This window comes from Neovison vison, chromosome 11, assembly GCF_020171115.1.
Source record: "Neovison vison isolate M4711 chromosome 11, ASM_NN_V1, whole genome shotgun sequence".
Lineage (NCBI taxonomy): Eukaryota > Metazoa > Chordata > Mammalia > Carnivora > Mustelidae > Neogale > Neogale vison.
The window spans coordinates 2094094-3175076 of record NC_058101.1 but is presented as its reverse complement, the minus strand read 5'-3'; the positions used below and the strand labels follow the sequence as shown (position 1 = coordinate 3175076).

The following is a 1080983-nucleotide window of genomic DNA, read 5'->3' as shown; positions in this document are numbered from 1 at the left end:
TGCACACGCGCCCCCGGGCTCCGCGCTGGCGCCGGCCGCTGCCCTGCGTGCGGGAGGCCGAGCGGGCCCCGGCTCGGCGCAGAGTGGCCGCTCGGCCTGGCGGAGGGGGTCGGGCCGGGCCGTCCGGGTGTGGGTGCGCGTCCGGGGGCGGGGCCTGCGCCGCAGCCACACGCGCCCGTGGGTCCCGCGGGGCGGGCCGGACTCCGAGGGCTCGAACGGCGCCGTCCGCCGCGGCCGCCCCGACCCACGCGGCTGCGACCGGCCCTCGGGGACCCCGGGGGCAGCGCCTCGGGGCGGGGCGGGCTCGTCCCCGCCTCCCGCCCCCACCCCACCCCACCCCCCCCGCCGCGGGCGCTCCCGCCGCCGCCCGAGCCGCGGGCCGGGACCAGGCCGCTTCCTCCTCGCCCGCAGCCGCGCTGTGAACCTTTGGCTCGGAGCCCAGACAGGGGTGCGGGCAGCGGGGAGGGGGTGGAGGCCAGGCCGTGGGCAGAATTCTAGGACCGGAAAGTTGTGCCCCCAAATAACCCATGCAACCGTCATCTGTCCCAAATTCCAGAAAATTTAAAAACTTTATCTTGCAGCCAACTAGGCCCTCCCGGCCGCACTCCTGCAGGAGCTGAAGCGTGAGGGACTCCGGCCCCCGCCCCTGCACTGCGGCCGCCTCGCCCCCGCACCTCCACCTGCGACTTCGCTTCCCCGCGTTGACTCGGGCGATCAGAACCTGCGACCTCCCTGGCAGGAACAGGAGGTGTTCCCGCCCCCCCCCTCTTGTGTCATCTAAGTCGATGCTTCATGAGAACAAGTTCTGTCGTGCGGACTCACACGCTGCCTTCCCCGTCCCTTCTGTTTGTGGCCGGGCTGTCGTGCGTGGTGACCTTGCCCTCGACATTGTCTTCCACGCACCACCAAATTCGTAAGCGCTTTGGCACCAGGAACCAGTCCCTTTAAAAAGAGTCCTGAAGACCACTGATGCGGTGGCCTGCTCAGAACAAGACAAGGCCGCTTTCGTGAAGCTTGCAGCCTGCCCGAGGAGGAAAAACGAAGATAAAGAAGTAAATGCCATATTAGCAGGTGCTTTGCAGAGTTAAAATACGGTAATATGATAGAAAACGACTGGCTAATGACTCAGAAAGGCAATCAGCTGTTCCGAGAACCAAAGGAGGAAACTCCCCTTAGTGTGTGCAGCTCACGGTAGAGATGGGCTTAGCACATTCAAGAAAAAGGAAGGAAAAGCAGAATGGCTCGAACTTTGTGGGTAAGAGGCAGTAAGGAAGGCAGGCAGGGGCCAGATCACGGTGCGTTGTAGACTGTGACAAACAATTAAGATACTTTATAGGAGCCCATTACAGGGTTTTAACCCACCGGGTGGGATACAGGATAAAGTATTCTGGCCTCTGCTTTTCAAAGATCATTTGAGCTGGTATGACGCAATGGATTTGGAAGCAGCAAGGAGACCAGTCAGGGCACAATAAAAGGGTACTTTGGACCTCACTCCTATGGCAGCTACACTGAGAGAGATGAATGGATGAAAGCTTTTTTGGGGGGGTGGGGAGGACAGAAATAGAGCACAAGTAGGCAGAGAGGCAGGCAGAGAGAGGGGTGGGCAGAGCAGACTCCCTGCTGTGCAGAGAGCCCGATGCGGGGCTTGATCCCAGGACCCTGAGATCATGACTGGAGCCAGAGGAAGAGGCTTAACCCACTGAGCCACCCAGGAGCCCGGGATGAAAGCTTTAATAAACTCAGACAGACCCGCAGTCTGGACTGCCTCTTGGAGATGGAAACTCCAGTACCATCTGCTTCTTACCTGCTGGGGTGGAAAGGGTACTGGTAGGAAAGGGCCCTCTCCATAATTTGGCTATGACTGGAAATGCTGCTGTAAACATCAGGATGCATATGTCCCTTAGAATCAGTATTTTTGTGCCCTTCTGGTAAATACCTAGTAGTGCCATTGCTGGATTGAAGGATAGTTCTATTTTTAACTTTTTGAGGAAACTTCATACCATTTTCCACAGTAGCTACACCAGTTTGTATCCCCACCTCCCCCTAGCTTCTGGATTCATTGCCTGTTCCTCTTCTGGTACCCCACAAACTGATCCAGAATCTATCATGTCCTAGGCCTAAACTAAAACAAAATATCTTGAACTTAAAACTTGTTCTTCCTTGGGACGCCTGGATGGTTCAGTGGGTTAAAGCCTCTGCCTTCAGCTCAGGTCATGATCACAGGGCTCTCTGCTCAGCAGGGAGCCTGCTTCCCTCTCTCTCTCTCTCTCTCTCTGCCTGCCTCTCTGCCTACTTGTGATCTCTGCCAAATAAATAAATAAAATCCTCAAAAAAAAAAAAAAAAAAACTTGTTCTTCCTCAAAACTCCCAGGCCCTCCTCATGTCTTCCTACTCATTTCTTCTGTCCCTACTACAAGACCAACAGAGCTGATGGACATACTAAAGCATGTTACATCCTTTTGTTTATTAGTTTGGGTAATTAATTGAGCCCAGTCTTGTTCGTATAAGATCTATAATGAAGCAGAGAAGTGGCCTCAACTTGCAGAGACAAATAATTAATAAAATCTCTTTTACCTAACAAAAACTAGGGGAAGGCCATTAATTACGCAGGCAACCAACTGCCCAGATTTGCCCCCGACCAAGGGAGATGGGGCTTTCAGCGTCAAACTGGGATGTTCTGTGGTGAAGGAGGCTGTTGGCCACCCTGTTCCCAAGCAGTAGTGAGGGACAGTGAAAGCTAGGACAGGTGTGGGAATCTCACCAGGGCCTGAAGAAGGAGCAGTGTGGACAGCTTTCCCTTTCCCTGCCGCAGATGAGAGGCCTTGGCCATTGAGTCAGCGGGACACCAGACAGGTAAGGTTTCAAACCAACTTTTGCATCTTGATAGCCATGCCAGAGCCCTGGGTAACTTTCAGTTTAAATCAAGAATGGGGTAGGGAATGCGGATGTCTGAGCAGAGAGAGGTGGTAGCGTGAATTAGTTAGAGACACAATCTAAAATCTGTTTGTTTCATCAAATCATCTGGACTTCTGCTGGAGTCTTTTGCTTCACCATCCATGCAAGCCTCTATTCTTTGAAAATGACTCTTTGTCCCAAACCAAACTTCTAATTCAATGTTCAAATTTACCAGTGTCACATAAAACACGCTCATAAATCCAAAAACATCTTGAACTCCTTTTCATGCAGTTCGAATTGCTTGAGATTGACACCTGATCATTGAACGTGTCCACTGTCATTGTCTACCTCTTTTACCTGCAGATCTCCTGTGGAATTCATGGGAGATTTTATTTATCTATTTTCCTATTTGTTTATTTATTTAATTTACGGGCTTTCATTTTACTGATGTTTCTACTATGTACCTATCGCTGGTCTTTTTTTTTTTTTTTAAGATTATTTATTTATTTATTTATTTATTTAACAGAGAGAGAGAGACTGCAAGGAGGCAGAGAGGCAGGCAGAGAGAGAGGGGGAAGCAGGCTCCCTGCCGAGCAGAGAGCCCGATGCAGGGCTCGATCCCAGGACCCTGAGATCATGACCTGAGCCGGAGGCAGAGGCTTTAACCACTGAGCCACCCAGGTGCCCACATCTATTGCTATTCTAAGCCCAAAGATTATTCCCTGCTCTCAGGAGTTCCCCTTTCCAATAGCCTATCACCAAGTTCCCTCCATTTCCCTGCTCCCTGCAACAACTAACAGAAGAGGCAAAAAGGCAACAGCATTAAACAGAGAAAGATAAAATAAACGTACCCTGGGTGTGTTAAAAATCACACAGTCTATATTGTTTTCAGTAAATATCTTTGTATGACATCCGCAGTGACAAATACGACTCTCCTGGAAGTTAAGTGCCACACCGGGAGTGATTCATACCCACCGTACGCGTGGGGTGATTCATCATAGGGTATCTGCGGTGACTCAGAGCAAGAACATCAATCTCCACGCCTCTAGGAGACAAAGCTTAGTTACCTTGTACCGAGTACAGTCACTACCGTAAATTTCCCCAGCACCTGAGCTAGCTCCTGAGCCTGGAGGAAAAGCTTTTGGGAAGCGTGATTGCTACGAAGTCAACATCTCTCTGCATGACAACAGGGTCTGCATTTGGGACAAGACATGTGTTAAAACCCCGTTTCCCAGAAACAGGCCTGAGACTCTGAGAGTTGTGGGCAGGAGGTATGCTGGAGCGCGCTCTCTCCAAAGCAAAACTTGGAGGGCGAGGGCAGCGGGTAGGAATGGTCAGAAGGAAAGCGGAACCATCGAACCATCGCGTGATTGCCGAGGAAGCCTAGCCAACCCCCAGGAGCTCTGGAGCTGGGATGGTCTCTTACAGTTGTCCTGAATTGATGGAGGCAACAGGGCCAGGGCTGTGTGTCCCCTCGGGGACCAGTCATTCAATGTGGGCTGCCCCTACTGAGGAAGCATACCCCCTGGGCACAGAAGCTTCCCTCTGCTTAGGGCATCGGGACAAGGAGCTCAGCGTGGAGCTGCCAGCAGCCGGGCTCCTGGCTGTGGGGAAGGAGTGCCTCAGTCCCGGAGCAGGAATCTCTGTGCTGCAGCCACAGAGCCCGGAACATCCACAAAAATCCAGGCTACCTGGCAGCGTGGCTGAGAAAGGCCTTCCCTCGTGAGCGATGTCAGACCCTCACAAACTAGGTCAGGCTCAGACTGGAGTCCTGGAATGCAAGTCACGGAACTGCCTCGCTTCTTCTCCAGATCAGTTTCTCAACGCTCAGTGGAGTTTTTCTAGAAGTCTTCCGTCTTCCCACACCACACGCTTCAACGCGATTTTCCCTCCCAACTGTGAAGTCAGTAACATGAATCACCTACGTAACAAGTGCCCATGAGACATCATGTCCGTGGGATTGGAGGCCCGGCAGGACAGCAGCAGCACTGGCTCGTCCTCTGCGCCCCTCCGGGCCCCTGGTGTTCGGTGCTCTGGAGGAACCGTGACAGTCACCGTGTCCTCACATACACGCCTATGCGTTTGAGTCTCACCTCCTCCGTACCCCACTTCCCTGCCCCCACGTTCCAGGGGTCATAGTGTATCTCTTCTTTCTCTTTCTTTCCGTTCCTTTACAGGAAAATTCGGGCCACAAGCCATGATGGGTGCAAGCAGGTGGTGGGGGGTGGCCCGGAGCTGCAGCAGCCAGGCGCAGGGCGTGGGAAGCCAGGCCGCCTGGGGACTGTCCCTCGGCGCAGGGGTCCTGGAGCCCGAGAAGAGTGAAGACATGTCCACGTGGGAGGGGAGTGGCCGAAAGGAGGAGTCAAAGAACGGCCCAGGTGAGGAGGGTGTGTGTGAGTGAGTATAAGCGTGAGTGTGTGCGTGTGTGTGTAAGCGTGTGTGTAAGAGTATGTGACTGTGTGTGAGAGTGTGTGTATAAGCGTGAGTGTGTGAGTGTGTGTGTAAAGGCAGTGCAGGCCAGTGTGAGGTCTCTGAGCCTACGTGAAAGCAGGACACTGTCCGTACAAGGCGGTGCCCTCCGTGGAGAGCCGGAGTCCAGCCTGGACGTCGGCGCAGGTCGGGGTGTCCGCTCAGGTCGGGGTGTCGGCGCAGGTCGGGGTGTCCGCGCAGGTCGGGGTGTCGGCGCAGGTCGGGGTGTCCGCTCAGGTCGGGGTGTCGGCGCAGGTCGGGGTGTCCGTGCGTGGACAGGGTGTCCGAGCAGGTCGGGGTGTCCGCGCAGGTCGGGGTGTCCGCGCAGGTCGGGGTGTCGGCGCAGGTCGGGGTGTCGGCGCAGGTCGGGGTGTCGGCGCAGGTTGGGGTGTCTGAGCAGGTCGGGGTGTCGGCGCAGGTCGGGGTGTCCGCGCAGGTCGGGGTGTCGGCGCAGGTCGGGGTGTCCGCGCAGGTCGGGGTGTCCGCGCAGGTCGGGGTGTCCGCTCAGGTCGGGGTGTCGGCGCAGGTCGGGGTGTCCGCGCAGGTCGGGGTGTCCGCGCAGGTCGGGGTGTCCGCGCAGGTCGGGTGTCAGCGCAGGTCGGGGTATCGGCGCAGGTCGGGGTGTCCGCGCAGGTCGGGGTGTCCGCGCAGGTCGGGGTATCGGCGCAGGTCGGGGTGTCGGCGCAGGTCGGGGTGTCCGCGCAGGTCGGGTGTCAGCGCAGGTCGGGGTGTCCGCGCAGGTCGGGGTGTCGGCGCAGGTCGGGGTGTCCGCGCAGGTCGGGGTGTCGGCGCAGGTCGGGGTGTCCGCTCAGGTCGGGGTGTCGGCGCAGGTCGGGGTGTCCGCGCGTGGACAGGGTGTCTGAGCAGGTCGGGGTGTCGGCGCAGGTCGGGGTGTCGGCGCAGGTCGGGGTGTCGGCGCAGGTCGGGGTGTCCGCGCAGGTCGGGGTGTCGGCGCAGGTCGGGGTGTCCGAGCAGGTCGGGGTGTCCGCGCAGGTCGGGGTGTCCGCGCAGGTCGGGTGTCCGCGCAGGTCGGGGTGTCGGCGCAGGTCGGGGTGTCCGCGCAGGTCGGGTGTCCGCGCAGGTCGGGGTGTCCGCGCAGGTCGGGGTGTCCGCGCGTGGACAGGGCGAGCGGAGTCGGTGCGGGACAACTCGCCGTCGGGACCGCGGGAGCCGGAGCGGGGCCGAGGGCGGCGGGCAGCGGGGCGCGGGAGGAATTCCGCACACGGGGCCGGCGTGCTGCGGGGCTGAGCCTCGGGCAGGACACGGAGGACCGAGGACCGTGTCGCAGGCGCTCCCCCGCCCCATAGAGCCCGCGTCGGTGCGGGAAGCGCCAGGCAGTGCGGCCGCGGGACGGGGGAGTCAGAGGCCAGAACTCGCGTGGATGAAGGTGGGGGGACGTGGGCAACGGTGACACGACGGGGCGACACACAACAGGACAGACAAGCCCGGTCAACGGAAAAGGGAGGCACATCCGTCACCGTCGGATACGGACGTTCCGGAGAAGGAAATGGAAGATGGTCACCCCCCGACGTCCCTGGGCGTCTTGACTCGACTGGACTCATGTTCCGACGTTCGAATCCCAGCCGTTCCGCCGTGACCCCGCATCCCCCTCGGGGAGTGAGAATCGAAGACAGCAGGAGACACGAGTTGACCGAACCGGGGCCCCCACGACGGCGCTCGGCAACGCGGGTCTAACCCGCCCCCGACCGCGGCCCCCGCAGGCCAGGAAGCGCGTCAGATGGGCCTTTCCTGAGCGCCCCAGAGGCAGGTTCTGTGCGGGTCCAGAACCCACCGCGGACGCCGGTGCCGGCCTGAGTCAGAACCGGGCTCCGGGAGGAGAGGGGCAGCGCACGGACTGTCCTTTCGGGTGCAGGTCGTGACCACGTTGTGTGCAGGAGGCAGCCCCGGGGGTCACGAGCCGGCGTCGGGGCTCACGCCCTCCCTGATCTCCGGCGGGTCGGGCGGCTCCGGGCCCCGCTGCAGGGCTGCTCCTGGCGCCCGGCCTTCACCCTCCGTCTTCAACCCGAACGACCGTGAGCCCCTTCCCTCCTTAACAAGTCCCGATCACCTAACGCAGCCGCAGCCGGACCCGGGTGGCTCAGTCGGTGCAGCGCCTGCCTCGGCTCAGGCCGTGACCCCAGGGTCCAGGCACTGAGCCCCGCCCGGGCCCCTCGCGCGGGGCCGAGCCTGCTTCTCCCTCCGCCTCCGTCTGCCGCTCTGCCCGCCTGTAATCGCTCACGCTAACAAATACATAGATAAAATCTTTAAAAAATAAAAACTACAAAAAAATAATAAAGTAGCTACAGCAGATTCTGTTTTCAAAGACATCTACAATTTCTAACACTTTGTAATCTCTATGAACCCTAAGTTAGTCATTTTGCTGCCATTTATAATTACGGTAAAAGGTTATACATGGAAGAAATGAGATAAGAAATTGGGAATTTTTAAATTATCCATCGCTCTTATTTGATATCATTCCCCTCCTTGGTAAACTCAGACTCTGGAGGGAAAAGAGAAATTAGATTTTAAAAGAAGAAGAAGATTCAATCTACTCTGAGAATCTTGCAAGACAAGTACAAATCTTTTTAGCTACTTATGGACACAGAAGTAGGAATTTTAAATAACAAATTCAAAAAACGGGAGTGACTGTAGATAGAAACTGACAACTCCGAAGGGAGATGAAACGATTTACAGCTAGGAATGTTTAAAATTGCAAAGGACATAAGTAACCTTTCAATCTGCTCCTCCCAGATTACTTGAAACAGACAAGTTGGGTGTTTACTCCTACTTTTAAGAGGTTCCGATACAGAGTACCTTAGAAGAGTTTAAACTGTCTTTGTAATATTTATTTTATGAGGTGTTATAATAATATAACACTTGGAAAATAACAATAGAAACAAATGTGGATAACGGTTAATAGTTTTTAAGATGCTTCTAGCAACATTGTCTTTTTGATCAACCTTTCGGGTTTTCAACCAGCGGATGATCCTGGGAGTTACACCTAAGGACAACGTCTAAATGGCGACGTTCTTAGCTAATCTGTTTGTTCGCCCAGAATTCAAGTTTGTCCTTGTTTTCTTGCCTGCAATCTGTCACGGAAGAGGGGCACCCTATACCTTTGTCTCTACCATTTTCATAAAACAAAAAAATTTTTTTAGAAATGCTCTTTTAAACTAAGCACTAACTTAAAGATTTGCAGGCAACATGAAAAAGAAAACTTTTTTTTTTGCTTGTTTCAAACTTTTTTATATAACATTTAAACAGCCATAGTGTTTCTGCTCCAAGATATTTAAGCTTTGGTATAAACTATTTTTTTTAGATAAAAAAGTTTGAAATGTAATTTTGCTATTTGGAGTGCCTACCATAAGTACTACAATTAAAAAGATTTTTCATAGTTTTGAGTCCTTGTGTTTCTCATGGAAACCGCTTGATTAGTGCATATCCAACTTTATTTTAACAGCACATATGGCACATAGATTATCTATCCCAGTTTTCTTGGGAAGTTCTTTGAAAGGAGCAGTAGGAAAGTTGTCAATCCCCAAATGGCCAATGGGTTTCATGTGCAGCAAATTTGGCTAGCAAAAATACCAACTTAAGTTCAACAGCGCTGGACTGCAAGTGCCTGAGGGTATTTTTAAAGGTAACTAAACCAGAGGTTTGCTTCTGATCCTGATCTTTCTACAGAGAGAATACTTCTTTATGAAATACAGGCAGCTTCAACCGAAGAAATCCATTTTTACAGTTTTAAAATTCATCAATCACGTAACTCTTTAATGCCTGCTCTCTGCGAAGCACCAACGCTTGGGGTACCTGGAGCCCATTAAGAGAGATCCTATAGTTACATCTTTTACTTATCAAACTAAGATACTTAAGTTGATGTGAGAAACAAATGCAGAAGAAAAATTATTGACTTTCCTTACTATGGGTAGCCCACTGGCAAGTCCTTGCAACAGGTAGAGTGACATTCCTCTAGGAACTCAGCTGCCTTGATGTTAATACTTTGCCAAGGGCCAAAAGCAATACTAGCCCGACCCACAGGATCCCGTTAAGTCAATCACCCCTAAAGCATATGACCCATTCATAAACATCTAAAGGGTCTCATGACTAAGGCTTTATTAGACAGTAATAAATGATCTTTTCCCAACCTTGCTTCCTATGCTGTCCCTAACCCCCTCCCAACTTTGAATGTACATAATGGGCCACTCCTCGTGACCCCGGTGCAGCTCTTTCTGCCCACAGGTCCTGTCCCTGTGCTTTAATAAAACCACCTTTTTGCACCAAAGATGTCTCAAGAACTCTTTCTTGGTCATTGGCTTCAAACCCTAACATCCTTCCTGCATCACAAATAACCATAATACCAAGATTAAAATGATGTGATGGTTTGTAAGGAATTCCAGGGAATGAGAAATCACTCTTAGCTAGAGAGATCAGAGCTAATAAATGAGAGAGTATTTAAACTACATCTTGAAGGATGTGTAGCACTTTTAAGATTAATACAGATGAAGGGAAGAAAACTGTAGGAGGAAAAGACATAACCAGCTTCTATCTGAGGGTGGGGGGTGGTAGAAGGTTGACATCAACTGTTGAGATGAATGGAAGAGTAACCATATTTTTAAAAATAAGCACAACTTTTTGACTACCTTCTTTATGTGTCTCATGGTCCTACTTCTTATCCTTAGTATTAGGATTGTGTTTTAATCATGCATTTTATTATGCTTTCTCTGGATTACTGTCATCACACTCTTAACAAGTAGTATGACTACATATCATCTTCAAGTTGGTATAACAGCATTTTGTACAGGAAATGTGCTTGGAGAAATGACAGTGTCCCCATGCCCCACCACAGCCCCCATCCAAGGGAACAGAAACATAGAAAAATGAATGTGCAGAGCACCTAGAGGACACAGAAATTTAATTTCAGTTAAGCACTCAGTGCATGAGAGGAGAGAGTAGAAAGCAAGGCAAAGTTGGATAAAGTCTAATATGTAGAGTACTTCAGGTCAATCGTACCCACCATCTGTTCTTACAAATAAAGTGGGTTTTAGTTTTTGGTTTTTTGTTTTCTTTTTTAAGTAGGCTCCATACCAAATGTGGGAACTCATGTCCCTGAGATCAAGAATTGGATTCTCTACCAACTGAGCCACCCAGGCTCCCCTAAATAATGCTGTGCTTTGGAAGAATGCTCAGGTTGTTACAGCTAAGACAAGTTAGAGGGGAGAGACACTGAAGAGCCAAGAGCCCTTAAAACTGTTCTCAAAATAGATAAAATTTAGTTTCATTCTTCTGCATGTGGCTGTGCAATATTCCCGACACCATATGTTGAAGAGACTGCCTTTTTTCCATTGGACATTCTTTCCTGCTTTGTCGAAGATTAGTTGACCATAGAGTTGAGGGTCCATTTCTGGCTTCTCTATTCTGTTCCATTGATCTATGTGTTTGTTTTTGTGCCAGTGCCATACTGTCTTGATGATGACAGCTTTGTAGTAGAGCTTGAACTCTGTAATTATGATGCCACCAACTTTGGCTTTCTCAAAAGGTTGAAAATAGAGCTACCCTATGACCCAGCAATCGCACTACTGGGTATTTACCCCAAAGATATAAATGTAGTGATCCAAAGGGGCATGTACACTTGAATGTTTATAGCAGCAATGTCCACAATATCCAAACTATGGAAACAACCTAGATGTCCATCAATAGACGAATGGATAAAGAAGATGTGGTATATATACACAATGGAATACTATGCAGCCATCAAAAGAAACGAAATCTTGCCATTTGTAAGACATGGATGGAAGTAGAGGGTATTATGCTGAGTGAAATAAGTCAATCAGAGTAAGACAATTATCATATGATCTCCCTGATATGAGGAATTTGAGAGGCAGAGTGGGGGGTTTGAGGGGTAGGGAAGGAAAAAGTGAAACAAGATGGGATTGGGAGGGAGACAAACCATAAGAGACTCTTAATCTCACAAAACAAACTGAGGGTTGCTGGGAGGAGGAGGGTGTGGAGAGGGAGGTTGGGTGATGGCCACTGGGGAGGGTATGTGCTATGGTGAGCGCTGTGAAGTGTGTGAGACTGATGATTCACAAACCCGAACCCCTAGGGCAAATAATACATTATATGTTTAAAAATAATTAATAATAAAAAATAGATAAAATTTAGTATTATTTTATTGCTTTCTACCTTGTCTTCAGTGAAAGACTGCAGCCTAGATTCATTCAAAACTGTGAATTTAACAGTAAAATCAGAAGACTAACACTCTCAGTGGAAAGATAAGAGAATTTCTGTGCCTCAGAGAAATGGATGTCGTCTGGAGATAAGATGTGCCTGGAAAAACATTGGGAGCCTGAACAGCTGTGGATGGGACGGCGCAGAGGAAAGAACATGTGTTTTGGAGTAGGGTCCCAGGACGCCTTGGTGGTAAACAGTAAGCCTGCCATTTCTAAACCAGTCTTGAATTCAATCCATGAGGCTCATCCCAAGAAAGCGGTAATTTGGTTATAGCAACAGATACCAATGTAAACCAGGTAGAGACAAAAGAAAACACTATTAAGCTATAAAGTGTGGCACCCGTGAATGGGACTAGTATTACCTGGAAAGCCCAGGTCCCAATTTTAGATTCTCAGGCAAGAAGATTTTGCTGTACTGATTTAGTTTGGAGCAGGTTTCCACCACGGACCACAGCTCAAGTTCAGAGGCATGAACATGTAACCAACCATGAACACATCATACGGCTGACAGGGCCCCATGCCAGGTGGTGAGAGGACATTTCCTAGAGATGGGGTGCTAAGAAGATACTTCAATAGGTGTCCTCCACAAACAAACAAACAAACAAAAAACAGAATTCCTCTTTTGTAGAGAGAGTCATCAAGGAAACATGATTCCCTTTGCAAAAATTCTGCTTTCAAAATGACAGTACGGACAAAATATTGATATCCAGGATCTATAAAGAACTCCTCAACACACACGAAACAGGCAAACATATCAAAAATGGGCAGAAGATATGAACAGACACTTCTCCAATGAAGACATACAAATGGCTATCAGACACATGAAAAAATGTTCATCATCACTAGCCCTCAGGGAGATTTGAATTAAAATCACATTGAGACACCACCTTACACCAGTTAGAATGGCTAAAATTAGCAAGACAGGAAACAACATGTGTTGGAGGGGATGTGGAGAAAGGGGAACCCTCTTACACTGTTGGTGGGAATGCAAGTTGGTGCAGCCACTTTGGAGAACAGTGTAGAGATTCCTCAAGAAATTAAAAATAGAACTTCCCTATGACCTTGCAATTGCACTACTAGGTATTTACCCCAAAGATAGAGATGTCGTGAAAAGAAGGGCCATCTGTACCCCAATGTTTATAGCAGCAATGGCCACGGTCACCAAACTGTGGAAAGAACCAAGATGCCCTTCAACGGACGAACGGATAAGGAAGATGTGGTCCATATACACTATGGAGTATTATGCCTCCATCAGAAAGGACGAATATCCAAGTTTTGTAGCAACATGGACGGGACTGGAAGAGATGATGCTGAGTGAAATAAGTCAAGCAGAGAGAGTCAATTATCATGGTTTCACTTATTTGTGGAGCATAACAAATAGCATGGAGGACAAGGGGTGTTAGAGAGGAGTAGGGAGTTGGGGGAAGTTGGAAGGGGAGGTGAACCATGAGAGACTATGGACTCTGAAAAACAATCTGAGGGTTTTGAAGGGGCGGGGGGTGGGAGGTTGGGGGAACCAGGTGGTGGGTATTAGGGCACGGATTGCATGGAGCACTGGGTGTGGTGCAAAAACAATGAATACTGTTACGCTGAAAGAAATTTAAAAAAAAACAACAAAACTAAAAAAAATTCTGCTTTCAGCTACGTTCTTTGGAATACCTCAGTTCCACCAAGTGCAAAATCTATACTGTATATACCAACCTATCCTATCTCCTCTCACATCACACAAAGGAAAGGCTGAAAATGGCTTTTACAAATTAATTTTTAAACAATTATAGTCAACGTTTTGATTGATAATCCAACCAACTACTGAAGAGAAATAAAATGCAGAGCATGGTTCAACCAACAAGCTTCTGTTTTTGAAACTCTGACCTTGACAAATTTGCATTTTAAAGGCATTCATTAATGGTTTTCTTTCTGTGGCACAAATACTGAATATAAACCAAGGGAGCGGAGTATGCACAGACATCAATATGTAAAAGATATTGCTGATAAATTCATTGCACCTTGAGGTGATTAGTTTAAAACTCATTGAATTTCTAGTCTTTGAATTAATGCCTTTTTTGTTCATACATGATACAGTACAAGAAGAATCATGTGGCAGTCAAAAAAATCAGCTAACACAGCTGATATCTTCACCACTCATCATACTCTTGACACTTCTAACAAAACGGTTTTCCACCCTGAATTGACAGTCCAAACAGAGGGACTTCACATAGAATTTTTAACTGCATTCATGTTAGATGCTATCACAACACAATACCAAACTCATGAGATCAAACAAATAATTTCTCTTTTCCCTGATGCAGACTTAAGAAGTGTATCATCCCTTTTAACTAGTCATTCTTCTTACAAGAGTATCTTGTAGGAGGTAAAGGGCATCGACATTCTTCATACAATACTATATGCTAGAATTTAAAGTGAAAGCTGGTTCCACAGGGGAAAAGGAGGGGAAAATAGTGCTTTTAAGTGTCCTGTGCAGACTAAAAATGTATATGTGAATATGAAATAAATTTTTGAAGAAATATGACAAAATATTTGCAATCACCGCTTTGTGAAAAGCTACGGGCTATTCCATTTCCAGTATGCGAGGGGATGAACCCTGTGATTGTATCTGTATTACTGTCTCTCTCCTTAGTCAGACTTCCACTAGCAAAATAGGTGCTGAATATTCTTGATCCTAATGCTTCCGGGAAGTTTTGGATTTTGGGGGGTGCGGAGAGGAGGTAATGTCCCCTTCCCTCTCTGCCCTCTCATCCCAGCATTGCTGCCTTAGTGGTCCCATACTTACACACGTCTGTCTCTGAAACGTGTCCCCGAACACATGCACGTAGACTAGTTGCTCCCCGTGTATTAGCCTTCGGCCTTGCCTTAGAGAAGGTCTTCCTTTCTTTTTACCTGTGCCTTTAAGTTTTGCATCCTCTTGGGGTGAAACATTCATTTCTTTCAACCCTCCTTCTCTGTCAGGCTTGGCAGTTGTAGCTTTTATACAAATTACACAATCTGACCCTCACAATCATTTTCTGGAAAAGAGCATCTTTCCTGAACGAGAAAACGGAGGCACCAAAATCCAGGCTTAGCTATTGTACATCACAGAGTGGAGACTTCGGTTCCGGTCTTTTTTTTTTTTTTTTTTCATTTTAAGATTTTATGTATTTATTTGAGAGAGAGAGAGAGCATGAGTGGCCGGGGGAGGGGTGGATAGGGGGAGTGACGGAGGGAGAGGGAGAAGCAGGCTCCTCACTGAGCAGGGGGCCCGATGCAGGGATCGATCCCAGGACCCCGGGATCATGACCTGAGCTGACGCAACCGCCCAACTGACTGAGCCACGCAGGCGCCCAAGCTCAGGACGTTTGATGGACACCACATGCAGTTTGCTTTCCACTGTGCCTTGGCCCTTGCTCTGCAGGGTCCCCCCACCGAAGGGCACAACTTCTACAGGTGGCTCTCTCTGCACAGGTCTCTGCTTCTAGAATCTTCTCCTTCCTGACCTAGTCATTCCCCGTCCTTTATAAACTATCTCTCCTTTGGATTATCCAGTTTGGATATTTTCTGTTTCCTGCTGGGAACCTGATTGGTATCGAATAACCCCAAGCAGCACTCCCCCGCTCTCCACTGACCTCCGTCCGGCTTCCCACGCCCACCACGCGCCATCCCAGCTGCTCTTGGCCTCGCTTCCTGCCATCCTTGCTCTAGACAAACAAGCTCTTCCAGCTTTCCTTCTAGAAGAAAACAATCTGATTGTTTAAATTCACACTGATATTTGGATCACTAATAAATATGTATTACTGTTCTACCTCATCTCCAAATTGGCCAAAGCTACTTGCATATCTGCCTTCATCTCAAAGCGTAAGCATCTAATGTCCGCAGGCCAGGCATCTGCTACAGGCAGCTTAGGGTCAGGTGTTTTTGCCGGTGGAAGCTCAAAGATCTGTGGTTAAGGCGAGGGATCCTTGACGAGGACTGGATTGCAAAACTACTTTTATGGCGTCTAAAGTTTCACTCTCTTCCTATTTTGAATCTGATTGGTAATAAAAAGCATCTAATAGATATTGATAGGTAATGATTAATATTAAAGAAAAGTAAAGGAGTATGTTTAGGTGGAAAGTCCCAGAAGAGCCTTCTCTATAGGATGCTTATATATGATCTCCAAATCCAAGCACATGGGCACTTTGCTTAATTATAAAAATCGATGAGATAATACAGTCAAATCATTTTCCAAGAACATATTCTTTGTCATTCTATGTAATTACTTATTCTTTTCCTATTTAATATGGAGCAAAAAGTCTTCTGTACATTTCAACTAAATAGAATATAAATATAAAAAATAGCCACTTAAAAATTTCCTATGTACTTTTTTTAAATAGACACATTAGGGAGGCTTGGAGATTGGATTGTCTGTACATTATCAAATAATAACCCAAATAAAAATATGCTTCCAGACATGTACAGATGGCTGTTTTATAATCACTGAAACTTAAGAAATGATGAAATATGGTTGGCCTTTAGGTTTCCTGGATGAAGTCTAATACGGGATGATTTAGCATCTGAAGATCCAGAGGATGTATAACAAGTGTTATCACCAAAATAATGTTGGATAAAGTCTTCAGCGGAGCAGAAGTAAGAAAGCAGCCTGAGGCCTTGGGAACCTTCTGTCTGGCCTGTGGCATCGTTATCTGCCACAGTATCTAGTCTGTACAGAAACCTTATTTTAATTTCACTTGGGATCCATATGTTTCTGCCGACCTTTCCTTGCAAAGATGACTTTTTTCCCACATTTTGCTATTTTCTGCTTTCTAAGCATGTGGGTATTTTTTAAAATTCTTTTGGTTTTGTTGAAGTGACATTTCACTAGCTAAGACAAACAAAGCTTCCAACATAAGGGTGGTGATTCGAAGAGTTAGATAGTATCTTAAATACACATGCATTACAAAGAATATCCCAGACTGCATTCCACACTCTGACACCCGCACCTACGCTTCTCCTGCCATATTTGTTTGATCCAATAGATTAATCATCCTTAGCTTCCTTCTTACCAAAATGAACTCAAGTTCATTCTAGTTAATTGTTGGGCTTTCTTTTAATGTACTTAGAAGATTATGAGAAAACCATATGGGTATATTACTCATTTTCAATCCTTGCAGAACTGAGTTTTCCAACTGTCATTTAAAATATATAATACTCATCAAGAAGGCATGCCTGGAATGTGACTCGATGTAAGGGAAGGCTGTACCCCAACCAACTGCACCGACAGAGCTAAAGAATCAATGTCACCAGATGGCCTGCATGGAGTCAGGAACACGGTTCTGTCGGTGTACTTTCCGCACCACCCAGAGACCAATGTGACTTGGCCAGCTGACAGGGACAGGCTGGTTACTCGGCAAATATACCCTTAGGGTGTGTTGGGGGACATCACGTGTCATAATCTGCCGATATCAGCCATTTAAAACATCCCGTATCTGTTCTGATTACATTTCTATCAACTCATTTGCATTTCCATGGAAATGTGTTGTGTTTTTTTTTAAATGTGAGAGAGAGTGTACAAACCAGGTGATACCAGTATTTTAGTTCATTTGGCGACTGTACTTATCACTGAAAATTAATAAACACACTGTCACTCTGAGTTATAAAAAGAGCTGCAACAAAATTATTACCTCTATCTTGCTTCCATAGCTATGCTAATGTCTGGGCAACTTGTACAGTTTCCTTTTCTTTTTACCACTCTTCCTCATTTCTTACCCCCTAATAAACCAACCGTGACTTGCTATCCTACCTCTTTTACAGGACAATTATGAAAATGAAGCGAAAAAACATAAGTGAAAGCACTTTTATGAAATACAGCAATGATGTACTTTGTAGTTGAAAATAACGCCGTCCACGTTGCAAGGACTCTGAAAATACTCTGGATTTGCTTATATGCCCCCTAGTTCCACAAAAGGGTTCCAGTGGGACAGCAAAAGATTATTTAGAGAATTTCTCTCTCATCTTTCTTCCTAGAATTGATACTCTTTCTTTTAACCTTGTTCCAGCCTTCACTCACCTCCCCCTATTTTTACACACTCGTGTGTGTGTTTGTGCATGTGTGCGTGTGTGTGTGTTTACTCAGAGCCAAATATTCTTTCCTTACTCAGAGGTTACTTTTTCTTCACTCACATCACTCACGAAGTATTGTCATAACAGTATTAGTTAAGCTTTATTGTGTACTACACTAAGTATTTAAATATACTATCTCATTTAATATTCAAAACAACCCTAAAATGTAGGTATTACTTATCGACTGCTTACTTTCTGCTTATTCCTGTTTTTCCATTTACCAAGGAGAAACTAAAGTTCAGAAAATGTAAACAACATGACCAAGGTCACAGAGATCATAGGCAGGGGAGCTAAAACTTGAATCGAGATATTTGACTACATGGTGTTCTACTGATTGTCTTTATAAATATATATATATAATTTTAGAGGAAAACATTTCTCTTTTACCTACCTAACTCCCAGTTCCTGATGGAAGGAAGAAAATTGATAAATCCATTTCAAATATGTCAGCACTGTTTTCTGGTATTATCGCTATATTTTCAATAACATACTTATTGTGATATATCCTGATTTTTCACTAATGACTACATGCTATAAAAGATGGGATTTAACTCCCTATACCACTGCCTCACATGCAAATATTTCCTTTCCCCATTTTCCATTCCATAAAGCTGCATTCCTAACAATATCTGTAGGGTTTTTCTCATGAGCTATGTTTTTCCACAGAAAAATCCTACAGTCTCTTGACTAAGGACTATAAATTGAGCCTTCAATATTCTCGGCATTAGGAACCCCATGGAAAAGGTTTCTGAGGTCTCGTTTTTGAGAATATAGACGTTCACATTTTCCCCATTTTTGTCATGGTAACTTCCCAGCTTATCCGCATTTAACTGTCCCCTGTACCTCCAAAAGCAAAACATGCCTGGATTCAACTGGTTAACCTTCAGGCTTCTGCTTGGAAAAAGCGGGAATAAACAGGCACCGGCAGCTCCTCCCTATAATCCTGTCAACCTGCTTCCTGCTTTCAGCTCTGCCCTGCATTCCCACCTTCGGAAGCACCTGGTGGCTTCAATGTGGGAGCCTTTCCAGGGTTCGGCGGTTTTAATTCGTTTATTGGTAGGCTTAGGTTTCAGCTTTCCTAGATCTGCTAAGTCAGTTACCATTCATCCATCTGCTTGGCAGCTTCCAAAATTATCTGTTGTTCCAAAAATGTCCCGGAATGTGAAGTGACTGATGGAGAGGTGAAGTCTTCTACTCTGAATTAGCAAGCCAGACCAACCAATGAGAACACACTTGCCCAGTGTTCCCAGGATCCTGGCCCTCTCCAGAGCTGTTTAGGGAAAGGGGATGTTGGTTGAGAGAGGAAATTACAGATTATCCATTCCACTTAAGTCAACAGTTGAATAACCTTGTGTGAAAATTACTTCTGAGATCTAAGATCTGTCACTACTATTTCACATAGAATTTTAGCTCTTCTACTTGCCTAGAAGGTCTCCTTGGAGACCGTATCTGCTTCTCGTCAGTGGATGTCCAGTGCTAAGCGCGCTGCCTGACCTACAATGGCTGCTCAGTCGATCGATGTTTGCTGACACCCCAACGACCACGACAGAGGTTTAGTTCAGTACAGCAGGAATCGATTATGATTCGTGATCATAGGGAAGAGCAGTGAAATCCTCCCGAGAAACTCCCTCATACTTCCTCGTCCACAAGTGCTGCAAGGATAGGAAACTTTTTATTTTTTTTTTCCCAGTGCAAAAGATTCTTTATTATAGCATTTGGACAGGACCCATGGGCAGAAAGAGCCACCCCGGGATTGTGAAGAGTGACTGATTATTAATTTCTCAGTTCATGGGGGTTAGGGATTACATCAGTTCCTAAGGAATTGTGCAAGTTGAAAGCAAGAGCTCCAAAATGTAGGAGGGCTAGCTATTGCCAAGATAAAGTTGTTTTTAGTCTTTAATGAAATATCAACATTAAGGAAGCCACGAATTCCTCGAGGAAGATCACACTCTGCGTGTCTCGGGAATTTATCAGGGGGCACAAGGTGGAAGGACACTGAATCTTAGCAGCATTTCTTTTGTCTTTGTTCTCATCCTTTTCCCCACGAACAATTTTGACCCTTAAATCTTTAAGGTTGCTGAGGGTGGAAGTTCTCATCTTCTATAAGTGCTTCCTGCAGGATAGGGGGTAAGATGTCTCTACCTATGGGTCAGTGTTGGTCAGCTGGGGCTGTAGGAGTTATGGAAGGCAAAGACAGCTGAGTCCAAGGTAGTCAACATACATGACTCTCCCTGAGTCGAAGGGATCATCTTCCGGCTTGAAATTACGGCAATCAAGGAGTCTTGGGACCAGGTGGACAGACATCGGAGTAGACAACAAAATAATATTAATATTATTATGAGAATATGAATCCTTTTAAAGATAGTTTACCTACGATCTACTTTGGATGGACACTGGAAATTTAAGAGGAGAATATATATATATATATATATATATATATATATATATATATATATATAATTTATATGTGCTTCAGGGACACCTGGGTGGCTCAGTCAGTTAAGCATCCAACTCTCGATTGCAGCTCAAGTCATGATCTCAGGGTCCTGAGATGGAGCCCCATGGCAGGTTCTGTGCTGGGCATGAGCCTGTTAAAGATTCTCCCTCTCCCTCTCCTTTTGCTCCTCCCACTGCTTGCACACGTTCACGTGCGTCCACATGCTCTCTCTGTCTTTCTCTCTCTCAAAGTAAGCAAATCTTTTTTAAAAAATGTATATACGCCTCACATTTGAACCTCCTCTTCAAACTTAGATGTTCAAGAAGTTCGTATTATTCCCTTAGTTCTAGCTACTAAATTTCTACTGGAGTAGAAAGTCCCTCAAGTACGGAAGTCCCACTCCCTTTTTTCCAGGGCGCATCTACCATCAGAGGGCCTTCTTCAGCACCAAGACATGCATGTATGTGGAAGGAGTAGAGAAAGGACAGGTGAATCTGGTTCTCAGCATTGCCTGTCTGCGCGGCATGTGCTGACCAGTCCAATCCGCAAAGACGGAAGGGGCGAGGATGAGCTTAGGGGAAAGGACAGTAGGAATGGAAAATGCCAAGAAAAGCCTGATTAATATCTCAAATATATTATCCCACCTTTTCCAATTGGAATCCCATGGGGTTGACCTACTTCAATTTTAGTTTTCTCACATTTTTGCCCAAACTTCTTCCTTGTCTTCTCTGTCTTTCCAGGAGTGCTCTGTAACCCTTCCCATATTTCCCAGGGGGTTACTTTGCCTGGCCCAGGCTGTTTGTTTCTGTCTCGCAGTTGTCCTGCTGCCAGCAGGGTGGGATGACCAGCCTGAGCCAAGCTATCTGGATAATGTCACTTCTGGCAGGAAGAGAAATTAGCAACAGTAACACACATTGCGCCTTCCTCACATTCCGGACACTCCCAGGAATCATGTGGGGCCCACTTGCACAAAACTGGCTCTCCACTTCATTCATCTGGCAGCCAAGACCCATAAACTAAATCTGGTTTCCAGCAACAGCAGTGGTAACATCAATATCAAAACTAGTTTGGTCCTTTCCACAAATGTAAAATTTTAATATTTGCTTTGACAAATCCTCCTGTGAGCAGTGTTTCTGGAGAACACCTCCAACCGTATTTTGACTGAAAACATGTCTTTTTATAAATCATAACAATAATAACAACTGACATATAGTGAATCTTTTTCTGGGCTTGGGCTAAATGTTTTACATAAACTTTCTCATTAAATCCCCATCACAATCTCATCTCCGTTTTACAGATAAAGAAATAAGACTATGGAGAACAGCTACCTTATTTGCCTAAAGTCGCACAACTTACAAATACCGAGTCCAGAACAAACCGAGAATTGTGCCAGATTTTGAACTCTAAACCCTATCCTATTTGGCCAACCAAATTGGCATACAAATAAAGAAATCACTAACTTAAATGATATTATCAAAAAATTAGATGTCATTAGGAAAAAGAGAAATTCAAATTAATACTAGCTTTTCTAAGTGAAAGCAATACTTATTTTTCAATTGAAATACAAGTACAGATATATAATTAACACCAAAATATAACATGAAGAAAACAAGAGTGAATGGGTGTGTTGTTTTTTTTTTTAACTTTAGAAACACATTCTTAACTACCACAGTGATGAAAACACCAACCGGGGAGCCAAACACAAAGCAAAACAAATAAATCAAAAAAACATCCCATTCCGTTTCTGCCTCTATTCCTTTTTATAATTTTCTCCTCCTGGTACTTGGATATAAAATATAAGGAAATATATATTTATTTATCCTCTTGTTATAAAAAGACAACCTGAGAGAGATGAAGCATCCCTGAGGCAGGAACCGGAAACCACACTCAGTGCAAGCTCCACTGCCAACCAGCCATGGGAGACTAGTGACAGGACGCTTGAATCTCGTCTTAAAGAGACGTGCAAAAGAGGAGGGCCAGACTGCGTGCACTGTGGGCTCTTTCCAGCCTGGACATTTTTTTATGTCAATCATGTAGCTCAAATTACAAACATTTTTTTTTCTGAATTAGCAGGCCCAGAGGGTGCTCTTGAAGAAGAAAAATATAATAGGAAATTAAAAATAAGTAAGGATCTATCATTAGAGATCAAGCCCAAAGTTGCGTATTTCTAAAAAGTAGATAATCTTATTTTCTCAACTATTATACAAATGCAGCGGAAAGGACCCAATAATAGTATTTTTATACCATAGGGAGACTTCTGTCTTTAATAGTACGCCACTTCCCTTTGTCTTACTGCCACTTGTTACTCTGTTCTCATCTTAAACGTAGTTTACCCTAAGAAATTTTTCCTGACTCTGTCTGGAGAAAAATAAATCCAGCCTTGGCATTCTGTGAATTTCCTAATAGAGACTTTTTATCATTTATTGTAATTGATTATGAACTGACTTTTCTTCTGACAATATCATAAGCTCTGAGGGTTTGTCTCTTTTTCTCAATAGCACCTACAACAGTTGCTGGCACATGGTAGTTGCTCAATAAATGTGTACTAACATTTTCTCCAGTCCAATTTCCTCACTTACAGATGAGAAACTGCAGCTCCAGGACAGAAACACTAAATTCCTGGCAAAGAGCTCTTTTCACCCATAACGCTGTCTCTCAAATTCTGAAGTACGTATTACATATTTTCAGACTAACTTTAAGTAGAGACAGGGATGATAATAACTATATTATAAAATGCAAATATGCTAAGACATATGTGGAGTTAAAAAAAGTCTTGCCCTAGATAAATGCAAGCAGAAAAAATATAAAATTGCCAGCTGATTGTGAGCTATAGATAGGATCAAAGAAGTTGCTGACAATTCCTCAGCTTGTAAATCAAATCACAAACCAAGACCAGTTAAAGACATAACATAGGTGTTTACTCCCAGGACCCGGCCAAAAGAAAAAAAAAAAAGAGGTAAAATCTAGAGTTCTCAGACTTATAAAGAAAGATAAAGTTTGAAATTTTTTTCTTTTAAGTAGGCTCCACTCTCGGCATGGAGTCTCGTGTGAGGGCCAAACGCACCGCTCTGAGATCCAGACCCGAGCTGCAATCAGCCGTCAGATGCCGAACTCACCGAGCCACCCAGGTGCCCCAAAGTTTGAGACTTTCAACGTTTCATTACTAGATGGACAAGAACGGTTTGTAAAGATACAGATATGGCACCACCAGCACCATAGGTATGCAAGGGCTTTTAGGGTTTTTAAAAGGATCCATAGGTACACATGTGCATCAGACAGAAACAGTCCGGATAAACCCTAAAATTATAAATGATTGATTGTACAGGACAGCCATGGACCAAACTCTGGACACATGACTTTATTCCTAAATTGGACTCTGACTCATAGGATGATCCTGAGGACCGAACACTCCCGAGGTGTCTGCAGGCAAAATGAAAGCCCCCAGTGGCTACTGACAGGAGCCTTCACCCCTTCATGTGGAAAAGCGAAGGAAGAAGTCTGGCATCGGGAGTGGGAAGGGTAAGACAGATACCAGGAGAAGAGACTGAAAGAAGGCAAAACTAGAGCCTCAGCACAAGGCCTTCAAACAGCCCACTTCTCAGCCTTTACTTAACTTTTATTTTTTGGTGCTACAACAGTTACCCGGGATTCATGAAGAAATAGCACCAAGACAAAGAGCAATATGCTAACGGGATGCCTGGGGGCTCAGTCAGTTGAGAACCCGACTCCTGATTTGGGCTCAGGTTCTGGTATCAGGGTCCTGAGATAGAGCCCCACCATGGGCTCCAACCTGAGCCTGCTTAAGACTCTCCATCCCTCTCTCTGCCCCTCCCCGCATCCCGCCACGGGCACACTCTCTCTCCGTCTCAAAAACAAAAAACAAACAAAGAAATGAAAAAAACACTAAGGATGGAAGACTAAGAAGGGGAAAAAGCCTTTTTAATATTACTTGAAGAGATTCTTGTGATTCAATATGGTATAATATAACAGAAGAATTTATTGACAATAAATGATTTATGTTCTGGAATCAAACTACGTAAAGCTCACCAAAAAGTTAAAAATAAGCACCTTACACACACACCCCACTCATTCAATTGACACAAAACTAGTCATACAACTGAAAACTGACAATACTTCCTAATCTGCATATTAATGTAAATCAGAGGGGGGAGATATGATTAAGGGAGATTTCTTGCCTGTTTCTAGTTAGAATCTCTTCTCTTTTCTTGGTTCCAAATTGTTGAAAAGCAGCTTCTTCCGAACGCTTTTGGAAGGAAAAATGAACATACCATTCCCCATTGTAAATCCTCCAAACATTTGGTTATGAAAATGTATCCTACATCACATCACCACCAAATGTAAACATCCTTGGGATATGTCTGCCAAAGTCTGCATCAAAGGCGAAGGGCTCATGTTAACATAGAACAAATAGGCCTACCACATTGAAGAATACATACAAATACTTAGAATATTATCAAATATTTTATTTGTTGCAGTTTAGATGTTATTAATAAAACTTACAATAATACAATTAGAAGGCATATGTACTTTGGAAAGCAAAACAATGCTTGAAAAATAGACAAGATGGTAGTTTTTTTTAATTGAATTTTTTTAAATATAAAATATGTATAAAAATACATGTAGTTTCAAAAATGTAAAACAGAACATCAAAACCAGGAAAGACAAAAGAGATCCTTGCGCTCATTTTTAGGAAGAGGAAACTGTCAGAACTGAGTGGCAGAAGGAGAAGGAACTCCTCGACTAGTATTTCTAGTACTTCGGTAGGAGGCTTTTCAAACCTTTAATAACAATGAGTGGGGGAAGGGCGATCGCTGGTCCGAGGCTAGCTATCCCACTTCAGCTACTCTGGCTTTGAGTTCTTCATCAACCTCAAACCCCTAATGGATTCTCCCTCCAGCTTCTCTCCTGCTGCTCTCCTTTGCACTCTCCACAGGTGGGCTGCGTCTAGCTTTTCTTTTTGCGTATTTCCAGAAAATGTGCCCAAGGAAACGTACTGCTCCCATCTCAGCGTCATTTTCTGAAACTCTCAGCTTCCACGATTTTCCTCCCCACGATTCTTGAAGAAAGAGAAATCCTCAGAATAACAAGTGATCACTCCTTCACCAGGAGTAGGGATGGGAAGAAATAATAACCCAAGGGAGAAAAAGTGATAAAAAACAACTGCTTATAGTGGCGTTTGGAGAAAATTATGTAAATATTTATGCAAAGACAGCTTTGCAGAACACATCGAGATGCATCAGAACCGCCCGTGCCAGTGTGCACAGGCAGCCTCACAGTTGGATCAACAGCCTGAAAAGCAGATGTGCCAATTTCCTGTATTTGATTATGATGATTCCTAATTATGCCAAAGCTGTGGCAATGTCCTTCTCTAGAATGACTCTTAATTTTGTTTTGCTAAGCCACACACACAACCTGTTTTGGACGTGTAATTCATTGTCACGTTAAGTCTATGAAACACTCATTTGCTTGCCTAATGGTTCCGAGGACAATGGCTCACATGGATACTGTTTTCTTTTGTAATTTGGCATTTGCGAGCATGCAGGGGGAAAGAAAGAAAACATGCAGAGTGACAGAGCCATGCTGTTTAACATCAGGGAGGCTCTGGCTTTTCCACCATGGTCTACAAATGAGAAGAATACCATTATATGGTTCTTCTTAAAAGGGCAGTTTTCTTGCTTTTCTTGTGTTTACTCTTACAATGTCATTGTCAACAAAAAAAACCTCAGCACCTTTCAGATTAGGCGTGGACTATAAGCCACAGCAAACTGAGAACGCTGTATCAGTTGTCAAAATTAACAAGTAGCTTGACCTTTGAGGTGCTTCAACCCAACTGTATGGTAGTTGTTAGGAGAAAAGCAAAATATGACTGATTCAGTAGTCATAGAACCCTCCACATGATCCTTGAACTTGTCTGAGCACACACTTACTAACCTGACTTTAATATTCTTTTGCACTTCAAACCCCACAACTGATACTGATGTCTGCTTTATAATTTAAAATGTGCTTTTCACTTATAGTCCTTTATTTGTACTGCGCAGGAATCCTATGAGGTCAGTATTTTTATTAACCTTATTTATATATGTAGAAATAAGTACAGAGAAGTTAAATTCCACGTTCAAAGAAAGCAATAGAATCTGGACTCCAACGTCAACTTGTACACAGATCAATAACTCTTTATTAAGCATCTGTTTATTAACTAGGTTTGACCCTTATAAAAAATAGTGACAGATTAACAGATTGTTTTGTTTTATTTTTAAAGATTTTGTTTATTTATTTGACAGAGAGAGAGAGTTCGAGAGCGCACAAGCAGGGGCAGCTGCAGAGGGAGAGGGAGAAGCAGACTCCCCGCGGAGCAGGGACCCCTATGTGCTGGATCCCAGAATCCCAGGATCCTGAGTCGAAGGCAAACACTTAACTGACTGAGCCACTCAGGTGCCCCAACTTTTAATAAACTGTAAACGTGTTTCTCTCCCTCCAGGACTCTGGTGGCTTCCTGCTTCTCTCTGTAGGAGGAACCAACTCCAGCTCCTGCACCTCAGGCTCTGAATCTTTCTAACTTCTTCTCCAAATTTTCTCTCCAATTGTGCTCCTTTACAGACCTGATCCAGATTCACTCACTATGGCAGAGCTTGAGACTCGACTGCGATTTGCACTACAATGAAGCCTGATGAAAGGAGACGTTTTCTTCCTGCTTTATCTCCAGCAGAAACTTGAGTGGTGCCTGGAACGCTGCAGGCCTCAGTAAACGCCTGTTAAATGGGGATAGGTGGTGTCTGCGCTTACATTCATTAAAAAAACAAAAACAAAAACTATCTGACAGTCTTAATCTGGATTTCCTAAAACAGAACATCAGACAAGGACTCAAACTGAGGTAGTTTATATGGAAAGTAACTTCTGGAAGCAAGAATGAGGGAAGAGGGGGTGACCTAGGGAGGAGCAAAGCCAGTATAAAGCTCTATAACCAAGTTCACGGTCTAGTCGACAAGGGCTCAGCTCCCCCCACCCCCAGAAGCTCTTGCCTATGTACAGAACACTCACAGAGCTGTCCGCTCAGGACACAGGACTGGTGGACTCTGGACAGACAGCTACCCAGATGGTATTAATATGCTCACAGCACACATGTAGCAGCTGCTAATACAAGATGCGGCAAAGAGATGGGTAAGAAAGCACCAGAGTACCCGCTATTAGCGTTATTTATTATTCTAGCTACTAAAATTAGACAAATATCTGGAATTCTGAAAACCCTGGAATTCCGGAATACTATTTTGAAGGCATGCAATCAATATGGCTTTTTATAAAGGATTGAGAATGTGTGACATTTGGTACTATAAGAATGAGGAAGCAAGTGTTTGTCAAGCTGAATCTGTAGACTTAACTCCTCAAAGTCTGATGACAGGTTTTTTGAATATTTGCAGATTTGAAGAATATATGCATCCTGTAATATATAGCATATAATACTGTATAAAATATTGCATATATATACACACACATAATATATACACTATCATAGTGTGTGTGTGTATACACATCATATATTTATGCCCAATGCTTTTGTTTTGATTAAAGAATCACTGTTATTGGGACGCCTGGGTGGCTCAGTTGGTTGGACGACTGCCTTCGGCTCAGGGCGTGATCCTGGAGTCTCGGGATCGAGTCCCACATCAGGCTCCCAGCTCCATGGGGAGTCTGCTTCGCTCTCTGACCTTCTCCTCGCTCATGCTCTCTCTCACTGTCTCTGTCTCTCAAATAAATAAATAAATAAAATCTTAAAGAATCACTGTTATTGAACAATTTATTTTATCTCTCGGGGTCCATGAGAACCCTTTTAGAAAGAATTCTCACCTCCCTTGAATCTGAAAAAATGTTGACTCAATATATAATATGCACTCAGGACCAAAGAGCCTTATCAGATATGAGAAAAACCATGGAGGCTTACACTACATTTGTATTGTACAAACAACTATTATATTCATAACCATTACACATAAAAATTTTAGATGCTGCAGAAATAATTAAGTGAGAGAGTCAAAGTGCCTGCTATAAGGAATTCATCCTACACCTAGCTGGGAACCTAAGTCACTTGTCAGCACCAGCACTGTAGCCAACACATTATGCTCACCAAGTAAAAGGCGAGGGAATAATCTGCAGGAGGCCAGGGATGCTCCGCACTGGATTGTACAAAGTGACTTCATAAACACGAGGAAATTTAGAGTAGGCCTTCTAGGTGCAGAGGATGAAGATCCGGAAGAAGAAGAGAGCTTTTCCAGGCAGGAGAATGTTGGCACAGAAAAAGAAAGTGCATGAGTATATCCCTAGAGCACTAGATGAATTATATTCACAAAATGAAAGTACATTTTGAGGAATAACAGAAGATAAGATTGGAAAGGTCAGTAAAGAACATATTTAAGAGAATTATGAATACCAACCCTATAATTTGAAGTTATAAACTCTAGACAATGGCTAGTCATTAAAGATTTGGGACAGGTGACAGGGAAAGAACTGAGGTGCTGTTTTCAGAATACTAGAAAAATGTGAGTAATAGTGGAAGGGAAAATAGGCCTTTAGGTGTCAACCTTTAAATAATCTTTAACTGGAATAAATATCCAAGAAGCTAATGTAAAATCTCTCTTAGGCCTGAAGTTATCTCCACAATGTTACACATGCAATGTTAGACATGCAATCCAAATTCAAGAGGAGTAAGAGGAGGGCCACCTGGGCGGTTCAGTCAGGGAAGCCTGCAATTCTCGATTTTGACTCAGGTCATGATCTTGGAGTCATAAGGCCAGCCCCACCTCAGGATCCATGCTGAGCGTGGAGTCTGAGTGAGACTTCTCTCTCCCTCTCCTTCTTGCCCCTCCCCCCAACTCATGCAGTCTCTAAATAAATTACATCTTTAAAAAATAAAGAGGAATAAGAGAAGACAAAAAAATCAATCTGATCAAAACCAAGAAAAATAAACAGAGAGCCACAGGGATGTCAATAGTAACTTCAAAATAACTATGCTTGATATGTTAAAGGAAGTAAAACAATTTTGACATAGAACAAGATAAAGCACATTTTAGAAAAGAAAAATGCAATAACCAAAATCAGGAACTTCATGTAAAAGTTTAAGAGAAGGTAAAGAGATCATTAATGAACTTGAAGGTGAGTCAGAGGAAAAGATTCATAGAGAGACAAAAGTATGAAAAAATATGTTAAAGGCATAAAAGACTCAAAGAAGAGGGGCTCCTGGGTGGCTCAGTCAGTTAAGTGATGGATTCTTGATTTCAGCTCAGGTCATGATGGGGAATCTGCCTGAGATTCTCTTTCTCCCTCTCCCTCTGCCCCTCCTCTTGCTCTCTCTCACTCTCTTTCTTTCTTTCTTTCTTTTTTTTAAAGATTTTATTTATTTAACAGAGAGATGACAAGTAGGCACAGAGAAAGAGAGAGAGGAGAGAGAGAGAGAGAGAGAGGAGGAAGCAGGCTCCCTGCCGAGCAGAGAGCCCGATGCCGGACTTGATCCCAGAACTCTGAGATCATGACCTGAGCCGAAGGCAGAGGCTTAACCCACTCAGCCATCCAGGCGCCCTCTCACTTTCTTTCTCTCTCTCTCCCTCTCTCTCAAAAAAAAAAAAAAAAAAAGATTCATAGAAGAAAAATCTAACATAGGTATAACCGGAGAACCAGGAAGGCAAGGAAAAGAGATTTGGGAAGGATGAATACAAATGATGGAAGCCAGAAGCCACGGAATAGTTTAAAGAAAATAACTGCAACTTGGAATTTGCCACTGACAGAAAACGACATCCAAAAACTAAGGAGAGATATTTTAATTCTTTCAATATTTTAATTATTTCAAATCCACATTGAAGAAAATTCTAAAAAGTATTGAAGCTGGGAGAGATATGGCTTTAGAATTTCAGAGATCCAAGAAAAAATTAAAAACAACAACAAAAGATAATTAGGTTGGTGAACATTTTTTCATGTGTCTGATAGCCATTTGTATGTCTTCATTGGAGAAGTGTCTGTTTATACCTTCTGCCCATTTTTTGATATGATTGTCTGTTTTGTGGGTGTTAAGTTTGAGGAGCTCTTTATAGACCCTGGATATCAACGTTTTGTCTGTACTGTCATTTGCAAATATCTTCTCCCATTCCGTGGGTTGCCTCTTTGTTTTCTTGACTGTTTCCTTTGCTGTGCAGAAGCTTTTGATTTTGATGAAGTCCCAAAAGTTTATTTTCGCTTTTGTTTCCTTTGCCTTTGGAGACGTATCTTGAAAGAAGTTGCTGTGGCTGATATTGAAGAGGTCACTGCCTATGTTCTCCTCTAGGATTCTGATGGATTCCTGTCTCACGTTGAGGTCCTTTATCCATTTTGTGTTTATCTTTGTGTACGGTGTAAGAGAATGGTCGAGTTTCATTCTTCTACATAAAGCTGCCCAGTTTTCCCAGCACCATTTATTGAAGAGACTGTCTTTTTTCCACTGCATATTTTTTCCTGTTTTGTCAAAGATTATTTGACCATAGAGTTGAGGGTCCATATCTGGGCTCTCTACTCTGTTCCACTGGTCTATGTGTCTGTTTTTATGCCAGTACCATGCTGTCTTGGAGATCACAGCTTTGTAGTAAAGCTTGAAATCAGGTAGTGTGATACTCCCTGTTTTATTTTTGTCTTTCAACATTTCCTTAGCGATTCAGGGTCTCTTCTGATTCCATACAAATTTTAGGATTATTTGCTCCAGCTCTTTGAAGAATATTGGTGGAATTTTGATCAGAATGGCATTAAAAGTATAGGTTGCTCTAGGCAGTATAGACATTTTAACAATGTTTATTCTTCTGATCCAAGAGCATGGAATGGTCTTCCATCTTTTTGTGTCTTCTTCAATTTCTTTCATGAGTGTTCTGTAGTTCCTCGAATACAGATCCTTTACCTCTTTGGTTAGGTTTATTCCCAGATATCTTATGGTTCTTGGTGCTATAGTAAATGGAATCAATTCTCTAAATTCCCTTTCTGTATTTTCATTGTTAGTGTATAAGAAAGCCACTGATTTCTGGACATTGACTTTGTATATACACTATGGAGTATTGTGCCTCCATCAGAAAGGATGAATACCCAACTTTTGTAGTAACATGGATGGGACTGGAAGAGATTATGCTGAGTGAAATAAGTCAAGCAGAGAGAGTCAATTATCATATGGTTTCACTTATTTGTGGAGCATAACAAATAGCATGGAGGACATGGGGAGTTAGAGAGGAGAAGGGAATTGGGGGAAATTGGAAGGGGAGGTGAACCATGAGAGACTATGGACTCTGAAAAACAATCTGAGGGGATTGAAGTTGTGGGGGGGTGGGAGGTTGGGGTACCAGGTGATGGGTATTATAGAGGGCATGGACTGCATGGAGCACTGGGTGTGGTGCAAAAATAATGAATACTGTTATGCTGAAAATAAATTTTTAAAAAAGATAATTAGGTTGGTAATTCTAAATAAACACCAGCCATTTAAACAAAAATGATAATGTTTTATGAATTGTAATATTTACTAAGAATCAAAATAGATGGCAATAATAGCATAAAAACCATGAGGGAGTATAAATGGAGTTAAAGCATGCTTAGGCTCTTGCATCATCCAGAAAAAAGAAAAGAGTACTAATTTAGATTACTTTGATAATTTAAGGATATATGCTTTAATCTCTAGTGTGACAATTAAAAGAATGTATGACTACTAAGATAACAGAGAGCAATTAGAAAAAATGGAAAAATATGGAATCAATCCAAAGAAGGAAAAAAAAAAAAACAGATAAAAAGTAATTGGGGCACCTGGGTGGCTCAGTGGGTTAAGCCGCTGCCTTCGGCTCTGGTCATGATCTCAGGGTCCTGGGATCGAGTCCCACATTGGGCTCTCTGCTCGGCAGGGAGCCTGCTTCCTCCTCTCTCTCTCTGCCTGCCTCTCTGCCTACTTGTAATCTTTCTCTGTCAAATAAATAAAATCTTAAAAAAAAAAAAGTAAATGAGTTGGAATAATCAAAAAGTACATAGACATTTAAATCCAGACATATCAGTAATTGCATTAAATGTAAATGGCTTAAATGTCCACAAAGAAGACAGACTCTCAAAGTGAAATTTAAAAAAAAAAAAAACTCAACCATTTCCTGCCCACAGAGAAACAAATATAAGCATACAGAAAAATTAAAAGTAAAAGGATAAATGAAAAAAGACATATGCTGTAAATATTAACCAAAAGAAAGCATGTATAGCCCTATTAATACCAAATCAAAAAGACTTCATGGCAAAAAGCATTACTAGGGCTCAACAGAGCACTTCATAAAAGGCTCAATTCATCAGGATGATATAATAATTCTAAACATGAAAAAAAAATAGAGAGAAATGAGAAAAATAAATAGATCTATAACCGTCATGGGATATTACAACATCCTTCTCTCAGAAACTAATAGAATAAGCAGATAAAAGGTTTGGAAAGATGTAGAAGGTTTCATCAACATGATTAGCAAACATAAACTACCGTCATGTGACAACAGACACTGCATTCAACAATTGTTGAACACACGTTCCTTTTGGATGTCCCCAGAACACTAACAAAAAGTGACCATATACTGGGCCATAAACTGAAATTAGGTACAAAGTATATACAAAGTATGGCCACAAAGGAAAAAACTAAAAAAAAATCATAAAAAAAAATTACAAGTATTTGAAAAATAATAAATACATTTCTAAATAATCAAAGGCCAAAAGAGAAATCAAGTCTTGAAGTCCAGAAAATATTTTAAATGAGTAATGGTAAAAATACTACTTATCAAAATTCATCGAAAGCAGCTAAGTGTGAGATTATGACCTTAAATCATCATGCAAAACAAAGCAAGACTGAAATTCAATGATCTATGCATCCTTTTTTCCATTTCCATAGAGGAAAAGAACAGCTTAAGGAAAATAGTGGGGAGGAAAAAGAGAAGAAAACACATAAGAGAAAAATTAATACAATAAAGACAACTACCCAATAAAGAGGACCAATCAAGTCTAAAGTTGATTCCTTAAAAATAAGGCACAAAAAAAAAAAAAAAAAAAAGGCACAAATTGGTCAAACAAAAGAAGTCAGAAAACTGGGGATAAATGCTTTATCTTTAAAAGACGATAATGAGGACGAAAGCAAAGGTCTCTATCTTCCCGTGTTTAACCTGCCATTTGGTCCTCGGATGTCTGGTCTCACCTCCCTCAGCCTCTCTCTCCATCTCACTCTTGCCAGTAGGATCATGGGAATATGTGTTGAGTGAACAAGGGAGTGTTGCCGACCCCGGGAAGCACTTTTCCTGAGAGTATTCCCCATTGGGATCCTGAGTCGTCAACCACTCCACAAGCAAACCACTCCACAGGACCCAAGTTCCTTCAAGGACTCCGAGAATTCTGCAATTTCCACCGGGGGTATTGCTCTTCCAACAACTGGCCTTAGACTACACCATGAAGTGTGAACTCAGACTCTGTTCCAGCCCATCCTGTACAGTACAGATCCTTTCACCTTTCTCTCTAAAATCAGGGAGAGATGACTTGAGTAGAAGCCACAGTGATCCCATAACCACCTCCAGTGCAAACTGCTGTTTCCTGCCTGCTAAATCCAGCCTTTTTCTCTCTCTAGGCTTTGAAACTCTTGTATTTACATAATCTCTTCCTCCAGAAAGTACTTCTATTATGTTATAATGGGTCTCTCCAGCTGAGCCCGCCTCTTGACCAGCATCACAGTTCCCATTGGCTCATTTATAACTACACATTCTCGCAGAAGGGGGAAGGGAGAATGGTTATTAATACTCCCAAAATATTACATATTTAGGCCCCATTGTTAAAATTTTAACATAGCTATCCCTATATGAATCTCCTATTCTCTGCTCGACCTTATAATTCTCCATAACAACTCTTGGGAGGAGTACAGATTATTTAGACTATAATGATTAAACTGTAAGTAAAATGTGAGAAGATGACCAATTTGGTGCCTTTACATAGGGATAGACTTACCCCCAAATTATCATTATGAGGTCTTTTCCATTCTGCTTAGTAAAGTGGTTAGAAAAAAGTACATCTGGGCTTGGGTTCAAATCCTGTTCTGCCAGGTATTAACTGAGCAATGTTGCAAGTTGCTTATCTCCTCCATGTCTGTCTCTTCATATATAAATAAGTGAAATAAAAGCATTTATCTATAATGTATTTTTTGAGGATTTAACAAAGAAATATATACAAATTACCTAACAGAGTTCCCAGAACAACACTAGAAATGTTATTATTAATTATAGGTTTTATTGCAGATATAATTAACAAAGTGTTGTATTAGTTTCAGATGTGCAATATAATAAGCCAGCAGTTCTGTACATCTCTCGTGCTTGTCAAGGTAAATGCCCTCTTAATCTCAATTTCACGCCCACCCCCACCCCACCTCCCTTCTGGCAACCCGGTTTCTTCTCTGTGTTTAAGTCCAGTTTTATCTTTGTTCATCTCTTTTTATTTTGTTTGTTCATTTGTTTTGTTCTCTTTTTTTTTTCAAGATTTTATTTAAATTCCAGTTAGTTCACATATAATGTAATGTCAGTTTCAGAGGTAGAATGTGTGATTCATCAGTTGCATACAACACCCAACTGCTCCTTACATCAAGTGCCCTCCTGAATGCCCACCACCCAATTGCTCCGTCCCCTGACCCATCCCCGCTCCAGCAACCCTCAGTTTGTTCCCTATATTTAAGACTCTCATGGTTTGTCTCCCTCCCTGTCTTTATCTCATTTTATTTTTCCCTCCCTTCCCTTATGTTTTCTTTCTTAAATTTCACACCTGAGTGAAATCTTAAGGTATTCGTCTTTCTGGTTTATTTCACTTAGCATTATACTCTCTTAGTCTACCCATGTTGTTAAGTGTGTGTGTGTGTGTGTGTGTACACGCACTCACGCACACACACACATAAGACCTCTTTTTATCCATTCATCTTTGATGGACACTTGGGTTGCTTCTGTATCTTAGCTATTGTAGATAATATGGCAAAAAACATAGGGGTGCATATATCTTTTCAAATTAGTATTTTCATTTTCTTTGAGTAAAAACCCAGTTGTAGAATCACTGGATCATACAGTAATTTTATTTTTAAATTTTTGAGGAATCTCCATACTTTTTCCAATTGGTGAGACTGCAACAATTTGCAATCTCACCAATAGTGCACGAGGATTCCTTTCTCCACATCCTCACCAACACTTACTATTTCTTGTGTCCTTTTATTTTAGCCATTCTGACAAGTGTAAAATGATATCTCATTGTAGATTTAATTTTCATTTCCCTGATGATTAGTGATGTTGAGCATTTTTTCATGTGTCCGTTGGCCATCTCTAGGTCTTCTTTGGAAAAATGTCTATGAGGTCCTCTACCCATTTTAATCAGATTATTTGTCTTCTTGGCATCAAGTTGTATTATTATTTTTATTTTTAATATTACCACCCTTTGCTTCTGTTCAGTAGTTGCTACATCTCACCTTCCTGTCTCTTCCCTTCTAGTCACTCAAACTCTCTTATCCTTTCTCAGAACTTTCCTATCAGAGAAAAAAGAGATTATTATCTTCCCACGTCTTTACTAAAGAATTAATGATTTATTGATAACAGGAAGCAATATTAAAAAGTGTTCATGCTGATGAGTTGTTACAGACTCAATGTTTGTGTCCCCCCACCAAATTTATGCTGGAACCTAATCTCCAAGGTGATGGTATTTAGAGGTGGAGTCTTTGGGAAATTATTAGGTCCTGAGGTTAGAGCCCTCATGAATGGGATCAGTGCCCTTGTAAAAGAGACGCACTCCAGACAGCTCCCTTGCTCCTCTACTGTGCCCTCACACAGAGAACAGGCTGTCTCTGAACAAGGAAGTAGGCTCCCCTCAAACACGGAATCTGCTGGTCCCCTAACTTTGAACTTCGCAGCCTCTAGAACTGTGAGAACTAAATATTTGTTGTTTCAGCCACCAAATTATGGTATTCTGTTACAGCAGCCCAGTGGAGTAAGACTTGGGCTCTGGAGCCAGGTGGTCTCAGTTTAGTACTGGCTCTGTCACATCCTTACTATGTATTCTTCAAGAAGATACTTAACTTCCCAGATTTCTTATCTTAAAAATGCAGAGAGTCTCTCTACCTGCCTCATGGGGTTGCTGTGAAGATAATTCATAGAAATTACCTGGTATGTAGGATGCTCTGTATGAATATTGCCTGTTTATAGTTTATTTTGGTCTTTTAAAGATTTTAATTGTTTACTTGTTCATTCATTCATTCATTCATTTATGTATTTGAGAGAGAGAGTAGCATGCGATGGGGGGTGGGGGGCGGGGAGGGGCACAGTGGGAAGGAGAGAGAGACTCTCTATGCTGAGCAAGGAGCCTGTCATGGGGCTCAATCTCACCATCCTGAGATTATGACCTGAGGTGAAAACGAGAATCAGACATTGAACCAACTGAGCCATCTGGGTGCCCCTATTCTTTTATTTTAAAATAAGGAAGAGAATTACTATAAACTTTAGGCATAAACAAACCTCCCAGGTACTCTACCTGTTAAAGACCTATAACAACTTTCCCAAAAGTCACCTATCTTTCAGCTAATAGTTTTCTTTCTCTTACAGAAGATTTTCCCTGAATTGCTTCTCAGTGAGTCATTGTCCACTCCCAGTTTTGTCACATTTTAAACTGCTCCATGGTTAATGAATCACTTCACATATGGCTTTATTGTTTGCCTTTTAGTACCCTCCTAATTCTCCTGGAGAAACAGAAAAGAAAGAAAGATATCTGGGACCAGAACATTAAATACCAATGGAAATTCAATGCCTTAAATACCTTTGGATGAAGGCTCAACCCAAAGCGTAAAATAAGCTCCCCCCACCTTACTTCTCTGATGCTAGAACTCATGATCCTAAGCTGTTCTCTTCTTTAAAAGTCTCTAATTAAAAGCTTGGGTACCAGCGTTTGTTGGTTTAGTGATATATTTTCTACATTTTGAATACTTCAGAAAACATAACCTTAGAAGAAGAGAGGTAAAGAAGGAAAAGAGAGAAAGAGAAGAGGAGTATGAGAAGCAAGGGAGGCCAGTAAAAACGAGGAAAAGAGGTGGTGAATATATAGGGACAGAGAAAGGGAGAAAAAGAAACAGAATCGGGGGAAATTAGTAAAAAAATCAAAAGCGGGGGACAAAAAAATAGAGATTAGACTTACAATTTTTGGCTCCATGCATAAGAAGTCAGTTGATTCTAGTAAGTACATAGTTGAAGAGACTGAAAAATCAACAACTCTTCTTGGATCCGTAAGAGGGGAGCACAAAGGGAAAACCACTGCCCTCGGGATTGGAGAGATAGGCAGATGAACACAAGACTCATTGCTAACCAAGCGATAGACTCATAAGAAGAAACCAGCAAGGGAGAAAGTGCTGGTGTAGGAAACCAGAATTGTAATTGAAAAATTACCAGAGGCTCAGTTAGGACAAATCTGAGAGTTAAAACTCCAGGGGTACTCAGTGATAAGGGATTCTCCAAAATATTGTGAGATTTACCTACAGGAACTTGGCCAGGTTCCCATAGTAAATATCAGAGAAAAATCCTCCTGTGCTTCTAGCAAGGGGAGGAGAAAAGAAATCGTTTGGAAATATGTCAAAACACTCTTCTTTTGGGAGAAACTAATTAACCAGAGCCTAACCTGCTGGGGTATTATCAGAGCCTAACTGACTCTGGGAAAAGGGAAATTCTCAACTCCAGCTGGCTCCAGCCTTCCATATACAAAGCGAGTATATGGAAGTATATACTCCAACACACTCTACACATCCATTCCCATCCCAACTAAGGGGAAAGAAAAGACTGAGAAACACTTATTGGGTTCATAGTCCAGAGATATAGTAAAAGATTGAGACCTAATCACAGACTATAAAATGATTTCCGGGGCGCCTGGGTGGCTTAAGCCGCTGCCTTCAGCTCAGGTCATGATCTCGGGGTCCTGGGATCGAGTCCCGCATTGGGCTCTCTGCTCGGCAGGGAGCCTGCTTCCTCCTCTCTCTCTGCCTGCCTCTCTGCCTACTTGTGATCTCTGTCTGTCAAATAAATAAATAAAATCTTTAAAAAAAAAAAAAAAGAAACGATTTCCCTCCCAGAACACCTGGGTGGCTCAGTCCATTAAGTGTCTGATTCTTAGTTTTGGCTCAGGTCATGATCTCAGGGTCATGAAATCCTATCTCACCTTGGACTCCAACTCAGCAGGGAGTCTGCTTAAGATTCTCTCTCTCCCTCTCCTTCTCCTTCTGTCCACTGCTTCCACATTTGCTCTCTCTAAAACAAATATCTTTAAAAAAAATAAAATTTCTAAAAAAAAATTTCCCCTCCCTGACACCTCACCACCATATTACTCAAAGCTTATTTATAGCAGTAATACAACATGTCTGGTTATAAATAAATTTGAAAAAAAAAGACAAGGCATATAAAAAGGCAAAAAAAAAAAGTTTTTTTAATTTTTTAAATTTAAATGCAATTAATTAACATATAATCTGTTATTGGTTTTAGAAGTAGAGATCAATGATTCATCATTCTCATATAATATGCAGTGCTCATTATATAATGTGCCCTCCTTAATGTCTAGCACCCAGTTATCCCATCCCCCTGCCCTCTCCCCTCCAGCAACATTCAGTTTGCTTCCTATGATTAAGAGTCTCTTTTGGAAAAAAAAAAAAGACAGCTTGAAGGGACAGAGCAACCATCAGAACTAACATGGCAACAACATTGGAATTGTCAGAAGAAGAATATAAAACAACTATGATTAATATGCCAAGGCCTGTAATGGATAAAGTAGGCAGCATGTAAGAACCGGTAAGCAATGTAAGCAGAGAGATGAAACCCAGTGAAAAAACCAGAAAGAAATGCTAGAGATAAAAGACACTGTAACAGAAATAAAGATAAACTTTAATAAGCTTATTGGTAGACTGGACAGAGCTAAGGAAAGAATATCTGATTTAGAAGATATCAGTAGAATCCTTGAAAATAAAAAAAGCAAATAAAGACGGAAAACATAGAACAGACTATCCAAGACTATGGGATAATCACAAAAGATGTAACTTACGTACAACAGGAATACCAGGAGAGACAGAGAAAGAAATGGAAGAAATATTGAAACAATAATGACTAAGTATTTTCCAAATTAATATCAGACACCAAACCAGAGGACCAAGAAGCTCAGAGAACATCAAGCAGGATAAATACCATAAACTGTACCTAGGCATATCATTCTTATACTACATAAAATCAAAGATAAAGAAAAAAAAAGGTAAAAATACCAAAAAATCCAGAGAAGAAAAACATTTTTAATACAGATGAACAAAGGTAGGAATTACATCTGACTTCCCTTCAAAAACCATGCAAGCAAGAAGAGAGTGGAGTGAAATATTTAAAGTATTAGTAAAGAGGGAAAAAAACAGACCTAGAATACTGTTCCCTGTGAAATTATTCTTCAAAACTGAAGGAGAAATTTTCTCAGACAAATTAAAATTGAGGGACTTTTTTGCCAGTATCTCTGCCTTGCAAGAAATGTTAAAGTTCTTAATATAGGTCAGACACTCAGATCTACATGAAAGAAAGAACATCACAGAAGGAATAAATGAAAATAAATAGAAACTTTTATTTTTCTTATTCTTAATTGATCTAACAGATAATAGTTTGCTCAAAATGATAGTATCAACAAAGTATTTGATTATATATGTTTGTGTGTATATCTTATGTATATACCTTATGCTGATATATGCTTTTATACAAGTGAAATGAATGACAAGAATGATACAAGGGAGGAATTAGGATTATTTTGATATTATAAGGTACTCACACTACCTGTGAAGTGGTATAGTATTATTTGAAAGTGGACTTGGATTAGCTATAAATGTGGGCAACGACTAAAAAAGTTTAAAAAGTATAACTGATATTCTAAGAGAGGAGACAAACGTAATCATATAAAATGTTCAGTTAAAAACAGAAAAGGAAAAAAAGAATTTAAGACAAAAATAGGAATACAGAACAAGGCTAGCAAAAAGAAAATAGTAACAAATAATGTAGATACTAACCCAACTATATCCATCATCACTTTGAACATCAGTGGTCTAAATGCCCTAATTATAAGACACAGATTGTTAGAATCAATCAAAAAACACAACACAACCATATACTGTTAACAAGAAGGCCACTTTAAATATAAAGGCACATATAGAAGAAAGCAAAAGAATGGAGAAAAATATGCCATACTAAAACTAATCAAAAGAAAGCAGGAGTGGCTTTCTTCAAACAGAACAGACTTCAAAGCAAGGAAAATTGCCAGGCATAAAGAATACTACATAATGATAAAGGGATCGATTCTCCAAGAGGACATAATAATACTTAACATGTATGCAACGAACAACAGAGCATCAAACTAAGTGAGGCAAAAGCTAATAGAATTGCAAAGAGAAATAGATGAACCCACTATCATAGCTGGAAAACTTGAACACCTCTCTATCAGAAATGGACAGATCCAGCTGGCAGAAAATCAATAAGGATAGAGCTGAACTCAACACCATCAATCAATAGACATCTATAGACAACTTCATCAGGCAACAGCAGAATACATATTCTTCTCAAGGTCACATGAAACATTCACCAAGATAGAGCACAATCTGTGTGACAAAACCAAATTTAACAAATTTTAAAAAACAGAAATCATACATCTCTTTGCAGGTTACGGTGAATTAAACTAGAAATCAGTAACAGAAAGATAACTGGATAATCCAAAACACATGGAGATTAAGCAGCATGCTTCGATGTAACACAAGGATCAAAAAAGAAATCTCAAGAGAGATTTTAAGATTTTGAAATAAAGGAACATGAAACTAGAACTTATTAAAATTTGTGGAATGCAACAAAAGACGTGCTTAAATGGGGATGTATGGTATTCAATTAATCTACTATAGAAGAAGAAAAATATAAAATTAATAATCTAAGTTTTCACCTATGAAACCAGAAAAAGAAGAGCAAATTAAATCCAAAGTAAGCAGAAGAAAAGAAATAATAAGAACTAGAATGGAAACCAATGAAATTAATAATAAGAAATTAATAGAGAAAATCAACAAAACCAAAAGCTGATTCTGTGAAAAGATCAACAAAATTGATAACCATGTTAAGTTAGATAGCCATTCTAACTAAGAAAAAAAAAAAGAATAGACACAAATTACTAATATCAGAAATAAGAGAAGGGATATCTTTACAAATCCCATGGACATTAAAAGGATAATAAAAGAATACCACAAATTTGATAACCTGCATGAAAAAGACTAATTTCCTGAAAGACACATTTGCCAAAATTCACACAAGAAGAAACAGAGAGTATGAATAGCCTATACTTATTAAAGAAATTGAACCAATAATTAACAAGTTTCTAAAACAGAAAGCACAAGAACCAGGTGGGTTCATTGGCAAATTCTACTAAATATTTAAAGAAGAAATTGTACCAATTTTCTGTAATTTCTTTCAGAGGATAGAAGCATAGGGAATACTTCCTAATTTATTCTATGAGGCCAGAATTACCCTACTATCAAAACTAGACAAAGATATAACAAGAAAAGATAATTACAAACCAATATCCCTCAAGAACAAAGAAGCAAACATCCTCAAAAAAATTATCCAATTGGGGACGCCTGGGTGGCTCAATTGGTTAAGCAGCTGCCTTCGGTTCAGGTCATGATCTCAGCGTCCTGGGATCGAGTCCCACATTGGGCTCCTTGCTCAGCAGGGAGCCTGCTTCTCCCTCTGCCTCTGCCTGCCTCTCTGTCTGCCTGTGCTCGCTCTCTCTCCCTCTCTCTCTGACAAAAAAAAAAAAAAAAAAAAAAATCTTAAAAAAAAATTATCCAATTGAATATAACAATGTATAAAAAGAAATATATACCATAAACAAGTAGGATTTATCCCAGGTATGCAAATCTAGTTCTACATTCTAAAATTGATGTAATACATCATGTCAGCAAGCTAAAAAATAAAAATCTTATGAGCATCTATCTAGATGCAGAAAAAACATTTGACAAAATCCAGCACTGATTCATGGTTACAACTCTCAGTAACCTAGGAATAGAGGAGAACTCCTCAACTTGATAAAGAACTTCTATAAAATCTTAGAGCTAACATCCTGCTTTAATGGTGAAAAACCTCAAAACTTTCCCACTAAGATCAGGTACAAGGTAAAGATATCGACTCTCACCACTCTTTTTCAACACCATACTAGAAGTTTTACCTACCGCAATAAGACAGGGAAAAAAAAGCAAGAAAAGGAATACAGGTTGGGAAGAAAGGCATAAAAATATCTTTTTAGACAAATGACAATTGAACGTTCATGCAGCAAATCTGAAAAAAGCAACAACAACAACATCTCCAGGAACTAATAAGTAATCATAAGAAGGTTGCAGGATACAAGATTAAAGCCAATTACTTCCCTATATACCAGCAATAAACAAATGAAATTTGAAATTAAAAATACAATGCCATTTACACTGACACCCAAACCTGAAATATCTAGGTATAAATTTTTAAAATATGTGTAAAATCTATGTGAAGAGAACTATAGAAGTTTGATGAGTGAAATTAAAAAAAAAAACTAAATAGATGGAGAGATTAGTCCATGTTCGTATTGAGGAAGATTCAAGATTCATTTCTTCCCATCCTAGTCTGTGGACTAGATAAAATCCCAATCAAAATCCCAGCAAGTTACTTTGTGGGCATCAACAAATTCTAAAATTTATAAGGAGACACAAAAGACCCAGACTAGTCAACACAATACTGAAAGTGAAGAACAAAGTTGGATGACAGATACTACCTAACTTTTTCGTCAAATCAGGACTAAAATTTGCATTTGCTGTACCAAGGGCCTCCATCTAAAGAAGGCCTGCCTGAGAGTGAAGCCAAACACAGAAGAGGGAGAAAAAAGGAAAAAGAAAAAGAAAAAGACAAGACAAGCTTCTTAAACATTACTTGAGCCTTGGATTTTGTAATTACTTGACCTAATATGCTGGGAGATTTTCTTCTGTTTTGTATGGGTTTTTTGGCTTTTAGGGTTGTTGTTGTTGTTGTTGTTTTTCTTTTCTTTTCTTTTTTTTTTTTTTTTTTAGTTTTTGCTTAAACTACTTCAAGTTGGATTTTCTGTCATTAACAACAGAAAGAGTATTACCTGATACAGGCCTTAAAACAGTCAAACAATATTACTAGGTCCTGGAGATAAAATAATAAAAAAGACACTATTTCTATTCTTAAAGTTTAGAGTCTAAATGAAAAGATAAGAAAGTAAACTGTATGTTAAGTGCTGAGACAGGAAAAGTTGAAGAAACTCTTTGAGTACATAGAAGTTCTAGATACCATCAGTTCTCAGCATCAGGAGAAAACTAGATTATCACTAAGATGTCCATTTGATATGAGGTGGCAAAAACTGGATGGAGGATAACCCTGTTAAAACTTTGTGGAAAGGCTGGTTGGAAGTCTGGACATCAGTGGCCCAGCCATTCACTGGGATTCAGAACATAAGTTCCTCACAAGGGGAAGATGATAGTTAAAAACAAAATAAAATAAAAAACAAATCAAAACCACCAAAACAAACAAAAACCTAATTTAGAAGGGCTAGGACCAGTTTGGCAAAGAAGCCTCAAAACAGTGAGTTTTGGGGGCACCTGGAAGGTACAGTCAGTCAGGTGCTGACTCGTGGTTTCACCTCAGGTCAGGATCTCCGATCTCTGGGTCGTGAGATCAAGCCCCATGTCAGGCTCTGCGCTCAGCACTGAGTCTGCACAGAGTTTCTCTCTCTTTCTGCCTCTGTCCCTCCCTAACATAGATTCTCTCTCTCTTTCCCTAAAATAAAAAAAATTTTAAATTAAATTAAGTTAAATTTAAAAACAGTGAGTTTTAAGTAGGGAAACCTTAGGACAGTTTTCTCATTAGACATGCACAGTGTTCTAAAGTCCTTTCAATCAGAAGATTTAGGGGTATGACAGGAGAAAAGAGAAAAAAGAAAAAAGGAAGGAAGTCATATCAGTTTCACATTCTAACCTTTATCAAGCTCAAACCATAAGAGAGGGGTAAGATTTACTATAAAGCTACAGTAATCAAAACTGTGGTTTTAGTAAAAGAATAGACAAATAGATCAATGGAACCGAATAGAGAGTACAGAAATAGACCCTTATAAATAGAAAAAAGAGAAAAGGCATGGAGCAAAGGCACTCTCTTCAATAAATGGTATTGAGCTTTCTACCCAGAACCTGGCAGGATGCTCCCACAAAGAAGACAGGATACAATCCCAAAATACAATACAATACAACACAAAATACAAAACCCCAAAGAGGTATTGACCAGAGGATGCACAACCATCAACATTCACAAGCAGAGTCATGGAGTGGGTTTCAAGAAGCATGTCCCTCGGGCATTCAAAGAAACCCAGAAATTTACCAGGAAGGAGATGGGAACTCCAGATGACACCATGACACCATGCTCACCAACACTGTCGGAGCCAAAGGAACAAGGAATGTCCTGTACCCTACCCATGTGCAGTTCTCCGGACAGCATAGTGAGGATGACAGTTCACCAAACAAGCTCTCTACACTGGCTACCCACGTACTTGCCACCACTTTCAAAATTCTACACGCTGTTAATGCGGATGAGAACTAACCACCAATTGTCAAAGGTACAAACTTATTTTTAAAATGGTGCTGAAACAGCTGGACATCCACATGAAAAAGAAAAGTGAATCCAGGCACAGAACTTACACAATTCACAAACATTAACTCAAAACAGATCATAGACCTAATGTAACATCCAAAACTGCAAAAATCCTAGAAGACAACATAAAAGAGAGCATACATGACCTTGGGTGTGGCAGTGACTTTTTAGATACAACACCAAAGCCACAATCCATGATGAGCTGGACTTTATTAAGAAGATTAAAAACTTGAGCTCTATATACAACAAATTAATATGAGAAGAGAGAAGAACCACATGGTCCTCTTAATTGATGCAGAAAAAGCATTTGACAAAATCCAGCATCCGTTCCTGATTAAAACGCTTCAAAGTATAGGGATAGAGGGAACATTCCTGAACCTCATCAAATCTATCTATGAAAGACCCACAGCAAATATCATCCTCAATGGGAAAAAGCTTGCAGCCTTCCCATTGAGATCAGGAACAAGACAAGGATGCCCACTTTCACCACTCTTGTTCAACATAGTATTAGAAGTCCTAGCAACAGCAATCAGACGTCTAACAGAGAGAAATAAAAGGTATCCAAATTGGTAATGAAGAAGTCAAACTCTCTCTCTTCGCAGGTGACGTGATTCTTTATATGGAAAACCCAAAAGACTCCACCCCCAAACTACTAGAACTCATACAGCAATTCAGCAACGTGGCAGGATACAAAGTCAATGTGCAGAAATCAGTGGCTTTCTTATACACTAACAATGAAAATACAGAAAGGGAAATTAGAGAATCGATTCCATTTACTATAGCACCAAGAACCATAAGATACCTGGGAATAAACCTAACTAAAGAGGTAAAGGATCTGTACTTGAGGAACTACAGAACACTCATGAAAGAAACTGAAGAAGACACAAATAGATGGAAGACCATTCCATGCTCTTGGATCGGAAAAATAAACATTGTTAAAATGTCTATACTACCTAGAGCAATCTATACTTTTAATGCCATTCCGATCAAAATTCCACCAGCATTCTTCAAAGAGCTGGAGCAAATAATCCTAAAATTTGTATGGAATCAGAAGAGACCCCGAATCGCTAAGGAAATGTTGAAAAACAAAAATAAAGCTGGCGGCATCACCTTACCTGATTTCAAGCTTTATTACAAAGCTGTGATCACCAAGACAGCATGGTACTGGCATAAAAACAGACACACAGACCAGTGGAACAGAGTAGAGAGCCCAGATATGGACCCTCAACTCTATGGTCAATTAATCTTTGACAAAACAGGAAAAAATATACAGTGGAAAAAAGACAGTCTCTTCCATAAATGGTGCTGGGAAAACTGGACAGCTATATGTAGAAGAATGAAACTCGACCATTCTCTTACACCGTACACAAAGATAAACTCAAAATGGATAAAAGACCTCAAAGTGAGACAGGAATCCATCAGAATCCTAGAGGAGAACATAGGCAGTAATCTCTTTGATATCAGCCACAGCAACTTCTTTCAAGATACGTCTCCAAAGGCAAAGGAAACAAAAGCGAAAATAAACTTCTGGGACTTCATCAAAATCAAAAGCTTCTGCACAGCAAAGGAAACAGTCAAAAAAACAAAGAGGCAACCCACGGAATGGGAGAAGATATTTGCAAATGACAGTACAGACAAAAGGTTGATATCCAGGATCTATAATGGACTCCTCAAACTCAACCCACACAAAACACGCAAACACATCAAAAAATGGGCAGAAGATATGAACAGACACTTCTCCAATCAAGACATACAAATGGCTATCAGACACATGAAAAAATGCTCATCATCATTAGCCCTCAGGGAGATTCAAATTAAAACCACATTGAGATATCACCTTACACCAGTTAGAATGGCCAAAATTAACAAAACGGGAAACAACATGTGTTGGAGAGGATGTGGAGAAAGGGGAACCCTCTTACACTGTTGGTGGGAATGCAAGTTGGTGCAGCCTCTTTGGAGAACAGTGTGGAGATTCCTCAAGAAATTAAAAATAGAGCTTCCCTATGACCCTGCAATTGCACTCCTGGGTATCTACCCCAAAGATACAGATGTCATGAAAAGAAGGGCCATCTGTACCTCAATGTTTATAGCAGCAATGGCCACAGTCGCCAAACTATGGAAAGAACCAAGATGCCCTTCAACGGATGAATGGATAAGGAAGATGTGGTCCATATACACTATGGAGTATTATGCCTCCATCAGAAAGGATGAATACCCAACTTTTGTAGCAACATGGACGGGACTGGAAGAGATTATGCTGAGTGAAATCAGTCAAGCAGAGAGAGTCAATTATATGGTTTCACTTATTTGTGGAGCATAACAAATAGCATGGAGGACAAGGGGCGTTAGAGAGGAGTAGGGAATTTGGGTAAATTGGAAGGGGCGGTGAACCATGAGAGACTATGGACTCTGGAAAACAATCTGAGGGGTTTGAAGTGGCGGGGGGGTGGGAGGTTGGGGTACCAGGTGGTGGGTATTATAGAGGGCACGGCTTGCATGGAGCACTGGGTGTTGTGAAAAAATAATGAATAATGTTTTTCTGAAAATAAATAAATTGAAAAAAAAAAAAAAAGCTTGAGCTCTATAAAAGCAATGCCAAGGGAATGGGAAGGCAAGCCACAGAGTAAGAGAAATATTTTCAAAAGACCTATCTGATAAAGAACTATTATCCAAATTATACAAAGAACCCTTAAAATTTAACAATTAAAAAAAATTTAAAAATGGGCTTGAGATCTTACCAGATACCTCACCAGAAAAGATATACAGATGGCAAATAAGCTTCCGAAAAGATGCTTCACATCATGTGTCATTAGGGAAATGCAAATTAAAACAACAGGATACCATTACATGCCCATTAGAAAAGCCAAAATCCAGAACACTGACAACACCAGATGCTGGCAAGGATGGGGAGCAATAGGAGCCCATTGCTGGGGCAAAAGCAAAGTGATAACAGCCCCTCTGGAAGATAATCTGGTGATTTCTTATAAAACTAAACACACTTTTATTATGATACTTACCAATCACTATTCATGGTTTTCTTGGTATTTACCCAAGAGGGTTGAAGATTATATCCACAAAAAAATGTATGTGAGGTGTGCCTGGGTGTCTCAGTGGGTTAAGCCTCTGCCTTCCGCTCAGGTCATGATCTCAGGGTCCTTGAATCAAGCCCCACAACTGGCTCTCTGCTCTGCAGGGAGCCTCTCTCTGCCTGCCTCTCTGCCTGATTGTGATCTTTCTCTGTCAAATAAATAAAAAATAAAACCTCTCAAAAAAAAAATGCATGTGGATATTTATAGCAGCTTTAATCATAATTGCCAAAACTTGGAAGCAACAAGGTGTCCTTCAGTAGATGAATGTGTGAAAAAACTGTGGTATACCTAGACAATGGAATACTTCTCTGTCATAAAAAAGAAAAAAAAAGTGATGTCACCATGAAAAGATATGGAGGAACCTTATCTGCATATTACTAAGTGAAGAAGCCAATCTAAAAAGGCTGTATATACTGCATGATTTTAACAGGTAACACTCTGAAAAGTCAAAACTATGGGGACAATAAAAAGACCGGTGTTACTCGGGGTTGGGTGGGGGGCTGGGATGAAGAGGTGGGTAGAGAGCATCTTTAAGATATGGTACTCTGTTCCATTATGATGGATACAGGTCCTAACACATTCGTCCAAAACCACTGAATGTACTGAATGTTCAACACCAAAAGTGAACCTTGATTTGAACTGTGGACTTCGGGTGGTTACAATGTGTCAACGTAGGTTCAGCTGCTGAAACAACTGTAGCGCTCGGGGGCGGGATATTGGTAAAGAGAGGGGCTGTGCCGCCGCGCAACGGTATGTGGGAAACCTCTGTACCATCTCTTCAATGTTGCTGTAAAGAAAACAGACTTAATTTAAAAATAAAATAAATAAAGACTAAAAAAAAGTGGAATATAATTAGGGTGGTGATTAAGAATTCTGGTTATAGAGCTGGTCTGACTGTGTTCACATCACAGCTTTACCGCTCACTAAACTCGTTTAAAGTCTCAGTTTCGGGGGCGCCTGGGTGGCTCCGCAGGGTAAGCCTTTGCCTTCGGCGCAGAGTGCAGGGATCGAGCCCCACTTCAGGCGCTCTGCTCAGCAGACAGCAGTGGAGCAAGTGGGTGCCACTGTTACCCCCTTTTAAAGATGAGGAAACTGAGACTTTTTTTTTTTTAAGATTTTGCTTATTTATTTGGCAGACAGATCACAAGCAGGCAGAGAGGCAGGCGGAGAAAGAGAGAGCTTTTTGTTTATTGGGGTTTATTTATTTATTTATTGCAAGGAGACTGTTTATTTCGAAAGGATTTTGCAGTAAACATGGTGAGTGGGGTCCAGGCAGCTGTTCTCCCTCGTCCCCGTCCTCATAGGGGTAGATGCTCACCTCCTCGCAATCCTCCTCCAGGGCCGCCCTGTCCTCCCGGCCCCAAGAACCCCTCCTCGGTGCCCTCACCACATACCAGTGCACAGAGGCCCTCGGGGCGCACATCAGGTCGAGCCTGTGGTCCAGGCGGGCCCGGCCCTGGCGACGACTGTCGTGTTGCTCGGCGGGCACGCGGCCAGGTCGCCCCGGGCAGCACGTGGGGGGCCGGTCGTTGATCCGGACCTCAGAGCCTGCTGGCCAGCAGTCCAAGCCTTGAGCGCCGCGTGTGGTCTTGACCGCAGCGACGGCGGTGACGTCCTCGGGCAGCACGCTGCGCCTGTGGCACAGGCCAAGGGCCATGTACCTGCCGCAGTGGGGCCACACTCCACTGTCCAGCTGGCAGGCTCTGGTCTGTGGTCTCTGCCGCCGACTGCGGCTTGGGTCCGGCATTCCCCACGGAGATGACCCGCGCGTAGGTGGCCACGGGGAGGTGGAGCAGGGAGCCCCCTCTCTCCACCTGTCTCTCTGCCTGCTTGTGGTCTCTGTCTGCCAAATAAATACACAAAATCTTAAAAAAAAAAAAAGTTTCAGTTTCCTCGTCTTTAAAAGGGGGTGATAGTGGCACCTACCTGAGAGGGTTTTGTGGTTAATGAGGTAACGCGCGGAAAGCACAGTATACAATGCCCCGAACACAGTAAGTGTTCCATAAGTGCAGCGGGGGTTATTACAGCTTAGAATATTAAGGCCATCATGGTAATGGTTAGATTCCTTAAATTATTAGTATTTAGAATTTCTGCCAACTCCTGAATAACTAAAAATCCAACAATTAGAAAAACTCTTACTAGAGATGCCCAATATATTTGTCAGTGGTATTGAATGTTACTATCTCACTAAGAATGTGCTAATGAAAATTCAGCAAAACAAGTCTTTTAACAACTTTTACAAATGTGCTGCAAACACCCAGAAAAAAAAAATCTAACCACATTTTGCACTTGATTTAATGTATCTATTTTAGAATATCTAGGCACCAACTTAGAGGCAGGACCGTCCATTTAAAATAGGAGGAGAGGTGAGGGGTTTGGCGGGCTGGAACTCAAAAGCCCATGTGTTAAGTGTGTTTCCATACATTTCACAGAGAGCTGACCCCAGGTCCCAGCATGTGCGTCCGACTGTCTCAGATACCTGAAAGTAAACAAAGTAGAAAACTAGTCCTGCCTATTGGCCCAACAGAAAAGTTGCAGTCAGAAAGATCTCATCAGATGTTCGTATATTCAAAAGTTTACCACGTCCCATAACGTGTTGACATGTTTACCGTGATTTGCTAAGAGGCAGGGGAGACTTTTCTCCACCTCACAGGGGGCTTCGACAATCAGGCTCCTAAAGGGTGTTCGCAGTTCCAACAGGTGAGTGACAAACAGGAGCACCGTCAACAAGAACGGGAGGCGGACTCCCATCTCCTCCCACCCATCCTCCCGCTGTGAAATGTCTCACGTCACACTGCCAAGATGATGAACTTTAGAGAACACTCACAGCCCAGGGACATTCACATTTTCAAGCTGTTATTAGCAACTAGTCAGACACCTAGTAATACTCCCCCGCTTTGTGTGACTCGAAGATGGAAGAACCTGAGCACTTTCCCTTCCACTGCCACGTGATGCTGTCATCTTACAGCAGGTTGGGGCAGGGAAGGGGAATCATGACAGGAAAGCCGGCAGATCTGATACTATAGAAAAGGAAATGGATGCAATTAAGAGAACAGGGCTTTGCCATTTAAAAAACCCAAACAACAACAAAACCCAAACAATGGTCTTTCACACACAGTAGGACTTCCCATGAATTTTTCACACACACCACCCCCTTCACTCTTTCCCATGATCTCAAGGAAGGTTAACCCCTAAGATTAATCTCTAAATCTCTAAGGCCAACACTCCTGATGATCTTAAGAACAAAGAATCTGAAATCTCAAGGAACAATATGCATAATCTTCATCAAGCCTGGCAATCGCATGACCTCTGTTAAAGTATTTTCAGATAGCTTCTCTCTATTTAACACGCATGACCCTCTCAGGCAACATGTCAGGTTTGCTAATGTAACCTTTGTTTTTCTATAAATGATTTTCACTTAACTCTCAAGTTTGCTTTAATGGAAAATTTAGTCTTCCTAATTCAGGGTGGCTCAGCCACTCTCAGATATACCTCAAACTCCTTGGATTTAAAAATCTATCTTTTCATGGTTTTCTTTTTTTCCCTCAGTTGAGGATAATCTAAATTCTATGAGGCTCACATTAGGTCTCCAGCATCAGGCCCGGAATATCTATGAAGTGTGCATCTGCAGTCTTCACTTGGCCGATGATGAGTGTTTTGTTCACTCTGTCTTTGGGTACACTTGGACACTTAATGCCCGTCCTGTCTTTGACTAAGTTGTCCTATCATAGCCTCCAGACATTAGTAGTTAAGCCATTTGCCCCTTCTGGAATTACTGACTTACAGTTAGCGCTTGCCTCTCCCACTAATAGGCCACGGGGCTCTGAGAGGTTGTCCTTGAAGCTAGTGATCAGATGATCTTTCCCAGCATTGCTGATCTACCTCCCAGGCATGATGCTGTCCTTGGGGCTTCTCTAAACTTCGCAATTTGGAGGCAAAACCCCATGGAACTACACCATGTTCCCGTCTGCTCTGGGATCCCGACAGACTTGACCAGACTTTCACTTTCCCTCTGAAGTTTAGACTCTCCAAAATGTAAGTTGGGCATTTCTAGCCATTGCTAAAGCTTACCGGTAGGGTCCTCTCAGATTCCGATCTTCCCACCCACTGATCACACTTTCATCTCCTTTAAGTGACAAAACAACAACAACAAACCTACAACAACATAAACCTGGATCCTACATCACCCCATGGCTTTACCAACTCTATGCGCTAGTATTGGGCACACGGTAACCACCAAATGTAAGTACTATTAAGCCCAAGAAAGTTACACACACAAAAATTTATGCATCTTACAGTTTTGGCTGAATAAGTAATTTTAGTTGAAATTACTTGATTACAAGTTTAGAGAATATAGTAGGCAGAATAATGGCCCACCAAAATATCCAGGTCATAATCCCCAGAATTTGTGACTATTTCTTTATATGAAAAAGAATTTTGTGTATGTGATTAACTTAAGGATATTGAGATGACAGATTATCCTGGATTATTCAGGTAAATATGAAAAAGGCAAGGAAATGGACTCTCTCCTCAGAGCCTCCACAAGGGATCAGTCCTGACACTTTGACATTAGCTCCAGAAGATTCATTTTGTATTTCTGACCTCCAGGACTATAATATAATAAATATGTGTCGTTTCAAACAATTGAATTTAAGATAATTTGTTACAGTAGCAGCAGCAAGAGAACTAATAAAGAGGCTATGAGACAAAAATCATGGCAGTACCACTTTGAAAAGTAATTTGGTAATTCATTACAAATTGAAACATGTATTTATTATATGATCCAAAAAATCCACTCCTAGGTACTTGCTTCAGAAAAATGAAAACATAAGTCTTGTACACAAGTATTCATAGCATCTTTAATAACAGCCAAAAACTAGTAACAGCCCATCCACAGGTGAAAGTAGAAACAAAATCACAACGTATTCATGTCAAGAAGTATAACATAGCCATAGAAAGAAATGAGCTGCTGGTATGTGGACGAATCTCTAAAACATTATGCTGGATGAAGACAAGAACAAAAAAAGTACACTCTATGTAATTCCACTTTCATTAGTTCTATAAAGAGTAAAATTTATCTATAGTGATAGAAGTCAAATCAGTGGTTGCCTAGGGATGTGGGGGCATAAAGTGGGGTGAAGGAAATGCTTTACATTTTGATTGTGGTGGTGGATTTATGGGTGTGTAAATGTAACGAAACGTTTAAAATTGTCCTGGCAAACCAACGACTACATTCAAGACCTTAAAAAATGTGAGTCTAGATTAGAGCCCTAAATCCATGTGGATTCTAAATTTTCCATACAATTTCCAGAAAATAGCCCTGAGAAATTGCAGGAATAAATTATAAGTGATATAACTGCAAGTCTTTAGATGTCATTCAAAATATATAAAACACAAAAAGGGTTACTGCTCTAATGAGTATCCCTTTTCTTTTGGAGAGATAGTGGCCCTTTGAAAAGGCCTTATATTTTAAGTTGAACCATGTGAAATTTCCCTCCATCTAGGTTAAAAAACTTGAATATCAGCAATTTCATATGATTCCATCTAATGAAATGCCAATTTTTCAACAAGCGTCACTTCATAGCCGAGTATTAAAAAAGAATTGAGTAAGATATTCACTCTCTTCTTGCTTAGTAAAAATAATTATATCTTTGAGTGAATATCCTCTTTCAATATACACTTTAAAAATTACAATAGAATGATTGTTATTGTTTTAGTCTCTGTCAATTGAATTTCAAATACAGTATATATTTTTAAAAGTACTTTTTCGTACAAAATGCTGTCGGTTTAAAACACCCTGCATATATTTACATTCCAAATCAGTGTCACTTTCATCATATGTTACCATAGTGGAGTGTTTCTTCTATAATGCATTAAAAAAAAAAAAAAGAGCAAAAGCAGGGTATTCTTAAGCAAACAGACTTTGACAAGCTGCTCTGCAAGTTTAGGTGCATGTGTTTGATTCTTTCAGGTATCTGCAATTTTCCGAAAGACAATCTAGAGATAAGCAATTTCAATCCAATCAGGTCATTCTTCAAGTCTTCCCTTTAGTTACCCATTTAAACAATGGTCTTGTTACGTTTGGAAACAATGGTTCTAGGAGTGAGTTGGGGTGATGGGCATAAGATCAGACACCTGTCAATCTGGGGGAAACCTGTAAAGCTTTCATCTTTTATTCTTGCTTTCTCCCTCAACTGGACTAAAAATAACAAGATTCAGATGGACAATCTCAATGTTTTTTGAAGAACATATCCTGAAAACATAGTCTTAGGAATCGTTTTCCTTTGTATAGAAGGGGCTGAAATAAGTTTGGAATCAGAAAAAAAAAAAAAGAAAGAAAGAAAGAAGGAAAGAAAGAAATTCTGTAAAAGAAGAATATAGAATCATTTATCTTATTAAGACGGAGGATCCAAGGCTTGGAGGATATCCTACTTGGCCCACTTTTCATTACAGAGTGATACCTAAACCGCTGAAAATGAAACCAAGACAGATGCTCCTTCCACAATATGCATTCCCTTCAGCCTGGATATTTAGGATGTGTCTAAAACACATTCTCCTCCATTCTTAAACTCAGAAAAAAATAAGAAAATGCCATTAATATTTCGATCTTACATTTTTTTCTAAAAGATTTTCTATCTTTGGTAACCCTAGAAAGTACCTCATAGAATCTGCAGAATATTTCTCCACAAAGCAGTTAATTCCTTTCTCTCACAGATCAAGCCACTCCCAATCTTCTTGTTCCCATTATTTAACTGTCCTCTCTCCCTGGTAAGCCCAAACCTCCAAATCCACTAAAAACCCAAATTAACGAAAGATAAGATACAGCTCTTCAGTGTGTTTTTATATTTTTGCTGGTGTAGCCAAGTCCACATATAATCCAATGACTGAAAATAACTATGTTTGGGGATGAGGAGACAGATTCCAAATACTTCTTTTCTGAAATGAAAATAAAACCCTCTTGAATTGTTTGTTTCCCCTTAAACAGTCATACTTTTAACCTTCTGTTGGCCAGATGGCACAACTGACTATCCACTTAATATGAACGTGGTACCTAGATAGGTCAGTCTGAGTCCCATCAGGAAGAAAAATAGGAATGGCATTTCTCTGTTTGCAAAAAAAAAAAAAAAAAAAAAAGTATGTTCTTTATTTTCTCCTCATTTGTCTGACTCTGAGACAGTGAATACTGATTATAAGAGACACATTGGTGCACCCAACTTCAGTCCATTTCATCCATCTGGGTAGAGAAAGTGTGACAGGCGTGCGTGGGTGTGGATGTGTTGTGAGAATGTATAAGCAGGAATGCAGGCTTGAGAGAGCGAGAAAGTGAGAGCGAGAAAATGGACTGTGAAAATGTAAGTCTACCCCAAATCCTGATTAACAAGTCTGCTATTTAATCTTCATTTATCTTAACTCATTTTGTAGTCAGGGCACATGGGCGTCCTTTTTCTCAAGGAAGCTTTCTCTGATTAGAAATACAGAACCAACCGAACGGTGGGCTCTTATTTTAAATGCTTCCCTAGCTCTTACCTTTGGATGCCTGTCCGTAAATACAGATACAAATGGGATGGTCCTCAGTGTAGTGACTGAAACAAAGTGTCAAAGTCAAGTGGTCACACCGTAATGGGATGGACAAACCCAGAGCTGCACATAGGGCCTCCCTGGCAGACGGGAACACTAGCCTTAAACTAAATCTACTCTCATTAACTTTGCCTTTCAAATTCTTTTCCCTTCTAAACTCCCACTGATGGCCCTATTTTGGCTTTGTCCTTTGAGTTATTGTTCATCTTCTGCTTTTTTTTTCTTTTTAAAGATTTTATTTATTAATTTGACAGAGAGACAGAGATCACAAGCAGGCAGGGGCAGGGGGAGCAGCTTCCCCACTGAGCAGAGAGCCCGATGCGGGGTTCAATCCCAGGACCCTGAGATCATGACCTGAGCCAAAGGCAGAGGCTTAACCCACTGAGCCACCCAGGTGCCCCTCGTTCATCTTCAGCTTATTGTCTCCAACTTCTCACCCTCTAATATTCTTTTCTTCTTAAATTCCTATTATCGCTTACGTCAGCTACTATAACTTCTTTTATTTTTTTTAAACTCTAAGGTTTCTTTTTCTCTATAAATGTAAATTTCTTAAAAGCTCATTATTAATGGAAAATTTAATTATTTTTATGAGGTTTATGATATGACAAGACCCTCCTTGGCTTAGCTTTCCTTTCTCGTTTAGGGAGAGAACATGAGCTAATAAGCTTAGAAAGATACTGTGAGAGAAATGGCCAGCAGCCCCGGATGGTGGTACAGTAACTGCTGCCGTCTTTAAATATTTATCAGTGATTTTTACAAAATCTTTTACACTAATCTTATTTCATTCTCATGGCTAAATATTATTGTAGTCCCATTTTTATGAGAAAGAACAAGACTTGGAGAAGTTAAGCCCCTTGTGCAAGGTTACCCAGGTAACGAGTGGAAGAACAGAGCCCGAGCCCAGGCCATCTCTGCACAAATCCCATAATCTTTTCAACATAAAACCTGGGCCAAGAAGAACAAGTCTTAAAAGTGAAGGTATACCACATACAGAAATTAAATTAAAGGGGATTCCTAGGAAACAGATGCTTCTATTTAATGTCTTTACTTTGGAAAGCTTGCATAATTATGTTTCATTAATCTAAGCTTCCACTTAGTTTATTTTTTTTAAAGATTTTTATTTACTTATTTGACAGAGAGAGAGAACACGCATAAGCATGGGGAATGGCAGAGGGAGACAGAGAAGCAGACTCTCCACTGAACTGGGAGCCCGATGAGAGGCTCCATCCCAGAACCCTGAGATCGTGACCTGAGCTCAGGGCAGATGGAAAGTGGTCTGTGCCACCCAGACATCAACCTTAGTCTAGATATCAGCTGACCCAAAGGTCAAATCAGGCCTGGTGCCTGTTTGAGGAAGTAACGTATCATAGGAACAAAGAGCCTCTCCTAAGTTTTTTATATTGTCTAGGGCTGTCTTTGCACTATGAGAGCAAGGTTGAGCAATTACAACAAGGACCACATGACCCAGAAAGCCTAAAATGTTTCTTATCTGGACCTTTTCAAAACATATTTGTCGGGGCCCCTGGGTGGCTCAGTCATCAAGTGGCTGCCTTCTGCTCAGGTCATTATCCTGGGGTCCTGAGATGGAGCCCCGCATCGGGCTCCCTGCTCAGTGGGAAGCCTCTTCTCCCTCTGCCATTCCCCCTGCTTGTGTTCCTTCTCTCTGTCTTTCTCAAATTTCTTTCTCTCTGTCAAATAAATGAATAAACTCTTTAAAAAAAATTGTTGACCCATCTTAGATCATTTCCCACTATCTTTCATCCTTAAAAATCGGGTAGGCAATGAGAATAGATAGTAGCCAACAAAGAGCAATTTTCTTGAAGTACACTGTGTCTGTGCATGGCTATCACTTAACCATTCTGAGATTTTCTTTGACTATTATTGAGTGTGAGTCACACGGCAGTGGACTGACTTACACCAGGGTGCTCTTGATTGTCTATGGAAAATCAACAGTGCTAAAACAAGTAAAGTTATGGTCCAATGTTTTCAAACACATAAACTCAAATCATGAAGAAATTCCTGAGTTTTCAGATTGTTTCAGGAGGGAGTTTGTTAATATGGGCTAGTCTCCCCCAGAACAGAATTCAATGATTCACTTAAGAAAGAAAAATGTTGAGAAATGTTTCTGTTTTACAAAGATTAAATCTGTTAGATGTTCACTGCCTTGTCTCAATAGTAACTAAACAATATGATGTGACAGATGTTTGAGAAACTCATGTACTAATTATACATCTCCATTTTTAACTTCTCAACTCATGCAACTATTGGTCCTGAGAAGCGGCCCTTTTTTTCCTGCCTCTGACAGATACCAAAGGATAGGTAATAAGAAAGCATGTATACACACTGACATTCAGCTTAAAGATAGAAATAAATCCGTAATCACCATTTCCCCCTTAAATCACAACTTAAATGTATACAAAAGAGTTCATTAAATTCTTTTTGGAAACTCTACTTTGATCAGACACTCTCTCCCCAGGAAATGAGTTTCATGAATCCACTCTCTGTGGACACTATTTATTAAAAATGCCTTTGATTTTTGTCTTTGTTTTGCCTCTTTTAAGAGACTTAACCAGTTTTCACATACAAAATAGAATTGTTAAATAGTTTGGATGTCTTGGCTCTATTTTCTCTCAAACTTTGCCATTATATATTAGAGTTTATATCTTTTAAATCTACATTACCAGGAACCCTTGCCATTCTTCTTGGTTGTTTCAGATGCCTTGCCCTTTCCTGCTTTCTTTCTCATTATAGTCTTGAAAATAGAGATCAAACTATGAATAACAGGTATATCTGTGCAATGACTTCCTGTTAGAAGAGGGTACTATGCTTTGTTTTCTTCTCTTCCTGCCCTGGCAATTGTGGTAATTTTACCAGTCTTTAATGAGCCCATCACTGTCTTCAGAGAGAGTCTACAATGATCCCGGCATTGTCGTGGGTAACTCCAAGCCCATGACTCTGCAAGTATACGTTGGATTATTTTCTTCCTAAATGCACTGGCTCATTATCTTATCTTTGTCCTTTCTGAGGTTCGTACGTCAATTTTCTGTCCACTAACCAGCTTCATGAGGTCTTCAGGCAGTTTATCCCCATCAGCTTGGCATTTTATTAACCAGAAGAACTTGGGGTCATTGGCAAACTTGGAAATTTCGTTGTGAACACTTCTTTTCCACCTTGTTTATAAAGATGTTAATAAGAGCAGCCTCTGAACCAATCCCTAATGCCCCCTGGTTAAACAGATCACTAAAATAAAACAATTTATGGAGACGAATTAAGCCGTACATCTGTTATCACAGTACAAAAGATGGCTTTGAAATCATTGTCATTTAGAAGACAAATGAATAAAATCAACCAGTGTAGAAGGTGAAACAGTAGTTGAGACCTGTCACTATTTCTAGTGAGACCCAAAGGTACTAGGTATTTTGCTTGTTCTTTAACAAAATACAAAGAAGGGGGAATTGCCACAGTGTGAACTGCAGATTCCTCTTGGAGATTCGCTTACTGATAAACCACCACCAATACACCAGGTGGAAATGCTGTTATCCCTTAACACTAAGGGTCAATGATGAACACCAAACCTCTATTTAATAGCCATGAGCATGATGGAGAAGAAAATAAAACATGTCAACAAGATCGTATTTAATGCTAGAGGACAACAAAAGAAGAATATACAAAGATAAAAACTTGAATGTAGAGAATCTGGACTGTAAATAATATTTGTTTGATTGTTTTCTGGAACTTAAGATATTCATCCTATCCAGAAGGACTGGCTTCCAAGAGAGAGATTCTCTTCAGCATCTACCACTCAATAACCCAAACTTTCAAATTTAGCTCCCTCGCTGGAGACACCTCTCTTCCCCTGCCAACAGCACCGTTCAAGAGGGAATGTGCCCCGTGACCTGCGAAGCCCTGACTTCACTCTTGTGAAGTAGGTCACAGCAGGACAGTCATCATCTCGAAATCACGAGACAATCCCAACCTTTGCACTAGAGCTACACAGGTACAAGACTAAAGGAGGAGCAATTCTCTTTAGGGACCAACTTAATTTAACTGTCACCTGATGTTACTTAAGAACCAGTATCAACACATTATTGCTCAAGTAATATGCATGTTTAACTCAACGTCAGTGACACTTAAAGGAAGTCCTGACTAGGTCAGTAGAGAGATAGACAAACAGATACAGATAAAGCTCTGGTTGGAAGGACTCAAAGCAAGTTGACTTCAATTTGTGAAAAAGCGAACAATCACCGAGCCACGCCAGGCCAACAGGTGAGGCGCTTACTGACGAGGGATGAAGGTAGTCACTAGTTGCTCTTTCAGCATTTTCTGCCCAACCACAAAAGCAGCCTCTTTTGGAGCCCTGTGCCACTTCTCCTCTGTGCGTTTTGGGCTTCACCCGCCGCTGCGGGAGACAGATCTGGGGCAAGCTGCGAGGACCCCGCCCTCCTCCCATCCTTGTGGGGTCCCTCCACCTTCCTTCCCTCTGCTTGTGCAGAGGCAGCCCAGAAGTTGGGGGGAGTTAATTCTCCCAAGGATGACCCTCATCAATAAGGAGAAAATTTCACAAAATGACCTGGCCTGGAGGGACAATTCTGAGTGTCTTCTCTGTGGGTCCCCAGAGGACTCCCAGCAGAACTGACCTCCAGTTACAGCAGAAAACAGGACAGTAAGACCCCCTCTACAGACTTTCCCTCCTTCCCTGCCTCACTCTCCCACCTTCTAACAACTCCCTCTGCCCCCAGTCAAACAAACTCGCAGCACCCAAAGTGCTTGCCTCAGCCTTTTGCACGGAACCAAACAATAGCCTCGCGTCTGTATAACAGACTTACCAAGATGCCCGTCATTGAACAGCCCGTCTTAATACCTGAAGCACAGGGCACTTCGTCTTATGAACATTTAGTAGAGGTCACCATAGCCAACACGAATGTTATGAACAAGTAAAAGAAAAATATCTTTTGTCCGTTAAGACCTGTTTTGTGAGAAATGAAATCTCAGAAGAATGACTACAGGTATATCACAGTTCTACCAAAGTTGTGGAAATGTATTCCTGATTTGGGGGGGGGGGGGAATGCAAATCTGACCGTAGATGTGAGGCTGGTGGAAGAGGAACCTTCACGAGGAAGTGACACAACATTACAGTCCTAGTCCTTTGTGAGCAAGTACACACAAAGAGGAAAAATCTGTCAGGAAATCCCAAACTGTTCTGTAATTTAAAGGTAGGACAATGTTGAGTTAGGAATACTAGAGAAGTCCTCCTTTTCGTAACCATATTTTGTATTAATCAAGAGAAAAACAAAGAGGAATCAAGCAGACAGAAATATCAGCTTTATTACTGAGACTGGCTAACAGGCCAGGGGCTTTCCTCCTACTTACTCACACACTCCCGGCCGAGAGCTCAGCACAGGCATCTCGAGGACGGGTCTGTCCCGACAGCACTGACGGCAGGAGGAGTCCAACTGCATGTGTTTGCTCTGTACAGCTGGGTCCCGAGAGGAATGGGAGTCAAGACAAACACACCACGCTTGCCGCGTGTCCCTTTCCAAACTCGACTATCAAATACGTCGCTCTTTCTTCTCTGAGGGAAGAGTAAGGGCACAGGCAGAGGCCAGGAATATCACATGAATTAAATACAGCCATACTGGGGGCGCCTGGGTGGCTCAGTGGGTTAAGCCTCTGCCTTCGGCTCAGGTCATGATCTCAGGGTCCTGGGATCGAGCCCCGCATTGGGCTCTCTGCTCAGCAGAAGCCTGGTTCTCTCTCTCCTTGCCATACCCCCTGCATATACTCTCTCTGTGTGTATATATGCGTCAAATAAATTTTTAAAAGCTTTAAAATTTTTTTAAATTTTAAAAAATTTAAGAAGTCAAGATTTACCTAAATGTCTGAACCTTACATTACCTTTTCTTTCTTTATTAGCTCTATTCTCATCCTAATGCATATTCTTATTCTTATATATGGTTAATAGTGAGTTTAGCAGATGTATTTTCCTAGTAGAAACCTCAACAGACACAACTGAGGATGATTTTGTCTCTAGCCCAGGGAGCGCTGGACCATAAGCCAATCTATCCTCTTTGGACATGGGACAAGGATGCACCTAACGTCATTTCTTGGGCATTATCATTGTTGATGCATTAAGATTCTATTAGCAAGCAAGAAATTACTCTGAAACTTAGCAGCTTACAACACTATTTCTTATGTCACGGTTACCCTGGGTCAAGAATCTGGGCAGGGCTCAGCCGGGTCCTGTGGTTCAGAGTCTCTCACAGAGCTGCAGTCCAGAAATGCGGTCACCGCAAGGCTCGACTGAATGACCTCTCCAACTCACTCACTTGGCTGTTGGTAGAACTTAGCTCTTCCTGGACTGTGGGACAGAGTGTCTCTATACTTTACTGGCTGCTGGGAGGTCCACAGAGCAGCTGACAACTTGACAGCTGGCTTCATCAGAGCAAACAAGCCAATAAGCCAAAGAGAGACAGAAAGTGCCGGAAGGCAGTGTCATTGCGGAAACGCCATGCAGGAAATGGCATGTCAGCACTTTCGTTCAGTCTGTTCGTTAGACGTGAGTGACCTGGCAGGGCCAGATCACACGAAGATGTGAGCACTAGGAGACAAGAAGCATCTAGGAAGGATGCTTACCGTATCTGTGGATCACTCTAGTCAGTACAGCCATCTACAAGTCTCATCACCCAATTAAAGAATAGATTGTGTGAAAAATAAAATAAATTATGTGAAGGTAAATCTCCTTTGTAGGACCTTTGGCTCGGTCGTTTTTCCACTTTCTCCTTGGTTATTGTGTCTGACCACGGATCATACACCGGTACTGTGGGTAACACCAGTACTGATCATTTATTTTACTGACTATTCTCTATTCAAAATTCGCATGTGCTGTAACAGGAGGAGGAAAGATTTCCTTTGCTTATTAAAATAAATTTCTAAACAATCCTACATTGTCTTCCTTTTTAGTTTTCAAACTTTTCATAGTTAAACTTTTTTGACATGTTATTATGAATCATAGGCTCTCACACATTCAATTTATGTCAATTAATGATAATTATTATTGTGTTTTGATGCTCACATTTTTGTAACTTAAATCTTACTAGATAGTTTCTTTATCTTTTTAGTCTTTATCCCTGACATTCTTAAAAACGACTTTGCTCTCTGCCAAAAACTGCGTGTTTCAGACCTATTGCTTCCAATCCTAATGTTTTCCTGCTTGAAGACATGGAAATAGACACCCTCTAAGGAGATGTCATTCTGTCCGTGGAAAATAGTATAAGAAACAAAATTTTAAGCATTAGGAACATACGCATTTGTGAGGTTGTAGGACAGAGTGCTCAGACTGCTCTTAAATTTCAGAGAAAGACATAGAAACAGAATTCCTTTTTAGAATCAAATTTCAAATTTTTATTTTAATGTTATCTTACTTTTTTAAAATGAAGTTCTGCAAACCACTAAGAAGTGTTGCTACATGAAAAGCAACCAGGTAAGTAAACCTCACCATTCAGTTTCCTAAGCAGGAAATGATGAATTTCCTGATTTAGTCTTAGCAACTCAGGTCTACAGAATTGTAAGAATTCAAATGCATTTCTGGCCAGTAAAACTTGTGGAGCAATCTTTTTGTGCATCCTCTCTGGTTCTCATTATTTTGGGCGTTCCATCTTTTTCTCTGTGATTTCTCAGTGCTCTATTTTGCAAAGTCTCTGCACTCTAAACTCTTGCCTTTTTAAAACTGCTTTTAAGTGTAGAAAGAAGTCTATACAGAAATTCCACAACCCCACAAACCATTGTTGGTATTACAGAAGCATATTCACCATTTCCAGCCCTTCTAAATACAAACCCATATCCCCACTTCCTGTCATTTCTAGCATCTCTTCTACCAGCCATTATCCTCTTACTCATTCTATGCTTTAAACGTTGTACATTATTATTATAAGAACAAGAGCTAGAAGAAAATATATATGCGTTTACATACATGTATGTTTGTGTAAAATGTTTTGTGCATACTTTGTGAGGCAAACACTGTTCTTGGGCTGAGTCAATATACACTTCCATTCCTCGCCTCTTCCGCTGCTGTCCATCACAGTGGGTATGCTTGAGTCGTCACCAGTACAATCAGGCCATGGGCCACAGTTCTGGGCAATGGGATGTGAGTTGCTAAATCTACAAGCAACTGAATCCTTGTCTTGGAACGTTCTTCTACAGACTCCAAATTAAGACAGTGATGAGATGCTGCACTGTATCCTACAGCAACACAATGAGACTTCTTTCTGGTGAATTGGGATGGGGTCCACGTGAAAGACGATACACGGATTTATACAACATCTCTGAGATTCGAGAGTGAGAGGGCAGTGGTAATGATAAGACCTATGGAGATGTGGGGGTGCTGTTGGGCCATCAAAGTGGTAGGGGAAAAAAATCACAGGGTCGTATCAGGCAACTGTCCACTCCAGACATTGTGGGAAAGCCACTGGTTTATTGTGGCAGTGTATTCACAGCCTCTCATCTTCCGTAGCCAGAAGGCAAAGTGTGCTGAAAATCAGGTTATGGGTCTAAAGTCAGTTTCAAATAAAAGCTGAATTTACAATCCCCTGGGAAGTCCCCACGCTAAATTTATAGCCCTATTAGGGAAGAAAGGGACCTAAAATATGGAATAAGAACATCTGGGTATGTACACATATGAATCTTAAACCACTAAATATTCTACAACTCTGTATCAAAAGCAACTCTCCCCTCCTTAGCTGGAGACCATGAAAAGTCCTCACCTAAGGCAGATGCCCCACAAGATGATATCTGCCTCCCTCGAGATCTGTCCCCACTTCTGCTCATGGCTCCCAAACTAACTTGCATCAGCATCACTTCAAGTGCCCATGAAATCATGGACTACTGAGCTCCTACCCACAGAGTATCAGATTTGGTAGGTCTATGATAGGACATGGGAATCTGGTTTTTAACAAATTCCCAGGGCATGCTAATGCTGCTGGTCTGGAGATCAGTTTCCAGAGCCACTGTTTCAGCACAATAATCAGGAAAAACTTTCAGCCCAGCCCCAAACTGAGAAGTACCATCACTTTTGGAAAGCAAAATGTTATTTACCAAAACAGACCAAAGAACCTGACTACTGTGTACAGCAGGAACCAACAAAACATGTGCCCAGTGGATATGAGGGTTTACGATGGGGGAGGAGCAGGTAGAAAGGGGTTCACAGGTACTCTCTTATGACGCAGGACACGAGGCATGCAGATGCGTTGGGCCAACTCTAATGCTGCTGGGCAGGTCCTTGAAATGTGGGGATGATACTGACCTAGAGTAAATGACATGGGATTTCCTCGGCCACATACTGAAGATGCAGTCAAAAGGCTCAGAGACGTGGACATTTAAGTGGGTTTATTATACACAACCGGAGAGCACATTAGCTGGGTATGCTTGTGTCCTCCTAAGGGCCTAAATGATACTCCTGTCACTAGAGCAATAAGGAAGGCACGAGCATCACTGAGTAGAGGTGGCTGCTCCTTCAAGTCAGAGATAACAGCAGGATGTGGTCTAATGGACCTGGGTCTCCTAGTGTCAATGGAGAAGCTAGGATTCCAAAATAGGGGAGGCCGGGCAGTAACACTTAATTTCCTGAAGCAAGACAGATGCACAGGCAGTGAAACCCAATGACAAGGAGGGTCCTCGCTCACAAAGGCCGTATGGCAATAGCTAATACACCTTGGAGTTCCAAGAGGCAACCTTGACAGCAATATGGAATTGTTTCACCTATATAACCAAAAAAACCAAGAACAAATAAGTAGAAGATTGGTGTCAGCCACTGCAATTAAATGTCATTATCCATCGCCCATTTCCAGATCCAGGCCAGTTCTGAGACCCAGAGCCCATTCATAAAAGGGAAGACCAAACCCCTTGCCAAAGGAGCCTGCACATTGCAAGTATATACAAGAGTGAGTCCCCCTTGTATTTCACTGGAGTAACCTATAACCAATTCTGAAAGAGATTTTACAGGGTGAAAGTGAAATACCCCAAATCAACAGGGCTATTGGATATAAAACTTGAAATCATACTAACACAATGCAAACGTTTTATAATGAAGTAAATAAGACAATCAGTGGATCCCCTATCCCACAGCATACACCATCATCCAGAAGCTGCAAGCCTGATACAACACTAGAATGACCTCCGAAGGTGAAGCCAATTGCTAGAGTTGACACCCTGCAACACTGGTTGCTGTGCTTCAAGGTGAGCTGAGTCCTTGAAACGATGGCCATTATATGGTGCTGAATCCATGGCAGAGGGAATGGCCTCTCCTACCATTAGTCCTAATGACTCATTTGAAGGAATTTAAGCTCTCTCTCGCTCTCTCTCTCTTTTTTCTTTTTTAAGATTTATCTATTTATTTGAGAGAGTGGGGAGAGGAGTGGAGGGAGAGGGAAAGAATCTTCAAGCAGACTCTATGCTGAGCCCAGAGTCCAACACAGGGCTCTATCCTGGGACCCTGAGTTCATGACCTGAGCCAAAATCAAGAGTTAGACACCCAACCAATTGAGCCACCCAGATGCTCTGAATGCAAGTTCCTACAAGAACTGTAAGTTCTTCCGCCAGGAGATACAATAAGTTTTCCAGTATACCTAGAGCTAGAGCTGCCACCTAGCTGTTTCCAACAGAGAAAAGTTACATATACTACCTGATTATCATTCTTAATCACTATATGGGCTGCTATCAAATAGGGCAGTATGTCTGGGATTCAGGGAATTCACTGATGTGTTTCTTAGTGCCTACATTCCTGACAGTAATCACAAATGGAAAAAGTGGAAAATTATAGGCACTAGAGCCAGAAAAAGACACAGTAACTAGGAGCTCAGACTCCTCAAGGATGGACGTTTGGGACACTTAAGCCATCTAGATGAGCAAAGGTGCCGTCTACAGGGGAGGAGAAACCACAATGTGCAATAGAAGAGGAAAAGAAACTTCAGTGACAACCACAGCATTCAGTACAGAAATGGGATCTGTAATTTGTCCCACTAGCACTTTTATATCAAATACTTTGTTGGGATTTTAGTATTATTTTGGTTTTTCGAAGTTGTGACCAGCCCCAAATTTGAAGAATCAGTGACGGAACAGACTAAGCTCATCATGGGTCATGAGTGCATCAAGAAGGGCCAGGATAGACCATAATAGATGCTGATGACGCCTTAGCTGCATCCCTCCCATGCCAGCCTGAATTCCAGCTGCAGCATTTTCCTCTCTTTGCCCGATGGCTTTCTCTGACCATCAAAGTCTTTTTGCCTCCACACACAGTGAACAGAAACTTCTTGAAAATGAATGTCCCAGAAGACCAACCCTCACCCAATGGCTGGTGGACATGGCATACGATACCCCAATTGCCTGCTACCTTGGATGGGATAACCTAGGTGATGAGGTTATGTGTTCTACTCTGTTTCAAATCACATCACGAGCGGCTGGATAATATACTCTTTAACGGCTCTCTTCCCTTCCTGGTCTCATTTCCCTTCTGCCCTACTGGTGTTTCCATGGAGCCTTTCCCAAATATGTGTACTCAAATATGTGTTTCTGAAACTGCTTCTGAGGAGGAATGCACCTGAAGATATACAAGTAAGCAGAATGAGAAGTAAACGATTTCTTCCTTTTCTCATGTGAAAGTCCAGTGGATCACACCCTCAGGTGCTCATCATCAACACAGGACAACTTAGGAGATTAGAAATTGGTGTCACATTTGGGCACCATGAAGGGGTGAAGAAATGAAGAAATAGCCTTCGAGTCTTTTTCTGGGAAGTCTATGAGAGACTTAGAACCTGTGATGTGCAGTAAAGTGGAGAGCCAGATGGCCTGCTGGGGGAGGTGAGAAGTACAGAGCATCACCATTTAAGCTGCTGAGGTCGATAAGGTAGAGCTACTTCTCTAAGCAGAGGATCACCATGCTCCGGTCACACCGAGAGACCAGAACACAGGTTTTGTTAGCCTCAGACTTCTGCAGGCGACCCCACGAGGGTGCCTATGGTGAGGAGGGACAAGGAGCATCGTCCCAAACCCAGGGAAAATCCAAATCCCTGCAAAGCTCAATCTCCTCATTTCCCATGAGCATGAGGACATATAAGCCCCCTTGAATCCAGTATCATCCTTCCAATAGGATAGGAGAGGAGAGGTCTTCATAGGAAGCTCAACTTCAGAATAGTCCAATAATCTTACAAAACGAGGCCATTTTAAACCAAGAGACAGATAATATTAATTGGCTAGTTTAGATTCTGCTATGGCACAATCCATATAGTCCGGGAAAGCAGAGCAGAAGAGGAAGATTTTCATGTGACTACTACTCCCACTACAGAGGTTTGACGTCTGCAAAAAGTAAGTGAATCCACACTTTACCTCATTTATTAAGGGAAAAATGTTTTTGATATCTAATATTTTAAAAATATGCAGCCCTGGAGTACACCAAGTAGTACATGAATACACTTACACACTCCAAAGACGTCGAGAAAAAGGAAGGCACATGCACCAGCTCAGCAGAGACAAGGAAAGACCTCAGATGAAGCCTGCCGCCCCCACCTGAAACTTAGAAGGAGGTGGCCCTGTGTATTAAAGGATGCTGGACCTCAGGGAACATGAAATGGACAGCAGGCCAAAAAACAAATAATAACTCTCCCAGTCCCTTCTCCTCTCTGGAAACTCATGCCCTCCCACTTCCCCTATAGTTGTCCTAGGTCTTCTCTTAATAATTCATAACTAAGCCCCTATGAGCCGAAATGTTATTAAGAAAGATAATCTTACACAAAGGGAATCTTCAGGTACCTCAGATCTGAAGAAGGTTGTTCAGAGGAAGACATACACACATACACACACACACACACACACACACACACATGTGTGTGTGTACAAATTTATTTACTTGTATTTTAAAAATACGTATTTTTTTTAAAACTCTACTGGTCCTAACACAGAAAGTGAACAAGGAAAGTGGGGATCTCAGGGGTTAACTTGTTCACACAACTGTTAGCCTGAGGTTCAAACTCATTCAGTATAAATAAAGATGCCTTAAATCACAACTGTGGAGTACTTTGCAAAGTGCCACATAAACAAGAGTACTATTATTGGCAATCTGAAACAGAAAAGACCATATAACATGAAATTTCTTTTACAGACTCAGTATGATAATGAGTATGGGAAAAATAAAAGGTGAGTGTTTGGTCTTCCATATGGCTAGGAAGTAGGGGAAATGTTGATGATGAGGAAATCAGGGCTATCACTAAAGCCGCTGTCAAGGACAGCAACAACGTATAGTAATTAAAGCCCAGTTTCGACACCAGATGGGCTTGGATTTTAATCCCAGCTCTGCCACCTGCTACCTGTGCAATCTTGAGCAATTTATTTAACCTTTCTGAGAATTAACTGAATGTTGTGCAGATTAACTGAGATCATATAAGTTTCAGGAGCATCATAGATGCCCAACAACTATTAATCTTCCTACTCCCTTCAAACCCACTTCCCACAACTAGGAGAGGGAAGGAGTGGAACCGGGGGTAAACGAGACTGAATGTACAGAGGGGAAAAGCAGAGATCCAGGCAAAAGCACTGAAAAAAAGAGTGAACGATGCAATACTTTACAGAAGGCTTTGTGGCTCATGCATTCTGATAAATCTGAGTTGATGTTTATGTCTCGTGTGAACAGCCAAGTTCTCACATCAGTATGACACCCAACTAGATCATCTCCTACTTCCTCAACATCCTCTGGACTCCATCTGAGATCAGTGTCCAAAGTGGGGACCCTGCTAAAATGATGACCCCAGGCCCCAGGCCCAGAGCTTGTGACTCAAAACATCCTTCTGCATCTTCAGCAAAGAGGCTAATATTTTGAAATAATAATCGAGGTTCCTCTCCCCATTCATCATTCCTACCACCAGATTTTCTAGTTGTTCTTTTCCTATTCAGCTGGGCAGCATTATATCAGGACAAAAAAATTAACAAGAACAGGAATCTAATTATTAGTTTTATTTGTTTTTAAGATTTTATTTATTTATTTGAAAGAGAGTGAAGCGCGTGGGAGGCATCAGAGGGACAGGGAGAAGCAGACTCCACACTGAGCTAGGAGACCGGACCAGTCCCAGGACCCCGAGATCATGACCTGAACTGAAGGCAGACACTTAATCATCTGAGCCGCCCAAAAATCCCTAATTATTAGTTTCCAACAGAAATTTTAATTCCACAGAGCCTACAACTTTGAAAGGGGGGGAAACCTATTTTGAACAGTAAAATCCAAGGATTAGATTATAGATAATGGAATTTGGGTAAAAGTCAGATATACCTCACCCTCCCCCTCAGCCCCCAACCAAGAGTAGATGAAACCTGCCCTATTAGAGGAACAGAAACCTTACAGAAGGAGAACAGAACCAGCTGTGAATGTGAAATTCCTAGCAGGCAAATATCAAGTTTAGTGGACAATTAAGACCAAACCTCTGAGGCCATGGAATCAATAAAAAAAAAAATCACAACTTTGGAGCTTAGATACGGCCTCTGGAAAACGGATGGAACACAATTCTGAATGTGAATAAACTTAAACCCACAATGACACAATAATCCATGAATTCCTGGTTTTAACTAAATGTCAACAAATTAATATTTCTGTCATTTATTTAGAATAGTGGCTCTAGGCATAAATTAAATTCAGTTACATGAAAATCTCATATAAGTTGTATTTTTCACAAATTTTGGAAATTGTATTACCTACCACAGTTTTAAAAGCTACCTAGGGGGGCACCTGTGTGGCTCAGTGGGTTGAATGTCTGCCTTCAGTTCGGCTCATGATCTCAGGGTCCTGGGATTGAGTCCCCACATCAGGCTCCCTGCTCAGTGGGAAGCCTCTTCTCTGTCTGTCTGCCATTTCCCCTGCTTGGGCTCTCTCTCTCTCACTCTCTCTCTCTGACAAACAAATAAGTAAAATCTTGAAATAAATAAATAAATGCAAGCTACCCAGGTACTTCTGCTGCGGTGGCCAGCAAACCACACTGAGAAATACTGTGAACTCCACTGAGTAATTCTGTCTTCCCCAGTACAGATCTTCAGGATCTCCTGTAAAATAATACCTACTCCATAGAGTTAAGGGAAGAATTTAATGAAATAATACTTGACATTTGTCATTTACTTAAGTTATCAATAACTACTACATGTTATTAGCAAGGAAACATTTCTTACTCCTCCCTGATATTTTCTTCCATATTGAAAGACCTTAATTAGTGTAACTGCTGTTGTCTTTTATGAAACTTCACTCCATCTGTCCCAGAGAGTGAAATGACTTATCTGACTGGTAGATTTGGGAAGAATAAACTCAAGTGTTGTCAGCTCATTTCTTTCCTACTTCCTCCTAGAAACCTGTTGCTAGTACCTTCCCACTGGGTACACGCCACCCATCACTTTTTTTTTTTTTTCAGTTCAAACTCATTTCCCTTTTATTAAAGTCCAAGTTACCATTACATGGTTTGGTACTCAATAAAGGAAAACTTGTTCAAATAAGGTAATATGACCGGAGACAAATTCTGTCCTTACACTGAAGCCTATGCCCCAGCATTATTTGTTCTTGGGCAATTCTAGTCACCTTGAGGACAGTATGTTGACTTACTTCATCTTCACGTGATATAACTTACCCTCTCTTGGAAACAGATGCTATTTCGGCCTACACCTACAACCCTTTGCATTAGTACATTTGTTCAAAATTAGGTAGTAAAGAAGACTCCTATTTATTGAGTTCCTAAGGAATTCCAACACTTATTTTAAGAAGAAAAAGTAATATCCATTCAGTTTACCAATAAAGTCTTGGATTTTTATATTCCTTGATCCATAAATTTTATCTAAAAATTTTTAAATAAATGTAGACATATGTATACATATTTTCTTAATATTTGTACATAAAAATTTTTATGATTGGAAAAATGTAAATATCCAACAGATACCTTGTGAAATTATAGTATATCCTTAAAATGGAATACTATGCAGACACTAAAAATAACATTGTAGATTTCAAATTCTGACAAGATGAAATATAAAGAGAAGATTTACTCTCCTGCTGTAAGCAACTGAAATCATGGACAAATAGAAAAAATGAATTTTGGACATGATAACAAGCAGCACAGGGCTGTGATCCTTGAGGGATGGGAAGCAGTTAAATTGAGCCCTACATTTTCACCAGCATACTGCTTACAGTTTCCAGTCCATGAAATAGGAAGGAAGAACCCAAAGTTCATTGCTATCGCCTAGTTGAGGAGACAGAAATAGAGATCAAAGCAACAATAATTTGCTGGGCAAAGTAATGAAGTTAAGACGCTCTATATAGAAAGCCCCATAGATCTACATGGATCCCACTGAGTCTTCAACTGAATACTGACTGGCAAATGTGTAAGAGAAAACTATGCAAAGTCAGGATGAAAAAAATACCAAAGAGAACGAGGCAAAACAATTCTGGCATTCAAACAAGACCGGAAATAATTTGTCGCTCACCCATGAGAATGGAAGATTTCATAATACATGGTCATCAGGTGGAATTCTCTGTAAGATATCACCTTAGTAGTAGAGCTAAATTAGTCCCATACTAACAGGTTCTCTATACTTACAAAGATTAAAATTGAAAGGATACAACTATTACCTGTGCACCCACACAAAATCTAACAGTACTTAAAGGAATAAATCAAAATCCATCAACCCACAACTTTACGGTAAACTAATCTTCAACAAAACAGGAAAGAGGGAGGAGTCAAGATGGCGGAGAAGTAGCAGGCTGAGACTACTTCAACTAGCAGGAGATCAGCTAGAGAGCTTATCTAAAGAGTGCAAACACCTGCAAATCCATCGGCAGATCAAAGAGAAGAAGAAGAGCAATTCTAGAAACAGAAAAACAACCACTTTCTGAAAGGTAGGACTGGCGGAGAAGATAGACCCCGGGGGGAGGGGCCGGCTCCCGGCAAGCGGCGGAGCAACGGAGCACAAAATCAGGACTTTTAAAAGTCTGTTCCGCTGAGGGACATCGCTCCAGAGGCTGAACCGGGGCGAGGCCCACGCAGGGTCGGCGTGGCCTCAGGTCCCGCAGGGTCACAGAAGGATCGGGGGTGTCTGAGTGTCGCAGAGCTTGCGGATATTGGAACGGGAAAGCCAGCTGCAGAGACAGAGCCGACAGTGAGCTCGCAGCTCGGGGTTACCTTGAAACAGTCGCAGGCTCGGTGAGCTCGGAGCGTGGCCGGAGGTCAGGCAGACGGGAGTTACTGGGCGCTGTTCTCTGAGGGCGCACTGAGGACTGGGGACCCGGGCTCTCGGCTCCTCCCGGCCGGAGACCAGGCGGCCGCCATTTGTATTCCCGTCCTCCGGAACTCTACGGAAAGCGCTCAGGGAACAAAAGCTCCTGAAAGCAAACCCCAGCGGATCACTCAGCCCAGCCCCCGGTAAGGGCGGTGCAATTCCGCCTGGGGCAAAGACACTTGAGAATCACTACACCAGGCCCCTCCCCCAGAAGATCAACAAGAAATCCAGCCAAGACCAAGTTCACCTACCAAGGAGTGCGGTTTCAATACCAAGGAGAGCAGCAGAATTCCAGAGTAGGAGAAAACAAACCACGGAACTCATGGCTTTCTCCCTGTGATTTTTTAGTCTTGCAGTTAATTTAATTTTTTTCTTTTTCATTTTTTTCTCTTCTTTTGCTAAATTTTTTAATTTTTTTAAATTTTTTTAAAATTTTAAAAAATTTTTTTTAACTTTTACTCTTTTCATTTTAACGTTTTTAACTAGTTTATCTAATATATATATATATATATATTTTATTTTTCATACTTTTCTTTATTCGTTTTCTTTTTTTAATTCCTTTTTTTTTCCTTCCTTTTTTTTTTAAACCTCTTTTTATCCCCTTTGTCCCCCTTCATGATTTGGGATCTCTTCTGATTTGGTTAAAGCATATTTTCCTGGGGTTGTTGCCACCCTTTTAGTATTTTACTTGCTCCTTCATATACTCTTATCTGGACAAAATGACAAGGCGGAAAAATTCACCACAAAAAAAGAACAAGAGGCAGTACCGATGGCTAGGGACCTAATCAATACAGACGTTGGTAATATGTCAGATCTAGAATTCAGAATGACAATTCTCAAGGTTCTAGCCAGGCTTGAAAAAGGCATGGAAGATATTAGAGAAACCCTCTCGGGAGATATAAAGGCCCTTTCTGGAGAAATAAAAGAACTAAAATCTAACCAAGTTGAAATAAAAAAAGCTATTAATGAGGTGCAATAAAAAATGGAGGCTCTCACTGCTAGGATAAATGAGGCAGAAGAAAGAATTAGCGATATAGAAGACCAAATGACAGAGAATAAAGAAGCTGAGCAAAAGAGGGACAAACAGCTATTGGACCATGAGGGGAGAATTCGAGAGATAAGTGACACCATAAGACAAAACAACATTAGAATAATTGCGATTCCAGAAGAAGAAGAAAGAGAGAGGGGAGCAGAAGGTATACTGGAGAGAATTATTGGGGAGAATTTCCCCAATATGGCAAAGGGAACGAGCATCAAAATTCAGGAGGTTCAGAGAACGCCCCTCAAAATCAATAAGAATAGGCCCACACCCCGTCACCTAATAGTAAAATTTACAAGTCTTAGTGACAAAGAGAAAATCCCGAAAGCAGCCCGGGAAAAGAAGTCTGTAACATACAATTGTAAAAATATTAGATTGGCAACTGACTTATCCACAGAGACCTGGCATGCCAGAAAGAGCTGGCATGATATTTTCAGAGCACTAAACGAGAAAAACATGCAGCCAAGAATACTATATCCAGCTAGGCTATCATTGAAAATAGAAGGAGAGATTAAAAGCTTCCAGGACAAACAAAAACTGAAAGAATTTGCAAACACCAAACCAGCTCTACAGGAAATATTGAAAGGGGTCCTCTAAGCAAAGAGAGAGCCTACAAGTGATAGATCAGAAAGGAACAGAAACAATATACAGTAACAGTCACCTTACAGGCAATACAATGGCATTAAATTCATATCTCTCAATAGTTACCCTGAACGTTAATGGGCTCAATGCCCCAATCAAAAGACACAGGGTATCAGAATGGATAAAAAAAACAAAACCCATCTATATGTTGCCTCCAAGAAACTCATTTTAAGCCCAAAGACACCTCCAGATTTAAAGTGAGGAGGTGGAAAAGAATTCATCATGCTAATGGACATCAGAAGAAAGCTGGAGTGGCAATCCTTATATCAGATCAATTAGATTTTAAGCCAAAGACTATAATAAGAGATGAGGAAGGACACTATATCATACTCAAAGGGTCTGTCCAACGAGAAGATCTAAAAATTTTAAATATCTATGCCTCCAACGTTGGAGCAGCCAACTATATAAACCAATTAATAACAAAATCAAAGAAACACATCAACATTAATACAATAATAGTAGGGGACTTTAACACTCCCCTCACTGAAATGGACAGATCATCCAAGCAAAAGATCAACAAGAAAATAAAGGCCTTAAACGACACACTGGACCAGATGGACATCAAAGATATATTCAGAACATTTCATCCCAAAGCAACAGAATATACATTCTTCTCTAGTGCACATGGAACATTCTCCAGAATAGATCACATTCTCGGTCCTAAATCAGGACTCAACCGGTATGAAAAGATTGGGATCATTCCCTGCATATTTTCAGACCACAATTCTCTGAAGCTAGAACTCAACCACAAGAGGAAGTTTGGAAAGAACCCAAATACATGGAGACTAAACAGCATCCTTCTGAAGAATGAATGGGTCAACCGGGAAATTAAAGAAGAATTGAAAAAAATCATGGAAACAAATGATAATGAAAATACAACGGTTCAAAATCTGTGGGACACAACAATGGCAGTCCTGAGAGGAAAATATTTAGTGGTACAAGCCATTCTCAAGAAACAAGAAAGGTCTCAGGTACACAACCTAACCCTACACCTAAATGAGCTGGAGAAAGAACAAGAAAGAAACCCTAAGCCCAGCAGGAGAAGAGAAATCATAAAGGTCAGAGCAGAAATCAATGAAATAGAAACCAAAAAAACAATAGAACAAATCAACGAAACTAGGAGCTGGTTCTTTGAAAGAATTAATAAAATTGATAAACCCCTGGCCAGACTTATCAAAAAGAAAAGAGAAAGGACCCAAATAAATAAAATCATGAATGAAAGAGGAGAGATCACAACTAACACCAAAGAAATACAAACTATTATAAGAACATACTATGAGCAACTCTACGCCAACAAATTTGACAATCTGGAAGAAATGGATGCATTCCTAGAAACATATAAACTACCACAACTGAACCAGGAAGAAATAGAAAGCCTGAACAGACCCATAACCAATAAGGAGATTGAAACAGTCATTAAAAATCTCCAAACAAACAAAAGCCCAGGGCCAGACGGCTTCCCAGGGGAATTCTACCAAACATTTAAAGAAGAACTAATTCCTATTCTCCTGAAACTGTTCCAAAAAATAGAAATGGAAGGAAAACTTCCAAACTCATTTTATGAGGCCAACATCACTTTGATCCCAAAACCAGACAAGGATCCCATCAAAAAAGAGAGCTATAGACCAATATCCTTGATGAACACAGATGCGAAAATTCTCACCAAAATACTAGCCAATAGGATTCAACAGTACATTAAAAGGACTATTCACCACGACCAAGTGGGACTTATTCCAGGGATGCAATATTGGTTCAACATCCGCAAATCAGTCAATGTGATACAACACATCAACCAAAGAAAGAACAAGAACCATATGATACTCTCAATAGATGCTGAAAAAGCATTTGACAAAGTACAGCATCCCTTCCTGATCAAAACCCTTCAAAGTGTAGGGATAGAGGGCACATTCCTCAATATTATCAAAGCCATCTATGAAAAACCCACCGCAAATATCATTCTCAATGGAGAAAACCTGAAAGCTTTTCCGCTAAGGTCAGGAACACGGCAGGGATGTCCATTATCACCACTGCTATTCAACATAGTACTAGAAGTCCTAGCCTCAGCAATCAGACAACAAAAAGAAATTAAAGGCATCCAAATTGGCAAAGAAGAAGTCAAACTATCACTCTTCGCAGATGATATGATACTATATGTGGAAAACCCAAAAGACTCCACTCCAGAACTACTAGAACTTGTACAGGAATTCAGTAAAGTGTCAGGATATAAAATCAATGCACAGAAATCAGTTGCATTTCTCAACACCAACAACAAGACAGAAGAAAGAGAAATTAAGGAGTCCATCCCATTTACAACTGCACCCCAAACCATAAGATACTTAGGAATAAACCTAACCAAAGAGGCTAAGAATCTATACTCAGAAAACTATAAAGTACTCATGAAAGAAATTGAGGAAGACACAAAGAAATGGAAAAATGTTCCATGCTCCTGGATTGGAAGAATAAATATTGTGAAAATGTCTATGCTACCTAAAGCAATCTACACATTTAATGCAATTCCTATCAAAGTACCACCCATATTTTTCAAAGAAATGGAACAAATAATCCTAAAATTTATATGGAACCAGAAAAGACCTTGAATAGCCAAAGGAATATTGAAAAAGAAAGCCAAAGTTGGTGGCATCACAATTCCGGACTTCAAGCTCTATTACAAAGCTGTCATCATCAAGACAGCATGGTATTGGCACAAAAACAGACACATAGATCAATGGAACAGAATAGAGAGCCCAGAAATAGACCCTCAACTCTATGGTCAACTAATCTTCGACAAAGCAGGAAAGAATGTCCAATGGAAAAAAGACAGCCTCTTCAATAAGTGGTGTTGGGAAAATTGGACAGCCACATGCAGAAAAATGAAATTGGACCATTTCCTTACACCAGACATGAAAATAGACTCAAAATGGATGAAGGACCTCAATGTGAGAAAGGAATCCATCAAAATCCTTGAGGACAACACAGGCAGCAACCTCTTCGACCTCAGCTGCAGCAACATCTTCCTAGGAACATCACCAAAGGCAAGGGAAGCAAGGGCAAAAATGAACTATTGGGATTTCATCAAGATCAAAAGCTTTTGCACAGTAAAGGAAATAGTTAACAAAATCAAAAGACAACTGACCGAATGGGAGAAGATATTTGCAAACGACATATCAGATAAAGGACTAGTGTCCAAAATCTATAAAGAACTTAGCAAACTCAACACCCAAAGAACAAATAATCCAATCAAGAAATGGGCAGAGGACATGAACAGGCATTTCTGCAAAGAAGATATCCAGATGGCCAACAGACACATGAAAAAGTGCTCCATATCACTTGGCATCAGGGAAATACAAATCAAAACCACAATGAGATATCACCTCACACCAATCAGAATGGCTAAAATCAACAGGTCAGGAAATGACAGATGCTGGCGAGGATGTGGAGCAAGGGGAACCCTCCTACACTGTTGGTGGGAATGCAAACTGGTGCAACCACTCTGGAAAACAGCATGGAGGTTCCTCAAAATGTTGAAAATAGAACTGCCCTATGACCCAGCAATTGCACTACTGGGTATTTACCCTAAAGATACAAACGTAGTGATCCTAAGGGGCACATGCACCCGAATGTTTATAGCAGCAATGTCCACAATAGCCAAACTATGGAAAGAATCCAGATGTCCATCAACAGATGAATGGATAAAGAAGATGTGGTATATATACACAATGGAATACTATGCAGCCATCAAAAAATGAAATCTTGCCATTTGCAACAACATGGATGGAACTAGAGCGTATCATGCTCAACTAAAAAAGTCAAGTGGAGAAAGACAACTACCATATGATCTCCCTGATATGAGGAAGTGGTGATGCAACATGGGGTCTTAAGTGGGTAGGAAAAGAATAAATGAAACAAGATGGGATTGGGAGGGAGACAAACCATAAGTGACTCTTAATCTCACAAAACAAAGTGAGGGTTGCTGGGGGGAGGGGGGTTGGAAGAAGGGGGGGTGGGGTTATGGACATTGGGGAGGGTATGTGCTTTGGTGAGTGCTGTGAAGTGTGTAAACCTGGCGATTCACAGACCTGTACCCCTGGGGATAAAAATATATGTTTATAAAAAAATAAAAAAATTTTTAAAAAGCAGGAAAGAATATCCAATGGAAAAAAGGTAGTCTCTTCAACAAATGGCATTGGGAAAACTGGACAGTAACATGCAGACGAATGAAACTAGACCACTTTCTTACACCACACACAAAAATAAGTTCAAAATGGATGAAAGACCTAAATGTGAGATAGGAAACCATCAAAATCCTAGAGGAGAACACAGGCAGAAACCTCTTTGACCTCAACCAGCAAGTTCTTACTAAACATATCAACTGTGACAATGAAAACAAAAGCAAAAATGAACTACAACTACTGAGATTTCATCAAGATGAAGAGCTTCTGCACAGTGAAGGAAAGAACCAACAAAACTAAAAGACAACCTATGGAACAGGAGAAGATATTGGCAAATGACATATGTTAAAGGGTTAATATCCAAAATCTATAGAGAACTTATCAAACTCAATATCCAAAAAACAAATAATCCAGTTAAGGAATGGACAGAAGACATGAATAGCCACTTTTCCAAAGAAGACATCCAGATAGCTAGTAGACACATGAAAAAAAAATGCTCAACATCACTCATCAATGAAATACAAATCAAAACCACAATGCGATACCACCTCACACCTGTCAGAATGACTGAAAGTAACAACACAGGAAACAACAGATGTTGGCGAGGACATGGAGAAAATGAAACCTGGGGTAGCCACTTGGGAGAACAGTACAGAAGTTCCTCAAAAAGTTAAAAACAGATGATCCAGCACTACTAGGTATTTGCCCAAAGGATACAAAAATACTGATTCGAAAGGACAAATGCACCCCACTGTTGATAGCAGCATTATCAATCATAGCCAAACTACGGAAAGAGCCCAATGTCCACTTACTGATGACTGGGTTAAGTCATATATACACAATGGGATATCACTCAGCCATCAAAAAGAATGAAATCTTACTATTTGCAATGACGAGGATGGAGCTAGACTATTATGCTAAGTGAAATAAGATGGTCAGAGAAAGACAAATACCATACAATTTCAATCATATGTGGAATTTAAGAAGTGAGACTGATGAACATAGAGGAAGGGAAAAAACAGAGAGGGAACCAAACCATAAAAGACTCTTAACTATAGAGAACAAACTGAGGGTTGATGGGAGAAGGTGGATGGGGAATGGCTGAATGTATTATGGGCGTTAAGGAGGGCAATTGTGATGAACATTGGGTGTTACACGTAAGTGGTGAATCACTAAATTCTACTCCTGAAATCAATATTACAGTATATGTTAACTAACTAGAATTTAATAAAAGCTTGAAATGAAAAAAATTCCATCAACCAATGACATATATACGTGTCTGGTATCTCATCAAAAATTACAAGGCATGAACAAAAAAATTAAAAGTTATGCACATAGGGGCGCCTGGGTGGCTCAGTGGGTTAAGCCACTGCCTTCGGCTCGGGTCATGATCTCAGGGTCCTGGGATCGAGTCCCACATAAGGCTCTCTGCTCGGCAGGGAGCCTGCTTCCCTCTCTCTCTCTGCCTGCCTCTCCATCTACTTGTGATTTCTCTTTGTCAAATAAATACATAAAATCTTTAAAAAAAAAGTTATGCACATAAACAAGAAATATGATATATAACCAGGATAAAAATCAAACTATAGAAACACATACAGAAATGGCATAAATAATAGGACTAGTAGATAGGAATATTAAAATAGTTAATATGAGTAAGCTTCATATATTTAAATAAAGAAAACTATGACCATGATGAAGAGAGAAATAGTGGGTATATATTAAAAAAATTGTACTGCTAGAGATGTAAAAATATTACACCAGGAAAGAAAAAAAAATGGAATGGTATCAACAGTGGATTAGACACTGGAGAAGAAAATATCAGTGAATTTAAAGACATAACAATATTAACTTTCCAAAATGAAAAACAGAAGGAAAAAAATACTGTAAAGAAAGTACACAGAGCATTTGTAATCTGATCAAATATATGAATGATTAGAGCCCCAAAAGAGAAAAAGAGGTAAGACAAAACAATATTTGAAAAAATAGTGGATAAAAAATTTCCAAACTTGATTAAAATATGAAATCTGCAAATATAACAAACTTAATGAACCTGAAACAGAACAAATGAGAAAAACATGCTAAAACATAATAATGATCATTTCAATAGATGCAAAAAAAAAAGATTGACTAAATTCAACACCTATTTATGATAAAACCCTATAAATTATAGATAAAAAGGAATTTCCTCAACCTTAAAGATATTTCTAGATTACCAATTTAATTCTTAGTGGTGAATGACTAGGTGCTTTACCTGTAAGATAAGGAAATCACTCAGCACTTTTATTTGACATGAATGTAGAGATCCTAGCCAGTAAAATAAGGCAATAAAAATACATATGGGGGTACCTGGTGGCTCAGTGGGTTAAAGCCTCTGCCTTCAGCTCAGGTCATGATCCCAGGGTCCTGGGATCGAGCCCCGCATCGGGCTCTCTGCTCAGCAGGGAGTCCACTTCCCCCACTTCTCTCTGCCTGCTTGTGATTTCTCTCTGTCAAATAAATAATTTTTTTAAAAAATCTTAAAAAAAAATGAGTCATTCATGTTAGAAAGGAAGAAATTTTTAAAAATTGTTTTTTACAGAAGACACACAGTCTATGTGAAAAACCCGAAGGAATCTACAAAAGAACTATTAGCTCCAATAAGTGAGCCAAGCAGTGTCACAAGACAAAAGGCCAATCTACATATATATCAATTTTATTTTTATATTCTAACAATACACATTTGGAAATTGAAATTAGGAAAACAGTACCATTACAATAGGATCCAGAAATGGGAAATACTTTAGGATAAATCTGACAAAATGTGTACAAAGCCTATATATAGGAAACTATAAAGCACTGCTGAGAAAAAATTTAAAAGACCTAAATAATTAGATAGATATAGCAGATTCACAGGTTCAATATTGTTCAAATGTCCATTTTTCCTCAAACTGATCTCAATATTCAACTGAATCCCAATCACTATCTCAGTAGGCTTCTCTGTTTAAATTGACAATTTTTAATTCTAGTAGAACATATGGAGTTATGCAAAGGAACTAGAATAAACAAAACAATTTTGGAAGTGTGCTCTGTAAGATTTGGGAAGAAGCTACACAGGAATCTTCTGAGAAGCCTGAGAATTCTTTTCAGTGATTACTCATCATAAGTAAGGCATTCAACTCCAGAAAATGCATTGCTGATCATTGCTACTGGCGAAACAGAAATGCTAACACTTGAAACTAATGTTCAATATGTGCATTCTGTCCCAGTTTCTTAAAAATCCTGACGTTTACATAAATTTTTTCAAAATTTTTTATTATAAGAGAATCAATGTTTAGTGCAGAGCATTATGGTTAAGAGAACAAGGTAGAGAGTCAAGTTGCCTGTGCTTAGATCCTAATTTCACTATTAGACAAATTATTCTTGCTTTAGTCACATTACTCACCAATACCTGGTTTCCTCATCGATACATAATGGAAAATGAGGTGTTGTCGGTGAAATATGCGTTTCTCAGTTGATAAGGAACAGAGCCTCCGCGGTACGGACCAGAGCAAGGAAGAACAGACGGGAAATCGTCCCCACTGAGACAGCACGTTCTCTGGTGGACAGTCCCCGTCGCAGCCACATTTTTCAGGTGAGAGAAATACTGCCGGTCAGGATTACGCGCACCTGAGTGAACAGAGACTCTGTCCTGCTGCAACAGGACAAGGATATGGAGTTGCACAGTCCTATGACAAGTTATATCGAATACACTGAAAGAAGGAATGCTCCTTTTCTGAGTCTAATAACGCCGAGATGACTTGTCATGAAGACGACGAACGCTCTGTTTCAAGGCCCCTCCCTTGCACACACCCCTTCCAAGTTCAGGAGAACTTTAGAAGTATATTTCTATGGCGATAGATTTTATAAAATTTGTGAAAAAAAATTGTAAAGAATTCTATGGAGACATAATTAATATATAAGAATCTGGACATAATTAATGTATATAATTTCATGAGTTTAGAGATATGCAGACATATGAAACCATCACTATCACCAAGGTAATAAACATAACCATCACCTACAAAAGTTTCCTCCTGTCCCTTTATTTTTTTTGTCTGTTTTTTGTGTGGAAAGAACATGAAATCTACCATCTTAAAAAATGAATTGTTAACTGCAGATACCACGTTGTACAGATCTCTGGAACATGTTCATCTTGAATAGCTGAGCTTCATACCCATTTAACAACAGTTCCCCATTTCCCTTGCCCCTCAGCCCTCAGCCACCCCCACTTCCTCTCTGCTTTTCCGACTTCGACTACTTGAGATAGCTGGTATCAGTGGCATTGTGCAGCTACTTACCCTCTGTGGGGGGCTTACTGCGCTGAGCGTCACGTCTTGCTGGTCAGTCAATGTCGTCACTGGCGGCAGGGTTTCCGTCTTCTTTTTTTTTTTAATTTGAATACAGTTGACAGATAATGCTAAGGTAGTTTCAGGTGCACAGCTTAGTCATTTGAAAGTTTACCCGTTGTGCGATGTTCACCACGAGTACAGCCACCATGTGTCCCACCACGTCACTCTTCCGATGTCACTGTATTCTTCACGCTCTGCTTCTTCTTCCTGTGACTTGTTCATTCCATAACTGGACGCCTGTGCCTCCCACTCCCCTTCCCCCATGTTCCCCACTCCCTCTACCCCTCTCTCCTCTGGCAACCATCAGTTTGTTCTCTGTATTTATAGTTCTGATCCTGCTTTTTGTTGGTTTATTCATGTTTTTAGATTCCATTTATAAGTGGAATCATATGGTATTTGTCTTTCTCAGTCTGACTCATTTCACTTAGCCCAATACCCATTTTAGGTCCATCCATGTTGTATCAAATGGTATAACCTCATTTTGTATGTCTGTGTAATACTTCACTGTGTATATATACCTCATTTTCCTTATCCATTCATCTTCTGATGGATACTTGGGTTGCCTCCATGTCCTGGCTATTGTAAATAATGCTGTGATAAACATAGCGGTTTACTTATCTTTTTGAGTTAGCATGTTTATATTCCCTGGCTAAATCCCCAATAGCAGAATTATTGGATCATATTGTATTTCCTTTTTTAATATTTTGAGGTACCTCCATACTGTTTCCCACAGCAGCTGCACAAATTTACATTCCCACCAACAGTGCACAAGGGTTTCTTTCTTTCTATATCATAGCCAACACTTTTTGTTTCTTGTCCTCTTGATTTTAGCCAGGGTTTTTTTTTTTTTTCTTTTTTGAGGCTGAATAATATACCTCATTTCCTACCCAGTTTCTGTCAACTGACACTTAGGCTGTTTCTATATCTTGAACAAGTGAATAATACTGCAATGAACACAGAATGCAGACATATCTTCAAGATCTTGATTTCGGGTTTTTTTTCCCCCAAATCTACACATTTATTTATTTACTATTCAGTAAGTTTTAGTCACTGAGGGGTACAGCATTACATGGATTCCGTGGCCAATGGCTTTTGCAGGAAGGTTGCTTTGGAATTTGGCACAAATCATGCCACTGTTTTTATAAGCATGAGTTACCTTTCCCCAGATTACACTGGTTTTGTTCACTTTGCTACCAGGAGTCACTGTGTTGTTCTCGGCTTTGTACACATAAGCACATCTCTTGCCTAGATAGAATTCAGTTTCATCTTTGGAGCATAAATAACTTCAACTTTAAGAAGGTCTGTATGCTTCCCTCTGGTTCTGGAGACCCCATTCATAGCCAGCAAAAGTGGCCTTGGACCACAGCCTTCTAGATACATTTGTCGTTTTAGGAGCCCTGTTCCGAGCAGGCCTCCATAGGCTCCAAGACGGTGGACAGAGAAGAGACCATTGTTAGGGATATATACTCAAAAACAGGATTCATGATCACACAGTAGTTCTATTTCCAACCTCCTGAGAACCTCCATATTTACTTTCATATCAGCTTTATCATTTCACATCCCAACCAACAGTGTAAAAGCTTCCCAGTTTCTCCTCATCCTCACTAATACATATTTTGTGGGGTTTTTTGATAATAGGTATCCTCACAAGTGGTATCATGTTGTGGCATTCCTTGATGACTGTGATTTAAGCACTTTTTCACATACTTCTTGGTCATTGGAATGTCTTCTTTGAAGAAATGTCTGTTCAAATCCATGGATTTTTCTTGCTTTGTTTTGCTACTGAGTAGAAGGAGTCCCTTAATTACTTTGGATATTAACCCCTTATCCGATACAGAGTTTTCAAATATTTCTCTCATTCCGCATGTCACCTTTCATTCTGCTGACCGTTTCCTTAGACGGGCAGCTGGTCATTGTCCCTTGTCTACTTTTGCTTTTGTTGCCTGCACTTTGGTGTCGGACCCAAGAAAATCATTGCTGAAGCCAATGTCAAAAACGTTTTCCCTGTTTTCTTCTAGGAGTTATGGTTTCAGGTCTTAAATTTAAGTCAAGAATCCACTTTGAGTTGAGGTTTTTTATACAGTGTAAGATAAGGATCTAACTTCACTCTTTTGCACATGGATATGCAGTTTCCCAACATCCTCTGTTTAAGAGAGTACCCTTGTCCTATTGTGTAGTCTTGGTACACCTGTCAAAAATCAGTTGGCTGTATAGGCATGGGTGTACGTGGGGATTCTCTATTCTGTTCCTTTTGCTTAGCTCTGCCTTTATGCCAGTATAAAGAAAGATATTTTAAATGCAACTGATTGAACACTTCTGCATCTTTCCACTCTAGCTTCCCTTCCACCATCCTTTCCTGGTTGACACTGGTCATGATAATTTGGGGATCTGGCTAACGTTGACCAGGGGTACATTTAGCTGGACTTTACTGAAATATATTTATGTTTACAGTCACTTCTGTATTTAGTTTAAATCATTACTAACCATCCCATTTTAGAAATGTCTTTCTATAATTCTACCACTCGATGTGCCAACTTACCTGGGGTTCCGACATGAAAGCACAGAGCCAGAGTTTGCAGCATAAAATGAGGATGTCCTATGGCATCTGGCATCTCAAATAAGAGGATAATACAGAAGAAATACAGTTTAAAACGCACTGAGCAAGGGACACCTGCGGAGCTCACTTGGTTGAGCATCTTACTCTTGGTTTGGGTGCCGGTCATTATCTCAGGGTTGTGGGATGGAGCCCTGTGTGAAGTTCTGTGCTTAGCAGGGAGTGTGCTTGCCCCTCTGCCCCTCCCCCTGCTCATGTGTTCACTCTCTCTCTAAAATAAATAAATTACTAACTTAATTGATAAATTTAAAAAATGTACTAAGCAGGAAGCTAACCTGTGGAGACCTCTACTAGCATCACATATGTAAAATCAAGCAGAGGCTTTTGTTCTCATTAGTACTTAACCAAAACAGGCATTATCCTCATTCAGAAATATATTTACCGGTGCAATTTATACAATTATAAACCCATAATAAGTTTTTTTGGTTCTTTTTAATGGAATTGTACTTCATAGAAAATAATAAGGGTCCATGTATCTGAAGGACAGAAATCTATAGCAGTAACTTCAAATAGTAAGTACAATTATGTGTGAAATCAAGCATTCCAAAACTCTCACTTATCAATAATAAAAGAGAAAACTCAGTTATGTTAGATCTCTAACATATGTTAGATCTCATAACATAATAGATTGTATCTACAATCTATTCTCTTATTATTCTCTATTTTGCTATAGAAAAATATATGGTATTGCATATCATATACATATGTAAAAATCCTAAAAAATTTTTACAGGAAAGGCAATCAAAGTTTCTTCAACAAAAATGTAGGAAGAAGGGGCACCTGGGTGGCTCAGTGGGTTAGAGCCTCTGCCTTTGGCTCAGGTCATGATCCCAGGGTCCTGGGATCGAGCCCCGTTTCGGGCTCTCTACTCAGCAGGAAGCCTGCTTCCTCCTCTGTCTCTGCCTGCATCTCTGCCTGCTTGTGATCTCTGTCTGTCAAATAAACAAATAAAATCTTTAAAAAAAAAACTTTAAAAAAAAGGTAGGAAGAAAGCATTATAGAAATGCCAGTCATTGATAAAAACTCACATTGCTTGTGTTTTTCTGAATTTGTAAATATTCGTGGTATTTGTCAACTTATATAATTTTTCCAGTTTCTTTATTTCTTCTAACAAATATTTAGTATTATAACCTAATTTTTTATTCCATGTTTTGTATTCTCGTTTTTACTGAAGTTCTCCAAAATGTACAACCTTCAGGTCACATAAAACCTAGGTCCTTCACAAAGACGAATTTTAGTATCTACTTGAATAATATCCTATTGTGTGTCACTGTAATGTGGAGCAACTTGAGAGATGATAATTGCACTTATTAACACAACATTTCCGTATGCTTCCTTCCAACAGAATAGTTCTGAATTAGTAATGATGGCACTGAGGGCCAGCATTCAGGCAGTAAGAGCCACATCAACGCAAAGACTTACTTTAATCGCCCTTCTAGATACAAGTATCCGGAGCGCTCACCATCTGTTGGAGAACCACTTTGGGTCTTCCAGTAAGTGCATAACATTCCTGAGGCGGAGGAGGGTATAGAAATGAGATACATCTAATACTTGCCTTCACGGAGTTCACAGTCTCAACAAAAGAAAACAGTAAATGGAACACAAAATTAAGATATGAACTCTATGTCAATGCTATGAACTAAATCATGCCCCTCCCATTCAGATGTTGAAGCCTTAAGTCCCAGTATATGATATTTGGAGATGAGGCCTTTGGGAGGGGACTTAGGTTTAGATGAGGCCATGAGGGCCCTCATGAAGGGTTTTATTCCGTTACGAGAGGTATCAGAAAGTTTGCACTCTCTTCTCTTCACTGTGGGAGGAAGGCAACTGACTGTGAGCCAAGAAGAGAGCTGTCACCAGAACACAATTATGCAGGTACCCTGACCTTGGGCAACCCACCTCCACAACTGTGAGACAATAAATTTCTACTGTTTAAGTCACCGAGCCTACAGTATTTTGTTAGGACATCCTGACAGACCAATACGGTTATCAAATGTCGATTTTTTTTTTAAATTACAACCCACTTTAAGGCAGAGATCATGACCCAACACACACACACACACACACGTGCACGCACACACACAAATACTTACACTTCCAATATGTTATATATACACTCTCCATAGTTTTCTTTCTTTTTTTTAAACTATTTTATTTATTTATTTGACACAGAGAGATCACAAGTAGACAGAGAGGCAGGCAGAGAGAGAGGAGGAAGCAGGCTCCCCGCTGAGCAGAGAACCTGATGTGGGACTCGATTCCAAGACCCTGGGATCATGATGTGAGCCGAAGGCAGAGGTTTTAACCCACTGAGCCACCCAGGTGCCCCTCTCCATAGTTTTCTATTCAAACTCGTTTTGTAAAATGCTGGTCACAATCCTATTAATTGATTGTATAACCTCCTAATGGATCACAGCCCATCATTTGAAAAGTTCTGTTCTGTGTGACTATTTTGTCCTATTATGCGTTGACTTAAAAACCCATTAATATAAACTGAACAAAAGCCTCCATTAGCTTTAATACTGAGTGAAAAAAAAGACACTGAAATACTGACGGACCCCTTCTGCCAATTATTCATATTCATATTTTTATTCACATACATTGTATCAAAGGCCTCAGCTGTCCCTCTGTCCACGTGCGCATGTACACACGCACCAGAACACACACACACACAGCACACACTCAAGTTTCTCTCCTTCTATCCATACGTTAAATTTGACTGTTTCGGTGACAACTGCGACGAGAGCCCCCCAGCGCGTCACCGGAGTCTGAGTGACGGGGTTATTTCAGCGGCTCTTCACCATCCGAGAATTGCACTGAGCCACAAGAATGTTCTGACAGGACTTGGCAAGATTTTCATTATATTCAAGATTGTTTATTCCGTTGGCAAATGTATCATAAAAGGGTTTGGCTCTTTTCTAAACTACACTGGGCATGTCTGTGTGTATTTGCACACGTGTGTGCATGTGCACACGTGTGCACACATATGTAAATATTCTGTAACATATATAATCACTGATGAATACATAGAAATGTTTTCTTAATTATTCAATGGTAACATTTGTGCCTGCATTATTGTAATGATCAATAATTATTTATTCACAAACTACATCACGTTGATGGAATGAATAAAGCTAAAATACCACCTCCTTACCAGAACACTTGTCTCTATTTAAAATGCACTTTCCAGCCTCTGTTCTGCATGTTTTAGAAGAAGATGACCCACAAGAACAGGTACAGTCATAGTGTAAACACCAACTATGTTTTTTCTATCATTGCATATGTATGAATTTAAATTTATTGAGCCCATCACCATTAAGTACAGAAGGCAAGATGAATTTCTCACTGAAATGAGATCCATGTGTCATAGGGAAAAAAGTGTCTACTTGCTGAATACACAGATCTTAGCTACGTTTGGAACACAGGTTAGTATAGATCTCTCCATGAAACTGATTCTAGATTTTTAGTAAGTAGGAGACAGTGTCTTAAACTAGTTTTGATGAACATAAAATTGGAACAGACAATTGCAGGAAGATTCCATAACTCACTCCTCCACTTCCGTCCATTAGCTGCATCTTACAAGGGTGAGCTACACACTTTACAATTAACAAAACATCATCAAAATTTTATGAACAGAAGTCCACAGTTTACATTAAAATACATTCTTTGTCTTCACCATTCTACAAGTTAGACAAATGTGTAAAGTTGTAAGGACCTATTTAGCCAGAGCGACTCCAACTCTGTTAAACAGCCATTTTGTTGTTTGTGCAGTAAAACTTAAACTGACCCTGCCCCCCCCGCCCCCCGAGAAACTTACTTAGAAGCAAGTCTGGAAAACCAGTAAAATATGGTTGGCCAGTTCCTAATAACAGAGCCCAGAATACAAGGCCAGGTCAGCCAATTCCTGATAACAGAGCCCAGAATAAAAAGACGAGTCAGGCCAGGTGAGACATCCAATCAGTAAAAAGCACACATATTGTCTGCCTAACCAACAAAGAATGTAAACCCCGCCTTTTGGGTGCCAAACTTGAGTGCCAGTTCTGACCAGAGTAATAGGTTTGTTCAAACAGCTACCTAGGGTAAATTGTAATTCAATTGGCCACTGGCATGTGGCCTAACTTGACTATGCAATGTTACAATATCATTGGCCACCGATGTTTGGCCAGGCTTTTGCTCAATAAAAGTTAGTCTGTGAGGCTGGGAGGGGTCGCTCTCTTCGGAGACGGCCCTGGCCGTTCAGTCTGCCTTCTAATGCTTGGCATAGAATAAAGCTTTGCATAACTTTCACCTTGTCTCAGTCTCGTTCCTTTGACAACAGACCCAACAATGTCAAGTGTTCCCATTCCGGTAACGGACAGAAATCCATGCACCAAAGTTCATGGAGCAGTATTCCTGATAGCCGTAGACAATATGTTTTAAAATACAAGGAAACTAAGAAGCCTCTCTTTTCCCAGTAGATGATCCAAGGTTTCCTCAATTCATTTCTCTCCGCATCTGATGGGAAAACAATACAACTGCCCCTCCTCTCCGTATTTCTCTTGGCCAGAATTTGCCTGATTCTTGGCTCACTTTGGTCATTTCAAGAAGGGGCAGAATCCATGTGGAGTTAGGGCGTGACCAGCAACTTAAGGGCATCCAAGAGGTCCCTGGTGTAAGTCCTGGAATCACGCACAGCAGTCAGCGGTAAAACTAGACGCTCCCAAGCCCGCACGTGTGACGGCGCCAGAGAGCCCCATGGATCCGCCACAGAGATGCTTTGTCAGGTGGGGGTCAAGAGATGGAGGGAGCGAGGGGGAAAGAAGGTGGGGGTCAGAATTACACAATATCACAACCTATCGTCATTCATCCCAATTCATCCCAATTCATCCCGGGGTGAAGCCAATTTGTGCCTGGTACCTTCTGGATGACTGAGAAGACTGATAATCGCCTTATTTTACAAATTACTAATCAAATCTAATTACTGCATTTTCCAAACTCCCAAATATCCATTTTTTTCTCCATCTCCGTAGTTCCTCTTTTCTGTAATCCATATTTTCCATAAATCCCAAGCTTGTTTTCCTTGTTCTTTCCAGTATAACTCTTTCAGGCTTTGGAACTGTGTGACACGCTCTTCCCTCTGACTGGGATGTCCCCTCCCTCCCTGGCAGGCCACTGCTCATCTCTAACAACCAAGCGCAGGTAATTCTCCTTTTGTGCATCCCTGACACCCGAGCAAATTCACTCCCTACTTCTTACCACGCTGCAATGAGTCGCATGAGAGTCTCTGGTCTTTCTCTTCTTCCGCTTCTGTCAGACTATGAGCATCTTGAGAGTGGAGGCTGCGTCACACTTACGTTCCCTCTTCAGCGTCCCTGACAGAATCTGGCTCCAGGGTGCTGAACTGATGAACCGATTGATCCACTGATTAACGTGTGTGTCTCCACCCTTCTTGGGAGCCCGGCTTTAGCGTGACGCGTTGGTCTCTGTCCTCTCTGAATTTTTCAAAATGTACTTATTAAAATTTCATTAGGCCACTTTGCACTTCCTTTGAAGTCCATGTTCTTTACCTAAGATCGAAGCAGGCCTCATGATCTAGTCTCACTTGAGAACTGTGATCACCGACGGCACACGGCACCATCCCCGGGAGTACCTTTGCATTACATTGGTGGCTTTGAACGATCAGACACAAGTTCTTCTGAAAGCTGTCCACCACCACTAGTATCTTTATTTCCTAACCGAAGGACTTCTCTAGTAGAGCACGCATCTCTGACAAGTCCTAAGTCAATGACAAAGTCAAGACGAACTCTGTGTCAGTTTCTGCTGAACTGGAGGATGCTTTCCTCTCTAAGCAGACATCGCTGTCTGAAGACACAGCATTTTAATTGTTAATGGTCCCAGAATTAACATTATTTTCTCAGTAATGACGTCCCAGTGACAGAGGGATTACTTGTTCCTAAGTGCTGATTCTCTGTATGTTTGTCCAATATGCCATACCAGGAAGGACATAAAGTGCTCTTATATTTAGTATTTTTTATTATTTTTTTCCGGGCTGAAATTTGGAACTATTTCTCCTGTGGTAAAACTCAATTGTAATTTCACTTTGTTTTGTTTGGAAGACAGAGACAAGGTTTTCCTTATTTTATATGTGGATATAGACCTATTACAATACAAATCAAATATAATTCCTAACAAAAGGAACCTTTAAAAAGGAATCTTATTCATTTTTTTCTCTCAATTCAGTGATGGAACATTCCAAAAAAGAGCCCAGCAAGCTTGAGCCACCTTGTTTAAGAAAACTAAAATTTACCAGTCTTATCTGTAGATTCATGGGAAAGAAAAGTTATAATTATATGTTAGCACTTTGGGGGCCTCAAGCCCCATTTTGGAATTTTTCTGCAGGGTTCCCTGTAACATGACTCTGTCTGCTTTTCTGATAGAAAGGCCAAGCTCTAAGGTTTTCCTGAGGAAGAATCCTGGCAGTTTTCACCTTTAAGTTAGAAGAGGTGTATCCCCCCAACCCCAATTCCACTGGCTGACAATGAGACTATAGGACGGGCAATTTCGTAACGGTTCTAAAGCAGGTTCTGTTACCTTGTCCTAGAGCTCCCTGATCCTTGGTTCTATCTTTCTCTTGAAGATCTCTTACATCTACTTCCTCAGCACTCTGTTTCTCCTCCCACCTTCTGTTAACGTCCTTTACATCTCTTTATATCTAGGATCACGGACTAAATTTGGAGACAGCTTCCTGATCCTGCATTCCCTATGCCCTAAAATATCTTTATCGCTGCCACAGAGAATTCCCAGGTTAAATGAAGAATATTTCAACAATCTATACAAGAAATGAAACCTGGACCGAGTCTTAGCAGTGGAAAGGAAAGGTTCTCATTCGTGAGGCATTTCAGAGTCACGATCAAAATAATTTGGTGCCTAACTGGGGGGTGATAGAAAGGGAAGAAGCTATTAAGCAGAAATGGAAATCAGATAGCTCTGCTAGTTATCAGTTACTGCTTGACAGGAGAGGGTGTCAGGTGTGTGTGTGTGTGTGTGTGTGCGCGCGCGCACGTGCATGCACGCATGTTATCATGGGGAATCCATCAAAACAGCTAAAAAGAACCAAGGGAAATTTCCTATGTTAAGATTATTTTTGACCTATAAAAATGGCAAATTCATTTGATTCAACCTAAAAAAATCAGACCCAGAAAAAGTCATTTTCATTGCTGACCGTCTTACTGGCACGTTCGCAACTTTCTATTTCCAGTTTCCTTCTAGGTTTTTGTGTTCAGAAAAATACTCAGTGGTAAGTCGTACAAGCCTCCTTAGGCCTCTAAACTACCAGCAAATCTACAGATGTTTTCTTTTTAACAATAATAATACTAGAGAAGTGCACTTCCGTGAAGATTAGAGCATATTATCCTCACACTAATATCCCCAGGGAAGACATTATCCTCATCGTACATATGGAAACAGGCTCACAGATGTAAAACAGCTTGTCTGACGGCAAATGGAAAGTGATGACCTCTGTGGATTCTAGGGGCTGGTCTGCTGCTCCTTCCGTCCGTGTGGCTTGCCCGTCCATGAAACAGAAAGGAGGACATTAGGTATGCCCTGCATCAGCTATGTCTAAATCAGCAGAAATAAGCCAACGAAACAAAACAAGCTCAGCTTTTATTCCCTAAATTGTGATCATTTTACATGGGCATGAATGCATGCAGTAGCATGAAAGTTATTCAAATTGTCACTATCGCCCCTTTTCAAAACCATTATATCTGCAGACCTCCTCTCGCATTACATCCTACAGAACTTCGCTGTTGAGAAGCCCACGAGACGGTGTCACAGTGAAAAAAAACTTTTCCTGTTCTTCTGCCCAAATTTGCCTTTCCCGGTGCTCGCGGCTTTCCCCTAATGACTGTCTAGAGAACATGCCCAGTGCATTTTCTTTGTTCCACAGAAGAGGCCTGCAGAAGACTCTGGATTTTAATTTGAAAAATAAATAAACGCCCTTGAAAAAGGAGGAGTGTATTCCCTTAGGCCTCTTTCATTAATATGAGCTTCATGAAATGCAGAGTTCAGTCCTGGGAATCAAGGTTAGAGGCAGAAGACCACACAAACTTGGAGACGCCTTCAAGAATTAGAGAGAAAAATGTGGTTTATTAGTTATACTAGTTACAGAATGAACAGCATATTGTATGTGCTGTGTTAGAGGTATGTTATGAATAACAAAAGCCCTGGAGCATTTACATATTTGTTTTCAGCAATCCTGGCAGTTGGATTTCACCATTCTATGCCTCTTTGCCAGAATCACTAAACACTGGTACATATGGCATCTGAAGGACCATATGCCATAGAAAATGTTAGCTGATGCCTATACTTCTATATTATATTTCTATTTCAGATTTTTGCAGTTTGAACAAAGAATAGTAGAAAAAACAAAATATTGGACAAGCAGTAAACAGTGAAGTGAAAAAAAATGCTTCAGAGAAAGCAAATAAAGGAAATGAATCTACCATGAGTTAACATGGCTGTATGGTAATGAATCAGATATGGGAAGTAATTGTTTTGCATGAATAAATTTAGATAGCCTTTCATTCTATTATTTTGGAGCTAAAGGCTACAACAGGAATAGTGAGAGCTGACATATTTTTCTTATCTTATTCTTTCTGACATTTCTTGCTAAAATTATAGTCTCCATTGGATTGAAATGAATTAACATGAAGGCTACTACAGTCAGTGACATCTAAATCTAGGTTAAAACAGAAAATTCAATATCAAGAATTATTTTGCAATATTTATTTAGATTTTTGAATGAGATTTTTAGCCTGCATCTAGATTTTTTTTTGTTTTTGTTCTGAGACACAGAAAGACTCTACAGTTAAAGTCAACATAATTGAATACTTAGCTCTCTCAAAACAGGGAAACAAACAGAATCTCTTGGCCAACTGTGATACTGTGATTTGTTTTATATATATATATTTGATCATTCAGATGACCAAAATATATTTATTATATATATTTGGTCTTTACAAACAGTTCCTGGCTCACAGTTCACAAAACCCCTGGAATGTCCTGAGCTTATTAGAGCAATGGGAACATCTTTTATTATGTTTGGTCTCTTAGTCTCAGTTCCTGAAATTGCTTCAGAGCCACAAAGCTGAAACAGGTGTCTGTAATTCATACAAACCCCTTTTCCACCACAATTTATGTTAATGAAGGTCACTTCCAGAAAATACCTAAGGATGGGGGCTATTGACAGGGGAACCAATCACGTCTAGAGGGTTGAAACTCTCAGTTCTACCCCCTGATTTCTAGGAAGGTAGAATGACTAGAGGCTGAATCAATCACCAAGAGCCAATGAGTTAATCATCAGATAACAAAGATTTCATAAAAACCCAAGAAGAGAATTCAGAGAGATTCCAGGTTGGGGAACCAGAATTCTCAGACCCTGCTGGTATCAGAATTGCTTGTTGGTATTGGAAGCCTATACACACACACACACACACACAGGAATTGGGTCAGGAACCTAAAAAGCAACACTTTACCAATAAGAAAAATACCAAAATAACTGAACAGTTGTAGTATATAATAGGTAAGTGGTAGACCATTGGGAATAACTTGGTGAAGATACTAATAAAACTGCTTATCTGCAATTTTCTAAAGGCAGATTATTCTTTTTAATAGCCTCAAACAAAACAAAATCACAAATTCTTAGTCTAAATCTGGCCTGGAATAGGCATCATCCAAAATTGTGGGAACTTGATAAGAGGTTAGGCTTCTTGACTCAGTGACTGAATGAGTGAGCCTACTAGAGTAAGGTATGGGGGGGGGATTTTGACAAAGTAAAGCATAAAAATTGTAATATTTTGGCTTAAAAGTCATCTAATAATATTTAGTTTAAAAGCAGAATTGTGTAGTATATTGGAGTTCTCCAGAGAAACAGAATGAATATAGAAGTAAAGCCAAAATAAATAGATGAATAGAGATAGAGAGAGAGATTGATTTGTTATAAGAAATTGGCTCATTTGATTACAGAAGCTGAGAAGTCTCACAATCTGCATATGCAAGCTGGAGACCCAGGAAAGCCAGTGGTGTGATTCCAGGCCGATCTGAAGGCCAAAGAACCAGAGGCACCAGTGATGTAAATTCTAGTACAAGCACAGGGGAAGACTGATGTCCCAGCCGAGCAGGCAGAAAGGAGGAAAAGAAATCCTTCCTTCCTCTGCTTTTTGCTCTCCAAGACCTCGAAGAATGGGATGCTGCCCGCCCACGTCGGGGGAAGGCCCCCTACTTCCCACGTCCACCTCATCTCATCCGGAAACTTCCTCGCAGACACACCTAGAAATGGCGTTTACTCTGGGCACCTCATGACCCAGTCAAATTAACACATAAAATTAACCATCACAAGTAGGACTTTACAGGCTTAAAGAGCACATTGTGTTCTTTCTCCTGAGAGATAAACAATCCTAAAAACCAAAACAGAACAGAACAATTCTGCAAATGGATATCACTGCTTTTTCATATTACAGATGAGAAAACCAGCTAAGAAAGTTTGTCTTCCTGCTCTTATGTCTTAACTGTATCTTGGAATTACATCTTGTTCTAGCAGTGACTCCCCACCAAACTGGAAGATTGGAAACAAAATACCTTTTTCAGAGGAATTGTATATTGCTCAATAAGATGCAAAACTGTTATGAAACATGGAATCTTAAGCCTTTCCTATAAGAGTCTGCTCTGTATGGAGGCTGTGAAGAGATCTGGGTAAACTTAGGGCTGTAATTTCATGTCCTAATCATTCCAGAACCACGAATCTCGGGCTCCCACACCTACACCAAGAAACCAAATGTATGTCAGGACTCTTCTGTAATGCTACATGGTTCTCCCTTAACAGAGCTCCTAACCCTAAAAGCAGAACAAGGTAGATGTACTTGTTTCCTAGGGCGTCCACAACAAATTGCTATGAGCTCTGTAACAAAACAGAAATGAGTTCTTTCATGTTCTGGAGGCCAGAAGTCCAAGGTCAAGGTATTGCTCTCTATGAAGCCTCTAAGACAGAAAACTTCTTGGTCTCTTCCAACTTCTGGTGGCTCCAGGCACTCCTAGCTTGTGGGTGCATAATGCCAGTCTCGACCTCTGTCTTTCCAGGCCCTTCTCCTCATGTTCTGCCACGCCTCTCTTCTGTGTGTCTCTCATGAAGGTATTTGTCAATGGATTAAGAGCCTATTCACGGAATGTAGGATGATCTCATCTTAAAATCCTTAACTTAATTACATCTGTAAAATCCTTTTTCCAAACAACATCACATTCTCAGATTCTAGGAACTAGAATGTGGACATATATTTTGAGAGTGGCACCGTGCAACCCACCACAGTTCACTTTTGGCCCCTAAAACTCACGTCTGTCTCACATATTCACTCTATCCCAGTATCCTCATCCAAACTCACTTCCCTACAGCATCAGCTCTGAGTCCCAAACCTCATCTAATTATCATCAGCTCAAAAGTCCAAAATCCCATCACCTACATCAAGTACGGGTTAGATTCTGAGTATGTTCTGCCCTGAAACAAAAGAGTTCTTTCTGTGGACACATAAAACAAGAAAACAAATTATTTGAATTTTAAAATATAATGATGAGATAGGCGTAACATTAGACATAAACAGGATAGACCTTCCCATTCCCAAAGAGAGTAAGGGGGGGCAGTGGAAAGAATAAAGGGGTCACCAGTCCCAGGTAAGTTTGAAATACATACTGAAAAGTTCTGTTAAGTCTCAAGACCTGGGAATGATATGGTGTATCTTAATGCTCTGTCCCTGAGCCTCCAGAGGCTTCTATACAACCTTCAGGGGCTCTACCCTTGGGATCATTATTACTTTTTCCTGAAGGGTAGCATATGTTTGCAGTTGTAATTTCCTGCTTGAGTAATTTTGGAAGCTCAACAGCTTTCTCTCATTATGTCCTGTTTCTGTCCCTTTCAGTCCAAGTTAGCAGTGTTCCTGCTGAAATAACATTCTCAAAAGCCATGTGGGTCCCTCGTGTATGTCATGAGAGTCCACAGCCTTAGATATTTTCTGGAAAACCCCATCACTTCTGCCTTCTCCTGAGATGATTGAGTATATCCTAATTGTTTGAGCAAAAGCTTATCCAGCCCTACACTTGGACTTCTCTCCAGAACACACTTCCTTAATAGTGAATTTCTTAATGTTCGCATCCTTTGAAATCTGGAGAAGCCAAGAACTTCTGAAATCACCAAGTGTTGGCTCCTTTTTGCTTAACAGTTTCTTTCTTAATTTATCTCTTTCCTTTTACGTTTTACTAAGCAGAAAGAAAATAGCAGGCTGCATCTCCAGTACTTCGCTTGGAAATCTCTTCAGCAACATATTCAATTTCATCATTTACAGTTTGTTTTCTCCACAACTGCAGAACACAATGCAGCCAAGTTTTATGCCACTATATAACAATTCCTCCAGTTTTATATAAAATTCCTTCCGTTTCCAGTAATCTGTTCCTCTTTTCCTTCTGAGTCCTTACCAGAATCGCCTTTACTATCCATATTTCCACCAACAGTCTCCTCAAGGCAATCTAGACTCTTTCTAGTATGCGCTCCAATTTCTTCGAGCCACAACCCATTATCCAGTTGTTACATACATGAGCCAAAGATGGCCTCCACAAACTGTCTTCTATGTTGTTTACTTCTTTTTTTTTAAGATTTTATTTATTTATTTGACACAGAGAGAGGCCACAAGTAGGCAGAGAGGTAGGCAGAGAGAGAGGGGGAAGCAGGTTCCCCGCTGAGCTGACAGCCCGATGCCGGGTTGGATCCCAGGACCCTGAGACCATGACCTGAGCCGAAGGCAGAGGCTTAACCCACTGAGCCACCCAGGTGCCCACACCACCAAGGTGCCTTCTTTGCTACCCCATAATCTTGCTCATGCATTAGCCATAGATAAGATAATGACCCTAAACTGTGGCTGCTCTTCAGAACTCTCTGACCTGGAGAATCCTGTCGGGCTGCCATGTGACCTCATGTCTCCCAGCTCCTGACCCTTAGAAGCTCCCTTGCACTCCCCCCTTTTGAATGGTGGCCCCCCACTCTGGCCTCTGGACAGTCTCATACTCAAACCCACCAAAATGTTGCCCAAAATAAAGGCTGATTGTTAGTTAAGTCCGAGTTATTTTTTTCTTTTATCAATCATCTTTTGACAGTATAGTCTTTGCTTGATGCCAGGCCATGAGGATGTGCTTGTTTTTTTCTCAGTTTTCTAGATTTTGGCCTTACATTTAGAGCTGACCCATTTTGCATTAATATTGGTATATAAAATGTGAAATTTAGTTGTTTTCTTTTGGAGTTCCTTTTGGATATGAATATCCAATTTTTCTAACACTACTTGTTGAAGAAACTACTCTTTCTCTATTTAAGAATTTTTGTACTATTGCCAAAAATCAAATGGTTGCATTTGTGTGGATCTATTTCTGTATCTCTGTCCTGTTCCATTGACCTACTTGCCTATTCTTTTGCCAATACCACACTGTCTTGATTAGTGTAGTTTCACGGTAAGTCTAAAATTCAGGTACTATAAGTTCTCTAAATGTATTCTTCTTTTTCAAAGTTGTTTTAGCTACTCTATTTCCTTTGTCTTTCCATAAATACTTTACAAAATATCCCTCTGTAACTTTGACAATTGTCTTAGATCTATACATTAAGAAAAATTGATAATTTTCCTATAGTGAGTATTCTAATTCATAAATAAGAACTATTATTTAAATTGCGTTTCATTTCTTTTGTCAACATCTTTATTTTCAGCATGCAGATACTGCATAGTTCAGTTAGAATTATACATAGGTATTTTCCTTGTCAGAAACTTCTTTAATTTTTAAAAAAATTTGATATCTAATTGCTCCTTGCTAGTATGCCATAGTTGTTTCGTGTGCTGACCTTTCGAAGATGTATCTAGTGACTTTGATTAGCTCATATATTTGCCCTAAAATTTTACTCTTTTTTAAAAAATTTTATTTATTTATTTGAGAGAATGAGACAGATCACAGAGGGAGAGGAAAGAGCAAGCTTGCCACTGAGTGGAGAGCCCAGTGCAGGGCTCCATCCCACGACTCTGAGATCATGACTGAGCTAAAGGCAAACAGTTAACCAACTGAGCCACCCAGACGTCCCTTTCCTAAAATTTTAAGAAAAATTCCTGGAAATTACTTATGTTGGAAATAATGTCATCTATGAACAGGGATAGTTTATTTCTTCCTTTCCACCCCATACATCTTTAATTTCTTTTCCTTGCCCTACTGAAATGGCTAGGACTGTCAGAATGGTATTCAATAGTAATGAGGAAAGTGAACTTCCTTCCTTTTTCCAATCACCTAAATATTTGAGTGCAGCTCTTTCTGCCTATGGGTCCTATCCCCATACTTTGATAAAACTATCTTTTTTGCACAAAAACATCTCAAGAATTCTTTCTTGACGGTTCACTCTAGGACCCCAACCCACATCAAATCATATAATTTTGGTGCCCAACCTGCCAGCTGAGTCTTCTCGTCTGGACTCCGAGACTGCAAATTCGGAAGCCAGTATGCCCGCTAACATGGCTTCTTTGTCCCTTGAACCTGTGGAAGACCTCCACCTTCTCTTCAAATGACAACGAAGGACTGGAGGATGTCACTTGGCACGTGGAAGCTCTTGATAATACACAATCAAAGCCCTAAATGACACTCAAAATAGCATTTCCCTATTAAACACTGAAGTAACGCAAATAGGTAAAGCAGTTTTACAAAATAAAACGGCATTAGACATTTTCATTGCTGCACAAGGTGGAACTTGTGCTATCCTAAAAACAGGACGTTGTGTATATATTCCAGATCATCACAGAAATGTAGCAGGATTGCTAAAAGATAAATACTTGAACTGGTGCTTTACATGATCTCTCTCTCTCCCTATCCTTTAGTGATTGGTTAAACTCCTGGGCTGGAAGAAAATTTTGATCAACTATCAAAGGCTTTTTAATTGGGCTTCTTTTCTCATATTAAATTGTTAATAAATTGTTAACATTTTTGGGTATTCATTTCAATTTATCTGCTATGTTTTTCCCTATGTTTCTCTTTGCATAGCTTTTTAGCAACTGCTCTAAGGATTATAACATAATCAGTCACCTTTTCACAGAATGAGTATTTCACCAGCTGAAGCTGAATGTAGGTATATCACCACAAGTGTCTCTTCACTCTCTTCCACAATGGAAACCCCACCTGAAAATTTTCCTCACTTCCAGTGTTTTGAGTTGTGGTAAAATATACATAACATAAAATTTGCCATTTCAACAGTTTTTAAGTGTACCATTCTGTGGAATTAAGTTCACTCACATTGTTGTGCAATCTTTATCAACAGAAGTTTTCATCATCCGTACATGAAACTCTGTATCCATTAAACAGTAACTTCCCTACCTCCCCCACCCCTGACTACTTTCTTCAAGAATCTGACTGCTCTAATTACTTATATAGAGTCACAGAATATTTGTTCTTTTAGGTTTGGCTTATTTCCCTGGATGAAGTTTGCAAGATTCACCCGCGTTGTGGCTGTATCAGTATGTCATTACTTTAAGGCTAAATGTCATTCTACTCTGTGACTGTAAAATAATCTGTCTATCCACTCATCAGTTCATGAACATTTGGGTTGTTCCCACTTTTTAGCTGTGATGAATAATTCTGCTTTGAGTATGTTTACACAAGTTTATGTGTGGATATATGTTTTCAATAGTCTTGAACGTATATCTAAGAATAGAATTGCTGGATGACCTGTGTAACTCTATTTAACTTTCTGAAACACTGTCACATATTTGCCAACACTTTTTATTGTCTGCCTTTTTTACTGTAGTTACACTAGTGTGTATGATGTGTATTTTGTTACAGTTTTCATTCTCATTTCCCTAATGTGTAATAATGCTGAGCATCTTCTCATGCATCTGTTGATGACTTTTCTTTTTTAGAAAAATATTTATTCAGACAATTGGCCAATCTTTTATTGGGTTATTTAACTTTTTACTACTAGGCAGTAAGAGTTCTTTCTACATTTGAGATACAGGACCATTCCTTACCAGATAGATGGTTTGCAAATTCCCAATTAATTTTTTTTCTTTGGTTGTGATTTTTTTTTTTAAAAAAAAAAGTCCCTGTTCAAATTTTATTTAGCATTTTAGTTGGTATGACACTTAGTTGGTTGCATGATCTTTTTACATTATATGGCAATGTACAGTGTACATATTCTGACATATATGGTACACAAAATAAGATCCTTTGGAACAGTTATGAACAATACATGCAATAATGAATTTATACATTATATCTGAGGATGTGACTGACTGGAAAAGATGGACTAGGCATGCTGGGTGTTGGGTGAAGGAACCAGAAGTCATAGAACACACAGGAAATACGATCTGGTTTGCAGAGCAACTGCAGCATGCACAATATTGGCAGTGGTGCCTCTGAGATGAACCCATTTAGGACTACAAAGACAGGTATCATCCAGCATTAGGATATAGCTTCAGGGTTTGATGAACATTCCTATTTAGAACTTCAGGAAACTGATGTTTTTTTCTTGGGCCATTTTAATATTCCTTGAGTAACAGATCAGATAATAAGGACAATGTACACAACCTCCAACGAAAATCCTGTTGTAGTATAGACAGTGAAGTGGTACAGTAGAAAACTTTAAAACTGCAGCTCCTCTTGGATCCCCCGGAGTGTATCTTCTTCAAACAGGCCTCTTCCTCAGGAGTTAGAGTCACCTTCACAACATCTGAAATTCCATTCTGTCCCAAGATGTAAGGAACACTAAGGAAATATCATCTTTTATTCCAAAGAGACCCGTAATCATGGTGGAAATTGGATGCATCCGCCTAAGATTCTTCATTATACTTTCTCCCAAAACTGCCACCGTCCAATGGCCCAGGAAATGTAGCCTCTCAGTTTGATCACCTCATAGGCACTGTCAACAACCTGTTTGTGACCCCCTTTCCACTGTTCCTTATCTGCATCAGTGCCTAAGTCAGGGGGCAGATTCTTCAGAGAGACACCAGCCATCTGGTGGTAAACCAACGTTTACTCCACACCATACAGGCACACTGGAGTCTCTGTGCTCCCCAAGTATCCACCCATGACAGCTTAATGGGTGAACTCCCAGCCTTTCCCCCATTAGGTAACAGAACTGGGCTGAATCCAGATTGCAACCACGTCCAATAATATGGTTTTTGGAAAAGCCACTTAACTTCCAAGCGTCACAGGTCAAGATATCCACTGGATTGGAAACAACAAGCAAATTGCAGTTTGGGCTGTATTTTATGATATTAGGAAACACAACTTGAAGAGGTTCATGTTATGCTGGACCTAATTAAGACAGCTTTCTCCCTCTTGCTGACATGACCCAGCTGTGATAATAACCAGCTTGGAATTTGCAGTCACATCATAGTCTTTGCCAGAGACAATTTTTGGTGTTCTAAGGAAAACACTGCCATGCTGGAGATCCATCATCTTCCCTTTTGTCTCCCATGACATCAACAAGAGCAAGTTCATCTGCTAGGTCCTTCATTAAGATACTGATGGCACAAGCCATGCCAACACACCAACCCCAACAACTGTAATCTTATTTTGGGGAGTATGTTCTTCCTTAAGATTTTGAATCAGCTGATCTTTGAGAGTTGCCTTTTTAGACTTAGAACTAAAAGGAATCGGGAGTGCACGTTGGGCGGGCCAGGGTCAGCGGTGCGTGAGACTGGACCCCAACTTGGCGGCAGCAGCTCTGACTTGGTTGTTTGTGATTTGGGAGTCATATCATAGAATCTTTTGCCAAATTGAAGGTCATAAAGATTTTAACCCTCTATTTTCTTCTAAAAGTTTTCCAGTTTTTGCTCTTACATTCAGGTCTCTGATCCATTTTTAGTTAAATTTGGTATATGGTGTTATATTGTAAGGAATAATTATGTAACTTAAGATGTTTTGAGATTTTTGGGAGTTTTTGTTTTTGTTTTAGAGAGGGAATGAAAGTGAGAGAGAGGCAGAGAGTGACAGAGAATCTCAAGTAGGCTCCAGGACCGATACAGAGTCCAACATGGGACTCCATCCCACAACCCCAAGATCATGACCTGAGCCAAAATCAAGAGCTGGATGCTCAACTAATTGAGCCACCTGGGTGTCCCAAAACGTGTACATCTGATGATCGATCAGGTACAGACAGAAAATAACACCACAGAGAGGTTTATAAACTTGAAAAAAATTTCTTACACTCATAAAACCTAGAAGAAGACAGGGCACACCACTCAGGGGGCTATACAGAAGTAGCTCGCACGGAGCTGGCTTACCCAAGCAGGTTTTTATTTTTCTTCAAACACACAGAATGTGGTATCCCATAGGCTTCTGGGCTCCACTTTTCCTGCTGAGAAATCAGCTGTTATTCTTTTTTTTTTTTTTTTTTTATTTGAGAGAGAGAGACAGTGAGAGAGAGAATGAGCGAGGAGAAGGTCAGAGAGCGAAGCAGACTCCCCATGGAGCTGGGAGCCTGATGTGGGACTCGATCCCGGGACTCCAGGATCACGCCCTGAGCCGGAGGCAGTCGTTTAACCAACTGCGCCACCCAGGCGTCCCTCAGCTGTTATTCTTATTGCAGTTCTCTGATAAGTGAGTGACGAGTCATTTTTCTCTTTCTGCCTTTAAGATTTTCTGCTTTCCTTTGACTTTCAACATATTTACTAGGATGTATCTACTTACTGGTCTCTTTTCATCTCTTCTACTCTTCTCATTTATTCATTGAGCTTCCTGGATGTGTAGGTTATTAATTTTCTATAAATTGGGGGATTTTTCAGCTATTATTTCTATTTTTTCTTCCCCTTTCTTCTTCCTTCTGGTACCACTACTACTACACACACATTAGTATACTTCATGCTGTCCAATACTTCTCTGAGGCTCTGTTGATTTTTCTTCTTTCTTTTTTCTCACTGTTCATCAGCTTGAATAGACCATAAATTCATATTCAAGTCCACTAATCATTTCTTCTGCCAGCTCAAATCTATAGCTAAGCCTCTCCAAAGAATTTTTTACCTTAGTTATTTCACTTCACTTTTGAACTCCAAAGTTTCCAACTTTTTTTTATCTCTAATAAATCTCTCTCTCTCTTTATATTCTCTATTTCGTGTAACATTGGCATTATACTTTACTTCAGTCATAGTTTCCTTCAGTTCTGTGAACTAGTTATAATGGTTATTTTAAATGTTTTTCTGTTAAATCTGACATCTGGTAATTTTCACCGGTATTTTCAGGTGCCTGCCTTCCTTCCAGTATGTAGGTCATACTTTCCTATTCCTTTTCGGGCCCTATAGTTCTTTACTGGGAACTAAACAGTTTATGTACTATACTGTAGCAATTCTGAGAATTCGTCTCCTGCCTCGGGCTCATTATCCCACCCACATACACATACACACCGTTAAGTCTCTGACGCTCTGCGATCAGGGAGGCACCCCCTATGGTCACTCTAGGATGACCATGGTACTAGTAAAATTATCTTCCACCCTTTCCTGACAACAGCTGTTGAACTCTAATAATTCCCAATATATTGTCCTAATGTTTTCAATAGTGCCCTCATATTTTCCATAAAAACTGAAAAAACAACCCTAAAATTTGTATGGAACTACAAAAGACCTTGAATAGCTAAAGCACCTTGAGAAAGAGAACAAAGCTGGAGGCATCACACTTCCTCCTTTCAAACTATGTTACAAAGATGTAATAATCAAAACAGTATGGCAACAGCATAGAAACAGACATATAAACCAAGAGAACTGGAATAAAGAGCCCAGATGTAAACCAATTAATCTCTGACAAAGCTGCCAAGAACACACAGTGAAGAGAGGACAGTCTCTCCAATAAATGATGTTGGCAAAACTAGATAAATAAGAGAATGAAATGGGCCACTAACTTACACCACTCACAAATATTAACTCAAAATGTATTAAAAATTATATGTAAGGGGAACCTGGGTGGCTCAGTGGGTTGGGCCTCTGCCTTTGGCTCAGGTCATGATCTCAGGGTCCTGGGGTCAAGCCCCGCATCAGGCTCTCTGCTCAGTGGGGACCCTGCTTCCCCCTCTGTCTCTCTGCCTACTTGTGATCTTTCTCTCTCTCTTTCTTTCTGTAAAATAAATAAATGAAATCTTTTTAAAATTTTTAAAAAATTATATGTAAGATCTGAAACCCTAGACTGTCTGGAAGAAACATAATGAAAAATTTTCCTGATGTTAGTCTTGACAATGATTTTTTGGAAATGACATCAAGAGCAGAGGCAAGAAAAGCAAAAAATAAGCAAGGGGGAACTACACCAAACTAAAAATCTCTACACAGCAAAGAAAATAAACAAAAACATAAAAAGGCATCTTATGTAATCAGAGAAAATATTTGCAAACCATCTATCTGATATGTGATCAACATCCAGAAAGATAAGGAACTCCTAAAATCGAATAGCAAAAGAATAAACAACCTGATTTAAAAATGAAGAAAAGACCTGAGTAGACAGGTACTCAAAAAGATGCTGAAAGACAAACATATGAAAAGATGTTCAACATCACTAATCATCAAAGAAATGGAAATCAAAACCAGAATGAGATACCACCTCACACCTGTTAGGATGGCCATTATCCAAAGAGAAGAGATAACAAGTGTTGGCAAGGATCTGAAGAAAAGGCAATCCTTGTACGTTGTTGGTGGGAATGTAAATTGTATAGCCATTGTGGGAAACAGTATGGAGGATCCTCAAAAAATTAAAAATAGAACTACCGTAACATCCAGCAATCGCACTTCTAGATATATATCCGGAGAAAACAGAGTCAGTATCTTGGAAGATAATATGCACTCCCATGTTCACTGCAGTATTACTCACAATAGCTAACATATGGAAACAACTAGAGTCTCCGTCAATGGGTGAACTGATCAAGAAAATGTGGTACACAGACACACACTCAGACACACACGCACACAACCAGAATATCATTCAGCCATAAAAAGAAGGAAATACTGCCACTTTTGAAATGAGGAACCTAGAGGATATTACGCTAAGTGAAATAAACCAGAAGGGAAAGACACGTACTACATAATTTTACATAGATTGTTTAAAAATGTCATCAGAGAAAATATTTGCGAACCATCTATCTGATCCTAATTATCAGGGCACTCTACATTGGGTGTAGAAATTACTTAAAAATAAAATCTTTTAAAAAATATAAAGAAAGGGTTCCTGGGTAACTCAGTCAGTTATGTGTCTCAACTTTGGCTCAGGTCATGATCTAAGGGTCCTGGGATGGGGCCCCACATTGGGCTCCCTGCTCACCGGGGACTTTGCTTGTCCCTCACCCTCTGCCTCTTCCCACCCCCACTCAGGCTCACTCTCTAATAAATAAAATCTTTTTTTAAAAAATTAAATAAATAAATAAAAATTAAATAAATTTAAAAGGTCAAACTAATGGAGACAGAATGGAATGGGGGTCACCAGGGGCTGGGGTGGGGAGGCAGGGAGGTGGGAATAGGGAGATGTTGGTCCAAGAATACAAACTTAACAGTTATCAGGTGAATACTTTGAGGATCTCCTGCATAGCCTGGTGAGTACAGTTAAAAATACTGTATGGTATGCCTGAAATTTGCAAAGAGGGTAGATCTTAAGTGTTCTCACCGGAGGTAATAAACGTATTAATTAACTTGATTGTGGTAATCATTTCACAATGTACATGTTTATCAAGTCATCATATGCTATAAATATATACAATTTCATGTGTCAATTATAACTCAATAAAGCCGGGAAAAAAGGAAAAACAAAAGAGCTCCCAGGAGCAGACTTCCTCCACAAACTAATCCAATCCTACTGTGGCTCCTTGGAAAGAACTGTTTCTGAGATCATATTTGATATTTGTACTAATCCCAAAGGGACTTCTCCCAACGCTTTCATTCTGCGGCTCATTCACACGAACTAGCTGGCTTACAGTCTCAGCTGCACTAAATACCCTTCCAGGCGCCTCTCATCACAGCTCACACAACAGACACTTTGTCTGTCTGTCTGTCTGCTTGTTCGCGGTGGTCTCTGTGTCTACCACGTGGCTGGAGCTCACAGCCCGAGATCACGGTCCCGCGCTCCACCACTGGGCCAGCCAGGTTCCCCAGGGCGACACTGCCCTCGCCAGCAGCCCTTGGGTTTGAACTCCCACCACTTCATGACTGGCTTCTCCCGCCTCCTCCCGCAGGCAGAATTTCTGAGCCCGGGCTCTGAGGGCAGGAACAATGACAAGCATCTGAGGGACACTGGTATTCCAGGAGACGAGTGCTTGGTGGGGGTTGGAGGGCAGCAGTCCGCTGGGCTTCCTCTCCTGGTGGGGACTCTCTGCCTCACAGACTGAGGGAAGGGCTCTGGGGCCCCAGGATTCCCAGGACACCACACCCAACCCAAAGTCAACGTCTCTTCCCCAAGAAAGGGTTGGGCGTGAGAAGGAAGCTCTGACCTCCCCCCACACTCATCCGAGCTAGCCTCAGCAACGACAGCCAGGGCCGGAGGGCAAAGCAGTCATCTTGCTCCTATTCAGAGAAAATCCTCCCGTTGGGGGCTGCAGGATAAAGGCCGCCCGGTGCTGCGGGCTGCAGCAGTCTGAGTTGAATCTATGCCCCAGTGAGCTGGGAAGAGGCAGCAGGAAAGTGGTCTTGGTTCACATGTCACAGTTTCATCCAATTTTAGTATATGTGCTGCCGAAGCGAGCACACAGTTTCATCCATTTTATCAAGTTTTTATGGAGTTTCTTGCACAGACCTTTCTTAATTTGCTGTTTGCCTTTAGGACGACTTCTAGAGGCTTTAAAAGACTTTTTTTTTTCTTTTTAAAGATTTTATTTATTTGTCAGAGAGCACACAAGCAAGGGAAGGAGTAGGCAGAGAGAAGCAGGCTCCCCACTGAGCAAGGAGCCCGATGCGGGGCTTGATCCCAGAACCCTGAGATCACGACCTGAGCCGAAGGCAGACCTTTAAGTGACTGAGTGACCCAGGTATCCCTACATGACTTTTTTTTTTCTTGTGTATATATAATTTTCACTAGTTTCACTGGGGGCTGCTCAGCAGAGCTCCCCAAGCTATCATGCTGGAAGTTGGCCTGTTTCGGTTAACTGTACTGTTCGCTTATATGCAGTAATACACAAGTTATTACAATAATTCATCCTTGCTTCTTACTAACTTTTCTAGAGTTGTTTCTCTCCATTAAAACAGTGACTGCCAATTTTATATCAGTACTCTCAACTTCTCAAAGTCTTCATTTCTAGAAATTCAGAAATGAGGCTTTTGTTTATGGAGTGAACACTCAAGATTCTGATACTAGTTATAATATGTATCTAAAATGAGGAAAGTAGCATGTTTCTCCACCACGGTCCTTGTTCGTCATTTTATATATGGGATTATTAAGGTTTAGGAGGAAAGGACCACCGGGATGGCAAAGTTGGAAAGAGGAAGTTACTTCAATTTGAAGCCCACATAGACGCTAATCTCTAGGGAAGGCATTAGAATGATTTCCTGTTGCTGTGGGATTAATCTGTTGGGAGGTAGTCACCTTTTGCTGAAGTCTGGCTGGCTTCCTTGAAAATAACAGTCAGCAAGTGACTAACCAGGCCTAACAAGACTGATCCTGACACAGGAAGCCACAAAATGATGGAAGACCTGGGGATGCCCAGGGGAAGTTTATAGGGCGTACTCTCAAATTCTTCCTGGTCTTGGTTTACAAAGCCTGCCAAGACCTCTGGAAATCTCTCATGAGTGCTGGTCAGGACCTTTCAGCCAAAGAGCTTTGAGAGATGATTCTTCAAAACTTGGATGCTTAGGTTTACAAAGCCTGCTAGGTGTTTTTTTGTTTTGTTTTAAGATTTTGTTTATTTATTTGAGAGAGAGGCAGCACATGAGCATATGGAGGAGGCAGAGGGAGAGGGAGACCCCCTCTGTGAGCAGGGAGCCTGACGCAGGGCTCCATCCCAGGACCCTGGGATCATGAATGGGGCCAAAGGCAAACGCATAACTGACTGGGCCACCCAGACGCCCCGAAAGCCTGAAAGTAAGTTTTACTTTCAGCTGGAATTGTGAATTCAAGAGCTGTTTGCAGAGAGGGTTCTTGAAGAGTCTAATTACGAGTAGGAATAGTTGTATGCGAGTTATACTCCATCGTCTCCCTGAGATCCACTCTCCATCCTTCCAGGCCTAGTTCTAAGTCCTCAGAAGCTGACCCAGGCAGGTTCGGCACCGTTCCACACCTGACCGCCTAGTTTCCGGGTGGGGTTAGCCGATGTTAGATAGAAACAAGAAACTGGAAAGTTGGGGAAGAGAGAGGTCAGCATTCTTCCTTGCCTCCGCCTTGTCCTGCCTCTCCCGCATCAGCTGGATCTCTGTGGCTCTCACCGAGCTCCTCCTTCCAGGTTCCAGGTCTTACTGAGCTCCAGAAACACGAACTGCTTTCCCAAGAGCTTCTTGCTAAACTGCTTCTGTGTGCTTCGTGTCTCATTTATTCCCACTACCATGCCCATGTCTTTGTAAAGAGTCCCTTCATTTGGACCGAATTCTGTTTCCTTCTGGGTCCCTATTGATTACTACATTTAAAAATCTATGTGTGGTCTTATTTCTAAGCCTCACCACAACCCTGCCAGACTTTACTAACATTATTACACATTTACAGGTGAGGACACTTGATTCAGACAAGTAAATGCCCAAAGTCACACATCTAGTAATCCAGAGTTGGGATTAAAACGCTAGTCCTAATAAAAGCTACTTTCCTTATTTCATTTAAATTGGTACACAGGGGCACTGGGCTGGTCCAGTCAGTCAAAGCCTCCGACTCTTGGCTTCCGCTGGTCTGATGGCAGCTTCATGAGATGGAAACCTCACTGGGCTCCGTGCTCAGTGCAGCCGGTTTGAGTTTCTCTGTTCCTCTCCCTCAGCCCTTCCCCTCCTCTGCCACGCGCTTGCACTCTCTCTCTCTCTCAAAAAAGTAAATAAATCTTTATCTTTTTAAAATATTCTATTTATTTGTCAGAGAGTACACAAGCAGGAGAAGCAGGCTCCCTGCTAAGCAAGGAGTCTGATGCAGGGCTTGACCCCAGCACTCTGGAATCATGAACTGAGCCAAAGGCAGATGCTTAACCGCTTAACTGACTGAGCCACCCAGGTGCCCTAAATAAATATTTTTTTAAAGATTTTATTTATTTGACAGAGAGAGACAGAGAGAGAGATTACAAGCAGGCAGAGAGGCAGGCAGAGAGAGGAGAAGCAGGCTCCCTGCTGAGCAGAGAGCCTGATGTGGGGCTCGATCCCAGACCCTGGGATCATGACCTGAGCTGAAGGCAGAGGTTTAACCCACTGAGCCACACAGGTGCCCCAATAAGTTTTTAGGTAAGTAAGTAAATAAATAATTGTAAACAAATTCTACTTCCATTTTTCCCGAGTTTATTTAAATAAAAGTCAGATTTTATGTCACCTATTTCATGACTATGTTAAGCTTGAGCCCTTATTCTGAAATAGAATTTGATGAAATTCACAAAGAAACTGTTAAATTCAAACACAAGTATCCCTAACTGATACGTTTCAATAACTATAGAGAGAAGAAAAGATTCTTACTTAAAACAATGATAAAACTTGAGAATCTGCTCTGGCCTGGTGCTAACATTAAGTCTTCTTCGCCTTCAATTTTTTGGCAGACATCCCGGGCTACAAGTCAATAATTATTCCTAATTCCCTTACTTGATCTTTTTGTACTTTGAGAACCAGTTCCCCCAGAGTGTTTTGTAGCTATCTGTGGCTAGGTGACTCAGGTCACCTGAAAAATGTTTTCAGGTCACCTGGAAAATGTTAAGTTTTTCTTTTACTGATAAAAGGAAAGAATTCTTTTTCTTTGCCCCTGTCTCCTATTTCATGCTTAGAACAATGGTGTGATGTCTGGAATTACAGCAGTCATCTTGTGCCCATGAACCAGTATAAGCATGCCCCAAATATTTCATAGCATGTACTTATACTAGAAAGAGTATTATCATTTTATACATTATATATGGTAAACATTCAATAAAGAGCTGTTAAACTTAACTTAAAAACGTCATTCTGCAAACCCGCAAACCTCTGCGTTTTGTGATTGCTTTATTAAATATTGGATGGATAAAAAGAGTATTTATAAAATATATGCATGGCATAAAGAAAAAAAATACACTGACCAGCTAGGTAATCATCACCCAGCCTAAGAAAAAGGACAACCTCAGACGCAAGCTTTATCCTAGATTTAACGTTTATCCATCTTTTGCCATTTTAATAATCCCCTTTGCTTTCTTTTGTTCATCTTTATCCCTTCCGAAAGGCTAGAAATTAAGACCTTTAGCTTTTTTTCTCCGTGCATGTTGCTAATATATGAAACACTGTGGTCCCAACACACCGTGTTTGCAAACCCAGGAGGCAGGCTGACGGCCTCCCCTCTCTTCTCAAATTACAAGGCAAGGAGGGTGGTGCAGCGTTAGACCCGCAGGTTGAAAGGTCATCAGAAGACTTGAGGGTCACGGTTCACCTTCTCCGAGCTAGTTAGAGGAACAGGTACACACGGGTTGCCTGGGGGAGGAGTCTTAGCGTTGGGGTGGGGGGTGTGTGGCCTCTGTATTCAGGGAACAAACTTTGGGGTTTCCAGAGGGGTTCCCCCGCCTCTCCCTCCGCTCAGTCCTAGGTAGGCGGACCCGGCCCCGAGCCGTCTAGCGCCGTCCGTGCCCGCCAGATGCGCCGCGGGGGGACGCGCCAGCTCTCCCGCACGACGCCGGCCGCCGCACGCGCGACCGCGGGGGAGGGGAGCGGGTCTCTTGCCGGGGGTGCGGCGGGTCTGGTTCCGTCTCGGGTCTCCACCCCCGTCGGCCCCCACAGCCGGCCGGGACCGCGGCCCAGGGCGCGCTGGAGCGCTCGTTCCCGAACGGACGGGGGGCGCTCCCCTGGCTCTCTGCCAGGTGCGTCACGCGTCCCCTTCCCGCGCGTCTGCCCCTCCCCCTCCCCCGGCTCCCGACGCGGTTTTCCCTTCGAGAACTGACCCCAAAGGCGGGGCCTGCGACGACACGGGGAGGAGGATCCGCACTCTCTACCCCGTGTCTCGTCCCGGCGCCGCACTTGCCCGTCGCCTCCCCCTCCCCCCAGCACCCCTGCCAACGGCGCTGTTGCCCCCGGGGGAACCGTCAGCGCCCGCCCCGCCGGCCGAGCGCTGTCGTGGCGCCCGGAGCCCCCGCCGGACGGGACGGCTCGCTCAGGGGGCACGGCCGAGGCGCGAGGACGGGGACGGAGAACGCGTGCGACCGCGGTCCGGGGTCCCCACGGCCCTCCATGGCGCGTCCCAGGAAGCGGGGGGAGTCGCCCCGTCGGCGCCCGCGCTTCCCGCACTGCGCGCCGCCTCGCGCCGAAATCGGAGGCTCGACCCGCCGACCTCCGCGGCCCCCGGGCCGGCCCCGCCCGCGTCCCCGCGCCCTCGCGCCCTCCCCCGCGCCGCAGGCCCGTCCCCCGCACCCCCCGCCGCCGCCCGCGGCCTAGGCTCCAGACGGCCGCTCCCGGGCTGCGCTCGAGCCTCCCTGCCCTCCCGGAGGCTGCGGCAGGGACCGGCCGGACCGCCGTGCGCCGACGGCGGCTCGTCCACGGGCCCGGGCCGGGGCAGCAGCGCGGCCGCCGGGCGCCCTCGGGAGCGGGGCGCGGGGACGGGAGCAGGCGAGCAGACCGGTCAGCGGCTGCCGGGAAGGCCGCCCCCTCCGCCCGCTCACCCCGCTCGCTGTCCCCGTCCGCGGTCCCCGCCCGCTGTCCCCGCCGGAGCTCCCCGGGCCCCGAGCACCGCGCGGCCGCCAGAAGGGGGCGCCCATCCCGAGCCGGGGCCGCTGCGGGCTGCTCGGGGCGTTGCGGGCCGGAGCGGCGCCCCCTGCTGGCAGACGGCGGTAGTGCCCGGGCCGTGACCTCCTGGGTCCCGGGCTCCCCTCTTCCTCCCGCCTTCCTCCCCTCATTTCCTATTTGTTTCTCCGTTTTCCTTGCCTGGGGGCTCCCGCCCTCCCCGCCGTCCTTCTCCTTCCCCCCGGAACCGTCCTCTCCGCCCCGGGCCCCTCCCTGGCTCGGGGCGGGTCCGTCGCCCACGGGTGCGTCTCCCGCCCCGGCCCCGGTCCTCCCGCGGACGCCTCTCTTGGCGCCCGAGGCCGCAGCCCCGAGACCCGAGGCCGGCGGGTGGCGCTCCTTGACTCCCGGTACGGGACGGCGACTCCGCGGGCCGGTGAGTCCGGCGGTCGGGAGCGGCTTCCCCGCACACGGGGTCCGGAAGGGGCGCGTCTCGGAGGACGTGGTGTGGGGCAGAGGCTGGGCCCGAGCCGCTTCTTCCACGCAGAGTCAGGACCCTCGATGGCCTCTTCCCCTCACACACCCTAAAAACCAAGTCTGCCTCCCGGACAGTTCCCGCTGCTTCCTCCTCGGAGCCGTCCGGCCGGGTGCGGGGGCGCGGGGTGCGGGGGCGCGGGTGGGGGGTGCGGGGAGGCCTGGCGTCGGCGCGCACCCGAGGTCCTCGCTAACCCCCGAGCCCGGCGCGCGCCCGCAGACCCCGCCCCCCGCGCCGCGGCCCTGCGCCCCCGACCCCGCGAGCTCCCTAAGCTCCCGCACAAATCCCCCCGGAGACACTAATCGGAGCGGCCGGCGAGTGCAGCACGTGTGCCGCCGCGTCTGCTCCGGAATCCCGCGCGCGGTTCTGGAAAGCAGCCTCGGAACGGGGCGTCGCTAATCCTTCCACGGGCCAAGGCAGTCTGGGACCTGCGAGACTCCTTCTCCCGCGGTTGCTGAGAGCCTCCCCAGACGGATGTTCCGAGACAGACGTGCGCCCGCCCGTGCAGTCCCGGGACGCCGCCAGCCGCAGGCTCGCCGCGGGGAGAGGAATCCCCGGCCGGGGGTCCCGTCGCTCCGCAGGGTCAGCGGCAGACGGGAGGAGGGCAGTGACAGGGGCAAGGGAGAGTGAGCTGCCGGCGGGCACCTAACAGGGTTGGGAGCCCGAGAAGAAACCCAGTTCCCTCTCCTCGGCACGCTTGGGACGACGGGACCTCCTCTGGGGGGGCTGCCTCCTCAGGAGGGCGCTGGGAGAGGCAGCGGGGCCCACGCACAGCGCGCAGGGGTCAGGGTTTGCCCGCCCCACCCCCAGGCCTGTTCCTCCCACTTGAGCCTTCTCTCTCCTGTTCAATTAATCCTATTTCCTTTCTCCCATTTTGTTCAAAACCGTCTTCTAGTCCTTCATAGTCGTAATTTGCACCATTGCCTTTTATCTGTGATTAATTGAGAAATCGACGAAGATAATGGAGGGTCGCGCCTATAAGTTAGCTTTAGGAACCGACACACAGACATACAGACGGAACCGTGCGGGTGGGCCCTGCCAGTCGCCAGTGGAGCCTGGTGGGGGCCACCGCCGGCCGCGAAGGGAGGGGCTGGCAAGAGGCGCGGGTGCGCGCTGAGTGGAGCATCTGCTCTGAAATGACCCCAGTGGGCGCAAGCAAGGACTTCTCGCCGCCCTAACTGGAGGGTCTCCTGTGAGCTTTAGCTTTTCCTAAGTCTAGAAAAAAAGAGAGGAAAGGATTCGTGTGGGGTGAGGATGGGACTCCTATTTCTGTCCAAGAGGCCTCCCTCTGGCAGAGGAACAGATTTGAAGTCGGGTTTTTAGGCTGGGGTCTATTTCTTCCAGGGATGGAGAGTTCAATTTACTTTTGCATCCTTTCCTTCCCTCTCCACTTGCCTACCAGTCTGAGGAGAGTGAGAAGAAGGGAAGGAGGAAAGGAGGGGGAGAGAGGAAGAAAAAGAGAGCTTGAGAGACTCCGTTGTTCCGATCACACCTAATTCCCTGGCCTCGGAGAAGTACTCATCACGCCCAGCCCCTCTCTGCTCTCGGCAGAGGCGCAGGCCGGGTCTGGATTCTTTTCTCCTCCATGAAATCTATCCCGCCTCCCAGACGGCTGAAGGAGGGCACTTTGCCACTCTTCACAGCTTCGTCCCAGCCCCTTTAGCTTTCAATTGAAAACCAATTAAAGGTTTCTATAAATCTGTTAGCTCCCCTTTTATCTGGGGACCCCTGATGCATGCGATGCTGCCCTTTCGATGCCTCTTCCGTGTTTTGTTTTACAATTGTTGTATCAATATAATGCGGCCTTTCTTCTCCTGTCTCTATAGATACAGATACACAAGGAAAACCAAAGCTATTCAGTCTCCTCATTTGTCCAGCAGCCGAACAGTGGTGCCCTTTCTCTGCTGCTGCTCTCCCTGCTTCGGGAGCAGCAGTTATGGTAGAAGCAGATGGCTACTGATTGGGGGAGCTTTGTGGCTCTAATACTGAATACTTTATGGAAAAGGGCTTTATCATGCTTCGCTGAGCCGAGGAACAAGGGGGTGAGATTTATGCCCAGGAAAAATAAATCTTTTCCAAGTTGTGGCTCCTTCTCACCACTTGTCTCTTTTGCTGGTGGGGGGGGTGGGGCACTGAGGAATTGGTTTTATTTTATTTTATTCTCTTTTCTGCTAACAGCACTTTTTAGTAAGAGTCTGAGAGGAGTGCAGACTAAGAGCCAGAAGTTTGTGGAATTCCTGAGGTGAGCACTGCTCTGCCCTCAGGGAAAAAGCAGAAGAGTCTGGTCTCCAAGACTGTCTGGGGCCATGTTTTCCCGGACGTCCTGTTAGTTCTGGGTAAAACATCATCCTCTATTATCTATAGAGAACAAAAAGGGATGTTTGTGCTCCCACCCGAAAAGTCAGGGAAGGTCACTGGTATTGAAGGAGCGGGCCCTGGTGAGGCGCGTGGGATGGAGGAGGCTCCCGCACTCCGGGACTGATCCGCACGGGTGACTCAGGGATGTCTGCGAGGGTCGGTTTGGGACTCCTGTGAATTTTCAAGCTTTGGAGACTGTATAGACTCCAGCACTCCACTGAGGGTCTATTGCACCCCAAGGTAGTTGACCTTACGTCTTTTCTCCCTTCTTCCCTTCATCGAAGCGTTACTTCTGTGGAGTCAGATACGCCCCGTGTCTGTTGCAGGAACGCGTCCCTTCTGCAGAGGCCGAGGCCGCACGCCCTGCTCCTGGTCCTCCCAGACCTGTTCCCCAGAGCAGTGCCGCCCCCTCTTCCATCTCTCCCCTGAGCTCTTCCCCTCGCAGGAGCCGTGACTAGACGCAGAAGTGCCCCCAGCATGGCGAGCCAGGCCCTGGCGCCAGCTCCAGGCCTGGGCCCCCCATCCCACTTCAGACGGACTCCTTGGCTTTCTTCTTCAGGTTTGAAGTGCCGTTTTTTAGTAAAGAAACATTTGTTCAGAATCTTTCATGTCCTAAGCCGCGTTTCCCTACCTTTCTCACTTCCTCCCTCGTCCCTAGGGGAAAGGCTCGCTAGAGGGGCGGCTGGGCGGCAGGACGCGCGCGCGGCCGTCGGAAGCGCCGTCTAACCTCCCGCCGCAGCCCGCGCTCCCCGGTCCTGCGGCACCGCCGGTCCACACGGCCGCGCACGGCGTCTCTGAAGGGGGGGAGGGCAGGAAAAACAAGGCTTAGAGCTCGCATCTGCCTGAATTTGCAGGGGGCACCCCTGAGAGGCCTCCAGCGACGCAGTCTGGCTCTCCCTGCGCGCGGGACGGCGGAGGCTCGGCCAGGCTCGCGTCACTCAAGCCGACCCTCCGAGCCCCGCGGGCCCCTCCAGTCCAGCGACGCCCCGGGTGCGCGGAAACGGACGCACGAGAGGCTCAGCCGCGGGCGCGCGCCCCGAGGGGACGGGACCCGGCTTGACCCCGCCGCAGCCGCGCCGCGAGGCGGACGCTGGTTCCGCGGGTTCGCGCGCGGAGGCGGCCGTTCAGGGACCCGGGTGGCTCGCTCGGGGGCGCGGGGCCGACCGCAGGCCCGACCGCAGGCCCGGGGCTCGCGCGTGCGGAGGGTCCGCAGTTCCGGGCGCTCACGCACCGCCTGCCGGTCCCGCACGAGACAGCGGCGTCCGCGTGCGACCCCGACAGGCCTGCGTCGGCCGCGCGGCCCACAATGCTCCGCGCGCAGCCGCGTGCGGCGTCGGGGGCGGGGCCGGAGGCGGTCGCGGGGGGAGCTCGAGGCCGGGCCGTCGGCGCCGCGGACCGCGTCGCTCTCGGGCCGCGGGGGTGGGGTGGGGTCGCTCGGCCTCGGGCCTGCTGCGGGGGAGTGCGGGGAGGGGCGGCGCGCGGCCCGGACTTCGGCCTTCGGCTGCGGCGCTGAACCAGCCGGCGGGGCGTCCCCGGCTCCCAGGACAGCCCCGCCCGTCGGAAAGGGCGCGAGGGCCGTGCGGGTCGGACGGCCGCGGCCGGACTGACGCGGGTATCCGCCCCGCACCGCGTGTTGTCCTCGGCACGTGCCGCCGGTCACCTCGCCCCTCGCGACGGCGTCAGGATTCCGTCCGCCCGCGCCGGTGTCGCATACAGGCCGGCGAGGTCACAGCGGCGGGGCCGGGACGCGCACCCGGGCAGACGCAGGGCCCGGCTGGAGCTGGGCCGGAGCCGGACTCGCGGGCCCCTCCGGGGTCCGTCCTCCAGACCTCCGAGGCACGGGAAGGCCCCGAAGGCAGGCGCTGACCCCTGTCGGGGCTGACCCGGCGCTCGGGGGCGCCCTCGCCGTCTGCCCGGGAACTGGCTGTGCAGACGCGCTCGCCGTCGTGCGCACCTGACCCGCGCGGGACGCAGCTCCGTCCTGCCCTCGTGCTCGGGAGGCTTCCGCGGCCGGAGAGGACCCTGGCAGCCCGGGACAGGGAGGGCAGAGGCCCCGGCCCCTGGAGAGACGGCGCGGAGACCCGCGGCGGGAGGACGCGTGGCGCGTGGGGAGGAGCGTGGCCGCTCCCGCGAGCCCGCGGTCAGGACGCCTCTGTGCCCCGGGCGCCCGGCGGGAGACGGCGGCTGCACGGCCCCGGGGAGGGCAGGAGCCCGGAGAACGTGGGAGGCGTGGAGCCTCCTCCCGGCTTCGTGCGTCCAGGGTTTGCTCTGGGACACCCGCGGTGAAGGTGGCAGGTCCCGTGTCGCCCCGGCGTCGGGGGCTCCATCCTTTCTCTGACTCGTCCCCAGCGGAGTGGAGCCCGCCCTCCGCCATACTGCGGGGTAGTGAACGCCCGGCCTCTCCGGGACGCCTCGTGGACCCGCGTCGAAGCCCCTTCCGGTCATTCGGTGTCCTCCGCGCTCCTAGCGTCGGGGCCGAGCATTTAACCGGGACGTCAGCAGGTGGGGTGCCGACGTCGGAAACCACCCGCCTGTCGCGGACGTAGAATGGAGCCACCACGTCGGTACCCGGACGTCCGCGACACACTTTCACGCTTTCAGGGACTCCCCCTCGTCTGGAAACGCGGGCTTCCTAGGCGGACCGAGTCTGGAACGGAGCCCACGCTGTGAGGCATCTGACCCACGTGCAGGGTAGTGGGAGCTCAGGTGGCGGCAAACGGGCTCTTGAGAACTCGGGTCAGTTCCACTCGTCCAGGAGCAGGTGCTCCTCGGTAGGACTCCCACAGGCCATTTTCTCGCAACCATCCCGCCTGAAAACGTGCCACGAGGAGCCCTGACCCTGAAGTCAAGAAAAATGCAGTCCTGAAAGTTTCTTTAAAATTGCTGTCCTCAACAGTATTCAGCCTCAGCCTGCTTAAACACGCGCGCGTGTGCGCGCACACACTGGAGGACCATACCTGATTGGGTAATAAAAATTGTCCAGACCTTAACTGAATTTTGGGCCTTCAGGAAGTCTCACCATCCAGGTCATATTCAAAATGTTTCTTTTTCTTGGGACATTGTGAATCATTTGATACTTCCGGATATTATTTATTTATTAAAATATGAATTTTCCTCAGAACTTTAGAGGACATTATGAATTATACCTTCGTCACCTTTATATTAAATTACCAGAAGACTATCAAGTCAAACTGGGAACTGCTTTTTCAATCAGCAAGTTCAAGAGAAAAAGTGTAACTTTCCATTTCTTTACCTGTTATTTCTGATGTTTTGTAATGTATATGCAGTAGTACACTCCGTAGTAGTGGTGTCATTCCTGTTCTTTGTGACAAGTTGATCTGTCTGTGAGTTCTCTGAGCGACCACATTTTCAAGTATTAGAATTTGAAGAAAGAATTACAGTGGTAGTTCTTAAGTGCTTATGAAAATCTACTGAAAGCTGTAGGCTTTCCATATGATGCTTGGGGAGACATTCCCTCATTGATGCTAGATTAATATGCCTGGATTAAATTGTGAAACACCTGCAGTCCATTTGAACTGAAATCATGAAAGATGGTTTCACTCAGAGTCCAATATGTCATATGACCAGGGGAGCAGTTTAGGTATGAGAGTGTGGTTTGTGAAGAAATCAGACTGTGTTGTCAAGGCTCTAACAAAGCAGCATGAATCACTGCTGTTGTGGTTACTGATTGGTGTCTATTCCCCAAATCCTTTTCTTTCTTTTTTTCCCCCCCTCCCCTTTCCTTAGAGAAAATTAGATGTCTTCTCTCTCTTCAGCCTTCAGAAAAGTATGTCATGGACACATTCCAAGCTAGAAAGTCCTGGGCATGTGTGCATTCTGCCTAGACTCCCTTCCCAGGAGAGGAATGCTTTATGCAGCTCATCCTTCAGAGCCCATTTTAAAATGAAAGTCCATACCTCAGAGAACTGGCTGGGATCTGGTGCTAAGTAATCTTCCTATTACAAATCCCATGGATGCTGATCAGCACCTGGCTTTTTAACTCAGAAATTATACACAGCCTAAAACAGAGAGAAAAGGTGGTGGAACTCAAGTACTATTGGGATAATGTCCCTTCTCCTGGCTGTGGAAAGAGATTCACCTAGAACTTCTCAACTTAGTAACATTCCCAAGGCCTAGACAGTCTTCTTAAAATCTGATGCTCTCTCTGAGGCTGCTGGATAGCACTTGGTCCCCAGTTTGCCTGGAAAGCCTGGCCCAGGGGGTGAGGAAGCTCTGGGTGGCTGACCGTCGTCCTGCTTACATTTCCTTCCGTTCACCTTCCTCCTCCTGCTGAGACCTATTCAAGGGCTGTGGTGTCTGAGTCTGGAAAGGACATCATAACCCATAGTTTTGACAAAACCGGATATTCCCTGCTAGTTCTCTAGGTACTGTATGGGGTGTGGTATCAAAACTGGGACAATCTAAGGGTCAAGGTGCTGGGTAGGGCATCTGGTTCACAAGTCGCACTCACACAGGGCGCATGAGGCACTGGTTTCAGATTTGTGGTGGTTGTCTTCAATGTCACCTTGATTTGCCAGCCCTGCTAGAAGTCATACTCAAAAGCCATTAGGCCAGTTAACAACAATTCAGATCCAGGAGAGGAAATAAATTGCACAAAGTCCTCAAAGACTATCCAGCTCACAGCTGAACTCCCAAGAGAAGGGTGAGTGGAACTTGAGATCCCTCAGAGACAAGTTTATAAACTTGAGAAAGGGAGGTTCTAAGCATAATGACAACAGTTGTAGAATAGCAGCAGCTGTTAAAAACAACAGTACCATTTATTGAGAAACAGGAAAAGCTGAAGTCAGAACAATGTGAGTCAGGAGTATTGATCCCTGAACTGAGGAGACCAGAGTCCTGTCTCCCAGGCTACAGAATTATCCATCCTTTGAGAGTCCGGCATCCCAGGACCAGCCTGGGACACATTCACTCGTTTGTCACCTGCTGAACCAACTGTAATACTTAGGCAAGGAATAAACCTAAACTGAAATTCCATGTACACTTATAAAAAACAAAGTGCCCCCCTATCCCTGTCCACTTTTATCCAGCTCAGCAGTCTGCCTCTTCTTGTCTCTCGGTCATCCCTTAGAAAGTTTCTTATTCTCCAAGGTGAGGTTGGGCAATGCAATACCCCTCTGTGAAGGTCCATTCTTACCTCCCCAAACCCTCACAGCCCTGTCCAGAGACCTCCCTAAGCGACATTAATAAGCTTAGAGAAAAGTCTCCACACACTGTCTCACTGGCCATCCTCTTGTCCTCAGTGCATTCTCCCTTTCACCATGAATTGTTACTTTTTAAAAAAATTGGACTACTGAGGCTTTGCTGGTTTACTGCTCTGGAGGTAGGATTAGAGGAGGGTGAACCAGGACCTGGAAAGGAAGAGAGAAAGAAAAACAATGTGTTTTCGTTCTTAAAGGGTAATAATTCTTCTGAGTTATTCTTAGAGGCTACACCAGCCTCCTATCACAGAAGCTGAAGCATTTGGGGCCCCACTTCTGTACCCTGGGAGGAAAAAGGGCATTTCCATTCTAATACTCACTAAGAATCAGATTTCTTTTCTTACCCTTTCTCCACCCTCTCACTTAGTGCTTAAAAGGCACCACCTCAGGAATCATTCATCAACCTCTCTCCAGCCTTCTCTTCCAAAACAATACTGCAGTTGTCTACATGTGTCTTTTTTACCATAACTGCAGGAAGCCCTGCTAAGGGGAGCAAGGTGAACAGATATTCACTCTTCACTGTTCTCTCTCTAATCATTTAATTGGAAATAAAATCCCAGGGGAGAGTGCTCCAACTATAAACCCATTGTTCCGTGTGAATAAGATGAAACTATTGACTGAGATGCGTTTTTATAGTACTGCTTGAAACTGAATAAATGCTGCAACCCTTCCATTTAGTATCAGTGAATTCCAGTAAGTAATAACGCAGAGTGATTTCAAAGTAGTTTATACACCAATTTAGCCCATAAATTTCTAGGGAAATAAAAGTAATTTATTGATTTTTCTTTACAACCTATTAATAATTAAGACCATTTATATTACCAAGCAAAATGTGCTTCACTTAAAATACTAGAAAACCCTCAAAGTAGGAACGTCAGGCTTTGTCTCACCCATACTTGTTTTTTGTTCTAGCAGTCATTGAATCCATAAGACGAAGAGTCGGTAGGATTCATAGCATGTTAGAAATTCTTTTATTTGGGAATTTTTGCCTGAAATCAGTAGGGGAACTCTTAATTAGAGGGCAGAAAAGAGAAACAGAGTAAATAGCTGATGGTCAGATTCTCCATACATGTTTCCCCTCGTTGATGTTTGAATCTGAGCTATTTTCTGTCTTGTGTTTTGGAAGGTCAAACTCCCCCACCCCCAGCTTAAGTATCAGAAGCAATTTTTATTTTATATAAACTGGAATCTAGGTCTCAGAACCTCAAAGGAGATATAGTCTAAATGCCCCGTATAGTGAAGAAAAGAAAGGCCAAGGGAAAGAGAAAATGTGTTCCACTGAGCGTTGAAGGTTATCTAAATGCCCACACCCTGAAGTGGGTGCTTTTATATTTACAATATGTAGGAGGATTGTTTTAAGTGGCTTCAATGGACAGATGACTTATTCTGGGAAAGGCAAACTTTCTATTCTCTAACACAGAGGAAGACTAAGGATTGCTGTGTTCAACAGTTTAATGGAATTAGGGTCATGGGCATGGCACACACACACACACACACACACACACACACACACTAGCTTTATTAGGCTGCAGTTTCTGAAGGACCACAACTCTCTTATGGCTAATTCTTCATCTTAACTTGCTGTTGTTGACACCTGTGCTTCTCCTGCCCTTTCTTTTTCCCTTTTCTTCTCTTAGTTCACTTGAGTGACCACTATTCTTCATCCCTGCTTGTTATTTTTCAGATGTTTGGGCACTTCTTTGGGGGACATTTCTAATTATCCCCCTTTTCTTTAAACAAGTGATGGGGGGATGCTTTCTCGTGTGTGAGAGAAAGTAGGGAGGTATGAGTGAAACACCCAGTCTGAAGACCATTCGTGGCTTAAACACTGGAAGACTCTTATACACAGACACGGGAGAGTTCTCAGCATTGAGCTCTGGTCGAGTTGCCCTTTGCCAAACTGCTTGACAGTGTTCACACATGCATAAGAGAAATGATAGATAAAGATGAAAGAAAACTGCAGTGTAAGAAGCTTGGAAAAAGTTAGTGCTAACCTGGAAAGGAAGAGGAAATTCCACCCTTCCTCACTAATATACAGGGGTTTTGCTGCCCTTCTTTTGCCGAGTCCCGGTTTAAACCGAGGCAGCAGCTCCGTCTGATCAGAAAAGTTGGAACTTAGGTGGGGAAGGGAGCTAACCAAGACCGGGTGAGGATGGAGCGAGGGAAGAAGGGAGAGAGAGAGGAGGGAGGGAGGGAGGCCAAGAAGAGAACTCACGTAGTGGAAATTACTCCCCCGTTTTCATTTCTGCTCAGCAGAGCCCCTCCCTGGCCGCCCTGGACTGCGGGGTGCGGAGCAAGGGCGCTCCTCGCGGCCCCACTGGGTCCCGGAGGGAAGGCTCCCGGTTGCGAGCGGGTCAAGCCCACACTCCACGCACCCGTTCCTTTAAGCTGCTCTTTGCCAACCCCCAAACCACTTACCTCCGTTCAACACCGGATGGAAACGAGACCGTCTCCGCCTTCGCGGGGGTTCTGCTCGGTCCAGTCGCGCCGGCCGCGCGGTCCGAGCCCTGCGGGAGCGGACAGACCGACCTCCTCCGAGCGGCGGCGCGGCGGGCGGGGCGAGAGCGCAGCCGCCCGTGCGCTCCAAGGTCTTTCTTCCCGCAGGAGCTGAGAGTTGGAGGCGGAGAAGAACCCAGAGATTCCCCCCGCGACCCTGGGCCGCGGCCCCCGCTGAAGGAGTCAACTTCCAGGCGGTCCGAGTTCGGGTCATTAGCTCCGCGGCGCCCCCGGAGGGGCAAGTCGGCGCCTCTAAGTGGCTCAGCGCGCGAACGAGGCGGCCGCGACGGCCCCCTGCGCTCCTCCGCCACCGTCTGGATGTACATCGCTCTCCGGAGCCCATCCTGGTAATAATTTCTACTTTCACTCCCCCTCCGCGGTCTCAGATATGGGCCGCCCCAACATGGGACCCCCGCGGGGAGGCGAAGAACGCGCCGGGGAAGAGCGGAGGGGCAGGGACATCTTGGGTCTAGGAACCGGGGAGCTTCCCGCCAGGGCCGCCTCCCCCTTCCCAGGCCCAGGCACTCGCGTTCTCCGACCGGACGACCCCAGCAAGCCCCCTGCGGTGGGCTGGCGGCGTCCTCGCTCCGTCCTCCTCACCCCTTCCGTGGGTCCCGGGAAGACCGAATCGAGTTCTCGCCGGAGCGCATCCTGCCTGCGTCTCGCTCGGAAGGGCTGGGTAGGGGGAGCGCTCCGAGAGGGAGCCGGCGCCGGGGCATCACCCTCCGGCAACTCGCTGCGCAAAGCAGGGGAGTCCCTGGGGGCTCGTCCGCACAACCCCCCCCCCATCGCGGAACTCAGACTCGGGATGAGCTCGCGGGCCCGGGGCGCGCGCTGGGTGGCCAGGTCTCTGCCGGAGGCGCCTCAAGTGCCCGGAGAAACGGAGGAAGGGCCGCTCCCGTCCTTTCGGGGCTCCCCTTGCCGACCCCGGCACTGATCGCTCCCTCCTCACAGACCCAGAGGGCCGCAGCTTCAGCAGGAGGCGCGCCCGGCCGCGCTCCGAGACGCTTAGCCACTTGGGGAAGGTGCTCAGGACCTGCGGGGCACCGGCAGGCCGGAGAGACCGCGGCGAGGCAGGCGGCGCCGGAGGGAGCGCCCAGCCCAGCAAAGAGTTAAAGGGAGGGGACGTGGGCTGTCACGCGTCATTGGGCAGATTATGTGCAGCAAACAAAAAGTGTGTGTCTGCGTGCCAGTCAGTCACTGCATCGGGTCCATCTGTACAACTCTCCGCGCGCGCTCGCGTCTCGCTCTCCCTCGCTCTCCGCTCGTCTCTCGCACCCCGTCTCTCCGTCTCTCCGTCTCTCCGTCTCTCCGTCTCCCTCTCTCCCCGTCTCTCCCTCTCCCGCTCTCGCCCTCTCCTCTCTTTAGGCGCAGCCTGCGGGGCGCAACACCAGCACCTCCCGGCATGGAAAGGCACTGATTCCGCGGGCAGAAGAGACACTCGACTGCGTCCCCGGGTTCCAGGTGGCCTGCTCGGGGCGGTTCGTTCCCGACCTTCTTCCCGGTGAGTCTCGGGGCTTCGATGCGGGAGGGGGCGGGGAGGCAGGCGGGTTGGGGAGGGAGAGCGGAAAACCTCGTCCGTCTCGTCGCCCGCCGGGAGAGAGGCAGACGGCCTTGCGGAGGGGACCGCTCCGGGCGACACGATGATACAAAGGCAGGAGCGGGCGGGGATCCCTTCGCGGGAGAAGCCGGCGGCGGGGCGCGCGCGGCCGCCAGACAATGCCTGCCCGCGGGGAGGGCGAGCGGCCGGCGGCAGCGACGCGCTCTCGGCCAGCCCCGCGCGCTCTGGGGAGGATCCAGGCAGCCGGGGCCGCAGCAGCCGCGGAGCTCCGAGGGGCCGGGGGGCGGCGGCGACCGCACGCCGGCGGGGAGCCCAGGCTGTCGCCCGGCGCGGATCGTGGCCGCTCGAGGCTCGTGGCGGCCGCGGCGGCGACGCGAACCCCTCGGAGCGCGGCGGGGCGAGGGGCTTTCGCCGTATTGTTCGGTAGAACTGCATGTTAATGACTGCGTCCCTGCTGTCGCCGAAGTGACGGGCGACCTCCCGCACAATGAACCGCCTGTCTGAAAGAGACTTTAAAGGGGAGAGAGAAATTGAGGCATAAAACGCTGAATTGAGGAAACTGAAAAGGAGAGAATAGGATTCCGCTGAAAAGGAGATGAGAGATTCTGAAGGGCTGTATTTTTTTTAACGTATTTAAATGTGCAATTAGAGATCAGAAAGGTTACCTTGTGTGGGGTAAAAATACCCAGAGAAAGATGCCCTAATATGATAAAGTAAGTTTCTATTTTATGGATATTTTCTTTTATTTCTGTCTGGCAGAAACAGCCCAGTACTTGACATTTTGGGGATGTAGCAGAGTGAATGGAAAAAGAGGCTGACCAAAGTTTCATGCTCTGTTAACTGAAAAGAAAAAAAAAAAAAAACTCTACCTTATAATCACATTTACAAGATTAATTGGTTAATAGACATTATGATAAAAATGGACATTACTAATATTATTCCATAATGAACAGCTTCTTGGGAAAAGAATTAGGTCTACTCTTTCTTGCGACTTAAATTATACAAAGTATACATAAATTACTGCCTATCGTGACGTTATTAGGAAAAAACCAACTTGGGGGAATCTTTTAATCAGTCAGGGTTAACAATGTAGTTAGTTCAAAGCCAGTTTAAATTTTAAACACCTGCTTTGTTTTGTTTTAAGTGACAAGTTTTGTAAGGGTGTCCAGTGGCATAGGAAGGAAAATGTCTCTTTATGACAGCTTAATAGAGCCCTCCATCAGGGTATTAAACTTTGTAAATTGCTGTGGATTGCACAGGCAGAGGAGACCACAGAGATCTACCCAAGTGGGGCTGCCCCTCTTGCCCAAACCGGGTCCTATCTGGGGGAGTGAGAATTCACCAGTCACTACACATGCAGTATTTCAATCAGGGGACATTTCAGGCCTGCCGGGTACCTGCTCACTCCATGAGGCACATGCAACTCAATCCACCCCCTTGTATAACAAGGTACCTGGGATTCACTCTCATCCATAAATAAGCATGTCGAGAAAAAAATAATTACCTCTGCTTGCTGCTTTTAATTAAAGCCTCGGAGGGACAGTGTTGGATTATGGTAATGAACAGACAGACGTCCCCTCTTATAGGCTGCGGAGGAAGGTTAGCTGACACAGACTCAGTGGCCCTGACACTCTCCTGGAAATCCATTCGCCATGCTCCGCTGTCTCTGCCTGCTCGCTAAGGCCGCTCCCCTCTTTGGAAGAAAGAAAAAAAATCAATTCCTGGGCACCCAGTTCAATACATTAGAAGGGGGGAGAGGAGCTTTCTCCCAAGGGTTGGAAGTTTCTTTCAGTCGGGGACAGTCTGTAGGCTAGTAAAAACAAAACAAAACAAAACAAAAATCCTATTGTTCTCCCCACCCTTATTCCCCAAATCCTGGCCCATCCTCCCCCAAGATAATGAAAAAGCTGATCTGTCTTTTCCAGACTTGTTTTCCTTCTCAAAAGCGGTCCCCCCTGAGATCCCAGGATTCCAATCCTTTAAAGAAAGTGGCAGGGATGGGGGAGGGGGAGTACTCCTCAGTTGGCATTTTCAAAATATGCCAGATTTAATCTGCCACTGGCTTTATTTTTGAAATCAAGGCTATGCGAAAACCCAGGTAAACTCAAGAAAAATATAACTATAGTTGAAATGTTCTGCCTGGATTCATAGAGGCAAAAGGAGTAAATAAGGAGTAATGTAAGTTGTTTCCTTGTCCTGTGTATCTGTCACCAGTGATGGAGGATTCAGGCATCCAGCGAGGCATCTGGGATGGCGATGCCAAGGCTGTCCAGCAATGTCTGACAGATATTTTTACCAGTGTTTACACCACCTGCGACATCCCCGAGAATGCTATATTTGGTCCCTGCATCCTGAGCCACACTTCCCTGTATGACAGCATAGCTTTCATAGCTCTCAAATCCACGGACAAGAGAACAGTCCCCTATATCTTCCGGGTAAGTCTTGGCCAGTGCTGCATAGGGTATGAAGGTAAACCCATGTTGAAAATGGACCAAGGATCATTCTGATGACAAGCTGAGATAGATTATGAATGTAGAGAGTAAAGTAATGTGAGACATCCTATTTTACACACCAAAAAAGAGAGAAAGAATATTAAACTCAAATCATTGTCAGCTGATTTCTGGAATAAATGGTAAAATAGGATTTGGAACGCCAGGTATATCTAAATCACTGCCTCAGTTCTAGGCTTTCCTGGCGGTGAGCTCCACTTCCTTAACTCTGGAAGATTTCAACTAGGGTGGAAGCTATTTCCAAACTAAGTACTTTCTGTAAGTACTTTTATTGTAAGTACTGGGTGCATTTGTGTTCCAACCCAGGAGGCCTTCTTTTCCTCTAAATGTTACTCTTTCTAGGAAGCTAGCCTGGTTCCAGAATTTGTATTTAATGAAAATGTTAATGGCTTGACAATAAAACATCATTGAGCTCATATGTTTGGCTTTCAAGATATGTCTTCCCACTTTCTATTCTTTCTTTACAAAGAAGAACTATTAATTGTTTAAGGCAAAATTAGGAAGATTGATGAATGCCACGGAATAATGTCTAAGATCTAAGCTTGCTTTTTAACTACCAAAGCAAACAAAACTCCTCACACTTTTGTAATGTGGGATAATTTAGAACTGAACTCTCAAGAGGTTAATATTAATTTGAATTGTAAAGAGAAATGTCCTCATTTGATATTCAACCAATATATGAAAAACACTGCTTTATATGATCGGTACAGCGTTTCAAAGGACAGTTATCTGGCCTGCTGCTTGCAGACCCAAAGATGGGTGCCAACTGGGGTCATGGTGAAGCTTGATCTCAGACAATTCTTTGGAAAAGGATAACAAAAAGGAAATGGTCCAGGCTCCTCTGGCTTCATTCTCGCAGGAGGAGGGTCTCCCTTCCCCCGCCCCCTACCTTCTCGTGTTCTTTCTGTTTTCTGGTCTGTAGGTAGACACCTCAGCGGCAAATGGTTCTTCAGAAGGTCTCATGTGGCTGCGACTTGTCCAATCAGCCCGAGATAAAGAAGAGCAGAACCTCGAGGCCTACATAAAAAACGGACAGCTGTTCTACCGTTCTCTCCGCAGGATTGCCAAAGACGAGGAGTTACTAGTTTGGTATGGGAAAGAACTGACTGAGTTACTCTTGCTCTGCCCCTCTAGACCCCACAGCAAAATGAATGGTAGGTTGGCTCGCGACCTGCGGCGGGGCCCTTCACGAGTGGGGGAGACGCAGGGAGAGGCGGGGGCTCGCTCGGCGCCCTGGCGCCCGTCCTCCCTTAGGGCGTCTGCGGGAGAAACCCGGAGGCCTAGCGCGGCACGAAGCTGGGACAGACAGACGAGAATAAGCCTGGGACCCTTGGCTTGGTTACTGCATTGCCCCGGGTTTGGAGGGAAAGTTAGAGCAGCTCGGACAGGGCACTCTTCTCGGGGCGCTCAGGTCCCGAGAGATGGAGGTGATCTGTGAAGGGGGTGACGGCGAGCCGGTGCGGAGACGATGCTTAGTAACCCCGTGGTGTGCGTGTGCGCGCGTGTGTGCGCGTGTGTGTGCGTGTGTGTGGGTGTGCGCGCGTGTGCGCTGTTCTCTCGCTGAGCAGGGTCCTCCCCGTACACATGCCTGGAGTGCAGCCAGCGTTTCCAGTTCGAGTTCCCCTACGTGGCGCATCTGCGCTTCCGCTGCCCCAAGAGACTGCACAGCGCGGACGCCAGCCCGCAGGACGAGCACGGCGGCGGCGCGGGCGCCAAGGATCGCGGGGGCGGGGGCGGCGGCAAGGACCAGCCGCAGGCGCCGCAGGAGGCGCCCCTGGGCGCGGGCCCCAAGTTCGGCAAAGCCGGCCCGGTGCACCACTACCCAGCCCCCTCCCCCGAGGGCAGCGGCCAGCCCGCGGCCGGCGGCGGCGCCAAGCCCTCCACGGACTTCCACAACCTGGCCCGGGAGCTCGAGAACTCGGGCGGCGGCCACACCTGCTCCCCGGGCCGGGGCCTCGGCGGCGGCCAGCAGGAGGCGGAGCTGAGCCCCGACGGCAGCGCCCCGGGCGGCGGCAAGGGCAAGCGGAAATTCCCGGACGAGGCGGCGGAGGGCGGCGGCGGCGGCGCGGGGCTGGCGGGGGCGCGGGGGCGCTTCGCCGAGCGGCCGCCGCCCGCCTCCAAGGAGGACCTGGTGTGCACGCCGCAGCAGTACCGCGCCGCGGGCAGCTACTTCGGCCTGGAGGACAGCGGGCGCCTGTTCGCGCCGCCCAGCCCCGAGACCGGCGAGGCGAAGCGCAGCGCCTTCGTGGAGGTGAAGAAGGCGGCGCGCGCGGCGGGTCTGCAGGAGGACGCGGCCGACGGGGGCGGCGCGGCCGCCGACGACCAGGACGCGGGGGGCGGCGGCGGCGGCGGCGGGGGCGGCGGCGGCTCCTCCACGCCCGTGGCCGCCTCTCCGGCGGGCGCCGACAAGCTGCTGGCCCCGCGGCCCGGGGGCCCCCTGCCCAGCCGGCTGGAGGGCGGCAGCCCGGCGCGGGGCAGCGCCTTCACGTCGGTGCCGCAGCTGGGCGGCGCGGGCGGCGGCGCGGGCGCGGGCGCGGGGGCGGCGGGGGGCGGCGGCGGCCAGGGGCCCGGGCCGGACGAGCGCAAGAGCGCCTTCTCGCAGCCCGCGCGCTCCTTCGCGCAGCTGTCGCCGCTCGTGCTGGGCCAGAAGCTGGGCGCGCTCGAGCCGTGCCACCCCGGCGACGGCGTGGGCCCCGCCAGGCTCTACCCCGCCGCCGCCGACCCGCTGGCCGTGAAGCTCCAGGGCGCCGCGGACCTGAACGGCGGCTGCGGGGCGCTGGCGGGCGGCGGCGGCGGCGGCGGCGGCGGGGGCGGCCTGCCCAAGCAGAACCCCTTCCTCTACGCCACCGCCTTCTGGCCCAAGAGCTCGGCGGCCGCGGCGGCCGCGGCGGCCGCGGCCGCGGGGCCCCTGCAGCTGCAGCTGCCGTCGGCGCTCACGCTGCTGCCGCCGTCCTTCACGTCGCTGTGTCTGCCCGCGCAGAACTGGTGCGCCAAGTGCAACGCGTCCTTCCGCATGACCTCCGACCTGGTGTACCACATGCGCTCGCACCACAAGAAGGAGTACGCCATGGAGCCCCTGGTGAAGCGGCGGCGCGAGGAGAAGCTCAAGTGCCCCATCTGCAACGAGTCCTTCAGGGAGCGCCACCACCTCTCCAGGCACATGACCTCGCACAACTGACCCGAGAGGACCCCGGCTCTCCGCGCGCGCTCGCAGCCGAGCCACCTGCGGGAAAAACACGCGAGGACACCCACCACCTCCTTGTGACCTGGAACGCTGCCCCCAGAGACCCAGCGCGCACGCTCAAGCGTACACGGGCCGCCCCAACCTTTCCATTCCATGTTTACCTGCGACCTACGTTCCACGCGCACGCACACGCACACGCACAAGACAGGATGGTGGATCTTTGATTGGGTGGGTGGTTCGAGGGGTTTTCTTTTGAATGCACGCATTTTCACTTTCCAAAAACAAAGGTACATTTTTAAAAATGTCATATATTGCAACATATTGATGCATTTGTCATACGTTTCTACTTAAATTATTAAGCACTTACGGTTTAGATGTAATAATTATATGTAAGGGCAAAATTTATTTTGGATATAAAGTAAAGGAGGAGGGTGAGATGCTTTCTGCATTTCTTGATGACAGTTTGTGTTCTTACAAAAATAAATAAAACGAAGAAAAAGGGGTCACCATTCAATTTCAGTTTCCAGGGGGAAGTGCATGGATCATGAAATGATTATGGACTTCAATGAAGAATGTCATCATTATGTAAATATGTATTTGCTTTTAATACAAAGTGTAATTTTGTGCCAGTGAAATGGAGTCTGAATAGTTATGTGTTTCTTTTATCCCTGGAAAGATTTATTAAACTTTATAGATTATCCAGGTATGTTGGATGCTTTGACAATAAATGACTATTTTCTTCAAAGCAATTATGTGGAAAGTTTTTAAGTACCCTTTTTTTTTTGCAGCTAAGGGCTACACTTTGAGTAGCTACCATCTATTTTCCCTGAGTCTCTGAAAAGAAGAGAGAGAGAGAAGAGAGTGATAATAAACCCAGTCCCACTTGCCTGAATTTACTGTGAGCCAATATGGAACCTAAAAGGGAGAAGTCAAAGTTCGATACTGTTTGTAAAATCTTTAGCTGGAAGGTGTTGGGCTTCTTCCTCAAAGGGCAAATCATTTAGACAAAGATGTCTGCCAGCAAGCTAACCTGTCGGGGGGTCAGCATTCTTTTCAGCAGCAGGATAACTAGCATCTTCACAATTGGCCAGAGACCACTTTAGGCCTTGATCAGCGAGACTGGATGAAAAGCCCATTTTCATTCTACAAGTGATGCCTACAAGTGGGAGTATCCTGTGCTCTAGAACCTTTCAGCATTCTGTCATGACCCATTAAGAGACCCAGTGAGGAGTTTCTTTAGAAACCAAGGTGAAATGACCACGATAGTCTATGCATTGCTGGGCCCAGCCTTCTTTCTAAAGCTCAAGCAGCTGCACAGCCTCTGGAAAAAGCCTGGTCCTAGAGCATGATGATACAGAGGAACCAGATAATTTTCCCTCCTCTTCCTATTCTTTCTCTTATGAAAAGTCTCTCTGTACTCTTCATCTGCTGACAATTCCCAGTTAAACTGTTTGGCACCACTAGGTGCAAAACCATAAAAATGATGGTCCTTTAGGTCTTAGGGAAGCCTGCATCTAGAGTCATTCTAGAAATGCTCTACGAACAGACACTACCCTGGTTTGTCTATCACTGGAGGTATTCTTTCCCATTTTGTCCTCCACTATGTCAGAAGGAGGACACCTGTGAGAAAGTCTGTAATGGGAAACGTCCACACTGTCTCGCTGGAGACATTCAATGGCTTCCCCTCCAAAAGGGTTTGAAAGCCTTCATTGTCTTGAGGTGACTACAGAACAAGTTATATTTCAGGCAGGGAGCAAGTGAAGACCAAGGGTAGGGAAAAGAGACGTATCCAGAGTGTGACCACCATTGCGTCAAAAAGCTGGTTGACTTCCTTACCATCTAAGGACTTTTCTGTGCTACATGTCTCTGAGGCCTGCTCTCAGTTTTCCTAGGCAACAAGTGGATGATCTAAAACCCTAATCCTCAGCAAAGTAGAATGAGAACAGTCCAAAATTTCAGTTTTAACCGCTCTTTAAGACTAATATGGCTGCATCATCACTGCTGTCCTTTGATTTCGCTGCATTCTGGTTTTCTCATCTACACAGGAAGTGACACAGGTTCTGCTATCTGTAAACTACTTCCCGCCCTGGGGATTGTTTTTTGTAATGGGCTAATCAGGCCCCAGTGATATCTCAAAGGAGATTTGTAGAGAAAAGACCAAGATTGGTCATGAAGGGAATTTGATGGCAAGAAGTAAGAAAGATATTTGGGGGCAAATGAAATATGGGCCCCAAGAGACCTTTAAATCAGGAAGCTTGAGAGGCTAACTGAATTGTCCAGACCTGAGACACTAGTGGATTTCTGGAGCAAAAATATCTTCAAAACCAGCCAACCAACCAACAGCACAGGTCGCTTGGGGACCAAACTCTCCAAAACCGACAAAAATGCCCCAGACTTCAATGCCCACGTTCTGTCCCAGTTGTCCAGAATCTCCTCTTGACTAGGGAGGGGGCTTTGTTCCCTGTTGGGATCCAGAGATGAACTTAGGTCTAGACAAAAGGTACGCAGATGCGCCTTTTTGTAAAGTCTGGAATCTCGCGGTTCGCAGGCTGCGTGGAGATGTCGCTCGTGTCTGCTTCGGTCAGGCCGTTAACGCGACCGCACAATCGGGAAGAGCGCGGCGCCTCGGCAGAGCAGGCCGGGAGGGCCAGGTGTGCGCGCCGCGGGCGGACGCTTAGGGCTGGGCCCGGGTGCCGACCGGTCTGCGCACAGGGCATCTTGGCAGGAAGGAGGAGGGAAGGGCGCCCACAGCTCGTTTTGCCTTCAGCCAACGCAAACTGACAAGTGGTTTATCTCAATGCTGCGTTTTCGAGCTTTCGGGTGTATCTTAACTCTCTGCGCGTCGGAACTTTCTCAGATGAGACTTTCTCGTCACCGCCCCGGTCCACACGGCTGCGGTCGCTGGCCGACGCCGCGGCGTAGACGCCCGCACAGCCGCGGGGGCAACGGGGTCACAGGCTGTGCAGGCGGCGGCTGCGTGGGTCAGGTGGGTCTAGGGCAGGTGGCCTGAGCTCACAGCCCCGAAGCGGGTCCTCAAGACCGGGGAAAGGTAAAACCACCGGGCGCTGCCCTAGCCCTTGCTGCGTCCCAGTCGGGGCCGGTTCCCGGGATTTGCCGCGCGCCCCGCGCCTTCCGTCTCCGCGCGCTCTCGGAGCAGGTCCCGAACCCCCTCCGCTCCCGGCTTCGGTCCGCGGGGGCGGGCTAAGGGTGGGGGCGGGGCGGGGCGCGGCGGGGGAGGGGGCTGCTCTTCCCGGTTTGGCTTCCGAGGGTGCCGAGCTCTCGAGCACAGGCTTCGCGCCTGGAGGGCCCCAGAGGACACATGTTGCACCTGTTCGCGGGCGCCGGCGAGGGGAGGCCGAAACCTGAGCCGCCGGGGAAAGTCCCCAAGGTCCCTGGTCCTGTCCTCGGCGCTGTCCTCGACGCCCGAGGTGCAGCGTTTCCCAGTGGCGGCCGCGGGCGGCCGGTTGCAGGCCCGGGTCAGCGGCCACGCGCGCCGCAGGGGGCGGGGCTGGGTGGGGGCGGGGGCGGGGCGGGGAGCAGGTGTTCGAGGCGGGTTCCGGGGCTCCTTCCTCCAGGGATGCCGGAGCGGCAGAGCTGCGCCCGCTTCCTGTCCCCGGTCCGGTTTCTCCTCCAGCCCCTTCCCCCGCAGGCGCCGGCCAGCGAGCGCGACCGCGAGCGGGACACGTCGGACACCCGGACCAGGCACAACCAACCCCGGCCGGGAAGCGCGCCTCAGTCGCTCCCGATCCCGGGGCCTGAGCTGCAGAGAGGTCTGGCCGGGGGCCCGGGGCTTCCCGTCTCCGGTCTCCACCCACACGGGCCGCGCGACTCCGCTCCGCCAGCCCGGACGGTGCGGGCAGCCCGCGACGTGCCCCGGGCCCCGCACCGCGCACCACCGAGCCCGGGCAGCGCGGCGGCCGCGAGGGTCCCCGGGGAGCGGGGTGAGGGTGCGTTGTTCGACGTGAGTTTCTTTTCCTCTCCTTGCCCAGCCCCGTGTTCTGGCGTCGCAGTTGGCTCCTTCCGTGGTCTTTCCCGTCCCCGTCCCTCGGTCCGTCCGCATCAGCGCGGGTCTCTTGCTGATCTGAGTCTCCTGAGCTTCACGAAGAAACCCGCCCCGGATTCTCAATGCTTGGGGCGCCCGAGCCTGCGGGGGCCGCCCCCACCCAGCAGGTCACTGCCCTGTCGAGTTACCGCGCACGGAGGGGGACCCGCACCTGACCCAGGGATTTAGAGATGGGCGGGCGCAGGTTCTGACAGACAGACGGGCAGACAGGCAGACACACACACACGCTCACACACACACACACACACACACACACTCTCTCTCTCTCTCTCTCTCTCACACACACACACACTCACACTCACAGGCACCTCTAAACAGTCCCTCCTAGGAAAGGACGGCCTTGGCCAGGCTTCTGAACCTATGTGGCTCGTGGCTCGTGGCCTTGCTGGGAAATGCCATTGTCTCCTGGAGGTGCAGAAGTGCCTCACGGAGGTGCGAACACTGCGGCCTGGCCTGCCGGAAGCCGAGCTGGGGACGGAGTGAGAAGCCGCTGGCTCCTTTTTCCTCTTCCACGTGCGTTTCGGTTGACAGGCAGGCGGGCCTGAGGCCTAGAAGCCTGAGGCGGAGACACATCTTAGGCTAGTGGGCCTGAAGGCCTCCTGCCCTTGCCGTGCAGCTGGGCAGGGAGAGGGATGTTCTGCCTCTCTGCTTCACACACCCCAGTCCTAAGGTAACTTTTGCTTTTCTTCCTTTGAATTGGAAGTTAAAACTTCTCAGAAGCATGTGTATTCTCCAGCAGTAGTGGATGAAGAAACTGAAGAAAACTTCTATTAAAAAAAAAAATTCTGGGGCGCCTGGTTGGCTCAGTGGGTTGAGGCCTCTGCCTTCCGCTTAGGTCCCAATCCTGGGGTCCTGGGATCAAGCCCCACATCGGGCTCTCTGCTCAGCCGGGAGCCTGCTCCCCCCCTTCCCTCTCTGCCTACCTGTGATCTGTCTGTCAAATAAATAGAATCTTAAAAAATAAATGAATAAATAATAAATACATGTATCATTAAAAAAGTTTTTTTAAAAAATCCTTTTTAATTTTTTTTAATCTGTAGGGTTAGAGGTCTGGTAAAGCATCTTACTTAAATAGCTGACCCAGTTATACTAATAATTAGTTACTCATTCCTTTTCTTTTCTTTTTTAAAGACTTTATTTATTTGAGAGTGCACAGAGGGAGAGAGAGAGAGAGAAGCAGCTCCCAGACAGGGAGCCTGATGCCGCGCTCATCCCAGGACCCTGGGATCATGACCTAAGCTGAAGGCAGATGTTTAACCAACTGAGCCACCCAGGCGCCCCATATTTATGCCTTTTCAAGTTATGTGTGTATGTGTGTGTGTACTGAGATACATACATATGCACGTTTGCACATATAGCACATATGTGCATATAGATGTATGTGTACATATACCCAAACACATGTATTTGTATATAGAAGTGCACATATCCATTGTAGTACACACACACGCACACGACTTGACAGGCACTGTTCTCAATGCTTTCTGTTGATTCGGCTTAATTCTCACAAGCTGCCCAAGAAGAAGCCTACAAAGGGCCCCGCTCCTATAAGTTTTAGGACTACAAAGCTGGTATGTCTGTCATCGCGGGAACAAAAAGATGGATATCATACAGGTAATGGAGAGAATAGTGGCTTCTAAGTCAGAGGCCTGCTCCAAAATCTGTGGCCTTTTCATGCATGCATGGGTCTCAGTGAGTAATACCACCTCTGGCCTGACACATCGCCGTGTCTTAAAAAGCAAATCAGACCTTTCACACAGAAACTTATCACTTCCCGCATGTGATTGTCTTTCCTGTTGGTGATGACATGCTTTCAGCTTCAACCTACCTTCCTCGCGGGATTGGGATGCCCTCTGAGCTCTGTAAGAAATCTTGTGTGATCTTAACTTCTTAAGTGATCTTTGCTCATTTTGAAGCAAAGGTGGGAGTTCCTGCTGGTTTGATTTTGATTCTTCATCCGCTGGGGACTACCAACTCCACCTCAAGTTCTTTTTAGTGTTCTTAAATGGACCTTAAGCTACAATGCATTATTTTATTAGACATTTCCAGTCTTTTAAAGAGATCTGAAGAGGACATACTGTATCTTCTTCTTTTCCTCAAATTCTTGAGGGAATAAATTCTTCTGAGAAACATTAAGACTTTTGTAAACCAAGAAAAGGAATAAAATTTGACAGAAAAAAAAATCGTGGGACAAATGTAACTATCGGTTTTATACCCTTTCACTTCTCTTCAGATCTCTAGCTAGCTACCAATTCCAAGTACTTCTCGTCTTTTTCTTCTTCTTCTTCTTCTTCTTCTTCTTCCCCATTTTCTCTGGAGAAACTGTGTGGGAGTGTGTGGGTTTCTCCAGGGAAGAAATCCAGAAAACAGATCCACCCTAGACCAGGATCCCAGAGCACACACACCTGCTTTGGGGATGGAAATCTGGGAAATATAGAGCATGATTCACTCCTCCCTCGGGATTCGTCTCTGGATGGGTGTGCCAGTGTTAGATCAGCACTCCTAGAACGCAAAGTAGTCTTTTCTGTGTTTAGTTACTTTTCTGTGAAGTGTGAAACTTTTTTTAAAAAAGCTTTTGATGGCTTCTTTTCTCACAGACAAACAAATGAATTAAGATCTGTTTTCCCCTCTGGCAAGATTTCACTGGGTCTTTGAGAAAGACAAACATAGCCAAACAGCGACACCCAGCCCAGAAATCGATGCAAATCATGCAGTTTAAAAATCGTGGTATCCATACATTTCTCTAGGCTCAGAGGTTAGGTGTTGGAGCCAAATGAGGTTGAAGGAAAGAAAACAAAGGGAATATTACGGCAGGGTCCCTCTTAGAAAGGGGGTAAATGAGACTTCCCCAGTTACAGTGCTTTTGGAGAGAGTACAAGTGAAACTATTTGCTTTTGCTGGGCCGATAGAGGTAAATCGTGAATGCCGTAAAGCTTATCCTCATGGACATTCAATCTCTCTCTGATTTTCATCTCAGAACTTCATCTTCAGCTGTCTCTGCCTTTAGGCTTTCTTAGATCTCCCTTAGTCTTTTCCCTCCAGCAAAGGGGTGGTATACAAAATTCCCACTGGTATGAATAAATAGCAAGGAAGAAACATTTGAATGTACATGAAGGTATTTTCCTCACCATTTGTTTTTTTGAGCTTCTTTTCTCATTCTGGGAACAGTCTAAAGAAGATGAGGCAATGGTATGCAGAGGTACTTCTGTTCCTGGGCTGATAATGCTTAAAACGACTTCCAAATCAGAAGTCTTTGATTTTGAGGCTGCCCTTGAAAGCGTTTATTAAGCTTCCAAACATGCCTAAACATAAAACCAGGGAGATATTTAGAAAACTTACCTCTCAAAAATTGAATTCCATGCATACTAAAGATAATAGCATGGTAAGACAAGTTTTATCAAGTTCCATGACTGCTAGCAGCTCACATCTGAATTTCTTAAATCCCTTAAATATTTAAAATACATTTATTTTGGTATTAAGCCAATTTTTTTAGAGTCAGCTCCACGCCCAACATGGGGCCCAACCTCACAACGGCAGGATCAAGGGTCCTACATTCTACCGACTGAACCAGCCAGGCACCCCAGTACCAAGTCAATTTGATGACAGCTCAGAAAGAGGGGTTTGGGATTTCAGATAGCACAAATTTCTCTCTTCCTTTGAACATTTCAAGAGAAGAAATTTAAAGCTTAATATGTATAGTTTCTGAGTCTCTGTCGTATCCGCTCTTTACAACAGCCTGCTCAGGTCAAGTGGAAAAACAGATAGAGATGAAAAGACAGGAGCTCTGATAATGACTTCCCAGTTGTGTGGACTCCAAGGAGACAACTCCAAAAGGAGATAACTTCCCCCAAACTCCCCTTGTCAGAAATTTTCATTAGAAATGATAGATATTAAGAGCCCACAGAGCAAAAATAATGAATACTGTTTTTCTGAAAATAAATAAATTGGAAAAAAAAGCCCACAGAGCAATAATAATAGAAAAGTAATATTTCCCAGGAAAACAATAATATCTGTAGGGCATTATAAAGGTCTGTGAGGATGCGATCTCTCTAAACCACCTAGCTGACGGTTAAAAATGCAAATTCCCAGATGCACTTCCAGAAATTGGATAGATCTTCTTACAGGCTCAGAATCTTGTGTTTTAATTAATCATCCCAGGTGGTTCTAGAGAAGGTGACTCTTAATCCACACTTGAGAAGCACCATGAAGTGTTCAGAACAGTAATTAGCCCCATGGAAACAAATGAAAGTATATGTGTACCTCAGTCTAGAAACTTGCTATGGTTCAGAAATACTGAGTCTAATTTGAATTACAGTGTTATAAATATACAGTAAAAGTTTTTAAAAAATGTTTTATTTATTTGACACATAGCAAGAGAGATCACAAGTAGGCAGAGCAGCAGGCAGAGAGAGGAGGCAGCAGATTCCCCACTGAGCAGAGTGCCTGACGTGGGTCCCACGACCATGAGATCATAACCTGAGCCGAAGGCAGAGGCTTAACCCATTGAGCCACCCAGGCGCCCTTACAGTAAAAGTTTTTAAGTATCCTCAGAGATGCTCTATGTTTCAGATCAGTTTTATTTTCTTTTTTTTTTAAAGATTTTATTTATTTATTTGACAGACAGAGATCACAAGCAGGCAGAGAGGCAGACAGAGAGAGAGGGGGAAGCAGGCTCCTTGCTGAGCAGAGAGCCCGATCCCAAGACCCTGAGATCATGACCTGAGCCAAAGGCAGAGGTTTAACCCACTGAGCCACCCAGGCTCCACTCAGATCAGTTTTCAATTTCTGGTGATTCATAACGTGTCAACATTTTGCCCTTTCTGTCCCATTCAGGCCCGGGCCATTAGTATAAACAACAATAAAATATATATAAATGCATAAGAAAGGCTCTAAGAGAATCTTTGAGCGGAATTGGTATGGAAGATTTTTAAATGTCCATGGATCATCAGCTCATGAGGGATTTGCTTTTTATTTTATTTTATTTTATTTGCGTTTGGATACTTTGGATTTTCTTAAATTGTGTCACAGCGTCTTTGCACTTGTGTGTTCATGGCCTTCCCCAAACAGGGAGTGACACCAGTCTCCCAAGAATTCTCTGCACCAGCGGGTTTTCCGTGGATCATAGCACAGAACTGAAAATCTCTTAAGCTATGGGTTTGCTCCCGTCCCAGCTTACCGAACCAGCCCCGCTGGGGGCCACACAGGCTCTGCCACATTCTGAGGGACAGTGAGTGGAGGCCACCAACTCTGACCGCAGAAGCTACTGTGGCCCAGAAACGGACTGCTCTTCTGCTAGCGGGGTCCTGCCGGGCCTCCATCGGGGCCCCCATCGGGGCCTCAGATGGAAATCCGAGGGGGTGGGACCCGAATAGCCTGGTGGCATCTGATCGTGGCCGAGCACTCACAGGAACGCAGCAGTTCTGATGTTGCCCATGGTCCTTCCACAGGGTATGGGCTCTGGATGCTCTTGTACAAATGGGACCCTAAATGCAACAGTCTTGTCCTACTAGGCTTCTAGGTTTGTCCGGACATGCCTGACTTCGAGGGTAGGCGCTGGGACCGGAGCTACAAGATCATTTAGGGTCCATATAGTTCTTCATTAGCACAGAGGATCCTGCTTTAAAAAAAATGAGATTAGATTTCAGGAGACCTAACATCTACTCTCCTTCTGGCTCCGCCATTCCCCCGCTGTGTGACATTGGATGAACTAATTTCTTCTAGCTTCAGTCTTCTCACCTGTAAAACAAGAGGGCTAGACTAGATCAGAGCTTCTCAGACTTTATAATAATTACCAGGGCACTTGATAAATGGGTTTGGCTCCATTTCTGGAGATTCGGAACAAAGGGGCAGTGGCCTGTGTATAAGAATTTGCATTTTAATAAACTCTCTGGGTGATTCATGATCCACCTTCTGGAAATATTTATCTAAATCAGTGGTTCTTCACTCTACTCGTGCATTAGAAACATGAGGAAAGTTTTAAAAAATGCTCTTGACGGGATCCACTGTGAATGAGCGCATCAGGTCATCTGGGTGTGGGACCAGGCGCTACAGGTTATTTTGCGCCGCAGGGGTTGAGAATCAGTGGCTTAGATAATCTTTCAGATCTTTCCTTAGGTCTAGACCTCTAACTTCTAATTTGGGATTCCCGGTTCTCTACCACAGTATACAGATTTACTGCTAGGGGCTGAGTCCCCTACCCCACAAATTCTTATGTCACAGTCCGAACCCCGAGTACCCCAGAATGTGACTATATTTGGAGATGGGGACTTTAAAGGAGTAATTAAGGTAAGATAAGGTCTTATGGGTGGACCATAATCCAATGTAATTGGTGTCTTTGAAAGAGGAGATTAGGACATAGAGGACACAGAGATAAACTGAGAAGACAAGGAGAAGGCAGCAATCCATGGTCCCAAAATGCAAGTCTCAAGAGAAACCGACCCCGTCAGCATCTTATCTTGGACCTTCTGGCCTCTGATATTGTGAGAAAATAAATTTCTGCTGTCCTCAGTTTGTGGTGTTTTGTTAAGGACAACCCTAGCAAACTACCACATTAGTCGAATGGTTTTCTGAAACCCGACTGACTTTAAAGAAAATGGCTTGTCTTGTTATTGTTCAGAACCAATTTAATCTCTTGTATGGACACAAATGAACTAAAAGAAAAATGACTTAACGAGCATTTTTTCCAAAATCCTGATTAAAGATAAGCTATGGAAATAAGTAATGCAGTTTAAAATACTATGACTTAATTTTGAAGATGATGTTTTAAGTTGACAGGACTAAGAAAATTTCCAGGACTTTTTGCTACCACTCATAAATAGCAGGGCTGATTTTAATTAAACAATAAATTACTACCAAATTTTTAATATGGTCATGTAAATTTAATGTAAATTTTAATTATGAGCTTACATGAAATAGAATTTATTATTTTAATTTTAATTCTGGGTTTTATAAGACAACCCTGTCATCTATCCTAACCATCCCTAATTTCTCATGCCTCATTCTTAAGATTTCTTTAATCTTAATTTTCACTTGGATCTACTCAGAGAAACTATTTGAGTATTTTCATCATACCCTGGAAAAACAGACTTAGACCATAAAGAAAAAGATATATTGCCACCTAGTGGAAAATAGGCAGAGTCATTTGATTTCACTCAGTTTTAAACCACAAAATGGTTAGTACAAGAAATGCTTAAAAATGTTCTTCCATCATGAATAACTACACTTTAATTAAATGATGCCTTCCACATTTAGCTGCCGTACCATTTTTGTCTTTTAAGTTACGTGTTCTTTATTTTTACTTAGCAGCTCCTCATAGACATATGCTCTTGCTATTGCTGGGGGATAAAGTTGAACCCAATCTTTCTGAAGGACATCTGGCTAAAATGACAAAAAGTGTTTACAGGCAAATAGAAAGACTATTTACTGTCCACAGAAGGCCAGCATAGGAGACAACTGATGTAAATATAGCTGGTGAGTTTGGGCAAGTCGCAGCTTTGGTCCTGTTTCCTTATCTGAAAAAGTGGTGTTAAACTACAGAATCGATTAGATGTTTCCAATTCTAATATGATCAGACTGTATATCTAGAATACACACCTATAGTATCAAGCCCAGGGTCTTTGTAATAATTAGGTGAGTGCCCAGCTTAGTTTAGAGAACGGTGCTGGTGAGCTAATAGGTGTTTGTCTTTGGAGTGACATTTCAGCATAGAACTAAAAGAAGTTTATTAATGGAAAGGAAGTTCCTATCTATTTACTTTGTTGCCAGGTTCCCGGGGATTCTCCCCCGCCTCCCCCCCTTAAGATGAAGGTGACCCGGCTAATTTTAACTTCAGCAATCACGTTCTATCCAGCTAAGTTATCCTGGCTGCTTCTACGTGGTTGTAGCATCTTTATTGTTTCCTGTCCTAAACTCAGAGAAGGTTGCTGCTAGCTGGTGGACTTGTGGACCTTTAACAAGCATGAAGGATCATATTCACAACTCGGTAATTCTGTGAGTCTCTCTTATCACGCACGGGCTGGGGAAGGAAAGGAGAGTTTAAGGACACTTCCCTTTTCTTAGCCCTTGGTATGTTCCAAGAATGTCACAAGCCTTAAGTAGTTAACCCTACTGTGTGAATGCCCTCTGGAAAGATCCTGTTTCAAATGAGGTAATTTGGGGAGCTTAAGTCATCACATTGTTTGACTTAAATTCTTGGATACAGTTTCTTTCTCTACAGCATTAAGACAAAAGTCTTTCCCTCTCAAATTGAATGGGCTTCACGTGAAAATGTCAGTTTGTCTATTGGCGTAAGGGAACAAGTGTGCTAAATTAGTAGGTGTCATGAAATACTACAGGTAGGGAGTCCACTATACTCAATTACCTTTTAAATAATTAATAGTGAGAGGCTCCATTCATGTAAGCACTAATAAAATACTTAGAGGACATAAGAAGATTGATATCAAACTTCTGTTTGGGACCTTATCCAGAGTTAACATACTTAGGAAGGCTAATTATACTATTTCTAGTACATTTATTTCCTTCTCCCTTCTTCTATCCCATCCCCACAGAAGAAGAGGAAGAGAAAGAAGAGAAGGAGCTGAAGAAGGAGGAGGAGAAAAAGAAAGAAGGAAGGAAGGAAGAAAATAAGGAAGGAAGGAAGGAGGAAAGAAAGAAAAAAGAACAAAAGAGAGTAATGGTTAATTTCCCAGAGTACATGTATTGTGAATAAGGTCTGGGAAAGTTGATTTTGACAACTGAGAGGAACAGAGCGGACTTCTAGGGTCTCATTTTTTTCTTCCTAGAAGCTCTCTGTATGTTCTGTTTGTAATATTTATTTTCAGGTGCATTTTGTGGTATTTGTTGTCCATTTTACCTACTTACCTTCTTTTTAAATCAGCAAAACAGCAGAAAAATAATGTTCTAAGTCTCAAATGCAAAGCTGGAAAATACCTGCCTTCTTAGAATAAGCAATTGTTTCTACCCCCCTTTTTAAAATACAAATAGTTTAGGAACCAGATCTACTTAATTTAGAGGTAAAAATTCAATTAATAATTTGCGACATTCTTTATTCTGTCAGATTATATGGCTGCCTCATATCATTTTCACTATCAATTTTGCCAGCCTACTACGTATCTTCTAATTCCTCAGTTAGGTAGTCTTAGCAATAAAATACGGAAGAGGCTACTGCATGCTTGAAACAACAGTTGGATGTGACAAGGACAAATTAAAGGTCATGACACATGCCATTAGGGAAGTATTTCTGTAGGTCTGGAAAAAAAAAAAAACCTCTAAGTTTGAGCTGCGACTTAAGTTCCAGCATAGATTAATATATCTGTTTTTTGATCACCTACAACTCTCAACTGATTACTATTGTTTTTCAACTGATTACTATTATTATTCTCTTTAAGGCAGCTTTTCCCCGATATTGTAGTGGAGCAATACTAAACGGCATATGTAACAGTGAGATACGTTCTCTCTAGTGATACAAAATTAAAATATTCCATGTCAGTGCAAGAAGGCATCCTAAATGCCGCCCCATCAAAGGATACTTTATAGGGTAACTTTGTTTTGACTGTGTCATTTTTTTCTTTTTATTATCGGAACGCATATGCATGTGATATACATCCCAGGGAAGCTGAGTTAAGGAAGTGAAGGGTGTTTGTCCCAATAAACGAGAAGAGATTTCTAAAGTCATACATGTTACATCCACACATTTTCCATGGTCCATCATAGAAAGAGGTTGCAGTATAATGAAATAGTTGGGAAATACGGCTGGTACTTAGAGTTCAGAGTGTTAAGAGGGAAAAATCTCCCAGAAATATAGGCAAAACTGATAACGATTCTTTCAGATAAAATATTGGTCTGTTTCGGTGTAAAATGTCTTATTAACCCTCAGTGCTATTGTACACACTTACACATATGCATGAGAGTGAGCTTATTTACATGCAACCAAACATTCCTCTGGCCAGCAGCCTAGAATATTCTGTTCTAAGAGTGGAGCAAATGCCCCAGAGATCCAAAGTCTTCACTTCCTTTTCAAAATCTCAAATCATGGGGCGCCTGGGTGGCTCAGTAGGTTAAGCCTCTGCCTTCGGTCCTGGTCGTGATCCCAGGGTCCTGGGATCGAGCCCCACATCGGGCTCTCTGCTCAGCGGGGAGCCTGCTTCCCTTCCTCTCTCTGTCTGCCTCTCTGCCTACTTGTAATCTCTGTCTGTCAAATAAATAAATAAAATCTTTAAAAAATAAATACATAAATAAACAAATAAATAAATAGTGCACTAATTGAGAGGCTCTTCTGGGTGCCTGAAGGCTTTCCATATCTACGTTAGCGATAGAGCCTTTGTCTGGGGTTGGTATCTGGTATCTTTAATGCCTCCGTGTACTTGAGTGGATGTACGTGGTTTTGCGGAAGCCAGAGAAAAGTCACAAGGTTTTGTTTTAGTTTGTTTTGTTGTTGGTTGGTTTTGTTCCGTTCTCTGGTGAAACGAAACTTCAGGCAGGGTTCAGAAGCTGTTGGTAGCACCTGATAAGCATGATCCCTGAGATACTGAGATTAGCCAGGACTTAGGGAATGGCCGCTCTTCCTTGCTTTTCTAGGCTATGCTGGAAGGTGCAGCAAGAAAGGGTGCGGGGCTCGGAGAGGCCTTGGCATGACCACTCTGTAGTAGCACAGGGTCGTGCTGTGCCCTGTTGGCAAGTTGCCTTACTCTTCTGAGCCTGTTTTCTCCCCTGGAAACTGGAATGTTGAAAACCATATGAGGTTGTCGCAAACATTGTGGGTGAAGGTTTGGAGGCCCAAGTCACACAGTAGCCCAAGATACATGCAAATGATCACTTCCGAGTTACCCATCAGAGGCCTTTCTGAATTTCCCATTATCTCGTGCTTTCTCAACTTTAGGCCTATAAACTCTTTTCTCCCTTTTGCGAATAAAGGGAGGCCTCCCCTCTCCTCTTTCTGTGAGCAGAGGGTGCTGCTGGGAGACTAGAAAAGGAGATCTCCGGGATACAGACGGTTTCCCGAGAACTGCGGGTGAGACCTGAGACAAAGGGAGTCGGAGGCAGAACCGTGGTCTCCTCCCGCATCAGCGTACATCGCCTGTCTCCCCTAAACACCTGCGGGGGCGGTGACCCACTCCTCCAGACTGCTTTGGAAGCTCACCACTTGAGAGCGCTCCCTTCCCTGGTGGTCTGGTGGAGCCCAGGAATGCTGGCCTGTAGGGCACAGCCCCAGACCTGTCTGCTCACTCAGCTGGGAGTGAGCAGTGTGCGAGGTCCTGATAAGCCGCTACCCGGACGGGAGCTCGGGAGCCGCATGCTGAGGGCTTGCACGCGCTGGTGGGACACATTGCCAAGGGGTCACTACAAACTCCCAACTCGAAGAAAGATCGAAAGCCTGAATTTTATTAACATGTTATCTTATCAGAGCCCTAAATAATGATTCTGTATAGGACATTTTCAAATATCTATGTTTGAGTTTGGAAAAGAATTATCCTATATTTTTAAAATAGCCATTCAGATCACCTTGTTGGTAACTTACCATGGTGCTGGAAGAATTTGAGCCAGTAGGGATGGAAAGCTCAAGGTTCGGTCGTTTCTTTCCTACGAGGGATGAGTAAAGAGAGAAAACAAAACATGAATCAGAGGGTAAAATTCAATCCCATTTAATTCTGTTTCAGCCTGAATTAAGTTCGAAGTGCATATGAAAAGTAGACGACAGTAATACTAAACTGAAACACTTCATTTCATTTAGTATTTCTCTAAATGGGTGTAGGGTTGAACTAGCAGAGATTCTCAGCAGTTACTGAAATCTCATTAGTCCTATAAAATCGTGTTACATTGTTGAGGAAAACCTATAAAGTTTTGCTTCTAAAAGTCTCTCAGCCTCAAGATGATTACTGATTTGACAGTTTTCTTGGGTTAGAAAGAGTAAAAGGATTACTTGGAGAATTTTCTATGCTCCTTACAACTTGCACAGAATTTCTATGTTTGCTTGGAAATCGGGGTCTGAATACATCTTCCTTTTATTCAATGAATGTCATCTTAATTTTTTTCACTCTATAAAATGATTCTTTCTTTTTTAATAAAACCATAGTTTCTGGTGCTTTTCTTACCTTGGTGAGAACTTCTGCTTCTACTATTTCATTACACTCCTATACATCAATGTTCTGTTTCCAATATGTGCTTTTTAACAAATTTCCTACAAGATTTTGAAGTCGGCTGGCTTATGGCACTTACTCAGTAGAGGCTCTGGGCGCCTGCAGAGGATTAGCCTTATTTTAGAATATAAGACACCAGCAATGTGCTGCCGGGTGGGTAGGGCGGAAGGGCGCCGCTGCCCAGCGAGTGGGACGTGAAGGAAATGAAGGGTCAGGCCGCAGTCCCACGTGCCATGACCTCTCACCCCTCATGTCTCCTGAGTCTAAACCGTCCGCCCGAGCCTGACTGGGAATGCTTTTTGGCCTGTTAATGCTATTCCACATGTGAAAAGTACATTCTAAATTTTATGTTATTTTCAGATCTATGATAGCCTATCAGGGGAATGTGTGAACTTCTTTTACAGTGCTTTTCAAATTTTGAAAGCAATAAGAATAAATACATAATGTAATAGTGTTTTTAAATATACTGTCCAGACTCCATGTCCTCAGCAACTTACATTCATCATTCATAACAGAAACATTTTTTCCCCCAAAATGAAAAAAGCCAGCTTTATACATGAAGCTAAGAGTCCACTAGAGGTCACTTTCCAACTTACTTCCCTTAAAAATGGAGAAATTAAGCCTTGATTACCAACATTGAATCTTTTCTCACGTCTTTGTTTCCACTGTTGTATATTTTGCTTCCTCCCAGAAGAATTTCTGCTATTCCTCAATTTTTTTTTTCTGAAATCTTTCTGATACTGGGCTCATATATTCTTATATATCAAATATATTTTCTATTGTGACTTTCTAATGACTTTCTTGGATATCTAATTAGGTCTATATTATTTTTTATTTTTAAACTTCACTCTTTGAACACTAGCAAGATGTGTCTACTTCTGAAGTTTTAATAGACTTTATAATACTGTATGCATGTGAAGGAAGCAGAAAGGGACACCTTCTCAGGACTTGAAGCAGCCGTTCAACTTCTGCTCCTTGCCACACACGCTAGAACTGATGAAAAATATTCAGCATCAATACTTGTTGATGAATCTCTGAATTTCATCCTTCTTGATTTAATTTCTCTTGTAATCCACTGGAGCTATATTTTGAGCCACTTTTTGAAAAGCAATGACTCTAAAATGTGATACTTGTATCCTTTAGTTTATCTAACTGAGTGCCTAATATACTTCCGTTGTTTATCTCTCTCTCCTTATGCTTGAATTGCATAAATGTTAAGCTACTGTTACATTGTTAGTCTCACAACTCGTGGACACGAAGTAACATTACAAACATATACGTATCATATATATAAATACATATATTACAAACATATATATCATGTGTGTATGATATATATATATATCTGTGTGTATTTATAGTCTTGTGTATTTCCTATTAAACCTCCTGGCATAAGGTTACAATTTCCTGGCTTCCCATTGGAAAAATGCCCACTACATCTCTCCTCTATCTATAACTGTACTTAAAACGTTTTTGTAGCTATTTTAAAACTTTACTCAAATAAGCAGTTTTTTAAATGGCACTAGTGCCATATCTCATTTCTCTGTGAAATGGAGATGTTTATAAAGAAATCGCACAAAGATTTATTCTGCCTTCCAAAAAAAGTCCATCTCTTTATACATTCATGTACCAATAATGTGTCTAAATAGACTGTAACAGAGGTCACTTAAACATAATTTCTACCACTTATGAGAAGATTTTATCAAAGAAAATATTTAATTCAAATATTAATATTTGAATACATAATAAAAGAGTTAAAATGCTAGATGTGCTTTAAACCATACATATAATACCCAATTTTAATACATTATTTATATACCCAATTTGTTAAAGTTATTTTATGCACAAATATAAAATGTGAATAGCTTCCCCATGGAAAATACTGAAATATTACAGATAACTGCAGGCTTCTGCTTACTAGCCCTGACCTCCAAACCCTCCCCAAGGTAACTCTTTTTGTGTTACAAAAAGAGTTTTACAAAAAATCACAGATTTTGTGATAAACATTTACATGCAAATATGTATACCCCTAAAATATATACATACTTCTTAGTTTCATGTACACATGCGTTTTTAAAATAAACATTATGTAAATTTGAACAATTTGTTCTGTCATTTATGCTTGACTTCTATTTAATAATAGAGTTGAAGTTATTTACATGTCTGTTTCTATAAATCTGTCTAATTCTTTTGAACTAGGGCACAATGTCGTTGAGAATGGACATGCCCGTAATTTAACTACCCGTATTCCTAGGGAAGTACTGTTCGTTTCTGTCTTTTCCGACTTGGAAGCGATCTGTCTGTGTTCATCCTCTGCACGCGTCCAGCGTTCCACAGAGCGGTCCCGTGAGGAGCAGGGCTGAATCGTAGAATGCAGGCACTGGCCACTTAACAGACAGCGCCAACTAGCTCTCCCGGTGTCTTCCAGAATCTCCTCGCATCTAGCAGCCACGGCAGAAGACCAGGCTCCCTGCACCCTGGTCAGTATTCTGGATTCGACTTGGCATTTTTGTCATTTTTATGGCATTTCATGTTTGAAGTTGTATTTGCCTAGTTATGAGGACTATTTAACTGTATCATCTTTCCATGCATTATTGGGTATTTGTATTTCTTCTTCTGTAACTTCTTATTTATAATTTTTGCCCATTTTTCAGTTGCATCATTTGCTTTTCCTAACCAGTCTCTAGGCGATTTTCTATATTTTTCTATATTTTGAGTATCGAGTGCTTGTTGGTTATATTCATGCAAATATTTTTCCAGTCCATCTCTTATTTTTTTTATGATTTTATTTATTTATCTGACAGATGTGTTAGGGAACACAGTATTAATTTTAAATTTGATTATAAGAGAGTAAAATATTACCCTTGTTACAGAGAAAAATTACTTTCAAAGTGTTGGGCTATTGCAGGTTATTTTGCTGCCCAGTACTCCAAATAAATTACATACAATATGAATTAGTCTGTTAGACACTCAATGTGAGTGAAGCTGGGGTTAATTTCAGAAAAACATTCGGAGGCAGCCAAAACAGCTAACCTTTACGTCTTCTCTTAATTGAAACTCCGTTTTTCTAAGGCTGCTTGTCGGTGAAATCAGTTGCCAAAGATAGAAAGAATTTATGACTGGTGTTGAGTAAAACCTCAAGTACAAAATGATTTTAAACTACATAATAAACACTTTGTCTAGTTCTTTCCTAAGAACACCGATGCTTAAGATTTACCAACTAATACACAGTCCAGTATTGGTCTTGACATTGTTCGAATGAATACTTAAAACCAACGAGAGTACAGGAAGTCTGAAACGTAATCCACAAACATTGAAAGGATGCTGATTTTGTATCAAGGACAAAAAATAAATATTGAAACTTGGAGGAAAATCACGCCTCTGAAAAGTCTGAGGATTGATTCAATTGTCATTCCCATCTTCTAGAAATAGAAACAGACATCTGGACTTAACTGTTTCCCAGTGGGGTACAGTGGCAGTTCTAAGTGTTCAGAGATCCCCAAGACACTTTCCGGGAGTCTGCGATATCAACACTATCCCAGAGAGCGTCAGTCGCTCACGATGCACTGGAGTGTTTCAGAGGCTACAGGACAGGCACCATCTCAATAGATCGAATGCAGACTTGAGACTCCAGCTCTCTTTTTATTCAGAGAGTAAGGAGATTTTTAAACATGTAAAACAATACTTTTCGCCCTACCAAATTGTTTTTGGTTGTGGAAAATGCTATTATTTTTCATAAAATATTTGCAATTCCATTATAACAATTTTTCATGCAAAATACCCTGGTTTTCCCTTTTTAAAGAAAAGATTTTATTTGTTTATTTGACAGAGAGAGGGAGAGCACAGACAGAGGGAGAAGCAGGCTTCACACTGAGCAGGGAGCCCGCCATGGGGCTCGATACCAGAACCCTGAGATCATGTCCTGAGCCAACGACAGGTGCTTAACCAACTGAGCCACCCAGGCATCCCCGGAATTATTCTTGATTCCTCCCCTTTTCTCCTATTCCACATGCAATCTATCAACAAATCCTGTTGTGTCTACCTCAACGTGTGTCAAAATACAATGCACATCTCCTCACCTTTGCTACTCCCAACTTGCCTGGTCCAAGCCACAATGATTATACACCTGGATTATTCTAACAACCTTCCAAGGCTGCTTCTTGCTGAAACCTTTTCCATCTTCAGTGACTTGATCTGACTTAAATTTCAAAATAATTCCTCTAGCACCTGGGCTGAGTATAGACTGTAAAGGGGGCAAAAGTGAGGTGAGCGTGATCAGTTAGGAGACACTGCAATCATTCAGAGAAAGGTGACTGACAGCAGCTCTGCCTGGGCCAGTGGTGGTAAAGGTAGTGGCAGTGAATGATCACATTCTGGGTGTTTTGTTATTGTGGGACATTTCAAACACACACATTTGTAGGAAGCCCAGAAAAATGGGCCCGTATGTAGCAGTCTCCAAACTTTAGTAATGATCACCTCATGACCAATTCTCTTTCATCTACAACTTTTCACTCTCTCCTTTACTAGATTATTTTGAAGCAAGTTCCAGATGGAAAATCATTTCATTCGTAAATATTTCAGGATGTAATCCAAAAATATATGGGATATGTTTAAAACAAACAAACAAAAAACCTAATTATATTGTAAAAATTAGGAATAATTTCTTGACATCATCATGTAACAGAATTGGTTTTCAAGTCCCCCCGATTGTCTCACACTAATTTTTATCATCTGTTTGAATTAAGATCTAAACATCAACTGATTTATTTGTCTCTTAAACCTTTTAAAAAGAAAGCTCATTTATTTTCTCTTGCAATTTTTTTTCATGAAAAAATCGGGCCAGGTGTCGTGTAAAATTGCATGCACTCTAGGTTTTTCTGGTTGCGTTCTTGTAGTGTCATTAAATTATGTTTTCTGTCATCTTTACTTCCTGTAAGATGGCAGTTGGATCTAGAGACTTGACCAGAATTCTTCATAGGTGGCACTGTAGACTTGCTTCAGGAGTCGCTTGTCAGGTTGTTTTATTTAGGAATGATAATATCTACTGGTGGTCATTGCCTTGATCCGTTATTTCATTAAATGTTGAAAAATGGTACCATTCTAATTCTAACCCTTCTTCCTCAATTATTAGCTAGAATTGTTCTGTCTTACCCTGGAGATAGTGGATTCCGAAAATGAAAGAAAGACAACAGAGATGCCAGCTTGAAGAGATAAAATAGCCAATTGAAGATTTAAAAATAAAATAATCTATTTCTTGCTTGGGAGATTTTTCGCTGTAAGACAGAGAGAAAGAACATTGAGGAGTAACAGTAACAGTTCAGTGACCACAGCAAGTAATACGATGAGATGTTTACCCAAGTTTATTTTTCTGAAAATGTCTAACAATACCAAATTTTATCTTATTCCTATGAACCAAGGAAATTCAGAAACTTTATCATTCCCAGCAGTCTCATATGCAGCTATGAATTTTGTGATCTTATTTTCCAGAAGGTTATTTAGCATGTAAACACTTCTTTTGGAGTTTGCAAAGCTCTTTCCCACATACCATCTCATTCAAACCTCGAAACAACTCGGTGAGTTAGTCTAGTTAGATAGTGTCGCTCTATACTACAAATGAGGGAACCAAAAATGTTTTTCTTTCACAGTCTTAAAGTTACTGCCCCTAAGTAGAGCTGTTTGTCTTAAACATAAGTAACGATTGCATTGCCAGTGTTCACAGTTCTGTTGCTGCGGATGACAAGGAATGAATGAGTCAACGGTTACGTATGTGCAACATCACATCGTCTTTGCTAACTTGGCTCACCTGAATACTCTGAGTATCAACTTGCCAGGGCTGGGTCACAAGTTATATAGTGAGCTGGGGTGGGAGTGAGCCAGCAGAAATAATTATTAGAGTGTGATATAAGAAGTATAAAACTTGGAAGTGTGTTCCTGACTTGCGCTGAGAATTGAGGCAGGCAATGCCTTGTCTTCAGTTCCCCACTCGACCAAATGAAGAAATTAGGGGTGTTATTAAAATGAAATTTTAAAAGAAAAAGAAATGAAAGTTTAACTTTATCAGTTATATTTTGCATTGATTATAGGATTGACAGGCTAGGGAAAAAAACCCCACATTAACCAATGTTCTAAAGAAATTAACTTAAAAACTAAGCAGAATTAATTCAGGCTGGTTTACAAAGAACCTATTTTAGAAACATTAATGGAAGAATTGTAGGATTACAAATTTCTTTTATATTAGAAAAAAGTATGGGGGGTGCCTGGGTGGCTCAGTTGGTTAAGTGAATGCCTTTGGCTTAGATCATGATGCAGGAGTCCTGGGTTCAAGTTCCACATCAGGCCCCCTGCCCAGTGGGGAGTTTGCTTTTTCCTCTGAGTCTCTCCCCCTCACCCTCCTCTCACTCTCTCCTTCAAGTAAATAAATAAAATCTTAAAAAAAATAAAGGAAAGAGTATCAGGGCGCTACATGGCTCAGATGGTTAAGCGACTGCCTTCGGCTCAGGTCATGACCTCCAGATCCTGAGATCGAGTCCCGCGTTGGGCTCTCTGCTCACTCAGGAAGTCTGCTTCTCCCTCTGCCTCTGCCTTTCCCCCTGTTTGTGTTCTGTTTCTGTCTCTCTCTCAAGTGAATAAATAAAATCTTAAAAAAAAAAGAAAGGAATATCAACACATCATGATATTTTAACACCATGTTTTAAAAAAGATTTTATTTATTTGAGAGAGAGTGACTGAAAGAGAGAAAACACAAGCGGGGAAGGGGCAGAGGACGAGGGAGGAGCAGACTGCCCTTGAGTGGGGAGCCCCACACGGGGCTCTATCCTGGGACTCCAGGATCATGACCTGAGCCGAAAGCAGATGTTAATCGACTGAGCCACCCAGGCGCCCCTTAACACTGGTCAATGAGTTCAAAATGACCACAGCCTTACTCTAATTAACTCTAAATTTTAAGACAGCTTCTAAGGTAATATGTATACATAAAACGAGTACTGTAAGCATCCAAAAATATATACAGATTTTACATATTTCCATTTCAATTTTTACTTAAAACATGAACATTACCTAAATTCCATCATCACAAAGGTCCTTTGACTCATGATTGGCTAAAGTGCAATGAGCCCGGGAGCTTCCTTCCCCACGGTATTCGCACACTTAACTTTTGAATATTCTATTTCTTATAATTTCAGTGTCTAACTAAAAACCCTTTCCATCTGTCACAGTGGAAAGAGTGTGGTCTTCGCTGGCCCCCGAGGTTCAAAACCTTGTCCCTTTACTAACAAGGTGGGTTGAGATATTAGCGGAACCGCATGAAAAGTGCCTAACACGTGTCGTGCCTCCCACACAGCAGCGTGTCCTTCCCTTGCCTCGTCGTGTGACGTCTCCGGACAGTCGCCTTCTCCGAGCTGGTCTCCCAGGGGATGCAGCAGCCTCCCCCATTCTGTTCGGCCCTGCTTCCTTCCCCTTTCAGCTCTCGGGGTGTCCTTCTCCAGCGATGTCGAGATCAACAGAATTCCGTAATTTAGCCATTTACACATGCATCTCGTGAATTTAATCACAGAGGCTTTTGAGCTTGAAAGGGCCCCCCAGAAAGATAATTTAGCCCATGTGGCAGTTGAGGAATTGGGGGGCCAAACATGTCACTTCCTCAAACACAGGGGGTGACAGTGCTGGGACGGATTTCCTCTTTTCCAAGTCCCCTGCTCTCCTTGTGACACTGCTTTGCTCATTATAAGCCTCTTTGTCGTTGCGGAATGACACGTTTTGTGTTACGTTAGCAGAATTGAGGTCTCCAGGGAGTACAGGGAGTGCCCGGCGGGGACTTAGGATGATGGTGCGAGGTGGCGCGGACACCCCGGATAGGACTGGCTACGCGACGTGAGGGCCCAGTGCAAGGGAAAGTGTGGGGCCTCCTGTTCAAGATGCCATTAAAGTTACCAAAATGTAAATGTTTTCCCTTTCTCCACCATGGTGTTTTGTGGGGTTTTTGTTGTTGGCTACTAATCTTCTTCTTCTTCTTCTTCTTCTTTTTTTTTTTTTTTGCATTTTTAAAATGATCTTATTTATTTACTTGATGAAGAGAGAGACAGCGAGAGAAGGAACACAAGCAGGGGGAGTGGGAGATGGAGACGCAGACACCTTGCTGAGCAGGGAGCCCAGCATGGGGCTCCGTCTTGGGACCCTGGGATCATGATCTGAGCTGAAGGCAGACACTTAACAACCGAGCCTCCCAGGCACCCCTATTTAATGTTTTAAGTAAAGAAACAGTAAATGTTAAGTCACTGAAGAATTATTACTATTTATCTTTGGGTTGTGCAATGCAAGTTTTAAATGTAAATATAAGAATGTTTAACTTGTATGCAGACGCATCCAAATTACACAAGTCTATTTTGTTTTCTTTTGTTTTGTTTTTTGTTTTTTAAAGGCCTTTGTTTATTTGACAGAGACAGATAGCCAGAGAGAGCATGAGCAGGGGGCAGGGACAGAGGCAGAGGGAGAGGCAGACTCCTGGCAGAGCGGCAGCCGGATGCGGGACTCCATCCATGACCTGAGCCGAAGGCCGGTGCTTAGCGACTGAGCCACCCAGGTTCCCCACAAGTATATTCTGCACCTCGTCTATGTGTGTGTGTTCTTATCAGAAGAGTGGAAATTGGCACAAAATTAACTGTTTTTATTTCTCTTCTTGAGAGGCACACATCCTACTAATACTCGCCCCACTTGGCTTACTGATAAGTAAGGAAGACTGAAAGCCAAAGGAATTGTTAACGGCCCTCTCTTTTCTTTTTCTTCCATTTCATGGGGCACTGGGTGGCTCAGTGGGTTAAGCCTCTGCCTTCGGCTCAGGTCATGACCTCAGTGTCCTGGGATCAAGACCAGCATCGGGCTCTCTGCTCAGTGGGAAGCCTGCTCTCCCTGTCCCACTCTCCCTGCTTGTGCTCCCTCTCTCTCTGTCAAATAAATATAAATAAAATCTTTAAAAAAATTTTAATGTATTTTTCATCTTAAAGTTAATGAATAATATGTTAAGTTGCATATTAACATACAATTCCCTTATTCCTAGGTTTGAACTTTTTTTTTAAAAGACTTTATGTATTTATTTGACAGACAAAGACAAGTAGGCAGAGAGGCAGGCAGAGAGAGAGAGAGAGGGAAGCAGGCTCCCCGCTGAGCAGAGAGCTCGATGCGGGACTCGATCCCAGGACCCTGGGATCATGACCTGAGCCGAAGGCAGAGGCTTAACCCACTGAGCCACCCAGGCGCCCCCCAGGTTTGAACTTTTATAGGAATTTCTTGGGAAATCATACACAAGCCTCTCCCCTCCCTGCGGCTGCCGAGTCTGTAATGGAGGAAAACCAGGCCTTCATCGAAAACAAAGAGAATAGTCATTTGGGGGCCATTAGAGTCAGCTGGGTTTGTAGTCTATTACAGTTAGTCTAAAATCACAGTAGAATAACTTTAAGACTCATGGTTCTTTATTCGTTTTAATTCACCAGGTGCTGCTTTTCGAGGTCAGGTGTAGAGTGTGGCGCAGGAGGGGCAGAGCCATCCGTCTGGCCCTTTCGTCCTCGTCTCTGTCTTGCCGCAGAGCTCAGCATTTTGTCGTTACAAAAGCGGGGGTACAAACATATCATAGAACCAAACCCCGGCCCCCAATTTCCTTGAAAATACTGAATCAATTTTCATCCTCAAAACTTAAATGACACATATTCATTCTTGAGATCCGAAGTGCTGCCAAACATTCTTTCTTGCCATGGCAACATACAAGAATTTGGAAAACGGTTCAAGTTTAACCGCGGGCCAAACGCATCAGCGTGCCTGTTCACCGAGCAGCAGGGTTAGGAGGGTCGCAAACACACTCCGACCCGATCACCCGTTTAACTCTCTTGGAAATTATATATTCATACACTGTGTGATACTCAGGATTATATGATATCTATTATCTCATAGATAAATGCATCTCTCTAGCTTGTTAAGATTTTGATAGAGCCTCTAAGCTATCTATTCTTAGGTAAGATTTAACCAAGGTCTCACCGCCTGCTGCCTTATTTAAATTTCATTCCGATGACCGATTTCTATTTTAAGTCCACTTTCTTTTCCTTGTGCGCACTTTCCTTCCTTCAGCGGGGACACACCAATGCCGGGAATGCCTCTTCAGGTTCGCACTTCCTCTCTCCATGGTTTCACTTTTCTTCCTTTTCCTTTCAGAGGTGTTCGGTTTCCCTACCCACCTCTCCACTCTCCACTCTCTCAGGTGTAGCTTGACTAGGAGTTCTCAGTTCCCAACAGGAGAAAGAGGAAGCCTATTCACATCCTAGGTGTGGGCGACTTGCCTGCTGCTGCTGCCCCACTGGCCCTCTCCTGCCCGGCCCCAACACGCACCTTTCCCTACTTCCCCTCTGTCTTCCACATCACCAAGTTTTTCCTCTTGCCTGATCATGCCCATCTTCATACACATCTCATTAGTATCTCCCATCTTAAAAAGCTTCTTTCTCATTCCTGAATCCCCCTCCAGCCACCTCCCCATCTCTCTGGTCCCCTGAAGAACAAAATTCGTGAATGAGTGCACGTTTCCAGAATCCTCTTTTCTCATTCTTTCTTCACCCATTGCAATCAGGCTTGTCACTGATGAGTATCATGTTGTCAAATTTAAAATTCTCACTTCTCATCGGACCTAACTATCAACATTTAACATGACTGATCACTTCTTTTTTGAAATCATTTCTTTCCTGGGTTTCTCACCCCTATCTTGGTGTGTCTTTGACCTCGCTGGCTGGAAGTTGCCTGTCTCTTCTGCTCTCTCTTCATTCATAGCTTCTTTGATGTCTTTATACCTCTTTTCTCTCCACGCTATTTTCCTGGGTGATCTTATCTGGCTCCAGGGCTTTAAATGTCATCTATATGCACATGGCTTTTGAATTTATCTCTCTAGAGCTGATTTCTCCCTAACTTTAGACTTTTATAATCAACACCTATTTAATATCTTCACATGGTTACCCAATAGATAACCAGAACAGAACTCCTGATTTTCTCCTCCAAGTCTACTCTTCCCACAGTCTTCCCTAGTTCCCTGTTAATGGCAAATCCATTCTGTTCAGTTGCGTAGTTTAAAAATCCTGGCATGCTTTCTGGCTTTTTCTGTTTCCCATAGAATTCAGACATTCTATCCATTAGTTGCTTCTGTTACTTTATCTTTAAAATGTCCCCAGCAGGGGCCCCTGGGTGGTTCAGTGGGTTAAAGTCTTTGCCTTTGGCTCAGGTCATGATCCCAGTGTCCATTGAGCCCCAAATTGGGCTCTTTGCTTGGCAGGGAGCCTGCTTCCCTTCCTCTCTCTCTGCTTGTTTGTGATCTCTGTCTGTCAAATAAATAAATAAATAAATAAATCTTAAACAAAAATGTACCCAGCAACCAACCCCTTCAATTCCCTCCACTGAAAATATATTAGTCCAAGACACATCATCAGACCCACGATCCCAGCACTGGATTATTTCAATAGCTTCCCATCAGAACTTCCAGTGTTGACCTTTGTGTCCTTTACAACCTAACCTCTATTCAACAACCAGAGTGATTCTTTGGAAGATTAATTCAGATCATATGGTTTTGCTCAGAATCTTTCAACAGTTCCCCTTATCACTCAAAATGAAATTCACAATCCTTACCATCAGCTTCAAGGTCACACAGGGTAAGCATCCTCCTCCCCTGGGACTTCTTCTCCTACCACTCTCGTTCTCTCTCTGTTTCCATCACATTGACCTCTTTGTTCTTCCTGAACTGCTCCCAGCCTGTCTGTTCCAGAATGTTTCTCCACTCCGTAACTGTACAGCATGCTTCCTCACTTTTTAGGTCTCCATCCAATGGAAATTTGTCAAAAACTGCTGCTCTTGAGCACTCTGTATAAAATAGCAACATTCTATCCTCCAACCTAATATCTCCATCCTGCCTACTATGTTTAATATTTTTGGTGGTTTATTTATTTATCATTTGCCTCCCCTCCGTGCAATGAAAGCTCAATACAGGTCAGGGCTGTTCTGTTGTTTATTATGACATGTCTGGCAATCAGAATAGCACTGGGCAGAAAATAAACACTAGGGAAATTTTTCTGAATGAATAAACCAATTTTGTCATTACTTCAATGTGACCATTTTAAAACCATTATCTTTGAAGTTATTAAGTGTATCAGAAAATACAATACACGGTAAGCTACTGAAACAAATCTTTGTTTTGCAACTCAGCTCTTCCCAGAGCAGGACTGACACTTTGGAAAACTATCCTCCTCCAGGAATATCTTTTTTTTGAGAGACAATTTGTCAAAGGAAACAGTAAAATATTGATGGAGTGTTATCACATTGAATCAAATGTCTTCACCCTGTCTAGTTACATAGTGTCAAGGCAGTATCCAAATCCGGCAGAGCAGCAGTCCTCGGTGACCCCCTCCTGCACAGAATCTTGATGCAGTAACCTGGCATCGGGAATATTTATTCCATCGGATCATATGAGAGAAGCGTTTTACTATAATGGATAATTAGCCGTCATGATACGTGGTCTCAAAGGGCTGCAGAACAAATAGAACTGGGGCCATAGCAAGATGTTTTATCTGTGGTTCTGAAGCTAAGAACTCTGGGTTCTTACAGTCCTCGGGGACTCCCAGATGCTCCTCTCACATCATTGTTCCTCGAGTGGGGAGAAAAAGCGGCATCCACAATCAGTGAAGAATAAAATGTCACTAAGGCTGCATTCTCTTTGTTTTCTTCCCTCGGCGGTGGCTGCGGCGTGTGGGCTGCCTTCTGGCATGTTTGCTCGGGGTGACTCGCACGTCTGCTGGAGGACTGCGGGCTTCCCGGCCGTCGTGATGCGACCCTCCCCAGCCAACATGGGGCCGCCGGCCGCCACTTCCACTCTTATCACGCTCCCTGTTTGTGCCTGTTCAGGGGGTACCTGTCATCCTGCCATGACAGTCTGTTCTGCCCTGCTCCTCTAGCCCCACGCCGCCGTCTCTGCTCTTCTCTGCTAGCAGTAGTTCCTGAACTCTGGTTACCGACAGCTTGCCAACAGCACACTCCGTGCCCTTGTCATCTCTTGCCCATCACACCTGCTGCTGCCACCTGTTCCGGTATTTTGCCAACATCTCCCCTACTGCCTTCAGTGCTGGCCGTGCTCCTTCAGCGGGAGGAAAGATTTTTTTTTTTTTTTTTCTAATCAGTGGCTGCTGCTGGACAGTGACACAACTAAACAGTGACATCTGGGAAATATCATGTCACCTGTCCTTGAGACAGGGTACTCGTCTCATTGCTGCTGAGATATTTAACCACCAAATTCTGAGGTCTGTGGTGTTTACTGCTCTAAGAATGTTTTCTTTCCCTGGCTTTCTAAGAACTGCAGCCTCTACAAAAAAAAAAAAAAATCTGTTAATTGAAACTACTCTAGTAAGCTTGTTTTAAAAGACTTCTTGATTTTCAAATCAGAATTTAATTAGGGGGAGAGGAAGGGAGAGACATATTGTAAAAGTTTGGTTCCAATATCACTGACATTAGCTAGGACAGAAATAAGTCTGAATGAAAGGGTTCTATTATGTCAATGGGTAAGTCTGAATTAAACTTTTCGATTTTAAAATCAATATCAGTTTGGTATATAACCTGTAAAAGACACATAGTTAGGCTGTTGATGAAAAACCACCTACTTCTGGATGAATGATGTTCTCCATAACAGTCTGTTTTTCCAAAATGCCAAAGAAAAAATTGCGGGGAGAGAGACAGCGAAGGTAAATGAAACAGTATATTTGGGAATAATAAAAATTTTCAGAAAATAGGATTTTTTAAAAACTTGTGTATGCATAGACTGGATTAATGGAGATCCAAAGATTAATGGACATAAAAAGATATGAATATGCTATGTAAACTATAAACTATTATGCAAATATAAGGATTATTTTTAACCAGGATATTTCTAAAGCACAGCTTCCAGAAGTAGTAAGCTAATTTCTTAATAAGGCAATCTATTTCATTTTTGACCAGCTCTAATTGCTAGAAAAATTATACCAAGCTAAAAGCTAATTTCACTTACACTAGTAGTTCTATGCTCTAGAATTATACAAATACTTCTATCTCATTAGCAAATCCCTTTAAATAATTGAAGATGACTTTACAAAAATATAAAACCCAGAACATCCATGTTCCTGTAGAATTGGAGTCAAGAGTTTCATGCATTATTAGAGGGGTCTCTGGGGAGCTATACTACTTTTTGAAAAGTGATATTTATTCAAATAAAAATTGCACTTAACATATGATCTAAAGCTATACCAGTTTTGGGTATCTGTGTCATAGAAATATAGTCAGAGGTACACTTGAATGTTTTGTATTTTGATTAGTTATGGTAAAAAAAAAAATACTGGGGGCGCCTGGGTGGCTCAATGGGTTAAAGCCTCTGCCTTCGGCTCAGGTCATGATCCCAGGGTCCTGGGATTGAGTTCCGCATTGGGATCTCTGCTCAGCGGGGAGCCTGCTTCCTCCTCTCTCTCTGCCTACTTGTGATCTCTGTCTGTCAAATAAATAAATAAAAATCTTTAAAAAAATACTGAAAACAAATAATCATGAAAATATATATTAATTATATATGATTCCATGGAACATATAGCGAATTTTAAGAGAGTGAACTATGTCTGTACATATTGATCTGTATGTAGTCCAAGAGGGCTACTCTTGGTATATTTTCATGTGAAGGAAACACAACCATGTGTATTATAAGGTCTCACTTCTTTCTTTTTTCTTTTTAAGATTTATTTATTTATTTGAGAGAGAAAGAGCAAGAGAGCATGCAAGCATGGGATGGGGAAATGCAGAGGAAGAGCGAAAGAGAGTTTTAAGCAGACTCGGTCTGAGCTTGGAGCCCGACATGTGGCTCTATCTCATTACTCAAGATCACAACCTGAGCCAAAACCAAGAGTCAGATGCTTAACCAACTGCACCATGCAGGTGCCCTAAGATCTCCCTTCTTAAAACAAACAAGAAACAACCCAAATATATATCTGAAGATAAATGTTTGAAATAACATTAAAAAAGCATGGAAGAACATAATACATATTGACATTAATTATAGATTTATATATATATATATATAGACATTAATTATAGATTTATATATATAAATATATATATGTATCTTTTGCTTGAATAGGTTTGCATTCCTCATTTAACTTAAGTGATCCAGTATATAAAAACACAAAACAGGGACGCCTGGGTGGCTCAGTTGGTTGGACGACTGCCTTCGGCTCAGGGCGTGATCCTGGAGTCCCGGGATCGAGTCCCACATCGGGCTCCCAGCTCCATGGGGAGTCTGCTTCGCTCTCTGACCTTCTCCTCGCTCGTGCTCTCTCTCACTGTCTCTCTCTCTCAAATAAATAAATAAAATCTTAAAAAAAAAACACAAAACATAGTTTTTTATAAAGTTCAGTCTACACTTTAATTGTATGTGCTTCTCGGATTTCACTTGGTTTCGCAATGATGCGCTGATTTTCCCAGTCACAGTGACAAACGTACCTAAGGGACACCTGGTTTTCATACATGAATCATTAAAAATATTGAGAGTTGCTCAACTCTAACAAAATTATGGCAATAAAGCCACTGTTCTTTTTTTAAGTACTCACTTTTATATTTGAATTGAAATTGGAAATACAACCAAATAAATGTTGTTAAAAAGTTTTAACTCCAAAAAAATATGTAGTCCTCCAATTCTAGTTTCTATGTTAGACATCCCCAGATGTTTTGATCAAATGATAATAAGATCTTTTACAACATATTGGCTGTAACTCTTTCTTTCTTTCTTTCTTTTTATATTTCTATTTTAAACTATGTTATCCTGCCTCAGAGACACTTATCCGTATATTTCTTAAAGTATCCCCATATTGCAATTGATATTAGAAGGCTTATTTCAATAGAACTCACATTGAGGTTGTGGCAAACTAACAGTCCCAGAGTTTTTACTTGTGTGTTGTGTTTGTGAATGTTTTAATAGAAACTATGCAGATCCTCTAATATCTAGTACTAGCATGGAGATTTCCCATGCTAGGCACAGGCAGGGGGATTAGTTCATAGCCAAGGCTGAGCGTAGCTCCTGGCCACTCCTAGCCCCTTCCAAATAGACAGTCTGTTGGGGAGATTGAGACTAGTCCTCCTTCATCCCCTCCACCATGTCCCCAGGCAAGGGGATAAGACATACTCCACCTGCTATGGAGAAAGATTGCAGCCTCATTTGACAGCTCCCAGAAGCTGTGTAGCCCAGCAACATTCAAGTCAAGAGGAGGGTAGACAGAGTGATAGTTTGTAGAACAAAGCCAGTGACTCTGGCCAGAGGACTTAGGGTGTGGGTCAGCATGAGTTAAGATAGCAAAGAGGTTTACAGTTTTAGAGCTGCTTCTCCCACTGCACCCAGAAGGAAATCTAATTCATAGCCCCTCTCGTCACTGAATGAAACCTTTAGTCTATCTGGCCAGGGAACCTAACCAGAACACATAGGAAGCTTTGGAGCCCATTCAGCAGCTGTAACTACAGTGGCACTTGAACAGAGAACATTATTCGTGGCTTCTTCCATTTGTAGAACAAAACTGGTGGCCTTACCTGACCAGGAATTCAGTGCACACTTAAGCCTAAGCCTGATTTCAGCCCCCAAACAGTGAGCTGTGCAGGCCCTGGACACTGCCAAGTAAGAAAGCTAATTCATAGTCCCACCTACTACTGAATATAGTACTCGGTCCTGACCATTTAGCAAGTCTGACTAGAGAACCCAGGCAAGTGTGGAGCCCATCCTATAGCTTCATTTGGTAGAGAACCAAGCTAGCTGTCCTAGTCAGTCACTGGCATATCCCCTCCCCCCCATCCTCAGACCTCAAGCAGTTATGTCACCTAAAACATACCACCATACCAGGCCCCACCTATCCAATGACATTACCAGTGGACATACCCAGAAACTGAAACTGAGCTGACTGCGGAAGAGCTGCCTCTGGTGAAGCAGATGTCTGAAGACTGGAAGAGAAGCCCGGTTATTCAAATGCAGATACCGATGTAAGGAATCAAGGATCATGAAAAAGCAGGTAAATATGACACGACTGAAAGAAAATAATAAAGCTCTAATATCTGACCATAAAGAAATGGAGATCTATGAATTATTAGACAAAGAATTCAGAATGATGCTCTTAGGAAAGTTCAGTGAACTACAAGAAAACCACCACCAACAAAATGAAAATAGAAAAGCAATGCATGAATAAAACAAGATGAGTGACAAGGAAATAGCAACCATATTAGAGTTGAAAAATATAGTAACTGCACTGAAGAATCCAATGAAGAGTTCAGAAATTAGGCTACACCATGCAGAAGAAAGAATCAATGACATGGAGGATAGGATATTGAAAATTACCCAGTTGGAATAGCAAAAGGAAAGAAGAATGAAAAAGAAAGAAGAAAGCCTTGGGAAAGCTTTATAGGAATTATGGGACACAACAAAAAGAGATAATACTCACATTATGAGAATTTTAGAAGAAGAAATACAGAATGAGAAAGAAAGTATATTTAGCACAATAATGGCTGAAATTTTCTGAACCCAGGGAAAGAAATGGATTTTTAGATCCAGTAGTCCCAAAGGACCCCAAACAAGTTGAACCCTAGTAAAGCTACACTGAGGTACATTTTAATTAAATTGTCAAAAGTCAAAGACAAAGAAAGAATTTTAAGAGCATCAAGAGAAAAGAAAGGTTATATACAAGAGAATCCCTGGAAAGCTAGCAGCAGGTGCCTCAACGGAAACTTTTTAGGCCAGGAAAGAATGAAATGACATATTCAAAATATTGAAATAAATAATATAACTGTCAACCAAGAACGCTATACCCAGCAAAGCTGTTCTTCAGGGGGAAAACAAAAAGGAGTAAAGGCTTCCCCAGCAAACAGAAGTTGAGGGAGTTCATTACCAGACCCACTATACAAGAAATGCTAAATGAAGTTCTTTGAGTGGAAGTAAAAGAATGCTAAATAACATAAAAAAAATAGTGTAAATATCACTAGTAATGGTAAATATACAGCCATAGACTCTGTTATATGGTAACAGTGGTACATAACTCATAAACTAGTTGAAAAGTTTTTTTTAAAAAAAGAACATAGCAGAAATAATAAAAAATATAATAATCTGTTATTAATTACACACTGTAAATACATGTAGGGGCACCTGGGAGGCTCGGTCAGTTAAGTATCCAACTCTTGATCTCAGTTCAAGTCTTGATCTCAGGGTTGTGAGTTCAAGTCATGCATTAGAAATTATTTTAAAAATTTTTAAAAATAAAAAATAAAAACACGTAACAGCAAAACCTAAAATGTGGGGGGAGAAGAAGTAAAAGTATAAAGTAAATTAATTATATTAAATACAAGTTGTTATAAGTTTAAGGTATTTTATGTAAGCTTAGTGATAACCGTAAGGATAAATCTTGCAGTAACTGCCCTAAAGAACATGATAACGAAGTTGAAGCATCCTGATATCAAAAGACATCAAAACATGAAAAAAGCAAACAGTATGAGAAACAAGGGACAATGGATCTACCAAACAAACAGAGAGTAATTAACAAAGTGGTCATAGTAAGTTCTTACTTACCAATAATTACTTTAAACTAAAACAGATTTAATTCACCAATGAAAGACAGGATGACTGAATGAATAAAAAACAAGATTCAACAATATGCTGTCTCTAAAAGACTCATTTTACCCTTAAAGACACAAATAGACTGAGAATAAAGGGATGGAAAAAGACCTTTCAAGCAAATGGTAACCCCAAACAAGCAAGGGTAATTTTACTTTTATCAGACAAGATAGACTTTAAAAATGGTAAAAAGAAACAAAAAAAGTTATTATATAGTGTTAAAGAGGTCAATTCATCAAGAAGTTATAAAATTGTAAATATTTATCCACTCAACCTTGGAGCACCTAAATCTATAAAGCAAAAACTGGCAGAGATAAAAGGAGAAATAAACAGAAATAGAGCAATTTTTAGAGATTTCAATAGCCCAACAGTACCTTTAATATCTCAACAATGGGTAGATGATCTAGACAAAGGATCCATAAGGAAACAATGAATTTGAACTACACTATAAACCAAATGAACCTAATAGACATGAATAGAACATCCTACCCAACAACAGCAGAATACACATTCTTCTCAAACGCACATGGAACATCTTCCAGGGCAGACCACATGTTAGGCCACAAAGCAAGTATTAGCAAATGTAAGGAGACTGAAATAATTGAAATCCAGTACACTTTCTGACCACAAGGGTATGTAGCTGAAGTCAATGACAAGAGGGGAAACTGGAAAATTCCCCTCTGGAAAACGAACACATGGAAGAAATCAAAGGAGAAGTAAATGTGATTTCTGAGACAAATAAAAATGAAAGCACAGCGTGCCAGAACTCGTGGGGTGCTGCAAAAGCAGTTCTAAGCGGGACGTTCACGCAACAAACACCTACATTAAGAAGTAAAAAGGACCCCAAATAAACAACATAACTCTAGCGTCAGGAACTAGAAAATGAAGACTAAATTGAGATCAAAGCGAGTGCAACAAAAGAAACAAATAAAAGTTAGGGCAGATGTAAATGCCATAGAGAACAGAAGAACCAGAGAAAAGATTAACCAAACTTAGAGTTGGTTCTTTGAAAAGATAAACAAAATTGATAAACCCTTAGCTAGTGCAACCAAGAAAAAAAGACAAAGTACCTAATCCACAAAACTGTCAATGAAAAAGGAGATATTAAAACTGACACCACAGAAATTCAGGATTGTAAAGGACTACTATGAACAACTATATTGCCAAAAAACTGGACAACTTAGAAGAAATGGAAAAACTCTCAGAAACATACTACTTACCAAGACTCAACCAGGAAAAAATAGAAAATCTGAATAGAGTAATTACCAGTAAGGAGATTGGATCAGTAATGAAAAAAGAAAAATCCCCCAACAAGGAAAAGCCCAGGACTAGATGGCTTCACTGGTGAATTTTACCAAACATTTAAAGAATCAACATCAATTCCTCTCAAATCCTTCTAAAAAATCAAGGAATAGGAAACACTCCCAAACTCACCTTGTGAGGCTGGAATTATTGTGATACCAAAACCAGAAAAGGACACTACTAGAAGAGAAAATCATAGGCCAATATCACTGATGGATAGATGTAAAAATTCTCATTAAATACCAGCAAACCAAACTTAGCAGCACATTAAAAGGATCATTCATCATGATCAAGCAGAATTCACTCCTGGGATTGTAAATTGGTATAGCCACTATGAAAAGCAACATGGAAATAGAACTACCATACGATCCAGAAATTCTACTTCTGGGAATATATCCAAAGGTCGGAAAAACACTGACTCAAAAAAATACCTGTACTTCCCTCTTTTCAGCAGCACGTTCACAATAGCCAAGACATAGAAACAACCGAGGCGTCCACCAGTGTCTGAATGGATAAGAAGCAGCCGTGGTGCACGTGCACAGCAGATTAGTATTCAGCCACAAACAATGGAATCCTCCTCTTAGTGACAACATGGAAGTACCTTGAAGACATTATCGTAGGTAAAATAAGTCTGGTGGAGAAAAACAATACTTGGTTGTCTCACTTAGATGTGCAATCTTAAAAAAAAAAAGAAAACCGAATTCATAGAAAAAGAGATCAGACTGTTGTTATCAGAGGTGGAAGCGTGAGGGGTGAGAGTGGGGGGTGGAGGCACTGGAGGAAGGTCATCAGAAGGTGCACACTTACACTCACAAATAAGCACCAGGAATGTCCTGTAACAACTTGATAATAACGCACACTGTTGTATTATACAGCGATTTATTGCAATGAATTCGACAAGAAAGTTGTTAAAGTAAATTCTAAGTGCTCTCATCACAAGAAGAAAATTGTTCTCCTGTCTTCATTTCATATCGGTATGAAAAGACGGAAGCTAGCTTCACCGATTATAGTAAACATTTCACAATACACATAAATCAAACCGTCATGCTGTTATGCATTAAACTTATGCAATGAGGCATGTCAATTATTTCTCAATAAAACTGCAAAAAAAATTAAGATGACCTTAATCTTGTTTGTTTGAACAAACTGCTATGTACCCAATGATGATATAAGAAAGAGAATTTAGAAACAGTTAATTGTGGAGTAGCAAGAATTTCTCGCTGAGAGGATCTTGGCTACTGATGTGACCTGTTCCCCCACTTTCGGTATAAAAGCAAAGGTTGTTGTTTTATGGGTATTAAGTTTCAGTTTGTAAAATTAAGAATTTCATGAAGTCTGTTTCCCAACAATGTGACTATATGTAACACTACTGAACTAACATTACTTTAAAACGGTTAAGGTGGTAAGTTTCATGTTATGTGTGTTTTAACAGACTTTTTTTTTTGAAGTACGTAAAGAGCAAAACTTCTCAATACCAAGTACGGCAGTTGCAGAGGTATGTTATTACTCAAAGCATCCTGCCTTGAATAACTTGGTGGAAGGTGATGGCATTTAATGGAAAAAGTGAGCATTTAGGAGGAGGAGCAACTTGGAGTGACAGGACTAATAGAAAAGATGTTTCGCACCATCTTTTCTTTGCCCAAATGATTTCAGCATTGCCAGGGTCGCATCTCAGATGAGAACTCCTGTATCTCTCTCTTTTTCTACCTCCGGGCTTTCTCCTAAGGCATGGGCACCCCCAGCCAAGGCACAGGTGCAGCCTGGAAGGAAGAAGAAGAGGAACCAGTGAATAGTCGCTCCGTCTTACCCATCTTTTGTGAGACAGTTTTGTTCCAGGTTTCATTGGGTGCCAGCATGTCCCCAGTGGGTCTGAACCCCAGCCCCTGATGCTGGTAATCAGTTCAGTAATCTATCCCCAACCCTTTTCTTGGGCTTTTCTGTATTTGTGGTTTCATTCCCTTGACTCTCTCCTTTTTGCTTTCTAGGATCACCTTCCAGATAAACAATCAAGACCCAATCCTTGTCTCAGGTTCTGATCAAATCTAAGGTAGAGGTATTGAATCAGGGGCACCTGGGTGGCCCTGTTGGTTAAGCATCCAACTCTTGACTTGGGCTCAGGTCATGATCTCAGGGTCATGAGATTGGGCCCCAAATGAACCATGGAGCCTCTTAAGATTCTCTGCCTCCTTCTCTAAAAAAATGAAGAAGAAAAAAGAGATATTGAATAATATTTAAAACAAGCAAAGCTTAAAGATTAGAGCATAAAGATTAGTTGAAGATGTCCCTTAGAAAGCTAGAAATGAGTGTCATTTCAAAAATAACATTGTTCATTGTCTTGATCTACTTAGCTCTCTTTCTTTCCAAAAATTGTTCTTTCCATCACTCACTTACATTTTGTATTGTTCTGTACTTCTTCTCCAATTTTACTGTTGTTATTTTTTTGAAGCCTGAGATCTTTAAAAAAGTTTACGGAGGAGAAAGTTCATTTAAAATGCTTTATCTTGGGGCACCTTGGTGGCTCAGTGGGTTAAGCCTCTGCTTTCGGCTCAGGTCATGATCCCAGGGTCCTGGGGTAGAGCCCCACATCGGGCTCTCTGCTCAGCAGAGTCTGCTTCGCCCTCTCCCTCTGCCTGCTTCTCCCTCTGCTTGTACTTTCCCTTTCTCTCTGTCAAATAAATAAATAAAATCTTTAAAAAAATAAAGAAAATGCTTCACCATTTTCTTCCTCAAATGGATTATTAGTGACTATATACAGGTCTAGTTTCTTTTCAGAGAATCTCTGTCCCTCTAGGGTTTCTAGCCTTTAGGCCTTATTGGGTAAGGGCATGTTCTTTTACCTTCTCTGCACCTTTTTTTCAGCAAATGCAAAATAGCATTCTTTGAAAAGACTGTGAAAGGTACACAATAGGAGACGTTTTGATCCTGCCTGATTTTGTCAGTCTCCAAGAGCTCTAACAAAGATGTTTCATTTCCTTCCTTTAAAAAAATACCTCTAGGAACTCATTATGTCCACGTGTTCATATCTTATTGGAGGTGCAGCGTCAGAAATGTGGTTGAAATCTGGAGAAATCCAGGATTTTTGGCACTTTTCCAAAGACTAAAAGAAATCTTTGCAGAAATAAAAGCTATTTGTCTTAGGAAAAGTGAAATTGTTCTGCTTGAATCAAAATAGTTGTCACAAAGAGAACAAAAAATGGAAAGTTTGGGAGATGAAATGTGGATTAATCCACTCTTGTAAGTGAGAACAGTTTTCCTCTTCCTGTTGCAAGGATGCTCTGATCACGTTTCTTTACCCTAATCCTCAGGCAGGCAAAAGGATGTCCATCTCTTAGGGTATCGTTTTCCCACCTGCTTTGTTTTCTCCCACTTTTATATGTGCTCCCTATTGTCTTTCCCAGAAGTAACTTTTTTCCCATGATATTTAACCTCTTCATAAGGTTTAGAGGACTTGTTAATTTGACTTAAGTTTAAATAAAATCATTGGAAACTGGGCATTCAAAAGACATTAATTTAAGGATTGTCACACAAAAAAGGACTACTTTAAACAAAACAGACTAGAGTAATCAAATGTTGATGATTAAAAAAAAGGTCAGAAATAATTTCTTTCTTCTTATATATAAGTTTATGTATAAGAAAATGAAGGCCCATGAAGTTTAAGTGACACGTTCAGAGCCACAGTCCAACAATCAGCATTGTCAGGACTAAAACATACTCTTTTGTGCTTTTATGTAATTTAGTTGAAATGAGCTCCAACGTGGTCAGTAAAGCCCGGGCAGTAAGTGACTTCTTGCTGTTGATCTTGTTTATGACATCTGTCTTGTTTCTGAAGGAATCCTTGTGATGATCTCATCTACCTGCTTTGACAGATTTTACATCTCACAGCTGCGGAAAGCCTGATACATTGATTAAGTAATATTGCTAACCACATGGTTAATCAATGGCAGAACCAGAACCAGAACTCACTCACTCACTCATCCATCCATCCATCCATTCATTCATTCATTCATTTCTTTTCTCATGCAACACACATTTCCTGAGTGCATTCTCTGTTGCAGGCACCATGCTAGGCAAAGCACATTCAAATAGTGACTAACATAAACTGCCTGCTCTCCTGGAGCTCCTGGGAGTCCATACATCTGATGAGGACATAAGAAAGAGAGCCTGGGAACATTTAGTTGGGGAAAAACAAGAATTCCCAGTTGCTAGGCTCTTGGCTGTCTATGTGGCCTATTCCCCTCAGCCTCAAAGTACAAAAGGCAGGAGGCTTATGGTTTTGGGGGTCCTCTTACCTGGTTGGTTCTTAAGGGACTGAATAAACCAGCCACTTTGCACCCACCAGCATGAGGAACTAAGAAGAAATGATCAGTGCATCCAGCCCCTTGTAAACTCCTGTGGTGGGTAAACTCTACTCCCCTTGATTGTTTGTTCTGTAGTAAAGCAAAGTGACGAGAGCAGCCTTTGTTAGCATCTAGATTGGCTTTATTGCCAGTAGTTGAACCAGGTCGACCTTTGTGGACCAACCTGGTTTACCGTTTATTGGCCACTGAAAGCTACTCCCAAGTGTAGCTAACTATAGATACAGAGTCCAGTCCCAGGAGGAGGGAAACAGGTGGCCGTCCATCGTGCCATTAGCTGGTTGGAAACAAGTTCATACCAGAAAGCTTCCTCGTTTAACCTTACTTATGTACTTTATAAATCACACTGCTGACTTCCAGTTGTACACACCGATCTTTACTTTCATGCAGATCTAGCCCCTAGAGGACGGTTCGTACAGTATAGTTTAGACTTTGATCAAAGAATTGGGCTTACTTTCAGCTAGCGCCTGAAAACATTTATGAAACGAATGTTCTTTTTGGAGAGAGTAGCAGGACCAGCCACATATTCAAGTCCTTTTTTATCTACCCTGGTGTAGGAGACAGACAGATTAATTATCTCATAAAAAGCTATGTAGAAAAAAAGCTGCACAGACCCAGTTGTGGTGAGTAGGGTTACTTTAACAAAAATGGGACATCACGGAAGGGCCTAATCTGGGTTTGGGGTGGGAGATAAGTCAGGGAAGGCTCTTGTGAGGAAGAAGCTTTGAAGTGGAGATATTTTTAAAAATAAATAAAGGAATAAGAAAGAAGAAGTTAGATAAGGAAAACGGTAGGAAGTGGAGGGAACATCCCCCCTCCCTTCTTCATGTTTTCCATTTAAAGGACAGAATCACTTACACCTTGTCATTTAGAGGCCATTACATCCGTATATCTTAGAGCCACTTAAAACCCAGTTACGATCTTGACTGTGGTGGTAGTTACATGTCTGTTCATTGGTCAAAACTTAGATCTGTACACCCAAATGAAGAAATTCTACCGTATATAAATTTTTTGAAAGAAGTAAAAGCAAAAATATAAATTATATAGGGCATTGACTACTGTGGTCCAATCGCTACTTTGGCTTCATACTGAGAAGCGAAAGTGACATAAAAGTGTGCACAGGCTTGCGTGTGCTTCCTGGAAATTCTAATCTTCCTCTTGCGAATGGAATGTTTGCTCTTGTTTTTGGCCTTTGTCTGAATATTTTATGTTTCTAACCAAAGAAGCGCCCTTTACTATGGCTTTATTATTTAGACAGGCTAGAAAAATCCCCAGAAGAAGAATATGTTTTGTAACATACCAATTTGACAGACAGAGTGTCCTCTGAAGGCGTTATTCTGGCGTTACATGACAGGTGTCTTTGTTATCTAGAAGAGATATGGCTGTACTCACTGGTTAAACACATGATATAGGTGTCTGGATGTCATCACTCCAGTAATGGGAAGACACGAGAGATCATTATCTCATAGTCTGCAACACTTGTGTTCCGTTGTTGTTAAATCGGAGGCCTGTCATTTCTCCATGTGTCATCTGATGACATTGTCTCTGATATTTATGACAAAGGAAATCTCTTGTGATCTTTACCACTCAGGTGAAACAGCATTTTCTCTACCTTTTACAGAATCAAAGAAGTCTAAGTCTTTCTCAAGTGCATTTGTTGACTTGGATCAAAATATAAGTCCCGCTCTCCTCCAAAATGATTTTTCTCCAGATTCGTAAGGGGAGAAAAGGGGATTGCATTTTGATAGTTAATGGCACTGAGATGTGACAGGAAAGGACAATACTGTTCCGTTTATATGGATTGGCTGCTTGGTTTTCACAGCAATCATCCAAGCAGAAGAGGTTATTACTGACTCTGTTGTACCGATGAGGAGAGTGAGGCCCAGAGAGGGTTAGAAACTGGCTCCAGGTGGCGGAGCTAGCACGTGCTCTGAGCCTTGTCCTGTTGTGAAGGGCTGACTGTGTGCTTCATGTGCCAGGGCAGGTGTGTTTGTGGAGAGGAGTAACGCTGAGTAACTACCGAGCATCTTCTGATTTGGGCGTTTAGGTCCGTGCCGAGTTCTGACTCTTGGACTGTGTTCTTACTGTGGCTTGTCTCAAGTCTTACTGAGACCTCGCACCTGGTTCCCAGCATTAACACGGACGGTAGTTTCCCCTTACGAAGCTGTAAGAGTCTCGGGGTTTTGGTTCCTTACCAATCTCGCTTTCAGTGGCAGTAAGATCAGGTATGAAACAATTGCAGTCGGAAGTGCAGGTTTCCTTCCTCCATATTAATTCATGCAGAGCCAATATTTTTAACTACCATCTCAAGTGTTTCCTTTACTTTGGTAACAAAGCAGCATCCTCTTGCTGTTAAGTAGATGATTCCTTTATGATTCTGTTTTCTTTACAATTCATGGGCATTTCCTTATAATACATTTAAAATGTTTAATCTTAGACATGTCCCAAGACTTCCATCGTACTGCTCTGTTATCTTAAACATACGGTCTTGTCGCTCATCTTTCTCCAAACAAATCAAAGCACGTTATAGATGAAACTTTATGGTGTTAAGAGGCCCTAAAAATTTATTTTTAACTTTAAGATTTAATCATGTATGAGAAATGCTCTTAAAGCTGACAAGTTTTTTATCTCAGTTTTACTAATGGGGAAAAGGAGATGAAAATGGGTTCGAGTCTGTTCTAAGTTTTCTCTAGCCCCTCAGCGACTGTGAGGTTATTCGAGTCAGTCAGTGTGAAATTATCTGCTTGATTTTAAGACACGGAGCTTTAACTGCTGTGGCATCAGGTGGCTGCTGCAAAGGTATTCTGTGTGAAAATCTGAAGCAAAATTGCTTTCTTGTTGCGAGGGAACAAGTTATCTGAACAGATCCTTATACCCTGCACACCGCGCCGCACCTGCTGGAGGGCTCAGATGCAAGAAGATGACCCACTAGGGACTCTCACTGCCTTCCTGCAATTCTAGCACTAAAAGGATCGCTGTTATTTGAAGAAGATAGCTGAAAATGCAACGCGCTTCTTGACTTCATCTTCCGTTCCTTTAGTGTTCTTCAGAGTCAGGCAGATAAACCTCATTCCTTCTGAATTCACAAATGGTCACTGGAATTGCCTTTCAGTTGCTGAAACACCAGTAGGCGGTCATAATCCCACCTTGTAAACACAGACAGAACCAAGCTCTTCTGCCACAAAGTATGACATACACAAGCATTAATTTTATTTATTTTACTATCTGCATTTTCAAAGGCAAGATGAACTGATCAAAATATTTTTTTAAGATTTATTTATTATTATTTATTTATTATTTATTTGAGAGAGAGTGCACAAGGGAAGCAGGCTCCCTGCTGATCAGGGAGCCTGATGAGGGATCTGATCCCAGAGCCCCAAGATCATGACCTGAGCCAAAGGGAGAGCCTCAACTGAGCTACCCAGGTGCCCCTGATAAAAAATTTTTAAAAAGATTTATTGATTTGTTTTAGAGCGAGGAGGATAGGGAGAGGGAACGAGAGCATCTTAAGCAGGCTTCACGCCCCGCCCAGCCAGGAGCAAGGATAGCGAGGTTTGGTCTCACAACCCTAGGCTTAGGACCTGAGCCAAAATCAGAATAAAATCTTAAAAAAAAATATGGGGTGGAGAGGGGACGTGGAATTGTAAGAGGAACTTACGGTGGAAAAGTGTTCAGAGGGAAATCAAAGTCGCATCCCTCAGGCAGTTTGACTCATTCCCAAACTGTAGAGTTCCTTCCGTAAGTTTTCGGAACTAGCCTGCCTTTTCTCCTCGTTCTCATAAAGCATAAAGGGAGGTGCCTGGAGAGCAGATATTTTGGTCATGAGACCGAAATAAAGGATCTCAAGCTGGGGCCAGACTCTTCATCATCAAGGTCATTTATTCATTCGCACCTGTGCTGCTCACCCACGGTCAGTCAAGTGTCGCTCTAGATGTTCGGTGCGTATCTGTGAAGACAAGCAAGATCGTTCCCCTCGTGCAGCCTACAGGCTGGCGAGGCGAGGGACAGCCAACGGGAAGCAGGACACAGAATGTGGGTACAGAGAGCGCGGCCGTCCAGGTACGGCTCCCAGAACCGAATTCAAACCCTGGCCCTGCCCCGGCCTAGCTGTGTGACGTGGCACTTCCCCGCTCTGGGCCTGTTTTCTTACGCCCTAAGAAGGAGGAGACCATAGCGCCTGCTCCCCTGGGCGGCCGTGGGCGTTGCAGGAACTACTACCTGGCAAGGACGCCTGACACGGGACGAGCTCTCGCGCCGGAGACCGACCCGACGGTTGCTGGGAAGAACCCGGGCAAGAAAAGCAGCGCGGGCGGCCGGACTCGGCAGAGGCTGCAGGTGTGCATGCGTCGCTCAGGTGACACTCGAGAAGAAAATACACGAGCAGAAGCTTGGAGGAGTTAGTGGACCAGATACCCGGGGGAGCCCAGCCCGGGGGAGGGAGTAACCCTTGTGAGTGTCCTAGGCCGACTGAGGGGCTGCTGCGCTGGCAGAACCGCAAAGAAGCCAGGACGGTCCCAAAAGAGGGAGCCTGGAGATCAGGTAGGAGCTCGGAGCCCACGGGGAGGGTGTGAGTTTTATCTTAAGTGAGAAATGAGAAGTGATTGGGAGTCATAAGAAGAATGTCAGGCACTGACTTTCTCTTTAGGAGGATTCCAATGAGCGCTGGCAATGATGTGTAGGGACGCGAGACCAAAAGCAGGGACACCGGCCACCCAGACGAGAGGTGATGACGACTGAAACCGGGGTGGGGTGTGGCAGTGGCGGTCCCAAGAGATGCTGGGATTCTGTACACATCCGGAGGATGATGCCCACAGGGATCCTGCTAGTGGGTCCTGTCTAGTGGGTGTAGGATAAAGAAAAATCTAGAATGAATCCAATACTGAAAGTCCTCTTAAGGACTTCTCCCACCTGCCCCCCTTCCTGCCGACCGTAGTTTCCATCCCGTCCTCTGTTTTTCTCTTTGACATCATTTCTCGCAGGCCGAGACAGTTCCAAAGTCTAGGAAAATCATAATGTAAGGGGAGAAGAGTGGCTTTGTGAGCGATAATGGGGTAGAAGAGAGAAGCAAAGTCCATCTGGAGGAGGAATTGCAGCTCGCGGCTCCTCCACAGAGTGTCCCGGAGACCAATCCCGGCCGGAAAGAGGTGGACAGGGAGAGGCTCCATGCCCGCCCTCAGCATGCCCAACTCTGGGCTTATCTGCCACGGATGAGTCAGGGTCAAGACGTCTCTCTGAGCTGCTATGGATTTCTATACATCTTGGACATGGGGAAACAGACGGTAAAGAAATTAAAACATAAATACTGGGGCTAAAAATCCATCTTTGAAAAATGTAGGATTTTTATCTCCTCTTCCCAGACTCTTTCATCACTTGTTTTCTCTTCCTTCTCCATGTATAGGTATAAGCCATATTCAAATATCTAAACTGTCAAAGAAGAATGAATTACTTCAGGAGCGGACACTGACTTTCCAGTGATGTCTGTAAGACAAGATACACCCGTCTGTACAGGTTCATACCCCCAATGTACTCCAAATGGTGATTTTCTTTCTTTCGTTCTTTCTTTTTTTAAGATGTTGTTTATTTATTTGAGAGAGAGAGAGAGAGAGAGAGGGAGAGAGAGAGAGGGGTGGGGGCAGAGGAAGAAAGGGAGAATCTTCGGCAGACTGTGCGCTGAGCAGGGAGCCCAGCACATGATCTCCTGACCGTGAGACCACGACCGGAGCCAAATCAAGAGTCAGACGCTTATGCAGCTGAGCCACTCAGGTGCCCCTCAAAATGGTGATTTTCTGAAGGAGATTATCATGTGGAAAAAAAATCTTCTTTGTCCCATTTCTTCTATCATCTCTCTTTTCTTCTTGCTTCCCTTCTGCCATTATCACCCACATATGCATCCGTGGAAGCCATTTCGAGTTGGATGCCTCAAAGACTTCATCTCTGTTAAACTACACTTCCTCTTAAAAAGGAATTTTCCTTGAATCTGATCGTGTTCATTTACACATTAATAGATGTTGTGGCCACAGGCTGCATTTCTTGGGAGTAGGGAGAGCAAGGGGCCTGGATTCATCGACATCTGTCACAAGTCAATGAGCGATCATTCCGTCCTCTTGGGCCTTAAGCAGGTGCTCCTTCCTTCTTTCTGCCCACCGTTGCAAAGGCTCCCAAGACTCCAGAAGACAGCTCCTGTGTTAGTACTTAGAGGCTCCACTGACAGGTGCTTCTCTATATAATCAGACAACAGGTGTTTGCCTGGTGCCGCCTGCCAAAAGCCAAGGAGCCAGAGCAGAAAACAAAGCCCATTTGTGAAAATGATTACTATAATTAAGAACTATAGTGAAGCAAACGATGAGAACACACACACATTCACACTCACGCTCTCCAGAGTCCTCCATGCCCCTGACAGAGGAAATCACAGGCTACACATCTCCCAGCATTACAGTGTACTTTAAAAAACTTTTTAAGCTTCGCTTATTTCTTCTCTGATGCTTTTCCTTTCATTAAAAATTCGTCATTGATGTATAGTTGACAAACGATATCCAATTAGTTTCAGGTGTACAACTCAGTGGTCCAACAATGATATACATCCTGAAATGCACACCACAATAAATGTATTACAATATTATCAACCGTATTCCCTAGGCTGTTACTCTTCACCCCGTAACTTATTTATTTTATAATTGGAAATTTGTTCTCTTAAACCCCCTCACCCATTTTGCCCACCCCCTACCTCTCTCCTCTTTCACAACCATGAATTTGTTCTCCGTATTTATGAATCGGTTTCTCTCTTTGTTGTTATTTGTTTCTTTGTTTGAAAGCATAAAACTCTTCAAAGAAAACACAGGCAGTAAGTAATTTCTTGGACATCAACATTGGCAATATTTTTCTGGATCTATCTCCCCAGACACAGGAAACAAGAGTAAAAATGAATAATCGAGACTACATAGAAATAAAAAAGCTTTTGTACTGTGAAGGAAACAACGAACAAAACAAAAACAACCTACTGAATGGGAGAAAATACTTGCAAATGGCATATCTAAAGCCCGTAAGAATGGCTGGTATCAAGATAAGAAACAACAGTTGTTGGCAAGGATGTGGAGAAAAGGGAACCCGCATGCACTGTTGGTGGGAACGCAAAGTGGTGCAGATACTATTGAAAACAGAATGGAGGTTCCATAGTAAGCTAAAAATAAAAATACCACACAATCTAGTAATTCCACTTCTGGGTATTTATCCAAATAAATGAATAAAATAAATACACCCATCTGGAAAGATAAATGCACCCCTATATTTACCACAGTGTTGCCTACAATGGCCAAGATATGGAAGCGACCTAAAAGCGTCCCCTGATCAATGACTGGATAAAGAAAATGGGGTGTGGGGTGTCTGGGTGGCTTAGTCGGTTGAGCATTCAACTCTTGGTTTCAGCTCGGGTCATGATCTCGGGGTGATGGGACAGAACCTGAGTCGGGCTCCACGCTTGGCTTGGAGTCTGCTTCTCCCTCTCTCTCTGCTTCTCTCTGCTCATACTCCCTCTCCCTCTCTCTCCAAAATAGATAAATAAGTGAAATCTTAGAAAAGAAAAGATGGCATATATACTCAATGGAATATTACTCAGCCACAGAAAAGAATGAAATCTTGCCATTCGCAACCACATGGATGGATCCGGAGGTTATGAAGCTAAACGAAATAAGCCAGACAGGGAAAGACCAATACCACATGATTTCACCTACATGCGGAATCTAAGAAAAACACAACAAATTAACGTACAATGTACTTCTAAATGCCAATGTTCTTATCTCTTTTGGTGATAAGTGGCAATGATTGGTAAGCCATCTTTTGAAACCAGCCCTGGTAAGGATCCTCATTTAGGATTCACATTATTGTGTCTTTGGGGGATTACAAGGCAGTGTGTCCCGGAAGGAGGCTGCCTTTGGGAACCTATGATTGATTGGAGACTATTTCTATCCAGGAGGAAAATGAAACAGCTGAGCAAAAACTGAATCACAGTATGTTTGCTTGTGGCCTTCATCACAGCCCTGAGTTCCACTGTGTGTCCCTCTGGATCCCAGCAAGAAACTGCCTCATCGACAACCAAGAAAAACCCTGATAATAATACGGTGTACGTTCCTCAACCCCTGGGTTAAGGGTCATGCAGGAGCTTCAAAGACAGAGCAAAGAGCAGTGTAGCTTGCATAAACTCTTCTTTTAAAAAAATCTGTGAAGGGGCACCTGGGTGGCTCAGTCAGTTCAGCGGTAAAGCGTCTGCCTTCGGCTCAGGTCAGGATCCCAGGATCCCCGCTCAGTGGGGAGCCTGCTTCTCCCTCTGCAGCTCCCCCTGCTTGTGATCACAGTCTCTCTCCCTCTGTCAAATAAATAAATATAATCTTAAAGATAAATAAATAATAAACAAAATTAAAATACCTGTGAATATGAATTAGTCATTTTTTTTTTCAGGAGCTTAAGATTCTGTCACTGCTCTAATCTGGTATGGGCCAATGGCAAAGACATAGGCTGGAAAAAGTCATGGGTTTCATCAACATGATTTGTGTATTAGGTATATACAGCCACAATACTCAAAATAAACTATGTATGTTGGGTCCTTCTGCTTCTTTTTTTTTTGTTCTGCTTCATTTTAAATCCCATTGGTATATGTTTACATGGCAGCTGAGAGGGTAGTCATGTGGGTAGTTCAATTTTATCTGTGATATACTGTGATTATTAAATGCTTTTATACTGTGATTACAAAAATAATGGTCCAGGATTTTGAGCTAGCAGTTTTGCAGTGTGTGGGGGGCGAAAATAAAGGAAGAAACAAAAATGACTGATCACAAATAATTCCTGTAGAGTTCACAGGAATGAGATTTTTTTTGCACTTTTTTTGTCATTGTCTTTGCTTTGTTTTTTTAAATTTTTATTTATATTTATTTCTTTATTTGCTTTGGGTTTTTAAAAAGATTTTATTTATTTATTTACTTATTTATTTGAGAGAGAGAGAGAGAGTAGGAGTTGGGGGAAGGGCCGAGGGAGAAGAAGAGTCCCCACTGAGCAGACCCTGGGATCATGACCTGAACCAAAGGCAGACACTTAACCCACTGAGCCACCCAGGTGCCCCTTCCTTTGTCCTTTTAAAACAGCTTTTCGTTAAGCAGAGATCACTTTTTGAGTTTCTCAGAAAATTCCAAATTTTAGAAAAAGTATGCAAGGAGTATTTCTCTAGAATATGATACCTACATTTTTCTTGGAAAAAAACGGAAACAAAACACAGCATCCACTTGCTATTGCTGAAGATATCTTTAGTTTTGTGACTTCCCTGCCAACAGCTGCCTCTCCAATTTGATCCTGCATCCCTTTAACACTGAAAAAAATAAGCATCTTATTATTGGAGGGAAAAAAAAAAACCTTAGTCTGTGTGGACTGGCTTTCAGAATCAGTCTGAGAAATCAGCTTTGATCAAATTACTTTCTGAACAAATGGCCTTTGACTGGCTTGGTGAATGGACAGCCCATGTAGCCCGGTTTCAGCAGCTTCCTATCTGTTTATCACTGGTACTAGGCTTGGTCTCACTTCTGTCCTCTTCCCTCCTGTCTCATTTGGCACAAGAAGGATGTCCTAGAAGAGGACACTGTGCCTTCTTTCTCTCTATCCCCCGCCCTCATTTTTCTTGAATGAGTGCCCATTTGCTTATGGCCTGTCTCTCTGGATACAAACCAAACATTCAGAATGCTAGAGCTATTGCAATAGTGGTAATTCTAATTCAACCTTTTTCCCCCTCTCATAGACAATAAAAGTCTCTGATTCCCCACTCTTACCACTGGACACACTTGATATGGGGAATTAAGACTGGAAGGACCTGTGTCTCTCCACGTGTGCTCAGAATGACCTCTCCAAACATTATTAGATGCAGAATGTGCCAGGCACAAAACCTGTTACAAAAGGCAGACCGGTCAGGTGCCTGGGTGGCTCAGTCGGTTAAGTGTTTGCCTTCGGCTCAGGTCATGATCCCAGAGTCTTGGGAACCAGCCCCACACTGCATGGGGCTCCCTGCTCAGCGGGAAGCCTGCTTCTCCCTGTCCCCCTCCCCTGCTTGTGCTCCCTCTCTCACTGTGTCTCTCTCTGTCAAGTAAATAATAAAATATTATTTTAAAAAGGGTCAGGCTAGACTCTGTTTGGGGAAGATCATATTTAAGCACATGATCTTTAAAACCCCACATATAGTTTGTCCGCATGGTTAAGAGGCACTGGGAAGCACCTCCTTCACCTTCCGTGACTTGCCGCAGACAGGACAAGGGGCTTTATACTTGACCAGCGGTGGTTGTCTGGAATTGGACACCGCAGTTCAGGTGTCTAGAGGCCTGTCGTGCTGTGGACTCAGTGGCTGGATTTATCAGACGCTAAAACCAAAATGGTCACGAGGTTAGTTGGAGGGCCCCGGATCGAGCTGTAGAGTTGAGCTTCAGTTGAGCTTTGAGCTACTTTTTAAAGAAAAGAACTGATTTCATTGAAGTGAATCCAGGTCACGGCAGACCCACTCCTACGAGCAAAATTTGCTTTGCCTTCTGACTCCGCAGCAGCAGAGAAGGCCAGAGGCCTGCGGCTGTGTCAGAACAAGTCATGGAGGCTGGGCGCCCATGACGACCTCTCACCTCAGGACCTGGAGAAGTCCGGGTCACCCGCCGCTGCCACCCTGCTTGGGCACCCTGGCTTCGTGTCCCTCGCACATCCCTCCTCGCCCTTCCTCAGCCCTCCTTCGGCCACAAGCTATTCCGTCGAGGCTGCGAGCAAGGCCGGAAACAGAGGGTCCTGGCCAGAGCATGGTCTGAAGGCCCCTCGCGGTCAAGTCCTGACCCCCCGACAGTACAGCTGCGCCTCCACTACCAACTGAACGGAGGGAGCCCACACCCGCAGGTCATCAGGGACCTGGTTGGCGAAAAGGGGTCCCGCCATGCAGATACAGCCTCTGGCTGTGGGGAAGGGCGTTGGGAACCGACAGGGAGGGCCGCAGGGCCGTCTAGGCCCAGGTTCAAGCCGATCGCTCAGGAAAGCGTTCTGAGAACCTCGGGCTCCTGTGTGCTTGGATCAGAGACGACCCGTCCCTGCCTTACCGCAGGGAACCTCAGGCCAGGCGACCCTCCCGGAGTGCGGTTCGGCCCGGAACAAAGATTGGGCGCCACCGAGGCTCTTGGAACCAACGCTTGAGCGAGGTGGGCCGGTGCAGGAGCAGGGGTGTCCGGGGTGCAGAGCCGTCCGGACTCGGACTCGGGCGTGCGCCGCCCGGGGCTGCTCCCCCACCCTGCTGTGGCCCTCCTGTCCTTGCTCCGTCCCGGCGCGACGCAGGGCGGAGGGACCAGGACCGGGCCTTGGCTCCCGAGCGCGGGTCTTCGGAAACCGGCCTCCAGGGACCCCCGGCGCAAGGGTGTGAACAGCGAGCGTCTCCCCGCGGTGCGGGAGGCTCGGCACCGACCCCCACCCCGACGTCCTTCTCGTCAGGCGTCTGGGCGCCCGCGCGAGCAACGGAGGACGTAGAGAGATTCGCCATCGGGTTTCTCAGACGGAACCGGTTAGGGTCTGGAAGGACAGCTCGGGGGCTGGGCTGGGAGAGGGGCCGAGGCGGGGCGGTCGGGGGCAGCGACGGGGAGGCCGAGGGGCTGCAGAGCTGCAGGAGGGCCGTCCGGGAGGCGCGCGGCGACGGGGACCTCCAGGAGTGGGGGGAACCTGGCGCCCGCGTGACTGGGGGCGGGGGGACACCCCTCACCTGCGATTCGTTTCTCGGTTCCATGTCGGGGAGCGGGTGTCGAGGAGTGGACAGTCGGCTCGAGGACCGTTTGCTCTGCCCCTGCGAGCAGCGGGCGGCGTGCGCCTTCTCCCGGGCCGCGCGTCCTGGCTGGGAAAGTGCGGGGGTGGGGGGGGAGAGCAGCCCCGCGCCCTGGCGGTGCGTGCGCTTCTGTGACTTGACCCTGACCCGGCCCCGCGGCTGGCGGGTGGGCGGCGGAGGTGGGGGAGGGGGTCGATGGTCCCCGAAGTAACGGGAGAAAAGTGGCTCGCGCTCTCCTGGAGGAGGTTCAGGGGACGCAGGGCCGGGGTGAGCCGAGACGGTGCAGTGAGACGCCTTCCGGCCGCGCGTCCGCGAGGAGCCGGGCTCAGCGGGACCCAACGCGCGGGGCGTGGGGCAGGGCGCGGGGCAGGGCGCGGGGCAGGGCGCAGGCGGGGCGGGCGCAGCCGGGGACCGAAGGGCCACCGTTCCGACCCCTGCTAAGCTGCGGAGCCTGGGGCCATGGGGGGCATGGGGGGGGCGTTGCAGCCTTTGAGCAGGAAACACGTGCCCTGTTGTCTTCCTTCACTACTCATCTTGTTTCTTTTCTTTTCTTTTTTTTTAAATGAACAAATACGTGTTTAACTCTCTTGTCATAGATCTTAAAAGTTTGGTGAGACACCCCCTCCACCCCCCCCCCCCCCGCTTGCTGGCACACACCAGGAGAACTCTGCTCCCCACCCCACCTCCGCCCGAGTCCCGGAGAGAACTAGAAAGGAACCTGGGGTCTTGTTTGCCAAATTCAATCCCTTCCCACCAGTGCTGGTCACGTCTCTTGTCTTAGTGAACACTCAGCCCTTCCTGAAGTCCGCCCCTCGGACCGCAGAGAAAGCGTAAGTGCACCTCGCCAGCCTTCAGCTGAGGTGACCTAAAGCCCAGGCTGACGTCTAGGCCTTCCTAGGTCACCTCTAGACAAAAGTTTGGTCCTCTACTCTTGCAGCAGAGAAGAGGGATACAAAACAAAACAAAACAAAACAAAAAAACCAGTTGTTTCAATGGGGGTGTGACTTGAGAAGCTGAAAGAAAGGAAAAAGACTAGAGGCCCAGTTGCAGCCTCCAGAGGCTCAGCCAAATGGTCTTTGGCTTCCCAGGTTCTGGGAAGAGACTGATCGTTTTGGGGCAAGAGCCACTCCTCTTTGAGCAGACCCCTACGGAGGGGGAACTGGATTTGTTTGGAATCTCTTTGCCCCCTGAGGCAGGGGATAGACTGTGTGACACGAAAGTGGACTTAATGAAGGCATCCAGCAGCACCTACCTATGGGCCTTTAACTCTCACAGCTTTGTCCCAAGGGCATCACCTACAGAGGGCCCAGTGCCCAGATTATCTTCCCACAGTCACTCACTCAGGAAAGAGACAACTTCGGTCAGGTACCCTGTTCTGAGGGACTGCTGTCTGTTCACAATGTCCACTTGCAGGATGGCCTCGGAGGGTCTGCCTGCCCACACCAGTTAACGCAGGAAGTACAGAGCTTGAGGCTGGAACAGTGTAAAGAGAAGGGGTGTTCAGCCCAGGAGAGAATCTTAATAGTGTATCAGGGGCACGTGTCCAAGATGTCCACATCCATGTGCGATATGATCTCTCTCCCCACAGTGGCTTCCCTGAACTGTCCAGGTGACTCTCTGTTTTATAGCTGCCTTGATGTTAAGTATGGTAGTCACGGAATATTTCCAATCCTGAAAAATCGACAAGCGCCTTATAAGCTTTTCATTATTGAGATAGGAACTCTCAAGCCGGTAATCAGTAATGGAGAAAGCTGTAACTTAATATCAGGTTAGCTTTTGTGACTTAACCTTATTGGACAAAATTACCACTTTTTCATTAAAATGACCAATGAATAATTTATCAGAGTGTAATTTAAAACTCCAAATATGTGTTCAGACAAATATTCCAAGAATGCAAGTAAGGTATATTTCTCAGATAAATGACAGTAGGGGCATCGTATACACGGAAATTCTCGGTTCTCAGGTTTCCTGAAACCCAGCGCGCGCGTCATCAATCATTCATTGGGGTCGGTCCTTCCGTCAACCGCAGCTCTGTGGACGCCGAAGCGAGCCCTTAGCTAATCCTTCCTGCCAAGGGGATCCTGGGGTGAGAGAGGACAACGGGACACATGTGCAGGTGCCCAGACCTAACCCCCCATGCCCCTCTCCCAGCGCGGTGTGCGCGTCCGGACGCAGACGGAAAGCTTCCCGTAAGGAAATGCAAATCGGACATAACGTTTAGCGCAATCCAGAGTTTCCAACAGAAGAGTAGCTCCAATCGTGGCCTAATGGCTCAAGGTGGCTCTCTAAGTGCCAAACAAACCCGCTCCTTAGCTGTTTAATAAATCAGAACAGCAACAAGAAGACCAGCCTTCTCCTCCTGCCGCGCGGCCCCGGAGGCTTCCCAAGTTGGGCTGCGAATCCCGGCGTGGTTCCCCGCTGCGCGCCCTGGGCAGCGCCGGGAGGCTCTCGGCCGGACTCGGTTCCCCGGGGCTTCCCAGCACCGGGGCTGTGCGGGCGGACGCGCAGGGAGCCTGGAAACGGGGTCCGGGTGGTCAAGAGTGCGTTGCTGGGGCGCAGGCGTGCGGCGGAGGTGGGCGAGGACGCGAACCCCCTTCCACGCTTAGACCACCCCCCATCTCGGTTGCTGCCCCCCGAGGACTCAGACGCTCGCGCGCCGCCCAACGCCGCGCAGCACCGGCTCCGGGCGAGGGGGGCCGGCGGCGCGTGAGAACCGCTGGGGTGCGTGGCCCCGGTCTGCGCGTGCCCAGCCTCGGGGCGCAGCTCCTCTCCTCCCGGCTTCCCCTCCCACTCGCCGTCGCGCATCTCCTCCCTCCTGCACACCCCCGCCCCCGGGGCCGCGAGGCTCCCTGCCCGCACCGGCCGGAGAGCGCACAAAGCGGCGGGTGAGGGGAGGCTTCGCGGGCGTGCGCCGCGCAGTGAGATCACCGGCGTTATAAATATCCCCGCGGCGGCGCCGGGATCCGCTCGAGTGGCCTCTGTCCCTCCCTCCCCCTCGTCCCCGAGGCTATGTCCACCCGGGGCGGCGAGGGGGGCAGCGCCAGAGGCTCGCAGCCGCGCGGGGGCCACGGAGCCCAGAAGCAGCCCTGCAAGATGCACTTAGACACCCGGCGGCTGGAAGAATGAGCTTGTCCTTCCTCCTCCTCCTCGTCCTCAGCCACCTCGTCCTCAGCGCCTGGGCTCGCGGGGAGAAGCACGTCGCCGCCAAAGGGCACCCCGGACCCGCTGCCACCGGCCGGAGCCCGGGAGGCGCCCGCAGCAGCCGGAGCGGCAGGGGCACGACGTCCTCCTCCGCCGCCGCCGCCTCCCCCTCCCCCGGCGCTTCTCCGGGCCACCGAGGCGGCGGCTCGGAGCAGAGCAGCTTCCAGTGGAGCCCCTCGGGGCGCCGGACCGGCAGCCTGTACTGCAGAGTGGGCATCGGTTTCCATCTGCAGATCTACCCGGATGGCAAAGTCAACGGCTCCCATGAAGCCAACATGTTAAGTAAGTTGCTCCCTCGCCCGGCCCAGCGCGTCCTGAGCGGGCGGCGGGGGACTCGGGCGGGACCGCGGCTGTGCCCCGACCCGCGGGGGCACCTTCGGGAACGCGGGCTGCGGGACCGGGCGGCCCCGGGGCGGCCGGCGGCTCGGGAGCGGACGCGTCCCTGCGGCCGCGCTCGCGCGCCCCTCTCCGGGTTAGAGAAATGGCGATTCCTGCGGCGCCGGCGGCCGGCGGCCGGGCGCCCCGGACGGGCCCCCTCGTTTCGCGCTTGCGGGGTCCCGGAGGAGCCGCAGCCTGGGCCTGGGAAAAAAAACAAGTCCTTCTGCTCGTTCGGTTTCTGTTTACCTCCCGCTTCTGCTTACGAGCCAGCATTCTTCAAGAGGCGTCAAAGTGCATCCCTTCTCCTTGCCCAAAACGGAACAGTTACTTTTTTTTAGAAGAACCAGATTCACAGGCCGCCCCTCCAACGGCCACCAGGAAGCCCAGAGCAGTAGGTATTACACATACCTGTGTCCGATTTATGCCCACGGCATACACACCTGCACGCTACAGCTACATACATACACCGTGTGCGCGGGATCCCGGGGGAGAGCAGACAGCCCCTGCCGGGAAGAAGACAGGCGTCCGGGAAGCTGGGCACGTTTAGAGAAAGATAGTGGTGGGCGCTGGAGCGACTGACTTCAAAGTTGCGTTTAGCAACGTTCAGTGCGTTGAGACCGTGACAGCGCCTTGTGAGGAAGTGGCCAGCCTTTGGTTCCCCAGGACGGTTAAGGAAAAGTTCTTTATTTTGGAAGAAACTCAGAGGAGGTTCAATTCCTTACAGGTGCACAGTGTGTAGGTTGTTTTGTTTTTGTTTAAGCTAAGTGTGACATTTTCTTTCTGAGTTCTGTCTCTAGCTGCATCTCTTCCCTTCCCTCTTCCCTTCCGCGCGCGGGCGTTTCCAGCCCGTCACTGCTGCTCCTCGGGTTCCTCTCGCTGCCTCCAGAGCTGCGGGAGACTCGGGGTGTGCACGAGACTGGGGCGATCGCTCCGTGGCTTCCCCTCGGAAGGGCCAGATCGCTCATCCGGCAGGGGTTAACCCAACAGACAGACCCACAGCCGGGGCCTGCGAGATACCCAGGAGGAGCGGGAGCGTGGCCAGAAGGCTGCGCGGCGTCCGGTCCCCTGGCCGTCGAGTGTCAGCCCGGGAGCGAGCTCCCAGGTGTGCGCGACCCCACAGGCCACTGAGCTTCTCTAACCCCCGAAGGAGCGCGGGCGCCTCGGCGGGGCTGGCAATCTGGCTGCCGCCTGCCAAGCAGGGCTGGAGGTGTGCACGTCGGGGGGGTGGTGTGCGGGCGGGCACGGCTCCCCCCGGGGGTTCGGAGGCAGGGTGCGGCAGACCCGCGGTGCGCGCGTCCACACCCGCCCCTGCCCCGACTCCTGCGAGCTGAGCGGTGCGGCTCCAGCGGGCCGCGGTGCGGTGTTTCGGGGCCCTGGAGCCCCGAACCAGAGCGCGCTCTTCCGAGTGTGCCCCCGCGAGCCCCGGGGCCTCCCACGCGCTCCGTGGAGGAGGCTGGTTCTATGTTTTAAGGTTCTCCGCACCCTTATCAAACAACTCACCATCTTGGGTCATAAAGGGCAGGTGTGTTAGGGCGAAAGGGACCTTCACAAGATTTCAGGGGCAGCGAGAGTCACCGTGTACTTCAGTATTTCCACTTGCCTTTCTCATTCCCCCCCACCCAACTTCCCACTTCTGATCTTTCCACCTTTCTTTTACAGGAAAACTTTTCCTGTTCTGTTCAGTTTATCCAGGAAATCAGCACCAGCACAAGAAAACTTCTGTGTTCCCAAGGGAGGACCCAAAGTTAGCATTTAACAGGCTGCTGGTTGGATCTGGGGGTGAGGGGGAAGCACGTCTCTAGGGTGGGTTTGGATGTACTAGTGGTCTCTGAAATCCAAACTCCTTCCCAGGATACTCACCCTCCTCTCTTGGAAAAGACAGATTTTTGCAGCTTAGGCCTTGCCAGAAGGGAGGTTCTAGAAAAGCACAGGAAGGAACAAGAGAGCAGTTCAGCAAAGAATACAGTCACCTGAAGGGGGCCTTGACCGATATGGCTATTAACAAGGTATATTTTATTTTATTTTATTTTTTTAAAGATTTTATTTATTTGACAGACAGAGATCACAAGTAGGCAGAGAGGCAGGCAGAGAGAGACAGAGGGAAGCAGGCTCCCCGCTGAGGAGAGAGCCCAACGCCAGTCTGGATCCTGGGACTCCAGGATCAAGACCGGAGCTGAAGGCAGAGGCTTTAACCCACTAAGCCACCCAGGTGCCCCAAGGTACATTTTGTTTTAAAATCCACTTTAAAAAGATACCTAGAAAGGAACAGCGATGTTCACTAAAAAACACCCAAATAAAACTTCCTTAATTTAACACGTTCCCCCATTCATTCCTGTTTAGAATAGCCTTTCGGAGTGTGGTCTGTCTTTCAGATGGCCGCCATCATTCATTCACTCACTCATTCATGTGTGCATCCTTAAAAGGCTGCCTACATCATTAGCCTTAATATTTTGATTACTTCTGGGGGTTGGGGGATTTTTTTAGTTTGTTTTTGCCTTCCATAGATTTTTCTCACAGAGAAAACCATAACTTGAATATTTAAGTCTTGGTGGCTTTCTGCTTTGTGATGTCTGTGTCCAGTACTATGGTTTCACTACCACTGCTGGATGCAGAATTTATGAAATATGTCATGTTTAGTGGGAAAGCGTGTACTTTGGAAATTTAAGATAAGCCTCTGCCCCAAAGAGCTGTAAAAGAGAAACAGAAACCTGCTAATTGTGGTCATACACCTCTTTGAAAGCAGCACTTGATGGTTTCCCCACACGTACCTAGAACTAAGGCATCGGTCATGGGCTGTTGTGTAGAGTACATAAGGAAACCTTTGTTGTTTAAGTCTCACAGGAGACACAGAGCTGGGACCAGAGGGGACCACAGAGGACACACCAGAGCTTTGCCTTATCATCTCATGTTACTGTCTGTGAGTTAGCAATGAGGAAAACTCACATTCCTTTGGCTACAGCATAATACATGTTACTTCAGGAAACAGTCAAAACCTTGCCATCGGGCTGCCTTCTTCTTTTTTTTTAATCAAACTGCCTTCTAACAGGTTCTTTTAGACTCAGTAATTTTCTGTAATGTTTGTCAGAAGAGATGCATGTAACTATCATTTGATACTAACATTTCTGAAAACTGTGAATATTTTCTAGTTTTACCATCAGAAGTATACTCTGACCATAGATTTGGAAACACGATTTATTTAGTTAAGGCATGCCACTTAATATATTGTTAGCTTCTCTTACACAGTAGTTATTCTAAGTTTTGGAGACAGAAAAATAAGCTCATTCTTCATACTCGTAGTATGAAGAAATACCAGGGAAGGATGAAGAAAGATGGACAGGACAAGGCAAATGATAAAATCCCTCTATTGAATAGAAGCAAAGGTTTTGCTTTAATTTATACACTTCCAAGTTCAGCTTCAATGCTTCTGTTGACTTATGTTGGGCCATTGACGAACAGCCAGTCAAGTAATTATCCATTCAGGCAGCTGAAGTTGAAGACTATGGTTGCAAAAGCCAAAGTGTTCACTTAAAATATGAAAATTCCAGTCATATATTCTGACTGAACTGAACCCTTGGTTTTATTAATTTTTGAAAATCTAAATTCACTATCAATTTTGGGGTCATGTAGAGTCAACCTTTTACGTAGTCCCCCAAGCCTAGCTAAATCTATAGCTGTATCTACTGAGCAGGAAAACTCAAGTGAAAGATCTCTGTTACTAATTTAATCACTGAAAACTGCTAAGTTGGGTATTTCAAGACTCGGATTTGATAATGGCACAGCATATCTGTTGCCCTGTGAATGCAAGTAGAGAAACTTCAGTTTTGAATTATTTTCTTTGAGGATTTTCAGATGAGCTGTTGAAAGCTTCTGGATACAGATATCCGTGTCCTGTATGCCATTCACTAAAAAAGAGAAAAGGGAAGAGTTTACATGATTTTATCAGCCATCATTAATAGAGTCCTGCTGTATTAAAAAAAAAAACCTGGAGAGGACAAAGGTTAAAAAAATCTAGACACATATTCTCTTACTGAAATAAACTTACTTTGTAAAGCATGTCTATGCGTGTAAGTAGTGGATTAGACAATGTGTGGATAAATTCTTGCCTCCTTCAATCTAGATGTCAACCCTCAAATTCCACCAAGAGAAAATAGTGTTTTTCTATTAAGCACTGCTTTTTTCTTTTGATTCTCTTGCACGTTAACACCCTAAGAAGGATAACACATTGTCATTAGCACTCTAATGGGAAGTAATTACCCTGCCGGACTCCCCAAGCAGAGGCCAGAATTGAAGGAGAGTAAAATGTGTGTCCATACATGTGTGCACTTGGGGTGTCCTGAAAAAGGAAACAGAGGTTGTGAGAAGGTCAAATTCAGTGTAGTGAACATTCATTGACTATCTGATCTATGAGATATACTTGGCCTTCCACAATTTTGCTTAGGGATACCATCTTGGCATCCATAATGGGAATTGTAAATTCTCATAAAATGTATTATTACTGGCTCTAAAAAGAGTCAGGAAACTACTGAAGTTGAGAAAAATTTAGTTTTAGAGAAATGCTTTCTGGGATTTATATATGTGTGATTTAATGCATGAGGGTTTAAAATATTATATAGAATTCTTTAGTGCCTTCCTGAGATTTGGTATAGTAAAATCAATAATTGTGTGATCTCTTGGAGATGGGGTCAGGGAGTTGAACTGCAGAATTTGCTCCAACATTCTCACAAAAAAAGATCTTGTGAAATTACTGTTGAAATTACGTTGGAAATTATGATCTTAATACCGTTCTCAATATTACATCATAATTACATTAAGATTTAGAAGATCATACCAAAGTTACCTATGTGAAAAAATAATTATTTCATCTGATCTCATCTTTATCTTTCCTGCATTCTTCATAATTTTAAATAGAATATATGCAAAAGTATATTTTAAGCTTTCAATTAAATATATATATATATATATATATATATATATATATTTTTTTTTTTTTTAATTACAAAATCCAGAGGTGCCTGGGTGGCTCAGTGAGTTAAAGCCTCTGCCTTCGGCTCAGGTCATGATCTCAGGGTCCTGGAATCAAGCCACACATCGGGCTCTCTGCTCAGCGGGGAGCCTGTTTCCCTTCCTCTCTCTCTCTCTCTGCCTGCCTCTCTGCCTATTTGTGATCTCTCTCTGTCAAATAAATAAATAAAATCTTTTTTAAAAAATAGAAAAATAAAAAATTATAAAATCCATTCATTCCCAGGCAATATATCATTTTTACACTGGTACTTGCAAGAAAAGAAACCAAGCAGTATATATAATAAAATAGCAACCCTTTACATATATTATTTCATCTTCCCAGTGTAATTTGTTATGATGCAAATTTTACATAGCATACACATACAGAATGTACATAGAGTGTGTTAGGAAACAAGTGACTCAAAGTGGGTTTTCTCAAAATAGAATACATTACTTGTCAGAAGCTATAGTTTACATAGTCAAAGCTTTAAATAAATACGGAGACTTTGTCTTGACCTCTGAAATGTTAGCCTGTAAATGGATACATTCAATAAGAATTCTATCACTTATGCTACCATGTATTTTTTTCATTAAAACACAGGTTTGTATTTACAAAACCAAGTAATTTTCCAAAGAATGAGTAAAAACACTAACAATGTAGAACCATAAGTAAATTGGGAGAAAACATCCAACGAACTCTCCTTTTTACCAATCCATATTGTCCCTTTTGTTTCTCTTGCTTGACACGTAGCCAATTTCTCATGTTTTGGTGTCTCATTTTTTAACACATTTAAGCAACATTCACAACATTTCCCCCATCTTCCAAATATCTAAAATCCTTAAGCTGTTTTTAATATTCTGTGTGATAGAAATGTAACTTTGTATCATGTTCTATTAAAGCTTTATTAATAACATCATCACAATGTATTACATCGTATCTTGTATCTAACCTTACAAAGCATTCTGTGTGCTTTGTCACTATGTGATAAAATGGTAATGCTTCTAAATCCTTGGGTGTGCGTCAGTCAAATAATTTGTACGGCAAAACCTATCGAAGAGAGCATCTTGAAAATGTTTGGAAGAAAATAATTAATGAGTGACAGTTTCTTTAGGAGTTTCTTCTTAAAAGTGAAAGTAGTCCCTTTCAAATAGTTTTTTGTTTTTGTTTTGTTTTGTTTTGTTTTCAAGAAATATCCACTAATAAAGGGGTAGTGGCAGTTTCCCTGAAGTGTTTTGTTTACTCTGGACTAAATATGCTTATAACAAAGACAATAGTTCGGCTACCCCTTTCCCCCCATGAACTTTCTGATCAAGTGTTTTTAAGAAATCAAGTTGAATAAATAAGCAGCAATATTTGCTACAATTATAGGTACTAACTCACATTGTGCAAAAAAGTGCCTAATGAAGGCATTTATATATATGTATTTCTATATGTCATATGTATGTGTATCCACAATACTGCCTTTTTGGTAAATTGACTAATTTTATATGTATTTCAAATACTGCAGGTGGAGGCTACTGTTTTTCAAAATTTCCAGTGAACTTCTCTATTCAGTAGACTATTATTGAGATATCTACTTAGTGTGTATATTTAGAATAATTTAGGTTAAAATGTTGAGATTTTCTTCCCTTCTCCCATCCTTTCTTCATTCCTTTCTTTCTTCCTGGGCTAGGTCCCTTCTTAGCTCTAGCGAACTATAAGATTTTGTCCTCCCCTACCAATTTTTTGGCAATTTGAGGTGGGCAGTTAACAAAAAAGCACTATGCTTTTCTCAAGTTCATATAAACTATATATGAGTTTATGATAAACAGACAGGAATTCTAATTATATACAGACTATGAATTTCATCTTAAAATACTGTGTGAACTGTGGTATGTGATTCTCTTGACACAGTTGATGTGGACTTTCAAATTATTATAGGAGACAGAGGAACATGGACTTGATAATGCTAACTATGAAATACTAAATATAAACAGTAATGTAATAAAATACCTCATTAAATTTTTTGCCAGAAAAACCGTTTAAAATGCAGGATGTCCCAAACCATAATGCTTTAACACTCATTGAGCCAATAATCCCAAATTATTTATAATGCTTTCAACATCTTTTTATGTGTAGTCTTTAAAGGAACTACTCTCTGAATGATTGAATATGGTACATATTGATTTGTATAGTTATTATAATTTGAGGAGAGGTATTTATTTCATGTAAATAAGAAGAATTTGTCTCTGGCTTTCAGTGTTTATATCAGTCTTGGGCCAGACTTTATGAGATTTAATATTAAAAGCAGTGTATTTTCTCTGATAGAAAACAATGGATGAGAATTAGTTTGAAAAAATTTAGATTGAGATTGAGAAGATTCTATGGGTAAACACTGTTTACTAAAAGTGATCTATTTGTAAGGAAAAAAAAGAATTATTAATGAACGAGAACTAAGCTTTTGAATATTAAAATTTGCTATTTTAAGTGAACACTTGCATGCTAGACTTTTCTTTTTTAAAATAATGAATGTCATGAAAGATATGGATGTTAAATACTGTTTTTTTTAAATCACAGCTATAAAGAATGAAAAGAATCTATGTAGAAATTTAATTCTACACAATGATATATAGAGGAGTGTGTGTTTTATTTTGGGATTTCTGTCATCCTAGGTATTTTGGAAATATTTGCTGTGTCTCAGGGGATTGTAGGAATACGAGGAGTTTTCAGCAACAAATTTTTAGCGATGTCAAAAAAAGGAAAACTCCACGCAAGTGTAAGTAGAACCATTTATACTTGTTAAAGGTGTTACGGAGTGTCTACATTTGTAGAATGGAACAAAGTAATTTCCCACATTGGTAGAGGAACAATTTGCTCAGAGGACATAATTTTTTTTAAATTATATGTACATTTAACCAAGATGTTCTTATAAGTAATCATTTTTATATTTTAGTCACTTGAAAAGATAATATAGCGTCCACAAAAAATTTTTAAGGATGAATGTATTTCAAAATAGCACCACTCTCAAAGTGATCGCTACTATTTATTTCTTAAAATTTGTCCAACTGAAGAGAAATATTATGGAAGTGATAATATTATATAACAACTAAAATGTACATATTTGTGGTGATTGTGTGTGCATATTTGCTAGATCAGGCTCTTATTCAATTTTATAAGCTATTCATGATGTCAGAAATTAGGTCTAAGTAATGTAACGTATTTTCACATCATTAAGTGTGGAGAGGAATCAATAATGAGAAGATTTTGATCATGCTTAGAGAAATTCAGTTTCTCCATTTGAGGACTCTCATTTTGTAATTTTGTTGCATCAAAAATAATAGTTAAAATTATGAAGACTAATTTTGCACTTTTAGTTTTTCAAGCCACTTATATATTTTGTAATCAATTTATAAATTATAGATTTCTATGGTTTTTTTCTGAAAATACTCACTACTTGAGAAGCATTAAAACATTGTAAAGATAATAACATATGTCTAGCTTGGTTTTTCTACTCACAGATTTGATTTACTTTTTTTTAGTCCCTATGTACAGCACTTAAAAGTGACTTATGCTTTTTCTGTAGTGTACTAAGATTTGTCACATTATATCATTTTTATAAAGCAATTATTATTTAATGTTAGTCCTTTACTTCTTATTCTCTCTAATTTTTACTAAATGAATTGGAGAAATATTGCTTTTCTGGTTTTTGAAGTAGGTAGAAACTTTTATTTAAGAATATAATCAATTGAAAATTGTGATTTATCATTTTTACTTACAGATCTTTAAAAAATTCATTGAGAGTTTCATTTGTTTCAATGTGTAAAAATTTCAATTTTCTTTTTTCTAAAGGTGACTTGTTAATACAAGGGGTAGCAGAATTCAAGCGATCTCTATACTTATTTGAAGATTAAATGAGATAATATATTTAAAACTTTTAAACAGCATTTGGTACATTGTAAGTGCTCAGTAAATACTAATATTATACAGTAATCTAAATATAATAGATACTGAATGATTGAGATAAACAAAAACCCTTGCTAACCTCTTTAATCACTGATTATAAGAATTATAAAAAGATTTACCGTGAACCATGAGAGACTATGGACTCTGAAAAACAACCTGAGGGGTTTGAAGGGGCGGGGGGGGGTGGGAGGTTGGGGTACCAGGTGGTGGGTATTATAGAGGGCACGGATGGCATGGAGCACTGAGTGTGGTGAAAAAATAATGAATACTGTTTTTCTGAAAATAAATAAATTGGAAAAAAAATAAAAACCCTTGAGCTAACATATACAATGGTTAAAGACTAAGTTCTTTTAAAAAAATAAAAAAGATTTACCTACTTCATCTTGTGCGGTGAGAAAGCTATAATACAGTTTTCACAAAGTAATCACTCTTTGATTATTTATTTACGGGGCAAAGTTCTGCATCAGTGTGCAGAAGCAGGGCATGCTGTTTTATTAAAAAATTTGATTTTTAAAAATCCACATGCAGAATATTGAACACAGTGATCAGACACATCTGAACACAGGAATTTTCCCCCAGTCTACTTTAAGGTTGTAAATAATTGGAACACTTTCAGAATCTAAACATCTTAATAAAGTGCAGGGCATGTAAAGAAACTTTCTCATACTGGTTTGTTTTGGGTGAGCATCTTAACTTTGAAATTGTTCAATTTAAGCTCTAGTACATGCAAAAAATAGCTAAACTTGGGCCAGCTTAAGGATAATTGCCACGGAACTCAAAGTACTACAAATGGGTGCCAGTTAGAAAGGTCACGCCGAAAGGTGAGGTTACGTGATTCCCCTGTCAAATGCAAGTAACCAATTTCCAGAGATATGACCCAAATGTCTGAGGACGGCTGGCTGAAATAATGCAGATAATGCAAAAACAGCATCTGTTATTCTTTCTCATCTTGGCAGGCTGAAGTTATTTCATGGAATAATGACTTTTAAACAGTACAAAGCAAGTGTTGCTCCTGTCACTCACCGAAGCTCTTTGATATAAAAGTCATTCTGATGACTTTGAGGGGAGTGTAGATGAAAAACTAAGCCCTATGATTATGTGGATTCTTTTTAAATCAGTGGTCCAAGCCCACTTTCTCTTATCTGAGCTCTTATTGGCACTTTTTCTTTAGGTGGAAAACTAATTAAATTATAAAGTGATTTATTTTTAAGGAAGTTGAATTCAGAAATAGTATTAATCCTAGCAATTATCAGTTTTATGCCCAGATGGTTTCTTTCTTGTTTTCTTCTAGTTAAACACATTGAAAAATTGTTCTTGTAACTTTAGATATAATTATTTGATTTAGTTTTGATTTACACAAAATTGCATTGTCACAGAAAAAGCTAAAAACCTTTACATTTTAAGATTAAATGTGTAATTTGTGAGCTGCTCTAAATTAATAACTGCCCAGAGACATTTAAAGAGAAACTTATAATCATTTTGCTATGTATATACGCATATATGTGAAAACCATGTTGCACACCTTAAACTTACATAATATTATATGTCAATCATATCTCAACAAAACCGGAAAAAATTTAAAATTAATAGAGTACTTTCAGGGTTTTATTTATAAAGTAAATATGAACCAAAAATGTAAAACATTCATATAATTTTGGAGAAAGTAATTCCCATATTGTATTGGGAAATATTCATGAATAATTATAGATTTTCAACTTATTTTTTACAGTAACAATTAGAATATTGAGAATGAGTTGCAGGCACAGACAATGTATTTGCACAGTTCTTTAAAAACTCTTTCACTCACATTGTCTCATTACATGATTTGGGGAGGAAGCAGTCTTAGAGATGTTAAATCTTTTCCCAAGTTAACACGTGGCCGAATCAGAATCACCCTTCTATAACTCTTTTTCTATAAATGCTATAATGCTTTGTAGGTAAAAGCTAGTTGAAAGAAGATGCTGAGTTTTGTTTGGAAACAATTTCCTTGTTTTCCCCATATTGTTTTATAGGAATAATAATATTTTCATATTACATGACAAAGAATAAATATCATGGTGCATCCTTACAATATTTTGCTTGTGTTTTGCACCCCCTTCCCCAATTCTGTTTGGATTCTTTTTCCGTATCTATTTCTGTGTCTCTAGTTCTCAACTTCAAGTCTAGAGAAGCAGGGCGGGGGGTGCCTGGGTGGCTCAGTGGGTTAAGCCGCTGCCTTCGGCTCACGTCATGATCTCAGGGTCCTGGGATTGAGTCCCGCATCGGGCTCTCTGCTCAGCAGGGAGCCTGCTTCCCCCTCTCTCTCTGCCTGCCTCTCTGCCTGTCTGTGATCTCTGTCTGTCAAATAAATAAATAAAATCTTTAAAAAGAAGAAGAAGAAGCAGAAGAAGCAGAGGGGATGTGGTCCTCACAGAACTTACCACAGAATTTCACACCTGCTGGTCACTCAGTGTGACGATGTGTTGCATAGGGGACGCCTCTCAAGATGAATTTTCAAAGCAGGAGTGAGCTCTGCTTTGTTCAGAAGTTTTTCATCTAGAAAATGCTTCCGTATCAGCGACACAAAGATGGAAGACAGGAAAAAGAGCCCGGAATGGGTCACACTGCGGCAGCATTTGTGCTGATGTTTTTCTTTCTTCTTTTTTTTTTTTTTTAAGATTTTATTTATTTAATTGACAGAGATCACAAGTAGGCAGAGAGGCAGGCAGAGAGAGAGGAGGAAGCAGGCTCCCTGCTGAGCAGAGAGCCTAATGCGGGGCTCGATCCCAGGACCCTGAGATCATGACCTGAGCCGAAGGCAGAGGCTTTAACCCACTGAACCACCCAGGAGCCCCTGTGCTGATGTTTTTCTTGTGCTAAGTTTGTTAATTCGGTAAGAGAAATTTTCTCCTGGCGCCAAGTACGCAGGTGAACGTGTGCACGTGGACATGCACACGGAGATGACTGAAGTTCAAACAGAATTTCACTAGAACGTTCCAAGCACCCGTGCAGCCCGCTTCCTGCTGTGCAGGTGTTCTCAGCGTTCTGTGCAAGGATGAAGGCGTCTGGTCTTCCTCTTGTCAAGGTGTGCTGGGAATCATTGCGGTGGGAGCCGAGGTCTGCCTCCCAAGAGCCGTGAGGGTTAGTCAGACGGAGCCTTCGCTGGGACTCCACTCGCCTCCTCAACTCATCCCAGGCTGAGGTAGTTGTGGAAACGAGCTCGCTTCTCTTGCTGTCTCTGTCTCTCTGCCTGCTTTCTGTTCCTGTTCCTTCCTCACTCTGTTCCTGCTCTCTCCTCAGCTTCCTTATCTCTGTCGAAATCCCCCCAGAGAGCCCTTCTGGGTTTGTCTGACGAGGGTCCAGATGTAGGAGTGAGAGACCTTGAGTGCGGGGGGGGGGGTACCGACACAGTTAGATTGTGTCATTCTAGTTAAATTACGCCTACTCTTTTACCTAATCTTTTCCTTCCTTGGTTTTATCAGCTGCAAATGGAGGAAAACTAAAGTAACCATCTATTGTGATAGTTGAGCAGTTTAAATGAGATAATACATATGAAAGATCTAGAATAGCGCCTGAGGTGGGGGGGAATAAATTCAGCATTTATTTTTTAAAGACTTTTTACAATTTAAGAGTGAGAGAGAATGCGGGTACACTAGCAGGGGAAGGGGGGAGAGTTAGAGGGAGAAGCAGACTCTGTGTTGAGCAGGGACGCCCAGGCAGGCTCCATCCCAGGACCCTGGGATCATGACCTGAGCCAAAGGCAGAGGCTTAACCGACAGAGCCACTCAGGTGCCCCGTGTCCACCATTTAATTTAAGAAAGAATCTCCTTAATTTGCTCGGGGGCAGCTGTGTGATGATCCTGTCTCCTCTCTCAGGAGAAGACTTCCTGATTTCGGGGTCAGGCAGCTGTGACCCTTCAGATATTTAGACCAGCCTCAATCCTATTTATCACTGATGCTTTTTTCCTTTAGGTCCAGATTTTTTGTGTCCACAGGAGCCCCTTATCTCCAGAGTTTCCCTTTTTTCAAAGAACTTAATTTGAAAGCAAAATTCTCAGGCTCAAGCTCTTAAGAGACAAGGATTTCTTACGATCATAATCTCATAATTCTTTTAGAGCCCTGTTGCGTCTTGTTTTTTCCCTAAAGAAAACGGAAATCCTGGAAAAGATGGTTATCATGTTTTTTTTTTTTAGCCTTTTCATAAAATATGCAAGATAGTATGTTGTCTATTGGAGAAAAAACATTTTAGCTTATTTTAAAGGTCCAGAGAGAAGCATGTGGTAGAATTATTTTAGTTTCTCAGGGTTTTAGGGGATCATGTTTGGAAGGAAAGCTAATTGCAGAGTTTACGAAACAGGCATGGAATGTGTGCTTGATCAGCCCTGAGCAAGGACTAGAGCGTCTTCCTTTCCTGGTTGTGGAGGGTGCCAGCTGGCTGGCCCGGGATGGGAGTCTGGAGTGGACTTCCTGCGCTGGGGGCAGTGTGAGGAGGAGTCAGCAGCCCCAAGAGCTCGGCGTGTTTACTGAAAGGGGGAATGGAGGCTTGAGCAATAGTTACCATCATCATAAAAAAAATAACCTATTAAGCACTCCACTCTCCCAGTCCAGACCTTGAGCTCTCCAAAGGCATTTGACTAGAAACTCCCCTTGCCCTCTAAGGGCTTTCAACTTACATAGTAAAACTAAATGTCCGTTAGTTCAGGCTCAAAAATGGGCTCAGGGCTCGGCCTTTGCAGTAAATGCCAGTTTTCCCTCAAATTCACACTATGTGAAACTAGCTAGAGAGCCTGTTTTATTGAGGAAATCTGGGTGGGATGAGTGGACTTACAGCTCCAGAGTTCCATTTCAGCCCAAAGCTGGAGACGGTGCTCTGTTTCGCCAGTGGTGTGGAGAATGGCATTGTTTCTCATCAGTATTTTAACACGGAGCAACTTCCAGACAGGTAGGACTAGACGGAAGTCTAAGAGATGCCCTTGGGTTTGTGTGGTGTGAAGGAGCTGAGCCGAGGCGCTGGGAGATGCGAGCTGGAAGTCACAGGTGCCTACCCCCGCGCTTGGTAAACATGGGGCTTCATAGAATTGTTTTCTTTCCTTTTCTGACCAGAGAATTAGATCATAGCATCCTGCTTGTCTTGGGATTACTGTGAGGGAGAAACAGGAGATGTAAGTTCCCCGGCACAGAGGAGCCCTCAGTAGGCCAGCTGTTTGAGTTATGAAGAGCATCAGAGAGAAAATTCTTACCTCCCCTGCGTCAGGTAACACGGGATGCTGGTTAATGATGTAATTCCAGGGTCTCACCTTAGACTTACTAAAACATGACCTCTGCAGATAGGGCCTGGGGAACCTGCATTTTGAACTGGCTCCTGGAATAATTTTAGGTCAATTCGTAAAATTGGGAGGGGGAGAAATCCGGTGGTCATTTTTCTTCATTACATTATGTCAGGCTGGTTTATTAATATTTTTGGTTTAGTTTTTATTTATTTATTTGACAGAGAGATCACAAATAGGCAGAAAGGCAGGTGGTTGGTGGCGAGGAAGCAGGCTCCCTGCTGAGCAGAGAGCCCGATGCGGGGCTGGATCCCAGGACCCTGAGATCATGATCTGAGCCAAAGGCAGATGCTTAATGACTGAGCCACCCAGGTGCCCCACATTGGTTTATTATTAAATCCCACTTATATATTCCCTTGGTCATTCAGGATGAAGAACATTCTATGATATAGAATGGACAGATGGTCAGTGCCGAGCAGGAAGCAGGCTATGCCCTGGAGATAGCATAGTGTGGCTGCAACTGAACTCTGGGAAACCTTTGTAGTCAAGAGTAAAACGTGGCTCTTTGGGGGAATGCCGCCCTGTGCTGGGGTACTCTGCGTGGAAGCAATTGGAACAAGGTCTGCCTTTTAGCCTTTAATCACCACCAAAGGTGGGGCGCCTTTGGTCAGGGAACATTCAGCACAACCACACATGACAGCCTAGGCTAAGGGCACCTGGCCGGGGCAGCCCCATCAGTGGGAACAGGGGTGGGACCCGAGAAGCACTAACAGGAGACAGGGGAACCAGACGCAGGGATGCAAGCAGTAAGGGAACTCTGCTTAAAGTACAATTTGGTTTATAATTGTTTTTATCACAGTCTATAATAATGTTTTAATTATTTAATAATATAAATTGGCTGTAGCCCACAATAACATTCTAATTATTTGTATTTGGTTAATTATTCCTTCACAAGGTTTTTCAAAAGAGGGAGACAAATCAAAGAAAACAAAGCAAAATAAAGAACTAAAATTGAGGGGCACCTGGGGGGCTCAGTGGGTTAAGCCTCTGCTTTCGGCTCAGGTCACGATCTCAGGGTTCTGGGATCGAGCCCCGCATCGGGCTCTCTGCTCAGCAGGGAGCCTGCTTCCCCCCCACCCACAAGCCCCGCCGTCTGCCTCTCTGCCTGTGATCTCTGCCTGTCAAATAAATAAATACAATCTTTAAAAAAAAAAAGAACTAAAATTGATTAAGTACCCCACAAACTGCAGGGATTGTACTGGCATAGGTCCAGATCCAGTCCTCTCCGTCCCTTTCTGCTCCATGCGTGTTTCCGCGGCGTGAAGTGAGAACAGCCTCCTGTCCTGGCGACGTCCTCTATCGTCACACACCAGGGTATTTACGAAGGAACGAAACTATGTTAAGAGGTTTTAGAAAGCTTTTAAAAAACAATGTTTCAGAAAGAATTTTCTGTTTGGCTCACTTGACCCTCAGATTTCAATTAAGCAGAATTAGTCTTTTCTAAAATATCCAGTTAATCAAAGTTTTACTTTCTTTGAACTGAATTTGACCTTTCTTCTAAACATCCATTGTGTGTTCTCACTGTGGGAAGAGATGAGTAGAAACAAGGCACAGAGTCCTTCTAATCCAAAATTTCTTGTTTTCCTTAATGGCACTCTTTCTCCTCCTCTGAAGAATTAGGCTATACAAGCAAAAAATAGCTTCATTTGTTCAAGTTTCATTTGTTTTGTCCATTAGGACTATATTAAATTGCATCAGGACTGTACCAAGTTACATAAAATTTAGCCCAACATTTCATTTTAATTTTACAATTATGATTTGTTGAATGTAACGTGTTTTTACACTTGCAAGATCAGGGAGAAATTGAGGAGAAAAACACATAATTTAATTCAACAAAGAGCGTGGACAGGACCGTGTCTGTTTTGTTTTTCATTGGAGAAGTGGCAACTAGCAGAGTGCCTGACAGGTGATACATAGTCCGGAAGCATCTGTTGAGGAGACCCGTAAAAATGAATTTTTTCAAAGATATGGGTTCTTTAGGACCATTTTAGTGTTCAGTTTTGCGACGGCCGACGGCGCTAGCCCAATGCGGCCATGCGGGTCCTGAGTTCCGTGGCTTCCCTGAAATCTCACTCCCTCTGTGCTTCACACCGCACTATAGAAAACGTCTTTCTGGCAACTTCACTTTATCTAGGAAAATAATGTCGTTCTATTATTGAAAAAATATGTGTTTTGCCAAAGGACTTCTTATAATTCAAAGGAGATTAAAAAAATAAAAAACCACCTGGTTTTTAATTTAACTTACCATCCAAGACTGGGTGATGGTAAACGCATACGTTTATTTGAGCACCTGTCGCGAAGACCCGTATTGCTTACTGAGTCTCTGCCATATAGACGGTTCGTGCGCAACATGAGGGACAGAAGTTAGGGTCAAGGCCACCGTCGTTTCTGAACCAAGCCAGGAGTCGTGTCCTCAAGAAGAAACTAGATCTCCTGGTGAAAAAATTCACTGATGAGTTTGTTTCAGATGGTTCTGTTCCATCGCAGCTGGAAGACTTTTTCAGACAAAACACGAATTTAGAAGTCCATTGAGAAAGCCAAAACAGTCTGCCTGCCTTCACTCCTGCTCTCATGCGGGGGGCTGGAACGGCTGTGGGGCTTCCCACAGTGTGTGGGTCCTCGGGTTCTGGGCACCTCTGCCCCTGGTGACAGTCAGTGACCCTTGGAAAATCTAGAGCCCAAAGAGCCTTCTTTCCTCTTAAGAGCTGAAGAACATGAATCCCAAGGAGGGAAAGAAGGTTTTAGACAGAATAATTTGAGCGGGTGGAATTCGGGGGCTTGCACCCATATGAAGGCTCTAAGATGGGATTGTTGTAAGTTTAATTCAGCGGTGTGTGTGTGTGTGTGTGTGTGTGTGTAAAGGAAAGGTTAAATACTGCAGTACACTTTAAAAAAAAAGTCAACATTGAACAAAGCAATCCCTGCTATCCTTTTTCAGGAAAATGGATTTTTGTCAAACATGAGTAAAGTCAGGTCAAGGTATAATGTATATATTTTTAAAAATGTTTTCAAGCACATTTGAAGAAAAAAATATGAGGCAGGGTAAATATACCCGCTACTCTCTTTGATGAAGCCCCATATGCCTTTCTAAAATGTGTATCCTTCTATGCAGCCCAAAACATTACAGATGGCTAGAGCTTTTATTTTAAAATAAAACTTAAAGATTATCAAATGAAATGTGACAGCATTTATGCCCTTTTAAAAGCCAAGCTATTAAAAAAAATCTACATTGACTTGTAAGAAAGTCTTTTTAATAAAAAAATAGGAACAGTAAGTGCGTCCTGTTGTACAGAGACATCTGCACAGTGCCCTTGGCCTAGACAGAGGCCAGTAGGGACGTCAGGATGCGAAGAATGCCATTAGGTGGTGGTTCTTGAAAACACCCACGTCCAGCGCCTGTAGCTTCTGGCCTTCAAATAAAGAGCCTTCTTGACTGAACTATGCTTGAATGTAAATAACGTGGGCACGCTGTCATCCAGAACGTCGGTGTGCTGCTGGAAGCTGTTGGAAGCTCCCTGAAATCGGTGGTCTTCCAGTATCGTCAGTCCTTTGCACAAGGCAAAAAATTCATGTGACCACCAAGAGTAATCTACGGAGATTGCCTTGCCGTGTTCTGACTTCAGATGCTGAGAGAAGAGCATGGCGTTATCGGAATAAGCAAGAAAAAAAAAGAAAAGAACTCTTAGTTCCAGTATAGTACTTCTTGGTCTGGTATGAAAAGGATATCTCATAAATATTTTGTGTTTTTCTCTACAGACATCAGCATATTTGGTGCTCACAAACCCAGGAACTCTAGAAAATGGGGCTCCCCGCCACTGTGAAACCTGGTGGTCTGGTCTAGGATAGGAATCCTTATTCTTTGGGACTTTTGGCCTCTTTTGCATTTGAGGAAAGCCACCCATCTTTTCCCTAGAAAAATATTTTGGTGCTCGCAATAGCCCTATGGATAAGGGTTGTGGATAAGGAGCCTAAAGCTTGCCCTTGACGGGCAACAGTGACATTTGATTGCAGATCTGTCTGTGTTCATGCTTTTGCCCTATATATTTTCCTTTAATTCCTCAACAGAATCTTCTGTTAGCAGTGAATTGTTTAAGTGAAAATCTCAAAGTAATTTAAAAACAGTAACAGACTTTAAATATGTTAAGAGTTCCTGTCATTTTTATAAATATTAGTATTATTTCACTAAGTACGCAGTAAACAGAAAACCATCAGCAGGACAGGCAAGGCATAGGACGCGTCTTCAGAGCTCTCCCTGGCCAACTGTGTCAGCCTGACCTCTTCTTCCACCACACATCCTGTGGGATTACTACCTCCACTACATTACTACGCTACTACCTGTGGAAGTTGCTACCTACCGTATGTCTTGCTGACCTGTGGACACACTGTTTCCCCTCTGAGAACTCTTTCTCATGTCGCCTGCATTACTAATATCTTGTTGTGCTTGAAGACTCAGCTCAAATGTCATCTTTTCTTTTTTTTTTTTTTTTTTAAGATTTTATTTATTTATTTGACAGACAGAGGTCACAAGTAGGCAGAAAGGCGGGCAGAGAGAGAAGGGGAGGAAGCAGGCTCCCCGCTGAGCAGAGAGCCCGATGCAGGGGCGGGGGGAGGCTCGATCCCAGGACCTTGAGATCATGACCTGAGCTGAAGGCGAGGCTTTAACCCACTGAGCCACCCAGGCACCCCTCAAATGTCATCTTTTTCCAGGAAGACTTCTCTGCCCTCTGCCCGGCCACCTCCAGCCTCCTGGATCCCTTCCTCTTGTACCCTCTGCAGACTGTGGTCATTAAGTCCCGCTATCAAGCCTCACCATGATGGACACTTACTTGTCTGCTTTTTCCACTATTCTGGGAACATTTCAAGGGCAGACATTGTGCGTGTGCGTGTCAGTGTGTGTCACAGTCTGCAGAGGGAGAGAGAGATCTGGATGAAGTATTGCTAATGACTCCAAAAGTAATTTTTTCTTCTTGGCATCGAATATTCTCTCCTGTATCACTGTGTGAAGATATATTTTTTCCTGAAGAACTCTAACACATGCAATATTAATAGGGCCATATGCTACCCCTCTCTCAGCACCATGAATCACACTGATAACATTGAAAAATGTATCCTTGTTTCAAAGGAATAATATGACCCCATTTCTCTGAACATGAATTCATGTTTTACCAGGCAATTGTTCCTTAGTAATTCAGTTCTGTTTATTTTCTTAATGGCTTAAGAGGGGGAAAAATAACTTAAAATTTTAGAAGTTAATTTTTTTACTGCCAGTCTCAAAGAAGTTTAAAAACCGTAACAGAGTTTCAATATACTAAGAGTTCCTGTTATCCTTTTTATATGCATTGATATTATTTTTCCAAGAACATAGTAAACTGAAATCAGCATTACACAAATGAATCAAGTAGGGAGGTAGAAATGAAACGTAGTAGTCTAAAGCAACCTTTAAAAAGAAGCGATGGGTCTTTACAAGAAAGGATGGAGGAGGAGGCCTTCCAGCCGGAATTCTCGGTTTCCTTCCCAGCGTGAGGCCTCATTTTCTTGCATGCTGACAATAGTATTACTGCTTAAGTTTCTTCTTTTCTCCCCCTAGGCCAAATTTACAGATGACTGCAAGTTCAGGGAGCGATTTCAAGAGAACAGCTATAACACCTACGCTTCGGCGATCCACAGAACTGAGCCTGCGGGCCGGGAGTGGTACGTGGCCCTCAACAAGAGAGGGAAGGCTAAGCGGGGCTGCAGCCCCCGGGTCAAACCCCAGCACGTCTCCACTCACTTCCTGCCCAGGTTCAAGCAGCTAGAGCAGCCAGAACTTTCTTTCACGGTCACCGTTCCTGAGAAGAAAAAGCCACCCAGTCCTGTCAAGCCAAAGGTGCCCGTGTCTGCCCCTCGGAAGAGTCCCAACACCGTGAAATACAGACTCAAGTTCCGCTTCGGGTAACCTTCATCTTGGCCTTGGAGAAACCAGGCCTTCCCTCGGAGCTTCCAGGGCTGAGAAAGAAGAATATTGGGTCCAGCTCCAGCTCTGCTGCACTGTCTCCAAGTCAGGTCACGGGCTTCAGTGCGACGGAAACAAAGATGTTTTCTGAGAGGGGCTGAACCGGAATTCTTCGTCCTAAGTGGGGAGCACAGGGCTTCAGGGCCCAAGACGGGAAAGCCTTCTGCTCTGTGCTTGGTGGTACCCAGTATGTTCTGGAAGCTCAAGAGCGCGGACTACGTACTCTCCTGACTTTTACAGATCAACCTGAAAGAACACACATGATACATTTTTATTTTTGGTTTCCAAAGAATATTTTGATGCAAATGAAATATTTTTATTAACTTTTGTTTTTGTTTTTTGGGTTTTTTTTAAAAAGTACCTCTGCATTGAGCATATTTTCTTACTTTTTTATTTTAATTAATATGACATAACCATTTGAATGCAGTTTATGAATATAAATGTGTTTATAGCCCATTTGTAACATGTGGATTTTTTTCATTTTTCTTATTCATTGCACTTTTAATTTTTATTATTATTATTATTATTTTTACCTCAGATAATGTAAGTTTAGTTCTTCGTCTTAAAATGCTTCAATTCTCTTCAATGGCACCAAAGATTCAACTTAGATCTGTGTGTGTGCGCGCATGTGTGTGTGCGTGTGTGTGTCTGTGTGTGTAAATTTGTGGCAGTATGTGGAATCCTGCCCTTTACGTGGCTGGGCTATCGTGGGCTGGGACTAAGGAGAAAATATAAGGATTTTTGGATGGAGTTATAAGTTGGAGATAAGGAAGAGAATTCAAGGCCCGGGTACACTACGTTTGCAGGATTTACTAGGATCTCATTCTGCCTTCATTTCTCTTTCTATCTACCCCTCCTGCCCTCATTCTTGAACAGCTGGAGGAATACATTTTATTCTGTCCATCAAGCACACACTATGAAACCAGAGCGCTTTAAAATACCTCTTGTATGACTCTCTGCTATCGCCACTGTACAGAGCCACAGGGAGCAGCCCACTTAGCAGAAGAACCTGGAGACCAGAAGGAGATGAATCGTGTAACAGCCAAGCACGTCTAGTGCCGTTGTCAAAAATATTCTTATTACTCAGCCTAACGCCCTTTGAGTTTGCTCTCCTGAAGGTAACCATTCCAGTGAATAGATGGCCCTCTAGAATAGATACTTTCTGATGTAGGTTTTTAGAAAGCTGGCCATGCCCTGTGGGAAATTCAGGGATGGGAACTTGGTAATTGAAAATGGCACTTGACTCTCAACCCGGACACTGAATCCTGGGCATGAATCACAGAAAATTTAACTTAAGAGAATTTACATAATTTATATGTTTTCTTGGGAAATCATTTCTATGGAGTTCTGTATAAAATGTGTTTATATTCAGAAATGTGCCAATAAAAAAGGTACAGCTAAAGCTAAGAAGTATATCTTTCATAGGAAGAGCAAGAGTTCACAGAAAGCCTGTGTCTGATAGTTAAGCATGCTTCTTTTCTTTTAAAGGATGCTGGCAAATTTTTTTAAGGTATGGTTTATTTTGGTGCACAAATGCAAAGTTGCATTTTATGCAACTTTGCAAATTGCAAGATGCACATTGCAAATTGCATTTGCAATTTATCACAATTGAACTTACTACTACTTAAGCAGTTTGCTTTTTTTTTAATGGGAACAAAGTATACACATATTAATATATGAAATCACCCATTGACAAAAATATCATGCCTGTACTCTAGTATTGTGTTTTATTATAAATCCAATAATCTGACTAAATATTGTTTGCATCCAATACATGATTTTAAAAAATACAAAATGAAATACTACAAAAATTTTCTTTAATTTATACATTATAATTCTCTTGAGTTAAATGAAACAAGACTTTGGAGACAAAATATGTCCAACTCTTATCCAACTGTCATGTCACTTTAAATGCCCAGTAGAAAACTGAAAATAACCCTTTGGTTTATTCTAACATATTGTTAAGAATTGTGCACTGTGTATCAAGTTCTTAGTACACATGACGAATTAAAGTTGTGAAACAGAACTGTAGACACGTGTTCCTAAACGGGCAAGGAAAAGATGATATTAATGATGATTAACAACATACTGAATTGACACATATATTATATTAGGCTAATGCTGCTGGTAGTTTATGTTAACCATAAAATAATAGCTTGGTTTGATTAGTATATGAAAGTTAAAGTAGGATAATTACTAAATATATATTATGCAAGTCAGGACTCATTAATTTCAAAATTTAAAGGCAAGCTAAAATTTGAAAAAAATTTAAATTACACTTATCTTCAGTTTACTGGCCATACACAATTACATTTAATTAATGCTTGTTGAAGCTTAAAGTTACCCAAATTAATTAATTAAATGAACTTATGTACAGAAAACATGTATAAATAGAACTCCTTACTAATACCTAGAACTTCTGATGGGAGGAGTCCTTGCTTATGTTGTTTTTGATAATTTTCAAGTAACTTGGCCCATCTAACATCAAATGAAGTTGTTTAATCACGGTTATATTTATCTAAAAAATCTACACATTTGGCGCTAAAATTTAGGAACCTAATTTGTCCACAAGAGAGATGGCAAATACCTTCTGACTGACAATTCAGTTTTATTAGTTATATTATGTTTAATTTAAGAAAGTTTTTATTTGGAACATCTATAGAAGTTAAGTATAGGTTTCCAATAAGATGTAATAACACTGATTTTTATTTCACAAATGATACTGTCACTTCCTTCTAAAGGAACTAATTTGAGAGTGTGGGTGTATATAAATTATCTTCATTCTTTTACTGAGTTACAGTGGGCCAGCAGTTCAAAATCACGTGATGACAATAAAGGATAATGCCAAAATTTATTTCTGAAGATAATAATGATATTGTTTTAGATGCTTTTCCCTCTCATCCCTGAAAATAAAACACCATATATCTGGTAGGTGAATTTTCTATAAAATTGATCTTGAAATAGAAAACTAAATAATTTTCTTACATTAACATTTTTTACCCTTCCAAAGGACAGAGGAACTAAGCTAGGACTTCCCACATTTTCAATAACAAAATGAAAATATTACCCAAACCAAAACCTTGAATCCTGGCACCATTTCTACCGTTGTAGAAAATTATTGTACAGTTAATTTTTTAATTAAAAGAGTACTGCAGGCATAGCCGCACTGAGAAACAGCCAAAAATAATTTGTCAAAGGAATTCTACACCTCCTTTAAGATTTTTTCATTGCTACATCTAAATTTTGATCATGTGTAATCTATTTTTAAGCCAATGATCTTTTATTTTATTTATTTTAAAGATCTTATTTATTGAGTTGACTTGACATGTTTTTTAATAACTGATATTAAATGTAATGTTCTAGATCTGAAAAAAAAAAGATCTTATTTATTGAATTGACAGAGAGAGCTCAAGCAGGGGGAGTGGCAGGCAGAGGGAGAGGGAGAAGCAGGCTCCCCGTTGATTGAGGAGCCCATGTGGGGCTCCATCCCTGGATTCTGGGATCATGACCTGAGCTGAAGGCAGGCACTTACCTAACTGAACCACCCAGGCGCCCTTTCTCAAAACTTTTTAAAAAGATCATTGGTTTGGGGCATCTGGGTGATTCAGCCAGTTAAGTGTCTGCCTTCAGATCAGGTCATGATTCTGGGGTCCTAGGATGAAGCCCCACATGGGGCTCATTGATCAACAGGGAGCCTGCTTCTCCCTCTCCCTCTGCCTGCCACTCCCCCTGCTTGAGCTCTCTCTGTCAAATAAATTAAAAAAAATCTTTAAAATAAAAAGTTTTGAGAGAAGGAAACTTTATATAAAAGAACAGGACTCATCAGTTTTTGTCTTTTAGCAATAAGTCCAATTGTGAGCCAGTTTTTGAGATAAGATTATCATATAATTTATTAGTCAAAGAAAAGAGTTAGCTCCTCCATCTCACATTGCGTGTTGGAAAGTCTCAGGAGAGAGGGGGAGGCAAAATCAGCCTGAGCTGAACTGGTGTTGGCACTTTTACATCTGAGAATCACAAACAACATTCAGATACACCCTGAGACAACTTAGCTACAAATCATCCATCAGTTTTTAAGCAATTTTATGTAATAAAAATAGTGATTAGAAATTAAGAGCTCTTGCATACTTTTTATTTTATTAAATTATTCTACTTTCTGACTCTGCCATATATTTGCAAGTCATTCTGCCTCATTTCATTGTCCACCACATGGTCTTCAACATCTTTTCCAGCTTTGTCATGGATTGTTGAGTCTTAAAACGTTGAGGTACCAGGAAAAGGACATGGTTCCTTCTCAGATAAAACTAAAAATCAGTGTCCAGATTATACTGGATAATCACATGAAAAAGATGTTCAATGAAGTGATCAACATAGATATTTGTATCTTTTAAGATTTTGTTTGAGAGAGAGAGAAAGAAGGAGCACGAGTGGACATTGGAGGGACAGAGGGAGAGGAAGAAGCAGGCTCCCTGCTGAACAGGGAACCCAATGTGGGGCCTGGTCCCAAGACCCTGGAATGTGACTTGAACCATAAGGAGATGCTCAATGACTGAGCCACCCAGGTGCCCCATACGTAGATATTTTTTAAAGGCCTTGTCTGGGATTAAAAAAGAAAAAGAAAAACAAACAAACAAAAAACAAACAAAATAAAACAACCACATGTGAGATTGGGTCAAGAGATTTATAAAATGGCATCAACTCTGGGCTTAGCATTTTACAAAGGACTTTGCAAATTTGAATTAATCCAGAGGGAATGGTCAGAGTAGTATCATTGTTGATAATCAATAGTTCTAAAACCTTATTAAACATGTAATTCTTGAACATATGTTTTGAATGAAATCCCACTTTCCCCATGAAGCCTTCTAGAAAGCCATGAATATGAGTGATGTGGTTTTGACGCCACTCCTGCAAATCCGTACAGCTCCTGACATGCGTTCCCTCATCGTGGCCTTACTTTCCCGATTATTCTGTGTTTTCTGAGATCCTGCCTTGCACAAGGCATCCAACTAGTGAAATATTCCTTTATTTGCTCAATACTTGTTCAGCACGCTCCTCGTGAATGCTAACATCAGGGGACACTCAGAGTTTGAATACTGGAGGGAATACATCTGTCCTCCTTGTACATCATTGCCCAATCCAAGTTCGGGCTACTCAAAAGAACTTAAGAGATGCTCTTAGCTGATAGCAATTTTGAACGGGCATGTCCCTCTCACTTAAAGACTCTGTGCAGCCTATGGGATATTCTACTTAGTCCAGAACTTGGTATATAATTGTATTTACGTATAGCTTCCTGGCGTATGTTAAGTGTTCAGAAATGCTTATAGAGTGGATATAGGTGCTGAATAAGATTTAATGAAGTTAATGATGACAGAAGTTCATGCCACATACGAAATGGCACAGAATCCTATAAGAATAAGAACACATGCTACCCCCTCACTATACTTGGACTTCTCAAACACAAATCCCGAGTCCAAACTAAAAATATCAGGCACTTGAAAAACTGCATTTAAGTATCAATAAATCACCCACTGTATGAAACTTCAATGTCATTGGTCATCAAAACAATAGCTTACTACACAAACCCTGATGCTCTCGCTATTTGGAATTCAAACAAGCCGTCTGGTGGGATATCAGCAGGTATCAGTGGGACAGTGAAGACTTTTCTTTCTGGTAATTTGTTCCTTCCTTTAACTCAGATAAACTCTCTCAGAGAAGACCAACTTTCTCTGTACCCTACAGAGAGATTAGTGAATATGTAATCACCCAGTGACAGGTCTGGTTCCAATGTGTTTCTCATTAAATTCTCTGTTGTTTTCTCTGTGGGAAACTGGGAAATTTATCAGATTTTCATAAAGGGTGCTGAATTTCTGCTGAGGAGGCCACACAATGTCTTTTAGTCTCTGGAGTGCTATTATGTCTCTGCTTTCCCAGCAGTGACTCATTTTACCCTAGGGCTCTCTTGGTAGGACGTGTCTTTCATAACCTGTTTCCATACTTCGACACAGGTAATATATTTACATTTTTTAAAGTTCGCTGGTTGTCCTACATCCTCCTCAGTAACGGGCCCCTGAGAGTAAGCAAAACTGCACACTAGCCTATTCAATGGACCAGAAGAGTATACAAAGGCCTTCCTAACATCCTAATGGAACATGGGAGAGAGTAAGTTTAAATTTTAGGAACAAAAAGCTGCAAAGAAGTTGTATGTTCTCAGCCTGTGCCTTTTTTTGTTCATGAAGGATGCCCTACAAAGAGGTGAAAACGTGTTTTCTGTTGAACTAATGGCAGAAAAGCAGAAGAGCCGTCATCCCAGTGACCGCGCTGATCCCCTCCGAGACCTGCCGTGCTTGTCAATTACGATTAGGAGGGAAAGTCATGCCCGTTGGCGTTGCCACGTTAGTTGTATCGCTGGATCATAAAACTGGGTCAGCTACGAGAGAGTCTGTTTCCACCTTAGAAATCATGTCTGAGATTCTCAGCCTTCCCCATCTGGAGAGCAAGAGCGCAAATGAGAAAGAAACACGCGTCCCAGCTTGCTGGCCCAGAGCACAGACCACAAGATCTCTCTACCAGTCAAGGGAGTTTAATGTTTAATGATGCGAAATCAACTCCGTCTAGCAGACTCAGTCCAAAGGAGCCTCCTTGAACTAAAGCAATAATGATTTCTTAGTTGCTAATAATTTATGGCACAAATCTCTAATACATTTCTAATAAAAAGCATTCAATGTTCATTTAACTCCTTACAGTACCCTGGCATTGTTCTGGATTCTGGGGGTAAAACTAAAATAAAGGACTTGTCTGTCTGTATGGGGGGGGTGCTTACTTTCTTGCTTCTATTATCAGGGCAATGGATCATATATTTTGTGTGTTACATCCAGTTCTCCGTGAGTTAAGGATGACTCTTACTCTTGTTAAAGGAATTCAATATGTTAGGATACTTCGTACCACAACTGACTCAAAATCTTAAGCCATAGGTTACATTATATAGTTCAGAAGTATTTTACCAGTTTCTTTGGCTCTCCCTTTGAGAATTTATAGCGTAGTTTCCACTGGTTATTGACAAAGATGCAAGATAATTCTATGTTCATTATGGGATAATTAAGAGTCTGATAGAACATAGGAAAATGGACTATATGTAGGCTTTTCTAGAAAGACCTCAAATCTGGTAAATTGTAACCAAGCCCAACCTGATAGCTGGGCTTGGAAGCTCAGTGACCATCTCATCTCAGGATTGCTCAAAAATGGGGAAAACTGACTTGTGCTTGTGAAATTCTGATTTCTTCTCCAGGACAAAAAATGTACACAGGATAGAAACAATTTTGTGTGTGGATTAAAAAATGAAAGTGCGAATGTGGTCCCAAGTCTCCCCCTAACTTTTCAGCTGTCTTTCTACCTGTTTGCAGGAAGCTGGAAGACTATTAACAATTTAACACTTAAAAAAAAAAAAAAGATAAATAAAACACTACCTCCCACTGTTCTCCTGAAACAAAGGACTGTATCAGACTCTCTTTGAGAACAGCTGCTGCTTTTGGGGCTGCTAGGATTAGTGCAAATGAACCGCCCCCAGGACAAATGAGGGGGGTCGGCCGATGTTGCTGTGTCTACCTTCTGCGTTACAGAGGCAGCCTCGCCGTGCGTTCAGAAAGCGTGCCTGCAACGTTGGCCTGCAGTCAATAAGTATTTCATGTCTCTTGCCCCGAGGGTGTGCTCAGAGGACCACCCTGCAAGCGTCAGCCTCTGTGGCCACAGCTTCACGCTGTGGGCGTAAAGGTGGGTGTTGAGCCAGAGGCAGGATGTTGAGGCAGGATCCAATGTGGTTAAAATTTGGGATCGCTGGTCTGGCTGTAGGGGATCTGGAGACTTCTTCATGTCAACACTCATTCTGGGAGGAGAAGCATGTCCACCAGAGGGTTATCATCAAGCATCATCGTGACTCACTCAAGGGTTAATGGAAGGAAGCATTCATGAGAGGTGAGGTTGCAGGTTAAGGAAGAAAGAAAGGCCTCTTGTACTTCTCACCAGGCTTTCACGGTTGAGGCAACTACAAGGTCGCCTCCTGTTTAGGAAGGACACTCAAAATTCCCAGAAGCCAGGGACCCAAGTGGAAAGGGGTCCATGTCTCCTTAACTCTGTGAAACACATCATGAGCGGAGCCTCAGACAGTAAAGCACCAAGTATTTAATGAACTGAATGATTCAGGGTTTGGCCAAGTTTCTAACTGTTTGATACAGAGACTCAAAGGCCAGAGAAAGTAGAGCCAGTTTTCTGTCACTAAAGAAAATGAAAGGGAGAATGAACATCGCAGCTCACCTAATGAAGGGTGTGTCTGGGTCTTATCATTATAATTCGGATGGCTCACTTGTTTGTTTTTTATAGACATTGGTTGAGTACCTACTGTATGCCTAATATAGTACCAAGCATTGTGCAATCAGAGATAAAGAAGGCATGGTTTCTTTCTTCAAGAAGCGTAAAGTCCAGGCATGCCTGGCTGGCTCCGTGGATAGAGCACGTGACTCGTTAACCTCAGGGTGGTGGGTTCAAGCTCCATGTTGGGCGTGGGGCCCACTTAAAAAAGAAAAAAAAAGAAGCAGCAGCTGAGCTGCTGAAAGTCTAGATGGAAAGATGGACAATTAAATAAGCCCCTTTCCTCCTATTTTGGAGGGGCTGGGCTCGGAAGGTAATCATGTTAATAGAAGTAACCTGACTACGATAATTACTCCTACCCCTTTATGTTGGAACAGCATGGTTTAGTTCAGCATTCTTAGTTTGCGGGTCTATTTAACTGCCTTATCTAATTAGATATGGAAGGAAATCATCTAAAAAGAAGTGAACAGCTTCCCAGCTGTTAAACCTTGGATATTGTGGTGCTCTGTGCAAATTTCCTCTTCAGTCCTGGGACACTCATTCCCAGCTACTGGAGATGCAGCGGCTCAGGGCTGTGTCCCTGCACCTTGGGGAACACCCTGCCTGGTCCTGGCTACGCCCACTCCCAGAGGCACCCTGAGCCCAACGGCTGGCTGTTGCCAATACAGCGGCCTGGCCCACTTGCTACAGTTTGTCATTAATATAGGGCCACGCTAGCTTCAAAGCTCTAGGATCCTCTGATGCCTCTGTTGTCACCATACAGAGGACCACCTTCTCCCTCTACCCTGCTTTTTTCACTTCCTTCGAGGCAAGGATGCCGAAAAAACAGTGCCCTCAGTTAACGTTCAATTCCAAGTGGAGTGCACTTGGTATTAGCATATCTGACTCTTTGATGCACATCCTCGATGTTTATTTATCAAGTTGGGCGGCCCATGTACCGGTGGGACTCTCCCGGCGCCCCCAGTCACTTGCCCGTGTGCCCTTCTCAACCACAGATCGTTTTTAGGAAATGCGTTCACTAGGAAGAGGTTTATAGTCCGTCACCTTTCACATTTGGGGTGACATTTCTCAACATCCTCATGGGCATGGAAGAGCTCTATCCTCACAAGCCGTGACAAATTGAGACGTTTCAGTGGCCATGCGGACCCCTGGGGTTCTTCATCTCAAGGGTGGTCTTGAGGCTCTTACTCGGCCCTACCCCACAGGACAGTGGCTCTGGGTCCGTGTGTCTGCATGTGTGATGCCAAAGCACAGGGATGTACTGAGTAAAATCAGACGGGGAATGTGATCAGTTGGTGACTCATCACGCACACTTCTGGAAGTCTCTCTAAAAGTTGATCACGCCCTCCTTCGTGGAACACATTTTCTACACATTTTCCCAAAGCGCCGCAGGCTCCTGGCCTCTCTGACAGCTCAGCAGCTGCTCCTTCCCGGCCCACCGGCCGCTTCTGCCCCCACAGCGCGGGAGCCCACTCTCCAAGCTCTCTCCTCTCTCTCAACTCGCTCCCGCTGGGGCCGCACCTCCGCTCCAGGGGCCTCTGTCGGCTGAGGACTCCCAGGTTCCAGCCCAGCCCGGCCTCTCCCAGAGCTCCGGTGGCGGCCGCGGGCTGCCCCACGCGCTACCGCACACCGACAGGACTCTCCGGCCCAGCCCGTCCCCAGCTCCGCCCTCGCTCCCAAACCGGTTAAGCTTCCTGACTGCCACAGGTCAATAAACAGCAGATGATTTATTTATTCAGTGCCTTGAGCCAAAACCTAGGAATCGCTCTTGTGCCTTCTCTTCTCCTATAAACCTCATCCAGTCCGCCACTAGCTCCTTGGCCTCAGCTTCAGAATAAATGCTGAATCTCAGCCCTTCTCGCGGCCTCTGTTCCATACTCTAGTCCAAGCTACCCTCGTCTCTACCCCGGTCCCCTGCCATAGCCTCCTAACTGGTATCCCCTCTCCCCACCGGTGTGCAGTTTACAGAGAAGTCGGAGTGAAATTTTTAAAACGGAAATCGTGCCATGTTCTGGCCTAGAACTCCCCCTCCATTAGCTTCCCAGCCCACGAGACTGGATCTGGTCCCTCCTCCTCTCCTCTCCCATCTCCTGCTCTCCCTCTGCCTCAGGCTCTGTTCGAACACACTGGACTAGAACCACCTTCCCTGCAGTTCTTCACAGACCCCACTCTCTCTCCTCAGAGACGCCTTCCCTACGACTGTGTAAAGTCTCTTCCCCAAGTTCTTCTGTCCCGTCCCCTTCTTATTTTCTTTAGCTCATTTTTCACGGTCCTTAACGACCTCGCATAGCTCTGCCTCACCACAGTAGAACGCAAGCTCCTTGAATACTCAACACTTACTGACCGAAGGAATGAATACAGCCAGATCTGTCACAGCATTTGTTTTGAAAATATTCATTGGTTCTCACTTGGTTCATATATGAGGGGACAATGTGAGCATGATGTGAATTTTGGGTTTGCTTAGGTGCAATTTTCTCTGTCAGAAATACGAGGCATTTCAGCTGTGCCACCTGCGAAGGAATATACAACACACACAACACACACAACACACACAACACGTGCTTCATGAGGTCCGTGAGCTGTGCCTGTCCTCATCAGGTTTGACGACTTTCCACCTGATTTTCAGATATATACGATACGTGAAATTTCTAGAATCAACAATTCCAGCCTGTGTGTGTGTAAAGGTGGAGTTTTTCCCACCAACAAGCAATTCTCTGACACTAGTGAGGCTGTCCTACAACTCAACTCCACCTTGATGCTGTCTACCGAGAGATAGATCGGATCCCACAAGTAAGAGCTCAGTCCCACAAGACGCCCTCCACTTCTGATGCTAATCATGAGCCCAGTTTGTTACCTGGCCTTCTGACCGAAAATCCAAGGTTCCTATTCCTCCCTCCCTTGGGTTGGCTTAATTTGTTAGACACAGAAACCAGTTAAATCACTAGAGTATTGATTTCTTACACAGGATTTTAAAGGCTATGAATCAACCACCAGATGAAGAGATACATAGGTGAGGTCCCCAACAATGGAGCTTCTGTCCTTGTGGTATTTGGGGCCCAGCACAAAGCCCATGGAAGCATTCTGGCTCACCAACATGGAAGCCAACCAAACCCCTTCATTCTGGAGTTTTTATGGAGGTGTCATTACACAGGCATTATTGGTTAACTCTGGCCATTGGGGATTGTTTGAATCTCTAGTCCCTTTCCTCTCCTTGGAAATCATGGTGTGGAGCCACAAGTTCCCACATTCTAGCCATGGTTGGCTCTTCTGGTAACCAGCTCCCATCTGCAGGTGCTTTCTGAAAGTCACCTTATTAGCATAAACTGTTGTGAACACCAAGACATTCCTTTCACCTTTATGGCTCCGGAGTGATTTCAGAAAACTGGGCACAACAGATCCGATGTCATAACAAAAGATGCTCCCATTGCTCTCATTGCTCAGGAAAATCCCAGGGTTTGGGGGGGCTGTGAGCCAGGAACCAGGCACAAGATACATATCGTATCTCTTAGAAACCTTTGTCATAAATGTATAAATTTATATACATATAAATATTTCTTATGAATCTTATTCTATATATAATATATATAATATATTTTTTTCTCATAACTCACAATACTGAAATCTTCCCGCTGTCGAAGGTAAGCACCTCAGGGAAGCCACTTTATTTGACTTATTCACTGTAGTGTCTTGGGTACCAGGCAGTGTGCCTGGCCCATAGCAGGCACTCAAGCTTGACTGAATGCATGAGAACAGTCAGTTTTGCTCGACTGCTTGTTTTGAAAAGCACGAATTGGTTCCAACGTGATTCATATGAAAGAGAGTAACCGAGGGTGATGTGAATTTGGGGTTTGCTCACATACGACATCATTTGTGAAAAATCCTAGGCCTTTCAGGTGAGCCAGGCTGCACCGGAGTCCACAGCACAGACATCCCCAAATCAGGGAGCCACACCAGTCCTCATCTGGTTTTAGAACTTTCCACCGGACTCCAGAGAACCCTCTTCCAACCTCTTATGGACTGAATTGCGTCTCCCTCCCAAATTCGTATGTCAAAGCCCTAACTCCCAGTGTGGCTGCATTTGGAGACAGAGCCTTCAAGGAGATAATTAAGGTTAAATGAGGTCATAAGAGTGGGGCCCTAATCTGATAGGACTGGTCTTCCTTAGAAGAAGAGGCAGAGCCACCAGAGCTCAGTCTCGCCCCCCAGGCATTCACAGAGGACAAGGCCATGTGAGGACAACATGAGAAGGCCCTGGTCGGTAGGAGACTGCTTAAAAGCATCAGGTTGAACAAAATCAACATGGCGGCACTGACGCCTCCCCCGGGTTTGATTATAGACTAAGTAAACTTTCTCCTCTCTTCCATAAACCTCCCTTCCTCCCTTCCCAGCCTTTTGTTTCAGGAACCCCTACGACGCGGAAAATGACTAAGGAGGCTGGCAGCAGCTACGCCATACCTGTCAAAACTGGCTGGATCCTGTACTTCCCTATAAACCCCCCAGCCCCTGCCCTGGGGCAGGTTGCAGGTTTTTTGGAAGGCTTTAGCCTGCTGCAGCCTCCTTGGCCCAGCAAAGCAAGAAACTAGCTTCTTCCTTGACCCAGGAACTCGGCCTCCCAGCTGCATAGGTGGGCTTCCAAGTGCAGAGGTCAGTTTTTGACAACAGGTAAGCCAGGAAGACAGTTTTCCAGAAACCAAATCTGCCAGAGCCTCCATCTAGGACGTCCAGCTTCTAGATCTGTGAGAAACCAAATTTCTGTTGTTTCAGCCACCGATGATGGCAGCCCGAGCCCGAGAACACGAACCCCTTGACCATCACTCACAGGCCATGACCCCTCCCGCAGCCCGCACCCGCCCTCCCTCCCTTCGGTGTCCTGCTTCCTCTGCCTTCATCTCCCCTTGCGCTCTGTTCTCTGTTCTTTTTTCTTCATCTCTTTTATGATCAAAGTTTCGTCTCACTTTTCTTCTTTCTTCTCTTTCTCTGCTATACAGAATACAGTGGAAGCTTAAGTACAAGCAAAAATGCAAGACCTTTTTAAAGGTAAAATGCTGCATTTATTATAGCATTCATGTTTCTTAACCACGTACCATGTGGGAACTGCGCTGTCATTTCTATTAGGTTTCTGTCACCTTTCACGTGTTCCTCATGAAGCTTCGAGTGTTGTGCTCCCAGTCCGAGTTTCTCAGGGGTCCTGTGCTTCTGACGGCACAATTCTGCACACTGCCGTGGTTTCTAGAATTATGTATGTTGGGTTACATCAGAAATGACTCTCTTATCCTCACAGAAAATTAGAGTTAGAAAAGTTTCTCTCACAGATGAAGCAGAAGATTGAAGCACTTTGCGTAAGTCACAATGTGTTCTCATTTACTGTGCCAGGCAGGCTTCTGACTTGAAGCTTTGATATTAATCCTTATTTTTAGCACTGGCAACCATCTTTAATCTGATCATGTTCAAAGGAAGTTATCTTTTTGTGCTGATATTTGCCTTGGCAAAAAGAAATAAGGATATGACTTAGATAATTTAGGTCCAATGTCTACCACCAACAACATAGTAGGGATTGAAATTTTCAGTGGTATATATCCTTATTACTGGACTCAATACAGTGAATCAACAATTGCCTGATCTCCATGCATTATCTTATTTTGTCGGTCAGATAAACATTCGTTATTAAATAATATCTGTTTCAAATCATACAGGTCTCTTGCAAATAAAAATAAAGTAGATCAATATCTAAAAACCACTTTATTATGGTTTTAAGAAGCCATGCATTTTATGGTTAGATAATATTTTTCAAACATGTACTGTGTGCTGATATGTAAAAATGACAATGATCTTTTTATTTTATTTATTTTAAAGAATTTATTTATTTATTCGACAGAGAGAGCTCAAGCAGGGGGAGTGGCAGGCAGAGGGAGAGGGAGAAGCAGGCTCCCCACTGAGTAAGGACCCCCCACGTGGGGCTCCATCCCCGGACCCCGGGATCATGGCCTGAGCTGCAGACAGGCATTTGACTGCCCTGCTCTGTAATGGGAAGAACCGAGACCGGCCAACAGGAGGCTGTGTCCTCACATCAGCCTTGCCGCGCATTAACTGGAAGGGCTTGGACATGTTCATGGAGCTTAACTTGCTGATTTGTCAAGTTCCTCAGCAACGTGAGCGGGTCTACTAGTCAGGGTTCTCCAGAGAAACGGAACCCACGGGATATTTATATCGATATCTACAGATTTATATCTCTATCTAAGAGATTTGTTACAGGAATTGGCTCCTGTAGTTATGAAGGCCGAGAAGTCCCACAGCCTGCCATCTGCAAGCAGGAGACGGATGCCCCAGCTCCAGAAGATGGCATCTACCCTCTACCTTGTTCTGTTCAGGCCCTCAGTGGATTGTGTGAGGGAGCGCTCTCTTCTCTCCTCAGTCTGCCGATTCAGTGCTGCCCTCTTCCAGAAACACTCTCACAGACACACTCAGAAATAATGTTTTACCAGTTATCTGGGCATCCCTAAGCAGTCGATTTTACAGACAACACTAACCGTCGCAGCTGGGTCTTCGGCTGCTTCCCTCGGCCCGCTTTCCACGCTGGCCGCGTTCGGAGGCACTTTCTGTCCAGACGTGGCTGGTCTCTCGGAGAGCTCTGTTCTTCCACCCAAACAAGCTACCCCACTGGGTAAAGAGGAATAAGGAAAAGTCTTTTCTAAGAACACGTAGTTTCTGGTAACTTTTGAACACAGTGTACCCAGGAATTAACAATCTAACAGTTGCAGACGACTGAGGGGAAGAGAGAATGCCGGTAAGACCCGGCTGGTTTAATTAGTACAGTTAATTGAGTGAATGCAAAAATGAACGCACATTTCTTTACTTTGCTGCTCTAGGCCAGCTGTCAAAGATTCTTTTAACATTATTCCATTCTGGAGTAAATGGAGCCGATGAGATTTTTCCAGTGTACAGATAAGCAAAACCTTTAAACTCCCTCTAGGTGTAAATCTTGTTTTCAGCGTGACTCTGTCAGGATAGATCACACATCGTAGTGTAGCTCCCATCAGGGACTGGAATATAAGCTCGTTTCTCTTTCAAGACTCTTTTATTCCTTCTGAGAGTGAATTCTTTCCAACTGAAAAGAAAGGGAGGAAAAAACCTAACAGCTACACACACAAACATGACAAAAACCAAGGTAAATAAATAAATGCACACGGTAAGATACAGCAGGTTGTGTTAAGTTGCTTCTAAGGCACTGTCCAGATCTAAGCTTTCACCAAGTTCATAAAACTTACTAGACGTATACATGTCAGCTGAGCAGCTGCTACACTGTAAATTAGAATTTATGTCATTTGTTCAAAATGTCCCGGACGTGGAAAACCGTGGTAACAGCCCTCCCAGGACCTGACCTTGAGATGTGCCTCAGTATTGCCTGTGCTGAGCCAAGGACTCAGAAAGCTCAAGATCTTGTCTCCGGGAGAGCTGGTAGGATTAATTGTCCACATATCTTGAGCTGAAGAAATGAGAACACTATTGTTATCAACGACAACAACCAAATGAGCGAACGGCTGAATTCTACAAAAGATGGTCTGTTTTGTCTTCAAAAGACAGCAGGGGGCAAAGGAAAGGGCACTTTAAGAAAAAGGACACGCATATTTTTAGCAAAAGTTATGACCACTCATGTGATTCAACATAAAATATGTCACATCTCCATAATAGCGTCATGTTTGCCATTGTAGGAACTGCACTGTGCTCTTCTGATGCACTCCCTATTCATGTGAAGTCTGGGTAACAAAGGGTAGAAGTCAACGGTCACGGCAATTGGATGCACTGAATGTCTTTCTTCTGTGACTCTGAGTCAGTCTGCTCAGTGGATTACTAAACACATTCCAGAAATCTCATAAGTTACTACTGGTCTAAAAATGGATATAATTAGAGATGAGTAAACCTACCGCAGAGTTTGATGTAATCTTTTAGGGTAATTAACACAAAGTATTTACAATGGACTTTTATTCTACGTTTCTAAAGATTGCATATATGTTACTACAAGTTCATATAGCTTACCATCACAAAAGTGACCCCCTCTCTGACACAGTCGTGTGAAGAAAGGAGATACCTGCATGGTAAGTGCCCTACAGGAGGGGAGATCAGTAACTATGGTTGTAAATTTGACCCCATCCAGACGAAGATACGGGAATCCATCACGACTTTCACCGCTTTAAGGATTTACGGGTAGATACCTTTGGACTTCAGAGTGCTGTGATTTGGAGCAGTAACTTCCGAAGTCTAAGAACTGATCGTCTCAACTAAGCCTGCGTTTATTGCTACGCCGTTAGGTGGTTTCCATGGTGCAGGGAGAGCCGGTTCACTCCTAAAATTCTCCTTTTCAGGTCTGAGACAGTGCTACTAAAATCGAGAAAATAAAGTTCCTTTTCTCTCTATTTCCTAGTTTTCTTTTTAACTCAGACACTAACTTTCCATAGTAGGGCTTTCTATTCTATGCGAACTAAAAATAATCTATGCAATAGGATAGGACACTTCTGGATAATTAATTTTATCTCTACTTTCATAATTGACCATTACTTTTTACAGGCCTACTTCTTCGACCTCTGTAGGCCCCACAACCATTTCACATGGATGCGGAATTGGCCCCTTAGAGGGCGGATGAAATTGACGCCCAGGGACAATATCAGTCCGACTCCTCGGAACCAGATCGGGTTTGCTTCTTCCCCATATTCCAAGCTTTCGTTTACCCAGTATATTCGTCCTTGAGGCTCCGTTATGTACGACATAGTTCAAAACCTAAATTCTCCCTTCTCTACTGAGACAGCTATGGGGGTGCTACAGAGTTTACAGAGAAGAGGGAATGGTCAGAGGTACATTTGCTTCTCTGAGCCGAGGCAGGGAGAGTGTATGAATTTGTTCACTAGCACTTACGAGAGACGCACCAAGCACTGAGGAATAACTTGGCAAAATGAGAGGTTAAATGCGGATTCAAGATACTGAATTGACCTGCTTTAATCACCCTATACTTTTAAAGGCACCCGTGGGATCCTCAGTGTATCAAATCCTTTACTGACCCTCGACACAGTTTTCTTTCTATCATTACAGCGAGAGTTATGTGTAGGTGTCCATTCAGGATTTTAATCAGGGATTAGAATAATCTTTGATTTCTTTTTATTACAGCAAAGAAACAGAAAACCAATTGTAGAAATCAATTGTAGAAATCAGTAGTCACAAAAAGCAAAATCCTGCCTTTGAGCTAGTTGAGTCTCACTATGGTTCGACCTGACTTTAACTTAAGAGTAGCTGAGAATATCTTCCTTTGTCGTAGTGTCACAACTCAGCGGATACATCACCGATCCCTAAAGCTATGTCGGGAACTCTCCCCTTAATTCCGTCCGCTTCATTGCGAAGCATCTGTAATAGTCCCAGCTGCGTTCAGGGAGCGTTTGCTTGCCATGAGTGTGAGATCATGGCCTAAGTAATTACGGTGAGCGTGCAGTGAAAATATGCGGTGAGTATAATGTCAGGAAATCATGCAAATTTTATTATCATCAGTGAAGTGGTGGCTGGTGGAGAACTTGTCAGTATTTGCAACTTGAAGCCTCTAATTACCTTGATTTACTTGTAGTACCATTCATAACCTTGCTGCTGTGCTGTTCCTGACAGCACTTCTGCATTTTACAAGAAAGGAATAATGCCACATAAATAATTTAAAAACAATAAATCATTTAGAGTGGCTTTAAACCAAAACGTAATGCAGGAGCTGGCTGAGTTCTTGTTACACTTGACAGGTAGCTGGCATGCAGAATTCATCCATGCATTATAAGTATTTACTTAAAAAAAATTCACAAATCCAAAACGGGACTGAAGGAAAAAAAAATGAGACCCTAACTCCTCTCCCCGGAATCATCCATTTCACCTTGTGGAGGTCAAATGGGAAACAGAGAAATTAAGCCCTGTAGAGGACAGCTGCACTTAAACACAGAGTTGCTGAGTTATGCTAGGTAAATGAGTAATTGAGACTGATTCTCCAGGCGGAGCTGGTGGAGTGCTGAGGAGTCTCTAAACACCCCGGGGGCAGCATCCCCACCCCTTCCCCCACCCACACAGGAGCCGGAGGGGAGAGGCTGGACAGGTTGGGGAGCAGGATGAGAGAACACGCTGATCCTAACCAGTTCCCACCTACTCTCCAGGAGGACAGCTCTTTCTCTCTGGTCCTTTCTATTCACCCAAGACAAAGCCAAGAATGAAAAGCAAAAACCCGTGGAGAAAAGCTTCTACTTAAGAGAAAAGGTAGGACTGCTGCCATTATGCCGCAGGGAGAGTGGGGTCTGCCAGCTGCCCTTGGACAATTGGGTTCCTACTGGGTGCCAAGCAGGTCATTATCTCTTTTAATCCTCGCAACAATTCTCTGAGGTAGGTATGATTATCCCCTTTTACAGATAAGGACAAAACCTGAGTTAGATTAAGTAATTTGCCTGAGATCACCAGCTAGGAAGTGACTATCAGAACCAAGTTGGAATCTGTCTGACTCACGCAGCACCTCCCTCCGTCCCCTGCTCCGTCACACCCACCTCCCCCACAAACCTGATTTATTCTTAACTCCGTCTCCAAATTCATTTGCACGTTGGTCATTTGCGAGGCAGTCCTGGAAGCATTCAGAATGGTGGAATCCCAGGGGTAAGCAGCATCCCAAAAGTCACCAGTAAGACTTACGCCTAAAACATGCTGTTTCTCCCGCTGCAGAAGGGGTCCCCTAGCAGATTCTGCCTGAACAACCCACAAGAGGACAATAAGGCACCTGGACGGCTTGCCCGAGGCAGGTGACGACCGGCTCTCCTCTGCACATTGCTCCCGCCCCGAAGGGTTATGGGCTCCAAGTTCCCGGTCACCTCTTTCCCTCATCCAGTGTTTCTCTTCCGGGGAGGCCTCCCCCAGGAAGCATTAAGACCCCCCAAATGCTTTCTTTCTTCCCGAATACCTGCCTTCAAATATTTATTTCCTTAGGTCAGTGGTACTCAAAATGTTAGTCTGCAAAGAATCACTGGACAGTTTTGTGAACTACAAATGCGGAATGCTCAGGCCCTTAATGGTTATTCACTGAACATCTTCCTTTTCATTCTGACTTGTAAATGATCCTCCATTTTCCCGGTTTAAGTGTGTCCTACTGTTCCCCAGGCTTTGGGCATCGGTTTCTATTTACGGCAGCAGGTTCCTTGAATTAACGCATTCAGAGGGAAGAAAGTCCTGGCAGGGAGGGTTTACCCCTTTATTTGTACTGCGTAAAAAAAGTAAATTTAAGATCCTTGTGTCCTCTGGTGCCTGCGTGGCATGCACAAAAGACTTCGTAGTGTAACCACAGTTGCGCATCATTTATGGGAAGAAGAGACTTTCATTAGAAAACGACTCAGTTCAAATGTTTTGGCGATGTTTCGAGGAAAAGAGAGCAAATGGCACAGTCCAGCGGATAAAAGCTGCTAGAAGCTTACTATAGCTGGTGCGAGGCAAACACGTTTGCTGGAGGTTGGGCTAAGCACACATCAGAAGGGAAGCAGGTTCAGACTTGGGAGAGCTCGTTGTCCGAGAATCCTGCCTTTAAGGGTAGAGAAAGATGGGCACGGAGGGAGGAACGGGTGGGCTTTCACCAGCTGCTCAGAGGGGCGGTTCTCAGTGGGATCCCTGGACCCGCACCGCCAGCACCACCCGAGGGCTCGACAGAACGCCTACTCCCCGGTCCCACCCCAGACCTCCTGAATCGGAAACCCTGGGAAATACGTGATTAACGAGTGTTCCAGGGGATTCTGATGAACCAGAAAGTTGGACAGCCCTGGCCTAGAACACGTTTTTTCAAGAAAGGAACAAAAATGGTGGACAGTACATTGACGTGAGATTTTAGCTGCGACCGGTCTGTCACAGCCCCTGTACGCATTCGTGAGGATGATGCAAAGCAACAGGAGGACAGAAGTCCCGGTGATTCTCAACCTTGGCCACGCTGGGATTAGTGGAGCACTTAAAAGTGCCATTCCAAGGAGATTTATGCTACAGAAACGACAATAAAACCCCCAACCCCCCCCCCAAAACAACACACAACCTGCCCTCTGACTCTGCTTTACCTCCTACCCATTCTTTCATTGTCCTGCGGGGGGACCCAGGGTCCCTTATATTTAATGGTTCCTTAGATGACTCTACCTTGGTGGCCTGGGTTCACAACCATTGTTGTGGAGACCCGAAGTTTGGAACAAGGCAGAACTGAAAACACCACAAGGGAAAGTTCGTGATATTTTCTTAAAGTGCAGTGTAATTAAGGACTGGGTGTTAACAGCTGCCCTTTAGCTGAATAAGCTGACCCGTCACCGTTAGGACACACTGTAGGCCTCCCAAGGCCGCTGCCATCGCTCCTAGCGGGAACCGCTGGCAGACTTGACTTCACAAGTCTGCTGGGCCCACACACGGAGAGGCGTACAGCCTTGCCACCGAGCCCACTGCCCCTTTGTAAGGGTCCTCCGTGTGGCGGGAAGGTGCTGAAGGTCATGGAAAAAACTCTGGCGTCCCAGTGAGAAAATCCACGTTGGAGCGCCGGGCTTGCCGTGACAAGCTCCACAGCTCGGTCGGTAACTTAAATGCTGGCCACTTCTTTGTTTATCTGCTCTACCCAGCAAGCTTCCTTCCAACTCTGAAGCAAAAGCTTTACTCGTAGTTTCTTTTGTTAAATGAAAAATACACATTTGTACATTTATGTAGTATTAAGAGACGACATAATCCAATGGACCATAGAAATCCATCCCTGAGTCTTTTTCCCTTGACTTTCTCATTTACTAAAGTTAACCTTTCCTTTTTTGATAAATAAGATGGATGCTCTAAGAGAAATGCAGAAATTGCCAGAATTACGCTCACCCTATGAACTAAGAAAGTCCACTTTACCTCTTTCAACTGAAAAAAATCACACTGACACCCGGTGCTATCTATTACCTTTCCTGTAAAATCAAGTTTTGATGAAAGAAATGGAATTGGCCATAGAAAGTTAGAAGCTTGTCTGGCTGCCTTTTAAATTTTTATTTATTTATTTATTTATTTTGGACTACTGTTAGATGTGCTTACATTTGATTTTATGATTCTTTTTTATTATGGAGCCAATGTATAAGCTGAGAAGGGCACATTCCTTTCCTCTCATAAATGATGCTCTGGACCGTACGCAATGCTGAGCGGTACCGCAGGAAGCGTATCACACGATTATCACGGTCCATTCATCATGGCTGGTTTCAGCGGCTGGGTTTGGAGACCATACAAGGGTCAGATTCTAAATGGCATACTTAGGAAGGAGATAGATATGGCCTCTACCTTTATTGCTCCTGTACTCTATCCTTTGTACAGTTCAATGTCGTAAATAGTCCTTCCCCTATAGATACAAGAGCTCTCTTTTCCTGTCTCTCTCTTCCCTCCTACCTTTCCCTCTTACTCTAACGTATCTCCAAGAGTTATTAAATCAGAAAAGCTCATTGGAGAATTTCCTGTAAACTTTTATTTTTGTCGAGACACAGGTCAACCAATAAAGCCAGTTTTCATTCATATGCTTTAAACAACCTTGATACCGTATGTGTCAATACAATTCACATGCACATGTGCGCACATACATATACCCCCACACACACACCTTTGCAACCCCAATAGAAAAACCTCCCCTTCTCCCTTCTCTTTCACTGACGCATGGCCTTGGAGGGAATCAGGTGGGTCAAGACTGGACGGCGAAGTAGAAAGTATTGGAGTGGCTGAAACAAGACCTCCTCTACTTAAAGACGCACAGCGCGTTCTCACTAGCACGAAGGAGTAACTGATTGTTCTCAAGGAGCATGAAGATATAATGCTAGATTTCAAAAAAATCTTTTATATAATTGGCAGATGGGATTGAAAAATGATATTGTGATTCAGTAAGCAGAGCCTACATTGCGTCTCTCTGATTTGGGTCTACGCAGCTTGTGAAGAAAATTTTTCAGTTATAGCAGCTACTTAAAATCCTATACTGGTGGGGCGCCTGGGTGGCTCAGTGCATTAAGTCTCTGCCTTCAGCTCAGGTCATGATCCCAGGGTGCTGGGATCGAGCCCCATATCGGGCCCTCTGTTCAGCAGGGAGCCTGCTTCCCCCTCTCTCTCTGCCTGCCACTCTGCCTGCTTGTGATCTCTCTCTGTCAAATAAATAAATAAAATCTTTTAAAAAAACACAAACAAACAAAAATAAAATCCTATACCGAAACACACTGAACTTAAAGCCATAGCCTTGAGTTGTTGTACCACAAAGGGTTAAACCAAGTTTAAAAAAAAAGCCTATTGGGGCGCCTGGATGGCTCAGTGGGTTAAAGCCCCTGCTTTCGGCCCAGGTCATGATCCCAGCGTCCTGGGATTGAGCCCCGCGTCCTGGGATCGAGCCCCGCGTCCTGGGATCGAGCCCCGCATCGGGCTCTCTGTTCAGCAGGGAGCCTGCTTCCCACCCCCTCTGCCTGCCTCTCAGTCTACTTGTGATTTCTCTCTGTCAAATAAATAAATAAAATCTTAAAAAAAAAAATAAAAAAAGAAAAGCCTATTGCTCTCAGTTAAAATATTAGTATCAGGGAGAGCAAAATTATTTGAAGTATTGGTAAATATTATTTAACATGTTTAAAATTATAATTTATCTCCTTTTCAATCTCCATTTCATATATATTTATAATGTATGCTATATATTATATAATATGTATATATTATATGTAAGTATTATATAATCTATTATATATAATGTATTGTATGCTATGTATAATCTATCATATATAAATCTATTGATATTTCATGCTGTTAAAGGAAGACCACCTATGTAGGAGACAATCTGTGACAGAAAACTGTAACAAAAAAGATCCTAAGTAGATGAATTAGGCTATTTGGTTTATCCACAAGCAAAGAAAGTTACAGTCCTTTTTTTTTTTTTGGAAAAAAGACAAAGGAAAACCTCTATGAATCTTATTAAATACTAATAAGGTGACTGCTCTAATTCAGCAAGACAGATGCAAAGGGTATATACTAGGATGAGTTCTCTAACTATAAGCTGTGAAGTATTTCAAATACATATTAAGGGTTTGATAGGTAGAGTTCCTTTATGATACAATTTGTGTGGTTGCTATGAGCCTTGGGAATTTAAATACCTAAGGGACTCCTCAAATTCCATTTTATGCTCACTGACACTCAATCATCCTCTGTTCTCTTTTCTTCTTCATATCTGGATGTAAACAAATTAAAGTGGGAGAAATGTCAAGCTAAAAAAAAGATGGATGAATCAATAGGTATTTAGAAGTATACATATAGGGATGAGAAATACTTGAACACCCCAGCCAGAGTCTCCATACCCTTTGAAATCAATCCTATTAATACAAACTTATTTGATCTCACATCCTTAACTTTAGATCTTTATAAATTACATAAATTACTATTGTATCAGTATATAATTATCAATAATGTGTACCAAAATAAAGTAAAACACTTTACATTGATTTACAGCATATCCAATGGGACATTTTCCTTGTATTAGTCGGGTTTTTAATTTACTTTGTCATCTTCCCCTATCTTTTATCTGGTCTGGGATGTAATTTTTGTTCACTGAACACTTTTGACCTCCTATGACTTTCTAGGTACTATGCTAAGAGCTTAGGTGATACATAGATCAGTTGGGCTTGTCATAGCTCATCTAGTGTGTGCCGATTACCTCTGAAAAAGACACACACACCCTAGATAGAATAGTGACTTTTGAATTAATGTGGGCATATGGTTCAATGTAGGCTGTGGTTGGTTACCTGCTGGTCCTCTATCCCAGTAGTACTGTCCTCCTGGAAGTAAAGGAGTTAATAAACTAAAAGTTAATGTATAAAAGTGGGACATTCCATTTATGTATATATGCATAAAAGGTATATGCATCAAATACATATGCTATATTATACAGTATATATAAATATATAGCACATATGTGAAATATATGTTTTATATATGCTTTCTATATGACATACATTGTATATATAAAATATTATCTATATTATATATTTATCTTTTAAATCTGACGTGTTTCATTAATGTTACTATTAGTATCAATGCATATGTTATAAATGAGGAAACTGTAGTGTATTCTTATCAGCTCTTAATTATGATTAAATATGAGTATAAGACATAAATTATTGAGATTTTCAGATTGTTAGGCTAAGAGCAGGAATAAGATTCAAAGTCGTGGCACCTGGGTGGCTCAGCAGGTTGAGCGTCCAACTTTTGATTTCAGTTAGGATCTTGATCTCAGGGTCATGAGATCAAGCTCCTTGTAGGACTCTCTGGTGGGCATGGAGTCTGCTTGGCAGTCTGTCTCTGCCCCCCCACCCCCCAAAGATTCAAAATCTATTTGAGAACCATATGCCAAGCATTGTGTGAAATTTTTCTATGTGCATTTTATCATCTCACCCTTTAAAATACTTCATACTAAGCCCTTTTTATTGCTTTTTAGATTACAAATAAAAACAGGCTTAAGAGAGACTTTGTGATTTGCCCAGTATTCCATAGTCACAAAATCATAGATCTAAAAGACTAATCAAGATTAAAATTCAGATCATTTTGGATAATAGCTAAGGCTCTGGACTTCATTCCAGATTGATTTTCCTACCTCTCTACTGGTAAGGATGTGTCAGTGTTTCATGGAGATTAAAATCAACTGCATTTCAATGCAGTTTATAGGGGCATGTTTGGACAAGTCACTTGTAAGTAAGCATTCTTGTGGAATGCTTTATTATGAATTAATGATAACACAGGCTATCAGCTCTGCCAAATTTTAATATACACCCAATAACTGTTTTTATAACAGTTAAAGCTTGGTCTTAAAAAAAATATGTGAGTGGGTAATTGTCAAAAATATGAAAGACAGCCAGCCAGACGAGAAGACTATTTGCTTCAATTTTCCCTGCAATTATATGTATTTCCTTTCTACAAGCACAGAATACAAACAATGTCCCCACAGTGCTGACATGTCACAGATTCATCAGCTTCTTCCTGATGAGGGATTTTAAACTTGCCCTAAGTGCACCCTCTCTCCCAACTTCCAGAGAAAACTCAGAAGAGATCATATTTCCTTAGGGCAACTTCATGGTCATTCTCCCTGCAATATTCCTTGGTTCTGGAGGCAACATCTTGGGGTCAGTGGGTTGCCCTGAACTCAGTCCCCTTTGTGGTAACACAGGCTAACCTTCAGCTGAGTTCCTTTACTGAGTGTCTCAGAGACGTAATCCTAGTGAAGACAGCCACATGTGAGTGAGAGATGGAATTTGTAGAAAGACAGAGAGACAGGTTGAAAGTCTCCATGTCCAAGGGATCCCTTATTTCATTCTTCACTAATCTTTATTGCTTTGCTATCGGTCTTGTGCCAGATGCTGTGTTGTTTTTTTTTTTTTTTTTTCCCTCAATGTGTTGCAAAGTGATTGTGGGAGCAGTTTCCCATGTAAAGGGAAAAGTGGCAGGTATTTACATTTTGAAATATGGGGGGTACGTACATTAAAAATTTAATTGGTCTTTTGTGGACAGATGTTCTATTGCCTGACTTATATTAGTGCAAATTTACTGCACAGTGGTATGACATCACTCTTTGGTACTTTTGATTTCTGTGTAAAATCAATTTGTAAAGAAATTTGTCCTGTTTTATTGAATCAAAGACTTCTGACCCTGTGATTAAGTAACATAATCCTTTCTAAATAAATGGCATCACATTTCTATTTTGCAGAAAGGCAGTAGTGTTACTGTGAAGAAGTGGTCAGAAGAAACAACTTTTCAAGCAATTTATATTGAAGAACAGAAAACAAAAAGAGGAGAAGAGGAATGTTTTATTAGAGATAATCATCCATTAGTGAAAAGTAGATTTTGACAAAAATGAAAAATCTGGATAATTGTATAAGTTCTTACATACACCTGGACATAATACATTCAGCTGTTTCATTTAATGCTAAAATATTGTAAATTATTTTTTAAAAAGTAGTCCCAAAAAGTAAAATGATTTCTATGTGAGATGACGTGATTTTGTATATAGAAAATACGAAGATAAGTAAAAATACTACGTAAAAATACTAAGAAACTATCAGAACTAATGAACAAATTCAGTCAGGTTGTGGCAACAAGATCAAGATATAAAAATCAGGGGCGCCTGGGTGGCTCAGTCGTTAAGGGTCTGCCTTCGACTCGGGCCCTGATCCCAGGATCCCGGGATTGCGCCCGACATTGGGCTCTGCTCAGCGGGAAGCCTGCTTCGCCCTCTCCCACTCTGCTTGCTTGTGTTCCCTCTCTCGTTGTGTTTCTGTCAAATAAACAAAATCTTTAAAAAAAAAGATATAAAAATCAATATATTATGGGTATATATGAGAGCTTATATTCTACTATAACTTTGCAATGACAAATTCAGAAATAATATCAAGAAAACAATTTCAGGGTGCCTGGGTGGCTTTGTCGGTTGAGCATATAGCTCTTGATTTCAGCTCAGGTCATGATCTGGATGTCGGGGGACTGAGCCCTGCAATGGGCTCCCTGCTCAGCATGGCGTCTGCTTGGGATTCTCTGTGCGTGCTCTCTATGTGGGTAAATAAAATCATTTAAAAAAATTCTTAAACCAATTTCATTCAAAATAGTATCAAAAAGAATAAAATGATAAGGAATAAATTTAACAAAATACGTGCAAAAGTAATACTCTGAAAACTGAAAAATATTTAAAAAAGAAACTAATGATTTAAGGTAAACAGAAAGGTATCTTATGTTCATGAATTAGAAAAATTGTTGTTAAGATGGCAATACTCCACAAACTGATCTATAAATTCAATGCAATCCCTATCAGAATCCCAGCTGGCTTCTTTGTAGAAACTGATGTGCTGATCTTAAAATGCATATAGAAACACCAAGTATCTGAAATAGCAAAACCAAGTTTGAAAAAGAAAAAATTGGAGGGCTTATATTTCCCAATTTTAATACTTACTATAAAACAACAGAAATCAAGACAACATTGTATTGGCATAAAGATAGATATATAGATCAACAGAATTGAAAGTCTAGAAATCAACCCACATATCTATGGTCAATTGTTTTTCAATGAGTGTTCAAGACCATTCAATGGAAAAAAAGAATCTTTTCAGTAAATGGCACTAGAACAATTTTATTTCCACCTTGAAAGAAATGAAGTTGGACTACTACTTCAATATTGCATGTGAAAATTAATTTGAAATATATTCAAGATCTAAGTATAAGAGCTAAAAGTTTAAAACTCTTAGAAGAAAGCATAGAGGTAAATCTTCATGACCACGGATTTGACAATGGTTTCTTAGATACACTACAAAACAGTAAGCAGCAACAACAAAATAGAATTTACCAAAATTAAATTTTTTTGTACTTCAGAGGACACTACCAAAAGAGTGAAAAGACAACTCATCAATGAGAGACATAATTTGCAAATCATATATCTGATAAGTGGACAGTATTTAGACTATCAAAAGGACTCCTACAATTCAATACTAAAAAGACAACCATTTAGTAAATGGGCAAAAAGTAATAGACATTTCTCCACTCAAGTCATACAAAGGGTCTGTAGATGCATGAAAAAATGGTCAGTACAATTAGTCGTCAGGGGAATGCAATTCAAAGCCACACCGAGACACACACGTTCTCTAGAGTGGCTCCAACCAAAAAGTCAAATAATAACAAGTCTTGGTGAGGATATAAAGAAGACAGAATCCTCATTTCGTAGGTGGTGGGAACGTCCAATGGTACAGCCCTCTTGGGAAGCAATTTGGCAGTTCTTCAAAAAGGTAAACATGGAGTTATCCCTTGAGCCAAGAATTCCATTCCTAGGTACACACTCACGCAAAGAGAGGGGCACCAGGGTTCACAGGAGCATTATTCACAATCGCCGATGGGTCAAAACAACCCAAATGTCCATCAACGAATGAATGGAAACACAATAAGCCAGAAATATGAAGTACTGATACATGCTATAACATAAAAATATTATGCAAAGTAAAATGTCAGTCACAAAATGCCACATATAAAGGATTTCATTCATATACAATGTTCCGAACAGGCAAATCTGCAGACAGTAAATAAGGGGTTGCTGATGGCGGGGGAGGAATCTGGTGGGTGGGCTGATAACTAGGGCTACACGTTTTCTTTGGGGAGTGATACAATACTCTGAAGCCGATTGTGCTAATTGGTTGCACAACTCTGAATCTACCAAAAACCACTGAGTTATATACTCCAGATTTACGAGTGGTAGGGTGTGTGAATTATACTTCAGTAAAGCTGGTACCAAAAGCAATATTTTTGAAGCAACAATCACATACTTAATATTAAGTGCGTAGCCCTTTCAATATGGATTTTCCAGCCATTATCCATGTCAAATAAGGAAACATTTTTGACTGTTTTTTGAAGAAACTTTACTTGGTCTGGATGAATAAACCTCCAATATACTTTCGAAGTACAGATTCATTTAAACTTTGGTTTGTTCCTTATTAACATTGTGAAGTTAATGGTTGCAAAGGTCAAGGGGTGTGAAATTGGAGAACAAATTCTTCAGACAGTTTTCTTTCTTAAACAGGTGCACCCTATCTCGAGAAGCAGTTGCTGTAGCCCTCATATCCATTTTTTCGTTGTTGTTGGTATCTCGGTTGAAAATACTATTTTCAGAAAGTATTGTCTTGCCAGCGAGTTATCCATTTACAACCCATCATTCTTGCCCAGCTATGAAAATAATCTAGGGCATCACACCAGAATCCCCGAGAGCTGCTGTAAGAGCCAATTGTGCTTGTCTCTTGTCTCTCTTTTGCCTCTGAGACTTTCTACTTAATAAATCTGAGAAATGTATTAGTCACAGTGGTTTTGTGTTCTGCTTTCCTAAAGCTCTGCTCTAAGTGAGCTTTCTGCACTTCTGAACTGAAATCTCCCTGCCCTTCGCTGTCTTCCATCCTGTGCTTTTCCAGACCTAAAATGTCAAAGTATCAAGCAGATGGAGTTACATTTGGAACACTGGTTTGGTGGAGAATGACTCCATGCTTTTGGCAGATCTGTAGTCGTATTCTTTTTAAAACAATGAACTGTTAATAAAAGACTTACTGAATCCAGTCCTCTGTCTCAAGTAACTACTGTGTTGAGATAAAATATTGGATACTGTAAAATAAAATCAGCACAGGCCATTTGCTGAGATACCTAGGATGTTGTAGTAGGCCATATTTGTGTCTAGTAATTCTCCAGAACAAAGGATTTTTCGGTACACTTGGATATCCTTCAGTATCTTTTTTTTGGGTATCTGGGCTAAAGAAACTATAATACTTATCCTACTAATGTCCTTTTACACAGATGGTTGGAATGGGTTCATTTTTGCCAGGCTCATTTTGTTATGCCCCTGCGAAGAATTGGCGCTAGAGTTTCCGTAACTACAAGTGCACAAAGACACATTTCTGTGATTGAGAGGGAAGTCTTTTCGTTTTTCCCTCCCTTCACATACTAGCTTTCAGACCTATAGGACTACGATTATGTCTTAATGCGGTGTTGAGTACAGCTAGGGAAAACATGGGGACCAGTACTGCCAAACAAATGACCAGGACATCAGGAGTCTTCTGGGTCTCTCACGTCCTCTGGTTTGGGTTAATAATTCCGTCCTTCAGTAAATAGTTATAAGCTGATACTATGTGCAAGATACTGTCTAGAAACCTAAACTCTTTCGATTTCACTTTTTTCATGTACAGAATGAAACATGATCTTTAGGCGATAAGCTTGATTATTCTACGATCCAGAGAGCAGAGGTTAACACATTTGACCCTTTTCTTCAAAAAAAAAATCACAATTTCACCCCTATCTATACACTTAATACAACACTTTCTCATTCGCTGAGATGGTCCCTATTTTTCTTAATGGTGTTACTAAAGTCTCATACAGGTCTCGAACCAAACTGAAAGTCCCTCTAAATGAATACCGTGCCCGTGTGTATACAGCACTCCTGTAATGCGACCGGGGGCGGGGGGGGGGGTTGGAGACGAGGAAGCTAGGCTCCTTACTTTTAAGGGTACCTGCCTTTTCTTGCTCTGCCCCTCCCAATTTGAGGACTTAAGCAGCCAAAAGAACCTGTCCACCCAGACCTGGATCCTTTCCTTTTAGCGACCTGGGATTCCAGAATTTCCCATTAACAGAACCTCCACCCTGCAGGCATATGGGGTGGTCAGGCTGGGCTCAGAGCCAGATTAAGCCTTCAGGCTGGTGTGTCCACAATGTGTGCATCAGAAATGGGAGGACGAAGGGAGAGTGGACTCCAGGCCATGGAAAGTTTGAGGCTGTGGGCCTGGGACTATAACTATTCTTTATAAGACATTCTCCTCTTTGTACATTTCCATGGTTGCTTTCTCTGTTCAGCAAGAAACACACACTTGCAGAAAAAATTAACTGTAAACCCTGCCAAATGGTCAACTTAGTTAAGATCTCCTCTGCCTTTTCTTTATTCATCGCTTGGTCACACGGGTGATTTCTTCCCAACACATGCCCAGGTTTATTATTGGCTGTTCTTTGTCCTTCTACTGCCACGGGCTACTTACCTGGACTGGGCCCTCTCCTTCTGTGCACCTCATCCCTCCCTACCCCAAATCAGCATGGTTAGGTCTCCTTTGGTTCCAGAAAGTGCTGTGCTGTCTAAGTAACTTGCTTAATTAGTTCAATGTATCTTTGATGATCCATTTGCCTATTAATGTGCTCTTTTTTCCCAGGCAACAAAAGGGTTAATCCTGTTAAAACCTACTGCTCCACCGTGAAACAAAAACTCAGTGCATCCTAGATTTTAGGAATTCTAATCACCTGGTGACGATCAGTCTTGATACTGTTCCCTGTGTCCCTCTGGAGTTTGCTTATTCTGGTTAGTTTCCATGACTTCTGTTACCATCAGTCCTGGCCCATTCTTCTCTGGTGTGTGTACAATCCCTTGTTATTGGTGAGAAGAAAACTTTCATAAATCCTCCTTTCTTTCTCAGTACTAAAACAGAATGAAAGGGAGACAGATTACGAGAAACATAAAAATCTGGCTTACCAAGCACCGTCTGCTCCGCTATAACACAGTCGTTGAAATCTTAAGAAACCTTGAGTTCTCAATAATATGTAAGAAAACAATAATTTCAATAGGAAAAGGTAGGAGTGGGGGCTAGGAGGACACCGATTCTAAAAACAAAGTCATTTTAAGCAGCAACACTAGATCCCTGGCCGGGATCTCAGGTAGGCTGTGGGGGAGTCTTTGTCTGGCCTAATGCCCTTCCCAACCACCACATTATGGCCTCTGCCAGTGGGTTAAAGCCATTCCTTGAGGGCACTGCTGGCAAACAAAGAGGCAGCCCTTGGATCCTGCTTTCAGTCTGGGGAGACTCGGGCAGGAGCGCCACCCACAGGGGGTTGGGCTAAATTCATTATTCAGGGAAAAAAGCGGCATAGAAAAATCCAGGCCAGAAGCCACGGTCAAGGTCATACTAGAGAAGTAGGGGAAGGTATCTGGCAGAAAGGCAAAGTCAGATTATAAATTGAAGAATGACAAACGTCATCAGTATTAGAAGGACAGAACTGGGGCACCTGGGTAGCTCAGTGGATTAAGTCTCTGCCTTCAGCTCAGGTCATGATCCCAGAGTCCTGGGATCAAGCCCCACATCACGCTCTCTGCTCAGCGGGGAGCCTGTTTCCTCCTCTTTTTGCCTGCCTCTGCCTACTTGTGATCCCTCTCTAATAAATAAATAAAATCTTAAAAAAAAAAAAAGAGAGAGAAAGGGCAGAACTGGTTGGAACACGCTATAAATAAAGGGCAATTGGTTCTGGACCGAGAACCTGAACAATTACTGGAAACAGTTGCCATCTGATGTCGATGTCGCGGCTAAAGCCCTCAAGGATGTAGGAGCTCAGGGCTTAAAATGAAAAGTGGAAAACAGGGTTTCTGTTTCATGTAGCTTGTTTCTCTCAATTAACTTCACTATGTAACTATGACTGAAGGAAGCTGTAATTTATTACCTACGTCTCACAGTAGAATAAGATACAAGGAGTTACAGGATTTGATCCTGGTTCCCAATTAAATACACATAACAAGACTTCGATTCTCTGAAATCTGGATCAGTGCTACATTATCATATGTTGGCTTCTCAGGAAAATGGTCTTAGTTTTTCTTGACCTAACGGAAGGCGTACCTACTTTTTTCTATTAGTATTCAAAGACCTAAATAAAACTTGCATTAGCCTAAGAAAGCTATTAATTAAGGTTGATTAACACGTAAAGGAACAAATAGGCTAGTGATCATGTAACTATAATGGTTGATAAGTTATATAGGTCTATAATAGAAAGTGTGCAAGTATCTTACAAAAAATAGTACTTCTTAAATAATTATGCAGGCCAAACTTCCAGAAATCAGTAGGAGTTTAAATTTTATTTTGAAATTACCTGGGCTATTGTTAGTCTCTTTTAAATTAAAAATTAGATCGCCCCCCCATGTATTTGTAATTATTTGGAAACTTGGAGTGATTTAGTTTAACCAAAATGATTGCCAACAGTCTTCTTGTTTTTGATAGCTGCCCGTGTAGTAATGCTTGATGGTAAATCTTGGATTTTTAATTGAAGTAAAGGATAATATTCTTACACTACAGTTGAAGCAAATTTAGGAATTTACTATATGCTGCATGTCACTCTTTCTGGAATAAATATTCTACTGGGAAACGTTATGAAGGAACAGAAAGTAAAAACCGGTTTTTCTCTCCAGCGTAGTTAGCCGGAGAGGTTTTCAGAATACTTTGCAATCGATTTTTATTACCAGTCCTTTAAAAAAACCTTCCAAATTCTAATTGACTCATAAACTAAATAGCAAATGGAAAGGGGAGAAATTAAGAAGCGTGGTTCATTATGCATGGTATCAGAACCGGAGGCCTAAGTTAGGATTGATGCACTCATTCAGTTGCGGCTAAGCACACATACTGAGCCACGTTTTCAAGTCCCGGTTGTTCTTAAGACTTTAATTTGATTCACAGACTCAAAGCCATTCCAGCTACGTTGCTCCCATCACTGCCTCTGTCTCAATGTTCAAGAACACAAATCGGAGACATTAGCAGTGATGTGCCCCAGGAGAAATCTGTTCTCAAATTTGAAATTCCTAGAACAGCCACAATTCTGAAAAATAAGAAAGATGTGGGCTAGTAATTGTGTATTTGAATATTCAGAGGCTAGTAGATAGTCTGAATGGACATGGAAAACGGGAAGTTTTAGGAGAAAGGTAAAAAAAATTCTGATAAATAAAAAATGTTAATAAGATCTTCCTAGAAGAGACAATGCCAAGATGCTTTAATATGCTCACACAAGTAACACATTTGTGTTAAATCCATTAAATAAGTGTGCATTTAAAGAACTGCTGAAACATCAAAAATATTTACTCTTGGTTTTTGAAATCGACATTTTAAAATTCCTTTGACTAATGTTAACCTCTTTTTGGCAAATGGTGGTAGAGCCCATTAGAAAAGCTTTAAATTTTTCTTCAAAATTAGATTCTAAGGTAGTAAAAATTTAATGTTCAGATTATTTGGCTAGGGTGAACTTCAGTGATGTCTGAATTTTCCTAAAAATAATATCCATCGTACCTGTTTTTATATTTAAAAGTGAAACTGCTTGCGGAGATGGATGCTCTGGGTGGGTAGATGGGGAGTGAGGTTAATGGGGTGGGAGAGAGAGAGGGAGGGTGACGATTTTGAACAGGAAAAAAATGTAAAACAGACGTTTGTTTGAATAAGAGATCAGATACACCGTGGCCATATGCTAGTTTTGCCAAGCATGTTGATATCTGTGGTCGTCAAATAATTTAGTACAACAGGTGTTTTTTTCCTAGCAAAGTGCATTAGAGGGCAACAATTCTACTGTTTCCCTCTCTTCTTGGAAACGTCTTCAGGTTACACCCAACTCGTAATGATTGTGAATGTTACAAGAGAACATCACAGAATTGTGAAGCTAGATGTGATCCCAGAGATTACCCAAACTTACCCCATTCTTTTATTTATTTATTTAAAATATTTTATTTATTTATTTGACAAACAGAGATCACCAGTAGGCAGAGAGGCAGGCACAGAGAGAGAGGGAATACCCCATTCTTTTAGAGGAGACAAAGTTATGTTCTGATTTCTTAAAATATAACATGTTTGAATTCTTTGTTAAGTCTGTTCTTCACACATGGAATCATCTTTTTTCCACTCGTATTCTACTTCATACTTTGTAAATATGTTTATGATTTCTATGAATGGTTTTTTCGTCATTTATTTACAAAGTTGTTTCCCCAAATCTGCTTAGTTCATCTCTGTTTCTTTTACTCAACCAACTAAGTCCAGGCCCTCTGGGGCTCTTGTCTCATCCCTAAATTTTAATATCCTTGAAGACGAAAAGGACCGGGTTTATTTCTCACTGTGTTTTCAGGGCCTACCTAGCACAGAGCCTGATTGTGTTATGGGAAATTACTGCTGGGCCAGTCAGTTTCACCTCTGCTTTGGCAAGTAGGAGCTAATGGGACAGATAGATCAAAATGTCTTTTATTGTGATTATTGCGCTTAATTTATCTGTAGTCAGAGAATGTTTGATATCCTGGAGAAGCAGAGCCAAGTACAGTGAGTTAATTAGCTCTTAATGGAATTGGCATTCCTTCCTTTAATGCTTCTTCTGGAGAGGCTAGTGAAGTCGAGTGAGGGATCGTCCCTTCCCCCTGCGCCCCTTCCTGTATTAGCTCAGTTGTAACTGGGGTTGTGTTATTACTGCGGCTGCAAAAACACTTGAATATCTCATGAGCTCTGACACTGTCCTCAGAGGCTAGAAAGAAGACGGTGTTTTAAAATAGATCAAGCCTCTCCTCTTAGGAATTCTATAGAGGTCATTGAGTATTTTAGAGGGGCTATATATATTCCTCAGAGAGACAGCCTGTTTCCACCTTGTATCTGGGGTTTTAAAGAGGTCACTTAATATTTTCTTCTGAAAGTCCATCTAAATTTACTTATCTTCACATCAGTGTCTCATTATTTGAATTTGTTAAGTACCAACAAGTTTCCATTAAAAACCAACAACATTGATGTAGCTCTTATTTTGAGCAGGTAGAAAGTTAGACCTTAAGTGAAAGTTTTCTGAATCTTACTCAGGTGTAAAAAGTGCGTATTAAACTTGAAGTCAGTTGCTTCTCTGTAGAATTTCTTACCACGCCGCCCCCCCCCCAGGTTTTTTGAATCTGTCTTCCCTATACTTACTCTCCAATTCAGACTCCCCTTCCTTCTTCTCTTCTAGATCTAAGAGGTCTTTCTGCCACCCCTTCCAATCATTTGGTGCTGCTAGGGTAATCTTTCTAGAGTACTGTTCTAATTATCACTTCTTTCCAAACAGTTCTTTTGACTCTCCTTTACATGGAGAATACGGTTGAAGTTTATTAAGTTCACAAATCACCCCCATGGTCAGCTTCTGACTTAGCATACTATTTTCTCCACTCTTACACATATTTTGAATTATAATCAAACTTACTTGAGCAAACCTGCAATTTCTTTTCTTTCTTCCTTCCTTCCTTTTTTTTTTTTTTAAGATTTTATTTATTTGACAGAAATAAAATCAGCAAGAAAAGGAACACAAGCAAGGGGAGTGGGAGAGGGATAGGCAGGCTTCCCGCTGAGCAGGGAGCTGAATGCTGGGCTCAACCCCATGAGCTGGGATCATGACCCAAGCCAAAGGCAGCTGCTTACCAACTGAGCCACCCAGGCGCCCCAAATCTTCATTTTCTTGCCTTGAAACTTTGGCACATGTGACTCATTCACATGGACTTTTATTTACAGCCCCAAATCCCTATCTCAGTAGTTCAGATTTACTACAAAGTCTGTGTTATACTTTAATTTTTTATTGGCTCTCCCAGGCAAAAGTGATTTTTAGCAGCTCTGGATTTACATACTGCTTCAAAAATATCATTTTGTCTTGTGCTATTGCATTTGTATTGTGAAGGACCTTTCCAAAACTTGGGTGCTAAAGTTTAAGTTTTTTATATTCCTCACACTAGTAGTTTCCAAAAATGAATGAGTAAAGCACACAGGAGGCATTTTGCAAATAGTTGATCACATGTGAGAAGTTCATAATAGTAAGGGGAGTAGAAACTCTGGGGATATGTAACAGAAGATCATCTACTAGATCTCAGGACTTCGATTGATATGATGGAACTCATAGTTAAGAAGAATGTATACCTTGAAACAGTGTTCCAGGTAGATGTAGCAATGTTTAAAGACCCGTGCCAAAAAGAAATGGTGGCTTCTATAAAAACTGAAAATATTCTAGTGTGGTTGGAACATGTCATGGGCAGTATGGAGGGTGTCAGAGGAGGGTCAGAATGTGAAAGGCCTGTAAGCCACATTATTCGAAGGGCAAAGGGAAGTCAGTGCAGGTTGTCAGAGGATTGTGATGAAATCAGATCAATGTTTTTAAACAATCACTATGATTACACTCGCCAAGAGTAGAATGGAGCCAGTGGGGGACAAGGGAACCAGAAAAGAGGCTATTTCTGGAGGGTGAGTATTGGTCTCTGGCTTAGGCTAGAAAGCAGTGGGAATGAGATGGGAGAGAAATTGAAGTCTACAGTAGTCAGAGATGGCAGACTGAAATAACAGAGTGTCTGCTTCAGGGGTGAAGGGGAGGCAAGGGTCCTGTCCTCCAGGCTTTGGCCATGAATCACCAAAATAAAGGAGGCTATGTGTTGAGAGAGGGAACCCTGGGGTGGGAGCAAGATCAGGAGGCAGGGTAAGAGAAACGAGCCAGTCTTATACACTTTACATATCCAGTGGTGTCTGCTAGGAAGTTGGATGTTCGGTCTGGAGCTTCGGAGGGTAAGTCATACAGACTTGGGAACCGTACGCTTGTAGGACATACGTAAAGTTAACGGTGTGGATGTGGTCTCCAAGGGAAAGAGTGAAGAGGCAAAAAAAGGCCTCCAGGACAGCACCCTTAGACTCTCCCAATTTCAAAAACTAGCTCAGGGAAAAGGAGCCAATAAAAAAGAACAAAACAAACAAACAAACAAACAAACAAAAAAGGCAATGGAAAACCAACCAACCAACCAACCAACCAGTCTCAGGGCTAAGTAATGTGAGGGAAACTAATAGAGTTTTGAAGAAAAGGGAGTGGTCACAGGACCTAAAGCTCCTGAGAGTCAAGTAGTATGAGATAGAAAAAAAAAATAGTGATTGACGCTTCATCGCAAGGAGATCATAACTGAATTTGGTAAAAAGTTTGTGGGGCGGTGTGTAAAACTTGGTGAAATGCATTGGGCAGAAAGTGGTTGGAAAGAAAGGGAGAGAGTGATTATAGCTAACTCCTTCATGAGGCTTTGCTATGAAAGGGGGCAGGGCCTGCTGCTGAAGTGGGCTGTGAAGTTGAGAGGTTTGCTTTTAAGTTCATTTGCTTGTTCTTGTTGTTGCCTTTTTGTGTGTGGGGGGGTCTTGGTTTTTAAAATGGGGAAAAGGTGGAGGCGGATGGAGAGATTTTGAGAGAAGAAAAAGGAGAAGAGAGATACATTCATGATAAGAGTGGATAAACAAAGTAAGAAATCCTGGGAAGGCAGAAGGAGAGAGACAGTGTAGAACAAAGGTCTGAGAGGAGGTAAATAAATCTCTTCCTTTGAAACAAAAGGGAAGACGTAAAGAATTGATGTGTAAGCCTGTATATTTGACTAAAGAATATCTAATCTGATGAGTTTTACTTCATTTGTGGAGAAGTTAAGATGATCTGTTTTGTAGACAGGAGGACATAGGATTAAAGCGAGAAAAGAAAACAGGAAAATTCATTGAGGGAAATCAGAGTGAACCTAAGGGAGAAAACACAACAAGACTGGGTGAGTACCCAGTTGAAACTGGCAGCTTTGCATGGATAGTGGGGCCATCTATTTCCATGTGATGTTTTCTAAGAGAGTTTGGTCACTCAAGAGAAGTAATATTTAAGGGTAGAGCCCCATTTCCATGCAAACAAGTTGAGGGAATTTTCAGTGAAAATTGTTAGAAAAACATTACACAGCCATTGAGAGTCCAAGTTTCCTTCTGCTCCGAAGAGATGGTCGTAGCTATGATATCTACCGTCTCCACCCCATCGTGCAGGTGTACTTCTCAACTGTGGTCAGCTGCTGACACCTGGAAACCCCATTCTTGCTTTCTGGTCTTTTGGATCCTTCCTGTTACATCCTGTTATAGCCAAGAGGGGAGAAAACTCAGGACGTAGGGGACATGTACACATTGTGTCTCCAGACAGAAGCCGTGGAATCAGAGCTCCAGCATTTTAGAATAACTGAGACAGTGTCAAAGTCCAGTGATCTCATCACAAGAAATACCTTAAATTCATTCAATGTCGTCATTATTACAAAGCACAAGAGAGCTCTCCTTGGCTGAGATTAAGCAATAGTCCTCATCTGCAGTCCATAGAAACTTAATAAGCACTTGGGCAACATCAGACACAAATCTCTTATCTTATTAGAGCAAGCATAGGTTTTTCCTTCTTATGATAATGGTAATGTGTTAAGTCCATTTTAACCGAGCCAAAAGTTCTTCCTCAGAGTGTTGAGCATCTCATGAGCATAGTAAACCAGCCATTCCCCTTCTGAACTTGTCAACATACCAGAAGTATGTTTCCTATTCACTATTTTTTCAAGAGAGAGAGAGTGCGCGAGTGCAAGTGCATGCCCAGCAGAGGGAAAAGGAGAAGGAGACTTCCCACCGAGCGGGGAGCCCAATGTGCGATTCGATCCCAGAACCCTGGAATCATGACCTGAGCAGAAGGCAGACACTTACCTGACTTAGCTACCCAGGCGCCCTCCAATTCACTTCCTCAGACATCATGGTATATTGTTGAACATCTGGATATAGAAAAGTGTAGGGATTAACTTAAATTCTCTTGTGTACTACCACCAGTTAACTACTGTACCAAAGCCTGTTTATTTTAAGGAGACACTTACACTTAGATTTTGCCTACGTTCTTATGAACTTTGTTTTTATCTTGCTTTTTGCTTTGCTTTGTTTTTACTCAGAACTAAGCTAAATATGGCATATATTCTGTTATTCTTATATAGCACATATTTATTCTCTTTACATTTTGGAATTTGGCTGTGAATATACATAATCCTTGCTGGTCCTTTTGCAAGGAATGGAATTTCTTGCTGGTCCTTTTGCAAGGAATGGATTTGGTACTAAATTTCAGATTTCAATTTCAAAAATCTTGGACTTTAAGTAGGAAAGTATGTTATGCAAAATAAAGTATTTTCCCAATCATAAAAAAGACTTCACAGTTGTAAATAGGGACTTGCTGAAGCTCATTAATTTCTCTGTCACTGTCTTTTTCTCAGGCATGAGTCAAAAAGGGTTTTTGAACTTAAACTGAAAGTTAAGCAAAACACAATTGAATTAGGCCTACTGTAATTCAAGCCTCTCTGTGAGGAACAAGTCTAAACTTACAACTTTTCTTTTTCTCTTTAAATATTCATAGAGAAACCGATTTGTTCAAAATCATCCTTTTTGAGTTAGCTAGACTCACTGACTGAAAATATTTACATAATTGTTAAAATTCAGATGCCTTAGAGATGAGTTCATCAAAGAGTCGTTTACCAAATAATAAATTTAATGAGGTTTTTCCACTGAAAATGCACCATCACAGTAGATCATAATAGTATGACACATAAGCAATGACCCTGCATTTTACTAAAATACAGGCCCTTATAATCCACGTGCTGTAGTTTAACGAACCCAAGATTTTCTAGATGCTTTACTGTTTCTTGAAAGTGATGACATCTTGATGGAGGAGGACCTCAAAGCAAATGTAAATACAAATAGATGCACCCCAGGGGCTTTGACAGTAAGACACGACTTTCAGTAGTGACTGATCATCACTCAAAGCCATTTTTATTGTATCTTACTATGTTTTTTTTTTTAAATGGTAACTTAAATTTTTTTTTCAAAGATTCTATCCATTTATTTGACACAGAGACAACGAGAGAGGGAACACAAGCAGTGGGAGTGGGAGAGGGAGAAGCAGGCTTCCCACTGAGAAGGGAGCCCTATGCTGGGCTAATCCCAGGACCCCAGGATCATGACCTCAGCCCAAGGCAGATGGCTAACCGACTGAGCCACCCAGGCGCCCCCTATTGTATCCTACTGTTATTCAAGGACATGATTACTAACTTTTCAAACCCTTCAACCTACTATTCAAAGCCTTCCTACTAAGTTTGTTCCTTCAGGAAGCTTCTTTTTCTCTACTCTTCTTAACTGCCCCCTCACAACATTAAAACAATGTGCAGCTTTCCCCTACACAGAACCTAATGTTTCTTGCCTCCCCATCTTGGAATATACATCCTTTCCTCCTGTTATTTATACTAAGTCTATACTCCCTTGCACAATCTATTATTTTTTCTAATAATCCAACAATAACAACAAAAAACACCCATTTTCCATAATTAATTCCGCGTGGCTCTTCAAACTCTATTCACCTGGGCTTTCCTGTGTGGGCAATCAGGAGTAATAAGTTGTGTTGTTGTTTTTATCTTTAAGATCTTCACCAATCTGTTTGGATTCACTCTGTCTCTATATCGCGAATAATGCTACTGCTACTTTCCTAGTGGATTTGTTGTCACGATTAAACAAGATAATGCACAGAAAGCAGTTAAAACAGAGCTGGCACATGGCAGTCTTAATGAATACTATACTATAGCAAATACTTGTATTTTCTGCATATAGTAAGTGGCTGAGACTTTTCTAAGCCTTTGCTGTGATCAGTTCACACAGAATAATGCTTCTTTCAGCAGAGACTTCAAGGAGTTACTTCTCTATTCTCTATCTCTATTGATAATAAAGAATATTGAGACTTATGTCCCTTGTCTGTTAGAACATCTTAGATATTAGATGACGTAAAGTTGTTGGTGGTTGTTAATGGCAGCACAATTACTAGTTAAGGATGTAACCAATCTGTGGCACTTATGACAGTACTTGGCATGCAGGGAGGGTTCAATAGATGTTATTATTGTTGCTGTTTTGTGGTATTTTTTTCTTTTTTTTAAAGATAGGCTCCACCCAACATGGGCGTTCGACCCACCGCCCTGAGATCAAGAGTTGCGTGCTCTACTGACCGAGCCAGCCAGGTGTCCCTTTTTGTTGTTGGTGTTGCTTTCGTATTTTGAGTATTTAGGATTTCCCTATCCTTTCTGTTCTTCTGAATTCAATTATTAAATTGCATTAAAAGAATTCCAAAATGCCTTTTAAAATATTTCAAGATATTTTCATTAATTAAAAAATAAGTCAGTGAAATCTTGAGATTGTTGTGTCTATATCACTTAAAATTTGTACACTGTGACACTCCCATTTTTGAGATGACCTTTTCAAATTGGGGAAGCTAACTGACCGCCAAATATCTTACCAGGTGTTTTCATTAATTTTTTATTAGTTCATATGAAAATCTTCAAAAGCAATTCAAGCCGTAGAGCAACTACCACAGGCTCAGTATTGCACTGTTAATTTCCGAATATCTGTAAAATATTAAAATCTAATATGAGTTCTAAAAAGGTTTGCCAGCTGTCATGTTGATGACTTTAAATCCGTTTTAAAAATAAAAACAAGTTTAAAAACAAGCACTTGGGGCCAAAAGAGGTCTTCAAAGATAATTCCATTGAATTCCTTCAATTTGGGAAATCCACACATTCCTCCCCATATCCAAACAGTAGTAATAATTAGCCTTTCGGATACATCAAGGACGTAGCGAGGCATCACGAGGCCATCTCCGACGACCTCGCTCCGCAGGGCGCTCCCCGCAGAAACCGCACAGGAGCCGGGCGCTCACCGGGGCATCCCCGCCCAGGACGCCGTCCGGAGCGAGGTCGTCCGTTCGCGCTGTCGGCGCTCGGTGCGCGCGTCCCGCCGGGTCCCGCGCCGTCGGGTCCCCGTGCCGCACCTCCCCAGGGCTCCCGCTTCCGCCCGGTTCGCGGCCGCTGGCGGCGTCCGGAGAGGCCGTCGGAGACGGCGTCACCCGGCGGCGGAGCGGAAACGCGGGGACGCGCGCGGGGGCGGGACTAGCGCACGCGGCTGCGCGGCGGCTGCGGGCGGGGCAGAGACCGCGGTGGGAGGGGGCGGTTGCTGCGCACCGGGCGCCGCGCCTCCGTCGCTAGGGACGCCCGCGGCCGGGTGGCTATGGATCGCGACGACGGCGTGGGCGCCGTGGACAACATCGTCACTCAGTTCAGCACCTACGAGGACTTCCTCGACTCGCAGATCACGACCGTGGACCTGTACTACCTGGAGGTAAGGGTCGCGCCCCAGAGCGGACCCCCGCTCCCCGCCCCCCGAGCCCCGTTTCCCTCCCTCCCAGAGGCCCCGCGGCGTGCGGGGGTCGCCCCCTGGCGGTGGACTCCGGCGACGCCAGGCTGTGCCGGTCCCCGACGGCTGCGCCTGCGCCCTCGCCCGCGCCTACCCGCCCCGCGCGGCCTCAGACGGTGCGGAGCGCAGGCCCCCGGGGGCGGCCAGCGGGAAAGACGCCCGCCCGCCCGCGGGGGTCTTCGGTTCCGCGTGTGCCCGCTCGTGCCGCCCGGCCCTCTCCTTCCAGGGCCCTGTGAGGAGGGGCTGCGTGCGGACGCCGCGACACCTTGCGCGGGGCTGGAGTCCCGCCGCGCGGCCGTTTCTCTCTGCTGGGCCCGTCGGTGTCCGAGCGCAGAAGACGAGCCCTGCGGGGCGAGCGGCGTCGCCAGCCCGCGGTGTTTCCGCTGCGACGCCGGGCGTCGGGGCCACCGCACACCGCTGGGCGCGGAAGGCTTCGGGGACGCGCGCCGCGCTCTGGCCCTCGTGCGTCCCGCTGGGACGTGCGTCCCCGGCGTCGGCTGTCGCGCGGGCGGGACGGCCGCGGAGGCTCCCGGAAGCGCGGCCGCCTCAGGAGGACGCGGTGGGCCTCGCGGTCGTCTCCCGCCGTCCTGTCCCCGCCGCCGCGCGCGGACGCAGGCAGGGGCCGGGGCCGGACTCCGCGTCCGCGACGGCGCGTTCTGCCCCTCGGCGCGCTGCGGTTCTCGGACCCGAAGAGCCCGCCGAGCGGGACTTCCTCCGAGGCCGCCTGCGCGGCGGGAAAGTTCGCGTTTCCTCAGGACGCGTCTCCGGTGCCGCGGCCGGGATGTTCCTCAGGCAGCGGCCGGGGGTGCGCGCCCGCCTCTGCCGCCCGCACGCGAGGGGCCGCCTCGGACCGGTCTGTCCGGAATTACCGCCGGCGGTACTTACGACGTGGCTTCCGGCTGCAAAAACAAGCTTTTTGGTATTTTATACGTTAGTAGGTCGGACGTCCCGAGGGCGTTGCCCCGGAGACCCCGACGGAGGACTGGGAAGGAGCGCGGCGGGACGACGTTCGCGGGCGGCGGCGACGGGCGACCGGAGCGCCCCGCGAGCGTGAGGCCGCCCGCGCCAGGCGCCGACAGGGCCGGACGTGGAGCCTCGCCCGGAGCAAGGGCGTCCGCGACGTCCGGCCGCGCGCTCTTCGTGCGGGAATTAAAACGGTCATTAGCGCTGGGAGATGACGCTTGTCCTTCGGTCGGCGCCGCAGGCCTGCAAGACGGGAGCCAGGCCTGCGGGGACGCGGGCCGCAGCTGGGGCTCGTCCTGTCCCGGACGCAAGATGAAGTCGGAACGAGGAGAGTGAGGCAAGTGTGTGCATTAGGATTGGACGGAAACTGCCCCTTCTTTCCGAAGCGTCACTTTGGGGTGTCCTGAGACTCCCGCGGGTCGCACGGACAGCGGCGGACGCGCCGGAATTCCTGCAGAAGCGGGGCTGCGGCCGCGGGCCCCCCTGCGCGCGTGGCTCTGGCTCGGAGAGTACCGGCGTGTGCGCGGGCGCCGTCGGAGCTGGCGGTGAGGGGACCGAAGCGAGCTGTGAATGGTAAGTTGGAGTATTTTTTAAAACATGTTATTTATTAATTTGACAGAGACACAGCGCGAGCAGGGGGAGTGGCAGAGGGAGAAGCAGGCTTCCCGCTGGGCGGGGAGCCCGAGGCGGGACTCGATCTCGGGGCACTGGATCACGGCCGGAGCTCGACACTTAACGCCAGAAGCCCCCGGGCTCCCCGAGATGGCCCTTTTAGTCAGAACAGCCTGGAGGCCTGTGATTCGGGTTCCAATTCTGTATTTCACTGTAAACAATTTGAAACTCCCAGTTCCTCATCTGCACAGCGTAGGGGCTGGACTAGGTGACATTCAAGGCTATGCGTGTCAAGCTTCATGAGACTTCCATAAATCCGTCCGTCCGTCCGTCCAGGCGTCCTGGTATTCATCCAGATGTCTAATAAGTAGAGCTTCAGCGGCAGCCTGTTGTAGTAGCTAGCTTCTAAATTGCTAGGAATTTAAGAATCCGTTCTATTACCTAACTTTATCATTTATTTATTTTTTAAATATTTACTTATTTGCGAGAGAGATTGAGAGAGCACAAGCAGGGGGAGGAGAAGACTCCCTGCTGATTGAGGAGCCAGACACAGGGCTCCATCGCAGGACCCCAGGATTATGGCCTGAACTGAAGGCAGAGACTTAACTAACCGAGCCCCCCAGGTGCCCCATAGTCATCTAACTTTAGTATTGTGCTTACAGTTCAGTCTAAGTTTTCTTTATTCAGCAAACATTTTGCAATGTTTGCAAGTATTTGTTAACTTCTAGTTATTCTTCTGTTACACAGAATATTATTCCATAGCTGTAAGTTTCCACTAATTTCGATAGAAGTGATGATGATACCTTCGGTGGATGCATTTGCTGTTCTTCACCACCCATGTGTGTGTCCCTAGAAGCTATCCTCTGCAGTCTTGAACCAGGCTCTTCTGGCTTTGGCTTTGTTTCAGCCGATAGGAAATCAGAGGGCACGGAGAGAGGAGTTGAAGAATTGATTCCTCTCCCTCTTCCTACTGGTTGTGGTTTGGGACTGGCAGTACTCTCTATTCTGGGAACTGTTTCCTCTCCTCTCCTTTTAGGCCTAATGGTCTTAATGACCTCCCACTGTTGCAGCCCTGCAGACACTACATCATCCTGTGTTGGTTTCTATTAATCTTGGGATATCTTTGTAAATTGTGCTTTTATTTTTTTAATCATCTTTCTTGAGTGTCGCTACTATGACCCTGACTTCTATATTATCATTCAACATCTCAGACCACTCTAAGTATGCAAGTCGTATATGTATATACTGACTGCAGTGTTTTCATGCGATTAAGACTGGGAAGGAACGGTGCTTACTTTGGTAGCACATACACTAAAATAGTAGGAAGGGACACAGGAGAAAAAAATGAAGACCTGGACCAGTTAGCTATTTGATGAGATGGAAAGGGGTAAGGTGGTTAAGGAGAATAAAAGAGGCTCTTCATCCTGTGTCCACTGTGCCTTGCTCATTTTACTGGCTGCTACCTATAAACCAAGAAACATTTATAACAGCAATTAGATTTATCTCTGCTAAACCAAATAACAGTATTTATTACTAAATATTTAAATATTTAAAGTATTTAGTACTTTAAACTAATTAAACCCAACTAAACTGATATAAAAATACTTGAAAAATTTTAGCAGAATTTTTGCACTATGACTTTCCAGATTCTTTCTGAGTGATTCTTTTATGCTGAATAAACACAGTTCCTTCATTTCAGCTGTGGCTGCCGCTGGCCACTAGAGAACCAAAAGGCCTATCGAATTGCTTTTCCCAAGGAAAGAATCAAGGGGTGTTTTTAGAATTGTTTTTAAATTTCCCTGACTAATGCATCCTAGTTGTGGCTAAATTACTTATAGAGATTAGCAGTGTGGAAGTTTTACTTAGAGATTACTGTTCCATCATTTAGAAAATAGAAATAAATCACACAAATTAAATCTTCGGACACAATCTTAAAATTATTTGGCAGACTGATTAAGTAAGATTCCAGGAAAAGTCCAGTAGCACAGTTTACCATGATTATACACTAAGCCACCCAATAACCAACCAGTATTTATTGCATTTTCCCATATTTTTGTAGTATTAATTGGATCAGGTACAGAGTAGATGATGTTTCCTATGAAATACCTTACTTCATATATTTCAGAATCAGCTGTACTCTTTTGTTGATTCAATAGGAAAAAAAAATTGGCCTAAATTAGCTATTCTCTGTAAGAGGAGTCCTACATTTTTCCTTAAGTAGGTCCACAGAGGTGCTTATCTCTAAATAAAAATACCTAATCCTTCAAGGATGGGAATCCTGATGATCAGGGGGTGAAATTGAATCCAGAATGCCACATCCACAGGACTTCTGAAATTTCATAAAACAAATTTTAAATGCTGTAAGCCTAACATCATCCTCAGTATCTTAACTGTGTCTCCAACAATTCCCCTAAATTCTATATTCTTTGTATTTAAAGTCTGTTTCATTCATTTGGTACTTATATGGACTTGAAAAGGAGGAGACAAGTGGAGAAAGGGAAGGTTCCCAAGTAGTGTGGAGAATAAGACGAGACGGGGGCCTATGGCAAAATGCTGGAGAACAACCATTATTTAAGGTGTGGACATGGAGGTGGTGCTCACAAGGACAATGATAAGGGGATTCAGAAAAGTAGGAGGAAATAAGGAGAACGGGATGATCCCAGAAACCAAGAGCACTTAGATAGCAAAACACCCTTGAGCAACATTTACGCAAAGCTAGGTGAGTGTTCTTTCTATGAACCCCAACAGTAAAGCAGATGGGGAGTAATCATCCGTAGACATAACATCTAAAAAGGTATTGGCATCCACGTGGAAGAAAGGTAAAGATAACAGGACAACCGTAGGACCCCTAAAGGAGAAATAGCAAGATAGTCAACTTCTTTCTGTTCACTGGTAGTGGAATGGTATACTTTGAGAATAGCAGCTGGAAGTGGGAGGGGTTTTGGCCACTCAGTAGTAGGTGAGTATGTAGGTTCCCTGGCAAGGTCTGAAGGTGCTATAGCAGTGTAGCCAGTGTGAACTCTTGAAGCTATCTTCTCTAGCTGACTTGGGCAGCGTTCCACACTGGAGATGCTGTTGGAAGTGGCATCAACACTGAGCCAGATGGGGACAGTAGAGACAAGATTTGAAAGAGAAAGATAAAAGCAGGAAAGTAAAAGAAAAAAAAAATCCAGAAAGCATGTGCCAAATTTTTGAATACCATAGGGAAACAAAAGAAGAGGGAAATTCTGTAAGCCACAGTTTCTTCTACATGTTCAGGAGAACCAAAAGTGAGGTGTAGAAAATCACTGAGGTCAAAGCCCATTCAGAGTTTTAAGAGAAAAGAGTTGGTAAGGAGCCAAATAGCATCCTTATCCTCCCTAACAAAACCGTGACCTTTTTGAGTTCAATCTAAAAGACATTAAGAAATTGATATACACATGAAAGAGTTCAGAGATGATGTGACAGAATTCAGGAAATGATTAGGAAAAAAGGGAAATCTTGATAAATGAAAAGTAACTAGAAGGAACACGAGAATGGATCAGTAGAATAGGTGATATCCTAAAGAAACAGATGGTTAAAAGGAGGAAAATTTTTAGTTAAAAAAATAAGAGATAAAGGATTCAAGCAAAATTGACAATTATTGAAGATAGAACATGGAGCATATAGATAATATGAGTCCCTGAAGAAGTAAATAAGAGCAAGGAAGCCGACTTAACCCTAGAAACTATAATTCAGAATTTTCTTGAAAGAAACAGCAAAAAAGATTCAAAATGATATATGAGAAGAATATACTCTGTACCTGTGAATTTAAACCAGGTATGACCAAGATATATCTAGTAAAATTATGCGAACTTTATTTTTTTAAAGATTTTATTTATTTATTTATCAGAGAGAGAGCTCGAGTGTGAGCATGCTGGAGTACAAGCAGGGGGAGCGGCAGGCAGAGGGAGAATCCGGATCCTCGCTGGGCAGGGGACCCAACTCTGCTGTAGGACTTGATCCCAGGACTCTGGGATCATGACTGAGCTGAAGTCAGACACTTAGCCGACTGAGCCACTCAGGCATTCAAAAAAAGTATATGAACTTTAAAGAAAAAGACAAAAAGTCATTTGGACTTCAGGACATAAATAGACATGACTTACAGGTTAAAACAAATGAAATTATCATCATACTTTTTAATGTTTTAGGCAAGAACAAATTGGGATCACTTATTTAAGATGCCCAAGCAAAGAATAATTGAGCCAAGGATTTTATATCCAGCAAATATGAATTTCAGATGTAAAGGTCACAAATTGTTGTCAATATGCAATAATCCAGTTTTATGATGGGTCCTTCCTCATTAATGTGTTATAGAAAGAATACTAGAAAAAAAATAACTAAGGTGGTATCAACGTAGAGATTGGTAACATTGAGCATCCACAGCTGCTAATGTCACAAAGGGAGAAAAGCCAATATTGGTACATGAAAGAACAAAACACTACTAACAAACTTAACAGTTTAGGTTTGAAGAATTCAAACCTAAATCTGATCTAGTCTCTGTGTGCAGCCGCTAGTTTGCAGGATACAGAGAAGGCAGAGGAACACACTGAATGGAACTATGGATATACAGTCAGCAAGACCAGGTAGTGGGAAACTATAGATCAAACCTCATATGTTCTTCTTATATAGGTAGCTGTAAGTTAAGAGAAATTTAGAAAACACATGGAATTTTAAAAAGTAGGGAAGACTAAACTGGTATCTAGGGTTATATGCTTGGCTGGTAAACCTATAGAGACATGCAGAGAAGTGATTACTGTAAAAGTCAGGAGAGCAGCTACTTTCCGGGGGAAAAAAGGGTAGTAGTTAGGAAGGCGTACATGAAGGAGCTCCTGAAATGCCTTCCAGAGTTTTATTTCTTGAATGGTGGTTACAAGAGTATATGTTATAACGACGTTAAACTCTGTTCATCACATTTCTTTGTCTAGGTTTCTGTATCTGTGTTTTATTTTACAATAAAAAAAAATTAAAAAGCTACTGATTGCCCAAACAACTTTAAGAGAAATCTTTAATGTTGGATATAATAACCAAAGTGGTAGTTTTGTTGAAAAACCTCAACACTTATCAGTAAATAATCAGCTAATTAATCTGTTCTGAGTATTCAGCTTTCTAGGTTTTTGCATTAACAGTGATGGTTGAGCAGAATTTAATTGCTAAAAGATGCACAGAACCCACAATGACAATCCTTACAAATCTAGAGTTTATTACAGAAAAGGGACACAATATTAGCAACAACATTACAGTAAAACAGTGCACCATAGCTAAGCAAGCAAGGGGTCAGGGAGGCTAAGTGCAAGTCCATGCTATAAGAAGAATAGAATTAACAGCAAAGGAAACAGTTAAGAAATCAAAAGACAACTGACAGAATGGGAGAAGATATTTGCAAACGACATATCAGATAAAGGACTAGTGTCCAAAATCTATAAAGAACTTAGAAAACTCAACACCCAAAGAACAAATAATCCAATCAAGAAATGGGCAGAGGACATGAACAGACGTTTCTGCAAGAAGACATCCAGATGGCCAACAGACACATGAAAAAGTGCTCCATATCACTCGGCATCAGGGAAATACAAATCAAAACCACAATGAGATATCACCTCACACCAGTCAGAATGGCTAAAATGAACAAGTCAGGAAATGACAGATGCTGGCAAGGATGCGGAGAAAGGGGAACCCTCCTACACTGTTGGTGGGAATGCAAGCTGGTGCAACCACTCTGGAAAACAGCATGGAGGTTCCTCAAAATGTTGAAAATAGAACTGCCCTATGACCCAGCAATTGCACTACTGGGTATTTACCCTAAAGATACAAACGTAGTGATCCAAAGGGGCACGTGCACCCGAATGTTTATAGCAGCAATGTCCACAATAGCCAAACTATGGAAAGAACCTAGATGTCCATCAACAGATGAAAGGATAAAGAAGATGTGGTATATATACACAATGGAATACTATGCAGCCATCAAAAGAAATGAAATCTTGCCATTTGCGACAACATGGATGGAACTAGAGCGTATCATGCTTAGCGAAATAAGTCAAGCGGAGAAAGACAACTATCATATGATCTCCCTGATATGAGGAAGTGGTGATGCAACATGGGGGCTTAAGTGGGTAGGAGAAGAATCCATGAAACAAGATGGGATAGGGAGGGAGACAAACCATAAGTGACTCTTAATCTCACGAAACAAACTGGGTTGCTGGGGGGAGGGGGGTTAGGAGAAGGGGGGTAGGGTTATGGACATTGGGGAGGGTATGTGCTTTTGGGTAAATTGGAAGGGGAGGTGAACCATGAGAGACTATGGACTCTGAAAAACAATCTGAGGGGTTTGAAGTGGCAGGGGGGTGGGAGGTTGGGGTACCAGGTGGTGGGTATTATAGAGGGCACAGCTTGCATGGAGCACTGGGTGTGGTGAAAAAAAATGAATACTGTTTTCCTGAAAATAAATAAATTGGAAAAAAATTTTCTGCTATATTTTACACATTGATATTTTTTCCAGTTGTCTGGAAAAAAAATTTTATAAAGTCTTTTCTGGTTTAGCAAAGTACATGCACTACTTTTGATTCAAGCTGTCTGTATTCCTATTGAATGCATTGTTCTTGTAAGCTATCGGTTTGTGTGGGAGGGTATTAGAATTAAACCATTTGTTTTACATTGGAAAAAAAAAAGAAGAATAGAATTATATGTCCTTAAAAAGGAGAATAATATGCCAGAAACACCTGGTATACCACTGGGTTCTGGTTAAGAAAAAAAAAAAAAAAAGAGCAGCTGGTCATGGAATCAGCAAAGGGCCATGGACTTGGAACTGCCCATAATGAGCTGAGTTCTTTGGGACCCACCAAGTCTTGAGGTCAGGCAGACCCAGCAACAATGATTAGATGGAGGTGTAGTACATCTGGAACAGAGCAGGACGGGGAACAAAGCGGGTGTGCCAACTGCATAAGCAAGTCTAGATCCCAGCTTTTCAAGGCTAGCAGTAGAGATGCATCTTTTCCTCAGCTTACATACACGGCTATGTGGAGACTTTCTTATAACTGGCTACAAGAGGAAGGAAAAGTCCGAGCCTGGTGTGCAAATGAGCCATTTGGTATGTGGGTGGAAATTGAAAATGGACAGTAGCTGCTGTATCGCTTCGACTAGGTCTTTAAAGATTGTGGGAAGACAGAATCTTTCCAAAGGTCATTACTTTCTGTGACCACAGAAGCAGTTCACAGTTAAACTATATAAGGACTGCTAGGCAGTGGTAGATGCCAGAAGCAAATGTGTTTGTTCATGTGGAAGTGGTCACAATGCGCCTAGCACAGACGAGGCATACACAACCAGACAGACAGAAAGACATGGCCAGTTGCTCTCAGCCTGCCTTTTTCATTTACCACCTCTGTGCCACCACGATGGGCCATAGAAGAAGGGACTGTGGTGGCAGAGGTGGAGCTCTGCAGGAGCCCCGCAGCACGTGCTCCCACTTACCAAGGCCAGTCTAGCTACTGTGACCTCTGAATGTCCAACATGTCAACAATCCAGGACAGCCCTCTGGCTGAAGCACCATTTCTCAAGGTAACCAACTAACTGCTTGGTGGAAGATTGACCATGGCGGACCCCTTCCTCTTCGGAAGGGCGGGCAATTCAATCTGATAGGCATAAGCATATGTGGTATAGTCAGTCACATGTCAGCTATCCTGTCTAAGTCCTAATGGAATATTTTCTTTTTTTTCCTTTCAGTTGTACTGAGATATAACTGACATAGAGCACTATATAAGTTTAAGAGGTAAAATGTAATGATTTATTGGCATGTATTGAGAAATGATTTTTGCAACAAGTTAACACTCATTATCTCATATAGATTGTCGCCCTCGACCCAAAAGGACGACAAGAAGCCCCGGTTCAGATGTATCTTCTCTTTATTTCCGCAAGTCTACACACTTATATACGTTTACATGACCAATCAGCGAGCAAGGTGACCAATAAGGGGCCAAGCAATGGGGAGAGCCAATGAGAGTCCTGTTACTATGCTGATTAAATTTGAAACAGCCAATGACTATGTCCTCCTTTAGGCGAGCTTCACCAGAACCTTCATTGTTTACTTGCAGCGTATTTTGCTGGCAGTGAGCCAAGCGCCATCTTGTAATGGTGGGGACTTTCCCAGCCGGAGGCGGTCCCAACATCTCCCCCTTTTTTGTTTATGGCAGAGATCGTGCCTGTCTTAGGTCGTCAGTAGCAGAAAACATCCTTACCCGTCATCAGACACAAGATATTGATGATCTCTGTCCTGTCTTAGGTTGGTGTGTTTCTCTACTGATCTTACCTGTCTTTGACTACAAATCTAGCATGCTTAGCCATATCTGGGGAGATGTCCCAGCCTCTATTGACATAAGGGCTTATACTATAGCTCGGCTCTGCTCTCGCTGCTGTGTTCTCCATTGGCGAACTTTTCTGAATAGAAGCAGAATGCTAGTAAGAAGGAGGACAAGAAGACTAATTGTGCCAGCCTATTGTTTGGTAAACTGGAACATATTGCTGAATGTTTGAAATAGCTCTGGGAGGGAAGCTGGTTGCACATGCGTACTATTTACTTGAGTTATCTCAGCCAGAAGGATTCGTGTGAAATTTTGAAAATCGTCAGACCAAGCACCCTGCAAATACTGGGAGAGCTGTCGGGAGACATTCTGTAAGTCACTCATATTAGTATAGGCTATGGGAGTTACACAAATTGCCGGGAAGGGTGCTATACATCCCAGTCCCCCAATATGTCCACTTGTTCTTGAACCAAATCCACTCTCTGGTTGACTATCAGGATTCCTGCTTGCAGATGTGCATTGATCTGAGTCTGTGTTTTTTGTTTTTTTTTTTTAAAGATTTTTTTTTTTTTAATTTGACAGAGAGAGATCACAAGTAGACAGAGAGGCAGGCAGAGAGAGAGGTAGAGGGAAGCAGGCTCCCTGCTGAGCAAAGAGCCCGATGCGGGACTCAATCCCAGGACCCTGAGATCATGACCTGAGCCGAAGGCAGTGGCTTAACCCACTGAGCCACCCAGGCACCCCTGAGTCTGTGTTTGAAGGGCAGCTGCCGTTCCTTCTGCAAGGGTGTTCACAGCTTCCGCAGTGGGTATAGTTGCAGCAAGCAAGACTGCTGCTGCCGTGGCAGCTGCTGTAGATACAGCCAATGCTGTCACAACGGTGGCTGTGATACCAAAATCTCTCTTCTTTCTGGATAGCACCACCGGTAACTTGTCCTCTGGAATGGAAACTGGGATAGGAACATGGGTAGGGATACGCATAATCACAGCCAGCTTGAAGGCCGTGACATTCCAGCACTGGGAAAGATAGCAATTCTTAGTGAAATTTAACGTATCATTCGGCTCGCTAGCATTTGTTACGAGGAAAAGGAAAGGTGGTGAGACGCATATGGGAGTGGGCTGATAAGTAATATTAAAGCGTGGAGTGAATGTAAAGCTATGCATTTCATTGATGTAAACTGAGCGCAAGGTACTCTGACATCCAGACCACTCCGGTGGCCATACCCTGTTATTGGTGCACCTGGGCAACTTAAAAGGTTGATATGGCCCCGAGGCATTAATAGGTTTCACAGGGGCCAAACCCTGGATCACAGGTGGTCCCATTGAGGTATGTTTAGCAAGCCTTCATCTAGGAACCATGGAGCCGCCTTTTCCACTGTATTCAAAAAGGCCTGAGCAGTTTTTGCTTTTAGTGGAGTTCCATTGGCTTTCAGCAGGTCTTTTAAAGACCCTTCCAACCGCACTTTAGATACTTCAGATCCCATTATGAACACACAGACAGACGCGGACGCCAAAGACACTAACTAGCACATTAACTTTTTACACGCATATACTTCAGTCGACCTTTACTCCCCACTTTACCATGGAATTCCCACTTTTGAACGTGGCCTTTACTTCCCGCTTTACCACGGAAGAAAATCCTGGCTCTATGGCCGCCCCGCTTCTTGTTGTGGTCTTGTACAAGATTCCCACCACTTTAATTGTGGTCCCTTCCCCGCTTACCTGCGGTTTTGATAAGAAAATCCCAGCTCTGTGGCCACCCTGCTTCTTATTGTGGACTTGTACAAGTTTCCCACCACCTTTGTTGTGGTTTTACCTCGCTTACCTGCGGACTTCTGCCTTGCAAGGTTTTTCTATTTTTCTTAATATTTCCCGGGTTTCGCACCAATTGTCGCCCTCGACCCGCAAGGATGACAAGAAGCCCCAGTTCAGATCTATCTTCTCTCTCTTTATTTCTGCAAGTCTACACACTTATATACATTTACATGACCAATCAGTGAGCAAGGTGACCAATAAGGGGCCAAGCAATGGGGATAGCCAATGAGAGTCCTGTTACTATCCTGATTAAATTTGAAACAGCCAATGACTATGTCCTCCTTTAGGCGAGCTTCACCAGAACCTTCGTTGTTTACTTGCAGCGTATTTTGCTGGCAGTGAGCCAAGCGCCATCGTGTAATGGTGGGGACTTTTCCGGCCGGAGGCAATCCCCGACAATAAATATAAGAAAAAAGTGTTTTTTTTCCTTGTGATAAAACAGCATTTACTCTCCTAGAAACGTTTAAATATGCCACACAGCAGTATTTATTTTAGTTAAAATGTATGGTATATCTCCAGTATAACTGGAAGTTTGTACCTTTTCACTGCTTTCATTCAATTTCATTCAATTCTCTCACATCTCTGCTCTGATAACCATATATCTGATTTCTTTATGAATTTTTTTTGTTTCTTTTGTTTTTAAATTCCACATATAGGTGATATAGGTGATACCATGAAGTATTTGTCTTCCTCTGACTTATTTTACTTAGTATATTTTACTTAGTATAATGCCTTCAAGGTCCATGCATGTTATGTGGTCTCCAGTAGCAGAATTTCTTTTGTTTTGTTAGATTAAGAGTCTCTTATGGTTTATCTCCCTCCTGAACCCACCTTGTTTCATTTTTTCCTTCCCTATCCCCCAAGCCCCCCTCTCAAATTCCTCATATCAGGGAGATCATATGATAATTGTCTTTCTCTCATTGACTTATTTCACTCAGCCTAATACCCTCTAGTTCCATCCATGTCATTGCAAATGGCAAGATTTCATTTCTTTTGATAGCTGCATAGTATTCCATTATTCCATATATGCCCACACACACACACACACACACACACACACACACATACCACTTCTTTATCAATTCATCTGTTGATGAACATCTAGGTTCTTTCCATAGTTTGGCTATTGTGGGCATTGCTGCTATAAACATTTGGGTACATGTTCCCTTTTGGATCACTACATTTGTATCTTTGGGTAAATATCCAGTGGTGTGATTGCTGGGTTGGTCATAGGGTAGCTCTATTTTCAACTTTTTGAGGAACCTCCATGCTGTTTTCCAGAGTGGCTGCACCAGCTTGCATTCCCACAAACTGTGTAGGAGGATACTAGTCCTTTATCTGATATGTTATTCATGAATATCTTCTCCCATTCTAACACTTGTCTTTTGGTTTTGTTGACTGTTTCTTTTGCTGTGCAAGAGCTTTTTGATCTTGATGAGGTCCCAATGGTTCTTTTTTGCCCTTGCTTCCCTTGCCTTTGGCAATGTTCCTAGAAAGAAGTTGCTGCATCTGAGGTCAAAGAGATTGCTGCCTGTGCTCTCCTCAAGGATTTTGATGGATTCCTGTCTCACATTGAGGTCTTTCATCCATTTTAAGTCTATTTTTGTGTGTGGTATAAGGAAATGGTCCAGTTTCATTTTTCTGCATGTGGCTGTCCCAATTTTCCCAACACCATTTGTTGAAGAGATTTGTTTTTTTTCCATTGGTTATTCTTTCCTGCTTTGTCAAAGATTAGTTGACCATAGAGTTGAGGGTCTATTTCTGGGCTCTCTATTCTGTTCTATTGATCTATATGTCTGTTTTTTTTTGTGCTAGTACCATACTCTCTTGATGATGACAGCTTTGTAATAGAGATTGAAGTCTGGAATTGTGGTGCCACCAAATTTGGCTTTCTTTTTCAACATTCCTGTGGCTATTTTGGGGTCTTTTGTGGTTCCATATAAATTTTAGATTTGTTCCATTTCTTTGAAATAAATTGATCGTATTTTGATAGGGATTGCCTTAAATGTGTAGACTGCTTTAGGTAGCATAGACATTTTCACAATATTTGTTTTTCTAATTCATGAGCATGGAATGTTTTTCCATTTCTTTGTGTCTTCCTCAATTTCTTTCAGGAGTACTTTACAGTTTTCTGAGTACAGATTCTTTGCCTCTTTGGTTAGGTTTATTCCTGGGTATCTTATGATTTTGGGTGAAATTGTAAATGTGATTGACGCCTTAATTTCTCATTCTTTGGTCTTGGTGTTGGTGTATAAAAATGCAACTGATTTCTGTGCTTTTATATTCTGACACCTTACTGAATTCCTGTACAAGTTCTAGCAGTTTTGGACAGGAGTATTTTGGGTTTTCGACATACAGTATCATATCAGTCTGCAAAGAGTGAGCATTTGGATTCTTTGCTCATTCCAGTACCTTTAATTTCTTTTTGTTGTCTGATTGCTGAGGCTGTGACTTCCTGTACTATGTTGAATAGTAGTGGTGATAGTGGACATCCCTGCCATGTTCCTGATCTTAGTGGAAAAGCTCTCAGTTTTTCCCCATTGATTAAGATATTCACTGTGGGTTTTTCATAGATGACTTTGATGATATTGAGGAATGTACCCTCTATCCCTGTGCGTTGAAGAGTTTTGATCAAGAAAAGATGCTGTACTTTGCCAAATGCTTTTTCAGCTTCTATTGGGAGTATCATATGGTTCTTGTTCTTTCTTTTATTAATGTATTGTATCACATTGATTGATTTGCTGATGTTGAACCAGCCTTGAAGCCCAGGAATAAATCCCACTTGGTCCTGGTGAATAATTCTTTTAATGTACTGTTGGATCCTGTTGGCTAGTATTATTGTGAGAAATTTTGCGTCTGTGTTCATCAAGGATATTGGTCTGTAATTCTCTTTTTTGATGGGGTCTTTGCCTGGTTTTAGGATCAAGGCAATGCTGACTTCATAAAATGAGTTTGGCAGTTTTCCTTCCATTTATATTTTTTGGAGCAGTTTCAGGAGAATGTGTATTAATTCTTCTTTAAATGTTTGGTAGAATTCCCCTGGGAAGCCGTCTGGCCCTGGGCTCTTGTTTGTTGGGAGATTTTTGATGACTGCTTCAATCTCCCTTCTGGTTATAGGTCTGTTCAGGTTTTCTATTTCTTCCTGGTTCGGTTGTGGTAGTTTATATGTTTCTAGGAATGCATTCATTTCTTACAGATTGTCAAATTTGTTGGCGTAGAGTTGCTCATAATATGTTCTTATAATCGTTTTATATCTTTGGTGTTGGTTGTGATCTCTTCTCTATCATTTATGATTTTATTTATTTGGGTCCCTTCTCTTTTCTTTTTGATAAGTCTGGCCAGGGGTTTATCAATCATTAATTCTTCAAAGAACCACCTCCTAGTTACGTTGATTTGTTCTCTTGTTTTTTTTTGGTTTCTATTTCATTGGTTTCTGCTCTGATCTTTATGATTTCTCTTCTCCTGCTGGGTTTAGGCTTTCTTTGCTGTTCTTCTCCAGCTCCTTTAGGTGTAGGGTTAGGTTATGTACTTGAGACCTTTCTTGTTTCTTGAAAAAGGCTTTTATCACTACATATTTAATGCTCAGAACGGCCTTTGCTGTGTCCCACAGATTTTGAACCGTTGTGTTTTCATTATCATTTGTTTCCATGAATTTTTTCAATTCTTCTTTAATTTCCTGGTTGACCCATTCTTTGTTTAGTAGGATGCTCTTTAGCCTCCATGTATTTGAGTTCTGTCTAACTTTCTTCTTATGATTGAGTTCTAGCTTCAGAGCATTGTGGTCTGAAAATACACAGGGAATGACCCCAGTCTTTTGGTATTGGTTGAGACCTGACTTATGACCCAGGATGTGATCTATTCTGGAGAATGTTCCATGTGCACTAGAGAAGAATGTGTATTCTATTGCTTTGGGATGGAATGTTCTGAATATATCTGTGATGTCCATCTGGTCCAGTGTGTCCTTTACGGTCTTTATTCCTTGTTGATATTTTGCTTGGATGATCTGTCCCCATTTCAGTGAGAGGGGTGTTAAAGTCCCCTACTATTAATGTATTATTGTCAATGTGTTTCTTTGATTTTGTTATTAATTGGTTTATATAGTTGACTGCTTCCATGTTAGGGGCATAGATATTTAAAATTGTTAGATCTTCTTGTTGTACAGACCCTTTGAATAAGATATAGCTCCCTTTCTCATTTCTTTTTATAGTTTTTGGCTTAAAATCTAGTTGATCTGATATAAGGATCACCACCCCAGCTTTCTTCTGATGTCCATTAGCATGGTAAATTGTTTTTCACCCCCTCACTTTATTTATTTATTTTAAAAAAGATTTATTTATTGTCTAAAGATTTTTTCTTTTTTTTTCATTTTTTAAACTTATTTTCAGCATAACAGTATTCATTGTTTTTGCACCACATCCAGTGCTCCATGCAATCTGTGTCCTCTCTAATACCCGCCACCTTGTTCCCCCAACCTTCCAGCCCTCGCCCCTTCATCCCCCTCAGATTGTTTTTCAGAATCCATAGTCTCTCATGGTTCACCTCCCCTTCCAATTTCCCTCAACTCCCTTCTCCTCTCCAACTCCCCTTGTCCTCCATGCTATTTGTTATGCTCCACAAATAAGTGAAACCATATGATAATTGATTCTCTCTGCTTGACTTATTTCACTCTTCCAGTGTGAAGAGTCTTCAGTCCCATCCATGTTGCTACAAAAGTTGGGTATTCATCCTTTCTGATGGAGGCATCATACTCCATAGTATATATGGACCACATCTTCCTTATCCATTCGTCTGTTGAAGGGCATCTTGGTTCTTTCCACAGTTTGGCGACTGTGGCCATTGCTGCTATAAACGTTGGGGTACAGATGGCCCTTTTTTTCACTCCATCTGTATCTTTTGGGGTAAATACCCAGTAGTGCAATTGCAGGGTCCTAGGGAAGCTCTGTTTTTAATTTCTTGAGGAATATCCACACTGTTCTCCAAAGAGGCTGCACCAACTTGCATTCCCACCAACAGTATAAGAGGGTTCCCCTTTCTCCACATCTCCTCCAACACACTTTGTGTTCTATCTTCCTAATTTTGGTCATTCTAACTGGTGTAAGGTGGTATCTCAATGTGGTTTTAATTTGAATCTCCCTGATGGCTAGTGTTGATGAACATTGTTTCATGTGTCTGATAACCACTTGTATGTCTTTATTGAAATAAAAGGTATCCAAACTGGCAATGAAGAAGTCAAACTCTCTCTTTGCAGATGACATGATTCTTTATATGGAAAACCCAAAAGACTCCATCCCCAAACTACTAGAACTCATATAGCAATTCAGTAACATGGCAGGATACAAAGTCAATGTACAGAAATCAGTGGCTTTCTTATACACTAACAATGAAAATACAGAAAGGGAAATTAGAGAATTGATTCCATTTACTATAGCACCAAGAACCATAAGATACCTGGGAATAAACCTAACTAAAGAGGTAAAGGATCTGTACTTGAGGAACTACAGAACACTCATGAAAGAAATTGAAGAAGACACAAAAAGATGGAAGACCATTCCATGCTCTTGGAGTCGAAGAATAAACATTGTTAAAATGTCTATACTGCCTAGAGCAATCTATACTTTTAATGCCATTCTGATAAAAATTCCACCGGTATTTTTCAAAGAGCTGGAGAAAATAATCCAAAAATTTGTATGGAATCAGAAGAGACCCTGAATCACTAAGGAAATGTTGAAAAACAAAAATAAAACTGGGGGCATCACGTTACCTGATTTCAAGCTTTACTACAAAGCCGTGATCACCCCTCACTTTAAATCTGGAGGGGTCTTCATGTCTAAAATGAGTTTCTTACAGATAGCATATTGATGGGTATTGTTTTTTTGTCCATTCTGATACCCTGTGTGCTTTGATTGGGGCATTTAGCCCATTTACATTCAGGGTAACTATTGGAAGATATGAATTTAGTGCCCTTGTATTACCTGTAAGGTGACTGTTAGTGCATATTGTTTCTTTTCCTTTCTGGTCTACTATTTTTATGCTCTCTCTTTTACTTATTTATTTATTTATTTATTTGACAGACAGGCAGAGAGGCAGGCAAAGAGAGAGAGGAAGAAGCAGCCTCCCCACCAAGCAGAGATCCCAATGCAGGGCTCAATCCCAGGACCCTGGGATCATGACCTGAGCTGAAGGCAGAGGCTTTAACCCGCTGAGCTACCCAGGTGCCCCATTATGCTCTCTCTTTGCTTGGAGGACCCCTTTCAATATTTTCTATAGGACTGGTTTGGTGTTTGCAAATTCTTTTGTTTTGTTTGTTTGTTTGTCCTGGAAGATTTTTATCTCTCCTATTTTTAATGGTAGCCTAGCTGGGTATATATTCTTGGCTGCATATTTTTCTCATTTAGTGCTCTGAATATATCGTGCCAGTCCTTTCTGGCCTGCCAGGTCTCTGTGGATATGTTTGCTGCCAATCTAATATTTCTACCATTGTATGTTACAGACTTCTTGTCCCAAGCTGCTTTCAGGATTTTCTCTTTGTCACTAAGACTAGTAAGTTTTACTATTAGATGATGGGGTATGGACCTATTTTTATTGATTTTGAGGGGGGTTCTCTCTGCCTCCTGGGTTTTGATGCTTGTTCCCTTTGCCATATTGGGGAAATTATCTATTATAATTTACTCAAATATACCTTCTGTCCCCCCTTTCTTCTTCTTCTGGAATCCCAATTATTCTAATATTATTTCATCTTATGGTATCACTTATCTCTTGAATTCTCCCTTCATGGTCTAGTAGTTTTTTTTCTCTTTTGCTTAGCTTCTTTATTCCCCATCATTTGGTCTTCTCTATCACTAATTGTCTCTTCTGCCTCATTTATCCTAGCAGTTACAGCCTCCATTCTTGATTGTACCTCATTAATAGCTATTTTGATTTCAGCTTGGTTAGATTTTACTTCTTTTATTTCTCCAGAAAGGGATTTTATTTCTTCAGAAAGCGTTTCTCTAAAATTCTCCATGCCTTTTTCAAGCCCAGCTAGCACCTTGAGAATTGTCATTCTGAACTGTAGATGTGACACATTACCAATGTCTGTATTAATTAGGTCCCTAGCTGTCGGTACTGCCTCTTGTTCTTTTTTTTTTTTTTTTTTGTGGTGAGTTTTTCTTCCTTGTCATCTTATCCAGATAAGAATATATGAATGAGAGAATAAAATACTAAAAGGGTGGCAAAGACCTCAGAAAAGTGTATGCTAGCCAAATCAGGAGAGACCCCAAAATGGGGGGAGAAGGAAGGGACAAAAAGAAATTTAAAAAATACACACACACACACACACACACACACACGTATATTAGGCTGCTGAATACAACAGAGCCACCCACTTGATTTTGGGTGTATTTTGGTCTCTTAGAAGAAACTACCTCCCAAAATTTTAAAGAAAGAAAAACATATATACAAAAATAAGGGTAAACATGATGAAGGGATGGACTATGACTGTAAAGATAACAACTAAAAAGAATTCTAAAAAAGGAATTGACAAGTTGGTGGAAAAAGAAAGAAGGAAAAAAAAAGGGAGAGAATGTGCTCAGGCTGGAGACGAGAACAAATCCCTGTGCTAGATTTAGGGTATATTTTGATCTATAAGATGAAATTGTATCCCAAAATTTTTTAGAAAAAAAACTTATATGTATACAAAAAATAAGGTTAAACATAATGAAGGATAAAATTTGACTATAATAATTGAAGGTTTAAGAAGATTTTTTAAAGAAAGGTATTATTAAGATAAGCTAGTTAAAAAATGTTAAAAGAGGAAAGAGGAAAAGTTACAAAATTAAAATAAGAAAAATATAAAATTAAAAAAAATTCATTTAATTTTGCCAGACTAAAGCATCATGAGGAGAAAGCCATGAATTCCATGCACTGCTTTCCCCTAGCTCTGGAGTTTCGCTGTTCTTGATCTGTGAACTTGGTCTTGGCTGGATGTTCTTGCTGATCTTCTGGGGGAGGGGCCTGTTGTAGTGATTCTCAAATGTCTTTGCCCGAGGCAGAATTGCACCGCCCTTGCCAGGGGCCAGGCTAAGAAATCTGCTCGAGTTTGCTCTCGGGAGTTTTTGTTCCTTGAATGCTTTCCATAGAGCTCTGGAGGATGGGAATGAAAATGGTGGCCTCCCAATCTCCAGTCTGGAGGAGCCAAGGTCTTGGGCCCCACTCCTCAGTGCACTGTCAGAGAAAAGGGGTCAGTCACTCCCATTTCCCTGGTCTCTGGCCATGCTCTGGGCTATCCCAGGCTGTGACTGAGTATTTCTGTCTCTGGTGCACACCCCCATTTGGAGTCTCCAAACCCAGCAGATTCCTGCCTCCAGAGAAGGAAGGTGAGTCTCCCTGGATTTGCCACCTGTGGGGTCCCTGCTCAAAAAGCAGTAGTCTAGCTGTGCTGTGGATCATGGTTTAAAGTAACCCGGAGCTGAGAACTCACTCGTTGGCTCTGTCTTTGTAGTTGGCTTCCCTACTCCGATACCTGGGAGCTCTACCACACTCAAACACCCCTGATCTTTCAGTGACTCCATGGGACCTGAGACCACACTGTCCCCACAAGGGCTCCATCCATGCTTAGCCTCTGGAGCAATATCCTTCAGTGGAGCAGACTTCTGAAAGTTCTGATTTTATGCTCCACTTCTCCACCACTTGCTAGGAGCCGGCCCCTTCCCCTGTAATCTATCTTCCCGCTGCTTTGTATTCACTTCTCAGGACGTCCTGCCTTCCAGAAAGTGGTTGGTTTTCTGCTCCTAGAATTGCTGCTCTTCTCTTCGATCTCCCATTGAGTTAGTAGGTGTTCGGAATGGTTTGATAACTACCTAGCTGAACTCCTGTGACCTGATTTCAGTCTGCTACTCCTCCACCATCTTGCCTCTATCCTATTTTTCATTTTTTGAGGAACCTCTACACTGTTTTCCATAGTGACTGTACCAGTTTGTATTCCCACTAACAATGCATAAGTGTTCCCCTTTCTGCACATTCCTACCAGTGTTTGTTATCTATTGTCATTGTGATGATAGTCATTCTAACAGGTGTGAAGTGATATCTCATTATGGTTTTGATTTGCATTTCGCTGATGATGAGTGATATTGAGCACCTTTTCATGCACCTGTTGGCCATTTCAATATCTTCTTTGAAAAAAAGTCTGTTCAGGTCTTTTGCCCATTTTTGAATTGTATTACTTGTTTTTCTGCTATTGAGTTGTATGAATTCTTTGTGTATTTTGGGCATTAGCCTCTTATCAGATACATGAATTGTAAGTACTTTGTCTCATTCCATAGCTCGCCTTTTCATTTTGTGGATTATTTCTTTCACTGTGTAGAAGCTTTTCCTTTTGGTGTAGTATCTTTTACTTATTTTATATTTCGTATTTATGTTCTTTATGCTTTAGTTACCATATCCCAAAAAATTGTTGCTGAGACTTACATCAAGGAGGTTTTTCCCTATGTTTTCCACTAGGAATTTTATGGTTTCTAGTCTTACATTTAAGTCTTAAATTCTTTTTGAGTTAATTTTTGAGTGGTTTAAGATATGGGTCTAATTTCATTCTTTTACATGTGAGTATCCAACTTCCAGTGCCAATTATTGAAGAGATGATCTTTTTGCCATTGAGCATTCTTGGCTCCTTTGTCAAATACTAGTTTACCATATACACATGGTTTTATTTCCAGTCTCTCAATACAATTCTATTCATCTGTGTGCCTGTTCTTGTGCAAGTACCATTCTTTTTTGATTGTTATACCTTTATAGTATAGCTTGAAATAATACAGCTTCTCACTTTGTTGTTCTTTATCAGGGTTGTATTGGCTATCCTGGGGTCTTTTGTGGTTCCATATAAATTTTAGCACTTTTTTCCTACTTTCAAAGAAAAGTGTTATTGGAATCTTGATAGGGATTACATTGAATCTATCAATGGGGGCTTATGGAATATTTGTTCCACAGGCACAGGGTTCTATGTAACATCATGTCAGACCAGGGACCTATTTTAAAACAAAGGAGCAGTGGGAGTAAAACTATGTGATTCTTTTTCTCATAATATATTCTGAAACATTCAGAGCTGCCAGCAGATATATCTTTGGGATGGGTTCCTAAAAGCACAACTGAAGTGCCACTTTGTAGATGATAGTTTAAGAGAATTGGGATTCCATTCTCTACAATACAGTGTACACTGTGAATTAAAGACCTTTGCATTTAGGTTTGTTTCCTTGGTCTGGGAACTAAGAGGTTGAAGCATCTTACCATCATTCTCAATGACCAACTCAGGAAATTTGTGCTTTCTTACTTTACTATGGGCTCTGCAGGGTTAATTGTCCTCGTACTGTTACTGGATAGAGAACCAGTTCTAAATTCCGGTTTAGCTGCTCACCACTAGAAAACAATAGTTCAAAGAAGTGATGGTGGGAAAGGAAATTTCCTTTATAGGAAGCCAACAACTTAGGAAGATGGCGGACAAATGTCTCAAAGGCCATCTTCATCTTCCTGGCAAAGCCCAAGGGCTTTAATGGGGAAGATATGGGAAAAGGGAGGGGGGCTGTGTGCAGGAGAAACAGGTGCTCAGGTGGTTGGTTGTATGCCACCATGACCCTGAACAGACTTGCTGGGATCCATGGACATTATTTTTAAATGTAGTCAGGCCTTATTTTCTGGGAAAGTTTGGTCCTTCACTCCTCAAGGCCAGTGGTCTGCAAATCTTGAGGAACATGTTAGTTCTGCTACAAATCAGAGGTTTTAGGTCACCAAGCAAGAGGTACATAAGCTTGAAGCAAGTTAACCCTTACTACCGGTTGGAGTGCTGTTACAGTTCGAAATGAAGAAACACTCCCATCAGGTGACTCGGTGAGAGTCCTATTGAATTATAAGTTACAGCTCTTCCCTGGAATCTTTAGGCTACTCGTCTAGGAATCTGGACATGAGAAGACAGTCACTATCTTGGCAAAAGTAATTGTGTTACACAATCAATAATGAAAGAATGTATTTAAGATTCTGGTGATTCACTTGGATGCCTCTTGTTGTGGTAAATGGACAAGGGTGGCAACCAGGGCTTGGAAGGGGAATGGTGACTGGGGTTCAGACCCCTCAGGAATGAGGTGTGGTTCACAACACTGGTGATCTATTAACACTCAGCGGAGGTGTTAGTTGAAAGTGGGGGGATGCAGCATGGCTGGTGGAGGTAGGAGATGCTGCATATTTGCTGTGGTTCTCAGCCAAGCAGCAGTGGCAAGTGTTACATAGTTCAACCCAATATCCTTCCTTTGTATTTATGTGAACAATCTTCAACAAATTGTATTTATGTTTATTATATGTAAATACATATACTGTTCTCCATCATTTTCTACACAAAAAGTAATTTTTTTAAAAGATTTTATTTATTTGAGAGAGAGAAAGCATGAAAGGGGCAAGGGGCAGAGGGAGAAGCCAGCTCCCCAATGAGCAGAGGGCCTGATGTGGGACTTGATCCTGGGACTCCAGGATCACGACCTGAGTCGAAGGCAATTGCTTAACCAACTGAGCCACCCAGGTGCCCCAAAAAGTAATTTTTATATCTTTATGTAATTTGAAAAAAAATGACATAAAGTTTTGGAGACCTTTTAATGTCACTCTATTATAGGTCTCCCTGTTCTTTCGAAGTTGCTGCTTTCTTTACATGTTTTTCACTTAGGTTCTTTAGAAGTTTGTTTTCCTTATACAGTATCATGAACAACAGTGAAATGAGCATCTTTGGTACATGTTCTTTAGATGCGTTGTCAATATATCAAAAAGTGGAACCAGTGGGTCATATTGGACATGGTTAAGTGCCCTCCAGAGTAGCCATTTAAGTCTCCCACCAGCAGCCTTTGAGACACTTCTTTCCTCAGATTGTCACCAATATCGTCAGCCCTTTTTTTTTTTTTTTTTTTAACCATCCAAAATTTATTCTCCAACAAGACAGCATCAGCAGGTAAAACTACAGGGTTTCTCCAAGGATTATACATTCACAAGGGCATTACTTAACAGTAAGAAAGGCTCTGGCGTGTTCTCTGTAACAATATCCACTTCACAGTGTAAACAGGTTACTAGCATTGTGTTCAACGTACAATTCCAGAAGGAAAGGCACAACGTGGCAAAAAAAATTTTTTTTGGATCCTAAAAGTCAGGTGCAATAACACAGACAAACTTTTGGTTAACAGTCTTGATCTACTTCCCCACAAAACAGGAGATTTCTCCACTCAGACATTATGGTCTTTCTCCTTCCTTTTTGAACCATGAGAGCACGTTTCATCATTCCATATACAAAAAGGGGAGGGAGTTAAAAAACAAAAACAAAAAACCAAAGAATCAAGAAAACATCTTAAATGTCCAGCGGCTCTCACCACATTAATCAACTCAAGGTTTAAGACAGGGCATGAGAACTCGTCAGCCCTTTTATTTTTCGCCAGTATCATATGTGAAAAAAAGCTCATGGTTTTAATTTTAATTTCCCTGATATTTAGTGTGGTTGATTTTTTTATATGTTTCTTCACCATTTGCATTTCTTCTGTGAATTGCCTGTTTATATCCCTTGTTTGTTTCACAACTTGTTTTTTCAAACCTTTTCTACTCTCTAGACTTCCGACTCTTAGTGAACAAGGAAAACAAAACCTCCAACCTCAAAGTCAACAAAGAAAAGCAAATTGAGCTGGCATCTTCCTCAGTTTTCTACCGCGAAACTTATAAAACTATCTTAATTTCTTGGCATTCGCTCTTCCTTCCCTCCTGTGTTACTAGTGTCTAGCACATGTAATGCCTGTCCATCCACTTCCTGTGTCCTTGTTTTGAACACTCCGTATCATCATAATGTTTCTGAGAATGTTCCCAACTCTGAGTCCCACCTTCCTAAGGTAGAGACCGAAACTCACGTTCTCAGTTTCCCTTGCTTCTGGTGTTATCTTTGCAGGTACACAGGCACTGCCAATCACATGCACTTGCATGAGGCATCCCTTTTTAGAAAAGAGTAACAGAAAGCACCACGTGGAATCCATTTTGTACTGAATAGGGTGGTAGAGTCTTTTGGCTTTCAGGTGATACAGTGGCAAAAGTTCTGGGGTCTCATGTCCTCAGTTAAATGGTGAGTTGCAGTGTCTGTTTTCAGTGGTGGCAGCAGAGGGATATTTGCTGAAACAGTTCCTGTGGCTATGAGTGTTGTTTCTGGCTCTGTAGTCTTAACTCGACTTTCCCTGGGGTTTGGGGACTATTGTATTTAAAAAATTTCTTTTTGTATTTGGACTAAGGACAGTTCTGCTGTTTGCAGTTAATACCCTTGATTGATGATATTTACTGACATTCTGCACCCTTCCCTTTTATGCTTTTAGGGAACTGTCTGTATTGATTAGCTCCTCTCACCGTTAATTCCAGAGTCCCTTCCTGTGTTCATTGAGTTCTCTCTATCTTGCCCTACCATATTTTTCTCTTCTTCCTTTTTAATAGTTATTATTCTGGAATGAATCATAAAATAATCTCTGTCTTCATTTCCTCATCTTCTACTTTCCAACCCACTGCAAGCTAGTTCCCATCTTCATCATTCAATAGAAATTGTTCTCTCCTGTGGTCGCAAATGAGGGATGTGTCAGTAAATTCAATGAACACTCTGTGGTTCAATCATTCAAATCTTCTACTGAGAGGATGGCTTGTATTGGTGTACAAATAGAAGCAAGAAGGATTTTTGTGAAGCTTTTTTAGTACATCAGAAGAAAGAAGAGCATGACTAGAACTAATGTGGACACAGCAGATTTGTAGAGCCCTGGATATAATCAACCAACCCTTCCTCCCTCCTTTCCTTCCTTCCTTCCTTCCTATTTTTCCATCATCTGTATCCCTATTTTCTATGTCAATATGAGAGAGAATAAATCAATAAAAGCACTAGGAAACAAGAAATGATCCATTCTAGGGAACCAGAAATTGTGCATATGTTTTGTAAAGTAGAAAGCAGATAGTAGTATCAGATTGACAAGATAGAGAAAACATAGGCCAAAATGAATAAAACAGATTTAGAGAAATGTCAGAGTTAATAATAATATGAGGGGCAGGAGAGAACCTGTAATTGATTAAAGAAATTAATTCCACATAGCTAAGCCAGAGGAACACCCTATACCTGGTATATACACTGGCAGTATTTAACCCAAGAATGAGTGAGAGAACTGTTCTCTAAGGAAAGTGAAGTACAGGCCTAATAAGGAGACCTGCAGGGTGTAAAGGAGCCTGAGAAGAAAGAAGTAAGCTCAAAGCAATTAAATCATGTTAGAAGTTATGAAGAGGAGCATAAAATCTGGAAAGATTATACTTATGCCAAGCCCTTCTTATTTTGGCAGTTAGGTTGGAAGAGTGGGATATATCCCAACTCTCCTTTCTCTTTCATGCGCATGTATCCTCAAGTGGAGTCTGTATGTTGTCATATTCTGCCCTTTTATACATAACGTTCTCAGTTGACCTATTCAGAGGAGAGTCCAGTGAGGGAGCTAGACCTGTACAACTATGGAGAGAATCCATGCTAATGTCTGTATCAAGCAATCCAGTCCTCTGTCATATGTAGCCACAGATGTTTGAGGGAACAGACTGAAAGAGATAGCCCAAGGTGACAAAGGAGAATAACTAATGTCAGGTGAAACAAAACATTTAAAACCCAGGGAACACATTAAATAAATTTCAATTTTCTATCTCAGAGATATTTTAGTATCAATGAAACCTATGAGCAAAGTGATAAATGTATGAAAAGGGAGAATCAGAGAGCAAGAAAGAATTCTTAGAAATTAAAAATATAATCAAAAACATTTTTAAAAAGACTAATAGAATGGGCACTTTTTAAAGGACAAATTAATCATGTGGAAGTTAAAAGTGATATAATTACTCAGAATATAGTGAAAAAAAGAGGAAAATAAGAAAGAATTATATGAAAGAAAATATGAAAGAATAATTCCAGGAGGCTCAATATCTATGTAATAAACTTACCAGAAAGAAATAAGGCAGAAAATGAGGGGGATAAAATACTTAATTGAATAATAGAAAATCTTTTCTCTGTGTTGGAGATAAGCACAAAATTATAGTCTACATTATCTATGTAGTTGGACAAATTAAAAAGATTCCCATTAGGTACATAATGATAGAATTTTAGAATTCTGAGAATAAAATGATAATTCAAAAATAATTCAAATTGGATTGGATGATATTAAAATTAAAAACATTTGTGCACCAAAGTACACTATCAATAGAGTGAAAAGGCAGCCCATTGAGTGGGAAGGAATATTTGCAGATTATGTATCTAATGAGGGGTTAATATCTAGAGCATATAAAGAACTTATGCAACTCAACAACACAAAAGCAAACAACTCAGTTAAAAATTGGCAAAGTATTTGAATGGACATTTCTTCAAAGGGTATCACAAATGTCCAATAAGCTTATAAGAAGATGTTCAACATCATTAATCATTAGCTATGCAGGGGTGCCTGGGTGGCTCAGAGGGTTAAGCCTCTGCCTTCAGCTCAGGTCATGGTCTCAGGGTCCTGGAATCAAGCCCCACGTCCAGCTCTCTGCTCGGCAGGGAGCCTGTTTCTCCCTCTCTCTCTGCCTGCCTCTCTGCCTACTTGTGATCTCTCTATGTCAAGTAAATAAATAAAATCTTTAAAAAAATCATTAGCTATGCAAATCAAAACCAAAATCATACATACAATGAGGAAAAGAGAATTTCTTCAATAAACTGTGCTGGGAAAGTTGGACAGCTATACATAAAAGGATGAAACTGGACCACATTCTAATGCCATTCACAGACATAAACTCAAAATGGATTAGAGACCTAAATGTGAGACATGAAACCATTAAAATCCTAGAAGAGCACAGCAGTAATTTCTCAAACATCAGCCACAGTAACATTTTCTTCTAGATATGTCTCCTAAGACAAGGGAAACAAAAGCAAAAATAAACTACTGGGACCACATCAAAATAAAAAGGTGTTGCACAGCAATAAAATAAGAAGAAAACCTACTGAATGGGAGAATATATTGGCAAGTGATATATCTGATAAGGGGATAATATCCTAAATATATGAAGAATTTATGTAACTTAACACCAAAAAGAAAAAAAATGACTGATTGAAAAATGACACACAACAGACACATGAAAAGGTGCTCAAAATCACTAATCACTAGGGAAATGCAAATAAAAACCACAGTAAGATATCACTGTATATCCCTTAGAATGGCTGAAATAAAAATGACAAGAAGTAACAACTGTTGATGATGATGGAGAGATGAGGGCACTCTGTTGCGCTGTTGGTGGAATGTAAATTGGTACAGCCACTATGGAAAACAATATGGAGATTACTCAAAATTTAAAAAATAGAAATATCATATAATCCCTTAATTCCACTACTAGGTATTTATTCAACAAAATGAAAACATTAATTGAGGAGTGCTTGGGTGGGTCAGTCAGTTAAGCATCTGCCTTCAGCTTTGGTTATGATCTCAGGGTCCCAAGATTGAGACCCACATCAGACTTCCTGCTTAGCAGGGAGCCTGCTTCTCCCTTTCCCTCTGCCTGCCACTCCCCTTTCTAGTTCTCTGTCTCTCTGCCAAATAAATAAGTAAACTCTTTTTTAAACAAACCCAACAATTCAAAACTGTGCACCTGTATATTTATTGCAGCATTATTTACAATAGCCAACATTTGGAAGCAACTTCAGTGTCCATCAGTAAATGAATGGATAAGGAAAATGTGGTACATACACACAGAAACACACACAGACACATGAGACACACAGGAATATTACACAGCCATAAAAAAGGATGAGACTGTGTTGTTTGAGATAACATTGATGGACCTATGCTAAGTGAAATAAATCTGACTGTGAAAGACAATGTGTGATTCCACTCATAAGTAGAATCTAAAAAAATGAATAACATCAGACCTGTAAATACAGAGAATAAACTGATGGTTGCCAGAGGGAAGGGAAGTGGGGGGTTGGGTGAAGAGGATTGGGAGATACAGGCTTCCAGTTATGGAATGAATAAGTCACAAGAATAAAAGGCACAGCATAAGGAATATAGTCAATGATAATTGTGATAGTGTTGTAATGGGACAGATGGTTGGTACACTTGTGAGTGTAGCATAATGTATAAACTTGTCAACTCACTAAGTTGTACCTGAAACTAATGTAACATTGTGTTCAACTATACTGAAAAACAAACAAACGAACAAAACCATTCCACAATGATATAGCATTTCACATCTATTAGGATAGCTATTTTCAACAACAACACAACAGCAACAAAATAACAAGTGTTAGCAAGAACATGGAGAAATTGGAACACTGTACCTCTGGTGGCAATATCTTATGGTGCAGTCATTGTGGAGATAGTAGAGCTGTTTGAGCATCTCCTCAAAAAAGTGAGAATTTTACTGTATGATCTGGCAGTTTCACGTGTGAGTATACAGCCAAGGGCATTGAAATGGGGACTAGAACAGGCACTTGTGTACCCAGGTTCCTAGCAGCACTATTCACAATAATCAGAAGGTGGAAACAACCGAGAAGCTGTTGACGATTAGAGCATAGAAAAATGTGCCATCCTTCTACAAGGCAATATATTCAGCCTTTAAAAGGAAGAAAGTTCTGACACATGCTACCACATGGATGAACTTGGAGGACATTTTCTAACTGAAATAAACCAGCAACAAAAAGGCAAATACTGTGTAATTTCACTTTTATGAGATACCTGGGGTAGTCAGATGCATAGACAGAAAGTAGAATGGTCATTGCCGGGGTCTGGCAGAAAGGGAGAATGGGAATTATTGTTTAATTGGTACAGAGTTTCAGCTTTACAATATGAAAAGAGTTCTGGTGATTGACGGTGGCAGTGATTGCCCAACTGTATGAATGTACTTAATGCTACATACTTAAAATGGACTCTACACTTAAAATGGTTAATTTTATATTTTATATATTTTATCCAAATTAAAAAAATAATTTGGAGTGGCAATAACTTACCTGTAAGTCAGCTTGATCTTAGACTGCATTTCCAGGAGTGACTCCTAAAAGAAAATAATAAAATTAAAGTAAATCTTATAAATAATAAAATTAAAGTAATATCTTTAAACTTCTGGAAAAATTTATTTTGAAATAAATAAAATTTATCTGTCTATAAATAATAATATATATGTATATTATATATTATATTACATACATACAATATATATTAATATATTATATTACATATAATATATAAATAATAATAAATAATATAAATATTCATTAGTATATAAATAATAAAATTTGTTATTTTGAAAACAATAAAATTAAAGTAAATCTTATAAATAATAAAATTAAGGTAACATCTTCAAACTTCTAGAAAATTTTATTTTGAACCAGAATTCTTTACCTGGTTGGATTAGATAACTTCTGTTTGACCATTGAGACCTACCTGCTCTCCTACCCCAACTTGCTCTCTGTCCCAAGAGGTTGATTTCTGTTGAGTGCTTCAGCTGGGCCCCCCTTTCCCTTTGGCCAGTTTGGGTTCAGCCAGTTAGAGGCACCAACAAGAAATTAGAATCCAAAGGAGAGAGGTTAGGCAGTCCAGTCGCCCCCCCCCCCCCCCCGCCCCAGATTCCTTCCATACTGTGCTGTAGGTTAGCGATGGATATTTTTTTCAAAAAGGCACAATTTAGGGTTGGGTCCTACAGCTGGTTCCCTGGGCTCTATTAACTGCTCCCTCCTCTTACCTCATTTGGACTAGTTAGTGGCTGTTAATAGCTTAATGCCCTAGCTAGCGGCAGGGTGCTTCATTATCTCTCTAGGATTTCTCTTAACCCTGTCTATACCTTTGTTAATTAACTCAGCCACTCAGTTTGCCCAGTTACTCTATTTACATGTGTCATCTGTTTCCTGGACTGACTAAAGTAGGTAATTTAGCATTCAAATGGGAGTGAAAAATAGTCTTTTGGTGGGGGGAATCAGGAACTTCTAAAACCACCTACTGGTCTTTTCTGATTTTGTAACTTGAGCAAATTCCCATGACATTAAATTTAAAAAAAAAAATATATATATATATATAATCTCCATAGATGCAGAAAAAGCATAGGATAAAATGCTAAACTCATGTCATAATTTGATGAAGAGTACATAGCAAACACTTGTAAACCTCATAATCAATGCTTAAACATTTGAAAGTTTAGCACTGGAATAGAAATATGATAAAAGTGTGAGTACTAGTAACTTTTTATTGGTAGTCTGACCACAGCCATGCTACAATGAAAGAAAAATGTCATAAATACTTGGAAGAAGTCAGAATATTATTATAAAGGCAGTATGATTATCTGCCATGAGAATACAAGAAAATTAAACTGGAACCCTATTAGAATAAATGAGTGAATTTAGTCGAAGAAATCTAAGATTGAACTACAATAATAACTCTTTCCCAGCAGTATACAACATAATAACAAAAGACAAAAGCTGAGGCAGCCTCAGTAGCCTGTGGGCAAAATTTAGTATACTAGTGGCCATAGACCTACCCACCCTTCCTTTTTGCCTTCTTCCTTCCTCCCCTCCTCCCTTTCCCTCCTTCTTGCCCTCCCTTCCTCCTTCCTTCCTTCCCTCTTTCCTGCTCACCTTCCTTCCTTCTTCCCTCTACCCCTCCTCCCCTTCCCCTCTCTCCCTCCCTGCCTTCTTCCCTTCCTTCCTTCTCTCCCTCTTTTCTTTCTTTCTCTGTTTCTCTCTCTTTCCTTCCGATGAGAAGTACCTCGGTGCTCCAGATGCTGGCTACCTTTTGTTCTGGACTCACCTGTTAGGAGTTGGGTCACACCACATAACACCAAATTCCAGTCTTCATCTACCCCTCACCCTCACCCCACTAGAGGACCAGTGTGGGAAGCACTGTGCTCCAGGGCTGCTGGGGGCGGGCATGGGCTCTGGCCCAAAGACCTGGGGACAGTACAGCCCCAAATTTGTTTGGGGAGTAAATTGTGCAGGCCAGGCCACAGATCTGTAGCCTTCCAGAAATCAGTATGACCCTGGGGAGCTTTGTGGCCTTCTGGGATGGAACCCTGGAGTCCCAGTCCAACTCTGCAAAGTCCAGGGCCACAGCAATTGGAAGGCACTGTTGCATTGCACATCCTTGGGGTCAAACCTCTGTTCCAGCAGCTGAGAGCTGTCTATCGTCTATCCCAGAAGAATAGTCGTGTAGTCAGAATTAAGTCTTGCACAGACATTTGCTGCCCACTTGGGTGGCCTCTGCCTTGCCACATGTTTTATGGTTCATGTGCATCAAGGAAGCCTTCTCTTTAAGGGCGACCCATGTCTGGGTTCTACTCTGCATGATGCCTCTTTATAGTTAACCTGCTCCAAACTGCTGGCCTCTAAAAGTCAGTGACTCATGTTCACATAAGGGAAGAAGCACTGACAATTAATGAAAGATTACTGCGTTCTTTATATGCTTGGATTATCACGGCTGATCACCTGTTTTTACTCAGATGAACTGTTAAAATCAAAACCATTAGAGTTTTACAGAAAATGATAATCTTTTTGCCCTTCCAAAAAATGTAAGTGGAATCCCAGAAGGGTCAGAGGGAAGTAGGGAATAGAATATATTTGAAAAAATAACGCCTAAGAAGTTTCCAGATTTTGTGAAAACTATAAATCCACAGAGCCAAGGAGTACAGCACATTTCCAGCAGAATAAACACAAAGAAACCAACGCAAGAACTATCTTCGAATTGCTGAAACAGTAATAAAGAGAAAATCTTAAAAGAATCTAAAATGAAAAGACACATTATATAAAAGAAAACACAGGAAAGACTAAATACCTCTAAGAGGTAGTATAAGGCATGAGGCAATGGGGTGACATCTTTAAAGTGTTGAAAGCTCAAAAGTCAACCTGGAACATTAACCAACTCAGCAAAAACGTCTTTCAAAAATTAAGGTGAAATTCCTTTTTTCCGTCAAACAAAAGGCAAGGTAATTAGTTGTTGGCAGACCTATACCACAAGAAATGTTAGAGATTTTGAGGCAGAAGGAAAATCATATCAGCAGGAAACATGGGTATACACAAAGGAATAAAACATCAGAAGTGCGAAATATGTGAATAAGTAAAAATGTTTTGTTTCTTAGGTTTCTTTAAGGATAATTTCTTTAGAGATGATTAACCATTTAAAGTGGACAGATGACTTAGGAGTCTCCTAAGTAGGGGTTGGTGAGGCAGCCAGCGTCTGCTTTCCACTTGTTTTCTCAGTAGGTCTTGCTCTCTGTCACACTGCAAGTCAGCGTAGATGAGTGCAGAGCTATCCGGATGATTTTTTGTGGCCCAGGTAAGACGCTCAGAAATGCACAATTCATGCCATATATGAAATTAAAAGAGCAACTTTTTAGTGGGCTTTACTATGTCAAATGTTGTGTTGACTATGAGTCCTTTATGTTCTTCTAGAAAAACCCCACAGTGTCAGAGTTTAGCTGAGAGTTGTTCCCATTTGCTCACTTTTAGCATATACTTATGTAAACTTACACTCAAATCATCTCTCTTCTGTAAACCAAATCCAAAATCCTGACTTTTTTCTATTAAATATTAATTCCACTAGGTGGAGGCATTTGCTTAGTTTTGTTGTTCTCACGAAAGCCGAGCAATAACAAGTCTAATAATAAGCAGGGAAACGAGTCAGAGAAAAAGGCCCACAGCCCTCCCAAGCGTGGTGGTTTGCACTGTATTAGCTTGGCAAGTGCATCCCCATTACTACATGGAGTTCCACTGAACAGTAGGGGATTAGGGGCACCGGTCCCCATGCAGTTAAAAATCTGTGGAGAACTTTTGAGTCCCCCAGAACTTAACTGTCGATGACTTGCTGCTGACCAGTGGTCATACCGAGAACATAAACAGCTGAGGAGAGAACATGAAACATGCATGTTTTGTATGTCACATGTATTGTGTGCTATATTCTTACAATCAAGTAAGCTGGAGAAAAGGTGGTGTTACTAAGAACATTGTATGGAGGGACCTGGGTGGCTCAGTCTGTTAACCACTGCCTTCAGCTCAGGCCATGGCCTAGTGTCCTGGAACAGAGCCCTGCCCAGTGGGGAGTCTGTTTCTCCCTCTGCCTCTGCCCCTACCCTGCTCACGGTCTCTCTCTCTCTCTCTTTTTCTCTTTCACATAAATAAATAAAATTTTAAAAGAAAGAATATCACAAGGAAGAGAAAACACATTTATAGTACTGGACTGTTGTTTATCTAAACTTAAAGTTTACATCAATTCTTGATAAGACGAGTCGTCTGTCTGTATCGATATCACTATTGTCTTCTCGGATACAGACCACTGTAGATGTTATGGGTATTTCTGACACCAGGATGCAAAGATGGTGTGCAGTCTGTAAGTGTTGATGAACTTTGATGTTTTGTCATAGATTTGTGTATCTTTTAGGGTAGTAAATGATAAAATAGACTAGTATCTACATGTATTTTATGCATTTATGACACAGGTAACTTTTTCACAATTCTTCCACTCTTTTTAGGCTCCACAATTCATTTGTGAGTTTTTAAAATTGCTGCAAATCTCTAATTTTCCAGTATATTTATTGAGGAAAAAATGTGTGTAAGTGGACCTGTCCAGTTCAGACCCTTGCTGTTTGACAGTCAACTGTATTTGCTTTTAATGTTTAGCAAAGGAAAGTAGCAAGTTTTCTAAGCTGATAATGTCTAAATGTTTTCTTCCTGCTGGTTGGATTTCAAACCAACCTCTAAGGGCTGAATCGATTGTTAACCAGGCCTCTTACATTTTCTCATTTAATCCTGTCAGGTGGGTTTTTTTTTTTTTTTCCCCGTCAGGTGGTTCTTGCATTCCACAGTGATGTATAAATTGTCTGTAACAGTAAAATGTATGCTTATTTCATTTTAACCAAGATGATAATATAAAGAACATTATTAATATATACATATTTTTATGTAATACTTTAGTCTTTGTATCAGTAACTTAACATAAAATGACACCTCTTCAGATTATGGGGAAGCAGTATTCTTTTTTGAATATTCTATGCAAGCGACACAAATGTGTGAGACATTTCTTAAAGTAGCTGAAATATGAAAGGGCTAAAGGATTGTGGGAAAATTTTTTTCAGCTTGAAGCTTTTTTGTTGTCATCTTTCTGGGTTTCTTCTTTGCTGTTTTTATTGGTACAAACGTTATATGGAAACAATATCTTTCCAGTTAAATAGGAAATTCATCTGCTCTTTATTTTGTATTTGAAGTTTTAATGCTCTGTGTCATCAGTTCATTGACTTCAAGGAAGTAAGTCTCTGAAATGTTGCACTTTATGGGAGGAACCCAATTCTCTTCTTGTGCAAGTGGTTTTTTTAAAAGTCTTTCTTGTATGAGAACTATTGTCTCAGTTTTATTGTTTTAAAGATACTCTATTAATTATCTACAGCTGCTCTCATAAATGGTTTAAAAACACAACAGACTTTTGTCCTTTAATCCCTTAGAGAAAATTTAGTGACTGATGTTTCCTTTTTATCTTCATTGTACATCTGTGGGAAAAGGGTGACAATCCAATGTTGATGAAAGTATCATTAGAAAGAATTCTAAGTTTTCATATCTCACATGTCTCATATATAAAAAATAAATTTGATTTTTCATTTAAAGCAGTTATTTGGTATACACCGAATAAAAACTGAGATGTCTAATTCTTGCACAAATCTTAAAATTTATTTTTGTCTTTAGGATGAAAGCCTGGCCCGCCAGTTGGTGGAGCTAGGCTACCGAGGGACTGGAGAGGTGGTGAAAAGGGAAGACTTTGAAGCAAGGAAGGCAGCGATAGAGATCGCAAGGCTGGCTGAAAGAACTCAGAAAAAGTAAGTGTCCGTGTTCCAGATCTAGATTTTATATCCTAGTGTAGAGTCTCTGGAAAAGTCTAATTTCATTGGCACTGTTGTAATTTAGAAACATTGGCTGGAGCAGGTAGAACTTGAAATATCCCAAGCACGTGTTCTTCAGGTCAGGAACGGCAGGAACTGTGATGTGCTTGCAAGAAGTCACATGCAACTTGAAGCTATGAATTTAGAAACATAAACACCAAAATACTGTCATTAGACTAATAAAGTCTTATTAAAAAGTAAGTCAGTGTTATTGGCTTTATGTATTTATATACTAAAAATATAAGTGACTTTTGCCTTAGAATTCTTTGTACTTTTGAGACCTATAAGTCTTTGACATCATTTATGTACTTATGTTTCTGAAAACATTATTTCATTCAACTTTATGAAAGATCACTGGCTTTTGTTAATGTGACTAATGCAGGGTACATGAATAGGAATCTAATTAAATATGTTAGATGTATTATGAAAGAGATGTATACCTAAAGTGAACCTTATCAGTGGATAAGCCAGTATGAAAGGTGTGACAAAGCAATTATCTGTTTACTTTTTAAAAATGAATGCTAAAGCTGTGCATGTTGAAGAGGACAACTACTTGGAAATTGGCATATTATTCTTAGATATAATTTTAAAAACTACCCTATAATTATGAGTAGAAATCTCTCATGTATTTATCTTGACAAATAATGTTTGGTAGTGAAATGGGAATTGGTTCCAGGAGTGTGCAATTTTAATTGATTGTTCTAGTGGTTACTGTGCTTCATTACCATGAAATTTTGAAATTTAATATACTGTCATTTGGTAATATATTAGTAATCCGATGCTACCATAACACATTACTACAAACTCAGTGGCTTAAAACAACATGAATGTATTTATTCATAGTTCTTTGGGTCAGAAGATAAGAGGACAATGGCTCAGCTGGAGCCTCTGCTCAGTATATCACAAGGTTGAAATCTGGGTGTTGGCTGGACCGAGTCATGGTCTGGAGACTCTGAGGATGAATCTGCTTCCACACTCATTCAGGTTACTGGCCAGACTCAGTTTCTTATGATTATGGAACTGAGGTTCCCATTTCCTTGTCCACTGTCATTTTGGGGCCTGGGCTGCGGGGTCCTACAGACTACCCACATTTGTCCTCAGGCTTTCCATGTGGTCCTCTTTCAGCAGTAGTAGTTCAAAAATTCTCTCACCCTTCAAATTTCTCTGACTTCTTCTGCAGCATCTTTCCTGATTCTAGCCAGAGAAAGAGCTCTCCTTTTAAGGGCTCATGTGGTCACACTGAGTCCGTCTAGATTATCGTGATCATCTCCTTATTTTAGGGTCTATAACCTTCATTACATCTGCAAAGTCCCTTTTTCTCTGTAAGGTAACATGTTTGCAGGTTCTAGGAATTAGGGCATGGGCAACCTTGGGGTTCTGGCCCAAGGGCATTCTGCTTACGGCAGGTCCTTTATACAAAAGTTTGAGAATTTATTCAACATTGTTATACATGACTTCTGTTCTTAAAAAAATCTGAAATGATGCCAAGTATAAGGGTACAATGTGATGTGTCTTATATAAAACATCAGGGGAGTCTTCTCTTTCCATACCAGTAGATGTTTATCAAGAGCGGAAGTGGAGAGATTTTTGTGAGATTTTGCAGGGAATTAATGTATATTCATATTTTATTAGAGACCTGTCCAATTCATACAAGAGAAGTTGGTCATGTTTAAAGTGTAAGTGTGCATCATGACCACTTTGTGTTTGAGGATCAAAGTGAGTATTTGCTCTATGCAATAGTCTCTCTAACTGGCCAGAGCTGGAAGTCATCAGGCTACTTAAGTACCAGTCATGGGAGGCTAATCCCCACCCAGAGCTGCTAGAACTGGAAGGCCCTTTCATCTGCAGTTCCTCTGGCTGCCTTTGTAATGGGATGGGCCCCATATGTTGCCTCTGGCCCCATGTGGCAGTCACTTTGCTCCCTTCCCTCCCTTCCTCCAGCATTAGTGACAGCAGGGCAGCAGAGGGAGACCTAGAGTCAAATACGTCTTCGGCCTATATTTGCAGGAGAATGACTTTGAAAATATGCATGAATTATCTGCCTGTCTGCCAGTTGGAAAATTGGAAACTTGGAAACTTGAAACTTGGAAACAAGAAACACTTGATTCTACCATCAGATTATATTATATTTACTTCTCTAATGTGCCGGTGAGGAGTCCTTTGTAGATCCCAATCCTCTGGTCTGGTGATCGTCCAGCACCCATCTCAAGAAGCTGGTACCTAAGAGTCTCATTTACTTAGATTAGTTTCAGAGGTGAAGGAGTCTGGAGAGAAGAAAGTTAAAGGTACTGGGGGGGAGCATTGTGAGGAAGTGGTATTTTGGTAAGTATCTCTCCAAAAGAAGGCATAAGGTGAAAAAAATTATTGTGCTTTTAATTTAGTCATTCACTTTACAGAGACTCATACACAACCATATTGCATTAGGCACTGTGCTAAATGCTGGGGATATGGGAGAACATAAGAGAGTCCCTGCCCTCAAGAAATCTGAGGGCTAGATAAATGAAAGACAGTTACATTGCTGGTGTGAATATAAAATAGAAAACAGTTCGGCAGTTCTTCAAAAAGTTGAACGCAGAGTTCCCATATGACCCAGCAATTCCATTCCTAGGCATACATCCAAGAGAACTGAAGACATAGGTCCACTTGGAAACTTGGTCACCTGTGTTCATAGCCGCGTTATTCATAGTCACCGTAAAGTGGAAAGAATCCAACTGTCTATCACCTGACCAATGGGTAAAGAAAAGGTGGCATATAGACACATGGAATAGGATTTAGCCATGAAAAGGAGAGAAGTACATACTGTCACTTGCTACCACATAGATAGAACTTGACAGCATTAGGCTAAGGGAAAGAAGGCAGACAAAAGAACTACATACTGTATAGTTCTGTTTGTACAAAATGTCCAAAGTGGGCACATGCATGGGGACAGAAAGTGGACTTGTGGTTGCCAAGGGCTGGGAGGAAGGGTGAATGGAGAATGACTGCTAAGGGGTATGGGGCTTCCTTTGGGGTGTTGAAATATTCCAGACTTGGAGAGGATTGCACAACTTGTAAATATACCGAGAACATTGAATCCCACACCTTAAAAGTTTGAATTTTATGGTATGTGAATTATAGCTCGATAAAATCAATCACAACAGAAAAGGATGCATTCTGTCATAGTTGCTGTGGTGACACCCTGAAGTTAAGATTTGGGGGATGTGAAGAACAGGGAAAGCTCTTCTTAAGGCAAGGCTGCTAGTGTGGCTCTTACAGGATAGGTAGGAATTAATCAGGCAAAGAAGGATGTGAAGATGGACATGTCCATTTTGCCTCAATTCTGTGACAAACTCCCCTCCTTCGAAAATCATCCTCTCTACCTCTTTGTCTAAATTCGTACCTGTTTCCTTGCTAAGGAAGATACTTTTCCCCCTAAAGCTGTACAACTTACTTCCACATTTTCTGGGATAAACCATCTCTGCTTCATTATCATGTAGACATCATCTCTCACCTGTCCTGAACTGAGGTTCACAGCATCTGGTATAGTAGCCATAAGGCAGAAAGAAGCTTTAAATGTTGGGAAGGAGGAATGCATATAGTTTTGTTGGTGAACTTTTTGTCAAGACTGAATGTTCTTCTCTCCAGGGTTTGGCCAAGGTATGTTAATGAGGAATCCCCATCATAAGTTCCAGAAAATTTCCATTTGTAGTGAGAAGTTCAGTTTGTTTCCACAGGTGATGGAGAGATGGACCTTAACTATTTGTGAAAAAAGGTTGAATAGTGGGTTCTTAGGGTATATTTAGTATTAGTTTAAGATGCTATTATTCCCATTCCTTTCAGCAAGCTAATGTCTATGGCATGCTTTTCTTTTTTTTTTTTAAGGTTTATCTATTTATCTTAGAAAGAATGAACGGGAGCACGGGGTGGGGGAGGAGCAGAGGGAGAGGGACAAGCAGACTCTGTGCTGAGCACGGAGCCTGATGTGGGTCTTGATCCTAGGAGAGCCCAAGATCGTGACCTGAGCCGAAATCAGGAGTTGGATGTTCAACCAACTAAGCCAGTCAAGTACCCTGAAATGCTCTTTATATTCACCCTGGCTTGCAGAGGAGGGCCACTGAATTTTTTCTTAGTGATTTTGGTTCTATTCTGACCAGTGTATTTCTGATGGCCATGGTGACTCGGTGTCCTCTGGGTCCTTCCATGGACCATAATCCTTGGTGGATCTTCTGGCCTCACAGAATATGTCCATTCTAGCCTGCCCAGTTTTCTGAGCCTTTAATCCCTTCCTCAAAATTCTGTCTCTGCAATTGAGGCATTTCAGCTCTAGACATTGTGGGTCATTGCTGGTTTCCAGTTTCTTGGAGTCACCTTAGCAGTGGCATTGCACCATCTTCTGGGATCCTTACCAAAATGCTATGTCTTGTGTTCTGAGGAGGTGCAGCAAGTCAGCAAATTCTGCTACGCTCAGTCTTATTTCTGGCTCTCCTGGTCTAGATTTATCTCCCAGTCCTGCTTATGTGCTATCTAGGTGCACAGCTCCTTTGGGAGTAATGCCCATTTCCTCTCTTACCAGACCTAACATGTCCCTGGCTGTGATCTCTTTTATAGGCCTGAGGGCCAGAAGCAGAACTGGGGACATCTCCTGAGGTAGACATATGTTGTCTCATGGGAGGAAGATCTCTGTGTTTTCCTTCTGTTTTGCTGCTGGTGGTGAGAGTTGGGTAGTTCCTAATGGAGAGGTTGAGATCACTTCTTCAGACTCAGAAGATTGAGAAGAAGTCTGGGGAGGTCCGAGTCTCAGGAACATCTACTGGGGTGTGTGTTGGGATCCCGGGTTTTCTTAATGAGAATTCTGATTTTGCTGTTACAAACCTGCCCCTGCTGAACATCCGAGTGTCTTTGGACTTCAGCCACTGAGACTATCCAATCCTGTGCTGGATTCATCCTGTGCTCGCCCACTGCATGAGGTGAGGACTTCTTTGTAAGCTAGCAAAGGCACTGGTTTGTTTTTTTGTTTGTTTGTTTTGTTACAGTTGTTGGTTACTTGCCCTCAGTTTTGCATTACCAACCTTAGGGCATCAGTGCAATTTAGGGACAGCGAGCTATGTAAGTGCATTGTTGTTACATTGTATCACTATCCATACATTTCAAATGCCTGAATCATCCCACTGGCTAGGGCACTCCACTTTAATCGTACAGCATCCTGGTTTCCACGTGTGAATGAGTGTTTTAACACTGGGCTCTATACCTTGTGCTGGGGCTTTCTGCACACCACTTAACCTCAAGAGCTGTGGACCTCATTACTAAAGGGCTCGTGGTGAGAGATAGAGTCCCCAAAGTTCATTTTACGGCCTGCTTTTTCAGACTATTCCAGGTACGGTCTGTCACAGACTAGCCTTTCTAGGAAGCAGGCACAGAGATGAAATTAAGAATTCAGAAGTTGGGGCTCCTGGGTGACTCAGAGGGTTGAGCCTCTGCCTTCGGCTCAGGTCATGGTCTTGGGGTCCTGGGATCGAGCCCCGCATCAGGCTCTCTGCTCAGCAGTGAGCCTGCTTCCCCCCTCTCTTTCTGCCTACCTCTCTGCCTACTTGTGATCTCTGTCTGTCAAATAAATAAAATCTTTAAAAAAAAAACTCAGAGGTTAACTGGGAAGTAAAAAACATGAAAACGTAAAAAGAAAAAAACATAAAAAGTAAAAAACAAAAAGAAAAGGCTGGAAGTAAAATTAGGGGGAAGTTTCAGACCTTGATGCTCACCTGGCTGAGTCTCTTTCAGATCAGTGGAGTGTTTGCAAAGCAAGATTATGTTAAAGGGATCCCACAATTGGTGGAATCTGATAGATCTAAGATCTGTTTGATCTTAGAGCCATTGTCTTGCTTCATGATTTACGGAGGCCATTCTGAGAACAGCACAACATCTCATCGGTTAAGGCTGACCAAGAAAGCTAACTGGAAGCAATCACCTAACTATTTCTTTCTTCCTTCCCTCCGTCCCTCCATCCCTCCCTCCCTCCCTTTCTTCCTTCCTCTCTCTCTCTCTTTCTTTCTTTTTAAGATTTCATCTGTTTATTTGTCAGAGAGAGAGAGAGAGAGAGAGAGCACAAGCACAAGCAAGGGGAGTGGCAGGCAGAAGGAGGAGCAGGCTCTGCACTGAACAAGGAGCCTGATGTGGGACCTCAATCCCAGGACTCTGGGATTGTGATGACCCAATCCAAAGGCAGACACTTAACTGACTGAGGCACCCAGGCATCCCCCTAACCATATTATTTGAAGCCAGGCAACAATTTCTTTAATTTTATAATTCATTTTTAGAATTCAGATTTATTGATTTTTAAGTTGTTTGATTTAATGACTTGTGAAAAACATACATAGTAGTGAGACATTCACCACAGTCAGGATGCTGATATCTTCATAACTTCAGAAGTTACACCCCTTTATATCTCTGCCCTCCTGGCAGTACCTGGCAACCACTCATCTGATTTCTGTCCCTAGAGTTTTTGGCCTTTTCCAGAATGTCGCATCAGTAGAATCATACAGCTGTTTTTTCACTAAGTCTTTTGAGATCATGAGTTTGCATGTATGTTTGTTCTTGTTTATTGTTGAGTAATATTCTGTTTTATGGATGGACAGTTTGTGTATTTATACATTCTCCAGTTGATGGATTTTTTTTTTTCTTGTAGTGTGTTTTCTTCATTTTGTATCAGGTTAATTTTGGTCCCATAAAATGCCTTGGGAAGTTTTACTTGTTCTTTCAAATATCCTGGAAATAATGTATAGAGGTGATGTTATTTCTTCCTTAATCGTTTGGTAGCATTTACCAATGAAACCTAGTCCTGACATCTTCTTTGTGAGAAGGCTATTAACCGCAAATTTAATTTCTTGTAGATAATAAGGAAGTTAAGGTTACTTATTTCTTTCAGAATAAGGTTTTGTAGTTTGTATCTTTCAGATAATTTTTTTATTACTTTTCTGTATCAGATATACATAGGCACAAAATTGTCATAATACTGTGTTAAATCATTTTAATATATGTAGAATCTGTAGGGATGTTTCCTCTTTCATTCCTCATATTAGTAAATTAATCCTGATTTAACTATATAGGAGTTTACTAATGTTTTCAAAGAACTAACTTTTGAACTATAATGATTTTTCTCTAGTATTTCTGTTTTCTATTTCATTGTTTTCTGCTCTTCATCATTTCCCTCATGTTGCATTGGGTTTAGTTTTTTTCTTTTTCTAGTGTCTTAAAGTAGAATCTTAGATATTGATGTTAGACCTTTCTTCTTTTCTCATATGAACTTTAATGCTATATAGCTCCCTCTTGGTACTCTTTTAGTTGGATTTCAACAATTTTGGTGTTTATTTTGATTTTCATTCAATTAAAAAGATTTTAAAATTTCCATTGTGACCCATGAGTTATTTTGAAGTTGTTGTTTAACCTCCAAATATTACAGATTTTTGAAATATCTTTTTGATACTGATTTCTTGTTTAAGTCTGTCATGAAAGGAGAATAAATTCTGTATTATTTCTTTCTTTTAAAATTTATTGAGATGTACTTTTTGCCCCAGAATATAGGTTATGTCAGTGACTTCCAGCAACATTTGAAAATGAAATGTTCTTAAAAAAAGTCATTAGGTCAAGTTGTTTGGTTGTGTTTTCAGGCTTTCCGTATCCGTACTGATTTTCTGTCTCCTTGATCTGACTAGTGTTACCAACTCCCAACTATAATAATGGATTTTTCTGTATATTTTTAAAGTTTTATCTATTTTTGCTTTATGTATTTTAAGGTATGAACTTTATGATTACTATGTTTTCTTGACATATAAAAGTCAGGAATTGACTCCTATATCATTTAAAAAATTTCCTCTTTCTTTATTCCTGGTAATGATCTTTTTTCTGAAGTTTACTTTTTCTGATACTCATATAGTTACCTGAGTTTTTATTTTACTCTTTTATTTTACGCTTTGAGTTTTTATTTTACTCTTTTACTTTTAACCTACTTTTTTAACTTTTACTTTTAACTTATGAATATTTATATATTTAAGATGGATTTCTTATGTACAGTTTTGCCTTTTTAATTCAGTCTTTAAGCACTGCCCTTAATTAGTATATTTGGGTGATTTATGCTTACATAATTATATATATGCATATGTATATGATTTAAATCTACCATCTTGCTGTTTTCTGTGTGTCAAATTTTGTCTACCTGACTTCCTTTAAATATAGTTTTTAGAAATGATCCATTTTTTCTTCATATTTGACTTTTTTATACTTCTTTAAACTTTTTTTAGTGATTGTTCTTTGTTCTTTAAAAAACTAGTGTAATATTCAATTTTAGCTTCTAATAGTCTATATTCAAATAATATTATGACCTTTTCATGTAGTGTGTAAGAACTTTGCCCCAGTGCCATTTTCCCCATGTTTTTTTCTATTTTGTCATACATTTTTACTTCTTTTTTTTAAAATTTTTTATTTATTTTCAGCATAACATTCATTGTTTTTGTACCACACCCAGTGCTCCATGCAATCTGTGCCCTCTCTAATACCCACCACCTGGTTCCCCCAACCTCCCACCCTCCCACCACTTCAAACCCCTCAGATTGTTTTTCAGAGGCCATAGTCTCTCATGGTTCACCTCCCCTTCCAATTTCCCCCAACTCCCTTCACCTAACTCCCCATGTCCAACATACTATTCGTTATGCTCCACAAATAAGTGAAACCATATGATAATTGACTCTCTCTGCTTGACTTATTTCACTCAGCATAATCTCCTCCTGTCCCGTCCATGTTGCTACAAAAGTTGGGTATTCATCCTTTCTGATGGAGGCATCATACTCCATAGTATGTATGGACCACATCTTCCTTATCCATTCGTTCGTTGAAGGGCATCTTGGTTCTTTCCACAGTTTGGCAACTGTGGCCATTGCTGCTATAAACATTGGGGTACAGATGGCCCTTCTTTTCACTACATCTGTATTTTTGGGGTAAATACCCAGTAGTGCAATTGCAGGGTCATAGGGAAGTTCCATTTTTAATTTCTTGAGGAGTCTCCACACTGTTCTCCAAAGAGGCTGCACCAACTTGCATTCCCACCAACAGTGGAAGAGGGTTCCCCTTTCTCCACATCCCCTCCAACACATGTTTCCTGTCTTGCTAATTTTGGCCATTCTAACTGGTGTAAGGTGATATCTCAATGTAGTTTTTTAAAAAAAATTAATTTATTTATTTTCAGCATAACAGTATTCATTATTTTTGCACCACACCCAGTGCTCCATGCAATCCGTGCCCTCTATAATACCCACCACCTGGTACCCCAACCTTCCACCCCCCCGCCACTTCAAACCCCTCAGATTGTTTTTCAGAGTCCATAGTCTCTTATGATTCACCTCCCCTTCCAATTTACCCCAACTCCCTTCTCCTCTCTAACACCCCTTGTCCTCCATGCTATTTGTTATGCTCCACAAATAAGTGAAACCATATGATAATTGACTCTCTCTGCTTGACTTATTTCACTCAGCATAATCTCTTCCAGTCCCATCCATGTTGCTACAGAAGTTGGGTATTCATCCTTTCTGATGGAGGCATAATATTCCATAGTGTATATGAACCACATTTTCCTTATCCATTCGTCCATTGAAGGACATCTTGGTTCTTTCCATAGTTTGGGAACCGTGGCCATTGTTGCTATAAACGTTGGGGTACAGATGGCCCTTCTTTTCACAACATCTGTATCTTTGGGGTAAATACCCAGGAGTGCAATTGCAGGGTCATAGGGAAGTTCTATTTTTTTTTTTAAGACTTTATTTATTTATTTGACAGACAAAAATCACAGGCAGGCAGAGGCAGGCAGAGAGAGGAGGAAGCAGGCTCCCTGCTGAGCAGAGAGCCCAATGTGGGTCTCAATCCCAGGACTCCGGGATCATGACCCGAGCTGAAGGCAGAGACTTAACCCACTGAGCCACCCAGGTGCCCGGAAGTTCTATTTTTAATTTCTTGAGGAACCTCCACACTGCTCTCCAAAGAGGCTGCACCAACTTGCATTCCCACCAACAGTGGAAGAGGGTTCCCCTTTCTCCACATCCCCTCCAACACATGTTGTTCCCCTCCAACACATGTTGTTTCCTGTCTTGTTAATTTTGGCCATTCTAACTGGTTTAAGGTGATATCTCAATGTGTTTTTTTTTTAATTTTTAATTTTTTTTTAATTTTTATTTTTTTTTCAATTTATTTATTTTCAGAAAAACATTATGCATTATTTTTTCACCACACCCAGTGCTCCATGCAAGCCGTGTCCTCTATAATACCCACCACCTGGTACCCCAACCTCCCACCCCCCCGCCACTTCAAACCCCTCAGATTGTTTTTCAGAGTCCATAGTCTCTCATGGTTCACCTCCCCTTCCAATTTACCCAAATTCCCTACTCCTCTCTAACGCCCCTTGTCCTCCATGCTATTTGTTATGCTCCACAAATAAGTGAAACCATATGATAATTGACTCTCTCTGCTTGACTTATTTCACTCAGCATCATTTCTTCCAGTCCCGTCCATGTTGCTACAAAAGTTGGGTATTCATCCTTTCTGATGGAGGCATAATACTCCATAGTGTATATGGACCACATCTTCCTTATCCATTCCTCCGTTGAAGGACATCTTGGTTCTTTCCATAGTTTGGCGACTGTGGCCATTGCTGCTATAAACATTGGGGTACAGATGGCCCTTCTTTTCACGACATCTCAATGTGGTTTTAATTTGCATCTCCCTGAGGGCTAGTGATGATGAACATTTTTTCATGTGTCTAATAGCCATTTGTATGTCTTCATTGGAGAAGTGTCTGTTCATGTCTTCTGCCCATTTTTTGATATGATTATCTGTTTTATGTGTGTTGAGTTTGAGGAGTTCTTTATAGATCCTGGATATCAACCTTTTGTCTGTACTGTCATTTGCAAATATCTTCTCCCATTCCGTGGGTTGCCTCTTTGTTTTCTTGACTGTTTCCTTTGCTGTGCAGAAGCTTTTGATTTTAATGAAGTCCCAGAAGTTTATTTTGGCTTTTGTTTCCTTTGCCTTTGGAGATGTATCTTGAAAGAAGTTGCTGTGGCTGATATCGAAGAGGTTACTGCCTATGTTCTCCTCTAGGATTTTGATGGATTCCTGTCTCATTTTGAGGTCTTTTATCCATTTTGAGTTGATCTTTGTGTATGGTGTAAGAGAATGGTCGAGTTTCATTCTTCATATAGCTGCCCAGTTACATTTTTACTTATAAGTAGGTTGCAAATTCTATAATACATTGTTACTATTTCACATAAGATCCTGATTTTATTAAGTGATTCAAAATAAAATATATTCTTTTACATTGACCCTCATTTGATCATTTTGGGTACTTTCTATTTCCTTGTTCAGATCAAAATTTCTATTTGAAAGTGCTGTTGTAACTCTGTATCTTCTTTTAAGCTTTTTTACTGTGCAGGTCTGCAAGCAGTGAATTTTCCTCACCTATCAGTTGTTGACAAAAATATTTTTCTTTGCTTTTGAAAGATAATTTTTGCTGGATATAGAATTCATTGTTCAGATCCAGCTTCAGCACGTCCACAGTCGCTGCACATCTGTGCCCGAGGAATCAGCCTGGGCTTTTGGTCTCCCCAGCTCTTGCTCTTTTCCTAGCAACAGTGCATCTCCGTGTCTGTCATATGCCTAAAATGTAATGTTTCATACTCTGTTTACCTAGTTTGTGTTCTGACAGTTACCATTTTCTGCTTTACGAGCTTTATCGAGTGATCATCTTCAGTGTTTTCATCTAGAAAGATGGATCATTTCTATCCTTTAGATTTGTAGGGATTAAGTACTGTAAGTGATGCTGTGTTGTAGTTTAATTAATTATAGTATGTTATATTGCTAATTATAAGACCAGTACTTCCAATTTAATCTCATTAAATTCTTATATCCATTTTCATAAGCATGAATACTATCAGCTAAAATTCTTTCTTCTTAAATTCTTTTCATGTGTTTTTATGAGATAATTGGCTTTGTTTCATGTTCATTGGAATTCTAATTCTTCTGAATAAATGCATATGTGGAACTTGTTATTGAGAGATCATTTCAAATGCAACATTTTCCTAATAAGATCTAGGTACCAAAATATTGGATGGAGCTCTTCTCTCATGAAATTAAGGGTGTGATTAAGTCAAAAGATTATTTCACATAACACTCACTGCGACTGCAAGTTATGTGATACCAATAAATGCTCACTGTCAATTGGATGGATATTTTAAATCACTGAGACCTACATTCTGAATTTTTCTCTCTTCCTCCCTCATCCTCTCTCCTTTTTTCCCTCTTTCACTCTTTTTTTCCTTCTCTTCTGTCTCTCCAACAAGCAATTACAGATATTATTGATCTTTTCAAGAAATATATCTCTCTATCAACAAATGTATATATTTTTTGGTGACTACACATATGAACATAGTTATAAGTGCAATTAATTTTAACTCAGGGAACTGTAAATGGACCCATTGCTTAGATGAATTGATTATTTTGCATTTGACATGTTGTCACCATTGCCACATTTAGTTTTAGATCTTAGCCTCTTTGAGCATAAAAGTAATCTAAATAATCACAGAGAAAACCATGTAGACAAAATGTAATACTGATGATAGATCAGCTAATTATAAATTAAAAAGCAAATACAGTTTACATTTTTGAAAAGTTATAGCCTTTTTCTTCAGAGTATTATTTAAATTCTGGTTTTTGTTGTATTGTTTTAGCTTTTGGCTAAAATTTTGTGAAGTCATTCAGTAGTCATTCATAACCCCTTTGTAGGCAAATTTATGGATCTTCTCTCAGATTAAGTGGATTTGCTTGACTTCCTCTGATGCCTTTAACAGCAATTTGGGATTTCTTGAAATGTTCTCTTCCTTTGACCTTTATTACCTTATAACCTACCCTTTTTCCTGGTTTGTTGTTGTCTGCTGTCTCTGCAGTCTCTGCTTCCTTCTTCTCAGCACATTGGTTCTCTCTCCAACAACAGTTCTTCAGTATTTTCACCTCACCTTGTATTTACTGTTTTCATCTCAGCTACTTTTAGGTTTTCAGTTATCCTGGGCCCAATCTGCAGTCCTGATGTTTCTTCTGGGATTTTAGTTCTGTGCCTGTTTTTCAATGTTGTGAAGCCAATAATAAAGTACAAAACCCCCTCCCATTATTATTCTCTTACAGATCTGGTCCGCATACACAAATACCAATTTTTTTTCTTTTTTTTTAGCCTCAAGTCTTTATATTTTCAATCTACTTGATGATCAGTTCTTTTTTTTTTTTTTAAGATTTTATTTATTTGACAGAGATCACAAGCAGGCAGAGAGGCAGGCAGAGAGAGAGAAGAAAGCAAACTCCCCACAGAGCAGAGAGCCTGATGTGGGGCTCAATCCCAGGACCCTGGGATCATGACCCAAGTCAAAGGCAGAGGCTTTAACCCACTGAACCACCCAGGCGCCCCTTGATGATCAGTTCTAAACAATAATAAACAGTGGGTTCCTGTCGACTCTTGTCTATGCTTGCTCCCATGCTCATGCATTTGCCACGGCTTTTATACATTGTTAATTCAGTTTTTCTTTAGGTCGACTTGGTTTATTGTGGTGTCTTACCAGATTGCTCAGTCTGTTTTCTTCACCATCTACTACCATGTTGCCAGATCATGCTTCTGAGAAACAGCTTTCAAACGTCTTTCTCTCATCCCTACCCCTTCACATTCCTTTATCTTTCCTTTGACTATCTAAATCTGCATTCCTACAAAAGAATTTGGGGTGGCTTGCAAGGGAAATATGAACCTCTGGGCAATATGATTTTAAAAGGTGGAGAAAAAAAAATATAAATGTTGAAGAAATGCAATGAAGCCGAGCTTGAGGTTAGTGCCTGAAATGTATGCCAGATTTGGGAAGATAATTCAAAGGGGAAAACATTTACATTCTAAAATTCCACCTGAAACAACAAAACCATTGACCAGAATTGTAGATATTCCTGGTTCTAAGAGGTATAGGGAAGGCAAAATTTTCCTTGATCCTCATAGGGTCCCTGGACGGGCCTGAAAATTAAACCGATAAACACAGATTAACAGGAGAAAAGATAAATTTATTTAACATGTTTTATGTGAACAGGAGCCTTCAAGGGGAAATAAAGACCCAAAGAAGCAGACCTGAGTATTTTATGCTAGGTTTGATGAAAAGTGGACAGTATGGGGGAATGTGGTAGGTTAAAGAATATGAGGTAATTGTGGTAAACTGGGGGACACTTAGCAAGGCTTGTTTGTTAGGATTCTTCTTGGCAGTCCTTGGTCTTCAGAGAGAATGATGCTCCTTTCCCTTGCGTATAGGGAACACACCTCTAACACGAGGGTTTTATGACTACTTCAGGGAAGGGGAATGAGGAAGGAGGAGGTCAGAGTGACCTTCCTGCTCCTGCTTAAACTATTCTGAATGCCAAAGGGCCATATTTTGAAGTAGTGTGACCTGAGCACCATCAGCTCTGAGGTTCTTTTACCCTCTAAGTAGTTACATAATGAGAACCTAGTATAAGAGTGAACCATGTCACCATCAGCATTTTATAGTGACAATAAAAGCAAGTTTTACAGAAAAAAGCAATTCACTCTTACCCTACAGGATCAATAGGAATTTTTATCCTTAAGACTTAAAATCCTACCAAATCATCTAATTTTATCTACCAGATGTTACCTTTTATTACTTATTAGGCAAATATGTTGCGTGATTATCTTAAATTAATATTGTAGAAATATTGCTGTTTGTATTTACTTTCATCCAAATTGTTCTGTTTTTCCTGGTTTTCTTTCCCTCATTGGAATTCAAGATGACACAGATTTTTAAAAATTGACATTGCTCTTGTGCTGCTTTGGATATCCACTTGGGTGTGTTCTGGTGAGACATTAGGTGTAGTCTAGTGGGAAATCTTAGGGACGTTTTCTTAAGGTGATTAGGTTATTAAGGCTCAAGAGCCCTTGAATCCACTTGACTTTGACTTTTATTCAAAATGCCTTACCTGCTTAGTATGCTTTCCTCCCAGGATTTTTTTTTTCTTTTCTTTTACATCTTCCCTTACTCGTGACTTAGAATCCTCCTACCCCAGGTAAACAGACACAGAGACGCACAGACACACACCCCAAGCACATCGATCTGTTCTACTACCTACTTACTTATCTTTTCTACTAACCAGAGGATCAGGACACTTAACCCTATGTCCTCCATGAAAAGTGCTGCTAGACATAGGGACATATATTCTATTTTTTTTTTAAAGATTTATTTATTTATTTGACAGACAGAGATCGCAAGTAGGCAGAGAGTCAGACAGAGAGAGAGAGGAGGAAGCAGGCTCCCTGCTGAGCAGAGAGCCCGATGTGGGGCTTGATCCCAGGACCCTGGGATCATGACCTGAGCCGAAAGCAGAGGCTTTAATCCACTGAGCCACCCAGGCGCCCCCATATATTCTATTTTTATGGTGAGGATTATGCTGAGGATTCAAAACAAAATTATTCTAGTATTCTATATTACTTGTAAATATTTGAATGATGCTGATATTAGAAAACCAATCTTTATTAAAGAGTCTGGCACTCAACTAGCAATGTTTCAGTTATAATCTGTGATCGAAACAGTTAAGTGGCAATACTATTGGTGCCTCAGAACTCATTTTGACTTGGGTCGCCTGGGGGGCTTGGTCAGTTAGGTGTCTGCCTTGGCTCAGGTCATGATCCCAGGGTCCTGGGAGTGAGTCCTGTGTTAGGAGGCTCCCTGCTCAGCCAGGAAGTCTGCTTCCCCCTCTGCCTCTGCCCTCCCCTACTGTACTCTCTCTCTGTGTCAAATAAATAAATAAAAACTAAAAAAAAAAAAAAAAAGAACTCATTTTGTCTGCATTTTGAACCACTGTGGTCCTCTGGGTACTGGGATAAGCCTGAAAGAAATGCACTTGCTGTAGTACCAATTTCAAGAGATGAGAGAAAAAACACTTATTTAGTGATCAGTCAGGACAAAAATTTTCATACAAGATTTATGAGATGTGAATAATTGGAGGGCAAGAATTTGTTCAGAAAAATTAACACATGAGGCCAGAACACTGATGGTATTTGTTTTGGAAAACAAAGTTAATATCAGGCCTATCACTTCCTTTTCAATTTAAGGACCTCGGGAACACAGAACTGAGTTGATTGTGCTCCTCAATCCATAGCATGCTATTGCCATGAGTCTCTGTATGCTCCTCTTTAATGAAAAAAATTTTAAGTGTTTTCCTTCTTTATCCCACATTTTCACTCACATTTCTCTTCCTGTTCACACATGTTGGGGAGGAAGAATTTACACTACCCTTTAAGGTTCTTTTAGCTGGACTAAGAATCAAACTGACATGAGATAACAGGGAAAAAATCAGATTTAATAGCATATGGATAAGGGATCCACATAGACATGGAAATTCTAGACAGTGAGCAACATGATGTTTATATGAGTTAAGGAGGGGGGTAGGAGTCTGAGTATTCAAAGCATAGAAATACCATTACAGGAAAGTAAACAGATGTTTGGAAAACAAAGATTGTCCTATTATGCAGATAATTTTCTTAAAGAGTAATCTCAATTAATAGCTTTCTTCCTGGTAAAGTGGGCAGTTGAGTTATTGAGTTTCTTTGTGAGTCTGCTGGGTTGGATTGCCTTTTTTTTTTTTAATTTATTTTTTTATTTATTTTCAGCATAACAGTATTCATTATTTTTGCACCACACCCAGTGCTCCATGCAATCTGTGCCCTCTTTAATACCCACCAACCACCTGGTACCCCGACCTCCCACCCCCAACCCCTTCAAAACCCTCAGATTGTTTTTCAGAGTCCATAGTTTCTCATGTTTCACCTCCCCTTCCAATTTCCCCCAACTCCCTTCTCCTCTCTATCTCCCTATGTCCTCCATGCTATTTGTTATGCTCTATAAATAAGTGAAACCATATGATAATTGACTCTCTCTGCTTGACTTATTTCACTCAGCATAATCTTTTCCAGTTCCGTCCATGTTGCTACAAAAGTTGGGTATTTGTCCTTTCTGATGGAGGCATAATACTACATAGTGTATATGGACCACATCTTCCTTATCCATTCCTCCATTGAAGGGCATCTTGGTTCTTTCCACAGTTTGGTGACCGTGGCCATTGCTGCTATAAACATTGGGGTACAAATGGCCCTTCTTTTCACGACATCTGTATCTTTGGGGTAAATACCCAGGAGTGCAATTGCAGGGTCATAGGGAAGTTCTATTTTTAATTTCGTGAGGAACCTCCACACTGCTCTCCAAAGAGGCGGCACCAACTTGCATTCCCACCAACAGTGGAAGAGGGCTCCCCTTTCTCCACATCCCCTCCAATGCATGTTGTTTCCTGTCTTTGGCCATTCTAACTGGTGTAAGGTGATATCTCAATGTGGTTTTAATTTGAATCTCCCTGAGGGCTAGTGATGATGAACATTTTTTCATGTGTCTGACAGCCATTTGTATGTCTTCATTGGAGAAGTGTCTGTTCATGTCTTCTGCCTATTTTTTGATACGATTATTTGTTTCGTGTGTGTTGAGTTTGAGGAGTTCTTTATAGATCCTGGATATCAACCTTTTGTTTGTACTGGTTGGATTGCTTTTAGCTCAAAATGATGTTCATGCCAAAGTGGTCTACCCTGGGGCAGGGTGCCTTGGTCCCTATGCACACCTCCTTAGAATATGTATTTCCCTTGCTTTCTTCCTTTTGTACATTTATTTAAATATATGCTTTTTAGAAAAATGTTTTAATTTTTACAGAAATGTGAATTGCACTATATATATACTATATTTCTTATAATTTGTTAGTAGATTCAGTGAGTGGGGTTTCAGTACAGGTAGTCGTATTCACAAATAATGTTATATTACCTTTCTTCTGATCATTTGCTTAATTTCTTCTTTTTTTATTGTACTTCTAAGGTACTTCAGTACATGGGTGAATGGAGTTGTTGATAGTGGGCTTTCTTGTGTTGTTCCTGGTTTTGAAGTGATAGTATCTACTGTTCCCATGTTTATAGTGGTGTATATGCATCTCTGTGTGTGTGTGTTTGACATGGAAAATTCCCTTCTCTCTGCAGTTAATGGAGATAGATGATTAAATGATATTTTCCCTTTATTAAAGTGGTACAAGATATTTAAGGAATATTCTAATACTAATTCTAATTAGAATATTCTAATACTGTCCTTGCATTCTTGGGATAAATGCAGCTTGGTTTATTATTTTTATTATTCATTGTTGGATTCAGTTAAATGATAATAAATTATTTGGACTGTCTACCAATGTAATCTAATCCCCTTTACCTGGTATCACCATAACAAACAACTCTTCTGTTCAGGACTTCACCTTCTTTTCTTTTTCCTTTTTAAGATTTTATTTGTTTATTTTTATTATTATTATTTTAAAAATATTTTACTTATTCATTAGAGAGAGAGAGCGTGAGAGAGAGCACAAGCAGTGGGGAGGTGCAGAGGCAGAGGGAGAGGCAGACTCCCCACTGAGCAGGGAGCCAGATGTGGGACTTGATCCCAGGACCTTAGGGATCATGACCTGAGTCAAAGATAGACACTTAACTGACTGAGCTACCCAGGCACCCAAGATTTTTTTATTTATCTGAGAGACGGTGAGTGAGAGAGAGAGCACAAAAAGAGGGAGGTCAGAGGGAGAAGCAGAATCCCTGCTGAGGGGGGGAGTCTGATGTGAGGCTTGGTCCTGGGATTGCAGGATCATGACCTGAGCAGAAGGCAGGTGCTTAGCCCACGGGACCACCCAGGGGTCCTGGACTTCACCTTCTGACTAGCTTCCTGTCCCAATACCCTGGCCATGTAGGGTTAAATCATTTTGAGGGTCTAAGGATTTATTAAAATATGCTCAATTATCATAGCTCTGGTCTGATACTTATGCAACTAAAAACAGGGCAGTCCCTACCTGTTTATAGATATTATAGACCAGGCAAGACTGGACACAAATCAGAGCAGAAACTCAGGTATCTGATGGAGGAAGGGTAAGTATAATACTGTTTGGTTTGAGCTGTGCCATGGTATCAGAGAGGACTGGAATGATAAGGCTTTGGGAGAAAATGTTTATTTGAGAGCAAAGATGGTTTCGTCACTGAGAGATCAAGATCTACTGCCTGGGCAATTCATATTCTGCACTACTTCGACTGAGTTAAAGCATTTTTACTCTATGCTTCCATTGTTTAATCGGTGTTATAAAGAGTTAATATTATTGAACACAGACTAAAATTCAGATATTTAGTACTAAAATGATTTTATCAATAGTTATTTAATTTTTAAAACAATTTCATGGATCGTAAAATTGAGGCACAAAGTGAAGAAATGTATTCGTTCCGAGCTGAAGACTTAAATCCAGGCAGAGTGACCCCAAAGCCCACAATGGTTTTCTACTTTGAGAATTTATTACCAGAGAGATTTAAAAATTTTTTCTAAGGATCATGCCTTCAGTGAGAAGGTTATAGTTTATGTTTAATGAATCTTAACTTGATCATTACAAATTTACAGAGAAAAGATCTTATAAAGGAAATGGAGCAACTTAAACCTGTGGCATGCAGTCTTTTGCTCTTTTTACCAAGTTGAATGAAGATTTAAAACTAAATTCAATCCTATCAAACTCCTCACTTTTTATCAAGTCATTGAAGTAATCATTTAGACCTATACTAATAATTATTATTAATAATCTGTACCTTCATTTAACTCTTGGTTACTGTATTCATTAAAATCAGTTAACATATATATGCCATATGATTTAGCCTGGAAAACTTAAAAATACTTATGTTCTACATGAACACAGGTATATGCACATGCACACACACACACACAGACACACAGACACACACACACACACACACACTTTCTTTGTCTTCTCTTCCTGTCTTTTCATGTGTTTAGAGCCACTACTGAAGGAAAAATAATTAAACAGAGCAGTAGATATTTGCCAAAATACTACATTTAGCTCTCAAACTTTTTTAGCATAGTCAGTGATTAATTTGCTTAGTTGACAAGTTATTTTTCTTGTTTGCTTAAGTTTTTTTTAATGGGAAAAATATTTAAAATACAATCAGAAAATCATGTGTTTGTTTTAAGAGGAGATGGCAAAATCCCACCACAGTTGTCCTTTGGAGTTAGAGATGTCCATTTCCAGTAATCAGTAAGAACTAGGGACAGGTGTCAGGGGATGGGTAGACAGGATTTCTTCCAGCTTCTTTTGAGTCAGTTCAATCTATCATAAGACCAAACACTACTGTTCGCCTCAAACAGACTTTCAAGGGTAATTGCAAACATCCACTGAGAAAATGAAATATGTGTTTTATATTTGTGATGTTTCATATCTATAACATTTAGATCACGAGATCTAAAAATTTGTACCATGAATTTTATTGGCATCAGTATTAATTTTAGAGAAGGGTGAAATGCATTAAGTTCTTTCTACTATATATAATCTTATGTGTAGAATTATCCAAATCGAGGTGATTAGAAGTGATCTGTTTAGTATGATCACCCTTTTAATTGAAATATTGAAACAGTTTCCAGATGTGTGCTTATTTCTTGACTTGACATAACATACATTCTAAAAAAACAGACATCTTTCTTTTAAACCAGAGGGATTTATTCATTTGTTTATTTTTGCTATGAGATCAAAAGAATGTATGGCACATCCTTGAAATGAATTATCACAGAATTACTAGATTTTAAAAAGTTAAAATTTCATTTCTTTTTGTTGGAATAATGCTGACTTTTTTCATTTCATACTTTTTTTTACTTTACATATTCTCTTTATGTCTGTATGTTGATACATATTTATATATGTAAACTTTGATGGTAGTGAATAGATTGACAGTAGATGGATGTGACTGTATTTTGTGTATAATTATAATTAATGTTATTTTAACTGTTATTTTCTGATAAGTACCAGGCCCTGTAGAGCATTTTTATATGTTTTAACATGTTTAATTTTACAGATAGAAAAACTGAGTGTGAAGAGTTTACATACCAGTTTAAAGAACCAGTAAGACAGGAGTAGAATGAGAGCCCAAGTGGTCTGGTGGTAGAGTTTGGGCTCATGACCACGGCAGTCTCTTGGCTCGTAAATGAAATATGGCATTAGTGCCGTACCTTCAGAACATAGCCTCTTCCTTATACTTTATTCTGTGTGGTCTCAATCCTGTAAGTCGTATGACCGAACTAATCTTAAAGTGACTTTACAAGCACCGAGCACTACCTGATAATACTGAGTTTGGAAAGGAAGTCACGAAATACAGGTTTATCTTTATCAGGATCTGAGTAGCTTGTTTCATTCACTCTAAGTAGCAAATTGGGCAATAGAACTTTTTGATGACTAAACAGTTGTGTCCTTAATATGTTTACTTTAACACAATATTAAATCAGCTCTGAAAAGCTGCAGGTGTGTTTGGGCAGCTTTTCTGTCTAAGTGGTGTATTTGTAACATTAGCAAAAATGTTTTTGCACCTGGATTTGGACAGTGATAACAAACTTTCTCAGCCTAAGAACAAATTTGGCCTCTTTAAATTTTTTTTCTGTGATTTTATAATATTCTAATTCTAAAAAGCCTGCAGCAATAAATAAAATTTGTTTACATAGGTGCAACAAAACATTTCCTTAATAAGGATTGTTACTCTTTGTAACAACTTAATAATCTTTAGGCAATAGGGCCAGCGTACAGGCCATAATACTTGGAGTCTGGGGCTATTATGCGTAGGTTTAAGATGGTTCTGCTGTTTTGAATCCTTTTCCCTTTTATTTAAAATAAAATATTTTTGGGGGCGCCTGGGTAGCTCAGTGGGTTAAGCTGCTGTCCTCAGCTCAGGTCATGATCTCGGGGTCCTGGGATCGAGTCCCACATCGGGCTCCCTGCTTGGCAGGGAGCCTGCTTCCTCCTCTCTCTCTCTGCCTGCCTCTCTGCCTACTTGTGATCTCTGTCTGTCAAATAAATGAATAAAATCTTAAAATTTAAAAAAAAATAAAATATTTTTCTAAAAAGAGTTCTTAATTTTTTTTTCCCTTGTGAACATGAAGCTTGTTCCAGACATAGACTTTATGTTGTTTGTTCTCTTTGGAAAACTGTTCTGCCTGATTGACCACTGTGTGGCTGGCTTCTGTCAGTCAGTGTATCTCCTCAGACTGTCAATCTAATCCAGCCACCCAGTTACATGCAACAGCATTGCTCTATTTTATTTTTCTCTGAGGTTTTACTACCTGCTGTGTTTTGTTTGTGTTGATTGATGACTATATGCCCTCTTTCTCCACAGATACATATAAACTCCATATAATTATGCAAGAATCTTTTTTCTCTTGTTCAAATCATCTTGGCAAATGTCTTGACAAATCACCTTACTCCTGCATTGTCCATAGTACATCCAGCCCTTGTGTACTGTTGGTGGGGATGTAAATTGGTACAGCCACTGTGGAAACAGTATGGAGGGTCCTCAAAAAATTAAAAATAGAGATGCCGTATGATTCAATAATGCCACTGGGTATTTACCCAAAGAAAACAAAAATACTAACTTGAGAAGCTTTATGCACCCCTATGCTTATTGTAGCATTATTTCCAATAGCTAAGCTATGGTAGCAGCATAAGTGTCCATCAGGGGATGAAGAGATAGGAGGATATGGGATGGATATAGATAGGTAGATACAAACACATGCACAATGGACTATTAAATACCCACGAAAAGGATGAAATATTGCCTTTTGTGACAACATGGCTGGACCTGGAGAGTATTAGGCTAAATTAAATGAGCCAGACTGAGAAAGGCAAATACCATATGATTTCACTTATGTGGAATGTAAAAAGCAAACAAATGAATAAACAAACAAACAAACAAACAAAAAAGCAGAATTGGACCTAAATATAAAGAGCAAACTGATGGTTGCAGGAGGGAGATAAGTGGGGGTTTGGCAAAATGGGTGAGAGTGCATGGGAGATACAGGCTTTCAGTTATGGAATGACTAAGTCATGGGGTTAAAAGGTACACCATAGGGTATATAGTCAGTGGTATTGTAATGGCATTATTTGATGATAGACGGTAGTTACACTTGGGGTGAGTACAGTGTAACATACAGAGAAGTTGAATCACTATGTTCTATACTTAAAACTAATGTGTAACATGTGTGTCAACTATTTTTTAATAAAACAAATTTAGGGGATGCCTGGGTGGCTCATTAGGTTAAGCATCTGCCTTCAGCTCAGGTCATGATCATGGGATCCTGGGATCGAGTCCCACATCAGACTCCTTGCTCAGCAGAGAGCCTGTTTCTCCCTCTGCCTGCCACTCCCCTTGCTTGTGCTTGCACATGCTCTCTCTCTGAGAAATAAATAAATAAAGTCTTAAAAAAATTTAAAAATCACATTACCAAAACCTACACTTACATATACCTTTTAAAAAACTTAATTCTATGTGTAATCATGTGCTTAGGCAAATTGCTTCTGTGTTAGATTGCCATTGATTATTGCCATAACCATAAATGATTATATAGCATACATATGTATGTATAATATACATTTTATATTGTTGGTATAAATACTCACTACATTGGATTTACCATCTTAACCATTTGAAGTGTATGGTTCAGTGGCGTTAAGTATATTGATGTTACTGTGCTTCTGTTCTCTAGAATTCTTCATCCTGCAAAATGAAGCTCTGTACCTACTTACCAAAACTTCCTGTTTCTCTCTGCCTCAGTCTCTGACAAGCACCCTTCTACTTTCTGTCTCTTTGAACTTGGCTGCTGTAGATAGCTCATGTATGTGGATACAGTATTGTCTATTTTGTGATTGCTTAAGTTCACTTCGTATAATGTCTTCAAGATTCATTCATGTTGTAGCATGTTTCAGAATTTCCTTTGTGATTTTCTGAAGAGCATATTATTTTTCTTCTTTTTAGAGCATTCAGCTCCTGACAAAGTATTACCTATATCTTTGATATAGTTATTGTATATAGCCTTGATAGTAGTTATTAAAGATATCAGCTGATGTGCTTTTTCATTAACTGATTTAAAACTATGGCATTGTGAGTAGTTTTTTAAAAATTATACCTACCTGTCAGATTATGCCATGATTTAATGGGAAGATAAAGGAGGTAATGTCATATACCAGACACAGATTTTAGATAGACATAGGAATGTCAGCACATTGATTCAGGGTATATGGTCAGCACACAGATTATTTAATGGATCTTGTACATTAGCTTCCAAAATGTTGAAAGACCTAGTTTCACAGACTCTTAAACCTTAGGTAAAGTAATTTGGTGTTGGTTTCCCAGTGGGTGTCAGATCAAACTCCCATTTGTTACTAATCAAACTAATTGTTAGGTATTATTCACTTATTAGAATGTTAAAAGAAAAAAATTTTTTGAAAAGGAAGACTTCAAAGTTTGATACTTGTGAAACTCTCCATAATGTGATGGTGTACTTGTTGATGACCTACTATGTAAAAACTGAGTGAGCTTCTCATGTGGTTCTCACAGCAATCTTGAAAAGGTAAGTATACTCATACCCATCATATAGGTGATGAAAATAAGGTGCAGAGAAGTTAAGTTACTTACCCAAGATCAAAGAGTCGGTTAGTGGTTAGTTGGTTAGTCTCTATGTTTCCAGAGTTTATGCTAGACCATGTCTACAGGGGTTTATAGTAGAAAACATAAACAATCTTAGCAAAATTCGTTACTACTTTTAAGTTAGTATTTTGAAAATCAGAGTGACTTTGCTGTGCTGCCTAATGATAGAATAATGAGGCCAAGCAAACTGATATATCATTAAGATAAAGTACAGTAGAACAATTAAAATTGTCAGTATGTGTACAATGTCAATGAATGGACATATAGGTTAAAAAATGAATAGAACACAAAATAACAGGATTATACAGAGTAGAGCCTGACTCTTCCAACCTGTGGTATATCTGCTATATACTGATCACCATGAACATTCTGCATTAAAGAGCACCTCAAAACTTAGTGGCTTAAAACAACAATAATTTATTCAGCTCCCACATGAATGTGTTGGCTGGGCTTGGTCCTGCTGCTGTGAAGCCAGCTCAAATGACCTTAGCTGGGCTTGTTCTGGAGTCTCTGGTGAGCTGGTGTGTTGTCGGGGACTGTCTGATTTGGGATGGCTTTGACTGGGATGACCTCCAACGTCCAGGGTCGAGGTGAGTAAGTGCTTGTCCTAGGCATGTTCTCCTGCCTGAGGCAGGGATATAAGGGAGAGTGACCAAAACTTAGAACTATCATTTCTGTACCATTCTGTTCACTAAAGCAAGTGAGGCCAGTCCAGATTCAAGGTGTGGAGTAATGGACCACACAAAATTACAGGGAGATGTAGGGAGATGGTGTAGGAAAGATGGAGACCATTTTTGTAAAAATTGGAGTCCTCTTTTAAATCAGAAGTTAACCAGCATCCTGAATTCCATAGTCATTACGTTTATACAATTATATAATTATATAATTTTTTATCTTTATATATTCCTACAAAATAAATTTTAAATTCTGTTTGTTTTGACTTTACAAAGAGTTTGTATTGTAGATGTATTCTTTTGAGACTTACATTAACATGATATTTTAGTACTAAGAGTCATTCGTGTTGTTGTGTGTTGCTGTAGTTTGTTTTTGCCTTCTGTATAATATTCTGTTGAATAGGTACCACTGAGTCTTTTAAACATTCTTGTTGGTGGAGTTCGAGTTGCTTATAAGTTTTGCTATTGTGAACAGAACTGTTATGAACAGACCATATCTCCTTATGCACCTATGGGAAAGTTTCTCCTGGCCATACAGTAGAATATATCAGTTGAAGGATATGTGAACATTTAACCTTACTTCCAAAGAAGTTGAACCAATTTTCCTTCCTTTTTTTTTTTTTTAAAGATTTTATTTACTTATTTGACAGAGAGAAATCACAAGTAGATGGAGACGCAGGCAGAGAGAGAGAGAGGGAAGCAGGCTCCCCACTGAGCAGAGAGCCCGATGTGGGACTTGATCCCAGGACCCTGAGATCATGACCTGAGCCGAAGGCAGTGGCTTAACCCACTGAGCCACCCAGGCGCCCCCAAATTTTCCTTCCTAATACTAATTAATAAAATATCTTTTGGATCTATATTCCATCTTATACTTGTTTGGTCAGAATTGGTTTTATTTTTGCCATTTGAATATTTCATAATTAGTTTCTTGTTGTAGTCTTGATTTGTATTCCCTGATCAAAGATTACTGGGTTATTTGTGTTTTTCTTATTTGTAAGAACATTTTATATTATTTTGTTTTTTTAATAATGTTTTAAGTTTTTTTTTTAAAACATTTTATTTACTTATTTGACAGAGAGAGATCACAAGTAGGCAGAGAGGCAGGCAGAGAGAGAGGAGGAAGCAGGCTCTCCACGGAGCAGAGATCCTGATGTGGGGCTCGATCCCAGGACTCTGGGATCATGACCGGAGCCAAAGGCAAAGGCTTTAACCCACTGAGCCACCCAGGCACCCCTGTTTTAAGTTTTAATTTAAGCTCCAGTTAGTTAACATACAGTATAGTATTAGTTTCAGGTACACAACATTCCACAGTTCCGTCCATCACTGGGTACTCATCACAGTAAGTGCGCACCTTAATCCCGCATCACCCATCTAGCCATTTTTGTACCCATCTCCGTTTTAGCAACCCTCAGTTTGTTCCCTATAGTTAAGAGACTCTCGTATGGTTTGCTTCCCTCTTTTTTTTTCTTTCCCTTCTGTTCATTAGTTTCATTTCTTAAATTCCACATGTGAGTGAAATCTCATGGTATTTGTCTTTCTCTGACTGGTTTATTTTACTCAGCGTAAGGTGCTCTAGCTCCATCCACATCATTGCAAATGGCAAGATTTCATTCTTTTTCATTGCTGAGTAGTAGTCCAGGAATATTTTATTTATACTTGTTTCAGTTTTCTATACTTCAAGTAGCTTCTCCAAGTTTATAATTTACCTTCTCCCTTAACATAGCATGTCTTTTGACAGAATGTGAAATTAACTTGCGTATGAAGTTACTAGGATTCATACAGTAAGTTCACATTCTCATTTGCTCGTGAGTAGAGCAGAAATGGATATTGTGCTCTCCTTCATACAGTCCCCAGATCGTGTACTCCTATCTGAGATGATGGTTAAGAATGGTAACACCCAGGGGCACCTGGGTGGCTCATTGGGTTAAAACCTCTGCCTTTGGCTCTGGTCATGATCCCAGGGTCCTGGAATCAAGCCCCGCATTGGGCTCTCTGCTTCGCAGGGAGCCTGCTCGCCCCGCCCCACCCCCCCCCGCCCCTTGCCTGCCTCTCTGTCTACTTGTGATCTGTGTCTGTCAAATAAATAAAATCTTGAATGGATAAAGAAGATGTGGTATATATATATATATATATATATATATATATAACGGAATACTATGCAGCCATCAAAAGAAATGAAACCCTACCATTTGCGATGATGTGGATGGAACTAGAGGGTATTGTGCTGAGTGAAATAAGTCAATCAGAGAAAGACAACTATCATATGATCTCTCTGATATGAGGAAGTGGAGATGCAACATGGGGGGTTTGGGGGGTAGGAAAAGAATAAATGAAACAAGATGGGATCGGGAGGGAGATAAACTATAAGAGACTCTTAATCTTACAAAACAAACTGAGGGTTGCTGGGGGGAGGGGAGTCGGGAGAGGGTGGTTGGGTTAGGGACATTGGGGAGGGTATGTGCTATGGTGAGTGCTGTGAAGTGTGTAAACCTGGCGATTCACAGACCTATACCCTTGGGGCTAATAATACATTATATGTTTATAAAAAAATTTTTAAAAATAATAAATAAAATCTTTAAAAAAACACAAAAACAATGTTAACACCCAGAAGAGACTCTGAAGATATAGGAGAAATCAGGAAGAAAATTCCCTACTTTAAAAGAAAAATTGAATTTCTAAAATGATGACACACTCCTACCATTTTTCTTCAAATTGTTTTAATACTTCTCTTTATATCTTTCAGTTTCAGCATTCCTAAGCAATAACAAGGTTAAGTGATGTCTGAAAAATATAAACAGCTGATAAATATATATTTTAGGGAACTGTATAACTTTGGCTTAACATGCTTGTGAAATGGGAATTTGTACATTGTTAGGAATCTTCATGATGGTGACAGAAAGAGGGAAAAAATGAGAAATTTCAGGTGATTTCAGATATAGTTACTTACAATCATTCAAAATTTTTAAAAACTAGAGTTATTAGCATCTCTAAAACCCTCAGAAACATACATTTTAATAAATACATTGAAATATTTAAACCAATACAGGGGTCAGAAAATGTATGCTTAATGTATACTTTTCAATATATTATGCTAAATGTTCACCAGAAATATAGCTACTATCTGTCAAGTAGGTATTATTATAGAGTGTAGATTAAAGTTATAAGACATAAACCAGATTTAAAATGTACTGGGCACTCACCAGTTTCTCAAATTTATTACAAAACCTTCTGTAAATGTTAGCCTTTTTATTTCTTTTGTTACTTATTTACAGGATACTCCTACAAAGTCTGTCAGATTATATCATTCTTAAAAGAAAATGGATTTCAATGGACATATGAAGAAAACATGTGTCTAAATGTCATTGAGATGTCAATGTTGATGACTATTTCATGAACCATATAAATTTGGGTTTTGTTTTCACAGATTTTTTATTTTAGCTTTTCTAGAAGGTAAAAAATGTTCTGAAGCTGTGCTTTTCTAAATTTGGTCCTTACTGATAGGGAGGGATTTTTTGAAGCACCTGAAATATGATACAAGCTTTGGAGAAAGATACCCCAAGATGATAGTATACATGATTTCAAAGCAAAGAGGATTAGGAAAAGCAGTAGATTTTGGAGAAAAGGGCAGGCGTTCCACTTGGAGTGTTTTATCAAGAAAGGGACACAGAAGTGAAGAGTAATCCTTCTGCTTTATTTGGCTATGTTCAGTTTTGGTCTTTGCTTTTGGCAAAGCATGTGGAGACCCTGGAGAAGGTCCAGCGAAGATCAGCAGAAGTGATGTAAGGAATGGGGACCAGCTCCTGAGAGAGGGCTCAGTGGGATCAGGACTGTTTGACTTGGAGAAGGGAAAACTAAGGGGTGATTTAACGGTCTTCAAGTATTTGAAAGGTCATTATATGGGAGATGCAGAACAGATGTTCTTTACTTCCACAGGAGACCAAATAAAAGGAAGTACTTTTAAGTCGTAGCAAGAGAAAAAGTTCAGTTGGTCATAAAGATGGACATAACTATAAAGAAGGGATTAAACATTGAAACAGGTAACCTAGGAATATGGAAAGTTCAGTCCTAAGAGATCTTTAAAACTAGGAGTAGATGGCCATCTGCCTGGATGGTCTTTTAAGTGTCATTCCACCGCAGAGCAGGGAGCTCCTTTGCATCTCTTTCTGAAACTCACCCAGCTCTGAGATCTATGCCTGCTGTTTCCACTCTTCCACAGTAGTTACCTGGAAGACAGTCCGGAGTATCTATCCAAGGACAGAAGCTAGAATTCAGCAGAGACAGAGCTGAAAGAGCGATCTTGTGTTGCCCTTGAGTGTCTGATCGCCTCCTAACTCTGCAGACACTGGCGATGGACCAGAGAGGAGAAAGTAGTTCTCACTCATTTGTTGGAAAGACTGTAGTAAACGGTGTCTTTCTTTCTCAGAGCTTTCTGAACGTGCAGTGACAATTCAGGAAGTTGTATTAGCCACTGTTACATGGAAAGTCAGGCATTGCATAGATTATTTCAGTCACAGGGAGCTGGTCTGTTTCTCCTTTCACGGATAAGGAAACTGAAATTTAGAGATTTTAGTCATTAACTTAAGGTCCTTTTTTTTTTTAATTTTTTTTATTTATTTATTTTTTAACTTAAGGTCCTTTAATGAGTCAGTGAGAAAGGCAGAATTCAAACCTTGGCCTTCTTGTCTCTTTTTTCTATTCAGAGGAGAAATCACACATAATTAGAAGCTTGATACTGGAAGCTTTTGTAATTTTAAGAATTAGAATGAGCTCCAAAAAATAATAGTCTCAGTTACGAGAACATTAGAAAATATGTGTTGAATGAATGAGGACCGAGACTTAGGTTTTGGGTAAAATTTGGTGATGATATATGTCATAATTAAGTTGTTCCCCTCCAGGGAAGGGGTGTACTTGCAATGAGCCCTGGGTGATATTTGGGATTGTTGAATCACTATATTGTACCCCTGAAGCTAATGTAGCACTGTATGTTAACCATACTGGAATTAAAATAAAAAAAATAGATCACTCCCCTACATCAGATCAGCAACGTATGTATTCAAGATTGATTCCTTTGGTCATTTGATCCATAATTAAGACAATCGAATGATGATCTTATGAATTGTAAAAGCTTTATAATTCAGAGATAACCTTTGGAGCTTGAGCATCTAGACTTCTAAAAGGCACGAATGACATGGGATATTGCAAACTTTCACAATTAAGTTAAACACAAAATGATAATATAACTATTTTGGAAGAAATTAAAATAGTAATTTATATGTATAACTGGTACTTAATTTACTAATTCTTAGGTGTCCTCAATCATTATTTTATTTTTTCACTTATGAAAGTTTGTTTAGAGTTAACACAATCTGAAAATACTTCTGGGAAAATCTAGATACATAAGTGTATCTAGATTTATGTATGGATATAAACAGTCTATTTTCAAAATTTAAAAATTAACAATTATTGTACTATTAGCCTAAATAGTCTAGAAATAGTTTGGAAATAGACTAAACAGTCTATTTTCAAAATTTAAAAATTATCAATTACTGTACTACAGCACTGATCTTGCTTTTAGGAAAATGGTTCTGTATTTATTTAATGGAAAAAATTTTAAGAACCTGAAGCTATGTATGGTGCACTCTTAATTTATGAGGGTAATAGAAATGTGAATTCTTTCCTTATTTTAGGAATGTGACTTCTTTCATTATTTTTTTGTACTGTTTTGTTGCTATGATACCATCTGATCCTTGGGAAGCTTATTAGGCAAATAGGTGTTTAAGAGTCCTTGAATATTATTTTCTAGGATAAAATTTCCCTTTACCCAATTTCCCTTTTGCATTCCATAATTTAGACTTCTACATGTAATGAAGAGAACAGTTATATACTGATGTAATAATAATAAGTGGCGTTTATTGAACACTTGCTGTCTGCCCACAGAGGGCGTCGCATAAGGTGGGTGTTCTGTCCCATGGTTTGCTTTCTCCATGGCAGGGATTAACCCAGGTGCTCTGCCGGTGTTATCTCATCTAATCCTCCTACTCATATCTCACCTACGGGCTTTTATTAGGCCCTGTATGGGATAAGAAGCCTCACACACAGGTGAAGTAGCTTACAGAAATCACCAGGATTTATACCCAGAAAACTGACCTTGCTTTTACCCTTGTACATGCTGTGTCTCTATTTGAGACCTCTTGCCTGTACAAAACCACATGATGGTCATTTCAACTGTTTGAAGATTTTTGCACCTTATTTCTGATTAGTATTCTGAATCAACATCCCAGTCTTACTTTTTGCTTATTAAATGCTGATAATCGTAAAATCTTTACAATTCAAATAAACATGTTATAAGCTACTACAAAATGAGTGTGTTTTGCCTGATACATTTTGGAATAAAAGTTAAGCATGAAACAGCCCCTTTCATTAAGGGATTCACAGTTCAGAGAGGAGAGTAACACATAAATTCAACTAAATATGTTGCTTGAAGCAGAAAGTGTTAACCAGTATAAAAGAAGTATAAATAACATATTCCAGAAGCACAGACGAAGGAGAGATTCATTCTCATTTGGCAAATATGGTGCTGTGGACCTTGCTTTAGGAGAGAGAGCTAAAGGGTTTGTATTAAACAGAATAACTGTGAGACATATGGACACAATGTGCAGCATAAGAAATAGGGCATTCTTTTTTTTTTTTTTAAGTTTTTTTTTTTTTTTTTTTTTTTTTTTTTTTTTTATTTGACAGAGATCACAAGTAGGCAGAGAGGCAGGCAGAGGGAGACGGAGAAGCAGGCTCCCCGCTGAGCAGAGAGCCCGATGCGGGGCTCCATCCCAGGACCCTGGGATCATGACCTGAGCTGAAGGCAGAGGCTTAGCCCGCTGAGTCACCCAGGCGCCCCAAGAAACAGGGCATTCTTTTCAGCAGTGTTTTGACTAGTGAGGATTCTGGGGAAAGCCGCAACACATAGATATATATCTTAATTATTTGCTGTATTATGAACATAAAGAAATTGCACCTTAACATATACACATATATCCACCCATCTATCTATTCACTCTTATTAATCTCTGATTAATCTAAGTTGAGATCTGATTGTCTTCTTTAATGGGTATGCATTTTCAACCTCAAGATTTAAAATGGAGTGTGAAAGTGTTTAAGATTCAAAATTGTAGCATTAATATTTGTGTGTTAGGGAAGAATCTGCTTACACTCAGTATTCTATTTGCTTAAAATGAGCAAATTTCAGCCTTTTAGAATGATAAAGTCTATAACTCCAAATTAAAATGCATAGTCAAGAAATTAGTTCCAACTTGTGATTTTTATGTGTAAAAGTTCCTAAATTTATCTGTTGTATTTGAATGCTGAAGAGAAGTTAGTATTGCCCTTTATATATTTAACACACTAAATATATAAAAAGTATATAAAAATTATTTAAGTACTTTGGAAAGGTTTTTCCCAATAAAACAATTGGAGTATTTAAAAAGAAAATTAGGGACGCCTGGGTGGCGCAGTTGGTTGGACGACTGCCTTCGGCTCAGGGCGTGATCCTGGAGTCCCCGGATCGAGTCCCACATCAGGCTCCCAGCTCCATGGGGAGTCTGCTTCGCTCTCTGACCTTCTCCTCGCTCATGCTCTCTCTCACACTCTCTCTCTCTCAAATAAATAAATAAAATCTTAAAAAAAAAATAAAAAAAATAAAATAAAAAGAAAATTAAATATATTGAACTAATGAATGCATTTTTATATGTTTAAGTCTGTTTAAATAGAACCTTAAACATTTCTAGGCTTCTAACCAAGATTTATCAGCAGAATTTAAAAGGGTGGAGAAAGGGTTTAAATTCGAATAATCTTGTTTCGTCCCAAAGCCCCCTGAGCAGTGACGTCAAAAATTTGGCTAAAATTTAATCAGAATGGGTTTCAGAGAGAATGGGAGGAATGGAGTAGGACAGCAGGGACAGACCCAAGTATAGACCCAGACATTAGTGTCATTACTTGGGCATTGACTGTGGTGTTCGCCAGGCTCTGAAGTCTCCTCCTTGGATGGCTATGCAGGCAGCAGACATTTCCAAGAGGGACAGGAGTGGGGGAAGGTAAAAAGACTGTGTGTGATTGATGAGGATGTGGAGAAAGGGGAACCCTCCTACACTGCTGGTGGGAATGCAAACTGGTGCAGCCACTCTGGAAAACAGTATGGAGGTTCCTCAAAAAGTTAAAAATAGAAGTACCTTATAATCTAGCAATTGCTCTGCCAAGTATTTACCAAAGTATACAAAAATACTAATTTGAAGGGGCACATACACTCTGATGTTTATAGCAGCTTTATCAACAGTAGCCAAATTACTGAAAAAGTCCAGATGCCCATCCACTGATGCATGGATAAAGAAGAAGTGGTAGATGTGCATGCGTGTGTGTGTGTGTGTGTGTGTGTTTACACACACACGCACATATATGGAATATTAATCATCCAGACAACAAATGAAATCCTACAATTTGCAAGTTGTAGATGGAGCTAGAGTGTATTATGTAAGTGAAATAAGTCAAGTACCATATAATGTCACTCATATTTGGAATTTAAGAAACAAATCAGGCGAACATGGAGGCAAGAAAAAAGAGAGGAAGAGAGGGAAGCAAACTATAAGAGGACTATTAACTGTAGAGAACAAACTCAGTGTTGTTGGAGGGAAGGTGAGGGGGGATGGGCTAAGTGGGTGATGGGAATTAAGGAGGGCACTTGTGATGTGCAGTGGGTGTTATCTGTAAGTGATGAATCACTAAATTCTACTCCTGAAACTGATATACTATATGTTAACTAACTAGAATTTAAAGAACTTGGAACATTAAAAAAAAATGCTAGAAGAATTTTCCAAGTTGTTCTTCCACAACACTAATGTCATTTTCTTCCAATATATTTGCTGTTTATTGTTTCAGGTACAAACTTGAAATCCTCTACTGTGTTACTAGTTTTTCAATAAAAGTATGAAATTCAAATTAAAAAAAAAAAAAAGACGTGTGTGTGAGCTCACCTGTGACACCTCCCAGGGTGGGATTCAGGAGCTGAAGATGTTCACAGCTATACAGACGGGATAGCAGCTGTGTATGTAGCTTCTTACTACTTTAGTAAGACTCTGTTTGTGCTCGTAGACTTCTGAGGCTGAAGCTTACTCTGTAAGAGTGAAAATAGGTGGAAGGAAATCTGAACAGTGGAAGGACTAAAATACTGCAGAACTGTGGAGAGTGGATGCCTTAGAGATTCTTGACGGAAGGAAGAAAAGCCCATTTTTAGAGTTGGGTCTCATGATGCACCATTGGCAGGGAGTGTCGAGTAGTCTAAGTTCTCTATATATTGTGATTATTAACCCCTCACCAGATAGATCATTTGCATATATCTCCTTCCACTTGGTAAGTTACTTTTTGTTTTGTTTGATGTTGTCCTTCACATTTTTTTTTGAGGATTTTATTTATTTATTTGACAGACAGAGATCACAAGTAGGCAGAGAGGCAGGCGGAGAGAGATATTGGAGGAAGCAGGCTCCCCGCTGAGCAGAGAGCCCGATGTGGGGCTCGATCCCAGGACCCTGGGATCATGACCTGAGCCAGAGGCAGAGACTTTAACCCACTGAGCCAAACAGACACCTCCTTCACTGTGCAAAACCTTTTGATTTTTATGTAGTTCCAATAGCTTAATTTTGGTTTTGTTTCTCTCGTCTGAGGAGTCATAACTAGAAAAATGTTTCTTTTGTCAATGTCAAAAAAAAAGTTACTGCCTATGTTTTTGTTTTTGTTTTTTTTTTAAAGATTTTATTTATTTGTTTGACAGAGAGAGATCACAAGTAGATGGAGAGGCAGGCAGAGAGAGAGAGAGAGGGAAGCAGGCTCCCTGCTGAGCAGAGAGCCCGATGCGGGACTCGATCCCAGGACCCTGAGATCATGACCTGAGCCAAAGGCAGCAGCTTAACACACTGAGCCACCCAGGCGCCCCCTGCCTATGTTTTTGTTCAGGAGTATTTTGGTTTTAGGTCTCACATCTATGTCCTTAATTCAGTTTGAGTTTATTTTTGTGTGTGCTGTAAGAAAATGGTCATTTTATTCTTTTGCATATAGCTGTACAGTTTTCCCAGCATCATTTGTTGCAGACTGTCTTTTTTCCATTGCATATTCTTGCCTCCTTTATCAGCGATTAATTAGCCATATAAATGTGGGTTTATTTCTGAGCTTTTTATTCTGTTTTATTGATCTGTTTGTCTGTTTTTGTGCTATTTCCATACAGTTTTGATTACTACAGCTTGGTAGTGTAATTTGAAATCTGGGATTGTGTTACCACCAGTTTTGTTTGTCTTTCTCAACATTGTTTTGGCTGTTTGAGGTCTTCCGTGGTTACATGCAAATTTTAATATTATTCTAGTCCCGTGAAAAATGCTGTTGCTATTTTGATAGGGATTGCATTCAATTTGTAGATTGCTTTGAGTAGTATGGACATTTTAGCAATATTTGTTCTTTTAATCTATAAGTATGGAGCATCTTTTTACTCTTTTGTGTTGTCTTCAGGTTCTTTCCTCAATGTTTTATAGTTTTCAGAGTATGAGTCTTTCACCTTTTTGATTAATTTTATTCCTCGGTTTTGTTATTTTTGGTGCAATTGTAAATGAGATTGTTTTCTTAATTTTTGTATTTCTGCTGACTTTGTTATTAGTGTATAGAAATGCAACATATTTCTGTATATTAACTTTGTATCCTGAAACTTTACTAAATTCACTTGTCAGTTTTTGGTGACACCTTTAGGTTATTTTATATATAATATCATGTCTTCTGCAAATAATGGAAGTTTTACTTTTTTACTAATATGGGTGACTATTTTTTTTTTCTTGTCTGATTGCTGTGGCGGGGGCTTCCATTACTGTGTTGAATAAAAGTGGTGAGAATGGACATCCTTGACTTATTCCAGATCTTAGAGGAAAAGCTCTCTGTTCTTCATCACAGAGGTTAGAAAAAAAATGAGACCAGGGAATATGTTCCTAATGAAAGAATAGGACAAAATCACAGCAGAAGAGCTAAATGAAACAGAGATAAGCAATATGGCTGATAGAGAATTTAAAGTAATGGTCGTAAAGATAGTCACTGAACTTGAGAAAAGAGTGGAGAATCTCAGTGAGCCTACAACAAAGACATAGAAAATATAAAAAGAACCAGTTGGAAATGAAGAACTAAGTAATCAAAATATAAAAATACACTAGAAGGAATGAATGGGGGGGTGCAGAAGAGCATATCAGTGACCTGGAAGATAGGGTAATGGAAAGCAATCAAACTAAACAAGAAAAAGAAAAAAGGATAATAAAAAAATTAGAATGGGTTAACTCAGTGAGATCATCAAGCATAAAAATATTCACATTTTAAGCTTCTCAGGAGGAGAAGAGAGAAAGAAGGGAGCAGAAAATTTATTTGAAGAAGTAGTAGCTATAGAGTTCCCTAATCTAGGGAAGGAAATAAACATCTAGATCCAGGAAACACAAAGAGCCTCCCGAAGGTCCACGCCAAGACACAGAGCAATTAAAGTGAGAAAAAGTCATGGTGAAGAGAGAATGTTAAAAGCAGCAAGAGAAAAGAAAACAGTTATGTACAAGGGGGAACCCAAAAGGCTATCAGCTGATTTTTTATCAGAAACTGTAGGATAGAATGGGATGTTATGATATATTCAAAGTACTGGAAAAAAAAGCCTGAAACCAGAAATGCTCTACTTCATAAGGTTATTATTCAGAATTGGTGAGATTAAGAGTTTCCCAACAAACATAAGTTAAAGGAGTTCATCAACCACTCATTCAAGAAACATTAAAGGGAATTCTTTGAGTGGAAAGAAAAGGCCATAATTAGGAGTAATAAAATTAGGAAAGGAAAAAATTTCACAGGTAAATGCAAACATATAATAAAAATAGTAAATTAATCACTTATAATACCAATGTGGAAGTTAAAGCACAAAAGCAGTAAAATCACAATTATACCTATAAAAATCAGTTAAAGGATTCACAAAATAAACGGGTGTGAAGTATGACATCATATACATAAAATTCGTGTGGGGTAAAAGCTTTTAGAATGGGTTCAAACTTAAGCGACCATCAACTTTATGTAGACTGTTATTCACTTAAGATGTTATATATGAATTTAATTATAACCACAAATTAAAAATCTGTAATAGATACACAAAAAAGTAAAGAAAAGGGAATCCAAGCATAACACCAAAGAAAGCTGTCAAACTTAAGGGATGCTTGCTCTTTCTCTCTGTAAAATAAATTAAATCTTACCAAGGAAAAGGTAGGGGAGAGTGCCTGGGTGGCTCTGTCGGTTAAACATCTGACTCTTGGTTTCAGCTCAGGTCATGATCTAAGGGTTCTGAGATGGAGGCTTCCTTCCATGGTCAGCAGGGAATCTGCTTGAGGATTCTATCCCTCTTCCCCTGCCCATCTTCTGCTTGCATACTGCACTCTCTTTCAAATAAATAAATAAACCTTAAAAAATAAGCTATAAGGGAAGAGAGCGAGAGAAGAAAGGAACAGAGAAGAACTACAAAAATAACCCTAAAACAAGTAACAGAAATGCAGTAAGTCTGTATTTATCAAAAATTTCTTTAAATGCTCCAGTCAAAAGAAATAGGGTGACTGAATGGGTAACAAATAAGACTCATCCATATGCTGCCTAAAGAGACTCACTTCACACCTAAAGACACAAGTGGATGGAAAATGAAGGGATGAAAAAACATTTATCATGCAAATGGAAGCAAAAAGAAAGAGGGAGTAATGATACTTATATCAGAACAAATAGAATTTAGTTTTTTATTTTTTATTTTTTTTAACAAATAGACTTTAAAACAAAGAATTTAACAAGAGACTAAGAGGGATACTATATATCGATAAAGGTAACCGTCCAACAAAAGGATACAGCAATTGTCAATATTTATGCACCCACCACAGGAGCACATAAAGAAAGAAATTGACAGGAATACAATAATAGTTGGGAGCTTTAACACCCCACTGATATCAATGGATGGATCACTGAGACAGAAAATCAATAAGGAAACAGTGGCTTTGAATGATACATTAGACCAGATGGACCTAACCAATATATTCAGAACATTCTATGCCCAAACAGCAGCATACACATTGTTTTCAAGTACACATGGAACATACTCCAGAAGAGATCACATCTTAGGTCACAAAACAAGTCACAGCAAATTAAAAAAGACTAAAATCATATCATACATCTTTTTTTTTTGACCCCAAGAATATGAAAGTAGAAATCAATCACAAAATAAAATCTGGAAAGAACACAAATGCATGGAGTCTAAATAACATGCTACTAAACAATGAATGGGTAAATTTAAAAATTATAGAGAAAAACAAATGCAAGGAGACAAATGGAAAAACAAACAAACAAACAAACACAGCAGTACAAAGTCTTTGAATGCAGCAAAGGATGTTCCATGAGGGAAAGATTATAGTAATACAGATCTACCTCAAGAAATAAAAAAAAATTTTCAAACAATTTAACCTTGTATCTAAAGGAGCTAAAAAAAGAACAAAGACCAAAGCTAGTAGAAGAAAGGAAATAATTAAGATTAGAGCAGAAATAAATGGGGACTAAAAAAACCCAAAAACCAAAAACCTATGGAACCAATCAATGAAATCAGGAACTATTCTTTGAAAAGCTAAAATTAATAAACTTTCAGCCAGACTCCTCCTGAGAAAAAGAGAGGACTCAATAAAATCAGAAATAAAGGAGTAGTAGCAGCTCATAACCACAAAACACAAAAGAGTATAAGAGAATATTTTGGAAAAATTATATGCCGGTAATTGGACAATGTACAAGAAATGGACAATTGATAAACCTTCACTGACATGTCATAATCACCCCAAACTTGTAGTTTACATTATGGTTCAATTCTTATGTTGCACATTCTGTGGGTTTGGACAAAAATGTAATGATGTGTGTCCATCATTAGAGTATCATACAGAGTATGATACTGAAATTCTTTCTGTTCTGCCTATTCATTCTTCTCTCCCAAACACCTGGTCACCACCAATCTTTTTACCGTGTCTGTAGTTTTGCCACTTACAGAACATCACATCATTATAATCATCCAGTCTTTTCTGATTGGCTTCTTTCATTCTGTAGTATGCATTTAAGTTTCCTTCGTGTCCTTTCATTCCATTGTCTGTTTGTCGATTCACTCATCTACTAAAGGACAGGTTAGTTGCTTCGAAGTTTTGACAATTATGAATAAAACTGTTATAAATATCCATGTGCATGTTTTTCTTTTTGTCTGTGGACCTAAGTTTTCAGCTCCTTTGTGTAAATAACAAGGAGTACGACTGCTGGATCATATGGTAAGGATATGTTAAGTTTTGTAAAAAACTGCCAAACTCTATTTCAGAGTAGCTGTGCCATTTTGCATTACCACCCACAGTGAATGAGTTCCTGTTGCTCCACATCCTCATCAGCATTCAGTGCTGTCAGTATTTGGGGCTGGGCCATTCTCATAGGTGTAGAGTGGTCTCTCACTGTTGTTTTAACATGGATTTCCCTGATGACATATGATATGGAACATCTTTTCATATGTTTATTTTCCATCTGCATGTCTTTTTTTAGTGAGATATCTGTTAAGGTCTGTGGCTCATTTTGCAAATCAGGCCATTTGTTTTCTTGCATTTAGTTTTAAGAGTTGTGTGTCTGTTTTTAAAACAGTACTTTATCAGATGTGTCTTTTGTAAATATTTTCTCCCAGTCTGTGGCCTGTTTCATTCTCTCTCTAGTGGTTTTCCAAAAACATTCTTTTCTCAAAAAGTTGCTGAAAGCAAGTACATATTGTCATTAGTATAAATGCTAGAAAACCAGTTGATACCCATATTTTAGGAAGCCTGACAGCCCAGCATTATTAAAAAGTTCTATTAGAAGAATCCTGATTATGGAATGTCTTTATAATGGCCTATTTGAATTTGTCATTTAAAATTTTGTTTTTTACATCACAAATTTGTTAAGGCTTTGTGTTCTGATTGTAATTTAGTTCATGCATATTTTGTTATTTTTATTTTCACATTCTTTTATTTTTGTGAGGTTTTGTTTTGACAAAGGACCTACTGTTCTTTCCTTGAAAGTTTATAATTTAGTTCATTTGGCTGAAATGTGTTAAAAGTAGACAGAGATAATATAGAATCTCACAATATGTGTAAATGGCAGGGATACTTATTTGTTTGGAATTGTAAAACTATACATTTTTGCCCATCAAAAATAAAAGAAATATAGCGACTTTCTTTGTAACATTTCAGGGTCTTTACATCAACTTCATCCCACCAATTATTGTTTTGAATAAAATGAGAGTTCTCAAAAGATGCTATCATAATGAGCAAACCATAAAATATGTATAAAGTTATTTTATAAATTGAATTATTGTTTTATAATTATTGACTTCAAAAATAATTTATAATGAGCTCCCATGTGTAGATGTTGAAGTCTGGAGATTTGGTAAAGGCCCATAATGTTGAAATTCAGAAGAAGGCCCATAACATTGACACTGGGGCAAGAGTTCTATCACAACAGTTCACCAGCAGTAAAATAATCCCATTTTGTATGTGAGTTCAAGGATAAATGCTCTGATATTTTAGTGATGGCTCTTTCCTTGAGAAGGTGCTCAGTGTATTTTATTTATAGACTTGTACATATATAATTTAGTTTTTTATTTTATTTATTTATTTAAAAGATTTTATTTATTTATTTGACAGAGAGAGAGATCACAAGTAGGCAGAGTCAGGCAGAGAGAGAGAGAGAGAGAGAGAGAAGCAGGCTCCCGCCAAGCAAAGAGCCCGATGCTGGGCTCAATCCCAGGACACTGAGATCATGACCTGAGCCGAAGGCAGCGGCTTAATCCACTGAGCCACCCAGGCGCCCCTATAATTTAGTTTTTTAAAAAAATTATTTGATAGAGGGAGACACAGAGTGGGAGAAAAAGCAGGCTTCCTACCAAGCAGGGAGCCCGATGCAGGGCTTGATTCCAGGACCCTAGGATCATGACTCGAGCCGAAGACAAATGCTTAATGACTGAGCCACCCAGGTGCCTCTATTTTATTTATTTTTGGTAAGAATAAGTTATTTTTAGTATTACAGAAGAAGTAGCTTCACAATTCCGTGACAATTTGGAATCCAATCCTATTTCGTGTTCCATCATGTTGAGGGTGTTTCTAGTGATACATTTTAATGTAGGGAGGTTTTGTCGGGGTGCTTATGACATGCCCCACAATTCCACGGCTGGGCCCTTAAATTTCACGTTCTGTTCTCTTCCCAAAATGCAGCTCTATTTTTGTTTCTTTCTAGCTCAAAATCCTTTAATAACTTTCTCTCACTCATTGCTCTAGTGTGTTTTTCTATCTAATTCCTCACCAACTCCCCTTCATATTTACTTTCACCAAAATAAACTGCTCCTGGTGTCCTCATGCAGGCCTTGGACTGCCCTGCTTTTTGCATATTCCTTTGTTGGTTCATTTGTTGGATCACTGTGTGTTGGGGCCTTCTTTGTGCCAGGCACTGTTTTGTTCTCACTGTTTTGTTCTCTCCTCCTCATATATAATCCTATCTGTCATTCAATGCCCAGCTGGAACATTTCATGAACTCTTTCTTGGAGAACCCACGATAGCCCCATTTTCTTTTTCTTCTGAGATTTTATGACGTGTTGTGTGATCTGTATTTTTCACATGACCAGTCACATTCCATTTTCGTTACCATTACTTATGTCAGGCTTTTAGAGCTTCTATTAGATTATAGTCTCCCTGAGGACGCAGACTGTGTGTTGGTCCTTTTGCTTTCCCCATAATCCCAGCCTGGTGCTTTTTAGATTCATGTAAGCATTTGTGGAACAAATAACTAAAATTAGATTTTAAACCAGTTTAAATTCAAACTGATTTCTATGTTGAGAAATTAGGAAACCAATAGATCTACTTCATGACATTTTGTAGTCTTGTTCCAGCAGGTTTCTAAATTAGTCCTTACTGATTATTTATGGTCCCTGATTTTTTATTTCTCTCTGTCTTGTCTTCCCCTTACTTAAGATGTTCAGATAAGAAAGATAAGTGGTTGGAGGGGGGCAATAGAAGACAATTTAATGTAGACCCAATCAGGTTTTGAGCCTGGGTGCCCCAAATGCCTTGGAAAGGGGACTCTATGAATGAAGTTTAGAAGGTCTGGGAAGTCCATGATACTATATACACATCTTGCTGTGGGTTAATCAGTTTTTATCTAATTATTGAAGGCATCTTTTACACAAAACAATGCAAAACAACAACAAATCCACTCTTCTCATATTTCTACTTTATCCCAACATTTCAAAGAATGTACTCATATATAGAAGGGTTTTTGGAAACTAAATTCTACATGTAAATTAATTTTAGAGATTATGATTTTCAGCAAAGCTCCATGCCTTAGAAATAGTCATTTAGAATAGTTTCCTGAGACCATTCAATAGTAGAACTTAGAGAAGTGAATGTCATAATTTTTTTCCCCATCTTTTTTTTTTTAAGATTTTATTTATTTATTTGACAAGAGAGCGACACAGTGAGAGAGAGAACACAAGCAGAGGGAATGGGAGAAGGAGAAGCAGGCTTCCTACCAAGCAGGGAGCCTGATGCAGGGCTTGATCCCAGGACCTTGGGATCATGACCTGAGTGGAAGGCAGATACTTAACAACTAAGCCACTCAGGCTCCCCGATTTTCTCCCTTATATTAATGAGATAAAATACAAAAATGTTAAGTCAGCAGTCCCAGGGGCTGGTGTGCAATTATGGAAGAGCATATAGTTTGTTCTCTAAATACTAAGAGAACGAAAAAAGAATGCTGCCTTCCTTAAACTTGGCCAAGACTTGAGGAGACAGAGAATGCAGTGACTCTGGAATGACACTCATTCCACTGAATGTGTACTTGTAACTATGCACCATCACTCAGGGTCCTGTAAAGTTGTTAGCATAATATACCTGATGGGAAACAGGTCTCTTTAGTTTAAGAAATAAATAATTTCCCTTACGAATCTAAAAGTACTGCCTTTTGCAGTGCTACCCATATTCAAAACAAAACAGAACATCAATTTAGCCCTTCACACCATGGCAGGGAGTTGCCTTTCCAAGTATGTCTCCCGGGACATTCGCACAGAGATCCTGAGTTCCTTACAAAAGAGACTTGCAGGGTCTTGCACTTTTTCAACTTTCTGTTTTTCTTCATTGTGTTATTTTTTCTTTAAGTGGAGTTGACTAATTCATTTATTTATTTAACCACTTTTTACTGAGTAAGTGTCCTGTGCCAGGACTGTGCCCCATGGGTTCAATAATGAGTAAGACACAGTTTCCAGGGCCCAAATACTCTGCCATGATCCTGTAAATAATTAAATAGAATAAAGAATTTGTAGATGATCAATACATTTTTCTGGCATGCGTGAACAGTGGAAGTATCCAGGCGGAAAAGCAGGTTCTCTCCATTAGGGTGTATCTAAGATAGGCCTTGGAGTCATTTCTGTGAAACCCAAACTGCCATATATATGTAAAGAAAAATGTACACAAGCAGATATGCCAAAGTTTGGAAAACATTCTTACCTATGTACCTTTCTTGAAAACAGTATTTTAGGAAGCATTCTAAATGTCCCACTAGTAGTTGACCAGGAAGCCAAGAATTCTCAATGGAGAAAAGACAGTCTCTTCCATAAATGGTTCTGGGAAAATTGGATATTCACATGTAAAAGGACAAAACTCCACTCCTATCTTACACGGCACACAAAAATGAACTTAAAATGGATTAAAGATGTAAGTGTAAGACGAGAAACCACAAGATTCCTAGAAGAAAACATCGGAATTTAAAAAGCTTCTTGATATGGATCTTGGCAATGATATGGTACATAAAACTCATGTAGCAAAATAAAAAACAAGTGAGACTACATTAAACAAAAACATTTCCACGTAGCAATGGAAATAATCAACAAAACAGAAAGGACAACCTACAGGATGGGAAAAAAATATTTGCAAATCATATATATCTCATAAGGGGTTAATATGCAAGAGGTGTAAGGAACTCATACAAGTCAGTAGCAAAAAGAACCCCCACAAATAATCCAGCTAAAAATAGGCGGAGGGTGTCTGGCTGCCTCAGTTGGTTAAAGTATGCGAGTCTTGATATTGGGGTTGTGAATTCAAGCTCCAGGTTGGATGTCGAGCTTACTTTAAGAAAAATGGACAAAGTGCCTGAATAGGCATTTTTCCAGAGAAGGTAGTCAAATGGCCAGCTGGTACATGAAAAGGTGCTCAAACTCATTAATAAGGGAAAGGCCGATCAAAACCACAATGGGATACCCCGTCCTGTCTGTTAGAATGCCTGTCATCAACAAGACAGGAGGTAATGAACGCTGCAAGGACATGGAAAGAAAGGAACCCTTCTGTGTTGTTAGTGGGATGCAAAATGGTACAGCCAAAATGGACGACAGCAGCAATGTGGTAGTTCCTCAAAAAAGTGATAAAACCAAAAACTACCATATGATCCAGCAATGCTATAAGAATATATCCCAAGGGAATAAAGACTATGTTGAAGAGAAATCCTTACTCCCATGTTTACAGCAGCATTATTTACAGGAGGCAAGACATGGAAACAACCTTAGTGTCCATCAGCAGATAAGTAGATGAAGAAAAGTGGTCTATATACACTATACACACACACACACGTGTGCACACCTATGTACACACAACAGTGGAGTTCATTCAGCGCCCCCCCCCCCAAAAGAAGGAAATCCTGCCATTTACAACAGTGTGCATGGATCTCAAGGGTACCTTGTTAGGTGAAATGAGTCAGACAGAAACAAATACTGCATGATCTTATCTGTGAAATCGAAAGAAAAGGAAAGAAAGAAAAAAGACCTAAGCTAATTGTAAATGAGATCAGATTAGTGGTTACCTGAGGCAGGGGCTTAGGGGACGAAGAATTGGAGGACAATGGTCAGAAGGTGGAAATGTACAGTTATAAGATAAGAAGGTACTAGGGTATAGCGTACAGCACGGTCACTGTAGTAACACTGCTTGCTGTATGGTATAGTTGACAGTTGTTAGGAGAATAAATCCCAGGAGTTCTCATCACAAGGAAAAAAAACTTGTCCCCCTCTTTCTTTGCATCTATATGAGATGATAGGTGTCCATTAATCTTACTGTGATAATCGTTTCATGGTATATGAAGGTCAAGCCTTTATACAGTATACCTTAAATTTATACAGTGCTTTGTGTCAGTTACATTTCAATAAAAAGGGGCAGGGGGGAGGTAAAAGAAAATAAGCCAGAAAACATTAGAAAAAGAAGAGATCCCAGTGCCAGGCAAGAATAAGTTCTCAGCAAATACTTGCTGAATAAATTAATGAGAAGGAGTAAAAGAACCCTGAAAATTTAAAAAACAGGATTACAGTTCACAGGATCTCAGAGCTTCTGGGATCAAATTCTATTAAAAGCATTCAGACCATCAAAAAAAAAAAAAAGAGGATTCTAGATGTTACTCAGAATTAGTATTAGTCATGGACAAACCATGGCATACTAAAGGGACTATTAGGTGTGCCTGAAATGAGGAAGACCTGATCGCTGGGGTTATCAGATTTAGCAAATAAAAGTAAAGGATGCCCAGCTAAATGTTGGTTGCTGTAAACCCTCTCCTTAAATATTCAAAGTCCCCCTCTGGTTCTTGGGACCTACTAAGACCAGTGGTAGGTTCTGGAACAGTGGTTAGTGAGTTCTTGTGTTGAGAAACAGTCCCTGTTTCTCCCCCTGGGGGAGCTTCCTGACCCTCTGCCTTACACATGAAGCCAATCAGATGTCCTGGAACTCTGGGATTTGTACTTTGGGGATTGGTCTTAGCTTGTGGTTGGGCTGGAGTTCCAGGAGGCCATCTGGTGAGCAGATCCCTCTTCTGATGCTGCAGTATTTCTTTCTCTGATGGGTGCTGTATAGGTGCTTCCACATAGAATATGGGTAACACCCAGGTAGGACAATGAATGAATTTAGGGCTATGGGAGACTGACTGACCCTTGGGTTTGAACAGCTTGTGCAGGCCGTTTCCTGTTAGTGTGTTCCAGCTGTGTTCCAGCTGTGCTGCTGCAGCACCCTAGCATCAGGTGATTGCTCCCCTATCAACTGCTCACATCCAGGATGTCCACAGCCCCTCTGAAGACAGTTCTCTGGAGTGGCCATGCCCATGCCCTCTGTGGACTTTAGAAATTATTTTTCTCAGGATCAGTGGTTTCTCCTGATTGATACCCTCCCTTGTCTCTGACCTATGTGGGTGCATGGTCTCCTGATCAGTCTTACGGCATTTCGGGAGAGAGAGGGACATTTCCTGCTCCAGTAGGACTCTCTTCTCTCTTCCAACGGCTCTTGTCCTAACCTTGGTGACCACATTCTAGCAATGTATGGATTATAGTGTAAAGAGTTTCTTCTGTGTTACAAAATTTTAAAGGTCAATATAACATCAGAAAAGGAACTATCATCCACACTTCACTGCATGCTCTGGGTAAGAGTTGTTCTTGTGGTTATCATCAGTAAAGCACAGCTTTTGAGGTTCAGTGGGTGGCAGCATTCATGGTAGCACCAAGGACGAGGAGTTTCTTGGGGAATGATGTAATCAGCATGAAAGAACTGGTATTGGAGAAATGCAGAGACAAGATCTGTGTTGTTCTAATACAAACAACTTCTGAAGAGCCATGGTATTAGGTGTAATAATACTGTTGCCACCTTTTCCTTGCTGAAGGGGAAGGGGAAAGGAATTTAATCAAGAATAGCATACGTGATAACAAAGAACATGAAGAGGTAATTCCTAGATCTGTTCAAGAAGAGATGATTCCTAGACTTAGGAGGAATTGTCATGCGCTAATTGGTCAAAACAAAAACAAAAACTTAAAATACATCTTTTTTGCCCCTTAAACTAAATTGTCATCAATTGCTAGATATCCTATAGGCTCATGAATTTTTTAATACATTATTTAGTGAAATAGTTTATGTGACAGGGGTGCTGTGTACTCCAGGGCCAGCCCAGCCAGAACCAGCACTTTGTCCAGGGATTGTCTAGAAGGTATGGTGATGCCATCTGGTCCTGGAGATTGTCCAGAACCATCTATCGTGGGGGACAGTACCTCTTTCAGTGGGGTGAACACATACTTACAGGCCATTTGAGACACTGGGAATGGACATGGGTGACACGGACAACTAAAGAAGAATGACTTTTCTTTCCCTGTGTGGAGCTAATCAAAATTAAACCACTTGGAAATCTCTGCCAGATCTGGGACACCCTCGTGTCAACACTTAAAGTTGCATGAAGATTGAAAAGGTTTTGAGAACCTGGAAAGTAGACTAAATTCCATAATGAAATCCATATAGAATATGACATTAAGTAGCTAAAAGTAATTGACAAGAAGATAGGATTGTAAAAAGAATTTTATTTTAAATTATTTTAAGAATGTCAGTTTTATAAATGTTTATGGGTGATAATAGTATTATATGTGTATTGCTCCACATATGTTCTGTGCCTGTATCTATTCCACATAAGTATGAAATTATAATATGTGTGGGATTTTCTTCAAAATACTTGAGGGATGGGGAAGAATGGGAAATGGTAGATAAAATGATTGACAGAAAACTTTGAATATTGTGGAAGTTGAGTGAGGTGCTTGGGACTTAATATACTACTCTTCCCCCTGGGTGTTTAAATTTCTAAATTAAAAAAAGATTTAAAAAGTCCGCTGACACAGCGCTGTGTCAGGAATAAGGAGGCCACTCTACACGTCTTCACAGCATCTGTGCACCTCTCCTCCTCAGCTTTGAATTCTTACAGCGCTTTGTGTTACAGGACAGCCTGTATACGGGGTGCCCTCTGCTGCGCCTGCATCATAAGCTCCCCTTAGTATTCCTTTTTATTAGTCTTTTATTTTTTATCTTTCGGAAGGCCAGGCCCAGAATTTCTCACATTTTTCACATTGTATACTCAGCACATCTAGTAGGCACTCAACAGATATTTGTTGAATGAATAATAGATAATACATTACCTGTTTGAATTGAAAGGGTAGGTATATAAGAAATGACATAGAGCAAATTCTTAGCTCTTCCTCCTGGTACTATTTCTCCATAGGGGGAATGATAAAATATATTTTCCACATATAATCTAACACATTCGGTAGTCCATATACATTTCTGAGAACATGTGTAATTCTGGAGAGAGCTTTGCTAAATCAAGGATTATTCTCACCTCTTCCTTTTATCAGTCAAGAAAGAAATCACTGAAAATTTAAGGAAGGAGGCATTTTGGGGGGCAGTGAGATTTGCAATTCAGAAGACAGACTCAGGTGGAAACCCAGATGTGTCTGAGGAAGGCAGAGAGGGGCCAGAGTTACTAAGATGAACCACCATGAGTGTAATTCTCATTTAGGTCCTCTGTGCCAAACAGGGATTGAAATTAATTTAGTGGGGATTGGTTGGGTTTATATGCAAATGAGGGATTGAGGTTTGTTAAACAGAATTGGCCCCTTTAGAAATGAAGAATGCAGATGATTCCATTGCCACAGTGAGGGGGAATGCCAAGTACAAGCCCAGGCCTTTGTTGCTGGCTTGAAAGTTCACCAAGTTCGTAGTTCCTTCAGTGAGGATGTGTGTAAATTCCTTCTCTCCTTTAATGGCGTCCCCACCCTTTTTTAACGGAGACTCTTATTAGCTAGACTTGCTTGTTGCATTTTGAAATCCGCTTTACACTTTTCTTAGGGAAGGACTAATTCAGGCGTCTGTGAAGGTAACGTTTAGTGGTACTTTATTGTTCCATTTTCTGTTCTTGGGTCTTTTCACTTAGAATCTTTGTAAACACAGGTGTATAAATAGAATTGTTTTCAATGAAAGGAAACCTTGCCCTCAGCAAGCCTCGAACAGTTGTGTTCTGCACCTGCAGTAATAAAATTTGAGAGAGATAATGTATTGAATTTTAATCACATGTTGCCTTGTTATGTATTCACTGTTTAAAAACATTTACTTTATTGTGCAGTTGTGAGTAAAAGGGCAGTGTTGCCAATTAAGCCACTGAATGGCCTGGGGAGTGATTTTACACTGGGGAATGATTATAGTCTTGTGTAAAAATAGCAGGCAGACAGGTTAAAGTGAGAAAATCTGGTAAACAATCTTGATGAAAGTTGGTCTCACTAGAAATGCTTGTGTGTGTGCGTTTAAATTTCTAGATGAAGTTGGTCCAAATAACAGAAGGGAGTTATTTAGTCAACAACTTTGTATACTACCATTTTGATAATGTCAGTGTATTTAATAAAATTGACCACTAAAGGACAACAGAATTTGCCCTTTTGGCATAAGAATTATCTTGAGCTGCTTGTTTTTTAAGAAACAGCAGATAAAAAGCTCTGAAAGCCAAGTAGAAGTTACCCTTTTGTAAGGGACTCGAACAACTCTCACACTTGTGAGGGCGGCCTTCATTTGTAAGGTGTCTTCCCTGTTTGTAACAGGAAGAGGAGGTTGACTAAACCTCTAGAAACTCTTATCAGTGAGAGGGCTCCCACCTAAATCTGCACAACAGCCGTACCCTTGTTTACTGTATTTTGCTGGCACCTTTTTATCTTTAGCTGGAGATGGTATTTAAGGTGGTGGCGGGGCCACTTTGAGAATGTACTCCGTTTTCCTGGGTCTCTCCCCTGTAAATAGCAGGTTTACCTGATACTAAACTTGTGCTTGTTTTTCTCCTTTTATTCTGTTTTTTATTATAGTAGGGTTTCGACCGAGAACCTAGAGGGGTAGAGGAAAAATTATTATTTCTCCCTTATATTACTAAAGACAGTTTATTTTTTATTTTTTTTTAAAGATTTTATTTATTTATTTGACAAGTAGGCAGAGAGGCAGGCAGAGAGAGAGGAAGGGAAGCAGGCTCCCTGCTGAGCAGAGAGCCGGATGCAGGGCTTGATCCCAGGACCCTGGGACCATGACCTGAGCCGAAGGCAGAGGCTTTAACCCACTGAGCCACCCAGGTGCCCCACTAAAGACAGTTTAACAGAGTTCCTAGAGCTTTTAGTTTTTTTTTTTTAATTTTACTTTTTAAAAATATTAGTCTGATATTTAACATATTGTTTCTGCATTTATTCCCCTGAAAGGCTATTGCTTATTTAATAGAAATTACTTCAATAGAAATTACTTCAGTTATTTTTTTTTAAAGATTTTATTTATTTATTTGACAGAAATCACAAGTAGATGGAGAGGCAGGCAGAGAGAGAGAGGGAAGCAGACTCCCTGCTGAGCAGAGAGCCCGATGCGGGACTCGATCCCAGGACCCCGAGATCATGACCCGAGCCGAAGGCAGCGGCTTAACCCACTGAGCCACCCAGGCGCCCCTCAGTTATCTTTCTGAAGGGAATTATTGGAGGGAAGCAAATGTTATTCCTATTATCCATTTGTTTTTACTGTATATTTTAATGTAGTCATTACCGAAAGGTCCCCCAATAATGGATCTGTGATTAAAGGAGCGAGACTGATACAAAGTGAAGGTCAAGCAAAGCTTTATTTCGTGCCAAGCATCAAGAATCAACCCGAATGTTTGGGGCTGCACCTCCTACAGAGAGGGCAACCCCTCTCTGCTTCACAGACTAAGCTTTTAGGGGCAAAGGCCATGCAGTTGGGCCTGGACACGTACAGGGGGCCAATGAGCTTGTAACACACAGAGAAAGCTACACAGTTATGGTAGGTCACACATAAGTGACCAATTGAATTACAATTTACCTTATAGTAGACATTCAAACTAGCCTATCACCTTGGTCAGAATTGGCGCCCAAAAGGCGGGGCCCATACTCCTTGGTAGCTAGGGAGACAGTATGTGCCCCCACTGATTGGATACCTCCACCTGGCCTGACCCACCCTTGTATTTGGGCTTTGTTACCTGGGACTGGTTTTTTGGGCTTGTTTTTAAGGAAGTCCCCTTGGGGGGAGGGGGGCAGGGACAGTTTAAGTTACTGTGTAAACAACAAAATGACTGTTTAATCCAGATGGAATTGCTCTGGCTAAATAGGCCCTTACAGTTACATTATGTTTTGCTGTGTTTTCTGGAAGTCTGTGGATATTTTCTTTATATTGGGCTACAGAATTCTCCAACAATTTTCCAAAAGATAGAGAATATAAGAAAATGAGAGTATCTGCTGTTCTTCATCCTCAGGAAGAAAGGGCGAATCTAAAAGCCAGAATGCATGAATTTAGGTTACATATATGTTACAGTTTTGGTTACATATACGTCAGAATTTTTAGAGATTCAGCATAGCATAATGTGGGATTTTCCAAACTTGCCTGCTCATAAGACTCTTCTTCGAGGGCCCCTTGTTAAGGTAGATTCTTGGGTTCCTCAGTCCTGCTAGATCAGAATTTTCAGGGAGATAAGCCTGGGATGCTTGTTAATCATAGAAATAGTAGGTAGTAAAATATTGCAACAGATCTAAAAAGTGATTTTTGTTATATGGTCTATATTTGTTAAAAAAAATCAAAATTTAACAGTAAATTTTAGAGATCCTACTGGCTTTATTCAGTGACTTACAAATCCAACAGCAGCCCATCTAGCAAACAGAAAAGAGCCTAGAAGAGCTGTAGAAAATGAAAGACATAGATGGAAGGAGGTGTGACATAGAAGTCCTAATAGCAAACAGCTGATTGGGGGCAAGATCATCTTTCTTTGGAGGATGGGAGGGATCTATCAAGCAGATTACCTCACTACTGCTGACCAGGAAATTCCAGATTGACTGGGAGTATAAGACTAATTAAATTAGGTATTCAGTCTCAGTTTGGTGACATGAGTCGTAGCACAAGTGACTCCATTTTGGTCCTGTTGTCTCTTTTTTAAAAACACAGCTATGCATAAATGCTTATGCATAGAAAGTATATTATCTATATGCAAATTATTTTAATCTACATCTTTTAACATTTGAAATGACCTAATAAGCAACCCACAGGCTGTGGGAAGTTAACATTTGAAGGAGACAGTTATCTGAATCTGCAAGAGAGAGTTTATGAAGTGATGTTAGACATAATTTTGCATTGATGAAATAGGAGCTCTGAAGATATGTGGGTCGGATAGAAACTGTACAGGCATTGCCACTTTTGCATGGCTGGGACAGAAAAATCAGCATCCAGCAGCATAGTCTTCTAATGCAAATAGCTAGACTTTCTTTCAGTCTTTTAATCCTACCACTTCAAGGAGGGGCCAATGCATGGTTCAGCTACACACTCAAATCTGCTAATCCTGCCTCTAGAATGTTATGTTTTTTTATTGCAGAATTCATCAGTAATGTGAGACCCTTGTTGGAAAGCCCAAGGACATGTGAGGACCATTTAGTTTAGAGAACTGGATTTGTGCCTCCTTGGTGTAGGTGTTTATACATGTGGTAGAATTCTCTGTGAAGCTGATTTTCTTTCTCATATTTTCCATATTTTGTTAATCAGTTGTAGGGAAAGGCACTCCTTAGCATGGAGCCTCCATTAAGGCTCCTAAGTAGCCTTAATCATTCCAGGCTACTAAGTGTGTGATACTTAGGATAAAATGTGACCAATTTTGAGTGACTGTTGTTAAAAGATAAACTGAGGCATATGCAAAATTTTAAGAGTTTACTTGAGCAAAAATCAATTTGAATCCAGCAGTGCCAAACTAGAAGTCATTCAGAACTCTCCTCAGACAAGGAGTTAAGGGAGATACTTACATAGAGAGGGTACAGATGCAAAGCAAGGAAACTATTGCATTGGCTATAGTTAAAGGCTAGTGTTCTGTTTTATAACCATAAGGCATTTACAGGCTTAGGTTTTGGTTTGTTTATGTAGACCATGCAGGCATTAGCATCACCTCTGTCTAGTGCCTTCCTGTTTAATTAACTTAATACCAGAAATGTTTATTTCAATTCACAAAAATCTGCTAGTTTCACCACAAGTTTTAAGGCTTGAAGGTCAAAATCTTAGGAATCTTCATTTTTTTGGTCTTTGGTACCATATACTCACAAGAGTCAATTGTGCATAGCTTTTCCCAAGTTCATTGGTAGCTTGAAATAGAACATTTCAGGAATGTCCACAAGTTGGCAGACTACAAAATCCTCTACCATTCCCCCCAAAACTGTTCATTAAATAGGTACCAGCACATCACTGTGTGTAAGAAAGTACTGGTATTCGTTCTGACAGTGCTGTCCTCATGGCTCACTGGATTTTAAAAAGTATTTAGAATAGTGCCTAGAAGTTAAAGGATTAACAAATGCTTAAAAACCACCTACATTTCTTGCTTGCTTTCCAGACTGTATTGTATTATTGGAAGAAGATGTAGAATACAGTAAGTATAAGTACAGAATTGGACTGGGTGTTTGGCAGAAGAGGTTGACTGAGACAAAATTCAAAGTTAAAACCCAGATAACTGAGTTGAGTGACAGAGCTGAATATAGACAGACACTAGGGCTCCTGGGGGATGTGGGTGGCTCAGTTTGTTGAGCATCTGATTCTTGATCTCAGAGTCCTGAGTTTTCAAACCCCATATTGGGCTTCACAATGTCCCACTCCCACAAAAAATACAGAAAAAAGAAACCAATATTCCTATATTGATTTCTAGAAGCTTCTCTTAATTTTCCATTGTTAATAAAGACTGGTAATACCCTTAGTGTTCTTTTGGTGAATGTTCTTGAACTAAAACTTCTATTCTGAGATATTTACGCTTGGAGTTGTAAAAAAAATCATACAAAGACCTCATATGCCATTTACTCATCTCCCTCAATGGTGACATTTAGCGAAACTGTAATGCATAATAGCCATGATATTGACGTCGATACAGTCAAGATATAGAACATTTCCATCATCACAGGGATCCCTCCTAATGCCCTTTAATAGTCATACCCTCTCCTCACCACAACTCCCTACTTAATGACAAGAGGCAACTGTTAATTTGTTCTTCATTTCTGTAATTTTGTCAGTTCAAGAGTGTTATGTGAATGGGATAATAAAATATGTAACTTTCGGGATTGGATTTTTTCACTCAGCATAATCCTCAAGTCTCACTGAGGTTTTTGTACGCATTGAAAGTTCATTTCTCTTTATTGCGTAGTGGTTTATTCATGGTATGGATGTATCACAGTTTATTTAATCTTTTACCCATTGAAGGATATCTGGGTTATTTTGGCTATTATGGATAAAGCTGTTATTAACATTGGTGTCTAGGTTGTTTTGTGAATCTAAGTTTTTATTTCTCTGGGATAAATGCCCAGGAGTGCAGTTGCTGGGTCAGATGGTAATTGCATTTCAGTGTTTTTTAAGAATGTGCCAAACTTTTTAGAGTGCCTGTACCATTTTACATTCCTACTAGGAAAGTATGAATGATCCAGAATCTCTGCGTCCTTGACAGCATGACGTGGTATTACTAGTATTTACTTTAGCCATTTTCTGTAGGTGTGTAATGACATCTCCTTGTGATTTTAAGGCTATCCTCCTGGCTAATGACGCTGACATCTTTTCACGTACTTATTTGCCACCTGTGGGTCCTCTTCCTCAGCATACCTCTTCGTGCCTGCCCATTTTCTCATTCGACTTTTTTTTCTTACTCTTGAGTTTTCAAAGTTTTTAAAAAATATATCCTCCATACTAATCCTTTGTCCTATACAGCTTATAAATGTTTTCTCCTGGATTATTGTCTTTTCTTCCTTATCACATTTTTTTTTTTGGCAGAGCGTTTTAATTTTGATAAATTCCTTTTAATTTTTCCTTTTATTTATTTTATTTATTAAAAAAAAGATTTTGTTTATTTATTTGACAGAGTGAGAGAGATCACAAGCACACAGAGAGGCAGGCAAAGAGAGAGAGGGGGAAGAAGGCTTCCTGTGGAGCAGAGAGCCCGATGTGGGGCTCAATCCCAGGACCCTGGGATCATGACCTGAGCCGAAGGCAGCGGCTTTAACCCACTGAGCCACCCAGGCGCCCCCTCTCTGTCTTTTTTGTAAGTTGTTGAGCAAGTAATGTTGGAGTCTCCAAGTATACCTTTGCATTTACTTATTTTTCCTTTCAGTTCTAGTTGTTTGGGGTTTCTGTAATTACCAGCTCTGTTGTTTGGTGCATTTAGAATTGTTATGTCTTCTTGGTCAAATTACTCTTTATCACTGAAAATATGTTTCTCTGTTTCTGGTAATTTCTTTACTCTGAAGTCTGTTTTATCTATTACTAATATAGCCACTATTGTTTTCTTTTGATTAATGTTGTGTGATCTGTCCTTTTCCATTCTTTTACTTTTAGCTGGCCTACATTGTTATGGTCGAAGAGGTTTATTATAGATTTCATATCGTTAGTCCATAGTGTTTAATTCACTCTTCCAGTCTTTTTCTTTTAATTGATATATTTAAGACATTTGTATATAATGCATATATTGATATGTTAGGGTTTAAACCCACTATTTTACTTTTTGTTTTGTTTGTGTTTTTGTTTCTTATATTCTTTTCCTGTGTTCTTATGTATTTCTTGAACATTTTTTGGAATTTCATTTTGATTTATCTGTATTATTTTTGGGTATGTACTTTTACATAGCTTTTTAGTGGTTGCTCTCAATATTAACCAAATATACACAATTTATCACAGTCAGCTGGGATAATCATTTTTCCAGTTTGGATTAAATGTAGAACTTACCTACTTTTTTTTTTTTTTTTACTTACTTTTTTAACAAAGGAGATTATCCTTTGTTTATGGTATGTTTGTCTTCTATATCTTCTCTACATAGATTTATATCCATCAGATAACGTTACGATTTTTGCTTCAACCATCAGTTACCTACTAGCTGATTTACCTCTTAACTTGCTTCATTCTGATGTAGCTAGAACTCAGCTAACCTGCTTTCTGCTCATCAAATATAAATTTCAGGTTGAGTGCTATAGATGGAGAATACCAATGCCACTCACCTGAGATCAGGAACCATAAAATAGTTTCCGTTCATGGTAGAGCCTGGGGGATAGGAGTCGGGTCAAGTTCACTGGGGATCAGGGCAATATTTTTGTTCTTGTCATTTTTTTTTCCTCATAAAATTTCTTTCTCATTTTGTTTGGATTATGAACTGTGAGAAATTTAGCATTCTTTACCAAAAATGTACAAAATGTGTTCCAAAGACAAATATAACATTCTAAAAATTTGTTTTTTTAAAATATTTATACCCTTGCTTCAGGGTTCCTACTAAACCACATAGTATCTGCAAAAAGTAGAGGAAATTAGAGGAGAATTAGGAGGAAGAATTGTAAATAAAGGTGCCATTTCTCAGGGCTGTTACCATACACCATATGTGGGATGAATTTTCTACCCTAATCCCCAGCAGCATCCCTCCCTATGGGCTCAAACTGCCTCACTATTACCTGTGACCCTGCTTTGCCCCTCCAGATTCTTTCAGGTGTTTCAGAGATAATGCTTCTTACATAGAAGTGTGTAAAATTGTCTGTTTGGTTCTAGAAATTTTCTAAAGCATCTGTTCAGATATATCATTTTTCTTTCTAGAGGAATAAAATGTAGATTCATTTCTAACAAAATTCAGTATTAATAAAAGCAATTGTAGGTCTTAACCATGCTCATCAAGAGGTAATTTTCAACAAGAGGTAACAGGTATTTTTGAGGAAAAGACTTCATGTTCAAAAGAAATTAAGAAAATGCTGCATAGTCTATCCTATTTTTGCATATTTATATAGTAACAACTCTAAAAAGTTGTGATGTAAAGAAATTCCTGGTTAACTTTGTTTAATCTAGCGCTTAGCCACAGAATTCTACATAATTTAATACTCCCAAGTTTATTTAACTTCCTAATCCCTCTTTAATGTATTTTTATTTTATGCATATCAGGAATTAATAACAGTCTGTTAATACCTATTGAAACCAATTTTAGCTTGTGAGATAAAAATTAAAATTATTGGTGCCTCCAATATGTAGGATATGATAGTATGCACTGAGGTAATCAATCTTCCAGGTGTTTTAGAGATAATAACAAATCTTTAACTTTCGTGTTCATCTTCCCTGTAGGCAGTTTTCTTAACCTAAGCCCCATGGCCCTTCCTAGGTCTAAAATCAGGTATGACATTTTGTGTAAGATGTGCACATTTCATTTTTATTTCAACTACCTGTAATGCTTAGAATTTGTATAGAAAGAGAGAGGAAGTCCTACTTCTTATCTGTTTATATTTAATAGCAGATTTAAACTTTATTTTTCATTATCACATCAGTTTCCTGATGTATTTATTTTTCAATCTGTTTATATTCACAAATAGTTATTAATATAGCAAATTATTAATATAGCAAATATTCACTATTTGCTATATATTAGATACTGATTATGTCTTAGAATATAAGTGAGGTAGGGGTGAAGTCCAGAGCTGATGACCAAGAAAGAATTCTTGAGATAGCTTGAGACATCTTTGGTGCAGAATGGTGGTTTATTAAAGCCCAGGGACGGGACCCGTGGGCAGGAAGAGCTGCCGCCCCGGGCTGTGAGGAGCGGCCCAGTATATACTCGCAAGCTGAGAGGGGTCAGGGATAGCATCAGTCTGTAAGGAATTTTGGAAGCGAGATTCCAGGACCTTGAGGGGATAGTTGTTGTTGGGAAAAGGTCATTTGTTACCGCCTAACAAAACCTTATTCATGAGACCCTTCAGATGTGTATCGCTGGGCCATAAGCTTGGGGATGATTGCCAGCACATATCTTGGAGTGTTTAGAGATAAAGGAAGTTTCCAAAGGAATTTTTATATGTTAAAGTAGATTTACAGGATCCTGGTTGGGGATGGGGGCGGTCAGGCTAGGATTGCCTTTTGCCCTTAGCAGAGTATTTAAGTGGAGGCAGTTGAGTCCCTAGAGGAAGGTCACGCTGCCTGTTTCAGGGACTTGTCAGTGGGCTCTAGGTAGTAAGGAAATTTAATAACTTTTCTTCTGCCTCTGTTTCCCACATCAATACCATAAAAAAAAAAAAAAGTCCATCAGGTGATTTTTAAGTGATAGCTCTTACTTTGAACTTGACATTTCTCAGAAGATACTTAGTAAAGTTAATATGTGAGAGGACAGGCTACTGCAGAAGCCACTGGCCCAAAAAACATAACAAATTAAAGGGATGAAGTTTTGGCAAGTTTGTTGCGAAGTTTGTTGCAAGTGATCTCTGTTCTTGTTACTTCTGTCATCGATTCTGATGCTGTCCCTCGGCTCTGTGGTAGTTTCTCCCATTTAATGACTTCTTTTATTTGTAGTTTGCTTTTAAATGCGCAGAGTTTTTGTTCTTATTCTGTGACCGTTCCTGTTCATCGGATGTCTTGTCATAAAAAAGTGTTTGATAGACTGAAAACAGGTAGGGACTCTCCTCATCTGTATTCTTTGAAGTGATGTGGGCGGGATTTAGTCCCAGGGTTAACTTTAATGACCGAAGTAGTGTGAAGTAGTGAACGTGGCAGTGGCGAATGGCGGGTGGGGCAGAACCTGAAACCTTGATCTCAGTAGCATCGTATTTTAACTGGCGGAATGAATTAATTTAAGAAAATAATGTACTGTTGTAGTAACACATGAAGAAAATGTTTCCTTGGAAGGAAAGCGACCTAATTATGGTAAAAATATTTCAACAGAAACAATACTGCATTCTTTTAAAGTGAAATCATGTATGGAAGTGAACTAATATTTCCAAAATTATTGACACTCTATACACAATGTGTATATTTTTCTTGGCCTTAAACATTTTTTTCCCACTAAATCAGATTCATCGCATTTGGCAAGATCTTCAGAAGGAGCATGAGGTTATTTGTGGGATGAGTATTTGACAGGTTCACACAATGTACAGTTCGGAGTTCAAAGTTGAAATCACAGTACTGTTTTTCTTTGACAAGAATTCTCTCTGGCAAATTGCCTAGAAAAATTCTGGTGGTTTCCATGTATCCCACCCAATATTCAGCTAATACTATAAAATCAGTCATCAGCTGGGACTAACTAATTGCTCTCAACTTATTTATCTGAATAAGATGGCTCTTCATTAGCTTTGTTGAAACAATAGAACACACTTGAGCGACTCAAATACTGTTTTGCCTAAAAATGGGCACAAAAATATACATGCTAAATTTGTACCTGAGAATAAGAATATGAAATATTATATTATAATTTACATTATTGGTGAGATATAGAAATGCTTTACGTGTCCATGACAGTATAAAATCTAAGTAGGAACTTCCTGTAACTATTTCTGCCTTAATATTTTTTAATGACATGTCACTGGGGCATTCTTACTATGCCATCAACATTTTTCAGTTGTTACTTTATTTTGGTGGCTATGGTGTTGAAACGTTATGTCATTTTAAAACTATAAACTCTATGGAAATTTTATACCACATTCAGATAGACTTGACTCAGATGATTATTATAGTGTGAGTCTCAAATTTGATCTTAGGAGTGTGAGGAGACTATGAAATGTTGACTAATTTGATTCTAGTGGAGTTCTCCAGTGACTTTTTTTTTTTTTTTAAGATTTTATTTATTTATTTGACAGAGATCACAAGTGGGCAGAGAGAGAGAGAGGAAGGGAAGCAGGCTCCCTGCTGAGCAGAAAACCCAATGCGGAACTCGATCCCAGGACCCTGGGATCATGACCTGAGCCGAAGGCAGACGCTTAACCCACTGAGCCACCCAGGTGCCCCTCCCATGACTTTTAACAGAATTAAGTACTGCTTTTTGAAAGAAGTTGATTTGGGATTAAGAGTTGTAATTTGTAATGTGTCACTGTAACATTATGTAGAGTGGCCATATTTGTAAATTTATGAGGTTTAGGTAAAAGAAATAATCTAGATGCTAAAGCAGAAATTAGGAATGCAAAATTTTGTTTTATTTACAAGTTTTTTTTCATATATATTATCACACTCTCTGAATTTTGTATTTAAGTTGGTGCCATCTAGAGTCTGAAGCTTTATAGCAAAGTTGTACGTTTTTCTTCATCTAACAGTGTTTACAAACACTACCATCAGGAAAAGTTTTCTGTTTTTTGTTTTATTTTGGAGTTTTATATTTATATGCATAACTGAAATTCATTCATTATTGATGTAAATTTATTGAATATGAATTATGTACCAGTCACTCTGCTAGTCCCTCAGAAATTACTAATAACTTAAGATAGAGAAAAATTCCTGCCCGAGTGATGTTTACACTGCAGCAGCAGAGAAGACAATAAAGAGAACAAGCAAAGCCAGTTGCCAGATCTCAGTCCTCTTGCTTGACCTCCAGCGCCAGCATTTGGCACAGCTGACCTTTTCTGTCGACCTTGCAGCACTTTCTTTACTCAGCTTTGGGATTTTCCCAGGTTTTCTTCTCTGGCTGTTCATTCTCTAGTTCCTTTGCTGGTTTCTTCTCATCTTTTCAATTTTTACTGTTGAAGTTCTTGGATTTTTTTCTGCTTATCTTCTTTGCATCCGTGATGCAAACTATTTATTCGTGTGGCTTTAAGTCCACTCTCTGCTTTGACAACTCCTTGCCTACTCATTAGTCTCCAAACTCAGAGCTCTCCCCGATCTCCAGATTATCAAACTGACTACAAATGAGTCTTCTTGAATATCTGATACATATAAACTCCTGATTGTCCTGCCCAAATCAGCTTTTCCCACACGCTTTTCCATGCAATAAATGCTAATTGTAGCCCAGTTTCTTTTCTTTTCTTTTCTTTCTCTCTTTCTGTCTTTCTTTCTTTAAGATTTTATTTTATTTATTTGAGAGAGAGAGAGAACATTAAATGGGGGTGGGGAAGCTAAGGGGGAGGGAGAAGCAGACTCCCCACTGAGGAGGGATCCCAGGACTGAGCCACTCAGGCATCCCCGTAGCTGTTTCTAAGAGTTTTCTCTTACTCTTCTAACATGTCTCTCGTCCATAGTCGTTTTGCTCTCATTTCCCCTCGTTTCCCCAATGCAGCCATTCCAGCCTCCTTGCTGTGCCTCCCCTACTCCCCATAGGACCTTTTCCGGGAAATCTTGTCTCCCAGATCCTCTCATGCTTTGGTTCCTCATGTTTTTCGTATTTGTTCCCAAAGTCACCTCAGCAGAAACCTTTCCCGACCATTTTATTGAGAACTTACACCCCCTTCCCCCTACAGCTGTTGTCTCTTCCTTATTTGCGTTTCTGGCTAAGTTTTTCTTCACTGCCTTCATCCCTGACATCTTGTGCATTTTACTTCCTCTGCGCTTACTGCACGCTCCTTTCCGCTAGAACGGGAACTCCAGGGGCAGGATTTCTTACCTGTTCTGTCCAGTACCTGCCGTCTCCCCTGGACTGCAGCATCTCCTGACTGGGATGCGGGGCCCTAGGACCAGAGCCACCTCCTGCAGGCTCTTCTCCCTTCCTGCTTCGTCACTGCTTCCTTTCCCTTTTCCTTCCTTCCTTTCTTCCTTCTTCCGCTCTTCTTCTCCCTCTTCATTTTTCTTAACAAGCTTAGAGGAGGCAGGCCTGGGCTGGTCGGTTGTCAAGCATCTGCCTTCAGCTCAGTTCAGGATCCCAGGCTCCTGGAATGGAGCCCCGCATCCGGCTCCCTGCTCAGCAGGAAGCCTCCTCTCCCTGCCCCACTCCCCCTGCTTGTGTTCCCTCTCTCATTGTACCTTCTTCTGTCAAATAAATAAATAAAATCTTTTTTTTTTAAAGATTTTATTTGTTTATTTGACAGACAGAGATCACAAGTAGACAGAGAAGCAGACAGAGAGAGAGAGAGAGAGGGAAGCAGGCTCCCTGCTGAGCAGAGAGCCCGATGCGGGACTTGATCCCAGGACCCTGAGATCATGACCTGAGCCGAAGGCAGGGGCTTAACCCACTGAGCCACCCAGGCGCCCCAATAAATAAAATCTTAAAGGAAGAAAAAGGCTTGGAGAAGTCACTGAGTTAGGGCCATTTTTTTTACGCCTCTCTGGATTGGTAGCCACCTCGATTATGTGGAAAATCTGTGTCTAGTCTTCCTGAGGTGTTGACTATCTGGTCATCATTGAGAAGCCTCTTTACCTTTAGGGTAACTGCCCATTAACCCTACAGTTTGATTTTTGCTGCCGACAGCACAGTACCCATCAATGCCATTGATTTGTGGTTGCAAAATTTCTGGTTTTGGGAGTGACTCTTTTCCTCCAGTGAGTGTCCCAGCTGCTGCTTACCAACGAGGCTAGGATAGCCCTCCCTTCCTTTCTGTGATACTGTGCTGCATTCGCAGGATCATTTATTGTTCGCTGTGGCAGTACATTGTAAGCTCTGTGAGGATAAGGACATTTCCTAAATATCAAGGCCTCGAATAGACCCTAGTTCAGAAAAAGGACACAATAAGTATTTGTTGACTAAAGAAAGGAATGTCTGAATCTCACTTATAAATATAGATAGAAAAATATAAAAGCAAATAAACATGGAAACTATTTTGTGATAACAAAATATTGGGAATTAGCACTGAGTTCTTCTCTTCATTTGTCACATCTGTGCTATTTCTAAATGATTTATAGTTTTTGGCACAAAATTTCTGGTTCTTATATAGTGTATATTCCATTTAAAAAAATGTACTTTTGTTCATGTTAATGGGAATCTAGAGTGGTGTTAGGGCCAATTTAATGTTAAAACCTGTTTAACTATTAGGGCCTGCTTAGCCAGAGCAACTCCATATTGCCTAGGTAGCCATATTGTTGTTTACATCCACGGACTTCATTCTGGGAATAAATGCCCTCGTAGTTCCTGGTATGGTTCCGGGTATCGATTTTGGGAATACATGGCTAAACAATAGAAGCCACGTACCTTGGGTCTGCGGTTATGCCCTATAAAACCAGCCTGTGAGATCGGGAGGGGGTTGCTCTTTTCGGAGGCGGCCCTGGCCAGTGAGTCTGACTTCTAATGCTTGGCATAGAATAAGGCTTTGCATAACTTTCACTTTGTCTCAGTCTTGTTCCTTTGATAACGTACCTCAACAAGTGGTACAGAGGGGAATAAAGTATGTCTTGCTTGCCATCTTTCCCAGAACATTTTTATTAATGTTTGTTTATAATTAAGATATTTCTCAGCTTTTTCCTCATCTTATATGCCTGATAAAGCACTAAATGTCAGTCCACTCTCAAAGAAAAAAAAATCTACTCTTTTCAAGGAAATTTTATTTATTTATTTTAAAAAATATTTATTTATTTGGCAGAGAGAGACACACAGTGAGAGAGAAAGAGAGAGAGAGAGAGAACACAAGTGGGGGGAGTGGGAGAGGGAGAAACAGGCTTCCCGCTGGGCGGGGAGCCAGATGTGGGGCTTGATCCCAGGACTTTGAGATCATGACCTGAACCAAGGCAGACGCTTAACAGCTGAGCCCCCAATGGTGAGGAAACTTTAAAAAGTATCTGCTCTTGGTGTGACATGGCAAAGACTGAGCAGTTTTTCCTACACCTATTGTCCTGAATTTATTCTGTTCATGTGTTCGTTCTCTGCAAAACTATAGAGAAAAAAAGAGTTACAAAGGGTGAAAGATGTGTAATTTCTCCTCAGGTATTATTTCGTGGAATCAATACAGTTGTATCTGAGGGATTAAAACAAGCATTTATGTGTAGGCAGATAAATCATTTCCTTTGATGCATGAACAGCCTTCTAAATAATATTGCCCACTGTTGATGGCTTTGTATTCCTAAAAATGACCTGTGGTGATCGTTAGATTCTGCTTCTAGAAATGGAAAGGTAGAAAAGAGAAATGTTGTGGAAAATGAGAACAAGGTCTTCCATTGTAAAACTACTGCTCCAATTTGTGCTTTTCATAGATTTTCAAATTATTTTATTCATATAAAAGCACAAATGGTTTTGATGGTTATAAACAAATAGTTCACTTAGTTGCCACTGATTTAATTTACTTGAAAAATATTCCAATTTTAAGCCAATAATTACGTGTCACAATTTAATGCTAAATGTGTAATTACTTTAAAAAATGTGTAATAACTTTTTATTAAAATCTTACATATGGCCTATTTGATCACCAATTTGGTATAATAGAAAAATTACATGAATATATAATAATTAATTTGTTTGCCCTTAGACTTTCTAAAAAGAAGATAATCAATTTTTGTATTTTATTTGAAATTATAAAACTATATTAAGAAATATTTTTTAATTTGGAAAAGCCTTATTTTATGCACAACCCTTGGGAATTTTGTTCAATTTTGTTTTGATTATTATATTTATCATCTATATATTATATTGTTATACTTCTTATTTGTGTTTTATTACTTTACTCCTTTATTAGATGTATCCAGTGCTTTGCATTGCCAGTATCATCAACTAAAGTCCTGCCAGCTTCTTCTACTATAGGACCAAATGTTGTCCTTTTTTTTTCTTAATTTCTTTGATGTCTTAACAAAATTATGGCCCTTAAGCAAGTGCTCAATTAATATTGTTAATCGGTCAGTTCATGCATTCTTTCATTTAACAATTATGTATCAAATGCCTATTATATCCTAGACATTTAATGCGAAAGATAAGCTGTAAATTTACACCTCTTTGTACCAAAATTTATATTTAGGATGATACACCTTGTAAAATATACCATCAACATCATTAAACCAGCAGCTACTCTTAAAATAATGTTCCAGGGGCTCCTGGGTGGCTCATTGGGTTAAGCCTCCACTTTTGGCTCTGGTCATGATCTCGGGGTCCTGGGATCGAGCCCCACATCAGGCTCTCTGCTCAGCAGGGAGCCTGCCTCCCAACCCCCTCTGCCTGCCTCTCTGCCTACTTGTGATGTTTCTCTCTGTCATAAATAAATAAAATCTTAGAAAAACAAAAAGCAAACAAAAAAAAAGACAATGTTCCAGTCGGCTTAGTTCTCATTGTCATAAATGCTGGTTCACAATATGCCAACATGTTAGATCCAGACCATGTCATTCGTCTTAAGGTTATTATTGCAAGTACTATTTTTTGTTCCCTGAAATCCATGCTCCCCTTCTATAATGAAAGGACTCCTGTTTTGTAGCGGGACGTGAGTCTACAGAGTGACTAGGTTTCCTCTGCTAACACATTCCAAACCTACATCCTAAGACAGGATTTGATTCCAGAAGTAGGTGCATGAAGTGACATAACCTGGATACATGGGAGGCAGGAGGCAGAGACTCAGATATTGGAAAGTGGATTAATCCCTGATATGCCGAGGCAGAGCATTGATACAACTGTTGCTTGCTCATGTTTTAGAAGGCAGGCTATGTGGTAACAGAGGCCATAAATAACATTAGGGGAAACCATAGGAAAGCTGCCGAATCTTGATGTGTGTTGGCTGCTTCGTGCTGTCCCAGCAAAATCTTAGGACGGAGATGAACTCGGGAGTTAGCCAGTCTGCAAGCAGAGGTGAAAAGGAATACAGTTCTGTTAAGAAAGATTCTTTGTGCCAGGTTAACAAAAATTATTTCACCGAGAGTCCTATAAATTGAGGTCTTTTAAGGGTTGAAAAAGTCAACTCCATCTGTACTCCAAACCAAAGTTACAATTGGTAGCTTCAAAGCCAGTGCCCTCGTAGAAGATAAAAGCTCAGTGCCCTGCTAGATTTGCGAGCCAGTCCGGAGGTGAACTCTAATTAAGGGTATTGGTTTTCCACCCAAACAGAATTGTTCAGATAGCCTGGACGTAGCTTCCATCCAGGGGGGGGGTAAGCAGAGCACACAAAGTAATAAGAAAAAGACAAGACTCTTTAGGCTTAAAGACATCTAGATTAGATCTCTGGCTATAGTTACTTACATGTGGAACCAATCCAAAACAAATTGCCTGGAAGCTTGCTAAGGTTTTGAGGGAATTGTATGGCTGAAGAACAACATCACGGCCTGCAAAAACCCGTAGTGTTCCACTCCTTAGGAAGTCCCTGGGCTGCACAATCTGGACCAACAAGGATCAAGTTACAAAAGCATTGCAGTCTCTAAGAAGAGCAATTTTTGTAACACCTATTTGATTTATGGCAAGGAAGGACAAAAAAGAGAGGAAAGCACCTTTCAGAGGGTAGAACGAGGGGTTTTGGAGGAAAATGGACGTTTCCTCCCACAAAGCACAATCTGGGACTTCCAGATGATACTAACCGAGGTACTTACTCCGTTGTCAGCTCAGAGAATATCTGCAACTCCTGCACAGTACGGTTTGATTACCGCCACAGCCCAGTAACTGCTATGTGTCTCTCTGTCCCCTTTTGCTCGGTAGGAGCAGTTTCGTTTGCCATATCCACAGTTTCACAAACCTCGAGTACTGACTGTGTTGTTGCCAGTAAACCTAATGTTTTAGTTTACAGGTTGCCAAACCATGAGGCTCAACTTGCCCATTTAATGGAGTGGCCAGTGCATTATCCAGTGAAGAGAGACTTTCCGCAGGGTGCCTTAACCAGTGAGACTCCAGAATCTTCTCCCTTGTCGTCAGTGTATTCCGTGTGGAGCAGAGACGTTGTAATGACTACTTGGGTTATTAGACTGGGACAAATAATGCTAGTTGTACTCAAATTCTCATTCTCTCCTTTAACAGAGATATTTGATTTTTAGCTACTTCCAAAAATAATGTGGGCTTCCCTACCTTCTTTGCCATTTGGTGTGGCTACATGATTAATATCTGGCCAATGGGATGTAAGGGGACCTGGTGGGTGCAAAATCTGAGATGTTTTTAAAAGGAAACTGTGTTGTATTTCTGTCACCCTCCCTCTAGCCCATTTTTTGGAACATGGTTAAGGTAGTGCGTTATCTTGGAACAAGAAATAAAGTTGATTTGGGGAGGAGAGTGGAACAACAAGGCAGGAGCTTCTGTCCTTTGTGTGCAGTGGAGCCACCACGCAGCTATTGCCATGTCACAAACAGCACAAAAATCTCAGTGGCCTATAAAAAATCAGCGTTTATTTCTTGCTCTTGATTTTAAGGATTGTTTGGAACAAATTTCTTTCATACTTTGGGTTGTCTGGTGAATTGTGCTTCTTCTCTCTCTCATTCTTCTTCTGGAACCACATGAATACCTGAAGTGTGTGTGGGGGGCATGAATCAGGATGACCGTATAAATGACTATGGTGAGCTCTCCCTCGTAGATGTTGTGCATTTGTGAATATAATTTAGGTGAAAGAAAAGTTGAATGATGTTTCTAAGGGCATTTTAGTATTGTGTTGAATACAAATAAAGACTGCCGCTGCTAATGCTGCTGCCTATACAAAACTCTGGCATTTTGCCATCTCTCTCTAACTGTAGGAGGTGTGGCATCTCTCCCTCCTTGCACACTCAGTCAGCCTACTGGCCGGGGCCAAGGCTCCTGAGTCAGAGAGGAAGGGCTATATTATTTATAGCATTAGCAGCAAACAGAGTATTAGCATTTTTTGCACCTGTTCTCTGAGTCCCAATTCCCAGAGAACTATACAAAGAGTGTGAGTTGATAAACACATTCAGTGAGCTGCATTACAGCACAAGAGTCTTGAGTATAGAGAACCCCAATTTTTCTCTAACGGGCAGCAAGTGTACCTGCCTTTTGCTCCAGAGGGGAGACACTATATCTTACAAAGTTGGAGTAAACTTGCCTTTCCACTGGAGGTGGGTGTATCTTCCAAGGCTGTTCACTGTACAAACATACTTGAAAAGATATTTTGGAATAAAGGACAGTCAGTCAGGATCTTTGCTAGCTATACATGTAGAAATGAGAGAGCTGTGGAGGATTATCTCCCAAAAAACTGTTGCCTTTTTCATCACCTCCCTGACTGTGGTCTCTTACAGCTCGCTGCACTGCGTCATTTGCCCCAGTCTGGCTCCAGTGACACCATTTTCTCAAGGCTTTCTTCCTACCCTTTAACTTTTATTCACTCTTGCCTTCATTTATCAAATAATGTTTCGAGTAGGTGATAAGCTACAGGTGGTCTTGTAGACTCTGAGAAGTGAACAGTATAGAAAAAGCACCTTTGCTTTCAGTCTAACTAGAGAATTAGATAATAAATAAGATAAATAAATGAAATAATACATAGTGTTTTAGATGGTTGCAACCGCTGAAGAGAAAATTAATGCAGAGGAAAGAAAGTGGAATAGGGAGGTTAGGGCGGGTGTCAGTTTGGGGCGCCTGGGTGGCTCAGTGGGTTAAGCCGCTGCTTTCGGCTCGGGTCATGATCTCAGGGTCCTGGGATCGAGTCCCGCATCGGGCTCTCTGCTCAGCTGGGGGCCTTCTTCCCTTCCTCTCTATCTGCCTGCTTCTCTGCCTACTTGTGATCTCTGTCTGTCAAATAAATAAATAAATAAAATCTTAAAAAAAAAAAAAGCTGAGGATATAACATTTCAATACGAATGTGAAGGACTCGAGTAAATCTTGAGGCTATTTGGGGTATCCTGAATGGAAGAGGTCTAAGAAGAACCTACAGGAGATGCACGGCCTTGAGTCCGGGGTGGGTCTCTGTGTCTGAGGAAGAGCAGAAAGACGCTGATGCTTATCTGCTTTATGTCCAGCTTCCAGAGTTCATCCCAACTCTGGCAATATAAATTTATTTTTTTCTTCTACAAATTTTGGTTTAATAAAAACTTATCAATACTGTATTTGATATCAAAGAAGAATAGAAAGTTGCCTTTTCAAATAATGCTGTTAGTAAATACACTGACATTCATATGGAATATAAGAGAGACAGTATGAATCTGGACAATTAGTGATGCAGGAAAACCTGACGGGTAAGAAAGAGATCTTGAGACATATTTGGTTGGTGCAAAAAGGTGGTTTTATTAAAGCACAGGGACCCCTGGGCAGAAAGAGCTGTGCTGGGGTCATGAGGAGTGGCTCATTAGATACTTTGAAGTTGAAGAGGGAGTTAGAGAGCAAACAGACTGCCAACGTGTTTCATAAACAAGGTTTCTGGAACCCTGAGGTACTAGCTGTTGTGGGGAAAGGTCGTTTATTGTTGTTTAGTAAGCCCTCGGTCATGAGACCCATCAGATGTACAACAGCGTGCCATATGCTTGGAGGATGTTTGCTAACATGTATGGCCGGGGACAGGGTAGAGGAAAAGGGACCTTCCAGAGGAATTTCTGTATGTTTCAAGTGTTGGGTCCATGGTCAAAGGAGCGAGACTGATTCAAAGTGAAGATCAAGCAAAGCTTTATTTTGTGCCAAGCATCGAGAATCAAACTGACCGGCCAGGGCCGTCTCTTGCAAAGAGGTGACCTCTCGAGTGCGGGGGGGACAAGATGGCGGGGTACTAGGAAGAGGCGTCTTTTCAGCTGGTACCCCAAAGTGAGCTGATTACCTACCAAAGAACTCCGATCACCCATGAAATCAGCCTGAGATCAGAATTATACACGTCTGGATCTCTACAGGGGCAGAAGACGCCAGTGAGCAGGTAAAGCAGAATGGGAAAAGCGGACTGATATCGGAAGATAAACAAAAGGGGGAGGGAGCCACCAGAGGCGACCGGTGCAAAAGTCATACCCCGATACGAGCGAGAGTGCCCTGCGTCTGGGGACCAGCAGTAACTCGGAGACTGGTTGAAAGCACTCCAAAAGAGCAAAGGATTGCGGTGGGAAATTGTGGGAATCGGGGCGGCTAGGGACAGGGGCTTAAGTCCCCGGTCCCAGACGGCCTCCCCGGCGCGGAGGCAGAGAGAGTGCGGCGGAGAAACCGGCTCCTGGTCCCTAAGCCGCCAGCGCGCCCCAGAGCGCGGGGGTTCCGGCTCCTGTGAGGGGATGGGAGCCGCGCCGGTCTGCAGAACGCGCACTAGCCCTACCACAAAGCTGGAGATGCGCGTGCACGTCCCTCCAGCTCTCCTGGGTTTCTAAGGCCCGGGGGCGCTTCTTGACCCGCACCATTCTTTCAAAGTCTAAGCCGCGCGCACGCAAAACTCTTCCCCGGACAGAGGCGCGCAAAAGCCCAGCCTGGGGCTTACGGACCCGCGCCCCGTTCTCAGGGCCCCAGACGCGCGCCCGACCCACAGCCTCTGAAAAGAGGTGCGCGCAAGCCGGGCACTCCCAGCCCGGGCCGGCGGCAAAATCTCAGTGTGCGATCGCTGCTGGGAACCTCTCTGGCGGTCGGAGCTCCCAGACAGCCGCCACTGCCTTGGCTTTGGGGACGAGCAAAAGATCCTGCGCCCCCAGGGTCTTTAACTTGGAACCTGCACTGCCAGCGTCCAAGGGGGAATTTATTCAGCTTCTGCACCCAGACTGAGGCTTCTCTCTGAGACGGAGATCAGGAAGTGTTCCAGGGTGCACCTGGACTGCACCAGCGTTGATACATCCAGCTACATCTGTTCAGTCTTCTCCCACCAAAATGACTAGGAGGAGGAATGCCCAACAGAAGAAAAATACAGAGGATGGACCTTCTGCAACAGAGCTAACGGCTATCAACATAGACAATATGTCGGAAAGAGAATTCAGGCTAACAATTATCCAGGCAATAGCTAGGTTGGAGAAAGCCATGGATGACCAAACAGAATTGATTAGGGCCGAACTGAAAGCGACCAGACAGGATGTTCACAATGTTAGGGCGGAGCTTAAAGCTACCAGGGAGGAGGTCCACAATGCTCTCAATGAGTTCCAATCTAATCTAAACTCTCTCAAAGCTAGGGTAACTGAGACAGAAGATAGAATTAGTGATCTGGAAGACAAACAGATAGAGAGAAAGGATCAGGAGGAAGCCTGGAACAAACAGCTTAGATCCCACGAAAGCAGAATTAGGGAAATAAGTGATGCCATGAAGCGTTCCAACGTCAGAATTATTGGAATTCCTGAAGGGGAGGAGAAAGAAAGAAGTCTAGAAGATGTCGTGGAACAAGTCCTTCATGAAAACTTTCCGAATCTCGCGAATGAAACCAGCGTTCATGTACTAGAGGCTGAACGGTCTCCACCCAAGATTATACACTCCAAAAAAACATCACGACACCTGATAGTCAAATTGAGAAATTATAATTGTAGGTATAATCTCTTGAAAGCCGCCAGGGCAAAGAGGCTCCTTACTTACAGAGGGAAGCCCATCAGAATAACGTCAGACCTGTCCACAGAGACCTGGCAAGCCAGAAGAGGCTGGCAAGATATATTCAGGGCACTAAATGAGAAGAACATGCAGCCAAGAGTACTTTATCCAGCAAGACTGACATTCAAAATGGATGGAGAGATAAAGAGTTTCCAAGACCGGCAAGGCTTAAAAGACTATGCAACCACCAAGCCGATACTGCAGGAAATATTAAGGGGGGTTCTATAAAAGAGGAAAAATCCCAAGAATAGCATTGAACAGAAATATAGAGACAGTCTACAGAAAGAAAGACTTCAAAGGTAACTCGATGTCAATAAAAACATATCTATCAATAATCACTCTCAATGTGAATGGCCTAAATGCACCCATAAAACGGCACAGGGCTGCAGATTGGATAAAACGACAGGACCCATCCATATGCTGTCTACAAGAGACCCATTTTGAACCTAAAGATACACGCAGACTGAAAGTGAAGGGGTGGAGAAGCATCTTTCATGCCAATGGGACTCAAAAGAAGGCTGGGGTAGCGATTCTCATATCAGACAAATTAGACTTCAAACTAAAGACTGTAGTCAGAGATACAGAAGGACACTACATAATCCTTAAAGGGACTATCCACCAAGATGATCTAACAATTGTAAATATCTATGCTCCCAATATGGGAGCAGCCAATTACTTAAGAAAACTGTTAATCAAGATAAAGAGTCATATTGATATGAATACACTAATCGTAGGAGATCTTAACACGCCTCTCTCAGAATTAGACAGATCATCGAAGCAGAAAATCAATAAAGAAACAAGAGCATTGAATGACACATTGGACCAGATGGACCTCATAGATATATACAGAACATTCCACCCTAAAACAGCAGAATACTCATTCTTCTCAAGTGCACATGGAACCTTCTCCAGAATAGACCACATACTGGGTCACAAAACAGGACTCAGCCAATACCAAAAGACTGAGATGATTCCCTGCATATTCTCAGATCACAATGCTTTGAAACTGGAGCTCAATCACAAGGAAAAGTTCAGAAGGAACTCAAACACCTGGAAGCTAAAGACCACCTTGCTTAAGAATGCTTGGATCAACCAGGAGATCAAAGAAGAACTGAAACAATTCATGGAAACCAATGAGAATGAAGACACTTCGGTCCAAAACCTATGGGATACAGCAAAGGCGGTCCTAAGGGGAAAATATATAGCCATCCAAGCTTGCTCAAAAAAATTGAAAAATCCAGAACACACCAGCTGTCTCTACACCTTAAAGAACTGGAGGATCAACAACAAATCAAGCCAACTCCACACATAAAAAGGGAAATCATCAAGATTAGAGCTGAGATCAATGAGGGAGAAACTAGAGATACAGTAGAACATATCAATGAAACTAGAAGCTGGTTTTTTGAAAGAATCAATAAGATCGATAAGCCACTGGCTATACTAATCAGAAAGAAAAGAGAGAAATCCCAAATTCATAAAATTATGAATGAAAAGGGAGAGATCACAACTAACGCCAAGGAAGTAGAAACAATCATCAGAAGTTATTACGAACAGTTATATGCCAATAAGCTTAGCAACCTAGATGAAATGGATGCATTCCTGGAAAAATATAAACTACCAAAGTTGAACCAGGAAGAAATCGACAACCTGAATAGACCGATATCTAATAACGAGATTGAAGCAGTGATCAAAAACCTCCCAAAAAACAAGAGCCCAGGACCTGACGGATTCCCTGGGGAATTCTACCAAACCTTCAAAGAAGAAATAACACCTATTCTCCTGAAGCTGTTTCAAAAAATTGAAGCAGACGGAAAACTTCCAGACTCTTTCTATGAAGCCAGCATTACCCTGATCCCCAAACCAGGCAAGGACCCTACCAAAAAGGAGAATTTCAGACCAATATCACTGATGAATATGGATGCTAAGATTCTCAACAAGATCCTAGCCAACAGGATCCAACAGCACATTAAAAAGATTATCCACCATGATCAGGTGGGATTCATCCCTGGGCTACAAGGATGGTTCAACATTCGTAAATCAATCAATGTGATAGAACAAATTAATATGAGAAGAGAGAAGAACCACATGGTCCTCTCAATTGATGCAGAAAAAGCATTTGACAAAATCCAGCATCCGTTCCTGATTAAAATGCTTCAAAGTATAGGGATAGAGGGAACATTCCTGAACCTCATCAAATATATCTATGAAAGACCCACAGCAAATATCATCCTCAATGGGAAAAAGCTTGCAGCCTTCCCATTGAGATCAGGAACAAGACAAGGATGCCCACTTTCACCACTCTTGTTCAACATAGTATTAGAAGTCCTAGCAACAGCAATCAGACAACAGAGAGAAATAAAAGGTATCCAAATTGGTAATGAAGAAGTCAAACTCTCTCTCTTCGCAGATGACATGATTCTTTATATGGAAAACCCAAAAGACTCCACCCCCAAACTACTAGAACTCATACAGAAATTCAGCAGCGTGGCAGGATACAAAGTCAATGTGCAGAAATCAGTGGCTTTCTTATACACTAACAATGAAAATACAGAAAGGGAAATTAGAGAATCGATTCCATTTACTATAGCACCAAGAACCATAAGATACCTGGGAATAAACCTAAGTAAAGAGGTAAAGGATCTATACTTGAGGAACTATAGAACACTCATGAAAGAAATTGGAGAAGACACAAAAAGATGGAAGACCATTCTATGCTCTTGGATAGGAAGAATAAACATTGTTAAAATGTCTATACTGCCTAGAGCAAACTATACTTTTAATGCCATTCCAATCAAAATTCCACCGGCATTCTTCAAAGAGCTGGAGCAAATAATCCTAAAATTTGTATGGAATCAGAAGAGACCCCGAATCGCTAAGGAAATGTTGAAAAACAAAAATAAAGCTGGCGGCATCACCTTACCTGATTTCAAGCTTTATTACAAAGCTGTGATCACCAAGACAGCATGGTACTGGCATAAAAACAGACACATAGACCAGTGGAACAGAGTAGAGAGCCCTGATATGGACCCTCAACTCTATGGTCAATTAATCTTCGACAAAACAGGAAAAAATATACGGTGGAAAAAAGACAGTCTCTTCAATAAATGGTGCTGGGAAAACTGGACAGCTATATGTAGAAGAATGAAACTCGACCATTCTCTTACACCGTACACAAAGATCAACTCAAAATGGATAAAAGACCTCAACGTGAGACAGGAATCTATCAGAATCTTAGAGGAGAACATAGGCAGTAATCTCTTTGATATCAGCCACAGCAACTTCTTTCAAGATACGTCTCCAAAGGCAAAGGAAACAAAAGCGAAAATAAACTTCTGGGACTTCATCAAAATCAAAAGCTTCTGCACAGCAAAGGAAACAGTCAAAAAAACAAAGAGGCAACCCACGGAATGGGAGAAGATATTTGCAAATGACAGTACAGACAAAAGGTTGATATCCAGGATCTATAATGAACTCCTCAAACTCAACCCACACGAAACAGACAAACACATCAAAAAATGGGCAGAAGATATGAACAGACACTTCTCCAATCAAGACATACAAATGGCTATCAGACACATGAAAAAATGCTCATCATCATTAGCCCTCAGGGAGATTCAAATTAAAACCACATTGAGATATCACCTTACACCAGTTAGAATGGCCAAAATTAACAAAACGGGAAACAACATGTGTTGGAGAGGATGTGGAGAAAGGGGAACCCTCTTACACTGTTGGTGGGAATGCAAGTTGGTGCAGCCTCTTTGGAGAACAGTGTGGAGATTCCTCAAGAAATTAAAAATAGAGCTTCCCTACGACCCTGCCATTGCACTCCTGGGTATTTACCCCAAAGATACAGATGTCGTGAAAAGAAGGGCCATCTGTACCCCAATGTTTATAGCAACAATGGCCACAGTCGCCAAACTATGGAAAGAACCAAGATGCCCTTCAACGGATGAATGGATAAGGAAGATGTGGTCCATATACACTATGGAGTATGATGCCTCCATCAGAAAGGATGAATACCCAACTTTTGTAGCAACATGGACGGGACTGGAAGAGATTATGCTGAGTGAAATCAGTCAAGCAGAGAGAGTCAATTATCATATGGTTTCACTTATTTGTAGAGCATAACCAATAGCATGGAGGACAAGGGGTGTTAGAGAGGAGTAGGGAATTTGGGTAAATTGGAAGGGGAGGTGAACCATGAGAGACTATGGACTCTGAAAAACAGTCTGAGGGGTTTGAAGTGGCGGGGGGGTGGGAGGTTGGGGTACCAGGTGGTGGGTATTATAGAGGGCACGGCTTGCATGGAGCACTGGGTGTGGTGAAAAAATAATGAATACTGTTTTTCTGAAAATAAATAAATTAGAAAAAAAAAAAGATACTGTTAGTGCAAAAAAAAAAAAAAAAAAAGAGGTGACCTCTCTCTGCCTTACAGTCTAGCTTTTAAGGGCAAAAGCCATATGGTTGGGCCTGGCCCCACACATGTGGCCAGTGAGATTGTCACACAGAGAAAGCTGCTCAGTCCTGCTAGGTCACACGTAAGTGACCAATTGAGTTACAGTTTACCCTATAGTAGATATTTGAACTAGCCTATCACCTTGGTCAGAATTGGCGCCCAAAAGGCACCCAAAGGGTGGGGCCCATACTCCTTCTTAGCTAGGGAGACAGTATGCACCTCCACTGATTGGATACCTCCACCTGGCCTGACCCACCCTTGTATTTGGGCTTTGTTACCTGGGACTGGTTTCTGGAACTTGTTTTTAAGTAAGTCCCCTGGGCGGGACGGGGAGCAGGGACAGTTTAAGTTTTACTGAATAAACAATAAAATCACTGTTTAACTGGGTGGCATCGGTCTGGCTAAATAGGCTCTTACATCAAGTAGACTCAGGATCCTGGAGAGTCCAGCTAACATTGATTTCTGCCCTTAGAGAAGTGTCAGGGAGGCAGCTGAGCTCGCTGAGAAAGGTCACTCTGCCAGTTTCAGGGACCTGTCCATGGGCTGTAAGTAGTGAGAGAATTTGATCATTTGTTGCCTTGGTTTCCCACATTGATTAGTAGATCAAAATTTCATTGCAAGTGTATCATGCTGTAGAAATGGTAACTGGACTTACCTCATGTCACACTGTGTCTCTGAAGATGAATGCTTGGAAGAATCTTTGTTTCACAGAAACTCTGTAGCAAACTACCAAGAATAAAATGTTCAATGTGGTAAAGGAATATATGAAACAAATACTAGGGAAACTTTAGATATCTTTGGGCCCTGAAGGTTATGTTTGGTTGTAAGAAAGTATATGTGATTTCTATTAAGAGTTCGTTTTAAACCCTAGAATTCAGGAATACATTATTTAACTAACATTAGAGATGCTCACATAATGTTCATGTTTTTCTGTAGATGCACAGTCCACATTAAAAGACATTCTTAAAGTGGCAAGTATAATAAAATCCATGCTGTTAAAATACCATTTTTAACTTTATTCAAAGAAATCTGATCAGAACACTACTTCATAGCAAAGTGCATTTGTTTCCCAAGGAGAGTTAGGCAAGAGTTGATAAAATAATTGACTGTGTGTGTGTGTGTTTGAGAAGGAGAGAGTGGAAGGAAGTGGAAGGGCTGGTTTCTTTACACATTTTTTAAGGGGATTGTTGTTGGCATTCAAAATAGTGGATTGGGGCACCTGGGTGGCTCAGTGGGTTAAGCCTCTGCCTTCAGCTCAGGGCATGATCTCAGGGTCCTGGGTGCTCTGCTCAGCAGGGAGCCTGCTTCCTCCTCTCTCTCTCTGCCTGCCTCTCTGCCTACTTGTGATTTCTCTCTCTGTCAAATAAATAAATAAAATCTTAAAAAACAAAAACAAAATAGTGGATTGACTGACATTTTTTTCAGCTTCTGAGAAGCCTAATGAGAATATTTTAATGGGGTCTAATAGAGTTAGTAAAGAAGTTGGAATCTGAAAGAACTAAGACGAGCAAAGCAACTGTGTTGGCTCAAGGAAAATACTTAATATTTTAAAACACTAGAAGGTTCAGAATCAGCATTACCACAAGAATGTTCACTTATATTTGTCACAAAAATAGAAGAAAGACATTTTCAAAGACTCATTGCACCCTTGAAATAGAATCTAAACAAATAGAACTATCTGAATTCCGGTAATTCTGTAAAAGAGCCATTTCCAACAATTAAAATACCGGCAGTACATATTCATTTGCTACCATCTACTTGTGTGAACAAAATTTACTGTTGGTGTTATAAAAAATTAAGGAGATGGGGCACCTGGCTGGCTCTGTTGGTAGAACATGGAACTCTTGATCTTGGGGTTGTGAGAGTGCTATGTTGGGTGTAGAGATTATTTAAAAATAAAATCTTTAAAAAAAATTCAGGAGGGGTGCCTGGGTGGCTCAGTTGTCAGTGCCTGTGTTAGGCTCAAGTCATGATCTCATGGTTCTGGGATTGAGCCCTGCATTGGGCACCCCGCTCAGTGGGAAGCCTGCTTCTCCCTGCTGCTCCCCCTGCTTGTGCTCTCTCTCCCTCTCTCTCTCTCTGTGTGTGTCAAATAAATAAATAAAAATCTTAAAAAAATTAAAAAACTTTTTAAGAATTAAAAAAATTCAGGAGACCATCTCTAGAAAGTCTTGGTAAGGATTTGGTTATAGCCATTTCAAACATATAACCATAGACTAAAGCATATGTTCACGAAAGAAATTTCATGTTTTATATTAAAAGTTTAAAAAATTTGGAAAGTTTATTTATATTCAATATTTAAAATCCTCCCTAATATTTTGCATTTTATTTATATTATAATCATAAAGTACAATGAAAATGCAGGACTTTTCTACCAAGCACATCTAGATGCTATCAAATTCACTACTGTGAAAATATATTTTTATGTGTGTCATTAAAAAAAAAGGTTGTGGGCCACCTCTGTATAATTCAGTGGCGGAAGAATATTGAATCAATAATTACTGGGATTATAAGGACTGAACAAAGCATTTTTCAAAATAGGCAGTGATGAAGGTAGCAATTAGAAAGTTAGACTAAAGGCTGGATAGTTTTCATCAGAATAAAAACAAATGAGGTAAATCTCAAGTAGCTTAAGGATGATAACTTCTTGGTGGGAAGTTGAAAAAGCTTTGTCGATTTCCTTTTTAAGATTTTATTTATTGATTTGACAGAGAGATAGAAAATGTAGCAGGCAGGGCAGCGGGCGGGGGAGGGAGCAGCAGGCTCCTCACGGACGAAGCAGGGCGCCAGATGCCAGGCTCCACCAGAACCTTGGGATCACGGCCTGAGCTGAAGGCAGCCGCTTAACCGACTGAGCCATCCAGGCGCCTCACGCTTCGCAGATTTTTATACAGCTTCTTAGTAGCTGAGAAACACATGGCGTGTTTCTATAATGCGCGGAGGTGCTGGAAGGGGAAAAGGCCCCCAGGGCTGCATCCGACCAAGCAGCTTGCGCCCACCCAGGCAATTTCTTGCTTAGGTAATTATTTGTTGAGTAACTGGGAGTTGATTTAGTTTGCAGGGTTGTTAGTCAGCAGGGTTGGTTTCTTCTGTGACTTCTCTCCCCCGCTTGCAGAGGGCTGCCTTCTTGCTCTGCACAAGTGCTGCTGCTTTTGATGTAGGCGCGGCTGGAGGGTGGAGCCGATGACCAAGAAAGAATTGTAGAGACTTGGGTGTGAAACGGTGGTTTTATTAAAGCAAGGGGACAGGACTCGCGGGCTTTAGAAAGAGAAGCCGCTCTGCTGCCTGGGGATTGTGAAGGACAAGGGATTACAGACTTTGGGGTTGGGGGAAGTAAAGATAAGGGAAAATCCAGAAGGATTTTCGTATATAAAAGAAGACTCACTGGATCTGGGCGTCCTTGCTGTTGTCAAACCAAGGTTTTTCCCTCTAGCAGGGCTTCAGATCAATGCAGTCGGGGGCCTCCTGTGGGAACAGGACACTGCCTGCTGCAAATATTGGTTACTGGGCTGCTCCTTATATGGACATCTAATTTTATGCACGCTTCCTTCTGCCTTTGTTTCCCTCATCACAAGCATTCTTGGCATCTCTTCGTGTGTCTGAATCTTCTTTTGTTTTAAGGAACCAGTTAGTTAGGAATAGGGCCCACCCATATATCTTACTTTTATTTTATTTTATTTTTATTTTTATATATTTAAGATTTTATTTACTTATTTGACACAGAGGGAGATCACAAGTGGGCAGAGAGGCAGGCTGAGAGAGAGGGGGAAGCCCAATGCGGGGCTCGATCCCAGGACCCTGACATCATGACCTGAGCTGAAGACAGAGGCTTTAACCCACTGAGCCACCTAGACGTCCCTACCCATATACCTTATTTAACTTTGATCACCTCTGTAAATGCCCTGTCTCCAGCAGTCACGTTCTGGAATACTGGAGGTTGGGACCTCAACACGGGAATTGTAGGGCGATGTGGTTCAGCTCCCCTAACAGGTCCAGCAGTGCAACTGAGACTGTTGCCAAGAGCTCGTTTTCAAATATTTACGTGAGTTTATATTCTGTGTAGGAATGATTTTCAGGTTATTCAGTGATGATAGAGAAAACAGTTCTGTCTGGTACATTATTATCTAATTGTCTACTTTCATTAAACTAACTTTTTAAAATGCTTGATTTAGAGTTTGTTTTCAGTCTTTTGATAACATAATTGATCCCTTTCCTCTTTTGACTCTTTTACACAAAGGATAGAGAGTTCCAGGGATATATAAGCTTAATTTAGTTTTTTCTCACTTTCCTACAGTACTCTAAAAACACTACTGAGAAGATGGAAGTTCCTTGGAACTGACTGCTTTGATCTGATCGAATCCGTGAACGATTAGATCCTGTCAGACCTAAAGCCTGAGCCTGTTATTTGGAAACTTGTTCCTAGGAAGCCGACTCTCCTCCCCATCCTGCAGTAAACACCCAGGAATGTGATAGGGATGTTACCTGCTCACTTGTGCCTTGTGGGCCCAAGAAGAGTTGGTGGAGATCGGAAGTATAAACCCACCAGAAGAACTATAAAAGCAATTTCTAGAAGGTCTTAGGAGATTTTTGCCCCACAGAGACATTACCCTGATTGATGAAGTTCTAGAACATAGGTGAGGTTCAGTGGGGTGAGGTCTGGAGCCAATGACCAAGAAAGAATTCTTGAGACGTCTTTGGTGCAGAATGGTGGTTTATTAAAGCATGCGGACAGGATCCGTGGGAAGGAAGAGCTGCTCCCTGGGGATGTGAGGAGTGGTCCATTAGATACTTGTCAGTCGGGGAGGGGATTAGGGATGGCCTGAGTCTCTAAGGAATTTTGGAAGCAAGGTTTCCAGGACCTCGAGGGGCCAGCTATTGTCTGGGGAAAAGGTTATTCATTACCAGTAATAGAACCTTCTCCTGAGACCCTTTAGATGTATATCAGTGGGTCATACGCTTGGGAATGATTCTCGGAGGTTTATCGTGGAGGTTTAGAGATAAAGTTTCCTAAAGGAATTGTTAAAGTCGACTTATAAGATCCTGGTTTGGGGTAGGGGGTTGGTCAGGCTAGGATTGTCCTTTGCCCTTAGCAAAGCATTAAGGTGGAGGTCGCTCTGCCTGTTTTAAGGGCTTGTCAGTAGGTAAGGAAATTTAATAATTATTCTTCTGCCTCTGTGTCGCACATCACTGATGATAGATGGTTTGTGGGGCTTTGAGGCTGGCAAGCCAGCCCTGTGCCTGGGAGTGCCGCTGCCTCACGGATGGGGTAGACAGTGACCCATGTGCTGAAACCTGAATTCTGTTCTTAGCTGAAAGGAATATGTAGCCTTCACATGGCTCTGTGGGTATCTTTTTGTCAATTGTATTGTACCGTTGGGGCAAACAGGCCCTTAGCTAATCATTTTATTCTCCACTTGTTGCTCTTCAACAGAATAAATTATGGGACAGGGAATCCAAACTAGTTTTTTTCTGGCTGCTGCCATTTCTGGGAGAGCAAAGTGGATAAAATTCATTTTAGAATCTCTTTTGAGACTTTATTGGTCTCTTAGGTTTGTAAAGGCCATGAGTAGCCTGGGTGGAACTAGCTGAGTTACATTAACATGCTGCCGTTTGGGTAAAGACTGTTGTAAAATACACTTAATAGTTGGTTATTTTAGATGACAGAAATTTAATGCCTTTTGGAGCTAAAGCTGTTATTGTTAATATAGTTAACATTAAAAGGACCATTAAACTAAGCTGAATGAGAACAATGTGGTAGAACAATAAGTTTGAAAAATAATGTAATTAAATTATTACATTTTACTTGATTACTTGTTAAGCAGTAGAAGTTGTGGGGTTAGATTATGGGATTTGTTTGAAGGGATATAACACATTTCCCCAAATGAAAACATCTGTTCACATTGGTGTTTTCCATTAGTCATCTTCAGAGATGTTAATTTAACTTAAAAACAATTCACACTACTCTGTTGATGATTAATTTTAAAATGATGTTTGCATTATTAGTTGAAGTCAGAGACACCATGAAAAAGGGTAGTAAGAACAGATGGCCACGATGATACATTTGGTTCTTAGAAGTTTACATTAAAGCAGCCCCTGCTGTTTCCATAGGGCTTGAGAACAGGAGAAACTAAGACTGGCACAGATGATTAAAATGCCCGATTCAGAGAGTCAGTGTAACACCTGACAGGGCTCATAGAAACTGCAGTCTTACCCCGTTTCACGTGATTGATGTAACTTAAGCCCACCTACTCCTCTCCAGGGCTTTGGAGGAAGCAGTGACAGTTCAATCTCTTCTCTTTATTGATATTTAAGGAAAGGTTTTAAAAGTATAAAGACTGTTAGAACAGATCATGCTTTTGTCTGCAGAACCTTGCATATCACAACAGTCGGATTTTCAGGAGGCACAGGAGCACTGCTCTGAGCATTCAGGCGGAGACAGACTCCTACCGGAGGACTCAGACCGAGAGGGGAGTTCTCGCAAAGTCGCTCCTGAGTTGCTCTCAAGTGTTCTGCCTGGATCCTGTCCTATAAATCTTCAGTCAGTGGCATGGCCCAGTAATTTAAATTTTTAACAAGCTTTTCAAATGCTCTAAAGAATGATTTTTTAAAAAAGATTTTATTTATTTGACAGAGAGAGATCACAAGTAGATGGAGAGACAGGCAGAGAATGAGATAGAGGGAAGCAGGCTCCCTGCTGAGCAGAGAGCCCGATGTGGGACTCGATCCCAGGACCCTGAGATCATGACCTGAGCCGAAGGCAGCGGCTTTCTCCTATACCTATTCCTCAAATTACCCCTTAAAAACAATCCCGCAACCTTGATGTTCATTTTTACCCACTTAGCTATTTTCCTAGCATTTTCACTTTATAGCAGTTTGGGAGGTCAGAGAAGATTTTGGCTCCCGATGGCATCCTAATCGTGGTGCTGTGTCCTTTACCATCTCAGATGCTCCACTTAAAGGGATTAAAACACATACACACCTTATAATGAAGATAACAGGAGGTGAGTGTTAATAGTTGATCATTTTCAGCAACTCTCTGGCAGACAGAAAACAGTCTGGGGAGAGGTATTAGAAGAAACAGAAGAGAGGGGCCAGACCCCACAGGAGAGTTACCTGCACTGCTGAATCCCCAAGAGATTCAAGACTCAGGAACACTAGGTCTGATGAGGTGTAGGAGTGAAGAGTGAGTTGACAAAGAAGAACATTAGAGACCTACTCATGAGAGGTCACAATAAACTTACACTTCACATGGCACGCAGAATACCTAACAATGATTATCAGTCCACTTAGGCAAAATACTGGAGGGTTCTTCCCTTCAGAAATAAGTGAAGAAGTTGCAAGGGACAGCCAGTGTAGGAGTTGGTGCCCCGATCAAAGATCTCAACATTCTGGGACACAGGCATTCTCAAACATAAGGACCTGTGCGTCACCAAAAAATTCCACCAGCACCCATCCACTTATTTCTATGTACTTAAGTTTTTACCGCATCATTTTTTTAAAAATTTCATTTATTTATCTGACAGAGAGAGATCACAAGTAGATGGAGAGGCAGGCAGAGAGAGAGAGGAGGAAGCAGGCTCCCTGCCGAGCAGAGAGCCCAATGCGGGACTTGATCCAAGGACTCTGAGATCATGACCTGAGCCGAAGGCAGTGACTTAACCCACGGAGCCACCCAGGCGCCCCTATCATATAATTTTTGAATGTGCATAGACAACTATGGTTCAGTAGGTATTTGGGGAAGCTTAAAACATAAGAAAAAAAAAAAAAACACCTAAGATAGATGTGTAAAAAATGCCCACAAATGCTCACATGGGCACAAATGAACCACATAGTTACTCAAATTACATGGAGATTTTGCATCCTTATTCAAATTATATGGGGATTTTAGTGGGAATGTATTTCCCACCACGCACTCATACACACTTCTACACTTTATTCAGTGTTCTTAAAAACAATGATACATGAGAGACTATGGACTCTGAAAAACAATCTGAGGGTTTTGAAGGGGCGGGGGGTGGGAGTTCGGGGTGCCAGGTGGTGGGTATTAAAGAGGGCACGGATTGCATGGAGCACTGGGTGTGGTACAAAAACAATGAATACTGTTATTCTAAAAATAAATAAATAAAAATAAATAAAATAAACAAATCTTTAAAAAAAGAACAATGATATAATAGCAATGCTTGGAGAACAAAACTAACAAACAAAAAGTTAAAAAGATAAGTGCCATACAAGATTTAAAAGTGGACCAGTGAAGGGGCACCTGGGTGGCTCAGTTGTTAAAAGTGGACCAGTGAAGTTGTAAAAAAGTTCTAGATTTTAGAAAATAATATATTGAGTGACCTATATCTTTTTGTAACATGCAGCCGCAGGGAATAAACACTTCCTTGAAATATGTTAAAGTTTTTTTAAATTAACATATAATGTATTATTTGTCCCAGGGGTACAGGTCTGTGAATCATCAGGCTTACAGATAACTTATTTTTTAATGTTTAATTCTTTTCAGTTAATTTTTTCGGATGAATTTTGGCAGTCAGCAATATGTAATATTCAGTGATTCACATGTCAATGAATTATGCTTTATTTACTCATTATAGGAATTAAGCATCTACTATATGTCCGTCATTACTGTAAGCACCAAAGAGTAATAAAAACTGATCAAAGGATATAAAAATATCTGTATCCGAGCTCATATTTTAGTTGGGGAAGATACACAGTAAACAAAAAACCCAAAAATATGGAATAGATAGTCTTAAGTGCTTTGGGAGAAAAAGTGTGTAAAGGACATAAGAAGGTGTTGGGTGTGTGGTTGTAGTTTTAAAAAAGATGATCAATAAAGATCTAATTTAGAAGAGGACATTTGGGCAAAAAGGAGCCAGGGTAGGAAGCCATAAGAATATAAGAAAAGATACTCACATGCAGATAGAGAAACGACCCAATACTCGAAGGCAGTCGCCAACTTGATGTTCTTGGGAACTTGTGAGGAGGCTGTTAAAGCTGGCATGTGGAGTGATTTAAAGGAAATAAGCAGGGGGGCAGATTCATGACACGCCTTATTGTAGACTTCCACTGTTGAGATATGAGACCATTGGAGGGTTGCTCACAGGGGTTGACCAAACCTTAAGTAAAGGATCACTCTCTGGCTATCATGAGAATAGACTGTAGTGGGGATAAGAATGGAAGCAAGGGTCTCAGGGAGAGGCTATTGTAATAAGCCAAGCAAGAGATAATGTCGCATAGACCATGATGGTAGCGGTGAGGTGGGTGAGGTGTATTTGGGGTCTGGATGTATTTTGGAGATAGAAAAAATAGGCTTTTCCAATGATTGAGTGTAAGGCGTGAAGAGGAGAAAGACTCAAGGATGACTTCAGGAGTTTACTGAGCACCGAAGGGGTGAACTAGCCATTCAGGGAAGGAAGGCAGTGGGAGGAGGATTTTATGGAATTGCGAGTTTGTGTTTCAGACAGACCAAGTTAGAGATGCCATGTAGAAATACAGGTGGCAATGGAGAGCTTGGCTGGAGAAGCATTTTGGAGTTCAGTGAAGAGTCCTAGGTTGGAGATATTAATTTGTGAGCCATACTAGTATGGTGGTATTTAAAGTCACATGAATCAGTAAGATAGAGAAGAGGTACAGGGAAGGAACCCTGCAACACTCCAACCCATAAAGATTTGCTTGGGCATTGAGGAAGAACTTAGTTGAAGAGGCCAGGAAGGATTAGCCAGAAAGAGAACAAAGAGAATGTGGTGTTTTAGATACCAAAAGAGGAAAGTATTTTGAGGAGGAGGCAGTGATCAATCATTCAAATGCTTTTATAAAAATGTTTTCATCTGCAAATGGGTAGTGGTAGTGCTCTTATTATTTAATGAGGCTATGGGAGTAAGTAAAAATGGGAGAGTTATACTGCACAAGTAATTTGCATTATACCAAAATGTAGCCACTTCAAATGCAACTTTGAAGTAAGCAGAGTAGAAATAAATTACTGAGTTAACCACTAAATTGAAAGGCAAGGGGGTAGCACTATTTGATGATCCACAGGCAGCATATCCTCCCCACCCCCGCCAACCCCTCCCTGCCAATAAATCACATGGGAAATTGAGTAACCGTCTTTGTTATTTGCCTGTGTCCTAATAGCATCTCTGAAACCTGGAATCATTATTGGGGTATGTTGGAAAGTTGTTTTGGTAATTTCCCTAGTTAGGAAAAGGGAGTCAAAGAGACTGCCTTTTTGGTGGTGTTCAAAAACATATTCTTTTGAGTTTTCACACTTACGCAAAATTGAATGGGTGACAGATGTTTATTCACTGAACTCCTTTGGCTCAGATGAACTGTCAGAGTAGTTGGAAATATTCTTACTTTTAATACATTCTTTGAGTACCTAGAGTGCTGTCAATACTTTATTTATTCTAAATATATCAAGATGTGGTAAGTTAACTTGTTGAGCTCTTATTTGTTGGTTCTAAGGCTTTTATTTTCCTAAAGGCTTCTCCTTGGGCGTCCTTAAGGGGAGAGAGAGCTCTTCTGATTTTGAAAATAAGGAAAATGCAGAATAGCACTTATTCCCAATTTAGTAGGATAGAGGTTGTTAGATCTTCTGAGGAGGAAGAGAGGAGTACTCCGTCCACTTTGGAGGAGCACCAGGCACAGTGGGCCTAGCATGCCTGGTGCCTAAGGGTAGAGAGTCCCATACTACAGATTTCGTACCTTAGGTGTGACACAGGGGCTGCGGTCAGCTTCCTAGGCCCCTGTGGCTGGAGCCAACAAATGCCACTCTTTTGTGACTTCCAGGAAGCACTGGATTAAATTTATGTGCCACAGATCTATATGGTACCATCATACCTCTCATTCTTTCCCTTGATTCCTAGGCTACTGCCCCCAAACCCAAGGTTTTAGTCATAGTTTTTAGTCATAGTTTTTAGTTTTAGTTTTTAGTTTAGTTTTAGTCATAGTTTTTCTCCTAAGCCAACACTATTTTACTAGTTCTTCCCCACCCCATGGGTCATTTTTAGATGTCTTCCATGGCCTTCTGTACCCACATTTTACCATAATACTCATTTGTCATGGAATGCTTCATGCAACATCTTTGCCGTAACTGAAGCTAGGCCCCCTGCTGAGGCCATGATTTTTCTGGCAACCGTCTACAACAGAGACTTCTTATCCATCCCATGTTTCACAGGGCTTCTAACTCCCTGTTTCTGGACCATTTCCTGCATCTTCCAGTAAAAATCCTCCTTCTACTTTGAGAATTTTTCCTGACATTCATCCTTCTGTGGCACATTAATTCATTTCTTGTGTTTGTTGAGAACTTTGGCACTTAGGTCACAGTTTTACTTTTCACTCCAAGTACTGTCATTTTTCATCATTACTCTCTGTGGTTCACACAGCTCTGAAAGTTCACAGTTCTTACAGTAACCTGCTAGTGGCTACATCCTGGACCCTCATTCCAAGCATTCCTCTGTCTTTGGACTCCAAAATTCTACTGTCTTAACCTCTGGTTACAGTCTCCAGTATTTCCAGTTTTCTCACCCCCTACTCATCAGTCTTAATCTTCAGTCCCTTAACTACATCACGTCTCTTCCTCCCTTTCTGGCTTAACTTCATTTTCTCTTACTACTAAAATCTTCCTTTGCCTATACTCCCAACTTCTTAGTCTGTCTCTGCCTTTCCCTCTTTCCTTTTTCCTCTGTTCCTTCATTCGTATGTTCCCTCCTTCTTTCCTTCTTCTGTTTGTCTCTATCTTAGCTTCTTGAAACCCGCCTGTATCAGAAACTGGCTCATGGTTTACCAAAACCTCTTTTCTTTCTTCTTAGCACACAGGCATGTGTTAGGTTTTGGCATGTATCTGAGGTCTGGGCAGTGGGTTGTGAGTAGAAATGATGTGTGCCACTTCTTGGTCTGGGCTGTGTAAACCTTTGGTACGACCTTCCGCCATCTCTCCCATTTCCACATGCTGATTGAATGACAGTACCCAAGAGTGTTCTTGGAAGGTACCTGCCAAAGTTGGGTGATAATTTCATAGCTTGACTCCCTAAATAAATTTATGAATAAATCCCTACTCCTATTCTGAAAAATTTCAAATCAGTGAGAAATAATTTCTATTGTGTTAAATCATTAGACTTTCTAAGTTAGTCTGGTATAGCCATGAGTGTTATCATAACCAAAGATAAATCCACACCTTTGCCTTTTCTCTTCCATATTTGGTGTGCCACTGACGGCCACTGGAGAAACTTAAACCATCTTGTGGATTTGTACCAAAATATACCATCTTCATCTTTTTTTTTTTCCCAATTTATTTATTTTCAGAAAAACAGTATTCATTATTTTTTCACCACACCCAGTGCTCCATGCAAGCCGTGCCCTCTATAATACCCACCACCTGGTACCCCAACCTCCCACCCCCCCGCCACTTCAAACCCCTCAGACTGTTTTTCAGAGTCCATAGTCTCTCATGGTTCACCTCCCCTTCCAATTTACCCAAATTCCCTACTCCTCTCTAACGCCCCTTGTCCTCCATGCTATTGGTTATGCTCCACAAATGAGTGAAACCATATGATAATTGACTCTCTCTGCTTGACTGATTTCACTCAGCATAATCTCTTCCAGTCCCGTCCATGTTGCTACAAAAGTTGGGTATTCATCCTTTCTGATGGAGGCATAATACTCCAGAGTGTATATGGACCACATCTTCCTTATCCATTCATCCGTTGAAGGGCATCTTGGTTCTTTCCATAGTTTGGCGACTGTGGCCATTGTTGCTATAAACATTGGGGTACAGATGGCCCTTCTTTTCACGACATCTGTATCTTTGGGGTAAATACCATCTTCATCTTTAGCTGGATTATTAGTTGTGCTCAGCAATCATGCTGTGTATCATATCGCTTCTTTTTCTCATTGCCTTCAATAAGTATGTCTTTACCATGAACATCATCCTCATTTGGGTATACAATTTGTATCCTATGCCATAGAATTAGGGAGACCTTGAAGTCTGAACTTTTTCAAACACCTGTCCCCTTCCCTCCATCTACAAACATGTTTGCATCCATCATGATCACTTTACCTCCTTTCTTTGAAAGAACGGATCATCTTTCTTCTTGAGGCTGAGAACGCCATTTGGATCTTTACCCCACTGACCTTCATAGAGCCTTTGGTCCATCCGGGATTCTCTACAGGGCAGCATTTGTGCCAATTTAACCCATCCTTGGATCCCCAGCATGAAGCACAGTACATGACATACACTTGGTATTTAAAACAAGTTTCTTGGATGAAAAGATAAATGCAATTCCTTTGCTGTGATTTCAAAAATCATCCTCTCCACTGACACTTTTCTCCTCAGTAAATAGTCAATTCTGTTCCAGTGAAGAACATATCAGTAAATAGAACCTCCTCAAGCTTTAAGCTCCTTGAACCCTGTGCCATTTCTCTTCTCTTCACAAGTAATCTCTCTGAGAAGTTGTCTAGATGCACTCTTCTCAACCCGCTATAGCTAGATTCTGTCTCGATCATCCTACTAAGCTGTGTGGGCTAAGTTAGCAAAAACTTCATAGTTCTTAAGTTAAAATTACATCCACACTCTTTAGGCCTTAGTTTTCTTGATTTCTCTGCTGAATTTCACACCATTGTCCCTCCCTCATCCCCATCCCCATCCATTTTTTTGGCCCACAGTTTTGGTTTTCTTCTTCTCTTTCTGCCATTCCCCTTTCACCGTTAGTCTGTCTATTAAATGCTGGTGGGTACTTACCTGCTTTCTTCTCTTTATAGACTCCAAGTGATTTCCTCTCACCCAGGGTTTCCCAATCTACTACAGCCCCCACCTTTGTCCAGTTTCTGATCTGTTTATTCAACTACCTGTGGGATGTTTCTGAATGATCCATAGCTGCTTCAAACCCAACATGTCCAAAGTGCACTCATCAGTCTATCACCCAGGGAGACGTCCTCCTGAAAAGACTTCCTAAATTTCCATTTTCAATGCATAACAAAATCCTTATAACAGCATATACTGGACATTTTAGTTTAGTTTTTAAATTTTCTATAACAAACTCTACTAAAGTCTAGAGTACTGGAGAATACAGTAGTGAGGGCAGGAGAAGGTGACTCCTCAGGACAACAGAATAGGACTAGGTGAACATCTGAACCAAACGCGAAGCAGAGTAGGACCTAAGCATGTCAGGTTATTTTCAAGTTGTAGATCTGAGAAAAGAAAACACCTGCCCTCACCCCCAAACAGGGAGTGGGACAGGAACCATCTTCAGAACCTATGTTTTGGCAACACTAAGTCAGAATAAAATGACTAAACATTTTAAAAATCTTTCTAACTTAAGACTTATTATAACTTTTATAAAACAGAGGAAAAGAAATACTAGATGAAAGACCCAGAAGAAACACAAAAGAGATGAAATATAGATATTTAGTTGAAATAATTCTACCTTTTTCTAGTTCTTCATGTCTTCTATATATTAGTCTACTCAGGCTGCCATTAAAAAAAAAAAAATACCATAGGCTAGGTGGCTTAGACCACAGAAATTTATTTTCTGCCAGATCTAGAGTCTAGAAGTCCAGGATTAAAGTGCCCTTAGGTTGTTCCTGGTACGGCCTCTCTTCCTGGCTTGTAGATTGCTGCCTTCTGACTGTGTCCTCACAGGGCCTCTTTCAGTGCACACGCAGAGAGAGGGGGCGAGATGGATCTGGTGTTCTTTTCTCCTTTTAGAGGCACACTAGTCCTCTCACATTAGGGCCCCATCCTTATGACCTTATTTAATCTTCGTTACCTCCCCAAAGGCCCTGTCTCCAAATGCAGTCATGTTGGGCGTTAGGGCTCGGACATAGGAATTTTGCTGAGACACAGTTTGGTAAATAACCTTATACTAAACAGAGAAGAGGTTCAATGAAGCGATGTTTTGCCTACAAGGTAGTAGTAGTACTCTGTGTAGTGGCCCACACGCCCATCCGTTAAAAACTCTGCCAGTCAGACGTGGTCTTCGTTCTCTACGGATGTCTGCAATAATTCATATTTAAAGTTAAAACTGATTTTAAATTAGACACCCATGAAAATGTCTAAATGATCATGTTATTTTTGGCCACTTTTGACTAAATCACAAGAAAACTAGTTTTGACACTATTTTGTAAACTAAAAAAATAAGTAATAATAATAATAATAAAAATAAAATCGCACACTCCAGTCGAGAATTTCTATGCCAAGTTTAGGCCTGCAGCCAATGTTAAGACAAAATTATAACTCCTTAAAATGGGGAGGTTGCCAGCTCTGTAGCGTCACTGTGCTGCCAGTTGCTTACTGTAATATTTACTTACGTTACTAGCACTTAAGCTAAAGGAAACTGAATGCAGCTGCATACTTAAAGACACACAAAACCATGTGCTGTATTTTCTATGCATTTTACTCTTTTCAGCATTTACTAAGAAAATGGGTGATTTGTACCTAGAAGTAAAAAAAAAAAAAGGTGACATTCTTCAGCCACTCAAAACATTGCAATACTATAAATGTTACACTCACAGTGTGTGATACAGAACTTTAAAAACAGTGAGTGTCTTTCAATTTCCCAATATTTAGAACTCTGCTCCCAGCATTTCAGAGCTTTACAGATGAGGTATATCGTCCAGGATTCCAAACTTCAAAGACATAAAAAATAAACTGCAAACTAGCAAACTTTTTGTTTTTTTTACTTCTGCTATTTTGCTAACCTTTCCTTTTAAACACACTTTTTCTTGCATTTGCCACTTGCAGATAAAGTTAGTAGTACTAAAATAATTCATTTTTAATAAATTCTAAGTGTTAAGCTTTCTGTGAGTTGGACCAAATAACATAAAAATTGTAAACTCCAGAAATTTCATAGTTTCTTCAACCTTGTCATAATATTTTGACATCTTCTAGTGAGCTTCATTTTTAAAATGTACCTGGAATATTATTAATAGAAAAACAAAGATCCTGTGAAATGTATAGAATATGTATGTCTTTTAGGTTTTCAGTTACTTAATTTTTTACTTAGGCAAGATAAAAGGGACAAGTTTTTCTTCCTTCTATAATGAGCATAATCCTTTCATTAAAAATAGTATAATAAAATTATTTCATAATTCCAATTAAATATATATATTTTTAAGATTTTATTTATTTATTTGACAGAGATTGCAAGTAGACAGAGAGGCAGGCAGCAGGTGGTGGGGGGTTTGGTCGGGGGAAGAAGCAGGCTCTCTGTTGAGCAGAAAGCCTGAGGCAGGACTCGATCCCAGGACCCTGAGATCATGACCTGAGCGGAAGGCAGAGGCTTAACCCACTGAGCCACCCAGGTGCCCCTCATAATTCCAATTAAATTTTATGGACAGTCAGGAGCAGATAAAAGTTAAAATCCTGACTCTGTGTGGAACCTAAATGATCCAGATTATTTTGTCAAAGTACTACTACTTGTATACTGGGCCTTATTTTCCAGCAGACAAAATTCAAGAAAAGACAAAAATAGAATATGAGGCTTCTGTCTTATCTGACACCCTGATTCTGACAACTTCGGAGAGAATGCGGGAGCTGCAACGAAGCTGACAGGAGAGGAGGGGATGGTGTGGAGGGGCCGTAGTTCCCCATGAAGGTACAGAAGGGAAGGGGCAGAATTGACCACATCATGAGAGAGGTGGCAGAAGGCTGCAGAGGGAGAAATTCCAAAATACCCTACAGATCTCAGGGAAGGGGGTGAGGGAGTCAGTTGCTTCCAACTTCCCACATCTTCCACACCCCCTCCATCTCTTCCACAGTGAGAAAAGGGTTGCTGTATTATGAGGACATTTAAATAGATCCCTGTCCTGCTTCCCCCTTCTTGGGAGAGAGTGGAAGAGAAGGAAAATCAAGGGAAGAAATAGAATGGTAAGTAACAACAACAACAAAGCGAGCCAGTACACAACCGAACGAATTATAGCCTGCCCACACACATTTGGGAACCCCCCTGCCCACCCCCACCCTCCCCCTCCACCCAGGCTGTTCTTTCCTTGAACATACCTGAGCAGGGCTTCTGAGACAGGCAGTCCCAAAGAAAACAAAAAAGGAATGCCTAATGAATAAACACTTCAGATGATTAACATTCACAACCCTGAGGATTGCGGCCAGGCAGCCCAAGCTGTATTTCACACACGGACGAATGTAAACTCTTCCATTCAGCAGCCACAATTTCTGGGAAGAAACAGATCCTCCCAGAGTTCCAGAGGAGGGCCGCAACTTCCAGATTTTGAAGTCCTCCGTTGTAATTTTTAACTTGTAAATGATGTTACTTGAAAAAATTCAGGGTATCTCAAAAAACTTGAATCGTTTCTAGTCATTTAAAATGCATATGACCTAATAATTGTGCACAAAATATCTAGTTTTTGCCAGTCTTGAATGGCATCTAGAGAAATGTAAAAACAGTGGCACGGAGTACAAATCAGAAGCTTTTTCTGAGCCAACATCTTTTGAGAACTTCTTTGTGGGAAGGAATAACTAGCATAAGTCGTGGAAATGCCACCATAAATATTCGTTGTTATGTTCTTTTAAGCAAAAGGAACTCAGTATTTAAGAGTTGTAAAGCTTCTACATGAATTGCTTATAAATATTTCAAGAAAGGGAATTTGTGAAGGTTTCGTCAGTGTTGTTTCAAAAATATCCATAACTGTCTAAAATAGGTGCAAGGTATCCAGAGCTGTATTTCAGGATGCTTCAGCTGAGGAATCAGTTTTGAGGTGTTTCCCAGCCCTGGAACTCTGGTACGTGGTCACGAGGGCCTTCTGCACCTGGCACCATTGTTTTCCCACCAGTTCCTTGAAACGAGCCAACTGTGCTAGAGAGGCTTACCTTTCTCCCCCGCCCACCGCAAAGCCTGGGGAATCAGCTGAAGGCAACATTTTTCATCCCTCAGCTCCTGCCTTCTGTTTTCACTGATGTGGCCCCCGTGGCCGACAGCAAGTCGTCCTTCCTACCCCATCGGGTGCTCTTCCATTCTGGGCGGCTGCAGTTTCATTGCACGTCAGCCCCGGCACTGCAGGGTATGTGAACGGAGACCAGCTAGAGATGTCTGTCAAGACCAGAAGACCATGCCGTCGGGACCATGCTAGGGCTTTCTAAACAAAGAAGCTTGAAAGACTGTGACCCCATGCTTTTCTGTCAATTACAGAGGAGAGCTTGCTCTCCACTCTACCCAGGAGAACTTCAACGTCAACATTCTAGCTGAAAGCTGGGGAGAGGGCTGGAGAGTTGTCTTGAAGCTTGTGTCTGAATAGCAGGTCCACTGTTTTTCTCTTACCTTGTGTTTTCAGTTGAGGTGGGTTTAGGTGTGTTGGAGCCAGCTTTCACAAGCTAGCAAGTCTAGGGGACACCTCTGTTCCCAGATGGGTCATTTGTTGATTGCTTGACACTGGCCAAGGTGGGAGTATTAACACGCTTCTGCCATGGATCTGGCAAATGAGAACAATGAAGGCATCTCTCCCCTCTCTGCCCCTCCCCTCCAGCCAGGTTTAGGCATATGGATGGTAACTGGGACAGGGCAGCTAAAGCCATTCTAAGCCAATACTTTGGTGATCTCTCTCAACCACTTCCTAAAATGCAAATCTTGCCTTTTTTTTCTCCATTTTGCTCAACTTCATTTTGCTCTAGATTTCCTTTTCAGACTAACCTGCCTACCCCGATCTCCAACTTTTCCCACTCCACTTTCATTGTAAACTCATCTGCCTCTTGAATCTCTTTTCAGAAAGCTTTCTCCAATTCCCTGCTTATTGTCAAGCTAGCGGGCTTCTAAGTCCATGACCTCTCTTGCAGCTGCATTCAGAACGTGGGAAAATGTGCTTTTCTCCTGTGCCTTCCAACTCTGAAATATCTAATGCAGACAAAATAATGCATGTCTTAGTGCCAAGTGGTATAATACAGGTGTGAATGAGAACCAACTTCCAGAAAGAAAAAGTTGGGACCACAGAGGCATGATGTTACCTGTTGGAGTCCTGCCGTGCCCTGCCCCGCCTTGCCCTGCCCTCTCCTTTCCTTCCCTTGCCTTTCCTTACCCCCTTATATGTAATCCAGATTTTTCACTTGTAAGACTGAAAAAAGGAAATCTGGGAACACGGGAGATGTCTTTAATAAGAGAAGGCACTGAGAACCAAAGGGAGCATTGGTTTCTTTGTCAGCTTTAGGAAACTCATTGGTAATTGTGCTTTAGGAAGGGCCGGTATTTCTGGGGATCACCTGGAGCTCCACTTCTGTTATTCTTTGTCTCAGTGACTGCAGCTACAGTGCCACATTTGTGAGAAAAAACACTCACAAATTCAGTGTGGTATGTATTTAAAAGCTTTAAAATTCTAGACTGGTGGTTCTCAACATGTGGTCCCTGACCAGCAGCACCTTCTAACATAGGAACTCGTTAGAAATGCAAATTCTGGGGCTACTTCGGTCTACTAGATCAGAAACTCTGATTGAGGGAGAGGTGCCTTGTGATCTTTGTTTTCACAAGCCCTCCAGATGACCCTGATGCCTGCTCACATTTTGAGAACCGCTGTTCTGGGCCTTGGCCAAGGAGTTGACTGCCAGGGCAGTGCCATCTTTTTATCTGAAAAAAGAATGTGGGATTTGGATAATAAGATGTGCATGAGTATCTATGAGTACAATGCATGGGTGTTCGCTATTTATGTGTCCTAGGGCAAGCTATTATTTTCTCATTTGTACAAACGTTTTCTCACCTGTTAAGTGGGGATAATAAGAGTATCTAATTTAGGGGGCATGGGTGGCTCAGTGGGTTAAAGCCGCTGCCTTCGGCTCAGGTCATGATCTCAGGGTCCTGGGATCAAGCCCCGCATCGGGCTCTCTGCTCATCAGGGAGTCTGCTTCTCCCTCCCTCTCTCTGCCTGCCTCTCTGCCTACTTGTGATCTCTCTCTGTGTCAAATAAATAAGTAAAATCTTTGAAATAAAGTATCTAATTTAAAAGATAGTCCATGTGAAAATGCACAAAAATTATGCACTGTTGTACATAATAACAATAACATCAATGTTATTGATGATATGCAGAAGGACACAAGGTTGGGATGTTAGGAAAGGGCATCATTTAATGTATTATCTATGAGTCTCCAACCAAAAAAAGTAATAGGTGAGACATTTCCTTTAAAAAATTAATGCCAGGGGGCGCCTGGGTGGCTTAGTGGGTTAATCCTCTGCCTTTGGCTCAGGTCATGATCTCCAGGTCCTGGGATCGAGCCCCGCATCGGGCTCTCTGCTCGGCAGGGGGCCTGCTTCCTCCTCTCTTCCTGTGTCTCTGCCTACTTGTGATCCCTGTCTGTCAAATTAATAAATAAAATATTTTAAAAAAATAAAAAAATAATTAATGCCAGAAATATCTCTTATTTTTCCTCAAGAAATAAATGCTCTTATTCATTTTTGTTAATGAGAATTATATAATTGGTGGATAAACTAATTACAAGTATATTTATTTGCATTTTGTAGTTAGTCATCTCATCCAATCAGTTTGGAAATCTAATCAAATGAAGTGGAATTCTAAATGAAGTAAGTTGATACTGATAACAAAATGGTAATAATGATGGTAGTAGTTATTTTACACTGTTAACTAGCACTGTACTAAGTGCTTTCTGTACTGTAACTCACTTAATCCACAAAATAACCTCCTACGGGGAATCTCACAATTATCTCCATTTTACAAAGGAATACTTGAGAACTGAGAATTTACATAACCTGCTCAAGCCTTATAGTGGTGGGTTGTTCCGCTAAAATATGTCTGCTTTCAAGAGTGGCTGCCTTCGTAATGTATGCCGGCAATGAATGACTCCCCTACAGGTTACTGTCCACTGTTTTAACACTAGTTTTGATAACAGTTATATCAGGAACAAAACCAAACTCTTCCCCTTCCAGAAAAAAAACAAAAACAAGTCCCAAAACAAAAACTACAAAAAAAAAAAAAAACCCTAAAAACGAAAACAAGTGCCCCCAAACCCAAACCTATTAACACGTTATTATTATTATTGGTAAACTTACTGATAATGAGTGGCATATTCATAAAATATCTTTAAAAAACACTGTATGCCATTTAATAGACTTTGGCAGGAAAAATCCTCTCGAGGCATTAATTCCACGCAACCATAAAAAGAATCCTTGCAAAATGCCAGCAAATGAGGTGGTAATAACTTCCAACTACTTCACTCAGCAGGGAGATGCCCAGCAGGGGAAAAAAAAGATCTGCTTTCCAATCTCTTAATTTTTCAATAGAAAGCAGTGATACGAGGCTCAGGTGTGTTTCATGAGCCATTTAAGTTGAGGATGTAAGTGAAATAAGAAGTATCCATTTTACAGAAATGATGTGTTTTCAAAGTGTAGCATTCCGACTCCACAGCGTGACCGCCCGTGTTTCTTTAGCTGCTAGACGGGGGAACCCTCGAGCTGCGGCGCACACACCTGTGTTTACCCTGAGGCCTTGGCAGCGCATGACCCCGAAGCCATCCTTCACTCCCAGCTTTGGGTTTGCTCTCAGCCGTGGCAGGCCGCGCTGTCCCCGCACTTTCCCTAGCTAGCCCTGTTAGAATGTTGACTCAGGAGTCCCAGGCTTGGAATTTACTATAAATCAGTTTGTTGAATCTCACTCATTTTAGAATGTTACACAGACATTTTCTTAAATCCTAAACTGGAATCGATTAGGGCTTGTAAATACCGTTGAACTTTAAAAACGTAGTGGGGGGAGAGTTGTTTTCATGTAACTTTTTGCTTTTATACGGGCTTAAGATATTTCCCCCCATTTGTGTCTCTTGGAAAATAGGAGGCATGGACCGAGAATGAGTTATTTAGTAAAGCAGATAGCAAGCGAGGAGGGGGAAGGATGGTTTTCCTGAGGCTTCTTGGGTTTCAAGTGCAATAAATTGAAGCAGGAGAGATCTATAATAATGCACCGTTGCAGTGATAGAGTTTTTGGATGGTACCTTTTAAATGAAAAATTTGATGCAAAATTACTCTGTTCAATGAAGTTTATGGTATTGCTGTCAGGGCCTGATGAATGACTAGTGGATTACATTCACCTCTTGATTTCTTGGGAAATAATGGGTCCTGTGGATATTTTCAAGTACAGTGAGGGTGACTCAGGTGATTAATCTGTATTCAATTCACTGATTCATGAAAACACTACTATGCTTTGCAACACCTGTGTTGTCGAAGAAGAAAATCAGCTCCCACCCCAAAAGGAGCTTAAAATTGATTAAGAGTCAGAGACAAGCAAATAGATCCTTGTAATATGAAATATATATGAGGGAGAAGACCCTGGAAAAACCACAGGAGGGACCTCTAATCCAGGTGATGTGGGGCCAGGAAAGGTTGCACAGAGGGGCAGAGTCAGCCAAGCTGAGACCTGACAGGTGAGCAGTGGCCAGCCAGGTAAGGGTCAGGGTAAAGAATGTTTTAGACAGAAGGTAAAGCCCATGTGTATCCCCCAAACCAGAAACATATCTGTAAAACAAACTGAGTAAGATGAAACTGAGGACAAGTATCACTAATCCTTCCAGAGTGGTTTTGAAGTTTAACTTCAAATTTTATAATTTTTGACATATATAAATGATCCATGCTTTAAAAAAATAATTCAGCATGTAATTCTTTTAGGGAGGGGGACTATCCCACATCTTAGCAAAGGGACATGCTAAACAATAAGAATAAGAAAAATGATGTTTATTTGAACAGTAATGTTTTGTTACATATTTTTTCTGATAGGTATGATTTTATATCTTTTAACTTGTTGACTGATGAATCTTTTTAAAATGCTGAAAGTGAGGTTAGTGACATGACAAATAATGACAAATAATACTCCTTATTATTGTTATTATTTTTAAAAAATTTTCTTTATTCATGACAGAGAGGGAGGGAGGCAGAGGCAGAGGCAGAGGGAGAACAGGAAGTCCAATGCAGGATTCAAACCCAGCACCCTGGGATCATGACCGAGCCAAAGGCAGATACTTAACGACTGAGCCACCCAGGTGCCCTGAGGAGGGTTGTGCTTTAATCATATAAAGTAATTTCAGGTAAGATTTCTTTCAGTGTCTTCCTTAGTTCAAATGTTTTCGCTTTAAAATAATCTTTATATCAACCCTGGGGGTCCAAGTAGTTCCCCATAATAATACCAGGATTAATCTCCTTATATTCTGTTTCACTGTTGGCTACAGAAACTCAGGATGTTCAGGATTCCTTATTCCCTGGAATTTCCTTCCTTTTGTGCATCCCCTTTCTGACTCTGTTTCCCATCTCTTTCCAAGTTCTGGGTCTCATCCACTGTGCTCTCTGGAATGCTTTTCTTTTTCTTTTTCTTTTTTTTTTAAGATTTTATTTATTTGTCAGAGAGAGTGAGCACAGGCAGACAGAGAGGCGGGCAGAGGCAGGGGGAGAAGCAGGCTCCCTGCTGAGCAGGAAGCCCGATGTGGGACTCCATCCCAGGACGCTGGGATCATGACCTGAGCCGAAGGCAGCTGCTTAACCTACTGAGCCACCCAGGCGTCCCTCTGGAACACTTTTCTGATCTCTCTCTGCTGCCAGCTGGCTCTTTTTCAAGGACATGACCTCCTCCTCTCCTGTGTTGGTGAGTTTCCCACCATCATACCCTTGGGACTGCTGTTCCTGAACACTTGTCCTCTGTCTCCCTCAGTCTCCCTGGGTTGAAGATCGAAGGTCATATCTTCAGGCTATACCTGCTTCTGGAGACTATCTGCAGACTTCGGTTTAGGCTCCTGGATCTGTTAGTCTCTTCCTGTTGTTGGAAGATGAAACTGAGGCAGGTTAAACTTTTCAAGTTTCTGGGCACAGATCAATTCTAACTGAGCAGTGCCAAATTGGAAGTGATTAGAAGTACTACACCAGGGCGCCTGGGGGGCTCAGGGGGTTAAGGCTCTGCCTTGGGCTCAGGTCATGATCCCAGGGTCCTGGGATCGAGGCCCGCATCAATCAGCCTGTCTGCTCAGCGGGGAGCCTGCTTGCCCCCCCCCCCCCCCCCCCCCCCGCCTACTTGTGATCTCTGTCAAATAAATAAATAAAATCTTTAAAAAAGAAAAGTCCTACAGCAGCAGGACTGCTACACCTGGAAGGAAATTCCTGATGCCTGTCGCTTAAAGACTTCTTGGCTATTTGTGATTCTTTGTGCGCAGGTTTTGTAACAAGCCACTTAGAGCTTAGATTCGGGTTGGCTGGCTTACTTGGGTCTTCCTAGCATTAGCGTCATCTTAGTCGGATGGGCTGCAGCTTCATTAGTTTAACAATCCCTATGCCTTTTATGACTGTTAGGGCTTCCGTAAGCATGAGGTCAGCCTCCCAGTCCTGGCCTCTGGTGGCCAAACTCAGACTTGTCTGGGTGCGGGACGCGTGGTGAGCCGGTGTCTGAGGCAGCGGCTGACGCCGAGGAAGCTTTACCGTCGGACGTCCGGCGAGAAGGCAGGGGCCGCCCGGTGACGGAGCCCGAACAGCGTCTGGATGATTGCGGAAGAAGGTGAATCCATGGAAGGCGGGCACGAGGTTGCGGAACGCCTGCGGGGACGACCTTCACACCCCGTAGGGTCGGCCTTCTCCGGCCCGGAATCCAGCGTGCGGCCCGCTCTCCTGCTCGCTCCTGTGGGCCACGCAGCCGCGTCCACCTCGGGCCGCCCTCGGACCCCGCGTCCACCTCGGGCCGCCCTCGGACCCCGCGTCCACCTCGGGCCGTCCTCGGACCCTGCGTCCTGCGTCCGCGGCAACGCAAACTGTCGAATCTCACCTTCCAGCAGCCGCTGTCCTGGCGCTGCCCCTGAGCTCGCCGGCGCCCTCGCCTCCCGCCTCTAGACGTCCTCTCCGACGTCCGGAGCCCGAGCGCCGCGGCTCCTGCCCCGTCCTGGACGATCCTTTCCGTCTCCTCCTCCCTCTTCCCTCCCTCCTCAGTGTGCTTTTCGGTCCGTCTTCACAGCCCCTCGCTGGCCACTGTGATCGCTCACGTGCGTCCGTCCTCGGCTTTGTTACTGTCGGCCGCAAAACTGCCGTCGGCCTAGACCCAGCCTCCCTCTCGCCCCACACCTGCACGGGGAAACCTGAACGTGGCTGCAAAAGTGACTGACTTCACTGTGCACACCCTGAGCGCCGCAGGAATGCTGCTGTGTTTCTCCAGCACATTTATTGGCCACTTTTCTGAATTGGTGATTTTCAAACATATTGCTCATTTATTGCCTAGACGAGTTTTGACAAAAACTATATACTTCATACATTTCTAAAGTTTATACTTCATATTTTCACCATCATTTTAATTATTATAAAGGATGTCATGCCTGGTATACTGTGTGTCACCTTTTAAAATGTAGGCAGTGGAAACTAAATATTATAGCAGGTGACATCCGCTGTTTTCCATTTAAAAACCTGGACGGGGCGCCGGGGTGGCTCCGTGGGTTAAAAAAAGCCTCTGCCTTCAGCTCAGGTCATGATCTCAGGGTCCCGGGATCGAGCCTCACATCGGGCTCTCTGCTCAGCGGGAGCCTGCTTCCCCCTTCTCTCTCTGCCTGCCTCTCTGCCTGCTTGTGATCTCTGTCTGTCAAATAAATAAATACAATTTAAAACAACAACAACAACAACAACAACAAACCCGGACAGGCTGTTCTGTAAGGATGAAAATGCTTACCATTCATTCTTCTTGACTTCTGTCCAGTCCACTCACCCATGGAATTTTATTCTAATGTAATTTTTTTTGTGTTTGATAGTCTTTCCTTTATTACTCTGTCATACTTACTTGGAATAAAAATGCACACCAAATCAAAATGTAAAAATTCTTAATTTCTGAGTGCATAGTCCTCTAGCAGTTAAATAATGAATTATTATCAGTACAAATATTTCTAGTAAGCATTTGATCAAATAAAAATGTGTTACGTATATATTTTTAAGACTTTATTTATTTGAGAGAGAGGAGCAAGCACAAGTGGAGGGCAGGGGCAGGAGAATAGGGAGAAGCGGACTCACTGCGGAGCAGGGAGCCCGATGCAGGACCCATCCCAGGAGCCCGAGATCACGACTGAGCTGAAGCCAGACGCATGGCTGACTGAGCCACCCAGACACCTCTCTGTTACATATTTTGAAAAACAACATTAAACCTAAAAAAAAAAAAAAAATTACTAGAAATCCAGTGTCGAAGAGACTGACCTAATTTTTAAAATTCTAATAAATATGTATACTAAAAGAACCCACTTTGTTTTTAAATGCAATAGCGGCGTATGAGTTGATTCTGTTTCCTTGTATGTTCGTTCCTCAGATGCAAGTTTAATTCTTTGTCTTTATTTATTATCATTAATTTTATTGTTATTTATTTATTTATGAAGTTTAAAAGTACTTGGCTTTGAAAGACACTGCTCTGGTCGAGTTCCCTGACTAAAAATAACGTAGTTTTTTGGGAAAGTGTGGAGGGTTTTGATACAGTCACTTTACATAAAATTTTCAAGGAATTCTACTCGAGCAAGAGAGTGTACAGCAATAATATCAGACAATTCCTGATGATTAAAATGGCTCCTGATTCATGGAGTAAGCTACGATGATTGGAATAATATGCCCACTGCTGATTATGAGAATTCAAAATGATTATAGATACTTTTGAAAAGGTTGGATTCCAGAAAGATAATTAGATGAGTATAAATGTGATTTATAAAGGAAAATAAATTGTGGGGCTTTGGTCTGTTTAGTCTACCAAAGTGAAAACTAAGGGTTGGATATAACAATTTTGTAATGCCAAGCACAGTAACTTGGTGAATATTGCGTTGAGTTGGATTCTATAAAAGTTGAACTTAAAGTTACCTGTTTATGAACAGCCTCGTTATAGGGAAAAAAAAGAAAAAAAAAGAATGAGACACAGGAAAACTTAAAGTGAAAAAATATAGATTTGAAAAAATTGAAAACAAATTATTTAAGAATTAGAAATGAAACATGCAAGGAAGACTTAGAGGTCTTTGTCATCCCAAGGTAAGTACTTTCTGCATGAGGTTAATATCTTTTCTGGGATATAAGGATTCCATAGTCAAGTAAATTTGGGAAATGCTGAGTTAAAGAAAAACAAATTTCTTTATTGCAAGATTTCCCAGATGATTTAGTATGCTAACATGCCTAAGAAAAGCAGGTAAAATACTTTATATTCTGTGGAACATACTGTAGGAAAATACAAAATTAGATTTTAAGTAAATATTTCTCTCATTAATTGGTCTTTTGAAATTTTAGGTAAGATTAAGACATATTTCTGGTCAAAAGTCCAAACGTTTGCCACAGGTTAGTAAAGTAATGAGTTATTTGTTTTGAAATTGTTCTCTTTTGAATAATAGAGAACACTGTAAACTAATCCATTAGGTTAATAAATTCAAACTAGATATTTTAATGGTAAGTAGTCATAGAGAACTTGTAACATGATAGCAAGCTACATCATTTTAGGCCAATAAACTTGTTTAGCTCAATAAAGTTAGACTGCATCTTGAAAAATCTTTATATTGGTACTAACTGAAATAAGTGGACACCTGGAACATTAACACATTTTGGGAATCCTTAAGAGAGCCAAGTGACAAAAAGCTAGCAGCCCATTGCTATAAAGCTAAAACATATGTTCAGATTTATGCTGGCCAAGTATCTGCTAATAGCTGGCTCCATACATATATATATTTATGGTTATGCCCAGCTGGAGCAACTTAATGTGGACCTGGGCAAGACCAGTTGATCTTTTCTTTTCCTTATGTACTAGGGTATTTTCCTTAAAAAAGAAAAAAAAAATTCAAAGCTTTTACTAGCTTTCCTTCTACAAAATTATCCCCATGCTTTCTTATGGATAGTACTCCAAGGATAAAGGGTATTTAAGTAGATGAGTAAAGATGTTCCTGGTTGTAGTTTATTGAACTGATTGTTTCAAAAAATTACATTCCAAGAGGCTATATTCCAACTAAAATGAATTTCCAATTACAGTGTATGTAGAAAGACTTGTGTAATTCTGGTGTTGGGTTTATTCTCATTAATTATAGATCAGCTCAACCTACAAAGAGTGCAATATCAAAATCATTTGTTCATGCAGTATTTTTAAAAGGTTTTCTATATTGGGGTGCCTGGGTGGCTCAGTGGGTTAAAGCCTCTGCCTTTGGCTCAGGTCATGATCCCAGAGTCCTGGATCAAGCCCCACATCGGGCTCTCTGCTCAGTTGGGAGCCTACTTCCCCCCAACCCCACTGCCTGCCTCTCTGCCTACTTGTGATCTCTGTCTGTCAAATAAATAAATAAAATCTTAAAGAAAAAAGTTTTTCTATATCAACTTACTTCATAATTCTTCTAAACAATGAAGTACTGTTGTTAAAGATCAACTAACTGGTGGCCAGAAATGTGTTCATCATCCCTGGAAAAGTATCAACATGCCCAAGAGCCATATTAGACTATTGGTCTTTTTTTTTTTTTTTTCAATTTATTTATTTTCAGAAAAACATTATTCATTATTTTTTCACCACACCCAGTGCTCCATGCAAGCCGTGCCCTCTATAATACCCACCACCTGGTATCGCAACCTCCCCCACCCCCGCCACTTCAAACCCCTCAGATTGTTTTTCAGAGTCCATAGTCTCTCATGGTTCACCTCCCCTTCCAATTTACCCAAATTCCCTACTCCTCTCTAACGCCCCTTGTCCTCCATGCCATTTGTTAAGCTCCACAAATAAGTGAAACCATATGATAATTGACTCTCTCTGCTTGACTTATTTCACTCAGCATCATCTCTTCCAGCCCCGTCCATGTTGCTACAAAAGTTGGATATTCATCCTTTCTGATGGAGGCATAATACTCCATAGTGTATATGGACCACATCTTCCTTATCCATTCATCCGTTGAAGGGCATCTTGGTTCTTTCCACAGTTCGGCGACTGTGGCCATTGCTGCTATAAACATTGGGGTACAGATGGCCCTTCTTTTCACGACATCTGTATCTTTGGGGTAAATACCCAGGAGTGCAATGGCAGGGTCATAGGGAAGCTCTATTTTTAATTTCTTGAGGAATCTCCACACTGTTCTCCAAAGAGGCTGCACCAACTTGCATTCTCACCAACAGTGTAAGAGGGTTCCCCTTTCTCCACATCCTCTCCAACACATGTTGTTTCCTGTTTTGTTAATTTTGGCCATTCTAACTGGTGTAAGGTGATATCTCAATGTGGTTTTAATTTGAATCTCCCTGATGGCTAATGATGATGAGCATTTTTTCATGTGTCTGATAGCCATAGCCATCAAGATACGTCTCCAAAGGCAAAGGAAACAAAAGCGAAAATAAACTTCTGGGACTTCATCAAAATCAAAAGCTTCTGCACAGCAAAGGAAACAGTCAAAAAAACAAAGAGGCAACCCACGGAATGGGAGAAGATATTTGCAAATGACAGTACAGACAAAAGGTTGATATCCAGGACTATTGGTCTTTTTAAGCCAAGTAAGCAGAAACAGCATTCCTAAGATAATGGCTTGGTCATGCATGGCAGCTAGGAAAGCACAGTCATTGATACTTCCAAGAAGAGGCAACACTTTATTATTATTTTTTTAAAAGATTTTATTTATTTAATTGACAGAGAAGTAGGAAGAGAGGGAACACAAGCAAGGGGTGTGTGAGAGGGAGAAGCAGGCTTCCCGCTGAGCAGGAAGCCTGATGTGGGGCTCAATCTCTGGACCCTGGGAGTAGGACCTGAGCCGAAGGCAGACGCTTAACAGCTGAGTCACACAGGTGCCGCTAGAAGAGGCAACACTTTGTTGAGAAAGTTTGTCAACAGAGGCAGTAGATGTTCTGGGGATTTTAAGTTTGACATGTTAAGGCAAATAGTTCAGACACGGGTGTCAGTAACTCACTGAAATGAGGATGCTCTCGTGATGTTCATGGCTCATTGTTTCTGGAAAATTTCTGTATGCTACAAAAACAAAGTTATGTCCTAAATTTGTAGATTACTATCAGATGAATCCATCCAAACTCATAGCAATGACATAATATTTTAAGACTGGTCTACATACCTATCAATACATATATAGGTTAGTGGACTATTGAATTTTTAACTAACACAGTTTAAACTCACTGCAGATATTATACTCTGTTTAAGGCATTTTTTTTAAAGATTTAAAAAATTTTATTTATTTGACCGAGATAGCACAAGCAAGAGGAGCAGCAGGCAGAGGGAGAGGGAGAAGCAGACTCTCTGCTGAGCAGGGAGCCAGATGGGGACGGGGAGGTGGGGGGAGGTGGCGCTGGGAGGGGGAGGCTTGATCCCAGGACTCTGGGATCATGACCTGAGCTGATGGCAAACACTTAACCGACTGAGTCACCCAGAGTGTCCAAGGGATTTTTAAAAAACTGTTGAAAGAGCAAATTCATCTGTTTTGCTGGTTTTTCAGAATACATAGGAAATAATCATGTTAATATTATGTTAATATGAATCCTTTTTCTTAAGAGTTTTGATTACTGACTGCAGCTATTCAGTGTGGGTAAAAATTTAAAACTGGAGGGACACTTGGAGACCTAGTCTTTCTTTCCTTGTTTTACAGATTGAGGAAACCAGGAAACCAGGCAGGAGAGCTTAACAGTGACTTGTTTAAAAGCTACATGCTAATTAGTGGCAGAGTGCAGGTGTTCCTACTTCGAAACCTGAAAATAGAAAATATATTTGAAAGAATATATATTTATTGTTACCGGTTCATATACAGTGATAATGCTGCTACCATGTGTTTTCCCCCCTTTTTCTGTTCATCTAAGAATTTTCCAGTAGGACCCAATACATAGCTAATACTCAATACCAAACATTTAATTAAGGGTTCTCACACCAGGAAGAGAACAGACAGGATATTTATGTTATGTTATATGTGGCATTATTTGAAAATATGGGAACACACATGTTCTGAGTGATTATGTGAGAAAGGATTACTGTCTAAAACTGGACAGTCCTAAAAGAAGTGGAAGAGTCAGAGAATCTTGTAAAAGGGTCTGTAACTGCACAGGTGGCAACTATCTGGGAAAGAAAGATTTTATGGTGCTTGAAATTCTTTTACCAGAAATGTGTACTAAATCAATAAATAAGTACATATTAAACTCAGTAATACCCATACTGGTTCTAACTGCCTTTTCTCTTTTTTCTGACCATGAACAGAAATCAGAGGATGAGAGGTATTTCAGAGTAAAATCCCATGGACTGTCACTTTTGTCTAGATGATATTTCTGTCATCTGTGTAATGATTATATTACCCATAAAGTGTTCTTTTGGGGAAGATTAAATACCATACAAGATTACAGTACTCCTAAGAAATCTTTTACCAAGTCATCCAAGAAACGAGAACGCTGTAGCACATACAGTTAATAAAATATCTTGGTTTCCGGTTACAGTGACAGATGTGTTTTAGCATTGTTCAAATTAGTAAAACAATAAGGAACAAAGCCTCAGAAAATAAATGAAGGAAAAGAGTCTTAACCCTGGGCAGATATTCAAAGAGGTAGCAAATGGTGTATTGTTTTTAATAATCTAATATATACACACTTTCAAAATAATCTAATTATATTAACTAGTGTTTTCTTTGAAGGGCTTACACTAAGTCAGTCATTGTGTCTGCTCTTTAAACTAATTTACCTTTATTTGCACAACAGTCCTGTGAGGTATTTTTGTTCCCCTTTATGAGGAAAGCATTGTTCAGATAATATAAAAAATAAGCTAAATCAAATAGGCTTTAAATGCTGAAGCTGAAATGTGTACCAAGGTTTCTCTCCGAACGCTAGCTCTCAGTGAATGATAATGTCACTTTAACTTTTGCCCGTTAAATATATTTAGTAGCGTGTATGTAAAGTCCAAAGCAGGGGCTTCAAAGATGTCCATGTCCCAGTCCCTGGAACCTTGCAAATATGTTCACAAATGGCGAAGAGGAAATAAAACTGTAGATGGAAGTAAGATTGCCAATCACTGGCATTAAAATAGGGAGATTATCCTGCATTATCTCTTTGGGACCAGTGTTTTCACAGGGGTTTTGGAAACTGGAAGAGAGGCAGAGAAGACTAAGGTCCTGGTGCTGCTGTATGTGCTATGCTATTATTTGTGAAGGATCTATCCGGCCCTTCCAGCTTTGAATATTGGAGCCTAGAAATGACGGTCATCTAGAATGTGGAAAAGTCTTGGATCTCTCCTAAAACCCTAATTTATAGAACGTGAGATGATAAATTTATGTTATTTTACATCACAAAGTTTGTGGTAATTTTTTATAGCAACAATAGCAAACTAATACAGCAGGTGTGATTTTAGCATACTCTCTCTTTCTAATTATGTATTAGGTGAGTTGCATTGATGATTTTTTACTTTTCATTCTCATTACTGGATTATGGGTAAAAATATTAAAATCTTTTTGTCTTTCTTAATTTTATCTTTATTATATACTGAGTTTCTCCATGATCTTTTATGATGTGTCTTTAAGCAAGATGAAAGAGTAGGTTATAACTAGATGAAGTATGGGGTCAGTTTTTTTTAAAATATTTTATTTATTTATTTGACAGAGAGAGAGAGAGAGAGAGATCACAAGTAGGCAGAGGCAGGCAGACAGAGGGAGGAAGCAGGCTCCCCGCTGAGCAGAGAGCCTGAAGTGGGAATGGATCCCAGGACCCTGAGATCATGGCCCCAGACAAAGGCAGAGGCTTAACCCACTGAGCCACCCAGGCACTCCATGGGGTCAGTTTTTAAAAATATGAATGAAAATGTTAACAAAACTTCAGGAGTCACTTGTAGTAATCAGTTCTAAAGAATATACGTTGAATGTTGACAATATTTAAAAAATATTATTATTAAAAGTTTCCCCCTTCTTTGTTCCTTTTGTCCCAAAGATAGACTTTTGTGATCAAAGACCCTTGTTATTGTGGTTAATTGTTTAAATAAACTTTGAATCTCTTGTGAAACCATTTTATTTTATACTTAATTAGGACACTTGAATATTCAAATTGCTGTTTTGTTCAGTAACATTTGTAATATCTGTTTTTTTGGCCATAGCACTGAAAGCTTTAGATTTTGTAACATTCTTAAAAGTTTAAAGGAACAAATTCTTCATGCTAAACGTAGTGAGAAAGGATCATTTTATTCAAGTTTGGAAGCCGTATTAAAATAGTATAGTGATTTTTTTATTGAAGTATTGTTGAAACATAAAGTTGCATGAGTTTTGAGTACACGGCAGTGATTTGACAAGGCTGTGTGGTGCTGTTTGCTACAAGTGTGCCGTCCGCTGCAGTGTTGCTACAGTATCACTGACCATACTCCCTGTGCTTGCCTTTTAGTCCTGGGACTTACTCATCTGTAATTTGAAACCTCTGTCTCCCACTCCCCTTCACCCATTTTGCCCATCCACACATCCCCTTCCCTTTCACAACCATCAGTTCTCTGCATTTACAAGTCTGTTTCTGCTTTTTGTTTGTGTGTTATTCACTTATTTTATTTTTTGATTCTACATATAAGTGAGATCACATGGTATTTGTCTTTCTCTGTCTGAAGTATTTCACCTAGCATATTACTTTCTAGCTCATCCATGTTGTCAACAAGTAGTAAGAGCACATCATTTTTTATGGCTGAGTAATATTCCATTACACACGCACACACACGTGTGCATGCACACACACACATGAATCACATCTTCTCTATCAGTTCATCTGTTGATGGGCATTTGGGTTGCTTCTATATCTTGGCTATAATAAATAACATTGCAATAAAGATAGGGATGCATGTATTTTTTCAAATTAATATTTTCATTTGCTTTGGATGAATACCCAATAATGGAATTACTGGGTCATATGGTATCTCTCTAAAATAGTATAGTGATTTTTAAAATGATAAATGACTTGGTTTCAACTTGCTGTGTTTATTTATCTTTTTTTTCTAAAGAGTTAGTGAAATGGAGCTTCTTTTACAAATTTTAATTGCTTAGTTTATTAATTTTGGTTTCTCTGAAATGGTAATGCCCCAATAACGTGAGTAATTAAAGAGATCATATATAAAATTGATTTCTGCTAAAAACATCTAAATCATAGTCACTGGAGGTACCTAATAAGATGCAGTTGTGTTAATGCATTTTATAAATTTAATACTTTTATTGGAATATAAATGAAATGAACACTGATGGCAGAAATTGTTTAAACTCAGTGCTATAAGCTGAATATTTTTCCTTATAAGATTTTCTTTCCTCTGTCAGAAAAATTTGTGTAACAAATTTTATTTTTAACTTTCCATTATGAATGCAATTTTATTATAGAAAAATTTAAATAAAAAGAAAAATTATCAATTTCAGCATCTGCTGATTCAGTCACTGTTAAGTATTCCTGCTTTTTTTTTAAGGGCATGTATTTTTGTTAGATGACATAAAGGAAAAGGAATATTTAGCTTGTTTAGCCTATGAAAATTAGACTTCAGAGTAGAAATGTTTTCAATTTATGGGAGAACATGCTTTATACAAAAATCCCAGCTAAGAAATATAGAAGGAATGAAAACATTAACAAGTCACATTTGTAAAAATATTGGAAATTTTTTTCATTTTTTTTTTCAATATTTCCACATATTGGAAAAACTTAATGAACTAATAGTAGCAATGAAGAATGAATGACAGGTAGCTTTATAATGGAAAGACCAGGCTATAATCATCTAATCTTAGCATCACTAGATAAAGATAACTAGGCATGATGTATCTCCTCTAGGATACTCTGTGTATTTCCTAGCACCACCCATAAAGTAGTCTCACTAAAGAAGTGACATCTGACTCTGACAGAGCCTTTAACTTTAGTTTTTATGATATATATGGGATCAAGGCACCATTTGAACTATAAGAAATAGCAACCAATCAGAAAACTTTAGAATGTGAAATATTCTCAGGACAACCAACCAGTTTCTCCAAGTCAGTGGCATGGATGGGTGGATGAGAATTGGGTGGTTCTTGATTAAAAATAGAATTTGAGAGGCACCTGGGTGGTTCAGTCAATTAAACATCCAACTCTTCATTTCAGATTAGGTCATAATCTTAGGGTCATGAGATTGAGCCCTGTGTTAGGCCCCATGCTCAGCACAGAGTCTGTCAGAGACTTTGTCTCTCCTTCTCCCTCTGCCCCTCCCCCTGCTGGCGAGTGCACATGCTCTCTCTCTCTCTCTCAAAAAATAAATCTTACAAATAAATAGAATTTGCAAACTAAATGTGTGGATTTTGTTTGTATCCCTACTTTAATAAGTCAACTATTAAAAGACATTTTTGAAGATAATTGGGATAAACTTGAATATGGACTTATATTAAGCAATTAATCAAATTTCATTTATTTTGTTAGATGTGGTCATTATAATTATGCAAGAAAATATCTTTTTCTATGATACCTATGGAAAAGGCACTTACCAGACTGAGCCACCCAGTGCCTTACCCTAATAGATTTTAAGCCCCAGGTTATTTAGCCTCTGTAGGAGGCAACTTTGATCTATTGGGCCATTAAAAAAACCCACCTGCATTTTGTTCATTGGCAATCATTGGCTGGGGCATTTATTGGTTGTTGGTTTTGTTGTTATTGTTTCTTTTTTTTCTCCAGTCTCTTAAGTGGTCATGAAACAAGATGTTAGGCTTGCACAGAGATTGGACCCTGAGTAGAAGGAGGCTTTTGTGTTAGTCTCTCTGATAGTAGTGCCTGAGTTTACAGCCCCTCCTCCCTTGGAGGCCACTGAGATAGTTAGCTGCAATCAAAGTTATATGTTTAAAATACTTTACGATTAAGTATTTTTTAAAATGGATTCACCTCCTTTTTTAACCTTTTCAAAAACTTGCAATTAATTAATTTAGCTCCTTATAATAAGAATTCCCATCTGGAAGTTTTAAATACCTTGATTCTAATGAGAACTATCCTCAGGTCATTGAAATTACCTTACTTAATTTTCTGGAGAATAAAAAATGCAGAATGGGGCTTTATTCCTCAAGTATAGAAGCCTATATTACTATTCAAGAGGTATTTTTAATTCTTTTAAAAATTATGTTATTTGTGAGATTTTTTTTTTGCCATCCAAAAATAACCACTTTTTTCATTAAGTGACCGTAATTCCAAATATGAGAATCATCCTAGATATTTCTACATCTATACACATAGGCATGTACATTAGATAAATGCTAACTATATAAGCAGATCAGTTAACATGTATTAAAATAGAATTACATTAAACATGCTACATTTTCAATAAGAGCATTAAATCTATCATTGATTTTTTAATTGAGTATTTTTTTTCATTTATTTATTTTCAGCATAACAGTATCATTATTTTTTTACCACACCCAGTGCTCCATACAATCCATGCCCTCTCTAATACCCACCACCTGGTACCCCGACCTCCCACCCCCCCCCCCCCCCGCCACTTCAGACCCCTCAGATTGTTTTTCAGAGTCCATAGTCTCTCATGGTTCACCTCCCCTTCCAATTTACCCCAACCACCTTCTCTCTAACTCCCCATGTGTGAGATCTTGCTTAAATATGGGACTACCAGTTCTGACAATTAAACAAGATTGAGGAACATCAATCTCTTTCTAGTATCTTGTGCCATTTTTTTTTTTGACTCTTCAAAGAAGATGGTTGAGGAGGAAGGGGATGGCTGCCGACCCAAGTGTCCTTAGTTTTCTTCCTTTGAATCTAGAAGGTTAAGCAGGGTCCCCATTTAAGTCCTTTTTAGCTAAACATCTTGGTTATTAATTAATATCAAAAGATTTTCAAGTATGGTAGAGGATTAGAGGTTTAGGGAGATAAAGCTGTGTGCATAGCACAGATGATAAAAGGGAAACTAGGGTGGAAGCTCAGGGTATCGAATGCAGATTTACTATTTCATTTATAATTGATACTCATATGTATTTTTCCTATGTTTAAACAATCAAGACCTTAAAAATTTTATATTGACAGAAGTGGGGTGCCCAGCATAGATCTATAGGGTCACGATTCTGTTCCCCTCTCCCATTGTCTTGCCCAATAATTCACCATGGGAAAGTGTGATAGTGGGTAGAGTGATGATGGTTCAGTACCTTTTCTGTTTTCTGTCTCTGTGTTGGAAGTGATATAGCATATAGCACCTCTAAAATCTTAACCATATTAATATTTTTAAATATAATGACTTCAAATAAGCTTTATGCCAATAAGTTAATAATTTTGGACAAAGTACTAATATAATGTATCAGCGTTATAAAATATAAAATAATAGTTGTAGACAAAATGCTATTACCAATTGGTATATAGATGATTCTGTATGGCGATCTCCGCCTGTGAAAATAAGGTTAAGCATTTGTAAGTTTAAGCAGTAAAATGAATGCTTCCCTGCAACAACTTCCTGCAGAAGGAGAGTGGGTGTGAATGAATCCTGAAGAGTTCAGGAACCACTCAGAAATCCTCGTCAAGGGTACTGGAACATTGCTCAGAAAGATGGAGCTAGACTGATTGGAATTGAGAAGTTTTAAACACAATTTATTCTTTTATTCACTGATGTTCATTAAGTGTGCCTTGCCATGTGCTAGACACTGTATACTAGGTGGGAGGTACAGCAACAAAGGAAATAGCATGATAATTGCTCTCAAACTGACTGAATATCTCATATCTTTTCCAAAGGAAAAACTGTTGAAAGCAAAGGAGATGTTCAGCATGGCCTCTGAGTCAGATTGCTAGATAGTGTTAATGTGTCTCTTAGTACTGACAGGATTCACTTTTATGGTTGCCTGAGACAAACATTCATTACTTCATTTTCATTGTCCTTAAAGAGCAATGGCATTTATTTAGATTTAATAGAACGAGTCAATGGAGCTAAGTATGGTGTGCCTCCTTGAATGTTTCTCCTTTACTTTTTCTGTGTTCTTCTTGGAGATGAGTCCAGGGGTTTGGTTCCTGTTAGTTGGATAACATAGACCTGATTCTCTAACAAGATACAATTAAAGATATTTTTACTATTATTTTAAAAACAATTTCATGTACAGTTTCCACTGAACGGGGAGCTGCTGTTCATATGGCTGCTGCTCACTCTTTGTCTGATCTAAGTAAGTCCTGAAGTAGGCAGTTCTCCTCAACTGCCGACCAAAGAGGGAGGTAGGGGTGAATGTACTACTAATTGGCCTGAGGGCAGCATGGAAATTCAGAGTCTGTTAGAGGATCAAGTTTCAACTTTAGTCAGTGTCACAAGAAGACAGATAATATGGAACAAAAGGAAGGCAAATGTAGAAAGCAAACAGAGCTCCTCATCTAGCTGGGCTACATCACAGAAGGCACTGGGATATTCATCTAGTTGGAGACGTATGAGCAGCTAGGGTTGCATATTTATTGCTGACATCTGGCCGCCTTGTTAGCTCTGATTCTGGGAGTCAGAGTTCATCTCCCTGCCTCTTGACCTGCCTGTAACAGGGTACTGCTTTTGTACTGGAAGTTTTGAAACAAGTTCCTTTGATGACTTCCATCCCAATCAGACTCTGCTCTTATACTTGGGAAATTCTTAAAGCTCAAGTTATGATATGTTGGGCTACTAACTGTGACTTTATTTATTTATTTTTTACCATTCCAGTTATTTAACTGTCTGTTCTTGTGAGAATTCATGGCCATCAAAGCAACCTTCTGATTTTAAACTTGCTTTCTTTGTAGAATTTTCTTTTCTGAGAAAATAAGGTGATCATTCGCTGGTGCAACCTTACTGGTTTCCTCTGTACTTATAGTTCCCATTACAAATTAGCTATCTGGTTGTACATTAGTTTCTTTATTTCTAGCAGAAATTAGTATCTCTTGAGACTGATAACCTGTGGCAGCCTTCTCGTGTGACCAGCCAGCTACTTCAGATATTAGGTAGTCCTAATTTCAAATTTATATTTATCTAGATCTATATTATCTCCCATATATGCCAAGTTCATTTATATGGGTTGGCTTCTTTTCTCCCCATTTCTTGGTGCTCTTGTAGCATATTATTTTAATTATGTCAAATATTTTAGAAAAATTTACAGAACTTCTGTCTCCAAAGAATACAAATGACAGTACAGACAAAAGGCTGATATCTAGGACCTATGAAGAACTTATCAAACTCAACACACACAAAACAGATAATCATGTAAAAAATGGGCAGAAGACATGAACAGACACTTCTCTAGTGAAGACATACAAATGGCTATCAGACACATGAAAAAATGTTCATCATCACTAGCCATCAGGGAGATTCAAATTAAAACCACATTGAGATACCACCTTACACCAGTGAGAATGGCCAAAAGTAGCAAGACAGGAAACAATATGTGTTGGAGGGGATGTGGAGAAAGGGGAGCCCTCTTCTGCTGTTGGTGGGAATGCAAATTGGTGCAGCCAATTTGGAGAACAGTGTGGAGATTCCTTAAGAAATTAAAAATAGAGCTTCCCTATGATCCTGCCATTGCACTACTGGGTATTTACCCCAAAGATATAGATGTAGTGAAAAGAAGGTCCATCTGTATCCCAATGTTCATAGCAGCAATGGCCACTGTCACCCATCTGTGGAAAGAACCAAGATGACCTTCAACGGTCATTAATGGATAAGGGAGATGAGGTCCATATAAACAATGGAGTATTATGCCTCCATCAGAAAGGATGAATACCCAACTTTTGTAGCAACATGGACAGGACTGGAAGAGATTATGCTGAGTGAAATAAGTCAAGCAGAGAGAGTCAATTATCATATGGTTTCAGTTATTTGTGGAGCATAACAAATAGCATGGAGGACAAGGGGTGTTAGAGAGGAGAAGGGAGTTGAGGGAAATTGGTGGGGGAGATGAACCATGAGAGACTATGGACTCTGAAAAACAATCTGAGGGTTTTGAAGGGGCCGGGGGGTGGGAGGGTGGGGGAGCCTGGTGGTGGGTATTAAGGAGGGCACGTATTGCATGGAGCACTGGGTGTGGTGCATAAACAATGAATTCTGCTACACTGAAAAGAAATTAAAAAAAAATAATCAATTTTGTGATTTCATGTTATTATTTAGTATATTATTTTAACAATAATGGAAGATTCATTCAATAAAAAATTACTTTATCAGCAATGATCTTTGTGAATTATGACAACTGAGATTAAAAAAAGTAATATAAATTATATTTTATTTTTTGTGACATTCTCTTCATGTTCTACTTCATATCCCTTTGTGAAATTTAAATATGGTCTTCCCAGTTCAGGGGTTTCTGGAGAAATTTATAAGGGTCTTCTCATGCCCTTTCTTACCTGTGAATGTATGGATATCTTTCTGTTTCAGGTAGATCACAGGCTCTGTCACTCAGAGGGTTTCATAAATCTAACCTATTTATCCTAATTTTGGCTCTTATACACCTTAGCTTCTTTGGCAGTTGGTTTTTCTCTGTTTCAGTCCATCTATACTGTCCCTTCATAGAGTTCCCTGACTTTGAATGTAAAGTCACCACGCATTTTTGCTCTATTTTATCAATCTTTATCTCACAGAGAATGAAATCCATGGGGGAATGTTTGTTTTTTTTTTTTTTTTTTTTTCTTTTTCACTGTGAATCTCTAGTACCCAGAATAGTTCCTGGGTAATAGCAGAAATTAGATGTTGAATAAAGTCTGAACCCAGTAGAGTCTTATTCTGTACTTTTTCTAGAAATAGTATATTTATATATCCTGAGAATTCCTAATTTCTTCACATTTTCCAAAAAATTTCAGGGCTTTTTTGGGGAAGATTTAAATTAGTACTTAAAATACATTTCCTTTGTAGCCCCCATAGCTTAAATAAATCCAATATGTTAAATAGTCATTATACATGATATTTAAATTATTATAACTATCCAGTGACTCAGTAAAATGTTCTATACAAGAGATAACTGCCTTCATAATGACGTCTTTTCATTTACAAATTTTTTATTATGTAAATTTCATTTTCTTTAGTATTTCTAGAAAGAGGATGTTTTTCTTTAATCAGTCTTGCTTATGCCTCCATTTTAGGAAAGATAAGTTTTGAGTTTCAGTAGTGCCTGAGTAGCTTGTGATTCTCCTAGCAAAAATGTCAATTTAGCAATTTACAATGTTTGCCAAGAGTAAAAATATTCAGACATGAAATGCTTTGTTTAATATGTTTAATTTTGTCTAATATGGAAGTCATTAAGCTGTGGATCAAAATTATTTAACTATAATAAAAATAATTGCAATATGCTTTTCAGGAAGGACCACACATTTTATGTAGTGATTAAAAAAGCAAGAATTTGTGCGCCTGGGTGGCTCAGTTGGTTAAGCGACTGCCTTCGGCTCAGGTCATGATCCTGGAGTCCCGGGATCAAGCCCCACATCGGGCTCCCTGATCGGCAGGGAGTCTGTTTCTCCCTCTGACCTCTTTTCTCTCATGCTCTCTCTCTCTTAAATAAATAAATAAATAAAATCTCTAAAATAAAAAAAAAAAAGGCAAGAATTAAAAAAAAATTCTAAGGATAATTTCATGGTTTTTTTTCCTATAAAGATTTTATTTATTTATTTGACAGGGAGAGAGTTCACAGAAGTAGGCAGAGAGGCAGGGAGAGAGAGAGAGGAGGAAGCAGGCTCCCTGCTGAGCAGAGAGCCTGATGTGGGACTCGATCCCAGGATCCGGAGATCATGACCTAAGCCAAAGGCAGAGGCTTAATTCACTGAGCCACTCAGGCATCCCAATTTCATGGTTTAAAATAGTAGGTTGGACTTAGAGTCTTCATTACTATTTGATAAAACATTTAAATGATAAAAATCCTTGCCAGTTTTTAAGAAAGAACTCATCTGGAATGTATGTTGTAGGACAACTTATAATATGCATACAAGTATAATAGTTACATCCATAAATAGGACATAAAGTTAATAAACACATTTTCTTTCTGTATTTAAGGAAATGTCTTATTATATTCAGATAAACAGAATATTATACAGCCCATACATTTGTATAATTACTTTGAGGAACTTTTATTTTTCTGTTCATTCTCACCAAATTTCGTGGGTTAATATCTTTGACAATCCATTGTCAAGAAGAATTAGGGATGTTTGGGACGCCTGGGTGGCGCAGTTGGGTGGACGACTGCCTTCGGCTCAGGGCGTGATCCTGGAGTCCCGGGATCGAGTCCCACATCAGGCTCCCAGCTCCATGGGGAGTCTGCTTCGCTCTCTGACCTTCTCCTGGCTCATGCTCTCTCTCACTGTCTCTCTCAAATAAATAAATAAAATCTTTAAAAAAAAAAAAAAAAAAAAAAAAAAGGCTAAGTTTTCAAAAAAAAAAAAAAAAAAAGAATTAGGGATGTTTGTGAAAAGTGCATAAGCATATAGTGCCTCATGATAAACTAATTCTTTGGGATATCTAGGGAAATAATTACAACCAATAGGAAGTCAAAGGTAGAGAGTTTTATGTAGGAGAAAGTGGAGGGACTTGGAAGTACGTGTAAGGAGACAGGGAGCATTGCAGCTTGGCGTAGTATTAACAGTTGTTGCTAGTTTGAATCATTTCACTGGGCTCTGGTGTAAAGGTCTGTCTACAGCTGTTTGGTATCCATGCTGGGTTGATCGGGGCAGGAGGATAGTAGCCAGAGGGTCTGAGCCTTGTGAGAGTCTGATAAAAGAGATGGTGGAGAGTAAGGGCTTTGAATCTACTGATTTGCACATGAAAGTGTGTGTACTCTTAGGGGAGTGCTTTATCATCCCTAGGAACTGGCTAGCCTGAGGAGGGGTAGCCTCCCGGGTCAGGATAAAGATATGCTTAATATACTCTCACCAACCCTTAAGGTGGGTATACTATTGTAATTGTCTTCTCAAAATGCACACATCATACACACCCATGGCTTTAAAACTACTTGTATGCTGATGATAGATGTATATACAATCCGGCTGCCCTCTCAGCTTGAGTCCGGTTGTGCATCTGTTGGCTCTTCTGCATCTCATGTCGGGGATCAAGAGCATTGCAGTCTTTTTGTTTGTTTGTTTGGTTGGTTGGTTGTTGTTGTTTGCTTCTTTAAAAATTTAAATACAATTAACATACAGAGTTCTATTAGTTCAGGTATGCAAAATAATGGTTCAGCAATTCTATGCATTATAGTGCTCCTCATGGTAAGCGTAAGAGCATCTTATTCTTGAAGTTAACAGTTTGCTTGATTCTAGCCCCATTCTTTATCCATATCTGCCGCTCTTTCCATTTTCCCCAGCTCCACTGTTCTAGACCAAGTCACCATCAACCTATTCACACTTTTTATTCTCCTCTAGTATTTCACTTAATTGGCAGTGCATTAAAAAAAAAAATATATGTATGTATATATACATATGACCAGGTGGACTTCCCTGTTTAAAACCCCTGCTTGGGATGTAGTGAAAAGAAGGGCCATCTGTACCCCAATGTTCATAGCAGCAATGGCCATGGTCACCAAACTATGGAAGGAACCAAGATGCCCTTCAACGGACAAATGGATAAGGAAGATGTGGTCCATATACACTATCTAGTATGATGCCTCCATCAGAAAGGATGAATACCCAACTTTTGTAGCAACATGGATGGGACTGGAAGGGATTAGGCTGAGTGAAATAAGTCAAGCAGAGAGAGTCAATTATCCTATGGTTTCACTCACTTGTGGAGCATAAGGAATAACACGGAGGACATTGGGAGACGGAGAGGAGAAGTGATTTGGGGGAAATCAGAGGGGGAGACGAACCATGAGAAACTGTGGACTCTGAGAAACAAACTGAGGCTTTTGGGGGGGGTGGTGAGCCTGGTGGTGGGCACGTATTGCATGGAGCACTGGGTGTGGTGCATAAATAATGAATTCTGGAACACTGAAAAGAAATGAAAAACAACAACAACAACAACAAAAATACCCCACTTGACTTTCCCTTATATGTAGAGCAAAACCTAAACTTTTTACTGTAGTTTATCAGTCTCTCATAATCTAACAGTTGTTTAGGTTTCCATCTGTATCTCACAGCTGTCTACCTATGCTGTGGAGCTCACGACCCTCTGGCCGTCCTAGCCTCCTTTCCACTCCTCACACCCCAAGACGGTTTTCATATTACTTACTTTCTTTTCTCTTTGCTTGGATTGTGCTACTACACTTTCTGCATATGTGCCTCCTCAGCCTTCTGGTCTCAGTTCAAATGTCACTTGTGTTGAGCAGTGTTCCCTGACCACTTGAGTTAACTAAGCCACCCACTGCTCCTTGACCATCCGTCAATTTTATTTTCTTCAGAGCTTTTTTTTTAACCACAATTTATAATTATGTTTAATTATTCATGTATTTGTCACCGAATTTCATTATGTTGAAATGAAATCCACAAGAGGGTTGGGACATAGCCTCTCTTGCTTTCCTATTGTTCTGATCCCACCCCTATGTTCTCATGACTAGAATATATACACGGTTGATATTTATGGAATAAATAAATATATCAATGTGTGTGGTAGACTCAGAAGAATCAAAGTGATCATCTTTGGCAACAAAGAGTCTTTATTCCAGTATATCTGATTCTAAGTCTAGCACTTTCTCTGATATGATCTAAAGAGAGATGTGTATCTGCCTCACCTCATAAGTTTTTTTTTTTTAATTTTTTTATTTTTTATAAACATATATTTTTATCTCCAGGGGTACAGGTCTGTGAATCGCCAGGTTTACACACTTCACAGCACTCACCAAAGCACCTACCCTTCCCAATGTCCATAACCCCACCCCCCTTCTCCCAACTCCCCTCCCCCCAGCACCCCTCAGTTTGTTTTGTGAGATTAAGAGTCACTTATGGTTTGTCTCCCTCCCAATCCCATCAAGAGTTTTATTTATTTATTTGACAGACAGAGATCACAGGTAGGCAGAGAGGCAGGCAGAGAGAGAGGAAGGGAAGCAGGCTCCATGTCAAGCAGAGAACCCGATGCAGGGCTTGATCCCAGGATGCTGGGATCACGATCCGAGCTGAAGGTAGAGGCTTTAACTCATTGAGCCTCCCATGCGCCCCCACCTCATAAGTTTTAAAAGAAAATGATCACAGTTTATACGCTACATTTTATTACATTTTGTTAAGGCATATAAAGGTAGACTAGATTTTATGGATTTGGTGTTTCTCCATTGTGGTAAAATTCAGTGTTAATATAGGTTTTACAATGAAGGAGGAAAGGAAGGAGAAGAAACAACTATTTAACTTGGCTGAAACTCTGATTTTCTTCCTGAAGTGTATAGTTATAGAGCTTGCTTTTCTAGCAAAAAAGGATCTGCAGCAAGAACAAATTTTACCTATTTAAAATAACATTTTAGAAAACGATATAAAGAAACATTACAGACACATTTCACTGCCAATTCTTGGTCACTGTGAAATTTTTAATGTGGGTTAAAAAAAACCCCAAATTATAGCCAGTTTCTTTTCAGTTAGAAGAAAATTTCTTTATTTTATATTTAAGTAATTATACAGTTCATATCAATTTTTCCTTTTGTTAAATTTTCTTAAAGTAGTAATGTAATTTTGTTAATAACAAGTGACTTTTTAAACTTATTTTATTTTTTCAGTGTACAAGTGACTTTTTAAAAAAGATTTATTTGTAAGAGAGCACGCAGTAGGGAGTAACAGAGGGAGACGAGAGGTAGAGGGAGAGAGAAAATCTCAAGCAGACTCCCTTCGGAGTGTAGAACCCAATGGGGGGCTTGATCTCAGGACCCTGAGATTAGGACCTGAGCTGGAATCAAGAGTCAGATGCCTTATCAACTGAACCATCCAGGTGTCTGGGAGAAGAGAATCTTAAGCAGACTCTTAAGTTGAATGCTTAACAGACTGCACCATCCAGGGTCCTGAATAAGAAGTACCTTTTGTTATTTCTTTTGATGTTGATTTCCTTACTGGACTTGAAATAAAACAGAAGGATGGTGATTTTATTTTATTTTATTTATTTTTTTAGAAGTATGCTAGTTTTAAAGAAATAGAGTGTCAAATAGGACAAAGTCAGTGCTCATTATTCTAAAAGTAACCCTTTTATAAAAGTAATATACATTCATTATGGAAAGTAAAAAATAAGTGAAAAAAATAAAGATAGCCTATAGTTCTACCAACTAGTTTTGGTATTTTGATATACTTCTTTCTCTTCATTTTTTTTCCATATATGTGAATCTGTATTTTACATACTATTTAAAATTTGGGTCATTTAATATCATCATTCATTTAATTTTGAAACTTGCTTTTTAACCTAACGAAAGTTATATTATGGATAGTGTTCAAAGTCATTGAATACTTTTCTATGACTTGTTTATAAAACATTTTTAAATTTTTAATTTAATTTAATTTTTAAAAATTTATTTTTTTCCAGTGTTATAAAACATTTTAAATAAAAATTATATATATTTAAGGTGAGCAACATGATGATTTTATGGACATGTATGTGTAAAAATACTCCCACTGTTGAGTTAATTAACATGTCCATCATCTCACATATATACCTTTTTTTGCAAGAATACTTAAATTTTACTCTATTGGTAAATTTCCATTATACAATATAATATCTACTATGTCACTATGTTATACATTTATTTTTTAACAAAAAGTTTTTACCCTTTTACCATACTCTTTGTGTTTTTCCCACATGCCAGGCCCTGGCAACCCCCAATTCTTCTCTTTGTTTCTGTGAGTTTGGCTGACTTTTTTTTTTTTTTTTTTCTTTTTGAGATACCACATATGAGTAACTCTGTATAGTACATGTTTTGTCTTTCTGACTATTTCTAACCATTTCACTTAGTATGATGGCTTCCAGGTTCATTCATGTTGTTGCCAGTGTTGGGATTTCCCTCTTTTTTTTTTTTTAATACTGGATAATATTTTATTGTATATATGAGCCACATATTCTTTTATCCATTTATCTATCAAAGGACACTTAGGTTGTTCCCATACCTTGGCTATTGTGAATAATGCATCAGTGAACATAGGAGTACGGATAACTCTTTAAGATAGTGATTTCATGGAACATAGTTTTTAAAAAAATATTTATTTATTAGAGAGAGAGAGAGCATGAGTGGTGAGAGGCTCAGAGGGAGAGAGGGACTCTCAAGCAGACTTCCTCTTGAGTGTGGAGCTTGATATGGGGCTTGATCTCATGACGATGAGATCATGACCTGAGCCAAAATCAAGTTTTGGATGCTCAACTAACTGAGCCACCCAGGCACCCCTGGGATTTTTATTGCAGTTAATATTTCATTAGGGACATTATTTTCTTCTTCTGATATAGTATAATAATGATGATATGCTTCAGATTTGAGTTTGCCTTCTAGACCACTGATAGGTATTATTTTTACCATGTAATGATTAAATCTTGAATCTCATGTTTTTAACATTTACATTCCTATATTACTGAACATATCACTAGCATTTATTCCGTGTATTTTTTATGCCTTTAATTTTTCTTTTTTGTATTTTGATTTATGTGTGTCTCCTATTAATAGTATATGTATTTGGGGCACCTGCGGGGAGGCTCAGTCGTTAAGCATCTGCCTTTGGCTCAGGTCATGATCTTAGGGTTTTGGGATCCAGCCCTGCATTGGGCTCCCTGCTCTGGGGGAAGCCTGCTTCTCCCTTTCCTGCATCCTCTTCTTGTGTTCCCACTCTTGCTGTCTCTCTGTGTCAAACAAATAAATAAAGTCTTTAAAAAAAATAGTATTTGTATTTTTTTTTGCATATCCATCTACTAGGAAAATCTCTCATAGTTTGAGAAGAGAATTTAGCCCATTTTCAATATTTTTGTTTAATTAGTATTAATTTTAGTGGGTGTCTCTCATGAATGAATTTAGTTTCATGTGAATGAACTGGTTTCATGTGTACAATATAATGATTCAATATTTGCATATATTGCAAAATGATCACTGTAATAAGTCTAATTATTATCTGTCACTATATATAGTTTCAGAATTTTTCCTTATGATGAGAACTTCTAAGATTTACTCTCTTAGCAACTTGCAAATATGTATTACAACAGAATTAACTATATTTGCCATACTGTGCATTATATTATCATCACTTTTATTTTATAACTGAGAATTTATCTTTTGATTCCCTTCATGCATTTCACCCACTCCCCAACTCTCACTTTGGCAACCACCAGTCCTGTTGGCTGTGTCTGTGAGCTGGTGTCTGTTGTTTCAGATTCCATGTGTGAGTAAGACCACATGGTATTTGTCTTTCACTTTGCATAATGCCCATGGGGTCCTTCCATATTCTTTCAGATGGCAAGATTTCATTCTTTTTTAAGGCTGAAGAAGATACTATATATATATATAGATCTACATCTATATATATATCACATTTTCTTTCCTGCACTGATGGATACATAGGTTGTTTTCTCTATCCCTTCTTGATAGTTCTTTTTTTAAAAGGTAAGTAATAAGCACAGACTGTTTATCTGATTAAAACCCCTGTTCTAGAGTATGGTGGCAACACATCGGTCATAACTTCTCACTAAACTATACCACTTTATGCCTCATATTTTATGTATGTAAAATAGCTATTAATAGCCCACCTCGCTCTACAGAATTTATACTATTGGCCTCATTTCTTTGTTGGTGTATGAATGATTGGCTTATGCATTCGTGTTTTAAAATCAGTTCAAATTTTTTTTTTTTTTGGAGGAACTTGTGTTTACAGTCCTGTTTAGTGCTCAGACCATTGCAGTCTGGATTGAATAGTTATCTCATCTACAACTGCCCCTGCCAGCGTCACCGATGACTTCTAGTTAATCAGTCCATTGGCCAGTGAATACTGTTCTTCCAGCTAACCTTTCTGAAGCCTTCGGCATTACTGAGTACGGATCCTCAGAAGAACATGGTGGGAAACCATGAGAGAATGTGTCCTCACAACACTCTCTTTTTGGGTGGCCTTCTTCCACTGCAGGGAATACGCGGTGGTCTCAGTCAGTGTTCAGTCTTTGACTCCACTCTCTTCTGACACACTAATTTCTCTGAGCGAGAGCTCATTTAAAAGCTATTTCCTGATTTTCATGTACAAGAGCCTGATGTATTTTATTACAGTAAAATCCTCAAGTCTGAATCTGTATAGGTTGTACTGTGGTATTAATAAAATTAGACTATACCAAACCACCATATTTTAAATTCCAATAATTCTACCAGTTCAGTCTACTTAATCTTCTCATTTGTTGGATTAACCAGCTATTTTTTTTGTAACTGCTGTCAAAGCAATAGCAAATTTATTCCAAAATGGTTTAACGTTTGTAGTATTTGGCAGTATAGTCAATTCAATTACATCTGATAGAAATACAGATGTATTTCTGTATGAATTTCATCAGTCTCACACGTGTGTCCTACTCGAAGCATGGCAGGAGTGCAGGTCTATTTCCGATGCTCATAAATAAGATACTAACAAACCCACAATATTGCTACAGACTGTTCTGGACTAGGTTATAAAATGTTAACCATAGGAAGTGATTTTAGTTCTTTTTTTAAAATCTTTTTCCCCCTCCATCAGGCTGCCTACATGCTCACTGTGGCATTTTAAATTTCCTGTATCTTCTAAGTACTCAGAATTACTGGAATAAACAAATGGCATGCGGTCTTATTTACTTAAATAAAATGTGGACAAATAAGTACAATGACAGTGATCTAAGCCTGATCATTTTGAAAATGGAGTTTTTAATAAAGCCCATTGAAACTAATAAAATGTGTGGCCACAGCAAGTGCAGATCAGTGCATTAACCATCTGCCTTTCTGATCATTTACAACACAGCTTGAGCCCTCATAACTCCTGCCTATCTTATCACTGCCCTTGGATGTTTGTATTTACAACATGAGTTATTGCTTATTGAATTTCAGATAATTTTAAATGGTAAGGATGGTACTAAAAATGGAATTAATGGTGGGCTCAGTTTTTCTCAGTAGGTACCTGCTTTCATAATTAATATGTTCTTAATTAATTTCAATATGTATGTATAAATAAATCAACATAAGTACATGTACATTTATTAAAATTAATTAAGAATTAAAGAAATATTTATTCATATGACTTTGGATAGGGTTCCAAGAGTTTGAACTTGTCTCAGCATTTTTAAACACGGAAAAAAATTTTTACAGTGTTCAAAGATGGCACTATTTTTGATTATATTTTTTTGGTATTTTTATTTTTGAAATATAGTTGACGTACAGCGTTATAATAGTTTCAGGTGCACAACCCAGTGATCTGACAATTGTATACATTACTAGTGCTCATCCCAGTAAGTGTAGTTACTGTCTGTCACATATAACATTACATAGAATTATTGATTATATTCCCAGTGCTGGACTTTTCATTTCTGTGACTTATTTCTTTTATACCCGGAAGTTTGTACCTTTTAATCTCCTTCACCTATTTCACTTATTTCAGTTTTTCTGGATGGGTTTTAATTATTCTGATCATTTTCCTAAGGTTATAATTCATTGTCTTGGTTCTGCTCAACTGCCCAATATTTTACCACATGGCAGATAATTTAAAATACTTCCTTGTTTTGGGTGGTCCATTTTGGTTATTCTCGATCAAGGGTGACTGATTTTATAAAAGGCCACGATATAATCTTTCTCCCATTATTTTTATATTATGAAATGCTTAGATGAATGAGTCACATTTGTGTGGTGTTGGCAAACCACAACTTAATTCAAGACCATTGTGGGTCAGAATCTAATTTTATCAACATTTGGAACTTGTATTATTTTGAGGTTTTGCAGATACCCATGCAGCGGGTAATTTGTTAACTAAAATAAGAGGAAAATGAAGTTTTGTGCTTTATATTTTCATTGATGATACGATCTGACTTTTCTCTCATCCTGAAAGCCAAGGCTGTCGGCCGCTGCCTTCTTTATCTCACCCGATCCCCGCATTGCGTTTCTCACTTGAGACTGACACCCCTGGATGCTGGCTCGACTCCTGCCTCCCACGCGGTACTCTCTCCTGGCTTTCTTTTTGCCTTCTTGGATCCTTTTGGAGGCTCTTTCCCCTGGATCTACTTCTCCTGACCTTACTGTGATGCTGCTGCTGTCGCATACCTGCTTCTTCGTCCTCCATCTGGCATGGTTTTGTCTGTCTCATTTATTCCTGGGACTTCAGCTACTAACGACTCTCAGTTTTGCGTGTGAACAACTCTTTCTGGACTCGTGACCCTGGATCGCCCATGAAAGGTCGCTGTGATAGGTATCAGAGGAGCTATGAGAATAAATAAATACTTCTAAAACACTAAAAGGGAGGATCTGGCCTAGTTTGGAATAGGTGGTTAGGGAAGGCTTTCTGGAAGAACTGAGAGCTGAGGTAGAATTTGAAGGCACTGAAGAAAATAGTGTCCTGAAGAGGCAGACAGGGAAGATTCTTGCACCTGTCTAAAACTGAATTTGCCAAACATCATTCTCATAATAGCAATACCTGATTAAAATCCTTCAGTGCCTTCTCATCATTTACAAAATAAAGCTAAAACCCTCTAGTGTAGGACTCAAAGTCCTTCATATCCTGGCCTCAAGTTAACTTTCTTTGTTTTCTTTAATTTTCATTTGATTTCTTGTCTTCCCTGTGATGTTCCTAGTTGGTCCCCAAGTGTAAGTGTACACTTAAGATTCTGTCATTTGTTTCCTACTATTCTCTTTGCTTGGATTGTCGTCTTTCTTCCACATTGTCTTTTTCCTGATGAGCATCTCTTACACCCTGTGAAATGTTATTGTACCTCTGTAAATTAAATTTTCTACCCAGTGGGTTTTCATACACCTTTTTTTTTTAAAGATTTTATTTATTTATTTGACAGAGAGAGATCACAAGTAGGCAGAGAGGCAGGCAGAGAGAGAGGAGGAAGCAGGCTCCCTGCTGAGCAGAGAGCCCGATGCAGGGCCTTGATCCCAGGACCCTGGGATCATGACCTGAGCCAAAGGCAGAGGCTTTAACCCCCTGAGCCACCCAGGCGCCCCTTCATACACCTTTTGACGTGACATTGTTGTGTTCTTATCCTATCATTCTCACAAAAGGCCATGTTGTGTAGATGCTAAAAAGCGATGGCTCTGACACAGACCGCCTGGAGTCAGGATCCTGATTCTCCTGTTTATTACCTGTGGGATCTCATACAAGTTTGTTTGTTTGTTTTTTTAAGATTTTTATTTATTTATCTGACAGAGAGAGAAACCACTAGTAGGTAGAGAGGGAGGGGGAATCAGGCTTCCCGCTGAGCAGAGAGCCCGATGCGGGGCTCCATCCCAGGACCCTGAGATCATGACCTGAGCTGAAGGCAGAGGCTTAACCCACTGAGCCACCCAGGCGCCCCAATCTCGTACAAGTTAACGAGACCACCTCTGTCATAGTGTTGCCCTAAGAGTCACACGTATTTGTTTCTTACAACAGTAGCTGACTTGTGTTAAGTGTTCAGTTTTGTAGTTGTTGTCCATTTTCTATTATCCCTCATCCAGCACTTTCAGGCACAGGCCCCTTGCAGGCAAAAACTATGTTACTCATCTTTGCGTTGACTGCAAAATAAATGAGGAAAAAAAAAAAGATATTGTTAAGTTGAGGTGAAAGAGATGCTAAAGCATTACAGTTCAGACTTCAGGAAATTGATGGGGTGGTATTTCCTATTATGCATCAGAGCTGTTCATTCATTTTACAGGTGTTGGTGGAGTACCTGCTCTGTCCCAGGCACAATGCCAGGGATGGGGCTAGGGATGAACTGGTGAGCAAAGAGACAAGGCTCATGCCGTTGTGAACTTTACACATGGAGTGGTGATTAAGAAAGGTATCAACCAGATGGCCATGTGAATACATGTATATAATTCAAACTGTGTGTACTGCTGGAAGGGGCGGCATGTGGCATTGTATGTATGTGTGTGCGCGCACACACGCACTTTTCATGGGGATGAGCTGATTTGGTTTGAGAGGTTATGAATGGCGTCCTTGAGAAAGTGATGTTTTGTGGTGAGCTAGACGAGTAAGTATGAAGCAGGTGGTAGGGAGAACCTGGTGGCTGTGAGGGAAGATGCTGTTGTGACCGGGACAGAGGGAGCGGGGGGACATGACAGGAGATGGGGCAGTACAAGTAGGTCACTGCAGAGTAAGAGTGTATTTTATATTGTAAGAATAATGGGAAATCATTTTAGGCACTGTATGTTGTCAGTTTTTCACTTAGCAAAAAATAATTCTCTGTGTGCAGTGTAGAGAGCAGATGGATGGCCCTGGAACGGATATAAATTGATGTCTTAGGAAGATGAAGAGATATTTCTAGTAGTTTGATGATGGTTAGATAAGGTTAGAAAGATGACCAGACTTGGATAGATTGAAAAAAAAAAAAAACAAGTATCAATTGGACCCATGCAAGTTCTTTCCTAGAACATATATCCAGGGAAAGCGTTAAAAACATACAAAGTAGACAGCTTCCCAGCATTTTTACCTAAATTTTGTACTTTACCGTTTTTTTCAAATTTAAATTCAAGTTATTTAACATATAATATACTCTTTTTTTAAAATTATTATTAATTTATTTATTTTCAGAAAAACAGTATTCATTATTTTTTCACCACACCCAGTGCTCCATGCAAGCCGTGCCCTCTATAATATCCACCACCTGGTACCCCAACCTCCCACCCCCCGCCACTTCAAACCCCTCAGATTGTTTTTCAGAGTCCATGACTATGGTCACTCATGGTTCACCTCCCCTTCCAATTTACCCAAATTCCCTACTCCTCTCTAACACCCCTTGTCCTCCATGCTATTCGTTATGCTCCACAAATAAGTGAAACCATATGATAATTGACTCTCTCTGCTTGACTTATTTCACTCAGCATAATCTCTTCAAGTCCCGTCCATATTGCTACAAAAGTTGGGTATTCATCCTTTCTGATGGAGGCATAATACTCCATAGTGTATCTGGACCACATCTTCCTTATCCATTCATCCGTTGAAGGGCATCTTGGTTCTTTCCATAGTTTGGCAACCGTGGCCATTGCTGCTATAAACATTGGGGTACAGATGGCCCTTCTTTTCACGACATCTGTGTCTTTGGGGTAAATACCCAGGAGTGCAATTTCAGGGTCATAGGGAAGCTCTATTTTTAATTTCTTGAGGAATCTCCACACTGTTCTCCAAAGAAGCTGCACCAACTTGCATTCCCACCAACAGTGTAAGAGGGTTCCCCATTCTCCACATCCTCTCCAACACATGTTGTTTCCTGTTTTGTTAATTTTGGTCATTCTAACTGGTGTAAGGTGATATCTCAATGTGGTTTTAATTTGAATCTCCCTGAGGGCTAAAGATGATGAGCATTTTTTCATGTGTCTGATAGCCATTTGTATGTCTTGATTGGAGAAGTGTCTGTTCATATCTTCTGCCCATTTTTTGATGTGTTTGTCTGTTTCATGTGGGTTGAGTTTGAGGAGTTCATTATAGATCGTGGATATCAACCTTTTGTCTGTACTGTCATTTGTAAATATCTTCTCCCATTCCGTGGGTTGCCTCTTTGTTTTTTTGACTGTTTCCTTTGCTGTGCAGAAGATTTTGATTTTGATGAAGTCCCAGAAGTTTATTTTCGCTTTTATTTCCTTTGCCTTTGGAGACGTATCTTGAAAGAAGTTGCTATGGCTGATATCAAAGAGATTTCTGCCTATGTTCTCCTCTAAGATTCTGATGGATTCCTGTCTCACGTTGAGGTCTTTTAACCATTTTGAGTTGATCTTTGTGTACAGTGTAAGAGAATGGTCGAGTTTCATTCTTCTACATATAGCTGTCCAGTTTTCCCAGCACCATTTATGGAAGAGACTGTCTTTTTTCTACTGTATATTTTTTCCTGTTTTGTCAAAGATTAATTGACCATAGAGTTGAGGGTCCATATCTGGGCTCTCTACTCTGTTCCACTGGTCTATGTGTCTGTTTTTATGCCAGTACCATGCTGTCTTAGTGATCACAGCTTTGTAATAAAGCTTGAAATCAGGTAAGGTGATGCCGCCAGCTTTATTTTTGTTTTTCAACATTTCCTTAGCGATTCGGGGTCTCTTCTGATTCCATACAAATTTTAGGATTATTTGCTCCAGCTCTTTGAAGAATGCCGGTGGAATTTTGATGGGAATGGCATTAAAAGTATAGATTGCTCTAGGCAGTATAGACATTTTAACAATGTTTATTCTTCCGATCCAAGAGCATGGAATGGTCTTCCATCTATTTGTGTCTTCTTCAATTTCTTTCATGAGTGTTCTGTAGTTCCTCAAGTACAGATCCTTTACCTCTTTAGTTAGGTTTATTCCCAGGTATCTTATGGTTCTTGGTGCTATAGTAAATGGAATCGATTCTCTAATTTCCCTTTCTGTATTTTCATTGTTAGTGTATAAGAAAGCCACTGATTTCTGCACATTGACTTTGTATCCTGCCACGCTGCTGAATTTCTGTATGAGTTCTAGTAGTTTGGGGGTGGAGTCTTTTGGGTTTTCCATATAAAGAATCATGTCATCTGCGAAGAGAGAGAGTTTGACTTCTTCATTACCAATTTGGATATCTTTTATTTCTCTCTGTTGTCTGATTGCTGTTGCTAGGACTTCTAATACTATGTTGAACAAGAGTGGTGAAAGTGGGCATCCTTGTCTTGTTCCTGATCTCAATGGGAAGGCAGCAAGCTTTTTCCCATTGAGGATGATATTTGCTGTGGGTCTTTCATAGATAGATTTGATGAGGTCCAGGAATGTTCCCTCTATCCCTATACTTTGAAGCGTTTTAATCAGGAACGGATGCTGGATTTTGTCAAATGCTTTTTCTGCACCGATTGAGAGGACCATGTGGTTCTTCTCTCTTCTCATATTAATTTGTTGTATCACATTGATTGATTTGCGAATGTTGAACCATCCTTGTAGCCCAGGGATGAATCCCACCTGATCATGGTGGATAATCTTTTTAATGTGCTGTTGGATCCTGTTGGCTAGGATCTTGTTGAGAATCTTAGCATCCATATTCATCAGTGATATTGGTCTGAAATTCTCCTTTTTGGTAGGGTCCTTGCCTGGTTTGGGGATCAGGGTAATGCTGGCTTCATAGAAAGAGTCTGGAAGTTTTCCTTCTGCTTCAATTTTTTGAAACAGCTTCAGGAGAATAGGTGTTATTTCTTCTTTGAAGGTTTGGTAGAATTCCCCAGGGAATCCGTCAGGTCCTGGGCTCTTGTTTTTTGGGAGGTTTTTGATCACTGCTTCAATCTCGTTATTAGATATCGGTCTATTCAGGTTGTCGATTTCTTCCTGGTTCAATTTTGGTAGTTTATATTTTTCCAGGAATGCATCCATTTCATCTAGGTTGCTAAGCTTATTGGCATATAACTGTTCGTAATAACTTCTGATGATTGTTTCTTCTTCCTTGGTGTTAGTTGTGATCTCTCCCTTTTCATTCATAATTTTATGAATTTGGGATTTCTCTCTTTTCTTTCTGATTAGTGTAGCCAGTGGCTTATCGATCTAATTGATTCTTTCAAAAAAACAGCTTCTAGTTTCATTGATACGTTCTACTGTATCTCTAGTTTCTCCCTCATTGATCTCAGCTCTAATCTTGATGATTTCCCTTCTTATGTGTGGAGTTGGCTTGATTTGTTGTTGATCCTCCAGTTCTTTAAGGTGTAGAGACAGCTGGTGTGTTCTGGATTTTTCAATTCTTTTGAGCGAGGCTTGGATGGCTATATATTTTCCCCTTAGGACCGCCTTTGCTGTATCCCATAGGTTTTGGACCGAAGTGTCTTCATTCTCATTGGTTTCCATGAATTGTTTCAGTTCTTCTTTGATCTCCTGGTTGATCCAAGCATTCTTAAGCAAGGTGGTCTTTAGCTTCCAGGTGTTTGAGTTCCTTCTGAACTTTTCCTTGTGATTGAGCTCCAGTTTCAAAGCATTGTGATCTGAGCATATGCAGGGAATCATCTCAGTCTTTTGGTATCGGTTGAGTCCTGATTTGTGACCCAGTATGTGGTCTATTCTGGAGAAGGTTCCGTGTGCACTTGAGAAGAATGAGTATTCTGTTGTTTTAGGGTGGAATGTTCTGTATATATCTATGAGGTCCATCTGGTCCAATGTGTCATTCAATGCTCTTGTTTCTTTATTGATTTTCTGCTTCGATGATCTGTCTAATTCTGAGAGAGGCGTGTTAAGATCTCCTACGATTAGTGTATTCATATCAATATGACTCTTTATCTTGATTAACAGTTTTCTTAAGTAATTGGCTGCTCCCATATTGGGAGCATAGATATTTACAATTGTTAGATCATCTTGGTGGATAGTCCCTTTAAGGATTATGTAGTGTCCTTCTGTATCTCTGACTACAGTCTTTAGTTTGAAGTCTAATTTATTTGATATATGAGAATCGCTACCCCAGCCTTCTTTTGAGTCCCATTGGCATGAAAGATGCTTCTCCACCCCTTCACTTTCAGTCTGCGTGTATCTTTAGGTTCAAAATGGGTCTCTTGTAGACAGCATATGGATGGGTCCTGTCGTTTTATCCAATCTACAACCCTGTGCCTTTTTATGGGTGCATTTAGGCCATTCACATTGAGAGTGATTATTGATAGATATGTTTTTATTGACATCGAGTTACCTTTGAAGTCTTTCTTTCTGTAGACTGTCTCTATATTTCTGTTCAATGCTATTCTTGGGATTTTTCCTCTTTTATAGAACCCCCCTTAATATTTCCTGCAGTATCGGCTTGGTGGTTGCATAGTCTTTTAAGCCTTGCCGGTCTTGGAAACTCTGTATCTCTCCATCCATTTTGAATGTCAGTCTTGCTGGATAAAGTATTCTTGGCTGCATGTTCTTCTCATTTATGCCCTGAATATATCTTGCCAGCCTCTTCTGGCTTGCCAGGTCTCTGTGGACAGGTCTGACGTTATTCTGATGGGCTTCCCTCTGTAAGTAAGGAGCCTCTTTGCCCTGGCGGCTTTCAAGAGATTATACCTACAATTATAATTCCTCAATTTGACTATCAGGTGTCATAGTGTTTTTTTGGAATGTATAATCTTGGGTGGAGACCGTTCTGCCTCTAGTACATGAACGCTGGTTTCATTCGCGAGATTCGGAAAGTTTTCATGAAGGACTTGTTCCACGACATCTTCTAGACTTCTTTCTTTCTCCTCCCCTTCAGGAATTCCAATAATTCTGACGTTGGAACGCTTCATGGCATCATTTATTTCCCTGATTCTGCTTTCGTGGGATCTAAGCTGTTTGTTCCAGGCTTCCTCCTGATCCTTTCTCTCTATCTGTTTGTCTTCCAGATCACTAATTCTATCTTCTGTCTCAGTTACCCTAGCTTTGAGAGAGTTTAGATTGGATTGGAACTCATTGAGAGCATTGTGGACCTCCTCCCTGGTAGCTCTAAGCTCCGCCCTAACATTGTGAACATCCTGTCTGGTCGCTTTCAGTTCGGCCCTAATCAATTCTGTTTGGTCATCCATAGCTTTCTCCAACCTAGCTATTGCCTGGATAATTGTTAGCCTGAATTCTCTTTCCGACATATTGTCTATGTTGATAGCCGTTAGCTCTGTTGCAGAAGGTCCATCCTCTGTATTTTTCTTCTGTTGGGCATTCCTCCTCCTAGTCATTTTGGTGGGAGAAGACTGAGCAGATGTAGCTGGATTTATCAACGCTGGTGCAGTCCAGGTGCACCCTGGAACACTTCCTGATCTCCGTCTCAGAGAGAAGCCTCAGTCTGGGTGCAGAAGCTGAATAAATTCCCCCTTGGACGCTGGCAGTGCAGGTTCCAAGTTAAAGACCCTGGGGGCGCAGGATCTTTTGCTCGTCCCCAAAGCCAAGGCAGTGGCGGCTGTCTGGGAGCTCCTGCCCGCCAGAGAGGTTCCCAGCAGCGATCGCACACTGAGATTTTGCCGCCGGCCCGGGCTGGGAGTGCCCGGCTTGCGCGCACCTCTTTTCAGAGGCGGCTGTGGGTCGGGCGCGCGTCTGGGGCACTGAGAACGGGGCGCGGGTCCGTGAGCCCCAGGCTGGGCTTTTGCGCGCCTCTGTCCGGGGAAGAGTTTCGCGCGCGTGGCTTAGACTTTGAAACAATGGCGCGGGTCAAGGAGCGCCGGCGGCGGGGCCTCAGTAACTCGGGAGCGTGAGGGACGTGCGCGCGCATCTCCAGCTTTGTGGTCCGGCGAGCGCGCGTTCCGCAGACCGGCGCGGCTCCCATCCCCTCACAGGAGCCGGAACCCCCGCGCTCTGGGGAGCGCTGGCGGCTTAGGGACCAGGAGCCGGTTTCCCCGCCGCACTCTCTGCCTCCGCGCCGGGGAGGCCGTCTGGGACCGGGGACTTAAGCCCCTGTCCCTAGCCGCCCCGATTCCCACAATTTGCCCCCCGAGATCCTTTGCTCTTTTGGAGTGCTTTCAACCAGTCTCCAAGTTACTGCTGGTCCCCAGACGCAGGGCGCTCTCGCTCGTATCGGGGTATGACTTTCGCACCGGTCGCCTCTGGTGGCTCCCTCCCCCTTTGGTTTATCTTCCGATATCAGTCGCTGTTCCCATGCCGCTTTACCTGCTCACTGGCGTCTTCTGCCCCTGTAGAGATCCAGACGTGTATAATTCTGATCTCAGGCTGATTTCATGGGTGATCGGAGTTCTTTGGTAGGTAATCAGCTCACTTTGGGGTACTGGCTGAAAAGACGCCTCTTCCTACTACCCCGCCATCTTGTCGGACCCATATAATATACTCTTAATTTCAGAATGGAATTTAGTGATTCATCAGTTGCGTATAATGTGGAGTGATCATTATGTCAAGTGCTGTCCTTGAGGCCTATCAGCTAATTATTCCATTCTCCCACCCAGCTCCCTTCCAGCAGCCCTCGGTTTGTTTCCTATAGTTAAGAGTCTCTTACCGTTTGTCACCCTCTCTGTTTTTATCTTATTTTATTTTTCCTTCCCTTCTATGTTCATTAGTTTTGTTTCTTAAATTTCACATGAGTGAAATCTTACAGTATTTGTCTTTCTCTGACTGACTTATTTCACTCAGCGTAATACCCTCTAGTTCCATCCATGTCTTTGCAAATGGCAAGATTTCGGTTTTTTTTTGATGGCTGCATTGTATTCCATTGTATATATATCACATTGTCTTTATCCATTCATCTGTGGATGGACATCTAGGTTCTTTCCATAGTCTGCTGTTGTGGACATTGCTGCTATGAACATTGGGGTGCAGGTGCATCCTTTGAATCACTATGTTTGTATCCTTTGGAGAAATACCCAGTAGTACAGTTGCTGGGTTATAGGGTAGCCCTATTTTTAACTTCTTGAGGAAACTCCTTGCTGTTTTCCAGAGTGGCTGCCCCAGCTTGCATTCCCACTGTACTCCATTGCTAATATGTCTTTTGCTTCCTAATTTACTTTTAATTTTTACTTAAATATTTACTTAAACTTTATTTAAAATTCCACCATTATGGTTTTTTTTTTAGAAGATTGAAATGAATCCTCTCTTCTTAAAATTCTTTTGGGTGAATAAACTGAAGTTTCTGTTTTTAAGACATATGCATCACTGGAGAGGCAAGAACATGAAACTATTGTAGTTTTAGTTTAAGAACTCCATTTATAAGATTTTGGGGAGTTTGTGGCAAATGTAGAAGTGAGGGTTATGTAGCATTTTTTGATAAGGTCAAGGGAGGTAGGTTTAGAAAATGTTAGTCTGCCATCTAAGAGGAACAGGAGTGAAGAGGAAGATGAAGAAGGGATATCTATAATATATATGAAAAGTTATATGTGTGTGTATATATATAAAGGATGTATATGATGTTAGGGTATGTGTGTGTGTGTGTTTATATGTATAGATATAACTATAATGAAGAAAGGATTATATACCTTAGAAAGTAATGGAAATACATCTTACTTTTTTCTTAATTTTTTCTAGAACTGTAATAGATTAGGTAGTTAGAATTTTCAACTTCTGTTTTTTCATACTCCTTGAAAAATACTGATTTATACTGCTATATTACATACGTAGTGACCAAAATTTAATCTAGTTCTTTCCTGAGCGGAGGAACTAATTTGCTACATTTTAAAGTCATGTTCTTTTCTCTGTTAATTTACTTGTGTAGGTGCTAATTGAGGTGTGAAATGGTATCCTGCTATCACCGGGGAGTGACATGAACTTTCATCACCTTCTGTCCTGTGCAATTGAACTTATTTTGACAGAGGGTAGGAATGATAGAATAAAACTGTTAAAACCAATGTTGCAAAATTGACTATTACTGTAAAAAATTCAAAGGTGGAAGTCATTTCATAAAGTGTGAATATTATTACAAATCATGACAGAAATGGGTTCAACCACCATCTCATTTTTCCAGCCAAGACACTGGGATACTAAGCAGTACAAGAAGGTGCCTATTAAAGTATAAACATGTGTGGTTATATATGTCAATTGAGAATACCCCTCTTTTAATGTGAAATCTTAGAAGATACTTTATTGCAAGGGTTGAAGTTAATACTATGTGGAGAAAAAATATTTTCCTATTACCTCAGAGGGAAATCCTATGGGCCATACATAGCTTTGTGTTCTTAAAAAAATGTCTGCTTGGTAATTTCTGCTGATAGATAGATTTTAATGTACTTACTTAATGCCTTTTTCTCAACTCAGTGTAGAAGACATTAAGATATTACATGATAAAAATGTCATTTAATTGCTTATGACTTTAAATATAAAATCCTGCCATTCATTAATCTCCAGACTGAGTGATAGGTAGATATATTTTAACATCAGTTCTTATTTTTTTTAAAGATTTTATTTATTTATTTGACACACACAGAGAGAGAGACAGTGAGAGAGGGAACACAAGCAGGGGGAGTGGAAGAGGGAGAATCAGGCTCCCTGCCGAGCAGAGAGCCCGATGTGGGGCTCAATCCCAGGACCCCGAGATCATGACCTGAGCCGAAGGTAGATGCTTAACAACTGAGCCACCCATGCACCCAACATCAGTTCTTATTAAGAATTATTGGTCCCAGGGTGCTTGGGTGGATCATTGGGTAAAGCCTCTGTCTTTGGCTCAGGTTGTGATCCCAGGGTCCTGGGATTGAGTGCCGCATTGGGCTCCCTGCTCAGCAGGGAGTCTGCTTCTCCCTCTCCCACTCCCCCTGCTTGTGTTCCCTCTCTCACTGTCTCTCTCTCTGTGTGTGTCAAATAAATAAATAAAATCTTAAAAAAAAAAAGAGAGAATTATTGGCCCCACAGTAAATCTAGGTGAGGCTATTTAAAACACATTTCTATATAAAGAGTTTCTTGGATGTGGGAAATCTTATTTTATTTTTTTAATAGTCAGATGATTGTTATTGGAGTCCATGGGGGTTGCATACGCACAAAGATAAAACTGTGGTTGAGATAGTGTACTTGTCTGAGGGGAAATCTCATTGAGGCTAGACTGGTTAAATGGAAGTCTGTGGTTTACTTTGTCTAAGAAATGCATTGAATGAAGTTTTACTGCTATCCCTGTCTTAATTTTTGTTCATGATTTTGCAGGAAAAGAAAATTTGGAGAATAAACTTTAATTTCCCTGTCATTTGAATTAGTTGTCAATGTATCGACTCCTGTGTTTATATACCATATCCAGGAAGTCCTTGACTGAATTGTGAAGTAGATAAAACTTGACTTTTGTCTCCATCTTCTCTTTAATTATTTCCCCAAAGCTCTTGATTCCTAAACTCAGCTATTCTTTATCTCAGTCTCATAAACCTCAATTCTCAATTACCTGATAAGAAATTAAAGGCAGTGGGATAAGAAAATAACACATTGGCAAGTGTAGATTATTATCAGTATTTCTGTACTAGGGTTAACTGTTTAGTTCTTGGAGGTTCTGTATAAAATTAACAAAGAAAAAAAAAGGAAAAGAAAAGCTGGCCATGCACGGGCAATGGTGATTAATTCAATTCTATGAACTGGTCGCTCTAACAATATTTCCCATTTTTAGGTGATAAAGATATTACTCTTTCCAGGGTTATTTGCATTTTCACTGAGAACTGAATTTACCCCCAAGTTAAATAGAATAATTTTAAATCCAATTTCAGATTGTTCTCTTATTTCTGATTCTAGAGCTATGACTTCTCCATCTTATATCTGCATATATTCTTTTATGGACGTTTGTCTCTTCATATTTTTCAACTATGTGTTTGTATGTGGGTACTTGGGGAAAGGAGCCAGCCGTCAGTTCAGATTATCACGTCACCACAAATGTCTGAAGGTACTGTTCACGGTGAAAATTCAGAGAAATAAGCGTTGAGCAGTGCAATGGGAGCGGTGTTGTTTGTGGTGTCATCCTGCCTTCCTACCCCAACTGCTCCTCAAGTCTAAATATTTAAAAAAAAAAATACTCATTTGAAAATGTTGGAACTGTATCCTATAAAAAGAACTGAAGCAATTTCTCCAAGTAGTACATTCAGAGTGTTGCATTAATTTTATCCTAAGAACTTTAGAAGCATTGCTTCCTTGGATCTTTTAAAAGTCTTCTTTTGGAGGATTCAGCTGAAATTGAAATCTACTCTGTCACAAAATCATGTTGATTTCCTTTCAGAAAGAGATCTTAAATTCCTTGATTTCTGGCCATTTTCACTGCCAGTGCTGTGGCTCATTCACTTCGCTTCCTCCAGAGGCAACCTTCACCCTGGCCTGTTTGGTCTGGTTGCTTCCACTTCTGCTTTTCTCCACACGCCCACTGTGCTATACTTTTATAACAGAAACACACTATGGGCGCCAGAGGCCAAACCTCAGAACCTTTGTCATGGTCTTTTTTTTTTTGGACTCTTAGGTTCCAGAATCTTCTTCTATTGGAGATTTATATTGTATATCTTTGATTAAAAAATAATAAATTATATTTGAATTCTATGTGAAGACAGATGATACTTTAAAAGTTTTGTCTTCATTCTATACACTATAATTAGACCAAAAATAACTTTAATTATACTAGCTAGATACATTTTTAAAATAGGTCTCAGCTGGTATACAAGAATAATCCATAATTGAGACCTTAAAATTATGTCATGTCTACTACACCCTAGGAAAAAACAAAATAAAAAATTATATTTAGATTGTACAGAGAAAGGTGTTATTTCTCTAGAGGAAAGCAGTTAGTATGAATTTGATTTTTTTCCCTACTCTCATTTACTTACATTCTGAAATTTGCCACACTTCTGCCTTTTTAATATTAATACTCAAATAAACTGACCATCTATGCAATAAATTGCTTCACAGAGAAGGGCTATAATATGATACTCTTCTGTGATATATGTAACAGCTATTTTTCTGTAGTGCGGGTGAAAGAGATAATTTTTTTTTCTGGTGACAATGAATTCTGTGGAATGGATGGTCTAAAATAAGGAATTTTTCTGTTTTGATTTGTTTTCCATCAAACATAATAAAAAAGGGAAGGGAATATTTCAATAAGAACTTAGTTTTATAAACCTTGTGACACGTCTATCCTACTGTGTCAACTGGATCTTTTCTTCACACTCTCTTCATCTTTTTAACACTGATCAACTCAGCTGACTATCTCAGGTAGATATACTGGAAGAATAATTCTCTCTCTCTTTCTCATTCTTCCTGACACACACATATATGAAGAGAGAAAGAAAGAGGGAGGAAATGTTGGTGGGATGGCGGTGGGGGGAGACAAAGATAGAAAGAAAAAAATGAAAGAAAGTCTAGGGAGATAAAACAAAGGTTGATGTGGATTACCATTCGGTTCCAAGCTTTCTTCTATAATAAAATTTCATTTTAGCTGTTAATTTGATGGATAGTGGCTGACATCATCTACACTGTGATAAGCAGGTCTTGCATACAGAAGTTTGTGGTTTACATCAGTTCCTATAAAATATTTCTAGGTGATTTCAATATCTTCTGTTCCTCCAGTTTCCTTCTGCTCCTTTCTCACTTTGATATTCATCTGGTAAAATCCCAGACTTGATGCAGCACATTCCTGCTTCCTATATACCTGCACCTCTGGAGCTGAGCATACCTGGAAAAGGCATGCTATGTCGAAATTCACTCCAAATTAATGAGCAGTAAGCCGATGTCTTTGTTAGGGTTTCCTGGCAGTCCTATCATATTTACCTAAGCCATTTGCTCTCCCGCTCTCCTAGATGACTTTTTTCGTACCTTCTTCCATCTGTTCAACAGCCCCCGTCCTCCTTCTCAGCTGATGACCCTTCTTCCCATTTACTGAGGAAAATAGAAACAACCTAAAACAGAAATTATAAAAGCTGCCTTCACTGCAACAATGTACCTATATTCATACCCATATATTTAGACTTTTCTCCTGTTTTTATCAGTGAACTCACTGTGCTTCAACTAGAAACTCACCTTTCCACTGATACACTTGATCCCATCCTCTGTTGGCAACTCGTGGACATTGCTCCAGGCTCCCTCTATACTTTCAGCGTAAACTTTTCTCTCACTATTAGGTCATTCACATCAGTGGAAAAATATGCTGTAATTTTTCTCATCTTATAAATCCCTATTTTGTGTCCATATTTCATTTTTTAAAGATTTTTAAAGACTTATTCATTTATTTGAGAGAGAGTGAGAGCAAGGGGAGGGTCAGAGGAAGAGGGAAAAGGCGAGACGCAGACTCCGCACTGAGGGTAGAGCCTAACATGGGGTTCAGTCCCACCCTGAGATTGTGACCTGAGCTGGAATCAAGAGCTGGACACCACTGATTGAGCCACCCAGGTGCTCCTCATTTTCGATGTCATCTCATTTCACCGTTCCCCTTAAATTACCTGAGGTAGTTATTGTTTCTGCATCTAAGTCATTTCGTTATTTCTTACTTTAGAAAAAATTATATTCAAATGCATTGATCAGCACCACATAGTATGCAAGATCTGTTTATTATGATTTATTAAATGAGTGAGTTTTATCTAATGTTTTAGTTTAATATATTAAAAGCCTTATTTTCTATCATCTTAAAAACACTGTTACTAAAGAAAGTTTCTGCTGAAACATCCACTAATAGTCTTATGAGGTTTCCAATATAGGTAACTGTCCTCTTTTCTCTTGTTGTATTAAAAAAATTATCTCTACTTTTTGCTATTTTAATTACTATGTGTCTTGGAATAGACTTACTTGGGTTTGAATTTTTGGAGGGATCTCTGTGCCTCCTGGATCTGGATATTTATTTCCTTCCCCAGATAAGGGCAAGTTTCAACTATTATTTCTTCAAATAAATATTGTGATCTCTTTCCTCTCTCTTCATTTTCTGAGATCCCTATAATGCTAATATTGTTATGCCTGGTGGAGTCACTGAGTTCCCTAAGACTGTTCTCAATTTACATAATTTTCTTTCCTCTCCTTTCTTCATCTTGGTTGTTTTCCATTACTCTGTCTTCTGGGTCATTAATTCATTCCTCTGCTTCATCTAGCTTGCTGTTTTTTCAATCAAGTGTACTTTTAATTCCATTTATTTTGTTCTTGATCTCTGATTTTATTATTATCTCTGTGTTAAAGGTCTCACTTGTGTTGTTCACTCTTTTCTCAAGTCTAATGAGTATCTTTATGATCATTACTTTAAATTCTCTATCAGGCGTATTACTTTTATGTTTCACTTAGGTCTTTTGCTGTGGTTTGGTCCTGCTCTTTCATTTGGGACATATTTCTCTATCTTCTCATTTTTCCTTAGCTTTCTATTTATGTGTGTTAAGAAAGTCAGTTACTTCTTTTGCTCTTAACGATAATAGCCTAATGAGGAAGAGGTCCTATAGTGCCTTGCAGGGCAGCGTCTGCTGTTCCCCAGGTCTTGGCCCTTCAGGGAATGTCTCCTGTCTGTGTTGTGTGTGCTCTGTTGTTGAGTCCTGGCCTCTTTTTCCTTCAGTCCAGTTGTTTTCAGAGGCTCTCTTTGCGTGTTGTGGGCAGTATTTGGTCTTTAGCAGGGGTGAGACACATTCTAACAAGGTGTGTGTTGATCTGCTTCCAAAATGACACCTGCTACCTGGAATTAGAGGGAGGAACTGCAGCTGAGGTCCTGCAAGGTGCACAGGCCCAGAGATGTGGTGTTGGCAAGGTTTGATCAGGTCTTTTGGGAAGGGTCCCATAGTTCTGGGACTAAGGCAAGCATGACTGTGTCGCTCTCAACCCGCAAGAACGACACGTAGCCTGGTATCCTGTTAATGTTGCTTTTTTTTATTCTCATACCACACTTGCTTATATGCAGTAGGGCACCCTATCAGAAGACAGATATTCTCAAGACATCCAATCACAGACCTGCTGCTGGGCTTCCCCTAGTTAGTCTATCCAGGGTCTGCTTTTCCTCCCCCACATGGGCTGCCGCTGTTATTGACTTGTTTACGTGGAGGTCTGTTTTGGCACCTGGCCAGGCACCATCTTGCAATGGCTGGAACTTCCTTGGCCACAGGCGGTCCCCAACATGACTGGGAGGTGTAGATCCCCAAAAACACATGAGGTGGGGGAGGTTGGTGCAAGTAGGTTAGATAAGGAGTGTTGGCACCTTTCTGGTTCCCACAGGTGGCTTTTGTTTATGCTGGGAGGCAGGGAAGGGAAATGATGCCTGCTAGCTCCTTTGTTCCTAGAGGGGTCTCCCTTTGATCCCTTTCTCTCCAGACTAACTTTAGGTGAGCACATCACTCTTCCTCCCATCTGTCCTCTGGCACTTTTCAAACTTCTAGTTCTATGCTGTATCTGTATGGGCTATTTGTTGTGCTGCCTATTTAAGGGCAGGGATTCTGCTTCCTAGTGCTTTCTAGGCTCTCCCAGAACTGAGATCCCTGATTTTTAAAATTCCAGGCTTTAAGTGCTGCTGGGTGTAAGAACACATGAAATTCAGCCCTCATTACTTTCTTTGTTTCTTTCTTTTTAAAAAGATTTTATTTATTTGACAGAGATCACAAGTAGGCAGAGAGGCAGGCAGAGAGAGAGAGGAGGAAGTAGGCTCCCTGCTGAGCAGAGAGCCCAATGTGGGGCTCGATCCTAGGACCCTGAGATCATGACCTGAACCAAAGGCAGAGGCTTTAACCTACTGAGCCACCCAGGTGCCCCAGCCCCCATTACTTTCAAAGACAAAGACAAAAGTTATGGGGATTTATCCTCCCTGTTCTTGGGCTCCCCAGTGTGAAAGTCTGTTTTTCACCCTTCTCTCTGCCATTGGCTCCTTCCCCACCACAGATGGCCATGGACCATTTCACTCCCAAACCACATTTTTGCCCCTCCTTCCTTCTTCAGTGTGGCCTCTTCTCTATCTTTAGTTGTAGAGTTTGTTCTGCCAGTGTTCATTTTAGGAGTTATTTACACCAATGTGAGTGTTATCTACTTGTACCCATGCAATGAGGTGAGTTTAGGACCCTCTTATTCTGGCATCTTTCCAACTGCCAGATTTCTTGCTTTTAGTTGGTAGTGTTTTGAAGTATAATCTACTTTTTCCCCAAGATTTTTTTGGTAGCTCTTGGTTCATCCACTAATCAGTATGCTAGGGAGTCTGTTCATTTCTCCAGAGAAGGAATTACTCAGAAAAATGTTCTGAATAAAGTGAAAAGCAAGAGAATGTTTTACTTCAGGAGGGTGACTGATGGAGAGGGCAAAAAAGTTGAAGGAGAAGTCATAAGAGATTTGATCTAGTCTGGGAGATCTCTCAGAAAGGAGCCATATCCCCTGCCTACCTCCTCCTACTAGTTGAGCTCCAGGTAAAAAGCAACAGAGACCTCAGAAAGGACTTTGAGATCCTAGAGCAGAGGAGACCTAGAGTTTATCCCTGTGGAAGCACCCAGGACCTGGGGAGGAGGGACTAGTCCCCAGAGTCAACAGGGCTACCTAACAACTCTGACCAGATTGACCTGAGTCTGTCTTATAACTTTCCCATGCCCCATGTTGCTCTGCAGTGATGTAAAATTCTCAGGCACCCACTGGGGTCATGAAAATAGCAGAGAAAATTGCTGGACAGGGCATCATAGATGAGAATTATTAGGTTTGACAGAACTGTAACCTCAATAGATTGTCTTCCAAGGACCAAAACACAGAAGAGGTAAGATTCAGAGGATGTGAGCATGGATAGATAACACCAAGGAGTATTCCTATCCCTATTTTTTTTGACACTGCATAAGACCCTGGGCACTTAGACTCAGTCTTAAACAAAAATAGCTGGAGTTTGAGTAAGTTTAGAAATTGTTATAAAAATAATTTTTTTTTGCCACAATTGAATTTGTGGATGGAACTTCATACTGTTTCACACATTTCTTTTTCCAAACATATTGAAAAATTTAACCAGTATTTATCCTTGACTCAGTAGACAACTATAATCACATGATAACAGGTGATAATCACTTACTTAGGTACATTCCAGGGGCCACTTGGCTGGCATATGGAGCACTTTGTAAGGCCCTGATTGACAAAAATAATTTCTATAGGGACTCTAGAATTGGGATTTCCTTGACCTTGGGTGATTTGAGATCTATTTAAGAGGAGAACCTTGATACCATTCATCATATATAGAAAAGCACCATGAATAAATGAATTCCCATCTGTTGTGCCTAAAAGTAAAGATAAAAGCCACACTCAGATTTTCAGGCTTTTAGATCCAACACTGAGTAATTCCCAAGTTCATGTTAAGTTGTCTCCTTCCCTCAATGTTTATAGATTTACTCTGGAACACAGCTCTCTAGACGCTAGAACAGGCCAAGTGACAGGTTGCCAACAATGAAATATGGGACATAGTTGGGAGTAATTTTTAGATAGAGATCTGTAAATTTCTAGAGCTAGAGGTCAACTCTAGAAGCTCAGCCTTTCTTGAATGTAAATCCTGATGATAACTGCCTGACCCCAGATGTTTCCATGCTGATCCTGGTGACTAATAAAGGGAATGAGGGAAGAAGATGTTTAAACCACAGTATATAGTGTGGTTGGAGTGATGTAAATTAAATATTAAACATATTTGCCCATATACTCTAAATATGTGAAATTATATAATTTTAGTTTTAAATACCTTATCAGAGTAAAAGCATGGCATTCTGTATTTTATTAGCTTATAGCATGCTAAAATACATTGTTAAATCTTGAATTTATATGAAAGCATTTTAGAACAGAATCGAGTAGAGAAGATAGAGTTAAATATATTTATTTTTTATTTTTTAAAAATATATTTATTGACAACAGCACTCTGCATGCAGAAGAAATAAAGTCTTAAGATGAATTTGCTTTTATATGAAATAGAATTTTACTTAAAAGGAAATGAAAGCTGAAAAAATACCAAATTTTTTGTTATCTTCACATGTGAATGTGGCTTATAGTCAAAAACAGATTGTTATATACACTCAAAACTTTCCTTTGTTATGTCTGTAATCTTGACCTTTGAGTGTGAATATTGGAACTGGATTCTGTGCTCTTATAAAGTTGCCTATATCTGAAAATCGTCACTAGGGAACAGAGTTTATCAGGTCATAAATAATTTGAAGAACATTCATTAGAACACTATTCATTAGGGATATATAATTATTATTTTTTAACATAGAATTGACTGTTACAGATGTTAGTATTAACAAATCAGCAAACAGAAAATCACCATACATTTTGAAAGGCTGAACATTTTGTTCCATTGAGATGAGTGATGGGGCATTTAAATTGCCTAGAAATACTGTAAATTTATCGCAAAACTGATTTTCTAATCCTCCCCTGCCCTGTTTCTGGAAATGGCTTTTAAACACACAGATTGGAGCTTATAATTCATCTCTTCCACAACTCTGCTGATTCCTCACTGTTCACAGATTCCTCACCATCATGGCCAACTTCATGGGTGAGTGAATCACAGTCGCTCAGTCTCACATTTATGGGGACCCCATTCTTGATTTATGCCATGTCATCATTTTGAAATGATTAATAATTTTGAACAAAGTGCCCTACATTTTCATTTTCCACTGGGCCCCACAAATTAATGTTGGAAGCTTTCTTCACTTGTCCCAGGCAGAATTTATTCTTTCCTCCTCTTTGTTCTTAGACTCTTTTGGGTAACTGTCCAGACCATGAGACCAAATTACAGTATAATTTGATTATCCTCTACTTTCTTTCCCAGACAGTTGCAGTGGATGCTGTTGGTCCCCACTCAGATCTTTTTACCAGCCATTTGCCAATCTCCTAATTGCTATGAGGGCTGACTGCTAATGGCCCACCACTCTGGAGAAGCACCGCTTCTCCAGAGGAGCGTGCATTTATAGAGGTACAAAAGGTTGATCTTTGCCCTAAGGGGGGCTCTCTCTGTGATGTCAGTTGTACTGCAGAGCTCCTTGTAGTCTCCCTCAGTCAGACTAATGGAGGCTATCACTGAGCCCACATCCTTGCCTTGCTTTATCTTCTGACCTGTCCTCCGTCTCCTCACTATTTTTCTCCTTTGAACATTCTCTTAACAGTGCACATTTACCTGAATCCCTGTGCCAGGCTCTGCTTCTAGGTACTCCTGTCTAAGCCAATCATGAATTAAGACTGGACCCGTGTGTTTCTGGTTTCTGTATTTCTACCACCCAGCACAGTTCTTAGCATGTTGTGGGTGTCCTATAATGTTTGAATAAAAGACTTTCTAGGATTGTTCATCTGAGTGGTAAAGTTCTTCCAATGTAGATTCATTTAAGACATAATCGTGGAGGGTATAAGTTTTGCTTCATTTCTCCTTCTTCACAGATCCTCAGTTTCCTCTAGCTTCCTAGTGTGATCTTTCCAGTCAGGGCCTCTATTTCAGACTATCTTGGTTTCCCTCTCAAATTTCTAAAAAATATTTATTTCCCTGAGTGCCTTTTATCTCATTGTTTCTTTGGAAAGGTTGTGAATTTGTAGAACTTTAGAATGAGAGGAGGTTTGACTTAGAGAATTTTCAGGAAAGAACTGATAAAAGAAAAAATATCAGAGGCTCGGGCAGCAAGAGGAAAAGAAACAACGGAAGGATCAGAAGTTGGTTACATATCATATAATGGATTATCCCTTCACTAGTAAGTTTTACAAATCATGTTTAATGATTGTAACAAAGTCATAGCACCATCTGGTACATAAGACAATGATATTTAAAAGTGAGGAGGGTCAGGGACTTAAATTGAAGTGAGGTGTTAAGTTACCACTTAACTAGGAGTGGTAAAATGTCGGTATCAGCAGATTATTATAATCTCTCTCTCTCTCTCTCTCACACACACACACAGAGTAATACTCGGAATAACACTACAAAAACTATACAAAGAGTTATACTGAAAACCACTATAAATAAATCAAGATGGAGTACTAAAAACTCAAGTAAAAAAATCTAACATCTTTTTATGATTAAAAACTCTTACAAGGGGCATCTGGGTGGCCAAGTCAGTTAAACATCTGCCTTCAGCTCAGGTCATGATCCTCAGGTCCTAGGATCAAGTTCCCCATCCGGCTCTCTGGTCAGTGGGGAGCCTGCTTCTCTCTCTCCTCTGCACCTCACCCTCCTCATGCTCCCTCTTTCTCTTTCTCTTGCTCTCTCTCAAATAAATAAAACCTTTAAAAAAACCCAAACAAAACTCTTAATAAGAAATGCTATACACTTAGTAAAGCACATTATAATTCTGTATGCTCAAAATTTTTTAAAAAGTACTGATAAAAGAAAGAAGATCCAAGTAAACGGGGGCACAGCTGGGTTCATAGGTTGGGATGCTCAATGTAATAAAGATGTCAAAATCCCATTGAGGTTTGTTGTAGGTGAAGACAAGCTTATTCTAAAGTCTATCTACAAGACGCAGAGCTGGCATAGCTAAAGCAATGCTGATGAAGAATAAAGTTTAGTATTAAAGTTTACTGTAGAGATATGGTAACCAAGATAGCTTGCTGTCGGTAGAGGGGCACACTGATCAGGATGGAATAGGGGACCCAGAAACAGTTACACAAATATGCTCAATAGGATTTCTGATGAAGATGAACAAAAAAGTCAATGAAGGAAGGCTAGGAGAATTGGATTATACCCATGGGCTAAATAAACAAATAAAGGAAAAAGAAAATCTCAATCTAGACCTCACATCTTGTAAAAAATTAACTCAAAATTGATCATCATATAGAATGTAAAATAAAAGTATAAAACTTTTAGGGAAAACATGGAGAAAATATTTAAGATCTAAGGCTATTCAGAAGTTCTAAATGTGACACAAAAAGCATGATCCATGAAAAGGAAATTGGATAAATTGGACTTCATCACAAAAACTTTTGGTATGTAAAAGCCCGTGCTATTGGCAGGGCGCAAAATGTTCATAAGCTGCTCATCTGGGAGAATACTAGTACGCATAATATACTAAGAACTTTCAAAACTCAATAGTAAAAAAAATAGTCTGAACAGAAAATGTACAAATAACATGGAGAGACATTTCAATGAAGAGAGTATACATATGGCAAGTAAGCCCATGGAAAGATGTTCAGCATAATTAGCAATTGCAGAAATGCACATTAAAATCTTCATTAGCTATCAGTACATTATCTATCACAGTAACAAAATACAAAAACAAACTGACAACACCAAATGCTGGTGAGGACGTGGAGAAACCACCCCTCATACACTGCTGAATAGATAGAATATTGTATAGCCACTCTGGAAAAGTGGTAGTTTCTTATAAAACTGAGCATGTAGTTGTGATATAGTCTGGTAATTGCACTCTGAGATATTCATCCCAGAGGAATGAAAGCCTACGGTCACATTAATTCCTAAGCACTAATGTTCACAGCAGCTTTCTTTGTAATAGTCCCAAATTGAAATTAGTCCAGATGTCTTTCAACTGATAAATGGTTGAACAGACTGTGTTTATAAACCACATAATACTACTCTGCAACAGAACAGAAAAGACCTATTGATTCATACAATTTGTGTGAATCTCCAGGGGAAAAATGGAGTGAAAACAGCTGAGAGAAAAACAGCCAATCACCAAATGTTAACATTCTTTGATTCCATTTGTAGAGCATTTTTGAAATGACAAAATTTGGGCGCCTGGGTGGCTCAGTGGGTTAAAGCCTCTGCCTTCGGCTCAGGTCACGATCCCAGAGTCCTGGGATCGAGCCCCGCATTGGGCCCTTTGCTCCGCAGGGAGACTGCTGCTCCGTCTCTCTCTGCCTCTCTGCCTACCTGTGATCTGTGTCTGTCAAATAAATAAAGTCTTAAAAGAAAAGAAATGACAAAATTTTAGAAATGGAGACTGGATCGTGAATATCAGAAGTTAGGGACAAAGGAACGGTTGGGGGCAGGAGGGCGATTGTGTGGTTATAAAAAGACTAGAGAAGGGATTTTTATGATGATGGAACTATTCAGTATCTTGAGTAGGTGATGCATACAGGAAGCTACCTGTGTTGAAACTATAGAACTAAACACACACACATACACATGTGCAGATACACAGATACACACAAGTACGAGTAAAGCTGGGGAGAGCTGAATGATATTGGTATGTTGTATCAATGTTAATATTTGGTTGTGATATTATACTATAGTTGTCCACAATACTACCATTGGGGGGAGCTGGATGAAATGCACATGGGATTTTTCTGTATTATTTCTCTTAACTGCATGTGAATCTACAGTTTTCTCAAAATCGATAAAAGATTTATCTTGGTAATATGCCAGAAGAAATTCAGAGTTATGCTTTAATTGTAAATTTAAATATTTTTTTTAAAGTGTTATTTGATATATAGGGCAGTAATATCTAATTTATTACCTATTAATTTATTTTTCACTTAGGAACTGGATGTTGACACTTCATTATATATTTCTTGATGAACATCCACTTGTGAGATATGAAATATATTGGACATTTTATAATCATAAAATTCCTTGATGAAATGGTACCATTATAACTTTGTGTGTGTGTGTGTGTGTGTGTGTGTGTGTGTAGGTGTGTTTCCCTTCCTGATCAATCCTGACACTGAATGTCCTACAATTTAATTTAATTCTTGCACTAACTGGAATTTTAGTCAGACTTTTCAAGTTTAAGGACTCAGTGCCACAAGACTTGTACTTCAGACAAGAGTTGCAGACGAGGTACCCAGGCTACCCAGGTTTATGCCCGGTTGAGTAGAAATTCAAGGGTTCCCATGACTTGTTTCGGGTTCAGTTAACCACTAGATAATTCACAGAACTCAGCAAAGTCCTTTACTTAACTACTGCCTGTTTATTATAAAGGGTACAACTCAGAAGGAGTCTCATGGGAGGGGCATACAGGGCATGGTATGTGGAGAGTGCAGAGCTACCGTGCCCTGCTGGAGCGCACTCTCCGTTCAGCGACTTGGTGTTCACCCACAAAGAAGCTGGTTCAACTATGCCATTTAGGGGTTTTTAGGGAGGGTCTCTGTAGGCATGATTTTTTTAAATCATTGGCCTTCGGTGATAAAACAACCTCCAGCTCCTCGTCCTTCCCTGGTGGTCTGGGTGAGAAAGTTCCAACCCTGTAAACAGGTGCTTGGTTCTTCTGGCAACCAGCCCCTACCTGAAGCTACCTAGGGGCCCCCCAAAAGTCAGATCACTAATATAAACTCAGATGTGCTTGAAAGTGGCTGGTAGGTGTTAAAAAAGACGTTCCTCTCAACCCTGTTACTCAGGAAGTTACGAGGTTTTAGATGCTCCTTGTCAGGAACTAGAGACAAAGACCAAATATCTTTCTGTAATAAACAGTGTGTGTTTTCAGTTTTTTTTAACTTAATGATGTTACCAAGAAGTTTTGCTTTTTTTTGCCTTTTTTTTTCTCCCAGATATATAGCACCATAACAAAAAAGAAAAGAAAAAAAACTTGCAATCTAAAATAACATCAATATATTCTAAGTAGAAAGATTATTCAAGATAGTGTATGATTTCATAATATATCTGTGGAAACAAAAGCTGCATTAATACTTGCAAAATGTGTAACACTACAACTACTTATTCTTTGTAGTACGTATAATGTCTAATTCAAACTACACCCAAGATTAACCATTGGCTGTCAGGCTCCTGTCCTGTTCAGCACCGCCTTAGGAAAAGAGGCGTTCAATACTGTCTTCTCATGGATGAAGGACAACTTCCCCAACTTTTGGCTCCTTCTTAGCCAGTTAGTGGAAATGAATTTGATACTTCTTTGAGAGGATCTTAGTCAGATCTAATAGGAATGTTTAGTGTTTCCCATCTATATTAATATTTGGCCTAGTCTATAATAAATCTATTTGTTGGAAAAGCACTGTAATGTGGTGGTGATGATCAGGGTTGCTTAAACTGGACGGAGTTCAAGTCCCACCTCATGTATCTATCACCTGGGGCAATCTCTTCAATCTCTGTGTGTCTTTTCTTACAGTAAATTTCATGGATGAACTTAATGCAGATGAAAAGGTTAGAACTGGGGGCACAGAGGAAGCATTATATTGATGTTGGTGATTGTTACTGTTGTTGGGGAAAAATAGGAGGTGCCCATTGCATCTAGTGATTTATGTCTGAATGCATTACAGCTGTAATCAGTGCTGTTGTATACATGAAATTTCCTGAATGTATAAAATGATTATATATATTAATTTGGCTAATCTTTTCTTTGAGGGAATGAAATCATGGTTTAATGTAACTGTAATATAGTGAAGTACTCAAAAGTCCTTGTTAATGGGGTGCCTGGGTTGCTAAGTCAGTTAAGGGTCTGCCTTCAGCTTAGGTCATGATCCCAGAATCCTCAGATTGAGTCCCGGATCGGGCTCCCTGCTCAGCAGGGAACCTGCTTCTCCCTCTGCTTCTGCCCCTCACTTGTGCTTTCTCTCTCTAATAAATAAGAGCAACTATTTTTTTTTAAGATTTAAAAATTTTTTTAAAATCTTAAAAAAAGTACTTGTTCCTATTTTCCACTAAAGTGAATAAAACTGATACTTTAATGCCCATTTTTTGTAAGTCAGTAGTTACTAACAATGAAGGAAGTGGTTGTGGATGTGATGATGAAATTGTTTATTGTACAGCACTTAAGGTGTGCTGCTTTCCCATGGATGTTATGTAACACCAGAATCTTCAGACAAACCCTGTGACCCTCAAGCCCATAATGTGACATAAAGGTTGACTAAAGAGAATCTTTATATATCTTGATGATTTGTTCAATTACTATAGTCGAATCAAGCATAAAGTAATAGGTCCTCTTCTCTTTAAAGTTGTTTTAACTCAGGAATTACCTTAATGCTAATTTCTCTTGGGAATCATTGTAGACATTTGCTATACTCAGGGTAAGATTTCCTATGAAATCTTGAGAGTTTCATAGAGGCATAAAAATTAAGTCTTTTAAAATTCTTAAACTTAGGAAATTGTTGATCAACTTTTGTAATAGGCTTTTTGTTTTTTTAAAGAGAGTCCCCCTCGCACCCTTGTGTTATCAGGAAATGGGATAAGTCAAAGTATTCAGCTTCAATTTCCCACACTTCTGTATATGGGAAGTCAGATATACATGAAGGTAAGTACAACCACAGAGGAGGAAAATAATAAAAAGGTCAGTGATAGTGATAGCAGGCCCCCATTTTATATTGCCTATAATAATATACTAGTGTGTATAATATATATAATATATAATACCATATACATAATGTACAGTATGTATGTCCTATATATGTATATGTGTGTGTATATGTAGGTGGCACAACATGTTTGGCTAAGAAGGGTTGTGTCCGGGACCCCTGGGTGGCTCAGTCGGTTAGGCGCCTGCCTTTAACTCCAGGTCATGATCCCAGGATCCTGGGATGGAGTCCCGCATTGGGCTCCCTGTTCAGTGGGGGGTCTGCTTCTTGCTGTGCCTGCTGCTCCCCCCGCTTGTTCCCTCTCTCCCTTTCAGACCAGTAAATGAATAAAATCTTAAAAAAAAAAAAAGGGTTGTGTCCTATAAAAGAAAATAAGCCCCACTTTTAGAGAGCAGCTTATGAGCAACACGTTTAGGAACCACATTAATAAATGGTTCTAAGTGGTAGTATCAGTATAATGCCATATTTTGGATCCAGATGAGGATACAGTCCTCAAGGCTTTTAAGGAAGAAGTTGTCTTGTGTGTGAGCTGCCTAATAAGATAACTAGAGCCACTTCGTAGTGAGGCAGCATCGGAAGGGAGCAAGCTGTGAAGCCCAAGAAGTCATGCTGTCTGGGTTTCAATTGCAGGTACCAGCTGTAGGGCCGTGTGTAAGCTGCTCAACTGCTCACTGCATCTGTATTCTCATCTGAAACAAGGGTAAAATAATAACTACCTGTGGGGCTCTTATAAAGATTTAGTGAATTTTTATACTTAAAGCAATGCCTAGCACTTAGCAACCCCTCAAAACTATTGACTGTTTTTAATTTTATGATTTGATAATTTACTACTAAACTCTCTACAGAATTCAAGAAAAAAATTGTTCATATTTTTTTTCTGCCATGGAGTGTTCTGCCGTGGTATCATTAAAATGTTTTAGGATTCCTTGCCCTTTGGTACTTGTTTTCTACATTTATTATTACATTATTTAAAAACATGGAATTTTAAATATTTTGTAATCCTTATAATTTTTAGATATATAGTCTTGTCTGAGTACATCAGATAAAATATATATTTATAAGCATAATTTTGTAAAAACCCAATGTATCCCCAAATGTTTTTCATCAATGTATCTTGGAAGACTGAAAAACCAGTACCAGGAATGAGCTGCTATGCATCCTTAACACGTAGCATCAAACGCGTTGACCAAGAAGAGTGAGGAACAGATTTTTCTAATTGACATGCAAATGACAAATATTTAGCTCTCCAGAACTACTATAACAGCAAGATGGAAAGCACAAAATGAAGGCCAAATTAGCATCCCTAACACATTCTGGTATTTAAATCCATGCCAAAAGTTTGCTAGTGAAAATAAAACACAAAATTGGTTGGTTTGCACTGCGTGTTTTTATTTTAAAAATTGAATGCTTAAATGAAGTGAAACACTCAATGTAATTACAAATTTTATTAAATTCAACCAGGGAGCATTCAGAGTTATAGTTTATAAAGTACACGTTTGAAAATTACCTTTTAGACATAAATGCTAAGAGGCTGCATGTATTTGTGCCTTTCCCACAGGTCCTACCACTAACCCAGTAGTACCCATACCCTGTAGATCCCGTAGTGGGCAAGAGCCCGGACACCAAGGCCAGACTGCACAAGTGCATACCCCAGCTCATCTACTTGCTGGTTGTGTGACTCTGACATTGGGGAAATTTATTTTTCTCTCTGTGCCTCAGTTTCCTCATCCATGAAACAACTTATACTGGTACTTATTTCATAGGGTTTATGTGAAGATTAAAAGTATGCGTGTGTGTGCACACACACACACATACACATATACACACACACAAAGTGCATATGTAAAGAACATCACCATATGTGGTTTCCTCTTTAACCATTGTAACTCTGGCTACTATTCTCTGTGTATAAGGGGAGAGAAGCCACACCACACCGTTCCATAACGCCTTCACTGGCATGGCCAGCTTACATTTGTCTTTTATTGTATCCCATCTTTCTTCCTGTACTCTTGTCTGCTCTAGTCCTGGATACTCTCCTTTTGGCCACTTTTGTCAATATGGTGCCTGTAATTAAGCCACCTACATTGGCTGTCTAAAGCCCTTCTTACTAGTACTTTCCTTGTGTCATGGCACAAAGTGCTAAAATAAGAATTTCTTGGGTGCCTAGGTGGCTCAGTTGGTTTGGAGTCTGCCTTCAGCTCAGGGTGTGATCCCATGGTCCTGGGATGGAGTTCCGCAACAGGCTCCCTGAGCAGTGGGGAGTCTGCTTTCCTCTCCCATTCCCCCCTGCTTGTGATCTCTTTCTCTCTCTCTCATGCTCTGTCTCTCTCAAATAAGTAAAATGTTTTTAAAAAATCAGAATTTCTTATTTTCTTGCCTTCTCTTACCCTTGCCATCAGTTTCAAATTCCTTTTTCTTTGCTGACCAGCACTTAGGACTACACCGTATAAACAAATACATATGAAGGTGTATTTGATGAAAAAACCTGCCCCTTTACCAAAGTATTGAAATTGGAATTGTGCAAATGGATTGGTGTTATTGGCTATCAGTAACTGAAGAAGTAACTTGACACCTTCTTGGGTGATGCTGACTTTAAAAGATGAGAAACCCTTGGAGCTAACAGTACACAGCAGTGTCATTGAAAGATAACGAGAAGAATCTAGAAACTAAGAAAGGTGAACATCAGTGGCTCTTATTTAACTGTCTCTCACTTAAAGTTACTATTTATTTCCTGCTGTTTATTTCCTAAGCCCCAACCTGAAATTATCTTGCATGTTTGGATAATTGTTTGGGGACAGGAGATGTGAGCAGAGATCTTGGGGGCTGTCTTTACTCACCCTATCTCCAGGGTCTGTGCTAAAGGAACGCAAGGTGGACGCAAGAGATAAAAGTGGCCTATTTCATTTGACTTCTCTTGGGCTCCCTTGCTTGAACATAGGTTTTTTCTTTTGTCTGTTTGTTTGTTTTGGTTTTGTTTTATAAAAGTTTTTTTTTAATATTCAATGAGAATTGATACTGAATTGAGGGGTTTTCAAAATCTGCTCAAACACAGCTTCTGCATTTTCCACGCATGCACCAGTTGCATTCACATTATCCTTGAGGCCAAAAGGGGATGCCAGCACAGCTAGAACTGAGAGTAAAGCCAGGACTATACGCAGGCTTTGTAACCAGTTTTCCTCTGCCAGTGCGGTTTCATTGATCTTCTCTGGGAAAGCCAGGCCTAGGAAATACTTAGAGCAATTTTGAAGAATACTCAGAATATAACCTCACAACAAGAGCTATTTTATTTTATCTATTTATTTTTTTAAAAGATTTTATTTATTTATTTGACAGACAAGCAGGCAGAGAGGCAGGCAGAGACAGAAAGAGGAGGAAGCAGGTTCCCCGCTGAGCAGAGAGCACGATTCAGGACTAGATCCCAGGACCCTGGGATCATAACCTGAGCTGAAGGCAGAGGCTTTAACCCACTGAGCCACCCAGGCGCCCCAACAAGAGCTATTTTAGGGGAAGTAGTCAGGCTATAATATTTAAATAAACAGTCCGAAGCAGGTGTTGTAATGTAACCTTCTGATAAGCACCTTTAGTTAATTCTCAACCAGTATGTTAACTAATGTCATCCAGCTGCAGAGAAATCAGAGCAGAGCCTTTGTACAAATAGAAAATCAGTCACTCATTCAGTCAATCTCTGGATATCAAGACCAAGAAAGTTTAGTAAAATGCATTTGATGTTAAGTGATAATGATGGTAAGCAAAGCAGTACTTTGTACCGGCTTCTACAAGATAAACTTCAATGACATATGGCTTCTTGTTTGGCATTTTTAGAATTTTCATTTTTCTCTCCATTTAAATGATTAATGATAATGACTAAAATAAATAATACATGACATGTTTTTAAAGTAATTAAGGTAGAAAATAAATAGTAGATCAAGAATATTTCCATTTATAACTGAGGTGTGTTCAAATTTTAAAATTTGCTGAATTCCCATTTAAAGAAGTTGTGGGAGAATAATAATTTCTTTCCTTGATATTTGAGAGATCATATGCTGTGGCTTTGGATAGTCTCAGATTATATCAGTTGTCCCAGCATACTAATTCATAACATTTTCTTTGACTTTCACAAATGTTGTGCTTTAGTTTATACAGCAAATGCACATACTACCTAGTGCAAGGAATTTGCTTGTGAAGTGCTGTTATAACCGAAAACATTCTGGAACTTTTCAGGGAATAGCTGTGAGCCACAAGTAGTGCCAACAATTATTTCTAGCCTTAGCAGGTATCAGTTCTTCTGCTGCTCATTCTTACTGGTGCTGCTTTGTGGTGCATTCCTCCAAGTGTTTTCCAGTCCATACTCTTTAAGGTGAAAAAGTATTATTACTCTTTTATAGCACATTTTATTCAAATGATAGTTGAAAAAGCAAGTTTATTTTTTTTTCTAACATTTTATTTTTGTTGCTTTTAAATTATGCAGTACTCAAGAGTTTGTATCATTGTTTGGTAGACCTGAAGAAAGATCTTTTAGAAGCTACCGTTGTTAGACAGTTTTTCCCCAAGTGAACTCTTGGCTTCTAGAAAGGTCCCCTGGATGTACCATAATGTCTAGATGCAATAGGCACATAACAGATATTTATTGAAGGAGTGATGGGTAGCAATGATAGTTTTCTTATTAAAAAAATAGTTTACTTTAAGTCAACAGCATTTGAAAATTATCTAAATTTATTTCCTTTAGAACCATTTGTTTTAACTTTGACATCCAAATAAATGTTTTTAAACCAGTTGTTGCAATGTCCCTGTCAAGCACTTTTCCATTAAAAAAATGACTTCTGAGGGATAAAAAACATCTAGAAATATATTTGTACATAGAGGCTCTTAAATGTGAAATTAGGATAAAAGCAGAGATTGTTGTTGAAACAAATGATCCCCCACACTGTATTGCTACAGAAAAGTCTAATACTATTACCCTAGTTGTCTGTCTTAATTGATCTGATTATCCAAACTACAATGAGAATAATAAAATTCTTACTTGAAGAATATCTGGTCACTACTATCTACATTTATCAGCTTAAACAGAATACACAGGTACACTAAAGGAAAATTAATTAAATTACCTTATGTAAGACATTACCTGAGAAACTTTAACCTATATATGTTTAAATATGAAGGAAGAAGAAGAGACGATGTGGAGGAGAGAATACCATGAAGTAATTTAATTTCTTGTCATATTGATGGTTTTCTAGTGTATTTCTGCTATAGAATTACTATTGAAAACCCATTATTCTGGAGCCCCTTAGAAATATAATTTCCATATTATGTTTACAACTTCCTTTCAAGGTCAGACATGGCTTGTGATTTTAGCCTAATATCAGTTAAAAAACCCACTATATTAAAGACGAGGAGAGCCTAGGACACCAATAGGCCATGAACTTTTCAGAAAGTAATTTGAAACCACAGTTTGAAAACTATGTTTTAAGCGATGGGCTTTGCTCTTTGATCATGTTATTAATCTCTCAGGAATTTAATAACACTTAAGCCAATTTCATAAGAGGTAGGTAATAATTATAATAAACTTTAAGTGTCCGTAATAGCATTATGGGAGAAGGGAAGGTGAACAATAGAGTAGCTCAGAGCTTTAAAAGTCTTTAATTCTTCAAGTCAATAGGAAGAGAATTATTGGCATTGAAATGGGCTAATTCAGGTGAATTACTGAAAGGTGACTGGCAAGCCACTCTTAAATTAAAATGGTTGTTCAAAGCCCACTAGTCCCGTAGGCTGCAGTCGAATCACCTCAAAGCCCTAAGCTCTAAGGCTTCTTGTCATTCCTAACCACATCTTTGTATACTTGGTGATACATTCCCTACCTTTCCCACTCCTTTCATTTGGTTTCATCTGCCTCTTTGAATAGATTCTAGTTGTTAAAAAAAGAGTATCAAATTATGTCCTTTTAGGGAAAAAGAAGTCTAGTGGAAATAAAAGCATGGCCACTTCAAAGTCAATAATTCCTACCGAAATTGCTGGAATAAGGGAAAAAATAGCAACTTTATATCTCACTCACACTATTGTACCAAATACTAATTTGTCTTATTTTCAAATTTAATTTGATGAGAAAAGTTTTTTTTTTTTTAATTCAAAGGACAAAAGTATTAATGAATCACTTCCACCCACTCTGGATTATGTCTATTATCGTAGAGAGGAAGAAGTTCTGCAAGACCAACTTCTTTGCTTCAGTGTCTTTTAATATAACAATAAAATGCCAAAAATGGCAGCAGTGCTTTTAGCATTTTATTCTACAGAGTAAGAAACGATCTGAATTTATTTTTTTAGAGCCATTTGTTTTAACTTTAACATCCAAAGAAATGTTTTTAAACCAGACACCAGTTGTTGCAATGTTCCCACCAACTGCTTTTCCATTAAAAACAAGATTTCTTGAGGGATGAAAACATCTAGAACTATATTTGTACATAGAGGCTATTAAAATATGAAATTAGGATAAAAGCAGAGATTGTTATTGAAACAAATGATCCTCCACACTGTATTGTTACAGAAAAGTTCAACATTATTTTCCAAGTTGTCTGTCTTAATTGGTCTGATTTACTAGATAATTGCTATGCTCTTCAGCTCATTTTGTCTTTAGCACAATCTTTCATTTAGAGAAAATGGGCAAAAACTTAGTAGCATTCAGGATACCCTTGCATAAGTCTTTGAAAAGTTCACAGACTTCGGTACTATGTTCCTTATTAGAACAATTATGATTAGTTTATGTGCCAATGACTAAAACAAAAAAAGTTGAAATTTTTTTCTGCTTAACTTTGTAATTAGAATTAAAAGAAAATATATCATATGGAGTTAGGGAAACAAGATGTGAAAACATAAATTATATAAATGATTCCTTTGCCTCATGGAATCTATAGAACTCAATATAACTGCCTTTTTTTCCCTTTCTTTTTTTGGGGGTGGTAGTTGTGTATTTAATGCTAAATCATTTTCTCATGTAGACACACATACCTATTTATTTGATAATGTGTTCACTTACTAATATTTTGGAAATCTTGTACGTGTAAAGCCCTGGGAGAACAAAAGGCGAATTTAACTTAAAACCTGCCCTGAAGGAGCTTATGGTAAGTGTGAGTGTCAGATAATTTACGTGACCATAATACAAGAAAGGAGATCAAGTCAAAATTCTATGCATTCCTGTAGGGGAACAAGATATGATACCTAATGGAAAAACAGGGAATTTGGTTATATCTGACTATCAGGAAAATAGTTGCCATCTTAAAGCTCATTAGGGATATGATTACCATGTTTAAAAGACACATTGGGAAAGGAGTGTCAAGAGTTTTTCTTAGTAAGTGCACCTTGCAGTGTGTAGCTGGTTTATCAGAGTAAACCATCAGAGCTCATACTCATGAGGGCAGCAGTGGTGTTTTTTCTAATTCTATTTCAGCACCTAGTTCGTGGCTTTGATGTAATAAGGGTTCAGCAAATATTTATTGAATGAATGAGTGGGCTAAGAAAGATGAGTTTTCATTGGATTTAGCAATCAGAAATTTTTGCAACTTTGGCAAGATGTGGTATTTTAGTGAAATGTCTAGTTTCACAATGTATTGAGGACTAAGTGAGAGGTGCCTAAACGGAAGCCTGCATGCAGCAGCACTTTAGGAATTTTGATTTTGGAGCAGGAAAAATCTAGTCAGAGTAAGTGTGTCTATTGAAGGGGAGGTGAACCATGAGAGACTATGGACTCTGAAAAACAGTCTGAGGGGTTTGAAGTGGCGGGGGGGTGGGAGGTTGGGGGTACCAGGTAGTGGGTATTATAGAGGGCACGGCTTGCATGGAGCACTGGGTGTGGTGAAAAAATAATGAATACTGTTTTTCTGAAAATAAATAAATTGGAAAAAAAAAAGATCAGAATATGTTGAAATGTTGGTGAGAAGCTTCCTGAAAATAGACAATGTAATTAACAGAGCTGGCTCCAGGAAAAGTTGTCAGGGGTATGATGCCATGAGAAGATAAATTACCTGTATCCATGTGGCCAAATCCTTTTCCACTGTCACCGGAAGGAAGACAGAAAACATGCATGTAGATACTATCACACTTGTAGATCTGGTGGCCGAAAATTGAGGGATTTCTATTAGCTTTAATTTTTATTGTGTTATATTAAGGTTGTCATTTTATTGAACAAGGATATAGCCAGAGCTTTGAGATGAGTAGAGACATTTTGAAATAGCTGCATGGGGAATGGGACAAGAGGATTCACTAGTGAAACTGAGAAGTATTTCTAGAAAGCAATGAGTGAGCTGTTGGTGTTGGAGGCCACAGATCAGTAGTAGTGCATGTCAGGTCAGTGACACTGACATGCACTACCTCTTTTTCTCTGGCTAGTTCAACTGTACTAGTATAGAAGGCAGACACTGGGTTTAAATCAGTGAGTGTGGTACAAGCAAAGGAGTTCAGAACATGGTAAGAGTGATTGAGGTACTGCACTATGGAGTTGAATATGAGAAGAAATCAAGTCAAGACATGAGTGGATTATTTGATAGTGAGTAAGCAGAAGCATTTAGGAACTGATTGCCTTGCTGAGATCTAAAACCTAGTACAAGAGAGAGGAAAAGCTGAATGGTAGAGCCTAGGATATTGGGAGCTGTACTGTAGTTGTTTGAATTTCAGAGTTTGGTTGTGGATCAGTTATGGGTGATGCCAAGGTCCAGGGCATCGACATGAGAGTTGGAAATGTGGAATAGACGTGAGGTTCACTGAAGAGGGGAGGAGGTAGGGGAACTAAGAGATCAAGATGGTCCTTTTGGACTTGGAGACACCCAAGATGATATTAGCATATGGTGTATAGGAAATGATGCTACAAAGTGCAGAAGCCTTCAGGGAAGGCTTGACCTTGACATGACCAAGATATTAGTAGATAAATAATAATAGAGGTAAAGGGTGAGCAGTTGGAGTGCTACAAAAACCTGTAAAATCAAAGTTTCTCAGAGAATTCTGTAGGCATAAAGATCTGGAGGCATCTCTGAGGATGACTACTAATCATGACTCCAATATAAAATATGCATTATGTAGCACAACCAGAATAGGGGAAAATGAGTAGATTTTACTTGAGAGCTTTACATGGGAGAGCTATACTTGAATTAAGGTAAAGGGCATAGAGAAAATAATCAAATAATCAGTGAAGATGTACAGAATGCAGGTCAATTTATTTTTAAGATAAATAAATTTTCAGTTTTAAGAGAGAGGATAACACTGAAATGTGTGGTCAGGTGAAAAGAATTACAGAATAGTACAGAGATATGAATTTAAGAGAAAAATGACTGAAGAAGCTTGTGCCTTGGATGGTGACCAAGGGAAGATAATGGGACTGTGCAAGGCATTCTGGCTTAATAAGGCCATTGGGTTCCCCTACCCAGGTGAGTGGGAGTATGAGACCCTCAGGTTGCTCAGACTTAGTCATCTAGGGCCTAGGTTAGCCTTTAAACTAGGTCCTGAAAAAGTGACTATGACTTTGCTTAGAAAAGAAACAAGGGAGTGTATAATAAGCAGAAAGGAATAGCACACTAAATTCTACATACAAGTATGAAAATACTTGCCAAGAAAGAGAATGCTGCAAAGTTCACTGTGGCTAGACCCATAGGATATGTGGGCTGGAGTAGTAGTAGACCATAAATACCTTGATTGTGAAGGAGTAAAAAATTTGTCAATGATGGTGCTTAAATAAAAATCAGTTTTATTTTTTCATCTCTGCAGCGCCACTCCCTTGCTTAGTTACTAGCACTGGGTTAATAATGGTTAAACAAATACATTTGGAGTGACCTAAAGCCTTGAGGAATCATTAACATGTTTGAATTAGGATTCAGAAAATTTGAGTACAGACTGGAATGGGCCAAAAACAATGATATATAATTAATATAGGACCCAACATGCAGTCTTAGCCTCATGTCCTGAAAGTCAGCCACCTAAGTGCAGAATGGGAGTGGTGTTATGGTGGTGAGCCAGGCTGAAGGACTAGAAAATGTAGGGGTTTTAGTTGATCCTAGCCAAACACATGTCAATACTGTCAGAAACTGCCAAAAATCATGGGCCCACAAATGTATATTGCATACTAGAAGTTAAAGCAGAAAAGTGGATAAGAGCCCTGTAATCTGCACTTCAGTTCACCCTTGATTCTCATTTTGAGTCCTAAGCACATAATTTTTATGAGTCGTATAGTGAGCATTGGGATGGGCCAGGACAGAGGGAGGTATAGAAGAGAGATTTTCTACCCCTTCTCTGCCTCCACATCTCCATTCTAGGCAATCGCTAGTTTGAAGTCTCATTAGAGGACCGCAACAGATATTTGGAGACAGCATGAAAAAGGGACATGTTGGCTTCTAAAGCTCTTTAAAGGCTCTTTATTTAACTTTCTATATGTTTGCTTTGTTTTGAGTCCCTAATATGTTTACTTGTTTGATTGCATTATGTAGCACAACCAGTCAGAAATAAACCTGGCTAAATGACTGTTCTGGGGAGGGGCATTCCTTAATCTGTTTTATCTCCTCTGAGCATCAAAATAATTGACTGCACCAGCCAGGTGGGGTATATCCAGCAACAATATCTTAGATTTCACTATGTCCTGTTCTCCAACAGCATTCTTCTGTGATAAACTTGTTTTAAACACTAGGGAGGTTGTGTTTTACTCAGATTGGCCCTAAGAATGTATTTATTGTTTAAGATTCTTTTCTTTCCTTAAAATATCTTCTTTTGCCTTTAGTCGATAAGTATGAAGACATTTCTCAAGGAGAAAGTGTCAGCATCATAGCAACATAAGGTGTCCCTTGTTTTTGTCCACTCCCCCAAAACAACATAAATTTGGCATTCATCCATGGACAAAGGTGCCTCTGTGAAAGTTGTGGGATCTAGCACCATATACCAAAGGACCAGGAGTCTTGCTCATCTATGCATTGGGTAATCACCTGACAGACCTCAATATCTGCTGTGAAACCTGAAGTAGTCTGAACCAGTTCCAGTCTCTCTTGGCAGTGGTCTGGAACACCTGGAGAGCACTGACTTGGGTAGTCTTTTACAGAGAAACAAGAGAGCCTCTGTGGAAGTCCAAATTTCCAGAGAAGTTTCAGCAGAAAAAAAATACAAGTTTGGACAGATTATAGTGGGTAAGAAGAATCGCTTGACTTTGCCCAAATTACCCATCCTCTAAGATCATGCAGCTTTGCCCTTAATGAGACCTCTTTGGCCAGAGATTTCTCCTGCAGGGGGAGAGGAGAGCTGCTGAACAAGTAACTAGCTTTTCCAGCTGTGCAGGATGTTGCCAAAGAGACTCATTTCTCTCTCACAGCATCTAGAGTCCTAAATTGGGAGGTCTGTGGCTAGGGGGAGGAAAGAGATCAGGAAATTCTCAGGGATATAGTTCTTGCTGAATGCATAGTATACTCCATCAAGAAGCCCACCAGTGAAATGCTGGGGAAGCCTATGTGTGGATACCCCCAACTGGTCTTTGGGCACCACCAGCACCTGCATGCCTCACACACATCTCACCCCACTCTTTAACTGGTCTTCTTTGCTTGCTCTAGAGAGCAGGGAGAGTCAGTTTTATAGAAGGCTGGTCAGCATGCACAGAAGGAAGGCCAGGTCTATAGGCCAGAGGGGAAACATAGACTTGAGCTGTATGGTTAATTTGGGAAAACAAAAGAGAGGTTATCAGCAGCCAGCCTGGTACATTGTAGGATTGAGAGAAGACAAAGAAACTTCAGATTTCTGCCACAAGGAAGGATAAGAAATATGGATCAGGTATATTCATATAAGGTCTGAGAAAGCCTCAGTATTTCTAACAAGACTGACAGAAAGTATTTCTATCCTGAAGGCAGCTGGTAAGTTTAGAGGAGGTGACTGCTGTGTCAAATGTGAAGACAGAAATACAAAACTCCAAGGAACATGAAAAAATCAAGGAAATATGCTATCATGGAATTAGATTCAATGATAAGGAGAAATATAAGTTATTCAATAAAGAATTCAAATAGTTGTTTTAAGGAAACTCAGTGAGCTACCAGAAAACACAGAAAGATAATTCAGTTATACCAGGAAAACAATACACGAACACAATGAGAAATTTAACAAAGCAATAGAAATAATAAAAAAAGAATCAAACAGAAGTTCTGTATTTGAAGAATTCAAAGAGTGAAATTAAATGGAAAAAAATCAGTAGAGAGCATCAGCTTCAGTGTAGATCAAAAAGAAAAATAATATGTGAGTTAGAAGATAGGAACTTTGAAAATAGTCAACAGAGAGCAAAGGAAAAAGGATGAAAAAGAGTGAAGAAAGCCTGTGTGATCTAAGGAACAGCATCAAAAAGAACTAATATGTGAATTATTAGAGTTCTAGAAGGGAAAGAGAGTGAGAAAGGGGTAGAAAGCTTATTGAAAGAAGAAATGACTGAGAACTCCCCAAACCTGTTGAGAGATTGAGACATACACATTCATGAAGCTAATAGACTCCTTCATTATTTTAATTCCAAATGATCTTCTCCAAGATATGTTTTAATAAAGCTGTCAAAAATAAAAAAGAGAGTATCTTAAAAGTATCAAGAGAAGATTATAACGTACAAAGACTCCAATTAGACTATCAGCAGAAACTGTACAGGTCAGAAAAGAGTGGGCTGATGTATTTGAGTGGCTGAAAGAGAAAAAAAATTGCCAACCAAGAATATCCAGCACACTTGTCTTTCAGAGATGTAGGTGAAATAAAAACTTTCCCAGACAACCAGAAGCTGGGGCAATTCATTGCTTATAGACTGGCCTTATAAGAATTACTGAAAGGAGTTCATTAAATGAAATGAAAGTACAGTAATTAGTAACTTGAAAACATGAAAAGACACAACACATGAGTAAAGGTAAATGTATAGTCAAGTTCAGATTATTGTAATATGGTGGTATGTTAAACATTTAAGTATAGTATAAAGATTGAATGACAAGAATATTAATAGTTGTAGTTACTATAATTTGTTAATAGCAAAGTAAAAAGAGATAAATTGTGATATTAAAAATATAAAAAAGGAATGTGAATGGGTAGAGTTATTGTATGTAATTGAAGTTATTACCAGGATAAAACAGATTTTTGTACTTATATAGGATGTTTTATGCAAATTCCTTGGCAATCACAAAGCAATAACCTATAATAGGTTGACAAAAGATAAAGAGAAGGGAATTAGTGCATATCACTGATCATTAATTCATTAATTCAAAAAAAATCATTAACCTCCAAATGAAAGCAACAATAGAAAAGGAGGGAACAAGGGAGCTACAAAAGAGTCAAAACAATAAGGTGGTATTAGTAATTCCTTACCCATCAACAGTAACTCTAAGTGGATTGAATTTTCCAATCAAAAAAGTCATAGAGTGGCTAGATGGATAAAAAACAAGACTCACATACTTATTAAGTATGTGATACTTAATAAAAGACTCACTTTAGCTTGAAGGTCACACATAGGCTCAAAGTGAAGGGTTAGAAAATATATATTTCATGCAAGTGGAAAATGAAAGTGAGTAGGGTAGCTATCAGAAAAAAATAGACCTTAAGCCAAAAATGTTAACAAAGGACTGTCACTGTATAATGGTAAAGGGGTCATTTTATCAAGATGGTATAATAGTCATAAATATGTATGTACCCAACATCAGAGTACCTAGGTATATTAAGCAAATACTCAGAAATCTGATGGGAGACACAGAAAACAATACAATAAAGGTAGAGAACTCTTTTAACTTTCAGAAATGGATAGATCATCCAAATAGAAAACTAACATGGAAATGTTGCATGTGAACCATACTTTAGACCAAGTAGACCTAACAGACATACATAGAACATTCCATCCAACAGCAGCAGCGTACACATTCTTCACAAGTGCACACGAAACATTTGCTGGGATAGATCATATGATGGGTCACAGAACAATTTTCAGCAAATTTAACAATTTTGAAATCATACCAAGTATCTTTACCTTCATTTTTCAAAGATGTTATTTCTTTCTTTTAGAGAGAGAGTGTGCATGAGCAGAGGGAGGGGCAGAAGGAGAGGGAGAGAGAGAATCTCAAGCAGACTCCAGGCTGAGCTTGAAGTCCTATGCAGGGTTCAATCTCACAACCCTGAGACCATGACCTGAGCCAAAACCAAGAATCAAATGCTTAACTGATGAAGCCACCAGGCACCTCCCCTCGCCCCAAAATATCATTTCTTACCACAATGGTGTGAAAGTAGAAATGAGAAACAGAAGGAAAATTACCCTGATAACAAAGCCAGATAAGGATACTACATGAAAAGAAAGCTATAGACCAGTATCTCTGATGAATATACATGCAAAGATTCTCAAAAAATATTAACAAAAATATTAACAAATGTGAAATTTAGCACCACATTAAGAGGATCATACACCATATTAAATGAGATTCATTTCTAGGATGTAAGAATGGCTTCGCATATGCAAACCAATAAATGTGATATACCGCATTAATAGAATGAAAGATAACATGTAATCTCAAGAGATACAGAAAAATCTTTTGACAAATAATCTTTTATGATAAAATCTCAGCAAATTAGGTTAAAAGGAACATACCTTAATGTAATAAAGCCCATATAAGGCAAAGTTCACAGCTAACATCACACTCAGTGGTTAAAATTTGAAAACTTTTCTTCTAAGATCTGGGACAACACAAAGGTGCCCACTCTCACCACTCTTACTTAACATAGTACTAGAAGTCCTAGCTAGAGCAATTAGGCAAGGTGAAGAAATAAAAAGAAATAAAAAGCATCTAAATGAGAAATGAAGAAGTAGAATTGTCTTTATTTGCAGATGACACGGTTTTATATATAGAAAATTCTGGACTCAGTCAAAAAGCGTTGGAGTTAATGAAGGAATTCAGTAAAGTTGTAGGACCTAAAACTAACATACAGAAATCAGAGGTGTTTTTATACCCTAACAACCTAACATCTCACAAAGAAATGAAAAAAATCTATTCCATTCACAACAGCATCAAAAGCAATAAAATGCTTAGGAATAGATTTAGTCAAGGAAGTGGAAGATCTGTACAATGAAAACTACAAGACTTTGATGAAAAAAATTGAAGAAGACAAAAACAGATAGAAAAATATCCTATCTTGATGGTTTGGAAGAATTAATATTGTTAAATGTCCCTACTGCCCAAAGCCACCTATAGATTTAGAGCAATCCCTATTAAAATTACAATGGCGTTTTCCTTAGAAATAAAATAAAGTATCCTAAAATTTGTATGGAATGAAAAAGACACCATCTAGTCGAAACAATGCTGAGAATGAAGAATGAAGCTGGAAATATTACAGTTTCTGATTTGAAACTATACTACGATGGTATAATAATTAAAACAGTATAGTATTGCCATACAAAAGACACGTAGACCAATGGATTGGAGCAAAGGGTCTAGAAACATAACCTCAAATATTCAGTCAACTAATACCTGACAAAGGAGCCAAAAATTCTTAAAGGGGAAAGGATTGTCTCTTTAACAAATGGTGTTGGGAAACTGGGTAACCATATAACAAAAATGGAATTGGATTCCTAACTTGCGTCATCACAAAAATTAACTTGAAATGGCTTAAAACTTAAACATAACACTTGAAACTACAAAACTCTTAGCAGAAAATGTAGGGAAAAATCATCACATTGGTCTTGGCAACACTTTTTACACATGACACCCAAATCCAAGTAATTAAGGCAAACGTTAAAAAGTGGTGCTATACAGCAATGGCCACAGTCGCCAAACTGGAAAGAACCAAGAGCCCTTCAATGGATGAATGGGTAAAGATGTGGTCCATATATACTATGGAGTATGATGCCTCCATCAGAAAGGACGAATACCCAACTTTTGTAGCAACATGGACAGGACTGGAAGAGATTATGCTGAGTGAAATAAGTCAAGCAGAGAGAGTCAAGTATCATATGGTTTCACTTATTTGTGGAGCATAAGGAATAACAAGGAGGACATGGGGAGATGGAGAGGAGAAGGGAGTTGGGGGAAGCTGGAGGGAGAGACAAACCATGAGACACTGTGGACTCTGAGAAACAAACAGGGTTTTGGAGAGGAGGTGGATGGGAGGTTGGGTGAGCCTGGTAGTGGGCATTAAGGAGGGCACGTATTGCATGGAGCACTGGGTGTGGTGCATAAACAATGAATTCTCGGGCACTGAAAATAAATTAAAAAGAAAAAAAAATTAAAAAAAAAAAAGAAAAAAAAGTGGTGCTATATAAAACTAAAAAGCTTCTTCCAGGGACACCTGGGTGGCCAAAAGGTACATGAAAATGTGCTCAGCATCAATAATCATCAGGGAAAGACACATCAAAACCATAACAAGATACCACCTTAAACCTCTTAGAATGGCTGTTATCAAAGACAAGAAATAACAAATGTTAACAGGAATGGGGAGCAAGGGAACCCTTACACACTGGTGATGGGAATGTAAACGGATGTATTTGCCATGGAAAAAAAATAATTATGTAAGTAGAGAAAGAAATAGAGAAAACTTTTGCCATGCCACCAAATATGTAGATAGAAGACAATCTTAGGATCACTTGAAGACTTACAAATAGTACAAAAATTTACATATTAAGAACTGAAATAATGGGGATTTTAGGCTCATTCCTGGGGGATTATACTGACAAAAACAGTCTCTTGTATGCATTGTTTTATGTAAAACTTTCACCAAATGATACCAAATTGGGTACAGATTTTCCTTAGACACAATAAAAGATAAGTTTTATTTTGATTTCTATGTGACTATCACAGAATTAATGTTCACTTGAATATTTTAATATTTTACTGTTTGATTTAAATTGCAGTGGTTTTTATTTTGGTTATATGAAACTAATGTTTTTGTACTTTAAATTAATTCTACAACATATAATCTTTGGCTGTGACAAAAGTAAGAGAATGATTTTATTTTAACATGCATAAAATTTCTTGTTCTGGGCCAAATATTTTCTATGCTTTTCTGAAAATGGTACACTATTTAAATAAAATATTGAAGAGTTATTTTACCATTTTCAAAACTTTTCCTGAGATAAAAGTTTAATACAATAAATAAGTGATACAGTACAGTCAGAGGGAAAAAATTCCATAATCTAGTGGTTGCCGAAATGTGGACCTAAGATCTTAAATGTCATTCCCAGTTCTGTTTTTTATCATAGTATACCCTTGAACAAATCTGTACTTTTTGTACTGTAATTTACACTCATATGGTGGAAATCCATCTTGCCTGACATGATATATTTTTCAAAAGAGAGAATGATAAAAATACCAGTTACGATATTTAAACTAGAGACTATTTATCATTTTAAGCAAACTTCAAGGAATGCCCTAAGTCACTGTTGAAGCTGCTGAATTCATCCAAATCGGGTAGGACACCAGGTAATTTGCTGACCGTGTCTTTTATTTATTAGACTGGGTAACCTTGAAAACCAATCCATTGATTCAACAAACATTTAATAAATGTCAGCTTCTTCAAAGCACTGTGCTATTTTGGGGGCAAAAAATAAAGTTATAGATGATGTATTTTCAGCCCTCAAGAAGTTTACAGTCCAATAGTAGAAATTAGACGAATACAAATGTATTAAAATGAGACTTAAAGCCAGGACAGGAAATAATAGGTGTTGGAGAAAGGGAAATAGAAGTATAAATGAACTTTTTAAGTAGATAAGGTAGCTTCGACTTCTAGTAGATGAGCTGAAGACTGCCAAGTCTTACCAACTCTTAACCCCAGATCTCTCCTTCATTATCACTTCAGGTTTTGAGACTTTTATGTAATATTTAAATGCCAGCTTAATCGTTAAAGACACACATCTTAGGCATTTAACATCTCTGGATCTAGTGCTCACTTATGGTACCTAGCAAGTGAGGAATCGTGGGGTAATGGGAGGAAGAAAATACCCCGAGGAACACATTCTAAAAGGCGAAGTTGTATGCTGATACTCTTTTCAGTGTTCATTTCTCCAATTTGAGGTTCTACTTTATGTGGGAAAAGAACCCTGACTCTTAAGGCTGGACTGAGGTGAGCCTTGTATATGAAAGGGGGGAGACTTGGATTGTCTATGTCTAGACGTAGACAGCCCTGGAAACTTGATTCTTAAGGCTTGTTGTTTACCAAAACATATTAAGCTTTCCCATTAGAGATTTCTGCCTGCCTGTCTGCCCAGAACTTGGTGATAGTAAGACTCTAATTGATGATGACTTGCCCCTGGATGGGTGACTCTGCTGGACACCTACTACTTGTTCAGTGTTCCCAGAATTAGTTTTTGAATCCCTAACTTTTCCTTTACCTAAATATTTAAATCCAGTGGAAAATGAGCATAGGACCTCTTGAACTAGATTCTCCAATATTCATTTATCATTTGGGTTCACCCATATCTCCCATAAAAACTGGGAGTCATCCTGGACCCTTTCCACAGCCCCACTCCCCATTTCTGATCAGTTACCAACATCTGCCAATACTACCTCATAAATATCTCCAGGATGTCTTTTCTCCTATCCATCTTTGATACCATTTCCCCAGTTCCACTCTTCTACACCACTGCTGTGACCTCCTTTATTTGTTTTCTTAGGGCTGCCTTAACAAAGTACCATAAATCGGGTGACTTAAAGCAACAGAAATTCATTTTCTCACAGTTTTAAAGGTTAGAAAGCTGAAATTAAAGTGTTGGCATTGTTAATTCCTTCTGAGGGTTCTTCTCTATTTGAGAGAGTAAAGGAGAGAGAGCGAGAGAGAGTGCTTGAGATGGAGGAAGGTCAGAGGGAGCCACACCTCCTGAGCATGGGGCCTGATGTGGGGCTTGATCCCAGGACTCCGGGATCCAGGATCATGACTTGAACTGAAGGCTGATACTTAACTGACTGAGCCACCCAGTCACCCTCATTTTTTTTTTTTTTTTTTTAAAGAAAGAGGTAGACCTTTATTTTCATTTTATATGTTTTTGGACAGTTTAAACTTTTTTTTTTTTTTTACGGTGATCACACTTTCTTTTTTTTTTTTTCCAATTTATTTATTTTCAGAAAAACAGTATTCATTATTTTTTCACCACACCCAGTGCTCCATGCAAGCTGTGCCCTCTATAATACCCACCACCCTCATTTTTTATGTGTGTTTTTGTTTTGTTTTGTTTTAGAATTTTGTACCATGAAATTTCTGTGGGTCGGGACTCTGGGTATAGTTTAGTTGGGTCCTCTGCTTGGGGTGCACTTTGGTTTGGATGCTGTGTCTAGCAAAATTAATATGGTGAAGTCCTAAAACCGAAGACGATGTTCTTAGGAGGTGGAGACTTTGGGAGGTGCTTAAGTCATGAGAGTGGAGACCTCATCAGTGGAATGGGTGCCTTATGAAAGAGGCTCCAGAAATCCTGGGTCCCTTTCTCCATGTAAGGACACAGAGGGAAGACATCGGCTATGAGCCAGGAACAGGACCTTTGCCCAGAGAACATAACCATGCTTGAATTTCCAACAACCAGAACTGTGAAAAATACATGTCTTTTATTTATAAGACACCCAGTCTATGGTATTTTGTTATAGCCGCCAGACTAAAACAGAGTTTCACAAGGGTGCAATTAATTACTCAGAAAACTTCAGCTGAGGTGAATAGCTCAGCAATTTTGATCAAGAAATTAAGAAAATGTAGTCGTTTGGAAAGTAGCTTGAAAGACTACTTTTTGGCATTGAAAGCAGAAAATTCATTACATAAAAAAGAACAGACATTCAAAGTGAAAACTAATTCTCTATTGCCTTAGGACCCCAAATCTTTCCACTACCCAGTTAAAAGGAATATTTATGCAAATTCTACTAATGCATATTAAATCAACATCATAAATCTCCAGAGACTAGTGACATAGTTTCTAATATATACCTATTAAAGAACAAATTTAGGGCACTTGGGTGGCTTGGTTGGTTAAGCAACTGTCTTCAGCTCAGGTCATGATGCCAGGGTCCTGGGATTGAGTCCTGTCTATTTGGCTCCCTGCTCAGTGGGGAACCTCCTTCTCCTTTTCTCTCTGCTGCTCTGCCTGCTTGTGCTCTCTTGCTCTGTCAAATAAATAAATAAAATCATTTAAAAAAGAAATAAAGAAAAAATTTCAATTTAAAAATCTGTACATCGGGACGCCTGGGTGGCTCAGTTGGTTAAGCGGCTGCCTTCGGCTCAGGTGGTGATCCCAGCGTCCTGGGATCGAGTCCCACGTCGGGCTCCTTGCTTGGCAGGGAGCCTGCTTCTCCCTCTGCCTCTGCCTGCCTCTCTGTCTGCCTGTGCTCGCTCTCTCTCCCTCTCTCTCTGACAAATAAATAAATAAAATCTTTAAAAAAAAATCTGTACATCACCTTCAATATTGCTTTGTCTTAGCTACTAAAAGGAAAGTGAAAATTCTAGTCTAACGGTTTTTAGTGAGTATAGATCTTTTACGTCTGTACCCATGCTATATTTTCAAATTAAAAATTCAAATCAAATAAGGTATTTCCATTATTTAATTGCTGCTTTTAGTCTTCTTATTTCCATAAATGAGGTTATTCTACAATTCATATGCCATGTGCTCTGATTCTCATGAAAACTAATTAACCCACACAAATAAGCTGACATACAAGCAGAATGGGTTAACTTAGTTCTTCTGTTGCTTCATGTCTTATATCATTTTTAGTTCCCAGTCTCACACTGCAGACATTCTAAGAGCCTATGTCTAGTTCTTGAATAACACATATATAAGGCTTTTGTTTTAAGATGTTACAATTAATGAGGCAAAAGTATTTTGAACTTTTTCCATCTCTTTCTGAAGCAGAGTAGATGAGAGCAAGACACCAGCTCTGTGACCTCGGGTAGATACTTAAATTTTCAAATTAGATTTTTCTCAAAGTTGTTATCTACGTCATCTATTATTATGAAGATAAAACAAGATAATGCACGCGAGTGCTTCATCAGAGTACCTAGATCATGCTCAGCACATTCAGGGTATATTAGTAATTGTTATTTGCTCTTTACATAAACTCATCTCCTCAGTGCCATACCATGCTTGCTTGTCCTTAAATCACTGAACACTTGCTAGGCAGAATTTTAAATTTTAACAGTAACATTTGTTTCTGTAAAAAAATCCTACTTACGGGGCGCCTGGGTGGCTCAGTGGGTAAAGCCTCTGCCTTCGGCTCAGGTCATGATCCCAGGGTTCTGGGCTCGAATCCCACATCGGGTTCTCTGCTTAGTGGGGAGCCTGCTTCCTCCTCTCTCTCTCTCTCTCTGTCTCTCTCTCTGCCTGCCTCTCTGCCTACCTGTGATCTCTGTCTGTCAAATAAATAAATAAAATCTTAAATAAATAAATAAATAAAATCATAAAAAAATCCTACTTACATTGGAAGCAGTTTTCATGACCAATTAAGGTAGAAAGAGAGGAGGGTATTTTAAGAATTTATCTGTGATCTTTTTCTATTTACTTCATCTTTCCTTATAATGTCTGTGTATCTGTGGGTATTGGAAGTGAAGAAGCAAAAGAAAGATGTAGGGCCTTTTTGGTCTTCTAAAATACCACTTTCATGACTTGTCACCTTTTACAAAAGCCTTTGATGACTTTCTGTTGGTCAAAGGACAGCGTGTGAAGTCAGAATCAGAAGGTGAAGGTCGAATTATTATCAGGCCCTTCTGCACTTCTTTCACGGAATGATTACTGTTACTATTCCCTTTATCCACACAGCTTCCAAGACCTGGTCCAGGTCTTTTCATTTCACTGACCCCACATGCCCCGGTTCACTCTGCCCTTCCAGCCATGACTCTTTCCTTGCCTGGTATGACCCCTCTTTTTCAGAATTTGTTAGGTCTCTGTGGCTTCTCAAAATTGCTTTTGTTAGCAGTATATGTAAACTTGAATCAAACAAGTGAGAATAAAACCTGTATGAAAAAGGTAGATCTCCCAGATCAGGGAGATTCCCTCCTGTTCTCAGGCACTTAAATGCTGGGGTAATATTTGCTCTTGCATTCTTAATCACTGTATCTGGGAGTCACCAAATCTGTATTTCAAGTTGACTAGGAGATTTTCATATTCATATGCCCAACTGGCTATTGAATGGCTCTTCTTGAATTCATTCAAAATACATTTTTTTGAGCAGCACCTTTATAGCAGGAATTTTTCTAAGGGATAGGAACAGTGATCGAAGAGACCAATTTTTTCACAAATTTTTCATTCCATTTCATTTCATTTAATTCATGTCATAAAAACAATCAGTACATAACTGCATAATATAATTTCAGGTGGTAATAAGTATTATAAAGTAAAGGAAGGATAATTACACAGCTAGGAAGGGGCGGGGTGATAGTGTAGATAGGTTCAGGATACGTTTATCTGTAAGGCCTCCCTTACAAAGTGACTCTGAACACAGAACAAGCCACACAGATACCCTGCATCGAGTATTCCAGACAGAGGGAGGAGCATGTAAGAAGCCCCGAGAATGGAACCCGTTTGGCTTGTCTGAGGAGTGGCAAGGAGCAGACAGAAGGGGGCACAACCAGAGATGCAGGAATGGGGGAGTAGGGATGACCTTAGAGACCATGCCAAGGCCTTTGGATTTTATTCTGTCTGAGGTGGGAAGGTCATGGGAGGACTTTGAGCCAAGCAATGACACAATCTGACTTAAATTTAAAAGAACCACTCTGACTGTTGTATTGAAATTTAGGAGACTGTGCAGTAATCCCGAGACAGATGTATGTGGTGGCTTGGACTAGGATCAGAGCAGAGGAAATGATGAGAAGTGGTCAGGTCAGATTCTGGATATATTTTGAAATTAGAGCCAATAGGATTTGCTCATGGACTGAATAAGAGACAGGGATGCCTCCTGGATTTCAGCCTTGAATATCTTATGGAAGCTTCTAAGTCAGTATATTCTAAACTAAACTCAATTCTCTCTAGGTCTCACTCTTCTTCTGGTACTTAAATTTCAGAGAAGGGCATCAACTTTGCGCAGTGTCCCATCAAAGAGGGTAATACCTCTCCTTTCTTTCTACCATTTTTCCTCCTTCCTGGGTCTACCCAAACAATTCCTAAATCTTACCATTTTTACTACCTTATTGATCCCAAATATGTGCATCTCTCTTCACCCACCGTCTTATTCCAGGCCTGGGAACTGCCCTGTCTCGGTTACCCCCACAGGCTTCTTCACTTGCCTTCAGAATATCTCTGTTGCTGTCTGCTCTCCACATGCAGCCAAAGCAGTCCTCGTAAAGCTCGAGGAAACATTTCAGTGACTCCTAGACCCTCTGTGATCGGGGGTGGGGGGCGGCTTGCCTTTCTTCTCTCGCTGAGTTCTCAGGCTCCTGTCAGTCCCTTGCCCCACTCTCGGACCATGTGTTCTTATGTCTGGTCCTTTGCGTGCTCTTTCCTCTGCCTCAGAGAAAACAGCTCCAGTTCCTTCCTGGAAATAAATATGACTCAGGCCCCAGGTCTCAGTGTAGTCATAGAAGCAGTTTGAGAAACCTTCACTGGCTCCTTTTAGAATGTACTGCACCATATAAGATGAATTGTGTCCCTATTCTCTAAATATTAGCTAGCATAGTGTGGATTTAAAAAAAAAAAAAAAAAAAGAACAACCAACCAACCAAACAAACAAACAAAAACCCAAAAAAACCTAAATGCTATTGTATGTATGTGTTGGCTTATTTGTGTATTAAGAGCTAGGGGGACCACAGGCCTGATGGGGCTGCACCAAGCTCAGCTGCCCAGAGAGCACAAGGACCTCCCACAAGGAGAAACTTTGTGAATAGCGAAGTACTGTTCTTTCCCTTTTTCTTCTCATTACTTTAATGTCACTGGGCCAAGCACCTCAGCACTAACAAACATCTTGATAATTTACTATTGTTGTGTCTGTTTCTCATCTGACAATGTCTAAATCTTCTGTATACTGTGACTTATTGAAGTCCTTGGAAGTATTGTCTCTGTTTGAAAAGCTTTTCACCTGCTCTACTGTAATCTGAGTTGAGCAATCTCGCAGGCTTGTCTGTGGAACAGGATTTACGAGCTCATTAGAAATATTAAATCCAGAGGCAAGCACAGGTGCACAACTTCTGGCTTCGGTTTCATTTGCATAATAGGAGCTGGGTAATTGAAGCTGTTGCTGGTTACCGGGCTCAACACAAGAGATTAAAACACTGTATTTCAAGTATGGTTCCCTAAAACTGTCTATCTTTTACTCTTTACAAAGTTGAATGAATATTAACATTTATTAGTATGCACAGGTGTGGAATTCTAGGATTCCTATTTATAAATTCTTTTATTGGAATGTCCCAGTCTCTTCTTTAAACCTTATTTTTGATTCTTCTGGCTAGAAAGGAAGTTTTTGCCGCCAAATATTTTTTTTCTTCCTAGGGTGGATACCTTTTGCAATTTTAATTATAGAAGAGCATTAACTCTTGGCAAAACAAAGCTACTGGGTTTCCTGCCTCAGAGAAACCTTAAAAAAGGATTGGAGAAGGTTCTAGGGACTAAATATGTAAGATCCAGTCACTTCTCACAGACTTTCTATATTTCAAACAAAATGATAATTTAGAAAACCTTCTAGCAACAATTTAGCAATACGTATTAGTGTGTTTTAATGCAAATGAATTCCATATCACATGCACATCTGCTCTGAGGATACTCCTCGTAGAATTATTTACAACATAAAGTACTTAGCGCGCTCCCTACAGTACAATGTAGAATTGAATATTAAGCTGTCTTTTGAAGTGGTGTTATAAAAAACTGTTTCATGGCCTGGGGTATGTCTTTGACTTCTTAAGTAGGAAATAAAATAACCCAAAACAAATATACTGCATAGTATTACACACAAATAATGGAAATATAATAAATATTGATTGGATTGAGAATTGTACATAGGCAAATACTGTGATCACTGGGTTATAAGATCATGATTAATTATTGGTATCTGTCATGGGCAAAGGAAAGGCTATTAACATCCTGAATTCTGTGTATTTAAAATTATTGCTCAAAGCAGTAAGAGTGAACATTTCTTGGAGGTGAGATGAAAGGGGATTTCATTTTTCTTTTTTTTGTTTATATCTTTTTTTTTATAGCTTGAGAAAATGAATTTGTTATTTTTATAATATTAAAAATAACCCAATAGATTTTAAGAGATTTTCCTTAAAAACATAAGTTATCTACAAATTAAGCAGACAACTGATTTTATAAAGAAATCAACCAAAGTTTTCCTATTGTACTTACTTTCATTAAGGTTTAGAAAGTTGAGATTATTTTTTTTAAAGAAGATTTTATTTATTTATTTATTTGATAGAGAGATAGAGAGCACAAGTAGGCAGAGAGGTAGGCAGAGGGCGAGGAAGAAGCAGGCTCCCCTCTGAGCAGGGAGCCTGATGTGGGGTGAATCCCAGGACCCTGAGATCATGACCTGAGCCCAAGGCAGATGCTTTAACCGACTGAGCCACCCAGGAGCCCTGGGTTACTTTTATAACATTTCTGTATAAGGCGATTCCATCTCATCTAGCTTTTGGTAGTTTATGCTGGCTGGATCTTAAACTGTTAAGTAGTTAAAAAGTTAAGTAGTATAATGCATAATTAATCTTGGTAATTAGAAATGGAAAATTATTTAAGATTTTGATGATTTTTTAAACCTCAACAAATTTACTTCTGTTATATTTAATCTATATAAATAAGCTGATTTAATGTAGTGTTAAAATTTCCCACAACCTACTGGTCTCATTGGCTTTTGTTTAGTGATTCATGAATCAGAAAGGATCTAATCTAAAAAACAAAAAGAGGGCCTGTGTTGTGAAGAGCACTGGGTGCTATATGCAACTAACGAATTAGTGAACACTATGTCAAAAACCAAAGATGTACTATATGTTGGCTAACTAAACATAATAAAAAAAAGATAAAAATTATGAAATTAAAAAAAATAAACAATAAGGAGTTTCAAAGAGTTGTATAAGGTGAGAGGGTTTTATAGTCAAAAGTGAGCAGGAACAAAGAAGTTACACTGGACATCTGCTGATTGGTTAGGGGAGGGTTGCTTCCTGTATGTGGAATGAAGGGAAGTTTGAGAGCCAGGTCAGGTGATGTGCTGAATGGTTGACTAAGGGTTCCTTTTCTGTGAGAGCCAAGCAAAGAAACTTAGTTAAGTTTTGGTTTGCTGACAGGGGGCATCTGGGGCAAATTTAGATATTTTAATAGTAGCAATCAGTTGAATATAAAAAAATAATGAAAATTTTGTATTTTTATGCCTGGAATAAAAAGACATTTTCTTCTTATTTCAGAAAGTTAACCATGGGTTCATGTGAAAGAAATGTCACTAAAATAAAGACATTTTCTTCTACTAACACAGTTATGGGACAAAGATATTTTAAGAAACTTAATGAGTGGTATCCTCTAATTTACAGACAATAAATGAATTTCTTGATCAGCATTTTAATTGACTATGGATTCCCCTCTTTTTAATGTAAGAATGATTAAAACCATTGGACAATGGGAGTAATGAGAGATAAATTTATAAGAAAATCAAGAAGTCTTTTTAAAATTCTAGATTCAAGTATTTTCACTTGATTTCTGATTAATAAAAATGGTAAGGATTGAAAGGAAACTTCCATCCCACTTCTCTGCCAGTCCTGGAGCAGATGGTGTGATGTACCCACATGACAGGAGAGAGAGACTCCTAGTTTAACCACTTTGTGGGTACGCCTTTCCCATTAAGAAGACCCATCTTCAACCTGGTAGAGCAAAGTACACATCACCGAAATGTTAAAAGTTAAGAATAAGACCTATTTTCTAGTTCTCATTTCTCAGCGCCACAGCTCCCAGGAGGCTGAGCAGAGTGGTTATTCTGTTGCAGAGTCATCTCCAGGAATGGGACACCTGCAACAGCACCCCATCCCAGTTTTCCAAATGGGAAGAAGAGTTCAAGTTCAGAAACTCTAGACTGAGGAGCGTCAGGTCAATCCCTAGCCATGTTTTGGAATATAAACCACTGGTTGGTGAACAAGTGAAGGAGAGACATTAACACTGGAAGAGAAACTTGATTCACAGGAACGAGATTCTTAACAAATGTTTTTCCTGTTTTGATAAATTTGCTAGTTTGGTTGTCATTCATTTAGCCTTGTGCCTAAATAGGAGGTGACTGAAACTTGCAAATACCTTGGGCAATTAGTGAGAAGTGACTGTGTTAAGCTCCGTGTGTGTCAACAGCATGATGTTAGTGCACGTGTAGATCACAAACGGTCTCCCATTGTACCCTCAACTGACCACCTGCAGGGTGTAATTCTGAATGGTAAGAATTTAATTTTGTAGGAAATATTTGTAAATTAGAGGCCATTCAGAGGAGGGTTATCAAGCTAATGAGAGCTCTAGAACCATTGTGTGTCTTAACGGTGTCATAAAGAACTAAGGTCTAAGGTGATCACGTAAAAGCTGTTTTCGAATAGTTGAAGATATTCCTGATGGACAGACATCATTATGGGGTTTAGGAAAACAAAACTGGAAAGAGTGGGTGGTAGTAAAAGGGAGGAAAATTTAAGCTCAGTGTTAGGGTTCATTTCTAATCATTAGAACTGTTCAACAATGGGATAAATTGCCTTAAAAACATTCTCTACCATTGAAAATATTGCAGCAGAACCTGAACCGATGCTTTTCAAAGATGTCACTAAGTGGATTCCTACACCGGGTAGGAATCAGATTCTCCGATTTTATGATTCTGTAGTTTTTTTCTGCATAAAAAAATCTGTATAACTATCCCATAACTAATAGCACAATATATATTGTATCATGTAAAATCTTTTAATTGTATTCCTCTAAGGTTCATCAGATGGATAGTATTTTATTAACAAAGATTAAGAGAAGAATGCTATATTCTCCCACAGCTCTTAGATTAAGGTTCTTTAAAACCTGTGGCATATGCAATAGAGCTCACATTTCTCCACTGTGAATTTTTTAGTAGGTTTTCATTCAGCTTCATAGCTTTGTGGCTATCTTCAAATCAAGGACAACTGTAAAGGACATATTGGTGGTTTTCCAAGGCTTTCCTGAATTGAAATTTGTCTACAATTTCTCTTTCTAAATTTAATTAACTGAAAACTTTACACTAATAAAATGATCTCATTTACAAATGAGATATCTGGATACAACATCTTTGTATTTTGCATGTATGTATATGTATGTACATATGCATGTATACTTTGTAAGTATGTATGTATACTTTATAGGTAAAGGTACAACCTCTTTGGAATACCTGTCCTGTATTTGAACTTCTGTTCTAAAATTTGCACCCTGGAATTGATTTTAATTAGGTATGATAAAGTAACAGACACAGAGATAACTGCCTTTGAAAGAATAATTTTTTTACTTAAATTGTCTAAGGGACAGGAGCAAGACGTACAGTACAGGGCCACATGGAGAAGCACCAGGTTTTGTCAGCAAGCAGAAGCAAGAGTGAAGGAGAGAGAACAGACCAGAGCCTTTATTGTGTTTTCCATGGGAAAGACAAGGCAGGGCAAGGGAAATGCTTAGGACTGACTAGGTTGAATAACATCCGCAGGCTCTGGGCAATATGGGTGGTCTCTGGTTGTTCAGTATGTGGCTTTGGATGATTTAGGGCAGGAGAAATACTGGCTCACTGTGTAAGAGTTAGATAAAGGAGTCGGTTGGGAGCATAGAGTCCCAGTCGGTTGGAGGGTTTGTAATATAATCTTTATATGCCTATGTAAGCTGGATCATAGAGGAGATATAAATAACTTTGGCTATTAATTTAGCTCTGTGGTTAATGGGTGCCAATAGACAAACACAGAATTTAAGACACAGAACCCTTCTCTACAGTAGAGGCTGGAGATCATATTCCTAACCTCTCTTGCTGTTAGGGCATAAATATGTGACTTTAGCTTGACCAATCAGAGACTGGATTTGGAGGTGAAGGAAGCAAGAACATTGGGAATACTTCTTTGGGTGAGTAAAGAATCTAGTTCTTGGGGCAACAGTAGAGAATCTTCTAGAATTTAGTCCAAGTATTTTTGATATAAGCTATAGAGCCTATAAAAGTGGCAATGCCTTGGCCAAGTGCAGAGGCCATACTGTTTTTGCCCAAGCAGTCAGTTCATTGTGACTGAGCATTTTCCAGTGGTTTCTTGAGTCTGGATTTCTGACCTTCCTTGAAGTTTTTTATGCTCTTTAAGATCCTTTGATAAATTCCATTTATGCTTAACCTAGCCAGAATGGGTTCTGTTGTATAAAACTAAGAATATTGAGGTATATGGTGAATTTATAGTAGTCTGCACTTTCCTGAATTTTCTAATAAATAGAAAACACCCAAACTTATGCAGTTGAAGATATATTCATTTATGTTCCTTAGGAATGAATGTCAATAAAAGAATTCTGCTTTGAATATAAGCACCTACTGAGGAAATGGAGAAGCAGGTTAATAATATAAGACTATGTAATTCTGATATACCAAACAAGGACAGAAGAAAATGTAGGTAATTTAATTCATAAACCACAATTATAAATGTAGACTTTTATGACTGTTTTGATGACACAAAAATATTCGAGGAAAATGACTCGAAAATGAGCAACTTCAGCTAGAAACCAAAACAGAGTCTGTGTGTACCAGCGGGAGGAAAGACAGAGCTGGTGACCATACACTGGGGTACCCAGAGCCGGTGACCGTACACTGGGGTGCCCAGAGCCGGTGACCGTGCACTGGGGTGCCCAGAGCCGGTGGCCGTGCACTGGGGTGCCCAGAGCCGGTGACCGTGCACTGGGGTGCCCAGAGCCGGTGGCCGTGCACTGGGGTGCCCAGAGCCGGTGTCTGTACACTGGGGTGCCCAGAGCCGGTGACCGTACACTGGGGTACCCAGCACCACCCAACACATGGATCCAAAGTAAAAAGCCCTGGTTCACATAAGAGGGTTGGAGTGTCTGTTTTCTCCTTATGTAGATTTTATTTCCGTGATGTAAAGTAAATATTGTATACATGTAACGTAGAAATAATGAAGAGTTCTTAATACGCCACAAATGGCCCCAAGTAATTTTTTTTCAGTGTCATATAAGAAACCTTTGTTGTGATTAGTGGGGAGCTATCTAAGAAACTCTTTCAACTTTTGCAAAGCTCTCTTATGTTCCTTTGATGGGGATTTTTATACTTGATAATTATCAGAGCTGCTAACCACAGAGAAGGATCAGAGAAGCAGATGATTGAGTTCTTGCTCTGATCTTGATGTCCTCGTCAAATCAAAACCTTGTTACAAAAGAGGAGTTTGCTTCCCCTAAGACATTTAGTAACATATTTTCCCTTTTCCAAAATACATGATGGAGAAATTATTTTATGTGCTCTAGACATAATAGGAACAGAACATAAATATTTCACATGACAGAAAAGATAATTGTGAGAAATATTATACATGAAATTTTTCCCTAACTTTCCTTAGATTGTGGAAATATAATTTCTCTCTTTATGGGCATTCCATATAAACATGGTTAAGTTTATGTGAACTCTTCGTTTCCATGTTGCTTCATTGTGGTTGGTAGTTCTGGTCATTATGAGGATTTAGCATTTCTTCAAAGAAACAGATGGGTTAGTTCAATCAAATTTGTAAATGTGTGAATGATATATGAGTATTTTCCTTCTTGGAAGGACCTTAGAATATTTTTGATGTAGTATTATGTACCATTTTTGCAGGTTTATTTGGTATACTCACTGTACCTCATAGCTTTTATCAAACTCCCTTTCTGTCTGTTTAATGTTCTGTCTTCCCCCATCGCATTTATAACTTTTTAAGGGAAGGGATTATATATTATTACATTTTTCTTCTAGTTCTGACCCAAGTAACTGATGCAGTAAGTAATTCATATAATAGTTCATTCACAGACATTTGTTGAAGCACTCTGCTACTCTCTGGGTGGAAAGAGTTAAGGAAAATAGATAAGGTTCTTGATCTCATTAGATTGAGCCCAGTGAGGATTATAGACATTTAACAATCAAACACAAAAATAAATGTTGTAAGTGTTATAAATAAAAAGAAAGGGATTTTGTGTGAATTTATGGGAACTCTAAAACAATGTGGTAGGCATTCCAAGTCGTTTAGATATTGCCATCATACTAGGCCACTACTGAGCCACTGGCCAAGGATGAAAAAGGGAATCAAGGACAGAAGATATATTCATAAGAAAAATGAGAAAAATCCATTGTAAAACATGACAGCTGGGTACTGAAAATATCCATCTATGTAATTATGGAAACTCTAAGATGCAAGAGGCTCAGGTTGTATGATTACAATGTATTTTTGTCTTACCTCTGTGAGGAGAAACCTACCATCTGCTCTCTGTGTGAGTTTGTGTGATTAGGATTTCGGCAACAATGTGATGATTTGCTTAATTTATTCTCCCTCTCATATTGCTATCTGGAGAAATAACGTTTTAATCTGCTGTATTTCCAGATGCTGTCATTATCTTACATTGAAATTGTGTAATGTGTGCGACTGTTTGATGTGTATGTGACCCAGATTAGAATGGAGGTCAGGGAGGACTCTCTGAGGATGTGATGTTGAAGTTGATATGCATAGGCAAGCAGAAGTTAGGAAAACCAAACAACACAAATCCCAGGTAGAATTTTCAGCAAAGAAAGTACCTTGTGGGGAGGGAGACAAACCATAAGTGACTCTTAATCTCACAAAACAAACTGAGGGTTGCTGGGGGGAAGGGGGTTGGGAGAAGGGGGGTGGGGTTATGGACATTGGGGAGGGTATGTACTTTGGTGAATGCTGTGAAGTGTGTAAACCTGGCGATTCACAGACCTGTACCCCTGGGGATAAAAATATATGTTTATAAAAAATAAAAAAAATTTAAAATTTAAAAAAAGAAAGAAAGAAAGACATCATACGTGTTAAGAACTATATGTGGGGGAGCCTGGCTCAGTGGGTTAAAGGTCGTGATCCCAGGGTTCTGGGATCCAGCCCCACAGCGGGCTCTCTGCTCAGCAGGGAGCCTGCTTCCCTGCCTGCCTCTCTGTCTCCTTGTAATCTCTGTGTGTCAAATAAATAAATAAATCAAATCTTAAAAAAAAGAAAGAACTATATGTGGACGGTGTGGTCAGACAGTAGTGAGAGGAAGGGAGTGGCAAGAAACACCTTACAAAACCTTTCACGACAAATTTATTATTTTTATGTTTTATTCTAAATTCTATAGGAAACTGCTGATTAAAGGGTTTTAATCATGCAAGCAACACCTAGACTATTTTTAGGGTTCTGTGGCTTCACTGAGGAAAATGAATTGGACAGTATTATCTGAGACGTCAGCTAAGAGGCTACAGTAACAGATAACATCAGTGATGATGACGGGTTGGATTTAGAGTAGTGGCAAGTAATTCAGAGGAAACTGAATGGATCTAAGATGTATTACAGAATGTGACTTGGCAAGACTTGGTGAAGAGAGAAAAACCATATGAGTTAAACTATAAAATGTTTACAACAGAATTTCCAAAAACATTTGTTTATGTGTATACTTGTTGCCCATATATTAATGAATGTTCTAGAAAGTGACAAAACGTCCTATGAAACAGAAATGTCTGTTTCTGAAACAGAAATGACTCTGTGGCTAAATAAACTTTGGAAACACTGAGTTTAGGTAAAGTTAAAGAGATTTCTTCATTATAAGACTTTTTTTATAATTTTTTTTTATAAGACTTTTTAATTTCTTTAAAAACATGGTGATACACATTGTGGAATTTCAGCAGGGTGACAGTGGAAACTCCTTATGGAATTCTTGTAGGCTTACTCTCTTCCTGAACATATTTTGTGATAGCAGCAAATGAGTATCATAGAAACGTATTTAATCATTCATATTAAATCTGCATTTTAATGAATTCTTTTAGTGGATTGAAATATATATGTGTTTTAGGAATTATGAGGAAAAGGGATTTTAGAAAAAAAATTGAAAGCACAATATAATTTTAATAACTTTATCAAGCAAAATTTGTATATTATAAAATTCACTTTCTACTTGCTGCAAAGTAGAAAAAAAGAAATAAAAATTTATCTGCACAAATATTTCTTTGTGAAATTTTTTCTCTGTTCATTCAAACTCCTTACACATTACCAGTTCATTAAATAACATAGTTATATTATGCAGAATTTAACAGTCTACTAAATGCCATTATAATTTTAATATTTTATAATGACTGTTTATGATGGTAGGATAAAACAAATGCAGCTACTTAAAGTTTCACACACTCTAGGCCTAATCTGTCCATCACATTAAATTTTTATTTACCTAGAGGTACCTGGGTGGTTCATTTGGTTAAACATCTGCCCTCAGGTCATGATTCCAGGTCAGGTTATGTCATGATTCCAGAGTCCTGGGATTGAGCCCCAGGTCAGGCTACCTGCTCAGCGAGAAGTCTGCTTCTCCCTCTGTCCCTCCCCAACTTGTTCTCTCAATCTCTCTCTCTCTTTCTTGCTCTCAGATTAAAACATTTTTTAAAAAAGTTTTATTAATCAATAATCGAGCTTAAACCTGTACTAGCCATGTATGGCATATGAAATTATGAAAAAGACATGATAATTATTTAATATTTAGTAAACATTTAGCCAACATTAATATTTACTGATTGATCATAAGTGCATATTATCCCCTTATGCTTTAACTGAATCAGCTGAATCCTGAGTCAGCATGTCTAGTTCTTTCTTACAAACACATTTATCTACATGTGTTTGACTGATTCGATATAGGGAGATTATACTTTTATAGCCAAATCTCAATTGAATATTCAAATATCTTTTGATTTCTGGTTGGATAACATTTTCTTATTTAAGTTTAAAAATAGATCCTGTTTTATTATTTGCTCTTATTAGTCATGTCAGAAATGTTGGAGTTTGGCCCTGTCTCTGTTCTTTTAATCCCTACCACTCGAATCCTAACATTAACACTGTCCCTAACTTCACTTCCCATATAATTCAGATTGTAGCGATGTGTATAATTTACATTTCCTAAATATTTAAAAGTATCACATGCACATTTCTAAAATTATGAAACATGAAGGACAGAAATGACCTCTTCATAAATAGTGAGCTATGCTAGAACCACATTGGGGAAGATTCTCAGTTAAAATTTTTTCCCCCTTGGAAGTGGTGGGTTTTATAAACTTAGCAGAAAGTTGATAAAGAAACTAGAAAAAAAATGCATATATATATATATATATATATATATATACACACATACACACACACACACTTAATGCTGGATAAGTGACATGGACCATGCTTCTGGTAGCTTTGTTAATTGTTTGAAATATTCGTGCCAATATTTGGTCAGGTGTGCATTTCCAGGGTAAGCCAAAATTCTGATAACCGTGGAAACTATTCAACTGAACTTTGTGAGGAATAATAATATATTTTTAAAATCATTTACTCCGTGGAGTTTCAAATATCTTATAGTAACTATAGTTTTTACAATTACTTTTCCATTTTATTAAACAATAAAATATGCAGTATTAAGGTCTTTACAAAGGTATTTCCTGTCCAATAGATTATGTAAGTAGCAATCAAGTTTTTATAGTAGATTTTTCAGTTGATAACATGCCAGCAATGTCAAGACGACTAATAGCCTAAGCTTTAAAATATGACTTCTAATCCAATTATTTCTTGTAAAGGATAGTACATTTTAAAAATCTTAGAATTTAGAACTAAATACTAGATAGAAAGATAAAATATACATAAATAAAATATATTTATTCTGATAACATATACTTTGTTTTTTCTAATTCATGTGTATTCTAAGTCAAGATACCAAAGAACTATGTGCTAAATAATATCATATGTCAAATTTCTTTCATACAATGAGTTTTAGTTTTATAAATGGAAGTTCAGGTGTATAATTCCTCTAATAGTAAGCCTAATATTTCTTCACATGACTAACACTAGAATTTTTTGTATAAAAGTTTTTCATTTAAGTAATATATCTATTAACGTTTTTAAAGTAGCTGAATTCATTAAGATAAAAACATAATTACATCCTGTGCCTTTCGAGGAGAACATTTTTAGATACAAAAAAGAGCCACTCAAATAATAGAATCTAATTGTTTTTCTTTATCAGGGCAATATAACATTGCTGTCTGGGGCATCGATTAATAAAGGATATTAAAATATTACCTCCTTTAATTAGAAATATGGTGCTAGTTAACTCATTACCACATTTGATTGCTTTTGTAATTGGGAAAATATAAATGGATTCTGCTCTTACTGAAGAAGAGAGTGTCCTCGAGTGGAAATGTAAAAGTAAAATACATTTTCCCTGGCTCTGAGGCTCTGACCTGTTAAATGTTTTCATAGCATATATATATTTATTTATATATAATTGTGCCACCAACTCTGCTCCAACCAGGTGAAATTCTCAGTCAGAATATCATGGGTCATAATGCTTTTTGTTGGAAATGAGTGGCTTATTTTATTATCTAGACTTTAGTTTTCTACTCTAAGTATTTTTACAGCCCATAATATTAAAAGAAGTCTGTAGAGAGGAAAAGAGTTATGGAAAAAGGAAAATACTTTGCCAACATGAAAGCTGATTTTAAAGATTTAAATATATTTTAACAAGAGTTCATTACTATAGCCAGTAGTTAATGAGTAGCTGGTTATGAATGATAGATAAATTTGTGAAATGAAAGATAAATTAAAATTTGGCTTTCTAGGTTTGTATGTGAAAATCATTTATTTTGAGCATAAAAATAAAGGTTTATAATTTTTTCCATAGGAAATAAATTTCATTATACATTTTTTTTTTTTTTAAAGTGAGAGAGAGAGAGAAAGAGCACCAGAGGGGTGTCGGGCAGAGGGAGAGAGAGAATGAGAATCCCAAGCAGGCTTCATGCTCAGGTGGAGCCTACCGTAGTGCCTTACCTCACCACCCTGAGATCATGAGTCTAAGTCAGGAGTTGCAGGTTTAACTGACTGAGACATCCAGGAACCCCTCATTCTACCCATTTTAAATAAATATTTGTTCTGGTTATCTACTTCTGTAAAACACACCATAGCTTAAAAATCCACTTTGTTTTGCTCACATCTCTTGGGTTAGGACTTCAGGCAGGGGTTGGCTGGACAGCTGGTCTGTGCTTATTTGGTGACATCTGATGGGGCTGGAGCTAGAAGATTCACTTCCAAGATAGCTTCTTCACTTACATGTTTGGGGCCACAGTGATCTCCACAAGTCTCTCTCCCTCTTTCTCTCTCTTTCTCTTTCTCCCCCAACTGGCAGCTCATTCTCCAGGGCCTCTTCAGCTTGGGCATTTCACAGCATGGTGGTCTCAGTGTACTTGATTTTCTTAGGTGGCATTTGGCTTCTAAGACAGTGCATTCCAAGAGAGGGAGAAAAGATGCCAGTTCAGTTACAAGCTAGATTCAGAACTGGCGCAGTGTTTTTTCCCTGTATTCTGTTGTTCAAAGTAGTCAGACTCAAGGAGGTAGAGGAGAAAAGTCTAGTCCTCTTGCTAGGAGAGATGACATGGGAAGTACCTGTAGAATGGGAGATAATATTGCTTCCATTTTGGAAAATACAATCCAGCACAATGTCTAGTAAATATTTAAAGAGCATTGGTCTACATGGACGTTTTATGATTTATATACTTGGGATGCTTACGTATTTGATCTGATCTGCGGAGAGGGAGAGACAAGTGAAGATAAAAGAGACTCAGAATTTAAATGTTAAGGTATGTACCCCAAAATTTACTACCCCAGCTATCTCGTTTTGATCCATGCAGTGATGGTAATGGTAATGATAACGATAACAAAAGTAGATCTATTTACTGAGCACCTTCTGTGCACCATGCAGTATGCAAAGAACTTTTCATGTTCAGAGCCCACAGCAATCCTGTTACATTATGTACTGTTATCAGTGCTCTCTCTCCCCCTTTCCCTCTCTCTCTCTCTCTTTTTTTTTTAAATTCTGGGATCATTCTGGGTTGCCATAATGCTACACTGGCAGCAGTCAGACGTTTTTATCAGTGTTGAATTTGTCTAGTGTTCTTCTTTTTTAACCTGCATTTTGATAGCATGCTTGCAGTCAGAGTGAGATCATCTTATAAATAGTTCTGTACACGGTATTTTGCTTTTTTTAAAAAAAATATATTTTATTTATTTATTTTTCAGAGAAAGAGAAAGCGCACAAGCAAGGAGAGCAGTAGACAGAGGGAGAAGCAGGCAAGGAGGGGCAAGGAGCCCCATGCAGGACTTAATCCCAAGACCCTGGGTCATGACCTGAGCCAAAGACAGATATTTAACCCACTGAGCCACCCAGGTGCCCCTAGACAGTGTTAATAAGTTTTTAAAAAAAGTTGGAGTCCTGTTATTATAAAAATAAGTGTGCTAACAGAATATAGGAAAGGTTAGAAAGAAAAAAAAAAACATTTGTTAAGTAAAGAATAAACTAAAAAGAGCATAGGTGCAAATAAGTTCCATGCACAGTGGTTTAGGAGAGATAAAAAACAAAAAGAAGAAAATTGAAAATTACACAGAATGAAGAGTTTTAAAAAAACATGGATGAATTAATAGAGGATAGATCAAGACTAGATAAAAGGATAATGAACATGGGGAAAAAGATACGCAATTGGTGTCCCTGGAGAAGGAGAAACAAAGCAAAAGCATAAAATTAAAACTAAGCATTGTACTTTAAGGAAACTCTCTGAAATAAAAGATTTGAAATGATGTATTGAGAGGGCACATTAAATTTCTGGGAAAAAATACAGAATAGCCAACAAGACATGGTCTTTAAGGAATTTAAGGAATTTAAGGAAAAAGGGAAAAAAGCCCTGGGAAAAAAGGCAAAAAGGCCAAGACATATTGGGAAAGACACTCAGTTTGTCATCAAAATTTTCAGTGTTTTGTGCCCGCAAATAGTTTAGTAACATTTAAGAGACTCAAGAAAAGAAAATATGAACCAAGGATTCTATACCCAGCCACACTAAACTTCCTGTCTAAGGACTGCAAGCATGCTATCAGCAAGAACTCAGGCACTATTGTTCCTGTGAGACCTTTGTGGAAACGAATTAGAGAATGTGTTTCAGACCCCCAAAGTGACCAGGAAGACACCGACCAAAGGAGTTGTTGTAAACATTAAATATATATTTATCTGTAAAACTAAGATTAAATGGGATATAAGGGAGACAGCATAGTATAAAAATGATATGTGCATTGATAATACAGATATAGTAACTATCAAAAATAAGGGGAAGTAAGCAAAAAACAGAATAAGTTCACTAACTTCTGTATAGGTATTAACTGAGAGTAAAAGGCATATTATTTCAAATTGGATGTTTAGGGATAGGAAAGAATAGAAGAAAAAGTACTGGTAGTGAAATTTTATTTTTTCTTAGTAGGAAAAATGAACATTGGTTTAAAAAAAGGGGAAAAGAATTTCATATAAAGTAATCATTTGAGCAAATTATAAACCTATTAATGCCCGGAAATATATAGAGGAAAATGTAACAACATGGACTACTTTATGAAAAATTTTCTGTGTGTGCATTTTTTTTTCTCAATTTATTTATTTTCAGAAAAACATTATTCATTATTTTTTCACCACACCCAGTGCTCCATGCAAGCCGTGCCCTCTATAATACCCACCACCTGGTACCCCAACCTCCCACCCCCCCGCCATTTCAAACCCCTCAGATTGTTTTTCAGAGTCCATAGTCTCTCATGGTTCACCTCCCCTTCCAATTTACCCAAATTCCCTACTCCTCTCTAACGCCCTTGTCCTCCATGCTATTTGTTATGCTCCACAAACAAGTGAAACCATATGATAATTGACTCTCTCTGCTTGACTTATTTCACTCAGCATAATCTGTTCTAGTCCCGTCCATGTTGCTACAAAAGTTGGATATTCATCCTTTCTGATGGAGGCATCATACTCCATAGTGTATATGCATTTATGATGATATGACTCCGTACCCGTCTGTGTATGTATAGAGCACACCTAAAGCAACCTGGAAAAACTAAGGCCTCTCTTACCAGTCATCACTATGTCTAAATGAACTTAATTGAATCATAAGGAAAAGTTTATATTTTATACACAATATAAATTGAATCATAAGGAAAAGTTTATATTTTATGTATACAAAGATACATCTAAATTAAAGAGCTATAGAAATGTATAAATAAATAGAAACAGGCATTTTAGACAAACAGAAGTAAAAGCATAAGAGTTACAATTTTGATATCTAACAAATTAGCATTCAGTTTGAAAAGCCACTAACAGACAATGAAGGATAAATTATAATGTCTCAAGCTATATAGTTCACAATTGTAGAAATAAGAGTTTTAGTAATTACTCAGTTAATTGCCAATAACACAGATTTATAAAGTAGAAACCACTGTAGAGAAAATGATAAATAGCAGAAATGCTAATAAGAGATTTTAACACATTCTCTCAATCTAAAACAGAGTAAATGGGCAAATATTTACTAAAAAGATAAAAGACAATATAATTAATTAGGTATTTTTATAAATACATACTCAACTCTAAACTCTGATAGAAAGACTTTCTCTTCTGAAGTCTACAAGTAACATTCTCCAAGCTGGACTATATCTTGCCCACACAAGGACACCACCAAAAAAAAAAAAAAAATCCCCTTAATTACTCCGCCTCCCATAACTACAAAGAGACCACAATTCAGTAAGACAACATTAATAACAACAGCAATGAAAAAAGTCTTCTAAAGTGGAGCATTAAAAAGCATCTAATTAAAAAACTCTTTGATCAAAGGGGAAGCAAAGAAATACTAGAATTTCTTAAAAATAAGAACACTGAAGGGCGCCTGGGTGGCTCAGTCGGTTAAACATCTGCTTTTGGCTCAGGTCATGATCCTGGGTTCCTGGGATCCAGCCCTGCGGGGAGCTCTCTGTTCAGCGGGCAGCCTGCTGCTTCTTCCTCTGCTTGCAGCTCCCCCTGCTGTGCTCTCTCTCTCCCCCTCTGTCAAACAAACAAAATATTAAAAAAAAAAAAAAAAGAGTAGTGAATATACAACTATCAGACTCTATGGGAAGTAGTTAAAGCAGTTTTCAGAGAAAAATATAATGGCCCTAAATATATATATCACGAAAATGAAAAAACAAAAATGAATTAAGCACCCAATTAAAAGAATAGAAATAAGACTACATGGTACCCCCCAAAAAGAAAAAAAAGAAGATATTAATTTAAAAATTTGAAATAAATGAGTAAGAAAAAAGTGTGGAGTAAATCCAAATGTTAATTCTTTGGGAAAAAACGTAAAATAGTCAAACTACTGGCTAAGCCAATTAAGATAAAAGGGAAAAGCTACAAATACATAGGGTAAGAAATGATTAGGAGGGGTATAACTATGAAAACAGAAGACTTTAAAAAATCAGAGACTAGTTTATGCAAAAATATAAAAGAAATTTGTAAACACAAGATGACATTGATAAATTTTGTAGATAAACACAACTCTCCGAAACAGGCCAGAGTAGAGATTACTAACTGTCTGAATAAATCAGTTATTATACATAAAAATAGAGTAAGTGGTACACAGAATGATAGTTTTTGAGTTCAATTGGATGATCAGACTCATCAAACACATGGTTTTAATCTAATACTACATTTAATTAATTTAATATAAAACTTAGGACTGGAGGTATGGAAAGTAGAGTGAGTATCTTCCTGTCTTTGAAAGTGTAGCAGGAATTCATGTTCACAATGTCTGCAGGAGCTGGTGTGCACTTGGGCTACCATGATGCAGAGAACCGGCAGACCCAGTTCCATGCTGGTCATTTGTACCATGCCAGCCATCTTTAAAATCACAAGCTATGACATTTAGAAACTGAAGGTAATCCTGGTACGTGATCATCAGTGTTTGAGTGTTTTTTTTTTTAATGGTCAGACAATTCTATTAATAAAATCCATTTGAAGAAAAGTAAATAACAAAAAAATCCACCAAAAAAAAAAAATCACACCACCTATAAAAAAAGAACCAGCAATGAGAGGGGCTAGTTTTACCAGATATTAAAACATAATTTCTATTATCAAAATAATGTGATACAATCAGACAAAGCACTGAAACAAAACAGGAAACACAGAAACAGGCCCAAGTGTATATGGAAAGACATCATCTCAAATCAATGGAAAAAAGAAAGACAGGTTTTTAAATAATTGGTGTTGGGATAACTGAATATCCAAATGGAAAAAGTTGAAATAGGATCAATTCATCCCACAGTACATCAGGGTTAATGTCAAGGAATTAGAGAGATAAATGTTAAAACAAATGAATAAAAAAGAAAACTTTCAAGTTCTAGAAGAAAGTGTAGATGGATTCCTCTATAATTGTTGATTCAAAATCCATAGTAAGGGAATGATTTGTAACACTTACAAATTATTTTAATGACATACAAATGAAACATTTTCTTGGTAAAATGCACCATAAGCAAAGTAGAATGACAACTGAAAAGCTGGGGAAAATATTTGCGACTTACATCACAGAGAAGAGGTAAAATTCTTCATGTTTAAAGAAGAAAATAGAGAAAAAAGAGGCCAGTGATACTATAGAAAAATGAGGTATCAACCTACAGTTTAAGAAAAAGAAGTGCAGTGGTTTCTATATATGAAAATATGTTCACTTCTCTTTATAAGATAAATACACAATTATACTGAGTTTCTCTTGTACTAGACCAGCACAAATCTAAAAGATTTACAATATACTTTGTTAATGAGGCTTTGCAGAAACTGAAATTTACTATTATAAATTGTAGGAAGGACTTCACAATGTCCCAGCCCCACTGAAGGGAAATTTGGTAATATTTAACTAAATAAAATATTCATGTACTCTTTGACCAGCAATCCTACTTCTAGGAATTTATCCGCAAAATATAGTGGCAATAACATGAAATGACCTATACACAAAGCTAAATAAATGCTAAAGCAGTATTTATCATAGCAAATAACAGGAAGCAAACCAATGACCATCAGTGGCTAAGTGACTGAACGGTGGTATATTCCTACAGTGGAGTACTAGGCAACTGTAAAAAGTAGTGGAAATGTCTCTTACTACATGGTATAATTCCCTGAACATAATGCTAAGTGAAAAACCAAGTTTGAGGAAAATATGTATAGGAGGCTACCATTGGCAAAAGTAAATACCTAGCTAGCTAGCTAGATGACAGATAGATATGCTTGTATTAAAAATAGATACAGTTAATGGGGCATCTGGGGGGGCCCAGTGGGTTAAACCTCTGCCTTTGGCTCAAGTCATGATCTCAGGGTCCTGGAATTGAGCCCCGCGTCGTCGGGCTCTCTGCTCCACAGGGAGCCTGCTTCCTTCTGTCTCTCCTGCCTCTCTGCCTACTTGTGATCTCTCTGTCAAATAAATAAATAACAATCTTTAAAAAAATAGTAATGGTTACAAAATCAATTTAAGGATACTTAAAATAATGATGCTCTATGAAGGGAAAGAAATGAGAGAGAGATAAATCAAGAAACAGACTCTTATCTGTAGAGAACAAACTGATGGTCCCCAGAGGGTAGGTGAAGGATGGGTGAAACAGATGATGAGGTTTAAGGAGTACGTTTGTGATGAGCACTGGCTGATGTATGGAGGTGTTAATCGATATGTTATACACCTTAGACTAATATAATACCATATGTTAACTCACTGGAATTAAAACTAAAATGATGTTCTGTATAGAAGGGAGAGAATAGAATAGGGTACATAAAAGTGGGGGAGATGAAAACGAGGTTTTTCTCAATTTCTAAATTATAGATTTAATTTTAGAATTCTGAGCATGTTATTTATGTAACTATAACCAAAATTTGAAATCTTTTTCAAATTGAAATAATATCAACAGTGAACCTAACTGTGTATCTAGTTGGTATCATAGCATACAGAAAGAACCTTTATCAAGTGAACTGTCTAAAAGCACAGTAATCTGGCCATTCATCCCTAGAGGTGTATACACTAAGAAGAAGAAGATCTGCAAAAAGTCTTAAAGTGTTTTCCGTAAACATATTGATGATGATAATATTGGAAGTTTTGAGACTATATTTGTGAAAAAGCAAATGAGTTATTATGCTGGCATTTTTGAACCTCAAGGTTTTTGGTTTGGGTGAAAGACTGTGGTGACGAGAATACATTTCACACTGAGAGTGTCCTTATCTGAGCGTCCCGTCACATGGGGCTCTTGTGCATTCGTTCACGGCCACACCTGCCGTGGGCTGCTGCTCTCCCTCAGTGACTGAACGTGACAGGGATATCAACGTAGACCCGTGAATCTTTTTTGGCAGAGTTTGGTTCAAGGACATGGCTTTGCTGAACCTTCCTTAGATGGCACCGCAGGCTGGGTTGCTTCCAACCACCCTCTCACCTCCCTTATCTCTGTCTCGGTCTCTGTCCCTCATTTTTTTTTTTTTTTTAATTTCTTTTCAGCGTAACAGAATTCATTGTTTTTGCACCACACCCAGTGCTCCATGCAAGCCGTGCCCTCTACAATACCCACCACCTGGTACCCCAACCTCCCACCCCCCCCGCCACTTCAAACCCCTCAGATTGTTTTTCAGAGTCCATAGTCTCTCCTGGTTCACCTCCCCTTCCAATTTCCCTCTGTCCCTCATTTTTAAGTTGCCTCCTCTTTTCTAAACTCTCCTTGTCACTAGAGGTCAGACTTAACCTCTTAATACTGCCGGCTTTATTAAAGGAGGAGCTCAGGGGTTCATACAGAGGGGTCGTGCGGCAGCCTTCCTAACAGTCCTCCTCAGGTATCTTTCTCCCCAGACTCTCACCCATACATCCCTTCTGCCCCACAGCCCTCCCCTCCTCCCTATGCGCTTCTGCTCCCAGCCCATCACTCTCCTGTGTGACAGTCCCTGCCATCTTGTGTGGCTGTTGGCACGGGCACTATGGGCTCCTGTTCTGACTGCTTTTCCCTGGTGAGAAGCCACCCCTTGCATCCCATTACATCAGATTCTTCAGCTCCTTAGATGGAATCTTTCAAATATATGAACTACAGACACACACACGTAGAGATTAGGCATGTACGACCTGATGATGCTAAGCCTGAAGGCCCTCACCTTTCTAAAGCCCGTTTTTGCTCAGTGTTTTCTGGAGCGATGAGGCTGATTGCCACAGGTAGAGACTGGAGGCAGATATATAAAACAAAACTTACTTTTTTTGTTTTCTACTTTCTCATTGGCTTTCACTGTACAACCAGAAGATCAGGAAGTCTATTTCAGATCAGGTAAAAGATTTAGATGCCTCCCAGAAGAGAGTAAAACTAAAGTTATATTTGAATGTATTTTCAGAATAAAACCACATTTAGAGACTAAGAATATTTATTTCCTCTCTAAGCATTATTATTATCATTATTATTATTATTATTATTATTATTTGGTCCCCCTTAAAGTGTGAGAACATCTTTTTTTTAAATTTAATTTTATTTTTTCAGTGTTCTAAAATTCATTGTTTATGCACCATACCCAGTGTTCCATGCTATACGTGCCCTCCTTAATACCCACCACCAGGCTCACCCATCCCCCTCCCTTTCTCCCCTCCAAAACCCTCAGTTTCTTTCTCAGAGTCCACAGTCTCTCATGGTTCGTCTCCCCCTCCGATTTCCCCCAACTCCCTTCTCCTCTCCGTCTCCCCGTGTCCTTCGTGTTATTCCTTATGCTCCACAAGTGAGTGAAACCATATGATAATTGACTCTCTCTGCTTGACTTATTTCACTCAGCATAATCTCTTCCAGTCCCATCCATGTTGCTACAAAAGTTGGGTATTCATCCTTTCTGATGGAGGCATAATACTCCATAGTGTATATGGACCACATCTTCCTTATCCATTTGTCCGTTGAAGGGCATCTTGGTTCTTTCCACAGTTTGGTGACCGTGGCCATTGCTGCTATAAACATTGGGGTACAGATGGCCCTTCTTTTCACTCCATCTGTATCTTTGGGGTAAATACCCAGGAGTGCAATTGCAGGGTTATAGGGAAGCTCTATTTTTAATTTCTTGAGGAATCTCCACACTGTTCTCCAAAGTGGCTGCACCAACTTGCATTCCCACCTACAGTGTAAGAGGGTTCCCCTTTCTCCACATCCCCTCCAACACACAGTTCTTTCCTGTCTTGTTAATTTTGGCTATTCTAACTGGTGTAAGGTGATATCTCAATGTGGTTTTGATTTCAATCTGAAGTGTGAGAACATCTTAACCTACTGTGTTTAGGAATTAACTAGAAATTTTCCAGATGTACCAAAAAAGAAGAGTTCAGGAACACTTTCTCAGACAGGGCAGCCCTTTTTGTCCCTTCAAAGAAAAGCACAGCTTTTCATACAGGGGGGAGTAGACTCTGACTAATGGAAGATACCACAGATTTTAGGACTCTCCCCCTTGGGTTTTCTTCAGAATAGAGGACGAAAAGGAACAGCCGTCTCGTGTGCATCCTAGCACTTCTTGTCTTTCTTCTGTGTGCTTCCAACAGTTGAAACTTCTTCCCAAAGATGCTGGTAGCTTTACTGTACATTTTGTAATTTATAAACTCTTTGACATGCAAAAGGGGCCGGCATGGGGGGAGTGATGCCATTTATCTTAATGAAAATTTGATTCTCATTCCTCCTTACCAATAAATGAATCTCATTTCTCAAGAAGTCTTTTTCTTTTCTGAAAGTGATTAGAATATAAATTGATGACCTTGTGGAAATTTCATGGAAATCACAGTATATAGTGTAAAAATTCCTAAACCATAAGTCTTTCTAAATATAATTCTGATCGACCTAACCTCTAAGGAAAATTGTTTCAATTAAATTAGAAAGGGAGGAAGGAAGGAAGAAAAAAAAAAAAAGCCACCAGGAATAGTTTACAAGAAAATACAGGAGAGTAAAAAACCACACAATTGGATTTAGCTCCACGGTTTTTCCCTCTTAGATCTTTTAAAAAAATAATCCCTTAGATATTAAAGATAGATTCTCCTGTTGAAATAATGCTCAAAGGAAAGGACTTGAAATGGTTCACTGGTTACTTTTATTCCTTCTATACAATATTTGGTATACATGTAGATTTTGGAGGACATAGAATTGAGAAAAATATATGTATAACAAAACAAAAGAAATCAGAAAAATGAATATTAAGAACACAGTGAGATACTAGTACAAATACAGTGAGTTGCTTAAGAGAAGAGAGTGGTTACTAGAAGCAAACTGTGCTGGTACCCTGTCCTTGGACTCCCAGCCTCCAGATACGTGAGAAAATAAATTTCTATTGTTTAAGACACCCAATCTATGGCATTTTGTTATAGCAACCCAGATTGATAATACAGAACAACCTACAATAATACACTGAAAGGAGGAATGTGAAAATGTTTACCAATGTTAAAGAAATTTATAAAATACTATTTGAAAAGAAGCAGGATTTTTTTTTCCTCCTAATTTGTGTAACAAACAAAACAAAAAAGATATTATATTGTCCTGGAGAAAATATACAAGACAAAGCAACAGGTGCCCTACATCAAAGTACAGTAGAAATATGTCTCCCATATTTAATACTCAAATAAGTTATCTAAGAATCCATACATTATGATAAATAAAATAATATTTTTATCAAGTTTGCAAATAATATTCCATTTTGCCCTAAAAAATAAAATTTATATTATTTGAAACCACAAAAATACAGGCATATAGTTTTGTCAGTAAACTTATCCATGGAAAATAAAACTATTTCTGAAAACTGCTTTTTCATAGATGTGTGCTTATTTCCTAACAAGATAATATTGTAAAAGTTTTATAATAAACTTACTCATCCATTACATTTTACTATACTCTCCACTAAATTTTTCCAAAGTGAGTGTACAAAATCATCATTTCAAAGTAATTGAGGCACAGAGAAGTTGAATTACATATTCAAACAAGTGCAGATGAATTGAATATAAATTCTAGAATTATTAAATATAGGCTATGCCAGATTTCACTGGCTATAAATCAAACCTACCTCTGAACAAGTTATTCTAGTCTAGAATTGGAGTGATGATTATGGCTGATTGGCTTTCCATTGGTTTCAAGACCACCAGCCTCTGATCACTCGTAGGGGCACCTCCTGATGAAGCTTACATACCTCACAGTACCCCCATTCCTGTTACTTTAGGTTTCCTCTTACCAGTGAGTTCTCATTGTTTTCTGTAAAAGTACTGCGGCATCAAATGATGTTTTGCTATATTTTGTGGCTTCAGAATAGTAAAATAAATCCTTGGGGTTGGTGATATTTAAGTTAAAAACTGAATGCCGACTGATTATCTTCAAGTTCATCTCTAAAGCGGAAATAAACATGTCCTCCCTTAAGGTTTGATTTGAAGATAATTGAAAGTATTTGTGAAATACCTAGCATAGAGAATAGCACGAGGACTGCCCAATAGATAAGAAAGTATTGCTATTCAGACTGATTTAACCTCAAATCTGATTTAGTGTTTATCTAGAAACTGCTTATTAGAACACATCAAAATGATTATTCAAACCTTGCCTGTTAGAAAATACCTTCGGCTCAGGTCATGATCTCAGGGTCCTGGGATCGAGCCCCATATCTGTCTCTCTGCCCAGCAAGAAGCCTGCTTCCTCCTCATTCTCTCCGCCTGCCTCTCTGCTTGCTTGTGATCTCTGTCTGTCAAATAAATAAATAAAATCTTAAAAAATAAATAAATAAAATAAAATTCTGAGATGATTAATAACTCATGAATATTTACTGAAAGACTTAGTAATTTTTAAAGTAAGTGACCTCTTAAGAAAATAACGCATGGAAATATTTCTATTTTAAGTTTTTCATTTTTTCTCTTTTGTTATTTACTCTTTTTGAGTGTTAATCCAGTAATATAATTATGTGTGATGACACAAACAACATAATTAAATCATAAAACCAGAAGTCTAATTGTTGAGGATTAAGAATTTATTTAGACCCATTCATGTAGGGTTATATAAATGCTTTTAGCTAATGATTAAACACGATTGGTGGAGATTAACTCATCCATATAATTTTTACCCCATTTTGAAAGTGTAGTGGATTGTAAACAGAAAAGATGGAGTATTTGCCTTTATAAAACTTATAACCCTAATATTTTGTAATGGACCTACTTCACTTCTTGAGGAAGTGACTCCTTTTGTGATATTTATTTAAGCAAGTTTTCTCAGGTCACTGACTGTTAAATAAATCTAGTTAAGTAAGAGTAATGCATGTTAAAGATTTAAGAATTCCTTACCGCACACTGCATTAGCTTTCTTGCCCAATATTTCCACTTGCTGAGAAGTTTCCGGTTCTCAGATGTAGCATGCTGTAATAATTGATTATTTATATAACTTTTTGACTCTGCTGCACATAGCTTAGGAGGTCTAGCCTTACCCTCTCTGTTCCCAGTTTGTATAACAAAAGTACTTTTATCTTTCTCATAGAGGTTATAGAAAATAATATGTCTATGTATATAAGACTTGAATAATAATAAAAAAAGAGGAATGGTATGATTTTAATATATTGTCAGTATAATAGCCATCTCCAGAACTTATTTATTTTAATATTGCCTCTTTTGAATTATTTTTTTTTAAGATTTTTTTAAGAAGTCATCTCTATACCTAATAGGGGCTTGAACTCACAACCCTGAGATCGAGTCTCATGCTTCATCAACTGAGCCAGGCAAACACCCTGTAGTCTTAAAGTTTCTTTTTATCTAACAGAAATGACTCAACCTAGTTTCTTTCCTTTTTGCCTTTTTTATATCCTCATAGAGGTAAGATTAATGTTGTATGTCAGTAAAGGAATTGGTTTAGGTTTCTCATATTTTAAATTTCTTATATTAAATAAATAAACTGTACTTAAATTATAAATAATCTAATATTATTATGGGTAATGAGAGGTATAAATAAATTTGCATGGTATGATTAAAAAGAATAAAACAGACATGTAAATGAAATTAACTCTATCTGGCTTGAGTATTGATAAAGTCATGTATGATATTTATAGACTTGATTCTAATTATTCATAAATATAGATTCTATAACTGTATAATAATTTGAGGAATGTAGTAAGTTATAATAATTGTATATGATTTATAATGATTGTGTATATAATTTTTGTGTTACAAGGACATTATCACTTGGAATAAAGAACTGTGGTTTTTGGCCCCTGAATGTTTTTGATATATTTGTTTTCTAATGTACTATAACTAAGACCTGCTTTTTATAGGACATTAACAAGTGCCGGTAAAGACCTGCAAGATAATTTTCTGAAGGCACTGGCAGTGAGAGAAGAAGACAATCGCAACGGAAAAGTGAGCGTGAGTACATTTCATCCAATAGCTAAAAATATATACATTAAAGGCACAGTTGGTATTAATAATACAAGTTTTAATTCTTCCCTGAGAAGTAATGCATGAGGGATATAATATGGCTCTTTGTCGTATATATTATACAAAGTATGTGGGAAAAAATTTTATTCCCACTTACGTCTATAGAAGTACCCACTTGGTGAAAAAAAAATGATTTCCTACAACTATTGTAGAGAAAATGCATTGGGATGGTGGTTGTCGTCTTCAGCATTGTGCTAGTCTTATGTTGAAACTTGCTACTTTTTTCAGCTCAGCCTCCTAGTACAATCCTCCAAGTCACATCATCCACTGTCCCCCAAGTTTTGCCCTGTCCCTACCTGATTTGATTTTGTGTTACCTTCAGAAGAGAGTCCTGTAGTTTGCCTTGTAATCCTACCTTGGGAGATGTGATAGAAACCACATAATGGAGAGATACAACTTTTGATCATCCAAGGAGAATATGGTCTTACTTTATTAAAATGTGTGCTAAATCAAATATGTAGTTTTTAATGTTATTTGGAATACATATTTACTTTTACCTTTTGTTAATATAATATTAGTGATAACAGTCTTCTGTAGGTTTTAAAAAGGTTCTAAGTCAAGGATTAAAAAAGGAAAATACTCATGCTCAAACTGTAATAAATTTCTTACAGAAAAAAAAATCAGAAGTAGTGTGATGAAAAGTTTGAAACAGCAACAGAAAAATATGTATATAAGGTATATTTTGCCAAGGTTTTCTTGAAAAATAGTTGGAATTTTTCCAACAGGACTCTTGAAAATTTCACATGCAGACAAAATCCTCAATATACTTCGTAGAGAGAAAAATTCATACTTTAGTTAAATAATTTAATAGAATGAACTGAGCTTGAAATCAGGGAAAGCTTCTTGGGGAAGATGGACAAGTGAGATTGAAGAAGTGAAGTTGGAAATATGGATAGTGACTAGACTCTGGAGGGCCTTCTAAATTACAACAGAAAAGTGTAAAGTTTATCTGACTCTTAATAGAAAGAGCAGCTACAAAGGCAAAACATAGGATGTCATGGGAATCATGATAAGGACTTTTGGGAAGGGACATATGATCATTAATGATCAAACAAGATAAGGATTATGAAAGCTTTCATATAAATTTAAAATATATACTTGACAAGAACAAATTTCATCTACTCCATAACCTGATTCTATAAGGTTGAAAAAATGGCCCATGATTAGACAGTAAACCAATAAATCAATAAATACAAATAGATTTAGAGACCCTAAACCCAATTTTAACCACAGTGGTATACTTCCTCTCAAAAATATCTTTTTAAGTCTTTCTCTCCTCTTGGTATTTCTTTTAACAATGAGTGACAGACTCATCTACTCATCTACCCAGATAGAAGCACGTCAGTTACTGTAGACTCCCTACTCTCTCTCACTCGAACGAACCACTAATTTCTCCAAAATATAAATCAAATTACTTCAATTTTCACCATCTCAACTATCACTTACTTTGATTCAAACTACCATTATATCTTAAGGAAATTACTGTAATATTCTCCTAAATGATACACCTATGTATTTTCTTACCCAGCTCCCATTCACTTGCCAGTCACTCAATAGATTTTCTTGTGCACCCGCTCACACCTGAAACTGTTTTCGTTCCTGGGACACTGGGGTACAAGAGAATTGAAGACCTTAAAGAGTTTACATCTTAGAGAGGGAGATAGGAAATAAGTAAGCAAAATGGAAGTGGAAAAATTAACTTCATCTCTGGATAGGTACTATGGAGAACATAAAAGTAGAAAATCGAGTAGGAAGAGATTGAATAGAGTGGTTGGTTGATTTAGCTAAGGTATACAGGAAAATCACTTTGAGGAGGTGACATCTGTTGGGACTTCAATGACATGAAGAAGATAGCCATAGAATTTGAAGGGAGAGATATCCCAAATAGAAAAGGATTTGAGAGGGAGTGACATCCCAAGAAAAAGGAACAGCCTATTAAAAACTCCTGAGATAATCGCAGTCATGACATACTCAAAAGATGGTAAGAAGACCAGAATGGCTGTTATATATTTATTGAAAGAGATTATAGAGACAGGTGAGATCAGAGAGGAAATCAGGAGCCAGATCATAGGGGTTTTAAGGAATTTTGGTTTTATTCTTTAATTTTAATTTTTATATTCTTCTGTGTTAAACTAGACAGTCAATGGAAAATTTGAATAGAGAAGTGACCCAATCTTGTTTACACTTTAGAAAGACTGATCTTACTGCTGCTGTGCAGAGTGGAAGATGTGGAAGCAGGTCTCGAGAGAGGTAAAGATTTAAGTTAGGGAGCTTTTGTAATCAACCAACAAGAGACAAAACTCAACAACAGGTTGGTGCTAGCAGAGATGGAGTGAAGTTACTGAATCGTGTCTGTGTTTCAGAGGCAGAACAAATAGGACTCATTGATGTATCTGATGTGGAATGTTAAAGAAAGGAAGGTAGGGCAACTACTTAGTTTTTGGCTTGAACAAGGGGTAAATGTTGGTGGTACTCACTGTGACAGGAGAACTACTGAGGAATGCTGATTTCAGTAACCAATAATGAAATTGTGCTGTGTTGGCAGTATTAACTTCGTGACACTTACTAGATACTCAAGCAGAGAAGCTGATTGTCTTTTATACATATTGCTTTGGAACTTAGAGGAGAAGTCTTGGTTAGAATATAAATCTGAAACACACCAATATCTAAGTGGTATGTAAAGTCGTGGGCTTGCAAATATTTGTGTCGGCAAAAGAATGAGGTTCTATGACAGGTCTTTATGGTACCCAACATTTAGAGATCCGGAATGTGTGAAAGAGCCAGCAACCAACTGATACTGAGAAGGAGCAAGTAGGAGAAAAGTCAGGTGGGAGCCATGCTCCAAACCGGAAGAAGAAACAATTTCAAAGGAAAGAATGCTCACCATGTCAGATGCTGCTGAGAGGTTAAATAAGGTGATGCATTCATTTCCCCCTGGCTGCCATAACGAATTACTCTAAACTGGGGGCTTAAAACAGTAGGAACTTATTTTTCATAGTTCTGGAGGCCAGAAGTCTGAAATTAAGATGTTGGCAGAACCATGTTCTTTCTGAAGGATCTATGGGAGAATCTCTTCTATGCCTTTCCCTTAGTTTCTGGTGTTCCTGGAAATCACTGGTGTTCTTGGGTTTGTAAATCTATCACTCTAATCTGTGCCTCCATCATCATGTGCATTCTCCCCTCTGTACCTGTGTTCTGTCTTCTGTTCTTATAACAACACCAATCATATTGGATCCTCCTCCCCAATGGTATGGCCGAGTTAGTTTTATTACATCTGTAAATATCTTATTTCCAAATAAGGTCATATTCATAGGTACCAAGGGTTAAATCCTCAACATGTCTTTTGGGGAGGAACAAAATTCAGCCTATAGCAAATGATAAAAAGTTTGTCATTGTTTTTGGCTAGGTAAATGTCATTGTTACATTGGTGAGGGCTGTTTCAATGAAGGGTATGGGCAAATGTCTCATTGGAGTAGGTAGAAAAAAGAAAAAAATATGTAAATGAAAATGAAGAGAAACAACATTTTTTTGAAATGATTTTTGCAGTGAAGGATAGTGTAGACATTGAGTGACAGCTGGAGCTGGAGCCCAGGAAGTTTGTTTTGTTGTGTTTTAATATAAGATGGATAATGTTAACCCGTGTTTTATATTAATGGGAATGATCAAGTAAGTACAGAGAGAGGTATTGATGATATAGGGGAGAAAGGAAACAATTGCTGGAAATAAGTCCGTAAAAGGAAGATGGAATCTAGAACACTAGGAAAGAATTCACCTTTGAGAGGGGCAGAAGCCACCCTTAAATTATAGGGAGAAGAAAGAAAGAGTCTGTAGGCACATGTGCTAAGTAGGTTGGTGAATTTGGGTTTGGGACAACAAAAGAGCTCTGCTGTGAGTATACATGTTTTCTCTGCATTGTTCCTCTGAATGATCTTTAAATACATTGTTAGGGTTTGGTTTTTCCCTAGAAAAGTTCCTAAATTTAACTTTGATTGAGTACACTAAATAGTTAACATTAAATGTTGGGTGGGTGGTCACTAATTTGGAAACTGGAATCTTATCAGACTCATAGCCTTGCTGACTCTGAAAATAACATGGGCATTCATTTATTTGGGTCTTTGAATTTTTGATATTATAATCAACAGAATACATATCATTGTATCAAGAGTGGCATTTAAGGTTTAATTTTGTTTCCTAGTCTGGTCTTAAAGCAGACTCCAAATGGTTTTATAGAAAACTGTAAAAGAATAAACATATTTTAGACAGATCTAATTATGAGGATCATAAGCTTACTTAAAAGCCATTTAGTTAATGGATACACTTTTTATAAAAGTAGTCCGATAAAGTATACAGTATTCATGAGATATGAATCTATATTAATTTGCTGACAACAGAAATTATATGTGAACTTTATGAGGTCTGAACTCTCCAAGGGAAATGACTATTTCCTACGTATTAACATTTCTCTACATAGTGAATGCAAAATAAATGGAGAACTCCAACCCAGAGGCTCATTTGCTACTCTTTGTGTTTCATCTTAATGAAAGTACAAGCTGGAAAAATTATGATGTAGTTTTAGAATTGACATAGTTAATCTGCATGGCCTAGTAAGGCTTGAAGGATAATTCCATAGCAATTTTCCTAGGTAATTTTCTTTAAATGTTGCTAGGAAATTAGAAGAAGATTGGATTTACCTTCCCACATGCACAACTTTTAATTTTATTTTTAAGTTGGGTGATCCCAGGTTTCAAATGCTATTTAGTGTAACTGAATCTTGTTCGGGGTGTCCTCTTTCTCCCTCTGGTCAACTAATTGCAAATTGATTTACTAGTTTTTTCCATTTAGGCCTTGAATTTACTCTGTCAAAGAGCCTAGAGCTTAGGAAAACAGCACTCCTGTCTGTCCCCACTTCCCAGTGGGCCCCCACCCCAGTACTTCAATGCTCAAGTTATAGGATTACTTGCTTATTAAATGCACTCATACCATTTCTACAAACCTACTGCTTGGGCACGTAGTCTCAGGGCTATGCCCTGGGAGGGAACAGGGTTTTATGACAGTTGAAAGTTTATAGATATTGTTCAGATAAATCCTTTTTTAAAAAAAGCTTATATTAAGCTGGAGGTAACTTGATTTAATTTAAGAATCAATATTATTTTATGAATGCGTCTGAATTTCATACATAATATATGCTTCATGTAAGTGTATGTATAATATATATATGCATGTATACATATATACATACATACAAGCATATTATACAGAAACACACACATTCCTTTCTTTAAATTTTCTTCCAAAATACTCTTGTTTTAAGTCACTATGATGTTCTGTGCATTTAGACAAAACATTGAGACTTATGTGCAATTCATGTATAAAAATGTTAAAAGGATTTTTATTAATTGTGTAGTGCCTCATATGACAGATATAACGAGTATGTTTTCCTGATAATGTAACTATTTAATTTATTTTAAATGTGTACCATGCATGTATTAAAATATTTCTACCTTACAATTCATATATTTCAGATTTAAAAATTCTTTAAAATCTAAAATGACTAACCATTTCCTTCTCACTTATAAACAGATTTATTGTTTCCTGAGAAAGTGTATTTTTCTGATTGCTTATGTTGTGAGGCTTTTAATACCACCTCCACAGTGAGGCACGCATTAAGTATATGTTTATGACAAGTGCTTGGAAAAAGATTAAGCAGGTGTGGTTCTAGATACCCAGAAACTCAGAGGCAAACCACACTGATGTGTAGGTGGACATAAAATATTCACTGATTTTTGGTGGTCTTCTGGATTTTCTATATACAATGTCATGTCCTCTGCAAATAGTGAAGGGTTACTTCTTCCTTGCTAATTTGAATGGTTTTTATTTCTTTCTGTTGTCTGATTACTGTGGCTAGGACTTCAAGTACTGTGTTAAATAAAAGTGGTAAGAGTGGACATCCCATCTTGTTCCTGACCATAGAGGAAAAGCTCTCAGTTTTCCCCCATTTAGTATGATACTGGCTATGAGATTTTCATATATGGCCTTTGTTTTGTTGAAGTATGTTCCCTCTATGACATGATGCTATATATGGAAAACCTGAAAGTCTCCACCAAAAAACTGCTAGAACTGAAAAATGAATTCAGTAAAGTTGCAGGAGAAATCTGTTGCATTTATATACACCTATGCTGAAGCAGCAGAAAGAGAAATTAAGGAGTCAGTCCCATTTACAATGGCACCAAAAACAGTAAAATACCTAAATATAAACCCTACCAAAAATGTGAAAGATCTCTACTCTGAAAGTATAAAACACTGATGAAAGGGATTGAAAATGACACAAAAAAACATAAGAATGTTCTATGCTTATGAATTGGAAGAATAAATATTATTAAAATGTCTATACTACCCCAAGCAATATACACATTTAATATGATCCTCATCAAAATGCTACTAGCATTTTCACAGAGCTAGAACAAACAATCTTAAAATTTGTAGGGAACCATAAAAGACCCTGAATAGCCAAAGCAACCTTGAAAAAGAAAAACAAAGTTGCAGGCATCACAATTCTGGACTTCAAGTTATATTACAAAGCTGTAGTCATCAAAATTGTATGGTACTGGCACAAAAATCAACATACAGATCAATGGAACAGAAAAGAGAACCCAGAAATGAACCCACACAACTAATGGTCAATCAATCTTCCACAAAGCAGGAAAGAATATGCAACAGGAAAAAGACCCATCTCTTCAACAAATAATGTTGAGAAAACTGGACAGCAACATGCAGAAGAATGAAGCCAGACCACTTTCTCACACAATATACAAACATAAACTCAAAGGGGATTAAAGACCTTTATGTGAGACCTGAAACCATGAAAATCCTAAAAGAGAACACAAGCAATAACTTCTTTGACACTGGCCATAGCAGCTTCTTTCTAGATACATCTCCCAGTGTAATGGAAACAAAAGAAAAAATAAAGCATTGGGACTACCTCAAAATAAAAAGCTTCCAGTGAAGGAAACAACAAATGAAACTGAAAGGCAAACTGTGGGATGGGAGAGGACATTTACAAATGACATATCCAATAAAGGATTAGTATCCAAAATATATAAAGAATTTCTAAAACTCAACACCCCAAAATGAATAATCGAATTAAAAAATGGGCAGAAGACACGAATAGACGTTTTTCCAAAGACATTTAAATGGCCAACAGACACATGAAAAGATGCTCAACATCACTGATCATCAGGGAAATTCACATCAAAGCTACAATGAGATACCCCCTCACACCTCTCAGAGGAGCTAAAATCAATGACACAAGAAACAAAAGGCGGTGGTGAAGATGTGGAGAAAGGGGAGCCCTCTTATGTTGTTGGTGGGAATGCAACCTGCTGCAGCCCCTCTGCAAAACAGTGTGGAGTTTCCTCAAAAACCTACAAATAGAACGATGCTATGATCCAGCAATTGCACTACTAGGTATTTACCCAAAGAATAAAATATACCAATTGAAAAGGACACATGCACACTGATGTTTATAGTAACATTATCTACAGTAGCCAAATTATGGAGATATTTCAAGTGTCTGTTGGCTAATGAATGGATAAAGAAATGATAAACACATGCACACACACACACACACACACACACACACACATTAAAATATAACGTAGCCATAAAAAAAAAAAGAAATCTTGGGGTACCTGGGTCGCTCAGTGGGTTAAGCCTCTGCTGTCAGCCCAGGTCATGATCTCAGAGTCCTGGGATTGAGCCCTGCTTCGGGCTCTCTGCTCAGCGGGGAGCCTGTTTCCCTTCCTCTCTCTCTGCCTACTTCTGATCTCTTTCTCTCTCTCTGAGAAATGAATAAAAATAAAATCTTAAAGAAAGAAAAGAAATCTTGCCATTTGCAATGACATAGAAGGAGCTGGAGAGTATTATACTAAGCAAAATGAGTCAGTTAGAGAAAGAAGACAAATACCATATGATTGCACTCATATGTGGAATTTAAAATACAAGAGCAAGAGGAAAAAGAAAGAGGCAAACCAAGAAACAGACTCTTAACTATAGAAAGCAAACTGATGGTTACCAGAAGGGGGGGATGGGCTAAATATGTGGTAGGGATTAAGGACGGCATTTGTTGTGATGAACATCAGATGTTGTGTGAAATTGTTGAATCATTATATTGTATACCTAAAACTAATATTACACTGCATGTTAACTAACTGGAATTTAAATAAAAACTTAAAAAAATTCAGAGAACTAAGCACATTGTGTGAATACATGAGATACTGAAAAATCATTTTCTCAGAAAAACCAGAGAGAATGTTACATGCATTAAATATTTAAATCAAGTTGAGTTTAAGGGTATTTTTTTCTTGAAATGTCCAAAAATACCTTATTAGAAATGGTAAAATTACAGAGGGTCCTTGAATGAAGATGTAATGTCTTGAGAGCATTTCATGTATATGAACGAGACTAAAAATTGTAAAGGTCAAAAATGTGATGATTGTATGAAGAGAGGTCTATCTAGGTAGAAATAAAGAGAAAAAGTGGGTTATTGTGAAACAATAGTTTCCAGTTTCTTTCTAGATTACTCTGATCAACATGTTTCTCTCCTATCTTGGTGTCTATGACATAATTATCTTACAGTTTTCTTACTTTAGATTTTATTCTTTCTTGGGCTGACTACCTGATACCTCTACTTGAAGCTACATCCTTTCCACTATACACATTTTTCCTTGGAATGATCTAGCCCCTGTACATCCACCGCCATTAATCCAATGAATGTGTTTCTTGCTACCAAACCAGAGGCCTAGGGCTTTGCTGTGCATCTATTAATTAATTTATTCAATTATTCATTAAATGTTGGAAGCTAGTCTATACTAGGTATTATGCGAGCGTCTGGAGATACAGTGGATTTCAAGTGCCATATGGATCTTGGAGTTGCTTGGGAAAGAAAGTGAGTAACCAAGAAAGCATACAGATAAAGCAAACTTACAACTGTGGCAGGAGCTGTGAAGGAAAAACAGCAAGTTCTGATTGTACACAAATGGTCAGGAGATGATACAATCAGATTTTCAGACAGAAAAAAATAGTGCATCTTCAGGACAGAGAATAAACTAGAGAGAGGATAAAACAGAATACATGCAGGATCACATTAGAGAAGATAAAATAATAGCCTGGATCCGGAAGATGACAGGGAAGGTGAAGAGCTGACTTGACCGTTCCTTACAAGGTAAACTGGGCAGGCTGTGGTGACAGGGTGTAGCTCAGACCAGGGTGGAAACAGAGGGAGGGGACATGGACAACCGGCCCCCACAGCTGGGGAGATGGTGCTGCAGCTCCTTGCCACATGGTACATTCAAAGGTCAAGAGAGGGGCACAGAGAGACCAAGTATCTGACTGTGAATATATAGAGTTTGAGTTGTTTGGGGAAAAGAAGTTGTTGAAATGTTAAGTAGGTAACTGGAGAAAAAAGATCTTCAAAATTTACTCCAGTGTTTATCTCCACATTGCTATCCCTCAGATACTTAAATTTATATGCATTGAAATTAATTTTCTTTTCCTTCTATACTCCTCAGATCTCACGACCAGCAGGTCACCAAGTGCAGTCAGTTGTACCTTGTAAATATGTCTCAAATAAATGTGGGGGAGAAGGCAGGGAAGCCAAAGAAGCAGACGGCAGCCATCTCAGAGGGCTCTGCTGGGCTGCGCTCAGTAGCATGAGACAGTGCGTGGAAGGGGACGAGCTAACTGTCAAAGAATGTAGACAAATGGTTGATGTGATCAGACATGCATTTTAAGAATACACTGGCCCCAGGGGGATACACAGCTCTGTAGGAGGGGTAATGAAGTATGAGACAGGGAAGCCAACTGAAAGGCCACTGTAACATTTTAGATAATAGATAATAAAAGCCTGGGATAAAGAAATGACAGGATAAATAGGGGAAAAAGATGGAGTTCAGTAATTGTGGAGAAAACTACAAGCCGTCTTACTCATTTTGATTTAGGAACTGGGAGTTGGGTTCTATTCTTGTGTTTCTACTTAGGGGATTCCATAGGGTGTGAGCAGTTGTTAATTTTATTAATGGAAAGAGAAATGTGACCTTGGCATTAACAGATTTACTGTATTTCAGTAGATAACAGCATAGAACTTGGAGATGGATAGTAACTAGACTCATGTTCTAGATTTACTCCTTAGCCAATATAATAGATGACAAAGGGTCTGTGCTGAATTTTCCAAGCCATAATGCCCTGCTCTGTCATACAGAGATTAAAAGAATATCCTCATCATAATATTAATTATTGAAAAGAAAATGCAGATTAGATACTTGGCACACTGCATAAAACACAACACGTATTTAACTATTGTGATTTCTGCAGTAAAAGAAAATTATAGCATTGCTAGAGTTATAATAGTGAATAAAAAAGAAGTTGTAGAAATATGCAGTGGTTTTTAAGGGAAGCATTGAATGGTTTTGAGTCTCTAGAAAAGATGGTTGAAAGAGTTCCTTAAGACATTCAGATATTTACAGATTTTCTTAGGGTTCCAAAGATTGTTGGTCATTACCAAGATATTACAGAAATCAGAATATTAAAACAAACGCTTTATGTTATGGACTTTGATTTATGTTATAGGAAACCACAGTCTATTTTATTAATTTTCTGCTCTGTGCAAACCACTTTGCTATTTGCCATGAACGAAGAAAAGACATGGACCCTCCCAACACTGTTTCTAATGTAATAGGATTATGTAACTCTTGTAAGTGGCTAAGTGCCGGCGTGGGGATGGGGTGGGGCGAGCTGTTCTTTTTCAGATGGGAGTAAACTAAGAATCCTGGGTTTATTGAATGGAAAAAACAAAAATAAAATATTCCTTTCCTAATCAGAGACTCATGAGGATTGTAATGAAAGGTCACATGGTGTTCTGGGCTGAGAAAATGGAACCTGTTGACACTTATTTTCCCACTGAATGTTGACTATGTAAACAGTTACATGGCTGACTAGTTTGGGCTTTGAAATATGCATTATTGAAGCTGGTATAAAAGCACTGCTTACAACTTTTCCTTCAGAGTCATTCAAAGAAACCACTGTACGTGGGTAAGGAAAACCTATGAATTAGGCAGTTCCTAATATACCCATTTCCTGTGTTGAAATCTCTATGAAACATAAGATTGCGTTGTATATGACCAGTAACATTGTGCTGACATGATCTTTTCCCTCCTTGCTATTTTCCAACTTCTATAAAATGTTCCCTTTCAAGAAAATGAAGGTATTGTAAGATGTTTATTTCCTTTTTAATTGAATCCATGCCTGTCCATTAATAAACCCTTATGGAAATTATATGACTCATTCAATCGTACCTTCATTTTAAACAAATTACATCAGTGTTTGGAAAATAAAATGCACATCAACTTACATTTTACTGAGAAAAGTATAGTTGAATAGATCTTTAATTTTTTTAAATTTTCTAGATAAAAATATGAAATAGGCAGTGAGAAATTCTGGAAAGAGATGTTATGGAGCCATATTAATTTGAGTTATATTCTTGGATTCCCCCTTTATTACAAGCTAATAGGTCTTCAACTCGACAGAGCCCGAGTTTCCTGCACATGATATAATCATTTTCATATAGCTGAGATACTTCTAGAATAAAATTTTATAATGTTTAAGGCACAATAAGCTAATACTTAGTAGATGTTTAATAAAATATAAGGAATATGTGTTTTGTAAAAAAAAAAAAAAAAAAAGTAAGTAATATGTGTTCTGTTATTTCAGGTTCCCTAGAAGTAGAGCCTAAGGTAGAGATTTTAGTGGAAGTTGTTTGGTGAGGAAGTTCTCTCATGTGAAACCGGTTAAGGGCACGAGGGAAGCATGATAGTACGGAAGAGAAAGGTAGGCAGAGACGTGATTTCAGTGGAAATCTAGCTCCATTCTGATCACGCAGGGACCTCTGGCTCTCGAATTGTATCAGAGGTTGTTTTGCCTTGAGGCAAGGGGGGTGTGTTTTATGCACAGTCTCCTTCCCCTTTCCTGCTTCTGTCAACTAATCATCAGCTGCAGCAAGGGTTGGGGGAGGAGGGATCAAGTGACTCAGGTCAGCCAAGGGCAGTCCTTGTTGAGGAGAGAACAGGTGTGAACCATTAGCCATTAACACCTGCAGCATCTGGTAGAGGGGGGAGTGCCAGTCTGGGAAAGGGGATCTAGGAGGGACACTGCCCACATGCACTGCAGATGAAAAAGTTTGATTTTAGACATTTTTGAAAGAAAAGAACGCTACTTTTCCAATATGTGTAACTGTATATATGCCAAAAAAAATTTTCATTTAAGGTACTTAAATTTATAATGCTATTATAAATTATTATTTTTTATAAAGGTTTAATTACTTTAGTGTCCAGTTTCTAAAATGAGAACGGTATTTTTGAATTAAAATGTATTTTACTGCAAAGACATCTTTGTTTCTAAATAATGACAAGTCAAAACATGTTTTCAGGTCCAGAAATTTTGCATGTATACTAAGCTTTTCTACTCAAATCGTACACTCACTCGTACACATTCCCATACATGACGGGTGCTGTTCTCAAGGACTGGCAGAATGAAGCCAGTGAATCTACTTGTGATTTAGGAAACAGCATTGTGTCAGAATGCGTTCATGAAAGACGTGTTTGTGAATGTAATAATTGTGGTCATGGGAGTGGAGATACATTTTATTACTTTCTAGACACTAAGCATTTTCAGATTTAGTGCAGTTTTTAAATTTTTTTTTATTTTTTTATTCATTTGACAGACAGAGATCACAAGCAGGCAGAGAGAGGAGGAAGCAGGCTCCCCACTGAGCAGAGAGCCCAATGTGGGGCTCGATCCCAGGACCCTGGGATCATGACCTGAGCTGAAGGCAGAGGCCCTAACCCACTGAGCCACCTGGGTGCCCCAAATTTAGTGCAGTTTTTAAAAAGTTTTTAATTGAATTCCAGGTAGTTAACATACACTGGAGTATTCGTTTCAGGTGCACAATGTAGTGAATCAGCACGTCCATGCGTTACCCTGTGCTCATCACACTAAGTGCCCTCCTTAATCCCCATCACCTCTTTAACCCGTTCCCCACCTCCCACCTTCCTTTTGGGAACCATCAGTTTGTTGTCTGTGTTAAAAGTTTTTTCTTGGGGGGTACCTGGGTGGCTTGGTGGGTTGATCCGCTGCCTTCGGCTGGGGTCATGATCTCAGCGTCCTGAGATCAAGCCCTGCATCGGGCTCTCTCCTAAGTGGGGAGCTGCTTCCTCCTCTCTCTCTCTCTGCCTGCCTCTCTGCCTACTTATGATCTGTCAAATAAATAAAGTCTTCAAAAAAAAAAAAAGTCTTTTCTTGGTTTGTCTCCCCCTCTCTCAGTCTCTTATTTTCCTCTTTACTCATTTGTTTGGCTTCTTAAGTTCCACATATGAGTGAAATCATATGGCTTTTGTGTCTTTGAATGTTATTGGCTGCTTATGGAATAGGAAAAAGAAGAAAATAGATGTAAGTCACTAAAATTTGAAAAATGAACTGTTTGGTCACATTATGGCATTAGTACATTCCCTAAGGTCTGTGCAAACAGGTGACCTTGGCTATTTGTCTGATGGTGAAATGTAGTAGGATTGTTTAGACATTAATAGAGGTATGAATAACCTAAGAACGCACTGTTTCTATTCATAAAAACAAGGGTGAAAATGGTACAAGGCCTGCTGATTTATTCGCAGTAAATGCTCCAGTGAGGCTTATGTGAACTTGTCAGTCCGCATTCCTCCAGCTGCCAATGTAAAACCCACAGAGCTCCGTGGGCGCCTGGGCGTGTCGGGGTTGGACTGGTCCGGAACCGTGAGACCGAGTGCGGCCGGCCGAGCCCGCCAGCCGGGACCCCCAGCCCCTGCCTCGGAGCGCTGCGCGCAGAATAGCCGAGAAGAGCGCCGCCCCGCTGTGTGGGGCGCAGAGCTGCGGGGCCCCAGCCCGTTTGCGCCCGTCGGTGTCCAGTAACCTCCGGTTCCCCGGCTCCCCGGGCTCCGGCGGCGCTCGGCGCTTCCGAGGGTCGCGTGCGGGTTCTGAGCCAGCGGCGTCCGGGGGCTCCGGGGGCTCCGGGGGCTCCGGGGGCTCCGGGCTCCGCTCGTCCGTCGGCCCCTCGCTCCGCCGCGCTCGCCCGCTCTCTCCTTCTCTCTCAGCAAGTTAAACAATAAAATAATAAAATTCGCGAAGTTCTGAAAACCAAAAGACTTTTTGTTCAGCGTTTGAAAAAGAGTGATTTGCCGGTGAAACCTGATCTGAAATGAGACTTGACGGATCTTCCCTCGTTTACTGTCGCCGTCGCTCGGGCTCGTGGCGGAAACCCGACGGGTCTGGTTCCGAGACGCCGCGGAGGCTCGCTGGGCTCGTCGGGGCGCACGTGCCCCCCCCGGCCGCGGGTCCTCAGACGGACGGGCGAGCGGATGCGGATGGTGCGGGACGGACGGAGCGCGGCCCGCGGCACAGCCGGTTCCGTGAGAAAACACCTCAGGGATGTGACGCGGTCTCGACGTTAAACTCACAGCAGAGCCGGTTCTGCTTTATGTACCTGCTCAGCATGATCTCAAGACAGAGCTTCATTACTACGGGCCCCGAAAGTGCCCCGGTGCTGAGAACCACTCAAGCAGGAGAGAAGATTCCGTGCGGCCAGGACTGGGAATCCGCTGGCCGGCGCCCTGCCCCGGCCCAGGTCGTGCGGTCACGCTCACCTGCGAAGACTGGGCGACGGCCGTGCCGACAGCGAGGGGAAGCAGCTGTCACCGCTGAACACCCACTGGCCGTTGTGCCTGTCACGTGTGTCTGTGCAGATGACGCCATCGCTATGTCATACTCACAAAGCGAAGGATTTACTTACAGAAAAATTATCTCATAAGTAAGGCCATTAGTCATCTTTAGTAAGTGAGCATGTTCTAACTTCTAAAAAAATGGGAAAACTGCAAAAAAAAAAAGTAATCATGTGAATAACTACTCTTCCCGTGTAACAACGTACATTAAAAAGCCATCCTTGTTAGACAGTATGGTACTGGAGCATGAGTAGATAATTGCTCAACTGTACTAGTATCAGATAAATGAAAATTAAATGAGTTATATTTTGCATATACAAGATCAGAAAAAAATAAAGTGACAGATCTTGCCAAATGCGGTGAGGTTGTGAAGAAGTAAGCAGTCATGTTCATGATTCAACGCGCAGTACACTGCTAGGCACAGTTCAGAGAGCAGTTTAATGAAGTCTGGTAATCACAAAGGTGTGCGTAATATTTAAGCTAATACATGCCTGTCTGAGAGAAGCTGTCCGTTCTGTGTGTAACAAGGTAGTTACAAGTATGTGCACTGGAGCATTACTTAGAATATAGCAGAATAACCTAAATGTTCATAAACATGAGACAAGTTGTGGCTCATTTGTAGAATGGCACACCGTACGGCAATCCATGTGACGAACTAGATGTATCCTGTATTATCAGTGTGGGTCATCTTACAAAGATCATGTTAAATTAAAAGGAAAAAAAAGACTGCAGGACCATTCCAATAATTTTTTTTGTTTGTTTTTCTCAGAGTCCAGTTTTTGGTTTACAGCAAGGAAATTTTTTTTAAAATATTTATTGTATTGTGTTAGTCACCATACAGTATATCATTAGTTTTTGATGTAGTGTTCCAAGATTCATTGTTCGTCTATAATACCCAGTGCTCCACACAATATGTGCCCTCCTTAATACCCATCACCAGGCTCACCCATCCCGCACCCCTCCCCTTGAAAACCCTCAGATTGTTTTTCAGAGTCCACAGTCTCTCATGGTTCACCTCCCCCTCCAATTTCCCTCAACTCCCTTCTCTCCATCTCCCCATGTCCTCCATATTATTCCTTATGCTCCACAAGTAAGTGAAACCGTATGATAACTGATTCTCTCTGCTTGACTTATTTCACTCAGCATCATCTCTTCCAGTCCCGTCCATGTTGATACCAAAGTTGGGTATCATCCTTTCTGATGGAGGCATAATACTCCATAGTATATATGGACCACATCTTCCTTATCCATTCGTCCGTGAAGGGCATCTTGGTTCTTTCCACCGTCTGGCTATTGTGGCCATTGCTGCTATGAACATTGAGGTACACATCGCCCTTCTTTTTGCTACATCTGTGTGTTTGCGATAAATAACCAGTAGTACAGCAAGGGAATCTTACCTACAACCTTAAAATTAGTAAGGTTTATCTCTAATACAGAGAGTATAATCATTCAGCAGAATCCTTTTGTGAGAACAATTGCTTCCAATTCCATCCAGAACAAACCACAGAAAGCATTGATTGAACTAGATCCTATAAATTCATGCTTCGTCTAAATCCACTTCTGTATACTTTATTTTCAAACAGCAACTTAAAGGTCAACCAAGAACTGTTGAAAAATTCCTACAAATTTTGGAGAAAATCCAAGTACAGTGGGTCCAATAAAGTATAAAATTGTGGGATATGCTGATTGTGGTAATTACATAAGAGCTTTAACTTTTCGAATGTTTCATGTTAATGAAATTAAAAAATTTGCTACTCCAGATAACTGGAGTTATCTCATGTTAATGAAATTAAATGAAATGTTATCTCATGTTAAATGAAATTTAAAAATCTGCTACTCCAGATAACTGGAACATTTACAGATTGGTGTGGATTTAGACATGTGTAATAGTGGCCATGTGTATTCATGAGAGTATTTGATCTTTGAGGCAATATAATAGTAATATTTTTTTCTTCAAGTGCATAGATTTTAAGAAAAAACTTCTGGCTGCCTAATGTTAACAAACACAATGGCTTTCAAATTGTGAATGATACAAAACAAGCAATGGGAAAAGAAAGGTTCTCAATACATGAAATATTTTATTAGAAGTGAAAGAATTAAATAGATTTTCTGTCAACAAAGAGTTTCACCTCCTCAAACTACCAGTGGTCCTCATCAGAAAGATTCTAGTGAAAATGAGCTGTCAGAGGAGACGTTGACTGTGCTGTAATAAATAACAGAGCTGAGCTCCAGAGCAATAAGGAGACTATAACTATGATTACTCTTTATGAACATTATTGCTCAATCTAATTTGCAAAACGTGATGGTGAAGTTGGCAGAAATTTGTAATAACTAACGTTCTAATTTAATGTTTGTATTATTAGGAGAAAATTATATTGCATCATATTCAAAGGATTTTTCTTTTGATTTCCCAAATGAATATTTAGTACTTCAAGAGGTTGGTATGTATGATCTCAGCAAGTTTTTGATCACAAACAAAAATTTAGCAATCATGTTGATTTCTCTTTTTCTCTTTAACTCCAGTGTGCCATGAATTAATTAAGTGATTTTGACAGCCAAGCTTTGGAAACAGTATTCTGTTTAGATGCTGTAGTGGAAAGGAAATGCAGTTGAGCCTTCCCATTTTTGTCTCCCACTCCTGAGTCCCAGGGGAACAGTATATTTTACAGCTGGGGCTTAACAGTTTGTGTTCCTTTTTTTTTTTTTTTAATTTCAATTTTTCATTTAAGTTCTGGTTAGTTAACATATATGGTAAAATTGCTTTCAGGTGTAGGATTTAGTGATTCCTCGCATAATATAACACTCAGTGCACATCACAACAAATGCCCCCCTTAATATCCATCACACATTTAGACCATCCCCCGCCCACCTTCCTCCATCAAGTGTTGTGTTCCTTTAGATGAAAAAAAATGTGTATGTTGGCAGGTGCTTTTCATTGGACCAATTAAACATATCTGACCATTTCTGGTCTCTATTTTTACTAATCCTGGGGAGAGCGGTTTAAGGGGAGGGAGTAGATTTGAACCAATGTCTTCATTATAGTCAAGTTAGCAAGAATACCTGCTTGATTTGGCATAAGGGCCAAATACATTTGTATTCTGCCTTGGTTCTTGAGAGATGGGGGGAAATCTCAGATGGGTCAGTTTATCTTTCACTCACTTTTTTTCGAAATCTGTTCTTCTTCATATTTAACCAACTTTTGCAGTGTTAACAATTTTAATTAAGATAGTTGTCTTTTGTTGAATGCCTACTTTGTGTTGTTACTTATAACTTGTCATGTTACTTGGCATAAAGCTATTCATAGCATTCCTTTATCATTGTAATGTCTGTAGGATCTATAGTGATACCCACTTTCATTCCTGATATTGGTGATTTCTTTTTATTAGTATTATTTTTAATTAACACATAATGTATTATATGTTTCAGGGGTACAGGTCTGTGATTCATCACTTTTACATAATTCACAGTGCTCACCATAGCTTATACCTTCCCCAATGTCTGTCACCAGCCAGCCCATCCCCTCCCAACCCCCTCTACTCCAGTAACCATCAGTTTGTTTCCTGAGATTAAGAATCTTTTATGGTTTGACTCCCTCTCTAGTTTCATCCAATTTCATTTTTTCTTCTCTTTCCCCATGATCTTTTGCCTTGTTTCTTAAATTCCACATATCAGCAAGATCATATGATAATTTTCTTTCTCTGATTGATTTATTTCACTTAGCATAATACCCTCTAGTTCCATCCATGTTGTTGCAAATGGCAAGATTTCATTTTTTGATGGCTGCGTAATATTCCACTGTATCTCTCTGCCTGTCTATCTATCTATCTATCTATATCATGCCTAATATTGGTGATTTCTATCATCTCTTTTTTCCTGATATGTCTTGCCTAGGTTTATCAATTTTATTGATCTTCTCATAGAACCAGCTGTTAGCTTCATTGATCTTTTCTATTGATTTTGTGTTGTTTATATCACTGATATTTGCTTTTTATTATTTCTTTTCTTCTCACTTTGGGTTAAATTTGCTCTTGTTTCTTAAGATGAAAGTTTAGGTTTTTATTTGTGACTTATTTTCTAGCATAGATGTTTTAGAGCTGTGCTCTTCCTCTAAGCACTGTTTTAGTTCCACCAGATGTTTTGGTGTGTCGTTTTTTCATTTTCATGCAATTTATTTTTTACACAGTATAGATTACTTTCTGATTTCCCTTTTGATTTCTTTTTGACCCATGAATTATCTAAAATTTGTTAGTTTTCAAATAGTTGGATATTTTCTAGTTTCTAAGATTGCCTCAGTCTTTGAGATTAATTTATTAATTTTGATTACCCATCCCTCTTATTCCTTTTCTGTCATGGTCTTATCATTTGAGATGAACAGGCTGAACAGATACATCACTGTTAGCTAATGTGCTTTCTCCCTAGTATTGTGTTCTTAAGTGATTTCTGAGGAGACTAGAATTTTTTGTTTTGTTTTGTTAACTTTCTGTTTCCTAAATTATTTCTGTGTCTTCCAGGGTAAATCTTTTTTTGTATGTATTTGTTGCAAGATTTTTCTCAAATGTCTAGTGACCCTTGGTTATTCATTCATATTTTTTTAAAAAAGGGAAGATAAAGTTGACTGTGAGCTCTGATAGGCTTTTCATTAACCTTTCCATGACTTGTCAGGAAACAGAGACCTTCTTAAATGAAGAAGACTTTGCTATGTGACACCAAGTACATACTCTCATTCTCTTCAGGGGTTTAGTTCCTCTAGTAGTAATCTTTAATCTTTTGTCTGGCTGTTTGAGGGGTATGGCTTTTGGGCTATTGATTAATTCTATTCATGCAGATGAAGTGTGTGTTTGATTGACCTTCTTGGCCCTACTTCTCACTCCTTGACTTCTCTGCAGCGCAGTTTCTCAGAGCTGAGCTTCTCCAGGGATTAACTGATAAAGCTGATTTTCTTCTTGGTTACAGTGCTTTTCCTTGTCCTTGCCTCCCTTCTTCTTCTCTTCCTCCATGAATAAGCTCAACTATGCCGGCATCTTTTTTGTTAATAATGCTAGCTATATATTTTTTAATTTTTAGAGGACTTATTTATTTATTTTTTAGAGAGAGCTGTGGTGGGGGGTCAGAGGGAGAGGGAGAAAAAGAGTCTTAGTCAGGCTCCACGTTCAGTGTGAGCGAAGGCAGGGTTTGATCTTATGACACGTGAGATCATGACCTGAGCTGACCGAAATCAAGAGTCAGATGCTTAACTGAATGAACTACCCAGGTGTCCCAATGATGCTAGATATATTTTAATTCTCAGTAATTACAGATCTTTATTTTTTAATTTTGTTAAAGATTTTATTTATTTGACAGAGAGATCACAAGTAGGCAGAGAGGCAGGCAGAGAGAGAGGAGGAAACAGGCTCCCCCGCTGAGCAGAATGCCCCATCACAGGGCAGGATCCCAGGACGCTGAGGTCATGACCTGAGCTGAAGACATAGGCTTTAATCCACTGAGCCACCCAGGCGCCCCCAGATCTTTATTTATTTTTTATTTTATTTTATTTTTAATTTAATTTTATTTATTTATTTGACAGAGAGAGATCACAAGTAGGCAGAGAGACAGGCAGAGAGAGGAAGAAGCAGGCTCCCTGCTAAGCAGAGAGCCTGATGCGGGGCTTGATCCCAGGACCCTGGGATCATGACCTGAGCTGAAGGCAGAGGATGAACCCACCGAGCCACCCAGGTGTCCCCTTTATTTTTTTTTAAAGCAGAATTTTGTCACTATATTCTCATTATCAAGAATCTAATGTTTGATGTAAGCATAATATGTTCATGTGTATGTGCAGTTTATATGTGTGTATATAAAAAGTTTGTTATTTATTAATGTCATTTTTGGTAAAGCAGATTTTTCCATATTTTAAAGATTTTTAGGAAAAACAGGAGAAGTAACGTGTACCCAATGATAATAGGAACCCTTTGGGCACTATATTTGGGAGGGTTGTCTAATATTTTATATGTATTTGTTGCTTGGCAATAGATGCTACTTGAGAAGCCAGTACTAAGGTGACTTTTGGATGCAAATCCTTTTTGTACTTTATTGAACTGGGATAAAGACTGATCAAATAAAATTACCTGTCAAGAATTTGAAACTAGTATGTCAAAATGAATATAAAATTCAATAAAGTGCTGTTGTTTGGGGCGTTTCTGTAGACCTAAGATACGGAAGTGTCATTAAATGGATAATGCGTATCACTTTGGCATCTGTAATCAGGTATGAAATAGTTAAGTTATTTACTAAGGGAAATTATGCACACATTTTCTTGTGTGTTTTCTGAGATGACGGAGTTCTCCAAGATTCTTGGAAAAATATTTGGGGAGGAAGAACATCGAGTTCCAAAATACTTTCTCCTTTGGGGGAAGTGGAGTTGGCAGGGTGTGAAATACCTAGCACTCTCTCTGTGGCCCCCGGGGAGGGTGCCCATCACACTTGCAGGTCTTCGTGTGATTCACCTGGATGAAAAAGAATTGAGAAAACAAAAGATCTCATTTAAAAATAAATCTCATTTTGTATTATGATGTTTTTAGAGTCAAGAGAGGGAGAGAGGGAGTGAAAATGGAAAGGAAGGAGGGACAAGTATAGTTAACACCAATTGCATCATGAACTGTACTGTCTTATAATTGAAGAGAGCAGAGTTTATCTTTTAGCCTCTTTTCCAACTGGGAATTCCTTTTTCAGCTCTCTGGCAAATGACCATGCAGCCTCTGTTAAAATAGTTTAAATGTTTTCAGTGATAGGTAGCTCATTTTTTTGTAGGTTATTTCTATTTCCGAGATTTCTGATAATTGACTGTGCTGGGAAAAACCTGCACATCCTCTGGAGCAATATAAAATAATGCTGCTGCCACTCTGTGATTTTTGAAGATAGCTTTCATTTTTTCCTTTTAAATTTTCTTGGTGTTTTGAAATTAACTTTTAAAAATTTTTCAATCAGTATGTAAACTTTCATATTCTGAATTTCTTTTTGATACTCCCCAATTTTCAATATCCCTTAAAACTTTTTAAAATCAAAGGATAACATACAAAGAAAAATACACAACTTGTAAGTGAGCAGCCTCATAAATTACCATAAAGTGAACAAACCATTTGATCAATACTTCCAAATTGTAAAAAAAGAACATCATAGATAATCAAATAAGCCATGTTCCTGACCACTTTGTCACTACTTTCCTACTCCCAAACATAATCACTATTCTAATTTCTAACACCATAGAATAGTTTTGTCACTTTTGAAATTTGATATAAATAAAACCATATTGTCTGACTTCTTTAATGCAATATTTTAAGAGTCACTCATATTATTGTGTGTATTGTGGTAAATATTACTGCATTTCTGAGGTTTTCCATTGTATGATAACACAATTTATTTTTCAGTTTTACTATTTATGGAGAGTGGATTGTTTATAGTTTTGGGCTGCTCTGAATAATGGTGCTGTGAACATTCTCATACGTATCCTTATTTGGATATATACATGATTTTCCATTGGATATGTACAAGTAAAATTGTTAGGTCATAGTATATGTTTTTGTTCAATGTTAGTAGATAATGCCACTTTCCAGAGTAAATTGAGCAACTTATATTCCCAGTAACCATGTATGAGAGCCCCTGTTGCTTCATAGTCTCATTAACATTGGGTATTTGAATTTTTGATTTTAGATATTTTAGTGAGTGCTATTATCTCATTGTGCCTTAAATTTGCTGATTACTGATGAGGTCTTCACATGTTCATTGGTCATTTGGATATCCTCTTTTGAGAAATGTCTAGTGAAGACTTTTGTCCATTTTTTTTTACCATGTTTTTACCTTTTTAAAAATTAAGGTGTTTTCCATATATTCAGGATTAAAACTGTTTATATGGGACTATTTTATTTAGGAATATTTTCTCTAGCTCTACTTCAACATGATCTACTAAGGGAAGTTCCTAATTTTAATGTGGTAGAATTTATTAGTTTTTTTTTTTCCTTTATAGGTAGGGCTTTTTCTATGCTGTTTAACATATCTTTGCTGTCGGTCCACCTGGGTGGTTCAGTCAATTAAGCATCTCCCTTTGGCTCAGGTCCTGGGATTGAGTCCCGCATTGGGCTCCTTGCTCAGTGGGGAGCCTGCTTCTCCTCTGCCTTTGCTGCTCCCCCTGCTTGTGCTTTCTGTCTCTGTCTCTCTGATACATAAGTAAAATGCTTTAAAAATATATTTAAAACATTCTTTGCTGTCCCAAGATCACAAATATATACTCTTATGCTAACTTCTAGAAATTCTATTGTTTTATTATTTATATTTAGATGTTTTTTTTTTTTTTTACCTACAATTATTTTGTGTGTGTGTGGTGTGAAGTAGAAATGAAATTCCACTTACTGCACATCTTAGCAAAGATGTTAAGTAGGCATGGATATAAAAATTTGGACTTCAGAGTGGGAGTGTAAATCAAAGCTGAGATTTGGGGAGTGTTGAGTGTACAGATGGTCCTTAAAGCTATGAGATTGGATACTGTTGCTGAATAAGTGAGCACAGGTTGAGAAGAACCTGAAGAGGGAGCCCACGGACACTCCACTATGGGACCCCAAACCAGAATCATTGCTTTGCTATATGACAGTGTAGATAGAGTACAGTATACTAATACAGACCATAGTGTATTATAGATTCCTGTCATCTATGTTCTGCCTGTAGTAGTGTATCCCATGATTGCATTGGCTTATGCCACAGTCAAGTCAGAATATAAATTAAATGTTATGGTGAACCGGAACCTCATCTTTTTAGTATGAATTATTAAGCCAAGCCCTTCATTCCACACTAAAGGAATTGGTTAGTTTGCTAGTAAAAGCAGCAATTTACATTTTTTCTTCAACATTCTGTGACGTTTTCATGTTACTCAGATCATTTGTCCTAGCTTCTCCCAACATTTTGGAATCTTCAATAACTAATTCAGCATGTTTGCTGTCTCTCTGTTGCATTCAACGTTTGTGGGTTTGATAAACAAGTGACAGCAAATTCTGGATAGTATGGAACCATATCCAGAAGTCTTTGATGGGTGTGGTAGAGACCGACCTCCTTCAGCTGACATCGCTCCCAATTCCAAACTTTGTTTGAGAAAAGCTAATCAATTATATCTAACCTTCAGTCACCCAGGTCATATTTCCTGGTTTTCTAGGAGGAAATCTTGAAAAAAGACATCTTTCTCTGAATTCTCACTTCATACGGTCTTGAGGGGGTCACCTGATCCTGGAATCTTGCCCTCAATCTTGTCAGAAGAAATTACTTCCAATGTCCATTTATTTCACTTATGCAAAAAGGACTTTCCACGAAATGGTATGATGCATGCCCAAAAGTCATACTTGGCCTCTAGCCAAGCTCAACTGTGTGAAAGCATAAACTTCGTGCACAGTAGTTTTTGTTCAGCGAAACTGAGAAAGGAAAGAATCTCTGAAGTACATGTTCATTTCAGCTGCGACATTTACAAAGTGCTTATTTTATATAATGCACTGGTTTAGATGTTACAAAGGGCATAAAGAGAGTCATGGATCCCAGCCAGAGTACCTTATATATGATCTCTAGTTCTGTCCCCTACATTGCTGTTGAATCCACATCTCTATAATCTTCATTTCCTTAATAACTTTTTCCCAAATCATATCCTGTGATTTTACGGTTTAAGACACCCCCCCATAAGTTGTTGCAAGATGTTTTTCTAAGTTATTCACTAGCAGTGAGTGATGATATTTGGCTTTTTACAATTACGTGCCTAACGTTCATGTCCTGTGAACCACCTCTGATTCTGTACTGTTGTAGGTAGAATTGGTAATCAGAGGTCAGAACACTGGGTCTCTTAGAGGGTAAGCCATAGAGTTAGTGGCCCAGAGGGGTCTAGGAAATGAATTCCCTTATCTCCGGTCCCATTTTCTTTCACAGTCCAGAAAATGTGACTTTAAAATTACAGAGGTACTGAATTTCAGAACCCCTGTTAACAACGAATACAGACTCAAAACTCTGCTAGGTGCTCCTCATGATCACGTTATTATGAATTTCATACAGAATGAGGTACTGCTGCTCCTGATCTTGCAAGCTGCTACTGTTACACTCCCAGGAAGTCTTTGAGGTCTGAAACTTGTGTTTAGGTTGTAAGGGATCGTTTATTCCTGAAACATTTACAGTAGTGCTTTTATAAGGCATGCGACCCAATCATAATATGTGCTTTTAGCAATGAAGGAGTGAACGTTGTTGATTATCAGTAGGAAACTTGGATGTTATACACTTGAAATTGGGATACAAAACAAAACAAAAAGCTAAAGATTACCAGATCTCAAAGGGAAAAATTAGTAATCCATGAATAATAAACAGAGAAAATATTTTCAAAAGGCAGGGTGTCAAATACCTCTGAGATTAGTTTAACGTATGTGATCTGCACTTATATATAGCAGATTACCTAAATTCAGACTGACCTTGGCCACTGTGGAGGGTAATATTTTTGAAAGAATGAGCTGTATTAAAAAGTTTCTGCAGTGTATTAAGCACAAATATGCTTTCCTTCCACGTTAGGCATGCAGAACTTTTTCCCACCTGTTTGTTTTTCCTTAAACAAACATATTATCTGATATAACTAGTCCAAAGAAAATTTTCTCTTCCTCTACATGAATGAACTCCCCTCTTACCCTTTTGCTAAATCCTGGAGCTCTGATGTAGTTCTTATATTACATCCATGTCACTTCTTGGAATTGCTTCAATAGCATATTGCCCTGAATTATTTTCAAACATTTAATCACCTTCTGTTTAAGTCTGTTTTCTCCTTTGACAGTGTAAATTATTTTCCAAATACAGTGTATGATAATACAGAGTAGACTCCCTGTGCTATTAGGAGGTTTGAAATGAGAAACGAACTTGTCTCAAAGTCCTTATAGCCGTAAAACATGGCAAAATTAACAATGTTTCATCAAGTCTCTACTGTGATTTTCATACCAGTTGTTGCATATTGTGGTTGTCTTTTCACCACTGAAAAATTCCATTTTTAAAGTGGAAATCTCCCAAAGAATTGGTTCTGGGTATCCAAAATATATGGAGGAGGTATCTAATAAATTTAGATTTAATCTGTGGTAAAGATAGTAGGCTCTGGAGTAAGATTTTTAGATTCATAGTTGAGCTCTGATATTTACTAGTTGGAGCACTTTGGGAAAATAGTACATGCTTTCTGAGCCTCAGTTTCCCAGGCTGTGGAATGAGGCTGACAATGGCTCCCACTCGTTGACTTATGGAATGCTTTAAATGAGATGGAGTATGTGACGTGCTTACTATGCTGTCTGTACTTAGTGAGTGTTTAATAAATCTTAATCATTTCCAAGATTTACATGAGATGGTTATAGAAAGTTGCAACCTTTTCAGATGGCTGATGAGAAGAACCACTAGGAGAAACTTAAAATGTTCTATTATTTTTAGTGTATGTATGATCAAATTGAGACTCAAAGAGGTGAAGCTTATTATAACCATCTCACTTATCTAAATAATATATGTAAATCATAAATCAATTTAAGCCTCTAACCTCAGCATTTTCTCATATGGCATTATTTGATGTGGAAAATTTGTGCTACGATGATTTATTTTTGCCTAAATTTTAAGTTTACCTAGTTTGGATAGTTACTAAAATTTTTCATTTGATGCATTTTTCATGATAGGAAACATACCATGTTTTGTGCATTTGAAGTGTAAGTGGTGTGAATAAATAATAAATAATGTTGGCATTTGAGGACATCATGTATGACTTCTCTGTTCCTCAGTTAAACTTGGAACTGATTGAGAGAATATTCTAAAGTGAGACAAAATGAGAAATGTATGGTGAGTAACATAAAATAGTAAGAAAAGAAAGAAAGAAAACGACGTTGATTCTCAAGTAGAGAAGTATGTACCAGATCAGTGGAGTAGGAGGAAACAAACCGGCTTGCTGTCACTGTCCTCCTTTTCCAGGAGAGAATTTGGAACAGTCAGCCTACAGGAAGCTCTGTTCCGTGGAGAGGACTTCTGTTCCACTCCTAGCTCCGCAGAGTCCTGAAATGCACAGACCACTAACTTGTCCATTTCTATGGGGAGGCATACGGGGTAGAACAACTTAAGTTTTTGTTTTTATTCAAGGAGTTCTAAGTGAATATAAATGAGGGGAAGGTAGGCATGAACCTTAAATATGTCTGTTAGTGTTAAAACACTTGGCAGGAGTGTTGGCAATCACTGCAGTTGTGCAAGGTCATCCTAGAGGCTCAAGCCTAATGACATAATAAATAAATAAACAAACAAACAAACAAACAAATAAATAAAATATATAAACATGGAAAGGAAGAATCCAAAGGTTCAGTAGTGGACAATGATGTCATTTCTTCTAAAGTTCAGGAGAACTAAGTGAAAAATCAGTACAACTACTGAGAAATTTTTTTTCTGGAGATCAAATATCAGATTTTTGCCTTATGCCAGAGAATTCCAGGATAGAAGTTTAAATATAAAAAACAATCAACCATTTGATTTAGGTTAAGGGGAGACAAATCCCGTGGCCCTGGTAGCTAGTCTCTTTCTGTTTCAGTTGCTTCACAGAGAGCTGGCTTAGCAGTCTGAGTTCCTGGGGCCCAGAGGCTCCCCCTTTCCAACAAGGCCAGTCTCTGATAAGGTGGTTTTCACTGGTACAGATCACATAGGTTTCCCTTCCCTGAGACTCACGAATCCATGAAGTATTACTGACTCACATTCCCTGTCTGCTGGAATGTTAGCCGTGTGCACATAGACCTGAGCTGTGGACATTGAGTAGAGGTTGGAGAGGGGCTGTGCTCTTCTGCTTAACAGCTTCCCCTTGACCACCCCCATTTCTGTCTGCACTGTGGAGTGCTGGTGGCACGTGCCCATAACCTCTGTGCTCACAAAGGTATAAGCAAATGTTCATAAGCTGCTTTAGAGTAAAGAAGATCTGTAGGAGAGGCACGAATGCCAGCAATGTTGAAGGCAAGGAATTACCAAACTGAGTAAATAAGGCTCTAGTATGTTGAAGGCCCCAATATTAAAAATGAGGATATAAAAGGACAAATGTGAAAACTGCATGTAGTGTATTTTACATATCAATTTTAAAAAGTCCTGTTCTTAATAGCAAATTTGGGAATGCAGAGGAATACATGGGCAAATGTCCAACAGAAAATGCCCAGATGTCCAGTGAGCACTGAAGACACAGAATCTGTAAATTAAAATGAGACACGATTTTTGCTTCTCAAGTTGGACATAGAGGAGATAAAAACATCGTTTAGTGTTGAAGCCAGAGGTGATCACATATTATTTTGATAGGAGCATTTTGGCTGTAGGGCCTATTTAGCCAGAGAGGCTCCATCTCCATTGAACAGTCATTTTGTTGTTTGTGCAGTAAAACTTAAACTGACCCTGCCCCACTCCCCCAGGGACTTACTTAAAAGCAAGTCCGGGAAACTAGTAAAATATGGTCGACCAGTCCGAGGTAACAGAGCTCGTATATAAGGGCGGGTCAGGCCAGGTGGAGACATCCAATCAGTGGGCGCACATACTGTCTCCCTAGCTACCAAGGAGTGTGGGCCCCGCCTTTTGGGCACTTCTTGGGCGCCAATTCTGACCAAGGTGATAGGCTAGTTCAAATAGCTACAATGGGGTGAATTGTAGTTCAGTTGGCCACCCGTGTGTGACCTAGTATGACTGGGCAGCTTTCCCTGTGTGTTGCAATCTCATTGGCCACCTGTGTGTGGCCAGGCTCAACCACATGGCCTTTGCCCTGTAAAAGTTAGTCTGTGAGGCTGGGGGTGGTCGCCCTCTCTGTAAGAGGCAGCCCCCAACGGTTGGTTTGATTCTCAGTGCTTGGCACGAAATAAAGCTTTGCTTGACCTTCGCTTTGTCTCGGTCTCGCTCCTTTGATCACAGACTTATCATTGGGGGACCGATCATTGGCAACACATGGTTATAAATAGAAAATATGTATATCCTTTAACCAGTTACAGGAATTATTTTTAAGGAAATAGTTAAGCGTGTGTTTAAGGAATTTGCTGTTGGACTATTTAGCAGTGCATCGTTTGTTTGTTTTTAGTTAATACTGTTATTCCTGCTATCTAGATATAGAGATTTTTTTAAAGATTTTATTTATTTATGAGAGAGAGATAGCATGAGCAAGGGGAGAGGCCGAGAGAGAGGAGATGAAGAAACAGCTCTCCACTGAGCTGGGAGCCAACATGGGGCTTGTTCCCAGGACTGAGATCATGACCTGAGCCGAAGTCAGACACTTAACCGACTGAGCCTCCCTGGTGCCCCTATATATATTTTTTTATTTTAATTCCAATATAGCTAACATGCAGTCTTATGTTAGTTTCAGGTGATTCAGCAGTTCTTTACATGACCGAGTGTTTGTCATGGTAAGTACATTCTTTAATCCACGCCCCCTGCGTCACTCCTCCACCCAGGGCCCCCTCGTGACCGTCAGTTTGTTCTCTAGAGTTAAGAGTCTGTTTTTTGGTTTGTCTCTTTTTTTTCTTTGTTTGCTTGTTTGGTTTCTTAAATTCCACACGAGTGAAATTATGTGGCATTTGCCTTTCTCTGACTAACTTATTTAATTTAGCATTATACTATCTGGATTTGTTCATGTTGTTGAAACTGTCAAGATTTCATTCTTTTTTAAGGTTGAGTAATATTCCTTTGTGTATTTTATATGCCACTTCTTCCTTATGCATTCTTCTGTCCGTGGACACTGGGGCTGCTTCCGTAAAGTAATTCCGTAAATTGTAAATAATGCTGCAATGAACATAGGAGTGGATTTATCACTTTGAATTAGTGTTTTCATATTCTTTGGTTAAATATCCAGCAGGGCGGTTGCTAGATCCTAGGTAATTATATTTTTAATTTTTTAAAGAGCTTTCATACTTTCCACAATAGCTGCGCCAGTTTGCCTTCCCACCAAAAGTACAGGAGGGTTTGTTATTGTCCACATCCTGGCCAATGCTTGTTTCTTGTGTTTTTGATACTAGATGTTTGGATAGGTGTGAGTTGGTATCTCATTGTGGCTTTTATTTGCATTTCCCTGATGATGAGTCATGTCTTTTCATGTGTCTGTTGGCCATATGTGCGTCTTCTTTAGAGAAAGATCTGTTCATCTCTTCTGCTTATTTTTTAATTGGATTGCTTTTTTTTTGGTATTGAGTTGTATACTTTTTAGTATTTTTGGATACTAACCCTTTATCAGATATGACATTTACAAATCTTCTCCCATTCGGTAGGTGTCTTTTGGTATTATTGATTGTTTCCTTTGCTGTGCAGAAGCTTTTTATTTTGATGTAGTCCTAATAGTTTATTTTTGCTTCTGTTCTCTTTGCCTCAAGAGGCTTATCTAGAAAAATGTTGCTACCACTGGTGTCAGAGAAATGGCTGCCTGTGCTCTCTTCTAGGATTTTAATGGTTCCAGGTCTCACATTTAGGTCCTTATTGCATTTTGAGCTTATTTTTGTGTGTGGCATAAGAAAGTGGTCCAGTTTCATTCATTGCATGTAGCCGTCCAGTTTCCCAGCATCATTTGTTGAAGAGACTTTCCTTTTCCCACTGTATGTTCTTGGCTCCTTTCTCAAAGATTAATTGACCATATAACTGTGGGTTTATTTCTGGGTTTTCTAATCTGTTCCATTGATCTTTGTGTCTGTTTTCACACCAGTACCACACTGTTTTGATTACTTCAGCTTTGCGGTATAACTTGGAGTCTGGGATTGCAATACCTACAGTTTTGTTCTTATTTTTCAAGATTACTTTGGCTATTCAGAGTGTTTTGTTGGTTCCATTCAAATTTCAGGATTATTTTTTCTAGCTCTGTGAAAAATGCTATTGGTGTTTTGATAAGATTGCATTGAATTTGTAGATTGCTTTGGGTAGTATGGACATTTTAGCAATATTTGTTCTTTTAATATATTAGCATGGAATATATTTCCATTTTTGTGTGTCATTTTTCTGTTTCTTTCTTCAGTGTTTTATAGTTTTCATAATATAGGTCATTCACTCCCTTTGTTCAGTTTTCTCTAGGTATTATTTTTGGTGTACTTGTAAATAGGACTATGCTTTTAATTCTCTTTCTGCTGCTTCATTATTAGTGTTATAGAAATGCAACAGGTTTTTGTATATTGATTTTATTTGTATACTGAATTTATTAATTCTAATAGTTTTTTAGTGCAGTCTTTAAGGTTTTCTGTATATAGTATCATGTCATCTATCTGTAAATAATAAAAGTTTCACTTCCTTGCCAATTTTGATGCCTTTTATTTCTTTTTCTTTTCTTCTGTGGCTAGGACTTCCAGTATTGTGTTGAATAAAAGTGATGAGCGTGGACATCCTTGCTTTGTTCCTGATCTTAGGGGAAAAACTCTTAAGTTTTTCACCATTGACTATGATGTTACTCTGGGTTTTTCATATATGGCCTTTATTATGTTAAGGTATGTTTCCTCTAAACCTACTTTATTGAATGTTTTAATTATGAGTGGATATTATCTTTTGTCATGCTCTTTCTGCATGTATTGAAATGATTTTTTTTGACCCTCCCTTTTGTTGATGTGATGTATCATGTTGACTGATTTGTGAATACTGAACCAGCCTTTCGTCTGGGAAAAAATTCCATTCGATCATGGTGAATCATTTTTTTTTTTCCATGTATTGTTGGATTTGGTTTGCTAATGTTTTGTTGAAGATTTTTACATCTATGTTTGTCAGAGATAGTGGCCTATAGTTCTCTTTTGTGGTAGTGTCATTATCTGATTTTTGGCATTAGGGTGATTCTGGACTCATAAAATGAATTTGGAAGCTCTCCTTCATCTTGTATTCATTGGAATAGTTTGAAAAGTAGGTATGAACTCTTCTTTAAATATTTGGTATGATTCACATGCAGAACTATGAACTCCTGGATGGGAATTTTGTTTTTTGGGAGGGTTTTTAAAAAATTAATTCATTTTTTAAAAATTTATTACTGATTCAGCTGCTTTGCTGGCAATTAGTCTATTCAAATTTTCCTTTCTTCCTGATTCAGTTTTAGGATGTTTTATGTTTCTAGGAATGTATCCATTTCTCCTAGGTTGTGTTGGCATATAAGTTTTCATATCTTTTTATAATTCTTTGTTTTTCTGTGGCATTGGTTGTTATTTCTCCTCTTTCATTTCTGATTTTGTTTATTTATACTGCCCCAACACACATAACTTTTTTTTTTTTTTTCCCTTTGGGTGACTCTGGCTAAAAGTTATCAATTTTATTGATCTCTTCAAAGAACCAGCTCCTGGTTTCATTGATCTGTTCTTTTGGTTTTTGTTTTGTTTTGTTTGTTTTAGTTTCTTTTTTGTTTATTTCTGCAATAATCTTTATTATTTTTTTCCTTCTAACCATTTTGGGGTTTTCTTTTTCTAGCTCCTTTAGGTGTGAGGTTAGATTGTTTATCTGATATTTTTCTTGTTTCTTGAGGTGCACCTGTATTGCTATAAACTTCCCTCTTAAAATTGCTTTTATTGTATACCAATGATTTTGGACCATTTTGTTTTCATTTTCATTTGGCTCCATGTATTTTTTTTTATTTCCTCTTTGATTTCTTGGTTGACTTACATTGTTTAGTTGCATGTTATTTAACTTCCATGTACTTGTGTTCCTTCTAGATTTTTTCTTGTGTTTGATTTCTATTTCATAGTGTTGTGGTAGGAAAAATTGCATGGTGTGACAGTCTTTTTTAATTTGTTGAGACTTGTTTTATGGCCTAATATGTGATCTTTTCTGGAATACGTTCTATGTGTACTTGAAAAGAATGTGTAGTCTGCTGTTTTAGGATGGAATGTGTTTCCACCCTAAATATATCTTTAGATCCATCTGGTCCAATGTGTCATTAAAAGTCACTGTTTTCTTATTGATTTTCTGTTTGGATGATCTGTGCATCCATGTAAGTGGGGTGTTAATATCCCCTACTATTATTGTATTACTATTGATTAATTCCTTTATGTTTGCTATTAGCTGCTTTATATATGTGAGTGCTCCCATGTTGGGTGCCTATTTACAATTTTTATCACTTCTTATTGGATTGTCCATTATTATCATATAGTGTCCTTCTTTGTCCCTTGTTACAGTCCTTGTTTTTAAGTCTATTTTGGCTGTTATAAGTATCAGTACCTTGACTTTCTTTTTGCATCCATTTGCATGATAAATGCTTTTCCATCCCTTTACTTTCAATCTGTGTCTGTCTGAAATGAGTCCCTTGTAGGAAGCTTATAGATGAATCTTGCTTTCTTTTTTTTATCCATTGTCACCTGATGTCTTTTGATTAGAGCATCCATTTACATTCAGTGTAATTACTGGTAGTTCTGTACTGATTGTCATTTTTTTAATTTGTTTTTTTATGGTTGTTTTTGTATTTTTTCTGTTTTCCATTCTTCTCTTATTCTCTACTTTCATGGTTTGCTGGTTTCCTTTAGTGATATACTTGGATTACTTTCTTTATGTTTTGATTTTATTGGAGGCATTCTGTGCCATCTCAATCTGGATTTCTCTTTCTTTCCTCAGATTTGGAAAGTTTTTGGCTCTTTTTTTCTTCAAAGAAATAGTCTGCCCTATTTTCTCTCTCCTCTCTTTTTGGGATCCTTACAATGTGCACGTCATTACACTTCGTGGTCCATTCTTCTGCTTTCTTTAGCCTATATTTATTCCCCAGTGTATTTTTAATTCATTCATTTATTGAGTTCTTCATTTCTGATTGCTTTTTAAATAGATTTTATTTATTTATTTGACACAGAGAGAAAGAAAACATGAGCAGGGAATGGGGCGAGTGGCAGAGGGTGAGGAAAAAGCAGGTTCCCCACCAAGCAGGGAACCCAATGTGGGGCATGATCCCAGAACCATGGGATCGTGATTTGAGCTGAAGGTAGATGCCTAACCAACTGAGCCACAAGGCACCCCCATTTCTGATTGTTTTGTTGTTGTTGTTGTTGTTTTCTGTCTCTTTGTTGAGGATTTCACTGAGGTCTTCCATTCTTTTCTCAAGTTCACTGAATATTTTTATGACCATTACTGTAAATTCTGCTTTGGGCATATTACTTATTTATGTTTCATTTAGCTATCTTGCTGTGATTTTGCCCTGTTCTTTCCTTTGGTACATACTCCTCTTTCTCCTCATTTTGTTTAGCTCTCCGTTTGTTTCTTTGTGTTAGGAAAGTCAGTCATGTACCCTGCTCTTGAAAGTAGTGGCCTTATGAAGAAGTCCTATACTGCCCTGCATTGCAGTGTCCCCTGCTCACCAGAACCTGACACTTCAGGGGTGCCTCCTGTGTGTCTTGCTTGCAGCTACTGTTATGACTAAGCCTCTTCTGCCTTCAGTCCAGTCATCGGTAATGGCTCTTTTTGTCTGTTATGGGCAGGGTTTGATCCCTGTATTTTTAGTGTGCCAGTCTTGGATTACTTTGGCTTGAATTGAGTCAGACCAGGCATTTGCCAGAAATACAGTAACCCTGAACTACAGGGAGCTTTCCCTATGTTGTTTCCTGAGAAGATTTCAGTACTAAGCAGAGCCTGCAGTCAGACCCCCATCCCACTGCTAAGACCAAGTCAGACTGGTTTGTGTGGTTATCTTCCCCTCACCCTAAGGCCAGAGTCACTTTGGAGTGGTGCTGTTCCCTGTTGGTGCTGCTGGCACACTGCCAGGCTTGTAGCAGTGTTTAGGTGGGCTCTAGCCAAGGGTGTGTTGGAGGGGTCAAGTCTACAGAAGAGGGCAGGGGGTCAGGGACACTCTGCGAGCATGGTTCTCACACGTCTCTGTGGGAGGGGACTTTGAGCAGCTTTAGAAAACTTCTGATGCTGGTCAGTCCACAGAAGACTGTGATGGGGCACACTGTGCCAGCAGGGCTCATGTCAGTCCACTGTGGGAGGAGACCTGCAGCCATCAGGGAAACCTTCTGCCCAGGCTATGATGGAAGGGACATATCCATATCCATAGAAGAGCAGTGGGGCAGGGAGAATTGTTAGCAAGCTAGGTGGAGAGTGTGTTATGCTGGTTCCCTAAGGAGTCTGTGTATCTAGGCTAGGGACAAGGGAGGGAAATGGTGTCTGCCATTTCTTTTGTTCTTGGAGAAGTCTCCCGGAGATCCTTCCCACTCTAGCATAGGCTCTGAGATTAGTGAAGAAATCTTGGTCCTGTATGCCCCAGGCATTTTTCAAACTGCTACTTCTATGCTATATTTTCATGTAGCTATTTGTCCTATTGTCTTTTTTTTTTCCAATTTATTTATTTTCAGAAAAACAGTATTCATTATTTTTTCACCACACCCAGTGCTCCATGCAAGCCGTGCCCTCTATAATACCCACCACCTGGTACCCCAACCTCTCACCCCCCCGCCACTTCAAACCCCTCAGACTGTTTTTCAGAGTCCATAGTCTCTCATGGTTCACCTCCCCTTCCAATTTACCCAAATTCCCTACTCCTCTCTAACGCCCCTTGTCCTCCATGCTATTTGTTATGCTCCACAAATAAGTGAAACCATATGATAATTGACTCTCTCTGCTTGACTTATTTCACTCAGCATAATCTCTTTCAGTCCCGTCCATGTTGCTACAAAAGTTGGGTATTCATCCTTTCTGATGGAGGCATAATACTCCAGAGTGTATATGGACCACATCTTCCTTATCCATTCATCCGTTGAAGGGCATCTTGGTTCTTTCCATAGTTTGGCGACTGTGGCCATTGCTGCTATGAACATTGGGGTACAGATGGCCCTTCTTTTCACGACATCTGTATCTTTGGGGTAAATACCCAGGAGTGCAATTGCAGGGTCGTAGGGAAGCTCTATTTTTAATTTCTTGAGGAATCTCCACACTGTTCTCCAAAGAGGCTGCACTAACTTGCATTCCCACCAACAGTGTAAGAGGGTTCCCCTTTCTCCACATCCTCTCCAACACATGTTGTTTCCTGTTTTGTTAATTTTGGCCATTCTAACTGGTGTAAGGTGATATCTCAATGTGGTTTTAATTTGAATCTCCCTGAGGGCTAATGATGATGAGCATTTTTTCATGTGTCTGATAGCCATTTGTATTTCTTGATTGGAGAAGTGTCTGTTCATATCTTCTGCCCATTTTTTGATGTGTTTGCCTGTTTCGTGTGGGTTGAGTTTGAGGAGTTCATTATAGATCCTGGATATCAACCTTTTGTCTGTACTGTCATTTGCAAATATCTTCTCCCATTCCGTGGGTTGCCTCTTTGTTTTTTTGACTGTTTCCTTTGCTGTGCAGAAGCTTTTGATTTTGATGAAGTCCCAGAAGTTTATTTTCGCTTTTGTTTCCTTTGCCTTTGGAGAAGTATCTTGAAAGAAGTTGCTGTGTCCTATTGTCTTTTTAAGGGCAGGGACTCAGTTCCCCACCACCTTCCTGGCTCTCCCAGAGCTGAGCCCACTGTTTTTAAACTCTAGGTGTTAAGTCCCACTTATTGTGGTTGGCCCCTCTTGTTTTGAAAGCCAGATGTTGTGGGGATTTTTCTTTTCAGTACAGGTTCCTGTGACTGGGGTGCCTGGTATGGCATCTGCTCTTCTTTCTTTTCTGAACCTGAAGCATCCCTCCCTCCCATAGATAGTTCTATGATTTGTTTAGCTCTGTACCTGTCTCTGCCCTTTATGTCCTCTTCTGTGTGTCTTCTTCTCTACATTTAGCTGTGGAGAGTCTGTTCTTTGTATCATTTTCTGGGTTATTTATACTGAAGTGGTTTTTATCTAGTTGTATCCATAGGATGAGGTGAGCTTAGGGACCTCATACTCCATCATCTTCACTGGAAGTCTCAGTGCTTTGCTTTTTAGTTTAGAAAGAATTGAGAGCATCCTAAATTTCAACAGTTGAGAGTTGCTTAAATAATGAATCAGCTATATGATGGGATATTATATAACTACTGATGAAGTTTCAGGAAAATACACAATGGCTTAAAAATGCTATCAAAATGTAATGAAAGAATAAAAAGCCCCATCTGTCTTGTTATATTACCTGGAAAGGCTATTCACAAAAGTCTGATTATCTCCAGGTGGTGGAATTATGGGGACTTAATTTTGTGCTTTTTGCCCCCCAAATTTATTGCTGTGTTACTTGCTGTGGTCACAAAACTAAAATGATCACTGCAAAAGGAGCATGTGTATAAAATTACAAGAATTTAGAGATTTAAACCAAGGGTTTTACTTGTTGAAATTATTGTCCTCATTCTCAGCAGACTTAATTCCCCTAAGGGTTTGTCCTAGACAAGTGAGGACTCAATCTAAAGAAAAATTTCTAGTGTCAGACACATGATCTAAAAAGGGCTTATATTTCAAAAGACGGATTTTTGTAGGGAAGAAATATCATTTGGTGTCAAAGGGTAAAAGCTTGAGGGTCTCAGGGCATAGGTAGAGATTGATAAAGTGGAGGTAAGTGCAAGCTGATGTACTTTTTTCTGCCCAATAATACAACAAAAGTTTGGCCAGCTGACAGTAAGAGAATTGCAAGTGAATTTGACTAGTCAACACAGCTGGGTCCCTTGGAAACGGTCCAGTGCCCCACCCTCTGGCACAGCTTGACATATGTCAATAGCAAGTTAAGAAGATTGAAACTCAATACGTGTTTTAGGAAATTCTAGAGTAAAGGGTTCTTTACCTAGCTTCCCAAAGTATGACCTGGGTTGTCAGCCTTGTGGAAATGCTTCTTGTCCAGTATGGTACCGGGGTAGCAGCAAAGAGTAGATGGGGGGCGTGGCGAGGTGGTATGAGGGCAGACCCTGAAGACTTAAAGGGCTCTTTAATTCATCACCTGGAGGAAACAATGAGCTAGGTGGGATTGGCAACTGGAAAGCAAAGAGGAACATGCACGTTTCAAGGTGAAGGCAAGGAGAACATTCACAAAAGCAAAGTATGAATTGTACAAAAGTATGCATTGTTTTTCACATAGAAAGGCCAGATGGATAGATGTCGATGACTTTGGTCTGGATACCTGTCCCCTGAGGACTCACCAGTGATATCGGAGGAAAATTCTCACCCTAGAAAGGTTAGAAGGAGAATGAGGATGAAGAGAATTCTGAGTCAGAGAAAATATGTTCAAACCAGGAAAAAAAAAAAAAAACTGCATTTATTTTGCCTTGGTCAGATCACATGTTTTGCCACCAGTAAAAATGGGGGCTCATGGGACGCCTGGGTGGCTCAGTTGGTTAAGCCGCTGCCTTCGGCTTGGGTCATGAGCCCAGCATCCTGTGATCGAGTCCCACATCGGGCTTCTTGCTCGGCAGGGAGCCTGCTTCTCCCTCTGCCTCTGCCTGCCATTCTGTCTGCCTGTGCTCGCTCTCTCTCCCTCTCTCTGACAAATAAAATCTTTAAAAAAAAAAGGGGGGGGGGCTCATAAGGTAAATTAAGTTCAGTTATAGAGAAGATTTTTAAAAGCTACATTTTTCATGTCTGAGTCATAAAATTCATACCTCAATTAAAAGAGACATGTTTGTCTGTAATTCTACTTGAGGTGATGTTAAAATAATTTATGCATATTTTAGAAAGCAAGAGTTAGATGATTTTCATTGAAGAGGTACTTCTCTGCAAATATATTTTCTATTGAACATTTACTTTTCAACTACATGTTTAATAAGCATGTCTGTGACTTTATTTTCCAAAGGTGGCCTAAAGGGAGGAGAAGGAAAATACCAAAATGATTTTCCTAAAGTGTTTTCATAATAATCGTTTTTCCTTAAACATAAAGGAAGTTACACTAATACATCTTACTCTGAATACAGACTGGAAAACTGAAAAACTAGATTGATAGCCAACAGGAAATGACATTATGAAATATTCTTACTGACATTACTACATCACCTTTTAAGTAAAAGAAATAGAAACAAATGTCAGGAATGTGTTTTCAAGAATGAGATATTTACTTGTGGTGTTTTATTCTGGCTCTAAATATATTGCAAATGAAAAGAGGATAATTATTTTTATAAAAAAATGGTGTGTATCATTTAGCTTCTTTTTTTTTTCTTTTTTGGATCTTTTTATTTAGAAATAATTTCAAACCAAAAAAAAAAAAAAAAAGACAAAAGAATAATACTGAGAACACCTGTGTGCCCTTTACCCAGATTCCTGTATTGTTAGCTTTCTTTGTGAATGGCACTTTTCTAAACCTTCAGCGTCCTAAGGTCTGGAACAAAAGCTAGGCTGCATTGTTTTGTGTTTATAGGAAACATCCCTGTTTACCATGGTTTTCAGGGAAGAGCAGTTTCTGCTAGTCCACAGAAGTCCCCTTAAGGCAGTGGGGGGCCAGATCATCTTTTGTAATCCTAAGAAGGGCCATTCTGCTTGTTGAAAAAAGAGTCAAGGAAGCTCCCAACTATTCTAGCTAATGAATAACCCAAAAAGTGATAAACAAATGAATATGTAAGCAAATAAATAAGCCTTCATAATGGTGTATATTTCAAAAGTGGGAGTTTCATTCTTTAACCTCATTGTTTCTTCTGCAACTAACAGTACCTTATCTTTCCAAAAATATATATAATATATATGTTAATATATGATATATAGCTATTGAGACAGTTATAGGTATAAAGTTATAGAGAGATGTAGAAGTAGAAGTACAACTGTAAACAGAATTACAGGTTTAAAATGCTTTTCCATGTTTTTTACCTAATGGGATTTATACTATACGCACCCTTGGGTGGCTTGCACTTTCCACTAACAGTGTAACAGATCTAGCTTGTGGCAGTAATTCACGTAGCTCTGCGTCAGCCTTTTAAAAGTAAATAATATTGTAGTATGGATATGCCATAATCGTTTAACCCATATCCTAAGTATTTTTTTCCGTTTTTCCCTTTTGCTATTATAAAAGTTATAAACAAACATTTGTTGTGTATATCTATGTCTTATCTGAGGTGTCCTATAAACTTTCTAGCGGGGTTATTTGTGCATGTAAATTGGGATAGTGATTATTCAATTATAATCCGAGTTTGAAACTTCTTGTCTTTGGCACATAGTGTATTCAGTAAATGTTTGTAGAAGGAGGAGAGAAAGGAGAAAGGAAAAAGGGGAGGAAATCAGGCAGGCTGATTTTGGGGGACAGTTTCCTTTACTAACGTGAGAGAACACTGTTGTTCAGTGTAGATTGTGGTTACCTTTACTCACCAATTTTCTATTGTGCTTTTAAATCTTTTTACTTCTGTACTTTTAAAAAAAATTTTATTTATTTATATTTATATTTTATTTTTATTTATTTATTTATATCATTTATTTTTTATTTATTTCTGTACTTTTAACAACATTATGAGCTTTTTGTATCTTTCAGAGGCTAGCTTGAATGGTGTAGAAGTTTTTAACAAATATCAGAAAGAATATAACAAATAGTATGTTAAATGTTTTATCATCTGGTTCTGTCATACCATCAGTTTTTTTTTTATCAGACTTGCGTATTTTTTTTCAGGCTGACTGTCTCCTCAGATAGGTAATAAGCAGGGAGAACCATACGGATAGAGACCAGTCCGTCTCAGTTGTCAGTGCATTCTTTACACAGAAGTCTGGGTGCTCAGCATTTGTTAAAAACAAAATGTAGAAGGACAGAGTTAGAGAGATAGAAAAACAGACCTATCAGAGGGACAGAGATAGAGATAGAAAGTGAGAAAGAGAAGGAGGGATGATGGAGAGAGGGGAGGAAGGAAGGGGACAAGAAGATCAGAGCTGTAAATATAGGAGATACTCGTAAAAATGAATGGTGAGAAAGAAAAAAAGCACCAAGCTACAAGAATCTCAGTATTTTCTGAGTTCGAATCAGGGAGACATTGGATCGTTTCCCAGAAGACCAAAGTTGACATGCATAGCTTTACCTCTGAGAATAGGGTAAAAGCTATGGGGGTCCAGCATAAGGATTATTTCGAGGGCTTGTCTTGTAATTTAAGTTGTGCAAAGAGAACTGAGCCAGTAAAGGTGAAATGCCTACTTTCTATTACCTGATTCTGTGGGAATGGAAATGTAATTACAGCCACAAATCCATCACAGTGAGGGAAGCTTGGAAATTGCACTGGACCTGGAGCCCATATAATGTAATGATATAAAAGCTTTATGAACTAGTTTTGCTTAATTTTATTTTAGATTAGAGTGTAATGTAGTGGAGACATTTATAAAACATTTTCTAGCTAAAATTTCTATTTGCTCCTATTACATTATAACTATCTTTATATTTCTATATGCATATATATATACACACACACATATACATCATACATATGTTTACATAATTACAGTGTATGGAGACACTGACATTAAAGAAATAAACAATCTTAAATTCTATGACAATGTATGACAATTGTATCACAAGTGTTGTTAGACCTAAATAATTAGGAAATAGATTATTCAATCAATAAGCTTCTTGCTGCTTCTTTTTGGGCCATGTGTCTCTCCTCACCAACATTAGAAAGTGAGCTCATGGAAGGAAAAGAAATCAAATATTCAAATAATTCATAACAGGTTTACGTTTTTGTTCATTTTACATTATCAGTATTCTCATACTTACACTCATGTGTCTAGATATTTATGCTTAACTGATGGCTGATTCCAGTAATATCAGAGAATAAGATTCAAATGATACTTTAGTAGGAGGGTTTGTTAACATGGAACATGATGCCTCACTTGGAGCTCCTGTCAGTTTTTTGGAGTTAAATCAACAGGAGTTTGTGCAGTTCATACCTTGAAGAAGCAACTGGCAGAGAGTAGTACTCATGGAAGTTTCCTTTACAAGTTAGGAAAACATTTTGGCTTCATCCTACAAGTACTGCACTCCAAGGCCTATTGCTACTGTTTTCCAAATTACTCACTGGCTTGATGAATGGCAGTTACAAGTAGAGCTTTTATTGCAATGTACAGATGCTGATATTTTCCACCATTTTCTTGGACTAAATGGAAGGCTTTCATATTGAAAAAATTCATTTTGGGCATAATAGAAGAACTTAGATTTCTGCTTTTTGAGGATCCATAGAACTCCTACATTTTAATTCTTATTTTTAAAAGAAGATTTATTTAAAGAACCTGTCTTCCTTGGCATTGATAAAAAGCAGATGTTAACTAATGGGATGAGGCCAGGGGGTAATGAGAGTTTGAAATAGAATAATCATTTTAGAAGTCAGAAATGGGTTAGAATTTCTACAGAAAACTGGATAAAGCTAATGGTATTTGTGTGTGTGTGTGTGTGTGTGTGTGTGTGTGTGTGTGTGAAGAGGGAGAGAGAGAGAGGATGAAGAAAAGGAGAGAGTAAAAGGAAATATTGGGTGAAAATGATTCATGATAAAATTCAATTCTCAAATGACTTGGGATTTACCCACATTTTAAATTTATTTTAATCATGTATTTGAAGTTCACATACTGTGCGAGACTTTTAAATCAGGCTTATAACTCAATATAAAGAAATGTATGGGTGAATTTCCTAGAAAAGTTAACAAGGGTTTTTAAAATACATATATTTGTTTTTAGGATACATATATTTGCTATACAATGTCCAGAAGCTTAGGTTATGTTAGGGGAAAAAAAAAGTTTTACATTATTTTAAATAATGTGACTTTGTAAATAAATAGGACCCTTGCCTCATGTAATTATTCACACTGGTGAAACATTACTGTGAAATCAGAATGATATCCACAGCTATCAAAGTACTATTTTCTGTGATCTCATTTAACTGTGTTAAGGAATATTAAGAAAATTGTTGTTCTGTTCATAAAAATATTTCCAAGGTCAGGAAACTATGTGGTGAGAGTAAAAAATTGTTTTGGAAAATATCCTTTTAGAAATGTTTCACAGTTTGGTTTATAGGGCTTATTTACTAAAGTGTAAAGATTATCAATTTTCTTAATGTTGGATTATTTCAACAGACTATTTCCTTAATATTATATTACTTTTAAGTAATCCAGAGTAATGAATGCTAATTTTGTTTTTATTTCTTGTTTATTTTTGAAGTGGGCCAAAGTAATAATGAAATCTACAATAGTATTTTTGGAGCAGTTTTAGTTTTATAGAAAAATGAACGAGAAACCATAGAGGTTTCCATATACCTCCTGCCCACCCCTCCCCACATGTACAGCCTTGCCATTGTCACATCCCCAACCAGAGCAGTGTATGTGTTATAAGTGATGAGCCTCATCGATACATCATAATCACCCAAAATCCAGAGCTTTGCAATCCATTCACTCTTGGCATTGTACATTCTATGGATTTGGACAAATAGGTAAGGACATATATCTCTTAGTATAGTATCATACAGAGGAGTATTTTCGCTACCCTCAAGTCCCCTGTGTTATGCCTATTCATCCATTTCCTGTAATCTCTGGCAACCTCTGATCTTTTTACTGTTTCCATAGTTTTGCCTTTTACAGAATGTCATGTAGTTAGAATATAGTCATATAGTCATTTAGTATGTAGCCTTTTTAGACTGGCTTTTTTCACTTAATAATACACATTTAATTTACCCCCCTATCTTTTCATGGATTGATAGCTCATTCCTTTTGAGTTCTGAATATTCCATTGTATGGAATTCATAATTTATTTACCTACTCACCTATAGAAGGACATCTTGGTTGCTTCCACGTTTTGGCAGTTAGGAATAAAGCACATCTGTGTGTGGGTTTTGTGTTGACATAAGTTTTCAGGTAAACATCAAGGTAAATGTCAAGCAGTACTGTAATGATTTTTTTCATGATGCAATTAATTTTGCGATTTTTCTTTTTTTTAAAATTTGGCATTTGTAGAGGTTTTTTTTTTTTTTTTTTTTTTTTTTTTTTAATAGTTTCTATTTTATGTGTAGGAGTATGGTTTGGTCACTTTCCAGTGACACCTAGCTTGTCTTATATTTGCATGTTTAGATGCTACATTCTGAGTTTTTGTGTTCCTGTACCTACTAATGGATTTTGTCTGGTAAAATAACTTTGCTTAAATAGTCCATAAATGGCCCTCAAAGTGACAAAGTGAAAAGAAGCCAAAAATTCTAAACTGTGTTTGAACAAATTCAAATGCATATGGGTAGTCAGTCCCTCTGTTGGTCATATGTGGGCACCATTTTGCCCATGGGAAATTTCTGAAGAGTTTAAAAAGGCTGAATAATACTCTTCAGTGTCTATGGATTTTCAGACAGTTTGTGAACTTATTTAATCTTTATAGTTTATCAGGTAGTTCTAAGTAATTTATTAATTGAAGAGATTCTGGTTTCCCTTTACAGCCCTTCTTTCTGATCACATTAAGAAATTCTTTAATAGATGCACTAATAAAAATAAATAATACCAGTGAGGTTTGGAGGGAAGTGAGAGTCTGGTTTCTGTTCATAGAAGACATTACTCTGATTTCACCGTCGTGAATAGGTAGCGCTGAAGTTTCCCCAACTGGACATAGTACTGCAGTGGTGAAAAGATGCACATTTGAGGAAAAAAGAGCAACATTTTCCCTAGATTTATTGAGGTACAGTTGACAAATAAAAATGGTATATATTTAAGGTGTACAGTGTGATGATTTGATACAATATACATTGTGGAATGATTACGACAGTGAGCTAACTGACCAAGTAGTGAACCTGTCCATCATTTCAGTTACCTTTCGTGCTGTATGAGAATATAACATGACACTCCACAGGGTTCAAGTATACAACACAGTATTACCAGCTACAGTTACCAGAAACGATTCATCTTCTAACTGAGTTTGTGCCTTGTGCCCTTGGCCCATCTTTCCATCTCCCCTACGCCCAGCTCCTGGCAGCCACCATTCAGTCTTTGCTTCTATGAGTCTGATTATTTTAAGATGCCACATATAAGTGAGATCAGGCAGTACTTGTCTTTCTGTGTCTGCCTTATGTCATTCAGCTTATGTAGCATCCTTGAGATTCACTCATATTGTCACAAATGGCATGATTTTCTTTTTAATGGATGAATGACATCCCATAATAATATTTTTTCTGGCTGAATAATATATATGTACATTATACACATACAGTGCAATATTATATATGCCACATATTCTTTATCCATTCAACTCTTGATGGACACTCCAGTTGTTTCCTTATCTGGGCTTTTATGAATAATGCTGCAGTGAACATTGGGCTCCAGGTATCTCTTTCATATCCAGGGTTCACTTCCTTTGGATGTATTCCCAAAAATGGGACTGCTGGATCATAAGGCAGTTATACTTTTAATTTTTTGAGGGATTTCCATCCTGTGTTTTTATTTATTTTTTCATTATTTATTTATTTATTTTTTAAAGATTTTTATTTATTTATTTGACAGAGAGAGATCACGAGCAGGCAGAGAGGCAGGCAGAGAGAGGAAGGGAAGCAGGCTCCCTCCTGAGCAGAGAGCCTGATGCGGGGCTCGATCCCAGGACCCTGAGATCATGACCTGAGCCGAAGGCAGAGGCTTTAACCCACTGAGCCACCCAGGCACCCCCATCCTGTGTTTTTATAGTGGCTGTACCAATTTACGTCTCTACCAACAGCTGCACAAGCATTCCCTTCACTCCATACCAACACTTACCCTCGCTTGAATTTTTGATAATCGGTGTGAGGTAATGCCTCATTGTGGTTTGATTTGCATTTTCCTGATGATGAGTGATGTTGAGCATGTCTTCGTATACCTGTTGTCCATCTGTATGTTTTGTTTTTTTGAAAAATGCCTATTCGGTGCCTTTGCCCACTTTTTAACCAGGTTATTTATTTGTTGTTGAGCTGTATCGGTTCCTTATATAATTTGGCTGTTAACTTCTTACCAGATACATGGTATTCAAATATTTTCTCCCAAAAGAGAGTTAATTCTAACAAAATGTTATGCTGTTTTAATGCCTATAGACCAAGAGTCACTTCTTGTTTTTGTCTCCTGTTCTATCTTATTTCCTACAACTCTCTTCACATACTTCTAATACTTAACATCTATCTTCTTTACATTTTTAATATTGTTTAGCTCAGTTTTCTAAGCTCATCAGTTTAAAAATAGTACAGAATGCTGGTTTAATTAGTCAATATAATTTAAAATATTAAATATATTAAAAGATATGTAAAAATATCTTAATGTCTTATCAGAACGGACTTAAAGCTTCGATATCAGCCACAGCAACTTCTTTCAAGATACGTCTCCAAAGGCAAAGGAAACAAAAGCGAAAATAAACTTCTGGGACTTCATCAAAATCAAAAGCTTCTGCACAGCAAAGGAAACAGTCAAAAAAACAAAGAGGCAACCCACGGAATGGGAGAAGATATTTGCAAATGACAGTGCAGACAAAAGGTTGATATCCAGGATCTATAATGAACTCCTCAAACTCAACCCACACGAAACAGACAAACACATCAAAAAATGGGCAGAAGATATGAACAGACACTTCTCCAATCAAGAAATACAAATGGCTATCAGACACATGAAAAAATGCTCATCATCAATAGCCCTCAGGGAGATTCAAAAGCTAAACAGTCCTTTAGGACCTTATTTTTGGTACTACAAAACCTACAAAAGTGATGTAAGCCTCAGTGTAAACCTGTCGTTCTTGTCAAATGATAATTATAAAGGCTCTTATACCCATTGCTATCTTAAATCTTGTCACTAGCCTAGAAACTTGGGGGCACACGGGTTTGATCAGTCATGGTTAAATTGCTCTGTGTGGTCCATAATCATTATGTCAGTATCAATTCCAGGACGAGCTGGTCACACTCTTTGTAATTTCACTGAGTTGTTCTATCAGCTCTCCCGAAGTCAGTGCAAACAAACGGGTTCCAACCCCCTTCGGAACACAGCGTCAATCTTTGTAACTTCATGACCGAATGGTAGACCACAGGGCCACATGACTCAACTCCCCTGAGACAGTTGCGTTACTCCTGTCAGACTTTTCTCCCTCGTTCATCAGCTGGCGGCTTTCAATCTTTTTAAAGTCCTGGCCTTTCAAGGAGGGGTGAAATTACACCTGTCAGTAATAAATGGTCCCAGTACTTTCTATCATTCTGTCATTTCACAAAAGAAATTAAAAGGAAGCATAGCCTATTCCGTTTTTACTTAGCAACACTTTTGTTTTTCCTTTCTCTCTAGTACTTTTAGATACCTTCCAGTTCTGTAATTTTTAAGAGTATTTTTAAAATATCCACCTACATGGAGGAATGATACCAAAACATTGGGGGTATCAGCTTCTGTGTGAGTTATACATTGTGTTCAGTAACTATATTGAACTTAACTTGACAGGAGGATTTGGCTGCATTCGTAATCTGCAACGGCAATCTAAATGTGCCCCTTAGCACACTTGTTCTGTTTATTTTTTCTACATCACGCTCTGATAGCTCTGCAGTTGCTTGTAATGCCATCCAGCAGGTGCACCTGGGCACCCACCATTTTGTTTACATAGAGAACAAAGTTAATGTTTTATCAAACGCAGGCCACACCTGGGTTGAGACATGAGTAGGAAGCAGAGTTCAAATCAAAGTTGCAATTTGCCCTTAGCCTGATATTTGAACTGCATTGAGCAAACTCTTTTGAGTTCTCTTGAAAGTTTTGAGGACTTCGTCTCTTAACTCCCCATTAACCAAAGGATGAAAGCCAGAAGGCTGGTTACATGACCCGTAATGTACCCATAGTGAATACCCAGAGTACCCACTATGGTAGGTCTTGCTTTAAGCAATGAAAATAACTGAATTGTGTCATTACTGCCCACACTGTCCCAGGCAGAGAATGCTTTAAAAACAAATACATTTGTCCTGATATACCTGAGTGTGGGGGGAAAAGTTTGAATCAGTGCCTTAAAAGTGCCTTAAAACCGAACAATGAATATTGTGTGAATTTCACAGATTGCTGACGATGGTCATACTCAGAAGGCTTTTTGGTGGTGGTGTTGATATCTCTCAAGGAGAAAGTATTTGCCAGTTGTTTTTAGATTAGTGATACAGCTAAAGACACATGGATACAGTTAGCCACCCATGCTAGCAAAACATCTTTAACAGAACATACAGGAAATATTTAATTCCTCTGTTTCTATATCTTGCTTCTTACCCTTTGTTTTCCCTTTTCTTCGTTCCCATAAGGAAAAAACCACACAGTAAACTAAACATCAGAACCTAAAACTTGGTAAGAAGGATGGATTAACCCAGCTTGTTACTAAACTAAAGAATTTACCTCAAAATCACAATGTGAATTTAATTTCTCTGGAAATGATTACATTAGAGTTTGATAAGAAAAAACCTGAAGTATCTGTCAAGCCTAATCAAGTAATATCTTATTTATAGAAGCAACTTCATCCATATGTAAGGCTGAAAATAAATAATTTATTTAATAGTTATGGTTTATGCAATATCTATATCTGTAAAATTATCTGTGAAAATTGAATTATCCCTATTTGTTCTCCAAATCATCTTTATACTGAGTGGTTTTGGAGAACAAAACCACTCAGTATAAAGTGGAGAGCACTTAAAGTGTCCACTAATACTTTCACTTAAATAGAGGTTGAACTTAAATTACTCTCAGTCCTCTGAATTAAGCATGAAATGCCTCTGACCATGCCTGCCCTAACATTGTGGCCTTGGGCTCTCACTCCAAACCTTCTATTTCATACATGGTTCTTAAGAAGATTGTCTGTTTTATTCACTTTTAGAAGATAAGAAGCATCAAATTAAAAGAATTATGTACAATAGTTAGAAAAGGAAGACTAACAGCCAAGGAGAGAAGGGAAAAGTAACAGTGATTTGCTGGACATGTTCTGAGGCAGTTGCATGGACATTATCACGTTTAGTCCCTCAAACCCTTCATGGGGTGTGCTCCTTATCTCACAAAGAAGTATGCTAAGGACATATGGCAGGAAATTCCCCCAAGGTAGGAAGCAGCAGAATTGGGATATTCACTCAGGGTATTTTACCTTAAGGGTGTTCACAGAGATGACATAAGTCACCTATATAAGCTTATTTATTGACAGAGAGAGAGAGAGAGCGAGCGCACAAGTAGGGGCAGTGGCAGAGAGAGAGGGAGAAGCCTGATTTGGGACTCAGTCCCAGGACCCTAGGAGCAAGACCTGAGCTGAAGGCAGAAGCTGAACCAACTGAGCCACCCAGGTGCCCCCCCTATACAAGTTTAAATGTTGCCTAGTTTAGTTGTTACAGAATTTGTTTTAGGAAGATCCATAGAAACGGTTAAAATATACAGCGCTTTGAAGTTTTTGACATCATGTATTTTGTGGAACCTCTCATTTTCTAAAGATAATTAATACATTATTTTACACATTTTTGTTGTCTTTGATTGAAACATTTTCCTCTGAAACTGATGTCATACGTATGATACCTCAAATTTAAATAATTCATTTTTTCAGCTTAGTTTACAGTAAGCCCAAATTACATTTTGTTTTTCATTTTCTATTATATATGTATCCCCTACATAATGTCAGGACTAGTAATAGCACTTTTCCATCCCCTACCCCCACCTGCTAAATTTCAGCTGGCTTTTATGTTTTACCGATACCCAGTATTTTATAGAAGCAACCTACAAATCACCTGCATGAGAATCACCCCATTACTTTTGTAGAAAGCTGAATTCGGTAAAGGGATTGGGGCTTAAGAACACAGTGTCTGAGAATCACTGCCGTTCAGGTCAGCATCATTTCCCTTTGTACTTTAAGATGATGGTGCTTTGCAGCTGACTGCGTTTTACAATCCATGTGCACCTGCAAAGACTAATGCTTGACCAAAACACTGTTGGCTGAAACGAAAAATGAGGGGGAGAACCAAAGTCTGTCTTCAGTTTATAAATGATCATTGTTGGCCATGCTCTTCCCTATACCTTTGCCACAGAAAAGCAGGCAGGCGCACGCTTGATTCATTCTCTCCAATTATTTTAAGTATTACAGTTGTTCCCCAATTAATATGAAGCTGGGTTTTGTTCACTGATGTTGTTGTTCATGTGTCCCTGCCCTGTTAAGTACATTTGTAATTTGTACTCAATTCTTCCTCTCTTGTATCTATAACATACGATTTACAAATTAAACTCACCCTAAAGTCATGTTAATGTCAGTTTGTACTGAAATTATGCTATCCTTTCCATACTAACCGGGAGAGTTTTGATTAAAATTAATGCTACTTTAGAATATTTTAAGTCTCAAGAGGTCATTCAAAACAAATGGAAAGTTTGTTCCTGAACGGTCATAAGAGGCACATTTGTGGACTAATTATGACCTGAGCCCAGTAACTCTGTATTTCATAGAGATGACAGACAGTCCATGCCAGTGGTGAGGCACTGACTTTCAATGAGACACGTCTATTGAGAAGGAGTCCTTGATGTAATAGACATCAAAGGTAGTCTAATTAGAGAAGATGGCTCTGATTTAATGTGGGTAATTGGGGAGAACTCGGAGCAGGTCTTCTGCCAAAGAAGCACGCTATGTGTTCTTGGAAGTCTGGCTACACTGCAGAAAGAGTAGGAGGCAAGGTTAATGTGGTTTGTTTAACAGAGAAATCGGATGGTATGGGTAATGCTTGTGTCTGTTTAAACTTGGAAAATTAAATGCTGACAGTTGCTTAATGTGGCTCTTTCTAAATGTGCTTACAAACATTGAATTTCTATGAGTTAGTCCCATTTACCAAAAATTTTATGAAAGCATTTGCATACATATACTATTTGTGTTGTTTTAGGTTGAAATGTTTCAAAATGGCTTTTGATCAGATGAGGAAAACATAATTTTCATGTCAATGTGCAGGATACAACTTTGTTGCATTTATACCAAAATCTTATCAGTTTAATTATTGCCTCAACTTTCCTGTTTCCTTTTGAACATATTTAAATGTTTATCAACTAATTTTATTTGAAAATAAATACCATGTTATATTTTTCAGTGGTAAAGATTTTTAAAACTTCATTTGTATTTTAATATATTGAAAATCTCTGTATTTTTATTGCAGTAACACTTTCCTGTTTTCTGTATAGCCAATAAATTTTGGCTAATACTGAGAACCAAAGCTCCTAATATTTACTAATATGAGCAAATTAGTTTACCAGACTTTGGGAACTCTGCTTTGAGCTTTGGGGACTCCAAACACAGTGCACAATTTAGAAATTAATGGCTAGTTACTGGTCAGACATTGTTCATTGGCTAGGTAAATAGTGATATGGAAGCAAACTTGTATGTTTGCAAAGTACAGTAAGTGCAAAGTAAATAACAATGTGTTTACTTTTTTCCAATATTTCCATCTATTTGTAACAAAGTATTATGGCCTATTGGAAGTCTTTTTTACAAAGACTTTTAACTTTTTTTTTTTAACTTTTTTACAAAGTAAAGCTGAGGAATATTTTAGTACCTCACTGCAATGTGTCTATTTGAAAGAGAAAACGGACACCACTGATAACCCCCGAGGTGGGCATGCACCTTGAAACTTCTAGCAAAATAAATAAAATTAAAAACAATTTAGGGGCACCTGGGTAGTTCAGTCAATAAGCGTCTGCCTTCGGCTCAGGTCATGATCCTAGAGTCCTGGGATCGAGCCTGCATCGGGCTCCCTGCTCTGCAGAAGCCTGCCTCTCCCTCTCCCACTCCCTCTTCTCTGTTCCCTCTCTCGCCTTGTCTCTCTGTCAAATAAATAAATAAAATCTTTAAACATTAAAAAAAAATAAGATAAAAAGAAACTTCTAGCAAAAATAGCTTAGAAGTAATCTGTATCTTCCATATTTCACTAGGCAACCTCTTCAAGACCATCAGGACGTGACTGGAAGGAACCACAGTCCTATTGCTCATGGTCATGGAGCAGAGTAGGTTCAGCTGGGTAGATATCTGGGACCCTAATACCTTCTTCAGAATTGAGCACCATGGAGGTCACCCTCAACTCCATTTCCTCAGCTGTTAGGGAGCTGGTAATTAGCATTAATTATCTACCGCTTAGTTACTAACCCTCTCTAGGAAAGGGGAGCTATTTCTTTTAACTGCTCAATATAGTTTCAGTTATCTTACATCTTAACCTCACGTAAAATTATAAAAAATGTCATGTTGCATTGTTTCAAATTCTATTTCCATGTTGTTTTGCTTGTGTGTCCTCCCAAGTAAACTGTAAACTTTCATCTATGTATTTTGGGTGCTATGCCTGGAACCAGACCAGAGCAGTCCTTCTTTGTGAGGCCAGGGCTTCTGGCCATTCCCAGACATATAAAATAATGATAAAGGCTTAAGAATCCCTGATTACGTATGAAGCATCTTACGGTCATGGATGAAAGTTAAGTCTGGGAGGAATAAGCTTTACTTTTTTAGGTCTTTGAAGAAAAAATAAAAGGTAAAGTGAGGTATACTTCTTGGAGTTAAGAAGTAAGAGGTATTGCATGAAGTCAAGCTTTTTTTACAGAAAAAAAATCATCTACAACATGTAAAAATTTTGTCGCATGCCATGTAAGTAAAGAAAGTGAAAAAATTTTCTCAAATAGATAAAAGGCACTTAAGGACCATCAAATAAGTAATTTGACAATTATTCAATATAATTCTTTCAGGTTTGTGGTCAAGTTTTCCTATATTCAAATATTCAGAAGTTGACCATAATACCAAAAAAAAAAAAAAAAAAAGGTGAGGTTCTCTACAGTGTTAGAAAAAAAAAGAGAGAGATATAAAAATGATTTAGAGGTAAGATGATATGAAGTAAATATCCATGAAGTCTTAGGAGAGAAAATGGAAAGACAAATTTAAATCATATGAAAATAATTGAGGGAGCGGGAAGGGAAGTCTATTTGAAGGATCTTGCAGCCAAGTCAGTCAGATGAACCATCATTATTTCCATGGTTTTTATTACTAGTAAACAAAAAAAATGCATTAAATCAATTTTTCCCAACCCCACTGAGGAGGAGGCAGCTTGTAATGAGTGGATCTGTACTTAGGTGTAAGGAGGGTGTGCTACATTGTGAATAAAACAGGCTATTAGTTGAAGACTCGAAGTAAATACCTTTTGACAGTAGAAATGAAATAAATTTTAATTTCAAGTTCACGTGAAACAAATTTCTTTGTGGAAAAAAATAGAGGAAATGTGACATCTATATATTTATTATTCTTTTGGGTTCCTGGGCCCAGTTCCAATGTATATGTGTGTCAGGGGATGGGGTGCTTCCCCATACCAACAAACAATCCTTGGACACCAGGACAGTGTCCAAGAATCCAACTCAGTTCTGACACTGTCTAGAGATAGCATCAGATTCCACAGGCAAAGGGCTCAGCCCCACAGAGTGCCCTGTACATCAGATGCCAATTACAAACTCAGTTACTACCTGTATTTATGATGGACTGACTTTAAATCAGTGGTTCCCATGACCTCCTCCTTGGATTCAGTTAATTTGCTAAAATGGCTCATGGAACTCAGGAAGACCTATTTATTCACTTGATTACTGACTTATTATAAAGGATATTAAAAAATACAAATCAACAACCAGATGAAGAGATACATATGGTATGTAGTGAAGTCCTGAACAAAGGGTCTTCTGTGCTCTGGGAGCTTGGGGCCTGGCATGGTAGCACCTGGAAGCATTCTGATTCCTTGACCTGGAAACTCTCAGAACCCTCTCCTTTTGGGTTTTTATGGAGGCATGATTGATTAACTCATTGGCTGTTGGTGATTGATTCAACCTCTAGTCACTCTACCTCCCTGGAAATCTGGGGTGGAATTGAAAGTTCCAATCCTCTAGTCATGGTTGATTCCCCAGGCAACCAGTCCCCATCCTTGGGTGCTTTCCAGAAGTCACTTCATTAACATAAAACCAGTTATGGTGGAAAAGAGGGTTGTATGAGTGACATGACATTCATTTCAGCTTTATGGCTCAGAAACTTTTTCCAGAAACTGAGGATAGATGACCAAATACTGTGGTAAAAATGCTCCCATTATTCTTACAGGTCAAGAAATTCCAAGGCTTTGGGAAACTGTGAACTAGGAAATGTGTGTGAAGACCACATAAAAATAAGAGAAATTTATTTTGGTCATCTGAAGGACCAAATATATATATTTCTTATAAATCACAATAACACAAGTACTAAAGTGATCTTTGGTTACCTATCACATTTTCAAGTCATCCAAAAATCAGGGACAATTTTCAGTGGTTGAATGTTTTATTTTATTAGCAGGTAATTGGTTGACTTCTCTGAACACGTGAAAATACAAATTAAGATGTAGGGAAAAAAATTACTTCTACAGCATTAAAGTCCAGATAGAATTAGTTTACTTTCCAAGTGAATATTTATGAAAGAGTCCCACTCCAGTTCAGTTTTTTCTTATAAGCTAGGAATGGATCACCTATCAAAACTCGTTGAATCAAAATGCCACAAGGTGGCAGTGGCCCGCGCAAGGTGGCATACTTTCAGAGGACACTGAAGGCCCTTTGTAGAGTTGACATCCTATTTCCTTCTTACAGCTTTTTTTTTTTCCCAATTTTTATTTATTTTCAGAAAAACAGTATTCATTATTTTTTCACCACACCCAGTGCTCCATGCAAGCTGTGCCCTCTATAATACCCACCACCTGGTACCCCGACCTCCCACCCCCCCGCCACTTCAAACCCCTCAGACTGTTTTTTGATAATGGAACTTCCTGCTTAAAAGACATGGGTTCTTCTGAATACATTTAGTGTTGGAAAACATATAATGACTCATTTTCATGACCTTTATTATTCTCTGCAATTTTAAAAGAAGGAAAAAAGAAATCAACGGGAAAAAAACCCAACAATGTATTTATTATATATTATGTGCTTCAGCAACGTAACTCGATGCCTTACATATATTATGTATCTAGAATGTAGTTAAATATTGAGTAAATATTTAATACTCTTGAAAGACTGAATACAGTAGTATATTTTGCCTCATTTAAAAACACAGGGCTGGGGCGCCTGGGTGGCTCAGCGCGTTAAGCCTCTGCCTTTGGATCAGGTCATGGTCTCAGGATTCTGGGCTGGAGCCCCGCATCCGGCTCTCTGCACAGCGGGGAGCTTGCTTCCTCCTCCTTCTCTGCCTGCCTCTCTGCCTACTTGTGATCTCTCTCTCTCTCTGTGTTGAATAAATAAATAAAATTAAAAAAAAAACACACAATGCAGGGCAAATAGGCATTTACCAAGCACCTATTAAACCTCTTACTTCACAGCCTCCTATTACTGGCTGTTATGATTTATTTGATCTTCCCATGTTAGATATCTGTCCACACATACATTTTATCTTTAGGCATATATTCCAGAGTGATTATGTCTAATTAAGTGATTTTGAATATCTCTTTCCTTATTGCAAGGGGCAATATTGAGAGGATTTGTTATGATGCTCTTAACTGCCCATTTTCACTGTGAAATGTATAATCTTTAAGATTATTATTTTCTAATTTCTTTGGGAACATATTGATATAGTAATGACCAATATCATCAACCATCAGAAGCATGGAGAGAATAACATAATATGGAGTGATGGAAACAGTTTTTATATGTGTAGTGTTTACTTTGTTACATTTGTTCATACTTCCTTCATTCTGTTTTTTTTAATTGAATGCTATATATTTTTGAGTTATATTAATGGAAGGTGATGCAAAAAGAAAAAAAGAAAAAAAGCTCCCATTAGTACATACATGACGGAACACCTGAAGGTACAGCACAGTGATCGAGGGGATGCAGTGAATTTATAGACACGAATCTTGAGGGTTCAGGGCCTCCCATCACTCTTACCTTTTGGTAAGAGCAGTAATACCATGTAATACCATTTATTTATGGATGGCTCATCAGTGGATGACTCCAGAAAAGAATGAAGAGAACAATTTGTTGAAAAGAGGGTTACTGTGGAGTTGCTACGGTTGTCATGGTGATAAAGGAGTTGACGTTTTACTCTCAGAGATAGCAAGGAAGATTTCTGAAAGCCTTTGTGATTGGGAGTCACTGATCTTCTCCAGCGATGTCCATGTAACAGCTTGAAATGAATTGAACAAATCTTTCATTTGTATTTTGTACCTGGTGTTTGATCTACAATTGCGTGAAATTAAACGATGGTCCTGTTGCTTCCAGGTGATGGCTTGATTCCTGATGCGGTCCCGATACATCCAGTTTGGTCTCCTTCCTGTCATCATTCCCATCGCTTGATTTAATTAGTTCTTCGAGGTCATGTTTAATCAACTTTATACTGACTGACTGATAATCTCTGCTGTCTCTCTTGTCTCCTTTTACCTGTTACCTGTTACTCCACTGGCTTTGGAGTACAGTAGATCGGGGTTCAAATTTTGCTTCGCTGTTTTCTGGCTGTGAGACTTAATGGCAATTTATCCTCTATAAACCGTATTTTCCTGGTCTATAAAATGAGACCGGGGTCCCTGCCCTTGGGGTTGTTGGCCGTGAAAACTAAGTAATACAAGTGTGTAAGCACCTGGCCTATGTGGATATTCCAATCAGCTGAAGCTTCTGTTTCTGTGACGACAACTTCAGGCCCTGCATCCCCTCAGTGTCTCTGTCCACTTCCTCACCAACGAGGGACCGACCTTTAGCAAAGTCATTGACACCCTTTTTTACTGGTCCCCAGTGGGTATTTCCAATAAAGTGCTTCCCTCTTCTAGCGATTGCCTTAAGCAGTCGGTGTATCATGGAAAATATTTCTGAGGATCCAGTTACGGTTGTGAAGCCACACTGATTTTTTCCAAGCTGCTCTGAATGTGTGTTATGACTGCTGCCACATGAAGGTTACATCCTTCCTTTTCCCTCGGAGTGGGCTTGGGCTACTGAATACCCCTTAGTGAGAGTTCTATTATGACAACTTAGGAGAGATTAAATATCATAATCATTAACAATTAATTTGGATTCACTGAGTAAAAAACTCAATAGTTAAAGGCAAGCATTCAGTATCCTGGGGTGACTGAGACAGATTTTCATCAGAAGATCTTAATGTTGTTAGGTGTCTACCAGTAATTAATGCAACAGGACAAATGCCTCAGATGAGGTGTAGATCAAGTGCTGGGGCATTCAGAAAAGGAAGACACTTGGCCTCCTTTTTTAGGGAAGTATGAATTTTGTGGGCCATTGGGAGAGGTGGGGGCTTCTGAGAGGAATGTGTTAGGGAAAAAGAAAACATTTCAGGTGGAGGAGCCAACAGGGAAAAAGATGTAGAGTTTTAGAGTGGAACGTTGTGTTAGGAATATCGCGGCTGACAAAGAGGGCATTAAGGGTTAGTATTGCAAGCTGAGACTGTGGAGGTAAGTTGGGGTCATATGGTGTAGGCCTGGCGTGTCAGTGCTGTGCTTCGGAATCAGATTCTTCCCTCTAGGCTCAGGAAATAGTTTGATTCTTCAATGCAAAGATCTGTCCTGGTTATTTTTATTTGAATAATAATTTTCCTGGTCATGGAAGATGAGAAACAGATAATGGGACACTAATGGGAGACTGTTGCAATAGTCCAGGTGAGAGAAGACCCAGGATGAACTACAGAGGGCAGTAGCACGGAGTAGAAATACAGTGGTTCAGGTAGAACATGAACTCCACAGCGAATTGCTGTTTTCCTTTTCAGATAGCACAGAGTGACTTACCCTGCCCTGCGGCCCTGCTGTCTGCATCCGGCCATCCCAGGTCATGTTAGATGAAACAGCATTGATCCACATTCTGTTTCAAATCTCAGTATGCCAGAATTTTCATTCTTGGATAACAACATTTATATGGGCATCTTTTCTACAACTGCCTCATTCATAGCTATTAGCTTCATTGGCTTTTATTATTTTTCTTAGCAATATGTTTTTTTTTTTCCCCAAAATAGTTTGCATTTCTATTTGGTATAACACAAAGAGTCCATGTTTAAAGCACCAACTCTGCTCCAAATAGTAGCAGTGAGAGATGAAAATGAAGGACAGTTGAAAAGATATGCTGGCTAAAAAGTAAGTGATATCTCTCTAGTCAGAAATAAAAAATTTTGGGGCGCCTGGGTGGCTCAGTGGGTTAAGCCGCTGTCTTCGGCTCAGGTCATGATCTCAGGGTCCTGGGATCGAGCCCCGCATCGGGCTCTCTGCTCAGCAGGGAGCCTGCTTCCTCCTCTCTCTCTCTGCCTGCCTCTCTGCCTACTTGTGATCTCTCTCTGTCAAATAAATAAATAAAATCTTTAAAAAAAAAAAAGAAATAAAAAATTTTGAGTGAGTCTAAAACTACAGGCTGCTAGGGTCCAGTTACTGAGTCATACGGTCTAAAAAGTCTCTATGTAACACTGGAGACTAGAAAGCGTGGGCTCATTTCTTTGTCTGAGATGGGAATTACTCTGGGCTAATCCAACTCCATTGAGAAAAGGTGGTTATGATTATGATTATGATTATGAGCCTGGGACAATGGCTTCGTAAGACACTCTAAGCCAAAGTAGGTAAAAACACCAATGCCTCCTTTTTAAATTTAAATTTAAATTTTTTTTTTAAATTGGAAATGAGTCAAGTTGCACATTGGTTTAGTGACTGGATCTGTTATCGCTTGTATCACCATGAAGAAAGAACTGCTCTATGATTTGGTTGTGGACTTAATTCATGAGGAGATTTAGTGGAAGGAATGAAAAATACAGAGGAAGGCTTATAATAAGGAAGAAAGAGAAAATGGAAGGGAGAGAGGGGGATATTTCTTTGATTCGAATGAGCTTGCAAACCAAGATTCCAAACTACCTGAGCAAACTAATTAATTTTAAGAAACACAGCTAATAGACTAGGCAAGTGTTCACAAGAATGCATCCAAGATGAAATTAATTTTAGGGAATAGTTGATAGTGGTACTCATAAATAAAGAACAAAAGTTGTGAAACAAAGGCCGAAAGGAAACACAAGTAATTGGACATGAATAGAACCAAGTGAAATGTTTGGAAATACAACTGTTTTTATTGAAATTAATAAAACTTGGAATGGAATAAATTCTAGAGTGAGCATAATCCAAGAGAAAATTAATGAATTGGGTGATAGAACTGAGGAACTCGCCCAGAATGCAGCACAGACAGGAGAGATGGGAAATACGGTAGAGCGACATAGATTCAGAGACTCCCAGCAGACCTTGAAAAGGACTTCCAGAAACCAAGGAAGTAATGGTACACAATCCACATTGTGTGTGCCTGCTCATTTTTAGTTCGTGGCAGAGAAAAAGCAAACATTGATCGCTTGAGGAGGGTCATTTCAAATTCTGCCTCATCACTTTGCGTCTGTGAAAGTTGCATGTGCCCAGCTTACGTTAGCTGTGATCAGAAAAGCCCTGTCTTTAAAGACATCTTAAGAGAAAAATTAACAACTCACTCGACACTTATCTTTATAAATTGGTGAGTAGCGTGATTTTAGAAAGCTTTATGTCTAGTGATGACTAAGTTAAGAAGAGATCAATCTTTAAATAAGTTATGAAATGAATTTTAAGAAGTTTTACACTTTAGGATTCTTTAAAAAAGACCTCGGTGGCAATTATAATGTTCATATTATTTATATAATCCTGTTTTGTTCATTCCAAGGCAAATAAAAGACATATGATTAGCAGCAAAATCTCTAATAACCACCACTTCAGTAGCTCTACAGTATAATTATGGTCGGCAGCCATAATCCTGACTCTAAACACTTTCCAAATTACACAATTTCTTAGGAAATTAAAAAAAAGCACTTTTAGATGATACAGTATGTTGAAATTTTGCAAATATTTTAGTGCAATTGTAGAAGTAATTGATTTGCTAAGATATATTATGATATACAAAAACAGTATATCATAACTATAAATCAGTTTATCTAAGGGTTTTTTTAAAGGGTTTGTTTATAGATACAACTTTTATAGTTTCCTCAAATCTTGCAACTTATAAGATAGTTTCCTTGGTACTGTTTTGGAAAATATCAATTGTCCTTGTATTTGGAAACTGAAATTGTTCTATATTTAGCTTTTCCTCCTTTAAAATCTTCAATTTTTTCCTGACTTGGATAAACTTGTCAAAAATTTGAAATAGCCCAGAAACCTGGAAAATGAATTTCATCAGGGCGTCGGACTTATTTAAAGGACAGAGACAGTGATGAAGTTTTCAGGACATATAGTTAATTATTTAGTACATGGGATTTAAAGGTCTTTTCATTATTTGTTATTGTTATAGATGGAAAATAATCATCCATCTATTATTAAACAATATATTGATCATAGCTGCTTGGCATTTTTGTAAGTACTTAAATTACTTGATTAATGGTAGATTTTCCATGAAATAAATGCCAAGAATAGGTAGACTTGTAAATTATTTTTTCTTACTCAAATATACTTAAGAGTCATGTTGACATATTACTTTAGCACAGACTGTTTTTAAGATTAATTACAAAGTAGGGTTTAAAGTAGGAACAGACTCTCACCAATTCCCATTAGTGCCAGGACGATACCATTTAGACTGCTACAATATTTACATTAGAAAGCATGAACGATCATATGATAGTTGTCTTTCTCCGCTTGACTTATTTCGCTAAGCATGATACGCTCTAGTTCCATCCATGTTGTCGCAAATGGCAAGATTTCGTTTCTTTTGATGGCTGCATAGTATTCCATTGTGTATATATACCACATCTTCTTGATCCATTCATCTGTTGATGGACATCTAGGGAGTGGTGATGCAACATGGGGGCTTAAGTGGGTAGGAGAAGAATCCATGAAACAAGATGGGATAGGGAGGGAGAGAAACCATAAGTGACTCTTAATCTCACGAAACAAACTGTGGGTTGCTGGGGGGAGGGGGGTTGGGAGAAGGGGGGTAGGGTTATGGACATTGGGGAGGGTATGTGCTTTTGGGTAAATTGGAAGGGGAGATGAACCATGAGAGACTGGACTCTGAAAAACAATCTGAGGGGTTTGAAGTGGCGGGGGGGGGGTGGGAGGTTGGGGTACCAGGTGGTGGGTATTATAGAGGGCACAGCTTGCATGGAGCACTGGTGTGGTGAAAAAATAATGAATACTGTTTTTCTGAAAATAAATAAATTGGAAAAAAATAAATAAATAAATAAATAAATAAATAAATAAATAAAAAAGAAAGAAAGCATGAACGAAGTGTGATTAGTTGTAGGACTATTCATAACTATAGTTGCTTCCTGTGTTAAAGTGGTCTTGTTTAAGTTAATTATAAAATAACACTATTTTCATATCAATTGCCATCTTTCATATGTTAAATGATTATTATAGTCACTTGGATTATCTTTTTAACTTTAATTTCAAAGTACAATAAAGGTATTGATTTTGTGGTTATTGAAAATTGCCAGATGAGTAGATAAAAATAGTCAACTCTGTTCTTTTTTTTTTTTTTTAAGATTTTATTTATTTATTTGACAGAGAGAGAGATCACAAGGAGGCAGAGAGGCAGGCAGAGAAAGGGGGGGAAGCCGGCTCCCAGCTGAGCAGAGAGCCCAATGCGGGGCTTGATCCCAGGACCCTAAGATCATGACCTGAGTCAAAGGTAGAGGCTTCGCCCACTGAGCCACCCACACACCTAGTCAACTCTGTTCTTATTCTGTAATTCATTTTATATATTTGTTGATAGAGTTTTTAATGTCTTTTAAATTGTTAAATTACATATACTTTATCAGCTAATAATTTCTATAAATTTCATGAGATTCATTACAAATACTTCAAATGGATGCTCCCTATGAAGCACAGACTATGAATTTAAGTATAGGGCTAGAAATTAGTCATCAGTAAAATTAATTATTTTATTTTATTTTTTTTAGAGAGGGAGAGAGAATCTCAGGTGGGCTCCATGCTCAGTGACGAGTCCAGTTCAAGGTTTGATCTCATAAGCCTGAGATTGTGACCTGAGCTGGAAATCAAGAGTGGGACACATAACTGACTGAGCCACCCAATGCCTTAAAATTAAATATTAAAAAGAAAAATACATGGTGAGATTGCTAGGTACACGTATTTTTGTCTTTTTATAATTTGGTGTTAAGCAAGCATCCTTTCCTTTATGTCCCTTGGTGCAGTATAATCCCAGTAGCTTCGATGTTCAAGTATATATGTTTCATTTTGAAATGAGGGTACTTCACCTTGCTTCTTCCAATGTTCAAATACTGTCATAATTCTGCCTCAATGAATATATCATTTTCCAGTTAATAAGTTTGCATAAATTTTCTTTCACATTTTTTTGTTTTTAATGCATTTTATTATGAATTATGATTGCTTCAATTGTATTTGCAGTAGTAAAAAGCATTTTGGAAAATTAGAGTTATTTGGACCATTTTCTCTATAGTTTCATGTTTATTTTTTTTTTAAATTCATTACAACATGAACATATTTCAACAAAAATCATTTTCTTGTATCAAAATTATTTTTAAAACAATATAGTTTTCTTTCCACAAGGGCCAAATATGCCTTAAGTTATTATTAAAACTTTATTATGTATTTTCCCCTTTTCTCATGTTAGTGTATTCACTCATTGATTTGATGAATCTACATTTATTCAGCATCTATTTGGGGCCTAGCAAGTGCTGGCTGCTAGTGATGAAATTTTAGACGCTTCAACAAGTCTCCAGACACCATGGAAATGAGTGCTCCATAGGAGAGGTGGAAATGAACAAATGAATAAAATAGTGATAACTGTAATACTCTGAGAGAAATGGAGATCAAGAATAATGATTATGTGGGCAGACTAATTTACATATACATAAGAAAAAATATACATATTTATCACTCTTCATACATATAATGAGAAATAAAATTGTTTTTTGATCAGAAGGGGCCTTTTTGGAAGTTTGCATGTATTTAACACTTAAACATTATAGAACTAAAAAAAATATATTTGCAAGTAAAGAAGTTCAGATATTTCCTAAAATATCACTGATGGATTTTTTTTTTACCCATTAATCTGAATTAGTAAAAAAAAAGAAAGAGAAAAGAGTTTGAAAATTATCTACTTCATGAATAGTATAATTTCAGTGAGTACGATCCATATTGTGCTGAAAACTCCCTAAGACAGATGGACAATTAGTATATGAGTTATTTCTACTTGAGATCACGATTAAGACATTATAAACTTTTACTGAAAGGCTATATATTAAACATTATTTTCTTCTATTTAAAACACCATTTATAAAGCAATTTTAACTGTCTACCTTAGCACTATTCTTTCTTCTTAAAATTGAGAAACATGTTAATCACATGCATTATGTTAGTAGACTTCTCTTTTCTTCTTAAAATGTGAACATGACTACTTAGCTTTTAAATTACAATTTAAAAATTACCATGTTAATTTTAATAAACCTTATGACTAGGTTTAATTTTCCATTCTTAGACACATTTTACTAGACGATGCCATGGCTTTAATGTCTTGCATATATGGCAAGATACTATCAGGGAATAAAATCCCTTTCTAAATTTTCTCTATACCTAATTAAGATTACAACTAAACTGGACATTAAAATAATAAAACATTGCTCCTTTGCTTTCTTCTAAATTTCATGGGGGAATAATTTATTTTTAACTGTAATGATTATATACTTTACTCAGAGACCAAATTTGTTCCATAATACCGGTTATATTAGTGTACTATATGCAGTATTTCCTGGAAAATAGTCTTAAATACATGGTTTAATATTTTCCATCTTTAAACATTTTTAATAACATAGAAAAGAGAATGAAAAGCCATGGAACTATTAAAACAAAAGCGTGAATAAAAATTCTTTCTCACTGAGAGGAAGACTCTTGAGACAGAAGGACATAATGACCAAGAGCAGGGATCTCCGTGCGATAGGGGAAGGCGCTCGCTCACAGCGGCTCCTCGGCCAGCGTCTGGCACATAGCTTCCTCTCCGTAGTCCTCAGTTCCCCTGGGCAAAATGTCTCAGAGTCTCATTTTCATTTACGTATGTACATATTTACAAGAGTGTGCCTGCTTGCTTTATAATCACTGTGCGATTGTTAGTGATTGTTTTCAACATTTCCCACTTGCTGTTTAAAACACTGTACCCTGATTGCAATGGTCATGAAGTAGTATGGCAAATAGATTGAACAGGGTGACAAAACACACTCTTTCCTTTAGTAGGCTACTATAATTGAATCATCCAAGTTTACTGAACAGTGCAACCAGTTCAGATCTCCTAATGGGAACTTTCTAAGATTCTAAAAGCACATAGGGATTTTTTTTAGTTCTTTGAAAACAGCATTATGAACATCTACTATCATTTAATCATAGTCATATTAAAGTTATGATTGACCAAGTTCCATTTAGTGAATGCTGGTTAAACTAGCACTGTGAAAATATGAAAGATGTAGGACACCCTTCATCTAACTTGAACAAAATGGGAAAAGTGAAATACTATTAACATTATGTATTCCACTGAGGTCATTGTAAATTATTTATTATGTTATCTTCTAAAGGAATTCAATACACAAAATGATGAATTATTCAAAACTGTACTTTTCTTTCCTTTTTTTAAAAATATTTTATTTATTTATTTATTTGACCGACAGAGATCACAAGTAGGCAGAGAGTCGGGCAGAGAGAGAGGAAGGGAAGTAGGTTCCCTGCTGAGCGGAGAGCCTGACGCAGGGCTCCATCCCAGGACCCTGAGATCATGACCTGAGCCGAAGGCAGAGGCTTGACCCACTGAGCCACCCAGGCGCCCCCAAAACTGTACTTTTCTTAATAGAGGCATCCTTAATCTAGCTTCAGAAAATTCTGTAATTCTTAGAATTATGAAGCAGGGAACAAATGTTATGCATGCTTGTGGCAAACTTCTATGTATGACTTTCTAGCTCTTGTTGATGTTTAATACAAGTAGATATAAGCTGAAAGCAGGCAAAATAGTGATTGTCATATACAGCTTTCCCCACAGAAAGTAGATTTCGTGAAACAGAACTACTCCATAGAATATTGAATCTGAAATGAAATCTTCCTACCATAAGTTAATGGTCTAGAATTTGCCTTTTTCCTTCCCCCTTTTTCCTCCCTGCTACAAACAAGCATCCTATAACTAACAACCATTTATACATTTTTTTAAACTTTACTTAATTTATATATAGCCAAAGTAAATAATACTCAAAGAAAATAGACTTACTTTTTTTCTTTTAAGATTTTATTTATTTATTTCTTTTATTTCTTTTCAACGTAACAGTATTCATTGTTTTTGCACCACACCCAGTGCTCCTTGCAATCCGTGCCCTCTCTAATACCCACCACCTGGTACCCCGACCTCCCACCCCATCCCCCCGCCCCTTCAAAACCCTCAGATTGTTTTTCAGAGTTCATAGTCTCTCATGGTTCACCTCCCCGTCCAATTTCCTTCAACGCCCTTCTCCTCTTCATCTCCCCTTGTCCTTCATGCTATTTGTTATGCTCCACAAATAAGTGAAACCATATGATAAATGACTCTCTCTGCTTGACTTATTTCACTCAGCATAATCTCTTCCAGTCCCATCCATGTTGCTACAAAAGTTGGGTTTTCATCCTTTCTGACGGAGGCATAATACTCCATAGTGTATATGGACTACATCTTCCTTATCCATTCGTCCGTTGAAGGGCATCTTGGTTCTTTCCACAGTTTGGTGAACGTGGCCATTGCTGCTATAAACATTGGGGTACAGATGGACCTTCTTTTCACGACATCTGTATCTTTGGGGTAAATACCCAGTAGTGCAATGGCAGGGTCATAGGGAAGCTCTATTTTTAATTTCTTGAGGAATCTCCACACTGTTCTCCAAAGAGGCTGCACCAACTTGCATTTCCACCAACAGTGTAAGAGGGTTCCTCTTTCTCCACATCCCCTCCAACACATGTTGTTTCCTGCCTTGATAATTTTGGCCATTCTAACTGGTGTAAGGTGGTATCTCAATGTGGTTTTAATTTGAATCTCCCTGATGGCTAGTGATGATGAACATTTTTTCATGTGTCTGATAGCCATTTGTATGTCTTCACTGGAGAAGTGTCTGTTCATATCTTTCGCCCATTTTTTATATGATTGAATAGACGTACTTTTTGAAGTTTTGTCAAAATATAGCATTTTACTAAAAGCTAAGATAAATTCTCCAAAACAAAATTGATCACAAGTTTAATATGTTGGTGACTGCTATTTGTTCTATCCCCTGTGGCTTACTGTTTAAATTATTAAGAGAAATGTAAAGATGTAATAAACAGTTTATTTCAATATTTTACATGCTCATTTACATTTCCACAGCTGCCTTCAGATTCCTCTCATGTAATACAGCAGCAGTTTGCTAGAAAGCAGATGTTTATGACCCATAGTACTTCTGAAAGTAGCATCAGGTATTCATTTGTCAGCTAGCAGTATTCTAACAATCGTGGGTGCCCATTTATTCAACTTCACTCACTTAGGCAACTGCAGAGAACTTGGTCTTAGATCTTCCATTAAATAAGACCCTATGGATGACTGGGTAGTTTCACATTCTGTTAGGAATAGAAATTATATATTTTGTGGAAGAAACTTCACTTAAACTTGCTAACACTCAAAGAAAATGTACGATGAAAAAAGCAAGTCTTACCTGACTTTCTGCTAAGGTAATTGGAGTTCTGTATAATTACCAAAAAGACAAACATTTTGAGTGCTACCTCAGTTGTCATGTACTGTGTTCACTGATACTTCTCAGAAGGTTCAGAAAATAAAGGACCATTTTTCTTCTGAACGTTCACTCTCTTTCTCAGAGGTACAGACAGAAGTTATAGGAAGGGCAGAGATGAGCATCTGCTTGACTGGGCAGAACAGCTGCCTTGATCTTGGCTGCTCAGACGGTATCGGGCATGACAGCGCCCCCATTGGCAGACCCTTTCTTTTCAGTATTAGAAGTTCAGCTGTGGATGAACATTTCACTTATAACCGCCCAGAAGCTTTATGGAGTGACTCTAAAAGTTCACTTTTCCAAGGAACGCAATAAAAAAAATGTTTTGCAAAAGAGAATTTTTAAGATTAAAAACAGTTTATAAGCTTTAGTGTTTAGCTTCTTAACCTTTGTTCATGAGTAGTCAAGGGCATGCTCAAGTAACTGTAGAAATACTAGATTTTGATAATACTCACTTAGACCAAACGTCTCCAGATTACAAATGCACAAGCTCAGACAGGTCAAGAAACACGCCCACAGTGATGTAGTTTATGGAGAAGGTTGTCCTGAATCAACGTATCTTGGCGTCTTGTATTTACGATCTGTACAGCACCACCTACAGAACCAGACAGAGCAGGAGTTGTCAAACAATGGCCTCTGGGCCAAATCCAGCCTCCTGTTTGTTTTTGTAGATAAAGTTTTATTGGAGCATAGCCATGCTCACTCATTTACATATTGTCTACGGCTGCTTCCGTACTAGATGGCAAAGCTGATTAATTGTAAGAAAGACTGTATAGCTCACAAAATAGAAAATATATACTGTTTGGCTCATTACAGTAAATCCTCGATATAGAGAATTAAGGTATGAGGATATGCTAGAAAAGAGAAAAATTAAAGTTTTTTAAAAAAGTGTTGTTCAGCGTGCCTGTCAAAGAAATAGTCTGAAGCTTTCCTCTGAATGCGCAATCAAAAATAAAGATTATGACCACTCATGAATGACATACAGACTGGTTCTGTGATAAATTACTTCTGTAATGATCAAGAATTGTGTTCAATAAAGAATAAAATGTTAGGATGGAAGGTCAATAAAAAAGTATGGATAATACTTTCTAAATTATGTTCCAATAAAATAGAGGGAAAACTAGAAAAAATATAATTGTCAGCAAGGATAAAAATATACTATACTGTACAGTAAAAAGAAGAAGTGATAGACATGCATTTTCATTCTTGTGAAACTCTCTTATTTGGGAAAGAAATGGTTGTCAGTGCCTGTGCATTTCCTTGACAGATTATACCACGCTGCACAATGGCGGTATTTGTCTTTGGTCTGTGGACCTAAGACATTCAGTGTCGATGGGACCTTTTTCAGTACAGGTAATAATAAGGTGGTCAGTCAAGCAACCAAAAGATCGAGTTTAAAGTTAAAATTAAAGAAGAATTCCCAGCACTATAGCGTTTCATTTTATGTAAAGCTCTCCAGCAGCCAGGCTCGTTTACTTGTCATTGGTTCCCAAATGAAAATCCAAGTTTGACAGGAAAGATACAAACAAGTAATGTAGTCTTACTCCATAGAAAAAGCTAAGAGAAACATTAGAACAAGCCTATTAGATGACTTTAAAAAATAGCAAAAAGAGTAATTAACAGAAGTATATAATCTCAATCATGTCCTTCAAAAAATAACATGTCCAAGCAGCAGTTCAGCCAAAGGTCATGGTGCCTTATTTCCTAGTCTTCACTGGGGAGGCTGTGATTAAAACGTCAGTACTATGTGTTTCTTCTGTGGCACATAGTTGGCTATCTTAAACTATCTACTGTATATTATAATGGTTGATTTCTAGCAACGAAGACAATTCTTTTTTGATTTACTTTCTACTTTCCTTTAGCATTTGTATGGGAGGGAAGTTTTTAACTTTTGTCATGTTTAGTGTTCAGGGAGATTCACCTCATCGAATCCTCTTGTGTTGATAGATGGGGAAATGGGCTCAGGGAGGCTCATTTATGGAGTTATGTGAAGGGTAAAAGCTTGGCTGGTAGGCCAGAAACAAATGACTCCAGCCTCCTGTCATGGGCTCTTTGCACCGTCCCCCTCTGACTCTCTCTCTTGGAGAACCATGATTCAGTTTACTCACTGAGGTGTGACAGGAGTTAAGTTATGCTAAGGATCTACTGCTAAGTGTGTGTGTGTGTTCTAAGCTTTGAGGGCTATTTAGCCATCCCACTTGGGTCTAGTCCCAGGTCCCCAGTTGAGGATACAAGATCGATATGAAAGATACGAGTATGAGGTAGCCTTATTCTTATTTCTTATCTCAAACAAAAGGAGCTTTAGACTTCCAGAATCAAAAACACGAGTACAAGCCTTTGGATGACTTAAAAGCACTTTCCTGAGAATATAAGCCCTGGGTTGCAGTTCACAGATTCAGTGACTGGACCAAGTTATGACTAGAGTTCCTGGATCACCAAAACTATCACATTTCTTGATGCTCCTTTGTTTCCCCCTCACTTCCTCATAAGTTGAAAGTCCAATAACAATGCCAGTGGTGGTCCTCCATGGGAGCGTGCACCATGCTTATGCTCAGTGAATGTATTACAGCACTCATTTTCTATCAGGTTGTCTTTGTCTGCTCAGGTTGCTGTAACAGAATATCATAAACCAGTGACTTAACCAACAGAAATTTATTCTCTCACATTTTTCTGGAGACCGAAAGCCCAATATCAAGGTGCTAGCATGGTCAATATCTGGTATAGACGGTTTTCCAAACATTTAGATGGCCACCTTCTCAGTGTGCCTTCACATAGCAGAAAGAACAATAGCAAGCTTTTTGGTTTTTCTGTGTATAAGGACACTAAACCCATCATGAGCCAGACCCCACCTCTAATATGACCCATCTAAACCGAATGACCTCCCAGAGACTCCATCTCCAAATTTCAACACAATGAGGACTTAGGGCTCCAACCTAAGCGTTTTGGAAAGACGCAGTTTAGTCCATTGCTTGCCTATCCATCTGGGTTTACCCTTCTTCCCCCTCAGTAAGCCACCCGTTTTGGTCCAAGGACCCAAGGACCCAAGGAAGATTCCTTGGGTCAGGTCATCTTATCTCAGTCTCAGGGCTTAATGCTGATTAGCCTGTGAAGATGGAGTAACACTCCAAGTGTTACCATCACCGTTGGTTAATTTAGCGGCAGCCCCAAATTTGTCTTCATACAGTTTTCTCTATGGAGTGCTGGGAAACATGTAATTAAGTTTTAAGATTAGTCCTGGGAATTGCATAATTTCCCAAAAGTGAACTCTAATAGTGACACCAGATATCACCTATAGTACTTGCTGTATTTGTTTAAATGTAGTCTGCTTTTTCTCTGTGTCTGTTTTCTAGTAAATTATTATTTTCCTCCCGTGTGCACATTGCTCATATTCTGTGTCTCAGAGGGTTACTCACGATTAATTAGTGCCCTCCTGTGTATAGAAAATGACAAGTTCTGCCGTTTATCATTGGGGAATACCATCAGTTACTTTCCTCTGCAAAATACAGATGAAAATATTTTGTCTTTCAGTGCAATTATTAAAGTAATAAATAAACAAATATGCTGTGCCCTCGAATTAAATTTTTCTGGGTAATTTTGTCATAGAAGTATAAATTTTAATATCTGCTAATATGGCATCAGATGAATTAAATGAATTTGAATAACTTTATTATACAGAGTATTATTTTGCAAGACTTTTTTGGATTATCAAAGCATATTTTTACAACCAAATCTTTATATCTAGGGAAGTATAGTATACTTATGGTATAATATCTATCACTTAAGAGTCATTTTTGTGAAGTTTATATTCATCATAGCACATTTAGCTATATAAGATAAAGTTCCTTTTTTCTTTTTATTATTGAAGCATAGTTTACATACAATGATATATTAGTTCCAGGTGTACAGCATAGTGTCAATTTGACGCATCGATACATTACTTGGTGCCCACCAATATAAGCATAGTCATTAAATAGTTTCTCTTCTAAATCTAATTTCAAAATTGCATTTATATGGAGATTTTATGACATTTTGCCCTATTTATCACCTAAAATTAGTAGCTTTTAAAATTAAATATGTATTCTGTGCAAGGTATTGTGCTAGGTGCTGTACAGAATTTAACCATGAATAAGAAATGTACCTGCAGCTTACATTTTATGCAAGAGTTCAAATGATTTTAACAAGAAAGCTAAGAGAAAGCATCACATGGATATGACCCAAAAGAACCTGTATAACCACGCAGTGGAAGACAACACATATCATCTGATCAGGGAAGAAGTACCAGAAGACATTGGCAAATGGGATAGGGAGAATGTTTAAGCTGAAATCAAGCAAAGCACAGTTTGGTAAGTACTTATTGAAGGGGTCATTCAGGGCTGAGAGGAACCTGTAAAATCAATGACACTGCTGGATTACAGCACTATGTACTTCAGGAAGAAGAGAAGGTTCAGTTTCATGGACATTTAGGGGAAACTGTAAGAAGCTAATGAAGGGGGATTGTTCTGCATTTAATAGGGCCATATTTATTTAACCTGTTGCTTTTAAGGCTTTGAAAAACTTGCAAATTACAATTTACCAAACTCAGTCTTCTAGTTATGAGAGATTAGCCTGTTAGCAGCGTAAAGAATAATTTGAGTTACAGAAGATAGAGGTCAAGGGACCTCGCTGGAAGGATTATGGTAAACGAAAACCTTCTAAGAGTTAACAACTGACTAAATTTGGACTTAAGTACAGTTCTGAAGACTCTAGTTGGCTAGGGAAATAAATAGTGGCATTTACTAATTGAACTAGGAAAGTCAGTAGAAATGTTTATGAGAGAAGATAATTAATTCTGTTTGGGCATTTCACAGATTGATAGGAACTCAAGGTCTATGGTGCCAAAATTAGCAGTATATACCTTGGTAATTCAGTGAAAAGTCAGTAGTTTTGTCAGCATTCTGTAGATCTGGCATGTGGTCTACTACATGTCAGACACTACTTTTAACTGCTGGCATATTAAGCAGTTAACAAAGCAGACAAAAACAGAAACCCTCCCCTCATGGAACTTACATTTCGGCGGTGGAAAAAGACTGAGTGAAGTAGGAGGAAAACTCCAAAGAGACGCTAAACTGAAGTAGAAGTAAAGGAATTTTTTAAAGAAGGAGAATGTGACCTACCGGGCCAGATGCTGTTGGTGGATTAGGAGGAAGACACCAGCCATTAGACTGGACGAGATGGAAGTTGTTGGTGACTTTGTTAAGAACTGTTTTAGAGAAAGGCGAGGATAGAAGCCTGAGTCAAGTGGGGTCAAGGAAAAAAGACAGAATGAATGTGGACAACTAATCCACTTGTCAAAAGAATTTGCTATAAAGGAGAGTAGAAAAATGGGCCTGTGGTAGAGGGGAAAAGAAGTCACGGGGTTTTTGGCTTCTCTGTTTTGAAGTGGATAACACTGTAGGATATTTAAATATTGATGGAAAAATCCACTAGTGAAGGAAAAGTGATGATAGAGTAGGTAAGGGGAAGAATTATAGAGTAATGTCTTTGAGTAGATGAGAGGCAATGGCATCCAGCATACCAGTTGGATGGTGTCCTCTTGGATAAGAACATGGATAATTTATCCTGTATGGTAAGGAGGGAGCAATGTTTTAGGGTCTAGATGCAAGGAATGATAGCTTTCAATAGAGAAACTTGTGGAAATTCTGTTTTTACTGCTTTGGTCCCTCTTCACTCTGGAAAAATAAGGAACAAGGACATGAGCAGGGAATGAGGAACTATTTCTGTAACTTCCATTAATAATCAGGAAACCATTTTATTATAGATTTACAAGAAAGAAAGAAACCAGAATAATTTCATGTTATAATGTAATATATTTTTGAAAGATATTGTAACATTGGACAGCACAGGATTCTTTAGTATCTGTGAGTTTTGCATCATGTGAATTCTAAGATAAAGTTTCAATATCCCTAATGTCCATCAGTAAGGAAGTGATCGGATAGACGACGGTACATCTACACTGAGGAATACTGTGTAGCCGTTAGAGGACAAAGTGAAGTTAGGTCTGTAGCTGTAAGACTAGCAGCAGTTCCAATCCGTCTTTGTCAAGTGAGAAAAGTCTGTTACGGGCTAATGTCTTCACTGTGATCCCAGATTTTATAAAAATAACAATTAAAAAAAAGTGTATCTTGTGTGTATTTTTTCATATCCTGTTATTATTATGGATAAACAATGCAAGAAGATACACAGTCGGCTTATTACGATTAGTTGCCTTGTGTGGGGCTGAGAATGAAAGGGTGATGGAGGAATTAACAGGTTTATTTCTACAGATCTCACCTTTCACTGTGATAAAATGTATATATATATATATATATTAAAGACTAACTGAGCAAACAGGTTTAGAGACTCTCTGCATCATTCAATATCCTCTTTCAGTAACATACCCAACATTAAAAACCAGGTTTAACGATTCCATTTGATGGTACTTTGTGTAAAAACATAAAGATCTCTGTTGACTTTTTGCATATTTTGGACTTTTCATCCTACTATCCCATTTTCTTCTTTCTACATCCCCATGGAGTTATGGATCAGTTGGTGATTGGGGTGAAGGACGCGATTGTATTTGTCTAAGTGTTCTATGATGGCTAAGTCAGAGGAGCAGAAGGTTTAGGGAATGCTGGCTTCTGTTCTTTGAGTAGGTTTTGTCTCCTGTTTGGAAGGATTTCATGCCAGAGGCAGCTGCTGTCCCTGTAATGGGTCGGTGTGTGGTGCTGGGCCTGTTGCCCAATCTCACAGAGCAATGTTTCTTATGCTTCAGTATGAAATGAAATAATTTTTAAATGTATAATTCATAGAAAAATGTGAGCAAAAATTATATTAGATGCAGAAATATCTTTCATCTTCTCTCTTAATGATCTTTTCATCAGTGTTTGTCACTTTCAATCAAGCCCTCCTTTTTGTAAGACTACTTGAGCTTCTGTGATGTAACACTCTCCCGCAGAAATCTTACCCTCATTTATGTCTTCCAGCTCAGACTTCCTCCCTGAGTTCAGGGCTGTGTTACAGACCCTCTTCATTAGATCAAGACACTTCAAACTTGACAGTGTTCAAGCTGAACTCCCCTTCTTTCCCATCATTACTCTCTGGTGTTTGCTCTATCAATGAATTTATACATTTTCATAGTTCCTGTAAGTGGAACAGAGAGTCTGAAGACAGGACTAGAGAGACAGTTGTCATTCATCCAGTTGTGAAGATGCATTTCAGCAGCTAGCAAAGAAGTGCAGCCCACAGTCCAACAACCCGTGGGGTGCTTCCTTCTGCCAGGAGCCCCGAGAATGATCTCAGAAGCCAGTACTCCTCCCGTGAGCCTTCAGTAAGTCGGATAATTAGGCTCTTTGATCCACTTTCATTTTGCGCGTTTCCTTGGAGTCCAAACTAGATTCCTATCACTGCTATAATAGATTACCACAAACTTTAAGATTTAAAACAACACAAATTTATTATCCTAAGATCCTGGAAGTCAGAGGTCTAAAACACTGGGATAAAATGCACATGTTGGCAGGACCACATTCCTTCTGGAGGTTTGAGGAAAGAATCTGTTTCCTTGCTGTCTCCAGTTACAGGGGCCACTTGCATTCCTTGGCTTTTGATCCCTCTCACAGTAGTGGGCTGGGTCTCCCTCAAGCTGCCATTTTTGGGGCCCCCATGTTATGTATCTCTCCTCAGCTTTTAAGGACCCTTATGATTACAGTAGGTCCATCCAGATAATCCAGGATAATCTTTTCACTCAGAGTCAACTGATTGGCAAACTTAATTCATTACATCCATATTCTGAATCCCCCCTTGCCATATAACCAGCATCTTCTCAGGTTCTAGAGATGAGGATGGAAACAACGTTGGGAGCCACCATTCTGCCTGACACATGAGTTCACCTGAGACATTGCCTGCAAATTATAGCTAACCCCATCCCCAGACACAGAAACACACATATAACACAGGGAGATTAAAGTTGGGGTGTCAGACATTTATAAAGTAACTGGAAAGCCAGCATGGGAAAGCAGCTATGACATGAACAGCGTGAGTGGCCATGGAGTCAGGGATATCCCTTCATCTGATGTGTTCTTAGGTGTTCCAGTAAAATCACACCTGTATGGTAAGTTCCTAAGAACTGATGAGTTTGGGAACACAGTAGACTAAGAGAATAAAACAAGTTGGCCACTAGAAGTAAGTAACGCTTATCCCTTCCCTTATGTCCAGGCTGTTTTTGACAGTGAATCTCCTGATGCCACACCTGTTCAGTGTAGCTCGCGCTGTGCAGCTGGGAAGCAGCCGTAGCAGAGTGGCATGGACACAGCCCAAGTCCCACTGGCGATAAACTGTTTTTCTCAGGCAAATTATAACCTGTGTCCCCATCCAGAAAACAAAAACTTCTCATCCACTTCCCAAACCCTATGATTTGTGTGGTCAATACTAGCCCCAAATCACAATGCCAGGGCAAAGTTCCCTCTATATTATAGAGGCAGCTGGACTTTTATTTTGCCTTGAGTATAGATGAAATATTATTATTCAACTAGATGATGGCGTGAACATTGAGAGCAGGAGATTTGACTTTATATAATGCAAGTAAATACCCAGATTTGTAGCTGGTTTAAAGTACATAATACTATATTCAGAAGCTGAGTGAATAAGTTTTTAAAGGAGCTGCCCCTGGAGCAGTCAGTAGGGAAAAGAGCTATGGGACTTAGAACTTAGGATGTTTGGGTCACAAGCCATCTCAATTCTGGGTGAAAATAACCAGGGAAAAAAGAAGAGCTAACACATGGGTAGTTGGCATGTCTTCTCCTCACTGGGATTATTTTTGAGGCAGGGAAGAGGTATGCGATTGCTGTCATGTGAGGCTCTTTCTCTTGGTATGTTTTTAAAGGTCTTCATGACTTAGAAGGTCAAGTGTCAGTGGTACCTTTTCTTAAACCATAGCAAGTAAAAATGAGGAAAGTGCTTGGTAGACATTATCTGCAAAGAATTTTTGTTTAGAACCTGTGTTTTCACTGTGACTGAATTGCTCTTAGTTGAAATATTTGAAATTTAGCATGATCCCCCAACATGTGGTTCTTTCCACTCCTTAGCCTTTAGGACTTTGCTTTTAACATACTAGTCACCAAAAAAGCAGCCTCATTTCCTAAGTGTGGTAGTATCTTTGAACCACAAGTTAATGAAATGGATGGTTTTAGCTGCCAAACCACAACAGTGCCTCCAGTGTCTGTAATCTTGCTTTGAGCTGGCCCAAATGCATGTGTTGTACATCTGTATTAGAGAATTTAGCGTTGACATTCCTTCATCCCATGCAATATTTGTTGAATAAAAGAAGAAGAATGGGCAGACATGCTTCACCAGATGTAATATTTAGTCAGCCTGGAAATTCTTTCACCATGCCCCGGCTTTGCTGTCACAGAACACTGTGGAACCAGTGCCTGCCTCCTGTATCCAATTTAAATTGACGATTGCTGGTGACTTATTATCCTGATTTTTAATCGGCTAATTATAGTAGATCTACTGTGAACAAGAGTGCTGCAATTTATTCCAATAGAAGTTTTATTCTCTGTTTCGTGTCTACACATTCTGTGTTTAATTACTTACCTCCTGCGTGAGCTTCTTTAAATTTTGAGTGTCTTTAAAAGATAAGAAAAAAAGGAATCTGAATAACTTTTAGGGTTTTATAAGAAAAACAAGGTCATGTGTCACAACTTTATTGTATTCATTTTTCGAAAACGGTGTATGATGATTTTCCCTGGTGATACTCACCATCTCCTGCCGGTCGTAGACACCAGACGCCACGGGAACTCTTGATACTGTTTTTGTCCTGCCCACCTTCCCCGTTCTCCTTTGTCCTGCCCCTTCTCTCCTTCCTCTTCCTTTTTTCTTTTCCTTCCAAACTGTAAGCCATATTTAGTTGTGCTAATAAGGTAATGTAAATGCAGAATGGATTAGTATATTTTCAGTTTCATAATGTGTTCTCAAATCTGACACTATGGTTTTGAAACATACAGAGTGAAAAAAATATGAAACTGGATTTCAGTTAGGTTTTCCCATTCTTTTCATCTATAGACATTTCTACAGCACTGGAAGATAAAGTGTAAGACTATACTTTGCTGCTTACACATACGAACAGTTCTTAAAATAGCATTTGTCATGTAATAAATATCACAGAGAGCATCTGGGCACACGCTGCCCTGAATGCTTCCGACCGGAGAGCGACGGTCTTCACATGCTAAGGGTTTGCCAAGGCTCTACAAACATTCCTTAAAATATAATTGAATCACACATGTGTTGCAAAACATTCTGTTTCCACCAGTTTACTGCCTAATGAAGATAGGTATATTTGGTTTTGGTACAGTCCACACAATAAACTGTCTCCTTCTATCACCGTGCATATGACTCATATTACAATTTTTTTAATCAAGTGGATGATGTTATCTTTGCACTGGTCATGTTAGAAAGACTCACTCCTGCATGTTCCCTTATGTAAAATGGTGGAAGCAAAGGAGCAGTTGAATCCAAAGTTGACTGTGCATGTTTCATAAAGCACGACATGTACAGATGCACATACATGTAATTTTTAAGTGCATACATGTATACATGCACATAAAGTGTGGACATAAGTATGTGTCTAGAAACTGGTAAGTAGATATAAAGAGAATCTTCAAGTATTTGTATTGTTAGAAGTGTGTGAACAAAACTTTAGAGACTGCTACACAAAAGTGTAAGTTCAATTATTGGTGCGCTTCTAGGATACGCAGTTCATTGCATGTTTTGGGAGCCCGCTATTAATTAAATTAATTAATGATAACTTCACCTCACTTGCATAGAGCCCAAACACATGCCAGGCAAGTCTCAGACATGTCTGAGACATGCTCTTGTCTTCGAAGTGTAACAATATCAACTAATTTTTTTTTTTTTTACTTGAGAACACTTGAGGGGAGGGAACAGAGGGAAAGGGAGAGAGAGAAAAAGAAGCCAGAAAATTACTGTTACATGAAATTTAATATTTAATTGTTCATGTAATTGAATTGAATGTTATGTAAGGAGATAAAATATAGGAGCAAAGGGAAATATTTAAAAGAAAAGTAAGTTAATTAGGTATTTACCTCAAAGATAACAGATGTAGTGAAAAGAAGGGCCATCTGTACCCCAGTGTTTATAGCAGCAATGGCCACGGTCGCCAAACTATGGAAAGAACCAAGATGCCCTTCAACGGACGAATGGATAAGGACGATGTGGTCCATATACACTATGGAGTATTATGCCTCCATCAGAAAGGATGAATACCCAACTTTTGTAGCAACATGGACGGGACTGGAAGAGATGATGCTGAGTGAAATAAGTCAAGCAGAGAGAGTCAAGTATCGTATGGTTTCACTTATTTGTGGAGCATAACAAATAGCCTGGAGGACGAGGGGCATTAGAGAGGAGAAGGGAGTTGGGGGAAATTGAAAGGGGAGGTGAACCATGAGAGACTCTGGGCTCTGACGAACTAACTGAGGGTTTTGGAGGGGAAGGGGGTGAGGGGTTGATTGAGCCTGGTAGTGAGTATTAAGGAGGGCACATATTGCATGGAACACTGGGTGTGGTGCATAAACAATGAATGCTGGAACACTGAAAATAAATAAAATGGAAAAAAAAAAGAAAAGTAAGTTAAATGCTTTAGAAAGTTTTGGATGAAATCACAATTAAATTTGATGTAGAAAAACCAATTGTAAATTATTGGAAAGAAGTCATAAAAATCTAGAGGACTTTTGTGTGCAAGTTGCTTATATTGTAGACATCTTTAAATCCCTGCTCTGTCTTAAATTAATACGAGACTTTATAGAGGATGCCTTGGAGTAGCTTGTGTAAGAAAGATTATAAGAAGCTGTAAGGAACAGTCACTTACATAGAAAGGCCTTATCAATACTTTAAAAATGGTAACTATTTGAACTTCTGTATATTTTACTTAAAAAATTAAGTTAAATTTGTAACCTTCATGAGTTTCTCCTTAACTGTTCTTTTGACATAGTCTGATTACCAGTCTATCTGTTAAGAGGCAGCTACTATAATTTACAAAAATATTGATTTGAAGGAGCACGTGCACCCCATTGTTTATAGTAGCATTATCAACAACAGCCAAATCACGGAAAGAGCTCAAATGTCCATCAACTGGTGAATGGATAAAGAAGATGTGTTACACACACACACAAACACACACACGCTGGAATATCACTCAACCATAAAAAAATTAAATCTTGCCATTTGCTATGATGTGGATGGAGCAAGAGTGTATTATGCTGAGTAAAATAAGTCCGTCAGAGAAAGACAGACACCATATGACTTCACTCATATGTGGAACTTAAGAAGTGAAACTGATGGACATAGAGGAAGGAGGAAAGGAGAGGGAGGCGAACCATGAGAGACTGAACTACAGAGAACAAAGGGAGGGTTGATGGAGGGAGGTGGGTGGGGGATGGGCTAGATGGGGGATGGGTATTAAGGAGGGCACTTCCTGTGATGAGCACTGGGTATTACTGTAAGTGACACTAAATTCTACTCCTGAAACTAGTATTATACTATATGTTAACTAGATTTAAAAAAAAAAAAAAAGTTGGAACAAAAAAAATTAAAATTAAAAAAAATGACATCTGCTATAATTCAACTTTGACATTTCCTTCCATTCCTCTTTCATGCGAAGTAATTGAAAGACTTTGAGACTGACAGACAACGTGTTAAAAATCTTTTAACGTTTGCAACTTAACTGTGTGAGCCATGCTGTTTTGATACTGTATATAACCTAAAGAAAATTTAGAAATAAGTGGAAAAGTACAACTAAAATACATGAAAATAAGTGTTACTCAGATTTTCTACTTTCAGATTCCCAGGGGGCACCTGGCTGGCTCATTTGGCCAAGCCACTCCCTTCAGCTTGGGTCCTGCATCTAGCTCCTTGCTCGGCAGGGAGTCTGCGTCTCTCTCTCTCTCCCTCTGCCTGCCACCCCCTGTGCTTCTGCCCATGTGCTCTCTCTCTGTCAAATAAATAAATAAAATCTTAAAAAACTTCTCAAAACAGCTTCATTGTTTTCACCAATTAGCTACAAAATCAGTAAAGATCATAAATGCAAACCTAAGCAAGAAATTCTAAAACACATTTTAATATACTGGGAGATCTATGTAAATTTTCATCTGGAAAGTGTTTTTGTAATCAAAAGATATTTCAAATGCTGTAATTTAGATGTGTAAAAGTGATTCAGACGAGTCTGAGGATTCAAGAAGTAAGACTGAGGACAATACCATTAACAGAAAGGAATCAGTCCATGATAAGCTTACTTCCCAATAAGGATGGCAAGGAAACCTCTAGCAAGTGTGGTTTAAACACAGCTCCAAAAAAATAAACAATTTTCTGACAAATAGCTAGAGGGAAAGCTTAATCGTGGAGAGGAAACTGGACCAGCAAAGGCAATACAAGAGGAGCAGAAAATATTTCTGGAGAAGGGAAGGAAGTCTTGCTTCTGCAGTCAAATGAGGAAGGGAGCTCCTGAGGCTTCAAGGCATAGGAACTTTTCAGTAAATGAATTTGCTTGAGCCACTGACATTACCTGAGCCTGACATGGAACATCTGTTAAGATGGGTATAAAATTTTATGGGAGAAACTGTGAGAAACAATAATTCTCCTAGTAGGGAAGCTTCTTTAGAGAGAACACGGCATTTCATTTGGACACATGGATACGTATTTTGGGACTACCTAGAGGGCATTGTTTGAAGAGGGGAGAGACCAGAAGCAGACTCATCACTACTGATGCAAAGCAATGTAAAATAATTCATGAACTTAGTGAAAGAGTTTCCCTTCTCTTAAAGGTAATTACTGTTGATTTTTAAAAATAAATTTCAAGTTGGTAGAATATAAATTAAAATGTCATTTTCTTCTACTTTATTGTTCCTTTTCGCTGAAATTCAGAAATTCCACCACTAAGTTAGTAGCTTGGAAGCATTTGACTAATGTAAAGTGAAAAATTAATTTAAAAAGTTTCTAGGTAAAAGCTGAATCATTATTCCTAAACAAAATGAAAGGGAAAATAAAGATACAATTTTACTCTGTAGAGAAATGAATGTTTGTTCAAATTGTATTTTTATTAGAAGGACACTTAAATTAGATTTTTAAATGTTTTGGAAGATTCCTAATTATTGTCATATGGTTCAGTTTCGTGTACATTTAAGAAAAATATCTTTAGGCATTAAGGAGTTTCCTTCTATAAATCACTGAAGAATGTTCCTTACAAAATGGACTTTGAGTTTTATATATGAGTAATAGGGAAAAGCCGTACAATTTTATCTTTTTTTAAGTGCTGTACTGGCTTTCAGTGGAGAGGTTATGTTGTAAATAAGCAAAATTGCAAAAAAATAGCCTTATAGTACAGAATTGCCTTATATAATGCATATGGTTTAAGAAAATATGACTATAGGTCATATATGTAATAATTTTAAAGTATGTTAGAAAGGTTAATATTTGCAAGAATTTGCAGAATACATAGCATGTATATATTAAGAGCCATAATTTTTGTGTATTAGGATACTTATTTTTAAAACAACAATTTTAAATTAATGCTTAAAGAATAAATATCTTAGAAACATCAATAAGAAAAAAACTACTTGTATTTTACTATCCCCCCAAATACTTTATAAAATTTACCTTTTCTGTATACATAAAGCTATATAAATTGTTTTAATTTTTTTCTTATGAAAGTACATTAAAACTTCACTTCTTTACTGAGCATATCAAATCCTTTTATCATCTATTTTTTAAAGATTTTATTTATTTATTTGTCAGAGAGAGAGAGAGACCACAAGCAGGGGAAACAACAGGCAGAGGGAGAAGCAGGCTCCCCGCTGACCAGGGAGCCTAATGCAGGACTCCATCCCAGGACCCTGGCATCATGACCTGAGCTGAAGGCAGGTGATTAACTGACTGAGCCACCCAGGTGTCCCTATCATCTTTTTTTAAAAAGATTTTTTTGACAGAACGCATGAGCACATAAGTAGAGAAGGGGTGTGGTGGGGAAAGGGCAGAGGGAGAGGGAGAAGAAGACTTCCTGCTGATCAGGGAGCCCAACTTGGGGCTTAAACCCAGGACTGAGATCACGACCTGAGTTACAGGCAGACACTTAACTGACAGCTACCCAGGGACCTCTCCCTTTGTTATTTTTTAATATTCTAAATGATTTCTCAAGAATGTGATCTTAATGACTTATACAAATGTTATCAGATTGACATGTCATATTTTATTAGTCAGTCATCTGTGGTCGGTATTTGCACCATTCAGATTGTCTCTAATAGTATCATGGTTGTGAATTGCCTGAGACCTAGCCATTTGTGCCCATGTCTTAGGAGACAGGGATATGGACAGAAGCATCTCCAAGGTTTTGATTCATAGTATGAAAGAGCTATCCAATTTGTATGACTACTTTCTCTAAACTCTCCCATTCTGGGCACTGTCTCTGTTTCATTTTTGTGTTTGCTATTTTTTTTTTAATTTTATGTAGTTTTCTGCTTTAAAGTAATTTCTTTGCTATTGAACATACTTTACATTTATCAGCTACTTGTGTTTGTGTGTGTGTGAACCGCACACCCATGTACTTTCCCACAAGCTTACATGGATGCTTGTGTTATTTAGGTTGTTAAGTATTATCACTTATTATTAGGTTATTAAATATTTGTCCTTTTGTTTAGATATTTTCTTCCTGGTATTTTTGAAATGCAGGTATTTATAATTTGATGAGTCTTTTATCTAAGGATCCCACTTCCTGTCTCTGCTGTTAGGGGCATGTGATGTGCTTATGTGTGTGGGGCAGCAGGTCTGTGGACGTGCACATGTGTTTGTGGGGTGGGTGGTAGTAAATGGGCATATATAAGGGAAGAGCATTCAGGTAAATTTTGAAATATTAATCCACGACGTATTATTCAGTGTCATTAAGGATAAAGTCAAAGAGCCTATGTAAATAGCTCATATATTTATGAATTTGAGGGGTCACTTGAGTTGAAAGGTTGAGCCTTAAAAGTACTGTGGGGGCTAATGAATTCCCTCTAAAAGGAACGTGTTACTTTTACAATCAGAAACCGGGATGAACACTACTCAAAATCAATGTACTTGGGTGGTTTTGAAAATACAGAAGAGGGCGCCTGGGTGGCTCAGTGGATTAAGCCTCTGCCTTCGGCTCAGGTCATGATCTCAGGGTCCTGGGATCGAGTCCCGCATCGGGCTCTCTGCTTGCCAGGGAGCCTGCTTCATCCTTTCTCTCTCTCTGCCTACTTATGATCTCGCTCTGTCAAATAAATAAATAAAATCTTAAAAAAAATACAGAAGAGAGAATTCCTAGGAAGATAACAACTACATTAGTGCTAGAAGATAAAAACCAGTGCTATGATTGAGTCTCTCAAAACATTCAAGACAAATTAGGCTGTGATTGTCATAACAGCATTTTTATCTGATGAGACCTTACAGCTGACTACAGGGCTGCCAATAAAATGTTTCCCACTAGAAGTGACACTGTACATTTTACATGATGAAATGCTGTTGTTAGTGAATGTAAGACTTCAACGGGGCCAAAAATATTTCATCAAGTGGATTCTCTGCATGGGGTAAAATTTCACCAAGTATAAAAATTTTATGAGCAATATTTTATAAAATATGTATTTAAATATTTGGCCAAACTATAGAGAAAAGCAAGAAATTAAGAACATAAATTCCAGGTTCATAGTTCCCTCTGGGAGAGAGGGAGTGGGATGTGATCAGGGCAAATAGGGGGCAGCAATGGTACTGAGCATGTTTAAATTAGTGGTGGTTACAAAGGTTGTTTTTTTTTTTAATTATTCTTTAGATATATGTTATACACAGGCTTTGTTTGAATAAGGTATTAAAATATTCTAGCACATGATTTTTAAAATCATGAAGATATTTTAAATGAATTTTAAATGGTCAGTACTTACTGAATGTGTCCTGTGTGCCAAGCACTCCCCTCACGTTCTGGCTCCGCTCTCCCCATCGTGTTCCCACACCGCAATAGCCTCCCGGCTTGTGTCTGGGCTCTGCCTTTGGTCCTCCCTTCGTCCTCTTTGGTGGATGTCCCCCTCATTCGACTCTCCAGAGTCTTCTGTGCAGAAACACCCTGGGCAAGCTCTCCCCATGCAGTATACAAATGAATTTGAGCTTCTAAACCTGACCCACACCCAACTTCCTCATCTCACGTGTGCCCTGTTGCCATGGAGGCTCGGCCAATTCCAAATGGAGAATCAGGAAGTCTAAACAGTTAATAATACGGACATTGTTACTGTAAGACGCGGAGCATCTTCTCTCCTTGTTGCATGTTATCAGTAGCCTTCAGAGACACTGCCCCGTGCCTTTGCGGTCTTCTTAACACTCTTGGGATGATGTTTAATTTTTACCCAAGCTCTTCCCTCAGCTCCACACCTCTCCATTCAGCCTCATACTCCACTTGTGTATCAGACATATATAAAAACTGAAGGAATAATTTTCCCACTTACCCCAAACCTTCTCTTCCTGCGCTGTCTTGATGAATTGCAGGGCTGCTGCCAAGTGGTGCAGGTAAGACACAGAGGAGGTATCCTGAAGGTCGTCTTCTCTGTCTCCAGTGACAACACCTTTATCATCTGTTCCCTTTTCTCCTTCATCCTCAGTGCTGTAGTTTCGGGCTTCATTTTTATTCAGCTGGATTGTGCATATAGTAAACATTTTTTTAAAAATAGCAAGTGGCCTCCTTAATGATCTGTCATTTTGCCTGCTCAAATTTGTTTTCAGCACAGAGTAAACACAAATTTGTTTTCAGCACAGAGTAAACATTCTAGGATATTGATCTGTTGATATCATCCTCCTCTTCAAAAATCCTAATGTCTCTTCAGTGTTTGTACTAGTGGTCCCTGAAACTCAAACGTCATGGGTGGGCAAGATGAGCCAGTAGAATTCATAGAGAAAATAATAGCACTTTTTTAAAAAATAAATTTTTATTGAGATGTAATTGACATATAACACTCTGTAAGTTTACGTTGTGTTGATCTTTTTCAATATGATTATGATTGTAGCTGTAGCTAATACCTCTATCACATCAAATAATTATCTTTTTTTGTGCTAAGAACATTTTGCATTTGTTTTGAATGTAAAAAATTAGGAAGTAAGTAGCCTTTATTCATAGGAAAATATGAGTTGGCACTGCTTTTTAACTTGATCTCTGTTCAGTGGTCATGACCAGGTGTGTTGAGGAAAGAGTGGGAATTGAAAGCCTCCCGGAGTTGGCACTGGTACCTTTTTTCTCTTTCTTTCAACGTGTATTGACATATTACAGTTCATGGGCATCAGGTTAAATGGATTTGCCAGTTATATTACCTAGTTTGAATTAAACTAATTTTTAGAAAATGGACAAGGAACTAAGAACTTTTTAGTTAAAATGAAACAGAGGAAGGGGTGGCGGAGTGGGGAAAGGAAAGCAGGTAAGGAAGGAAGGGGCAGAGGTGGGAGGGAAAAAGGGAAGCTTGCTAATTCGGAATGACACTAACGATGAAAACATGAGTGATAATTCACAAGCGGCAGAGCTGGCCCTACTACACGTGGTACAAGCTTGGTGTCATTCACACTGGAGATAAAAACAGCAATGAGCGAATTCAGATGATGAGAAGTTGGGCAGGAAATTCTATTTAAGGGAGAAGATGAGTGGTAGTATGGATTTACAGCCGCTAACAGTGGCTCTTACCAGAAGTGTGTACAGAGCCTTCAGAGATTAGTGATGAAAGTCTGAAGCTCCAGTGGTTTGCAAGTCAAACACCTAGAACATAAAAGCAAACTCCTTTTTGAAGCTAACTTGCTCTCCATGGTAGGCAGCATTTGAAATTGATTTGAAAAATTTCCACTACATTATTTCATTGCTGAAAATAGTTTTAAGGCAATTCTAAATAGTCATTTTGCATTTAAAGATTTGGAAAACCAATCTTTAAATCTTTTAATTATTTTTAAATGAAGAGATTCTTGTGATCTTTGTAAGCTATTAGTTAAAAATAAAAACTGCATTCTCTAAACACTGTCTTTCCCAAACATTATTGAAAGTATTTTCTGGGGGAAAAAAAGCTTCCTTTGAGGAAACTAAACAAAAGATATTCAGTGAATGAATAAATGAATGAATGAATGAATGAATGAATAACTATAATGAATGAATAACTATATAATTTAGTGAATGAATGAATAACTATGAATAACTATGATGAATGAATAATTAATTTGCCAGAAAAAAATACTGATTAATGTTAGGGAAAATAGAAATTTGCCAACTGAATTTTTACCAAGACTACTATGTAATTTGTGGTTGGGATTGAAAATGAGTGTCATGACTTCATGAGTGTAGCTCAGGTTGCATTTTTTATACGTCCATCTGAGTAAGTTTGTACACTGTCTCTTTTACCTTCTGACACACATCAAAAGTGAGTAAGCAGCTCATCCAAATACACAACAGATTTTTTAAAAATTAAAAAAAATTTTTTTATAAACTTATAATGTATTTTTAGCCCCAGGGGTTCAGGTCTGTGAATCGCCAGGTTTACACACTTCACAGCACTCACCATAGCACATACCTTCCCAATGTCCACAACCCCACCCCTTCTCCCAACCCCATTCCGCCCAGCACCCTCAGTTTGTTTTGTGAGATTAAGAGTCTCTGATGGTTTGTCTCCCTCCCAATCCCATTTTGTTTCATTTATTCTTTTCCTACCCCTAAACCCCCACGTTGCATCTCTACTTCCTCATATCAGGGAGATCATATGATAGTTGTCTTTCTCCAATTGACTTACTTCGCTAAGCGTGATACCCTCTAGTTCCATCCACGTCGTCGCAAATGGCAAGATTTCATTTCTTTTGATGGCTGCATAGTATTCCATTGTGTATATATACCACCTCTTCTTTATCCATTCATCTGTTGATGGACATCTAGGCTCTTTCCATAGTTTGGCTATTGTGGACATTGCTGCTATAAACATTCGGGTGCATGTGCCCCTTCAGATCACTACGTTTGTATCTTTAGGGTAAATACCCAGTAGTGCAATTGCTGGGTCTTAGCATAGCTCTATTTTCATCTTTTTGAGGAACCTCTGTACTGTTTTCCAGAGTGGTTTCACCAGCTTGTATACCCACCAACATACACAACAGATTTTTACAGCACTACTTTACAAAGTGTTAGATGTAAATGGGGGTTGAGGATGAGGCATGTTTGGTTTTCAGATATTCTATATTTCATCTCCAGCACATTCTTTTAAAGATCTATCTTATAGATGCTTAAATATACATACATGGTAATGAAATGAAAGTGTACATATTAATCTCTCTAAAATAAAAACAGGCACAAGCTTAAAACACTTTCATTTCTTATTTTATTTTTACTGATTATGGACACTCTAATGTAAGTTTAGGATAGCTATAGAATACAGGATGTTGAGGAAGGCAGGATAAAATTATAATTACAAGTTTTAACAAGATAAAAAGGGCCTTTCACAATCCTGAGCACCTAATTTAAATAGACTATGTTATTTTCACTGTCTGGTTTCCCTGTCCTCCCATAAGAAAGTGCCTATGAGGTGGGCACCGGTGTCAAAGGGTGAAGAGACAGCTGGCATCCTGAAAGCAAAGGAAACAAACTATTTCAAGGATGGTTATTTCATCATCCAAAGCTTTGTGTAATACAAGAAAAGATCCTCATGATGGTATCAAGACTTCATCTGTATAGTAAATGGTTTTGATTTTCACCAAAATTATTCAGTTTATCGCTTGAAATACTACACTTGAGTACTGAAAAAGATAGCATAGTCTATTTTTTCTCAATAAATCAGAGAGCAGGTTAGTGTTCTTTCCTTTCCTTGCTGGACATCACACCAGAATTTGTAATGAAATTATTCTTTGCCCTCAGGTCTGCAGCCAGCCTGCTCATGTGCTGGTAATGTCTGTTGTGTGTATGTGGGCATGCATCACGTTAACGAAGGGGAATTCTGTTTTAGATATGAATGTGGTAGGCAGGCAACAAGCCGATTTTGTTTCAGATGCTCACTTGTGGGAGTTACTACACTTGAGGTATAAGATTGGCCTCAGATTATGGCTCACCTGATTATAGAGCTGGACGCTGGAGACATGGGCAATGATGGGTATCTTCTTAAAGTTGATCAGTAAGAGCAACCATAGGGTTACATCATTGAATTTATGTTTTCTTTTTAATTGTTTATGTTATCTTTTTAAATTGTGTTTAAGGAAAATGAAGCACACTTAATGATTCATTAGGCACTCAGGTTAAAGAGCACAAAAAAAGAAAGAGATAAAGTTCAATGGAAGGTATTTGGGTGGTATTTATTGGGAAGTGCTCGTGGCTCATGGGACTTTCATAAACTCTGCAATGCTCCAAAGTCCTGATAGTTTTTATCGGGGCCTTGTCAAACACTATCCTAAATAACGTGCTTAAGGTTCTTGGTCTCTCCTTTTCTCAGCCTTTAGGTCATCTGTGTTTCAGGTCTGTGAATCTGTAGTGAAATTTTCTGATAGTAATGGTTATCCGAGGATAAAATGCCAGTAGAAAATTCAAGTAAGCACACCTGCACAACTGTAAGTGCGTCCACAGATATACAACCTATATTGCGCTAATCTGTTAATTTCTGCAATTGTATATTCATTATGCTGTAACTATTTTAAAAAAATAATGGATACTTCTATTTATTTTAGCAAGACATATTCCAAGACTTCTGTTTCCTAGTCCCTTCCATCAGACCCCACAGATGGATTATTTTTAAAAAAGACATTAAGGGTGAATTTTAGGTGATGTCACCTGATTATCAGTATTAACTTACTACTTTTATTTAAAAATAATGCCCCAGGAGTTTGTATTTTGTACAGAATTAGTGAGAGACAGCCAGGGTTTTCAATGAAAGTGATATGCTAGAATATGTCTTTTTCATTAGATTATTGATGACATATCAGTGGTGCATTTATCATTTCCAGTAACCTAACTTCGTGCTAAGCTGTCTCTCTTGCATGATGGATAGAAGGAAAGATTTTACTATAAAGGTGACATTGGAAAATACTCAGATAACCAATCTTCCATTGGTGCCTTACACAATATCATTGAAGTATGTAGATTTTAAAAACAAATAATCTAGACTCATGGCAGAAATACACGTTATGTGCCTTAATAGGAATCTATAAAATCTCGAGAGGATACTGGGTAGACAGTTGTTATGGTAAGTGGCTCAAGCAGCTGTGTTGACTGCATAAATGCTTTGCATGTGTTCTTGAAAAGCAAATAAAAAAGAGCAATCCCCTCATCTTCCAAGAGCATGGGATATTTTTTTTTCCTTCTAATAGTAGTCCCAAATATGATCCTTGTTTTGTTTTCTTAAAATGTTTGAAACTGTGAGTAGACACTTCAGCATGGAGACACAGCTGTTCAGTTGATCAGGCACAAAAGAAGCCCAACAATATTCTCCAAGTGAAATTGAAATTGTAATTATGTGAATTTTAGCTACTGGAATTATAAATATGGGGTCCCTCAAGGAAAGCTTGGAAAGCTGCCAACTAACTGCATTTTTATGACAACATTCACATATATCACAAAGAAATTTACATTTTGTTATCCTCTGCCCTTTGCTGGCATGTAAGCCCTCGTTGTGCTGTCTGCCTATCCTCCTCCAGTTGAAGGTAGAAATCAGGTGCTTGAATGATTTCCTCTCAGCCACTCATTATGAACAGCTGCACCAAATTGCACAACATCACTTTGAATCCACACAGACCAGCATTCAGCTCAGATTAAAAGAAACGTGTAACTTTATCTTCTTGGATTTTTCAGTGTTTTGGCTGAGCATTTTTTAAAAAAATTGATGCAGAACAATTATTGTTGCAGTTTGATACTTTGCAAAATGGACTATTGTTGTTATGGGACGTTTGAGATACATTTTAAGTTACTTCCTGTATACTTTGGAAACTCTTGGCAACTTCTGACAAAAGCTAGAGAAAATTTTGCTTTTCAGGGTTTCTTTTTTTTTTTTTTCAATTTATTTATTTTCAGAAAAACAGTATTCATTATTTTTTCACCACACCCAGTGCTCCATGCAAGCCGTGCCCTCTATAATACCCACCACCTGGTACCCCAACCTCCCACCCCCCTGCCACTTCAAAACCCTCAGATTGTTTTCCAGAGTCCATAGTCTCTCATGATTCACCTCCCCTTCCAGTTTACCCAAAAGCACATACCCTCCCCAATGTCCATAACCCTACCCCCCTTCTCCCAACCCCCCTCCCTCCAGCAACCCACAGTTTGTAAAAACTTCTGTTTAGTCGTCTTTATACCATCCCTTGAAATTATTAATCCTAATTTTTTTGGGTTGCCAATGATTGTCACTTGTGCTTGTCGAAGCCATAACACTGTGTGCTTCTCTCCACATATTCTTTCTTATTGGGATAATGCTAGAACTTGGTGACTTCTCATTAGTTTTCCTTGTATTAGTCTATTCTTGTGTCTATCTAGCTATATATTTGTTCAATTTTTAATCATTCCGTTTTAAATTTTTTGAAATTATTTAATTTTTGAAAACATTACCTCTCTGAATGTACTTTATTTTTGCCTTAAATTTTAACTAGTTATTTGTAATGTATCTGCAACTCTAATATATAGCTTCAGATTTTTTAATAAAAAATTTCCAAACAAAGAGAAAAATATTAGTTATCATTTGCATTTGGGGTAGGCATCTACTATTTAAACTAATGCTAAAAACATATTTATCATCTATAGTTATCTTGTTTATGCCTTGTGGATTCTACATGCTTAAGGATGCCTTGGAAGGAAAGTGAAAATGTAAAGTGCAGGCATTATTTTGGTACTTATTATTAGGAATTTTCAAGTGGCAAGTGATTTTGAATTTTTATCAATATTTTAAAAATACATTCTGTGTATAAAGAGACTACTTGTATGTCTCAAAATTATGAGATATCTGAAGTTAGAATTGTTCCCTATGGCTAAATCTTTTGTTCCCTTCCAAGACTTCTATTCACTGGATTCTTTTTGTAACATTTGGCAGTACTAGTCATTTATGCTTTTTGCCTCTTTCAAACTCTTCCTCCCACCCCTAGCACTGGTTTCCGTAACAGCACCTCAGGCCACTGCTGGCCTCTCAGATGCGTCTCGGTATATTATTCCCGCTTGTGTGTTCCTTTCTTCCCAAGCTTACTCTACCCTGAGTACTGTTTCACCCTCCAGGCTTTCCCCTCATGCTCAAGGCTCATGGATCTCTCTTCATCCGCTTCTCCCCTGAACTCCAAGACTGCATAAGCAGGTACTACTGGAGATCCCCACTGAGTTGCTCTTCGAATACTTTAAACTCAGCTTATCCAAAATGGAACTTAACCATTTTTCATATTTCCCCATTCCAACTTGTTCCGAGTTCCATATCTGCACACTGCCCTTTGAAAAAGCTAGGAACAGGGGCATCATCCTGTAGACACAGTCCTCCCTTCCCACCTTACTCCTGTAACGCTAAGGCTTATCAGATTTAGCTTTTCAATACCTATGGCAGCTTGAGTCACTCAATGTCCATTCCAGCCTGCTTTGATCTTGACTTCTTATGTTCTAAAGCTGGAAAATAGCAGAACTATTCATTTCTAGACCCTCTTGCAAAGTAGGCTTCTGTGTGTAGTATAGATCCACCAAGTAAGGAAGAGAAGAAAAAGAAGCAGTGACCACACTCCGCAGGCGTCCTGTCAAGTCTTGATGCAAGCATCTGATTTTTCTGGACAGCTTCACATCGCAGGAGCCAAGGGACGAAGAATGACGAAACATTTCTCCAGATTGAGTTGCCTGTAATTTCCATAGTCCAGTATTCAAAGCTCTCCATGATCAGCCCATCTGCCTTCATGTTTTTTCCATACTCCCACCGCTGTGTGCTGCACACAAACAGAAGTGCTTTTGTTGTTCATACCTGAACCATAATCTCCTGCCTTTGCTCTGTGTTCTCCTCCCTTATGGGGTCCTAGTCTCACCCTTATGAATGTAATCTTCCTGTTCTTAGAGACTGGATTACTATTACTCCTCTTACTATTTTCTACACTGGAATTACTTTATTGATATGATGGGTTTTTTTGTTCTATTTTATATCTTTCTAATATGTGGTTTATTTTTTCTTTGTAACCCCATAGCTTTTAGCAGGAGTTTTTCAATCTTGACTAAATATTTTGAAGAAATGAATGGTTTTGAGTAAGGATTACTGAAATTTGAACATAATTATTTTATTTTGTGGTAACATTTTATGTTGTGGTAAAATAAATATGACATAAAATTTGCTGTTGGAACTATGTTTAAGGGTAGAGATTAATGGCATTAATACTTTAATGTCTTTGTGCGGTTTTCACCACCACCATCTCTAGGACTTTTTCTTATCTTCCAGAACTAAGATTTTCTACCCACTAAACAGACCTTTCCCCTTCACCATAACTAGCCCAGCCCCTGCAAACTACCATTCTACTGTCCACCTCTATGAAACTGAGTACTTTAGGTAACAATTGTAAGTGGAATCATATAATACTGCCCTTCTGTGGCTGGCTTATTTACCTTAGCATAATGTCCTCTGTATTTATCCAGGTTTTCAGTCACATGGGTCATAATTTCAGTACTTTTTAAGGCAGAAGAGTGTTCTGTTGAGTGTATATATCATTTGACTTGTCCACTTATATGCCCATGACTGTTGACAGATGGCATTTTTCTGCCAGAACCATTTATCTGTCAGTGGACACTTGGGGTGACTCCAGCGTGCAGCTCTGGACATGAGCAGACACATGTCTGTTCAAGCTCCTGCTTTCAGTTATGTCAGGTATATACCTGGAAGCAGAATTGCTGGGTCATATGATAATTCTGTTTAACCTTCTGAAGCACTGTTACACTGTTTCCCACAGTGACTGTATTATTTTAATTTCTCACAAGCAGCACACCAATTTCATCACATCCTTGCCAACATGGACTTTCCGCTTCTTTCTCTCTTTTTTTTAATTAATTTTTTAAATTTTTTTAATAAACATATAATGAATTTTTATCTCCAGGGGTACAGGTCTGTGAATCGCCAGGTTTACACACTTCACAGCACTCACCATAGCACATACCCTCCCCAGTGTCCATAACCCCACCACCCTCTCCCGACTGCCCTGCCCGAGCAACCGTCAGATTGTTTTGTGAGATTAAGAGTCACTTAGGGTTTGTCTCCCTCCAGATCCCATCTTGTTTCATTTATTCTTTTCCTACCCCCCAACACCCCCACATTGCATCTCCACTTCCTCATATCAGGGAGATCATATGAAAGTTGTCTTTCTCCGATTGACTTATTTCACTAAGCATGATACCCTCTAGTTCCATCCACATCGTCACAAATGTCAAGACTTCATTTCTTTTGATGGCTGGATAGCATTCCATTGTATATATACACCACATTTTCTTGATCCATTCATCTGTTGATGGACATCTAGGTTCTTTCCACAGTTAGGCTATTGTGGACATTGCTGCTATAAACATTCAGGTGCATGTACCCCTTAAGATCACTACGTTTGTATCTTTAGGGTAAATATGCAGTAGTGTGATTGCTGGGTCACTCTATTTTCAACTTTTTGAGGAACCTCCGTGCTGTTTTCCAGAGTGGTTGCACCAGCTTGCATTCCCACCAACAGTGTAGGAGGGCTCCCCTTTCTCCACATCCTTACAAGCATCTGTCATTTCCTGACTTGTTAATTTTAGCCATTCTGACTGGACTGAGGTGGTATCTCACTGTGGTTTTGATTTGTATTTCCCTGATGCCAAGTGATATGGTGCATTTTTTCATGTGTCTTTTGGCTGTCTGGATGTCTTCTTTGCAGAAATGTCTGTTCACGTCCTCTGCCCATTTCTTGATTGGATTATTTGTCCTTTGGGTATTGAATTTTCTAAGCTCTTTATAGATTTTGGACACTAGCCCTTTATCTGATATGTCATTTGCAAATATCTTCTCCCATTCTGTCAGTTGTCTTTTGGTTTTCTTAACTGCTTCCTTTGCTGTGCAAAAGCTTTTGATCTTGATGAAGTCCCAAGTGTTCATTTTTGCCCTTGCTTGCCTTGCCTTTGGTGATCTTCCTAGGAAGAAATTGCTGTGGCTGGGGTCAAAGAGGTTGTTGCCTCTGTTCTCCTCAAGGATTTTGAAGCATTCCTTCCTTTCTTACATTGAGGTCCTTCAATGTGAAGACTCATCCATTTTGAGTTTATTTTCGTGTGTGGTGTAAGGAAATGGTCCAAATTCATTTTTCTGCATGTGGCTGTCCAATTTTCCTAGCACCATTTGTTGAAGAGGCTGTCTTTTTTCCATTGGACATTTTTTCCTGCTTTGTCAAAGATTAGTTGATCATAGAGTGGAGGGTCTATTTCTGGGCTCTCTATTCTGTTCCATTGATCTATGTGTCTGTTTTTGTGCCAGTACCATACTGTCTTGATGATGACAGCTTTGTAATAGAGCTTGAAGTCCGGAATTGTGATGCCACCAACTTTGGCTTTCTTTTTCAATATTCCTTTGGCTATCCGAGGTATTTTCTGTTTCCATACAAATTTTAGGATTATTTGCTCCATTTCTTTGAAAAAAAAAAAGATGCTATTTTGATAAGGATTGCATTAAATGTGTAGATTGCTTTAGGTAGCATAGACATTTTCACAATATTTGTTCTTCCAATCCAGGAGCATGGAACATTTTTCCATTTCTTTGTGTCTTCTTCAATTTCTTTCATGAGTACTTTATTGTTTTCTGAGTGTAGATCCTTTGCCTCTTTCGTTAGGTTTATTCCTAGGTATCTTATGGTTTGGGGTACAATTGTAAATGGGATTGACTCCTTAATTTCTCTTTCTTCTCTCTTGTTGTTGGTATAAAGAAATGCAACTGATTTCTGTGCATTGATTTTATATCCTGACACTTTACTGAATTCCTGTACAAGTTCTAGCAGATTTGGAGTGGAGTCTTTTGGGTTTTCCACATATAGTATCATATTATCTGCAAAGAGTGATACTTTAACTTCTTCTTTGCCAATTTGAATGCCTTTAATTTCTTTTTGTTGTCTGATTGCTGAGGCTAGGACTTCTAGTACTATGTTGAATAGCAGTGGTGATAATGGACATCCTTTCCGTGTTCCTAACCTTAGTGGAAAAGCTCTCAGTTTTTTCTCCATTGAGAGTGATATTTGCAGTGGGTTTTTCATAAATGGCTTTAATAATATTGAGGTATGTGCCCTCTATCCTTACACTTTGAAGAGTTTTGATAAGGAAGGGATGCTGTACTTTGTCAAATGCTTTTTCAGCATCTATCGAGAGTATCATGTGGTTCTTTTTCTTTCTTTTATTAATGTGTTGTATCACATTGATTGATTTGCGGATGTTGAACCAACCCTGCAGCCCTGGAATAAATCCCACTCAGTCGTGGTGAATAATCTTTTTAATGTACTGTTGGATCCTGTGGGCTACAATTTTGGTGAGAAATTTCGCATCTGTGTTCATTAAGGATATAGATCTGTAATTCTTTTTTTTGGTAGGGTCTTTGTCTGGTTTTGGGTCAACATAATGCTGATCTCATGAAATGAGTTTGGAAGTTTTTCTTCCATTTCTATTTTTTGGGACAGTTTCAGAAGAATAGGAATTAATTCTTTAAATGTTTGGTAGAATTCCTCTGGGAAGCCATCTGGCCCCGGGCTTTTGTTTGTTTGGAGATTTTTGATGACTATTTCAATTTCCTTACTGGTTATGGGTCTGTTCAGATTTTCTATTTCTTCCTGGTTCAGTTGTGGTAGTTTATATGTCTCCAGGAATGCATCAATTTCTTCCAGATTGTCAAATTTGTTGGCGTAGAGTTGCTCATAATATGTTCTTATAATTGTTTGTATTTCTTTAGTGTTGGTTGTGATCTCTCCTCTTTCATTCATGATTTTATTTATTTGGGTCCCTTCTCTTTTCTTTTTGATAAGTCTGGCCAAGAGTTTATCAATCTTATTAATTCTTTCAAAGAACCAACTCCTACTTTCGTTAATTTGTTCTGTTGTTTTTCTGTTTGTTTGTTTTTCGGTTTCTATTTCATTGATTTTTGCTCTGATCTTTATGATTTCTCTTCTCCTGCTGGGTTTAGGCTTTCTTTATTGTTCTTTCTCCAGCTCCTTTAGGTGTAGGGTTAGGTTGTGTATTTGAGACCTTTCTTGTTTCTTGAGAAAGGCTTGTGTGGCTATATGTTTTCCTCTCAGGACTGCCTGTGCTGTGCCCCACAGATTATGAACCATTGTGTTTTCATTATCATTTGTTTCCATGAATTTTTCCAATTCTTCTTTAATTTCCTGGTTGACCCATTCATTCTTGAGAAGGATGCTCTTTAGTCTCCATGCATTCCAAATTTCCTCTTGTGATTGAGTTCTAGCTTCAGAGCATTGTGGTATGAAAATATGCAGGGAAAGATCCCAATCTTTTGATACCGATTGAGACCTGATTTAGGACCCAGGATGTGATCTATTCTGGAGAATGTTCCGTGTGCACTAGAGAAGAATGTGTATTCTGTTGCTTTGGAGTGGAATGTTCTGAATATATCTGTGATGTCCATCTGGTCCAGTGTGTCATTTAAGGCCTTTATTTCCTTGTTGATCTTTTGCTTGGATGATCTGTTCATTTCAGTGAGGGGAGTGTTAAAGACCCCTACTATTATTGTATTATTGTCGATGTGTTTCTTTGATTTTGTTATTAATTGGTTTATTTAGTTGGCTGCTTCCATGTTAGGGGCATAGATATTTAACATATGTGCTGCCGAAGCGAGCACTAGGGGCATAGATATTTAAAATTGTTAGATCTTCTTGTTGGACAGACCCTTTGAGTATGATACAGTGTCCTTCCTCATCTCTTATTAAAGTCTTTGGCTTAAAATCTAATTGATCTGATAAAAGGATTACCATCCCAGCTTTTTTCTGGTGTCCATTAGCATGGTAAATTGTTTTCCACCCTCTCACTTTAAATCTGGAGGCATCTTCAGGCCTAAAATGAGTTTCTTGCAAACAGCATATTGATGTTTTTTTTTTTTTTAATCCATTCTGATACCCTGTGTGTTTCAATTGGGACATTTAGCCCATTTACATTCAGGGTAACTATTGAGAGATATGAATTTATTGCCCTTGTATTGCCTGTAAGGGGACTGTTACTGTATATTGTCTCTGTTCCTATCCAATCTACTACTTTTAGGGTCACTCTTTGCTTAGAGGACCCCTTTCAGTATTTCCTATAGAGCTGGTTTGGTGTTTGTGAGTTCTTTCAGTTTTTGTTTGTCCCGAAAGCTTTTTTTTTTTTTTTTTTTAAAGATTTTATTTATTTATTTGTCAGAGAGAGAGCACAGGCAGACAGAGTGGCAGGCAGAGGCAGAGGGAGAAGCAAGCTCACCGCTGAGCAAGGAGCCTGATGTGGGATTCGATCCCAGGATGCTTGGATCATGACCTGAGCCGAAGGCAGCCGCTTAACCAACTGAGCCACCCAGGCGTCCCAAGGACGCTGTGTTTTTTATATACATGGCCTTGCTGATGAAGGATAGAGGATATCTTTTCATGCGCCTCTTGTTCATTTGCCTGGCTTCTTTGGAGAAATGTTTATTCAGGTCCTTTGCCTTATTTGTTAATAGGGTTTTTTGTTGTTGTTGAGCTGCGGATGTTCCTTTATATATTCTGGATATTAATCCCGTACCAGACGTAAGATTTGAAAATATTTTCTTTCATTCAGTGGGCTGCCCTTTTACTCTGTCAGTAATGTCCTTTGATGCGCAAAAGTTTGTAATTTCGGTAAAATCCAGTGTATCTGTGTTTCTTTTGTTGACTATGCTTTTGGGGTCATAGCTAAGAAATCATTGCCAAACCCAGTATCATGAAGCTTTTCCTCTTTTGTTTCTTTTAAGAGTTTCCCCTGTTGTTTCTTTTCTAAGATCTTATGTTTAGGTTTTTGATCCATTTTGAGTTCATTTTGTATATGATATAAGGTAAGGGTCTAGCTTTATTTATTTTTTTTGCATGTGGCCATCAGATTTTCTCAACATGATCTATTGAAAAGACGACCCTTTCCCCACTGAATGGTCTCAGCACTCTTGTTGAAAATCATTTCACCATACATGTGAGGGTTTATTTCTGGGCTCTATATTCATTCCATTGGTCTATATGTCTCTTTTTATGCTGGTACCAAACTTTTGGTTACTTTGTACTAAGTTTTGAAATCAGAAAATATGAGACCTCCAACTTTGTTCTTTTTCAAGGCTGTTTTGGCTGTTCTGGGTCCTTTGAGATTCCATGTAAATTTTAGTTCCAGCCACACTTTTTGTCCTCTCCTTGTTCAGCCACACAAATGGTCATAAGAATAAAAGCAGTTAAGGAGATCAAGTGATGTGATGAGCACTGGATGTTATATGAAATTAATGAATCATTGAACACTAACCCCAAAACTAATGATGCAGTACTGTATGTTGGCTAATTGAATTTAAATTTAAAAAATAAAAGCAATTAGTATTTCATCACTTTTTTAAGTGCAGGAGATATTATATATTTTTTGATGTTAATAATATCGGAACCATTAGACTACAAAGAAAGACAGTAATATGTAATGCAAACAACCATGAATAACATTTGAGAAACTGGGAGACTGATTCTAACCTCAAACTAGCTGTGTGGTCAGCAACAAGATATTTAATCCTTCTGGGCCTCGGTTTCCTTGTTCTTACACCAAGGGTGTTTAAATGGATTATCTCTAAAATGTGTTCTGACTCTAAAACTTTATGGAGAATTTAATCTTTGGGAACTCTGAATTGATAGTGTTTTAGTTCCTTTTCCCTGCTTATATCTAGCTAATTTTATGATTATGAAGAATAGCCTTTCTGTCTACTGAATGTGTACTGCATGTATCCTGTCCTGTGACAGAGGGAAATCTCTCTTGTGAATTCTGTACATGTATATGTTTGTTAACGTTCCATCAACCAGGAGATTGATGAGGTGGCAGTTTAACAAAGGATGAAAGACAAGTTGTACCCAGGTGTGCAGGGAGAAGGAGTGAATCAGGTCAGGAAGAGCCATCACAAGTAGTTAAGGCCGGAAACAAAAAATTGTGAGGCCAGTGAAGGAAAGGAAGTGGAAAGCATGTAGAAGTGGAAAGCTTGAGACTACAATGCTGGAAACTGGGGCAGCAGAGGATGTTTCTACCCAAGTGTCTGACCTAAAATTAGAGCTGCCTACTTCTTCAGTTGCCCCGGGAACTTAGAGATACGAAGGTACAAAAAAAGAGAAGTATCCCTTATGTGTTGAAAGGAAAGAAAGAAGCATACAAACAGGATGAAATTAGAAAGAGAATGTAATATAATATAACATAGGATTAGTCAAAAGTAGTTCAATAGTTCAACAGATGGTAAAATATATAAGATGCATAATGTGATCCTGACCAGTAACTACCAAGTATTCAGTAAAGTCCCCTAAGCTCATGAATGCTTTGTGAGAGAAATATTTTTGTGTGTGGAAAATGACAAAGCTAATTTTCACACCTGTGTCCACGTAGCCCAATGCAGAGGCAGCCCTGGAGAATTCAAGAACTTGGAGAACATTAGCACACCTGAAATTTCCAGGACTTTGAGGAAGGTCTTGGAAATTTACAGTGTCAGAAACTGGTGGAGCATCGGCATACAAGTTGGGATCCAAAACACATTAAAAAGTAGCAATTAGCTTATTTAATGGGCTTAATTCAGTGGAATATGCAAACAAGTCTAATTTTAATTTTCTCCAACACTGCTTTCAGATTTCTTCTGGGGAAACCCATCTTCTTTTTCCCTGGACAATACTGCAGGCTTACTTTTTATTTTTTAACCCACTAAAAATAGTCTCATAGTAATTCAAATTCACTTTCTGTTTTTAAAAATTTATTTCAGTCTAAATTAAATCTTTCATGTGCATTTATTCTTGTCAAATAAGGTCTTCCCTTTCATTTGTGGTATGGAGCTACGATCTTTTTTGTGGTTTATTTTATATTCTTTGAACCTGTCTTTCCCTGACTCTGGTTCCTCATGTTGGGAGAATGAGAGGAGAGATTGGAGACAGAAAGGAGAATTATCTGTGTGATTGATGCTCTTGTATTCAGCATCGATTTCAACTAATTCTTTTGGTTATGAATGGCATCCAAAAAGGTGATCTGCCTCAGATTATGCCAGTGCACTCTTTGGAGGACCTCCTCCCACTCGCCCCAACCAGGGGGATACCCTCTATACAGAGTCCTGATGTAAGTGATGGTTTCTGGTTAATCTCCCTGCTACTTCAGTTCAATTTCTTTTTCTGACTATACAATCCAGCAGACATGAAGAAAAAAAAAATATGGACCATTAACAAACTCTGTGACACTGGGCAAGTTATTAAATATCTCAACTTTTCATTTGTATACTTGGAATTGTACTGTCCACCTAGACATAATAACTAAAGACATATGAAGTGCTTAGAACAATACCTGGTGCATGCTACTGAATATTGTCTATTATTGTTGGGACTGAGTTCTCCTTGTCCCAGTAAGCAGTCTACTTGTCTCGGCCAGAGTAGAGGTCAGTCCTCAAACCTTCCACCTGAAAGCTTGACCCACTGGAACTCCTCATAACCCTCCAGGCTTCTCTTGGCCTATGGTGGAGAAAGGAAACAGTTTGATAGAGGGAGGAGTTTGTCCCGCTATCCAGTGAATTCCATTGTCTGGCATCCCTCTTCAGAATATGGGAATAATTGTCAACTATTATTTTCACTGTCAAGTCTTTAGCCAAATCCTGTGACACAGACATAAAATTTTATTTAACATTCTATTTAGCAAATTTCCAGAGCAGAGATTATAGAACACAGAGGAAGCCATGTTAATCCTTGAGTGGTAACTTCTAGCCAACTTACTGGTCCCTCAGTTCTATCACAAGCAGCAGGTTGATTTTTAAAGGTTTTATTTTTCATTCTAAAGTTATAAATTTCATTATTGTGCTTGGAAATGCTTTTTTAAAAAATATTCAACTCCATGAATTTGATTTGTTTGGGGACATTGTTGGAAAACAGGGAGAAAAGGAAATGGAGCTTATTTCCTAGAAATTTACCCAACATTTCCACAGCCATTGGAGAATTTTTTTAAATTAAATTTATTTATTTTCAGCATAACAGTATTCATTATTTTTCACCACACCCAGTGCTCCATGCAAGCCATGCCCTCTATAATACCCACCACCTGGTACCCCAACCTCCCACCCCCCACCACTTCAAATCCCTCAGATTGTTTTTCAGAGTCCATAGTCTCTCATGATTCACCTCCCCTTCCAATTTCCCCCACCTCCCTTCTCCTCTCTAACTCCCCATGTCCTCCATGCTATTTGTTATGCTCCACAAATAAGTGAAACCATATGATAATTGACTCTCTCTGCTTGACTTACTTCACTCAGCATAATCTCTTCCAGTCCCGCCCATGTTGCTACAAAAGTTGGGTATTCTTTTAAAAGATACTAAAATAATTTAAAAATGAGTTTTAAATATGTGAGTATGAAACACATTGATATTTGAAACACATTCTCAAAACACATTTGAGAAACACATAGATTCAGTTTTAATTTAAAACACAACAGTTCAAAAGTGGAAGCAAGTTGTCTTGCCTGTTTTGAAGAAGGTAATTTTCAAATTATATTCTTTGTTTACTCCAAATATAGGAAGCATAGTTGGGGATATTTAATATACCCCAACTACTGAACATCTAGTCTTTCCAACTTCCTCATTTTCTTCTTGCCTAATTGCAGGGAAAATGATGGGAAACGAGCATTATCATTTTTAAGGTCCAATAATCTGTAAGTTCCTTAAAACTCTCATATTGTTTGCCTACATTTTCACTTTATTTTACTTTGATTTGTGAGCTTAAAGAGTGAATATCTTGAGTGCCTCAGTGGCTTAGTCAGTTAAGCATCTGCCTTCGCCTTAGATCATATCCCAGGGTCCTGTGATGGAGTCCCACTTTGCGATCCCTGCAAGGTGGGGAGCCTGTTTTTCCCTCTGCCCTTCCCTCCACTCGGCCTCTCAATCTCTCTCTCTTGCTCTCTTTCAAATAAATAAAATATTTTAAAAAACTGTGAAAAGAAGAGTGACTATCTTGACTTGACCTTGAAAATGCATTGGTTTTGATTCCTTCTTCCTAATATCTCTCTGTGTCTTGGTGACTGAAGTAAGTAGATAGAGCTGTAAATGACTTCAGGATAGGATGATTTTTGGAGAACTGGCCAGAGAACAGAAGTTGATAGAGCCAGTCTTTTGTTTTAAGATTTTTGGTCTTGAAAAAAGGAAATATGCATGAGATAATCAAAGTATCACAACTTTATTAAATGTTACCAGCTTGAACAGGTATAACTTTTTATTTAATAAAATAAAATAATAAATAAAAGTGAAAAAAAAAAGGGAAGGGAAAACACTGTGGAGTAGACTGGTTAGCAGAAAAGGAAGGAGATTCTGGAGAACTGCCACTTTCTTTCTAGTTTTCTAGAGACCAACCCTTGCATGAAGTCAGTGTTTAGTGAGTATCTAATGAAGACCTCAAATATCGGATTTTACATAAAATAAGTTTTTAATCAACAGTATAATCATATGATCATCAAAATGAGAAGCTAACTCAATTTCTTGTCAATAAAATATCTTAATATGAGCCTTGAACTTTGGGATAATTCATTGCAATTATGTATCTTACAGATAATGAAAGTTTAACTTCATTTAATTGCTTTCCAAAGTATGTATTTTCTCACTTATTTCTGGTTTCTCTGTGTTTAAAACCAAGATTTAATTTGAAGACATGCAAACCATTGCCAAAGGCCTTTCAGTTCTCTTACAGTTTGAACTGTTTGAGATGATAAGCACACATTATTAATGATAATAATAGCTAATGCTTACTGAGCATTTTCTGTGAACCAGACTTGTGTTAAGGACTTTGCCCATTTTATTTCTGAAATCTTCCCTCCCAGAAACCCTGTGATTTAGTTATTTTTATCATTCCCATTTTACAGTGAGAAAACTAAGGCACAGGGACCTGAAGTACCCTACCCCAAATCAAACTGGTAGCTAGTGGCAGAGCTGGTCAGTTACATTGCAAAATCCCCTGTTTCCACTCCCAAAGTTTGGCTTAACTCTTTCACCATGAAAGATCTTAAATACAAATAATGTTCTGTATTCTTAAGAGTAATAGAGTTTTAAAGACTAGAACATAAGTAGTGTGTTCTTTTGGACAGGGCATGGTATTTGTCATTGTGTTTTATCTTGATAGTTTGTCATGAAGTCATATTGAGACCTTTAGCTGATTCTAATTATCCTCCACAAAACATTTAATAAGAACAGCAGCTAAAATTTATAGAGCCCTCACGAAATGCTCGGCACTGTGTGTTCTAAATTCAGAGCACATTTTTTCTTTGTAACCAGCGTAGCATTACCTCCATCACATGGATGAGGGGACTGAGAGGGTCTTCAGTTCATTTCTCAAAGATCACATTTTCACTGCTTTTTGGCTAGATCTTCCCCATTCTTTATTTTGAGACCCCAAAGCAGCATTTTATGCATATCTCCTAAATTTCATTTTTCAAGTTTCATGCTATCAGTTCTGGCCTGTTGGGATCCCTCTCATCTTATTTCTGTCATCCCACACCGTTCTTTTAGCTCTTGAAGCCTGCCATCAAAAATGCCTCCACTGTCATCATCCCAATGGTTGATAAGAATGTTGAATAGATTGAATAGATTGGTACCAAGCACAGAGCCATGAGGTCCTGGGCTGGAGAGCCCTCCCTATATTGTCTCAGTTCATCCTTTAGCATCCTCTGAAGGTTGCTGATTTACAGGTTCTGAATTACCTCTTTTCAGCCCATTTGTCTTCATTGGGCCACAAATTTTATCAAATTCTTTCTTCTCCTATAGTATGACACCTATCTCAAAGATAATATCTATCAGAACTAATTTGCTGTCCTATAGGCCAATGTGATGATGGTGCAGAGAAGAATGCAGTGTCAATGTGAAGCCTCTATTAGCTGTTATTTATAGATTCGCAGAAGTGGAAAACATCTCCAAGAGCCCCTCACTACATTTACCTCCGTACTAACAAATAAATATTTATGTCATTCAACTCTTAAATCTCTGTAGGTCTTCAAGCTTCTTAGTAAGTGCCTGATGCCTTAATTTTCATAAAGTAAGAAGTCCTATATGTCTTCCCCTTGATTTTTCAACCTAATATTTTCTGATTCTGTCATTACCCAGAGATGTTTAATAGGAGAAACTGATACTGATTTTATAACATAAGACTTACAGGTATACCTGGAAAGCCTCTACTTACTTTCAAGTCATCTAATATGGCTCCATCAGCATTAAATTTAATGAAATACCTCATGCACATGTTTGTGTATTTAGCTGAACTTTTTAAAAATTTTTAAAATAAACATATAATGTATTTTTAGCCCCAGGAGTACAGGTCTGTGAATTGCCAGGCTTACACACTTCATAGCACTCACCATAGCACATGCCCTCCCCAATGTATTTAGCTTAACTTTTAAAGTTAATGCGTTCCATGTACTTACTGCTTAACTGCTTAAAATGAGTATTTTAGAACTTCTTTAAATTTTAGTTTTGGAAAACAGGAACAGCACAAAATTTGTGAGGTATTGAGCTCATGTACTGTTTACACAGTGCCTTATCCATAGCCGATGCTCTGTAAACATTTGCTTGAAGAACTTTTGTGTTGTGATGGAAATCTAGTGCATTTCCTTTTTTGAACTATAAAACTTTCTTCAAGTGTCGAAGAGTGCACATTAGTTCCAGTATCTTAATATTTGGCAGGTAAGTCTATGTTTTACAATGTAGTATTTCATATTCCTATCTGTTTTCGAACTTCATTCTCTTAAGTGGAGTCCCAGTTGATGCCAGTACAGTTTCTATATGGGAACTGTATAACGTCCTTGTTAATTGTCATTGTCCACTTCCGAGTCTTTGCCAGATGGCTCATATCTTTCCTGTTCTACAACTGGTTAATCAGAATGTAAGCTCCCAGGTATACGTGACCATTATTCATTGTGTGAGGCCATTTGAAGACTTTTTTGTTTGTCTCATTTCTAAACTAGACCCTTTCTGTTCCAATTGAATTCCATTTTTCTTATTCTTTACCCAGCGGATAAGGTACAGCCACACTATTTGCCAGGACCACTAGTCTGTTACGTCATTCAAAACTCTTATTACAACCACCTTCAGAATTTCTTTCTCTGAGTAAATAGAAAAACACTTTTCTACAGATTCTGTTACATCTGTTGCACAGTCAGAAAACTCCATTTTTCTTCTATTAAAGCCCTTGCACATTAGACATAGGTGTATATTTGTCCCAGTTTAGAGTCTAGAATTTTTTTAAATAAATAGAAATGGTAAAACACTGAAGTTCACAAAACAGTACAGTGAGATTGATATGTATCATTTGCACATTTACATTTAATTTAAAATATATCATAAAATTATTTAAAATTTGGGTCTGGATATTGCTTTATCCAGGTTTTTTGCCAAACCAAAATTAAGCACTTTATGTAATGCTATTGTCCTTTAAAATTTTTTCAGATGAAAGAGACTTTGGGGCTGGCCCCACACATTCATCTAACATTTCTCTGGAGTTTTCATCACTTATCCTAAGACGCTCTTGCTCAGCAAATGAATTTTCAGACTCTTATTAAATTTAAGTTACTAGTTTCTCAGATTTGGTTTGAGATCTCTGAGGGAAAAGGTCCAGAGCTTCACCATTAGCTGCCCAGTGCATAACGTCTGCTTCCAAAACAATGAACAGGGAAATGTGACCCCATGCTTGGGAGTTGAAATCTTGCCAATTGCACTGAAGTGTTACATTCATTATGTCATACCACACACATCTGATAAGGAAGACATAATGCTGTTGGAGAGGTTCTTGTATACAAGAACTCCATAGGTCAAGTAAAGAGCTGTTTTTCATTTAATAACTGAACTATGCAGGTGCTAATTCGGACCATATGTAGGACAATGCAGAAATATGTTACTTCACAGTGGAATGGTAGCATTTGTGTGAGTTGATATTAAGGGGAATTTTTGATTAATTAGGGTGCCTATGCTCTGCTTAATTTAAACCATGGAAGTCCATTGACATGACTTTATATAAAAAATAAAGCTTGTAGAAAACTGTCATAATGCTGAAATTTTTCCTGTTCCTTTTCTTTACACACCCTGACTTTTTGAAGCTCCCTGCGGACCAGTCCATCTGAGAGGAACATATTGGACACTGGGAAAGACCAAATTAAAACTGAGGCGGGAACTGATTCCCTCATTAAATACGCCTGCCATGGGATCTCCACAGTGTGTCTGGCACAAGTAGTACTGAATGATTCAGGTTCTTCATGTTTTTCATCTTCTTGTGGGAACTAAGTTAGGAAAAAGGACCCCAGAGGTAACATGCTAAGAACTATTTTCACCATTTAATTGCAAATTTGCACTAACCAACCAAATACAGTCTATGTGCTGAGGATTAAATAAATCCAAGAGAACTTTGATGGAAGTTTTGTTTGAACGATATTAAAATCAACCCCCAAGAGAACCTTGGACTCTTTCCCTGTCTGGGGAAGTCCACGTTTTGCAACCTTCTGCACTCTAGTTCCTCACATGCTTCTTTAGCTTTTCGTACTTTCCTTTTGCTCCTTTTTGAGACTGCTATAAAATTTACTTTATTTGCATTGCAAATATTATTCTCTTCCTTAAAAATTTATTAAGGCTAATTAATTTTGAGATTCATTATAATCATATACATGTACATGAGGAAAAATGTTGTCACCTTACTGGGTTCAGAAATTCTGTCCAGCTCCTACTATTTTATGTCTTACTGCTGTTGAGCAATTGTGTGGTTCATGGAGTAATGGCAGCACATGGATGCCATCCCTAATTCTGAGGAGCAAGAATATTTCCAGAAAACATAATTATTGATCATTATCTATGTGTCATACACTTAACCCAGATATGGCCTTTCCTCAGCCTAGATTTCTGCTGTGATGTAAAGCATCTGTCCTGCAAAATGAAAATATAGACAGATTTTCTCCAAAGATGCATGCAAAACTGATCTCCACCCCATAATGAACTGATCTGGAGACAAGGTGCATGGTAGAACACTTCTGTTCCCTCCTTTACACTTCCACCCAAAACCACACGAGTGATGCTCCATATATACCTGTTCCTTTACGCCAAGGGCTTTCTAGCTGGATGTATCCCTCCTAATGCTCCCACCATGTCAGTCACATAAATCTCCACGAAGCATACTTTACAAAAGTTACTCTTGCCCTGAAAAACAATCTGAGGGGTTTGAAGTGGCAGGGGGGTGGCAGGTTGGGGTACCAGGTGGTGGGTATTATAGAGGGCATGGCTTGCATGGAGCACTGGGTGTGGTGAAAAAATAATGAATAATGTTTTTCTGAAAATAAATAAATTGGGAAAAAAAGAGAAAATATTCTGTCTGTATAATAAAATCTGAAACCCTAGATGGATAATCAGGTCATTCCACATGTAGACCAGCCTACAGTCAGCTGTTTCTCCTGGTGCCTTTCCTTGTACATCTCCACTCAAGCAAGTCCGTCCATCACTAGATTTCTGGTACTATTGTGTTAGCTCTCCTCTAAACTGTTCTTGCTCAATTCCATTCCCCTGGAATGTGCACCCACCTACCGACTTATTAAAGCCCCATATTCCATATCCCCACTTCAGACTCCAGCTCCACTACCCATGATCTTCTCTGAAATTACAGAATTTCGGAATTTTCATGCCTACAGAGTTTGCTAAATGGCATGTTTGAATATCCTCATTTTATAAATAAGAATACTGGGACCTGTGAAAGATCAAGTTACAAGCTTTGCTGTTGCAGGAATCTTTAAAGATACACACGATACACACACGGGTGATTTACCCTGACATTAAGGCATCAGTATTGTGATTTCTTTGGTCAGAGGTTGGGTCTTATACCCATCACCTACCGAGATACAGATCTGCTTTGCAGATAATTTGACAATGACATCCTGATCAACTATACATGATAGATGCATTTGTAGTCATCTAAAGGCTATCCAAAACATAGAACATTAGCTTCCATCATTAGAAGCTTCATAACAAAAATAATTTCATGTTCATTCATTCAGTTTATCAGGTTATTTCCCTCATAGCTGTCATAAACAGCTAAGTTTTGTTATAGAAGAAATAATTCCTGGTGTTTCTATGACCAAACACAAAATTACTAAACCCTTCTATTTGAAAAACTTTCTATTTATTATGGATAATAAATAATACTGTCTGCCTTAATAACAGTAGTGTTTCTACCTCACTACTTAATATTGGAAATACAACAGTTGAGTTCTGAAAGTCACACATGGAGTACATTCTTTGGAATCTTCTTTGTTTGATTACTGTTGAACAACACATAAAGCTTTGTATTTTTTCACCTGAATAAATAGTGCCCTGCATTTCACCCTTTGAGGTCAATACATACGTCTCACAAGACAGGCGTTCTTCAGCTTTTTTCTTGCAGATTCTAGTGAAAAGCAAAACTCTCAGCATTCATGCCACCTGATTGAGTATAGAGGAGGCTGTATTTTTTATTTTTATTTTGCACAACTAGCTTCTGGTCACCAGTAATTTTATATATTGTAACATTTTCTTAGGAGAAAAGAGCAGTATATATTGATGTGCTGCTCTCAATTTTGATAATCAACACAGTTTCAAAGAAGACACGACTTGCCAAATACTTGAAATATTTAAATTTCATTGTAATATGTAATAACAGGTGTGCAGAAGAGTTGCCAATATCCACAAAGTGCTTGTGAATTCAATTATTACTTGCCAGATAAAATGGTATTTAACTGATATCTTGAATTCTAACTTGGCAATAGGTCTTTCAAAAGTTGCAGCTTTCAGTAGAAATCTTTGTTTTTTATGAGTGTCAATTGGGAGTGGAAATATCTTTTTAAGATATCTCAGATTTTTTGCAACATATATTTAGATGAAATTGTTTCCATTGTTTCTTGAGTTTTTTTTTTAAGATTTTATTTATTTATTTGACAGAGCGAGGTCACAAGCAGGCAGAGAGGCAGGCAGAGAGAGAGGGAAGCAGGCTCCCTGCCGAGCAGAGAGCCCGATGCGGGCCTCGATCCCAGGACCCTGAGATCATGACCTGAGCCAAAGGCAGCGTCTTAACCCACTGAGCCACCCAGGCGCCCTGTTTCTTGAGTTTGACACTTTTGAAAATAAAGTGAGAAAAGCCACTGGGATTGAATTGTGCAGAACAAATGCTTTGTAAATTTTAGAGTCCAGGGAAGAAACTAAAACTTCATTTAAATAGCTTGGATGAGTCACCATAATTTAGCCTTGTGTTAGATGCAGGGGCCAGATTTGGGAGGTTAGAATTATTCAAATAGTGACCAGATCTTTAACATTTGCTAAAACCTTGTATACTCGGTAGTATTTGGAAATGTCTCACAGTAGCATCATTAAAACAAACTAAGTATACACTTAGATGTGATGAAAGCTAATTTAATACAAATATGCTGCTGGTTTCCTTATTTGGACACAGGGTGATATTTCTACAGCACATCCATACCTCATTACTCATTTAGGGAAATACTTGATGTGTTCTTAACCAGTAGTCATTTTGGACTATTCTAGATAATTTTAGATATATTAGAACATCAGTTCCATTAGCATATCCTCTTTTTTTCTGTTTGTTTTTTCAATTTTTTTATTAACATATAATGTATTATTTGCCCCAGAGGCATAGGTCTGTGAATTGTCAGGCTTACACACTTCACAGCACTCACCATAGTACATACCCTCCCACAACTCTTCTGAGTAAAGTCTAGTGATAATCTATGGCCTGCTAGACCATTTTGTTTTGTTTTGTTTTGTTTTGTTTTGTTTACCAACTAGCTGCTTCCCACTTACCCTGTTCCAGGGACAGCTTTCCCACATGCAGTGAATCCAACTGCCATCTTCAGCAAATACCTTCCCTGCTCATATGGGACAAGCTTTCAGAATTAGAATGTGTCCCAAATGGATGTGAACATCTGTGTAAGTATTGCATGTCCTATTTCCCACCACAGCATCCTCAGATGGTCCTCTCCTCTCGTACAGTTAGAGTCGACTGCGTCAGAAGTCAGGCAGTGCAGACTGTGTATGCTCTACTAGAGTAGAAGACACAGTAGGTCTTCTTATCATCTCAAATACTACAGAAACTGGGGCATAAACAGAAAAAAGCCTCATATATACTTATAGAGTGTTTAAAAAAGTAGACAAAAATTTGATTCACCATGTGTTAAATATACTAATTTCAAATGAGTCATTTGTTCCAGAAAGAGAAGTGGTATTTACGAAGGATAGTGTGGTCTTACCATAGCACATGAAAGGAAACCATTCTGATAGCAGTGGAGAGTGACATATGACAACCAGTTCACCAAGATAAGAGACAGAGAAATAAACCAAGCACATAAGATCTGTACAAGTACAGTGAATCCGCAAACATCATCCCCTGGTCTCAAAAGTGATTCTGCCTTTAATAATGATTGTTTTCTATGTTATAGATAGTAAGAATACAGAACAGTGAGTAAAGCAGACACTGATGATGTAGAGTAGAGGAGAAAACAAAGTCCTTCTCCCTGTATAATTTATATTCTGTTCAGTGAGACGGACAATAAACACATTAACAAAAAAATAAATTTGATAACTTCATGTGGTAAGTGCCAATGGGCATAAAATCGAGGAATGTGATAGAGTGGGGGGTCAACTTTCAAAGGGTGGTTTATGGAAGTCTTCCCTGAGGTGGTGATGTCTTGAGTCTGAATGGCTAAGAACAGTGGGAAGCACTGATGAAAATGTTGCAGGCAGAAGGCACGGTGCGTGTGAAGACCTTGAGGCATAAAGGAGCTTAATGTGCATGAAGAGTAGGAAGAAGTCCAGTGTGCTTGGACTACGGTGGACGCAGGAAAAGTCATTTGAGAGGAGCGTGGAAGGTAGCCAGACACAAATCATATATGACCATTTATATGGAGAAGAAATTTGGATTATATTCTGTTGTGTCAGTGGAAAAGATGGAAGTGAAGTTTAGTGCACTTGAGACATATAAAGGACCAATGTTTTCGTAAAAATTTTTTTAAATTTATTTTTTATTTTCAGCATAATAGTATTCATTATTTCTGCACCACACCCAGTGCTCCATGTAATCCATGCCCTCTATAATACCCACCACCTGGAACCCCGACCTCCCACCCCCCGCCCCTTCAAAATCCTCAGATTGTTTTTCAGAGTCCATAGTCTCTCATGGTTCACCTCCCCTTCCAATTTCCCCCAACTCCCTTCTCCTCTCTATCTCCCCATGTCCTCCATGCTATTTGTTATGCTCCACAAATAAGTGAAACCATATGATAATTGACTCTCTCTCCTTGACTTATTTCACTCAGCATAATCTCTTCCAGCCCCGCCCATGTTGCTACAAAAGTTGGGTATTCATCCTTTCTGATGGAGGCATAATACTCCATAGTGTATATGGACCACATCTTCCTTATCCATTCGTCCGTTGAAGGACATCTTGGTTTTTTCCACAGTTTGGCGACCGTGGCCGTTGCTGCTGTAAACATTGGGGTACAGATGGCCCTTCTTTTCACTACATCTGTACCCAGGAGTGCAATGGCAGGGTCATAGGGAAGTTCTATTTTTAATTTCTTGAGGAACCTCCACACTGCTCTCCAAAGAGGCTGCACCAACTTGCGTTCCCACCAACAGTGTAAGAGGGTTCCTCTTTCTCCACATCCTCTCCAACACATGTTGTTTCCTGTCTTGCTCATTTTGGCCATTCTAACTAGTGTAAGGTGATATCTCAATGTGGTTTTTTTGTTTGTTTTTTAAACTTATTTGTTTTCAGAAAAACAGTATTCATTTTTTCACCACACCCAGTGCTCCATGCAGTCTGTGCCCTCTATAATACCCACAACCTGGTACCCCAACCTCCCACCCACCCCCCACCACTTCAAACACCTCAGTTGTTTTTCAGAGTCCATAGTCTCTCATGATTCACCTCCCCTTCCAATTTACCCCAACTCCCTTCTCCTCTCAATGTGGTTTTAATTTGAATCTCCCTGATGGCTAGTGATGATGAACATTTTTTCATGTGTCTGATAGCCATTTGTATGTCTTCATTGGAGAAGTGTCTGTCCATATCTTCTGCCCATTTTTTGATATGATTGTCTGTTTTGTGTGTGTTGAGTTTGAGGAGTTCATTTTAGATCCTGTATATCAACCTTTTGTCTGTTCTGTCATTTGCATATATCTTCTCCCATTCCGTGGGTTTTCTTGACTGTTTTGTTTTCTTGACTGTTTCCTTTGCTGTGCAGAAGCTTTTGATTTTTATGAAGTCCCAAAAGTTCATTTTCGCTTTTGTTTCCTTTGCGTTTAATCAAAGTAGTTAAATCTTTAAAAATTAGTCATTCCTTTAAAGCAGCTGTTTCTAGTTATCAGAAGAATGACCTATGTGAAATAACTCAGAATTGGAGATTCTGCTTTAAATGAGGTGTTGAAGAAGACGTATTTCTTAGTAGGGTAGTTTAAGGTTTGGAGGTAATTCTGGAAGCAAATATGTTTGTATAATTACTGTTTTTGTTGCTGTTGTTGCTGTTTTTTAATCCCTGCTACTTAGAAGAATCCTTTGTCTCAACTTTTCCAGTCTGTTCAAACAGGTACCAGAACCATGACTAACCCCATCTCCAAACAAACAAATAAACAAACACATAAACAAAATAAGCCAATAACAGCAAAAGACAGACTGAAATGAGAATCAGGTGGCTTCTGGAATTTTGGACTTGGTGTTATGAATCTACACACTTTAGGCTAAACCTCAGCAGTGACATTGGATGGCAGTAATGGGGACCACTCCCTGGAGTGGGTCATGGGTACCTCTTAGTTTTGTTGAATAGTGGCTTGGACCAAGTTGAAAGGGAAGAGTGATTGTAACTATTCTATTTCTCACAAGGATAGCAGACAAGAGCAGGATTTATGACTGCTACCACCTGGCTTCACTTGGACCTTCTGATTTCATGTCAGGTAACATAACAGAGGGCAGTGTGTCCCAAGTTGTGTCCATACAAAGTGACTCAAGATAATTTGGGATTATATGGTGACAAACTTTTTATTTTGATAGAAATATATGTACTTTAATGTAATTGTAAAAATAAATAACAACTCAAACTCAGAATTTTATAGATATCATTGATGTAGCAAAGTCCAGGTACCTCTATTTAAATGAAAATAGTACCTAATATTACAAAAGTTGTCAACGTCATAGCTAAGTGATAGAAGGTTGAGGAATGCTAGAATTAACCTAACAGAGACCCTGAAGTTGAAATTCCAGCTCTGTGATTTCCTAGCTGTGTGACTTTGGCAAATCACTTTAATCTTTGAGTGAACATTTCTTATACAATGGGGAAAATACTACACCTTCCATCATTATTTTGTAGTAATTAAATGAGATGATTAATTTGTAGACACTAACATAATGTCTCTCTAGAGTAAGTGCCCCAAATTAGCAGTCACCATTCCTGTTTTCTATCACTGTGGACTCCTTGAGAGCAAACTGTTACATTTTTAGAACCTAGTTTAGTGCCTAGCAGTCAATGAATGTTTTTGTAAAAGAACAAAAACATTAGACAGTAAAAGAATGAGTTTTCTGAATTTGAATTTCTTAATAGGTTTAATTAATTGGGCTCTTTTCTCAACTTTTATCCAACCCAGTGCAGTAAATTATTTTTAGGTGCTGACTACATACTCACCATTGTTTTAGGTGAAATAATCATCACCTTCAAAGACTTCACACCATAGACTGAAAAATAATTCCAGCACAGATAAGAGAGCAGTAAGCAGGTCAAGTGTATTTGAGCAATTACTGAGTATTTAATATTTCTGGCATAATTTGAATTTTCCCAGTCTCCATAAGCTTATCGATACCAAAGAGGTAATTTAACAGTGACGCTTAAATTCTGCTTCTTTTTCCTTCTTTGTAGTAAGTGCCCTGGGCTCCCAGACCCCAGATCAGTGTAATTGATTGCTCCCCCCACCTCCCAGCCAACTAGTTATATTTGAGATTAGTCAATATTGTCTCAAATGTGTTTATAAAAAACTTTGTTCCAAGTAAGTTCTGTGTTTGCTCTGTTGGGTTGGGCAGGCTCTCTGCGGGGTGGTGGGTGGCCTGGCAGCGTTTCACTCGACAACACTTCATTGCTGTTCCAACAGATACCATGTTATCAGCGGCTGCTTTTCCAGACTTAACAACGCCCGTCAGTTGCCACATGTCTTCCAGATGCAGAGAGCTCCTTTACTGTTCCACCAGGCAGTACCTCCTACACCTAGCACCGGGACAGGATAGCAGTCTGTGGCAGCATGGGCAAGGGGAAGGTGACTTTCTTTCCTCTGATTTACACTTTATTAGAGAGTTCCACGAAATGCTGTTTAGCCAGCGTTTTACAGTATATTCAGTTGTCACAGTTATTGAAGTTACAGGGGACAGTTGAAGAGAGATGGTCAATGCACCAAGTTTGAAACAATTCCTTACTTCTGAAATCTAGGGCTTTCTTACTCATGCAAGTTTATTTGTTGTACACTGCCATATGGATTCGCCATTCGCTCTTCAAATTTAATATTTCCAAAATTTAACTCATGATGTTATCTTTCAAATTTACCCTATTCCTAATCTCTTATCTTGTTTTTGTTTTGTTTTTAGCGAGTTCTTGATTTATATTTATTTTTATTTTTTCCCTAGGTTTTAATTCTCCCAGAAAGTTCTAAAGTCCCCTGCTTGATAGACTCTGATAGGTTATCACACATGACACGGCCTAGACCCAATTTGTGATCCCTGTTCTCCTGGAGCATTATATGTGGGGATAAAGCAACAAGAGTTGGTAGTGTTGGCATAGTGAAACTTAGTTTTGATTCTCCAAGTTATTGGGAGCTCTGGAAGCAGGAAAGTAACTCATCAGAATTTAATATTAGATTCTTCTGACAGGATTAAGTGGATTGGAAAGGACTGGAAACAAAGAATGGGGCAATCATTTTGGTGAGACAAAATGAGAATCTGAAGAGATCTGTTTATTTTATGTACAGATGAGCTAAAATGAGCAAAATTTGGTACTAACTCAGTAAAAGAAGTGAAGTGAATTGTGAAGTTAAAAGTGATTTTTATCTTTCTGGCTTCCAAGCCGAAGTCAGTATGGTCCAGTACTTAAACGTGTAGGCTCCCACGGCGGGACACCTGGTTTTACTACTTACTAGCTGTGTGACTATGGGCTAGTCCTTCAGCCTGCCCTTCCTCAGATAATGGTAGTAATTACTTCATAGGATTTTTGTGAACATTAAGTAAGTGAATATTTGTGAACTTAGAACAAAACTTGGCACACGGTAAACATTCAGATAGTTTTAGTTCTTGCTATCATGGTTTATAGTAATGTAATACTTATAATTTTAATATTATCAGTTGAATGATGGTGGTGCCACAAACTAGAATGGGCAACACGAGAGGCAAAGCAAAGTTGAAAACTAAGGGGATGTTTTGATTGAGGTTGACTGAGCCCTATGTGCCAGTCATACATCCAGGTAGCAATGGACAGCCAAAAGATGAGTCTGCAGTTCTAGCAAGGGTTCTGGCTAGGAGAACATGAGTAGGTAAGATTGGCTTCTATAAAAATGAGCTGGGGTTGAGATACTAAAGAGAAGCCAGTATGTTCAATAATAAATGAAATGAGAATGTGATGACAAAGATGTCTAGCATATTCTTTCAAGAAGCTGTAGATGAGAAGGAAAAAAAGTTGTGTGGAAGTAAACAGAGGGAGAACCTTTCCAAGATTTTTTAAAATAAAAATTTAAAATCTTCTAAGTAAAAGTGGAGTCAATTTAATGTATTTCTAGACTGAATTTATACAAAGCCAAAAGAGGGTAAGGAAAGGAAAATACTTAAAAATAGAAATCATAACGGCAACTAATATTAATTATTTACTAATGAAAAAGATGTGTTCATTTTGTGTCAGCTACTGTTCCTAAGAACTTACATGCATTATCTTACTGGAGCAAAATTGGTACTAGGTGAGGTTGCATGGGTGCATGGCCTCGAACCCAGGACTGCTTGGTACTGAAGCAGTCACATCTCCAAGCTCTGTACTGTTTTGCTTCCCATACTTGGAATAAAAAGGATAATGAACAGTAATCTTAAAAATAGTAGTAGAAATTAGAATTGAGAATACAAATGGGAAAATAAAGTGCACCAAACGGTTAGGGATGTATTTTAAGAATCTTAGGTTAGAAAGGAAGGAGTAAGAGATTATAGAAAAGAGATTTCTCTTAGTTCTGCCTCCCTGAAAATAGAAATAACATTATTTGATTCAATAATGTCTGAATCCTAATATTCAGTCATTAAACATCCAATCAAATGAGTTTAATTAAGTTACTGCTTTTCAAAAATACCTAATGTGTTGATTGTCCTGAGGGAAGTGCTGAGGCTCCTTTGGCAAGAAAGATTTGGAAGTGATATTGAAAAGTAATGATCCTAGATACGAGTCCCTTTATCTACACTGATTTTATGCAGAAAATAGAGTGAGATTTATTGGTGTGTCTTTTTGTTTGTTTTCCATAAAAATTTGAGTGTGGTTAATAGGGTAATTGTGAGCCGAAACCTTTCTCTTACAGCAGTGTTGGTGGGCCTTAAAATCTTTTGCACTTAAATTATCTACCCCACCCCACTCTTGTTTTTAGCTGCAGTATTTACTCGAGAGTAAAAAAAGAATCCCTATTGATTCATACCAGGCTTATAAAACAGAGTATCTGCTTCTACTTTTTATAGGGAAATGAAATAGAATGATTACAAACAATGAACTTGCCAACGTGATACTGTTAATCAGCTTATTTAAACAAAACCCGAATCATGTGCCAAATACCTGCCATCTTGTTAAGGAACAGTTTGTGTTCTTTGTTTGTGGCTAGATTCTGTTCCCCAGAGATCTGATGCTATGAAGCTGGAATTCAACTTGTATGTGGTCAGGAATGATGTCAGGTCCTAGAAACACTGTCAGGACATATCTTTCCAAGCAGGTGGGAGACTGATGTGGGATAGAACAGGTCTACAGTGATGCTTGAAGAGAGACATAAATAGATTTATTTTTATAATATCTTTTCAGAAATCTCTTCAGCCTCTTTCATTTACTCAAGTGAACCATGAGCTTAGGAGGTTCTCATTATATACAATATATTTTCTTTTGCTTTATACAATGTAGAGAACATCTTTCAACATCTGTAAATTTTTATTTTTCAGAACATGTTTGCGTGCATTTCATGAATCCATACTTGGTTTGTTAATTTTTCCCCTTTTGGTTAAAAATACATTTAAACAATTAAAGAAACTTATGGCACAAACGTTTCTCTTGGAAATAACGAAGAAATAAATTATTTCTCTGCTTTAATACACAGCACTGAGCTGTTTAAGTGGAATGGAGGTAAATATTTTACCAAATGTCTGAAATGTTGGCTAATCTGTATGTCTGTCATGGAGATTAGGTCAGCTCTAGAAAACTGTACTCAGATAAGAACACATAACTATTTTTATTCATCCCTTTTACAATTATTACTATTTGGGTAGATTCTGGAACTTTACTGAACATTTTCTTTTCTTTCTTTCTTTCTTTCTTTCTTTCTCTCTCTCTTTCTTTCTTTCTTTCTTTTCCTGGCTATCTTGCTTCATAATCTCTGTTAGGTAAGAAGTCAATGCATCTCTGCAAATATTTAACATTTTGTATTTTTAAAAGTAAGCGTATGACATTTTAATTACATTTGCCTATATATTATCTTAGTTAATTGCTAGTGAGGTTTCAAATCTTGTATCATGTAACAAATAAGTTTCATCAGAAAAACTCAAAATTATTCCGATCAAGTCTGTATTCTGATTCATGGAGTATTCCTGTACTAGCCTTGGAAAAATTGACAGAGTAGAAGAAAGAAATGCTTAACTTTTTGGAAAGATATCATGGAAAGAAACTGTGCTAATGCCACCCTTCATAGTAGGTCAACCTTCAGCCCTACATATACTCAGCCGTCTTTTTCTGCTTAAGTCTGTTGTACTTTCCATGACCTGTCTTGAGTTAGCGGGACTGGAGAGCAATCTAGACCTACCCCTAACATAAACGTAGTGTATTCCTACTTAATAAAGAAGTTAATAGGGGGGGCACCTGGGTGGCTCAGTGGGTTAAGCCTCTGCCTTCGGCTCAGGTCATGATCTCAGGGTCCTGGGATCGAGCCCCACATCGGGCTCTCTGCTCAGCAGGGAGCCTGCTTCCTCCTCTCTCTGCCTGTCTCTCTGCCTACTTGTGATCTCTGTCAAATAAATAAATAAAATCTTAAAAAAAAAAGTAGTTAATAGGTCTTGTTTACTACAGGTAAACCCCAGTTAACATCTATGGTATTCTTGTTCATTAACTTGAAATCTTTCTGACCAGCCTGTCTTTGATTGGACCTAGATCTGCTGACCTACTGCCGCTCTCTGTAACTAGTACTCTGTTGTCTCTGAGGAAATGCCAGTGTCTGAAAGACCTAAGAAAAAGAATAATATAGCTTGTCCTATATGTTTCCTTAAAGACAGTGAAGTGCTAAGATAGCCCATAGTTTATTGAAATGATATTATAATGAACATAACTTTAGTCCTGTGCAGAATAATGGCATCTTTCCTGTGACTGAAGATGAAATTTTAAGAAATAAGAGTTTAAGCTAAGTTCTGAGAGAGTAAGACCCGTAAACAACTGAAGTATCTGTAGAAATGTATAGAAATATCTGTAGAGTCCTCTCGACTCTCTGCCCCTCTCATCTCTGGTCTTTTGTTCCCCTCAGTTCTCTATATCTGTAAGACTGAATCCCTGTGGCTGTCCGTCTGTCCCTCTGTAATCATCAGTGCATAAAACAGTCTTGGCCCTGTCCTTCCATCCAGAACAACAATCTAAAATCTGTTTGGCTATAACAGAGCAATGCCATCTACTTTCTAATCTGAAAAACCAGAAATGGACTCATGAAAATCTGTTTGCTACTGGAAACATATAACATCTTTTCTCAGGTCATTTTCCTTAAATTGTAGCACTTTTTTGGGGGGAGGGGAAGACTCCTCACTTCTGTTGTCTGCACACTCTTACTGAATTTAATAGACTTAGGGTGGGTTGTGTATATACGTGGCAGATAGTCATGTCCCAGGAAGGGCCCAAATTGTGGGATGGTATAAGCATGGGCCAGGTACTTGCCTGCCTGGGCCAAAACTGCCTCTTCCTTAGTCCAAACCCTTCTCTGAGCCACCTTTATTATGTTAAGAATTAAATAAGTTAATAAATATAAAGCATATAAAACAGTATCCGGAACAGAGCAACCAGTAAGTGTCAGCTTCCAATCCCGTGGGCACTTACGCACATAGGGGGTTAGCCCATGGACTCTGCCTCCACAGGCGCCGAACACACCGTTACACACCATAACTCTATGACAAAGTGAACATATATATTGAATTCATATGAATCATATGTGTATTTTTTTTTCCTAAAAGAGCATTTCTGTTTGTGAGGCCAAATAATTGGTTCAGTAAGTTCCCTATTACAGTCACCATGACCTTGTGAAAGAATCTTATCTCAAAAAGCTCATAGGAAATTTTAGAAGTGTTGGTGAGTGGTTACTTCTCATTCTTTTAGCTGAAATATCTTTTATCAGTGGTTTATTTACACACTCCGGTTTCTCCTCACTCCTTTCGTACGTTACCTGAAATAGAACATGAAAATGTCAGTTCTGATAGTGTGAAGAAAGCTGTGGATTGTCACAGTGTGATAAGGACACTGATAATTAACTTTGGTCTAAAGGCAGAAGAATACAGTGGCAAGAAATAGGTGGAAGAAGTAGCAGAAAACAAGCAGGTGGCACTGAGAATAGTAGGTCTCTTGCCCGTTTTCCTGAATTAAAGTGTATCTGTATTTTGGTGGTTTCAGAGGCTGTGACATATTTGTTTGCTTGACGATAACTAAAGTGAAACCATGGGATATTCTATGAGGATCTTTATGTTCAGAACTCTCTGCACTCTACTGTATTCTCCTTTCCTGATTCTTCTCCCGATTCTTCCCCTGCAAGTGCAAAGTTCTACCACCCGACAAGCATATTTCCCTCCAAACACATCCTTGTGTTGCTTTTGCGCTTCTATTTCTGTGCCTATCTTAGCCTATCTTTGGTTGACAATATCTACCTCACTTCCTCATAAATCTAGAATAAGAAAAATTAAGAAACCAGTGTCTGGAGAAGGAATGGAAGCAGAAAGTATAGATTATTCTTTTAGAAGTACGTTAGTAAAACAGAGAGACAGAGAGAAAGAATAACTTTTAGATTCTTCAAGAGAGATTTCCTTTATCTTTTTTTTTTTTTAACCCTTATGGATCTGTAGAAAGAACTTTGGTTTAGACTGAGAAAATAAATTAATATAGAGGAAGAGAAGAAATTGTACTGGGAAAATGTGAAAGCTTGAGAGAGAAAATATGGAGGAAATGAAAAGAAGCTGAATCAAGGATAAGGATGGGTGTGTTGGAAGGCAGAAGGTAAGGCTTCAGAGAGATAGACGCAAGTTTCTCCCCAGGTCTGTGGAGTAAGAAGGATCACAAAGATGAAGATAGAGATAGAGAAAAGGTGAGGAATTTGAGTAAACTCCTCAGGATAGTGTGCGTCTTTTCAGTAACATAACTGCTGAAAATGAGAAATGCAGGGTTAGGGTTGGACCCTTAAGAAGAGCAGAAAAGTTCTGGAAGAGCTATCATAGGAAAGAAGACAGGCTGTCAGCTGAATTTAAGGAATGCAGAGTTAAACTGAAGACCTAGTTGAGATTAGATACATATGGAGATGATGCAAGTGGCCCTTAAGGAATCTCCTATTTTGTTCATTTCTGAGAGTGAAGTTACATTCTATGCTGAGGTTCAAGATAGATAGAGCAGATTACAGGCATAATTAAATGTCAGTGTTATTTTTGGCAGAAGATCAAACATTCCTGAAATTGAGAAGGAGCATGCCTTTCTTCAAGCCTTTCATTTCAATAAAAGGGATAAATATTGGTTGCCAAAACCATCTAATGTAATACCAGACCTGCCTGTCATAGATAGAACTATATCTGCAGATGTACTAAGCATTTTTGGAGATTTCAGTCAATTCTAACGTATTCTATTTTGTAAAATATTGATATAAACAGTTTTATATTACTGTATCAAGAAGAACTGAGATCACGGGATTAGGTGGTTATTTTGCCATTTTTTGATATGATGACAGAAATTAGATAAGGCGCACCCAGTTTTTGTTATAGGTAGGAGAGCCAGAACTACTGTTTTTTATTAGTTCAAAGTTTTAATTCAAATTCCAGTTAGTTGGCATCAGCTTCAGGCACACAGTGTAGTGATTCGACACTTGCATACAGCAGGTTCAAGGAGAAGCTAGAAGTGGGATGCGTGACAGTGAAGTCCGGACTGGGGCAGGCACTGTGGGGACAGGAGGGCTAGCAGTTTTGTCTAGCCCTAGGAAAGGAGAGAGAAAATGCACCCTGTTCTCGGCCTGTATCCCTGATTACATAATAACAGAGGAATAGTAATTGCTATGAAAAATTGACCATAACATTTATAATTGCTCAGACAACTACAGGCTTATTTCTTGCTCATGGAGCTGTCCTGAGCTATTCTAGGTTAGTAGAGGACAGTCATTCAGGGATCCACGTTAACGGAGTCTCTGTCGACTTCAAGAAGTAGCTTCCAGGGTTGCGTAGTTTTCTCTCCAAGGGGAAAACAAGAAAGATCATGAAAGTTGGTGTATGGGCAGTTTGATGGGCCGGTTCTACAAGTGTTGCACATTGATTATGTGTCACTATCCAGAACTCTGTCGTGGCCAAACCTATTTGCAGAGCAAGCTGGGAATGAAATCTGGTGAAAAGAAGTGTGCAGCTCTGTTGCATACCCAGGGACGTACTGACTGCTGGGTACTGAGGTGTGGCAGCAACTCTTACATTGACCCAACAGGGAAGGCTGTCGCTATCCAGTCCCCATCTCTACTTCATGATTGGGAACACTTGGCTGCTTTCTTCATAGTTCTTGTGTGAAGACATACTAAAATTAAGAAATCAGCAGTTAACATTATTATCTAACATTTAAACATTGTGGAATGTAATTAGAATTCATCTATTCAATGTTGTTATTCTAAGTGGCCATTAATGATGGCAATGAGGCAGTTTGGGAAATTCTTGTTTTTCCAGTAACACAAAATTTTATTCCCACTGTGATTGGTAACTGTAAAAGTAATGAGTGAATTTTGACTAGGGAGAAGGAGAATATTGATTTGTGTGATTTTTAGGAAAATTTTAAAATGTCTGCCGCAATACTATTTATGCAATAAATAAAAACTTACTTTTTAAATGAAGAATACAAATTTCTCAAATCTGTTTAAGGGCATATGTGAAGTTGTGCTAAAGTATATGTTACTGTTAAATGGCTGCTATGGAATTTTCTAAGTTCAGATTAAACTTCCCTTATAATCCTAACTTGACTTTGAACGTGGGCTCTCATAAACATGTAATACCCAGACACATTCTTTTAAAAAATTGTCATCATCATTGGCCTTTGTTACTGTGTGGTCTGTGCTACGTCTTAAGAAACTATTATGGTTTTCTTTTTTTTTCCTCCTGTTTAAGAGTTGAGTTTGTGTGAACTATCTTAAAACATTGAAAATTTTAATTAAGATGCATGAGAATATTCCAGAACCTCTGTATTGTCTAAGGATTAAGTGAAAATCACTTACAGTAAGTCTTGCCCTCACCCATTAATATAGACTTCAGAGTTTCAAAGAATGAAGGTTTTGCCAAAGGAAAGGTTTTCTGGGGCTAAACAGGAATTCAAATCAGATCTAAAATTATTATCCTTTTTTCTCCTAATACCTTCCCGGCGTGTAATCATACAAACTCCTTTATAATTGCAGATATCAACACATGGAATTATAGCCTGAATAATTATAAGGACAGAATCATACAAATTTTATAGCTACATTAAATTGTCTCCTACTAAGGGGCAGGAGATTGTGTATGTCTATGTGTATGTCTTTGTTTGTGTACTATGTGTGTGTTTAGCATACATGTAGGACTGACTTTTCTAGTTTCCCTTTGTCCCAGTACCTGTTCTGTAAAGTGGCATTTACTGAATGGGCTTATGCCACAGCCAGTTTTGATAACATTTCTACAGATAAATAGGTCCACACATTGGCTTCTCTGGTTTTGCACATGAGTGTGAAGCATTGATTTGGTCACTTACAATATTTAACCAAAATACTTTCATCCTCAGGGAAGTTATTCTTGAACTTTGGTATATGCAAAAATTAACTGGACAGCTTATTAAAAGTATAAATTTCTAATGACCTACAATTAGAGGAGAAGCACGAGTCTGCATTTGTAACAATACTCCCCCCACGGTGCTTGACCCATTGATCACATGTCAAGGGACACTGCCTTAAAAGAGTGCAACAAGGAATATTTCAATGTTTGACTCTTTTTTTTATAAATCTTATAACAAGGTTCAGACAAATGATGTTTCTGAAGCAAACGTTTGTGCCCTTGAGATTCATATTTAATCTGAATTCTATGGTGACACCTGGAGACCCTGATCAGTAACCCACCCTGTTTTGATTTTGAGCATGAACCATCTAAGCTTCAGACGGGCTGACAAACTGACCTGTGAGCCAAATCGGACCTGGTGGGTCTGTGACCTGGGAATGGATTTTACATTTTGAAATGGTTCCAAAAAATCAAAAGAAGAATATTTCATGACACATTAAAAATTGTATTCAAATTGCTGTGCCCATTAATAAATTTTTATTAGAATATAGCCTGGATCTATGGCTGTTTATTCACTACCGTGACAAGTGGTATAGCCATCAGAGAGACCATAAACTGTGCCTTCATTACTTCTCATTGTTGCTCAGGGTACTATCAGTCAGTGACCGTTTTAATGCTATAGTCTTCCAAGGGCTACTGTATATTCGTGTGGTAGCATTGGTAAAGCATTGTTTTTGTTATGCAGTGGTTCTACAGTTGTGCTGAGTGATACAACTTATGTCAACATCACTAAACTAAGCACCCTTTGACAATATTCCCAACTCATAAGAAAACAATAGAAAAATGAGAAAATTGGAAATGTAATGTCCCATCATAGCAGAATTTCTTTACCAAAGTAAAAAATGAAAATGAATCTGCAACCCAAGTCAATTTCTGAGTCACTCTCTTTAGTCAAGCAAAGGAAGTTCTTTGCTGTTTTTGAGTTAATTGAATTGTGTTTGAAGTAGCTGAAGAAATGTACCCAGAGAAAATAAAGACTGTTAGCCTTTTTGTAAGAACAGTTGCTGAAAGAGAATTTAGGATGTTGGGAGCAACATAACAGTTAACCTAAAAACAAAGCAAGCAATTTTGAGTGGTTTTCAAGGCTATTGATCAACCAACAGATGTTAACTGATACTGCTCAGTATTGTCGCTTGTTTGAGGACTCAAGGCCATGAGTAAAGTGACGGAAGAATTAGCCCCTGTGAATGGTCTGCATGGAAAAACCAGAGACCAGAAATTTTTTTTTTTTTTTTGTGGTTTGATGTTTTTCTTTAGGGTATGCTTGAATTCCTATTTATTTATTTATTTATGTGTGTGTGTGTGTGTGTGTGTGTGTGTGTGTGTGCGAGCCTATTATAGGTTTTTCATTTTGGGTTACCATTGGGTTTATATATAACATCTTGTGTCGATAGCCGTCTACAGTAAGTTGATGATCACTTAAACTCAAACATACTATAAAAACACTAAATTTCCCTCCTCCATGTTTTATCTATATGATTCCATGTTTTATACTCTTTTTTAAATTTTTTTATTTTTTATAATCATATAATATATTTTTATGAGACCAGAATTTTTTAAAGAAGTTTAGAAAACACTAATTCACTACAACCAGGCATGGAATTAGCTAAGTAAGATAATGTAATGTTGTCGTTGTCGATGAAATGTGTAGAGCAGAGAAAGGATCAGTTGTGCAGATTCACATTTTGTGGAAATAAAATGTGTTTGCAGTATGATTCATCACTGGATGCCGTGTGGAAGGTGTTTGAGTTGGTGGTTTTATTGAACCAGAAGTGTTCAGTGGTGAACTCTTTCACTCTGTGGCTTTACCCATGGTCAGCTCCATGACTTTTTATCAGAAACAAAAACTGAATTTCCTGAGTTGCCCCACCATGCAGCAGTTGAGTGGTTTAAAAGTGGTAATGTTTTGTTATAGTTTTGTTTTATTATAGTTCTCTTTTTTATCAGATCTGAGGATGAAATTTTTGTGATAGGAAGAGCAACTTTGAATTACTGTTTCAGATATTAAATGATTTTGGATATCATCTTTTCTTCAGACTTGATAATATTTCATAATGGATTCAACTTAAATTACAAGGAACACAATGCTTATATGTGAAACTGTAATGCAGTGAAGTCTTTTCAACAATAACATTGTTTGAATGAAGTATTTTATTTTCTCATTGTTATGGAGCATATTAGTAGAAACTGGGAAGCTTCTTCTTTGCCAATTTGAATACTTTTTATTTCTTTTTGTTGTCTGATTGCTGTTGCTAGGACTTCTAATACTATGCTGAACAACAGTGGTGAGAGTGGGCATCCTTGTCGTGTTCCTGATCTCAAAGGGAAGGCTTTCAGCTTTTCCCCATTGAGGATGATATTCTTTGTGGGGTTTTCCATAGATAGATTTCATGAAGTTGAGGAATGTTCTCTCTATACCTATATTTTGAAGAGTTTTAATCAGGGATGGATGCTGTATCTTGTCAAATGCTTTTACTGCATCAATTGAGAGGACCATGTGGTTCTTCTCTCTTCTCTTATTGATTTGTTCTATCACACTGATTGATTTGCGAATGCTGAACCACCCTTGCATCCCAGGGATAAATCCCACCTGGTCGTGGTGGATAATCTTCTTAATGTACTGTTGGATCCTACTTGCTAGGATCTTGTTGAGAATCTTGGCATCCATATTCATCAGGGATATTTGTCTGAAATTCTCCTTTTCGATGGGGCCTTTGCCTGGTTTGGGGATCAGGGTAATGCTGGCTTCATAGAAAGAGTCTGGAAGTTTTCCCTCTTTTTCTAATTTTTGAAAGAGCTTCAGGAGAATATTATTTCTTCTTTGAATGTTTGGTAGAATTCCCCAGGAATCCGTCAGGTCCTGGGCTCTTGTTTTTTGGGAGGTTTTTGATGACTGCTTCAATCTTGTTGCTAGATATTGGTCTCTTCAGGTTGTCAATTTCTTCCCGTTTCAGTCTTGGAAGTTTATAGATTTCCAGGACTGCATCCATTTCTTCTAGGTTGCTTATTGGAATATAACAGTTGATAATAATTTCTGATGAGTGTTTCTATTTCCTTGGTGTTAGTCATGATCTCTCCCCTTTCATTCATAATTTTATTAATTTAGATCCTCTCCTTTTTCTTTTGCGTTAGTTTGGCCAGTGGTTTATCAATCTTATTAATTTTAATTCTTTCAAAGAATCAGCATCTAGTTTTGTTGATGTGTTTGTTCTACTGTATCTCTAGTTTCTAACTCATTGATCTCTATAGCAATAGAAAGCTATTGCTTTCTTGTGTGTTGGATTGCTTAATTTGTTGTTGATTTTCCAGTTTTTTAAGGTGTAAAGAGAGTTGGTGGATTTGGGATTTTTTCAAGGGAAACAAAAGCGAAAAAGAACTTTTGGGACTTTGTCAGGAGAAAAAGTTTCTGCACAGCAAAGGAAACAGTCAACAAAACAAAGAGGCAACCTGCGGAATGCAAGAAGATATTTGCAAATGACACTACAGACAAAAGGCTGATGTCCAAGATCTAGAAAGAACTCCTTAACCTCAACACCCAGAAAGCAGATAATCATATCCAAAAATGGGCAGAAGACACGAACAGACATTTCTCCAAAGAAGACATACAAATGTCTATCAGACACGTGAAAAAATGTTCAACATCATTTGCCATCAGGGAAATTCAAATCAAAACCACATTGATATACCACCTTACACCAGTGAGAATGGCCAAAATTAGCAAGATAGGAAACAACGTGTGTTGGAGAGGATGTGGAGAAAAGGGAACCCTCTTACACTGTTGGTGGGAATGCAAGTAGGTGCAGCCACTTTGGAAAACAGTGTGGAGATTCTTTAAGAAATTAAAGGTAGAGCTTCCCTATGACCCTACAATTGCACTAATGGGTATTTACCCCAAAGATACTGATGTAGTGAAAAGAAAGGCCAGATGTACCCCAATGTTCATAGAAGCAATGGCCACAATCTCCAAACTGGAAAGTGCCAAGATGCCCTTCAACAGATGAATGGATAAAGAAGATATGGAATATTACATTGGAATATTATGCCTCTATCAGAAAGGATGAATACCCAACTTTTGTATAAACATGGGTGGGACTGGAAGAAATTATGCTGAGTGAAGTAAGTCAAGCAGAGAGAGTCATTTATCACATGGTTCCACTTACTTGTGGAGCATAAAGAATAACATGGAGGACATTAGGAGAAGGAGAAGAAAAGTGAATTGGGGGAAATCAGAGGGGGAGATCAACCATGAGACACTGTGGGCTCTGAGAAACAAACTGAGGGTTTTGGAAAGGAGGAAGTTGGGGTGATAGGGAAGCCTTATGATCGGTATTAAAGGAGAACACTTGTTGCATGGAGCACTGGATGTGGTGCAGAAACAATGAGTCTTGGAACACTGAAAAAATAAAATAAAATTAAAAAAATAATAAAGTAAAGAAACTGGGCAGCTTAAAACAAAACCCATTTATCAACTCACAGTTCTGTAAGCTCAAATCAAGGTTTTTGCCAGGCAAATTCTCCTGTGGAGGCTCTAGGGAAATACCCATTTCCAAGTTTCACTCTTGCCCTTAGAATTCAGTTTCTTTCAGTTGGAGGACAGAAAATCAAGCGTGCTTGATTATTTCAGCCATGAGACCCTCAGCATGAGGAAGCTGTCCACATTCCTTGCTATATGGCCCTCTCCACCTTCAAGCCAGCAATGATGCCCCAAATCCTTCTTATACTTGTAACCTCGGACTTCCTCTATCTCTGACCTCTAGACCAATTTTAAAGGGCTCATGTGGTCAAGCCTAATCATGGAAGTAAAATACAACCTATTCTTTGTCCCAGATATTATACATTATGTGTTATACAAGAAGGTGAGGACCTTGGGAGTCATCTTGGAATACTGCCTACTACATACAAGTGATGTCAGGCTGATTTACACTTCCTGTGCTGTCAGAAGGCAAAATGAAAAGTGAGATCTTCATTTCCACACCTTTGCAGCAGATACATTTTATGAACTCAAACTATAGATCTGGTAGTGTTTTTCAGACTTCTATGTAAGGACAGTGGAAATTTTCATACTTAAAAATCCATTTAAATGTGGAATTAAGAAGCTTTCACATAACTTTCCAATTGAAAGTGATTATTCTGCAATGTAATAACGTGTTATAAGAAAAATATCAGAAGAAGAATATAACAGAATTCTATAAATGCCTCCCAAGTAATGAGTACATTCAAATAAAAATCTTATATTTTGTGCCTTGATACCAGTATTTGGCAATAGCTGTCTAAAAAGACATTTTCAAATAGAAAATATGTAACGTATTTTTAAAAAGATTTTATACATTTATTTTTGAGGGCACAAGTGAGGGGAAGGGGTAAAAGGCAGAGGGAGAACCAGACTTCTTGCCAAGCAGAGGACCCCCCCGAATATGAGGCTTGATCCCAGGACCCCAGGATCATGACTGATCTAAAGGCAGATGCTAAACCGACTGAGCCACCCAGGCACCCCTAAAATATGTAAAATCTTAGTGCAGATCAGCATTAATTAATAGGTGAATATTTGCAACTGCTTTTGATGATAAGGAACAATATATTTGAACCCCAATTAAGCAAAATATTATTTAAAAGAATAAGGAGTTCCATTCCTCTTAATAGAACTATTTTACAAAAAATGAATTCTATTATTATGGCTTAAATTTCATCAATAAATTGTTATATAATTACCTATGCCATTTCCTCAATTTTGTGTCTTGACCAAAAAAGCCTAAAATATTTATTCTCTGTCCTTTTAAAGGAAAAAGGTGTCACTACTTGCTTTAGAGTCAACAATTTGTTTCTGATTGATGTCTTAAAGATGGCTGGTTGCACAGCACATTCATCAAGAATATCCCTATGCTCATGCATTAGAAAAACAAATATTGTTAAAATGTCTATTCTACCCAGAACAATCTACACATTTAATGTAGTCCCTATCACAATACCATTGACATTTTTCACAGAGCTGGAACAAAATAATCCTAAAATTTGTATTGAACTGGAAAAGATCCCAAATAGCCAGAGGAATATTGAAAAACAAAAACAAAAGCAAAGCTGGTGGTGTCACAATTCTGGATTTCAAGCTCTATTACAAAGCTGTAATCATCAAGACAGTATTGTTCTGACACAAAAACAGACACATGGATCAGTGGAACAGAATAGAGAGCCCAGAAATGGACCCTCAACTCTATGGTCAACTGATCTTTGACAAAGCAGGAAAGAATGTCCAATGGAAAAAAGTCTCTTCAATAAACAATGCTGGGAAAATTGGACAGCCACATGTAGAAGAATGAAACTATCATTTTCTTACACCATACACAAAGATAAACTCAAAATGGATAAAAGACCTAAATGTGAGGCAGGAATCTGTAAGAATCCTAGAGGAAAACAGAGGCAGCAACTTCTGGGATCTCTGCCACAGCAGCTTCTTGCTAGACACATCTCCAAAGGCAAGGGAAACAAAAGCAAAAGTGAACTTTTGGGACTTCATCAAGATAAAAAAACTTTTGACAGCAAGAAAACACTCCACAAAACTAAAAGACAACCTATGGAATGGGAGAAGATATTCGCAAATGACATTTCAGATAAAGGGCTAGTATCCAAAATCTGTAAGGAACTTATGAAACTCAACACCCCAAAAAACAAATAATCCAGTCAAGAAATGGGCAAAAGACATATAAACAGCCAACAGACACATGAAACTATGCTCAACATCACTTGAAATCAGGGAAATACAAATCAAAACCACAATGAGATACCACCTCACACCATTCAGAATGGCTAAAATTAACAAGAGAGGAAACAACGAATGTTAGCAAGGATGTGGTGAAAGGGGATCCCTTTTATACCACTGATGGGAATGCAAGCTGGTACAGCCACTGGTGAAAACACTATGGAGGTTCCTCAAGAAGTTAAAAATAGAGCTACCGTATGACCCATCAATGGCACTACTAGGTATTTACCCCCACAACACAGACGTTGTGATCCAAAGGGGCCTGCACCCCAGTGTTTATAGCAGCAAAGTCCACTGCAGCCAAACTGTGGAAAGAGCCAAGATGTCCATCAACAGATGAATGGATAAAGAAGATGTGGTGTGTATATATATATATATATATATATATATATATATATATAATATTCTATAGAATATATAATATTCTATTATATATAATAGAATACTACATAGCCATCAAAAAGGATGAACTCTTACCATTTACAATGACATGGATGGAACTGGAGGGTATATGCTGAGTGAAATAAGTCAATCAGAGAAAGACAGTTATCATATGGTTTCACTCATATGTAGAATATAAGAAATGGCACAGAGGATCTTAGCAGAACAGAGGGAAGTTGAATGGGAAGAAATCAGAGAGGAGGACAATCCATGAGAGACTCTTAACAATAGAAAACAAACTGAGGGCTGCTAGAGGGGAGGGGTGGGGGCATGAGGAAATTGGGTGATGGGCTTTAAGTAGGGCATGAGATATGATGAGCACTGGGTGTCATATGTAACTGATGAATTACTAAACTCTACATCTGAAACTAATGATGTACTACATGTTAACTAATTGAATTTAGATTAGAAAAAAGAACATTTCTATGACTTCTAGCTTCATAATTCTATCTCTCTCTCTCTTTTTTAAAGATTTTATTTATTTATTTGACAGAGAGAGCTCAAGTAGGCAGAGAGGCAGGCAGAGAGAGAGGGGGAAGCAGGCTCCCTGCTGAGCAGAGAGCCCAATGCGGGGCTCGAACCTAGGATCCTGAGAGCATGACCTGAGCCAAAGGCAGAGGCTTTAACCCACTGAGCCACCCAGGTGCCCCTTGGCAATTCTCTTTTGACCATTGCATATATCTACATCTTTAGCTCTCAGGTTGATTAAGCTTTATTATTTAAAGGTTTTATTTTTTATTATTTATTTATTAGAAATTTTGTGTTCCAGAAGTTTTAGCACACATAAGGCTTTCTATCACTAGATCTCATAGTGGATTTAGAACTTGAATAATGCTGTATGGATATGCATACATAGGCCAGAGTTAGTCTAGATGAGTGAAATGGAGAGTTTATTAGTGAGAGTTTCTATCAATAAATTCTTTTTATCCTACTGTAAAAACTTGGAGTTGGAAATGAAACCTGTGGAATACTTATATAATAGCTCTGTATTATTACTGAAATTAATAGATCAGTCACTACCTAGGGAAGGATTCAACAATGCACTATCAAGGTGCAGCTAAGTATCCTTCAATGAAATAAATCAGGCTACCTTTTGTGTATTTTCATGTCTGATCTCCATTTTGAAAAAGGTATACTTCTTGATTTCCTAAATTTTTTTTAAAGGTTTTATTTATTTATTTGACAGACAGAGATCACAAGCAGGCAGAGAGGCAGGCAGAGAGAGAGAAGGAAGCAGGCTCCCCGCTGAGCAGAGAGCCCAATGCGGGGCTCGATCCCAGGACCCTGAGATCATGACTCGAGCCAAAGGCAGCGGCTTAACTCACTGAGCCACCCAGGTGCCCCCCTAAAATTTTTTTTATCTCATCTTATTCACTCCTATGGTTTCAGTTTCTGGCCACTGAAGTCTCCGTATATATTTCTTAAAGAATTCCAAACTCAAGTTTCCCATTCTAAACTTGTATGGAGAAGGCTAATCTAACTTAGCATGTCTAAATGGAACTCAGTTTTTCATTTCTCCAGAATGAAACAAACCAACAAAATGACCCAGTGCTTATCCCTGAATTTTTCTTTTGGTAAGGCTTCTTCATTCTCCCTATTCTCTCCTTCATCCTCCTCAACTCCTCCATTTCTTTCCATTGATTACTAAATTTTAGCAACTTTTAGATGCCAGACACTGGGTTAGTCATGGTGTGGAAATATAAGGTGAACAAAACAGACTTAGTTTCTACTCTATGAGTTTTCATTTTAGTTTCAGAAGCAGGACAAAAATTAAAAATAAAAAGAACCCAAATATATAAAATATTTATAAATTATAGCTAATACTATTCATTCATCAATTCATTCAAAATACTTATGGAGGCGCATTCTCTAAGCCAGGCACTATTCTACGCTTTGTAGATACAGCAGTGGACGCACAAACAAAAATCTTTTTCCTAATGAACTTTCATTGTAGTGGGAAGAAATTGGCAAGAATTAAAAAGTAGTAAATGGTCAAGGTCTCCATTATATTGAATGCATAGAGAATCCTTTCTTATAGTGAGCACAAAGCTGAGACCTAGATGATAAAAAGGGCTATTCATGCAAAGAATGGAATGGTCCATTTAAGGGAACAGTGTGTGCAAAGATCCTGAAGCAGGCCTGTTTTACTCACTGCAGCATATCTAACACCTAGTAGATGGTCAGTAAACATTTTTTTTTTAAGTGTAGTATGGCATATGAGGAGAAAAGTGGCAGATGATAAGAGGAGAAGGCATAGTACTCAAGGCATTGCACAATTTAAAGTAAGATTAATTCTCAGTGAAATAAGAAGCCATCAAAGAGTCTTAACTATGGGATAACATTACAGATTTATGTTTTGAGATGGTCATTTTCTGAATCATTACCACTTACCACCACCCATGCAATAACTATGCTTTGTGTCATTCTCTAAACATTCCATGCCCTATCAGCATTCCACGCCTATACTATTCTCTCTTACCTGATAGAGTCTTACGTGCTCTGCAATCTTCTCTGATATCCTTCAAGAACCCAGTTCCATTATTTACTATTCTATGAAGCCTTCCCTGACTCTCCTAACAGATTCAATTGTTCCTACCCCGGCAGGTTCCTGATAGATATGATGTTATTGCACTCCATTTGCTACATATTATATGTTTACATTTGTGTTCAGTGATTTGAACATGAATTTTCCAAGTACAGATTCCAAGTCTTACGAATGTGTATATCCTCTGCTTCTTTCACTGTGCTTGGAACATAGTAGTTACTTAGAAAATGTTCACTGAATAAAGAAAACCCTGAAACATTTTATCCCCTAATATAAGATTTATTTATTATTACTATTTAATAGTAACCATGAATTCCAGGAGACTCTCTGGTGGGTTTACAGAAATTAATCACTTTCACTGTTGGAAGCAGAATAATTTGGATAAGTAAATTTGGCTAGAAAAAGAAAAAAAGAGTTTAGATTCCAACTACTAATTCCAAGTCAGATCACTTTTGTAAAAAATACCTAATCATTCTGCAGTTCTGCTGTGAATTAGGAGATGTTCAGTAAAGGCCAGGGACTGGGGTGGTACATATTTGCTCCATTTATTTTAAAGTAAAAAACAAGAAAAGAAAGGTGATATTATAAAAGAAAATACTATGTCAAACTGAGTCCTAAGAATTAAGTTTTTGTGAGTTTCTTTTGGTACCCATAATATCCACATATAAATTGGTCCCCACCTCTTATTCTAAGTCTGTATGAAAAGATATGTTATTTCTTGCACTTCATTCAGTGCCACTGAAAAGTAGAAGGAACTCAACAGTTAGTTACATCGATTATTAGATGGTTGAATGAAAGAGTACCTGAATCTGTCTTCTTCAAGTAAACTGATAGCAAACACTGTTTTTCTCTTCACCCATCAGCTATGTTTACTTCAGTAACTTCGACATTTGTGTAATGACACTCATAGTGGTTGGATCTTGTAATTTCCGGTCTTTCCCAGCTCGCTTAGGTGGCCTGCCAGCTTTGGCAGTTACCCACCGGCAAAGGGATTCTGCATATCATTCAGAACTCCGTCATCTCTAGTATCACTAACTTTATAAAATGATGAGCTCTCAATGAACACACCTGGTGTCCTTTTTCATATCTTTTTTAATGATCTTCTTCCCTTTGACATTTAGGTTGCCTCTATGTTAAACCGTGCCATAGTTGTCATTTACTTGCTCTGCTCTGAGTGTGTGATGTCTGGGACGTGCAGCCGCACCGTCACTACAGCTCAGTAATCACCTTGCCCGTGTTGTTTCATTTCACGTGCCTCTTAGTTCCTGCTCTTCTGGTTCTAGGCACAGAAAATAAATTTTAGAGCCCCAGATGTCTCATTAAACTTTATTTCTTTACCTTATCTTGATAGTAACCTCATGATTTCCAACTTGGAAATATTTAATTGAGTCATACATATTGCTGAATTGTAATTATCTATACACATTCAGAATTGGAGTAAAAGAGTATTCTCTTATCCTTCAAGAAAATACCATTGTACATGTCATTTGCCACAGCTACCCTTACTGGGATGAATGAGAGTGGATTTTGGAGATAAGAAAATTTTAGGAATCTAATGAGGGGCTTTCTGAAGGTCCAGATAACACAAATCAGGAACGATCTATTGTTATCATCCATGAGGGACAGGTAGCTTAAGCTTGGGACTTTTGGTTCCAAATCAGGAAGTCTAGACCCAGTATCAATAGCAATGAGGAATGGTAACTTTGCTAGTATATATCCAGGTGGCAGCTACTCACCAGCAAACCCAATTTTTGGTAAGTTTTTCAGTTAACTTGTTGAATTTGTTGTGATTTTCAGTTCGACTGATGTACATACAAGATTTTCATGTTAGATTTCATTCGGTTCTCTTTTTGAACTGGCCAGAAACAAAGGGCTGACCTCTCTGTGCTTGATGCTTTTACATTATTGTTGCCTTTGAAGACCACCTAGGTTAGAGTTCAGTCCTCACAGGAAACAGGTATGTTCTTTGTTTTTTTCCTCTTTATGTGAATGTATTCTAGATTCATTCTGCTTTACTGAACGTAAGCAAAGATGGGTTCAGCATTCAACATGATGCCTGGCATTTTCTTTATTAGATTCAATGGAATATTTACAGTACAAATTATACTCTTCATGGAGCAATTCAATTGGGAAGGACTGGCAGTTGATATTTTTCTTATCATGTTTGCAAGGATTCTATTTTAAATTAGTGTAAAATACTTATGAATAAAATGTCTTTAGCATTTAACATACTGAAAAGAGTCTATACGGATGTGTCCAGACAGCTTTCTTTTGATGGAGAGACTCACTTAGGCAATTTTCAAAGTTGTTATACTTAACTCTCCCTGTATGACCCCTGATAATGAGAAACGATCCAAATAATAGTGTAGCTAAAAACAAATAACAGGTAAGGCTGATATATCATGAGAGCATGCCCTTGAATTTAAACTTTCAGTTACCAAAACCAAAAGCACAACATAGAATATTGAAATAGGTGACTATATGCTTTGTTTTCAAATGTAAAGAAAAACATTTTTAAAGATTAATATGAGGAACCAGGCTATGGCTTAACTTGCCATCTGATCTGTAGAATATCAACCTTAAAACTGGAAAAGACACACAAAATAAATGTCAACTCACTTTTGACTGTTATAAATACTATGACTGTGAATGCTTCCTATTTTTTTTTTCATAGCTGGAAAAAGTATGCTAAACCAAAATGAGCCTAAAAAATATTTTAACTAAGGCAAATATATTACTATCACAAAATCCTTTTACATTTAGGCATCAGTCACTTGCTATAAAAATTCATTTTTTTTCTTTTTAGAGTTAAGCTGATTTACTCTTCCACATGTTTGATATTTGTTAAAGGATGTGGCTCTTCTGAAAGACATTTTGACTCACAGCCTCTCTGTATGGGTAAATGAAAGCAAATGATGCTGTTGTAAAGCATAAAGACAGAAACAATGTTGCCAAGATTGCAAACAAGTATAAGCCTGTAGTACATATAAATAATCTGGGTTAAATATCAGGGCTGTCAGAAGCACTGTTCTATATTTCTGCCCTTCTCGTTCATAGTTTGATATAAGCCACTCCTCCTGTGATTAAGAAACTTTATCAAGCAACTTTCTTCCTGAGCTAAGTTGCTACCTCAATGGAATGGGTCCATGTTTCACCTTACCCCTAGTAGTTCAGATCTGGACAGTCTGACTGAGCAAGGGCCCATGGTGTTGTGTCCTCTGTAAGCCAGATAAAATGTAACACAAACACAGACTGGGTCCTTGGAGTCATTAGGCACAGGGCTGAACAGACCGGTTGATCAAGAAGTTTGTCTTATTACTTCCTACAGCGATCCAGATTTCACTCCTGTTGGTTGGCAACATGCAAAAACCTTGGTATATTGTTTTGATATTGTATTAGCTCAAGGCATATCTGAGGTAGATAAGGAGGGAGTTTGGGCCAATGTGTAATGGGGACTCCCATTTCACTTAAAATTCTTTGAGCCTGCTAAAACTTTTACTTGAATAATATGAGTATGTTTCAAGATAAAGCAGAGCATCATAAAAGGGCATGTGCTCTGGAGCAGACTTGCATGACTTAGAGCTGTGTGACCTCAGGCAAGTGGCTTCGTGTCTGTAGGACTCAACTTCTTCATCTGTAAAGTGGGAATAACAGTAGTGCCTACTATCTAGTGTAGAAATTGAACGAATTAATACATGGAAAGTTCCTCTGACCATTTTTAAGCACATGATGAATGTTTGCAACAATCATAGATGTTCTCAGCCAGGACACATTGGAACCTGTATACTTACTATTTACGTTTGTCGTAAATAATAGTGCCCCACTGTCTGACTTCTCATGTCTCTGAGAAACAATTAAGATCAGTGCCAATTAGGCAACTACCAAATCCATCTGAATGTCAGCTGGTGATACTGATCTCAGAACAATAAGGAAGATAGATCAAGATTGAATTCCCTGAGACAATGGAGATAATAGTGTAGCTGAAAGACACTTGGAGGGGTTGGAAATTGAGGCTTAAACAGGGAAGAAAACTCTGTGAATGGTGATCTCCAGAACTGAAACAGCAGAATGGGAGCTGGGAGAGCATTTTATTGGAACCTCATTATTTGAGGCCCAGTGTGGAGGTAGATGAAGTTGTTTTCTCAATGGCCAGATGGTTGAGGAAAATAGATTTAACTTTGTCCAAAGAAAGCAACTTGCAGAAACCAGAAAAGGAAATTAGATTTCTTAGGGAATCCAGAAAAGAGACAAACTTGGGACTGAAAGAAAATAGCTCGAGTAAACACACTGTAGAAGCAGAATCTGATTCCAACTCTGCCACTCAGCCGCTGAGTGATTAGGACAATTAACAGTTGCTCTGAGCACTGACTTTCTTACTTCTAAAATCATTGTGTTGCAATATCAAGCATTACAGATTGATGGCCTGGGAACAAATTTGAAAAACTGAAATAAGATTGTTTTGTGTGTGTAGATGGTGTCTGAGAGATTCAGAATAAAAGCCTTAAAGGGAAATTTTTATGTTTCCTGATTCTATCAGGGCTCCCTTACACCACCCTTACCACATTTTGTCTCCCTTACTCATATACCTGCTTGCCCCTGACAGCATTTTGATTGAAGACCTCTGTACCTCTCTTTCTAGTGCCTTTTTTTCAAGCTCTAAAATTCCATCAGTCTCTACACATAATGATAGAATGAACAATAATCCTGGCTATTATTGGAATCTTTTATGTGCCCGAGACTAGCCCTCAGAATAACCGTACAAGGTTTTATTGTAACATTATACTTATTTTACAGATGATGAAACGGAGACTGAAGGATGCTTAATGGCTTCTATAAGGCCACATAGCTTGAAAGTAGCAGGGCCCAGGTCCTAATTTTCACCTAACTACACCCAGTAACATCTTCCTATTATACCATACTTCCTTCAACTATTGTTTACTGTTGCTATTTTTAAATTAATAGACCTAAAAAGTAGAAATATTTAGTCATCTGGAGATGTTCTCCTCTAGACTAATATATTTTCTGATTATGCTGGAAAAATCCGTCGTTGCCTTTCATCAAGAAGAGGCTACTTCATGACTGGACCCTGCCGGTAGTCTTAGGAGACGTTCCTTCCCCCAGACGTTATAGAACACAGGTTCTATGAACTGATTCTGTTCTCTTAAAGCAGATTAAAATGTGAAGTTGGATTATCAACCCAGTGTTTAAAGTTATGTTCTTTGCTTAACATTTCTAAAATGGAGGATCCCCTGTGGTTAAATTCTAATGTTAGGAATGAGGAGGCAATATTTAACTAGTTCAAAATGTCATTTAAAAACTTCTCAAAAGTTTGGGCCACCTGTGTGGCATCATCGGTTGGGCGTGGGACTCTTGGTTTCGGCTCAGGTCTTGATCTGGGGTCATGAGATTGAGCCCTATGTCGGGCTCCATGCTTAGTGCAGAGTTCGCTTGGGATTCACTCCTCTCCTTCTCCCTGTGCCCTCTCCCCGCCCTCTCTCACTCTTCTGAAAAAGTGAATGAATAAATCTTTTTTTTTTTATCAATTTATTTATTTTCAGAAAAACATTATTCATTATTTTTTTTCACCACACCCAGTGCTCCATGCAAGCCGTGCCCTCTATAATACCCAAATCTTTTTAAAAAAGTCTTCAGAAGTTTAATTAAGCCAACTTTCTGGAAGGTTCACACATGCTGAGGCTGTGGTTTTGAGACAACCACACTTCTTGAAAAGTACAGGTCAAATTCTCTGGCAACATGCCCCATTGGTGTATTTTAGGCACTTGATGATTTCTTAATAGTCATGCTGTCCTCAGAGCCATCATCGGCCGGTATCTGCTCCTTAAGTCCTATCTGCTCCTTGAATACTCTCTGAATTATGACTGTTGAAGATACTGAGAGAAACACCCTGCATTTGTGCAGCTGTTAATATCGCAGAGCCAGTGCTGCTGCGATAGAGTAGCTTAGCCTCATTTAACCCAGGCATCAGCCAAAACTTCAGTGAAGTACTAAGTCCCAAATCTAGGTTTATGTAATAACGAAGTGTGACAGAGACCAGCTGACAATGGCGATCTTCATTTCTTAGCTACCAGCTTGAGCTTGTGTACTGTCTGTATGAAAAATCTTGTTTTCACTTGAGCAAATTAAATATGTACATCAGTAGTGGTGACTGACTGTGTGATCCATACTTAACAATTTTCAATTATTTTCTTCACTAAAATGAGTGTAAACTTTTAAATCAACAACCAAATGGTTTAAAAAGTGAAAAAGATTTTTAAAAATCAGATATGGAAATGATTTGGACTGATTGTCCTTCTATAATGATTGGATTAATTTAACAAATCTGTGAAGTTTGTCCTAAATGATCCACTGAGCATTAGTTTTTACAAAAATGAAAAACCTATTAATAAATACCTATTCTGCTATGTTTATATATATGAAGGCTGTTTTCCACAGTCTGACCAATATTGCACTTCACACCTGCACATGGAAACTTCCTCACATCTCCATTTCCTCATCTTTCTATAGCGAGGTATCCTGTCAAAGGGGGTATCCTTTCATCCATTTATTCTTTGAGCGCCTACAGCGTGCCAGGCACTGGTGTGTACTGGGGGATATGGTGAGCCAGCCATTGAGTTAGGGGCTAGGAGAGGGTGTATGAACCGACTATTCAAATGTACGCAGGAGCCAACCTGATTGACGGGGCATGAGGGAGCCTTCCAGGAGAGCAGAAAGACTGGAGCAAATGCATGGAGGTGAGAGACTTTAGTCCTTTAAAGGTGTAGATGGGTCATAAAAAAAAAGAATAGACTGGAGAGTTGGGCAGAAGCTTGGCTACAAGAACCTGTTAATGAGCTTAATCCCTTGTAGGGAGTCATTGAGGAGCTGAAGTCAGGAGAGTTGCATGTTCATTTGCACAACAGGCAGCTATGTACAGTTTTAAGAAGAGAACTACTAGACTTCAAGGCAAGAGGCCAAGCAAGAAATGAAGATGGTCTGAATGAGGCTGTTCTTATTCCATAGAGAATAAATTGTTTTCTATAATATAAGAAGAATTTTAGGATATCAGAAGAATCCTGCACATACTATGTGCCGACACTCTGCCAAGACTCGACAGTCTCCTGGGAAATCCCTACTGGAACCTCGTGAGTTCAGCACTCTCATTATCATGTTTCGAGAAAGTCACATAGCCAGGACAGGGGTGAGCTGAGACACAAAGCCAGATCTTTTTTTAGAGCTGTGGTCTTAGCTACTCTGGTACACAGTTAAGCTTATTGAATTTTTAAGTTTTCGTAAAATAAAATAATCATGGCTTTCAAAATAAAGCTGAATAAATTTCTCATTATCTCAGTCATGATAGTAAATGTGATTTTTGCCCTTGCTTTAAAAAGTACTTCCAAGTTTGCAGTCACTTTCATAGATGCCTGGACTCCAGAGAAGAAAGTTCCTCATACCCAAATAGTCGTTGGCCACAAAGCAGGCCCTATGAAGCTTACCACGTAGCACACACACGCACAGCAAACAAACAAATCAACAAGACTTCCAAAATTGTGGACCGAATCTTTAGCACTTCTTATCTTCACCCTGTTTGTTGTTGACTTTTCTCCTTATCCAAGCCATATTTTCTGTAGTCTAGTGCTGTCCCCCCAAGTTCTTGGAGTAAAAGTTATCTGAGAAACCGATTTGAAAAGCTATGTTTATCAGTGACTCAGTGGGATATTTCTCCCCAAAGATGTTTTTGTCTGAAGAGTGGCCCATAGAGAGAGAGAGAAGGCCTTTGGAAAGGGTAGCTTCCTAAAAGGACCAACTCTGATTTTTAAAAAGACATCTGGTATGATGAATTTAAACCTTCAAGTCACATAATAAATTATCCTTTCGAGATTCTGTCCTTCAAAGCAGTCTTCTGATTATAATTTGACTTCCATTGTGGTTGGACTTCCTGAAGAGAATGTCCTGAGGAAAAGATGATGTACCTGGATATATGGGCAGTTATAGTTCTCCATTTTAGTCCTGAAAAAAAAAAAAGCATTTAGTCTTATTAATTACATACCTACAGCTTTGGTTAGTGTGCCTCAGTCCCACAAATGGCTCCAGAATGCTCACGAATCAAATTTCTAAGTTCAAGACACTGAGGATGGGTCTGGAGTCATGGTGAATCGATGGAGGAAAACGCTCTCCCTCAATGCTGTTTGGCAATAATCCAGTTTGTTTTCCTGCGTTATACCCTTACCTTTGAAAGAAAGTCTTACAAGATCTGTTAAGAATGTCAGATTGTAAGCATCCCAAGACTTGGAAAGCTGGTAGAGTTTTAAGCAAGCAGGCTTTTCCATTACCTCCAGAACATACCATGTAGGAAAATGAAGCCAGTTTCAGAAATCTACTAATCACACTTCCGACATTGATGACTTTTTACATTATCCCAAAGGAAAATATCAGTTCTGACAACTGACAATTTCTTATGATTGCATTTAATCAAAGAGTTTATTTTAAAGCTGCCTGGAGCTCTGACTGCATTCCACATGGCTGACTCTTGGCAAAGTGAGGAGTTCTGATAGTCATGCTAAAACCTCATAACTTTTCAGGTAGTTCCTTGTCTAAGTCAATAAATCACATTTTCTCTTCTCAAAAGTTATTAGGCCTCCTGGGCAGTGTACCAAGTTGGGCAGATGTTTTGAAGATGTTCTGATCAATCCAAATTAGGAAATAGGTGTTTGAAGTTCACTATGTAAACATCATGTTACTGAAACTTGGCTGTGTGGTTTGGGTGGAACACAGTAAAAGAAACACAAAGCGCTTTGCTGCCTCTATATGACCCAGCATTTAAGAGGAGAAAAAAGTGACATGTTGGCTTACTTAAGATATATTTTGATCTCCCGACAAATCCTGACAATACTTAGGTATGTTTGCTGCTGATAGTAAGAGATCAAACAATTTATTCCATAGAAACATTTGTTTACTGTTTTATGATGTCATAAACTACTATTTTTTTGTCTCTGATGCAGAAATAGCATACGTTTTAATTTTCTGAGGGTTGTCATAAATAGTACTTACAAAAAGCCAAAAGGAGTCGATAGTGTGTTGTCAAGGAAACTGCTCATCAGTTTAGTTAATCACCAGTTATGGGTACATGCTTTTCAGATATAAAGAAAAATGTTATTTAAAACAGGTAAAAAATGGTTTCAAATGTATAAAATACACATTTTCTTTTGAAGGCATGTCTTGCTTAAACATTGACTATGTAAGTACAGCATAAACTCTTCATAACTTTACCATTTACAATTTGATGGAATTTGATGATTTTAAGGTTTGAGTTTATTATTCCATTTTTTTGATAAGGAGTCAGACTGAAAGCTGCAGTGGTAATAAAGGTAGAGCTATATTTAAAAGTCAGGTTCAATGTTATTTCCATCAAAGTTTCTTGAATTTGCACTCATTTTAATGATAACCATGACATAATAAACCTTCAATGTAATCAATTGTTATTTTTCAGAACTCATTTGATTTTCAGGATGCGAGAATATGAAAATAATTCTATCTTTAAACTTACAAGGATAATGTTCATAGGACTGAAAGAATACAAGAGTAGTAACCTATAAGTCTATATAGTTCCAAACGAACATAAGAAAGAACAAACCTTAGTAAAATAGGAACAAAGTAAGAGAATCAAGATAGTAATTGTGCTAACAATCCCTTCAAAACTCTGGAGTACTATCCTAGTACCATGTGACTTCTATCTGGGTATCTTACTGTTTCTCCCAATTACCTGTGAAAGAAACAAGGCACATAGTATTTTCACTTTGCAGATAAGGAAAATTAAGCTTAGATGCTTAAATATCTAATGTCTGACAGCAAGTGTGAGTATCAGTAAGAATAGCTCTGATTGCTAATCTGAGTTCACTGATGACACGCAGAACCCATCTGCTCCCATGCACAAACAACTGGAACATGATCACCTTACTGCATCTTACCCTGAAACATTCACTCCCAGCAGGCAAGCTTATATCTTGTATATGCGTCTTGGTTCAACTAACAAGCTCAATGGCTTTGGTCAAGTTATGATCTTCTGTAACCACTTAACTTATTTATAACAGAACTGATTATACTGTCCCATCAAAGCTCATGCCATTGAGTGAAATTATGTAATAAAGCACATAGCTGTCAGCCTGGCACATAGTTCTCTACAAAGTAGTTTGGTTGAATCTGAATATATATACATTCAGTGTGTAGCTGTGATTAAGGAATCCTTGCTCGTTCCAAAGCAAACTATCCAGAAGATGTCTGAGGGTCTGTGGTTACCAGTGATAGAGAGGTATTTTCTCATTCCATCAAAACCTTTGTAGGAGGGTGTTTACATGTTCTTTGGTATCTGCTTCAGACCCAGATTCTAGAACTATCTTTGGCCCTAAATTTAAATGTGCACATCTTTTAGACAGTGTGTTCATTTACCCATTCATTTATTCAATAAGTATTGAATTATCCACATTGTGCCAACCTATCTTGTTGGTACTGCCGCTAAAATGAATGAAACAGACATGTCTCCATTTTTATGGAGTTTGCAATATATTGGGAAAAAATACAACTAGAAAATAACTATGAAAAAAATGTGATGAATATTATGATAGGGGAAGTTGGGATTGGGGCATAGAACCAGTCAGAGGAGTTTAGCCTAAAGGAGATGGTGGCCTCACTGAGGAAGTGAGCATGTTTAAGGAGAAAATTGAAGGATGAGTTGAGTTAGCTGTTTTTAAATAAGAGAAGAGAAGCGGAACGTCTGGCAATGATTTTCTTCTATGTAGTTCCAGCTTCTCCCATGACATTTGAGATATACAAAATCATATTTGAATACTTTGTTGTGACCACTGTGTGTTACTGGAAATAAACTCAGGTCAGCAGAAATCACATATGACTACTACTCTTTCTTTCCAACTACTGGTAGACAAAACATCTCAGTTCCCCTAAAATGTACTCTGGAAAGGCCTTTAAGTTATTTATATCTTAAGATCATTGTTTAATTTTTTTTAATTCCTATCTTTATGAAAGAATGAATAATTGATAACAATGAAAAGAAGAACTACCATATACCCAATGCCTGTTATGTGTTAAGAAAGCTTTTAGATTCATTAGTTCTGATCTTACCAACAACCCCCTAAGATTGATATTTTTATCACCATTTGTACAAGTAAAAATTGAGGTAAAGTTAGTCTAAATTTCACTTTATTAATCACAAGGTTTTACTATTAGAAAATATTAGGAGTACAACTATGTGCTAGTTGAAACATTTGTCTTTCCCTATTTCACAAATACCTTTTCATTATTAATTACTGTAATTTTTTGACCATTTTATGTCTTACAATTATTACTGTATATCAATTTCCTGATATATGTTGTTTTTCTCTGGCTTTTCCTTTAATTTTACACTTGTTAATAGTAATGCCTTACTAGTTATTGAACCCGAGTTTTTGTAACTTCAGGAAAGGGAAGAAAGAGTATGAAGAGATGAAGATGACACAGTCTTGTTCTTAGTGGTCATCAGTGTAGCTTTTCTGGGTAGGACCTACCATAATTTTAGTAGCACTATGTGGCAGTAGTAAGTCCTTGGAACACTGTCTGTGAAAATATGGAAACAAAACCATAAGGGATTCTAGTAAACTCAAAAAGACAAAAACAGGACAGCTCACCATGCTTCCTCGGGGCAAGAACCCAAAGACCCAAGTCTTTGCCATGGTACCTGTCATACCCTCATTAAGCTCGATAAATTTTTGGTGAGTTGAAGAATATACAGTTGGAAGACAGACATTTCTTTGATAAGGAATGTATTTAAACCAGTTATTTTCATCAATGCAAACATAGAGGAGCCACGTCTTTATATATTTTGGAACAGTTGTCAAGAGTAAACAGTGGTAGGAGGACTTTAGGGAATTTAATAGAACTCAGAGAGGAGGTTAAAAAAGAACTTAAAAAAAGACCAGTATTTAAAAGATTAATTATATATTAGGTCACAAATAAAACATCACTTATTTTCCTGAAGTGAAAATATTACCAAAAGAAAAAATCTGCTTAATTGCAAGGCAATAAAGTTAGAAATTATTGATAAAATTAAGACAAAATATCCTTTCATCTGTAAATTAAAAATAAAATTTTCTGTTAAACAATTCTCCAATGTAAAGGGAAAGTGAAATAATAGAATTTCTAAACAGTAATAATTAAAAATACCACATACCAGGACCAATGGTGTCTTCAGAAGACACTTCAAATCACTAAATGTTTTTACCACAAAAATGAAGGAATTAAAAAATCAATGAAGACCTTTGCTGTTGCTGCCTTAGTGCATAGGTGGATGGAGAAGCAGGTGAAGGAAACACTGGTTTTGGGTGGTTTATAAGTAGTTGCAGGGTTTTTACATGTGACCAAGGTAATAGGGACCAGATTTACTTCTCTCATGAAACAACTGAAAAAATGTATGAAACATAAGAAACAATAATTGTCATGACATTGGATATCAGGAAAAAAGGAAAGTCACCCCTGAGAAATGGGAAATACATGGGATGAGCCCTGTGATTTTCCCAAATTACTGCCTGGAGAAAATGTGTTGGTTGTAGTACAAAGAGGGAGAGAAACCAGGCAGAACATGAACGTCTCCACGAGTTTGAGGAGATAAAGCTGGTTGTCTCAAGAGGCCAAGACAGCTGTGGTCCACGGGGCAGTAGACTTGGGAAGAGTCATCTGCACAGAGAGACAGCATCAGAAATCGTGAAGGGTCACCCTCAAGCACTGAGCTGAGTATCAGTGATGCACGTGGGCAGTCATCTGAGTGAGGGGAAGTATTACCTGAATAGCTGAAAAGGAACAATCGTTAGAGCCAACACAAGACCACTAGCTTGAGGGGAAAACCTCACAAGTCACAGCGCATCAGGTAGAATATCGAGGGTTTTTTTTTTGTTTGTTTTTTTGTTTTTAATCCATACATTTTATTTTTTTTTCAATTTATTTATTTTCAGAAAAACATTATTCATTATTTTTTCACCACACCCAGTGCTCCATGCAAGCCGTGCCCTCTATAATACCCACCACCTGGTACCCCAACTAGGGAATTTGAGTAAATCGAGGGGGTTTTGCCTCAGTAGTAGGGAAGACCAGCCTCAGGTTCAGTGTTGCTCTGGCCCCACCTAACAATCCTTAAAAGTAAGAATTGAATGGATAAAACTAATTCCAAGTAATTTGTCCACTTCCATAATAGAGCTCAAGGATTTTTACAGGAATACAAAAATACCCAGCATCCCTAAAGGTGAAATTCACAATATCTGGCATCTAATAGAAATTATTAAAAATATAAGGAAACAAAAATTCTACACATAATAGATTCTATTGAATGAAATGAAAAATCAGCCAACAAAACTGACTCAGAATTATTACAGATGATAGAATTAATGGTCAGTGATATTAAGACAGTTTCTATAACTATATTCCATCTGTCCATCTGTTCAAGAAACTAAAGGAATGACTGAACACGTTAGTAAAAAGCTGGAAGATATTTTTTTAATTGCCCCAAATTGAACTCTTGTGATAGAACTACAGTGTTTGTAATGGAAAATACAGAGTAGGATTAATAGCAGATCTGACATTTATGAAACAAAGATGAATGAACTTAAGGAGATAAAATAGAATCTATCCAAAATTAAAACCAGGGGAAAAAAGAATGAAAAAGTCCAAAGCAATTACAGAAGGTAGTTTAAAAAAAACTGGGTAATGGGATGTTTATTATCCTTATAGTCAGGATGATTTTATGGGTTTTACACAGGTAAAATATAAAGAGTACACTTTAAATGTGTACATATTTTAATGTATGTCAGTGGTACCTGTTAAAAATAATAAAATGAATAAATTCATTAAATACCCATCCCTCCAAAAAAAAAGCCTGGATAAAAAACAACAAAAGAAACCAAAGAAACCCAAAGTAGTAGTTATTAAATATAAAGGTAGCAATCAATGAGGTAGACAGTGAAAAAATAGTCTACCTACTAAATCAATCTATTACTATGAAAAAAGTTTACAAATAAGACAAACCACCAGCTAATTCATAAAGAAAAAGGGGAAGGGAAGCAAAATATATGAAACAAGAAATGATGATGTAAATATGATTAAAACATTAAAATTTCATTTCACTATAGATTTCAGAAAATTTAATACTCTTCATATCTTTGCTTAGGTATATTTCTTCTTAGATTCAACAAGAACTGCTATAAATGTTTAGAAGTTACATGCACACAAACATGTGGGTTAAGAATATTTTATTACTGTCATTTACAGTCGTTGGCTCAGGATAATAATAAAAAGCATACTACTTTTAGTCATTTTTTTATTATTGTTAAATTTTTCACATTCAGCATACCCCCTTCTTGGTAAGACCACTCCCATTTCTCCATCCTTGTTATACCACTACCTCAAAGTACTTTCTGAATATTTCCTAATGAATATTTTATTTCCATTATTTTTTCTAATTTCTCAAAGGTTTCCCTTATTCTCTGAATGTTTCTTTTTCATATCATGGATGAACTGCTTTCTCTTAACTATTTGAGTGTATTAATTTTATATATTTTGAGGTTTTTATTTTGTTTTTATTGACTGCAGTTCCTCTGAATCTCCTTTTCTGTTTGTCTCCTATATAATCTTTGTTTCGTCTTAGAAACCACCCTCCAAAGCCTACAGATCCTTGGCTCATATATTTAAAAGAAAGCACTAAAAAGCCATTTGGAAGATCTCTATCTCTGTGGCTGGCTTTTCCTAAAAGTGGAAGGTCTCACTGCAGAAGTATTGAGTGGAGAAGCCACTGATTAGTTAGGGAAGCCCTTTCCCACGTTCTGTTCTTTCTCTCCAGAGGTCAGTTTCACCAGCAGAGACTTCTCTAATCTTCTTCCCATAATACAGACAAAGCAGTAGCAACCTTTTGTGCCAACCTGAGAGTTAAAAAGAAAAGGAACTAGGGTCTTCTTATTCAGACCTTCAGGTTTGTTGACCTTCACTTCATGATCCTGTTTTAGCATGGCGTTTGATCCTCCTGCTTGACTGCTCTGAGTTCCAGAGACCCTGTGCTTTTCAACTTCTCAAAACTTTGGCAGGGTAAGGGGTGGGGAGGACACTATGGCTACCAAAGCCAGAGAAGGGATGGAAAGTAGTTCTAACTGGTCCTCGTACAGGCTTTCACGTAATTCTGATTTGGGGCCCAAATCTGCGGGCATCTTCAAGCATCTGGTGCCTGCAGAGAACACTTGGGCATGAATGTCTTCTGCTGTATTAACTAGGGCCTTAACAATCTGCTTTACATCTTCTACAGTTTTGTCGATTTTGTTCTTCTTCACCTACTTCCTTCTAGTTCTGACTGCACTTATGAATTTGTACAATTTGTATTCCTTTACTGTTACTTCATTAGGCTCTCCAGAGGGAGCACAGGTAAATGGGTGTGTTCAATCTATCCTATTTAACAGGAAGCTAGATTCTTCCTCTATGATATAATTAGAACAACAACCTTAAAATTTATATATGGAAGCTGCCTGTGAGTTTCATGTATTTGGGTGGGTTTTCTTTTGCTTTTAAAAAAATCCCATTAATGGGATCATTAGTAATTGGTAAGTTTAACTTGTGTTAGAAGAGAGAAGAACGTCTCTTTAAAAGCCTCCTAATATGTTTATTTCATACTTATTTTATACTATACTTGTTTTAAATCTTCTTGAATCAAAATAAAACAAATATATTTGTACAACCTGTGTTCAGAGTTGAATAAGTAACCATCAAATAATGAGAATGAAAAGGAAAAGAAAAACAAAATATTATCAAGAAGAGATTAACTTCCCCCCCCACACTTCATTGGTGCTGAAATGTGTCATGAGCTATCTTTCTTTGTAATGCTTTTGGCATTTCACATCCATAGCAGATCAAGACTAGCATGTGTTCTTTCCCTGATTTTCCATTTCTTCACTAACTTAAACATTGTGGGGACTGGCTGTGTTCCTAACCAGTTGTGGAATAAAGTAGTTGGCTTGAAATTGATTTAAATTAAATCTGATATGTCAAAGATACAAACCATGTTCTTACAATATTACCACAGCACCCATGGGGTGTTTTATGAGCAGTTGGATGCAGGTATGTGTTTATCAGTTGCTCTTCTCTCACTGAGGAATACTTTTCATGATTGTGTTGTTTTTCTTTCAGTTCAGTAACTTAGTTCAGAAAAAAAGTTTTGTTTTCCTCTTTGCACACTTCACCCCCAGCCTTCCAGCAAAAATAAAGTAAAAAAATAAATAAAAGAAAACAGATCATCATGAGTTAGGGCAATGTCCTATATGTTCCAAGATACCATTTCAGTATTTTAAGAAAAACATTTACTTTCCATGTAAAAAAAAATCTATATGTCCTTTCTAGAAAAAAATACTTTTATTTGATAACTAGTAAAATATGACATAGCTCAGAATTCTAGGTCATTTAAGATATCTACATATTCTTATTTTTCTTCTAAAACATTTTATTTACTGCTTTACTATGATAATATTTTAAAATAGCTAGAATATCTTCAGAAAATTATTCAACCAGCCTTACTTCACTTTACTCCTCTAAAAGGATAAAGATTGTGGAAACTATTTGTATTTTTATAAGATCTATTTATCTATTTTAGAGAGAGTAGAGCAAGCGAGCACATGGGGGAAGGGAAGAGGGCGAGGGAGAAAGAGAATATCAAGCATACTCCACACAAAGTGCAGAGCCCCATGTGGGGCTCAACCCCGTGACCCCAAGATCACAATCTGAGCTGAAAGCAAGAGTGGGTCAACAGATAGCCGCTGAGACGAACCTAGAACACTAATTGTATCAACTTACATGCTACTATCATGTGATTTTGCTTTAAGTACAACAAAAAAGTGCCTGGAAAAATACATAGAGGAAATTGGGAATAAATGGACACTTGAGCCAGACTACCTGAGTTCAAATCTTGATTCTAGAATCCTACTTACTGTTTTGTGGAAGCAGGGCCCTTGGTTTCCTCATTTTTTTCAATAGGGCTGGTAATAGTACCACCTGTTAAGAAATTTAAAGAAAGGTAGCGTACATAAAGAGCATAACATAGTGTCAGTTACTTGGCAAGAACTCAGTAAATATTATGTATTACTTGTCATTATTATCATAAACTGTTATTATTATTTTTATTACTAAGTTAAGGAACCTTATTTTATTTTTTTATATTTCAACTGTTTGTAGTTTATTAAGTAATTATACATAATTGTCATATCAGCCAATTAAAAAAACAACTGGGCACATTTTCTTTTTTAAATTTAACTTAATTTTACTTTTTTCAGTGATCCATAATTCATTGTTTTAAAACACTGCTCTATTTTAGGTGAAACATCTAACTGTTGTTATATTTGGAACAGAAACCTTAGGTCTTGATTCCTGACCTCCTAGGCTTTCACTGGCAAGCAAGATATATTTCAGAAAACAGTGTAGAAAACAAATGTGAACTATTTGACAAAATATGTTAGGAAATTCCTCATATTATTTTGAAGTATATCAATATTAATAAATTAATAAATAGAATTTCTGTTTGTCACAGTTAATATGCAATCTAAGAAAAGCTCAAGTCAGTTATGCATTTAATGAATAACAAAAAACAACCTGTGTGTCTAAAACAATGAAGGTCAGGCATTTTTCTTCAGAACTATTACAATTTTAAAAATAGCGGTAAAAAGTTCCAGTTGGTTTTGGGAAGAAAACTATCCCAAGTAATTTTCCAACTGATAGGACTTTTTGCACAATAGTAATATCCTTTTCCTACCCCCTTATGTTTACAAACCTGTAGACTATTCTTTTCTCTTATCTTAGAGCTGTTTTCTTTAATTTCAAGTACACAAAACTTTGGCTTAGCACTTTCCACATATTCCAATGACAAAGGCATAGTAGACTAAAAAATATCATAGAAAAACCAAAAAACAGTAGACTGAAGATGTGATATGGATTTTATTTTTAAAAATAATAATACTCATCTTTTCTAGTAGCAAATGTTATTTTAGTTTCTTCATTTTATTTTGAGCTTCGATTTATGAAATTTTCAGAGTCATTTTCTCTATTTATCCTTTTGTATTATCATTTCTTCTGAACTTCTGTTTCCTTCCATTTTTAAAAAAATATTTTATTTATTCATTTGAGAAAGAGAGTGAGAGAGAGCATGAGAGGGGAGAAGGTCAGAGGGAGAAGCAGACTCCCCGTGGAGCTGGGTGCCTGAGGTGGGACCTGATCCAGGGACTCTGGAGTCAGGACCTGAGCCGCAGATGGTCACCCAGCCCGTGGAGCCGCCCTCATTCCGTGTGCGCAGCGGGTCTCTTTGAGACTGGAAGCAGACCGAAACCCTTTCTTCTGCTGGATCTGCATTCGGTCCATCGCTAAGTACCATGCATTTTTCTTTTTAAAAATTTCTCAATTCGGAGGAGTCAAGATGGCGGAAAAGTAGCAGACTGAGACTACATCAGGTAGCAGGAGATCAGCTAGATAGCTGATCTAAACATTGCAAACACCTACAAATCCAACGGGAAATTGAGAAGAAGAACAGCAATTCTTGAAACAGAAAATCAACCACTTTCTGAAAGGTAGGACTGGCAGGGAAGTGAATCCAAAGTGACGGGAAGATAGACCGCGGTGGGGAGGGGCCGGTTCCCGGAAAGCGGTGGAGCAATGGAGCACGAAATCAGGACTTTTAAAAGTCTGTTCTGCTGAGGGACATTGCTCCAGAGGCTAAACCTGTATGAAGCCTATGTGGGGTCAGCGATGCCCCACGTCCCGGAGGGTCACAAAAGAATTGGGGGTGTCTGAGTGTCACAGAGCTTGCAGGTATTCGAATGGGGAAGCTGGCTACAAAGACAGAGCTGAGGAGTGAGTTCTCAGCTTGGGGTTACCTTGAACTAGTCACAGGCCAGGTGAGCTCGGAGTATGGCTGGAGACCAGGAAGACGGGAGAGATTGAGCGCTTTTCTCTGAAGGCGCACTGAGGAGTGGGGCCCCAAGCTCTCGGCTCCTCTTGGCCGGAGACTGGGAGGCCACCATTTTCATTCCCATCCTCCAGAACTCTCCGGAAAGCATTCAGGGAACAAAAGCTCCCAAAAGCGAACCCAAGCGGATTACTCAGCCCAGCCCCTGGTAAGGGCGGTGCAATTCCGCCTGGGGCAAAGACACTTGAGAATCACTACAATAGGACCCTCCCGCAGAAGATCAACAAGAAATCCAGCCAGGACCAAGTTCACCTACCAAGGAGTGCATGTTCAATACCAAGGAAAGCAGTGGAATTCCAGAGAAGGAGAAAGCAAAGCATGAAACTCATGGCTTTCTCCCCATGATTCTTTAGTCTTTGCAGTTCATTTAATTTTTTTTTTCTCAAATTTTTTTCTTCTGCTGCTAAATTTTTTTTAACTTTTACCCTTTTCTTTTTTAATGTTTTTAACTAGTTTATCATATATATGTAATATATATATTCTTTTTTATATTTTTTCTTTATTTGTTTTCTTTTTTAAATTATTTCTTTTTTTTTCTGAACCTCTTTTTATCCCCTTTCTCCCACTCTTGAATTGGGGTCTCTTCTGATTTGGATAAAGCATATTTTCCTGGGGTCTTTGCCACCCTTTTAGTATTTTACATGCTCCTTCATATACTCATCTGGACAAAATGAAAAGGCGGAAAAATTCACCACAAAAAAAGGAACAAGAGGCAGTACTGAAGGCTAGGGACCTAATCAATACACACATTGGTATGTCAGATCCAGAGTTCAGAATGATGATTCTCAAGGTTCTAGCCAGGCTCGAAAAAGGCATGGAGGATATTAGAGAAACCCTCTCGGGAGATAAAAAAAGCCCTTTCTAGAGAAATAAAAGAACTAAAATCTAACCAAGTTGAAATCAAAAAAGCTATTAATGAGGTGCAATAAAAAATGGAGGCTCTCACTGCTAGGATAAATGAAGCAGAAGAAAGAATTAGTAATATAGAAGACCAAATGACATATAATAAAGAAGCTGAGCAAAAGAGGGACAAACAGCTACTGGACCAAGAGAGGAGAATTCAAGAGATAAGTGACACCATAATAAGAAACAGCATTAGAATAATTGATTCAGAATAATAATAGATTCCAGAAGAAAAAGAAAGAGAGAGGCAAGCAGAAGGTATACTGGAGAGAATTATTGGAGAGAATTTCTGTAATATGGCAAAGGGAACAAGCATCAAAATCCAGGAGGTGCAGAGAACCCCCCACTCAGAATCAACAAGAATAGGTCCATACCCCATCACCTAATAGTAAAATTTACAAGTCTTAGTGAAAAAGAGAAAATCTTGAAAGCACCCTGGGAAAAGAAGTCTGTAACATACAATGGCAAAAATATTAGATTGGCAGCAGACTTATCCACAGAGACCTGGCAGGCCAGAAAGACCTGGCATGATATATTCAGAGCACTAAATGAGAAAAACATGCAGCCAAGAATACTATATCCAGATAGGCTATCACTGAAAATAGAAGGAGAGATAAAAAGCTTCCAGGACAAACAAAAACTGAAAGAATTTGCAAACACCAAACTAGATCTACAGGAAATATTGAAAGGGGTCCTCTAAGCAAAGAGAGAGCCTATAAGTAGTAGATCAGAAAGGAACAGAGACAATATACAGTAACAGTCACCTTACAGGCAATACAATGGCACTAAATTCATATCTCTCAATAGTTACCCTGAATGTTAATGGGCTAAATGCCCCAATCAAAAGACACAGGGTATCAGAATGGATAAAAAACAAAACCCATCTATATGTTGCCTACAAGAAACTCATTTTAGACCCGAAGATACCTCCAGATTTAAAGTGAGGGGGTGGAAAACAATTTACCATGCTAATGGACATCAGAAGAAAGCAGGGGTGGCAATCCTTATATCAGATCAAATAGATTTTAAGCCAAAGACTATAATAAGAGATAAGGAAGGACACTGTATCATACTCAAAGGGTCTGTCCAACAAGAAGATCTAACAATTTTAAATATCTATGCCCCTAAGGTGGGAGCAGCCAACTACATAAACCAATAATTAACAAAATCAAACAAATACATAAACAATAATACAATAATAGTAGGGGACTTTAACACTCCTCTCACTGAAATGGACAGATCATCCAAGCAAAAGATCAACAAGGAAATAAAGGCTTTAAATGACACACTGGACCAGATGGACATCACAGATATATTCAGAACATTTCATCCCAAAGCAACAGAATACACATTCTTCTCTAGTGCACATGGAATATTCTACAGAATAGATCACATCCTGGGTTCTAAATCAGGTCTCAACCGGTATCAAAAGATTGGGATCATTCCCTGCATATTTTCAGACCACAATGCTCTGAAGCTAGAACTCAGTCACAAGAGGAAATTTGGAAAGAACCCAAATACATGGAGACTAAAGAGCATCCTTCTCAAGAATGAATGGGTCAACCAGGAAATTAAAGAAGAATTGAAAAAATTCATGGAAAGAAATGATAATGAAAACACAACGGTTCAAAATCTGTGGGACACAGCAAAGGCAGTCATGAGAGGAAAATATAAAGCGGTACAAGCCTTTCTCAAGAAACAAGAAAGGTCTCAAGTACACAAGTACCCCTACACCTAAAGGAGCTGGAAATAGAACAAGGAAAAAACCCTAAGCCCAGCAGGAGAAGAGAAATCATAAAGATCAGAGCAGAAATAAATGAAATAGAAACCAAAAAAACAATAGAACAGATCAACGAAACTAGGAGCTGGTTCTTTGAAAGAATTAATAAGATTGATAATCCCCTGGCCAGACTTATCAAAAAGAAAAGAGAAAGGACCCAAATAAATAAAATCATGAATGAAAGAGGAGAGATCACAATTAACACCAAAGAAATACAGACAATGATAAGAACATACTATGAGCAACTCTACACCAACAAATTGAACAATCTGGAAGAAATGTATGCATTCCTAGAGACATATAAACTACCACAACTGAACCAGGGAGAAATAGAAAACCTGAACAGACCCATAACCAGTAAGGAGACCGAAACAGTCATCAAAAATCTCCAAACAAACAAAAGCCCAGGGCCAGACGGCTTCCCGGGGGAATTCTACCAAACATTTAAGAAGAACTAATTCCTATTCTCCTGAAACTGTTCCAAAAAATAGAAATGGAAGGAAAACTTCCAAACTCATTTTATGAGGCCAACATCACCTTGATCCGAAAACCAGACAAGGATCCCATCAAAAAAGAGAGCTATAGACCAATATCCTTGATGAACACAGATGCGAAAATTCTCACCAAAATACTAGCCAATAGGATTCAACAGTACATTAAAAGGATTATTCACCACGACCAAGTGGGATTTATCCCAGGGCTGCAAGGTTGGTTCAACATCCGCAAATCAGTCAATGTGATACAACACATCAATAAAAGAAAGAACAAGAACCATATGATACTCTCAATAGATGCTGAAAAAGCATTTGACAAAGTACAGCATCCCTTCCTGATCAAAACCCTTCAAAGTGTAGGGATAGAGGGCACATACCTCAATATCATCAAAGCCATCTATGAAAAACCCACCGCAAATATCATTCTCAATGGAGAAAAACTGAAAGCTTTTCCGCTAAGGTCAGGAACACGGCAAGGATGTCCATTATCACCACTGCTATTCAACATAGTACTAGAAGTCCTAGCCTCAGCAATCAGACAACAAAAAGAAATTAAAGGCATCCAAATCGGCAAAGAAGAAGTCAAACTATCACTCTTCGCAGATGATATGATACTATATGTGGAAAACCCAAAAGACTCCACTCCAAAACTGCTAGAACTTGTACAGGAATTCAGTAAAGTGTCAGGATATAAAATCAATGCACAGAAATCAGTTGCATTTCTCTATACCAACAACAAGACAGAAGAAAGAGAAATCAAGGAGTCAATCCCATTTACAATTGCACCCCAGACCATAAGATACCTAGGAATAAACCTAACCAAAGAGGCTAAGAATCTATACTCCGAAAACTATGAAGTACTCATGAAAGAAATTGAGGAAAACACAAAGAAATGGAAAAATGTTCCATGCTCCTGGATTGGAAAAATAAATATTGTGAAAATGTCTATGCTACCTAAAGCAATCTACACATTTAATGCAATTCCTATCAAAGCACCATCCTTCTTTTTCAAAGAAATGGAACAAATAATCCTAAAATTTATATGGAACCGGAAAAGACCTCGAATAGCCACAGGAATATTGAAAACGAAAGCCAAAGTTGGTGGCATCACAATTCCGGACTTCAAGCTCTATTACAAAGCTGTCATCATCAAGACAGCATGGTATTGGCACAAAAACAGACACACAGATCAATGGAACAGAATAGAGAGCCCAGAAATAGACCCTCAACTCTATGGTCAACTAAACTTCGACAAAGCAGGAAAGAATGTCCAATGGAAAAAAGACAGCCTCTTCAATAAATGGTGCTGGGAAAATTGGACAGCCACATGCAGAAAAATGAAATTGGACCATTTCCTTACACCACACACAAAAATAGACTCAAAATGGATGAAGGACCTCAATGTGAGGAAGGAATCCATCAAAATCCTTGAGGAGAACACAGGCAGCAACCTCTTTGACCTCAGCCGCAGTAACATCTTCCTAGGAACATTGCCAAAGGCAAGGGAAGCAAGGGCAAAAATGAACTATTGGGATTTCATCAAGATCAAAAGCTTTTGCACAACAAAGGAAACAGTTAACAAAATCAAAAGACAACTGACAGAATGGGAGAAGATATTTGCAAACGACATATCAGATAAAGGACTAGTGTCCAAAATCTATAAAGAACTTAGCAAACTCAACACCCAAAGAACAAATAATCCAATCAAGAAATGGGCAGAAGACATGAACAGACATTTCTGCAAAGAAGACATCCAGATGGCCAACAGACCATGAAAAAGTGCTCCATATCACTCGGCATCAGGGAAATACAAATCAAAACCACAATGAGATATCACCTCACACCAGTCAGAATGGCTAAATTCAACAGGTCAGGGTATGACAGATGCTGGCGAGGATGCGGAGAAAGGGGAACCCTCCTACACTGTTGGTGGGAATGCAAGCTGGTGCAACCACTCTGGAAAACAGTAGGGAGATAATTTTAAAAGTGAGATAATTTTAAAGATGATAATGTTTAGATAAGAGTGGGATGTACGAGACTAGTTGTGGATGCCCAAGAAGCCAAATAATATCTGTTTTAGTTCAATTGGACATGTAGAAAGCCTCAGCGATCTGTGTTTATCAGCATAAAGCAGGACAATTTTATCTCGGAAACAGAAGCAATGTTATATCTTCCAGGAGATGGAACTCATTTTGGCAATTTAGTTGTTTTGGTTCTTCCTGTATGAAAATGTAACAGATGTCTATGTAGATGGTACTACTTTGGAGAATATTTGTTGATAATATACTTAAAAATTACTCCTAGAAAGTATGAAGTCACCTGACTTTGTTGCATCTAATTTTGTGACTGACGCAACATGCTTATGTAGCTTGTGAAATTTAAGTATTTATTTTATGTCATTGGAGTTACACAAGTACACACACAATGCCTTTAAAAGTTATAGAATTGTGTCATTTTTAGAAAAGTTCAGGTCAGTTTTCAAACATTATTTTGTTAATGATCATGGAAGTATTTGGGTTTCTTTGGAGTAGATTAGCAAGTAATCACTTAGTAACAAACAATAGGGTATTATTTTTTATTTCTAGGAAGAAGTTGGTTTTAAGTCGTTGGGTTTCTTTTTCAAGTTCAGGTGGCTGGTGATGTTTTCAGATGAGATAGAATTTTGTTCTTTGCACCAGCAGATAAGAGCTGGGTTTGAGAGGATATGTTGCCCCTAAAACTAAATCAAACTGTTTCACTTCCATTTAGTGAATTTTGATTTTAAAAACCCAAGGAAATAATAAGTATTAGTTTTTGAAAGCATATGTCTGGATAGACAAAGCAATTGTCATTTCTTCATTGTAGAAGAGATCTAAATCCTTGACCCAAATCTCATAAAAATAACTATTAAATATGCATGTAAATTCATCAGTATGCTTGACTTCAAAGAGTTAATTAATATATTGTCATGTGTGATAATAACTTGGGCTTCACTCCATGCTGGTAATGCTCACTTTTGTTACATCATTCTTTGAATATCCTCCACTAATCCTGTAACGTAGCATGTAGATGCTAAAGAAGTAGTCTTGAGCCAGCATGAAATATTCAACGAAAAATATTTGTAGAGCTATTACTTAATAGACCTAGAACTTGTTAGAAGTGGCAAAAAAAAAATAGGAAACAAAGTGAGGGTTGCTGAAGGGGATGTGGGTGGGGGAATGGGGTAACTGGATGATGGGCATTAAGGAGGGCTCGTGTCTTGATGAGCACTGGGTGTTATATGTAACTTATTGAAATAACAAAAAGACAAAAAGTAAAAGGAAGGAAAATTTTAAACATCATAACCCAACTTAATTTTTTAGGTAAATTCATGTTTGTATATACGGTTTTCCATACAGATACATACAAGGTTTATCTGATCATGTGATCAGTGTCTGACCTCTGATAAAATAGGAATAGCATTTGATGATGGCTATTAACACATAAGTAAATAATTTTGAATGCAAAATCATGTTAAATTGAATTTTGAGTCCACAATAGATATAATGACATGGTCAGTTTTCACACTCTAGTTTTGGGCTTAGCCTAAGTAGGGATCTTTTAAAAAAAACTGGTCAGCTGTTCAGTGGTATTTGAGAATGAATAGAATTGAAATCTCTAAAATATGACTTCATTTGCCACATGTCAGAAGCCATAAAAACACATGTATCTAAAGGTCTTTCATGCCTACATGTACAACACAAATGGTCTTTTTCATCATTTACAGTAAATATGATTATTGCCAGATTGTAAATATGGACCCAGGCTGTTCCCTGGGAAATTTAGTTCAATCTGTTTGCAACTCTTTACAGATGTGAGTTTTCCATAAAGATAGTATCTCTGTATTTTGCTACAAAATGTAGATTCAATTATTTTATCTCTCAAAGATATATATAACATTACTTATGTAATTCATGTTAGTACTGAATGCTCGTGATTTTCTGTAAAAGAAGATAATGGAAGGAAAGGGTAGGAAATAACATGGCAGTTTCTTCGTGACAGAGACATCTCATTTTAAAGACAGCATTATAATGACATGACCAGAACTGCTCTTGCTACTCTTGCTCGCCTTCCAGTGCCTTGCTATCCTGGAAACAATCCGAGGACAGTGTGCCTCATTTGGGTCCTGGTTGGAGGCCCTGCTATTGTTCTGTATCTTGGTTCGTGGCAGCCAGCTCAGAGGTGTTCAGTGTGGTTCATGAGAACTGGGCAAAAAACAGTCCACAATCGATGGATAGACATTCATCTCCATTTAAAAAAAAAAAAAAAAACTTGATGTACATACTTTACTAATGCAGGTCAGCCCTAACATTTTGCTTGTTATTTGTTTTTGACAAATAGACCTGTTTCTCTCCATACAAACAACTCCACTCCCTTACCTTTTATGGTATTTTTTCTTTTTCTTTATAAAGGCTGTTCATTTTGTCAATCTTTATTTATTTATTTTTTTTTGAAAAATATAGAGTGTTTTATTTATTTTTCCAATTTATTTATTTTCAGAAAAACATTATTCATTATTTTTTCACCACACCCAGTGCTCCATGCAAGCTGTGCCCTCTATAATACCCACCACCTGGTACCCCAACCTCCCACCCCCCCACCACTTCAAACCCCTCAGATTGTTTTTCAGAGTCCATAGTCTCTCATGGTTCACCTCCCCTTCCAATTTACCCAAATTCCCTTCTCCTCTCTAACGCCCCTTGTCCTCCATGCTATTTGTTATGCTCCACAAATAAGTGAAACCATATGATAATTGACTCTCTCTGCTTGACTTATTTCACTCAGCATAATCTCTTCCAGTCCTGTCCATGTTGCTACAAAAGTTGGGTATTCATCCTTTCTGATGGAGGCATAATACTCCATAGTGTATATGGACCACATCTTCCTTATCCATTCATCCGTTGAAGGGCATCTTGGTTCTTTCCACAGTTTGGTGACCGTGGCCATTGCTGCTATGAACATTGGGGTACAGATGGCCCTTCTTTTCACGACATCTGTATCTTTGGGGTAAATACCCAGGGGTGCAATTGCAGGGTCGTAGGGAAGCTCTATTTTTAATTTCTTGAGGAATCTCCACACTGTTCTCCAAAGAGGCTGTACCAACCTGCATTCCCACCAACAGTGTAAGAGGGTTCCCCTTTCTCCACATCCTCTCCAACACATGTTGTTTCCTGTTTTGTTAATTTTGGCCATTCTAACTGGTGTAAGGTGATATCTCAATGTGGTTTTAATTTGAATCTCCCTGAGGGCTAATGATGATGAACATTTTTTCATGTGTCTGATAGCCATTTGTATGTCTTCATTGGAGAAGTGTCTGTTCATTTCTTCTGCCCATTTTTTGATGTGTTTGCCTGTTTCGTGTGTGTTGAGTTTGAGGAGTTCATTATAGATCCTGGATATCAACCTTTTGTCTGCACTGTCATTTGCAAATATCTTCTCCCATTCCGTGGGTTGCCTCTTTGTTTTTTTGACTGTTTCCTTCTTTATTAACGCACATGATCTACCTGCATATAAATTATTCCTTAGGAGTCATTTATAGATTTGACAGAAGTACATTGGTTTGTTAAGAATTTGACCACCTTTATAATAATTATAAGCTACAATTTCTCCCCATCTTGTGAAAGTGAGTTCCATGATTGAAAATAACCCAAACAATCTCAGATGGAGATCCCTTTAAAAAAATATGTAAAATGCTACTCCAATGGTTGGGGAGTTGGGTTGATCACCTTATATGGGGTGCTGTATATTCCTGATGGATAACAAAACCTTTGTGATAGATAAATGAAAGATTCTGAACTAAGGTTCACACCATCAAAGGAGTTTCCAGTGCATTGTTTGTTTCAACCAAGACAAAACCAAATAGCTCATCTGGCTAAAAAAATTGAAAAAGACATATAAAAACTGACTTTAAAATAAAAGTTGTAGGGACACCTGGGTGGTGCAGTCAGTTAAGCATCCAACTCTGTTTCACTCAGGCTTGTGAGATTGAGTCCTGTGTTGGGCTTTACACTCAGCACGGTGTCCCCTCAGGACTCTGTCTCCCTCTCCCTCTTCCCTGCCTACCTCAATTAAGTGAATAGATCTTTAAATGTAAAATAAAATAGAGGGGCCTGAGTGGCTCAGTCAGTTAAAGCATCTTCCTTTGGCTCAGCTCATGATCTCAGGGTCCTGGGATCCAGCCCCCATCAGGCTTCCTGCTCAGTGGGGAGCCTGCTTCCCCACCCCCCCACCTGCTTCTCTCCCTGCTTGTGCTCTCTCTGTGTCAAATAAAATCTCTAAGAAAATAAAATCATAAGCATACTAAGTGTCAAAATCAACTCTACAGTATAGGCAGGCATTAAGTCCGAGGAACAACATGACCTTGTAGCAGTGAGACCACAAATCTTCAGAAATGGTGGCAGCACATGTCTGTGTTGTAACACCCCAGTACCCATGTTTGAGATCTATCTAGATGAACCTCATCCCATCTCACAGAGAAATATTAAACAGATATCTCTAATCTGTTCTTCATTCCTTCTGGGAGTTTTCGTATGGTTAGAGTCAGGGAAGCAGAAATCGATGTTCTCTACTCAAGAATGATGTTTGAATAGGAGAGCAATATATTTTTAAGTGCTTACATGTATGAAGATCTTCAACTAGATTTGATATCATCTCATTTCATCCTAACCTCAATATTGTGAGTTATCTGTTGTTTCAACTTCACGTAAGAGAACAGACTGAGACCAGTTAGGGAGTTGTTGGAAGGTCATCTGTGGATGATAAACATAAAACTAATGGTATAGGTTGTATAAAAATACTACTACCTAAAATGAATACCAGGTCCCCCAAAATATGAACAAATCTTAATTTAAGCTGTAGGTTGGGGTATTGCACATGGATATATGATGCATCAAATAAAATTGCCTTTGTATGTTTCTGGTAAGTTTTCACTGAAAATACTGCATTCCATTTGAGAATTGTGTTTATAGGTCTCATTTAGTAAGAGTCAGTTACAGAATAACATTGGTTTTAGTTATTTCATAACTCTTTTGTTTTAGAATAGATTTTGATTTACTTGGAATTTTGAAGCTAGCACTGAGGGTTTCCATGCACCACACACCCAGTTTTCTCTATCATTAATGTATTACATTAGTGTGATACATTTATCAGAATTAATCAATATTGATTCATTATTATTAATTAAAGTCCCTACACTATTCAGATGATTTTAGTTATTCCCTGAGGTCCTTTTGCTCTTCCAGGAGCCCATCCAGGCTATTACATTACTTATAGTCATCATGTTTCCTTAGTGTCCTCTTGCCTTCCCTGCTTTTGAAGACTAGACAATTTTGAGGAGTACGGGTCAGGACATCCCTCAGTAAAGGTTTGTCTGATATGTTTTCACTTGTCTGTATGTGTCTTAAGCTAAGAAATCTCCCAAGGAATTGAAATTCTATTCCAGTTTTCTACAGTTTTCCAGCTGTCTGTGCTCAGGTAGTTATGAGGTAAAGACCCTGAGGTACAATTTAGGACCCAGAGATTTTCTGCAAGTAAAGAATTGGGAATCTTATTGATAGTGAAAAGGACTTGTACTTGAGTCTGGTTGAGTCATTTATCAGATTCTTGTACATGGGCCATGTACAAAATAAATTTGTCTCCTAGATCTAGTTTACTCACAAGTAAAGGGGCCACCTTCTGCTTTAGAGGCCATTGTAAGAATTAAAAGAATGAAGCATGCTTATTTTATGATATAGTAGTTTCTTGACATAGTAAGTCATTAATAAATAATAGCTTTAGAAATATTATTAGGTATTTGATATAAAGAGCTGAGCACAGAATAGGCTTTTATAAAAATCCATTTAAAATGAGTGATTTGAGAAGTGAACCTACTTAGTTTGTGAAACTATTTAATTTGAAAAAATTTATTATCCTAAGGGAAGTAACATTTTCACATATGGTCTCACTAGATTACACCATAGCTCTTTCTCTGGGTAAAAAGGAAAAAAAAAAAGAAAGGAAGGAAGAAATAAATAAAGAAAGAAAAAAATGAATGCAGTTTTTCGAGTGCTGAACTTTTTGTTGTTCATCAGATTCAAAGGTTGATCTCAATCAGGTCGGCACGACTTCCTTCAGGAAGAGAGATGGGTCAGCTGATCACCCTTGAGTAACTAATGATTAAAATTACATTCATAGTCAAACAATAGTTAATTCTATAGTGAAAATAATCTAGTATTGGAACAGACAGCTGTTTGTACAGACTTCTATTCAAGTGGATCGTGAAAATAGTAGGAGATAATATGTAGTCCTATTTGTAATGCATTTTTCAGTTAGCCTGTGAAAAGTAAGCTAATCAAGCCCATTCAAAGTCTGTGTGCACAAATAAGACCATTAGAAAAAACAAACTAGAAACTAGGAAATGGTCTTTGGAATATGACAAGCTAGATAAGATTGAGTGATCATGATAATAAGGACTGGCCTTTGTGTTCATGGCTTTAAAGAAACCAGAATCGGCTCCATGGAAATTGGGCTCTGAGCCCAAGAAGAATTAGGCGGGGAGCCTAAAGGAAATTTAATGTTCTCTGTTTCTTCTTTCTGTTTTCTATTTAATTTGGTTTTGGAAGAAATCTCTATTTATAAGATAATTTTAAGTTTATCTGAAGTGGGTGAATGATGGTTTAAGTCTACTGAGATTGAGATACAAAGAAAAATACAGGAAAAAAGGAGAGGACACCCATGATACCTATCAGAGAGACTGTGGAAATCTTTGTTGGTGGAATTCAATCCTTCTGTAATGTAAAGGGGATTTATAGCTCCTGCCTGGATGAACTAAATATCCAGTTGTCTGTGTCTCATAGTTTGGCTAACCTGTTCTCCATGATTGTAATGGAATCATAATAATCTCAAACAAGAGCTGGAGTAGTTTGAGTCACTAGACATTTCCATTGAAGCAGTTTCCATGTACTCATAGAGTATATCTAAATACCAAGAGGGCTTACTTCTTTTTGCTTTAAGCCGAACCGTATTTCCTGAGGCTGTGAATATGAAGAAAATGGATAGTGATCTACAAACTCAAATGGAGATAAATATTTATTGTGGGAGGAAGAGAAATAACTAACACATCCAATAAGAATAAAGATTTATTTGCTACAAACAATATAGGGAAGTTATATTATGGCCAAATGTTCTTTAAGACTTTATTATGTAAAATTCCAGAGGATACCAAGTATGGAAAGAATGATAAATTTAATATACACAGAGTACATAACTAAGGAATTTATGAATGAACATCACCCCACATCTCTTTAATTTTCAAAAAATGGGATACTAGTTTGATAGTGATTTTATTTTTATGAAACTTACTCAAATTTTAAGTGTAAGAGCATAACCATGATCACATAAGTTCTAGACCCCACAGTCTAAGATGGACTCAGAGCAAAATTAATTAAAACAATTGGCAGAAATCAATGACTAGTGAAATTATATAATGCACATAATAATTCTTTTTCACCTCTAGGGACTACGGTTGCCAGTTTTTAGTAAAAGAGATCCCACCATTAGAATAAGAGAAACCAAAAATAACAAAGAAGATATGCAATTAATGAATTAAATAATCAAGTGATAGAAAGGTAGTATTTATTATATCCTAATGATATATCCTATTATATCCTTATGTAATTAAGGTCTAAGGAAGGCAGTTTGGCACATTTAAAAATACTACTATTCATATAAAATAAAAATTAGAAATTGAGAAAAAGTTATTTGGACCAGAATCCTGAATTCTAGCTAGGTTCATTGCTTGAAATCTGTATTATTTTGAACAAATGTTCATGTGGGGACCATCTAAAAGCTGAAATTATTCCACCTATAGGCAATATTGTTGTGTAATTTAAATGAATATAGTAGAGGCTCCAAATGAAAATACTTAGAAAGTTGTAAAATGGCACAAAAAGCAAGTATCCTTGATGTCTCTGTTAAAGGAATGTGTTCTTCCCAAGTTAGCAAATTTCAACTGAGCCTTAAACTTGAACATATTTCAAGATAGTAATTATAATTATAATTATAATCATAGAAACTATAGACTCATTTGATGTTCTCACTGTTTACTGCTTCATAAGAACAAAACAACATCAAAGTTAATAACCTCTGAGCCTCTCCATATAACCAGTATTCTTAAACACGTTTTGAAAAGGTCAGGGGAAAAAATGGACAGAATGACTATGTGCACAAAAATGACAATTATTCTTGGATCTAAGTCTCTTTTATTTTGTTTTAATTTTTTAGGAGAGGCATAGAGAAACTAGAAAGTCTCAGTGAAATTACCCAACAAACGACCAAATTATGTTTAGAGCCCTCCTGTCCCGCAGATGAATCCTTTTTCTGTTTGCACTCCAGATGCCATGCCGTCAGCATATCTGTGGACAGTACCCCAAGCACCCAGCTTTGTTTCCCGAGAGCAGCCTTCATACATACGTTGCCAAGGCAATAGTTCTAAATAGTCAGTCTGTGATTTTACTACTAATCAAATTACTTTGACAAGAAACAGTCACTTAAAAAAGCGGGGGGGAACGAAAGCGGGGAAAAAGAGAGCAGAGCACAGACTGTTGGCACTTAACCACACGGTGGTATGCCTTTACTGCTATGCAGGTGTTAGCTGAAGGCTTTCCAATCTGCCCATTGGGATTATCAATGGTTTAAGCGCACCATCTGTGGGTACCCAGTGGCTAACAGGTACACATTTATCCCAGGGATAGAATAATAATGACTTATCACATGGAATAGAGCTGCTGGCATGTAATGGCACTCATATGGATCCCCCCAAAAATAAAAATCCCAACCAAAGATTGATGCCTATCTTCTCTCTCTTTCTTCCACATCTCTTCATTCATGCTTACAACATTCATACAACACTTCCCAGATTTCCACAAGTGTCAGCCCGGTAGCTTGTATTGGGTTGGCAAAGAGCAAGCGATGAACCAGCCAGTGATGATTTGGTTTCTGTGCGTGTGTTGCTTAACACATGCCTGTTCCACTCCGACACGTCTTTTACCTACTTAAAATTATTTCTGATTTGGATAGGAGGGGATCCCTTAATATCAGTGATTTGATGTGATATGTGTGAGTGATGACATCATTCTTTTGAAATGTGATTGAAAACTGAGCAGACTTTAGAAGAGAGACATTAGGATCAGGAAGAGCTGGAAAAACATCGGTCATTTGAGTTGTTTCCAATTTGGGCCATTATGGACAATGCTGCTATGGACATTCTTTTATGGTGGACTTGTGCATACGTTACTATGGGAAATATAACCAGCAGTAGGACTGTTGGGCCATGGACAATGCTAGTAGAAAATATTCAGTCGAAAATATTAACAGTTCACTATAGTATTTTTGATGTTTCTTATGCCCACTGGAAGTGTGTGAGACTCTTTGTTTTGTCACCAAAACTTGCAATTGTTGATCTCTTTTTTAGCCATTCTGGGGGTTCATAGAGGACCACATTATGATATTAATGTGCATTTTTCTGATTTATCATGGGATTGACAACGTTTTTCCTATGTTTACTGGACATTGATTATCTGTTTTGTGAGGTTGTGGAGGTGATTGCCAGGTGGTTATTGTTGTTGCTGCTTTTATTTTTTAAAATACAATGATCCTTTGTTGATTTTTAAGTCTTTACATACGTTGTATTTGAGCCTTCTGTCAGTCATATGGACTGTAAATATCATTTCTCACCCTATAGCTTGCATTGACATTTCTTTAATGATGTCTCAATGAACAGAATTTCTCAAACAAATGTATCCAGTTTGTTAATCTTTTCCCTTATTGGATATATACATACAATTCATACATTTATATATATATGTATAACATTTGTATAAATAACATTTATATATATACTTGTATATGTATGTATATATAGTTATACAGAAGAGTTCTGAAATAAATTTTGACTTTATCTTTCCTGAGGCTCTTGTGGGCAGCCATGGACAATGATAAGAATAATCCTGGCTTTGGCTTCTGTTTTGCATTATTTATAGCCTCATCTTCTATAATATCTTGGTAGCATTCTGCATAGCTGGCTACATACTAGTTACTCTATTATTATTTCCTTGTCTTCTGTGGCATAGTTAGTTCTTACCTGGTTTTCTTCCCCACCCCCCCTTTTTTTTTTGCCAAATTCTGTGATATCTAACTTGAAATGATTAAATTCATGAAGTTTGCTCTCCTAGATTTTCTTCTCTCCTCATTATTCCTTCTCAGATATTCTTATCCATATTCATGGATGTATGCAGACAACTTACACATTTGCATCTCCAGATCAAACATCTTTTCTGAATTACTGATGTATAGACCCAAACCAAGTAATATCTCTACCTGAGTGACTTACAGGCATTTGAAATCAAACATGTCCAAAAGTGAATGCATAAGCTTCCTACTACTCTCCACTGTTCTCTAGCTAAGTAAATCATACCACCATACAGCCTCGGGTCCAGGTTCGAGGACATGATTCTTTACTTCTTTATCATCCTCTATTTGCTATTACCTAATCCTACATTTTTAGTTATTAAATATTTTTCTGTTTACAGCTACTCTCAAATCATGAATAGTTGACAAGTCTTTAGTGATCACTCGCCAGGGAGTCTTGCTTCTCCATCTCCCTCTGCCCCTCGTCCTGCTCATGCTCTCTCTTATGCTTTCTCTCTCTCTCCCTCTTTCAAATAAATAAATAAAATCTTAATTTTTTTAAATAAAAATTCATTTAAAGTACAGTGTGTTTTCTTTATTATGTCACTGAAGAGATCTCTTCTCATCAATATGCTCTGCAAAATTTCTGACACTTATTTGCTTGTAGACCCAGGGACTGGCTTTGACCTCTTGGGAGGATTGTATGTTCTGGTCATTTGCCCATGTGTTTAGCCTGTGCATTCTTTGACATAAAGCAATAATGGGCAGGTTTATTTCTTTTCTTTGGGCCAAAACTTGGGGTCCAGTATTAAAAATAAACTTTTGTCCACATACACAATGCAGCACCATGAATACCATAGAACTTCCTATTTAACTATTTTAATATTCTCTATCAGATTTTTTTTTCTTTTTAACCATTTCACCATCACTAATAGGTACACTCATTCACACACGCATGTATGCTTGAGATCTATTTATATGCCATAAAATAGAGAACATTCATCCATTTATTTTAAGGTATTTATTGAGTGCTTAGGGAATTGTGAATAATAATGCTGCATGCTGTTCAATGACTATGAGGCAGTGCTGAGTATTAGCGACAAATCTCTGAAATCTGCAGTCTAGTTTTGACTCTTCATTGCACCATGTAAAAGCTATTCAAGCTCCTTGTTTTGGTTTCCTTGTGTATAACAGTGAAATTTAAAAAATATTTTATTTTATAAGGCTGTTGCAAGGGCTAAAAAAGAAAGCACTCTTAGTACCTTGTGCTTGGTAAGCAATGACTATTTTAAACTGACATCTGGGAAAACTTATTTTTTTCAAATTTAACATTTCTAATATTGTATAACTAGGTTATGCAAATACCTGATAAATCATTTGAATTGTATTAAATGGTATTATGATAAAAAGTCTACCACCCTTGTAGAATTATATTTCAAAATAGCAATTTTTTTTAAAGATTTTATTTGTTTATTTGACAGACAGAGATCACAGGTAGACAGAGAGGCAGGCAGAGAGAGAGAGAGAGAGAGAGAAGCAGGCTCCCTGCTGAGCAGAGAGCCGGATGCGGGGCTCGATCCCAGGACCCTGAGATCATGACCTGAGCCGAAGGCAGCGGCTTAACCCACTGAGCCACCCAGGCGCCCCTCAAAATAGCAATTTTTTAAAGAAAGGATAGCACTTTAAAATATTTATAACATGTTCAATATATCTAGATCATAAATTGCTAAGTGCTTTGCATACTTAAATCGTAAGAGGACTCTACTCCTAAGACTCACGTCATTGTTAGACTGTAACATTCTGATGTCTAAGAACGTGTGATTATTGGGTTTATGTGTGTAACAATGCCATTTTCAAGCTCATTACATGCATGGTAACAGTGAAATCTGTGAATGAGAATCATACATCTTGTATAAGAGGAATCCACCTGTGGCTTTATGATCTTGGAACCGAGCCATAATTTTTCAACACCAGTGAAAGTGCACCTGTCTATCAGATAAGAAAACACAGTGGTCATTAATTATATTCTTTCTTTCATTATCTCATGGACTTGGAACCATTAGCGTTATTTATAGGACATACTTTGTGTTTGATTTAAGTCATGTTGAAAGCTGCAGCCCATGTGTGAGTTACTTTGGCAAGATCATGGTTTGATCATGTAGTGAAGACATCAGAAACAGAATGTGCTTTGGATTATGCTAGGCTCTGCTTAAACTATTCTTTAAGAAAGACAAAATCATAAAGAATGTTGCAAGTTAATACTGTGTTCAGAGTTTCAGGAGTTTGGTGCACCTTTTACTTGTCAACTTCTCATAGAGGCCTGAAAAAGTAGGAGGGAGGAAAAAGAAAGCCGGGATTCTAGGCAGCATGATAAATTTCAAAAGTTGAAATAAGTGATGAGCTTTATTCAAAATAATTGCCTTTCTGATTTTCTTATCTTTTAAAATTTACTCATTGGAAATTTCAGGTTAATAGTATAACTTTCATTTTCCCTCTAGCATTTCCACCATTTTCTCTACTATGCCTTCTCTAAATATCACAGTTGCTTTTTCACAAATTTTTATTCATTAAAAACTTTCTTGACAAACAGGGACTGTGAGAGACATCATGAGAAAGGAGTGGAAGAAGAGGCAGAGAGGGAAGGGCAAAAAGAAAAAGGCAAGACAGGAAGAAAAGAAGTAGAACAAAAGGCAATGGTCTCTGCCTAGAGAGAGTCTATTCTGTACTCCGTTAGTCTGGTACGGATCTCGTAACAAAATGCCAAAGACTGGGTGGCTTCAAACAACAGAAATGTCTTTTTTCACAACTCTTGAGGCTAGAAGTCTAACATCAAGGTGTCAGCGGAGGTGATTTCTTCTAAGCCTTCTCTCGAGCTTGGCTTCTGGATGGCCTTCCTCCTTTGGTGTGCTCCCATGGTCTCCCTTCTGTGTACTTGTGTCCCGATTGCCTGTTCTTATAAGGACGCCAGTCATATTGACATCCCCATGACTTCATTTTAACTTAGTCACCTCTTTAAGGTCCCTGTATCTGAATACAGTTGCATTTTGAGGTACTGGAGTTAGAAGTTCAGCATATGAATTTGTGGTGGGGGCACATTCCAATTTCTATAATAGATTTTTGTACAAATTAGAATACAAAGAGTAGAAAAATTAATTTCATCCAAAGAAATTTGGGATAAGTTCTGATAAAGGGAGTATATAGTCTTTTTTTAAAGATTTATTTCCTTATTTTAGAGAGAGAGACACAGGGGGTCACTGCAGAGAAGGAGAGAGAAGCTCAAGCAGATTCCCTTCTGAGTGCAGAGCACAGGGTGGGACTCGATCTCATGACCCTGAGGTCAGACCTGAGCTGAAACTGAGAGTCAGATGTTTAACCCACTGCCCCACCCAGGTGTCCTGAGGGAGTATATATTCTTAAATACATATACATGTCATCACAGGATGGCAGTCTTGAATTTTAGGGCTCTGGGCATTCTCTATTTATCTATCTGTCTATCTATCTATCCATCAATCTTTCTATCTTTCTTTCAAGATTTTATTTATTTGAGAGAGAGAGAGAATGAGCAGTAGGGAGGGACTGGGAGAGAAAGAGAGAGACGCAGACTCCCTGCTGAGCAGGAAGCCTGATGCGGGGCTCAATCCTAAGACCTGAAGATCATGATCTGAGCTTGTTTAACCTACTGAGCCACTCAGGTATCCCCAGGGTTTGGGGCATTTTTAATCAATTTTTGATATATTGAATATATAAAGTCTTATGTATAAGTAGGATGAATTTTTAAGGAAGCAAGCTATGTATAATGTCCTTAGCTACTATTTATGCAGGAGAAATGTAGAAACACGCCAAGCCTTTTGTATTAACATTCAATTCAAAGAAATATTCTGTACTAGAGATCATTTTAGTTATAAGCATATATGGGTTATTTCCCAAAATTACTTCCAAATATATGTGCCCTAAGACATTTCCCTGTAGCTTTATAGCTTTATTTCTTTGCTACCACTCTGGGATAAGAACTTGAAATTGCAAAAGAATGAGATAGGTTTAGTTAAAAATGAAAACAAAAGTCCATTATTTGTATGCTTAAGTTTTTAAAAAATTAACACATTATAATCCCAGAACTGAAAAACTATGAAGGTTTGCAAGCATTCTAACTTAAGTTGTCCCATATTTATTGAATGTTGAATCTTCTTTTAAAGAAGGAATGCTATAAACATTGGGGTACAGATGGCCCTTCTGTTCACGACATCTGTATCTCTGGGGTAAATACCCAGGAGTGCAATGGCAGGGTCATAGCGAAGTTCTATTTTTAATTTCTTGAGGAATCTCCACACTGTTCTCCAAAGTGGCTGCACCAACTTGCATTCCCACCAACAGTGTAAGAGGGTTCCCCTTTCTCCACATCCTCTCCAACACATGTTGTTTCCTGTCTTGCTCATTTTGGCCATTCTAACTGGTGTAAGGTGATATCTCAATGTGGTTTTAACTGTGGAAAGAACCAAGATGCCCTTCAACGGATGAATGAATAAGGAAGATGTGGTCCATATACACTATGGAGTATGATGCCTCCATCAGAAAGGACGAATACCCAACTTTTGTAGCAACATGGACGGGACTGGAAGAGATTATGCTGAGTGAAATAAGTCAAGCAGAGAGAGTCAATTATCATATGGTTTCACTTATTTGTGGAGCATAACAAAAAGCTTGGAGGACATGGGGAGTTAGAGAGAAGGGGGTTGGGGTAAATTGGAAGGGGAGGTGAGCCTTGAGAGACTATGGACTCTGAAAAACAATCTGAGGGGTTTGAAGTGGCGGGGGGGTAGGACGTCGGGGTACCAGGTGGTGGGTATTATAGAGGGCACGGATTGCATGGAGCACTAGGTGTGGTGAAAAAACAATGATACTGTTATGCTGAAAATAAATAAATTTTAAAAAAAATTTAAAAAAAAAGAAGGAATGCTTGTTTGTTTTTGTAATCAGACTGGTTTAAGTTCAGCCTGTATTTCTATTGCCTGCAATTCTTTCTACACTGAAAAGAAAAAGCATTCTATTTGCAAACCAATGACTGTTGTTTTTTCCAGACATTAATGTAATGTTTCTGCTGTAGACTGAGTGCCCGCGTGCCCTCCAAGTTCATGCTGAAACCTAATCCCGAATTTGATGGTATTTGGAGGTGGGGCCATTGGGAGGGTTTCAGATCCTAAGGGCAGATACCTCGTGAATGGCATGAGTGTCTTTATAAAAGAGACCCCCAAGTGCTCCCTTCTCCCTTCTTGCTACCAAGAAGACACAGTGAGAAGGAGCGTATGTAAACCAGGAATCAGGTTCTCACCAGACGCTGAATCTGCCAGTGCCCTGATCTTGGGCTTCAGATCCAAACTGTGAGAAGTAAATTTGTGTTGTTTACGAGCCACCCAGACTGTTGTATTACAGAAAATATGTCTGTAAAACTGCACACCAAGAACAGCTTCAAGAAACGCATCTGTCATAGGGGAGGCATTTTTGACAGCTTAAATAAATAAATTGCAAAAGATAAAATCTAATAGGTTTTTTAAAAATACAGCCTGTGATTTAATCTAGAGCCTTTACTGAAGGGTATGAAGTACTTACTAGTTTATACTAGTTGATGACCAAGTTGAAGATTATGACAAGAATGCTAATTATAATGGTGATGAAGTTGTAGTTTCATTAGCCAAGATGGTTGAGTAGCTCCAAATTGTCTTTGCTTCCTCTTTATTACTTCTGGTCTAGAGGAACTAGCAGCTCTAAGCATTATCTCTATCCCTGGCTTTCCAACATCTACACTTTCTCCTGATTCTGAATGCATTATCTATCTCTCAATTCTGTTGCTCTACCAAGGTGATAATTCTTAGCACAACTGACACATTAAGAACTTTCTAAGAGTGTCATTAGGGTTAATTTTAGGCAAAATGTCTGGCTAGCAAGTAAGTGTGCCTAAATTACACCACTGCCTAAGGTCAGCCTTTTATCTCAGAGTTTATATGTGCATCTACCTTATTATTTTGATTTGAATAATTAGTTATGATTGAGGTGTAGTCCAATTACTTGGTCATATATTAAATAATTATATATATATATGTGTGTGTGTGTGTGTGTATATATATATATATTCTGAAGTTTTAGATTTGTATTTTCTGTACTATAAATGAGAAAATGGAGGATATGTGGATAGCTTCATAACACTGACCATGCTATAGCTATTATTCCAGTTAAATATGTGGCTGCTAATTTTTTAAATCTTTATTTAAATATTCTATTAAATATTTAAAAATGCACAAATCCAAAGACTATGGCTCAGGGTATCACAAAGTGAAAAAACCTACATAAATACCACCAAAACCAAGAAATAAAAAGCACCGTCAGCACCCAGAAGCACCCCTTTTACCCTTTCATCACTAATGCATTGTTCTTTTTGATTCTCCTCTGCAAACCAGACCAGTATCCTGACCTCTAGCTGTAGCTTAGTCTTTCCTGGTATTGAACTTTATATACATAAACTATTTTGTATGTATTCTTTTCTGTTTTGTTTATTTTGCTTAATATTATTATTGTGGGACCCATTTGTGCCATTGTGTTTCAGTAGTGCATTCATTTTCATGTTTGAAAATGTCTTACGGGATGCTGGGGTGGGTTAGTCGATTGAGCATCTGCTTTCATCTCAGTCATGGTCCTGGGATAGAGCCCCGAATTAGGGTCCCTGCAGTGAGCCTGCTTCTCCCGCTCCTCCCGGCTCATGCTTTCTCTCGGTATCTCTGTCACCATCTCTGTCTCTCTCTCTAATAAAAGAAAAGAAAAAAGAAAATGTCTTAAATTGTGTCTCCGGAAGCAAAACCTGAGGCAACAGTTTGTGTTAATGTGATTTTATCATTCCTTATAAAATCTCAGGGGAGAAAATGGTAGGGCACCGTAGAATGGGATCGGGAAGGTTGGAGAGCCAGCAAGATAGGTGTGATATAAATAAAGTTCCTGGGAGGGGTGCTCGTGTGTTCTCACGGGAGCTCTGAAAGGGTGTAACTTCAAGTCAGGTGTCTGCATCAGAGGGAAAGAAGCTGGGAAACCACCTGGAGACTCTTTCACTCCTTGGTTAAGGCTCTCCTGAAAGGTACATAAATTTTCAGGCACTTCAGGCTCTGCACGCACGGTAAGTTAGGTTCCTGCAATCAAAAAACTGCCCTTGGATCTAGAGATGCACGTGTTGGCTGTTGAAAATGAAAGCACACCTACAAAGATAGCAAAGGTACAAGGAGATACGGGTGAAGCACCATTATGGTAGCACTGTATGGGTGGAATATCATTGTGTAAAATGCACTATGATTTATTTATTCACGGTACTATTGAACGGCATTTGAGTTGGATTCCAGCTTGGGCTGTCATGAATCATGCTTTGACTTGCCTTATGTGTGTATTGCTATTAGCTTCTTATTTAACAGAAGATACCAACAATTCTCCATGGTAGTTTTAACAGTTTGGACTTCCATCTGGACTACGAGCTGTTCTGTAGTCTCAGCAAAATTTGAGATCTGTCAGTCTCCTTGTGAGCCATTGTATTCTGAGTTTGCATTTATGATTCCTGATGGAGTTGGCTATTTTTTTCATATGTTTATTGGCCATTTGGATATCTTCTTTTATGAAGTTGTGTGTTTGATTTTTTTTTTTAAATTGTCTTTCACCTGTAGATTTGTCAGAGTTCTTTATATAATTTAGGTTTGAGTCATTTGTTGGTTACATTGTGTGGTGGATGGAATAATGGCCCCTAATTATATCTGGTCCTAGTCTCTGGAATCTATGAATGTCACCTAATAAAGATTCTTTGGATGTGATAAAATTAAGGATTTTGAGATAGAGAGATTATCCTGGTTTCTCTTGGTGGGCTATAAATGCAGTTACATTCACATTTTAAGAGGGGGCAGAGGGAGACTTGGCACAGGCCCAAAAGGTAAGGCAACAAGGACTGAGGGCCTTGGCTGATGTAGCCACTGGAAGCTGGAGAAGCAAGGAGCAGATTCTCCCTTAGGGCCTGCTAACACTTTGATTTTGGCCCCATGATACTGATTTCAGATTTTAATCATCCAGAACTGTGAAAGAGTATCTTTCTGCTGCTTTAATTCACTAGTTTGTGGTAATCCGCTGGAGCTTTAAGAAAACTCATCTCTACTGTATGGTTTGTGTTTTCATTACTTTAATGGTGTCTTTGATGCACGAAAACCCCCAATGTGATTGTAGTCCAATTTATCAATCTCTTTCTTATGGTTAGGGACTTTTTTCTGGAATGTTTAAGCAATGTTTCCCGGTCTTAATGACATAAAAATATTCTCCCATGTTATCTTGTTTTACCTTTCTTCTTTATGTTTACCAACCACCTAGAGTGGATTTTTGTATATAGTATGACGGAGGTTAGGTGTTATTTTTTTTCCCCTTAATGGATATCCCTTGAATTTGGTACCATTTATTAAAACAACTTCACTTTCCCTCTGTACTTGAGGCATCTTTATTGTAAGTGAGATGATTGCATATTATAGATGTTTCTCTACTTTCCTATTTCATTGCTCTATCTGTCTATCCTTGCACAATCACACCTATCTGGATTAATTTTGGTTTATAATAAATCCAGATAATAAGAAGAGATATTCTCCAATCTTGTTCTTCGAAATTGTCTTTGGTGTTTAACCTTTGCATAGCCATAACCACTTTATAATTTTGTCAATTTTCACACCAAAAAAAAAAAATCAGATGGATTTTATTGACTCTATAGAACAATTTGGAGAAAATTGGGGGCATAAAAAGTAGCCCTTTCAATTCATAAATATGACATTTCCTTCCATTTATTTAGGATTTATTTAGTTTCTCAAGATAATGTTTTTAAGTGTTTACTAGATTTATTTCTGTGTTTGATGTTATTATTTATTATAAATAGTAACTTGAAAGTGTCATTTTCTGAACTCTGTAGCTGATAAATAGAAATTTGAATTGATTTTTAAAATATTGATAATCAAGCCAAGCTCACTTATTTACCCCCAAAATTTTTCCTTTGCATTCTTTCTATACACAATCATCTTTATGTAAAAATAGACTATATATTTTTTTCTTCTAAGATTCATAGATGTTGCCTTATTTTTCCTTTTTTTCTTTATTTCATTAATAAGGCTCTCCAGTATTAATGATGGACATCCATATCTTGTTCCTAATATCAGCGGGAAAGATTTACCACTAAGTATGAGATATGCTTAGATTTTTTTTGATGATTTCTTCATAAGATCAAGAATATTCCCTTCTAAGCACAGATGTTTCTAGGGCCTCAAATCAATAAAATTGACCTGATTCCACACCCCAAAAAAAGTATGTATTCTCTTCTAACCTTAATTTTACTGAATTGTTTGTTTTGTTTTGCTTTTTTTTTTTATCACAAACGTAGATATGCTTTGTTCTGGATGTTATTTGAGACAAGAGTTTGATTCTTCCCTTTATTCTGTTTAATGTAATTCTGTTGAATTACATCGTTGATTTTCTAATATTAATAAACCTGAACTGGTTATGACTGGTAATTATCCTTTTATATATGACAAGATTTGGTTTGTCAGTTTTTTTAATTTTTTTAAAAAGATTTTATTTATTTATTTGACAGAGAGAGCTCAAGTAGGCAGAGAGGCAGGCAGAGAGAGAGGAGGAAGCAGGCTCCCTGCTGAGCAGAGAGCCTGATGTGGGGCTCCATCCCAGGACCCTGAGATCATGACCTGAGCCGAAGGCAGCAGCTTAACTCACTGAGCCACCCAGGTCCCCCGGTTTGTCAGTTTTTGAACATAAATATTTTCAGCTATATTTATTAATGAAATCAGTCTATAATTTTCTTTTCTTGTGATATTCTCTTCAGATTTGGGCATCAAGTTTATTTTAGCCCCCTGAAGTCAGTTTGGATGTATCTTCTTCTCCATTTTCTGAATGAGTTCTTACAAGACTGACATTATTTCTCCCTTAAATGAATTGGTAATATTTATTGATGAAACTGAGGCAGGGTTTTTTTGTACAAAGTTTTGGGTTTTTTTTTTTTTCTTTACCCATCCCCTGGCCCCCTCCCCTCTGGCAACCACAAGCTTGTTCTCTGTATTTATGAGTCTGTTTTTTGGGGTTTTGCTAGTTTGATCATTTGTTTTGTTTTCTTAGGTTCCACATACAAGTGAAATCATATGGTATTTGTCTTTCTCTGACTTATTTCACTTGGCCTAGTAAGCTCTAGGTCCATCCATGGTCTTGTGAATGGCAAGATTTCATTCTTTTTTTATGACCAAGTAGTATTTCCTGTGTGTGTGTGTGTGTGTGTGTGTGTGTGTGTGTGTACCACATCTTCTTATCCACTTGTCTATCAGTGGGCACTTAGATAGTTTCCATATTTTGGCTATTACAAATAATGCTGCAGTGATCATTAGAGTGCACATATCTTTTCAAGTTAGTCTTTTTATTTTCTTCGGGTTAATACCCAGTGAAATTACTGAATTGCATAGTATTTCCATTTTTAATTTTTTAAGAAAAATCTGTACTGTTTTCCAGAGTGTTGCACCAATTTGCAGTCCCACCAACAATGCGTAAGTGTTCCTTTATCTCCACATCTTCGCCAACACTTACTATTTCTTGTCATTTCTATACTGATTGTCCCAGCTAGTGTGAGATAAGTCTGTGTTTGGATACACGTTTCCCTCATGACTAATGATGTCAGGAATCTCTTCATGTATCTGTTGGCCATCTACATCTTTGGAAAAATGTCTGTTCATATCCCCTGCCCAGTTTTTAATTGGATTGTTTTTTGGTTGGTTTTGTGTTGAGTTGTATGAGTTCTTTCTGTATTTGGGGTATTAATTGGATAATATATCTTTGTTCGATTTATCATTATCTTCTCCCATCAGGAGGTTCTTGTTTGGTTGATGGCTTCCTTTGCTGTGCAGAAGTTTTTAGTTTAATGTCCATTTGTTTATTTTTGCATTTGTTTCCCTTGCCTGAGGAAACAGACTCAGAAAGATATTAGTAAGACTGATTTCCAAGACTTTATTTGCCTATGTTTTCTTTCAGGTGTTTATAGTTTCAGATCTCACATTTAGGTCTTTAATCCATTTTGAGGGTGTGTATGTGTGTGGTGTGAGAAAGTGGTCCAGTTTCAGTCTTTTGCAAGTAGCTGACCACTTTTCCCAATACCATTTGTTAAAGAGACTATTTTTTTCTTCATTGCATATCTTCACCCCCTTTGTCATAGTGTAATTCACCATAAAAATGTGAGGGTTTTTTTTTTTTCCTGGACTCTCTATCCTGTTCCATTGATCTGTGTGTCTGTTTTTGTACCGGTACCATACTGCTTTGCTTAATATAGCTTCATGGCATATTTGAAGTCTGGGATTGTAATACTTCTAGCTTTGCTCTTGTTTCTCAAGATTGCTTTGTCTATTCAGGGGGCTTTGTGGTTCAATACAAGTTTTAGGAATACTTGTTGTAGTACTATGAAATATGTTGTTGGTATTTTGATAAGGATTGTATTAAATTTGCACATTGTTTTGGGTAGCATGATCATTTTAACAGTATTCTTCCAGTTCATGAGCATATCTTTTCATTTATTTGTGTCTTCTTCAGCGTCATAGTTTTCAACACTTTGGTTAAATTTACTCCTAGGTATTTAATTTTTTAATTAATTAATTTATTTTCAGCATAACAGTATTCATTATTTTTTCACCACACCCAGTGCTCCATGCAATCCATGCCCTCTATAATACCCACCACCTGGTTCCCCAACTTCCCATCCCCCCACCCCTTCAAACCCCTCAGATTGTTTTTTAGAGTCCACAGTCCCTCAATGTTCACCTCCCCTTCCAATTTCCCCCAACTCCCTTCTCCTCTCCATCTCCCCTTGTCCTCCATGCTATTTGTTATGCTCCACAAATAAGTGAAACCATATGATAATTGACTCTCTCTGCTTGACTGATTTCACTCAGCATAATCTCTTCCAGTCCCGCCCATGTTGCTACAAAAGTTGGGTATTCATCCTTTCTGATGGAGGCATAATACTCCATAGTGTATACGGACCACATCTTCCTTATCCATTTGTCCACTGAAGGGCATCTTGGTTCTTTCCATAGTTTGGCGACCATGGCCATTGCTGCTATAAACATTGGGGTACAGATTTTTTAATGAAATTATAAATAGAGTTGTTTTCTTGATTTCTTTTTTCTGCTAATTGGTTATTAGTGTATATCAACACAAGAGATTTATATATATTAATTTTGTATTCTGTAGCTTTACTGAATTCATTTATTCTAGTAGTTTTAAAAGATTTCCATCTATTGATTTGAATAAAACTATTATGGATTCAAGGAAATTATTTTTTTTATGTCAATTTAGAAGGACATGCTTTTCTGGGAATTTTATATCTTCACAGATTTTCCAATTTATTGGCATATGATCTTTTTAAAGTCTGTATGATCTGAAGTAATGTTCCTTTTTCATTCTTAGCATTGGGTTTTTATAAATACTTTTATTCTTTCTTTTCTTTTTTTTAATCAGTATCACCAGAGGATATTTTTATGATTATTAAAGATTCAAACTTGTTTCCAAGATTCCTCTCTATTGCTTTTATTTTTTATATTCTCTATATTATATTTTCTTTCTATATTTTTCTGTTGTTTTTTTGTATCTCTGATATGAATGCTTAAGTTTGTTGATTTTCTTTTCTTTTTTTCTTATTCTAATGTATGTATTTTAGGCTGCTCAACCTTCAGCCTTAGGTCTTCCCTTTCCACTGTGCCTTAGAATGTGTTCCTATAAGCTTTTGTCCCTCTCTCAAAAGTAGGAAGACTGCTGTTTCTCAGTGCTTTCCATCCTTCTGTGGATGGGGGACAGGGGCATTCTTTGTTGTACTGATTAAGACCTAGTCTTAGGCAAACATTTTGTCAATGGGTATTGAACCTATCCCAACCCCAGATTTAGGACTGTACCCTGCATGTACTCTTCTTTTTCCCCAGAGAAGGGTGTGTGTGTGTTTAGTTCCCTTCACCTATTGCAATGAGTTTTCATAAGGTGGTCCTTCTAGGTGATTACATTTGTTGCCATTCCTCCACTTTTTTTTTTTTTAAGATTTTACTTATTTATTTGAGAGAGAGAACATAAGAGGGGAGAGGTCAGAGAGAGAAACAGACTCCCTGCTGAGCAGGGAGCCCGATGTGAGACTCGATCAAGGATTCCAGGATCATGACCTGAGCTGAAGGCAGTTGGGTAACCAACTGAGCCACCCAGGTGCCCCTTCCACCCTTTTAAGACTTTTCTTCTCCCATGAATAAATGAGGGGAAGGGTCTGGTCAGAGTCTGTGCCTTTTCTAAAAGTGGTTACTCTCAGACATGAATAGGCTGTATCGTATTTGAGGCTCTTTCATGACTCTCATTGTTGTTGTTTTGAGAGAAGAGCCGGGGGACTGGTATAAATTTCCCTTGTGTCTGTGATTCCCAACCATTCTATTCTCTTGCTCTGCCACAGTTAACCTGTATACAGCAATTTGTTAAGACTTTCAACTGAGTTGTTCTTCCGGACATTCTTTGGTATCTACTCCAGGTAAGCAAGTGATTGCATTCTGTCTTTGGACATGGCTACCTGCCTTGTATTTCATGTTAGTTAGTTCATCTGTGACTTCAGCCCTCTCTTGAGATCAAGAAAAGTTGCATGTTTGTCGATTGTTGAATATGTTGTTGTAAGGGTTGCGGCAATGCTCTTTCTTTCTTTCTTTCTACTTTCTGTATGGAACCAGACTAAAGTCCTTAACTATCAAGAGGCAACAAGAATCTTGGTCCTAGAGATCAGGGCATTCTGTGATTTTTCTAGGTCATTAATAATCAAATGAGACAGAGTAGAGTCTATAATAGTCCAAAGAGGGAAGAGGTAGATAAATGGGCAGTGATGCTATTTTCCTGCAATTTTTGTCTGATTGCTTTATAGAAAGGTGTGATGTTATTTGGTCTGCTTTTTAAGAGAGATGTACAACCATAAGAGTTAGGTTAAATGCAAAAATGACTACTTTGGAGTCAGTTGTAACAAAAGGAAGGAAACAACCAAACAAAAATTATGAGTAGGAATGATAAGCTGCTGTAAGACATTAAAATTTAATACTTCTTTCTACTTCGTTCGATGGATTCTTCAGTATTTTCTCAATTATATATTATGACAAAGTATTTTGGGAATGAAGTTAAAGGACCATAAATCATGTAGAACAAATACTTAGAAGAATGTTTAGAAGACTACCGTTCAATTATTAAATTGACCCTTTACTCTTTCAGGGTGATAAGTGGGTAATAAAAGTAGAAGTCAAACTGAGTAAGAAGTGTAAATCCAACATAATCCAATTAATGGTAAATCCTTGATAGGTCTTTGTCATTGCTTAAGAAACTTAGTCTCCCTTCCTAAGCTGTAATTCTTGTGCAAAAAGCAGTTGAGTTTTCATTAGAATACTGTGGCTAACAGAAACATTTACTACATTCATTTTACTAGCAAGTATTTTTGTACTTTAACAAGAGTAAATTAAAAAGATTGGCTCAGAGGGGTCTTTCTCTTTCGGTTGGTGCTTTGGTAACAAAGGACTAGTCTCCATTTTAGGACAGTTCTACCATCCTGCCCATAGTCTCACTCAGTAGACATATCTGAGAACTATACTGTGTGTATTCTGCTCTCCCTGCATCCAAGAAAATTTCAATTACACAAGTTTGTGGAGTGAAGGGAAAAGCATATGTCCTCTGTTATACCCCTTGTCTACCAAAGTTTTATGTTTCTGAAGGGAGCCAGTATGCCCCTGCTTTGTATTTTGGGTAGCTTTAATATAAAAAAAAATAGAACCATTGTCTAAAATAAATTATAATACTTCTCCAATAGAAAATTAGATAGCATGATAGATTAATCTGTGTAACTTTGTTAATTTTATTTATTATTTTTTAATTTTCTGTGCTCCACATTTTTCCTTTTTTTTTTTTTTTTCTTCTCTCTGTGAAGGAGGTGGAGTTCAGTTATCTGTCTGGTGGCCTTTGCGCTGTGTCACTGCATCTACTTATCTTTATACAATCTTATTATGGTTTATTCTCTAAGTATAAAAATGTGTTTAAGCTGATTATTTTTCTATGTCTGACAACCATCAGTAAACGCAAGGTCGTTATCCAGCAACTGAAATCAGTTGACAGGCACCTCCATACCCTATATCAGGAATTAGCAAACTATGGCCAATAGGCCAAATCCAGCCCACCACCATTTTTGTATACTCAGGAGCCAGGAACGGCTTTTACATTTGTTGAATGATTTTTTAAAATTTAATTAATTAATTTATATTATGAACATATAATGTATTATTTGTTTCAGGGGTACAGGTCTGTGACTCATCACTCTTACACCAAACACAGCACTTACCACAACACAAACCCATCATGCTGAGTGACTTTTAAAAATCAAAAGAGGAATAATATACATGACACATAAAATGATATGACATTTAGGTTTCAGTGGCGATAAATGAACTTTTATTGAAACACAGCCACACTCACTTATTTTTGTAATTATTATTGGCTGTTTTCTGCTACAATGGCAGAGTTGAGTAGTTGCTGGGGAACTGTATGACCCACAAAGCCCAAATATTTTTTATTTATCAGTTTACAGAAAAGCTTTGTTGACCTCTGCTATATATGAAGTTTCTAGATTGATCAGGATCTGGATTATTTCAAAGAGAAAGAAGTGTGTTAAACAGTAGATTATGTAGAGGAGTGGATATTGTCATCATTATCAGAGTTCATGGCTTCTTACAATATATTGGGTATTTACAAAATAATGCATTTGACATTTGTGGTTATATGCAGCTAATACCTCCCCAAGACACGCACACAGTTGGGGTTTTAATCATTTAATTATTTCATGTGAAGAACAGTTTTAAAATAATGAAAATGATTGTGACACCTGGGTGGCACAGTTGGTTAAGCATCTGACTCTTAGTTTCAGTGCAGGTCATGATCTGAAGGTCATGAGATCAAGCCCCACATCAGGTTCTGTGCTCAACAAAGAGCTTGAGTCTCTTTTGTTCTCCTTCTGCCCCTCCCCCTCCTCTCTCTCTCTCTAAAATAAATAAATTTCTAAAAATTCTACAAAAAGATAATGATCGTGTGGATTGTGTGGATCAAACCACACACAGAAATCAGTACTATTTTTCTTTTCTCACAACCTATCAATGTTTGGTTGTTCCTGTGTTCCAGTAAGTCATTTTTATAATCTTGCTTTATTAACTCACGTAAGAGGCATTGGAAGGAGTTTTTTTTTAAAGGAAAATTATAATTAGAAACAAAATATCAGATATTCACCAAAAGTTCAGTTTTTAAAATATCTTATTACCCAAAGAGTTGTTAAACATTCAAAATTCATTAAAAATAATTTTAAAATTAATTTCCTCATGACTATAATTGGATTGACCACCAATGAGGATATCAATGTTTCACCGATATTTCAGTAGGAAATTTGTTATTTTAATTTATATTGATTTTTTCAAAACATTTACTGATAGCTCACTTACTTATACCAAATGTATATTCTTCTATAGTCTTTCTAATGTCAAGAAAATTCTTCCATCCCAAAAGCTTCTGTAGTCTCTTATCAGAGCTGATTCATTTTATTTGGTTTCCTAATATAGTATTAGATATTAGTAGGTTAACATGAACATTATTTCACTGTTAAACATTAGTTCTAATTTTTTCACAGAATCAGTTTCTTATTTTCCCAATCTCACTTACAGTAAACTGATGTTTCCTCATGCACATGTTTCATAACATTCATAATATAAACAAATATAATAATATGGAATGTCTAAATAACAGAAGGAAAATAAAGGATGTCTAAATAACAGAAGTTTTGGGGGCTAAATGATTAATACAGATAGAATACCATTTGCTCTTCCCAAAGTGTTTTAATTTGATTGCCAAAAAGTGTGTGTTGGTCATGTAAACATGATATATTTTCTAAGGCTAGCAAAAGAGGGAGAATTGTTTGTCAAAGATGACCGGAAAGCAGAGGTAAACTTTCTCAAATAATGGATAAAATCAAGGCAAATTATTTTGGCCAAAAGGAATTCTTACAATGTTCTAAATATTAAGACAATAAGGAAGTATTGATGTTTTATGTACCATCCAGGGTTCTTATTCTTAAAATTAACTCAGGGAAAGAAATAGTGAAGATCACTGAAATTATTTTGGAAAATATATTTATTTATTATTTACTTATTTATTTATTTATTATTTTTGTTTTATTTATTTATTTAAAAGATTTTATTTATTTATTTGACAAAGATCACAAGTAGGCAGAGAGGCAGGTGGCGGGGGGGGGGCGGGGAGAAGCAGGATCCCTGCTGAGCAGAGAGCCCCATGTGGGACTCGATCCCAGGACCCTGAGATCATGACCTGAGCTGAAGGCAGTGGCTTTAACCCACTGAGCCACCCAGGTGTTCCATGACTCATATCTTTTTTTTAAAAATATAAGTATATTTTCCAGGGACACCTGGGTGGCTCAGTGGGTTAAGCCTCTGCCTTCGGCTCAGGTCATGATCTCCGGATCCTGGGATCGAGCCCCACATAGGGCTTTCTGCTCAGCAGGGATCCTGCTTCCCCCTCCCACTCTCTTTCTCATCAGATAAATAAATAATCTAAAAAAATAAAAATAAAAAAATAAGATTCATGACTGCAAAAAGACATAAAACTTGATTTTGATCACATCCATGCCAAAACTTCCTGGGGATTTTGTTCGTTTGCTTGTTTTGTTTTTTTCTCCCCCATCCCCACATTGTTTAAATCACTTTCAGTTTCAATTTAATAAAATTTTTCAAATGCTTTTATTGCTAGGTACGGTGTTAGACTTTGAACAGGGTACAAAGTGGATGAATGCATAGACCTAGTTCTGAAGGTAACCAAAGTCCAACAATTGATGTTGAATGTAGATGATAACTACATGGCAAAATATGTGTCAGGTAGGTCATGAGAGAAAGTATTTAAACTGAGTTTGCAGGGCACCTGCATAGCTCAGTGGGTTAAGCGTCTGCCTTGGGCTCAGGTCATAATCTCAGTGTCCTGGGATCACCACCCACTGTCAGGTCCCCTGCTCAGCAGGAAGCCTGCTTCTCCCTCTCCCTCTGCCTCTACCCCCGGCTTATATACTGTCTGTATCTCTCTATTTCTGTGAAATAAATCAAATATTAAAAATATAAAAAATAAAGTAATAGTCTGCAATATGATTAAAGAGAAAACCTTGAATGCTATCTTTATAGTTAGAACTTTATTCTGGACGCCTTAAAAACTTTTGAGCACAAGGCAATTATTCTTTGGGTTGTGCTTAAATGCCACAAAGGAAAAAAAATGAGCAAAGTTGCCTTTTGTTTTATTTCTTTTGTTTCCTTTTATTTTTCTCCTTTCAACCACTATTCTCATCGATGTTAAGAAATAGGGAGAAAAAAGATCAAATTAGTAGTATTGACTATTATGTATCCAATGCAGTTTTGACACCATTATTTAATTTCTTTATGAAATCGTTTTATTGTTGTTCTTGTTGTTAGAGACAGATTTTCCAGTAAACATCACAGACTGGAATTATTTGAAGTCAGTGTTACAGAGATTTAATAAAAATAGAAATAGCAATGATTTACATAACTTTTGCACTTCAATTTATTTAGTAACCTAATTAATTCCATGAGTTTACTCCATATTTTGTTCCTGATTTTCTGTAACTTTCTCCACCTCAGTGTGGACCTAGGCTTCTTAAGCTTTCTATATAACATATAGAAATTTAATATATATATATATATATATATCTAGATCCCATATTTATATTTCTATATTTCATATTTATATTTTAGTATTTGGGAATATGTTATGGGTAAGTTTGCACAGAGCTGCAAACTGTCTCTTCACAAGGCTAAATGTGTCCAAGGGCAGAGAAAAATCTTTGTTTATTCAACTTACCCTGATTTAGTCAACTTTGTGGATTTCATAAACTCTTCATACGGATAGGCTGTTTTCTTCTTAATTTCCAAATTGGTTCAGTTTTGGTTTTTTTCTTTTTTTTTTTCTGCAATGAAAATCTCCCAGGGAATCAATAACCCCTTAATTTTTTATCTTTAGCATTTTTAACAAAGCATGAAGTAATATGAAAGAAATGGTGGTTACTACTCTTTGTATTAGAGTTTTATCAGAAAAGCAGAACTAGTGTGGGAATTATGGAATAAAGGAGTCATTGTGACACCTGAGACAACTGTGGAAGAAGCTGAGGAATAACCAGGAGTCTGGAAGGAAGGAGAGCTGGACGTGGAGAAAGGGAGAGCGAGGACAAACTGGACCCACCACCCCCTTTGCACCTGCTTCCACTACATCCAACCATAGTGGCATTCAAAGTGCAGTGACCACTGTTTAATTTTCAGTTGCCAAACCTGCAGATTTCTCTTTTGCCTAACTTTAACCAGGAATTCTACAGGAAAAGGGATGCTGAGAGACAGTTTTCAGCTTAGCTAGATTGACATTATACACAACTACAACTATTTTAAAAATCATTTACATACGTATTCATTTAACCTGCAGTTATTTAATATGCACTTATTACTTGCCAGGCTCCTTGTTAATTATTGAAGATAAAACTATAAAAAAGAATGCTCCCCCTCCTCAAAATTCAATTTTTTTTACAAGACAAAAATATAAGAAGCAATTAGAGTAAATTGTAAGAAGTACAGGTAAAAAATGAGAGGGAATAGTTGAGGTCCTTTATTTATTTTTTAAGACTTTATTTTGAGAGAGAGAGAAAGAGAGAGAGCAAGAGCAGGGGGGAGGGGTAGAAGGAGAGGGAGAAGCAGACTCCCCACTAAGCAGAGAGCCTGACTCAGGGCTCTATCCCAAGACCCTGAGGTCATGACCTGAGCATGAAGGCAGACACTAAATTTACTGAGCCACCATGGCGCCCCATCTGAGGTCCTCTAAGAGAGTTCATCAGCGAAGCCTTCCCAGGCCAGGAGACATCAAAATGGATACCTTCTGGTGGGGCACAGATGATGGGTGGGGAGAGAGGTAGAGGAAGGAAAGCAGCACAAACGCCCTAGAACCAAGAGAGATGATAATATTTTGGGAGAACTGAAAAAAGTTCAGGGTAACTAGAATGTCGAATTCTCAAAAGAAATGGGTAATTTGTGGTGGACAAATTACTATTCCATTGGTAAATTGTGATACATGTACTTAGTTTTATTCCTCCTCCCATACTCATTTCAGTAGTAATTCATTTACCTGAGGACTGTCACTTTAAAAGTTCTTCTGATGCTTGTTAGGAGTGTGTTTAATTGGTAGTATTGTCTGACAGCAGATGTTCTAGAAATATGTAAGCCAGATAGAAACTGCATTTCATTTTAAAAATCTCAATTTAAATTTGTCTAAATAGAATATAAACAAGAACATGTGTCTAAGCAAGCTTTTTTCTCTCTCTCCATATCCTCCTAGCAGCAAGTCCTTTCCTTCTGGGTGGTCACTATTGTGGTCTTTGTTTTTATACAAAGAAAAATGCAGGAGGACTCTACTGTAAACCAAACTACAGTGGAATTTTGCTCAGAATTAAACTGCTAACCACAATTATGCATTCCGTCCTGTGGTTGTTATCAGCATGGTTAATCTCCAAACACAAGGATACGCGGCACTACTCAAGACTCAAAAATTGACATATTTCTATGGAGTTCAAAGAGAATATTTCACCTTAGATTCAAATAGCCACATGGTAAATTCCAAAATGTTTGCTCAATAGGGTAGGTAACTGCACAATGTATACCAAGAAAAGCACAATTTTCCTCCATCATATCTGCAGTAATCAACAAAGAAAAAATTCAACAGTAAATTAAAGTCATTAGACAAAGTAGACAAATAAAAATATGCAGGTCTGAATTATGAAGTAAGTTTCAATCAAAGTGCCAGCAGGTGTTTTGTGCAATTTTAAAGGCAATTTCAATGTTTTTTTTGTTTGTTGTTTTTTAAAGATTTATTTTTTGAGAGACAGAGCGTGAGCATGCGTGGGGCAGAGGGAGAGGGAGTGAAGCGACTCCCCAGTGCTGAGCAGAGCTGGCATGGGGCTCTTTTTCATGACCCGAGATCATGACCTGAGCCAAAATCAAGAGTCAGAGGCCTAACCGACTGAGCCACCCAGACGCCCTACAGTGTCTGTTTTAAGTAATAGTTGTAGCCTATGTTAGCAGAGCATAGGGTCTTGTATAGTAAAATGAATCATGGATCTACAAATACCAAATCAATGTGATACTGGTACAGAAATAGATAAGAAAATTAATGGAGGTGACTAGAAAACGCAGGAACCAGGTTCAATGTTTGAATGTGTGCAAATTTATATGCATCAGGGTTTCAAATATAATAAAAGTATCATTTTAAATCAGTGGATAAATACTTATTTCATAAATAGCCCTGAATATTAATTTGTAACAGAATAGGCATCTATTACATTTGATACAACTCTGATAAATTCAGGGTAAGTCTTAAAAATTAAAAACATATTTTCCTTTCCTTCAAGTTGTTGGGCAAAAATAACATGAAAAACTTTATATGAAGTTAATATATATGTAATATTCAATGTTCTCCCTACACCTAGAATTTACATATTTCTATATATAAATTATATACTTTTATATATTTACATACAAATAAATATTTATATATAAATGTATGTATTTGTATATATTTATATAGAAATTATATATTTATACATATTTATTTCTCTGACAAAGATGAATATAGGGCAATTAAAAGAAAATTATAATTAACTAATGAAACAAACAAAAAACCTAGAATCTCTTTTGAAAAAAGAAGAATTGTGTTTGATAAATAGTAAATAGAAATATTTAGTTCTTCAAAATAATGAAAGTTATCTGATAATAGAGAAGTCAAGTCATGAAAAGTTGTAAGAAGGATACAACTGAATATCAAAAATAATACTTAACCCAGTTATCACCCTTATCACATTACTCAGGGTTTATGGAAATGCAACATGACTCATGTTTGCTTAAAACTAAAATTTATTATTTTAAACACACATACAATTTTAACAGGCTTGATTCCCCACTTAGAGTCTTAAATCAGGGAGTTAAGTTAACGATGGTGTCAAGGTAAAAAAACAAACAAACAATAAAGTGATGGCTTCACAGCAATTTACAAAGTAAACTTTGATGAGATCTGGCTAAATTTCAGTTGCTTAGATTTCAAACACAAAACATTATTTCTAGCATGGAATAATATTCCATATCCAGGCTGTGTGTGTGTGTGTGTGTGTGTGAGAGAGAGAGAGAGATGTAAATATCACACACATACATTATAAAATACATAATATGCATAAATAAATGTATATACATATTCATATGCATATATACACATAAAATATACATAAATAAATATATATATATGAATTCCAGGTGTAGTGAGAGCATAAAAACCAAAAAGTTGATCTTCCAAATAAAATCACAAGGAAGAAAGATATTTAAAGTCAAAATGGAAATATACTTTCCATTTTGCCTGGGACAGTCTTATTGTCCCAAGGGTGATCGGATTCCTAAAAAATGTCTTGGTTTGGATGTCTCCAGTAATTATAAACAGGAATTAGAAGCTCGTGAACTATTAATGTACCTGGTCCAGGCGTAGGAGGTCGGAGTGTGGTAGGAATGGAGTTGGTAATTTTGATGTCAGTAAGCTAGAGTGTCAGTTTAACGCTCATATGGAAACAGCAAGTAGAGTTTGGAGCCCACCTGAGGAACAGAGTTGGGGCCCTTGAAATCTACTGTGGTAAATAATGCACTGCTGGATTCCCTTTCAGGAATAAAGGACTTATTCTCCAGGTGTGAGGAATAACTGGCAAATGGTCCCTTGTTGCCACCCCACTTTGGAAATTCTCTCAGCTAAAGAGAGCTGTCTCATTAAAGTCATACCCCTTTTTTAGGGCAGCCAACATCCAATGACTAACAGGGGTGTAAGTGCCTGACCCTCTTTCCTTGGTGGGAAACAACCAGAGAAGACCATCTCAACTCCGAAGGCACACAGAGGGTGAGCAGAGGCATTTAATATAACTGCATTACATCTCACCTTCTTCCACCATCCAGTGGTATTTCCTTCCTTCTCCTTCCGCGGGGGTTCACCTCAAGAACACTTCCTAACAAATAGCTTGAGCTCCAAACTTTTTCTGTCTTTTTCCTAGAGAGCTCCATCTGTAATCTATGAAAGAATGATCTAGAGATGATCTGGTGAAAGTGTGACCCACAGATAACCTTCCCCATGGCACAGGAAGGCTGCCCTTCCCCAGGTTCTGGGTACGAGGGTGAGAAAAGACCATCTGATAAAACTAAGTGCTGGATATGTGGCCTTGCTCTGCTGAGGGTCCACATTTGCTCTTTCTATGTTCAGGAAGCCTCATGCTGAAAAATTATGAAACTTGTCTTTAATGAGAGCTAGCACCTCACTTCACTGCCATAAAAAGGAGTGCTAAACCTCTCTCAAGGATAGTAACACCCCCCAGACTGGAAATGATTCCCCTAGCAAAAAAAGAGAAAGTGTTAGCTACTAAAGATGAGCTCACAATAAAAATTTTCAGAACAAATCAAGAGAATTCTTTGTGGATTAATTGGTAGACATAAATATACTGAGGCAGTAGTTTCAAGAATTTTCAAGATAATTAGATTGGAAATTTTAAATCAGTATTTTTAAGTGAATAGATTTATAAATAAGATGATTAGATTTTTAAAAACAAGATGCTATGAAATACTAACTTTCAATTGTAAAAGAACTAAGGTGAACTTCAAAAATGAAATAAAAACATTATAATTAAAGGAGAAAAAAACTCAATGGACAAATTAAAGAAACCAAAGAGAAAATTCATAATTTGGAATATAGAATTGGAAAAATTACCCCAAGTGCTGTACAGAGGTATAAAACTGGAAAATTACGAAAGAGGTTATGACACATGGACGGTATAAGAAGATGGCGCAAGACGTCAACTGTAAGTCTCAGAAGGGCAAAACGGAGAGAACGGCAGTGGGGCAATACTGGCAAAACAATAGCTGAAAATTTTTCTGAATAGATGAAAGATGGGAATCTTAAGACATGAGAAGCACAGTGCTTTAACAGCAGGATAGATAAAAATTAACCATCACCTGGACACAACTTAGTGAAAAGATGTAATACTGAAGACAAAGAGAAAACCTTCAAAACAACTGTAGAAAAACACTCAGGCAGCCTGCGAAGGAAAAATGATTAGGCTAAGATGTTAAAATGTCTGCAATAGTGTAAAATGTCAACAACAAAAAAGATCAAAAGACAATGAGAAAATGCATTCAACTTCCATCAGGTTAATAAATGTTTCACTAGAATTCTAGACTCAGCTAAATTGTTAAGTATAAGATTGTACTTATACAGATGGAGAACATATACAGGAAATGACATGTTCATTTTTCCATGCTCAAAATAATTGAATTTTATCCCTTCTACATAGTTACAATAAGAAATCATTGGCAATGGCCAAAGACTAGTTTTGTAACATTCATGGGGTCTTTGTAGCTCATATGTCACTTTAACATTTTTGTGTAGCCTTCAGACAGTCACCCACCCACCTCCTAAATCCCCACCCTCCTCCACAGCCTGGACAGGAATATTATTTCATGCTAGAATTGATGTTTTGTGTTTGAAGTCTAAGCAACTGAAATTTTGCCAGATCTCATCAAATTTTGCTTTATAAATTGCTATGAAGCCATCGTTGTATTGTTTTTTTTAACCCTGACGCCATCAAATCAGCAATAACCAAACTTGAATAATGACACAGAAGATTCTAAAACATAGCTTTTAAAAAAGCACCGAGGGTTCCACAGGTGTTCTCAAGTGGTTATGTGATGTACCTGAGAAGTAAGAAGGCCTCAGATAACAGTAACTATATCTGTTGAGTGTAAATGACAGTGCCTAGATGGGTAATGTCTATAGAGTTCATTGAAGGAAACATTTAAGGTTTTTGCACTTTTCTTAGAAATAATGATACACACATCTTGTTAAGCATTTACTAGGTGTCTTACATTTTATTTCCACTTAAGAATGATTTCATCCAGTGGGCTATGGTATGTGGGCATTACTATCCTATTTTACTGGTGCAGAAACTGTGGCTTAGTGAGTCTGCTACAGAATTGTCTGAGAGTGACATAGCTTATTAGTAGCTCTCTTTGATTTACATTATTGTACAACAAATTACCATCATCTTATGGCTTGGAACAATTCCCATTCATTATCTCAGAGTCCCATGGGTCAGAAGTACAAGTACAGGTTAGCTCAGGCTTCTGCTCAGGCTTGCCAAACTGAAATCAAGATACTAACTGGGGCTGTGGTTCTTATCTGAGGCTTGGAGACCTCTTCTGAGCTCATTTGTTATTGACATGATTTATTTCCTTGTGACTGTGACGTAGGTCCCTGTATTCTTGCTGCCTCTTGGTGGGGTCCATTTTTAGCATCTAGGGTTGCCCTTAGTCCCCTTCCAGGGAATTCCCATGGGAAGTTCAGTACGAGTCTTTGTTATCTTCCAACCCAGCAGGAGCTGTTTGCTCTGACTTCTAAATACCTCTACAGACTTCGGGGCTGGAGGCTTATCAGACGGAAGGCAATCACTGAGTGACAACCCCATCACCACTTGCCATAACATTTAACCTAAAAATGAGCAAATGTCTCATCATATTCATATGCATAGGTTCCACCGACATTTGAAGGGAGGTGATATAGGGTGTGTATAGCAGGGGGCAGAAGTTGTGGAGGCCTTCTCAAAATTCTGCTTACCTTGCTCTGCCCTTCCTAATGCAAAATACATTTGCAAAGACTTCCCATTACATCATAAGCTGTAGTCCAAAATCTCATCATCTAATTATAAATTTCATAATTTCATCAGGTGCAGTCCAAAATTCTATCTAAATTTCTTTAGCTTAAAGTAAAATAAATAAATAAAAAATAAAAGTCTCATTATCTAAATCATCTTAATGAAATGCAGATGAAGACCTACTATAATCCATAAATCTAACTCCTGGGGCAGAATTCTCCATCTGTGGACCTATAAAAGTAAAGAAAAAGGTTAATTGCCCACAACATCCCCTACATGCAATAGCAAGACAGGCATTTAGGACAGTAGCTATAAACATTTTCATTCAAAAAATGGAAATGGGAGATAAAAAGGAGACACTGGTCCAAGGAAGTTCTGTAATCCATCCAGCAAATGGGAATTTCTTGATTAATTTGTAAAGATTATAAATAATTCTCTATGGCTATTGGTTCTATCCTCGAGGTTCTTCATTTTACCCTTGGAGTCATTCTTTCTTTTTTATGAAAAGTAGCACACATTTTCAGGTGAGTAATTTATCAGCCTGCTTCTTGCCGTTGAATGGGGGACGTGGTGTCCGACAAAGTCCTTTCATCTGTACTTCTTCTGTCCTTTTCAGGCCAAGTTTGAGATGTTTCCACTGTTATAATTTTTTCAAAGATTCTGTGGGCCTTCCATGAATTTCCATGGCACTAACTCTGTTAGACAAAAGGCACACCCACAGATGTGTTTGAGATAACCCTTCATTTGTTTTGACTCCTCTTGCAGAAGCGTTCTGGTTTGGTTGAGATGTGTGAGGCAACTTCTAATTTCCTGAAATGGCCTTTGTATGACTGGATTCTCTGACATTGTACTGGAAGCAGCAAGTAGAACCCAGGCAGCATCTTCACTGGTTTACTTGGAAATTTCAGCTATATGTCCAAGAAAACTGAGTTTTTCACAGCATTGGACACAGCTTTGCTAAGCATTCTGCCATGACAAGAATCTCTCTTCCTCTTTCTAAGATAAGGTACATATAAAAACTAGTATTTCTGCACTTCCAAACATCTACTCTAAAGGTGTGTACCCTTTCACACTTTTTATCTGCTACTATAAATGTATACAACACATGCAGACATAAAGTTCATTTTATCTTTTCTTTCAAAAACACATTTCTCTGAAATCGAAGTGTTAGCCAGGTACCTCTTCATCTGAAGGCTCAAGTCTTTGCTCCCAGCCTCCCTCGGATTGTTTGCAGGATTCAGTTCCTTTGGTTTTGAGAGGAGGATGGGAGTCGTCTTACTGTCTGTCAGCTGGGGACCACTGGCAGATCCTAGGGCCTGCTTTCTGGTCCTGGCCACATGGCCTCTTTCCATAGGATCTCTCATTCTGTGTCACGGCCGTCGCGACAAATTGACCAGGCACGTGAGGGTAAGAGTGTGGTGAAAAGAACTTAAGAGACAAGAGACGGGGGCAGGAGGAGCACCGAGGAGGATGTCCAACAGTGCTGAGTTTATTCAAAGCACTAAGGCCATATATATAGTGATAGGAGAAGCGATACACCTGTGCCTGGTTAAACCACCACGAGTTCCCATAATAAGTTTCACATTTAACTATAAGCAGACCTCATGACACCAAATGGCTGATGCCAGTACAATTGTTCTGTATTGATACAGCAAACCTGAAAGTAATTTATGAGCAGTATTAGGGCAGCAAGGACCAGCACCGAACTTTTGACCCCAACCGAATTGTTCTCATTTGTTTAGCAAGCGTGTGGGAAGTCCCGTAGGCGAGCGCACAGCACACAGCACAGACCCTTTCTCCGTGCTGCTCAGCTTTTCCTGTCCTAAACCTTTTGTTAGGTTATTCAGACTTTAAAGGAGGCACAAGTCAGGGCCTGGTTTGGTCCTCGTCTCAAGCCTTATTGCGGCCTCCCACACCTCTTCCACTCTTTCGGACTCTAGAAATGGTCCTGTCATTTTTTTTTTTTTAACGGCTCATTAATTAGGTCAGCTCCACCTTGATTTTCTCCATTTTGATGCACTCAAAGTCAACCAGTTAATATCTGGTTATAGGGTAGGTTCTATCTATATTCAATGAAAGTGGAATACAACCAGGGGACAGGGATCATGAGGGTCATTCAGAATTCTGCCTACCACAGTGACATAGCTCTAACCCACCTCCAGACCTCTTCTGGTCTCAAGTTTCTTCCTTTAGTATTATGCTATACCACCACCTTCTAGACTTATTTTGAAACATATTTCTTAATTTAATATGTTAAAGCCAGTGTAGATGTGCATGCTTTTTCAAAATATTAGGCACAGACCAAATTTATTTACCTCTCACCGGTGAAAAGATAAATCCACATTTGCTCAGAAATATAGGTGTTTGGTACTGAAACATTTTAGATGTATAAACATTCATTAAATTACTGAATGGTATAGTTAATATAACTATTTTTTCCTCTTGTCCAATCAGTTCCATCAGATAAAAATCTATTCTGTGTTCTCAACCAATGAAAACTAGCTTCACACACCACTGTGCCTCTTCTCAGCTTATGTTATTAGTTAGAAGTATATTCAACTAGGAATAAGTAGTAGAGTGTAAGAGATTTTTTAATCTCCCTTCAGAAACAGATGCGTAGGCCCTTTGGCACTGAGGACTCTTGCTCATTCATGTTTTTGCTTAGCCATCCTAAATTCATATCTTCCTCTATGTTCTCTAAGGTGACTCCACTGGCTCCTCCCCCAATTCCTGATAATGTAGACAAGGAGAAGGACAATGAAGGCATTGACATTTGTATTTAAGAAAATAACTATTTATAAGATGTGGCTTCCTCTCACATCCCATTTTTATAGAATCTAGTTGAAAAGCAATTCTTAGCTACAAAAGATTCTAAGAAATTTAGTTTTTGCTGAACGATGATAGATCTAGCCCAAACTTTTATTAATATGGAAAAAAGGAAAAATGGAGATCAGAGGACCATTAGCAATGACTGCCTCATGTTTTTAATTACTAGTGGTGGCTGGCCAGTACTTGAAGTTATGACCATTTTTGACCTATCATTTCTAGCTGATCAAAAGTAGGCAAATTACAGGGCAGAAAAATCACACGAGTTATGAAAATCTAAAGCTTTACCGGTTTAGGACAGAGAAGCACCTAAGGCACCCACCAAATAAACAGGTGGTAAGGATCCATAGTCAATAAGAAATTAGTGGAAATTCTTGACTTTATGAAAGACAATATGAACATGAATGGGACCTGAAGAAAAGTGACCAAAATTGTCAAGAGTTACCAGAAAAGAGTGTGGTTCAGGCACAAGATTGCTTCTGGGAATGTGAAGAAAGGAGGATATGATTGACCACATAAGGACATGGGAACACAGTTTTGTGGGGAACAGGTATTGTTAATTTTATTTAGCTCCAATTCAGATTATGCTTTCGTTTTAGAAAAATCATCTCTGATGCTAAGTAGAATAGTGACCGTATGTCAAATCATTAAACTAAAATCCCACATATAATTACATTAATATTTGTATGTAACCACATGAAAAATACAATTTCCTAATGTGCACTACTTTCCTTGTAATTGTCATTAAGACAACTTAAATGATAAAATCACCAAATCAGCATAGCTCTAACACATATAAGGAATGTAATCAGATATCATTTAAATATCCTGAAGAATTGTGTCTTGGCTATACTCTTAAGAATATGATGCAAATTCAGGATAGTATGAAGCAGGGAATAGATTCATTCAATCCTAGTAAGTGGTAAAGTGACTAGAGAATGAGGCTGTTGACTCAAACCAGAGAGAAGATAATCGTTGTTAACGTTTCTCAAATTGAAAATCTTGGTGCTATTAGCCAACTTTATTTAGATGGTATGGGTTTGAATTCATGGCTGTCACAGTCATTTGAAAAGGTAGTGCAATGTGTTCCTCAGTAGAAGGGGAAAAACCCATCTGGATGTTTGCAGTCCATTTTTATCCTTCATTTCACAGAAAGGATGATCCCAATTTTCTTTTTTTTTCTTTGGCGCGCAGTTTTTTTTCAGACTCTGAAAGTACTAGAGTTGTAAATATAGATGATAAGGTGTAAATTATCATCATAGCCTTACCATGCTTTCGTTAAATTTAGAAATGGAGATATTTTTGGTAGTAATTTGGTCAATTAGTTTTATTTGATATTTTAATTATTTTAGTAAGGTAATTGGGAATAGTAGAGTGTTTAGAAGATTAGCTAATTAATTACATATCTGAATCCAATTAAATGCATAGCTTAGAATTCTTAAGACTTACAATTTCTAGATCAAAAGTTGTAAAATAATTTTTCATGTATTTAATGAGTCTTACATGTCACTGTACTTCAGAACTTAATATATTAAGATTCCTAAAGTTATTTGAGTACTCTAGTAAATTACTGACTTAGAGTAATTAAATTAAAGTTGACCCTTGAACAACACGGGTTTGAACTGTGTGGGTCTACTTACACTGGATTTTTTTCAATAAATACAGCATAGTCCTGTAAGTAAATGTATTTTCCTTATGATTTCTTAGTGACACTTTCTCTAAATTACTTTTTTTGTGAGAATTTGATATATAATCCACATAACATCCAAAGTATGTGATAATTGTTTACATTATTGCTTCTGGCCAGCTGTACTTGGTCGTTCAGTTTCATGGGAGTCAAAAGTTACAAGCAGATTTTCAGCTCTGTGTGTTGGGGGTGGGTCAGGCCCCCATTTAACCACTGCATTGTTCAAGGGTCAACTCAAAGGGCGCCCGGGCAGCTCCATCAGCTAAGCATCCATCCTTTGGTTTCGGCTCGGATCGTGATCTCTGGGTCCTGGGATGGAGCCCTGCACCAGGCTCTCTGCTCAGTGCGGAGTCTGCTTGAGATTCTCTCTCTCACACGCTCCCACTGCCTCTCCCGGTCATGCTCTTTATCTCTCTAAAATGATAAATAAACCTTTAAAAAAGAAAGGGTCAACTCAAAAGAGGCTTAATATGTTAAATCTATACTTGAGCCATGGTCGATAGGGTTTCCAAGAATTAACCACGTTTGTAAATGGTAGAGATTAAAAACTCCAGGATTTTCACATTAGCCTCATCACACGTTAGTCAGAAGCTCCCTTCAAAGATGTTGTAAAATTCACTCAACGTATGGAAAATACAGGATAACTTAAAATTTGAACTTAAAACCTTAAGTAAACAGATCTGTAAATTTGTGATTTTGTCAAATTTAACATTAATTTCAGGAATCCAAGGAGCTATAATTAATTTCTCCAGGCACAGAAGTTACCTTCAGGGTCACCAACTTTTATACGATAAATATGCTTTTTAGAGGAAGCATAATAAAACTTTATATTTTTTAAAAACGAAGGTAATATTGATTTAAACAAAACGAAGGTACATATAAAGGCTAAATAATCTTTCTGCATTTCCAAACACTCTCTTTCAGTGACATGTGTCCTTTCAAACATTTTTCCCTGCTAATGTAAATATATACATATATATCTGTATACATAGTAAAAATTTGCTTTCTTTGAAAAAAACACATTTGTTTGGACAAAAATCTTAAAAAAACAATTCTCAAAATAATTGCAAATGGCCAAAAACTATATAAAAATATTCAAAACACCTTCAGTTAAATAAATAATAAATTTAATAAATAATGAATTTATTAAAATAAATAATAAATCAAATAAATATGTACTAAGATAACTATATAATTTTCATAATTTCATTTTAGCAATTGTTTAATAAACACTCAGAAAAGTCAGTGAAGTGAAATGAGCCTTCACATACATGGATGAAGGTTCTGGAAACAGGCAGACTCTGACAGATACTCTGGGGATACGTGTCCAAGAGCTCAGCGTATCCATGGTTTCTAGTTTAGTGATTCAGATTCTAAATATTTGTGGACAAGGGTGATTGTCACAGTCACACTTATAAAAACTTTGGATAAATTAAATGTCCAAAGAAGGACTTATTAAAAAATAGTGTTTACATTTGGTGAACAATTAAAAAATGTGTTCTAAAGAAAAATGGCCTAGGGATATGCTTTGCATATAAAAGATATATGAACATGCTTCTAATTAAAATGAGAATATACTCTAGAGATATACTTGCAAGGTGTAAATGAAAACAGGAAAGTATTATAATTTTAGTATTTTAGGGTAATAGAAGTACAGATTCTTTTTCTTTTTTTAAAGATTTTATTTATTTGAGAGAGAGAGAGGGAGAGAACAAGAACAGAAGGGAGAGGCAGAGGAAGAAATAGGCTCTCCATGGAGCAAGAAGCCCGATGCAGGACTTGATCCTAGGATCCTGGGATCATGACCTGAGCTGAAGGCAAATGCGTAAGCAACTGAGCCACCCAGGTGTCCCAGAATTACAGATTCTTAAATGTTTTCCTTATGCTTCTCTGTGTATGCAGGTTTTCCTCAATGAGTATCCATTATCTTAATAATTATAAACAAAAAGAAATTTAATATTGTAAAAATAAAAATAAAGGATATTCAATGTCAGGTATTCATTAATCATATTTACTAATTTCTGAGGAGGCCTCTTCCATGTGTAATGCACCATATTTACTATCTTGCTAGTTGGCTCTGTTTAGTTGATGTATTTTTCAATAACGTAGTTAATCAATTTGGAAAATAAAATTAGAATACATTGACTCAGATTCCAGCCAAGTACTCTTTACTCTAGACTACATTGCAAAATGTAAAATAATTTTAAAATGAACTAAAAGAAGCACCAGAACACTAAAAGTAAAAAAAAAAAAAAAATCAGTGCAAATACGTTTATACAAAAGTTTAAAATCTTGAGCTTGTGAGGATTTTGGAGGATATTTTTGAAAAACTGACCATCCAAATAAAGCAAGTTTGTCTGGGATGCAAATTTATAAACAAAATGGTTATATGAAGTGAGAAAGGCATGAGTCTTTGTTTGCTTCGATATTATTTTTAACACGTTGAACTATTCCAGTAAGTGATTTGAATTGCAATTTAGGAACCAACTGAGTCAACAAAATAAATATGACAATTCGATGCCATTTGAGGATATTGGCATTTTATAAAAGAAATTGTCTTGTAGAGTAGATGGTGGTTCTGGCTTGGGTTGCATCTCTTTTTCTCCTTTTTCCCCCTCTGAATGGAGATCCTTGCCACCAGGTTCAAAGCACTCTCTTGCCAACTCTAACACCATGGAAATAATTTAAAAGGTGCACTGGAGGAAATGTTTCAAGGTAATGGAGGCTTTTACGACTGGGTCAGATACAAGGGTATACTTGTACAGGTGATCAAGAGAGGGAACATACAAATATATCATGCTAATTTGGCAATTTTCACAATTATTTTAGGACCATTGCCAGAAGTTCATCAATCTGTACTTCCATTTTCTCTACAATGGCAGGCTATACTGGTTGTCCAGCCTCTCCGTGAATGTTTATAGAACCAGAAAACTCTCAGTCTCTCCTGGGTTCTTACCTTGAGGTCCTAGATGCCATAGGAATGCCTAAGTAAGTTTTGCGGAGCAGATAACACCTAAATTACGTGTGAATTTTTGAAGATGTGGTTTAGTTTCCATACTTACTCAAATTCCTGAAAGTCCAGCAACTTCAAAAGAAGTAAGAGCCAGCACAGAAATAGGCAATTCCATTTTCAAACAGCTGAAATAACTGAAAAGCCAAAACCAAAATGGTATTACAATGACAATTTCTACAAGTAGTATGGATGTGAAACACTTGAAATTCAAATCTTAGTTCCAGCACTTATTAGTTATATGATCTTGGGCAGTTTAGTTAACATCTCAAAGCATCAAGTTCTTCATCTATGAAATGGAAATAATATCGAATTCACAGTGTTGTAAGAATTAGAACAGATAATCTATGGGCAATTTGCTAGAATAGCTTTATTCTTTTCTTCTCCCCTACCTTCAGTTTTTAGTGGAGTGTATATTTGTATGGTATTATATGAATTAAAAAACTAAGGAATGCTTATTAAATTCTTGGGTCTTACATCACTTGCCTAGGTCTACTCTGTAGCCTATCCTACTCCTGCCCCCTTTACTCCTCTGTTTTTACCACCTTGCCTTTCTTGCAGTTCCTAAAATGTCACACAAACTCCCATTTCAAGGCTTTTGATTGGCTGTTCACATCATCTGGATTGCTCCCTACTTCCTTCTACCTTTCCCCCAGTTTAAAATAAAACAGAACAAAAACAAAAACAAGTTGTTCCCTCTCTTTCTTTTCTGTATTTTTCCAGTAAAGCCAGTCTATCAAGATTGCAACACCTGTCCCCCTCACGCATAGGAGATAGACCTGAAATATCCTGAAATGTTTCGAAATCAAGCTGTTGAAGAATCCTGAGATAGTGCTGGAGACAGTTCCAGAATCAAAAGGAAGAATGATACGTAGATGAAACTTTTATTTCTGGCTATGATGGAGTGATCTGTATCAAACCATCTCTTCTACTGAGTATAGTTATAAAGGCAGAATACAGAAAAGACTAATACATGAACACAGTGTTGTAAAAGTAATCAGTGAGCAGCCAAGGCATCCCGCACTGGGACCCCACATGCCAGAAACAAATCTAGGAGAGCCAACTGCCTCTGCTGTTTTCCCCGTGAAATATTAGCCAGACTTCAGACACAGCACTGCAGTGACACAGAAAATGATGGCCTAATGCAAGAAATTAGCAAAGTCCTACCCATAGGCCGAGTGTGGCTTCCTGTGCACAGCAAGCTCCTTGGGTTACATAATGCCCGTGGCTGTTTCTGCAGGACCGTGGCAGAGTTTAGTTCTGCCAGAGACTGTCCAGCATGTGGAGCAGAATCATGTCCCTCTCACCTAGCTGGAAGGATAAATATTGGATTCTAGGGCTGCCAGTGAGAACGGGGCCCCAGAAACACTGTCATCCAGTCGAGACCTCTGAAAAGCTGTGCGCTCTGCTCTAAGTGAACACGTAAACTAGACACCTCTACAAAACAAACACCCAGCCTTGATTCGATCAGAGTCATTCATGTGCATCAGTTCTTTCCGATAACTTGACAAAAGCAGATCCTCGGAGGAAGAAAATAACCTTATCCAGAGCTTCTACAGTTTTCTATACTCAATATCTACCATTTAATCAGTAACTACCAGAAATGTCAAGAGATGGGGACGGTGACCGAAAAGCAAGAGAAAAAAGACAATATAAGTGGTCAAGAAGTTACCAGGAGTATACTTTGAAGGAACTGGTTAATATATAAAAGAAAATAGATGACAATATTGATAACTCACCATAGAATCATAATATAGGCAAAAACTGAAAATTCTAAAAGTGATAAATACAGTTAATGACATTAAGAATGCAATAGATACATTTTAGAGGCAGATAAAAAATATCTACACAAAAGCACTGAAAAAAAGAAGTATGGAAAATGCATAGCAGAATGCAAGAGACATGGGACCCAACAAAAAAATCACCTAATGTAACTGTCACAGGCGTTCTATATATGAGACAGAGAACAGGGTGGAAAAAAAATTGGAAGAGATACTAACTGGGAGGTTTTTATTTAACTAAACTAACAACATCAAGTCACAGATTAATGAAATCCCATTAATCTTATTAAAGAGAATAAATGAAAAGAAGCCACACCTGGGTGGCTCAGTGGGTTAAGCCGCTGCCTTCGGCTCAGGTCATGATCTCAGGGTCCTGGGATCGAGTCCCGCGTTGGGCTCTCTGCTCAGCAGGGAGCCTGCTTCCCTCTCTCTCTGTCTGCCTCTCTGTCTACTTGTGATTTCTCTCTGTCAAATAAATAAATAAAATCTTTAAAAAAAAATTAAATCTTCTGAAAACCTGAGACAAAGAGAAAACCTATAAAAATAGAAAGAAAAGGGTACATTTTTCCCAATGAGGCTGCAGTAAGACTGACAGCTGTTATTCAGACACTAGAAACCAGATGAATCAGATCAAACTTCTAAGTATAATTAGCAAAAACTTAAGACAATAGGAGTATGTCATTAGGTATAAAATCAGCCAAATCCAGAATGTAAAAACCAAACGTCATGTGACGTGATTTCCTCATCCAGTAGGTAGGAGGAGGAGGAGAGGGGGGAAGAAAAGAGAAAAAAGGAAGACAAAGAAGGAATTATCTTGAAATGCATAAATCAAATGCAGTGTTGGAACCTTCCCTATGTCCTGATTTCAATAAACTAAAAAAAGAAAAAGACACTTATGAACCAATGGGGGAATTTTAGTTGTGATAATCCTATTTTGAACATTTTTTTTAAAAACCCTTAATTATTAGAGACAAACTGAACTATACACACATTAGTAATATATTTATTATCTCCTTTCATATAATTTAGTGGAGATGTGGCTACATAGATAAATGAGATAAGATCTACCTTTTGATAATTTTTGAAGCTGGTGAATGGATGTAGGAAATCCATTATACTGTTTTATCTGTATTTGTGTTTTAGAATATTTCTATAATAAAAAGGCAGATTTTAAAAAGAAAAATCGTTATCTTAAAGTATTGTTAACTACTTGAGTTAAACAAAATGAGCTTATAATTCATACCAAAAAAAAGACATTTCTGTGATTATTTTATGATACCTAGGCTTACGTATCTTTTTTGAAAATCAAAGTAATAATTTTACATTCCAAAATTTCAGTCCCTTTTAGAGGGTCAGGATTTTTCCCCCTTAATTTTCTCTTTATTTCCAATCTATGCTGTAAGAAACAGTTTAAGATTTTTTTTTGCAGAGGAGCAATGGAGACTGTACTTTGTACCCCAGTTTGGACAGGAGTAGGTCTTGCCGTGTTCCTATACTAGCCCTTGCTGCTACTTGTGTGAATTAGCAAAGAGGCCCCTTTCTTGAGTGGAGGCCCCACGTGTAGGTCTGGGCTCCAGCCTTTGCCCATCCCTCATTTAGGTGTCACTATGCACTGAATGAATTAAGCTTTTGTGGCAGCCTTGAGATTATGAAATCTTTTCTCAGTTTTCCAGTTTCACTGGCAGTGAAGCTGATCTTTTTTTTCATAGAAAATTACTGATTTATTATTCCCTCTTCCTCCCACTGCTTTTCTCTCCCTCCTTTCTTCATACATTGCTGGCGCCAATTGCTTTTAAGGCTGTAATCGATGACTCTTCTCTCTGTGTCACATGAAATCCTTCCCTTTACGTAACCCAGGGCATGGCAATAGGGCCATTTCTTCCACAGATTTATAAGGAACCCAACCCACACTTCTTTTTTTTTTTTTTTTTTTAAAGATTTTATTTATTTATTTGACAAGAGAAATCACAAGCAGGCAGAGAGGCAGAGAGAGAGAGAGAGGGAAGCAGACTCCCTGCTGAGCAGAGAGCCCGATGTGGGACTCGATCCCAGGACCCTGAGATCATGACCTGAGCCGAAGGCAGCGGCTTAACCCACTGAGCCACCCAGGCGCCCCTACCTTTTATTTTTACCTGATATTTTCTCCTTCCTCCCTTCTGCATTTGCATTTCCGTTTCATGCTTAAACTCTGAAATGTTTTTAAATAAATAAAAATAACGATAAATACATTTTTATAAAAAGTTTTCTTACGAAACCATCTCCTTCTCGCGTTCCGCTCTAACCCCATATTCGTCTCAGCGGTGTCTCTCGCTGCTATGGGCTGCGCCAGTGTGTCCCTTGGGGCATTTAATAATGTTACTTTGTGTTGAGATTTGCCACTACTGATAGTCACTTTGTGCTATTGCTGAGTCTCACCGTTAATAATCTTCAATAATAGTCTTAATTCTCCTTGGTATTCCCATAGCAAGTGGCACAGCATACTGTATCTGTGGCCCACCCAGTTGTTTTTGTTGAATGAGTCGCTTCAGTATTTACAGCATCGCAGCCTGAGATAGATATAGAAATTATGTATGTTCAGTGTTCAAGGGAGGCAGCATCTAAATTCTGGGTAGCTTTAGAAATAAACAAATGATTCTTCTTGACCTCATAGTTCTCTTTAAATCAATAATCCCTGCATATCTATTAAAACAGACTTTCAGTTAGAAGAATGTCTCTCTTTGATCACACGTACAGAGTTATTGCTAATGACTTCTGTTAATGGAAATTCAATAGTTGAGCCTAGGTACGCCTATAAAACTGAATCTGCAGAAGAAACAAATAGGAAAATAATAATATCTAAGCCTGGCAGTGGTTACACAGGCAGCCATGGGGTACATGCAGGCTATGTCTGTGGGAGAAATAAATATATGTCAGCATAAATAAAAATCTAAAGAAAAAAAGGGTTGATAAATTGCTGTTTTTCTGAAGTATGCCATGACTGTGACTTGGACCCAAAGTCCTGTTCATGCCGATTCTTTGTGACAGCCTTCTTCTGTAAGAAATTTATGTAAGATGTGTATTGCATAATTACCACATACATAATTATATAACTTTTTAGATAGTATTATCATACCACGTTGGTTTTTTTTTTTTTTCCTTTAAAGAAGATTTACGTTTAGTCGAGCTCAAGAAGCCCCAGTAAGAGACACTGAGGAAGGGAGGACCAAGATTCAGGTGACCCTGATTCTCTGCTGTGACTGATGAATGAAGAGGGCTGTTTTGAGTGGAAAACAATACCATTTTCTTTGTTTCAGGGAAGGTGACATAGAGGGAAATTATTTCATTATCTTCAGAACGGTTGTACTATTGTTGATCTCGAAGAACTTAGCAGGGCGGTTTGAACAGTAACAGTTTTTAAGTGGTACTTCAAAGGAGCCTGGGATGAGAGGGAATTCTAAGCAAAAGAGATTCAGGCAATCTTGATATATTAAATAAAGAAAACACTTGTATCTTTTTATAATAGTTTAGGACTATAGGTTGATCTGGACATTTAATCTTCAAGGAATTGATTTCATAAAGAGCAGAAAGGGTAGCCAACAAAAACTTGCCTGTCACAGCCCTCGGTCTGGTTGGTGGGAACTAGAGCAGGACTATCTGTGAGGGCCGAGGGGGGATTTATGAACACTCATTGTTCATCCAATAACCATAATGAAAGGTTTCGATAACGAGATTGTGCATTGATGTTCTGTAGCCTCGCCGCCCATTTGAGGTATTTTGTCTAATTCAGACATTTAGGTTTCATAGTTGAGGAGAAAGGATAATTGAAGAAATTGATGAGATCCTGCAGGACAGGAGTGTAATTTAGGATAGAGGGAATGCAAAAGGTGAAATGTCTAAATATCTCAAATTGCCAAGTCACGATAAAATAATAACTCATAGGCTAACTTAGAGAGGTAATACAATAAGGTGCAGCACACAGGCTCTGGAATCCAACTGGCCATTGCATGTTACAGGTGTGCAGTTCCAGGCAAACGCTCAAGCTCTGGGCTCTATTGTCCTTCGTGGAAAGTGGTAATATTATCAACTACTTCATGGAATGGATATGTGGCATGGGAGATATCTATTGTTTTTGCCCAGCATCCATTTTATCCTTCTAATCTGAAGCTCCTGGAACCCTAATTTCCCTCTGGTAGCCACCCCCCACTCCTCTTTTAGCCTCTGCATTCATAAGAGGAAGCCTGTGATTTAACTTGGCTGGCTGTGCTCTCCTTACCTTGGCTCTGTGAATGGGTCAGAGTGGTTTGATGTCCAGTCAGAGCAAAACTGATGCAATGAGAATTTTTCTGGGATTATTGGAAGGAAGAGTCATTTCTTTCCCACTGGACTGGAACCCAGAACATAAAGCTGAAGCTGCTGAAAGTCATCTGTCCATGAAGAGCGTGAGAACTAAAATAAAACAGGAGAGCCAAGCCCAAGGAGCAGGGAATATTGCTTAAGCCCCCAAACCTAGCAGTTTCTGAAACAAGCTCTCCGCCTATATTGTAGTTATTTGAACCAACAAATTCCTTATTTTGGGGGTGTTGGAAAGGGGTTCAGCTTAAGCAGGTTTGAGTTGAGTCTTCTGACACCTGAAACATTAAGAATGTTAACCATATGAGGTTCAAATTGTATAAATTATAATATAATATATAAATTACAATAAAATTATCTATTTTATATATATTTAAATGTTATCTAATTATGGTAAAATTAAATTATTTTAAATTGTATATCTATTCTATCCCTCAGGAATATAACTGACACCTCTTGTGTATTCATTATATTCTAGATACTATACTGTTGGCCTCACATAATTACTCCATTTAACCCTTAAAACCTCATCAGGCAGGGCATATTAGGTATCTATTGGTGCATAACAAACTACACCAAACCCTACATTTGTTATTTCATAGTCTCTCTAAGTCAGGAATTTGGGAGCAGCTTATTTGACTGGTTCTGGCTCATCATCTCTCATAAAGTCTCAGTTACAAAGTCACTTGGGGTTGCAGATGTATGAAGGCCTGACTGGGGTGGAGAACCCATTGTGAAGATGAAAGAGTGAGTGACTCAGCACAGACACGGGTTTCAGTATGTTTTATGATTGTGTACTGGAAGTGACACAGTGTCACTTACGTAACACCAACAGTCATACAGGCTAGCTCTATTCAGTGTAGTAGGGCACTACCCAAAGATGTGAGTATCAAGAGGCAGGGACCATGGGGCCATATTGGAGACTTGCTAAACACAGAATATGTGATCTCCATTTTATAGATGAAGAAATGAAGCCTTAGAATACTTAAGTACTTTGTTTAGGGTCACATAACTATTGAAGGATGAAACAAGATTTGAGACCTAGCCAGTCTCATTCCAGAACATGCTCCCTTAACCACAGTGCAGTGCTTTTTAGTTAACTGTCCCCGTAGAAGTTAATGATTATTATTTAAGTATAATGTATTAGCAACTCAGAACATGTAAAACTCATTTAATGTTTCTCTCCATCACTTTAATATGTCTTTGTTTTCAAACTAATAAGTAAGGCTTAAAGTAGCATATCCCTGCAAAAGACTTTTTAAAGAGATTCCATATATATTATGACATTTGGAACAACATCCCTGGCATCTCCCTCGGCCAGAGCCCGCCAGTGTGGGAGCCTTGCGTGTATGTCTCAGGACCAGACTTCAGGGGGTGGAGCCAAGAAGAGAAGGGCGAAGAAGTTCCAGAGAGGGAAACGGAGAATCACAAGCTCAAGATCCCTACACTTTAGTTAGTAAATAACTCATTTGGGTAGAAGCAAATTGTAAGTGAAGTGAAAAATAATCCTGTGCAGAGCACATTTTTAATGAGATTTTTGAAAAATTAATTCACTGAAATAACTTGAATATTTAATATTTCATCCTTTTTCCTTCTTTTTCTTGCTTTAATCAGCCTGTCTTTCCTCATCTTCTGTATTGATTTTTTTTAGGCCAACATTATATTTAGAAGGCTTCGTCCAGTTCGTAAAGTCATTGTGTTTAATAACTGTTTAAATGTCTTAGCATGGCATGTTCCGCATTGCAGAATAGGTAAATGTTTTGTGATTGACAAAGAAGACAAGTTGCACCAAATCATTTTATTTAAAAGATTATTTTAGCAGAATCAGGTTGGCTGATATATTCTACCAATTTCAGTATCAATTTTTCAGTGAGAAACTATGTGTGACTCTTTTAAAAAAAGAAAACTCCTTTAAATATTTTCCTTATTATTGTGTCTTAGCATTTCATGTTCACTTGTCATCTGTGACTTATTTTTTGTTTTTGCTTTAACCTAAGATTCTTATTTCATATGTGTTAAAGGTTCCCTGTTGAAAACACCAGGTTGCACCTTCACGGATGTCTGTGTATGACGTCATACTTCCCACCCGGCCAGAGGGGTTCCCTTACCACTGTCCTTGAGCTAAGGTGTTCTCTGACCCAACAAGTCTGGAATTCTTTTCTTTTTTTAAAGATTTATTTATTTATTTTTATTTGAGAGAGCGCGCGCGCGTGCACGCACACAGTGGCAGGGAAGGGGACGCAGAGTGGGGCAGATGGAGAGTCTCAAATAGACTCCCCGCTGAACATGGACCCTGACACAGAGCTCGATCCCACAACCCTGAGATCATGACCTGAGCCAAAATCAAGAGTCAGACACTTATCCGACTGAGCCACCCCGGTGCCCCAAGTCTAGAATATTCTTGCAGAGCGTCTCTGGGATCCACCAATTCCTCTTCATTTCCATGGCCAAAATGTCAATTCACATTCTAATCACCTTGGCGACTCCTTGCTGAGCTCATTCAGTTAAATACGTACCCCAAACATTTATTTACTAAAAATAGTGAAAATATGGAATTGTGGGTGCTTATGTAGACACACTTGTTTTGGGTAACAAAGAAATAGCAATGTTGTATAGACAGTAAGAATCATCAGGCTGTAGTGGGGGACAGGAGGGCAGGAGAGAAGTTCCGGTCCCTGAGGCACATGGAGCTGCCTGTTGAAGCCGTATGAACAGGTATTTTCGCTGGTGATTACTGGAGTTGATATTTTCCACAGCATAACTTTTGTTTTTACTTGAAAGAGTCTATAATTGGTTTCATCAATATAGGAAAGTGCCTTGCTTGAAAACACAGTTAAAGTAATTCAGAGAAGTAAAATAATATTTTTGCGGTCCCTTTTTTGAGTCTGGCAACACAACTCAATATTCAGGGCCAAGCAGAACAGCATAATGAAAAAAAAAAAAAAGTAAGTTGTTGGTTTTTTCTGTTTTGTTTTTGTTTTTCCTTTTAATGTCAGAAGGGACCTCCACATATTTTCTAGAAATCTTGCTGTGTGGAATTGCTATTGTTTTTGGCTCTGTTTTAACCAGTAAACTAGTTACCCTGAATTCTAAGGCACCCTTGATAGACGTGTGGGTAGTGAAATAGACCCTCTGTTTAGTGGACTATGGTTTCTGCAGAAAGAACAATAATACTCCAGGTTATTTTAGTGTCATGGTTTTAAAAGGATCACCCTGATGCAATTAAGTCATAGTTTGGAGTGGAAAGGAGGTGGGGAAGGAGATATTAAAACCAATGAAAACACTGTCGACGAAATTACTTTGGCTGTTTGATGGAGCAGATACAACAGATTAAAAAGTGGTGATTTGCAGTACTGTGAGCAGATTACACCGTCCAAGAGGGTTTGACTTCTAGATTGATGAAGCCATAAAAGAAAAACTGCCACCTATGTGCTTGCTTATTTTTCAAATATGAACTACTTTAAAAACTGAAGCCTAATTATGGACTATATTTCTCCTGTGAACGTTAATAAAAGTTTGACCAAACCTAAATTATGCTTTCCACAACCTTTTTAAAGTCAAATGAAAAAAAAAATACAAAAAACAAACCTCAACCAATTATAGTAACAGTGCTGTGTAGGAGGTTTGCAAATATATGATACATTTGGACAGCTGTTTTTTACTGGAATCCTATCAAGACCGTCACTAAAATATTTTGGAATGCTTAAAATGAGGGAATGCTAAATTTGTCGCTGTGCCTCTGCCGCTGGAGGCCCCGACTTCGAAAGTGTTTCTTGGTTGCACCGATGCTACCAGTTCTTGAAGCTGTACCCAGATTCCCCAGTGGTTAATACAAAATATTTACTTTACATGAAATCCTTCACTTTTCAATTATACTATTTGTCTGTGGAAGGTGATCGTTCTGATACACTTGATCAATGCAATAGGCAGGTAGGATATTCAAAGACTGCCCCTATAAAATGGGGTGGAGGGTTATTAAATGACACTAGCAAAAGCATAAATAACCAAGAGCTGTGAAGATACAGGAAGGGATAGAAGAGCATGTGGAGCTGGTCTTTGACCCTGTCCTGGTCAAAAGTATCTTAGATAAAGATGAAGACAAGATAATGTCCCACTTCTTGGTCTGTGAACTCTGAGTGTCTATAATAATAACTCTGTAATTGCCATACATATCCGTGTGGTTAGTCTTAATATTCCCTTTGTATTTTTGTTGTTGCTGTTAGTGTGTGTTTTATTTTGCATAGGGTTAACCTGGATTTTAGTTAAAAATCACCTTTTCCCATCCTTCCGCCTCTTTTCTTCCTTCCCTTTACTTCAGACTTTAATTAATTTTGTCAAAGCCCAGCTTGGTTCCAGAGATTTCCCACAGGTCCAAAAACACCTGAGTCTGGGGCTTCCTTCTCTTCCTTCTGATTCTCTCCTTTTCTCCCAGCACTGGATACCAGTCTGTTCAATCAGATGTTTCCAGGGAACCATGGTCAGTTTGGTGACCAACAGGAAACCCAGATTTTTCAGGAACATCAATTCCAGGTCTTTTTCACAGTTGGTTCCTGAAGTTTTTTATGACAGCCCTTATTTCCAGCACAAGGCCTAAAGTATCCAATATACGCAGACTCTGGCCTCAGCCAAATTTCCCTTTATCTGTTACCGTCCCTGCCTCTCACTTTCAATGTGTAGGAATGTCACACACCTGGCATTCTTCCCTTTCTGCTTTTGTTAATGTGGTCCCTTCTGCATGGAAATAAAATGGCATAGGTCAAGTGTCTCTTTCTATAGAAGCCTTCTCCCCCATCTCCAGGGGAAGCTGTGTGTTTCTCACCAACATTTCTGTTAAGACCACTGGTTGCAAATTCGGGGTGCACCAAAATAACGTGAGGGGCTTGTTAGAATACAGATTCCTAAATTCCTCATTCAGTCGATCAGGGAGGGGGCCTGAGAGTTTGCATTTCTAACAGTCCCTTGGGGTGATGCTGTGAGGAACACTGTTCCAGGTGTTCATTAAACCCAGGAAATAGTAAGATGGGGTTGAGTTTCCTCAACCCAGCTGTGTCACCTTTGAAGGCAGATGACTTGATGTTCTCTAATGTCTTTATGTGTATTTACAACACCCAAGTACCACACCTGACAGTATGCAATTGCTCCTGAAAAATCAAAGCTAATAGACAGAAGTGCATCATGGTGCTGGAAATGAGCTGAACTAGCTATCAGGAAACTCATTTTAGCTGCCACAGTCTTTCAGTTTCTTCATCTCCCATTAATGATTTAAAAATTGGTCTACCCTATCTGCTTATTTTGAGAAGATTAAATTAAATATAAGGACCTTTATGTTACATATATACACATGTGTTTGATGTCATTCTCTCCATGGGTTTTGGCATGCGTGCGTGTGTGGTGTGTGTGTGTAATGACGAGTTTACTAGCTAGTACATCTTAAGTACTTAGTAAGTGGTATCTTATTAGAATTATGAATAAATTCGTTTGAAAAGTCTCCCCTGTTTATGTTATCACCATATTAACCACACAGTTTATACTGGCTGGTTTCTATAGGGAGTAGGGGGCAAGGGAAGCAGGAGGAAGAGAGACACCATTATGTAGAAGACAAGAGGACACATAATAGGCCCCTGAAACATGATTTGCTGTGGTAACTGTGAAGTCTTTGTTTATTAAAAGTGGTTTAGGGTTAGACAATATGTTCTTGAGTTTTCAAAGCTTTGGTTTTCCTTGGAAAGGGTAAATGTGGTTGACTTAACATAAACATCTAATACTTTCTTCCCCTCTCATAGCTTCTCTCTTTGGCACATTGCCAAGTCACTGGAGGGCTGCTGAAGTATACAGTTCTCGAATAATAATTAACATATAGTGTCAGGATAGCTTTCCATCTAGATATTTTACACATGTGCACACTAATACACTGAAGGTTTCTGACTACAAAAAAAGTCTTAAATACCAGGAAATACAGGTGAACAGCTGTCTTCCAATAGCAGTAATCAGCTGACTCTGTTCTGACCAGTGTTGGACAGGAAGGCAGGTGCTTCGGTCTGTCTGTCTGTCTGGTGGTTGGGAAGTTACTGAGGCAATGCATACCACTGAAATCCTGGAAACTGGGCATACCCCTGGGAGTATCTTACTCTTATATTAAAGAGACTTAGGTACCAAGTATAGTATATTTAGGTGAGGGGTTAGGGAGGAAAGCAGAATAAACTCTGCTTTATTAGAAAGGGTAATTGATTTAAATTAGAACCTAACCTACTCTACTTAACTTTAGAGAACTTCATTCACTAGGGTCAGATTTAATACTGACATGAAGTTACCTGATAGAGGATTAGCAGGGGGTGATTTTATGAATAGTCGGATAAATCATTCTGTCCTCAGCACCCTTATAGTTCTGTGCTCAGTTACTTTTACCATCTGTGAATGAGCGAGCATACATTATTAAGCTTGTGCTCTGTTTCAGGCTCTGAGACATTCATGTATTCATCACATGACTGATTTTTATCTCAGCCACCTTAGAGATGGGCAAACAGAAGCTCTGAGTAAGAAAGATTTGCCCAAGGAAATAACTCTGAGTAAGCAGACATGGGGCCTATCCTTACTGCAAATCCAGAACTGACTGTGTTTTAGCAAAGTCCTTTTCATCAAGCATGAAAATCTCTTCACCGATTGACATGTGTTAAATCTACATTAATTCTTTCTGTGTGTTAGCCATCCAGCTGTGCTGCTGAGGTAGACCACTCACCCAAGGGTGAATTTGTCTTTTAGAAAATGAAAATGTGCCTTCCCCCCGACATATTCAACCTGTAATGGGCAGATAAACATAAGTACTAATATATCTACTTGCACTTTATTACCTTAGGAGGAGTTAGTAGGACGCTTGCTCAAGATTATCCAACAAATAAGTCAGAATCTACCTCATTATATTCTCTCCCCTCAAATCCAAATTTTCTTGCCCTTACATGTGAATTCCCATTATAGTTCTTTTATACTATAAAATAAGATCAAGCATTACTATAATTTATTTGCTACTTTGGAGTTTTAAAACTACCAGGTTCCATTTTAATTGCATTGGTTTCTTTGAGAAACAAGTTTACCTATGGCAAAATCACGCACAATTTCTGCATTGTTTTCTAATTTACCTTGAAGTGTCATAGTCACAGTACAGCACAGATTTCACAGACACTGAAGGATTTGAAACTCTGTGTCTTAATGGTCACAGCATGGATTTTTCATGAACACGGGGACCATCTCAAACCACAATCAGAATACCTGTAATATACTGAAACAACCATTACATGCGGGCAAAGACCATTTTCATGATGATTCATAATCAGAAATATTTCACACAAGTCTTAAATAGCAGAAATGGTCCTATAATAAAATTCTAATGGGACACATTTTTTAAAGCTTTCATTTATTTATTTAAGTGAGAGAAAGAGAGAGCACACAAGTGGGGAGGAGGGTTGCAAAGGGAGAAGTGGACTCCCCACGTATCAGGGAGCCTGACATGGGCTTGATCCCAGGACCCTGGATGATGATCTGAGCCAAAGGCAGACACTCAACGGACTGAGCCACCCAGGTGCCCCATGGGAGACTTATTTTTTAATATATCTTAAGCTGTGGGGCTATGCAACTGAGACTTAACAATTTTCTGATTTATAATGTTGAATATATATGCATCCTCACTCAGGAGGGAAAAAAACTCTCAAGTTTTCAATGACTAGATTGTGATTGGTTTAGGAACATAAACAAAGTTCTAAGTCAAATTTTCTAACTGGTTGAAGGTTTTCTGTTATTCTAGAGAAAGGAAATGTATTGCTTAGTAAGTCTTTTATTTCATGAATATAAAAGAAAATTTTCTTATTATAGATAAGAGTTTCATGGAAAAAAAAATTTAAGTCTGTGGACTTTAAATAAAGTCAGACAGACTGGATTTTAATACAAGCTCTGTTATTTCCTAGCATTGTGAACTTGGGCACATATTCAGCCTTGTGCTGACTCCTAGTCAAGGGATAGCAGTCAGGATAATGACACTTTCAAGAGTAGTGGTGAGAATTAAGTGAGATAATCCATGTATTCTTGCACACTAGAGGTCCTGACCATATATCAGCAATTACAGCAATTACTGGGGATAAAGTACAAATTTTGATAAGATAAAAGTAAGCCCTCCATGCACGTTAGAACCTAAAAGTGAAATCAGGAAATGAGAATGTCATTAGTGAAAAAGTAAGAATAACACATGATTTGCCACAGTTTCACAAACCCTTCAATATGTGCAAATTGGCTTTAGAAAGAAAACAAGTGTGGACTAGAAACCAGTGAGTGGTGTCAAGGAGCTTAGCCGTATTACTACCTACATAAGTAATTTTATAAACTGCAGAATCTCACTGGATAAGGAAGTTGAGACCATCTTCCCTCAAAGAATATATGTTCGAAATCCGTAAAAGCTCATTTATGCAAATGTGTTCTTAGAAGCATGGCAGACAACAGAGGAGCAGGACTATCAAACATATGAACAACTTCAGCAGAGAGCTACTAATGAAATACTTACCAAATCAGTTGAAATTAATAACTTGATGCCACAGTAAATTTTATCTGAAATTTCTGTAGTGCTATCATGTTATCATGTATAATTTTGTATATGGAGCTGGAAATTTATATCAGATCGGATGATAGTCCCTGACTGCATGTGAATATTCCTATTAACATCTAATTAAAATTAAATTTAATTAAGAGTCTAGTTCCTTGATACCATTGAATTGGACCTTTAATAACATTTAAAAAAATGACTCTGATCTCTATTACCCACTATTGACAGTAAAGCCTTTGTAGGAGCCTGGTGTTGGATAGTAAGGAGGGCATGTGTTGCATGGAGCACTGGGTGTTTTGCTTAAACAATGAATCTTGGAACACTGAAAAAAAATAAAAAAAAAAAAATAAAATTACCAAAGGAAAAAAAGAAGGGGGGGTGGGAGGAAACAAATCCTTTGTAGGCATCAGATAGAACTTTAAACCAAAATTATATCTGGGTTAATTTGGTCTCATAAGTAATTTGAGTTACTTGACTGAGTTGCAGTAAGATTTGTTCTACCTTTGGATTTAATTCCTAACCCATGAGTGCTGGACTACCCAGGTAAATATGAAAAACCTCCCAGAGATAGTGAAAGAATTGAACAACTTTAAATAAGGCAGAAAAACATAAGGACTGAAAAAATTGTGGGTGAAGTCATGGTGTCAATATTTGATACTGTGTTCCCCCTGCATTGATTACCATCCACTCCCCAAGAAAGACATTATGAAATGGAATCGGTGAAGAACAAATGTTAGTAGTGGATTGATTTTTATCAGTAAAATATGTATCTTTACCACTTTATTCTGAAAACTCTTGTGAAATCTTCTATGAAGTAAAATTCAAATAAAAAGAAAAATGCATTGACAGCCAAAACTAAATAAGTGGTTGACAAGATATTGATAGGCTGTTTATTAAATTCATGTACGTAAGAGAGAATAGAGGCTCTATTGTAGAATATTCATCCAAAATCAGCTTTATTAATTACTAAACCAGAATCTCTTGCTTCTTTCTGAATCGTGGTTAGCCCAAGAAATCATGAAGGGGGTCAGTCATGTTCCACTTATCATCTGTAAATTGTTTACAGATTCTTCTCAACTTCTGTCCAGTTAGCTAGAGTATCAATTGGGAAGAAGGTCAAAGGAGAGCAAAATAAATTGCTGATGAAATTGCAGTAGGCAAACCTTCATGCAAAAGGAGGTGCCTCTAAATTTCACAAGAATGGGTTGAGTAAAATCTCAGAACCATTCTGCCCAAAGCACTCTGGTTTCTCACATTTAAGCTCCTATTAAGTTCAGCAGAAATACAGTCCTTATGTTTCTGATTCATTTTCAACTAATTCAGCACAATGTTTTGCAAGCACTTTTTGATGTTGGAGAAACATGTTGTGTTGTCTTTCCGAAGTCATTTTTTGTTGAAGCAGGACATGTTGTGTTGTCTCTCTAAAGTCATTTTTTTTTGTTGAAGCAGGAAGTTGAAAATTAGCGCAAAGAGCAGAACAGTGTATTTTTTTAAAAACATGAATTCAAAATGAATTAGCCTAAAATTTATCAAAATATGATTGTTTTATTCATCATTTTAATTAAAGAATTTGAAAACCTTCTTATGTCAAACACATGGCTTACTTTACAACAGAAAGACTAGATGCAGGAATTACAGGTGGAAGAGGGAGTAAATAATTTTAAATACATCTGAATGCAATGGAACAGAGGTTTTACAACACTTGGGCTTTATCCGTTTGAGGCCTGGCTTTACTCAAAATACATGTTTTTAGAAGTGGGTAAGTGCTTTGAGTTGTGGTATATATGATTATGGTATTGTTTATTTTTCACTGCTTGTTTTCATTCTATCATATTTCATTTTAAAAGAATAATAGAATTATGGGTTCTCTAATACATGCCTTGAACATGGTTTCATTATTAGCAGCTATGATGTTGGTTCATTAGTGGTCATCTGTGAGCACTTGAGACTTTCCCTCCACCATCACAGAATCTCCCAGATGCACTTCTCTCTCTCTGCCATCAAAAACAATCTTTGATATTTGAAACCTCCCGTGTTTAGAAGAAATTCTGGGAAAATGATCAATATTTGAAATGAGGCCTGCCATGTCTTCTTTTCATTTTTTTCCATCTGCCTAAGTATAATTTGAAAAGATTATGCTGTCTTTCACTTGGAGTTTCTTTAGTACAAGCATTTCATGTCCATTTAACTATAATGAATTTAATAAGTTTAGAAAAATGCACAATTAAAAACGTAAGAAGTTGCCATTCTACATTATGGCACCTCCATTATTAATTTGTATAATTTCAGTAACTCTGTAATGTAACTATTACTGAAATCTCTCATTAACCTTAAGCCAAGACCTGGAAATACGTTTATTTGTAAAACCTGGAAACATCTCTTATTGACAACTGGCTAAATGGGAAGGAAACTAATATAAAGGATATATTTTGCAAAGGAGTATCAAATGGTGTACAGTAGAATAAGCACAGATTCAACAGGACCTCTGGGTATTAGATTGTCTGGGTATTAGAGTTGAAATAAATTTTCCAAATTCATGTATTTGATCAGTGGTGTGGACCTAATTCAAAGCAAGTCTGTTTGATTCCAAATTCCATTTATGTTCTTTTATCTGATAAACATGAAGTGCATTTGCAGTTTGTGGGAGAAGCCAAGTCTGTTGTAGGAGGTAAATGTGTACCAATGATTACTGTAGAGTACAATGAGGGAGATCATTAACACGCATACAGATGTGGGAGCGTCATCAGAGAACAAGTGTCTGGTGCTGCCTAGATAGGACAGAGCAGATCTCATGGAGAAAACCACAGAAATAAGTTTTGAGATAATAGTAGGATTTCACCAAGGAAATCAGAGACTAAAAGGACTTCTGTCAAGCCCCGTGGGTGGCTCAGTTGGTTAAGCATCTGCTTTTGATTCAAGTCACGATCCTGAAGGTCGTGGGATCAAACCCCACTTCGGGTTCCCTGATCAGCAGGTAGTCTGTTTCTCCCTCCGCCCCTTCCCTGCTTGTGCTCTCTCTTTCTCAAATAAATAAAATCTTAAAAAAAAAAAAAGGACTCTTGTCAAAGACATTAGGGTGTGTGGAAGTCTGCATGTATCCACCTAGAGAAGGGGAAGCTTGCATTTATCCTATGGATCAATTTTTCCCCACAGAAACATAATATCAGTATATATATAATTTTAAATTTTCTAGTATCCATGTTAAAAAAGTTGGTAAAACTAATTTTAATGACATAGTGTAAAGAATATTATACACTGTATTTTATGCATAATATATAAAATATGTTCTCTTTGGGACACCTGAGTGGCATAATCGATAGAGCCTTCAAGTTTTGGTTTGGGCTCAGGTCATGATCTCAGGATCATGAGGGGGTTCCACAGCCAGCATGGAGCCTGCATGAGATTCTTCCTTCCTCTGTGCCTCCTGCTCATGCACTCTTACTCTCTGTCTCTCTCTCTCTCTCAAATAAATAAATAAATGTTTAAAAAAATGTCCTATATTTTTATTCTTTATTTAGAGTCAATTTAGTTAACATATACTTATTATTAGTTTCAGGGCTAGAATTTAGTGATTCATTTTTTGCATATAACACCCCATGTTCATTTCATCAAGTACCCTCCTCAACGCCCATCATCCAGTTATCCCTGCCCCCCCACCAACCTTCCCTCCAGCAACGCTGTTTGTTTCCTAGAGTTCAGTGTCTCTTCCTGGTTTGCTTCCTTCTGTTTTCATCTTACTGTGTTTTTCCTTCCCTGTGTTCATCTGTTTTGTTTCCTAAATTCCACACATAAGGGGAATCATATGGTATTTGTCTTTCTCGAACTGACTTATTTCTCTTAGAATAATACACTCTAGTTTCATCCACATTGCTGCAAATAGCAAGATTTCATTCTCTTCGATGGCTGAGTAATATTCCATTGTATATGTATACACCACATCTCTATCCATTCTTCTATTAACAAAAATCTGAGCTCTTTCCATATTTTATCTATTGTGGATATTACTGCCATAAATATTAGTGTGCATCTGCCCCATCAAATCACTATGTTTGTATCCTTTGTATAAATACCTAGTAGTGCAATTTCTGGGTCATAGGGTAGCCTTATTTTTAACTTTTTGAGGAATCTCCGTACTGTTTTCCAGAGTGGTTGCACAGGTTTGCATTTCCACCAATAGTGTAAGAGGGTTCCCCATTATCTACATCTTCACCAACATCTGTTGTTTGCTGAGTTATTACTTTTAGCCATTCTGGCTGGTGTGAGATGGTAGCTCAGTGTGGTTTTTCTGTATTTCCCAATGCTGAGTGATGCTGAGCATTTTTTCATGTCTGTTGGCCATTTTTATGTCTTCTTTGGAGAAAGGTCTGTTCATGTCTTCTACCCATTTCTTGACTAGGCTTTGTGGTTTTGGGTGCTGAGTTTGATAACTCCTTTATAGATTTTGGATACTAACTCTTTATCTGTTAAGATATTTACAAATATATTCTCCCATTCCATAGGTTGCCTTTTAATTTTGTCAAATGTTTCCTTTACTGTGCAAAAGCTTTTCATCTTGGTGAATCCCAATAGTTCACTTTTCCTTTTGTTTCTATTACCTTTGGAGATGTGTCTAGCAAGAAGTTGCTGTGCCCAGGTCAGAGAGGTTGCTGCCCGTGTTCCCCTCCAGGATTTTGTTGGATTCCTGTCTCACATTTAGGTCTTTCATCCATGTTAACTTTATTTTTATGTACTCTCACCATTGTTGTTCAACATAGTACTGGAAGTCCTAGCCTCAGCAATCAGACAACAAAAAGAAATAAAAGGTATCCAAATCAAAAAAGAAGTCAAACTTACACTCTTTGCAGATGGCACAATACTCTACATAGAAATCCCAAAACACTCCACCAAAAATTTGCTAGAACTGATACAGGAATTCAGCCAAATGGCAGGATACAAAATCAATGCACAGAAGTCAATGCATTTCTATTAACAGTAAGGCAGAAGAAACCAAGAGATCAAGGAATTGATCCCATTTACAATTGTACCAAAAACTGCAAGATACCTAGGAAAAATCCTAACCAAAGGTGTAAAGTATCTGTACTCTGAAAACTATAGAACACTTATGAAAGAAATTGAGGAAGACACAAAGAAATGGAAAAAAATTCCATGCTCATGGATTGGAAGAACAAATATTGTTAAAATGTCTATGCTACCTAAAGCAATCTATACATTCAAAGCAATCCCTATCAAAATACCATCAACACTTTTCACAGATCTGTAACAAACAATCCTAAAATTTGTATGGAACAAGAAAAGACCCTGAATAGACAAAGTTAAGTTGATGAAGAAAACCGAAGCAGGAGGCATCAAAATGCCAGACTTCAAGCTCTATTACAAAGCTGTAATCATCAAGATAGTACAGTACTGGGACAAAAACAAGCACATAGATCAGTGGAACAGAATAGAGAACCCAGAAATGGACCCTCAGCTCTACCATCAACTAATATTCAACAAAGCAGGAAAGGCTATCCAGTGGAAACAACAAATGGTGTTGGGAAAGTTGGACAGCCACATGCAGACGAATGAAAGTGGACCATTTTCTTACATCACACACAAATATGTTCTATTTAACTCAATATAATTTTTAAGATTCTATTTTATTTATTTGACAGAGAGAGAGAGAGAGACAAAAAGAGAGGGAACACAACCGGGGGAGTGGGAGAGGGAGAAGCAGGCCTCCTGCTGAGCAGGGGCTTGCTTGAGTGGGGCTCAATCCCAGGGCCCTGGGATCATAACCTGAGCTGAAGGCAGATGCTTAACAACCGAGCTACCCAGGTGCCCCTCGATATATTTAATATATATTATTTTAACATAAAACAAAAATTATTAATGAGATGTTACATTTTTTATATTAAGTTGTGAAATTCCCATGTGTATTGTACACTCATGACACATCTTAATTAGGACTAACCACATTTCCAGTGCTTAATAGGCACACTGGTCTAGTAGCTACTATCCTGAATGATTTGGCTATAGGCAATAGTAAACATTTTAAGCAGGGGAATAATACAACCAGTTTATGCCATTGTGCTGGCAGTTTGAAAGGTGAATTAAAGATTGGAGGCAGAATACTGCTGAGAGGTTTGGGCAGCAGTCCATTCGGTGATGAGAACTGGAACTGAAGTAATGATCATGCACGTGGCATTGGAAGGTGGATCAGTGGTGGAGCTGAACGGATGTTACTGATCACTTTGTCGTGGGTACCAGGGAACAAGAGGTCCTGCGGACGATGAAAGTTTTGATCTGGACAGGTTGATGGTTGTTTTATGTTTGACTCTGTGCAACAGATTGTAGGGGTTAAGAGCAATGATTCCGGTGCCAGTCTTCTTGGGTTTGAATCCTGTCTGCTTCCTAGCAGTGAGTCCGTGGGCAAATTACTTAGCCTCTCTGGGCTTTAGTGTGCTTTTCTGTTACGTGGAGAGAACAGTTTACCTTTCTCGCGGTTGTTCATAAATGTGCCGCACGTGGAGCAGTGTTCGGCATACTACTAAATGATATCAGTGCTAGCTATAATTTTAATCTCCTGAAAATTGATCATTTATGTATAAATTTATGAGGTTATAACACTAATAACTAAAATGTTGAGTTACCCAGAGCACCCACAACCTGCCTACATAAATGAGAATTTTTTGACCTGTTTTTTATCTTTACATCTAATAGTGGAATCATTAAAAACATAGGAAAGTTCTTTTTTTTTTTTAAAGATTTTATTTATTTATTTATTTGTCAGAGAGAGAGAGAGAGAGAGCACACAAACATGCAGAGAGGCAGGCAGAGGCAGAGAGAGAAGCAGGATCCCCACTGAGCAAGGAGCCCAATGCGGGACTCAATCCCAGGACCCCAGGATCAGCTCAACCAACTGAGCCACCCGGGCGCCCTGGAAAGTTCTTTAAAACAGTATTGTAAGTACCAATAAAAAAAAAAACAGTATTGTAAGGCATTTTATGAGTATAATGGAGGCATATATTTTGTCAGTATATTAGCAAATGTGATTGAACTTAAGAAAATTTATTTTACTCTTACTCATATACGGTGGACCCTTGAACATCATGAGTTTAAACTGTGTAGGCCCACTTATAAGGATTTTTTTTTTACAAATACAGTACCATAAATGTACTTTCTTTTATGATTTTCTTATAACATTTTCTTTTCTCTAGCTTACTTTATTAAGAATATAGTGTGTAATATACACAACATACAAAATTTGTGTTAATAGACTGTTTATGTTATCTGCAGGCTTCTGGTCAACAGTAGGCAACTAGTAGTTAAATTTGGGGGGAATCAGGAGTCATCCATGGCTTTTTGACTGTGCAGGGGCTCCATATCTCTAACCTCTGTGTTGTTCAAGGGTCAACATTAGTTATAGACTTCTGTTGTGGTTTGTGAAGCTTTCATGCAGATGACACATAAATTTAATGCTTTAACCATTTAACCATTGCCTCTCCCATTCTTCTCTACTCTAGAAATTATTTCTACCGATTTCTTATTATCCATGCATCTTATCTTTTTTTTTCATTTATTTATTTTCAGCATAACAGTATCATTATTTTTTTCACCACACCCAGTGCTCCATGCAATCCGTGCCCTCTATAATACCGACCACCTGGTACCCCAACCTCCCACACCCCCGCCACTTCAAACCCCTCAGATTGTTTTTCAGAGTCCATAGTCTCTCATGATTTACCTCCCCTTCCAATTTTTATCCACATAACTTATCTCTCAATAATTTAAAGGAACAATGATGTCTTAGAGTACTATTATGTCCCAAATGAACTTGACAAATTGAAAATTGTCAAACTTGTAGAAGATGTGACAACAAGGAAATGATCACTACTGGGTCTGACAGTATCCTATATTGTCACTCAATCTTTGCACTAATCCCATTACCGAAATTTCGATTTTACAGTTAAAGAATTTAAGACACACAGAAGTTAAACTGTCCATTATCATTTTGAAATTTTCTTTTTAAGAATACAAACGGAAACTTCAGGATGTAATATTTAGGTTGTATATCTGAAGGAAATTTTGAGAAAGGGTTGTTTGGGATAATACTGAGAGAAACATCACATTTACAAACTTTTGCTATAGTCTTCATAAAAGTCTTATCAGAGTACAATTTATGTCACCACGATTTTAAAGAAGAAAAGAAAAAGTGATATAAGTAGGATCTTTACATTGAATTACAAAGCTTCATGAAAGTAGATTCCACATGTCTTTAATTCCTAAAATAAATTATTTTAAGTTAAAGCAAAAATCTATTTAGCAAATAAAGTGGCAGTTAGTTTTTGAGAACCTATTCAGAGTACAGTAATATGCTAAAAGTTATGAGAATACAAACAAATGTAATAACCTCTGTGCACAAGGATGCTATCCTGTAATACACTCATGGAGGTTATAATAGTTAATATCATGTAAAATAATAATAAATTAGATATAAGAAGGGCATCCTAAATAACAAGACAATAAAATACTAAATAGCAGCTAAGGGAGGCTGTGGGCTCACTTTTCTCTGTGCACTTTTAGAAAGAAGGTAATTAGATATTCATGCTGATTGATTTAATGATTGAGATGGATGATTTATTGAGTACATTCTGTGTGCCACTTGACAAGCATATTGTACATGTTATCATTTAACATCAGGTCCTGTTATAGACATTCATCCATAAGCCCTTGTCTTCCACCTCTGTTGAAATTTTCAGAAAAAGACACTTTGCTCGCTTTCTAAGGCCATGTTACTGAATATCCGTCCTCTGGATATTAGATATTGAGCACTTGCTATGTGGCAAGCCTTATACTAGGGTCTATATTTGTAAAAGTGTCCTTAAAGAACTTTCCAAAGCAGTCAGATACAGAACCAAAATATAAGAGGAAATAGTTCTATTGTTAAGAAGTTTGCAAAGATAAATTCCTTCAACAAATTTTACTAAACCCATTATCCAGGCACTGTTCTAGACATAGATCACTGGAGATACATTAAAAGCAAAGCCAGAAAAATCCCTGCCCTATGGAATTCATTTTCCAGTGCCATTGGACCGTCTATGAAGATGTAATCAACTCCATTGATTGCAAAGAGTTAGTAGAAACAACACAGAACCAGGACATTCAAAGAGGGTTTTGAAGGATGCACTGGAACTTGCTTAGTCAGCAAGGAGTTGTGGGACATTGCCAGAGGAAGAGGAGGACTTCCCAAAGGCACTGAGGGAGGCTGGGCTACTGTGGTATCTGTTCACACACAACATTTCCTTCCTCCTAGATGGTCAGATAAAAAGGAAAGGAAAAAAACCTATTAGATCATAGAAAATATCATGACATGTCTAGGGTATATCTTGCTAATTTTTAATCATCTGAAGATGTTAGCTTTATTGTTAATAGTTGTAAAAGTATAGACCCAATTATACTAATTTACTTTGAAAATAAGGAAGAATTACTTTTGGACTCATCCGTGAGGGTTTGCGATTGTCCACTGAAGGATGGCAGTTTATAGATAACAAAGTTATAAACAAGTGCTTCTTGTTCTTTAGAAGCAAATTATCCCTCTGAACCAAAGGTTCTGTACTTTAAAGAGGGATTTTTTTTTTTTACTCTAAGAAGCACTATTCTTTTTTTTTTTTTATAAACATATATTTTTATCCCCAGGGGTACAGGTCTGTGAATCGCCAGGTTTACACACTTCACAGCACTCACCAAAGCACATACCCTCCCCAATGTCCATAACCCCACCCCCCTTCTCCCAACCCCCTTCCCCCAGCAACCCTCAGTTTGTTTTGTGAGATTAAGAGTCACTTATGGTTTGTCTCCCTCCCTATCCCATCTTGTTTCATGGATTCTTCTCCTACCCACTTAAGCCCCCATGTTGCATCACCACTTCCTCATATCAGGGAGATCATATGATATTTGTCTTTCTCCGCTTGACTTATTTCGCTGAGCATGATACGCTCTAGTTCCATCCATGTTGTCGCAAATGGCAAGATTTCGTTTCTTTTGATGGCTGCATAGTATTCCATTGTGTATATATACCACGTCTTCTTTATCCATTCATCTGTTGATGGACATCTAGGTTCTTTCCATAGTTTGGCTATTGTGGACATTGCTGCTATAAACATTCGGGTGCACGTGTCCCTTTGAATCACTATGTTTTGTATCTTTAGGGTAAAGACCCAGTAGTGCAATTGCTGGGTCATAGGGCAGTTCTATTTTCAACATTTTGAGGAACCTCCATGCTGTTTTCCAGAGTGGTTGCACCAGCTTGCATTCCCACCAACAGTGTAGGAGGGTTCTAAAGAGGGATTTTTTTAAACATTATAAACTTATTTGTAATGAGATGAAAAATAAATCTATACATTTTGGCATTGCATTTTGCCCACAGATAAAGCCAAATACTTTATTTTTTTAACTTTTATTATGTTATGTTAGTCACCATACCATCATTAAAAATATTTTAAGTAAGGAATTATCTTTATAATAAAGTACAACCATTGCAAGAATCGCCACATAGGAATCCATTATTATTTTCCATGTTAGTTTAGATTCAGATTAATACATACCTCTGCCAGCTCGTGAAGTAATTAATAGGTACTGCACTACACCATCCCACACTTGTTTTAGGGTATACTCATTTATTGCAAAGAAATACCAGAGAAAAATCAGAGATTATTTAGGGAATTTATTTAATACTTTAAAAAATGCAGAGACTTGAATACAATGCATAAAATGAGTCAGTTAATAAAGATGCTTTAGGAAGAAAATAGGACACTCTAAAAATCTGATCTTAAAAAGGGTTCCTAAATATTCACATTAGGTCATGGCAGTGTACTGAAAAGACGTTACTCTTTTGCTCTAATTGCTTTTAAGAAAGGCTTTTACATTGAGTAAACATGACAAAAAGCATTCATTAAAAAAATATCGTTCTGATAGTAATTTACTGTATTCCCCTGATGGATGACATTTTTCAGACATTTTGAAGCTTATATGCTAGGAAGCCTCAGTTCAGTAATGATGTATCTGGTAGTTAAAATAAAACCATAATCCATTTCACTGCGGGTCATAATGAAAAATCAGGGGTGTTGAGGGGGAGTGAGGGGACCTCACTGGTTTGCATCTAAAATTTGCATGCAGAAACAAAACAGGAAAAACCAAAAAGAGAATTTGACCACGGACCATGAGTGTTTTAAACAGTGTTCTTGAGGAGCAAAGAACCAAGGTGATGGTGGGGAGGGGGAAGCAGCGTATTTTAAAAATCTGGAACTTTAAAAATGTTACACATACGAGATTTTATATGGAATTATTTAAAAGTTCATAAAATTATATTTCAGTTTTTCCATATTGATACTGAAATACTGAAATGTTGAGTTAAACTAATTATTTTAGCTGTTAAAATTTTCTAAGATGCATATGTTTACCATTATGACAAAACCATATTCGTTCAGAGTTCTTTTGGTTACTAATCAAAATTACATTCGAAGAAGGAATTCGGCATTCATAGATCATGATCTGCTGCTACCCTGGATGACCTTCATGTGCCTGCAAAAGGGTGGAAGCTTAGCTTAACCTGAAGTTCCAAACATAGTTATGTGTTGTCTGTATTTTAAGTTATTTTCCTACAGAAAGCGCCATAATTTCACAGGAAAAAAATGTGGAGCTTAATTTTGAATTCATATGTATGTTTTGTAATGCTCTAAAATACATTCTTAATTCTGATGTGCAGGGAATTCACTGGGTTGTGTGAAATAAACATCTTCGATTTCAGTGTGTGTTAGATGGTCAGCCATAATGATTTTACATTGAGTGTGTAGGGATCCTTTCTGGTTTTCCATAAAAGAACCTTTTCAAAAGCTGCAAACCTGCCATTCCATGTGCTACACATGTTAGACATTAACTAATGTGATTTTTCAAGCATCTCTTACATATGACACATTTAGGACTAAATGCTTGCGAAAGTCTTGATTCTGAGAGCCACAATTATAGGTTAGAGCCCATTCTCCCTTTTTATTTGTGGTTAGGTTTTAATGTGGTCATGGTACATAGTCGCATGATTTACAATCAGATGGATTAGCCACTGACTTATGCCTCACATAAGCATCATAAATTCATATCCTTACCTTCCAGATGCAGGGAAAATGCAGAGACCTTTTTATAATGGATTATTCAGACCATTTTGCGTAGGAAAAAACCAATCCAAAGCAAAAAGAGCTTTCACATATGGTATCCATAGTGGTGACACTTTTTTACAGAAAATGCTCAGATGAAGCAAAAACATCTTTGACAAAGACTAAAAAACAAAAACAAAAACAAAACACACACACATACAAAAACCAAACCAAACCAAACCAACCAACTACCTATTTATAGCTACAGCTCAAGCTGTCAAATTTAGAGTAAACCTTTTGCCTGTAACCACATTTGCAGCCGCATTCTTCGGGCTAATTGCAGGCTATTCCTGCTTTGCATGGAGACATCTGTACCGTGGCACACCCTGTAATTCGGTGGCGAGGGATCTGTCATGATTTGGTTGATAGTGTGTTACAGCAAAAGCCTTTGGGTGGGAACAGGAGGATTGCATTGATTCAATCGAGGTGACAAAAAGTGAAACCCACAGCATAAGCCCTGGAAGTGTTCTAGAATGTTCCATATTTTATCTTAGCTGTAGAGGGAGACTTTTTAAATCCTATGAAATAAAAAAAAAGGGGGGGAAAGAGGTGCCTTCAGACAACCAGGATCATTCCCGCCAGCATCTGTTTGAAATGAGTCACATGTAATCGCCTCTTCCCTAGTTCAGGTTTCTATCACCGCTGCACTATTTACTGCAAAATCTTCTGAGTACAAGAGTCTCCTATCAGACTGCATCACGATCCCCATTCTTTAGTCTCTTCTGGACACTCAGCATTAGCACAATCCTCCCAAATCCCTGTTTCTGTTGCGTTACACCCCCTTTCAGAAACGTCGGTGACTCCCATTCCTTGTACATTCTCTCACCTGGCTTTCACAGACCTTGAAAAGCTGTTCCTAAACCCCTTTCCTAGCGGTGCCCCTTCCTGTAGTACTAAATCACTGTCCTGTTTGGAGTTGTCTATGGGCCCCTGAGTTCAGATCGTTTAGGTTTGAGGTCCAGGCACATCACTTACCAGGCACGTGACTGGCAACCAGTGGTTTAACCACCTTGGGGCTCAATATCTTCATCTATAAAGTGGGCTCTAATAATTGCACCCACATTTTAGGGGTTTGGTGAGGATTCAGCGTCTTAATAATACACACAAAACACTTAGTGCCTGGTAAGCACACACCCCGATAGCTCTTTATTGCTGTTGTTTACTTGGGTGTGCATACTGGGTGTCCTCCAGCGGAATCTTTCCTCCAGAAGTGTGTGGCCTGGCAAGCAGGCCTTTCTTTCTTTCTTTCTTTCTTTCTTTCTTTTGAATTTTCATACTCTTTAGACTGATCTTATTTTCTAATAACTTGTTACTTACCCGGTTGTTGGCTGAAATTTCATCGGAGTTCTCTGCCTCTGTGAGCACTAATCTGCCCATCTGTGGTGAATTAAGCAGTGTCCCTCCCTCCAAATCCACATTCTTTCTGGATCCCAGAGTGTGATGTTATTTGGAGATGGCGGCCTTGAAGATGTAATTAATGAAGAATCTTGAGATAAAACTGTGTTGGATTTACAGTGGGCCCTAAGTCCACTGACATATATGCTGCTTCTTTTTTTTTTCTTTTTTTAAGATTTTATTTATTTATTTATTTATTTATTTATTTGACAGAGAGAAACACAGTGAGGGAGGGAATGTAAGCAGGGGTAGTGGGAGAGGGAGAAGCAGGCTTCCGGCTGAGCCCAGGACCCGGGACCATGATCTGAGCCAAAGGCAGATGTTTAACCCACTGAGCCACCCAGGTGCCTGACAGATACCCTTCTAAGAAGAGAGGACACCACAAGACGGAGAAGACCGTGTGTAAAGTGAACAGAGATTCAGAGATTGCATCTACAAGTCATGGGACACCAAGGGTCACACGACACCAGAGTCTAGGGGAACAGCATGGGACAATTTCTCACTCCAAGCCTCCAGAAGGAGCCAACCCTGCCCACACCTGGATTTCAGACTTCCAGCCTTCAGAACTAGGAGAAAGTTCCTACTGTTATAAGTCACCATTTTGTGGTAATTTATTGTGAGAGCCTCTGGAAAGTAATATTGTGAGCATCACTTCACCGTCTTCCAAGTCTCAGTTCTGTTCCCACCCATGCGGTGGAACCTTCACTGCTTAAATCACTCCAGCCTGACAGAAACACACCCTGTGCCGAACCGTCATTGAAATGAGGCCTCTGCCCCCTTCACGTGGAGCTTCTCTTACTTGCTGCTTTTATACGGGTTCCACAGCAGGACTATGAACTTATAAGGATGAATGCTGAGCCCCACACATTTTTATGCCCTGATGGTAATTTCAATAACATAGGCTATGATAAATGTTAATTGATTGATCCAAATTGCCTCTGAACTTTATGAAAAATATGGTTCATAAAAGTATGGAAATGTGCCATAAAAACGACCCACTTCAGTTGCAGTTGTCTTTCAGCAGGATGTTGTTAGTTTGCATCTACAGAATGTATATTTAAACACCTTTTCAGGGACACCATGTCACATTGATAGCCAGAAGCTTATATCCATATGCACTACTATTATAATTGCATAAATATAATATTTTCCCAAAATAAATACAGATATTAGTTGTGATATGTAGCTACATCTTGTAGTTCTTCTTTAGAACATGACTTAATGGTACAAATTATCAACTATGATAATAATTCGATTCTCATGCAAGTATTTTATTCATTCACTGAAAATCCATGCTTGAAAATGGGGAACGCAAACATGCCATCTAGTTAATGTGATGGGTGTCGTGTCTTGGTAACTGTTTCTCTGAGTTATTAATAATTAGTACTTCAAGGACATGGCAAGGCCAGGGATTTCATGTCCTTATCACCTGGCTGGTTTTGCAGCTAAAGACTGTCCCCTTTACCAGAGCTGGCTCACTCACCAATTTGTGGTCATTAAGGGGAGTGACCTGCCAACGCTGGGCCCACTGTGTCCACTTTGTGTCCAGAGGGCAGCAAATTGAGAAGGTGCATTGCAGGAAAGCCCAATGTAAAGGGACTTCAAAGATCAAAGTTAAGGCATCTGGCACTGAAGACTTGAGAGGTTAATCTGGGTGTCAACTGAAGGTCTAGAGTCACAAATGCTTGGAAAAGCATGTGGTCAAGCACATGGTCGAGCACACAAAATACAAAGACAGAAAATTGGAAAGGATCAGGGAATTCAGCAGATCCAGAATAAAAGCAGGATTACGGGTGGTAGGAAATATATAAAAATGCAAATATATATATATTATATATATAATAAATATATAAAAATGATGTTAAGAAAAATTAGATATGTGTACACCCTCCCATTAAAATGCAATACAAAGTAGCTGAAAAATAAGAATATATGAAAAGGTATTGCAGTAACAGCCACAAAGTTCTCAGTGGGACACTGAGTCTCTTTTCAATGATTCCAAGAGTGATGTATTCATATAGTCCTCAATTCCAAAAATAGAACTTGTGAAAAGAGTGAATAATGTATGTCTGTCATCTGTACCCAGTAAGATAACTTGACCAATGGGCCATAGCTGAAGGAACTATTTTTCTATTGCCTTGATTTTTTTTTCATCAACGCTTATTGATCACACATTAGGAGCTAAAATCTTCTCTAGACCATTAGTCCCCACCTTCCATGAGACTGCAGAGCTGGCTGGATGCATTGATACTATGAAAGCACAGGTGACAAGTGTTTGGAAAGAGGCCTGTATGCAGGGGGTCACATATTCCATAAGAGAGCATCCTCCCTTATCTTGAAATTGAGTAAGGAAGCATCCCAGATGAGATGTCCCTTAAACTGAAAAAGGAAGCTCTGAGAAAGTGGCAGGAGCCCTAAATTCCATCATGAAAAGTTACTGCACGTATCCATTTACTGACTTCCCAGGTATTTTTTGAACCACCTGCCATTTTCAAGGCACTACAGAGGGCTTGAAAAACCTTCAGAGAGTTATAATCTCATCTGAATATTTCAGTCCAATATAGGCAATCAGTGTGGTCAATATAGCAGGAACAGTCGTTAAATTGTTTTCAAACTCGTAAAAACTTTCACCTAGGAATAGTAGAGCATTTGTATTTGAAATGTAATAGGCTACAGAGGAAATTCATTAGTTGATAATAATTCACATAAATAATCTTCAGATCATTTTGTCCTAAAGACTGGCTGAAATATGCTTGTAAGTTCTGTATTGATTATTACAGTGTATGTTGGTTTCATATTTCACATTTGAGTCTAACAACATCACTAATATATTTATTTATGGGCATACTCATTGAAGCCTGTGAACATTTCTGTAAGAGATTACTGACAGTTCACACAAAGTTATTTTCTATCACAGTGTTTTATTAATCAACTTTCAGAAAGTGTTAGAGAAAAATGTGTTGCTTTAAGACATTTTAACTGAACATGTCACGATACAAGAATAATGTGAAAAATGATCATCACCTGTTAAGTTATAGCATTTAGCAGACATATTAAATTCTCATTCTTCTAGTATGTGCCATCATGGCCATGCATATAGCAAGAACCTCTGTACTTAATTAAAGCATACTTGTTAGAACAGAGAAAAAGCTTATATCATCAAAGTTTAGATTGTCATTAAATATATGAGAAAAATTACTATCATGGGTCTTTGGGCACAATGAATTGAGAATCAGTTTTCTATCACTCAGCAGCTAGATTTAGGAAAGGCAGATTTCTATGAACAAAGGTACTGCTGTGGACTTAAGCCTATCCTTAAATCTATGTTATTCAGAGAATTTTTGTGACAATCAAGGAGAGTTACATATAGTGTAGGACACTTAGCAAAGGGTCAAAGTAGTTCTCTGTATGTATTCACAGAAATGACATCTTCTGTTTTCCTAATATATTTATTAGAGGTGCATGTCTTGTCCAAATAATAAGCCCTCTGGGCTAGGGAAGGAAACCTACGGCTCATCAACTATATCTGTACCAAATGAGACAGAATCTATATAACACAAGACTTTCATTTAATTGACATAGAATTTAGGTATTTAGAAATTGAAGTTCATTTAAACATCTTTTTGGGGGTTGGGAGGAAATAGATATGTGAGGGATCATAACAGGTGTTGTAAGACAAAGAAATAAATAAAAATAACACCAACAAATAATTGCCAGAACTATAAGTACAAATTTGAGGCCAGACCTGATGTAAGCAAAAATATGCTCTAATTCTTACCCAAAAAAGAAAAGAAAAAGAAAGAGAGAGAGAGAAAGAGAAAGGAAGGAAGAAAAGAAAAGAAAAAAACAGCAAATTTGAGGAAGTATTTGCAAAGTCCTTAACTTATTGTGAAATTAGTTGGATCAATTTGTCTGAATTTATTGGCATTGCTAAGTAAAGATAGGTTGCATTTGATCTTATTTTCTGTCTTCAAGTAAATTACATTTTAAGAAGTTACAGTACTTTATTCTAGATATTCCAGTCTGTGGGCCTGCATATTGTCAGCTTCCTCTCGAAAGTACTGCAAACTTCTATTTAGCACCACTACTTTTTCTGCTTCTGTCTTCTGTCATTGCTCTCTCCCAGAATTCTGAGTAGAACTCTGCAGCTCAAAGCTTTGTAAAGTGTGTTTGAATGGGTTGAGCTCTGTTACACTTCATCACTTGCCTTAAACAAGTGAGCTAATGATGTCCTTTCCTTTTAAAATGTGTATCGAGACATCCACACATGTTCCACAGCAGCCCCCCAAACCTGTTAAAGCACGTGCCTGTTTCATGCTCTGGAAGTGCACTTGATGTTGGCCCTTGGCATCAAACACACACGGACACAAGGGTCATCATGTCGTTACTAAATCCGTAAGAGAGACCTTTGTCCATATTTATAGTGGGGTCTGAAGGCCTTAGAGAGTTTCAACAAAAAAATGAATACTTGAGCCAGAACACACATTCCATAGAAAAATATGTAAGAAATCAACTCCCTGGTGAGTTTTGTGTTCGTATAATTTTTTTTTCCCTAAGACTCTTTGTAATTTGGGAGTAATTTAATGTCTCCAACTTGTTTAAGCTTTAAGTATGTGATTTAAAATACTTCCTGACAGTATTTAGCAAAATTAGTTATTTTTTACTTGCTTTCAGCTATTAATTTAAAATGGAAGTTAAAAAAAATTGATTTCCTTTCTTAATAAATTAAACAGTTTGGCTTACAGGAACTCCCAACTGAACACTGGCACTAGAAAAATAAGCAGGGCAAACCTTGAGGTTAACCTCTTATCTCTATAAGGACAGTCAAGGGAGAAAAAATATTAAGGAACAAAACTTTGTTCTAGGTTAAAGTCTGCATTGAAAATTCTTACCCAGATATCAAGGTAGTAAGGTAGTACCCCCAAGAGATGTAAAATCCAGGAAATGTGTCACCCATACATCTCAAATGGACGCCTGTTCTGTGCCCATAAACACGTACATATGTATGCCTGCATGCACAGTACAAGAAGTTGGCCAGTGCAATCAGCCTCTGAATTCACCAAGGGCAAACTGGAGTTATCAAGTACAAATATAAGCAAATAAACCAAACTTGCCAAAATTTGATGAAAATCAATAGCCAAAGAGAAGTGCCAACCTCAATAAATAGAAGATTTAGCGACCAAAAAGTTAAGACTGAAAACAAAGAAATACTTTAAAATGGGCATTCAACGTACCCAGAGTTGAGAAGATATTGCATCTATAAAATAAAGCTAAGCTATTATGTGAGATAAATAAAAATCTATAAAATCAAAAATATGATGTAACAGTGATGCAGATTTTTCCTCTCAGCTTGCTCCCAACTCCTCTGTAGCATAGTTTACTGCATGCGAGAGACCAGAAAGTTTGTAGTTCTCAAATGGCCTTGCCACTTGGGTTTTCTGAGGGACCTCGCTAGCTTCTTAAAAGGAGGACGCAATGTGTGAGGTTTGGAAGAAGTAGTGAACATGCTGAAGTGTGGGGTACACTTTAGCTGCTTTTGTGTCTGCTGGCAGATCCAATTAGGAGGTATTTGACTTTTCTATGGCAGCTCCAGGAGCTCCAGGAGAGGTCCAGGTGTCTGTTCTCTGGCTTCATGGGCATTCAGAAGCAGCATGTGACATCTGTTTACTGGTACATGTCAGGGCTGAGGTCGCATAGTCTCGTAGCCAGCAGGGATGGAATGCAATGGCACCTTATCACTGGGTTGTGGGTGAAGCATTTGCACATGGAGCCAGCAGTGGTGGTGGCCGAACCTCCATGTTAGCAAGGAAGGTGTGTGCTGTGGCGAGTGCTGTGAATGGGGTAAGACTGATGAGTCACAGACCCATACCCCTGAAACAAATAATACATTATATGTTAGTAAAAATACATACATACATACATACATACACACATACATACATAAAATATTTTTTTTTTTTTTAAAAAGCTCTTGGCCCTTTCCCTGGCCAGCTCTATCACATTCTGGGAGTTGCTTTTCGATTTCTCCATCATAGACTGCTCATCCCAAACTTTAGATCATTTTGTACGCATCTAATTCCATCTACTAAATTTTTTCTGCTTTAACTAGCCAGGGTACCATTGAACGTTGGTTGATATATGTGGTTATCTAAATAGTACAGCTTCATATATAGAAGCTGAAGTACAAAACAGACATATTTGAAGACTGAATTACTGAGCGGGAAGATCAAACTAATCTCTAAAATGTAACAAAAAGATCCAAAGATGGAAAATATAAGAGAAATGAAAGGACAAAAGATAAATTTAGGTGTTCTTTCATTTTTCTAGTAGGAGTTCTAGAAGGATAGGACTGAGAAAATGCAAGGGAAGAAGCGAACAAATAAAAAGAAGAAATTCCCAATACTGAAAACAATGTTCAGAGTCCAGTTTCAGAAAGTCACTAACTAAAGACAATTTCAATTCTAATTACTTACAATTACTGTAGCAAGAGGTTTGTATACCAACAGTATGAAGTGAACTTAAGAAGGAGGAAGGCGCTGGATGCCTGGATTACACAGTCAGTTAAGCATACAGACTCTTGGTTTTGGCTCAGGTTCTAATCTCAGGGTAGTGAGATGGAGCCCTACATTGCGCTCTGTGCTCAGCATAGAGTCTGCTTACATTCCTCTCTCCCTCTGCCCTTTCTCCTGTGCTCTGTCTCTGTCCCTCTCTAAAATAAATACATCTCAAAAAAAAAAAAAAGAGGAAGACATCAAATTAAATATATTTATAGCAAGGAATGGTGACACATTAGTTTAAAAATAAGATGGCAGGAAAAGTAAAATAGCAGACATATTGCTAATCACAATAAATATGAATTGATTAAATTTATCTATTAAAATAGATACTATATTCATGAATTCATTATAAGCATACTGTGGAGTCCTGAAGTGTTCTCCAGTCTTAAAAATAAAATATAACAAGAAAACAGTATGTAAATTATGGTCAAAACTATGTTTGATCATTGTGTATATGTATAAATATGTATATTTATAAATGTGAATGCATAGGTAAAGGACTAGAAAGGTATACATCACATTTTTAATAATTTTTTCCTCTGGAGTTGGAATTGAACTGGGATTGAGGGTAGGAATAAAAAAATACAATGAATAATTTTTCCAATAAAATATCTTTTATTTATATATTTGAGAGAGAGGAAGAGAGAGCAGGAGCAGGGGGAGGAGAAGAGGGAGAAGCAGACTCCCCACTGATCAGGGAGCCTGATGTGGGGCTCGATCCTAGGTCTCCAGGATCATGACCTGAGCCAAAGATAGATACTTAACCAAGTGAGCCACCCAGGCATCCGAAACTCAGAAAATTATGGCCAAAATTATCATAAAACTCCTATTTGGCAAACAGTTTCTACAAAACACTAAGAAAGTCAATTAGAGTATATCAGAATTTGAGAATAAGGTTCTTTTTTTTTTAAGATTCTATTTATTTATTTGACAGAGAGAGATCACAAGAAGGCAGAAAGACAGGCAGAGAGAGAGGAGGAAGCAGGCTTCCTGCTGAGCAGAGAGCCCGATGTGGGCCTCGATCCCAGGACCCTGAGATCGTGACCTGAGCTGAAGGCAGCGGCTTCACCCACTGAGCCACCCAGGCGCCCCAAGGTTCCTTTTTTAAAAGACACCTTCTTTGGAATAATAATTCATATATAACATGTGCAAAATATCCCCAAGAGCACCCCATCCTGCAGATATTTTATAAATGGTTGTGGATAAAATTATTCCAAATCTAGAACCAACATGTAAACTATAAGAATGATAAAGTTAACTGTAGACTCTACAATAAGTCTGAAAAACTTTTGATTACAAAGAAGTTATCAGCGTATCTTAAATAATAAAGGAAAATGAATTTTTGTAATATAGAAAACGGTGTAATGGAGCTACCTCTATTTGAAAGCAGATATATTTCAATTCCATCATTTTTTCATGACCAGTACAAACCAGGAAATATCAATTTGATTTCAAAAGAGATTTTTTCCAACTTTGTAAAGAATGTACTATAAGCCCAGTTGGTGTTTTAGTCCTCATGTCAGCTATATATCTCAATGAAAATTAATAAATTGGTTTCGATAACTCTCTAACAGATCGTGGTAATGTAAATACATTCCCTTTGTTTTCATCATTAAGGGAGAGACTGATAAATTCAGGAATGAATAAGACTCTAGGCCTTTGATAATTCTACAGATACCATATAATTATCAACAGGAAGCCATCAGTTTCCTATGGTGCTCCATCCCATTCCCCATTGGGTCCAAAGCATCACTCCTCCAACTACCAGCAACTAAGTCCCTTCCCAAAAATGCTCTTACACAGAAGAAGCTGCTTTGTACCAGGTTAGTCCCTGTCCCTGGCAGCAGCCTGTATCCAATGACTGGTCCATTTTAAGGATGCAGGTTATAAAGGCCTGTCTCCTTTACCTCAATCAGCATGCATCTGCAGACCATGCCAACTCTAGAGCTCCCCAGAGGATGAGTTTAGGCATCTGTTGCAACTGCATTACAGTTCAACTTCCCTCTGCCCTGTCCTGCTTCCCTTACTCTTCACAAGTGGTGATCCCTAGAGCACACACCCGCAAGATCTTCTCCATGCAAATATTCACCTCAGAATCTGCTTACAGGGAAATCCAACCTAAGCTTTCTAACATTCTAAGTTCAGTAGTGTTCAGTTTACTTTTTCTCCAGTTGTCTTCATTTATATAAATATTTTCATTCAATGTAACTTTTTTCAAAACATTTTTTATATATTTATTTCAAAAATAAAACCATTTAATAAAAATGTGTCTTGGTCTGTATTTTACTTTAGTAGAATATGAATGTTTTCTATCTTACATATCTTTTTTTTTAAGATTTTATTTATTTGTTTGACAGAGAGAGATCACAAGTAGGCAGAGAGGCAGGCAGAGAGAGAGAGAGAGGAGGAAGCAGACTCCCTGCTGAGCAGAAAGCCCGATGTGGGGCTCGATCCCAGGACGCTGGGATCATGACCTGAGCCGAAGGCAGAGGCTTTAACCCACTGAGCCACCCAGGCGCCCCCTATCTTACATATCTTTATATCCTTTTGAACTGCTTCATAATGTGTCAGTGAAAGAGTACACTACATACTTAATGGACTTTTGGTTGCAAAAATTCAACTATTAAAATGACTGCAGTAAATATCTTTGTGCACATGTTAGTGTAGACTCATGATAATTTCCTTGGGATATGTTTCTTGCTATAGAGTTCCTGGAGCAAAGGGCACACACACATTTAAGGTTTTTATTGCTCAATTTCGCTACCAGAAACATTGCACTACTTCCACAACCAGACATCTTTGAGAATAGATACTAACTTGGAAAGTATCTTTATTAAGTCATGAAAACATAACTTGTTTTAATTTGCATTTTTTGTAATAAGTGAGATTGAATTTTTTATATGTTTATTAGGTATTTGTGAATTTCTTTGATGAGATACATATTCATATCTGCTGGGCCATTTTTTTTTCTATCAGGTTAAATGTAGTTTTCTTATTAAACAGAAAAGTTCCCTATATATTAAGAATATAGGGGCACCTGAGTGGCTCAAGTGGTTAAGCATCCAACTCGTGATTTTGGCTCAGGTCATGATTTCAAGGTTGTGCAACTGAGCCCTGTGTCTGGCTGGCTTTCAGTGAGGAGTCTGCTTAAGATTACCTCTGCCCTCACCCTGCTCACACTCCCTCTCTCTTTCTCCAAAATAAATGAAATCTTTTTAAAAAACAATATTTAATATAAGGACGGACACAAATGATAATGACTGATATAGAATTCATATTTGATATGTTTTGTAAGTATGAATATATATAAGTTTAAATTAAGTGGTTTTATGATATAAATATACTAAAACTACATTACAAATGAAGCTACCTTAATATGGTCTTCTAGATCCCAAAGACATGTCAGATTCCCTTCATATTATTTCTTAAATCATTATGCAATTTTTATTTACAGATCTTATCACAATATACATATACACTCATATATACTATATATACATATATAGATTGTATATATACACACACATACATATGAAAAAAGAGTGAATATTTAATGAAATAATTTTTTCCTTTTTAAAAATTTATTTATTTTTTAATTTTTTTAAATTTTAATTTATTATTTTTTATTAACATATAATGTATTATGAGCCCCAGGGGTACAGGTCTGTGAATCCCCAGGTTTACACACTTCACAGCACTCACCATAGCACATACCCTCCCCAATGTCCATAACCCACCCACCCTCTCCATACCCCCCGCCCCTTGGCAACCCTCAGTTTGTTTTATGAGATTAATGGATCACTACATTTGTACCTGTAGTGTAAATACCCAGTATTGCAATTGCTGGTCATAAGGTAACTCCATTTTCAACTTTTTGAGGAACCTCCATGCTGTTTTCCAGAATGGCTGGACCAGCTTGCATTCCCACCAACAGTGTAAGAGGGTACCCCCTTCTCTGCATTTTTGCCAACACCTGTTATTTCCTGACTTGTTGATTTTAGCCATTCTGACTGGTGTGAGGTGTTATCTCACTGTGGTTTTGATTTGTATTTCCCTGATACTGAGTGATGTGGAGCATTTTTTCATGTGTCTGTTGGCCATCTGGATGTCTTCTTGGCAGAAATGTCTATTCATAGCTTCTGCCCATTTCTTGATTGGATTATTTGTTCTTTGGGTTTTGAGTTTGAGAAGTTCTATATAGATGTTGGATACTAGCCCTTTATCTGATATGTCATTTGCAAATATCTTCTCCCATTCAGGCAGTTGTCTTTTGGTTTTGTTGACTGTTTCCTTTGCTGTGCAAAAGCTTTTGATATTGATGAAGTCCCAAGTGTTAATTTTTGCCCTTGCTTCCCTTGGCTTTGGTGATGTTTCTAGGAAGTATTTGCTGTGACTGAGGTCAAAGAGGTTGCTGCCTGTGTCTTCCTCAGGGATTTTGATAGATTCCTGTCTAACATTGAGGTCTTTTATCCATTTTGAGTCTATTTTTGTGTGTGGTGTAAGGAAATGGTCCAGTTTCATTCTTCTGCATGTGGATTTCCAATATTCCCAACATCTTTTGTTGAAGAAACTGTCTTTTTTCCATTGGACATTCTTTCCTGCTTTGTTGGAGATTAGTTGGCCATAGAGTTGAGAGTCCATTTCTGGGCTCTCTATTCTGTTCCGCTGACCAATGGGTCTGTTTTTGTGCTAGTACCATACTGTCTTGATGATTATAGCTTTGTAATGGAGCTTGATGTCCTAAATTGTGATGCCACCAGCTATGCTTTTCCTTTTCAATATTCCTCTGGCTTTTTGAGTCTTTTCTGGTTCCATACAAATTTTAGGATTATTTGTCCCATTTATTTGAAAAAAGTTGATGGTATTTTGGTAAGGATTGCATTAAATGGGTAGATTGCTCTGGGTAGCCTAGACATTTTCACAATATTTGCTTTCCTAACCCATGAGTGTTGAACATTTTTTCATTTCTGTGTGTCATCCTCAATTTCTTTAATGAGTACTTTATAGTTTTCTGAATACAGATTCTTTGCCTCTTTGGTTAGGTTTATTCTTAGGTATCTTATGGTTTTACAATTATAAATTGGATTGACTCCTTAATTTCTTTTTCTTCTGTCTTGGTATTGGTGTATAGAAACACAACTCCTCTCTCTGCCTTGATTTTATATTCTGACACTTTACTGAATTTCTATATGAGTTTTAGCATTTTAGGATGGAGTCTTTTGGGTATTCCACATAAAGTATCATATCATTTGCAAAGAGTGAGAGTTTGACTTCTTCTTTGCCAATTCAGATGCCTTTTATTTCTTTTTGTTGTCTGATTGCTGAGGCTAGGACTTCTAGTACTATGTTGAATAGCAGTGGTGATAGTGAACATCCTGCCATGTTCCTGACCTTAGAGGAAAAGCTCTCAATTTTTCTCCATTGAAAGTGATATCCACTGTGGGTTTTTCATAGATGGCTATGATGAAATTGAGGTATGTAAATTTTGAAGAGTTTTGATCAGGAAGGGATGCTGTACTTTATCAAATGCTGTATCAGCATCTATTGAGAGGATCATATGGTTCTTATTCTTTCTTATTTCTATTCTTTTCTTATTTTTTCTTTTTATGGATACTATTGGTTAGTATTTTGGTGAGAATTTTTATATCCCTGTTCATCAGGAATATTGGTTTGTAATTCCCCTTTTTGATGGGGTCTTTGGTTTTGAGATCAAGATAATGCTGGCCTCGGGGGCGCCTGGGTGCCTCAGTGGGTTAAGCCGCTGCCTTCGGCTCAGGTCATGATCTCAGGGTGCTGGGATCGAGTCCCGCATCAGGCTCTCTGCTCAGCGGGGAGCCTGCTTCCTCCTCTCTCTCTCTCTGCCTGCCTCTCTGCCTACTTGTGATCTCTCTCTGTCAAATAAATAAATAAATAAAACTTTAAAAAAAAAAAAGATAATGCTGGCTTCATGAAGTGAGTTTGGAACTTTTCTTTCCATTTCTATTTTCTGGAACAGTTTCAGGAGAATAGGCATTAATTTTTCTTTAAATTTTTGATAGAATTCTCCTGGGAAGCATTCTGGCCCTGGGCTCTTGTTTATTGGGATTTTTTTTTTAAAGATTTTATTTATTTATTTGACAGAGAGAAATCACAAGTAGATGGAGAGGCAGGCAGAGAGAGAGAGGGGAAGCAGGCTCCCTGCTGAGCAGAGAGCCTGATGCGGGACTTGATCCCAGGACCCTGAGATCATGACCTGAGCCGAAGGCAGCGGCTTAACCCACTGAGCCACCCAGGCGCCCTATTGGGATATTTTTGATGACAGTTTCAATTTTCCTACTGGTTATGGGTTTGTTCAGGTTTTCTAGTTCCTTCTGGTTCAGTTTTAGTAGTTTATATGTCTCTAGGAATGCATCCATTTCTTCCAGATTATCTAATTTGATGGCATATAGTTGCCCAGAATATGTTCTTTGAATTATTTGTATTTCTTTGGAGTTGGTTGTGATCTCTCCTCTTTCATTCATGATTTTATTAATTTTGGTCCTTTCTCTTTTCTTTTTGATAAGTCTGGCCAGGGATTTTTCAATCTTATTAATTCTTTCAAAGAGCCATCTTTTGGTTTGTTGATCTGTTCTACTGTTCTTTTGGTTTCTATTTCACTGATTTCTGCTCTGATCTTTATGATTTATCTTCTCCTGCTGGGTTTAGGCTTTTCTTTTTTTTCCTGTTTTTTTCTCCAGCTCTTTTAGGTGTAGGGTTAGGTTGTGTATTTGAGACCTTTCTTGTTTCTTGAGAAAGGCTTGAACTGCTATATACTTTCCTTTTAGGACCGTCTTTTCTGCATCTCAAAGATCTTGAACAGTTGTGTTTTCATTTGTTTCCATGAATTTTTTCAATTCTTCTTTAATTTCCTAGTTCACTCAATCATTCTTTAGAAGGATGCTCTTTAGCCTCCTTGTATTTGGGTTCTTTCCAACTTTCCTCTTGTGATTGAGTTCTAGTTTCAAAGCATTGTGGTCTGAAAATATGCAAGGAATGATGCCAATCTTTTGGTACTGGTTGATATCTGATTTGTGACCGAGGTTGTGATCTATTCTGGAGAACCTGCACTAGAGAAGAATGTGTATTTTGTTGCTTTGGGATGGAATGTTCTGAAAATATCTGTGATGTCCATCTGGTCCAGTATGTCATTTAAAGCCTTTATTTCCTTGTTGATCTTTTGCTTAAATGATCTGTTTTTCAGTGAGAGGGGTGTTAAAGTCCCCACTATTATTGTATTATTGTCAATGTGTTTCTTTGGTTTTGTTATTAATTGGCCCATATATTTGGCTGCTCCCATGTTAGGGACATAGATATTTTAAATTGTTCAATCTTCTTGTTGGACAGGCCCTTTAAGTATGATATAGTTTACTTCCTCATCTCGTATTATAGGCTTTGGTTTAAAATCTAGTCCATCTGATATAAGGATTGCCACCCCAGCTTTCTTTTGATGTCTATTAGAATTGCAAATTGTTGGAAAACCATTCCATCCCCCCTCCCGCACTTTAAATCTGACTGTGTCTTTGGGTCTAAAATGAGTCTCTTACAGACAACATATTGGTTGGTCTTGAGTTTTGTTGTTGTGGGTTGGTTTTGTTTTGTTTTGTATTGTTTCCATTCTGATACCCTGTGTGTTTTGATTGGGGCACTTAGCCCATTTACATTCAGGGTAACTATTGAAAGATGTGAATTTAGTACCATTGTATTGCCTGTAAGGTGACTCTTACTGTATATTGTCTCTTTTCCTTTTTGCTCTTTGTTACTTTTAAGCTCTCTCTTTGCTTAGAGGACCACTTTCAATATTGTGGGGCTGGTTTGGCATTTGCAAATTCTTTTAGTTTTTGTTTATCCTGGAAGCTTTTTATCTCTCCTTCTATTTTCAATGACAGTCTAGCTGGATAGAGTATTCTTGGCTGCATATTTTTCTCATTTTTCTCATCATGCCAGTCCTTTCTAGCCTGCCAGGTCTCAGTGGTTAGGTCTGCTGCCAATCTAATATTTCTGCCATTATAGATTACAGACCTCTTGTCCCAAGCTGCTTTTGGGATTTTCTCTTTGTCTCTGAGAGTTTTAAGTTTTACTATTAGATGATGGGGTGTTGACCTATTTTTATTGATTTTGAGGGGGGTTCTCTGTGCCTGGATTTTAATGCTTATTTCCCTACCCAAGTTAAGGAAGTTCTCTGCTATAATTTGCCCCAATATAACTTCTTCCCCTCTCTCTCTTTCTTCTTCTGAGATCCAAATTATTCTAGCACTGTTTCATTTTATGGTATCACTTTCTCTTGAGTTCTCCCCTCGTTATCTAATAGTTTATCTCTCTTATTCTCAGCTTCTTTATTCTCTATCATTTGCTCTTTTATATCACTAACTCTCTCTTCTGCCTCATTTGTACTAGCAGTTAGAGCCTCCATTTTTTTATTTTTTATTACCTCGTTAATAGCCTTTTTTATTTCAACTTGGTTAGATTTTAGTTCTTCTATTTCTCCAGAAAGGGATTCCCTAATATCTTCTATGCTTTTTTTCAAGCCCAGCTCATATCTTTATAATCATCATTCTGAACTGTAGTCTTGACATCTTACTAATGTCCAAATTGATTAGGTCCATGGAAGATTTATAATATTCTCATACCTAGTTAAGCACATATGCTTCATTAGTCTTCTCTTTAAGTATCATTAGATTCTCTTATATTCTTTCAAGGTAATATAAGGAATCATTTTATCAGATACCCTTCTCTCCCCAAGAACGAAAAGAAAAGAAATCTAGGTGTCCCATAGTTTACTGAAGTTGGAAAAGTAGACCAAAGAGAGCCATCAAAATAGATATTTGGACAGCCTTGATAACACTGTGATGTAAGGAACTAAAAAAAAATAGTGAGTTGTCATATTAATCTCACCTAGGATCATAGAAATATTTTTACTTTGAAATGATTTTAGAGTTCTCCAAACGGAATCCTTAAGCTTGAAAATCATAAATAACTAAATTATAAGCCAGTTAGAGAAAGATAAATAGTGTATGATCTAATTTATGTATGAAATCTTAAAGGGAAAAAAGATAGAAGCCATAGAAACAGAGAGGAGAATAGTGGTGTGTTATCAAGGCTGGGAGTACAGAGAGTGGGGGAAATGGGAGGTGTTGATCAAAGGATATAAAGTTGAACCTATGTAGGATAAGTTCTAGAGATCTAATGTATAGGCATTATGACTATTGTTAATAATTCTGTATTTAATACTAGAGATATGTTAAGAAAGTAGATTTTAGGTGCTCTCATCAAAAAGTAAATAGTAAATTTGTGAGGAAAGGGTGTGTTAATTAGCTTAAGTATAGTAATCATTTCACTGTATGTCTGTATATCAAATCATGTTGTCACCTTAAATATACATGATTTTTATTTTAAAAATCACCTAGTAGTCATTGACTTGGGTTTGGAAAATATATTACCCATAAAAAAGTCTGTGCCACTGAGCCAAACAGGATTATATATACTGTCATGGCAAACAGTGAGTGGCTAGTGAGCCATCCCCTCTCACTCCTCCCTCAGGCTTCACATTGTCTCCTTTTGAAATGTCCTTTAACCCATCCTTTTAAATGTTGGGTTATTACATCATCATGGTATTATTTCAATTGAGTTAAATAAAACTCACCAACTAAAAATCTTAAGGAAAAGAAACCCCTAAATTACTGACAAAATGTGTACATGTCACACAGACTGCTTTGAACAGATGAACATGCATAATGTAAGAACTGGAAGAATGTAATTTTCTTTGATTTGAGTATATTAGGAAGTCATTGTATATGAAATGGATTTACTCTGTGGGGAGAAAGTGCTGAAGGTGATAACACGAAGCAATGAGTCCTCAAGGGCAGAAGCTATGTGGGATTCATGATGGCTGCAAGTAGGCAAAAAAGAATTCAAAGTAAAAACAAACTGTAGGCCTCAAAAGTCACCAGAGGTTTGTAGAACAGCTTCAGTATAAAAATACTGAGTAAAGGCAAGCCTTGGCTTTGGAGTGCAGGTGACCTAGGATTTCTGGTTAGGAGTGTCAAGAGCGTGTTAGTTGAAAGAAGAAATCAAATCAGCTGGTGGGTTTTGGAAACTGCCAAGAGAGTGGCGTCAGACAAAAGCTACATTAATGAGCTAGCCATATCCATCAAGAATACATAAGTTTTCACAAATGAGTCAGGTAGGTGGTCAAAATTAACTTGATGTCTAGACAAATAAAAAAGGGGGGAAATTGCTTACTGTGTGAAGGAGGAAATTGCATAACTTATGATCTCAATAAGAATAAGTAGGGGAGCCATATAATTATTCATTTCCAGGCTACAAAACCAATATCTATGAACACTGACCTTAATCATTTCTTTTCTATTTACCTAAATCAAAAAATCTATTGGGAAACATCCCAATTCATAAAGTCCAAAAAAGCTTTAACTTAAGTAAGTACCCTGAGAGTCTTAATATAAAACTGAAACACAAATACAACAATGTTGTCAACATCATGCTCTTACTATTTAGTTTTTAAAAGGCTCCATTCTCATGGATAGTCAAATCCTGAGAAGTCTTCCTGAGAGTAATTCCAAAACTGTAGGCAGAGTTCTTGAGAAGAGGTTGAAAATTCTTGAAAAATAATTGCTTCTTTCTTTCTTCTTTTTCTCTTTCTTTCTTTTCTTCCTTTCCCTTCCCCTCCCTCCCTTCTTTCTTTTTTTTCCTCTCCTCCTCTCTCCCCTCCCCTCCTCTACTGTCCTTCCTTACCCTCCTTCCCTTTCTTCACTTCTTTCTCTCTTCTTTTTTCCTCGTTTTCATTTTTTTTTTCTTTTTTGGCCCTCATACCTTTTGAGAAGTGATAAGAGAATAATGTTTTTCTGAAAATAAATAAATTGAAAAAATAAATTTTATTTTAAAAATAAAATCTTTTAAAAATTAAAAAAAAAAAGAAGTGATAAGAGAATTACAGATGGAAGTGGCTATATCACAGTGGCCAAAGGAAATATTAGTAATCTAACAAAGACTGAACCAGATGATGTTTTCCATGACTTCTAAACACACCTTTAATATCATGTGGATTTACATTTTAGTAAATATGCATTTTTAGGAATATAAGACAATTATATGATCGATGGCATTATATGCAGTCACTGAATAAATATTTATTCAAGTTCTATTCTATGAAGGAATATGAAGGAATATTCCAGACACAGGGGATATAAGAGAGAAAAATGAAAAAAAAAAAAAAAGAAAAGGCCTTATGAAACTTAAAATAATTAGATCAGACCAAAGTAGAGACCAATGAGAACAGAATCAGATCAGGAGTTAAATCCATGGCAAAGACAGAGAAATCTACAATTACGGTTTGTTTGTAAGACAGGGAGTTGGGGACACATGCTTGCTATGTGTTATAGGAAGAAGGCCAGCGTTGCTGAGGCAGAGGGAGTGCAGGGGTAGAGTAGGACAGGAGGGTAGGGAGCAAGTGAGGAACTTAGTGGTGGTTGTATCCGTTTTAAGTGGAAGGGCCATGTTATTAAGTCATGTTTTAAAAGAGTCCTTCTGGTTACTTGGGTTGGTGTGGAAGTGCCAGTGCAGGGTCATTCCCTTTGTGTCCCTGCTGCCTTGCCTGGCACATTGCCTGGCCTGGACTGGTGGTCCATTCGGTGCTCATTGGGTGAGTGAATAAAAGAAGATGTTTATGACTGACTCTAACTTTTATCAACATAGTAAACAGCAACTTTTCAAGTGATATATTCCCTAATTTTGGATAATATATGTCATTAGGCAGAGAGAAAAAATTTAAGCCCTGAGAAGTAGTTAAAGGTTTGCAGGCTAATAATCCTGAACCACTTTTCACTTTATCCTATCTCTCTAACTGTAGTCAATAGGGCCCAGAATATTATTAGAGTAATTATAGGGGAAAATGGCAATAAAAGTTGATAGAACGCATGTATTATAAAACATGTGTGCTGGGCAGAGCCTATAAATTAACAATTCCTTCAGCAGAAATCATTTTTTAATATTGTAGGTAAGATACTAAACTTTATACATGCAGCTATGAGTCTGCCTTGTGGGTAGAAGAGTGACCTTCCTATGTGTTCAGGGGTATTTGGAGATGCATCACGGAGCAGTCTTGACAAGGAAGCTCCATCCTTATTCTTGGGCCACTGAAAATGTAAGCTGAGGAGGAAAAGGTTTCAAATTTGAAAAGATCTTTGTTTCTTTCCATTCGACTATGAGCAATAGATTTGAAAAACAAAATACTTCAAAATCACACGAATGATTCCTATCTCCTTTAATGGGACCCCCTCCCCCTGTTTGGAAAACAAGTCATATAAACAAACTTCTGAGGAAGAGAACTGACTCAGAACCAAGCAGTGGATGTGTTCTTCTGGTAAAAGCTGAAATGAAAAAGCAGCACACCTGCTTCCAGCGGGTCCCCCCTTCACATAGCTCACACGGCCTTGCCATGTGAAGTCTCGTCCAAATCAAACAAGTAGCAATTTTAAAGTAGCACCTAAAGAGGAACTCAGACAGGGTTTGCCAGCAAAACCCCAGACCCTAAAAGTCCCTGCTGCACAGGCCTTATTTTCATTTCCTTGACCCATTTGCAGAGAGTTGTTACTGATGGCCGGCTCGGCCTCCCTGTACACAGCACACCAATAATAAACAGAGGCCGGCTGACACCCAGAGACACCTGCAGATCCCTCACAGTGCTGGCTTGTTCATCCAAGGGGAAACGTTTTGACTGGGGCTGGATGAGTAGCCATCCACTGGCTCAGCACACACACACACGCACACGCACACACACACACACACACGGAAGAAGTTTACCAAGGACCCTCCTGAGGGCCTGCGGACTGCCAAGAGAGCTCAAAGAAAAGAGCGGCTGACTGGGGAGCAGCATGTGAAAGGATCTCTGTATGCAGTCGTCCCCTTGTGCCCCAAGCACTTGGACCTGCTGAAATTAATTTTGCAAAAGTTTGGTAGAAGCTGCATGCAATCCTTTGCACAAAGACTTGAAGGCATGGAGCTTATTATTCTAGTTTCTTAAGATCCAGCTTCTTATTTATTCATAAATTACATACTTGCCAATGAAAATACTTTGTTGAAGGTCTGATCAAGCAGGTGCATTCAAGTAACCTGAAAAGCCTTCACTAACATTTGAAAACTTTTCAGACCTGGGTTTCTTGGAATTGACAACAAAGGCCTTTTTTCCTTCCATGAATTCAGGTTTGAAGTAGTTTTCTAAATAATTCAGAAAATATGATTTAAGTTGGTAACGGATCAATAGGAATATATATAACATTCATCATGTTATGAAAGTAACTTATTTCAAATGTATTCAAATATAATAATTAACTTCTTTAAGGGGCCCACTTGGGATTTAAAATATTCAGTATACTCAACATTTTTGACTAATGTGCATTCATGATAGGAGAAATAAAGGGAAGTTGATTTTTATAATTGTGTAGCTTCAAAAACCAGACATTAAATTCACTAAGAGTATTTTTGAACTGGATAAGATGTACGAGAGGGCATAACAGTAGAAAAATATTGAACCCAAAGATGTAACAATATAACGAAGGGCCACAGAACATAGGGACATAGTGAGAATCGAAACTAGATTCCAAACCTCCAATACAGCACTCTTTGTAGAATACTGTGCAGCCAATCTTGTGCACATCTTCCTTCTGAATTTTTGTCGATGATACAGTCATCTTCTGTGAGAAGAATGACTAAAATATTGGGTACTATCTCTAAAATGGCCGTTTAGTGATGCTACCATATTAAAAGTCTTTTTTCTCATTTTTTTTCTCATTAACAAAGTGCATCTTTCTGATGTTCTTGAAAATCATTGCATCAAGTCTTAGGAATACAGATATCCTTTGCTTTTTGAAAGTTCTTATCACACCATATTAGTACCTATCTTAGTACCCATTTACAAAAGACCTACATTAGTACCTTCATGCTAACTGAAGGAAGTCTGAAGGTGATTTTTCGCTTTTCCAAAAAAAGGTGAAAAGTGCAAATAGCATCAATGTCTGTTTGCAGCCGGCTGCTGTAGACTCAGTGCCCACCCTGAGCAGGAGAGCAGCCCTACCAAGCTCCTTCCCCCAAACTACACTCAGCTTCTCAGGGTCCAGCCTTCATTTCTATGAGCTGTGTCTGTGCACACCTGTGCTCTATCTCAATTTATTTTATGCCTCCATTAGTAAGATGTGTTCTAAGATATCAGAAAACCCTAGAAGAGGTTATGTTTTGGGTCTGGGAATGCTCAGAATGTTTCCTTATAAATTAATGGCCATTGCTTGTTCAATTTAGGCCGTATCAGCTTACAGAAGGTGTCACAGGAACGCCCTACTCTGGGATAGCAGGGGAAATCTGTTGTCCAAACCACTCAGGCAAGAGAAAATACACCAGCTGTGACTTAAGCAGCTGCAGAAAGTATGTGAGAACTGAAGCTGGAGAAAGGCCAGTTTGCCTGAATCCCACCTGGACCTACTTAGCACCTCCTCCCTTGTCCTAACCCTAAACACATGCCCTTAGGACTCCTGAGGGACAGAGATGGAACCTGGAAAGAGCAAGAGGCTTATGTCTTAGTTTGGGTTAAGAAGATTGTTCCAAGGCCCTTCTATTGCCTGTTCCACCCTCATTTAGGTCTTCTTCCGCCTCCCACACCTCCCCTTTTAGCTCCAGCAGACAACTAAAATCAGTTTGGCCCGTGGTCCCTGCTATGTATTAATAAAGCAGAGACTATATATAGCATTTCCCCCATATTGTCTTTTTATGTTTTTATGAAGTAAATTCAAGGGACATACCAGAGACCTTCTCTCCGTGCAGGTGCCCAGAGCAATCTAAGTGCTGAATAACTGGACTGGTGTGATCTTACATAGGCGCGCTGGTGCAGCGATTAAAAAAAATTTCTGTGTTCCTGTTCTTCTGATGCATACCCTTAAATAAAGAAACCCTTGTTCTACAATCTACAGTCAAAATACAGACATCGAATCTCCTTTAAAAGTTTCAGGAACTTTAGTATACATTCATTCATTCATTTAACAAACACTGAGTACTCTGCTCTCTGCTCAGCGGGGAGCCTGCTTCACCCTCTCTCTCTGCCTGCCTCTCTGCCTACTTGTGATCTCTCTCCCTCTGTCAAATAAATAAATAAAATCTTTATAAAAGGGTGGGGGAGGGAGAAGGCATGAATAGACATTTTTCCAAGGAAGACATCTAGATGGCCAATAGACAGATGAAATGATGCTCAACATCATTGACCATCAGGGAAATACAAATCAAAGCTACAATGAGATACCACCTCACACCTGTCAGAGTGGCTAAAATCAATGACACAAGAAACAGCGAGTCTTAGTGTGGATGTGGGGCAAGGGGAACCCTCTTACACTGTTGGTGGGAATGCAAACTGGTGCAGCCACTCAGGAAAACAATGTGGAGATTCCTCAAAAAGTTCAAAATAGAACCACCCTACAATCTACCAGTTGCACAACTAGGTATTCACCCAGAAAATGTAAAAATACTAATTCAAAGTGATACATGCACCTCTGTGTTTATAGCAGCATTATCTACAATAGCCACATTACAGAAAACAGCCCAAGCGTCCATCGACACTTTCAACCATGATGAATGGAAAAGAAGATGTTTTATATATATATATGTATATATATGTGTGTGTGTGTGTGTGTGTGTGTGTGTACACACACAGTGCAATATCACCCATAAAAAAGAATGAAATATTTCCATTTAGAATGATGTGGCTGAAGCTAGAGGGTATTATGCTAAGCAAAATAAGTCAATCAAAAAAAGACAAATACCATATGATTTCACTCATATGTAGAATTTAAGAAACAAAGCAAATGAGCACAAGGAAAGAAAAAGAGAGAGGCAAACCAAGAAACAGACTCTTAACTATAAAGGACAAACTGATAGTTACCAGAGTTGGGGGAGGAGTTGGAGATGGGTCAAACAGGTGACGGGGATTAAGGAGGGCACTTGGTGTGATGCGCACTGGGCTGTATGGACGTGTTGAATCACTGTATTGTATTGTACACCTGAAACTAACATTATACTTTATGTTAACTAACTGGAATCTGAATAAAAACTTTTAAAATACCTAAAAAACAGGTAACAATTTATATATAAATATAATTATTATATAATTTTTTATAGTGGCATACATTTGAAAGAACATGAATGTTCAAAAATTAAATGTTATTTTTATTCAGTGGGGGAAAAAATAGTACTAGAGGTCCTACCTAGACAATTAGGCAAGAAAAAGAAATAAAAGGCATCCAAATTGGAAAAGAAAACTAAAATTACCTTTGTTCTCAGGCAATAATGATCTTATACTTTGAAAACCCTGAAGATTTCACAAAAATCTCTGACAACTAATAAATGAATTCAGCGAAATACCAGGATAGGAAGTCAACACACAAAAAAATTAATTGCCCTTCTTTCCACTAGTAATGAACAATCGGAAAGGGAAGTTAAGGAAACAATTTCATTTATAATAACATCACAAAGAAATACTTCGGAATTCACTTAATCAAGGAGATAAAAAAATTATACACTAAAAACTGTAAAACATTACAGAAAGAAACTAAAGAAAACATAAGTAAATGGAGACACATTCCATGTTCATGGATTAAAACACTTCATGTTGTGAAAACCTCCTTTCTTTCTACCAAAAGTGATCTATAGATTTTAGGCAATCCCTGCCAAAGTCCTGACAGTGTTTTTTGAAGAAATAGAAAAAACTATCGTAAAAAATCTATCATGTCAAATGGCAAAAAAAAAAAAAAAAAACAACAATCAAGAAAAGGAACAAAAATGGAACTTTCTGATTTCAAAACAGACTGCAAAGTCATAGTAAGAGATACGGTGCGGCACTGAGGTGGCCAGCTCAGTGGGTAGAGCATGCGACTCAGTCTTGCGGTCAGGAGTTCATGCCCCACACTGGGTATAGGGCTTACTTAAAATTAAAAAAATATATATTTATTTAGAAAGAAAAAGAAATAGTATCATACAAAACAGACATATAGACTAATGCAACAGATTAAAGAGCCCAGAAATAAACCCTCACATATATGGTAAAATGATTTTCATCATTTCATCAAAGGATGATAGCACGATTAGATGGAGATAGTTTTTTATTTTTTCAACAAATGACGAAGTGGATATTCATACAAAAGAATGAAACTGGACCCTTACCTACCACTATATACAGAAATGAACTCAAAGTGGATTAAAACACTTTAATGGAAATAGATGTTATGTATAATGTATTAGTTTTGTGATCTAAATACTGAAAGAAGTTTCACTAATTCTCTTAAGTAGGTCAGTCATTAAAAGCACTTAATAATAAATGGAATGTAATTCTATTTACCAATGTTTCTCAGCCTAGCTGCAAATCAGAATCACCTGTAGAATTTTAAAAATCTAGGCGTCCCTGGACTTCACCCCTTGAGGGGTAAGCACATGGAGAAGCATCTGTATTTTTCTTACACTTCTCAGAGATGCCAGCGCTGCAAGCCACCACTATGTAGAATTTACACCAGTGTTTTTCACATTAGAAGAGCAGGATTGCTGGCATTAGAAATCTAAGAGTGCTTATTAAAATGCATATTGTCAGTATATTCCCATGCCTTTAAATCAGAATATCTGGGAGTGTGTCCCGGAAACTGCATTTTAACTGGCTTCCCAAGTGATATTTCTATACAATAAACTGTCAAACTATTAGTATATTTATCTGCATTTATATTACAGATGTTTTAATAATAAAAACAATATCATTACTCTTCCGTATGTGTAACACTGATACCCTCCGTTGAGGGCATACCATTTTAGCATCAAATAGTTTTCTGTTCCATCTTGTTAACTGTTTAAAAGCATAATACTTAATTTCTCATCATTCCTGAATTAGTTAATATTGAATGAAAGAAAGAACACAAATCCTTGAATTAGCAGGAACTGGTACTTGCTAATAGTATTCCAAACAATTCTGCATGTCAGAACTGTAGTACGCCAATTCATAAGGAATCCAGGCCATGGCAAGTTTACAGGGTCTCTTTCCAAATAAGGCGTCCACAGAAGACATGTGTCAGATTTGTTTTTCTGTGTCAGAACAATGAGCACAATATGAATGAGTTTCTACCTCTTTGATGCTCCAAAATATTTGTTGGTCACAGACTTTTAAGTCCCCCCTGGAGTTGGTCTCCTGTGTCCATTAGTTAGGGTTGTTGTGTACGGCAGCAACACAGGATACGCACTGCATAATTCCAGGGAGCGCCATTCATACTGCGGTTTATGATATGCAGCCTGTTGCCAGTTCTCAGAGGCAACACATATACCCCGTGGGAATTTTAAATTCTAAATTATGTCTTGCAGTACTATTTCCTATTATGTCACACTGGAAAGCATAGCATGGGCATTACTTGAAAAGGCAGATGTAAATTTTTTCACTAAAATAATTTAAAAGTTCACCAGTAAATTAAAAAAAAGCAAGACATGTATTCACCAAAATGAAATTTGGTTCAGGAAAAGAAAAAAGTGATAAAGACTGGCTGCTAATTACAAAAAAAGTTGTATAAATTTTTCAAAAATATTACATTTGTTTAAAATAAATATGAAGTTCTGATTTGTCCTTAATTTGGCTTTAACTTAAAATGTAAGGATTTAATTTAATCTTTATTTTAATCTTAACCACTTAAGTGTTAAGTAGATGATTTTTTAATTCATTTCTAGAGCAATAATATTTGTTGTCACGAAGTTGAGACCCTACTTAGAGAATGTTTTCTATTACAGAAATATCTGTTGTAAGATTAGGTAAATGTTTTTATCGAACATATTCCACTATAAAAATCACCACTATATATTTACATTCTAACAAGAACATGATGGCATGTCTTTAAGAAATTTGATATATTATTACCATTTAAAAATACCTAATAATAACAATTCTAATTCTTAAAAAAAAAAGGGTTTTTTTTTCTTTTACTTTTTACTTGTTCTGCTTTTTTAATCTTCTAAAGTACAAGAGTCTTCTAAATAAAAGAGTTTAAATGCAAAATATTCATAATTGGAAGAGAGTACTACATTTTAACTTTTGTCAGTTTAGAGAAATTATATTTTCTTGACTATATATTTTAACAATATTTTACTTTATTCAATTAGCATGGCATTATGTAAAACAGATTTCACAGTATTTACTGAACATAGTAACCAAAAGTGGGTCAAACATTTTTGGATAATAAAAGGCATAATTTACAAGCCCATAAACCCTTATTTTATGAAATACTATCATTTTAATTTCAGAGTGTTGTAGTGAAGACAAATACATCAATGGTTTTGGACCCAAAAATATATTAAATATTGATAGTTAAAATCAACACTTGCTTATTTGGGAACCATGAGCCCATGAGATCACCACGGCCCCACACACACTCATCTTGCCCTCTCTGTCTACACGCTTCATTGTTACTATCTTATTTTATTTCATTTTATTTTATTTTATTTATTTTCAATGTTCCAGAATTTATTGTTTACGTACCATACCCAGTGCTCCATGCAATATGTGCGCTCCATAATACCTATCACCAGGCTCATCCAATACCTCCCACCGCTCCAAAACCCTCAGTTTGTTTCTCAGAGTCCACAGTCTCTCATGGTTATCTCCCCCTCTGATTTCCCACAACTCACTTCTCCTCTCCATCTCCCTATGTCCTCTGTGTTATTCCTTATGCTCCACAAGTAAGTGAAGCCATATGATAATTGACTCTCTCTGCTTGACTTATTTCACTCAGCATAATCTCTTCCAGTCCCGTCCATTTGATAAAAAAGTTGAGTATTCGTCCTTTCTGATGGAGGCATAATACTCCATTGTATGTATGGACCATATCTTCTTTATCTATTTGTCCATTGAAGGTCATCTTGGTTCTTTCCACAGTTTGGTGACTGTGGCCATTGATGCCATGAACATTGGGGTACAGATGGCCCTTCTTTTCACTACATGTGTATCTCTGGGGTGTATACCCAGTAGTGCAATTGCAGGGTAATGGGGAAGCTCTATTTTTAAATTCTTAAGGAATCTCCAGTTTTCCAAAGTGGCTGCACCAACTTGCATTCCCACCAACAGTGGAAGAGGGTTTCCTTTTCTTCACATCCCCTCCAACACTTGTTGTTCACTGTCTTGTTAATTTTAGCCATTCTAACTGGTGTAAGGTGGTATCTCAATGTGGTTTTGATTTGAATCTCCCTGATGGCTAATGATGATGAACATTTATCATGTGTTTCTTAGCCATTTGTAAGTCTTCTTTGGAGAAGTGTCTGTTCATGCCTTCTGCCCATTTTTTTAATGTGATTATCTGTTTTGCCTGTGTTGAGTTTGAGGAGTTCTTTATAGATCTTGGATATCAGCCCTTTGTCTATAGTGTCATTTGAGAATATCTTCTCCCATTCCGTGGGTTGCCTCTTTGTTTTGTTAACTGTTTCCTTTGCTCTTCAGAAGATTTTGATCTTGATGAAGTCCCAAAAGTTCATTTTTGTTTTTGTTTCCTTTGCCTTTGGAGACATATCTTGAAAGAAGTTGCTGTGGCCGATGTCAATGAGGTTACTGCCTATGTTCCCCTCTAGGATTTTGATACTTTTTTAAAGAGATTCTATTCCTTTGACAGAGGGAAAGCAGAGGGAGAGAGAATGGGAGAAGCAGACCCCCCCACTGAGCAGGGACCTCCTCTCCCCCACCCTCGCTGGGCTTGATCCCAGGGGTCTGTGATCATGACAGGAGCCAAAGGCAGATGCTTAAGCAACTGAGCCACCCAGGTATCCCTCTTTTTTACTTTTATATTATCAACCATTCTATGAGTGGGGAGAGAAATATCGTTTACTGAGCCTACCATGTGCCACACAGTTTTTATGAAATCAAGAGGGGAAAGAGAAGAGGCAAACATAAATGGGACAATTTTGTTACCGCTTGATAGCTCTAATAAGCTTAAGGAATATATGACATTGTTGATTAAAGGTATGCTTAGGGATTTTTCTCTATATTTCATACATTCATTGTGATTCCCCCACAGTATGAATGATTATTGGAGATAATTTCACAAACATGGAATTTCAACTACAAGTTCACAGTGGAACCCCCCCTGTAGAGATAATCTATCCTAGATCTCTAGTAGACTAAGTGTCTAGTAAAATATGCCTATTCCAACAAAGGGAAAAGCGTCCTTGTAGAGGTGAAATAACATTTGTTCTCTCCTAGCACTCGACATGACTGCTGCAATGATACACAAGACAACTCCATGTCAATCTTCTCAATAAAATCAAGAATTAATTTTTGGCACAGAATAGAGTAAGAGATGGAAGCCAGTAGAGAACATCCCAAATCAGTGGCACATTACAAAGCAAATGGAAGTAATAAGCTCACAGGTTAGATTCACAGGAAGAGAGAGGCACAAGGGTAAATCTCCTTCAGTCATTTCCAATGGGAAACAGTTGCTCTTTGCTAACTGTATGTGTATCTGAAGAAGGGCTTTTTGGGTTTTTGGCTTTGTTTTGCTTTTGCTTTTCCTCAAAGTGCATGTGTATTCCAGTTTGTTCATATGACATAGCCCTCAAAAAGCACTTACCAAATGGATGAGCCAGTGAGTATTTCTAAGACTTGCTTGTGATTAAAGGTACTGGATGGTGCTGTGGGAGTCAGAGTCGTACTGAGGAAGAAATGTCATGGACCACAAGGAACACCGTGGTCTCCTCATCTGTGAAGTGCCTCCCTACCTCATGGGTTGTTGTGAGGATTACCCCGGACCACAACTCTTTAGGAGAGAGTGTCCAGCACCAAACATTGGCTGGTTGCTAACTAAGGTCACTATACCACTATCGGGGCTGCAAGAGCTGATGCCTCATGTGAGGCCACAGGATGTTGGAAGCTCCTAATTTTATGACTAAAAGGATTTTCACTGAGTGTCCAATCAGACTGTGCCACTTTTCACCCCAAAATTCAGTAGCTTCCTCAGACTGGTCTCTATCTGGGCTTGCTATGACAGAGGAAGGGACACATATATTCAGAATGAGGGTGTAGCCATTTCATGCCCATTATATTGAACTAAAATTATTATTAATCTTGGTTGGTCAGTTCACAGACCAGCCCCTTATCACAGTTCACATATAGCTGGAGCAGAGCTTGCCCCATCCCACTGCTCAAGTTATGACTATGTTACCTTCAAATACTTCTTGAGTTGTGTTTCTCAAATTTCAATGTACACATAAATCACTTTAGGATCTTGTCAAAATGCAGTTTCTGTTTCAGTCAGTCTGGAGTCAGACACATCTCATAAACTAAATACAACTGAGTATGGTATCCAGCTCCCCAAAAAAAGGTAGTGTATTACCAGCACTCCAGAAATCAACTGCAGTGTGGGCCGGATGGTGGCCCCCAAAGATAATAGATCCCAAGCCCTGGAACTCATGAATAGCACCTTGTATTGTAAAGGTTTGATAGATATATTAGGGTCTTGAAATTGAAAGCTTGCCCTGAATTATCCATTTGGGCCCTAAAAGCTATCCCAATTGTTAGAGAGACAAAGGGAGATCAGACACACACAATGAAGACCATGTAAAGATGGAAGCAGAGGTCCAAGGAACACAACCAGAAGAAGCTGGAGAGGCAAGGAATGGATTTTCCCTAGCCTAAAGCCTACAGAGGAAGTGCAGACCCACCAACACCTTGATTTGGGATTTCCAGACTGTGGAACGGGGGAGAATAAACTTCTGTTTCTCTAAGCCATAAAATCGATGATCATTTCCACAACAGCAATAGGAGACAAATATACCGGCTTTAATTCCTTTTTAAATAAAATACCCTTCATCCTTCAGTGTCATTAGAATTCATCTTCTTTTTTGAGAACACTTTTTAAGAACCTGAAGAAGATGGGTAGAAGTATGATATCTTCACATTACTGCCTGATATAATGTACTCATTTTTCTCATGCTTTCTATGCTGTTTATAATAAATTACCATAGTTAGAAGCTTAAAAAAACACAATTTATTATCTTACAGTTGCGTGGGTCAGAAATCTGACACAGGTCTCGGGCTGAAATCAAAGTATCAGGAGGGCTGAGTTACTATCTGCAGACTCACAGAGGAAATCACCCTTCTTCCCTTTTCTTGCTTCCAGTGGTTTCCCACATTTCTTGGCTCAGGGCCCCCTTCCTCCTTAGTCAAAGCAGTAATGTTACATCTTTCTGATCCTTCTTCAGTACTCACATCTTCCTTCCTGATGACAGCTTTTAAGGGTCCTTGTGATTATACTGGGCTAACCCAGACAATCCAGGACAATCTCTCCATGTTTGGGTCCTTGACTTTAATCACAAACTCAGAATCCCTTTGCCATGTAAAGTGGTGTATTCACAGATTCTAGAGATTCAGATTCAGATATATCTAGAGATCCACATGGGGGTGGGGCAGGGATTATTTGCCTACCATACCTGCTGTATAGTATAGAATTTCTAGTTCTTCGACGTAGTTTTGATGATGGAGGTTTTGATATTTCCCATTAGTTTTAGGGGGAAAAAAAAGCCTTTTTGATTTTTTAAACTATTTTCTAAAGTCACTCACTTAAAGAGTCCTTATATAAAGCATTACTCATCCAACTATTGTATCTTTTTATATTGCTGCTAAATACAGTTATAGAGTCTCAACTATTCTGAGAATCTTTATTGTTAGGGTAATTGTTATACTGGAGTTCTTGCTTTTCCTAAAGTAGGGATGCATAATTTTAAAACTTACAGCCATCATGCTGTACACTACATCCCCCAGAACTTGTTTATAAATTTGGTTTTTTTAGATTACACATGTAAGTGAGATCAAACAGTAATAGCCTTTCTCTGACTTACTTCAGTTAGCATAATGCCCTCATGGCCTATCCACATCGTTACAAATGGCAGGATTTCCTTCTTTTTTGTGACTGAATATTTCTGTGTGTGTGTGTATGTGTGTGTGTGTGTGTGTATTTTTATATCTATTTGTATTTATATATATTTATATGTATTTATTTATACACACACACATACACCACATTTTCTTTATTCATTCAGTCAGTCAATGGACACTTACATTGTCTCAACATCTTGACTACTGTGAATAACTCTGGAAGGAACATTAGAATGCAAATATCTTTTCAAGATAGTGATTTTGTTTCCTTCAGATAATGACCAGAAGTGGAATTGCTAGATCATATCATAATTACATTTTAAATTTTCTAAGGAAACCCCATTCAGTTTTCCATAGTGTCTGAACCAATTTAGATTCTTACCAACAGTACACATCGATTCTCTTTTCTCCACATCTTCACCAATACCTGTTATCTCTTGTTGTTTAGATACTCACCATGTAACAGGTATGCAGTGTTATCTCATTGTGGTTTTGATTTGTATTTTCCTGTGATGTTGAGTACCTTTTCAAGTATCTGGTGATCACTTGTATGGCTTCTTTGGAAAATGTCTTTTTAGTTTCTCTGCTCAGTTTTGTTGTTGTTGTTGTTGTTGTTTTTGCTTTTATCTATTTATTTATTTATTTTTAAATTTTATTTTATTTTTTCAGTGTTCCAAGATTCATTGTTTATGTTCCACACCCCATGCTCCATGCAACTGGATTTTTTGGGGGTTTTGTCTTTGGGGGGCTTTTTGTTTTTTGTTTTGCTATTGAGGTATATGAGTTTTTATACTTTTAATATTAACTGATTATCAGATAGATGCTTTGCTACTATTTTCTCTCACTCTATACATTGCTTTTTCATTGTTGATATTTTCCTCTGCTGTGAAGAAGCTTTTTAGTTTGATGTAGTCCCCCTTCTTTATTTCAGCTTTTGTTGCTTTGCTTTTGGAGTCAAATCCAAAAAATCATTGCCAAGACCTATGTCAAAGAGCCTATCCCCTACATTTCCTTCTAGGATTTTTATGATTTTCAGGTCTTACAATCAAGTCTTTAATCCATTTTGGGGTTATATGTATATGTGTGTGTGATGTAAGATACAGTTTCTTCTTCTGCAATGTGGCTGTCCAGTTTTCCCAATGCCATTTGTTGAAAAGATTGTCCTTTCCCCATTGTATATTCTTGACTCCTATGTCATAAATTAGTTAACCATATATGCATGTTTTTATTTCTGGGCTCTTCATTCTGCGCCATTGGTCTTTGTGTCTATTTTTATACCAGATGCTATACTGTTTTGAGTATTATAGTTTTGTATTATAGATTGAAATCAGAATGTGTGATGCCACTAACTTTGTCCTTGTTTCTCAAGATTGCTTTTTGGTTATTTGAGGTCTTTTGGGTTCCATACAAATTTTAGAATTTTTTTTCTATTTCTGTGAAAAATGCCACTAGAATTTTGATAGGAACTGCACTGAATCTGTAGTTTGCTTTGTGTACTATGGAATATTTAGAGTATTAATTCTTATAAACTATGAGTAGGAATATCTTTCAATTTACTTGTTGTCATATTTTTTTATTGATGTCTTACTGTTTTTAGTCTAAAGATATTTCAGTTCCTTGTTTAATATTACTCTTGGGTATTTTATTCCTTTTGATGCAATTTTAAATGGGATTGTTACTTCATTTTAATTTTTAATTAATTTTTCAATTCAATTAAAATACATGTTATATTAGTTTCAGGTGTACAATGTAATGATTCAACAATTCTATAATTTTTCAATGGTCATCAAGATAAATATACTCTAAATCCCCTTTATCTATTTCACCCATCTACCAATTCACCTCCCCTCAGCAACCACCAATTTGTTCTCTGTATTTATGACTCTGGTTTTTGTTTGTTTGTCTCTTTTGTATACTTGTTCGTTTGTTTTGTTTCTTAAATTACACATATAAATGAAATAGTATGATATTTGACTTTCTCTGACTGTTTCACTTGGCATTATACCCTCTAAATCTATTCTTGTTGCAAAAAGTAAGATTTCATCCTTTTTTATGGCTAAATAATATTCCTCTGTGTGTGTGTATGTGTGTGTGTGTGTACATCACATCTTCTTTATCCATTCATCTATTGACAGACACTTGCATTAATTTTTCTTTCTTATACTTTGTAGAGGTATATATAACTTTTAATAGTATTATTTTAAAATATATTGTTTAGTAAGTTTTTAGGTGATCTCTTTTGAGGTGAATAATAAGAATTGCCTGATTTTCTAAATTAGCAAACTGAGATGGAGAGATTAGTTTTATAGTATCTGTCAAAAGAGAGAGGAAAGCCAAAATTAGAGGTAGGAAGTATTTTGCCTATGTTTTCCACTTCTTTATATCTTATTGTCCCCAACTTATTGACTCATTTTTAACAAATTAACTGTGTATGTTCCCTAGTTGTTAGAGAAAATTAGCAGACTCTCATCTGCTAATATTTTAGGCATGTGGACACCTGTGCTGGTCTCCAATCCACAAATTCGTCAAAACCCATTAAATTCTCTCTTCCAATAAGCCTATCTTGACCATCCCAGGCAACAACAATATGGTACTTCTCCCAGTGACTTAAATTGCTTATCTTGTTTATTGTTCCTTTGATGCTGCCTATGAGCTGCCTTGAGTTATTCATCACTTTTTATTTGATTCGACATTTTCTCCTAGGTGAATTATGAGCTACTTGGTGGCAAATGATAGACATTATGTTTCTACAGACTTCTTTTGTGTGTATAATGCTGTTCTGCCCATTATAGACAATGAGAATAGAGTTGCTTCCTGGTCAACAGTCTCACATCCCATCCACATCATCACTATCAACATCTTCAGTAACCATTTAATGAGAAAATGAAAAGTCATTGTCTAGAACAGCAAAGAATATCTTAAAAAATGTTTAACACATTTTTCTTGCATCATACACAGGGAAGAAAACACTGTCTCTTGTACTGGGAAATTCAAGGGCCAGTTATAAGCATAAAAAGTTGTGTGACCTAATGGAAATTTTGAGAAATTGAAAAAATTAGGAGATCTGTCCCCTACTCCACCCCTTCAGGCCTTTACTAGCAAATTACTTTAGGCAATCTGGACCAATGCTCTATTCTCATTTTCAGAATTGCCACTATGGTGGGGTGCCTGGGCAGTTCAATCTGTTAAGCATCTGACTCTTGATCTTAGCTCAAGTTTTTGTTTTGTTTTGTTTTGTTTTGTTTTTTTAAAGATTTTATTTATTTATTTGACAGAGAGAGATCACAAGTAGGCAGAGAGGCAGGCAGAGAGAGAGAGAGAGAGAGAGAGAGAGAGGAGGAAGCAGACTCCCTGCCGAGCAGAGAGCCCGATGCGGGACTCAATCCCAGGACCCCGAGATCATGACCCGAGCCGAAGGCAGCGGCTTAACCCACTGAGCCACCCAGGCACCCCTTAGCTCAGGTTTTGATCGCATGGTCGTGAGTTCGGGATCATGAGTTCAGGCCTCCTCATGCTGGGCTCCATATGAGCCCCTAAAGAAAGAAAGTAAGAGAGAGAGAAAGAGAAAGAAAGAAAGAAAGAAAGAAAGAAAGAGAAGAAAGAAAGAAAGAAAGAAAGAAAGAAAGAAAGAAAGAAAGAAAGAAAGAAAGAGAAAGGAAGAAAGAATTGCCACTATGGCAATTTCTTTCATGTATTTACCATTAGGCTCCACTATGGGCAAAATGTATTCTGTTTTTATAAATTTGGTTGTTTTTTTTTTTTTAGATTACACATGTAAGTAAGATCAAACAGTGCAAAGATAACTTACTTTAAAAGGTAAATAAATTCCTTATAAAACCCAAATTCTTGTTCATAATCATATTAAAATTACTTTCTCAGATAAGAATGCCCAAGAGGGGGATGCCTGGGTGGCTCAGTTGTCTAAGCGTCTGCCTTTAGCTCAGGTCATCATCCCAGGACTGGATCCTGGGATGGAGCCCCAGTTTGGGCTCCCTGCTCAGCAATGAATCTGCTTCTCCTTCTGCCCCTCACCCCACTTCTGCTCTCTCTGTCTCTCTCTCTCAAATAAATAAGTAAAATCTTAAAAAAAAAAAGTCTTAAAATAAAAAGAATTCCTAAGAGGATAATGGGTTTTAAAAGATAATTTCTGTGGAATTCCTATTTTAAAAATCTCCCTGAATGTGTTTCCAAGTAACTAAAGCCTCTGCTCTCCTTTGCTGCACCAAAGTGATTCACTTGCCTTCCTTGCTCCTGTGACCTTGAAGTCCCTGGGAAACATTCAAGAACGATCAGGGTCCCAGCAAGGAAAAACCAAGCTCACTTTGAAGCTTAATATATCTTAATTATTATCCTTGTCCCCACAGTACAGGTGACAAAACTGCCTTTGCAACTGTGGCGAGTTGCAAATGAGATAACTTTTGTGAAAACCCTTATGCAAAAGATTTATGGTTTTAGGTGCTTAACTCAGAAAAACTGAAAATGTTCATCTCTTAATCTATTTTTTGTTGATGTTAATAAGAAGTATATATTTTATGAAAAATGCACAAATTTGCCACTTCAGATTTGAGTGATCCACATTCAGATTAATGTTTCTCATAATCAAAATATGAAACCTGAACTACATAAGTGTGTGTTATGCTCTAATCTCCAATTAATTAACAAGATATAGCGTTAAGGGCCACCTGGGTGGCTCAGTTGGTTAAGTGTCTGCCTTGGGCTCAGGTCATGCATGATCCCAGGGTCCTGGGATTGAGCCCCACATCAGGCTCCCTGCTCAGCAGAGGACCTACTTTCCCTCTCCCTCTGCTGCTCCCCCTGCTTGTGCATCCTCTCTCTCTCTCTCTGACAAATAAATAAATAGAATCTTTAAAAAAAAAAAAAAAGAAGATATAGCATTAAGTACTTATATGGCTATGCCTGTCAAAAATGTTTACCTTTTGGGGCACCTGGGTGGCTCAGAGGGTTAAAGCCTCTTCCTTAGGCTCAGTCGTGATCCCAGGGTCCTGGGATCAAGCCCCGAATCAGGCTCTCTGCTCAATGGGGAGCCTGCTTCCTCCTCTCTCTCTTTGCCTGCCTCTCTGCCTACTTGTGATCACTGTCTGTCAAATAAATAAATAAAATCTTTAAAAAAATTTACCATTTCAATGGACTTAAATATGCTTAAAAAGTCATATAGGCAGAAAGGACTTAGATGACTTGCTATTTTAAATTGACATCAATATAAGTAGACAAGTTGGTGTTTTGGCCTAAAGGTAAATGCTACTTTATTTTGGCATAATTATTGTAGTTTAGAACAAAATATTTTACAAGGACAGATAACAAAGACAAACACACATTTATTATTTTTTTAATCTTGAGATCACAATTTTCTATTTGCATGTTACCCTTAAACCACATCCTGCATGTTTTGGATTTCAGAGAGTTTAGGATTAAGGGAAGTTCTTTTTATCTAATGCTTATTCTCATGGTTTGTTTTGATTTTTTTCCCCTTAGCAAGATACATAAAAGTTTGAGTTCTTTAAAGATTCTCTGGATTTATGAGCAAAGGAAGAAGAGGATTAAGATGATTTTATTTTTATTTAATATTTATTAAGCACACTAGTTATTCCAGAATTTTTGAAAAATCCAAACTAAAATAGCCTCCAAATATGTGTTTGCCTTTTAGATTTTTAGATTCAGATGCCTAATGAATTCTGCCACCTTCCTTTTACAGAAGAATTGAGTCATGAAAAACTGGGCTGTTTATCTGTGGTCATAGAGCTGGAAAATAGCAGAACTGGGAATAGACACTGATGTCTTCAGTCCCACCCGTCCAGATTCTTTCCACTCTACCAAACTGCCACTCATGGCAACTCAATATTTCCAAGAAGGATAAATATGTAATTATGCATTAGAGTGTAGGAACACTGTGGGCAAGGATGGTGTTTTGTTCATCCATGTGCCCAGCATACAATAACAATAAACACTTCATAAATATACGTTGAATAATTGAGTTGCTGACCGGTGCTCATTTAACTCTATTACATGGCTTAGGAGTCAGTGCATCATCTTTGACTGAGTTTAACATCTTAATTGAAACATAGATGTTCAATTAGCCTTCATTTTGTGGTCTCACTGGCATAAAGGCTGCAAATTCTTCCTATCTCAGAGGAAATTACCACCTCTAGAGCACTGGTCTCAAAAATCCTAATGCTCAACATGACCATACAAAGGTCCCTGTACTGCTCTCATTTTACAACCCTTAAGTTAATATTCCAACACAGCCCTGACTCTTTTATTATGCTGCCTAGATGAGCAGGTAAGTCCTCACAGGCTCAGCAATTTTTATCACAATAGGGTCCTTAATAAGAGTCTTAAGAAACCAAGTCAGTAATTGAAAAATTATAAAATCAAAATGTAAGTTACATCTAAGGCAGCATTATGTCTATGTTTTGATCTAACTCCAAAAAAGACATTAGATGTCCAGACAACTAAAACATACTTGCATGACAACAACCTTTGCCAATAGGGCTCTAAGGTAACAATTCAGGCAAATGGGTACCATCTTTAAAAATGAGACTTTTGTGCCAAATCCCAAAGTAGACCCATCATGAGCTAAGCTAAACCACATAAAAGGTGCCTTTTTGTCTATACTAGATTTTGTCTTCCATGATCTAAGACACTTGAAGTAGATTGAGAGGCCTTCGTCCTGTTTCTTTTTACCCAAGCCCTCTCCTAAATCTTTGCTTGCCAGTCTGATAAGAAAGTCTGGGCAATAAAACAAGTCAGAATTTCTTTCTATGGACAAAAGGAAACTAGCCTCATCTAGCTCATCTATTTACCACAGGCTTTCTCAGTGTGCCACCAAGGAGAAGAGACCGCAGCCCATGACTCTTGTGCTGGACACACATACTGGAATGCAACACATCGCTTTTTCTTGGGGCTGGTATTAAGAAGAGAATTGCTGGGGAGGGAGAGCTGGGGGACTGGCTGAATCTTCCTCCAGACAGAAGCAATAAATTGCACATAGATGAGAAGAGGCCGGAGCATGCTCTTGGTGATATCCATAGATTCCTGAGTTCTAGTCCTGGCTCCACTACTTACTGAATGGGTGAACTTGACCAAGTTAAACATTCGCCAATTCTATCCCAGACACTAGGGAACTATTGGCCTCTATTTCCTTTTTCACATCTCTGGCTTTCTTTACCATGATGGTGACAGAGTGGCAGCAGTGTGTGTACAAATGATGAATGAAGTGGACTCAAGAATCAAACAGACAGTGTCTAATTCCAGTACTGTCACATAATTCTGGAAAATTACTTCTCTTAAGTCACAGTTTTCTAATCAGTAAAATGGCTGTGATAAGTGTGCTTGCTTAGTAAGTTCACCGAATATCAGATTAAATAAAGCATGTAAAGTGATTAGCATGACCCAGTTTCATCATTCAGCAAATATTAGATTTTAGGAACAAGAGTCAAAACTTGGGTGTGAGCTTAAATGGGATGAGGGAAGTGGGAGCCTTTCAGCCAGCTATGATCTTAGATGCAGGCTCAGTTCAGGCACCTAAGTAATATGGTCTCTTCATGTGATTGAGTCTAAGTCCTTAGGCTGTTACACCAGTTATTGTCAACAAAGCCTCCAAGTAGTCACGATATCTGCCAGCCTTGACTGTGTATTTCCTTCAGACTCTTTGCAAGAGTAGGTAGTAGACAAGGTTTGAGAGCCTGGAGTATTGTAGCTAAATACAAGGTTATTTATGTCTTTAATTGTAATGTTGGTTAAATGTCAACACACTGAGAAAAACACAAATAGAATTTATGTCTGCAGTGATCATGTTGGTTGCTTGTGTTGGTTGCAGCAGTCCTCACCCTGAAGGGTTAGGGCCAAGTCTTCTGCTTCATCTTCTATTCTCATCACAGCAGATCTGCTCAGACCCCTCACTGTCTTCTCTAGGAAAGTGTTCCGATTCTCTGCTGATGTCTTTAAATTAAGAATCTGACCATGGTATGCATAAAGCAACCTAATAAATTCCCATTGCATTTATATCAAATTGAAAGCCATTTTTGAACCCATTTGGCCTACAGAATTTGGCTGTTTCCCAATCCCAAAATGTATTCCATGTCATTCCTTCCCTAAACCCTTCTTTGCTCTCAACTTTAATCCAGTCACATGCACTTTTTTGTTTGTTTGTTTCTTGAACAAGCCAGCCTATTTCCTGTATGAGGGCCATTGCCCTTGCTTTTCCTTCTGCATAGAATGTTCTTCCTTTGCAGTTTCTCATGGCTTTCTCACTATTCAAGTGTCAATTAAAACATTTTCTTCTCCAAGAAGCCTGATTTAAGCTCCCTAAAGTAACTAGGCCCTTTCTAATTAATATCAGCTTTATTGTTCTTTTTTTTTAAAGATTTTATTTTTTTATTTGTCAGAGAGAGAGGGAGAGAGAGTGAGCACAGGCAGACAGAGAGACAGGCAGAGGCAGAGGGAGAAGCAGGCTCCCTGCCGAGCAAGGAGCCCGATGTGGGACTCGATCCCAGGACGCTGGGATCATGACCTGAGCCGAAGGCAGCTGCTTAACCAACTGAGCCACCCAGGCGTCCCTGCTTTATTGTTCTTATAGCCCAATATCTCTATCTGCAATTATTTGTTTATATATGCATGGTTCTTCTATCTCCATTAAAAAAAAAAAAAGCAGTCTGTGGAGAACAGGGATTTTATTTTATTCACCATTTATCACCAGTTTCTAGAACAGTCACTTTCTCATGGACTTTATTCAGCCCTAACTAATAAGGTTTAGAACTTCACTATCTTCAGAGCAATGGTCTTTTATATAAGTCTTTAACCTTACACATGGTCACCCTGCATTTCACCATCCTGGTAACACTACAGTCTTCCCTGTGCATTTGCTCCCTGTTTGCTAGATGGAGCACCATCACCTCTATTTTCGGGTGAGGGAGGGAGAGGTGAGACACTCAGTAACCCTTAGATAGACCCTAGAGACTTCAGCAGAAGGGCCTCACTGCCAGGCAGTGTTGCTTGGAGAAATCTGGTCCCAGAAAACATGAAGATCTCTCTAAATTCTTTGAGTTTCTCCTATGGTCTTTAAGCAATTTTTACAACTGTTGTCTTTTCACATTGTTTTATCTGTACATTCTTCATTTGTGCATTAGCAAGCCATTCCTCATAACCATATTTATTCTTTCCCACTCTCAGTTGCATTTTCTATGTCCCTCAGTGAAATCCCCTAATAACTTAAGCAAGAAAACATAGCAATTAACATGAATTTCTATCATGCCTAATTTCCTTAATTCAAATAGCCATTCATTTATTTACTCAACAGATACTTATTGAGTGCTTACTATACTGTGTCATATGCTGTTCAAACTCGGAACATACTAGTGAACAAGATAGTCTCCGCCTTCACTAGACTATGAACTTCCTGAGGTCAGGGTCTTATTTTGTTCACTATTATATCTCCAGCACCGAGGACAGCAGTGGGAACACACTGGTCTCATTAAGTATATTTGAATTAGCCCCTCTAAAGTATAGTATGACTTACTCTATTCAGAAGTCTATATTAAAACACATAAATGAGGTTTTTTTTAACTGAGATTTGTATGAAGACAATGACAGGATTTCTTTAGATTGACAAAACTCAGTCCATAATGAGAATGATAAATAATTAACTATTCAATTCAATCAATTGTATTGTATTTTAATTCAATTTAAATTCAATCAATTGTAAACTCTATCTAGTGGATTTAGATATCAATATATAGTTGCCCCTTACTAAGGAAGTGGTTTTAACCCATAATCAGTTCTTGTTAATTGATGAGACTCTATTCTGCCTTGGTGATATCCTCTGTTGTATGGTGTCAGTTCAATGACTAATAGCCCCAGCTACATGCGGTAGTCCTTGAGGTGACCCTGTGCATCACCCGTTAGTCTCTGTGTTAATAAACAAGTGTTGCCATTGTTTATTGTTGGAATTCTTGTGACATATTAACCGTATGAGCCTAGGCCCAAACACCTCTTGGTGTTTTAGTTTTCTTATCTATAAAATAGGATTAATAATGATATCCATATTATTGGAACTTGTGTTAGGATTAAAAATGAGAGAAAACGTCAGCACATAGTAAACACTCATGAAAAGCTAGCTTTTACCAGTATTATTATTCTGTTGCATGGTGACACTTTCTGTGAGGCATAATTAAATAAATAGCACCTTAGCAGACTATCTTGATGGACTTCATTTAGTTTCCTCAATTTTTTTAAATTAACATATAATGTATTATTTGCCCCGGGGGTACAGGTCTGAGAATCATCAGGCTTACACACTTCACAGCACTTACCACAGCACCTACCCTCCCCAATGTCCATCACCCCACCCCCCTCTCCATACCCCCCTCTCCCAGCAACCCTCAGTTTGTTTTGTGAGATTAAGAGTCTCTTATGGTTTATCTCCCTCCCGATCCCATCTTGTTTCACTTTTTCCTTCTCTACACCCCAAGCCCCCACATTCCCTCTCAAATTCTTCATATCAGTGATATCATATGATAATATGATAATTATGTTTCTCTTATTGACTTATTTCACTCAGCATAATACCCTCTAGTTCCATCCACGTCATTGCAAATGGCAAGATTTCATTGCTTTTGATGGCTGCATAGTACTCTATTGTGTATATACCCCATCTTCTTTATCCATTCATCTGTTGATGGACATCTAGGTTCTTCCCATAGTTTGGCTATTGTGGACATTGCTGCTATGAACATTTGGGTGCATGTGCCCCTTTGGATCACTACATTTGTATCTTTAGGATAAATACCCAGTAGTGCAATTGCCGGATCACAGGGAAGCTCTATTTTCAACTTTTTGAGGAACCTCCATGCTGTTTTCCAGAGTGGCTGCACAGCTTGCATTCCAACCAACAGTGTAGGAAGATTATCTTTTCTCCGCATCCTCGCCAGCAACTGTCATCTCCTGACTTGTTAATTTTAGCCATTCTGACTGGTGTGAGGTGATATCTCACTCTGGTTTTGATTTGTATTTCCCTGATGCCGAGTGATATGGAGCACTTTCTCATGTGTCTGTTGGCCATCTGGATGTCCTCTTTGCAGAAAATTCTGTTCATGTCCTCTCACCATTTCTTGATTGGATTATTTGTTCTTTGGGTGTTGAGTTTGATAAGCTCTTTATAGATTTTTGGATTCTAGCCCTTTATCTGATATGTTGTTTGCAAATATCTTCTCCCATTCTGTAAGTTGTCTTTTGGTTTTGTTGACTGTTTCCCTTGCTGTGCAAAAGCTTTTGATCTTGATGAAGTCCCAGTAGTTCATTTTTGCCCTTGCTTCCCTTGCCTTTAGTGAAGTTTCTAGGAAGGAGTTGCTACGGCTGAGGTCAAAGAGGTTGCTGCCTGTGTTGTCCTCAAGGATTGTGATGGATTCCTGTCTCACATTGAGGTCTTTCATCCATTTTGAGTCTATTTTTGTGTGTGGTGTAAGGAAATGGTCCAGTTTCATTTTTCTACATGTGGCTGTCCAATTTTCTCAGCACCATTTGTTGAAGAGACTGTCTTTTTCCATTAGACATTCTTTCCTCCTTTGTTAACCAGTAGTTGACTGTAGAGTTGAGAGTCTATTTCTGGGCTCTGTATTCTGTTCCATTGATCTATGTGTCTGTTTTTGTGCCAGTACCATACTGTCTTGATGATGACAGCTTTGTAATAGAGCTTAAAGTCTGGAATTGTGATGCCACCAACTTCGGCCCTCTTTTTCAATGTTCTTCTGGCTATTCGAGGTCTTTTCTGGTTCCATATAAATTTTAGAATTATTTGTTCCAGTTCTTTGAAAAAAATTAATGGTATTTTGATAGGGATTGCATTAAACATGTAAATTGCTTTAGGTAGCATAGCCATTTTCACAATACTTATTCTTCCAATCCATGAGCATGGAACGTCTTCCCATTTCCATGTGTCTTCCTCAATTTCTTTCATGATTACCTTTTGTTTTTCTGAGTACCGATTCTTTGCCTTTTTGGTTAGGTTTATTCCTTGGTATCTCATGGTTTTGGGTGCAATTGTAAATAAGATTGACTCTTTAATTTCTCTTTCTTCTGTCTTGTTGTTGGTGTATAGAAATGCAACTGATTTCTGTGCATTGATTTTATATCCTGACACTTTACTGAATTCCTGTATGAGTTCTAGCAGATTTCCAGTGGAATCTTTTGGGTTTTCCATATAAAGTATCATATCATGTGCAAAGAGTGATAGTTTGATTTCTTCTTTGCTGATTTGGATGCCGTCAATTTATTTTTGTTGTCTGATTGCTGAGGCTAGGACTTCTAGTACTATGTTGAATAGCAGTGGTGATAATGGACATCCCTGCCATATTCCTGACCTTAGGGGAAAACCTCTCAGTTTTTCTGCATTGAGAATGATATTTGCTGTGGGTTTTTCATAGATGGCTTTGATAATATTGAGGTACATCCCTACACTTTGAAAAGTTTTGATCAAGAAAGGATGCTGTACTTTGTCAAATGCTTTTTCAGCATCTATTGAGAGGATCATATGGTTCTTGTTCTTTCTTCTATTAATGTATTTTATCACGTTGATTGATTTGTGGATGTTGAACTAACCTTGCAGCCCTGGAGTAAATCCCACTTGGTCGTGGTGAATAATCCTTTTAATGTACTGTTGGATCCTATGGGCTACTATTTTGGTGAGAAATTTTGCATCTGTGTTCATTAAGGATATTGATCTGTAATTCTCCTTTTTGGTAGGGTCTTTGTCTGGTTTGGGGGTCAACATACTTCTGACCTCATGAAATGAGTTTGGAAGTTTTTCTTCCGTTTCTATTTTTTGGAACAGTTTCAGGAGAATAGGTATTAATTCTTCTTTAAATGTTTGGTAGAGGGCGCCTGGGTGGCTCAGTGGGTTAAGCCGCTGCCTTCGGCTCGGGTCATGATCTCAGGGTCCTGGGATCGAGTCCCGCATCGGGCTCCCTGCTTGGCGGGGGGCCTGCTTCCCTTCCTCTCTCTCTGCCTTCCTCTCTGCCTACTTGTGATCTCTCTCTGTCAAATAAATAAATAAAATCTTTAAAAAAAATATGTTTGGTAGAATTCCCCTGGGAAGCCATCTGGCCCTGGGCTTTTGTTTCTTGGGAGATTTTTGATGACTGAGTCAATCTCCTTACTGGTTATGGGTCTGTTCAGGTTTTCTATTTCTTTCTGGTTAAGTTGTGGTAGTTTATATGTTTCTAGGAATGTATCCATTTCTTCCAGATTGTCAAATTTGCTGGTGTGTAGTTGCTCATAATATGTTCTTCTAATTGTTTGTATTTCTTTGGTCTTGGTTGTGACTGCTCCTCTTTCATTCATGATTTTATTTATTTGGGTCCTTTCTCTTTTCTTTTTGATAAGTCTGGCCAGGGGCTTATCAATCTTATTCTTTCAAAGAACCAGCTCTTACTTTTGTTGATCTGTTCTACTATTCTTTTGGCTTCTATTTCATTGATTTCTGCTCTGATCTTTATGATTTCTCTTCTCCTGCTGGGTTTAGTGTACTTTGGTGTTCTTTCTCCATCTCCTTTAGGTGTAGGGTTAGGTTATATACTTGAGACCTTTCTTGTTTCTTGAGAAAGTCTACATACTTTCCTCTCAGGACCACCTTTGCTCTGTCCCACAGATTTTTGAACTGTTGTGTTTTCATTATCATTTGTTTCCATGAATTTTTTCAATTCTTCTTTAATTTCCTAGTTGACCCATTCATTCTTTAGAAGGATGCTTTTTAGCCTCCATGTATTTGAGTTCTTTCCAACTTTCCTCTTGTGATTGAGTTCTAGCTTCAGAGCATTGTTGTCAGATAATATGCAGGGAATGATGGTACTGGTTGAGACCTGATTTGTGACCAGGATGTGATCTATTTTGGAGAATGTTCCATGTGAACTAGAGAAAAATGTGTATTTTGTTGCTTTGGGTTGGAATATTCTGAATATATCTGTGATGTCCATCTGGTCCAATATGTCACTTAAGGCCTTTATCTCCTTGTTGATCTTTTGCTTGGATGATCTGTCCATTTCAGTGAGGGGGGTTTTAATATCCCCTACTATTATTGTATTATTGTTGATGTGTTTCTTTGATTTTGTTATTAAGGGGTTTATATAGTTGGTGCTCCCATGTTAGGGACATAGATATTTAAAATTGTTAGATCTTCTTGTTGGACAGACCCTTTGAGTATGATACAGTGTCTTCCTCATTTCTTATTATAGTCTTGGGCTTAAAATCTAATTTATGTGATATAAGGATTGCCACCCCAGCTTTCTTTTGATGTCCATTATCATGGTAAATTGTTTTCCACCCTCTCACTTTAAATCTGGAGGTGTCTTCGGGTCTAAAATGAGTTTCTTACAGGCAGCATATTGATGGGTTTTGTTTTTTTTATCCATTCTGATACCCTGTGTCTTTTGATTGGGGCATTTAGCCCATTTACATTCAGGATAACTATTGAAATATATGAATTGAATTCCCTTGTATTGCCTGTAAGGTGACTGTTACTGTATATTGTCTCTGTTCCTCTCTGGTCTATAACTTTTAGGCTCTCCCTTTGCTTAGAGGACCCCTTTCAATATTTCCTATATGGCTGGTTTGGTGTTTACAAATTCTTTTAGTTTTTGTTTGTCCGGGATGCTTTTTATCTCTCCTATTTTCAATGAGAGCCTAGCTGGATTTAGTATTCTTGGCTGAAAATTTTTCTCATTTAGTGTTCTGAATATATCATGCTGGTTCTTTCTGGCCTGCCATTTCTCTGTGAATAAGTCTGCTGCCAGTCTAATATTTCTACTATTTTATGTTACAGATTTCTTGTTCCTGGCTACTTTCAGGATTTTCTCTTTGTCACTAAGACTTGTAAGATTTGGGGCACCTGAGTGTCTCAGTTGGTTGGGCAACTGCCTTCGGCTCAGGTCATGGTCCCGGAGTCCTGGGATTGACTCCTGCATCAGGCGCCCAGCAACATGGGGAGTCTGCTTCTCCCTCTGAACTTCTCCCCTCTAATGCTCTCTCTCTCTCTCTCTCAAATAAATAAATAAAATCTTAAAAAAAAAAAGTCTTGTAAGTTTTACTATTTGATGACAGGGTGTGGATTTATTTTTATTGATTTTGGTGGGAGTTCTCTGTGCCTCCTGGATTTTGATGCTTGTTCCCTTTGCCATATTAAGGAAATTTTCCACTATAATTCACTCCAATATAACTTCTGCCCCCCCCTTCTTCTTCTTCTGGAATCCCAATTTTTCTAATATTGTTTCATCTTATGATATCACTTATCTCTTGAATTCTCCCCTCGTGATCCAGTAGTCATTTGTCTCTCTTTTCCTCAGCTTCTTTATTCTCCATCACTTGATCTTCTAGATCACTAGTTCTCTCAGTTTCCTCATTTATCCTACCAGTAAGAGCCTCCATTCTTTTTTTTAAAGATTTTATTTATTTATTTGACAGACAGAGATCACAAGTAGGCAGAGAGGCAGACAGAGAGAGAGAGGAGGAAGCAGGCTCCCCGCTGAGCAGAGAGCCCGATGTGGGACTCGATCCCAGGACCCTGAGATCATGACCTGATCCGAAGGCAGCGGCTTAACACACTGAGCCACCCAGGTGCCCCAAGAGCCTCCATTCTTGATTGTACCTCATTAATAACTTTTTTGATTTCAGCTTGGTTAGATTTTAGTTCTTTTATTTCTCCAGAAAGGGAATTTTAATTCTCCAGACAGGGTTTCTCTAATATCTTCCATGCCTTTTTCAAACCCAGCTAGCACCTTAAGAATTGTAATTCTGAACTCGAGATCTGACATATTACCAATGTCCATATTGATTAGGTCCCTAGCCTTCGGTACTGCCTCTTGTTCTTTTTTTGTGGTGAGTTTTTCCACTATGTCATTTTATCCAGATAAGAATATATTAATGAGAGAATAAAATACTAAAAGGGTGGCAAAGACCCCAGAAAAATATACACTAACCAAATCAGAAGAGACCCCAAATTGGGGGGAGAAGAAAGGGAGTAAAAAGAAATTTTTAAAAAATTTAAAAATTTATATATATTAGAGTGATGAAAAGAACAGAGCCACCCACTTGATTTTGGATGTATTTTGGTCTCTTAGAAGAAACTACCTCCCAAATCTTAAAGAAAGAAAAACTTATATATGTGCAAAAATAAGGGTAAACACGATAAAGGGGTGGAATAGGACCGTAAAGATGAAAATTTATTTTAAAAAAATCTAAAAAAGGAATTGATAAGTTATTTGGAAGAAGAAAGGAAAAAAGTGGAGAGAGTTTGCTCAGGCTGGGGACTAGAACAAAGCCCTGTGCCAGACTTAGGGTATATTTTGATCTATTAGGAGAAATTGTATCCCAGAATTTTTTAGAATTAAAAAAACCCTATATGTATACAAAAAAAAAAGCTAGATATAATGAAGGATAAAATATGACTATAAAAATGCTATAAAAATGTAGGTTTAAAAAGAATTTTTTAGAAAGTATTGTTAAGATAAACTAGTTAAAAAATGTTGAAAGAGGAAAGAGGAAAGGTTAAAAAATTTAGAATTAGAAAAAAATAAAATCAAAAAAATTTAATTAACTTTGCAAGACTAAAGAATCATGGGGAGAAAGCCATGAATTTCATGCTTTCCTTTCCCCTAGCTCTGGAATTCTGCTCTTTCCCTGATCAATGAGCTTAGTCTTTGCTGGCAGTTCTTGCTGATCTTGGGGGAGGGGCCTGTTGTAGTGATTCTCAAATGTCTTTGCCTGAGGCAGAAATGCACTGCCCTTGCCAGGGGTTGGGCTAAGTAATCTTCTCAGGTTCGCTCTTGGGAGCTTTTGTTCCCTGAAGGCTTTCCATGGAGCTCTGGAGGATAGGAGTGAAACCGGCAGCCTCCCAATCTCTGGTCCAGAGGAGCCAAAAGCTCCAGCCGCACTTCTCACTGTGCCCTCGAAGAAAAGCGGTCAATCATTCCCATCTCCCTGGTCTCCAGCTGCGCTCCAAGCTCACCCAGCCTGTGACTGAGCATTTCTATCTCCTGCACATGGCCCTGTTTGGAGTCTCCAAACCCAGTAGATTCCTGCCATGCTGCTTTCTGGTGGAGGAATGTGGGTCTCCTCCCCAGACCTGCCACATCCTCAAAGATCCATTTGTGCTGCCGATCACAGTTTAAGGTAACCCCGAATTGAGAGCTCACTCCTTGGCTCCATCTCTGTAGTGAGCTTCCCCACTCTGATACCTGTGAGCTCTGCTACACTCAGATAGCCCTAATCCTTCTGTGACCCCACAGGACCTGAGACCCCACAGGACCTGAGGGCTCCACCCCCACTTAGCTTCTGGAGTGATGTCCCTCAGTGGAGCAGACTTCTGAAAGTTTGGATTTTGTGCTGCTGCTCCACTGCTTGCTGGGAGCCGGCCCCTCCCCTGCAGTTTATATTCCCATCACGTTGGATTCACTTCTCCAAAGGTCCTACCTTTCAGAAAGTGGTTGATTTTCTGTTTCTGGAATTGCTGCTCTTCTTCTCTTCGATCTCCTACTGGGTTTGTAGGTGTTTGGAATGGTTTGATAACTGTCTAGCTGATCTCCTGTCATCTCAGCCTGCCCCTCCTCCACCATCTTGACTCTTCCTCCAGTTGCCTCAATTCTAAAGCCATATTGGTTGCACCCTTGCCATGAACTAAAATCCAGGAGAGATAATGAAGCATACAAAGCTAGATAAAGCATATGACATTAGATATGGTCTCCAGCCAGCACAGACCTCACAAACTACAATATAAAGGAGCAGGTACAAAATAGAAATATTTAAAAACTGTTATGGGAGCTCATGTGAGAAGCAGAGGAAATTCCTAAGGTAATACTGAAAAGAATTTCCCAAAAAAAAAAAAAGATTTTAGCCTAGAAAGAATTAAATATAGGGAAAGGAAGACTGAATGCCCAAAGGTACATCTCCAAGAAAAATAAAAACTGACAGATTATGAATGTATTGAGGAGAATGGTGGTAGTTCTGTTGAAAATTTCTAGTTGATTAATGATAGGTTCATAGAAAACTTCAAGGGTGAGAAGCCAAGGCAATTAACCTTCTAGGAAATAAAAAATTGTTGAAGAAAGGAAAGTAATCATAGCTGAGTGAATAAATACCTTGACCTCTCTGATTCTGTGGCTCAGCTGTGGTAATGTTTAAATGGTATTAAAATTGTAAGCACTACATAATCATTTAACCTAAAATTAGGATATTGCTCTATTTGGGTGCTAGGTGGAAGAAAAGTTTATAAGTGGTTTGAGAGGGAAAAGGAGGCTGGTAATAGAGATAAATCATCATCTTCCACAATGTGAAGTAGGTAAAAAATAAAAAGAAAGTCAGGAACATCAGCTTTAATATGTTATTTAGAAACAACTAAAAAAGTTAAATGAGGTTCTTCTGAGGAATAAGTACCAAGATTAAGGAAGAGTGATGAAGATGAAACTGTACCTCTAGATAAATTTTGAGGTAGTATTTGAATCTTAGAAAATATATAAATGCATTATTAAATACAAATAAATAGTAAGTGTGAAATTAAACAAATACCTTTCATCAAAGGGGTTCCATGAAAGGGGGAGGTAGAGGTGAGAGTGGTCCTGGACAGGTAGTTTGGCATCAGATAACGGGCGATCTACAATACTAAAGAGGTTGGGCCTCAGAACTCAAATAACCAAGAAAACAGGAGAAACACATTCAGATTTCTGCTTTAGAGAGGAAATTCTGGAATACTTTTGAAAGTAGTTGGAGCAAAGAAGAAATGGTGTCAGGGAAAGTGATTATGCTAGGTCATCAGGGAAATAGTAAGTTTGTTATTTCAAACATCTTATTCAATGTTGGCAATGATCTTAGAAAGCAAAAGCATGGCTTGAGATATATCTTTAAAGTATGGTCAAGAGAATTTGGTGATTGATTAGCTGTGGGAATTAGAAGAGAAATCAGAGTTGATGCAGAGGCATCTACATTTTGATGGTGAGTTTCTTTGCTTTTGTAGGAGGCATAATTAAACGTGGATTTACAGAATGATGGTATGGTTTTGCAAACCAAGGTGCCTGCATTACATCCAATTAAAATGATGTTGTAGACAATAACACATGCTATGTTGAAATTCAGGAAACTCCAAGGCTGGAGATAAATATTTTGATTAAAAAAATTATCCACATTAGTCTAAAGTTCATGAAAGAATAATAACTGATACTTAAAGCTCTGAAACTGGAGAAGAGCAATTAGTGAGTGAACACAGACAGAGAAAAGATGAAGACTGAGCCTTGGAGAGCTGCAAAACTTAGACATCAGGAAAAAAGGAGGAGCCAGTGAAGAAAAGATCGATGAAGCAAAAGAAAATCTTGGAAATACATAATGTCACAGAAACCAGAATTAAAGAGTTTGAAGAAAGAAGAAGGTGAACAACCACTGCAGGAAGTTCAAGTAAAAGAGAAAATGAGACTTGAACGTTGGATTTGGCAAGATGGAACAGTAGATGTGAGAGGCAGAACTATTCATCAGAGTGCTCCAGGACAAAGACACTGATTGTAACGGATAAAGAGATCATGAGAACTGTAAAGAAAAGCAAAAACTTGGGACTGTAACTAGCTGTTACTTTTTCAAATAGTAGATAATACAGCATGTTTATATGTCCATAGTAGCGATTGCATGGAAAGTAAGACATTAATGATTCAAGAGTAAGTTATTAGTCCACGATTCCCCTCAGAAACCAAATCTCCAACTGTTACAAAATGAACAAACCAGCTACATAGGACTCTCCTAGGTTAAGGTAAGTAAGTATAGATTGAAAAGGACCACAGTTCTCTACTCGGTCCTTTATCTATTGCCACTTTGCACTGACACTTTTGCAGCTCAAAAGGAGTCAACTCTCAAGAGGAGTCACTCTCCCTGCCTCTTGAATCTGGGCTGGCCTGTGACCTGCTTTGGCCAACAGAACATGGAAGGAAAAATGTGCTGGTTCCGGAGCCTAACTAAACCTTCAACAGGAAGGGCAAAGAACTTTCTTAAGCATAACCCTGAGAATTGCATATGTGGGTGAAAAGATGTGTCGAACTGCAACTGAATAAAATGATGTCGAATTTTAAAATAATTATCAGCATAAGGAATTTCAGAAAGTAAGTTGTTTTACAGAAATAGGTAAGGGCACATTTTGAAATGTTACAAAAAATTGTCGGAACTTGGATTCCATTTGCAAAATCATTTCTCTTCTGAAAGGAGAAAAGGATTCCCTAAAACTAATGATTCATGAAAGTATTCCAAGGGTTTTTAAATTAAAGGAGATAAAAATTTCTTCCTTCATTTGTTTCCATCAGGGAGCATATTGACAGTCTCAGGGGGGTAGCACACGAACTTTGCTCCTGTGATAGCCCTCATTCCCTGAAATGGATGTTTCAGTTTTAGCAACATTCTGTTTACTATGACTTTTTTTTTTTTTTTTAAACAAGTGACTTTGGCTTTACTATTGAAAAAGTCCCATTTCTATGTATCAAGTTTATGTCTCCTCATTAGTGTTTGGCAAGAAAAATCAGGCAACACATGTACTCAACTCATAACAAGCTTATGAATTTGTATTTTAATCCACTTCTGGGAAAAGACAAGCAGCCAAAGATCCAAATGATATATTAATGGTCTAAATTGTACTTTAATTCATTTTTTCCCAACACATGAGAAGTAATGAGGACCTAACTAGGCATTCCATAAGTCTTTTCAGCTAACATTGGTTCACACTTGAGGCCACAGACCATCTCAGTAAAATCTCAGATTCCACATTTTCCTCGGTGTCTGACCCCCCGCTTCAATATCAGGAATATTTGTATCTTAATTAATCTATCAAAGGCTTGTTCTTGTGTTTTCGCTGCCATAACAAGAACTAGTGCTTTCTACCGAGTTTGCAAATAAATGTAAACCAATATTTATGGCTTCAAATAAGTATCATTTGACTTGCTGAAATATTTGTGGTGGTTATACTTTGACTTATTCTAGAGAGGATTAAAAGGTTTTATCTAAGGACAATAAGTATTTTGGAAGTCTGCCTTTTTATAAACATAACATCATCATTTAAAAGAGCCTTTATAGTTTTCATGTATCTCCTGGGAAATTAACTCTGAAAAAAAAGTTATTAAAATGAAAAAGACCATATATTGTATAATTCCATTTATATGAAAAATCCAGAAAAAGCAAATCTATAGAGACAGAAAGTAGATTAGTGTTTGCCTGGGGCTAGGGGTGGGAACAGGGATGGGACAGCAAATGGGCACAAGGGAGCCCTTTGGTATAAAAATATTCTAAAACTGGATTGTGCTGCATAGAACTGAAAATTAAATAAAATCATTGAACTACACATTTAAAACTTGCGTGTGAATTTTATTTTATATAAATTATACCTCAATAAGGTTGTTATTTTTTTAAAGCAAGTGTTACTAAAGAAACTTATAACAATTATTTATAACATTTTATAATTCTTAGTGAAACAATACAGGCTTCACATAAGAAAGCTTGCAATCACTAAAATATGTCACACTCGTGTGGAAATAAACCTGATTCTTCAAAGGGCTCTCTTAGCTTATTCTGCCCATTCTGGACGCCAGAATCATGACTTTATTACCAGTTGGGTCCATTCTGGTTGTATATAGTAATACCTGGAAAAAATGTTTAAACTTCAACTTCAAAATACAAAGTTTTAACTGAGAATGCTGAATGTAACAAATGAATTGAACCATGTCCAGCAACATAATTACACACACCCAAGCAATGGAATTCTGATAGGAGTATTACCTTTCCTTATCACTAAGAAACTGATAAAACTCTTAACATGATATAATTTCAATAGCAACAGTAATAATAAAAATTTTAAAAGACAAGAGATAATATTCACTGAGTGTTTACCATGTGCCAGGCATTGTTAAGTGCTGAGCAAAAATAGTCTCAATGCACACAACAACCTGGAGAAGCAGATAATATGTCCATTGTGTAACAGAAGAAAGTGAATCTTACAAAGGATAATGAATGTACCAGTGTCACAAAGTAAGCAGATGGCAGGGCCAACATTTGGATCCTAGTCTGAGTGTCCACTGTGGAGTGATTATAAAAAAGGATGTCATGGGACGGCATCCTGGGTGTGAGTGTGGTTGCCCCATTCTTGAGTTACATGTCTTTTGAGGTGGTCATTCACAACACTTTCAGCACCTACATTTACAAAATGACAATAATAATGCTATCTAACCATTATATATTTTTGAGAGAATTAAAGATAATGAATGTAAAGCTCCCAGTATTTTGCTCAGAACATAATGGCTTCTTAATAACTGATACGTAGTAGTATTAATAGCAGGGGTAATTAGTATTCACCTTAGAAGAAAATACATATTTGATAAAGGAATAATTAAATTTATTAATCAGGAGTATGAGTTTGGGGCCCCTGGGTGGCTCAGTCATTTAAGTTTCTGCTTCCGCGCAGGTCATGATCCCAGGGTCCTGAGTGGAGCCCTCCATCAGGCTCCCTGCTCAGTGGGGAGTTCGTTTCTCCCCCTGCCCCTCCCCCACAGCTTGGGCTTTCTTTCTTGCTCACTCTCTCACAAGCAAATAAAATCTTTAAAAAAAAAAAAAAGAGTGTTAGTTAACTGACTTGTAATTCTTGGACAATCCATATAATAAAATATAAACAAGAGAAAATAAAATTTCAACCAACCATCAAGTACCTTACAACTATGTCTTACCTCTTCTGTTTCATTATTTTTTCCTGTCACCTACATTGTTTTTGTAATGATGTAGTTCAAAGTTAAATGTTGAGTTGTAATTTCCTGATAGTCTTTTGCCAATTACTACACATCAATAGTTATAATCATTTTTTAAATAATTTTATGAAGCATGTTATCCATTAGGAATTTTTTTAATTTTCAGATTTTTTTAATTTTACTAAAAATTCTTTCACAATATATTTTTACACCTAAATAGCCATACTTGGAAAGACATCAATGAAGTCATTTGTTTCTATTGAAAATAAAAGAAATTACAGATACAGTGATCACTAGGCTTTCCCCATTGAAAAAGAAAGAGCATTTGCATGTTGCATACAGATTGGGTGCACAGGCAGAAGGCCAGGCTCTGACAGCACCTGCCTAGGAGCTGAGCCATTTCATGCGAGACAAGAGGTGATTTCATTGCTCTCCAGAGCTGAAGGAGAACTGGGAGGAGGGAAAGGCTACAAGAAGGCTTAGCTAACTAAACGCTTAGGTCCAATGAAGCTTGCCTGGTTTTGTTCTGTTTGTTCCTTTGTTTGTTTTGGAGGTATTCAGTTTGGTTTTGTAGAAACTTGCTAGATTTTGCAGGAACCTACTTAGGAGCATGGGACTTAAGAATATATAGAGGAGTTAAGAACTTGAACAACCCACCCAAGGACAAACAGTGAACTTTATACTCAGTTTGTCCTGACTTGAAGATGTCTAGCTTCAGAAAACCCCTAGATTCACAAAAATCACAGAGCATTCACTTAACTCTCACAAGGCTAGAGAAGTGAGATTTAAAGTAATGTACTCAAATTCCCATAGACAATGGGCTTTAAACTCACATGGGAAAGCTGTATATAATAATGTAAAATAGTGAGATTATAGAGAGATATATACACATATACATATAATTTTACACCATTATTCATTTTACCCACAAGACACTGAAGAGTAAAGATGTTTAGGTACTTGGTTAAGTAAAAACCAAGCACTCACCCTTGTGTTTTTAATTCTTTACAATGTATATTAACTTTATAATAATTATGGAGTTTATGGTTTGATCTAGGACTTAATGAGAGAGATAAATTTACCATAGTGATGATGACTTGTCTATTTATCCTTAAACAGTTCTATCGATTTTTGCTTTCCACATTTTGAGGCTATTTTTTTCAAAGGTTAATTCAAAGTTATAATAGCTCTATCTTTCTCTGAATTGAATATTTTATCATTATCTAGTGACTCTCCATCTCTAGGAATGCTTTTTGCCTTCAAGTTCATTTGTCTCATACCAATATGCTGAAACCAGCTTTTTAGACAGACATTTTCTTATGCATGTTCTTTGATCAGTTACCTTTCAGCCTTAAGTTTTATATCCTTTGTTTTTATCCACTCTAAGAATCTTTGTTTTTTAACTTAAACACTTGGCCATTCACACTGACTGTAATTCCTTAATTATTTTCATTTATTACCATGTGTATTAGTTCTTTAGGGCTGCCATAACAAAATACCACATACTGGGTGGCTTATGCAACAGAGATTATTTTCTCACAGTTATCAAATCCAGGAGTAAAAGGTAGATCAAGATGTTGATGTCGGCAGGGTTGGTTCTTCTGAAAACTTCCTCCTTGGTGTGCAGGTACCCATTTCTCACTGTGTCTTCACGTGGTCTTTCCACGTGTACAAACCCCTGGTGTCTCTCTGTGTCCAAATACTCTCTCCTCATAAAGTCAGATTGGATTAGTGACTAATGGGCTCTTTTAGCTTAATAACTTCTTTGAAAGCCCTATGTCCAAACATATTCTCTGATATACTGAGGGCTTCAACATGGGAATTTTGAGGGAACACAGTTCAGCCCATAATGCTATCATTCCATCATATATTTTTCTATATATTTACTATATTCTTGGAATTTCATTCTATTCTTTATCTCTGACCTTTCAGTTAGAGTCACTTTTTTTGCCTGAAATACAGTTGACTGTTCAACAATATAAGGGTTAAAGGTGCCAACCCCACTACAGAGTCAAAAATCTGCATATAACTTTTTACTCCTCAAAAGCTTAACTACTAATAACCTGCTGTCGACTGCAAACCTTACTGATGACATAAAGGGTCAATTAACACGTATTTTACATGTTGTGTGTATACATACTGTATTCTTACAATAAAGGAAGCTAGAGAAAAGAAAACAGGAAAATCATAAGAAAGAGAAAATACATTTATGGTGCTGTACTGTATTTTTTTATAAAACCTGTCCATATATAAGTGGAGACATATAGTTCAAACCCATGTTTTTCAAGAGGCAACTATACATCCTCCAGGATTTCTTTGAGTTAAGAGTCTTTTGTCAACCAAGGCTCTCATTTTTTGGTTTGCCCACTCAAAAGATATTTTCTCTCGGTTTATAATTCTGGAATCATTCTTCTTTTCTATGGACACATTAAAGATTGTTTTTATCCTTTTCTCATTTTTCTGTCCTATGTTGAGGCAATAGTCCTAGTCTCTCTACCTGAAAGGCTGGATTTTGTCTCCTGTCACCTCCAACTCCCAAGATCATGAAACCCTTTCTAAGATTCCTTGCAGTTGGGCACATGCCTGCAGGACAAAGATGGTTCTAGGACTCTGCTTTCCTTTCTGGGAATCTATTTCCACTTAGTTTTTAGACTCTAAGTATTCCTCATTTTTGACAGTGCATCAATGCATGTTACAAGTTGCTTTTTAGATTTTATCCAGAATTTATTTTTGCTTTCATCAGGAAGGTCAGTTACAATATTTGGTATGCTATTCTACTGAAAAAATAAGACTGATTCATTTCATTTAAAGATAGAGGCAGACAGAGGAGGGTGTTTTTTGTTGTTGTTTCTTTTTCTGTTAATGGAGTTCCGTTTAGGGGTGCCTGTGTGGCTGAGTTGGTTAAGTGTCTGACTCTTGGTTTCGACTCAGGTTATGATCTCAGGGTCATGATATCAAGGCCTGTGCTGGCTCTGCACTCAGCTCAGGGTCTGCTTAAGATTCTTCCCCCACTTCCCCCCTCACTGTTCCTCCCCCCATGCTCTCTCTTCTCTAAAAAGTAAATCAATCAATCAATCAATCAAATCTTTAATAATAGAGTTCCATTTTAAAAGTAGATGACTTATTTGGGACATTTTTCCCTCTATGTGCCTGTAAGATTTGCCTCAACATTAGGAGCAGCCTTGGTGGGGTAAAGATTTCAAGGGCCTTAAGGACTTTGCATGAAACATTGATAGTTCTAGTATGTAGCCTTGATTAAGCAGAGATAGCAATCGTAGGTATGGATTTAGAAGTGTAAGAGTCTTAAGACATCTCTGAGTTACTGTCCATTTAGAGTTTTGCTGTAAAAGCTAGACACCATGGACTGAAAGCCATGGCTGAAAACCGTGGCTGAAAGCATGGACAAATCTGAGGAAGTTTAACTTGGAGCTGTGTGGTGGAGAGGAGAAGGCGCAGGACCGAACCTACGTGAGACTGAGCACAGGAACGACAATGCGGGCTCCTTGAGCCGCCTCTGTGGAAAATGGTGCCGATCCATCACTACACTCTCCTTAAGCCAAGAACGTGCCTCAGAATCCTTCTCTGCGTGGCCTCCTCAGCACCAAGTGCCAAACGACCGCAGGAGGCAGGAAGATGCAATTTAGCAAAATAACGACCAGCGGTACTTCGTGGCTTGTTCTTCTGTTTTTCAGTTGGGACATTGTTAGCAACATGTTTTCTCAGGTGCAGCGAGAAAAAGGATTCTTTCAGTTTTCTCGGTTTACCCTTTCGGAAGCTCTGTGAAGGTGACCCACGTGAGTGCTTCCTGTAACTGACCACACAGAGACCCAACGAGGAACCGTCCAGCGATGGGCAGAGAGGAAAAGGAAGACTTGTTTACAGTTTCTTCCAAATGTGGAACGTTGCCATGAGATTCTGCAATTTGAACTAGACCTGGAAATAAAGTCATTAAGAACTTTTCTAGCTAAATAGGTTTTTTTGTTTGTTTTCTTGCTTGGTTTTGTTTTTCTCTTGGAAGTTGAGATCAGTATGTGTCAGCTTGATAGAGAAAGGACTGCCATGCTTCCATCTGCTCGAGCTGACTTCCACGTTCGCTCGGTGTCCGCTCCTCCCTCACCTGACAGGCTCCTGGTCTAGGTCTTCACATGCCTCACTTTTTCTCATCCTTCAAGTTTCAAGTCTTGGTTTAAACTGACCTCCTCAAAGTCTTTTCTGATGACCAAAAGTAGACTTCGCCACCAACAATTCATTCTCTTGTCAACCATGTTCTTTATTTTTTTTTAATTTTTTATTTCAATTCAGTTAGCCAACATATGTAGTACATCGTTAGTTTCAGACGTAGTGTTCAATCATTTATCAGTCCCATACAGCACCGAGTGCTCATCAAATCATGTGCTTTCCTTAATGCCCATCGTCCAGTTCCCCATCCCCCAGCAACTCTCAGTTTGTCTCCTATAGTTAAGAATCTCTCATGGTTGCCATGTGGAATTGAGCTACTCTGAGTTTTCTGGACAAAAAAAGAAAAAAAAAAAAAAAAGAGTCTCTCATGGTTTTTCTCCCTCTCTGATGACTTCATTCTCTAATCTACCATGTTCTTTATTTGCTTTGTGGCATTTATCACTCACTGATAAATGAGTGATTCCTTGTCATGTCTCATCTGTCTCCCCTCACCAGAGCATACATTCTGAGAGGCCAGGGTACTTACTGTCTTTATCCTTGGCACCTTCAACAGGATCTAATATGTAGTAGGTGCACAATGATATTTGTTCAGGAATTAATATGAATGAGAGAAATGTACTTTTTATTTTGACCTATGGGCTTAATTTGGAAGGTGACTTTAATTTTAAAGAGATTTTAGTTTTATTAAGAGACTTTTTGACTCTCACAGTAATGAGAAGGGACAAATTTATATCTTTGTAATGGAAAATACATAGGAATTGAGATAGAAAAATGATGTAGTGATTAAAGAGACAAACACAAGAACTTGGGTTTTAATCTCAATTTTTTGATTACTAACTATGAGACTATTAGTGAGGTACTCAGTCTCTTTGTTCCTTAGTTTTCTTATCTAACGAAATTATGACAATGGGAAGACAATAGGATTCGGCGGAAAGGAAATAAATTAATGTTCTACAAACACTTAAAATGTCTGCCTTTTGGAAGACCTGTAAGTTAATTATTGATATTGTCTTATAAAATTATTATAAATGTACATTATACTCCTGTGAAGTTAACTCTTCATGAATTTCTTCATGTGTCAGGATTAAATAATCATACCTGCTTCATAGGATCATGGTGAGGGTGAAACGTAAAGCACTTAAAATGAGGTCTGGCACATGTAACACTCAAAAACTACAGATTTTATTATCATATGCAATATATTCAAATGACTTTTATTTATTTACTCTTTTCATTCTGTCTTTTTTGTGTGTGTGCTACCAGACTGTGATCTTTATTCGTGACAAAAATCCTCATGGGCAGGAGATATCAGGATACATTGACTATGCCCACAGGCTAAAGATTGAAGATTTTGAAGTCTACTTTAGTGGAAAAAGAAGACTTCTTCCCAAACCCACAGATTTGAGGTAAATTTTGTGTACTTCTCATACCTTCAGTAAGAGAATAAGCTCCTCAGAGGTATGGCAAAATATTCTTATTTTATGCTCTGTATCGTGCCTAGAGTGGAATATACACATATACATTATATACATATATACATATATATATATGGAATGTGGTAAGACTGGCTTGAATAAAAATTTAAAAAATTTAAATGCGCAATGAACACAGATCCACTTTTCCCATCAACAGTCTGAGGAAGAGAAATTTTCAGAGATAAAGTAAGTAAATTCTCAGTGATTTTCCTTTTAAATTAAGGTTGGGGTACCAGGTGGTGGGTATTATAGAGGGCACGGATTGCATGGAGCACTGGGTGTGGTGAAAAAATAATGAATACTGTTATACTGAAAATAAATAGAAAATAAATTTTAAAAAAAAGTAGAGCTTAAAAATGGCTAATCTTATAAGGCTCTTGGATCACTTGGCACTTAGTCTGCTTAGGAGCTTCAAGAACAGTCCACCTGACACGTTTTCCCTCTCTTTTCTTTGGCCACCAACCAAAGTACAAGCCTTTGCCTACCTTTGCCTCATTTACTCTCATTGTTGGCCTATTCTGGAATTCCTTCCCACCCATCATTCTGTTTACCATTCACCCCTCCCCTTCCTCTGGAGACCTTGTCCTATCACATATGATCTGCTCCTTTCTGTCAGTTTGTTCACAGATCAGCCCTTGTATCTCTTTGGGAATAGGTCTTAAGCTAATTTTTTAAATTCTTCTACTTTCCATAGAATCCAGAAGTGGTAGCAGCATTCTACTTGAACTGTTCTCTATATCCAGATTGTTCGACATTTGTAACAACACTCTCCTCCTTTGACATTCCTGCTGTCTTTTATCCATCAGTATTGCTATTTTCTTTTCTTTTTTTTATTTATTTACTTAACAGAGATCACAAGTAGGCAGAGAGACTGGGGAAGAGAGAGGGAAGCAGGCTTTCTGCTGAGCAGAGAGCCCGATGTGGGGCTCGATCCCAGGGCCCTGAGATCATGACCTGAGCCGAAGGCAGAGGCTTTAACCCACTGAGCCACCGAGGCGCCCCCCCTTATTGCTATTTTCTAGACTTCTTAACCCATCACCTACCCCTTTTCTGATCCCACCTAGATGTATGGCATGTCATTTAATTTCCCTCTGTAATAATCTGTTTTTGTGCTTTTGCTAACTTCAAGGGTAGATTGATAAGAACTTTGTTTTCTGTACCTGTAATTGAATTCCTGGGTTCTTGTAGAGGTAATTTTAGGAAATTTCACTAAGGTGTGGATATCCAAAAATATTCTAAATTTTCACTGGTCTCTCAAGATCTTTGTTGTCAACCGCTGACACTGCCTCCTCTCGCTGTATGGTTTGCCTCACATTGCACAGATTACACTGAGTCTAAACATAGAAACTACCGAATGATCTCTTTTTTCCAGTGATGTTTCTAAAACAACATAGTTCTGACCTTAGGTGGCTGCACCTTCTTCTTTTAGAAATAGATTTATTTCTTGAAAAAAAAATAATACTTCAGTCTTACCAAGTGAAATATTTCTTTTATACATACACCTACTCTGACAAATTTTTTACAGATTTAGAGAAAAAAATAATTACTTGTTCTGTTCAGAGCTAATTTATCCAACTTGTTTTTGATGCCTTCCATCCTTCTTTCTGCTGAAACTATATTTCATGTGTTCCCCCTGTTTTTTAGAAATTCTCAAATTCACTCTCTTGACTGATTCCTTTATCTCACCTCTAAACATGCTGAAGCCATTTCTATTTAAAAAAAGAAGTCATTTCTATTTTAAAAGATTATTTATATTAAAAATCCCCTTTTGCAGTCCAACTATTGAACTGCCTTTTTTTTTGGTTTTCAGCTAATCTCCTCAAAACAGCATGTGTTCCAATTCTCACTGCTCACATAGGCGCTAACCCATGGTAATTAGTTCTGTGCCACTATTATGCAAATGGATGACTCCTGGAACAGCACCAGTGACTGCCAACTCGGAAAACCCATGTATTATTTCCAGCTCTTGTCTTCCTTAACTTCTCTACAGTATTTGATTAGTGTTGATTAATCATTATGCTGAGTAATTCTTTCTTTTCAAAACTATTCAAATGCCCTTTTTATTTTCAGAATCCCTCACTAAGTTCTTCCCTTGTTTATTTTGTACACGCTATAATTCGTCAGAGTTCGTCCTTTGATTTCGTTTCTTACCATCTCCATTTTCCTGGGTGATTTGATCCCTTTCCTAGAGGGGAGCTGTTCTTATTTCATATGCAGTTATCCCACTGCTTACGTCAGAGGACTTTCTGTGTATTCCGTTAGCAACTAAAACTTATTTTCAAAATTAAACTCATCTTAATCTCTGTGGTTTGCTGTTGCTTCTGTATCCTCCATCTTGGCGAGTGGCACGACCTTCGCAACCCAAGGCAAAATCCAGATGTTGTTCTCGACCTCTTCCTCTCCACCACCACTTCATAACCAATAATTTACTAAAAAGGCCAGATTCTATAACCTTAACATCTTTGCTTATATTAAAGCAAATGTTAGATGTGTCATTTCACCTATATGAATGTTCATATTACTATTTCAGTATGAATCTTTATCTGATAACATTTTAACAGAAAATACCTAACAAATAATTCCTTAATATTCTCTAATACCCAGTTAGTCCTTTTTCATATTTTATTGTCTTAAAGTTATCTTTTCATAGTTGATTTGACCACATCAAAATCCAAATAATACTTTGTTTTTTTATTCCATCTTTTGTAATTCTTTTACTATATAACAGTTCCTTCCTTATTTTTTTATACTGTCGATTTGTCAGAGAAACTATGTCATTCATCCCAAGAAATGTCTCATAACCTACATGTGACTGATCACTTCATGCTGTCGTTTCACATCTTTCTATTTCCTGTCAACTGGCCTGATAAGATCCAGTCTCAATTTTTTTTCAGCTAACCTCTTTTAATCCTGAAGCTCAAGGTGAGCTCTTGATCAGTGGGTTCAGCTGGTGTCAGTCTGATCACTCCACCAGAAAGTTCCCCATTGGTTCATGTAAATGCTTTTAGAATACAATAACAAAAGCTACCTAAATGTATTTACAGAAGGTTATACAATGGTAATTCTCTAAATCTAGCATTCATTCTGCATTATTTAGCCAGAATTCTTCCATAGAGAATAACTTTTTCTCATTACTTAGTTGGTTACCCTAAAATAGAATTCAGTGCATGCAGAAATACAAAATAAATAATTGATTATTTCCTTAAATTCCTTAAATTCTGCTTTCTGCAAAGCCAGAAGCACAATAGAGTACACAGGAATGCCAAATTGTTTTCGAAGTGGTTCTACCAATTTGTACCCACCAGAAGTACTAGGTAAGTGTTCCAGTTCAGAGACATTTTCCCCACTGTACTGAGTTACAAATGATCTCTCATTTTGGCTTTTAACTTTCATTTCTGTAATCACTTATCAGATTGAGCGTCTTTCATTGGTTGATCAAATTTCCTTTATGTGAATTATCTATTAAGACTTTTTCTCATCCTTTTTATTGGTTATTTATTTCTCCTTTTCTTATACATTGTGAATTTTTTTTTTAATCTTTTGGACATTGGTCAATCATTTGCCATTTGTATATATTGAAAAATACCGTCTTCTGTGTGCAATTCTCCTTTTACCTCCTTTACATTGACTTTTGATGGAAGTCAGCAGTTTTGATAGATTAATACATTTTAGTAACCTTTTCATCTGAGGTTTGCATTTTTTTGTGTTTTGTTTAATCAAACTCTACATTTATGCAGGGCATAAAAATATTGTTCTATAGAGTGTAGTTTTGCTTTTTATTTTATATCTTCAGTGTATCCAGATTTAATGTTATATATGATGATTGATTGGGTAAGGGTCCACTTTTTTTTTGTTTTGTTTTGTTTTGTTTTTTGTTTTGTTTTGTTTTGTTCCCAATTTATTTATTTTCAGAAAAACAGTATTCATTATTTTTGCACCACACCCAGTGCTCCATGCAATCCATGCCCTTTCCAGTACCCACCGACCTCCCACGCCCCCCGCCACTTCAAACCCCTCAGATTGTTTTTCAGAATCCATAGTCTCTCATGGTTCATCTCCCCTTCCAATTTACCCAAAAGCACATACCCTCCCCAATGTCCATAACCCTACCCCCCTTCTCCCAACCCCCCTCCCCCCAGCAACCCACAGTTTGTTTCGTGAGATTAAGAGTCACTTATGGTTTGTCTTCCTCCCTATCCCATCTTGTTTCATGGATTCTTCTCCTACCCACTTAAGCCCCCATGTTGCATCACCACTTCTTCATATCAGGGAGCCAAACTATGGAAAGAACCTAGATGTCCACTTTTTTTTTTTTTTAAAGATTTTACTTATTTATTTGACAGAGAGAGATTACAAGTAGACAGAGAGGCAGGCAGAGAGAGGAGGAAGCAAGCTCGTTGCTGAGCAGAGAGCCCGTTGAGGGACTTGAACCCAGGTCCCTGAGATCATACCTGAGCCGAAGGCAGCGGCTTAACCCACTGAGCCACCCAGGCGCCCCAAGGGTCCACTTTTTATTATTGTTTTCCTAAATGACTAATAATTTGTCCTAGAATACTTACTGAAAAGTCCACTATCTTCTCTCTCACATGTGCAGCACCATTTGTGTCTTAAGTTAGGTTCTGTATGTGTTTATTTCTGGGCTCACTCTTTAGTTTTATTGGTCTTTCCTTGAAATAATAGAATCTTGGTCATTTGGTATATTTTAGTGATAGTTTTTAAAATAAAGACAGTTTTTCTTCAGAAGCATCTAGACTGTGCTTGTCCTTCACTCTAACATATAAATTTTAGAATCAGCTTGTGAAGTTCACACACACACAAAAAGTTGTAATTTTGATTGGAATTTCTTTCAATTTATGGCCAATGTACAAGTAACAGCGTCTTTATGATATTCACTTTTCCATTTATTTATTTAATTTATTTATACTTTTTAAAATTTCTTTTAATAATATTTTATGTTTCCTAATTATTGAGTTTCACCATTTTTTTTCTCATGGATGCCATATTATTTCTGAGGTTTTAAACAAAGTTAGCTCTATTCTGATGATTCTCACTGGATAATTTTTACCACACGAGTTTAATGTAAACCATCTATCAGAATCAAACTTCATATTTTTCACTCAAGAGATTTCACACCAATAAATGACTAAACAGTGTTACCAGGGGGGTAAAAATATCTTTGGTATATGTATTGCCCTACTTAGCTCAATTTAGAACTCGAACAAAGACTTTAAAATTAAAGATTCACTTACCTTTTGATGTGCTATTCTACTCTGTGTAGGAAGAGACGTTAGTTCTGTGATTGGACTCCTGTTTTGTGGGAAAGTAGAAATATTGACAGCTATGGCTATTATGCAACACAACAGAAGAGAGAGCCCTGAAAACTTGATGCCTCGTCATTTCACACTCCCTCTGCCCATGTGTTTAAGATTCAGTACCTTCCTCAGCATATGTGAGTACCTCACAAGTCAATAGGATGTTGCCATGTAGGGAGCTCACATTTTCCCACAACAACTTAGTGAAATAGGTTCAAGACGAATTATTACCATCTGAGAGAGGAGAAGCTAGAGCAAGCCACTTGCTAAAGTTCATGAGAGAGAAACGGGTGAGTGAGAATGAGTTCTTAGGAATCAAAATTCACTGCTCATCTTCAGAACACTATTCTGAGTTTAAAAGCTTTTGTAGCCTGAATATGATTGCACTAAATAGGATCCCTGAGTTATATTCTGCCCCACATTTAGCTGCTTACATATCCATATTTATGTATCCATATCATTTCCACAAAGATCTAAAGTCTGCCTGTAGAGCTCTACCTATCCCTCGAGTAGACTGGTCAGGAGGAAATGAAAAGTTCTCTTTGTGTTTCTCTTTAGAGAATCTATGAAATATTCATACCCTTGACCAAGGAATGCCCCTAAATATTAAAGCCTTGAGATATTATTATCAAATTTCCCTTGCAATCCCATTGTCTGTTTTATTAAAATATTTAACATGCCAAACTTCTGAAGTTGGAATTTAAAGTTGTGTTTATCCTGTGCTTCAGTGTGTTCTCATGAAAGCATCTGGTTCTCAAGTTTAAAAGAAAAAGGTTCTCAAGTTTAAAAGAAAAAGGAGTAAATGACTCAGTTCTTCTGCACAGAGTATAAAAATATTGGCATTTTTAAGGTTATTAATATTGTTCCACATCTAAATTTGGTGACTAATTAGTAAAATATCCATTTAGTCTCTTCAACAGATATTTGCTGAATTTGAAAGAAAAGGAATATTTTGGGTGAAAAAGGATTCTGACCAAGGGAGACTTTCCGCAAACACCAGCTCCTTGATACGCAAAGTGTGGTCCATGGACCATTAGCACCTATAAAGCTGGAGAAGCACACTCTAGAGCTGTGCTGTCTGGCAGAGTAGTCATGAACCACATGTGGCTGCTGAGCACTTTAAATGTGATTAACTCTGAATTAAGCTATTCTAAAAGTATAAAATATATATCTGATTTCCAAGATTTATCATAAAAATATTAACTATCTTATTAATAAGTCTGCATTAATTACATGCTAAAATGATATGTTGGATATGTAGCGTTAAATGAGACATATTATTAAAATTATTCTCACCTTTTCTTTTTTTAATATAAATTTTTTTAATTTATTTATTTTCAGCATAACAGTATCATTATTTTTGCACCACACCCAGTGCTCCATGCAATCCATGCCCTTTCCAGTACCCACCGACCTCCCACCCCCCACCCCTTCAAACCCCTCAGATTGTTTTTCAGAGTCCATAGTCTCTCATGGTTCACCTCCCCTTCCAATTTCCCCCAACTCCCTTCTCCTCTCCATCTCCCCATGTCCTCCATGCTATTTGTTATGCTCCACAAATAAGTGAAACCATATGATAATTGACTCTCTCTGCTTGACTTACTTCACCTCACCTTTTCTTTTAACTTTTCTTTAGTGTGGCTGTTAGAAAATTTACGATGACACATGTGGCTTGTTTATGACTCAGCCCTCTTGATAGGTAGACCTGGTCTACTTGTCCTCACCCCAGAGTTTCAATCCCAACTTGATCTTTAGAACCAGTACTAAGCTTAGATAGTCATGATGTAAGAAACCATAGACCAGAGATCACTAGTTAGTGGTGTCCGGATGCAGACATGTTTTGTTTGGCCTACACGATGTATCTAAAAATTGCATCAGTGCTTGAGAAATAGGAAATGTCACATAAAATATATTGGATTTGCAGATTCTCTTAAAAACTAATAAGGTCTTCCCACACTGAGCCTGCATTCTCTCATTGCAACCGTGACCTAGAATTAAATAGCAGCTGCCTTCTGAGATGGGCTATGTTCTCACCAGATTAACATAGACATAGACTTGACCACTCACACATCTTGGCATCTACACCGTCCCCCTCAAGTCACTCATTTGAGTACCTCCTGGATTCTCCCAAGTATTTGAATCTCTGACTACTAGCCTAAATTACCATCTCAGATGTTAGAAGTTATATTTGCCATTAGCCCAGTCATGCGCTCTGTTGTTCTCCCACTTTGGTGAGTTTAATTTCAGCCCTCAGGCTCTTCCAAACGACTGAGGCAAAGTCTGAGATAACTTTGATACTGATAAAGATTAACTGAGCATTTATGTGGACAAGGCACTGAGCTAAATAATTTATAATTTATATTCACTTTTTCACTTACTTGACTACCTCATGGATTTTTTTTCACATTCTAACATCAAAGAATCTGCATCATAGAGATGTTAATTTGCTTAACCCAAAGTTACACAGAGAGACATTTGCACTCACAACTAGAAATCCAGGACCAAAGAGGGAATCTGTGTAACACCAAATACCATATGTTTTTTTTTATATCAATACATGATTCTACTTTAGGACTCTGTTGTGAAAAGATATCATTTTCCTCTTTGGTCTCGTATTCATACCCTAGTCATTGTCAGGTTGTATATTTCTTTTGCAGATGTGTATCTGTCTTGACAAGACCTAATTTGGGATTGTTTTTCAGAACTTGAAGCAATCCCGCTATCCACAGTTAAGGCTGGGGAATTTCAGCCATCCTGTACCCACCCTTGCCACTTCCTCCTTTCATTGAGCTTGGCAGAAAACACCCCTTTGTACTTAACCAGGCTTATATTTTCAGTCACTATGAGTAAGAATTACAGTGTCCCACAGCTTTGTGTGTGGAAGAGATCTGGGCAGAACTAAAAGTGGCCTTTAATTGTGGCTTCAACCTAAAAGTCTTTAGGGAAAAATTGGCCCTGACTTGTTGAACCTCAGTTATGTCCCAGGATACTTTTAGAATCTATTCATATCCTCTGAACTGTGGTTCACATAATTTTTGTAATATTTACTTGGAATTCTTATACAAATAAATTTAATTTTCCAGTACTTAACTCATTTCAGTTTCTCTTTATCCCAAGCTAAACATTAAGTACTATCTCTCATGGACAACTCAAGGATGGAGAAGAGAGCTCCCCAAAGCTATATTAAGATGAACCTCCTCCTGCCTGTCTATATAGAACCCAAATATACTGAAACTAACTTTTCCTACCAAATTCCTACTGAAATATCTGCCTGCATTGTTTTACGGTAGAATTTTATTCAGACCCTGTTTGTCTCATTTCTTCAAAAAAAAATCAGAATACCAGAACAGTCATCTGGTGGTCTCTTTAATTGTCTACAATGTGCTTCCCTGACAATAAGTGAATAATTAGAGTGAATTATTAGTAATAATAATAAGGGTAAACCTTAAGTGAATAATTAGAGATCTGAGACAATCTCTAGTTCATTGACAACAATTACTATGATTATGACAGGCTGCTTCTTTTACACAGGATTTTTTCCCAACACTTAAAAATTTTGGTAAAATATATAGAACCTAAAATTTACCATTTTAACCATTTTTAAGTGTACTGTTCAGTGGCACTAAATATATTTAAATTGTTGTGCAACACTTCCAGTTAATTATGAAATTATCTTAGTCTTGGAAAGGTCCAAAAAACAGTACAATAAATACCAATATACTACAACTTAGATTAAACCGTCATTCACATTTTTCAAATGTGCTTCAACTGTCTTTAGTATGCTGCTGTGTATATACCATTTTAGAATAGCTTGAAGACTTCATCCTTAAACATTTCACCAAGCATCTCCTAAGAGTAAGAACATCCCCTATATAACATCATGCTATCATACGTAAGAAAATTAGTAATTATTTCCTACTGTCATCTAATATCCAGCTCATATGCAAATTGTCTCAAGTTCTCAAAATGTGTTTTCTGACTGGTTTTGGGAAGCATCATCCGATCAGTGTTCAACAATTGCATAGCTCATGCCTCTCGGCTGCCTTTCACTCCAAGATAGCCCCACACATAGGAGGGCTCCGCGCATCCCAACAAGATGTTTATGTTTTTGTTTTTTCTCTTGGTCATGACATTGACTTTTTAATGAGATAAGGCCAATTGTTTTTTACATTGCCCTGCATTCTGGGTTTTTCTGATTGTTTCCTGTGGTCTCTTTTGACTTGTTTCTCTTGTCCTTGCATTTTCTTTAAACTGGGAGATAAATCACAAGACTTGATTCAATTAAGTGTAAATACTTTTTCACTAAGAATTCTCCACTGGTGAGTAACTACACATTGCAGCATATCAGAAGGCAACTAATGTCAAGTTGTCCCATTATTAGTAATGCTCAGTTTGGACTGGGGTTAAAGAAGAATTGCTAAATATCTCCTCTGAAAAGATTTTCATTCGTTGTCAAGTTTATTATAGTAGCTTAACTAATATCAAATAATATTTATGTGTTTATACAAACTTATTTGTTTGTCTAATTTTCCTGTTCAAAATTTACTTTTTTTCTTTTTTTAATTTATTTTTTATTTTCAGCATAACAGTATTCATTATTTTTGCACCACACCCAGTGCTCCATGCAATCTGTGCCCTCTCTAATACCCACCACCTGGTACCCCGACCTCCCACCCTCCACCCCTTCAAAACCCTCAGATTTTTTTTCAGAGTCCATAGTCTCTCATGGTTCACCTCCCCCTCCAATTTCCCCCAACTCCCTTCTCCTCTCCATCTCCCTATGTCCTCCATGCTATTTGTTATGCTCCACAAGTGAGTGAAACCATATGATAATTGACTCTCTCTGCTTGACTTATTTCACTCAGCATCATCTCTTCCAGTCCCATCCATGTTGCTACAAAAGTTGGGGATTCATCCTTTCTGATGGAGGCATAATACTCCATAGTGTATATGGACCACATCTTCCTTATCCATTCGTCCGTTGAAGGGCATCTTGGTTCTTTCCACAGTTTGGCGACCGTGGCCATTGCTGCTATGAACATTGGGGTACAGATGGCCCTTCTTTTCACGACATCTGTATCTTTGGAGTAAATACCCAGTAGTGCAATGGCAGGAAAGGCTACTAGCAAATTTACCTTCATATCCAGAATTATTTTCATTTAATTTACTAAATTAGAAGAAAAGATGGTATTTGCCATAACAGGATTTAAATGGCATTAAAACTATAGTGTGGAGTTATCAGAGATCATAGGCAACTTCAGGTGTGCAAATAAACTGCACCAAAATTACACTTGCTTACTGTTCAGAACCCAGAACCAGTTTCCTAGAGAAAGGCCCAGGCCATTCTACAAAATACCAACTCCATTATTTTTATTTAAAAAGTAATTTTTTATATGTAACAAAAAGAAACTTGAAGATATCAAATAAATATCTCCACCCCTCTGCACCTTCCCTGTCTCAGCTACGTAATAACAATCTCATTTGGATTAATAGAATAAGTAGTGACTCACCATGATCACCTTCCTTCAGACGTCACATCAGTGGCCATCACGGAGTCAAAAAACTCAGGTAACATGATATCTTGGGGAACACATCTTGCTCTCTGGAGTCATAGGCAAAATCATTTTCTATTCTTAGAATACATATAAGTCAATACATTCCAGGTAGATTCTGTTCAAAAGCCCAACACTTAAAACTTGGCAAATACTAGATATCTACTGATGATTGGAAATCTAAAAATATAAAAATGCTTGAGTGTAAATCTCACAAATGAGAAGAAGATTCATGGCTTGCTTTCGCACAAAAGAGTAGAAGTAACAGAATTGGGACTAGATCCCAGGTCTCCTAATCCCAAATCCAGATTCTTTTAACATTCCAGCATGCTGTGTATTTATCTAAGTGTACTTATGACTTGTGAGTCTGTATTTTGCTTTACTTCATTTTATTTTAAAAACAGCACTAGCTTAACTAGTGATAATCAAAACCTGGTCCACTTGCTGTAATTAATTTTTATGATCTCACATCCATCTATGCCATTTTCCTTCATCTATGGCTGAGGTAACATGCAGAGAAACTAGAGAGTGAAATCACATGGACTAAATCCAAATTGATCTCCAGCACTTCGGTGGGGGAGTTCTGAAGCCATTCTGGAACTGAATTTAACCTCGAGACTTACTGCTCACTTCCCACCCTGATTCCCCCTGACCCCAGAAATTCTGCTCCCCACATCAGAAAAGTCATCTCAAACTTCAGGGTTGAGATTAGCATTCAGGAAGACAGAATTCTACTTAAACATCTTCTTAGGATTCAAGGCAAGCCAAACCTTCCAGCATTAGATTAAAAACTCCCATCAACTTCCCGGTTTCATGTGTCTACCTACCTCTCTTCATGCTTTCATTACAAAGAACCGCTCACTGGTTCCTAGAACATCATGCTCTTTCATGACCCTCTACTGGATATACCTGGACCCACATTCTCTACCCAGCGAGCCCTTTCTCTTTTTTTTAAGATTTTATTTATTTGTCAGAGAGAGAGGGAGAGCGAGCGAGCACAGGCAGACAAAGAGGCAGGCAGAGGCAGAGGGAGAAGCAGGCTCCCTGCCAAGCAAGGAGCCCGATGTGGGACTCGATCCCAGGATGCTGGGATCATGACCTGAGCTGAAGGCAGCTGCTTAACCAACTGCGCCACCGAGGTGTCCCCAGCGAGCTCTTTCTTAACGACACAGTTCAAGTGTGACCTTTTCCAAATTCTTCCATTCCCGGAACTGAGTTCACCAAGGTGATTCCATATCCTTGTGTCTACCTCTTTTCTTTTATATTAATTACAACATGATTTTGACATGTTTACCGTGAGCTCTTCAGCACAGGAACAATCACGGTGTTGGAGGTTTCAGATACCAAATATCTGTACCTTCTCTCTTCTCGTGGCTGTAACTGCCAAGTAACTAACACAGCAACCCCTCTGGGGAGTCATCCAACAGAGAGTTACAGAGCACCTTTGATGTGCCAAGTTCTAGGACTGGGGATACAATAATCAGAAAATAGTAAATATGTTCCCATAGAGTTTATAGTTGGTGGTAGGAGATAGAAAATAAACCAATGACAAATATGTCTATCCATCTGTATGTATGTATACGTATACGTATATACTATATAGACTTACGCTAAGTAATTAAGTAGAAAATTCAGCATCTATACATCTATATGAAATGTCAGAGCAAGGTACGTGCTGTGGAGGAAAGTGGAGCTGGAAGGGGGACTTCTGGGTGCCTTTTGAAATTAAGGTGGCCATGGAAGACCTCATTGTGCCATAAAGCTGGCACAAGCCCAGGGACCTGAAGGCACTGAGGCCGGAGGGACCAGGCAGGAGGCCGGTGTAGGCCGAGGACGCAAGCTCCTGAGGTGGTCTGTGTGGGGAAGAGCTCAGCTGCAGTGGGGAGGTCATGCAAAGCAGGTTGATGACGAGGTCAGGGAAGAAGCAGGAGCCAATCACACAGGACGTTACAAGTTGTAAGGACTGCATTTTCATGCTGAGTAAAATAGGGAGCCACTGGAGAGTTTTTCACAGTGGATCGATGTGATACGCATTACATTTTTGCCTAACCAGGGGCGCCTGGGTGGCTCAGTCTGTTAAGCGGCTGCTTCTAATTCAGGTCGTGATCTCAGGGTCCTGGGGTCAAGCCCCACATTGCAAGGTTCCCTGCTCAGTGGGGAGTCTGTTCCTCCCTTTCCTTTTGCTTTTCCCACCCTGCTCATGCTTGTTCACTCACTCTCTCTCAAATAAATAAAATCTTATTTTTTTTCCCATACTATTTGCAGAATTGAGAGAAGATAGAAGTAAGGACAGAGGCTGTGGGAGGCAAAGTGTTAGCTTTGTCCATGGTAGTCTGGTAACCCAAGCTCTGAGTTTTCTGATAAAGTTGGTCCAATCTGTGGTTCTTAAACTTGACCGTGCCCCCGAATCACCTGAAGTGCCTATTAAAGCCAGATTTCTGGGCCCTGTTCCCAGCAGCCCTATCTCACTAAGCTGCTACCTTCCAAAGGCAATGCGCCAGCCAGCGAAAAGTCTCCAAGCAGCCCTGTGCTGACTTTCGGACACAAGGACCCTGACCTGGGAATGTATGGCTCAAGGCAGTCAGGTCGCCGCCCTTCAACGCAGACGTTTCCTACAGGGTCCTCTTCCGTGGAGATGTGGACAGTATATTTCTGTTTATAATATAGTTGCATCTATGGTGCCGATCTAAAGCCTGGCACTTGGCAGGGACTTACTAAAAATTTATTCCATGAATATTTGAATGAAATGAGCAATTTTTAATGAAGGAAATCTTCAAACTGATTTTGAAAAAATTCAGGAATGAAGTTTTTACTTAAAATATTTACTGGGGCTCCTGGGCAGCTCAGTCCTGAAGCGTCTGCCTTCAGCTCAGGTCGGGATCCCAGGGTCCTGGGATCAAGCCCTGATCGGGCTCCCTCCTCAGTGGGAAGCCTGCTTCTCCCTCTCCCACTCCCCATGCTTGTGTTCCCTCTCTCACTGTTTTCATAAGTATCCAAGAGTATAGGGTATGATACGTAATGTCTCTGCATTTCCTTCTGGTGTTAGTATAGAAAGGGTTTTCTTTATATTATTGGATTCCCAGTTGGTTCCAGTTTGTTACTTCCTCTGTCAAATAAATAAAAAAAAAATCTTAGAAAAAATTTTTTTACTTATGGTGTGCTTGGGTGGCTCAGTCCGTTAAGCATCTGACTCTTGATTTGGGCTCAGGTCATGATCTCAGGGTGGTGAGGTGGAGCCCTGCATAGGGCTCTGAGCATGGAACCTGCTAAAAATTCACTCTCTCCTTCTTTCCCTCCCCCTTCTCAAATGCGCTCCCTAAATAAATAAACAAACAAACAAATAAAATCTTTTAAAAAATAAAATAAAATAATAAAATATTTACTTAAAAACCATCTTGGCATTGTGGAAAACAATTTCGATAAAAGAGAAAAGTTGTATATTAATTGCTTTTACTTAGGGTTGATTTTCATTTTGCTATAACTCTGGGTATCTGGCCCAATAATTTGAATCTGCCCTGGCTATTATTACTATAGCAATTCTGTCAAAAGGTTATTATGTTGTATTTTAAGTCTGGATTTTTGCTGCTGATTCACAAAATTTGCTTTGGTGGTAGGACAGAGTTTTCAGTAGATTTGAAACTGTCAGATAACTTGAGAACATTTTCATAAGTGTTTTCCAAATCAAATTCCATCTCACAGCATGAAGTAAAAGTTAGAAAATAATTCAAATTTTAGTATAAGCTTGTTTTCGATGTTTTCATAAGTATCCAAGAGTATAGGGTATGATACGTAATGTCTCTGCATTTCCTTCTGGGGTTAGTATAGAAAGGGTTTTCTTTATATTATTGGATTCCCAGTTGGTTCCAGTTTGTTACATAAAAGGAATGCATTGGGCAATGGGACACAGCAGCTTGTGCTTGAACTTTAGAACTTGAGCTGTCAAAATGGGGGGACAAGGGGCGTTAGAGAGGAGTAGGGAATTTGGGTAAATTGGAAGGGGAGGTGAACCATGAGAGACTATGGACTCTGAAAAACAGTCTGAGGGGTTTGAAGTGGCGGGGGGGTGGGAGGTTGGGGTACCAGGTGGTGGGTATTATAGAGGGCACAGCTTGCATGGAGCACTGGGTGTGGTGAAAAAATAATGAATACTGTTTTTCTGAAAATAAATAAATTGGGAGGAAAAAAAATGCTCATAAAATTAAATTCATTTCATCTCCAATTTTAGGAAATTGAATGAAACAATGTGATACCAGTTTCTTCAAACAATATAGGATTTCATTTTTAAATATTACAAAATATCAATAAATGTCAAAACCAGGACATTTTGAAAAAATCAAATTGATCTTAAAGACTTTGCTGTAAGGAGAGCCATCTGTGTATTGTTCTGCATTTTCTCTACCTCTACTTTTAGGAGTAAAGATGGGTCATTTTAAAAGAACTAAATAATTTAGTTCAATTTGATAATATGTCAGTTTGTATCCATGGACTAACTTGAGAAGAATGAAACAGAACCCTGATTCAATTATGTCTGATCCTTGACTATTTCTGTAGGAAGATCCAGGAACATATGAAGATTTCACACCCAATCCTAAGCATGTTCAACTGAAGTAGTCAAACTGAGCTAGGTTTTCCAGAGTATTTGAATTCAGAAAACATTGGTTCTTTGCCTACCTTTCCCACATTAGCAGAATCAGATGTTATTTAGCTGTAGAAATGGCAGGATGGTGTATTTATTTAAACCCTTACACATACACACAAAAATACAGTAAAGTCTTATTAACATATTAATATAATTCTGAGTCATTAATGTTCAACAACCCATAAATTTGTGAAGACACAACAGAAGGAAAGTTAATTTGGTGACAAATCTAAAAATACTATACCAACATTGCTATTCTTTTAACTCTCAGCATGTTTATTCTCTATTTTTTATATTTATATTGGATTTTTACTTATTTTTTTGCTTAATAATTTTTTCAGAAACACTATGAACGAGATAAGCCCTTCGGTTGTATAATTCTATGCATGATCACACCTTACAATCCAGTAACATATGCATGCATCTCTGTACCGAAATTTAATGACACAGAATAATGGTACTTTCTAAAGTTGTATAGCTTCTTCAGTCATAACTCAGAACTCAAGCTGTCATTTCCCTCTCCCAAATAAAGAAAACAATAAGCAAGTCCAAAACGAAAAAGCAAGTCATTGGGTATGCCAACACACTGTCTTATTAGTTCCCATAATCTCTAATTCATTATCCTCCATCTGACTGGAAGTCTGCATTGTCAAACCTTTGCGGTTTTCCTGTTTAAGTTGTAGAGTATTCTGGGTGCCTAAGTCCTTTGACTATGACACACTATCAAGAAAGTGAATTAAAATGAACATGGAAAAAATAGGAAGGGAAAGGAAATGAAATGAAACAAAGTGAAAGGCCGGGGAAACGGAAAGAAGAGAGCAAGAGAGGGAGGAAATGAAGGAAGGTAGGAGGAAGGAAAGAAGGAAAAGAAAGAAAAAGGAAAGAAGAGAGAGAGGGAGGAAGAAAGGCTTGAGATTTATTGAGATACTTTTAAGATCTCAAACCTTTTCATTTCATGTGTGAATACATGAAATGAGCCCATTAAACAATAATTTTTGCCTTGGTTCTTCAACTCATGTTAATTAAAGCCACTTTAAAAACATTTGGGTAAAATACTCCATAGTTGGTTAATCGACCTGTAATAGATGAGAACAAAACTAGAAACTTTCTCAATTTCCTGGAAAGGTTTATTTGCTTTATTTTCCAAATGCCTCCTTTATGTTCCTTATCAATCTAGGCTTGTCCCATTAGTTTTCAAGGAATACAAATGACTCCAATGACATAGAAGCAGACAACTATGCTTGGGTCTTTCTGTAGTCAGTCTCCTTGGTGCTCTCTTAGAGAAAGGTAGCGATGAGAACTGTCACAAAGAGATTTAAGTCACTATTTCTGTGCAAGGCGTAGAGGGTCAGCCCCTAGTCTCAACTTGTGTAAAGATGAAAATGAGCTGTTTAGCTCATCTGGGAAGCAGCTGTGCAAAACTATGGAAGGCAGTGGTAAGGAAAAACCACTATTAGGGAAACAAAAGTAACAGAAAGATGGTGAAAAGGGTAAAGGAGTAAGAAATTAGAATCCATTCAAACAAAACTTTTGGATGAATGAGGGAGAAAGTCTTTTCCTGCCAACCTAGTAAATGTTTAATCTGGAAAAGCATGTTTCCACATCTGGCTTATATTTTATATTGCAAATATTACTTCTTTCATTTTTTTAATTTTATTTTTGATGTAAATGTTGGTTTGTTAACAAAAATAAAATAAAAATCAGTGGAGAGATGTGGTATTAATATTACAAATGCTAAGTGTTTCAAATAAAATATTCAAAATACAAAGTATTACCTGCTCTCAAACATAGGCAAACAAAGCCTCTAAAGAAGAAAAGTGAAAATATTGGAAATAATAAACATTTATATTATTCGAATTTGAGTCACCTAATATAGTAAATACCATGGAAAAACTCTCCAAATAACCGGAGTAGTTATTTTGTGATTCTTGCAATTCAGTATGATTCTCAAAGTGGGTATAATTTATTTAAAGAAAAAAAGGAAGTAAAAATGATTCCCTTACGGTTATTTGTTTGAGGACAATATCGTAACGTTTGAAGGAATAAGCTAGTTCCAAAATGAATTATTTCTTAATTTTCTGAGCAACGCTCTGAGGAAGCTACCCTTCTACTTGTTGAGTCAGCCACGTGACTCAGCATGTGGCCTCCCATGGCTTCTTGGCCCTTCTTTCCAGAGCTTGGAAAAGTCAGGTCAGGTGTAAGGCCAGTGGCTCCACGAAAGAAAAGATAAATGGGATAAATTAGAAGTCTGTGTACCTGGGAAGAGAAACAAGTACAATTGAGTAATAATTTTTCTCTGTTTCTGCTTGTAGTAATAAAGATAATAACTTACATTTGTGAGTTCATAGCACATTTTCACAAGCATTGTGTCATTTTCAGGATCTTCACCCATACATTTTATTTCACCTAATAATTTCAACACAATGACTCAGAATAATAAAATGTTATAATAAAATATCTACAACGTCCTACAGGAACACAGATTAAGATGTGGTTAATTAAACATTTGGGGAAGTACAAGAAAGGTTGCTGCTGCCAAAAAAAAATAATAATTCAGTTTGTCCTTGAAAAATGAGTAGGAGTCTGCCCCAAAGAGTACTGGAGGATTGGGTATTCTAAGTATGCAGAAACATAAGCAAACATGACAAATTTAGGAACACTGAGTAACTGATACCTATTCAGCTATCTCAACTCCATATATATAGATAGATAGATCTGTATATCTATCTATCTATCTATCTATATCTCATATTCTAGGACTGAGTTCAAATGAAATATAATACACCTAGAGAATGAGCAAAGTAGCCTGTCAGGAGGTTCCTTAGAAGGTATCCCAAAGCAGTTTCTATCATTGCAGGAGAAGCTAAACCTTTCTAAAACTTTGTCATGAAATTCAGTCATTATATATTAATACCTACTGCAAGTTAAGATGTGCCTGGCATTGAGAACTCAGCAATGGACAGTGAAAGGTTAACTTCTCTTGGACTCTTATATTCTGGTAGGTAAGAGAGACCCAAGAAGAATTGGGTGTATCCATCAGCATTCTTAGTGGCAGACAGCAGTCTCTTCTGAGGCTGGTTTAAACACAAAGAGATTTAACGAGGCTACAGGAAGCTCAGAGAATCACTAGGACTGAGGAAGCAGACGTACACTGAGCTTCCTCACCACAGCCACACGGCAGAACTGAGCCGGCAGAGAAGCTGCAGCCTCCAGCAACAAGCAGGAAACTACACTATCCGGAAGCTTCCACCACAGTGAACAACTCAGGGACATGCTCCTTGTGCAACAATCAGGAGCCACGTTATCTGGAATCTTCTGCTACACCCAACGGCTCTGACATTGTGCCTTCTCTTCCATAATCTATTTGAGCAAAATTGCTCCTCATGCTCTGTGTCTCTCCCCACAAAACTGAGTTCCAAATTAAATTCTGTGAGAGCTTCTGATTGGTGACTATTAAATCACGAGAAAAGCCCGTCGCCAAGGAAACCTTGGAAAAGTAGATTATAGCTCTCCCATCTCTAAGTACAGGAGGCACATCAGAAAGGGGTCACACTGACTACTGGGCAACACAATCTGTGGTATCTGACAAAAGTGGTGAGTAAATTGCATGGCTTACAACTTTTTTTTTTTTTTTAAATATTTTTACTTATTTGAGAGAGAGACATAGATAGTGAGAGAGAGCACATGAGTGGGGAGGTTAGGGAGAAGCAGACTCTTCAGTGAGCAGGGAGCCTGATGCAGGCCTTGATTCCAGAACCCTGGGATCAGGACTGGAGCCTAAGGCAGACGCTTAAGCGACTGAGGCACCCAGGCACCCCAACTTACAACTTTTAATCACTAATTGCACGGAAATGAGCTGAGGGCTAAAACAGGACAAGCAGACAGGAGCTGCTCTAGATAAGATGGTGAACAGCAGCCTCTCCACATAGGTAAAACTCAGGCTCGTTTCTAAAAGTTGAGAGTGCTTCCTACCTTCCCACATGCAGAGTACGGAAAAACCGATTTCAGGCGAAGAGATCATTCAGAGCCTAGCAGTTAAAGAGCCAGATCTCTGGAACCAAACTGGGCTAAAACTGTCATTGCTCCTTACTTTATTATCTCGGAAAAATCACTCAAACTCTCTAACTTATTTTCCTTGTTTATAAAATGGGGATGATAATAGTACCTACCCAAGAAGGTTACTGTGAAGAGAGGAAGAGTTGGCCTATGTAAAGCATTTGTAACAGTGACTGGCACGTACTATGTTCAAGACACAAGTTTCTATTATCACTAACTTTTCAAGTATGTTAAATGTGAATTATCTCTGACATATGTCTCGAGTTGAAAAGTCCAAAGATACAAATAGGAAAGTATCAACAGAAAGTTAGTGCTTAAATCTGTCAGAAAGAACGTTACAACTAGGGAAGAGAAGAGACAAAATGTGAGATTCCCAAACTTCAGCTGTTCAGAAGAGGAGAGGAGAACCCTTACACTACAGTGAGGAGGAAGGCACGGAGCAAAGGCAGAGCACGGTCATATCGTGGAATTCAAGAGAAAGACGTATTTCAGGAAAAAAAAAAATTCAGGATTAGAAAACGGTATGAGTTTCCTCCAGAAATTAAAAACTAAACAGAACTGCTGTATGATCCAGCAACGCCACTTCTGGGTACATATCCAGACAGATGGCGACGGGGCCTCGAAGAGCTGTCTACACCCCCATGCTCACCGCAGCACCGTTCACAGCAGCCAGGATAGGGACCCTGGCTAAGAGTGCATGGGCAGGTCGACGGACGAAGACACTGTGGTGTCCACGCACAGTGGAATTCGCCCATGAGAAAGAAAGACGTCCTGCCGTTTGTGACAGCATGGATGGACCCTGAGTGCATTATGCTAAGTGAAATAAGTCAGATGAGAACAAGGACTGTATGATACCATTCACAGGTGGAATCTCAAAAAGCCGGATGCACAGAAACAGAGACTAGAGTGGTAACCCCCCGGGGGTTGTGGGAAGTGGGGAGGGGGACAGAGGGGAAATGTCTGAATGGTAAAAACTTCCAGCTGTAAGATGAGTAAGTCTTGAGGATCCAAGGTACAGCGTGGCGATTATAGTTAATAGGACTGTATGACGCACTTGAAAGTTGTTAAGCAGCTCTTCAATTTTATCATCCCTAAGATGAAATATTAATTACATGACATTATGCAACGGTTAGCCAACACTATGGTTGGTAATCATTTAGCAATACATAAGTGTATTAAATTACCATACCGTGCACCTTAAACTTACACAATGTTACACGTCAATCATAGCTCGCTAAAGCTGGGTGGAAAAGTGAAGAAGTGCCATCTGCTGATTACGATGAACATTTGACAATGTGTGTTGTGTCTGGATATGTGGAGAACATCTAGTGACCTTTATAAGAATGGTTTCTGCCATGTGGTGGTGGTATTGGGTCAGGAGAAAACTATATTGTAGTGGGTTGAAAGGTGACCTGAAGGTGAAGGAAGAGAAACAATACAGGTAGAAAATTCTAGAAATTTGATGAGAAAAATTAAATGGAGTTGAGGGTCCATATCTGGGCTCTCTACTCTGTTCCACTGGTCTATGTGTCTGTTTTTATGCCAGTACCATGCTGTCTTGGTGATCACAGCTTTGTAGTAAAGCTTGAAATCAGGTAACGTGATGCCCCCAGTTTTATTTTTGTTTTTCAACATTTCCTTAGCGATTCAGGGTCTCTTCTGGTTCCATACAAATTTTTGGATTATTTGTTCCAGCTCTTTGAAGAATACCGGTGGAATTTTGATCGGAATGGCATTAAAAGTATAGATTGCTCTAGGCAGTATAGACATTTTAACAATGTTTATTCTTCCGATCCAAGAGCATGGAATGGTCTTCCATCTTTTTGTGTCTTCTTCAATTTCTTTCATGTGTGTTTTGTAGTTCCTTGAGTATAGATCCTTTACCTCTTTGGTTAGGTTGATTCCCAGGTATCTTATGGTTCTTGGTGCTATAGTAAATGGAATCGATTCTCTAATTTCCCTTTCTGTATTTTCATTGTTAGTGTATAAGAAAGTCACTGATTTCTGCACATTGACTTTGTATCCTGCCACGTTACTGAATTGCTGTAAAAAAAAAAGAAAGAAAAATTAAATAGAAGGGAAAGAAATGGGGTTTGTGTATATTTGCATGCAATGTGTGTGCACATTCATGAGGTAGATGAAAATTAGTCTATTATGGAAGAGAGATACGGGAACTAAGAAAAAAAGTTTTGTTTTTTTTTTTCTAATAAGAGATGTAAGAGCTAAAAGGAATTGGAAAGGCAATCAAATAATTTCATCCTGTGGCATCGTAAATCAGTTCTTTTACATTTTTCTGTTATTATCACATCCTATAATGGCACAGTGAATATAATAGGGAAGATGTTAAAACAGGAATGCCACCGTCTGGTAGTACACCTTATGTTTGAAAAGGCTGGGCTTTGCAATCACTCAGACCTCATTTCTAATTCTTGTTGTATCATCGCAAGCAAATATCTTGACCTCTCTGTATTGTGTACCTCTTTATAGAAATTGGTAATAATACCTTCCTCGATTGGTAGCGAATCATATGATCAATAAGGACTTGCATATAAAGTACCTAGCATGAAAACCAGCCCACAGCAGATGCTTAATATATTAAGACACTGTTTAACATTTTTATCAAGGAGTACTGAGTATCAATGAGTAATGAAGTTGATGTTGGTATTTTTTAGAAAGTGGAATAAAAAATTTACAAAAGCCAGTAAAAATGTCAACTTCCACAGACACTATAATGTGAACTTTACTTTGAGAAAAATGAATGAAGTACTAGGATAATTTTGGTCCTAAAACTGGACAGTGGACAGCTCTGGACCACCATAAGTAAAACCACAAAGCCCCTCAGAGTAAGCAGCTGTGCACCGATCAGATGGCAAGGTTGCCTATTTGAGGCAAGACTCTACTGGGGGCATGAATAAAGGTGGAGAAGGTACGTAGGAAGGTAAACAAAATATACCCAGTGCAGTATGAAACACAATTTCAGGTGGAGGGTCTGTTTTTAAAGACTCAGGCGAGAACATGTGCACGCACTCGTACAAACACATTGCATATTAAGCGGTCGTCATTTCTGAAACCCTTTGCTTTATCAGAGCCTTGATTGTTTTGGCAGTTCTCAGGATCTGCTAGAAACATTCTCTTCTCCTTTGGACGAAGCACTGTAATGATGTAATGGCTGTTACAAGATACTCTTCTTAAACATTCTGGGTCTTTGTGAAGGTAGAAAAGAAGTCTTTGCTCTCATATCATCCAAGGGAGCAAATATATATATTTTTAAGAAAGATATTTGGCTTCACCCTGTCATGACCCGTAGGTTTTGCCCCAAGTACATGACAGCCTGTTTTATCTGCTTGGAACTTCAAATACCCATGGAAACTGGGTCACTGTGAATTTTCAACTGATTCCACTGTCTAGAATAACAGGTTTCTGGACAATAGATTTAATAATCATTAATGGTTTATCCTCTAGGCCCGACTGTTGTCAGTTGTTTGTCCAACCCTCTCATTTCTCTCAGATACGGATACCTAATTTAGCTTGAATATGACCAGAGACTAATTAAGCTTGAAATATCCAAAGAGAACTCTAAATTAAATCTTCTTTGAAAGTTTTAGAGTAGCTTTCATTTTCCTCTCAGGAATTGCCAATTGAATTCTTCCCCTTCCTCCTCCATTAGCCAGCTAGCTTTCGGCTTAGGCTAAAGTTTATTTTCCCTGTCTCCCTACTCTGATCTCCCCATCTCTAAAATGCACACTTCTGCATGTACATACAGCCTTCCTAAAAAAGTTATGTTCAAGAGTGGTAATTTTAAATTGTGATTTTTCATCTGAGTCAGGCGCCTCTCTCTTCCTCATTGTGAGACACCCTCAGGTCCCATTTCTTCCATGAGAAAAGTTTGAATATTTTTCCTAAGGTGGAGAAGCAGCTTTCTTTCTCTGGGCCAGGATGGAAAGAAGATCCATCCCAACCGTCTGCACATCTACAGTAAATGCCTGGCAGAGAATGACTCCTGATTTTTAGTAATACTTTTTTTTAAAGATTTTATTTATTTATTTGACGAGAGAAATCACAAGCAGGCAGAGAGGCAGGCAGAGAGAGAGGAGGAAGCAGGCTCCCTGTGGAGCAGAGAGCCCGATGCGGGACTCGATCCCAGGACCCTGGGATCATGACCTGAGCTGAAGGCAGAGGCTTTAACCCACTGAGCCACTCAGGCGCCCCTTTAGTAATAATTTTTTAAACTGATTTAGAGAATCTTTAGCTAGGACTGCAATATATCTTCAGTCTTTGGTAAAAAAAGAAATGGCTGGTTTGCTAACCACAGAAGAATTTATTTCAAGAGAACATCACTTTCTCTAAGTGCAGACTTTTTGAAGTAATTTTTAAAGATGATGATGATAAACTACTTATCTCCAATTTGATTTTATAGCTATTCAAATCAGAGAATATATGATTTTTATAGAGTAAAATGGAATTTGTAGGACATTATGGCAGTGGTTTGTTGACTTATATACATGCATAAGTATCTGTCAGTGAGTATTGTTATGCTGAAAATAAGTTAGATTTTTAAAATATTTTAGTATAATTTTTCACAAAGCATTAAAGTATAAGAGGTCATTATAATTTACTAGATTCTTAGAATCCTCAAAGATGAGCCTTTTAAATTAATTAATTGCCAAAGACAAAGTGAGAAAATCTAAATCTTTGGCGAGATGATATTGGAAGTTTTCCTATCTTTTGGGGGGAGGGTAAACTATGGAATGTTACAAACATCTTCTGTTTTGATGACTGTTGCCACACTGGGACACCATGACCTTAGAAGTCAAATCACGTCTTGTCCGCAGATGGGTCAGAGATATGAAGTCCTCGATGTGGTCCACACCCATATCATTAGTCTGCCACAGCCCAAGCAGAGATTTTTTCCAACCGGCCCAACAAAGAGCCTAAAATTCCAGGGAATTTGGGGAATGGAAAAGGGAGAGAACTAACCCTACTTATTATCCAGAGGGGAAATTTCTAGTTCTATAAGTTGCATAGAAAAAAAATTGAAAGCAAATGTAATGAACTTTCTCATAAGAAATTTTTATTAGAAAACATTTTTGGTTGTAATTATAAGGATGATTTACCTTTATGAAGACAATACAGAAAGTACACAAGAGTATAAAGGATATCAAAATCACCCATAATTTTACCATTCTGAGGTATTACTATTGTTTGGACTTTTTTCCTTTTAGTATTCCTTTATGTGTGGAAATATAATTTACTGGTATTAAATTGATATCAACATAAGAACAAATATAGACATATTGCTATATAGAGATACATACTAATATTGATATATAGATATATAGAGGGATAGGTATTGAGATATATACAATTGACATAAATATTAACAATATTAAAGTTGATACCAATATAGAAACAAATATAGATAAATATCCAGATCCTAATATAGCTTTTTTCAAAATTTTAATCATGCTCTCATACAAAATTATTTCAATTGCTCTAAGAAAATCTGTGCTAGAATAATTATTTCAATTGCTATAAGTCCCTCAGATATATCTGGGAAGTATCTATCAGTCAATTCACAATGAAATCCATTAAATAATTCCGATTATAACAGACACAATAATGTAACACATAGTCATCGGTCTCAAGAAGCTTTTATTATTTCTTTCATTTATATAAAGATTCATAGAAAATAAAATGAAAATTAAATTCATACTTGATCAGGAGCATGGAGAAGCATTCTCTGAACTGTCCAAAGACATACACACTTAGGAGAAAATCTGTCATGTTTATTTGATGATATACTTCATGAAGGTAATTTTATTGTGAAATAATTCTCATAATGTGCCTATATGCTTTATTTGGATCAACAAACGTGAGGTGCAATTAGCTAATTATCAATGAATGTAAAGAAACAAAGAACAGTTTCCCAGTTTTTAATATATTGTTTTTGGAAATGTTAACAGTTACTGCTGTTTGCCAAGCATGATGCTAAGTGTTACCTGGCTTAAAGCTATGATGCGATTGGAGGAGTAAACATTTTTGGTCTCAGGAACACTGGATCCAAGCAGTGCTTCTGAAGAAATGGTTCAGTCAGGCTGGAAACAGTTTCAGCTTTTTAATAAGAGTCTTGGAGTGCATACTAGCAAATCAATGAGTGAGGTTTGCTGGAGTGAAGATATAAATACATCTGCCTCTCTCCATCCCACCCACCCTACCCCAAGGTCCTGGTCAGATTGACAAATGTGTGCCTTTTGCTTGTATGCTACGGGAAAGCCTTCATAAGAAGCTCTAAGATGGGGGCGCCTGGGTGGCTCAGTGGGTTAAAGCCTCTGCCTTTGGCTCAGGTCATGATCTCAGGGTCCTGGGATCGAGCCCCACATTGGTCTCTCTGCTCAGCAGAGAGCCTGCTTTCTCCCTCTCTCTGCCTGCCTCTCTGCCTACTTGTGAACTCTGTCTGTCAAATAAATAAATCTTTAAAAAAATTTAAAAAAAAAGAAGCTCTAAGATGGATAATTTCATCTTTTTGTTTCATACCATAATAAAGGAAATGTAGTTTTCCACTACATTTTCCTTGAAGGACTTATCCTTGGAGTTTGACCTTCCTCACAACTGGTATGTTAAGATCTAGAGCCACCAGTATTAGAGATTGGACCCAGATGAAAAAGATAAGGGACCTGCTCACCAAATTTCTTTAGACTTTATGTCAGTCTACTCAAGGAAAGCCATCCTTGGTAGCTCTCCATGGTTCAGCCTAGCTCTCAAGAGAACACATTAGGATTTGTGACAAAGCCCAGTAATAAAAAAGCATGCATGTATATACATCTTAGCATGAAGAACTTGAAACTTTTGGTATGCAGTGAAATTGATCCGCGGGGAAACCCTGTGATACGTGTCATAAGAAGCAAGCATGAGTACCCTAAGCCTTTGTCGCAGATAATAAAAAACACATGCTAAATATGAGGAAACTATATTTTACTTTGGGAGATGAGTAAAAAGTATTTTGCAATGTAAGTTTTTGTTTGAATACCCTGCTTTATGATATTTAAAAGTATGTGTGAGCTAATGTAATTTTGCACGAAAAAAGTTTGTAAGAAAAACATGATCCAAATTTGTTAGTTAAAATAATTTTCAAAAGACGCAGTATTCCACTCCCTTTAGTTTCTATATTAAGGTCCCCATTTCTTGAGATTGGGAAAAACTGGAAAAGTTTAACTTTTCTAGTTCTGTAAACTAACAGAATGCTTTGGGCTGCACTGCAAACCTAGGTATTACTTGACTGCTGACTTTTACTATTTTGACCATTTGATTATTTTAATCCACCTAGTTAATGGTCAATACATTTGAACCTAGTCCATTCAGTGTAAAAGCTAGGAAAAAAGAAACCCCGCTATTAGACCAAGCTGACTGGGGAGTTTGCCCTATGGACTGCCACCTAATCCCTGCTCCCAAGCTGGGAGTGCTGGGCTGACTTCCATTGTTCCTTCTAATCATTAAAATAGTTTTAACCAGAAATTATATCTGTTTTAAAGAGACTAGAATTCTAAGAACTTGGATGTGTGCAGCAGTCAGATCTCAAAAGAAAATCTCCTGACAGTGTTTTCCCTCTGCATCTCTCTCACCTTGACTGGGGCCAAAAAAGCATCAAGTCCACCGAGAGAAATCTGCCAGAAAGTTGAAGGGACCCAGTCCCTTGTTGCAATGGAAGGATGGTTCTGTTCATTCCCTTTGGCTTTCAGTGCAGTTTCTCTACGGCAAAGGACCCTTTTCTGCAATTTTCATTGTGTGTGTGTGTGTGTGTGTGTGTGTGTGTGTGTGTTGTTGTTCTTTTTTTTCCCCCATGACTCAAGATTAACAAGCAAAGTGTTTTCAAGCTTTGCTCAGGAAGCCTCAAGTGTCTTGTTCGTGGGTGTTTGGATTTGTCACACACTCTTCTGTTCTCTCAACGGTCCACAATGGCCACTGAGTCAGTGTGTCGTGAACTGTGGTGTTGCAGCTGAGACACTCACGTCTGTATCTGAGGGCAGCTTGCCTGCAGTAGTGGACAGACCCTGTAGGTTACATTTGTCCAAGCTGTGTAAGCGGCTGCAAAACACAAAGTCAATAATGCTTAATTTATTTTGCTGATAGGACGTCCCAGAGTTTAAACTTTACAGACATTCTCTTGAGTTCAGGTTTTGTTCTCCCCCACTTCTTGTTTAATATTTTGAGAATATGGATTTAGCATGACATTCCTACCTGCTTAAGTAACAAGGCTTGGAAAAAAATAGCAAAGTGATCCAAGAAAGAGTTGCTTGCATGCCAGGATTTTATTCTTGCCTACTCTGCTTTGGAGATGCACCTGTGCCTACATATTAGAGCCACCGGAGGGAAAGCATTTCCTTAAGGACTGCTTCTTATTACCTCTCCATCTCAAAATGTCCTTCGGAAATAAGTGTGCCAGCCCAATTGCCTTGTTGGTATTAGTGTACTGTGCCTTGGGTAATATTGCTAAGGTTGTTTAATTAATCAGTAGATAGATTTGTTACAGCGGTTTGCAGGTTGGGTCACGTTACCCTTTGGTACTAATGCTCACCTGTCTCACCACTGCTTTACCCTTGTGTTTGACCTATGCCAAAAACCTAACTCTGATTTATTCCAAATGTTTGGAAATGCATTTTAAATATACAAACATACACGTGCCTATGTGCACACAAATACACATACACGTTTGCACATTTTGCCTTAGCACCTGATTTGAACCGTCACGTAATGAGTCCTATGCTGACACTGACATTATGCCCCAAATCTCTGCGTAGTCTCATGGATGATAAGAGATTTGTACTCCCCAAAACACCTGCACAACTTTCTGTAATTCTCAAAATTCTCCCCAATCTTACAATTGCAAAACCTGTAATCACTTACTTAAAATAAACATCCACAGTGACGGTTGTGAATTTAAATTCTTAAACTTATCTGGTCAGTTGCCTTAATTTTTTCTATGACTTGAGTACTAAAAATTAACTATACTCGGTTCGACAAGCACCAAGCTTCGGAAGGTGTCTAGGGTGGTTCATAATTGCAGTAGAAAGAGTTGAGTGTTTTCTACAAGAGTTTATCTGGATATTTGTTACAAGACTTGGTTTCCAACTTTAACACCAGATTAAAATTTGTAATTTAGGGGCGCCTGGGTGGCTCAGTGGGTTAAAGCCTCTGCCTTCGACTCAGGTCATGATCCCAGGGTCCTGGGATCGAGCCCCGCATCGGGCTCTCTGCTCCGCAGGGAGCCTGCTTCCTCCCCTCTCTCTCTCTGCCTGCCTCTCTGCCTACTTATGATTTCTCTCTCTCTGTCAAATAAATAAAATCTTTAAAAAAATTTGTAATTTATTCTTTCGGTGTTGAGTTTGTTAAGTTCTTTATAGATTTTGGACACTAGTCCTTTATCTGATATGTCGTTTGCAAATATCTTCTCCCATTCTGTCAGTTGTCTTTTGATTTTGTTAACTGTTTCCGCAGTGCAAAAGCTTTTGATCTTGATGAAATCCCAATAGTTCATTTTTGCCTTCGCTTCCCTTGCCTTTGGCGATGTTCCTAGGAAGATGTTGCTGCGGCTGAGGTCGAAGAGGTTGCTGCCTGTGTTCTCCTCAAGGATTTTGATGGATTCCTTTCTCACATTGAGGTCCTTCATCCATTTTGAGTCTATTTTTGTGTGTGGTGTAAGGAAATGGTCCAATTTCATTTTTCTGCACGTGGTTGTCCAATTTTCCCAACACCATTTGTTGAAGAGGCTGTCTTTTTTCCATTGGACATTCTTTCCTGCTTTGTCAAAGATTAGTTGACCATAGAGTTGAGGGTCTATTTCTGGGCTCTCTATTCTGTTCCATTGGTCTATGTGTCTGTTTTTGTGCCAGTACCATACTGTCTTGATGATGACAGCTTTGTAATAGAGCTTAAAGTCCGGAATTGTGATGCCACCAACTTTGGCTTTCTTTTTCAATATCCCTTTGGCTATTCAAGGTCTTTTCTGGTTCCATATAAATTTTAAAATTATTTGTTCCATTTCTTTGAAAAAGATGGATGGTACTTTGATAGGAATTGCATTAAATGTGTAGATTGCTTTAGGTAGCATAGACATTTTCACAATATTTATTCTTCCAATCCAGGAGCATGGAACATTTTTCCATTTCTTTGTGTCTTCCTCAATTTCTTTCATGAGTACTTTATAGTTTTCTGAGTATACATTCTTAGCCTCTTTGGTTAGGTTTATTCCTAGGTATCTTATGGTTTGGGGTGCAGGCGAGGATGCGGAGAAAGGGGAACCCTCCTACACTGTTGGTGGGAATGCAAGCTGGTGCAACCACTCTGGAAAACAGCATGGCGGTTCCTCAAAATGTTGAAAATAGAACTTCCCTATGACCCAGCAATTGCACTACTGGGTATTTACCCTAAAGATACAAACGTAGTGATCCAGAGGGGCACATGCACCCGAATGTTTATAGCAGCAATGTCCACAATAGCCAAACTATGGAAAGAACCTAGATGTCCATCAACAGATGAATGGATAAAGAAGATGTGGTATATATACACAATGGAATACTATTCAGCCATCAAAAGAAACGAAATCTTGCCATTTGCGACAACATGGATGGAACTAGAACGTATCATGCTTAGCGAAGTAAGTCAAGCGGAGAAAGACAACTATCATATGATCTCCCTGATATGAGGAAGTGGTGATGCAACATGGGGGCTTAAGTGGGTAGGAGAAGAATCCATGAAACAAGATGGGATAGGGAGGGAGACAAACCATAAGTGACTCTTAATCTCCCGAAACAAACTGTGGGTTGCTGGGGGGAGGGGGGTCGGGACAAGGGGGGTAGGGTTATGGACATTGGGGAGGGTATGTGCTTTTGGGTAAATTGGAAGGGGAGGTGAACCATGAGAGACTATGGACTCTGAAAAACAATCTGAGGGGTTTGAAGTGGTGGGGGGGTGGGAGGTCGGGGTACCAGGTGGTGGGTATTATTCTTCTCTAGTATCATTCTTTTTTCAGCCCTTCCCCGCCTTCTTCACTCACATATTCCTCCCAATGCATTCTGAAAAACTCCTACCCAAATACATAATTCTGACATAAATACTAACAAATTTACAAAAATTTCCACATCAAATACGAGTGAATATGTTGATTTAAAAAAAAGAGAGAAAGAGGCTCTTATGGTTTGTCTCCCTCCCCAGTCCCATTAAAAGACTCTTAATCTCAGGAAACAAACTGGGGGCTGCCGGAAGGGGGGGCGGCAGCGATGGGCGGCTGCCGGACGGACACTGGGGAGGGCATGTGCTACGGCGAGCACTGTGAGTTGTTAACACTGATGATTCACAGACCTGCACCCCTGAAGCAAATAATACATTTTATGTCAATGAAATATAAAAAAAAGAAGGAGAATCAAAACCTTTTCCAGCTTATTGTTTGGTATTTTGATGGATTTGGAACCCAGTATCTATTCCAAATTGTTTTTGTTTGTTTGATTGATTGGTTGGTTTGGTTTAGTTTTGATTTTGGTTTTGGTTTTGGGTTTGTTTTTTGTTTTTGTTTTTGTTTTTTACCATGTATTTGTCTGTATGCTAAGAGGAAATTAAAATTGCATGCATTCCTCATCCAAACTGACATCAAGCTTAGTTTTTTAGAAAAAAATTTAGCCGCAATAAGATTCTGGTCAATTCCATAAATCTCATGATGACTTTCATGTCATACTAAAGTACATCAAACCAACCTTTAAAATATACCACATATCAGGGAAAGGAAGCCAGCATTGCTTCTGTCAGAATCAGCACAATGCTGTGAGAAGTACTTCAAAGGGAGAAAGATTCACAGAAAAAGAAGAGGTACTTGTTCTACATTCAAGAAACCTGTCCATTGACTTGTTTCTTTTTCATACCATGCCAAAATGGTTTCGTCTTTGACATTATAGCAGGCTTAGAACTCAATTTCAAAAGTAGAGTTTGTCTGTAGTTCCCCAGAGGAAAAAAAATGTATATTTTACTCTTCTGTTTGAGGAATACTGACCCTAAGATAATAAGCCAACATTATTTAATAGCTTCCTTTTTTGAGAGGGAATATTAAGTATCCAAACCCTTCAATGGAACATTTGATTTATTGAAAATACTGAGTATTCCATGGGTCTTTCAATCAGTCCATCAGAGAAAAAACAAACAGTAATCACATTTTAGTGCCAAAGGGAGAGCTAGAAACAGTGAAAATGCAAAAGATACTGAAGATACAGTGTCTCTTCTAGGGCAAGATCTTATTCTGTCTCCAAGGCAAAATTAACATGTAGGCTGCAGTTAGAAAATACTTAAGCACGAAATTACCACTGCACCCTGCCTTCTACCCATTCCACAGAAGGACAGGTGAGGGGCTTATGGGCAGAGCCAGTGAAGACAATGCTTTTCCACACCCACATGACCTCAGACAGACCCAGAAGAACATGAATTCCTCAAAATCCATCCTTAATCTTATCTGGGAACACTATCTCCTGTGATTCTCTGAAGGAAATGTTGCGACAGCCAATGGAGCCCTTCGTGAACCAGACCACCTCCAGCTAATGGATCCAGGAAGAACCCAGAGGTGTGAGTTCTGGGGCTTCTTGAATCTTTTGGTAGACTCTACAAGCAGCAGTCAGGGATAAAGTGTCAGGGAGCACCATGAAGGGGAAAAACAGGAACCAGGGATAGTACAGGTCTTGGCGCAGTCTGATTCTCCACCCATTGAAGACTACCTCCTGCAGGCGGTCCCCAGCACTAGGAACCACGGAAAGGCACTGAGACATTTTTTTAGAAAGGCTCTCCCAAGCATGGGGTTCTCAGAGCTATAAGTCCTGGTTTCCTGCCCCCAAGCACAATCCGGTCAGGAAGAAGAGCTGGAACTAAGCTTGGAAATACAGTGAGGACCCAGGTGGGAAGAAAGAAAGACTTAACAGTAAGAAAGGGGAAAATTTGGGAGGCAGCAAAGGAGAAATCCCAAATGAGAAGAAAAATGAACATTACACATGAAGTGCAGCAGAGACCAGCCAGGTGGTCTATTGGAAGGTGAGCTGAGGAATTATGGTGGGTCCTTTAGACCGGCTCCTTCGTTTTCAGTTCCAACTTCCACTTAACACGCCTTCAGGTACGGTGGAATCTGGATAGCTAACGAAGACACGGCTCAGGCTTCAGACAGCAAGGACTCTCGCCAAGCGACAGGCTGTCCTGCTTCAGTGTGGAAGTGACTGTGGAGAAGAGGCCGGTGGCGTGTCCTGTGGCTGAGGAGGCAGAGAGCTGAACCGTAGATGCAGCTTCCTCCCGGGGACGGAGTGTCCCTGATTTTGGTAGAGGCTAAGGCGGGCTGAAACTCACAGCTGTAAGAGGAGTTCCCCTCATCTGGCACGCAGTCTCTTTTTTTCTTTTTTTTCTTTCTTTTCTTTTTTTTTTTTAACCTTTAATCAGTTTATTTTGACATATAACCTACATGCAGAGAAACCTCCTGACTGTGAAGTGTGCAATTCACGAGTTTCAGCAAGTATACAGTATGCAAATGACTATGCAAATACCACCTCGATGAAAACATAGAGCATTCGCCTCATCCACTAAAACGTGACCTTTACCCTTTGTAGTCGATCCCCAACCCCCGCTCTAGCCCCACTGGTCTGCTTTTTTGGTACTGTAGTACTTCTTTCTCTTAAAATCCCTATAAATGAAATAAAACAGAAAATAGCCTCTGGGTTATGGCTTCTTTCGCTTGGATTGGTGCTGTTGGCGGTCCATCTGTGCTGATGATGGGTCAGTGCCTTATTCTTTGTCCTTGCTCAGCAGTGTTTATGTATGTGTATAGGTACCTGTGCGTATACATATATAAACATGTAAACACACACATACACCGTCAGTTTGCTCATTTATCAGTTGATGGACGCTTGGGTTCTTCCCAGTTTGTGGCTAATTTGAATAGAAGGGACAGGAACATACACAGTCTTGGTGTGGATGTAAGTTTTCATTTTCCTTGGGTAAATACCTACCAGCAGGATTGGTGAATCCAGTAGGCTCATGTTTAACACCGTAAGAAACCGGCCAGACTGTTTTCCAGAGACAGTGTTACACCTTTCACATCTATCATCATTTTACAAGTTTCTTTTGCTCTACATTCTTGCCAACATTGGTATTTTAACTCTTTTTAATTTTAACTATCCATGTGCGCGTGTGTGTCAACTCTTTTAAGCTCAGCACTATTGACACGTAGAGACAGAATTTTTTGTTCTGTCCATTGTGAGATGTTTAGAGGCGTTCCTGTCCTCTGCCAGCCAGAGGCCAGTAGCAGCCCTCCAGCTGTAATGACCAAAATTGTCTCCAGACATTGCCAAAATTCCCCTGGAGGTAAATACACTCCTCCCTGCTGAGAACCACTAATGGAGAGGTACATCATTGTGGATTTGATTTACATCTCTGTATTGACCCAGGGCAGCGAACACCTTTGCTTGAGTTTATATATAGGCTCTCCAGTTCATCTATTTCCTCAGTTACGCTCGACAGTTTGTGTCTTTCAAAGGATTTGTCCATCTCATCTAAGTTGTCAATTTTATTAACTTAAAGTTGCTCATAATATTTCCGCATTATCCTTTTTGCTATCTGTAGGGTATATCTCTTTTTTCTTGTCAAACCAATAAGTCTTCTCAATTATTGATATTTTTAAGGAACAAGCTTTTTAATTTCATAGATTTTCTCTTCTGTGTTCTGTCTTCTAAGTTTATTGATTTATACTTTTATCTGTATTATTTCCTTCTTTTCTTAGATCATTGATCTTAGACTTTTTTTCCTTTTCTAATATAAACATTTGTCCCTGTAATGTTTCTCTAAGCACTGCTTTAGTATCCTCCTACACATTTTCACATATTTCTACTTTCATTCAAGTATTTTCTAACTGTTCTTGTGATTTTTGCTTTCGCTGTGGGTCATCTAAAAATATTTGGAAGTTTCTCTCAATTATCTTTGTTCATGAAGTGTCTTTATTTCACTTTCATTTTTGAAGGATATTTTCATTAAATATAGATAGAATTCCATGGTGGCAAGATTTTTGAAATACTTTAAAGATGTCACTCCGGGCGCTTGGGTGGCTCAGTGGGTTAAGCCTCTGCCTTCAGCTCAGGTCATGATCTCAGGGTCATGGGATCGAGCCCCACATCAGGCTCTCTGCTCAGCGGGGAGCCTGCTTCCTCCTCTCTCTCTGCCTGCCTCTCTCTGCCTGCTTGTGATCTCTCTCTGTCAAATAAATAAATATCGGGCTCCTTGCTCGGCAGGGAGCCTCCTTCTCCCTCTGCCTCTGCCTGCCATTCTGTCTGCCTGTGCTCGCTCTCTCCCCGTCTTTCTCTCTGATAAATAAATAAAATTAAATTAAAAAAAAATCTTAAAAAAAAAAGATGTCACTCCATTTTTTTCTAGCATACATAGTTTCTGATGAGATATTGTCTACCACCCTTACCCTTTTTTATATCTGCACATGATGTATCTTTCTATCTGGTTTTAAATATTTTTTCTTTTTGTCACTGATTTTCCACAATTTGATGTATTTTTTCATAATTTGGGGTACATTGGTGCTTTGTTGGATTTTTTTAGTGTTTGATCTACTTTAAGTTCATTGAGCTATAAAGCCATGGGTTTGTGGTTTTCATTAAATTTGAAAAAAATTAGGCCTTTATTTCTTCAAGTATTTTTTTCTGAACCTCCTTTCTACAACTCCCCCTGGGTTCTCCCTCTCTCCCCTCTCTCCTTCTAGGACACCAATAAATGTATGTTAGCTCACTAAGCTTCTGTTATTTGGTGGGGGTGTTGGGGGGTGGGGGAGGTAGTTTCTACTGACATGTCTTCAAGTTCACTATTTATTTTTCTTTTTGCAGTGTCTAATCTTAATCCCCTCAAATGTAGTTTTAATTTCAGATACATTTTTCCTCTGAGATTTTATTTGGATTATTTTCATACATTCCATGTTCTCTTCTTACCATACACATTTTTTAGCATACTTATAAAATACATACTAGCTACTTTATAACTGTCTCCTAGTCTCATAATCTTTGTCATTTCTGAGTCTATTTCCATTAATTGATATTTTCTTCTGGGTTGTGGATTATATCTTCCTGTTCCCTTGTATATCTAGTATACTAATTGGATACTGGACATGATATTACATTTTTGGATTCTGGATATTTTTGTATTCCTTTAAAGAATGCTCCTTTGTCCTAAAATGTAATTAAGTTATTTAGAATCAGTAAGGTCTTTCTGACACTTTTTTTTCTTGTTTTGTTTTTTAAGATTTAATTAATTAATCTATTTATTTTAGAGAGAGAGCATGAGTGGGGGAGGAGGGGGAAGGAAGGGGAAAGAATCTCAAGCAGACTCCCCACTGAGCACAGAGCTTAATGCAGGAGTTGATCGTATGATACTGAGATCATGACCTGAGCTGAAACCAAGAGTCAGATGCCCAACCGACCGAGACACCCAGGTGCCCCATGACACTTGTTTTTAAACCTTGTTTGGGCAGGTGCAGAACAATAAGTAGGAGAATATAAATCATAAAAGATAATGACAGTCAAGCTGAAAGCCCAGTTCTAACTTAATGTAAAAGTAAAGATGGAACTATTATTGATTTTTGAGAAGATAGATGATACAACATAAGGAATTAAAATCTGGGGTGAGTTAACATGTTCCATGTATTCAAGAAAAGAAAGTCTAGGGCCCCTCGGTGGCTCAGTGGGTTAAAGCCTCCACCTTCGGCTCAGGTCATGATCCCGGGGTTCTGGGATCGAACCCCACATTGGGCTCTGCTCAGCAGGGAGCCTGCTTACTGCTCTTTCTCTCTCTGCCTGCTTCTCTACCTACTTGTTATCTCTGTCTGTTGAATAAATAAATAATATCTTTAAAAAAAAAGAAAAGAAAAGAAAGTCTAGAATTAGGGAAACCAGCTAGGAAGTGAATTAAGTAATCCAGGTGTTGCTTAGTAGTGATGAGCCTAGAATAGTAAGAAGAGAAAAAATGGTTAATATGAGAAAGATTTGTAAGGAAGAAATGATTTAAAAAGTGTGATAATAAACTAGATAGAACTAGAAATGGAAAGGGAAGGGTTGGTGACTCCAGGGTGATACTGAAAGAAATGAGCAAGGAAAACTAACTTTCAAGGGTAGATGATGAGTAAGTTTTGGACTTCTGTTTTGTGATGAAGGTGAGCACATCCAAGTAACAATGTCTGGGGGGCTGTTGAAAAATAACACAGTTTCACAAATAATAGATATGAGCAGGAAGCCTAAGTCTGGACAAAAAGAGACATGGTGAATATGAATGAGTTTAGTTGCTTTTTAAAGGTATTATGGTCCAAAATCCTATCCTCATGTCAATCTTATTTTAGTAAAAGAAAAACTAATAATATTTTCTCTGTTTTAGATTTTGAATGCCTCTTGGTTTCTAGATTTGAAAAGGAATTAGAAATATCATAATAACGCAAGGGAAGCTATTCTTCTGTGTAATTACTTACACAAGTATTGGAAGCCTCGCATAAAGTTGTTGTGTTTGAGGGAACTCCAGCCCATATTCTTTACCAGAATTTTGGCTAACTTTCAGGTAAACAAGCCTCCAAATAGTTTAATAGTCACCACCAGCAGTTGCCAGGCTAATTCTTTCATTTCCCTTCATGGCACATTTCCCAAAGAATCTGAGCCTTTCGTGTCTTGAGGAAAGATTTCATACAGCAGAAGTAGGCTTAAAAACACAATAGATTATTATTTTGTTTGTTCATGATACAGACAACTTCCAAGATACATCACACAATTTTCTGTTCTCTACAAACAATTTCCTAGAGTAACAACCCATTCACTAATGCTATTCAAATTAATCACTAGACGGAAACACTGGAAATCACCTACTCCAGATGCTTTATTGAGTAGATGTAGAAATTGTTGATGAGAGGTATAATTCAGATTAATGGACTAGTTATAAGAATTAAGTTTCTTGATACTCTGTCCGGTGCTATATGCTGTATCTTTAGCTCTGCTATACCTTGCAAATATTTTTTAAAAACTTCAGGAAGAGGCCAATCAAACATGATTTTCTTGATTAATTCCCCTTTACTGTCAGTATCTTATTTTGTCCTGGTTTTCTATTCCACTCATAAAGCAGCTGGGTAGCCCTGTATAATCTACTAATTGGCCTATAGTGATTCAGTCAATTTCACAACACATCTAAAACAAGTATTTTGCTTATATCTCTTTGGTTACTACATGCCTTGATTCTAATTATGACATAAATTTCTAGTTTTCATGGCTATGAATAACAAAGCAAATTTTCTTCCCACTTTATTTTTTAAATCTGTTTCTTTTCAATTGTCAGTTTTATTTTTTCTCTTATTATTATTTCAATCTCATTTCACATGCTTATTATTTTTTAATTTTTTTCTTCATTTTTATTATTTAAATTCAATTAGTTAACATGTAGTATGTCATTAGTTTCAGTTGTATTATTCAATAATTTAAGGGGTTGGGGGGGTGTTTCTGTTTTTGTTTTTGTTTTTGTAATCTCTACACCCAGCATTGGGCTTGAACTCATGACCCAAGATAAAGAGTCACATGCTCTACTTCCTGAGCCAGCCAGGCCCCCTTCTCCCCACTTTAAAAGTAGAAAAAGCTAACGAATGGTAGGTTTTGATTTATGACTTAATCACATCAAGCTTATCCTTGTAGACCCCAATTTACATAAGATTTATATTCCAGAAGTTAGCAAACTGGCTATTAGAAACATTTATATGTTACCAACAGTGTTATATATTGCAGTCAGGTAAATTCAATAATACCATTATTTCTGGTGTGTGTGTGTGTGTGCGCGCGCATGTGTGTTTGAGTGTGTAAACTTTTAATATCAAACTGGTAACTATCTTTTCTTTATAAAACTTTTTTTTATGAGTTCTAATATTTGTTGTCAATAATACCTCTCCCCCACCCCAAAAGAAAGGGATAGTTTCCCACTCTACCCAGGCTGCCCAATCACGTTCCAGTAGAGGAGGAGGGGGAGGAGGAGGAGGAAAGGATGATGGGATCTTACAAATCTTACAGTTTGGTGTTCGGGTGTTTCAGGGGCAGCTGCTGGGTTCAAGGAAATGTTTCTGAGGATGCGAGTTTCATTTACAGGGCTCATCTGTAAGGTAGACACAAGTAAAAGGTTTGTGGACTGTGATGGTAGGTGAGGAGTCTGGCATCAGTATCAGCCCCTCTTTCCATCAGGACGGTAAAGAACAGACTGTGTAACTGTTAGTTATAAGGTGAATGGGCAAAAGCCAGGGACTGTCTGTAGACTGCACAACTTGGCACTACATCCAAAACCCTGAGGACCTGAAATTATTTTCTTCTTACTATGCCAGTAAATGCACATTTAGTTCTAAATACTAGTTCCTAAAACATGCTACAAGTTGAGCAAATTACCAAGCAGAATATTCGTAGTCAGATGGTTTCTAGATTCCACAATTCAGGTTATAATCCAATATATTATATCAGTATTTTAGCCTCTATATGTTTTAATAGCCATGTTGAATTACCATGCAACTCTCTAACTCAACTTATTGGACAAATGTGCTACATGAAGTTCAAGAATTTAGCCCCTGGTCACAATCATGTCTAAGGCAAAAATGTAGTCATCTGCAGTTCTCAGCACATTATAATTCCAATGGGGAGAATTTTCTGTTACAGTTTCAGGCTATTGCAATGTTTTCCATTTTCCACCATCAGTATGAGATCCTCAGGTAAAGCTGAATTATCCATTACTTAAAGTTAAGCAGTTTTTTTCATTTTCCAAGCTACATAATAAACTGTTTTTTCTTGAGTCCATGACTCACAAACTCAATATGTTTGAATTATTTCTTTATATAGCATGGAGGACAAGGGGCGTTAGAGAGAAGAAGGGAATTTGGGTAAATTGGAAGGGGAGGTGAACCATGAGAGACTATGGACTCTGAAAAACAGTCTGAGGGGTTTGAAGTGGCAGGGGGGTGGGAGGTTGGGGTACCGGGTGGTGGGTATTATAGAGGGCACGGCTTGCATGGAGCACTGGGTGTGGTGAAAAAATAATGAATAATGTTTTTCTGAAAATAAATAAATTGAAAAAAAATATTAGGTAGACACCATTTTCTGTTGTTTTCAGTCCAGATTTATCTGGTTCACATAGACTCAGTACACTGAGTTCATTTGAGGAAAATGTATTAATTTCTATTATTTCCAGGCCAGTGTCAGATTCTACTATTATGAAGATCACCATCCAGATAGAATTAAAGGTGGCTGTAATTTTCTCACATGAACCCAGGTGCCTGAGGTGCCAAAAGTTGGATGACCACATCATTTGCATGGTCAGGGTTTTGATGTATCCCTGTATCTATGTGCCTCCGGGAATACCCCATAGTAAAAATTTGAACTTGCAGAACCTCCTTTATGAAAAAAACTCCTCTTTTTTGTTATTATACATCATTTATATATTATATATTATTACACATTTTGAATTGTAGTCCATTCATCTATTTGGAAATGAGTTAAAATAGAACTATAAATTTGCAAGTTAGAACCCAAATTAATCGTGCTGCCCTCTGATTTCACAGGCATTGTTGTTTGTTTGTCTTAATTGGAGTATAGTTGTCTTGCAATGTCGGGTGTACAACGTAGTGTTCTACACGTCTGTATGTTACGCTATGCTCACCACACGTGGGGCTACCATCTGTGTCAGTATACAACACTATTACAATATCATTGATTGTTTTCCTTGTGCTGTACCTATTATCCTCAAACTGCTACCCTTGTATGACGTGTTTTCCCACCCCCACCCCCACCCTAGGATCTTGCATTAAAATTATGGGGCAAGACAAATAATCCTGGTCAGAAATCGCTCCTGACAGATAGCTCATAATGAAGATTGTTAAATATCCATGGACTAAGACGGAGACAGACTACTGGCTCTTCAGTGTGCGTGTGACTCACCTGTCTTCCCTCCACGGAATGCGCGTTGGATCCTGTCGGAGACAGAAGCAGTTCCTGACTGAACCCAAGCTAAACAAAGCACTGAGAATGGGGTCATGCGGGGTTCAAGCCAGACTGTTAGTGTCCACACCTAATCTGCTTCCTTGTACCACAGAAGGGGCCAAGACTCATGACTCAAGTCTTCCCACCATGTCCTTAGGCTCGAGAGGGTATGCCACATGGATGCACTCTTATCCTCAAATTCTAACCCCCTCTCCCACTTTCTCATCCCACAGTGCATCTCCCTTTTAGCTCCTTTCCATGGGATGTCTCTGAGCCAGCCTGCCCTTGACATGTGACCTTCCATTACAAAAAGTAATGCCTCAACTTCCAGTTTCTTTTTATTGCTTACTAATAATGTCCAGAAGTGCCCTGAATGTCCATGACTTCTTCCTGCAGCAGGAAGGGGTGAGCTCTGACCTCATTTTTTTACTACTTTAGGTGGACCTGTAGGGGTTCAGGTAAAGAAGGGTTGAGATGTGGTTAAATAAGGGTAAAAACTATTTTGGCTTGTGGCTGATTTCCTGAATGCAACTGAAATTAAATCCAATTTACCAATAAAACATTATTTTCTTATTAAGGGTTACTCAACCAAATCCTTATGAAAAACACAAATTCCTTCTGTTAACCTTCTCTTAACTTTTATTCTATTCCCCTGAATTAAGCATCATTTTCTTCTTTGCTATAGGTGTATTTGCCTCCCTATAGTCTAAGTTTTCATAACAGGTTCCCCCATGTTAATTGACAAAGACAAGCACTAAACCCGAATTCATATCCTTAATCCCCAGGTAGTCAGTCTATCCTTCTACATGTGATTTATTCCTTTATTTTCTAAATTCCTAGTTGTGAACCCACTATGTGTTGGGCAGAGTATTAAGTGATTTGACAAAAGATAAATAAGACTCAGTTCCTTCCTTCAACTAACACAGTGTCTAGTCAACATAGAGAGGTAATTGTAGAACAATTTGGAAGTACAATGATACGGATTTACTGGGAGCCTATCCAAGTATAAAGGAGAATATACAAGGAATGAGTACGGGGGAAAGGCAAGTCTTGCTGGAAGAGGTGCTGACAGAGCTCCATCATAAGGAATGCATGGGCATTTCCAGGCATGGAAGGTGGAGAAATAGCATATAGGCCAAGACGACAGTATGAACAAGGGCATAAAACAACATGATCTATGAAAAAGAAGCTATTAGCTGTTCGGTGTCACTATAGCATAAACTTCAGACTCAAATAAATAAGACATGAAGAGCCATGCAAACCAAATTAAAAAGGTCCTAATTTATGCTCTAAGTGGTGATGTGTCATTGAAAGGGACTTGTATCAGGGAACAACACGGTTAAATCCAGGTGTGAGAAACGGATTTGGAGACTGCGAGGAAGATGGATTGAGTAGACACAAGGCAGGAGGCCCAGAGGCAAATAAGCTGCTGCTCATGACCTGGATTAGGACAGTGGTGGAGGGTGACGTGCCAAGGGCCCACCCGCGGTGAGAGAGGTTTATGGAGCCCTACGTGGACACGGGCTGCACAGAGAGGGAAGAACTGAGCACAGTTCCAAATCTGAATCACGGGTGTCTCCATAAATAGGAATCAACAAATATAAAACAGAGAATTCGAGGTGTCAGTAGTTCAGGGAGAGGATCTAGGACCCAGTTCTGGGCGACTTGCTTTTAAAATGCATGTGGGAATCTGGAACACAGTAGATGGACATATATGTCTGAATCTCCGAGATGACTGGGCAGAGAAATAGATATGGAACTTTTGAAATATAAATAGTAACTAAAACTAAAACAATGAGAGAAGATGAAATTTTCCAAGGAGGGAATTTTTTTTTTTTTTTTTTAGCATCAGCAGTGATAACATTCTTTCTACAGGAATACCAGCTTTGCTTACTATTTTTGAAGAATGACTGTTATTCTTTGTACATATGTGAAAAGCACATATTTTTGAGAAATACATTTGGCAGATATGCTTACAGCTTTAGAATATAAATATAATTAGAATATAAAAAGGTGAGGAAACAGGTACGATACTTTTTTTATGGTTCCATGACTAAAAACTTGAGGGGTAATTATAAATATTGTTTTTGAACATACAACAATAGCTTTACGATATATAGATGGATCTCATGTCTATTCTTACAGTTCTAGATAAAAGCCTCAAGGATACTTGACTTCTCAAAATCAACCCCAGTTTATATTCCAAGATGTTTCACGTAATGTTTCTAAGTATATCACAGACGGATACTTAGAGCCAAAGGAAAACCAAGCATTGTATTTATCTATTCGATACACATCTTGTAACAAAGGATTTTCTATTTCCTCCATTTAAAAGAAACACTTCATTCTTTTTGTATTTAAAATAATGCCTACTCTTGTGGAAAATATGTGAACTATAGAGGAGTATGAAACATAAGTAAGAGAGAAAATTGAAATCCCTAAGTTCCCAATTCAAAATTTTAAAGTATTATAAATAGTAAAATGTTATGAAGATAAAATTTTGTAAGTTTATTTCAACTATTATAAATATCATAACCATATAAATATAACATTTATAATATATGTATATGTAGCACACGCATGCACCCAAAAATATATTTTAAAGAGCTGGGAGATGGCTACTGGGCAGTACTGTGTGTTGGTCAGGTCAGTGCCTGTCGGTCCGCCGTGTGCGGGGCCATCAGCTGCGTGCCTGCTACTGGTTAACAGAGACAAGAGCTGCAGAACATTCACATTTTCCTTAAATAACTTGCTCCAAAGGAAAACATCATTAGGTCAAGGAGGGTTTTCTTCATGATTGCTGTGGGCTTTGCCTTCTAAGGTCTTCTCTTTTTTTTTTTTATGTTTTTAAAACTTTATTTAAATCCAATTAATTAACACGCACTGTATTATTAGTTCCAGAGGTAGAGTTCAGTGATTCATCAGGTGCGTAACACCCAGCCCTCACTGCATCACGCGCTCTCCTCACTGCCCATCACCCAGATACCCCCAGAAACCCTCACCCCCAGAGGCCTTATGCTAAAGAACAGTTGCCCCCAGCCAGATAGGGATGGGGGCTCCCTGACACCCTCAGGCCTCCTCCTAGTTTGTGATGTTGGAGCTGAATCCAACTGAATCCCGAGCCGTGACCCTGTTACCGCACCGAACCACTGTCCCTTCCAGTATAGCCTTTCACTTGTGCCTTTAATTACTGTCTCTAGGATACACCGCAAACAGCACATAGAGGGTATACGCTGCTCTAACGACCAGGAGACCAAGACTCAGGGACACATTTGCCCCTTTTCACTGCAATGTTACTCCAGGAGGGAGAGGTTTGGTTTCCTTAAAGGTGACAGGGACTGGCGAGTAGTCAGCTGCGTGTTTGTGCGTGTTTGTGCGTGCGTTTGCTCTCTTACTGTACACTTACCACACTGGATCTTATTATATTCTAAGCACTTCATCTTCTCTCTGAAAATTCAGCATGAATATCAATTACAGGAGCCGCCAAGATCTTGTTTTTATGCCTTTCTTTCATTAAGCAATTGTCAGTTACTGAACATGCCCGCTCAGGCGTCCAGGACCCCGACCAAACATGGACCTTACTTAGATTCTGAGTTGAGCAAACTGTACTTCCAAAAGAAATAAATGGGCCAGTTGGTGAACTTTGAATGCTAACTGGGTCCTTGATGACGCTGCAGATATGATAATAAAATGCAGTTTTGTTTTTTATTTAATGTAGTTGTACTTTTTTTTTGTAGTTGTACTTTTTAAAATTATCTTCTAAAGGTTAAAGGAAAATTGTCAGTCTACTTACAACCCTTCTGAGTCCAAGTGGTTAGTGTCAGAATTGTAGGTGGCTTGTGTCAGGCTTGTATTAAATTCTCACACTACCCAGAGTTAGTGCCAGACTCCACAGACTCAAGGACTCAGCCCCACATAACTGCCCTTATTTCAGAAGCCGGTTGCAAATAACGGACCCCCTGGGTACCCATACTTCTATCTCATGGCTACAGAGTCAGGAGTTCCCCTACGACCACCACCGTTGGGTTTGGTGATTTGCTACAACATATTCTACCCCTGAAACTAACCTCACACTATATATTAACTAACTAGAATTGAAATAAAATCTTGGAATTAAAAAAAAAGGAAATATTTACTTATGTTTACAGGGTTTTTATAAAAGAAAAAATGTTATAAAAGATACAGATAAACAACCAGAGAAAGAGTCATAGGTCAATGTCTGGAAAGGCCCTAAGCCCAGAAGCTTCTGCCCATGTGGAGTTTGGGATACACCATCTTCCTGGAAAGCAGATGTGTTCACCAACCCAGAAGCTTTCCCAACCCTAATGGTTAGGGTTTTTATGGAAGTTCTATGTGTGAATGATTGGCGATTAACTCAGTCTTTTGCCCTGTAGCCCCCCTTCCTTCTCCAGAGGCAAGTGGGGAGGCAGGGTGTGTTCTGGCTGAAAGTTCTGCCCCGGTAATCATATGGTTGGTTCCTCTGGCAACCATCCCCCACCTTGAAGCGGTCTAGGGTCCCACGGAGAGTCACCTCATAAACTCAGGTGTGGTTGGAAGGAGCTCTTTGTGAAGAACAACAGATGTACCTTTCATCCTGTCATTCAGGAGATTACAAGGGTTTGAAGAGCTCTGTGCCAGGGACAAGATGAAAACCAGATATACATTACTTATTACATCACAGTATCAAGGAATCCACACTGAAGTGGTTTTTTTGGATGAAATGATACTATGTCCAAGATCGAAAACAATCTAGCTGATGGGAGTGAGTTTGTGGAAGGGAAGGAACGGCACCTCCGCGCCCTTTCTGAATAATTGTTGAAGCTGCAATGGACCCATGGGGACTCATTATTCTAGTCTCTCTACTTCTAGGTGGGTTTGAAATGTCCCAGGATACATTTTTTAAAAAGGGGAGCAAGGGATGAACTGAGTCTCTAAATACATACACTGAATAGGTATTTTGTGGAATTTCTGTTCACCTTTACCTGGTGAAGTGCCCCCTGATTTTTCTGTTCTATTCTACGCTATTCCATATTTTCATTCTGCAACTGACGTTGCAATTCAAGAAAAGACCCCGATATCCACTGTTTCACAACCACTGTTGTCCCCAGGTTCCACCTCCTACTCAGCCTTTTATCGATACTTTCTCGTCATTTCTACTTCTTCTAGACCCAATTTAAATTTGAATTTTGCCTTCTGATTGCCTTGAATGGGAGTATGATGAATTTCAAACCATCGCTATTGTAAAGAATCCTGTGAACAGTCTTATATCTGCGAACAGTATATATCTTTGTCTGTAATGCTTGGAAGTGGAATTGCAGGTCAGGTAACGAATACTTAGCAGGCTTGTTATGCACGTTGCCAGATTGCATTCCAAAAATTAATAACTCGCATGCCCAAAAGCGATCAGTGAGCATATTTGTCTCATGGTACCCTAGCTGGTAGGGACTGTTGTATCTTTTTAATGATTCCTCATTTTGAAAGACAAAAACATTTTTTTCACTCAAATTTCTTTCACCATTAGCAAAACCTATGTTCTTTTCAATTATTTGTTGGCTATTTTATTTTCTATGATCTATTTTTGTCCTCTCCTGATGTTTTGAGTTAGAACCATTGAAACTTTTTTAATTACTTCATAAGAGAATTTTGTAATTTAAGGTTATTTATGGCTTATCATTCTCTCTTAACCTTTATCCACCAAATTTCTGAACAAGATATTGCTGATTTACCTTCTTATGTTTTGTTATCAAGTCCAAATATGTGTCAAAGGCATATTTTACTAGCCTCTTTCTTTCTCTTTCTTTCTTTCTTTCTTTCTATTTTTTTTAAGATTTTATTTATTTATTTGACAGACAGGTCACAAGTAGGCAGAGAGGCAGGCAGAGAGAGAGGAGGAATCAGGCTCCCTGCTGAGCAGAGAGCCCGATGCAGGACTCGATCCCAGAACTCCGAGATCATGACCTGAGCCAAAGGCAGAGGCTTAACCGACTGAGCCACCCATGGCACCCCTCTTACTAGCTTCTTAAGGGTGAAACAATGGATTTTTATATGCAATGTGTTTTACCCAACTAAAATGATCCCTGCTGTTCAACTTCCAGCACGATGTTTGAGGCATCCGTCATACTGACCAGAGAGTTATGCTTCGTATAAACAAAAGAGGTTTCTGAGTATGTGCTGTGGTTGAAGGACTATCAGGAAACCACCTCACCATCTACTCAAAACCACCTCCTCTGAAAGTGCAGAGCGTACACCCCACAATTAGAGACACATGACATTGGCAAATGGAAAGAGAGGCAGATTTTTTTGTGCTAATATATGAGTTTCTGATAATGTCCTCACCCAAGCTTTTAGCCGGGCAGAAGACTAGAGGAGAAAGAAAGTGAAAGCAGACACAAGAGCAAAAGAGAAACAGATTCTGGAGATGAATGTCCAGTCACGCCCCTCATGGCAATCTCATGACCTCAGAGGAACACCCTGAAGATTTGTCAGAACTAACCGAGTGCCAGGTGGTACTGCTTGAGGAATAATCAGGTAAAGCCCAGGTCCTATCCTTACCTCAGCCGAGAAGTCAGAACGGTAACCAGTTACTACAGGACAGATCTTCGCTTTCTGTAGTACGGTCCTCATCACAGACCCTGGCAGATACACGAAGCTGGCTGAGGGTTGTAGTTCCCACAGCAGGTATCGTGTGATACGAGATTTGAAGATTGAGTCGGACTTGGCTAGGTGGAAACAATGTGGAGAGAGCGGTCCAGGCAAAGGAAACAGCGCGTCTGCATGTAGAGAAGTCCCGGCAGGGCTTTGGAACGACTGTAAAGAAACGCACCTAAGGTGCCTGGGGCCTCAATCAGTTAAGCCTCCAGCTCTTGGTTTTGGCTCAGGTCATGCTCTCAGGATGGTGAGACCGAGCCCCGTGTTGGGATCCGTGCTCAGTGCCAGCTCTGCTTGAGATTTCCCTGTCTCTCTCTCTCTTCTTCTATCCCCCTCTCCCCTGCTTGTGCTCTTTCTCTCTCTCTCTCTTTCTCTCTCTCTCTCTCTGAATTAGATAAATAACTCTTTAAAAAAAGAGAGACACACACACACATAGTGGGGAAAACTCAAGAAAATCTGGGGTAGTACGTGGGATGGCCAGAGAGGCAGCTTCTAGGTTTTGGAGAGTTTGTGTGCTAAGCTACAGAGTGTGTTTAGAAAGCCATTGGTGTTAGGAAAGTATTTTAAACATGGATGTCATATCTGATGTGATATTTTAAAAACCGATCAGAATTGCAAGGGGATGATGGATGGAGATGAAAGCTGGGTGATTGTGAAGCTGCTGCAGGGATCCAGGTAAGAACTGGTGGAGGGCGCAGCGTTTGGAAAGAAGCAGACAGACCTGGGAGATTAAGGAAGGGGAATCTGTAAGACTTGATGAGAGACAGGACGCACAGTGAGGGAGGAGGAGAAGCCGAGAGGAACCACATTCCCCGCCCGGGTGATTAAGTGGGTAGTCCTGTCACTGCAGCGCCATTCTCATCAAATCGTGACTCACAACACGGTAAGACATCGCTTCTTCTGTTTGGCTACTACAACCTGGTAAGAAAGGAGAAGCAGAAAGAGTTGTGCCGGAAGAGAGTGCGCAGCACTGTAGTGTAGTCCAGAGAGTTCTGCTATAAGAGTTTATGGAGCGAGGATACATTAAATCTCTCTTGTAAGTATAAAACACCTTATTATTTGAATGAAGAAGGCCTTCAGACAGACGGACCAGCGGAGGAAGGATGGCCAGATGACAGCTCTAATTCTTTCTACTTAATGTTTTCCCTCTTTGGTTCTCCCCACCAGCAGCACGATGGATCCCAGTAAGTAACTGCTCCCACTTAAATTCTGGCCCAGAAGAACCAACCAATCTTTCCTTGGCTTTGCTCTGAACAGGCCCAGAAGAACCAGCCTATCTTTCCTTGGCTTTGCTCTGAACAGTTGAGGTAGACAGACATTTTTTTAAAGATAGCTTTCCACGTCATGTACAGAGGTACCACGTTGTCCAGAGGAAAAAGTCGAAGGCTGTGAAATGTTTAGCTTCTGCCTCAAGTTGTTTTCTGATTATGTGGATTCTCAGTGTTTTCGTCTGTGTTGTTTCAGTGTTATTTTTTTATTTCTCTGTGATCACATTCTAATTACAACTTATATTACTGCTTCCCCAATCTCAAGTACAAAATGAGGTCACATTCCTTTCAACATTCAAAATAAATTTTGACCCTGTGGTCCATCCCAGTACCCTGACTGTCATAAAATGTTTATTTCTTCTTCAACTCAACTCCCTGAAGGTAATTCCAAAATCTCCACAATGTCTAATATATGAGTTTACTGTTGCTGAGTACAAATTACCACAAATTTAGCAGCTTAAAATAACACTAATTTATCACAGTTAGTAGGTCAGAAGCCTACCATGGTATGGCTGGATTCTCACCTCAGGGTCTCACAAGGCTGAGATGAATTTGTCAGCAGACGTAGATTCCTTTCTCGATGTGCTGGGGAAGAGGCCTCCACCAAGCCCATTTCAGATGTTGGCAGAATTCAGCTCCTTTTAGTTACAGGACTGAAGTCCCTGTTACCCCTCCAGCTTAAAGCCAGCAACGGTGCATCAGGGCCTTTTCATGCCTTGAATTACTCTGACTTCTTCTGCCTTCCTCTTCTGTTTTTACGGGCTCTTGTGGTTACACGGATAGTCCGTTACCTGGATAGTCCAGGATTTTCTCCTATTTTAAGGTCAAGCAGTTTATAAACTTGGTTTTATCTACAAAGTCTCTTTTACCGCAGAATGTAACATATTTTCAGATAAAACACCAAAGGGTGGAAATCACAGTAGATTTAATTCTAGATTTAATAGTATTAGTAGATTAGTAGATTTAATAGTATATTTAATTCTGCCAGCTGTGTCTACCTGTTCCCAAGAGGTTAGTCTTTATTGCTGTCCTTTGAGGGACACAAACTCACAAAACCTTTTCCAATAACTAAGGAGCCTCCTTTCTGATATAAGAAGTTATCCCTGTTGAAACCTGGGTACCTACCCGCTCAAGTGCCTTCCCTTTTGAGAGGGTTGTGATTTAAACACAAGAATCTTGAGCTTCTCAAAATTATCTTCCTTGTAGTACCAAGTGATCCTGTTTCCCAGACAAGCACTACCGTCAAAACTTGGTAATGCATCTGCCTAGTAAAGCTCCTGTCCGCTTAAGAAAGGCATTTCAATGACCTGCGGCGAACGTAGCTCCTCCGCATTCTCACCTTCAGCTTCTTGCTGCTCCATCACAGCTCCACACTGCCGACGCTCACTTCACGATGCTCATTTATAGTATGACTCTGTATTGCACACCTCTTTTAACTTACACCAGCTTGGAGCTTTTTCACCTCAAAGCACACTTACACAAGCTGAGCCGGGAGGAATGGTGAGGATCCCTCCCAATACACTTAGACCCAGTGTTTGCTTCCCAACTTCTCTACCTGATCTCCAGGAACCAAGATTCCCTCTTCCCATATGCTAACCTGTCCTTTAATGTCAATCTTTACTTATCACATGGTCATGAGTAAAAGATTATAATTCCCAAAGTTTATCCACAGATGTGAGAGAAAAGTATGGTGATTACAACGCAGATTTCGTGACTCCTCATAGAAAGATCAGTGAGCTGAAAGAGCATCTTAATATTCATAATGTAGAAATGAATGATGAGGTTGCTGATGCCATAGCTCCAAATACTTTCATATTCACAAAATTTGAGTTGCCACGACCTTCCAGGATAGAGAGAATACGATAGGTCAGAGAATGTTTGTTATTTTTAAAGAACAGGAATTTAATCTTCTAATTCAACAGAAACAGCAAAGATTACTTATCTACATAATCTTCTTAGCCTAAGATAAATACATGCTAGCCCTTAAGATGAAAGTTACCAATAACAACTGCCACATTTTGGTCGTCATTTTCTCTTTCCTTGCTTGCATTTGACAATGAGGCTTTCCCTGTTATTTTTCATACCTTCTATTCCCCTTGATTCTTATAGTGCTGTCCTATCCTAACTCCCCCTGAATTTGTATGCAATTCTCAGTCTCCTTCATGCACCCCTCATTTATACATATACAATGCAAATTGTGACATCAAAAACAAAAATGGGATGGAGGAGAATGTGTAAATGTAGACCTTCGTGTGCATTTGAAATCATTATCAACTTAAAAGAAACTGTCATAAATAAAAGGTATCTTGTAAGTCTCATGCTAAATACAAAATAAAAACCTATAATAAATATACAAAATGTAAAGAGAAAGAAATTTAAACATAAAACTACAGAAAATCATCAAATGACAAAGGAAGAGAAAAAGAAAACAAGAAATCAACAGAGGAATTACAAACAGCCCAAACACAAAATGGCAAAAGTAAGTCCAGACCTATCAATAATGAATGTAGATGGATTAAATTCTCTAATCAAAAGATATAGAGTGACTGAATGAATAAAAAATTTTAAAAAGTAAAAAAAAAAAAAAAAAAAAGAACAAAAACAAGTCTCAACTATATGTTGCCTGGAAACAATTGACTTCACCTTTAAGGACACACACAGACCAAAAGTGAAGGGACAAAAAAACATACTCCATGCAAGTGAAAATCAAAAGAAAACAAAGGCAGCTATATTTACATCAGACAAAATAGATTGCTATAGATTATAATAAGAAGCAAAACCAGATCATTATATAATGATAAATGGGTCAATTGAACCAAAGAATGTAACAGTTATAAGCATTTCGGATATACATGGGGTCATAGGGTCTACTCACAGTCCACTATTGTCATTGTCACCCAGTCAGGAGAGAGCCAAGGGCCAGCTATATTCAAGTAGATTTCTCTTCTTCATGGAAGCATGCAGAAAAAGTATTCATTCTGACATTCCTTAGTGCTAATACTATCACTATCCATCCAATTTCTCAAGCTAGGAACCTAAGAGTCATCTATGATGCTTCTCACTAAGGACTTCTAGACTTGCTATCTGCTGTATATACGTGTGTTTATGCGCGTGTATAATTTTTTTCGGCAACCCCATGACCTGTAATGCTTTTTCAATTCTAGCCTGGGGTTAGTAAACAGACTTTCATTTGGTCACATGGATTCTAGCACGCTTTACTGCCATCACCTTACATCAATTCTTCACCCACTGCCAGAATAATCTATCCAAGCTGCTTCTCTTGCCCTGCCACTTTCCTATTTCCTAACCCTCAGATATTCCCACGGCCTACAGGATGAAGATAGTATTGTTTGGTATTATAAATAAGGCTTTCTGTGACTTGTTCTCTGGGTAGATCTTCAGTCTCATTTCTCACCTACCTAAGTGAACTTTCTGTTCTATTGATACTAACTTGCTGGCCGCGTTACCCCCTGCATCCTCCATTCCAGTTCTCAACAGCACGATTTTCCACGCTGTCTCATCTAGTTGGCGGCCGTTCTTCGATCTCTGGTGCTGTCCCTCTACCTGGTTAATTCCTGTTACTCATTTAAGATTCAGGTCTCATGGTACTTCCTCTAGGGAGCTATTTTTAAATTCTGCTCATCTTCCCTCAGTCTGAATAAGGTTTCTCTCCTCTGTCTTCCCATCAAGTTTCAAGTATATTTGTATTGTTTGGATTGGGTTTTCTCCTATTAGATAATGAACTCATAAGGCAGAAACTGCATGTTATTCCTCATTCTATCCCAAACATGAAAAATTGTGCTTGGTGGATAGCGTATCCTCCCCATTAATGTTCTTTTAAAAAAGAAGTGAATGAATGAATAAGTGAATTACTGTAACTTCTCAGGCACTTCTTTCAGCTCCTTGCCTTGCTCTTAGTCATGTGACATCTAGACAACGTATTTCCCTCTTAACTTGCAGGAAAAACTGGACAAAGAACTACTTTGAAGCCAGAATCCCTCCAAATTCTTATTTTGTTCCCTATCAGAACCCCTTAGATGGCCTGGTTGGGTAGGAGGAGGAAGAGCAGATGGCACCTCTTTAATCTGTACAATTGACAAAATGCCCATGAATAATGCCATGTATTTAGAGAGGTCCTGGACCAGATCTCCGGTTCTGTTCATTTCAAAGCACACTGTGTCTCACTCAGATGATAAGGCTGGTACTCATAAACAATTGTTCCTACAAGATCCTCTCATTACGCTATCTGTAACGCCAGAGGGGGCTCTCAAACGTAAACAGATTGCACAGAAAGACTTTATTTCAATTATTGCCCTGTTGGGCTGGGAAATCTATATTGAATTTTAACACACCCAGCCCGCATATATCCAGCATGGTAAATGCAAGCAAACCTCGAAGTTTTCTAATCCTGCTCTAAAACATATGGAAAATTAGGCCCAATTTTTTAGAGGAGTCCTTTAATGCACTCCCTGAGATGAAACAACTCCTTCTTTATAACTGCTTTTTTACCATAAAGGGACAAGTTGGCTCAAAAAGCCCCATATTTGGAATTTATTCCTTGCCTTCCTCCTTATGTTTTGCTCCCAGGGGAGAATCTTTACTACTTGCATGGGATATAGACAATTGCCTAGCCCGAAAAACCTGACACAGAGTAATAGTTAGCAGGCAAGAGATGAAATAACCATCTTAAAATCTCAGATTAAATGCTGATTTTGTTACACAATATCTAGAATATTCTGTAATTTTCTTTTCTATAAAGTGATAATTTAGTAATAACAATAATACGTACATATATACATACCATGTCTACCACACGTGGTTGTTCTGGACATTAAAAAAGAGTACAATGGTGAAAGCTCTTTGTATGTGATAAAACACTACATCAATGCAAAACAATATTCACAGTAGTTGTTTCAATAATATCAGGAAAAACAATGAGATTAAGAGAGGACTCTGTGACCCCCACCCCATTCCTGCACCATCACTTCAAGATTCTGCTTTGAGAAATTTATTAATTTTTAAAGATTTTATTGATTTATTTGACATAGAGGAAGATCACGAGCAGGCAGAGAGGCAGGCAGAGAGAGAGGAAGGGAAGCAGGCTCCCTGCTGAGCAGAGACCCCGATGTGGGGCTGGATCCCAGGACCCTGGGATCATGACCTGAGCCGAAGGCAGAGGCTTTAACCCCCTGAGGCACCCAGGTGCCCCTGCTTTGAGAAATTTCTGCTCCTTCAGTCTCTTTACCAAAATGGCCACAGAGCCCAGTTGCTGTAGGAGCAGCTGGTGGCATCCGTGCTTGACCTTGAGGTTCTCACTCTAGGATCTGCAACTGAGAGGTACTCCAAAATGTCTCTAATAATTGCTCTGATTGAAAAATCAGAAAGAGCTTTGTGTAACTTGTAAGTCTATTTCCATAGTCCTATCTTGGGGGAAATCTGGTAATGTGTTCATCTGTTACTATCACCCACTCCTTTCCCACTGTGTGGGGCTGGAAATTCCAGATGCCCCATCAGAGCGCTGGGGTCCCCAGTGAGGAAACCAGTATATAGTTTAGGAGGATGGAAACAGGCATGAAATCCTCAGAACCTCTCCCTGTAAGAAGGGTCCCTCTGAACAAGGAGCTCCTTGGTGGTGACCTAAGAAATCTTCCCATTTGTCTATATTATCCTCTACCCTTGAGAATCCCCTATAGTTAGTCAGGTATCCCAGGTGTTAGATTCTGTTCACCGTTCCCTCAGTGCTTCCTACCACCAGTCCATCCACTGACATCAGACGTCTGGTTCAGAGCCACAGTGAGCCGCACAGGTCATCTGTCTTCGTGCACAGGTGAGAGCTGAGCGTGGGGGAAGGGCTCTCCCTCCATCCCTGCGCCGTCGGATGAGGAGACCCGGCCTTACTAGCGCTCCTTGCTTTCTTCCCTGAGCACACTCTGTCCCCAAAGGGAAGGCACACAGTTTCTGCGTTTTAGTAGGAAACAGTTAAGAAACATATTTCAGGGCGCCTGGGCAGCTCAGTGGGTTAAGCCGCAGCCTCCGGCTCAGGTCATGATCTCAGGGTCCTGGGATCGAGTCCCGCATTGGGCTCTCTGCTCAGCAGGGAGCCTGCTTCCTCCTCTCTCTCTCTCTGCCTGCCTCTCTGTCTACTTGTGATCTCTCTGTCAAATAAATAAATAAAATTTTTTAAAAAATCATGTTTCATATTTAATTTTCAGCTTACAGCCATTTACCTTCTGCCTTACCTCCCAGTGTATGACTGAAAATTTCTCACAGTGGTAAGAACTGATTATGTATATTTTTCAGTTCTTATCAAATCTACTTGGTTACTAGCCTTTCCACCTAGAGTGCTTGACCCTATTACTTTCCATCAGGAAAATCTCACTAGAAATATATTTGACCAAGACATACATTCTTTCTTGACCCCTACGGTCCAAAAATACCTTACATATATTTCTACTGTATTGTTTTTCATGCTGTTCTATAATCTTTTGTTTACATTTCTGATGTCCCATAGACTGTGAGTTCCTTGAAGGTAAAATCTGTTTTTCTGGTGCGTGTGTGTGTGTGCACGCGTGTGTGTGTGTGCGTGTGTGCATGTGCATGTGTGTGTGTGCGCGTGTGCACGTGTGTGTGCGTGTGTCTGTGTGCGCGCGTGTGTGTCTGTGTGCACGTGTGTGCGCGCGCACGTGTGTGTGTTATTGTTGAATACTCAGGATCATTCCAGGCACAAACTAGATGCCCAAAATTGTGTTGAGTTGAACTGAATGACACCCTGAATATCTGTCACCAGGGATTTTAAGGTTCTCAATTATTTTAATAGTTACAGTGCATTGTTCAACAGTTATCTGTATTTTCCCAACTTGCATAAGCATTTATTAAATAACTGATTAAATTTAGAGATATAATATTTGGCCATAAACAGGAACTAACTTAAGTAACTTAAAGAAACACTAAACTTAGACGTCATATTCTTACCAACCAAAATGATTGATCAAACATATATTTTTGTATGGAATATGATATTTGAGAAAATTAGTTATTATAGAATGTTATGTTACTTTGATATTATTTGAAAAATAAAAAAGAGCAAGAGTATTTTTTAAAAGATTTTACTTATTTATTTGACAGAGTGAGATCACAAGTAGGCAGAGAGGCAGGCAGAGAGAGAGGGAAGCAGGCTCCCCGCTGAGCAGAGAGCCCAATGTGGGGCTCGATCCCAGAACCCTGAGATCATGACCCAAGCTGAAGGCAGAGTCTTAACCCACTGAGCCACCCAGGCACCCGAGCAAGAGCATTTATTATTCTAGATTAAATTTCATGTCTCTATACCACAATTGCAATTTCATATAATATAATTTTTCCACAGCAATAAAATTTTTTAAAAAATCAACCATAAGAAAACATGCTTTAGCATTGTTTAAACATCTTTATCGTATCTTTGGCAAATCTCTGGCAAAACTTTGGAAGCATTTTAAATAAACACTGCATAAATCAACTCTAAAACTGCACTGTTTAAATGTTTAGATTTGTGGTTATCGACCGCACGTCTCCATCTCGGCTTCTCCAGCATCACGTGAGCTCACTCTTGTTGTCTTGGCATAATTATTAGGAGCAACCCTATCTTTGCCAAGAGGATCCCAGTTTGGACAGCAAAATTATAAGGTCATCTTACTTATAGGCTGTCTACACCGAGATTAAAAAAAGGAGACAATAAAGTTTAACATTTAAGTGTCCCTATGATTGATATGAAATCTCCTGATTTTTTCATTTTTCAAATCTTTTAACAAAACTAGTTCTGTAGGACTTGAGTTTTATCTGTTTTTTATAGATTTCCTTTAAATATGAGTATGTCTTTGTCCAACAAATTATATCTTATAAATGCACCTTCTTTCTTTTTATCTCAAAGAGAATGTGCTTTAGTTTTAGAACCATATGTAAATCTTAAGTGCTATAAAAGCCTACTGGTCCTACTGAATAAAACTTAAAAAGATTGTATTATTAACGGAGATTGAAACAGAAGTTCTTCCTAATTATTATAAATTGTTGATTGTATTCATGGGGAAAATCCCTGAGATGATAATAGCTTCAGTTCCAGGGATGTGTTGTCTGTGATGTCAAATTCCATGTTTCTGTGGGGTGATTTTCATTTTTTCTCTCTGTTTTATGTACCGGTGACTAAACAATCATTTTGTTTATTCTAATGAATTCTTTTCTTTTTTTTTTTATGATTTTATTTATTTATTTGACACAGAGAGAGAGATCACAAGTAGGCAGAGAGGCAGGCAGAGAGGTGGGGAAGCAGGCTCCCTGCTGAGCAGAGAGCCCGATGCGGGGCTGGATCCCAGGATCCTGATCATGACCTGAGCCGGAGGCAGAGGCTCTAACCCACTGAGCCACCCAGGCGCCCCCATTTTGCTTACTCTATATTTGCCCTAAGGCCTTAACTTGCCTTTAATGTATTTTATGTGCATTTTTTAAATCTTTAATAACATTGGCCATTTTGTGCTTTCATAATTTCCCTTAGTATGTCCCTTCCATTCCATTTGAAGGAAAGTAGTGAGCAAAACTAGGCCAAACACGGTATTCTGGACAATGGCTTTGAAATTTACTCCCCCTGGTGGTCCAAAGCTTTGTTGCCCTGTGATGTCGTTAGAATGTTTTCTCTGGTATCAACAATTGTCATGGAAAATAAATGACAAACTTGTAATTGTTTCCAAAAACATACATGAGGTCCCCTTATCACTTAATGAACACAGTTTGCAGATTTCATTTTATTACTACAATTTATTTGTATAAGTTGTGTATAACTACCCTCATACCTATACACTAAAATGTCCAGGATGTTTATCATACAGAGTAAATGGAAAATTGTTCTTTTAATGCAAAAGCTTCAAGGATTTTACATAAATTACCTCACAAGCTCTTCTATCTGTTATAAATACAGTATGTTTAAATTTTTCTGTAAGTATTTCCAAGTTGTAAACACTGAGACATAAATCGAATAATGTGTTAAAACTCACCGAATCAAAAGAGGTTTTTAAATCATGGAATATTAGCACTGTAAAGAGCCTTTGGAATATATAGTTCAACTTCTGAACTTCACATAAGATTAAATTGAAATCATTGCATCAGAATTTAGATCAATTATCTTTATTTCCTCTTAAAATAATTTCTCTTGCATCTTCTTTAATTCTGTAGTAACTGAAAATATTACTTGGGTTATAAATCATATTAGTAGAGATGGGCCCAGATCATGTATTTAACCAATAAACATGTATTGAGTGTTGCTTACTGATACGGAGAGTACAGCAAGGAACAAGTATTTGTTGGTATATTGAGACTGAGGAGTCTATGGTTTATCTCAGTAAATAGAACTGAGCAGGTAATGTGGACCATCAGCTGAGGTGAGAGAATGGAGATGAAGCTCAGGGTGTGGGGCAAACAGGCATAGAGAAGAGGGTTTAATTTTAATGTATTAGGAGAAAAATGTGACAGCCTGGGGCAAATCTGATATGGAGGAAGTTTTGAAATCTCTTTTCTCTCCTTCCCTTTCTCTTTCCTATTCCTCATATTTCTACTTCTTTTCTTCTTTCTTCCTTTCCTTCCTTCCTCTCTTCCTCTCTTTTCTTCCTTTCTTCCTTTCCCTCCTTTCTTTTCCTCTTTTCCTTCTCTTTCTTTTCTTTCTTTGCTCCTTTTCTTCTTTCCTTCTTTCTTCCTCTCTCTTTCTTTCCTTCTTTCTTTCTTCCTTTCCTTCTTCCCTCCCTCACTTCCTCCCTTCCTTTCTCCCTTCTTTTCTTTCTCTTCTTTGTTTAGTTGGGAACATTGATATGTATTTATTAGTCCTGGGGAAAATTTTATGGTGAAATGAATTTGATTATATCAGAAAATTTTTAGATGATTATTGAAATAATTAAAAAGAGGCCATAAGGGATGAAATTTAGAACATATATGGATATGATTTTTTTTCGGAAAGGAAGAGGGACACCTAATTCCTCTGAGTTAAATAGAAGGAGGTAGAGAACATTGTCAATATAAACAAATTTGCTACTCATGGAACAGGATATTGATCATTAGTTTCCATTTAGTGTCCTTTATTTTCCTAATAAAGAAAGATGTAAAGTCATCTTTTGAGACTAAGAAGGAAAGTGGAGGAATGGGAGGCCGGAGCCATATAATAAATGACAGAGAAGATAACTGGAAACATGTAAAAAATTGCTCTGTAGTGCCTGAAATCCAACCGAGGTTAGAAATTTGGAATTCAGAATTGGATCAGTGGTACCGTTGTTTCAGCAAGAATTTTCAGAGACCGTGGGGAGTAATGGAGAAGATAGACATTTGAATCAATTTTGAAACTGGTACTTTTCAATATAAATAGGGTCCATGAATGATAAAGCTTGACAATTGACAAGTATCTTGTGGATCATGGTAAGTAAAGAAGTAAGGAAATTCGTTGTTGTACGTTAGGAGGACGGTGAGCCAAGGAGCTCAAGGCCTCGAGAAGGTGAAACAGTAGATGAACTAGCGAAGGACACTGATAGACACTAAAAATTCAATAGAAGTCAGATGTTTCAGGGGGATTTCAAGTTCAACGTGTCTAAAACTGAACCTCCCGCTTCCCCCCAACTCCTTCCTTTTATATTTTATATCCTGGTAAACAATTCTGTCCACTGAAGAATCCACACCAGAAATTGGAGAACAATCCTAGGCTATCATCTTGTTGACATCCCTCCTCATAACATAAAACACACTTTTTTGTATCTTTCAAACCCAGCCCCTCCCTCATTTTCATTTACAAGTACATATGAAGATCACCTGGGCTCTGCATGTATAAAATCTGATCATTTTGTACGTATTTCATGGGGTTGGTGATAGGACTAAATGAGACAATATATCCATTAGGCTCAGTACAGTACCCAGCACATGGGTAATAATTATTGTCAATTTTCCTTATTAAATACTAATACTTATCAGCTCTTAGAATTGACATGCAAAATGAAAACTGTTTCCCATCCTTCATCCTAGAAGAATGAAAGTATTGAAAAACAACCTAAATTGTTCATCAAAAGTACCACATGCTATACAAATTAACTTTTTTTTATAAAGAGTGTGTGTATATATGTATTTTTTCCTGCCTAGACTTTAGTAAGACTTTTAATTTGAGGTCTGAGCAACAAGATAAGAATGTGTGATATAAATCATGCCACTCCAAGCACAGCTAAGCCAGGACTCAGACATTTTGCTGGGATTATCTATAGCTATATATCTCATAAATAGTTATTTAGAGAGATATATAAAAGGTTAGAATCACACCCATTGTCCTCTATGCCAACTTAGCAGTCTTTTAACCGACTAGCCAGTAAAATGGAGGTCAAATTATCTTTTTTCATGGATTAAAGTGAATTTGAGAATATAGCTTGGGTGCACAGTCAGATTGACTCCTAATAACTTCACCACTGCTACCTTACCTAGTAGGGGTAGAGGCTGCCATGATAAACTTCACTTTTGAAGGCTAGCTGAAGGACCTAGAAAGGCATGAAATGCTCAGCTCCTTTCCTCTATTCACCAATCGAATATTCATTCTTGCTCTCTTGGGGAGGACATACTCAACAGACAAAGATGATTAGAAAACCACTTTTTCTAACTCTGTGCATCAGAAAGGGCAGATATTCCTATGTCTTGGCCATAAAACAAACAGTAGGGGAAGAAAGAAAATATTTCTCATTAATATTCCCCCAATGATATAAATATATGATTGATATAATGAGCCTTTTCTAAGTATTGAAAAATATGAGGGTAAACATTACATTTTCAGGTAATGGCACAGAAATTGGTGCCTCAGAAAACACTATAATTCAAAGTGAGTTTGATCAATGAAATCTACTCTTTGAAAATGAGTAAGGGAATAATAAAGGGCAAAACAACCCAGAAATAGGATAATAGACATATTAGAAACATGTTACTACTTGAACACATTAACATAATATTAGAAATGTGCTAATAGGAATAAGATATGTGAAATTAATATATTGAGTATTCTTACAATTCATGTTACAGTTATTATATTAATTTTTGACAAGTACGTATAAAGCAAGACATGGAAAAAATAGAAAGTTTCCATAGATCAACCAAAAAAGGGGGGGGGTGTAAAATGCAGGCAATGTTGAACAGCAGAAAGAACATACTTGTGCTTTGAAATGCACAGATCTGGGTTGAAATATCAGCCCTGTCACATGCTAGGTGCAGGGCCTCCTCCATGCCAGTCCACCTCCCCTAGCCTACTTGCTGGTCTGTGAAGTGGGTGCAACTTCCTGTGGGTGGAGGGCTAGAATGCACCACATCATGCCCGGCCTATGGTAACCTCTCACACTCCCATAGTTTCCTCATTCCCTGGGAAACATATGATTAAAAATAAAGCCTGAAATAATTTGTTTTGAATGAAAAGAGGTGACTTAACCGGCCTTTCCTTCCAGGAAACAGGCTCCTAATAAGCTGAATCTGAGCGGGAAGAAACAGCTTCAAATTGCACCAGTTTTCTTCTTGACTTCCTGGGGAGTGTAATACTGGACTAAGTCCTAGTTCATAAAGTGTCCAAACCAGGAAGTTATGCAAAATAGTCATAAATATGTATTTAAATAATTTGAGAATAACCTAGTCTAATCTCTTCTGCAAGAATTTTAATCACACATGTGTCTTACATGGTTATACAGACTATGATCCAATTCATTTATCGGAAAACTAAACTGCCCTAAATATTTTCGGATATATATTTGTTAACTTATTGTATCATACATATTAATTTTTAATAAATATTTATTTTTCTAGCTTTTACAACTGGGATAGTCATATTGCTGTTTGGAATTCAACTCCCAATTATCAAGTGATTGCTGATAACCCAGAAGGCTTACTTTTCAAATACAAAAGAGACAGAAAAATTCTTAATGTGGATCCAAAGGTAAGACTGCTTTTACATTTGCATATCTCTCTGAATTTAATTGTATTTTTTCCACTATTAAAAAATCTATTAAATATTTGACACTCTTCAGTAATTTAAACCTAGAAATAAAAGAATAATGAATACCTTATTGAAACATAAGGTATTCATTATTTCTTAAGAAAAAACTCCAGGGCGCCTGGGTGGCTCAGTGGGTTAAGCCGCTGCCTTCGGCTCGGGTCATGATCTCAGGGTCCTGGGATCGAGTCCCACATCGGGCTCTCTGCTCAGCAGGGGGCCTGCTTCCCTTCCTCTCTATCTGCCTGCCTCTCTGCCTACTTGTGATCTCTGTCTGTCAAATAAATAAATAAAATCTTTAAAAAAAAAGAAAAAAGAAAAAACTCCAAACTTAATCTATTATCAGAAATCAGTAAGGAAGAGTTTGGGGGGGGGGGATTTATTTTTTTTTTTAAAGATTTTATTTATTTATTTATCTGACAGACAGAGATCACAAGTAGGCAGAGAGGCAGGCAGAGAGAGAGAGAGATGGAAGCAGGCTCCCCGCTGAGCAGAGAGCCCGATGAGGGACTCGATCCCAGGACCCTGAGATCATGACCCGAGCCGAAGGCAGCGGCTTAACCCACTGAGCCACTCAGGCGCCCTGGGGGGGGATTTAAATAGAACTCACAAGTGAGAATGCTTCTCCAAGACTACCAGCGAAATTAGATCAAGCAGCCATCGGGCAGTACATTTTTGTGCCCTGATCCTGGGGATGTCCAGTACTTTTTGCTCTAAAGAGGAAGACGAACTATTTATGGAAGGGAGACTCTCACCTCAGAAATATTCCCAGAATTCTAATCCCTTTTTATATATAACTAACAGCGAAAACAGTATTACCCTTTGTGTATTTCTAAGTGATAACTTAGAAAATACATTTTATTTAAATATTTTAAAGACATGTCCCATGATATTTTGTATTTGTTCAAGGACAAATATTTACATCTTACATATTTTCAATGACTGTGTTTGCATCATGACTTTTAATCATGACTTGTATGTTTGGAAGAGAAGGTTAAAACTTGATTTAAAGTCATATGTTCTTGAGTTGCTTAGGCATTTTTTGTTTTTGTTTTTGATTTTGGAAAACATACTCATATGACAGCATCAGTCTAAAATCCCAGCCAAGAAGAGTACTCCTTCACAGTGAGAGAAAGGAATTGTGTGATATGCTTGGGATAGAGACAAGGATGGACAAACGGAAAATGGGAGTCTGGTTCTAAAAACTTTCCCAAAACTTTTTAGAAATTTAAAATAAAAATAATAATAATAAAATTATTTTGTTTCATATCCAATTAGTAAAATTTCTTGCTCATAAAAATTGCACAAAATTACATGCTCAAAGAATGAACAAAGAAATTCTGTAGTAAGAAATGGATTGTTGTCTGCAATCAGATACGACTCCAACACAGTGACTTAACAGAACAGAAGCTTCTTTCTTTCTCATGTATGAGTCTCAATTGTCAGTCCAAAGTTTGAATGGCTGCTCCACAGTCATCTAGCCCAAAAGGGCCCTCATCCTCTTGGACCAAAACAGATCTCCAGTCAAAACAACCACATTTCAAACAGAATTCATGGAGGGAGTTCAGACAGTACGAAGGACACCTCTGCTCCAGTGCCTTTTAAGAAAGTTACAGAGAGAGTCAATTATCGTATGGTTTCACTTATTTGTGGAGCATAACAAATAGCATGGAGGACAAGGGGTGTTAGAGAGGAGAAGGGAATTTGGGTAAATTGGAAGGGGAGGTGAACCATGAGAGACTATGGACTCTGAAAAACAGTCTGAGGGGTTTGAAGTGGCGGGGGGGGTGGGAGGTTGGGGTACCAGGTGGTGGGTATTATAGAGGGCACAGCTTGCATGGAGCACTGGGTGTGGTGAAAAAAAATGAATAATGTTTTTCTGAAAATAAATAAATTGGAAAAAAAATAAATAAAAGTTTATGATTAAAAAAAAAAAAAAGAAAGAAAGTTACCCAAAAGCTACCACTCGAAGGTTCACTTATATTCCATGGCAAGAGCTTAGGCACAGGGCAACATCTATCTACACGGATGACTGGGAAATATAATCTTTATTCAGGTGATCATAAACCTAGCTGAAATCAGAAGTTCTGCAGAGGGGAGAAAAGATGTGCGAGTAGAAACTAGCAGTTTCTGACACAACGTTATCTCCTTCAAAAGAGCACTACTCTTGGGGCACCTGGCTGGCTCAGTAGGAGGAGCATACAACTCTTGATCTTGGGATCGTGAGTTCAAGCTGCACATGGGGTTGTAGAGATTACTTAAATAAATAAAATTAAGAAAAAAGAACACTACCCTTTAATTGGTCTAGGGTTTCTCATTAGTAAAATGAAGGGTTGAACCTGAAAATAATTTTAGCCATAATTATTATGAATTGATAAATATTAGTGCACCTTCTCTCTAGTGGTGGCTCTTTGCTTCTCATAAATGCATGTCAAAATTGAGGCAAAGTACAGGAAACTTAATAAATTATATTCACAGAGACTTTTACTCTTAGAGGGTTAAAGACATAAAAGTATTAATGGCTTCATTAGGAGGTACAAAATAAATTTTTGAATCAGTTTTGATGATCCACACTTAAACTACTTTATGGCTTTATTTTAACTAATGGCATTTACATATTTCAAGAATTTATGTCATGAATTATAGTTTTTACAGCCTTTGTGGAATCATTATTGAATAAACACTGTTTTTGTTTAGACTTTATTTATCTATTTGAATGAGAGGGAGAGGCAGAGTGAATGAGAGAGAGAAGGAGCAGGGGGAGGGACAGAAGCAGACCCCCCATTGTGCAGGGAGCCCAGTGTGGTACTTAATCCCAGGAGCCTTGGATCATGACCTGAGCTGAAGGCAGATGCTTAACGAACTGAGCCACCCAGGTGTCCCTAGGGGGTGAGAGATATTTTGATTATAATTTCATTATAATTCAAAAGATTTTTGATGAATCTGAAGGAAAGGTATTTCCAAATCCTGGAGGAAGAATAGGGTCCAGTTAATTAGTGATGAGAGGAAAAAATATTTAAAGGAATTAGTTATGAAAGAACCATTGATGGGACACCTGATAAAATTTAGATACTTATATTTAATTTTTCTTTTAATTTTATCTTTTCAAAGATAAATCTTATAGCTGACCTACTAGAAAAAAAAATGCTGGTTTCAACACCAATAAACAAAATTCTATGCCTTACTTTATAATTAACTGGATGCCTGGCCTGGTGAAATTCACTTAACTTCTCAGAGTTTTCACATTCACAAATGGAAGATGTGAGTGTTGCTGCTGTTTCCTGATCTCTAAAGTCCCCTCTACAGCCCCAGTTCTCAGAGATTCTGACTCAACTTGTCCCAGGCATACATATTTTCACAAATAGCCAGTGTGGTTCTATTTCAGCTTATCTATGAACCACAAATGGAGAAAAGCTTCTCCTTAAAAGGATAATAATCTCAAGAGATCTGGCACTCTTTTCAAACAGTGTTCTCAAACATTTGACCTCAAACAAAATATAACACATATATTTTAATTTTTATGGACTAGATATGAAATTAGCATGTTCATCTACATAATACCTTAACTTACCTTCTTCTAAGAGCTATGATCCTTTTATCCTTCATGCACCACATAGCATCTCTTACAGACCTACAGAATAATCAAAAACAAGCTGTCGAGTTGTTAAAATTACAAATGCACAATGATAAGTTACATTTTTAAACTTAATGTTATTATTAATAATTTTATTTGAAATTCTTCCTAAAATGAACACCAATACTGACACAAAAACAGACACATAGACCAATGGAACACAGTAGAGAGCCTAGATATTGACCCTCAACTCTATGGTCAAATAATCTTAGACAAAGCAGGAAAAAATATACAGTGAAAAAAAGACAGTCTCTTCAATAAATGATGCTAGGAAAATTGGAATGCCATGTATAGAAGAATGAAACTCAACCATTCTCTTACACCACACGCAAAGATAAACTCGAAATGGATCAAAGGCCTCAACATGAGGCAGGAATCTATCAAAATCCTAGAGGAGAACATAGCCAGTAACCTCTTTGACATTGGCCACAGCAAGTTCTTTCAAGATATGTCTCCAAAGGCAAAGGAAACAAAAGCGAAAATGAATTTTGGGGACTTCATCAAGATCAAAAGCTTCTGAAGAGCAAAGGAAAGGTACAGACGTAGTGAAAAGAAGGACCATCTGTCCCCAATGTTCATAGTCCCCTGACCCAGCAATGGCCACGGTTGCCAAACTGTGGAAAGAACCAAGATACCTTTCAACAGACAAATGGATAAAGAAGAAATGGCCCATATAAACAATGGAGTATTATGCCTCCATCAGAAAGGGTGAATACCCAACTTTTGTATCAACATAGATGTGACTGGAAGAGATTATGCTGAGTGAAATAAGTCAAGCAGAGAGAGTCAATTATCATATGGTTTCACTTACTTATGGTGCATAAGGAATAACACAGAGGACATAGGGAGATGGAGAGGAGAAGTGAGTTGGGGGAAATCGGAGGGGGAGACAAACCATGAGAGAATGTGGACTCTGAGAAACAAACTGAGGGTTTTGGAGGGGAAGGAGGTGGGGGTTGGGCGAGCCTGGTGTTGGGTATTAAGGAGGGCACATCTTGCATGGAGCACTGGGTGTGGTGCATAAACAATGAATTTTGGAACACTGAAAAAAATTAAATTAAATTAAGTTAAAAAAATAAATAAAATCAATACCATAACTTATAACACCATAATATGCTCTAAAATACTGTAAAAACAACAAAACTCAACTCTCCTTGTCTTTTCCTTCAAATAATCCCTTTGAAATATTTTACACTGGTTGCCCAGGTAGCTCAGTCAGTTGGACATCTGCCTTGGGCTCATGTCATGATCTCCAGATCCTAGGAGATCCAGATCCAGATCCTCAACAGGGAGCCTGCTTCTCCCTTTCTCCTGCTCCCCTTCCCACTTGTGCAGTTTCTCTTTCTCAAATAAATAAGTAAAACCATTAAAAAAAAAGAAATATTTTACACTTCAAAATTTAAGAAGGTCAAGATAAATGAAAGGTGGAAACTGTGATAAACAGGATGTCTTTCCTCTGTATAACACAGATGTGGACTCATTAACTATGAAATGAGTTAATGTGGTTCCCATGAAACATAGTTGTTTGTGAATGGTAACAGTGGAAAAAAGAAAATTGTGCAGGTCTTAGAACGAGTAATATGAGTTCATTGGTTAAGAAATTCCAAATGCAATAAGAGTTTGGTTGCATTGAAAACAGGACCACTGGCTTTAACTTCCCTGCAGCTGTAGAACATCTGGAACAAATAGAGCTGGTTTCTATTTTTGAGTGAAGAATGCTTGTCTGAGTGATTCACACCCACCGAAATGTTTCCAGTGTATTATCTTAGAAGGATTGAGTGGAAGCACTTTGCACTCACTCCCTGCATTATCTGGACAAATGAAAAAAAAAAAGGAATTTTGCTTTTAAGAAGCATTAACCATGGGAGAGTTTCCTTGAGTCTTAAAATAATATGGGTGGTCTAAAACCTTCATGATCTACTAACTGGAGGGACAGATTGTACAGGACAGTCAAACATAGGAAAAATCTTCCTTAATGGCACCAGCTTTTCTCCCTCCCTCCTTCCGTTCACTAAATGCGATAATGCATCACCAGGAAAAAAAATCCTGGTTAATGGAAGCCTAATAAGTATCATGGAGTAAATTATTGAATGAATGATTCCCTCCAAACACACAAAAATAATACTCACTGATTAAAAATTGAGAAGCGGATTATGTCACTGATACTTGGTATATAATGATAGCCAGAATGGGAATAGCCACCTCATTCTATATTGATCCAAATAAGTCAGGAAATGAGTACAAGAATTTATCAGTGAAAACAGCTAGTGAAGCCATAATTTTAGCTTTTTAAAGGTTATGCAGAAATCTTAATTTTGGTATACACTTGCAAGTGTTGTACGAACCCAGAAATATATAATTTAAACCAGCTGAAATTAAGACTGTTGAATTAGAACATGTTGTTGAGGGGCACCTGGGCAACACAGTGGAACATCTAACTCTTGGTTGCAGTTCAGATCTTGGTCTCTGAGTCTGGTCTCCAGGTCATGGGATCGAGACCCGCATGGGGCTCCATGCTGAGTGTGGATTTTGCTTGAGATACTCTCTCCCTCTGCACCTCCCACTCATGCTTTCTTGCTCTAAAATAAATAAATAAGTCCTTTAAAAAATGTTTTTGGTTTATGAGTAAATTGACTCAAACATGTTTAATGACTTAGTTCATTATCGGTGAAGTCTAGCAATGGAGCTTCAGTGTAAATGTTATGAGACACCGTAGGAGATCTAAAGAGGAGCAAGAGTTCAAGCCTTGCCCTTTAAGCTTAGAGTACTTTTAGGGAAATAGGCATGTAAAAAATATAACTGCAGTATAAAGCAGAAAGTGATATATTGCAAAAAAGAGAAACGCATTGGGAATTCAGTGGAAGGAGAGAAGATATTTGATCTGGGGTAGGAGCCCGTGGAGAGGAATAGTGAGAGGATAGCATGAGAGGAGCTAAGCATGAGGAGGTCATGGAAAGGCTTGAATGTAGGACTGTTGAGGATCGGGAACTAGACTTGGGAGGAAATGGGGATACACCAAAGCTCTTGTGCAGGGAAATAACAAGATGAAAGTTATGTGGTATTTTTTTAATTTTTTTTTGTTTTTTTGTAGATGTTATTTATTTATTTATTTGAGAGAGAAAATGGAAGAGTGTATACACATGTTGGGCTGTGGGGAGAGGGGCAAAGGGAGAGGGAGAGATAGAATCCCAAACAGACTCTGGTCTGAGCTTGGAGCCCCACATGGGGCTCTATCTCACAGCCCTGAGATCGTGACCTGAGCTGAAATCAAGAATCAGATGCTCAACTGACTGAACCACCCAAGCACCCCAAAAGTTATGTTTTAAGAGAATGAGAGGGACTACATTAGGACAGACTAGGGAGGACCAACTAGAGAAGATGCTAGCATAACAATAATCAAGGTAAAGACCAAGAGGACTAGAACCAGATAGAAGTCCTGCTGCAGTTAGCAAGTTTCTGTGTTGATGTTTTAAATGTTGCAACTGCCTGATCATTTAGGCAAAGACAGAACTAAGAGAATGCATATTTATGTGGAAAAAAAATCTGAGAGGTCTTACTTCACCCCAACCTTCAGGAAAGAGAAAGAGAGAGTATGAGCTGATCCAGGAGGAGTACAGAGAAAAAGGTGAGCTGAATGAACACGTGTAAGTCTGTTGTCTCTTCAATCTTCCTTCCATCCCCTTTTTCTGAATCTGGCATTTATTGAGTAACTACTGGGCACTATGAGATATAAAAATGAATCAGAAAAGTGGTTTTCTTGCCCTTAAAATGCTTACACGTTAATTGAAGTGTGGATGGAAAAATACAATATGCCCAGAAATGGCAAACTAGCTAGTGAGCTGAGAGGACAGAAAAAGTTCTAAAGAATTGAGAGAGGATACAGTTTACTCTGGACCTACCGCATTCAGAAGTGGGTTAACAAAGGACGTCTGGGTGGCTCAGTGGGTTAAGTGTCTGCCTTCGGCTCAGGTCATGATCCCAGGGTCCTAGGATCAAGTCCTACATCGGGCTCCTTACTCAGCATGGAACTTGCTTCTCCCTCTGCCTGCTCTGCCTGTAGCTCTCCATGCTTCTGCTCCCTCTCTCTGACAAATAAATAAGTAAAAATCTTTTTTAAAAAAATGAATAAAATAAAATGGGTTAACAAAAGAGATAGCATCTGAACTGGATCTGGAAGGGGAGTATGGTGAGGACATGAGGATTGGAGTAGAAGGGGTGGTCTGGTAGGAGGAACATCACATATGTAGGTGAGGAAGCACCAAGCATGGGTCTGCATGGAGAGAGGACCCCGTTTTGTTTAGAGAGGAGCTGTGAACATGGGCCGGACATCAGAATCACCCAGGAAGCTTTAGAATATACAATGCCTAACCTCATCCCCAAAGATTCTAACTTAATTGTTCCGGGTGGAAGGCCTAGGCAACTGTACTTTTCAGAAGCTCTCAGATGGTTCTAATGTGCAACCAGGGCTGGGATCAAGGTGTAAGAAGGAACGTAATAGCAAAGAAATTCTGAGAGAAAATTGAATTTCAAGGGTGGAAACCAAATCTAGTAGGTTTTCCCCCATTCTACATAGTTCAATGAGAATCTGTACCATTTGTGTCATGACTTAGAATTTGAGAGTATGAAAATGATTAAGCCATTTTGAAAGGAGGTGAAGTTATTGTTCTATTGGCTAACCTTCATTGGTGTGCAAAAGAAAATCAGTATGAAAATATGAAATTCCATAATACAGTCTCCTTTTTGTTATTTTGTTTAATGTCTAATAAAATCTGCTTGAATATAGATGTTTGATAAATGGCTGATAATAAACAAGCAAACAGACAAGCAAAAAACATGTTAAAAGATGTCAAAGATGCATGGTTCCTATTAAATGTAGGAAATTGGTGAAACAAAAGACATTTTATGGACTAAACCTTCTTGGATCCATCCTGAGTGTCACAGAATCTGGAAGGCAGGTACGGAGCAGACTGTGCATTGACTTGGCAGGATGTAGTTATTTTCTCTTTGTACAACAATACTCCTCACTGTACAACAGGATGCCCCCAACCCAGACTTGTCCTTTTGAAAATCACAATTGTTGAAACAGAAAAATGTGCTGCTTTGGAATGCATACACTTACCATAAGAGCTCTTTACCAGTGTCCAACCCACAGTGTCTTGATTCGGAGGGATTTCTGTCAGTTCAGTCAAGGATTTGCCCTTCCTCTCTCCTCACAGTGGCCAACAGAGCCCTACACTCCATCCCAAGCGATTCAAGCTGAATTGGTCTGTGGAGAGGCCCAGGAATCTATATTTTTAGATGTTTCCCCAGGTGGCCCTAAAGGTTAGCTGGATTTGATATCCATTGTTTTGTTATTAGTTAATTAGTACTTTATTAGCTGTTGGTTTCAACTTACAGATTATGTCCATAAGGTAATCAAACTTCATTCTTCTAAAATAAGTTTTAATTGTAAGTGATCTAAATTACATATTCCTGAGACTATACACACTAGAAAGTACAGACCATATGCCAGACTTCTGGACAACCTCCGTGGTACAAAGACTGACCACACTAGATGCTTCCGGGTTAAACTGCCGCTTTTTCCCCTCACTTACGTGGATCATTACAGAGTTGGGTGATGGTATCCATTCTTGCTATCATGGTCTCACTCAAGAATCACTTTGTCAGATGGGTTTGTCCAGAAATCCAAATGAAACAGATATATGCTACAGAAACTCATAAAGCAAAACCTGAAACCTGGGGCAGGAACTTTTCTGGTCACTTTACCATGTATCTCCAGTACTAGCATATGGTAGATGCTCAGTAAACATCTGTGGAATGAACAAATTGAATATTAAATATTTGCTAAAGAAATGAATAGTGGGGCCAAAAATAATTCTGGAAACTTTTGAGGTTAATTTTAACATATTTCAGGATCTTAGGCACTAGAAACATATGTAGAGCTAACGCTATTTTTAGCTGAAAATTACCAGAGTAATTGACTGTGGTGCTTTTCCGTCTTTGGCAGATGAATAAAACCTGGGGGTTCTTTACTGAACTTTGGAGTGGTGACCTTGGGTGTCAGGGTAATGGTGATATGTTAGGTCCATGGGCGAATGAGAAAAGTATTTCTTTTAAGTTTTTTTTTTTTTTTTTAATTTAGTTGTCAAAGAAGGAGAGAGAGAGACAGAGAGCACAAGCAGGGGGAGTGGCAGGCAGAGGGAGAATCAGGCTCCCCATTGAGCAAGGAGCTCCTTGTGGAACTCAATCCCAGGACCCTGGGATCATGACCTGAGCCCAAGGCAGACACTAAACCGACTGAGCCACCCAAGCGTCCCAAGACAAATATTTTTATTATTTTTTAAAATGAATATATAGTCATCATTGTATGTTATGCAGATACCAAAAAAAGACAAATTCTACTTTCTTTGCCTATAAGCAGAAGACTAGGTGAACAAGGTTTAAAATCAAAAATAATTTCTACCAATAAGAACACAATTTTTGTTTGTTTAATTTAGAGAAAGATTCTAATGATTCTAGTGGTATTTTATCAAAACTCCTCTCTGTTTTGTTCCTCCAAAGCAACTACCACCCAAGTATTTGCTATTAGCAGGAAAGGTATTAATTGCCTCAATGCCGCCTCCTGGCCCACGGACTACGTTAACATCAGTGGGAAGGTGTAAAGCATTCCAACAAAGGGTTTTAATGTAGATTTTTTTTTTTGCACCCATGCTGTTGATTGCTAAATGTAATAGTCTGATCATGACGCTGAATAAATGTGTCTTTAGAAACAAAAAAAAAAAAAATAGAGGGAACCCTGCCACGGGACTGAAATTGCTCCTCTCAAAAGGGCGGCCCATTACATGTCTACATCCTTCCTGCAGATGATCCAGGCTTAATCCCTTGAAGCTCCACAGTCCTAGCGAAGGTTCTCAATTTTACCATATGCCTTTTTAAGGAGTTCAGGCATATTTCCTACTGGACATTTAAGGAAAAACAAACAAACAACCCCTACTGAATAGAATATATTTACGCAAAGATACGGTTTCTTCAAAGTCTCCAAGTGTTCCCTCCAGCCCCACGCAAACTCGAATTACTGGAGCACAGGACACTCACTCACCTACACCACTTTTCTGGCTCCTAGATTTTCCTTGGAGGCCTCTTGTAAATGTTCCTATTTAACTGTGGCACAGGCACACTTATTAGGTAAAGCTGAGGTCTTGCCAACTTTCTGGTTTCACTGCCCAAATTACTGAATGTTTGGTTGATTATAGCTCTAAAACACCCACATACTAAGAAGCTTTTAAACATTTTCTCCCCTGGGCAATCACCTGGTATACCTGAACTGAAAGTCTACCACATATAAATTAAGTATTTACTCAACAAACTGCTGCTAAAATCAATGGCCTTGAGGAATATCTTTAAAATGACATAACAGAGCTTGAGTTTTATGAATTAAAACTCCTAAAACTTCAATGCTGTGCCCTCCTCTTGACCTGAAAAACTGATTTTAATTTTATACACGCTGTGACAGAACAACCCCTAGAGATAACCACATGTTGTTAAGAGTATGAACTCACAGATGAAGCACAGCACAAGAAAGGTGAGCTGGAGGAAAGAGAAAATTAAATATAAAAATTTGCATTGTTGTTTGCGTATCAGTGCTTAACGCTAAGTATGAGTGATAACCACTCACCATCCAAGCTGAATGTACGCAGTGGATAAAAAGGAAATATCCCAATAAAACATAGATGTCAAAGAAAAAAATGCAGCTTTAAGCTTCTAACTAGAAGGGCAGTGTAATAAAACAGAATGCCAAAGGTATAATAGAACTACTGTGGAAGTGAGGAAGGAGAAACTGGAGGAAAAGAGCTTTTCCCTCAATGCATGCTCACTTTCTTGCAAAACTTATTATCACAAGTTAGGGCAAAGTATCAGAAAGAGTGGAAGTTGAGGTTCTTGGCTGAATGAAATGCATGAATAAGAACAAAAGAATTGTTTCCTCCATGATTTCAAAGACTTAATAGTTAATGACAAAGAAACAGACACCAGAAAACCCACAAATCAGGCATGGAGTCATTGCAGGTGAAAAACCACAGCTAAGGGATTATTTCTAATTCAAGGGGAGCATGATTTCTTCTGGTCTCCACAGTTGAACCGGTAGCCAACTCCCATGGCCCCTTCCTAACCATTCACCACCCCAGCAGATGCTTACAATTTCTGAGGCGCTGAAATCCCAAAGCAGAGTGAGGGATGTTGACATTTATTGGAACATGGAACACGATAGCATGAACAGTGATCAAGGCCATTGGCAAGAGTGGAAAATTTTATGTCAACAGTTTCTCAATTGTTATTGCTGGCTGGAATATCTCAGCATAAAACACAATCAAGCAAAGGGAAGCCCCAACTTGGTACCCCCAGAAAACGACCTCACAAGCACAAGAGGCCGCTCCAGAGGATAGGTTCTTAATCTTTTGGGAAATACAACTTATTTGAAAATTTCATGGATTTGCTCCAAAAAAAAAAAAAATGTACATATGGGCCATACACAGAGCGTAGTATAATAGTTTAGGATATTGAAAGACCTGCATACATCTCTTAATGAATTCCACTTGAAAATGAGACCTAAGTACTCTCCAAAATATCTGGGAGCAGTTGACGGGTCTGGATGAACAATAGAACAAGCAGGAAAGGGTCAGGAATTGCTACCAGGACTCAGGCTGGAGCTTAAAGCTATTTAAGAGGGACTAGACCTAAATAGATCCTATCAGCTTTGTGATCAGGGCAAACTGCTTGAGTTCTCCAAGCACTTTCCTACCACTATCTTCTCATCTGTAAAACAACCATTTCACAAAAGGTTGTTGTGAAGATTAAATAAGAAAATGCATTTAATGTGCCACTGAATGGATGGTCAGTTAATGAATATTGTTTCTTTGCAGTGTATCAACTTAGAAACAAAGGAAGTCCTAGAGTATAATTTTTCCCTGCAGTAGTCAAACACTGGAAATAATCTGTGTGCCCGTGACTGGCAATGGTTAAATAAATCATGATACATCAACATAGTGAAATAGTATATAGCAGTCTTAAAATAAAATAAAGCTATAGTTAGTAAAAGTGATGTACTAGTATGAAAAAATGTTCATGTGACATTATTAAGTGAAAAAAGCAAGCTGTAAAACAATATAAATAATATTCTAGGAATTAGTCATAATTTACATAGGAATTTTCCATTTATGGACATTGGTCTCTGTTTTTCTCTCCAAGGTTTAAATGAGAGTCTATAACCAAGTTTCTGATTTTGTCTTTAAGATGGATTCTTTTATTTTTTCTTTTAAATATTTTATTTATTTATTTGAGAGAAAGAAAGCCAGAGACAGAGCACGAGTGGAGAGGGAGGGGGAAGAAGAAGAGGGAGAAGTAGAGCCCAACGTGGGACTTGATTCCAGGACCTGGGGATCGTGACCTAAGCCGAAAGCAGATGCTTAACCAACAGAGCCACCCAGGTGCCCCAAAGATGTATTTTTAAAATTGAAAATGCTTAGTCAAAAAGATACATCAGAAAGCTTTATAAGGATGTTGTCAACTCACTTTGTAGTTAGTATCAATTTACTGAGCTATTTAAGGCTATTTTTGCATGCTTTTTAAACTTTGTTGATTTTATGGTTCAGACTTATTTGCAGTCATTTTCATTTTCATTGTTACTTTTTTAAAAGATTTTATTTATTTATTTGACAGACAGAGATCACAAGTAGGCAGAGAGGCAGGCAGAGAGAGGAGGAAGCAGGCTCCCTGCTGAGCAGAGAGCCCAATACAGGGCTTGATCCCAGGACCCTAAGATCATGACCTGAACCAAAGGCAGAGGCTTAACCCACTGAGCCACCCAGGCGCCCCTCGTTGCTATTATTATTAGAGGGGAACATTTCTTTCATATACGTGTTAGTATATATATATATATATTTTTTTAAGATTTTATTTATTTATTTATTTGACAGGCAGAGATTACAAGGAGGCAGAGAGGCAGGCAGAGAGAGAGGAGGAAGCAGGTTCCCCGCGGAGCAGAGAACCCCATGTGGGACTCGATCCCAGGACCCCGAGATCATGACCCAAGCCGAAGGCAGCGGCTCAACCCACTGAGCCACCCAGGAGCCCAGTATATATATTTTTTAAAGATTATTTATTTATTCATTTGACAGAGAGAGAAATCACAAGTAGGCAGAAGTAGGCAGAGAGGCAGACAGATAGAGAGAGGAGGAAGCAGGCTCCCTGCTGGGCAGAGAGCCCGATGTGGGGCTCGATCCCAAGACCCTGGGATCATGACCCGAGCCGAAGGCAGAGGCTTAACCCACTGAGCCACCCAGGCGCCCCACGTGTTAGTATATTGTATTTCTTCTTCTGTAATTGTTATTGTCTGCTACACACTTTTCTATAGTTTTTTAAAAAATTTTTTACTGATTATTTTTATTAACATATAATGTATTATTTACCCAGAGGTACAGGTCTGTGAATCATCAGGCTTACACACTTCACAGCACTCCGCACAACACATACCCTCTCCAATGTACATAACCCAACCACCACGCCCCCAGCAACCCTCAGTCTGTTTTGTAAGATTAAGAATCTCTTATGGTTTTTCTCCCTCCCAATCCCATCTTGTTTCATTTTTTCCTTTCCTACCCCCAAGCCCCCAACTCTGCCTCTCAGATTCCTTATAGCAGGGAGATCATATGATAATGGTCTTTATCTGATTAAATTATTTCACTCAGCCTAATACCCTCTACTTCCATCCATGTCATTGCAAATGGCAAGATTTCATTTCTTTTGGTGGCTGCATAGTATTCCATTGTATATATATATACCACATCTTCTTTATCCATTCATCTGTTGATGGACATCTAGGTTCTTCCCGTAGTTTGGCTATTGTGGACATTGGGGTAAATATTCCCCTTTGGATCCCTACATTTGTATCTTTAGGGTAAATATCCAGTAGTGTGATTGCTAGGTTGCAGGGTAGCTCTATTTTCAACTTTTGAGGGACCTCCATGCTGTTTTCCAGAATGGCTGTGCCAGCTTGCATTGCCACCAAGAGTGTAGGACGGTTCCCCTTTCTTCACATCCTCACCAAAATCTGTTGTTTTCTGGCTTGTTAATTTTAGCCATTCTGACTGGAGTGAGGTGGTATCTCATTGTGGTTTTGATTTGTATTTCCCTGACGCCGAGTGATGTGGAGCATTTTTTCATGTGTCTGTTGGCCATCTGGATGTCTTCTTGGCAGAAATGTCTATTCATGGCTTCTGCACATTTCTTGATTGGATTATTTGTTCTTTGGGTGTTGAGTTTGAGAAGTTCGTTATAGATATTGGATAATAGCCCTTTATCTGATATGTCATTTGCAAATATCTTCTCCCATTCTGTCAGTTGTTTTTGGTTTTGTTGACTGTTTCCTTTGCTATGCAAAAGCTTTTGATCTTGATAAAGTCCCAATAGTTCATTTTTGCCCTAGCTTCCCTTGCCTTTGGAGATGTTTCTAGGAAGAAGCTGTTGCAGCTGAGGTTGAAAAGGTTGCTGCCTGTGTTCTCCTCAAGGATTTTGATGGATTCCTTCCTCACATTGAGGTCTTGCTTCCATTTTGAGTCTATTCTTGTGTGTGGTGTAATGAAAATGTCCAGCTCCATTCTTCTGCATGTGGCTGTCCAATTTTCCCATCATCATTTGTTGAAGAGACTGTCTTTTTCCATTAGACATTCTTTCCTGCTTTGTCAATGACTAGTTGACCATAGAGTTGAGGGTCTATTTCTGGGTTCTGTATTCTGTTCCATTGATCTATGTGTCTGTTTTTGTGCCAGTACCATATTGTCTTATGATGAAAACTTTGTAACAGAACTTGAAGTCTGGAATTGTGGTACCACCAACTTTGGCTTTCTTTTTCAACATTAGTCTGAATATTAAGGGTCTTTTCTGGTTCCATATAAGTTTTAGGATTATGTTCCAGTTCTTCCAAATAAATTGATGGTATATGATAGGGATTGCATTAAATGTGTAGATTGCTTTAGGTAGCATAGACATTTTCACAATATTTGTTCTTCCAATCCATGAACATGGAACATTTTTCCATTTCTTTTTTTTTTTTTTAAGATTTTATTTATTTATTTGACAGAGAGAAATCACAAGTAGATAGAGAGGCAGGCAGAGAGAGAGAGAGAGGGAAGCAGGCTCCCTGCCAAGCAGAGAGCCCGATGCGGGACTCGATCCCAGGACCCTGAGATCATGACCTGAGCCGAAGGCAGCGGCTTAACCCACTGAGCCACCCAGGTGCCCCCATTTTTCCATTTCTTTGTGTCTTCCTCAATCTCTTTCATGAGTACTTTATAGTTTTCTGAATACAGATTCTTGGCCTCGTTATTTAGGTTTATTCCTAGGTATCTAATGGAGGTATCAAATGGTTTTGGGAGCAACTGTAAATGGGATTGGCTCTTTAATTTCTTTCTTCTCTCTTGCTGTTGCATTTCTGTGCATTGATTTTATATACTGACACTTTACTGAATTCCTATATGAGTTCTAGCAGTTTTAGAATGGAATCTTTTGGGTTTTCCACATTAAGTGTCATATCATCTGCAAAGAGTGATAGTTTGACTTCTTCTTTGCCAATTTGGATGTCTTTAATTTCTTTTTGTTGTCTGGTTGCTGAGGCTATGACTTCTAGTACTATGTTGAATAGCAGTGGTGATAGTAGACATCCCTGCCATGTTCCTGACCTTAGGGGGAAAAGTCTCAGTTTTTCCCCATTGAGAATGATATTTGCAGTGGGTTTTTCATAGATGGCTTTGATGATATTTAGGTATGTGCCCTCTATCCCTACACTTTAAAGAATTTTGATCAAGAAAGGATGCTGTACTTTGTCAAATGCTTTTTCAGCATCTATTGAGAGGATCATATGGTTCTTGTTCCTTATTTTATTAATGTATTTTATCACATTGACTGATTGGTGGATGTTGAACCAACCTTGCAGCCCTGGAATAAATCCCACTTGGTTGTGGTGAATAATCCTTTTAATGTACTGTTGGAGCCTATTGGCTACTATTTTCGTGAGAAATTTCGCATCTGTGTTCATTGAGGATATTGATCTGTAATTCTCCTTTTTTGGTAGGGTCATTGTCTGGTTTTGGGATCAACATAATGCTGACCTCATGAAATGAGTTCAAATTTTTTCTTCCATTTCTATTTTTTGGAATTGTTTCAGGAGAATAGGTATTAATTCTTCTTTAATGTTTGGTAGAATTCCCCTGGGAAGCCATCTGGCCCTGGGCTCTTGTTTCTTGGGAGATTTTTGATGACTGCTTCAATCTCCTTTCTGGTTATGGGTCTTTTCAGGTTTTCTATTTCTTCCTGGTTCAGTTTTGGTAGTTTATGTGTCTCTAGGAATGCATCCATTTCTTCCAGATTGTCAAATTTGCTGGCATTTCGTTGCTCATAACATGTTCTTCTAATCGTTTGTATTTCTTGGTGTTGGTTGTGATCTCTCCTCTTTCATTCATGATTTTATTTATTTGATCCTTTCTCTCTTCTTTTTGATAAGTCTAGCCAGGGGTTTATCAATCTTATTAATTCTTTCAAAGAACCAGCTCTACTTTCGCTGGTTGTTCTAGTGTTCTTTTGGTTTCTATTGCATTAATTTCTACTCTGATCTTTATGATTTCTCTTCTCCTGCTGGGATTAGGCATTCTTTGGTGTTCTTTCTCCAGCTCCTGTAGGTGTAGGGTTAGGTTATGTACTTGAGACCTTTCTTGTTTCTTGAGAAAGGCTTGTGTGGCTATATGCTTTCCTCTCAGGACTGCCTGTGCTGTGCCCCACAGATTTTGAACAGCTGTGTTTTCATTATCATTTGTTTCCATGATTTTTTTCAATTCTTTAATTTCCTGGTTGACCCATTCATTCCTTAGAAGGATGCTCTTTAGCCTCCATGTATTTGGGTTATTTCTAACTTTCCTCTTGTGATTGGGTTCAAGCTTCAGAGCATTGTGGTCTGAAAATACACAGGGAATGATCTCAACCATTTGGTACCAGTAGAGACCTGATTTGCGACCAGGATGTGGTCTATTGTGGAGAATGTTCTATGTGCATTGGAGAAGAATGTCTATTCTGTTGCTTTGGGATGGAAAGTTCTGAATATATCTGTGATGTCCCATCTGGTCCAATATGTCATGTAAGGCCTTTATTTCCTTGTTGATCTTTTGCTTGGATGATCTGTCCATTTCAGTGAGGGCGGTGTTCAAGTCCCCTACTATTACTGTATTATTGTCGATGTGTTTCTTTGATTTTGTTATTAATGGGAGAATTTGAGAGATAAGTGATGCCATAAGATGAACAATATTAGAATAATTGTGATTCCGGAAGAAGAAGAAAGTGGGAGAGGGACAGAAGGTATATTGGAGTGAATTATAGTAGATAATTTCCCTACTATGGCAAAGTAAACAAGCATCAAAATCCAGGAGGCACAGAGAACTCCCCTTAAAATCATTAAAAATAGGTCCACACCCCATCATCTAATAGTAAAACGTACAAGTCTTAGTGACAAATAGAAAATCCTGAATGCAGCTTGGAACAGGAAGTCTGTAACAAACAGACTTGTAACATACAATGGTAGAAATATTAAACTGGCAGCAGACTTATCCACAGAGACCTGACAGGCCAGAAAGGACTGGCATAACATTTTCAGAGCATGAAATGAGAAAAATATGCAGGCAAGAATACTATACCCAACTAGGCTGTCATTGAAAATAGAAGGAGAGATAAAAAACTTCCAGGACATTGACTTTGTATCCTGCCACGTTGCTGAATTGCTGTATGAGTTCTAGTAGTTTGGGGGTGGAGTCTTTTGGGTTTTCCATATAAAGAATCATGTCATCTGCGAAGAGAGAGAGTTTGACTTCTTCATTACCAATTTGGGTACCTTTTATTTCTCTTTGTTGTCTGATTGTTGTTGCTAGGACTTCTAATACTATGTTCAACAAGAGTGGTGAGAGTGGGCATCCTTATCTTGTTCCTGATCTCAACGGGAAGGCTGCAAGCTTTTTCCCATTGAGGATGATATTTGCTGTGGGTCTTTCATAGATAGATCTGATGAGGTTCAGGAATGTTCCCTCTATACTTTGAAGCATTTTAATCAGGAACAGATGCTGGATTTTGTCAAATGCTTTTTCTGTTGTATCACATTGATTGATTTGTGAATGTTGAACCATCCTTGTAGCCCAGGGATGAATCCCACCTGATCATGGTGGATAATCTTTTTAATGTGCTGTTGGATCCTGTTGGCTAGGATCTTGTTGAGAATCTTAGCATCCATATTCATCAGTGATATTGGTCTTAAATTCTCCTTTTTGGTAGGGTCTTTGCCTGGTTTGGGGATCAGGGTAATGCTGGCTTCATAGAAAGAGTCTGGAAGTTTTCCTTCTGCTTCAATTTTTTGAAACAGCTTCAGGAGAATAGGTGTTATTTCTTCTTGGAAGGTTTGGTAGAATTCCCCAGGGAATCCGTCAGGTCCTGGGCTCTGGTTTTTTGGGAGGTTTTTGATCACTGATTCAATCTCGTTATTAGATATTGGTCTATTCAGGTTGTCGATTTCTTCCTGGTTCAATTTTGGTAGTTTATAGTTTTCCAGGAATGCATCCATTTCATCTAGGTTGCTAAGCTTATTGGCATGTAACTGTTGATAATAACTTCTGATGATTGTTTCTACTTCCTTGGTGTTAGTTGTGATCTCTCCCTTTTCATTCATAATTTTATGAATTTGGGCTTTCTCTCTTTTCTTTTGGATTAGTGTGGCCAATGGCTTATCGATCTTATTGATTCTTTCAAAAAACCAGCTTCTAGTTTCATTGATACGTTCTACTGTATCTCTGGTTTCTACCTCATTGATCTCAGCTCTAATCTTGATGATTTCCCTTCTTATGTGTGGAGTTGGTTTGATTTGTTGTTGATTCTCCAGTTCTTTAAGGTGTATTCTGGATTTTTCAATTTTTTTTAAATTTTTTTTCAATTTTTTGAGGGAGGCTTGGATGGCTATGTATTTCCCCCTTAGGACAGACTTTGCTGTATCCCATAGGTTTTGGACTGAAGTATCTTCATTCTCATTGGGTTCCATGAATTGTTTCAGTTCTTCTTTGATCTCCTGGTTGATCCAAGCATTCTTAAGCAAGGTGGTCTTTAGCTTCCAGGTGTTTGAGTTCCTTCTGAACTTTTCCTTGTGATTGAGCTCCAATTTCAAAGCATTGTGATCTGAGAATATGCAGGGAATAATCTCAGTCTTTTGGTATCAGTTGAGTCCTGATTTGTGACCCAGTATGTGGTCTATTCTGGAGAAGGTTCCGTGTGCACTTGAGAAGAATGAGTATTCTATTGTTTTAGGGTGGAATGTTCTGTATAGATCTATGAGGTCCATCTGTTCTAATGTGTCATTCAATGCTCTTTTTTCTTTATTGATTTTCTGCTTCGATGATCTGTCTATTTCTGAGAGAGGCGTGTTAAGATCTCCTACGATTAGTGTATTCATATCAATATGACTCTTTATCTTGATTAACAGTTTTCTTAAGTAATTGGCTGCTCCCATATTGGGAGCATAGATATTTACAATTGTTAGATCATCTTGGTGGATAGTCCCTTTAAGGATTATGTAGTGTCCTTCTGTATCTCTGACTACAGTCTTTAGTTTGAAGTCTAATTTATCTGATATGAGAATCGCTACCCCAGCCTTCTTTTGAGGCCCATTGGCATGAAAGATGCTTCTCCATCAAAGTCAATGTACAGAAATCAGTGGCTTTCTTATACACTAACAATGAAAATACAGAAAGGGAAATTAGATAATCGATTCCATTTACTATAGCACCAAGAACCATAAGATACCTGGGAATAAACCTAACCAAAGAGGTAAAGGATCTGTACTTGAGGAACTACAGAACACTCATGAAGGAAATTGAAGAAGACACAAATAGATGGAAGACCATTCCATGCTCTTGGATTGGAAGAATAAACATTGTTAAAATGTCTATACTGCCAAGAGCAATCTATACTTCTAATGCCATTCCGATCAAAATTCCACCGGTATTCTTCAAAGAGCTGGAGCAAATAATCCTAAAATTTGTATGGAATCAGAAGAGACCCCGAATTGCTAAGGAAATGTTGAAAAACAAAAATAAAGCTGGGGGCATCACGTTACCTGATTTCAAGCTTTATTATAAAGCTGTGATCACCAAGACAGCATGGTACTGGCATAAAAACAGACACATAGACCAGTGGAACAGAGTAGAGAGCCCAGATATGGACCCTCAACTCTATGGTCAATTAATCTTCGACAAAACAGGAGAAAATATACACTGGAAAAAAGACAGTCTCTTCAATAAATGGTGCTGGGCAAACTGGACAGCTATATGTAGAAGAATGAAGCTCGACCATTCTCTTACATCGTACACAAAGATAAACTCAAAATGGAAAAAAGACCTCACTGTGAGACAGGAATCCATCAGAATCCTAGAGGAGAACATAGGCAGTAATCTCTTCGATATCAGCCACAGCAACTTCTTTCAAGATATGTCTCCAAAGGCAAAGGAAACAAAAGCGAAAATAAACTTTTGAGACTTTATCAAAATCAAAAGCTTCTGTATAGCAAAGGAAATAGTCAATAAAACAAAGAGGCAACCCACGGAATGGGAGAAGATATTTGCAAATGACAGTACAGACAAAAGGTTGATATCCAGGATCTATAATGAACTCCTCAAACTTAACACACATGAAACAGGCAAACATATCAAAAAATGGGAAGAAGATATGAACAGACACTTTTCCCATCAAGACATACAAATGGCTATCAGACACATGAAAAAATATTCATCATCATTAGCCCTCAGGGAGATTCAAATTAAAACCACATTGAGATATCACCTTACACCAGTTAGAATGGCCAAAATTAACAAGACAGGAAACAACATGTGTTGGAGAGGATGTGGAGAAAGGGAAACCCTCTTACACTGACGGTGGGAATGCAAGTTGGTGCAGGCTCTTTGGAGAACATTGTGGAGATTCCTCAAGAAATTAAAAATAGAACTTCCCTATGACCCTGCAATTGCACTCCTGGGTATTTACCCCAAAGATACAGATGTCATGAAAAGAAGGGCCATCTGTACCCCAATGTTTATAGCAGCAATGGCCATGGTCGCCAAACTATGGAAAGAACCAAGATGCCCTTCAACGGACGAATGGATAAGGAAGATGTGGTCCATATACACTATGGAGTATTATGCCTCCATCAGAAAGGATGAAGCCCCAACTTTTGTAGCAACATGGACGGGACTGGAAGAGATTATGCTGAGTAAAATCAGTCAAGCAGAGAGAGTCAATTATCATATGGTTTCACTTATTTGTGGAGCATAACAAATATCATGGAGGACAAGGGGTGTTAGAGAGGAGAAGGGAGTTGGGGTAAAGTGGAAGGGGAGGTGAATCATGAGAGACTATGGACTCTGAAAAACAATCTGAGGGGTTTGAAGTGGCGGGGGGGTGGGAGGTTGGGGTACCAGGTGGTGGATATTGTAGAGGGCACGGATTGCATGGAGCACTGAGTGTGATGAAAAAATAATGAATACTGTTTTTCTGAAAATAAATAAATTGGAAAAAAAATTAAAAAAAAAACTTCCAGGACAAACAAAAACTAAAAGAATTTGCAAACACAAAAACAGCCCTACAGGAAATGTTGAAAGGGGTCCTCTAAGCAAAAAGAGAGCCTAAAAGTAATAGACCAGAAAGGAACAGAGACTATACACAGTAACAGTCACCTTACAGGCAATACAAGGGCACTAAATTCGTATCTTTCAATAGTTATCCTGAATATTTCCATGTGCCCCAATCACATGACACAGGGTATCAGAATGGATAAAAAACCAAAACCCATCAATATGCTGTCTACGAGAAACTCATTTTAGGCCCAAAGACACCTCCAGATTTAAAGTGAGGGGATGGGAAAAATTTACCATGATAATGGACATCAAAATAAAGCAGGGGTGGCAATCCTTATATCACATAAATTGGATTTTAAGCCAAAGACTATAATAAGAAATGATGAAGACACTATATCATACTCAAAGGGTTTGTCCAACAAGAAGATCTAACAATTTTAAATATCTATGCCCCTAAAATGGGAGCACCAACTCTATAAACCCATTAATAACAAAATCAAAGAGACACATTGACAATAATACAATACAATACAATAGTCAAACTTAGTTCATCAAGAGTGTCTGTTCCTACCTGATTTAAATGAGTACTGTTCTCACATATGACATTTCAGGCAGGGCCTTGGCTTTTCAATGTGTACAATTACAACCTGATTTTAAAAAAATTAACAGCTCCTTTTTGAACCAATGCAAATAACTAAATGGCCGTGGAAAATTAAGTGTAAAGTACGTGTAAAGTTTCATTTAATTTTTCTACACTTGGAGTCCAATTAATGGAAGGTAAAAATTAGAAATTAAAACTGTTAGAGGATATTTGGACATTTGATTAAGCTAGGATCAGGATACTAGAGAAATAATACTTAGTTATATATTTAATTAAATAAGCATTTAAAATAATAATACATTTTAGGGGCACCTGGGTGGCTCTGTGGGTTGAACCTCTGCCTCCAGCTCAGGTCATGATCTCAGGGTCCTGGGATCGAGTCCTGCATCGGGCTCTCTGCTCAGCAGGGAAACTGCTCCCCTCCCTCTCTCTCTCTGCCTGCCTCTCTGTCTACTTGTGATCTCTCTCTGTCAAATAAATAAATAAAATCTTAAAAAAAAATAAAATAATAATACATTTTAAATAAGTATAGACATTAATATGATTGTAAAGGAACTTATCTTTATATAAGTGAGGAATCTGTTCTTTTCTTTCTTTCTTTTTCTTAATCAGGAATGTAATAAATTCAATATAAAGCATAGAAAAAATTTCCTATAAGACACACATTATTTGCTACCTAGACCAATGATACAGAAGGTCAAAAAAATATTTATATATATGCCAAGAAATGAACCAGTAAGTAAAAAAAAGCAAGCCCATCAAGATAAGGCAAACATTAGGAAAATTTTATTATATTTCATCACTTCATTTCAAACTCAAGTGCTATAAACCAAGTCAAGTAAAATTTACTTCCAAATTTGCCCTTTATTTTGCTTTTTCTGTCACAACAAATCTCAGGGTACCAAGGAGTTCAAAGTAATTTTTATATTTATTAAGATGTTATTTCTGGGGGCGCCTGGGTGGCTCAGTGGGTTAAGCCGCTGCCTTCGGCTCAGGTCATGATCTCAGGGTCCTGGGATCGAGTCCCGCATCGGGCTCTCTGCTCAGCGGGGAGCCTGCTTCCTCCTCTCTCTCTCTGCCTGCCTCTCTGCCTACTTGTGATCTCTCTGTCAAATGAATAAATAAAAAATCTTAAAAAAAAAAAAGATGTTATTTCTGTTAACATTTTAATTCATGTTCATCATTGTTCTAGTCAAACAAATCAGTAAGTATTTAAAAATTTCTCAGTTTCAACTTCTATTATGGTAAATATTGATGGTTATAACCCACATAAAAGTTTTTTGGACTCCTTAGTAAGTCTTAAGATTGTACAGAGGTTATGAAAAGGAACAAAAAGGAAAAAAAGGCCTGAAAAACACTACTGTATATATTTATACAATGTATATTCATATGTAAAACCAGTACTATAAAGCTTGTATTATAAAACAAAACTATTTTCTCTTTGGAACACAAAAGCACATAGACAGTGGTTTTAGTCTGTCCTTATTACTTGTGTAATTTTATCAGTGTATTTGAATAAATTTAAGAAAAGCAAACCCAAGAAGCATAAAATGTATGCTTGTATTATACCTAACACTCATAAGTCACACTATAAGCCATTTTTATTAAGCCAAATGATTATACTAGCCTGACTTACCAAAATTTACCTTAATTACATGAACTTTAATGTTCAAAACATTTCTGAGTTTCAAAATAATAACATTTTTAAAAAGGTTTATGTATGTATTTCAGGGAGAGAGAGCATGCACAGGTGGGGAGGGGCAGAGGGAAAGGCAGTGAGAATCTCAAGCAGGCTCCACACTGAGCTCAGAGCCCAACACAAGGCTCAGTCTCATGACCCTGAGATCATGACCTGAGCCAAAACCAAGAGTCAGACACCCAATCTACTATGCTACCCTATAAGAGTAACTTTTTAAGTAAACATATATCAAGTATTCAAATTTTTGATTTCCTTGTTTTCCTGGAATTTTAAACATTAGCCACAGGCCAAAAGTAAACACAAAAAAATTACCAGACTATATATCAAAAGGTTGTTTCCTTTCCTGATAAGCACAAGATTCTCAATCTGAGCTCAAATAGACAAGCAGACAAACAAAGAAAATAAAATACTAACAAATCATGTTCTCTGTTGTCTTCTTTCCAAGAAAGAATAAATCTCTATAATCTATTACCCCATTTACAAAGATCACAAAATTTTGACCACAAAACCAAATTACTGTTACCAATGGGAAATAATCTGTTGATTTTAAAAGTCCCCAAAACAAAAACAAATCACAAAAGTAGTAAAATGGAAAATATGCAAAGAAACAGAGGATAGGCAAAGTGAAAGTTCTGTGACAAGAGGGAATTTACCTCTCGAAACCAGGAAATGCCTCGGATTATGTCCTACATGAGGTATAATACTCCTCCAACAACACAGGTTCCTCAGACATCAGCTGACTCCATCGGGCATTGTAATTTACTACAAGATAATTGTTCACGAGCTAATTGTATACAAGATAATTTTTCATAGAAGGATATAATTATGACTCTCATACAGATATGACATGAATGTACCAACTATTTTATTTAATTTACTAATTATAGAAGAAGCAATCAAAGGAGAATTCTAGGAGCAAAACATATATAGGGAATAAGAAAAATTGAAATTAATTTGCAAATAGAACTCAATGTAGTGTAATAATTAATTGCATTCTATTGCATACAATTAATTTCCATCTTTTTGACAAGCGTATTTTGCATTATTATCAAGTTTTCCACAACTTAAAGAGTTGTAAAATAGAACGAATACCATGAAAGGCAGAAAAAAGTTGGATGGGTGAGTCACTCAGGATACCCACTATTTTTGTTTACCCATTTCAGTCTTTACAGTTTTGCTGACTCTACTTAAAAGAAAAACTAAAACATTTTTTCTTGCTAACAAGAAATTACTATCATGGGGACAAAGCAGGATGAAAGCTTTTTTCTAGTCCTACATCTAAATGCCTTATCATCTCTTTCTACAAGAAGAGAGAGCAAGTAACTTCATTCTTTTGTGCATTGAATAATATTTCCAATTGTAGATATTACCAACTCTTTTAGAGTTTATCTTTTCTCTCTTATCAATACCACATTAGTGAATAGTCCTTCCCACAGGAGTTCCCCAGGAGCCTAGTTGTATTATAGATTATCCTGAATAAAGATATAAAGAGCAAATCTTTTTTCACAGATTATAATTCAAAGGGAGGGGGAAAAAAGTTCAAATAGTTTTAAAACAGATAAGAAGGTTTTAATTAAACCCACCATGGACAGGCACTTCCTCTAGTCTTCATCAATTCCAAACTCAAGGTCATTTTTATTGGACAAACTTGAAATTATGATAGGATTTTTTTTTTAATTTGTTAACCTGTGATCACATGTGTCTATAAGTCCTTCCTTGGAAATTCTGCAGAGTTAGTGACTCGTGGGGTTTAGCAGGGTCCAGACAAGTATGAGCTTCTGATAGTTTTCAGTAATATCACAACCCAGAGCCTCAAAGCTTCTGATTGGAATTATCACCACTCCTAAGAAAAAGAACCTGAAAAAAAAAAAAAGAAAAAGAACCTGAAGAGAAACATAAAAATGTCTCTTTTTTAAACATTTTTATTTATTTTTTTAAATTTCGTTTCAGTTGAAACATGAAAATGTCTTAATGGCCATTGCATTTTTTTTCTGTTGCTATAATATTGAAACAAGAAAATTTGTTTAATGCCAATCATTTGCATGATAGACTGGACTGATTAACAATATAATTTATGTATTTCAGTCTTCCCCAGGTGACAACTCTACTAGAACCCCTATCCAGACAGAACTCTACATTCAAGTTGTCCTTTTTGACCACATTTCCAGAAGAAAGACTTAACTACCAACACGTTACATGGTCCCCTAATGACTTGCTAAATTTGAATGAATTCTGTAACCAGAAACAACTTAGAAAATAAATGAGTCCTGTAGCTAGGAGGCAAGCTGGAATAATAAAAGTTGATAAAGAAATTAGAAAGAAAACCATAATTGTGACTCTCTTTGTGGGGTACAGATCTTAATCTGACTTGAGGTTTTTCTAAATTTTTCCCTCTAAATCCTGAAGCTGATTGTAACAGTTCTTGGGAGAGAATCTTCTTGCTACTTATTTTGTAGCTCAGATCTTCCAAAACAAAAATACTCCAGGTCCTACTATTGCCAAATATAGAGGTCTGGAATCTATACCATGTGGCAGTTCTATCTACTAAATTTGATGAATATTGATAAGTCTGAGATTGAAGAACAAGAGTAAGAAAATATAAACACAAGGTTTTCAATAGCTCTGTATGAGCAAATTAAATCTCAAATGTTCCATGAGGTGATGTATAAAATGAAGTGTTTGATACACTTGTGTGCCTGGACAATGTGAACCCCATGACCATGCAGCTGAGAAAAGGAAATCTAAGTGAAACCAAAATATTTTAGGGAAGTGAGGACTTCATTAGGGAAGAACATGTTTTCCTCATGTGACACTGCAGGTGGCTTTTGTGCCACTTGTGATTTAAAAATTAATATTTGAGTCTTCCTCTTCTTCCCATTCTCTTCTCTTTCTAAGCAATCCAGTACTGTGGCCATTAGTTGGGGCCAAGCAAGACAGAAGTCTGCTCAATGTGTGGGAATGGGAAAGCCCAGAGCAGGGCATCAGAGCTCCAATGGGATGAGAAGGGTGTATTCACAGGGTGGCATAATATTGGAGATTTCATACAAGATGAGGAGAGTGGTATTAAATTAGAATTGGGTGTATTGGTGTGATCTCATGATTTTCAATATATACAACAAATACAGAACATATGCTAATGTTTTATGATGCATTTGCCATTTCTCTGTTCAATAAGAGGACTTCAAAATAGTAATATCCAATCAATGAGCACACATAGCACCCAGATCTTGGTTTCTCACCACCATTTTCTACCAAAAAGAAGCAGTCATACTTGGGGAAATGACTGATTCCAGGGCTGAGGCAGGGAAAATATGTGAATCTAGAACTTCTTTTTGTGCCAGAAAGCAAAGAAATTCTTGAAAAATGAAGGGATTTTTCAAAAGGAAACCACATCCACATTGAAAAAGTTCCTACTGGCCAAACTTGGGACAATTTGGGCATCAAAATAAATAATGAAAAAAAAACAGGTAGAAAGTGTAAAACCATGAACCCATACTCATCTACATAAAGGAATAAATGAAATGATTGATGAGGAATGGAATATTTACATAATATCTCCCACAAAATGTGTGTTAGTTACAGAGGGAATAATGGGAAAAACTGAAGGGAATATATTTAGTAATGAAGGAAACTGAATTTGTCCCCCAAGTAATGTGCAAGAGAATAACTCACCATCACTTTTGTAATAATCCTGCCAAAGTTGCATAACCTGAATATGATCAAGAGGAAACTTAGAAAAAAAAATCCATAGACATTATGCAAAATAACTGGCCTGAGATCTTCAAGTTGTCAAGATCTTGAAAATAGAAGCTTGAAAAGCGGTCTCAGACTGAAGGAGACTAGAGAGACACGATAATCAAATGCAACATATGATTCTGCATTGTATCTTTATCCTATAAAAGGATTCTGGGGACATCTGGTGAAAATTGAAGGGTTTCTGAAGATTAGATGGTGGTAATGTAAAAATGTGTGTCCTGATTTTGATGATTATGTTGTGGTTATATTAGAAAATGTCCTTGATTGTAGGAAATTACACTAAAGTGTTTGGGAGTGAAGGGGCATCATGTCAGCAAATTGTAAATATTCTGGAGGTTTTCTTTGTGTTGTCCTTGCAACTTTTTTGTAATTCTGAGATTGTTTTGATCTTAAAAAATATTCAATTTATTACATTTGTAAATTCAAAACTCTATTTACTTATATTCTAAGTATTTTGATTTTTACTATCATTTTTCTGAGTTCTTTTATAGTTTAACTAAATTTTTTTAAACATTTCAGATTTTGTGATTTTCATTACATTCAGTTTCTAATTACTTCAAAATTTTAACTAGGAAATGAGACTTTGTATACATTTAAATAACTTATAAATTTAAGAATTTAAATGTATAAATAAAAAGACTCATAGTCTCTTAAAAGTTTCAGTATGGCTTATAAATTTATAAAATTTTAGTTGACACTCATGTCTGAACTAATTATTCAAATATCACATTTTATTTTTTTTTCCAATTTATTTATTTTCAGAAAAACAGTATTCATTTTTTTTCACCACACCCAGTGCTCCATGCAAGCTGTGCCCTCTATAATACCCATCATCTGGTACCCCAACCTCCCACCCCCCCGCCACTTCAAACCCCTCAGACTGTTTTTCAGAGTCCATAGTCTCTCATGGTTCATCTCCCCTTCCAATTTACCCAAAAGCACATATCCTCCCCAATGTCCATAACCCTACCCCCCTTCTTCCAACCCCCCTCCCCCCAGCAACCCACAGTTTGTTTCGTGAGATTAAGAGTCACTTATGGTTTGTCTCCCTCCCTATCCCATCTTGTTTCATGGATTCTTCTCCTACCCACTTAAGCCCCCATGTTGCATCACCATTCCCTCATATCAGGGAGATCATATGATAGTTGTCTTTCTCCGCTTGACTTATTTCGCTAAGCATGATACGCTCTAGTTCCATCCATGTTGTCGCAAATGGCAAGATTTCGTTTCTTTTGATGGCTGCATAGTATTCCATTGTGTATATATACCACATCTTCTTGATCCATTCATCTGTTGATGGACATCTAGGTTCTTTCCATAGTTTGGCTATTGTGGACATTGCTGCTATAAACATTCGGGTGCACGTGCCCCTTTGGATCACTACGTTTGTATCTTTAGGGTAAATTCCCAGTAGTGCCTGGGGGAATTCTACCAAACATTTAAAGAAGAACTAATTCCTATTCTCCTGAAACTGTTCCAAAAAATAGAAATGGAAGGAAAACTCCCAAACTCATTTTATGAGGCCAGCATCACCTTGATCCCAAAACCAGACAAGGATCCCATCAAAAAAGAGAGCTATAGACCAATATCCTTGATGAACACAGATGCAAAAATTCTCACCAAAATACTAGCCAATAGGATTCAACAGTACATTAAAAGGATTATTCACCACGACCAAGTGGGATTTACTCCAGGGCTGCAAGGTTGGTTCAACATCCGCAAATCAGTCAATGTGATACAACACATCAATAAAAGAAAGAACAAGAACCATATGATACTCTCAATAGATGCTGAAAAAGCATTTGACAAAGTACAGCATCCCTTCCTGATCAAAACCCTTCAAAGTGTAGGGATAGAGGGCACATACCTCAATATCATCAAAGCCATCTATGAAAAACCCACTGCAAATATCATTCTCAATGGAGAAAAACTGAAAGCTTTTCCACTAAGGTCAGGAACACGGCAGGGATGTCCATTATCACCACTGCTATTCAACATAGTACTAGAAGTCCTAGCCTCAGCAATCAGACAACAAAAGGAAATTAAAGGCATCCAAATCGGCAAAGAAGAAGTCAAATTATCACTCTTCGCAGATGATATGATACTCTATGTGGAAAACCCAAAAGACTCCACTCCAAAACTGCTAGAACTTATACAGGAATTCAGTAAAGTGTCAGGATATAAGATCAATGCACAGAAATCAGTTGCATTTCTCTACACCAACAACAAGACAGAAGAAAGAGAAATTAAGGAGTCAATCCCATTTACAATTGCACCCCAAACCATAAGATACCTAGGAATAAACCTAACCAAAGAGGCACAGAATCTATACTCAGAAAACTATAAAGTACTCATGAAAGAAATTGAGGAAGACACAAAGAAATGGAAAAATGTTCCATGCTCCTGGATTGGAAGAATAAATATTGTGAAAATGTCTATGCTACCTAAAGCAATCTACACATTTAATGCAATTCCTATCAAAGTAGCATCCATCTTTTTCAAAGAAATGGAACAAATAATTTTAAAATTTATATGGAACCAGAAAAGACCTCGAATAGCCAAAGGGATATTGAAAAACAAAGCCAAAGTTGGTGGCATCACAATTCCGGACTTCAAGCTTTATTACAAAGCTGTCATCATCAAGACAGCATGGTACTGGCCCCAAAACAGACACATAGACCAATGGAACAGAATAGAGAGCCCAGAAATAGACCCTCAACTCTATGGTCAACTAATCTTCGACAAAGCAGGAAAGAATGTCCAATGGAAAAAAGACAGCCTCTTCAATAAATGGTGTTGGGAAAATTGGACAGCCACGTGCAGAAAAATGAAATTGGACCATTTCCTTACACCACACACAAAAATAGATTCAAAATGGATTAAGGACCTCAATGTGAGAAAGGAATCCATCAAAATCCTTGAGGAGAACACAGGCAGCAACCTCTTCGACCTCAGCCGCAGCAACATCTTCCTAGGAACATCGCCAAAGGCAAGGGAAGCAAGGGCAAAAATGAACTTTTGGGATTTCATCAAAATCAAAAGCTTTTGCACAGCAAAGGAAACAGTTAACAAAACCAAAAGACAACTGACAGAATGGGAGAAGATATTTGCAAACGACATATCAGATAAAGGACTAGTGTCCAAAATCTATAAAGAACTTAACAAACTCAACACCCAAAGAACAAATAATCCAATCAAGAAATGGGCAGAGGACATGAACAGACGTTTCTGCAAAGAAGACATCCAGATGGCCAACAGACACATGAAAAAGTGCTCCATATCACTCGGCATCCGGGAAATACAAATCAAAACCACAATGAGATATCACCTCACACCAGTCAGAATGGCTAAAATCAACAAGTCAGGAAATGACAGATGCTGGCGAGGATGCGGAGAAAGGGGAACCCTCCTACACTGTTGGTGGGAATGCAAGCTGGTGCAACCACTCTGGAAAACAGCATGGAGGTTCCTCAAAATGTTGAAAATAGAACTGCCCTATGACCCAGCAATTGCACTACTGGGAATTTACCCTAAAGATACAAATATCACATTTTAAATTGGAAGGATATGTGGTAGTTTTCATAGATGTTTTAACTATTTAAAATTTTTTAAAAGATTTTATTTATTTATTTGACAGAGAGAGGTCACAAGTAGGCAGAGAGGCAGGTGGGGGGTGGTGGGAGCAGGTTCCCTGCTGAGCAGAGAGCCCAATGAGGGGCTCAATCCCAGGACCCTGAGACCATGATCTGAGCCTAAGGCAGAGGCTTAACCCACTGAGCCACCCAGGTGCCCCACTATTTTAAATATTTTTAAATGTAGATATTTAAAATACTTAATATATTTACAGATTATTCCCATATTTAATCCCAAGGTTTAAGACACTAATCATTAGCTCCTGGACTGAATTTATGGATAGTGAATACTGAATGGAGGTTTGAGTTGGGTTATGGGACATACTCATTTGCTAGGGCCTCCGTAACAAAATACCACAGACAGGGTGGCTGAAAAAACAGAAATTTATTTTCTGAAAGTTCTGGAGCCTGGAACCAAGATCAAGGTGTCAGCAAGTCTGATTTTTTCCTAAGAGTGCTCTCCTTACTTGCAGATGGCAGCCTTCTTGCTATTTCTTCACGTGATCTTTCCCCTGAGCAGGTGTGCCTCCATGCATCAAAATTTCTTCTTATGAGAACACCAGATTGCATTAGAGTCCACGCATGACCTCATTTTAACCTAAGTCTTTAAAAGGGCCTGTCTCGAAGTACAGTCACATTCTGAGTGCCTGGGGGATAGGGCCTCGACCATGAATTTTGGAGGGATACATAATTTAGCCCATGCAAATATCCAGGATATTTTGTCGTGATTAGACCCGTTCTGCCAATGCTAAGCCAGGTCTAGACCTCCAAGGGCTTCAGGTTTATGCTGTTCAAATGTGGGCTGCCTGAGACCTGTGGAGTCTCGAATCATATTACCTAACTCCGTCATCTGATTGGGGTTTGCAGGACCCACCCAGGTCGGTTGATGTTCAGTGAGTCTATGTAGGGTTTCATTCTACTGGGAATTGTTTTTATATTCTTTCTACCAGCAGAGCCATGACACCTATAAATATTTAAATGGTTTCTGATTATATTGAGTGTATTTCTCCTATCGTGCCTTGTTCTGTGGTCACAGGTCTAAGGTCAAACGAATACAGCTTTGTAGATTCGAAGTTCCTTTCGTCGAAGCTTATTGAGGTGACTTTCTCCAGTAAAGAAGAGAGTAATTCGAGAACTGCTATGCCTGAATACAGGGTACCCTAAGAAAGCAATTTTAACTTGACACTAATGGTGGGATGCAGGACCAAAGGGAAGGAGTATGTGAAATGCATGTGAGAATCAGCAGAAGAACAGTGGGCCAGCAACACGGGACCCAAAAATGGAAGAATGAGCGAGCCGACTGAAAGGAAATGAAACAAGAAACTGAGCAATGCAATAAAGAGGAAAGAGCATTAAGAACCAGACTATTTGGCAAACTGATGTTGGTAATTGGCCAAATCATTTTATCTCTCCAGACTCTGGCTCTTGAAGGTCTCCTCAAAATCCAAAACATCTCTGATTTCTCTTGCTGTTTTTCTAATCTATTTATAGACTCCCCCCGCGGAACAGAATAGCCTTGCGAGTTAAGTAGAATTTTCTCCAAGTGAGAGTTCAAGTGTGTTATCCAAGACTCTGCTTGCAAGTGACAGAAATCCAATTGGAACCTTTATTAAAAAACATGGAGGCGTCTCCCAGGACTAAAGAAAGAAAGGAATATGTCTGCATCATATAATCATATAATCATAATCAAACACTTGAATACTATTGAAACTCCTGCTTTATTTCATGACTGCATTTCTCTCTGCACGTCATTATTCTAACCGAAGAGCCTTTTTATTTCGATGGGCAGTTTCACACTCCCTTCCACCCTCCCTCCCTTCCCGCCTTCCTCTCTCTCTCTTTTTCTTTCTTTCTCCCTTTTTCCCTTTCTGCCTTTCTTCCTTTCTTTGCTTCTTTCTTTCTTTCTTTCTTTCTTCCTTTCTTTGCTTCTTTCTTTCTTTCCTTCTTTATTGCTCTTTCTCTCTCCTTCTCCCTCTCCCTCTCCCTCTGTCCCCGCTCCCTCTCCCTCCTTCCCCCACCTTCTCTCCCTGTCTCCTTTCCCTGCCCTCTTTCCTTCCCTCCTTCTCTTCTCTCTCTTTCCCAATTCTGGAATCCCAGAAAAGGGACTCTTGACTCAGCTTTACTCAGGACCTAAAGCCCCCACTAAAATTTAAAATCTAAAGTGATCAGGCTCTACAGAATTATGTTTCCCACAATTTGAGCAACTATGATAATCCTGCAAATGGATGAGAATCTTCAGAAAGGCAGGTAATTTGGGGACACAGCAATGCATCCAGTTGAAGGGAGCAGCAAGAGCCTGTAGGAGAGAGGAAGGGGAGCAGCACCCCAGGACACTCGCCCAGGTACTCAGTCACGCAGCAGCAAGTGATTTCTCCCCTTTTCGCTGACGGTTCACAACGGAAGAAAACAGTGTGGAAGTATGACTGATAAAGATTCTCTTCGTGGGTTTCCTGTGTTATAATGAAATTTTCTGGGATAAACAATTACATAATCAAAACTACCTGACATATGACCAACTTCTTGAATGTTATTGTAGCTCCCAGGATAATATGTTTTAAACAATAGACGATAACCATAAACTTTCTTGATCTCAAGGAAATTAAAAGGAAATGTATACTCATTTATTTATGAAGGACCTTTTCTGAGCCACATACTTTTCTAGGGGCATAATAAAGAATAAGGGCTCCCCTCAAGGAATTCATCGGCTTGGAAGAAGGAATCTAAAGACTGAGGTTTTTATAGTTGTCCCTGTCGTTACTGCTGTTGTATATGGATTTTCCCCTCAGCTACCAATAGGTTGTCGTAGATAACTACACGAATTGACCGAGACTTTCTAGAATCATACTGTTAAACGATGCTGCTGCTGATTTACTGGGAATACCACTTGGGAAGTATTTCCCAAAGTATGTTCTATAACATACTAGTCTTAAAAGAATCTGCCAGGGGCGCCTGGGTGGTTCCGTCGGTTAAGTGCCTGTGGTCGGTCAGCTCAGGTGGTTATCTCAGGGTCCTGGGATCGAGCCCCACGTTGGGCTCCCTGCTTGGCGGGGAGTCTGCTTCCCCCTCTCCTTCTGCCTGCCACCCATCCTGGGCTCTTTTACTCTTTTTCACTGTCAAATAAATAAATAAAATGTTTTTTTAAAAAAGTACATGTCCCCCCAAAATTTTCTGTGACTGACTAAGTGACTATTACTGATTCCAAGAGGCCCAAAATAGAGTTCTACAGGCTTGTTTAACCTAGGTCCGCGAATTGTCCCCGGGTCAACATCCCCGTTTTCACATGAAACACCTCTGTTACTGGAGATTTTTTGTTGTTTACAAGCCACACACACACAAATACCTCACACATTTAAACAGGAAGACGTACATACTAAAATCCAAGAAAGAGTTGAAAAGCAAGATTCCGGAGAGAAAAAAGTAAAGAGGAGTTCTGGGAACCTCTCTGATGAACACGGCCAGTAACGAAGCTGAGCTCCAGCTGCTTCCCAGTCTCTCCGTCTGCCAGGAGAGGAAACGTAATCAGCCCCACCAGGGTCAGGTGCATCTCTCTGGGTCAGTCAGTGGTGGTCAAGGTCGGAAGGGAGTCCTAACACCTAAAGGTCCGTCTCTGTGTCTTTCTAGAGAAAGAGGACCTACCATGAGCTGGGAAGAAAGCTCTACTGTGAAACCTCTTGAAACTAGCAGTATATCACACACTGTGAAAACCATGAAGTATGATGTTGACTCTTGATTTAATATTCATATTTTAATATTAGATGGAACTATACTCCTATTTCCAAATTTGCTTTAAGACTTAACTAGGAATGAATATCAATGTTTCCTTCCAAGTGCATTTTTGCCATCAATGGAAATTATTATTAAAACTAAAATCAAGTTAGATGATATGGTACATGTATAAATTTTGATATACATTCCAGGTAAAAATGCTTCTTGAGCAATTTCTTCAGTAAATTGTCCAAATTAGTTTGCTCATATATTATTTGAGATTTTTGCAATTCTAGTTATGAGAATGCTTTCAAATGTTCTTGTTGTTGTCATAATCTGAAATTTCCTAACAACATATGATGTTGAGCAATGCCATAAATTTTCCATCTGTGTGTTCTTTTTTAGTAAAGTATGTGTTCCAATATTTTGCCCACTTCTTAATTGGACTTTTTTCTTACTGCTGCTTTTTAAGAGTTCTTTGTAAATTGTAGACACAAATCCTTGATCAGTTATGTGTTTTGCATATATTTCTTCCCAGTCTGTGGCTTATCCCTTCTTTCTCTAAAGCATGTAGCTGTTTTTAAATACTATCTTTAACAGATTATTTTTTAAAAAATCAAAGTAAGGTTGGATTTTTCCATATTTCAGAAAACATTTTATGTAAAAACTTGGATTATCTTTTTTATTAAAGATAACTCTCAATAGTAAAACCACATAGCTCAAAGCTTTTCAGAAGAAAAAATTTTGATTATCTTTTTATTAGAGAAATTAAAGTTTTTTATTTCTTGAGCCAATTTTGAACATTAAATTTTTCTCTGAAAAATAATCTACTTCATGAGGTCTTCTAATATCTTTTCATAGAATGGTACATAATATCTGTTGTAATATATTCCCTCTGTACTTTTTGTGATATTAAATGTATAATTTCTATTTTTTTAATTTGTGTCATACCTTATCTCTTAATTATATTTATAAGAGATTTGACTTTAAAATGCCTACCATTTTGCTTTTGAATAGACTCAGATTCTGTTTTGAATTAATTGTTTCTATTTTTGTTTTTCATCATATCCTTTTCTATGCCTTTTTTATTGTTTTTCCCAAACTTTTTGAAATGCAATTAGTCATTATTTTTATTTCTGCTTTTCAAAAATAATGAAACGATTTAACACAAAAATTTTTTTCTGAGAACACCATTGGCCACAACCGACAAATTCTGAGAATTACTGTTCTCATTTTATTTTATAAAGACTCCATACTTGCATTATTTGCATTTGCCTTTAGCCCAAAATTTTAGTTGGCTTTTGTTTTAATTTCAAAGTAATCCTAATTACTTTTATCTATGCTTGTGAGCATGATTTCTAATTTTATTGCATTGCTGCCAAAGAACCTTGCCTTTACAATTCCCACTTTGGGGATTTTATTGATATTTTCCTGTAACTTAGCTTACAGTTAGCTTTATTTTTTTTAATGTAATGTTTCACAGATGGTTGAAAAAAAATGTATATTGTTTATTTTAATGTGTATTTAAACTGTAATAACATGTTATCCGAGTACCTATATCGCTTTTTTATATATATAAATGCATATACTGGGGTGCCTGGGTGGCTCAGTTGTTAAGTGCCTGCTTTTGGCTCAGGTTATGATCCCAGGGTTCTGGGATCGAGTCCTGCATGGGGCTCTCTGCTCAGCGGGAAGCCTGCTTCTCCCTCTCCCACTCCCCTTGCTTGTGTTCCCTCTCTCACTGCATCTCTCTGTCAAATAAATAAATAAAAATCTTTTTTAAAAATTTTTTTAAAGTACAAAATACAAATAAAATGAATGTGCACATTCATTCATACACGTACATGTGTATGAATGTATGTGGTTTGGCCCCTCAAAGGCTAACAGAGATATGGCCAAGGTTTTTACCCTGAATAGTGTTTAATACTTCTTATAAATCTAACAATTTTTTTCCTTAATTGATTTTGAAACTCCTCCTTCTGTTACTGTCATGGGCATTGTCCGCATGGACTGTACGTGCTCTGAAAGAATCTTTGATTTCCTTTTTTTTTTTAACTTCAATCCCATTTTTTCCCTGAATTTTAAAATATCAACTTTGCTTTATTTCTGTTTTTATTTGTCTGATAAATGAGTGCCCATTTTATTACCACTTCCAACGTTTTTCAGTGTTTATTAAATGTAATCTGGTGGCTTAAACCCAGGTTATTGTCATTTTTAATAAATCCTGTCTTTTAATAATATTCATGAAAAATTAAAGTTAATTTTGTAGCAACATTTATGACAATTATTCTTGCTTCTAATTTTAAAATGCTTCAGTTGTCACTGTTAGTCCTGGTACACCATGAAATTCTTATTCTTAAATTCTAGTTTCATCAAGTAATATTTTTTTGCTTATTCTTCCTGTTAATTCTAAAATATGTTCACATTCTCATAGCAAATAATTCAAGTAGAATTAAAAAATAGATGGAAGTAAAGGTCCTTTCTCACAGGCCTGGGCCAGGGTGGGACATGTGAGATCCCTAGCACACACTGTTTAAGGAGACAATCAGGTTTGTACCTTAGCTACGTTTTCACCTGACCCCAGGACCATCCCTGATTCCAGTACTTGCTCCACTGCAGAAAAGATACCACTGCTGACAGTTTGTCTCTCTAGAAAACGGTGTGAGTGTGTGAGTGCGTGGCTTTTTTTATTCTTTCTTTGATATTTGGTATTGTCGCTACATACGGTTTCCCATTGCTCCACATTTAGGATGGGGTCACTTCAACAAATATTTATCAAGAGCCTCCTGGTGCCTGTTGTTGTGGGCCTTTAAACAAAACAAAGACTCGATGAACACGAACATATTTCAGTCTTCCAAAGATCTGCATGCTCTTCCAGTATATGGATGTACCCTAATGTTTTCAACCATTTTAACCATTTTAACGATGATGATGTTGAAGTATTTGTTGTATTAAATTTTAACATTGATGATGTTAAAGTATTTGTTATATTAAACTATGATTTTCTTAACATTTTCTTCCATGTAGAAATTCTTGAATATGAAACTGCTGGATCAAAAGGCAGGTGTGTTGGTTTAAATGTTGAGAGATATTATCAAATTGCCTTTCCCAAGTGTTGCACCAGTTCATAGGCCTAAGGTGAATATGAAGGTGCATCTTTCCCTCCACGGATATTAGATACCAGCTGTCTTTTCCTTTCCTGTTTCTCTAACAGGTAAATATTTGTACTCCACTGCAGTTTTCAAGTTGTATTTCTTTAATTATAAGTGAGTTTGCACATATTTTTATATATTTATCAAATACCTTAATTATCTTTCTGTGTCATCTTCTATTTTTTAATTTGACATTCTTTATATTTTTTTATATTCTTTATTTTTTAATTGATTTGGAAAAGTTTGGGATATACTGGGATTTTTTTTCTGAAATATGTGATACAAATGTTTTTCTTGGTTTATTGTTATTTCATTTTCTGTGGTTGTGCAAAAGGATTCAATTTTTAAGTAGTCAAGTTCAATTATGCTCTATTATTAATAGCTGTTGTATTTCGTGACAGGAAGACTTCCCCACTGCAAGATAGTAATCACTTTTAAATTTTTCTTCTGGATACTTTTGTTGTTATTTTTAGATGTAGATTTTTGTTGACTTGAGATTTATTTTGATATAAAGAATAATAAAGGAATTCAACAACTTTTTCTTAAATAACTATTAATTTGCCCCAGTATTTTTCAAAATAATCCATTTTTTCTTGACCAACTTTAAGTCCCAGATTTACCATAATAAATTCACTCCTTTTCTTTTGTTTAGTTCTAGTATCTCTGTATTGTGTATTGCTGGGTCACCGCATGCTTTAATTTCTTTATTCTTGTAGGTTTTAATATCTTTTAGGTCAAGTTCATCTTCATTCCATATTTTATAACAGTTGAGGCAATGATTTTTCTTTTCTTTTTTTTTAAGATTATTTATTTATTTACTTATTTGACAGCGAGAGATCACAAGTAGGCAGAGGCAAGTAGTGGGGAGGGGAAGCAGGCTCCCCGCTGAGCAGAGAGCCCGATGTGGGGCTCGATCCCAGGACCCTGAGATCATGACCTTGGCCGAAGGCAGAGGCTTAACCCACTGAGCCACCCAGGTGCACCGAGGCAATGATTTTTCTTTACATTACCTTTAATATAATTGTTCAAACTTCAAGAGCATATAAGGATTACATAGGCAATTAAGGTACGCATTTAACATAATACCTGTCACACAGTAAATAATAAATCATAGCTTCTTAAATTAATTCTCCAGTGTAGTGAATCCATGTGAACCTGTGCTTGCTGCCACAGACGGTGAAATGTCCACGGTCTCCATTTACTCTGCACTTGGACATTGCTTGGATTTTCTGCCCCCACTTGTTCCTCAGCCACAGCAGAATCCGTACAGCTCTCCGTTGAAGCTGTGTTTATGGTGTAACTCTCCTGGACTGAGGTGGGACTTTCTCCTGCATCCATGATGCCACACACTGAGGGATAGCAAGATAGTGGTCATTTCTGGCAGGAAAATTTGCCAAAATGGTTCCTCTCTCTGCCCCAGGGTTTTGTGCCTGGAGCACACAAACACACCACTACAAGGAGCCCCTCATCTTCTTTTCCAGTTACTTAGGAATAAGAATCGCGGTAGCCATGTCAGAGAGCAGTACTTTTTACATTGTTTTCTTCAGGATCTTGACGTTAAGTTTAAAAGCCTTACGGCTATCTCAAAGGGCAATATATATAAGCCAGAATTAGTGAGCTTACAAGATTCTTGTGCATTTTCATCTTTCTGTTTCAAGAAATACTTTATTTGGATGACATTATTTTTAAAATAAAGGTGGGGAAGGAGAGGACAATGGAGAAGAGAGACTCTTGTCCAACCCTCTTGTTAGTCTGGACCACGGCTTCTCAATATCGGCACTATTGATGTCTGGAGCTGGATAATTCTTGGTTGTTGGGTGGGGGCAGAGTATCCAGTGAGCTGTAGGATGTTCAGCAGTATCCCTGGTCTCTAGCTGGTAGAAATTCCTCCACAGTTATGACAAATGTCTGCAGACATTGCCCCAAATCACGTGGTAGGCAAAATTGTCACAACTGAGAACTACTGGTATACATCAGGCTTTTGTACAGTAAGGCCATATAGTGGATGCATGTACCCCCTCCTCATCTTCCTTCAGTTTGACGAGTTTGCTTTTGATAACAAATTGTGTTTCTCAGTCCACTTCATCAGACTTTGATTAGTAGAGGTTCCCCCCAAACTGTGTAAGATTTAGTATTTTAGTGTTTGTGGGGTTAGAAAAACCGCATCGGGTCCCCTCAGCTTGATAGTATTGAATACCAGCCTCCTTGAAGACTCTAAATTGGACGTTACTTGCATAATAACAAGGAACCTACTTATCAGTTAAGGATGATCAGCAAAAAAACATTAAACAATCAAGCAATGTCTTCTCATTGGTGGGTTTCAGCCCTCAGAAGCCTATCAAAATGTGCATGAGACGCGGTACCTGGTTACTGCAACGTTACTCTTTATGCACTCTGGGCTTTACTTCTGTGTCTCTCCGCCTGGTTAGTTTGGATCCTTGATTTCTCCAACATTTCACTTGCTCTCTTCGTATGCTTTAAATGGATCCGTGGATACTACAAGCTCTTGAATCCGTTTGCCTCTCCCAACCCTTGTCACTGATGGTGCCTATTATAATAGTATCTATTTTCTACAGATCACAGCTGTCAGTTTCTAAGGAAGGATAACGTTTCATTTAATTTTGAAATGACTTTTAACAACAACAAGAAAACCCAACATTTGAAAGCTTTCCTTTTCTCAGAAATAATTTCCTGCTTAAGAAATATAAACATTCAGCAATATGTTGTGGCTACTTCTTTCAGGAAATCAAATAAGTAGGTGTTTGCTAATCTGATTATGTAATAAGTAATATTTAAAAGTGAAAAATAATTCTGCTTTTTTTCTTGGCACTTTATTTACTCCATAACTAGCATATAAAAAGGAAAAAGAAAACGCACTTACTAGACAAGTTATAACCACAGGACAGAGTTAAAAGATCAGTGAACTTATAAAACAGATTTTTAGTTTTTAATTTGCTAATTATTTTTAAATTGGTCACTGTTTCTTTCAAATTATCACTCTAAGAAGGATTAACTGTTATAATGATGAGAAATTCCAGTGTAAGTTCAAAAGTGTACAAGGAAGCTGAACACTTAGAAAGTCAGATATATGCTGGGGAGGAGGGAGGCAGATCGAGCAAATAAAAGACTTCAAGGGGAGAAACGTAAGTAATAGAAACTGATGATTCTGGATACCTGCACCTAAAAGAAAATTTTCCAAATTATTCTGCGGCTGTTACTGCTCCCCATAACTCTGCTCAGCCTTAGCTATGACGCAAGCAAGAAGGTACCGTATGTCTTCATTCTCCCCGCCCACAGTGATGCCAAGCATTGCAGAAACCGTGTCCTTAGAAGATCCAACCTCACCTTCTGCTCTGCTTCCCCCTGCAGTGTACCTGAGTTTTCTACCTACTCTGACCCCCTTTTCAGTGGCTCAGCTCTTTCATAATTCTCTGGCTAAAGTCAGTTTAGAGTATGGCACCAGGCCCTCTCCCGCCTCCAGGTTTAGGACTAGTTTGTAAGTGCTCCTTTATTTATCCCTTCGATTAGAGTCTGCTCACAGCTCAGCTCCTAGCACCCAAAAGCCTGCATCTGAAACTGCCACATAATGGAAGTTCTTAGAGAAATGAAAACAAATACCTACTAAGCACCTATTATATGCCAGGCCATCTTCCTACCACTGGTAGGAGAGCAGCAACCAATACAGTGAAAACCCCCTCACCTCCAGCCATCTGACCTTTCCATAAGGGAGACAACAGACAAAGGAACAGCCAAGAACAGCATCATTCTCTAATTTAAAACTGCCCTTCTGATATTGAGAGACAACTATAGTATAATATAAAGAAAGCAATGACTGAGGACTCAAGATACCTTCTTTTGTGTGCCATTTTAGCAAAATTTTGTTAAGTAAATCACAATTTAAGTTTCTGAGCTTTAGTTTCCTCACATGAATGTAGGGATAATAATATCCATAAACTCATATAATACCTGAAACAATCCCTTGTGATAAAATATTGAAAAAAGAAATTATCTACAAGGTTAAAGTCATCTTCCAACAATACATTCATTCCCTAGCAGTAATGTCTTCTTCGAATTGTCCTCTTTATGGTTCCTGAAGAATTCAAAAACACCCCCAAGTGCAGGGTTCTTCCTGTTGCCCAATACAAAACATGTCCTGATGTTCTGTTAACTTCAGTGGAACGTCAGTAAGCAATGGCAGAACAACACAGGCAAAAGGCCAGGAAAGAGGTGGCTAAAACCAAAAATTAAATTCAGATGATCCTATCTCAACTGTAAGCATTTTTGAGAGGCAAACCTCAATACCCTGATCTTAGACAGAGATAACAATTTTTGATATTTTGAAATGTTTCTTTGAAGTAAATGTAACTACTTTTTTAAAATGCCAAAGAAATTTACTAAACATAATGAAATTTAGGGCAAAAATATTAAATGCCAAGTCATATTCTTACATTTCTGTGTGAGAGTTGACAACATAAAATAAGAGTTTATTATAAATTACAATTTGATATGGGGACTACCAATTTTGCTGCTTTAATTGTATTCACTTGACAAGATGCAATCTGTTTTTTATTTTTATAATAAACATTATGTAGAATGTCTTATCTAAGTTGATGTATCGCATAAGCAGGAGTTATATGCACTGCTGGGACACAGGGCCCTGCATCTTTACCGTATTTCTAAGGGTCAACCTGTCTCCCAAGATTCAGATGCATGTTTCCAGCTGCCTGTTGAATTTTTCTGCCTAAATAATTCACTAGCACATCAAGCTTAACAAATTCAAAATGGAATTCATAATTTTGCTTTCTTAACCTTGTCCTTCTCCTGACATTGCTACTCCTGCTGATATCCATCAGTACCCGGGAACTTCAACTTAATTTCAAAGACCATCTATTAGATCTCCAGTCTCTGTGTCAATCTTTTCTTCATCTCCTGTATCAACCCCTTCTCGACATTCTCACTACCAGTGCCCTAGCTCAATTCTATACTGTCCCGTCTGTAGGGCAGACCAAATGCAACCTCATCAGTTACTCAGGACGAGTGTCTTCCCGGCTTCAATCCGTCTACCTTGTGGAAGATAGACTCCTGGCTTTCAAAGATGTTCATGTCCTAATCCTCAGAACCTGCGGCCGCGTCACCTTCCACGGCAAAAAGGGACTTTGCAGATGTGGTTAAGGTTAAGGTTAAGGTGGGGAGATTATCATGGATTATTCAGGTCAGCCCAACCTAAGCACAGATTCAGCAAATCAAAGGAATTTTTTCTCATGTGATCCAAGGACAATGTGACTAAATGAAAAGGATCAGAAGGACATAAGGCTACAAGTTAAGATGGAACAAGGGACCAGGAGATAAGGGTGGTAAGCAGCCTCTAGAAGCTGGAAGAGGAAGGGACAGGACAGGGAAGCATTCTCCTGTGCTGCCTCTGGAAAGGAATGTAGTTCTATCTACACTTAGATTTTTGTCCAGCAAGACCTGCCTCAACTTATGACTTACAGAACCATAGGATAATAAACCTGTATTGTTTTAAGCCACTCAGTTTGTGGTAATTTGGTGTGGCAGCAACTGAAAGTGGATACTCATGTACTGTTAGGTTAATCAGTTTAAGAACATCCCTACCCCCTTATTCCCACTCAAGACTTTGTAGCACCCTGTGTCCTGCCAAGTATAATTCAGATGCTTCTACCTTACACACACACGATTTTGTCGTTTCATTGCAGACATCTTCCACTATGTCCCTTCGCCAATACACACAGAAGAAATGTCTATAAGCCATTCCCTGTATCAGTCTCTACTTTTCCACCATTGTGCCTTGGTACATCTCTTCTCTCAAATGTGCTTCCTCTTCATATCCACTTGCTAAGATTCTGGTTGTCCTTCAAGTTTGAAATCCATAGCCATGTCCTCCAAGTGGCCCTCTCTGATGTCTCTAGCTGGAAATGAATCATTTTTCTCTCCTGTGCCTTCTTTACCATTGTATATAGCTCTTAATTTTGTTTTAATTTCCATCTTTATGCAAAAATGTTGCTTTGTCTTTACTACATATATGAGCTTTTTAAGAACAATCTTAACTTTTATCTTTGAATCCCTAATACTCTGATTTCAGGTGATTGCACTAAAGAAATATCAAGAATTCTTCTGTTGAGCCAAAGGAACAAAGAAAGGATGAAAAAATAAATAAGTGGAGAAAACAACTACTTTTATGTCATCTCCTCTCGACCATTTTAAAGAAGATCTGGTATAATAGATCTGGTCTGTTTTCAAAGGAACACTTCAGATTTTAAAAACCAATTTTACTAAACTATCTTTATGGTACTAAAGAGTAAATATCATATTATGGTCCTCAAGAGGCAGCGCTAGTAAAAACCTTCTGGTGCAACAGTGTCATCTGGGTCTATCCAGAATACACAGTGCGGTAAATCGTAGAGATAATCTTTAGACCATGAACATGCTTGAAGTCTGAACAATTTCCCTATGGTTGATATGATTCTTTACGGATGTTCCAATGTTTGTTTCTCCATCCTCTGATTTGCTTATTTTCCTTATTTTGAAAATGACAAGTTCGTTGTCTCTAAACAATGTCATCCCAGAGCCCTGGGCAGACAAAATAAGTCAAATGTGCCAAACATATGCATGACAGGGGAATGATTTTCCCAGAAATGATAACCACATGAAAGTTCTCAGAATGCCCTCCTGGGCTGTGGGACTTTTTTGCCAAAGAAAATGCAAATTGTATGGGCTGAAATAGGAATCATATAAAAAGAAAAAGAATAGGAAACTGGTTCAGTATTTTTTAGAAAAGAGAATTGCTTCTTGACATGCAAAATATCTGCATTATTCTTAAAGAATATTGACTCTACTTCTAAAATGGAACTGTTGGAAAATGGTATTTTCATGAAAAAAAAATCAGTATTGTTGAAACTAGCAACACTTAGATACATGAAGGGAGTCATAATTAAATTGTATTGGGGAGATCATTTATTGAATGTCTGCTCTGCTGGGCACTGGACTAGGAACGGGGCACACCAAAATTAATAATGTAAAGCTTTGCCCGCAAGAAGCTGAAGTACTAAGCCAATTCAAACTTGGTTAATTCACCAAGGAGCTACCTGGTTTTTGATGATTTGTGTCCAGTGAACTGACTTAGGGGAAACCAACCTGCCTCTGAGAACTTCCAAGAAGTTTGGGGAATACCATAGTAGGAATAGATAATGAAATAATTTTAGTTACGTGGGATAAAGCAAATGACAGATGTTTTCAGAAGATTACATGATAGTCTAAAGAAGAAGTCTCTAGAAGCCTTGTTGGTCGAGGGGCCAGCTAAGACCCAAAGAAGGAAATAGCCAGGCAAAAGTGAGGCATCTACGACAAAATGGTTAGAGAGCGGACAGGACGGGTTTGAGGAGGTCTAAGGGCTCAAACCCTCCGGCACATACCGTCTGAAGATCAACGCCGGTGAGACCTGACGGACACGGAAACTCCAGCACATCCCCCAGGATCTCCTCAGCTCCACCCGTGCGTCTGCATTTTGTTTTTGACAAACCCGGGAGAACTATCAACAGGATTGAGGTAAGGGAAGATGGAAGAAAGGCCATTTTCATTTTTAGATTAGATCACAGCGGGTTGGAGAGCGCAAAGGAGAGGTTGCTTCCGTTTAAGCTTCCGCGGTGATGGGATTGGGCCCCTCCGCGCCGCGGACCCACGGCCGGGAGGGCGCAGAGGCCGGAGAGGCACCTGGAGGAACCGGCAGAATCTGGAGGCATCGCCAGCCCGCGACAGAGGCCCGGGAGAAGGAATCGGTGTGCGCAGTATTTGGAAGTGGGACTAACGTGCCGTAGGGATCTGGTGGGAGCGAGGGAGGAAGGAGTTACCGGCGCCCCAGTGACCTCTGGCCTGAGAAACGGGGAGCGCGGGCCGCGGCAGCCGCGGAACCGTGAAACCCGCGGAACGTGGTGCGGGGTTCGTGGGGGACACAGGGAAACGGCGTGTTTCATTGGGTTGAGACCCACGTGTCAGCCTAAAGTTTCCCAAGAGCTAAAACGTCATAACTGATTAGGAAGGTTCACTTAAAATATGTTCTAGGGCACCTGGCTGGCTCAGTTGGTTGAGATCCAACTCTTGATTTCAGCTCAGGTCAGGATCTCAGGCTTGTGACCTTGAGCCCCGAATCGGGCTGCTCATTGGACATGGGGACCGCTTTAAATTTTTTCTCTCCCTCTCCTTCTGCTCCCTCTCCATCTTCTTTCTCTCTCTCTCCCTCCCAAGCAATTAAATTAAATTAAAATATTTTCTAAAATTTTGCCCAGACACGTCATCAATACATAAAACAAGGTTCATGAAAGTAGACGTTGTATCACCCCTTAGGGTGGTTTCTATATATTCTTACTTGGCAAAAGGAAAAGACATTTATACTTACAGAATACCTACTATGTAAAGGCACTCTTTCCGAGTATTTTTGCATACTATGCCTTTTAATACTCACAAAATTTGAAGAAAATTATATCCAGGAACGTTCTGGAAACTTAGAGGTAGTAATCTCTGACTGCCACTGTAGCCTAAACCCTGTCTTTGTACATGACCGGCTCTTTGTGCCCAAGGTCATAGACTAGCATTTCTCATTTCTGAGTACAAACTAGGCCATAGAGTGATACCTCACCCTCTGAGGGCACTTAGCTTTGTGCATCTTTGGGAAAGTGGTAACCCATTCTGTCTTTGGTCGTGTGCTAAGTCGAAACTGTAATCTATCTTTCGGACACTGGATGGCAATATTCTAAATAGGCTAACATCCAGTTCCGGGTGTTGGGGCCAGTGTTCCATGGGTTTGCATAACAAAGCTTCAGTTCTGAAATCCCATTTAGTCTCTGGCTTTGAGACTTGAAGAGTATGTTGCCAACAGAAAATAGAAAAGGCTATTTGGCTAAGCCTGCCAGTCTGTCCATCCAAACACTTGCAATAGGTCAATCATATTATCCTTAATGATGGAAACAATATATGTAGTAAATTAACTCCAGAAGGCCAACGGCTAAGTTTTCTTATAGTGAAATTAAGAATCTGAGCACATTCAAATAATTTCTGTTCCAGTGCAAAATGTGAACGTCTGTAGTTTCGCAGCATCCACATATGATCAGCATATTCTGAACTGGATGTGATCTGGGTGTGAATCTGTGTCACTGTCCCCCAAATTGGGAAATCTGTGGAATCTTTGATGATGCTGGTCTGTTTGGGATATCATGACACCAGATTAGGAATCTGAGGGGGAAGAAAGGAGAAGGACACTGTCAGCTGGCCAGAACTTGGTATTAAGACAGAAGGGAAAGGATTATATGTGGAAATAAGGGAAGGAAATCATCTGATCTCTGCATGTAACAAAACACAAAAACAAACAAACAAAAAACAAACAAACAAAAAGAACTAGGATGTTCCCTTATTCAAAAGAACAAAACTGAAGCTATGTGTATTTTGATGGCTTTTGTTTCTTGATTTCTTTTTGGAGATATCCAAGGACGTGACTTGCAGCCAGACTTGTACAATTCCAGAAAGTCTTGCAGAACGTCTGGGCAGGGCAGTCACATGGGCTAAACTCTAAGAAAGTGCCTCACTTCCTCCAACTTTTCAGAGATCACCCTTGACAATGGATTCAAAATCAAGACTAATAAATAAATTACTGACGCCAGCCATGTGTCCTGTGAGCACAGTTCTTGGCCATTTCTCTTGGACAGTGTCTCAAAATGGTAATGAGGAAAAGCACCATAAGGAATTACATTGAACCCAAAGCACCAAGCGAAGCTTAGCTCTCCAGATGCCGTCAGAGCTGGGCTGGCTTCAGTGCAGATGTGTGCTCGGGCCAGAAGGGATCATTCTCATCCGTAACTGCTTGCTCTGCTAAACCCCACCCCATTCTTACAGGACAAAGGATGTTTTAAAATAAGGAAAAAGAATTACACCTTAAAACAAACAAGAAAGTCGCACCAGCAGCAAAAACTCATTCCCCTGAGAAAAGTATATAATGTATGTTCACCGTTGACATGTTGTCTTCTGCTTTATGACATGATTTCTATGTGAGTTGAACAGAGGTTGCAGAGAACTATAGAAGCTGTGGAAACGTTAGAGCCAAATCAACTTACAGGTGAAAAGGAAAATACCAGAAAACACATTTTTTTTAGATTTCAGTCCCTCTAATTTCTAAAACAGGGTGGAACTGAGGACACTCATAACTTCTCTGAGTAGCTGATTGCTAGTTCTGGGCAGACAGCAATGTAACAACAACGTACTAAAGAAAGATTATATTTGGAAGTAACAGAGTATGTGTTTGTTTGAGCAGTAAGGGAAATAAAAACTCGTGTCTATAATTGCATCTATATTCTCATTTGCATTTTTATACATGTGGTTTCCAAGAAGCTTGAAAAGTGCTATTTCTAGCTTTTTGTGTGGAGAGGCAGTGATAAGGATATGTAGGGAGGTAGTTGTAGAGGGATGTTCAAATAGGTTACTCTCTACAAATCTAGTGGATCCTAAGCTTGGCCCCACATTAGACATAGGTGGGAAAGTCTTTAAAAGCGCACACTCCAGGCTCCACCCCAGCTCTCCTGCATCAAGATCTTCAGGCATTGGCACATTCATTTACTGTCATTAAGCATTGCAGGAGAGCCCTTGTTAGTCGGAATGCCGTGGCCCAGCAGGCAGCCCTCTGGGATAGGCTCCTTTTAAGACAGCTCAGGCCTACCACCATCCTAAATGCCCCATTATCTTCAGGAAATGACATGCTCTATTTCCGTGCCAGTGGGCAGCTTACCCAATGGTAGCCTTCTTTCCTCAACCTGCTAGCTTCCCACTTTCAGAATTTTCCAGGTAGGAAGCAATCACTAATCCCTACTGCAGTGTAGACTGCCAGCCACTAGGGAATGCCCTGAGGTCATACCTGACGCTTTGATCAAGGCCCCTGAGGACTTCAGCACATAAATCTCCAGCCTCGTTAATTCCCACACATGCCCACCCAATTTCTACAAGTGTTTCTTAGAGACTGTTACTTGGCTGAGAAAAGAAGCACCATCTTCCTCTCTCTGGGGGAGAAAAAAAAAAGGTCAAAATGTTTTCTACTGTACATTTCTTTACAGAATCAATCTTTCTAAATCATAATTTTCTCATTGATCTGCTGGAGACAAATCCTGCTGCTTGGGAGACAAGCTTATTCACCATGCAAGAAGAGATAAATTTAGTAATTCTCTTTAGAATATGGGAATACTTATCTCTTATTGTTTTCAGCTTTAGCCAACATTCAGGATGTCACTTTTAATTTCCTGTTCCACAGATATTTAAACTCTGTAAGCTGAGTTCAATAATAAAAAGATTGTAATGGTAAATTTTATGTGTCAACTTTGACTAGCCATGGAGAAGCCCATATATTCAGTTAAACATTATTTCTGATGTGTCCATGAGACTGTTTCTGGATAAAATTGATATCAGAATCAGTAGACTGAATAAAGCAGACTGGCCTTTCCTAATGTGTGTAGGACTCATCCAATTCACTGAAGGCCTGGTTAGAGCAAAAAAGCTAAGAAAGAAAGAATTCTCTCTCTCTCTCTCTCTCTGCATGACTGTCTTCAAGCTGGGACATGGGTCTTCTGTTGTCTTCTGACTTGGACTTGGATTGAAACTTACGTTATTGGCTCTCTTGGTTCTCACACCTTTGGACTCAGACTGGAAGCGTACAGCTGACTCTCCTGGGTCTCCGTCTTGTCAGCCACAGATCTTGGGACTTACCGGCCTCCACAACTGTTTGAGCTAATCCCATATAATAGATAAAGAGAAAGGGAGATGCCTTGATTGGTTCTGTTTCTCTGAAGAACCATAATAAATGTAATTATTTCTCATCACTCCCTGCTAAGCCGATTCTGTGGGCCTGTTCTCTTGCTCACACCAACCCCCACCCAAGACTCCATTAGGAGAAACTTATCCTATAGCTTTTCTCTTCTCTGCTTATTTAAGACCAATCTCAACTAGCTGGCACCAACTCAATTACACTTTAAATTTATCTACTATTCAGAGATTCTTGACGCTGGTCGTTAAAGCTTTGGTCGCCTGACATAGTGAGACTAGTTATACTGCAAAATTGGCAAATGCTAAAAATCAGGGGTTTTAGGAGAGGAGATCCAGTTTTACCCATACCATTTGGGGGTAACCATAAAAAATTTACCTTAAAACTAAGCCCTCCGTAAAATCTGGACACTATAATTATGAAATTTACATAAAATAGATGTTAATAAAAAGGTTTTTAAAAAAATAAAGTAAAATAGTAAAAAAAGTTAAAATAACTCTCCATTTCTCTAAGCCCAAGACTACAGCTAGCTTGGACTTAGAAACCTAGAATTTAGGAGAGGAATAGAGGAACGTGACTAGTTTCTCTTCTACTCTTCTTTCTTGCCCCAACAGTCTTTCTTTCCTACTTAGTATTGCTGTTGCTAATCTTTCTAAGGTCGGGCTTCAAAGGAGAGAAGGTTAGGGAGAAAGGAGCCAGCCAGGACTCCTTTCTGGCTGGTGCAAATGCAATCTGGCACTTGTTCCCGCCCACTGTAGGGGCTGCACATTGCTCTGCTCTTCTCCTGTGGGCTTCTCCTGAGGTCAGAGTTTTCAGGCAGGGGACCTCTGGCTGCTGATCTCCGGGTACTTCCCTGGCTGATTGCGTAGGCCGTTCCCTCAGCACTTTGGGCTCAGACGGTCCAGTCTGCTCTCAAGTTCCCATGGCCCTTTCAAGTAGTGCTCTTAGATGAGATCCTTTCGAGATGATTCCTGGTAAGATTTCTCCCACCCTCCCAGCCACATTTTCCCTAAGTACACATTCTTTACCCACAGAAAATGGGCACTTGCAACCCTCTATCAGCTCTGTTCCTCAAGAGTCTATTGCCCTTGACTTTGCAAATGTGAGTCAAGGTCACTGTGACTTCCAAACCCCTGATGACACAGGTCACAATCTCTCAGTAATTCTCATGAAACTTCCTTTCCCATTTGGGCTGATGTGAAGAGGAAGGATCCACCCAAGTTCCTCTCTGTGAGGAAAGGAATCCATAAGCAGAAAAACAATGCTCCAAAATGTTGTTCCCCCAAATTTCCTTTTATAGTCTTGTTATGGATAATGAGCCAACAGTGGCTTCTAAGTGTATCCTATATAGATGGTCTAGTACCCTGTTCTGCTATGAGGGGAGAACTTGGCCCCTACTTTATTGCTCTGCGCTTTTGGAGCCTCAGCAGAAATTCTCAGATAACAAGTCATATTTTAACGTCTTATTATATATGTATCTGTAAGTATGTTTGAATTTAATACATAAACTATCGAGCAATACACAGACATATTACAACTTAACCTTCGGGAGAAAAATATTGGGGGGATGTATGTACTTTTACTATAGATTTTTCTGTAGTATTAGTTTATTTTTACAGTGTAGATGTATTAGCATATTCTTTAAAAAAAAAAGATGCTTCTGGTGCCTATTCAGGTTTGAGAACCACTGATCTCTCAGTACCCATTATTTTATTTAAGCAACTTATTGTAATTTGATAAGTTGTACTTGTAATAAGTACAACTTATTGTACTATCTGTGTGTATTTTTACTGTTTGCTTCTCTCTCCAGACTGTTATGTCCAAGAATTGTCAGTATTTGTTACCAGTGTATCCCTGCCACTAGTAGATGCTCTTTCTTGAAGCAAAAATTAGAAATAGAAAAACAGGAACTAATAGAAGTAGTTGCCTACAGTGGGTCAGTATGGGATAGACAGGATTTGGAACAAAACTCTTCAATGAATATTTTTTATATTTTTTGAAGTTCAAACAATGTAAATACATTTTGAGTTGTAAAAATGTCTGTCAATGGACATCTTCTGACCATGTATGCTATTTGCTAGGCTAAAATCTCGCTTTCTTCTCGGAAGTCCTAGATCCTATCCCAGCCTAGCAAATGTCCTGCCTCCATGTGGGGAGCTCCATATTAGCACGCACAATCAGAACATGTCCATTAAAAGACATTTTTACAATTTAAAATGTATTATCAAAGAATAGGTCACACACACACACACGCACACATACACACAGCTGTCTTTTAAATTTCATACGACTTAAAGATATATTTTTTTTAAGAATTTATTTATTTATTTGACTCAGAGAGATCACAAGTTGGCAGAGAGAGAGAGAGGAGGAAGCAGGCTCCCCGCTGAGCAGAGAGCCGGATGCGGGGCTCGATCCAAGGACCCGGAGACCATGACCTGAGCCGAAGCCAGAGTGCTCTCTCTTCTCCCTCCTCCACCCCTGTTCTCGGCCATCTCTCCCTCCTTTCTCTTTCTGCAGATATCTTCCTTTTCGCTTTTCTTCTCTTGCCCGAACCTGCTTAGTTCCTCTCCTCTCTGCAGATGAATTGACATGGGACTTGAGCAGAGTCCTCTTGATAGCTAAAATTCACGTAATTCACACCCAAATTCGGTTTTTTAAAACAACGAAGAGAACTGCAGCGTTGCGGAGTAGTGGACACTGAGCTCGGACTCCGGAGACCTGGTGCTAATCCCGGTTCTGCCAAGGAGCATCAGCCGTGCGGGTGAGAACGAACAGCCTCTCAACGTCTCGGGCTTCCTCTTCATGGGGAACCCACCGGACCGGGGTGCTGAAGCGGGAAACGCAGTGAGAATGCGGTACAAGAAGCCCACTCAGACGAAGGGACTGACAAGCCCCTCTCTTCTCCTAGTATTTCCAGATAGTGAGTCACCTTTTGTCAGAAAATTCCGGAAGAATATACTATACACATATTCTATAAAACAATTTTGTCCACTTTACTCTCTTGTGAGATCATTTTAAAATTTCCCCTTCTTTGGGCAAGGCAACGTTCAATTCCTGGCATTTCAGGGAAACTCTGTACTTGTCTTTTGGTTGTTGACTGATTCAGTCACTCTTTGAACAAATATTTATTGAGGAAGTAGCAAGCACCGGGTCACTTTCCAGGGTTATTCCGTGTCACACTCACCACAGCCCTGTGAGGTACACAACATCCTCCACTTTAAAGGGAAAGATGCGGGGACGGGGGCAAACCGAGCAAACGTCTGTCCAAAGCGTACACAGGGTTTCTATCATCATGTCTTCATGGAATTAGCTTGTTCCTTCGAGCACACGGGGCAGTAAACACCAAAACCTGTTTTGACCTGTTTCTCAGTGGTGCCTTCGGAACTGTGGAAAGGCACCGGGGAATCACTGGGTCTTGGCTGAGAACGCTCAGTTAGATTTCCGCCTCACACTGCCAGCGCTGTCGGGACCCGGGAGACGGAACAGGAATCAGCCACCTCCCACCTAAAGGATTTGCCACCTGCTGGCAAAGTTTAGCAAAAATTGTTGTTCTCTATTAAGACAACTTGCTTTAAACAGTACTTTTCCTGGCTCTACAGATCAAGCTCTTCCAATGATCAAGACAGGCACATTTTCATGATACTAAGCTAGTACGCAGAGTTTCTAGGTACGAAGGGAAATCTCTTTGGTACTCGCTGCCTTGAAGAAAGGGCAAAAGTGCACCTCTCCGTCAATGCCGCTGCCTTTTGAGAAAGGCATATCCTCTGTGTGCCACAAAAACGAGCTGCAAAAAGACATTGTAAAGAGTTCAGTAGGCTGAACTAGAATTGGGGGGGCTTGTGGATTCATAAATCATCTGCCCTTCTGTTTCTCTGGCTCTCAAAACTGGTGTTGGCAAGTATTGTACTCTTTGGTTTCCTGGTTTTTTAACTTACAAAATACAAATTTCAGTATTTCTCACCAAGTGACAAATGTAAAATGTTTTGGAATTTTCAGAGGAACAGTGCTTTTGCAGACACTGCTGTTTGCCAAAAAACCTGAAGTTGAAGTCTGAAAAAGTATGCGACTTTAATTAAATGACCAGGCAAGAAATGTATCATTTCCAAATCATGGGCAGGTATACAATTTTTTTTAAATTTTACATTACAATAGAACTCTGCAGCTGAAACATATAAAATATTGCAGTGTGGGGCCGGGATGAGATTTTTGTGTGGAGTGGGAACGAGCAGGGTCACTCATTCTCAGATAAAATGCACACAGTCAAGAGCTCCATGACTGTCTGTGAGACAGATGGGAACTCCTGACGCACACCAGGCCACTGTTCTTCAGCAAAGAAAACAAAAACCCAGGTGCAGAATGTACTGGAACCGAGCAGAGGGGCCTTCCAGGGTGTTCACTGTTTACAAGAAAGAGGAACGGAGGTCTCCTCGTTGAGTGGCCGCTCTTCCTGGGGGTCTGTTCCCCCAGCCGGTCTCAAGCAGAGTATCCCCCCGCAAAGGCCCAAGCAGCCGCTGTCATTGACCTCTGCCCCTTCAAAGAGCGAGGCCGGGGGGCCGCTTGCGCCCTGTCAAGATGTGCTAATTGCCTGAATGCTGAGCATCAGAGCCCACATTCTAGGACAGCGTTTCTATAGTGGGGCTGCCTCCCACACATCTTTCTCTGGCCCTTAAGTGTTTTAAAGGAAAACAGTTTCCATCTGTTTCTTTACAGATTGCTGGCATCTTTTCCATCCAGTTGTATGTTATCAGCTCCCAGTTATGTCTGAAGGATGCTATTATCTGGGGAAGGAAAAAGCACTGTAGGAAGAAGGATCTGGTGGGAGAGGGAGGGTCCTCCAGATAGCGCTCCTGTGCCCGGCGCACGCCCCTCGTGCACAAGCGTGGCTGCGTCAGATGGTCGCAGCAACCGCAGAGGACAACACTCCTGCTCCCTGGGCGGAGCGGTCCGCTGGGGCTGGGGACACTGCTGCTCACGCGCCGCTCTCCGGTCTCTCCTCTCCCCTCTCGTGCTCGACACAACCTGGCCAGGCTCCGAAGATGAGGTTCGGATTGTTTCTACTCCAGTGCCCTTCCCTTGGCGAGCCAATGAGGAACAGACTCTCCTGTCTGCCTCCTCAGATGTAGTCCCAGCCCGATTTTCCAGATGTATTCTAAACCCTTGCCAACCCAAGCTCTCCGGCTGCACCCCTGGTTTCTGCCCTCCCTCCTACAAATAAGACTCCTCTGACTCGTCTGTCTTTACCCTTTATTCTTGCCTCCTTTCAGGGAGACCTGACTGCATTTCACAGATCAGCACAAAGGTCATCTCCCCCAGAAAACCTTGTCCCTGCCTTTTATATGTGTTAAACCCATTATAACTCATTATGTTCCACTTGTAGCTCGTCAAAACCCATTAAAGATGATGCCCACACTGAAAATCATCACTAAAATGCAAAATTATAATTGTCCTCACAGAACATTGTATTATGCATCATGTAAGGAGAATTAGAGAAAAGAGGTAAATTTTTAAAATCTCTTTGGAGCTGTCTTGAGAGAGAAACAGAAAGAGGAGAATGGAGTCACATTAAAAAAAAAAACATAAACTAAGTATGGAGATAATAACATAAAATTGAGTTTCCAAGTAACAATCTATGGTCATTCTGTTTTATCTAGAGGTGTTAGACAAACACCTATACATTCCAAAGCGATGTCTCAGGTGAAGGAAAGTTAATGTTGCATCCCTACAAATGACGAGAACCTACTTATTATCTCATCCTACCATGAGCAGAGAGGTACTAATAAGTGTTTAACAATAGGCTCTGGAATGAAAAGGGGCCTTGATCTGTAGTTTTTGCCAATTTCTTTAGTGTAAATACCTTCATCACTAATATTTCAATCTGAACCTCCTGGTGTGACATCGCTGATCATGGAACTAGAAGAGATGGGCACTTTGGGCTCTTCTGAGCTGGTACAGGGCCCCTCCACCACCTCACTCTAAGTGCCAATTGTTGTCCCGATTCGGCAGATGAGGAAACTGATTCAGAGGTTTTATAACCTGTGCAACATCAAGATCATCTGACAGACATATGGAAAACGTAAGCCGATAGTGTGTCCCATTAGATTGCAAATCTCACTCTTTCCCGCTAGAGCACACCATCTGAACGTCATGGAAGCAAGACACAAAGGAGTAGTCACACGGCAGACAGACCTCAGTAAAATGTGTCAATAGGAGAGACATGTCTGGTAGCATCTAGTGATATTTCTCAGAAAAATAGAGAAATGGAAAAAGAGAGAGAGAGATGAGCAGGACTAGAGCTGTTGCCTCTCACATGCTCTCCCCCCAAGCCCCCAGTCTCACCAAAAGCACTACTTTCTTTAAGTCACACAACTAATTTCTCCTTGTAGTTTGTATTTTTTCATTTCTCATTTATCCCTTCTTCCTTCAATCGCTCCTTCCTTTTACTTCCTATCTGCTGCCCAGCCTTCTTCCCTGTCATTCTTCCCCAACTACTGTTTTATTGTTGTTCTTTCATCAATGAGGCTCTGAAGTAATACACAGCACTGTTTTCCAGTGTTGCCCATCACCCGTAATTCATCCTGCATCGTCTGGAAAGCCCTGGGTCAAGAAGTATAGTCCCAGAATCAGGATCCATTAATGGAGTAGACAGAAGTGTGTTATGAGGATCCAAAGGATTTACCCAGAGGCATAAAAAAACACACCTATTAAAAGTTTGGAGGAAAAAATTCATTTCTGGGGTATCGAGCTGAATTTTGATTCTTCTCAATAAGCACAAACCAAGGTAACGTCTAAATGTCGATGCATCTAACTCTCAGATCCCAGTATCTTACAGAGAAAAGAATTATAATACGTAAGGCATAGACAAAGTACATGTCCTCTTATTCCCATCATGATCCTTCCTGCTACTCCATTTAACACTAAAATGCATTTCTACCTTAGCCTTCATAATAAAAAGGACCAATTCTCTGGTAGCTGACCATGCACATCCAACGAAATACAGAACAACCCATGGCAAAAGGAGCCGTTCTGGTTAAATCAAATGAGGCTTTTAAAAAGTCACGTACTCAGGGATCACTTTGTAGCCCTTAGCTTTTGTCTAAAATATTCCCCAGGGGAGAATTTGCCTCCTCTCGCACCACGGCACCCTCTTTACATGTCCCATTTGTCAAGCCGTTTGTCGGCACGCAGGGCTGCCCGAAGGGCCTGGCCTTTGTCAGAGGCTCATCTGGGAAACACAGCAGAGCTGCCTCACGTCCGACACAGCCACCTCCTAACAGTGAACAGACCCAGCCCATGCGTGACCCGCCGCGCCTGACGCACACTCGCAGCATGGAGCGCTGAGTCGCTGTGACACATCTAGCTGGAGGACCATTAAGGAAAACGGCGTAAGAGAAGGGACAGGAGACAGGACGCAAGACCTGGCCCTGAGTCTCTCCAGGCCTCAGTCTCTTCTTCCGGATCCTTAGACAAGAGCTGGAGGATTATAGGGTAGTTTCTAGCTGAGAAACTCTATAACAGAAGTAAAACATCACCAGGCTGGGCTTTCCTTTTTTTTAGCTGTATGAAGTATTGAAAAAAACATTTTTTTTTTATTTTAATCGGGGGCTGTTTGCCCTAAACAAACAAACAAAAAAGTGGGAGGGGCAAGAAATTAAAAATAGAGCTTCCCTACGACCCTGCCATTGCACTTCTGGGTATTTACCCCAAAGACACAGATGTTGTGAAAAGAAGGGCCATCTGTACCCCAATGTTTATAGCAGCAATGGCCACGGTCGCCAAACTAGGGAAAGAACCAAGATGCCCTTCAACGGACGAATGGATAAGGAAGATGTGGTCCATATACACTATGGAGTATGATGCCTCCATCAGAAAGGATGAATACCCCACTTTTGTAGCAACATGGACGGGACTGGAAGAGATTATGCTGAGTGAAATAAGTCAAGCAGAGAGAGTCAATTATCATATGGTTTCACTTATTTGTGGAGCATAACAAATAGCATGGAGGACAAGGGGTGTTAGAGAGGAGTAGGGAATTTGGGTAAATTGGAAAGGGAGGTGAACCATGAGAGACTATGGACTCTGAAAAACAATCTGAGGGGTTTGAAGTGGCGGGGTTGTGGGAGGTTGGGATACCAGGTGGTGGGTATTATAGAGGGCACGGCTTGCATGGAGCACTGGTGTGGTGAAAAAATAATGATACTGTTATGCTGAAAATAAATAAATGCAAAAAAAAAGTGGGAGGGGTGGCTGTGTGCTTTGGAAGTTTACTTTCCAAGTCATCTTGGAAATTCTGAAAAAGAGGGATCCATAACCAGAGGTCTCAGGAAGGATGCTACCTGGCCAAGCACTGAGAGAGGGAACCTGCTACCCGTTGGGCACTCGCCATGGGTCAGATGTTGAAACTAAGCTCACGGAAGAGGCAGGGCCTGTGAGGGCAGCAGCCTCTGGGCGGAGTCACTGCCTTCTGGGGTCTAGGCCTGAGCAGTGGTCTGACTGATACCTCGCTTCTCTGTGAGACGAACAGCTTCCAAGAGCCTGCCTCCCATTGATGAAGGAAAATGACGGCCTCACAAGGACAGTGTCAGTACTTTCCCTGCAAGTACAAGCTGAGGAACTGAAGTTCAGAAATGGTGAGTAATTTGCCTTCAGCGTAAGACTGTAGAAGGAGGTAGAGCTTGTGTCAAACTTTGATCTCACTAACTGCAAAGTTCTATTCCCTGATAGTCCAGTACACAGCGGGGCCTCGTCTAAAGACTGTATCAGAATCCCTGGGGGTGTCTACCAGTGAGATAGGTTCCCTGACCACAGGCCAGATCTTCCAAATCTGTGTGTGTGTGTTGCATGGCAAAAGGGACAGAAATCTAGTTTTGTTTTGTTTTGTTTTTAAAGCAAGTTTCTTGAGTGTTTTATGCATTCAAATTTGAAAACTTTTGCACAATACTATATGGCCTTCCTAAATAAAACTTACAGGAACCAGATATGACCCAAAATGCAATCATAGAAAGAATTTTAATAAGAAAGATCAACACCAGGAACATCATAACACTCGAGTTGGCTGACCAGTCCATTCCCTTCCCAGCACAGGAGAAACCAAAGTCCTCTCGGCAAGGGGCCTAGGGAGTGAGCACAGAGTAAGGGCAAAGCCATCGGATGCACTAGGAGTAAAGTTAGTCTGTCTCCACGAGGAGCTCAACTCGACAAGGAGAACCAATTGGCTCAGTACTGTCCATGGCAGACACATCTAGTTTTGCACTGATAAATTCCTGCTCTTTGTCTCCCCAGGACCAATTCCAATCTCCTGTTGATACGCTCTTTATCAGTCAGGTGCAATAGCGTTGACTAGGCTATGGTTCTTGTTTTTAGCTTCTGAAGAAACAGTTGAGATACTTTGATTAGAATGAGACACCGCCGACTCCACTGGGCAGTAGGTTTTCAGATCATTCAAACAGCTGGCGCTTATACACGCTGTTCTGAGAACCCGGCTTGTGTCCTCTTCATTGATCTTCACAGCAGCCCTCTGAAGGAAGTGCTGTCAATTGTCCTCACTCTACAGACACAGAGACTGAGGCACCCAGAGATGAGGTGACTTTCTGATTGTCACACGGCTGTCGGCAGCAGAACTGGGGTTTGAACATGTACAGCTGAGCCTCAGATCACGCTCTTACCCACACTGCCATTGCTTCTAAGCTATCTCATATGCTTACTTTTTGATGGAACACAGATCTCTACGTCACATCACAGATGTATTTTTTGATGGAACACAGATCTCTATATCTAGGTGACATTTTAAAGAAAAGATTGTGTCTGTAACAAAAGTACAACTTTTTTTGTTTTGTCACATACATAGAAGAATGACTTCGAAAAAAATTAAATCACCTTTATGATACCCGCTTATCTTAAATTATATACTGTAAATTCTACACATAAATTATCACTAGGAATATAAAATCAACTGGATAAAACAGTGTGAAATAAGTGTATCACTTCTTTCCCTAGTTATTTCATCCCACCTGATGTGGGTCTAGATGTTTTGACTGATAAATCATGTCAGAATCACCAGAATTTAAGAGAACTTAGACTCTCCGTGTCATGGTACTATTCTGACTGCATTACTGATTATGCTGAAGATGGCTTCCAAGTAAGCTGAACTCGTGCATACCTTTTACATTTATTTTAAAAAGATTCCTTCGAAGATCAATGACATCAAGAGATGAGGGTCTGCAAGAATGATCACAGGCCAGATACAAGCTCTGTTTCTGCTGTTTCTTCCCTTTTATGTGAAGATGCAACTTACACAACATCCTGAAATTTCAAATAGAGACAGAGTTATTTGAATTTTCCCAAAGTGATTTAGGAAGCCGTAATCCCTCTTGGAGTTTGAAACCAGACCATGTTTCTTCTTGAAATGTTTGTATATCTCCTGGATTGGAAGAATAAATATTGTGAAAATGTCTATGCTACCTAAAGCAATCTACACATTTAATGAAATTCCTATCAAAGTACCATCCATCTTTTTCAAAGAAATGGAACAAATAATTTTAAAATTTATATGGAACCAGAAAAGACCTCGAATAGCCAAAGGGATATTGAAAAACAAAGCCAAAGTTGGTGGCATCACAATTCCGGACTTACAAAGCTGTCATCATCAAGACAGCATGGTACTGGCATAAAAACAGACACATAGACCAATGGAACAGAATAGAGAGCCCAGAAATAGACCCTCAACTCTATGGTCAACTAATCTTCGACAAAGCAGGAAAGAATGTCCAATGGAAAAAAGACAGCCTCTTTATAAACAAATTAAAAGAGCAAGAATTAGGGCACCTGGATGGCAGAGTCCATTAAGTTAGTCTTGGGTTCAGCTCAGGTCATGATCTTGGAGTCACGAGATCAAGCCCTGGCTCATGTTCCACGCTCAACGTGGAGTCTGCTTAAGTTTCTCTCTCCCTCTCCCTTTTGATGCTCCCCACCATGCTCGCTTGCTCTCTCTCTCTGTCTCTCAAGTAAGTAAATAATTTAGAAAAAAATGAATAGTAAATAAAAAATAAAAGAGAAAGAATTTCTCTTTTCCCCTTCACATTCCTTTGATTTTGATTGATTGCTAAAGAACAACTAGTCTACAATATTTTACTTTAAGAAAATCTCCAGCAAACTTATCCCAATTGAACACGCAGAACATCCTATAATGCTGCATCAAGTTGAGATTAAAGTTCATTATAAGTAATACAAAGACCATTTTAGACTTCCTGCTCTACCAGGTAAGTCAAACATTCTATCAATTCATGCATTACCAAGAGATTAAACATTACAACCAAGTCAACAAAAGATTAACTGATTCAGATCTAGGTGAATGACTAGATGAACACCATTACCACCTTGATAAAAGAGTACCAAATACTCTTTCATTGTGGAGGAAGAATCTCAAATCTGTGTCATGCATAAAGTCTATGGTTAGCATCTTGAAGAACATGTATATGACACTGTATCTCCCAAAGTTTTCCAAGTCAACCTTGATTTCAAACATCCTGCCTTACTCACCCCTTGAAATTACTGAGTAGCTCCCATCCACCGCACTATTTGTCAAACTATGTATCCTGGTTTTTTGTTTAGAAAATACGGTCAGAATAGGCTTTTGCTTCATTTACCATCAATGAGCTTTGTGAGTGTTTCCTTTCAAAATGTGTCTCACAGAACCTGGACTGAAAGAGTCTTACAAGGGTCAACGTTTCTAAAGCCAGATTGCCTGGGTTCTTACCATAGTCCCCATCTGCTCCTTCCTTGCTCTGTGAGCCAGGGAACCAATTTAGCCCCACCAAGGCATAGTTTCCTCAACTGCAAAATGAATACTAATAATAGGTCTCCTCTTGTATTGTTAAGATAATTTAGTAAGGCAATAGTTATTAAGTTCTTAGAATAGTCCTTAGTACATATTAACTTCTCAGTAAAAATTAGTTCAATATTTTAACTAAGCTATTAATTTAATTGATGATTAGATGAGACCAATAACAGAGATATTGCCATTTTACTTCAAAAATGGCTCCACGCTAGGGATACCTTGGTGGCTCAGTCAGTTAAGTGGCCAACTCGGGGTTTCAGCTCAGATCATGGTCTCAGGGTCATGAGTCTGAGCCCCGAGTCAGGCTCCACACTCAGGGGAGAGTCTGCTTGAGAGTCTCTCTTCCTTTACCCTTCCTGCCCATGCACTCTCTGTCTCTGTCTTTGTCCCTCTCTCTCTCAATAGATACATTAATAAATAAATATTTTTAATGGCTTCATACTATAGGAAGGATATACAGTTTGTAGTCACACTATGGAGTTGTTGATATAATTTAACCTATTCCTGGAAAGTTATCTGCCTTCTACCTTGCTTTTGATTTATAATATATAACTACCATATTGTTGTATAAGTACCTTAACAATTGGAGAAAACATTCTTGTCAGTTTCTTGTTGCCAATATTTTATACCATTAACTGCACATTAAAGGAAAACCATCCATGAGGGTATTATCACATCTCTTCGTTATCTGTCTCCACAAGTTCTTAAGTGAATGGATTTGCCTCTTATACCAGGGCTGATTTATTTCAAATATCACAACAAAGATATGTTTGTTTGCTCTTCTCTTCTTTGGGCTAACAAGTATTAATGCACGTTTAACATCAAATATTCTATTTTTAATGTTTAATAAAAGGTTGGCAAATGAAATGTCAATATGGCATATTTTTATTTTGGGATAGGAAATATTTATACATGATTTTTCCCCCCAAAGAGGACCTAAATAGAAGGAATGATGTGGAAAAGTGTATGACCGAGACAATCTGAATCTAACAAATAAGACTCCATTAATTCTTGAGAAGTAATTCTTTATTTATTTGACAGAGAGAGAATTCATAAGTAGGCATAGAAGCAGTCAGACAGAGAGGGGGAAGCAGGCTCCAGGCTGAGCAGAGAGCCTGACTCGAGGCTCGATCCCAGGACCCTGAGATCATGACCTGAGCTGAAGGCAGAGGCTTTAGCCCACTGAGCCACTCAGGCACCCCTGAGAAGTAATTCTTATAGTCAACAACTACAAAGGTCCTAACTGTTGCTCCTGGACAACCAGTTCTCATGAGCCCACTGTGGAAGGACAGATGGTGCGGCATGCGGGAACCAGCTGTTTGCTGAGGGAGGTCAGAGCACTAAGGGGGGAAAGAAAGGTTTATTCAGACATGTGCAGAACAACTGTAAAGCACACAATCTTTTTTTTTAAAGTTTTTATTTATTTATTTGACAGACAGAGATCACAGTAGGCAGAGAGGCAGGCAGAGAGAGAGGAGGAACAGGCTCCTTGCTGAGCAGAGAGCCCGATGCGGGGCTCGATCCCAGGACCCTGAGATCATGACCTGAGCCGAAGGCAGAGACTTCACCCACTGAGCCACCCAGGTGCCCTAAAGCACACAATCTAATCTAAGCACACCAGTCATACAACCAACAAGCCTCACTCATAACAGGAATTAAAGAAATCTGAGCTGGATGAAGAAATAATGAATGAGTTGGATCGTGAAGGTCTAAGAAGGTAGGAAATGCAAAGTAATGTGTTTATGAACTTTTTATTTGTTTGGTTATTGCCATAATGGCTGTCAATTAACCCACCTGTCTCTAAACCTCAGTTTCTTCTTTAGGAAAATATATATAGTAATAATACTATAAATTAATACGCCTTCCTACTGCAGAAGACTGTCGTAAATTTCAAATGAGGATACTCTGGAATTTACAAATGCTGTACACAATTAAGTAATTTTTATTTCAGTTCCTTAAAAAAATTGAAAAGCCACTGGTATTTTTTTTCTTTTTTTTTTTTCAATTTATTTATTTTCAGAAAGACAGTATTCATTATTTTTTCACCACACCCAGTGCTCCATGCAATCCGTGCCCTCTATAATACCCACCACTTGGTACCCCAACCTCCCTCTGGTATGTTTACACAGATTTTTTTTTTCCCCTCAACCCACCTTTCCGTATCTAGAGGTGTGGGGATGCAGTAAAGGGTGGAATGTTAAAGGGAGAAATCGTTATTCCTAGGGAAGGCAGGTGGAGAATCTTCAACTCTCTTTCCCTCTGATGATTTAGAGGGATTGTCTGCAGAACCTGTGAAATGAAAGAAGGAAGTCAGCATCGATTTCCTTTGCGAGTCCAGCACCAGAAGGTTTGTACGGAGCAAGGTGTGGCCCCGGAAGAGAAAGGTGAGAGATTGCAGCTGGTAAGTTGAAGAACAGTCATCGCAAGTTCAAGGTGTGAAAGCACTATCAGTCCAACGGAGCTGTTTCAAGCCTCACTTGCCCTCTTGCAAGCACCGTGTGAGGGATGGAGCCGGCCCCTCCTGAACGCCGCGGGAAGACAGATCAGAAGGGGGGACCACAGAGTTTCCTGTGTTAAAATATTAATTATTTGTGGGTGGTACTTTTTAAACATAGCCTGAGTTGCTATTGAGATGCAAATGTGTGTTTATTGCCCTGAGGGAGATGTTATGAAAAAATTTTAAAAAGACAATACCCAGAGCTGGAAATTGCCCCTGGGCCAAGGGCAGATGTTGGGCAAGAGCTCAAAGTCTCTGGGAGGACCGGAAGGAAGGAGGAGGGGCAGGGGAAAAAGGTCAGAAAGAAGTAGAAAAGGCCAACAGGGACATCCGTGAGAGCCGATTAAAACGTCACAGCTGAGCCCAGTCATGGTCAAATCCAAGAAGGATTCACAAGATTCAACGAGGACAGTAGTCAGCGAGCGAGGACTGACAGACACCTCCCGGCGGAAGCAAGTACGGCCAAGCCCAACTGTTCTGCCTTCATGGTGGGAAATGACTCTGCACCTGGTAAGCCAGCGACCGGCTGTGCCTTCCCCAGCAGTAGAAGTTGGCTTAGAAATAAAACAGCCTCCGGGCACCCGAGTACAGAGCAGAACACCGGAACCTCTTAGAGAAGCAATAGAGAAGAGACAGAAAAAGCCGAGTTTTTGAAATACTTAGTGGAGAGGTTTTCCACTCACCTTTTTTGCCCACTGGATGGTGGAAGGAGAGAAAATCAGAGACTCACTAGAAAAGCACCTGAAGAAATAAGGGGAAACCAAACATCCAATTCTCATTGCTTCAGCCACACTGGAAGAGAAATAAAAACAACAACTAGAAACAACTGAACAAACAATTAGAGATATATGTGGACTTAGAGGCACTCAGTCAACCAAGCACCATGGCTATTTCCAAGCAACTCAGTATATAAAAGCAAAATGTTGAGGAAACTCCAGTCCATTAAAGGTTGGCAGGAGGCAGAGCTAGAACTATGTTCCTACCTTCGTGTCTCCTGTAGACTCAAAGCTCCTCCATAGGTGACGCCAGCACCGTGACACGAAGTGTCCCAGAACTACGTATTTCATTTGTTTTAAGATTTTATTTATTTATTCGAGAGAGAGCATGAGAGGGGGAAGGTCAGAGGGAGAAGCAGACTCCCTGCCAAGCAGGGACTCGATCCCAGCACTCCAGGATCATGACCTGAGCCGAAGGCAGTCGCTCAACCAACGGAGCCACCCTGGCGCCCCGTATTTCATTTAGAAGTTACACCCAAGCCAAATGGAATTGAAAAATCAGGCTTTTAATTCATTTGTTCAACCAAAAATGATGCATGAGTGCTTCCTTACGCCCTGTGCCCCACAGGGTCCTGGGGTAGTGCCTTAATGGGAGAGAGCATTAACTTTACAGTCAGAATGTAGACACGTAAGAGCGTTGGTGAGACACCCCCGTGAAGTTCATACCTTGAGGTAGTCGGGCTTTTTTTCCTTAATCAGATGGACGACGAGGAACCATGAAATGTGTTTTTATCAGAGGAAAGGCAGAAGCAATTTATACTGCAGAAAGCCTGTGGATCAAGTGTATGCAAAATGGATGGACGGGAAGAAAAATCACGAAATTGAAAGGTCGGGGCGCCGGGGTGGCTCAGTCCTTAAGCGTCCACCTTCGGCTCAGGTCATGATCCCAGAGTGCTGGGATCGAGCCCCGCATGAGGTCTCTGCTCAGCGGGAAGCCTGCTTCTCCTTCTCCCACTCCCCCTGCTTGTGCTCTCTCTCTCGCTGTGTCTCTCTCTGTCAAATAAATAAATAAAATCTTAAAAAAAAAAAAAAGAATTTGTAAGTTTGGAAAACTGTTTCTTGAAGTTGCCACATTAACTTAGTTGTCAGGACATAGAAATATGAATCTGAGTGTCAGTGAGAATATTTTTAAATGGATCAGATCTTTACCAGAAGAACTGGCAAAAGTTGGGAATAATTAGAGACAGAGGATACAAGAAGAGGGGAAGATTGCAAAATGATGAAATGTTTTCAGTTACAAGAGCCCACATGATAGAGAATAATTTGTGTGTGTAAATGACCTAGGTCATTCTTAGAACCATAGAAAACCAAGAAATCAGTAACTTTTCCTCAAACCGGTGGTAGCTGATAAGACACGTCAGAATGCTCACAGCTTTCCAGGCACCGGGGTCAAGAGTAGCTCCCAGGCTCCAATGTTACTTATCTTAAATTCATCGGTAAGATCCTTAATGTTAACATACGCTGCATTAGAGTCAACGGTTTGTTTTACAATTCGTGGAGATATCCTTCATTACACCAAAAAAAAGTAAGTGTTGGAGGAAGAAAAGCACATTTGAGAATGACCCCTTATTTATTCTTAAGGACATGGACATACGGACAGACTCACCACCTTTCACAAAGCAAAAGATCTCCTTGTCAGAACACAAAATAGGTCTCAAGGACCCCAAATGTAATGTTAGAGGGTAAAGATAAAGGATAAAGTGTGAATAACCTTGGATCGGAAAGGACATTTTTTTTTTTGCTAACCCTGCCCTGTCCACTAGCTATGTGAGTTGAATAAAAAAGCCCTGTGTTTTAGCTAAACACAGACACACACACACACACACACACACACACACACACAGGAGGACTTGAGTAGGACTCCTTCATTCATTTATTCATTTAACATACATACTTTCATTAAGTCCTTTTTGTACTAAGCACTGTCCATGATCCTGGGGACCAACTGAGAAGAAAACAAGGTACCAACAGTGAAACACAAGACAAGAAAGCTTGTTGGGAGCATAACCAAAAAAGACAGTCGGGGTCCCCTTGGCTCTGGCAGGACTTCACAAAGGAAGTAAAAGCTGAACTCTCCGGAGGCTTGACCAGGAGTTTCCCCCACGTCCCCTGCTGAGGATGGCTTTCCTAGAAGGAAGGACTGCCTGGTGATCTTAACTTTAACTTGTAAATCTTAAACTTTAAAGTATTTTCTTCCAGAGAATAATCCCTGTTCTTTTGAGAAGAGGTAAGAACATGTGAGAAACTCCCCTCTTTGAGAGAAATTATTAAGAAATTTTATGAAAGCTTTAAAAAGAGATGAACAAGATTCACATTCTCATATTGTCTGAGGAACATAGATCAGGGACGTTTCAAAATAGTGACTTATTAATTCAGTATTTTTACAAAATATATTAAGTTTTGTTACAGGTTTTTTTCAGTGTGTTTCATTCTTTTTATTGTTCTACTGAAAAGACCTAGTTACTTGGAAAAAAAAAGTAAAGGATTCTGTTCAATTGTACAAGTGTTTAGAAGCTTCTTAATTTTTTTTGAAATTAATGTTTTGCTCTTATGATTGGGAGAATCAGGGCAATAAGAGTTTGTCTTTTGAAGTGGTAACAAACTTTTTGAGTTTGTCTTTTGAAGTGTCCTGTTCCATAATTGTATTTGTCTACACAGAAGGATTCACAGTAGATCTAATAGGCAACAGTTTTTGCCATATATCTTCCAATGTTAACATTCCAAAAACGTTTCCTGTTCTTTCTTTGAGATATAGTTTATGACATATATTTTTCTTTTAATTTTCATTGTTATGGAAGTGTAGTAGACATGAAATATATTAGTTTCAGGTATACAGCATAGTGGTCTGAAAATTCTCTACATGATGCTCCTCACAGTGAGCATAGCTACCATCTGTCACTGTACAAAGTTTTTACACTATTATTGACCAAATTCCCTTTGCTGTGGTTTTCATCCCCATGATGTAGTTATTTATATCTCTAAGTTTGTACTTCTCATTTTCACTTATTTCACATATTCCATCGTAAGGTGTATTTTAAAGGTACCTTTTAGAAGTGACGTGTATAGGAACAACATAGTAAGATTTGCATTAAATGATCTTTAAAATAGGATGAAGTGATACAGTATCTTGGAAGAGAAAAAGATCTTCAATTTGCTCAGTTTCTTTGTGTCGAGTGCACTAGATTATCTTATTTAATCTCTACAATAGTCTTAAGAAATAGTCAATTCTTTGTTATTCCCGGTAGTCACCTTCTATAAAGTCACTGTAAACACCGTATTGGAGAATATGGACACAATGTTCCTGGGCAAAGAAGTGTAGGGTTAGTTTCCTGCAAGCCTCTGACCACGGTTATTTTCATTAACTGATTGATGCACAGACTTCTTTATGAGTGTTTCTGTTTAAAGACACCTTATCTATTATATATTGCTGTTTTATTAACATTGAACTCATGGCCAACTTTCAAGCATAACTCACGCCTGGTAAAGTTCCTATAACTCATGTGTTTTCTCCATTACGCACATCAAGCCTTCTTACGCGTAAGAACACTAGACAGCACTTGAGCACCACGCTTGGGGGCTTTCGTGGAGGCACGTGGAGGCTTTTTTGGTGAACAAAAAAAGCACAAAAGTGTGAAAAAACATTGCATCCAGTAGACTGTGAAAAGGACACCTGTTTATAGTACGAGAGCTGAAATTAGGGGGAAGAATGTGGCTTTGTCCAGCTTCAGCTGGGATCGTGCACATTGGACAACTCACATTTTTCACCGCTCTGTACATGTCCACGAATGACCGCATGATTTTGAGGATACAAACAAATGTTACAAGGAGGTGAATTTGCACATATAGAATCTGCAAATATGAAGACTGATCACAATGACTGTTACTCCTATTTAATCGGGAAGAAGAGACCCAGAGAACTTAAATACTTTGCCCATGGTCACCCTGTTGGGGAATAACGGGCTCAATAATTGTGCAAGATTAGCCTCATCTACAGACTTCAACCTCAGCTAATATTTCCATATAGTCAATGTACTAGAAGTATTAAGAGCATAGTGGTTGGGCTCAAAACTACTTCTTCCAATTACTAGTTGTTTGGCCTTGGAATCTTGGTTCCTACCCCCACCCCCTACCAAGCCCGAAGATCTGCTGATTAAGTGGGGACAATAACAATTATAATTAATTGGGTGGTTGTGGGGGTTAAAGGGACTAACACACTTCTTAGCCTGTGAAAGTGCTTGGTGACTATTAACTTCTTAGACTCCACTATGTAGCCACCATATATATATTGAATGTTAACAGAGTCATACACTGAACCCAGAACATGGAATTATGTACTCCTTCCAACAACCTAGGACAAAGGTTAAAACACATTTTACACATGAGTAAACTGAGGTTCATAGAGGTTTAAGCTAAGGCTAAGTTTATTGCTAAGCTTAGTAGAGAAATCCAGATTTGAACTCAATTCTGACTCCTGCCAGCTTGTTCCGGATGCCTTCTCCCATTGCCTCTTTGGCCCATCGTTGTAGGATCTGTATTCGAATAATAATTATTTAAGTGATTACATGCACCATAGTCTGAAATGCAGCCCTCTTTCATCTGCTTTGTGCTCTCACATACAATTTCAGACCAATCAAAAATTCTGTAATTGCAAGCACAATTATGTCAGCACTCTGAAGTATCGGTCATACTTTTATGACCATATTTTATGACCTGAAAAGGGTCATATTTTGTGACCTGAAAAGGATACCAACAATATCCATATTTTTCCTTGATTTCTTTTTGAAATATCTTATCTCCATTGCTTCCTTAAGACTGTAATGCTGTAGACATTTGAAGTTTTCAAGAGTCATTTAAAGTGAGGCGATTGTGATGATTGATTTTATGTCAACTTGGCCAGGCTGGGCTGCGTAACTGTTTCATCAAGCACCAATCTAGATATTGCTGTGTGGTATCTGTGGATGCGATTGATAGTTACAATCGGTTGACTTTAAGTAGACCAGATTATTCTCCATGTGTGGGCCTCATCTAGTCAGTTGAAGGTTTTAGGAACAAAGCTGAGAATTCCCAATGAAGAAGGAATTCTGCCTGGAGACTATATAGAAATCCTGCCTGACTTCTAGTCTGCCAGCCCTATTCCAAGAATCTGAGATTTAAGACGGCAACAAGTCTTACCTGAATTTCCAGCCTGCCGGCCTGCGCTACAATCATGTGAACCAAATCCTTCAGAGAAATGTCTCGAAGGATAGATGATAGATAGATAGATAGATAGATAGTTGACATATATAGATAAATGATAGATCTGTGTGTGTGTGCACGCCTGTGTGTGTGTGTGTCCTATTGGCTCTGTTTCTCCAGAGAACCCCGAGTAACCCAGTGACCAAATATCTTATTTTTCCCAGGACAGAGAAGTTGTATGGGACATGGATATTTCTGTCCTAAAGTCGGGATGGGCTTGAGTCAACCAAAACAAGTTGGTCACCCTACATTAAATTATCTCTCCCCTGCAGCAAATTTCACGGTGAAAGGGGACATTAGTGTTACACCAATTTATAGGTTCCTTCCAACTATTGTTGGTACAAGCCATCCAGCTAATAGCAAGTCAAACTATGTTAACTTTGCACTTTACTACGTTGTGTTTGTTCATGATAAAGCACACATAACATAAAATTTACCATTTAAACCAACTGAAAGTTACACATCAATGTGCACCCACCACCCCTATCTACTTGCAGAATTGTTGCATCCCCCCAAATCGAATCCTATAGCTGTTAAGCAGTCACTCTTCCCAGCTCCTGGCAAGTGTTAATCTGTTTTCTGCCTATTCTAGATATTTCAAACAAATGGAATCATACTTGTACAGAAACTCTAGGAACACAGATTATGAGACAGAATGAGGAAAAGTGTTTGAGGATTTAAATCATTCATTCATGCATCCAGCAACTCTTTATTGAACAGTTACTATGAACCAAATGCTTTTCAGGGTTCTGAGACCATAAACGTCCCTACAGCCAGAGCATTTACACAGAGAGCAAGCCATCAGTGCAAAATGTTATTGAATTTATGGAAAAACGTCAGCAGAGGAGAAGCTGATAAAAGATAGAGGCCCTTGAACTCTGGACCGAGGAGTTCAAATGTTAAATATTAGGACTTAGACCGTCACTATAGGTTCCTGGAGCATTAAGACAGCAGCCATACTTGGCTCTTCTTGGCTTGTTTCTGTGTGTGGAAAGAGACAGGGAATGCAAGCAAGGGATTGTTCTGAAGTGGAGGAGATACGGGTGAGGTCTGCCATCTCACAGGAGGATACCGGAATGGGCGTGGAGATGGAAAAGAAGGACTTCCCTCTTTTTCACAGGATTTTTAAAAACTCCTATCAAGACTGACTTTGAGCAGGGCTTAGTTACACATTCGGCTATTACTGCTTTCTGATAAGAAACACCATAAAACACCTGTGTTGGGTAATACAGGCCAACAGTATCTCCTCAGGATCAGGACTTACTCTGTCCTCATCAGTATTTACCAGGAGTTCTTCCATGGCCCAGCGAAGAGATACAAATGGGTCCACCTCTCTGCAGAAGTAGAGATAAGTACTTGCACAAAATATTACTATAAGATGTTACTTGGTCTCCTTTACAATCCTATAATAAAACCAATAATAACACTTTGTACTGATAAAGTCCTTCACACTGAAAGTCTCAAGTGTTTTATAGACCATAAATTCTCCCAACACCCTTATGAGATAAAGAATAATCACTCTCTCCAATTAACAGTTAAACAAAAAACTAGCTTGGCCGAATGACTTGCCCAAGGCCACTGAAGTAAGTCAGAAGTCCACTTGTTCTGGAGACTAAAGCAGGGCTGATCCTCAACGCGGGAGTGAGGGAGGCGGCCCTTCACCTCAGGTACCATGTCCTCTTCCTCTTTCTTTCTCTACGCACTTCCGGCAACCCTCCTCAGTCTCCCTCAAGGTGCTAACGGACACCCGTTGACAATTCTCAAGGTGCCAGCCTTCCCAGGAGTATCTGCTTTTTATTAGGTGGCTCTCGACAGCTGGCTGAATTTCAAGAACACACAGAACAAGCTCTTTGACTTGCAGAGGGAGAATCTGTTCTCTCCTCAGAGCTCACAAAGTGTACAGCTCTGGGGTCGTTCGCCCCTGTACTCTGCCACTAGGAGAGGACCCTCCTTCCCCAGAGAGAAGCCTCCCCTCCTCCTACATCAGCCTACCTCAGCCTACGCTGAGGCTCTGCTTTGTCTTAAGGACAGAAATAGAAATGAAAGTCATCTTTCTGCCCAGAACTACGTGATACCAGGACCCATCTAGTCCTGCCTAAGCTTTTTGTAACTACATTCGTTGTGTCCTAATATTGTTGGCAGGTATATTGTCCCTCGAGGTGTGCTGGGAATACAACCCAAACACTGCCACCAGGTGGGATCTCTTTCACCTAGCAGGACAGACAGTTTCACAGCATTTCCAAGTTCAACAGCATTGAAGATCTCTCCTTACATGAAAAGGGGGGAAATGGAACAACTTGAAACCACTGGAAATGCCTGGTTTCCATTGTCTTTCGTTAGGACTTAAATCCAGTTTTCTGTAATTTCACATAGCCAGTCTGTTACACATGATTGAAGAAGAAAGTGGGAACTTGGGACATGAAGTTTGCTCTATGGTCACTTGCACACCTTTTATGACCCGCATCCCTTCAAAGCTCTGGAGAAGGCAACCACACATTATGTATAAGGGCTGAATGCACAGGGGAAAATATTGAGCGTTTTTTTCCCTCCCAACTGTTACACCATTGAAAGACAAGTAGTAGTGTGTTTCACTATCCAAAATGGAGAGAAATTTCTATTAACTTGAAGTTCGTCTGTGTAGCTCTGTGGTTGCTGCAGAGATGTAATAGACTATGCCCAGGTTTAAAAAAAAAAAAAAAGAAAACCTCTTTGTTCATCTTTCTGCCATCCTGGTGACAGCATTAGGACGTCACTGGTTTTGCCGACGTGTTCTTACTCCAGGGGCTCTCCTAAGGGACATTTAAGGAATACCTGCTGCAGGCAAAATGCTGTCCCAGGTGCTGTGCAGGACTCATGCTCAAGAAGCTGTGTTTTAAATGGAGACGCAAATGTACACAAATGCCCATTTTATGTGGTCAGTTAACTTCTCATGTGTTTATGTATCAAATAATAATGGCCTTGAGTCATCATCAAGAAGCGTTATGAAGACATTGAAATGTTTATATATTATACATTTTATATAATAAATACATTATTATATAAATATTTATTATCTATTTATTATAGTTAATATTTATTATGATTTTATAATAAATAAATATTAAGTTAATTTTATATTTGTTATAAATATTTATTATATATAAATATATTATACATATTTTATAATAAATTTTTTTTAAGTTTGGTTTTGGCTGTGTGTCATATGAGGAGGAAGTTTGTACCAGAGTCTTTTCGAGCAAGAAAACGGCTACTGGACAGCATTTCTTGTTGATGCGTCAGAATTCAAAAATACATATTGACCTAGCTGCAAAGGTCATCATGAATCCTTTTTAAATTATCTATACTTCCTCCAAAATATGAACTTCAATAAAAATGTGTTGCATACGTAGTATAAATGTGGGAATTACAAAAATGGAAAAGAAGCAACCATTGGTCTCATGGAGCTTGAGATCTGTCCGCTTCCAGGCGATTGAAATACCTGCCCAGACCCGGGCTCAACTCAGTTCACGCAGCACCAGCAGGCACTTCTGCTCTGTTTACGGCTCAGCAACAGTTACTACGATTGACAACACGGAGACCTGAAATCTTTATATAGCGCTTGTGCAGTCAATTCATTGCCCGGTAAAACAATTGGTTTGCAGGACCTGGCTCCTTGCCAGAGTTATTTAGATCTTAATTTTATAAGGCAAAAATTTACCCTAGAGTTCAAAAATTGAAAAACCGGGTGAAGGAGTTATAGGGGGTGATCATTTGTGGCCGAAGAAAGCTGTTTGCTTTTCTATGGGCAGATTTCCAGGGGCAGTTTAAAATGACTTCCCACAAGGAAGAAATACCAGAAAAACACCTGGAAATCCTGAAGCAAAAGTAAAGAATAAAATTAGTTCCCAATGGTGATATTTATCATTTCCACACCCCATCTGTCCATATTTCTAGGGCATTCGTCACTGTACCTAAACAACGTTAATTGATCCTGCTCAGGTTTTATGTAGGCGATTCGAGCAGCTGCACCTGGAAATCTATAGGGTGAAAAGGCAGATGCTTACAAGCATGACAATGATTGGGTCCCTGGGCTGCAGAGGTGACAAGTGAGATCACCTCCCGCTAGCGCCGTTCAGCCCCAAGTCACTGGAGGGTCAGTAACCTCTTCTGTCCAGTGTCCTATTGCCAACCGTCTCCTGGGCTGTATTTAGGGGAAGTCTTGGTGGGAAGGAAAAGGGGCAAAAGGAACATGGGAGAAGGTAGAGAAAGGAGCTTGAGAGCAGAAGATGGAGAGAGGAAGGAGAGAGTCCCCTGTATTTCAGCATTGCCAGCTGAGGGAGTTTGGGGACAGGAGTACCTGGGAAAGTTCTATAGAACTAGGAAGGGAAAGGGTCATTGAATTGTTTTGGCACCATTGCTTGGTCACAAAATCATCTAAGTGTTATGCTTTTAGAAACCCAATTTAGAGGTGCCTAGGTGGCTTAGTTGGTTGGGCATCTAACTCTATTATTTTTTAAGATTTTACTGATTTGCTTGAGCAGAACACAAGAGAACACAGAGAGAGAGAGGAGGAAGCAGGCTCCCAGCCGAGCAGAGAGCCCGAAGTAGGGCTTGATCCAGGATCCTGAGATCGTGACCTCAGCTGAAGGCAAATGCTTAACTGACTGAGCCACCCAAGTGCCCGGGCATCTGACTCTTGATCTCAGCTCAGGCCTTGATCTCAGGGTCATGAGTCCAAGCCCTGCATTGGGCTCCATGTTGAGTATGGAACCTACTTTAAAAAGAAGGAGAAGGAGAAGGAGAAGGAGAAGGAAGGAAGGAAGGAAGGAAGGAAAGAAAGATAAAGGAAAAGGAAAAGAAAAAGAAATCCCACTTAGGAAACTATCACCAAAATGATAAGGCAGAAAAGAGATGCATTTTAAGAAGACTTTTTAAAAATAACTATTTTCCCCAAAAGACAAGAATCAGACTCAATAAACTGCCATGTACAAGAAGGGCTAAGTCCAAGAGAGAGAAATCTTCTGGTAAAAAAAAAGAAGGCTTTAGGAGGCCATAAAAACTCAAACACAAATTATAGAGGAAGGATGCCCTCTGGACTGCCTGCAGGAAGAAACGGATCAGGATAGGGAGTGAGTCTGCAGGCAGATCCTGTACACAACGGGTGAAAACAATGCAAACAGCACCCAAGGAGACACCCCAACGATCAAATCACAAGGGCTAAATTAACAGCCAAGGGAAGAACCTTCAAGGTGGGCTTGCCAAATTTCTCCTGCTGTGATGCAAGCGCAACACAAAACATTCTACCAAGGAGAAAAACAGCAGTTGTTAGAAGTAATATTCTTTCCATTTTTTAGGGGGACGGAGTAGGTGTCGTGGTAAATTCTGACAGCACCATTATCAGTAGAATATCAGTGTGGCTGGAGTTGTAAAATACAAGCAGAAATGGGACTAAACATGTCAGTTAATTATACAGTCTTAGCGCATGGTGGTTCTGATATGTTAATCATGAATCAGAATATAAAATAGCATAAAAAGGGATCCAGTCACTTCACAGTATAATTCCTTTTTAATTAAACAGAAAAGGTCAAAATAGTGTATGACCATAAAGATATAATGAACACATGGAAACAGTCTCTGTTCTAGGTGTAGAAAAAGGGAGACTGAGAAGATATATCCCAAGATACTAATCTTGGTTTTGTTTGTTATGATGACAGATAATATGAAAATACATAAAACAGAGTTTCTTCCCTCGAGGAGCTAATTCTTCTTTTTAAGATTTTATTTATTTACTTATCAGAGGGAGAGAGCACAAGCAGGGGGAGCAGCAGGCAGAGGGAGAAGCGGTCTTCCCACGGAGCAAGGATCCGGATGCGGGACTCCATTCGAGGACCCTGGGACCACGACCGAGCCGGAGGCAGACGCTTGACCCACGGAGCCCCCCAGTGCCCAGGAGCTGACTAATTCTTATTCCTTATTATATTTGTTTAGTCATCTTTAATTTTAATGATTAAAGTTCTAAGGAATGTCTTAAGTGAAAAACTATTAAAATGAATGCAGAAAGGAAAGGAAATAAGCAAAGGCTAAAACCAAATAGGAAGATAAGTATATTTTTATTCTGTCTATTTCCAGAGGACCACAAATTTATTGCAGGGAGACATTTGATAAAACAGCCCTTCAGCTTATCACTACGCAACTGAATTCATGTCCACAAATACGTGTTAAACACATAACGGGATAGAGATACCAGGGGAAGGCAGTGGGGGTGGGGGACGAACGGTTATCTCTGCCGTCAAGGTTCTTGCTTCCAGTAAGAAGCAAGATCAGGACGTTACTTCTACCTCTTCCTACCCCAACCTGTGCCTTCAGTTCTTGTCTGATTTTCTTATTTACGATCAAGAACAGGGCCAAGCATTGGGGAAAACCCTCTGAGTGACTAATTGTTCTCCGTGTAAAACGTTAAGAAAATGGGAGGTCCTCTATCACTGGATGGCTCTCAGCAGGGTCTCCTTTCCAATTTTTCGTGGGGCTAGACCATTTTTCTGCCAGACCTTCTTCAGGCTGACTTTTCCATCATTCAGGTCTCAGATTCTCAGAGACGCCTCCTTGGCCACCTCACCATCCTGGAACAGCACCCCTGCCGACATTCCCTTCCCCATATACACACTATTTTTGATCTTGTTCTTTTGTTTTATTGTCTCCATGGTAATTCTGTGAAATCCTTATTTTGGGGGGGGTTGGGTTTATTGCCCATTTCTCTTGGAATATAAACTCCATGAGGGTACGGATTTCAAAGTCTTTTACATGGTCGTGTCTCTAGCTTCTAGAATAGTATAAGGTTTACGATGTATAGTCCTTGAGTATTTATGAACAAATGAGAGAGAAAACACCTGCCTCTCTGGGTCTTACTGTTTTGACCCTAGATTTTCTTTAAAAAAACAAAACAACAAACCCACTCACCCACTTTGTTCCCAGCTGCATCTCCAGCATCCGAAAGACTTACTAGTACATAATGATGTTCAGCCAAAAAAAAAAAAAAAAAATTATCAACAGAATAATGACAGGAGCCAGGAAGAAAAAGACCTAAAAAGCAGAAAAATCAAGAGGAAAAATATTGTTTAAGCCAGATTATGGAGCTGTGTGTTGATTTCCTCATGTTTATTTTCATAAACCTTTTGTCCATTGTTGTTTGCAAGTTCCAGTCTTGCCTCAGCTGTGTGACAAAAATCACACATTGAGGATGTGCTGTGTGTGAAAACTTAACCAGAGTAATTGAGGAAAGAGTAGCAGAATCCTTTGTGCAGTGCAGTAGTAAAAACCACAATCAGCCAGAGAAGGATCGGACAGATGGGAAGTCTCCAGGGATGGAGAGTGAGACAAGAGATCCAGATCCAGGTGGAGGTTCTCCCATCACTGCCACCCGGGGGAGCCTGGGTTTATCAGGGAAGGAGCCGTTTCTTCCTAAAAGTCAACAACAGCAGCATAGGACAGGATCTCTTAAACGCTAGGAGAAGCCTGAATGCTCTGATGACTTAAAGGATTAAGAGCTCACAAGCCATTAGACTGATTAGGAAGCACTTCATGGAAAAGGGACCATTTTCAGATGGGTCTTGAGGAACACAAACCAAGCGTTTGAAAACGACATGCGAGGAAAGTCGAAAAGGACCATCTAGTATGGCTGGAGCATAGGGGACACGTGGGAAAGAAGAGAGAGACACATGAAAATTAGGTCAAGGACAGATTATGGAAGCCTGTGAATACCAAACTGAGGTTGGGTTTTGTTCAAATTTAGTTTCTGCTTTTTTGAGAATGCTTAAAATACTACTGAACTAAGTTCTAGGAAGATCAGTCTAGTAGTATTCAAATGATCACTAGGGTAGGGAGGATTCTGAAATGGCTCTTGGTCATTTGCACAATCACCTCCGTCTTCAGTTCCCAGGGTAAGAAGGAGCTCCACCTTCAGTGTAAGAGGATGTTGTGCATATGCTGGAGGGTCCGTTGGTGATTAGTTTATGATATACGGCAAAACTGAGTTTAAGAAAGGAGGTTATCCTCAACGGCTCTGAACTCAGGCACGTTCCTTGAAAGAAAGGGAACTCTTTCAGGAGAAAGAGATTAGAAGTACTATATTTAACATGTAAGACACTCTCCACTGGTGGCTTGAAGATAGGGAAATGACAGGTGGCCTCCAGAGGCTGATCACAAGCCCTGGTGATGCCCAGCAAGACAAGGAGACGTCAGTCCTGAAACTGTACTGAGCTGCAGTCGGCCGGCAGCCGAACGAGCTCGGAAGAGAATTCTCACTCAGAGCTTTCCAACAGAACCCCACTTCCCCGACACCTTGAATGTGAGATCCCGAGCGGAGAAGCCAGAGGAGCCCACCTGGACCTCTGACTCACGGCCCTGTAAAATAATGGGGTGGTTGTAAGCCCCTAAGTTTGTGGTGACTTGTCACATAGCATTACAAATCAAATGCAGCTGGGAGGGAGGAGGAACAGAGAACCATTCGGGGGACCCCGAAACTAGTCTCCGTTAGAATAAACTAGTAACTTAACGAAAGAGGTTGCAGTAAAGATGAAGAGAGGAGACGGAAGAGAGATCGAAGACGTCCCTCCGTGGGCCTCAGGGACGGGGAAGCCATAGCGGTCGCGGCGGGAGAGGGGTCTGCGAGTCTGGCATGGGGGAACCGGAGAGCTGAGAGGCGTTCACCAAGGACCGAGGACCAGAAACCAAGAATAATATTGGGGGGGGGTGTGACCAGTCATCTCAGATGTGCAGAATTTGTGATGACAACAGCCTATCCACAAGTTTATAAAAAACGGAAGTCTAAGATCTACAGAGAAGCTTAGGAATGCTGGTTTTTGGAGTGTCTAATAAGTAAATAAATAATGCATCGCTACAGTGAGTTAGCTGAGGAAATTACTGGAGAAATTAGCATGAAGTCGGATGAGGATTCCCAGAGGAAAGTCCCTCTCACTTCTGTGCTCTTGAAACTTCCTCTGTCTGGAATATCCCATCTGAAATTGTCTTGGAAAACCACCTACTTCAAGCATCATCTCCTTCCTAAAGCAATTTCTGCCTCACACCGTCTTTCAAAATTATCTGGAGGCTCCTTAAGTGACAATATCCCTATCTCCCCAGCAGACGACGTCTTCAGGAGACAGCGGCTGTCTTATTTCATCTGCGCATTTTCAACACCAAGCCAAGTGTCAAGAGTACGACAGACACTAAGTATTTGTTGAGTGCGTGAAACAAAGATAGGAATAATCAAAAAGATAGGAAGGAACCAGGATAGTGACACATACATAAGATAAAAAGGGACGAGTTCCCCAAAGAGGGTGGTAAATAGTGTCAAATGCTTCAAGATAAAGGATGAAGGCTCGCTGGTGGGGAGATAGTAGTTTGGTCATGGGAAGTGTAGTGCCTAACACAAGAGCAGCTTGAGTACCAAGGTCACATCACAGATGCTCAGAAATAAAACCAAGTGATGGGATTTAGAGGTAGCGAGAAAGTGAAATGGTAGGTGAACTTTTTAAGAAGTTCAAAGATCAAAGAAAGGAAAGAGACAAGGTGATAGCTTGTGAAATAGATAAGGAAAGGGGTTTTCATTGTCATTATTATGTTCAGTTGGCCACTGTATAGTACATTATTATTTTTCGATGCAGTTTTCAGTGATTCCTTAATTACAGAAAACACCCAGTACTCATCACAACACAGATGTGTGTTTTGTTTTGTTTTGTTTTCTTAAGATTTCTGTAAATATCCTTTTTATTCTCTTGACAGATGTATATTCTTGGCTTGGGACTGGAGAAAAGCTAAACAAGTTCACAAGCAGAATAGAAAATAACCCATAGATGGGTTGAAGACTCATAGACCACTCATGTTGGATGGGTCCTTATACAAGACCCTGTTAGTTACTTTCTATTTTCACTGTTCCTTCTTCCTTGACAATTGAATTCAGATTCCTCTTGCAACGGCGGTGTGCCAGGGCCCAGACAAGATGCTAGATTTCCCAGACATCCTTGCAGGTAGAGGTGACCCATGTGACAAAATTTTGACCGGTGAGATAGAAGAGATACCTGCCAGGGCTTGGAGAGCTTTTGCTTTTCCCGATGAAAAGGAAGAGATATAGCCAGGGCTTCCCTTCTCTCTCCTTTCTCCCTTGAGAAAGCACTTGATGGCTGAAGTTGCAAGAGGCATCTGGTGACCCTATTGCAGCAAGAATGAGGAAAATAACTGAGTCCCGTAAACACTGGTAATGACATTCGTCAAGCCACTGAGCAGATACCAACAGCTCCTTAACGGCAGACTTTCCGCAACAGGAAGGAAAAGGAACCCCTAAGTGTTTACGCCCCTGCGAGTCAGTTACACACAGATAGATACATTGACACATTGATGCGGATACAGACTTTGTGTATAGATACGAATTTTATTGACCCCCAATAACTTTGCAACTAAAAAGGCGTTAAATATCTTCAGTCAGCCTGCCGATATTTGAATCAGCCCTAAACTATCTTTAAGTTGTCATCAACCTTATGTGTATCTACTTCCAGGGCCAGGACACTGATGAGTTAGTAAAACTGTCCAGACCATTTTGGAGAGTTTTGACCATTAGAAAGCCTTCTCTTCTCAAAAGCTTTCTACAGTTGCCTCCTTTCTCCTGATCCAGGCTCTGCATAAACTCATTCCGCCCCTCATCGCGTCTCTTTCCCCTGTGCTCTCCAGCATACAGACTCTGTACAGTCAGGTCAGCCTTCGTCCCAGGCGAAGCGGCCTCAGTAACAGGACAAGCTCACGCTCAGGCCCACACCTTCTCTCTCATCGCTCCTCTTTCCTAAATTGCAAGTCCTTTATGTTTGACTCTAAAACGTCACCCATTTTTCAAGGTTAAGTAAAGCCCCACCTATTCCAGGAAACCTTCCCTGGCGCTCCTATTTCCCACCGATCTCCTCCTGAGGCTGGCCCAGCAGACTGTGACCCGGTCTACAACGCACTGTTGAACACCGAATCGATCCTTCTCCCCTTGTCCTGTGTGGGTTTCTTTGGCTCAGCCACTAGAATGTAAACTCCTCCAAGCCCAAGACACATTGTCCTCACATATTCTGCCCACAGCCGCTCATGTGGCCTTACAGACGTACTCTATAGTTTGATGGAGTTTTGGGACATGAAGGTGTATAGTGTTTAAGGGAACTAACAAAGACACACAGAATACACATTAAACACACAGGATGTTGTGGTCAAAGTAGAGCCCAACTCAACAGAACCCACTGAAGGTCAAACTAGTGTTTGCTTTACAAAAATGTCTTTCTTTAATTCTCCTTCTTTTTAGGAAAAGAGACTGATAAGTATCCTCTGATTCACTGATGGGTTGGAGTGGTAATCCTTATTCTCTAGCATAACATGGGAAATTCCTGTTATTAAAATATAAGGAAAACTTATTAACAAGACTCAAGAAGAAATCAGACTCAGGCACGTGTACCACCATGCTATTCAATTCTGAAGTTCTCCTTTCTGGCTAGTTCTACATCCTCCACATGTCCAACAAGCCAGCCGCTCGGCTGGAATTATGAGTCCTCTGATTTACCCCTTGAGGGGGGCAGGAAGGCATCTGAAGATGCCGGCCTTCAGAGACTAGTTCGTCCATCCAGACCCAAGCTTCTGCGGACTTTGGTTAAAGAAACACTGTCTTGAAGCGTCACAAGAGGGCGTCTCCAGATGTTCGGATGAAAGAACAGTTAATTCCAACTCCGTTTGCTCTCAGTTTCCCAGCAGATCGCTCAGCGGGTCTGGCATGGGTCCCGTGAATGTGCCACGGCCGGACGGGCTGCTGCTGGCTTCCTCTGTCTCATCCCTTGCTCCAGCTTCTCAGGTGTAGGCCAACTGCCAACGAGGCTTGCTTTGGTCCGGCATTTGGTGGTGACCAGTGTTCCTTAGCTCGCTGGCGGTCACCCACACTTTGCTTTCCAAACTTGCCCTTACAGCCGCAGGCCCCTGCGAGGGATCATTCTACCTGCTTATCATCTTCTAGTGACCTTGTTTATTCTGAAGGTGCTGGCTGGGCCCTGAAATGTCAAGGTGGGTATGGCTTTTCCTCGGCTTTACACAAAAACACACAGGCAATTATCTCCGCTCACGGCTGACTCCTGTTAAGCGTTTGCTCTGTGGTAGGGGCTGTCCTCGTCTCCTGACACGGACTGCCCAGTGATTCTCTACAACGACCTTGAGAGACAGGAACCATTATTCTGTACTTACGGCTCAAATAAGAAAATAGAAGCACAAGAAAGGGAGAGTGCACGGGGCGTTTGGGTGACTCAAGTTGCTAAGTGTCTGCCTCTTGCTTTCAGCTCAGATCGTGGTCTTGGGGTCAGGGGTTTGAGTCCTGAGCCCTCTCCCGTGCTCAATGGAGTGTGCTTCAGGATTCTCTCTCCTCTCCTGCCCCTGCCACCTGCTCACCTGCACTCTCTCTCTCTCTCTCCCAAATCCATAAGTCTTTTTTAAAAAGCAGGGGAGGGGGGAGTACGTGCGTCTAAGAAGTGAAGGTCTGCATTGAAAGCAGGCGGCCAACCCCAGCACCCACCGCACAGCCCCTCCCACGGAGAACCACATCGAACGTGGCGTTGCAAAGGTTGCCACAGATACACAGGAGCACTCAAGGAAGAGAAGCCTCAGGGATGGTGACACAGGCGAGAAGGGAGAGATTTTGGCATTGCAGTGGCGGAAGGGGTGCTGGTAGAAACCCAGGAGAACATAAATTTAAAGGTCAGAGGTGACCACCAAAGCAGAAGATTTTTCTTCTCAATTTGGCATCTTCTGGGACTGAGTATACAGATGTGAGGAGCACTGGAGGCAGCCTGGGAAGAGAGGCAGCTCCCAGAGCCGAAACAAAGCAGAAAGGAGAAGGAAAGAACCACAGAGTCACAGGGAAAAAACGGAGGGACAGAGTTTCCAGGGCCTCTTGAATTTTGCAATTGGGTCTTCATTATTAATCACAAAAGCTATTATGTTCTTTATGCCAAGCGAAGATCATACACATGAACCCACTGAATCCTCACCACCACCCTTGAAGTACGCGTTATTATCTGCAGAACCGTTCTGGGGTGGCTCCGGGAAAAATCCAAACCGCAAAGGGTTGGGAAGGGACAGAGTGGGGAGAATGTAGTCTGCCTTTGGGATAAATTTGAGATAAAAGGGGATTGAGTCCCTATTAAAGGCTAGTAGGGGAGCCAGTCATTTCAGCACTGGTTTCCAGACTCATCCAAAGAAAACTCTCAAAGGGACGTGTCCTTATTCTCCTTCAGAGAAAAACGTGGGATGTGGAAGCCCAAGGTGACCCGGGAGTCTATCTTCCTTTCAATTAGCCCCGCTCTGCTCACACAGAGGGGACAGCTCGCTGGAACAGAGGCTCACCGAGGGCTTTACTGGCCAGGCTAAGGCTCCCTGCGAAGAACATTTGCACAATTGTCACACTGGAAGTCAGTTTAAATGCTAATCGCATTATTAATTCTGTGGGAAGGGCCAGGAGCCACACTCCCTGAGCTGGAAGTGTCTTTTCCCTCAGTTTCCTCGTCTGCAGAATGGGCTTCCCTGGGAAAATTCTTTAAAGAGAGTGAAGGGCACGAGGCTGGCTGGGTTGGTACGGCCGCGCCTGCCCTCGGAGCTGCCGGTTCGAGCCCCGCCTTGGGGGTGGACGTTGCTTAAAAAACGCGCGCGGCGTGTCGTGCACAACGGGCGGTTCGGGCGCGAGAAGTGCGGGGCAGAGCGCTCGCTGGTCGTTAAACCTCCATTTTGCAGCCAAACCTGGGAGAATGGGTGAAGGTCTCAGAATCCGCGACCCCAGAGCTTGCCCGGGACCCCCGGCTGTCGCGGGGTCACCCCCAGCCCGCGGAGAAGCCCCTGCGGGGAGGGAAGCGGCGGGGGGAGGCTGCGGTGTCGCGCGTTTGCTCTTCTCGGGAAAGACGGACTCGCACGTGTGTTCGTCCTGGGGGAGGCGAGCGCGGCGGCTGCGCCCGGAGGGGGGACCCGGGCGGCCCGCGCAGGTGCGGCTCCGCCACTTCCATCGGGGCCGCGCGCGGGGCGAGGCCGGTGCCCACGTCGGTTCGGCCGCGTCCGGGGAGGAGGGAGCCGGGCGGACGCGCGTCCCCCCCGCCCCTCGGAGGCCGGACACGAGCGCGCTCTCCACGGGGTCCGGAGAAACGCCCCGTCCCCCTGCCCGGCCTCCGCGCTCTCCCTTCCCCTCCTCTCCCCGGCACCCACCCCTACTTCCTCTCCTCTCTCTCCCCCTGCTGGTCGGCCGTGGCTTCCCCGTCCCGCGCCTCCGCTCGTAGCAGGGGCCGCGCGGCCGGCGAGGGACGGGGCGAGGCCGGCGCGCTCGGAGCAGGAGGCGGCTCGCGTCTCTCCACACGCGCGCACACACACACGCGCACGCGCACACACACGCGCGCACACGCACACTCAAAACTCGGGCCGCGGCACCAGCTGCTCCAGTCCCTGGAAGAGGCAGGCGGGCGCCCCCGCCCCGCTCCGGCCCCCGCCCCGCTCCGGCCTCCGCTCCCGCCCCGCGCGGCCGCCCCGCTCCGGCCCCCGCTCCCGCCCCGCGCGGCCGCCTCCCCCCTGCGCGGCGCTTCGGCCGGGCGCTCCGGACCAGACGGGCAGGGAGGACAGGACAGACCCGAAGGCGCCCGCGCCCAGGTCTCGCCCGCGTCCCGCTGAGGTCGGCGCGGCCGGGGAGCCACCTGCCGGGCCGCGGTCGGTCGGCGCCCGAAGTGCGGCTCGCGGCGTCCGGCTCGGGCAGTGCGCGGAGCTCCCGGCGCTCCCGGCCCGGCTCACCTGAGTCCCGGCCTCCGCCGTCGCGGGCGCTCGTGGCTCGGAACGTCCCCCGCCCCCGCCACGCGCGGAGAGGACGCGCGGCGGCCGGAGCTCGCCATGGCCGGGGCGCGCCGGCTGCTGTGCCTGTGGCTCGGCTGCTTCTGCGCGGGCCTGGCGCGCGGGGACCGGCTGAGGCAGAGCGTCCCGGAGCCCCGCGGCGCTGCGACCGGCGACCGCGCGGCAGGTGCCGACCCGGGCCCCGCGCTGCGGCCGCACGACCGGGTGTCCGCGCACATGCTGCGGCTCTACGACCGGTACAGCGGCGGCGGCACGGCCGAGGCGGAGCGCACCCCCGGGTCCTCGGAGAGGGGCTCGCGGCCCCCGCGCCCCCGGCCCCTGCGCGAAGGCAACACGGTGCGCAGCTTCCGAGCCGGAGCAGCCGGTGAGTGCCCCCCGCGCCCCCTTCCCGCGGTCCCGCCCGCATTTCTCGGGGACACCACCCCCAGCTTCCTCGCCTGCCCTCCGCTCTCTGATGCCACCGGAGCCGCTCCCTCAGCCTCCGCACTGGCCCACCGAGCCCCCTCGGTCCCCAAGCACCCCGCGTCCGGCCAGCGAGGAGCCCCCGTTTAGAGCCCGGACCGAGAGGGGATCTGCAGAGCCACCAAGGAGGTCGCGGTGGGCTGGAGGGACGGCCCGGGGAGGGGCAGGGGCTACCCCGCGCCCCGCAGAGCCCTCCTGCGCTGGGGTCTGCGCACCCTGGAGCGCCTCTGCGGGTGTTCCCGGCGCTGGGCCGGAGCCAGGTTGCCCCGAAGGCACATGTCATTCCATGCCAACCCCAAGGCACCAGAGGGAAAAGACACCCTCGAACGAGACGCCTTCCCCTCGCCTTCTAGACAGTCGCTTCTCCAGACCGTGCGCCCCTCTTGACTCGCGTCCCCCGTGCTCCTGTATTGGACACTTTCCCTCTCACAGTCCCTTGGTGATAAACACAAAAACTAACCCAGGTGGTCGGTTTCCGATTCCTGAAACCCATCGGGACAGATGGGGGCTGCACCTATGCCCCCCGGGGGAGCGCGGGGGCGGGCGGCGGTGGGCGCGGGCACCTCCCGGAACCTGCCGGGAAAATCTGCTCATCCCGTTTTCAACACAGATCACTGCGGACCGAAGTTCGTGGCTTAGCAAGGTTCCTCCGGTCCCCTGTGGGGAAGCCAGTAACTTAAGCGATCAGCCTGCCTCCCTTGTGCCAAGAGCTTGAGGGAAAGTTTCCTGGACACTGACTCGGTTTATACGCTTTGAGGACGCATCAGGCTTTTTCTGCTCACTGCAGTCATGGCACAGGGAAATGCAAAGCCTCCAGTGAATCGTTGAAAAATAGCCAAGAATCTTCAAGGAAGGAGGCCTTGCCTCGCGCTCTATCAGTTCTGTCAGAATCACTAGAAAGAAATCTCCCAGAGCTTTGATAGGTAGGACTCCTGGAAAAAAGGGAAACCAGAGCATCCATCAAGGAAAGCCCTAGGCTGACCCTGTGAATACACTCTAGAGCCCGAGGCAGGACTCACAATAAATGTGAGTTATGCTTTCTGACAGAGGAGCTGGGCCAGATTTCACTGTCTTCCTAAAACCCTGAGCGTACTCTGTAAGGGGCTGCCCTCTGCGAAGGAAACAGGAAGCTTCTCGGAGTTATCCACAGCCGGCCGGCCCCTCCAGGAGGCTGACCGCTGACCGCACCAGCACATACCCTGTTTATTTCCGTGCAACTCTGGGGGCAGAGCCCAAGGCAGGCGCGGTGTGGGAGCCGCAGGGATGGGGAGGACTTGGGATGGGGAGGACGTGGGCTCGGTAAGGCAGGCGGCCGTCCTGAAGATGAGCTCAGATTGCTCTTATCCCCACGTCATTTTCTCGGTGATATTCGCAGGGAGTAGCTAAAGCACCCAAGAGAGGAGTAGTACTTTTTGTATCAACAAGTTTCATTTTTAGTCTGAATCACAAGTTTGGGAGGTGGAATGTGCGTTTTTTCACTCACACCCATTGCCTGGTTGTTTGTCCGTCTGTCTTGGGCTGAGTGCCAGGTGCGTGGGAGATGGGTAAGGGTTTGAATAAGGTGGGCCGTGTTCTTTGGGGCTTTGGCTCACTCTGTGCACTATAATTTCTAGTGCCCTTGATCAGCCTCACGGGTCTTACACCCGCAAATGACAAACTCTGATAGGGAGGCCAGAAGTCCCTGGAAATGACGGATTGCAGCCTGACGCGTATATACAAGGCTGTGTGCCCTGATAAGAAAAGTAATCCCTTTCGCATCCCAGAGACGGTCTTAATGACTTATTCATCAACTGTAGACACTGGTTTTGTGGAAGCTGAAGTGTCGTGTTACTGCATTGGATGGAGACTCCTGGAGAGGTGGTTCATGTTGGACCCTTTCCAAGCGTGTTTGGTTACTGGCACACTCAAAAGCCCTTATTATAAGGCGGACCTGGCTCCGGGAAGGCACGACTTCAGGAAGGTGCTAAGGCTTTCACGTGTGTCCCTCTCCTTCATCCATATCAGCGTTTCCAGAACACTCTTTGTCTTGTGACTGTGTTCCAATGTGGGTGAAAGATGCTGTCTGCTTTAATAAATCAGATGTGTTTTCTAGAAAGTCTGTGGTGTTTGGGTTTCACAGCCTATGGGTTTCTCTGCAGCAGCGACGTTCCGAATGTTAGCGGACGGTCAGGTGGTCTGCTGGGTATGTGGGGCGGCAGCTGATCGGCGGACTTTCCACGTGCTTATCCAGGCGGACTTACAGCCTTCCAGCCCTGCTTGCTCCTTGGAACATACCTGATTAAAATTATTTATTGTTCTAAACCTAGAATATCTTTGGTTGAAATTTAGCTGCTGTGGTATCCCTCTGATTACTTTCTACTTAAACCATTACTTGATGGTGGGTGGCATCGATCCTAAGTACACTTTCTGCGAACTCCTTTCTCCTCCCTCCATGCTATGCCGAGGGTGTGCCAAAACCCGAGGTTTGGAACACTCCTCAGTCTTTTTGTGATGTGTGAGGGCTTACAGAAAGATGGGTTTTCTCTTTCCTTTCGTAAAAGGTAATTTACAAAACTGTCGATGACAGAGAAGTTTAGCTCTATAAAAATATACTGTCTTGAAGGAAGATAAGAGGTATATGAAATTAGATTTTATTCTCTTCTTAGTTTAAGGTGTCCTGGGCTACTTTGTAATAAAAGAAGAGTATTTTACATGAGCTTTCTTCCTGGCTGATCTGAAGATGCAGACTTTGTGCTCGTTAGTTTCTCATCATTCCCCTACTCATAAATTTAACTTCTTCAGGAAAAGTGATTAAAGCACACGTGTTCTTAATAGGAAAGTATCATTATTTTAACTAATGACATGTAACTACAAAAAGATTATATTTCAGTGAATATTTGTCACTTAAAAAAATCACACAGACTTCATAGATAAAAGAAAATTGAGGTAATTGGGACCGTAAAGTGAATCTTGTCATTCAATGAGGAAGGGACAGTGTTTCCTAAGGTGACCAAAACTCTTTAAAAATTAAAATTACCATTTGATGTGTTTCTGAAGGGCAAGGCAAACATATAAGGCTTTGGAAAAGATAGAGATGAGGGCAGAATGAGGGTCCTGTAAGGTACACGGGTCAGTGAGCGAACATTATTTTTGATGGGTTTAATGGCAAGGGACTATGATGACTTTATAAGATATAGTTACCTTAAAATCTCTGGCACCCAGAAACTAGGCTTGAAATTAATGAGTACCCAGGTTATCTAATGTTTTCATTCAAAGGACAACCGTGCATCTGGAAAAAGGGAGCTGGGTGCGCAGCTGCTTCGAATTACACACTACTTTGAATACAGGATAGCCCCAATGAAGTTTTTACTATAATAGGCAAGGCAGCTTTACAATCTCTGACATTTAAAAATCCATAATGCCATGAATGCTTGATTATCCATACTAACAAAAAAGAGAAAAAGAATGAGTTACATGAAAAATTTATTTAAATCTAGCTTTTTAGTATAGTTAGCCACACTCAAAGAGACCAAGGGACTATAATGGTCAATTAAAAAGTCCCCTAAGTAGATAATCCACTCAGGATATATTTATCCATCAAAAGTATATATGTAATTAAGAATGTATTAGGAGGGTTACACTCATTTTATCTAAGCAGTGGACCTCTGTAAGCGTTTGGCCCAGTTCTGGTATCTCTAGAAATTAAGCAGGGACGTGACTGTCACATCTGCTCTCGGGCATTTTGGAGTTCTACAGGTTTGTATTTAAAGAGAGGCTTCAAGGAAAGCAGGCTCAACCCCCCTTACATGGAAGAAGAAATGGATGTCATGATGTATTTACCAGACAATTTTTAAACATAGTGAGCTCATCTCAAAACCTATTATTTCTAACAGTCTAGTCTAATTTTCTAGGAGGAACTTTGGTAGAAAGGGATCTTTGGAAGATGTCAGCAGATGTTACGTATAATTGGGTCCCATGGTCAAACAGGATTGGAAAAAACGATCATTTTTACTTGCTTTGGGAACTTTCGGGGCTTTAAATACTAGTGAGTCCTCTGGAGAGTGGGTCATTTTTCCCGAGAGCATTTTAGAAAATTGGTGATTCTAAGATCCCAACTTGGGGAAACGGTGGTTCAGTGCCTTCCGAATTTCTCAGAAACGGAAGATACACAAAATTTAAGTGAATATTACAAGTGAGAACTGTCTCATTTCTCACTTCCCGGTGAGCACCTACCTTAGGATGTTTACTCACGTTGCTCCTGTGTGGACCTGTGTCCAACAGGCGCTGGACCACCTTCCTGCTTTCACCTTTTAAACTCCGCTGACTGTAATTGTAGAGTCTGTCTGTCATTAAATTTCCATTCTCTTGGTTTCTTTATGAATTCTCAGCCACTGTTCTCTTCTATAGGAAGACATCTTCTGTTTCTTAATATTCATCATTTCACAGCTAGTATTGTGCTTTTAAAGAAAAGCTGCTCTATTTGTGGAGGAATTCACAGGAGATCCTACACATCACTTTGTTTTATCACCATTAATATCTTGATGAAAGACGCACTCAAGACACCTATCAAATCCCTTCTAAAATCACCCGAGTTCGTTGTACTTATGAGAACAACAAAAATTGTTCCTACCAAAAAGCCTTCTAAAAATAATTGAGCAACTTTGCATATACTTTCTAGTCGCTACTCAGGAGGGTTTTTGTTTTGTTTTGTTTGCTACATCAGAACTTTCCTCCCCAAATGTGGATGGTTTTCCCATCTATTCAATTTGCATATCCTAACAATCTGTATCACTAATTTGATTTTGGTGGGAGTGGTGGAAATGAGTTTGGAATAGTCTCAGCTTGCACGTCCCTCTGCCAAGCTCCAATTCAGAGCGCGTTGTAAACATTAGATTCCGAACCCATGAACACAGAATCCTGTCATGGAAACACTGACCCGGTATCAGTGGAGGGACACACGTATGCAGGACCATAGCCCCCTGGACAGCAGTCCTGACCACAGAGCGCTCAGCCAGGGAGTGTATTTAGGAATGCACAAGGTTGCTGGTCTCTTCACAGGCTCAGAGAGGCTGTGTCCCCAGCACACTGGTACCTCAAGTAGGACTTTTGGTGACACACTTTTTAGGGATGGCAAGTTTAAAGGCACAGATGTCTGCATGCATTTAGAACACCTAAGCCTCTAAGCCACGGAACCCGTTGAGCATGGCATGTTGACTGACTCCTTCAGTGATGGAACTACCTTTAAGACCATCATTTCCTGACAAAGAACCACAGTAAATGCAGTGCCTCGATTTTATTTGGGCACAGTATGAATAAAATTTTTGGACCAGCTGATGCTACCATATTACCATCGTCCATAAATACTTCTTACTTTACTGAGTGAATTCTATTAAATGTTCTTTTTATAAAATAAATGCATCTGATAGTTGTAGAAATACAAGATCTTTTGTCCAATCTTCCGATTTTACAGTTAAAACAACCGAGACCCAGCATTATCTTATTTGTTTTCCTTTAAAGGGTATTTTAAAACTAAACCCACCCATGGAATTAAGCTATAGATGATCTGAATTAAGTGTAACTGCTATACTTAGGCATATGTAAAGGAACATGGTTTTCAAGTACAGAAGAGATTCCTGGTATTTTACTTTTTCTATTCCTTGAGGCTGAGTTAAGAGATCTAATGACTAATCTTGGCTGAACTGCCAACTAATGAAGAGATCTAATAGTGCTAGACTCCGTTTCTTCATCTATCAAATGATTAAGTCACACCTGCTGTGCCAGTCTCACAGAAAGATGGTAGAACTCAGCTGAGATAATGAATGTGAAAATGCATGAAATGGTTAGAAGCTCTCTATAAATGAGATATTCTTAATATCGTAAAAGTTATCTCTCTCCAGCTTCCCGCAAGCCTTAAACATACCTAACCTGCTGACCATGTGTAATTGTCTGTGGCACAAAGGATAATATTTCAGCACTAATGTGAATAGAAGGAGGTGACAGCCCTCTTGTGACACACTCTGTGATGCCCCAAACCTACATTTAAGAAGTTACTGTTTCTGTCCTGACCTTGGCAGCTGAATGGAGCAGAGCTGCACCTTCTTAGAGTGATTTCTTGAGGAGAATTGTTCTAACGTGCCATCTCTGGGTTAGCAGAATCGGCATCACCGAGGAGCTTCGTGGGATTCTCCAGCCCACCCAAGACCATCCAAGTTAAACTCTGGGGCGGGACCCAGAACTCTCTCTTTTCACAAGCCATCAACCTGAATCTGACGCATGTTTGAGACACACTTGTCAAGCCCATGTCCTTCACGTTTTGGGGATTTTTTTTAAAAAAGATTTTATTTATTTATTTATTTGACAGAGAGAGACCACAAGTAGGCAGAGAGGCGGCAGAGAGAGAGAGAAGGAAGCAGGCTCCCTGCTGAGCAGAGAGCCCGATGCGGGACTCGATCCCAGGACCCTGAGATCATGACCTGAGCCGAAGGCAGCGGCTTAACCCACTGAGCCACCCAGGCGCCCCTCCAGTTTTGGGGATCTTAAAACAGCATCTGAACTCCAGGATTGATTAATGTGTAAGTCCTGGCCTCATCCGGCACTTTCGTGGGCCTCTCTGTGGACAAATGGTTTATTCATTTCCATGAATGGTAGCTTCTCTCACGGTAGAAGGTATATCTCCGTCTTTATGGCAGTTTTTTCTCTGGAGTGGACTTCAGAGGAAGTTAATAAAGACTTCTCATCCTCCTTCCACAGCCGCAGAGAGCTTGGGGCCTAACACATCTGGTGGAAGGAAGATATGGGACAGGGATCTGCGAAGCACATCTGAAGCACGTCTTGTGTTCTGAGGACCCGGCATAGTTGGCCACGGAGCAGGCGCTCAGTAAATATTTCAGTTGAGCGGAATTAGATGGATAAGAAGAGATAGTAGAAAGGCTATCAGCCAACCAAAGGATCCTTTAAAAACAAACTTTAAAAAATAAACTTGCCATGAATGACGTTCCCATGAGGCATTTTACCAGGTGTAGGTCTGGTCTCGTACCAGTCTTCTCCATATGCAACTGTTCTAATGATGCTTCTTTTCCGACGAACTGAGAGGAAACGCCGTTTGGTACCTCTACCCAAGAAGGGCTTCTGCTGACTTCGGAAAGTTGAAACAACTTGAAAGTGTTTTCACTTTGGTGTTAAGTAGGAAACATTTTGAATCTGGTAAGTTTGCACAGTTGTTCACTCAACAAATCAGACAGACCTTTTTCAGGATATAAATATTCCAGAGCGCGCACAGCACTAGGAGCTCAGCGATTTATTGGGGCTCGAGTCGGCCCTCCGAGAGCTCACGGTCTAGCAATGCCCTTCGGCGGAGGCTAAGAGTAGATAAACTGATGGACGAACATGTCGCTCTTCCAGAGAAACATACCTTAGATCATCCTTGGCCACGTTTTACTCTGGACACAGAGAATGGCTGTTGTGAAATTCCAGAAAACTCAGTCGTTTGACTGGCACAGTGCAAGGAGAACCCAAAGGCTATGACTTTGTGTTCCAGCTAGGAAGTCTCCGTCTTGCCTTGCCTGGGAGCTCAAGGTGGCTGAGCGGCCCCGTCTCCTCCACTGGGTAATGGCAAGCACTCAGCCAGTGACTGGGGCTGAGCTCAGCTCTGTCCTGGGCACCCCTGGCATTCCTCACAGCTGTACTTTGTTTGGAGAAAGAAGTAGGGGAAAAAAACGTTGTCCTGACTTACATATTTTCTGTATGACTAAAATGTTCTCCCTGCTTTCTGGGGATTTAACTAATCATCAAGATTTCATTTAGTCTATTTGTTTTAAAATCAGACTTTACATAGAAAGCTTTCCATTGTGTGTTCTAAGTCCTCTTGAAAACACTGTGTGTGGGCCAGCAGGAAGGTGAACTTCCACTTAACCACTCCCCGGGCACCGCCCCAGCGGCTCCGGGCAGGGGGCTGAACCCTCGCGGTGATGGCCGGTCCTGAGTTGTAGCCTCCTCACTGTGTCCCTGGTCTCAGTGGGCTCAGGTGCTTTGTTTTCAGATGAAAACAGAAATAAATCTTCTGCCTTTATCTACGAATCAAACTCCGAGGAAAGTCTGTACTGTTAAGAGCTGGTTAACTCATTCTCCGAAGTCCGTGTTAACTCGCAGGTGCCTCATTTTTGCATTTCTACGTGGATCGATTGGACTCAGTCTGTTTATTTGTGAAAGAAGCACTTACCGAGCACGGCGCTAGAGTCAAGCCCAGTGCTTATGGCTGAGGAGTCCCATGAAGTTAGCAGGATCTTCCTGTAAGGAGTTTATGGTCGTAGGAAGGAGCAGGGATGCTAGGAGAGTCACGTTAGAGGCCGGGCTCCAGCAGAAGGAGTGCGTTGGCATGACAAGCCCACCTCAGGAGGTGGGGCCTCCCCTTTGCCCTAAAACACCAAGTCTGGAGTATGAAGCAGAACAGGGGGGGCGAAGCCACTGCAGGGAGAAGCGGCGGCAGGTGCCCCGTCCTGACAGCTGAGCAGAGAGGAGGGTAACCTGAAACTCACCTGACGACTGAACCTCTTTCAAGTCACAGATCCTTTGACTCTAGAAAAGTCCAAGTAAGAGGATAATGGCCATGGCGAATCCTAAGGAGAGGCCGGCGCGTTCCCAGGGAGGAAGAGCCCCCAGGCTCCTGCCGGCGACGTGAGAAAACAGCACCACCTGTTGGTAGCAAAACCTCAGCATCGACCGTCTCCGAGCAAGAGCTGGAAAAGGAAGAAGCCTGGTTCCTCGGAGCGACCTGCGACCTGCGACCTGCGAGGGTGTTACCCCGTGAATCTCTGCCGCCCTCCCTCCCGTGAGGGTGTCCTCCTGCCGTGGTCGGAATCAGGTAGCCCAGTCTCCCCGACGGGCCTCACCGCCCTACTCCACACTTAGAAAGTCATTCCTTACACGTACCCGTCGGGATTCTGCCTCCGTGCACCGGTCTGGTTTAGACCTCAGTCCCGTCTCTGACCCTGGAAAGAACAACCCTGGGACCACCCCCCCTTCAGCCCCTCACGTATTTGTCAATAGTTTTCATGCCATCGGCAAAACTGTTTGTTTTCTTCCTGCAGGCCGTGCATCCTCTGTTTACTGAATTCAAACTCGTAAGGCCGAGTTTCCAGACCCTTCATCATCTTGGCTACTCCTCTCCCCTGCACCGACGACCTGGTCAGAACCAGGGTGTTCAGAATGAAGCTCGCGGCCCAGACGTCACTCGGCGGGTGTGGGCCGAGGGTCTCCTCGTGCCCGAGACTGCAGGCCGCCTGCAGATGCACACGCGATTGTTTTTTAACCTGAAAAATCCCACCATTGTGGTTGCCTTATGTCAGTGTGGTGTTACTAATCAGAAGGTGCACCTCGGTTTCTACTTCAGTAATTCCCAACAGGTGCGTGTCCGGGTATCTCCGAGCCGTGGCATTTTCCGCGCACGGAGACCGAGCTGTAGCTGGCACGGTGCCGTCCCGGGGAGCAGAGGCGCCCGCCGCGCAGCTCCTGTTCTTACACGTGTGAAGACTCTAGTTTGGAAAGTTACGTCAGTTTACAAAATCTGTCAAATAAGAAGCGTGAGCGTAAGTCAGTAGATGTTATCACGCACGTCCCTCTGCAGGGACGGTCCGGCTCCTTACGGAGTCCTCTGTGCTCATTGGCTCAACTGCTCGCTATCTCTTCCTCCCATTTTCTTCCTCTGTAAATACTACTACTGGTCGGGTCCTCTGGAGGGAAAGAGTATGAACTTGCCCAGAAACTGAGTACTTTAAGTTGAAAGAAGATAAAAATACAGGACGGGTTGGAGAAGTCAAGACGTGTTCTGGCGGGATGCTTGAGCGTATGGTTAAACCAGAGTGGGAGAGCAGGTCACCTGGAACGGCCAGGATAAGGCGCCCTGGTCTGGGTAGGAACGGCCAAATGTCACGTGCTGGGCCTAGAAATAAAATGGGACCTCGAGTTAGGAGCTGAATAGGAGCTGGCCGTTCCTTTTCTGAATTTTGGCAGCTTCGATGTCTGTTAGGATTACATTAGGACATAGTAAATTTCTCTTTAAAATACAGGGAATATTGCTATGCAAAAGCCTCTGGGTATGCAGCATTGCCTGCTGCCAGAGCCGGCTCCTTCCATTTCCCACCCCCAACACCCCTGTCTCCCTTCATTCTGAAAAGTCTGGTTCCCCATGTGCGCTTCTTCCCTTTGCTCGGGCAGAGTTAAATGCTCGCTTCGGTGCTGCTCCAAGAACGTAGTTAACACCTTTGACACCATGTAGGATCCTTATGGCACAGTTATCCCCATTTTGCTTCTCGGCCCCAGGACCCCCCTCCCCCTTCCTTCCACCACCAGCGTGGACCGCAGCGGACGTTTGCGTGGCCGAGACCCAGCCCAGGGGCCAGCGCCTCCTAGATGTTCAACTCGTGTTTGTTAATGCGGAACATTTGTTTTGCTTCGGTTCTGGCTCTTTGTTGGCTGTAGTGGATGTATTTGTGTCTTACACAAATAACACAACTGAAGCCATATCTGGAATCGCTGTGCCAGGAAGCACTGTTGCTGACCCGCTCGTGTAACCCCTCAACTCTGTCGTCGAGCGGTTTGTTAATCTTAGACTTCGGACTGCAGACTGAACCGATTAGCCACAGCTGGAGGGAAAACTAAAAAGCAATTACCAAAATTATCTTTGTCTAATGTTCTTGGTAAAGGAAAGCCTGTTGCATTCCAAGAAGGGAATCTTTTGCCCAACTTAGTTTCTGGTTTGAGGATTCATGCTCAGCAAAATCCTAATTCTTCTCTGCCCTTGGGAAAAAAAATTCCTTTTTTTTCTTTTCCTTCTGGAATATATGACTACAAAAGTGACAGTTATCCTAGACTACCATTGTCCGGTAGAAATGTAATCTGAGCCACAAACGTGAGCTACATACATAATTTAAAATTTTGGGTGTCCACATTTAAAAATATGGAAAGCAACCACTGACATTAATTTTAATCATATATTATTACACTGAAACTATTCTGCACCTGATTCTGCTGTGGGTGACTTGGGTCAGAAGTTGCCCTCACCGACAGTCCGTTGTCAGACACCGGCGGGGTATCTGAGAATCCGACTCTGGCTCCGGGAGATAACGTCAGACCCCACAGGACCTCCCTCCACTTCAGAGGCGGATCACGAGCCCAGGTCGTCGCCTGGAGCGTAGGTCTGGATTGGGGGTTCCCAGGAACCCCCTCCTTCCCTCCTTGGGTTTTGATTAATTTGCTAGAGCAGCTTGCAGAACTCAGGAAGCCCGTTTGCTTTCTGGGTTACCAGCTTATATGAACAGGATATAACTCAGAAACAGCCAGATGGAAGAGATCCGGAGGGCAAGGTGTGCGGCAGGGGTGTGGAGAGTCCATGCCTCCCCCGGTGTGTTGCTTTCCCCAAATCTCCATGTGTTCACCAACATGGACACACTCTGAACCCCATTCCTTTGGGGTTTTATAAGGCTTCCTAATACAGGCGTGGTGGTTTAAGTCCTTGGGGAGGCTCTGTCTCCCACTCCTCTTCCCTCCCTGATCAGGGATGGGACTAAAGCATCAACCCTCTAATCAGTGGCTTGGCTCTGGGGACAACCAACCCCTTTCCCTAGCGGTCCTCTAAATTCACCTCATTAACGTAACAAAAGGCACCTGTGTGGTGCTCTTGGGAATGACCAAGGGTTTTAGGAGCTCTGAGCCAGGCAGGGGACAAGGACCAAACATATATATTTATGATAAAATCACACTATCATTAATATTCAACCCAAGACATTCGAGTCTTGTCATTTTAGCATGCGGTCCATGTAAACCTCTGGTCCTGTGATATTTTATATTCTTTTTTGAACTGAGTCTGTGAAATCCCGAGTGTGTTTTACTCTTACAGCGCGTTTCAGTCCAGCTGTAAACGGCGACTCTTTTGGATAGGGCAGTGCTGGCTAGCGAGCCTTCCCAGAGCTTTTCCTGGGTGCAAGGTGCTTTCCCTGCCCCGTGTCGATTAATTCTCACATCCCTGCCTTTGATGCTGTTGGGCTCTTTTCCCAGAGGAGCAGACAGACTTACTGGGCCCCAGGACAGCGAGTGGGGGTGCCGGCCCTGGGCCTGGGCCCCGGGTGGGACTTGGAAATGGTGTGCCCAGCTACACTGAAAGCACCACCAGAGGCGGGGGGCAGATTTACGAGAGGACATTGAAGATTAGACACAGGGCTGGGAGCTGCTTAACCGCAGGTCACAAGGTGTCTGGAAGCATGTTTGGAAGAAGGAGACTTTTTTTTTCCTTTTTTTTTTGAGGAGGAGGAAACGTTTGAAACCAAAACGATGGGGGCAGGACCGCTCTTACCTCACCCGCTAGGACACCACCAGACCCCTTGGAGTTCCCGTCTCTCCCTGCCAAGAGGTCTGTTGGGCAACCACTGGCTTGCAACATACTTGGAACAGAGGCTCCCCCTCCTTCCATTGGGAGCCCCCATCTGCGACGAGAAGTCTGAGTCAAAGCACGCGCTGTGGGGACTGCTATGCATTAAGGCAGGAGTCTCCGAACAGCCCTGATGCCGTGGCTTTGTTATGAAGGTCTGCGAAGTATTATCCTGCTGTCATGCATCATACAAATGTGCACAGATGGCAGTTCCCGCCTCTTCCTTCACATGGTGTTAAAGATGAGTAAAATATGTTTCCCATTGCACTTCCCTTGTGCTTGGGGACTCCATGAACTCATTTTAAGTTTCCACGTCTTTATAAAAATGTTTTGTTTTTACTGAAATATGTTTCTGATCAGGAACATAACTTCAGGACCGCGTGTATGTTCCTGAACCCCGTATGTATAAGGAACAAGTGCACGGTGGAGGGTTCGGACGCTGGTGACGGATCCCGGGACGGGGCGTTCTTGAGTCGAAGCACAGCCTTACCACTGACTTGGTAGATGATCTCAAGAGAAGGAACCAGCCTCTGCCCTGACTGATAATCTCCTGTCCGTCGCTCTCGCTCATGTTTGAAGGATTGAAACACAGTTGACCAATTTCAATAATTTTCATCAAACGACATGGAAGAAATTCAACTCTTAAGTTCTTGGGATGTTGTAAACCCCGGGCAGACTCTACAAGGGCATTAATTCTTTAGGATAATTTGAGTGTGTGGCTCATTGTTTCACATAAATTACCTGAATATTGACCTCTATGGTCTTGCTTACCAGCCCTCACTGCACCGTAAACTCTGTGAGGCAGGTAGAAGACACAGTCCCGCAATACAGCCCGTGCCAGCACCAACAACAGTAAGAACTTGTATGGTAAACTGCTTTACCCGCATCTCATTTAATCGGGATAGAGGAGAGGGAGGTGTGGTCTCTGCGTTATGAACCAGAGCCCTAGCTTGCCCGAAGCGGCTGAGCCTCCGCTTGAATCCAGGTGCTTGTAACCGGTAGGCTGTCCGCGGCCACGGATGAGAAGCCATTACAGTCCTGGGCCGGATTTATAGGACTGGTTCTCGGTGCTGTTATAACGAAGGGCCAGGACTCTCTGCTCTCATGGCAGGAAGTTCACTGCTGAGTTACAGCTTCTACACATCCGTGCTGCTTCAGGGAAAGAAAAACCAAAAACCAAATTCGTAAACATGGCTCATCCTTGCTTTAATCTTTCTCTAGCTTTTTTTAAAAAAAGATTTTATTTATTTATTTGACAGAGAGAGAGATCACAAGTAGGCAGAGAGGCAGGCAGAGGGAGAGAGAGGGGGAAGCAGGCTCTCTGCTGAGCACCAAGCCCCATGTGGGGCTCGATCCCAGGACCCTGAGATCATGACCTGAGCCGGAGGCAGAGGCTTAACCCACTGAGCCGCCCAGGAGCCCCAGATCTTTCTCTAGCTTTGAAAATTACTCCTGTTTTCTTTTTTTTGCTTGTCTGTCTAGCTGAGGTGAGACTCACATAGCACAAAGGTCACCATCTCTAAGCGGACAGTCCTCAGCGTTTGGTACCTTCGCACGGTTATACAACCACCACTAATGTCAAAACAGCTCCTTAATTCCAGGATGAAGCCCCCCACCCCGTACGAGCTTCCTCCCCCTTCTGCTTGCCTCCGGTCCCCGGAAAGCAGCACTGTGCGTTCTGTCTCTGCGGGTTTACCGGCTCTGACTATTCTGTGTCCGTGGAATCATGCATTCTGTGACCTTCCATGTCTGGGTCTTTCATTTAACATGATGTTGTCAAGGTCCCACGTTCTAGCATGTGTCAGTCCTTCATTACTTTTTATGGATAAATAACATAAATATTTTATAACACTATATGTAAATAGACATATATGTTATATAGAATATATACATGTTGACTTTATGGATAAGTAAGTGTCTCCCGCGAGGACACGGCGCCGTCGTCCAGCCGTCCCTCCGGGGGTGCACTTGCCCTTCACTTGGACTGTTGTGACCGTGTACCTGCAGGGAAGCTTTCGCGTGCACTTGGCTGAGTGTCTGTTTTCCTTTCTTTGGGCTACAGGGGAGTAGCATTGTGGGGTCACATCGTATTTCTGTGTTTGACTCTTGGAGGGCCTGCCAGATGTTTCCACAGCCACGGAAGCATTTCACCTCCCAGCCAGCAACGTACAAGTGTTCCTTCTCCGCCACATCCTCGCTAGCACGCACCCTGGTTCAGATTACCAAAGCCCGGCGAGCGCACGTCACAGGGTACCACAGTGTGGTTTTGACTTACATTCCCCAGTGACTGTTAATGTGGAGCGTCTCCTCATATGCATCTTGGCCCTTTATAGATCTTCTGTAGAGAAGTGTCTGCTTGGTGCTTTTGCCCATTTTTCATTGGTGTCTTTGGCCTTCTGCGTTGAGTTGTACGAGTCAGCTGTATGCTCTGGGTGACACAGCTTATCGGGTGTATGATTGGAAAATATTTTCTTCCTCCTCTAGGTTGGACAGACTTTCTTGACAATGTCCTTTGATGCATGAAAGTTCGTTAATCGTGATGAAGTCCGATTTACCCATCTTCTCAATTCATTTATTTATTTTTCCTTTGCAGCTCATATTTTGGGGTGTCATTATCTAAGAATCCGTCACCAAATCTAAGACCCTGAAGATTTTACTTGTATGTTTTCGTCTAAGAATGTAATGGCTCTCGCTCTGTATTTAGGTCATTCATTCATTTTGAGTTACGTTTTGTATGCGGTGTTAGGTGTTAGGTAGGGGTCCTGTTTACTCCTGTTAATTCTTCTTCTTCTTCTTTTTTTCCCTCCCTAGGAACCCTTGGAAGCAAGGGACTGCACATTTTTAACCTGACTTCTCTAACCAAGTCTGAAAACGTTTTATCTGCCACCCTGCACTTCTGTGCCGGGGAGCTCATCAACATGAGCTTGAGCTGTCCCATGTCCGGAGGATGCTCACAGCAGGCGCAGGGGAAACACTTACAGATTGATCTCTCTGCGTGGATCCTTAAATCTGACAGAAACCAAAGTCAACTCCTGGGTCATCTTTCAGTAGAGGTCGCCAAATCTCAAGACTTGGGATCCTGGCTGTCTAAAGACATCACTCAAGTCCTGAGGAAGGCCAAGGAAAAGGAGGAGTTCCTCATAGGATTTAATATTACCTCCAAAGGACACCCACTGCCAAAGAAGATGTCCCCCTTCCCTGAGCCTTATATCTTGGTGTATGCAAACGACGCTGCCATTTCTGAGCCAGAGAGTGTGGTCTCAAGCCTACAAGGACACCGTAATTTCCCCACCAGAGCTGCGCCTCCGCTGGACAGCCATATCAGGGCTGCCCTTTCCATGGAACGGAGGAAGAAGCGCTCGGCTGGGGTCCTGCTCCCTCTGCAGAACAATGAGCTTCCTGGGGCCGAGTACCAGTACGGAGAGGACGGGGCATGGAAGGAGAGGAAACCCTACAAGACCCTTCAGACTCAGGCCCCAGAGAAGACTAAAAACAAAAAGAAACAGAGAAAGGGACCTCACCAGAAGAGCCAGACACTCCAGTTTGATGAGCAGACCCTGAAGAAGGCCAGAAGGAAGCAGTGGATCGAGCCTCGGAATTGTGCCCGGCGGTACCTGAAGGTGGACTTTGCAGACATCGGCTGGAGCGAGTGGATCATCTCCCCCAAGTCCTTTGACGCATATTACTGCTCCGGGACCTGCCAGTTCCCCATGCCCAAGGTAGCCTCGCTCTCTGTCCTGTCCTTCCTGCTGGGGTAGAGTAGAGACACGCTCACGGAGCGCGTGCTTTCATGTACAGACCCATCTGGACGCTCACTGATTGCATGCCAGCGCGCACCGGGCAGTCGTGGTCAGGCTTGGTGTTTTCCTTAATGGTTGTTACCGTAACACGAAGTCAGTACTGGTCTGAAGGATACGAGGGAAAATGTTTGTGTGAAATGTGCTTTTCGTGTGCTTCCAGACACGGCGTGTATTGAGGGATGTGGCATGGTCAGCTCTGTGCGGCTCGGCGCCCGCAGTCACAAGCCCCAAGGGACAGAAGGCTGGCCTGGGAGGGGCTGGTCAGGGAAGGACTAGATGTCGTGGGAAGAGGGACGGGCAAGGACTAGTTGGAGTGATGCCCCTGCAGGATATTTCTTGACAAGTGGTCTCCCGTGGGATGAGCCGACCCCACAGGGTCGGGATCAAGGCCGGGCCCGGGGACTCACTCCATGATCCACCAGGGGCGTGTTTCGTCTGCATCCCTAGTAAACATCCAAAAAGGAATGCAAAGGAGGGTGTTTTGACCCTGTACGTTTCTTCCAAAACTTACTGCAACCAGTCAGAGCTTACCTGTGCATCTTCCCAAGTCAGCAGAGACAACTTTCTCCCATCAGGCCTCAGTGTCCTAAACCTTTACCCTCAGAAGCTTCCCCAGTCCCGCCTCGGCCTGCACAGCACATCCCCGCGACTCCTCTGTCTTTGGATCTGAAGTTAGGAAGAGACAGTGGTGCCCTCTGGCCTTCAGTCAAACTAATTGCCGAAATTCTGTTCTTGGCTTCCAACAGTCTGAATCTCTGCCGTACAGTGAAATGGGGCTGTAGGAGGATCAAAATTCGGAGAAAGAATAGAGTTGGGTTTTTGTTGTTGTTGTTGTTTTTCAATTTTTGCTGCTATATAATAACGGAGGAAAAATCTTTTGCCTCCAGGAGTGAAGAGCTTCTGCTTATAGTTCTTGAACGTTTCCTGTTCTTGTGCTACTCGTCCCATGATCATTGGGTTGTTTAATGGAGCACATGCAGAAGGTCTGGCTGAACAAGGCCAGGTGTCAGCCTCAGGGCAAGGAACTTGACTGAAATCCCCGTTTTCTTACTAGAATACCCCAGAAGGACAAGCTAAGACTTGTCTTTCCCGAGGATTTTTGCTGATTCCGTGTTTCGTAAACCTAAACACTAAGTAAGGATTATGTACATGTACTATGATATAAACAGCCTTATTTTCTCTAAATATTCATAAAGACTGCATCACTGATCAAATAAAACTTGTTCCAACTAGGGAAGCATTTAAAAACACACCACAAAGACGCAGAATGTAACAGTGATGAATTTTTACAGTGTGGGTTGCTTCGCAGCATTGAGAGGTGGAACGAATTCAGATCTGTCTCTAAACTCAGGATGACTGAGTTTTCCAAATAATCTCTCACACTCGTACACTGTAACTTCTTCTATGTAGCCTGGGGAAGGAGTTTTCCTTCCTGACTCCAGATTTTCCTTCCTGAGCCAGGGAGCCCTGACCATGTGGAGCTCTTCAGTGAGTTTCCAGCTCCTCCCTCCGGAGACCTGGTCCGGCCGCCACTCCACAACAGTGACCCCCACTTGCCCGCCTTCTCCTGTTGGTTACGCCTGCCTTGACTGTTCAGAATCCTGCTGTTGTTTCAGTAGATCTTCCTGACGGTTCCCCACGATCCAAAGCATAATTATTTAAAAACTTATGAGGGGTAAGTTAAGAGGCACAAAGATAGGTTTGAGTGAGTCAGTGCAGTGGAATGACTAAATGTACAGGCTCCTCGCTGGGCTGCTTAACCTTAATGTGGCTACAGCTTGCCTGGGGCTGTGTCGGTTCTGATCCAGTGGTTCTGAGCGTAGAGCCTAAGAATGTGCGTTTTCAGTAGAGTTCCTGACAGTTGCTGGCGCCGCTGGGCCGCAAAGCCCCCTTGAGTAGCCACGTTGAGAACTAAATCCTTTACCTCAAATCTCGGCTCTACCTCTTACCAGTTATGGTTTTGGGGAAGAATTATTCATATTCTACACAGATGACCCTTGAACAACATGGGGGGTAGGGGCCCATGGTCGTAAATCCACGGGTAACTTTTGATCCATAACTAACTACTAACAGCCTACTGTTGATTGGAGACGTTATCAATAACAGCAACAGTAGATTAACATGTATTTTCTATGTTGTATGTACTCTGTACTGGATTCTTAGCAATCAAGTAAGCTAGGAAAATGAAAATGCTTAGAAAAACTAAATATGAGAAACCACATTTACAATACTGGGTTATAAAAAAAAATTCACATGTAAGTGGACCCGTGCAGTTCAGACTCATGTTGTATAAGGAGCAACTGTGTGTTAGCTTTCTCATCTTTGAAATGGGTACAGTGGTACATAATCAAAACAATAGTGCCTACGTAATGACAACTGTGGGGAAACGAAACACGTTGCACGTAGTAGGCACTCAGTAGAGCAGCAGATAATTTGCTGTTGATATTATTGGTAACGGTCATTGTCGAGACTGAGGAGAACAGAACATTAAATACAGGGGCTGAAGGAAGACGAGAATCACGAGAATAAAAAATGTTAGGACAAGAAAAAGCTTCTTCAACGTTTCTAGCCCCTTTTCAAACACCACAGAGCCTAAAATAGGGTTCTCCCTGCAGGGTCAAGCCTGTAAGCTCTTCCCATAACAGCCCTTTGGAGAGTCGTAGAAACCAGGACAGCGCCGGCTGCAGCAGCTGAGCTCCTCATCGTATTTGTGCAAACTTGGAACGGCATCGGAACTCCGGGGACACGACAGGGATAAGGGAGGAGTCTCCGTCCCAGCGCGAGGACCCCCTGTGCCCGGCGGGGAGCGGAGTTGGGCTGTTACGCGGCCTTCTCCGTCTCATCACCTCGTACGGGTCTGCCTCACCTGTAAGGCTCCCAGCGGGGCCCTTTCGGCCTTGCAGGCCCCGCGGCTCCGGTGTGCGGTGCCCAGACGGCCGGGAGGCGGGACCGCAGGCAGCGGCTGCTGGGGTGGCTGACCCGCGTCTGTGTCACCGCCCGGCTCCCGGCAAGAAGGGGGCGGACAGCGGCCGACAGCGAGGCCGGGGACCAGCCCCGGAGGAGCCCAGGGGGACCCAGCAGGCGCCGCAGGACTCGGAGACGTCGGACACACGGACAGACGTTCTCCCGGCCGCGCCCTCGCGGCCCTCCTTCCCCCGGGCTCCGAGCGGACGCGCGTGGCTCTCCCGGCCGGGCTCGGGGCGCCCTCGACGGCCGGTTCCGTGGCGCGGGGCTGCTCCGCCCCCCAGACGCCGGGGGTTGCCCTTGCACGGTCCCGGCTCGACGGTTTCTGGCGACCGCGGCCGCGCGGGCCGGGCGGGCAGCGGACCGGGGCCGGCGACGAGGGGCCCCGGCGAGGACACGGTCGCCGTCGCCGTCGCGGGCGCGTCCGGAACCCGGTGAACCGCGGCCCCGCGCGGCGCGGCAGGTGCTTTCCCAGGCTCGGCCGCGGGCCTTTCTCGGGTCCGGCCCCGCGGCCACTCCGGGCCCCGGGCGAGGCCAACGGCGGCCGCGCGACCTGGGAAAGGCCCGGGGAGCCCCGACGCGGAGCCGGACCCGAGCCTGCGGACCCCGCGGCCACCGCCGCTGCCCGGACGCGGGAGACCCGGCGGGGCCCGAGGGCGCGGCTGGTTTGCGGGGACCGGACGCCGCGAAGGATCGGAACCCTTGGAACCGCAGCGCGTCCGTCGAGCAGAAACCGCGCTCCGTGCGTGATGGACCCGCAACCAGCTTCCTGAGTCTCCAGGCCCAGCCTCGGGGCTGAACAAAATGACCTAAAAACCCTCAACCTTGATGGACCGTCATCCAAGCCCGAATTCCCTAGACTGACGTTGGGGGCACGTGTTACTCTCGTTAAAAACAGACAAGGGAGACGGGCGCCGGGGGGCTCGGTTAAGCGCCTGCCTTCAGCTCAGGTCGTGGTCCCAGGGTCGTGGGATCGAGTCCCACAAGGGGTTCCTTGCCCAGGGAGCCTGCTCCTCCCTCTGCCTGCCGCTCCCCCTGCTTGTGCTTGCTTGCTTTCTCTGACAACTAAATAAATAAATAAGATAATCTTAAAAACAAAAACCAAAACCAGAGACGAGGGAGAGAGAGAACACAGACCGACAGATTTCTTAGGCTATGCAGAGAGAGCTATGAGAAGGATGATCTGAACTAAAAAAAAAAAAAAAAAAAAACCATTATAGACCGGCAACTTGTTTCAGAAAAACAATTACTGCATGGATCTTTTGTGCATGACGTAATGATTCCCAGTAAAGGCCGCTTGATCAGGGGATTCTGTAGTGAAGAAACATGGGGAAACTCCCTAGCAAATTGAAGGTTCCTGATAAGACAGGCCAACCCGGAATCAAGGGCCCGTGCCTACATTCCAGCGAGCCCACCGGAGACTGCTCAGAGTTTCTGAATCTATCATTTGTGAGTTAGAGCTTAAAAAAAAAAAAAGACAGGAATTTTCCTAGGAAACATCCATGAATATTTTCCGTATCTACTCTGGGTCATTTGCACAGAACCTCTCATTTTTGTTGATGGGAACGATTTCCACAGTAATAGGTAAAATAGAGAGCATGTTATTTCTTGTAAGTATTTTGTCCATTTAGCAAGTATTTTTCAGTGTCCAGCACACGCTGTGTTCCAGGCCCCGGAAACCAGAAACACACAACAGTTTTGATCAATCGAGACCCCTTCTGCTTAAATAGATCCACTTCATATGAAATTTAAATATTACAAGTGTCATTAAAACACTAAGAATAACAGAATAATGATGTCAGAAAATCTATGGTTTAAAGAAACTCTTTGGGGGCATTATCATAGTCTGTTTGGATCTCTGAGTCTTAAGAATAAATCAATAGAGAAAAGTGGATGGCTGCAAAATTTTCTTTGGAAATTACCAGTACCGATGAAGTCACAAACAGTGGCTGTGGGTCTTTCTGGTACAATAGTTACAGTTTGTACCAGTTACACAGTTTACGGTTGTGCCAGACACATGACGTGCGATATCGGACATAGACTTCCTTTCCATAAAGGGAGCATACTTTGCTTTGCAAAGCGAATTGAAAGTTAATAATCCTTTCCAACACATACTTAAAGTTTTTAGGAAGAAAGGAAAAAAAAAAAAACCAGTTGCCCACCATTCAGACCATACTGTAAATAGTTTATGCCCGTTCACAGTAAAGTTAAAGTCTCATATATGGATAGTTTCTTTCATTAAAGTTGAAAGATGGGGTGAGACAAATCGGACTTGCCCTTTCTCTGCCAAAAATAATCCCTTTCTTTTCTTTTCTTCCTCTTCTTTTCCTCCTCCTCCTCCCCCACCTCCTCCTTCTTCTAGTCGTATGCCAGCTTTCTGTGTTATTTCCTTCTCCCTTGGTTTGTATGTGCCTTAACCTATTGAAGTTGTCGTATGGGAGTTTTTAGGAGGTTGAAATTAAAGCACCAAGTCAGAGGTCCCTCTCAGCCGTGAGAAATATGGCTCGAAGTCTTGGAATTAAAAACCCCGAGTTTTGGCCCAAATCTCACTTCTGAATTGACATGCGATCTCTGGCAAGTTGCCCAATTTCTGTTTCTAAATGTATGTGGGACAACACTGGGTTCACCTGCCTAAGAGAGACGTTGGGGAACACGGATGCGGTGCGGCGGGCGTCCCTCCTGTGGTCTGCAGCGCTCTGACAACACCTGCGTGTCCTGGGCTTGGACAGGGGCGTCCTTCAGGGCGCAGCAGAGCCCGAGGGAGCCCTGTGACAGTCACCTGTGTCACGTGGGTGTCGGCATCTTCCCAGGAGAGGACTTCACCAGGCACCTTTGGTCCAACTTCTGATACCCATGGAATAACCTCCGGCCCCCTGTTCCCAGAGGATTTGGCCCCCTGGTGAAACGGATTTCCACACGGCCGCCTGGAGTCGGAACCCATGGAGCGACAGTGACCCCCAGTGGCCAGCGGGGCGGTCGTCTTCACCTCTGTGCTGCCAGGTCAATCACAGCGCAGAGCGATTACCGGCCAGTCCATCCTGGCAAACAGATCAATGTTCCTTGGTGCTTGGTTTTATTTTAACAGCGAAGTGTCAAACCCTAGAGCGGGGGCGATCATATATCTACGGAAGCGTAGCCTCGAGAACGAATGGGGTGTTTTGCAACCCTGTTGTGGAAGACATCCCAGGACGTATTAACCCCCCGTGTGGGGACCAGGTTGTGTTTAATTAAGTGACTCTGGTTTAGGTAACTGGATTCAAATCCTCACTCTGTCGCTTCCTAGCTAGTCGACTTTGGACATGTCATTTCAGTTTTCGAGACTATTTCTTTACTTGAAAAATATAAACACTGGTCGTTGTGCTTGTAAGGGCGTGGGACAGCAGGTCACACACAGCTGGCGCGTGTGTATACGCACACAGCCGGCGTGACGGATGTGTGTATCGGTTACGACAACCGTCGTGGTGGGGCGTGATCCGAGCTCGTCCTGCACAGGCGGCAGTGCCAGAGCATCACGGACGAGCTGAAGCGCGTCCGCCGTGGTGCCGGTGAGCTCAGGTGATGGGCAGTGAACGGTGGGAAAGCAGCCCCCGCTAACCCCCATGTTCTTCTCCCATTTCTTTTCCAGTCTTTGAAGCCATCAAATCACGCTACCATCCAGAGCATAGTGCGCGCGGTGGGGGTCGTGCCCGGAATCCCTGAGCCTTGCTGTGTGCCCGAGAAGATGTCCTCGCTCAGCATCTTATTCTTTGATGAAAATAAGAACGTGGTACTTAAAGTGTATCCTAACATGACGGTAGAGTCTTGTGCTTGCAGATAACCTGGCAGAGAACGCGCACGGATGCTTAATTCTATCAGTACTTTATTTAATGGACTGCCCCTCCTTTTTTTTTTTTTTTTTGCACTGCCAATGCATTTCACCCCAAAAGATCTTTTTATAGTTCAAGAGAACGAGCAAATAGACTGATGATTCCCACCAAGGAGAACGACTGTGCTTGTTTCTGAATGTAACTCGACGCAAGATTTTAGTAAATATGGACATTTACTTCTTTAAAAAAAAAAATCACAAAAAAAGATCACTCAGACTGTTTTTAGAGCTATTAAAGGACACACTGATTTATTTTTGTAACGAGCTTTGAAAATAGGTTGGGAAAACACTTATCTCTAAGTAGGCTTACTGCCCTAGATCCCTGAGCGACTCCCCAAGTGCTGAATTATCCAATCAACATTTATGTTTATCTTAGAAATGTTTAAGACTCTTGTTTGCCGGTGTTTGTCCTCCATGTGTCCTTGTGTGAACGGATGACGAAGAGCGTGTGCTGAGTGTGGGTGTACGGATGCAGGTGCGTTGCCGGCTGCCCTGGCCCTTCTGTAGGAAGGTTTGCTTTGCACAGTATTGTAGTTCAGCCTACACGGGATTCTTTGTTTTTTTCCTTTCTCCTTCTGGCAAGCACCATTCAATTATGAGAACTTTACCAAGAAGGAGAGAGTGATCCAAGAGCACAAGCCTGGCCCTTCAGTTTGAAATACACTTATTTTCATTTCATTATCTCCAAGAAAAGGGAAGCAGCAACGCAATTTTCAGAAACCCAGGGGGAGTTCCCCTTCTGTAATCCTTTGTCACAAGTACCTTCATTTGTTCTTTTAAACTGAATTCAAAAATTCAACTGAGGGGCACCCGGGTGGCTCAGTTTTTGAGCATCTGCCTTCGGCTCAGGTCGTGATCCCGGGGTCCTGGGATTGAACCCCGAGTCGGGCTCCCTGCTCAGCATGAAGCCTGCTTCTCCCTCTCCCCCTCCCCCTGCTTGTGTTCCTTCTCTCACTCTCTCTCTGTCAGGTAAAAAAATAAAATCTTTAAAAAAAAAACAAAAAACAAAATTCAACTGAATTTTTAAATTTTGATTAAAATTGTACTTCTCCGGATATGCCTTGACTTCCTGTGAAGTCATGCATAGATACCAAGGCTTGAGAACAGATGGAATATTGGAGATTTCCTTAAATGAAGGAGTCACAGTCACATGTGGGATGTCATTCTTCAGCCACATCCAGGTCGAGGCACCTTTTGAGTGGATCAAAGCTCAGCCTTGAAGTCAGTACGTTAGCAGACTCCCTAAAAATTATTCACCAAAAAGAAGGAAGTCAAATACAGACACTTTGTTTTTCTCCCCACTTCCGTTTGTCATAAATATCCTCGCATTGAAAACTTGTTTCAAAAATCTCTCCTGCTACATTCTGTGTGTGACGTTTTTAGACCCTGGGCTGGTGAGGATGTCACACCGGAGGGTCACCGTCCTCTTAGTCGAGCCTCACCTGATGAGAGACAACTAAGCCGTCTCCGAGACCATGAACTATCAGAAGACGTGGGGTTTTCTCTCTCTACCTGCAGCTCCGATCTTGGTTTATCATTTAATGAATATTTATTGAGCATTTATTTTGTAAGAGGCACTGTGTTAACTGTGTGTCCTCAGCAACCTCACAGTGCAGTGAAGAGGTTGGCGGGTTGAGCTAGAAGCCCTTTCGGATACTCCGTGTTGGGGCGTATGACACCGGCTGTTTCATACACATCTTCCTCGAATGGCTGATACCGGCAGATGAAACCGTGCCGGGCTCTGCTCATAAACCAAAGGCAAGAATGTGCTCGTCTTCAGTGTTTGAGAGTGAGTATGGAATTCTCTGTGGCTTCAGTCGTATTTCTAACTTTCTATCTTATTAGAAATCCATTCAAAGATTACCATGAACAGAAGCTCTTTACATTTTTGGAACACACAGAGGTCGGCGTGAGTTTCTATTAAGTCCGTTAACTTCTGTTAACACCCATTCTGAATAGTAAGTTAAGCTCTGAGGCCTGAGTTACTGTGATTTCTCCAAGTTCATTTTTTATTCTGGCTGCGCTATGTTAGATATTTGAAGTGAGACAGGTGATGGAATTACTTTTAAAAAACTTTATCAGAAGGTTGAAAGCAAAATTATATAATAGAAGCAAGCCGGTATGTGGCTACCCTCTTCTGGTCATCCCATCTTTCAATAAAGATTTCTTTTTCATTGGTAGAAATGATGAGATTCTATATGTAGTTTTTCCCTCTAGCAGTTCCCAGCATTACTTTTCAGCCTTCTTCCCTGATGTCTGTCTGTTACCTTTCTTAATTTTAATTGATGACCCTTTTTACAGAGTAAATGCCACAACAGCCAGAAAAGCCTCTAAATAATAAAAACTTATGAGTATGAACTAAGTAAGATTTTATTTTAAGTCACAGTTTATATAACAAAATTACAACACAATTAAAGTACATGGTAGTCTTTCAGTAATCAAAATATTTTTTTGACCAAAACTATTTTTTTGACCGATATTTATGGGTGGCCTTGTGACCATTATTTGACAACCACATTGAAGACATGTTATGCTATGAAAAGGAAAAGTTTTATTCCCTCCAAAATAAAGGAAGATTTCTTTTTAGTCAAAGGGGTTGAAATAAATGATATTTTAACTAGTAAAAGTTTACTTGAAATAGTTGGAAAATTGAGTGACTGTTTCACAATTTCTTAGGTACTAGTATATGTGTAATTTTTACATAGGCTTTTTAACAAATCTCCTGGTATAAAAATGGCAATGGTGAGAGAAGAGAAATTCTGTTTCTTAGATCATGCATCTGTCTCTCTCCCTCTTCTCTCTCTCTCCCGTTCCCCCCTTTTCTTTCCCAACCACCAGTGCACCCACATTCCTAGATGTGACACATGCACACACACAGTCACTTAAAAAGTGAAATTTTTTTCAATAACTTTTCTTAAATTCATATTCAGGGGCTGCCGATGTCAATACAGTATTTTCAAAATATCTTACTATAAACAGTGTAGATAATACATAATTTACAGGATTTGGGATATTGGAATTTAAACTGGAAGATTGGATTCCCTAGATCTCAGGGATACAATTCTCCAGATACATTTTTACATTCACCTAGCTATATATTAACTGATGATCATTTATTCATTGAAAGAAGATATTTTACTTTAATATTTCTGGAGCAACTCTTGTCACCTGCTTAATATTTTTATAGACGATCATATGTATATAGTACTATTACCACCCTGCCACAAATTTCTTTTCTATAATTACATTATTTGGTTGAGTCTTTCTGCTTTCACTTTTCTCTGTGCTTACAAGTAACTAACATCTGCTTTTGACTTCTTTTTGAATCAAGGTTGGGTTAAAGAATAGCTATTGCACATGTGATGTGTAAGATTAGATACGAAATTAAATAAGAAAACTTGGATAAATCTGACTTCTCTGTATAGCTTTTTTTTCCCCCTGGAGAATCATATTTTAATGTAGTTTATAGGTGATTAAATGATCCCCCTTTTCTAAAAACCAAACCTTCCTCAGCTTTTCACACTAGTTTCTGTAAATGTGTTAGTCCAGAATTTAATGCTTGTACAGTTGATGGCAATTTAAAAAATATATATATATTATATATATACATATATATATATGGGAAAACTTTAAAGATGCCTTTAATTTATTTAATGACTGTTGCTTTTCTATAATGGTAATTTTCATCCTTAGATGGTGAGAAGAAATTCTTTTTACTATAGTTATTACATGCAAAGTGAAATTTGGTTCTTTAGTCAGATCCACTGCTGGGACATGTCGGTGACGCTGTGCAAGACACGTCACTACTGATGGATAAGCTTTGCTGACTTTGTATCATTTTCCTCCAGTAATGGAGAGCTTTTCATTATACAGTATGAAAATAAAAATTGCTTAATTGAATGCTTCCCCATTCTTCTCTACTATACTGTGCTGCGTTTGAAAAGAGGTTATAGAGGTTGGGCACAGAGTTGAACATTTTCGCATGGTGTTCTGAGTGGGGCGTTGTCACCCACTATCAACAAAGTATGGTTACATCGTGGAAAAAAACTGAAACACACCCAGAAGGAGGAAACTTGTCTTCCGAACTGGAGAAACTCCACTTGAATTCTTTTGTGTTTGTTTGGTTTTAACTACAAAGTCCCCATTTCTTATTTGGAGATTTTTTTTTTTAACCACAAAGTCCCCATTTCTTAATTGGAGATATTTTCCCCCCCTCTGGGAGCCTGACTCCCTGTTCTGACAATAACATGACTTCACGACATATTGTTAGAGTATTCTAGGTACATTTTAGATGATAAGCATTTAACTGTAGTTAATCTGATCATTGGGGTAGCTTGCTTTATTTTTGTTTAAGCTCTTGCCTTCCCTTGAAGAAAAAGAATGACCCGATGTTAAGAAGTAAATCATAATTTACTATTTTTGAACTCATTTAATCTATATCAGATTTATTCAGACTGTGAAGTTTAATTAAAATCTATAGCATTTTGGAATTTTTAGACACTTTAGAGATCATCTTGAACAACTTTCTTCACCTCTTTGTGTCTCAATTTACTCATCTATAAGATGAGGCAATAAATTTCCTGTCTCATAAGCTTGTTGTAAGGTTTAATAAGGCAATACATGCAAATAATTTCACCAAGTGCTTGAAACAGAATACTTAGTTATTGTCAGTTATTATTATTATTATTATCTTTATTATTATTATCTAATTCAGTCTTCCCATTTTCCAAATAAGGACTTGTAGACATGTTAGAGTTTACACCCACTGGAATGTCTACTGACTGTGCCCTCCACTAAAAACTGGCTCCCACCAACAAGGGATGGTTTCCTGGACATGGCAAACATGGGCATCGGCCAAACGCTGGACCAGGGCTGGTAAATCTGGGAGGAGATGCAGCAGCAACGCTGCCCAGGAGGGTTGTAATTCTCTTACATTAGGCAAGCAACGTCTAAATTGTTCCGTCTCAGAACTGCAGGTAAGTTCTATGTCACTATTATCAAGTGACTATCGACCAGTTAAACTAAAACATACCATAAGAAAAAGCATCATGCCACATTCAGATCTACAACACACAAGATTACGAATCCATGAAACTTTTCTTCATGGTCTTTGATCACAACTGGATGTTCTCAGAGCTTGAGTTTTTAAATTCATTTTTTTTTTGTTTTAGTATTTGTCTTTTTCAGTTGCATTTTCTGTAATCCTGGAGTCCAGCCTTGGCCTTGTTAAGCTCTGGGCTTGTGCACTTTGCTATGTTCCTTCACCTACTTTCTCTTAGGGCATCTTATAGCATAGGGGATCTAGTCGGGAGTATTGTAACAGCCTTGTATGGGGACAGATGGTGGCTGCAGTGGTGGTGAGCACAGCCTCACGAGTAGACTTCTCGAATGGCTACAGTGTACTCCTGAAGGTAACAGAACGTTGTGTGTCAACCACACTCAAATGAAAAGAACATACAAAGTGGAGCATAACAAAAAGCATGGAGGACATGGGGAGTTAGGAGAAGGGGGTTGGGGGAAATTGGAAGAGGAGGTGAACCATGAGAGACTATGGACTCTGACAAACAACCTGAGGGGTTTGAAGTGGCGGGGGGGTGGGAGGTTGGGGTACCAGGTGGTGGGTATTATAGAAGGCACGGCTTACATGGAGCACTGGGTGTGGTGAAAAAATAATGATACTGTATTGCTGAAAATAAATAAATGGAAAAAAAAGAATATACAAAACTAGATTTATAAAGAGAGTACAGCATGGAGTTAGGAGCTCAGGCTTGGAGTCAGACTGTCGCATCAGAATCTCTACTTTGTCACTTACTAACCACATGATTGTGCAAGTTGCAAAACCTCTGTCCACTTCCATGACCTCATGTGTAAAATAAGAATGAAACATAGACCCTCCCTTGCAGAGCTGGAAGGATTACTTGAGTTGTTACGTATGAAGCTTTACAGCTTCAATGTTCTATAAAATATTATAGATATATTATATTATAGCTTTTTGATGTATTAGATGTATTTTATGTGTCTCTGTGAATGAGTCCTCCATTGACCTGAGAAGTAGGATCTCAGGTATTATTCCCAGTTTATTCACCCGGGAGAATAATTGCCTCCGCCGAGGTAGGAGCCATGTTGGTGGCAGAGCTGGGGGTCACATAGTAGTGGACTTGCTCTGATCGTCCCGTTCTCCACTTTGCTTCCCTTGCCTCTTCCCAAAGAAAGCTGTCAGAGCAAATATTCTCTAAGAGTTCAGAGAAATATGGAGGAAATGGACCAAGGTTTCAGACAGGGAGCAAAAAATAAGCTTCAGTCTTTAGTAAGGGCAACGTTTGATTAGTGTTTGGGTCTGAGGCTGTTTGCCTGAAGTGAATTTCCTGCCTCATTGTAGGTCAACCCCAGCGGGTATGGAGACTGTCCGTGGAGCTAAGGTCCTGAAAGATGGAAAAGGTGTGCTTTGCGTAGATGATCCTAAAAAGGAAAAAGTCAAAGAGGGGCTGAACTTCTGGTTGCCATTTTCCCCCATGATCAGTCAGACAAGTTGACCCCTTAAAAAGAAAGAAAGGAGACAGGAACTGAAAATATTACTTCACTACGCTCCTGGAAGAGAGCACACAGGACTCTTTTTCCCTGTATGGGAAACTGGAAGTCCGGTATTAAGAGGAACCCCCTCTTCCAACTCCTATAGTGCCATCACAATGGGAAGTTACACCCTTCCCCATATCCCATTAAGCATGAAGAACCTGAAAGAACAAGTTTATGATGTTTGAGTGTAATCTTAAATCTTCACCTCTCCCCATTGAGGAATGTGGACCAATGGGTAGATGGCCAATTCTCATTCTTTCACTATTTGGATCAACCGCTGCCTTCCCCTGAGGAAGAGCCAGGAGAGGAGAGAGAAGTAGGACGTGTCTTCTACCACAGTGTCCTTTTAGCCAGCAGGGGTAAAATTGAATCCCACTTATGGGAAGGTGAGGAATGGGTAAAACTGACCCCCCAACATCAACTATGTTACGAACTGTCTCCTATCACCTTTTTAAATTATACTGAACATTTATTATGAATCTAAAAGGAGCCAATGTGGTATACGGCAATCATTTCAGTTAGTGATTGGGATGTGGTTTTGTAAGAATTCCTCTGCCCTGTTTATTATTCCTATTTTCTCCAGGACAATCAAAAGACATGGAAAAAATAATCCAACTTCGGTTGCCTTGAGTCCAAGGCCAGAGTGGTCTGGGTGTTTGAGCTGCAGCCTGCAGGAGTGAAGTCTACCTGTGAGACAGTTGGGAGCTGCTCTCATTAACGAGGTTAGAGCCTGAACCACACTCTTCCTCATGCCCTTAATGTTGTCCATTTTAGTTCGCAACAACTTGGCTTTCCCTTTGTCCTCATTTCCTCCTGGGACACCGAACTGCTGCTCTGTGGGCAATGGGAAATCCAGCCCTAGAAGAAGTTAAAATCAGAGAGCAGCAGGTGTTTTCCTCCCCCACGTTGCCTTCATCTCAGCCCCGTATGCCATATCTCACACACTCACACTCGCGCACACACACACACTGGCTCTATAGCGGTGTCACTGAAGCAGAGAGTGAGGGACGGTTATGTTCCAACCCCTGAGCTCAAATTATCAGCCAACTACATTTTCGAACTTGAAGCATGGGCAAACTGCCATCGAGTTACAGTGAACCCCCCCGCCCCATGAGGGCTCAGGCCAGATGTGAACGCAGCAGTCCAGAGGTGAGGCGATTATGTGCAAGAACCATGTGACAGAGCTTTTCCCAAAATGGACTGACTTAAGAGAAACATTCTGGTGTTTTCAGGACTTCAGTCCTGCTTTCTGGAGATGTTCCATCACTATAAACACGAGGATACATACACACGAGCAGACTTGAAGCTGGGTCCAACATATGTCGTTTCATTAAATAATCTTGTTAGAAAGGGGAGAAATCAATGACACAATCTAAAAGTTCTGCCAGTTGAAACATTCAGACAAATGCTGCGTGGAATCTGGAGCCCATATTCCGGTGTTAATAACGTGGATTAGAAAGCCCAGAGCTGTTAGTAAGGTTTGGATGATTTTATAATGCAGGAGTAGATGGCTTGCTTGGCAAGGGGTGTGCTTTGAGAGGTAACAGAGCCCTTTGGAGCTGTGCTTTCTACTACCTTTAATTTGAAGCTCACTTTATACTACTTCCATGGAGAGCAGCATGTTGCAAAGAGAAATTTCAGCTCTGATAGGTTGGGCCGAGAGCATTCTGAAGTTGTATTTGCCTGTAATATCCTTAGGAGTTCCCATTTCCCCTAGCAGAACATTCTAGAAGTTATATTAAAATTTTACTCCACTCTCTCCAGTTATGAAACAGAGATCTAGAGTTCATCATCAAGATGAGATATTTCTGTCTTGTAGCAGGCAGACTCTCTAGTGCCTTCTGCTTTGAATCACCCGTGAGACACATAAGAAAATGACTCAATGCTTTGAGAACAAGGAAGAAAGAACAGAAACACGAGTATTTTGAGCTCAACGAAAATGTCATATTTTAAAGTCAAAAATCTTAATGAAACTTAGACTTCATGATTATTCTTCCTCAAGTCTCTAATAGCTTTCTGGAATAAAGTTTGAATTTGTGAGAAGGACAAATAGCGTCTCTCATGGTTATGAGGCACACATAGATACGGACGACATACTTGAACTAGAGCCCAAAGAAAAATGAAATGACAGAATCTACACATTGAACATTTACTTACTGAAAGGGTCTTCTCTTAAGTTTATTCATTTTATGGAAATGCCAGAGCCAATTCCTGGATATTTATAACTGATGAGAGAGAGTTATCTTGACTGTAAAGCCACTTACTGAAAAAAAGAAAGACAAAAGAAAAGAGGAAAGGGAAGAGAATGAAGAGAAGAAAATAGAAGAGAAAAAAAAAGAAAAGAAAAGAGAAGAGAAGAGAGGAGGGGAGAGGAGGGGAAAAGGAAGGGAAGGGATCGTTGGAGCCCCTGGGAATCTGAAGACTGTTACCATGACCGCGGATGGATGGAGACACAAGGTCCTAGACAGTAATTTATTCATTCATCGACATAGACCAGGGATAAAGGTGGAAGGACCCTAAATAAGAGATTCTTTAGGTTCTTGGATGACAGGCAGCTTGAGTTTCAGTTTTGGCCAAGGTTTTAAAGGTCTCGTATCTGACAACACTGAACCATCCAGAGCAATTCCCTCAGCATCAAAAGAGTTAGGAGAGCTCAAGTCTAAAGCTGTATGAATACTGTGGCCATTACAAGATGTTTAACTTTATTTAACTTCAAATTAATTAAAATGGGATAAAGATAAAAATTCTTTTCCTCAGTCCAAAAGACCACATTCCAAATGCTTAATAGCCACACGTGGCTAGTGGCTCTCTGACTGGACAGCACAGACGTAGAACACTGCCGTCATTACGGAAGCTTCTGGACAGTGCTGATCTAAGGAATAACCATGAGTAGTTTCACCTGGGCCCTTCAGGAAAATGTGGTCTATTTTAGGCCCTCGTCTGAACAAGCACATTACTAAATAGGGAGGTTCTTGTTCGAGAGTCAAGCTTCTGAAAACTGACAGAAGATGGGAGTGACCTCACAGCTAGTTAAAGTTGAAAACTGTTATAAAATGTAATTTAATCCATACTTATTTAAGACTATATGTTAATCACTGTCTGACCTAAAAGCTGCCTCAGGACATTTGTCCCGGCACAAGATCCAGTTTTTGCTCCCCTGAACAATTACCATTCAGGCCCAGCTGGGCGACTCCTGCCCCGACCTTGGGTTCCACCTGGCTGAACGCCCCCAGGGGCCTCCCATCGACTCGGAACAACGGCGTGTGATAACGTCACACCTGCCCACGGTTGCTCCGCGTTCAGTAAGTCCACGTTCACACGCCGCTGCCCTTTTGCCCCTTCTGAGCATTCGGGACATGTCTACATGGTAGACGACGATGACAGGCAGGTAAGTGGATGAGGTTAGATACCGGTCGAGAGTTTGATCCTGCCTCTCACCAACAGTTACTTCAATCCCTTCTTGGTAGCGACTCCGTTCCATAAGGTTTCTACAAGCAAATGATTCGGCAAATAAAAGGTATCAATTAAAACACATAAATGTTAACAGAAAAAAATCACAGTATTATTAAAATTATATTATTTATCTGTATCTTATAAAAAGTTGAAGAGTTCTCCGAGTATACCACCAGACCTCCCTCCTTTGAGATAGACTGCTATCAAAATAAGTCATAAACCGTTCAAAATAATTATCTCAGAAAGGCAGCCATTTTCAAGGCTAAGATAGAAAGTTGTGGGGATAAACTAGACAAAAGCAGTCGGTTTCAAACTCTCTTATTGCCTCTCCATGTAATCCTGGGTGTTTGCCCAGAGAAGCCTTCATTTTGGGGGGGACACTTCAGTCTCTATAATCCAGAGAACAGTCTTGCTTTCTGTTTTCTGGAGGAGTTACGCTCCTCTAAGACCCTTTTCAAAAAGTGTTTTTTAACTTTCCAGCGTACAAGAGTTTGCGTCAACTGACTGAAGGCGTTCATGTTTCCAGCCTCGGACGGGATTCTATCGGAAACACAGCTTAGTTATGTTTTCAGAAAGTGTGTGTGTCGCTCTAGGGTTTTTTCCCCTCAGTGTCCTAAGGAGACGAATGGATAAGCCAAGTGAGCGCTGAACTGTCCTCTTGCTTACAAGTCAGTTTTGAGGAAGAAATTCGTATCTGAAGCAGGATGTTTTCAAGTGGAACCTGCGAGCGATGCTGAGTAAGGAAGATGATAACATCACACCGTGCGGAGCCGCAGAGTGTCCCCAGGTCTGACTGAGACGCTGGTGAGCGAGCGTCTCAGCCAGCAAGAGACCCTCAAGACCAGAGTCGAGAGTCCTGAGCACCTGCTTGAAGCTCTTACTCTTCCCCGGCTCGGAACACGTTGTGGAGCTTCTGTGTCTCCGACGCTGAATGCAGAAGGCGCGCTCTGCACTCTTCCACCTGTGTCTCACGCGGGCTGTGCGGACACACACGCTCGTGCGTTCACGCACCCACACACACGCACACGCGCTTACAGAGAGGGTTTCTCCCGTGTTCTCTCTTCTTGATGATTGCTGCTGTCGCTGGCGGACCATCGGGGTGCAATTTCCCACTGCTAGGAAGCTGGGCTTCCAGCCAGGAACCATCCGGATACTGCAGGAGCCATTTCCTGGCACCTGAGACTAATGGTTCCAGAGCATCTGGTCATAAGTTCCAGAGCATCTGGTTATTGAGCACGTACAATATGCTAGGCACCATGGATGTAAAGTCACACAACACACCATGGGGACGCTGACATGCAAGGGAGTAACTGAAATGCCCCGTAAGTGCACCGCACACTCGTGCTCAGGGCGTCCTCCGAGTCTGTGCCCCACCCCCCAAGGCAGTCCTTCAGACTCAGCGCCGACGATCACGCACCAACCACCAGGAACGCTGCACAGTCTGAGAGAATCACATTAAGAACCAGAATGGCCGCCTGTCCTACTTTGCCCAGGTCGGTCCCCAGATCCCATCTTGCTCTGGCGTAACTAAAGCATCCCCCCTTTCACTCTCAAAAATGATCCTGCTTATTTGATAAACGATACAGTCAACCAACCGAGGTCTCATGGAGGTTGATACCTGCTTGGCTCTAGCAGGAAACGGTTTCCTGCTCTTTTCTGGAACCCTGACAAGGCGCGGAGCCTAGTGCTGGGTGCTATGGCCCCCCACTCTTCCAGAGAGCCAGAGGCAAGGGCATTATACCTGCCCTACTGATGAGGACATGAAATTTTAGGGAGTTCAGTTACTTTCCAGGAGTCACAAAGATATTAAAGGGTAATACTGGGATTCAAACACAAGTGTGTCTCGCTCCTTGTAGCCACAGAAGGGGTAAGTTTGACAACTACATTAAGGACCAGAGAAGAACGATTCTCAGAGAGGCTGTGGAAAACAAAGTAGTTGAGCAGGTGCAAGACACCCTGGACCTGGACCTTCACCGTAGAGACGGGAGGTCTACGAACGCCACTAAGCCTGTGAAAGGCCCGATCCTCCCCCATCCGCACCCTCTCCTTGTCTAGGCTTAGCTCTGCACCACCATTTCTTCATCTCAGATGGCGGGATTCTGACCACAGCGCATGCACCGGTGCTGGGGTGGCTGACTGAGGAAGCTGGTGCGGGTGGGAATGTGTCCCCACCACACAAGCTCTCTGTTGGGCTGCCTCCCTCAGAGACAGCCTTTGAGTCTTTGCAAGTTTCCTTTTTCCCTCCTTCCGTATGGAGACTTAATATAATGCCTCGGGGATATGAGAAGAGAGAATTTTTCACCAGTGAAATGGAACTTTTATGGTCTGTGAAAGATACATCTCTTTCGTTAGTCTCTTTATTTACCTCTGCAGTACTATAAACCGAAGCAGGAAATTATACTTTCAGATTAGGAAACATTGTAGAAGGCACAGTTAGAGCGTTTCATGGAAATTTGTCCCAGTTGCTTAGGCTTTATTTCCATCTTCCGTAAAAATTGCTTAATTGGTTTATGTGATAATAAAAGTAATCTATCATAATTGAGGGCAATAGAGACAACAGAGAAAGGTATAAAAATAAAGTGGAAATTGTAATCTCACCACTGAGAAATAACCATTAGTAACATTTTAATGTATATGTTCCTGGATATTTTTCCATGCTAATTCATGTACATATGCAATTTATTATTTCAAATAAAATTGTGGTATACTTTTCTAAGCTATGTTCTCTGTAGCATGTTATGAATATTTTTATGGCATAAATGTAGATCTACCCAAATTTTCTTTGCATAGTGTACTATGTGTCTATACCCCAATTATTTTTATCATTCCCAAATAGCAAAATATTTGGATCGGTTGGTTGTTTCTTGCTGTGTTCTGTTTTTAGGGTTGTTTTTGTTTTTATTTTTGCTATTATATAAATCCTACAATGAGGATTATTACAAATATATTTCTGTATAATTGTCCACTCAGTTGTTTCTTTTAGATTGACTCTTAACAATGACATCTTTTCTTTGTTGACTCCCGTCACCAGACTTAGACACATCACATTCCCATCTTCAGTGCACAAAAGCCTATAGTCTGCACAGCACATTCCATATTAGGGCTCTCGACCCTTTTAAACTTTGCTGCTCTAACAAGAAATTTTATTGTTATTAATAATTAACTTGAGTTAATTGAATAATCAGGAACTCACACTAATTTAATTATTTAAGAATTAGACTGATCTATCTAACTGCTGGTGAGCTTAATATAGTTTACATGGATTTTTAAACATATGTGGTTCTTTTTTTGAGAGTGTTCTGTTCATATCCTTTGCTCATTTAGTCACTAAAAGGAGTTTTTATTATTGGTGCTGTTATTATTATTATTCATTTCCTTACACGTGAGTTCTTTGTATGTGAACAATAGAACACTTTGATCTGTTGATCATGTTCCAAGTGTTTTCCCCGGGTGGTCTTCTGTCTTTTCGTGATTGTGAAATTTAACATTGGCTTTTGCAAGTGCTTACGTCCAGATGTACTTGTGGGTGTCTCTCTTTGTATGCGTGCACACACAAGGAACAGGTGTGGACGTGGATGTAGCCACGGACGGGCGCAGACATTCCACGTTCCCTGTCATTGCCTGTCACCGCTCACTGCTGTGACCTCCAGCGGTTACCTGACCCTCACGCTTCCACACGGAGCGCTCCCTGGTCTTCAGGTGTGGAACTCTGCCCCTTCTGTGATGGCTTTTTGGTGCCCACAGTAAATTCTTCTCTATTCTCTTCAGCTGGAAGCTCCTTGAGCTGCACACTGCGTGCAGCCGAGCGCCCGGCGGGTAGTAAATCGGGGACTGGAGGAAGCTTCGTGTCTCACCTCCTCTCAGGCTCCAGGACATTGTCCCACCGACGTTTCGCCTCAGGGATCCGCCCCAAGTCCCGGAGCAGAGCCCTTGACCCGCAGCCAAGCACTCCTTTTCCAGCATCTTCCTTGGGTCCCGAAGCAACGAGGGGCCCTCACAGAGCCGCGGGCCTGCGCGGCCTCCACGGCCTCCCCCACCGGGGTCCCCCACCGGCCTCCCCCACCGGGGTCCCAGCTGTGGCAGGAGGGAGGCCCCCGATGGGCCCCGCGCCCCGCTGCGGCCCGCTCAGCCCCGCAGGCCTCTGCGCTCTCCACAGCACCGTCCCTGCTTGGGCGTCCCTGGAGGCAGCTGAGCCCCAGTGTGTCGCTGCGGCCACTAGATGGAGCCGGCCACTAGCCTGAAGGGACAAGACGCTGACCAACCCCACCCCCGGGGGCACCCAGGGCCCTGGGGTAACCAGAATGCGACCCCGCCACTGCGCAGAACGGTCTCCGGTGGCCCTGGCTACCCCCGGGGACAATTCTAGGTACAGCTGGAGATCAAGGGCTTGTCTGTCTCCCGGTCGTGAGCTCATTACCCATTTGTGAAGCTCCTGGGGAAGATTTGAAATTGCACGTGGGTGTTCCTGGACCCCTTCCCCGCTCCCCTCCGGTTCCCGCTCTCCTTAGCCTCTGTTTCCTTTAAGGACACGAGTGTTCTCTGCATCTCTGTCCTCAGCCAGAAATGCCTGCCCCGAAGTCTTCCGAGCTCTTAGATTCACCTGGTGAGGAAAGGTTGCTGCGCTGAAATAGGAAAAAATATCAAGAAATAGGCTGACCTCTTAATCTTGTCGAAAGGATGAAACGCCAGACGGACTCAGAGCGGAATTCCTCCAGGTCGCGTGGGCCCCGTCAGAACCTTGTCAGGAAACGATATGCAGGGATGCTTTGGTCCCGTTCCTATTTCTCGGTCAGTTTTCACAGAGAAAACGGCACACTTTGCGATTGCCATCCTGTTCTGTGCTTTATTTCCTGAATTCCCAGTTTTTAGCGGTCACCTGCATGTCCCTGACCCATCAAATACAAACTACAAATGACACACGGGTGCAGATAAGACAAACAGAACAAGGGACGGCAGTTACAACCCGAGCACTCTCGCTTTTTAAAATTCAAGACCATTTGCTTCCCCCGTACAGAAATGAACCGCCCCAGCTTCCCCAGGAGGCTTAGAGCGGTCAAGTCAACTTCACCCTCATTTAGGAATAGAGAATATATCACTTTACAGACTTCCACTAATAAGTCTAACTATTCCCCCTGTAAACAGCTCCAGTCTGGAGTGATTATGACAGAGGTCCCCACATCAAACTTCGTATTATTAAGCTTGAGAATGATGGAGACTTTTAAAAGACAAACTTGAGAAAATAATCAGTTATTTAACTGGGCAGTAGAGGACGGCCGTATGTGTGAACTCCAAGACAGAGGAAACTTTCAGGTAAAACAAAAGACCCCTCGTATATCCTCAATGCTTTAAAAAACATATGTTATCACCTATTCCTGTAGATGTGCTTTTCTGGTATACAGTCCAGGCTGAAAGGGAGTCTAACACCTTTATACTTCTGTCTAGTTCTGGAATAAATACTAAGAGTCTCGGGCAGAAATGTACAAGGACAGGTTGGGTCTTACAGCTTGATGTGAAAGTCAGATTGTTGCATAATATTGATGGTTTTATAGAAAAATGTAAAGTTGTCATCCCCTGAATTTGCTGTAAATCATGACATTTCTAGAGAATTCATCTCCATCCTATTGTATTAATAAAAAATAACATTTTGTGTATCTATACACTTGATCTGACTCAGTCTTCTATTTAACATGATAATTTGAACATTCTAGGGTTTTTGTCAGGGTATAGCTCTGATTTAAAAAAAAAATAACAGTCAAATTCTAAAAAGATAGTATTTGAGAAATGAAGAAATGCAAGCTATACTCTGAATTCTGTGGTTCTTGTGTTAGGAAACAAAATTTATTCATTTGAAAATACTTAAAAGTTACAGGCAACCAAAATAAATGCAAATTCAAACTTACGATATGGATATTGTAGGGATAAAAGAGTATGCTGGAAAAATACCGTGGATTAGAGAATCTTAAGATGGAGGTCCCGATGAAGTCTTGCTAGCACAGGGCAGGTTATTTAACTATTTGGGGATCGGTTACTCCATCTGTAGCTCATGCATTCACCCAAGAAATTCTTGTCAAGAGCTCACGTCTGCTTAGCACTGTTCTAGACACTGGGCACCGAACACCCTGTCTCCATCAGGGTTACAATGTGCTGGAGAACGAGAGAAGGTAAGTCAAATGTGTCAAATGTGTATTGTATTAGGGAGCAGGAAAGGCTGTGGAATCAAGCAGCAAGGGGAAGAGGAACAAAGAGAACCAAGGCACTTGCCATTCTAAGAAGGGTCATCAGGAAAAACCACTCTGAAAAGGTGAAGTTTGAGCCAAAGTCTCAAGAAAGTAAATGTATTAGGAAAAGCATGCATCAGGGGTCAGTGCAAAGACCCTGAGGTGGAAATAGAACCCTCCTACGTGAGGAAGGGTCGGGACGCTAACGTGGTTGGAGGAGAGCGAGAGAAAGAAGTGGGACAGGAAGTGAGAGGGACGAAGGTGGGGGGTGGTGGGTTGGCTACAGGGAAGGAATGATTGCAGCTTTTTCTCTGAAAGAGATGGGACGTTATCATAGGGTTTTGTAGAGAGACATAGTATTTCCTGGCTTGTATTTAGGAGATCACGTGAGCTGCCGTATTGAGAAGACATGAAATGGGGCCAGAAGCAGAAGCTGAGAGACCAGCACAGCAGGGATTTCAACACCCAAGGGGAAAAGAAAAAGTTGTACGTTCTTCACAAATATGAGATGGTCATAATGTTCTTACTTATAAAATTTTTGACTTTTCTTCTGCATATGCTATTCCAGAGCAACTTTAGAGACAATTTGTGAGTTTCATTTGAAAAAATAAAAAGCTGTCAAATTCTAAAAAGAAGATATTTGAGAAATGAACAGCTTCAAGCTATACTCTAAATTCTGTGGTTCCTATTTTAGGAAACAAAAATTTCTATAAAGAGACTTGTCCCAATTGGATCTTAAATCTTACTCTTAAAGATTACCTGTCAATATGATTATATATTTTTCCATTAATCCATTTACTTTACAGATTACATTAATATATTTCCAAATAGTTAGGACTAAACTCTATCTGGTACAGTGAGTCTTGTAATGCTGTTTTTGGATCTGATTTGTGATATCTCATTTAAGACTTCACATTTATTGGGGAACCTGAGTGGCTCAGTGGGTTAAAGCCTCTGCCTCAGCTCAGGTCATGGTCCCAGGGTCCTGGGATTGAGTCCCACATCGGGCTCTCTGCTCTGCGGGGAGCCTGCTTCCTCCCCTTTCTCTCTGCCTGCCTTTCTGCCTATTTGCAATCTCTCTTTCTCTGTCAAATAAATAAATAAAATCTAAAAAAAAAAGACTTTACATTTATTTTTACAGATAAGATTGGTGCATGTTTTTGTTGCTAAAAAAAAAAATACCTGGATAGTTGGATGTCATGGTTATAGCAGCTATACAAAATGAATTGGGAGGTACTTCTCTTTCTTTGTACAGAGTTTAACTATCATAGGAATTGCCTATTGAACACTACTAAATTATCTGAGCTGATTGCCTTGTGGAGAGAAGTGGTTATCATTTCATTTTTTGGATACTCTACCTCTACATAAATTGACTTTCAGCGATTTACATGCTCTTGGAAATTACTTTTTTATCTACCTTTGTAATTTATTTTCTCATTTCCATTAACTCAAATCTGTTGTTCTTCCTTTTCTTAGTCCTGACATCATTATTTATTCTTTCCCTCCTGGGTCAAACGTACATATTTTCTTTTCTGTTATGATGATTTAAAAAAAAAATCAGCTTTTTTCTGTAATAAAGATCTAATGTTTTTGTTTTCTTTTGTCAATTAATACTTTATCAGTAAAATAGTTTCTTAAAATTCCCAGGATTAATTTTTTTAATTAAATTTATTTATTTTCAGCATAACAGTATTCATTATTTTTTCACCACACCCAGTGCTCCATGCAAGCCGTGCCCTCTATAATACCCACCACCTGGTACCCCAACCTCCCACCCCCCCACCACTTCAAACCCCTCAGATTGTTTTTCAGAGTCCATAGTCTCTCATGGTTCATCTCCCTATCCAATTTACCCCAACTCCCTTCTCCTCTCTAACTCCGCATGTCCTCCATGCTATTTGTTATGCTCCACAAGTAAGTGAAACCATATGATAATTGACTCTCTCTGCTTGACTTATTTTACTCAGCATCATCTCTTCCAGTCCCGTCCATGTTGCTACAAAAGTGGGGTATTCATCCTTTCTGATGGAGGCATAATACTCCATAGTGTATATGGACCACATCTTCCTTATCCATTCGTCCGTTGAAGGGCATCTTGGTTCTTTCCATAGTTTGGCGACCGTGGCCATTGCTGCTATAAACATTGGGGTACAGATGGCCCTTCTTTTCACGACATCTGTATCTTTGGGGTAAATACCCAGGGGTGCAATTGCAGGGTCATAGGGAAGCTCTATTTTTAATTTCTTGAGGAATCTCCACACTGTTCTCCAAAGAGGCTGCACCAACCTACATTCCCACCAACAGTGTAAGAGGGTTCCCCTTTCTCCACATCCCCTCTAACACATGTTGTTTCCTGTCTTGTTAATTTTGGCCATTCTAACTGGTGTAAGGTGATATCTCAATGTGGTTTTAATTTGAATCTCCCTGATGGCTAGTGATGATGAGCATTTTTTCATGTGTCTGATAGCCATTTGTATGTCTTGATTGGAGAAGTGTCTGTTCATATCTTCTGCCCATTTTTTTATATGATTGCCTGAAAGAAAGCCCAAATTCATAAAATTATGAATGAAAAGGGAGAGATCACAACTAACACCAAGGAAGTAGAAACAATCATCAGAAGTTATTATCAACAGTTATATGCCAATAAGCTTAGCAACCTTGATGAAATGGATGCATTCCTGGAAAACTAGAAACTCCCAAAATTGAACTAGGAAGAAATCGACAACCTGAATAGACCGATATCTAGTAACGAGATTGAAGCAGTGATCAAAAACCTCCCAAAAAACAAGAGCCCAGGACCTGACGGATTCCCTGGGGAATTCTACCAAACCTTCAAAGAAGACATAACACCTATTCTCCTGAAGCTGTTTCAAAAAATTGAAGCAGAAGGAAAACTTCCAGACTCTTTCTATGAAGCCAGCATTACCCTGATCCCCAAACCAGGCAAAGACCCTACCAAAAAGGAGAATTTAAGACCAATATCACTGATGAATATGGATGCTAAGATCCTCAACAAGATCCTAGCAAACAGGATCCAACAGCACATTAAAAAGATTATCCACCATGACCAGGTGGGATTCATCCCTGGGCTACAAGGATGGTTCAACATTCGCAAATCAATCAATGTGATACAACAAATCAATAAGAGAAGAGAGAAGAACCACATGGTCCTCTCAATTGATGCAGAAAAAGCATTTGACAAAATCCAGCATCCGTTCCTGATTAAAACACTTCAAAGTATAGGGATAGAGGGAACATTCCTGAACTTCATCAAATCTATCTATGAAAGACCCATATCATCCTCAATGGGAAAAAGCTTGCAGCCTTCCCGTTGAGATCAGGAACAAGACAAGGATGCCCACTCTCCCCACTCTTGTTCAACATAGTATTAGAAGTCCTAGCAACAGCAGTCAGACAACAAAGAGAAATAAAAGGTATCCAAATTGGCAATGAAGAAGTCAAACTCTCTCTCTTCGCAGATGACATGATTCTTTATATGGAAAACCCTAAAAACTCCACCCCCAAACTACTAGAACTCATACAGCAATTCAGCAACATGGCAGGATACAAAGTCAATGTTCAGAAATCAGTGGCTTTCTTATACACTAACAATGAAAATACAGAAAGGGAAATTAGAGAATCGATTCCATTTACTATAGCACCAAGAACCATAAGATACCTGGGAATAAACCTAACCAAAGAGGTAAAGGATCTGTACTTGAGGAACTACAGAACACTCATGAAGGAAATTGAAGAAGACACAAAAAGATGGAAGACCATTCCATGCTCTTGGATCGGAAGAATAAACATTGTTAAGATGTCTATACTGCCTAGAGCAATCTATACTTTTAATGCCATTCCAATCAAAATTCCACCAGTATTCTTCAAAGAGCAGGAGCAAATAATCCAAAAATTTGTATGGAATCAGAAGAGACCCTGAATTGCTAAGGAAATGTTGAAAAAAATAAAACTGGGGGCATCACGTTACCTGATTTTAAGCTTTATTACAAATCTGTGGCCACCAAGACAGCATGGTACTGCATAAAAAGAGACACATAGACCAGTGGAACAGAGTAGAGAGCCCAGATATGGACCCTCAACTCTATGGTCAATTAATCTTTGACAAAACAGGAAAAAATATACAGTGGGAAAAAAGATAGTCTCTTCAATAAATGGTGCTGGAAAAACTGGACAGCTATATGTAGAAGAATGAAACTCGACCATTCTCTTACATCCTACTCAAATATAAACTCAAAATGGATAAAAGATCTCAATGTGAGACAGGAATCCATCAGAATCCTAGAGGAGAACATAGGCAGTAATCTCTTCAATATCAGCCACAGCAACTTCTTTCAAGATATGTCTCCAAAGGCAAAGGAAACAAAAGCGAAAATAAACTTTTGGGACTTCATCAAAATCAAAAGCTTCTGCACAGCAAAGGAAATAGTCAAAAAAACAAAGAGGCAACCCACGGAATGGGAGAAGTTATTTGCAAATGACAGTACAGACAAAAGGTTGATATCCAGGATCTAGAATGAACTCCTCAAACTCAACACACACAAAACAGGATTAATTTTTTTTTCTACCCTCTTGAGGTAACTATGGAGTTCCCTTATTTTCAATTCTTACAGTGTTTTAATAAGTTCATGGAAGAATAACTGTTTTCCTCTGGGTACTATTTCACTATATCCCACCGGTGTTTGAAATGTATTGCTCATGTTCTTATTAATTTCTACCATGAAATCTTATATTTTAAAGTCATCTTTAAAACTCAGAGTCATTTTGAAAAACAAAATATCTCATTTCCTACTGAACAGTTGTTTGGGGGTTACCTGACTTTTGGTTCCAGCTTTATTGCAGTGAGTGCTGGATTTTTTTTTTCCTAAACTCTTTATGAACACAATAAGCATTACTTTGAAGAATCCCAAGACCCTTTATCCAGAATTTAATTTAACATAAAAGTTAGATTTAATTTGGATGAAGTGCTTTTAAGCAAAATGAAATTAGACAAATTTAGACAAAATAGAAATACACATGCTAACTGAGAGGAATCTAGGCTGAATGCAAGGAGAGAAATCCTAAAGAGTTCAAAGAATCCTGGCAAGAGATGGTGTTAGCCTGAACAGAAATGGAGACACAGAGGACAAGTTCAGTTTAGGACTGAGTTGGTAGTTTCTAGAAAATTAAGGTGAACACGATCAGAGGACTGTTGGTCGGGAGCTCGGCAGGCAGGTCGGCCTGAGGGTAGGAACTTGAAGTCACAGTTACTAAGGTGATATAAAAAATCGGTTAGGAGGCACCACCATCTGTAAGGAGTGGTGGGTCAGAGGTGTGAGGAGAGTGGTGAGGGTCTGATCATACAGCCTCTGGGAAGGACGAAGAGAGGGAACACTGGAGTCCCGAGCAGAGTGTTAACTTGGAAGTGTTGAATTTATAGTTGAATCTTTGTATCAGCTGGTTGGCCTGCGTTGCGTGGAGGTTGAGTTTAATAGCTCTTCAGCTCCCTCCACGGAGAATTGACAAGAGAAGCAAGATCTGGAAGACGAGAGATGAAGACTGGTGTTTTCGACATGTTTAGCACAAGGTACCAGATCTTCTAATACAGGAGAAGCTGAAAATCTGAGTGCCCAGGGCTGCCTGGGTGGATCAGCTATTTCGGTGTCCAACGTGATGCTTAATTCTGGCTTGGGTCATGATCTCAGGGTCCTTAGACTGAGCCTCTCTCCCTGCCTCAGACTTGACACTCAGCGGGGGGTCTGCTGGATAGTCTTCCTCTCCCTCTGCTCTCCCCACTGCTCCCCTGTGTTCTTGGTCTCTCTCAACCTCTCCAAAATAAATAACTAAATCTTAAAAAAATAAAAAAGAAAATATGAATGCCCAGAATTTGATTCAAGAGTTGTAGTAGTACTGAGCCTTAATCAGGCAGTAAAAAAACAATAGATAAATAAAATCTGGCAAATAGAAGATGGTGTGAGGGCAGTATGACCCCATATCTAGCGAGCATACTAGAATTTACTCACCTCTGTGCTGCCCTCAGTGCCTGAAGCAATTTCTGTGAGGGGCTGTACACTTATTCCAAACTTTCTGGCATCCTACCCCCCTCCTCGTTTATCAGAAATTAAATTTCTTCTCTTGATAGCAGCACATTATGTTGAACAAAATGGTATTGCTTATCATTCCTTCTGGTCTGTATTTTCAGGATTCCCTTGTGCCTATTTCCAAGTTGTTTCCATACATCCAAAGGTTGCCCTTTGCATTGGGAGAGAGGTTGGAGTAAAGGACACACTGATTCATTACTTGATTCTGTAGGCAACTTCCCTGAACGGTCAACAGTCTTCCGAATATAGCTTTGTACTATTTAAAAGTAACCTTGCTCCTTCATTTTCATACTTGCACACCATGAATGCAAGGCATAGAAGCAAAGCAAAAACAAAAAACAAGAACAAAAAAACACACAAAACTAAAAAAGAGCCAAAAAGTTCTACATGAAAATAAGAGATAAATTTGATGACCTAATCCTGCTGGGGATAATCAGAAGTAGGTTTAAGTTTGAAAAAAGTGCAGTAAAGCGAACGGAGGAGCACTATGGAAACTGCGTTGGCATCTGTGGGTTGGGTCAGCCCCATGGAAGGGAGGTGTTCCGGACTCCTGCAGAAGAAGGACACCACGTACAAGCTACTGCCCAGGATTATTAGAGCAGCTGGATGGAAGCCAGTGTCCCCATTGCTGTTTTGTTACGGGGAAAACTACTAACGTAGCAGAAGTTGAACCTGGCATGGAAAAAGAAAAAAACAAAACAGAAAAAAAAATGCAAAAAAAACAACACAATTAAGTTTAAACACTCCTACCTTGGTCACACTCCACCATCTAAAACCGTAACAACATTGTTTTGTACAAGACATTATATATTTCAGCAGACACCCTGGGACGGTGCGTGCTTAAGTATAGTTTGACCACAGGTGCTCTGTCTGGGTCAAGTTAGGGAGTGGAAGGCAAAGTCTTTTGTTTTAACTAATTTGGCACCCAGAAAATACACCACCCACCAAGGAGGATTTCAAACTTCTTTTCCCAGTGAGTGGTCAGCGTGCCATCTCTACGGTAATGAAGGCACCCATTCGTAGCCTCACTATGAATAAAACACACACGGTAGGTCCTTTAAAAAGGTGGGTTGAATGCATGTTTCAAGTCTGTTAGTCTGTTCTTTTCCCTCCAGGATAAAGTTTCCTCACCTATAAAATAGTAGAAACAGTAATTTCATAAAACTGAGGCATACATTTCAAGTGAGATGACCTGTGTAAAGTATTTAGCAAACTACCTTTTATGTAGGTGATTAAAATGTTCATCATTTTTTTTCCGCCTTGGACAGTGTGATTAGCAACATGTAGCAACCCTACTTAAAAAATAACTGGTGCTGGGAAAACTGGACAGCTATATGTAGAAGAATGAAACTCGACCATTCTCTTACACCGTACACAAAGATCAACTCAAAATGGATAAAAGACCTCAACGTGAGACAGGAATCCATCAAAATCCTAGAGGAGAACATAGGCAGTAATCTCTTCGATATCAGCCACAGCAACTTCTTTCAAGATACATCTCCAAAGGCAAAGGAAACAAAAGCGAAAATAAACTTCTGGGACTTCATCAAAATCAAAAGCTTCTGCACAGCAAAGGAAACAGTCAAAAAAACAAAGAGGCAACCCACGGAATGGGAGAAGATATTTGCAAATGACAGCACAGACAAAAGGTTGATATCCAGGATCTATAATGAACTCCTCAAACTCAGCCCACATGAAACAGGCAAACACATCAAAAAATGGGCAGAAGATATGAACAGACACTTCTCCAATCAAGACATACAAATGGCTATCAGACACATGAAAAAATGCTCATCATCATTAGCCCTCAGGGAGATTCAAATTAAAACCACATTGAGATATCACCTTACACCAGTTAGAATGGCCAAAATTAACAAAACAGGAAACAACATGTGTTGGAGAGGATGTGGAGAAAGGGGAACCCTCTTACACTGTTGGTGGGAATGCAGGTTGGTACAGCCTCTTTGGAGAACAGTGTGGAGATTCCTCAAGAAATTAAAAATAGAGCTTCCCTATGACCCTGCAATTGCACTCCTGGGTATTTACCCCAAAGACACAGATGTCGTGAAAAGAAGGGCCATCTGTACCCCAATGTTTATAGCAGCAATGGCCACAGTCGCCAAACTACGGAAAGAACCAAGATGCCCTTCAACAGACGAATGGATAAGGAAGATGTGGTCCATATACACTAGGAGTATGATGCCTCCATCAGAAAGGATGAATACCCAACTTTTGTAGCAACATGGACGGGACTGGAAGAGATTATGCTGAGTGAAATCAGTCAAGCAGAGAGAGTCAATTATCATATGGTTTCACTTATTTGTGGAGCATAACAAATAGCATGGAGGACAAGGGGCATTAGAGAGGAGTAGGGAATTTGGGTAAATTGGAAGGGGAGGTGAACCATGAGAGACTATGGACTCTGAAAAACAATCTGAGGGGTTTGAAGTGGTGGGGGGGGTGGGAGGTTGGGGTACCAGGTGGTGGGTATTATAGAGGGCACGGCTTGCATGGAGCACTGGGTGTGGTGAAAAAATAATGAATACTGTTTTTCTGAAAATAAATAAATTGGAAAAAAAACAAATAAAAAAAAAAAGTTTTATTTTCCAAGGTGAAAAAAAAAAAATAACTGAGACCACAGTCTGCACACTGGTTTTAAAAGAAAGCAATTTTTTAAATGACGTTATAGATCTAGACACACACACAACCTTGCATTTTCACGTACACACGCGCACACACACGTATACCTGCGTCCGTACATTTACTCACCTAGAAGCGGGGAAACCCCGAGAATCATCCTGGCTCGCTTTCTTTTCCTCTAGTTGCTCACATGTGGTCCTGTCACCTCTCTCCAGACACTGTCCCACGCCTGGCTCCTTGAACGTGACCCATTCGACATTCTTGTCTGAGCCAGCTTCCATTAGTTTCCCAAATTAAATAATTCAATGGCCTGCCGTCTGGGTCTGCCTGCTTTCTGTATTCCCCAATCTACGCTTCGTCATGGCGTGGCCACCATACTGATCTTTTGAAAACATAAATCAGATCAAGTCACTCCCCTGCTCCAAAAGGAAGGAAAAAAAAAATCAAATGGCTTCATATTTCGTTTGGGAGAAAAATCAAACTCTTTCCTGTGGCCTTTGAGGCTCTCACAGCCTGGCCCTGCCTACCTCCCTGCGTGCTGGCTCTGCAGGAAACCTACAAGACCTCTTCCTTTTCCCCAACACGCCAGACTCATGAATAGCCCCACGGCTTTTGCGTTTGATTTTTCTGCCTGGAACACTTTTTCCTAGACGGTCTGAAGCCTGTTTCCATGCACCGTTCGCGTCTCAGCTCAAATGTCACCGACTCAGGAAAGCATTTCCTTACCATGTACTCAAATCACTCTCTCCTTTTCTCCGACCCTCTGTCACATTAGCCTGTTTAATTATATTAATAGAGTTTATCACCGTGACGAAAGTTTACCGTTTACTTTCACAAAGCAAAAAGAATTCTCCTTTTAAATTATAAATGCGATTTTGTTTTGCCTTCCTGAGAATAGATCTTGTTTTTTTTCTAGAATCCTTTGCCTGCTGATTAAGATTAATTCCAGGAGGGTTGTGCTGAGAAAGTCTTAGATAACATCAAGCTCTTGAAATTCAAACGCCATGCTTTGGCCCTGAAAAAGGATGATCTAAATTCCTCTATCTCCTTTAGCTTATAAAAGATCAGGGTTTTGTGGAAGAGATCAGAGAGTTTTATGTATATAAGGGAAATCCAGACAGCAAAGAAAGACCAGGACGCCTGTTTCCTCTCTGACCCCGGGAACTGTGGAAGGAAGAGGGAAGAGAGGACGCCCCTCCTTCCCACACTCGGGTCTCATCATAAGCTGCCCTTAAGCAAAGCACAGACAGTTAGCTTGGGGGCATGGCACGGCCTGCAGTATGAGTCCCAGAGTTCCCTTGAGTTCCCTTGCCTTCTACAATGTAAAAACAGGACCTTGAACTCTGAAGGTCCAGCTAGGGAAGCTTATCAGAGGGAGTTATCTTTGTAAGAAGCAGGTGGCTTTGTAGTGAGTTCTGAAAAGCAGGTCTTAGCTAGAACTAGAAGGAACCACAGTCAAACCCCAAAAGCCTTTAGGGGCAGAAGTAACGGAGAGGAACTGAAGACATCGAGGGGTGCCTTGGGCCCTGTCTCAGCCCAGAGAAGACAGATGATGATCGTTCCCCACCATAAACTTCTGCTGCAAATATCAGACAATTAGCAAGGAATTCCCTGGCCTAGAGCTTTGACTCATCCTCCCTTTTGGTCAGGGAAATTGCTGGAAGAGAGGCCAGACAAGCACCTGCGCACGTTGTCAAAGAGAGACTCGGCTTTGCCCAGGTAACGGCTGCGTTATCAGAACCACCTGGGGAGCTCCTAAAGCCCCCAGAGGCCCCCGCCTCTAAAAGTGGGATGGGCCTCGACCTTGACACCCATTTCATTCCCCATCGCAATCTGATACCCACCAAAATTTGAGCACCACTGCCTTGGAGGGACTGTTTCTCATGATTTGTTTGGATTAACTTTCAACCAGAGGTGATTAGTCCCTCCTACTAACCAGTAGGTGGAAGCTCAAAGGAGATGGGATACACTACGGGTGTTTCTTAATTTACATTTTACAATATAAATAAGTTAAAATAATATTTATATACAAATAAATATTTTATAAAAATAAAATTTTATAAAAATAAAAATATATTTTATAATATTTACATTTAATTTACAAAAATTTTTAATTTCCATTTTTTCTCCGTACATCCAACTCTTATGTGGGGCTCAGTTACGTAATGTGCACCATTTGTTTACTAATTTACCATTATCCTCTTACAATTAGAGTAGATGCTTCATGACGGGAGGGATCCCGTCTCTGCTGTTTACTGCTGCCCGCCAGTGGCACAGAGGAGTCACCGAATATTTGTGGAGGGAATCCGTCAGTCAGTTGATTAACCAAATCATTCACACATAGGCACTTAGCAGAGAGAATCTGGTGCCAGGAGGCACTCTATCTACAAATAAGGAAGAAGCAGGGAAACAAGGCATTGACATTCTGGCAGAAGTAGAACCAACTATTTTTCCAAAACAGTTAAGAAACCTTTAAAGAAGTAAATTACCTGTCCCTATCAAGCGAGAGGGTTGGTTTGTATTCCTATATGTGCAAATACATCAGAATCGAGAGGTAAGGAATAGAGTCTTTCAAAATTTGACTCGAAGATTTAAGTAAGTAGGGGCTGAATACTGGAGAGGCAGCTGCTGTGTTCTGTCAGCTGCCTGGGGAGCGGTGTGCCCGCGTGACCTGTGTCGTTGGCTTTCGACTGTCCTTTTGTGCATTGACCTTTCTGATACCCAGCTTCTCTGCTTCATTTATTTTTTTTTTAAAGTGAGTCTTGTTCCTTATTATGAGATATAAGTCTAAGGTATAAATCTTATAAAATATAGAAGAAAAATACCCAAGATTATATTACCTGGCCATTATCATCACCGTTAACCAAGTCATCTCATAAAAAGGAGTGTTCACTAGGACTGTGATTTCGTCCCTCTGCTGTGTCCTCAGACCTTTGCGTGCCCGGGGCAGTGCGTTCATTAAGACACGCATTAACTAGTTCTCTGCACCATCATTACCCACTAGAATAAGATCTCCTCCCTTTGATCTTTACAGGTCCTCAGAAAGAAAAATGTGTGTTTGTACGTTTTTATTAGCCCTTCTTCACTTTCTCTGGCTTTGACTCATGGATTGAGCTTTCCAATATTTCTAGGCACACTTTAAAATCTTTGACTCTCCTCCCTAAATGAAAAACTGAGCACAGACTTTACAAGAGACAGGCCAAGCAGAATGTAGAAGAGGGCAACTTTCCAGATCTCGCATTTTATGATGCATTTAGCAATCTGAGCATCCTCCTGAATTTTAAATAGCAGGGCTGGAGACTGACTCACAGTCAGCTTGAGTTCTGCTGGGACACCTGGCTTTCTCCCACCCTAACCCCTGGGAGAAGTTCCATGCGCTCTACTCGGTTTCCGGGACGGATGCATCGCTGGTGTTTTTCCTTTATCACATCAGATTCTTTTCTGCCTTTTTTTTCCCCTTTCTCAAGGCACATCTCCTTCCTCACTGAGAAAGTTTGTATGTATTGAAACAAATTTCATGTTACTTTTTTTTTTCCAATTTATTTTCAGAAAAACAGTATTCATTATTTTTTCACCACACCCAGTGCTCCATGCAAGCCATGTCCTCTATAATACCCACCACCTGGTACCCCAACCTCCCACCCCTCCGCCCCTTCAAACCCCTCAACAAACCATAAGTGACTCTTAATCTCATGTTACTTTTTATTATACTTTTTATTATCATGTTACTTTTTATTATACTGTTTTTAAGGTAGTAACCGACAATTAAATAAACAAAAATATCTTGGTTTTGTATCTTTCAAAGTTGAAAAAGCTCTAGCTGTTAGTCAGTTTAGAACTTGCCTATAAATTACCAGAGAAAAGTCGTTATTGCTAGTTTCACCTGAGTTGTGTGGCTTGTCTCTAATGTCCACTTTGATAAGTACTGGGTAGAAAGAGAGGAAGAAAATCTCGTTACTTAAAAATCCAAACTAAATAAAACATATAAGAATAATTATATATTGCATTTATATATTTTACTAGTTTTGAGATTGAGTGACTTTACACTTTGTCGATTTAGCTAAGCCATAAATAGAATGTTTCCCAGGATTCTCTTTTCTGTATGGTTCTGAGTTGGGCTTTGGACACAGAAGAAATCTGCATAAGATCTGAAATGCAGAAATGCGTTGCCATCATGCAAGACCAAGCTACTGTGGCGGCTTACGGAGTCTTGCCAGTTGCTGGTCACTGAGCCGCCAGGTCTGTGGTTCCTCGTGCTCCAGCCAGATTGGCCCATCAGCATCTGCAAATCCCAAGCGAGGTGGACTGAAAGGGTACCAGCTTATTCCACAGGCCCCCCAAATGACCAAGCCGGCAACCATGAAAGACAGAGGCCGGTTCCAGTTTCTCATCCCAAGTCCTGGGAGTTGTTTATGCAGCTACTTTGGCTCATGCACGGTCACTAGGGACAATCAAAGTGTAGGCCATGGTTTCAGTCTCATCTGGAGGAGCACCTGCTTCCAATCTCATCTCCGTGGTCACTGGCACAACTCAGTTCATCTCGTGTGTGTGACCGAGGGCCTCACTTTGTCCCCAGATGCTGGCCAGCGGCTCCTTCAGTTACTCTCCACATAGGCCTTTCCAGAGATGCTCATATCATGGCGGCTGGTTTCCATCAGCGCAAGCAAATGAGAGGGCAAGGGGGTGATATGGGAGAAGCAGTCTACGGCCATACCACCCTGAACGCTCCCAATCTCGTCTGATATGGGAGAAGCAGAGTCACTTTGTAACCTACTCTTAGAACTGACATCCCAACACCTGGATTACAATGTTTGTTAGAAGGAAGTCACTAGGCTCAGTCCACACTCGGAGGGGAGGATTATAAAAGAGCACGAATGCCATGAACAGGGATCACTGAAAGCCATCTTTGGAGCTATCATACCTTTTCAGATCAAAAGGCACGTTAAGTAAGTGTTGTGCACACCCACTCTTTAAAAAGAAAAACAACTTAAAAAAAAAAAAAGATTTATTTATTTATTTGACAGACAGAGATCACATGTCTGCAGAGAGGCAGGCAGAGAGAGAGAGGGAAGCAGGCTCCCTGCCAAGCAGAGAGCCCGATGTGAGGCTCGATCCCAGGACCCCGGGATCATGATCTGAGCTGAAGGCAGAGGCTTTAACCCACTGAGCCCCCCAGCTGCCCCAAAACAACAACTCTTAAGAATCACTTTCTCTATAGCACCTTCACAGGAAGATGTGGGGGTACAGCCTTTGTCTAATGGAGTGATCACAGATTTAAACAGAGGAAACTCACAAAGTTTTTAAAGAAAACATGACAGCTCAGAATGAAGAGCTGGAGACAGACAAACGGAAAAAGTCGTTTCAACCACCGAACAGCAGGAAAGACTAGGAAGTCTGTGCAGCTGCAAACAGCCATATCTCACAGAAAGAGAAGGATGACTCAAAAGGCAGAGCCAGGACTCTACACAATGAGGTCAAGAGTCACGGAGAACAACTCATGGGGAGTGTGACTCAGCCCAAAGCCGAGGAAAGGTACTATGTGTCAGACCAGATTTCAGAATTCAATGGACTCGTGACTGCTTCCTGCCTCCCATCTTCTCCCTCTCTGAATGCGAGTGTCCGCTGTGGTTATCCTTGGATGGTTTCACCACGTCAGGTTGGAAGTGTGCTAATAGATGACTTCGTTGCTCGGTTCACAGGCTTCCAGGACTAAAACAATATATGCACAGAATTATAACTGAGGATTCTCATCCACACTTGAATGGATTTGGAGGGATAAAATCTTGGGTCTTAAGCTTGAGCCTGACACTGTAATTAAGTTGTATTTTTAGGGAGGCTCTTGGGAGGGAATGTATTTGCTGCCCATGCAGTAATACGATTCATCTGTGACCAGAAAGTGGACTGTGGCAGTTTTTAAAATTGCTTGCAAGCTCTATGAAACTCTCTTCATTAAGTCTATGTTCCTGTTCCCCAAAGCTGGGTGGGCTTTGCTTCCGTCAATAGAATATGGCAGAAGTGATGTCATGTGATTCAAGGCTGGTTTGTAAAGGATTAAAAGCTTCTCCCTTGTTTCCGAGAATACCTGTTCTTGGAATCCTAAGCCTCTATGAAAGGAATCTGACTAGTTTAAGAACACCAGCATGTGAGGATTCCAAGCTGTAGAAAGGACATATGCAGGCTCTCTGGTCAGGTGTCCTCATCTTCAAGTGGTCTCAGCCTGGGTTGCAGAGAGTGGGTGACAAGGCTTTAGGTGACTCTAGCTCCCAGCTATGGATTCACCCCAGGCTCTGAGTCTTTTCACATGATATCCCCAATATTGCGGTGTAGAGACAAGCCATCTTCACCACGTGTCTGAATTCCTGACTCGTAGAATTTACGGTAATCACAAAATGGTTGTTCGAAGCAACAAAGTCTCAGTTGCTTAGAGCTGGGACTAAGCCATGAAAAAACCACAATGGCAAAATCATGAAGGAAATGCATATTCGAAGCCAATGTTTAGCTTTGAGGGCAATTGACAGTGAGTATGTTTATAATTATTTTATAGTCTTGTGTGAATTACATGATGGACGTAAATACTCCTAGCACAATGCCTAGCAATAAAAAACAAGGGCTTATTATCATGCCGAAAGAAATATATGTATGTATTTATTTCCAAATGGTTATTGTCAATGGCCTATAAGTAATAATACTCTGGCCCAATGCCCCAAAGCTTTACATGTACATCTTCAGTTTACAGATGGATGAAGATGTGGTTTATCATTTACACAAATCTGGGCAGAGCTAAAATTCAAACCCAGGTCTCTTTAACTCGAAATCTTTTACTTTTTTTTATAGTCCTCTCCTTCCATTTTCATATTTAGAGAAAAGATTAAGAAACTAGATTATGGAAAGTTGCCCCCACAGAGAAGAGACTCAAGACTGAAAACTTAACTTTGTACTTGGAAAAGAGAACAGGAATGATTTGATGATTAGGAATATGATGCATTTGTATATTGGGGGATTAGGAATATGATAGATCCTGTATTTTTGAAGAATATATTTACATATATATATCCTTATTTCATAAAAAAAATAGAATTTAGAAAAGTAGGTGAGCTCTTAATAAAGCACTTCATTTTGGTAAGTATTAACCCTTCATCATACATACTAAAGTTTAATCTTCATGATTTAAAAGAAAAAGATAAATACTGGATTTAATTGGAATAACTATACATATAGATATCAACCACACATTGTCTCAGGGCTAAACGGTTAAGTCCCCTTTAATTCTAATAGAGACAGTTACAGTAGCTCCCCCCTTTGCAGCACTGATTATCTCACAGATGTCCACAAAGGACCAGGTATCTCTCTGAATCCCTGAAACAGACCTCTAAAGCGGGTGCTATTTTACTACATCGTCTTCTGCAGGTGAGAAAGCTAGTTATAGTCGTGAACTCAGTTTCCCAAGCTCACTCAGCTAAGAAAGAGTGGAACTGGAATTACAGGATGGTTCAATCTCTCAATTCTTCATCTTTATGAAGTACTCTAAAGGAAACAAAATAAAATCACATGTGGAGATGACATACTGATATGGCCAATCACAGGCAAAATAAAACTGTAGTACTCTAGGTTGGTTTTTATTTGTATATCTGTAAGTCTTTTTTGAATTACAATTCTTGATCTCCTCTGAGAATATCATTGCTGTTATAACTATAGAGTTCTAATATCCATCCAATGCATAAATTTTCTACATTTATAGGTGGGTAATTTAAAAATATATACATGGAAAAACATACAATGCTTACAAACCAAATGCAAATAAAAATCTTTAAAAATCTTAGAAATTCATTAAGCAGGTTATGTTGATCCTATTAAAAATGGTTCATCTATGTACAGTACGTAATCTTTTAAAAATACTACTCCAGAAAACAAAAATTCTTTGGTTCAGCAAAAGGATTCTCTAAATGTGGAAATTCAATTTGTTAAGGATGTACCCTCTTGGGTTGGGCCTCACTTAACTGCTTTGACTCTTCAGGAAGCATACAGCTGACTGTTTTGGAATGCTGAAAATATGGGTGGAGAGTGGGTAGAAGTTGCTTTTCCCATAGAACATTCGTATGTGAAAATATAACCAGAAGCTTGAATAATGCAGGAACTTTGATGTTATTTTTACTCTGCCAGATCAAAAAGATACAGAGAAAGTCTACTTCCCATCCATTTGGTGGGTTCACGGTCGATGCCTGACAACATTCTCTAGTGAAGTTCTTCGGCGCTGGTATCCAGTGTCATTGAAACTAGTCTATTCATCATCTGGAAGATTGTGAGGAGACAGGAGGGCATGTGCTGGATGTCCCTTTTACCGAAGTCCCATCACTTCCCCGAGGCTTGCCTACCTTACAAATCTAAAATTATAAACACATTTGTGACTCAAATCTCTTTAAAAAGAGTTATTGATGCAACAGTGATTACAGGGCATCAACATGAGCCAATGAAATTTTCATTAAAAATTAACTGTGGTTATTCTGTATTCTTGATTTATTAATGGCAACAAACACAGAACTGGCCAAAATATCTCAGTTTTGAAGAGTCAGCAACCTTACCTATGAGAAGTTATTCTATCCATATTTAATGGGAAAGAGAAGCCTTCACAATTTTGTGCCTGCGTGTTTTCTACTTTGATTGTGAAACTACTTAATATATAAGACAAAAGTCTACCAAAGGCCCATCACTTGACCCCACATTATAACTACCTTTAGCAAGGCTTTGAGAAAGTCTCTGATGTATCACAGCTGGTCACAGGAAAACAAAAAAAAATTTTTTTTTGCTTTATTTTTTCCAAGTTCCCCATTGGACTATGATTACTGGCTGGGTGAGATAACTCATTTATTCTCGGAAGTGGCACCATTGACTAATACTTAAACTGACCTTTCCCCAGACTAGTATTAGATGCATGTTAATATGTTTCTAGGTTGAATGCAGGGGGAAATCAAGAGCTTATATCGACTACGCAAGTTTCTGCAGACCACGTCTTTAAGATGCCACAATGCTTACATGGAATTGTTGAGAGCAGGAGAAGTCTTCCAAAGTTCACCCTTGTTCTTCCTTCCATTTGCAGGACTTAGTTGCTCAAAGGCAAGACACTTTTTAAACCTTATTAGGACTCAAAGGAGACAAGTGTGATTGGGATGGAGCAATAGAACACAGAGAAAATGATGCCCTGTCAACAAAAATGGTTCTGACTGTTGAGAGGGGAAGAGAATGGCCTCCAACATTTGAGAAGAGCAAATAATAGAATACATGATTAATTCAGAGCATCTAAATGAGACATTATAGCTCAGAACCACCTTCATATCCACACTGCCCCCCACTCAGGGGCAGGGAATTCTCTTCCCTAATGGTCTCCCCAGAGACATCATAACACTCCAAAGAGAGAAGCGATCACTGCTGGATTATTGGTCCTTAGAGTCCTCTTCTGGATGTAGAGACAATAATCATCTTTTCTTCTGTCAAAAGTCTTTATCCCAGCCTGACAGCTCATCCGGAGGCACTCCTTTTTCAGGGGGATACTTGTCAAAGTAGCTGTGGTCTGTGGGTCCACTGAGCTAACAGAGGAGGAATTAAGCCAAAGGTGAGGATAATGTTATTATATACGGGTCATGATTTTTATATCTAAACCCTGTTTTTATACGGTAACCACTGGAAAGTCACAGGTAAGGAGACGAGACGACCAACTATCATTTTGAGTCACAGTCTCAGCCTCCAAGGTCCCCTCTTTAGACCACACGGATCCAGTCACTGCATTACATTCCACAGAAGTTACCTGGCTTGAGGAGGTAAATCCAAAAGAAAAGGAGACAGAAATGGTATCTAGTTTTTGTGGATTTTTTTTCCAGATTGAAAAACACTTTAAAAGCAAGTATTTTTTGATTGGGAGAGAGACAAACCATAAGTGACTCTTAATCTCACAAAACAAACTGAGGGTTGCTGGGGGGAGGGGGGTTGGGAGAAGGGGGCTGGGGTTATGGACATTGGGGAGGGTATGTGCTATGGTGACTGCTGTGAAGTGTGTAAACCTGGCAATTCACAGACCTGTACCCCTGGGGCTAATAATACATTATGTGTTTATTTAAAATATAAATAAATAAATAAAATTAAAAAAAAAATTAGAGCACCTGGGTGGGTCAGTCAGTTAAGCATCTGCCTTCAGCTCAGGTGATATCTCAGGGTCCTGGGACCGAGCCCCACATCGGGCTCCCTGCTCAGCAGGGAGCCTGCTTCTCCCTCTCCTTCTGCTCCTGTGCATGCTTGTGCTCTCTCTTTCTCAGATAAGTAAAATCTTTGAAAAAAATTGGAATCTGACACTTTTAAATCCTTTTTCTACTTTATAAAAGTTTCTCACTGACCTTGAATTTCTATATGGTTTATTGACTCACATAAATTTTCCAGGATGCCAAAGGGTCAGTTCAAAATATTATTGACCCTGTTCAAAGAATGAAATGATTTGGAATTAAACTATTTTGCAAATCAGGTGGTTTTCAATTCTTTGCTTTCAAATAAATTTTAAAAGTACCTGATTGAATTTTCATCTGATAGATCAGTGAAAATACTGCTTATGAGAAATGCTTTTTTTCGGAGAGTGGGAGCTCACTCAGAAGGCATTCAAAGTGGTATTGCTTTTTTTTTTTTTAAGATTTTATTTATTTATTTGACAGAGATCACAAGTAGGCAGAGAGGCAGGCAGAGAGAGAGGAAGGGAAGCAGGCTCCCCCCTGAGCAGAGAATCCGACGTGGGACTCGATCCCAGGACCCTGGGATCATGACGTGAGCTGAAGGCAGAGGCTTTAACCCACTGAGCCACCCGGGTGCCCCTGGCATTGCTTTTATAAAACCCTCCACTCCCAGTTATTTATGTGAACATAACTTTCAGCACTAAATGGCCATATAATTTTAAAAAGGAATAAAATTGACATGGAACCTGATCCCATTTTTTTAATAAGTAACATTTCTCTCCTGGTACATAAGTAATTTCTTCTCAAGAAATATTTGTTAAATACTTGCTTTCAAACTTTGCACGGTATTTCTGTCATTTGATATTCCATGTTATAAAAATGTAATTACAACTGAATCCAGAAGAAATATGTGTGTTATCACAGAAATTCCTGTTGTCAGAGGAATTTTAAAATTTAGAAAACTATAATTGAAACCCATTTAAAGAATAATCAAATACTAGCATCCATAAAAATATTTTTATGTAAGATGAAACTCTTTTGGGAAAATGGGATGGAAATACAAAAATATAAATTCAGAGAGAAAAAGGAATTATGTAATTTTACTCTCTGTAGATTTTAAATGGCTAATGGGCATCTGATCTCACCAGTGTTTAGATTACATTAAATATATTGAAAGGAGTAACGTTTTACTTTAAAATGTCAATATTCGAGGCCCCTGGGTGGCTCAGTGGGTTAAGCCTCTGCCTTCGGCTCAGGTCATGATCTCAGGGTCCTGGGATCGAGTCCCGCATCGGGCTCTCTGCTCAGCAGGAAGCCTGCTTCCTCCTCTCTCTGTCTGTCTCTCTGCCTACTTGTGATCTCTGTCTGTCAAATAAATAAATAAAATCTTTTTAAAAATAAATAAATAAAAAATAAAATACAAATATTTACAATGTACTAGAAATCACATCCTTCACCACAATTAAAACATATGATGAAAAATTGAGATGTCAATCTAAAAAATGGTTTTAAAATTCCTTTAAGAGTCTGTAGGGTGCTGACTGAGATCACCGCTGAGTCATTTGTCGCCCCGCCACCCCAAGTTAGCAGATGTTCTGTTTTCTCTCAAGCTGTCCAACCAGCAACAGGGGGTGAGCACCCCGAAAGTGGCCACCCCAAATTGAGACTGCTATAAAATGCACCTGGGATTTCGAAAACAGTACAGAAAAATGAATGTGACATCTCATTAACATTTTATGTTGGTTGTATAACAAAATGACAACTTTTCGATATACTGTAATAATTAAAATTAATTTCACCTTTCAATTCACCTGTGGCTAACTAGAAAATTTCAAATCACAGCACGATTCATATTTTATTTCTAGAGCCCTCCGTGAACCTGAACGGCACGGACTGCCTACAGACAGATTTTCCTGTAATTGGTTCCTGAGAACTGAACTGATCTCCGTCAAATAAGAGATACTGTTTAGTCCCTATAATCACAATTGCTATGATAGTTTCACTTAATTAAAAAAAATTAAAAATCTAAAATGTTGTACATAAAAACACACCCCTATTCTGTTTATGAAAATAAAAAGGAGAAAAAGTTAAAAAAGTAATATAGCGGATACCATACCTCTCTCTGCAAAGGTGATGGAAGGTTCCGTGCTTTCAGGCCCTCCCAATTAAAACCATTCAACCACCTGAGAAGTAAAAACAGTTCAGAAGAATATTACTTGCCTGATAAACGCTACTGAGTCAACTTCTTGGTTAGTCCGTTTTGTGGCCTCTCCCGGACCTCAACACTGCAGGTGCAAACGGTGGGGGAGGGAGGCGGAGAGGGAAAATGCAGAACTGCGCCAGTAGTCTGCTCTCACGTTAAATCCATGCCCCCTAACCTCGAGGGGGTAGTCCATGCTGCCCAGCACTAGGTCTAGATCCCCCGTTGTCCCACTCACTGACACTCTCCCTTAGACTCATATTCATACTTTGTCCTCTCTCCTCAGACTTCCAGAAACTACCCCCATCCTCACTCCCAAATGAAGACCTGACTTATTTCACTGAGAAAACGGAGCTTGCACAATCCTCTACCAGTCTATCCGCCTGCCCGTCCACATCCGTGTGTTCCCTTCTCCGGGAGCAAAGAAGTCTCTGCTTCTAGGGAAGGTCGGCTCAGCTCTACGTACTGGATCCTGTGGACTCCTCTGCTCAAGGGCGTGCTCCTGCCATTCTCCTCTCTCTTGACTCCCCAGTGTCTACCCGCTAGATCCTCCCCTTCAGTATGAAGACATTTTATTTCTTCCAACCATAAAATAACCTCCCTTGACCTGAGCTCCCATCCAGCTTTCACTTTGTGCCTCTCCTCCCACGGGAGAAAAACTCCTTGGAGGTCATCCAGTCACTCTGCTTACCCGTTCCTCTGACCACACTACAGTCAACATCCACTCTCCACTCCCGAGAAGTGCCTCAATTCTCAGTTTTTGTCTTACTTCACCTAGGAGCATCGGCCACGGTTCATTATTCACACTTCCTGAAACACTTTTCTCAGTTGGCTTCCAGACTGAAGCCAATTCTGCCTTCTTGGGTGCTTTCCCTCTATTTCCCACTGCCTTTTCCACAGGAAGCTGGTGTGCTCCAAGGCTCAGTCCTTGGATCTTCTCTTCTCAACTATTCTCACTCCTGGGTCATCTCAACCAGTCTCGTGACTTTAGACAGCATTTATATATCTACTGGTTACTATTTCTATTTCCAGTAAAGACCTCCCCATTGCTTCCCAAGCTAATAGCTACAGCTGTTATTCCTCATCTCCCAAGTGGGTGTCTATCCTGCATCTAGCACATATCTGGCCCACACTGGAGGCCCAAGGCACTGGCCTTGACCCTTCCGTTGCTCAAACCAAGGACCTTGAAGTTATCTTTCTCTCACTCCCTAACTCAGTCCATATTCAAATCTTGTCAATGCTCCCTGCACAATCTGAATTCAGGATCTAAAACATTCTCATCACCTTCACTCTACCAGCATGGGCCAAGCCACTACTATTCCTCCCTTGCATTACTGTAATAACCTCCTAAGGCGTCCTCCTGCTTTTGTCCATGAGAAAGAACCGAGCAGCAAGTGTGAACATTTAAAACACAAGTCAGGTCACATCAAGCCTTTGTTCAAACCCCCCCCCCAGTGCCTTTTGCTCAGTATGAAAGGCAAAGCCTTTACTAGAAACCCTAAGGCCTTGTACATCACCCTTTCCGCCACCACGGCTCCCCAGCTCACCACTGTCCCACTTTCTTTCCTCCCTCCCTCCTCACCATTCCTCCGACGAGCTAGAGGTGCTCTCACATTCATAACTTGCACTCAAAGTTAGATGGCTCTTTCCCCAGATTGTCACCGGGTTTGCTCCCCCAAACCTTCAGGTCTTTTCTCACATGTCATTTTCTTAGTGAGACCTTCTTTGACCATCCAGAGTACTATTTCACCCTCCCCCCTACTTCCTAACCCCTTCCCTGCTCTAGCTTTCTCTTTAGCTCTTACGGCTCTCGGATGTGTCTGCCGTGTTCTGTACTTCGTTATCCTGTTGATTCTGTCTTCCCCACTAGAATGTTAGCTCCATGAGGGCAAGGATCTTCGTCTGTTTCCTTTCCTTCTGTGTCCCTCACATGTGAGCAGGACTCGTCATCAGAGCAGGCTCAATAAATGTCTGCTGAATACCTGAATGACCCTGCAGGAGAACCTCTTACTATCACCTCCTAGAACATCACACTGCCTTAACGGTGATGTTCCTGGTGATCCATACGCAAAAAGCTCCAAGGTAAAAAGGTGTCTTACAATAATCTGTAAGGAGGCTAAGATGATAGTCAGATGAAGTTCCCTTCATTTATTTGCTTCCACATCATTAATCTAAAAGAAATGATCTGGTCTTTCAGACACACGTCAAGCCTGGTGGGCTGGAAATCTAATAGCAGAAGTGGACATAAAAAATGTATTCTGTCTCTCAGGATCTTATAAGGAACACGGAATAGTACGCACTGATATTTTCTACGGGGACACTGAGGTCAAGTCTGCCAGCTAACAAAATTTACAGAAAGTCAGTTCGGTCCCAGGCACTGGAAAGAACAAAATCCTACTTTTAAGATATTCTTATTTTGGCAGGAGATGACGAACAAACAACAAAAACTAGTGAACAAAGTTAATTTCAGACACTAGTGAGGACGAGAAAGACACGCGAGAGTAAAGTGGTGGCTGATGACCGGGATGGGACGGGTGGAGAGTGGCCAGAATGAAGACAGAGGGACGCCATGTGAAGATTGTGAGATACATCACCCTTAAGGCTAGACACAGGTATAGTATATCTCACATATTCTTTATCCTGGGGCCTTACAAATGGAAGGAAGGGATAGAAATGAGCTGAAGTGTGGGGAATGGAGTGGAAACTAGAAAAAAAAAATAATAATAAGGTATCTGAGAACCTGCCAGAGGCCAGTCCATGCAGTCCTTGTAGAACACAGTACGGAATTAGGATTTTACACTTAATGGGAAGCCATTAGAAAGTTCTAAGGAAATGGTGGCATCTAAGCACATTTCCAAAAGATGATTCTGGCTGCGATGTGGAGCATGACCCCAGGGTGCCCTGAGGGGCAGGGTAGCGGCAGAGGTGTGAGGCCGAGCGCCGGGCAATGTGGGCGACCCTCCCACTCCTGTCTGTCAGCCATGCTGAAAATGCTGCCCTTCCATCTTTTCTAATCTCTTCTCACCCCTGGAGTTGGTTTCTGTTCAGTCCTTGACTGATTCCCCGTTCCAGGTCCAAGCTTAGCAAGAGAAAAAGTGCTATAAACAGAGGGAAGGCTCTAGTACATTCCGTTTCAGACGCCATTCTTAACCCAAGGTGCCATTTTGGGAGGAGCTGCTGAAACACTGATCAAAGACAGAAAGTCCGACAGCAGCTCTAGCTGTAAGGCGTCCCCTGTGCTCGCTACAAAACCACAGGCTGCTCTCCTTGATGCACCCGTCGGCTTCTCTGCATAGACTGAACCTTCATTTTTAGGGATTTCTAGGTGCGCAGTCATGTGGATTCTTTTCTTTTGTCGCCAAATACTGCCGCAATTTCTTTTGACATATTTTACAGTGCTCTCTGCCCAGAAGCAACTCCATAAATATTAATAAAAATCATTACTGTTACCCTACTGAATCAAAGAGCTTATACATTTCTTGCTGAGTACTTGTTACAATTTGACTTATGGCAATATTTACTTAACATGAGTGGCCATTCACTTAACACTTGGCCTTTTGACACTAACCACATTTTAAGTAACACAAGTGCCAGCGTGCTTTCCTGTGTAAAAAATATTCACCAAAGAAATATTAGCAGCAATGGCACATAAATTGCTTTTTCATTTTTAGAAGACTGGTAGAAGCTATTCTTGAAGGTAATTTTAGGGTGCCTAGGTGGCTCAAGTGGGTTAAACCTCCGCCTTTGACTCAGGTCATGATCTCAGGGTCTTGGTATCGAGCCCCGCATCGGGCTCTCTGTTCCTCGGGTAGCCTGCTTCCCCCTCCCTCTCGCCTGCCTCTCCACCTACTTGTGATCTCTCTCTCTCTGTGTCAAATAAATAAATAAAATCTTTTAAAAAAGAAAGAAAATGCAGCAGCTAGAAATATTGAAGGTAACATTAAAGCACTTGAAACAAATTATTCCTCTATCTAGCAGGAAAGATTTAATTGCACCCTACAAATATATTATCCCTCTGTTCAGATAGGTGTTGGGATACATGACTGGTTCCTAGTTTATCCATCAGCTGAAAAACAGGGGAGGAGGGAGCTCTGTCTGATTACGTTTAGTTAAAATGATTTAACTCAGAATGTACAAACATAACAATATGCCATGTTAAATTGCATTGTTTTTAAATACAAAGTTAAAATGAATTGTTCTCTGAGAAAAAAAGCATACATTTTACTTTAGAGAAGAGTGGGAAAATCTGATGGCAAATTTCAGAAAGATTTTCTTTTTACTTCCACCAGTATACAGAGCAGAGAAGCTATAAGCCTTGAAGACTTACGGAAGGTTTTAGAGAACTCCTACTTAAAGACAGGGAGAAATCTATTTTTCGGGTCCCTCCCTGCCCACACACCCCCACTCCCCCACCTCAGCTTTATATCTTAAGAAACACTAGGAAAATCAGATGAAATAATGTCTGAGCTCCCTGAGCTTGCTGAAAAGCACTGTGTAAATTTGGTCCATTCTACTTTTGAACTCTACCCCATGTACTGCACTCTGAATCTTCCCTCACTGTTAAGAAGAGTGGGCAACATGGGCAGTAACCTCTTTGACATCAGCCACAGCAACTTCTTTCAAGATATGTCTCCAAAGGCAGAAGAAACAAAAGCGAAAATGAACTTTTGGGACTTCATCAAGATCAAAAGCCTCTGCACAGCTAAGGAAACAGTCAACGAAACAGAGAGGCAACCCACAGAGTAGGTTGTAGTGTTGCAAATGACACAACAGCCAAAGGGCTGATATCCAAGATCTATAAAGAACTCCTCAAACTCAACACCCACTGATAATCACATCAGTGATTAAACTGATAATCACATCAAAAAATGGGCAGAAGACACGAACAGACACTTCTCCAATGAAGACATACAAATGGCTATCAGACACATGAAAAAATTTTCATCACTAGACATCAGGGAGATTCAAATTAAAACCACATTGAGATATCACCTTACACCAGTTAGAATGGCCAAAATTAGCAAGACAGGAAACAACGTGTGTTGGAGAGGATGTGGAGAAAGGGGAACCCTCTTACACTGTTGGTGGGAATGCAAGTTGGTGCAGACACTTTGGAGAACAGTGTGGAGATTCCTCAAGAAATTAAAAATGGAACTTCCCTATGACCCTGCAATTGCACTGCTGGGCATTTACCCCAAAGATACAGATGTCGTGAAAAGAAGGGCCATCTGTACCCCAATGTTTATAGCAGCAATGGCCACGGTCGCCAAACTGTGGAAAGAACCAAGATGCCCTTCAAAGGATGAATGGATAAGGAAGATGTGGTCCATATACACTATGGAGTATTGTGCCTCCATCAGAAAGGATGAATCCCCAACTTTTGTAGCAACATGGACGGGACTGGAAGAGATTATGCTGAGTGAAATAAGTCAAGCAGATCTCTCAATTATCATATGGTTTCACTTATTTGTGGAGCATAACAAATAGCATGGAGGACATGAGGAGATGGAGAGGAGAAGTGGGTTGTGGGAAACTGGAGGGGGAAACAAACTATGAGAGACTGTGGACTCTGAGAAACAAAATGAGGGTTTTGAGGGGGGTGGGGAGTTGGATGAGCCTGGCGGTGGGTATCAAGGAGGCATGGATTGCATGGAGCATTGGGTGTGGTGCATAAACAATTAATTCTGGAACACTGAGGGAAAAAAAAAATAAAATGGAGAGAAAAAAAGAAGAGTGGGCAAATTAATCCCTGCAGGGAAGGAAATTCAAAATTCTTCATTACCATGCTGAGGTGAGAAAATCCTTTAGCATCAATTCACAGTGCACCCAATCACAATTTGACAGCTACATTTAAATGAGCCTCAGGTAAACAAGAAAGAAAAGATAAAACCAGAGAGTGTTAATCCAACCACCCCAGAGCAAAATGTGCAGCTGCTTCCTTAATGAGCAAGAGGAGGAAAACGCATCGGAGAAGGACTTTAGCAGACGGGACACTTGTTTGCTCAGTATCATTGTGAATAGTGTGTTTATGTGTCATTTTTATAAGAAGAAAAGAAATTGTGGTAACAACATGGAAAAAGAGAGATAAATTGGAATCTAAGACAAATAATGAGCTTCACACTAAGGCAAACAGAAATACTCCAAGCATTTCGATGCCTACAAAACGCAGATGCGTCTGTCTCTATCGTCCCTCTCTCCTAACACACCCTCAGGCAAAGCCCAATATGAATTTACAATGTTGAATTCATGGCTTTATTTCAAGGAAGTTCATGAATAGATAGAGCAGGGCTGGCAGCCTGGGGATTTTTTTTTTTTTTTTTTTTGAAGCTGCACCACTATGTGAAGCAAAATGAATAGTGTTTCTATTCAGAAGCTTCTCTCCCTTTATGTCCACACGTTCTGTGTCTCAGATTCTTCTGTAGAAAATATCCAGACAGGAGTGAAATACTGAAAGGTGTTTTCATTTCTGAACATAAATAATTCAGCGTGTTCACGGGTTGTCAAGGATGAAATTCTCCAATTTAGTTTTTCTATTACCAATAGTACTATCAGTCAGTGATCACTTTTGTATATCCTGAGCAAAATTAAAGGACTGCTGGATTCAGCTGGGCATCAGTCATTTTAAGACTCTAAAAGGCTTAGGGGCACCTGGGTGGCTCAGTCCATGAAGTGTCTGCCTCAGCTCAGGTCATGATCTCAAGGTCCCGGGATCCAGCCCCGCATAAGGCTTCTGCTCACCGGGAAGCCTGCTCTGCCTGCTGATCCCTCCCCCTGTTTGTGCTCTTTCTGTCTTTCCTCTATCCATCTCTCCCTGTGCTAAATAAATAAATAGTTAATTAATTAAAAAAGAACATCTGAAAGGCTTGAAGTCCATGTTTTAAACCAAATCAAAGAGGACAATTCACGGAAGTTATCACTGGCTCTAAAGGCCAGCTTTAGAACCTCACAGAACTGCAAAGATGCATGCTAGATTATTGTATAAACCTCAACTTCATTTGAGAGACTTTGTGGAAATCAATGTAATTTACCCCAAACGTAAAATACAACACTAGGCTTCAAAATTGAGAAAGCTAGTCAAAAGAATATTACACTTAAAATAAATACTTATTATTAGCTAGAACTGAAACAGAATACTATTTAACAGTTAATTTCTCTTTAGCATTGACAACGGCAACTTATATTGTACTTTAACGACCAAAAAACATCAAAATTAGAACTTAATTCCTCAAAGAATCCAAGTTGATATTTTAAAACATAATATGGGGTTCCTGGGTGGCTCAGTTGGTTGAGCGTCCAACCCTTGATCTCAGTCAGGTCTTGATCTCAGGGCTGTGAGTCTGAGCCCTGAGTTGAGTTCCACACCCAGTGTGGAACCTACTTAAAAAATACCCATAAAAATAAAAAATAAAAATAGCAAAATATAAAAAGCTAAGTCGCTATAACTTAGAGGTGTGATTTTGTCACTTGTTTTAGAATTTCATCCGTTCTTGATGGAATCTTCAGCATTAGAGAAATCACCTTGAGACTGATTATTGTAACCACACCTAGTAAAAACAAATTAAAAATAACACCAAAAAGGAAAAACTGAATAGCTGTAAAGGGGCCCTTGTGATTTATAAGGTAAGTGTCAAGTACGTTTTTCTATAAATTTCTATTTTTTTCTGGGCTACGTACCTGTGTTTCTTAATGTCATTGATTCCATTCTTCAGATTTCCAAGTCTTTCTGTTGGATTTTGCCTAAAATAAAAATTTTTTGACAGGCAATTCATAATAATTATGCTTCAGTGAATTTTAAATTAAAATTTAACATTTTTTCATTATATATTCATTTATTCAACAATATTCATAGACTTAGAGACTAGTATAGGGAAATGAAAATCACACTGCTCTCTCCAGTGTGTGTGAGTGTATGTACACACACACACACACACACACACACACACCGGTGTTTTAAATGAGCTTTGAAGAAGGACGTTATCTTATCAACTCTGCTGAGCAAAACAGAGAAAGCTTTAGGGAATCATTTACATCTGAGCTGGAATCTTAGAAACATGCAGAGATTTCTGCTGGCAACCCACAACTAGGTTTCATGTTCTAAATTTACTAAATGCTAATGCTTTCTTAAAAAAAAAAGTTCAAATGTGAAAAAAAAAAAAAAGGAAACAGTGACAAAGTAAAGTTTAAACACAAATGCCAAAAGTCTTCCATTCTCTAATATATTATTTTGAAGGGTAAATAGAAATTAGGAGTAATTTAAAATAAGGCCAGAGATGTACTGCTTTTTAAAATGAAGACTGACAGAAGGTAAGTAGTGACACTTTATACCACCATTGGTTTTCTCTCAAAATAACAAGGTTGTAAATTAATTACTCCTTTATTAAACTAATGTTCTTTTTGCCCTAATACACATAAAGATGATTCCCAAAGAGAAGCTGGTAACTGTAGATCTCTTTTAAACTGTAAGTAGGTATTGTGGTTCTGTAACATGAAGTAAACTCAAAACTCCTAATGAAGAAATGATTTTCTTTGAACAGAATTTAGTTGCATAAAAAGTACAAAAAGTAAATGCATGCCAAATTTTAAATGGTGTGGACACAGAAATGAGAAGACGTCACACATTCCCCAAGAACTAGGGGTTTTAATTTTCATTCTCACCTGCAAAGCCTCCGAATCAAATCCTCAGGTCTTCTTGTGATCTTTCTGGGAAAATCCATTTTTTCAATTCCTTTGAGAATCAAATTGTAGGTCATCATCTGGTCAATCCCAGAAAAGGGAGGGCTGAGGAAAGCCAAAACAGGACACTAGGACCAACGTGTCAGACACATTTTCAAGCGACTTTCTTACCTTTCTTTCCCTTCCTCCCTCCTCCGTTCTCAGTAGTCGTTCTATTAAAAAATTTGGATATACACTAGAAAATAGTTGCACTGAAGTCCTATCACCTAGCAAATGACACACATACACATACAAGCGAGCCGTCAGTTGGTGACCATCACCAAGAAGAAAAGTAAAGGAGCAGACGGAGGGACAGAGGGCGGTGTGGTTTTCTCAAAGCCGGAGGAGGGAAAAGCCTCTGTCAAAGCTGACAACTGGGCGGTGACCTCCTTGGAGAGACGCGGGGATGAGCCGCGAAGTCAGCTCCCAGCCAGTACCCAGGCCCTGAGTCGGGGGTGGCGCCGGTGTTCTGGAAAAAGTGAGCAGGTCTGGGCTGCTGGGGGGAAGTAGGGAAGCGGGGAGGGGTAGAAGCAACGAGGGCCAGATCGTGGGATGCTAGAGGTGACACTAAGGGCCTCGGGATGTGCTCTGAGTCGGTGATGGCGTGGGCAGCCGTCAGAGCAAGCGCTTTTTAAAACGTGTCGCAAGTCACCCGTGACGGTGCTAGCGGGGGAGGGAGTCCCGGTGGCCTGAGCGAGGACGCTAGACGGGAAGGCGCGGGACGGGCCCGGCTCCTGGATCTGTTGAGGTGGTAAAGCTGATAGGATTTGTCGGGGGGTGAAGGGGGCTGTAGGAGGAAGAAAGGACTCGAGATGGAAGGGTTTCGACTTCTGGAACGGAGCTACAGCTTTCCCAGAGAAGAAGGCCGGCGTGGGCTGCAGTGGGCCCTGAGGGACGGAGCAGGTTCTGAAGTGTCCAGGTAGGGCTGGGTGTTAAATGTCCACGCGGACGCTGGATGTGTGACTCTGGCATCCAGGAAAGACGTGACAGCTGCAGGTACGATTGTGGGCGTCATCAGACGGGATTTCTGGCAATGGACTTGACGGTTTCAGCCACGGACAGAGCAGAGGGAAAAGAGATCAAGGACCGACGTGGCCCAGAGCGGAGAGGTCAGGAGGACAAGGAGGATCCGCCGTGAAAACAGAGGCGGAGCCATGAGGTGGGAAAGAATGAGAGAAAGGAAGGTCCTGGAAGGCGGCCAAGAGAGGACTGCCGGGGAGCGGGCCGCGGTGAGTCAGAAAGCGCTGGGGGCCGGCCACTGAATTTGGATAACGTTTTAACCCACACATTCTGCTATTAAAAACACTTGATTCTATTGTGTCACTTAACTTTTGAAAATTGAAGATAACTTTCATGAACTACTCGGCTATATCCTGGCCGTGCATGAGACGCTTCGCTACTGAGTTCCCACCCAGGAATAAACTTGAAATAAGGTTGGTACAACAACTTTGCAACAATCTCTTGTCTTGTGTGTAAAGAAAATAAGATACGGGGGGAAATAAGAAAATGAGGTACGAAACAAAAAACACTGCTCTATTTTCCATACATCTATATTTACACTTAGGTTGTGTTGTGTTTTAGTTCTTTTTCTCATTTGCGTATACCTCCTGACTCTCTAGAGTTCAGGGCATTTAAAATCAACTTTTCTCATGCCCTACCCTGAACACCTTTACAAAAACAATTCCTGAACGTCTTGACAGTTCAAAGCCACTTTAACAAACTCTAAGTTATTGGGGATCCCTCCTCCCTATTCCCTCACTTTATTTCCTTATTCCTTGTAGAAACCTATCCCAGCTGATAAAGACTGAGTTGTATATTCCCTAGCAACCTACATGAACCACCATATATTTCTTAGAAATGCAGCTGACAAATTTCGCAGGGATGAAGGAACAAGTTCTTGAAATAGAACTCCTTGTGTCCCAAGACTATAAGCAATTTTCTCTCTGAATGACATTCTGGAAAATTTCCTCTTCTTTCCTTCAAAATCTTAAGCAATGACTATTTGGAAATGAATACAGATAATATAAAATGCTCTCTCATATCTGTTTGCTCAATGCATGTGGACAAGGAGGTCCAATATAGCCACACGAAATCTCACATTAAAAATTTGTAGTGTAGGGACATCTGGGTGGCTCAGTGGGTTAAGCCTCTGCCTTCAGCTCAGGTCATGATCCCAGGATCCTGGGGGCATCGGGCTCTCTGCTCGGTGGAGAGCCTGCTTCCCCCTCTCTCTCTGCCTGCCGCTCTGCCTACTTGTGATCTCTCCCTCTGTCAAATAAATAAGTAAAATCTAAAAAAATAAAAAAAGAAAAGAAATTTGTAGTATAAAAGTTCAAGATTTTATGAAATTCTAAGTATGTGTTGAGACTTGAAGCCCACCGAAGGGCTGGTTACAGTATTTGGTATGCCAGTCCATGTACAAATCCTCTGAAAATCCGAGAATATCTGCTTATAAGGGTTTGTAAGGATGATCAAATCAGCTGATGAGAAACGGAGGAGAAAACTGAACTGTATCCCATGGGGGAGTCCACACATTCTATTAAAAACACACATGGTAAGGCATAAACATACAGTGGCAAGCGGGTCATATTTAGAGTTAGAGGATCCGGGATCAAATCCCTGATCTTAAGCAGGTAGCTCTCTGTCCTGACTGTCTAATCCATAACACTGAAGTCATAAAATAATAAAAATTCCTCTTTAACTTCCACATAGACTCGTGAAAATGAAACTAGAGAATACGCATGTGAGAGCTTTATAATGTGTAAAGCACTTCACCGTCCGAGATAAGATCACATAGGGCCTGTGCATGTGTGTGTGCATGTGTGGGTGTAAATGCTTGAGCACATGTGTGTATGCGTGCACCCATGTTGAATATTGGGGTCCCGGATTCATTAATACAGCCCTTTAATCCCTCCAGGAGCGACAGTTAATCTGGACTGCTAAGCCTCCTGCCGTGTCTGGTCTGGGCTCATTAGCACCTCTGGAAAGCAGCTGAGAAGGAGATTAAAATTTAGATCCAGCAATGTTCCTTTTCTTAGCTTTTCTGGTTAATGATTTATTGGGAAGATGGAAGAACAGGGCTAAATTTAGTTTCATTGTTTAATGGATTTAATTGAAACAAGATTACAATTTTCTCGATTACCAAAAATATATACCAGAGGAAATAAAAACAGCCTCAATTCCTCTCCTAATTCTCACAACAGAATTACCAAGCCTTCACACAGTTAACAGGTCATCTATAGCAACAGGCCCTAACATTTTAGGCAAACCAGGGTAATTCTGTCCATCCTTCCTGTACATTCCCACGTTTTCTCCATGTTACAAACCAGCAAGCATGTTGTATGCAGAATAGACAAAGGGGAAAAGGCATCACACGTAATCAAAAACATTCTAAAATGTTAAACCCTTAAATTATATATATTTTTTATCATCAGTAAATTATTTTGGCACTTCTGTGAACTTGAAGGTGACTTACTTGCCCGTTAGGAGCTCGTACACTAGAATCCCCAGAGACCAAAAATCCACACTGAAGTCATGTCCTTTGTTGAGAATGACTTCAGGAGCTACATACTCTGGAGTTCCGCAGAATGTCCATGTCTTCTGTCCAGATCCTATTTTCTTAGCAAATCCAAAGTCAACCTGGAAAAGGATGTCAAAGACATTTTCAGAGACTATAAACTCATGTTCTTCTTTACGTCTCCCTCTAACTTCTCCTACCTGCTGTCTACACCTCCGCCCTCCCCTTCACACACATACACACACACACCACGTCTCCCTCTAACTTCTCCTACCTGCTGTCTACACCTCCGTCCTCCCCTTCACACACATACACACACACACCACGTCTCCCTCTAACTTCTCCTACCTGCTGTCTACACCTCCGCCCTCCCCTTCACACACATACACACACACACCACTGACCCTCTCATTTATTCTTTTGCAGGACCAGGTACAAATCTAGTTATACTGGAGCAAGTTCCATGTACACACTTCTATGCCCATGACCCCTAAAAGACGAGAGGAACGGCTAGCAGGTATAGGCCGTTACAACATGCGTAAAGCTCAGAGCAAGCAGACAACTTTCTGATCAATGGTGGCACTCATCAGGGAGAGGAGAGAAAGGGGATACGGTCGACCCTGGTGCACTTTAGGCTCCGTCATAAGAGAAAATCAAGAGCAAATCTGAGAGTCTGGGAAAGAGACCATTGTTGAGAAAAAGGGATTCTTAAAAGTCGGATCCATCTTTAAAAACCACGATGCACCATGTCTGCACCCTTGACATTCTGGCTTTCCAAAGAGAAAGCCAGAATCACCTCTTCTCAACTTGGGCCAGACCGTGGACACTTGGAGTCCTGAGAGACGGTGGACACTTGGAGTCCTTCTCAGGCAAGTCAGTGGTGAATAGCCCCCACGTGAACTTACTTGTCCTGAAAAGACCGTCAGCCTCCCCCACCGGCCGGGCTCTGTGCTAGGCTTCTAGAGACAGAGCTGCCTGGGAGGAAAGCCAGAGTGCGGGGAATACGTACACCCGCGATTAATGCTGCTTCCAGTGACACATGATGGAGTGGAAGACGACGCAGGGGGCCAGAAAACATACCCTTCTGGAACATGCGGGAGAAGACCACGGCGGAGGATGTCATTAGGAGGTGATACCTGAGCTCGGCCCTGACTCAGGATGAGGAACTCTCCCGGGGTACTGAATCAGCGCTACCCTCCCCCGTCTCTGCAGAGTAGGTCCCTCCACTTCTCTGAGACTCTATTCAATGAACCAGCCTCGTGTGCAGAGTAGAAATGGGCAAGAAGTCCGGGGCGACAGGAAGACCCGCTCACTGGGTGGCGGCCGTGTGCGCGCCTGACATCCGGCCGCAAGACAGACATTGGGATTCTGTCCGCGGACGCTGTTCGGCTGGTACTTTGCATCTCCAGTACATGCAGGAATTCTCATAGGACCCCCCTCACCTTTCCGGGGTAAACACACACAAATTATACCTAAGCCTCAACGTGCACGTGTTAACGGTTTCATTAAGCACCGGGACTATCGCAATAAAATGGCAATAATATTGAGTAAAAACACAACAAATAAGGCTAACATCAAAATGGGCCCTCATCTGAAAGAGTATGTCAATGAACTATAAAATCCAGCCCTCCTTTATTTATTCAAACACGAATATTTAAAGTCTTTGTGTTACCTTAAATAAATCTCTTAGAAATTTAGCATTTCAGTAATACCTTTTAGTATTTATCATGTAACAGCAAGGATTTCCTTATTAGAAAAAGGAAATTTAAACAGCCTAATTTGAAGTGGGATTTTACTCATTTTCTTCTATCTATACAGAATGACTCATAAAGATTTTATCTAAGGGATGGCTGGGGACACTATGAAATTAAAATTTTGTAACCAGCTGAGATTAGCTTATCTACTTATTCCTCAGAGAAGGAACCAATATGAAAATCCTAGCTAATTTTATAAAGACTGAAATTTAAGAGACAAGAAAGCAATGTTTATAATTGTGTTTGTGTGTGCACCTATGGAGATATTACAGTTTGTTGTTTTATAATGGCCTTCCAATACAAGTTTTTCATAACATTTAAGTTTTCCTTTCAAAAATGACTGTATGTTCATTAGATGTTTAAGAGTTTTTCTAGCTCTGAAAATGGTCCATTTTAATTTGAATAGCTGGTTTTACTTTTGTAGTATTTGATACTGATGCACAGAGATGTCTGTAATTATATTAAGATTTTAAGATTTATGGGAACTTACCACTTTTCCTTGATCTTATCAACTTTAGTCTAACATCTGGTTAGACTGGTTAGGAGATCAACACTCAGACCGACTTAAAGTCACATGCTTCATCGAGAAGGCCTCAGATCTTCTGATGTCAAGTTCTGTGTATTTCCTATAACCATTCCCACTACCTCCGTCTTGGACCACCATGGATTCCACCGCAAAGCTCAAGTCTTTTTAAACCTCTCTCTCTCTGCGGGCAACGGAGATGTAAGTTCCTTCCTTCCTTCCTTCACTCGCTAAGTATCTACAGAAGACCCGTATGTACCAAGCACCAGGGTACAGACAGAGCCCCAGGCCTCTCAGAGACGGCGTCTGAGAGAAAGAGGAGAACAAGCATGAAAATAGAAGATCGTATATAGTAATGCCAGATAGTGACCGATGTTATGAAGAGACATGGCAGAGTGAGGGATGGAGATCAATAGGAATTTTACTTTAAATAGGGTGGCCAGGAAAAGGCTCTCTGAGGAGGGAGCATTTGAGAAGATTTCAGCAGGAATCTGCCTGATATGAGAAAAGGCTCATAAAAATCTGAGCAAGAATGATTCTGACCGAGAAAGAGCAGCACAAACCCCTTGCCTTCGGGAACGTGCGTGGTAAGTTCAAGGATCGGCAGGAAGGCCAGTGTGGCTGGGCCACTGCGTGTGTGGGGAAGACAGATGGGAAGTGAGGGCAGAGCTTGCACCGGTCTGGTAAACCCCAGAAAGAGCTGCAGAGATTTTTTTTGGTCTAAGAAGCCACTAGAGGATTGAGAGTTTATACATGTCCTGACTGGTTTTAAAGGATCCTTCTAGAAGGCAAGAAAACAGACCCACACTTTTTTTTTTTTTAATTCTACTCACAAAACGGATCTTTCAAGAATATCCAGAGAAGCTATACACAGGCTTTCTCTTGCCTCTATCAAATTTCCATTATGAAAGTCGGCTTACATGATGCTGAGAGCTTAAAAACATTAAATCTCGAAAGATCTTAATGAACTAGAAGGTTTTAAGATGCTTCTCAATCTGCAGTGGTGGCTGCATCATTCAGAAATAGAAAAATTAGCATGTAGCTTGCTGGAGCCTGTGTCCGGTCAGTATTAGCTTTTCCCCAGCAGTTTCTCTCCAGGCCAGGAGATTTGTCAGCTATTGGTTCTCTTGGTCACATAAAAAATGGATACAAAATGACCAGTCTAATTAAGCCAAATGATTCATGGGGACATAACTTTCCAAAAAATATTTATATGGGATTTTCAGGGCACCTACTTTACCCAAGTCTAGACAAGGGTACAATGGAATGTGTATCCCATGTGCAGCAACCAGAGACGGTTTCACGTCCTTGCGATGTTGAAGTCCGTCCACCCACACAGGCAGCGGCGACGGCTTCCAGGGGCGGGAGCGGAGCGAGGGAGGCTAAGGCGTGCGTCTTTCAGGGCCACAACCCACTCTGCATGGGGGAGTGGTGACTCACCCCGAATTCTCAGTGCGTTTACTAGAAAGGGAGCAGGCTGAAGGGGAGCTCAGACCCAAAAATCTCTGCAGGCTCATCTCCTAGGCCACCTCCTCTTTGAAGCCTTCCTTGAATTTACAGAACCAGTTCCTTTCTCCTCCGAGGTGCTTTAACACTGTTTCTCCTCCACAGTTACGTCCTTGGGGCAAAATCCTGCAGGCATGTGTGACAACTCCAGCTCCTTGAGGAGACGCCGCAGAACATCCTACTCACTTTGTAACCCCGACAGCGTCTGTGACACAGCAGATGTTCAACCCCTGTCTGGTGAAAAAATCTGAATGAAGCGATAACAGTTCACACCAGTTTCGATAAGATGTGTAAATGCACATGTACATGAATAGGTGCGAACTTCACACAGCTCGGGGAGCAAGGGACGGTTATCCCCATGTTCAAGAGCAGAAAATGAAACTCTCGGAAGGCCGTGGATGCTTGAGGTGAGGCTCGAACCAGGCTCCGAAGGGAACCTTCCCGTTAAACATAAATTGAGAAGGAAGTAGAAGATTTCTAAGAGGAAAGCAGCAACATATATTCAGCACATTGGTGGGAAAAGCTTAATCGCTACTTAATAAGTACAACTAATAAGGGTCTGGCAGAAAGGATTAGTGGGAGCTGATAATTTCATTGGTCAAGTGAGAAAAAGCTTGAAGCATGTAACATGACCTACATGCAGGTTATAAAGCCTGAGCAGAAAAGCAGGACCCCATAGCCACCACCAGGTTAACGAGCAGTCGGTGCAGAAGCCCTGTGTGTTCCTTCCCCGGCGTCCTACTGCCCACTGCAAAGAGGTCACCGCCACCCTGACGTTGGTGTTCGTTGGGTACTCGCATTCCTTTCTAATTTCACCACACGTTTCAGATCCTTAAGTAAAATAAGTTCTTATTTTTTAAAAACTTTAGATACATCTTACATCTATTCTTGGGCAAACTGCCTAATGTCGTTTAAAATTACCTTTGTGAATCTAATTGATATTGGAGCACATTTTTTTCATTGCTGTATCATACAGCACCGAATTAACATGCAATGGTTTTCTGGTCCGTTCTGCTGTTGATGGACATTCGCCTTGTATCTGAGACTGTGCTACCACACAAATGCTTCTATTAATATTGTTTTCCACGTTACCTAGCAGAGGTCCATGTAAGATGGTAGAATTACAAGATCAAAGATGTGATGTCTTCGATTTTACCACACGTCATCAAATTACTTTCATTAGGGATCATACTGCCCTACCGCCCAGCCCTCCCTTCCCCAGCAACAATGCAGAGTTCCGGTTGGTGGCCCTACGTCCTCGCGATCCTCTAGGGAGAGCAACTTTCGTTTTTGACATTGGTCAGTATTAAATCACTGCGGTTTTAATTTGCATTCCCTCCGCATGAGTCATTAGTTTAAAGGACAGCATTATAATTCTGGTATGTACGAGAAGTCCCTCCCGCCCTCCTCTTGTTTGCTTTCAGAAATGTCTTGGCTATTCTTGGCCCTCGGTTAGTCTACACAAACGTTAGAATCGGTTTGCCAAACTTCATGAAAAGCTTCGATGGAATTCCACCGAAGTGTATCTAATCGGTATGTGATTTTGGAGACTATTCATATCTTTGTGATGTTGAGTCTTGCTATTTTGAAACCTCGTACATCTTTCTGATTTAGGGTTATGCTAGAGCTACTGTTGAACAAACATATCTCAGGAAGTATAAATGCTTAAGTCCCACATTAATTTACTTCTCAACATGAATTTTCTTGAGCAGTAGGGGGATCTCTAAGCAGTAGGTCAGGGACACAGGATCCTTCCATTTTCTTTTCTTAAAGATTTATTTCAGAGATTGAGAGAGAGAGAGGAGGAGAAAGTGCATGAGTAGGGGAGGGGAAGAGGAAGAATGAGAACTAGAGATGAATCCCAAGCAGAGCGAGCTGGAAGTTGCCCCTCTGACCTTTGATTCATTCTTATATGCAAAGCAAAGTTCTAAGTCTGGCAGTAAACACCGTAGCACGGTTTCTGCCCTCATGGGGCTATTAACATCGAGGGGAAGATAGGTCATAAAGAAGCAGGCAACAATATCAACTTTTAATGTGTCCTACATTGTATTTTCTTATATAATACTCACTTACAGGGTTAAGTTCCTCTATGACCACGTGAGAAGATTACTCACGTGAGGTCACAGCACAGCCATACAGAACATTTATTGATGAGCGATGAGCTAAGAGCATGACCGTATAGAATGTTTATTGATCTCTTGGATTGCTACCAACTTTTCTGCTGAGCAAACCCAAGATGCGAAACTACAACACGAATTCTGCTCAGGCTGAGAACAAGACAGATTTTTCTTTAAACTCCTTACTGTCCTATACCTTATTATTGTCCTTGATGCATTCGTGATAACCAAGAGAAAGACTTTGAATCATTATTGCCGACATCAGCTTTTCTTGGCCTTGAAAGTGGAGAAAGAATCAGGAAATTATTGGATGGGCAGATGAGAGATGGCAATGTGAAGTTCTTTTAGTAATGTCTGCTAACGCTGTTCGCCTCTCGGTGTTTTTACTGATAGAGACAGCTTGGACCAGTGAGGACTCACCTGGGAACAGATCTGGCCGGCCGTCTCAACTGTAAACTGGGGAAGAAGAGTAGAATGAGGTCTTCACTGCACACTACAAAGTCCTCCTCTGTATTATCACAGAAAGGCACAGCTTCACAGCCTCTAGAGGGACGCCAAAACCCAGACTCTTCTCTAACTTGGGTCTTTTCCCCAAGCTTTCACCGGCCGCGCTTGGCTGGTAAACAAACAAACAAACAAACAAACACTGTTCCTTTCTTTCTGTCCTTAGATATCTGATCCCTCACAGATCCTCCAAGAAGTGATGTAGGAAGATGAAGAATAGCATTTAATCCGAACTGGGGAAGGAGGCCAAGTTCAGCCTTACACGGAGCCTTTCATCCTTGAGGACTGAACGCCCGAGGCTGGACAGCCCGGAGCGGTCACCCAGGTGTGCATTCTCGCTGGGCCGCCACAGGCGCCTCCGCTGCCCCCATCCTTACGCAACCCCCTCGGGGACTGTGGCGGGCGCGGCTCGGCCAGGCCGGCCGGCGGCCCAACTCCGGTTTCTCGTGTTTGCTGAAGCTTGCTTCACGGCCCTAATGGATGATCACATTTCGTTAATTTGTGTCCTTCACCTCCTGGGAACGATACTCTATAAGCTCATTAGATCAAGGGTATGAATCGTGTTGGGCACATCTCCGGAGCTGTCGAGCTTCTATTCGGAACGCGCCGTCGGTTTCCGAGAGCGGACTGTTAAAATCCCCTATCGTGGCTCATTTCTCCTTATTACTTCTTTCGAATTCTGCTTATTTTTGAAACGTTTTAGTAGGTAACTAAAAGATGGGGATTTTTATATCATCTCGGCAAAATGAATCTTTCGCCCTCAAAGGATAATCCTTCTTGACATCCGGCAACCCCCTCTTCCCTCATGATGAAAAAAAACCGCGTTTCAACCGGTTGACGATTTCCAGGCGTATTTTCTTCAGTCCTTTCTGCTCCAGCTTCCTGCAGCCTCGGGCCTCAGGTCGTCTCTTACGAACACCGCGCAGCCGGCTTCGTTTTCTCACCCTGCTGGACAGTCCTCGGCTGTGATCTGCGTCTACGCGCGGCCCAGGCCTCTGCTCCCGGGGCCTGCTCTCTCGCTCCGGCTCCTGGGTGTTCTCTTTCCCTCTTGCTGCCTCCTTTGACGAGGACCAGCATTTTCTCCCCCTTTAATTCCGGTTGTACCGACTCCGGTTTTCGTGCTGTTGCTCAGCGTCTCCTGGTTGTCGCTGCCCGACGGCCGGGCGCGCGTCCGTCCTCTCCTCCGTCGGGCGAACACACCCAACCTGTTGCCCATCTTCCTGAGGTGGCGCCTCGGATCCGTCACCAGGGGCCACTTTTCAACTCCCTTCAGCACATGCCCCCTGTCAGCCCTTCATCCTGGTGTGAAAACGCCCTTATTTCCACTCTGTTGGAGGACAGTTTCCCTGGATGTTCAATTCAACTTTCGTCGTTATTTTCTGTCAGAGTTTTAAAACGACTCCTCCGCTGCATTCTGGAGTCTCTGGTTGCTCTTGTGATGTCAACCGAAAGCCTAAGTTTTCCTCCTTTCCACCTAAACTGTCTTTTGTCCTTGATAGCTTTTAATACTCTGTTTTTGTTGTCCCCTCCCACAATACATCTCCCAGTAAAGCGGGGCTGGCCCTATAGGACCAGCGGGACATAGTGGAAACGCTGAGATGCGACCCTGTGAGCAGGTCTGGCGCAGCGCTGTAGCGTCTTCTCGGATGACGCCTTCTGAGGGAAGCCAGCTGTCAAGACACGACAACGTTCGACCTCTGAAGAGGCCACGGTGCCCCCAGATAACGCCAGCATCAACTTCCCAGCCTTACGAGTAAGGGTGGACTTTGGATGTGGATGCCCTGGTCCGACCCCAGATAAGCCCGAGCCGACATCGGACCGAAAATTCATGGGACACCTCGGGTCAGAACGGCCCGGCTGGACCACTCCCCAAATTCTGACCCACAGAAACTGCGAGAGATGAGAAATGATTCTTGTGGTTCTAGATGTTACATTTCAGAGTGATTTGTTACCGAAAGGTAGGAGCCACAGCAAATACAGTTTGTCCCAGATGGGATTTGTTTGGGTTCCTTTACCTGATGGTTGCTGTTTCTTGTAACTCCCCCCAAATTTTCAGCCACTGTTTCTTTAAATACTGCTTTCCCCTGATTTTCTATTATTATTTTTATCTTGGACTCCAATGTATAATTTTAAGAACTTCTTACTCTGTTCTCTTATTTTTTCACCTTTGTGTGTCTCTATGTGACGTTCTGTGTAAATTAATCGTCTGGTGAACTGATTTTACTCGCGACTCCTCTGACATCGAGCCCGTTACACTTTTCAGATTGATGTGTCATTTATACCCAAGGATACGCACCGATTCTGGCAAACAGTTCACTGAGTTTTGGCGCAGATTATATACGGGACCAAATTACCACAGAGTCAAGACGGAGACCCACTCACCCCCTCAGCAAGTCCCCTGGTGCCCCTTCCTGGTTGCTCTCCCACACGCAGCCACTGTTTTGACTTCTACTGTGGCTTCTAGAAGGGCGACAAACGTGATCATGCAGCAGACACTCTCGTCTCTGGCTGCCTCCGCTTGACACAGGCTTCAGAGTCCACGCACACTTGCGCGTAGCGGTCCAGGCCTGTCTGCCGCGGAGCAGCCACCCGTTGCTGACCTAGTGCTGCCGCGCTCAGACATTGGATGCTGATGGATATTTTGGCTGTTTCTGATTCGGGGGCTTTTAGCAATAAAGCTGTGGTGAACATTCTTGTTTGTTTGTTTGTTTAAGATTTTTGTTTGACAGGGAGCGAGCAAGAGAGCAGAGGAGGCAGCAGAGGAGGCAGAGGAGGCAGCAGAGGCAGAGAGAGAAGCAGGCTCCCCACTGAGCCGGGAGCCCGATGCGGGACTCGATCCCAGGACCTTGGGATCATGACCCGAGCCGAAGGCAGACGCTTAACTGACTGAGCCACCCAGGCGTCCCTGTAATGAACATTCTTGCCCAAGATTTTGGAAGACATGATTTCAGTTTTCCTAAACAAATTCTAAGGAGTGAAGTTCCTCCCTGGAAGTTGAATTATTCATCACAGGTTAGCCGTATGCTTGGCTCAATATAAAACAGACAGACTCTTCTTTAAACAGATTTCTTTCTCCCCTAGGAATTTAGGAGAAAGTCCTCACCAACCCTGGGGATTGCCAGTCTTTTGAATTGTTGTCATTTCAGTGGCTATAAAATGGTTCCCGTTTATGGTTTTACTCTGCCTTTCCTTGATGATGTCTGGTAGGACTTAATAATCATTCCTATGCCTTCTTTTGGGGAGTGATTTTTTCAAGACCTTTGACCATTTTTTTTAAATTGGGTTTTCTTTTTATTGAACTGTAGGAGTTATTTATGTATTTCCCAATACAGTCAAGTCTTTTGTCACAGAAATGTGTATTGCAAATATTTTCTCCCAGTCTGTGGCGTGACAACTCATTTCCCTAAAGTATTTTAATTACCAGAAGTTTTTAATTTTGATGAAGTCCAATTATTATGGACTGCATGTTTGTGTCTCCCCAAAATTGGTAAGTTGAAACCCTAAACCCTGATGTGATGGGATACGGAGGTAGGTCCTTTAGGAGGTAAACCAAGCCATGAGGTCAAGCCCTCATAATGTGATTAGGGACTCTTAGAAGAAGAAAGCTCCCTCCAGACTCTGCGTGTGTGTGTGTGTGTGTGTGTGTCTTTCTCTCGCGCATGAAGGAATGAGAAGGCAGCTCTCTGCCAACCCAGCAGTGGGCCCTGACCACACAGGTACCAGATCCGCCAGCACCTTGATCTTGGACTTCCTCGGCTTTAAAATTGTGAGAAATAAGTGTTTATTGTTTAAGTCACCCAGTCTATGATATTTTTATTATAGTAACTGATTTTTTTATAATTAACACAATTAATACAAATTAATACTCTTTGTATTCTAAGAAATCACTACCTACCCCATGTTGTGAAAATATTTCCATATTACGTTCCTGAATTAATTTTTCTATCTTGTGTGAGGTGGGAGCAGGTTCATTTTTCCCACATATGCAGGCCCAGCTGTTTCAGCATCGTCTATTGGGAAGACTGGCTTTTCGCTTTTTGCTAAAAATCAGTTGATTCTATCTCTGGACTTTATTCCATTAGATGAAGCTATTTTTCTACTCTGTGTTGTGACACTGCCTAGATTACTATAGTTTACAGTGTCAGATATTGTAAATTCCTCAATTCTGTTTTTCATTTTTCAAAGTGGTTATTAACTTTTCTAAACCGTGTTTCTGTGTAAATCTTAGAGTAAATGTCTCAGTTTCTAAAAATGTACCTGCTCTAATTTATATTATAATGACCTTAAATCTGTAATTAATCTGAGGAGAGTGGACACTGTATCAAATATTGAATTATACAATACATAACCATAGTTTACCTTACCATTTAGTTGTATATTTTTTCTCAGTAATATTTTGTAGTTTTCAGTATGGAGGTCTTATATATTTTACACATTAAATACATTCAAATTTATTTTATAATTTTTGATGTTATTATAAATAGTATTTTTATTTCATTTATAAATATTTCCTGCTCATTTAGAAAAACAGTTCTTATCTATATATTGACTTAATTTTATGTTAACTCAAGTGACTTTAATTTTATTTATACATTGACATTGTACTGATTATCATGCACATTCCTTCTAGTTCTTCTTTGACAGATGCTTTAGGCTTTTCTACATGAACAGTCATGTTGTTGAGAATAAAGACAAGCAACTTCTCCCCTTCTCATCTCTGAGCTTTCATTTCTTTTTCTTGGTTTATTTCATTGGCTAAGACCTCTATGAAAATGTTGAAAAAAAAGTGGAAAGAAAGTATTCTTACCTTGTTCACAGTCTAATGGGGAAATGTTCACTATTTCACTGCGAGGTATGATGTTAACTAAAGATTTTATCCCCATGCCTCATACAGTAAGGTGTGTCCTGAAATGAATGGCTTAAACAGCTGTAGGGATGTGGATTTGTCACAGCATGATTTCCTTTTTTCAAGGTTTAAATATCCACTTTCTGTTGCTCTCCACATATTTTCACATACATATTATAATTAATCTCATCAAGAAGATCAGTCCAATGGAAGCTGCTCCCGCATTAATGAAACTTCCTTAAATCTGTTATTTCAATTATTATATTCTAAATTCCTTAATAGAAGTTTTATTTATTAGCTTTTTCTAAACCTATTAGATTTTTTCCCTCTGTTCCTTACTCATTTTTCATTTCCTCTCTTATTTTTAAAAGATGTGTTAGGTGGATTTATTTTACATTTTGTATCTGATTACTGCAATAATGAAGAACTTATTTGCCTGCCAAATAAAGTTCATGGTACCCTTTTTCCCCCGCCTATATATTTTTTGTCTTATGTTTTAAAATGTGAGCTCATGTTCTCTGGAACTTTATCCCTGAGTTAAGAGTACGTTCATCCAGATGGATAGACATGGATTCTTGAAAAGTTGGGCATCCTACCAACATGAACCCATTCTCAAATCCTTGCATGGGGTTTTCCATCTTAGAAGACTAAGCACCCAACCTCCATGAAGACAAGCCTATGGCCAAGAATTCTTAAAGGAGACTCTTTTGCTTCTGTACCAAGAGCCCAATAATGAGAAAAGCATGTTTTCTTGCATGTACTCTGTCTTTATAAATTAGATATCTTTTCTTGCTTTCCATTTTTCTGAGAGTGTCATCTGTGTGATTGCTGGCTTTGGGAAATATTCTCCGATTCAACTTCTCACACTGCCCAGGTCCCAAACTTGGTCCCCTGTTCTTAAAGGTGCAGCTACTAAAATCAGTAGCTACAAAATCTGGGCCATCTCAGATCACTGGGTGCCCACAAGACTGCAGCTTCATGTCTGAGCTCTAGGCTACACTCCTGTCCAAGCGTGGTTCCCAACCTCGGGGGAACCCCAGTGCTGTCTCACGAAGTCAGCCACGCATGTAATACTGCTTTTCATGTTTCGTTCAGTATTTTTAGACATTTGGTAGTGAGAGGATTTCAGCCTATCTAGTTTGACATATAGCTAGACATGGAAATATTCAACATGTACGTTTTAATCTCTAAAGGCTTTAGTTGTCATTCTTCGTTTAGCTGGTTGGCAAATGAGTCAGCTGGATGGATAACACTGGCTGACGGGAGAGATATTTATGGACCCCCCATGGCTATGTATAATAAATATGCTATCCAATTTTTAAAAAACAGCTCTGAAAAAAAAAAAAAGAAATGAATCTAATGGCTAGTCTGCCTCCCTCATGATGGCTTTGGTTCTAGAATATTCCAAAGCTATCCATAAATAGCTGCAAGAGGCACAGCCAATGAAGGAATTGTGAAGAAGAGGGACGACCGAGGCCTGTGTTAGTACCTCCCCAGTTCTCAAAGCTGCCTTTCACAGATAAAATAAAGCTTGAATGGATCAAAATGTTTCTTGGAAGTTCACCAGATTACACATGAAAGGACTTATTCTACTCCTTTCTGTGGAGAGAAATCGCTTAGCAATTACACACAATGAGTTTAATTCCTAAGGCTACATTACCCAGTGTAACGTGTGGATGGTAAAGCCCGTCTCTATCGTCAGCCGATGGTAAAGCCCGTCTCTGTCACCAACTGCGTCACTTGCAAAACGCTTCGCCCAGGTCTTGACCCATAACATACTAAAGGGCTCACGAGGTGACGGCTAGTGTTATTTCCACGTATGAAAGTCCTGATGTGAGGCACTTTTAATCTCTTTGTAAATGTTACATTCAGAGACGGTTTTGTGCCCTTGACACGCGGACAAGACAAACTCAGGAAAACTCAGTGTGAGCCCCCGTCTGCATGGGTTCCCTCCTGACGTCCAAAGTGCCTGGGCTTCTCCCCTCACGACGGCCCGGTTTCTCCTAGATTCACACTGAAAGCGGTTTGTGTGACTGGGAGTGTACGCGTGTTGGGCTTCAGAGGACTACAAAGATGGGTAACAAGGAAAGTGTCTGTCCTCAAGGAGCCTTTGGTCTAGTGTTGTGATTCGCAGCCCTGGATTCTCACCTAGAGAGATTTAAAAAAAAAAAAAAGCGAACTAACATTCCTAAGTGTATCTCTCCTCCCTATACAGACAGTGGCAATCTTGGGACAGGAGACAGACTGTCACCTTCTTTCCTTATTCCTTAGATCCGGTCCCTCTATGTAGTAAGAATGTATTAAAACCTGTTGAAATATATCATACAAAATATTAACCAAATCCAATGTTAAAGGCGTTCTATTACACACGTCCTTACGAGCAGTCACGGGTGTGGCTGAAATATTAAATTCCCAGGCCAAGAAGAATGTGCTTCTAACACTTCCCCCCGGATTAAGGTGCCAATGTCCCAGCCATACACCCTCCCCATGATGAAAATAACAGCTGTCCCAAAATTAAAAGTAACCTGCAACCGGGACACGACTTTGGTGTTTAGAAATGTCTCTTATGACGCTCTAAGTGACAGAACTTGGCTTACCAACTTAAGATAACCCTCAGCATCTAGGATTAAGTTTTCTGGCTTCAGGTCTCTGTAGATGATACCTAGTCGGTGCAGGTAGTCAAACGCTTCAGTCACGCAAGCGACGCAGAACTTGGAGGTGGCTTCATCGAAGCTGCCCCTGCAACAAGATCATTTTCCCTCTTAATACTCTGGACACACATATCCGTGGTCTAGTCCAGGGGTCAGCTATCGCACTGGTAATTTTACACCATGAAAGTAAGTGTTTTGTAGGGCTCTGACACTAAGAAGGATTCCGTACCACCCATGAGGGAGCCTGGTGACGGTAAAGAGATTTAGGGGGATGCTTGAGGCGAATGAGAAGTACCTCACTACAATTAAAACGTGCCCATCCCAACAATTGTTGCTCATCATCATGTATGGATACGTAAAATACAACCATAAGAAAACAAGACTTTTCAAGATATTTGTGGCAAACTCTAGAGAAAATGCAGCTATTCTAACGGAGCGCTTAAAGCAGACTTCCGTAATTTACTGCTGGCCTCAGCAATGACTCAAGTGATCGTTTTCATTTCCTGTTGGTATAGCATGTAACAAGAACCCATGCAGAAATGGGGTCATAACTCTTTCCTGTTCGGTGCGCCCTGACTGGCCCTGGTCAGCACTGCGTGCGGGTTTCCGTACCGCAGCATGGAAACGTGGTGGTGATTTGCGGCAGGGAGTTGTGGAAGGGTATGGCTTTGGGGTGAGTTTCTACTGCATCACTGTGTCTTCAGCCAAGTGGTGTGGCTGTTCTGAGTCTCAGATCCCTGTCTGTGAAATGGGTTTACTACTTCCTGAACAGTGTTGTTTCCAGAGAGAGACACAGTGCCCAACAGACAGTACCGACTCCCGTTCCTACACAGACCCGCCTGCTGAAGCAAAGGTGGAGGGAGCAAATGTTTTTGTAGGTTCCACGCAAGTCTCCGCACCCTGCCTGGTCTTCCCCACCCCGATCCAGCCAGCAGCACATTTCTAACACGACACATCCATCTCTTCTCAGATGCTCAAAGGTCTCCCCTTCCCTGGGTCTGGGATTCTCCACCATGAATGCCCATTAGAACTTTTGGGTAGGTCATTCACTAGACCCCATCCAAGGTGAACCAAATCATAATTCTGGCATCAGGGCTCGGCACGGTTACTTTGCAGAGCTCTCTACGTGATTGTGATGAGACACCCAGACCAGGTGACACTCTCCACACATCCGGCCTGGCATTGACCTCCGTAACCTCGTGCAAACCCACCTCCCCATCCCCTCTTCTGCGGACCTTGTCTTCTACTCAAATTGTGCTGTGAAACACACCCAAAGACACATAATCCTATCTCCACTTCCCTGTTGCATACTACATCCGTTTCCCTTCCTCTCTGCCTTTCCACGCAGTGCAGCTCTAGGAGTTAGGCCCAGTCTTCCTCTTTCATCACATTTTTACGCATCTCCTCTCCTCCGAACTTGCCGTCTGCAGCTCTCACTTGGCATTTAATTACAAATCGGCAACTTCTCTCTCATTTTTAGCTCACACACCTAATAACGCAATGTTTTAAAACTTACCTCCCCAAATAAGATCAAAACTCACTGGAGGAAAATTTATATACCTTTTACCCTTTTGGTTAGGAAAGTTCACCCTGTCTGGAAAGCCCCCGCACTGTCTACGAGGGAGGCCTGCACGCCGCTGGCGCTCAGAGAACACCGGAGGCTGAGATTCGGCAGAAACCGGCCCTTCTGTAAACCTGAATCTTTGCGGGACGCGCCCTGCCTCGCCCCGCCCCGCCCCGCCCCTTCTTCATCTCCCCCGCAGAGATTCCGGGTTTCCAGCGACCCTGCCTCGCACTAACCACAGGACTGTGGAGCGTTCACTCTCTTTTGAGGGCTGCAACTCTTTGATCCCTAATATGGAAATGACCAACGACCTTTTACCATGTCTGTTGCATAGGTCCAACGTTAGAGAGGAAATACCAACATTGCTCTGTTATCAGATGATAATATTTTTTAGGACAACTTCTTAATGACTTTCTTTACGTCTCTTTAAAGGATCGTGAATAAAGCATCCTTGAGACCAAACGCGAGAACACGGCCCGATGTTTATAATGCTTTTCCATTACCTGTCCCTTAATATACTCCACAGCTCCCCACCTAAGCAGGCCTCCAGAAGCATGTACACATACTTAGAGTCCTTGAAAGTGCGATACAATCTGCGAAGACACACAAAAACATGGTTGTTATTAAAGATCTCGTTTCAAAAGCGTTTTGAAGTTGCTTAAGAACATCATCGGTATCGCTTGGGACCCCCACGCTGCTCTCGCTCCGGACGCCCTCCAGCCACACGGGACCCCTCACCGAGCGTTCGTCCTGCCTGGCTTCTGCACACGGGGGCTCCTTCCCTTACTGGCCTCCCTGTGCACACACACCGACCTTCTTCATCTCCGTTCCGCTCTAACAGTGATATCCATTCCTCGAGACCACGCCCAGGAGCCCGCTAGGGCAGCTCACCTGCCCCCTTCTCCAATACGGCTTCTCTTCCCTCCACCAGCCCAGAGACCTCTGCCTGCGTCTCCTTCATGAGCTCCCTTCACACCCATGTCCTATATCCCCTGGTTGGTCTCAAAAATAAGGCTGTGAGACAGAGACCTATAAGCAGTGAGTTCAGTAGGCAGAGTATCTGGGAACAACCCCGTCCCCCAGGGGAGGAATAAGGCACAGACACGCCTGGGTGCCCGGAGAGTTCAGCTCCGACGGAGTCTCCAGTTTCAATGAAAGCCTCAGCCTCAAGGAGCTCTGCCCTCGTGGGATGTGGGCTGCACCTGGAAGCAGAGCAGGACCCTGGGCAAGGGGCTCTGATCACCTGACAGCAGTGGCCAGAAGAGGACCGAGCTAGAGTCCTCCGCTGACAACACTCCCAGAAGCTACAGGGATGACAGCTTCGGTCCCGAGGTGGACCCGGGCCGGGTTCCGTCCCGCACCCCCGGGGGCCAGCCGAGCACCCCGACGGTGTGCCCCGATGGTGAGCAGAGCCGCTCAGAGGGGGCTCTGAGTCCAGACTACTCAGGCTTCAGTCTCCGACCCGCGTTCCCGAGCTGACAGCCCGGTTGTTAACGGGGTTGTATGCTCTCCAGCTCCATCATAACATTGACCTCGCGGTTACCTCATAAAGGTCAGATGAACACATGCATTCGCTGGGTTCTATGTTAGTCACATATTAATTTATGTTGCATATCTGCACAAATAGTAGGAAGAATAAATGTAACCCATTTAAATATATATTCAACACATTACCTATGATATATCACATATATATTGTGCCTACAGCAGCATCTGGCACATGTGAATTTCTCAATCAATGTTGTCATTGATATTTATTATTATATTATCATTTCCTTCTATGCCAGGCACTCTGCAGAGAGCTGGAAATGAGAATAGGAAGAAAAGCTAAGCCATGTCCTGAAACTGCTTATGATAGTTTGTTAAGGAATTATTGATGAAGGGGGGGGGCATTCTGGGAACGCATTAATATAAAAATAATTAGAAAACCCAGCATTGCCTGGGTTCAACGCTTTTAATGTTGAAAAAAAGTGGGTGTGGGACTATGGATAGGCAGAAGTTTCTCTCAAGGCGTTTGATCCAAAACACAAATTCTATCCGCCGTAAGGGCACTCTGCCTCTCCTGGAAACCACCGAAACTATATTCTAGGGCTACGACCTGCATGAAAATACAGGTCTCCACTGGCCTTGGCCTACACCACAGACTCATGAATTCACAGGTAAGGAGAACTGTGGCCTCGAACAACCGAATTCTTGTCCCGACTCTGGGAAGGAGGAGTCGTGACTCTGGGGAGCCGGATCACCCAGCATCTCGGGTCTGCTAGGATCATGCCCCGGGCCCCCGGAAGACTACGCGAACCCAAAGGCCTCTTCTTGCAGAAATTTAACAGCAGTGTGTCCCTTGAGAGTTTCAAATGAATTCTTTTCTTCCCAAATTCTGCAGTAGGTATGGATTAAATAATCAGTTCAAGTTATTCCACAACAGTTTCCTATTCTCTCCCACACACACCCCTACACACACACACACACACAGTCTCCTGAGACATTCTCAAGGATAAAAAACCTGCACGCTTGACTCCAGACTTCAGACTTCTCACATTTTATGAACTGTTTCTGTGACAGGGGTAGAGAACTCAGAGTGAGGCCTCCTTTTACTGTCCTGTGCTCTCGCGTGGAAACATTCGAAAGCGTCTACAGTCCTAAGCTGTGGAGCCAGATGGTCACTTACTTCACAATGAAGGGAGAGCACAGCTCTTCCAGGATCCTCTTCTCGGAGTACACATGCTCCTGCTGCTTCGTGTCCACGATGTGCTTCTTCCGTATGCACTTCATAGCAAAAGCCACATTCTCGTTCTTCACCTTAACCTGCGCCAGAAGAGAAAATCCCTCAAAATTAAGTTATTAAAAAGGTTCACAATATCTATATAAAACAAGTTATATAATGAGGAGTTGAAATTTTTTCACACTAAACAGTATGTACCCTTTTATCCACGTATCCCTCTGGGAACTAACTTTTATCCAAGTGTACATCCTTCCCTTGCATTGCAGTTTCCAGAAAAGTTCACAAATCTGGAACATGGTCTTAATACGTTTACATTAGAACAAGAAAAACAAACTCGAGTTAGGTTTAATGTTTAGAAATCTATTCACTTTTGAGTGTGTGATATGAAGAACTTTGACCAGAATTGCCAAAAATGGTTCTTTCCCAACAGGCACTTCTTTGATTTTAAAACAAAACATATGGGGCGCCTGGGTGGCTCAGTGGGTTAAAGCCTCTGCCTTCAGCTCAGGTCATGATCTCAGGGTCCTGGGATCGAGTCCCGCATCGGGCTCTCTGCTCAGCAGGGAGCCTGCTTCCCTCTCTCTCTCTCTGCCTGCCTCTCTGCCTGCTTGTGATCTCTCTCTGTCAAATAAATAAATAAAATCTTAAAACATATTAAGTCAAAATCCATAGCTGCTGTATCCAATATGACAGCAACTAGTCACATGAGGTTGTTTAATTTTAAGTTAATTAAAGTAAGAAATTCAGCTGCGTTAGTCACATTTCAAAAGCTCGCCAGCCACATTTAGCCCTAGCTACCCTTCTGGATAGCAGACAGTTAGGACTTTTCCCGAAGTACAGAAAGTTCTTTTGGAACCTGTTGCTTTAGATGGACAAATAAAATTTTCCCTTGAAAGGAAATAAAACATTTTTATAGATACGTACTCGGATAGGCTTACAACTCCATAAGCACACAATATATGGCAAGTAATGAACCTGTAGATTTGGCCACACCCCACATTTTTTCACATTTGCCATTAGTACTATGCAGGATTTTTAAACTAATGGTGGAATTATTGTTTCAATTATTATCTAACTATACAAAAAAACCCACATCTCAGAATTGCTAATTCAATCCTTTTGCCAGGATGTTTGGTGAAAAATACCACTGCAGATACCTATTGCCCTTGTCTCTCTATATGGCATAAAAAAAGGTGAAAAATACTCTTTGGCTTATGAAGAAATTGTTTCTTCCCCTCCCCCCTCACCCATCAGAGAGGGGGAATTGACTGGGGTGAAGGGTGTTATCCAGAGTCTCCCGGCAGCACTTCCGATCTGCTCGTGTCCGAGGCCATCCAGCAGACGAAGGTGTCCGCCAACTTCCCCGAAGTTAAGGTACAGTGAATCGTTAAAAATCTGCTGGGCGAAGAAGGGCGTGGGAACAGCCAAAGGTTCAGAGTCACCTGTCCCCAGTAAGGTCACAGATCTCCATCCCCCCGTTTCCCCGGAGCCCTGGATCCGACAGGACCGCTCTGTTACTCCTTGGAAGCTAGTGGTAAAGCTCAGACAGGCGGTGAAGTGGAAAAGCCAGCCAAAGTCAGGCCGCAAGTTCCCAGCTGTCCTGGTCAACAGTACAGAGGCTGCTCTTCAGATAGTCCCTTACAGTCATCTTCCCTTTTTTTCCAGATAGAAAATCTTGAGCAGCCCAAGGCAGGATAATGGCAGCCAAATACAGACATGGCAGTGGAGCTGTGTCAACTATAGTAAGGTTTTATTTCTCGGACACTTCCACTGGACACACTCTTTTCTTTAGTAATAGTTCACGTGCCATGAGTGTATGTGTGCACACATTTTCCTGTTAAAAAATACAGTTTTAATGAGTTAGAGTCTCTGGGAACGCTTACTTGGTACATCTCCGATAATTATAACCGAGACGAGAATTCACAAAAGGATGTGACACAGAAGCTGACATAGCAGCTCCGCTACTACCAGTGACTTAGTAGCACAGGCCTGCTGCCACACAACACGCACAGTGGAAAACGTGCTTTCTTAACTTCAGCTCAAAGCAACACTAAAGAGAGCAGTAACAATTCACATGTTTGTCCAAGAAACACTGGAATATAAAACAAGAAAAAGTCAAAAGGCTTCTCTCAGATGCTTGAAACGTAAACCCCTTACAAGCTCAACTCTTCCGAACCCACCAACGCCCAGTGTTGCAATAATCTCAAGGTTCTGGAATGGGGATGAGGAGGAGAATCTGGCCACCTTCTCCTTCAGCTGAATCATCTCCAGCGAGAGTGCTTTGGACAGCTTCCAGTTAGACATGGATCTCCTGTGTGAGAAAAGTGAAACTTGGCACACACCCCCTTAGTCAAGCCAGGGTCATGGCACACATAAATTCCACTCACACAACAGTCTTATTTCTGCCAGAGTTGCTGCCCATAGTGGCTACAAAGGCTACCTCAACTTTTAGAGGGTCAGCTTCACTTGCATCTGGGAAGGAAGACGGTAGGATATACAAACAAAGAAACTGATGCACACAACGATGAATAAATATCAAACCGAATCAATGCGAGGTAGAAAGAACTGAACCGTATACTGTTTAAAGCATATTTCAATAAATATGTGTGTGGTTTTTTTTAAGAGTCAATGAGAGGAAGTAAAACTGGTGAGTCATTCCCTTGGCTGTACATACAGGGGAATGCCACACTGAGAATCTTTGCTGTGTTTTGCTATTTTTGTCAGATTTTGAAGTTTTCCATGGCTGAACCAGAATGACTGCTTAGTGAAACATGAAAGAGATATTTCTTACTTTATGTCTAAATATCATTGTTTGGAAATACTCATTTTTCTCGTTTAATTAAGGTAGAATGCTCTGACTTCTGTATTATACATATATTCATGAAGTGTTCTTACTACAAAAGGCCTTTAAAGACATAAAAACTGCAAATATATCCCTTGCCTATAAAGACAAAAGCAAAAAACTTAGGAGGGCCTCACTGAACGTTCTAATTTAACTCAAATGTCAGTTTTCTAGAACTTTCGACTCCAGCTTCGTTAGTCCTATCTGGTGAGTATATGCTGAAGTATTTACTCTACAAACTGTAAAGGATTTTCAAATATTTTAAATTTTACAACATAGTTTTTCTATGAAGCACAAAATTATTCATAAATATCACTATATTTAGCCCAACCCAACTCCTTCCTACACACACGCGTGCGTGCACACACACAGACACACACACACACACACACAACCCTGGGTAATAGCTCCCTTATATTCTGAAATACTTCTGCCTCTCCCCATAGCTCTTTACCTGGAATCAGGATGAATGGGTTACTCTACTGCCTTGGCATTCTTGCTTGATCTCCATGGGCAAGATACGCTTCATTTCTGAATAACGTCCTTTTGACATTGAAAGGCAATGTCAAGCATCCCCTTCCCAAGGCCCCCTGTCAGGAAATGTCTCCCTCACATTACTACTTGTCAACCCAAAATAAGCAGCTGACCACTTACAGACTAAAATCGCATCCATACTGCTGGTAAGTGGCATCTCTTGGTGGAAGCACAACTTAAAAGAACTGCCCCCTGTTTTCTAGTGGGGGCGCAGCAGCAGTCACCACCGAGCGAACCACACACCCTTGCCAGGAGGCATGTGCCCCTGAGAAGACCCCGCCGCACTTACTTCGCATGTCTTTTCTCATCATCCCGGGTCAGGTTGGCCACATACCCTTCAAGGTATTTCTGGAGTTCTTCAAAAGTCCCGACTGTCTGGTTGAATGTTCTAAGTGAATAAAATACATAGGTGCCTTTGTAATTTGACATTTCCTCAAGCTCTTAGAAAACTTCGTTATGATTATTGATGGCTTTGTAAATGGTTTTTCAATAATTTAGGTGACAGTAGAGTTGTCACAAAATGTAGAATAGCTATTTAGAAGTTATATAATGAATTCTTCTCGTTTATGAAAACAAAGAAGAGAAAACCTTTCAGTAGTTTTCTGCCTTGTGGTTCAGGTTTACTAACAATATTTTTCAAGAAGATATTGAAAGAAAATAGTCTGTATAATCTCTTTACTGAATCAACAGGTTAGACGGGTTGCAGATTTTCCTAGCTTTGCTTCATCAAATTAAGCTATTTATTTTAAAAATCAAGGATAAAATGTTTCTTTTCTTTTCCCTTGATAATGCCCCTCATTTTACATTGCTTCATGATTAAATCCATTTTTTTACTATATCGCAGTAGTTCCCAGAGGCTCAGCCAACGTCTTCCCGCGACCACTGTCAGCCTCCCCGAATCAGACCTGGGTGGCGCCGTCTAACTTGATTTACCACATTGTTTGCAGGAATTCCTATACACAGCCTTCCTTGCCCACAAGAAATAAGGTATCCCCTTCCTCACCAAGCGAAATGCATTTTCTTGATTTCTTTTCAATGCTTCCCCACCCTACACTGCACAATCCACCTCGATTTGTGGTTTTTAGAGTATTTCTCTTCCCTACTGCACACCAGGATCCTGCTAGAAACTGTGCTTTAATCTTCTGGCGGAATCTGAAGCACCTGAGCAGAGCAAAATGAAAGGAATGAAAACTGACCCCCAGACACCTCCAGCTAATAGAGCAGACCAGTCTCTGCTGTACAGCTGCCATCGGCTGCCTGCCTGCCCTGAACACCTCTACCCACACCGAACGGCCACCAGTGCACACTCCCCTTATTACGCGGCTCTTACGTACTGTGCTGGGTATTTTCCATTTTCCCTTCAACTCTACCTTCCACTCTTTTCTACCCCGCTCTGTCCACCGTCCTTCGTTGACTATAGAACAGTGAGAAACAAGCGTATTGCCATGAAATTTCAAATTTCCAATGGCTGAACTTCCCAGTGAAAGGAAAACACTTGCTGTACTTCACTTCACTCTTACTTATTCTCTATGTCACCACTGTTGGCTGCTGTTAAACTAATTAAGGCGCTGTAAACAAATCTCATGTTTAAGATGTAGGCTCACACTGCTGTTCCCGTTCCCTAGAAATTCTTCGCACACTCGAGTGAGTGCAGATTCAAAGCGCTACAACACTCTAGCTGTAACAAACAGCCTGTAACCACTCGGGTGGTGTAACATGCGGTGTAATCACTTCCTCTGAGATCCAGCCCAACAACCAGTGACGGAGATGTCACAAATCACACCTCCCACGCATGTAGAGAGCTATTGCCATTTTGCACATTTTATTACGTCCTAAAAATAGGGAAACTTTAACTCTCCTCCTTGCAGTGAATTCATTCTACGCATTTGGAAAACGATGCATCAAGAAGGAGGAAACGCGGCCGCCCCGCGTCACCGCAAGGACGGTGCCCTGGATCCAGCCAACCTGTGGAGCCCTTCCCGTCTGCCGAGAACTAGGACGTTTGCTGGCCCCGCAACAGCAGTGAACAAGGAAAGGTTTCTGTCCCCGTGAAGCTTACAGAAGAGAGGGAAGACAGATGTTACATGAAGCAATTAAGCAAAATGTCAATAATGATCTAAGGGCATATGGGGTAAAGTGGGAGAATTATCATGGATCTTAACCTAGTCTATTAGTCATAACTATGATGACTACTATGAATTTATCACCCAAACCCAGTACTTTCCAGAGTGAAAGGTGGTGCCGATAACAAACATGCTGGGACAACCAGAACTATCCAGAAATCCAGGATGCAGGTCAGCCTGGTCACACGAGATATCCAGCTCCTCTAACCCGCAGAATAAATTCATGTGACGTTTCGAGTCTCATTGAGCCTAACACAATACTCCGTACACTACCAGATCTCATCGGTGCACATGTACGTGGAACATTTTAAAATTATAAGCTTACACATAATATTTCCATATTACTCCACAAAATACTGGCATCCTTTTCAGGGATTATGAGTGCGTGAGGTATCGCATAACTACTTGCTTGTGTGATTCCAATGAAGAAAAACGAAAGCAGTTCTTCCTTTGTGTCGTAGTGTTAGTCCCAGCGTACAGAGCCATTTATAAGATTCTGCCGAGCAGCTAATGCTATTCAGGGTATGCATTTATTTTTAATGAACTCATACACAAAACAATGCACTATCAGGACAACACTGTACCAGTATATTTTCCCTTTGTGAGCTCGCATCCAAAGATTACCTTTATCCGAACATATTTTGCACTTTCTAGCCCCCATGCCTTCGTTTTTAAGCTCTACTTCACCTCGAGTGACTTCTACATTTCCTACTGGCCTGAAAAATTCCTACTAATTTTTAAGCCCCATTTCCACACCTAAAAAAAAAATAAAACCTTGCCCACTTTATTGCATTGTAATTGCTCCTCTTGCTGAACACACGCTAGGGGAGCCAAATGGCACAGCGGACAGAACTCTGAAAGCAATCTGGGCTCCGTCACAGATGGCTTTGCTGGTACATCTCTACCTATCTGGGACTTCCATTTCTTATCCAGAGAGAGACTGAAGAAATCTGAAGTGATATTAAGAATTATTGTTCTGTGGGGCGCCTGGGTGGCTCAGTGGGTTGAGCCGCTGCCTTCGGCTCAGGTCCTGATCTCAGGGTCCTGGGATCGAGTCCCACGTCGGGCTCTCTGCTCAGCGGGGAGCCTGCTTCCCTCTCTCTCTCTCTCTGCCTCCTCTCTGCCTACTTGTGATCTCTCTCTGTCAAATAAATAAATAAAATCTTTAAAAAAAAAAAAAAAGAATTATTGTTCTGTGCGTGGTGACAGAGGCCAACTAGACTGATTGCCGCGGTCCTTTTGTGATATACACGTATTTCAAATCGTTATGTTGTATATCTGAAAGCAATTTAAAGTTATGGGTCAATCATCTTTTAATCACAAATAATAAAAAAGAATTAGTGCTGTTTGTGTATGTTAATGTTACTGTGGTTATGTATTTTAAGTAAATTTATCTTCTAGAGATGATACTAAAATTTACAGATGAAATAATTTTATGTTTGGAATTTGCTTCAAAGTAGTATGAGAAGCCGGGGAGGGTGGCAAAGTGATAGAGATGAGGCATTAATTGATCATTTTTGAACTTGCATTATGGGGTCCATAAGAGTATCCTGTCTGCTTTTTACTATATGTGAAATTTTCCAAAATAAAAAGACTTCTGAGTGGTCTACAGTTCTTTCCAGTTCCAAATCTCTGTAATTTGATGTTCAGTATGAATGTTATGTTCAACTTCAGCCCACTACATACTGCTTTGTGATACTTCTTGTCATTTTACTGTTTTTTGTTAATATTTCATGTGCGTATGCCCTATGTTTTTGACCACACTAAGACATTTCCTAGACAATGGCCTAGATGTGTATATTTGAATTTCCTTTATAATAGAAAAATCAATAAACAAACAATTCAGTAATGAGAGACCCAAGGGGCCAGATTCAATACAATTTGAAAAGAGTGAAGGACACAAGGTAAGACTTTTTCCCGGAAGCAACCTGAGACGCTTAGAGATTAATATTAACACACGTCACTGCAAATCACCGAATGTTAAATCAAACCTTCTCTGGAAATACCTATAACTAAGGGGTATTGTATATTATGTCCAAGAGAGATAGGATTTATTCAAAGTTTTTTGACTGCTTAGAGCATTTTAGAAATAAATTATGGAACTGTTCACTCTATTGTGCAGGGGAGAAAAATCCAAAAGGGCACCAATACGCTTATTTCTCTGGAAGATGAAGAATTTAAATCAGTCTATCACCGATGTTTATGTACAAACTTTGCACACAAAATATTTAGCCCGCCAGCATCTGCCTCTGCCACAGACAGACTCAGACCCGAAGGCCCAGTTCCTCCCCATGAATTTTAATGGAATGTACTCGCGGCGGAGGGTTGCCCCGCGTTTCTGAGCGGTGATGAATGAGAAGACAGAGGGGCCCTTGGAGTAACAGAAGGCCAAGTCTTCGAAGGTGGCCGCAGCCGGCCTCCGACATCGGCACACTCACTCTCGGTCTATGACCAGGCACGCCACGTCATTTTCTTCAGCAACAATGTTAGCGGATCTGACGTCCTCACTGCAGACAAAAACGGGGAAGAAATTAAACATCCATTTTTATTAAAGAATCTGCTGTTTTATGAAACACCATCACTTAAACCTTCCAAAGGCTGCCGTTTTTAAAATATCATAACTTACACTTCACCCCTTTCCAAAAGGGAATGGAAATGCACCCCAATGAGGGTGATGTGTGCGAGCCATTCCGACAAGAAGACAGCTGCGCCGGGAGCAGAGAGAGCGGTGACTGGGACTTTCTATAGAATCGCCTTCTGGGCTTTGTGTCAGCCAGAACAAAACACCTCTCTGGTGACCAAGTGGGAACTGCTCATTAATAAGCAGCCCAAACTGAAATTAATGGATCAAAAAAATTCACTGGGAAAACATTCAACTAGTTAACATAGAATAAAAAAGCAATCAAGAATGAAGCCCAAAGAAAGTGTTTTGAGTACCATATCACCCAACGATTTAAATAAACACTAAAATAATTTCCTAAAGTCTCAGAGTATGTTTTCCAGTAAAATCTCTGAAATCAGAACATGTCCTACAACTGGTGATGAATCACAGTGTAATTAATAGCACTGTCTTTCTTCCTCAAGGGCACATAATGTAATTGGTGCATCTCACCGCTGAGAACCTAGATACAATGAATTATGGCATGCGATCTAATGATGGCAAATTTAACAACCAAAGAATACCAATGGACCAAGCATTGGGTAAAGCATTTATTTGTACTAGTTTCCTCCCTCCATTAGTTACAAACTAAAGACACTGAAAAATGGTACACCCAGATGGTACCCAGTGCTATGAGATTCATTTAAGGTAACCGGGAAGAGCAAGTATGTCGAGACGGCTCTAAGCAACGTCATCAAAAATGGTATCACACGAAGTATATATAGTTCCTTCTTGTTCCCTCACTGTTGAGATAGGAAAAACTTGGTGACCCATTTCTTATTGCAAAGCAGTCCCTTAACCACACAGCTAGCATTCAGAGTCCTACTGATATAACCCATAGTTCCTCCCAAATTTGCAGGGTCCCTGCTGGAAGACATTCATGAAAACATTACAGGTTGATGAGCTGTTGAGCTGGGAGCTGGGCAGACTGTAGTCAACCTGTGCGTGTACGTACGGGTGCGTGTGCGGATGTCGACATCTGTACGTACGGGTGCGTGTCCACACACCCGTGCACGCACACAGACCTATGATCTTAGACGTGAGCCAATCTGATTTGCGAGTTCGGAAAAACAAAGGTGTGGCATCCCTTGCACTTGTCAATGTCAAGACTGACTGGGAATACTCTCTGCAAACACTTCATAAATATTAGGGTTTGTAAGTACACGTACGCTTCTTTTATAAAAACTGTGTAAGTGCCGTGAGTCAATCTTTGTACATAAAATGTTGTAAGAACTCCTGGGACTAATTAATGTCAAGTCCCAGAAATACACAGACTGTAAGGAATACCGAGTCCCCTTCAGTGGCCCTAAAACATGATAGCAAAGACGTACATAAAAGTCTACAAGTATTTGTATCCAGGGCTCCTTTTCCTTCATTTTAGCTTTGTGCTTCCAAATGCCTGGGGAGTTGGGTATATATATTAAATATAAATTCCCATGGTTCTCATGGGAAAACACTGTGATTGGCTAGCTGTGACACAAAGCATAAATTATTTCAGATCCAGCAAAATCAGCGTATTTCCTTTCAAGAGCTATTTTGACTCTCTGGTGCATTTATAAAGTTCTCTGCACTTTCAAACTGTAGTTGTTTTGTTTGCAGGTATGAGAAAAATAACCTAGTAATGTTAAGAACAAACACACTGAAGTTTTGAATAACAATATTACATAATTATATCACATGAAGCTATTCATACCAGCACAACCAAAAACATTAAAAAGGACAATTTCCCTGTTACTGAAACAAGTTAATTATGAGCTAGAAAATGAGAAAGAACAGTTTAGCTTGTCTTCACATTCCATTTTTAAACTGTTTACAAAATAACCACAATCTAACTTCCTAAGTTTAGTTTTTCCTTTAAAAAAATAAGAACTTTCTAATTTTTAAGTAATCAGATTTGTCTCCAGTAATTTATGAACACCCTTTCTTTGCTCTACACTTAATATTATCATCACATACAAATCAGCAGAACTGAGACTTCAAGACAAAAATTAAAAAGGAAGAAAATGAGCAGAAATAATATTTGTTTCTATAAGCATAGATTTGAAATAAAAACCATTTAGTAGTAACAGTAAAACTTTAAGTGATGTCTTAACTAATTTCAAAATTTAAAAACATATGTAACTCCAAAAAAAGTATTGCTCGAAACTCTACACTTGATCCGACCCAAAAGGCCAAGAGGTGATTCTAAACTCTAATTTCATCTTTTATAAAGTTATTTATAGTTAAGAAAATGTGGGGTTTTTTAGACTTGAGATTGTTTTCTGAGTCCCAGGAAGTACACAGTGTCTTCTAAGACGTTTGATTGATCTTTTTAAACATTTCTTCCATAAGTCGGATCAAGAGTAGATAAATTCATCCCTCAGAAGACCTAAGGTTCAGGTCGAAGTTCGGTACACACTATTTTGAGTTGTTTCTTAAAACTTGCAGAATGAGGCAATAAAAGTTCTTAATATTGCTTTTGGCATAATGATTTTAAAGCACATGAAATAGGTCAAGTCATTATTTGATCATTTTTTAAGAAGAGGGAAAAGACAATATTTCAAACTTTGGAAATATAAAAACTTGTTCTCAAAGGGAAATTTAATTCTCACGTCTTTTGTCTCTTTCTCTCACACTCTTTTCAACTGAAGAGTCTAATAGAACACCAATTTTACTTTCACTAGCAAATTTAAGCCTTCCCCATTTCTTTTCTGTGCAAAATCAGTCCACTTATTTTGTGCATTAACAATGAAATTTCTAGCACCCAGTTTAAATTTTTGGTTTAATCCCTGAATATTTGCTGACATCAATTTGGTAGCTCAATTTGACATCTCTAACGGGAGTAGTTGCACATGTAAGGCAATCAAAGAATTACTTAAGTATGGCCCAGGAATTCATGGATTTACCTGATAAGAGCTTTTTCCCCAAAGTATTCTCCTTTCTGCAGTGTTTTTATCAGTTGTGGCTGATCATGGCCCTCTGTGCTCTGCGTGACTTTTACCTAAACGATGTAAAACAATTAAAAAGAGAGAGAGAAAAAGAAAAAAATGAGAATCTGGACACATATCCATTCAGTCAGACCCTTCGGATCTATGAACCTTTGACTGAAATAAGGAACTAGACAAGCCTTTGCTTTGAGTTTGCGGCAGTTAGAACAGTCTTGCTACAGTCAACTCGGCTGGAGGGACGAGAGAACCTGTGACTAACAACCAAATGACTCTCAGACTGTAAGAGGAAGATCCTCCGTTCAAATCCTACCTCTCAACGCTAGAATTTTTTATGAGAATCCAGCGATTCCTTCTGAGAGATACTCAAGGAAAGTAATTTCAAACCATAAGACAGGTGGTGGGTATAATGGAGGGCACAGATTGCATGGAGCACTGGGTGTGGTGAAAAAATCATGAATACTGTTTTTCTGAAAATAAATAAATTGAAAAAAAAAAGAGACTCTTAATCTCAGAAAACAAACGGAGGGTTTCCGGGGGGTGGGGTGGGGGAGGGATGGGGTGGCCGGTTACAGACGCTGTGGAGGGTGCGGGCTATGGGGGTTACAGACGCTGGGGAGGGTGCGGACTATGGGAGCGCTGTGAATTGTGTAAGACGGATGAACCACAGACCTGTGCCCCTGAAACGAATAATACGTTATATGTTAGTAAAAAAAATAATAATTTCAAAAATCCAAAGACAGTGGGCAAAGTAATCAAGAATAAGGCTAAGTATCAGAAGTTCTGAATCCGGTGGCCTCGACTGACTTACTGAATCCTGCACACCCGCTAAACTGGTTGCAAAATGTGGATCTGGAGAAGGATCATCGCGCTCATAGGTGTCTTGGTGTGACCCATTCCCATGGCAGAACCAAACAAAAACTTCAGTGTTCCTTGTTTGTGGCTAGAACTATGCCAAATCAACAGGATAACAAGCGTTGCTTCATATTGAATAGAGATTCTGATTAGCATTTACGAAAGTCACAATGAATTAAAATTAAAAAAAAAAACAATAAATGTTATTTGTTTATTAGTCAGAATGCTTTCAAAGCATGGGGTCCAGGTTTGGGAGAAATGACAAAAAGTGTTTCTAAGTGTTGAAGAGTTTCCGAGGTTTGAAGTTATTTTATTAATCTTGTTTTCCTTCCCTGGGTGCCCAGGCTAAGTTCAACCACAAGTTGGTTTGCAAAGGGCCGTGCCTGACTGTGATGACACCCTTCCGTGGAAGAAAGGACGTCGTAAAATCCAACAGGTTACACACGGGTGCTCAAGCTTCTGTCTACCATTCAACACTTCGCTAACACCCTGTATCTCAGGGATACTGTAGAGAGTCAGCCTGGGAACAAGTGGTAACATGTTATCACTCAATATCTAAGTAAAGGAAAAGGCCTCCTGCATGTACACCAGCATAAATTTTCATCGGCATCTGAACCAATGATATATGAACTGATGCCTGGAGCCATATCCATCTATAGCTTCATGGCTGGCCACTGTGGTCCTCAACTGCCGAGTTCATTTTCCCCTCACCTGCCGCTTGTCACATCCGTTGGATGAAAAAATTTCTAGCCCTAATCTTGGACTCTTGGGCAGGTTGAGAAGGAGAGATAAAAGGGATCTTAGAAAGAAACCCGTTATTTTATGCACTATGAAAAGTGGTCCAGAGAAAATCAAGTGACACGCCCAGGATCACTAAGAAGTGACCTCTGAGCTAGAACCATCACAGGTCTCCTGCACCCCCCGGCCCAGTGCTCAGACCAAACCTCACGGAACTCTCCCGAACAGAAGCTCCTTCTCCTGCTACTCCATAGCAGTAGTTCCCAGACTGATTGGAACCGACTTTTTAAATTTGCTTTAAGTAAGCTTTAATTCATATTTACCTTTCCTTTTGCTAAGATGAAGAAGGTACTTCCTTCCTCGCCCTCTCTGATAATGTAATCTCCTTTGTCATAGTATTCCTATTGGGACGAGAGAGAAAGAAAATGTTCAATCCAGTGGAGATACAGAGATGAAGGCATAAATGAAGCCGAACTCCTCGTGTCTGGCAATGAGCATTCCATGCCCATTCCTTTTATTTGTCTTTTACTGCCGCTGCAATCCTCTTGAACATTGTAGTCATAAGCTGTAGAAAAAGTAAGGAGACTTTTCCTTTATTATGTGCATTTATGGTTATCTTTTTCAGAGAAAATTTGCCTAAAAGACTGACTTTCAGGCATGAAGACTAAAGAGCATGAAGAGAAATGAGAGAAAAGCAACGATCACTGGTATACAGGAGAGCTTCCGCCTAAGTACCCTAACTGCGAGTGGCCCAGTGATCAGTCACAGTCTGATACTGGGACTTGAGCATAGAAAAGACGACCGGAAACGCTGAAAATATTAGCCTCAGTGGACTGTAAGAGTATCAGCCTCACTTTCTAATTCCTTGAAGAGCAAAGGCTGGGAAAATTCTACCTACAGAATAAGTAGCCCTTTATTATGGATTCTTCAAAAAAATTTATCATCATAGAAGATCAACATTAGAACTTTTCACATGTAAATTATGTTCTTCTGTGTAGGTTTATCGTCATGAAATCTCAATTTGTCACTTATCTCTATATGTGTCTAAGCAGAGAATTCTTGGGAAGGGAAAAGTAATTAATCCATTTGTCCCTGAAAGAACAACTAACTCAGTCTCAGAAAACAAAAGATTCTGGGGACACCTGGGTGGCTCAGTGGGTTAAAACCTCTGCCTTCAGCTCAGGTCATGATCCCAGAGTCCTGGGATCGAGCCCCACATCGGGCTCTCTGCTCAGCGGGAAGCCTGCTTCCTCCTTTCTGTCAAATAAATAAATAAATCTTTAAAGAAAAATGAAAGAAAACAAAAGATGGATAAAACCGTCTACCTCTACTTCATTTTAACATTGCCTCAAAGTCAGAGAACCAAAATGGGTCTCTTAATTATTTATACAAATAAAAATGGGCCTGTTTAATTTCTTTAAAAAGGTGTAATTAATGACAAAATAGCTCTTATTTTTCTTTTAGATTTGAAAATAAAATCCAAACATAACTACTTCTGTGTCTGCTGTATTTCAATATTCTTTTTGGTCATTTATGCTTATCATATGGTTTCACTTATTTGTGGAGCATAACCAATAGCATGGAGGACAAGGGGCATTAGAGAGGAGTAGGGAATTTGGGTAAACTGGAAGGGGAGGTGAACCATGAGAGACTATGGACTCTGAAAAACAGTCTGAGGGGTTTGAAGTGGCGGGGGGGGGGGTGGTGGGAGGTTGGGGTACCAGGTGGTGGGTATTATAGAGGACACGGCTTGCATGGAGCACTGGGTGTGGTGAAAAAAATAATGAATACTGTTTTTCTGAAAATAAATAAATTGGAAAAAAAAGCTTAAAAAAAAGCTATTTACATTTTGAAATAAATATGGCTCCTAATACGAATAAACATACCCTTTATTTACAGAGCACTATGTGCATTTTATAAGACACTTCACCATCTCATGGGAAGGAGCAGAGCATCTCGGGGAGGAAGCGCTTTGAGCCAAACACATGTCGACTCAAATCCCCGTTCTGCTTTGGATTTCACATCCATCAACCCATAAAGTTCAAATAAGAATATTTACCTTCAAAGATTTAAAGAAGCACATTAGTTCTCTACTGCTGCTGTACCAAATAACCACACACTTCTTAGTGGCTTCGAACAACACCCATTTATTATCTCCCAGTTTCTGTGTGTCAAAGAGTCCAAGGTGACCTGGATTTTTCTGTCAGGGTCTCCTAAGACTGAACTCAAAGCCTCAAGCAGACTGTTTCCTTCTGGAGGTTCTGGGGGAAAAGCCACTTTTAAGCTCCATCATATTGCTGGCAGAATTCAGTTTCTAGGACAAGGCCTCATTTCCATGCTGGCTGTCAGCCCCTCAGTTCTTAGAGACCGCTCTGAGGTCCTCGCCCAGAGCCCCTGTGCTTTATGACCAACAATGGCTCATCAACTCCTGCTCAGACTTGAAAGATCCCTGACTTCCACTTCCGCTACCTCTCTCTGACTCCAGCCAGAGAAAATTCTCAGCTTGTAAGAGATCATGCAATTATATTCCTCCCACCTAGATAATCCAGAATAACCTCCTTATTTTAAGGTCCTGAATCTTAATTACATCTCCCCATTCTCTGTGGCCAAGTAACATAACATATTCACATATCCCAGGGATTTGGGTCTGGGACATGGGGGGGAGGTCCATTCTGCCTACTACAATAAACCAATTAAAGACCATGTTTTGGTGCATTAAAAGCATCTGACACATAGTAAATAGTTAATGGTTGTCATATTGAGGAAGAAGATGTTTATGATTTGCTTAACTGTTAGTTCAATTTTGGGGCCTCAGTTTGCTTTTCTGTAGAATTAAAATGGCATGACCTGTCACACCTAGTGTTGAGACAGTTTATCTAAAGCAACTGATAGCGCATTTGATAAACACTAGGAGCCGGGTGACTCTGCATTCCTAGGAAAGAGCCTGTGAGCTGGTCATCAAAGCCTTCCTCGGTCTACACGGCTGCCCAGCTGGACTGCACTCCCCAAGCTCCCTGTAGCTGTAGCATGGGACTAAATTCTAGCTAAAAGAACCTGAGCTGGAGTGATGGGAGCCACTCTGGGCGAGGTCCGTGAGCAGTTTCAGGATGTGTCTTCACTGCGAGATCTTGGGGGAGGGGTCATCTAGCCGGGAGCTTGAATGCCTGAATGACTCCTTGTATCCTCCCTGGGCTGTTATGCAAGCAAGAGACAAGCCTCCACTTTATTTGGAAAATGATATTGGGGTTTCTTGTATCCCAGGTTACGTACTCCAGCTCTCCAGTCTCTCTCATTCTAGCTTTATCGCAAACCTTCGCCGCACACGAGCTCCGCTGTACGGTTGCGCCTCGGTGTTAATGAGGGACCCCACTACACCGTTCAGCGCTTTCATGATGCAGCTACCGTTCAGTTCTCTTTCACCGGATGCCGGCGTCCTGCTCGATGCCCTGTTTCAGACAGTCTGCTCTGCAGTCTCTCCAAGGCCCACCCCAATCTCAGGTTCCACTTCCCACATGGAGCAGAAGGAACATGGAGAATTTCCAAAGTGCCGGTAGGCTGTCCTTCGGTTATTATAAAGCCTTTGGTGTGTGCAGATGTGCAGCTTTAATTCCTGTCAGTCAGGGAGGCTAAAACGAAGCTTGAAAGGGAACACTGAGAAAGAGCTTTATTGTTTCTTAAGGGGCAAACTTCCTAGCGGTATTTTTCCTAGGGATGGTTCTTTGTCACCCAAAACCATGGGAGGAAGATAAATAATACCTCCCAGTGTGTTGACAGTAACTTCACAGATCAGAAAAGGCTGTGGATGTAGGTCAGACCAAAAATATATAGTGGTAAGGACAGGCTCTGATGCTAGACTAGCCAGTGTCTGTCCCGGGGAGCGCGGCCGGTCCAGCCATGGTGGTCACCAAGACCAAAAAGAGAAATGCAAACAGTGTGGTTATTGTCCTGTGGTTACACTGCAAAGGGGTCCCTTATAGGACCAAAAAGCCATGGACCCCATCCTCTGAAGCAATGATTTTCAAGCATTTTCACTCTGACTCAGAGCAAAAAATACATTTTACATGTACACCCAAATACACCAGTGCAAGCATACACACTTACGGACATTTTATAAAATTGAAGTATATTTACATAACACTTACACTTACTACTCTGATATTTTTAAAAATGTTCTTCCAAATTAATTTCCGGATCTACTAATGACTTGAGACCTGAGTCTGAAAAAGATATTTTAAAAGAAGTTGTAATGGAAACCCTGAGATAGTTACTTGGTGTACAACAAGAGGGAAAACTAAGGGACTCAATCCCAGGGCAGACTAAGAGGTAGAGGTCAGAAGAAAACTATACAAACAGCAGTAGTTAAAGCTAAAAAGTTTTTTTCACTGTAAAGAAAATGATCCTTGTGTGATATCTAGAAGATGCTAGAGACTGAATGCCTATGAATAATATATATAAAACAGAAGAAATCCTCAAGGTGATGGAGAAAAAAGACTAGGAAGCAAGCTCATAGCTTCCTTAAAGTCTTTAGTGTGTGCCTAGAAATCTTCACTACAAAGTACTGATGTTACACAATCAGACGTACCACACACACACACACACACACTCCTGGAATCATGTGACTCTGTACCCACGTTGGTTGTTTAAAAAACTGTATACAGTTATTTGGGTTGTTACCAACTATTCTTTCGTTTGTCCAAGCAGGATGGTTAAAACACCTCAGAAATCTCAAAGCAAACACATGTGGATCAGGCTGCTCTTACCAACAGTCCGGTAACATTTCCTCATTTCCAAGGAACTGGAGCCTGCAAAATGAAAACCAACAGGAATTCCTCTATCTTGGGGTGAGCCAACGGGCTAGAAGCCTGTAAGTGAAACGGCGTGGAAGGAGCCTTAGCGATCTGGCCAACACGCCCTTATTCTGTAGCTGAGGAGACCCTCGTGCCACGTCCCTGACGGACGGCTCTGAGCGACAGAGGCTCGACCGAAAGCACCCATCTCCACACTTGGGACTAGTGAACTTTCTGTGACACTCGGCAGCCCTGCCTGTAGCCAACGGGCCCATGAACAGGCAAATGCACAATTATGTCAAGTGTCTTAGGACTCCGGATGTGATCATGAAAATGAGAAAAACCCTGGTTCGTGCCGGTGTGATGCAGGAACTATAAGAAAGGAAGCTAGACTTCTAAAAAGTTATGAAAAATGGAAAATTCCTGAAAAAAGGGATAGACTGTGGTCAACTCTAAGTGCATGTGTTCTATGCATAAATCCATAACTACACCAGTGCCTCCCAAACCCTAATACGCGTCAGAATTGCATATGCAGTGTTGAAGCGTGAATCGGGGCCGGTACCCCAGCGTTTCTGTCCCGTAGGCACAAGGCGGCACCTGGGGATCTGCCTCTGCAGCAGCAGCACAGGTGATGGGGGTCAAGGCCACGAGCGCGCACAGGGGCGCCCAGCCCCCACCCCGCCGCCCCACTCCCGCCACACCTCCAGCTTCACGGAAGGTGGCACGTCAGAGCCCGAGAGCAGAGGGTCGCTGCGTCCGGTAGCAAAGGTCTGTGTCGAAGCGTGCGGTGGCACCTGGGCCAACCCCTGTCAGCCCCCACGCCTCTGCGCGCGGGAACAGAAACCCGTCCCTCCCCGCGCTGACACGGCGCGACCGCCCCATCCCCGGGGTCGCCCTCAGGACCCCGCACGCTCGCCCGCACTCGGAGCCTGCGCCCCGCTGCGCGACGGCCACGCGCTAACCCTCGCAGGCGCGGGTCCCGCTTTCCCACCAGAGCCCAGGAAGGGCGCGGCGGTGACGCCTCGGTCGCGAGCGGACCGCGCGGGTTTAAGCTGAAGCAAGAAGCGCTCGGGGTGACCAGACCGTCGGAGCCTCGGTCCGGCCGCTCGGGAGGCTCAGTGTCCGCATCCTCCCAGACCCACGGCCTGGTGACGAGGACTTCCCATATCCCTTCGCTGCCCCCGCAGAAAAAGCCCAAACCTCGCAGATCAGTTCCTGAGCCGCAGCCAGATGCGGCCTGTTTGGTGTCAGAGGCTGCGGAGCCGGCGAGCGCGGCCCCGGGTCCCCACCCCGCGGCCACCGTGCTGGGCTGCGGCCAGGACCTGCTGGTGCGTCCTTAGCCCGAGCTGCGCGGCGACTTCTGTGCTCTTCTCGGGCTCCACAGACCCGGCACTCCCTTGCTGATCACTTGTACACTTGAGACTTCTCACGTTTGTGCGCCGGGTGTGAATAAAGGCCCTTTATAAACTGCGCTGCTGTCGGCAAATGCGGAGATGTAATAAAGCCTTTCTGGGGTGTCCTGAAAGATGAGAACTTTCAAACTCAAACTCTGTGTTAATTAATACTGGATCGGCATTCCCATCTGTATACTCTAGCTAGTGCCTGTGGCTGCAATAAATATGTCCGATTTACCATTTATTTTTAATGATAGTAAATTTTAGTATTTGCTGTCAGCACGGAATCCCCCTCTGGTGAATATACTCTATTAGTATTATATTAAAAACAGATTTCCTCAGTTAACAAAAAATATATACGGCTACTCCAGCTTTAAAACACATACACACACACTCTCAGAAATTAGGATGAATTATTAATTTGTAACATCTGGGAATGGGTTATGTTACATTGGGAAAATCCCAAGAGAGGCAGGGCAAGCCGTCCTCTTGAAAATGACTTCATATCTGAACACTCTGGGGACCCAAGGCCAGGCACTGTGTCATCATGGCCTGTACTTGACAAACGGCTGGACAGGTTCCATGAATTGTGAATGGAAACCTCACTGGGGTGACTGACACTTAAGGATAAACCGTCATGCTCCTTCTCAACAGACATTAGTTTACACGGTATATCGTGACTGACGGAGGCATGAATCTGTCAACAGTCAGTCTTGTTGGGATTTTTATGTCTCCCACTGAGAACAGCTTTATAGAAGCTTAAAGTCGGCATGTGACTTCTTCCCTATTCCTTACTTCCTTTAAATTCTGTAAAAGCCATTTTGGCTCCAGTGAAACTGACCCCCCCACAAAAATCAGAGAGAAAGGACTTGCATTGCATTTTAATCTCTGACATCTGAAGGGTTCTCATCTAATGCGTGTCATTAGAATCTAAGGTACATGTTGTAAACGCTTTATTCACAAAAAGACTTGACTAGTCTTGGACTAGAACCAACCCTTCGGGCGATGCCTCATATGAGTCTTTGAACACATTCCAATATGCTGTTTTCCCCTAGATGTTAAAATACGTAAAGTGCTCCTTAAATGCAAGGGTTTTTAAATGTCTTTTCATGGTGTCGAGTTTTCATGGGGTTGTTTCATAGCCTGACTCAGAAGGCTGTTCCCGAAAGCTCCAATATATCCTTCTCTACTTCATTACCTAATTAAGCTTCTCTGACTGCTTTATATTGGGAAAACTCTACATGGGATTGTGATGTTAACTGCAGAAAATCAAAGGCCCTCAAGTAAGGCAGATCAGTTCTGTAAAATATGTGAAAAAGATTAAAGTATGCAAATCAAATGTCACTTTACACATGCAAATCCAATTTTATACAATCCAGAAGAGTCACCTAAACCCAGCCCAGCCCCTCCACTCCCTGTGAGGTGGTCTAAGGTTTTTCACAACAGAAACAGACTCCTGGTCTCTGTAAACTGGCAGCTTACCATCTTTTCTTTGTTATGCCTTTACAGTGCTAATAACAGCTAGATTCCATAGTCTTTTAATGAAATGTTTTCTTTCCTTTATAATTTCTTACCACTTCCAAGCAGTCAATGATCTTGGTTAGTTTATCTTCAGGTAAATTCTTCAGCAAGGATACACTTCAAAATTAAAAAGAAACCTTTAGTTATCTTCCTGAATTAAACCATAAATATGCACCTACATGTAGTTCAAAAAAATTTCCCTGCATCTAAAAGAATTTAATGCACTTACTTTTTCCAAAGTAAACCTCCAAAATATAGCACACATAAATAACTGAATTTCAAAGAAACTGAAATTATAAGACCACATGCAATTATAGATATTTATCATAGGCGAATACATAAAGATAGTTAAGATGCCATAAAAAGAAAAAAATCAAATTTTTTCTGTTTGGGGAAAAAACAACACTTTATATTTGTTGTTGGTTTTCAGAGTGAATCACATCCAGAAATGTGCTTCCCTCCACATCTCAGTATCTCTTTTTTTAGCACGAAAAGGAGCTCGGCTTCCAGAAGAGGATCCGATTTTCATCTAAATCCTTGTAATTAAGTAAAGGCTGAATCCAGAGGGGAATGCAGGAATTAACATGGAAATGACCTTTGATTATTAGTCATACTGTACTGTCTTTTAAAATTAATGGTAGCCAGGGACAAGGAATTGGAACATTTTCACAAGTAATAATGATATGCAGAGGATGAAGTAGGATACTGGAAATTATTATTTGAAAAAAAAAAAATATCAGGGGTGCCTGGGTGGCTTCAGCTCAGGTCATGATCCCAAGGTCCTTGCTTTGAGCCCTAAGTCATTGCCAGGCTTCCTCCTCAGTGGGAATCTGCTTCTCCCTCTCCCTCTGCTCTCACCCCTAGTTATGTTCATGCTCTGTCAAATTAATAAAATCTTTTAAAAAATCAGAAATTCCACACAGTATGATTAACCAGTCAAATGATGAAATTATCCTTTGAGAGAAACTTCTCTTCTGCCTTACCTTACCCACTTTTACTCAGGACTGTTGATATAAGATAAATTCTTCTTTCGTACCATCTAAAACTTGACATCTCTCGGGGAAAAAATGATGCTACTCCAAAACTGCATGATTGGATCTATTTTTGAAAAGAGAGCTCGCCCTAGACTGACCCCTGCATGTGCGCACAGGGAGGCACACCGTCAGCAGACGGAGACACGAGTGTACAGAATCCTTTGTCGCTGGAAAACACTAGAGCGGGCCCCTGCGGGACAAGAGCTGCCCACACTGGGGTAGAGTCAGGTAACCGCACCCTACCACAGGAGGAACGGCCGAACTCACCGGGTGACGTAGAAAAAAATACTGAATAAAAAATTGAGTCACAAAAGTAAGACCCCCCTTTTTTTTTAAAGTTCAAAAATAGGTTAAATCAAGCTATAGGCAAAGTAATAAAGAAAACCAAGGAATGATTACTAAGCTTCAGAATGCAGACCGCTCCCACGCAGAGGCAGGTGGAGGCCGGGAGGTGAATGGGGAGCACGTGAGAGCCACCAACGAAGCTGTCAATGTCCCAGGTCTTGGGCTGGACCGGGAGGAGCTCGGTGACGCTCATTTTGTTTCATAACTTACGTCAGTACTATACACCTTTTACACATATATTACACACTTCATAATAAAAAGATGTAAATGGAAAAGGAGCTCACTGTGTGTTATGAAACCAAGTGAAACGTCTTTCTCTAATCTCCCTTCCTATGAATGAAAAGGTAAAGAAAGAGTAACCAGACTCTGCACTGGCTGACACACGCTCGTCGTGAACGTTCTGCCTCTGGTCCAGAATGGGGTCTATCATGTGGGTGAAAATTCTCTCCTGTAAACCTGCTACCCTTGGGGATTAGTGAGGAGACTGGTATGAGGAAAAATCTCCAGTCTGTTTTCCTTCTATAAAGAAAGAGATAAGGTTTATCTGGGTCTCCACTGAACCACAGTGTCTAGGGCCTGGCAATAAGGATGTGTTAAATGAGTGCAGGAACTAGGTAACAAAAGGAAGAAAAAAGGGAAAAAGGTTTATGTGCTAGTAAATTCTCTGAGCTCCTTCCACTAAGACAGAAGATTCTAGACTCCAAGGGAACGACGTGAGTACCTAGCGGCTCAAGCTTTATCTCACGTGTTCAAAGGCGATTCACAAGCACTGGTTGATGTATTTACCCCCTTCTGGCCCTTGCATGATTGTAGTTCATTCGCTTTTGGTGCTGACCTGTGTTGCTCAGTTGTGGGATTTTTAGGTCAGCTGTACTCAGGCAGACCCCACTACACGTCAGCCGGGATGTTGGCTGGCAATTCAGGAAGGTGCCTGCTTACTGCTGCTGAAGCTCTTTGCCAGGAGGCAGTGTGAACTGTGGAGGATAGATCAGCAAGATTCTATAGGAAAACCCTTCACACCTACAATGTTCCATTGATTAGCAATGCATTTATTCACTATTTATTGAGTTCTTACTATATACTAGGCACTATGCCAGCTCTAAAGTCATTGGCTTTGCAGGCTAGTTATGCAAGATAAAATCACTGTAATTAAAAAGAGCTCACAATTATTATTATTATAATTATTATCACCATCACTTATCATAGGTAACATTGCATTACAGTGTGTACTACAGCTGTAGAGACTGTCAAATCTCCAACAAAGAAACACGGAAATAGTTTAAATAAAGAATTTATACTCTCCAAAAAATATCTGTTTATAGTCATAACTGGCTTTTACAGTGAGATAGGTATTTGTTTCTCTATGAATTAATGCATCTGAGTTTTGGGGGGGGTTACAGAATAGCTCACAAAATATGTCCCAAGGATCTGTGTCATTATGACAAACATAGTAACATTTCTGGCAAGATAATTTTCTACAAATAATAATAATTTGGAAGATGGGGCGTTTATACAAATGAGAAAAAATGTCTCAGGGAAAGCAATTAAAGACAGTAAAATACATTAATTTTAATATTATTCTAACCAAGGCATTACTAGGAAAACTGTCTTTTGCTATCCACTTCCAAATTATAGAATGTGTTTCAAAGTCAACTGAGCAACCGGGGTGAATATTTTGGAATTTTTTGCCCATTCTTCTACACTGTATACGACAACTCTGTCAACACAAGGGCAAATTCAGTGAAAGGAAAAAATCAGCGTGCAGGGCCAACTGGGATTCAATATAATTTTTTACCTAGTGGCATTTACTGCAAGGGGATACTTTTGCTCCAGTGGTTTAGTCATGTAGAAAATGCTTAAATGAGAAAGGCTACGGTAAAACGATCATTGTGGTAAAACCTACATGTCCACAAAAGGCCGCCTCACCTTCTACTCTCTGCACCTGTGCGTGGTGCTTACCTCCTGAGGAAGTTTCTGTACTGTTCGTCTCTCGCTTGAGCCGTCCTTCTCATTATGTTCTGGAACACCTCTCGATCGAGCGCCCATGTTTTAACGTTGGTAATAGCTTTCGAAAAATCAAGAAAATAATAAAATATTGTTTAGCCCCACATTAAGAAAACACTCCATAATGTTAATCAATACATTTTTCATGTATTCTCATAAAATGATATTTCTTGGAAAATGCATTATTTAACATGCAAAGGGAAGGAAGTAGTGACATAAATCGTGGGCAATTTCATAAAATCATCTTTGGCTTTGAAATGAACCATGATTTGGAAGTGAGTAGCAAAAGATTTCCTCTCTAATTATGTTTTGCTTAGGATGACATCAAAATTAGTTTGCAATTCCTAATTACATACTACATCATCAGGATGTAGTTCAGATTTATGCTGCGATACAAGAGAAAACCAGCCAGCTTGTAGCTAGATCAGAGAGCAAAGAATTCACAAGTCGATAATTGGAAGTTTAAGATCTCTCAGTGTATGAGTATGTTTTTATATCTTTTTATGTTGTTCAGACATTGTAGCTAATGAGAGCCAATATATTTTAAGGATCTCTATGGTTACTTTTGTATAAAGTGCATACAAATCATTTTCATAGAGATTATGCAAGACAGTTTTTGAGACTTTTTTTATAGGAAAGACATGGAAAGCAAGAATAAAATCTAAAAAGGAAGAAGAGCAGAAGTTGCAGCTCTAAGAGATCTAGATTCAATTATATTTGCACTTTTTTTTTTTTTAAGAAGTAATGAGAGCCTATAAAACAAATCAAGACCCAAAGCTTTGGTTTCTCAAACTTTGGAGCAACTTAGGTTTATCTTGGCATTCTTGTTAAAAATACAGATGCCCAGGCTCCATTGCCAAAGATCTTGACTGAGATTTGGAGTAAAGTCCCAGAATCTGCATTGTTATCAAATCCTGCAGCAATTCTGAGATGCCCCAGCCCGTCCTAAATACTGAGAAACACACCTAATTAATTCTGCCCAAGATTACCATGAATAAAATCAATAAAAACAGGAATGCTTAAATTAATCCCAGAAGTCACTCATCAAACTCTCACTAATTAATTCTCATCCCTTTTGATATTTATATATTTTCTTAGTTTCATTAATTTTTCTGGTTTATAATATGATCAGAACATCATGGAGAATGAAAAGCAAATATTCTGGATGAACCAAAGGCAGATGTTTACACAGTTAAAAAAAAAAGTGAAGTGGCAATTAAAGCAAATATTGGAGTAACTCAATAATATGAAGCCATTTTCATATTTTATATGCAGGCACCTGATGGAAAGGTTCTCTTAATTTGAATTGTTTAGATGAGTGCTTTCAATATAAATCCTGTAAGCACGCATTTCTATTAATAAGAGCACGTGAGGCACCATGAAAGACAAAAATACTCAGCAGGCCATAGTGACTCAGATTGTCATAAGCATTGGGTAACGATTCAAAAATATAACATTTTATCCCGTTACCTTTCACAGAGGCAGTTCTTGTACAGTTGTATAAAATGGCTAGTTCCCCAAACGTGGTCCACATAGGGATGGATGATAGAAATTTCTCCCCTTGGAACACCTCTAGTCGGCCCTCTGTCAGTCAGAATTAAAGAAAAACACAAATGATCAAAACCCATCTGGATTCCATAATTGCAGAAGTAAGACAATCCGAAAGTACACAAAGCACACCAGCAAGAGATCTTATGATTCTCATCACAATATTGTGGTGGAGGGTGTAGACCGATAGCAACTTGGCCATGTTAGCTGATCACCCTGAAAGAAAGAGTTATCTACTTTGTCTGAGGTTTTTTGTCAGTAACGGGAGTACTAGAACTAGTAGTGACTTCACACAGTGGTTGTGAGAATTAAATATGGTAATAGAGGTGGGGAACTTAGAATAAAGGCTAACACATAGTAAATGCTGTATTAGTGTTTGCTGTTAATATTATTATCATTGTTTATCATTGATAATAATAATATCATTATTATTTATTATCTCTGAAGCAGTGGATGGCAAGTGTTGTATTTAAAATACTTTCTACCCCATGAAAACGTGGCACATAAAACTATTTCTCTTGTGCAAGAAATACAACAATCCCTGTACGTCTGTATGTCTTGAAAACACAGTGGAGCTGCTCACAATCACAGAAGGACTAACTTGTCCTCCCTGAGCAGCGCACCGACCCTGGAGTCTGACCGTCCGGCACTGACTGATCATCGGCTGTGTGACCCTGGGCAAGCAACGTCACCTTGCCCCCACTGTGGTCTTCCCCTCAATCATTGAAATGAATTAATAAATGGAAGTTGATAAGAAAAATGCTTGAGAAAAACAGTATCAGGGGAATTAGAAGACAAGCCACAGACTGGGAGAAAATATTTTTGCAAAAGACACATCTGATAAAAGAATGTTTTGCAAAATATACAAAGAGTTCTTACAACTCAACAAAAAGAAAACAAACAGTCTCATTTGAAAATGGGCCAAAGAGTTTAACAGACATTCTCAAAGGAAGAGATACAGATGGCAAATCAACATATGAAATGATGCTCCACATCCTATGCCATCAGAGAAATGCAAATTAAAACAACAGTAAAATGCTACCACACACCCGGTAGAATGACAAAAATCTGGAACACTGAGGACACCAAATGTTAGTGCAGATGTGGAGCAAGAGGAATGCTCCTCCACTGCTGATGGCAACACAAAGTGGGACAGTCACTGTGGAAGACAGTGTGGTAATGTCTTACAACATTAAACATCAGAGTTTGCCGTACAATGCAGCAGGTGCCTTCTTTAGTATTCACCCAAAGGAGTTCAAAACTCAGGTCCACATAAAGACCTGAATGCGGATGTTTATAGCAGCTTTATTTGTAACTGCCAGCACTGAGAAATGGCCGAGATGTCCTTCAACGGATGAACAAACTGTGGTCCATCCCGACAGTGGGACATTACTCCGTGCTTAAAATGAAAGGGGCTATCAAGCCAGGAAAAGACCAGGAGGAAACTTAAGTGCACACAACTACATGAAAGAAGTGAATCCGAAAGGGCTACACAGTCCATGATTCCAGCAATATGATATTCTGGAAAAGGGAAATGATGCAGAAAAACAGAGAGGTTAGTGGTTGCCAGGCATGGCGTTGGCTGAGATGAACAGGTGGAAGCAGAGAATTTTTAGGGCAGTGAGAAATGCTCTGCATGGAATTATAATGTTAGGTTCCATGTCACTAGACATTTGCCTAAAGCCGCAGAAGGCGCAACACCAAGAGCGAACCCTTGATGATGTAGCAATATAGGTTCATCCTTGGTTAAAAAAAAAAAGGACCATTCTGGTCAGCGATGTCGATAATGGTGTAAGCTATGCATGTGTGGGGAGAGAAGGGTACGGAAAATCTCTGTATCTCCCTCTCAAATTTGTTGCAAACCTAAAATAGCTCTAAAAAAAGTTTTGTCTTATAAACATGAGAAAGGGTCTGACACTAATCTTTATCTAGGCAACAGCTGAGGCAAGGGGAAGACCGCAAACTCCTCACAATTCCTTTGCCTGGTGATTCTCTCCTCCTTTCCCTTTGAACAAGTGTGAATAAAACCTTGCCCAACAAACAGTCATGTTCTTAAAGGAAGAAATATGGTGGGGTCATTCTCTTTCCCTTGAAGAATTACTCTTTCCTTCTCCCAATTCACCACCAAGCGGCTCTGGGTCACCTCCCTCCAACCAACCATTTACCAAATCGGATTTGAGTACCCGTGTTGTACCAGGAATTGGTCCAACAGCCTTTGAGTGTGGACAAAACACAAAAGATACTTGCTCTGATAGAACTTAAATTGTAGTAAGAAATACACTCTGTTTTGGCTCCAAATCTTACAGACATGATACAAAATTTAATAATTTCTCATTACAACTAAATCTACTCCATTGAAAGCACTTAGTGGTACCGTTGAGTTGATATCATGGATTGTCATGCATTTCAAGTTTTTTTTTTTAATTGATGATGACTCATGGTACTTGAGCAATGCTGAAGAATTATATGGAATATCAAAAGTTTAAGCCAAATATGCTTTTATTATGGACTATTCATGCTGTATGTTATAAAGGGGAGATTTTTAATTAATTTGCTCAATGACATCAGGCAAGTCAGTCCTTAGATAATACTGTAATCAATTCAAATAAGAAACGACCCAATTTTCATTGTTATGTGTGCCCTAGCCCTGACTGTGTTGAAACCAGTTTCTGTCCTAACTCTTCTCTGCCCTCGCCTTTAACTGGAGTCCCTGGCAAGGAGCCTTATGGGCTGACATGAGTTTCTCGTCCTTTCCTAGCACGTTCCATGAAAGTTTGCTGAGTTAATGATCTATCTCTTCTTGTCAGAATTTCTGGTGTTGCTAACGTAGAAGTGAAATGGCCAAGGCAAAAACTGAAAGAGGGGGAAATTGCTCTGGATCTCTGTCCCTAAAAACTTGGAGGCTAGCTAAATTCAGACCATAATTCACTTCCTGGGTAGAATAATTACTTGAGAATCACTGTATAATTTTAAGGATGTCTACAAAGATGTTTACAGCAAATAAACACCAATATTCATGGAACTAGAGTGTCTGAAGAATCAAAGCATATGAAAACAATCTTTCATACGGTTATAACTAGAATATTACATGTTTATTAACTTGTTGGGATAGGCAACTTCTGCCCCATCCCTAAGGCCCTAAGGAAACAAGGATCATAAAAGCGTTCTTAGATTGCCAGGAACTAGCAGTAGAAAATAAAAGGCCGCAGGAAATCTCAGTTTACCACTCCATTTGGTTAAGCTGCTTTAACTTCCTCCCTGAAACTCAATAAGTGGGTGATTCAGAATTTGATAAGGTGTTCAATAAGCGTATACCCTGTTCAGATCATGTCTTGCTTTTGTATCTAAAATAACTTTAATACCATATAAGGCATGCATTTGATATGCATTTAAGAAATCCTTTGCTTATCTGATTTTTAAAATCTATCCAGCATGTAAACATGTTCCTATAGGATACATGTAGAAAACCATTTAAATGGTTCTTAAAACACCAGTGTTAATCTTCAGGCATTCCATTTGAGTCATGTGCACTTACATGTACCTAAATTATCTTTTAAAGTCATTCATATATAACCAAAGTACTTCACAGAACCACGAAAAACACCGTTTTCCTTATCCTGTTGCAACAAGCTGAAACTGTCCACATAAGCAGCAATATTTTGAATAGAAGCGCCTTTCTGTAGCCGAGTAAGTGGCACTATGACTGAGGGCAGCGGCTCAAGCCAGACCGCCTGCGTCTGCCTCCACCTCCACCACGACGGAGCTCTGCGGCCTTTCTGAAGTCACGGAACTTCTCTGCTCCGAGTCCGCGTTCGGAATATGGAGATAACAGCTCGTGCCTAACAGAGTTGGTGGGACGGTGACAGGAGATCCCTCTCTTAACGCTCAACAGCGGCCTGACGTAGAAAAAGCGTTCAGTAAACATCACCATCCCCAGAATGATTAGATCGACCTTGTTACTATTTCAAGAACTCACATCTGTGATGTTGTGTATACACAGAGCAACCGGTGTTGCACTTTGATAAATGTTTGTAAAAACTCATAAGACAGCAGGCAAAGTATTTATTGTATGATACCTGGAAAAACCCGCGAAACCCACCTGCTAGCACAAAGATGTGGTTTCCTGGTTCTCCTTGCTTAATAATGTAACTGCCTTGCTGGTAGTTCCTCCCGTACATGCACTCCACCATGTCTTTGATCTGCTGAGGATCCAGTCTCTTTAGAAACTGGTTTTTATTAAGGGCATCTGTAATGAGCTTCTTCTCGCTGGCGTAATGGGAAAGAGATGAAAAGTGACATTGATGAAAACCATGTTTTGTTGCTTAGATTTACTTTATTTAGATTTCTAATATTACCACCTAGGTACTTACCACTTTTCCGGGAGGGACAAATTTTCTTCTGGCCTCACCCACACAGACCCTTATAACTACCATACTTCACGTATAAAACCTTTAAAAATATTTTGAATAGTTTTCGGTAACTGACAGGACATCAGTTTTATCACTCCTGGCTGTCATCATCACAAACGCAGCCTCTCTCAAGATCTCCAGGTTCATATAGTTAATGGTATTAGTAATAGGAATGGACAGATGATTTTTTTAGACGGAGAGAAAATCTGGCTGGTCGAAGGTCATTTAAGAGACCACGACAAAGGACGCATTTATTCATGTACACTTGCATGCATAATGCCTATAGTAGAAGTTATTTTATACTTTATTTAATCTTCCTGTGAGATAATTACTGTTCCTACTTTCTGTAAAAATGGACTAAAAAGTAAGAAGCAACTTAATATCCCTAGGATTTCAATCTAAGTCCGTGGGTCGGAAGACTATTGCCTCTTCTGAGCTATTAGAAGTCAGCCCCTTTGGGACTTGCTAGGTTCGATCAGAAACGGAGGGTGATGGTGGCAGGCTGGGTTCACCTAGGTTTTGACCCTCAGTATGTCTAGACCAGACAGAACATACATTTCCAATCTCATGACCCAGTCATTTCCCAAACCCAAGGCCCTCTTGTTGATAGTCCTTGAACCTTCTGTTTTGGAATGGAAGTAGCTCAAAATAATTACCCAAACTTCCTTACTGTAAATTTAAAAAGCTTTAATTAACATACTTTTCCATAGTTATCATAGAACTATTGAGCTGGCAGGAAAGCGACCTCGTGGGCTACGTTAGAATCCCTGCACCACACACTTGCTTTCCGTCAAACTCAGTGTGATTTCTAAAAATAAGGGTTTCTTTTCTGTATCTTTCCTTCAAACTCTTTCCTGCCACTAGCTTTCCTGTTTCAAAACTTGTCATATTTTTCTACACAGAAAGTTCTCAAACGTAGGTAAAATCCCATGGATTGCCTCCTTCCTGGATGGCCGCATCCGTCGGATCATGAGGTCATGGGAAGACGCAGAGATTCCTTCTACTTCCAGGGACTCCGTCAGCCTTGGAGCCACACTAAGTCTTCGAGTACCCGGAGAACTTTCCTCCTCCTGCAACTAACCTACCACCAAACCCGTCATGTCTCTTCACAACAACATCAGTGACTCATTGCAGTCTCCCTTTTCAAGGATGTCACCACGGTCCAAGAAAACACTTGGGTCTGTACAGTGTAAATAGCTTCTTTTTAAAAAAGAGTTTCAGCTTCTAGGCTCTTTCCATGTACTCCGTTCTACACTGTATTCTCTGATTATTCTTGCTAAAAACTGACTTCATCCTGATCGCATTTTCCCCTCATCGGCTAAAGCCAATAATTCATTCAGCTGATACATATCGAGAAAATACATTGACAACATGTTCTTCTCAGAGCAAGCATCTGAACAATGCCCAAAAAGCCCCAGCTTTCACAGGCCTTTAATACTCTCCTAACATTCCAGCCAGTGTTTCATCAATGCCCACATAGCCTAATTTCCCAAAATACGTTCCAAGAAGTGCTCTTCCTTTATGAGCAAAAGTGTGCTGAGTTGAACAATTTTGGAAATTCACAATGCATACTTTCCAAGTTCAAAGAAATCTTCCAGTAAACGAATCTCTTAAACCAATGTTTCCAAACCTCAGAGTCTTCTTTATTTATTTCTTCTTTTGGCTTAACTTCTATGAACATTCCATGGAAGCAGTCTGAAAACCCTTTTGCCCGTAGAAGAAAAGCAACATCCCACAATCTGGTATTCACCCTTTCATACCACATGACTCCACTCCATCCATCCAGTATTTACTTGCAAAAAAAAACCTTTACTTCAATAGGCTGGTATCCTCATGGCGTCATATGCCTGCCAGCTTTATCGTTAGACTGAGCCTCTGTTTTCTCCTCTAACTTAATTTCTTCTTCCCTCAATCAGCTCAAGCTTTATAATTCTCCCTTTATGATCTAGCCGACCTGCCCAGGAGCAGGTGTGTAGCTCACACAATCCTTTAAGTCTATTCTAAACTCCTGGAGTATTGCATCCATGTCTATTCAATTCAACAAACTTTATCAAACATTTACTTGGGGCGTAAAAATTAACTAAGCATGGCCCATGATCTCAAAGAGTTTCCAAATCCTTTTTAACTTAATTGAGTGTATAACCCTATTATAACATCCTACCAATAGAAAAGGGTTCTCTCTATAACTTTTTCTCCAAACAAGATTAAAATTCTTTTTTAAAATTAAATTATTTTTTTTAATTTTTAGAAAGATTTTATTTATTTATTTGACATAGAGAGGGGGAGGAGAGCGAACACAAGCAGGGGGAGCAGCAGGCAGAGGGAGAAGCAGGCTCTCCGTTGACAAAGGAGCCCAATGTGGGACTCGATCACAAGACCCTTGGATCATGACCTGAGCCAAAGACAGCAGCTTAACCAAATGAGTCACCCAGGTGCCCCAAATTATAAATTCTTAAAGGACTGGGTCTTCTCTTGAAATGTCTAAGAGGCAGCATACAGCACTGACTAAGAGTATGAACTTGGCCACTCCTTCTCCAACAATGATAGACCAGCTGTTACCAAAACAACTGTCCCTGCTCACACAGTACAACTCCAAAAGCTAAAGTAGATATTTACAAATTTGTTTGAAAGCACTGGACACCTATCAACATAACCACAGCTTGAAAAGCTGTTATTGACAAGAAAATATGAGCTTGACATTCACCTCTGCTTTTCCCTTCAAGGCATTTGTTGATTTGTACCCAGCACTGAGCAGAGTTTTGGCAATCTCAAAGGACTAGGAAGACCAAAGTTAATGTTCAAGGCACACCATGAAGGAAGAATCCTGGTAAACACCCAGGATTTCAGAGGGGACATCCATAAGGCTATACCTAGAGAAATAATCAGCCCAAAAGAGGCTAGCTCTGGAAAAAGACTGAACACAAATTTCAAAGTGACAAATCCCATTTTGGTTAAAATGATTTGTTCCTAGCCTGACTGCCTGCCACAAGCAAAGATAAATGTTTTTTCCAGGATATTCACAAAATTTAGAGACTCAAAATTTCTCTAGAGCTTTCCCCTAAAGAGTACATGGTAAAACATCAGGCATACCAAGAGAAAAGACCAAATGAGTGAAGATCAAGAGAAAAAAAAAAAGAACAATAGAAAGAGATCTAACAGATCAACATATTGTAGGTATCAGATACAGAATTTCAAATAATCTTATCCAAAGAAAACCATACCTAAGACCATCATAGTCAGATTAATGAAAACCAAACAGAAAGGGGAAACCTGGGATGCAACTGGAGAAGCGACAATTACCTCAAACAACTAGTAAATAAGTTAACGGGTTAGGTGACTTACTCCTCGACCGAAATAAAAGAAGCCAGAAGACAATGGGATTTCTCCAAAGAGCTTCACGATGCCTATTTCCACTATCTTAACCCAGTGAAAATAGCCTTCAAACGTAAAAGCAAAATGAATACATTTCAAAATGGCATTCCATTGACAACAGACTCAAAATGTTGGAGAGCTCCAGACAAATAGAAACAACCCCAGATGGAAACTACTAGATGCTAGAAGGAAGAAAGAGCAACGGACAAAGAAGGCGTCCATGACCAAAGGAAGCTCATCTTTACGAAAGTAACAGCCACACCTCGAGGATTTTAAATGTTTGGGAACAACAGTGAAGCTGGGCGAGGGGTGGGCGAGATGGCAGTCAACATAATTTAAGGTCCAGGAAGTGATAAAAGCACTAAACTATTATTAGAAATTTACTAAATTAAGGAAGCATGTTATACTTTAGGGTAACCCTTATAAGATGAGCCAAACAATATTTAACTAGAAAGCTAACAGAAAAGAAAATGGAAAAATAATATGCATCTAATCAACCCTAGAAAATGTCAAGAAAGTAAAGAAAAAGAAACTAAAGAAGTGTAACAAATAAGAAACAAATAGTACTATGGTAATAAGCAAATATTTATATTTACATTAAAGATACATATACTAAACACTGCAATTTAAAGAAAAGACTGTCAGATTGAAAAATAAAATAAAAGGGAAATATGAAACGTGTGTTACTTATAAGAAGCATTCCTTAAAGATAAGGATACAGAAAGGTTGGAAGTAAGAAGGTAGAAAGAGATATTTATATTACATAAACACCAATTACAAAGAAAATGTTTCTTGATATAGGTAACTAGAAAAACACATTTCTAGAAATAAAGATGGATATTTCATATTGCTATGATCAGGAAATACAGGTATTCTAAATCTGTATGCAATTAATTAGATAGCATCACAATACAAAAAACAAAATTGGCAAAAATAAAAGAATAAACTAATCCACAATTGTTTTGGGAGATTTTAATACATCCCTCTAAATAACCAACAGGACAAGAGACAAAAGTCAGTCAGAACATGGTTTTAAACAGGTGACTATGAAACTTAATTTCTTGACCTCACTGATATTTCACTTAGACGATTGCATTTGGGACATTGGGTGGCTCAGCTGGTTAAGGGTCCACTCTTGCTTTTGGCTCAGGTCATGATCTCAGGACTGTGAGACCAAGCCTGGCCTCAGGTTCTGCACTGGGCATGGAGCCTGCTTTAGATTCTCTCTCTCCCTCTCCCCCTCCCCAGCTTCCTCTCCAAAAATAAAGTCAATGATTGCATTCAACAAATTCAGAAGACACACTCTTCTCGATGCATGAAAACTTTAATGAATATTGACGATAAGGTAAACCCTAATGCACATCTCAGCAACAGAGTACGTTCTCTGAACAGCAGAATGAAGCTAGAAATCAGCAACAAAAAATAATCAAAAAATTCTCAAATGTTTGAGAATTGAGAAACACATTTTTTGAGCAATATATTTCTTTTCTTTTCTTTTTTTTTTTTTTTTGGAGAAAGAATGCGTGTCCATGATGTAATGGCCTTCCAATACATTTTTTTCATAACATTTAAGTTTTCCTTTTAAAAATGACTGTATGTTCGTTAGATGTTTAAGAGTTTTTCTAGCTCTGAAAATGGTGAATTTTAATTTGAATAGCTGGTTTTGCTTTTGTAGTAGCAATATATTTCTTTTTTTATTTTATTTTATTTTTTGTAAGAGATAGAGTGCATGCTTGAGCGGAGACACGGGGGAAGGTAGTGGGCAGAGGGAGAGGGAAAGAGAATCTCAAGCAGGTTCCACACTCAGCATAGAGTAGAACGCAAGGCTAGATCTCACGACCCTCGATCACAACCTGAGCTGAAACAAGAGTTAGACGTTTAACCAACTCAGCCACCCAGGTGCACCAAGTAATACATTTCTAAATCGCCCACCGATCAGTGATCAAATCATAAAGAAAATCAAAGAGTATTTTGAAATAAATGATAAAAGTGTGACATACCAAACCTTGTGAGATGTACATAAGTCATGCTAAGAAGGAAACTTACAGTATTAAATAGATTTATTAGGAAAGAAGAAAATAAAATCAAATAAATGTTAGAAAAAAAAAGCAGAGTGAGCTAAAATAAAAGGGGGGGAGAAGGAAATAAACAATAAAATGAAAGCAGAAAATAGTAAAATAGAACAAGAAAGTACAATGAAGAGAAACAACACAACCCTCAATGGTTTCTTTAGAAAGACACAAAACTGAGGAATTCTCAGCAAGGCAAGGAGACAGACAGAATAATTATCAATCTTAAAAATAAGGGATCCATCACTGCAGATATTACAGATATAAAAAGAAATGATTGGATATATAGTATAATCAACTTCTGAAAATTAAGTGAAATGAAAAACCTTGAGAAAAATATAATAAACCATGCATGACAAAAGAAGAAGCAAAAAAAGTGTTTAGCAATTAGAAAAATTGAACCAAAAATAAAAACGGTCTCACAAAAGGAATTCTAAATCCAACCACTAAGTTTTTCAGACACTGAAGGAAAAAATAACATTAATCTTACATCATCTTTTTCAGAAAATAAAAAAGAAGAATTCTTACCACCTTATTTTAGAGTAAGAGAATAGGCTGATAACAAAATTCACAGCACAAGAAAGAAAAATTAATGCGATTAATGACATAGAAAGAATAAAGATAAAAAAAAAAATTAGTAAAGGGGCGCCTGGGTGGCTCAGTGGCTTAAAGCCTCTGCCTTCGGCTCAGGTCATGATCCCAGGGTGCTGGGATCCAGCCCCGCATCAGGCTCTCTGCTCAGCAGGGGAGCCTGCTTCCCCTCTTTCTCTACCTGCCTCTCTGCCTACTGTGATCTCTGCCTGTCAAATAAATAAAAAAACTTTTAAAAAAATTAGTAAAATCTTATTGGATGCAGAAAAAGCATCTGATAAAATTAAACACCTGTATATTATTTCTAAATTTTAAAAAAGCTCTTAGCAAATTAGGAATAGAGTGGAATGGAATTTCATTAATCTGATTAAAGATTATGTATAGAACAAAACAAAAACAGAAAGCATTATATCACATGGTAAAACATTGAAAGCCTTCCTCTAGGTATCAGAAATGAGACATTTTAATTTGACCCAGAACCAGAAGTCTGAGCAAATGTAATAACGTGAGAAAAAAAAAAAAAGAAAGAAAAGAAACACACACACACAAAGAGAAAAAAAGAAAAAAATACCAAAGATGTAAATGTAGGATAAGAAGAAATAAACCTATCCTTCTTTCTAAAGACACGTTGTATAAGTAAAAGATTCAAAGGAATGTATAGGTGAACTATCAAAATTAACAAGTGATTCCAACAACTGGATACAAGGTCCCCAAACAAATTCAATTTTATTTCTATATCCCAGCATCAAATAATTAAAAATGAAAAATTTTAAATTACCTCACTTTAAAAAGATAACAAACATCAAATATACAGGATTATATCTAACAAAACTGTGTAAGACCTCTACAGAGAGAAGTACAGAATTTTAAGAGAAATGAAAGAAATGGAAACATACACCATAGTTGTGGATGAGAAGACTAAATATTTTAATGATGTCAGTGCTACTCAGATCAGGTTTGATGAAATCTCAGTCAAAATTCTGAAAAATTTTATGAAAATTAATAAACTGATTCTGAAATCCTTGGTCATCAAAGGCCCCAGAAAAGCCGTCGCAACAGGGGAGAGCAGTAACACAGTTGGGAGACTTAACGTGAAGGATGTCAACATTCACTAGACATCAGAGTAATTAAAAGAATAAACTCTCGGCACAAGAAGGAACAAGAAGGCCTTTGGAACACAGGAGAAAGTTCAAAACTCCACCTACAGGAACGAAGAGCCTTCACGTAGGGCCCTCGTGGTACCACAGAGCTTACGGGAAACGGGACATCAATGGAAAGTGCGCATTCCTAAACAGCTCACCCTCGTTAACGATCAAGGAAGAGATAACCAAAGCCGTAGCGATCAAGGAAGAGATAACCAAAGCCGTAGCCAGACACCACAATGCACCCAGCAGAACGGCTAGAACGGAAAACAAAAAACAAAAAACAAAAAACAACTGACAATGCCAAAGGCGCCGAGCAGGCAGAGGAACTTCACGCTTACAGGTTCCTGGACGGAGTCTGTGTTTGTTCAACTACTTTGGAAGATTACGTGGCAATCTGTATCCCATGTGAACTCAGAGAGAATACACTCCCCGCAACTGCTCTCCTGGGTACAGAACCGCCAGAACACACGCGTTCGACGGAGAGCGTCTGTGCAGACACTCGCGGATGCAGACAGATACAGAGGGAGAGGGACATGGAAACCGTTCGTGGCCGCCTTGCTCAGAACTGCTAAATCGATCAAATCCCGACGATAGCCGAGTTGACAAACTGTGGCATAACATCCAATCAACACTGTATAACGCTGATAATTAATAAGTCATTATTATCAATTAATAATTATTCCTGCCACACACAATAACATAAGTGACTCTCACTACGTAAAACAAACTAGTCTATAAACCCATTAAGATAAAATTCAGAAGCAAACTGGGGTGCTGGGTGGCTCAATTAAGCATGTGCCTTGGACTCAGGTCATGGTCTCGGGGTCCTGGGATCAGGCTCCACGTTGGGCTCCCTGCTCAAGGGGGAGCCTGCTTCTCCCTCTGCCTCTGCCCCTCGCCCCAACCATGCATGCTCTCCCGAAGAAGTAAATCAGATCTTCAAAGATAGGCACAAAGTAATCTGTGAAAACCCTAACTGACCCTGGCTACCTGTGAGGTGGATAACGGTAGAGGTTAGAAGAGAGAAAGGGGGACTGAGGAACAGGGAATGTGCTGCTGTCCGGTCTGTCTGGGTAACATGGGCTTGTTCCCTTTAGGATTTGTGTACTTCAGTGAAAAGGTAATCAAAAAAATAAAATGTGGGGGCGCCTGGGTGGCTCAGTGGGTTAAACCACTGCCTTCGACTCAGGCCATGATCTCAGAGTCCTGGGATCGAGCCCCGCATCGGACTCTTCTTCTCAGAGGAGCCTGCTTCCTCCTTTCTCTCTGCCTGCCTCTCTGCCTGCTTATTATGATCTCTCTGTCAAATAAATAAAATCTTTAAAACAAAACAAAAATAAAATTAAATTAAAATTAAAATGTGGAAAAAAAATGTGTAAACGAGTTTGGAGTCAGAAAATCCTTCGTTCGAATCTGTTCTGCCCCTTGCTCACGGTGCCCCCTTGGACACGTCACTGACCTTTCCGAATCCCAGACTCGGCTGCGAAGAAAGCGCAGGAATCCTTTCTGCTCACAGAGTATCACGCACGATAGTAAGATAATGACCGTCGGAGTGGTTGGCAATGGGGGTGGCCACGGCATGTGTTTTGGGGGTGGGAGAGTGATGGGAAACGTTCTAGAAACCGGGATACACAAGGAGGCGCTGCGAGACACTCAGCTCACTTCCAGGTTCCTCCCCCCAGGCTGGATCTCCGAATTCACACCCAGAACCTCCTATAATCCTTTCTCATCCTCTGCCTATGTAATCAACATTCTTGGAAGCAATAAATTTCTGTCCTTTAATTTGCTTCAGGAAGTTTAGTTGGTCAAAGTCCACCAACAGTTCCTGTTACGTTAGGGTCTCGCATCTTTTCTCCAGTTCTGACCTTAGAGGCCTGCGTTCTCACTGTTTGCTTCTCTTGGGCAACAGCATATCCCGCAACTTCTTTGCATAAGCTCAGGGCAAAGTAGGGGCCGGTGGCCAAGCCTGCTGCTTTCCTTCTTGTCTGCCAAGGGTTTCTTGTGAGCAGAGAGGCTGAGGCCACGCAGCTCGCACGGCGCGTCGTAGCTCAGTTACACACACAGAGAAAGCGTTCTGGAACGCACATTGCCAAGGGCACGGGATCTGGAGCCACAGTGCCAGGGTTGGAGTCCTAATTCTGCCCCTTATGAACCGTGGAACCCTGGGCAAGTCACTTAATCTCGAGTTTCCTCAGCTGTAAAATTACAATAAACACAGTCCACAGGTCATAGGACTTCTATGACAAGTTAATGAGTTCGCAGTATAAACCTCTAAGAACAGTGCCCTGCACGTGAAGCTATCCCCACCCAGGGGATAGCTGTAATTCTTAGAAGCAAGTTACCAGCAACTTTAAAACCTCAAACAGCCCTAAAAACTATACTTAAGACCTACCTTGATTTTATTGAGGGAGCCCCCCTCCCAATGGTGGTAAAACTTGACAATCCAGCCTCGCTGCCTGTTCAGCCTCCCGGTGCTCAGAGCACCCACGGGCCACTGAGCTGCTTACAAGTCCCCAAATGTGCCAGATGCCTTGTCTCTCTGCCGGCCATCCCTCCTTCAAAACCCAGCTTGGATTCATCTTTTCCATGGAGCCCTCCCTGATCCCACGAAGCAAAGTGTGCTCCCTCCTTCCTCTGCACACCTACCTCTTAGAATACAAACTGCACAAGACTGCAAACATGTTAGCTTCCCCAAGGAGACTGAGATCTCCAAATGCGTGGCTGTGCCTTCTTCATCCTCTTAGGAGCCAAATCCTACGGTGCACCTGGAGCCCAGAGGAACTCAAAAGATTAAGAATGCTAACGGACTACGAACGTTCCTACTCCTTCCCCAAGTTTACGGGTACAGAGACAAGAATGGAGATGAGAAGTGTTGCTATTTCGTAAACAAGCCACAGATGATAAGCAAAAGAAGCATCTCTTCCCTTCCTTCCCCCAAATATCCTTCGAGCAATAAACCAACAAGAAAAAAAAAAAAAACTAATAAAGGCACAAGTTTATGATTTGGAGAAACTAGCCTGAGAACGATGAGATCACTTTGTGCGTAATCAGAAAATGAGCATGACTTTCTCCTGTCCGCCCGCTCTCTCTACTGCCATGTAACTGAATACGGTTGTGATTTAATCACGTTTACTGCTCCTTCAAGCTGATGGCAAAAACCTCCGTCTCTCTTAAGTGTGTGCCCAGGAGCCTATCCCCAGGAGCATCCAAGAACAGAGTTTAATAATGAAACGTTAAAAACAACCAAAATTTACAAGGGAGTTAACCTGGCACACTCAATGATTGTCCTCAGTCTGCACGATCGTCCTAAGTCCGCGATGAGCCCTGCTCTTCAGTCGTCCAACTGAACGTCTCTGGAGTCGGCGGTAGGAAGCGTGTTCCTGTAACAGAACACTGGCTCCTAATCGTAGCTGCACATCATGAGCCTCTGGGGAGGCTGTATAAATCCTGGTGCCCAGGGTGCTCCCCCTGAACCAATTTAATAAGACCCCGGGCGGTTAAACCTCAAGGATCAGTATTTTTAAATCCTCCCCAGGTGATTACGATGCACGCTTGAGGCTATGAATTACGGCTGTAAACAAGAAAAGGCAAGCGAGCCTGAAGTTGTCCTTTTCCTCTTCATTCCCTCTGCACTGGAAACAAGACTCCACTGCAGGCTGGTGAAGCGATCAATCAATTACTATCAAGTAATTAACAGTGGCTGATTAATTAACGATAACAAATTAACATCTGTTGCAGGAGTTTTCCATATCTTATTCTCCTCTGCAATATTACAAATAAGCAGAAATAAGAAAATCATTACTGCTCTCTCCCTCTTCGCAGGAAACCATACAGAACCTGCAATGTGGGTCAGCCCATTGGGGCCAATGCTGTCAAGTCAGCCCCAGAACTCTGCAATTTTTTTTTTTTTAATTGTGGTGAAACACACATTTGCAAACTATACCATTTTAACCATTTTTCAGAATACAGTGTGGTCACATTAAGGATATCCTCATTGTTTTTCAACCATCTCCACCATTCAGCTGCAGAACCTTTTTCATCTTCCCAAACTAAAACTCGACCCATTACACAATAACTCCCATTCTCTGCTCCCAGCCCCTGGCAACCTCCAATTCTGCTTTATGTCTCTACAAATGTGATTAGGTATGCCATATAAGTGGACTAATACAGTATTTGTCCTTCTGGGTCCGACTTACTCACTTGGCATGATGTCCTCAAGGTTTGTTCACATTATAGCATGAAAAAAGGAAGGAGTTTATTTCCCTTCTTAAGGCTGAACAATATATCATTATATGTATACACTGTATTTCATTTACCCATTGATCCCATCGTCAGTGGACATCTGGGTTGTTTTCATGTCTGGGCTACGGTACCCAGCTCACAGCATGCTGCCACAGACACACGTCTACAAGCCTCTGGATTTTCACGTAAGGCGTTGAATCTCCAGCATGGCCGGCATTCTCACCCGGGGAATCTCACAACAGTAAAACAAAAGGGTCTGGTGTAGTGTCCCGAATTCTAAGATGGCTCCATGATCTCCAATCCCTGTGTCAAACTCTTGTATAATCCACAACCCTTGAGAGAAGTAGAACCTGTGATCTGCTCCTTGCCAACAGAATACGGCAACAGTGAAGGGAGGGTCACCCCATGTGTGTAATATAAGATTTCATCTTAATCAACTATAAAGAGATTCTCCAACTGGCCTTGAAGAAGTAAGCTGCCATGCTGGGAATGGGTCTGGGAGCAGGAACGCGGCTAGGAGCTCCGGGCAGCCACTAGGAGCCGAGAGCTGCCTCTGCTGACAGCCAGCAAGAAAACGGGGGACGTCAGTCCTACAACCACAAGCGACTGAATTCTGCCAACAATCATGGGAGCTTGGAGGACGGCTTCTTCCACTAGAAAGCTGGAGGAAGGGACACAGTCAGCTGATTCTCTGACAACAGTCAGAGTGAAACAGTCAAAAGTTTCACAGTGTGAAACCCTGAGCAGATGACATAATTGTTGTGCCTCAACTCCTGACCCACGGAAACTCTAGGTAACAAATACGTGTTGCTGAGCTGCAAGGTTCGTGTTGGCTCGTCACTCAGCAAGGGAAACTAGTACACCTGGTTTTCCCAGTGTTTCTGTTCCAAGAAATTTCAGGTGATATCTTTCTCGCCTTTTACCTCCCTCTCCCTCATCTGACCTGGAAAGAAGGGACTGGAAGCTACAGATCTTTCTTTCCCTCATATTTCCGAGAGCTTGATCTATCATCCCCAAAGGGGTGCTCAAACCCCTGTGGCTTGAAAGTTACCAGTTAAAATTAATGGACATAATAAACATACATTCCGGGAAGCATTAAGTGGACACTGAGAGTTCCCAACTGCTCACATTTTAGTCTGAATTATATACAAGACACCCTCTGGTCATTCCCGGCTGTACATCTCAAACAAAACAAACCAACAACAACAAAACAAAAAACTGACAAAAACCTGTTAAACAAGGCTGCACTAAAACACCTACGACTAACAAGTAATCTGAAGGAGAGTCAACATGGAGGGGAGGAGGTAAATTATTTTAAAAAGAGATTTTAAGAGAAGGAAACAGCTTTAATCAAAGAATAAATACAAGAAACATAAGAAACACAGCTTTCACAGACAAGGTACTTCTAGAAAGAGTCTAAAAACCGATGGGTGCCTGGGTGACTCAGTTGGTTGAGCATCTGCCTTCTGTCTCAGGGTCCTGGGATCGAGCCCTGAGTCAGGCTTTCTGCTCAGCAGGGAAACTGCTTCCTTCTCTCTCTCTCTCTCTGCCTGCCTCTCTTCCTACTTGTGATCTCTCTGTGTGTCAAGTAAATTTAAAATAATAAAATTTAAGAAAGAGTCTAAAAACCGAAAAACTTTGTCTTTGGCTTCCCTTTTTGAGAATTCCATTGCAATTTAAACCCTAGAAAAAGTCAGGGGACAGGAGCGGAGCTGCTCAGGCTTCCAGAGGGAAAAGGGAGGCTTCCCCGGAAGCAGACTGTGCTGCTTCTTAGGAGGCAAAGGTCAGTGGAGATGCTTCCCCTGATCCAACGAGCTCAATGAAAAAGGTCACTCTTTTCTGGACGGTACTGTTTCTATTATACTCTTTCCTATGAATCTAACAAGAAAATGGGCAGTGTCCAGAAAGACATGCAATGTCTGTAAGAAAAAACTGGGTCAGGACAGAGTAGCGCATTTCAGAAGACACTTAGAAGACGTAAGTGAGGCGGCTGGAGGCTCATCTCAAGCCTGCAGGACGGCGGTTCAAAGCCAGACCCTCTCAGTTCGTCTGCACGAACCTCTCCGCAGTCCGGCAGCCCCACAGACTGTGGTCAGCTCCGTAGAAGTGAGCATCGCAGCAAGTACAACAGAATGAGTATCGGCTTCAGGGAGGCTCCGAATTGGGGGCAGCTGTGTTGACATCCAGGGGGCATCACAAGGCTCATGGCACTGCACGGTGAGCCCGGGCCGCCGACTTCTGCCAGCCGAGCCTCGGACAGTAATACTTCGCCGGCAGGCGGCTGTGAACCTGCAGAGAGAATTCCAACCCGGGTCACACTGCAGAGTGCCTGGCCTGGAGCAGGTGCTTAAAACCGGCACTGGGGGCCGCTGGCCGAGGATGAAGGAGAATGAGGGGGAACCGAGGACAAGTACGTGATAGAAACAGGAGAGACAGGACAGACGTACAGAGAGGGGAAGCAAAAGAAGGAGAAAACGAAATTAAACATGAGCTTGGCTGAGTAAGAGGTTCTAGTTACTGAACTGAAGCCGTTGACCCGAAGGACGGAAGGAGACCTTGGCCACCACCCAGCCGCCAGCCACGGCTGCTGGCTCTCGTGGGGACCCGGGGGCAGGGAGACCGCCAGCGCGGGCGCCGCTCCGAGGCAGCTGGGCGCGCCCACCTGCGCCTGGACTCTGGACTGTTCGCAGCAGTGAGGCCTCGGGTGTCGAGTGTTTTCCGGGGCTTAATGACACATTTTCCCCAACACCTGGCAACTGGCAGGCCAGAAGATTTGAGGATAACGCGAGCAGGAGCAAAGGGCGGCACCAACGGAGCAGAAGACCATCTGAGACCCGAGAGGCCGCCCCGCTGCGGGTGCGCGGTGAGGGGGGGCCAGGGCCTTCGGCTGCTGGAGAGAAAGACGAGGGGTCACAGGCGGGAAGCGAGAGGCACGGGGGCCGGGAATCAGAACGTCTGCCTGAGCCTCCTTAAGGTCACCGAGATGTCCAGGTAGCCGCTTCCTAATTCTAGGAGGTTCCTCAACTTGTCTGTGCTCCTTACCTCTCCCCTACATTTTTTTTTTAAGCAGCACCACCTTTTCCACTCCTGCCCTGCACGCACACCTCCAGGGGGAGCCATTCCCACGGCCGGCTGTGCCTCCTGTAGGGGCTGCCCTCGGACACCGGGGTGGAGAGCTCGCACCTGGCATCAGGCAGACATCGACGTGAGTCCTGGTTCAGGAAACCACCGAGCCCACGACCTTGAGCAAATTCAGAAAACTCTTGAACTACCTGAGCTTCCACTTCTCTTTCTCTGGTGCCACGAAAAGCAACTCCCACCTCATCAGGCAAGTCTCCCGTCCCCACGATTAAGGAGCAGACCCCGGAAGTTAACCTGTAACGGTTTTCTCAGGCATTCCTGCGTAGCCCGGTCTGATCGGGGTGTCTCAGTGCACGCCACCGCTGCAAAACGTAACCCCTGTTCTCAAACGTTCTGAACACTCACGGCAGACACAGCAACCCTGCCTTCACCCGAAGCCTCTGGCTCTCAGATCACCGCACAACTGGACTTCGTCTTCTTTCTTTCCTTATAGAGAGTTTCGTTTTCTGCTTTTTGGAAGACGTAAGTGAAGACAATACAAATTTTTTAACTGCCCAACTGATTAGTAAAAGTCTGTACGTACACTCCTTCAAATCTTTAATAATCGATTACATGAAATCTGGGTATAGAACCTCTCAAGCAGCAACATCTAAGTCATGATTTCATGGAACTAAAAAAAAAAAAAAAAGTTTCTTTCTCTCCCATCCAGCACATGCTCCTCTACTGCAAACTGAGTGCAGAGCAGAACTTTCTGGAAGCATCATTTTCAGGGAGATATAGTAGCCGGGAGCTGTTTGGAATCATACAAAACCAAAGCACTAGAAACGCATCCATTTCTAATGACATATTTAATTTTTTACAAGGGTTCCCAACTAAAATGTAATTTTCATCTTGGAAAGGTGGTATATTGGAGTTGTTAGAACAGACTTGAGAGAGCAGAGTTTCTGGTGTTGAATCCTGGCTCTGATATTAAGAGCCGTGTAACCTTGGACAAGATACTTAATTTTGCATGCCTCAGTTTCCTCATCCGTAGAATGGGGGTGTAATAATACTATCTGTAGTATAGGTTTGTTGTGAGAATTAAATAATTCAGTATTTGTGAGGCATTCAGAATGGCGGCAGGCACATAGTTTGTGACATATAAATGCTATTATTATTACTACTACTGGTCATTCCATACAAACAGTTCGTCCAGTGAAGAAGCCACATTTCCATAACGCACACTCGAATGCTCGGCCCCTCTTCAGGAAGGAAACCCAGAGGATAACAACCACACTCCTTCTCGACCCCTTGATGTAGATCTTATTTCCATGGATGACTCACCAACATTTTCCACTTTTACCTATTCTGCTCCTGGGGTGGGAGTGACAAAGGAAACTAATTGTCCCTCCTAAAACTAGAGTCAACATCTGAAGTCAGATGGCAAGTCTTTGTTTTATCCTTCCTTTTCAGGGAAGAACAATAGTTTCAAATGATAGTTTTTGCGTTCCTAGTGAAAGGCAGTCATACTAGCAACTCTCCAGATGTCTCTGATTAATGCGCCTGTGTTCCGCCAGACACGCAGCATGAGCTTGTAATCTCGCTCTGCCGAGGCTGAAGTTGGCTAAACAATGTCTACATAAACGGAAAATTTAATTTCAGTGAAAGGTTTGACCTCTGCGTCCATGGTTGTCTTGGTGCTGAAGCCAGGTCAGACATGACCAGAAATGCTATCTGAGCGCTTCCTTGCCCTCCTCTGCCACTCAGTTCTCAGCCCTGAAGAGCGCTGTGCTCCTCTGGGAACCTGCTCATGCCCCTCCGTAGAAAGCGAAGTGCACTGTCCAGGAGCTCTAAGCCATTCCCTGTGTCACACAGGCCTGAGCCCTGAGGATCCAGCACTTGGTAAACACTGAGAGAGTGAGTAAGCTCTGCTCAGCTCTGCCTGGAAGGAGCCAGAAGCACCCATGCTCTTCCTATCCATCAATAAAGCAGGTGAAAAGGTGCCCACACTGTCTGATGTGAGGGCTTTGATTTTTGTGGGGAGTTCTAAGAAAATCAGGATTGTAGAGGAAACGAACTGCTTTCAAAGTCAAGAATCTTGGGTTCTAAACTTAGCCCTGCCACTGCCCATGACATACTCTGCAACTCCCCTGCCTGTCTCCCCTCTTCTGCAGTAAAGGTTCTTCCAGCTCTAAATCCCCGGCCATTTGCTAAAATAAATTTATGTCAGAAATCAGAGAACTTGATACACCGTAGTGCTCTGACTCATCATGATTTATGATACTTCAGTAAGGCTAAGTACCTGTAATAGAAGCGGGCTCTGTGCCCACATAGTTGTATGCCTCTGAAGATCAAAAATGGTCAGCGAATACAAGGCCAAGTTGCTACAAAAGGCCATGATGCGCCGCAGGTTCAGCGCCATTGAAGAGTGGCCCCACCTTGTGCTCTCCTCCGTCTGACAAGCACATTCTCCTTTGCTGTGGCTCTGTCCTGGAACCAAATACGAGTCCTATGTTGCCACACTTCTCTAGGTCATCATTCCCATCTCAGGAAACAGCAGTTCCAGTCAAAAACACACAATCAATTTCTAAAGAAGACTTGCAAATGGCGAACGGATGCAAGAGAAGATGTTCAATGTCTCCAATCATCAGAGAAATGCAAATCAAAACCACAACGCGGGATCATACCTTACAGGCGTCAGAACGCCTAGTATCCAAGAGACAGGAAATGAGGAATGTGGGCCAGGATGCGGAGAAAAAGGAACTCTCGTGCACTGTTGGTGGGAATGTAAGTTGGTGCAACCATTATGGAAAACAGTGTGGAGGTTCCTCAAATCATTAAAACAGAAACAGCGCACAATCCAGTAATCACACTCCTGGGTAGTTACCCAAAGAAAATGAAAACACTGATTTTAAGAGATACGTACATCCCCATGTTTACTGCAGCCTTATTTACAGCCAATGCACGGAAGCAACCCAAGTGTCCATCAACAGATGAATAGATCAAGAAGCTGTGGTATGTCTGTATGCAGCGGAATATTACTCAACCATACAAAGAATGAGATTTTGTCATTTGTGACAACATGGATGGAACTAGAGGGTATTGTGCTAAGTAAAATAAGTTAACAGAGAAAGACAAATACCCTATAATTCCACTTATATGCAGACTCTAAAAAACAAAGTAGAACAAACCAACAGAAACACACCCATAAGGACAAAGAACAAACTGGTAATTGCCAAAAAGGAGGACCATGGGGGCTGGATGAAGGGGGCTGTGGAGTGCAGGCTTCCAGTTCTGGAAACAGGAAGCCACAGGGATGAAAGGCACAGCACAGGGACATAGTCACTGGTACTGTAAAGTCCTATAGACCCAACAGATGGAACCTACACTTCAGGCGAGCACGGCATCCCTTAGAGTGTTCGAATCCCGACGCTGTACGCCTAAAACTAGCATAACATTGTGCGTCAGCTGTACTTCAGTTAAAGCCTAATACGTAATCCAGAACTGCAACATCCAATACAGTAACCACCAGACACGTGGCTATTCCATTTTAAAGTTCATTAAAACAGGGGTGCCCGGGCGGCTCAGTGGTTAAGACTCTGCCTTTGGCTCAGGTCATGATCGGGTCCTGGGTTCGAGGCCCACACGGGGCTCCCTGCTCCTTGGGAAGCTGCTTCTCCCTCTCCCACTCGCCCCACGTGTGATACTGCTCTTACTCTCTTGCTCTCTCTCTGCAAATAAATAAGTGAAATATTTTTAAAAAATAAAATAAAGTTAATTAAGATGAATACTCCATTCCTCTGTGGCACCAGCCATCGTTCCAGTGCTCACAGCCCCATTTTGCTCTTGGCTACCACACTGGGCAGCACCGATTATAGAACACATCTGCCAGGGCAGAGTGTCCTGTCGAACGGCACTGAGTTAAGAGTTTCCCAGCACCACTACAGTACATACGTTGTTCCAGAGAAACCAGGGCGGTCCCTCTATACAGTTTGAGGCCCCCCTTCAAGCCCCGCAGGAACACTTGATGGATACGGGACAGCAAAGCTGGCATGAGGGGGCTGTCTGGCCGTTAGTGAAGTTCACTTGCCGTTTACAATAACCTCGAGCACGGGGCCCCAGCAAGCTCACAGAGTACCGGGGATGGGGTTTACAGTTTCTCATGAATTACTGAATCTGAATCTTCAGGTCACAAACCTGTCGTCCCCCAATGTTCTTTCAGAGTTTCTGTTGGTACATCATCTATGCCTAGCGCTGCTGACGGCCAGAGGGCTGGGGATCTCCCCTCACGTTCCTGCTCACTGTCCAGTCCGGTACTCATCGGACACATTCTTGTTGACAAAAAGACTAAAAAGCCGTTCAATGGCTTTCTGACTCAGTGTGGAAGCAGGGACTCCAAAATGTTGTTGCCACTTATCAGTAGGAACAAATTCAGTCAAAAATTCAGCCAAGAAACTTTATAGAGCTCAACAAATAAGTCATGAGGACCTCAAAATAAATGAAGGAAACGTTGACAGATACGTTAAATTCTCTAATATCTTCAGTAACTTCCTGGAAAAGTAGCTAAGCCAGCGAGTGCGAGGTGCCCCCCTCTTTTCTAATGCTCTCACTCCTAGAAAATTGTTTCTCGCAAGATTTTTGGTAGACTCTATAAAAGATATATAATAATATCCAAAGTTTACTTGAGGCTTTTCTCTAAAACTAGAACTACTTGAAACTGGAAAATGATTTGTAATGCTGACTAACTTTTTAAAAACTGGAAAATTTAAAGTCTCTGACTTGATGATGTTAGTCATCTATATTTAGGCAGTTATTCCAAACTTAAGAAGAAAGACATCTGCAAGGGAGATTGCAAGACAACTTGAGGCAAAAACTGCTGCAAGGGAACCTAGGGCACAAACCAATCCATGAAAAAAGAATGGATGGTCCCCCAATTCTAATTATTGTTTTCAATTTAGAGCCACAATGTTTTATGGAAGTGTAGGAAGGAACATTAGGACAGGGATGATCTAGTTTGGTCTCTTTGGGACTTATTCATTAAAAAAACAAAAACAAAAACCAAAAAAAGCCATTAGCCTACTTCTTCATCATGGCCTCCACGTAGACTCGTACCCATGGCTTGCCTTTATGATGAAGGGAGTCATTTTTAGTCCTCATTCAAGAGCTCTAATGTTTTCCCTCCTGTGTCCCACTCACTATAGATAGGTGGTTTGGCTCAGAAACTGACTGCACCTAACTACTGATTTATTTTCCTGATTACAAAAGAGTTAATAAAAAAATACAAAGAAAGAAATTTTATACAAAGGAATATGTTTATCTTGAATGGTCCAGTTCCCTAACACCAGGAGTATGGTGTTCTGCCTCAAGATGGACAAGTCTTTGGAACAAAAGAATGAACATATCTTCTGCTCAAGAGAAATCTGGTAGAATATGTAGGGGCAGGTCAAAGAAGATGAATTGCTATTAAATTCTCTGATGCTTCTCTTAGATATATAAGAACATTCCTATTTGAAAGATTTTTGGTGGGACAAATAATATACTGTGCTTACATACATATAATAATATACTACGTAATATGTACTATTACTATATATGAAAGTATCTCTGTTATATCAAAAGAGAAGATTAGATGATTTCCAGCACAAATCCACAAATCCACACCATGAAAAGTAAATATTAGTTTTGCAAAGGGAGTAGATACGACCTTCCTAAACCAAATAATAATAAAAGTCTTGGCTTACAACAAACTCTTCATTTTTTCTTTAATAGCAAACTCTTCTGAACTCTAATATTAATCAGATTTCTTTCAGCCACAGAGTATTATGATTAATAACCCAGTGTGACTTGTTTCCTTAGCAAATATTTATTGATCACGCACTATGTGACTGTCAACAAATTGATGAATTAAACCTCCCTTTGTAATTCTGTTGTCAAAATTAATCATTTATTTGTTTAAGTCAGATGTTTTACGTTGATTTATATGACTTGTGTTTATGAATAAGTTAAAATTTGTTTTAAATTCACAAATCCTGCATTTTGTTCAAGGGTTCCAGGCTCAGCCAAGATGTTATCAAGGTGAAAGATCTAATTTCAACTAAAAATGTTCATTCACTTAAAAATAATGCAGAAAAGAGACCCTAACTTGGGTTGTTTCTAGTCGGTCTTCCCAGCTTGGGAAACCCAACCTTCGGTAGGAAATGAAATGCGCATGCGCGTACAGGAACGCAATCATCAATACTTACAATTCCTCGTAAACATCTTTATTTTCTAAATTCATGCTTTTGATTGTTCCCTCCACCTGAAATGCCCTTCCCACCCCATCCAGGCTTTTTTCCCTCCTTCAGACCTCAGGTAAAGGTCACCTCCTCAGCCAGGCCTCCAGGACAACCCCAGTTGTGCTGTTTCTTGCCCTTCTCTCCCCGGACTGCAGACAGCTGCACGATACCGATCCCGTTGGTCCCATCACACCGCGTATCCCGGTTAGTAATTACCCGCATCTGCTGGGCTTCGCGTAGACTGCGGCCTCCCCCCAGGAAGGCTCTGCGCCTGTCTGCGCGCTAGCACCCGCGGGGCGTCTCACACCGGCGGCCCGTGGTGCTCCGCCCGCGCCGTGGGGTGAGCACGAATTCGCCCCCCTCTGAGCATCCCGCTTCTTCCTCTCCCTGACGCTTGCCGTCGGTGCGGGCAGCAGGGTTGAGCACACCGACCATGCATGGTGATCCGTGCCCGCATCCAAGCCCACTCCTGCGGGCAGACCTCCTGGGGCGCCCTCCGCGCACAGCCCTCGGGGCGCTCAGGATGACCAACCGACGTGACCTTCGCGAGCTCAGCTCCCGGGTACACGCATCCCAAGGGCCGGCTGAGCGCCGCCCCCGTGGAAAGGGGAGCTCTGCTTTGAGGGGCCCTTCTCCAGGACCCACCCACGCTGGAGGTCCCCTGCGTCCACACCCGAGAGCGGTCGTGTCCCCTTTCCCCGAAGAGGCCGGAGGAGCCCCCCGCCCTGCCCAGCCGGAGCGCGCGCCCCTCACCTGGAGTCCTTCCTGACTCTCGCCTTCTCGAAGGAGAACTCCGGGGGCTTGTTGAGGTCGTAGGTCCTGCTCGTGGGCTCCGCAGACACCCCGGCCTTTGCCCCCCGCCTGCTGTGCAGGGAGACCAAGCCCGAGGCCTCGCGGTGGACGTCCAGCGGCGCCTTCCCGGGCGAGGCCTGCGGCGCGCCGCCGCCCTGCGAGCGCACCACGTCCTGCAGCTGGTTGAGCTGGACGCACTTGGCCTGCAGCTGCTCCGTGAGCTCCGCCACGGCCGCCGTCTGCTTGGCCAGCTGCTCCCGCAGCTCCTTCAGCTGGTCCTCGCGCGCCTGCACGTCCGCCTCCCTCCGCCGCAGCTCGCGCTCCAGCTCGGCCACCCTGGCCCGCAGCGCCTGCACCCCCGGGGGCCCCGCGCGGCCGTCGGGGTGCTTGGCGTGCTTGGGTTTCACCGACCCATTGCCCATCTTGCTCCAGGACCTGCGAGAAGGCAGAGAATCGGGGTGACCCAGTGCGGGAGGGACCCACGTCCCGGCCCGCCCGCCTCATCCCGACCTGGGTCATAAGCGCGAACCCCGCGGGTCAGCACTACTGACAGTGATGCCCCTGCTTCCAGGCGGCGAGCGGGGCCACTGATCTCCTTCACCTCCCGGTGAGCTGGCACTTGGCTTCGCTGCCCCTGTCCCTGTCACGATGGCACAGGTGTCACACCGAAGCACTGTGCGCCGGCGGCCCGAGCTCCCTGCGCTTCTCTCCGCTCATTCTCCCCAGACAGCCGTCGAGGGCCCCACAGCGAAACTGGACATCAGCGCGGCCAAGAGGCCACACGAAGGAGCCGCTACAGAAGCAGAGGCTCGGACTGGGCACCGCTCTCCCAGCTCCCTGTGCAGCCGCAGCAAGAAACTACTTCCTGATCTAGAAAACCGCGTCTGCCTTCCTCCTGCGGACCAGACTGAGCCGTGCTGCTGCCTTCTTAACACGTTCCTCCTGCTGCGTGCACCCCTGTGTTCTGTATTTCCCTGTTAAAAAGTTCTGGGCAACAGTTCCTAGAAAGTAAAACAGAGGGATAAGGAGTCGTTGACATCCTTTACGGAATATCCTAAAGCCAACATTTATCCCCAAACGATGATGTGCCATGCAAGGCTCCACTCCTTTCCAGTTCACAATATGTTCAATGTAGGCCCCAAAGTGCATCCCTAACCAGCAGATCTCAGGCGGGGGTAACATAAACGAGGATTATCAGGGTAGTTTTAATTCTGTCAGAATCCTTTCGTCGCTGCTCAAAGCTCTGTGTTTACTGTAACATTCCTGATAAATACAAATAACTGGCCCCACAAACTTGTGATTTCATTGATATTATTACTTAAGTGGGAGATAAATTAGGTATCAGGCTTACTGAATCAATTCAATGAAAATTTTTTAAAAATCGCCTGCAGATCTGAAGTGCATATGAGCAAAACCAGTAAGGAGAACTTGAAAAGGTGAGTTTGGAAAAATACTGCTTTGATTAATTCCCATTAGGGGTTAAGTCTTTTTAGGCTACCTATCTAAACATCATACTTCCACATGTGTACTTTTTGACAGCCATAGCTCAAGACGCATTATAACACTTGTAAACTAAGTTTAAATTCTCTCTCATGATATAACACCCGAAGATCTAGATGACACTTTGTAGTTATATAAGTCACACATTCTTGCCCCTCTCTCCCTCTAAATTTCAAACTCAAGGAGAAATGAAATGCTCAGACTGATTTCACTAGCTCCCCCAGAATAATCGTGACCTCTACAGCAATAAAGGCAAAGACGGACAGATGTAAAACAGCCTCTAAGCCTCAAGCAGATGCAATCAAATAGCCAATGCACATCGCCTGAGACAGACGGCACACACAGCAAATAAACGTACTTACAGAAGTAATCTTGTAATGCCCAGATATTCCTCATAGAATTCAGGTTCAGAGTAGGCATTAATAAACATTAGCCTCCTGAAAACTGCCTTGCTATGTTGCAAAGATGTGGCAGGTTTAACCTTTAAGTTTCTCTTGACTTGGCGGCATTTACTATTCTTACATATTAAGAATATATAAAAAGGTTGAGGAGACTAGAATTCAATGAAGTGGACACCCTTGTATCCAAATAATCAATTCAGAAGACATTAGACTGGGACCTAGGAATAAACCTGAATGGGATTCTGCATGGCAGGCGTGAGATGGGGCTCCCAGAGGTGTCTTAAATTAATGAGTGCACAAGTTCTTAACATCGAGCAGTAACCCATTTCCTAGACATGCTTTTTAGGTCCATGGACAAGCATTCCTAACCAAGGCAGGTTGGAGGAAGGGGCGGGTTGGAGGAAAAGGGATTGCCTTATAAAGAAAAGTGAGCATAAAAACTTTAAAATGTAACATTAAACTAACTTACTCTTTAATCATAGAACAACTGTTTACCAAGACCTAAGACAGTGCCATGTACTATATCAGGGGCATAACTCCATGGATTTGGAATCCAATTGGACAGAGAAAAGAGTTCCAACATTCTTAATATGAAAAGGCTTAGAAACATTTTTGCTCTATGTATGGTACTCAAAATACCCTATTCTAATCCAATAATTTTACAAGCTTGAAACACAATGAAACAGGTGTTAAGTTCTCCCAAAACACCAGTTCTTCCCCCCATTTTAATGCAGATGCTTTAGAAGCTGTGTAAATCCTTCAAGCCAAGAATTCTTAAGAGGGGTGAAATTAACTGATCTTTCAAGTAACAAATTTAAGATATGTAAGTCAGTTACTGAATGGCTCAATACTGAGTCTGATTTCTCAGTGAGCTCACTCATTTAAATTTTGTTGTCCCTTAAGCCAAGGCTTCAAGTGCCTGGCTTCACAAAATCTAATTAGATTCACTGTTTCCTATATCAGTCACTAAGATAGATAAGCTATTTCTCCAAAATGTATTGCTAACCACAAGGAGAACATATTGTTAGAAACACAGGATGTTGCCCCACCAAACTAGCAACTACAGGTTATTAGAGTCATTCTTAGAATCAGAGAGCAAGACTTGTTGTAATAAGAAATGAACTTGGAGATGAAGATGAGAATTTAAGGTGAGCAACAGAGTCAGGCCAGCCAGGGTTTGGAAGACAACCCGCCCTTTCCGGTTGTGTGACCTTCTACAAATGACTTAGAATCCTGTTTTCCAATCTAGGAAGCGGGTATAATTATATTCAGCTCATAAGGTCATTATGAAGATTATGTTTACAAGGTATCCTGTACGATGCTTGACACACAACAGGCACCAAGTAGCTCTTACAGTGCTGGAGACAGACACTGAGTGTCTCGGCGGGAGGGACTCCCAGAAGAGATCACTGGTGGTTGGGACAAAGTCTAGCATGTCGGGTGTCTTCCAGACAAGAGGTCTCTAAAGATGCCACTTATTCCCTGGGGGTGAGGGGAACCTTACTCTGCCTGGCTTATCTCTTCCATTAAAGAAAGAAATGACTCTGGAACAGCCTGGGCAACCTTCCCTGAGAAGGGACGCTCCACCTAAGAATTGAGACCGGAAAGCTTCATGAATGACCCAGCTCAGGATCTAGGACTGTAAGGACTCCACAAGCTTTGTCATTCCCTCACACTGCCTCTACCTGTTTGCACATATTCAGGGTAAGCCTTCAACCAAAGGGGCCCACCGAACTATCTGGGAGGACAATTAATTAAAAAAAAGAAAAGAAAAAAAAAAAGGCTCACCGTGAAGGTGGGATTCTTCTGTCTCCATAAACAGGCAAGAGGAATGGAATGAGTTATGGCATTGAGCAAGAAAAGAAGAAAATACATGCAATTTTAAATAATTATTACATTAATTTGATCACCACTTAGGAAATATCCCATACAAGAAGTACCGGAAAAGACACAGGAGAAGCCAAACTGCCCGTGAAGGCTCTTGCCTGTGGTCGAACACCTGGCAGCCAGTGTGGGGGCAGTTGGGTTTTGTTTTCTGTGTTTTCCTCCAGCCCTAAACTAGTTTGAAACCACAATCTTGGCTCTGATCTAGATGATATCTATTTCTCTCTCTCCCCATATGGAGTCTGACATAAATACATTTATCTGTAAATATGGGAGATGATATAGTGCTGACTAAGGTGACAGAGCCAGACTCTCAACCCAAGCAGTTTCCTTAGTATATATCTGTCCTTGGGCACAACGTTGGGCTTGGGTGTCAATAATAGAATAGATGGACAGACCCACGGACAGAGCCACGGGCAGATAAAAATCACTATGCACATCATGTAAAACTGTTAGAGGGTCAAATGAGATAAGCCATATTAAACATTATTACTATTACTGTTACCATTATTTAACATTATTAGTAGTACTGTTACCATTATTTACCCAACAAAATAACTCATCTTAGTAGAAAAATGTACTGATCAAAAAACATGCACTAAACGAACAGAATATTTTCAGAGAACAAAGTCAGTGGTGATACAAGCAGACTTCAAAACTTACTATTAAAAAAAAGACTTACTATAAAGCTGCAATAATCAAGACAGTGGTATTAGTGAAAGATAGACGAATAGATCAATGGTACATAATAGAGCTCAGAAATAGACTCACACAAATATAGTTAACTGACCTTTGACAAAGAAACAAAAACAGTTCAGTGGAGAAAGGATAGTTTTTTAACAAACTGGACACACACACATACACATGCTCATTAATCTAGATACAGATCTCATATCTTCACAAAAATTATCCTCAAGTGTATCAAAGACCTAAACATAAAACACAAAACTATAAAATTTCTAGTAAGACAACAGAGACAAAATTCTAAGTGATCTTGGGTTTGGTGATGACTTTTTAGATAAAACATCAAAAGCACAATCCATGAAAGGAAAAAAGTTGATAAGGTAGACTTCATTAACATTTAAAACATCTGCTCTGCAAAGACACCATTGACAGAATGCAACAACAAGCCACAGACTGGGAGACAGCACTTGCAAAGCACATATTTAATAAAGGACTAGTATCCAAAATATACAAAGAACACTTAACATTCAACAATAGGAAAACAAACAACCCAGTTAAAAAATGGGCAAAAATAAGGGGTGCACGTGTGGCTCAATCAGTTAAACATCTGACTTTAGCTCAGATCATGATCCCAGGGGGCTGGGATCGAGCCCCACCTCTGGGCTTTCTGCTCAGTGGGGAGTCCACTTCTCCCTCTCCCTCTCCCTGCCTCTACCTCCCTCTACCTGCCGCTCTGCCTGCTGTGCTCTCTCACTCTCTCTCAGTCAAATAAATTAATAAAATATTTTTTAAAATGGGCAAAAATCTAAACAGATATGTCACCACAGAAGATACACATGTGGAAAATAAGGATGTGAAAATATGCTCAACATTGTATGTCGTTAGAGAATCTCCAAATAAATCAGTCGTGAGATACCACCATATACCTATCAGAATGACCAAAATCCAAACACTGACAACACCAAATGCTGGAAAGAATGTGGAGCAGCAAGAACTCCCATTCATTGCTAATGGGAGTGTGAAGTGATACAGTCACTCTAGAAGACAGTTTGGGAGTCGCTTATAAAGCTACATAATTATATAATCCATTGGTCATGTTCCTTGGTATTAATTTGACTGATATGAACATGTACGTCCACACCAAAACCTGCACATGGATATCTGCAGTAGCTTTATTCATAACTGCCGCAACCTCAAAGCAATCGGGATGTCCTTCATTGGACAGACAGATAAACAAACTGCGGTAAACCTAGACAATGAAATATTATTCAGGGTTGAAAAGTTGTAACGATCGAGCCATGACAAGACATGGAGGCATTTTAAATACATATTGCTAAGTGAGAGAAGTCAGTCCGGAAAAATCTACGTACAGCATGATTCCAACTATTTGACGTGCAGGAAAAGACAAAATGTAGAACACTGAAAAGATCCGTGGTTGCAGAGACTTCAGGAGAGGGAAAGAGGAAAGAATAGGAGGAGCACCGGCAGGTTTCAGGGCCGTGAAATTACTGTGCGATGCTGTGACGGTGGATAGGCGTCTTGCACATGTGTCCAAACCCACAGAATGTACAATACAAAGAATGAGCCCTATTGTTAACTAGGTACTTGAGTTAATAATCATGGGCCAATCCTGGTTCATCAATTATAACAAATGTAACATTTATTATCATACTATATATAATATAATAATATATAATAATATATTTATAAATAATATATAATATACATAATAATTATATATTATTATACAATTGTATCAATGTATCACATTGATTCAAGATGTTAAGAATAGGGGATAGGAGGAGGGGGCAGGGGAGCATACGGAAACTCTCTGTAATTTTCGCTTAATTTTTCTATAAAATTGTTCTAAAAACTAAAGTCTATTAATTAAAAAAAAAAACACATATTAAAGAGTGAAGGCAAAAAAGCTGACAGCATATCCAGGAAACAGACAGATGCATGATGAGAGAAAGAGAGTGCCGAGCCACGAGAAGTCTAGGGCAGGAATAAGACGCGGAAGAATTCACACGCCACGTTATGGTATCTGCATTTTAGTGGAGGTCAAGTTTTTTTCAAGTTATATGGTCACATTTGTCCTTGAGAAAAGACTATTTTCTTGGCCATATGGAATGGAGTGAAAAGAGCTTTAGAGGGAAAGGAACAAAGCAAAGGTTATTGCGCCAATCCGAGTCACAGGTGATGGGACGGGGACAGGCCAAAGTCCCAACCCCATTCTCATGTCTTGAACTTCTGGAACTCAAGATAACTCTGCTTACACGGACCAGCTCCATGGTAGCCAGAAGAGAAAACCGTGATCATCAGGGATTTGGTAAAAGCTATGAATACAGGTAACTCTGCAATTTCCTTGCCTTCAACAGACCATGAAAAGTAGAATCAATTCTCTTTTTTTATGATATGGAGAGTTTGAAATGAGAGAAGTGAACTACACAAGTTTTTATAAATAGTCTTTTAAGTCTATGTGAAACTTGATGCATTTGGTGCTATCCTTAATTTGTTTCACCAAATTTCTTTTATAAAATAATTAACCATCACTAAATATATAAACCCCTGCTTCTTTTCCCTGAGGTGAAGCACACAGAGCTGCCATTGTGAGAACAGCTCAATTCCCCGTCGATGCTATAGTTAAAACCATCCGCCCGTCTTGTGACGGATGACCCGGGACTCAGTTTTGAATCTACTGTGTGTTTTCTGTACCAGAGCACGGCAGTTTGAGAGCAATCTTCTCTCCTCAGGCAGTCATATGAGCTCAGTTTCAGCTACCCCAGAGGTTGACTCTCTTTGAAGGGCCTCTCCACCCAACAGAATGTTCATAGTGAATTTTACGAATGACACATATCCTGTGTTTTCACTGTCCAATGTGGTGGCATTCCATTCAGCTATTTTTGGGTGCTGCAGTATCCGATAGACAGGCCAAGACAGAGAAATGTAATTTTATAGGTGTAGGTCAGGATATTACAGCTGATGGAACCTGAGTGGTGATAAGGAGAAAGAGAACAAAGATTTGGAAATTTCCACTGTGGCAAACTGGGTAAGAGGGGATGTCATGAACCAAAAGGAGGAGCAGATTGGAGGGATGAGACAGGGAGTTCAATTCCGGACGAGCTCCGTGTGAAGGGCCTGTGGAAACTAACACGGAGGAGTTCAGTAGGCCGTAAGACGCGAGCACTGGACAATCAGGAGCAGGGAGTTGCAAATGTGTCTGATAGCCTCAGTACAGGCTGAAGCTGAAGTAGTAGATGAACGTGCCCAGGAGACTGGCAATAAGGAGAGGAAAAGAATCTAGGCATACATCCCACGTGGAAGAAAAACTAGAGATAGGGTAAGAAGAAGCTATTGCTTTGGTAAAAGTGAGAGAGGGTAGGAATGGGTTCATAGAACGAGATTGGTGGAAGGAATCCTGCAGGGACTAAATAGCTCAGTGTGATGAGTACATGGGTGTGCACAGAGGGGAAAGAAAGAAAGGAAGGAAGGAAGGAAGGAAGGAAGGAAGGAAAATGATCCCAATATTTTGATCTTAGAAGGCTTAGAGGCAGGTAGTACTATTAACTGATTCATTCATTCAGAGATGAAGAGAGCAACATCTACGGGCTGGGCGCCGAGACATTGACTCAAGTCAGGGCGATGAGCATGCTTTATGGGGACAGGAATGAAGCTGACCTTATCTGTGTTGAGCATGAGGTGTCTGAGTGTCATCACGGTCGAAATGCTGAGCAGAGAGCAGCAAAAAAGAAAGGTGGAGGCAAGAGACTGCTTTACAGAGGGAAGACTCTGAAGTCCCATTAGTAGATGAGATCACTCCAAGAAAGGGAAGGAATGCCTCTGCCATTACATATGTACATCTAGATAATACCTACAGATCCTGTTGATAGGAGAAGAGGCAGAGAAGCAAATAAGGAAGACGCGGAAGGTGCAGTTGTACGAGTAAGAGAAGTAGCAGAAGTATCCTAGAGGCCAGGAAGGAAAGATTTCCAAGAAGTGAGCAGGCGGCTGTTTACATCCCACAGATACACCAAAGCAAATTAAATCAGAGGGGAAAAGCATGGAATTTAGCCTTTCACACAAGAGTTTGGATAGAAATCTGATTTCAAAGGACCGTGGGAAGAGCCGACATTGACAGCAGGGGCTTCAAGATGATAACTTGGTTCATGAAGTGGATTTTTACAACAGTGGGAACTTGAGTGTGTTTGTAAACCCGGAATCATGGACCAGCGTAGATGCCGAAAAATGAAAACATAGAAGAGGGAATAACTGATAGGGAAATGGCCTAGAGGAAGACAATGTGGGATCAGAAGATTTGGGCAACATCCAGGCAGCACCTGCCTTCCCCAGGGCGGTGAGTTAGCCTCACCTGTAAGGACCGCACAGGACTGTAGTTCAGTCTGCACACGGAGCACAGAGATCTCTGCCACATCGTCTGAGGCCGTTTATTTTCAGTTACACAGTGTCTCAGCGCAGGCACAATGGCCTCTCATTCTCCAAAGAGGATTCTCCACCATATTAGGTCCTGCGCTCCCGTGCACTACACAGTTGCGCAGCGACAGACACTGCGCTCGTCCAGGAGTTCAACAGAAACTTGCCAAGAAAAGAGACAATGATTTCTAAAGAACTGGGGACGGGCGTCGGGAGCTGTACGTTGCTCCCTTCCCTTATTTAAAAAAAAAAAGAAAAAGAAAAAGAAAAGCCCCTCGGACCCTCTGGAGCAAGGTGGAAATCAGACTTTTCTACCTGTTAATTCTGCCCCCCTTGTTTCCAGCCTCATCTCCGGCCTCGGCCGCTGCCCATCCGCACCCTAGTCCTGCCCCGCGCTGACCCCTGCTTTCTCCCCCATCCTCTAAGTGACGATTTGCGGGGTCCGCTCGCTCCTGTCCCTGCATCACTTAGAAATGCAGGAACGCGAAAGCGCCTCCGGGAGCTGCGAGCGCCCCCGAGCACCCGCCCAAGTTTGCGCGGACTCCCAAGTCCTCGCGCCCGGGGCCGCCTCGTCGCCGCTCCGCAGGGCTGGAGGAGCCCGAGCGCACGCGGCCCGCCCCGCGAGCCCCAGCCCCGGAGCGCCGCCGCCTCGGGGGGGACAGCCGCGAGGACCCCCGCCCCGAGGACCCCCGCCCCCGCGCCGAGCTCGCCCCTCCCGCCCCTGCCCGCATCTTAGGATCACGCAGCCCGTCCGCGCCCGCGGCGCCGGGGAGCACGGCCACAGCCCGCGAGCAGCGCGCGCCCGCGTCCACACACACATGCACGGGAGCGGAGGGTGTGGAACGGCGCCCCGCGCCCCGCGCGCCCCGCCGGCACCGGCGCACCCCGGCCCCGCGCCTCCCCGCGCGGCCCCCGCGCCCCAGCCCGCCGCCCGCCGAGCTCACCGCACCGCCGGGAACTTTCCAGGTGCGCAGCTCGTCACCTTGGCGCCGCCGCCCCCGCGCCTCCGCGTCCTCTCCCGCGCCGCCCTCCCCTGCCGCCCGCGGCGCCCGAGCCTGGAGCGCGGGGCCCTCGGCGAGCCCGGCCGTGCGCGGGACGCGCGGCGCGGGCCCGGGGCTCCGGCTGCGTGGGATCCGGGGGCGCGGGCGAGCGCGCTGCGGGCAGGAGCTGCGGCGGCTCGGGTGCTGCCGCCTGGCTCCTCCGCGGGGGCCGGTGCGGAGCAGACGCGCCGGGAGGGAGGAGGGAGGGAGGAGGGAGGGGAGGAGGCGGAGGAGGGGGAGGGTCAGCGGGGCGGCCGCGGGCCGGAGCGCCGAGCCGGCCTCCCGGAAGGTGGGGTCCCCGGCGCATCCCGGCCGCCGCACCTTTGCTCCGCGGCGAGCCTCGGCCGGAGCCCGGCCCGCCCTTCACAGCGCTCCCTCCGCAGCGAGGCCGCCGGCGGGAGACGACGTCGGGCGTAAACCGTGTTTTATGTTATTGTTATTTCCACTTCGTGGTGTGGGACGAGGGGACAGGAAAGTTCGGGGGCGCGTTCCTCTCCCCGCCCCAGTCTGCCCTGCGCCCCCCCCCCCAGCTCGCCTTCCCTCGCGGAGCGCACGCGGGGCGCACGGCCGGACGCGCTCTCTGGTCACTCGCTGCCCTCCCAGCGGACGGGTGACCCCAGGAGCCCCAAGCCGCGCTCTCCCCGGACTCTGGAGACACAACTTGCGCCCAGTTTGCCGCTCACGGGATCCCGGGGGCAGGGGTTCGCACCGAGTTTTAAGGGGCAGAGATTAGACCTTCGGAACCGGTGGGTCCCTGAGCAGGGCCCCTCCCTGATCGCCCAGGCCGCTGTTGCTCGCCCAGTTGCCTTCTGATTCCATGGTTTTTTGTCTTGTTTTGTTTTTCCCCTGAGGCTCGCATTATGGTTTTCTAAATATATACGTGCCCCGCCGCGTTATTTGCTGTGCTCTGGAGTTGTGGATCCCCGTGTGGCTTTTCCCCTTTCCTCCTGCCACCAGAGGAATTTCACTGGCAAGTCCACCCAGGACAGGGCAGTGTCTGTGCTGAGGAACGGGAAGTACAGTGAGGTTTTATTCTCTCGGAGCCTCTAGAGAAGGTCGGAACCCACCTCCCGGGGTTAAACCTCGCGGTGGCAGTGGCTCCTGTCGCACTGGTCAGCGCTGGTACATACGTAGACTTATATAGAAGTGAGCCCAGGGAGGGTCTGTTGAATGGGGCCACTACATTTCAGAAGAGGAAGAATGCAGTCCTGTTTGTTTTTGTGCCAAGTGGGGGGAAAAAAAATTAAGCAAAAGTACAAAGTACTTTTTCATGAACATATGCTACAGTCTTCCCATTTTATGCAGGCCTTCAAAATAGCCCAGCTAGAGAAGATGGTCTGGGGAAGGATTCCACAGGAAAAAGAAAAATAATTAAGTCATTGTTAAGTCACTGTCCTCATGGACTTCTCAGTCAACAGAATGGATTTTTATGAACAGTCTAACAACAACAAGAAGGAAATCAGATTTTCAAAGTCCTTCAAAGTCCTTTCATTCATTTAGTCCACGTTGCGGTGCAGGGGGTAGTGGATTGCTAATTAATGGGTCCACATTTTTTTAAACATTTTATTTATTTATTTGACAGAGATCACAAGCAGGCAGAGAGGCAGGCGGGGGGGGGGGGGGGGAGGGGGGGGGAAGCAGGCTCCCTGCTGAGCAGAGAGCCCGATGCGGGGCTCGATCCCAGGACCCTGAGATCATGACCCTACCCAAAGGCAGAGGCTTTAACCCACTGAGCCGCCCAGGCGCCCCTGGGTCCACATTTTTAAATGAAGTAGAATAAAAATATCAGATATATCATGCATAGTAAGAATAAATATGCTCTGTATATTTTTCATTTCAGTTAAACATGTGTATGTAGGGTCAACCATGTAATATGTATTTTCTTACTATTCCTTGAGGCAAAGGCTTCTGTACTCCTGCTGCCTGAGGTCATTCATCTAGTCATTTTGAGGGGAACATTAGCTCCTTCCCAAAGATCCTGTCCTCTGGCAACAATGCCATGCTGAGCTATTAAAATGCAAGTATGGTGAGGAGCAGGAGAAAAGTGGCCTTTTTTTGAGCCTTTATTCACTCTTTCAACAAATGTCTTTAAGCAGCTCCTGTGTCTCAGGGACAGTGCTGCAATCCGGAAATTCGGTGGTGAGCGAAATCAACACACGATCTTGGCAAATTAGACTCTACAGTCTGGAGGGGGAGACAGACATCAAACCAATAAACACAGAAGTAACATATATGTCAAAAGTGCCGTGAAAGATAATATGACACGCGAGGGGGAATGGGGTTATGATCTAGATGCAGAAGGCTGCAATTAATCATTAACCTAGTTTAAAATGTCTTAAATGATAAGGAAATTTACGGTTTCCTGGCTTGAAGTCCCAAGGTTGAGAGGCTCTTGCTGGTAAATTCAGTACCTCAGGGATGTCAGGGTAGGCCTGGGCTGTTTCCGCATCCCCCCTGCCAGCTCTGCCCCTGGGTCTGCCCCCTGCCCCGTGGTCCCAGGATGGCTGGAGCAGCCGCAGTTACCACAGATAATCCTGGCGGTGCCCAAGAGCAGGGGAAGGGGTCTGCGCCCCAGAGCTCATGGAAGCTCCTCGCCGACCTGTCACCTGTCATTAGTCCGGACCGACCCCCCTGCCCACACCTCAGTGCTGGGTGTGGGAGGAGCATTACCAAAATTGGCTTAAGCTCTTCAGAATTTGCCCTGGAACTTTCCAGAGTCGCATTCCTTGAGGAGTTGATCCTCGAGCAGAAAGGAGGAAGTGGCCATGGATGTTGGGTAGGCAACGTCGAGTCTGCCGGAGGGACTCGGGGATGACTCCTCTGAAAAAAATAACATTTCAGTGTAGGATGAGTAAGAGTCAGCAAGGAGGAGAGCCTTCCGGCAGAAGGAACTGCGGGTGCAGTTGACTCGCCAAGTGTTGAAAGACACACATGCGATTTCTCATTTACTATGTGGAAGAAGTGAGCCAACCTCGGGAAGCCAGCTCAGAGAGTTAGAGAGCGGGATCAAGTTCACAGAACTACTAAATTGCAGAGCCTAACTCTTGACTCCTCCTTCTGAGACAGGAGGAAGCCAGAGTCCCATGGCCTTCCTGGTCACCCACTGAGCAACACAGCCTCCTCCAGGACGCCCTGCAAGCTTTCCCAGGCCTACCGGTGGTGAGGGACCTGATTCGGGAACAGCCCCTCCCTCACTGGGTCGGCCTTTTGTTCCACCGGGTGGCCTGGTCTCTGCCAAACACTGTCACCAGAGCCCCCAGAGCCCGAGGGTTGTCCCAGTGTCAACCCTCCGAGGGAGCCTGCGGAGATGCGGACGGTAAAATGCAGGTCTTAACGCCAAGAGCAGCTCCAGGAAGTACCCAAACAGCCCTGAATTTTACAAACCTCTCCCGATTTTTCCTACCTTCTCTTTCTCGCTGCATCCAAGGGACTGCCCTGGAGACAGCCCCCAGCAGTGCCTCCGTGCCGGACCCAGGCTCCCAGGCCCCTGCACGACTGAGCTCCGGTCCAGCTCCTCCAGCCGAATCCCGTTTTCTTGGGATCCGTGGCCTCACGGGAGGCTCCATAGCTGTCCTGGCACCGGGGACGTCCTGTCGGGCCGCCGGGTCGGAGCAGCGGTGCTCACTGTGTAAGCTGCAGCTCACAGCCGCCCCAGGCTCCAGCAAAGCTCTCCGCCGCGAGCCACCAGAGCTCCTGAGGATGTGAGAGCGTCAGACCCCACCAGGTTCTCACCAGCTCTTTGGCTTTGCCCCCCTCCCTTCTTTCCTCTGTCATTTGTCTACTGGCTTGTTTCTCTTACGGCGCTGACCCCCTGGGCAGCCGTTTCCGTTGCTACGGCTGGAACCTTAGGTCCCCGGGGCCTTCGATCTTGTCAGCCTTGCCAAGCCCTGACCCTGGGCCGAACTGCCTTTTGCCTTCGGTGCTCCGGCCCTCAGGGCACCAGCACCCCTAGATACGGTAACGGAATGGGGCCAGCTGAGTCGACTGGCCTTCCTCTGTCTCCAACCTCCCTGCAGCCAATAACCCCTCTCTTCACCTCAAAGCCACTTATTTCTTCCGTGACATCTCACGGATGCTGCAGGATCCTCCTCCGGGATCCCACAGCAGCCGCTGCCCCGCGTCACATGTACCTGTTAACTCCCCGTCTCTCTTACTGGACCTCAGAGCAGGGCCTTTGCGGGATCAGTTCGTACGGCCTCAGAACACACGCCGCTCAAATCTTTAATACATAGAAAACAATCAGAACATTCCACTTTCAACCTACTGCCTCGATTTTCAAAATCAATCAATCGATCGATCTTTTTTTTTTTTTTTTTTTTATCTGCTTCCCCAGATGCTAGAGGCTCGAGCAGGCATCCCGTTCCTGTGTCTCTCCTTCCCCGGCAGAAGCTCACTGCTGACATCACCGTCTTCCAGGCCCGGCTCTGGGAGCGCCGTCCTCCGTTCCACGCTCCTGTCTTCGACGGGACAGTGACCTCTCGTTTGCCAAATGCCTCCCTGATGATTCCCGACGGAGAGGAGAGGGAAGCCTGTGGGCATGAACTCAGAGCGCACCCAGGTGCTTCCCGGCTCACCAGGCAGCGGCCAGAACCTACCTGTGTCCCGCACTTGGAACTGACCTCTTCCCCGTGCCCCCCTCGAAAGTCCTGCCTCCTCCACACCACTTCCACGCATTCTCAGCTTTCCCAGGATTCTGACTCTGCTTCCCGCCTCCCTCGCCCCTGCGCTCCTTCTCCTCATAGCCCCCCTCATTACTTAGGGCCACGCCGCCAACACCCCGACAAGACTGTACTTTATCTCAGTCCTTCTTATGCTGTTTGTGACTCTCTACTCTGTATTATCGTTATCTCTGGGCCGTCCTCATCACCCCGGAGTCACTGTGAATATCCGGAGGGCATAGTTCATCTGATTCGTCTTTGCTGACTCTCTTAAAGCACCCGCAGCAGGTCCAGACCCTAGGGGTAGAGTGAGCTGTGACGTACTACCCAGGAGAATGATACCTGTGTTTCCACCATTCTTTAGAAAGAATTTGAAGGGGCGCCTGGGCGGCTCAGTGGGTTAAGCCTCTGCCTTCAGCTCAGGTCATGGTCTCAGGGTCCTGGGATCAAGCCCCACATCGGGCTCTCTGCTCAGCGGGGAGCCTGCTTTCTCCTCTCTCTCTCTCTGCCTGCCTCTCTGCCTACTTGTGAACTCTGTCTGTCAAATAAATAAATAAAATCTTTAAAAAAAAAAAAAGAAGAAGAAA

General features: G+C 40.3%; 8 protein-coding genes, 1 long non-coding RNA gene and 1 pseudogene across 12 annotated transcripts; 4 read left to right on the top strand and 6 right to left on the bottom strand.

Moving 5' to 3' along the window:
* Positions 1 to 102337: 102337 nt before the first annotated feature.
* Positions 102338 to 110201, bottom strand: LOC122889734 (annotated as a pseudogene).
* Positions 110202 to 112368: 2167 nt separating this feature from the next.
* LOC122889733 (collagen alpha-1(I) chain-like) lies at positions 112369 to 118834 on the bottom strand. The gene is made up of 5 exons (XM_044225101.1): positions 118104 to 118834; positions 117328 to 118056; positions 117117 to 117183; positions 114313 to 114676; positions 112369 to 114029 (listed from the first exon to the last, which is right to left on the bottom strand). Exons 1-5 carry the CDS (start codon positions 118832 to 118834, stop codon positions 112369 to 112371), a joined length of 3552 nt encoding a protein of 1183 aa, XP_044081036.1.
* A 2312-nt stretch (positions 118835 to 121146) lies between these two features.
* LOC122889281 lies at positions 121147 to 124178 on the bottom strand. The gene is made up of 2 exons (XR_006380866.1): positions 124027 to 124178; positions 121147 to 121758 (listed from the first exon to the last, which is right to left on the bottom strand). It is a non-coding gene; the product is annotated as an uncharacterized LOC122889281 (long non-coding RNA).
* Positions 124179 to 125525: 1347 nt separating this feature from the next.
* PRDM8 (PR/SET domain 8) lies at positions 125526 to 132108 on the top strand. Its single transcript, XM_044224811.1, has 4 exons — positions 125526 to 125608; positions 127880 to 128100; positions 129098 to 129329; positions 129744 to 132108. The coding sequence occupies exons 2-4, from the start codon at positions 127882 to 127884 to the stop codon at positions 131351 to 131353; spliced, it is 2061 nt and encodes a 686-aa protein (XP_044080746.1). The 5' UTR covers positions 125526 to 125608; positions 127880 to 127881; the 3' UTR covers positions 131354 to 132108.
* Positions 132109 to 134429: 2321 nt separating this feature from the next.
* LOC122889731 (translation initiation factor IF-2-like) lies at positions 134430 to 135419 on the bottom strand. The gene has a single exon (XM_044225099.1). It carries the CDS (start codon positions 135417 to 135419, stop codon positions 134430 to 134432), a length of 990 nt encoding a protein of 329 aa, XP_044081034.1.
* A 47565-nt stretch (positions 135420 to 182984) lies between these two features.
* On the bottom strand, positions 182985 to 186488 carry LOC122889730 (basic proline-rich protein-like). Its single transcript, XM_044225098.1, has 2 exons — positions 186034 to 186488; positions 182985 to 184134 (listed from the first exon to the last, which is right to left on the bottom strand). Exons 1-2 carry the CDS (start codon positions 186486 to 186488, stop codon positions 182985 to 182987), a joined length of 1605 nt encoding a protein of 534 aa, XP_044081033.1.
* A 269-nt stretch (positions 186489 to 186757) lies between these two features.
* Positions 186758 to 207786, top strand: FGF5 (fibroblast growth factor 5). The gene is made up of 3 exons (XM_044224130.1): positions 186758 to 187166; positions 194916 to 195019; positions 207100 to 207786. Exons 1-3 carry the CDS (start codon positions 186806 to 186808, stop codon positions 207445 to 207447), a joined length of 813 nt encoding a protein of 270 aa, XP_044080065.1. The 5' UTR covers positions 186758 to 186805; the 3' UTR covers positions 207448 to 207786.
* A 42266-nt stretch (positions 207787 to 250052) lies between these two features.
* Positions 250053 to 864293, top strand: CFAP299 (cilia and flagella associated protein 299). The gene is made up of 6 exons (XM_044224675.1): positions 250053 to 250175; positions 285665 to 285795; positions 488101 to 488191; positions 775616 to 775758; positions 837160 to 837289; positions 864067 to 864293. Exons 1-6 carry the CDS (start codon positions 250065 to 250067, stop codon positions 864160 to 864162), a joined length of 702 nt encoding a protein of 233 aa, XP_044080610.1. The 5' UTR covers positions 250053 to 250064; the 3' UTR covers positions 864163 to 864293.
* Positions 864294 to 923277: 58984 nt separating this feature from the next.
* Positions 923278 to 947561, top strand: BMP3 (bone morphogenetic protein 3). Its single transcript, XM_044268217.1, has 3 exons — positions 923278 to 923602; positions 938912 to 939819; positions 946490 to 947561. Exons 1-3 carry the CDS (start codon positions 923278 to 923280, stop codon positions 946679 to 946681), a joined length of 1425 nt encoding a protein of 474 aa, XP_044124152.1. The 3' UTR covers positions 946682 to 947561.
* Positions 947562 to 979306: 31745 nt separating this feature from the next.
* Positions 979307 to 1066220, bottom strand: PRKG2 (protein kinase cGMP-dependent 2). 4 transcript variants are annotated; one of them, XM_044224759.1, is made up of 18 exons: positions 1065760 to 1066220; positions 1043943 to 1044109; positions 1039766 to 1039879; positions 1038251 to 1038356; positions 1034966 to 1035029; positions 1027534 to 1027611; positions 1025579 to 1025673; positions 1022473 to 1022541; positions 1018201 to 1018299; positions 1016693 to 1016846; positions 1014482 to 1014618; positions 1012317 to 1012406; positions 1010196 to 1010337; positions 996307 to 996470; positions 992775 to 992897; positions 991794 to 991856; positions 984036 to 984102; positions 979307 to 981292 (listed from the first exon to the last, which is right to left on the bottom strand). In XM_044224759.1, exons 1-18 carry the CDS (start codon positions 1066218 to 1066220, stop codon positions 981197 to 981199), a joined length of 2289 nt encoding a protein of 762 aa, XP_044080694.1. In that variant the 3' UTR covers positions 979307 to 981196. The 4 variants fall into 4 exon arrangements, with proteins under 4 accessions (XP_044080694.1, XP_044080695.1, XP_044080696.1 ...); XM_044224760.1 differs by having other exon boundaries at positions 1016780 to 1016846; XM_044224761.1 differs by lacking the exons at positions 1016693 to 1016846; positions 1018201 to 1018299; positions 1022473 to 1022541; ... (5 more) ...; positions 1043943 to 1044109; positions 1065760 to 1066220 and adding an exon at positions 1016419 to 1016447.
* Positions 1066221 to 1080983: the final 14763 nt, after the last annotated feature.

What these genes read in the sequence shown, in the direction of transcription:
- BMP3 (XM_044268217.1), top strand. Translation starts at nt 923,278, where the DNA reads ATGGCCGGGGCGCGCCGGCTGCTGTGCCTGTGGCTCGGCTGCTTCTGC. An exon ending in CTTCCGAGCCGGAGCAGCCG is followed by an intron (nt 923,603 to 938,911) that starts GTGAGTGCCCCC and finishes TTCCCTCCCTAG; the next exon opens with GAACCCTTGGAAGCAAGGGA. An exon ending in GCCAGTTCCCCATGCCCAAG is followed by an intron (nt 939,820 to 946,489) that starts GTAGCCTCGCTC and finishes TTTCTTTTCCAG; the next exon opens with TCTTTGAAGCCATCAAATCA.
- CFAP299 (XM_044224675.1), top strand. Translation starts at nt 250,065, where the DNA reads ATGGATCGCGACGACGGCGTGGGCGCCGTGGACAACATCGTCACTCAG. An exon ending in GCTGAAAGAACTCAGAAAAA is followed by an intron (nt 285,796 to 488,100) that starts GTAAGTGTCCGT and finishes TGCTTTTTATAG; the next exon opens with GACATTAACAAGTGCCGGTA. An exon ending in ATCGCAACGGAAAAGTGAGC is followed by an intron (nt 488,192 to 775,615) that starts GTGAGTACATTT and finishes GTGTGCTACCAG; the next exon opens with ACTGTGATCTTTATTCGTGA.
- FGF5 (XM_044224130.1), top strand. Translation starts at nt 186,806, where the DNA reads ATGAGCTTGTCCTTCCTCCTCCTCCTCGTCCTCAGCCACCTCGTCCTC. An exon ending in CCATGAAGCCAACATGTTAA is followed by an intron (nt 187,167 to 194,915) that starts GTAAGTTGCTCC and finishes CTGTCATCCTAG; the next exon opens with GTATTTTGGAAATATTTGCT. An exon ending in AAGGAAAACTCCACGCAAGT is followed by an intron (nt 195,020 to 207,099) that starts GTAAGTAGAACC and finishes TTCTCCCCCTAG; the next exon opens with GCCAAATTTACAGATGACTG.
- LOC122889733 (XM_044225101.1), bottom strand. Translation starts at nt 118,834, where the DNA reads ATGACCGGAAGGGGCTTCGACGCGGGTCCACGAGGCGTCCCGGAGAGG. An exon ending in CGCTGTGACCTCGCCGGCCT is followed by an intron (nt 118,057 to 118,103) that starts GTATGCGACACC and finishes CGCCGTCGCGAG; the next exon opens with GGGCGAGGTGACCGGCGGCA. An exon ending in TAGTGTCTCCGGGGGGATTT is followed by an intron (nt 114,030 to 114,312) that starts GTGCGGGAGCTT and finishes GCGTGGAAGAAG; the next exon opens with CGGCTCGGGCCCAGCCTCTG.
- LOC122889731 (XM_044225099.1), bottom strand. Translation starts at nt 135,419, where the DNA reads ATGCGGACGGACCGAGGGACGGGGACGGGAAAGACCACGGAAGGAGCC.
- LOC122889730 (XM_044225098.1), bottom strand. Translation starts at nt 186,488, where the DNA reads ATGCGCGACGGCGAGTGGGAGGGGAAGCCGGGAGGAGAGGAGCTGCGC. An exon ending in CCGCGCGGCAGGAGGAGAAG is followed by an intron (nt 184,135 to 186,033) that starts GCTGGTCTTCTT and finishes CCATGGCCCCAG; the next exon opens with GCTCCGCAGCTTAGCAGGGG.
- PRDM8 (XM_044224811.1), top strand. Translation starts at nt 127,882, where the DNA reads ATGGAGGATTCAGGCATCCAGCGAGGCATCTGGGATGGCGATGCCAAG. An exon ending in CAGTCCCCTATATCTTCCGG is followed by an intron (nt 128,101 to 129,097) that starts GTAAGTCTTGGC and finishes TCTGGTCTGTAG; the next exon opens with GTAGACACCTCAGCGGCAAA. An exon ending in ACCCCACAGCAAAATGAATG is followed by an intron (nt 129,330 to 129,743) that starts GTAGGTTGGCTC and finishes CTCGCTGAGCAG; the next exon opens with GGTCCTCCCCGTACACATGC.
- PRKG2 (XM_044224759.1), bottom strand. Translation starts at nt 1,066,220, where the DNA reads ATGGGCAATGGGTCGGTGAAACCCAAGCACGCCAAGCACCCCGACGGC. An exon ending in AAGAACTGCCTCTGTGAAAG is followed by an intron (nt 1,038,357 to 1,039,765) that starts GTAACGGGATAA and finishes ATTTTTCGAAAG; the next exon opens with CTATTACCAACGTTAAAACA. An exon ending in TCATCTTAGCAAAAGGAAAG is followed by an intron (nt 1,025,674 to 1,027,533) that starts GTAAATATGAAT and finishes TACATCGTTTAG; the next exon opens with GTAAAAGTCACGCAGAGCAC.